Raw genomic sequence first — 1,153,433 nt, forward strand, 5'->3', positions numbered from 1 at the left:
TAAATGTTTTTGCGCTTCTAATTATATTGAAATTAATAGGAACTAGTGTCCGACCGAAGCTGGTTTTTTTTCCGGAATCGATACCGGTTCGGTTTTGCTCTAGTTTCGGCCGAAACCGAACCGCGGTGGTGAAAAACTGATGCGTAACGCGTAAGTACATTACGATACAAGTGCGAAAAGTAGGAATTTCGCAACGAGTGGCGATAAATTGAAACACGATCGAAGGGAGTGTTTTAAATCGCTCGTTTAGAATTTCCTCTTCTCCGCATTTGTATCGTAAATAACTATATTTTTACTGTCAATTTTCAATACCCAGGGGGGAAAATAGGGACTACGTTTGTATGAAGATTTGAAGAAGCCTTTGGTTAACCTCTAAGGAAGAAGCGGTCGTCCAGTATTGTCTTAAATTCTTAATACTGACATTACTACGTTTTGTCATTCATTACAAATGCAACGGAGAGTTTCGTGGTGAGACTCCATATAAGAAATGAGTGTGCCTCTTATTTGACCAATCTCTTTTTTATACGTGTGTATCACGCTTTACTCGAGAACGTGCTCTTGGTAGCCTAACATTTGTTATGTATTTGGTCTTTCTGCGACTTAGCTGGATATGGGTCTGGAAGATTCAGATTTAAAATAAAACACAATTTCAATTAACAGTGTTTATATTTGTTTTGAGGTTAATATTACGTGTGCCTTGTGGCTTTATGTACCTTAGGGAAAAAAGCACTAAAAGACGTCTAAAACATTATAAACATCTTTGTTAACATGTTATTAATGATCAATAGAAACAACAGTTCCGGTTACAGGTATTTACACAGGTCGCTGAGAACAGCTCTCAGTCGCATCGTGCTTGTACGGATAGGGTTTAGTGATTTGTGCACTAGGTACAATAAAAAAATACCATTAGATATCTTACATGCAGTGCTATATAGGAAATCTCGATTGAGAAAATTCTATCGCGTGATACCTTAATTAATTAATAATTCTCTATCTAAGTAACTACCACACTTGTCCACTGCTGAACATAGGTAATTTTAACATCATGTAATTTAATAGAATTTGAACAAATAATAATGGACGGAGAGATCAAGGAATAACTCAGAATTTAAATGATAGTCACGTCGAGTTTGACGACTCGTAAGCATGAGGAATCTGACATGTGTGTTAAGTGAGAGTGCCATATAAAACTGAATGTAAGACATCTAATAATCAAAATGACAGTGCAACCAAGGTGTTAATATTTAGAATATTCTACTCCCTTAAATAATTATACGCTCGAATATTCATAAAACAAGTTACATTTGGTTATTGAAAAATACGTTCTAAGATAACAATAACATATGCTCAAGTTACAACATTATTGCGAAGACTTATGAAACAATATCATCTGCATCTACTGTTGGCATCGAGTCGAGGAAGCGGGTCTCAACACTATCTTAGGCTACAACAAATGTACAATTTGTTAACAATATACTTTCAGTTAACGTGGGTACTTAATTTTAAAGCTTGCCACTTACACACACTAAAAGTTGATAAGAAATCATTTCAATAATATAGAAAAATATAATTCATTAGCGAATAAACACAGTAAATGCCAATGAACATGTTCATAATTACAAAATAAACTATCACGTAGTGAGTGACTGCGCCGCGCCGCGGCGCTGCCGTCGCCGCCGGCAATAGTCCTTAGAAAAATACTAATGATCCTACTATTCGAGATGATGAAAAAGTTTTTAGAAGACTGATAGAAAAATAATCCATTCCTCTATACTTCACCCCCAAATTCGACTATAAATATACTCTAGTCTTAAGTTATAATAGCATAACCTTTAAAAATAAAATGTGAACGCTAGGGGTCTTCTTAAAGTACAACTATAACTTCGGCAGCAGTGGTCGGTGTTACGAAAATTTGTAAATATATTTATATATAAGTAGATAATTAAGACTATATCACACGCACACCCGCGACTTTCATACAAATACATATAGTTATGTTTATTACATCAACAACAATGGAAGAGTTTCGAGAAGCCCTGTGTTACTAGAAACAACAACGTCTATAATAAAACAATAACTTAGTCGTCTGACCAGGTAAGCGCACCGAAATCAAATACACCTACCGCTCGCTCGTCGGCCTCCAACTGTCTCAGTCAACAACCAAATATCAAATCCATTCAAATGCTTCATTGTATAGGTACATCAAAATAGTTTTTAATTAGACATGGAATTTCGGCCGCTCCTCACAGAGGACGCGACCTCCGAAAATAATCATTATAACCATACTTTCACAAAAACGATAATCATTATAATAGAAATATGAACTCAAAATGCATAATAGTGGAAGATATACTCGGGAATGCATTTTCAGTTTCGTATCCATAGATCCTTAGCATACATAGATATCAAACTTATAAAATCGGCTTACCAAATATGTATAACGTACATCTCATACTCTCTAAACCATTCACTTACTACTACCATATATCCATAGGTGGCACTAAGTCGATTAAATTATTTGACATTCGGAAGTGCTCTCTAAAGTATCTAGGTTCTAGATCCAGTGTAAAACGGTTCGCGGCGCGGGAACGGCCACCGTGGGGGGTCTACGGGCGCAGCCGCCTGGGGCACGTGGACACGCTATTGCACTAGCCGCTCGGCCTCAGGCGGGCGGCTCCCGGGGCGGACACGGCGGCGCGAAGAACTGTCATTGCGGCGTGTCGCGCGCCGCGCTCCAGCGGTCGAACTCGATGCCGGAGTCCGGCGACACGCCCGTGGGCGCGGCGGCCGCGCAGCCGCACGGCGCCGCCGCCGCCGCCGCGCCCGTGTCGTCCGCCGCGCACGCCAGCTCACGCACGCCCAACTCCTCCAGCACCTGCCGGCCACTGAACCGTCAATACCTCTACAGTGCTAAGCCCGACTCTCCTCCCGCTGAATGGTGGCGACGTTACGTATGTGCACGGGTCACGCGCGACTGAAGACCCGTAGGCCCATTGACACATTGATTAGTGTCGCGTGCGAGTTCATACATTTTCTACTAAACGCAAGTACAGTCAAAGTATTTAATTTCCGTACCATTTCGTACCTTAATTGTCACACGATGGCAATCAATATGAAAGTCGCTAGGGACCTCATACTATTGTGACTGCGACAAGGTATGAAACGGTACTGAAATTAAATTCCTTGACCTTGCAAGTAGTAAGCGATGTGTAAAGCGGGCCTCAAGCGATGAGTGATTTAATATAACGCACACAATAGTTCTGCACGCGCCAATACATACACTTGTGAGCGCCAAAATTCAGCAGAAGCGGAAAGTGAGTCTTAGGAATGTTTGAAATTTAACAGGTATAAGCGAGGATAAGTAAAGTTTAAGAGGCATCTAATCTAGGCTAGGCTATACTACTAGTGGTTGCTAAAGGTGATTGTCAAGTGCGCTTTCAAATGACTTGCTGCTTTAACGATAATTATACTTTTTATCTGACACATTAAACTATTTATTATTCGAATGGTTTGTTTCAAGTTTTGACATAACCCGAGCAGATAATAAAACGTGAGCTCTTTCATGGTTTGCCAGACTTTCAGCACATCTCAATTGTGCTTTTAAGGCTATTTATCTGACCGATCATAGAAAATTTTAATAATGCATATACTTTCTAGATTGCGCAAAGTTGGGGTATTTGATGTGTTCCTGGGAGAAGTGGGAGACCGTGCTTTTAGGGCAGGTATTCTGGCAGGGAAAGGGAAAACCTTTGACAGCCCAAAAAAGTGATATTGTTTGATCCGTCCAGCTAGGGTAATAATTAGTCAGTTTACGTTAACTATCAATATGAACACTTTCAATGTGTGTTAAAGTCAACAAAAACAATTCAGCTAAAATAATTAAAATATGTGTCAAAGATATTAGATGAAAATGAAGTCGGGTGAGACTAAGTGAAACCTTCTCTAGGGTCCTTCCTGCATGTAGCCGTGAACAGAACTGATAAGCTATCGTGGACTGTGGCGGTACGTGCAGGAAGCAACCCGGGGTAGGGAGGCGGGGCGTGTCACAGTGCAGACCTTACTCAGGCTGGCGCTGCGCTCGTGGAGGCCGAGGTCGCGCTCGAAGGCGTGCAGCTGGCGCATGAAGTGGAAGTTGGGCGCGATGTCGGTCTTGCGCGCGCGCACCAGCTCGAAGGCGTCGCGCAGGCACAGGCGGTGGCGCTGCATGAGGTAGGCCAGCGTCACCGTCACCGAGCGCGACACGCCCGCCACGCAGTGCACCAGCACGCCGCACCGCGCCGACATCGCCTCCTCTGTGGGGTGTCAGCGACACATTTACTACTAGAAAAACACGGTCAATCTCAGCTGAACATATTAGCTGATCCCGTTCTGAACAAGATCATTATTTTTACTGATTTCTAAAAAGGAGTATCACTTCGACCGCATTTTTTAGAGTTCCGTACCCAAAGGGTAAAAACGGGACCCTATTACTAAGACTCCGCTGCCCGTCCGTCTGTCACCAGGCTGTATCTCACGAACCGTGATAGCTAGACAGTTGAAATTTTGACAGATGATGTATTTCTGTTGCCGCTATAACAACAAATACTAAAAACAGAATAAAATAAAGATTTAAGTGGGGCAAACGTGATTTTTGACCGAAGTTAAGCAACGTCGGGCGGGGTCAGTACTTGGATAGCGTTTTTTTGCTTTTTTTTTTGCTTGTTTTGCTCTATTTTTTGTTGATGATGCGGAACCCTCCGTGCGCGAGTCCGACTCGCACTTGGCCGGTTTTTTTTAGTTATCTATTTTGTTTGACACTAAGTTAGGCTAATAAAAAAATCGTGTTCTATTCCACTGCTGACCTATGGCCTCTCCTCTATTATACCACTCGCCATGGATTAGTATATTATAAAATGTATAAAGGTACATAATTAATAATGGATTTCTACAAAATTTTGACTCGTTTGCGATTATGCCATTTCAGCTAGTTATAACTTTGTCGATTTTTTGAGATTTCAGACATGAACCTAGACATCTCATCCAAGTATCTTAGAACAAAGTCTAACGTAATCCAAATAATCTGGGAAAAGACTTTCCGTTCGCTATCCACTTGTTTTTTAAGTAACAATGACGATAGAGAGGTGTTTTACGATGGCCATTTTTCGCAAACACTTATTACACCTACAAAAAAAAATGAAGGTAAAACTCACCAATAAACCGTATAGCCTGCGGGAAGTGCACGGACAGGTTCTGACTCCAGTGGTCGGCGATGGGGATCTTCAGGTAGCTGATGTCGCCGCCCGCCGCCTCGAAGGCGTTGGGCAGGTCCGGCGTCACGTTCAGCACGTACTGCCAACCAACAAGCACTTTACAACACCTGGACATTACCACAATCACATTAGTACAATCTCATTTTATCAATCCCGTTAAGAGTAACTCGATTCTAATTCTAGGCAAGTAATTTATACAAATGGCCATTTTATGAATAAATCATTCATGTGTGCGTGCAATTTTGCAGCTCGCTGTACAATACGGGATTCTAGGTAGTGGCTGTCTGTTACAACACAACTTGCTTTATCTAATTTTGTAATTTTGTTCATGTTCGCTAACTTACGAAGTGAATGAAATATGAAATTGCATTTTGCTGTAGGTACATCAGTAGTTTAACTGGATGTTGCAATTGCAGACGCGACCGTTATGGCAACAGGCGTCTTTTTATACACTAAACTCACTAAACCTTAAGCTTGAGTTTGCCCTGAATACTTGAATAGACGTTTTATTGTCGCCTTAACATGTTTAGTCATCTCTATGCGAATGAAAAGTACCTATAGAGTGTCAGTGGTACAACATGGAGGTAAGGTACCTTGATGTTGTGCCTGGCGAGCGCGTCGCAGTCCTCGCTGTTGGTGGAGTTGCCGAGGTAGAGGTTGGGCAGGATCTCGACGGGGAAGTCGGGCGCGTGCGCGTGCGGCTCCTCGCACTCCGAGGACGAGCCCGACGACAGCCCCTCCTCGCACCCCGACCCCGAGATGCGCAGGGACCTGCAATAAGGACATACACACTTTTTAGAAACATAATTCCATTTCTAAAAGTTAATTCGAAGAAATGAAAATAAAATACAACTTTCCATACATCAAGAGGGCCTTTACCAGCTGGTGTGGTGAAAAATATTATGTTACCTATAACAGTGAATTTCAGATACTTTGTATATTATCAATATAATATGTAGCATTGTAATAAATAATCCTACTCAAATTTTTAAGTAATGAGAATCTAAAAGACTCATTAAAGTCCATGTATACCTAATATAACAACGCCTTTGGAAAAATAGGACATTTAAGGCTAACGTGCTCATACCCTAAAATGGATGGTTGTCATTGATGGGGTCGTCGGTCTAATGAAGCCTAATGACCGAGATAATCCAATAACGAGGGTTGTCCAAGCACCTGCACGTGACCGGCTCCAAGTAGGTGAGGGATAGCAAAAGTTGAAGTGGTCGGGTAGATGTATGGTATACCAGGCATTGTTGTGTAAAGTCGGTATGTTGTAGCCGGCCGGGAGAGGGTTGTAGTGTGGGTAGGATTGCGCGGAGCGGCGCGGCGCGGGCCGCGGATCGATGCAGGAGCTGAATGGGAGGGGCGGTGGGGGCGCCATTCACCTGCCCCCGGCCCCGCGGCTCAATGGTCGCCCACGCAGCCGCGTGGGGGACGACACTTCCAAATCCGCCATCACAATCGTCTCGCCGCCATTCAGTTTGCACATTTGAAAGCTACCAAATTAAATGAACGCTCCCTCCCGCCTGCCACTGTGAGTCCCGGCCGCCAACGTACCGCAAGGGCAGATCGCCACTGATTAACTCCTAACTTGATAACGCTATCGAACAACACGCCTACGTGCTTCTGCTTGGTTATGAGTTTATAACTTATAGTTCTCCAAAGTTTTGCAGAAGTCTTCTAATATTAAGACGTAGCGAATATTCCGAGTATAACCTAAATATAACTAAAAAACTGACACAGCTGCGCCGCTTTTAATAATAAATTCCCCATAAATGTACAAGCTGGACGAAGGCCACCTGGGGCCCGGGGCGGGGGCCTTTAAATAAATGAACTTAATGGTAACTTTACTTCGACTGATAATATCTTAAAACTAATTGAACCAAGAAGATATCTACCTTGTCCTCCATCAATGAAGCAGGAGTCGATTCACGACGAAATAAGTGCAACTAGGCTTTCCATTGAGGCAGCCGGTAGCCCCCCTCGGGGAAGGACTATGGGGATGCAGTCTAGTCTACCGGATTACCGACACCTAGGTGATCTGGCTGCTTTATGTTTCTACGGTGGAACATTTTCCAGTTGAGACTTAGCAGATGTTTATAGAGAATTGGATTGCCTAGCTTAGCTTAATCTCCATTGCGGCACGATGATTTCTTGCTAAAGCTTGTGTAAAGTTTGTGTTTTTTAATTGGTTTGATGTAGGTATGATAAGACTGCAACAAGAACCCAATATTGCACATCAATTATATACAAAAATGTTGGTCTCTACTATTTTATATGATAATAAATAAGGGTCAAGTGACCATTTTTTGGGAAATACAGTAATTTAAAAAAATGCTCTATGTGCCAATACTCTATACTTATAAGGTACTTATATCTAAAACACAGTGAGTGTTCACAGATTCTTAACATCTTTGTCCATATCTTAAAAGAGGGGAAAAATGTATATTTTATTCTGTGTTTGAATAAATTATCCCTTACATGCTTAACCCCTCGTTTCCCAGGACCTCTCAAATCCATACAATTCCGACTCATATAGGAGCCACTGGGATCTGAGAGGTTAAAGGTCAAGGCGTTCAGGGGCTCCACGTATAACTTTACAAGATTATGTAGGCGCTACAAGTAATCAGATTCGAAGGATAACAGTTTATATAAGGCAAGTCCAAGGCTAATCAGTTCCCGATGGTCGACACGAGAGCGAGGGCTGCGATAGATTATTAATTTCATGAAAGCCCCCAAGGGCGGCGCGCTGATGAGCATGAGCACGAAATTGAATCAGTGTTTACCCGAATGGTCATCAGATAATTATTTACGAGAAACAAAGGCGTGGGAGTAGTGCGTTTGTACATAACATAATGTACGTGGAGGTATGTGGTAGTAGGCAGAGTGGGGCGTGGGCGAGCGTGGGCGAGCCATTCAGGGGAGCCCACGCTCCGGCTGGCAATCACGACGCCTCGATTGATCGCGAGCGAGAGGTGCTGTCTGCCACCAAAGAATAACTCATTCATTTAGACAAGTGTCATGATGTCATATACCGTCGACACACGCTATCGCCGGGGAAATACGACCAACTAAGTAATCAAGTGCCACCGTTTGTTGAAGAATTCTGAGTCAGACTATGTAATTAAAATCGTTTATTCGCATTAGGTATTAAAGACGGCATTCAAAGTTTTAAAGTATGACGCTTTTTATTGCGGATGTTCATTGAGCACAGGCATGTAGTAGTCGGCACTCGTACTGAATTCTTATTCCAACACAAGCAGCCACATGAGTCTTCTGAAGCATTTAATAGGTAGGTATGTACTTTCCAACACGTATTATTTCAATCCTGGAAAAATATGGGTATGACTACATTGAGTACATACATACATACATAACTAAACAGATACGCGTCCAACTCGGTGGTGCAATGCAACTGACAAATTTGAAACAGCACATTTCTAGACAATATGTGTATGTAATGTTAAAACTGAAGTTTTTGTCAACTGACACATTTCTTGTACATAGACAAAATTTCTAGAAGCAAAAAGAGAGTAGATCTGTTATAAGTCATGGAATTCCAAGTTGTAAGTGTTTATGCGTTGTCCATTCCATAAAACACTTGCCGGTTAGTCACGGGCGCTGAGCTGAGGCCGAACTGGCCGTTACTCACCCCGCGTTACACAACCATGGTCGACAGACTTCTGCAAACCGACACAATACCTAGAATAAGTCTTGGAATAATTCCAGAGAATTGAGTTTATCTGGAATTGGAAAGAACAATGGTAAATATGTCGATCAATAACTCCCGCTCCGATAATAATGACACCCTATAAAATTACAATCTAATCAAAAGGATGTAAATATAGAGTGCTTGTATACTTAGAGGTTTTTGAGAATTTAATTACCACTTTAATTTAAGAGCTGGGTTTTTGGAGCGATTCATTGTTGACGAAAAGTTGACGTTGTTTTAACAACACAGTAGATGATTGCGCAAGAATAAAACTCATGTCGCTCCTACGACAGACAAGAATCGAACAATCTAATATGTCAAAATCCATCATTTAGAATACCTACAGAGAATGCCAAACTCTTAACATTTGGAAACAATATTACCCCTTAGTAAATAAACATTAAGCAGAACCGAGATCAAACAAGCTACATACTCATCGCTGAAAATAGACGTTTAATAAATTGTTTATTCATGGGAAAACCTGTGGGCGTCCCTCCTGAACAAAAGGGAGCAGATACGCCTGCAGCATTTTATTCTTACAGCGACGATAACAGCCAGCGGCCTAAGATAGACTCGCAACAAGCCTACATATTTTGAAGAACATAATTGAACTTTTAAGCTCATGGGAGGCCTTGAAAAACATAAGATGAGAAAAAAATCGCGTACAGTGTAATGAACGATACTTGTCTCATTGAAAAGGCGCACATAGTGGGCACTGGTAGTAGGCTGCATTGTGTAACTTGTGACAGCGTCGTGCGAATCGAATGTGTTTGAATGGGGCCGCGCGGCCGGAAGCCGTGACACGCCGGCCCGCGTTATTAATGAACTCCTAAGTGGGCACCGGCCATGCCGGCCGCCCGCACACATGTCCTATACCAGAGCCGGCCGAAGGCTTTACAATCGCCAACTACGAACAGACGATTCATACACACATAGCCGACTATTTTAAGCAATAAAGTACGTTGGCATGTATATTTGACTTACGTACTGTACAGTGACTACAGTGTAAAGCAATATGTTCATGAAATGTATGACAATACATATACGCGTACATATGCAGAAAGAGTCAACAAGATGCTGTAAACCGATTTCAATAACAAAGGGTAATTCATGTATGTAATGCAACCTTCGTTTTCAGTGGAACAACAAAAGCGTTACAAAAGGGATAACCATTATTAGTCTTATTCGTTTTTGATCCAGTAAACGGAGCATAATGTAGGATGAAACTTGTAAAGTTTGGAGGATGTAGATGTTGAGGCTGCGTGGTTAGCTGGTTAGCGAAGATTAATCGGGGCAGCGCGCGCTGCGCCGAGTGGGCGTGCGCCGTGCGCCCGCGCCGCGCCGCTGGAATGCGGCCCGCTGCCAATGACCGTTGCAAGGGACGGTTTTTTAATGCCCACCTTACTAGTTCCCATCCGCAGGACAACTAACGAGCCCGCGGTTAAAGGATTTAACTCGTCGTTTATACGCACGACGTTATTAAATAAACTGCGTGCTGAGCAAATACACTTTTAGTATTATTAGCCTGAGATCTTATACGATAATCGTTGTTGGACTTAAAAAAAAATATCGTTTATTCAGATGAAATAAACCCTAACATACATATTTTTTTCTTCTGCCAAACTGCAGGGCAGTTTAGTTTAGAAATGGAATTATAACTTGGTATAAAAAGGTTTAATTTAATGTTGTTGAATTGATGTTGGACATTGCTAGTTTATTTCCCTTATTTAGTACGTAAACGAGTTTCTATTATTTTATAGGCAGGAATGGCAGGATGGATGATAAAAAATTGTAGAGTATTAGTGATCTTAAGGAAATTACGGCCTTACCAGAGTTCGTAAACGTTCGAATAATTTATCGTAAGAGCTTTTATTATGTAGGTATAAAACAGGTAAGATTAATGATAGCTTGGAGCGGGATGTCAACTAGTTGCAATTAAGCTAGCATAATTTAACTTAAGTTCGATGAATGTATACCCATTTCAATACAGCTGTTTATTTTCTCATATATATTGCTATCCAAGTTATGAGGTTAATATGACCCTTCGACGTGGTCGCGGAATTTTAATGAATCATACATAAAAGCTCTCAAGCTAAACCTCAAAACTCCAAACATTTCCAATCATTCGGAAAAGGGCTTTTAATAAAACAACGAAGAAAGTGTGCGAACTGTGCGAAGTAGTCTATTTCAATAGAATAAACCATCCACGGGACACCTGGCGGGATGGTCTAATTCGTGGTGGCGTGAAATATAACAGATAGTGCAAGTATGTCGAGGTCGTCCGCGGTTACGTCCGCCGGGCTGGCCTAACGGCTAACGCATCGGGTTTATGCGAGTAGTGAGCTGGTGAGGGCTCTTCAGGACTTGAATAGGTCGTCGCCGTAAACGATACTGTTTTTGTCTTTCTTTGGGTCATTTTATTCAAAGTTGAACACATTTCTTTTGGATTTGGGAATTTTTATGTTATTTCTACTCAGAATCACAACCTATTTCGATCCCAATATAGGAGCAAAAGTATTTTCATACATTTTTCATTCCATTCATTCAAAGTTTATTACCTATTACTTAATATGGTTTAAATTTCATTCTCGACTTGATTGTAAACTTACAATAAATATTTCGCTACTCGTTTACGCAGGCCGCACTGGCGTATGTTTGAGAGCAAATAAAATAAATAAAAGCATTCGCGAGCAGGCACCGTTGAAAGCACCAGCGAACATAAGTAAATAAGTTGAGTCAGTGTTTAGTTTAACGGAAGAATGCATATAAGTAATAATTCATTACTATCGTCAGTTGTATGTAGTCAACTTCTCCACAAAGTGATACAATAAAATATGTGAGCGGGTAGGTGTCGGCCGGAGTAATTAATGTGTTATTCAAATTTGTTTCTTTTAGTGTTTTGACGTAAGTCTGGCACGGGTCGGGTAATGTAGGGGTGGAGTGGTTCGAGATTGGCTTATCTGGCCGTGACCGCGGTTTGGCTCGTGAATGAACTCACGCAGGCCGACGTCAGTGTTGACGTCACTCGCGCCGTCAATCGGACCCGGACCTGAGACACACCATGATTGTCTTCAAATTCTTTATGTGAAATGTTATTAGCAAAATAAGCTAGCACCTTTTATAGGTCGTTTTTTTTTCAAATCTATGTACATCCATAAACTTTTGATAATCGCTTTTGATTTGAGTTTGTTTTCTATCTCATTTTGTAAGCACTTCATGTCAGCACGAGTTGATAAGGGTGCCCCTATTTGCAACCCGAACATTACAAGGGTCGCGTGCCCAAACCAAAAGGTTACCCCCGCGCGGGTTGGAGGCCGCGCCAAGGTCTCGCCTACGAGCTCTGCGTCAGCGATCAAATGATAAACGAAGTTGCATTCCTCGAGGACGGGAGTTGTTAGGAGACAGCGCGGAACTCCCACGTAGGCTTCGCGTGCGGATGTGATTCGTGTACTGAAATAGATGTTTCCTTCACCATCAACACAACGCACCGATATAGAGTCTGACAGCGAAGCCGCGCGGCGCGGCGCGGGGCGGAGCGGCCCGCGTAGGCGTCATTACATTTAGGCCATAAAATATTCCAATGTTGCTACCTATTTACAGTTTGTAAATGTTATCGCCAAAGGAACCGGCAGCCCGTGGGCGGGACAAAAAGGAAAGCTCCAATTAGGTTCAACATCAAGAAGATTCGCGCAGATTCCGCTTCTAATCAGATTTACGCTTCAGTTAGTACAGAAACGATGATTTTATTATAATAAATACGAAAATGTATCCGTTTATTTATAACTTAGGTTAGAATTGTTCCAAAACTAAGTAAATAATTTTAGAACTTTAATTGCTCTAAATTAATCAGGCGCTATCTTAGGAATCACCAATTCCAAGAATTCAAGTTCAGTTTTAGCAATGTGATGGAATGGTCCATACAAATATAACACAACTATTTTAATAATTGTATCATTTAACCAAACCAAATGTGGACAACATTATTACAGTTGCTCACTTGTAAGAGTTGTAGAAGTAGTATTAGCTTAGTTGGGTGAGGGTAACTAGACATTGCATTGAAAAATACCTATTGCCAGTGCACACTGCACAGCAATAGGCCGCGGAGCCGGGTGCCCGCCGACCGCACGGCTTGTTGATCAGGGCAGTTGGTGCGCAGTGACCATACGTACACGTCCGAACATCCTGTTCAAACATAGTGCACAGAGCGTACATCGTACAACGACTAGTGCACGTCTTCATGCCCTTTCTATACGTTGTCTTCGTCAAGAATGAAGCCGCAAAATAATATTTACATTACCTATTTAATATTTACTGTAGACGTATGCTCTTTTGCATGGTCACTCGATGAAATGCTTTCACAAGTTCATAGCCATAGTGAACCATATTAGTACGAAAAGAAGCTTGATTTTTGTTTAAATATTTTATAGTAATTAGTGACTTTTGCTTGTCATCTGACGAAATATTTTTTGTGTATGTCAAAACATTGAATATCAACCTTACTTTTTGAATTGGATAATATTTAACGCCTAGACCTAGAACCAAATAATAAATAGCTCTTAAAAATGGTTATTTACGGAAAAAAGTCTAAGTCCGTCACAAACGGAGTGATATTATACCAAAATATAAGATATCTTATAGCAAGGCATCTTACGATATATTTTGGTATCGTTGTCGTGTGTGGTGCTTAGCTATACATCATGTTAAAATGTTATCGCGCCCCGGCCTCAGCCAGCTCAAGCTGCGTTCGTTGTATGAATGAATGAAGCCGCTCTCCATTGAGCGCGTGTGTAACACTAGGTTTCACCGCGAATGCAATGCATTACAAGTACTACAACTTACAAGGTGGCCAACTACAATCGCTCGGGCCGCGTCGATCGCGCCTAACTCACGAATCTTAACGTTCCACGACTTTCAAAAGACCGTTTCTCGCTTTGACTTGTATTTAAAGTTTCAGCTCTCTTTGCACGTAGTAAGGTCGATATTGAAATACACACGATGATATGGATACCTATGCGGTTTCTACGGTTCCATCGTTATGATGAATGGGTCCATTAGACGCCTCGGGTGCCTGCAATGCGTCAACTCGGCCATCTCGCTTCGATATCGCCGTGTGATCATCGTCTTTGTAAAAGGTCAAAGATTAAATTCTTTCTAATTTTTCTAATCTACCTTCAATTGCGTACGCTAGTAACTAATCGTCGATCGCCTATCATTACAAGTATAATAGCTGTAAAATGTTAAACTCTGGTAACTTATTTATTATCAGACATCGTAAATGTTGAATCAATTGCAGCGCGTTAACGGGAATGTAGTAGACGGGAAGTACTCAATTCCAGCTGATATTATTAAAGTTAATTAGAGTAATTAGCACCTTAATTGATCATTTCTCTATTGTTTTTAAGCAATTCCTTTAATTGAACTATGCGCTCATATGTCGAAACACTTTGTTTATTGCCGTGCCGTTACGATAGTGTCCGTGAAGTAAAGAAAACAGACCGATATCTCGGGCCCAATCGACGTCTTAATTTGGCAAGACGGAAGGTCTTTGATAATTCGATACAAAGCGAGCCATTCAAACGTTTCCAACTGAATAAACACCACCGTCTAGCGCACAGTCACGGAATGATGAATGGAATAGTAGAACGGAATATTTGACATTGAAGTGTTTTCAATGAATCTCGGCATCGAGCTGATGTTTGCTATGAGTGTTCAATGCATATAACATCGCTAAGTGCTACATTAAATAAGAAATAAGTGGCGGGTATGAGTAAGTGCGCAAGCGTCGTCCTTCTAAATGGTTTTTGCGTGGCTCGTATGCAGCGCACACACGATATAGGATCAATTACCATCTTCTAGATACCTAGGAGATGCTCCTTATCTTCCGACATCAGATAATAAGAGTACCTACTCTCAGAGTAATTACCTAATTACCCGCTGTGTATAAATGACACTGTGCCTATAGGTTATTTATTACGTGACTGCTTTGAGAATGCAAGTAAGACGCCATTTATCTCACGTAGAAAACACAATTCTATTGTTTTCTCTAATGACTAAGCTGGTTACATATAAAACTAAGAGAACTAAATATATTTTAACTCTAATAACACGCAACTAAGTAATAAACGCAATAGTACAATTACCGTGTGCGCTCACAGTTACAGTTGCACTATAGTTTCGATAGTGCACAATGAGAATGACCAACCAAAATGAGAATTTAAAAAAAGAGCTGAACCGCGATCGGCAGTAGACGCTCGCCAATCCGGCAGGTCCAGTAATCGGACAATTAGCGACTCCAGTGACCCGCTCTATATCTATCCGGCAGAGCACAGAGCGGTTGCGTTTTATTTTCTGTATAAAGCTTATATTTCCCATACAAATCCAATAATTCAGCAGTTCCATCAATCCGACATAGGGGGCAATTTTCAGGTGCCGGATTACCGAGCGCCTACTGTATTGAATTTCCATTATAAAACATGAATTACGTATCATTTACGCAATTGACTTTTACCTCCTAGTGGGACAGGTTTGTCGATCACGTTGCACCTACATTGTCTCCGCAGTGTAGGTTTTTGTACTTGGTGTACACAGCGGTATTATGTGGTGTGATGTAGGTGTGTAAAACCTACGACTTTTTCCAATCTACAATCCCCGAGTAACAGTTTTCTTGATTACGACATAACCGAAATTACCCTTCAGTCAACATAACAGAACTAACTCCCACAGTATCAAACGACTTCTCTTTAGAAATATTTATATTTTCTAGTTAGAGTTAAATAGCGGATGTGCGCTATCGAAGAAACCGTCATTATTTGCATATTATTCGCTTTTATTAATTGACTTAATGACCTCGTCCGTCGCTATAAAAAAGCACCGCATTAGAAACTGTGGTGTGGAGTGTAACCGTTTCCCATGGAATACGATTATAGAGCTCCTCAACGGGGTCTTATTAAGAAAGCCAGTCGCACCGGAATCGGCGGCCCGCCGATTCTCGGCGATCAAGGAAAACATCTCGTGCGCCGAGATCGGATTCCCACGCGTGCGCGATTTTCCTAGATCATGTAATTATCGCGGCGTGTTTCAAACGAGAGGTTCTAGAAATGAGTTGATACCGATTTAATTGCCGGTATAAGGTTTAGAAGTTTTTAGACAGGGCATAATTGACTCCATGATATCCAGGCTGGATAATCCTGATGCATACAAAATACCCTTGGCAAACTGTTTAAATGACTATTGATTGCTCAGGCAAATATTTATTTATTGGATAGTTGTTATCTTTTAGTTTCTGCACATAATTAGTTGCTTTTCTTTTACGTCTGTTTAATTAAAAAATCCGAAGAAAAAAGATAAGACAACAGCAGCTATGTGGTTAGCAATCATCAGCAATACAAATATATGTTATATACATATTTCAAACTGCTCTACCAACAAAGGCATGACAGATATGTATTTTAGAATCTAGATAATTATGATTGCAGGTGAGTGTAGTGTACTGACCTCAGCCCCATGAGCGGCAGGTGCGGCACATGCTGGGCGCCCGCCTCGCTGCACCACTCCGGATAGGCGCGGTGGAACTCCGGGAAGTCACCTGCGAACAACATACACACGTTTACAGCGCGCTAATGCTTATATCGCACCATATACAAGTCAAAAACGCACCATAGTTATACAACTCAATAGGAAGAGTGACGACGACAAGTAAACGATCTGATATCATCATGACGCATTCCCAGTACGTGTTGATGACCACTCTCGCACCGTTTTACACATTATTAATATAGAGAAACAAGGAATCTTTCTTATCCGGCTAGGGTGTTTCTGAAACACCGCTTTGTATTCGCAGTTTAACTTATTTATGTATAGTTGTAATGAATCTTGGGATCACTCATATCATATGCCAGAAAAAAACACCGACGAAAAAAAATGCTTTACAAGGTGGACTAACGAAGCGTCATCACATGTCGCAAAGACCGTCGCAGCACTAGAAATACTATTATCTATAGGCTATGTAATTTAAGAATGTCCTATCGCTCAATTGTCGTTTTAGTGTTCGCTATTTGACTTGCCAATTAATCAGAATATTTATTTGCTACAAAAAACAAACTTTTGTTATCAGAAAGTTCATATTATTACTTATAACATTTTTTTTATCACCAATTAAGAAAATAAAATAAACATTTTCAGTGGGAATTTTCGTGGAAATACAATTTTTCAACGGAATGAAGACTACGAATGAGAAATGACTGGGTTCCGGGTAAATGAATTTTAAGAGCGATTCACGTGAAAAGGTGGGCGAACTGCTTTAGCTATAATTCTAGGTGTAGTGTAACCCAGCGTCGCAAGGAACATGAGAAGGAGTAACCGTTAATTTTATTGTTCTCTGAAGCGGAAGCCACCGTGGAATACACAGAGCGGTACATGTAAGTACACAGCTAGTTGTGAATGGCGTAAATTAAGCCCCAAGGTGACTTGAACTAAAATGTATTATGTTTAACCGTGATGACGTTACCGCGTAAGCTGCGTAAATGGAATTTTCAATGTACTCTCGTTTAACATACACATAACAATGCTGTCCATTCATTAGAGCGTAGAGCAAATCTAATTCTGTTCCACAGAGCCTAATAATCGCATGTGTTGTGTAATGATTGCGACATAAGACCATTGTACACTGAGTCGTATCAGTAGTCTAGCTGTGCTAACAATCGGCGTTCACTCGTGGATCAGTCGTTATTCAAGACTTATTTCATTCATTCTTTTTGTTTCATTGACGTTTCGCCATTCATTACGATACGATCGGCAAGCGCTACCATTTTCAATACGTAGGTAGTAATCGAGTTAGCCAATTACTAGTATTATGGATTGGCGTTGCTTAGATGGCCAAGCCCTACAGGCTACAGGCCAGTTGATAAAGCATACAAACTAACCAATTATCCTATACAAGTAGCTCGCTAATAAAGAATGTAGCTGCGCAAAAATAATTACTCCGGGTTGAGTTGTTATTTCCAGGCGAATGTACCGATCGTGTGAGCGCTAAAACAATGAATCTAAGAGTTAATGCAGTGACAGAGATAGCAGCAGCTGTTTCTTTTGTAGGATTTTACCTAAAAAAGGTTGACGTCTTACAATTACGTATAAACTCCTAACTGACGTAGGCGCATGGCTTGAGAAAGCTTGTAGTTCACTATGCACACCGAATCAATCGATTATCGGCCACTGCTGCGATCATTGCTACAACGTTTAATGTTTATTGATTGTGGGCATGACCATTAGCATTACTACGAATAGTGTTGGCGCCGCTATTATATCTAATGGGACATACTACAGTGTGTAGTATTTAAGAGTCAACATCTGTCAAATAATACGTATAACGTACCTATGTTAGAAGTTAGAATTAGAACCCATGAAATTCACTCAGCTCCACCCTCCCTATTGCTATTGGACACGGATCCTCAGCAAACGTATTTCGAATTTTCGAGTACATAGTTAATTAAATGGTACTTAAATACTTAAAATGATCACATTTTATCATTCTTCTTTCCGTTCTGCGCCTTGTGACAAAGGAAAAATGTATCTTATTGCGTCTATGAAAAGTACGAAGCAATACCGAAGAGACCCGGGCTAAATTAGTGAACAAAGTGTCCAAGCGGGCCGTCTGCCGCCCAGTCGTGGCTTCCGCCGCGTTTCCTGCCCACTCCCGGCATTGTGATGCTAATGCCGCCCCCGTTGAGTCCGTCGCTGTCACACGCTGGCCGCACACACAATGCACCGCGCTCGACGTTTTGCAGTGGCTGACATTAACTCCTGCTGTAAAGCCAGCTGGACTGATCTATTTTCCGTCCTAAAGGCCTTGAGAACAAACATATACCTGAGCATGAAAATACGAACATCCCTGTAAGGGCATTTATTTGTGGGATGAAATATTTGTTCATGAATCAAAGATGTTTTCTTTTTATTCAAGCTCTTATTAGGTAATTTATGGTGTTTAGTCGATTTATGTAAGAATCCGCTGCTATTTAGGTAATTCTTTATCTACATAGTTACATGTAGTGTTTTCTTCAGAATTTAAGCGAGGTTTCCGTTGAAAAAGCGTTCGTATAAGAAGGAAGGAAGTAAATACCTTACGAATGTGTTGACGGCTGTAATATAATATAATCTAAGTATTATGTTTAGTATAACGTATTGACACATAAAACCAGTTTCGTTACGTTATACCTAAGTTTTTTGTGTTGTCTCGTGGAAATACGACTTTCATATATGTACGGGCAATTTATTGCTATCGTGGGTCGAGGCAATTTTGGCAGTTTACAACGAAACTTTTTTTTATATAGCGGGTGTCTAATTCTGGCCCACTCTCGGCAACCGTCAAGTTCCTTTCGTCCCTACATTTCCCGGCAGCAAATTACCACGGTTGGCCATCCATCCCCTGTCACGTACAGTGAAAAAGGCTTGTGACAAATGGAGGTTGCAGGGTTTCTAACTACATACAAAGGTTTTCGCCCACTCTCTGTGTTCTTAGTGGCCTTTCGTATTTTTATTGGTAATAACATTGCACGGTTGGTAGCCTATATAGCTAATTACCTTTATTTTGTAAAACTCACAATGTTTTTTATTGGTACATAGTACAATACCTACATAGGTACTTAATATATTTGCGTTTGCGTGTTATGAAATTTACGAAGTGGTAATAAAATACTAAGAAAAACGATAATAAGGATGTTTTTTTTTGTGTTTATAAACTAAATTCTATATTTTACAAAAGAACCTACGGTTTTTATTGATGAAACTTGGGTGCTGACCCCCCCTGATCAATGCCGTCTTTCTGCCGCTTGCTTGCTGTCTTGGGAATTACTGCATTAACTTATTAATTTTACACTCCTATTCCCAATAATCGACACTATGTTTTCATCTTTATTACTACTAACAATGGGGCATTGTCGGGTCTAGTTATCATTGTCTTGGAATCTGGCCTCACATTCGAATTTGGGCTATGCAGTCAGTAGCCCTAAGATCCTCGCGAGACATGGGGCAGGAGGGTTGCATGATGATGGAGGGGTGCGAGCGGGGGCCGCGCGGGGAGGGGGAGGGCAGGCGGCGCGCGACATCGATCCGATGACTCATCTCGCCCATTCATTCGCCGCTCTCAATGAAACACCCGCCCCCCGCGCCGTTCCCGCGTTCGCCTCTCGCAAGGACTCCCATTAAATTTGCCCAGGTCGCGTAGACTGAATCCTTCACCCTAAAAAGGTGTTACACCTACATAACATATATTTCGAACGTCTTACGTTTCAGCCTACTTTGCGGCCGCCTACCGACCCTGGCCATAGCAGAAATACAATTTAGGTTGTGTCGACTAATTTACACAACAAAAAAAATATGCGTACCGGTTGTAGGTTAGAACTAACTAGCAAATCTAGCCTGGAATGTCCACAAAAGGTGTCAGTAGAGACGAGCGTGAGGGTAGTTAGTGCGAGTTAGGAACAAAGCGATAATGTGGAGTAGGCGTGGGGTGGCGAGGCGCGGGGCGCGGGCCGCAGGTGGAGGCCTTGGCCCGCGGCCTCGTCCTTCCCGCGCGTTTATCAACAACCTTGCCGAACCTCCCTCTAAATCTCTTTGCTGGCCCGGACTTACATCATTCTGCATGTCCCATATTCATATACCAACCATTTTGTAATTAATTTTGAAATTAATTTCTAATATCGGAATTATTAAAGACAACTACGGTCTTGAAAATATATAACAAAATATATTAACTTTGTTTTTCTTGTTTCACTAATACAAATAGTTTTTATAGTATTAGGTATTTTGTCAATTTAAAGCCTCTTATGCCCGTATAGATGAAAATATATGGCCATTACCTTTTGATAGCGCTATGCTCCATTTGAATATACCTCATATATAATATTTATAAATTTCTTTCATTTCCATGTGTTTGCCGGGTAGGCTGACTACCCGGCAAGCTAACATTTAATATTTAACAAATATCCTTAATTACTCCTCGCAGCGTTTGTCTGCGGCATCGCAATTCGCGCAAAGTCCAGGCACACAGCAAACACACAGGGGCTGACTTAATGAAGAATGACGTTGGTTGATGGGTCAATTGTATCAACTTATCTCGCCTACATTTATTAAAAAACACTTAAGTGTGAGTGCTCCCAATTATCATTTATGTATGATTCTGTATACACAAAGACCATCAAATGCTGGAGCGGGTCCTATGAGCAGACATATGTACGAGGGGCGTTCAAAATATTCTCGGTATTGATATCTTACGACCTCTTCTAAAATTTCTTTCGTTACTGGCCGCTAAGGTTTATTCATTGACATTAAAAAAAAGTATAATTCGAACCGAGATGGTCTTTTGTTTTTCTGCAATTGCTGAACAAACATGAACATCATGTGCGAATTGACAATGTTAACTAAATTAGAACATCGATGCGTGATAAAATTCTTGACAAAACAGGGTAAAAATCAAAAAACCATAAAAGAGGAAATGGATTGTGTTTACCGTGAGTCTGCTCCTTCTTTATCTACCATTCAAAAGTGGTCAAGCGAGTTTAAACGCGGAAGGGAGAGTATTGAAGATGACCCTAGACCTGGCCGGCCTGTAGTAGCTACTTCACAAGAAAATATTGATAAAGTGGAAAAACTTATATTGGAAGATGGTCGAGTGAAGGTAAAATCTATAGCACAAGTAACCAATCTCTCTATTGGTACCGTACATGATATTATACATGACCATCTTAATATGTCAAAAGTAAGTGCAAGATGGGTTCCGCGAATGCTGACTCGGCTTCAAAAAGACATGCGTGTAGCTTGTTGTTCCGATTTTATTGACCTGTGCGGTGAAAATCCTGATGAGGTGCTGCAAAGAATAGTTACTGGAGATGAAACCTGGGTTCATCATTATGACCCAGAGAGTAAACAAGAGTCCATGCAGTGGCACATTAAGGGTTCAGCTCATCCCAAGAAGTTCAAGGTCATCCCTTCAGCTGGCAAGGTCATGGCCACGATATTTTGGGATTGTGAAGGAGTATTACTAATCGATTATAAAGAAAAAGGTGTAAATATCACAGGACAGTACTACGCTAACATTCTACGTCAATTAAAGGATGTAATTAAAGAAAAGAGGCGAGGAAAGTTAACCAAAGGTATTCTGCTTCTGCATGACAACGCCCCCGTCCATACTGCTCATATTGCCAAGGCAGCTATTGTTGAATGTGGGTTTAAAACTGTTACTCACCCACCGTATAGTCCGGACTTAGCCCTCAGCGACTTCTTTTTTCTCCCCAATCTTAAAAAGGATCTGCGTGGAAATAAATTTTCTGACGATGAAGCATTGAAGGCGGCAGTGGAGGAGCATTTTTACACGAAAGATAAAAAATATTTTTACGAGGGATTAAAAAAAATAATTGATCGATCTTTTAAGTGTATGAACATAGGGGGGGAGTATATTGAAAAATAAAAATATCAAACTTTTCGTACTTGTTTGTTTTCATTCTCATACCGAGAATATTTTGAACACCCCTCGTAAAGCTATTGCAGTAATATCTGCATTCTGCTAAAATAGCGCTCTAGCTAGGCAAAAGCGATCAAACGGCCGTTATAAATAATTAAATAAATGAGGTAATAGTGTACGGACGGCCAGGTTCCGGCAACACTACATTTGCAGAACGAATTGACGTCAGCGGAATCTGTGTAAGAATGGAATCGTCAAATGGGAGTTTTGGTATATAAAATAAAGCAAGGGCACTTGCTCAATATGTTGTATAAACAGACGAAATAAATGTCGGGAGGCAAAGGAATGAGAATACGGAATGAGTAGATAACATTAAAATTCAAATGTATTTTATGGGGTGGGCTGATATCTGTTTCATTTGGATAAGGAGTACCTAAGCACAATGTTTGATAGTTTATCTGACGTACATAATAGCACATGGCTGGTTTGTGTCGATTTAAATGATATCAGTTGCAGTGTTGTCAAAACAAAAGATATGCCTCAACTTATCAGTATCAGACATGATGCGCTCACAAAACGCGATATATACATACGTGGCATACTGAATCGGAACCACCGTTGCGAAACGAGACATACCTACCTAAATATATCACAATACAATGCGTAGCATCCTCACTAGCCGGGCTAAGTACGTAAGTACCTACCTGTTGTACCGGCGTTTGGACATTACATCAGCAAGCAAAAACTATCAATGCCAATGCTACGCCTGCGCATAGATCATTACCTATAGGCAGGCGCGGTTAAGCCCCATTCAGATAGCGAGAGCCGGCTTACTTCATGCATACGTCAAATTCCTAAAGAACAAAATGCAGAAAAGGATATTTAAGGCTTTTGTGAGAATTTAATAAACAGTTAATTCAATTGTCTTCATTATAAACCATTAGATAGTGTTATCCCCATCTCCGGCAACTCCGGCGATCAGTTTATAGCATCCTCAATTGCCCCCGGCAGCAATGAGTCCAATTCGAACTTCGAGAGCCAGACGCAAGATATGGCTTCCTTATCCCATTTCGCTTTCCTCAGTTATATATATTAGAATATTAGCGACCAGATGCTAACGATTTCCTCTGCCAGACCACTGGTCTCAAAGAGTTTACATTCAGCTACATCCTGTTGTTCGGCCGCAAGCGCACGTGCTATTATTTATTTTACGATCGACCATCGCCGGCCATAAGTGGAATTGGCCAGTTCAGTTGATTAATGAATGAGATGAACTCGGTGCGGTGCCCCGCTGTCGCGGCGGAGAGCTGTTGGTGTTTTTAAATAAAATTGCACGCGTGCATATGTATGGGGCCGTTGGATTTAATAAAATTGACAGGACGTGAGTGAAACAGGAACCTATCAATAAAATGGTAGCGCTCTTCCGTCGGACGTGGGTGGAGGCGGTGCGTTTCCGGCCCCCTTCTTTGATCATCCCGTTTGTGTTAGTTAAACGGTTTTTCTCTGTAGGATCTTTGATCATTCTCGATTTTTTATAGGATTACTGTCTATTGTGGGGGGATTTAATAAAGCTGCTTATTCTTTCTAAGCATTGGATCACGTGCGCATTGAAGCACATACATAATTATAACTCAGGATATGTAAAGTATTGTTCATTGTACAAGTCCGGCTACCTACTTCTCTAACAAAACATTGTTCAAATAGATAGCTATGTATTTTTCTTCCCGAGCCCGAAATATACGCTACCTTTGTAGTTACATTACATACCTACTGATTATGTAAATCAGATCGAAAATTACAAAAGAAAGATGAATGTCGACAACTGAATATAAGATTGAGGAATGCAAAGTGTCTTTACTCTGTAGTGTAGGTACACAATAGGTAAGTACACTAAGTACGCATACACGTGAGGAGGAGGAGCGCGTTAGTGTGCGTGAGGCGATGATCATAATCTATCGTCTCGCATTGAGGAGCACAATAAGTAGTGGACTTCCTCTCCCACGTCTGGTGGCTGACGCCCGCGACCTCCGGGCCCGGCGGCATGCTTTTACATTTAGAGACGTTTCTTATAAACGCAGTTTACAACTTACTAGTTCTCGGATAGGTCAGTGTGTAAAAAAGAGTTAGGGCACTAAAGGTTCCGTCACACAGGCGCGTTTTCCGGGTTTTAATGAGCGTTTTATATGTAAAAGCGGCGCGCCCCGTTCACACCCCGCCCGGAAAACGCGCCTGGGTTTTATATGCTAAGGGGCTATTCATAAATTACGTCATTTCAAATTAGGGGGGGGAGGGGGGTCTGGACATCGGATGATGGTAGCAAGACGTAGGAAGAAACGTGGTCATTCCAAGCATGATTTTTGGATGATTTTAGGGGGGGGAGGGGTCAAAAATCGTCAAAAAAAGAGAGACGTAATTTATGGACAGCCCCTAACAGGTTAGCAATGCACATAAGTTCGTTGTGTTGTCAACATTTGCAGGATATTATTCTCGCGTTTGCAGTTAGATCAAGTGCATAGTTGTAAAATTCACAGCTAAAGGTTTACTACTTAACTAGACTACTAAGTAAGACTTGGTACCTGCATTATTACGGAAATTCCCTATTATTCTCGCGTTTGCAGTTAGATCAAGTGCATAGTTGTAAAATTCACAGCTAACGGTTTACTACTTAACTAGACTACTAAGTAAGACTTGGTACCTGCATTATTACGGAAATTCCCTACACAAGTATTGCAATAAATTAATAAATAAATGACTGAATATATAATATTAAATAAAGCTGCTGACAAAATATCATGCCTGACTACTTTAGGATACTTATTAAAATAAATGGGTGTTTAGTTCCTGAATATGTATGGTTCAGAAAGTTTTTATTTAATAAAATTTGATGACTATGTAAGTTCCACTAGTAGATAATTGTCAAATAAGAATTGACACAAATGATATCAATTATGTACATGAATGTTTTGGTTTTTGGTGAGTTGATTACAATAAGTTAAACAAAATACTAAAATAGTGGTAATAATAATAATAATTCAGCCTTTTATACGTCCCATTGCTGGGCACAGGCTTCCTCTCACGCGCGAGAGGGCTTGGGCTATAGTCCCCACGCTAGCCCAATGCGGATTGGGGACTTCACATACACCTTTGAATTTCTTCGCAGATGTATGCAGGTTTCCTCACAATGTTTTCCTTCACCGAAAATAGTGGTATTAAGTAATAATTAAGGTTGTAATAGAAACTTAGGTTGAGTGGTTGAGAATGTTTTTAAGGCAGTTTGTTTTTAAACTATGTTAATCTGCAATATATTTAAACAAATGAACATTGACCTATGTATATGTAGACCTATTCATGGTTTTGTATCTATTACACCTATACACTTGATGAGTAATAGTGATCAATGAGAGTCTTATAAGGTAAAGGACATAATGTATGATATATTTTAACAATGACACTCAAGAGTAGCTCTCAAAAAGGTAAATGTATGTTATTATTATAACAGAATAAGAAGGAAAACCACATTATTCAATTCAAACATTCAAATTCAATTTATGAATATGAATGAATATAATGATAGGTATATTTACTCAGGTATTTCAGCTTCCTACTTCAAATAATAATATTTGTTTAGTTAGTTACAGATGAGGTCTCAACTTTATTATTATGTATATTTTATAACTGGCTTGTTAAATGTTTAATATTCGAATATTACACAATTTGGTGCAGCATATAGGTATGCAGTGCCTTGTCTTGTGGATTATATTTTGTCATATACCTATTGCTGCATCAACATCTTTTGTGCAGCAGTGTGGTCAATTGTTAACTGAGTAAGAAACAATGAGTATGGTACGGCTTGTTCTACAAAGAAGTTACTTAAGGTCCAAGCTAAAAAAACCGGTTTTGTTATACCACATTCACAAAATATCATTTATAGCTTCACTTTACATAACATAATATATAAACATACAAATTATAATAATTAGATTATTCAATAATTCTGCAAAAATAAGTTATACTCCTATTTAGAATTTAATAATATCATATTTACCACCATATTTCCTCAGCAGTGAGGAAACAAGACAGAAGAGAAATAATGTTGATAAAAAATTTGGATAGGTATGAACTTTTCAGTCCTGTCTTGATCAGACTTCTCAGACTAGACAGATTCTTCTTCTCAATTGTTTCTTTCTAAGGGTCCCATTGTGAATTGTGATTGCTATCTACCTATTAAATATTTTAGTGCCAGCTCGTTCCTTGGCTTAGCCACCATATATAGCAGGGGTCACCGAATGGCAGCCCACAGTCTGGATATTGTTATTTAGATATTTAATAAAAATAATAAACTTAAGTACAAATGGACCATAATGGTAATTTTTTTAAAACAGGAACCCTGAAGAAACTTATCCACAAAGACAATTAGCACTAAAAGGCTATACTAAAACCTTGGGATGGGAGCATATAAATCAAGAAGAGTTAGTTGTTATGCATGTGTCAGTGTTACCTTGCAAGCAGACGACCTGCACGCCGTCCTGCTTGAGGCGGCGCAGCAGGATGCCGTGCACCGTGTCAGGGTCCCGCGGCGCGCCGTCCCCGTACAGCACGAACGTGCCTCGCGCGCGGCACGCCACGATGCGCGCCTTCAGCTCCTTGCACTGCACCGTCGACGCCAGCTCGATCTTGCCCGCAGCCAACCTGCGCAGCATGATGCTCGGGATGGAGAAGTTTACCGCCGACCGGATGTGCGACATCGCGTACTCGTTCGAGCCCCGGCAGTCAATTAGCACCGTGTCTCTCTCATCCGACCGCAGCTTCGCGAGCAGCCATTCCTTCGACACCGTCTCACACTCGCATTCCGAGTCCGTAGGCATCTTGCAGCCGAAATTCTTTCTTCTGTTTACACGGGCCCGTTGCGACTCGAACGCTTGTTGCACTATTGCATGGAAACCATGTAAACTAAAGATATACACACGGTCATAGTTGTCAACACTGGTTTCACGATTAATCTATTTATTAGAAACATGTATTTAACTATGCGAGAATCCATCTAAATTTAAAAACACTTAAAATATGAACTTCCGCTTTGCTATCAACGCGGCGACGCGCAAGCCTTACGATGCGCATCAGCGAAAAGCACGAATGAAAGCGAAAAGCGAAATGACAAAAAAACGATATGTGCACCAAATGAATGAGTGATTGATTCTCTAGAGGCGTACCCAAACGAATGAATGAAATCGTTAAAATCATGAGTTGCAAGTATAAAAAAAAGAAGATAGGATAGGAGGCGAAAAAACACAAATCCCAGCGTTCTATCGAATGTCTCGAATACATTAAAAAAAAGAAAAGAAACTGAGGGCCTTTCGTGAATGCCAAAGTTCGAAATATACGGACCTCTTTCTCTTTTACTCCAATTAGGTCGTAATTAGAGAGATAGAGAAAGATACCCGCAATTGTCGAACTTTACTTAGGCCGCCTTTACACCGTAAGTTTTACTTACGTAAGTAGGGACAAAGCTATTTGTTAGAATGAGATAACGATATTCATCCCTCATTCTGTGGTATAGCTGTGTCCCTACTTACGTAAGTAAAACTTACAAGTGTAAATCGGGCCTTAAGCTTTGGATTCCTCCGAAAACGGTGCCGTCATATTACGGCCGCTATATAGCGTTGACTGACGTCACTAGAACGTTGTCTATGTAAACAAGATGGCGCGGTTTCCTAGACGGCGTTACGTTACGTTGATTGCCAACGTAACGTAAGATGACGGCCGTCATGACGGTGTCGATAGTTTCGTGAACGTTTTATTAGATAGCGGTGACGCCATTTTGAATAAATGACACGAGATTTGAATAAATGATTCCGTACTACGATTATTTTCCTCTTCTGATGATATTTCATCCTCCAAGTAAATTATAGATGATCAAGCAAATCTTGTCAGTAGCAAAAGGCGCGAAATTCAAATTTTCTATGGGACGTTATCCCATCGCGCCTACATTTTTCAAATTTGCCGCTTTGATCTTGGTGGATGACGGTGTGTTATGACGCCGTGGTACTTTCCACATGTCGCCACCGTAAAGACGGCCGTCTTTTGCTGCCGCTATATGACGGCCGTCATATGACGGCACCGTTTTCGGAGGAATCCAAAGCTTAAGCTTTGGATTCCTCCGAAAACGGTGCCGTCATATTACGGCCGCTATATAGCGTTGACTGACGTCACTAGAACGTTGTCTATGTAAACAAGATGGCGCGGTTTCCTAGACGGCGTTACGTTACGTTGATTGTCAACGTAACGTAAGATGACGGCCGTTATGACGGTGTCGATAGTTTCGTGAACGTTTTATTAGATAGCGGTGACGCCATTTTGAATAAATGACACGAGATTTGAATAAATGATTCCGTACTACGATTATTTTCCTCTTCTGATGATATTACATCCTCCAAGTAAATTATAGATGATCAAGCAAATCTTGTCAGTAGGAAAAGGCGCGAAATTCAAATTTTCTATGGGACGTTATCCCATCGGGCCTACATTTTTCAAATTTGCCGCTTTGGCCTTGGTGGATGACGGTGTGTTATGACGCCGTGGTACTTTCCACATGTCGCCACCGTAAAGACGGCCGTCTTTTGCGGCCGCTATATGACGGCCGTCATATGACGGCACCGTTTTCGGAGGAATCCAAAGCTTTACTCTATGCGCGCACGAGCAACTTTGTCGCCGCGGTTTTATGTTTTGTCTCTGTCGCACTTGACTTCGACACTTGTTCGCTCTAGGACTCTGGGGGGCCAACTGTAAACTTCAACTTTTCTATTTCTATATGTATGTCTCTATCACTTTTGCTCAATTGAAGTGACAAAGAGAGATAGATATACTTGGTCAATCAGATCTTGACAATAGAAAAAGGCGGCAATTTTTTTTTTGTTTTTATTAGTAACTGCACTAATGTATTTTAGTTTATAATGTTCTCATGTAAGTGAATTTGTAATTCTTATGAGAATAAAGAATCTTAAACCGTAATTTGAAAAATGTAGGCGCAAAGAGATATCGTCCCATAGAAAATTTTATTTTCGCGCCTTTTTTTACTGACAAGATTTGGTTGACCAGCTATATACATAATAAGTAGTAATAGATAGAGAATATATACTTGGTCAACCAGATCTTGACAGTTGAAAAAGGCGGCAAATATGAAAAATGTAGGCGCGAAGGGATATTGTCCCATAGAAAATTTGAATTTCGCGCCTTTTTTTACTGACAAGATTTGGTTGACCAGCTATATTTATAGTATAGACGTGGTTGGTAGACCTCCCGTTGTTTTCTCATTGGTGGCCACAGACAAGACATCCTCTAGACTGAGCATAGTAACGCTACCTCCGCTACTGCCACTATATACGGTAGTTTTACTCCATCTTCGAGTCAAAGTGTCACTATCCCGTGCCGTGATTGGTCCGTGTCTTTGAACGGACCAATCACGGCACGGGATTCGCTCACCTCGTCCCCCCGCAACTCCGTATTTTTGGCAGCATCGGTTTCATGAAATAATTGCTCTAAACTCCGTCTAGAGGATTCCTAGTCTATGTTGGTGGTTGACCAAACCAAGGAATGAAACGAAAAGACTGAAATGAACGGTGCATGGCATAGAAGGTAGCATCCTATAGAAGTGGTCTACACGTGCCTCCGTGAGGGACAAAACATACGCAATGCGACGCTATGATTGGTCGAATTTATTTTTGCCCCCCATTATCCATACTAATTTATGGTGCGGAATAAAAAAAAATGTGAGACTGTGACAAGGACAAACAATAATAGCGCTTTCGCTGTTACTCCTACTGAAAGATACATAAGACTATCCCGTTCTGTCAGTTATCCCCATCACTCATGCCCAATCCAGTTTAATACTAGATTCATGGTGCATGGAATGGAAAGAAAGAAAATACTGCGCATTGCGCAAACTGCGTTTGCGATGTGACCGATGTGTAACGACATTGACGTTTGCTTCAAGTTCTAATTATTCTTTATTATTTTTAAGGTATTTCTTAGTGATTTATCACTGTCCTTTGTGTAAAATAAGTGCCTTTTACCAGCGTAGGCAAAGCCTGCAATCATGGATGCTTTATACAACGATTTAGAGAATTACGATGACGTTGACGCACTGAACAGGGTAAGACCGATACTACATTTTAGCGCCAATTTTTTTTCTATCGGAATAGCAGATTTAACCACCTGTTTAACTGATTAGACCTAACTTATAGGGTAGCTTAACCACTTTTAATGCTGGTGACACCACTTATTTACTACCATAATAATATCTAATTTCTAATTGCCAAATGTTTGTACAATATAAGCAATTCAGAAATCTGCTTCATTAGCAACACCTGAAATGGATGTCATGATACTCATGACCACGATCACGATATTGTGATAGATCAGGTGATCAGATCCCCAGAGCTTTAGCTCAAGCCCCGTCTCCATATTGCGCGGCAAGCTATCGAACATTGGCTCGAGCCAATGTTCGATAGTTTGCCGCGCGTTATGGAGACGGGGCTTCAGACAGCTCAGGTATCCAGATACCAGCCCCCTGGCACGGCCGTGCCCCCGCCAAGACGATACATATATTCATGTTCATTTTTAATTACATGTGCAGGTTTCTGACATTGAGAAGTCCTAGACCCATTTTAATTAAAGTTGGAGCTCTAGTCAAGTAGTTATATCTCTCTGCTTGGCTTGGATCTGGGTTGGCTAGGTTAATCTGTTACATTACATTCAAGAGTTTTGGATATTTTGTTTACAACCATAATACTGCCCCATTAAGCCAATTAGCGGTATCTCAAATCAAAATTAAATGCAAACATAATACTTTAAATTCTTTATCTTCTAATTCCACTTTCAAAATTATTTATTTTTGAAATACCATTAATTGACTAATTGGCTTAAGCGGGCAGAATATCACACATGAAGCATTTACATTGAGTTTTAAATAATATGATGTTTTTCAGCTGAAAACTGAAAATTCTGACCTGAAGAACAAACTAGAATGTTGCACCGCGAACATGCAAAAGTTGCAAAAAGTAAGTTATTTCTGTGATTTAAGCAAAAGGTGTGCTTGTTGGGAAGAACAACTGTTAACTCGCAAATTATTTCATTGCAATCATCCTTATTGACAACTCATACAAATTTCCCATAAGCAGGTTCATAAAATATGTATGTTATAGGTACTGTTCAAAAATAAATAATTTCTACAAGTATTCTAAGCCGAGTTTTTTTTTGTGTTTCTTTTCTTTACTCTATTTCTAGCACATCTAGCCTTGGTGAAACTGTCCAGTGATGCTTGAGTTTTAATTGATGTGTACATTTACACATTTTATTTACTAACTATGATGTTATTTAACAAAATACTAGCTGTTCTACTGACACCATTTGTACAATGCAATGCAAGCATCGCACATTTCTCGCGTCAGCATTAAATACAATGACTTTATAATAATTGCGGTATTTGCGATTACGCCATACATCGATTTATGAATTAGTTTACGTTTATACGTGCTCCTATAGTTCGTTTCTTTTAGCATTAGAAAGAACTTGAAAGAAGGTAAGCGATTTTGACATGTCTTTTAATTGAAAAACACTTTTTAAAAATCAATAACTTTTACTTATGAAAGCAGAAGACTATAAAAGATCGTATTAGATTCATAATTGTTACATATTTACCATAACTTATTAGGGTTCCGTAGCCAAATGGCAAAAAACGGAACCCTTATAGATTCGTCATGTCTGTCTGTCTGTCTGTCTGTCTGTCTGTCTGTCTGTCTGTCTGTCTGTCTGTCCGTCTGTCTGTCCGTCCGTATGTCACAGCCACTTTTCTCCGAAACTATAAGAACTATACTGTTGAAACTTGGTAAGTAGATGTATTCTGTGAACCGCATTAAGATTTTCATACAAAAATAGAAAAAAAACAATTTTTTGCGGGTTCCCCATACTTTGAACTGAAACTCAAAATTTTTTTTTTCATCAAACCCATACGTGTGGGGTATCTATGGATAGGTCTTCAAAAATGATGTTGAGGTTTCTAATATCATTTTTTTCTAAACTGAATAGTTTGCGCGAGAGACACTTCCAAAGTGGTAAAATGTGTCCCCCCCCCTGTAACTTCTAAAATAAGAGAATGACAAAACTAAAAAAAATATATGATGTACATTACCATGTAAACTTCCACCGAAAATTGGTTTGAACGAGATCTAGTAAGTAGTTTTTTTTTTATACGCCATAAATCGCCTAAATACGGAACCCTTCATGGGCGAGTCCGACTCGCACTTGGCCGCTTTTTTAAAAATGTGTTTTTCAATTAAAAGACACATCAAGATTGTTTACCTTATTTCTAATGCTAAAAAAACGAAGTATAGCTAGTACTTACTTATATACCTTGGTTATCAATAAATACATATACCGAAATTAGTGTTTCCATCAAGATTGCAATCAACCATCAAGAATCATATCAACTCAAGATGTACGACCCGTACACCATTGCTGTAAAATTAAACATTCCATTGTTAACCAATGGCATCAGGAAGCCATTGAATGGATGTGCATTGATATTTTAGAGCATTTTGCAGGATTTTGATAACCTGGAAGCAGAGTTCAAGAGGCTAGAATCAAATTATTCTTCTCTGCTGAAAATATCAAGAGCTGAGATAAAGAGGAAGACTGATATGATTACAAATCTTAATATTGAGTAAGTTTATATAAAAAATTGTTTTATTTACCATTTATTGTAGCAAGCTTAAGATCCTAACATACAGAAGGAGCCACCTCGCGAAGAAATTGCCGTGCGAAACAGCTTGGTATGAGAATGCGTGCTACGCCCAAGGCATATTGGTAGTGCGTTTGTCTCGAGCGTGGCACATTTTGATTTGAGTTTGATTCCAATCCAAGCAAATTATAAATGAAAATTACAATTTTGCTGGTATTGTTTGTAAGTAATACACAAAAATACAAATAGGTAGATAAAGAATATTAACATGGAGACAATTTTTTGTCAAAATTCAGTTCTGTGTTTCTGTTCTGATGATGATACTTATTCATGAATTGAGGTTACCTATGCCTATTCCTCAATTAGGTATTTCTTTTGGATTCCTTACATTAAAATATGTACCGAATGCTATAATTTTAATGAATTACCTTTGTTAATGCTAACTCTACCTTTTTTTGTTACAGAAAAGACTTGTTAGTAATAAAAGCAGTTCAAAATGGGCCTGCACATAAAGTCCAAGAGCTGATAAGGAATGTGCGTGAAGAAACTGAATTCAAGCGCAAAAAGAAAACCCGCAACAAAGTGAGAGGTCCAAAAGGCAGGGAAGAAGTTATAAGGTAAGTACATCACTACATAGTATAAAACAAGGGCACTTCCCGCTGTCTGTCTGTATACTTAGATCTTTTTAATGGATAGAGTGATTCAAGAGGAAGCTTTTTGTATAATTTGTTAACCCGTGCGAAGCCAGGTCGGGTCGCTAGTAAAGAATAAAAGAACTATCTTAACAATGTTTTGCCATCAGAACAACTTCAGTTTCATAATACTTAGTTTTATTTCCCTTCTGTTATAAGTAATGTTTGTATTTAGGAAAAAAAGTAGCCGCCCACAATCGCCCGCAACTAGTTCCACTGCAACAGACAAGTCGTATAAGATGCTAGGCAACGAAATAGTTGCCGATAACGGCAATAACAAGAAATCTAGTATAATGGATACACAAGATAATGACCTACAGAAACCACCTACACCTCATGAGGTGTTCCCGGACAATCGACCTTCATCTTCCGTTGCGGACAAACGGGTCTCGGCATTATCTCGGTAAGTATGAAAAACAGTCCTAATTGTTCAGTACCGCGCTTGCACATAAATACTCGAGGTTATCAATTGCTTGGCACTGAAGAAGTTAAAAAGTTCGTCTATTTGTATGTATTACCTGAATTACATGGACAATTTTTTGCAGTCCCCATCTTGCTAAGTTAAGCTCTGATGAAGAATTTGAAGATATGTATTCTGCATTGAAACCAAAAGCATCTAGAGAACCTGAAAGAACCCGCAAAAGGGGTCGAGACGATTCTCAAGATGGGAAGATGTTATACAACAGTTCATATGATAGGCCCTCAAACTGTACTGATCCTTTTAGAGAACGATTTAACAGAAATAGAGCTGGCAGATTTTCTGATACTGAAAGAATTACCAGAGAAAAACAGCATAGTGATCCCGGCAGAAATATCAACAGGGGTAAATACCATTATGATAGAAACAGAAATGTGAGTGATTTGCAACACCACAGGTTTAGTCCGGAAAGACATCGTCGGGGCGCGAAAGATGTCGGGGATAATCGTTACAACAGGACTAGGCGGTTGGAAAGCCCACCAAGGGAGAGGCAACGCTTGGAAAGCCCTCCTAGGGAGAGATTACGCCTGGGAAGCCCTCCACAAGAAAGACAAGAATTACGCAAAAGCTCGCCACGTCGAAAGTCCTACCACGGGCGGACGGGCGACAACCCAGAGATACACTCGGTCATACATAACATTCATGGTGAATATGAAGAACCACAAAATAAGAAACCTAGAATTGAACCGTACCCTGTTCCTCAGGAAGAGAAAAGGCCAAGCGAAGAGCAGCATCATAATGTATCACAGCCTCCGAACGTGGGAAACCTCACATGTTGGTCGCCAGATTTTTCACACACGGAATCTTCTAACGAACCCGGAATTGCCCAGACTGGTAAGATTAACACAGATATACATTTAACCAGCTATTTTTTTTAATTAGAGCACTGGTATTACGTTTGCCAATTCTGTTTTTACCTTGTATGTATACTCGTTTATTGTTCGTGGGTGATTAAAAAAGCATCACTTGAATTTGTATTTTTATCCATACTCATCTCTTATAATAGTTTTATTATAATAACTCTATACAAAGTAATGTATGGTTCTAATTGAAAACTAGGTACTATGTTATTTAATTACATAAATGGGTCCACCACGATATACATAGTTTCATTGTTTTTACCTTAAATTCCGAAGTTTCAGCTGAGTTGCACCAGCTGTGGTCACGGAAAGACTACTCGTATAGGTACATGTTAATAAATCTAATATAAAATGTTTTTGCTTTAGAAACCAGAAGTACGCCTTCGCCTGTCGTTGAGGATCCCAGGTTGAGCAGTGAAAGATATGCCAATGCTAATGAAATATATTTGCAACCCGTTGACATATCTCTTTGGAACTTTAAGGAAGTAAAGGTGCCAAAAGCTATAAAATCTAAACCTTTAGAAATCAGCGAAGCACACGTTGATAAAATTGATATAGAGAAACCTTTATCTTCAATATCCATGGAATCTGGCGAAATACGTTCTGATACTGAAACAGCTTTGGATATTTATGATTTTCAAGAATTTAATAAACAAATCGGTAAAAGTGTTCCTTATATAAACGAAAGTCAAAAACCTGAAATTAAACCTCACAAAGAAAAATCACCTACAAGTGCAAGTGATACATTAATTATGGGAACAAAAACTACAAGACTCAAAGTAGCAAAGAAGGAGAAGGCGAACAATCATAGAGAAGCTGAGTCAATGGTGTCAACTTCTAAACATAGTCATAAAGTTGATACAGCAATGCATTGTGACAACATTAAATTACCAAGCATACTGCACACGCTGATTAATTCGATGAATGAAAAACGACCTGAAGGCGATAATTCTGTTAAGAACAGTAAGGGAGAAAAGGAACCCAAACATATCGCCGCATCCAGGATATCTAATAAGTCTGAAAAGTCAAAAGCAAAAAGTAAAGATGACAGAGAAAATCAAAATGAATCAGGCTTAAAGACTGATAAAAACAAGGCAGATAAACTTGAAAAAGGATCGGAAAAAGAGCCTAACCGAATCGCTGCATACAGGACACCAAATGAGCCTGACAAGTCAGGTTCCAAAGCTAGAGATGACAGAAAAAATCAGAACGACTCAGACTTAAAGATTGACAACAACAAGACAGATAAACTTGAAAAAGGATCAGAAAAAGAGCCTAAACGAATCGCTGCATACAGGACACCAAATGAGTCTGAAAAGTCAGGTTCAAATTCTAGAGATGACAGAAAAAAACAAAACGATTCAGACTTAGAGACTGACAACAACAAGACAGATAAACTTGAAAGAGGATCAGAAAAAGAGCCTAAACGAATTGCTGCAATCAGGATATCCAATAAGTCTGACAAGCTAGGTTCAAAAACTAGAGATGACATAAAAAATCAAAACGAGCCAGACTTAGAGACTGACAGCAACAAGACAGATAAACTTGAAAAAGGATCAGAAAAAGAGCCTAAACGAATCGCTGCAATCAGGATATCCAATAAGTATGACAAACTAGGTTCAAAAACTAGAGATGACATAAAAAATCAAAACGAGTCAGACTTAGAGACTGACAACAACAAGACAGATAAACTTGAAAAAGGATCAGAAAAAGAGTCCAAGCGAATCGCTGCAATCAGGATACCAAATAAGTCTGACTATTTAGGTTCAAAAACTAGAGATGACATAAAAAATCAAAACTTAGACTTAGAGACTGAAAATAACAAGACAGATGAACTTGAAAAAGGGTCAGAAAAAGAACCTAAACTAATAGCTGCATACAGGATACCAAAGAAGTCTGATAAGTCAGGTCCAAAACCTAGAGATCACCAAGAAAATCATAACGAGTCAGACTTAGAGACTGACAACAACAAGAGAGATAAACTTGGAAAAAGATCAGAAAAAGAACCTAAACGAATCGCTGCATACAGGATACCAAATAAGTCTGACAAATCAGGTTTAAAAACTAGTGATGACGCAGAAAATCAAAACGAGTCAAACTTAGAGACAGACAACAACAAGACAGATAAACCTGAAAAACGATCAGACAAAATACCCAAAAGAATTACTGAGTTGCAGTTGTCAGGTAAGACAGAAAAAGAAAGCTTAAAAACTACTGATAAAATGCTACATAAAAATGTGCCTGAAGTCAAGAAAACGGATAATCTTGAAAAAGTAACCGAAAAAGGTACAGAGAAGGAGATCAAACGCATCGCAGAGTCGAAGGTATCCGATAGAAATGAGAAAGCAAGTTTAAAAACAAATGAAATAGAACATAAAAAAGTCAAAGAAAAACCTGTAAAAGGAACTGAAAATAACGTAACAGTATTTCGCGAATTTGAACATAGAGTTTACTCCAGGCATATTGTCGAAGGCGATCTAGAGCTAAGCGATGAAAGTAATGATGAAGCACAACTTGAATCAGAAGATAAAATCGAGGAGAAAAAAAAGATATCCTCCAAAAGCAAATCTCTTCGAGAGACATACAAAGATAAGAGAGTCAATTCGGAAGAAACAACTAGGAAAGATAAGCAGAAAGAAAGAAAGTCCATGAACAAATTTAGTGAATTGTTTGGTGACAGCAGTAGTTTGATAACTCCGGAGGACCTGAACGTCGCCACTCGCACGGCGCACGGGCTGCCGGCCGACTGCTGCCCGCCCGCCGCCGAGGAGGCGCAAGATGCTATCATTGAACCTGAAAGTCCACTCAAAGCACAATCGACAGAAATGTACCCTAAAGACTTTAAAGAAAGTTTAGCAATGTCCACTGTTGATGAAGATAAATTAAAAATCAAAGAACTCAAAGATAGAACTCGTACAAAACATAAACAAAATAAGGATGATTACGTGGAACAGGTCGGTGACGTAAGGACACAAGTAGTTACTATTACTGAAACTTGTTCAGTGTCAGAAGGAAATCTTATGTCAAATACAAGTAATTATACAAACCAAAGGGAAGTTTCAAAACTGAATGAAAAAGTTAAGGAGTCGTCAAAAAGTAACAAAAGACCTAAAACCAAAGGTGAAAAGAAATTGTCAGTTAGTGAACACACGGAAGAGATGAATACCAATAACATTAATATCTCGGAGCTAAATTCAAACAACTCTCCAACTATGAGCGATGATAAAGAGAATTCTAGCAGCAATTGTAACTCGGAAAGAAATATCAGTAACGAAATGGCAAGAATTTTTGAGAATCCAATAGTCTCTAGTAAAATATCGTCGACCAATGCCAGCGAGACTAATAAGGAAAGGCCACAATTAAATGACTCTACAAAAGAAATCAACTATGGTAGTGGTGTTCAAGATGTTCCAAACCTGGCTCCAGTAGAAGAAGAACCGGGATTAGTGACAACGGTTGTGATATCAACGGGTGTTCAGCCTATAGATTCAACCTCAGCGCAGTATATTACGCCATTCAGTGCTCTGGCCTCATCTACTCCAGCCAGGGATTTATCTGCTATAAATATTTCCTCCGAAATGGAGTCAAATGTCAGCCACTCGGCACAAGTAAGTGTGACGATATCTAGAGATGATTCAGGCTCTCAGCCTGAAGATGTACCTGATATGAGAATAACTTGTTACAGAAGACGAAGAAGAGTGCTAAAGAAATAATTTGTTGGGATTAAGTTTGTAAATATTTGCGTTATATTAACAGATAATATTAGAGATATTCGTATGCATGTTGTACACTCACGACTGCCAAGTAAATATAAAAAAAAACTACCAGGTATCAATATTATATTTTAAGACGAGTGTGACACGCAGGATCGACAGGATCGTTCCCGGTACATTCGAAGATCTCATTATAATTAGTTACTTCGCTATCTGTTAACAATATCAATGTGTGTAAACTGATTTGAATATTCTAATAAAAGTAAATATTAGCTTAATAATGCATAAGTATATTATTTGTTTTAAATTCTGAAAGACCAGTTCCAAACATTTATTTTGGATTCTAGTATACCTAAACATACTAGCAACTTTGTATGATATTAACATTTTGATTTTTTATAGTTTTGGTGAGTCGATCGTCTGTATATTCTAATTACGATGTCAACTAAGTAACTTTCAAATAAATGATTAAGTATTTAGAAAGAGTCTGGACATATTAATATAGAGTTATGTGAATAAGCTCAACTTAGTGTTCTTCTATAAATCCCTAAGTTTTTTTAAGGCTAAACATGTATTATAATTTTATAAGAGTCAGGTTTTATTTCTTAGCTAAGGGCCACCTGCACCATCCCACTAACCCGGGTTAACCGGTAAAACCTGGAGTTAACATGGTTACCAGTACAATTTGATACTGGGTTAACGGTATAGCCGCTTAACCCCGGGATAGTGGGATGGTGCAAGTGGGCCTAAGACTGTAGGCAAACGATTTTTCATTGCTATTAAATGTAAATATTCCATGTAATACATGCAAAATTATAATACTTCATGTATTTATTTAATAAAAACAAAACTACTTGAATCTGTTCTATGGATTACAAGAATAATATATTTTTCAATGAAAAATATATTTATAATAAAGTTCATCAGGGATCTTTTGCATAGCAAGGATAAGGCCAGCATTGATGTTTTGTATGAAAAACCGTATGACTTATTAGCTTGTTATCATAATACTGACCCCAGATTTTTACAAATAGCTTTCAAGTCACCTGTTACAAAGAACTCATTTACAACTCGTCAGAAAAAGAAGCATCATGATGAAACATTGATTTCAATCGGTTTTTTTGATGATTGTAAAAGTGAAGGGGTACTTACCATTTATTGAATAAGAAAAAAAATAAAGTTCTTTATTTCGTAATTCAATCTTTTATTCCCATAACAGTCTTTGCTTTCCTTACAAAGAGCCCTTAAAAATAATATATTTACATTATCACATTGAACATATAGATATATTAAATAACTGTCCACATTCACTTATAATTATTATAACTGAGAATTACAACAACAGTAGGTACAGTATTTGACTATAAACAGACATTCATTTTTTATAGTTCAATTCGACTTGTATTAATTGTCATTGTCACGCATTAGGTCGCTGATAATGAATGCACATAAATAGAATCCATGGTAAATTAAGTCTAGAGTCAGACCAAGCTAACTCGGCAGCGATTGTGATAGCACAGACTGCAAGTGTTATTTTGAAAGTCATTTTCAACATCGCTTGGAAATATCACGAACTGTGAAATATCGAATTGCTTCCAAAGTCAGTTCTAATACTTTTTTTATCGCCGACTGTAACTTAGGCTTGGTCTTCAATAGACGCATTACGCTGTGGACAGCGTACAGCATCTCATTTTATGGAAATGTTGCTGTTCTCTCACACAATTTGACGTTGTATGCAACGTACGGTGTCACCCAGAGACCAAGAAGTTACATATAATTCGCCCATTATAATAGGCATAAATTGGATGGCATTTCCTGTATACATCTTTTTAAAGTTCTCAACCACACCACACACAGTAACATAAGCGTAGTAGTCCGGGAAATTTCATTTCATCCGATCAAGATTCTGTAAGAATTCTCGCCGCGCTCACTGCACTGATACGCACCTTTCAAACGGGGCAGTCTTTCTCACTCTTAGTTTTAGGATTTGAGATTGTGCTATTTTAAGCCACGGTACCCTCTAGTTCACCGAGCGCAAATAGCTCGTTAGCTGCCTCGCGCGTCTAGTCCCGTACTCGTATTCACTGCTGCTATAAGCAACCCCTACAGTTGTTATTGGATAAGGTTCCTATGATGTTATTGGCCATGGGTATGTCCGAGCTGGCGGCGGGCTGCGGGCGCGCGGGGTCGGGCAGGTCGCAGCAGGCCACGCGCTGGTAGCACACGGCGGAGGCGTGGCCGCTGCGCAGCGACGTGAGCGGCGTGCCCGGCGACCACGTGTCCGTGCTCGGGTCGTACACCTCCACGATGTCGAGGAATGATGTGCCGTCGTAGCCGCCTGGAAGGAAGATTAGTGGCGTTCATTCATTAATGATGCTGCTCGATGGTATGATGCTTTTAATAGGTATAGGTAGACTATGATTATTACCTACTATAAGATAGATAGAAAATCAAATATAGTATGACATGACAATCAGAAAATAGACATAACCATGGTTTCTTCGTAAATTTTACATATGTATATCGCTTGAAATTTTAAATCTTGGAAGTTATTTTAGTAGCGATAGTAGGGAACCTTATCTCGAAACTGAAATGTAGATCTTAATATGACGATTCACATCAAATTATTAAGAGTCGGGTGCTATTTCAATATGGAATGTAACTACGACAGAAGGTTCAAATTCCTTCGACTCGAGGTTGAAGTAATGATACCCACCCATGGCGTAGAGCCGGTTGTCGAGCACGGTGAGCGAGAGCGCGGAGCGCGCGGTGCGCACGGGCGCGGCGGGCTCCCACGCGTCGCGCTCCGTGTCGTAGCGCTCCACCGACGCCAGCTGCTGCGACCCGTCGTAGCCGCCCACCACGTAGATGTACTGCCCCAGCGTCGCCACGCCTGCCGACACTCACCCATGGCGTAGAGCCGGTTGTCGAGCACGGTGAGCGAGAGCGCGGAGCGCGCGGTGCGCACGGGCGCGGCGGGCTCCCACGCGTCGCGCTCCGTGTCGTAGCGCTCCACCGACGCCAGCTGCTGCGACCCGTCGTAGCCGCCCACCACGTAGATGTACTGCCCCAGCGTCGCCACGCCTGCCGACACTCACCCATGGCGTAGAGCCGGTTGTCGAGCACGGTGAGCGAGAGCGCGGAGCGCGCGGTGCGCACGGGCGCGGCGGGCTCCCACGCGTCGCGCTCCGTGTCGTAGCGCTCCACCGACGCCAGCTGCTGCGACCCGTCGTAGCCGCCCACCACGTAGATGTACTGCCCCAGCGTCGCCACGCCTGCCGACACTCACCCATGGCGTAGAGCCGGTTGTCGAGCACGGTGAGCGAGAGCGCGGAGCGCGCGGTGCGCACGGGCGCGGCGGGCTCCCACGCGTCGCGCTCCGTGTCGTAGCGCTCCACCGACGCCAGCTGCTGCGACCCGTCGTAGCCGCCCACCACGTAGATGTACTGCCCCAGCGCCGCCACGCCTGCCGACAATTACTATACTCGGAATGTGCACTTGCGTTGGCGTTGAAATCGTTGAATTATAAAGCGTTTACAGAGAGCCAGCGATTTAGGGTTATTCCCACTAGTTACCACCAAGTTGTTACCAGTGGTAACTACTGGAATTTTTTTTCCCACCTTTTACCACTGAAATTTTGTTAGAGTTAAATACTAATAAAAACAGTATAAATATAGAGTGATTTTGAATTACCTAATAAAATCACTTTAAATATAATCTAAATGGATTATTAAATTTATCCTTACATTATATTATAGTTTTAGTACTATTACCGGTTAAACTGTTTAAATGTTTTTGACCACTTAAGGCAGTTTACTAAAACACTAATCGACTTTTAATTATTTATTAAATCACTCTATATTTATACTGTTTTTATTAGTATTTAACTCTAACAAAATTTTGGTGGTAACTATTGGGAATAAAAATTCCCAGTAGTTACCAGTGGTAAAAGGTGGGAAAAAAAAATCCCAGTAGTTACCACTGGTAACAACTTGGTGGCAACTAATGGGAATAAACCGCGATTTATACCTGAGGGGCATAGCAAAATAAAAATCCCAAAATCGCTCTATTACCTAAACACATAATAGACTTACCGGCGCCGCTCCGCGCCTGCTGCATGGGCGCGATCTCGGACCAGCGGTTGTTCTCCGGGTGGTAGCACTCGGCGGTGTTGACGCGCCGCGCGCCGTCGAACCCGCCGACGGCGTACAGCAGCCGGTTGACCACGGCCACGCCGACGCCGAGCCGCGCGCACGCCATCGGCGCCACCGTCGACCATACGTCTTTCTCGGGGTCGTAGCTGGAACGCAAAAGCTAAACTACACCACCATTAAACACAAGTCACCAATTAACAAGTGTGTTAGCTAAAATGGTTTGTCTGTTTCAGGTAGCATTTCACTGTGAGATTGCGTTGCTTGCCTGAAACAACCGGCCTGCACAGCCAGTGTAGCCGGCCCTTTAAATCGTTATCAGGTTATCACACATTTTTAATAAGTAGGTAACTTATTTTCTTAACTTTGACTTACCATTCAACAGACTTGTGATACTCGGAGCCCGCCGATCCCCCGACCGCGTACAATAGTCCGTCCATTACCGCTACTCCCACCTACAAGGAATTATGATAAAAAGATCAAACTTTGGTTTGAAAGAACCATTGACCCTTATCCATGCATTGAACAGAGAAAACATTCTGAAGTGCAACATGTGGTCGCTAAATTGTATCTTTCTTTCTTTTTTCATCTGTCACTAATAGTTCAATACCTATTTATAACAAATCAAAACCGTATCACATTTCATCACTCGTTGTGTCAAAATCGATGCAGAGTTAGTTTAGACGGACTCTAGCCCAGTTACCACCATTCTTAAACCATTAACAACCACATTAGTGGTCGGTTGCACCAAACCGTCTGTTACCATTAAAGCGTTCGCTAAATTTTATCGTAGGTACTATGGGAAGTTTAATAGTTGACTGCTGAGTGACGTTTATCTGTCCACTAAATGCGATTGCAACTGGCCCTAAATCTACTATTATTCACATATTAACTCACATTTATAGACGGGTCTATCGCGAAATTAATTTTATTACCTTTATTTACCGACGCTAAATATTATACTATTGTTCAGTTGAACATTTTGCTAGTAAATACAGTGTGTAGGTATGTACCCTGTGCCTGGGCGTGGACATGGGGCTGCAGGGCCGCCAGTGCTCGTTGGCGGGGTTGTACACGTCCACCCAGTCGCTGTCGTACGAGGAGCCCGGGGACGTGTTCCGACCGCCCACCGCGTAGAACAGACCCTGAACCAACATTGTCTTATTACAAAATCATCCTTCAGCCGTAACACGTAGAGTCGAATTTAGAAATGCATAATAGATCGGCCTGCGAAGTAGGATGTTGTGTTATTGTAAAAGAAACCTTAAGTAGCTACATAGCACTACGCAAACTTGACTTTAGAAAAAGTTACGAGTCTACGTTCTGACTAGATGGAGAGGTTATTATTATGGTACAGTTTACAAAAAAATAACACCGCGAAAACATGTAACAGTTACCGTTTGCTCACTCCATTTCCTTTCTTGTTTCTCGCGGCGCGGTAATCCGCAGCCACGTTGTCCAGCATCCGTCGTCCAGGTCAAATGACTCGGGAACTTCGATGTAGTATCAGTGTCAGTCGTATTAGCTTGAGAAAGGCCGCGCCGAGCCCCGAGCGCGGCACGGTGAGCCGCGGCAACGTTGTCCAGCATCCGTCGTCCAGGTCAAATGTCTCGGGAACTTCGATGTAGTATCAGTGTCAGTCGTATTAGCTTGAGAAAGGCCGCGCCGAGCCCCGAGCGCGGCATGGTGAGCCGCGGCAACGTTGTCCAGCGTCCGTCGTCCAGGTCAAATGTTTCGGGAACTTCGATGTAGTATCAGTGTCAGTTGTATTACCTTGAGAAAGGCCGCGCCGAGCCCCGAGCGCGGCACGGTGAGCCGCGGCAACGTTGTCCAGCGTCCGTCGTCCAGGTCAAATGTTTCGTGAACTTCGATGTAGTATCAGTGTTAGTTGTGTTACCTTGAGAAAGGCCGCGCCGAGCCCCGAGCGCGGCACGGTGAGCCGCGGCAACGTTGTCCAGCGTCCGTCGTCCAGGTCAAATGTTTCGGGAACTTCGATGTAGTATCAGTGTCAGTCGTATTAGCTTGAGAAAGGCCGCGCCGAGCCCCGAGCGCGGCACGGTGAGCCGCGGCAACGTTGTCCAGCGTCCGTCGTCCAGGTCAAATGTTTCGGGAACTTCGATGTAGTATCAGTGTCAGTTGTATTACCTTGAGAAAGGCCGCGCCGAGCCCCGAGCGCGGCACGGTGAGCCGCGGCAACGTTGTCCAGCAACCGTCGTCCAGGTTAAATGCCTCGAAAACGTCGATCGAGTGCCGGTAGTAGCCCCCAGCGACGTAGATGATGCGCGGCGTGTTCGGCCGCCGCTCCTTTACCACGGGCTTCTTGTGTAATGTGAGATCCTGAAATAGTTATTTGTTTTACAAGGATACAAGGGGGCAAAGTTATTGGTTAACTGCTCGTGCTAATATTGATACCCGAGCAAGCGAAAGATTACAAAATAATCACGAGAATCACGACCGTTACGGGTAAGAAGAAAATGAAAAACCATTTTCACACAAATTTTAAAATGCTCCTAATTAAAAATCATAGCTGTAGTCGTTATACATCTAATTGCATCAGAATACTTTTAACAATGTGAATATCCAGAGAGGAAAATGAGGACTTTTGTATGGAAAGGCGATTTCGCGTGGCTCGTCGACTTTCGTCTTAATTATGAATAGAAACGTTTTCCGTTGCAGCTTGGCAAAAGCTTCGATGAACAAATGGCTTCAGGTATAAATACTAATTCAATACATTACAAACCTTTAATTCTTTTAAAACGATATCACTAACGTCATTGCCCGCCATAGTTTTTGACTTGATACTAATTCTAGAATTATTAATTTATCATCGAAGTAAAGATTCAATTTTAATTTTATCTATCTTAAACGTTCGAGTTAAATATGTTTATTTTTGTTTAATTACACATGTTCGCATAAATTTATTCTGAAGATATGTAATTTCAATTAATTAGTATTATATTAGAACTACAGTTTATTCGCGAAACACTAAAGTTTGTAAATTGGTTAACCTAACCTAACAACAAAACCTTATCTAAACACAAACACCAACGCTGGCCGATAACTTGATCGTAAGTTTAAACACTTGATACCTTTACACCGTTCCAACACATTCTGACAACTGAGACACGTTCAACAAAGTCATGTTCAATGGTGTCAAAGTCCTGTATATCTATTTCAACAAATTTTCATCACGTTGGCACCATAACATTAATGTTTTGAATAATCAACGTACCTACTGCAAAAGCAAACATAACTGTGAGATAACAGTCACATGGAATAATTAAACCCATAACTTTCCGAGGGCAAGTTACCTATCTTCAACATTTTTTTTAAATATTTTATGAAGTTCATACTTTTAATTATATTGACGAATTTTCCTCCAACCCAACTTAATTATATTGAACCATTTGTATTTAACGCAGCAAGTGCAACCGTATAAGTGTGCCTTATCTCGTAACACCGCTCGGTCGCGCTCTCCTTCTGTGGTAGGTTTTAGGTTACAACAGTAAATACCTCATTGATCCGATATTGCCTGTACCAATTCAACCAAGCCAAATCCAAGACAAGATAAACAAACCAAAGTCTATAAAAAGTACCTAGTTATGAATTGCTATCGTGACGTCATAAGAATAAATGCGGGAGGATAAAGATATCATTATTGCTTGGTCATTTATCTGATTATTAATAAGTAATTCATCACTAATTCCATCACTTGTAACTGGTTTAAAATGATATCGATTATCTATATAAGCATTTATTTGCGTCTTCTATTGTTTTCTTGTTTAATCAAGGAGGAACATTATAATATATATTTTTGTTTAAAAGTATTCAGTTCCAGACTGGTCCCACTTTTGACAAAATTCAGTTCTGGTGATGGGAAGGCATCAAGAGAATTTTTTCAAATATTACAGGCATACATAAATCGATTTTTTTTTTTCATAAAAAAACAAGCATAATTTGCATTCAAATAAGTGCCATTTGATGAAGTGGAACGGTCAATGTGAGAAGTGGTTAAGTTTGTTAAGCAGGTATGGTTTAATCACAGACAATCCAACCTCTAGACATAGCATAGTCGCGCTACCCCCTCTGCAACACATACGGTAGCGTTACTCCATCTTCGAGTCAATCCCGTGCCGTGATTGGTCCCGTGTCTTTGAACGGACCAATCACGGCACGGGATTCGCTCACCTCGTCCCCCCGCACCCCCGTATTTTTGGCAGCATCGGTTTCATGAAAGAATTGGCCTAAGCTCAGTCTAGAGGTTGGATTGTCAGTGGGTTTAATTAAACTTTAAAGGAACATTTAATGTCAAGGTTCAGTTCTGATGCTAAGTTGCATGAGAAATTAAGGGAGCAACTCGTGTATTACGAGCATACTTATTGCGATTTATTTTCATTTAAACAGTGCTATTTGGTGAAGTGGAACTGCTGATGAAGAATATTGCCTACAACTACGAGTTCTTAACTCCTTAACAAGAGATTGGTCAATTAAAAAAAACCTCAAACGGACAGAGACAGAACTATACTTGCTGCGCGCTCTACGTCATGTTTACCGAGTGTATCCTAATAATTACCTGAAATATCCTCGCCAGGTACTCCCGACAGGCGGGCACTTTCTGCAGCACAGAGCACGAGCTCATCTGCTCCTTGAGGAAGCTAGGTGTGAGGTACTGGCAGCGCACGGCCTGGAGGATGTGCTCCATGCGCGGGTGTCCAAGTTTACCGAGTTTATCCTAATAATTACCTGAAATATCCTCGCCAGGTACTCCCGACAGGCGGGCACTTTCTGCAGCACAGAGCACGAGCTCATCTGCTCCTTGAGGAAGCTAGGCGTGAGGTACTGGCAGCGCACCGCCTGGAGGATGTGCTCCATGCGCGGGTGTCCAAGTTTACCGAGTTTATCCTAATCATTACCTGAAATATCCTCGCCAGGTACTCCCGACAGGCGGGCACTTTCTGCAGCACAGAGCACGAGCTCATCTGCTCCTTGAGGAAGCTAGGCGTGAGGTACTGAGGGCCTACCGCGAACCACGTTCGACGTGTTGCCTCCCTGTCACACTTACGTACAAATTCACAAGTGCGACAGAGAGGCAAAACGTCGAACGTGGTTCGCGGTAGGCCCTCTGGCAGCGCACCGCCTGGAGGATGTGCTCCATGCGCGGGTGTCCAAGTTTACCGAGTTTATCCTAATCATTACCTGAAATATCCTCGCCAGGTACTCCCGACAGGCGGGCACTTTCTGCAGCACAGAGCACGAGCTCATCTGCTCCTTGAGGAAGCTAGGCGTGAGGTACTGGCAGCGCACCGCCTGGAGGATGTGCTCCATGCGCGGGTATCGCCGGTCCTCGTCGTGTTTCACCTGCAACGTGAGGCCTGACGTTACGGATCGGACTTTTTCTTAGGCTGGTTTTAGTGTCACGCGGACCGCCCGTGCAGATTGCCAAATTGTATGAGAAAGCTGTCTGCGCGGACGGTCGTCCGCGCAGACCACTCTAAAACGCTCCCTGAACTTAATACATATTGGTCCGGTGCGGAACGATCCGCACGGACGGTCCGGATGACACTAAAACCAGTCTTAAGGACTTAGTTTGATTGCGAGCACTAGGACAATTTGAACAATTGAATTAGTTTTCTAATTTAATAATTAAGTTTGTTACGCTTGGCGGGGCAGATTTATTAGATTCCATATGCAGAAATAAATAAACATGGTTCTTTGAAGACAATGCAAAAACTGGTAAATTTTTTTACCTCAAAATATATGGCACTGTATTGCGCTACCTATATAAATCGGTTTCGTCTCTCTCTCTAAAAGTAACTCTTTGCTTACTCCCCTTTGCTTTATTGTGCCCTGTCACCTGTGCCTTTGCTATATTTATTCACTTCACTATACCTAATTTTCTCGCGGCGTCTGCTCATGCTATTATTATGAAGCTACGATTTCAACTTCGCATGTCGTTTTTCTACTTGTCTGTGGTCTAAGCTAACTCACCCAACTAAGCACGGCATTATAGACCTCGCACTCTTCTCGCACGTTCAGCTCGTCTTTCCGCACCAGGGCTATCAGCTCTGATGGCGTCAGTTGAAGGAATTCCTCCTCTTGGCAGACCTGGGCAAATTAAAGGCAAGTTAGTTTAACTCGTTGGCATGCCAAATGGCCGTTACAGCCAATGAGTTTTTCCGCAACTTAAGTGTTAAATAAGAAGAATCCTACAAAGATAAATAAATATATATCGCTCCGCCGCAATATAACAAGAAACCGCTTTAGATTTTGTGGACAAGGACTACGGATGAACGGGGTTAGTCATCTGAGAGTATAAATTTCCTTTTAGCACCGCACCGCAGTATCGGCTCCAGCTCCCGGAATTTCCCGTATCCTCAAAATTCAAAAAGTCTACGACAATCTTATCAAGCGGACTCTCAACTTTATCTTGATATCAACATCGTAAGCTACTAGGTTTGGTATTGTTTTCGTAAAAACTTGTTTTAATTCCTCTTCACGCATAAATCACTGAAACGATTTAGTTTAAATTTGGTATGGAGATAGTTTGAGTCCCGGGAAAAGATATAGGCTAAGTAGTTTAGTTTCCAAAAAATATCCCTTAAGGGTGTGAAAATGGGGATGGAATGGGGAAACTAATAAAGGTACATTTGTTCGTTACAAATTATACCACTACTTCTAGGTACATGGTGGTGACCCAGGACTTTAATAACAGTGTTAGTACCTCCGTGAAATGCCTCTCAATGAACTGGTTGGCCTTCTGCTTGAGGTCGGTGCAGCAGTGCTGCTCCGCGAAGTTGGCGATGCCGATGGCGTTGGACGGGCCCAGCTGCCGCTCCAGGAACGCGCAGCACGCCTCGATCACGTTCGATATCTGTCGAGCGCTGATCTCATGTTCATAACCAATCATGTGTAGGTATAGTTAAAACAACAAATATGATCTATGCGCTCAAATTCATTTGCAGGAAATTCCGTATTGAGCGCGTTTCTCAAACAGCCTAGGTATATGTATTGTCAATCTCATCGATATAGCAGCGATTGCATTCAATTCCAGCGATTAAAAAAGCATGTGGTGCTTTGTAGTTGAGCTGACGGTTGATGAATATTTTTTTCGCGCTTAAATTTTAAGCGCTTATCGTAAACAAACTTAATTTAAAATGCGCCTGATATCGTATAGGCATATATGACGCAAACCAGTATGTATAATTAGGTATGTATTATATTAGGTATGTTTATTAGGTTTGGTAGATTTGCTAATTTAGTTTTACTGGGAATATTCCGTAAGTCGACATCCAAAGTGCCTAATAAGTAGTAGTAGGTATATTAAAATTATACTGCTACAACTGAAAAATAATAAAAATTAGGTAGCCAGGTAGGTATTGCTTTTTTCTATCAAGCCAACTTTAACCTTTGAAGGCTCGTTGTTACAAGTACCTGGAACATGGTGGCGGCGGGCAGCAGCTGGCACACGGTGACCTCCGTGATGCGCACCTTGCCCGTGTACATGAAGTACACGAGCCACGCCATGGCCGAGGGGCACACGCCCTGTAACCGCACGCGGGACATCTCGCACTCTTTCAGCCCGCTTGTGAACATCGCCTGTCAATAAGAGGCTCGCTGTTACAAGTACCTGGAACATGGTGGCGGCGGGCAGCAGCTGGCACACGGTGACCTCCGTGATGCGCACCTTGCCCGTGTACATGAAGTACACGAGCCACGCCATGGCCGAGGGGCACACGCCCTGTAACCGCACGCGCGACATCTCGCACTCTTTCAGTCCGCTTGTGAACATCGCCTGTCAATAAGAGGCTCGCTGTTACAAGTACCTGGAACATGGTGGCGGCGGGCAGCAGCTGGCACACGGTGACCTCCGTGATGCGCACCTTGCCCGTGTACATGAAGTACACGAGCCACGCCATGGCCGAGGGGCACACGCCCTGTAACTGCACGCGGGACATCTCGCACTCTTCCAGTCCGCTTGTGTACATCGCCTGTCAATAAGAGGCTCGCTGTTACAAGTACCTGGAACATGGTGGCGGCGGGCAGCAGCTGGCACACGGTGACCTCTGTGATGCGCACCTTGCCCGTGTACATGAAGTACACGAGCCACGCCATGGCCGAGGGGCACACGCCCTGTAACCGCACGTGGGACATCTCGCACTCTTTCAGCCCGCTTGTGAACATCGCCTGTCAATGAACAAGAAATATTATCACATATAAATTGAATTCTGGTGAAGCTTATCTCCAGAGTGGCAAAATACTAAGGTATATACGCCAAGGCCGCGACCCGGGAGCCCATCTTCTAACCCAGTGACGTTTTCAGTAGACATTAGAGTAAACTATGCTATGCCTTTCGTTCTAGTGAAATAGCGACATAAAGAGTCCCGAAAGTAACGATAACAGAGCTCATTTTACGAATATGTAAAAAATTATACTAAGTATACAGGTAGGTCTACAGTCTACACTGAATACCATTAACTACCTACATATTTACAGCAAATTGTACCAATTGGACTTAGTGTTAATGTTCTTTTTGGATCATAACCAGACGCCCAACAGGATGGCAATATTTTTTCGGCTAGTTTGGTTGCATTTACGTAATAAGAGCCTCTGAGCGCTGACCTATCTGATACCAAACTTTGATAAGTTATTACGAAAATGAGTCCTTGACAGTATGGAAATGGAAACTATTTATTAGATCCAACCAGTCAATTACTCTTATTCAATCTTTGCTGGATGTTAATTTAGTAGTTAACAATGTATATTAGCGCGGTATTTGTAATCGCGGTTGTAATCACCCATGGTACTTATTTCCTTAACCGATGGCCTTGAGATTCCAACAATAGTAACAGTTTTCAATCAAAATAAGAACATTGTGTTTTCATTAAATTATTTTGTTTTTCTCTAGTCTAGCACAACTTGCGTTCTCGCGCGCGAGTCCATACTTGAAGTCGCGCCAGATGTATGGAGTCGCGCGCGAGAACGCAACTCATGCTAGACCGCCAGAAGCGACTATGTGGCCGTGCGCGCCACTTTAAATCCAACTGTCAGCCCGGTTAAGCCTTAAATTCTTATTATACCTATGTACTTGAAAAACAGTTAGCTAAAAACAATTCGTATTGTTTATTTTTTAATTCACTGTCTGTGTTAGTTTGTTTTTGAATACCAGTATAATACATGAAGGGAGGGTGTCGGATACCTAAATGTAATGTTAGAATTGCTATTAGAATATTGCTGACGATAACCATGAATGATTAGGTACTAATAAGTAAGACATTTTACTCGTAGATCTGGCTTTTAGCTCAACAACAATAATTTCCAAAAACTTAGATTACTTAGCCAGGTGGAGGTACATAAATTGAAAGGAATCAATACAACATTACAAGGTCAAAAATGTTGAATTAACATAATTCGTTAATTAGTTATGGATTAATTAGGCGTTATAGCGTGAGCGTGACTTGCACTTTTATTACAACGAACTCAAATACAACGTCTTGTCACCTTGAGCTGTGTAGCAACGAACTAAGCACTCACATTAGGTTAACCAGTACAAGTATAAAATCGTGATTGGTAGCAACCGTGGGTAATGGAAGATCACATTTATACTGGTTAATGTGTGGCTATATAGCGCTCGGCACGCGCTGGGTGATCAGGCTAAGCATACTTGTTTACGATAAAGTAAAGCTTATCAATATACTTATACACCGGTATCTAAGAGCAACATCATTCATTTTTATTTGATATTCTTTTGGACTCGTATTGTTTTAAGTTCTAATGTTGCTCTAGAAATAAAGATCAAAAGTACCTCATTTGATCGACAGGTAGTGTGAAATAATAATAGCAGTAGGTAGGTACCTATATATATAATAGAGTCATCATTTGATTAAATAATTCCTAAAAATACTTAGGTTGTAGACAGTCATAGTTTTTCGTGGGCGGCACTAATATAGTTGGTCAAACCAAATTGTTAGTAAATAAGAACAAAAAAACTATACACATCCTTTTCTTTTGGGTGCTATTAGTACTAGTGTAAGACAAAGATAGTATGATTTTATCTGTCTATGTTTGAAATGAGATAGTCTTTTGACAAACTATATATCCCCAGTGCCTCAAGCAAGCAAATAACACAAGTATTCGGTCTAATACCAAATTTGTATATTTTTATTGGTTTTTCCAGTTTTATAAAAAATGCTGCCAGATAAAGAACGCTTGGCACGAGGTATTTCGTACGTTGACCAACCTGTTCCTATCTCTATCGCACGCGCGTACCTAATTATAATGCTGTCCCGGCCATGATGCCGGCGGTCAATGACACTGTGTGAGCGGGACAGCAATATAATTATACGCGTGCGATAGAGATATGAACAGGCGGGTCAGTGTACGAAATGCCTTGCGCTAAACATCCTGTCATTAGGAATAAAATAAGCCGGTTTTCTTTTTTTTTTTCTACTACTTCCAATATGATCTAAAGTTTACAATTAATGTTGAATAAACGTTAAGCAATGCAGAAGAATTAAAAAAAAAATAGGCTAAAGGGAAATGTATAGTGTGATCTAATTTCCACTAAAACCAAAAAACCGGCCAAGTGCGAGTCGGACTCGCGCGCGGAGGGTTCCGCACCATCAACAAAAAATAGAGCAAAACAAGCAAAAAAACGGTCACCCATCCAAGTACTGACCCCGCCCGACGTTGCTTAACTTCGGTCAAAAATCACGTTTGTTGTATGGGAGCCCCACTTAAATCTTTATTTTATTCTGCTTTTAGTATTTGTTGTTATAGCGGCAACAGAAATACATCATCTGTGAAAATTTCAACTGTCTAGCTATCACGGTTCGTGAGATACAGCCTGGTGACAGACGGGCGGACGGACGGACGGACGGACGGACGGACAGCGGAGTCTTAGTAATAGGGTCCCGTTTTTACCCTTTGGGTACGGAACCCTAAAAACAAACTAGTGTCCGAACGCGACCAGCAGCTAGTGTCTGAACGCGGCGCATTTTCGTGCGAGTTCGTCTGGCGTTTTGATGAATGAATTTGTCAATATAAGGGGTCAACTCAGGTCACAAGTCGCCCTACAATTTACTACGATTTTCCCATACTACACAATGTAACGGGAGATGATATTTTCGCAGCAGCCGCTTACTAATCGGGATCCTTACCTTGAAGTAGGGGCTGCCGGCGGCCAGCACGACTTTGTGGACGTGAAAAAGCTCGCTGCCCACCTCTAGCACCACGTCTGTGAGCATGTGGTGTGAGCGCATGGTGAACATCATCTGTGAACAATGCATGTTTGCCGCTGATACCGGGTAGTCTAGTCTCGCTTTGATTTCATTAAATATAAATTTAAAAGGGTGTTTATATATCAACTTTCAAAAACTCGACGGATTTCAACATTTCACACACATCATTACGAAAGAGCAAATTAGGTAGGGTAGGTACTTAAAACCTAGATACTAAAATAACAGTTCGTTTGCCCAATCTACTACCCAAACTGGCATTTTAGTAAATACAAATCCAGACAGCCATAGTGAACCATATCCCTACCAAAATAAGGTCCATTATTGTTTAATATTTTTTTTAGTAATTAGTGAGTTTTGGTGACTCATCTGACGAAATAAATAATGTATGCAAATCTCTGATGATTTAATGAAGACCTTAATAAATATACTTAAAATATGTATATGAGAATAAATTTATTGTATTTTTTATCTCGCGTCACAATGAACGTGCAAGTCATCTTAGCTTGCGTTATCCGCGACACTATGTAATAGGTACAATGTACCTATATATGTATATATATTATGGGAGTCCAGGCAGGAGGAGCAGTGCAAACAGCGGTATAATCAGTTAAATAATGAACATTTATTGAAATGCATCGTCGTCTTATATACTATTCCTAAACCTACGAAAAACAGAAAGATAGGTATCTTAGAACTGCAGAATATAATCTACCCTTTGACGTAAATCGCGCCTCTCACGAGTGCGATGGCATATCTTCTATCCCGCTCACAATCGCCGGTTGCATGAAGTGGGTAGTAGAAAATGCAGCAATTCAGAACTACCGCAGAGAATGTTGCTTTCGAGAGTAGCACGCCCTGTCTTCCATCTCGCTCCAACCGTTGCGTAAATACGTGCGCGCCGCCTGCGCGCGCCTCAGTTGCGTCCGGCCGTCGATGCGAACGCATGTCCCATAGCACTCCCTCTCAAGCGAAGCGAATACGTTTCGTGACTCTGCCCGATCTTGTTACGTACGTCTGTGTGTCTGGGCTAGTTGCAGGTGGCTGGCTGACGCTTGTGACGTCTTCATTGTAGATGTAGGCTGGCTTCAGACGCTCAATGGTAACGACAGTAGTTCGTTGTGGCATTTGTATCTTGAAATACTTGTCGTAGCGTTTGAGAACTTCGAACGGGCCGTCATATGGTGGTGTGAGCGGGGGTCGCACAGTGTCATTGCGCACGAATACGTGGGTGCACGATGCAAGGTCCTTATGCACGAAAGGTCTTAGTTGCGTGGCGTGCGTCCGGGTTACTGGTACAAGTGATGACATAATCTCTGACAAACGTCGTACAAACTCTGCATCTTCAATTGTCGACTTTGTAGGTACGAAGAAATCAGCTGGCATGCGTAGTGGGGATCCATACGTCATCAATGCAGGACTCAGGTTATTATCGCTGCGTAGTGCGGCTCGTAATCCAAATAAAACTGTAGGCAACTCTTCGGACCATCTTGAACTTTCGCCCCTTGCCATAAGAGCGGCTTTCAAGGTGCGGTGGAGCCTCTCCACTTGAGAATTCGCCTGAGGGTGGTAGGCAGTGGTACGTATTCTTGTGGTTCCAAGTTTCTTCAGGAGAGCGTTGAAAAGGTTTGACTCGAAGGAACGACCTTGATCTGTCGTTATGCGTAGCGGACATCCAAATCTCGTAATCCAATGCTCGTACAAGACTTTAGCGACAACTTCAGCTGTTATGTCGCGTACTGGTATTGCCTCGGGCCACTTCGTGCAGCGGTCGATCATTGTGACGCAATATCGATAATCATTTGATATTCTTAGGGGTCCCACGATATCGATATGCAGATGCTCGAAACGTTGAGATCGCGGGAACTCGCCGATAGGTGGAATCACGTGACGATGTATTTTGGCTCGTTGACATCCAATGCACGCTCGGGTCCAAAGTGCGACGTCTCTGTTCATTGCTGGCCAAAAGAACTTAGACGCCATAAGTTTCCTGGTTGCGCGTACACCTGAGTGACTTATATCGTGTTGCGCTTTGTAGGCAGCATAACGATAAGCGATAGGTAAGTACGGTCGTGGTGTCCCAGTTGAGTGCTCGCACGTGATTGGTCTATTGATGGCTGGTAACGTGACTTCAGTGAACTTCAGATTTTCTTGAGTTTTCAATTTTATTAATTCTTCATCGGTGCGCTGGTCGGTGGCTAACTTGTCGAAATCGATGACGGATGGACATTGTATTTCTTCGATTCGTGATAAGGCGTCAGCGATATTGTTTTTGTCGCCTGGAATATACTGGATGCTCGAACAAAATTGGCTAATGAAGTGCAGTTGGCGCTCGCGTCTTGGAGTGTCGCTGTTGCTCGGTGCTCGCGTAAGTGCATGTAGTTCCATGCGCTGACATAGATCTCGAACGGGAACGGCTGCGAGAGCGAAAGGGACGGCGATAGCGTTGCCGGCCGCCGGACCGAAAGGCTGCTATTTCGAGTGTCAGATTGTCGAGCTTCTGGGACAACTTCTCGAAAAATGTGTTTTCTCTGTACTGCGGGGTTTGAAAATCTGTGGCTCGTGTGACTGCAGCAACGGTGACTGGCTCGGTGTGCTCTAACATCTTGTCGGCCATGGCGGCGAGAATGTCTAGTGATGACTCGTTGTTGACAGAAAGGACTGTGCGTACTTGTACTGGGAGTTGGTTCATCCACATGACCTTCAAACCGTCGTCTGGTACCATATTCTTGCCTAGTTCTCGCATTCGCCTTAAAAGCTGTGTCGGCTTCTGTTCCCCTAGCTCGAGACCGCTGATGAGCTTCTGGAATTGCCTGGACGCAGACTCTTCGTAAACAGAAAGGAGACGAGTTTTCAGCGCGTTGTACTTGCCAGTGGATGGCGGCTTGAGAATGATGTCGCTAACTTGTTGAATATCAGCTGCTTGCATAACGCCGAGTGCATATCGAAATTTCTGGTCATCGCTTGTCTTCAAAGGTTCGACGATAGCTTCAAACTGCGCAAACCATAAACGTGGATGTTCGCGCCAAAACGGTAGTAATTTGGACTGGATGGAGATTCCGGCTAGATCGTAGCTTGATGACGGCAGCTGTGGCGCATTCGATGCGGTATTTGGTTCTTGCGGCTTATCTTTGTGTTTTTTTCGCTGATCTTGAGCTCCATCTTCGGTGTCAGACATCTTCTAAACGTCGCCGGGTCACCAGATATGGGAGTCCAGGCAGGAGGAGCAGTGCAAACAGCGGTATAATCAGTTAAATAATGAACATTTATTGAAATGCATCGTCGTCTTATATACTATTCCTAAACCTACGAAAAACAGAAAGATAGGTATCTTAGAACTGCAGAATATAATCTACCCTTTGACGTAAATCGCGCCTCTCACGAGTGCGATGGCATATCTTCTATCCCGCTCACAATCGCCGGTTGCATGAAGTGGGTAGTAGAAAATGCAGCAATTCAGAACTACCGCAGAGAATGTTGCTTTCGAGAGTAGCACGCCCTGTCTTCCATCTCGCTCCAACCGTTGCGTAAATACGTGCGCGCCGCCTGCGCGCGCCTCAGTTGCGTCCGGCCGTCGATGCGAACGCATGTCCCATATATGTATATATATATTATGTACTCATAGAGTACGCGCATAGTGGTTCAGAATAAAAAAACATTAATATCTCTTTGTTCGGACAAATTCGGTCATGTCATGCTAAGACTGCTAATTCAATGTCGTAACAAATTTACGGTAATTTACAAAGATTCGTAACCTCATTACTATACACAGGCAAACTAATTTGTCAGTAGAAAGGCCCGAAGTTCAAAGTTTGTGACAGTTCCACCCATCGCGCCAATTTTTTTTTTAAATCGCTCCTTTTTCTATTGACAAAAGGTTTGTCGAAGCGAAGCACAGCAAAAATATGTGACGCGGTCTTATTGTGCTATAAGGTGAATCAACTTTTTCTTGTCACTCGTTGCCATGGTTACGTTCCCCTGGGTCACTCTTTAAAACCTGATTTTTAGGCATTTAAATTCTCCAAACATGTTTTTTTTGTGAAACTGATAAACCCTTTCCATTGAGGGTCGTCTACCATGTGTGTCAGAAGAAGGTGGTGTACAATGTCTTCTAACAAATTATGCTAGGTACTATTGTCTCTTGACTGACTAGACAGAATAACAACAAGAAATAGTTGATCCACCCTATAAATAAGATTGTGTCAGATATTTTTGCGGCCTTCGTTGCGAACATGTTATTACACTTATTACTGGTACACGATTAGCGTAACAGTCATTTTCGGTCAATTACTAGATATTCCCAACGGCTCTTCCGTGGCTTTTCCTCAACCTACCCTATGGCGCCAGAGTTAAAAAAACGCATCGGATGACATATTGATTGCTCATAATTCATAATGCACAAACACACGTTCGTAATAAGTAGGTAAGTAAGTAAGTAGTAAATATCTATAGGTACCTACTCCTAGCTGCGACTGTCACCCACCTTCATAAAGTCGGAGACATAGTTGCCCATGCAAAAGGTCATGTCTCCGACATCGTTGCAGCCGGCACCGACGTCGCCCTGCAGGGCCTCGTAGTTGATGGGCGGCATGTCGTCCAGTATGTTCCGGCCCGCCCCCTCCATGTCCGCGTCCATGTCTTCCTCTGTATCAATCAGACAACATGATTTGGATTGTTATATTGGGATGACCAACTACTTAAATTAGATCCGGAGAGAACTCATGATATGGATTAATACGAGTAAACGCATAAAGCTTAAAAAGATCTCATAACGACATACGCGCGAGCAGTGCGCATGCTGAGCGCGTTTAACGCGTGAGCGGCGCATTCGGGCAATCTAGACGCACCTTAAAAATTCCATTTAAGTAGGTACCTACGTAACAATGAAAAACCTGACTCCTTGACATTGACCAAGAACTGGTTGAACTTGAGCTTTATCGCGAGTTATCTCGATATCTCGTGTTCGATGCAATATTGACCGATTGTAAAAATAAACCATACCTACACAAAATACGAAATAGCTTAGGAGTAAGTAGGTATGTAAGACGTAGAGAGTATGAGGAGCACGCTACGTTAAAGTACCTAGGTACTTTCATGCAGAAATAGTTGAAATAATAGTGTGAGTTTGGGGAAATAGAATTCGATGAGTATTCGTAAGTGACACTTGGATGGATCAACTTTTTTTGTCACTGGGTTGCCATGGTTATGTCTCCTGGGTCACTCATTAAACATATATGGAGTTCTAGATATGCCTTCAGATCGAAAGTATTGAAACACATTGCAATAGATGTACCTATAGGATTAGGCGACTCATGATGATTGTTTGTAAGTTTGTTATTATTTAAAGGCATTCTATATTACGATTTGTCCCAATTAGGACCTCCATGTATCCGTCACTTGTAAACGTTTAATAAGTATACTTTGATGAGTGGAGCATAATATACACACTTATCTCACTTTCAATTACAATTGGTAGGTATCACAGGTGCTTATTATTTCGCACTCACCACTAGACTACCAATTAATCTATCATGACTCGGCAGTTTGGTTTCGTTCAGTTCAGTTCAAGTTCAGTTGGCAACCAAAAATCTGCCGCGAATACAACCCACAAAAACATGTTTTCCATTACGCAGACCAGCAAATACTGATAAAATTAAAACCTGTGTCTTGAAAGTCTGAATATCGGCACCAGACCCATACGCGTGCCGTCGTGATTCAGCAAGAATACTCCCGCTTGAATGGAATGTGACCTATACGAATAATCTAATCGCGATTAAAATTATAACTGTAATACTAACAGACACTGGCCCTGAGGCCCCTATAACATTGATATAATTAAAACTGAAGCCTCGACTGAACTAAAACAAAGAGAATTTTTCTTTTAAATTGAATGTGAAGGTCTATACCTCCTAGATTCGGAAATGAATTTTAATAAAAGGTGTTAACAAGAAACTTCCGCTTGTATTACAGGCTTCTGGTTTTCTTTTTAATCACAAGCTTTTGTCTATGGAGCTCCCGACTGAACTATGAGTTCATTATACAACGTGTTAGTGAACTATAATGAATTTGATCACGTGTCGCTGCGAGCATAAGATACGATAAAACAATAGAATTTTTGTTTGGCTCAGTATGCCGCCCTTCGTTTCTGCGGGACTTAAATTTACGTTAGATACCAGTTTGTTTAATTATTCCGGTTGATTCATAGAAAAGCTATTGTTACAATAGTAACATATTTAAATAGCTTTTCAAATCTCGTACCTTACTCAGCAAGCTTCGTGATCTAAATCTACTCAAATGATAAGGTCTTTATTCTGTCACAATAGAATACCTATAGTTTACTTTAATATGTGGAACTTCATTTGGTACAAACTTGGTACTAACTGATAATAAATATAATACTTACTCAGTGTATTATTCAGGTAAACTGATTATAGCAGTTTTGTTTTCGTAAACTACTTGGTAAGTACTAAGTAGTAACTAAAGCGTAACTTTATTACAATAACCTATATTTGTGCTAATATTTTGTAGATACACTAAGCAATTGAATCAGACTGTGATTATTTAATATGAAATATAGAGCAACTGACACTTTCCGGGGATTCCCCTCATCTATAAATTACTACTGTAACCTTGGAGGATATAATCAAACGGAGACGCCATGTCTGTAATTTTCTGTACAAAACAGTCTGCCGATTTTTGCGGGGGAGGGGAACGTCAAATGTATGCGTAACGTAAAAATAGCCATGTCAGATAAACGTCAGTCCATACATTGTGTATGACCGTTGGCCGCCTATTTTCGACAGAGGGGAAAGCCTGTTAATGGCTACTCCGTTTAGTTGTATCCTCCAAGACTGTAACAATAAGGTTGGGTTCAAAATGCTTTCATAAGATAACAAGGTACCTACTTGTATGTAGCTGATATCATACTTGTTAGAAAAAGTATATGTGAAAGATAATTTCTTAAGTTGTTAATTATTTACTCATATTGACTAGCCTACATAATATACAGGGTGCCCTCTAACCACCAACAGGGCACCTTAGTCTGGTCCAGAAAATGCACTTATAGGTCTAGTAAAAGTTTCGTGGTTTTTGAGATAATCGATTTTTTCTGTCTTTTTTAATAGCTAGCACCATACTTCAAATTTAGAAAAGTGCGATTATCTCGAAAACCACGAAACTTTTACTAGACCTATAAGTGCATTTTCTGGACCAGCCTAAGGTGCCCTGTTGGTGGTTAGAAGGTTATCCATTAATTACTAGGCACCCTGTATATGACACAATACATCATCACATTGCTTATTAAACTGAGATTCTGTCAATATGTAGACAATATACCTTAAGTGAGTACTTTGGTGGCAAAATGGCAAGTTCTTAGCGTCTCTATTTTGTTAGTTTCATCAGATTTCTTATGTATATGTATTCTAATATGTTATATGTATTATGTATGTATTATATCTATTTATTATTTATATTCATTGTATTTGGTTAGTTGTGTAAAAGTAGGTACCTACTTTGTTTTGTAATTACAACATGATATTGCACCGCCTACAATTTATCTGCTTTGCCCGAAGGTTGACTGGTAGAGAATGCATTTTAACATTAAGTCCGCCTTTTGTACGTTTGTATTTTCATTTGTGCAATAAAGATTAAATAAATAAATAAATATGCCAATGTCGGGTGAGGTAATTTGGGGCGGGTGGAGTGTGTCTGTTGTGTGAATATTTTTTTCAACTTTAAGTTAAAGAAACAACATTTAAATTAAAAGTGCCTACCTTTATAACAATCATAACAATATTGTATCGAACAAATATTACTAAAATCTCCCATCAAACAAAAATTACTAAGTATTTATATTTTGGATAATACATTGTAGAGGGCTCCATAGATAAGAATAATATTTTTCAAGAAAACTTCTATGTATTGCTTATAAAGCCTGTGACTTTGTTTCAATATACCAGGCAGTGGTAGTGTGCCAAAAATATTTTAAGGTAAAGGGAGCTAATTTAGCTTTCATTTGTTTCAACAGTTGTCTCGGAAATTATTTTTTAAAGCCTTTAGTTTTCTGTCAAGCTTCCTGTAGGTGGAATTATAGTGACCAGTGAAGTCTATAAATATATAGAGATTGCAGAGGGTACAAAGGTTCTGCAACATTCAGGTTACAGTTTAAATTTTATTTAATAAAAATTACTGTGTAGTTAAAAAGCCATTGACAGTTAAAATAGCACTTAGTATTATAGTAAATAGAATGGAGTAATTGGGCCCCATGTTATGGTTATACAATCTCAAAAAGCATCAAACTTCAATAATTAATAAACAAAACATAATTTGATAAAAGACTGTACCAACAAAATGGCATGGAGAAAAGAAATTTTCTGTTTTTGTGAAGGTAAAGTATTAAGGTGTGTTGAATGATGACAAAGATAATTATAAAGAACATTAAGTTAAAGTAATGTTTGCAAGTCTCGTATACATTTACAATTCCAAAAGCGTCACCAAAGTCCTGTAAATTGTTAAGCTAAGCTAGACACTTACCTGTTATATTTAAGCAGAAAATTAAATATATGCTGTAACACAGTTCCTTAAAGTTGCACAAAAACAAGGTACATCGCATGAACCTTTTAAAACTTTAATTTTGTACAGTTTACTTAAGCGAGTTCAGTTCACATAACCATTTTTGTTTTCTTATATCATTTATTACCTAATGGTTATGAAAATGGAATGTTATATTTACAAAATAAATTAAAAATTGCAATAATTTAATGTAGCACACCCAATGACGTACATGCATAATGATCATACTGTCAGTGTCAACTTTATGATATTGACGTTTGAAGTCATTTTGGTAGACTATTCAAGCCTATTGGAAAACCACTTATATAAACCCATTTTATACAGCGGATCATCCTCGTGGTTCCACGAAAGCCACTTCTACTCATGGCAACATTGACGTAGCTGTCACTCATCTTGCTTGCTATCTCGACCAGTGGTCTCGACCACAAACCAATAACCCGATCTTCTACAATGGCAGATGCGAAGCAAGGTATTTAAAACCATTCTTTTTTAAATACTATTATAATTTCCTAAAACTAGGAGTTCTCACCATCAAAGATAATCCATTCCTTAACTGCTGTCTGAGATATTTCGCGTTGAAACGGCTCAAAGCTTGGTATAAGAACTAAGGCCATGCTGCACATTCAACGTAGTTTTTTTATCTTCATTACAAGTAGCTTTGAATATGACATTCATCAAACGTTTTTGCACATTCCTGTTACGTGCTGAATTACAACATTTGTCATATAATCGCTTCCCATAATGTAAATATCAACGTATATGTGTATGTGTCATGGAGTCGATACGCGACTAGGATGCAAAATAAGATAAAACAAGTATCAGCGTAACGGTTGTTTACATATTTAATGCACATTTTACTTTAGATTCAATAGTTATTTATTCTACGTCCTAGGTTTATTTTAATAAAAAGAGTTTCATTTTATTGGATTGTATAGTGTTATGTCAAATTCTTACAGAAATGAACAATGGAACATCTCAGTCACGATCAGTGCTGGCAAAACCTCGTCTTGGTGCTTTTGGGTCCTCTGGGTTTGGAGCTAGTACTTTTGGTAAGTGCCACAACACATGCATGTTTGTTTAAATTAAAGCTTTCCATGACTCAAAAAGCTGTTCATCTAGAACAGATGTTACTCTCAATTACTACATGGATTAAAAACTTTTTAGTATGAGATAAGGTTTTTATTGTGGTGGTTATAAAGATACTTTAAAGCCTAATTTTCTTACTTTATCTTCACATAGAGTCAAGAGGAATTATATGTAACATATTTTAAGAACTTTAACTTACAGACAGCAGCAATAGTTGCTAAGCAGGCGAGGTGTTCAAAATGATCTTGACGTGACTTTATTGTTAAGAGACTTAAGAGAATAAGAGCACGTCAAGGTAATTTTGAACATCTTCCTGCTTAGCAACTTCTGCTGTTGACTATACATTTCTATGGACTAATTATGCCAGATGCAAATAAATTAAAATTGAAATTATAGGCGTGTTAAAATTTTCTACTTTTTACAGGTTCTATAAGGATAATTAGTAATGATCGAACACCGGTAGCATTTTATGCTATTATGTCGTCCAACTTAATGACTAATTGCTCGTTTAGGTATAAGAGTATTATGTTGGACGTTAACAGGACATAAAATGCTTCATTGATAATTAGACAAATGTACCTATACAAATTGTTAACTTTTGTAATGTCCACTGAAAAGATGCCAGTTTTGCCAAACATTTTTTAGCCACTTGTTGAATAAACTATTTATGAGCGCACTCTGGTCAAATAACCATGGGATGTTAAAAAAAAACCGGAGGCTTGATCATGGAAATAAAATAAAAATTAGTTTCTTTATGCTTCAGGCTATTTTACATTAGGAATAAGGTATAAAATAATCATATATTGCAAAATGAATCCAAATTACATTCAATAAAATATTTCAGGGTCCATACTACGTCCATCCCAGCTGAAACCTGGCAGCAATCCATTCCTTAAAGTCACTGAGACAGAAGAAGCTGAAAAGAAAGCAAAAGCTGACAATGAAACTGAAAAACCTAAAGGAGAAGAAAGACTTACTGAAACCAAGGAAGATGCCCCAAAATTTGTACCTCTCGGTGCCGCAAGCAGTGCTCCTAGAACCTCCACACAAGTCCCGGCACCCGCACAGCCTGCTTCTGGGACATCAGGGTTTGTCTTTGGACAGAATTTAAGTGAGCGAGTTGTTATTCAAGACAGTGTTAATAACGGTGATGCTGGGCCATCAGAGCACAGTATGAAGAATGGTACGTCGGAGCTGTTGTTCACAAGCGCAGCTGCATCTGTTAAGGAAAATAGTCAGGTAAACTTTTGTTCTGTACCTACAGTTATTTTTACTTTGGTTAGCATTGCATGTAAAATTTAGTAGGCATTATAATAGGAAATTAAATACTACATAACTCTTTAGTTGACATACATCATTTTGGAGTGCTTGGAATGGAACAGACATGTCTCGCTGCGGGAATTGCCATGCGAAGGATTATTTTATTACAAATTTTTGTTTATAGTATAATCGTATAAGGGGTCATCCATTAATTACGTCACACGAATTTCTAGGTTTTTTGACCCCTCCCCCCCCTCCTTGTCACACTTGATCACATTTGGCAAACCCCTCCCCCTAGTGTGACGTCACATTTTTTCTACGAAATCGCCAAATCGAATTAAGTACCTAAGTATTATTAATATTTTATCAAAATATTTTTGACGATATAAATATTAGTAATTTTATAACCTAAAACTGCTTAGGAAAAAAAATTAAACGAATAAAAACGATTATCGTTTTAAAAACTTGTTATTTAAATGTACAGCGAATAAAATAATTTAAATAAATTTTCGGTTACTGATGAAGTTAAAGTGACGTCACAAAGTTTGTGTCTCCCCCCTCCCCCATATCACAATATGACACATTTTCTTGACCCCCTCCCTCCCCCTAAACGTGTGATGTAATTAATGGATGACCCCTAATGGAAATAATGTTAATGTGCCTGGACTCACAAGTCTCTTTCTTGTATTTTAGCATGAGTGTCAATTTACCCTCTGACCTGTTTTGAAGCCTCCCCCAGCCTAGCCAGCCTAATTACTTCACTGCTGACATAATGTACAAAACATTTTGCTATAAGACTGCCGATTATTAACTCAATTATGGAAAATGATGAGATAATTAATACTCAAAGAGGTATTGAAGAAAAAAACATAGTGTACAGAGCTTAACCCATTTCTTGACAACATAACAAGATTCCACTCTCTTTCTGCATTTTTTTTCACCCTATCAGGCGCAAGCGAGGCTTGAACTCATGCTTTTTTTAATTTTCCAAGAGACGGGTTAAGCAAATGGGATAAGGCCTAAGGGCCACTTGCACCAATTACTAAACCGGGGATTAACTGGTTACACCTGGAGTTACCATTGTTACCAGTACAATTTGACACTGGGTTAACGGTTAAACCGGTTAACCCCGAGTTAGTGGTATGGTGCAAGTGGCCCTAAGGGTTGTCAACATCATGATCAGCTCTTTGGTCTATTTATTCAAGGAGTCGGCGGGGGGCAGCACTAGCGCCAGCGGCGCGGGGCTGGCGGCGGCGGCCGCGGAGTACGAGCGTGCGCAGGCGCGCCCGCCGCCGCCCGCCGTCACCACCACCACGGGCGAGGAGGACGAGATCAACGTGCTGCAGGTGACGCTGGCCTTCCTCACGCCCAAGCCCCTTTTATTATACGTCACTCTTATTGAAGAAGAATGGCCGTCTTGTCGACTTTGATTTAACAATTCTCTGATTCTAGGTACATGTTCTCAGATAACATGCCTTATAGGAGTTGTTCGAAGAGAACTTTAATAGTAGTTTATGCAACAGTGATATAATAAGGGTTCTTAAAATTCAAGGGTCGAAGTTACAAAACGAGACGTAGTCGAGTTTTGTAAAAAAAGACCCGAGAATTTTAAGAACCAATTATGAGCTGTTGCATACATTACTTTTTCTATGACAGCTGCAGCAAAAAAAAAAAAAAAAGAGTTATTATTAAAAAAAAAAGAGTTATTATTAAAAAAAAAGAGTTATTATTTAAAAAAAATTGAGTTATTATTTAAAAAAAAAGAGTTATTATTGTAAATGAAAACATACCTCTTTCAATCAAGATGATCGGAACTTGTATCTTTAAAAAAAATAAAGCAGTTGTATTATACTCATAAGATGACTGCTAGCAGTCATCTTATGAGCCTATAGACAAAGCATTCAAATGACATTGCTTTAGATATCACTGTCAGTCATTTAATTGACACATTTAAGTGCTGGAGTAGAAAAACAGTATAATGATATTGTCAGTATTATTTGACTATTGTGTATGTATATTAAAACGAGACCCTCACGATTTTAAAGTCAAAAATAAAATTGCTCGATATACGTACGTACGTTTCACTCCAAAATAAAATAAAAAACAACAGGAGCTCGCGTCAGCGGACCGACGCAATAAAATTTAATATATCTGAGTCTCACGCAAGTTTTGTTAAAAAACACTGACAATAGGCTACATGACTATTTTTTTTTATGGTATCAATCGATCGGGTTTGTTTTTAGGATCAAATGTCTATATGGGACCCATTGCATTAAAGTAACACAAAAGTCAGAAATTGTAGTCAAAGGCCGGCAGTCGCACTTCACTCGCGAAACGCCCTATACAAAACGGCCAAGGGCCGTGACGTCATCGCCCATCTTGTAGTATGGACAAAACAAGAAAATTGCGTTTTTGTCGGTGAAATATTGCGTTTATGTATATAGTTGCTATACAATATTTTATTGCATGAAATGTAAGGAATCGAATGGTACCCTTACTTTTATCGTTTTTGGAAGTTAAAAAAAACTTACATTTTGAAACTTTCAGGTCCTGTAATTTTGTAATTTTTCAATATTTTATTTGAATATCCACATTATTGTGATAAATTGCTCGTTTGCTATCTATTTTACTAGATTTTGTTATAAAATTCAACATGTGTCATCGTCCCTATTGTTGCCATGGCGACTTTTTGATGTGTTTCGACCACACACCACTGACTAAAAACTGTTGTATAATTTCAGCTATCGTGCCGCTTGTTCGCCTGGGAGGCGGGCAGCTGGCGCGAGCGCGGGCGCGGCGTGCTGCGGCTCAACGACGCGGCGGCCGGCGCAGACGCCTCGCGGCTCGTGGCCAGGGTGGCCGGGTCAGTACTCTACTGTAGAGACTAGAGATGCACCGGATATCCGGTTATTTTAGTATCCGGCCGGATACCGGATAGTGAACTACTATCCGGTCGGATACCGGATAGTAAAATTAACACATTTTTGGGTAAAAAATGGAATCTAAAAAACAGTCACGGTCATAATCGAATCAGTATATTTTTTTAAAACAATATTAACTTAATATTTTCTTTAATAAAACAATTTTAATTAAGTTTGATAATATTAAAAAACCAGTTATTTGTCTTTAATATTGGAAATGCATCAAAGGCAAATTGTGATACATAATGACATGACATGATAAAACTCGTTACGTTACGATCCTAGAAATGTGTCCGCGCGAACGTTTACTACGAAACAGGTCGAAACCTGCACGACGCGCACCTGCAAAACACAAAATAAAGGTATAGTACCGCCGGCCGAATATCCGGCGGCCGGATACCGGATATTCGGCCAGTGTCCAGGCCGGATATCCGGTATCTGGCCAAACTACTATCCGTTGCATCTCTAGTAGAGACACTCCACAGCACTCTGCTGCCCTGCCAAGAGTCTCACTCAACCGAGACCAATATCGGTTCTCTACAATGCTTTAGATATAGATTATCAATCGGGTACATTTTGGAGAGTGTGTGCAGGAATTGGAAGACTTTTAGGGCCAGTTGCGCGGACCGCACTTGATAGACTGATCAAACGCTGTGTCAGAAATCATTTTGTAGTTTCCTAAGGACTTTTATAGTACATTATTGTCGAGGTTCGGAAGTAGCTACTTGCAGGCTGAGGATTCGTTTTAAACGGACGACCTTGGGAGTCCGTTTAATTGAATCCGAAGCCAGCAAGTAGCTTTCCAGCCGAGTCATATATAGTGCTTTTCTCAAAAATGGTGCAAGAAATAGAAATATTTTACAGAACTTACAGAAGCAACGTTCTAATTTTCACAGAAAAAAATACAACCATTATTAAAATTTGCTTGCCGCCTTTAAAAAAAAAAGAAGTGTATTTTTCTGCTGAAAATACGCCAACCTATTTGAGACACCTAAATAGTCGCGGTACCAACATTAAGCCTGTAACAGACTATCGCTTTATAATAATAAGTGCTGATCATCTGTTTGGCTGTTTAAGGGACCTATGTCTTCATTTGATATGGCCATTTAAAGTTTTAAAAAGTTTGGAACTCGTTAAATAATGGAATTTGTATGCGACATTGCAGTCCCGAAATCGAGACTGCAATGTTGTTAATTTTTTAATTTTTTGAATGACCATAAACTACGCACTTCGCAACCTATTTTTTAACCGGCAACGTCGACTTTGCCGTCCATTTTTGAGAAAAATAAATTATTATTGAGACATATTTGTACGATTCCATGTACTATGGTGTTACAGATCGCTGCGCGTGGTGCTAAACACCAAGATCTGGCCGGACATGGTGGCGGAGCGCGCGGGCAGCAAGTCGCTGCGCATCACCGCCACCGACACACAGCACCAGGTCAAACTCTTCCTCGTCATGGTGAGCCTCCGACCGCTAAATTCCTGCATTTCTAACTGCGCGGCCACACACTCGACGAGTGCTATGGGAAATGGCCGATAGCTCGTTACCGCGGCAGGAAACATTTTGCACGCATTTATAAAAAAAAAGTATAAATGTAGAGATAGCATTTTTCAACCACACAAAACAAATTGCTTTGGATATTGGATATCCCAGACTTTGTATAGTTTGTAGCTTTCTAATAGACCCCGAAGGCTAATCCTATTGTCTATTGTTAAGAAAAACCGCTCGTGCCACGTGCCCCAACCACCTGCATAAAAAATCGGTACTTCGGTTACTGAGTTCCCGCGAGTCGAACGCTACAGAACCAGTCTAAAATGTGTCATCGATATGCGTAACAAAGGCGCGTTATCGGAGAGCGCACCTACACTGGTTTTTTGAGCGTTGGACTAGCCCGCGCTCAGGTGCCAAATAGAATAATTAGGACCCTTTTTTGCAGGTAAGTAGCACGTGCGGTTTTACTGAACAATAGACAATAGGATAAGCCTTCGGGGTCTACTAGAAAGCTACAAACTTTAACTATTGTTGCGTTTTAGGGTAACCCCGGCGACATTGTCCAGCTTCACCGCGCCGTGCTAGCGCGCATCTCCCTCAGCAAGCGCGCGGGCGACGCGGCCTCCCGCCTCCGCGACGCGCACGAGACTGGCGAGTGCCACGCGCACGAGCACCGGCTCCACGCCCCGCCCCTCGCCGACGACGAGCAGGACACACATACTGAAGACAAGGATGGCGACTCAGAAAGCAAAGACGACGTAACGGAAGACAAGGAAGGTGATGCGGAAGACAAGGATAGCAATCCGCTCAAGAGAAAAGAACCGGTAGGCGACGAAACGTCCCCTAAGAGACAGTGCCCCGAAATTCTAATAGACTGATCCGGCCCGCGGTACGCGCGGTGCCAAGTGACAGACACAGCCTTGCAGCTCTGAGTTCATAGAACGTAGGGTCTACCTCGTTTGACCTACAGTTTCGTTGATCTATATCTGATGTTTCGTCGAATCTTGTCCTAATATATTTTTCCTTACAAATGATAGAACAAACGTAACCTAATATATGAATTTATTTAAATGTGAAAATATTCCATTATGGAAAGAATTAGATTCGACGAAACATTATATTCGATAAACAATTTTCGGCCATTCGAGAGATATCCAAATTGTGGATACGCATAGGGTTATTTAATGTTTTAATTGATGCGCTTGTTGAATTAGTTGTTTTAAAACGTTGGGCCAACCAACCGTGTCAGTAAAAATAGCTGAAAGAATCATACTATACGCTTTTGTAACGTCATAGAAATATAGTATGCTTTCAACTACTTTCCTATAGGCACGTACGGCTGGCCAAACTAGGTAAATAGTCATATCGGCAGGGAGCTTGGGAAAGGCATTTTACTTTGTGTAGTACAAAAGCGTGAAGTGCGAGCGCGGATTCGTCTCACATTCCTGAAGAGAGCAAATTACAGATGTTCGGCCGGAGCTGGATGCCAAATATGTGTAATAATTGTTTGATTTCTGATCGATCATAATGTATAACAATAAATAATTAAGACTAATAAAGAGTATTCATGAAAATACACCTTCCCATCTTATTTACAACAGTAGGTACATAATTGTCCATATCAGTACACTTGTGATTTATCCTTACTGTGATAATTGAAAAATATTTCCAAATCTCGATAAAAAAAACAGATTTTTAATAATCACGAGGTAAACCTAGCCCACAATTAACATAAACTCCTCATTAAATATTGAATCCCACGCCAGCGTTTAACTAGCGGTTGTTGCTCGTAAAACAACTTAATTGCCGCCTAATTGACAACGTGATTGGTAGTACAAGTATCGCATTAAGAGGCTTGCGAAATTAACACCCTGCGACGGATTGATTTATCATCTGATTAGAGGGTGATTATTTTTGTATTTACTGCCCTCTAATGATTTAATATAACTCATGTTATAAGCGTTCCGAAATTGACGCGCTTACCTTGTGACAAATTGTACAAGTTGCCTCACCGAAAGAGAAGTGACTCATGTCATGTTTAACAACGAGTATGACAAAGACGACTGGGATGCGAAAATTAATCCAAAATAGGTAACAAATTTGTTCGTGGGTCTATACCCACGAACAAATTTAAATAATTTAATTTAAAATTAATTTATTTCTATAAATAATTAAATAAAATACTTCCAATTTTTGTACTCCTTATAACCTGTCTATAGTTATATAATATCATTGTCCTCTTCTAGATTTGGAAGAATGTAGAGTTTGAAGGTAGCTTCATACCATTTATATTTTGCTTGAAACTTTGATATGTTGGAGCTCTACATCTACAAAGGATCCCAATAATTTTATGTAGACTACCTATCTGAACATTCTGAACCCACCGGTGATGAAATAAGAACACGCTGTAGATACATTTTAAATCAGTTTTACACCTTATAATCCTCAACAACCTAATTAACAACATGGATACCTATTAGCTTAGCAACTTAAGTGTGTAACAAACCTTGCTTCGTCAATCATATATAGCCTCGAGTAACTAACTTATTTGGGCTCTAGTCTAAAAAGGCCACATTATTTGGTACATGCAAAACTCACGTCATGACAACCACGTATTCTACATTCGAAGCTTTCAGGCCCCATTTCAACGCGCTCGCCAATGTGGCCTATTTCAAGATAGTCCCTAAACCATCGTCTGGATTAAAGCATACATTGCACACCGCATATCGCGCGTTTGTATGGTTTTTGGTTATAATTTACAACTTGCAGCATGTCATACGCGTTATTCAGGTAAGTTACTCTGGTACGCTAATCAGTCTTACTCACGAATTAAATGCGAGATAAGTACTAGTAGTTACCAAATTTATATAATTTATCTACTTACTTAGTAAGTACCCTTAATTTAGGAAGCTGACTGTATGCTAAATGACGTTAGGTTACCTACCTATTTACTTGTACAAAATTAGGTGACTAGTTGACTGCAAATAATTTTCTATGAGTTCCAGGATGCTAAATTTATACCTAATGGTAATTATGTTAAAGTATGGCATTGAATGTAGGCACGCCACAGCACGGAGCAAGTAGTGAACTCGCTGTTCGTTCTTCTGACCACGTTCAACACGCTGGGGAAGCAGATGGCTTTCAACTCGCGCGTCGAGCGCATGGACCGACTCATCGCTACTATAGAAGGTGCAGACCAAGTACAGATAGTGGACGCCATACAGCCAATACAGCTTAGTAATAACACTGACATCGTCTAGCAATTTTCAATAAAAAAACACAGAGCGGAGCAGGCTTGATCACGATAACTTCGCTCATTACACGTTGCCTTCAACGCATCTATCAACCTCATCGCTGCTATTATACTTACAAGGTGTAGAATCTATATATATGTAGAGTAAAATGAATAATGAAAACATGAAAATCTTACAGAGTACTATGACTACGATCAAACAACACTTGAGTCATCAATCTCATGATACCTATCCTCCTAAGGCCCACGGTCCTACCTATAATACCTATTCAGTTCGATGTAATTTAAACCATGTTCAATTGGAACAGAGTCGCTTTTGCTTTGTTTCGTTCAATTTTCAATGGTCCGTTTGTACGGCTGGCTGGGCCTTAGGAGGCTAAGCCTTCGCTAAAAACAGGCAACGTGAATATTTGGGCAAATGTGACGAACTGAATTAAGTAGCAGAATTGACAGCAAGACTTCTGAGTAAAGACCTTATGAACGTCGTATCTACTTAGTTAAGTTTTAAAATGTTGTTAATACCCCTTCTCCTATCTAAGGACCTCTGTTCACGGCTTGTAACGCCTACGACGAGAAGGTGTTGCGCAGTAACGCTTGGATCATGTCTCGAATGCTGATGATGTACCACGGTTCTATCTACCTATGCGGCGCCATGTGGGGGATCTCCCCGCTGGTTACCAAGCTTTCGGGCGAGGTGGAACTCACTGGGTACTTCCCGTTCGACACCAGCGACTGGATAGGGTGTGTACTAATAATCAGAGCTCGGCGGGGGTGAGCTAATTACCTTATAATTTGATAAGTCTTACGTCATATTATAAGAAAAAAAATAGCTCACCCCCACCGAGCTCTGCTAATCATAGGTGATGTCTCCACCTATGTGCGCGGTGCCATGGAGCGCCTAACCTAATTGTATTCGAAATAACCTCAAATTAAAGTGATTCCTATAAGTATATAAGTGATATTTTTAAATGACTGGTTCTTGTTTGGTTTAGAATAAATACCCTATACCTACCTTTCAGATTCAAATAACATTTTCACCACACCAGGGGAAAAAGGCTTACTTTGTACTTCAAAAACTGATAAGAAAGATGCATTTTATCCACATGCGAGGCAAAGTAATCTTATGAAAATTTTGAGTTGTTTGCTCATATTGGCTGATAGAATTGACTTATAATGATGATTGGATGATAAATATATAATAACGTTCATTTGGATTTAATTTGGTTTCATTTTGTTTGATGTTTTACAGTTGGTATTTTCCTTGCGTTGAAAATTTTTGTTTCACTCGGTGGAAAAATTTGTTCGCCACTCGCTACGCTCGTAGTTCAATTTTGGAATCTTTCGATTTGCTCGGGTAATATTAGCACGAGCGATTAAATAACAACTTTGCTCCCTTGTAAAACAAAGGACTACGTATTAAAGCTTTTCATGAATTCCAGGTTTGGAATAGCAGTAGCATTCAACACAATAGCGATAACATTGCAAGGCTACGGCCATGTGACTATGGACTGCACGATCGTTTCCCTGCACGCCCAGACCAAGACCCAGCTGCAGATGTTGCGCAACAGTCTCGAACACCTGGTGGACCCTGTGGGAGAGACGGGGAGGGAAATACGTGTTCGGTCGACGGATTATAAGGATATTGAAGATCCAGCGTTCGGGGTGGTGCTGAAGAAAAGACTAACGCGCTGTGTAGAGCACTACAAACTGATAGTGTGGTATGATTCATCATCTACCTCTCGTTGTTCCGGCTTTTTGCCTTGGCTCATGGAAGCTCGGAGTTCGCTTGGCAACTAGAATGGCGTGGGCACTAGTTTTTACGAAAGTGACTGCCATCTGACCTTCCAACCCAAAGGGGAAACTAGGCCTTATTGGGAATATTGGGATTAGACTGATTTCCTCACGATTCACCTTCACTGGTAAATATATCAAAATGATATTTATCGTACATAAGTTCCAAAAAAACTTCATACCTACCAGCCGGGATTTGAACCCGCAACCTTCGGATTGAAAGTAGCACGCTACCAGATCGCTCTCGGCTCGAAGGACCACTGTCAAGTTGCTACGTTACCAAACATGGTACCACACCTCGGACACTGGCGATCAAATGTATGAAACAAACGCGTTCCTACGCACACAGCCTAAGCTCGTGTAGGTGAACGCGTACCATGCTTGTTGAGTGAGATAAGACATTGTAGGGCAACTGTGAGGTAACCGAGAGCGGGTCTCAGCGGGTGGGCGGCACTTTCAACGGGAGGCAGGGAGCGTCCATACTGTATGCTAGTACTCTTTATACTGTGCTGGTACTCTCTTCCCGTCTTTTCGTGGTCACGTGACTGACACAAGCCTACGTCATCATGCGACAGCGCTATATGATAATATGCGATAGCGCTATATAAAGTGGCAATGTTAATTGTGACGTAGGCTTGTGTCACTCTGGAAAGACTGGAAGAGAAGACCAAGTTTTATTAGACTATGGCTACCAAACATTAATTTTTATATTTACAGTTTCTTATATGTTCTATATGGGTTCTCTGGTTCTATGATACCACTCAGTTTTTGTATGGAACAGCGACATATTTTAGAATTTAGGGAATTTGTACAACAAACTAAATATACTTCATATCGGCTCGAATAAGTGTGATATGATTAAATTGATACAATTATTGCAATAAAATTATATAATGTCCATTTGCATTTATTTCGAATCAAAGTTAGTTCTAGTGAGCGAGGACCTATTAATGTAAAATAAGTTTATATTTCGTAGGTTCCACTGTGAGGTAGAAGCGCTGTTCGCCGAGGCTCTGATGTTCCAGTTTTTTGTTGTTGCCTGGGTAATTTGCATGACAGTTTACAAGATCGTTGGTGTAAGTTTTTTTAAACTATTTGTAGTCAAACAAATAGCATAGGTATAACGATAAAATAAAACGTCGTAATTTGTTTTTATTTCAGTTAAGTTTGCTTTCGGCGGAATTTTTTAGCATGTTTGTGTATCTCGGCTGCATGATGGGACAGCTTTTCATCTATTGTTACTATGGGACTCAGGTCAAGGCTGAGGTTAGTAAGTTAATTACCCACTTAGATACCAAGATAAGAATTATATGTTATGTTATACTCACATTCTAATGCGACATTTGACGCTAAACTACATGCATATGCATTCCTAATAATTTATATTAGGAATTATAACTAAACGAAGGACGTCAAGGACGGGATACTGATGTTTATCCCGGAATTTCCCCTCCACTCTCTTCAGTCTTCCTACACAGTGGCGTAGCTAGGTGACAAAAGGCCCGGTGAAACAAAAAAACTATCATACTGAAAGTTCCTATACCTATACCTAATCTCAATAAATTCAATGTCGTAGAACTAGTAGAATACTAACTAGTAGAGTAGAGAACATGTGCAACATTTGAACTACGCCACTGTTCCTACATTATAAAAAAATAATAACCCATTGACCCCATTGTATTCAATCCTACTATTCTCAGAGCGAGTTTATCAACCACTCTATCTACCGGTGCGATTGGGTGTCGCTCTCGCCCCGGTTCCGCGCACTGCTGTTAATCCTGATGTCAAGAGGTATGCGGCCCGTGGCGCCGCGCATCGCCCGCATCATCCCCATGTCTCTCGAGACCTACATTTCGGTAGGTAACTTAGACTCTCACTCTGTCAGTGGCGTAACTAGGGGGTGGGGGAGTTATGGGGGGGGCATGTGCCCCGGGCGCCGTCCAAGAGGGGGCGCCAAAATGGGCAAAAGACTACCTCTTCGCCTTGCCAAAGGCAGCAGGGAAACTTGTCAGTCGTAATTACCACCACTGAAGTCACTGTCGCGAGGTTTTGTGGCTTGCATTCTCACCGCACCGCGCATCGGCCACATCATACAAATCGGCTTCATGCAGCCATACCATAATAACTTCTTACCAACCGCCTCCGTTAAACGGTAATAATTAAGCTACGATATCAATTAATGTCTTGACATAAACAATAAATGGCTTGTTTGCAGGTGCTGCGCTCATCTTACACGCTGTTCACGTTTTTAGAACGAAAGTAAACAAACTATAGTTATCTTCAATCAATCGTAACATTTGCAACAGCTGTTGTTGGTTACGTTAGCAAGCTGTCAGTTTTATTTGTATCATTTAATAGTTATTTGTACAACAAGAGATCAAAGTATGATATTTTTTCGAGTGCTTATTTTGAGTCCCGTGCAAGCGAAAGATTCTATAATAGATTCACGAGCGTAGCGAGTGAATCTAATTTAGAATCTTGAGCGTAGTAAGGGACTCAAAAGCGCACGAGATGTAAATAACTTTGATCTCGTGTAGTTCACAAAACTTTTCACCTCAGCAGTGAGAACATATTAGAGAACCCGAAAAATGTATTCCTTCTTCATCACTTACCTCTATTCACTCATGTTTTCTTAAGATATACCAACGATTAAATTTTCGCCTCAGCAGCTCGAACAAGGGTACTTTGCTACTTAAAAACAGTGAGCAAAATCGCATTTTGCTCATTGAGTGAGCAAAATCGCATTTTGCTCATTTTGTCTCGCACAGTGAGCACAATGCGATTTTGCTCACTGTTTTTAAGTAGCAAAGTACCCTTGTTCAAGCTGCTGAGGTGAAAAATAAATATTTTGTGCACATAGATAATGTTGTTTATTTTTTTTACCTAGTACCTAGTATTTTCTGTGGCAATAACTTTTAGAAACCTTAGATTTTTCGAATCCTAGTGTAAGAAATCTCCATCCATCTATATATATGGTAGGTATTTACAATACATAGGTGTTACGCTTAAAATATCGTTTTGCTAGTATAGTAAGTGCGTCGTGTTGCTAGTAGGTAAATATTCCACAACTCTGAAATTTATATTAACCATCACATCACCACTAAAACAATTGGTTAGGTGCCCAGTCTACTTGAATTATTTTAACCTTATCGAATCCCCATAAACTATTTGGTAGTAGCGCGTGAACCGTGGCGCAAACAACTATCGGGGATCGCTCGTAAACTCACCACTGTTTAATCTCCGACTCCATTTAACGGTCTTTGTACGAGCTGAGGACGCGGCGCTGCCGCAAGTCTCCGCATTTCCAAACACCGCCGAGTTTTCCTCTGTCTACCTTTATTTTTACTTTAGGTATGCGAGACCATAAAATCTCAGCGGTTATTAGTTTTCACGGAGAACTAGGCCACGAATCTTAAAGCAAATTTATACAATACGCTTTGACTTTAAACGGCAGCTTCTCAAAACAAAAAAAATTATGATAACTATGTAAATTTGTAACAACGTTTCGTGAGCTATTGTCAGATGGAATGGAATGTACTTATGAATAAAATTAACGCCGAGGCCGTCTAAAAATATTCTTGATAAATGTCATTTAATTTGATGCATTCCTTCTGTATCTCGTCTAACAATTCTTTAAAAATGTATTAGACGGTAAAGTTTGTGCGCGACGTCCCGCGTTGAGTCACGACTGCGGCAGACAATCGCGCCGACCCGCCTCTTCAGTGCTCCGTACGACGTAAGTGCCGAAAGTCGTGTAAAAAGTTATATCCGGTGGCGGATACCGCGCGAGTGTGTGGAATTTCGTTTATAAATACGGTGCGGAGAGCGACGGCGGGATCCTCGGGCGCGGGGCGTCCGCGCAGCGCGCAGCCGCGGGTCGGCGCGGCGGCGCGGCGCAGGCAGGCATGCGCGCGCGATGATCTTCACGGGCGGGGGGCGCCGCCGAGCCTCGCCCGCGCCCGCCCCGCGCGCGCCCAGGCACTCCGCCCAGCGACTCGCGAATGACGTGAGTTTCTTGCGGCTACATAACAACATTGGTATTAACAAGCGTTGAGCGCGATTTGTGAATTAGGTACCGATTTTATCAACCGCACACAACGCTAATACAAAAGTCATTACCTAAATTATATCTACTTACTTACTTTTGACCATTATCTCGTGGGTGAAACTTTAAATAGTAGATAGGTAGGTACCTACTTATTTAATTACCGAATACCTACTTACTGTTTGTAGAATTCAGGGTAAGTAGGTCGTATGGGATTAATGGGATGCAATCGCAGTGGTCTAAGAAGAAGTGAGTAAGTAGGTATGTGAAACCTCTTTTGCGCATTAGGCATTGTTTAATCTCGCACCTACTGCAGCTCAATTTTAGGCCTGAAACCGCAATCAAAGCGGGTGGCCTCGCGCCGGACTCTCTTTTTCTTGAGCCCTGGTACACCAGTTTTCTCCATTAAGTACATTGTAATTATATTCCACACCGTGGAGCCATAATATGTATGAAACTTCAAATTTCTGAAAAATGCACAACTTCTAAACTCTACAATTTGTAATGGACGCAAAGTTAGTATTTCTAATTTCTATCTAATTCGAAAATATCTAATTTCATTGGCCTATAATCCCGAAAACTTAGTATTCCGAAAAATACCCATAACTTGATAAACAATACATGTTAACTAAGTGTGACTTATCAGTAGAGAAAAGCTGAGCTAATTTCAGTTCAGTGTGGGTAGGTTTAGATGGTATCTAGATTTAAGACTGTTTATTTACCAACTCAATCAATCTCGCACCGAAATCCACCAATCGTCATCCTCATCTTGTTACAAATTCCGACATTGAGTGATCTAGGAATGTTTTTATCACGCTTTTATATGTATATGTCACCGTAAAATTGTAAACACTCGTCATATTATAATCTCGCTAGTTACATTATAAACTGACGGTAGGGAGATTATAATCTAACCTAACCTAACCTACGTTAGATTATAAACGAACGGGTTCACAATCTTACGGTGTCATATATGAATCAGTCAGTCAGTCAGGACACTTGCATTTATATATGTCACCGTAAGATTGTGAACCCGTTAGTTTATAATCTAACGTAGGTTAGGTTAGATTATAATCTCCCTACCGTCAGTTTATAATGTTACTAGCGAGATTATAATCTGACGAGTGTTTACAATTTTACGGTGACATATATAGATTACGGGCCGATTTATGAAACTTCGTCGTTTTGTTACCTCATGTTAGCTGATAGAACTGACATGTGATAATTTTGATGATAAGTATTTAAATAACTCTCGTTTGAATTTGTGGTGTAAGTAATGTTGTAAAGTTAGTATTATTCTCGCGTTGGTGTGGTGAAAAATTGGTGTTTCACTCGGGAGCAAAGTTTGTTTAACCCTCGTGCCTAGTAAAAACCCTAGCAACGCTCAAAATTCCACTTTTCGAGCTTTACTTTGCGAGCGTTGCACAAAAAAACCAAGATCTGTTTTGGAACTTTCGCTTGGTCGAATATTAACGAGGGGTTAAACAACGACTTTCTACCTTGTAAAACAAATAACTACAACCTACTCTCTAATTCTTTCGGCGAAGAAAATAAAAGGATCGTTTTATCACTCGTTTTAGCCCCGAATCCGAGTGGTTTGCGTGTAAGCTGTCCAGTGGCCGGATATAGTCCTCGGGCCGTAGTTTGGAGCCCTGTGTTATAAATAATTGTAGTCAGTATTTCTATTAATAATACTCGCTATAATTATAATATCCATCACTACTTGTATACAGAAAATAAGGATTCATATTAGTGATGGGTAGGACATCAATTTAAAATGAGTTTGTATGAGTACCTCATTTTCTAAAATGAGGTGTTACAATGTCTTACTTCAAATGAGGTGAGGTACTAGCATATTTTCAGCGTCAACTATTCCATTAATTCCAACAGCGACAATTTTTTTAAGATGTACAGGGTGGCCAAATAAGAGGTATACACTTTATTTTTGAAATTTTATTCTATAAAACATAAAAAATATTAAGTATTCCTTGTTAAATATAATATGTAGGGTCAGCAATTACACTTGGAAAATAATGTCAGACAAATGTCCACCTCTAGCAGCATGGCAGATGCGAACACTTTTCATCGCGTTTTTCATCACTTTTTCACACATTTCTGGCGTTATCTCAGCGACAGTGATCGAATATTTTGTTTTAATTCCTGAAGGTTCGTTGGTCTATTAGCATAGACACGTCCCTTTAGATAGCCCCACAGAAAAAAGTCAGGAGCTGTTAAATCAGGCGATCTTGGGGGCCAGTCAATGTCACCGTTTCTCGAAATTAATCGACCGGGAAACGTTATTTTTAATGTTTCTATTGTTTTTAATGATTAAAACACGTTGTTCCGTCGTAAAACGCTCCATAATAAATTTGCCGTATCTACACAAACTAATTTTCATGCAATAACTGTCATATTTACCGCCAAAATAAAATGGCGGCAAAAAAAAGTTGTATACCTCTAATTTGGCCACCCTGTATGAAAGCTTGCAGCGCTTACGCTTGTTGTCTTTCGTGTTTAATTGTTAACGTATTTTCGGTGGTGACGCGAAGCGATATGCGTGTCGGTCTCACTCCCTCTTTGGGTATTTCTAATTCATTGTTTCATTTTGAAAGGATTTTTGAGGGGTTCATGTCACAGAGAGGCGGTGAGTGGACCTTTTGTCGTTGCAATAAGGTTTGTAGTTCGGCAGTTGACAGTGTGGATCATTACTCGTTTCTTCATTTGAGACATTTGAGTTTTGAGTGTCGGCGAGCAGGCGAGCACCTAGCGCCTCGCGTGATGCAGGGACTCTGTTACGAGTTGTGAGGAGTGTATGAGTTTTGAGGGTCGCGAGACTCGCGAGTGAATTTGAACGGATAAGAGTTTTTTGAAATTTGAAGTGTGGCAAGAGGTGTTTGTGATGCGCGCGAGTAAATGAGTAAAATGAATAGAGGAGTGAAGTAAGACATTTTTGCGGTACGAAGTACTGCGACAAATTAACAAAATGAGTGGTACAAATGAGGTGCCTCACGAGTGAGCGACTCAACACTAATTCATATGTTCTGTAATTGCCTCATAAATTATAGCAATCTTAATGATCCAGGTAGGTAATAGATGCATTAGCAGTAAATCAACTTCAGTTCAACGCACGCATTCCGGGACCGCATTCAGAAACAAAAAGTGTATAGAGTCGGACCAAGCTTTACAATAATAAAGCGTGGAAGTGTCATTAAAGCGTCTAATTTCTACGAAAATATGACGTTTAATGACACTTCCACACTGTGTTATGTCAAAGTCGGCGCAGAGTTAGCTTAAAAGCTTAGATGAACTCATATACTTAAGTAGGGGAGATGCGTGTATAATGATCCCTTAAAGTGAAATGATCCCCCCTCTTATCTGAGCAACTACTGATGCCATCTATCTAAATATGCATTAAACGTCTTCCCCGTGACCCCGCCAGTTGCCTCTTAAAGTGTCATGGCGGTATGAGCACGTAGCGTGATTGTATTAGAAAATAATTAAAACAAATACGTCTAATCTACGGTAGCCTATTTTCCGAATTCCATTACTTTTAGCATGTTGCGTTTTATTCAAATTATGTTTCACTGTCGGATCTTAATGACGTTTATCTATACTTTAAGGATGTTTATACTGAAGCAAGTTGAATTTGAAAGTTATATTTTTGTCGATATTTCAAATTTGGTGTTTGAGGTCAAATGATCCCTTTTCGTAGGCGTAAAATGATCCCTGGAATCATTTTACCCCCTAAGTAATTTACTATGAGCATTTCCTGTACAGGCCATAACATATTATGTCGCGAATTTATGTGCGCAAATCCACTTACTTCCGAAAAAATGACCTTTGGAAGAAATTCTAAGGGCTCTTAATGCGATTAAATGATGGATTGTTTTTTAAAATAGCAAGCAAAATCTGTGCCCCTGACGGCGTTAAAATAAGGCCAAAATAGAAACAAAAATAGCACTCATCTTCTGAAAATAAAGAAACGCTGCAATCGACTGACTTAAATGATTAAGACGAAGAAATCTTGATATTACAAAGGAATCATCTGTGATTATTTTAACTCTACCCTAGGGATCGTTTTATACATACCTATGTATAAAATGATCCTTTACTAAACCTTTAGAAAACATAACATAATTATTTAAATATATAAAAAACACGAGAAATAAGTATGCAGTTACTTAGTTAAGTAAATGGACTATTCATAAAGACCTAAATCTTGTGTTTCTGTCTCCAACTGTGAACACAGTAAAGTTTCTCCCTTAAGGGGATCATTATACCCACATTTCCCCTACCTATTCACACTTTAACATTATGAACGAAGTTTGTGTCTACTTTTCCGACATTGATTTTTGGTTTCTTTAAATAGTGAAAATCGAATGCTAACATATAACGTCTTTATTAGCAAAACACAAAAGATCTGTTTTTCTATTTAACGCAGTATGAAAATGATTATACTCGTAAATGTTGTCCAATTACAGTAAACAATTGAATGAGTTTTTGAATTTAGTTACGGAGCTGTTAAACGCGGTGGTATAGATAAAAATTATTAAAATATAAGTAGTACAATGTGCATCACCCTCCCATAAATAAGCACATAAGCAATCAGTGCCGGTCAGTTTCTGTTAAGTTTGTCACATAAGATGTAATTCAAAATTCTAATGTAGTTATCACATTAAAACACGAGGGCGAAAGAGACACCCCGATTATCAAAGGAAAGTATCATATTTTACCAATCTAAATATGCCTCCTGATACCTGAATGACGCACGTCAAACTTCCACAAACGTTTAACTCGTTCACTTCCCTATTTATATCCGTGCATTTCAGGAGCGAAGCAACCTTGGTGCTCTTTACCAGATTCCAGATCCTCGTAGCACTGGAGCGGCATTCAGACTTCAAAATTTGATCTTGATTTGAAGTTACTGGCAGTGTATCACCCTCGCACCAATATATATATATATATATATATATATATATATATATATATATATATATATATATATATATATATATATATATAGGTGGGTAATAGCGAAATGCAATGTCAGTAATTGCAAATACATTTCAAATTTTTATACTTTGAATACCGCTGGTGTAACTAGGATCTGTAACCGGTTAAGTGTAATAAGATTAATATCCTAAAGCACCTATACTAAATTTGCCCTTAAGTACAATAATACATATAATAATTATTACAATATTTAGTTGGTATGAGAGTGCTTGAAAAGAACTTGAAATGAGTCACTGATTCACGTGACATACATCAAATAAATCTAACCCACAACGAGATTCATGACAGACGAATTCTGAATTTTGGCCACTAGACATGCACTATAAGTACCGTATAATTCAGAGCTGTAATCCCGGATCCATGCCAGAGAATTCATAAAAACCTTGAGTCGCTTTCTATGACAATATGGTATTACTAGCGAGTCTTCAGCTGAAAGGGCGCGGGTACGGCCATTTTATTTGGCGATGGCTTTTCTGCCTAACGAGTGACGACGGGTTTTGGCGATGCACCGAGTGCGCGCCGCGGTCGCTAGATGCCGTCGTGGTTTCGGGTATGTTGAACAAATTTCTCATTTCACGCCGACCCGAGCGTCTCGAATTCTTGGCTTGGAACGTTTTACGGCGATCATGCTGAATGCACGCTTTAATGCAGCTACATAAAGCATGCGAGGCGTGGAGTTCGGTTGCGAGCGGGGCGGAATCTGAATTAGTTTCAACGATTTCAACTGTTTATATTTACATATACAAATCGCACTACGTCATTTATTTACTTGCTCGTTAGTTTGCCGAAATGGTCGGCGTATTGTAGAGCTATTTAAATAGTCCGCAAGGATATTTTTGTTTTAGTTAGTCTCATAACAATATAGTTACTGTTTACCGTTTATATCTTGCCCTAAATCGTAATTGATGCTCTGAGATATTGCTGACCGCTTTTATTCGTCAACGTGACTATAAATTGTTGGCAACTGCTCAAGTAAGCGTGATAAGTGTTGATTGATACGCGATCGGGCTGTACGCAGTAAACACACTAAAAAGAATAATCCCTATTTATTTATGGGCGTAATTATTTGGTAAAAATATTACTCGCCGTAGGATTACTATTCCAAGGTGATTCCATTCCAAGGCATTCTTATGGCTGTTACGAGTACGTGATTTAGACCTCGCAAATGAAGTTATTGAACTGCAAGTAGGTACCTATGTCCGTCGTCACTTTGTCATTAAGGAAATCATCCAGCAGGCAGCGCACAAGCAGGCATTGCATAGAACCTTAATAGGCTCCCTTTGTTGAATACCATTTTCGATTCTGTATTGCCGATGTATATCTGCAACATTGTAAAGTAGCTGTTGTGATGTGACAGCGTGTAGCTGATGCTTACTGCAAATTCGGTAAGTAAAAGTCACGCCAAATATCTAGGCACAGAATAAGTAATAGTATTATCATACAGAACAACAAGTGCCGGATTTGGAACCACAAGCTTACTTCTGCGAAGTTCTTTCTAATGCTAAAAAAAACGAACTATAGTATAGGCACGGGTACTTACTGGTAATGGTTAAGTATTATCCCTATCTGTAGCGAACATAATTTTGTCATTTGCTATGGACATAGTTTTAATCTCGAAATAGGATCAGAAAGGATATAGGATATTTTTATCACGAAAATTATCATTTGAAGTAGACAAATTTGGCAGAAGCTACTATTTTGTATGTCTCACTTTTTACACATACAAACAGTTCTTAGTTGATTGAACTCAAATCCTTCTTCCATTGCTCATGTTACTGAAGATGCAATGAAAATTAAAAGTATTTTGTTAAAATTTCAGTGGTTGGGAGGCGGAGGCTGGGGCGAGGGCGCGGACGGGGGCGCGGGGCAGCGGCTCTCCCGGGGCCAGTGCATCACGCAGCGACGAGGCGCCATCAAACACAATAAGTAAGCAATCCATACGATAGCTAGAGTCTGGCTAATGAAAGTTGAGCCTGGGATTTATTTAAAACTTTTTATATGGCAACTTTTTTTCCTATCAAATAAGCTGTCAGTTTCAAGCTGTCATTTAATTTCATAGTAATTTTATTGCCAGGTGCGGTTTTTATTGAAATTCCCGCGTTATCTCAGGCTCAACTTTCATTAGCCAGACGTCATAAGTCATTCAATCATTTAAGTATTTTAAGTAATAAATTAAAAATGTTCCTGGTCTTGTAAGTACCTACAGCTATCCTAATACCTAAGTACGTATTCGTACGTCAGCATGAATAGTAGCGGATGAAACAACGAAAAAAAGTATCTGCCATCACCCTCGAATACAATATAATATTTAGTAACTTTAGTTTTGAGGATAATTACATGGACACACCTCATTCGGTTCTCGTATGCTATTTTATTTTTATTATCATTTTTTCTCTTAATTAATGTTTTAATTAGGTATACAGAATTTTTGACTCTTGGAAACCCTATACATCTCTAAGGATAATTTGATTAACGATATTATTGTAATCTTTTAGTTATGACACTTAGAGACATATTATTTACACCTCTAAATAATTTTAGATTATAGTTTTTGTATCTTTTTTTTTTTCAATACTATTATTATAGATTTTTTTGTAATTCGACATTTAGAGACTTTATACATCTCTATGTAATACTTTGATTTGATATTTGCGGCTTAGTTGTATTTTATAATTGATGATGTGTTTTTTTTTTGCTGTATGTAAATCCCATGTTGACGTGTAAAAGTGCCTTTGTGGCCTATTTGCTGAATAAATGTTGATGTTTGATGTTTGTTTGATGTTATTAGAGAATGGTAGATTTTTTTGACGCGTATTCAGATCCGTTACTCTTAATGCTGACTGTACTACGAGTAGGTATATATCTATTCGGAAGGGCTCTGAAGGATTGAAGGTGATATCTAACCATTGTGCATTGTTGTAAATAGTAAGTGGGCAGATTGCTACCTAAAGAGTTTTCTGTTCGAAACCAAAAAAAAGATTATGTACCAGAAACTCTATTTGATGCGGTAATGATCTCTTTACGGCCGCGATAAAATATATTTCGAAAACACTATCTGGACGGAACTGGCGCTTAAATGAGCGTAAATTGTGATGAAAATATTCGCGCATAACTAATAAGCATTTCGTTTACGAGCGCGACGTGAGACGCTCGCGCCCGTTCCGCCGCGGTTCATTGATCTTATAATGCTAATTACGATTTTATATGCGCAACAAGGAACCAACTAAACATACTGTTAATAGGAAATAAATTAAATTATTTTTAAGATAATATTTGAACGTGTGTTATTCCAAGTACAAACATTACTATATAAATTATAAACTGAAATAGGTGTCATGTACCTATACGAAAGTAAAAAAGTAATAGAGGGCTAAGACGGCGGTGTAAGCCCTTCTGGAATTGCATCATATATGTACTAATTACTCACTTGAGAAAATTCGACCCATAATGCCGCTGTTCTCCGAGTGGTCGAAGCGGTTTTTCATCGACCACGAATGCTCGGGGACCCTGGTTCGACTCCTGGCATGGGCACTGCAGTCGAAAAGTTCAAAATTACACGTATTTTTAGGAGCAGTATCTCTATTTTTCACCATTTTGAACTTGTCGATTAGACTAGCGGCCTTGCATGGTCACTTTTTCTTTCGTTTACATCTAAACATAAATCGGTACCTAAAGTGTTAACCGACTATTTGTAGACCTTACTGCAAAGATATAAGGTCCTCCGATGGTCAGTCAAGTGTTTCTGTTACATGCCTAAGTATTTTTATACTATGATCTCCCACGGCTTACATAAAACTACTTACGTACTTAGATAAAACAAATCCAATTACGAAGGTATAGGAAATCAATCCAGTAGAAGTCCAGTCTTCGGAAAGATGACATTCCGAGAGTGTGATGTGTTGATGTCAAAGACATTTTCTGTTTGAGGTATTAGTAATCCTTCCTGCATGAGTTACTTACAGTGAGTAGAACAACACCTTACTATTTTATGATTTAAAATAGGATGCAATGAAATAAATAAAGGATTTGAATTCTCTTGTAGTACCTATCTAATTGTGTGCTTTACTTATAATTCAACATATACCTATATGTACATATAATTAAACAGATCAGTTAAGATAAGTAGGTGTTGCTCCTGCTTGTTTACCGACCGGCGCCGCCCCCTCGATCCTAGTTACCTGGTGTCTCACGTCAGAATTCTTGGCTCAAGCCCTGACATTCCATAGATCAAAGCACGTGGGAGCTTGTCACTTAAAACACTCAATATAAATATAAGACTCAAGAATAGAACGTAAATAGGGAAAATGTTGTGCTGCTAATGAGTTCCGGGAATCAGACGAATAGTTAAAGGTTGTTCCGCGTATCTTAGTCACGCAAGGAACACGTCAGAGTTACCAGACAAATAAAGAAAAGCCGGAATCCGTAGGTAGTAAAATTAAGCCACATTGTGGACACTTCAAACTATTGCCAAATGCCGACGATGCAATATCGCGTTTCTTATTTTATTAAGTACCCAGCATCGGTGGGCCACCAACCGAAATAAAAGTAATTTTTACCCTCGTTTTCCATTATTTCATTTGCCATAACAACCAAGTGCTAATAATTTTGTTGTGAATCTAAGTACATTTTTGTGTAAATGTGTATCTAAAACGAGTAAAGCAAATTAAAGCAATAATAATAGACTTGCTTTATCACATTACGACAATAAATTAAGATACCATGTCTAAACATACCTCCAATCTCTTTTCCAGGGTGCACGAAGTGAACGGGCATCGGTTCGTGGCCAAGTTCTTCAGGCAGCCGACCTTCTGCGCGTTCTGCAAGGAGTTCCTATGGGGCTTCGGCAAGCAGGGCTACCGGTGTGCGGTGTGCCAAACTGCGGTACACAAGCGGTGTCATTGCAAGCTGCTGGGCAAATGCACGGGCTCGTCTGCACACTCGGCTTCTACTGTGGTGAGAACCCTAGATGCCTGAAACAAGAGTTGTTTGTTTGATCAGGGGAACGGCAATTAGGGATGCCGCTGCGCGGTGTGCCTAGCTGCCGTGCACAATCGATTCCACTGCACAAGGTGCTGGGGGTTGGTCCGCTCAGCCACCATCTATGTACAGTCTGCCAAAAATGTGGTCTACCACACTACGGTCGTTTGAACGTCATGAGACAACAAGGTCGATTTGACATGAATGTCAGTGACAATTGCCAACCTTAGCAGTCGTTAGATTTTGTTATGACCCTAATACTTTGATGTTGTTATGATCCGACGTCGAAACGACTCGTAGTGCATTTCGCGCATACTAATTAGCGCGAGCGATCATATTATTATATCAATGTAAAATCCTTAACCCATTGACTGCCAACATTTTCGTAGCACTAATACGCCCGTAAAGGAAAGCGACTACGAACAGAGAACCCGCCGAGCGGGTTCCCGGCAATCAATGTGTTAACAGTATATCTCAGTGCTCTTCACTCGCTTATTATACGAGTATATTGTATATTGGCGACATTGGCGTGTATGTATGTCGAATGGAATTTGAATCCAGACCAGAGTTTCTAAGTTCGAAAGTCGCTCCTACAACCTATATTAAATACTACGGCGTAGCAGGTCTACTGTTTAACTGAGACGGTTGTTAACAAGTTATTATGGTTTACTACGGACTGAGATGATAAGTACAACTAAAATTACATTTATTTATTAAACAACATAATAATAACGACCGGTCTGGCCTAGTGGGTAGTGACCCTGCCTGCTAAGCCGATGGTCCTGGGTGCGAATCCCGGTAAGGGCATTTATTTGTGTGATAAACACTAATATTTGTTCCGTAGTCATGGATGTTTTCTATGTATATAAGTATGTATTTATCTATACCTATACGTATGTATATCGTCGCCTAGCACCCATAGTACAAGCTTTGCTTAGTTTGGGGCTAGGTTGATCTGTGTAAGATGTCCCCCAATATTTATTTATTTATAACAGCATCAGATCCACAGCGCAGGTTTCGTCATCATACAGATAGCTCATCCACCTCAACAACACACAATTAACAACAGTACAACTATACTAATTACTACAGCTACTACTAATTTGTACAGCAGAATATTGACCCCGGTTTAAATCATAAATAAATGATTTATATAAAACATTATACTTGTTGCAGTACCTGCGCGAACGCTTCAAAGTTGACGTACCTCACCGGTTTCGACCTTACCAGTTCATGTCGCCCACCTTCTGCGACCACTGCGGGAACCTTCTCTATGGCTTCATAAAACAGGGGCTCAAGTGCGAAGGTAATGCTGCAATGACACTGCACTGCAGTCAGCGACAAACGCGGTTACCACATTGATGCGGATTCGCACGCCGCTCCAGTGTGATCCAGGCAGCGCTATTAGGGCTTGCAATTCGAATATTCGAATATTCGAATTTGTCGAATATTCGACCTGTTTTGATATTCGAATATTCGGCCGCTCAGGTCTCGAATATTCGAATATTTTTTATTACTATAAAAAAATCTATGTCATCCGCTGTAGTTACAGTTTCTGTGTGTTTTACGGGTATTTACAGTGAATGAGGAACGGTAGGTACCCAAATACGAAGGAAATAATATTTTTACTGTATTCCTCTCGATAGACTTCGTGAATACAGTGAAACCTAACTCAATTTAAAAGAAAACGAAATCAAAAAGTATGTTATTTTTACGGTGCGTGAGTTTTAAGTTAAAGGGTCATTCTGTTTATTCAGTACAAGCATACGTTAAGCGAATTTTTGAAGTCTAAACCTTGCCACTTATCGCAATTCTCAAATTTAATCATACCAAACCTGCCCAACTTGGTAATCTAACCATGCACCTTTAGCTGACGAATAATCCACCCAGTACTCAACTAACTTTTTCCCTTAAATATTCCAATATTATATCATTAGCCGACCATTAGGAATAATAACTTGCCAAAACAAATAAAGTCAATAAAGATTCAAAATACAATGAAATTAAAGGCCTTTTTACAGGCCTCTGAGTGATTACAAGTTAATTTAAATCGGAAAATAATTACCTACTGAAAAAAATATCTTACATACCTAGGTGTTTGGATGGTTTAAGTTATATTATTTCACGCAACGACGCATTTATAATAAGTTTTATCTAGAAATATTAAATACGTCTAATTTTGGCGTTTTACTTGTTTTTATAAATGTGGGCATCTTATAAATAGTAGGATGATAAAATCTAGTCAATTAAGTGGATTTCTGCCAAATATCCTTAGTTTTAGCAATATGTGAAAAAAGCTTTTAAATAAAACGATAATAATCCGATTTCTCGTTCCTTTTCTTATTTTTTATAATATTCGCATACTTATTCGAATATTCGAATACGTCGTCAGAAAAAGTCGAATATTCGAATATCTGAAAGTTTCGAATATTTGCAAGCCCTAAGCGCCATGCAGCGATATGTCCCGCTCGCACACTAGAGCGGCGGGCGGATCCGAATCCAATATGAAGATTGCCTTGGGATTGTACTAGGGTTGCCAGATCGAAAGGCGCTATTATCGGGAAAAAATATCATCAAAATCATTGTTTTATAACGTGAACCTGTTTTTCGGGACAATTTGCACTTGGTCGGGAATCGGGAACACATGCTAAAAATCGGGAGAATCCCGCCAAATCCCGACCATCTGGCAACCCTAGATTGTACCAACCATGGTAATATTGCATGTATAATAGCCGTAACAGCTATTGGAGAGCTCGTATAAATATTACAAATAGTTTACCGTGTTCTAGCGCAAAAAATCTAAGTTCAAACTAAGTAGTTTTCCAATGCCTGGGCGACAATAGTGTTTGTAATCGATGGTGTAGGTACAAATAGGTCTGTTAATATGTATTTTTACCATGTCGGTTATCGGTTAGTCTGTGCGGAAAGAGAAGAGTCGTGAAATGTATGGGTTCAATGCGTTCGTGCTCTTCTCTTTCCGAACAGACTCTAATCACTTATTTTTCAATGTTCTAAGTTATTAAAAAAGCCGTGACTATATTGTCAGTGAAAAAATCGATTGATCGAATCAGAATCGAACATCTGTACCTACCTATTTGGTTATAGTGTAAACTTTAATCGGTTTGTATTTTGTGGTTGGTACAATCGGAAGGTAGTATTATAATGGCTAGCTTTTGCGCATGCGATTGGGCAGTCTGGTGTGTTGACCACAGTAATGTAGTCATTCAAATTTGTGCTTTTAGGTTAACGTTTAAACGAATCTGATCCATAGAAAAATGTAATATGTATTGTACAAATCTGGAGACCCAAATCGACTGGAGAAAGTGACTGCTGTAGCTACGACCGTGAGCGGGAGACACTTTCTGCCATTTTGCCGAGTCAAACAGGGCCCGTATAAGAACCTATATACCTACTCGTACAGTCACGCTCCGTGATTGTTACGCCATTTAGGGTTCTAGCTAAATTGGACATTCCATAGCTTAAGTATGGCACAACCAATTTAGCTAGGACCCTAATTGGCGTAACAATCCCGTGTACTGACTGTACCTAAATTACTGCCCCAACATATATAACAGCCTGAACGTTAATTGGAAAACCATACTAGATTAGTAACTTTGTGTGGAAGATGATGATGATAATGATTGATAAACACTGTCCTAATATCTTTCCTCGGGCCTCAAACTATCTCTATACAAAACGTATACAATCTCACAGGCGCATTCTAATTTTAATTACAGGATATGAATTCGATGGACTGTTACATTTCTTCGACCAAAAACCTCACTTTTGACACTGACAGATCCTATCCATATCTAGTTCAGATCGGATGCATATCCTATAATTCAAATTAGAATATGCCTGTAAATTGGTTTAGCGGTTTAGGTAAGCGTTTTTTGTCAGTAGAAACGGGTGCGAAATTCAATTTTTTTTTGCGACGATTACCCTTTGCGCCTACATTTTTTAAATCTGCCGGTTTTTTTCTACTGACCGAAATTGCTTGACAGACTATACTTTCGCGTTTATAATATTAGTATTGATATATTTTTGCACTATAAATTCTAAATTCAAATTCAAACGGCTGTTATGCGTGATGGTGGGGCAGATTAAGATTGTAATGCTATAAAGTTATAAGTAAATTTAGTTTAGTAAGAAGAACCTCAGTTTTACACTATACTCGTAGGGTGCGTGTCGTGTAGAGAATACTTTGATTTTAAAATTAACCATATTGTATGTAAATAGAACTGTGTAACAATTTAAAATGTGTAACAGGTTAAAACATTTTTATGCACTAATTTTAAGTTTACATTTACATTAACAATATTAACATGCATGATTTCAGGTAATGAAATATTCGGAAAATAAAGAATCGAGAAAACTCGTAAAACATATGATATTGATCTACAGGCCACATGCTGTATACATATACCTTCTCGATCGCAGTACTATACAGAATAAGCTTTACTTTTATTCCATTTTTTTTTGTAATTTGTGGGGCTGCCAACGCCCGTGTAAACTCCACTTGACTTGCAAGCGTCCATAGACTGCGGTGGCTGCTTATCATCAGGCGGGCCGCACGCTTGTATGCATGGTACAAAAAAACGTAATTCATAAGATCATATTTTTTAAGTTCGAATTCGAATAGGCCTCCCGAAAGCTTAAGTAAAGTGCTACGACATAACGTTCTACGGCGTAGCGCTACATCGTAGAGCCTCGTAGCACTATACTCTACAATGGACCTTTTAATCTGTTGTGCCTTATAAGTCAAGTTGAAATCTAATTCAACTTCAATTTACACAAAAATGTTTACTTGTAAATAAGACACAATAATGTAAAAGACATTTCAAACAAATTCTAGAATCAAGAAAATATTACTTTCATATTTATGAGAATAATGATCTTCGTTCAAAAGACCTTTATTCAGTGTGGGCGGCGGAGACAAAAGATAATCTGAACTAATTAACCGTAAGGGCCTTCGACCAACACGGAAGGGACGCGGCATTCGCACTATTTCCCCTCTGCCTAGGTACAAGATCAACTGATCTAGCGCGGGTAACAAAACTAGTTGCGCTCGGATTTTAAACTAGACCGAGTCCAGACGCGCTAGTGAACACAGCAGCAGAAAAAATGCCAATTGCTCGGTTTTTTGTTGTAAAAAGAGGTCGGGGACATCAAATTTACAAAAGCGGCCAAGTGCGAGTCTGACTCGCCCATGAAGGGTTCCGTATTTAGGCGATTTAAGACGTATAAAAAAAAATTACTTACTAGATCTCGTTCAAACCAATTTTCGGTGGAAGTTTACATGGTAATGTACATCATATATTTTTTTTAGTTTTATCATTCTCTTATTTTAGAAGTTACAGGGAGGGGGACACACATTTTACCACTTTGGAAGTGTCTCTCGCGCAAACTATTCAGTTTAGAAAAAAATGATATTAGAAACCTCAATATCATTTTTGAAGACCTATCCATAGATACCCCACACGTATGGGTTTGATGAAAAAAAAATTTTTGAGTTTCAGTTCGAAGTATGGGGAACCCCAAAAATTTATTGTTTTTTTTTCTATTTTTGTGTGAAAATCTTAATGCGGTTCACAGAATACATCTACTTACCAAGTTTCAACAGTATAGTTCTTATAGTTTCGGAGAAAAGTGGCTGTGACATACGGACGGACAGACAGACGGACAGACAGACAGACAGACAGACAGACAGACATGACGAATCTATAAGGGTTCCGTTTTTTGCCATTTGGCTACGGAACCCTAAAAAGAAGGTGTTACATTTCACATGTAATATTTTTTTACATATCATACGTCTAATTACATTTAAACACAATTATTATATTTTAGTTTCATGTAATTGTTAGATTTATCGATTTTTCTCTCCCAGTACAAATTGCGGATCGCTCGAGCGACAAATCCGACTTCTCATCTCTTGACGAAAATGTGTTAGTGTGCGTGTTGTGACACTTGTGACTCGTCCGTACACAAAAACAGATCGAGGTGTGCAAGATTTGTCTGTGTAGGGTGTCATTTTCTATGTATTTGTGTCGTCATTACAGATTGGATTTTGTATGTAAGTGTGTGAGAAGTGCGACTGTGTGCACGTTCCCCCCCGCGAAAAATGGCAGAATGATTTGAATGTCAAGATATCGCTTGGGCCTATCCCTTCCGACGTGTCGGAAGCCCGTGTTGATCAAAGGTAAGGGCAACCGAATCGTGTCGGCAGCGACAATAAATCAGAAAGCTTTAGCATGGTTTTGACATTGAGGTGTTTATTCACGACAATATATTTTACAGTACATATGGGGCTACTTTTCCGCACTAGTGCGTAAAATAGCACTTTTCGTGCGATGTCGAAACTTTAAAGTGCCATATGTACTGTAAAACGTTGTTCGATACACGTGCGAATAGGTAATTCGCAACTCGTGTCGATTTAAAACACTCCCTTTGGTCGTGTTTTAATTTATCGCCACTCGTTTCGAATTTCCTCTTTTTCGCACTTGTATCGAAAATAACTATTTTGTGGTAAAGGTCGTGGAAGAAAAAACGGGAAAGTGCTAATAAATTTGATTCTTAAATGTTGTAAAAAATATGATAGTATAATTCTGATTGTAGCGGCTTGTCAGACCACTGTTTCAAAAATAAAGATGGACATAATAAATAAATAAATAAATATTGGGGGACATCTTATCTGTCCGTATATCATCAGCATACATTAACGCGGATTGTTTTATCTATTGTAGGGTTTAGTGCGAAATTAAATAGTTACATTTTACATTTTTTACACGCTAGTTGAAATGAATCATTTTTATACTTGCTTAATGCATCAACGAACTATATTGCCACGGCGAAAACGCGTGTTTATAAAATTTTGGCAGCGTAAACAAAAATTTCATTAAGTATCTCAGTTGATTTTGTCGATTAATAAAAGGAGTCATAACTCATAAGCATTAAATATTTTCAGGTGTAGCTAAGTACACAATTAAATTTAATATAATATACATATATATATATTATTATTTATTTTATTTTATTATAAAGCGTGGCTTATATTAGTAAGGTCGGCAGTAAAATAGCTTACCTATTAGAATTAAAAGTCAAACAGAATATTTAACACAATCGCACTACTTTAAAAGAAAACGCACTAGCTATTTCACGAGGAAAATTCGCGTCTAAAGGTAAGGTAAACGTACTAGTGCTCGACATGCTAATGCGCAATAGATGACACCCTGCTGTCACGTCTTTTGACAATGACTTAAGTTTAAAGATAACACATGTACCTACTGGGACCGTGACGAGCACTATTTAGTACTTTTACCTTAAAGGAAATTAGTTTTACTGTCGCAAAGCTGGGTAACAACACGATTTTTAAACGAACTATATATTCCAATTGCTTGTTTCAAGTTAGCCACACCGCTCTTGACGGATGCCACTGCATTCCCTAAGAGACCGTCACGTGAAAACACTTGAGGTGGCCTTGCTCCAACACGGGGGCGACTACTTAATGCCCACCTATTAATAACCTACCTTGATTGACACCTACACCCACCTTGGTTTAATCAGCCGCAAATAGGAAGTGATGCAACGGATTCAACTAATATAATCTGAGTATAGAACATTTTATTCTTTGATTTCAGTTAAAAAACAGCCAATGAACAATATGTACAATTGTCGATACTTAGGTACCCATTTTAAAAACAGTGCGGATATTGCATTCTTAATGCTCAGATATATAACATACTCGTAGGTATCGCAAAACATGTTACGTGTTTATATTAAATACGAATTAGATTGTCTCTTCAGAATGAAGTCCCTGATTAGCCTTATTCTGAGTAGGTATCTGCTTGTAATATTTGTGGTACCTAATACCTACCATAGGACGTAGGTATATTAGTGATAATTAAAGTAATAAAATTACTTAGGTCTATTAAAAATGTTAAATGAGGACTAACGGACGAGCATTGTTGTAGGAACAGGAACATGATTTTTAAGATTAATCAGAATTAAAATCAGAAACATAAAATTATATTTTTATTTATTTGAAACATCTAATATCATTTTAGATAAAACAAACGCACATCAGCTACAAAATATGCATTTTTTTGCCTGAATTCTACGCGTTTATTTGTAAATGTAACCTTACTACTACTACATAATTAATGTCACTTAACCGTAATATCATTTTCACCGTAGATAATTTTGTTATGATCACCACCATCACGTCTTTATTTAACGATATTTGATGGCCTATATTTTTCATATTAATACCTACCGAAAGCTCGATCCGAAAAGGTTTGTTATGTTATCGTCAAAATTACTCAGATAAGAGTAAGTAATACAAGTTGATAAAGAACATAATATACTATACTGATAAACAATTTGAAGTTTATGGGCCACAATTTATACACGTTTACACCTATAGTATCTTTCTACTGATTACAAGTCACTATTTAACTAAACAGAATCTCCTTCTATATTTTCGATAAAAAACAATATACTTCAACGTTTCACAACAGAAACACTAACATAAAATGGAAATTATTTAGAATAACTGACACAATTATCTCTAACAACGAAACGTTAAAAACTTCCTTCCGACATCTTAGAAAAAGTCACAAGATCTATTATTGTCTTCATAATAATCATCAATCAATCACCTGTGCGAGTCTAGGCGGGCGGGGGTCGCGAGCGCGGGAGGGCGGGCCTGCGCCCGCGCCAGTCGCGGCCGGCCGCCAGTCCGCGCGCGAGCGAGCCCGCATGCCGCCACGCGAGTGCACCCGCCGCGACGCATCAAAATGCCACTTTACTCCGATCACATATCGAACATGTATTACAGTGGATCGCCTTCCTATAGTGCCCCCTACAGTTACGGATCGAAAACACCAATAGGATCGTCGTACAGTGCATCATACCTCAATCCCGGATCTAACTACAGCAACCATTCCTCGCTCGGAGGATACACCCGCCCTCAGGTCAGCTCGAGGTGGATTACCAGCAGCGGAAGAACTTACTCTCCTATACTCAGCACTATATCGGAAAGAAATACATCAAGTCCTTCAAGGGTAAGCAGTCCTAGAAGGATAGCTAGTTACAAACGGAGTTACGTTCCCTCCAGCTATACTCCGCGACCAATAAATATCAACACGGCTGATATTGACGTGTCAAGGAACAAATATCGACCAAAGACAGAAAGCCCGCCCCCGCCTCCACCTCAGGCAGATGCGCCGACTGCGGATAATGAAAATGGACCGTTCATGCCACGAATAGATGGTAAGCCTGAAACTGGCATAGATTCCTCTCCTGGAGAATTGAGGAGTACTATAAAACGAGGTCGTACTGTAGTACGGCTGCATACAATTAAAAGAAAAGATAGAGATTCGCCTCGCAAACCTTTAGACGAATCCCAGAAATCAAGTGCCGAAGAAGGTGATAAAAGTGAGTCTGTTGTAGATAATGCTCCTTTTAAAGATGCATCAGAATCAATGAAATGGAGAGAAAAGCTTTCTGAAGACTTAATATACAAAGAAAAAAAAGAAAAAAAGACTATAGGAACCAAATTGATGGAAAAATTCATTGTCAAAGATAATAACGATAGTGATATTGAAATAACAAGTAATAGTAAAAATAAACAAGAACACGCTTTAAGCGCACCACTAGCACCTCATTCTAGCACGAGTAGATCACCCACCAGACGATGTTCGGTGGAGATTTTAGCCGAACAAGCAAACGTCTTAGACTCGTTAATTAGAAATGAAAATTTGAGTACGGCAACTTTAGATTTAAGCAAAGTTGGGACAGAGGAATCCGTTGGCATTACAGGAGGTCAACGCAACCCTTTAAAAACGACGAAATCCGACAATTCCTTATACGATCGCTTCAGAAAGTCTAGAGGTTCCAAAGAACTTAGGCATTCATTAAAGAGACGCAGTTTAAAAAGGTCCTCTTCAGGAGGTAGACTCGACTCTATTACTGAATTTCCTAGGGAGGCTTTATGTTCTTTACCATCTATTGAAGAAAATAGATCATCGATAAAATATGTAAATGCCAAACCAAAACCCAAGTTAAAAGCAAAGATAACTGGAACAGTGGAAGTATCTCCACCAACTAGTGCTTTGAAATTTAAAGTTGGAGAAGTTGTTGTAGAGGAAAAGCCTCGTGCTTTGAAAAAAGAAATTTCATTTAGCAGTAGCGTTGATTCTAGTTTTGATGACTGTCCAGAAAATCGGAACAGGTCAATTACTAATGCATTGCGTAAAAGTAGAATGCGGTCTTCTATCCGTAGAAAAACCGACCTTGAAAGTAATGTTCCTTCGCCTGAACCTGACGACAGTAATTTCTGGGATAAAATAGGCAAAAGGGAGACCGTTTACCTTTTAAAAAGAAAACAAAATATAGAAGATGCTAGAGAAAAACATCGAAGAGCTCTATTTTGGTTTCCAGAAGACGAGGCACCAAGTGCAAATGAAGATCATATTGAGTCTCCCCCTAATGTAAATGACTCTCATAAAACAGACTCATTGGATATTGAGAATACCGCTAAGCAGCAAGATACAACAAATATTGATGTTAGCGATGTTACAGTTGAAGCATCGATTTTACCCAAGGAACCTGAGTTGCCTTCATCCGATATTAATAGTAATATGCAGCTAACGAATCCTGAAATAAAAAATGATAATAAACATTCTTCGTTATTTGGTTCTAAAGAGGTAAAAGAAATCTCAACAAAACAAGCCAGTGAAACAATCTATCAAGATGTGAATAAACCACTGATATCAGATGGTATCTTAAATGTTAAACAAGAAAAGTCAAATGCAAGAATAGTAAATAACAGCGACGTCAAAAAGCCTGACGAAGTTGAAGTTAGTAATCAGGTGCCGCAAATTAACAAAAATATTAAGTTTCCCAAAAGTGAGGAGGACAAAATTAGTAAACTTGACAAAGCACCAGAACAATCAATGAATCCATTGGTGCCCTCTAATAAAAATATTAAAGAAGTGCTTTTGCAGGAACATAGTGAAAGTGTTATTTGTTCGAAATCAATAAGACCGGAAGATCTAAAAGTCATAGAAACAAAAGATGACATAATTCTTAAGCCAAGGAAAACAGATGTCGCTGTTTTGGATAATAAAGTAAATGATAGCAAACAGGAATCTTCAAAAGAATTTAAAACGGAAGAAAAAATATGTCCTGTGCATGGCAAAAAAGATAAAACCACTTCGCAAATTGAAACAAATGCAGAATCTTCTAAAGTTAAGAAAGCAGAATCTCCAGAATCGTCAAAGATGGAGGATAAGACTTCTCCTTTACATAGTAAAAAAGTAATCATGTCTCCTTATGTTGAAACAAAGGCAGAATTAAATAAAATTAAAGAACAAGAGTCCTCAAAAGCGAAACAAACTGGGGAAAATAATAGTACTGATAGCAAAAAAGAGGGCATGCCCTTGCATATAAGCGTAAAGGTAGAGTCGTCGATACCATCTACTATCACTAAAGTATCAACTGTGGAACAAGCAGATAGTGAGGGTTGTATGTCACCTGAGACTACATATAAAACAGTTGAGGTAAGGGTTGATTCAGAAGCAAATACACAAGAAGCGAACACCGTTACTGAAAAGGCAGTGGAGAGCCCTTCTTCTGAGGCGGCACCTTCACAAATACCAGTAATTATAGAATCTGTAAACATTCCAAAAGAAGAAACTGCAGTTAATAATGAAGAGCAAAAAGCAAGAGAGATTATAAAGGCTGAAAATAAATCTATAAACAAGGAAAAAGAACAACCAAGACAATCACCATCACTAGAGATTACAAAGGTCCCGATCAGAAAGCCAGTTAAAGAAGAACTGGCAGTTAGGCCTCTTATAGCTACTCCTCGTCCTCTACAAAAGAAGAGTCCTCAAGTCATTCATTCATCGAGTTCATCCTCGTCGTCTTCAGAAGAAGATACGTCAGATGATGAGGATGCAGACGAGTCAGATACCAGCGAGGAATCTACAGAGTTCTTCGAGTGCGAAACCACCGCAGACGGCAGGACTTCCACGGGATCTAACGATTCTGGATTTGACTCTTCGGCACCAACGTCACCAGCAGGTTTCGTCCACGTTAAAAAAGGTAAAAGAGGCCTTATATGCACAGATTAATTAGGAAAACACGTTTTCACATTTACACTGTCACACAAACCTACTAATAAACTTCTAACGAGTTCCAAAAAGTCCTGAGGTCCGTTCTCGATTGGTAAGAATTGTCAACTCACATGTTTAAAATATAAACTATAACAATATCTTTTGATCGGCCCCGAGAGTTGACCTCCCGACTAATGCACGATTGCTTTTGCACGGCTTAGCTTAGCATAAGTAATTATACGTCCAATACTCTTCGTTTAGCGGCTGGACGTCTCGTTACCTATTTTGTTTTAGACTGCGATGTAAACTGCCATCGAAAATGTGAAAAGTTGACAGCGAACCTGTGCGGGGTGAACCAGCGGCTTTTAGTGGAAGCTCTGTCATCTCGAAGCGCCTCTGTCGTCTCTAAAAGAGGTGGGTAATAATTTCATAGAAATGGGTCTAAAAGGAACCTTAACGATGATAGTAGTTGTCGTTTCCACAGGACAGAATTTGAACTCGAGCGTCGTAAATACTGTCGTCAGACGACTAGACGTTAATAGTTTTATGTTTTCAGGCCGTAAATCATCTTCATTCGGACGGTTATTATTAGTTCAAAAATAAAAGATTGTAAAAATTTAGCCAATAAAAGTAAATATCTGGGAGACCGAGCAAAGCTCGGAAAACATAAAAACTCGAAAATGCGCGTTTTCCCAGGGATAAGACCTAGCTAGATCGATTTTTCGCCCCCGAAAACCCCCATATATATATATACATATATATATATATATATATATATATATATATATATATATATATATATATATATATATATATATATATATATATATAATCAAATAAATAAATATGCAAGAATTGCTCGTTTAAAGGTATTAGATTAAAGTAACCTCAGTACGTCAATGGTTTTTAACGACCAATATGTGCATTTTTGTTTAATTTGGATACCTAATATTATGCGTTCGTTTGTTTTCATTGGAAGGCAAACTTATAAAGATTTGTCACAAAGCACATGATGATTATAATAAATAAATAAAAAGTAGTGAATAGGCGCTTTAATGCGTATTTGTTTATTTGCCGAGAGAGAACACCGCGTGGGTAGTACCTGGACATCGGCCAATCACTCCTCGCTCACCTGAACAGAATTAATAGCATCAATTGCCACTGAAATTAACTTTAAGAGACAAGCACGATTACGATTTACCCAAAATAGACATTGAGATTGAAAACAAGTAATTATGTATATCAAAGTGAGCTTACGTAAGAATAAATCGAATATTTTCAAATTTAATTTCCTAATGTATATTTTATTACGTATGTATGTACATTGATTTTGTAGTTTGAAGTGACTTAATATTTAGCGTTTCTAAATGTATTTTTTTATTATTAGTGCAATCTATACCGAAAGACAAGACGGATGTACGTGCATTTTTCTGCAATAAGTACCTACTTATTGCACGTACCTACGCGATAGATCAAGCGTACGACAGCTCGAGGAAAAAGAACGAAGACCGATTCTCGTGATCGTGATCAATCGACTGTATCGACGAGCACTATCGTCGATTATTTTGGCTGGTCTTCAAACGTCTCCGTAGTATTTTTATTCTCGATTTCCGACAACATATACTTTGGCATTGATTCGATGTCTGTTGATTTTTCAAAGTAATTTTTGTTACATTTTATGGAATCGGCGTTTGTTTTTGATAGATTTACGTTTTTAGTGAAAAAAATTCGGCGATGTATTTAATTAAAAAAAAACTAATTAACGTAACATACATTATTTTATTGTAAAATTCACTGAATGAAATTCCAACAAGTAGATATATTTGCATCCCCTTTTTTCTTCCTAATTTCATATTATAACTACCTATACATATTTCTTTTCAATGCACTTTCTTCTGCATTTTCTTTTAATGCATTTTTCTAATCTATACTATTTCTATTTTACAATTTCTATATTACATTGTTTATTTATCTTTTAACAGTTAAGACTTAAAAGCAAAACTATAGAGAGTTAAATTAACAAGTACGCCGGCAGCATTGGCTATCTACACAACAATGGCAGTAACAGGCGACTTTGCGTGACTAATGGAAAATATGAATAAACTAAAGATTACAAATGCCAAAACAATAATCGATTGCAAGATAATGCTTGCAACAAGACAAATATTAACGAGCCGAAATGAACTATGAAAGCTAAAAGACCTACTTAAGACTACCTAGAATTTCAATTCAACCGAACCCTGTGAAATTATCTTACATAATTTTAAGAAATGGATATTTCACACACAATACCTACTTCTCACAAATACATACAATACACAGGCTAGGTAACGTGTTGAATTGAGAACCGATTAACCAGAGAACCGATTAACCAGCATTGTGTACGCAGGTGGCGAGACTCCCGGGACGTCCGCGGCGGCGCCCAACACGCCCGACTTCCACGAGCAGGAGCTCGGTGAGCCTCCGACACTGCAACCTTGCATCACGCATGCCACTACTTTTACATCTACATCTACTATACTCTTACATCTTTCTTAAACCTCATTTATCAAAGCATCATTGTTCCAAATTTCAGTAAACTCTGATCCACAAAAGAATTTATGTTTTACTGGATATACAGGTTGTTGCCTGTAACACGAGCAAATAATTAAAACATATATTATACTCCTCAAACTATAAAACTTTTAGTAGTTTAACTACTTTAAAAAAATTATGAATCCTTCAGACTTCCTCTTTTTCATACAAAATAAATAGTGCCTTCAATGTACGCTGACATCAGTGTGTTTGACGTTGCTTGTCACGCTTCAAACATAACAAAATTTGCAATACATTCCGTCTTAGAATAAACTTTAAAGTGTAATAAAAATCAAAACATAAATTATTTTTAAAAGTTGCTGAACAAATGTTGGTCAGTTTGAGGAGTACAGCCTACAGTTTAATTTATTGCTCCTGTTACAGGAAGCACCCTGTATAACGGCTAAATTAGCAGAAAAAATCGAAAATTTGGTCGGTAATTTTTGATTGTTTCCCAGGATGTTATGTATTTTAGAATAGACGAGTGTTCTATGTATTGCTTGTGCAGTAAAATTTAGAATTGTGTTAACCGTTTTGCTCCGCAAGCACTAATCAAACATTACCTCTTCATTACTTTCAAAACACTACATTTTCATTAGGTACATCATTAGAATAAGTACTAAATGCAAGTTCCCTCTAGTTAATGTAGCTGTAAATTAGAACTCACATTGTATTTTGTTTTCATAAAAATGTATCTGGGTAAAAAAGGGATTACCTAAAAGAAAGGCCTAATACGAGTACTAAACTATTTGGTTGAGTTATGATCTCGCGTTACAATAACTTTAGGCATAGATAAATAAGTAGGTACCTAAGTTGTAGTAAATATATGGAGCGAGCATTTATTTTATTTCTCTAGGCCTTAGGTGACCTTAACCTTAAGTGTTCTCAATTTAAATTATATTCGTGTTATACATGCCCAAATAAACATGTGTAAATATTAATACATGCTCCTACTATTCCCGGAAGTTAAAACAATTCGTGATTTATTGGAAATGTAAAGTGATCAGCTAGATAAATCACTTACAATATTTCGGACTTGCAACAGACTAAATTATCTGCCAACGAAACTAGACCAGAGTAATAATTTCGGAAAGATCAACTGAGACGCGATTATTATAAATGCCAAGTGCCCAGTTTGTTTTAAATTATCATTCGTTATTTGCAGTTCGTTAATATAATGGTAAGTAAATATATGCCTAATAGCTTAGATAAAATATTTTCTTGATCTTCTAAATAGTATTTTATACAATCGTGATATTATAATGGAGAGCTTTTCAGTCGAGTACCGTCTTTAGGCAACGAAGCTTGCTGATTTGCTAAGTAAGGTACGAGATTGAAAAGCTTGATTATATCACTATTGTATACAATACTTTTTCTACGAGTCAACTAAAAAAAATACTTAAAACTAGTAGAAGAATCATATATGTAGGTAAAAAAACCAAAAGTATACAGCTAAGATGCGCGAGCAGCCGCGATACCTTCATACTCATACGCGACCCGGCCCCCGCGCCCCTCGCCCCCGGCCGGTTGGTCAACGACACCTTCTCGTAACTCATGAGGCCCTACCTATTACTTCAATTATGCATGACAGATAAGATCTCTTACAGCGATCTGAAAATCGTAAAAACTATTTCGAATTTAAGTGGGTTCAGCAACCCGTAAATGCAGTAACCCGTAGCAACTGGAACATTGATAGTATATACGATTGATTGTGTTTAATTAGGGCCGATACAGACGGACTGATGTACCGTCGGCGTGCAGTTCCTATACAAGTTGCAGTAGGGTTGTAGTCCATCTGTACCGGCCCTTAGGATGGACCGGTACGTGCCGGTACAGATGGACTGAGGATGATGATGATATAATTGCATGTCACGCGAAAGCCCCAGTTATTATACAGGTTAAAAGGAAAGGGGACGAACAATTCTCCATTTCGCCTTTAGTCTTAATTTAAAACAGTGGAGCAGCCACTTAGCTTTTACACAAATTCTGTAAGCGCCCCATTTCGCTTCGCACCGAGCACTTGTGGTCGCCCCACTTCGGGTTCCGCGTTCCAGCAAAACTTCCTACAGTTCTGACGCAACTATTAACTATCTAAATTCACTCTATCTACCTGTAAAACTAAAATCAAAACATGCCGAGTTGTTGTATAACTTCCGATTATGTGGACTCTTACTCGTAAATATGAACTAACTTTTTATAAAACGGCATCATAAGTTCATAAAAATATAATATTTTTATGACAAATGAAAGAGATAAAAAGTTGAAGAGGACAGTTTGTTAGGAATTTGACGATTGACAACAAGGGGGAGTTAGGGCGGTAGGCGACATTATAGATATTGGCATTTCTAGTTTCTAGTTCATACATATTAATAAATTGATATGTTGTTATAGTTAAAAATATTGACGATATGAGCCTTTTTAGCGAGAACAACGCCTGTTGTCTACCTCTATCTTTTATCAATCTATGAGGAAGAAATTATTCAATTTACAATAACTTCTTCCTAATCGCCCCAATTCCTTCAAAGTACGATTTCGTAATGAAGCTACTCGAACACGATCAACGACCACTTACTTATTGAACAAAATAGTAATTAAGAACTCTTGCTTAAAATACTACTTCAATATAGGCTAGAATAAACGGAAATTCTCTATTCTCCAGTAAGGTACTTAGTTCCCTTTAAAGTGCATAGGTGGCGCGGTAATTAGTTATAATTATTTTAGGCTAGCGAATTTGTAATGTACTCATGACACTTTCCCAATATACGCCATAAGAAGCACACGCTGTTTGTCTCCGACTCCCCTCAAGACCCTCCGACCTCCGCCCACGTGCAACCAATAAGGCCCACTTGCACCATTCCACTAACCCAGGGTTAACCGGTTAAACATGCATTTACCATGGTTACCAGTACAATTTGACACTAGGTTAACGATTTAACCACACAACCCCGGGTTAGTGGGATGGTGCAAGTGGGTTTAAGAGTACTATACTACTACTAATACTACTACTACTTAATAATAATAATGGGAGAAGGGTGACCGACAAAGTAATGCTAAAAGGTAATGTTGAGCACGGTACCTACAAATATAACTTTGAAAATAGAAGGAGGAAATAACCTAACCTAACATTATACTTGACAAAATCGCAGGTTATTCGCGAGCCTATTCCCGGAGAGACCAACGACCGATCAAACGCTAACATAAACCTCGAAACAACGGACAACCGACATGTTATTCGCGACTTCTGTAAATAAAGAGATATTAATGAGTTTGGTGGGCTTCGCGCAACCGCATGCCAAATGCACAGATTGTAACTACTACCGAGTGCCGACGCATTATTTATTACGATGGGCTGAGCAGATTGATGGGCATCATTAAATGCACGCATTTTCATTTGCCGGTGGTTTAGTTTATCGGTAATAAATCCTGTGTTAGATAACACCATAGGCATCCTCCTACATGAGTATTATAATGAACATTGGTAGGAAGTAGTATATAATCCCGTTTTAATACATACTAAGACAAGTTCAAACCAAGAATAATAATTATTAAGCCCCATTCCGAATTCGCCGACGACGACGTTATTCTTTAAGTTCTCATAAGTTCAACAACTTCAACAGTACCTACTGTAACATTTTCCGCCCATATTGAGTCCCAAAAAAATCTTTAGTTCTTAATAGTTCTTATATAAAAAAAAAGTGCCTAGAGCGCTTGGTTGGTACTGTCTGTTGACTTTTATAATTAAAGATAATGAATTATTTACCTGCTTCGGCCTGTTTTAAAGTCGACTCGGGTTATGTTACAATAATCTACCAAATTCAATTCCTCCAGTTTAAGGAAGTAAATCGTTGTCACATTCATCTAGTTCTCCCGAAATTACATGGCGACCTTGATATTGCTCCGTCTAATCTCAACTAATATTTTTAGCAACGGCCGCGATCTCAGGCGAGGTGAAAGAGAATTAATTTGACACACATGCTCTTCGCGAATTATGTCATAATCGTAATAGTGTTTGGCGGATCATATGATAATTAGCTGTGATGCGCACTACTCGAACCTTTTAATAATACTGTGACGTAGCTTGAAGCTAACCCTCTCCTATTTCCTAATCCTCTTAACATATGTATATAGGTATATTAGGTAAGAACCTAAATTATTGTCAGGGCTACGATCTACTGTCTGTCTGAGAACTTATTTGATTGTTATGCCGATTATGTCTAAAGCTAACATTGTTTGTTGGATAAACTGTTAATTATCGCAGGCGCTCAATTCTCAGTATCCGCCTGTCGGGTTTCAAACTATTATATCTACATACATAAGTAGATAAGTTCTTTTCCAAGTTTCCTTAAATTTGTTAAATATCATTCAAAAGTCAATTCTACCGCATTTTTTTTAACTGACAAGTTATAAATTGATTCTTAAGCATTACGGAGTGTTGCGAATGAGGGACTTGCGGGAGACAGTATACTTGTCAGCGCAATATCGGAATTCTCAAATTAGCCGCACTGCTGTACCGCACCGTTCGCGTAGGCCGGGGACAACAGCGCGATATATTCTCACACCCAGACACGATACGGTTATTATCGAACGCTGAACAGTTAATAACATAGAAATGGACGTAGTAATAGATTTTTTTTATGTTTACGCTTACAGAGAGCGTCTAGTAAGGTGTCACCAATTTTTGACGGAGACGTATCGAACTCTTGAGTAATATCAAAGAGAATAGAGTGTATATAGAGGCTAGAGTGTTTACACGAGTATAGGCCAAATGTATGACGCCATAGCATAGTTAGTTTAGTGGTGATTTTGGCTACGGAGCTGGTGGTCTGGGCTTGAATTTCAATACGATCATTTTTAACTTTTATCAATAAGTTTTTATGTCCATCCTTTAAATCTATAGGTACCTAAATAATGTCCCTAAATACAATAATTTGCGTAAGATTGCCCTTTTATGTTCATTGTTACGTACGGTCGGTGCCCCAACTTAAGTACACCAAAGTTGCCATACTAATTAATTGTATAGAAAAGTGTATACTTATGTTAGGGAACCACCCCGCCGCGCGCTATTTGGATTATCCCCGTACCGGACGATGTTGCGTATGCAGTGACCATTCGTGTGACCGTTCAATAACCTGGATGTCACCTTACGAATTATTTGGAAACGTGTACCAAAGACAAGGCGAGTCATTTGATAAGGATCTTTGTGGCGTTGGTCCATAGCGAACTAAAGGTTGTTTACAGTGATATAAATCTTGACGAGGACATGCCAAAACACTTGCGCTAATATTTCATTTAATTTAAAGTCAACGGATTTATATTACAAGTCATAAACTATATTAATTGTACATTTCTCTACCTAATTCGCACCTCACATGGGGGCAACTTAAATAATATTTTAACAGACATAGCTGTAAACATTTGTGTGGGCGAGATTTACAGATAGCTATTTACCATTAAAATTACTTCAAAGTTGCCAAAATTAATATCTGTTGCAAGTCTACAAATTAATTTGACTGTTATAAACTCAAAGTCTACGGCTATATTTTTAGATATTTCAATAAATCGTTTGAATATGCTAGAAAATCACATATTGTTTAAATATTCAAACTATTTAATAGCCAAGTCAAAATTAATATCTGTTGAAAGTCTACAAATAAATTTGACTGTTATAAACTCAAAGTCTACGGCTATATTTTTAGATATTTCAATAAATCGTTTAAATGTGCTAAAAAATAACATATTGTTTAAATATTCAAACTATTTAAATAGCCAAGTCAAAATTAATATCTGTTGCATAAGTCTACAAATAAATTTGACTGTTAGAAACTCAAAGTCTACGGCTATATTTTTAGATATTTCAATAAATCGTTTATCTATGCTAAAATAATCACATATTGTTTAAATATTCAAACTATTTAATAGCATTTCAAGTGCAACTTGTCTGAGAACTTCGCTCTGTTCCTGGTACAAGTTGCAGGTGGGATGTATCCTGTCATTTTATTATTAGGTATTTTATTTATCGGGTTATTTTCGATTTCCTTCAAACATACATATTAAGTATAAATAAACTACGTGAGACTAAAATAAATAAATTTAGTACTTAAGTACTAATCAAGAAAATATAATTTTCGAATTTAATTACATGTCTGTCTTATGCGTTTAAAAAGAACTTTCGCCGCTTTTTTTATACTATGTTTTTTTACTTGCATCATTTTAGATTAAGTAAGTACCTAACTGAACGACTGCTTTGAAATCACATCAAAATTAAATGTTGTTTGCAGAGCAATCGACAGCGTATGGGCTATTCCGCAAGACGGGTCGCTTCACGCCGCCCGCGCGCTCCATACCGCGCTTCCGCAAGTACAACATAGAGGACTTCCACTTTGTCAAGGTCCTCGGGAAAGGCAGCTTCGGAAAGGTGAGTTTTTTCATATTTTAAAGATAAAACAGTATGACCAGAGTGAAATTTTAACACGGGACCTTACTCTGCCAGAGCCAGTCGAAAAAAATGATAACTCGCGGGAAAAAATTGAAGAAATTTAAACCTTATGTAATTTAATTTTTTCTAATTAAATTAATAAAATATCTCGAGTTATCAACTTCTTCCCGCCGTGTACCGGTTTATTCTCATTATGAATTTAACAATTCATATGTGAACTTGAACTAATACTTAATAATAAGCGTTAAGAAAATAACAAAAAGGTAGTTCTACACAATACTCGTTAATGCTTCAAGTAAAGTTTTATTTATTCAAGTATAGGTAGGTAAACTTGAAAATAACTGTATGTTATGTTCCGCCTATGAATCCCATTAAGAGCAAAGCAGATTAAGTAATCCATTGTTAGACCTACCGCCATTTCATCGTACCGCGACGATAGAAGATCGAGAAATTCCTAATCAATCTAACTAAATAAATCATTCAATTTCTTGAGGTCAGCGCTTGGCTATCGAGGAATACGGTACGCGGTGATTACGGTGCGAATGTTACCTACCTAACCCTGTTGAATGATTTCCCATATAAGTGAAATGCGGTTTCATCATCATTTAACTTTGGGGTAGCTCTTTGTTCTTACTGAAACAATAAATAACTTAAGAAACAACAGATACAGAAAGCAATTAGCATTGTTTTCGTTGACCTAAATGCACCCAGAGTTGAGTCGAGCCGAGTGCCAGACGGCCGACCAGAGGATAAAAATGGCACGATGGATCTATCAGTGCAAATCAATTTCGCGCCTGACAGCCCCCGATCAGTTATAGATATTACGCAAATAAATTATTCAATAATCAAGCCATAGTTTTGTGGTACCGATATCCTGTAACAATTTTATTTATTACGTACCTAATACCTACTTGACTGAGTAAATAAATACCAAAAAGACAACAGAAAGTACTAACTACTAAGACTTTGACTTAATACAAAACCGACAATCGATAATAGATTTCAGAGAGCAAGTATTACGTTACGAGTAGGTTTATTATATATAATTTTAGGTAGTATTATATGTAAATTTTAGGTAGGTATATTGTATACTAGCTGTTGCCCGCGACTTCGTACGCGTGGATTTGTATATTGGTGGTTATATATTCTACATTAGCTTAGAACATTATGCAGCAAAAGATCGCAGTAAGACGGTTAATCATTTGTTAATTATTAATATTACAACGCATGATACTTGTCTTTCACAACCTACGAAGCTTCAAGCCCCTAACTGAATAAAATTGTTCTCGATATAATCCCTCTCAACCAGAAGATTTTCATGTCCTCTATTTAATAAAACCTACTACTTAACTACCTATTTACGAAGTTTGAAGTTCCTAGCTTTAAATAAAATTTGAACCCTATACAAACTTTCAACCCCTTTTTAACCATTTTAGGGGATGAATTTTTACAAACGCTGAAATTACTTTTCTTGTATTTTAATAATATGCCCATATACAAAGTTTACAACGATTAAAGTCCCGCACTCAAATGAATGTTTGACCTCTATACAAATCTTCAACCCCTTTTTCACCACCATGGGGATGAATTATCAAAAACTCTGAAATTTGTTTTCTTCTCTTTTGATGAAATACCTTTTTACGAAGTTTCAAGTTTGTTTGCAACTTTACAAACTTTCAACCCCCTTTCGACCCTTTAAGAGATGAATTTTAAAAACGCTGAATTTACTTTTCGCGTATTTTAATAAAATGCCATTTTACAAAGACTCACAAAAATGTTTGATCTCCATACAAACTTTTTACCCTTTTTCACCACTTTGAGAGATGAATTTTCAAAAACGCTGAAATAAGTTTTCTTCTCTTTTAATAAAATACCCTTTTAAGAAGTCTCGAGTTCCTAGCTTAAAATAAAATTTGAACCCCATAAAAACTTTCAACCCCTTTTTAACCCTTTTAAGGGATGTACTTTTAAAAACGTTGAAATTACTTTTCTTGTATTCTAATAAATGCCTCTGTACAAAAATTCAAGCCCCGCACTCACAAAAATATCTGATCTCCATACAAACTTTCAACCCCTTTTTCACCACCTTGAAATATGAATTTTCAAAAACGCTGAAATAAATTTTTTGCAGTTTTAATTTAATACCTTTTTACGAAGTTTCAAGTTCCTAGCTTAAAATAAAATTTGAAACCCGTACAAACTTTCAACCCCTTTTTAACCCTGTTAGGGGATGAATTTTACAAAACGCTAAAATTACTTTACAGTATATATGGGGCTACTTTTCCGCACTAGTGCGTAAAATGTGCCATATGTACTGTAAAACGTTGTTCGATACACGTGCGAATAGGTAATTCGCAACTCGTGTCAATTTAAAACACTCCCTTCGGTCGTGTTTTAATTTATCGCCACTCGTTTCGAATTTCCTCTTTTTCGCACTTGTATCGAAAATAACTATTTCCTGTCTTCTAATAATATCCCCAAATCCAAAGATTCAAGTCCCGCGCTCGAAAAAATGTTTGATATCAATACAAATTTTTTGCAGTTTTAATTTAATACCTTTTTACGAAGCTTCAAGTTCCTAGCTTAAAATAAAATTTGAAACCCGTACAAACTTTCAACCCCTTTTTAACCCTGTTAGGGGATGAATTTTACAAAACGCTAAAATTACTTTTCCTGTCTTCTAATAATATCCCCAAATCCAAAGATTCAAGTCCCGCGCTCGAAAAAATGTTTGATATCAATACAAACTTTCAACCCCTTTTTCACCACCTTACAGGATAAATTTTCAAAAACGCTGAAATTAGTTTTCTTGTATTTTAATTTAATAACTTTTAACAAAGTTTCAAGTTCCTAGCTTAAAATAAAATTTGAACGCTATACGAACTTCAACCCCTTTTAAACCCTATTAGGGGATGAATTTTACAAAACGCTGAAATTACTTTTCCTGTCTTCTAATAATATCCCCAAATCCAAAGATTCAAGTCCCGCGCTCGAAAAAATGTTTGATATCAATACAAACTTTCAACCCCTTTTTCACCACCTTACAGGATGAATTTTCAAAAACGCTGAAATTAGTTTTCTTGTATTTTAATTTAATACCTTTTTACAAAGTTTCAAGTTCCTAGCTTAAAATAAAATTTGAAACCCGTACAAACTTTCAACCCCTTTTTAACCCTGTTAGGGGATGAATTTTACAAAACGCTGAAATTACTTTTCCTGTCTTCTAATAATATCCCTAAATACAAAGATTCAAGTCCCGCGCTCGAAAAAATATTTGATATCCATACAAACTTTCAACCCCTTTTTCACCACCTTAGGGGATGAATTTTCAAAAACGCTGAAATTAGTTTTCTTGCATATTAAAAATATATCTTTTTACGAAGTTTCAAGTTCTTAGATTAAAATAAAATTTGAACCCTATACGAATTTTCAACCCTTTTTTAACCCTGTTAGGGGATGAATTTTACAAAACGCTGAAATTACTTTTCCTGTCTTCTAATAATATCCCCAAATGCAAAGATTCAAGTCCCGCGCTCGAAAAAATATTTGATATCCATACAAACTTTCAACCCCTTTTTCACCACCTTAGGGGATGAATTTTCAAAAACGCTGAAATCAGTTTTCTTGCATATTAAAAATATTTCTTTTTACAAAGTTTCAAGTTCTTAGCTTAAAATAAAATTTGAACCCTATACGAATTTTCAACCCTTTTTTAACCCTGTTAGGGGATGAATTTTACAAAACACTGAAATTACTTTTCCTGTCTTCTAATAATATCCCCAAATACAAAGACTCAAGTCCCGCGCTCGAAAAAATATTTGATATCCATACAAACTTTCAACCCCTTTTTCACCACCTTACAGGATGAATTTTCAAAAACGCTGAAATTAGTTTTCTTGTATTTTAATTTAATAACTTTTAACAAAGTTTCAAGTTCCTAGCTTAAAATAAAATTTGAACGCTATACGAACTTCAACCCCTTTTAAACCCTATTAGGGGATGAATTTTACAAAACGCTGAAATTACTTTTCCTGTCTTCTAATAATATCCCCAAATCCAAAGATTCAAGTCCCGTGCTCGAAAAAATATTTGATATCCATACAAATTTTCAACCCCTTTTTCACCACCTTGGGGGATGAATTTTCAAAAACGATGAAATTTGTTTTCTTGTATTTTAATTTAATACCTTTTTGCAAAGTTTCAAGTTTCTAGATCAAAATAAAATTTGCACCCCAAGACGAACTTTCATCCCCTTTTTAACCCCCTTAGGGGTTGAGTTTCCAAAAACGTTGCAATTACTTTTTTTTTGTAATCGGCTATTATGCCTTTCTAAGAAGTTTCAAAGCATTTGTAATGGATTCAAACTTTCAACCAACAAACGCTGAAATTACTTTTCTTGTATTTTAATAATATGCCCATATACAAAGTTTACAACGATTAAAGTCCCGCACTCAAATGAATGTTTGACCTCTATACAAATCTTCAACCCCTTTTTCACCACCATGGGGATGAATTATCAAAAACTCTGAAATTTGTTTTCTTCTCTTTTGATGAAATACCTTTTTACGAAGTTTCAAGTTTGTTTGCAACTTTACAAACTTTCAACCCCCTTTCGACCCTTTAAGAGATGAATTTTAAAAACGCTGAATTTACTTTTCGCGTATTTTAATAAAATGCCATTTTACAAAGACTCACAAAAATGTTTGATCTCCATACAAACTTTTTACCCTTTTTCACCACTTTGAGAGATGAATTTTCAAAAACGCTGAAATAAGTTTTCTTCTCTTTTAATAAAATACCCTTTTAAGAAGTCTCGAGTTCCTAGCTTAAAATAAAATTTGAACCCCATAAAAACTTTCAACCCCTTTTTAACCCTTTTAAGGGATGTACTTTTAAAAACGTTGAAATTACTTTTCTTGTATTCTAATAAATGCCTCTGTACAAAAATTCAAGCCCCGCACTCACAAAAATATCTGATCTCCATACAAACTTTCAACCCCTTTTTCACCACCTTGAAATATGAATTTTCAAAAACGCTGAAATAAATTTTTTGCAGTTTTAATTTAATACCTTTTTACGAAGTTTCAAGTTCCTAGCTTAAAATAAAATTTGAAACCCGTACAAACTTTCAACCCCTTTTTAACCCTGTTAGGGGATGAATTTTACAAAACGCTAAAATTACTTTACAGTACATATGGGGCTACTTTTCCGCACTAGTGCGTAAAATGTGCCATATGTACTGTAAAACGTTGTTCGATACACGTGCGAATAGGTAATTCGCAACTCGTGTCAATTTAAAACACTCCCTTCGGTCGTGTTTTAATTTATCGCCACTCGTTTCGAATTTCCTCTTTTTCGCACTTGTATCGAAAATAACTATTTCCTGTCTTCTAATAATATCCCCAAATCCAAAGATTCAAGTCCCGCGCTCGAAAAAATGTTTGATATCAATACAAATTTTTTGCAGTTTTAATTTAATACCTTTTTACGAAGCTTCAAGTTCCTAGCTTAAAATAAAATTTGAAACCCGTACAAACTTTCAACCCCTTTTTAACCCTGTTAGGGGATGAATTTTACAAAACGCTAAAATTACTTTTCCTGTCTTCTAATAATATCCCCAAATCCAAAGATTCAAGTCCCGCGCTCGAAAAAATGTTTGATATCAATACAAACTTTCAACCCCTTTTTCACCACCTTACAGGATAAATTTTCAAAAACGCTGAAATTAGTTTTCTTGTATTTTAATTTAATAACTTTTAACAAAGTTTCAAGTTCCTAGCTTAAAATAAAATTTGAACGCTATACGAACTTCAACCCCTTTTAAACCCTATTAGGGGATGAATTTTACAAAACGCTGAAATTACTTTTCCTGTCTTCTAATAATATCCCCAAATCCAAAGATTCAAGTCCCGCGCTCGAAAAAATGTTTGATATCAATACAAACTTTCAACCCCTTTTTCACCACCTTACAGGATGAATTTTCAAAAACGCTGAAATTAGTTTTCTTGTATTTTAATTTAATACCTTTTTACAAAGTTTCAAGTTCCTAGCTTAAAATAAAATTTGAAACCCGTACAAACTTTCAACCCCTTTTTAACCCTGTTAGGGGATGAATTTTACAAAACGCTGAAATTACTTTTCCTGTCTTCTAATAATATCCCTAAATACAAAGATTCAAGTCCCGCGCTCGAAAAAATATTTGATATCCATACAAACTTTCAACCCCTTTTTCACCACCTTAGGGGATGAATTTTCAAAAACGCTGAAATTAGTTTTCTTGCATATTAAAAATATATCTTTTTACGAAGTTTCAAGTTCTTAGATTAAAATAAAATTTGAACCCTATACGAATTTTCAACCCTTTTTTAACCCTGTTAGGGGATGAATTTTACAAAACGCTGAAATTACTTTTCCTGTCTTCTAATAATATCCCCAAATGCAAAGATTCAAGTCCCGCGCTCGAAAAAATATTTGATATCCATACAAACTTTCAACCCCTTTTTCACCACCTTAGGGGATGAATTTTCAAAAACGCTGAAATCAGTTTTCTTGCATATTAAAAATATTTCTTTTTACAAAGTTTCAAGTTCTTAGCTTAAAATAAAATTTGAACCCTATACGAATTTTCAACCCTTTTTTAACCCTGTTAGGGGATGAATTTTACAAAACACTGAAATTACTTTTCCTGTCTTCTAATAATATCCCCAAATACAAAGACTCAAGTCCCGCGCTCGAAAAAATATTTGATATCCATACAAACTTTCAACCCCTTTTTCACCACCTTACAGGATGAATTTTCAAAAACGCTGAAATTAGTTTTCTTGTATTTTAATTTAATAACTTTTAACAAAGTTTCAAGTTCCTAGCTTAAAATAAAATTTGAACGCTATACGAACTTCAACCCCTTTTAAACCCTATTAGGGGATGAATTTTACAAAACGCTGAAATTACTTTTCCTGTCTTCTAATAATATCCCCAAATCCAAAGATTCAAGTCCCGTGCTCGAAAAAATATTTGATATCCATACAAATTTTCAACCCCTTTTTCACCACCTTGGGGGATGAATTTTCAAAAACGATGAAATTTGTTTTCTTGTATTTTAATTTAATACCTTTTTGCAAAGTTTCAAGTTTCTAGATCAAAATAAAATTTGCACCCCAAGACGAACTTTCATCCCCTTTTTAACCCCCTTAGGGGTTGAGTTTCCAAAAACGTTGCAATTACTTTTTTTTTGTAATCGGCTATTATGCCTTTCTAAGAAGTTTCAAAGCATTTGTAATGGATTCAAACTTTCAACCCCTTTTTAACCCTGTTAGGGGATGAATTTTCAAAAACGCTGAAATTACTTTTCCTGTCTTATAATAATATCCCCATATGCAAAGTTTCAAGTCCCACACTCACAAAAATATTTGATCACCATACAAACTTTTAACCCCTTTTTCACCACCTTGGGGGATGAATTTTCAAAAACGCTGAAATTAGTTTTCTTGTTTTTTAATATAATACATTTGTACAAAGTTTCAAATTCTTAGCTTAAAATAAAACTTGTTCCCCATACAACCTTTCATCCCCTTTTTAACCCCCTTAGGGGTTGAATTTTTCAAAATCGCTTCTTATCTCTTGTACACTTTATAAATGCAACCTAGTGTGCAAATTTCAACTTTCTATCTTTTGTAGTTTCGGCTCTGCGTTGATGAATCAGTCAGTCAGTCAGTCAGTCAGTCAGTCAGTCAGGACACTTGCATTTATATATATAGATAATTACCAACAAAAAATATACCTAAGCATAAATAACTGAATCCGTGACTTGCAAAACAAGTTTACATAAAGGTTGACTCGTCAAATTCCGAAACGTTAGACAACGCTATCGCAACGAGCATATAGCTAATACATATTTTCTCGTGGCGTCTTTTCTAATGTGGTACCTTTAACAACCACTTTTTTTCTGCGGATGACCTAACAACACAGATACCCACACGCGCTTACAGCCTTGTTGCCATTTAGCTATTGTTTTCTTATACCTTGCTTCAATGCAACCGTAATCTATTTCAAACATAAACAAACGGACATAATTACAGCATAACCGTTTGTTATCAAACGCGTTAAATTCTGTAAAGCATAACTAGTAGTAGCGTCCATGCTGTCTTAAAATAAACTCAAGAGAAATAAAACTAGGGATATTGCCAAGAAAAAACGAGTTTCTGCACGAATAGGTTGGTTGAAGTAATAGAGAATATTGTAGGATATATGTTCCCGCGTTGAAAGATGAGTTTTAAAGAAAACGTGTGACAAATGCAAAAATTATCCAGAATCATTGTCGTCCGGGTGGGATGGGCTATTGTAAACGTTTGTTAGTCATAAATAACACATGTGATTCTATACTCTTCAGCAATATTTTGCATACAAGTTGCATTCGCGGATTGTCACGTTTACAAGGACCATTGAAAAGAGCCGTGCCGCCAGGACGTAATAGTGGCATGGTAAATTAATGCTACGTTATTATTACAATTATTAAGTACTTACGAAAGATACTACAAGTGGTACATGGACAATTTATTAAAAAAAATCGAATTGAATTATCTGTTAAGTAATTTTTCATTTATCATACGGAAATGGGTCATTGGATCCCTATGAAACGGGTTGAAAGTGATACAATATTTTGACCTAAGGCGTTTCACTTATCATCATCATCTTCCTCGCGTTGTCCCGGCATTTTGCCACGGCTCATGGGAGCCTGGGGTCCGCTTGGCAACTAATCCCAGTAATTGGCGCGGGCACTAGTTTTTACAAAAGCGACTGCCATCTGACCTTCCAACCCAGAGGGTAAACTAGGCCCGTATTTGGATTAGTCCGGTTTTCTCACGATGTTTTCCTTCACCGAAAAGCGACTGGTAAATATCAAATGATATTTCGTACATAAGTTCCGAAAAACTCATTGGTACGAGCCGGGGTTCGAACCCGCGACCTCCGGATTGCAAGTCGCACGCTCTTACCGCTAGGCCACCAGCGCTTGACTAAGGCGTTTCACTTAGTCAGGTATTTTACTTTCCTCATATGTAGAAAAGTAGAGTGTTACACTCGGGTGAACGGTACATTTCTGTGTCAAACTAGGTATTTATAAATAATTTCGTCTGAAGTGGGTGCCTTTCATCCGTTGGTTAACAATCTACTACTTATTGTATTCGTGTCAAAAGCTGTTACTAGGTTACCTATGTACAATCGCATCTACGACCTGACTGTCCCGATCTATTGTTGCATGGTTACACGTGTCTTGTAGACGCAATCGTGGAAAATATATCATACGAAGCACAAACTACGACCACTCATAAAAACATCTCAAAATAGTTAACGACATTGACGTCCCCTCTTATCTACCTTCGTGACACTGACACCACATATATATACTTCGTTTTTTTTAGCATTAGAAGTAAGGTAAACAATCTTGATGTGTCTTTTAATTGAAAAACACATTTTATAAATAAGTTACGGTAAATATAGATGGTCAACTAAATCTTGTCAGTAGAAAAAGGCGCGAAATTCAAATTTTCTATGGGACGATATCCCTTCGCGCCTACAGTTTTCAAATTTGCCGCCTTTTTCTACTGTCAAGATCTGGTTGACCAAGTATATGTAACAATTATGAATCTAATACGATCTTTTATACTCTTCTGCTTTCATAAGTAATAGTTATTGATTTTTAAAAAGTGTTTTTCAATTAAAAGACATGTCAAAATCGCTTACCTTCTTTCAAGTTCTTTCTAATGCTAAAAAAACGAACTATAGTTACGGTTAAACTGCAGACGTTGTAAACTAGTCAAAGAGTTAAGAAATAAAATGAAAATAGATCTACCTGCCGGAGCCGCCAGAATACTCTTGAGGAATTGGGTCGCTGGACAACATTAGTACCTACCCACTATTATGAATACAAGAAACGTCATCTTCGCTAGACAGGGAATTTTATAAACTCGTATAACTGAAATATTTTAAAATGGTCTTGGTAGGTATCATAATGTCTATAGGTACCTACATATTAGATAAATTGAAAACTTATGTTCTCTTTTTAGGGTTCCATATCAAAAAGGTACAAAAGGAACCCTTATTTTTTCTTGTTCTTATGTATAAAGTCAGGTGAGGCGAGAGGTGAGAGGAACATAGTTTATTTTGCTCGGAACAAGAAAAACCGTAAGGGGAAAGTTCGTAAGACGGTTTCTCATGCCCTTAACTTGGGTGCGTATCATAATGAATACGCACTTTTGGTATAATTTCAGTTTACAAACGTTCAAAATGTATACTAATGTTATGTATAATGCACTAAATCTATATTTTCAATAAGTATAACATAAAAATAATATAACATACAATATACATACCGCTGTTTGGTATAACATACAAATAAACTAATTACATTTAATATAACATTCATTATGCATATAAATTAAAATAATGAATAACATCTCATATAAGTATCTGAACAAAACATCAGTAAAATTATTTGGATAGCTCAGTATTTCATAGGACATCGAAACTAATTACTGTCAGAAAAGTAGGTTAGGTTAGGTTAGAACTTTGACTCCCCAGAAAAAGAAACTGCTACCAGAAAAGTAGGTTAGGTTAGGTTAGGTTAGAACTGTGACTCCCCAGAAAAAGAAACTGTTACCAGAAAAGTAGGTTAGGTTAGGTTAGGTTAGAACTGTGACCCCTCAGAGAAAAAACTGCTACCAGGCCCCTATTTCACCAAGCTGACAGGTACGACAATTGTCAAAAAAATGACAGGCCTTTGTCTCACCACGCCGACATTTGTCAGTGACATATGTCGAGTGACAATTGTCAAGTGACAGGTGACAGATGACAATTTCGTAAATTGTTTTGTATAGAACTTCATATAAACATGACAGGTAGTTTGGTACAATTGTCCATCTTAAATTTAATGACAATTATTTTGTGAAACAAGGGTAATGTTTACTAGTCGACATATTTGTCAATTCTTCACAAGAGATCGTTAATTGCTTTCGATGTGCCGTGTTGTCATCACTAACATGATATTGATTGAGATCCCATCTGTGTCCCGACCCCATCTAATGCAGCGTATACCTACATTATTTGTTGACAAGGCGTCAAAGCATTATTTTTTTGTTTGTTTTAACTGTTTTAAGTAATTTTTTCTGCAAATACAAAGTCAGTGACGTCAAAGTAGGAATCTATTCGTACTTTATATATTCCCTTGTGTAAGAATATCACCACTATTGCTATCGCCACCTATCGCGGAGATTCATTTTCTAACTAACCAAAACCCTAACTTTACTGTTAGTGCCCAACTTCGCCCAAGTAAATTATTAAAAAAACAATACCTACCTAAACATACCTAATTTCGCTACCGGTCCCCAACTACGCATTATAATTTTTTTTAAATTATAAAACTATACTGAGACTTATTCCAAATCCTAAATGTTGAATTACTAAACGCCTTCATAGGCAACAATTACAATTTATAATAGAATTATGATTTAATGCTAGTTAAGAAGAATTTAAAAGCGATTTAAAGCGATTTTTATTTGTACCCTAAAGGCGAATTTAGGGTACACAGTTTTGCCAACGTTTATTTTCAATGAACTGCAACAATAACGGGGTTTGCTAACAACGAAAACACTACAATTGTCACCCAAGCCTGACACAGCTCCGATCTCATGTCAAGAATTACCGACAAATAGACAAATATGTCGACTTATAAAAACTACTCTTGTTTCACCAAATCATTGTCATTAAATGAAAGATGGACAATTGTAACTAAATGCCTGTCATGTTTATAAGCACTTCTATACAAAAACAGTTTACGAAGTTGTCACTTGTCACCTGTCACTTGACAATTGTCACTCGACATATGTCACTGACAAATGTCGACATGGTGAAATAGGGGCCAGAAAAGTAGGTTAGGTTAGAATTGTTACCCCACAGAAAAAGAAACTGCTACCATAAAAATAGGTTAGGTTAGAACTGTGACCCCCCACAGAAAAAACTGCTACCAGAAAAGTAGGTTAGGTTAGGTTCGAACTGTGACCCCTCAGAGAAAGAAACTACTACCAGAAAAGTAGGTTAGGTTAGGTTAGGTTAGAACTGTTACCCCCCAGAAAATAAAAGGTTAGGTTTATTGCGTGGTATTTGTTTTGTATATTATATTATTTCAACGTTATACCTTTTTATACTTATCATAAACGATATTATATGTAAAGTTCATTATACATTATAAAATTATAGAATTCATTGTTATAGGTATCGCACGTTATACTTATTGCACGTTATGCCATTCAAAATTATACTAATTGAATTTATATATTCTGAGTTATAGGTTTGTATACGTTCTATTACTTACCCCCTTAACTTTAAGGGCTTTAGTCATTGATATAGTATAAAGAACTGGATACCCAATCAGCCGCCAAAAATGGCCCCACAAAAGTGATGTCAAAACAGATCATGCATTACTTTTTCGTTTAGTCTTGTTTGAAACGCTCAAATGTGAAGTTGTCAACAATTACGAAATGTGCCGTTAAAATATGTAAAAATAACAATGATAAAACAAGGAAAAAGGATGGAATGTATTTCTTTCGGTTAGTTTTTTGGATAGCATTACATAATTTATGTAATCTGGTGGTAATTTTATGGTTTTGAATAAATTAATTTGTTAGTACCAAAGAAGGGATGTCAAGGAACAAATTTCTAATGAGTCGATGTGAGGTCAATATTTTTTTATATTTTTATATGGAATTCATAAGAAATAATATTATGTTTAAATTGAAGATTTCCAAGAAAACCTATGCGACGTGCAAAGTGGACTGCTAATTATAGCAAGAGATAGGGGTGATGCAGTTTTAAACAAGGCAAAACGGCACTTGTGTGTTCGGCCCATTTCCCTGTTTCCGACATATACACCACCAATAAGGGCTTATATCGACTAACTGTAAATGCTAAACCTGTCGGAACACAGTGACAACCACAGGATTTTTTTTATAAAGTATAGGTAGACTTTATAAAAAAAATCCAATCAGTATCTAAATGTCCCCGTGCACCCGTGCTATGAGTAAATGTAGATCTTAAATACACAGTTATTTAATAAGTAGAATTTATTTCAAGGAAATTAGTATTTAAAGACGTATACTTACGAATTAAAAATTTAATTTGTTTGAATTTGAACCACGAATTAAGTTTATTTGACTCCCGATTAAATTAAATTTGTTTTATTTATTACTTCAATTGGTTTTCCTGTACAGTAATACATATTAAAGTGTACCAAAGTGACTCCATTCGTTCATTATTCTCGTTTGACGTTGTTTGACGTAAATACGTTACGTTTAGTGCCATCGGACTAAATTTTTTAACAGTGTTGGTACTTATGTTTGCAAATTTGACACTTAATGCTTACGACATTAAGCTCTTTTCTGTACGAAACATTTATCTTGACTCAAAATTTACGTAAGCGTTTTTATCATCAATGCAAATGGTGCGAAACGTCATTGGGATCCACATTTCTTGACGTTTTTGTTCTGCTTTGTGTGTCTATTTCTTTTATATTAAGTCAGTGGCTTTAGTTAATTTAATTTAAGCATTACTTTTATTTTTAGTGTTATCGCTTAATTTAGTTTTTTTTTTTCATCTTTAAGTATCTCTAAATGTTGTTTTTTTTCTACAAGTGTTTTTTTGCCCCATAGTTTATTTTACCCACCTAATTTATTTTGCGTAAGATAATTGAGGGCGCAGTGATTGAAAGCGGTGAATGATAAATGTAAAGTATTAACCAGTCGATAGCTAGACAAGCTAGTAATCGGGTGACGCAAATACACTTCAAACAATTTGATGAGAGGTTGATAACAAAATTGGCAAAAATAATACCCCAATGACGTTGTATTTATCACCTATAAGCATTATAACTAACAGTTTTGTCTTGCCAAATTATAAATGTAGTAAGAGTATTAATAATTAGCTTTTACGCAAAGTCACTATGACGTACGCACCGCGTAAAATATAGAAGAATTAACACTTAGATAGCCTCATCAACTTTACACGAAAAACAGATCTCTAAGAAAGCTGCGATCTTTTAATGATTTCATTGATAATGCTGTCAATAGGATATTCTCGTACGTAGACCGTATAAATACGAAGCGGCTAAATGGAATGAGGAACAAACATATCACTCAGGATCACATGCCAGCCTATTGACACACTACTGATGACAAATGAGAAGCTATTGAGTTTGCCAGAAAAAAGCTGATATATTTTGAAAAATAATAGGCACACCGACTCTTTGTATATAGCGGGTGAAATTATGGTTGGTAGTAAAACTGAAAATGTGCTGGCCATAACCCCCGCAGTTGAAGATGCGTGGCAGCTTGCCATTTGCAGCGGGAGGCGCAATTCGCTCTGGTTCAGCGTTCACCTGGCCTGCCATGCCATCCTATTTGTACTAACATCCACATGATCTATTCTCGGCTCCTACATCACTGGGCTCGCACGTCACGGAGCACGTGTCATCGGCCCCGTCTCAACCTCTCCTATCGCCAAAAGTCGCAAATTACAACGTCTCTCCCGCAAACGTCACATTAGATTAATTGATACAACGTTGCTAGGTTCGCGAAGGAATACTTCGGATGGTCTTATGTTAGATGGCAATTTTAAATCAAAATTTTCTCGAAACGCGTTACCCCCTGAAAAAGTCCCTTTGAGATTTGTGGAAAACCGGCTGATTATTAATGACTCTAAATGATATGTCCAAACAGCAAACTACATACTTCTTGCTGCACAGCTAGGATTTTGTATTCATTTTAGCTACACTCGTTAAACTTTCTAGAAATACGCTTCCGCGGAAAGTAAATAGCGCAAACGTTGACATTTAACGTGATGCGTTTCACATATAACGTGTTATTGTCGAGTATGTGTCGGCTGTTACGTGAGCCAGGCTTCCTGGTTTAGCACGGCTTGGCCCAATTGCCTTTGAGAGCCGGCCAAGAATACAGAGAAAGCAATGATATATTCGAGTTATAAAACGAAAACCCGCCGTGTCGCACGGTTGTCAGGCACGTTTCCTGCAACATATATCAACAGATAACTCCGCGAAATTTGTTTTTGTCACTTTGCTCTAAATGTAGACGTTTCAGATCATACAGATTTATTGAACTTATTTTCTCTTCATAAGTCTCTCTTAAATGCAAATGATCTCTGTATGAACTATTTTACTAGTCGTCTGTTTTGATCACCCTATTTTTGTGTCCACTCCATGTCTGATTGATGATTATGACACATTTTATGTAAATACCACAGGGAAATATATAAAAACACGCGTTTGCCAAACGAAGGTCACTGACTAGCTGGAATAGCTGGGGCACCTTTTCGAAGACTATTATATAAATGTATAGCGAAATTATATATCAAAAAAAAAATAGAGCTACCTACCTACTCGTAAATCTAAATACAGAAGAGTAACATGCAATTAAACTTTAAAAATTCGAACTCGTCACTACTTGGCCTGGATTTTATTTCATTGGTTTCTCAATAAATCTCTTCTTCCTCAAGATAATTGTAAATTAATTTATATGTTTCAATAAAGTGTTCCAATGACACCATTCCAGGTTCTTCTAGCCGAGCTTCGAGACACAGAATACTACTACGCCGTGAAATGCTTGAAGAAAGACGTCGTGCTGGAAGACGACGATGTGGAATGTACGCTCATCGAGAGGAGGGTGCTCGCCCTGGGCACCAACCATCCTTATCTCTGCCATCTGTTCGCGACCTTCCAGACTGATGTGAGTAAATATACATTATTAAACAGCAAATAACCTGCATACATCCGCAAAGAAATCCCAGGTGTATAGGTGTATGTGAAGTCTCCCACCCGCATTGCGTCAGCGTGGGAACTTACAGCCCAAGCCCTCTTGCGCTGTTTTTTTATATTATTAATCTACAAACTCTGGCCGCTAAATGACATGGTGGTGACCTGGTGACTATACAAGACCTACCCAGTGTTATTTTGTTTTAAGAATAAACTTCTTGACATTCTTGTTCAGTAAGAGATATTAAACGCGAGCCCGAATTTATTTTAATTTGTAATTTTCTTATAGTTACTGAAGTGTTACATGTAGCTTTCGAGTCGAAATACCCGTGATTCTCAACGAATCAAATTAGCGCAGCATATGGCGCTTTTGAATGGGGAAGGGGATGACCGGTAAAAGATTATCGTAGATTAGTTGCCTATCGCTATTATTCCTCTATCCATTACCTACATTTCCACGTAGAGAGAGACACCTACTCAACACCGTCTATCCCAAGGATGTCACTAGGTACATAGTGATTAAGAGCCATGTTTATTTAACATCTACTAATATTAGATGTACTCACCTTCTAGTCGCACCTGTTCTTCGTGATGGAGTACCTGAACGGCGGCGACCTGATGTTTCACATCCAGCAGAGCGGCCGCTTCCCCGAGTCTCGCGCGAGGTTCTACGCGGCCGAGATCGTGTCGGGCCTCAAGTTCCTGCACAAGCGAGGAATTGTTTACAGGTAACATATATTTTAATTAAGTAAGATTATATTAGTAAACGCCAGTAAGCCAGGAGACAACAGGCCAACAGTAAAACAGTTTGTTAGACAAATGTTTGAATGAAACACGTGCATCTAATGCACGTGCACGTGCGTAGTAAACGGTTCCATGATCAAATAAATCAAATTCATTATTAATGAATTCGAAAACGAAAAAGTCATGTTTTAAAAATTGAATCGGGAGACATAGCAATGCTAACGCGTTAATGTTCTAAAGAACTTTTAGATAATATTTTATTTGTATTGATTTTGGATTTGTCGTATTGGACAGAGTTCGCAACCCAATAAGTATTATTTGAATTTGGTAAAAAAAACTGGCAATAAACAAGTTAGGTAAATAACGGAAAATGTGGTCTTGTGGCTTCGCTCTGCTCTTTCCAAGTTCACCTGCATTTTTATTTAGCCAAGTTATTCACTGACGTCTTTGTTTTCTACAAAATAACAATACATTCAACAAAATATTAATGAATTTCCATATTCTACTTTGACAGGGATTTGAAACTGGACAACATCCTCCTGGATTTCGACGGGCACGTGCGCATCGCCGACTTCGGCATGTGCAAGCTGCAGATCTACTTGGAGAAGACCGCGGACACTTTCTGCGGCACTCCGGATTACATGGCCCCTGAGGTACCTACCTATATCTTAAATTTAGATATGAACTTACCGTAGGCATAACATGCAGCTCTGGTGTTGTTAGTATCAGGTTATAATATTATAAATATAAGATTATACTATTCGCTGAGGCGGAGCCGGGTAAAAGGGTAGTATAGAGGTTTAGAGTCAATAGACGAGTGTAGGTATAGTAATGCGCAATTTATTCGATGGTTTGCCTATTTTATACATATGAAGTTATCGCTGATACAAGCAATACGCGTATATGTCGCAGTAAACCAAAGCGTTACTGCTAAACACTAAAAGTGGACATTTACCACATTACACCTCCCCCGAAAGTTCCTCTCACCGCCGGGGTGGCAGAAGAAAAAAATTTAACGCATGTTGCTTGCTTACAATTTTTTCTGAAATCAAAAATAAAAAAAAATGTTAACAAATTTTATAAGTAGGTATAATGAAACAATCTTTATTTAGATTGGTCCTTATGTGTCGTCGTAAGTGTCGTATTACTATTAAGGGGAAAAAAAAAATGTTTTGCTAATAAGAAAATATCATTACTTAAAATGTTGTTAAAATATTAATTAATTATCTTCGTCCTCAAAAATGTAAACCTGTATCTTTAAATCATCTGCTATCAGTTTTACTTTAATATTAATTATCATCTTTCTCAAAAATATAAATCTTTAAAACATTTACTCTTCATCTTTAAATATTTATTCTTCAGCTTTAAAATATTTATTCTTCAACTTTAATTGTATATAGTTACGGTACCCTGTACCTAAACCTCGTATTAAGTTAAACTAATGCCGTATTAAGACGGAGTCATATACTCCTAACAAAATCAATGGGAATGGTTACCCAGGGCATGGTCACCCTATAATCAATACATCATGGGCTACGCTCCCGTGCGTACCCGAACTTCATAACTACACGTGGGATTGGCTACCCGAGGGCATGGTCACCCTAAAACATAATAATAGCGGCATATCAGGCCAGGCTGTACAGCTCTGCCTGTACCTAGAGACACAAATACATTAAGACAATAAGTCTCCTACAACTTTCACGGAGGATACTGTATATCACGCTATGATCAAGTACGAAGGACTAGTGCTCTAGCTATAAGGTCACATTTTATAAATAAATGTGCCTAAACTCCTTAAAACTTCTCAAACTTGTACCGTAATGTAAGCTTTCTATAAAATAAACTTTGTTATTTAACTATCAAAATTTAAAAAAAAAATGATGTAATAAATCAAACCTTCGCTGCATATCAGGTGATCAGTCCGACACGTAGCTAAAGTATCAATCATTACCTACTAAGAAACAATTAAATAATTTTATTGAATTGAGTTGTTAATTATTTAATCGATGGCGATGTATCAATATTAATTCTTACTCAGACCAACTAGTTAATGTGGTTAAAATTTTCTAAGTGTGAGTATCAAATTTCATTCACTTAATATTAAAACTTGCTATAAATCGACGAGTGGCACGCGACCTACTCGCGTTTTGCTGACTCGCGCACCTACTACTCGGCGCGTGTTGATGATTGCGAAATAATTAATTGAGGACTCGATTCGACACTTACAATTTATAATTTATGATCTCTATATCCAGCGATAACTTTTACTAAAAAAAAAACTACTGTAGGTTTATTTTTAAGGCTTTACGCATTTAGTACCTTATACGCGGGGCCTACAGCTCGGTTTCTTCTGGTATCGGTGGACTTCGCGGGGGCCACACTCGTCCTCTGCTCTGCTGGGGAGGCTCTGGCGGCGTTATCCCGTGGAAAACTTGGAGGTGCCTGAGGTGTTACGTCTCGTTGAGCCTTCGCTGGGTGTCCTCGTGTAGAGGCCTTGGCGGTGCTAGATGCACCGTCCTCCTGTATGTTCGTCGGTGCTGGGTCGGGGCTGGGTGGGTGGGTCCTTGAGCATGTTGCGGCGTGACCCTCTGCGTGGGTCGAATGGTGGCCGTTGGTATTGTCCTTCCTGTTGACTTCGGCGCGGTTGGGAGGTTGACGGCGGGGCTTCGGTGTGGCGCTTCTTGGGTCGGGTTGCGCAGGGTCGGTGGCATCGGTTCTGGCGCCACTGGTCGTATTTGTTGTACGGGTGCTTCTGAGAACGGTGACCCTATCGTCATAGCTAGGTTTACGGTCTTCTCCACCGTTCGCTCTTGGCCGGTGACGGTGATCCGTAGGCTTTCGAAGACATGTAGCGGCCCCACTACGTGGATGTCTACTCCTTCCAGGGTGAATTTGATGGCGGTCTGGGTTGTGGCGTCCATCCTATTTTTTTTCTTGATCTTCTGACTCCTGTTTGTCCGCTTGTATATGATCTGACTGCGTTCCGTTTTTTCCTTGGTTGCTTTATGGCAAGGTCGCCATATAATATTATAAATATAAGATTATACTATTCGCTGAGGCGGAGCCGGGTAAAAGGGTAGTATAGAGGTTTAGAGTCAATAGACGAGTGTAGGTATAGTAATGCGCAATTTATTCGATGGTTTGCCTATTTTATACATATGAAGTTATCGCTGATACAAGCAATACGCGTATATGTCGCAGTAAACCAAAGCGTTACTGCTAAACACTAAAAGTGGACATTTACCACATTACAAGTAGAGCTCCCGATACACGTGTTACACGCTGACACGGGTACCCGTGTTCTTAAGCCCGGCGGTATTAAGAACCCGAACTACACGAACCCGCCCGGATTCGGAAACGTTTACCCGTGTACCCGTGTATTTCGTGTACCCGTGTACACGGGTACCCGTGTACACGGATCTTATTTACCCGCGGGTTCGACCCTTCACTCTCGTGTTGGGGAGATTCGTGCTTGAAGACATACGATTGAATTGGAAAATTCGATTACTTTGCAGTTTTACCGGAATGATTGGTAATGTCTAATAGGTAGGTAAGTACACTTTGTTTCAATAATTCATATTTTTAGCTTTACTCTAAATAATATTAAAATTAACAATAGGTATCTTAGTATTCGTTGATTTCATTGATAGCTCGTTTTTTTCATTGTAGTTTTTTGATAATGAAAGTAAACCTAAATGATAATCTAATACAAAAGTAGCTAGTTATGCTTACTGAAACTACCACGAACGGATATGTCATTATTTTCCTTTGTAGCGCGAGGGTGGGCAATTCTGATGCTTGAACAAACCAGTATAATAATACTATCAAGACCCGAGACATAAGTATAATAATAGCTTCCAGTCTCTACCAGCAATTCTTTGGATTTCGTCAGTCTTTGGGTCTCCCTTTGCCTCTTTTTTACCCGATAGGGCCCGCCCATTCAGTTACCCGTTTTGTCCCTCATCTGTCTGTGATGCGAACTACGTGTCTCGCCCATGTCCATTTCAGCTGTAGAGCGTGTTGTCCTGCGTCTATTAATTTAGTTTTCTCGCGAATGTTTTCGCTATTACATCTGTCACTGAGCTTAATGCCCAGGTTACTTCGTGCACTAGCTCGCTGGTATGAACGTATTTTTGTTTTTATTATGTCCTTTGCGAAGAACCATGTTTGTGCACCGTAAGATAGACAAGGCAATAAGCACGCATCTCTGACCTTTTTACAAACATAAGTAGGTACTAGGTAACCTAAAAGCCCTCTTACATCGATTAGCGTGATCGATCAATTCGCCGCCGCTCCAGTGTATTTACAATCGTGCTGATAAATAAACTGTGTTGTTTTATCTAAATGTTGAATAGCGTGAAGAAAATGTACAAGAATTCATACATACAGTTCATCACAAAAAGGGATTAAGTATTTAAAATGGCCATATGGTATGCAATAAACAAAGTGCAGGTGTTTCATTCAATATACCGTGTTGTTTTTACAATATGAATTAGTGCTTTTGGTGTTATCTCTTTGTAACAAGCTTAACACGTCTGCAAAAAATACAACAACTAATCATTCAGGAAGAATTATCTCATTGTTTTGTTGCAACGCGGCACTAAGTAGCATTTTGCTAATGACAAACACAGCAAGAAATGAATAATATCTGTGCCTAAGATTTATAAAGTATCTCATCACGTACGGTATGGTCTTTATTTTATCTATGCATGTTATTCTACGTCTACGACGATAAAGAACTAAACCGTAAGTACATGTTTTTTGTGTAGCTACCTAATTATTACTTGAATAACGAGTTATTTTGTATAGGGGCTGTTCATAAATTACGTCATCGATTATTGACGTTTTTTGACCCCCCTCCCCCTAAAATCATCCAAAAATCATGCTTCGAATGACCCCGTTTCCTTCTACATCATCCGATGTCCAAACTCAAGTTCAAATTGAGGGGGGGGGGCCCAATTTGAAATGACGTAATTTATGAATATCCCCATATCTTAAATGATGACAAAGGCAATACAAAATTAATTAAATTAGTATAATACATATCAATAACATTGAAAATCCGATAAAACTGATCGGATTCGATTCCAGTCGGAACTCCTGATCCTGAATCTTTGTTTTATTTAAAGCTCTATACATTACTTCAATCTCCGCTACACGCCAAGACGGGTTAGGCCCGCGTGTATTTATGTTCCGTTCACCGTGTACACGGGTACACGGGTACACGGATACACGGATCTTAATTACACGGGTACCCGACTACACGTGTAGAACGGGTCAGAAAACCGTGTACGTGTAGTTCGGAAACGGGTACCGAACACGTGTACACGAAACACGGACACGACCGCGAGCCCTAATTACAAGGTCATCAGGTCATCAACACTCCTTCAGTGTTCTGTTTTAAGGTTTTTTACCTAAGCTGAGTTAAGTCATTTTAAGTGTTGTCAAAACTTGCGTGGATGCAGAAAGTTTTCTTGCAATTTCCCCTGGGAAGACCGACATGCAACAGTTACAGATAGTCTTTTCCAAGACTAGGTCCATACTCAGTAAGTAGGTAAAGAAGCGTGGATGTAACGTAAAGTTAATTGCCTAATATGATGGACGTCAAGGGCCTTAGATGGATAACGATAAAATATTTATTGTAAATATTTAGGACAATTTCATAGGAAATTCTACTTTTCAATTTGTTACGTAAAACCATAAAATTTCACCGTACCTTACAATATCTTCAGATCATCAAGGGCCTGAAGTACAACCAGACGGTGGACTGGTGGTCGTTCGGCGTGCTGCTGTACGAGATGCTGATTGGCCAGAGCCCCTTCAGCGGCTGCGATGAGGATGAGCTCTTCTGGTCCATATGCAACGAGATGCCGTCCTATCCGCGCTTCTTATCAACAGATTCTCTCAATATATTAACACGGGTAAGTTCAAGAAAAAGATAACTGTGTCAATATCACGGGCGTTTTTGACGAAGTGTCTGTCTTTTGATGATATAGAGAACGCTAGCAGACAATAAAAATATTACAAAAATGTACAACTACTTCTTCAAAAATAGGTATGCCCACAGAAATTAGAAGGACAGTACGATCATGATCCAACTTGAAGCTCGAATCAGCATTTGCGTCATTCCCTATTTTCCCAAACTGGCGTAGCGTATGAAAATGATATTTGGAGCGATAATTCTATACCTTCTTCCGCAGTTATTGGATAAAGACGCGCGTACGCGACTGGGCGGCATCGAGTGCATGCACGGAGACGTCCGCGACCAGGACTTCTTCCGCCAGATCCCCTGGGACAGGCTGGAGAGGCGGGAGCTCGAAGCACCGTTTAAACCGAAAGTGGTAAGTTTAAGATACTTTTTTTAAGAGGAAAAAACAGATTTGGCGATGTAGATCGATGGTCTGGTAAATTTTGCACGACTCCGCTGGATAAAGGATGGCGACGGATCGATTATTGTGACGATCCGATAGCATGTCCTGTTTCTGATTATATATAATGTCGCGGGAACCAAAATGAAATGATATTTTACTTGGGGTCATTATTATTTCCCATAAAGTTTCAAGCCAAATTAACTTTTAGACCGATAGGTAATTACTAATGAACGCAGAGGATAATAATGATAGGTACCTCCCTCTGTTACTTTTGGCGCCGATTTTATTTACAAATTAGATACCTACTCAGTTCTGTTCTGTCTCCTATACAGTGAACATAACAATAGTTTCGCAGATCCTTGCCTGGAACATTGTGTAATAAAAGATATCTATGTAAATAACATGACAAAAAATCTCAAACACAACGCGTTTAATCTAAGCCAAACAGTAATGATTCGCAGCGATAGTAAACAGGCCTACTGTAGTGTGCGCTAAGCCACGCACACTCTTACGTAGCCTTATTATTATATATACGCTAGCACTTAGGAACATTATCCAGAATAAAGACATACTTATAACCGATTGGTTGTCTTAATTAACGTCCCATCCCCACATGGCGACCCTGCCAGTGCGGCCTCGTGCTGCACTGGCGGCGCGCTGCGCCCGCCAGAAAAAGGACTTCGTGTGTGGCCTCTTGTAAAATTTGTGCGTGACCTCGCTTGTTTAAAGAACATTTTGAAACGCTAGCCAGTGAGACTTTAAAATACAAACATAGTGAATTGGTAGTTTGGAAACAATAGTGGATTAAAGAAAGTGAAAACAGACACTGCAAATAAAGAATGAACATTTCACAAATAAATAAAATTTAAAAAAATGGACAAATCGGCTGTGATAGACGGAAACTTAAATAATACCTACCTGAACTAACCAGTAAAGGACTGCCATTTACTATGAAGAATGGGTGTCGTCGTTCTTAGAGCCGGGTTGCTGATGTCCTTGGGCGTGGATGTCGACCTTGGTGATGTCGCTAAGTTCCAGAACAGGAGGATCAACAACGTTTGTTCGATATTGAATTCTATAGTGCGTGGTGACATGGCATTTGTACATGCTTATGATACGTGGAACAGTACATGCTTATACATAAAAATATAAATACGGACTTACTTTGTGTCGTTGTGTTAAACGTACTTAATTATTTTTAAAGTTGATAAGAACTTTATATTTTCATTAGTGTAGATACAGTAGATAAGTCATTACGGAAATACGTATTTACAAAATTAGGGTCACGCCATATACGTATTCAATAAGCAAAATTGTAATAAAAACAAATTATATTTATGTCCAAGAGGACGAAAATTTCTGTATTTTTTGTGTGGAGAAAATGACATATATGTTTTTTTGTATACTTAATTTTTAGATTGAATTTTATCTTGTAATATTTTTAAAGGCAGCATATTTGATTTATTTTTATGTTTTAATGTAATTCAAATGCAGCGTGATGACGAAATGCATAGGTATGGTTAAAAGGGTGGTTATCAATTACAAAAAATTGGATTCAATATTTTATTACTAGATTACCGAGAAAAATAATTAGATTATTTTATTATTACCAATGAATTTCACTTAAGTACTTTAACATATTAAATTATAGTTTTATAAATTACTTTTCATTTTCGGTTAGAATAAAACATGACATAGGTACATGACATACTTTCATCAATTCCTAGAATATATGGACATGACGGCGGCGCGTGCAATCCATATATGGATTAGCAGGCGTCGACTGTTATTTCATCTCACATTTCACAGTCTTCTTGCCGGGTTTTAGATCGTTTAAAGTTTGTTGTAATTAAATTAACGAGTACTACATACATTTCAAAAATTCAAAGTACCTATGCCTAAATATTTACCGACTTTTAACCATATACCTACTAGATTAACGTTTTACTTTTAAATATAGGTGCATACATGTATTAGATGTTTAGTTTATTTTTATTTACTGTTTTTTTTTTATTAATAGCAATTTACTATTGTATCGGACTAGACAATTTTTTTACACGATTGTGACATGTTTAACAAACGAAATAATGACTAAATATTATAATTATGGACATGACCTTTAGTATAAATCATTGATAGGTGTTGTAAAGAACCGAATTGAATTAAGTTAGTGTGGGACCAGTTTTTGTAAGTACGATCGACGGATCGCAAGTTAGTAGGTATGTAATGAATGAAATTGAATGTTTATGAAAGTTTCGGAAAGGTATGGAATGTGAAGTAATGGTATATTTGGTTTTAGATTGTGTATTAGTAAAACGGAATTTGGTTGCTGTCGGAAAAGTGCGTGAGAAAACTGAAACAGATAAGTTTTTCAAAGGACGATTAGCCTGATCACCTAAGAGTTGTTGAAATTCTTATTTGTTGAAGTTTCATGGTCTTGTGTTGTGGTCTGTTTTTGAATGTTGTGTTTTGAGAGGGAATTATGGAAGAAAATAAATAGGAATAAAATAAATACGCCTATCACATCTTCGGTGGCCCGAGAGGCGGCCTTGAGTGATTAGGTATTTAGCAAGGGTACGCCAGGATACAAGGCAGGCACAGAATCCTTGGCGTCTGACCATGATTCGATCGAGCATCAATCGTGGAGACCCTTGGACACACGGAATGATATTGTGTATGGATGTGTTAAAAGAACTGCCTGTATGAATAAATAAATAGTATGTGTGCGCGCTTAAAAATAAATACCCTTGTATCCTGAGCAAATAAATAAATAATTATAGTAAGGTCGGCCGACCATGCATGTGAATGCGTTGTGTACCCTTGCCGAAAGAGATATGCACGCTTTAGATGCAAGTATGTAAATGGAAATATGTATTATATTAAAAGGGACGTCATACAAATGAATTTATAATGAATAAAAGGTACCTCATTCACGGAATATTAAACGAAAATGAAAAATTTTGAAACTTACTGAAATGTACGACCAAGGTTAATTAATCTTTATTTTTATAAGATTGTTTGCGATTAGTTTATATTAATTATTTTATTATATCTTTATTAAATAACATGTAACATTGAAAATAGTTTTAGAGTTTTGTTTCGTCATCATTGCGTGTATTTTTTTTAACAATATTTTTAATGGTAATGTTTCATTATTGTTATGATTCCTAACTTGAATTTATAATGTAGGTATAATATAAAATTTAAATAAATAAAAAATCTAGTATTATATTTTATGGTAATCAGATAATCAAACAAAAAATATTATTGATTAATGTACTCTAAAATTTTATCTTTTTTTGTATCAATTGTGTTTTGATGTTTTTGTTTAATACGAGTAGGTAAAAAAAAAAAGACTTAGCTACTTGTATTCTAATCTTTTTTTTTCCTTCCAAAAGGGAGGTGTAGTGTGCGCTAAGCCACGCACACTCTTACGTAGCCTTATTATTATATATACGCTAGCACTTAGGAACATTATCCAGAATAAAGACATACTTATAACCGATTGGTTGTCTTAATTAACGTCCCACACCACACTACTAAAACGGAAATATTTTTTATTGCCAAAGCGCTTGGCGCCTTGCCATCTAACGGTCTAAATCTAACATCGTATTAGCCGTTCACAATAAATTGTGTAATCATTCCAGACTACATTTATTCTACCAAAAGGCATAAGCAATAAACTAAAAAATTATGACCCGGTGGTCATCCCATCCGATCTGGAGTAAAACCAACACTTTAGTTAGGTATATAAAACTGACTTTATAATCAGTTTAGTAATGAAGCAAGGATGAGGGAAGACTGTTGCTTAACTTTTTATTGTTATTACTTTGAAGCCCTATCGCGAACAATTTACGAACTTCAGTGTTCGCGGTTATAGCCGCCCGTGTCATGTCACCCAGGAGACAACAAACAGTACAGTAGGTCTGTAAAGGAAAAAAAATTAACACATTAAGATAATGGGCCATCTACGTATGTAGATGAACCACCATAACATTGGTTTAAAGCTAAAACATTCATGGTTAGTGAATTGAATTCCTATCGAATGAAAAATCACGGTTTTAAAGAGTGACCCAGAAGACGTAAATATGCAACGACTGTCAAGAAAAAGTTGACTGACCTTTATACATAAAGTAAGGACATTATATCTGTATCTGTACTTACCTGTTACCTGACGAAATTGTTCACAGCGGCACCCACTGGACACGCAGTACTTCGACCGCGCGTTCACCGGCGAGCGGCCGCGGCTGACGGCGGTGGAGCCGCACGTGCTGCGCTCCATGGACCAGCAACCGTTCCGCGGCTTCTCCTACACCAACCCTAATGCGACCGACCGCTAAACTAAACCATATCATCACTTAGTGATGGTTGAATCTCTTTTGGCGTAGCTTCGAGCTCATGGCTGTTAGCCTTAATCGAACCAGTATAAATGTGATCTCCGATTTCGCAGTTCTTGGGGCGTTACACTAAGACGAGCTCAGTTGAAACATAATGTTTGGTGAATTAGGAAGATGTCATACTGACGAGAAGAATTCGATTGCTTTTCAGCGTTTCGTTAAACAATTAATTAAATTGTGCGAAGGCGATACTTAAATAGCTATATTAAAAGAAAATATAGCTACCTATAGAATCAAAATATGTATTCAAATTTTATTTAGCAGAAGCGCTTTCTGAAGATAATTACTACTGAGACAATTTGATACTAATATTATATAGAAAAATACGAAGGAGGTAACGGCTGTCTACCGAGTATATTACCACTGTGTTTTAGAGAGACGCAGTTTCGTAGTTGGACATAGGTAATGGAAAGTCGTTTTTTTATATAAAAATATGAAATTGAGATACCTAAATGATATTTAATTCAAAGAATTGTTACCTAATGAACTAATAGGTAAGTAGATACTATTTAAAGCGAATTTATATAGTCACAAATAGTTATTCAGTCAGCGTTCCTAATAAACTTTAGGTAACTTAATGTAGGTACCTATGCGTATTAAGTGTTCTAATAAAAAATAATTCTTAGTTATTTAATGATAACTATGCTGTAGATTATCGTTTGATCTTTTAAAAACTACCCTACAGGGTGCCTGTGATTAATTTACGAATTGATTAAACATTATCCTGCTTATAATATATTTATTTATCTGTGTGTACAGTGAAAAATTCTTTTAAATAACAAAAAAAATGCAATTAATGCTCAGTTGACATGTACATACTGACGTACGTAGCTAATTACTTATTTGTAAGTAAAGTGTCTGGTACACGAGTAGAATATAGCCCGTAAGTAGATTGATGTACACCAGGATACATGCTTAGCTACTATTTTTGAAATGAATCACAACCTGTAATTAAGAATATGCAAGACGAATGTTGTCGGCGACGATGAATATTGGTCCGAACTTAACTGTCAAGGATGCAATCAACGAGGCAGGATTTGCCCGCAACAAAATTCACAAATTGAAACAAAAATGTAGGTCTTAATTACTAGTATACCTTGTGCAATATTGTTTATTTGTTTTGTTGAATCTGAAATATTTACCTAGTACCTAATGAATACCCTGTTGTGTACTTGCATTGTTTGTTAAATATATTTTTATTCGTCTTTAGTTAAATAAGTGTTGTTTATTTCATACAAGACCTTGGCAGTGAATTACTTACTCTATACCATAATTTTAAACAGCTGACAAGTTAATCTATTTTGTTACTGTTAAAATTAGGTTTTATAGGCAATTAAGAATAAATAAATATTTCCTTTATAAAATACCGACAAACACCTAGTTTAACATGTGCCCAACAATAACACCTAGTACTTCGTAGGTATACCTAATTAATAATACATATACTCTTACTCTACTCATTTCTCTTACTGGAACTCACAGATAACAAAAGGCTTTGCATAACAAATATTTTGTCTTACTACTAAAGTCTATTTTTTTATTCAGTAGACTAAAATGATATTTCATAGTATGAGATGACACATGATGTTCATACTATGAAATGTCATTTTAGTCTACCGAATAAAAAAATAGACTTTAGCGATTATAATTATACCTACCTACAACTGTCGTATTTTCAACAAATTTAACAGTTTATAAAAAAATTATACTTCGTTTGACTAAGAAAAAGTTTAATCGATGTTTCATGATACGCATCTAATAATGGAACGGGAAACATCACGCTTACCAAGTTAAAGTTATGAAGGTTGACATAGACATTATTTCGTTCAAGTCTCCTGCCCGTCGTTCGGGTACTTGAGGAGTACATTATATAGTTTATGTTTAGTGGCAACAAACAGCTTGTGCATGCCTTTGAGCTCGCAGATATTCAGCGCTATAACAGCAGGCTCTTCCACTTCACCCTGATCGAATTGCTGCACGTGCAAATTTAAATGATATTTAAAGTTATCCCTTAACAAATGTATTGTTATCTGAAATGTAAAAAGTTATCATTTAATTAAATACTTTCATTTGGCACAACCATAAATTTATTTATAAAACTATGCAGTCAGCCAGGAGACACAGTTAGAAAACCACAGTATGTATTTATTTAAGTACACAGGTATCCAATTACATGTCGTTGTTGAATAGGTGAATATAATGTTAGTTATAAATGTTATAATTATAAGCCCATTTATCCACCTATTCAAACTACCTAACCTGACCTGACTAAACATAACTACCAGACTGTTGTTTTTTTAATTTATGATTTTAAGACCGTGACCACTCATTTTGATATGAGTCAATTAATAAAAAGTTAATTGACTCATATCAAAATGAGTGGCTAAAATCCAAAATAAATAGGTTAACATTACCTCTCCGTCTACGAATCCTCGAAGTATCGCGTCCCCGTGCTGCAGGGCGCAGGTCATCTCAGGATCGTCATAGTGGTAATGTATAATGTTGAGTGGTGCTACGCTTCTGTCAATAAATTCTACGGCAAAAGGAACTAAAAAAAAAACAATAACGTATTAGTTGAGGAATTTTGTGTAAGTGGTACCGATACTTATAGGTACCTATTATACCGGGTGTTTTTTCAACCGTTAACCACGTTTTGCGAGGTAAATATATACTGAGTAACTTTTACTTTGGAACCAAGCCCGATATCGCGGAAAAAAATAATGTTTCATACATTTTGGCTGATTTAATCAAATTTCGATGTTTTACTACAGGAGAAAAACGCTCTGAAAAAAACACCCTGTTGTAAAAAGTGTTTGTTTCTGTATTGTGTAATGTAATGGAACCGAAATAAAACTCTTCACACGATAGTACATTGTAGCACATAAATATGATTAATACTAGCTTCTGCCCGCGACTTCGTCTGCATGTGCTGTTGATAATGATTGATAAAAACTATCGTATGTCCTTCCACGGGCCGCTTATTCTGTGCCCGGGCAAGCCTGGGCCTCGAACTATCTCCTCACGAAATTTCATCTAAATCAGTTCAGCGGTTTGAGCGTGAAGAGGTAACAGATAGACAGGCAGAGTTACTATCGCATTTATAAAATTGGTAGGGGTTGATAACAAGTGTGAAATATAAGCTTACATTTTATAAAGGCGTTGAAAGTGTTGAAGTCAATTCTGCATGGCGTTGTCGTATTTAATTTGGAGTTTCCGATTATTTTTGTAGGTATTTCCGTCGTGTGTGTAGTATTTCGAAACATTCTACTGTTTTTTGTGACCGTTACAAATTTACCCCACTTTAACGAAATGTACACATCTTCCATCATGACATGAATGGTCAAACTTCGTGTTCTAGGGATTTCTCCGTAATATTTTGCTAGCGTTTTGACCGACAGGACTCTATTTATAGCAGAGCATTCCCAAAGGACACCATTTTTATCAATTACATATACACGATTTCCGATCAATCTACAAAAAAAGTAACATTACTTATGGAGCTTTACCTAAACATTCATAAACATATGTATATACAGGTTGCTTGGTAGGAACCATAAGATTTTTATCCAAGTAACCTAAAAATAGTACCATACCGCCAATGCAAAGACTCGACAAATGCATACATAGATCCATCCCTAGGTATTCTCAAAGGAATGTAAAAATTTTCAATATTTATATCCTCGTCTTTGTCCAACTTGATGAAGATGGTCACTCTGTGTTTGTTGCTGTCATTGTTGTTGTCAGTGACTACCATTAACATATAATCTGATTCTTGTACATCAACACCTAAAGATAAAATGTTGTAAAATTAGATACATACCTTCATGTAGGTACTTATACAGGGTGTCCCAAGAAGTAGTGATATACTGAAGCTGGGAGGTAGAGGACCTAGAGGGCTATCTGAATCACCCCCATGTATGTTCCGCGATTTTTCGTATTTTCGGAGTTATGATTTTTTTTAATTCTTCACCTATCGCCGAGTACGATGAGATTTTTATTTATGGTGACGTGAATTATTGCGGTAGATGTTTAATTTTTTTTGTGTGCTAAGCTGATAGATAGGCCAATTCAGTATGGTAACATTTACTATCGTTAGATCTCTGAATGAAATTAAAAAAAAATTAATGCCAAGAAAGATAAAATTACCCAGTATGTTTTATTTTTCTAAGCGCCCTTGAAGTTGTGAACATACTGGGTAATTTTATCTTTCTTGGCATTAATTTTTTTTAAATTCCATTCAAAGATCTAACGATAGTAAATGTTACCATACTGAATTGGCCTATCTATCAGCGTAGCACACAAAAAAAATCAAGCATCTACCGCAATAATTCACGTCACCATAAATAAAAATCTCATCGTACTCGGCGATAGGGGAAAAATTACAAAAAATCATAACTCCGAAAATACGAAAAATCGCGGAACATACATGGGGGTGATTCAGATAGCCCTCTAGGTCCTCTACCTCCCAGCTTCAGTATATCACTACTTCTTGGGACACCCTGTATAGGTACTATTGATAATAGTAATATAATTTAAAACACCAAACAACTTACAATTCAGTGCTAAAATACTTCTAATGACTTGAAAACTTTCAATATCATAGCATTCAACACCATTTGGGTGCACCACTATTACTTTGTCTGAAACAAGTTTAAAATTTAAAAAAATCATACTTTAAATACCTACAGCATTGTTTTTATAACTGGAACTATAAGGAGATTAAAATGAAGCAAATGGCACTCAGACTTAAGTTATTAAAAGAACACATTCTTAAAATTGGTTTAGTAGTTGCAAACTAAAGTGGAACACAGAAAATAAACAAAAACATACATAATTATATGTTATACCTACACATATGGTAAAATGTTCTATAAATGTTAAGAAACTGATTTTCATAATTCTGTTTAGTTGTCCAGGAGATGATGATGTCTAAATTTCTTCTAAATTTCTTAGAAAAAAAAATAAAGAAACAGCCTTCTTATAAAAAAGTGTTTACAAATACACATAATTATTCTCAAATTATATTTTAAAATAGTTGCTAGTGCTTTAAATAGTTCTCTAGGAGACAACTCTATGCAATAAGATAAATTCTAAGAAGAGTTGATTGGCACTTTTTCAGCTATTTTATTTGTGTAGCCTATTTCAGATACGAAGCGAAATCTGGAACTATGTTGATGCACTATACAGTTATATGTAAATGACCGTAGTTCTGTAGAAAGCTACCAACTTTTTATTTTTGTCAAAGTGACTTACACCCTAACTCAGTGGCTTTGGTCGCTTTCTGCATTGATAAAAAAAATTGTTGGTCGTTTTCTGCATAACTACGGCCAAATATAGTACCTCTATAGACATGCATATTTCTGACATCTAACTTTTCCACTTCATGAAGTTTGAGAGCAACAGCTGACGGCAATTTAGTCCATAAGAACGAGTTAAAATACAAGTCTTTCCAGCTGAGAGTGGACTTAAGCTTTTGTATCACACCATGATTCACCATTCCATCTTCTGCCAATTCCTGCCACAAATCTTTATTCTATAAAAATAAAAATCAAATGAGTTAACATTTCTGAAAATTAAAATCAATGGTAAGTACTTAAGCATCTCCTATATTCACTTCCTTTTCCTTAATGAACTTTAACAGGACTAATATGAATGCCATTATTCTTAAAAATCGTATACCTACCACAATTTGATAAAGGGTTAACAAACAAAACAGATACCTATTGAAAAAGGGTAGAAAATGGTCATGAAAAGAAATGAAAGAAAACTATGACTTGAGTAATTGAGTATAAGTAGTGTGTTTCTTACGTCGCAAATACATGTTACTATTTCTCTCCATTTCTTGTTAACATCAAAACAACATCTAAGTGATGTAATGTTCAGTTTTTTAAAAATGTAGAGAAATATTTCTGTCGGAACATCATTCCAGCCGACAGTTGAGACGCGAGAAATCATCTCATTATCCAAAGGAGACTTAATACCCGTAGGAGCACTCATGGTCAAAGGTTTATGTTATAATAAACTATTTATAGAAATATTCCTATATTTTAAAAGCTCCACTATTTCTATCAACAAACTTGTAATTTTTGCAAATACAGTTTTTAGTTCTTATGGCATTTGTCCATTGGATGGGACAATTTCGCCAGATTTGCAAATACATTTTAAGGTAAACTTGGTAAACAAATAAAATTGAAATGTCAACATGACATTGGTTGAGGATCGTTCATAATTATATGTATTTATTAGAAATAGACACGACAATAATGCTTTATATTATTACTTTTAATATTAAAAACAGGTAAACTGTGGTTACTAACTGTGGTAACTGTGGTGTGGTTTTATCGGTAGTTTGAATTAAAATGCAAATTCATTAAATATTTTAGTTGTAATTTTTTTCTCTGTCTTTATTTAGCTTGTTTTCGAACATACCAATTGAAGCATTCAAGGAGAGCGTTCGTATACTGGAAACTATTATTTCACTGCAATAACCGTATTGCGTGGTATACTCGGTCAACCAGATCATGACATTAGAAAAAGGCGGCAAATTTGAAAAATGTAGGCGCGAAGGGATAATGTCCCATAGAAAATTTGAATTTCGCGCCATTTTTTACTGACAAGATTTGGTTGACCAGCTATAGGTGGTAGAATTCATATCCTTTATAACTAACTAACTAACAAGAATAAAAAGTACCTAAATCACAAAAAATAAGCTATAATTCAAACGAAGTTTTTTTTAACACTATTTAGTTCTGGTTGAAGGAATCCGCTCCAGTGCTATACTCACGGATTTAGAGTTAATAAACTGGATCGAGTACATTGACCAAAAAGTGTGTCCACATGAGAAGTCAAACTAGAGCCCTGCATCTCGTTCTAATTAGGGTGACCATAAGACATCTGTATGTGGGATATTAGGATAACATGGAATATATCAGTAGGGTGTGTCATTTTCTAAATAAAGTGAAATTTTAAGTGGTCAGGTTTTTTTTTCATTTGTAGTCGGCCTCTTTCGTAATCACTCATGGTATGTTCATAAAGGTAGGCTTCCCTTTTGTCCACTTCAGTTTTTTTTAAGTATAAGCGTCATTGAAGATCTGTTTAGCAAATATGACGTTTTTTTAAAGTTGGTGCCTTTTTTCTATTGACGGAAATGTGTCCTACCTATAAAGAGTCGATGTCATATATAAACAGTTTAACACACCTAACAAAATATTATGTATAAATGAGAGTCTGTAATGTTTAAGGAGTTAAGCACTTTGGTTTTAAATTTTGGCAATTGAAGGGATGTTTACAAAAACAACATACCTGACTACACTGGTTGACACCTGAAACGATTAACAATGTTCTTAAAAAAGTGTCAACCGGTCTAAGCAGTTATGTTGTTTTTGTAAACATCCCTTCAATTATTCTACAACAAATCTTAAATTAAACATGCCGAAATAAAGACATAAGGTACCTATTATGTTAAACTTACTTTTACATTACCTACGTTAATAATAACTAATAAGAATTCTGTGAGACCGATTCAAAACGTGCCGACATCATAGTCACCCTAATGAGTTTGACAATGTTGTCTTGTATTTTTATAGTAAAATGTAATAATTGTGGCTTTCTTGTGAAACAATATTCCACAATTAGCAATTATTTTGACGACCGGTCTGGCCTAGTGGGTAGTGACCCTGCCTGTGAAGCCGCGGTCCTGGGTTCGAATCCCAGTAAGGGCATTTATTTGTGTGATGAGCACAGATATTTGTTCCTGAGTCATGGTTGTTTTCTATGTATTTAAGTATTTGTATATTATATATATCGTTGTCTGAGTACCCACAACACAAGCTTTCTTGAGCTTACCGTGGGGCTTAGTCAATTTGTGTAATAATGTCCTATAATATTTATTTATTTATTTATTTATTTATTTATTTCACTCCAACAACCTTTAACACAACTTACACAACATTTCTTCACAATTTTTAAGAAATTTCGCATTCACGTGTTTTGAAGAAATGTCATCAAGTTGGGGATACCAATTCATATTTAAAGTTACTACAACTTCTTCCATACTAAAATTTAGTTTTTTTTTTGCTGTGTATGCGCTTGGTTTAATCAGTTAATAATATTGGCATCATAATTATTTACAAATTACTTAAAAGATATCAGAACTGTAGTCTGAATATAGCACTAAAATTGTATAAGAAGGTAATTAAATTCAGTAGTTTATTGATATAATTTCTACCATAATGGTATCTTTTTAACATTGGCAACATGTGCGAGTGAGACACAGGGCTCGGGTTTTTCTATCTCAAGTGGACCGTTTTCTCTAGTCTGGTACGAACAACTTTCTGTCTCGGTGATAAGGTTCAAATTAGTATGGCAAAAAAAGTGACAACTCGCTCCAGTTTAAAAAATATAACTTCATGGCTATACTTTGGAGCGGATTTTCTGAATGCTCCTCAACCTTTTGACATGTTGTCATATTGCAAATAATGCAAACAGTCGCTATCATTCGTGTTTAGGCAAAATTATTGATAGGAAAACAATATTAATTCTGCTAAGTTCAGTTCATTCATAGCTTAACAAGTTATTGTATATATTAATTACTGGTTATTCTACTTAAATCCACAATTTCCAAAAATGGTAAGTTAACCTTAAAATGGAATGAAATCTCCATCGGGGTATTATCATTTTATTTATACCTTATCTTATCTTATTGTTTTCGGGGGCCCTTGCGGATACACTTCGACCCATAGTGATCTTTTGTGCAATTACCCCCAAATTTATTTATACCTACACAAATTGTTTCTCTTTCACGGGGCCCATCTCTCGAACGATATTAGTCTAATATTATTAGTGTGTTGTCATGGAAACCCATACTATTTGACAGTTCGTGGACTAATAATATTAGTCTAATACCGTTCGAGAAATGGGCCCTTGCACAAATAATGGCTGCACCATTCTCAGCGAGATATTAATTTTATTTTAAACTTTTGCATAAAATACAAATTATGAATAACAGATGGAAATGTAACAATTAAGTAAACATGACCGTTCTCATATACTTGTTTTTTTTAGGGTTCCGTACATCAAAAAGAAAAAACGGAACCCTTATAGGATCACTCGTTTGTCGGTCCGTCTGTCACAGCCTATTTTCTCCGAAACTACTGGACCAATTAAGTTGAAATTTGACACACATATGTAAGCTTGTGACCCAAAGACGGAGATGTAACGTAAACAAATAAATTTTAAATATGGAGGCTGCTTTTGGGGGGTAAATGAGCAAATTAAGAAATAAAGTTTTTCAAACTATATTGTGTTACATATCAAATGAAAGAGCTCATTGTAAGAATCTCAAAATATTTTTATAATTTTATGATAAATAGTTATTCAAGAAAATAGGCAAAAAATTACAATTCCCCTTCTTTATCTCTGAAGCTACTGGGTCTAAAATTTTGAAAAAAAATACACAAAATAGTTCTTTACTTATAGATGACAGGAAAACCTATTAGAAATGTGCAGTCAAGCATGAGTCGGACTTAGTACTTAGTTTTTGATCCGACCCCTAAGGGTTTTTTAAAGATATTTTACTCACTTTTCATTAAAAAAAAACATATTGTTAAAAATTGTGTAATGTACAGAACAAAATCGAACGCTTGACATGTGAATCATACCTACCTAATGAATACCTTAATAGCAATGTAAATTATACTAATATTGAATTGACTCTTAGTTTATTAGAATTTTGTATTTTTGCCATTTATTAAATTTTTAGTGTATTTTGAATTGTACTATATGTATTTTAGGAATAAGAAATTGTATACCGTAAACCGGTTGATTGTGACACTCACTAATCTAATAATTTTGTAACATCTGTAAACTGACATGCACAATCTGACAATAAATGATTACTTACTTACTTACTTACTTGGAACGCGAGTCCGACTCGCACTTGTTTTATATTAAGCCACATTTTAAAATCTGGTGTTTATTATATTTTATTACAAGAATAAGATCATCGTAATTATTCATACACTAGCATCCACATTAGATTACATCAGGTCTCGAACTTACTGCCCCAGAGCCCGTAAATTCTCTCTGCGAAAACTGCTAAACTCCATACAATCCGGCCTGCAAAAGAGCAGTAAAGGTCTGGCTGTGGCTCCCGGGTCAAAGTGTAATGTCTAGATTACACCAACAAAGACATTAATTACATCAAGTATTCATAACAAATCAATTTACTACTAGTTCAGAGACTTTAGCTGTAGGTACTACTGTAAATTATTAAATCTTACTGTGATTTTCTTACTCTTTACAGGCCCGTAATGCTGAGAAGGCAATGTGAGTAAACTAATAACTTCATGTGTTCTAACTGTGTTCTAGCTAATTTAAAAAAAAATAGGATAATTTTAATGTGATAAATTAAACCCATTTCAATCTTAAATTCATATGTTAAACCACAATTAATTAGTCTAGAAACATGTTTTACTTTAAAATAATCTCCGTAGGGGGCGCCACTAGCAGATAAACAAATCCCCTTGATGCATCAATGTCATATTTAAATAACGTTAAAAACTTGTCAAAAAACTGTTTAAGGCATAAGTTACCTACTTTATGGTTTACGGTTTGTGCTAGTGCTGCCTCTGGTGACAGAATATTGCAGTATTACTTATAATATAACAATAAATCATACTTTTATAACTACCACCGGACTTAATCAACGTTTATTTATGGCCTTACGTTTCGAACGTGACATTACGTTTGTGGTCACAGGCAGACTGGCGAGGAATTGTATCAACATCTTCTTGCTGCGCGGGTTTTGCGAACTACCCGCACTTGATCTTGATTATTCACTTGTACGCTAGGATTGTCACTTTGACTACACACAACACTCACGTCATCCGATGGTATGAGATGGGATGTTTTTTCACCCTTACATTGGCTAATCACTGGATTCCACGAAGACGAAATCCACAGGGGATTTCATCCCTCATTCTGATTGAAATTTTGATGTTTTCTGATTTCAATTGCTTCACGTACTTTCCTGCTGTAGTAAAGACGTTCCGTTGAGAGGACTTTGGGATTATGGAGCTCAATCCAGTGGTTTGGTCCCGACTGTAGCAAATGTTCGGCCACCGCAGACTTATTTATGACGTTTTTTAACAGCCGCGATATGTTCCTTGACCCTTTCCGCTATGGTGCGTTTGGTTTCCCCATATAGGAACTACCACAGCTGCACTCAATCTTGTAAACGCCCGGTGTTTGATAAGGTATAACATCTTTTGCTGACCTTAGTTGCCCCGCCATCTCTCCGCGCTCTTACGCAATTAAGTCCCGTGGTAGTTATAAAAGTATGAGAATCGTGTTAGTTTAAATCAATATAAGCAATAAATATCTCTAAAGATCACTATTCAGCACAACAGTTATATCAGACTGTACCTATAAACATAAATAAAATATTGGAGCAGCCAAGGAGCTGACTAACATCTGAAAACTTTCTATTCTTAATATTTTAAACTGCTGCATGGTCGACTACAAAGAGATGTATCCACTTTTTCACTTTATTACAATGCAGTAAGGTGAAAAAGTGGATACATCTCTTTGTAGTCGACTGTACAGCACCGTCGATGGTCTTATTGAATTTGCGCTTGTGTCAGGACGACGTTGGCGCGCTGGCGGGCCGCGCAGGTGCAAGAGACGGGCGGGCAGCGCGAGCGCCGGCCCTACCTCGCCTCAGAGTGTACCGATTTGCCACAAGCCGAGAAGTGGCGTCTGCAGATCGTCCGCGAGATCGCTAAGAAGGTTGCGCAGATACAGAACGGTATGTATATGATGTTTTAGTGTCATATCAGGGCAATTCGAATAAAATAACAACGGAAGCGCCGGCCCTACCTGGCTTTACAGTGCAGCGACCTCGCGTAGGCCCAAACGTGGCGTCTGCAAATCGTACGCGAGATTGATAATAAGGTCACGCTCCATATTATATACAAAACGGTACGTATCACTGTCACCATACCGGGTCAGTTCCAAGAACAGATCATTTGAATTTTACAGTATTCCAGGACAGTTCAAATAGGAGGTTAGGAGGGTACAACGTGCGCCGGCCCTACCTCGCTCCAGAGAGCAGCGACTTGCCGCAGACCTACAAGTAGCGTCTACAGATCGTCAGTAGGTATGTATATTATCTTCTACATTTACCGCTTCAGACAGTTCCAATAGGTTGGCAGAGTAAGGTTAGATAGCCCTGCCTTGCCGTAGTGCGTCGATCTACTGCTCGCTGACAATTAGGTAATATATGCATACAAATTCATGACTACGTCTTGCTTCTTATTTAATTTTTAACAAGCAGAAACGTCTGCGATCGATGCTATTAAAAAATACGTCTTCCTTCGTCAATATCCTGTGCTATCAATGCTATCATTAGCTCTTTGTCACTCATTATAATTTGGGTCAGCCATGTTTTGACGTCAACCGTTGCTTACTAACAAATACAAAATATTTTGTACAAATTGCACTGTACTCGTACCTCGTACTATATTCAAGGAAATAAAAAATAATCCATTAGGCCATGCTGTTTTTGTCAAAAAAATTCTCTTAAATATAACAGTTTTAGGATGTAATAAATTCACAGTTAAGTAGTCAAAATTTAAAGTAAAGCAGTTACCATAACGCCTTACCTGCAATGGACAATGTTTCGGAAAGGGCCCCGTCTCCCGCACGATCTTCGCTAAGAGAACCTAGTTTTCGAGAACCTAGCATTCAGCGAGATCCAAGCCCTCAAAGAGTACCAAGCATACAGCGGGGTCTAAGCCCTCAACGAGAGCCAAGCGTCCAACGAGAACCGAGTATTCTACGAGAGCCAAGTATTCAGCGAGAACCGAGTATTCAACGAGGACCGACCCCTTCAAGACAACCGAGCATTCAACGAGGACCAAGCCCTCCAAGGCAGCCAAACATTCAACGGGAACCTAGCATTCAACGAGAGCCTATTGTTCAATCAGAACCTAAACGAAACTCTCTAGTCGGAAGTCGACAGGCATCTGTTTCATCTCCAAAAAAAGGTTCCCATACATCGCCCCGCATGTCCGTTAAAGGTTCGCCTGCTAGGGGCAGTAGAACTCACTCACCAGTGAAACAAATGTCTCATGATATATTAAAAAACAAAATCAGCATTTCTAACGCAAGTCAAAAAATGGCAAGTAAAGAGGACACAAAAGATACGATTGCCAACCTTGAACCACAAGGACAACGTATTAGTAAACATATCGAGCAGTTAAATGATTCGGTGAAAAAACTGGCTTTGCAAACGTCTGGCTCACATTCGGAAGCTTTAGACACGAATATAGATAAAATTGCAGAGATGAGTAAAATACTTACAGACGAGGCCAACACTCTCAGGCAATCCATCAAGCATTTGTCAGAGGACATCTGTCGCACGGAAGTCGGGTTTGGACGATATACGGAAGATATAACAGATTTCCCGTATCATCTCTTTTTATTAGAAATCATTATCAATAAAATTCAAATGAAATGTGATTGCTTCGATATGGACTGCAATAATCTCGTTATATCCGCACATTTTCTGGGCAAACATCCCATAATATTATACGACTCGAATACTAACGGCTGTGTTGAAGACTTTTTCAAAATAAATATTGGAAAATCCATCATGTTTGCCATGACGTACGACAAAATTTGTGCCATCAAGGACTTTGAAATCGTTCTAGATTTGAACAAGCAACCTCCATGTTCACATTGTGTAACTAAAATAGGAACATCTAAGATGGATTACACTAAAGAATTCTTAGGTTTGAGAGAAGAATTATGTATGAAATGGGCCGATGAACAGCCAAAAGATAATATTATTTGCACCACATCCACTCCGATGCTCAAAAATCAGTTTTATATACTTTGCAGCGATAGCGAAGATAACGATGCGATTGGTATAATAGAGGTGTCCGTGCGAATGTCATTCTTGGGCAAAGAGATCACGACGGCATTTTCCGCTTCACCGACGCCAAAAGGAACCTCACGTTTGCTGAAGGAAGGCAACGGTATGACGATGTACTCTTGTCAAAAAGTGGAAATGGATGAACAAGGAAAAGTATTATTGGATGAAGACGTTCTCGGCAAAAACAGCTGCAGACCTCTCACCAGGAGTGCTAGTCCGATGTCAGAGATTTCTTCATTATCTACTCGAAAACCTCATTACACGGGAGGTTATATGGATCACAATAATCTAGGTAAGTAACAAATTTCAATGTCTTAAATAGTTTTTACGTTACAGAACATACATTTGTACTTGGCTAAATTTATTGCATTTTTAGGTGGTATGCCGAGATACGATGAAATTTTTACAAAAATGAATGACAACGAGTTGAAAATACGAGTACCCAAAAGCACGAAAGTGGAACGAGTTGGAAGATACGAGAAAATTCAGGAACTTTGTGAGTGCGAAGAGACGCCGTACAACACGGGAGACCAGATACAGTTCCAGCTGCCTTCGGACATCCGCAAGACAGACAACACCTACACGTCAAATCTTAAATACACCATCGATACTCCGGTCAAAACGTACGATAAAAAGAATAGAAAAGTTATAAATGTTACTCCGACCAACTGCTCCGTGCCTGTGGATATGGAGAAGAGGTTGCACTCACAAAAGGATGTTTTTATTCTCAAAATTGGGAAAAAACTAGAAACTAAAGACAAAAAGACTGACTTAGAAATAGAACTTGTGACTCCAAAAGCTCCTGGGTCCGAACCCGTTGAAAATAATACAGTCTCTCAACAAGTCAGCAAATCTAAAATAAAGGATAAAAAGAAGAATAAAAACAAAAAAGGCGAAAAAGGAAAGAAAGCCAGTGCGAAGGCATCCAAGACTAAGAAAGCGAAAAAAACAAAATAATAGACTTTAATCAATTTAATATACATATCTACATACTCGACCGAATCAAGTTTTTAATGTTATACCCACTTTTATTCGTAATGTACACTATCCTATTTCGCAGTATCAAATCACTTTTGTCTACGATATAATATATATATACGAAAGAAGTGCAATATGCACGTATCCGCAAATAAGGCAAAGTGTGTTTTCTTTAGTGTAGTTTTCAGCTATTCATTTAGATTTAGATGGCGTTGCACGGCTGGCCTAACCTAAGTACTTCTCGGCATTTCTGAAGCGCTACCGTTTGATGAGTTTAATGTACCACAAAATGTATTGCACTATCAATTTTAGCTCGCAAAACTTGGCCTATGGTGAGGCTTCCTCTTAAATGTCTGCTCTGTTATCCAGCTGGTCTAGGCGAGTTCCGCATCCGCGACCTGAACGACGAGATCAACAAGTTGATGCGCGAGAAGCGACACTGGGAGATCCAGATCAAGTCCCTCGGCGGGCCCGACCATGCCCGCGTGGGGCCGCGGATGCTCGACCAGGACGGGCGCGAGGTGCCTGGCAACCGCGGCTACAAATATTTCGGGGCCGCTAAGGATCTGCCAGGTAATTTCAACCTGATAAATGAAAGTCTATTAGATGGAAGCCAAGAATGAAAGCCAGGAGAAGGTAGAAAAGAGAAAAGCCAAAGTGGCCAAATATATCAAAACAGAAATAAGGATGTGTTCCGATGTATTTGGCCAATTTGTCCGTCACTATATGTTTGATGCTGACTGTATAGGCGTTTAAACATATACCGAGCCTTTAACTATTTACTTACTGACTTGCGTGTCGTTTCATCTTTGACTCTAGATTTCCGGTGTTTATACACACTTGGAAAAGTACCAATGCAATCATTAAGTACCCTCTTGCTTATTGAATGAGGTTGTAATCATTGTCGCTCCATTGACATAGATATCTAGGGACTGGCTTTACGGGCAATAATAATGAGGCATGACAGGGGCCAGTACAGCGGTGTGAAATCGCCACAACGCGATTGGTTGATGAGTTCGCATCACGTGCGCTATTGGTCGCAACTAGTCGCGTTAGACTGCACGATTGGCTGGAATTCGTGGGTTGAGCACCGCTGAACTAGTACGATGTTTAGTGCCCCATTAGCTCGTCCTTAGATATTATACGTCAATGTGTCGCTCTTACTTGAACTAAGGCAACATCGGCAGGGTGTCATGCCCATTTATCCCGCGGTCTATTGATTTAGAAATAACATATTTGACTTGTACCTATTAGATATTGGTGACTTAACCCGTATGTTACAGGCGTGAGAGAGCTGTTCGAGCAAGAGCCGCCGCCGCCGCCGCGGCGCACGCGCGCCGATCTCATGCGAGACGTCGACGCAGACTATTACGGCTACCGGGATGACGACGACGGGCTTTTGATCCCACTCGAGCGGGAGGCAGAGAAGGAAGGTGACGCCTAACAAAAAATATCTTGATAATTTTTTATTGCACTTCGATGTAGTGTCTTCAGGCAGAATGAAATATTTTTTATTTTTACAAGTTCTGCGTGGTTATGCTCTGGTTTCCTAGGATAGCGGTGCCGTCATATAGCGGCCGTCTCCATACAAATACTACGACATCCTATTTAGCCGTATTATTTAGTATGGAGACGGCCGCTATATGACGGCACCGCTATCCTAGGAAAACCGATCTTTACTCTTCGGCGAAAGTTGATTAGTTGTATAAAGTCTAAGACAAATACGTTCTTCGAATTTCACTGCTTATGTAGATGGCGCTGTATGATTCTGTACTTTATGCGGACACTGGTTGTCCAAAGTTGACGTTTGACAATTCAGTTAAGATCGGTTTTCCTAGGATAGCGGTGCCGTCATATAGCGGCCGTCTCTATACTAAATAATACGGCTAAATATGGATGTCGTAGTATCTGTATGGAGACGGCCGCTATATGACGGCACCGCTTTCGGAGGAAACCAAAGCTTTACCATAAAATACGTGGCGCCGTTCAGCACCATTTTCTTCAGCTGTAAAACTAGTTAATAAACTTAAGCGTTTTTGTTACAGCGATAGCGCGAGCCGTCGACGAGTGGAAGAGAAACAAAGAGGAAAACAAGGACCAGGACGTGGCTGAAGAAGAAAACATTTATCCAGAGGATGTAAGTTGTACATTTTCAGCCAATTTATGTGCAAATTATAAAATGTTAGAGGCGCTTACAGTGGTCGACTATCTCCTCCGACACTCGGTCCTGTTTAATGCATGTTGTAGACAGTTTCTAGGTCTAGCCACTTGAAAAGTTTTGTAAATCCCCATTTAGACTGCTCAAGAACTTGCATGCGATTTTAGTTACATTTACTGAATTCATTGTACTCTCTAATTGGCAATGTATCAAAAATTGCATCTACGTTCTTGAACCTTCTAAATGGGGCTTACTTGTTTATCAGCACACCATTTATCAATATGAGTCGACAGTGTAATGCGGCCCAATTCTTGAATATTTACGACAATGTGCTTGGCGTGCGACACTTGTGTTTGCGTTCAAGATGTAAAAAAACTTATTTTTCTACAGCCCGATGACAAACGAGTGGACGATGATGATGCTGAACCACAAATCATCACCTCGCACGTGGCCGTGCCCTCGCAGAAAGACATCGAGGAAGCGCTGCTCCGGAAGAAGAAGCAGGAACTTCTAGAACGATACGGCTGCCTCGACGTCAAAATGGAACAGAGCTGACAAACACTACCCTAATATTTCTTTTTAATTATTTTAAGTGTAATTGTGGATGAAAACGAGAGGACTGAAAGAAATAAAACAAACTTAATTCCATAATCATTTCTTTTCATTTGAACAATTTTATTATGAATTGCACATAGCTATTATAATTACTAAGCAAAATATACATTTCAAACACACTTTCGTGCGATTGTACTCACTGGCTCAAAATATTACAATCATAGACAAATATAACTAGAGATTGAAATTAAAATACTAAAAGGAACAATATTTATTCTGCAGACTACAATAAAGCGAAAAAGATCGTACAAAACTTATAAATCAGCGTCAACTCAAACAATCCTGCACCCCAAATACACTTTTATTGTATTGGGTGCGTGCAATGATAGCGATACAAGTGTTATCACCTTGCAAACTGAGAAAATCCTACAAAATATAATCACGTAATTACATTAGGAATGTACACACCTAACCAGAAATCTTATAAGCCTAATAAGTACCACAGTATAACATTGGAGTTTTTTTTATAACGAATCTTATAGTATTTATATTATATTGCTATATATTCGGTGCAAAGAAATAAGCTGCTGTAGAAACTAAAAATATTTCGTATTGCCTTTTTCCTGAACTTCGAGGTCTAAATTGGTTCGTTGCTAGAAAGTGCTCAATTATAATATACCAGTTAATTCTGACATATGGTTCCCATAAAGTGGTTTCTGCTATAAACACCGTAATAGTACTTAGACACCGACATCTAGAATTGAATTAGCTCTAACTCTGTATTTTCTATGTGATTCTTTTTCTCGTAATAGATGCATTTTTCTTAATTACGAGTGAGTAATCCTAATTGACAAACCTCATAGCGTAATGACTGTACATCGAAAATTATTGCACATGCTACCAAATAAGTAAACAATGTTTCTATCCAGCATTGTAAATAGAAGCAACACGCTAAGCCGTTGTAGCCATGCAGCATTTCAGAAGATACTCGAAAATTGTGTTCATCCGGCTATAAATCTACACAATTGTTCCGGATATTCCATATTAAGTTGAATATTGTTTAAAATATTACATAAAGATAGTGTTAAAAACAGAAACCTCATAAGTTCGGCTGTTGTGCTCCGAAGGGTGAAGATACAAGTATAATTATTGCCCTCAAGCAAATATGAACCTTATATCGTGCACGAAGGCACAGATAGAAATGCTATGTCAGTTACAGTTTAGACCCGAGTACTTATTTTGGATTTGGATATTTTAGTTGCTTTGTTCCACAAAGTAGTTGCTGAAATGTTGTTTGACAGAATATCTTATTTATAACCTCTGTAAGGCGTTTTTATATCCACATTTCCGAATATATATAATTTAATTCTTTTTTAGCAATAATCTGAGCTGTTAACGCTACAAACTTATTGTTTTAATATTATACATTTGACTATTATCTTTTAACTTTGAACATAACAGCATCATGCATATATTGTTGTGTACTTATGTGTATATCGCGTTAAATCATGAACAATTAACAAATATGACATGCACATTTATTATTCTTTAACGTCAAAAATAATTATGTATATAATTTTACCATCTGGAAGTTTTTATTTTACATTGGGGCATGTGTAAGTAAATATTTGGCGTCTAATACTTGTTACAGTACAGATTGAAATTAAAAGAGAAGGCAGCGCTATTTTGGTATTTTTCAGTAGTATTTCCACATAACGTAAACTGTACTAATACAAGCCTAACGTTTGTACGAATACGTATATTTTGGATCACTCTTATTCAAAGTAGTAAATGCTAATGGAGTATCTTTTCCGTTAATATTAATGTAGGTAAGTAAGTATGACCATATATGACTTAGCCAACACCAAAATGTGGAATATAAATATGTACTTTGCTGTAACGAATAATATTAAGTCGGGGTTAAAGAGTAATGGCTATTGATATTTCACTATTAAATAGTTGTTACATAAAATATATAATCAACACCAATTGGTTGATGAAACCAATTGGTGTTAGCAAAAAGTTGCCCAATGATTCGGTTTAATCGGTAAAAGTAACAAAAGACTCGAAAGGAAGCATTTTCATTATCACCAGATGCCCTTTATTTTATTCTAATGCCGATGCCGGCAGTACACACTCGTCGAGACACCCCGAGAACGAGTGTGTACATACTGCTCCCTTCTCGTCTCGCGCCTCTCCGATTGGATCGTACCGGTGCCGAGACTCGGCGAGAGGCTCTCGACGAGTGTGTACAGCCCGCATAAAGTTTTTTGCACAATAGTGTTTAACCGAGGTTTAGAACTGTACAACGATCGTCTCACTGAAGAGTACGTTCGTTTGTCCATTTCCAAAAGCGCTGTTGTTGTACGTAAGTTTGTATCGTTTCTCAACCCCTTGCTCAAAATATACACACATTGACTATATTATTTCCACATTTGAAAGTTCAGTACAGCCGTATAGCGTAGATAACGCTCAGCTGGCAAATTCCCCGCTACGATATTATTCCTTTGTCTGGTATCGGGCCCTAGTTTTAGTTTGTTAAGAACGGCCTACGTTATTAAGTTAAGACTGGAAGAGATTCTGCTGCTTGGCGTCGTTTTCGAAGTCGCTCCAGGCGTTGTTGAGCTCCATGAAGATCATTTTAGCGATGTTCTCGTTGTCCGTGCCCATTTGCTGAAAACGAAACATTTGAAATATTATCAAATTATACATAAACCTTCCTCATGAATCACTCTTTCTATTAAAAAAACCGCATCAAAATCCGTTGCGTAGTTTTAAAGATCTAAGCATATATAGGGACAGAGAGACAGCGGGAAGCGACTTTGTTTTATACTATGTAGTAAAGTAATACACATTGGAGGAGGAGCAACAGCGATCACAAATAAGAGCTATGTAACTACAAAATGCACTTGCGGTGTGATATACCTGTAGCTACGCTTACGACGGGGTACTAACCTCTCTTGGGTAGGCAAGAATAAGTCCGTTTTCCAATGCACTAACAGTTTATTCAGAAGGCACAGTATTCCAACAATCAGCGATAGGAAGCACAAGCAGTAAATAAGAAGAAGCGATAGAATTTGCGAGAGTAAGCGAGCGACGCGTCTTATTATTTGAGAACAAAGCAGCGTGCGTTCAGTGTATCGTCTCGCGGTCGACTGGCGGGGGCAGGCGGCCGTCGCAAGCGCAGCGCTAACGGTGCTTGCAATTGAGACATTTGTACTCGGCGATTTCTTGCGACGACTACCTTACGACCCGGCAACGACTTATAGGAATAAGTTGCAATAGTAACTATCTATGCTATACAATATTAATATAGTTAATTAAATATAGTTTAAATTACATTAGTATAAGAGTATACTCATACTTAGTGTAGTGGTACACTATACCACTCCCCCCCAGAGACCGTCAAGGGCGATAATAATCGGGGGTCTTCACTATACGTCCTGATCGAGTTTTTCGATCACTTGAGTTCACAGGCGGCTGAACGTAGTCATTCGTGCTTTGGCTAGCACCCTCGTCTGCGAGTACGTAAGCCGGCTTCAATCTGTCCACTGTCACTGTTGTTGGCTTCCCGTTAATAAGTATAGTGTAAACTTTTTCATTCCTTTTCAATACTTCATAGGGGCCTTTGTAAGCAGGTTGCAGAGGTCCTCTCACAGCGTCGTCTCTTACGTACACGTGGGAAGCAGAAATTAGATCTTTGAAAATAAACGTGGTTCTCTGGCCATGTCGTGAAGCAGGCTGGGGGTGTAGTTTTTGAGCAATTAACCGCAGTCGCGTCATAAAATCTGTTACATCGATATTTGTATTTGCGGATGGCTGAAGTAGCTCGCCGGGCAGTCGGAGAGTTTCACCGTACAAAAGCTCCGCTGATGATCCCTGTATATCTTCTTTATAGGCGCTTCGAACACCTAGTAGGACCAGCGGTAATGCTTCCATCCAGTTGGATTGAGTGTGACAAATGATAGCTGCCTTGAGCTGTCTGTGAAGTCGCTCCACCATTCCATTACAGGCAGGGTGATAAGCTGTTGTACGCTTATGCTGGAAGCCGATCATATCTGCTAGATGTTTAAATAGTGACGACTCGAATTGTCTACCTCTGTCAGTCAGTATGTCTGTGGGACAACCGAAGCGGGCTATCCATCCAGATATCAAGGCTTTGGCGACGGTTTCTGCTGATATATCTTGAATCGGTATAACCTCTGGCCACCTAGTGAACCGATCTATGGCAGTCAAACAATATCGGTAGCCCTCGGAAACTGGTAGAGGACCTATGAGGTCAATATGAATAAACATAAACCTAGCTTGTGGGAGTTCAAATGAGCTTAATGGTGCGGTCACGTGACGCGTAATCTTTGATTTCTGACACGGGTGGCAACACCTTACCCACTCTCGGCAATCCCTATTCATGCCAGGCCAAATGTAACGCTGTGCGACTAATTTTACGGATGCGTTTGCACCAGGGTGGCTGAGCGAGTGCAGGCTTTCAAAAGCTTGCTGCCTAAGTGACTTTGGCACGTAGGGTCTAAGGTTTTGTTTACTGCTGTCACAATATAGTAGCAGACTGCTGCCTGGAAGAGCTACTTTCTGCAGACGTAAGGATGTGTCGCTATCGAGTAGGTATTTCAGTTCAGTGTCGATCTTTTGGGCTTCAGCTATAACTTCAAGCGGTAATGGCGAAACTATCTCTTCAACGCGAGATAGCGTATCAGCCACCACGTTGTCTTTCCCCGATATATGGCGAATATCTGTTGTGAATTGGCTTATGTAATCTAAATGGCGATACTGGCGCGGTGAGCAATTGTCCTTGCGTGTACTGTACGCATAACAGATCGGCTTATGATCTGTGTACACGATGAAATGTCTTGCTTCCAACATATGCCTAAAATATCTTATGCTCTCGTATATCGCCAGGAGCTCTCGGTCGTAGGGCGAATATTTCTGTTGCGCAGCATTCAATTTACGGCTAAAGAAAGCAAGCGGCTGCCAAGCATTATTCTTGTATTGCTGAAGTGCGGCGCCGATCGCCATGTCTGACGCATCTGTGATCAGCGCGATTCTTGCATCTAAGTCTGGATGAGCGAGGAGTGCTGCACTGCATAAGCTTTCTTTGCAGTTTTCGAAAGCTGTCCTCGACTCTCCGTCGATGTGCACGGGGTGAGACCCCTTTACAGAGTCGGTCAGGAGTGCATGCAATGGTGCCTGGATTTTTGCTGCATTGGGAATAAATTTCCGGTAGAAATTTATCATTCCTAAAAATCGCCTTAGTTCCTTCACTGTTTTAGGCAGCGGAAATTCTCTAACGGCTTCTACCTTCGAGGTTAAGGGTTTTATTCCGTCCGATGAGACGCTGTAACCCAAAAATTTAACAGATGGTGCTCCAAAAACACATTTGGATGTGTTTATTACCATGCCATAATCTTTAAGTTTCTGAAACACTTGACGGAGATGGTCTTCATGAGCTTGTTCGTTGCTTGAGAAAATCAAAAAATCGTCCAAGTAAGCGTAACAGAAATCGAGGCCTCGTGTAATCTCATCCACAAATCTTTGGAACGTTTGTCCCGCATTACGTAAGCCGAATGTCATAAATGGGAACTCATATAAGCCGAACGGTGTCGTTATAGCTGTTTTTGGTATGTCTCCTTCATTAACAGGTATTTGATTATATGCCTTTACTAAATCGATAGTCGAAAAAACTTTGCAGCCGGATATATTGTGTGTGAAGTCCTGAATATGGCGGATTGGGTAGCGGTCGGGAATCGTACGAGCATTTAACATACGATAATCCCCGCATGGACGCCAACCGTTATCTTTTTTTGGGGCTAGGTGTAGAGGGGATGCCCATGCGCTTTCGGATGGCCTTGCCGTTCCACTTTTTAGCATGTCCTCGAACTCAGCCTTTGCGATTTTTAACTTGTCCGGAGCCAGACGCCGAGGTGCGCCACTAACAGGGGGGCCCGCCGTTGTCCTGATATGGTGGACGGTCCCGTGAGCTGTCTGCGAGCGAGCGACATGCGGCCGCGTTATCTCGGTGTAGTTTCGAAGTAAATTGTGATATTTGGAGTCGCCATTTATAATTTTAATTGATGAAATAGTGTTTGACCTGGAGACTGGCGTTGCTATAGCCGTTTCTGCCGTTGTGATATCTATAAGGCGCTTGTTTTTACAGTCGACGACTAGACTATAGAAGGACAAGAAGTCGACACCTATGATGGCCTTCGTGACATCTGCAACGGTAAATTGCCATGTATATTCACGCCGCAAGCCTAGGTTAAGATTGAGAAAGATGAATCCATAAGTGTTTATGCAAGACCCATTTGCGGCATAAAGCTGGTAACCTGTTCTGGTCCGGCGTTCCTGGACCGCAGATCGAGGGAAGACGCATAGATCGCTGCCTGTATCAACTAAAAACTGCATCTTGCTGCTCTGATCCGTCACAAACAGGCGACCAGGTGAAAATTGACAGTCGCTGGTCGCCATTATCGACTGCCTTGGAAGTTTCCCGACTTGAAATCACAGGGCTTTACACATCTTGTTGCCTTGCTTCCATATTTATGGTGAAACCAGCAAAAGGGAAATCTTCTGTAGTTCGATTAGGACCTGTTGGTGTTGGTATCTCGTTCTCCGTTGGATCTCCTAGACCTGCGGTTACGCGTCGAAAGTGCCTCCACTTGATTGGTAAGTGCCTCCAAGTGCTTAGCCATCGTTTCAAGTACCGGCGTAGCCATTGATGAGGTGCCAGCGGCTGCCACTTGAGGAGTTGCGGGGGCTACGTCAAACACCCTGTCTGCTAGATCTGCCAGCGCTTCCAAGTTTGTATCTGCATGAGAAGCTATGGCAGATTGTATATTAGCTGGGAGGCGATTTGTCCAAATTGTAAGCAAAAATTCTTCAGGTACCTTTGGTCCAGCTAGGTACTGCAGGTGACGTAGGAATTGTGATGGTCGACGATCTCCAAGCTCTTCGTGTAGCAACAATTGTTTGATTTCTTTTTGCCTTGACAATGACAATCGTTTAATTAGCTCGCTCTTTATTTTTTCGTACTTGCCTTTAGATGGCGGGTTCATGATGACGTCCTTTACTTCGGCGGCGTATCTATGCTCCAAAGTAGATTGCACGTAGTAATATTTCGTGTCGTCATCTTTAATGCCCGCTAGATTGAAGTTGCCTTCTAGTTGAGCGAACCATACCGCCGGTTCCGCGGGCCAAAACGGTGGTGGTCGGACGCCGATACGACAAATGTCGTGAGGTGTAAATAGACTCGTTGAACTGGTACCGGGAATGGCGGGCGGCGTTTGCTTGTCCTTTGTTGTGTTGTCCTCTCCGTCAGACATTTTTATTTGATTTGATCGCTTACTGTTGTTATCCGTTGATGATCACGTCGGGGTCACCAGTGTAGCTACGCTTACGACGGGGTACTAACCTCTCTTGGGTAGGCAAGAATAAGTCCGTTTTCCAATGCACTAACAGTTTATTCAGAAGGCACAGTATTCCAACAATCAGCGATAGGAAGCACAAGCAGTAAATAAGAAGAAGCGATAGAATTTGCGAGAGTAAGCGAGCGACGCGTCTTATTATTTGAGAACAAAGCAGCGTGCGTTCAGTGTATCGTCTCGCGGTCGACTGGCGGGGGCAGGCGGCCGTCGCAAGCGCAGCGCTAACGGTGCTTGCAATTGAGACATTTGTACTCGGCGATTTCTTGCGACGACTACCTTACGACCCGGCAACGACTTATAGGAATAAGTTGCAATAGTAACTATCTATGCTATACAATATTAATATAGTTAATTAAATATAGTTTAAATTACATTAGTATAAGAGTATACTCATACTTAGTGTAGTGGTACACTATATACCTTTACTAAGCTGTCTTCGAAAACACATTATTTTCCCATAGATGTTTGTGACATCGAGCGTTAAAAACAAATACCTATAGGAATTCAAAACAATTTGTGGATTTTTATTCACGGTGAACGTTAAAAAAATCTTCGAAATCTTTTTCTCGGTCGAGACGTTAAACCAGAGAGCCTACCGCCAACATCGAAAATCGTTATATTCCTCTCTATTCCGCGAATATTGCAAGAGCGATAAAGAGGCAGATACGATTTTTGATATTTTCACGTTGGCGGTAGGCTCTCAGGTGTCTCCAAACTTCTCGACCCGATGGCCACAGCCACGCCTCCGTCTCCTTTCGTGGACTAAATTTTGTAATATATGGCAATTTTTCAAGGCCGAATCGGCAGGCTCGCCAGCTGGCTTAGTCACACGGGCCATAGTTTGGGCTTCCAAACTGTGTTAAACGTATATCCTTAAGGAAACATTCGTCTCAATGTGTGCGTATAGTTTGTAGCTTTCAAATAGAGCCCGACGGCTAATCCTATTGTCTATTGTAAAGTTAAACCGCTCGTGCCACGTGCCACAACCACCTGCATAAAAAATCGCTCGTTCACTTTACCCAGGTAATTGAATTACAACTCCTATGGAAATTGCAATAAGATTCAAAATGAACTAATGGATAAATATTTTGTTACGATGTGTGTGATCAGTACTTCGGTTACTGAGTGCCGGCGAGTCGAACGCTACAGAACCAGTCTAAAATGTGTCATCGAGATGCGTATAGTTTGTAGCTTTCTAATAGAGCCCGACGGCTAATCCTATTGTCTATTGTAAAGTTAAACCGCTCGTGCCACGTGCCACAACTACCTGCATAAAAAATCGCTCGTTCACTTTACCCAGGTAATTGAATTACAACTCCTATGGAAATTGCAATAAGATTCAAAATGAACTAAGGGATAAATATTTTGTTACGATGTGTGTGGTCAGTACTTCGGTTACTGAGTGCCGGCGAGTCGAACGCTACAGAACCAGTCTAAAATGTGTCATCGAGATGCGTAACAAAGGCGCGTTATCGGAGAGCGAACCTACACTGGTTTTTTGAGCGTTGGACTAGCCCGCGCTCAGGTGCCAAATATAATAATTAAGACCCTTTTTTGCAGGTAAAGCTTTGGATTCCTCCGAAAACGGTGCCGTCATATTACGGCCGCTATATAGCGTTGACTGACGTCACTAGAACGTTGTCTATGTAAACAAGATGGCGCGGTTTCCTAGACGACGTTACGTTACGTTACGTTGATTGTCAACGTAACGTAAGATGACGGCCGTCATGACGGTGTCAATAGTTTCGTGAACGTTTTATTAGATAGCGGTGACGCCATTTTGAATAAATGACACGAGATTTGAATAAATGATTCCGTACTACGATTATTTTCCTCTTCTGATGATATTTCATCCTCCAAGTAAATTATAGATGATCAAGCAAATCTTGTCAGTAGGAAAAGGCGCGAAATTCAAATTTTCTATGGGACGTTATCCCATCGCGCCTACATTTTTCAAATTTGCCGCTTTGACCTTGGCGGATGACGGTGTGTTATGACGCCGTGGTACTTTCCACATGTCGCCACCGTAAAGACGGCCGTCTTTTGCGGCCGCTATATGACGGCCGTCATATGACGGCACCGTTTTCGCAGGAATCCAAAGCTTAAGTAGCACGTGCGGTTTTACTGAACAATAGACAATAGGATAAGCCTTCGGGCTCTAGAAAGCTACAAGTATACCTTGTCGGGATGCACGGCGAGGCAGGCCTTGCGGTAGTGGCGCTTGACGTCTGCGGGCGACACTAGCTGCGCCATGTCGACGCGCGCCCAGCGGCACTCGTCCCACACCACCGTGTGCAGCGAGCACAGCAGCGCGCGGATGTTCTCCTTCTTGCCTTCCGTCTGAAACGGATGGGTGAAGCGGTCACGTGACTACAAATCACTTTTGAGATTGCGTTTAGAACGAATTGAGAACATTAACGAGTTAAGATCGGTTTTGCTAGGATAGCGGTGCCGTCATATAGCGGCCGTCTCCATACTAAATAATACGGCTAAATAAAGATGACGGCACCGCTATCCTAGGAAACCAGAGCATTAGAAACTTGAACGTGTGTGTGAATGTGAATAGGGAGTATTACTGCAATGTTTTGCCGCCAGAGTGCAGCACTAGTGACTTAAGTATACCATAGAGTAACTTATACATACTGTAGGTAGGTACCTTAAACTGTTTTTGACAAGTTTTCAGAGACAATCAAATATGACATTGATACATCAAGGCGGTTTGTTTACAAAGGGCCTACCGGGAAACGCGAAATCGAAACTCTGCTATCTTCCTCTTTATCGCTCGAATATGTAAGTGTGACAGAGAGGTTAGATAACACAATTTCGACTCTCGTTTGCGGTACACCCTTAGATTGTCACTTATTGTGGGAGTGGCGCCCCCTACACAGATTTTCGCGTAATATTCCTTATAGAAACGAATTGGTATTGCAAGAGTTTTAAAAATATAAAAATTTTACCTTCCAATAAAATTATTATTATGTTTCCTTCCACGTCTGAGATCTTCATTGAGGGCGTAACGCCTCCGTTGACCGATAGATGCCGCTAGCGTCTATGTAGTCGCTCCGCCGCCTCGCCGTGACGTAGTTCCGCTTCCCTTTCCTGCAAACAGACGCCCGCCCCCCGCCACTCGCCGCCGCCATGTCATTGTTGAGGAGAAGTACCGTCGGTATAAAAGTAGCCTAGTAGCCTGCCAGGAAGGCATTACTCAGATCTCAGACGTGGAAGGAAACATAATAATAATTTTATTGGAAGGTAAAATTTTTATATTATGTGTTCCGTTCCACGTCTGAGATCTTCATTGAGACCTGTTTATTATCTCCTGGTGGCGAGTCAGCGGGCGCGCAAGCGTTAGGGCTACACCTACTGTCATATAACTCAGAGAAAGAATAAATATATACGCCTTATTGCAACCCATGAAATCACAATAACTCGTTATAATGATGCATTACAGGAAATTGAGAATTTAAACTGTAATCCCAGGTTCGAATCTGACGTTAAACTGGTTTGAGAGATTTCTCATTCGAAATCGCATCCGATCCGCAGAATCTCGGCGATAGGATCGTCTAAAGAAATAGTCATGTTCCCCAATTAACTTAAGCCAAAATATCGCCAAGTAATTGGATAGTTTTCCAGCTAATTTAGTGATTAAGTACATCATCGAAAGCAATCGTAGGCGAGGCCGGATTGGATGAGACTACTGTGTCTGAAGGAAATAAGCGTAGTGTCCCCTAACATTTTGTGTAATTCTCACAAGTTGACGTACCCAGACTACCTACTGGGTCTATACTTTATTCCGAAGCTTCTAAGAGAGTCCAGTCGGTGAGACACGTTATCTGGTTTAGAACCGAATTTCGGACACAAAATAATAGCGTCAAAGTTATCTGTGTCATTGCCTGGGCTACAGTGTACGGCCTACGGTAAGGTCATTGACCCTGCGGCCTGATGCTAACAGTAAAGGTGCGGCAGCTCTTCTATATAGGTACGTTGTAGGATTATTCAAGTTAGGGCAAGTAATTTGAATAAGATTTCTCGCGTCCCAAGCTGGTGGTTTGGGAGGCGCGGGTCTCGCTATTAATGACGATGGAAGAAGGCATAGTGTCCGATAGTGGTTCACATACAGCACTTGTTACAGGCTTCTGAACAAGTATCATTCTGAAAGCTAACATGGAGAATAGAAATAGATGTCTGAGATAGCTTGCTACTTCACTGGGTATTAGAGGTACCTGGCAGTCGATCTCATTTTTGATGCACCATGAAGATCATTTCTACATTGTGGGCGTACAGCGACCTCGACAAGGGGACGATCTAGGGAGTGCTCCTCGGTACTGGTTTTCTAGACAACCAGTACCGGAACCGGAAATACCCGGTTATCGCCGGCTCGGTGTTGGAGCGTCCTATCTGACAGGAGCTACGCCTCGATTCTTAAGGTCGTTGACTTGTAAGGGATGGTGGTCTGACGTTGTGTTCACTAGGACCGCCAGTAAATTGCAAGCTTACCACAGCTGCGAGAAAGCTCTCCTCATCACGCCGTCACAGTAAACAGACTATCACCGGCAGCTGCCAAACGCGTCGTGGTAGCACTTCAAAGAGTCGATTAAGACATACCGTGGTACAGTGCGAGGGCTCTCGAAAGCGGAGAGGCCGACCAACAAGGTGTGTGTATCAGGCGAAGATAGTCTCGGCGGCTTCTGGGCGCAGCTGCCACTCGGGGGACGCAGTGACTTTTTGATAATCCTTTGGGGGTTATACCGACCTGGTAAGTAGCAAGGAACCAGCGCGAACTATAGACGATCTGCTGGCATCAGCAGTTTTTTCGACAACCGTAGTAACGGTTGTATGTTTGTAGTACACTCCTGTCGTCAGCGCTGCAGGTGCGGCCCCTTAACGATTACTCTCCACTTGAAGGGCCTCACTTCGTACCTTGTCTACCATTACTAACGGACTACAGGTATAAGGTGAGGACTACGACGGTGCAATCTCCATAAACGAACGTTTGCGAATTTGAGACTGAACAGGAGGCATCGGGTATAGTTTCTGTGAGAAACTCGGCAGCAAGGCAGGTCTGTATGTTGAGAAAACGAAAAACCTTCAGTCAAACTTGTATAGGAGCATGGTAGCATGCTTTTAAGGAAATCGCACTGATGAAATCAAGTCTAAAATGGATTTTGGCGCTTTGCTTAACAAAACTGTTTCGATAAAGTCGAAGACAGACAGATGGAAACTGCTGGAGTCCTCCTGGCCCCTTTCTCTTGGCACCGGAAACACAAGCTCGTTCAGGCGCAGCGGGTTTATTTGTCCCATTTTGTTTATTAGGGGCTTGGCGAACGAGTTCGTCTTTGTAAGACGGAACTTAAGCTGGAGAGCGCGGGCAAGCAGAGAGATAATTATGTGAACACTGCAAACCTTTTCAATGCCTTCAACCTCGGTTTTGAGCGGAGCACACGGGACCTTGTCTGCCGTCGCCTTGGCGACGGAGGAATCCTTAACCGAAAGCGAGAGTTTAGCGGTCTGCTCGTGCTGTTGCACCATAGCTATAAGCGCCTGCGTACCTCAATGGGGCCATGTGGACAGGGAAAACTGGTACCGTGGTACACGTGGCGCCGGACGGCGGCGGCGTGGCGCCCGGCCGGCGTCGGCTTGGCGGGCTGCATCGACGCGGCCGCTGGTGATATCATTGGGAACGGCAACAGGTAAGTTTTCTTACGAACAGAACATGGGTGCCATTGCAAAGGACGACAGCGTCGTACTTGCAGCATCGACGAAATTGCCGGCGCTATCATGGCAACCGCCGCCGCTCGGAAGGCGCCGGCGCGTGACGCGAGAGGCGCCATCGTGGCGGCAGCCACCGCCAGCTCAGGTGGCGCCATCGTGGCGGCAGCCACCAACATCTCGGGAGGCGCCGGCGCGTGACGCGAGAGGCGCCATCGTGGCGGCAGCCCCGCCAGCTCGGGAGGCGCCGGCGCGTGACGCGAGGCGCCATCGTGGCGGCAGCCACCGACAGCTCGGGTGGCGCCATCGTGGCGGCAGCCACCAACAGCTCGGGAGGCGCCGGCGCGTGACGCGAGAAGCGCCATCGTGGCGGCAGCCACCGCCAGCTCAGGAGGCGCCGGCGCGCGACGCGAGAGGCGCCATCGTGGCGGCTATAGGGACAGATTACGTGGTCAGCATTTCCCCGCGCTATACGGAATGCCCGCCGCGCGACTTGCTCCTCAGTTGTTCCCCGGCTGTGTACTGAGAAATACACGTTCTAATTAAGTATTCCGGATTATCATTTATATACTCCCAGATAGTTAATTCCTATAACTGGTGACTTTCCGACATTTGACATTTAGTGAACCGTGAACTATTAACAGTGACAATTAGTGTTGGTGCATTGTTTAAACGACTTTTAAAGGAAAATCTGGTTGAGTTATTTCGTAATATTATTTCGGTACGCGTGTGTGTATTACGGCCGGACAACTCCCCGCGCACCTGGGTAAACGGAAGCAAATTTAATTGTGTCGCAAAATGGAAAATGGAACCGCGACAACCATCGAGTTGTCAGCGATATCGCTTGCAGCGAAAATACCAGACTTCTGGCAGGACCAACCGCGACTGTGGTTTCTGCAGGTAGAAGCGGTATTAGCTCAGCAGAAAGCAGGGGACCAATTAAACTATAATATGGTTATTGCTAAATTGGGAAAGCAGGCGATTCAGCAAGTTGCCGACATTTTGGAGAAACCACCGGAGGAGAATAAATTTGCAACATTAAAAGCCAGATTATTAAGTGTCTACGAGGAGACAGAGGCAAAACGATTGCAACAGTTAATGTCGGACATGGAGCTTGGTGACCAGCGCCCATCGCAGCTTATGAGGAAGATGAAGGACCTCGCAAGAGATAAGATTCCTGATGAGACCTTGACATATTTTTGGCAAGGTCATCTACCACCGTCGGTGAGGGCCGTTGTAGCGTCCGCAGATTCAAAAAAGATTGAGACTCTGGCAAGCATAGCTGATAAGGTAATGGAGACCTTCAAACCGAATGAAGTTGCCGCTATACAGAGTACTTCACGTCAATCACGCCAGAGTTCGCCGACAGATTTTATAACGGCAGAATTGGCGAAGATCAACAATCGGATAAATCAACTTGAACTTGCCAATAACCAAGGACGAGGTGGGACTGGAAGGAATAGCCGCAGACAAGGGCGTGCACGTAGTCGCTCACGCAACAACAGCCGCTCTTCAAGCCAGGATTCTAAAAACCAGGATTGGTTGTGTTTTTATCACTACCGCTTCAAGGCGAAGGCGTATAAGTGCGTTCAACCGTGCGGCTGGAAGGGACCACAACCGCCGCAGGGAAACTAGCGGAAGTGCAGGCGTTTGCGGCGGAACCCTGCACCATGGTAACTAATTATCGCCTTAGTGTGACAGATAAAATTTCCGGTTTTAAATTTTTAATTGATACAGGTGCAAATGTGAGTGTAATTCCAAAGAACTTTAATTTTTTTAAAGACTCGTTACAACCTGTGAATAATTGCAAGTTATATGCCGCGAACAATACTGAAATTAAAACGTATGGATATGTTAGTTTAACATTAAATTTAAATTTAAGACGTAATTTTAAATGGAATTTTATTGTGTGCGATGTCAAACAGCCTATAATAGGGGCAGATTTTCTGCGTAATTATAGATTACTTGTAGATTTGTTTGGTAAAAGGCTGATTGATGATTTGACAAGGATTTATGTAATTGGAACGGTCATAAACCATACTCAGTCATCGATTAATTTATTAAGTACGGATAATAAAGCATTTCACTTACTGCAAAAATATCCCGAGATATTAAGGCCATTATCATTTATTGAGGCACCTAAACATAACACTTACCATCATATTGAGACAACAGGGCCTCCGATTCACCAAAGAACTAGACCGCTGCCTCCTGATAGGTATGAAAAGGCTAAGAAGGAGTTTCAGCAAATGCAAGAGATGGGTATTTGCAGGCCATCTAAGAGTCCGTGGTCTAGTCCTTTGCATATAGTTCCTAAAAAAGATGGAGAGATCCGTCCATGTGGGGATTATAGAGCTCTCAATGCAGTCACGAAGCCAGATCGCTATCCCATAGCGAGGATACACGACTTCACCTATTTATTGGCAGGTAAGTCCATATTCTCTTGTGTAGACATGCGTAGAGCATATCATAATATCATGATACACCCTGATGACGTGGAGAAGACAGCTATTACGACTCCATTTGGTTTGTATGAGTTCCCTAGGATGAGTTTCGGCCTGAGAAACGCTTGCCAGACTTTCCAGCGGTTCATGAACAATACCGTTTTAAGAGACTTCGATTTTGTGTATTGTTATTTAGATGACATACTTGTTGCTTCTCTCTCAGAGGAAGAACACAACGGTCATCTCGAACAATTGTTTAAAAGACTTAGCGAATTCGGTATCACTATTAACCTGGAGAAATGTACATTTAAAGAGAAGAAATTAGAGTTCCTAGGTTATGAGGTATCAACGGAAGGTTTTAAACCGCTGGAAAAGAAGGTTCAAGCTATCAAAGAGTATCCGAAACCCAAGACCGTTAATCAGTTGCGAACATTTTTAGGCATGATTAACTTTTACAGGCCGCACATGCCTCATGCTGTCCAATACCAAGAAGTATTACATAGGTATATTCATCAGGCAAAACGAAACGACAAAACACCTATTCTGTGGACGCAGGAAGCTGACATAGCATTCGAACAATGTAAGCATAGCTTACAAAATGCTGCTACGCTAGCATACCCACTTCCCACAGTACCGATAGCGATTTTTGCAGACGCTAGCAACACGTGTGCGGGTGCTGTGTTACAACAACAAGTTGAAGGTAAGTGGCAACCGTTAGCTTATTTTTCTCGGAAGCTAACAACAGCACAAACGAAGTACAGTACTTATGATAAGGAACTTCTTGCTATTTATTTGTCAGTACAATATTTTAGGTATCTGCATGAAGGCAGAGAACTAATTATATTTACAGATCATAAACCTTTGTCATACGCATTTAGTAAGTTAAATAGCGACAATAACAAGGAGATACCAAGACGGACAAGACAATTACTTTTTATAAGTGAATTTACTACAGACATTAGACATATACAGGGTAAGGACAATGTAGTTGCTGACGCTTTATCTAGAGTTGAGACAGTCGATTTTCAAAATATTGCAATAGACTTTTCTTTGATTGCGAAGGCACAACAAAAAGATGGCGAATTGAAAACATTATTACAAAATAATAATTGGCAATTTAAGAAAATAATGTTGCCTAACTGTACATATGATATTTACTGTGACGTTACTACAGGTAATGTGAGACCGTACATACCGGAACAGTTTCGTCGCGATGTTTTCAATCAGATTCATAACTTAAGTCATCCCGGTGTACGAACTTCACGCAAGATGGTTTCTAATAGGTATTTTTGGACGAATATGAACAAAGATGTAGGTCTTTGGGCCAAAACCTGCGTTCAATGTCAAAAAGCCAAGGTCACGAGACACACCAAATCGACACCAGGTAAGTTTCCAGAAGTAGACCGATTCCAGCATATACATACTGATCTAGTAGGACCACTACCAACATCAGCGGAAGGTTACAGATATTGCCTTACCATTATAGATAGAGCTACAGGATGGCCGGAGGCGTTTCCATTGCAAAACATATCGGCAGAAATAGTAGCACAAACTATTTACGATGGCTGGATTGTGCGATTCGGATGTCCAGTTACTTTAACCAGTGATCAAGGTAAGCAATTCGAAAGCAATCTTTTCAGACAACTAATGAAATATACAGGCACGGAGAGGATTAGAACTACGCCATATCATCCTATGAGTAACTCGGCTATTGAGAGATTTCACCGTACTTTGAAATCTGCGTTAAAGGCACGTATAAATAGTACTTCATGGGTTACAGAATTAAGCACAGTTTTACTAGGTTTACGTTCTGTACCTAGATTAGATACAGGCGTGAGTGCAGCTCAATTAGTTTATGGCTGTTCCATTCGTTTACCTGCTGAATTTTATTGTAATGTTGATAAAAATATAACAGAACCATATACTATGTTAGATAAAATTAAGGAATCGATACGTAAATTAAAACCAAGACCATTCTCTCATAATAGAGACGATAAATTCTTTGTAAGTCCTGATCTTAAAACCTGTGATTATGTGTTTGTACGTAGAATAGTAAAATCCTCATTACAGACGCCTTACGAAGGGCCATTCAAAGTTCTGAAAAGAAATGATAAGGTTTTTAAAATTCAATTAGATGAGCGTGAGGTAAATATGTCAATTGACAGGCTAAAGCCTGCATACTTACTTAACGAAAAAGTGAACTCATCACAAAACTTAACTGTACCAAGTACGCCACAAGCTGATAGCGGAATCGCTCCGCCTATGCATAGCGTTGCGCCCTATGTTACGCGCAGTGGTCGGACAGTTAAGAAGTCGGTCAGATTTTGCGATGAGTAAACTTAATATATAGCAACTATTATTTTAATTTTGCAAATAAGTATTAATTGTGACAACACTTTATGTAGGTTACATGTGTTTTATAAATATGTAATTTTAAGAAACAATTGGCACTCCACTCGAAACAGTGAAACATTTAATACCTAATCATGGGAAATTACAGTACCAAGAAAGACTCAGAAAATATGGATAAATTTAATACCGTTACGGCAGAAGCATCTATTAACGTTTCCGGACTCGCTACCCAGATAAACACGTTCAGTTTCGTGTTATTGGCAATAATTATTGTTTTGATGATATTTTTACTGTGCTACTTCTACAGTCGTTGTAAACAAAGGATGAATAAATGGTTCACCAAGAGAGTTCAGGTCCTGACGAAGGACCAACAGCTGTCTTCTGGAGTTCAGGCGACTCCAAGCCAGCCACGAGTGCCACAACAGATTTATTTGAAAGTCTAAGTGCAGTGCAAATTGTTTAACGTGGTAAAATAAGCTACTCATTTTTTATTGTAGGTCGGATAATATCTATATTTAGATATCGTGACGTGTTTATGTATTACTTAAGTGACTACCTATTGTGCATTCATAATTTCAACCTTAAGTTCAGCATTGTACTCAAGTTACATTGTGTCCTGTTATCGCTCTGATTTCAAGTACCTAGTAACTGCGCGATATTGTTTTCATAGCACATTTGATTTGATTTAAAGTTTGTTTGATTTAAAATAGTGAAGGTAACAGACACAATAAAATACAAAATATGTAGATCCGTTTAATGTGTAATTACAAATGGTTCTTACTGAAGCATAACAATATTATGTAATTTGTTTATTATTAAGTTTTCTTAAAAAATTTGTAATTTTTTTTTTGTTTTTTTGGGGAGGGACGACTATAGGGACAGATTACGTGGTCAGCATTTCCCCGCGCTATACGGAATGCCCGCCGCGCGACTTGCTCCTCAGTTGTTCCCCGGCTGTGTACTGAGAAATACACGTTCTAATTAAGTATTCCGGATTATCATTTATATACTCCCAGATAGTTAATTCCTATAGCGGCAGCCACCGGCAGCTCAGGAGGCGCCGGCGCGTGACGCGAGAGGCGCCATCGTGGCGGCAGCCACCGACATCTCGGGAGGCGCCGGCGCGTGACGCGAGAAGCGCCATCGTGGCGGCAGAGGCGCCGGCGCGTGACGCGAGAGGCGCCATCGTGGCGGCAGCCACCAACAGCTCGGGAGGCGCCGGCGCGCGACGCGAGAAGCGCCATCGTGGCGGCAGCCACCGCCAGCTCGGGAGGCGCCGGCGCGTGACGCGAGAGGCGCCATCGTGGCGGCAGCCACCGACAGCTTGGGAGGCGCCGGCGCGTGACGCGAGAGGCGCCATCGTGGCGGCAGCCACCGCCAGTTCGGGTGGCGCCGGCGTGCGACGCGAGAGGCGCCATCGTGGCGGCAGCCACCGACAGCTTGGGAGGCGCCAGCGCGTGACGCGAGAAGCGCCATCGTGGCGGCAGCCACCGCCAGCTCGGGAGGCGCCGGCGCGTGACGCGAGAGGCGCCATCGTGGCAGCAGCCACCGACAGCTTGGGAGGCGCCGGCGCGTGACGCGAGAAGCGCCATCGTGGCGGCAGCCACCGCCAGCTCGGGAGGCGCCGGCGCGTGATGCGAGAGGCGCCATCGTGGCGGCCAGCTCGAGAGGCGCCGGTGCGCGAGGCGGGCGGCACCCTTGTGGCGGCCCGCCACCGGCTCGCAGGTGCGTGAGGCGAGAGGCGCCATCGTGGCGGCCGGCTCGGGTGGCACCAGAGCGTGAGGTGGGCGGCGCCATCGTGGCGGCCGCCACTGGCTCAGGAGGCGCTGGTGAGGCGAGAGGCGCCATCGTGGCGGCTAGCTCGAGAGGCGCCGACGCGTGAGGCGGGTGCCGCCATCGTGGCGGCCCGCCACTGTGCTGGTTGACGCGCCATCGCGCCGATGCGCGTGATGGACGTTGCCGGCTCAGGAGGCGCCGATGCGCGTGGCGGGCAGCGCCACCGTAGCGTCTTTCGCCGGCACAGGGGGGGAGGCGTGCGCGTGGCGACTGGCGCCACCATGGTGGCGTAGTTGCACGCAACATCACGGCGACACTGTTGCCCGACGCCTTGATAGATGGCAACCGGCGCGGCGAACGGCCCCGCCGCTGTACTCGTAGTGTTTCGACAGAGGGGCTTCCACGTAACTTACCTTCCTTCCACTTTAAGCAGTCGAGATGCAGTAGCGTGCTCCCCGTGGTCCGGTCCGCCTTCACCTTGGCGCCAGGACGGGACCGAGAGGTCCGCGATCCACCCGCGCCGCGACCGTACCAACAGGAGCGGGCGCGTGACGACTCTCGGAGTCCCGCGGACCGGAAGCGTTAAGCAGTCGAGATGCACCTGCGCCGCGACACTTCGGGCGCCGGCCCGCAGCGTCGCGGCGTCTCGGAGTCACCTCGGACGACAAGAGAAAGTCGACGGCGCCGACGCGTGAACGACACGAACTGTCGCGTCGGAAACTAACAACACGAGGTAATACTCCCGGGCTCCGAGCACGAGCACCGACCTCGGCCGACACCTGCGGTAATCGGACGAGAACCGGGGCTTTAGCGTCCAAGTAGGCATTCACAATGCGCTTCCGAACGCCAAATACAGCTAGAATATCATTAAACTGGCTTACCAGATGGTTTGAGACAATCCAAACCTATCCTATTGCAGCGCGGCCCCGGCACCCCACCGCGCGCGCTAGGCGCCGGGGCGCCGGGCCGGCACCGCTCCCCGCGGCAGGCACGATGACGCACGTTCCTCTCCGATGCGGAGCGACTTACGTTACCACGCGTTGTAACAAACGACACTTGAAACCACTTGTTGACGCACTTCCTACTTCACTCTCGAAAATGCGAGTTAACGGTAACGATTTTAGCAGCATGGCATGTAAAAAATAATTTAGCAAGAAAAAAGTGGGTAGAATCGAAAAGCACCGTTGGAAGATCGATCCCGAGACCGCCAAAAGACTAGTAGTGGCGATCTCTGGCTATATCTCGCTATTTAATCGAACAAAATTTGGATCGGAAATTTTTTAAAGCACCATGCTGCAAAAATGTTCGCAAAAAAAAATTTGCGGACCATCGGTCAGGACGGTCGACGAAACAATGTCATAGCGGCGGCGAGTGGCGGGGGGCGGGAGTCTGTTTGCAGGAAAGGGAAGCGGAACTACGTCACGGCGAGGCGGCGGAGCGACTACATAGACGCTAGCGGCATCTATCGGTCAACGGAGGCGTTACGCTCTCAATGAAGATCTCAGACGTGGAACGGAACACTAAATATAACATATTTCAACGCTACAACACTCACCCAATCCAGTATCTTAATCTTCTCCGGGTCCATTTCCTTGACCATCTCTTCCTTGCGCATGGCGTTCATGGTCCGCGGGCCAGAGTCTTTTTTGGCCGCGAACTCGTACCCCTGACTGCCTAGTAGGTCTCCAAACACGTCCGCCGGCTTTTTCGGCTTGTCGTCCATTGGCGTTTTGGCTGGCTCGAAGTGTGTTCGACTGGAAGAAGTAATCGTTGTAATTATTTTTAATTTTAAAGGGAATGGGCACTACATTATGAATGATAAAGCATCCGATTCGTTCTAACAATCAATGATTTTACTTGCAACGTAACATAGAGTGGTCTTTAGGTCCGTTGAAATCTTATTGACCAATCCAAATACATTGTTAAGTACGTACGTACAATTAGTAGATTACTGTAGGTAAAGCTTTGGATTCCTCCGAAAACGGTGCCGTAATATGACGGCCGTCATATAGCGGCCGCAAAAGACGGCCGTCTTTACGGTGACGACATGTGGAAAGTACCACGGCGTCATAACACACCGTCAGCCACCAAAGTCAAAGCGACAAATTTGAAAAATGTAGGCGCGAAGGGATAACGTCCCATAGAACATTTGAATTTCGCGCCTTTTCCTACTGACAAGATTTGCTTGATCATCTATAATTTACTTGGAGGATGAAATATCATCAGAAGAGGAAAATAATCGTAGTACGGAATCATTTATTCAAATCTCGTGTCATTTATTCAAAATGGCGTCACGCTATCTAATAAAACGTTCACGAAACTATCGACACCGTCATGACGGCCGTCATCTTACGTTACGTTGACAATCAACGTAACGTAACGCCGTCTAGGAAACCGCGCCATCTTGTTTACATAGACAACGTTCTAGTGACGTCATTCAACGCTATATAGCGGCTGTCATATTACGGCACCGTTTTCGGAGGAAAGCTTAAGGTACACATATTTTTTATAAGGTGTAGGCAAATTTAGATTTTTGTAAGGTGGATTAACTTGGCTTATCACAAAGCTGCCCCACACGCACGTTGCAACGCGCCATGTTATAGTGGTAACACACTATCGCACCGCACCCCGACCTTGGTGCGTCGCACCCATAAGTGAGAGCGAGAAACAGATATCTCGCGGTGCGGTGCGATAGTGTTACCACTTTTATATCAAACGGTATCCTGTAATGTAAAGCTCTGGTTTCCTAGGACAGCGGTGCCGTCATATAGCGGCCGTCTCCATACAAATACTACGACATCCATATTGAGCCGTATTATTTAGTATGGAGACGACCGCTATATAACGGCACCGCTATCCTAGGAAAACCGATTTTTACGGAACTCCGGATAACTATTCATGTTTATTAGTTTCATTACATAGGTAATGACTTGCAATATATCATGGAGTAGTCTTTCCGTTGAGATCTTATCGTCCAATCCAAATATATTGAGTACTGACGTACTATTAGTAGATTATTGTAAGATTTCGATTTTCAGACCATTTGTGTAGAGAAAAATGTAGATTTTTGTAGGGTCGGCTAATCTTTCAAGCTCGCCTACGCGCACGTCGCAACGCGTCATGTACAGTCAGCAATAGGTACCATTCGCTTAGCACCGTCGCATACAAACTTCTATGCAGAGAGGGTAACTTTTTTCTGCAGCTGACTGTGCATCAAACGTCACCCTGTAAAGCTTTGGTTTCCTCCGATAGCGGTGCCGTCATATAGCGGCCGTCTCCATACAAATACTACGACATCCATATTTAGCCGTATTTTTTAGTATGGAGACGGCCGCTATATGACGGCACCGCTATCCTAGGAAAACCGATGTTAAGCACCACAGCATGAGTAATCGAACGAGCGAGCGAAGCGAAGCGAAGTTCTTACATTCAACTTTGAACACGCGGCTGGCTAGCGGCACGTCCCGGCATTTCGATGTTTTTAAGCTGAACTGTCAGAAGATAGTTTGATACACAATAACTTAAGTAAATTTGTTCTAATTTAAATGAAATTGGCTAAACGTGTAGTCGAGGGCATTATATTTTAGTCATTAAATTATGAGCAGGCTCGATCAAGGGGTTATTGAACTAGAAGAGCTTAGAAGGCCAAAAAGCTGTTTGTGAGGTGTCTTGCTATTCTGGTCATTTTATTTGCAAGAAAGTATGGTCGAGGTTGGTATCAAATGAAAGTGATCGGCTTACACTTTCATAATATCGTTTTTAAATTTACCATTTTGAAATAATTAGCAAGATAAAAATAAAATAAAATAAACATAATATAGGTATTTGACATTTGACAGGAAATATTTCGGCTTACCACAGATACAGTATCAGTTAAGGGCTCCACAGACCTTGCAATAAATCGTACGCGGTTTTCGATCCTTTGACGACTGCATTCAATTGATATTTTTGGAGAACCGCGAGTTCTCAGTTCGGGGCGAACTACTAGTTACCTGTAGTCGGGCTGGTGCTGCGGACACGTCGCGGGCTGGTGAAGGGGCGAGGCGCGCGGCGAGGCGCCCGGCGCGGACGCGGGCCCGAGGCTAGCGCCGGCCAGCAGGCCCAGCTCCGCGAACGGGTCCTTCTTCAGCTCGTCTAGCGGCACGCTCGCGGGTCGGACTGCGGCAGAGACCGGGTATACAAGTTAGCAAATAAATAGGGTTCCTACAGGGCTACCTTTTGGCTCGGACGATCGGTGCGGTACCTAATTTTTTCTACTCCCGTACCTTTATTTGTCATTTAAAAGGTCGTACACACACCTTTAAACCCCTATGTTATAGTTGTCAAGACAAGTCTTTAGTCTATTCCCCAAAAAAGTATTTGTGCATACACGCAGTATCTTTTTGCTACTTTTACGATACTTCGTGTAATCACCATTTAAAAAATATTGTATGAAATACATTGTTGCCAACCTAATTTTAATTGTCATCTCTGACAGATGAGTACTAAGTGCATTGCTGCCAATTTACAAAATATTCATTAGGTTCTATAGTAGAAACAATAAAATTGCTTCAGAAGTCAGAAACGCGCATGTGACACCCGTAATATAGCAAGATCCATAGACTACGAACACCGCTTAGCGTTGCTTGTTAGTCTCCATAGGCTACTGTGGCCAAAATCGAGAAAAAAAAACTATCCAAAATTGTAATTTAACTAAGAGCAAGTACCAGGGCCTCATGAGTTACAAGAAGGTGTCGCTGACCAACCGGCCGTGGGGCGCGGGGCGCGGTGGCCGGGTTTGGTTTGTTTACCTACATATATATATGTCCTATATGATTCCACTTGTTTAAAGTACTATTTTTGTTGAATGAAAAATATTTATTAGTTTACAATTTTTTTTCAAAGTAAGTGCTTGGTCGTAGAAAAAGTATTGTATGCAACGTTGTTTAACTGAGTCAAAAAATACTCGTGGCGTCTTTATTAACAATTTGAGGCGAATGTTACTCACGCCACTCGCCTTTTTTGACCCCTATTAAACAACGGTTGCATAAAATACTATTGCCGCGGTTTCGTTATAGGAAAAACAATTAAGTAAGGGATCTAAACTAGTTTAAGTTCCCATCAACAAATCAACCACGACGTTGTTGACCCTAATGACTTAACTTAGGTACCCTAATTATAAATGGCGCTCTTTTGAAAACTCCGAATGCCAGTCTATTACGCCCGACGCACTCGGTGATGGTTATAGAAACTGATCCCCTACGCCAATTCTTGCACATTAAAATTTGACGTTAATTTATTTTGCATATAGCAAATGTTCCGTGCTTTTAGTTGAGTCGAGAATATCGGAACGGATATAGGTACTCTTCCGACACTGGACCATATTTTGAACTCGATGAAACAATCGTCAAGAATAGCATCAACAGATTACAAATATATAAACGTACTTACCGGCAAAATAATAACATTAAACAAATGCTTATTGTAATCTTAATCAGTGTCTGCTCCTTTTGTGACATAGAATATGTAAATAAAATATGTGTTAAGTGAATTGTATACATTCTTATGAGAATAAAGAATCTTTAAACCGAGATGTAGGATGAACTCACCATCCTCCTTGACTGGTTGCGGAGTGAGTAGGTTGTCCTGTTTGGGCAGCGGGTCGTTGAGCCCGAACGGGTCGAAATTGGGGTCCGCGGCCGGCCGCGGGGCGTCGGCCGCCGTCGCCGGCACCGCGCCGAATATCGACTCCGACGAGAACGGCTGGAAATATATTGGGAATTTGGGACTTTAGGGGCGGTTGGTTATGAATTTGAACCACGGGCCGTATAAATGAGTTTCGTACGTAAAAATTTAGTTGCAAACTGAAATAAGGGCGTTTTTTTGTCCCCTACACTTTTTTTTCAAATTTGGGATTTTTCATGTTATTTCTACTCAGAATCACGAGCTCTTTCTATCCTAATAGGAGAAAAAAAGTGTCCTAAGGTTTTTATTTCCATTACGTGTCCATTTTTCATAGACTTTGTATGGCGGTCGCGAAATGGAAAGATCGAAAAATGTATGGAAATTTTGGGACACTTTTTTTCTCCTATTAGGATAGAAAGAGCTCGTGATTCTGAGTAGAAATAACATAAAACATTCCAAATTTGAAAAAAAGTGCAGGGGACAACAAAAAAAAAACGCCCATAAACATATAGGAATGAAAAAAAAAGTTAATATAATTTAATTTATAAAGGGTCGAGAACATTTTATAAAGAGTCATTTAACATTTTGTTTCTCTTCTCGTAACAAAGAAGTCAAACGGGTCGTCACTCGAGTTTATTTTCATCATTATGTTTCTTCTTTCGTTTCGAGAAGCGTATTTATAGGTACGACATATTCAAATGACAGAAAAAAAAGAATATGTATATAGGTATACCTGCGGATTATCAGCCGCCGCGCGCCCGCCCAGAAAGTTTCCAAACCCGTCGTCCCGCTTCTCCATCATCCCGAAGAAGTCGAACGAGTCGTCGGCCTTGAGTTTCCTCCCGTCCTTGGGTTTGGGCGTGGCGAGGTTGAGGAAGTCCGCGGTGTCGGCGGGCGGGGCGGGGGCGGGGGCGGGGTCGAGGGGCGCGGGGCGCGGCGGGCGGGGCGGCGCGGGCGCGGGGGCGGGGGGAGCGGGCCGCGGGGGGGCAGGGGCGGCCTCCGCGGGGGGGTAGTCCGCTGTCACTGTTGCGGAGACTGTTATGAATGTTATTATAGTAGGCTATTCGAGATTCGAAGCCTATCTACTAAAGCTTTGGTTTCCTCCGAAAGCGGTGCCGTCATATAGCGGCCGTCTCCATACTACGACATCCATATTTAGCCGTATTATTTAGTATGGAGACGGCCGCTATATGACGGCACCGCTATCCTAGGAAAACCGATCTTATGGGCTCATTTAGACAGTGCGAGACATGCGAGTTTCATTATATTGCGTCGTTTGATCGGTCGGCTGAATTGATGTAACCTCAATGGTCCGCAATGTAACTAAAATCGTATACGAGTTTGCTCGCGCGCCGTGTAAATGAGCACTAACATTGTATGAATTTCTTCGCGGGCCGGGTTTTGGAGAACCCTGCCTTAGACGATGCGAGAACTCGCTTGCGAGTTTCGTTATAATGCATTATTTAATCGAACAATTGAATTGGTAATTTGAACCATAAACATATTATGTGTATCATTTAGAAATAAATAACTAAAACATAAATACATGCATGTGAGTAAATATGTATCGAAGTCTAGTCAAAGATCCCACTTTGTCGCTTTGCTTATTTTATCTTTATACGAATAACCTATCAAAGTGTCCTTATGGCAAGTGACAAACTGGGACTTTTGCATGGAAACGACATATATGGTATTTCGTTACATGTTTGGAAAATATTAAACATCTTATATTAGATATAAGACGTGGTGCAATATCTACTACCAAAAGTTTAAAACACGCACTACGACATACTTGTGGGCGGTATAGCCGTGGGGTTGCTTCGGAGGTTAGCTGCGTAAACATACATATTATAATTATACATTACATAGATACACACGAAAACACTCGAGCTATAACATAGTAACATATCTAGTATATTAATTTATATATAGTCTGTCAAGAGTGTCAAGCCACTTCCGTCAGTAGAAAAGAGCGGCAAATTTTAAAAAAGTAACGCGATGGGTTATCGTCCCATAGAACATTTCAATTTCGCGCCTTTTTCTACTGAAAAAGTTGTTTGACCGGCTATAGTATTCTACAAAAGGAAGTTAGCGACCGTCTCATCTCCTATTTAGGGATGGAATCGCATTAGCGGCGCTCCCCGTTTTGGTCTACGAAGCTAATAACAACGGACACAGAGGGGAAGTGGTCGTTGACTATTATAACTATAATAGTTGTCTCTTTCATGTACAATGTGTAACTTACCAAAGTTATCGATCGTCTCGTCTCTCTCCAGCGTGGTGGAGAACAGCACGTCCGGCGTCCGCACCGGGAAGGAGTGGTCCTCCTCCCAGGGGACGGAGCGCGGCTTGCGGCGCTCGCCGTTCTGAACCACGAGGCTGATGACGACAGACACGTTGCAGGGGAAGCGGTCGTTGACTGTGGTTGTCTCTCTCTTGTTCAGTGTAACATACCAAAGTTATCGATCGTCTCGTCTCTCTCCAGCGTGGTGGAGAACAGTACGTCCGGCGTCCGCACCGGGAAGGAGTGGTCCTCCTCCCAGGGGACGGAGCGCGGCTTGCGGCGCTCGCCGTTCTGAACCACGAGGCTGATGACGACAGACACGTTGGAGGGGAAGCGGTCGTTGACTGTGGTTGTCTCTCTCATGTACAGTGTAACTTACCAAAGTTATCGATCGTCTCGTCTCTCTCCAGCGTGGTGGAGAACAGTACGTCCGGCGTCCGCACCGGGAAGGAGTGGTCCTCCTCCCAGGGGTCGGAGCGCGGCTTGCGGCGCTCGCCGTTCTGAACCACGAGGCTGATGACGACAGACACGTTGGAGGGGAAGTGGTCGTTGACCGGGGTTATATCTTCTATGCCGTCGATCTCGGTTCTGGGGGTGAGTTAAAACCGTTAATACTAAGGTCAATGTGGCTAGTTCCGTCATAGGGACTATTCCGTCCATTAGCGTTTATCTCGAACAACGAACAAAATTGATAAATTCATCGACAAAGCAGCGATTGCTTATATTTTCAGCAATCAAAAGCAAATGGGTTTTCTTTTTCTAAGATTGAAAATAAAATATACGCTCGTGGACGGAATAGTCCCTATGACGGAATTAGCCACATTGACCTTATAGTTAAAGTTATGAAAGTAAAAATTGCGCGAGTAACGTCTAGGGCACTCGGGTAGTATGCACAAACACTTTGGTAGTATTCTATGACCTTGTTTTTGTGTTTGTTAGAAAAATATCAAAACTTGCTAATAGGTTACCAATAAATTTTAAAAGTGGAAAAATTACTATCTTGGGTGAGACTTGGACTCGCGGCCTCTGGATCAAGTCATAAGTGAGTTCAAGTCTCACCCAAGACAGTATTTTTTTCACTTTTAAAATTTATTCTAAGCTTTATAGCATCGGTCGCAGACGTTTCTGCTTGTAAAATTAAATTAGGTTACCAATAACCTAGACGAATTATCTGGCTACATCAACTTCTTTTAAATCACTCGTTGCCGTGGTAGTCTCCTGCGTCACGCGTGCGAGCTACTGGCGGCGAGTCACTTGCCTGGTGAACTTGATGGCGTGCTGCGTGGGCTGCAGGAAGCCGGTGTGGAAGGACACGGACAGCATGGGCACGGTGTGCACTCGGCCGAGCTGCTGGCGCGCGTGCGACGCTACTACTAGCACGTCGCCGCATACCGTCGTGTCCAGTGGTAATGTCACCTAAAAAATGTGGCAAGTCTCTTAAACGGAGCATAGAAATAAGATAATTAGAAAATGTAGTTACTTGAATAATATACAGGTGCCATAAAGCACTGATGCGCTGTACAGTAGCTACTTTAAGTGTCAAATTGCCTGCTGTAATTTTTGCACTAGTTTGATGCGTCTTAGTAGGTATTGACAGCGACGAAGACAGTAATCATTATCTAGAATCTAGACTATCTAGTTCGTCTTAACGAAATACTTTAAACATTAAAATCTGATCAACTAGAACTAACTAGAAGCTTCAGTAAAGAAACTATTTGTTGTAAATGGGGAAAAAGATACTCGAGACATGGAAATTATCGGTTTCGCCGTTTTACTCAATTTATTTTATTTTTATTTTATAAATTACTAGCGACCCGCCCCGGTTTCGCACGGGTTAACAAATTATACATAAACCTTCCTATTGAATCACTGTATCTATTAAAAAATCCGCATCAAAATCCGTTGCGTAGTTTTAAAGATCTAAGCATAGATACAGACAAACAGCGGGAAGCGACTTTGTTTTATACTATGTAGTGATTTCCTTACCTTGCCTTCCTGTGCCGTGTACATGTGTAACCTGTCATAGTCCTGTAGCGTCGACAACAACACCCTGTCCTCGTTGAATACTTCTATGAATGGCCTACAACCATCCCTGAAAATTTCAATGTAATTTTACAGGTTAATGTCATCGCAACGATATACAAAAATCGGCCTAGTGCGGGTCGGAATCGCGCACCATGGGTTCCGTAATGACACAGTTTTAAAACTATTTTTTATAGGTTTTCATTATAGATAAATAACTATTTTGTCTAAGTGTAAACTCTGTATACCGACATTGGGTCCCAGACTTACATATGTGTAGGTACCTAATTTCAACTTAATTGGACCAGTAGTTTTGGAGCAAATAGTTTCTGTTTCTTCCATCCGGGCACAAAAACATTACCTATTTGACAAAATTACAAAATAATAGATACCTATAATTTACAAATCTCAAAAAAACGTATATTCTCACCTGGCTTTCGTAAATAGTGGTACTGGTTGTATAGTTAGGGAGACTAGAGTAACTGGCCTAAAGTGTGGGAGTATTGGTTCAGGCCTGAAACAAAACAAAAACAATCAATATTTGGTGAAATAAAATGTGGTTAAATTGGTTAACCTTATACATTTTCTTGTTATTTAGAGTTAGATCTGGAATGAAGCAAGCCTTGTGTATGACACCGTAAGATTGTGAACCCGTTAGTTTATAATCTAACGTAGGTTAGGTTAGATTATAATCTCCCTACCGTCAGTTTATAATGTAACTAGCGAGATTATAATATAACGAGTGTTTACAATTTTATGGTGACAGGTATACATAAAATAAGGAAAGTGTGCTCGGGACACACGATGGAACATTTTGTTTTAAATAAGGAGGGTTTTAATTTATTATTGATTGTCAGACTATTTATACTGGTAGCTAAAATAGAGGCGGTCTGGTTTGAACAAATATTCAATTTACTAAAGGCCTTACCATTGTTTCAAACACCTTATTCACTACTGACCGCTTATCGCGACTTGCGTTACGGGCTCTACTCTATACTTACTTAAAGTCTCGTTTCACATATGGCGTCCCTGGCTGATATGGGGTAGGTGCGTTAGTTTTCGTCCACTTGACGAAACTTTAATATAAACCTACATTGCTGCACAAAATTTGGACTTATTGCAATCCTTAATATCGAAACAATATATCTACTTATCTACATAAAAATTATGTTTCGCAAGTAGCAAATTAAATATCAAAAATATTATTTGCTAATATGTCAGTGGACCTGTGGTATAGAAAACGTAGAAATTTTTAAAATTTGAAGGGACCTACCTTATAATATTACTAAGATAGTATAGGTATCGGAGCTGGCTGGGCGGCATGTTGGCGGGCGCTCGCTTGACGGCGAAGATCTGCAGCGCGTCCTCCGGCACGGTCACCAGCTTCGCGTACAACAGCAGCCCGCACAGCACCATGCAAGACATCGACTTGCCGTCCTGTGGGACACATACGACATTACTACAGGCTGGAAGGCCGTTGCCGGTTAAGTGAGCGTTTTCCAAAAAAAAATTACATTTCATTCATGTCTTCAAAATATTGACTTCTTGGGCTCATTTTACTCAGAATCATTTGTACATTCACGCCTCATACATGAAAGAACGTGTCCCAAAATTTTGTATGAAAAAATATTTTTCCAGTGCGTCACGTTCATACAAATAAAAAAATTATTCATACAAAAATGTGACGATCTGGAAAGGAAATCTTGGGACACATTTTTTCATGTATGAGGCGTGAATGTACAAATGATTCTGAGTAAAATGAGCCCAAGAAGTCAATATTTTGAAGACATGTATGAAATGTAGGTACATTTTTTTTGGAAAACGCTCAAGTACTCATTTCACAAGATCGTCCGTTTAACAAAATACGAATCTAGAAACACTACTAAGATTTAAAAAAAAATGTGGTTCCAGTAATACTAAGGTTCTTAAACTTTACTGTAAGGTGCAGGGGGGCCATTTAGATTGCGGGTAATTTAAACTAATCTAAATATTTACCATGTTTCACATTATTACCTAGAGTGCCATATATGTCCAGATAGCGAAAAATATGTGGTGTAAGTATGTGTTGTGTGTGAATCTAGTTAATAATGTAAAACATGGAAGATATTTCGATTAGTTGAAATTATACCGCAGTCTAAATTGCGCCCTTGCACCTTATTAGAGAATTTCCTTTGTTTAGTTTTTGTATACATATAACTACATGGATTGAATACCCATAGGATGTATCAACGCGGATACTCTTGAATTTCAAAGGCAATTTACTAAAGAAAACGGTAATAGAAACTGACGACCAAACAGAACTATAGATAGATTTTACAATCCCCAAACGCTCCTTACACTGTGATTAGAAGGCAGCTGACCCGAGAGTAAAGAGTGATTATCAAGCTTCCGGGTAGCGTCCTACATAAAGATCGTCTAATTCAGTGGTTCCTAACCTGGGGGTAATTACCCCCGTGGGGGTAAAACTGGTATTTTACGGGGGTAATAAGCTAACCTAATATAACAATACAACAAACGTACACGTTTTATTTTGTATTACCATTGGGAGGAGGGGTAAAATCAGGTTCCCTAGTTAGACATAGGGGTAACCGGACTGAAAAGGTTAGGAACCACTGGTCTAATTGTAACGCACCTTCTGTCAATGACGGTACATCAGTAGTGTAGGGTCAGAAGACTGAAAATACTGTACTGTATCGGTTCTAACAAGACCACGCACCTGGCAAGCGATGACAGCGGCGGCCTTCTCATCCCGACCCAGCCACTGGTACATGGTCTGTAGTTGCCTGAAGAGAGGGGCGAGGAGGGGGGCGCGGTGCGCGGGCGTCGGCCACAGCTGCCAGGCGTCCGCCACCGTCGCGTGCCGGGGGAAGTGCAGGCGCCCGCCGCGGTACAGGTTGAACACGCAGTACTTGCCGCCGGGGTGACGCGTTTCTAAGAATGCCTAAGGAAAAGAAAATTTTCTCAAAAATGGACGGCAAAGTCGACGTTGCCGGTTAAAAAATAGGTCGCGAAGTGCGTTGTTTATGGTCATTCAAAGAATTAAAAAGTTAAAAACATTGCAGTCTCGATTTCGGGACTGCAATGTCGCATACAAATTCCATTATTTAACGAGTTCCAAACTTTTTAAAACTTTAAATGGCCATATCAAATGAAGGCATAGGTCCCTTTAAACAGCCAAACAGATGATCAGCACTTATTATTATAAAGCCTGTAACAGACTATCGCACCGCACCGCGACCTTGGAGCGGCGCACTCATAAGTGAGAGCGAGAAACAGATATCTCTTTCTCGCTCTCACTTACGGGTGCGACGCTCCAAGGTCGCGGTGCGGTGCGATAGTCTGTTACAGGCTTAATGTTGGTAATTTGTTGCACCATTTTTGAGAAAAGCACTATATATGACTCGGCTGGAAGGCTACTTGCTGGCTTCGGATTCAATTAAACGGACTCCCAAGGTCGTCCGTTTAAAACGAATCCTCAGCCTGCAAGTAGCTACTTCCGATCCTCGACAATAATGTACTAATTGTATAGCCTGACCAGTAATATATGATAATTGTCAATTGGCGCTGTTATTCTCATGTATAGGGTATTCAGTGTAGTATGAAAAAATTAGTTCCAGTGAAATTCCGCAACATGGCGCACCCTCAATAGATCCTGGTTCACCTATAATATTAACATTATTGTTGGAGGTTTTTTTGCGTTTATGATTGTTAGTTTTCAATTATTGTCTTTTTTATTAGGAACTGCGAGTCGAAATCGTACAAAAATTTAGGACCACATCAATAAAGGAGTGGTTAATATTTATATCATATTTGATTTTGGACCGACTGTTTACGTTTAGTGTAATAGAGTTAACAATGTAATAACATCGTACTGTCAGAGCCTTAGCTCAGACTTAATTTTACGGTTTATATTACCAGTTTATAGTTTTTTGAAGTGAAAACTTCTTTAGCGGCGCTGTGCACTTTTTGAGGTGGGGAAAAAATGTTAAACTCGAGACAGCGTAAGACGATCACATGACCGTATGATTTAGATGGCCACTCATTTAGATGGCATTTAAATCAATAAAGAAAAACTCAATGACATTACATGTAACAGTTTTTCATGTTACATACAAATATTACATACAAATACACAAGTACCTATATCTAACAAATCATATTTTTACCTATTCAATATAACAAAGAGTTATTAAAGCTACTTTAGTGAATTCACTCGTCGTACATGAAAATAGGTCTATATATAATTATACAGACATTTTGTACTAGTCCTTGAGTTTTCACTTCTGTCGGCACTCCCGGAGTGCAACCCGTTGTCTTTTTTAAACTCCTTAGTACGTTTTACTCTTCGTACCAATTCTTATAAGAATGAAATAGTACATACCCTGACGTCGTCAATGTGATTAGTCTTATATGCGCTCTCCAGTCCCTCGGACGGGTACGGCATCACAAGCACGCGACTTGTAATGTAACTCATGTCTAAATCTGTTCGCGCTATAGATCTGAAATTTAAAAAAAAGCTTATTAGCTAACATTGGCAGACAAGTTTGTTATATCGTACTAGCTAGCGACCGCCTTGGCTTCGCACGGGTTAACAAATTATACATAAACCTTCCTCTTGAATCAGTCTATCTATAAAAAAAACCGCATCAAAATCCGTTGTGTAGTTTTAAAGATCTAAGCATACATAGGGACAGACAGACAGCGGGAACCGACTTGGTTTTATACTATGTAGTGATTTTTTAAACATGCAGATTACGTCTGCGAGCGATATTCCAAATTTTATATTAAAGGAAAAAATGGAATAATTACGCGTAATCGTCTCTCGGTAGATGTCGCTATACGCCACCCCAAAGGCGTGTATGCATGAGGGAAGGAATGGAAAAATTCGCAATATTTTGGTAGGCTTCCGTAGCTCAATTGGCAGAGCTAACGCACGGATTGCGGAGGTTGCGGGTTCAAGTCCTGCCGGAAGCGTAATTTTTCCATTTTTTCCTTTAATATAAAAATATGTAGTGATTGTTCGTAACTACTCACTGTTGAACAGTCTGCATGACCTTCGAAGAGGTGTCCTTCAGATTCTTCAAGAAGCTGCCAGCGCCACCTTTTATCGACGAGAACAGTCCTCCCGAGTTCCCGGGCGCCGCCGGTAGGGGGTAGTGCGGCGCTGCCGGCGGTCGCGCGGGCGGCGGGGGCCGCGCCGGCTCCGGCGGCCGCGAGTTCGGCACCTCCTGGCTGTTTGCTATCGGCTCTTTGCTCACCGCTGAAAAAAAAATCTGCTCTTTATGATACACTTTAAAGCATAATAAGTAATAGTATTATCACACAGAACGGACACGCACCGCCCCGCCCCGACTCGGATTACCTCGCCCGCGACTGGCCGCGACATGAATGCGTGCGTAAGTCGCTCTACTGAGAGCATGTCAGGATTCCGTCAGAAACTCAATGACGCGTGTACAGACGTGCCGCGCACACATATAAACGCAAATCATTTTTGATGTATGGCGTGTCCGCCCTGTGCTTTAAAGTAACTGTGATGTTACCAGGCAAAACTTTGTCGGATGGCTATACCGCGCTACTGGCAGGTAGGTGTAAGGATGTGATTTGTTGAAACGAAACGAACAAAGATATTTTTTGCCTGAAAATATCACATATGGCTGGCAAATATGGGCGTTTTGCTCTAGCATAGGAGTAAGGCACCCATATTGTTAATAAACTTTTGTTTGTAGAATGATTGTAGTTTGAATACGTAACTGTTCGACAATTATGACTCATTATTACTTGCTATAATTTAGTTCCTTGTTTCATATATATGAGAATATTTCAAATTAAGGTCCCTTTTACAAAAACAACCGTTAATTTACATGGTATTTATTTTCTAATTTAAATATCTTACATCTGTATATTTATTTATATCTTAAATAACTAATAGTAACAAAAATATTGCTCATCTATAGACTATATAACAAAGGTTAAACATTCAATACATCTGCGATGAAATTATGTCTGGACTAATAAAACGATACAATATTACATACAGAAAAGTAACAAAGCTACATTTAGTCAATTTGGAAATGGTTATATTATATGTATATCACAATTATCAAATATTGATTGAGAAGAAAAGTTAACATATTTGCAAGTCTAGGACTTCGCTAATAACTAATATCGTTCTCTTCATTTAAACATGGTACAGACGCCTATAACATTGTTACAAAAGTAACAAATAGATAATTTAGTCTAAATATTATATATTGAACTATGAGGCTATACTTGTACATCATGATAAACATATGCTTGTGGTGTTGACGTATTGAGCGGTAAAGCTCATTGTGATCGTAGTTTAAATTATTTATTTGTTAGAAAATTCAAACGGTTGTCATTTATTTCCAATAAGTAGTTAAATAAATACCGATAAAATATTTACCGGTATGTATTTTTCCATGGGGCAGGTCAACCAAGTATACCCTCTATGCAAAGGCCAAAAATGATTCGCGGCCATAAAAATCTTCTACTTTTTCCTAATCTGAACACGATACCGAATATGCCATTTAAACTGAATCCATACTATTTTTGTTACAGCTTGTATTTCTAATTTTAAAGTAACAAAAATGTACAGCAACTATTATAACAATTTAAGTTTTCCCTCTCACACGGTCTATGTTAGAATTACTATGGTCTAATTTTATATCGAAAGCATTTCATTCAACTATAACTACCTACCTTGGTACCGCATACCAATTAACTCAGACTATTTGTGAAGTATTAATAAGAATAACAATGACTCCACGGTCGATTCGGCCACGGCGACTGCTTCAACTCCGTTGCTGTCTCGTACTTAAATAGTTGCGCGAGGTTTTATAGTTAAAGGCCACGTTAAGTATTCAATTTTTACTTAGAACGACTACCTACTCCAATCTTCAATACACCGATGTTAACTATACCTTCTCAGAATCGTTTGAGTTAAGCAGTATACCATGTACCTATATAATATGAATATTCGCTAGCTGAATTCAACAGACTCAATCACAATAATTTCGACAAGTGATTTTTGGAGAACTGCATTGAATTAAATGGGTTTCACTCTAGCAGTTCTAAGTAGGTATACATAATAACTTCTTCGTAAAATCGAATGGCCACGCCATCGCCATACTATAGGATGGAACTGGGTATAAGTTATGAGGAGGACTTCCATATAGTACTTATACATATAATTTAACACAGATAATTTAATCAATATGGGGCAAAATAGTTCAAACTAAAAATTATGAAAAGTCCGGTGAAGTCGATCGGTGAAATTTTCGGGGTAAATTCAATGTGAACGTGGAGTTCTGAACGAATAAACGAATTAAATAGTTACACGATGATATACATACAATCCCTTCGACAGAATTTGGTCCTGAAAACATCTTCAATCGGCTTGACCATTAGGTAATCAATTTCTTCCAGTCTTGTAAAAGCTACACAAATAAAAAAACTAAAGCACCACAATTAAGGTAATAAACTTAAATACTGTCGGTAATATACGAGTATAAAACAAGCAAAGAGTAAGAAAATAGTGGGATTTGAGAAAATACTGAACATAAATATAGTTTTTGTATCTACCTACACCAGTCTTTTCCTATTGGAAAAGACTGGAAAGAAAGGGCAATAGATAGGCAAGAATGGAAGAGAATGTTGGACAAATACTTAAATATATTAGAAAAAGGCGATTCGGAAGAGGCCTAGGTCAAAAAGACCTTACGAACATGCGTGTAGAAATATATATACACATATGATGGTTAAATGAAATGTTAACAGTTCGTATAAGAAAGGCTTTAATAATAATAATATAATAATCTACCTACACCAATATTAATCAGTAGATTTATTCTGTTTAATAGTGAGGGCGTAAATCAATAGGAATATAAATAAAATTACATGTGTAGATATAATTATTATCTATCGTCATCATACAAGACAAGATAAATATGTATTTCTTACAAATTTTGTAGGCCTTTCCTTTGTAAGCACTTGAAGTTAGCTAGCTTGTATATGTAATTATTTTTTCCGTACGGTCTCGTGTACCTAGTGTTCAGGCGGATGTAACATTTGAGTTTTTTTTTATAATGACTGTTTCTGATAACCCATTTTATACGAAACGCTTTTTCCTTATGATGGAATTTTCCTTATTGAATAACATAACTAAACACACACTCGGCTAATATTTAGTCATGCATGGAGTGTTAAAGAATCCAAGATTTCATAAATAAAAGCTATAAGTACATTATAAACGGTATCTCAAGTAGTTTTGTCACAATTTCGTCATAGACGGCTGTATAGTGTTCTAAGTAGAAAAACGGAGAAGTCGCATGACTTAAAATATTTGAATTCAACCTTCTATCTTAGGTACTACACATTGTAGTGAAACGAGTGAAAGGAGCGCAAAATAATAATGAAGCGCGACATTAATGTGGAGTTTTTTTCTTGATCTATTTTAGTAACGAATTGTTTAATTGATCATTCTAATTCTCTAGGGCCTCTAGGCAGTAGTGTACCTATTTTAGTAGTATCTGACATGTTGTACAAATTTTTGAAGTAAATCAGTTTACAAATTTAGGTATATGAGTGTTTCTTTTATTTTTTGGCATTTTTATATATTGTGACCTTTTTTTGCCACTTTTGTGTTATTTCTACTAAGAATCACGAGCTCTATCGATCCTAATAGGATAAAAAAATGTCCCAGAGTTTTTTCCTATTGTGTTACCATTTCACCATATACTTTGTATGGCGGTAACAAAAAGGAAAGTTTGAAAAATGTACTTATGGAAGTTTTAGGCCACTTTTTTTTCCTATAAGGATGAAAAGGGCTCGCGATCCTGACTAGAAATAACACAAAAGTGGCAAAAAAGGTCACAATATATAAAAATGGCAAAAAATAAAAGAAACACTCATATATCTATTTAAAATCACATATTTAATCACTGTAAACAGCCAGTACATAATTAAATAATATTTAAGTACCTAAAAATATAATAAATTAATATTATTATAAAAACAAAAGTGTATAACAAAATCTAAGCAATTAAAAATACAATAAAATTATGGTAACTAAATAATACTACGAGTCTAGCTATCCCAGACTCCATTTTGTACCGCATACTGAGCGACAGTTTTTGACAATGTTTTTATGTGGAATGATAGTTATATTATGTGATGGATTGTATTATATATTGTAAGTTACACAAAAAATAAATGGGTATAAGTATATAATTCTGTAATACCGGACACGGAAGAGATTATCCTCATAAATTTGCACTTTAAACAGTCTATGGGTAATTCCGAAAAAAAAACACAAAAATGTGGCGGATAATTCCGAAAAGGAACTTATGAGAGATTTAAAATGATTTTCGGGCTCAACCTATTTTCGAGATTATCCGAATACACCTCACAGTTCAAGTTATAAAAAGTGTTTGTTTAAGTACTAACTGCAACGCAAACATCGTTGGTAGGCCTTATTTCGTTTAATTAAGGACGACGAATGGTCAGGTCTGTTGACCAGAGTTCGCTACAGCAGTAAAAGTAGCTGCGAGGAACAGAGAGGTTCAACTTCTGTCATAGTTTCAAAAAGTGTATATATGTATGTCAAACATAATGCTTCTTACGTAAAATGCGAAGCGGGAAGTTTATAGTTTTACTTTTAGATAAATACTATGTTTACACAATAAGTTTTACATTAGATTTTAAGTTTAATAGCTTCTGTCGGGGTTTAAGTACTTAACTGTACTAAAACTAGCGTACTTAAAATAGAATATATTGAATTATGTTCGTATAAAATACAATTCAACTAATTATTTTATCAAGCTCAAGTCACGTCCTTACGTTTGATTGGAATGTAAACATTCTTTTGTACCGCATAAGATTGCATTTGCAACCGCACGAATCGATTGAAATAAAGCGTAAAGTATTTCTGTCAAGTTTAATGACAATTTTATTTAAGTTATTCATATTTTTGTAAGATTAAATGGAATAGAACTAGGTGCTAATAAAGAGGTTAAGGATAGGTATTATTGTCATTTCGTATCTGTATATTGACAGAAAAAGAAGCTTTTTGTGCCAGTTTTATCATTAATACAAAATATTACAAATGATTACGACCTGTCTTTTTCCATTGTACTTTTTTTGAGCACTAAAATATGTATTCAATTTTATTGAAGAGCTTGTCGAAGTGGCAAAACTGTCTTGACGCTATTGATCACATTAAAAAAATCGTTTACAATCAACAAAAGTTCTGGCATACATTACATATTTAACCGAATATACAATACTTAGAGTAACTACTGCAGGATGGGTGCTGAAACTTAGGCCATCATATTAGTTAGGCATTCAAAATACTAGTCATTGGTTTGACAGGAATGTGACTACGGCCTTGAAGCAATGGAGAGATCCTCGTAATATGCACCTATTACTAGTTTACTATATAAATTAAGACAACGAAAATGTCACCATGTTATCGATGATAACTGAACTCGAATAAAATTTATAGGTATGTCAGTGGCCATCCTGCAGTGTATCATAAACTAAATAAGTAAAAACGAATACTCATCATTGCGAGCAAGTCCGAGTTCTAGCACAAGCGGTCAAGGTGAGTGGCGGCCGACACAGTACATGCTAGCGCCACGGGTCATTTAAACGAGAAAACAATTGGGCAGCCGAAAAAGTTGAATACACCTAAAATGAAAAAAGAAAACGTGATATGTATAGCAATTCAACGGTGACACAGACGGAAACATATCGAGTCCCACGCCTTCGTTTGGACTAGTTTAACTAATCATCAATCAAAGGTCAAAGACGATACAGAAACTCAACGCCGCCTTCGATCTACATGTCATTCAAATTCGTCAATTACGAAACAGGACTCTAAGCTGTTAAAATAAAGTTCAAAGTCAGGCGTGGAAAGAAATAGCACTACACAGCATACACAGACATGCAATGAATTATGTCCAATCAAAGAAACAAAAATAAGCATTGATTCCATACATCATAACAAGGTCATGCACGGCACCATCGTCGTACGGTAACACTTTAATCTGGTTTACGCAGTCATAGAATACATGCCTAATTCAATAACGTTCAGAGATTAGTAGCATTCCAGTCGTATTTGTATGTTTTATCTATAACTACACGATCTAGGCCGAATACGAGCATTCGTATATAAGGACGAGTACCTTTGACGACCACTCAATCGTCGGACGGTCGCACAGGGAGGAACATCGGAACAATTCATGAAATAAATTATCCTTATCGTTAACCTACTTAACTGATTATAGGTATAGATAAAATTAGATATACAGTGATATAATTTGTAAGTAAATGTATTAGATACTTATTGATATTGATGTGAATTAGGAAAACCAGTTTATGTTAGTAAAATACCCTTTTAGCGAATGTGCATTGTGCAGTTTTTATTCGAAGCTTTAAAGCAAATAAGCCTTTTTATAACACAAGCGTTTATAAGCAATTCATAATATTTAATAGTATAATTACCCCAGTAGTAACACTTGTTATTCAATATGAGTAGGTATTAGTGTCGAGTTTAAATCGTTTGTGATGTTAGCATGAAATGTATGTTCAATCCATAACGGTGCCAAAGTGCAAAAATTAAACACAATAAACCATGCGTCACAATAGTTGTAAACAAACTGAAATTAAAATCGATCTCAAAATATTTTAGGAGTTAAATATACATTAATATATAGACAGGTATATACTGTACCCATTGTAACTCGCATTGTTTATGTTTCAACCATTTTTTCCATAAATGTATTCCAAATTCTAGTCACAGACAATGAATGGAGTTTGAGGATTGCAAAATACCTTATTAATCTCTCGCTCAATCTTTCCCAAAGAAATAAAAACAAACCATTAATGAGAAGAATATACTCATTTATTTATAAGCTCTGACATAGTCATTCGACTAAATCATAATATGCGCAGAACATTATGATTTGTGACAAATCGACATTAGACATGGTGTCTTAACAAAAATACTTTATAAAATTGTAATTCTAATCTAAATATGACAATGTACATTAAACATATCCTCTTTTAAATATTATGTAATAAACTACACTATTCAATACTTGTACCTCAATTTAACATTTCAATTTGATTTATATTGTCCGATAAAGGTACGGAATATACCATTGACTCAGCTTGACTGACTAAACTATGGACAGATATTTAAACCTTCTACGTTACACCAACTTTAAAACAGTGGTTACACGGGCGTCACACATTACATTGACATTGGTAACAGATTTATATATTTTGAGTATTTTTTACGTCAATAATTGAGCAATAATCAGATATTGCGTTGCGGTAGGGCACTTTCTTACGAGTAACTCTCTAAATGTCATGGGCGGTGACTAAAAGAAAAAGCCTGGGAGATCGTATCGAGACCGCCCTACGTATAAATTATATTACATGTTGTCGCTACGAGATATCCCCTATATCCCCTCTGCAGTCAGTTTAAAGCAAATCATAGAGAAATATAGTAAGACAAGAGTGCTCACTCCATACATCAGTTAGACTATTAATTTCAGTGTCTACATCTAGCATTGAGTAGCGGAACTATCAGTACTGCTACATCTATTGTCAAATTGCAGTACTGATAGTTCCGTTACTCGATGCTAGTTGCTAATAGTCTTTTTGGTACTAAAACTGATGTATGGAGTGAGCAATCTATGTATTTTTTTCTCTATGAAGCAAATAAAAGAAAACCGATATAATTTAATCACTAATCATTTCAGTTATCTGTTCTTCGCAATGAATTTTTGTGATAACCCGTAAACCAATGTGTTTATTGTGTGGCACGCTTCACCACCGTGCTGAACCAAGCAACCCACCTTGTTAGAGCTGACGAACACGGGTGACCAGTTCGAACCATGTTAGTTGACTTAAATTAAATGCGTTAATTATAAATACATATAGTAACCGAGTACTGGAAACATTAACTATAAGAAGTGGACCTAAAATGTATAAATATGTCATATTCTAGCTAGATAAAATGTCCTTGATACCTTATAATCATTGGGGTTTAAATATAGCTGAGCAGATTACAAGCCCCAAGTAGAAATATTAATTCAAAACTTACAGGAATGTACATACATATAAATAGATTTAGTGACGTTTAGTAAAATACGAATCTAACTAGCTGAAAGTATCCTAAACTTTTAAATATATTTTAGGCATGCATTTTATAAATGCATGCTGACTTTTGCTATATTAATTATTTGGTATTCCTTATGATTGAAGAAAGCTACAAGTGGAAAATTTCACATTTATTCCTAAATTGAATGGAAATAATTGAAGGTAAAATAATCATAATCAATCTTTTCGTTTTCGTCAAAAATTTCAGACTTAAATATTAAAGCTTGTCATGTTTGACTGTGCTTGTAACAGCGTCATGATATTGCACTGGGGTGCCTTTAGGCCTGCTCCCGGGCTCCGCGCCGCTATACAAAGCCTAACTAACACTGAACGCTGTCCTTGCATTGCTATAGGAATCGAAGCAATAAATAAATAAAAAGAGTTCGACATAATTACCATAATGACTGTAGTAAGTATCTAAATAAATTATAAAAGTCAAATAAATGCTATACTACCTTAATTCCTTCAGAGAACATTTCAGTCAACCTTACCTTTGGTGAAGCTCAATTTTTTGGCGAAATCAACAATGGAATGTAAAGGACTCTCACATTTCATTTCAATAAAAATAACCTCTCTACGAAAATCAACTCAAAATAAATATGAAACAAGAAAAATATAAAAATTTGAGTGTAAAAAGTCAAAAAATGCTTGACCATGTTTAGCTCGAGACTGGTTAATTTCGAATGCAACAGAACATAATAATGAACCATAATGTGTCGAACTAAGGGGCGCGATCGCAAATCAATAGGGTGGCGTCGGTATCACAGGGTGGCCGCGGGGCGCGCTTAGGAAATGGTAGTGTAATATTTACTTGACTTCTTATTACCTGGCGAGCTAGTGGCCACAGATTGTTCAACTTTTTTACGCTCAAATTTGAGTGGTTGCTTGAGATTGATATTGTTGGACTCCGCCACGGCCGCCAGCCGCTCCAGCACCCCGCTGATGGTCAGCCGCTGCTCCGGGCTCACCGTCAGGCATCCGTCTGCGACAAACAAACAAACAAACCAGTTACTTACTTTCTGTCACAAAGCACGGCATAAGGATCTCAGGAGTTTGCTCAGTTACATAAGCACGTAAATAATTAAAAAAGTTTGGCCCTTCGTGATAAATCTTCTTAAAAAAAACCGGCCAAGTGCGAGTCAGACTCGCGTTCCAAGGGTTTCGTACATTGCACAATTTTTAGCAATACCTATGTTTTTTTTTAATGAAAAGTGAGTAAAATGTCTTTAAAAAACCCGTAAGGGTCGGATCAAAAACTAAGTACTTAAGTCCGACTCACGCTTGACTGCACATTTCTAATAGGTTTTCCTGTCATCTATAGGTGTATTTCTATTTAGGTTGTCTATTTCAAAATTAAATATATTATTCAAAATATTAAATTATTTTCAAAATTTTAGACCCAGTAGTTTCACAGATAAGGGGGAATGGTCATTTTTGTCTATGTTCTTGAATAACTGCTAAACTATTTATATTAAAATTATAAAAAATATATATTTGAGATTCTCAAAATGAGCTCTTTCATTTGATATGTAACACGATATAGTTTAAAAAACTTTATTTTTTAATTTGCTCTTTTACCCCCCAAAAGTGGCCTCCATATTTAAAATTCATTTGTTTACGTTACATGTCCGTCTTTGGGTCACAAACTTACATATGTGTGCCAAATTTCAACTTAATTGGTCAAGTAGTTCCGGAGCAAATAGGCTGTGACAGACGGACGGACAGACAGATGCACGAGTGATCCTATAAGGGTTCCGTTTTTTCCTTTTGAGGTACGGAACCCTAAAAATTAGAGATGACTATAGATTCATGTATCGGCTAGGATGTATCTAACGTATAAGTCAAATTGATTATACGTTCACGTACTTACGTAGGTACTGTGGGTACGCAGGTTAATGTTACTCATAAATAAAATGTGTACTAAAAAGAAATTCAAAGAAACTCACTTATGATTTCATGTAAACATTTGTAGCGCTGATCGTTAGGGTTGAGGTTGTAATTTCCGTTCAATATGGCCAACTTAGCCGAGTCCTCGAACGGATGCTGCATGTAACAGAGAGTGTACAGTATGCAACCCAACGCCCATACGTCCACTGCGTGGTCTATTTTCCGGTTGTCCCAGGTGTCTAACATTTCTGGGGCTCTGTACATGGGCGTCGTGAACTGGGCCAACTGAAAATGATATTAAGTATTATTAATTTTATTTCACTGTGCCCAGTGAAATTTCATTACGTTCAGATTTATAGCGGCCCGATTTAATGGAAGTCTTCTAATGTACAGAAGACGGTAGTCAAACAACAGTACTACTACTTATATGTAGATAAAGAAGGCATGTAAAAGTTTAGTTCCTAGTTGGAAAGGTTACCAGGGGATGGGATGTGTTGACGGCTTATGACCTGCATGCCTCGCTTGAACTGTCAGTACTTCGAATAAATCGTTACCCAATTGGTCAAACGCAATATTTCCTTTTCTCACTTTGTTAGGTGAAGCGAATATTCTAACACAGATGCGAAAAAGTCACAATGTAAATGATACCTTCATAACATATCAGAGTCCAATATCGCGAATCTATTTTTAACGTAGGTAAGTATGGCGGTTAAAAGGTCAAAGGTCGATGCAATTGTCTCTGAATCTGGATGGCAGTCCATTGTTTTCAACCCATTGAACAACAGATTAGTTTTATTACGTATTACTACTACTATTGAGTATTCAATTATTGCATGTTTCGATCAACACATTTGTCCTATTAAATGTATTCAACACATTTGTCCTATTAAATGCATTTCTAAGCCGACTGAACTGAAGTTCTATTGAGCGTGAACGTTTGCATATAAATGAATTATACAAATAAAGGTAATAAACAAGTTTGTCACCTTTGCCGTTGCCTTGGGCGACAAGGGTCTGAGGCATTAATTCCTTTATCGGTAGGTAAATTGTCTTATTATTTTACTTCATATCGTTTCATTCATAATAGGCAGTATACTATTTCATTATAAAGTAGGTATTATATAGCGTATTACAAAGTGGAATCGGGAATTACCGGTAGATTATGATACACACAGGAGCAAAGTGAGGCCGTTTAACAGCACAAAACTAGGAATTTATATTCTGGCCGAGGTTTTACATTGATTATGACAAAAACGAAGTACATAGATGCTACGTAAAAACCAATAATAACCAAAACTTTATGTTACGTGTTGCTCACGCCCACTTTACAGATGTATACTTGTAATTGTATGGGCTCTGCCTGAAATAAACGTTTTTATTATTTATTTCTTTATTATACAAAACTTAATTACGGTCGACTCGTCTCAGCGCGCCAGAAGTGCGATAATGTTAATATTTCCGCTATATAACAAACATAACGTTGATACTTCCGCAAACGATTGAGAAAATGCATATTACGTGCGTGCGGTCGTAGCTATATCAATATCGCGACGATATCGATTATCAACGTGTCGTATTCGCATTGCATTCCTGAACTAAAAATATAAATTTAGAGGTCCTATTATAAATGCTATAAACGTGTAACATTCCGTACGGAAAACCTAAAAATCTACCTAAAAGTCAGTATAGTATAGGTTCAAATTCTTTCCGTTTTATTTTGCCCTACTACATTCAAGGGAGGGAAAGCAGACAGATGGACGCATTGAAACTTAAAACTACATCAGATTGTATACAGATATTGAGATAACTCTTCAATTCAAACCTTGTTTCAGCTTAAAAGTTGCATGATGTTAGATTATTTCGTAACAAAACTAGTGCCAACGCCATTTTTATTAATAATTAGCGGAGCGAGCGCTGGGCTCTTTTAAGAAACAACCGGTAAAGAGGTAAGAACGGCTAGAATTTTAACAAAAATCGAAACGCCTTCGAAATACGAACCTTGCATGATAGGTAGGCAGAGCAGACCAGAACGATTAGAAAATTAAACAAAACAGTCGAGAGCAAACTGTTAAAGGATCATTACACGGACAATTAGCAAGCCAACAGCACTCTAGTTAGAGCCAGCCTGTTTGCAATGCTACTTGTTAACAATATTGACTTCCGTTCGTTGGCACATTGCACGCAGGAAATACTTAGTAGTAGTTTTCTACTTTAACCCATTGTTTTGCATATTGCCAAAGTTTGGCTAAATGGTGGACAAGAAAAGTGGTAGATGGTTGCGTAATCCTTCTAATATTATAAATGCGAAAGTGTGTAATGTTAGATGTCTTTTAACTGAGGGGTCACGCCTAAACGGCTCAATAGATTTATATGAAATTTGGCAAACAGTCTTACCCCAGAATCTTATAGACATATCTTCATTTTACGAATCATGGTTTGCCAACCATGGTTTTTAGGTATAAACTGTTGAAAGGTTGCCAATCCAAATACCTAACACAAAATATATGGCACCAGCATATCAGCGCCAACTTGTGCAGCTGTGTTTATACTGAATTCAGTTATTTAAAATAATATAAGAAAAAAACTTGAAGCGCTGGTGGCCTAGCGGTAAGTGCGTGCGACTTGCAATCCGGAGGTCGCGGATTAAAACACCGGCTCGTACCAGTGAGTTTTTCGGAACTTATGTACGGAATATCATTTGATATTTATCAGTCGCTTTTCGGTGATGGAAAACATCGTGAGGAAACCGGACTAATCGCAATATTTAAGGGCCTAGTTTACCCTTTGGGTTGGAAGGTCAGATGGCAGTCGCTTTCGTATAAACTCACTAGTTACTCACAATTCCTGGGATTCGTTGCCAAGCGGACCCCAGGCTCCCATGAGCAGTGGCAAAATGCCGGAACAACGCGAGGAAGATGATGATGATAAGAAAAAAAACTTACGTTTTCTTCTAACATATTTCTTTGATTAGCACTCCAGGAAGGATTAGGCGAATACACGTCAGTAGTTGCGGAACCAAAATCACAGAGTTTCATTGTACCTAAAAAAATAAACAATTGTTATAGGAGTGAAACAAATTGACACATGGAAGTCTCTAAGAGTATATATCAATGTAAGTAGTAGATAATTATTGTTTTTAATCTTAAGAAAAACACAATAACACTTTAAACTCTCGCGTTTTGTACACATATTTAATTACACAAACGGGTCTACCGCGATATAATTTCATTGTTTTTACCTTTAATTCCGACGTTTCAGCTGAGTTGCACCAGCTGTGGTCACGGAAAGACTGACGTCCCAACAAATGTCAACGGAGATATTAATAAAACACCACTAAACTACCCGAAATTAGTTAATAAAAATGTTCGGGGTAGACAAAGAAATTGCAGCTACCCGTCAAAGTTTAATGTTTATTGTCCACGGCACGACACGCAACACTCACAGTATCCACACACTGGTCCAAAACAATGAAATTATATCGCGGTAGACCCGTTTGTGTAATTAAGAAAAACACACCTAAAAAGTAATAAAACTAATAAAAGACCGATTGGAGACTATTATTGCAACATGTACGTTGTGAAACATTGTCTCACGTAAACACCTACCATACGTGCGTGCATACATACGTGCGTAACGTGTAACACGGCGAATTTAACACTGCCTTTAAGAAAATTATTAATTAAAAATGGATGCTATATTTTGAAACAGTTGGGCTTTTAAACTTCTTTTTAGGTGTAACTTAATATGGGCAAACAAGGAAATGGTTGAAAAATATAGGTACACTATACGGATAAAAAAAAACAAGAAGATAGGGTACGTGAGCCGACTAAGGGCGCATCAGAGAGTGGATCAGCTACATTTTAATAGCGCTAATTGAAAATTGCCTACTCCAGAGCACACAGTCGCTGTGGCTGAAATCGGACAGGAGAGAGCATAAAAAAAAACTATAATTAATTATTACCTTCATTAGATATTAAGAAATTTTCTAGCTTGAGATCACGATGGGCGATTGGAGGAACCTGTGCGTGCATGTGTTGCACTGCCTTGCATGTCTGGTAGAACACTCTGAGGATAGTCGGCAGCGGGAAGGCCTGCCCTCGGTTCTGAAGGGCCTCCATCAAGCTGCCCCCGCTACACAGGTCAGTCAACAACAAATACTCTCCCATTCCATGCGAGGTCTTTGACTTATCAATAAATGAAGCGGCTATATATTTAATAACATTGGGATGACCCGATAACTTTTTTAATAGACTAATTTCCTGGATTATATTTTTGTTTGCCTGCTCGTCAGCCGCCATGAGTCTCTTTAGAGCATATTCAGTGCCAGATGACACGTCTTGGGCGACAAACACAAACGCAAAACCACCTGCAACCAAAATGCATTCACAATTACTACAAATGGGGCATTATCTATGAAAAGGGACCTTATTGTCGATGGTGCTTACGCCGCACAGCGTCGCGCGGCTTTTTATTTACACTCGGGTGCAAAGAAATCGGACCACCCCAGCATTTTCAACATTTTTTCAATTTGTGTAAAAACTGTAACCTCGATCATGATAATTTAAATACCACGTGGTAGATAATTTTCTGCCCTATCAAATGACATCAATATTCAGGAGTGGGGATGGATATTGTGCAAAATATGGGCCTGGAAATCACCCCCCTCCAACTGCCTCATTAGCGCATGCACTAATTGACCACTTATCATTAGGTATAAAAACAGTCATTATCATTGTTTATGCATCATTCGTGATTGGTACGTCTTCCTGAACACTACTCTCATCGCCTGAACCTGGAAAAACTGGAGAAAAATGGATACTACCTCGACTGAAGCCGGCCAAGCAGTTGCCCTATTGCAGGGAGGGCTTAGTCAACGTGCAGTGGCTCGACAACTCAACCTATCGAAGTCATCGGTTCAACGTGTCTTCCAGAGATTCCGCGTAGATCAGACGTTATCCAGAAGACCCGGAACTGGCAGAACTCGCATCACTTCTGAGAGAGATGACCGTTTCATCGTTCTTACCTCGCTACGAAATCGTCGACTGAATGCCGTTCAGCTTCAGCAGAAGCTCCTAGAGACCAGGAATGTGTCTATCAGCCGATGGACAGTTAGAAGACGACTGAAGGAGAAGGAATTGACAGCTCACAGAGCTGCAAATGGCCCAAAACTCACCCCAATACATCGTGGACAACGACGCGTCTTCGCTCGCGAACATGAAGAATGGACCCTTCAGCAATGGAGTTCCGTACTTTTTTCCGACGAGTGCAGGATAACTTTGTCTGGCAATGACGGACGGGTACGAGTCTACCGAAGACCTGGGGAGCGGTTCTCTCAATGCTGCATCGAGGAACGTGTTGCTTATGGTGGGGGGTCAATCATGGTCTGGGCTGGTATTTCTTTGGAAGCGAAGACGGACATTGTGTTCATCACAGGGCCAGGTACCAGACCGAATTCAGGCGGTTTGACTGCACGTCGGTACGTGGAGGAAATCCTGGCTGATCATGTGGTCCCATTTGCGGGTTATATCGGCGATGAGTTCATCCTCATGCAAGATAACGCTCGGCCGCATACAGCCCGGATCACTAAGGAGTACTTGGAGGAGGTCGGCATCAGAGTCATGGAGTGGCCAGCCCGCAGTCCTGACCTAAACCCGATCGAGCACATTTGGGACGAGCTGAAAAGAAGAATCCGGGCCAGAAATCCCGCCCCTGAATCCTTACTGGAGCTAAAGACTGCGATCGAAGAAGAATGGGCGGGCATCCCTCAAGACACTGTAAAAAAATTAATAAGATCAATGAAAAACCGAATGACTGCATGTCGTAGGGCTAGAGGAGGCAATATACGGTATTAAAATGCTGAAAATTGTTTTAATTTTTACTTGATATCTTTAGAATCGCAGTTTTCCCATTATGCATAAGTTTCACTCCAGTATGCATTTTTAGGGTGACAAAGTTCTTAGCCCTGAAAGCCTGAAAATATTGGAAGTAAACCTGTGAAAAGCACATCAATTTATAGAGGAAAAGCCAACCTTTCATTAGGTATATAATATGTCACAGTAGCACATACAGTTTTTACAGAAATTGAAAAAATGATAAAAATGCTGGGGTGGTCCGATTTCTTTGCACCCGAGTGTATATTGGAGCATCGTTAATAATGGCGTAAGCGCCATCGACAATAAGGTCCCTTTACCAATAGATGAATGTAAAAATTAAATGGTTGAAAGATCAATACAATATTTTTATGAACACCTATATCTTCTAAAATTCCTGGAGATTTCTTTTTAACCAAAATCAAGAAGTAATTGCTACATATACAAAAAAAAACTCCAAAGTACAGTCCACAGACCAAAACCAGAATGCAAGCCGTTACTTTTTGCTTATGAAGAACCTAAGTCCTAGCCGTGGGTCTCAGGTCAAAATATTTTGAGACCCCCTCAAATAATGTAAGCATTTAACTATATACAATTTCCATTTTTAGGGTTCCGTAGCCAAATGGCAAAAAACGGAACCCTTATAGATTCGTCATGTCTGTCTGTCTGTCTGTCCGTCTGTCCGTCTGTCCGTCTGTCCGTCTGTCTGTCCGTCCGTATGTCACAGCCACTTTTCTCCGAAACTATAAGAACTATACTGTTGAAACTTGGTAAGTAGATGTATTCTGTGAACCGCATTAAGATTTTCACACAAAAATAGAAAAAAAAACAATAAATTTTTGGGGTTCCCCATACTTCGAACTGAAACTCAAAATTTTTTTTTTTCATCAAACCCATACGTGTGGGATATCATTTTTTTCTAAACTGAATAGTTTGCGCGAGAGACACTTCCAAAGTGGTAAAATGTGTGTCCCCCCCCCTGTAACTTCTAAAATAAGAGAATGATAAAACTAAAAAAAATATATGATGTACATTACCATGTAAACTTCCACCGAAAATTGGTTTGAACGAGATCTAGTAAGTAGTTTTTTTTTATACGTCTTAAATCGCCTAAATACGGAACCCTTCATGGGCGAGTCCGACTCGCACTTGGCCTCTTTTTTATAAAAAGCTTTGATAAGTGTTTTTGAAAGTAGAAGCACCACATGGTTCAAATCCAGCCTTCACTCTTTATTTTTTAATAATTGTATTAAAAAATAAAGAGTGAAGGCTACACAATTAAAAAGGGTTGAAGGGTGTATATTGATACATTTTTCAATTCTTAATGTCAACATTTATATTTAAGTTTTTCCCTTTTAATTTTTTTTATTTTAATGCTGGTCCACCACTGGCCATCATATAACATATGCATTAACATTAAAACTCGTCTTCATTACCAAGTGATAGCGTTTAGGCAGGCGTGTCTCACTCCGAGATTTCGTTGCTTTGCTACAGGTAGCTAAAAGTACATGCGTTCCGCCCCAATTTTGGGAAAAGCCATAAGCCGCGCGTGGCGCTGTCGCCGCTGTGGCCGCTAGGCCATATCTGTGCTGATCGTAACAGATGCGTTTTGTTAGAGTGAGTCTTCTGTACTTAGTACTATTATTTATTCTGTGGTTTAGGGCAGGGGTCATCAGATGGCGAACCGCGGTCTGTATTGGGACTGCCATTTTGTGCTGAACATTACATTTGCTTATTAAATAAACTGAAGTAGAAACGGACCACAATTATCATTTTATTATAAAACTGGACCCCACAAGAAATTAATTGGTGACCCCTGGTTTAGGGCCTTAATGTATAAATGGCTTTGGTGGTTAAGGTTGGTATTCCACCTGTCCTGTTCTCTTTTTTTGTCCAATATGTATTTTGTTTCACATTTTGCTTAATGAGAGAGTGAAACGCAATGACATAAGATGTTAAAATAATGTAACAGTTTATTATTAATTTAAATTCACAAATTTGTCTTACAACCAAGAAATTAAGACTAACTATGTGGTTGGTTAACTGCTTCAATGATGTTCGCTCCACTGATGTCAGACATCAGTCTGATATCAATACTCTAACATCAATTAGAGTAGATAATTATATAATTGTTATTACATACAACACATTGTAGTGTTAAAATGCTTTCATAAAGCAGTGACAAGATTTCCATGCTTAACATAAATGTTGTACAACATTATACAAACAACATACATATGAAAATTACCATCATTTGCTTTTTTGTTAGGTTTTAGATGTAGCCAAAAATATTTTTAAATTTGGTAAATAAGTGTAATAATAGATCTAAAGATATGATCGTTTTATCCATAGCTGCAGGAAACTTATCAAATTATCACTGCTTATCTTTCTAACATAGAACTCAAAAGTCAATGTTACTACTATCATTTGAAGGCATGATAGTAGTTTTTAATAAAAAGATATGTTTCAAATTAGCTATATTGTTGTTATACATGTGTCGTTCTACATTCTCTATTTTATGTTGAGTTTCCAACTTTCCACCACCAACTTAAATATCCAGAATTCCATAGTATATCTCATAGTGGCCTAATGAGGACGTTAGCACAATTACTCTAAATATTAAGCTATTAAATGAACAATAAAAAATGCCAGACAAAGCCCATCCGCCCCCACTGCGCGGTGACGTCTTACGAGACTGACGATTTGGATGCTTGTTATCATGGAGAAAGTTGTAAAAATTATGTGTAAATAACATATTCATGCCGTGTGTAAACAAATTTAAAGGGCTTACCTTCTGCAATCACTTTTTTGACTCTCAGTTTCATATTCCCAATTTCAACAAATTGACCCACGAATTCATTGTCGCTTCCACCATTAGCACCACTGGAGCTAAAGTAGCCCATGGCTGACTTAAACACGCTCATTTTTACTTATTATTGAAAAGTTTTATTAGGCGAATTAAAGAATAAATAGAATCTTTAATCAGCACCCTCTACATGGGTCCATTTTACAATGGCAGAACCAAATTGACGAAATTGGCAGATTGGTTTCGTTGGCACTGGCAGAAGATTGCAATGTTGCCAGTACTTATAATTTACCCATAAAGTGTTGTTTCTAATCAGGGATGTTGCGAATGCTGATTTTTTGACATCCGCGGATGCGGATGCGGTTGCGGATATTTAAAGGCTCACATCCACGGATGCGGATGCGGATGTCATGATTAGGTACTTAGAAAACGTCAAATATTACATTTTTAGTATTTTCAATTAAAAAAAAAACGAAACGTTTAGTATTTGAGCAAGAATATAGGTGCATTATATTTAATAAACAGTAACTTGGCCGACTTTTCTGGATTTAGACGATTTCGTTATAGGTAATGACGAAATTACCTAGCACTTACGCCGCCGCTAAGACGTTCATGTACCGACTTGTTCAACATCCGCATCCGCATAAGCTCCGCATCGATTTTATGCGGATGCGGATGTTGATAATAATGCGGAAGTTCCGCGGTTGCGGATGCGGATGTGGAAGTTCGCAACATCCCTGTTTCTAATCACTGCAGAAACCGAATGAGACTCCTGCAGAGTCACAGACGGTAAATTCGTCTCGTAACTGACCGCTTTAAAATAAATCTCTAGGAAAATGAGAAAGTTATAGATGATAATGCAAGTGCAATAGAGATGCCAACAGGTGGGTCAACGTACGAAAATCTACCTATATGGAACGCGTCTCTTCTTTAGCAGAAGTAGAACTCCCGGGATTTTAAACTTACAGTCTTGGCAACATTATACATTTCATAGACAATAATTGTTCGATGCGTAAAGCGTGCTTCGCACTTTCGGATCAGGTTTCTCATGGGTTTCTCAAATTGGAGGTCTTATCGCGAACACAAATCTAAACAATAAAACTTTTAGATTTCTATTTTCGATGTCTGCGGTAGTTCATCTTGTTCATGTTCGCTTCGGTTTTAGTGATAACAAACTATCGCACCACACCGCGACCTTGGTGCGTCGCACCCATAAGTGAGACCGAGAAAGAGATATCCCATCAAAAACATTAATGTAAAAAGGCGCAAGTCTCGCAACGCTTTTACTACAAAAAAGTTTTGAGATGTAATGTGAAACCAAGTCGGTTATTTTAATCAGTGCCAGGGGGTATTAAAGCCGTATCAATAAGATATCTTTAATTTGTAATACGTATAATGACTTGGCCATCGCACGGCTGCATAATGACAAAAGGATTATCGTCACCTATTAAAAATAATTCTAATTGAACATAACGCTAGCGCTAATTGCAGTTTGAGCATTACACATATTTACGAGTACGGTACGAGTAAAGCATTATGTGCGATTGCCAAGTCATTATATGTATTACAAATTAAAGACATCTTATTGAAACGGTTTTAACACCCCCTGGCACTGATTAAAATAACCGACTTGGTTTCACTTTACATCTCAAAACTTTTTTGTAGTAAAAGCGTTGCGAGACTTGCGCCTTTTTACATTAATGCACAAACTACTAAGAAGATACTACGCATTAATGTTTTTGATGGGATCTCATCTCTTTTTGTAGGCAGTCCTTCTTTTCGGGTACTCATACCCATACTATGTATGTATACACATATCATAACTAAACATATCTTCATTCATACTCACATCGTACATCGTAGTGTACCTTTACTTTACCTACTATTTGTAGGAACTGCAACAGTAACTTTGTAATATCATATATTTATATGGGATTACAAACTTACTTATGCAGTTCTTAGATCTTTAAAACGTGACTGATATTGCAATATTTTTAGGTTTTCCCTTTATGTGGCCATTAAACCCTAACTCTGTACCAAATTTCAGCTCTCTGAGTTTATGGGAAGTACTAGTTCCATGATGATGATCATGAGTGAATGAGTGTCATAAATGCGAAACTTTGCTTTCGCTTAACTTCGGAACTAAATGACCTACAGACTTGAAATCTTGGATTTTAAGTATGTGATTATAGCTTACTGGATGACGAAAATTTCTGCGTCCTGGTCTTATCCAGAGGTTCTCAAAAAGGGGCCTGAAAATGGGGCGAAATGGTTCCAGTAAAGGATGGTACGGCAGTGTTTGCTTCGCGCTCGACTTGGCGGGGGCACTGCCGTGCCCCTAGATCTGTTTCTCGCTCTTATGGGTGCGATAGTGTGTTATCACTTTTACGAACACGACACGGGACGTCACTAGCTGTGTGTCTATGAAAAACCCATTCGGTTTGGCTTCCTTATTTTTCTTATAATATGCTTAATAATGTTACGCTAAATTATACGTTATTCAGTTAAGATACAGTTCCTTTTTGATAATATTTTGGTAGTTTACTTCAAATGTAATCTAGAGTTTGACAATCGAACGAATCGAAACGAAACCAATCAAATGAAAAAGAGAAAAGTTATTGAAAGGTTGATGTTCTAGTTTTGTTGTTTGTTGCTATTGACTTGAATTGCAGTGTTACGATTTAGTTCCAAATCAGTATAATCAATAAATTCGGGCCGATGTGTGCTGAATCATTTAAGAATTCTCAGAATGGGCTTTGAAATAAAAAGGTTTCAAGGTGACGTTGATGAGGAGCTGATTTGCCCTATTTGCTCGGGGGTTCTCGAGGATCCTTTGCAGGTGGGAGTTTGTTTGCATGAGAATTCTGTTATAAAATTGTTGTCTTTATTGTTGACAAGTGGTATATATATGTTGCGCATGTTTACTGTAGGCGCCAGCCTGCGAGCACGCATTTTGTCGCGCGTGTATTACAGAGTGGATCAGCCGCCAGCCGACGTGCCCGGTGGACCGCCAGGCTGTCACCGCCAGCCAGTTGCGACCAGTTCCGCGAATACTACGTAACCTGCTGTCCAGGTGAGCATTTCGTAACTTATTACATGATTGACCTTACCTGTGCCATTCTTGGACGTTGTAGTACCTACCACCTACGGACTTGTTTACTAGTAGCATGTAACACTGCGAAATGTGGTACCTACTACTATTAGTAAGCAGTTCGAATAGCATTCATTATGATTTTATTTAAATATATCTACTTAAAAAGTAATAGTAAATGTTATTTTCTTATCTAGACACCTTAAACTCAGGATTGTACAAAGAGTTGACTTAATACCAAAAGCATTCTCTACAAATCTGCCATATGCAAGGCGTTCATATGGAAGGAACATCTGATGCTTCTTAAACCTACTGACTGGTATATAAATCCCATTCTAGAACTTATATCTTTTGAGTTGGACCATGCTAAGTTTTCATGCCAAGAGCTATGTCAAGTATGTAGTTTATATACCTATTATAGTAGGCTTGTGCTTGCTCGTTCACTACAGAGAGCGCTCCACTCTCGGTCAATAGGTCAAATGAACTAGTTCGCTCTTTTAGTTCCTTTAGTTCAGTTCGGTCGTTGAACTTGTTGGGAGCCGGGAATGAATAGGAATCAGTTTTACACTCGTTTTTTTTCCAATCTTTGGTAAATTCTAATTGTATGATATGATTATGTCGATATTAAACATTAAACACCTTAACACAATAAAAATAATTAAAATATTTGATTTTCCATCATACTTTTCTGGCTTTGGCGTGTCACGTCGTTCTTTGTCTCGTTCGCACTTGTGCTAGCGACATTTTGAACTGTTTCGTTCCGTCCGTTTTCCGTTTCACTCAGTCAAGCACTCTCCAAACCCACTGAACTAAATGACCTAAAGACCGATTAAGAGCGCGCAAAAAGATTTAGTTCCTTTCGGTCCTTCATGGGATTTCATTCCTAACAGTTCTTAGTTTGCAACCGACACAAGCCTATATAATAGGACATTATTATAGCAAAAAGCCTATAGGGATATGTATGCATTCTTACTGCCAAGTTTGTGCATAGTTAGCATGGTCGAGTCTACTGTGGTAAAATAAATAACAGGCTTCATGTCCATGTCATTGGCAGAATGAGATAGATGTATAACAGAATGCCCGGCGAGATTCTATATGGAAGTAGGACCTTTAATACACAATTTACTTGGTCCGGAGCATTCTATGTAAGGTTTTTTTTTTATTGTTTGTCAGGTTGTGCACAAGTTGCGACAATGCCCCTCATGGTTGCAACTCTGTGCTAAAGCTGGACTCCCTGGCGTCCCACTTAGTTGAATGTGAGTATTGTACATTTCATATCCTCCAATGTGTTGTTCTCAAGAACAAGCTCAAGCTAAAGGTGCATGACAATAAGATTCTACTTGTACTAGCTAAAAGATAAAATTTAGAAATTTGGTTAATGATAACTAAAAATGTTGTAAGATATTGTTTTTGAAAACATAACAACTCTCTACTACTGCTGTTAAAGGAATTCAAAAATACTGAGAATACTGAGTACAACCACTTTTAGAAATCATTTCAAAGGTGTAGGTATGTTAAGTTGTTGCAATAAAGATTATGAGTATGAGTAAGTTTAAGAGTAACCTGCATATATTGTGAGATCACTATATTATATTCCATAATTTAATATTAACATTGAAAATCTTAGATACATATAATGTAATGTGTTACATGTGTATGTACTAAGTTATTACATTAGTCACAGTTTGCCACATCACATTATTGGAACAAGGAAGGTTTTTTTTGGGTTTGGGATGTTGATTTACATTCCACATTTGTTTTTTTCTCGGAATAATAAACCAACAGGAACCGCCATTAACAGGCGTTCCCCTCTGCCAATAGTCGGCGGCCGCCGGTCAAGGAGGTTATATAAAACTAGTTGCCATACGTCATACGCCATTCAGCAAACGTCAGTCTAAGCGGAATATTAGGAGCAGAAAATGCCGAATTGTAGCGTTTTCTCCTGTAAAAATCGATCGGAAACATCTAGCGTACTTAAAAAACACGTTTCTTTTCATATGTAAGTACTATTACATGTAAATATTATGAAATAGTGCACTAATTTAGCAAAAAACTAAAAAACATTGTCAATCTGAAAGTGATACCACTTCATGGTACTAGATCTAATTTAGGGTAAAATTTAAAGAAGACTTTCTAAATATTCATTAGGTATACCTAACTTCTAATTTGCGTTGCTTATTGTTGTATAATTTAATTTATATAACACCTTATTTTTATATCAACATAATCCATTCAATGAAATAAATAGTATAAATCATAAAATTCATAAATAACGTGATATTACCGATATAGGGTCATTGTGCTAGTTTCCGTCCATGCTCTAGTCTCTAGTTTTCGTCGACATGACAGATTAGCAAATAACATATTTGATATTTAATTTGCTACTTGCCAAATACATTTTTTCTGTAGATAGATTTATTGTCTCGACATTAAGGATTGCATTAAGTCCAAATTTGTGCAGCAATGTAGATTTATATTCAATTTCGTCAAGTGGACGAAAACTAGAGCTGGACGAAAACTAACGCACCTACCCTACTACTGTTTGAAAATTCATTTTTGTCTTAGTTTCTATCGTATATTTTTTATTTGACATGTCCAATGTTTGTATTGTAATTTATTTATTTTAAGGTATTTACTGCCGTCATTTTCCATAAATAGGCACTTTTAATTTATTACTCTGGTATCACTCTACAATAGTTAGTGATGGGGCACCATAAAAACCAATATCGATAAAATGTATATGAACATTATAAATATATTGTTTTTTTGATTTATTTTTTTAGATTTCCAAAAGATGCAATACATTTTAAACATAAGTAGTTTTCAGCTTACCAAGCCATCGAAAACCTAAAAATATTGCAATATCAGTCACGTTTTAAATATCTAAGAACTGCATAAGTAAGTTTGTAATTCCATATAAATATATGCTATTACAAAGTTACTGTTGCAGTTCCTACAAATAGTAGGTAAAGGTACACTACGATGTATGTACGATGTGAGTATGAATAAAGATGCTTTACTCGTACCGTACTCGTAAATATGTGTAATGCTCAAACTGCAATTAGCGCTAGCGTTATGTTCAATTAGAATTATTTTTAATAGGTGATAGGTAGGTCCTTTTGTCATTATGCAGCCGTGCGATGGCCAAGTCATTATACGTATTACAAATTAAAGATATCTTATTGATACGGTTTTAACACCCCCTGGCACTGATTAAAATAACCGACTTGGTTTGAAATTAGCATTACATCTCAAAACTTTTTTGTAGTAGAAGCGTTGCGAGACTTGCACCTTTTTACATGTAATGTTTTTGATGGTTATAATTGACTAAAGCAGACAGTTAAAATTCAGTCAATAAAATATCGACAATATTATCGACAAGTCCCTCGCACTTCTACGTTTACTTAGAACTGACATCATCTCGTTCACGGACAGGGTTGTCTGTGTTTGTTCTTGTATTTGTGTGAATATAGTTTATGCTAGTGTTTGTTAATTTTGTCGTGTGCGTGTGTAGCGACGCATGCAAAAAATGCATTAGTGTTTACATTATTTGTGTGCGTTCCTCGCCCCCCGCGCCGAAAACGGCAGAATTATTCACATAGAAATTAGTGCGTGTCACCACTCCATATTGGATTATTACTCCGAGGTTTTTTTACATTTCTCGGAACTAAGTATGTTTCAAGGAAATGTCTAGTTGTAAATGATAATTAAAATGTCATATATGCAATGAGCGTTTGCAACTTATTTATTTTTTCAATTTGTTGTATAAGTGCACTTTACACACACTAGATTTGATTTTATAGTTGCTTGCAGTTGGTTGGTAAAGTCATATGAATAATTTATTTTTATATGAGACACTTAATTAGTTTTGAATTATGTACCTATCAACTTCTTAATGATACATTCCATTAAAGCAATAATTAAAGCTACAGCAGTAATTACTAGATAGATTTTGGCAGCTGATAACAATTATACATTAATCCTGTTAATTGACAGAGCCATTTAGGTATGCTTTGAGTTAATATTGAGCCACATGTGTTAGGTAGGACTAGGTGTTTACTGTTATGTCCTATCATGAACTCCTCTAGATTACCTTATTAATTAGGTTATGATTATGTCACTGAAACTTTCTAGGTGAATACAACCCTAAGCGACCAATGCCATGCGAGGCCGGCTGCGGCCTCGTGATACCGAAGGACGAGCTGCAGGAGCACAACTGCGTGCGGGAGCTGCGAGCACTCATCGCCACGCAGCAGGGCAAGCTCACAGACTTCCAACAAGAGTTAGCGGAACAAAGACTGGTCATCAATGAGCATAAGAGGGAACTCGCGCTTTTGAAGGTTAGTTAGTGATTTACTCTTAAGCCCCGTCTCCATATCGCGCGGCAAACCATCGAACATTGGCTCGCGCGGCAGCCGCGCGCAATGGATACCGGGCTGCCGCGCGAGCCAACTCGATGCGCCCGGTATCCATTGCGCGCGGCTGCCGCGCGAGCCAATGTTCGATGGTTTGCCGCGCGATATGGAGACGGGGCTTTATACTATGCAGCGTTGTAAGATGATCGATTTTTAACAAGTAGCGCAAAGAGTACTCTCAACTGTTCATCAGTCAGTATCAGTTTTGAAGTAGTCCAAAGCACCATTACAGGTGCGATTGCCCGCTGTTGTGTCGTCATTATTTACCAAGTTTTTCTAATGTAAACGAAATTAATAGCAGCATTATTTTATTATTATTAGGTATAACAGGAAAAGTATATTTTTATCTGTACAAAACGTGTCCGGACTGCGTAATTTCATTGTTAGATTTATCTATACTTCTATAGGTATCAAATGAGGTTGTAGACAAATAGGGTTTTTCTATAGTACGTCATGGGCCTCAATGATTCCCATGGGATTGGAAGGCCCCTACGAAATTACGTCATACTAATAGGCTTTATCGAACTTCCTATAGCCCTAATGACTCGCCCACGACATCTCGTGTCGATATCAGCGTTCTTCAGTGATAATGCGTAGAAGTTAACACCAAACCGTGTGTCATTGTTAAAGCGTTTGCTAAATATATACACTGCTGCCTATGTTGTATACTATAGAACCGCCATAACGGTAGGCGTCTTGTTTCCGACCAAAGCTTGGCGGGCAGCAAAGAAACGGACTAAGTTAAGGCAGGCGTGTCTCACTCCGCGATTTCGTCGCTTTGCTACAGGTAGCTAAAAGTACATCCGTTCGGCCCGAATTTTGGGGAAAGCCATAAGCCGCGCGTGGCGCTGTCGCCACCTAGCGACCATATCTGTGCTGATCGTAACAGACGCGTTTTGTTAGAGAGTGAGTCTTCTGTAGGTACTTAGTACTATTATTTATTCTGTGGTTAAGGTTGAATTACGGGGGTAGTTTTTGATTTGTTGTCAGCAATGTTAAAACTTGTTTTTAATTTCGTCGCGTAGCTCTGTCCTTCACGGGCGCACTCGTGTCAACTCTATGGTATACCTGCGGGCTGTGATCTTCTGTCCCTGATTAAAACGCCGCATACTAAAACACAAAAAAGATACAAAAAATAAACAGTATGTCTATAAGAGAAAAAACAAAGTTACAAGACGCATTAACTCAAGCCCTCAAATTGGGCAGGACATATTGCACGGTATAAAGACAATAGATGGACAAGATTGGCTACGAAATGGAGAGGCCCTATTGGCAAAAGGAAAGTGGGAAAGCCATATAAACGATGGCTAGATGATATAAAAGAAACTGCAGGGAAAGACTGGCTAAACGAAGCTGAAGACAGGCAAAAATGGAGAGAGTTGGAGGAGGCCTACACTCTTAGAGGGGTCCAAATTAAATAAACAAATAGTAAATACATACATAAACTTAACACTAACTACTAGCTATAAGAAACTTACTAACCAATACGCAGAAACTTGTAATGTAAAAATAGGGAAATTTGGAAATAAAGGCTTTTTTATTTTTTTTAGGGTTCCGTACCCAAAGGGTAAAAACGGGACCCTATTACTAAGACTCCGCTGTCCGTCCGTCCGTCCGTCCGTTCGTCCGTCCGTCCGTCCGTCCGTCCGTCCGTCTGTCACCAGGCTGTATCTCACGAACCGTGATAGCTAGACAGTTGAAATTTTCACAGATGATGTATTTCTGTTGCCGCTATAACAACAAATACTAAAAACAGAATAAAATAAAGATTTAAGTAGGGCTCCCATACAACAAACGTGATTTTTGACCGAAGTTAAGCAACGTCGGGCGGGGTCAGTACTTGGATGGGTGACCGTTTTTTTGCTTGTTTTGCTTATTTTTTGTTGATGGTGCGGAACCCTCCGTGCGCGAGTCCGACTCGCACTTGGCCGGTTAATTTCGTCGCATAGCTCTGTCCTTCACGGCGCACTCGTGTCAAGTCTATGGTATACCTGCGGGATGTGATCTTCTGTCCCTGATTAAAACGGCGCATACTAAAACACTTGTCGGTTCCAGGAGTTCATGCGCGCGATGCGCGTGTCGAACCCGGCGATGCGGGTGCTGGCGGACCAGATGGAGCAGGAGGAGGTGCTGCGCTGGGCCAACTCGCTGGCGCGCGCGCGCGTCACGCGCTGGGGCGGCATGATCTCCACGCCCGACGACGTGCTGCAGGTACCTTACATCTCTTAGCGCCACTTGCACCATCCCACTAACCCGGGGTTAACTGGTTAAACCGTTAACCCAGTGTCAAATTGTACTGGTAACCATGGTAACTCCAGGTTTAACCGGTTAACCCTGGGTTAGTGAATGGTGCAAGTGGCCCTTATAGGCTACGTTAGTAATTTAGTCAAGTGGCGAGTATTTTAGTTACTAAACGTATCTGAACACCAAAAATTTAGTCGAGTTGAGTCAGTGAAACTGAGAATTATTTCTTTAAAATGTGTCCTCGCTGTCAAAAAGTTTATAAAAGTCGTAATATTTTTTTTTAATTATATTATAGTACTTTGACGATATTCTTTAAATTATATTATAGTACATTACGATACAAGTGCGAAAAGAAGGAAATTCGCAACGAGTGTCGATAAATTAAAACACGAGCGAAGGGAGTACTGCCCTTCACAACACTACTTGTACTGTTTTTACCGCCCTAGTACATATGGCCCTTTAAATTTTCTACGTACGTATAGTGCTAGTTACCGGCATTATACGTACGTCGAAAATTTAAAGGGCCATATGTACTGTAAAACGTTGTACAGTCGACGTCAAAGAGAAATTTACAGCCAAAGTAACAAAAAAATGTTTACACGACCTAAATGCTATGACAATAAAGTCGTGTAAATAATTTTTTGTAACGTTAGTCGTAAAGATCTCTTTGACGTCGACTGTACAATACACGCGCGAAAAGGTAATTCGCAACTCGTGTCGATTTAAAACACTCATTTCGGTCGTGTTTAAATTTATCGCCACTTTTCGCACTTGTATCGTAATATACTACATATTTAAGTCCAGTTCATGCCGTTGATACGTTGACGGTGTTTCCAGATGATGATAAAGCGAAGCCTGTCAGAGTCGGGCTGCCCGCCGCACATCATCGACGAGCTCATGGAGAACTGCCACGAGCGCCGCTGGCCGCCCGGCCTGTCCTCGCTGGAGACCCGGCAGAACAATAGAAGGTACCGCCATTTGAACCTTGCAGCTGTGCCACTAAAGGCCAAGCCACACCGGATGCGTGTGCGTGACGTGCACGTACACGTACGCGTCCCGTTGCGTTGTAGAATACGAAAACACATAAGAGAGGACACACCGCTTGCGTGACGCGTACGTGTACGTGCGCGTACGCGTGACTTGCACGCAACGCAGCTCCGACGAGACAAACCGGCTGCGTACTGCGTGCACGCGTCCACGCAGCGGAGCGGCAACGTCGCTTCGTTGCGTGCAGTGATGACGTTGTGTTTAACTGCGATCCCTATGAGAGGGCGAACCGAGCAGGTTCGGACACGCACAGCTCGGTGCTGCACAGGTGCTGTGCGTGTACACGCGCAGCTCGCTTGTATTTATTTACAACTCGGTCGGTGCGCGTGCTGGTTTTTAATATGGATTCAGTGATAAAAGAAAAACTAATTAAAATCTTTCGTCAATACGAATGTATATTTACAACATAGCACAAAGATTACAAAAAAATACGTCTTATATAAATAATTTGGCCTGTGGGAACAAATCGATGTTAGGTATTAACCAGGCATGTTATATGTGTAATAATTGCAATGGCGGCATTAGGTGAGCTGCTTCCATTTGCAACGGGAGTCACATGATGTAGGTACTGTCGCAGGAGTATTTTATTTTACTGCACGCATGACTGAGCTGCAGCGTGCACCTTGTGACAATGTGCAGTTTCCAACTACCCTCCCCGTCCCAAAACCATAACTCACGGCGATCTTTCGGGAACGCTCGGCAGAATGCGATCTGGCTCCGAGCTTGACACACATCGCGCGTGTGCGTCCCGGACTCTTCAAAAATAATTCGAAAGGGTGAAGTTCTGCACCCTCAGTGTCGCGTGTGCCTTCCGAAACCAAGGGGCCCCGAAACGCGAGTGAAAAGAGTGAACAGTGCACTGTAATTTGGACAATTCAAAGGACTAGCTGTGAGTACCATCCCTTACCTATCTCTCACCCCTACACATTGTCACAATTGGTGGAGGTTGCGAAACCCCGAATTAGGTCTAATATTTTCTTGTTTGGCATTAATTAGTACGTATCGGTAACAAAATGTCCGACACAGAAGAAAAAACCGTTACTCGAGTGTCGGACATGTTTAAATATTTTAAGTCGTTAAATTTGGAAAATTTGAATCCGGCTATTAGACAATTACAGGAAAAGATTGAGTCGCAAAATAATCAAATATCAGAGTTAAAGAAACGAATTAATACGATCGAAACAGAAAAAATGTCGCATACTCCATCGACGTGCCTTAACGGTCAAAAGGTCGAGTCACCCGCGAACGCGGTAGGTGAACATAATCGAGTCGATAAAAATAAGTTAAAAGTGTTGCAAAAAATGCTCGCGGAGTTACCAACTTGTGATGGCAAGGTGGCTAAACAGCTTATTAAATTTATTATCAGCGTCGATAAAATTACTCAACTCCAGCTAGTTCCCCAGTCAGAGTATGTGACCTGGATAATGACCAGGACAACTGGGTTTCTGGCGGATTGGTGGTTCCGTCGGGCAGCCGCGTTACATAATTGGCAAGATATTAAAATACTGATTTTAAGCGAGGTTTTATCTCCGATACATATTGAAACGTTAAAAAATGAAATGTGCTTGCGTTATCAATATGAGTCCGAAACGTTATTAGAGTTTGCGCATTCTGTAGTTGCGGTGGCGAAGGCGCTCAATCTGGGCTGGTCAGAGGAAATGTTAATGCAAACTATATTAAGTAGAATTTCTCCAAGGATATATTATTACATTAAATGCAATCCTATGGACATAAAGGACATGTCGCAATTAGCGCAAATAAGTAGTGAGGTTGAGGGCGCTCTTTTACGAGACAAATTGCATTCACAAAACTCGCATAACTTTTATCAAAGGAACCAGTTAAATGTTGGTAGTAATACGTATCGGCAATATGGTCAACCGGCACGGGAGTCGAGTGCATCGTTTTCGCGCGGGAACCGGTTAGCGCATGGGGGCGAGCGAGAGGTCACCGCCGGCGGGTCGGGCTTGCCTAACGCAAATACATCGGTTGCTAATCAGGTTCAAACAACGCAGCGCGGCCCACGTTGTTATGAATGCAATTCTTATGGTCATTTCGGGCGTGATTGTGAACAGCGTCGTAGACGTTTACAGACACAGTCAAATTACGCGGGAAACGCGAACAGGGAGTAAGCAACGATATCCACCGTCAGCTTCCTCTCGCAGTAGTCCAAGAAGGTGGCAAAATAATTAGTTATAGGGAAACCAATAAACCATGCTTACAAGTAGTTATTTGTAATAATATTCTTACCGCGTTAGTGGACTCGGGCGCGTTTCGGTCATTTATTACTCAGGACTTAGCAGATAAACTCAAAGGTCGTCGTAAAGTGGTTACGTCGCGGTGCAATATTCAATGTACTACCGCTAGGCGACAAGTTTTTACAGCTACCGAAGTTATAACCGTATTGATTTCAATTGATAAGTTTACTTGGAAATTTGAATTTACAGTAGCACCCAGTTTAATTGCACCTGTTATATTAGGATGCGATTTTATTAACAAAACAAAACTAGTCCCATATCCATTTTATGGATACGTGATATTTGACTTTATGCCGCATTATAAAATACCATTGTTAAAAAATGAAGAGCAGCAAGATATAGTACAGTTTAACAGCATTCAAAACGATGAAGAAATTGGAGGTAAAATGGAAAATTTATTAGGAAAACACAAAGAAGTCGTAACGGAAAAATTAGGTAAAACTAACATCCTGAACTATGAGATAAAACTCATTGATAATGTTCCGGTTCGCTCACGATTTTATCCGCTGTCGCCGCCGAAAGCCGCGGAAATGGAGGCACATATTAAACAACTACTTGATAAAGGTATCATTGAAAAATCGAGTTCACCGTATGCGTCACCAGCATTTTTAATCGACAAAGCCAGTGGTGGCAAGCGACTTTGCTGCGATTACAGGGCGGTAAATAAGAAGATTGTATACGACAGTTATCCAATGCCGTCGATTGAATCAGTTTTCCAGTATTTAGGCGGGGCTAGGTATTTTTCAATAATTGATCTTAACAGCTCATTTCATCAGATACCGTTAAGCGACGAATCTAAGCCGGTTACAGCGTTTATATGCCCCTTTGGGTTATTTCAGTACAAATATGTTCCTTTCGGGCTCTGTGTAAGTCCGCAGTCATTAAACAGGGTGGTCGATATGATATTTGGTGATATAAAATACAAGTATATAATCCCTTTTGTGGACGACATTTGTGTTTTTTCCAAAGACAAGGAATCGCACGTGCAACACCTAGACGAGGTGTTGAGTAGACTTGGTAAAGCAGGGTTAACAGTCAACCCAAAAAAATTAAAACTATGTAAAGAGTCGGTACAGTTTTTAGGGTATAATATTAGTTATTCCGGTTTAGCCGTCGACCCCGATAAAATAAGTGTCGTTGTAAACTATCCGGAACCGAAAAATTTAAAACAGCTAAAAACATTTTTGGGGATGACTAGCTTCTATGCAAAATTTATTCCTCGATATTCGGAACTTGCCGAACCGTTAAATTTGTTAAAAAAAAAAAACGGAAAACGAAATCTATATGGGACGAGTCGCTACCTAATTTCCAGCTTGCTCTCAACACCGCAGTCCATGAGAGTTCAAATCGTACACCATCATCTATTTTTCTCGGGCGGGAAATTAGAAGTCCTTTAGAAAATAGGTGGGAATTAGATAAAATAATTTCTGAAGGAAACTCGACCCATAACCACGAACAAACTACAGTAGTTCGAAAGTTAAACGCTGCACATGAGAGACAAGAGCATTATTATAATAATCGTAGGAGAGTCAATATTTTTAATGTAGGGCAACAAGTACTCGCGAAATGTTTTCCGCTTACAAACGCCGATCGAGGAGTATGCGCCGCGTTTTGTCCGCGGTGGTCAGGGCCATATACAATTAAAAATATTACAAACGGTCAAGCCGCGCTAATTAAGCCGAATTCAAATAATGTTGTTAAAAGAGTAAATATATCCCAATTAAAGCCATACTGTTCGAGATTAAGTGGGGGGGGATGTGACAATGTGCAGTTTCCAACTACCCTCCCCGTCCCAAAACCATAACTCACGGCGATCTTTCGGGAACGCTCGGCAGAATGCGATCTGGCTCCGAGCTTGACACACATCGCGCGTGTGCGTCCCGGACTCTTCAAAAATAATTCGAAAGGGTGAAGTTCTGCACCCTCAGTGTCGCGTGTGCCTTCCGAAACCAAGGGGCCCCGAAACGCGAGTGAAAAGAGTGAACAGTGCACTGTAATTTGGACAATTCAAAGGACTAGCTGTGAGTACCATCCCTTACCTATCTCTCACCCCTACACATTGTCACAACCTGCGTGGCGTGCGCTGCGTGACGTGCGCGTCACCCGGTGTGACAGGGGTGCTGCGCACGTCACGCAGCGCACGCCACGCAGTGTGCTGCACACGCAGCCGGTGTGGCTCGGCCATATAGTCGCTTTTTGTTCGGCTCTAAGACATGGATATAGCCGCATGTCGGAGTCGGGCTGCCCGCCGCACATCATCGACGAGCTCATGGAGAACTGCCACGAGCGCCGCTGGCCGCCCGGCCTGTCCTCGCTGGAGACCAGACAGAACAATAGAAGGTACCGCCATTTGAACCAGGGATGTTGCGGATGCCGATTTTTTGACATCCGCGGATGCGGATGCGGATGCGGATTTTTAAAGGCTCACATCCGCGGATGCGGATGCGGATGCGGATGTCAAGATAGTACGATAAAAAACGTCAAATATTACATTTTAGTAATTTTTATTAAAAAAAACCGGCCAAGTGCGAGTCGGACTCGCGTTCCAAGGGTTCCGTACATTAAGTCCCACTCACACTTGACTGCTCATTTCTAATAGTTTTTTTTTTGTTAATGACTAAATTACCTAACAGTCTAGCACTTACGCCGATGCTAAGACGTTCCTGTACCGACCTGTTCCACATCCGCATCCGCATTAAATCCGCATCGATTTTATGCGGATGCGGATGCGGATGCGGATGTTGAAAATAATGCGGAAGTTCCGCGGTTGCGGATGCGGATGCGGATATTCGCAACATCCCTGATTTGAACCTTGCAGCTGTGCCACTAAAGTCGCTTTTTGTTCGGCTCTGAGACATGGATATAGCCGCATGTCGGAGTCGGGCTGCCGGCACACATAATATATGAGCCCGGACCAAATATATTGATAACCGACGGAAAATAATTTGAATCTTTTGGCTATAAGCCTAAAGTCGCATTTTGCTTGTCCAACAATAGACATGTAGGTCATGGACTCCTTTCAGACTTGATAAATCTATGTTCATTTTTAAACGTTCCTAAATGATCATTTCATAAAATCACAATTCTTAAATAACAATTTTAATAAAATATCCACGTTGCCTGGGGTAACACAAGGCTTGAAAAACACATTCTTTATCTTCTAAATCTTGACTATCTTTAAAAAACATCATGATATCTATATGCTATCTATAAACTGTAGTAATCTATCTCATGTAAATAAAATTGTGACGTAATATGTAATAATATTGTAAATAAATGAGTATGAGTATCAGTCGAAAGACGGCTACTGTTGAACATATTACCATTCAATATACATCCATAATATCATTCGTGTAGAGCCCTTAAATTCCACGACTCTTCTTTTTTCGCACGGACTCTAATGTCGTACATTCTTCAACTTTGGAGTAAAAATAAACCTAAAAAATAATAATAATAATAATAATAAAATGCTTTATTGCACACTACAAAAGAAATAGTACAAAAGTATGAACAGGTACAAAAATGTAGGTAACAACAGGCGGTCTTATCGCTAAATAGCGATCTCTTCCAGACAACCTTCAGATAGTGAGACGGCGAAACAGATTCAGGTTAACGGGTGGCGCGAAAATAAAACAAATAATATAAATAATAAAACTAATACTGGTAAGACATAGTGATACTAAGTAATTAATTGTAACACCTATGTACCTATGTTTAACAAATAAAAATATTGAAAAAAAAATAAAAAAAATATATATATATAATTTGTTTCAGATTATACGAGAAATACGTGTGCAAGCGTGTGCCGGGCAAGCAGGCGGTGCTGGTGCTGCAGTGCGACAACACGCACGTCGACGAGCACATGATGATCGAGCCCGGCCTCGTCATGATTTTCGCGCACGGCATAGAGTAACGTGACGAGAAACTCAAGCCAATCTCGATGCCACACTTAGGCTCTATGAGGTTAGAAATTCGAATACGACCTTTATACAGGTTGATTTTTTTTTTCACCAGCCATACGCATAGAGAAAAAAATACATAGAGTGCTCACTCCATACATCAGTTATAGTACCAAAAAGACTTAGCATCTAGCATCGAGTAGCGGAACTATCAGTACTGCTACTTGACAATAGATGTAGCACCGACCGGAAAGTCTTATCTCAACAGCATAAGACTTTCCGGTCGGTGCTACATCTATTGTCAAGTAGCAGTACTGATAGTTCCGCTACTCGATGCTAGATGTAGACACTGAAATTAATGGTCTGAACTGATGTATGGAGTGAGCACTCTTGTCTTACTATATTTCTCTATGGCATAGGTCAAAAAATTTGGCTGTTTTACAGTCCGGCTGATGTGATGCCGCTGATTTATATGGGACATCCAATTTTTTTTCGCGATTTCGGCATTGGTCCCATAATAGGCTATTTGACTACTAGTCAAATCAGTTTCTTTTTTCGAGCTGTCAAAACGATTTTGCTTCTATGGAACACTAGCATGTGACGTCACAGTCAAATGACCTATTCTTTATAGTTTGATACAAGTTTAAAAATAGAAATTGTGTCTAAAAATGACTGCTGTCTACGTTTCTCTATTAATCTTCTGGTGCTTTATTTCATGCATAGTGTAAAATAATTTATTTTAAATACAGTCAAATACCCTTTAAAGGTGTTCAGTATGACTTATGAATTCACTATGCAGAGTATCGCTAGCGACAAAATTTTCAGCCTGTGTAAAATGTGCCATCTACGAAACGGCCCACTGTGCCTGTGTCCGTGCTAGTGACGACGTACGGGAAGATAGCAGTGTGGCGCGTGTACGTATCTACGTAACATAGTAACATCTGTTACTATCTATGAATAGGGTGACTGCTAGTCATTGGTCACTCTTAACAAATAAAGAAACAAGGCAATATAAGTTAGGCTTCGGCACACAGGCGCGTTTTCCGGGCGGGGCGTGAGCGTTTTGTATGTAAAAGCGGCGCGCCCCGCTCACGCCGCGCCCGGAAAACGCGCCTGTGTGACGAAGCCTTTATAGTTAGAGTGGCCAACATGTGGCCAATAACTATGGCAGTCACCTTATGGCATGTAGAATAAAATTATCTCAAAAAGGATAGATGGAAATGAAGTTCTGTGGACATCCCGCCATTGATAGACCGTATCATGCCCTCTATAGTGAGGGCGTGATCCATATTCGCAGTCATGCTATAGTTTGTCAAAGCACTGTCTCATTTCAAACATAGACAGAGAAAATCATACTATATTTGTCTTACACTAGTACTAGCGCCCAAAAGAAAAGGATGAGTATAGTTTTTTTTTTTTCTTTGACAAATTTGATTTGACCAACTATAGGTTTACGGACTTTGGTCCTTTGTTATATAACCGGATTGTTCTCATTATTCGAGTGCGGTACGCGCTCCAACTATGGTGCGAGAAAACTAGTGATGTTTCCATGTTCATGTCACATCCCATCAGTTCTAGAGGTATTTTAAACTCAACGGTCACACTCTCTAACTGCTATAACCTAAATTTAATTGTTATAAATTTATAACGTAACCGAACAATGAGACACCATTAAACATCTGAGTTTTAAAATAATACCATATAATTCTGGCTGAGTGTGAAACACCTGAACAAGAATTAAGAGTATCTCAACATTTTGGGTATTATAGCATTCTGCTTTTAAAGTGGAAAAAGGTAAATTAATATAATTTCTCGCGAAAATGTCTTTGGTCTCTCATAATTTCGAACTTAAATCTCAGATAAAATCTTTTCAGGTTTGATCGAGATTTCCTTATGAATGTGGATGTAAGAAATTTTGTGTTCAAATAAAACTATGTTTTAACTAGCACAGAGTTTATATGATTTTTTAAACGCTGATAACTGATTAGCATAGCCAATGATTGTAATATTTACAAAAGTTGCAAAGTATTGTTTATAAGTGAGAAATTTTTAATTAAGAGTGGTAACATTCCTAAATTAATTTGTATTTTATTTTATGAGTTGCCTTATGTTTTTGATATACAATTGCCAGTTAAATATTATTTGAATAAGGATTTTTACAAATATCAGTGATCGTGTGCTGTGTTATGTTTATTATAGTGCGTAATGCTTATAATACTGCAGGGCTATAAATATAATTTACTCAGAATTATATTTATGGTCATGCATTCTTTTTGTTTTCCACAAAATCACTTGTAGTATGAAGTTATTTTTTTGTCCATAATATTGTTTTCGTATTTTGAGTTGAATTGGCAACAACTTACAATCATAATTTTCGTAAATTTGTTTAGGTTAATGAGTAAATATAATCGATAATTTTTTAACCTGACGTTGTTTTATTGTACTCAAGTATATGGTGGGTAGTACATACTAAATATATGGTGTATTTGGCTACTTTGGTTGCTACAAAGTATTTGACGCTGACTGTACCACCCATCCCTATTAATATTATAAATGTGAAAGTATAACTCTCTCTCTCTCTCTCTCTCTTGTCTGTTAACTCTTCCCGCTTGCCCACTGAACAAATTGAAGAAGTCAAAGGTACATGCTTGTAGGGGACGGTCCAGTAAGATAATCAGACTTAGTTCTTGCATTTTATGATGATCTCAGGAAAGACGCATAACGCTAACTCCTAATACAAGTAAAAAAACAACGGGTTGCACTCAGGGAGTGCCGGCAGAAGTGAAAACTCAATGACTAGTCCACACTAGTGACTAGTGTATTTACACTATGTATAATTGAGGTTAACGCCATCTAGCGTTAGCGTTAATTACTTGAAACCCCTAAGCACATCACTGTTAGTACTCTAGTTATATTAATACCAGTTAGAGCGAAACTCACTAGATGATATTTAAGTCAATAAAGAAAAACTCAATGACATTACATGTAACAGTTTTTCGATCAGGTCACGTGTCTGTCTTACGCTGTCTCCTTGAGTTTAACTTTTTTTCCCTACCTCAAAAAGTGCACAGCGCCGCTAAAGAAGTTTTCACTTCAAAAAGTTTTTGTTGCAAGAAATAAGGATGTGTAAGGGTGTGTAATAAAAGCAGGTAGATACAAAGATTTGTTGTAAGAAATAAGGATGTGTGTGTGATATTTCACCATGCAGACTGTAGCCCTGTAAAGTCTATTTTTTTATTCCGTAGACTGAAATGACAGTTAATTGTATGAACATGAAATGTCATTTCATACTATTAACTGTCATTTCAGTCTACCGAATAAAAAAATAGACTTTAGGTACCTGCTATTGGCAGTGCTGTTAGTCTGTGAAATAGTTATTTTCGATACAAGTGCGAAAAAGAGGAAATTCGAAACGAGTGGCGATAAATTAAAACACGACCGAAGGGAGTGTTTTAAATCGACACGAGTTGCGAATTACCTATTCGCACATGTATCGAACAACGTTTTACAGTACATATGGCACTTTAAAGTTTCGACATACGCACGAAAAGTGCCATTTTACGCACTAGTGCGGAAAAGTAACCCCATGTGTACTGTAAAAATATTTTTGAGTGCGGTGGCAGCGTAGATGTTTAAATTGTTGTTGTTTTAACAATAGGTACTTATTTATTATTTAATTCTGCGCATGATACGGTAATAGGTGTTTTTCTACTAGTCGACTGCAATGCTTGAATTAAGACTTCGTATACCAAAGTGAAATGGCATGCTTTTTCACTACGGGACGCCAACTCAACTATAATATTCGATACGGTTTAGTGTTTAGTCAACTATAATGAAATTGACCGATCACATCTCGCCTCGGTCAAGAGGACGAAACAAAATGATAGCTCAAATTAATTAATTATTTTAGGTTGTATAGTAGAAACAATTGCTTCATAAGTCAGAAACGCGCATGTGACACCCTTCATATAGCAACATTCATAGACTACGAAAACCGCTTAGCGTTGCTTGTTAGTCTCCATAGGCTAAGGCGACCAAAATCGAGAAAAAAACTGTCTAAAAATGAATTTAGCGCGGAGCAAGTACCAGGGCCTCATGAGTTACGAGGTGTCGTTGACCAACCCGCCAGGGGGCGCGGAGGGGCGGGGCGCGTACGAGTATGAAGGTATCGCGGCTTAACTTACAAAACAGGTTAATTATATTTAATCAATATCTCATTATCTCTTTAAGTAGTATTAGCTAGTCAGCTGTCATTATTCATTAATCCTTTGATTATAATAATAATTAATACGTGTATATTGGCATTATCTGAGTTTTAAAGAAGTGAATACGATAATTAATCATTTAATCTAGGTAATTGCGTAGCGGAAAATATCGTGTGTGGTCATTACTGTTTTATAACATACTAGCCTCAGTCTGCGACTTCGTACGCATAGTCGTTAAGAACTTTCAACAAAACCATTAACTGTGATTATTAGGGGTTGAATTTCCAAAAACTCTTTTTTGAATGTTTTTTGAACCCTTTTCCCGGCCGCACCAATCTACAAGGTTTTCTCAGCTTTGATGATTTGTTTGAAGACAAGTAACATTTCCCGAAAGTCCAATCTAATTTAAATCTTAAATCGTCCTCCACGTTCTTATCACTACATAGTATAAAACAAAGTCGCTTCCCGCTGTCTGTCTGTATGCTTAGATCTTTAAAACTACGCAACGGATTTTGATGCGGTTTTTTTTAATAGTGATTCAAGAGGAAGGTTTATGTATAATTTGTTAACCCGTGCGAAGCCGGGGCGCGTCGCTAGTTAATTATAAATATCGTCAGATGACAAGCAAAAGTCACTAATTACTATAAAATATTTAAACAAAAATCAACCTTCTTTTCGTAATAATATGGTTCACTATGGCTATGAACTTGTGGTGGTACTTGGCGACTTTTGCTTGTCACCTGACGATATAAAGGTATGCATAATCAAAATGAAATCACGTTTGAGTTTTCTCCCATATCTTTTTATTCTAAATACATTAATATTCTTTAGTCCAACTCAAATAGTCATTTAAACTATTACAAGCTATTTTTTTATTTTAAACATAAATAATAAGTAATGCAAATGTCCAGCATTGCACACTTTAACTTGTTATTAATAATAATTTTATCTAGGTATTATCCAATCTTAACCGTAGTTACAGTAAAACACACAAGAGTACCTACTGTCACATTTAGTAGGGAGGCGAGTACATAAAAACATTTGTTCAGGGGTATACCATAAGACTACAGACTCTGTAAATTCACTACAAAATCTCGAGTACCATGCATTTAAGCGTATCGAATCTAACATACAATAGCTTGTGATGAAAATTACACAGTATTTTAATATTTCAAAAAAGATTTTCCGTTCAGTAGAGTTATACTCCTTTGCTATGTTTTACGAGTCGAACTACGCAAGATTGGGTACGTACGTTATACACAGATCTACTGGTAGTACGAACATTTTATTCAACACAATTTTGTTACAAATACATAGGTACATTAGAAAACAAATGGTTCTAAGCGTAATCTTTCTATTATAACACACAGTAGTTAAGCGTTTTAATTTTTCTTATGCGAGTGTTGACTCGACATACTGATCCTAAATTATGCTTCCAAAATCAGACATTTCGAAGACATCATTGGCGATTTCACATAAGAAATTCCATAACTTTCTGATCGCCGTAAATCTTACTTTACCTACGAAAATAATGTACATTGGACCTTCATTCTTGACTCTGATGAATGATGGGTGAGAAAATGACCTGCATTTATAAAACATAATAATACTCATACTGAGATACTAGGAATAATAAAATAAAGTGCAAGGAACTAAATCATAATTAATCGAAATATCTTTTGAGTACATGAAAGTATAGAGACCAGCTCGTAATCGTAAATAAACTAAGAGAATTTACATTAACATGGATATAATGGCATACAGACATCCTTAAAGGTACATTTGATTAAGTAATCGCACCCCCGTGTTTGAAATGCTGAGAGTACCAGTTATAATCGTAGGTAGACTTCTATGACAAGGATACTGTGACTAACGACAATGTAGGTACATGTTACTTATATTGTGGGCTACGCCGGCTTACGAGTTACGTCCAAGTCAGATCTGCAGGCGATGGAACATTAATACATATGAAACAAGATTTTCACCTGCGCTAACAAAATATATTCCTGGCGCATTCTGTGATTGTAGCTGCTTACGCTCAGGAAATACTTTCTTAATGCGAATGAATTTTGAAGTAAGTATATCAGAGATTATTATACAAACTTAAAGTAGGTATGATTGTTGTGCGAAGTGAGAACACGAATGAAAGTGCCCCAAGACAGGGCACACTTAGCATGTACTATTGCAAGACCCGGCCTTCGCCGCTACCGTTCACACACTTAGTTAATTAGGTACTTCTGTAAACACTTGTACTGATGATTCGAGAGAAAACTTAGTCGCAAACCACTCTTGTTAGTAGGTATTTAACATTTGAATCAAACACTTCAAGCCGTTAGTTGCATACTTACACAAAACTTTTACCATAAGATTCATGACAACATTATGGGTAAAAGGGATAAAATACCTAAGTCACATAAAAGTACATTATGCTAAAAGAAAAATGAAAAGGTATCGCCAGCGATCCTTACACGAAATGAGGTGCTAGTAGGAGTGATGCTACCCGTCGAGCGGCCGCCTCTGCGACCGCTGGCCGAATATCAAATATTCAGAAAAAGACACAACAACAACTCCGAAAGGCAATTTTTAAAATTTACCTTAAAATAGATTATAATTTACGATAGGTACCTATTACGTTAATATATTTTGGTGAATAACATCATTATCGCAAACCCGTATTAAATATGAGAAACGTGGATGATATGACAATATAAATTACCCTTTCATACCAATTAATAAGCGTTTTCAATGTCCTAACTTAGTCGCTCCGCGTCGGCGAGGCGACGATTAAATCTACTTATTTTATACCAACTTTATTTCAAACGAAAACTAACTACTTACAGGGGATCTGAATGCTTCTGTTAAACTTAGGGAATCGAATTTTACACATCTTTGGTTAGATAAAACAAAACAACAGTAAAAACACTACACGATCGAATGTTACAGTCATTGGAGGGACATATTATTTAGTCGTTAGGTAACTCTAATTTAACATTGCATAATAATCACATATAAATAATCATGGTCGAAATGTTACGACGGACCCGGAGGTCGTTCCATTTCGACGTAAGCGTCAACAAGTGTTTACATTATTGTTATCCGATCCGACGGGCGCCGCGCGCCGCCGCCGGGCCCGGGCCGGGCGTGTGCAACTCGCCACTCGCGTCGCGGCCGCCACTCCGTCTCCGTCGGCTACTGCCACAGCTTCCACCAAACCTGCATCTTCTCGGAGAGTTTCTTACAGATTCCGAGTAGTTTCCGTCACATCCCACCGTCGCCCTCGCCCTCGCAATCTTCTGAGCCTTCACCCTCCTCCAGTGTTACCTGGTGACAAAGTAAAGTAACGTTAAACTAATTATCACCTGGGTTGGATTTAATTTTGCCAAGAAAAGATATATAATACCTCATTAGGTACTTATTCCTTATATTTTGTTACAGGTTTTGAATCCAATAATTAGCTGTTTCATTTAATTCAGACACTACCTATTTATAATACCTAATTTACCTATGAGTTAAAATTGACAATGACAAGATAGGTAGTAAAATAAATTTACTCACTTGAAACCGTATTTGTTCTGGGCGATCGTCATCTGCATGCGACTGCGCGGGCGCAGGCGGGGGTGAAGGCGGGATCATGCTCTGGTAGTAGTCTCGGTTCTCCTCCAATGTGTCCAAGATGTCTTGTGCGTCGGGGTGTACCAGGTCCGCCCACGTCTCCCATAGTGGATGCACAATGTAGTCGATGAATCCGACCTGACTCTTCTCTATCGTAGAATTGTGCCTGTCGCACATGGGACTGATATCCATTCCGTGTTCTCTCTCACGGTCGCCCTGTTGAAAGAACTCCTCCATGAGCAGCGCCACCCACCTCTTGTAAAGAGGTAGAGGCTTTGTGGGATTGCTTAGATCGGCACAATGTACGAGATTCTCTAACACCTGTATTCTGTCCGTGTAATTGTCCAGCAATAACACGCCACTACCGGCAACTTTCTTAGTCTCCACCATGGTTTTCAGATCGGCCAGGAGGCTCATGTGTTTCGACATGTCCGTCGAGAGCACCATGTCTATAACCATTTTTCTGAGCGTCTGTCTCTGCTTCTTGTGAAGGTTAACGAATATGTCGCAACCTTCGTTCTGTAGCAACTTGAACGCGACGGCGAGGTGGTGGTTTTCTAGGACGGACTCGTCATTGTACATGAGTGCGAGTTCCGAACTGGAATTGACTAGGAATTGGTTGGTGAGGCCGGGGTGGTCGACGTCGTGGACACAGGCGGCGAATAGGGCCGCGCACACCTCGACGGGAGTAAACACGGCGTCGAGGGCGGGCGTGTTGAGGAGCACGTTAGTGGACTGCGTGACGTCAGCTGCGTGCAGCGAGTTGTGGAAGGGGTTGTCACGGATGTAGTGTTCCTCGAGGGTTACTGCAAACGCGAGGAACGTGCGTGCCGGGATCTGTAGTGTAGTCAGCAGCTCTCTCGTATTGAAAGCAGCGTAGGCGACGGCGGTAAGAGGTCGGCCGCATGACAAGTCTCCAATTCGGAAGATATCTACACCCCAGCGGTCGAGCTCACTGAGGCACCTGCCGAGTTCTTCCTCGTGGGGCGTTTCCACGCCATACCGCGGCACGCGTTCTCCGGTGAAACTATTTGTGTGTGTCAACGTCCTCTTCACGCCAGTGATCTGAGAATAAAACGCGTGTGTGAAATTACGACATGCCATCAATACATTTATTGTCCAGGGACAACGGATGCGCGCAAGTAGCCGCTCGTACGTATGACCCCTTATTTGAATACTGTGGTACCTATATTCAGAGTCACTAGCTAGCGATGATTAGATAAGTAAGAAAAAAATATTGGGATTGCGAAAATAAATAAAGCGGCCTCGATTGGTTTGTTTACCACTAGTGTTATCTTTTACATTTAATAGGTAGGTACGTAGTAGGTATACTCGTATTGTCGATATTAAAAAGCGGCCAAGTGCGAGTCGGACTCGCCCATGAAGGGTTCCGTATTTAGGGGATTAATGACGTATAAAAAAAAACTACTAACTAGATCTCGTTCAAACCAATTTTCGGTGGAAGTTTGCATGGTGATGTACATGATATATTTTATTTAGTTTTACGATTCTCTTATTTTAGCAGTTACAGGGGGGAGGACACATTTTACCACTTTGGAAGTGTCTCTCGCGCAAACTATTCAGTTTAGAAAAAAATAATATTAGAAACCTCAATATCATTTTTGAAGACCTATCCATAGATACCCCACACGTATGGGTTTGATGAAAAAAAAAATGTTGTGTTTCAGTTCTAAGTATGGGGAACCCCCAATTTTTTTTTCTATTTTTGTGTGAAAATCTTAATGCGGTTCACAGAATATGCAGTTCTACTTTCCAAGTTTCAACAGTATAGTTCTTATAGTTTCGGAAAAAAGTGGCTGTGACATACGGACGGACAGACAGACGGACAGACAGACAGACATGACGAATCCATAAGGGTTCCGTTTTTTGCCATTTGGCTACGGAACCCTAATAAAAAAGGAGATTGTTATAGGGTAAACTAGTTGAATAATTTTACATAATCAAATCATTGTAAACATTAATGAGTAAGTGTCATTGATTGTAATTTATAAGTATAGTTTGATTTTTTTTAATTTTCTCTCTCTGCACCAATTGTAGGTACATCTCTGTTTGGCCCTATGGTTGACTCGTAAAGAATGCCATTTGGTATTAAGTCCGCCATTTGTACATTGTTGTATATATTTTGTGCAATAAAGTTTAAATAAATAAACAATAATGGAAATATACTTAATAATGCGTGAATGAGTAAAAATGGTACCAACCTGTGACATAGTGGTCGCCGGGCCGCCAGGGCGGGGCTTCTCCTTCTTCTTGGTCCTCTCAGATGCCTCCTCCACTTGTAAAGACGGTAAGTCAATCTCTTGTTGCTTATCTGCAAAAAAAAACCACTAAGTTTAAGTTTCTTCAAAAATGTGAACTACTTTCATCTGACAGTTGCGTGCTTTATGAACTACCTACACGGGGATTTCCCGTTGTGTCATTTTATTTAACCTTTTCGACGCCGTGTCAAACACAAAAGCTGTCACGCTGACGCCACGTTACCGAAGTGTCAAAACTGAAATTGAACTTTATGCATAATATGCACGTAGGTCTATGTTGCTCTGTGGTCTGTGACCGATTAATCGGTCTTTTGCGTTGAACCTACGATGCGGATATATTGGTCATTGGCGTCCAAAAGGTTAAGTCTCTAAATTTTAGTCACTGACATATATCACAACGACAATCAATATGAAACTTAATTTAAAAACATATTACCTATCCTATATATCGCCACTATAATTTATGTTTGATATAAGATAAATCAGATAGATACCTCTAAACTGTTTACATTTTTAATGGTGGTGTGGGTCCCACATATTCGACCTAACTATTTAATTACCTAGGGGTCCTAGGATTATGATTGACTGTACTGATGTATGCTGTTTTGTTTGTATCACAATGTATCAACAGTATAAAATAAAAAATAGAGTATCCGTTATTTCACATTTAGTGTAACCAATCATATGGCGGAGTCCGAATAGCGTAGTATAGGTACTTACTCCTGAAAATGAATGATAATACATCGTATGGGGCCATCGAAAAATATTTTATGAAATATTTTAAACATATTTGAAACCAAATTACGTGTCATGGCGTTTTATTTCTATTAAACATTATAAGTGCTTAATAGGTTTGCCGAAAGTCGTATATACCGCTGATATCATTATCGAAAGAAAGTAGGTGAACATGTGAAGTGATAGATTGGATTGATATCGTTCTAGGTCGCGGTATGTGTGTCACTATGACCTAGCTGCTCTATCAATCAATACAAATTCTGCATAAATTAGGTACCAGGTGTTAACACTGACTTTGCCCATATTAGACACTAATTACAAATACAAATACAAATGCATTTATTTCATTACTTTTTACATCAGTTCTTAGGTATAAGGGTTACGTAGGTAATTAGTCCATCTTAGGTACATGAAGTAAGTAGGTAAGTATTTATCTAAACATGAACATTAATCATGTTTCATTAATTGAAACATGAATTAGATTTTATTGCGTTGACCTATTGCATATGTATATGTAATACCTAAGTAGGTACAAGAAGCGATTTTCCCCCATTTAAGGGCAGTAATTAATTAATGTATGTCACAGCGCTATGAATTGTAAAATATATACTTACATACATAATTCTATTTTTATTTTATTAAATACAATTCCAGGATAGAAGGATTCGTTTGCACATACCCATAAAATGTACTTAAACAATAACAGTGAAAGGTATTTGAAGGTGCCATCAGTTTATTGATCAGACTCAGTCAGATTTAGATCTAATCGGATCAATGTTACGCCCAATTCGCGATACAAGTTGTATTATACAACGCCGCGCCGTCACAGACGTCGAGTCGTGATTGTATAATTTCAGCACATAGGATTATGCTTTGTACACAAGTTGTTATCAGTTTTACTACAATGGCGCTACGCAATACGCGCGGACCACCTTTCGAAATGTAGATACAGGAATATTTATCTTATCCAAGTTGATAAGAAATATGATCGCAATAACAGTTATATTTAGCATCTAGTGGTTTTAGCTAAAATTAAAGGAAAACCAAAAAGAAAATTTGGTTTTGTAAGGCAATGAGAAAGGCAGTTTTGCTTTAATTTCATTATTATGGCCGAAATATTGGTTTCATTAGTTTGACATGTATTGACGGAAAGCAACGGATTACGTCTGTTGGGTAAAAACACGTTTTTATTAATAGGCCGGCGCCGTCTAATCATAACGAACTCAATACGGTTACCACATATACATATTTTTAACGTAATCAAAGACGGAGATCTAGATTACAACTACCTTACCCTACATAATTTTATTAGCAACTATCTAAAGTGTACTCTGGCCTAATTTATTCTCGTGATATAAAAAGCGCTGAAAAACATAAGGCATTATAAAATTTGCAATAAAAAACGTAACGCGATTCTATAAACTTTGGGTGGTCTGGTCTGATTTAGTATTTTCGTACGGACATTAAACATATACTAGGTACGATCCAACGAGACTCGCGCTTAGTATATGTTATGAGGAAGAAAACAAAATATTTAATCAGAAATAAGTAATTTATGCCAGCCAGTAGGGAAAAGTTTGCGATGGACAGAGCTGACAAAATAAATTAATCGCTCGTTGCGAGCGACAGACAATTGCCTCAATGACTCGTTGAGCCACTCAAATATCCATGTCCTGCATATTTTATGTACCTAATAAACTCCACTTGAATATTCATAACGACAAAGACCCCGCAGACTAATGGTAATAGTAGGGAGCTTTATCGTCCGCTAAGAACTAAATGGGAATGTATTTATAAAGACTTAAGTGTTTCTTTCAAAATAGCAGTGATGTTGGATAGATCTCCAGGATTAAACTGGGGTGATTTGTAATAAGTGGAATGAGTTAAAAGCTCGAAATTTTCGAAAACTGGTTGTTAAAATATTTACTTTCTCTTGCGAAGCTTCATATACTTCTAAAATGTGACTTGTGCTCGAGTGCACTTATCGGCTACCTATTCAACAGGATGCAGTTCGTTGAACGCTCTACTATTGTTGAAGTTACGTACTATATATAATACTCAGAACATATATTGTATCTTTGCAAAAAAGCATACGTATTGTACAGAGTGAACGTTAGGAAAACAATTTTGCTGCCAATAACACTATACTTTTCTATACTCGTACCTAGCACAGAGCGCCATTTGATCGTAAACACTGTAATTTAAGATCATCTTGCGGTTGTTTCAGTTTATGTTGTTTATACGCTAAGCGTAGCCGTTTTAAACAATAGTAAAATAGATATAATTTATGATTGAGTCTTCGACAACTAAGTATTATAACCCCCAACCCGAGTTTAGCTTATGAGAAATGTCTGTGCAAAAGGTTATCATAGCTTCATTATCTCTAGATAACTAATGTTTATTTATTCTGCATACAACCTGCCACATGGTAAAGTGTGAGAATTAGTTGAAGTACCTACTTAAACGTCCACAATAATCAAACTGTGCTATATTACCCGGCCAAGATAGCACACGTCAGTTGGGAGCCAGTAGTACGATAGTTCAGTTAGACTGAACAACAAGATAAGAAGCGAGCTACGCTTAATATTTTATGGCCTTAAAGAGCTCATCCGCTCGTTTTAATGAGCGTATTAATCTTGTCTACGATTAGATATTGTATCTTCAAAATGATAAATTAATAGTCTAGTAAATAAAGACAACTGACTATTCCCATACAACGCGAAAATCGTCGATAATTTAGATGGCATCAAATATATTCTTTTTATATTTTAGTTAAGTATTTGTGTATGAAAATTACCACCCTACCTACTGATATTTAATTTTATAATATCAAAATGTAAAATTGGCCTAACCCAGGCCTAATCGCAGTTATAGTCACAAAAATAGTAGTTATAAATAAAAGTGTAAAAACTAGATGGCGCCATTTAATAAGAATATGACTAAAACACTTAATTTACTTTTGTGCATCATGTGCATCAGCGGCCAGGAAAGTCGAAGTAGACATCTTAAATAGCTAGGTGACAAATTTTATGCATACATATATGTAAAGCGAAAAAGGAAAAATAGTAAAAAGGCATACGAGGAACGCGATGTTGTATAGAGGTAATCATCTTATATATTTTACTAGTTTGTGATTAAAGATACTTCTCTATTTCATGAAGTAGTAGAACAATATCGTATAAAGTAAGGCGGGGTCAAGACGTCATTGTTGTTGGGGCGGGCGGGCAGCACGCCATCGCCGTTGACGTCACGTAGGCTTGTACGAGGCCTCTATTCAGTGGAACACTTCGGTTTATGGCTAAGCTATGGTAAAATGTATGTCAGGTTATTGAGTTAACGCCAAAAATCAATCATGAGAGTAGTTATACGCTAACGGTAAAATGTAAATACGAACAAAGCCACATTTCAATAAAAAGCATTTTTTTCCACTAAGCTACGACGGATACGAACAGTATAGCGCTTCAAAAGCCTACGTTTGGATATTGAATATCGAAAAGCCTTTAAGCGTTTCGCTGACATTGTTCTTTTATAGTATAAATATGATTCATTGTAATGGCAACAAAAGAAACGAGATACTGTTGATACATCAGACACAAAATTTTCGTTTAATTCTTCTGTAGGTGGTTTGCCATAACTTTTTTCATAATATTGTAAATTATTCAAACAACTTTTTGCTTACAAAACGTTTAAAAAATTTCGTGAGACTATGTTTTCAGTTGTTAACGGCTTTTGTGAAAAGCTTACATTCCTAGTTTTATGTTGGTAAACACTGCTTTCATAACTGAAATAAAAAAAAACTTTCAGTTAATTTCTTTTTATTTCTGGCAGTGTGAAACTGTATAAAAGTAAATATGTAACATAAATTTACGATCTTCTCCTTCTCTTTGTCCTCTGTCGTTCACTCTTTTCCGTGGATGGAATAAAAAAACGAACTCACCTAAGAAAGTGGTGCAGATGTACTCGGAGATCATGTTTCCGGATTTGCTGGACTCCGAGAAGTGGCTCAGCTCCTTGTTCAGCATCCGTTTGAACTGAAAGTGCAACATCTCCACTGAATGAGCCATCCTAGCAGCACGGCGTCGCAACCAACGAGTTGGTCCACAACGGAACGATTGTCTCTCGGCGCACACGCGCATTTCACAATTATTTAAAAAAGTCTAAAAACTTCTAAACAGTTTCAGTGTTCCTAATTAATTTGTAACTTATTTAGCATTCACCGCGCGAGCGAAGTATTAGTCACGATAGTAGGTCAACGCGTGTATTAGTATCGAGCGCTAGGGCAGTACTGAAGGCACGCTCGTCGCAGCGATACGATATCCTCACTGTTAACGTCTAGACTGTCGTCATTACATCACGCTACGTACTTGTACCTACCGTGCTAGATGGAATCACTACACCCTATCTATATCTATGCACTACACTCAATATTTTATCCCGAATTCGTGTGAATCGGATTTCCACAAATGCACGCCGGGCACTTTTTCTTCTTTTATATGTACTGCCTCTATTTGTTGGCACGATGCGGTTCTCTGATTGGATTTGTCGAGCTCTGACCGACATGGCTTCAGTTTAAAGTAGTAACTATGACCAGACATGGCTGCTTTAATCTAGATGCAATTAAAACGTTTGCAGTCTTTGCTGTATTAACTATGTACGGGCAAGGAGTTTAATTTCAGTACCTACCATTTCGTACCTTATCTTATCATAGTGACAATAGTATAAGGTCCCTAGCAACATTAATATTGATTGTCATTATGACAAGGTACGAAATGGCACGGAAATTAAATTATTTGACTGTAGCTGTACGTCTAAAAGCCGCAGTAACAAGATTCTGCGAGTTTAATAAAGTTGGATAAAGTAACGAATAATTAGTATTTTATTAAATTAATGTAAACAAGATAAAGCGATTGGATAGCGACGATACGGATCAAATCATGCTAACAGCATCGCAGGTGGCCTAGCAACGCGATTAAAGCTGATACGTTTTTGGTCCCATTGGGTACGGTTGCTGGGCGGCCGTCTAATCCATCAACCAACACTGAGCGTGACATAAGAACATTTTGTATCTTGTGTTAAATTCTAAACGTGTACTTGACATAGTTTTCTATAACCTTGTGACATTATCCCCGGTTAGCTTAGATTAGGAAGTCTACTTCCGAGGTTCAATTAAATTCCATTCAAATTTATCTGACACATATTCGGCTCAGTTTGCTTAAATCTTACGATTTTGGGTAGTGATAGAGATAGTTAGAGTGATGCAGTTTAGTATTAGGTAGATACTACGATGCTCACGTCATCTACGCGACGTTAATTATCTCTTAGACAGATATGCGATAAAGGCGTCTGTTTACACCGAATTAGCTTAGGCTCTGTTAAGCCAATTCTATTCTTAGCCAGTTCGCTATTTTAAGTTGGTAAGCATTCATGATTAGGTACACTTTTTGCTGTAACAATCACCTCCGGTAAAAGGAAATAAGAGTTAAATTTATCCGAAAGGAACATAGTTACTTTATAATAAAGCGAATTTGGCGGTTGCATAAAAACGCGAGTTCTGAGTGTCACTTCACGGGACAGTGAGTTTCGCTCGCTGACGACATACAGTCCGTGCACCGTGTTGTTCAGCCAGTGAGAGTTGGTTTTGTGTCCGCAGCCACATTGAAACTAACTAAATAACAACACATTTGCAAAGTAGGTCAGCGCGCCAGATAAATTTATATAAGATTCTCCGAATTCTGTACAGAACAAAACCTCTTACTGGAACACGCATTTGCATAATTTCAGTTAATGAAAGTTGGAGGATATTATTCTATTAGACATTCTGGAGAGTGTCCAAAGATTTCGGAGTAAAGAGAAGTGGAATGACGGTCACTCGGTCGGCGTGAAAATGTGAAAATATTACCCGAGTCAGCCTTCTAAGAAGTGATTCACTTTTCTGAAAAGTCGAAGTTAATGACGCATCATTTTGTACGGTTTTCTATGCTAAAAAGCAGTAACAAAGTAGTTTAAAAGTGTAGTGTAAATTTATAGCTCATTCTAAATATAAAATTACTTGCACTATGTTTTTATTAGTATACTAAAGAGCAATCAAACACACACACCTGACCACCTACACCTGATTGCAGATAATATTTTTTCTAATGATGTTAATTATTTTATTATTTTATTTGTAAGTTGTCCTTGTACTTATGTAGGCCATTGATTAAGAATTCTACTCAGTGTCTCGACGACTGGGTTCTATCAGTCATCCAGAAATCCCCACGGATAATCACATAATCGCTTATTACGACTTGAGATCTAATATGTAGTGCCTAATGACATGATACGAGTATTAGCATCGTTATAGAATTAGTTTTACGCGTTTATTATATGTATTGTGTTTTTATTTATTTGTAACTCTGCTGCACACACTGTTACTTCGAATACTTGTATTAATAATCAGTTATTATATAAATATATTTGGTACTTAAATGAGGAATTATGAATGTGAATGTGTCCAACAATATCCAACAACACAAAAATTATATTTTTCACTAAATATTTATATATGTATATATATAATAATTTTATTAAATAGTTGTTTTTATGCAATATTTAGATTATTTAGGCACTGGTTTTATGTGACTAAATATAGGTCTTCAATATTCACCAACTTTTATAAAAAAGCCTAATAAAAGAGAAAGAGAAGAGGGTTGGAGAGTGTAAAATACCTAAACTCTTGGAATGCAAATTTCTTGACATAATTTTTTTTTTTGAAATATCGCTATTATCAACCACTTATAGGTGACATTCAGACACTTTTTCAAATCGAACTGTACACCGTAACTTCAATAGTAATACGCATATCCACGAATCTGTAACCGTAGCGTAGGTAACGCTGCCTGAAATTAACCACGATGTGTGTCGCAATATGATGGCAGTACCTACGAGTTTTACTCAGAGGGAAATATAGAGTCGTGACAATGCAATTGTTACCATTAGAGCTGCAGTAGGTACCAGGAATACGTATGTGCCAGTTGGGTTGTAGTATTGGAGTAGGTATTGGAGTTTACCTATTCATATAGGTTTTTTATTTCAACATTTTAGTACAGGGAAAATAAGTAATGTTTACAAACAAAGATACTAGTACGACGCATAAAATATTTTTTTATGTATTAATGAATTATAGGAAAAATAATTCAGTCTGTCCATAAAATTTAGTACCATGATGCTTAAAAATTGCATATTTAAACCTATCCAAGGCGAAGCCTGCGATATCAATGCGAATATTGACTGAAACATAACAATAAGGTGGAAATAAGTATAACTTTATTAGTTCAAAATTCGTCCGACACTTTTTAGTAATAAAGATATAGTAATATTTTCACTATATGACTCTAGGAAAGTATGTTACAGGTACCGACACCTTGGTTAACTCTAGTTTATGGTTAAGATGTTTTTTACAGTCTATATCACAAAAAAATGTTTTACAGTACATATGGGGCTACTTTTCCGCACTAGTGCGTAAAATAGCACTTTTCGTGCGTATGTCGAAACGAATGACTTCCTTCGGTCGTGTTTTAATTTATCGCCACTCCATCGCCATTCCAGTACTCAGTAGAATTGACACATGAGACAATCATGTTCTCGCTTGATTATACTGTTTTATTTAATTTTAGTTTTAGACACTTATACATCTCTAAGTAATTATTTATTTTATTTTTAATGATTCTGACACTTGGAGACCTTTACATCCCTAAGTATTTATTCATTTTATTATTTTTATTTTATTGTACATACTTATATTTTTAATGATTCGGACACTTAGAGACCTTTACATCTCTAAGTCAATTTAGGCTAGTAATTATGTGAAGCTATACCGTCTTTTATGTAACATACGAGCACAGAATGCTGTGTCTCACAGCTAAGTGTTATCACTATTTTAATATTAGTATAGGCCGGTAGCTTGAACATGTCATGCTCGCTTAAAAGTCTTTGCTTACGGTGGCGTCGTTGATCGGGTCGCCACTTTCCCGAATGAAGGTTGAGGGAGGCGATGGCTGAGATACGCGTCGTACTCGTGAACGGGTGCTGTTTGTGGAGACGGGTCTGTTTAAGCTAACACGAATATATTTAGTAACTTTATTTTTAATTTAATTGCAGTGAGACGCAACATTCGGTTCTCGTATGTTTTTTTTTCTCGTAATGTGTTAATCATACAGGATTCTGACTCTTGGAGACCCTATACATCTCTAAGGATAATTTGATAAACTATGTTATTTTTTAGTTCTGACACTTAGAGACATTTACACCTCTAAATAAGTTTAGATTTTTTTCCATGTATCTGTTTTGTTTTTATTTTAATATTATTATTATAGTTTTTTATGTAATTCGACATTAAGAGACCTTACACATCTCTAAGTAATTGTATTACGTTACTTTGATTTGGTAGTTGTAGTTGTATTTAATAATTGTTGATGTATTATTATTATTTTTTTGCTTGTATGTAAATTCAATGTTGACGTGTAAAAGTGCCCTTGTGGCCTATTTGCTGAATAAACGTTGAAGTTGAAGTTGAAGAAGTTGACTCGTTTCGAATTTCCTCTTTTCCGCACTTGTATCGTAAATAACTATTTTGTATCAACTTTATTCTTTATGTGTTATGGTTGATAATGGTAAAAAAAACCCTCTGTTTATCATAAAGTACTAAGTATCCCGTTTCTCTGTGCAATTTGAAATGGGAAATGGAAATACCGAATTTATTACAGACGGCAACCGCAAATGCCCTTTAAGGGACCGCTCATATCAGAAAGCTGTCACGGGTAACTCCTAGCCCCCACTTCCTACGCGACGTCACATGATATGATCATATGATGGTGACGTATGAAAGCGACACGTCATTATAGTTTGATGACGTTTATACAGGAAAATGTAAACGTGCCTAAGTTGTTAGTAAATACACGATTTTGATAATGCTTCAACTGGCAATACCTATGATCGTAAGAGTTTTTTTTATAGCAGGGGGTATTATCCTCCCAAGGCCCAAGGTAATACCTATAGTACCTATTCAGTTCGATGTAATTTACACCATGTTTAATTGGAACAGAGTCGCTTTTGCTTTGTTTAGTTCAATTTTCAAAGAACGCAAAATCAACTATATATCCTACAATTTAGGTTCAATTTTCAGTGGCAAATTTTTGATGTTTCATTTGTATGGCTGATGGGCCTTAGGAGGATATAAATGTAGCCTTTGTAACCCGTGCCACAAAGGATAATCGGTTCAGTAGTTTTGACGCAACGGTCGAACACACGACACAATCATACTGTTAAAACAGTAACCTCTGATTTTGAATTTACCGCTGGCAGTCGGTAAAATTAAAGACGTTGACGAGATTTAAGAAGGCCTATAAAATATTGAGCACCACACCAGCCTCTAGCCTATAGTAGGCTCTCTCTATTCTTTTAAAACTGATGTGAACGTTGCATTTTATCCACATTAGGGTTTCTGATTTCTCGACCTTTATATCTCGAGTTTCGAGAATTCTCGAGCTCAAATTCTCGAGTTGTCTCGAGTCTTTTTGTGTAAACCGTAAGTTTTCGGTAAAATAAGAAACAAAGTAATTTTTATTGCACCAGTGTGATTATACGTAACGTAACAAAAAAGAAGTTCATTTTTCAAACAAACAAATATTAAAAATTTACAAGCAAACAACAATAATAATGGGAAGGACAAATCGGGCCCTCAAGTAAACAAAGACAGTCAGTGCTAAGTTCCGAAAGGCCGGGAAGCCGAAAAGCACAAGAAAAGAGAGGATGACTGGGGTCCACAAGGGAAAAACTCACACTGGGAGGTATTCAATTCCAGCCACAAATATTTAAGCCGTTAGTTATAATTAAATTATTAAAACAAACAATTTTTAAAACGTTACATTTCCTAAGAATTAAAACGTTAAACACTTATTATACTAAAATCATATTAAATCACATAATGAATTTGTATTTTTCATTTAGATCATTCCTAACAAGTTACTAATTTCTAATCAGTTCAGTTATAGGTATCCCTAGCCATGACTTAAGGTGTTAATAGTTATTTGTACAACAAGAGATCAAAGTTTGATATTTCTTCGGGTGCTTATTTTGAGTCCCGTGCAAGCGAAAGATACTATACTAGATCTAATTTAGAATCTTGAGCGTAATAAGGGACTCAAAAGCGCACGAGATGTAAATAACTTTGATCTCGTGTAGTTCACAAAACTTTTCACCTTAGCAGTGAGAACATATTATTAGAGAACCCGAAAAATGTATTCCTTCAACAGAAACAAACAATTCAACAGAAATAAACTGCTGGATAGCAATCAATTTGGTTTTACCAGAGGTCGATCTACTACTGACGCCGGTGCGGTACTTCTAAAACACATCTTTGACGCTTGGGAAAAAGCTCAAGATGCTGTGGGAATTTTCTGTGATCTGTCAAAGGCATTTGATTGCGTTGATCACGAAAATTTAAAGAGAAAATTAAGCCGCTATGGGATAAAGGCTAGTGCCCTTGACCTAGTCTCATCGTACCTTTCGGATAGAACTCAGCGAGTAGTTATTAATGGAGCTCAATCAGCGGGGTCCCCGGTAGCCCTCGGAGTGCCTCAAGGTTCAATTCTTGGTCCCTTCCTGTTTTTGGTATACATTAATGATTTACCAAAAGTTGTGCAAGATAGACATGATATAGTGTTATTCGCAGATGACACTTCCCTTATATTTAAAGTGGACAGAAAGGAAAATAGCTTCGATAGCATTAATGAAGCGCTATCTACCGTAGTAAACTGGTTTACGGCAAACAATTTGCTTTTGAACGCCAAGAAAACCAAATGCATCAAGTTTACGCTACCTAACGTCAAGCAGGTAACTAACAGCAAGATTAAAATAAAAGGTGATACGCTGGAATTTGAAGATCGAACTGTTTTCCTGGGAGTCACTTTAGACTCAAAACTGCAATGGCATGCACATATAGCCACTCTAGCCGGCAAACTCAGTTCAGCAGCCTATGCAGTGAGGAGAATCAGACAGCTAACAAACGTAGAGACGGCCAGGCTGGTATACTTTAGTTATTTCCATAGTGTTATGTCGTATGGAATTCTGTTGTGGGGAAAAGCGGCAGACATTCAGACAATATTTGTGCTGCAAAAACGAGCTGTACGTTCCATCTATGGACTGGGCGCTCGAGTATCTCTGAGAGAGAAATTCAAAGAGGTTAACATTCTTACCATTGCATCTCAATACATACTTGAGAATATTATGTATGTTCGGAAAAACATCCACGAATTCAAGCTTAACAGTGACATCCATAACTATAACACTAGAAACAAACATAAACTTGCTGTGCCCGCCCACCGCCTCCGTAAGGTTAGTACGTCTTTCGTCGGGAACTGTACACGTTTTTATAACAAAGTCCCTACTGACATAGCGAATTTACCACTTACCAAATTTAAGTCACACATTAAGCGCTCCTTGTTAAGTAAGGCGTACTACACTGTAAATGATTTTATACACGATAGAGATGCCTTTAAGCCTGTAGCTTGATTTCGATAGTATGATAAGAGTTCAATAAATATTGTTTTTTCATTGTAAATTAAATATGCTAGTGTCCAGTAGAATTGACACATGAGACAATCATGTTCTCGCTTGATTATATTGTTTAATTTAATTTTAGTTTTGGACACTTGGAGACCATATACATCTCTAAGTAATTATTTATTTTATTTTTAATGATTCTGACACTTGGAGACCTTTACATCCCTAAGTATTTATTCATTTTATTATTTTTATTTTATTGTACATACTTATATTTTTAATGATTCGGACACTTAGAGACCTTTACATCTCTAAGTCAATTTAGGCTAGTAATTATGTGAAGCTATACCGTCTTTTATGTAACATACGAGCACAAAATGCTGTGTCTCACAGCTAAGTGTTATCACTATTTTAATATTAATATAGGCCGGTAGCTTGAACATGTCATGCTCGCTTAAAAGTCTTTGCTTACGGTGGCGTCGTTGATCGGGTCACCACTTTCCCGAATGAAGGTTGAGGGAGGCGATGGCTGAGATACGCGTCGTACTCGTGAACGGGTGCTGTTTGTGGAGACGGGTCTGTTTAAGCTAACACGAATATATTTAGTAACTTTATTTTTTAATTTAATTGCAGTGAGACGCCTCATTCGGTTCTCGTATGTTTTTTTTTTTCTCGTAATGTGTTAATCATACAGGATTGTGACTCTTGGAGACCCTATACATCTCTAAGGATAATTTGATAAACTATGTTATTTTTTAGTTCTGACACTTAGAGACATTTACACCTCTAAATAAGTTTAGATTTTTTTTCCATGTATCTGTTTTGTTTTTATTTTAATATTATTATTATAGTTTTTTTATGTAATTCGACATTAAGAGACCTTATACATCTCTAAGTAATTGTATTACGTTAGTTTGATTTGGTAGTTGTAGTTGTATTTAATAATTGTTGATGTATAATTATTATTATTTTGCTTTTATGTAAATTCAATGTTGACGTGTAAAAGTGCCCTTGTGGCCTATTTGCTGAATAAATGTTGAAGTTGAAGTTGAAGTTGAACTTCTTCATCACTTACCTATTCACTCATATTTTCTTAAGATATACCAACAATTAAGTTTTCACGTCAGCAGCTAGAACAAGGGTACTTTGCTACTTAAAAACAGTTAGCAAAATCGTGTTTTGCTCACTGAGTGCCCTTGTTCGAGCTGCTGAGGTGAAAAATAATTAAAATGGGTTACATTTAAATATGAATAGGATTAAATTACAATAATCATCAAAAAACAAACGACGACAATGACACAAAAAAGCATTGAAGTATTTTAGTTATGGAATGAATCATTTAATTTCCCCATAGGTATACTTGCATAAAGAGGTACTATTTATTAATTATGGATTGAGATATTATTTTTTATAATCGCAATCAGTTAAAGGTATTAGAAGCATGAAAAGTTATTTTTCTACTCCCGTACTTTTATTTGTCATTTAAAGGGTCGTGCACACACCTTTAAACCCCTCTCTTATAGTTGTCAAGACAAGTCTTTAGTCTATTCCCCAAAAAAGTATTTGTGCATACACGCAGTATCTTTTTGGCACTTTTACGATACTTCGTGTAATCACCACTTAAAAAATATTGTATGGAATACATTGTTGCCAACCTAATTTTAATTGTCATTTCTGACAGATGAGTGAACCATAGACATGTTTTGGTTAATCATCATCATCATCATCAGTTTTCATCTTTATAGGGCTGTATCTCCTAAACCGTGCGTCGTAGCGCAAAAATAATCAAATTTTCGTTCCCCTTTGAAACCACTAAGTAATATTTAAAAAACACAAAAAACTAAAAAAAGAAAAAAAAAAGAAAAATGTTTATGGGTTGTATCTCCTAAACCGTGCGTCGTAGCGCAAAAATATTAAAATGTTCATTCCTCTGTAAGCCCCTAATTAATATTAAAAAAAACACAAAAGAGAAATTAAAAAAAAAACAAAAAAAACTTTATAATGCTGTATCTCCTAAACCGTGCGTCGTAGCGCAAAAATAATAAAATTTTCGTTCCCCTTTGAAACCCGTAAGTAATATTTAAAAAACACAAAAACAAAAAATAAAAATAAAAAGAAAGAAAAATGTTTATGGGTTGTATCTCCTAAACCGTGCGTCGTAGCGCAAAAATATTAAAATGTTCATTCCTCTGTAGGAAGCCCCTAATTAATATAAAAAAAACACAAAAGAGAAATTTAAAAAAAAACAAAAAAAAAACTTTATAATGCTGTATCTCCTAAACCGTGCGTCGTAGCGCAAAAATAATCAAATTTTTGTTCCCCTTTGGAACCCGTATGTAATATTTAAAAAACAAGAAAAACAAAAAATAAAATAAAAAAAGAACGAAAAATGTTTATGGGTTGTATCTCCTAAACCGTGCGTCGTAGCGCAAAAATAATAAAATGTTCATTCCTCTGTAAGAAACCCCTAATTAATATTTAAAAAAAAAACAAAAAAGAAAAAAAAAACTTTATAATGCTGTATCTCCTAAACCGTGCGTCGTAGCGCAAAAATAATCAAATTTTCGTTCCCCTTTGAAATCCGTAAGTAATATTTAAAAAACACGAAAAACAAAAAAAAAATAAAGAAAAATGTTTATGGGTTGTATCTCCTAAACCGTGCGTCGTAGCGCAAAAATAATAAAATGTTCATTCCTCTGTAAGAAACCCCTAATTAATATTAAAAAAAAAAATAAAAAAAAAATAAAAAAAAATATTTATAGGGCTGTATCTCCTAAACCGTGCGTCGTAGCGCAAAAATAATAAAATTTTCGTTCCCCTTGAGAATCCCACGCACTGAACAACCTATCATATTAGGAAATTAAACAATCATCATCATCCATTTTTATTATTATTTCATTGCATTTCAAAGTAAGTGCTTGGTCGTAGAAAAAGTATTGTATGCAACGTTGTTTAACTGAGTCAAAAAATACTAGTGGCGTCTTTATTAACAATTTACGGCTTCGCCTCAAATTGTTACTCACGCCACTCGCCTTTTTTGACCCCTCTTAAACAACGGTTGCATAAAATACTATTTCACCACACCAACTGGTAAAGGCTCTCTTGTTTGTTCAAAAACTGATAGCAAAGCTGCATTTTATATACATGTGAGGCAAAGTAATCAAATGCAATTTATGAGTTGTTTATGAATTGACTTTTAAATGATGATTTTGAATGATAAATATTTAGTGATGTATATCTTTTGAATATATAATTTCTGATGCAAGTGTAGAAACTTGTATGGGTTATACATAGATAGCCTTTTTCGCATGTATAATAATCATGAAAAAAATTACAACGCGTTTTGTGAGGATATTATAGTAGTTTATGCAACAGTGATATAATAAGGGTTCTTAAAATTCAAGGGTCGAAGTTACAAAACGAGACGTAGTCGAGTTTTGTAAAAAAAGACCCGAGAATTTTAAGAACCAATTATGAGCTGTTGCATACATTACTTTTTCTATGACAGCTGCAGCAAAAAAAAAAAAAAAAAAAAAAAAAAAAAAAAAAAAAAAAAAAAAAGAGTTATTATTAAAAAAAAAGAGTTATTATTAAAAAAAAAAGAGTTATTATTTAAAAAAAATTGAGTTATTATTTAAAAAAAAAAAGAGTTATTATTGTAAATGAAACCATACCTCTTTCAATCAAGATGATCGGAACTTGTATCTTTAAAAAAAATAAAGCAGTTGTATTATACTCATAAGATGACTGCTAGCAGTCATCTTATGAGCCTATAGACAAAGCATTCAAATGACATTGCTTTAGATATCACTGTCAGTCATTTAATTGACACATTTAAGTGCTGGAGTAGAAAAAAAAATTAAGAACCATCGACGTATCTTGTGGAAACATTTAAGTATTAAAGTGGCACTTTCACTAACGAATTGTAAGTAGAAGTTATTTACGGGCATGAGTCTCGTTTTCTTTATCAAACGCTACTAATTATATAGTAGAAATATAGAGTAGAATATTGTTATTTAAGATAACGTTAGATTAATATTAGATTATTAAAAGCTGTAGAATTAGCTGTTAATGATAATACTTTATTATTACTATTTAATACTAATTACATGATTGCAATGATTAAATGATACTTGTAGGTATAATAACCTAGAGTCTGGCTACTGAAATATTACACACAATGTTTGGCGGGAAATTAAAAAAATCATGGGCTGGTCACACTTTGTGTAGTAGGAATTATAGTTTTGATACTAGAAAATATTTTTGATTTTCTGTGCACACGTAATGTACCTAAGGATGTCAAATATACGTTGACGTGCACTCAAAGTCAGCTCACGTAATTTCTACCACTATTTAAAGTACAGTCAATGATAAACACATATGTTAACACTTTCTCACCACATACCATTGTACAAGGCGAAAAATGAAATGTAGTGTAAATAAGACCTAGCTCTAGATAATACCGTAATATTAGTCCATCACCAAAAAAAAATTACATAAGAACTACGCCAGATATGCTAAATGCTAAGTATCAAAATATTTATAGAGCACCAACCTCCTAATTTGTTTAGATTTGTTTAGGCTTGTAAACATTGCAGTTTTTCGTTATACAACGCTACACGTCGACATCGCACATTGTCGCAATTATTTACGAGCTTAAATAATAGTTTGCGAACCTCACTCAGTATAGACATTATTAATATTATTTAAAATAAACCCCTTATAAACCGCAAACAATTTGAATGAATGACATAAATTGACAACTGACTTTAAGCTTTTTTTTTAATCATAGACAATTGATGATACAATAAAGAAATATTTGTCAACAATTTTTGGCTAGCCAGACTCTACTTACCGATACCAATATCGGATAATAATGATCGACAAATTTAATACTTTTAACCTTGTTGATATTATTGTTCATATTCAGACAAACATATCAGATAGCAAATATTTGAATTGATTCTGATGGGTAAGATGATAGCGTAGATTTTTATCACCCAGTATACAGACTATTGATTTGGCTGACTAGCCGACTAATCGGCGCTCGGATGGCCGATTAGTCAGCCAGATCATTAGTTACGTCACTTACGTCTAAGTTCGGTTCAGATGCACTTAAAAAAACAATCGTTTTACCTCTTTTGTAGCGCTATTCATCCTCCTATAGTAACGCTAAAAATAAAAAAATAAATCCTAAGGCTATATTTCATACGACAACCAGACAATCGGACATAAGAAAGCGACCACACGGTCAATTATTTATTCGAACAAAAGTTTTCGTAAGCACCCTAAATAGGAATTTGGGTAAAATAGGTGAAAAAGCTTATGGTAAATGTTTGCTCTTTATTTCTTTTTGCCCTGTTTTCCTGTCACTTATAAAGTGCCAACTAATCGGCTATTTTTGCCGACTAGTCGACTACAAATGAGGCCGGTTAGTTGGCTTTCCCGACTACAGTCGGATCATTCCTATAAATATTTAATAACATTCATTTTGAATCGATTTGCTTTGATTTTGTTGTGTTACTATTTTTGCATTAAAAAATAGGCCTTTAAGAATATCAAAGCATGAATCATCCCAAAGCCAGTTTCTTATTTTGGTTACGATGTTTCCAGCCAGCCTGAAAACACGCTTATTTTCGGTTGTAGTGGGCTTTACTGCAAGGCCAGAAAGGCTTTTAAGTCTCCCAATATTGGTTGTTCGTTTCGCGGTCATAATTGTTAGGCGAAAAGGCGTGTTTTGCTTCAGTTCGCGTTTCAAGTTCGGAACTCGAGAATTCTGGAGTTCTGGCAATTTTTTTCTCGTCTCGAATGAAGCCAAAATTCTCGAGGTGTCTCGAGTTCGAGAAATCTCGAGCAGAAACCCTAATCCACATTTATTAGTGGCAAACTAATTAAATACAAATTTTGAGTTGTTTGCTCATTTTGGCTGGTGGAATTGGCTTTTAAGTGATGAATTATGATTTTGAATTATAAATATTTAACAGCGTTGATTTAGATTTGACTTGTAATGTTTTGCATTTAGTATTTTCCTCGAGTTGGTGTGGTGAAAAATGTTGTTTTTCACTCGGTAGCTAAGTGTGTGCAATGTTCAAAATCCCACTTTTCGGACCACTCGCTACGCACGTGGTTAAATTTTGGCATCTTTCGCTTGCTCTGGTAAAAATATTAGCACGACGAGGAGTTAAACAACAACTTTGGCCACTTGTAAAAGAAATAACTGTAATTAATTTGTGTTATTTACTTACCATATCAATAGGTACATTTTGAATAGGTATGTATCCACATCGATAAGTATACCTTACCTACTTATATATTATTTTCTTCTGCCAGTGATTCTGATTAGTTAAAATATTGTTAAACGAAATAAATGTACTTGGTCTTCAACAAATAGCTAAATCACTTTATTTTATTGTTTTAACAAAGAAAATTGATATTTAGGTATATCCTCATTTCACTATTAATGAAAAACGTATCAATGCCGTATTCGTGGAATGTTCTAAATATATTTGACAAACTTTTTTGTCTAACATTTATTCCTATGAATAATGTCTATAAAAAATAACCCATCTGTGTGTTTCTACCACACCTATACATATATGCATGCATCAAGATGGCAAAAGAAGTAAAACAAATACTGCATTAGCAACAGTGACGTTAACAGTAAAGTAGGTAGGTAGTAGGTACCTAAACAAAATGATCAAAAATAGATAGAACAATCGTGGAATTGACCTGAACACACAAATAGCAACAGATAGCTATTTATATGCGTTTGACAATCACCGCGATATGGAGATTATTATAGTAAAGCTTAGCTTATCATAACGGAAAATAAAGATTAAACATTTCCATTAATAAGTCGATGGATCAATTACATTTCTTGTTACCTATTTATAGTTAATAACTCAGTATTACTAGGTCAGTACGAGTTAATACTGATTCAGTTAACAAGTCATTCTGGTACTGACCTAGCTGTTCTAGCTAAAACTGCAGATTGAAATCGGATTTGAGTAGCCAGATGTTTTATGATCGCTTGCAATTAATTTAATTGTCACGCAGACCAGAAAATAGAATTATAATGTCATTCTTACTCGTACTAATAGTTTATAATCCGCATTAGGGTTCCCAGCAATAGCATGGTCGCTATAGTTCGTTTTTTTAGCATTAGAAATAAGGTAAACAATCTTGATGTGTCTTTTAATTGAAAAACACATTTTAAAAATAAGTTACGGCAAATAATTATGAATCTAATACGATCATTTATATTCTTCTGCTTTCATACGTAATAGTTTTTGATTTTTAAAAAGCGTTTTTCAACTAAAAAAGAACTATAGGTGCTGATGCCAACTCTCCGGCCATTATACTTATTAATTGGGAATTGGCAGTGACCGTTCGTTGATATGTATTTTGTCAATTCGGTGAAATATTCTGAATAAAACAGTACCTAGTTGACCGAGAGAGCGCGAAGTATGAGGGAGCAGTCTCCGTTTTAGCTTGGGCTAAAATGCTTTCATATGTTCGGATGTTTTTTGAGTCTTTTGGGATTGCGAGTTAGCTTTATTGATTTTTATTTCATGAAAAGAGTACTAGCGTAAACTTTGCATTTACGTTTAATATTGAAGGTATTTAGAGCGCACATGCAAGTCAGGACAACGCAATCTCGGCCAGCAAGCTAACTGCGCTCCGGCGAGTCATTCATTGCACAAAAAGGTTTGTCTTTTTCATTTTGTCATTTTGTATTCTGCGAAATACTCGTGACTCTCTCTGAACAAACTAAAACCCTCATCATCTGTTCTGCGTAGCTGATTCAACGCAGCGAAATTTGAAAGAAAATGTATTTAAATTCGGACGAGGAAAACGTGATGTTGCGAATTCATTACGGTTCAATTTTGATCAATGTGATTCACGGTTTGGGTTAAGGTTTGTATTTATTAGCATTTATTCTACCAGTTTTGTCCATGTACATACATACGGTAACGAAAGATTATGTAGGTACATGTTTAATCAATTACGTATCAAGGGCCTATTTTAGATTTAAGCTAGATATTAATTTCTTTTAGTAATACAGTGGGTATATATCTTGTTTGTAAATAAATAATTTATTACATCATAAGAAATCTTAAGATGGTTTTGACCTAGAACTAATATGATGGGACAATGCGCTGTTTGTATTTCTTGCAGTATGATAGGCGTACGAACGTAGTAAAATCCTAAGGGATATCTAGTACGGCTCTTCTGAGGTGAACTTTTCGCTTCAAACCGTAATCTTTCAAACAAAGGCCATTGTCTCTATTATCGCAAAAGCGCTTGCTCCCGACTTGGCACGTGTCAGTACAACATTCATATTGAAAAACAACCGGTATCGTCATAGTATTAAGGTTCAAATTTAATGTCACTGATATTCTAGATATTACGTTTTGGTAGTGTAGGACGATAAACCGCCCCGAAGCGATACGGCGCTCATATTATTTTGATACTTAGTTTGGTGTTAAAAATGAAACGCGGTTATTTATTATATTGTTTTATTTAAATTATTAGCTTGCGGTGGTAAATGTAATAATTTACAAAGGTGCAGCTGCAAGCATTGTTATTTTTTCTTATCTTTAGAATAACGATACTGTGAAATTAGCACCCCTGATGTGATGCCGACGCATAGTAACAATAAAAACACTGATAAGGCAAACGTGGAGCTTTGAAGCGTACAGCTTTTCTAACAAAACGTCACGTGTCAACGGTTAGAAGAAAGGTCGGTTATAATATAAGAAAGAAATTGATTATATCTGATTTTTTATGACACGATTTTATCTAGTAGTACTTATAACTGTTTATATACCTACACGGAAAAATTTTGATTATACCTATGTTAAACTTATTAATCTTAAATTTACATTGTTACCTTAGATTTTGTTATATAACAAATATACAACGCTTTATCATAAATAACCGTGTTTCATTTTTAACACCACACTAAGTATCAAAATAATATGAGTGCCGTATCGCTTCGGGGCGGTCTATCGTCCTACACCACCAAAACGTAATATATAGAATATCAGTGACATTAAATTTGAACCTTAATACTATGACGATACCGGTTGTTTTTCAATATGAATGTTGTACTGGCACGTGCCAAGTCGGGAGCAAGCGCTTTTGCGATAATAGAGACAATGGCCTTTGTTTGAAAGATTACGGTTTGAAGCGAAAAGTTCACCTCAGAAGAGCCGTACTATCTTTATCACTAACCCTAATACGGATTGGACACGGATTGCATGTATGAGATATAAACGGTTTTAAGTTGTACCTACCCAAGTATACCCAAGATAATTTTCAAAACTATTACCTATAAATTATTTTCAAATCATCAAACATTACCTAAATACATATAATTGGTTATTGTCCCAGAATTTTGTGTTATAGTTCAAACTTTGACTAAAGATATGGAGAGGGCAACATTTGAATAAGAAGAAGAAACTGAACTTTCGTTTGCTTTGGTGGGTAAATTTCGCTGTAAATATATATTTTACAATCCAATGTGTGTTCAGTTGTTTATTGCGGACAACAGATCGTCCACAGGCTACAATACAACCATGACCTACATTTTTTGCGGCGACCATTCATCTATAAGTACAGTGTGCTATTTAGTATTTACACAAACCTTATATCATTACGTCTTATCGATATGTTTTACTTCCATAAATCGGTATGGTATTATATTTAACATGACTCAAGTATTTAGGTTTAAAGACGGCTGCCAAGTAAATATCTGTTTTACTTAATATTAACAGCAATATGCAAACTTGAATCACTGTAGGAAGTGAACATCATTATCATTGTTGAACGTATGTTTTTTTATTCAATCCACACGTCAGATAGACACAGCACGTCATACACCTGTAAGTATCAGCTGCCTTATATTTTCCTATAATTTAAATCTCTACCATACTAAACTAAGGCTAAAAGCGAACAGAGCATGACAAGACAACACCTCTTGTTATAAATGCACATCATAATTCGTAGGTTGAATAATTTAACTAAGATACTATTCAGAAGGATCAGGGGGCCTAGCCAAGATGACAATCATGCATCGACAAACGCCAAACGAAAAGTCAAAATGTGTCGGGTATACAGATGCTACGGAAAATTACGTGAATATTTCCATACATTACCTACTTAAGCATTGTTTTTATAGTGGAAAAGAGATTCTGGATCAAACTGATTAGCTTCATAGTTTAGCTGTTTAATTGTACCTAGTTATATTTTAATACATTGTGTAAACCAAAGATATAGATGTAAGAAATATATATAAGTATGTAAAATATTTGTACACCGACTTCACGGTAGAATATGATGAAACTTGCATTCATTCTAATTTAAGATCACATCAATGTACCATATTCTGACAAATGAATATGTCGTAGTCAGATCGTATAACCCGCCGTATTACATTACGGCTAGCCGTTTTACAAAACAGGGGCGTTTTGAAATGCGGCGGTTCGATGATTAGCCGGATTGTCATTGCGATAAGTTCTTCAATGAGGCGGCCTACGTTTAGCCGCATCGTATCTACTATTTAGATTGTAGAGTGACCAGTTCTTTCGGTCGCCTACGTAACCGGAGTTTGACAATGTTTGCAATTTAATTTATTTTTACCATGGTCCCACCGCACTACATGTGTTTCTTTTCCAAAACATTTCCTTCACAACTTAAATAGACGGAGCCCCGCAGGCGGGGCTCCTATTTCTGGGCGGTTTGCTCTTTGGGCATCTGAAGCTACCTAACGAACATAACCTACTTATTACCTACCTACGCTTTTTTCCCCAAAGTGTAATGTTTTCACGGACGTCTCACTAAATCAATAGGTAGGTTAGGTTCGTTAGGTAGCTTCAGATGCCCGAAGGGCAAACCGCTCAGAAATAGGAGCCCCGCGAAGCGGGGCTCCGTCTAGTTAAGTTGCGAAGGAAATGTTTTTTGAAAAGAAACAGTCCGACGAACTCCAGATTTGATGGACACCCCAGCGTTTTTCATAGTTTGTTGTTGTTATGTCAGGTAGCGCCACGAGTGTTAAAAATTGGAACTTAAAACTGTCAAATCGGCGGCTAATGACTCGCTGTATTACATTACGGCTAGCCGTGTTGAAGAACGTATGGCGCCGAATACATTCCGGCGGATTTTCATTCAGCCGCATTCAATCCGGCTAATCGTCGAACCGCCGCATTTCAAAACGCCCCTGTTTTGTAAAACGGCTAGCCGTAATGTAATACGGCGGATTATACGATTCGACTGCGACAAATACATTTCCATTTCATTTCATTATTTAAGTTTCGATTGACGTTTTCTATCAACGTTTCTCATCTTGGCTAGGTCCCTATATGTATGTAGAGATATGATTCTAACAATAGACTCAAAGTTTCGCGTTTGGGTGTTGCTAACATGTTGTTGTCCTAGTTAGTTTTATTATGAATTAAATGTTATCTCGAAATACCTACAGATAGCCTATACCTACTAGTCCAATCAATCCTGCTCCGCTGGTAGACGTGACGCCCGCCACGATCCAGGGTTCCTATCTCCTCGGTATACTATACGTGCAGAAGTAGGTACCAACAGGACGCGTAATATGTTTACGTTGTGTAATAATGTTGACTATACGAGTATCGTCGATAAACGAGTCGTATCAAACGCAACACGGATAAGCCTACTGAGCGGGTACGATTCGCGCGTGACCTATATTATCACGTGTACCACGTAAGGTAACTTTAATTTTAAACTGATTTAAATCTTATTCTAATTTCTCAATATTACTTTTTGAACACTTACCCTACTACCATGATCCTACCCCTACCACCACCTACTTACCATGATCTTAATAAGTTAAGTCTAATAAGTATTAGTCTTAATAGGGATGATCGCACCCATAACCCTATCACTTGTGTATCAGTCGAGTCATTTATAAGACATAGATGATACATTACTTTCTGATGTAATTTTCAATGACTAAGTCTCAACTGATTCTCACGAGAGTCTCACCACGTTGTTAATAATATCGCATGAGTATCAGAGACCAATGGATAATTATGATGACATGATATACCTACTATGTATACGTCATAACTGCATGAAGGGTTTTAAGGCACGAGGGTTAAACAAATTTGGCCACCAAGTGAAATACAATTTTTTTCACCACACCGATACAAGGACAATACTAACTCTAAAATATCAAACAAATTACAGCAAATCGATTCAAAATGAATGTTATTAAGTATTTTTATTTCAAAATAATCATAAGTCAATTCTACCAGCAAACACAAGAAAACAACTCAAAATATGCATTTGATTACTTTGCCTCACATGTGAATAAAATGCAACTTTGCTATCAGTTTTTGAACAATCAATCGAGCCTTTACCAGCTGGTGTGATGAAAAATATATTATATCATACTAAATCGCATAATACAGGCGATCCATGAAATTGTTACCCAATCTGAGGATCTTGTCTTTTTACAAGTTACGTAAACACCAAGCGTTAAAGGGATCGTTAATACCTAAATCATGTAGGTATATGAGCAGTGTCTAGGTTTCATGTAATACATATGTACAAGAGTTACCGAGCGTATGTAATGTGTGCGGCAAAGCTTGTACGGATGAAAGGCTTTCATCTATTGACAAGGTAATTAACTAGCTGTCTTTAACCATTGACTATGTTCCAAAGTTACCGTATACCAATAATACGTTACGTATACGTTATTATCTATTACCATCTTTGCAATATGTATACTTAACTTATCAAAGTTTCAAAAAACGTATACGCTGACGTAATACCTACGATTTACACATAGTGTCGACATATTTAAACATTTTACGTACGTACGGTTTCGTGAAAGCGTAAATAAACTCCCGTTTAAAACAGCATCAATCGTATCTACGTAACAAATGATTACTTTTGAATCTTTTATAGTTACAGTTGTTTTACCTACAGCCAAGAGTTTTTAAACTTATTTAAATGTGTTTATTTATTTATTTGGAACGATTTGTGTTTTGTTTGACATACAATGGCAGTAATCATACGTACTGAAGAATCTGTAATACATCAGCAGTCGTGGCCGGCCGTGGTAATTGACTTTCTATTTTTGTGAGTAACATTGAAGCGTGTTCTTTAGGTTTTCTTCTTTTCCTCAGTAAAGTGAAGATAATAATCATAAAATCGCTGCAAAATTCTATCCGCACACACAGTTCGGAGGGAGCGCTCGTGTAGCGCAAGCCCAATTTCCGCTTTATTTATACAAAACCAATTATTGTGAAACGTCGTGTCTGAATAGTTATGAAAACATCAGGCTTCTCAGTAATACCTACTCGTAATTGTTTATTTCACAAACAGAACTTCCAACTACGCAATAATTTACCGGATATTTGCCGGGATCACCGGATCTACAATTCTGAAGCCACTTTATACCGCTCCTATACCTTCGGTTACTTATGATAGTCTATTTTTACCAATACGAATGTTATCCCATGGTTCATACTTGCACATCGTATATGTATTGTTTGGATGCTGCAATATATGTATGGTTCCCCAGAGAAAAGTATTAATCTATGTTAAAAACTTTACCGTAAATAGCTAACTTCAACCAAATCGTAAATCTGTTCAGCGGTATTAACGTATAACCAAACAGCCATCATGACTGAGTAACACATATCTGAACTAAACTCTCATATTTATTAATAACTATAATGTAGCAGAATATATTGTTGAGTTTCAAATATAAAAGTCAAGGTATCCAGATAGTCATAATTATCTAATTGCCTGACGTCGCCGTCATAAAACGACTTTCGCTATATGGCCAATTCTAGGCATTTCGAATAGAAAAAAAGTGACAGGACTCTGGTATAGCCACTTCGCATGGAGACCAGATGGTCGCAACTAGCTTCTGGGTATTATGCATTAAATTAAAGATTATCAGTTATCATTAATGACAGGTGATATCCTGGATCCGTAAGTAATGATTTCATAATCAATTAAATCTGATTACACTACACGAGTACTTATCAGACTACCTACATTTAGAATTAATTTCACTGTATTGAGTCATTCGTAACCTTTACACTTTCTGGCTACGGTCCCCTATCGTGACTGTAATGACGATGGCGCGCGTCACAGCCTACTATTTAGGCATATATTGATATAACGGAAGCGAGGTCGATTCCGAATACCATAGTAAAAATGCTGAATAGACGTTGGGATTTTCCGTTTAAAATTCCCAATTACCGACAAACATAGGTACGTACCTCTATACCTACATATCGTAATTACGGACTTTCGTTTATATCGGTACTAGCGACCCGCCTCGGTTTTGCACGGGTTAACAAATTATACATAAAACTTGCTCTTGAATCACTCTGTCTATTAAAAAAAACCGCATCAAAATCCGTTGCGTAGTTTTAAAGATCTAAGCATACATACAGTCAGACAGGCAGGGAAGCGACTTTGTTTTATACTATGTAGTGATACCGTACACCTCTATTCATATTATGGTTTCGTTTCCAACGTTTTATTTTACTGAAAAGTATGTTCTCTACTTTTATAAATCTTGCTTTCTTACATAATGGCCATTATCACTGATTTCTTTAAAAATCATCAAGAAATTAATAGTTATTTACAATACAAGTGCGGAAAAGAGGAAATTCGAAACGAGTGGAGATAAATTAAAACACGACCGAAGGGAGTATTTTAAATCGATACGAGTTGCGAATTACCTATTACCACGTGTATCGTACAACGCTTTACAGTACATATGGCACTTTAATTTTCGATATGCGCACGGAAAGTGCTATTTCCCCCACTAGTTCGGGAAAGTAGCACCATATGTACTGTAAAAGATAGTGTTTAACTAAAAAAAATATATACAAAAAGACAACTCAGCGACATGAAGCAATAGTAAGCTAGAATCTTAAAAAAGTCATGAGAAAATAAGCATTGATAAAAAATTTACCGACTTCACGTAACATTGTATGGTTCCATCTTTTATGATCTTTATGATCAGCATTGAGCAACTAACGGTTAAAACATCCTAATAAATATGATCTCAAATCGGTCCAGACCTTCGAGAGGTTGTCGAGAAACCGTTATAATTAAGTTGAAACCCTGCTCTTCAAAATATCATATGACACCAAATAAATTGAAATTCATAAAGCAACTTATTTCATGTCAGCCATTATACAGTGTGTGGCCTACAACACGGGCGAAAAATTAAAACGTAGATTCTACTCCTCAAACTAGACAATGTTTGTTCAGCGACTTTTAAAAATAACTTGTGGTTTGTATTTTAAAACACTTTAAAATTTATTCGAACACGCAATGTATTACGAAACTGATTATGCCTGTACGGTGACAAGACTGACGGGCAATGTCAATTAGACGGAATTTAAAGTACATTGAAAATATTATTTAGTTTGTTTGAAAAAGGGACAATTTTAAGACTACATAATTTCAAAAAGTTGTTGAACAAAAGTTTTATTGTTTGAGGAGTAGAATCTACGTTTTAATTATTCGCCCGTGTTGTAGGCCACACACTGTATAATATACATAATTATGGTGTATTCCATTGTCGGAAGCTCGTGTCAACCTTCGGCGCGCGGCGTCTGAGGTCGCTTCAGACGTCATCCAGCCGGTCCATTTGTTCAATACATCAGAAGATGCAGCAACATAAAAATGGTACCCTTGATTCTGGGTTCAATTAGGTATATTTTTGTACGGCCTATGGAATATTCATGAGTTCGGTTTGACCAGCTTTGCGTTTGGGGGCTTGCGATATCGGCAAATGTTTCTAATTACTTTCAACCTAAATATATAAAAAAAAGCGGCCAAGTGCGAGTCGGACTCGCCCATGAAGGGTTCCGTATTTAGGGGATTTATGGCGTATAAAAAAAACTACTTACTAGATCTCGTTCAAACCAATTTTCGGTAGAAGTTTGCATGGTAATGTACATCATATATTTTTTTTAGTTTTATCATTCTCTTATTTTAGAAGTTACAGGGGGGGGGGACACATTTTACCACTTTGGAAGTGTCTCTCGCGCCAACTATTCAGTTTAGAAAAAATGATATTAGAAACCTCAATATCATTTTTGAAGACCTATCCATAGATAGCCCACACGTATGGGTTTGATGAAAAAAAATTTTTTTTGAGCTTCAGCTCTAAGTATGGGGAACCCTCAAAATTTATTGTTTTTTTCTATTTGTGTGAAAATCTTAATGCGGTTCACAGAATACATCTATTTACCAAGTTTCAACAGTATAGTTCTTATAGTTTCGGAAAAAAGTGGCTGTGACATACGGACGGACAGACAGATAGACAGACAGACATGACGAATCTATAAGGGTTCCGTTTTTTGCCATTTGGCTACGGAACCCTAAAAAGTAGGTTCCGCGACGTAGATCGGAACAATGTAACTTTTGCCTTCAGTGGCTCTTATCTCATGATTTTCTTGATAGGATCCTATCAATATAATTTAATATGATATGCAATCATATTGGTTTCACGTGTTCCCCTGTTGGAAGTAAATATGTAGATATAATGTAGCACGACGCTGGTAAACAATATTAAATTTATAACATCTATACGTATGACAATCGTCACAAAGGTATAGTATTTTTAAAACCCGATGAGTAGGCTGACAGATGCCATCTCAATAGAATTTTGCGAGGTTTGGCATTGTTAGGTTATACATTGTATAGAAAGATGAGATGACACATGTTACCCATCGAAATTAAAAAATACTATAGTGTTTCCTTTATCCAAAAAAACCTGACATATACGGGCACAGGCTGCATGCTTGTGGTTAACGTTTATAATTATAACTTTATTAATCCTTATGAGTATTTGGGATTTAAATAGACAAACGTCAAAGTTGACACTTTTCATAGGTAAATTATAACAAGGGTTATTAAGATATCATGGTGTACGTATTTGGTAACTTCAACTATTAAAAAATAAAATTATATGTACCTATATATAATTTCACAAATTCATTACGTATTTCTTAGTTTTACTCTAGAAGTCTTTCAGATTAAGTATACCTATTTTCATTGTTTTAAAATCAAATAGGTACTCCTTACCTCAAAGGCGTTTTTGTAATGGCGCTTCTAGGACGTACTTTGCGTCAGTGTAGCATGACTAGCATGTAGCAGGAATTTTAACGTAAATAAACAATAATTCAATAGGAAATGTATTTCGAGGCGCGTTGTTTATCTAAAATTTCACGTTAAACGCTAAGTAACGTTTGCGTATGATTATTATTATTCGCTTGGGAAGCTAGTATTTAGAAATCAGATTTTATCCTTCATATGTAACAAATTTTATTTTAAATCACCAGTAGTGATTATGTGATATTATCAAATAACCATGTAAAAATGATTTACTCTAATAAGGATAATTTTTTATCGAATAAATTATAAGATATATTTCGTTTGAATTTAACTACTTATGCATTCATGGACACACTATTTGACCTGGTTGTATAGGTAATATGGAAGTAATTATATCAAATATATGATTTATTACATAATAACGTATTATAAATGGCGATATTCGAAACCAACAACGTCAGACTCGATCAATATAATCTAATTAAGGCAAGTTTGAGACAATATCAAACCCTGCACCAATTAACACAAATCAAGATTGACATACCTATATTCATACAATAAAATACAATTAGGTAAATCATAGTAAATTTTACCTACGAGCGAAATATTGGCCAGCCCTCTGGTCACCAGAATCCTCTATAAGGCGCTTTGATAGCTCTAATCGTATATGTTGTTAGAATTAATAAAATAAATTAGATTGAAGTGAAAACTCCGAGACAAATTGATCGTTACATTTATATCGAGAGTTACAAACTTAAAGCTTTTGTTTATAAAGTGTTAAGTTAGAGATTAGCCCTCTCCTATGCGCATAAATGTCAAGCTGACGATCTACCTATACCAGCCCTAGTAGCACGGTCGCATTTTTATCGTTTATCACCACGCCTGTCACGTTCTAACAAGTAAGTAAGTGCGAAAGTGACGGGCATAGTGATAGTCGATAAAAATGGATCCGTGCTGAGCCCGCAGTAGTGATGTGTTGTTGTGCTCGCGCGCCTTCATGGCCGGGCTCTAGGCGGGCACGAAACAGACTAGCTAGGCGGGCGCCTACGTGACCCGGGCGGCGCGCCGCGTGACGTAGCAAGGCCGTAGACCCGCGCGGCTCCGTACCACGATTCACGTATCACTTATGATAAAAGTTTAAAGGCCGCTTTGTTTATGAATTACTCTGTAGCGATAACTGCTTGGCCAGAATACCCGTGTAAGCGCTGCGTTCATATGATATAAATAAGGAACGTCGAACAAACAACACTTTAAAACTAAAAGTCTAATGATTAGTCAATATTAATAGACAAATCTATTTGGAGACAATCCAAATTAAATATCGTCATTGGTTACCTTTAAATCTAATTGTGTCGTTTGCAAGAACCTTGATCATATTAAGACGCCCTAGTAACTATATATGAAGATGTATCGTCAACCACTTTAGGATCTGGGCTACTTGTCCAGTGACAAATAAAAACAAAAACCATGATATCTTATAGTATCTTTAGTGGACAGCGGACATATTCCCTTCATGCAAGAAAAGATCCATCATGAAATCTCTATTTATTAAGTCAAAAAATGTTACATTTACATCACTAAACGATTATTGACGTTATTGTCAATGTGATAAGGTTTCACTGTGTCACTTTGGCAGGGGGTTGAAAGGCCCCATGCAAAGTATGGTTACGAGTTATACAAATTTCGTCAGCGAAGGTGTTAAGAATTATTTAGAGTGCATATTACGGTATCTTTTCGGATGTTTCATATTTAGTTAGTATTGTGAAGTAAATACTTGAGTGTCATTGACTTTATCATATAGCCGGATTGGTTAAATAACATCATTATATTTAATACCTAAGCTGACCTTCATTTTATGAGTAATTACGTGTTTTTGTTTATGTTGCATACACGCTTGTCTGTTATTTTAGTTTACAATCGATTCATGTCTTCATATTTCATTGAAAGCTTGTTAACTTTGGTCTGTTTCCACAAGATGTAAACAAGCTGACGGCCTGATTCGAACCTTAGGATACGTCAAAAATTTGCTAAAGATACGATATGGATCGGATACGACGTCGAACGTTTTTTGTTTGAAGAAACGTCACTTTTGACACTGACATATCCGATCCATATCCTATCTTTAGCAAATTTTTGACGTTGACGTTAATATCTCGGCTCGGCTGAATAGAGTTATACAGGCAGGCAATATAAGATTATTATTATTAGCAGGTCGACATGAAATTCTGGCAACGCTGGTAAAGCAATTGGTTACCATAGTGAAAATAGAGCTGGTTGCTCTATTACTATTCTATATATCTAGCTCCTGTACTATTCGCAGACCCCAGCCGAGAGACCCACGTGCAGGTATAATACCTACGAGAGTAAGTTCTATTTCCTAATATAATATATATACCTAAGTATTGTATGGGAAAAACATTTATTTTGTAAATACAAGGTACAATAACTGAAATAACTTGCCTGATGACCTTTTTCTAACAATTTACTTGAAACTTAGTTAAGCCATAAAAATATTGGATCTGACTGTAGACTAAGTGATGGATACAAATGTAACCTTAACTGATGGATACAAATAAATAATGTTTTACATAGCAGATAACCACTTAAGCATCCACGCCATACTAGCAATAATTATGAGTACAATTTACACACATTCCACATAGTAGCAGTTGGACGTCTTCACATTAACCTAGAACTGCCACAACGATACACGGACCAATGTTGATACATGGCGGTCGAAGCATGATGACATTTAATGATGTCCACAAATAGCGGCGGTAAAAATAGAATCTTTAACATTGAGATGTATATTTAAATCGCTGTAATGACTCTAGTTAGAGCGCAACTGTATCTAGTCGCACATAATTTCAAAAGCCGGATTTACGTCACTGTTCGAGGCTAGCGGGTGCCCTCCGTACTGTTAACGATAGAATGTCACGCACACGCCTATGGACCCGATTCGGATTTTGTAATAGACATCTATTAGATATCTTCTAGACATCACCAAGATACGATAACGATATGTTTAAGATCTAACCTGTCAAATTTGACATTTGCGCGATTCTGGAGATACTCTTGAACGATTTCCACAAGATATGGCTTAGAGATCCAATTCACATCTAATAGATATCTAACTCTGTCTAACGTAAAGTGACATTGCAGCGAATGGCGCTGCAAAAGAGAACTAGTTGAAATCTAAACTATAACGTATCTAGAATGGATCTAGTTGTCTAACTTGTCGTCTCTTGTGAATATCTTGAAGTTCGAATACGGCATTAAACCTCAAAAAGAGCATATTCCCAACTGAATCTAAGCTTAACGTTACGGGACAGTTATATTTTATGCTTTATACGAACCTCATTAAGCATTCTCTGTGGCTACAGCCCTAGAGACCATCTTTGACACAAATATAAAGAAAACTATTACCTTTATCGTTACTTCCTACAATATTTAAGGAAATCATGACCATGTTTGGCATAAAATATTTTTTATCGGCGTCACCGTGAAACGGCACCCAGAATAAAATGGAGTTTTCTTAAATGAAAATACGAACTACTTGACTCTGGTTGCTAAAAGATAGAATTTGCGGTAAGCAAAAGGTAATTTATGCGTCTTTGTGAGAACTGTAGGGTTGGTACCTAATTAAAATTTATTTGCTAGACCCATATCAGGATATGCTTACAAAATTAGCGGCCGGCTTTTGTTAATAAATATCTCAAGGGCCAGAGTTCAACAGGAAGGAGCTTAATAAGTTTAAAGTAAATGAACGTGCTTTTAAAAATATATCATATTTACCCATCGTTTTATTTAATGCGGTTGAGTAAAATGTCTATTTCATTATTAATTTCACATTAAAACAACATGTATGTAAAAAACGAATATGCAGCGGTTGAGGTTGCCAGTTACCTTAATAATTTTTGATGTTTAAATTTCGCTAATTATTATTTTATATGTACCTACGGACTTCAAAGAATTAAATTACATTAATATAAATATATTTCATTATTATATATTTTTGTATTGTTTATGTTTCTAATTTTTAAATTACTCTATTTTAGCATCTGCTAACGTGTACGTTTCAAGATTTAAAACGAAGCTTTTATCGAGGCAACCTTCTTTATGGACTTTTTTAAAACGGCATTATTTAAAAAATGGCTGCTCTTATTGAAAATTTCATCAAGTTGGCTTTCACTTCCCCCTGCAACATGCATTGTGGTGACATAGAGCGGCATTGTGACGTCAATCACATCGATCTGAACACCGGTAATAGTACCGACCTATAGAGGTGTTGTTCCGAACGCTTACCGACCTCAGCGAAGCGATCTCCACTGTCTTGAGGCAAGACTTTGGTTAGAGAAAGACCTGCGCTGGGTATATGGGGTTTGAATATTGACTAGCCCAGGTTTGGAAAATGGTTTAATAAATAGGTAGCAAACATTATGTACAAAGTCACGGGGACCAGCTAATCTACCTATATTTACAGAAAGAATATAGGTACCTACAGGTCAATAGGCAATACATTTAATAGGTAGTACGTTTTTATTTCAGTAAAAATGGAATCCGGTTATCGTTCGGGGTAATATGGATTAGAAATTAAACTTGTGAATTTGATAAAGATAATCATCACAGTTTAAGCGCGACGAGAATTGGGTAGGTAAAGTTTTTTGATGATAGGCAAATTAAAAAAAAAACCGATAGTATTCATAACGATCACGGAAATGTAGCTCTTTTATTTTTAAATAATTTTATTTATTAAACATAATTTATTATGTGATCGAGATTACTTTTGTGAGATTCAACGGCAGATGCGGCATTAATGTCTTCAGATAGATTTTTTTTAGTAAATAGGTATATTATTACGAAACTTGGGCTCTTGCTTAGGAATCCAAACAAACTCATTAAATAGGACGTGAAGGGAATAATAAGTAAAATCAAGATATTGACTTTGAAGCGCGGATCTAATCCATCTTTTTCGAGAGATCATTAAAACTTTTGCCGTCTCAAAGGGGCTTTATATATGTGAGATCGAATATCCAATATCGCACAGGTATCCTGTTCAATGTAAATAAAAATGTAGGTAAAAAAAACAGCGAAATGAGAAAATGTTTACCGTCAATAAAGCAGTTATTTGGGACTGTGAACCTCTTTCATTTTCGATATTTATTGGAGAATTAACGAGTCAGAAGCTTTTATAATATTTCACATAAAAATATAAATAGCATACCAAAATAATACTCGTTTATGTTTGAGGTATAGCCTAATGGTGGGTTAGAATTTTATACTTTTTACTTACAACGATATTACTGGGGCGGCTCGTGTAGAGTTGCCTTCGTAATTATTTTATACTTATAATACCTATACCTACGGCGTAACATTGGCAAAACTAAATATGAGATTCCTTACAGATTGAGTGGGCGCCTCATATTGGTACAGTCAAAATCCAATCTGTTTGAATTATCTAAGTTATGGATAAAATCGCCAAATACATTATATGATGATGATGGATGTGTCCCGATATATTTGGCCACTTTGGCCGTCACTATGTATTTGATGCTAACTGGACTTTACCAGTATAAATACCTATCAGTTTTAACAAACTTTATATATATATATGTCACCGTATAAACCCGTTTTTGAGTGAGAAGGCGTTTTCCCTATACCTAGTTTATTTATTTCCCACATATATACAAGATACACTTGTGTTCGTCGATTACATTATTATTAGGTACATATAAGTTTGTATTATTAGTAGCAATAATTAACAGTTATACAAACTTTAGTACCTACTCTAATTTATACAACATAAATTGTATCTTATATTAGGCATAAAATATGTCATAATGCTGACGGAAGGATTTCACATGTTATACAGAAGGCAACAAAGACATGATCTCAGTTCATGATCTCTCAGACTGATATGTTCGTACCGCTAACGTTATAATAGGCTCCACATATACTGTGCAAAGTGCTAATATGCAAGTTCCAATTCGTGTTTTGTCGACGGTAACTTTCCATGGCTCCGGATAAAGCAATCGCACGGCAAATAGACGACAGAACCGTAATAACTCCTACAATGCCGTGTATAATCCGCTTGTTAGACAGAGTTTTTCCATTCAATTTTACGGTTGGCAATGGAGCTGAATAATGCATTTAATCGCGATAACAAAGAGAAGATTGCTATATTTGTTTTATAATACTACAAATATGGACGAGACTGACATTCTAACCTAACGTCTATTCTCTCTGCTGTTGGGCACAGCTTTTCTCAATTTGTGACTAGGCCAGTGACAATATCTTCTAGGTTTAGTGCATGTACAGTCGCCATCAGATATATCGGAACGGCTCAGGCGCTCATAAATATCTGGACACGCCTCTATTGTCAGGACGTTAGAGCGCGTGTTCAGATATTGTGAACACCTTGGCCGCTCCGATATATCTGATGGCGACCGTACTTGTAGACCACAACTTGAATCCAAAACAAATGCCTATACCTGCATATTCACAACAAGTGTTGTAATGAGCACCTATGCACCATTGTAAAATTCACACAGATCTGTTTGACTCAATGTCTTGTTTATATTTATTGTAGCAGTTTAAGTAGTTAATTACTTTTCATTTATACGTGAAACCTGGATAAGTGAGACTTGAAGGGACCAGCAAAATTGTCTCACTTAAAGAGGTATTCCGCTTGCCCAGGCTCTCAGTTAGCCAGGTACAAATATTTTTTTGTCTCATTTACAGAGGGTCCCATTAATAGAGGTGAGAATATAGAGGATATTTCAGTTATAGAGATATTTTGTAAACATTATGTATGCGTTTTAATCTTTAAAAATAAATAAGGTAAAATAATCCTTGTCCCTAAATATTTTTTTTTGTTTGTTTAAATTTTTATTCGAATTTATTTTGAATGAATGACAAAGGATAGATTTTGTTCAATGAAATTTAATACGGATTTCATTGCGTATTAGAACTGTACTAATGAAAAGTAATTTTTGTTTTTTCGTGTTACTCATCAAGATTTTAGCTTTCGTTTCGATAGTTTTAGCTACTTAAACTAACTAAATGAAACTTAAAGTCGTTTAGACACAATTAAGCAAATGAGGAATTTGAGGAACTCTCTAGTCTAGAGTTAGTAAAAATACGAAAATTGATATGCAATAAAGTCGAAGTTAATAGAGAGGTCATAAGATTGACGTTATCTCAGATACAGAGGTCAATTCCTAAAAGATTAAAAAAAAACAATTATGAAAAAGTAATCTTTTAAATATAGTCTCAGTAAAAGAGGTAAAATACACTCTCTGTCTCAATTATAGAGGTTAATGTGACAATAAAATCACAACAACAAATCCCAGTTATAGAAGTTCGTTTTATCTCACTAACAGAGGTAATTCAGTGCTAAAGTGTCGCGACCGTACCATGAGTCCCAGCTATAGAGGTTTCCCACTTATCCAGGTCCCACTTAATCAAGTTTCACTGTTCATAATTAGTTTTAGATATTACGTTTTTTTATCACACTTTGTATCTGAAAATAGTTATTCTAATGTTTAATAAAAATCGTTTTTATGTGTAGTTAGTGTACCTACGTGTGTGCATTAGACTTGTACTACTTTTCAATAAAGACACACACAGGTTTACTTAACACGCGCCGAGCCGAGAGACATCGTTAAGTTATACAAACAATGATTCATTCACAATCCGTTGATACGTCATAATAACTGTCATAAGTCGTCACTTATTTATTTATAACCCATAATCACATTCATCAATGATGAATCATCTTATCTTATAAGTAGCTCTGCGCGAAACAACCAGCCCTTAAAAATTCATCACCACACACGATATCCTTTTACATTCCAATTCGTTATTTGAAAATCCATTTTCCGTTAAGTAAATATGGCCGCGACTCGGAAATGCACTTACCTTAAGTGAGGCCATATCAGACACGGAGCGGTGAGTTTGTATCGTCTCCAGTTGGTCCAGGCACCAGTCCAGCTCTTCCACCGTTTCCAAAGCAAGCTTCATGTATGCCTCGTCTGTAACAAACATAACAGTATTTTCAGTCATCGTAATTTACTATTACACAGGCTACATTTAAATTATAACTTTCTTTCTTGACGAACACTAATAGTTGAGTCGGTTCGCAATCAACATTCGGTATGTTCGCAATGAATACATAATTATGTTTCTTGAAAAAAAGCGTCTCAGTTTAAAGTGAAATCTCTGGGAGACCGAGCTTTGCTCGGAAAACATAAATAAAAACTCAAAAATGAGCGTTTTCCAGAGATAAGGCCCAGCTAGATCGATTTTTCGCCTCCGAAAACCCCCATATGGCAAATTTCATCAAAATCGTTAGAGCCGTTTCCGAGATCCCCGAAATATATAAATAAATATGCAAGAATTGCTCGTTTAAAGTTATAAGACAATGAAATGCAAGGTTCCTATATGTCACGCGATTTCGGCTATAAATACCGACACTTTTTGTGGGACATGTGTCTCCTTGTGAGTTCTATTACGTATTATACTTAATAATATCTACAAACATAGGCGAAAATAACTACCCTTGATTATAACGGATGTTTTTTTAGAGGTTTGGTTTTTAAATTGGCATAACTGTTTCTAGTGATTGTCAATTTAACAGTTGGCGGGATATTTGTGGTCAGTACGTTTTTGCCATTTTCACAATGAATAGACTTACTCCAGAACAACGATTGCAAATTGTGCAAATTTATTTTGAAAATCAAAATCACCATCAATTTATTGCGGGAAACATTCGATGTGCGCATAATTTCCCGTAATGGACCTGTGAACTGGCCTCCACGATCGTGTGATCTCACACCTATGGATTACTTTCTTTGGACTCTAACATCTAAAGAGGCCGCCCTCTCTGCGTATCATGGGTATGTATCGTCTGTGTTACGCTACGGACTGATCATTTGGGGCAACTCAGTTGATATACAGAGAGCATTCATTATTCAAAAAAAGTGTATTCGAGCTGCATCTGGCGCTCAATATTTAGCCCATTGCAGACCAATATTTAAGGAGCTAAAAATTATTCCCCTGCCCTGCTTGTATATATATGAGATTGCTAAATTTGTCCGAAAACATCCAGATCTATTTCCTTTACATGATGTCGTTAATAATAAAAAAAATAGAAGGTATCCAAACAAACTATATGTTCCTAGACAAAGGGTAAACATATTTAGTAAAAATGTATATATCATGGCAATTAAATTGTATAATAAGATTCCAAATGACATAAAATCACTAGATATAAATAAATTTTAGAAAAAAATGTTTGACTGGTTACTTGACATGTGTTTCTATTCCATTAATGAGTTCCTTAATTATTAATAAACTAATTATTTTATTGTACTAGTTATTATTGTAATATAAATTAAATGTATTGTAAATGAAACCTGATTTAACTACTATTGTGCCAATATGTTCTTAGGTAATTATGTATAAGATTTATAAAACTGGACATGTAAATACTATAATATATATGCATGTTAGCAATAATCAAGTAGGTACGTATAGCAACTTAATTGTAATATTTCTACGCCGGTAGAGGCAGAATATGACTCACTTATTGTAATTTGACCATCATTGTATCTACCATATTCTAAGAAATAAACATTTGTATTTGTATTTTTGTATTTGTATTTGGGGATATGTGAAATCACAGGTCTACGCAGATAACTTTGGACCACTTGGAAGCCAACATTCGCCGAGTTATTGCCAATATACGGCTCAAGTTGCTCGAAAAAGTGGTCGAAAATTGGACTTCCCGATTACGCTTCATTCGAGCCATCATTTTTAAGAACTAATGGCATAAGAATTACTTTTAAATAAAACCAATACCATTACAATAAAATTTATTTTAACGTGTTTTATTTAATTTTGAATTTGTATACCTTTAAAAAAAACACCCTTTACTATACTGCCGTGCTAACAACATACGCAGTAATCGCAGTTGAAAAGTCATGCAATTGTTTATCTTATTCTCTTTGAATAAGTTCTTTATTTAAACGATGATTTTCATGCAAGTACTGCACATACTATTAGCAGGGCAGTATACAAGTAAATGATAATAATTTACAATTAAATACAGGTACGAGTACCTAAGCTTAAAATAAACTAATTTGGAATAGACGTACGAAAACAAAGTTTAGCAACCTTAATTAGGCTGGCTCTAAATTACCGACTAACTCATTTGATTTAAGCGTGGGCCGTTACTTAAAACAATGTTATTTATTTGGTAAATAGTTCTATTTAAAAATTCAATAAATTTAATCTCTGGCGGTCTACATTATTAATTTTGATTAATGGGCATTCCTATTTAAAGTTGTACCAAGATTTTTCGTATTAGAATTGGGAATTTTTATATTATTTCTACTCAGAATCACGAGCTTTTTCCATTTTTACTGAGAAAAAACGTGTCCCCAAAATTTTTGGTCCGTTTGGTTACGGTTTTTATACATCCTTCTATGACCGTAACAAAACGGACCAAAAAAATTTGTATGAAATTTTGGGGACACTTTTTTTCTTGTATTAGGATCGAAAGAGCTCGTGATTCCGAGTGGAAATACATAATATAAAAATTCCATAATCTAAAATGCAAGTTGGGGGTACAATATTAAATAGCAATGTCCTAATACAGCAGGGGATTCAGAATAAAAGAAAAATCCTACTTACCAAATTATCAACCAATTAATATTTCAGTAACGTTAATAATTTCCATTTCTTAATACATATTTATTTTCCAGTAGGCCTAGCATAGGAGCACCTCGACAATATCTCGCCCGTGAGCTAGACTACCTGTCACTCTCTAATTAATACGGTTTGAAAAAGACGGCGAAAAAGCTCACAGGTTCCGTAGCCAAGATGACAATCGTTTATCGACAAGCAACAATATTAGAAAAGTAAAAAAACGTGCGTTGTATACCAGTGAGACATGGACACTGAGACAAAAAGATAGAAAAAGGTTAGAAGCTTTCGAAATGTGGTGTTGGCGGAGGATGGAAAGTATCAGTTGGACTGAAAGGAAGACGAATGAAGAAGTCCTGAGTATGATAGGAGAAAAGCGAAGCTTATTAAATACAATAAGAAATAGGAGAGGCATGATGGTAGGACAACTGATATGGCATGATAAGTTTTTCCTGAACATCTTCCAAGGCAGGATTGAAAAGACAAGAGAAGAAGGGAAACCTAGAATAACTTATCTTAGCCAAATAAAAAATGATACGTCGTATGAGGAAATTAAAAGACTGGCACAAGAAAGAAATGATTGGTGATTACTCCACCGACAAGAGCAAAGCTCTTAAGTTAAGTAAGTACTTAAGTATGATGATGATGATGAAAAAACGTGGACGAAAAATCGCGTGGTCATTTTCATACATAACTGAAGTCTCAACAGCATTGGCTAAGAGAATATAGAGACGTCATCACATTTATTCATTAACAATACAAGATTGTGTTTGAAATGCACTTAGTTACATTAAAATACAATAACATTTTGAAAACAATGACATGAGAATACAAGATGCTATTTGTTGTTGCAATTAGAATTTCGATGTTGGCTCTTTTAATTCACCTCAAGCAAACCTTCATTTATCTTTATATGTACAACAACTGAGTAAAAAATATTCTGTCAGTTTTTACCCCAGATGAAACGGAATCTGCATATATTATGAGTTCAGGGTACTTATATAGGCATTTTTTTGTTTTGAATACGAATAAATGTGCCTAATTACATCTAAAACAAATCGACAAAATTAATTTTTGATTACCACTAAAATTGTAACCCGGGACAACGCCATGAAGATGATGATGATGAGTGTCAAGTGGTTGTCGGGGTTGCGGTGCGGTATTGTAGTTCGACAGATAAGGCCAGAATCAGAACAGGTCAGGTCACACGTCACACTCTACGCAGAGAAGACAATCTCTTGACCCACCTTCCGCCTAATTAATAATGGTTATTTTTGTATAGAATTTTGTATGGGATTGAACGATTGTCAATTGGCACAGTATAGGTAGATAAGTAAGGTTTTTTTAGCTCTTATAAATTGTTCTGTTTTCAAAAATATGTTGTGCTATGTGGAGTACCTACAAGTCGTGAGAATAAAATTTATTATGATATTACTGTTTTAGTATTAAGCTTTACTAGACTATTTAGGTATGAACTGATTAACTTGACATCCTGTTTATAAGAACCGTTAACCAGATATAACTGGTTATCGTTATATAACGCATACTATCATCTAACAACAACAAACAGATACCAGAATTCCATATCATTATAATTAGCATAACAACACTAAAAAATATGGAGTTAATGCAATTGGAGGTCTCGATAAATGCGACCTTCCGGCGATTACAGATGTTTATAACTTTACAGATCGTGTTACACGGAGACAAATCGTGATGTACGTGCGTCACAAATATCAATGCACGGTCTTTCCCAGATAACTTATGAATTTTGACCCTGTTTATTGGCCAACCAAGTCCCCTGTTTATTGGCTATCAGTGCACGCGTTTTGTCTAGAGAGATCGTGAAACGTATACGAAATACCCGCGTAGCATAATTAGGTTTAATTAATAAGTGAAAAACGGCATTAGTTAGTGAGAAACGACCTCCAAAAGGCAATATTTATTAAAGGGATTTGAATGGCACAAGTCAACATATAGCGTGATGTACGTGCGTCACAAATATCGATGCACGGTCTTTCCCAGATAACTTATGAATTTTGACCCTGTTTATTGGCCAACCAAGTCCCCTGTTTATTGGCTATCAGTGCACGCGTTTTGTCTAGAGATCGTGAAACGTATACGAAATACCCGCGTAGCATAATTAGGTTTAATTAATAAGTGAAAAACGGCAGTAGTTAGTGAGAAACGACCTCCAAAAGGCAATATTTATTAAAGGGATTTGAATGGCACAAGTCAACATATAGCGTACCGCACATCTCCGGCGATGCTAGCTTACGCTAAGTAAAAACTAGCATAGCAATGAGATCGCAAGGTTGTTGCTTCGTAGTTATGTTTATTGTTTAGCTCATAGAACCAATATCCATTTGAGACTGTTACCACATATGGTACAATAAGAGCTAAATCACAACTACGACGTGACTGCGTAGCTATAAAGTAGCTGTGTACTAACTATACTCGTATATGAATATGTTTTTATTTACCCACATAACTGAATTGCGTCCCGGCAATATTTCATCGTTCATGAGATTCCGGGTCAACGCTGCTAAAATGGAAAAAAAAGCGGCCATGTGCGAGTCGGACTCGCCCATGAAGGGTTCCGTATTTAGGGGATTTATGACGTATTAATAAATAAAAAAGAATAAAAAATTAAAAATAAACAAAAAGAAAACCAAAAGAAAATAACTTAATATAATATCTTTTTTTTAAAACCGGCCAAGTGCGAGTCGGACTCGCGCACGGAGGGTTCCGCACCATCAACAAAAAATAGAGCAAAACAAGCAAAAAACGGTCACCCATCCAAGTACTGACCCCTCCCGACGTTGCTTAACTTCGGTCAAAAATCACGTTTGTTGTATGGGAGCCACACTTAAATCTTTATTTTATTCTGTTTTTAGTATTTGTTGTTATAGCGGCAACAGAAATACATCATCTGTGAAAATTTCAACTGTCTAGCTATCACGGTTCGTGAGATACAGCCTGGTGACAGACGGACGGACGGACGGACGGACGGACGGACGGACAGCGGAGTCTTAGTAATAGGGTCCCGTTTTTACCCTTTGGGTACGGAACTCTAAAAAAGGGAACCGCCTTCACAAAACCAACCCACTGAAAAGCACAAAATAATTTTTATATGGCACCCCTATACGTGTCCAGTCCCTATCCCATCGTAAAGCAAATTTCTGCCAAAAAGTAATTAATACCTAAGAATAAGAAAATTAAGAATCATCCGGGTAATTACTTAGTATTGTTTATTTTTAATTTTTTATTCTTTTTTATTTATTATATTTTATTACTGATACTTTTTAGTGATAGGTACTTCATTTATTTTAGGTTTTGGGCTAAAATACTAGTTTGTTAGGCTCTCTATTTAGTTTTGGGAACTACCTACTAATGTTGGTGATGGCCTAACTCGATGCTAATCGCAAGGAAAGTCAAAACATAATATGACATTCCGATGCTAAACGATTTGTATGTATATTGCTCCCACTTCCACTGCCACTCCCACTTCCAGTCCCAGTCCCACTTCCACTCCCATTCCCAGTCCAGGCCGAGTCCGACTCCCACTCCCACTGTTTTATCTAAATCGGTTTCTGCAACTTAAATTTGATGGTAGGTATACCGATAGCATCGCCACATACCGGGTCCAATTGGGTTTTCAAATCATCCATGTACTGTACACTAAAACCTTCTCCAGAATGTACCAAAAACTTTACTGAAAACCGCATCAAAATCGGTTCAGCCAAACGCGAGATAATCACGAACAAACATACATACATACAAACATATGGGTCAAACTGAGAACCTCCTTTTTTTTAAAGGCGGTTAGAAAAAAGTTGATCGACCCACCTAGTGGAACTCTGCAACATAGGCATACGACGACAAGTCGCTTAACCAAAACAATGTGTGCCTATGTTGCACCAAACCTGACTTCCACTAGGTACAGCCAGGGTTCAGCATCAGCTCTATCTTAGGTACTGCTTTGCCAAGTGCTCATCAAGACGCGTCAGATGACCAAAACAGTGTGTGTCCATGTTGCACCAAACTTAAGTTCCACTAGGTAGAACCAGGGTTCAGCATCAGCTCTATCTTGGGTACTGCTCTCCCAAGTGCTCAGCAAGACGCGTCAGATGACCAAAACAGCGTGTGTCCATGTTGCACCAAACTTGAGTTCCACTAGGTACAGCCAGGGTTCAGCATCAGCTCTATCTTGGGTACTGCTCTCCCAAGTGCTCATCAAGACGCGTCAGATGACCAAAACAGCGTGTGCCCATGTTGCACCAAACCTGAGTTCCACTGGGTACAGCCAGGGTTCAGCATCAGCTCAGCTCCATGTATACTCAAACCTTCCCCAGAATGTAACAAACACTTTTCTGAAAACCGCATCAAAATCGGTTCAGCCAAACGCGAGATAATCGCGGACAAATATACATACATACATACATACAAAACATACGGGTCAAACTGAGAACCTTTTTTTTTTGAAAGCGGTTAAAAATAAACTACTTACTAGATCTCGTTCAAACCAATTTTCGGTGGAAGTTTGCATGGTAATGTACATCATATATTTTTTTTACTATTATCATTCTCTTATTTTAGAAGTTACAGGGGGGGGGACACACATTTTACCACTTTGGAAGTGTCTCTCGCGCAAACTATTCAGTTTAGAAAAAAATGACATTAGAAACCTCAATATCATTTTTGAAGACCTATCCCACCCCCAGATAGATACCCCACACGTATGGGTTTGATGAAAAAAAAATTTTTGAGTTTCAGTTCGAAGTATGGGGAACCCCAAAAATTTATTGTTTTTTTTCTATTTTTGTGTGAAAATCTTAATGCGGTTCACAGAATACATCTACTTACCAAGTTTCAACAGTATAGTTCTTATAGTTTCGGAGAAAAGTGGCTGTGACATACGGAGGGACAGACAGACGGACAGACGGACAGACGGACAGACAGACAGACAGACAGACATGACGAATCTATAAGGGTTCCGTTTTTTGCCATTTAGCTACGGAACCCTAAAAACATACTAAACTGACGTTTCATATCGATAACTGTTTTAATATCTATGGATACTAGAATAGAGACCCATTTGAGTTTTGACTGCTGTTCCAAATTTAAACTCATAACGATACTAAAAATTTGTAACGTTATAACTACTTATAACATTACAGTACAAATTTTCCTACTACCACAGATAAGAAAGTTCTCATAGTAAAATTGGTTGTAATAAAGCTGGTCATTTCCTACGATTTCTGAACGCATTATAGATAGAGCACTAATGACATGTGTGTAAATAAATTTTTTAACGGTATTGTATCTGGAGAAACCCAAACTTGGTATGTTTTGCAAAATATTTTTATTATAATTAAAAAAAAATTACTCAAATGTAATGATATGATATATTTTTGGAATCGGCTCAGAAAGTACTAATGTACATCATATATTTTTTTTTAGTTTTATCATTCTCTTATTTTAGAAGTTACAGGGGGGGGGGGACACATTTTGAGTTTCAGTTCTTAAGTATGGGGGACTCCCAAAATTTATTGTTTTTTTTTTTCTATTTTTGTGTGAAAATCTTAATGCGGTTCACAGAATACATCAACTTACCAAGTTTCAACAGTATAGTTCTTATAGTTTCAGAAAAAAGAGGCTGTGACATACGGATGGACGGACAGACAGACAGAGAGACGTGACGATTCCATAAGGGTTCCGTTTTTTGCCATTTGGCTACGGAACCCTAAAAATGGTTCATTCAATTTACATACTCCGCTTTAAATCAGCGTCCGAATCGGGAGGAATTTACATATTCATGATGGTATTGCTGAGAGTTACAGCATGTGAGATACTGCCGTATTCGAACTTCAAGATATTCACAAGAGAGGACACGTACTAGATCCATTCTAGATACGTTATAGTTTAGATTTCAACTAGTTCTCTTTTGCAGCGCAATTCGGGCAACCAATGTCACTTTTACGATAGATCGTGTTAGATATCTATTAGATGTGAATTAGATCTCTAAGTAATATCTTGTGGAAATCGTTCAAGAGTATCTCCAGAATCGCGGAAATGTCAAATTTGACAGGTTAGATCTTAAACATATCGTTATCGTATCTTGGCGATGTCTAGAAGATATCTAATAGATGTCTATTACAAAATCCGAATCGGGTCCATACTATGTGTTATACATATGACGGATGCATGAGCGATGGCGGGTGGGCGTAGTACCTCGATGTATTACTTCACAGCTAAAATAGTATGTTTCAGAATAATCCTTCAGGTATAAGGTATAAGCCATCAGGAACGTGGCGAATTAGGCACGAGGTTGGCTAACGTCCGATCTCTAGCTCGGTCCGATCAATTCTGCCCGCGGAGCGTAACAGCAACAGCTCCCGCCTCCAAGTCAAGTTGCAAACCTGCCCGACCAGTCTACCAACCAAAACAACAAAAATGCCACACCTCGTACCTACCTTCACCCAAGTTAAACTACTTGACGTTCCAAAGCCTTCTACCTGTCATCTAAGTTCAACAATATGCCAAAAGATGGCGTTACTCTCTACGCAACTATTATTTCGTTACAACCAAGTATCACGTAGCCAAACATTGAACTGTAACGCTGCAATACGTCCTTCTGGAGTCACGCCGCGATACATATATGGTAGCTTGCATTGCTTGTATGGTAATTGCATTCGATGAGATTAGTAATTATTATTATTTATTTATTTTCATGAGACACTGTACATATTAGGTGCAATTTATGATGCAAGGTAGAAACTTGCATGGGTTATACATAGATAGCCTTTTTCGCATGTATAATTTTCATGAAAAAATAACAATGCGTTTTGTGAGGATATTAAAAAAATTAAGAACATGGCATTGACGTATCCTGTGGAAACATTTAAGTATTAAAGAAGCACTTTCACTAACGAATTGTAAGTAGAAGCTATTTACGGGCATGAGTAACGTTATCTTTATCAAGCGCTACTAATTATATAGTAAAAATATAGAGTAGAGTATTGTTATTGAACATAACGTTAGATTAACATTAGATTATTAAAAGCTGTAGAATTAGCTGTTAATGATAATACTTGTAGGTATAATAACTTATATAAGTACCTACCTACCGATACCGATATCACCAATGATCGACAAATTTAATACTTTTAACCTTGTTGATATTATTGTTCATATTCAGAGAAACATATCAGATAGCAAATATATTAATTGATTCTAATGGGTAGATGACAGCATAGATTTTTATCACCGAGTATTTAGCACAGGGTCAAAGCTGCCAGAGGCGGAGTATCTAGAGCACTCAAAATTAACACATTTCATTTAGAAATTAAGCGCATCGTGCTTAGTACGCTATGATAACTCAGACGCAGACGAGCGTTTTCATAAGTTCTTTTACACAAGTCTAAGACTTATGTTATGAACTTTATACCTAGCAACACATGGCATTCTTATCGATGAAATTACGTTCAATAATTTAGGTACAAACATTAATCGTTATTTATGCGAGGTTTCAGAATAAAGTGTAACAATTTACTTTTTCCGAAGAACGAACAACTTTGGTTATTTAGACTCAGAATGACGAGAACTGTTGAATAAAAAAAAGGAAAAACTGTTCCCACTTTTCATACAAATTAGGTGTAAGTTTACACCCCCGTAGAAAATGCATGTGAGATTGCGTCACAAAACTGACAATTTCTTTTTTTTTTCGAACACTTTTTTCTTTTTAAATCGATAGTACCTACTCGTGATTCTTAGTATGTAATAAAGTCCAAGTAGAATGAATAAGCAGAATATTGTTTCATTTGTACCTTCATGTATTATTTAAATCTATTGCACAATAAATTGTTCAAAATGGCATAAGCAGTTATTATTGTTAAAAAAGCCGCGTTCTGGCAGCAGCGTTCGGCTCGCCCGTCTGTTCGGCTCGGCAGTGGCCTACATTTCACATTTTCCTGGAAACGGTTGACATCGTACGTCCTGAATTCTCCCAGTTCTCCCACGACTCATTAGTACCTGTCACGGTTCGAATACGCAACGTTCGCGAACTTTTCTTATTTTTGTACTAGAAATTAGCGAGCATGCTTCGATAACAATAGGTATACTTATAACTTATTAGAAATATTACAGTCGGTCATGACGGACATAACTACCGTAGTTCATTTAGTAACGTAACTAACATATAAATTAGGCACGATATATATCATTAGTATTTATTTATCTTCAAAACTACACAATAAAATGCTGTTACCCGTTTCAGCATTCTCAAACTTACATATAGGTAAATTAGGCACGATATATATCATTAATATTTATTTATCTTCAAAACTACACAATAAAATGCTGTTACCCGTTTCAGCATTCTCTTAAAAAGAAAAAAAAAATATCTTATACATATTACCTACATATAATAAGTAGATAATAATAGATGTCGAATCGACGAAATGCATATAAAAAAATTACCCATGATGAAAAATTAGAGCGATCCCTGACTTGTACTTGTCCTGTTTGTATAAAATATACTTAATAGAAGGGATCATAAATTGATCATAAACCATATTCTTGGAATATTTTTTTTTGCTGACTTACCTTTATCACGAACAATACGAAGATATAATAAATACATACTTAAAAGGTTATGGTACACACAGTCATATTCTAAAGACTGCTGCAAATAATAATATTCCACAATCGACCGATTAACTCTTTATGCAGTGAATAACCACAAAATTAAGACAATAAAATGAATTGAATGAAACAACCGTTTGATACTTAACACAATAGCTCACTGAACTTCTAATATGTAGCCATTAATTAAACCCGTATAGCCTCCTATATATTTCGAAATTATGAAAGATAACAGGCAAAAACCCACTTTTATCAATTCTGTGCAGGCTTAAAATCGAGTGACAATATGGATAAATTAGCTGACAAAATTTTAAGTGCGAATCATACGGTCACGATGCAAGTAACTTCTCATACTGTGTTAAATTGGTACGTAGTTGTTAATAGAATTTCAGACTATAAGTAAAATTTATTGTCAAGCAAATACAGCTCGGAAACTTTCTGTCGCAAATCGCACGATAACCTTATTTTGGTTAGTAATGTCAAAATAGAATAGAAATAACAATCATCTACTTATTCATGGCAAACACACAACACATTATAACTAATATCTGGGAGACCGAGCTTTGCTCGGAAAACATATAAAAACTCAAAAATGCGCGTTTTCCCAGAGATAATACCTAGCTAGATCAATTTTTCGCCCCTCGAAATCCCCCCTATAGCAAATTTCATCGAAATCGTTAGAGCCGTCTCCGAGATCCCCGAAATATAAATATACATATAAATAAATAAAAATCTTGTTTTTTTTTTGTTTTTTTGCTCAGTAAGAATCATATTTATTATTGTAGTTTAGCTATAAGCTAAAACATTTTAATCCTTAAATTAAATATACATTAACATAAAAAACCCTAAAAATAATTCAAATAAATAAATAAATGAATATACAAGAATTGCTCGTTTAAAGGTATTAGATTAGATAGAATTTATTGGTTCCTATATTTCACGACTCTTCTCTTTCCACACAGACTCTTAACACCTCTGTTTTTGCGTTGATGGACCTAAATGACAACATTTATTTATACTCGTATGCTGTACTGTACCGGAAAGTTAAGAAGATGTGGGTGTGTGTTAACAGTGTCCAAATAAAGCTGGAAATATACAGGAAAACCACAGATGAATGTATGTAGTTTGCCTACGTAAAGGTTTTAACAATCAAGTGACGAACACGAGATTTTCCCATGGGAAGTTCATTTCAGGAAAAATTAAGGAAATCATGGAGAATCTTGGACAAAAAAAAGCTATGTACAGAGTTTTCGTAAATCGACATTTAGGGACAGTTTATTTGATTAAGCATGAATTTCCATACTTATTTTGGATTGTCCTATTTTCTTTATTTATTAATCATCTCAGGCTAGGTCATTTATAATATGAATATAAAATTATAAAAACACAAAACAATACACAAAATATATAAATACATTATAAATAAAAAAACCTAACCTAGGGTGGACAGAGCCCAAGCTGCCGGTGGTCAGTGCCGCAGAGTGAGGAACCGATATTTGTATAAAAATGATTCAAATCACTTGATTTGAATCATTTTTATACAAATATCGACGGGATGTTTTTACGAATACTTATTCGTAAAAACATCTCGTTAGAATACACAGTGAATCCAAAATTGCAAATGATACTTCTCTATACATATATTATAATATTATAATTAAAATGTTCGAATATATATAAAGTTTTATTGAAAGCTTTACAAACATAGTAATTGTACGGAAACTAATTTAGATACACACTGCATAGACGATAACAATATGCAACGATTGTGTGATATATGAGTACCGGTTCGTAGTAAACAGTACTAGTAAAAGCTCCAGTCAAAACATCACTTCCGTTACAATAAAAAACCTGTCACAGATTAGTTGTACTCGTGTGTGTTGCGACTGTTGTGAGATACCAGAATTGTCTAAATCCTCTTGCACAGTAAGTAGACGCCATTTTCCGTCCTGATATACCTAACTGGAATTCTGTTATCAATTTCGCGTGAATTTCATTTAAGTTTGATAAGTTTACATCCACTTTATCGCCACGTATCTGATGCAGATCACACTACTCGTAATCTACGATTCACAGTACCTAAATGACACACAAATTTAAGGAAAATCAAATCCTACGTACCTACTTATAATTATTATATTTTCAATTCTTTTCCTCAACCTCAAGGACGATATAGACATGGAAGGTTCCCGGAAGGGCCCTGTCGGTGCGGGCAAATATGATAGCTCGAAGGTTTGCGGGTTGCTCCGGGGAGGTAAAGATCACTCTCTTCAGGGCGTTCTGTACTTCCCTGTATACCTGCAGCCATTGGGTTCAGTATTCGCAACGGGCCTATAGGGCCCTTCGAGTCCAATATAATAACGCGTTCCGGGTGATGATGGGACTGCCTCGCTTCTGTAGCGCATCAGGGATGTTTGCGGAGGCGAGCGTCGCCGTCGATTGTTTTCAGGCGACCTTGCGCAGGCGCGACGCATCCCTGGTGCGCCGGGTGCGGGACAGTCCCAACGCCATCTTGAGAATGATAGGGGAAAAACCACACTGTCCCATAATGCTCCACTGTGAGGGACTACATTCCCCTACAAGCGTGATACAGTGGTAGCTGTTAGTTAGCTTATAGTTTGCCTACCACTGTATTATAATATATATCTATGTGTAAATCTATAATGTGTATGTGTTGTGTTTTATGTTTATATGTTTGTGATGTATATCTATGTGTGTAAACCACACGTAATAAATATTTTTGAATTTGAATTTTCCTGTTGACCTGAATTAATATTTACGATATTTAGTAGGTAGGTACTAGATGGAGATATGATAAAATTGTTATTACGTTGTAAAAATATTGCACAATATGACTATAAAACATAAATTTAGGATAAGATAAATTATCGATTTTCTAGGTTTTTATTCTTGTGATATAGGAGGCAAACGAGCAGACAAATCGCCTGATGGTAAGCGATAACCGTCGCCCACAGACACCCGCAACACCAGAGGGGTTGTAACTGTTGTAAGTGCGCTGCTGGAATTTAAGATGGGAGTACGCTCTTTTTCTGAAGGTTAGGTGTTAATGAGGTTGGTTATTACAAAGACTACTAGAAAAAAAAAAAAGCTAGGTGCTAAACTCTAGGTGCCATACCACGGCATAGTTTCTCTAGCGCTTGACAGCTTTGTGAAGTAGACTTTTGAAAGGCTGTCAACCGAGCTTTCTGAAGTAGACCTTGAATATATTGTTGAACCTCTCGTATACCGGAACGCGGATCCACATTAGTAGGTATTGAACTCTAATTGACAATTAATTAGAATTCAATACTTACTGCGCGAATCAACGTTCAGAATCTTCTACACTTACTAACTCATTAAAAGTTAACAGGCCTTGTGTCTCTCGAATAAAATCGGTAAGTATTAAGATTTAAAAAAAATTAATTCCCCTCTAGTACAAAAGAATTGTACCTAACAATTTAAGGCTTGTACGACGTTTAATGGTTCCTCTACACGATGGGCCAGCGCCGGCCACTCCAAGGGACGCATTTATACGTTAGAGGGAGCAAGTGATATTGCTATCTCATTCTACCGCATGGCTGCGTCCCTTGGAGTGGCCGGCGCTGGCCCATCGTGTAGGGGAGCCATAAGAATGACAGCATTATGTAAATTTAACTTACCTATGTCATGATCTACTTTGCTATGTTTAAGTGTCAATGTGTAATCAAAACAAAATCGTAGCAACATCTAGTCAATTGTTCTAAAAAAACTTTTTGCTTTAAGCATGTATAATATTGCAAACATATATATTTGCAGATCCTTATGTTAGCCGCGTGGGCGGCATGGCCAGTTTGTCAATCCACCCTTAAGGGATATGGTATAATCATTAAATTACCTAAATTGCTAAGGGCTTGCGTTCAGGGTATACCCGAACCTTAATAACATGAGTGATATCGATATTACGTAATTTTTGGTACAGATGTCTTTATTCAAATGCTAAGTTTGTGGATTTGTATTCAATCAGCTGATGTAATGTGTTTTTGTTGGGTTAAAACTTGACTGTTAGGGCCCCTTACACCATTCACTAACCCGGGGTTAACCGGTTATACATTGGAGTTACCATGGGTACCAGTACAATTTGACACTGGGTTAACGGTTTAACCGTTTAACCGGGATGGTGCAAGTGGCCTAAGAAGAGAGTTAGTAGTTCAATACCTAGCAGTCATCTTAGTTTTCTCTAAAGTGTCATTCTATGGAACTTGCTACCTATGTAAACAAAAGTCACTAGTAAATTGTCATTCAGAGACTATTAAATTTTAATATGGTGGTTTGTTTACATAGTTAGCAAGTTCCATAGAATGACACTTTAGGATCGAACTACTTGGATCTATATCTGAATCCCTAAAATCTTTTCTCCTATCTTTGCATTCCCTAATATTGTTTGTCATAACGATCAGTTGTCCTAACACTAAAAACCCTAATTTTGGTTTCCCTAATTATTGATTACTTATCCTAATGTTATTAAGCATATTTTATTTTTTGCGAGGGTCGCAGTTCTAACCCTAACCTAACCCAATTTTGTGGCAGCAAGTTCTAAAACCTAACCATTTTTCAGAACCTTACATTATGGAAAATAATCGTTATGACAATTGATCATTAGGGCATGTGCCCATTAGGACAAACCATTAGGGCAAGTGACTTTAGGACAAACGTTGTAGGGATTCAGAATGACACCCGAACTACTTGATGCGGAAGACCGGTCCGGACCGGAAACGGATCCAATTGTCACACGGCAGGGCCAATTAGATCCGTTCTGTAGAATCTAAGACCTACCTACCTATATACATACGCTTCGCTCACTTAATTTGCATTGCCATCGATTATTGGGTGTGCCACCACTTCGTCATTATTAAATTATTATCTAAGTATGGTCGTACGGCTACTTGTGTTGGTAGTACTTGTTTGATTCTATACGAAATCACATAGGTCCATTGTATTTGCATTGTATACTTTTTGCATGCAAAGGCTTAACACAGTATAGTTGATTCGAGGGTACATTGGACGACGACGCATTTACGAAGGCCTCGGTAATAGCCAAATTTAATTAACTGTGTAGGTACACATTTTAACGGGTAACTTCTGTTATGACGGTTTTCGCGTAAACCATTAACTAAACGAAATTTTCTCATTTTATAAATGTTGTTTTCAGTTACGTACACGTAGAATGAAACGAAACCGGTCCGGTTTCCTCTCAACCCATTGTATGTTTAAATTCTCTCATCATTCATATGGAAGCGTAATCTTTTCCAGGTAGTAAGATCAGACGGATTACCAACACATGAGTCTTGTTTACAAAAAGATTATGCGAAATATGAGCAATATATTACCGTTTTAAAAAGGGCCCATCAACTTAGTTCATTCCGGCACCGATAATTCACTTTGACTTAGCAAAATCGTAATCTTAAAGCGTTTATCACCTGATAAGCTGTCCCTCGGTAGGATTATCGGAAAGATTTGTTTACATCTATTTTTCAATTACCTACTAGAATGACACTGAAATTATCTTATCGTTTAGTTTTTAATAATATGCTCAATGCCGAACAGAATCTAGGCCGTCTTTGGCAGCCTAAATAAATAAAATCTACCAAATGGCAAGAGAGCCAAGGCAGTTTTCAGTGCTCATGGTTCTGAATATAAATAATAAACATATACTCATATACCGTGTTTATTTACTCCGTTATTTTCAAGCGTGCATTCCTTAGCTTAAATTAAGTTAATTTCTCAAAAACACCGGTATTCTAATAAACTCCATCAATCATTTTTTTTACCTGATAAGGCTTTTACAAGCGCGTACGCGTACACTTGTCAAAAAAGTTGACTACCTACTTAACTTTTTTTTTATGAGGGCCACAAAGATGGTTTTGCCTTGTAGCCCCGGGGCACAAGATGAATTTGCTTAAGGTGACGGTAGAGGTGGGTAAATTTTCAGATTCTGTCAATTTACCCCATTTCACACACAAGCGCACTTCACGCACACTACCTCACTTTACTGGGACAGGTCATTGACCCATCAAGTTTTTTTAAGATTGCGTTTTGAGTTTAGTGTTAACCACTGACCTCTTTTGAGGAACAGAAACTGTAAAAACGTTCCATTGAAAGAAGAAAGAGAAACAATACATTAAATCTTGCTCTCCTTGTCTGTTCATGTCACACGTGACGTATTTAAATTCTAATTTAATTCATTTGATTGTTAACTATTTTCTGCATATTATGGCTTTGTCGAGATACGCGTTTTGTAAAGTTAAACCGAATAAACCCAGATGTCATTAAGTCAGATGTAAAATGTTATTTACTACTCTATACGGTTATTCATAAGGCGAAAAATCAATTCAATTAAAAATTTAAATAAATAAAGTTTCGGCAGGGTGGAAATTTAATTAAGGCCGACAAAATAAAATTTAATAATATATGTCGGCTGATGTACCCCTAAGATCTTTACAGATTTACTTGTACGAGTATCCTATATTCGCTATTTATTTTGCTATTAAATTTATAAAATTAAAATAAATAATTAAATATTATACTGGCATTCCACCGCTATTATTTCAGTGCTGAACTGATTATCTTCGATCGTAGCCTTGATGATGTAGTTGTACTTACACTTACGGCGGTAGGAGCGGCAATGAACCCCGCGCAGCGTAGAACGAGAGGTGCGTTGGGATAAGTGCATATACATATAATTCTTCGTGCGTCTGTCTGTCTGTCCGTCCGTCTGTCACAGTCTATTTTCTCCGAAACTACTGGACCAATTCAGTTGAAATTTGGCACACATATGTAAATTTGGCACACAAATGTAAATTTGTGACCCAAAGATGGACGTGTAACGTAAATAAAATGTATTTTAGAGAATTTGAAATACGGTAGCCATTTTGGGGGGGGGGGTAAATGAAAAAATTAAAAAATATGTTTTTTAAACTATATAGTGTTACATATCAAATAAAAGAGCTCATTGTAAGAATCTCAAACATAACTTTTTTTATAATTTTAGGATTAATAGTTCAGCAGTTATTCATGAAAATAGGCAAAAAATGATCATTCTCCGCCCACTTTCTCCGAAACAACTGGATCTAAAATTTTGAAAAAAATACACAAAGTACTTCTTTACCTATATATGTCAGGAAAATCTATAAGAAATGTGCAGTCAAGCGTGAGACGGACTTAATATACGGAACCCTTAGAATGCGAGTCCGACTCGCACTTGTTTTTGTTTAGCTCTTATTAGGTTTAAGGAGTTTTATGAGTGAAAAAAGAAGTTTTTTGTTTTATGTGCCCGCGTTATTGCCGATCGATTGTGTTTTAAACGATAATTAGACAAAAAAACTTGTTTTTCACCCAACGAATATAGATCCCCATGACACATCTTCCAAGTCGCCTTTGGATAGGCTTAATTTTAAAAATAATTGAAATAATGTTCTATATCATTCATACTTGCAAAAAAAGACTAAAAATAATTTACGTGACCAATGCTTATTATTAGTAAATATCTTACAATTTAATATCTGATATATCACACGATACAAAAAAATGGCCGCAAAGTTAAAAGTTTATTTATTTACGTTACTAGTCCATCTTTGGATCACCAACTCTTTGTCATATGTGAAAAATGTGTACCAAATTTCAATTGAATTAGTCTATTAGGGGCAGACACACGAGTGATCTTAAAAGCGATTTTTTTCTTGAATGATTTGTATGTACTTACCCCAACGCACCTCACGTTCCACGCGGCGCAGCGTAATCAGTAAGTACCTAATAATTAGTGTCCGACCGAAACACAAATTTCTGTATATGTAAATATTGTTGTCCTACTTGCTCGCCAACTTTTGGTCTTTGTCACATAGTTTAGTTTCATAATACGAAGTACTATTTCGTATGTTTCGGCCAGGCCGAAAGATTCGGCCGTTTTTTGGCCGAAACCGAAACTACGGCCGAAACATGATTTTATGGCCGAAACCGAAACCGAAACCGAATCTTCGGTCGGACACTACGAATAATCACAATGGTCTTAAGTACCACAGACCCTACTGTCGCTTAAGTCCTTTATGCCAATCTCTGCCTATTAGAACTTATAAAAAAAAAAGAAACCGAGTAATTATATCCAACTACCGAACCTGCTTACAAATTTTCTCGAGATATTTGAGAAATGTGATATGCAAAGGAGAACATTCGAACAAACGAAAGTATTTTTGCCCAAGCTGAAACGGAGACCTTCGCCTACGCTCGGTCAGTGATGGTTTAGGTACAGTCAGCTGCAGGTCACCCCTGCATAGAAGATTGTATGCAGGGGTGGTACCTTTTCTCTGCAGCTGACTGTACACCTATAAAAAATTGTTGTACCTGCTGCAATTTTATACCGGTACCGTACTTTATATTTCAACAGGTATAGTACCTTCAAAACGAAGCGGTATTGATAAATAATAACGGTACCGTACCGCCTATAAATAATAATAATAATTCAGCCTATATACAGGGTGGTCCAAACCTTGACGTCCAAAAATTTTTTTTTAGATTCCTCACGTCGTGGGCTATCAGAATATACCCCATGTATGTTAGCCGATTTTTCGTAGTTATCGAGTTATGATTTTTTTTTACTTTTAACTTTTCATATGAAATTCCGGGGTTCCCATACAGAGTGGCTACAAAATAACTGCATTTCCGTTGCCAGGGAGGTTTTGGGATTATACTGAGCAACTTTTACAATGGGGCCAACCCCGAAACCGCGAAAAAAAATTACCCTTCCATAGAAAATGGACTAGCCAAAATGTATAAAAAGCCAATTTTTTTTTCGCGATTTCGGGGTTGGTCCCATAATAAAAGTTGCTCAGTATAATCCCAACACCTCCCTGGCAACGGAATGCAGTTATTTTTCAGCCACTCTGTATGGGAACCCCGGAATTTCATAGGAATAAGAATAAGAATAGAATAAGAATAAGAATTGTTTATTGCCACATACATGAACATAAAATAGAGTTAGAATTACTTACATAATAAAATAAAACAGTTGTTATCATATACAAAACAAAAGTGAGAAGATCTTTGTATTAGGCACAGGGTTCCAGTCTCAGCGTGTGCCGGGCCTAGGTGCCCGGCGCTGGTTTTCAGACCGGTCCCAGACTAAGGACGGTCGGAGAATATTACCTACATAGGAAAAGTTAAAAGCTTAAAAAATCATAACTTGAAAACTACGAAAAATCGGCTAACATACATATGGGGTACATTATGATAGCCCACGATTTTTGGACGTCACGGTTTGGACCACCCTGTATAGACAATAATCTCAACGCTAGCCCAATGCGGATTGGGGACTTCACACACAGCTTTGAATTTCTTCGCAAATGTATGCACTACGAGTATGCAGGTTTCCTCACGATGTTTCCTCCTTCACCGAAAAGCTAGTGGTAAATATCAAATGATATTTCGTACATAAGTTCCGAAAAACTCATTGGTACGAGCCAGGATACCAATGAGTTTTTCCTTACCGCTTATACCGTAAAGAAATAATGCAGTCTCTGCTTTGCACGATTATTGTGTGGACATAATTCTTATAATCACCGAAACATACATACCTCTACGCACAGAATGTCATTGAAATAAAACATTGTTTTTTATAGTAAATTAATATAACATTCGATTTATACACATAACAATAAGCAGGCCAGGCCGCAGCGATATTGGCCTGTAAGCTTCATCTCGGTCTCCAAATCCGCAAAACTCGCTGGTACTAAATGCTGGTCTTGCCGTTATTAATTATCTTGATTCTTGAAGATTATCAGAACAGCACGTTACGTAATCGCATACATAGACGGAACGAACGTCAACAAAGTAGGTGTAGACACTGCAAGTCTTTAGGTATTAAACGAATTACGCTTCGTATTAATAGATGAGTAATATTTAAATGAACATATAATATTCTCTAACATAAATACAAGATTACAATTAATTGACATCAAAAGTCATTGACGTACAGAAGTCATATACATTTTTATAATGACGCAAAATTGATACCAGCATAATGAAAATCAATCCCAATCAGTAAAAGGAGTCTTTAAACTTTTTTCATTTTAAGCGGGTTTTGAAGGAACAAGTTACTTAAATTCGATTGTAATCGTATTGTTTTAGGATAATTTACTGCTGTTTTCGACCGTTACGACCCGTAAATAACAACAACTCACATTTAAAATTTGACTGGAGCTCGACGTGATTATATTTATTTACCCTATTTTATGAAATACAATTTATCTACTGGTATACATTTTCGTATGCGTATATGATGAAATGTCTTTATTAATGTCAAAAACGAGCTATGACGATGTACACGTCTGCTTCGATGCAAGGCCAACGGCCATCTGACTCGAAGAAGAGTTTTGAGTGATGTCGTCAATGTATGGAAATTATACGAAAGTTTACATTTGGGATTGAATTTCTGTGTTGTATTTGTGAGTAAAAATATAAGTAGATAATAATCTGGTAGTTTAGTTATCTAGCCTTCAAAATCCCACAACAACTCAATTACTGTCAAAGACAAAACTGTAATGCGTCTTGCTCAAACGGAACTCCATATTTTGATTTTTGGACACTTTTAGTGTCGATTTGTAGAGAATTACAGGAAATAAAAAAAAATATGGCGTGAAGAGCCGGTACACGGCTTCTTCGTGAACAGATTTGCGTATAATTTAATGCAGTTATTAATCATTCATTGAACAAATTGATTGCACAAAGTGAGGTCTAAATCGAAAACGTCATATACCGTCCCCTTAAAGTTGACGTTCGGATGACAAGGTTATGTGTACTTATCTAGTTATACTAGCATCACCTGGCAAGCCGCAGGTTGAGTGCCGCTGCCTTAGGGCCTGTTTACATATTGATTAGTGTTTAGTACGAGTTCAAACATTTGCTGCTAAACGCATCGACGACCGATGTTCAAAATTACATTGATATGTATTTTGAATTGTTAGGTTGAGTTAAATATAAAGCCCGTTTTACAACAACGCTATATGCAGAATGTAATTATTTTGTATGAAAAGAAAAATCAAATTTATACATATGTTACTGCGTTTCCTACAATGTACTTAGCCATACCTCGAAGTTAACGGAATTCAATAAAAACTTCGTGTACATAGAAAACTTTCCTAACTTGGCAACAAAATATTCATGCTTACTACACATATAAAATGCTTTTGCCGGGTTGGAATACAAGGTCCTCGGCTTTGTAACCAAGATCCACACCCTGATGCTTACAATGCCGGCTGCTTAGAAATGAAATATATATCATATTTCCCTCTTTCCTTCTACTGTGTCGGTATGACAATCGGATAAAGGAATTCACTATTCTATCACAAAACCACAAACTCATTAGTTTGCTTAACCCCTTACCGCATGTTGTTCGATATATGGTCGTTATAAATTCTACTCTATTGACAGCTATTCGAGTCTAAATTTAAACACAAAATTAAATCAAATTCGTATCACGATACCTATATAATACTTCTAACATAAATAGGTAACTTAGTGATAACTGTACTTATTGGTTCTTATTTCTGACGTACTAATAATAGACCTTACTAATTGATCGAATTTATGACTCGTATAGTCATAATTGGTGGTACTAGTACCTAACGTAAGCAAAATACTTCCCATCTTCCCGTATAATATTTCGTCTTTATTCTGAGAAATTTTGAGAAACTAAATAAGTACATACTAACAGCCATATTCGAAGTAAGATACGTCAAATATAAGATATCGAAACGATATGGATCGGATATTTCAGTGTCAAGCAAGTATCAAAAGTGACGTCTCTAAACAAAAACGCAATAAACAATTATCATTATGATTATGATTATGACGTATGTTAAAGTTCGAATATGGCTGTAGGGTACTTTTATTGTTCCCGTTTCCGGTCAGCAAAAATCCTGTGTTACGTAATAGGTATTAAGGGTGACCCCAGATTCCCGATATTTGGCTGCTGAATTTGGCTATGCCCCATTTGAGAAATCCCATTCGGGACCGAATACTGTTCCTAATGTTGATAATACGTCACCATAACCTAACAAAATCGAAGCGATTTTTTTCAAGATATATATGTATAAGGATATAGGATATGTATTTCCCAAAGTTTGAAAGTAGCACCGGTAACGGAGAAGATGAGGAGTAGTAGGTTAGCATGGTATGTTATCACACGTGTAATACTAGGGCGCTCCACGGAGTTTCGTACATGGACCGGCGGGTTATTCATATGTCAATCGCACGCGTCATAGGCGGGATAGCAATATAATTATGCGCGTGCGATAGAGATAACAACAAGCGAGTTAATGTACCAAATTCCTCGTGCTAAGCGTCCTTTCTTTAGATAGTGTCCTGAGTCCGGAACCGTAAATGTGGCTATCCTATAAAATAAAAATCTGTACGGTAACCCTACTAGGGTAACTACTAGGGTTACCGTACAGATTTTTAACAACTGTTAAGTAGCGTACTTACCTCCAGGGTTGAGGTTCTTCGGTTGAGGCGTGACAGCCGTCGCCGCGCCGGAGGATCTCCGAGACCTGGAACGAGACCAATGCTGGATTACAATCATGATAACCAACCAATTTATGGTGGATAGTGATAGGTTGCGCACACTGCCTGTAAGGTACATAAAAGACGTTTAAGAATGTTTATTAAGTTATATGTATTGTAAAAATAACAGTTTCAATTTTCTGGAGTAAATTGGACACTGAAATAATAAATTTGATTTGTACGGATGTACGCATATTTGTGAGATATCGTCATCCAGTTTGATAAATTAAACGAAGCACATTTTTATCTACTTGGACCGGGTAGATTATCTAGACTTTATTTTGAAGGCAAACACTTTTTCAACAAAATGTCTAACATGAACAAACAAATGGCAGACATGAAAAATTTTCGGCATGAAGCCTGCTGGCCTTATAAGAAGATGAATTGATTTTGGTTATATCATATTTTGTACCTGATCATAAAAAAACCTTTATAGTTACTAAAAATTTAATATAAACTTACTGAAGGAATGAAATCTTTTCAAAGGGTTTAATTATTTTCTCGTTTGCGTACCGGCGCAGAAATTATGCTGAAATAGAATGTCCTAAAAATAGGTGTAATTTTCGAATCCTTCCTACGAAACAGGCTAGGCTTTGTTCAGGCCTGATCATACGAGCAAAATCGTATTACATATAGCTTATAAATATAATCTCCTCGCGTATGATATTACATAAATCTGATAGGAAACGTGCAGTTTTTTTGATAGTTAATAAATAAATTGCATTGATCATTATATAGGTACCTACTTAGTTATTATCGTATTAATATAACTTTAAACGTTTTAACGTTAAATAATTTGCATAATATTGACATTTGTGATATCTTATATGATTGTTTATTGTCCTTAATTGTTATTATTTTGAACCAGTTATATTTTTAATTTAGTGTTGTTTATTTTGTATTTTTAACAAGCTTTTATTAGGTCGACCTGTATGTAACTAACTATGTAATGGAATCTTGCAAGTTAAATTTGATCCAATTCCCGGTTTCCGATTGAGCTGAAATTTTGCATACACATGTAAGTCGGGTGACAATGCAATATTATGGTACCATCGAGCTGATCTGATGATGGAGACAGGAGGTGGCCATAGGAACTCTGTGATGAAATAACGCAACCTAATTGTGTTAGGGGTTTTTAGAATTGGAGAATTGAATTAAGAAAAGTACAGTCAGCGATAAAAGCTTGTACCAAAAATGAATTTTTGCCAAAAACTTATTATTCTGGAAATGTGTCTGTAATTTAGTGTTAGTTGATTATTTTGTGTTGTTATTTTTATTTTATTGTAATTTTTGACATGTGTTGTTTTAACATTAAAGATTTTGAAATTGAAATTGAAAGCTTGGCTTGGCTTTTAAAGCATACCAGTTTTTGTATTATAATCATATACCAGGTTTTGTTATTTGTATTTAAGAAACTACTAAGTATATAAACTATGTACAAATATAAAAATGTGTAAACGATAAGGGCACACCTTTGTCTAAATTGTTTTACTGCGGAGGTTGCTTGGTACTCTCTCCAAGCTTTACTTAATAAGATCATCTTTACTTATCAAGATCAAATAAAACTAAACAACAAAGACATTTTATAAAGTGGTTATTTCTAGTAAAAGCTTTGAGGAGATAACATTTCATTTCTTATTACGAGAGCGTTTGATGTTTGTAAGATTTTGTTAGAATAAATAGATTGCGTGAGTGGTTACGGGAAAGAGGCAGGTGGCGGTGGTTTCAAAGGCAAGAATAAATAATACCTACATGATAAAGAAGGAACATACTATGAGGCCAATTTGAACTTATATTCTGACATCAAAATGATATCTAAATGATGTCAGTCGCCCGTACGTCTCGCTCGCGCCACACGTACCACGTGTACGAGCACGCGCGACATAGGAGATATCATTTTGATGTCATAATGTAAGTTGGAATTGGCCTCTATGAATATGTAATCCGCTACAATTTCGTCTGCCGCCTACGGCTCTCAAGGCACTCGTTTTTGAATGATTGGCTGTAGATACTGTGCACTTTAGAAGCCTCTAAGGCTGCCCTTGGTTGCCTATTAGACTAATACTTGTAACATGCTTATAAGGGCTTAGGTCCGTCGGGTATAGATAATTAGGATAATGAGAGCCAAGTTCAATATTAAGAATATAAGTGTCGTTGTTGACTCGCCGACAAAAGAATTGAGATCTATATGGGTGCCAAGTTCTGTGCTGTGTATAGAAAATCCTGAAATTATAAAGGATTTGTCTTGGCTCGTTTTTACGTATAGGCATATAGGTAATAAATATAAATCTATGTTACTTTTTCAAAAATTTGGTTTGTTTTTAAAAACTAGCCAAGACAAATCCTTTATAATTTCAGGATTTTCTATATACAGCACAGAACTTGGCACCCATATAGATCTCAATTCATTCGTCGGCGAGTCAACAACGACACATATATTCTTAATATTGAACTTGGCTCTCATTTCACATTTATGTTTTTGTTGGGATATCATTACTTTTTGTACAGAAATTACTATAGTACCTATTCATCATGAAAGCAGTTTGCCTAAGCTGAAAACAAGACCATCGCTAACGCGCGGTTAATTGTCAAAAAGTTACAGTTTTCAGATTTTTTCTTTTGTATACTCCTTATAGTCTACCTTCATGCCAAATATCAAGTTTGTAAGTGATCTAGAAGTGGGTTAGGTTTTTGGTCTATAAGAATTAATATTTTTTTTTCCATCGAAATATCAATAATTTCCAGTTTTCAGATTTTTCCCTCTATATGCACCTAATAGTCTACCTTGATGCCAAATTTCAAGTTTCTAGGTCATATGGAAGTGGGTTAGATTTTTGATCTATATGTCAGTCAGTCAGAAAAATGCCGGTTTTTAAACGTTAATTTATCAATAACTGTTTGAGCTATGTTTATGAAATTTTGTATTTTGTTCAAGCTTACTTGAATACATGTGCCAAATTTCATGTGTGTAGGTCAAGTAGGTTTCAAGTTGTGAAGGGGTCAAAAGTAGCTTGAAATGGTTCTTGTAATATTACACACGGTTGCTGCGTCGACAGTTCCTTTTTCTTTGAACTTGGTTGGACACGCTACCGCGTGTCTAGATAATATGGTAGCTTGGTGTTTGCAACGCTCATTTTCCTCGTCGGTGACAGTCGAACAAAATAGGAGTACCTACAGAGTACATTAGTTCTTTTTCAGAAATAAATATGTTATACTCCACGCCAAATAATGACCAGCGACAATTTCTATAAATACCTATAAATTGTGCGGTTTCATTCCTCTATAGTATACCAATTCTCAATAGATTCAATTTGTTGCTTTCTTTATTATAATTTATGTCACTCATGCAAATATTATTGAGTATTATGTGCCCTTGCAAATCGAAATGAAGTGATTTATCGATCAATAAGCTCGCTACCAGTTATATGAAATACCGTCCCCTAAGAACCGATATGGAGGAAAAGTGCCGGGCATCGGGCATTAGTAGGTACACAAGATATTCCGTCTAGACAATTGCTTCATCCAATTGCTACTGTCGTTATAAAAGGTATTTTCTAAACAAAACTCGTAAAAGAACAAGTATACCTTAATAGCTTGCGATGAAAACAAAAAAAAAACTTTCTAACACGACAGCTACAAGTCATTAAACTGAACATCTTAATTATAGTCTCCTAAGTATAGCTAAAGCGAAAAAGTGTTCTTTTGCAGTCTCTCAGCTAGTAAATTTGTTGGAAACATGAACTTAGGTCCTTTTAGAATGGAAACTGACAATGCAGATGTGTTCAGCTCTTTAGCGTGTATCGTCCTTAAAGTTTGATACATTTTACAAGAGCTGATAGCTACAATTTCTTATAAAGTTATCTTATTTTACAAAAACTCTCTATTTTTCCCCGAGCTTGAGTCCATTATGGAACATATTTAGCGGCTATTTCACGATGTAACGAAAAAACCTTGGTAACATTTTGAATTTTAATGTAGGAAGCATTATCGCATACCTACCTTAAGACAAGTACCTACTGACAAAATAATGATGAGAAATTTGTTTTTTATCGAATCCGAAGTGATTTGTTATCGATAACTCAATATCTTATACAAAACAGGTTAATCGCGTGGCTGACGATGAGAAAATCCAAGCGCAGGAATTTGAAATTGCCCCTCTGCCCCTATATCCACGCTGCGGTGACGGCGGGCCGACTGCGGTTGGTTAATTTTGACGGTAGGTAAATACAAAATGATATAAAAACTACCTTATTTGGAATACAAAGTTAACAGCTGCACAGAATGCACGTCGTTCAAGTCGTTTGCATCGTAAACTCGATGTTCACGGACGGCGTTCAGTTCTAAGAATAGCAACTAACGAACGTATATAAACATTATGATATCACAACACAAATGGTAGATATGAATCAGTATGTTCATATTAGAAATTGGAACTTTTTTGTATAAGTACTTTTACTATTTCTGTACTTTTAGTCTGAGCACAAACATTAATCTCTTCTAAAAAAGACGAACGTTTTATCTGCGGCTATTAACGCTAATAAGCTTGCTCCACATTTCCCCTCATACAAAACACAGCCCCATTTAAGTAAAGTATTAGGTACTCGCAGTGACTGCACCATTTTAGATTTTTTCATCCGTATAACTTGTGACTTATGAATCTTATGATTATGATCAAACCTGTGATAACTCGGGGCACATTCTAGGGATTTGATATCGATAAAAAAGATATCGATATATAATAATACATGTGCTCATTGAAAATTCTCGATTACTATATAATGTAATGTTTAAGAAATAATAAACAACGCTATAAAATGATTAAAATAAAACATTTAGTGCCAATGTGGAAATAGTGACCTGGTTTAAAAACAAAATGAATTCTTCGAAAAAACACCTTTTTAGAATTCAAGAAGCAGTATATAAAGCAATTTAGTATAAATATATTTATTTTGTAGAACATTTAGATGTTGACACTGTTGACAGTAACATCGATATACTAAATATTAGTTGTCGATCAAATATGATGCTCCGTCACTTTAATATAAGTGCCCCGAGTTATCCCAGGTTTGATTATGATTATATTATTAGAATGTTTATCCCGAGAAAAAATGTATTAGCGCTGCATCCAAGAGTAGCCGGGATACGATTGTAAGTCATTCTATTGACATTTCAATTTCCCGCAAGCACGCCGTTCGCTTGTCGTCGACTGTTAGGTATCTTATATTTACGTACATGTATATATCTTGTCTTGAATAATTACGCATAATATCTGAACATACAGTGTGTAAGTCAAATACGGGCAATAAATTAAACCAGATATAGAATTTACCCGTCTTATCATTAATTAAGATGTTTTTTTAAGTTACACTTAATTATGCCCCGTGATTAATTTTTTCCACATGTACCGAGCAGCAATGTACTGTAAACATTAAGAAACAAGATGATAATGACATTACGAGATACGAGCTTTTCATAGTAACTGCCAACAAGCGTTGACAGTTACTTTAAAAAGCTCGTATCCCGTAACGTGTGTGGTGTATTACATTGCGGGCCGAATTATTTTGTATGGTTATAATTTTCAATGCATTTCTAAGTAAAATCTATCTCAATATACTTTTTAGGTCCTATGCTAACCACCGTTTAAATATTCGCCCGTATTGGATTTACACACTGTATATCAAGGGAGATAAAAATATATGTTTTGCAAATCGTCTATTATATTTTATACCAAGTATTTTCTGAATAAAAAAATGCTGTTTTATTCATCATGCTTTATTTATTTTTTCAAATATGCGTGCTTAATAAAATTTCCTATGATCATAATATCAGCAGAGAGGCGTCCATTAATAGAAAATCTGACTAAGTATGTACTCAATGTATTGTGTAGGAGTTGATAAAAAACGGAATAAATGAACTGTGAAATTATATTCAGTCTAGAATTAGCAAGGCATGGCAGATAATCAAGAAGCGACTCGAGCAAAAGGCCGGGGTCAACCAACAGATGTGCTTATGTCTATTTTAAACGAGTCGCACAACACTATAAACTTATTTTTAGCTCGTATACAGTCTAGGGACATTCATTTATTTACTGCGTATTTTTATCGCTTCGGACTGTTATTTTTAATTAAAATTCTTAAAAACTTAAGTTTATGAGACTAAAATTGTTATAAAAATGAAAGAGCCGAGGCGGTGGGATGACTAAAATGATTCTCATAGTACCTAGTAGTAGTAGTAAACACTTTATTGCACAAAACAAGTACCTATTTAACACAGAGAGGATGATAATACAGTAAATGTGTACAAAGGCGAACTTATCCCGTTAAGGGATCTCTTCCAGCTAACCTTTAAGTAACTGAGAGATACATATGAAATGGTAGTCAAACTAAGTATAGTTTGTGGCTGATGGGACTATTTTAGGGACACACGTACGTATACATATATGTAGATTAGTACACATTCTATAAAAGGTTGTGGATTTGTCCGTTATAATACCCATGTAGAACCTTCCGTGCCTGAAGCTTCAAACATATGTATTTATATTATCCTAAAACTTATTTTTACTTTCACACAATACAATAATGATGTTTATAGGTACAGTGAATGATTTTAATTTTGGGCTCATTTGTACCTTATCACAGTGACAATAGTATGAGGTCTCTAGGGACTTTCATATTGATTGTCACTGTGGCAAGGTACGAAATGGGTCACAAATTAAGATCTTCGACCGTAGATATTATTTTAATATGTCAGAATATTGGAAATTTCAAGTTAAATACCTATCAATAAGTATGTATAGTTAGTTACACTAAGTTTGAAAAGAAAATTCCTAATTATTTTTCCGGACAACACCTCAATCCCCAACATGTTTATTAATTTTCGAACTTGTTGTTCGAGTTATATCAATAGCCTTTTGGTTCAAACGATATCTATCATTTTTACAGTCTAGGAGAAAAAAAATCTAACAAAAATCTATTTGGGACAGTCATATCAAGTTCGACATACGATGCTAACGAGATCGTTAAACTTCGACTCACGATAGAGAATAAAGCGATTTTGCTGACACTATCTTTTCAATTCACCCTTTGTCAAAAGCAATTAGGTAGGTAGTAGGTAGGTACTTGTATTAGGTAAGGAAAGATCTTATTTTGCATGTACATAATTTATTTATATTGTCAGTAGTTTTAGTTTCGAACCCTTAATTATTCTAATATTATATTGTATCATGTTGATAGAGTTCGCTTGATGGGAAATCGAGTAAAAATGCAAAAAATTCGGCTGTGGTAAAAACATTGAGGTGTATACAAGCGACGACATCTCGAACAAAATGTTTCCGCACCTCAGAAAAGTGCATGCGTGCATGCGAAGCCGAAAATTGTTAATAAAGACGCCACGAGTATTTTTTGACTCAGTTAAACAACGTTGCATACTTTTTCTACGACCAAACATTTACTTTGAAAACGAAATAATAGAAAATCAACAGTTATTCCATTGCTTACCGGTGAAATGTTATTCCATCCCTTTTATTATATTTTCTTGTGCTATTGTTGCAACTTTTTAACACGCACGAAGGCATATTTTAATTTTTAATTTTTTTTTAATTTTCTGTAGGTACACGTGTGGCATCTCGTCAGTGGTCGGTGACGTACTAAAAGCAAAGAAGTGCATGCACTTCTCTGAGGTGCGGAAACATTTTGTTCGAGATGTCGTCTCTTGTATATACCTCAATGGGTAAAAAATGTGGACATGACATGAACAAATTGTATTTGTATAGTAAATCCGTAACTTACCGTAAATTTAAAATCAGTTTCAGCAAGGGTATATCTACAATATCATTAAATTATTATTTCTTCATACTAGGTAGGTATATCGCGTTTTCATATTCAGTAGGTAGGTCGCATTTTGATATATTTACGCTGCAAAGACTCCTTTCTCAATTTATTAAATTAATACACAGCCAACGTAGGTACGTTTACGTTAATTTGCTCAGGCTTAAATACCCATATAAATAAATGTCTTTCGGTCAGGCGAAGCCCACACCACACGGCGAAGTTAGCCTCAGAGGTCTCAATAAGGCTTACCTTTGTCTGCCCATTTACTAGGAGCTAATAACCAGGCATTGCCGAAAATAGTAGGGTTATAGCTAGGGAATGTACCATACGGGTTTATTTAGTTTTTGGTTACGATTTGAAAAACGCGAGATAATAAAGTACAGTAGAGTCCGGTTATAACGACGCCCAAGGGACCGCTGATATTACGTCGTACTAACCGGACGTCGCACTAAACGAACTGCCAATTTTAATATATTTTTTTAATCAAAATAATGACGTCATTTTGTATTTATTAATACTTATGCGAGAATCAACGAAAAAAGAAACATTTTATTAAAATATTCATTTACGTTAGTGTTACAACACTTTGTCTTAAATGCAGAGACTTGTGTGTTTAGAAGAAGCCACTTTTGTAGGCTCGCGTACTCACTCATCATCCGCAAATTACTGAAATTACTCGAATCCCGTAAAATAAAAAGTCGTAATTTTTAGGGATCTAATCAAGGTGACAATCGTACATCAACAATCAAAAAATAAATAAGTTTTTTTGTCAAACATTTCAATGTTGACTCAAGCTTTTATCACGGACTGTTTACTTTTGTTTCAACAAGCAACCTATACTCAATTGAGACAATTCTTACAAACCCAAACTCAATTAGGATGAGTTGTTTTATCAAACAGTTCCTATGGCCACCTCCAGCTCGAAGGTACCAAAATATTGCATTGTCACCCAACGTACATAATTATGTATGTGAAGTTTAAGCTCAATTGAATAATGCGAATTGGGTTTTATTTAGTTTGCAAGATTACGAAAAGTCAGTTTTTCATCTTGCTGCGTATAGGCAAAGGGGCGAGGGGAGTTGGGTGCGCGGGACGGAGTAAGCTTCTTACCAACAATTTATTTGTAAAAATTACGTTGCTCGTCGTTGTAACCGGACTTGACGGACGAATTTTGTGTCAATTTCCGTCGTTAAAAGCGGTCGGTCGTTATAAGCGGAGTCGTAATAAACGGTTGTACTTTTATAGTAACTCATACTAAAACCAAACAAGTGCTTATACTTACGTCGCTATAAGCGGTTGGTTGTTATATGCGAAGTCGTACTAATCGGACTCTACTGTATTTAGGTATTACAGTAAGTAAGTACATACATAAGAAATAACACCTTTTAAAAAAACTGCGTTCAATAATTTATATGACTATCATGGCTTGACAAATACCACAGTGTAAGAAATTTTTGCGTGCTTAGTTGTCGAATTCTCTTGAAGACTGCTATAACAAGCATTACCATTCATTTGTGATTTTTAAGAAAGTTGTATTAAAACTCGACCTTAAGGAAAACCGACTTCGAGACCTACCTAGATACAATAGCTAATATTTTCTTCAATATAACAATTTGGTATTATAATAATGAAGGGATCAAATCTAATAAAATGAGTAGGTAAATGATAAAACATTAAAATTTTATGAAGAGGAAACTGTTTAGTTACTAAAGATTTCAATGATATTTAATAACAATTTGTGTTAGATACTTATTTAATAATTTAGACTTTAAGCAACGGATGCTACTTATAGAGTTTCGATATATTTTCGTGTAATAATTTCCATGTTACAGGGTGTGTTTTCCACAATTGCTAATTAAATCCACCAGGATTTAATCCACAGGTAAAAAAATCGAAATCACTTCCCCTCCACCCTCTTCATACGAGTATCTGCTTTGAGATTGAACATACTTACGCAACAGAACTACAACAAAATACGAAACACATAGTAAGCACTTTTAAAATAAATGTTATTTAAATTAAGATGCGTCACATCCACGGCTTGCGATGACCATTTAATGTAAATATTGTTTATTATACAAAACACAAGTCAACCAAACAAAAACCAACACAGGCGAACATAATAACAGTAATATTGTACTCAGTTGACAAAGATTTCAAAGAACCCTTTCTTTACCCCGAGTTAATTTCACTTTGTATGCCTAAATTCCAACGACTTACGCGACAATCGACAAGAGAAATTCTGGTTCAAATCTTAGCAATTTTTGCGTTTTATACGTAAAAGGTACATGGTTTCATAAAATGTCAGGGTAAATTTTCTGGCGTCATATATTTAAAGAACTTTCACTTCAGCTAGAGTAAAGTCTTAACATGATACTAAAATCATTGTTTTAAGGATTTCATAATACAGGTTGATTATCTATTGCGTCGCCAACATTTTCAATACCAATACGCATTTTATATTTTAAGTATCATGTTTAATTTCTACCATACCTTTGCAGAAATGTTGTTTTTGAAATTTTGCTTATTAGTAAATTTCTTCATATTTTTATATTCCTGTTTTTATTGTAGGTAGGTGTGTACATAAATTAAATAGAATATTGCAATTTGCGAGTGTGTAAATAGTAAAGTGTGACTTTCCGAATAACTCACCAATATTTGTTTAATTAATTAAGTACCTACTTAAATATAGTTCACCTTCATTCAATTTTGCAACTCCAACAGTTCTTCCCTAATGTATTTTATACTGGTCTCTGGAGCTAACTTTTGATGCTATGTCTAACTTTGAATGGAGTTTTAAAACTTTAGCAGTTTCAAAATGGGTCAAAAGAGCCATTAAGAAAAGCAAATTAGGCTGCCAATAAGTAATTAGGTAGGTATGCGTTGTACAAAGCTTTAAATATCTTGAAAGAGAATTAAACGAAAAGTTGTGAGTAACTAATAGTAGTTGTCACTAACTATTAAAAATTTTCACTTGCCTCAGTATAATTAGGAAGTGTAAATTAATATATAGGTACGTATTCCATCAAATTGTTTTGTATCTTGACTGACAACAAAAGAAAATATTTTGCACTTGTAAGACTCAGGATGTAGGAGCTGAGGGGTCTTAGATACCTATTGATTGAGACAAACAAAGCTGATGAAAAGAATGTATTTCTTTCAGAACACAAACCGCAGTGGCGCCACACACTTTTATTGAAGGAATCATTAGAATGGGAATATATAAATAGCAATCTTAATTAACGATTGGTTAAGAACTTTATTTCCCCTTAGGAAATAAAATGTTTCAAGTAAGAATTCCATTAAACTGTATTTTATATTTTTAAGCGCTCAGATTTTTTAAGTTCGATTGTGAGCAGAATAATAGTACCTAGTTTATGTGTCTGCTACAAAAGGCATTAAAATAGGAATGTGAGTTGGCTCTCTCTTTCTCTCTCTCTTACTCGTCTCGGTCTCGCTTTCAGCTCGTTTCATAAAAACATTCATTCCACGAGTGTTTTAAGGCCTTATGTACGTTTACATTAAACTACTATTCTGCTCACAAACGAACATTAAAAAATCTGAAATAATGACGTTCTTTGAAATAATGACGTTTACAATGACACTCCATCAGTCCCTCACTTTGTTCTATTCAAATCGGTGCAAAGTTAGCTTGGACGGACTCTTATCAAAGTTCTAAAACATATGTTTATATTACGTATGTTTTACGTTGATCTATTTGGCGCTACAGGTACAGCATTAACGGCATTTTCAAACGTGTGCAGACGCACACGGCCGGGTGCGTATTGGCAAAATGTCAGAGAAACGTGTGGGAACATTTGAAGTGTCGCAAGGCCGTCAACCCAGACGCCTACACCGCGTCTCGTGCACGCGCGCCGTCACTAGTTGCACCTCACGACTACGTCACTACTACATTCAACTATAAAAGAATAATATTAATATTGTTTTTCTGATAGATCGTGATTTGTGATTTGTAGTGAGTTTGTGTGAATTTAATTTAACGAAATTGGCCGTTTAATGCTATTGTTAATTAATTTCCTTTTTGTTGAGTGTAAATAGAATATAATGATTCACACCATTCTGAGCATCTATCTACACGCGATGTGATGCACAATATGAACTTGAGTGGTAGCATCCCACGACAGACTGTCATTTAAAAAAGTGCAAATGTTTTAAACAGTATGATATCAGATGAGATTTAGAAAATTGTAATTGTACAACCAACCTAAAATTTTTAACCGAGTTTCAAAGTTTGGAAAAAAAAACCGTAGTCGGGTTTTGGATCTTTTGAAACGTTCTACTTGTATTATGAAATGTATCTATCTATGGTTTATAATATATGGGTGTAAGATTTATAACGTCCCGCTAGTCAAAATATGCAATATTCTCATTATGCGTTTCATAATCTACAAACATTTTAACACGAGTAACACATTCGTAGTTTGCTCGCTTCGTACGTTGTGCACAGTACCTTTACCACATCCACGATGCTCGACCTTGATCATGCTCACGCGCATGTGACGTAGCCGCATTCGTACGCTGAGTAGCTGATATGAATTGTAAATTATTACCAGTATATCTGACAAACTAGTTGTGAGTCATAAACAATAATTACCACTCTATTAAAGTTAATGTTATTGCTATTTGATGCAATTGAAGTACCTACATTAATTACAGGAACTAAGTACGAATTAAGGAACAAACATACATAATTTATTAAAAAAATTACCCTACTACTGCTTCTTAGTAGTTATGGGACAGAGATACAAAGAAAAAACGTTTAGTGACGATACACCTACGTCTTGATAAAATTAATAATATTAACCTATGATACTAAAAAAAAAACGTTTTATTTAACGCCCCAACATAGTATAGTTATACACTATGTTGTATAACATACATACATAAAAATATTAAAAATATCAGCCGCTAAAATAGGATCCCCACTCAGCATAATGCCCCGGCTATCCGTGGCGCTGGTTTTTGGTAGACTTACAACATAACCGTGAAAATCGAAGTTAGAGCGAGCGAATTAAATTTCGAGCAACTACTTATCTCAGTTACTCTATACTTCGTTTTTTAGGATTAGAAATTTGGTAAACAATCTTGATCTGTCTTTTAATTGAAAAACACTTTTTAAAAATCAATAACTATTACTTATGAAAGCAGAAGACTATAAAAGATCGTATTAGATTCATAATTGATACATATTTACCGTAACTTATTTTTAAAATGTGTTTTTCAATTAAAAGACAGATCAAGATTGTTTACCAAATTTCTAATCCTAAAAAAAACGAAGTATAATTACTTACGCCAGGCGTGGCTCACTCCGCGATTTCGTCGCTTTGCTACAGGTAGCTAAAAGTACATCCGTTCCGCCCCAATTTTGGGGAAAGCCATAAGCCGCGCGTGGCGCTGTCGCCACCTAGCGGCCATATCTGTGCTGATCGTAACAGACGCGTTTTGTTAGAGAGTGAGTCTTCTGTACCTAGTACTATTATCTATTCTGTGCTTACGCTTTAATTGGAGTTCACGGTAGGCCCTCTGACTCTGACATTTACGTCAACGAAACACAGAAAAACAGACTTAAAGAAGTATCACGAAATAATTAACTAAACATTAAAGACATGAATTTTACCGTCATTAATAATTTAAATTTAGAGGGTAAATAAATTAAATGAAATTTCATACATTAATTTCGAGCTTCGTTGCCTTTTGCAGCATTCACGCCCACGTTTCTACGATCTACGCCTAATACTTGTCTAAAACATGCTTCTGAAACCCTTGATTAAAATTAAAATCCTTTTCGAATATCCCCAGCTGCCAATTAAAAATATTTCACCTACACTCACGATGGACTGAAAATGAATCTTGAACAAAAGTCCTGCAGTTATACATAGGTAAGTGTGTTCAATGTAGATTTTTAAGCTTAGCTCGGCTCGGCTCGAACGTTATTTTAAGATTTAACGTTTGATATTTTTTAAGATTCATCAATGCACAATTTGAACACTTCCCACGTATTTCGCGTTATATTGACGGCTATTTCATGCATTTAAATGCAAAGGTATGATAATATGCTTAATTTTTTATACAATACTCCACTCCATTCTCTATTTCAATGTGAAACATACATAATTTATATAACTAAGAAGAGGTCAAATACAACTTTATGACGCTATTATATACTTCTAAGTATTAGGCGAAAACGTACTCGTTTAGATGATAATTAGGTATTCTTTTCGCAAATGCCGTATTTTATTGTAAATAAAATACTAAAGCATTTCCACTCAATCGTCTGTATAGTCCTCATAGTTCTCGAGAAATTGGCAACTATGTTTTGGCTCTCCCGAAAAGTTCATGTTATTCACATCCGACCTTATGGAACCTAAGGATAAATTTATGAACTAATGGAATTGAAATGTAATTTTCTCTGCTGTCGGCCCTTGTAATAACGAGTTTACCTGTTGGCTGACGTAACCATTTTCTGCATGTGGCGTGAAATGGAAACAATTTATTCTACACTCCTGCCTGGGAACTCTGTAGTCTCTGCACGCACTTTAATCAACGCACATGTTTATTAGAATTCTAGAATCCTAAACAGAGAATTCGCAAACTCCAAAATAAAGTACCTATTATATTTTAGAGTTTGCTAATATGCTTTGTTGTCTATTATAGTCTTACATGCATAATTTGTATGTCATATTTCTTTTAATATTGGTGAACAATAATAGTACATTACTACAGAGTCCGTGAAGTAAGGGATTGCAGGACGAGATAGTCAGACGAGGCCGGATAAAGCGAGTCTTGCAATCCCTGTTCCGGCCAAGGATTGTATAGTGCTTTTCTCAAACATTGTAAAGAAAATAAAAATGTAAATTGCCGCCTTTTTTTTAATTTTATAAACTTGACATTTGAAAAAGCTTTTCGAGCAGCATGTTTAACCGCTTATAAAGTCGTTTTTTTGACACGTCAAACTTCCATCTGACAAAGAGCAACCGGCCGCCCGTATTTCTAGCGAGGACCGATTGACTCAACAAATGATACAACATAATAAAAAAAAAAGCGGCCAAGTGCGAGTAGGACTCGCCCATGAAGGGTTCCGTATTTAGGCGATTTATGACGTATTAAAAAAAACTACTTACTAGATTTCGTTCAAACCAATTTTCGGTGGAAGTTTGCATGGTAATGTACATCGTATATTTTTTTTAGTTTTATCATTCTCTTATTTTAGAAGTTACAGGGGGGGGGGACACACATTGTACCACTTTGGAAGTGTCTCTCGCGCAAACTATTCAGTTTAGAAAAAAAATGATATTAGAAACCTCAATATCATTTTTGAAGACCTATCCATAGATACCCCATATGGGTTTGATGAAAAAATTTTTTTTGAGTTTCAGTTCTAAGTATGGGGAACCCCCAAAATTTATTGTTTTTACGGTTCCGTAGCCAAATGGCAAAAAACGGAACCCTTATAGATTCGTCATGTCTGTCTGTCTGTCTGTCTGTCCGTCTGTCCGTCTGTCTGTCCGTCCGTATGTCACAGCCACTTTTCTCCGAAACTATAAGAACTATACTGTTGAAACTTGGTAAGTAGATGTATTCTGTGAACCGCATTAAGATTTTCACACAAAAATAAAAAAAAAGCGACCTTATGGTAGGGTTTTAAAGGTGTGTGCACGACCCTTTAAATGACAAATAAAAGTACGGGAGTAGAAAAAATATTAAACACAAATAATAATAAAAGAGATACTAAACGAGAAGCACGCCCTCTTCGCTAAGCTCTTAAATAAACCAAAAGCAGAATTTATTTGAACAGACTATGTAGCTGTTTGTATTATCTCAAGCCGTGTCGTTATTGTTAAATATTATAAAATAAATAAAGTCCACTGTTCAATTTTCATACTTGACGTAGCCGGAATATCGCAGATGTGGTGAGCTAAATTTTTCGTGATTACTTAGAGATAAGTAAGTACCTACTCAAACGAATTATAAAAAGTGGGAAAAACCTAACCTTGCCATAACAAGTTAATATAACTGACAATATTAAGCTAAGCAAGTGCCCGTCAGTTGGTGTCCTACGCATTCTCCCCAAACGTGGAAGTTAATTAATAATTATCAGTGAACGCATATAAACCATGGAAGTATTCTGTCCGCTCAATTATGACCCAACGTAAACTATTCGATTGTAGGCGGTGCTTACAGACTGTTCGATTGGCAACTTCAGTTGGCCGAGATGACAGTCAGTGACGGATGGCTAAATTGGTTTATAAAAACTACGTTTTTTTGTAATTAAAAATGTCTTCATGTGTCGTGAAGTGGTGCAGAAGTTATTTTAGTTCATATCAAGGACAATGGAGTCACTTTTCACTTGTAGTAAACAGATAACTTCAGTAAAATTTGGAATAAACATGACGATATTTTTTCAATACTACCGTGCTAAGCTAAAACGTAACAACTGCATACGACTTTCATAACAACATACGACTTTTTAAATTGCGAGGATAATAGGGATGGTTTTATGCCAAATGAAGTAGACTATTTTATTAACTTATGTTTGGTTTAGGTATTTTCTATATAATTATAAATGTAGTAATAAATTCCTTCTTACAGATTTGTATTTTCCTTTTTTATTTCATGAGATGGAGCTATAAAAAAACTACCTAGTTATATCAAATTAATAATCAAATTTGGTATTGTCATTTTACATTACTTTCCATTCAGATTCCCACAAAATGCTATTCGCAGAGAACTATGGAAAAAAGCTGTCCAATTAGAGAGACATGAAATTGAGTGGATGCCTGGCAAGATATCTAGAATATGTTCTATTCATGGGATACCCAAATATTTTTGACCCGATTCGTGTACCCATGTAAATTTTGCAGGCTGTATAGCCAGTCCGATTTCTAAGATCAAGTTCGCCATACATTTACTATGGCGTACTTGATCTTAGAAAAACGGACAGACTATACCAGTACGGCTACCATCAGTTTGGCACTGACATAAACGCCGTCGAGAACGTAATTTACTTTCTATACATCTCGCTCGTACTCGTATATTAGTGCAAACGAGATGTATAGAAAGTAAATTACGTTCTCGATAGCGTAGATGTCAGTTTTGACACTGTCAGTGACTCATGGTACGGGCTTTAAACGTGACCGCACTGCCATACAGATTGATAATAAAATATACAAAATACTTATTATATTATTTGACTGGTTCTTCAATGTATGGCATAAACCTATCCCTGTCCAAGTCATATTCTAATCAAATATGAACCGCGAACTCTCAGCGGCCAGTACGTACAGCAAGAAGGTTATTAGCGGATTAATGTCGCTGATTGGTAGTTATTGACAGTATATGCATTTCATCTACACTTAGCTGTGTACGTTAGTGTAATAGAGATGACTATTATTTCGTTTACCAGCTTTGATTACAGGCTCTGTAAACGTATCGTCTTTTTAAATGTAGGCGTAATTGTGTATGTGTGCTAATTTGGCCCGAGAATTTGAACGGTAATGTTCCCAAAGGCGGTTTCCATGGTTTATATGCGTTCACTGATAATTATACATTTGCCACCTGGTTTGTGGCTGAGCATTTACTCGTTTATGGCTTGTGATTTAATTAATATGTTACATTACGAGGGGATCCTAATCACTTGACATACCTACGTGTATTGACATCTGAGCCCGTACTATGAGTCACTGACAGTGTCAAAACTGACGTATACGCTATCGAGAATGTATTTTACTTTCTATGCACCACGCTCGCACTAATATGCGAGTACGAGCGAGATGCATAGAAAGTAAATTACGTTATCTATGGCGTTTATGTCAGTGCCAAACTGGTGGGAGCCATACTGGACTTGATTCATGGCGTATTTGAAAAAATAGAAAAATATACGAATGATGATAAGTTTATTCTACAGGGTGTTTCCTGTAACAGGAGCAATAAATTAAACTGTACTCCTCAAACTGACCAACATTTGTTCAGCAACTTATTGGTACTATATTTTAGTACCTACGAGTATAGGGACGTGATTGTGGTAGGTAATAGTTTTTAGAGTATCGGTTGTAGCTGAATGGTTCATGTGTCCGACTTTCAATTCGGAAGTGTGGATTCAAAACGAATGTAGGAATAATGAATAAATAAATATTATACGATAAGACATTAACCCACAAAATAAAGCAATTTGTTGTCATAAACGTAAGGTGTAACACATTAAATTTTATATTTTACTTCTCTTTCTGCCTCTTAAGACAACTTCTGTGGACTTTACAGTGTATTTTTCATGCCACATTCAATTTGTACTCCTTATCCTTTTATGGACGTCATAAAACTGTGCCTCTGCCTATTTTCCGGTTTTACTCCGCCATAAACTTTGGCATCCATTCACTTGATTATTATTGTTTTCGTCAGTAAATCAGGATCACTTTTAGAGACGTGTTAGACTTGTTGAGGATGGTTTTTATCACTCGACTGGAGGAGAGAATTGAAAAATATTGAAATAATAAGAAAATTGTATTATATGGACTGAGCTTTCGAGCGTATGTTTGTAGTTCTGAATCGCTCGCCCTACATTACATTCCTACAACCAGTACAACCTACAGCGATTGACGAATTCCACTAGACTTATCTCAGTTGTGGGAGTAACATAGGATATACATATATACATATGTGTATTACCTATATTACCAAAATTATTATACACTTTACTTATCATCCTTCTTAGGCTAGGGTTTTTATAATATGAATATAAGAGTAGTTACCAAAATTATTATTATTACTAGCTGTTGCCCGCGACTTCGTACGCGTGGATTTGTATATTGGTGGTTATAAATTCTACGTTAGCTTAGAACATTATGCAGCAAAAGATAGCAGTAGGGACGGTTAATCATTTGTTAATTATTATACAACGCATGAGATTTGTATTTCACAACCTGGCTACGAAGTTTCAAGCCCCTAACTGAATAAAATTGTTCTCGATAATCTCGATTCTCTCTTCAACCCCCAGAAGATTTTCAAGTCCACTATTTAATAAAACCTACTACCTAACTACCTATTTACGAAGTTTGAAGTTCCTAGCTTTAAATAAAATTTGAACCCTCTATCAACTCTCAACCCCTGTTTAAACTTTTAGGGGATGAATTTTTAAAAACGCAGAAATTACTTTTCTTGTATTGTAATAATATGCCTTTATACAACGATTCAAGTCCCGCACTCCGATAAATATTTGGGTTCCATACAAATTTTCGACCCCCTTCACCACCTTGGGGGATGAATTAAAAAACTCTGAAATTAGTTTTCTTTTCTCTTAATAAAATACCTTTTTACGAAGCTTCAAATCCTAGCTTTAAATAAAATTATAACCTATACAATCTTTCAACCCCTTTTTAACCCTGTTATGGGATGAATTTTTGAAAACGCTGAAATAAGTTTTCTTGTGTTCTAATACTATGGCTTTATACAAAGATTTAAGTCTCGCGCTCTCAAAAATATTTGATCTCCATACAAACTTTCAACCCCTTTTTCACCTCCTCGGGGGATGAATTTTTAAAAACGCTGAATAGGTTTTTTTGTTTTTTAATAAAATACCTTTTTACGAAGTTTCAAGTTCCTAGCTTTAAATAAAATTTGAACCCTATACAAACTTTCAACCCCTTTTGGACCCTTATAGGGTATGAATTTTTAAAAACGCTGAAATTACTTTTCTCGTATTCTAATAATATGTCATTATACAAAGATTCAAGTCCCGTACTTACAAAAAATATTGACCTCCATACAAATTTTCAACCCCTTTTTCACCACCTTAAATGTTGAATTTTGAAAAACGCTAACAATAGTTTTCTTCTCTTTTAATGAAATAACTTTTTACGAAGTTACAAATTCGTAGGTTAAAATAAAATATAAACCCTATACAATCTTTCACCCCCTTTTTAACCCTTTTAAGGGATGAATTTTTGAAAACGCTGAAATTACTTTTCTTGAGAATTAATAATATGGCTTTATACAAAGATTCAAGTCCCGCACTCTAAAAAATATTTGATCTCCGTACAAACTTTCAACCCCTTTTTCACCATCTCGGGGGATGAATTTTTAAAAACACTGAAATTTGTTTTGTTGTTTTTTAATTTAATACCTTTTTGCGAAGTTTCAAGATCTTAGCTTAAAATAAAATTTGCACCCCAAGACAAAGTTTCATCCCCTTTTTTACCCCCTAAGGGGTTGAATTTCCTAAAACGTCGCAATTCCTTCTTTTTGCAATCGGCTATTATACCTTTCTAAAAAGTTTCAAAGCATTTGTAATGGATTCAAACTTTCAACCCCTTTTTAACCCTGTTAGGGGATGAATTTTCAAAAACGCTGAAATTACTTTTCCTGTCTTATAATAATATACCCATATACAAAGTTTAAAGTCACACACTCACAAAAAAATTTGATCTCCATACAATTTTTCAACCCCCTTTTCACCACCTTGGGGGATGAATTTTCGAAAACGCTGAAATTAGTTTTCTTATTTTTTAATATAATACATTTTTACAAAGTTTAAAATTCCTAGCTTAAAATAAATCTTGAACCCCATACAACCTTTCATCCCCTTTTTAACCCTTTTAAGGGATGAATTTTTAAAAACGCTGAAATTACTTTTCTTGAGTTTTAATAATATGGCTTTATACAAAGACTCAAGTCCCGCACTCTCAATAATATTTGATCTCCGTACAAACTTTCAACCCCTTTTTCACCACCTCGGGGGATGAATTTTTAAAAACGCTGAAATTAGTTTTCTTGTTTTTTAATTTAATACCTTTTTGCAAAGTTTCAAGGTCCCAGCTTAAAATAAAATTTGCACCCCAAGACAAAGTTTCATCCCCTTTTTTACCCCCTTAGGGGTTGAAGTTCCTAAAACGTCGCAATTACTTTTTTTTGTAATCGGCTATTATGCCTTTCTAAGAAGTTTCAAAGCATTTGTAATGGATTCAAACTTTCAACCCCTTTTTAACCCTGTTAGGGGATGAATTTTCAAAAACGCTGAAATTACTTTTCCTGTCTTATAATAATATACCCATATACAAAGTTTAAAGTCACACACTCACAAAAATATTTGATCTCCATACAAACTTTCAACCCCTTTTTCACCACCTTGGGGGATGAATTTTCGAAAACGCTGAAATTAGTTTTCTTGTTTTTTAATATAATACATTTTCACAAAGTTTCAAATTTCTAGCTTAAACTAAAACTTGAACCCCATACAACCTTTCATCCCCTTTTTAACCCCCTTAGGGGTTGAATTTTTCAAAATGGCTTCTTATCTCTTGTACACTTTACAAATGCAACCTAGTGTGCAAATTTCAACTTTCTAGCTTTTGTAGTTTCGGCTCTGCGTTGATGAATCAGTCAGTCAGTCAGTCAGTCAGTCAGTCAGTCAGGACACTTGCATTTATATATATAGATTATATTAATTAAAAAAAATCTAAATGTACGGTATTGGTTCCAAATTAAGTCTTACTTATACGGGTTTTCTAAATATTTGAATTCGATTTATTGTAGCTTAATTCTAGACACTGGCCAAATATCCTAATACGAGGTTTTCTATTCAGTTACTTAATTGCAGTGCAGTCAAATTGAGATGCGAATTAGGAAGAACCTTCTTAAATAAGGCGAATAAAATCCTATCGATGTGCAACCTTATGCCGCTAGTATCTACTGGCCGCTGTCAACAAGGTGTAGGTACTAGCATAGCATACATTATGAAATAAAAAAAGCGGCCAAGTGCGAGTCGGACTCGCCCATGAAGGGTTCCGTATTTAGGCGATTTATGACGTATAAAAAAAAACTACTTACTAGATCCCGTTCAAACCAATTTTCGGTGGAAGTTTACATGGTAATGTACATCATATATTTTTTTTAGTTTTATCATTCTCTTATTTTAGAAGTTACAGGGGGGGGGACACACATTTTACCACTTTGGAAGTGTCTCTCGCGCAAACTATTCAGTTTAGAAAAAAATGATATTAGAAACCTCAATATAATTTTTGAAGACCTATCCGTAGATACCCCACACGTATGGGTTTGATGAAAAAAAAATTTTTGAGTTTCAGTTCGAAGTATGGGGAACCCCAAAAATTTATTGTTTTTTTTTTCTATTTTTGTGTGAAAATCTTAATGCGGTTCACAGAATACATCTACTTACCAAGTTTCAACAGTATAGTTCTTATAGTTTCGGAGAAAAGTGGCTGTGACATACGGACGGACAGACAGACGGACAGACGGACAGACGGACAGACAGACAGACATGACGAATCTATAAGGGTTACGTTTTTTGCCATTTGGCTACGGAACCCTAACAAGCAACTCCGGGAGCCGATAGAAGTGAAAACTCACCTCACTATGTTACCGACGCCCGGTAACACGATACATACGTTTAGCGGAGGTATTCTATTTATTTACTAGTAGTTCGCCCCGAACTGAGAACTCGCGGTTAACCAAAAATTATATAGCGATTGACTTTGTTGCACCTACTCGTACCTACCTCCTCGTATAGTGCGACATAAAATAATAGAAAATAAATGAGGGCGCCACTTTCTACGTACCTGTCACATTTTTGACGTAAAATGCTTACACATAACAACAATTTAGTATGGACATTTTTGAGTTCCATTTTATTTAATTTCTACTATTTTATGTCGCTCTTTTTGCATCAATTTTGAAGCGCCATTTACAAGTTTAGCGTTAAGTAATATAGATGGCGCTATTTTTTCGAATAAAGGGCTTCGTATACGGCTGTCCCTCCCCTGGATTTAAGTCACCACCATAGAGATCAAAATAAACTGTATCTGTGCTAAGCCGAAATATTTCTTGTCAAATGTCATATACATATATTATGTTTATTCTATTTTATTTTTATCTTGCTAATTATTTCAAAATGGTAAATTTAAAAACGATATTATAAAAGTGTAAGTCGAGCACTTTCATTTGATACTAAAATCGACCATGTTTCTTGCAAAAAATTGACCAGAATAGCAAGACCCCTCACAAACAGCTTTTTGGCCTTCTAAGCTCTTCAAGCTCAATAACCTCTTGATCGGGCCTGCTCATAATTTAATGACTAAAATATAATGCCCTCGACTACACGTTTACCCAATTTCATTTAAATTAGAACAAATTTACTTAAGTTATTGAGTATCAAACTATCTTCTGACAGTTCAGCTTAAAAACATCGAAATGCCGAGACGTGCCGCTAGCCAGCCGCGTGTTCAAAGTCGAATGTAAGAACTTCGCTTCGCTTCGCTCGCTCGTTCGATTATATATTATTATCATTCTCAAATAAGATCACACTTTTTAATTGACATGTTTATTTACATACTGCCATGACAACGTCAAATTATTTGAACATAGGTAAAGAGTCTTGAAAAGGAGTTCGCAACATAAATGTCAAATAACATTGAGTTTCTCTTTATTGATTTAAATGCCATCTAAATTATGAGTGGCCACCTTACGGGGCTTACGGTCACGTGATCGCCTTACGCCCCTTACGGTCACGTGATCGCCTTACGCTGTCTCGAGTTTATCATTTTTTCCCCACCTCAAAAAGTGCCCAGCGCCGCTAAAGAAGTTTTCACTTCAATTACACTTATTGACCACTGCAAAGGGACACTTGGTATGTAAAAAGCGTTACTTACTTGGACACTGGCACATTGGTGAGGGATAGGAAGTTGGTGCGCACGCTCCGCAGGCTCGCCAGCACCTGCGCGAACGGCGTCACGATCAGGTCTTCTCCATGACTGTGTACAAAAACAACCCTGTTACAATTTTTCCAGATACTATTTAAAATTAATCACGGTTACGACATTTCATAAAATGAAATAAAATGAAATGTATGTTAAATTAAAGTAATCACACAAATTTAAGATGAAGATAGCTTTAATATCATTCAATGCCAAGATGTTTTAATATTAACTAATATGAATAAATAAATATGTATTTGGGGACAATCTTACTTAACCTAACCCCAAACTAACCAAAACTTGTACTATGGGTACACGTGGCTAGGAAGTACATGCTTATATAGATAAATACATACTAAAATACATAGGTAACATCCACAAATCATGAAAAAATATTCGTGATAAACACACAAATAAATGAATGCCCTTACCGGGATTCAAACCCGGGTCCTCCTGCTTCATAGGCAAAGTCACTACCGACTAAGCTAAGAAGCCGTTATTTGAGGCATTTACTAGACGTCCGTATAAAGAAAAATCTAAATTAAAGAGTAATTTAATGAATAATGTGTTTTATTTAGCATGACTAGAAATGTGCATATGAGAGTGATTTTCTTTGTGCTAAATGTTTTAGTTCCAGGAATGAGGTTGGCCGTGCGTAATGTACCTATATATTTACTAATTAAAGGATAGGTTGCTACTGTTTGAATATGTGCATCATCTATTCTATAAAACTATGCTATCTATTGCCTTCAAGGCAATGTAAAGATTTAAATTGCGTTTGTCGCGCTTGAAGTGATAAAGGCAGCGCTTTCATTTCCAGGAAAAATACTCGTAGCCCGTAGTCGGTCAAAAATACTCTCGAAAGGTCGGAAATTAAAATACAAAGGGCGGATTAGATGCTTCCGCTTTTTTTAAGGAAAGAAAATGACAATTTAATATAACAATACGACTGGAATTCATCAAATTACGATGACTATGGGTATATGGGGACAGTGGTGCCAATGTGGGAGCACCATTACGTTCTCTCATTATTTACTTGGGTAATAATTTTTAATTTGTAAAAAATAATAAATACGTACTCAGACTGCTATGATGTAAACAATAGGTTATAAGTGCAATCAACCACCGAAGACACATTGTTTGGAAGCACAATATGCAACATTTCAAGACTTAAGAACTTGGTAAGAGAGAATTTTGACCGTTTTGAATTCAAAAATCACCACAAACATAAAATATACCGTTATAAATAACGGCACATTGCACACCGTGTACAGCTGATTGACATTAACATCTGACACCAAACGTCAACTGTCAAATAGCGGTCCGAATTGGACTCGTGAACTTCGGTCCGTATTGGACATATGGTACGTTCGGAAACCATAACCAACTAATACATTATAAGCCACAGTGCCATTCAATTTGATTTCGTTGTTTGTCAACACGGAAAATTAACAAAGATGAATTGTCTAGCATGCGACGAGCCAATAAACGACTCAGAAGCCTTAAAATGTGTAACGTGTAAAGATACATACCATTTTAGATGTCTTAATATAACAACGGCTACTTTTATGGCCAATAACTACTTAATTCAAAAAACTTGGCATTGCCCTCGCTGCACAAACGTTACATCCAGGCGCAAGAACGATGACACCCCAGTTCGCTCGTACCTAGAAAACTCATTATTAGATATGTCGGTCGAAGACTCCCAACATGAACAGACTACACCAGGAAACACAAACATAACATATCACAATCCCCAACAAAACAGCCTAGAAAGAAGCCAAAATCACGTGACTCTAGAACAGATAGGCCAACTTTTGGATAAAAAATTACAAGAAAATAATACACACTTATTATCTCATGTCGAACGTCTCATTCAGGCAGGGATCAAGACGGCTATTGTAACGATGAACCGGGAGTTTAATCAAAAGTTTACTGAAATTTCTGCCCAACAAGAAACTTTAAGTAATGGCCTTTACGACGCGAAAAAGAGTATAAATTCCCTAGAGCAAGAGAACCAAAAACTGAAATCGGAATTGCTAGAAATACAAGATAAGATAAACGCCATCAATCGACAGAATAGCGAAGAATACGAAAAAAGTATTGTCCTATATGGACTTGATGAATGGCAGAGTGAAACTGAAGCTGACTTATACCCTCGACTGAGTCACATGTTCCACGACATACTCAATATCGACATTAATGGCTTTATTGAAACTGCTAGAAGACTCGGCAAAAAAGGACACCGCCGTCCAATAGCAATCGAACTGATAAGTAAAAGAATGAAAAAATATATACTTGACAACGCATACAGCTTTAAAAATACTGGCTACGCCGTATCTAGACACCTAGATAGCCAGTCACTACAACAGAGGAAAACACAGAGAGAGTACCTTTATAACGCCAGAAAAGAAGGAAAACGGGCCTATATTAAAAACAATCGCCTATTTATAAACGGAGAGGAAATTATAATATCACCAGTAAAAAGTAATAACACCATACGCAAAGCCAACGCGACTAACGCAGCAAACCCAACTATAGGATCAATTTCGGCGCCAATACTTTGCACAGAACAAACTACAACAATACATTCTGTAAATCAGGAAAAGGAAGACATTGGACATTGTTTTCGTACCTAAAAACGACCTAACAATTCTTTTTCAGAATGTGCAAAGTCTGAAAAATAAAACCCACATAATCGAATCATTTCTATGTAATAAAAATATCCGAGCATTATGCTTATCGGAAACATGGATAACAGAACACCAGCAGGATCTAGTCTCAATAAACGGATACAGGTTTGCCGCAGGTTACTACAGACGCGAGTGCCAAGGGGGTGGAGTGGCGATCCTGCTTCAGGAAGATTTAAACTATATAGAAAGAACTGACATTTCTGAATTATCTAAGGAATGTGTTATTGAATGTTGTGCTTTGGAAATACCCGTATATAATGTAATTCTAATAAATATATATAGACCTGATCGAGACATTACAGTATTCTATGAAACACTTAACAAAATCTTACAAAAAATTAAACCGAGAGATAGGAAGAAGTGTATAATTATTGGAGGAGACTTTAATATAAATATGTTAACTCATTCTAGAATATCCCAAAATCTTGTAGACTTGATGCTCTCATTTAATTTGACTTTAATTACAAAAGAACCTACTAGAATTACAAACAAAACATCGACATGCATTGACTTAATTTTTACAAACTCGTTAAAAAACACCTCTGTAACAATTGAAGAACACGGAATATCAGACCACAAAAGTTTATTATACAGTCAACAAATATTTAACCCAATCACTAGAACAAATAAAAAGTGGTATAGCTTAAAAAGAATATTTAATGAAAGAAACATGGAAAGTTTTAAGGTCGCGCTACAAAATATTAAATGGTGGGACATAATCTCTCCGAATAAGACATTAAATGAAAATTATGATAACTTTGAAAATACGTTACTAGAAACACTAAACAAGTACATTCCTAAAAGACGAATCCGAGTGGGAAATACAAATACCAAAACGTGGCTGACCCCCGGGCTAAAAAAATCGTGTAAACACAAACGACAATTAAAAATATTGGTGAATCAGTCACAAAATGAAGTTTTAAATAGGCACCATAAAGTATATTCAAAAATGCTTAAAAAATGTGTAAATTTATCAAAAAGACTCAATTTTATAAGTCAAATGAATCGGTCATCAAATAAAACGAGGACAATGTGGAAAGTTATTAAGGAAATAACAAACAAAAGAGGAAATAGTTCACATAATAAAAATCTTACACTAAATATAGAAAACCAGCTGACAGTTTCTCCCGATAAAATTGCAAACTCTTTCAATAAATACTTTGCCACTGTAGGAGATTCGTCTTGTTCGCATGTTAAGCCTAGCGGTAGGCCGACACAGAATCCTCAAATAAACTCGATGTATCTAAGCCCCGTTACGGAACGAGAGGTATCAAATATCATACAGAACCTTAAAAATAAACGTAGTTTTGGGATAGACGAAATACCGTCCATACTAATTAAACTATGCAAAGACGAGTTGGTACCGCCCTTAACCGAACTAATTAATCTATCATTTAATGAAGGTAGTTTTCCGGAAAAACTCAAAACCGCCAAAATAAGACCGGTTTTCAAAAAAGGAGGTAAAAATACCGAACTCACGCAGTATAGACCAATAGCTCTATTATCGGCAATGTCAAAAGTTTTCGAGAAAGCAATGTCGAACCGTCTTTACAAGTACCTAGAAAAAAATAATATCTTAGACAAAAATCAATATGGCTTCAGGAAAAAACGTACGACTAGTCTAGCCGTATATAATTACGTCCAAACAATACTTGACCATATAAATAATAAAAATTACGCTGTCGGTATTTTGCTAGACATGTCAAAAGCGTACGACAGAGTGCGCCATGATATACTCTTAAATAAATTGTATGATTCCGGAATTCGGGGAAACGCTCACAAATGGTTTAAATCGTATTTAGAAAACCGTAGACAATATGTACAAATAGATCATTATAATGAAAGCTTAAAAGAAGTGCAAAATATTCAATCGGAAATCTGTTACGCTAGAGGTTCAATACCACAGGGTAGTGTGTTGGGATGCATACTATTCCTGATATATATCAATGGGTTGCCTAAAGCATTAGACACGACGTGTGTAATGTTCGCGGATGATGTGTCTCTGATCTTTAAAAGTAATAATAGTGACCACTGTAATGTTCAATTAGAAAACACTCTCCTGACAGTAGATAATTGGCTTGTGGATCACAATTTAGAAATTAATTTTAAAAAGACAAAAATTATTCAATTTCGACCATATCAAAAAAGTCCTCTAGATCTTAACTTAACATCAAGTAATGGTCAAATAGAAGAAGTAGAACATTTTACTCTATTAGGCATTACAATAGACACAAACCTAAATTGGAAAATGCACATTATACAAACAAAAACAAAATTGACAAGATTTATCTATGCACTCGGTGTTTTAAAGTCCAATACTAATTATGAAACGGCACTTTCAGCATACTATGCGCACGCATATGCCTGGCTCCGGTACGGAGTAATTTTGTGGGGAGATAGCACAGATGCTGACGACCTGTTCATATTGCAAAAGAAGTGCCTGCGCATTCTCTTAAATATGTGGCATGCAGAACCATGTAGACGTTATTTCAAAGAGTATAAATTTCTCACCCTTCCATCCATTTATATTTTAGAGGTTGGCATGTTCGTCAGGGAGCACATGCACCTTTTCCGCCAAATAAAAGATGCCCCAAATAGAAGAATGGCAACTCGGCATGAAAACAGACTAGGCCTGCCGAAATCAAATTTAATGATGCATAGAAACAGCCCACATGTTAGGTTTATATATATCTATAACAAAATCCCGGAAAGTATAAAGGTCGAGGGCAAACACCACATATTTAAACATAAATTAAAGAACCTGCTTACAGAAAAAGCGTATTACTCTGTTGATGACTTTTTAAATGAAAATAACTTGACTTTTTAAATGAAAATAATTTGACATGGTAATAATAATTATTATATTTAATTGTATAATCTTAATTTATAGTCCGACTTTATTTCCTATTGTATTATTTTTGGAATTGATATTTGAAATTTTATATACCTATCTTGACATGAAATATGATCTAGATGTAAGTGATTTTAAAATGTAAGTGCAATGTTTCTAAAAATATAAATAATAAATATAATATAATGTATAAAATTAGGAATATTAGATATGAGTTTATAAAATTTTTGGGATTATTGTAAATTAAAATATGTATGACATTGCAATGCCCTGCCAGGGCCCATATGACTCTAAATGTACCTAGTTATAAGATCTGTACTACACTATGGTTGCAATAAAATAAATGACTAAATGACTAAATCGTATTTGATAGATACTGCCGTATTCGAACTTCAAGATATTCACAAGAGACGACACGTACTAGATCCATTCTAGATACGTTATAGTTTAGATTTCAACTAGTTCTCTTTTGCAGCGCAATTCGGGCAACCAATGTCACTTTTACGTTAGATAGAGTTAAAGTCTATTTTTTTATTCGGTAGACTAAAATGACATTTCATAGTATGAAATGACACATGATGTTCATACTATGAAATGTCATTTTAGTCTACGGAATAAAAAAATAGACTTGAGATATCTATTAGATGTGAATTGGGTCTCTAAGTGATACGTATCTTGTGGAAATCGTGCAAGATTATCTCCAGAATCGCGCAAATGTCAAATTTGACAGGTTAGATCTTAAACATATCGTTATCGTATCTTGGTGATGCCTAAAAGATATCTAATAGATGTCTATTTCAAAATCAGAATCGGGCCCATAGAATCTAAATATATTTTCCTTAATTCTTAATATCTTTATTTAGAATGAAGATTATTAATAATTAAGGAAAATTCCTTAATTCTTAATTACCTTTATTTAGAATTAAGATGAATAAGAATTAAGGAAAATAAATAGATTATTTAAATTGGATAGGCTAAGAAGAAACCTTACGGATATACTTATTCTTATTACCACGGACACGTTACAATTAAAACTATCCCGTTATTCGAATCGGATATAGTTACTGAAAATGATATGTATAGGAAATAATACCTAGTATGTATAATATTTCATACTTGTACTCCAAATGAAAATTAATTATTAGCAACAAGAACAACATGCCATAGCACAAAATTCTCCAAGCAAGAAGTTACGAAAAAAGTGTTATCATTTTAGTCTAGCCGTAAAAAAAACTAGAACAAAAAAGAAGTAACCGGTCTTTGTATGTGCCGATGGCTTAGTCCTCTGAACACAGTTAAGATGATTGATGAATGTTTCTCCTAGCTCTAAAAGCATGCCGTCAAAGAATCGGTGTTTGATACAGTGTGTTTGAAAATTTCTCCTATCAATTAAATAAGTTTCCGAAATATTGCCTTGCCTGCTACTCGTACATATAAAAAGACGATGTAATATTTGTTAATTGACTGTTGTGTCATTTATCCATTACGTTATTGACGCCAATTCTAAAAAAATAACAGGACATTTAGCATGGATATACCTATATGTTTTTCAACAAATGATAGCACTATATTTATTTTCTTTGACGTGTCATTTTAGTAGGTACAGTCGACGTCAAAGAGATCTTTACGACTAACGTTACAAAAAATTATTTACACGGCTTTATTGTCATAGCATTTAGGTCGTGTAAACATTTTTTTGTTACTTTGGCTGTAAATTTCTCTTTGACGTCGACTGTACATTACTAGGAAGTAATCAATAAGATTAAGTTGGATTTTCAAGTGCTTCAAATCTGTCATTAACAAGAGACTGATGAATGTTCGGAGGACTCAAGGGTAGATAGTTGTATATTTGACTCGCACGATCTCGCAAAGGCGAAATTTGGCGACGATCAACGCAAACCCGTTTCAAAGTTTAATTGACATTGAGATCAACGTGCTTACCTTCTAAGTTGGGAACGTCTTCGGGAAAGGCTGGGATTGTTTAAAACGATAATCAACCAATATCGCTATCAACAAGGTTAATCATAACTAAACTAATTTAAACGGGTGTAGTCTATTCAATGAACATTCTCTATGCATAAATTAGGATATAGTCTGTAATTTTAGTATGTACCAGTAATTTGATCTCTTCTAAGGACATTTAGGTATGGCAATAGCAATCGTGTCTGTTTCTTGATTCTAAAAACATTTTTTTTGTAGAATATATAAAAATACATATACATACATATTATTCACATAGCTTGGGTACGGTGACAGCTGTCATCTAAATACAAATTTTATCTTGCGATTCAAGGTTATACATTATATGGGGCATTATCTATGAAAAGGGACCTTATTGTCGATGGCGCTTAAACCGCACATCGTCGCGCGGCATTGTATTTATATCGGAGCATCGTTAATAATGCCGTAAGCGTCATCCACAATAAGGTCCCTTTTCATAGATAACGTCACATATGGAGATATTAGTAGCTGCGGTAGAATAGTCGGTAAGATGGAAGTAAAACTAGATGTACAAGGAGTATAAAGCGGTAAAAAACGGAACGTTTCTGCGGAATTGCAGGTCCTTGGTCGCTTCATAAAAATAAAGCAGTAGTAGTAGGTAGTGAAAATAATGCCTGTGTTGGCCTAGATCGCCATCACATTGAAGCCTACCTGTGCGACAAGGATCACAAGATGTTGACAAAGCTAGTCAAAGTGTATGAGAACTATAAAGACATTTGCTTTTTTTCTTTGAACATTCATTGATTATTCTCTGTTGTTTGCGCAGATAGTTCGCGATTACTTATGTAGGTATTTAATTTGTTTTCTATCCAAATACTCAAGTTTACATCTCTGGAGGGTTTGGAATAAGCATTTTAAAACAGATTTTACTAGTTTAATGCCGTCGGGACAAGAACGTGCGACGAAGTTTCTCAAAATGTGTTCGTCTTCAATGCGAATGGGTCGAGAGGGATCGAAAGTCGATTAACCTTTTAACCGCCGTAGACTGATATATAAGACATACAAAATCGGGCTCATTTCGCCGCTGTCTGATAAATAAGACAAAACTTCGTGTAATTTCGTACCCCCCGGCGACACGAGCACGCTCGATGACGTATTCTATGACGGTTACAAGGTTAATATACTAGGAACCGACTTAATTTTACCGAAAAAAATAATATACGAGTAAGGTCTGAGAGTGCTATCCCATCGATATGAAGTTGATCTTTTGGAAGCTAATTAATTGTGTGCTTAGTTACTTATACTTACTTACGAAACTTAAGTATATAGGTAAGTAACCCTACCACGAGTTGACATTTAACGTTTACGTTAACGATATCGTAGTCCATCTCTCTGCGAATGCGATCGGGTTCACGTAGACGCTAACGTAAATGTCAAACACCAACGCGTGGTAGCCGTACTAGATGGAGCCAAAATTTACAGCTAATATACATTTTCGTATTTTATCACATTAATAGAAAATACTGTATCTATTACCATGCACGACCTACTTATATTAATAGCCTAATTTTAACACACTCATAATACAATAATTTCTACAAATAGTATCTTGTTCATATTTTGTCTTTGTTACGTAGAAAACCCCTTGAGAGCTGTATCGCTCTGCATAATAGCCCATTTAAACTCTTGCCGAGGACGGAACGTGATAAACAATATCATATATATTATGTTAAATAGTCGTTTTTCATAATCGTTGAGAGATACAATGTTCCCTCATATAATATAGGTAACAGTATGTATGTATCTATGTCACTTTATTGCACTTAAACAGGTTTACATAAAACGGACAAGAACAAAACAAAAATAAGAATGTTATGTACAAAGGCGAACTTATCCCTAAAAGGGATCTCTTCCAGCTAACCTTTGAGAAAATGCGAAAGGATCAAACACTAACAGGTATATAGGTAACAGTATTAGGAACGCAATTCTTTGTCTGTAGGTGCAGTACTTCGTAAGGTATTATCCAAACTGAATGTTAATAGAAAAAATTACACATTATTTATTACTTGTACTCAAAAATGTCTATCTCGTATCATTTTAATATACATATTTACAAAATTTCGACTCAATGTAAATTGACGAAAACAGCTCGGAAATTATAAACGCCCAAGTCAAAGCTCAATGAACTAAAATCTAGATGTTATTCGAAACCGATAAGAACGGAGGTCGCATTTTAATCAACGTAAACCCGGTTTCAAAGTCAAAAGTTATTTAGTCTTAATAATTTCATGAAACCCGTGAAAATTGATGACGGTTCATTATTGTATTAACCTCCAAGACTTTACCTTTCTCGAAAAATAACATTCTTGGTCAGTTCCGGCTAGGGTTTGCAATCCGGGTCCGAAATGTATGAAATTATCCGGATCTGGATCCGGATCCGCGGATATTCCCATACATTTCGGATCCGCGGATATTCTCATACATTTCGGATCCGTGGATATTCCCATACATTTCGGATCCGTCGTGCAAACCCAGGTCAAGCGCTGGTGGCCTAGCGGTAAGAGCGTGCGACTTGCAATCCGGAGGTCGCGGGTTCGAACCCCGGCTCGTACCAATGAGTTTTTCGGAACTTATGTACGAAATATCATTTGATATTTACCAGTCGCTTTTCGGTGAAGGAAAACATCGTGAGGAAACCGGACTAATCCCAATACGGGCCTAGTTTACCCTCTGGGTTGGAAGGTCAGATGGCAGTCGCTTTCGTAAAAACTAGTGCCCACGCCAATTACTGGGATTAGTTGCCAAGCGGACCCCAGGCTCCTATGAGCCGTGGCAAAATGCCGGGATAACGCGAGGAAGATGAGTTTTAAGATATATTTTATAATAATATTTATGCTAGTTTTAAGGTATTTATCTATGGGCCAATAGTTCCCTGAAAATAAAGTTTTTCATTTTATTTCAAAATCTCAATCATGCCTCTCGAATGAAGAGAGGTGGAATTATTAATGCCAAGGTGCTTTCATTTCGGGATTTGGAAGTTCACACTGAGTTTACGGGTGTTTTACGGGCTCTACGTCGTGTGGGATTATAATATTTGACTGTAAAGATTGGCGTGGCGTGCGAGTGTGGATGCCACTTTCCGAGTGTAGATTTATGGCTGTGGTTTTAATCTGATGCACAGAAACAAGAATCTATATTATATATGTATCTACTTTTAATCTGGATTTCTCAAAGCGCTTCGTTCGAGTTCTTGGAATAGTCGCCATGAAAATATGTCAATTTTCCGAACTTCTTTGCTGTAATCAAAGGATTGCAATCTCCGCTGCAATAATAAGGTCAATCCATACTTCAAAGGTACCTTCTGGTAAGTAAACTTAACTATTAACTACTACGAGATAAATTTTAGGTTTAAATATATATGCATGCAAAAATGTTGTTGGACCTACCTATCTGTAAGTAAAGTATTTAAATAATGCCACAAACATTTAAATAGTAACTGGAGATATTAATTAATCCGAAACGCTAATAAAAATAAATCGTCAATAAAGTGCATTGGGGTAACTTCGAAAGCGGGTTATTTTTTGGAAACAGTAACAGGAAACAGTTAGGGTAACATTCCATTTCTGACCGCAGCTGCACTACTGGTACTGAACGCGTCGCTGTTACTGTCAATTTTCATAGTAAAATGAACAGTAGTGCAGCTGCGGTTGGAAATGGACTGTCACCTTTAGTTTTGGCAACTTTGTTGAAGCTCTTGTGGTTTAGTAGATTATACAAGTGATTTTCAAAATTACCCTGCTTTTGGAGTTATCCCAGTTCACCTTATTCAATAAATAATATTAATTTGATGTTTGTTATTCGTGTTCTAATATATTTGTTGTTTCTGCCATGTATGTATATCCAAATAGTGAGACTATTACTCCACTATAGAAACTTAACATTTCATTACATTGAAAAAAGTCAGCCACTATGATATGTTTATCGGGCGATGACGTACCTACACAAAGCAACAACAAATGGTTGGCATCTAATTTGTATATGAATTCTGATTTCCCTTCCTTTTTCCTATTTCAATATTTCGCAGCTCGCACGCAAATTCTAAAAAATACAACAGCTAATAAAGCGAAAATACAACAAGCGCGTTGCCCTTAATATTTATAAACGTAAACGTAAAAATTGTTTGTTATTACGTACGTGCTCCTGTGCATGAAAGTATGTGGTTTTCAACCATTATATTATATTATAAGTATGTACGTAAAGCTTATCACGTTATATTTTCTAACCCGTTACCTACTGCGACAATATTTCTAAACGCTCAGGTATTTGGGAGTTCTCGTGATCGACTGGGCATCGGTCCAGAGCCTCTTTCTAGCCACTTGCCGAGCATTACGTCGGAAATACCAGTATAAGGGTGATCCTCGAGACCTGTTATAACAACGAGTATGTATTTAAAAACCACATTGGTAATTCGCCTGAGGTGGTGCTCTCGGCAAGTGACGGTAATAAGAACCCAGTTATCTCAGCCAAGAGTATCGCTATCAGCGAGAATACCGAAGAGCAGCACCAAGTTATGACAAAACCTACAAACATTTTAAACTAAACTCAGCAGTAATAATGTATGGTATCTCCATGTATTTAATTTTGGGCTTAAAGGTGTCTATCTAACGTGACACCTTTCTCCGTTTACAAAAATATCATGAATTCTACCAATTATACTCTTGTTATATGCCTCGTTAATTGAGGAAAGGATGCGTAAATATTACGCAGATATATGATAAATAATGGCTTGTAAAAGCGATGCTGCAAAGGCGCACGTTTTTCACGTATTCATAAACATTAAACCCAATTAATTCTTAGCCTATCCAACACCCTCAGTTAAATGTAGCATACAAAAACTTCCGCAATCGATTTATTCTACAACCGGTATAAAAAAGACAAATTTGCGATTATACCGAGAATCTTTAAGTGGTCAAGACTAATTAATTGTCCGCTACAAAAAGCCGGTTAACGTGTCAGGTTAATAACAGACATGCGCACCTATCATTGTGCTACGTAGTCAGTGTAATAACTACGGCGCAGTTGAGCCGAGTATACAATTGCGAGCTGAGACGTCGGGAAACAAAACACAACACAAATATGCTTGGCTGTCTTGGTGCCCAGATATTTCTTGTGGCGCTATAGCTTGCAAGCTTAAATATGTTGCGCATTTCTATTAGTTTCCGATAGGTTCCTACATGAATGTCGACGCAACATTTCGGAGAATTTAACAACATAACAAACGAAGCATAAAACAGATGGACCTAACGAATAGAAAGGGCAAAAGTAGGTAAGACAATCCTTTTCCAATACTTAAGCATATATATAGGGCTCATGGAAACATGTTTGCAAAAATAGAATGAACTAACTATGAGTATAGGGAAATATTTTTTGCATGCGAAATGAGGCTGATCATCTTTGAATTTCGGGCACGATTTGATTTGTTTAATTTAGTCAATGATTTATTAACTCAAGATAGGTTATAGGCGTTCCAAAATTGAAGCGCTTAACTTGTGACTAGGGTTGCCAGATCGAAAGGCGCTATTATCGGGAAAAAATATAAATTTTTCGGGATTTTGGGCCTTAAGTCGGGAAAATGAACCATTCAAATTAAATTAATTGTATTAAAAACAACGATATTTTACATTATTAGCACTACGTCAGCTGCTCTGCCCAATCTCGCCACGCGCGCTGACGGGCTCGACGCGGGTCGCTGGTTCGCTCCACGACAGTTCAGAACTTGAAATTATTGTTTTATAACGTGATGCTGTTTTTCGGGACAATTTTCACTTTGTCGGGAATCGGGAACACATGCTAAAAATCGGGAGAATCCCGCCGAATCCCGACCATCTGGCAACCCTACTTGTGACAAATTGGACAAGTTGCCTTTAGTCGCGGCTGGACAAGCGAGAAATGTGCACGTGCTCACGAGCTCCCGCACGAAAGAGAAAGAGACGACCTTATGTTTAACAACGAGTGTGACAAAGATGGATGGAATGAGAAAATTAATCAAAAATAACAGATTTCTTCGTAGGCACAGAAGCAATTATGGAAGTATTTTTTGTGCTCCTCAAGTATGAGTATAACCTATCTATGGTTATACATATAATATCATTGAATTTAGTAAGCTCGAAAGTCTGTACTCGGCTTAAGAACAACTTCGTTTATGTTCTTCCTTATTAACAGTGGCGCTAAAAATAACGTGCAAGAAGGCAAGGACATGCGACCGCTAGCGCCTTACAATGTCTTTACAATCAGGAGTAACTATAATAGGTTACTTATACATTTTGTGTACCGTAAAATGGGATGAGTAGGGTCAAAACTGAAATTCAAACCTCGATAACATTTTATTTTTACATATGAAAACTGAATGGTGTATATAATAAGTGTTCCGGACGTTTGTATTTTAGTTTTTATTTTATTTTGGGTAGTTCCATTTCATAACTTTGACGATAAAGAGGAAAACCCACCTCACCTCGTAGTGCCTCGTATCCAGGGGTGAGAGGGGTTTTCATACAAAGGTGATTTTGGAAGATTGTTGGATCGATTTTTTTTTATTATGCGTATTACTATAGCTCCATTTTAAATTGGAATACATTATTTTTGTAGCAGTAGCCTTAAAATCCCTTCTCACCCCCCTCTCAAACCTTCTCTCCCCATTCATAACCCACCTCTCCCCGCGAAACTTACTCACCCCGTTTTACGGTACTCTATTTCCTTTTCGTGTGTCAAAGGAAGTTATATTTACGTACATAGAGTTAAGATTATGCCTTTTTTACCGACTTCCACATCTCAAAAGGAGGTTCTCAATTCAGTTGTATGTTTTTCTTAATGTTTGTTACTCCATATTTTATGTACATGTTTTTATATACTTGTTTTAGATAGACAATTGCAAAAGAAAATTGGATATAGTTAAGACTGTCTGTTTTCTTGAAGATAGGTAATATTATTCAAGATACTGTTCACTATGTAACTATGCTCCAACATTTATGGGCGAAACTCAAGCTTCGTTATTAAGAGAACAACTTCGGAATAGTAACGAGAGAAATAATACATTACCCACTCAACTGGATTGTATTAAGGCAGCGAGAAAATGTGTATTAGCCAAAACAGCTATTTATATGAAATACTGTAGCGCGTGCGAAACTTTCAGTTAGACAAAAGGTGAAATAACCGTTGGGTTGGATTTTTAACTCTTATAGTTTGAGATAGTCAGAAAATACTTAATTTTTAAATTTAACTATCACTCTAGTTTTTGGTTCTAGATTTGATTTCGAGTTTGGTCTTATAATATGGCTGAACCCACTAAATACCTACTATAATTTAAATAGAACTACAATACGTACGTTTAATTTTGTTGTATGTCGTATGTAATAAATGTTCACTTAAAATTATCAAAAATGGTAACAATTCTAAATATGTACGTTTATAAAATAGCAACTGTACATTATCATGAATATTAATATGTAGTCTGCGGAAGCAAAACGGTACTATATGTAGAGATAATGCACGCGTAACATAAATAACATAATCTTGTCAACAAATCAAAATCTAAATAAATAATAAATGTCTGCGAAATATATGACAAATATATGACAAAATACTTTAACCGAATTAGGTACCTAAGAAATCAAATTCCATCGATTTGATTGTATTTTAAAAGTTTTACACTACTCCGTACGTATATACACAATAGTCGTACACTAATCCGGTCAGTTTTTTATCAGACATTTTATTTTAGGATCTACTGAACGTTCATTGTCCCATATTTTGCGACGCGGTCATAATTTAAATAATGGTTCCAGGGTTTCCAAATAGTCCCCCGCGTCGATAGGTAGGTATAAAAACTTAAAAAGTTCACTCAGCTATAAAGGCGCTCAAGCCTATATCTGGAAATAAACCGTAATTGAACTCAACAAAAGCTTTACCAAATTGCGCTATTGACGTGGAGTGATCGCTAATTGCGTTCTCCAGGCCCGTTGTTATTTTTTTTTTATATTATAGGACATTATTACACAAATTGACTAAGCCCCACGGTAAGCTCAAGAAAGCTTGTGTTGTGGGTATTCAGACAACGATATATATAATATACAAATACTTAAATACATAGAAAACAACCATGACTCAGGAACAAGTATCTGTGCTCATCACACAAATAAATGCCCTTACTGGGATTCGAACCCCGGACCGCGGCTTCACAGGCAGGGTCACTACCCACTAGGCCAGAGCAGTCGTCGTTATAAAATATTGAAGCAAAATCAATATTGAGATACGTTGCTAGTTGAACGGCTGTGGCTACTTTTGAAGTGAGTGCACGGATACGTTGATACCATAATAGTTTTGTATTATTTCTTAACTTGCCTAGTATTGGCTATTCAGTGTTTTCTTTGTAACTAAATCTCGATTAATGATATAGATAAATGCAACATTTTAAGGTGTTACCTAGTAAAACACTAGATATAGAATACATATATAAGTTGTTTTTAGTACCTACCGTAGAGACGTACGAGTAGGTAACAGTGGCCCTAGTGAAAAAGGGTAGGTACAAGTCTCGCGAAGCTTAATTGTAAAAGGGCATAAGTGTTACATGGAACTTACGCCCTTGTACAATTGCGCTGCCCGAGACTTGTACCCTTTTTCATTAGGGCATACCTAATTTAATTTGAAATGGTATAACTTGTCTTTGCAATAAAATAAAACCGGAATAAATGTCTACTTGTTTTCTGTCTTCAAATAGTAATTTTGCCTTACTTACGCCTCAACATCCAAGACCGATCAAAATGTTAATTTTGTTCGAATTCCTTAATTAAGTGTTCTAATTTGGACGACGGCGGGTATGCCAAATCACGTACGGACGGTAAATTGAATAAAACCTGATTCCCATTTTACGACCCGGCATATTTTGCACAATTCGTCATGTAAACAATTTTATTACGGGACTAATATATGGTCCACGAGCCAGGCGCAAATTTCGTCAGTCATCGCCTCCCGGGTGAAAACTCGTATACTGGTTAACGGCCATATATGATGAACCCTAGTGGACGTCAGCTGCCGCTACGTTGGTGGGTTGAGGAATGGCAGCCACCGAAACACGTAAAAAAAAAAATTTTTTTCAGTCATCGCCTCCCGTTTGATACTTAGTCAGATGAAAGTTTAGGTGCTATTGTTAATAAAAACAATCGTCAGCCGGTTGTATCGCGGTGGAATCACCGTCAGCTGGTCACATGAACATGTAAAAAAAAATTTTTTTTTCAGTCATCGCCTCCCGCTTGATACTTTGTCAGATGATAGTTTAGGTGCTATTGTTAATAAAAAAACTCGTCAGCCGGTTGTATCGCGGTGGAATCACCGTCAGCTGGTCACATGAACATGTAAAAAAAATTTTTTTTTTCAGTCATCGCCTCCCGCTTGATATTTTGTCAGATGATAGTTTAGGTGCTATTGTTAATAAAACAAATCGTCAGCCGGTTGTATCGCGGTGGAATCACCGTCAGCTGGTCACATAATGAACATGTAAAAAAAAAATATTTTTTCAGTCATCGCCTCCCGCTTGATACTTTCTCAGATGATAGTTTAGGTGATATTGTTAATAAAAAAAATCGTCAGCCGGTTCTATCGCGGTGGAAACACCGTCAGCTGGTCACATGAATTTATAAAGCAAATAAATAAATACAGTCTAAAATTTAAAATAATTGGTTTCAGTCATCGCCTCCCGTTTCATACTTTGCCAGATGATAGTTTAGGTGCTATTATTAATAAAAAGAATCGTCAGCCGGTTGTATCGCGGTGGAATCACCGTCAGCTGGTCACATGAACATGTAAAAAAAAATTTTTTTTTCAGTCATCGCCTCCCGCTTGATACTTTGTCAGATGATAGTTTAGGTGCTATTGTTAATAAAACAAATCGTCAGCCGGTTGTATCGCGGTGGAATCACCGTCAGCTGGTCACATGAACATGTAAAAAAAAAATTTTTTTTCAGTCATCGCCTCCCGCTTGATACTTTGTCAGATGATAGTTTAGGTGCTATTATTAATAAAAAGAATCGTCAGCCGGTTGTATCGCGGTGGAATCACCGTCAGCTGGTCACATGAACATGTAAAAAAAATTTTTTTTTTCAGTCATCGCCTCCCGCTTGATACTTTGTCAGATGATAGTTTAGGTGCTATTATTAATAAAACAAATCGTCAGCCGGTTGTATCGCGGTGGAATCACCGTCAGCTGGTCACATGAACTTGTAAAAAAAATATATTTTTTCAGTCATCGCCTCCCGCTTGATACTTTGTCAGATGATAGTTTAGGTGCTATTGTTAATAAAAAACATCGTCAGCCGGTTGTATCGCGGTGGAATCACCGTCAGCTGGTCACATGAACATATCAAGCAAATAAATAAATATAATCTAATATATGTTCATATGACCAGCTGACGGTGATTCCACCGCGATACAACCGACTGACGATGTTTTTTATTAACAATAGCACCTAAACTATCATCTGACAAAGTATCAAACGGGACGCGATGACTAAAACCAATTATTTAGGTTTCCGTGCCTTCGCTTGAACCACTTACGAGATTGCCAGCGCTCGGCTGCTTTCTCTTCAGTACCATATAAGCCGGCAAGGCCCTTAGCGGTGGTTCAAGCGTCGGCAGGAACCTAAATATCCGTTTTTTACCCTTCGGGGGAAAAACGGTTCCATTTAGGTCTTCGTGCCTTCGCTTGAACCACTTATGAGACGTGTTTAAACCTCTGCCGGCGCTGGCCTGGGCGTACTGTGACTGTTAATATTTATGCAAAAATCACATAATGAGAATATGGGTCTGAAATTTATTCCGTATTGACATAATAAATAAAAGATTGATTGCGTCAACTTCTAAGTAGATTTTCATCATTTAGAATTATCGATATATGAGGTTATTCTTAGCACTGACTTGCCACAGAAGATAAATATTGCGACTATAAAAGTACTTGAATTTTTATATAAAACAACGGTTTGGCTTTTAGTTGATTGACCTTTCCTTAAATAATTATTAAAGTCATAATCTTATATGAACCTGTATGTACTATCTTACGCAAATAAATTCATTATGAATACCTAAGACCTACTTATAAGGTACGTGTAGGTTGTACACATTTTTGTGTAACCACTATCTGAAGTAGAAGTTCTGATGCTTGTAAAGTAAACCTCATCAAGTGAATTTTACATCATACCCATTCAGACTACCTCTGATGATACAACAACCCACTAGGTGATAAAAAGGTTTTGTTGTATTATGTAATGATATTATTTCACAAAAAAAATATTAATAAAATACTACTTGTCTATTGCTTAAACACAAATAATAGCACTGTCGGCTCATCCAAAAAACTATTTTAAATTTGTTACTAGTAGGAAAAGCTTGGGTCCTCTCTGGTTTAACGTATTCTATCAATTTAATGTAAATGGTAAGATGTATCATTGGTCAGATGTAATGTAATATGTATTTTAATGTGGACAAATACCCAAATATTGTCAATATTTAGACAATAATAGTAATTGACTTGGTGTATCTTTATATCTATGATACTGTGCGTTGACTTAAGGTACCTCTATAGGATGTAGTATCGGCTTAGTTGAAACTATTACTAGGTAGCTGAGAATTGTTACTAGTTAATAACGTATACATTAAATCGTGAAGTGTATTGTCTTCTTCACTTCTGACGCTACATTTAGGCAGAGGAGTGCTCGATTCGAAATAATATTAAATTATTTTCATAAATAAACACATCATGTACATAATTTCTTACACATTTACGGAATATGTTGTCCTTATGTAATGGGCTATATACAAATAAAGCTGGTATACCTAGTCAATAACTATTAATGTCTAAATCTAAATAATGTCAATATTTGGGTATTTGTCCACATTAAAAAAACATATTACATTACATCTGACCTATTATCACGTTGCCGGGTCTATTGATACTGCAAACAGCCTTATACACGCGAGAGAATTGAGATAAATACCCCAGATTTAGCATTTTGTATTTGAATAAATCTGTAATGAAAATCTTGATTGACTTTAAATGCAATGTAAAATCTCAACAAGAAGAGACTGGTCTAACACTTAGAAGATATTCGATTCTCTAAATATTATCAAAACCCCTATCAAGAAATGAATTTCGCAGCGCAGACTGCCAATATTAAATTGAGGGTTGAAGTATCGCCATAACCTAGTAAATTATTACTAACTAGCGACCCGCCCCGGCTTCGCACGGGTAACAAATTATACATAAACTCTACTCTTGAATCACTCTATCTATTTAAAAAAAAACCGCATCAAAATCCGTTGCGTAATTTTAAAGATCTAAGCATACATACAGAGAGCCAGACAGACAGACAGCGGGAAACGCCTTTGTTTTATACTATGTAGTATAGTTTGTATCACCTGTTCGAAAAACCATATCTAATCTAGTCAGGCAATTAAAGGTTGTGTATGAAATCTTTGCCGAAAATCATTTTTAGTTTTTGGAGAGTATAATTTAATTTTGCCATTACGTGGCAAATCAACACAATAATTCGTAGGTACTAACTTAACTAACCTATCTTCACGCGCGGTTACACCAGCTGTATGTTTGCACTTGCACATCAACTTCAAATCATCGGCGAAAAGGTAGAACGCCACAAATAGCTTAATACTTGCTGGTACGCAGCCTTGTGTACGTAATAGTAGTTTATGTGACTGCTACATAATGAGAGGCATTAAAATACGAGTGTGGGTTTAAGAAACGAACGGTAGTGAGTTTCTTAATAGGATCACACGAGTGTTTTAATACCTAATTATGTACAGTTACATACACTACTTTATCTAAACACATACTTAAAACGAATTAAAAGATCAAATGGCGGTGAATGAAAATTTTTTCAAGCATGTCACGCATCCTTAGTTTTTTTAAATTACTAGACAAAATAATGAAGTCCCTAATCTCATGTCACTCGAGATCAAATATCGTGCGGTTTATAATAAAAAAACATACTAAATTGACGTTTCGTATCGATAACTATTTTAATACCTATATGGATACTAGAATAGAGACCCACTTGAGTATTGACTGCTGTTCCAAATTTAAACTCATAACCTTACAACAATCTATAACATTATGTACATTAAAGTACAAATTTTCCTACTACCACAGATAAGAAAGTTCTCATAGTAAAATTTGTTGTAATAAAGCTGGTCATTTCCTACGGTTTCTGAACGCATTATAGAGCACTAATGACATGTGTGTAGATAAAATTGTATTATATTACACTTTTTATTAAATTCATCTGGGTTTTATGAAATAAAAAGTAAGTATTCGAATTATCCGTTTTATCCGGATATCCGGATACTAAAATAATAAATATTCCAAATATCCGGATACGAAAAATGGGCGGATATCGCAAGCCCTAGTCTGAGTTACAAGGGTGTTATCTCGTAAGTGGTTCAAGCGAAGGCACGGAGACCTAAATAATTGGTTTCAGTCATCGCGTCCCGTTTGATACTTTGTCAGATGATAGTTTTGGTGCTATTGTTAATTAAAAAACACATCTGGATCACATGAACATATATTAGATTTTATTTATTTATTTATTTGCTTGATATGCTCATGTGACCAGCTGACGGTGATTCCACCGCGATACAACCGGCTGACGAGTTTTTTTATTAACAATAGCACCTAAACTATCATCTGACAAAGTATCAAGCGGGAGGCGATGACTGAAAAAAAAAATTTTTTTTACATGTTCATGTGACCAGCTGACGGTGATTCCACCGCGATACAACCGGCTGACGATTATTTTTATTAACAATAGCACCTAAACTATCATCTGACAAAGTATCAAGCGGGAGGCGATGACTGAAAAAAAAAATTTTTTTTACATGTTCATGTGACCAGCTGACGGTGATTCCACCGCGATACAACCGGCTGACGATTTTTTTTATTAACAATATTACCTAAACTATCATCTGACAAAGTATCAAGCGGGAGGCGATGACTGAAAAAAAAAAATTTTTTTACATGTTCATGTGACCAGCTGACGGTGATTCCACCGCGATACAACCGGCTGACGATGTTTTTTATTAACAATAGCACCTAAACTATCATCTGACAAAGTATCAAGCGGGAGGCGATGACTGAAAAAAAAATTTTTTTTTACATTTTGATGTGACCAGCTGACGGTGTTTCCACCGCGATACAACCGGCTGACGATTTTTTTTATTAACAATAGCATCTAAACTATCATCTGGCAAAGTATCAAACGGGAGGCGATGACTGAAAAAAATTTTTTTTTTTACGTGTTTCGGTGGCTGCCATTCCTTAACCCATCAACGGAGCGGCAGCTGACGTCCACGAGGATTCATTATACGTAGCCGTTAACCACTATAGGAGTTATCGCCTGGGAGGCGATTGGTCATGGAAACCTGTTCGTGGCTCGCGGTCTAATAGCACAAATTGGGATAAAAGAGACGTTGTCCTCGGGTGTCATCTTGTAAACTCATGTCAGTAGCGGGGGGTGTACGTGTAGCATTTTGCTAACTTAGACAACCCAAAAATAAGATTTTACTAGTATATATAATAATATTCAATTCAATTAATTTATTTCGAATCCATAAGATCCATAAATGTTAGTGTACTTACAACAAACAAATCAATAATATAATATTATGCGACCGCTGTTGTAAATTTTAAGATTGCTTTGAGAATTTCACAATTCCTAACAAACAACTTCTTTTGAAGGCCTTTTGCCATTAACCTTACGGGGAGAAATGGAAATATCTTCTACTCATTTGTTCCTTGGCTTGGTTAATCATGGGGCGGGAACAAATTGGAACAAACAATTCATTATGGTTATGAGCGTATAATGACTGCGGAGACTGCGACCGATTTTCCATACAAACGTAGTCCTCATTTTCCTGTCTAGATATTGACATTATGGGAAATGTTTTAACGTATATTAACCATAGCTGCTATGGTTGACTTTTTTCTATTTTATTGTTTGTGTCAAAATTAGAAGCTAAAAACAGATTTTATACCAATTTTTAAATGCTCCTAACTCCGATAATAATTAAAAATTTGAAAAAAATCAAACATAAGGGCATAGCTGTGGTTGATATACATACGCGAACGCAGTATATTATCCTTTTAACTTTACATTTAACTTTAATAAAATTGATGTTTATTTTACGTGCACTTTATTTCATTGTACCTAAATGAAGAAAAAATGTGCACTTATTTTTTACGTTGACTATGCGACACAAACAGCCTCACCAGCCAGTAAATGTTCTAGAGAAAAATCAGAATATAATATAATACCATAAAAATATAGGTACTTAATTTAGACGAGAATGGCCTGCCGATATAAAATGCTTGTAAAATATAGCTAATTAGTATAAAATATAATAGTACCTACCTCATCTTAATTCAGGATTTATTCGTGCATAGCCAGTGTTTAACAAACGTGGGCCCCAATTAAAAAATGTCTTGGTTTGCGAATTTAAGAGGCAAATACTTCAGAGTATTTAGGATGAAATATAAGAGGGCCCGTCTGAAATGATATAGATAAGGAACTCTCTGTTTGTGAACAGATTTTTATCTTCAACCATAAAGTATGCATAACAGTACAAAAAACTGCAATAATAATGGAAAACTACTCCAGCTTGCTATCCAAACAAGTTTTTAAATTACCAGTTCCTAGGGTAATCACCGCCTTTAGCAGATGCTTCGGCGATGTCCTCGGCTCTACAATTCACAATGCTGTTACAAAGCTTCTTGACAAACATATACTTCATAGCTCTGTTAACGATGCTAAAAAAACTAAATTTGAACTGGTTATCTTCACTGTCTCATAAGGAAACTGAGGCTCTGCTGATAAAACTAGTTTAAGGAATATGTTTTTTCTATTCGGATTAACATTCTATTACAGATCCTACCTGTTCCTATATTTTTTCTGAGTATTTTATTTTTATTTTATTTAGGTTAACCTATGACATCAAAAGAGGAGTGTTTTTTCAAAATGGCTTATTTTTGTATGGTTTTCATAGGTAAATATATAAGCTCTTTTAAAAAGACATTTTTCAAATGATTATACTGGACTATTTAAATCAATCTACAATCTACAATGTATAATAAGCCATTTACAGAATTACTATTGTTTCATAATAATTGTACTTAATTTTATTATGTAAGTTTATTTTTGATGATTTAGAACACAGTACAGAACTAGAAACCAACATAATAAAACTTACTAAATACTTAACATAGGCCTATAGAGGCACAGACAAGACATCCTCTAGAGTAGACTGAGCATAGTAGCGCTACCCCCTCTGCCACAAATATACGGTAGTTTTACTCCATCTTCGAGTCAAAGTGTCTTTGTGTGACTTCCGTGTCTTTGAACGGACCAATCACGGCACGGGGACTCGCTTACCTCGTCCCCCGCACTCCAGTATTTTTGGCAGCATCGGTTTCATGAAATAATTGCTCTAAACTCCGTCTAGAGGATTCCTAGTCTATGCCTATAGGTAAAAATATAAAGTTTAAATCTGCCTGTAATTATAATATATGTGTACTTATAATACCGGTCACCAAAGAACAAAGATTACAAGCCAAAAGAAAAACAAAACCAGCTCTGACAAAACTTCCATTTGTTGTCGTACTATGGATACTATGGAAACACTTAAGAAAATTGCTTCAAAACTTTAAGCGGGAAGCCGTGAAAATCCGACTTCGCAGCATTGTTACAAGACAAAGTAAATCCTCTGCTCAGTTTCCGAAATTAGAACTTTGAACCTTTTAGTAAAGAACCTAAAGGTGGCTTTTAGAATTAGAATTATGGTTACATGTGAGCTTTCTATATTCTATATTTGGCATAATTAATAACTACTGGCTCTTTGTCTTATCAGACTGAGACATAAAACAATATTGTTTGATTATATTAGCAGTGCTAGTTAAGTTTCTTATACCGCATTCTTGTCAATAGTACAGTGCAGTGTAAAACTTGTTTTTAATGAGTGTAAAAAATAAAATCTGAATATTATACAAGTGTATAACAACTGGATTTTGGATTCTAATGTATGCAATTCTAATAAACCAAAGCTATTGACACATATTGGTTTTAGGAGGTTACTTCTTTTCAAAAGTTCCCTATTGGCAACGTGCGAAGTCGGTGGAGGGGGAAGTGGCGCTGATCGTCACAAACACAGGTAATCTTATGGAATGTCCGCCATTAGTACTAGCGGCAGCCGCTTGAATTAATTTTACTCCATAAGATTTAACGTAGAAAGTCCGCCAAAATGAGGGCAGCACCAGTCGTGCACCTAGCGAATTATTTTTTACAACTGCTAAGGACCTCAATAGAGAAAATGCTCGGTCAAGTTAGTCTATTATTTGGACATACCGTGACAGGGTCAATTTCTTGTGAAATTGGATTAAGTGACATTCTACGCAAACTTACAATTTACACAAGGTCAAGGATCCCTGATGAAAGTGATGAATATACCTTAGATTCAATTAGCATAATTTATTTATAGCTTTTTCATTGTACATACCTCATTTTCACGTCTACACCTTACTATTTTCTGCTGCATCTAAAATACCACAATAATCTAAATGTAATTATTTTCGGTTTTAGATGAAGTCAACATATTTATTTTATACTTTGAAGTTCATACGTCATTTTAATGACATACGAGTATGTCATATTTCTATGACTACGTTTCGTTAAGGCAAACAAAGAGGTATTACTCGCTTTGTATAATTAAACCTAATATCTGGGAGATCGAGCTTCGCTCGGAAAACATATAAAATCTCAAAAATTAGCGTTTTCCCAGAGATAAGACCTAGCTAGATCGTTTTTTCGCCCCCTAAAACCCCCATATACCAAATTTCATCGAAATCGTTAGAGCCGTTTCCGAGATCCCCGAAATATATATATAAATAAATAAATAAATATACAAGAATTGCTCGTTTAAAGGTATTAGATAGATTAGATAGATAGATAGATAGATAGATTAGATAGATAGATAGATAGATAGATAGACAGATAGATTAACCCTTAAATACATGATTTTTTCGTTTTGCCCGAAATTAATATATATATCACATAATTGTTTGCCGTTTCTAGGAAAAATAGTAAAAAAAAATATATCATCGATTTTCACTGGGAAATCAGTGTTAAAAGTTGCATAGTCTAAATCATATTTTTGGAAATATATAGCTATTAGTAAGGGGTATAGGAAAAATCTTAACTGCCAACAGAAAGGTACACTATTTGTGATGTTCCTATGATAAAATTTGTAAATATAAAATAATTACAAACCCCGAAAAATCTGCCCAAAATCACATACTAAAAATCATCAACTTCCAGGTTTTTCCAAGTTTTCCGACATTTCGTCTATAAACAAATGTAACTTTTATAAATTAAAATACTGCGTAAATTTATGTAATAATTCGGAAAATTTATTAGTTTTACTATTGAAATAATATACAAGAACAAATAGAATTTGTTTAATAATGCATAACATTTGATGTTTATGTTGTGTGTATAAATGCATCACTATGCATTTAAGGGTTAAGACTCTGACCACGCTAACTTTGCATAAACTTGGCAGTATGTATCCTATCCCTATGAGCTCCATACTTGACGTAGCACTTGGTAAGATAACTTAGCGGGTTCCGACTCTAAACAATTATGAAAGTAACCACCATGGGCCCGTTTCTCAAAAGCTTGTAACTTGTAATACAAGTGGAAGTCCCTTTCTAACAAAAGCTGTCAAAAAGTGACATCCGCTTGTATTACAAGTTACAAGATTTTGAGAAACGGGCCCCATGTCCGGGTTGTTCGGTCGGGAGAAATAAATGTATCCATAGACTTTACATGAATGTACGTGACTATTTTATCTAAAGTGATCAACCGAAAGTGAAGTCAGTATCAGTACGTATGTGAATGTAAAATATACATACCTATATTACCTATATTCCTAGATTTTATTCCTCTAGACGCGATACAAAAAATTACCAAAACAAATATCCCTAAATTAAAAATTATTAGGCGCTGTGGCCAAATCACCTGTGATTTATTAGCTTTTCCAATTCGAACCTTTTTGTTCATTATTCCAAATAATTTATGTTTGGGCTGAGAACAAATTAGTTTTATGAGAAATAAAATTGTAACAACTACGAATGAAGGCTATAAATTTAAAAAGTACCTACCTATGAACGTCAATTTTAAAACAAAATAGGTATTATTAGGTAGGATTGAGGTATTGTAATGATGTTAGGTTAGGATTCTGGTGGCATTTTTAGCACAAGTAGTGCAGTGGAGTCGCCATTGTATTTTTTTTATTTGAATAAATGAATAACTGAATGATAAAGCCATATATTATGTAGATTTCAAAATATTACATGTAAATAAATTTTACTATTTAACTAAAATGATTATGTATTCAAGACCTTGAACAACTTGCAACTGGAATTAAAGTTTCAAAATCTTGCATGTTATCTTCATCTGATGTGAAATGGTTGTCAAGATTATGAAAAGCATACACTATGGCAATTTGTTCCATATTCCCTGGCGTTATACGATTTCTCAACTTGTGAAAAATCCATTTGTGTGTCGAGAAAGATCTCTCTACGTCCACCGATGTTAACGTAGCATTCCTCAGAATTTGAGCATGATTGCCAAAATCAACCATGTCTCTCACTACGTCAAAGTCCGGACTTCTATTTAATACAAGTTCTAACTTATTTCGTACAGTTTCAGTTCCATGCAATGCCAATGTACTCCTTACGATGTCAGTTATTAGGAACGATTCATGGATTGGAATATGTGTACACTCTAATTGATTAATTGATTCTGGTATAATGCTATAGCAGTTTTTTATAAAATCCAACTTGTTTTTTAAATTTCTATGGCCAAATAAAGCTTGAACCTCTCTGATTGCCATAGCATCCCTACTATTTAACCGCATTACAATGCGTTTTATATCTTCAAAGTAGGTAGCATAATAAAAACTAGCTTCTAACCAGGTGCCCCATCTAGTAACCACTGGTTCTGGTGGTAACGGTATGTTCGGAGCATATTGCCTAAAAGTTCGGATGCGATGAGGGGATTTCAAAAATATTTTTTTGACATTTGATATCAAAGTATTTACTAAACTGTTTTCCGATCGAATTTGCTCCGCGACTCTATGTAGACCGTGAGCTAAACAAGTTACATGTTTAACGTTCAAATATGTCTTCTTTAAAATTTTACCAGCGGCAATCATATATGCGGCACTGTCTGTGCAAAAGATCAAGAATTTATTTATATTAACTGTGTAGTTATCTTCCCATAAAAACCTTAAACTTTCGTCAACTATAGAAGCAATTGTATTGGCATTAACTAGGGTCACAACTTTACAAGCTAACAAATAAGGTTTTTGTAAATTGTCTTCCAAAGATTTCACAATTACATTTACGACAGGATTCCCAAGAGCGTCAAGTGTTTCATCTATAGTTAACCATAAATTGCAATTGAAAAATGTGAATCTTATTTTGTTAACTATAGTCGCGTATATTCTTGACAAATATACTTTTCTCAAAAGACTTTGTTCGGGTAACTTTTTGTTATTTGTGCATTTGCAGCAAATATATTTATCGAAAAACTTCCGAAACTCCGGGTGATTTACCCTATTCCACGGAATATTGCACGCAATCAGAAATATGCACAAGTCATAAACAAAGCCATCTTGGTCGCCGCAGTTCAGTCTATGGTGATTGCTGTTAATATGTTTTAGTATATTGTACTTTTTCATCTGCGTGAGACGTACGTTACATGCCGAACAAAAGATAGAATTGCTCTCTTCGCATAAGTAAGTTCTTGGTATAGTTCAATCCATCGCAGAATTGTTTCAGTTTGCGGAGAACTCATTCTATTTCGTTATGTAAATTATGTTGAAGATAAAACGAAATTGCGTTACTTCTCACAAATTAATGAAAATATTTCTGATTTGTCGAACTTGACAGAAACATAACGTCAATGATACAAGAGTTGGTTGCCGGGACTTTTTGGTCAACCAAAAAGAAGAAATAGGTTTGTAATATAAATTATACATACAAGTTAGGCTACAAGTTGTATGTAACTAATAAATTTTATTATGCATTATTGATTTATCTTATCATTTATCAATCATTTATTCATTCATTCATTCAATCAAAAAAAATATAATAACGAGTCCATTGCTCTATGTTCACCCAATGCCACCAAAATTCCTAACTCTAGACTAATAATAGAAATTGAATTTACACTCAAACAGAAGCGTTTATCGACATTATCGAATCATATTTCCAGTAAATTTTACAGGAATAACGTTTTTGACATCCTATAATTATATTTGATTATAGGTATCCTCGATCCTTTGCCACAATTTTAACGACGTCTTATTCGAAAACGGCAGTAGCCGAACATAAGTAAAACACTGTACTTATCTAAGGCCCACTTGCATCATTCCACTAACCCCGGGTTAACCGGTTAAATCTGGAGTTACAATTGGTGGTAATGGTTGGAATTAAATTCATTACCTGTTATTACAATCAGAATACGGCTCCATGTCAGGACAATAGTGTTTGAAGCCCAGGCAGTGCCAATTTTATATGAGGTCAACCGGAGTAAATGCATCTCTTGGTGTAAATGCGTCTTTTGGACATATCTTCAAAACGCAACGTATTATAACTATTATAGCCTTCTACTTAAAAGTTTGCTGACCATACTTCGAACATAGAGGGTTGCAATAGTTCTAAAATGCTCCGTTTAGAAGATATCTTCAAAGGACGCATTTAATCTGGCCAGTCTCTGGAAACTCCCTTATTGACAAAAAATATGTGGCGATAAAGTTCGCAAGGCGACAACATACCGGACCGGAACCGGAACTTGACATTAATGCGTACATACGAGTGTCAGTCGACCATTTTGCAAAAATTTGAAATCCTACATTGGATTGTTGTGTGTGTGAAAATGGTCGGAAAAAGCCGATATTGTGAGATATGCGGCGTGAGAGAAATTTTCAGAGGAGGCTTCTTTGCCAAATTTCCCAAGGATGAACTGCGGTAAGTCAACAAGTTCCTAAATACAACTAGGGAATAAATCAAATTACTTTATTAAACATTTTGATTTGTTAGCCGCGTAAGCTGAAGGCCGACTGAGAAGCCGGTTCGAATCCTTCACTCCGTAATGCCGCAAGGGATTCAAATAGGAGGAGCAAGCACGTACTGCTCGCCCATAGAACTTTGGTTTAGACTTTCTAGGGTGACATCATAGACCGTAGTCTGTTCCTATATGAAGTTTAATTACTTACCTACTACAAAAGCTTTGATGTAATTCATTTTCATATTTAGCTACCTTTCTAAAGTACTTAAATTATTGGTTTACAGGTGTAAAACTTGGCTTAGACTGGTTGGAAAAGAAGATCTGATTCATGTCCCCATAGAGAAGTTGCATGAGCTACGTCATGTTTGTGGTGACCACTTTGACCGGAGAGACTTTGGGAAGACAGGAAATAAGCTAAAAAAAAGAGCATATCCAAAATTAAATCTTGCCGCACCTCCACTGACAGACCATCAATTAAGAGGATTCCCTCAACATGTAGCAAGTAGACGAGGTAACTTTTTATTAGTTAACATATTTATTAATTATCCTTTAAAACAAGAACTTGTGCAATAAGAACAAATATGTATATACCAAGTATCAACTTAAGAAATTAATAAACTTTGTTATAAACTCACTGGTGTTTTATTTTCTACGATAAAAAAAATGTATGAGTAGGAGAGGAGTAGGATTATCAAGCGGACGGTTTTTATCGGTTTAGGAAGTCACTATTATCGATTTTTCGCAGCACTACTTTCTGTCATGTCGGTTATTATCGTTTCGAGAACTCACTATTATTGATTTTTCGCAGCACTACTTTCCATAAACTAATTGTCATTTGGCTTAAAGGTCTCGTAACCAGGCCATAAAATCCCAGAAAAAAAACTTTTCATTATGTTGGTATGAATGGAACTCCGACGATAAACGTCAAACCAAACCGTTTGACAAGTACTGTCAAATAATTACGTACTATGGAGTTCCGTCTCTTAGAACGTAGTGATTATATGCTCTTTGAATCTGGCAACACTTGCCGCGAGCGCAAGCGGATTATCTATAGCTAACATTTTAATTAAATAAATAAGCTTTTCTACTATATATTGACAATTTATCCACGAGTATTAGTTATCACACGTTATAAAAGTGTTAATCTATGTGATTTACATAATATCTCTTCGCTTTGTGTCAGTGATCATTGTAGCTGTTCGCGTGCCCTAACGGTACTTAGTGACTTTCATGTCGTGCTAAAGTCCTGTCAGTACCCTTACAGTCCGGACTTCTGGGAGGTGCTAAGTGCAAAAATGAGCTGTGCCGGCTGCCTCGTTAAGATTAATGGGTCCCGGTCCCTCAACTGCAACGCTTGCCATTCGTCGTTTTGCTGCGAGTGCCTCAATGTTTCGCAAGAAATGGCCTCTTCGTTGAGTAAAGGGTCACTGGCCTCCCTTCAGTGCCCTTCCTGTACAAACGTCACGAGACGCAGACCAGGCAATCTGAGCCCCTCGAATGGCGCTAGGAGCGATAATACGAATAATAATGCCCAAGCCGTCACCCTTGACAGTATCAGCCGCCTGCTCGACCAGAAACTTGCACCATCTTCAACCTTAATGACCAATTTGCGTGAGTCCCTCCGGGCCGACTTTAAAGAAATGCTTGCCTTTGAGGTTAACAAATCTGTTCAAGAATTAAAGAACGAATTTACGGTAACCACAGATCACATATCTGCATGTCAAAGTGAGTTGCAGGTCTCATTGACTGCTAAGGTGAAAGAATTCAAGTGCCTTGAAAATAAATACCAGTCGCTTCAAAATGACATGATGGCCCTTCAGTCTCGCCTCAAAACTATGGAACATATGTCAAGAAACTTAAATGTGGAAATTCAGGCGGTACCTGAGGGTCGTCATGAGAACTTGCTTGAACTGTTTAACACCCTGTGCGCCAGCCTAGGTTTACAAATAGCAGACAATGATGTGCGAGCCTGCCGTCGTGTAGCAAAAATCAATCCTTCCTCACCCAGACCCCGCAACATAATTGTGACATTGGCCTCACCCCGCCTGCGTGATAACTTGCTATCTGCTGCACATAGATTTAACAAAGCTAACTCATCTATCAAGCTCGGCACCACCCACATGGGTCTTCAGGGTGATCATTCCAGAATTTATGTTGTCGAGCACCTATCGCCAGAATGCAAAAAATTACATGCAGCAGCCCGGAGCTTTGCTAAAGACAGGGGATTCAAATATGTGTGGGTCAGGAACAGCCAGGTTTATATTCGAAAATGTGACAACAGTAATGCTGTACATATTAGGGATGAAAAGTCATTTAATAACTTTGACAGTAGTGACAAGCAGGTATGATTTACATCTACAAATGTGTTTGAGTATACTGTCACTCTTAGTTTGTCCCCATTGCTCGTGAAGCCTTGCTCTTGGTGGTAAAACTGCCTGGTATTTGAATTGATTTTGTTGACTTGATCAAGCAATGCTTATACAGTTAACAGTTAGTTGTTTTATAATGCTAAAATTTGATTTAAGTTTTCCAAAATACTTGATAAAACTTACCTAAAAACAATATTATTATTATTTTTTGCTGCCACTACTCAGTTGACCTGCTTACCCAGTATATACCTAGCCTTACACTAATGACTGTTCTTTGTGGTCTGATTGATGCTATGTAACAATGAATATTTGAATAAACTATTAAGTAATGGTGCTCACTGGGAATAAGGTATGTTGTTATAGGGCCTACATTATAAATATGCAAATATAAATGCAATAATACATATACTTTTTATCAAATAATGATGAGTAAGTACCTATCGCTCAATGTGAATTTTCCTGTTGTCTATTAAAACTGATTTCATTGTACCTATTATCTTTTTGTTTTTAAATTATTGTTATTGCCTGAACTGATCATTGGAGTGCTAAGGTACAGTACATGTGTCCTTAATATTCATAGGTAAATGTTGTTTTTTCAGAGTCTAAGGATTAGTGCCAACTTGTTACTAGTGTGTGTGGTTTCTTTTTGTATTATGTCATGATAACTATCAGTACCTACATAATTACATGCTGTGTAGACTTTTTAGTCTTAGGTGATTACATACAATTATTTGATAGGGCTATAATAACAGAATTTCATGTAGCCATGTGACTGTCATGCAGGTCTATGAGTATGATGAGTGTTTATTGTTATTATTTCTAGTGTAATATATTTATATCTTTTTCTTCTCAGAGTGTAATATTCGCTGATCATAAATTTGAAAGTCTGTTTATGAGACCATTTATTGTAGTTTAGGCTGTGAAAGTCTGATTTTAGGTATTTACCTTACTGGATAAATTATCACATTTAACTTGTTATTTACAATACCCATAGTAATGTGAACTGTTACCTCAAGTACCTGGTTACAATAATTAAACTTAATGTTCCTTCTGTTACATACCAAGGGGTCTATTCTTTGTTTTCTGACTATGATTAACGAGCTGTTGTGCCGTTGTAATTGCCAATCTCTGTTTAACATATATATACCTACATACCTAAAATTTTATGATTCGATTAATTTGGCTGTGCATCTCTAGATATTTAATGTGGTTTTTGACTTTAAATTATCCCTCCCAGTAAGTTTGGACTGGTTGTAATACATACAGTAAAATCGTAACTAACCACTTGCTTTTCTTAACTTACTTTCTTTCTTTGTTTTTCATAGTTATGAATATGATTCTTTAGACATGCCTTATTTTTATTATCAAAATGTTAACAGAATTAGGTCAAAGCTACCAGAATTTTACATATCTATATTAAATTCTAACTATGACTTTGTATGTCTTTCTGAGACAAACTTAAATAAAGGTGTCTTTGATGCTGAAGTGTTTGATATGCGCTATAAGCTTTACAGGAGAGACCGTGATAGTACTTGTATAAATAAAACAGAAGGTGGAGGTGTCTTAATAGCTGTTAAAAAACATTATAATGTCATCCGTCAGGTTTCTTGGGAGAGTAGGGTGGAGGATGTCTGGCTAAGGATGGATGCCAGGGGGGACTATATGCATGTGTGTGTCTGCTATTTGCCACCTGACCTTCCCATTAATGTATAGGGACAGATTACGTGGTCAGCATTTCCCCGCGCTATACGGAATGCCCGCCGCGCGACTTGCTCCTCAGTTGTTCCCCGGCTGTGTACTGAGAAATACACGTTCTAATTAAGTATTCCGGATTATCATTTATATACTCCCAGATAGTTAATTCCTATAACTGGTGACCCCGACGTGATACCGAATTCGCTAAGTCTTTTAAACAATTGTTCGAGATGACCGTTGTGTTCTTCCTCTGAGAGAGAAGCAACAAGTATGTCATCTAAATAACAATACACAAAATCGAAGTCTCTTAAAACGGTATTGTTCATGAACCGCTGGAAAGTCTGGCAAGCGTTTCTCAGGCCGAAACTCATCCTAGGGAACTCATACAAACCAAATGGAGTCGTAATAGCTGTCTTCTCCACGTCATCAGGGTGTATCATGATATTATGATATGCTCTACGCATGTCTACACAAGAGAATATGGACTTACCTGCCAATAAATAGGTGAAGTCGTGTATCCTCGCTATGGGATAGCGATCTGGCTTCGTGACTGCATTGAGAGCTCTATAATCCCCACATGGACGGATCTCTCCATCTTTTTTAGGAACTATATGCAAAGGACTAGACCACGGACTCTTAGATGGCCTGCAAATACCCATCTCTTGCATTTGCTGAAACTCCTTCTTAGCCTTTTCATACCTATCAGGAGGCAGCGGTCTAGTTCTTTGGTGAATCGGAGGCCCTGTTGTCTCAATATGATGGTAAGTGTTATGTTTAGGTGCCTCAATAAATGATAATGGCCTTAATATCTCGGGATATTTTTGCAGTAAGTGAAATGCTTTGTTATCCGTACTTAATAAATTAATCGATGACTGAGTATGGTTTATGACCGTTCCAATTACATAAATCCTTGTCAAATCATCAATCAGCCTTTTACCAAACAAATCTACAAGTAATCTATAATTACGCAGAAAATCTGCCCCTATTATAGGCTGTTTGACATCGCACACAATAAAATTCCATTTAAAATTACGTCTTAAATTTAAATTTAATGTTAAACTAACATATCCATACGTTTTAATTTCAGTATTGTTCGCGGCATATAACTTGCAATTATTCACAGGTTGTAACGAGTCTTTAAAAAAATTAAAGTTCTTTGGAATTACACTCACATTTGCACCTGTATCAATTAAAAATTTAAAACCGGAAATTTTATCTGTCACACTAAGGCGATAATTAGTTACCATGGTGCAGGGTTCCGCCGCAAACGCCTGCACTTCCGCTAGTTTCCCTGCGGCGGTTGTGGTCCCTTCCAGCCGCACGGTTGAACGCACTTATACGCCTTCGCCTTGAAGCGGTAGTGATAAAAACACAACCAATCCTGGTTTTTAGAATCCTGGCTTGAAGAGCGGCTGTTGTTGCGTGAGCGACTACGTGCACGCCCTTGTCTGCGGCTATTCCTTCCAGTCCCACCTCGTCCTTGGTTATTGGCAAGTTCAAGTTGATTTATCCGATTGTTGATCTTCGCCAATTCTGCCGTTATAAAATCTGTCGGCGAACTCTGGCGTGATTGACGTGAAGTACTCTGTATAGCGGCAACTTCATTCGGTTTGAAGGTCTCCATTACCTTATCAGCTATGCTTGCCAGAGTCTCAATCTTTTTTGAATCTGCGGACGCTACAACGGCCCTCACCGACGGTGGTAGATGACCTTGCCAAAAATATGTCAAGGTCTCATCAGGAATCTTATCTCTTGCGAGGTCCTTCATCTTCCTCATAAGCTGCGATGGGCGCTGGTCACCAAGCTCCATGTCCGACATTAACTGTTGCAATCGTTTTGCCTCTGTCTCCTCGTAGACACTTAATAATCTGGCTTTTAATGTTGCAAATTTATTCTCCTCCGGTGGTTTCTCCAAAATGTCGGCAACTTGCTGAATCGCCTGCTTTCCCAATTTAGCAATAACCATATTATAGTTTGATTGGTCCCCTGCTTTCTGCTGAGCTAATACCGCTTCTACCTGCAGAAACCACAGCCGCGGTTGGTCCTGCCAGAAGTCTGGTATTTTCGCTGCAAGCGATATCGCTGACAACTCGATGGTTGTCGCGGTTCCATTTTCCATTTTGCGACACAATTAAATTTGCTTCCGTTTACCCAGGTGCGCGGGGAGTTGTCCGGCCGTAATACACACACGCGTACCGAAATAATATTACGAAATAACTCAACCAGATTTTCCTTTAAAAGCCGTTTAAACAATGCACCAACACTAATTGTCACTGTTAATAGTTCACGGTTCACTAAATGTCAAATGTCGGGAAGTCACCAGTTATATCACTCAGGTGTATCACTATTAACCTGGAGAAATGTACATTTAAAGAGAAGAAATTAGAGTTCCTAGGTTATGAGGTATCAACGGAAGGTTTTAAACCGCTGGAAAAGAAGGTTCAAGCTATCAAAGAGTATCCGAAGCCCAAGACCGTTAATCAGTTGCGAACATTTTTAGGCATGATTAACTTTTACAGGCCGCACATGCCTCATGCTGTCCAATACCAAGAAGTATTACATAGGTATATTCATCAGGCAAAACGAAACGACAAAACACCTATTCTGTGGACGCAGGAAGCTGACATAGCATTCGAACAATGTAAGCATAGCTTACAAAATGCTGCTACGCTAGCATACCCACTTCCCACAGTACCGATAGCGATTTTTGCAGACGCTAGCAACACGTGTGCGGGTGCTGTGTTACAACAACAAGTTGAAGGTAAGTGGCAACCGTTAGCTTATTTTTCTCGGAAGCTAACAACAGCACAAACGAAGTACAGTACTTATGATAAGGAACTTCTTGCTATTTATTTGTCAGTACAATATTTTAGGTATCTGCATGAAGGCAGAGAACTAATTATATTTACAGATCATAAACCTTTGTCATACGCATTTAGTAAGTTAAATAGCGACAATAACAAGGAGATACCAAGACGGACAAGACAATTACTTTTTATAAGTGAATTTACTACAGACATTAGACATATACAGGGTAAGGACAATGTAGTTGCTGACGCTTTATCTAGAGTTGAGACAGTCGATTTTCAAAATATTGCAATAGACTTTTCTTTGATTGCGAAGGCACAACAAAAAGATGGCGAATTGAAAACATTATTACAAAATAATAATTGGCAATTTAAGAAAATAATGTTGCCTAACTGTACATATGATATTTACTGTGACGTTACTACAGGTAATGTGAGACCGTACATACCGGAACAGTTTCGTCGCGATGTTTTCAATCAGGTTCATAACTTAAGTCATCCCGGTGTACGAACTTCACGCAAGATGGTTTCTAATAGGTATTTTTGGACGAATATGAACAAAGATGTAGGTCTTTGGGCCAAAACCTGCGTTCAATGTCAAAAAGCCAAGGTCACGAGACACACCAAATCGACACCAGGTAAGTTTCCAGAAGTAGACCGATTCCAGCATATACATACTGATCTAGTAGGACCACTACCAACATCAGCGGAAGGTTACAGATATTGCCTTACCATTATAGATAGAGCTACAGGATGGCCGGAGGCGTTTCCATTGCAAAACATATCGGCAGAAATAGTAGCACAAACTATTTACGATGGCTGGATTGTGCGATTCGGATGTCCAGTTACTTTAACCAGTGATCAAGGTAAGCAATTCGAAAGCAATCTTTTCAGACAACTAATGAAATATACAGGCACGGAGAGGATTAGAACTACGCCATATCATCCTATGAGTAACTCGGCTATTGAGAGATTCCACCGTACCTTGAAATCTGCGTTAAAGGCACGTATAAATAGTACTTCATGGGTTACAGAATTAAGCACAGTTTTACTAGGTTTACGTTCTGTACCTAGATTAGATACAGGCGTGAGTGCAGCTCAATTAGTTTATGGCTGTTCCATTCGTTTACCTGCTGAATTTTATTGTAATGTTGATAAAAATATAACAGAACCATATACTATGTTAGATAAAATTAAGGAATCGATACGTAAATTAAAACCAAGACCATTCTCTCATAATAGAGACGATAAATTCTTTGTAAGTCCTGATCTTAAAACCTGTGATTATGTGTTTGTACGTAGAATAGTAAAATCCTCATTACAGACGCCTTACGAAGGGCCATTCAAAGTTCTGAAAAGAAATGATAAGGTTTTTAAAATTCAATTAGATGAGCGTGAGGTAAATATGTCAATTGACAGGCTAAAGCCTGCATACTTACTTAACGAAAAAGTGAACTCATCACAAAACTTAACTGTACCAAGTACGCCACAAGCTGATAGCGGAATCGCTCCGCCTATGCATAGCGTTGCGCCCTATGTTACGCGCAGTGGTCGGACAGTTAAGAAGTCGGTCAGATTTTGCGATGAGTAAACTTAATATATAGCAACTATTATTTTAATTTTGCAAATAAGTATTAATTGTGACAACACTTTATGTAGGTTACATGTGTTTTATAAATATGTAATTTTAAGAAACAATTGGCACTCCACTCGAAACAGTGAAACATTTAATACCTAATCATGGGAAATTACAGTACCAAGAAAGACTCAGAAAATATGGATAAATTTAATACCGTTACGGCAGAAGCATCTATTAACGTTTCCGGACTCGCTACCCAGATAAACACGTTCAGTTTCGTGTTATTGGCAAAAATTATTGTTTTGATGATATTTTTACTGTGCTACTTCTACAGTCGTTGTAAACAAAGGATGAATAAATGGTTCACCAAGAGAGTTCAGGTCCTGACGAAGGACCAACAGCTGTCTTCTGGAGTTCAGGCGACTCCAAGCCAGCCACAAGTGCCACAACAGATTTATTTGAAAGTCTAAGTGCAGTGCAAATTGTTTAACGTGGTAAAATAAGCTACTCATTTTTATTGTAGGTCGGATAATATCTATATTTAGATATCGTGACGTGTTTATATATTACTTAAGTGACTACCTATTGTGCATTCATAATTTCAACCTTAAGTTCAGCATTGTACTCAAGTTACATTGTGTCCTGTTATCGCTCTGATTTCAAGTACCTAGTAACTGCGCGATATTGTTTTCATAGCACATTTGATTTGATTTAAAGTTTGTTTGATTTAAAATAGTGAAGGTAACAGACACAATAAAATACAAAATATGTAGATCCGTTTAATGTGTAATTACAAATGGTTCTTACTGAAGCATAACAATATTATGTAATTTGTTTATTATTAAGTTTTCTTAAAAAATTTGTAATTTTTTTTGTTTTTTGGGGAGGGACGACTATAGGGACAGATTACGTGGTCAGCATTTCCCCGCGCTATACGGAATGCCCGCCGCGCGACTTGCTCCTCAGTTGTTCCCCGGCTGTGTACTGAGAAATACACGTTCTAATTAAGTATTCCGGATTATCATTTATATACTCCCAGATAGTTAATTCCTATATAATGAACTACAACTTTTTTACCGTAATATTCAAAATATTTTCTTAAATGCTAAGGCCGGTGACAAATTTATTTTTATAGGCGATTTCAATACTCCCTGCATCACATGGGTACGATCGAACAACTCTAGTAATTTTATACCACAAGATCCCTTAGATGCTAAAGCGAAATTACTTTTTGAAACTATATCACTGTGCTGTTTGTCACAATATAACAATGTGCCTAATCATAATAATAGATTTTTGGATCTTGTTTTATCCAATGTTGATTTAGTCAGGGTATATGGTGCTGAACCAATGAGTAGGCTGGATGTGCATCATCCTTCTATTGTGATTGATGTAAATTTCACTGCACATGGAAAGGTTATGGATACTTGTCATGTTGAACGCCTTAACTTTAATAAATGCAATTTTAGGGAGATCAAGATGGAGCTAAGTTCGACTGACTGGTCAGCATTATTATGTTCAGACGACGTCAACGAGTGTGTTCGTGTATTTTATGAAAAATTAAATCTAATTATAAAGAAGCATACGCCACTGCTAAAAATAAATAATGTTGCAAAATTTCCTTTGTGGTACAGTAAATCATTAAAACGTAGTCTTAAAGAAAAAAACAAGTATCATAAACTATACAAGCTGTATGGTAATCCTAGAGATTATGATTCCTTCTCAATGTTACGTGCTAGATGTAAGAGCCTTATCGAACAATGTTATAAATCGTTTTTGCTGTCAGTTGAGAATGGTCTTAAGGTTAATACTAAATCATTTTGGCGCCTTGTTAAATCTAAAAAGGGAGGTACATCTATTCCGCAGACCATGAAATATGGCCATAGTACGTCCTCCGATGGTCAGGGCATTTGTAATCTTTTTTCTGAGTACTTTGGTTCTGTCTTCGAACATCACAGCCCTGCTGACTTAGCCAGTTTGACTTCTCTTCCCCTTGATTTGAATAGACCCATCCTGTCAAACATCTCTATTAGCCGAACTGACATAATGAATAAAATTAAATCTCTAGATGTTGGTAAGGGAGCAGGTCCGGACGGGATACCTGCCTCGTTTGTCAGGGAGTGTGGTGAGGAGTTGAGTGTTCCTCTTTATATTTTATTTAATAAATCCCTTTGCACGGGTGTATTCCCAATTCCATGGAAGATCGCGCATATAGTGCCAGTATTCAAATCTGGTGACAATTCATCTTGTGAAAACTACAGGCCTATAAGCATATTGTCCTGTATAGCTAAACTACTTGAATCTATGGTACACACATTCCTGTATAACCATGTCAAACCATTCTTAGCTGACCAGCAGCATGGTTTCGTTAGTAATAGGTCCACAGTTTCTAACCTTTTAGAGTATAAGCACTATTTGTGCAACGTTTTCGCAACGCGAGGTCAGGTAGACTCCATATACACAGACTTTTCGAAGGCGTTTGATAAGGTGGATCATAATATTCTCTGTCACAAGATTGAGGCCTATTATGGCATTCATGGTAGCCTTCTTCGCTGGGTCCATTCTTACCTTCAAAACAGAAGTCAGCTAGTCGCCATCAACGGGTTCTTTTCTCCTGAGCTCCCCATAACTTCGGGTGTCCCTCAAGGGTCTCACCTGGGCCCGTTGTTGTTTGTCCTATTTATAAACGATCTTGCTGATTGTTTAAGTTGCCCCTGCTTACTGTATGCAGACGATCTTAAAATTTTTAAATCTATTAATGATACGAGCGACTGCTTAATGCTACAAAAAGATCTTACACAGATATCAGACTGGTGTCATCGAAATCATATGTATCTAAATGTTAGCAAATGTCATGTAATCTCATTCTCGAATAAGAAGTGTAAACTCATTTATGACTATGAGCTATCGGGACAGAGTCTCGACAGGAAATCAGTCGTCAAGGATCTTGGAATACTGTTTGATGATCAACTAAGTTTTCGTCCACACTATGATTATATAGCTAGTAGGGGCAGGCAATTGTTGGGTTTTATCTGCAGAACAACCAAGGGCTTTAGGAACCCAGATAGTATGCTTGTATTGTTCTTCAGCCTGGTGAGGAGTGTACTGGAGTATGGTTCCCCTATATGGACCCCGCATTACTCTGTACACAGCTCCGCTATAGAAGCGGTACAGAAGCAATTTTTGAAAGTTCTTGCGTTTAGATTTAAACTGGGACGTACATACAGATCGTATACTAGTCGACTAATCAAGTTCAATATCCCCACACTAGAAGCTCGTCGTAAGATGTATGACTTTTTGAATTTATATAAAATTATACACTCAAAAATTGACTCTGCTGCACTATTATCATCCATTACCTTTAACACACCTAGATTTAGAGGTCGTAACACTAAACTTTTCGCACTTAGAGTGTACAAAAACAACACTTCCTTCTATAATCCAATTACAAGAATGTGCCGCCAATATAACGATTTAACAGCCGGTGATCATCGCGGTAGGGGCATTGATATTTTTGACCCTCACATCGCTAGGTTTAGGAAGTGCTTGGCTGGCGTCCTCTTCTCCTCTTCTCCCACTAAACTGATGACATCTGCCTTAATCCTCTAAGTTTGTTTCATCTGTGATGTTTAATAGTCTTTATATGTAAAGTTCGTTACTCGTTATATTGTAATGTTTAGATAGTTTTTTCTTCTCTGATATTTTTCACTGTAGCTATAATATGGTGTTAATTAGTTTGTAATATTTCCGCTAAATTGTAAAACATGCTGTGTACACTTGTTTTGGATCTCGTGCTAGATTTAAGCCATAATGTACAATTGTATTACCCATGATATTGTACGATGTCTGTTTAGTGTACCTAATAAAGTAAAATAAAATAAAAAATCCATGCAAGAGACGCATTTATCCCGTTGACCTTGCTCATGAGAAACCTAATTTATAAGATTCGTTCAAGTAAGTCTGTACAGAAGTCAGTGCCAGGCAGGAGGGTGAAAATTGGCTGTATGAGGCACTGAAGGAAACGGAAATTACACGAAAAGAAGCGCTAGCGGGTAAAAGAGCAGAGAGCACGCCTGGAACAATTATGTTCATGTTGGGAAAATCTATATACAGTTAGTTAATAAATATGACAGCAACATAATTACAATTTACTGAGGTAAGGCTATACCACAGAACAAGTTAGAATGGCGATGCGAGCAGGGTACGTGTCGCCGCCGGTTTTGAGCGAACGCTCGCATGCTACTCGCCCGCGCTGACCGAAAAACGAAGTAAACATGCCTTTTGCGCCACAATAACCTTCAGATTAAGAAGCCAGACATCAAATCTGTCTAAAGGAGGCGTATCCATTCACCACGCACACAAGTTTTTACTACCGTTGCGCGAGTGTTAGTAAATGTGGAGAGGAACGCGCGGCGACACCGGTTCCGATACTAACTGCGCGCGTAGCCATTCTAACCTCTTTAATATGTTCTGTGGGCTATACTGCCTATACTTACCCCGGTACTGTTACCGAGTACCTCATTTTTACTTTATTCTTTAAATAAACACAGGTATAAGTTTACAGCTCTAGATATGCCAAAACACTTACTGTTAATAAGTACATAGTCAAACACATAACTATCCTTAGGATCTTTATTTATCTTTACATATGTAGAGATTTAAAAAAATCCTGATATACTAATTTAGATAGTAGAGTTTAATACACCTACTTATAGTTTTTATTCTTTCGACTAATACTATACATAAAATAAAATCTAAACAAATCTTCTAAAAATAAGCTTTTTCTTTTCCAAGATGTCTACGGTGGGACAAACAGCTTTGAAATGAAGTAGGTAACGAAGAGATGTTATCGATAAAAATAACAAATACTAAAGAATTGAACATTATTTAAGTCCGTGTCTTACTTCTACGTACTCGTACTTCCATGGAATTACGTGGAAGAACTTTATTGAAGTATACCAAAACAACATTGTAACAACTAGCCTGGACAGTAGATCCAACTTTGCGATGCCAATGTGTGTTTAGGAATCAAAAACATCTTTGATAATAGAAGGTATGGCTAGTAAACTATTTAGGAAGCATATTATGTTTTTTTTAGCATATGAATTGATTGAATTTCAGATTCTAATGTTCACGACCAGCGTGAGGCTAAGCGTATCTTTTATTCTGAGCATGAGGAGGGCAAGCGGAAACAGGGCTATAACCGCGAAAATCGAATTTCGCAAATTGCGAGCATTTTTCTCTGTCACTCTAATTACGCCTTCATTAGAGTAAAAGAGAAAGATCCCCGCAATTTGGTTAGGGCTGAACCCCTGGAGCCTGGCTCCCGCGGGCCGGACCGGACCGTTTGGGTGTCGGCGGGCCGGATTGGAACGTGTTGCGGGCCGTATTTGGCCCGCGGGCTGGGGTTTGGAGAGCCCTGCTCTAGAGTTAACTCGGACAGGAATTTTAAAAGTATGAAGACACTACAGGAGTGAAAACCTTCCGGGAACACATTGTTGAGAACAATACCTACTTACAAGCACGATTTATTATGTTCTATTAGGTACCTACAAATAAAGAAAGTAAAACAACGCACCAAAACAGTAGGCAAGCTACGACCTAATGAAACTAGTTTTATCGCAAATACTGATTGGTCGTTGGCTAATGAATATAATTTTTACTCAACGCGTTTTTCAATTTATACTTCTCAATTAGTGCGCATTGTAAAATGATGTGTGTTATAAATTTGTACCATTTAATTTTGAGAATAAAATTGAAATGGTAGAATGAGGTACTTTCAATACCTGAGAACAACAAAATTTGTATAGCGATTTCCCAACTATATAATATTAGAAAGCGATTTATTAAGACCAAGTCTGGAGTATAGCGATATACGGTAGCGGACGTGGTTATTAATACAACGTGACAGAGAAAGATTGAGCGCTTTTGAAATGTGGACATGGAGAAAAATGGAAGGTATAAAATAAACTGGGAAGAGAGGAGAACAAACACGGAAGTATTAGATTTGGTACGTCAGAAGAGACCACTGCTGAGAACGATGAAAAACAGAAGGGAAAACAGGGCCCGTAGACAATATGCCAATCGCTAACGCTCCGTAGCGAACGAAACGCAACTGTCACTGTCACACTAATAAATATGGAAGAGTGATAGAGATACGAAGCGATTCGGTGGCGAAGCGCAAGCGATCGTTACCTTGGGTAGGGCGCCAGATTATTTTAGGAATTCGGTGATGCCAATCGCAGAATCTGTGTTTTGCGATCGGTTCAACACATTGCTATTCTGTACACGACTAAATAATCTATCCACCCGTATCCCTAGCGCCTGCATCGTGCATACATTTTACGTCAATTGTTTGGAAAATAAATATAAACAATGTTCTATTGTTCGATACCAGCCCTTTAACCTAGTTAGCTCTCGTTTCGGCAATAAATAAATTCAATGTGTTCATTGAAAAAGTATGAATTAATTTCTGTTTTATTGTATTTTAAGAAAAAAATATTCCTATCACGGTGATGTATTTGTTATACAGCGTGTCGCGTTTAGTACGGACCAAACGAAAGCCAATGATAGAGACCCTTAAGGTTAAAAGCCACCGATTTGACCCCCTTGTATGTTCAGCGATTAATAATTATTTCGGAGAAATGTGCTAAAGAATTTACTGATGGGCACCTTTGCGTCGGGGGCAGCCCGGGGCGGGTTTCAGAAACTAGGTAGTTAATATTTAAGAGACACAAATTTAGGTTTAGTAATTGAGTTAATTGTTATTTCCGCTATTAAAATTTAATGATTAAAATATTGAATTTACTGGTTTGGTTTGGTGGTTTACTGGTTGTTGTTCTGATTTGCTAAAGATGTTTAGCTGGTTACAGCAACTGATTTGTAATATTAATTAAGTCAAAATGAAATATGTAAGGCGATAACGGTTTCCAAAACTTCAATTAAAAAATCACCGCGGTACCTCAAAAACCGAGAAAGAGTAAGGTATAGATTTTTTGTAGAATTGATTGCTTTGATACAATATAATATATGTACTTACAAATAGGTGATTTATTTGTTCGCTATTACTGAAAAAACGGGGTAAGTAGTTATCGAGTTCAAGGTTGCACCCACTCGCGATGCCTCCAGGTGATCGATTCTGAATGGCCAACATTCGTTATTCGCGATATGTATCGATGTTGACATCAGATACAATCTTACATCTATTCTTATTACTCGTATCTTTCTCGGTTCAGATGACGTCTCCGTACAATGTATGAGGGGGAAACGTGATCGGTTTATCGGTTCTCTTCAGAGGGAAAGACCCTTGAAATAAGATATCGACAATATTATTTCTTAGAGCAGGAAAATATTCAGGTAAAGTTGAGAGTTGAAATATAGGCGGTCCGTGACTATGCCTTCCAAAATATAAAAATAAAGTGCAAATTCAAGCCAGTATCTACAATATTTCTATATGTTTATAGCATTAAATAAATACGAATATCAAGAGTTGACAAAGGAAGATCTGTTAAATAGTTAATTAGATTTAAAAAAAAAAGGTTAATTGAGTAAATACATGTCGAACGCTCTTCAAACACTAAATTACTTACCTACTGCACTCCAATAAGTGGAGTATTACAAGCTCTGTAAAAAAATACAGTCAGATCCAAGCTTTGTAAAAAGAGGTATGTTTGTTTGCTCAAGTACATGTTAGGTGACGTTACGTTAGTCGTGAACTATATCCCAAGATTGAATAAGTATAGGCAAAACAAGAACCTACATCGACATATTAGCGACGAGGGTATAACCAGTAAGTAAATTAATTCAAAAGGTGTGGCAAGCAAACAGCTTACCATTTTAAGAAAACCGGGAAGGTCTCGCCGACCGTAACAATATATTTGTCATTTAAATACTACTAGTATTGGATACAAAACAGAGCTATGCTTTGATTTACATTATGTTTATAAAAAAATACTGTCACCTTATTATATTAACATTAACACATTCACTGCCTCCGACGCACATGTGCACTCTGTGTACAAACACCTGTGTAGGTATATATATTAATAAGCCATGCAAAAATGTATCCACCTATTATTTTTAGCACTGAATGAAGGTTAAAATGAAGTAAAACACCTTCGTCTATTTCTATTTTCAAAACTCGCGAGAAATCTGCATACATAGCTTGTTGTTCGTCGCGAAATTCTCAGTTGTTTGCCAAAAAAACTTAAGTGTACGCGCCACCAAAGCCGACATACTACGTTTTAGTTCTGATAGCCGGAGATAAAGTTGCAGGGCCCTCACTTCCCCTGGGCGAACACTTATTTCTACTTGAAAACAGCGTTATCGGAATATTTTATTATACTCAATCACATGTAGTGGGTTGGATCTAGATAAAACGGTATACTATTTATTAGCCAAATATTCAAGTTAAACGTGAAAAAAAATTGTATTGTTATAATTTATAATACTGGAATCATATTGGCTGGCGAGAAGCTTGTGCAGCTTGTGAAAAATGTGCAGGCTTTCTAAGCGCTAGATGTATGTAACGCGCTAATTCTCATAACATACTTGTATCAAATCTGGGGGCACGGCAGTGCCCCCGCCAAGTCGAGCGCGAAGCAAACACTGCCGTACCATCCTTTACTGGAACCATTTCGCCGCATTTTCAGGCCCCTATTTGAGAACCTCTGGATAAGACCAGAACGCAGAAATTTTCGTCATCCAGTAAGCTATAATCACATACTTAAAATCCAAACTTTCAAGTCTGTAGGTCATTTAGTTCCGAAGTTAAGCGAAAGCAAAGTTTCGCATTTATGACACTCATTCATTCACTCATGATCATCAGAATAGAATTAGTACTTCCCATAAACTCAGAGAGCTGAAATTTGGTACAGAGTTAGAGTTTAATGGCCACATAAAGGGTAAACCTAAAAATATTGCAATATCAGTCACGTTTTAAAGATCTATTAACTGCATAAGTAAGTTTGTTATCCCATATAAATATATGATATTACAAAGTTACTGTTGCAGTTCCTACAAACAGTAGGTAAAGTAAAGGTACACTACGATGTACGATGTACATCGATAATGGCCAAGTCATTATACGTATTACAAATTAAAGATATCTTATTGATACGGTTTTAACACCCCCTGGCACTGATTAAAATAACCGACTTGGTTTCACATTACATCTCAAAACATTTTTGTAGTAAAAGCGTTGCGAGACTTGCACCTTTTTACATGTAATGTTTTTGATGGGATGTTACTTTTCCTAATGTTATATATAGGCATGTCTGAAGCAGCAGGAGTTAGATATGCTTGAGAATGAAGCTGAAAAAAAAACAAACAAGGGAACATTTTGTTGATACTTTGCATACAAAAACAGCATAGCAGGGAACAGTACAGACATCCGATTAAAAAGTAAAGGATTTAACGCGATTAAGCCAGGACTTATTGAAGTCAGTATAAATACAGTTGTTTTGTTTCCCGATCCGAGTAACTGCCTCTAGTACGATAATGGAACTATTTTGGTGAACTGCCAACTATTACACAACGTCTCTTTTAGGAATAAGTGTCTCATAAGGATTGCATAACTAACAAGGTGAAGATAAGAGATTGGTAATTAATGGAAGGTATCTACTCGTAGCTGATGTGCTCTAGTAAGAAAAACAAATTTTTTTCATACCTATGTACCTACTACGATGTCATAACGTTAATTTAATATAGAAAAGTACTTTATCAAAGTTTGATTGTATTCAACAATAAAATTATGCCGTAGTGAAGCATTTTTTACTTTAACAACTTTGCATTAATAATATCACTACGAGTATATAGTTACTAATATTTGACTGTGATATACATATGCTAGGCAACCCAAGAGAATAACAGTAGCTACGCCAATGAACTATTAATTAATTCTGACGACCGTTGCCCATTTAGCTTAATAGTGGTCATAGGCTAAGAGACCGCTATACAGCGACCATCACCATCTTTGTGTTGCTATCTTAACACTGAATAAATTACGTATTCTCGCCCTGATATCCAAGTAAGTTTTACTAATTTAAACATTGTCATTTAATGTCTCGTTAGGATAGGTGAAGGTCTGTAGATATACATTTTAATAGCGGTCTATTATGCTATAAATTGTATCGTTTTATTTTAATTCAGCAACAGCGTACTACGAACTATTTTTAAGCGGTCACAATTAAACTCACATTGTTCGGTTAACAAACGCAATTTGAATTAGGTACCTGGAAATTTTACTTTGAACGCGACGTTAGTAGTGAGACATAGACGTCCATGAGATATCAAGAGGAAAGTGGATGACTGCTTCTCCATACGAACGTAGTCCCCATTTTCTTCTCCGGATATTGACATTACGGGAAGTATTCACACAAGTTGATGCACATTAGACATTGCATTATTTAAAAAAATCTGTAGCATATCTATGGACTTTTTTCAATGTTTTGACTATTAGAGTTAGGAACGAAAAACACATTCCATATAAACGTCTAAGTACTGAATTCTTATCCTAATAAAAAAATCAAAAGAAAAAAAAAGAAGGGGCATAGCTGTGGTGTTACGAATTTTCGCTTGAACTGGAATGATATTGTAAATTATATATTATTCAGCACTATAAACTACGTCCAGCATTGATTAACATTGCAAAAACTAATCACATTAACTCATTTCATAAAAAACCACCCCTCAGTTGTCATTTAAGTTAGGTAATTATTTTCGTACAACTAAATTTTAAGTGAAAATAGCGGGCCGGTTTTACTTTTTAATTTTTAATTTTTTCTGTTAACGACAGCCAACGTGGCAATGATAGTTTTCCATTCAGCCAAATAATAAAAAAGTTTTTTAGTGAAATATCGTATTATAGTGTGTCAAAGGACTGTTCCATTTCAAACATAGACAGAGAGATTCATACTATCTTTGTCTTACACTAGTACTAGCACCCAAAAGAAAAGGATGAGTATAGTTTTTTTGGTTCCTATTTACTGACAAGATTTGGTTGACCAGCTATATATAAGTAACATTTTTTTTCATGTAATTAAATAAAAATTTATTAGTGCATACAAACTTAATATACATAACTAGGAAAAAAACATAACATATAACATTTTATATATATATAATAGCAAATAAATATTTACTTGATATGATGTAACAATATTTTTTGTACGTAATATATGTCTAATGGCAAAATAAAAATATATTAAGCTTTTGATCATCAAACTCTTTGGTGTGGACTTATCGCTCACAGTCAAAAAACAACTTTACGAACGCTAAACAGCTACGTAAAGTACCACTTTTTGAGCAACTGTATTAAAACAATATTTTCTGTAATGTTAATGTGTTTTCAGTCACTCTCTCCATTTTCAAGCACTACGAGTACAAACTTATTCTGGATTTGCAGATGTCTGTTACTCTTTTAGATAGCCGTAGGTACAACATTTATTAATTTGAAAGTCATTTGCGTAAGGCAGCAAAGCTTGAAAACTTAATTTTCATGCATTACGTGTAAATATGATTTTATTTTACTTTAGGGCACAAGTTATACTACCTATCATAAATCGGCACAATTTAAAAGCTCAGCTCAAGACTGCTCTTTTAAAAATTCACCCGCCTAGGCACAAATACGCAACATATAGGAATTTAACAAGTTCCTGCATTATTCCGTACACGGCCAAGAAGGGATTCACAATACATAATGTACTAGGGTATTTTTACCTACAGGTGCGTGACGGGCTGGTGCTCTTTGGGGCACTGAAGGGCAGCATAACTAGGTAAAAAGAAACTTGTTGAAAACTTTGTAGTAGTTTCGGCTTCCCAATTTCTATATTGGTACTTTAACTTTGGAATGCCACTTATATATCAGGTTTGGCAGATGCTAAAGTTTTACAAGGGCTAGTACAACATGACTCATTTCATTTGGCCAGTCCATAAATTGTAAGAATTATTACTTAGTCTACTTTGGTTCCGTAATATATATTTTTACCATATTCCTGGATTTCTCCCTTAGGACCAGAATTCCTTCCGAGTATACATTTCTTTCCTACCTAGCAGAGGATAGCCGTATCAAAAATGATTTTAAATTATCAAAAAACAAACGAAGCAACATAAATGTATATTGTATAGTAGACTGCACAACACAAAAATAATGAATTCATTACTATAAATCCCTTTATAGTAAAAAATAGTCAACACTATTAAAGAGATTTCTATGTTTTCATAGCAGCCAATGTAGCTTAGAATAGAATACACATTTGGCTTTGTCCATTCATGACGCAGGCTACAATTAGTGATGGCAGTGATGGCTATATTATATGTAATATGTTTGTTAAATCGTATTGATATATTAACATTAAGTGAATGAACAAGTTTTTATCAGTAGCGTATGGCGATACCACAGAACAATAATGTTCTGTGGGCGATACCGACATAGGAATAAAAAACTAAGTATACTGCAGTTGCATTATGTTTCCGTTCCAAGCCTTTTAATATTCAGTACACTGATCCAGAACATTGGCTTTGTCGGATCCTTTTAGATGTGTTTGCGAAGCATCCTGTAATACAATTTTCCCACATCCAATCAGTGCGCCATTTTACCTTTGTATTTATTTTGAGAGAAAAGTTTTTCGCGCACGTAGGAGATCTAGAAAAACATTCTAAATAAAATAAACATAGGCATCGCGGGTTGTCGGTACGACTGTCTATAAACGTCGTCTGTGTTTGAATATTTACTTTTTAATTGTCAATCAAAAATGGCTAAGAAAATTAAAAATATATGAAAAGCATAACAATGTTAAAGTAGGTAATGAAATCGAAGTTAACGACAACATCCGGATAGGGGTCAAATTCAAATACGAGTGTATATATACATGGCACAAAGTTTATTTTAGAACACAGGTCATTTGTAAAGTTCACGTCTACACGGCACACAAGCCTTCAATTTAATAAGCGTCCTCTGTAAACACGTGCGGGATTGGCATCAAAGCGGGTAATAAATATAATACGTATAGAACTTGAAAATTTACCAGTTTCTGCAATGTAACAATGTATATGCTAACAACGTGGCGAAGTATTGCATTATAAATATTTGGTTTGGATTTTACTAAAACAACCAATTGGGTCTCACAAAATCGAATCCAGCGTCGCAGTAGTTCTTGATCTTTTATCGGGTTTATGAAACCTCTCATCGTCGTCTTGGTCAGGTGGCTACATAATAATTAAATATTTTAATTATAACATCATAGTTTTAAAGTAAATTTAATATTAATTAGTTTTTAAGTCACTGCTATGTAGTAGGAGAATGTGCAATTTTTATTTAACTTAATTGGATTCAAATAAAATAATGAACAGTTTCATTGCCTGGCTTTTTTTCTCTCATAACCTTGCATTTACCTAACACTATTATTGGAAATCCATTCCATAAAAAGTACGCTTTCACTTTTTAAAATTTTGATATATGTCCCCAGTCCTAGCTTACCATAACAGTTATTAATAGAATCCAGGTTCTGCCTGCATACACGTGTATGCACTTTTATCCTACGCAGGAACCTAGACCGACGTTAAGCACTGACATATTATATACATGTCGCAGTCGGATCGTATAATCCGCCGTATTACATTACGGCTAGCCGTTTTACAAAACAGGGATGTTTTGAAATGCGGCGGTTCGACGATTAGCCGGATTGAATGCGGCTGAATGAAAATCCGCCGGAATGTATTCGGCGCCATACGTTCTTCAACACGGCTAGCCGTAATGTAATACAGCGAGTCATTAGCCGCCCCTTTGACAGTTTTTAGTTCCCATTTTTAACACTCGTGGCGCTGCCTGACATAACAACAACAAACTATGGAAATCGCTGGGGTGTCCATCAAATCTGGAGTTCGTCGGACTGTTTCTTTTCAAAAAACATTTCCTTCGCAACTTAACTAGACGGAGCCCCGCGAACGGGGCTCCTATTTCTGAGCGGTTTGCCCTTCGGGCATCTGAAGCTACCTAACGAACCTAACCTACCTATACCTATTGATTTAGTGAGACGTCCGTGAAAACATTACACTTTGGGGAAAAAAGCGTAGGTAGGTAAGTAGGTTAGGTTCGTTAGGTAGCTTCAGATGCCCGAAGGGCAAACCGCCCAGAAATAGGAGCCATTTAAGTTGTGAAGGAAATGTTTTGGAAAAGAAACACATGTAGTGCGGTGGGACCATGGTAAAAATAAATTAAATTGCAAACATTGTCAAACTCCGGTTACGTAGACGACCGAAAGAACTGGTCACTCTACAATCTAAATAGTAGATACGATGCGGCTAAACGTAGGCCGCCTTATTGAAGAACGTATCGCAATGACAATCCGGCTAATCGTCGCATTTCAAAACGCCCGTTTTGTAAAATGGCTAACCGTAATGTAATACGGCGGATTATACGATCTGACTACGACATACATAACGATAGCGGTACCGTGAATCAATCAAACTAAATGTATAGGTACAACGGTTACTGAAATAGCAACTGGCTTCAGAAGTTACTGCATAAAGCCAATCAGAAAAGAGTAAATTGTCGAATAAATAAAAGAGCATTTTCCCATTAACGGAATGGGAGTGGATTTCTCTGTTGAAGCTGTTAACCCTGGTGGGGTGCCAGCCAAGCTTATGTGTTAGCCAAGCATACCTATTACATGCTCTCTTAGCTCAATACGAGTTTATACGTACCTATAGGTAATCACATATTATACCACAGCACATTACAAGTCCATCATCTTACTAAAAGCAGTTAATCCAAAAGCTCTAACAATTATACGCAAACGTACTAAGAAGTATTAGGCTCAGGAAAGGCAAAGTACACATTTTACTTATAAAAGCATTTTGTTCCTTTCTTATGCGTATTTGCTTAGAGCTCTCATTTTTCCCAAAGTCGAGAATCCATTTACAAGATAGAGAGACCTTAGAGTAGGTACAACATTTTTATTAAAATATTTTCTTAAAAATATTACCTCACTATATTAAATTATGCTTCGCTAAAACCATGAGGCGACCCTTAAGCTCAAAGGAAAGCCTTCTTAGGAAATCAAATTATTTTTCGCTTGGTTTCAAATACAACCTTTTCGATTTTTTCCATTACTTTTACAACCTATTCACTGGCCTAATCAATTTACAATAAAATATAAAGGTCCTGACCCAGAGGACGTATGACAAATGTATTGAAAAGCTTATAAGGAGAATTTACATAAAGAAAAACTGCATAGGAAAATTAGTTGCTCAAGGGTTAACTGGAAGAGATCCCTGAAAGGGATAAGTTCGCCTTTGTACTAATGATGTGTGTTCTTTCATGTTTTATGTTTCTTTTAATACAATAAAGTATTTTACTACTACTACTACTATTAGTAAGATGTTACGTAAGTATTCTGTTTATCGCTGGAATCTTTCCACTTGATTGCACTTTAATTAATTAATTGACAAATGACGTATTAACATTACTACTAACAGTACTCGCCTCAAATTATAACCAGAAGTTAAACTGTAAGTAGGGTTATGTAGAAGCTACAATTGGAGAATAAATTAGGCACTGCTTAATGAAAACAAAAAGATTACGTTAATCATTAAAACCAGTTATAATTGGAAAAACTACAATAATATGTAATGTACATATTTCCATTTCCAAAAAACATGTTTTTAAGTGAGACACAAACATTTTCGCCACACCAACGCGAGGAAAATATTAATTTAGATTAGCAACGAAAGTCTTGTCATCACTAACCAATGTACTGTTAGGTATTAGTTCATATCCAGATTTTAATTAGTCAGTAACGGGCAAGACTTGGACGATAATGTAAGTACTTAACTAATATTTGTGTTATTACACAAATGTTTAAATTGATACAAGTGTTTCTATCGCTTAGTTTGCGTTGTTGTTAAACTGAAGTTTGTTATCTAAGGCAGATTGATTGTACCCACTTCTGTTTAATAATGTTCAGCCTCTGGGCGTTCTTATAAATTTTTTTTTGCACAAGCTAAAAATAAAACCATTGGCTTTATAAATAAAGTTAATTAAATGCATCTATTTTCATAAGTATATCTCAATAAATAAGAAAATATGTACAAATTAAAAGTTTGAAAATATTGTTAATGTCATATCGAAGATTCTGTAGATATTCGAAGTCGACTTTGAAATCATTAAGAACTCTAAGCTGACAATATTGACAAGAATCATTTGCCTCGACCGGAAAACTCGACTTTTTACTCTCCTTCAAAGTTGATACATTGTCAGATATTCAATAAGTATCCTTGAGCCATCTGAGCAACGGAAATGTGACGAAAATAAGTTTAAATCTATGAGAAATGAACCGTTTTCATTGCTCTTAAATGTATATTGTAAGTATATCCAAATAGTGTTTTACTTCAATATCGTCTAGTTCAACACATTTGTCGAACTAAATTCACGATTGTTTATACAGAGACCCAAGTAATTCAATAGTGTTTGGTGAGGAGGTTTAATGTTAGATAAACGTATTGTTGTCAAAGTAGTTAATACACAAATGACAGGAGATAATAGAGTAATTTTCCCAATTATTGTTTTATAATTCACTCATATTCAGTGTAATTATTATTGTATTTGGAATTCAAAAATCAAAATCAAAAGCATTTATTTCGTTAAATAGTATACAACATAACGCATTCATGGTTGGGACTTCCTAGTAAGTATGTATAATACCTGTGATAGGAAGCCCGGAATTGATATGAAACAATTCGCGTGGGCTTCACAGAATATAAAAGTTCTGAAGTTCTACAAACAGACAACAATTATCTTTAATTGAGTTCCATTAAAACCAAGATGGTCGTTTTTACTGAATCAATTTGAAATTTAGGAGAAAATAAAGCTCGTATCTGTGTAGATATTTTGAGTTTTTTATTCTACTGCATGAAGATAAAATGTGGGTTGAAATGAAATGGTAATCTCTGTGAAGCTATTGAAAAGCTTGCTAGTGCAGCGTACTGGATAAAGAGCAAGATTTTTCTAAAGCAACAAAGGTTTGCTCTGCTTTGATGTCGAGCACTCTCACTCGTACCGTTCTGGGCCCTTAGTTAGCAATGGTACCTTAGGTATGGCCACAGATTATTCTATGTATTCCTTACGAACATTAGATTACTCATTGCAACAGCGAATACTAAAAGCTTTTAATTTGACCTATATTTTGAATAATAATATTCATGTCAAATAGGTACCTATTTAAATTCAAAATTTCATTTCGTTTTACGTCAAAATTTGGCCCGTTTACCCAATAAGACGATAAATATCTTCAAAATAATACAATAGAGCGATCTTGAATTCCGACAAAATAACAGCCATTGGACTGAGAACGGTTGATGATCAAACAAATAAACAGTATCATGTTTTGTTCCAGATAACATCATATTTGAGACTATAAACCCATGCTGTAATTGACTAAATTATGTATAACATTTACTGAAAATTAATGTCGGCTCTATCAGCCATATTCGAATTTTAAGATACATCAAATATTAGATATCTAAACGATATGGATCGGATATGTAAAAGTGAAGTTTTTGTTTGAAGAAACGTCACTTTTGACACTTGTTTGACACTAAAATATCCGATCCATATCGTTCCTATAGGGGGGGGGGGGGGGGGGGTCTCTAGCCGTTAGCGATGGCCATCCGATTGAGCCGAGCGCGTCATGTATATGTATGCTTGATTAAAGATTTGCTAATTAATAATTATGACATTATGTTGAGTGGATCTCATTTATTATTTTTTTACAATGTTTTTGATTAATTGATTAATTTAAGTAAATAAAAAGGTACTTTATAACAAAGTCTATCAATTCAAAAAATTCCTGACCTTTCGTGTTCTGTCCCCATTCCTGACAAAAGGCCAAAATTCCTGACATGTCAGGAAAATTTCTGTCATCTGGTAACCCTACCTACACGAAATTTTACTTTTTCTTTATCTCTAAAAGATTTTGTAAAGCGTAAATTACATCTTTTGTTGAAGTGAACATCAGACCGCATTCCAACAATGTATCCAGTCGTCTGTTTTTAATTACGGTGAAAATAACTGGACTTGCTGTAAAACAAAAGGGACAATGCCGGTGCTACGGCGGTGCTTCCTTCCGAACCGCTGCTGACGAAAATGAAAACTTCTACGCTTGTATTAGGACGCAATAATATTTAACAAGAGCTGTACACATACCTGTGATATTAATAGGTAGTTATTGAAAACTGGAAATTTAAAACAACTTTTTATTACAAATCTGAGCTAAGCCGAGAATTGAATTTTTTTAATACACGAACACAATAATGATAGCAGACAGGTGGGACTCGGATATCCTCCGCCGATATACCGACCTTCATGTCCTGCGACCTTAGTTATTAGTAAAAACTAATGTAGTCTTATAAGTATCTTGTAACTAACAGTCTATGGATCTGCAGAATCTGATTTTTTTTTATATAATCATCGTTGTTGAATTTAATTCCGTTTTGGTTCCGATTTTAATAAATCCCTTTGTTCCACTTTTTCTCATTCCCGGTTTAAAAGTTACACACGTAACCTTCGCTAACATAATAGATGACATACAGTTGATGCATCAAGTTTAGTGAATTGTATGTATACTAAATAAATAGATATTTCTTGTCATACACACGCAGTCAGATGTGTATGTATAGGCTGCTTGTTCCGCCAATAACAACATTACTGGCCTTAGGCCGGAAAAGTGGCCTTGAACTGCGCGTCACGTGCCTTGAACTTTTAGGTTATCATGGATTTTAAGTCTTATTTCCACCTGATTAGGAAAAAACTCCTATACCGAGGTCTCCTATAACTCCTATATAAGATTATTCAAGAATAGGAATTTTCAGCCCTTTTACTAACAGGCCTCGCTTCGCTTCGAAGTTTTTCCCGCCTTTGTAACAAAGTATACCTACTAATTAATAATAATTATCAGTTGGGATGTTAAAAGTTTTATTTAATGAGTAGTTTCTGTTATCAACGCTTTGCACATGTTGGCAATGCTTATTAACTGCAAATTCGCGTAAAACCCGACCGCAAAATATAATACATATAATCAATTTACGGATAACAGAATAAGCGATAAGCTATAAGCAAACAATTTATGTATTACGGTCACGTTTAACGCATTGCATACAATTTATTTATATAAGTACGCGGTAATATTTATATTTCGCTTGCCCTTTTGCAAATTGGTACAATGTAGCGAACTTCTTTATCCAGTTGCCCGTTAACTATTTTTACAAATTTCACAATATGGTAAACGTTAAACGTTTTTTATTAGATATTATTTAGTTTTACCAGTCCCGTTGTTTGTCTATTTGTAATCAAATATTCCAAGCTAAATTAGAACCATTTCCCATTACTCGATTGAGCTGAAACTTCATGCAAGTTAATGTTGTCACCCAATATTATAGTACAATCAAGCTGATCTGATGTTGGAGACCGGAGATGGCTATAGGAATAGTCATAGGAATATTTGGGCTTTTTAGAATTATCTCGATCAATATTAGTTGACTATTGAAAGAAACGTACAGTCAGCGATAAAAAGCTTGTATCAAAAATGAAAATTAATATATCAAACTTTTTTACGCTTTGCTTCTAGTTTCAAAAAAAATAGGATAGGTAAGTATATAAGATTAGTTACCCCTATCAATTCAATTACCATTAGTAAATCTTAAGTTAGTGTCAATAATAATGCTCAATAATGACATTAATGATCAGTTCAACGTGTCGCTGATAGTGTGTATATCAATATAGGTATGTAAATCCCGAGGATTATCAAATAAAACTTACGCATCGCGTCTCGTGCGCTCGTCCCAGAACTTCTCCCAGAACGTGGACCTGTTCTTGATCCGCAGCACGCTGGTGCTGAGCGTGCGCGGCAGCGTGCCGCCGCTACTGCTGCCGCTGACGCCCGTGGCCATGCTGTGCTCCGAGGCAGAGCTTTTCGTGATGAACGACACCCCGCCGCCCAGCCTCTCGGCCTGCGACTCGGAACGCTGCATGGCGCTCTACTGGCACATAACCTCATTGTCCAACGCCATTTCAATTGGCCTATCACACGTCCCTCATTACGCGATTAAGGCCGGTTCTTCAACTCCTACGCTGTGTGTACGAGTTACGCATTACGAGACCGGCTACTTTCGCTGTTAATCACGTAAGTGCGGGGACGACTTCATATGAATACAACATGCGTTTATCGGATAACCGTCTGTTATCAACTGATTAATAGTCCTTTATAAACAACTACCAATATTAACAACAATTTTATTATCACATACGTATATCTAAACTATAATTAATTAATTAATTAGGCCTCATCCTTGGCACCAATAGTGGTCGACTGTGATGGACCGGTCCGGCGGACCAGTGAACGCCCTCGACACTGACACTTCAGCAGCACGTTGTTCATTTGATTGTAAATCTCAACAACATGACATGGCAATCACAAGCAGACAAGTGGAAAAAGCGCTTCAGAGGGATAGAGTCACATTTTAGAGTGGGGTTTAGCGGCACAACAGAACGTCGCGTGTCGTTAGGGTATAGAAGTGGCGTGTCGCCGTCAGCCCGCGCGGACTATCAATGGAGTCGAGTCGCGTGCGAGCAGGGCGGCAAGAGGCGCACAGGGAGCGCGGGCTCTCGCTCGCACCTCGCCCGGCGCTCGCCCGGCCGCGCCGAGCGCCATCGACTTCGCCCGACGTTAAATTTGGCGCGGTTGGAAACCAACGGTGGGTGCCGGTAATCAATGCCGCTCCTCAAGACCGATTGGACGGATGTCAAACTTGTTTAACAGATACATCCGACCTAAAGATCTGACGTGCGTACAGACCCGAGACCTAAGAATATCATTATCACTGCCAAGTACGATTGAGTACACGATAAAGTCATGTTAATTGTCTCTTAACAATACTGATTATTTATACCGTTTTGTTAACGCAACAATCAAAAGGCTAATCGTAAATCAATGTTTCTGTTCATGAACTTTATCAACAGTTTTGACGAGAGATCGGAGGCATTTTCGCAGGTTCAAGCACGTAGATAATTCAAACAAACAAAAAGCGGCCAAGTGCGAGTCGGACTCGCCTATGAAGGGTTCATTATTTAGGGGATTTATGACGTATTAAAAAAAACTACTTATTAGATCTCGTTCAAACCAATTTTCGGTGGAAGTTTGCATGGTAATGTACATCATATATTTTTTTTAGTTTTATCATTCTCTTATTTTAGAAGTTACAGGGGGGGGACGACACACACATTTTACCACTTTGGAAGTGTCTCTCGCGCAAACTATTCAGTTTAGAAAAAAAATATATTAGAAACCTCAATATCATTTTTGAAGACCTGTCCATAGATACCCCACACGTATGGGTTTGATGAAAAAAAAATTTTGAGTTTCAGTTCTAAGTATGGGGAACCCCCAAAAAATTTTTTTTTCTATTTTTGTGTGAAAATCTTAATGCGGTTCACAGAATACATCTACTTACCAAGTTTCAACAGTATAGTTCTTATAGTTTCGGAGAAAAGTGGCTGTGACATACGGACGGACATGACGAATCTATAAGGGTTCCGTTTTTTGCCATTTGGCTACGGAACCCTAAAAAGATACCTATCAAAAGCTTCCTATGGGCTTACTAGCACTAGACTAGTGAGTAGAAAAGTATGTAAAGGCAGTGGTTTATCCTGCATTTAGTTATGGTAACTAGTGATTATACAGGGTGCTTCCTGTAACAGGAGCAATAAATTAAACTAAAGGCTGTACTCCTCAAACTGACCAACATTTGTTCAGCAACTTTTAAAAATTATGAATCCTTTAGACTTCCTCTTTTTCATACAAAATAAATATTGCCTTCAATGTACGCTGACATCAGTGTGTTTGAAGTTGCTTGTCACGCTTTAAACATAACAAAATTTGCAATACATTGCGTCTTAGAATAAACTTTAAAGTGTAATAAAAATCAAAACATGAGGTATTTTCAATAGTTGCTTAACAAATGTTGGTCAGTTTGAGGAGTACAGCCTACAGTTTAATTTATTGCTCCTGTTACAGGAAGCATCCTGTATATGGATTTAGGAATGATGAGTTGATGACAGAGATGCGATTTATTTGAAATACTTCTATTTAAAATGCAAATACAAAATGCAAAATACCTATTTTGTATTTTGCATTTAAATGCCTTTTAGTAAAAAACATTTTGTATTTTATTTGAAATACTTTTCGAGATGTATTTTGCATTTTTAATATTCATTTCAAAATGCAAAATACTTTGTGATTAAGTTTAGCCAACATTACCAGTCAAACAAAATGAAATGAACGAATGACGCTTGTATTGCCGAATTTGACCGATAGAGGCGTCTGCTAGCCATGCGCGCCCTTTTTAGGGTTCCGTAGCCAAATGGCAAAAAACGGAACCCTTATAGATTCGTCATGTCTGTCTGTCTGTCTGTCCGTCTGTCTGTCCGTCCGTATGTCACAGCCACTTTTCTCCGAAACTATAAGAACTATACTGTTGAAACTTGGTAAGTAGATGTATTCTGTGAACCGCATTAAGATTTTCACACAAAAATAGAAAAAAAACAATAAATTTTTGGGGTTCCCCATACTTCGAACTGAAGCTCAAAAAATTATTTTTCATCAAACCCATACGTGTGGGGTATCTATGGATAGGTCTTCAAAAATGATATTGAGGTTTCTAATATCATTTTTTTCTAAACTGAATAGTTTGCGCGAGAGACACTTCCAAAGTGGTAAAATGTGTGTCCCCCCCCCCCCCTGTAACTTGTAAAATAAGAGAATGATAAAACTAAAAAAAATATATGATGTACATTGCTATGTAAACTTCCACCGAAAATTGGTTTGAACGAGATCTAGTAAGTAGTTTTTTTTTACACGTCATAAATCGCCTAAATACGGAACCCTTCATGGGCGAGTCCGACTCGCACTTGGCCGCTTTTTTTTTGTTTGGTTAGAGTGCGCGCCTTATAGCCGTTTAGACTCGCAGCTCGGCTCGCGGCGCGTCTCGTGGCTCGCCTCGACACACTCGCATTCGGCTTGTCATTCGGTTATAAACCTTATGCCGTGCCGTTAGTGTTTAAATTAAATTAGCTCGACGAGCTTGCGAGCCACGAGAGTCTAAACCGACTATTATGTCTGACTAGTGTCAATGTGAAACGAAAATGACAAACATTATCTATTCTATGGCTATTCTCATGATAAATACCTAAAATAAACAAAAATATCTGAGATTTGGTCAAAACTCAAAAGGTATTTTATTTTGAAAAAGCATTTTGAAAATACCTATTTTGCATTTAGCATTTGAAATACAAAACGCAAAACTATTTGGTATTTTGCATTTGAAATAGTAAATCTGAAAAGTATTTTGCATTTTGTATTTAAATGCTTTTTTAAAACCATTTTGTACATCTCTGGTTGATGACTTCATATAATTTCAGAAAAAAATTCACCTAAAATCACGCCAGGATGGAAGCGAATCGCGAATTCGTAGAGCAAATACTTAATTATGAAAGAATTTAACAATTTCCGGCGCTTTTTTAACGCTAACTGTACCCAAACGGCTCGAATTAGAAAATAAAAACTGTGAGGGTCGTTTGGCGCGAGCCTTTAACTCAAATAAGCGTCCCTCACTTAAAACCAAGTTTAATAGACAAAATCTCACTTGATTTTTTTTCGCTTGATCGCCGTTTTACTGAGAAGGTAAAAATAATAAGTCTTCTAAAAAAATTCAATACTGTTATATTAATTTAGTAGCTTTGTAGTATCTACCTATCTACTCTCGCTAACGGGGGTCATAATTAGTAACTAGCTGTTCGAGCCGATATGTAATACTATGTTTAGTTTATTGTCCTTATCACCCCAAAGATGTCGCTGTTCCCGAGGTAAACTGAGTGATGCTACTATTTTCCGAAAATCGTTTTTTCCTAGCTGCGATTTCTGCCCGCCATTCGCAAATTTTACCACTTTTTAATTTCTCAATAGGTTCCTTTCCCGATAGCATCTCTAACCAATTCGCATATGTTCCTATATATTTATTTTTCAATAGATTATTTCCCTAACAGGATTTCTAACCATTCGCATAATTTCCCGCTGTAGGTATTTCATTTGTTTACAATCACTAAAGAGTGTCATTTGACAGAGCCTAGTTAGGTACGACGACGAGCGAAGCGAGGAGGAGTGTGTTAGGTGAACTGCGACCAAAATCAACATATTTTATTGAACAATATTGATTTACATTACAGATAATAAGAAAAGTTATCCAAACTATTCGAGTGGTTTGAAAACGTATCAGGAAAATAAGCTATTGAAATATAATGATAAATAATAGGAAAATATGCAAATTGGTTAAAAAGGCTTTCGGGAAAGGAAGCTAGTGAGGAAGAATAAAATGGTTTTTGCGAATGGAAATATTGCTTCCAGTAAAATTCGATTTTCGGGAAATAATCACTACTCTCTAAACTAGATAACAGTAGTATTACTAAGGGCCTATACAAGGGCCTGTATAATACGATGTCATAATTTTCGGAATAAAATATTGGTAACGTAGAAACTTGTTTCTAGTTTAACTAGTAAAATAGCTAAGCAATAAGATACTAACTAGCTAAACTGAAGTTAGATATTTTTTTAAATTCAGATTTTCAACTTCATAAGTTACCTAAGTATTTGTGTTTTTTCATGCTGTATAAGGTACGATGGGATAATAGGATACTTAGACCACTTAATACCAATATGTTTTTCTTTATATCGAAACGAACTCTACTAGCATATAAAAATATGTTTTATTGCCAGAACTACCAAAAAAATATACACTTCATTTCACAGACATTATACAAAACATTCACAAAAATTTTGTGGTACAGGCAATGGGTACCAATCTCAGCTTTTTGCTAGATATATATATGTAGATATACACTCAGCGCTGATTTTCAGACTGGTCCCTTTTTGTCAGGTCGGTATTTACATTATCCAGAATGCACAACCCCAATAAATGTTTAATAGGTGGCTACAGAGCCACTCTGGTCTTAAATAATTATAATACAGTACTGAATTAAGTCGTTTTAATTCGATTTGACTACCTATATTATTTATTACTTTTTGCAAGAAACTATAAAACCAGCCTATAGTTTTTCTGCTCTAAATATGAAGCTGCGGAATATGCATCCACTAGATAAATGGATCGGTTCTATTTTTTGCACGCTTGCTGCCGATACTTTCAAACAAACCCACATGAGTGCACTGCCCGTATTTTATACCTTGTGTAATAAATATGAATACCTTTACTCCTTTTAAATGATTTTATATGGTAGGCGACGTAAAGCATATACCTACTATTAATTTAATTTGCGAGTATAGGTACTCAAAGAAATAATTTCATAGAAAATCTCATGCATTATTTACTAATAAAGTTTTGCATTTTGCACTTGATGAACATTCTTGAATCTCGTGTATTATGGGGCATGGGCTGTAATATTCAATAAACAAATATAAATTAAAAAAACAATAGAAAACTCGTTACCGTTATTATACTCGTGTCTACCCTTCCATAATAAGAGGCCGGAACGTGCCTAGTGCGCCATTGAATATCTGGACGGCGCAAGGGTCTGAACGAATAATAAAAAGTTCTGGATCGACCCGTATTTATTTTCAGGTCTTTTTACGTTTATTCCATCCAAAGGTTAACAGTATTAAACAGAACATATGTATGTATCAAATATCACGGGTCTGCCGATACGGGTTTTATTACATAGGAAAATTTAAATGCAACGAAATGTAAATGATATTTGCATGAATTATTTGAAAATAACCTATTACAAGATGAAATATAATTTCAAACTAGAATTCAGAACTGTCAGAATATGCTATATTTAGATTAAATTATTTAGAAACTTTCATAAAATTAAATTTTATGTAGGTTTTGAACATTAGCTGTCAAATTACTTGCAAGCAAATTCGAACGTACGACGACATCATTGCTAGGGTGGCACATACATAAAATACGTTACTTAATTAGTAAATACCCTACAGCCAGTCACCCGAAATGCCGTAAGTAATGAGTAAATTTAATTTCAGAGGATCTACGTAGCGAGTGGTCGCAATAAGATTGTGTCTACATACCTATAACCATGCCCTCCCATTCCGAAGGCCGTATAATTCTTTTTAAATCGATATCATAGATGGCGCTATATGTCACAATCGGCGATAACGAAATTTTTATCTTACAGATTAAGATGTATTAAGAGACATTTAAAGTGTCATAAATTAAAAACACTATAAATGAAATACAAACATTAATAACAACACGAATTCAATGCATTCATTTTCAAAATTTGAAATCACAATTATATCGCGACTGACTACGTTATGAACAACAGCGCAGGACAGTTATGTGGAGCTGTCGAAGTAATATTGAATATTGTCACTAGATGGAGCCACCACGGTTCTAATATGTGGAGTTTGATTTAGAATAATTACATTTGAGTTATGAATTACGAAATTTAGTACATAATGTAAAAAAAATAGATCGGTCAATAAACATGCCTACTCTAAATGAGTACCTATTTTTTTTAAAGTAGGCCTGACGTTAAAATATAAATTAAAAAAACTCGTAAACCGATGTTTTTCAAAAGAAATGAATGCTTTGTTTTTAAACACAATGCAAGTTTTTATTTCGCTTGATGTCCAAGTCAAACGCACATTTTACTCCTTTATTGACCGACGCGTTTGCGAAGGTCTCCGTTTTAACTCGGGCCAAATTTCGTTTGAGGAGAACGTTCTCCTCGGTTTAATTCTCAACCGATTCTCATCAAATTTTGTGACCAGATTCTAGGATAAAATAGTTTTTTTTTTTTTCAATGTGATTATTTCAAAATTGCGGAAACAAATATGTAGTCGGATCAATATTATAAGAGCATTTCTATTCTTTTTGAGATATATTTACAGTGCTTGGCAAAAATGTAGAAATGTTGTAATGGTATAGGCGGTATTTAGATATGTATGTAGGTTATTACTCGAAAATAAGTAGCCAAATTTCGTCAAATTGGCTAAGTGCTATCATGGCGCAGTTAGCAAACAGTTGCTTTGATGCATGGAGGTTCCAAGTTCGAACCCCAGTAAAGTGCGCTGCTAACTTTTTGTAAATTTTTACACTTATATTATTGTATTATGTATTATTATTTGTGCAAAGCACGGGTTAAACGTATTCGTTTCATTTTTCCAATCTTTTATTAAACTTTTTGTTAATTTAGTTTTTCTAAATAATTCTAAACGGCGTACCCATATATTTTTTATTCAGTTTTAAGCTATGCTCGCGAGGTCTACAGTTTATTAATTTCCTTGTTGTAAACGATGATCGGCTTAAACCGCGAAAATCGAACTTTGTAAACTTCATGAGGTAGAACAAACTAAATTGACAGCGATTTTGATAACACAGACTATGCAAGTGTTCTTTTAATTACATAATCTAATAGAAGTTTGATGTTTAAAATAACACTAATAAAATATGCTTGGTATGACTCATGCAACTATCTCTGTCACTCGAATTACAACGTAATGTGAGTAAAAGAGCCCAAAATTTGCAATATTCGGTGTTCGCGGGTCGCGGGGCCTGCCTAGTCGAATTTTTGTTGACGGACAAACTCCGACAATGACTGCACTCATGACTACGACGGGAAGTATGGGGGTGGTCATGATTTGGTCATGGACTGGCCACGGTGTGACATGCGAGTTATCCTTGAAAAAAAAACCTAGGTGTTCGTATTTCCAATGCAAGGTCATGACCGCCATGACTGGTCAAAAGTCGATGTTTCGCTTCTAAACTGAATACAGTGCGCGTTTGCAAACTTGAATTGACAATACGGTGTGTTATATCTATAGGTTTGTATTTATTTTTAATTTAATACGAGTACTTATGTCCTCAATCGCTCCAGCGTCTCAAGGCCGCACAGCGACGTGCACACGCACACTCGGATTAAGTACTAATTGTAAGGTGCGTCTGTGTGCTTACGAAAACTACCATACAACTAGGTACATAGGCGTGAACGCTGAACGCCACAGTCATTCGTGCCGTCCTCTTCTTCTTTCTAATAGTAGCGACAGGGACAGCATGCACGGTTTGAAACTTCTAACAGTTCTAACCATGTTAATAAAAGAGGGACGGGCAATATATCTCGCCGCGAGATACTGTCGTGCCTATCATGGCTAGCCCGGCTGTAAATATTTGTTTTTAGTGCAAATATTTCCTTTTTGTATTTTAAAATACTACAAAATAAATCGTGTTACTGCCGTTTGTACGAGAATGTAAATTTTTAGCATGAAATAAATGTTTAATAAATAAATAAATATTATAGGGACATTCTTACACAAATTGACTAACGATACAAATGTGTAATATACAATTAATACTTAAATACATAGAAAATATCCATAACTCAAGAACAAATATCTGTCTCATTATATAAATAAATTACACTTTATTTTCAATATAAAAAAATCGATCGAGTAGGTAATTCAAGGTCACTTTTTTTGTAACGTTGTGGACCTGCGAGGCGTTCATAATTACCTTGACGCGTTCTTATTCACTTAACAATAAAGTCGCGTCAAGATTATTTTGAACACCTCGCCCGCTTAGCAACTATTGCTGCTGACTGTACATGATAGGACAAGTACGGCTACCATTAATTGACATTTGACTTTTACGCCACCGACTGCGTGAACTCGATCGCACCAATACATCAATGCGAGTGCGAGCGAGATAGACTGCGATCGACTTCATGCAGTCGCTAGCGTACCTAAACGTCAAATGTCAACTCATGATAGCCGTAGCGAATAAGCTACAAAACTTTTAGTAGCTAAATAAAAAAATTAATAAATCGGAAATACAATTAGTTTATTTATTAATTTAAAAGCATGGCAAAAAAAACGTTACACACATTTTTTATTGCAATATTACGAAATAGAATGTAAAACACGCAAAGCAACGTACATATATGGGGCATTTTCTATGAAAAGGGACCTTATTGTCGATGGCGCTTACGCCGCACAGCGTCGCGCGGCATTGTATTTATATCAGAGCATCGTTAATAACGGCGTAAGCGCCATAGACAATAAGGTCCCTTTTCATAGATAACGTCACATATGCTACTTAGGACGGTGCACTTTTTTAGTATGGGATTGGCGGATTGGGTATCTGCATGTACTATGTAATTATGTATGTACTAGTATTTTATGGGGCATTATCTATGAAAAGGGACCTTATTGTCGATGGCGCTTACGACGCACGGCGTGGCGCGGCATTGTATTTATACCGGAGCATCGTTGATAACGATGTAGGCGCCATCGACAATAAGATCCCTTTTCATGGATAACGTCACATATGATCTGTGATCCTTACAAAATACCTACTCCTTCCTTTCCTATATACATGGTCTTTTTAGGGTTCCGTACCCAAAGGGTAAAAACGGGACCCTATTACTAAGACTCCGCTGTCCGTCCGTCCGTCCGTCCGTCCGTCTGTCACCGTGTCACCAGGCTGTATCTCACGAACCGTGATAGCTAGACAGTTGAAATTTTCACAGATGATGTATTTCTGTTGCCGCTATAACAACAAATACTAAAAATAGAATAAAATAAAGATTTAAGTGGGGCTCCTATACAACAAACGTGATTTTTGACCGAAGTTAAGCAACGTCGGGCGGGGTCAGTACTTGGATGGGTGACCGTTTTTTTGCTTGTTTTGGCTCGACTCGATATTTGTTTATGGTGCGGAACCCTCCGTGCGCGAGTCCGACTCGCACTTGGCCGGTTTTTTATTTCATAATAAATCTAAGAAAATACCGCGTAGTATTATATCTATATCTCTAGGTACTAATATGGGGCATTATCTATGAAAAGGGACCTTATTGTCGATGGCGCTTACGCCGCACGGCGTCGCGTGGCCTTTTATTTATATCTGAACATCGTCAATAATGGCGTAAGCGCCATCGACAATAAGATCCATTTTCATAGATAACGTCACATATAAATTTAGATTTTAATATGCGCATATTTTTTCAAGTTATTACTTTCGATTTTATTTAACGGACGTTAAAAATAGATTGTTTCGTCGGCGCGACCTTGGGCTTTGGGCCTCTCAAGGCCATGTGGACGGCACGCGGCAATGCAACGCTTAGCTCCAAGAATTATTTTATTAAAACAGATCATACCGCAATGCCGTGTTCTTTCTGCCCTAATGTGAAGCATAGGTACCTACTACTCCTACTAGATACCTTCAAACCAGCATAAGAGTCCTCTTTGATTATGCATTATTATTGTGTATCTCAAAGTCACAGTTATGCTGGTTTACCCGAACGCTTGTCGTGCCGATTTGCCGAAGCAAGGTAAGCGATAAGAATACGACCTGTGATTTGTAACGAAACTTTGACGCCTTCGCCTATACTAAAGTAGGTACCCATTCAAACTTCTATTTACAATACAAAAAAATTAACAAAAAAACTAAAAAGTCAAATTGATTTCATAATCGTAAATTATGATATGTAAATAAATTTAAATTTTGTCGCCGATGGCTGAAACGCCATCTAGTAATGATTGACCTTAAAAATGAATGTGATGTGTAGGTTTAGTGCGTGAAAGCTACAACAGATGTCGCGCGAGAGGTGTTTTGACGCCATTTCAACGCATGTTTGTCGTAAGAGTTTTATTAGCTCCGTGGGGCTCCGTGCGCCATCTAGTTTGTTACTGTGAACTAAAAAATTGCCTACAAGTATTTGCTACTTAGGACGGTGCGCGTTTTTAGTATGGGATTGGGTATCTGTACTAGTATTATATGATCTGTGCTATAACTTTATCTTATTCAGTCTGAGAACTAATGAATAAAGATTGGGAAAATGCTTGGGTTGCCTTAGAAAATACCCATATCACCATACATGTGCCTTTGAAAATTAAGGAGCTCCCCTATTCCTCATACATCCCATCATCAGATCAAAACCAATGATTTATAACTCAAGATAGGTTATAGGCGTTCCAAAATTGAAGCGCTTACCTTGTGACAAATTGGACAAGTTGCCTTTAGTCGCGGCTGAACGAGCGAGAAATGTGCACGTGCTAACGAGCTCCCACAACCGAAAGAGAAAGAGACGACCTTATGTTTAACAACGAGTGTGACAAAGATGGATGGAATGAGAAAATTAATCAAAAATAACAGATTTCTTCGTAGGCACAGAAATAAATATGGAAGTATTTTTTGTGCTCCTCAAGTATGGGTATAACCTATCTATGGTTATATAATATCATTGATCAAAACCAAATTTATCACCTCAAATGTAACCCCTATCAAACAAAACTATAATTACTCAAGTAAATAGGACCATGGGTCTCGGAAAAATCGGTCAACGTACATAAAAACCGGCCAAGTGAGAGTCGGACTCGCGCACGAAGGGTTCCGTACCATTACGCAAAAAACGGCAAAAAAAATCACATTTGTTGTATTTGTTGCTATAGCGGCAACAGAAATACATCATCTGTAAAAATTTAAACTGTCTAGCTAGCACGGTTCAGGAGATACAGCCTGGTGACAGACAGACGGACAGTGGAGGTTGGGTACGGAACCCTAAAAACAAAATAGCCACTACCGAATACAGAACCTTGAAGTCAATTATCTAGAACTAGAAGGCGACTCGACGTTTGTATGTATTGCGTGTGAATAAAATATTTAAATAGGTAGGTAACCTTATCAGTTGTGTGGGTTGTCATGATTTCATTTATGAGGAATGGTGGTTACTATTAATAATAACTAGTATTGTCTCTATTAATAGTTTAGGTACACGGTTAATGGCGAAGACAACTTTAATGATAGACGATTTTAAATATAGGTATAATGAAGACACAACGTATTAAGTACCTTCGGTGGCCAAGTATATAGGAAAAATATGTGCTTACAATACAGACAAAATTCAATCTACTGAGAATTAATATTACCTATCTACCTACCTGCTTTACATGCATACACAAATATATAAATAGTTTTCGCATAATAGGAATTCGCATGCAACGAGCGTTCAACAGAGTTCACACTTTTTATAGTAAATATTTTCGGCCTAAAAAAACTATTTATTGCAGCAACGGATTATTACCAATAATTTAATAATTATTTTATCAAATTACAGATTTATATATTAGACTTACTTTTTACACGTTACATTTTCGTTAATGTACCTTAATAACAGTTGTAATACAAAAAAAAATCAGTATAGTTTGATTTGTTCTACGTAAATGAATTTCAAATCGCCTTCGACAACAATTCAGAGAAACATGATAAAGGTCAACAAAAGTTTGAATAATAACTCATATTTCCGTCTATCGTAATTAGAATTTGTGTAGAATCTGGCCTTTGAAGTTTCGTTTCAGTGCAACAAATTTAATTAGGACTATTCGAATTGAATTCAAAATCTGATTTTACCTAGCCAAATTATTATAGTGCTGTTCCTAATTCCTATTGTATTATTTCATGAATTTCATGATTATTTGATTTCCTCCGCTTTAAGTTAAACAATGATTTGTGATATTGCCTTGTAATTAGGTACCTATATTCAATGACTAAGGGCTACTTGCACCAATCACTAACACGGGGTAAACCGGTTAAACCCGGAGTTACCATGATTACCAGTACAATTTGACACTGGGTTAACCACTTAACCCCGGGCACACCCCGGGTTAGCGAGATGGTGCAAGTGAGCCTAATAATAACAATCATTTTATATATATAGTCCCCAATCCGCATTGGGCTAGCGTGGGGACTATATAGCCTAATAGCCCAAGCCCTCTTGCGCATGAGAGGAGGCCTGTGCCCAGCAGTGGGACGTATATAGGCTCAAATTATTAAATTATTACTATATTTCACGGCGAATTCTGTAATCTTGCGTAAATCAGGATGTAGCTACATAATAGCTTAACAGGATTATTCTGATGTCTATTATTTTGTTGCGCACCGATAACTATGCCAAGTGGCGGATGCACAACTTGCGCATGTCTGACTAGTTAGCGAGAGTCCTGGAGGCGCATTCAGATTTTAAAAATATTACATAGATTTGACATTAGCCCGATTTCATTTTATATGCATAATATGCCTGATGGTTGCATACATGACATGAGGGAGCAAGATCTCGAATTTGCAATACATATGATAATTAAAATGGTTTCTATAAAAATACCAATATCACATTTGTACAACATCCTTTTTATTTAATTATATACAGGGTGCTTCCTGTAACAGGAGCAATAAATTAAACTGTAGGCTGTACTCCTCAAATTAATATTTATTCATGTAAGTAGGTTAGTATGTAGGTAATTTATTTTATAATTTGGACATTTTGGTTTGCTTACTTTTAAAATGTTATTGTGCATGATTCCGTAAGTTTGTCTATCTCATTTGAATTCTCCCCTCATCTACTCGAAGGTTAGCTGGAAGAGATCCCTATAGGGATAAGTTCGCCTTTGTACCTTTATTTCTGTAAATTTTATGTAAATCTGTGTTGTGTACAATAAAGTGATTACTACTACTACTACTACTTCAGGCGAAGTATTAGACATAACCTCTCGTCATATAATCATAATATGTAGTACCTATGTATGAAGGATGAGTAACATAAAATTATATATGTCGGAGCGAGACACCAGAAAGACGTATTGCAGCATTACAGTTCATAGTTAGACGCCTGTAAAAGTCGATTAGCAATGTTTGACTATGTATTATTTGCTTGTAACGAAATAATGAAGCTGCGTAGTGAGTAACGCCACCATCTATTGGCGTATTATTGAACTAAAATGACAGGTAGAAGGCTTTGGAACGTCAAGATGTGTATCTTGAGTGAAGGTAGGCACGAGCAGGCATTTTTGTCGTTATGTTGGTAGACTGGTCAGGCAGGTTTACCAACTTGAATTGGAGGCGGGAGCCGTTGGCTCCGCCGCTGGAACTGGCTTCAGTCTTCTTGATCGGACCGCGCTAGAGATCGGACGTTAGCCAAGCTCGTGCCTAATTCGCTACGTTCCTGAAGGCTTACACCTGAAGGATTATTCTGAAAGTTTATAGATTCTCACGTTGTTTAACCGTTTAGCTAAGTGTTTTATTCCAAGTGTTATTTTGATTTCTTATGTGCCATTAGAAGCTTACTTTTGTAAAATAAAGAAACTATGTGTTGTTTTGAAAAGATGTGTCCCGCCGAGTTTGTTGCCGGGTTAAATCTTCTCGGGTCAGAGGTGTAGGGTTGGAGCCGGTGTAGTTTGACTTAAATAAAGATTTGAACGATTTCATGTGATCTTTTTATTTTTTATTGAATACGATTCCATCGTAAGATCGTTTATTTAGTACTGAAATAATAGTAGGCACTAGTATGGTTAATGAGTCCGAATGTTTATTTCATGCGTTGGTAGCATACCTACTATTTTGGCTGTGAAGTAATACATCTAGGTACTACCCCCACGCGCCCACCGCCATCGGGACCATCCGTCCCCGACATCAGCAAGTGGGATAGATGCGGAGTTACATGTATTGCTTACACAGCCACCTGGGAGCGTGGTGTATTTCTGGTGACCTACATTCCATAATCTGGACACTTTGTAATGGTAAGCTCACGTGTCTAACCTTGATTGAATGGTGAGTGTAATTCATTGTTATTTGGTGAGAATTATTGTGAAATTGTGAATTATGATTGAGGCAGTCGAGCATAGCGGTCGTTACGTGACGTCATCTCTGGTATCGCCGCGTTTCTTTACAATTAATTTTTGTAATCCATTTAGATCGAGGCGATTTCGAGTTATTTTGATTTGAAATCCATACTGTTAATTAAAACCAAGTATTAGCTATCACGACGTGATATTATTTCATCGCTCACTTGTGAATCTACCCTCAATAATTGATTTGAAAATACAATTAATTTTTAAAATCCGTTGAAATCTAAGTGATCTTAAGTTATTTTGATGTGAAATCCATATTGTTAATTAAAATCAAATATTGGCTGTCGCGACGTGATATTATTTCATCGCTCACTTGTGAATCTACCCTCAATAATTGATTTGAAAATACAATTAATTTTTAAAATCCGTTGAAATCTAAGTGATCTTAAGTTATTTTGATGTGAAATCCATATTGTTAATTAAAATCAAATATTGGCTGTCGCGACGTGATATTATTTCATCGCTCACTTGTGCATCTACCCTCAAAAAATATTTTTTTTCATAAAAATACAATGCACCGTTAGAAATTGATCCTGCTGATTTGCCAGTGCAAGCATTATGTAATCTTTACCCTGTAATGTTTAGTAATTAATAAAATTGCGACAAATTATTGCTCGTAATGCCGTGATAGATCACAAATCGTGTATACTATGGAAACATGAGCTACGCATATGAAAATTAATGTCCTGCAGCCGGAGCCGAGCGAGCTTGCGGACGCCATTGCGCCCGTGATACAGAGGCGGCTGTGCAGTATCTTCTGTGCTGGAGATTTGGAAATAAAAGGACAGGTTTCGTTCTAATTGTTTATTAGTGAATTTTATTTTGAGTGTAATGGCGAAGCATAACAGTCGAACGTAACTAATAAGCTGTCACTTTTCGTATTGGCCCATTTACCGTGTTACTTATTTTTGGAACACGTGTTTGTTTGTTCATGGAATTAAATAAAACGCACTCATTGAAGTTTAAATTTTATTCTGAGATTTTTGAAGTCCCGTATACATTGGAAACATGTTTTTTTTGTGTCTGCTACCTTGCATTTCATAAACCTTTTGAGTGTAGCCTGCATTCATGATAAACCTGATACCGTGCAAATGATGATTTCAGTAACAGCCAGCTATGTTGAACCACATCGTGTCTCTCGCAATCTGCCGCAGCAACGGCAACGGCAAGCGGAAAGAATCAGCCTCCGTGCTTGGGTTGGACCTCACCACCACCACCTTTGACTTGGTCGCGTGCATCATACTTTATTAAGCTGGTGAGCAGTTCCCATTTCGTTGGGATTATTTTGAGATGTTTTACTTCTGCATAGAAGTCTTGAGCGAGTTTGATTTTGATCAGTAATGTTCAGTTTCAGTTGATCAGTTGACGCTGATCGTACCAATGGTTCTGAGTAACATGATTTAAAGACCTGTTTTTAAATTCTTTTTTTTTTGGAATTCACTGTTAACATTGTTTTGCTTTCGACGGACTGAAAGCTTGTACTTTCGTAGGACTGTAATTACGCCCGATGGACTGGGCACTACTGTTTTGCTTTCGATGGACTGAAGGCACGCCCGATGGACTGGGCAATACTGTTTTGCTTTCGATGGACTGAAAGTATGCCCGATGGACTGGGTATTGTTTAGTGACCGCATCAGAAGTGCCGGAGCATGTAAGAGGTGCACGTGGTCTGCTTTTTATGTGCAGAATACTCTTTGCGAGGAGTAGCACTTACGCGGCTGAGATGGTTACTTCTGACGAGGGTCTGGTATCTGCCGAAGGACTGGCAATGCACCGAAGGACTGGTGTTGTTTTGTTAAAAATGAATTCCCGTTTATGTACTGTGTTCATATGAGTAAAATTGGAACTATCAATTCAGAATGTTATTTATTTTAAGATGTCTTACAAACATTTAGATCACATATGACCAATTTTTTTTTTTAATGCCAGATAATTTCCCCGTAAATTGATATTGACGACAGTAGTAGTGATACTGTCGAGCAATGAATTAGAGCTGTTGTGATTTGTGTTTTTGCTGTTTGGGATTGTTCTGTTTTTACATAAATTTGAGAGTATCCGCCAGATGGGAGGCGATGATTATTGGAGTGTATCCGTTAGATAGCGGCGATGATTACTGATGATTACTTTTATTTAGTCGTTGCTCGATGGACTATTTTTGACTAGAGAATTGAGGATTGTTAAAGTAATTTTGAACAATTATTTTTTCTGGTTTGATTGATAACAAAGTTTGATTTTAATAGTAATTTGAGTGAGACCCAAATTGTTGGTCAGGAATGACCGAGCGATGAGATACTGTGCTGAGTATTTTGTTACAGAATCAAATGCATACACCCACACACGAGGACGTGTGTAACGCAGGACGGCCGTGTCGGAGCGAGACACCAGAAAGACGTATTGCAGCATTACAGTTCATAGTTAGACGCCTGTAAAAGTCGATTAGCAATGTTTGACTATGTATTATTTGCTTGTAACGAAATAATGAAGCTGCGTAGTGAGTAACGCCACCATCTATTGGCGTATTATTGAACTAAAATGACAGGTAGAAGGCTTTGGAACGTCAAGATGTGTATCTTGAGTGAAGGTAGGCACGAGCAGGCATTTTTGTCGTTATGTTGGTAGACTGGTCAGGCAGGTTTACCAACTTGAATTGGAGGCGGGAGCCGTTGGCTCCGCCGCTGGAACTGGCTTCAGTCTTCTTGATCGGACCGCGCTAGAGATCGGACGTTAGCCAAGCTCGTGCCTAATTCGCTACGTTCCTGAAGGCTTACACCTGAAGGATTATTCTGAAAGTTTATAGATTCTCACGTTGTTTAACCGTTTAGCTAAGTGTTTTATTCCAAGTGTTATTTTGATTTCTTATGTGCCATTAGAAGCTTACTTTTGTAAAATAAAGAAACTATGTGTTGTTTTGAAAAGATGTGTCCCGCCGAGTTTGTTGCCGGGTTAAATCTTCTCGGGTCAGAGGTGTAGGGTTGGAGCCGGTGTAGTTTGACTTAAATAAAGATTTGAACGATTTCATGTGATCTTTTTATTTTTTATTGAATACGATTCCATCGTAAGATCGTTTATTTAGTACTGAAATAATAGTAGGCACTAGTATGGTTAATGAGTCCGAATGTTTATTTCATGCGTTGGTAGCATACCTACTATTTTGGCTGTGAAGTAATACATCTAGGTACTACCCCCACGCGCCCACCGCCATCGGGACCATCCGTCCCCGACATATATATTAAATACAAATTTTGTATGGGGTACCATGGAGCAAGGCCAGAAACTAGATACCTATATATATATTTTAAATTTGCTACAAAAAATTATAACATCGATTAGAAAGTAATAAAAACAAAAATACAATTCTCAAGAGGCGGTGAAGTTTTTGTGTTAACACTTGTAACTTGATGTCATAAATAACATTAAATCCCTCTCGCCCTCTCATTTCTCACTGTAACACTTATAGTGTTTATCCCGGTGGCATCCTTAGCCACGGCTTCAGAGCCTTGGAATTAACCATATTCTTTATAAAACTAGTAATAACTAAGATTCTGCCGATCGTTGATAAAAACACGAACCACATTTTATTTATACGACCAATAACTGAAAAACTAAGTAACTTTTCAATTAACAATTTAAAAGCATGTGACTCAGTACTTAACTCAGCACTTAAAAATAAATGTAATATACGTATTTCAAATGGCACATGCTGCTTCGCAAATACATCCTACGTAAAGTTCATTCGAAGGGGTATCTGATTATTAAAATAATATTATTTTATCTTATATATGACTTAAAATAGGATACCTTACGTGATGAAAATCTACGTAAATATCAGTGAGATAAGCACCATGAGAAATACCCACCTTTTGCTCTGAAAAACGTTGACCAATATCCACGCACCAAAAAGACAAACCAATGGCAGCATATCAACAGAAACGTGAAAAAGAAACGAATTGCAAATGAAAAAAGCAAGCCAAGACAACCGGGACAGTGATAAAGCAGGCGTGCTAGTGTGTGTAAGTAAGTATACATACGCTCTGTCCAGTTGCGCCGCCTCGGACTCCTTGAATCTGCAAGCAATTAAAATATAAGGAAAAGAAAGAACGAACTAGGTTACACTCTGATTGATAAATAGATTCCAAAAAATAGATATCGTCTTATATGTATACATTTCAATGACTTGAGCTCAGTTATAATGGGGATAGCGGTTGTTACGACCTGATTACCCAGTGCAATACAAATATTTATTGTATAAAATAAAAACTGCTTTGGTCCTATTTGGTAAGTGTCCAAAAGGGCCGTCTTTGAAAAAAAAAAAAATCTATGTAGGTACACTTTTAACAAAACAATACTTTACAAAAAAAAACATTAAATGGTATTTAAAGTATTTTATGGAATCTAATTAATATAATCAGAGTTTAACATCGTACGCGTTTTACGCTTACGTGTACGCTTGGCGGCACCTGAGGGACCTATGGGTACTGCGGGGTAGCTTTAGACCAGTGCCAGAATAGTGTTACGCCGTGAGTTCGGCACTGTGGGAGGAACTCTGTGACAATAGCATTGTGCGCGGTGCGACATTGACGGAACAATCAAATATTACCATACATACACCTACACAGTTATATCATTAGATCCAACCAGTGCATGCTATGGACAAAGGATGCGGTTCATTTCTCCGCAATTGTGAGTAAGCTGGCAAGTGAAATGTTAGTAATATAATATATACAGGTGTTAGATGCAAAAGGCATTATTACTTGCATTTGCTTACTTTACATCTTCGCCACAAAGCTTCGTCCTTGATATTAGAAGTGCCTTCACATTCAGCCTTTGAGCTGTCTTGTTGAGACAAGAGGTGGGTAAGTGTAATTGTATGTGCTTTTTGTTTAGAAGTGTTCGCGTTCATTTATAATTTATAATGGATTGTATTACATGCAATTTGACGTTTTATTCTAAAATGACAAACAATAGATCCTAACTAAAAAAATGAGTAGTGCTAATCATATACCAATTAAGTATGTAAGTAAGTACCTACATTGTACAACCGGTGCATTTTAATTTATTAATTGATAAAGTATAAAAATGACATTCAGTGACATAGCCTAGGTTCTCTAATTATTAGACAGAAAAAATATAACAAATACAAAATAACATAATTAAGCCTACAAATATAAATATTACATACAACACAACGCATACCCGACAATTTTACAAAAGACGGGGATCATATTTAGTGTTGTCCTTTTTAAAGTCGGTTTTCTTTTTTAAAGGTTTGATTGGTGAGATAATAACGGATTTGTATATCTTACAGTAGTCGTCTGGTACTCAAACATTAAGGTTGGAACACGCCAATACAAAGTTGGCACCAGATCCGACGCGTACGGATCGGATCGGATGCGTTATGAACATATAGTAGGTAAAGTGCATGTAGTGTTATGTATATAATGTCCTTGATTACTTATACAATATGACTTTATCCAATTGCTCAAGCTAGCAAGTTTGTATTTAGATGCTTTGCAGAATCACAACAATTGTAGCAAACTGTGGCTAACTTGGATAGTTGTCATGGACTCACGGAAATAAACTTGTTTGTGGTATTGTCAAACAAAACTTTATAAGTAACAAAGTTGTATGTAGTACAGTAGAACGATTTTGAATTTAAGGTTTCAAAAGTTTGGGCTTATACCGATACTTTAATGTTCAGAAACCTGGAACAGCAATTAAAGTTCGTGTTGAATTGAATATATAAATTGGTTCTGAAGAAAAATACCAACACTGACTTTGACTAAAACATTTTCATTGGTTTTCACAGATCCTAATGACCTATAATGCCAAGTATTTATACAAATATGACAGTCATGGAAAATTCAGTAAAACTGCTTACTTGGCCTATTAGGTATATCGATTTAAAATCTAATTGATAATACAATTAACGTCACAACTGATTCGTTATCTTGGTTCTACCACATTATTAGTCTCGTTTATGTATCCACGAGTATTATGTCGAGTCTGAGTTTGTGTTTTTGTCCCTTGGAAGGCCTTAAGAATTTGTAACTATCAGAGAAAGAAAAATAAATCTCAATGGCCTATATTATGAATTACCTGTATACGCCAAAATTTGGGCACATACAATTAGAGATAAATAGCAAACCCTTAGCGTACAAGGCTCAAAAAAATCCTCAATTCAAGCCTCATCGCCAATCTATAGCACAAAAAATTTTGTACAAGAAAAAAATACAAAAAGACGATGTTATAGGGTGGTCTTTTTTGAGACCCTTGCCCTATAAAGGGTCTATTTTTATTGAATCTTATTTCAAAAATTATATATCATACGATTTCAGACATTTCTTCAACTAAAAACTCACTTTTGACACTGACAGATCGGTATCGTACCGCAGTGATCTCTTAGAATCTTAGAAGCATTGTTCGAATTAGACCGTCTGTCATTGTTTGAAGCTCGTTATCATGAAAACGAATTATAGATTATAACCATCGTGCTATCATGTATTCCCCGTGTTACAATGATTAGAATTGAAGTAGGTATACGATACGATAAACTACACCATCAATGATGGTAAAACATATTAGCAAACATGTGTGTCCAAATGTTGGCGTGTTCGTGAATCAGTTTATTTATTTAATTTATAGTTCTTTGCATGATTATGCTTCAGGTACCTTAGTCTATCAAGTGCAATGGAGCCCATCCAATTAGTAACAATTACCCAGGGGTTTTGCCGAATTTTGTGATGTTAGAATAATGTCGAATCTACAGTGTATGAAAATTATTTCTAAATATTTATTTTTAATTTTGGGACATTAGTACTACAATGAAATGATTTTATTGATCGCTATTCATAGATCGTGTAAAATATTTATTAATAATGTAAAAAGTTGCTTCCTCTCTTTATCGAAGTGAAGTTAGGCTGTTAATTGATAATGATGCTAGTGTGTATAAATGCATCCGTTTCCCGTATCTGACTTAACAAGGCCTAACTTACGATTTCACATTATCAACCCCTTCTGTAGGCAATTTTTCAAGCTTTCTTCTTCGGCTAACCACAGGGGATATTTGCTGTGTACTACTAAATATAGAAAATAAACTGTTATTTAGTGTCAATGTAAAGTACGAGATTGAAAACCAGGGCATCTATCAACGTGTGTTCAAATCGCAGGATTAATTAGGTACTAATACGCATCTATCTATCTAGTACAGCTAAGGGGTAAGTTGGCAATAATGCGTCACAATGACGGCCAATGCATGCGAGTATTTAAATGCCCTGTAAAGTGACCATGCAATTTGCCTATAAAGGCGGACATCTGTTCGCTATATCTGTCACTTGGAACTACATTTTTTACAATGTTGACAAAGGCCTCTAAAGGACGTAAGTTTGAAAATGTACATAACCCTGTCGGTAAATAAAATAGTTTACTAACCTTTCGCTGGCTATCGAACTATTTCTCGACATAGACTTGGGTGACATCTCGAAATCCGAGTCTGAGCGGTATAGGAAGGACTCGCGGCGCTGCGGCATGGCCTGGAGCACGAGGGCGGCGGAGGGGGAGCCCCCCTCGAGCGGGGAGCGCGCGCCCCCCGCGCCCCCTCCCGCGGCGCCATTCTCCACATCAAAGCTGAAACAATCCAATACGCCAAATCAATCACATGTACACATATTAAATTAAGTACCTATAATATGATGCTTTCGAAATATTGACAATACAAAAAAATTATAATATATGGTGGTCTATGCAATAAATATAAATATGTGCTATTCACGACAGCTAATTTAAAGTTTTACTTTAAACTAAGCTTTAATTGAACTACTGTCAAGTAAACTTTAGCTTAACTCTATCTAATAAATAGAAGCGTGCAGTGGCGTAGCTAGGCGTGGACGAAGTGGGCCGTCGCAACAGCCTCGCGCGAGGCCCCTTCGGGCTCAGTGAAAGAAAAGGGCCTCGCAGATGCGATTTCGCTAGATTAGTTCACGCCACGCCACAGGAAGAGTGTAACATAAATTTAACACATCTAGGTAATTATGTACGCAATTATTTCTTAGACTAATTTATACACAACCTTAATTACCTTATCGTAACAGTCATGTTACTACACTTTTTAATAACATTGGCAGTTCCAGTTTTCAACCCATTTTACTTGTTTACAATGTTTATTTCATATGTAATTGGCTAATTAATAAACAATAATTAATTATTTATTAGACATAATCGTGAACACCTCCGATCCCAATCAGAATCAAACGAATTATTGTTATCACCTTAAACTTGGAGCTTATCGCGGCATGACCTATCGCAAGAACAGGGTAAAAATATGCAGAAACGTATGTTAATCCTATCATTGTATATAAAAGTGTTAATTACAAATTATGGATCTATTTTATTTAAAATAAACAAAAATATTTCGAACAGTTGCAACTAGTAAGTTTTAAACACAGTAATAGAGGTAAAATCGTTACATTGTTGAATACTGAAATATTAAACACACATTTCCAGTATTAGCTGATAAATAGCTAATAAAGACTGTTTTTGGGGTAATCATTGGTAATGTATCTATTTTAAATTACCAACGTATGATAGATAAAATTAGTTGACGTCAAAATGACATCCTATGATTATAAAAAAAAAAAACAATATAAACCATACCAGATAATATTATAGTATGATTACTGATTAATAAGTAGGTACCTACGTCATTAGATACATAATGTAATTTGTAAAGACTTCTATTTATATGTATTACATAAACCTGAACAATAACGCTAACATAAATATAGATAGAAGTGCTACGCTGAAATTATTTTGACTTTTTGTTACTATGTTTAATAATGCCGCAATAATACATGTAGTGATGTAGGGTGATGTAGGTACTTACTTCAAACTTCAAGCCATATCACAGAATAAATAATAGTACTAAGTACAGAAGACTCACTCTCTAACAAAACGCGTCTGTTACGATCAGCACAGATATGGCCGCTAGGTGGCGACAGCGCCACGCGCGGCTTATGGCTTTCCCCAAAATTGGGGCCGAACGGATGTATTTTAGCTACCTGTAGCAAAGCGACGTAGTCGCGGAGTGAGACACGCCTGGCCATATTTGCGAAAAACAAAGTAGGTATTTAAAATGCATTATGAACTCGATTAGCTAACGACATCTAGTTAATGCGAAGTGAACTAATAACTCGAGGAAACTGCAAAGCCAGTCGGCAAGCTTTCAGTAAACCTCATTCAGCAGGTTGTTCCGACCGCTACCGCTAGAGGTCTCTGTTAAAGTACACTACGTACCTTTTAAGTTTCAAGATTGACCGAATTTGTATAGACAAGCCAACATAGTATAAGTTATTTTTTTTTTCTAAATCATTTCTGGATAAAGGCGGTAACAATTATATAAAATGCAATAATAGTGATAACCTGATTTCGGAAAAAGTAACTAATAATGTTACATGCCGCTACTAAGATAATCCATGGGCACTCTTGTCTTACTATATTTGTCTATGAATAGTAGTCAATATATATAAGTATGAAACGTACAACCCTATATATTACCCATTAGTCCTAAGTATTAGAAATCCAACGGTCTATTTAGTAAGGCTGCATGCAGTTAAATTAAATTGGCTAAATTAACTATTAGCTCAGTAAGCTTGATCAGTAAGTATAGAATTCAACAATAGTTGTTTTATAAGTATACATTAGCAAAGAAAATATGCCTCGGCAGAATATTTAAAAAACGAGAACTATTGTGGCGTTAACAAACTTTTTCATCAAAGAAGTTTGGGCATTAATTTTAACAGACATTCAATTTTAATTCTGCCGGTACCTGCTTCACGTTAAGGCTGTGTAGGTACTTATTAAGTTTTTAATATACGATTTCTAAAATATTAATTAATTTTTAATTATAGCGCATTGGGCGTTGTTTTCATATTCTTACTTTTGCTTGTTCGATGTTGTATACGTGTCTAATTATATGTACATATAATTCCGGTGCATCATTTGCTCGCCTGTGCACCTACGTATTAGTTTTGGCCTTGCAAGCGTCCCAAGTATCCGGAACACTATTGGAACACTGGGAAAAATTTGGTTAAGTATATACTTCAAGTACTTCTTTTTTGAAACAACAACGTCTTGTGCCATTTGTACAAGCAATACGCTAACCGGCTATTTAGATATGTACACCCATTACGCCTAATAGCCATATTAATCTAAAGCAAATGATGTTCTGACAGCAGATTTCAAGCGATTTTGAGAACAATCCTGTATCATTACTTATTGCGTTTCATAGGTATCGTATGCTGTCAGAACTACGTCTGTTTCAATACTTAAATAAATATACTCATTCTATACTAATCGCTGTGACAGCAACCGTAGAGAATTATGTTAGTAGTAGTTACCTATACGGCTACCATCAGTTTGGCACTGACATAAACGCTATCGAGAACGTAATTTACTTTCTATACATCTTGCTCCTACTCGCATATTAGTACGAACGAGATGTATAGAAAGTAAGTTACGTTCTCGATAGCGTATATGTCAGTTTTGACACTGTCAGTGACTCATGGTACGGGTTCTAAGCCGAGAAGTTTACTTCAACAAAATAGCCCGTGACTCGGTAACTCTTAAAAATGCATCGGGTACAGTTTTGCTAAATGGGTACAGTTTTACAAGTGCGCTTATGATTTAGCCGCCCACAAACTCAAACCGATCAACCGACAAACCGTGGCGCCGTTCCAGTTATATAGTCAATAGCTCCAAGTTTGGAATTCAATATGCAATAAAACAAGTACGGCCGTATAAGGGAAAAGCGAATTGGGTACTGTTGAAAAATCAAATTGGTATCAACCGAGCTTTACTAGGAGGTAGCTACGTATGTAGGTATAAATTAACTCTGTTTACCTACTTTAAGTTTGTGTATTGCAAAAAGAAAACGACTAATTTTCATTATTGTTTTTATTAATTTAAATGAGCTGATAAGTATCGTGCGAAAATTATCTTATTAGATACAAATCAGTGCTTCAAATATTTCTTAGATAAAGTTAATGACGGCAAATGATTCGATAATAGGAGACGGTGTGGAGACGAAAAACAAAAATTATTATTTCCGATGTCTATAACTTCTAACAACTCCTGGCATCGAGCCACACGGGCCCTAGCATAAGTACCTAGTTCAGTAAATAGTCAACATATCAACGGTTATACATTATGTTGTGTCAAATGCCGTGAGCCAGAGTTAAGTAGTTTTATTAGAAATTTTACGCGACGGACGCGATTTTATTGAGATCTTCATGAGTTGAGGTCATTTTTTATTTTATTGTTTATACGTATTAGTTAGTCAAGTGCGCTCAAAGCATAAAAAGGTCAACTACGGCGTTGCATGAACAAAACATTTCCTTTGGCAGGATTGGTCATACATTTTCTATCGTCTAAAATATGTAAGTATAATTTTTCTAAGACACAGTTTCATATGGTTATAACAGAGCGACAAACGTAAATTTATTCAACATGTACGAGTACAACAACATATACTAAACCATTAGCTGACTGTATCTTAAAGTTTAGCTTCCGATTAGAGCTTTGTCCGGAAAGAGAAGAGTCGTCGAATAAGGGAACCAATACATTAGTATGACACTTATCTTTGCGCACAAACTCTATCGTAAGAACTATATGATAAGCGTACGGTTATCTTTGAGAAACTTAACTTTGCCATTCAATATGCAATAAAACATGATTTTACTCCGGTTCGGTCGGCAAGTGTCGTATTACTAAATAGCGGGTCCTCATCAACTGCTTTCGAGTGGAAAATGTGATGTCCAAACTCGCGGAATGTGGACCGGGGTGGTATTTCAATCACTTATCCAAACGGATGTGAGTCGAAATATCTGACAAACCAGTATAAGTTTGCCCTAGGCAGAGATACTTGTACCCAGTTGTTACAGATCTCGAGGTTATCACGATTCGCCTTAGCATTCGACTCGCTTGCGCTCAGAAGGCAACCGGAGCACGGTGTTGAAAGGGTTTTGGGACTCCTTTGACATGTCACGACATCGGCCGCATCCGCTGGACATGCCTTTTGGACATTTGCAACAATCTTTGATGATAACAGCGGGTCACGTTGATACATGGGTCATTTTTAAATATGCCAAAGTGAAGACTTGATTTTAAAGCTGTGTGGATAATTCAAGTGATTACAGCCCATAGAGTCTATGTTATAAAGAGTGTAGATTGTCTGATGTTAAATAATCAGATACACATCGCTGAAGTTTTAAATTGGGAAGAACTTACGTTACGGGCAAAACAATGCGAACAAAAAAATACTTAGTCAATAATTTCTAGAAAATATACAAGTCGCTTCACAGCGGGATAATCTGATGAACGGATGAAAGTACATCTGAGTATTTATGCTGAAACTGTCATAAACGTATACCTACATTTGATAACTAGGACATGACGGCACTCAGACAATGATACCTACCTACAAGAAATTTCTTTTATTCATGCCATAGGTACGCTCCAGCTTTCACGGATATGCCTAACTACTTATTTAACCATACATAGGTAACTCTAGTACTTTGTATTTGGTTCTTAGTATTTTTTTAAACCTGTGATGTGTCTTCGCCAGTCTGTCTGTGACCACGAACGTAAGGTCACGTTCGAAACGTCAGGCCATAACTAAACGTAAGTCTTACGCGATTAAGTCCCGTGGTAGTTGGGCGTTTTCTAAAATAAATATTGAAAACCCGATTCTCCCAGATCCTGGTGTTTTTGGGTTCTTTCAACTCAGAATCACTAGCATATTCAAACCTGATGATAAAAAAAATTGTCCCAAAATTTTGTATGAAAATTGTACATTCCACTACGTCATGTTACATACAACTCATACAAGTGAAAAAAATTCTCATACTAAAAACGTGACGTAATGGAATGGACATTTTGGGACATCTTTTTTTAATGGTAGGATGGAGAGTGCTGTCGATTCTGAGTAGAATGAGCCCAAGAATGTCCAGATTTGAAAGAATTGGGTTTTCGATATTTATTTTAGAAAAAGCCCAGTTATAAAAGTATGAGTGAGAATCGTGTTAGTTGAAATCAATATACTGTGAGATAAGGTCCTCTATTTATAAACCATCCTGATGCTTTGCCACTGGGACCAATCTCAAAATGAAACGATATATTAGAATAACTAGACATGAAATTGCCAAAGGTAATGTCGTGATTGGGTAAGACGAGATATTGTTTTAATTTACTGCAATATAAAACATTGGTAGAGAGCCAAGTCTATTGAGATGTGGCAAGCGAGACACATATCGTTGGTAATGTGAAATTAGTTTGGAATTAGCATTGCACGCCAGAAGCGGTTTGCAGTTTTTGTAATAACAAAACAATGATATCCACAGGATCAAACGCAGACACGTTATACTCGTAAGTTACTACCTACGTTATAAATTGTATTGTGTAAAAATTACACATCTAAAAAATATAAACCAGATTTTTCCAAATTAAATATTACCTTGTATATAAAAAATAAAAAATAAAAATAAATAAATCGTTTATTCAGATGAAATAAACCCTAACATACATATTTTTTTCTTCTGCCAAACTGCAGGACAGTTTGTTGGCAGAGGGAACTCCCTTAAAACACCGTAAGATTGTGAACCCGTTAGTTTATAATCTAACGTAGGTTAGGTTAGGTTAGATTATAATCTTCCTACCTTCAGTTTATAATGTAACTAGCGAGATTATAATCTGACGAGTGTTTACAATTTTACGGTGACATATACATTACAAATTACAATCGCGAGTGAAGGTCAACTTAGAACTCCATTACCTACACGTGACAATCGGTTAATCAAATTAAATGTTGTTACTATTACTGTTGCCTATACAGTGTGTAAATCCAATATGGGCGAATATTTAAACGGTGGTTAGCATAGGACCTAAAAAGTATATTGAGATAGATTTTACTTAGAAATGCATTGAAAATTTTAACCATACAAAATAATTCGGCCCGCAATGTAATACACCACACAAGTTACGGGATACGAGCTTTTTAAAGTAACTGTCAACGCTTGTTGGTAGTTACTATAAAAAGCTCGTATCTCGTAATGTCATGTCATCTTCTGTTTCTTAATGTTTGCAGTACATTGCTGCTCGGTACATGTGGAAAAAATTAATCACGGGGTCATAATTAAGTGTAACTTAAAAAAACATTTTAATTAATGATAAGACGGGTAAATTCTATATCTGGTTTAATTTATTGCCCGTATTAGACTTACACACTGTATAACTACCTTGTTTCCGACGTTTTGACAGTTATGGTGGCACGCTTATATCATGATATCAATGACGTGGGTACAAAAGCGACGAAATGTGAATGTTATAGTGCCTGTCAGTACGATTTGATAGCTGTTGGTCCAAATTGTGATTCGTCCAAGTCGCGATTCGTCCATTAAGTCACCTACAAAATCGTTTTGTTTTATTTCTTGCCACTGACACAGAATAAATAATAGTACTAAGTACAGAAGACTCACTCTTTAACAAAACGCGTCTGTTACGATCAGCACAGATATGGCCGCTAGGTGGCGACAGTGCCACGCGCGGCTTATGGCTTTCCCCAAAATTGGGGCCGAATGGATGTACTTTTAGCTACCTGTAGCAAAGCGACGAAATGGCGGAGTGAGACACGCCTGCCACTGACAACGACATTCGAAAGTCCAAAAAAATATGTCCCTTCCTAGGACCTTTGAACCGGGCATAGAAACATTTAAAAGAAATTAAGAAAATGTAGATTGTGAATTAAAGGGAATTCAAAAGTGTTAGCTACCTGCCAGTAGTCCGTCTCCTGGCGGATACCGGCGTTCTGCGCAGAGGGCGCCTCGAGGCGCCACGGGCGCTCCACCGACGCGGCGCTTCGCTCCACCTGAACAGTCCCCTAGTCAGCACACTGCTCCAGCCAGACCGCGTCATACGTAACACCGAAGATACCTAAACTATTCTGCGTGACTTCCCTATTATCGCAAAAAATAGTTTATTTTTATGATATGATTAATTCGGTACACGGCGGGAAGAAGTTGATAACTCGAGATATTTTATTGAAGTGAACTTAAAATTAAATTGCATAAGGTTCAAATTTCTTCAATTTTTTCCCGCGAGTTATCAACTTCTTCCCGCCGTGTAAGGAATTATTCCCTAATCAGAATAGAGTTATTATAGTAAGCAGCTAAATATTCGAATACTTGTGATATTAGGGTGGATCAACTATATCTTCTTGTTATTCTGTCCGGTCAGCCAAGAGACAATAGTAGCATGTCTTCTACATTGTCCACCACCTTCTTCTGACACGCTTGGTAGACGACCCTCAATGAAAAGGGTTTATAAGTATTACAAAAAAGCGTGTTTGGTGAATTTAAATGCTTAAAAATTAGGTTTTAAAGAGTGACCCAGGAGAACGTAACCGTGGCAACGAGTGACAAGAAAAAGTTGATTCACCCGATAGTACTTCGAGCTAAAAAAATCCTGCATAGCAATATCGCCGTCATTATCAATAAAATTTAATTAATTCATGGTTGAGAATTTACCTTAATAGTCACTCAAGGAAGTATTTAGACCCTTAAACGCTTGACTGGTGTACAGTGTATACTGTACACCAAATTAATAACAATGTAATGTTGATAATCAGATTTTGGGAGCGCGTGTACGCATTATTATAATTTTGGTACATTGCAAATGACTTTCATATAAAAATAAAAGTAGAAATGAAACCTCCTTATTACGTTATAACTTCATATAATATAGTAATATAGCTATACTTTCCTTTTGCTACCTCATTGCACAAATGCACATACCCGTTTATACTGCCGTATTCGAACTTCAAGATATTCACAAGAGACGACACGTACTAGATCTATTCTAGATACGTTATAGCTTAGATTTCAACTAGTTCTCCTTTGCAGCTCAATTCGGGCAACCAATGTCACTTTTACGTTAGATAGTGTTAGATATCTATTAGATGTGAATTGGATCTCTAAGTCATATCTTGTGGAAATCGTTCAAGAGTGTCTCCAGAATCGCAGAAACATCAAATTTGAAATTTGACAGGTTAGATCTTAAACATATCGTTATCGTATCTTGGTGACGTCTAAAAGATATCTAGTAGATGTCTATTTCAAAATCCGAATCGGGCCCATAATCACTAATCAGATCAAGGTCAGTAAACTCAACCTTGTGGATGGTCTAACATTATACTTTAAAAATAGTCGTCTTTTGGAACGCCAGGCATGATCAATAATTTTAAAAGATTTTCTGACGCGTTAAAAGATGAATCACCCTGAACAATTTCGCAGCCACGATGCAGCGGGCGACGCGCTAAGACAAACTTTACTTAATTAACTGCAAACACAGACAATCCAACCTCTAGACATAGCATAGTCGCGCTACCCCCTCTGCCACACATACGGTAGCGTTACTCCATCTTCGAGTCAATCCCGTGCCGTGATTGGTCCGTGTCTTTGAACGGACCAATCACGGCACGGGATTCGCTCACCTGGTCCCCCCGCACCCCCGTATTTTTGGCAGCATCAGTTTCATGAAAGAATTGGCCTAAGCTCAGTCTAGAGGTTGGATTGTCAGTGACTGCAAATTTTATTTTGCAATGAAATGCCGGTAAAAAACAAGTTTGAGGAGTCTGAATCCAAGCTAAATATAGTAATTTTAATTCTATTTTTATGGTTCTGTTTTTGCTATTTTAGCTTCGTACTACGTACTTACCTATACCTACTTAGTTTCGTCATGTCCGTCGGTCCAGACTGTCAGTCCGTATGTCATAGCCATATTACTCGAAACCTATAATATAATAAAGCCTGACTCCGCTCCTAGCCTGTAATTTAGATTCATATCTAGTACTCAGGAAAAGCATTCCACTGACGACTAATGTCACGAAAACTTTTTCATTTCCATCAAAGCTTATTCTGCATGAACAGTAAGCATTTCACCAACTCGCACACTCGATTCGAGATCGCAAATAGAATAGAAGTTTTCCGTTTCGTATCGTTCTTTGATCCCGGTATCACGTACTGCACACGTATGCTATGTCTAGTCTAGATAGACTGAATTCGAGTAGTAGGTATCCGAGATATGCGAGTGAAAAGAACCCGCCGCTGCACCGCCTCTACTCCGCGTTATTAAATCACTCAATTAATTTCTTTGTGTCCAATCCTTTGTCGACTGATACAAAATAGAGTGATTGAATTCCTTTGTGAAGATATAGGGTTCAGTAGAAAATTATTATTTGTCCCGTTTTTAAAATGGATTCATGAACTCCGACAGCTTGGTATAATTTCCGTTTTACTATTACCCGATGAAGCTATAATGCCAGCAAAGTAGTACAATGGTGTTACATTGTATTAAATTATAGCTTGTAATATTTTGAAAGCTTTTCCCGCCTTATTTGAGTAAGTACATTGTTTCGTTATTAAGTTACATCCACAATTTTGCGATGATATTGCGCTTCGTATGCCCTAAGCATTGTCCTCTCCGTAGTAAAATGATATTGTAAGCATTTCACCTGCCGTTGAAAGCAGGAAGCTCTAAACTTAATCTCACTTTGATGTTGCTTGTAAAACACAATTTCCTCCTGTCTGTAGTCAATAGGAAGCCCGATTCTTAATTTTCCTTGAAACCTTTAAACTTGAACATGCAGCGTTTAATATACACATGATTAGCAGGGAACGAAATCAATTTATGGAATGTTATCAACATTATATATTTTTTTAATTTAAGCTCGAAAATAGACCGTTCGTTATTACTTATTTAGTAGCTACACGGTTTTAATTTCACTGTGGGAAATCACTAAAGAACATGTTTAACTTTTATATGCTTATTATCCGAGTCAGTAAAACCGATGCACGTTTGTTTCAGATTTTTTAAATCGAAGATTATTTAAATGGAAGATTTACAAAGCTTAATATCCATTAGGTTCGCAGTTTCATTCCGCAGTTTCGCAGGTCTTATTGTAATTAGTCGTTTGGTTAGAAAATGAATATTGTTATATACGGGCTACATGTATTTTACTCACTCATTTACTCTTGACATTTGACATTTCTATCTTAGCATACAATTTTATTTCGGGCGTACTTCTTCAAACAAAGTGTCAGTTTCGACCTACCTATAAATTATTTACATTAAATTATGAACAATATAAACAATAAAAATATGGTCGTTATTATAACCAGACGGTTGGTTATGGTTCCTGTTATATCAAACAGTTATCATTCATCTCGCAACAGATTAATTAGAGGAGTCGAAAGTCCAAGTTACCACCCACGTGTCTGCTATGAAGGTTAATTCTCAACCATGGGAGTTGATTAATACAGACAATGTGATACCTAGTTGTTAAATACCTAAGACAAAACAAATCAACGACATCGACGTACAATTATGTGTGTATGGAGGAAAAGAGAATCAACTCAGAACAGGAAATGTGTAGTGTAATTTTAGATTCAGTTGTAGTCTTAAGGAATTGTTTTCCAAGATTTGCAACTATTGGAAGAATATAAGTAATTTAGGTGGAGCACTCCTAAACAAAGAGATTAATTTGGCTTTTGGTGATACTTGTGATAGTAACAAGACGTGGACCTTTTGCTAGAATAATCACTACTGCCGGTCTGGCTGGAGCTTGTGGTGGTAGTACTGAGGGTGGAGAGGTCGCTAGAGGCCCGCGCGGAGCGCAGCCGCGGCAACACGGGGGCCTCGTCGGCCTCCGGCGTCGTCGCCGGCACTTCGCACGCCCAGCCCAGCGCGCGAGCTGCTGACCACACCGCGAACACAAATGTCAGCATGGCGCTAACGCGCCACGCGCCCTGCTCTCCCGCCCCCTGACGAAATCATCGGTCCGTTCACTCAAGACATCAACATAAATCACTAACGTCACTCGCGTACCACGTGCGGCCGCCGGCCGTAACGGCGTGCGCGACCCGCGCGAACGCTCGACCACTACTGTATCGAACTCGTGCCGTTGCAGAGTGACTTCAACGCACTAGCCGCCAGTATCTATCGTCATATCGGAAAATATTCACTTGCCTGCTTTAGTCGTGTCTACACACATTTTCATTAAACATCTTTTTAAATTTTACAATATAAATCACGGCACTTGTCATTAGGATAGGTGTCACTGTTGCACTCTGGTCGTATAGGTTACGCGTTGTTGATACCGGGTGTTTATGCGAGCGGAGCGGAGATCGTGACGCTTGTTGACGTTGCGCGGCGCGGGGAACGTGAGTGGCGACGTCACCCGCGCCGCCACCGACCGAAAGGGCACGTTCTATATTTGTAATAGCCCACAGTCACATCACAAGACACCGATGCGATTGTATCATTTATTGTAAGTAAAACGCTTGATCACTTGTTGCACGCGCGTCCCGTAGCGACTCTGCTGCGGTCGCAACAAATCGATCACGCCGGTCGCACAACGAAGCGAGCAAAGGTGTGCTTCGCGCGGGGAAATCGTGTCAACGTCATGTCGTACGGGAGCAGCACCACGAAACACCCTGCGGCTGCCCGGCGGCCATGTTGGCACCGCCATTTTGCCGGGGGTCGAAAGGGGCGAGCCGCATGCGTACGGCGGCACGCAACCCTGTGTAGGAAACGACGCAAGTCGCGTGCCGTGCGAACGGAAGCGCCCCTTACACCCTACACCCAAGAACCACTTTGACGCGCAATGCAAAGCACGTCCGTTTGTAGGTCAGGAAACTTTCAGTGTATCCTCTGAAGCTTGCCGCGGATCGCTAACTGATTTCAGTTTCATAGATTTAGGTTAGAAGAGATAATGAATGGAAAGCATGGAGTTTAATAAAATAATATTTATTTGCTCACTTAAAGAGGGCCACATTATATACATATGTACATTTTTTTTAACTGGCGGTAAGACATCATTAGTATCATTACCTACGCAGTTTAAAAAGGCTTGTGTTAAACAGCTTTTTACGTCTCACTTTTGAAGAAGCTTCATATCTACTAAATCTTTATAAAAACGGTAATAAATACAAATTATAGGACCCCTATAAGTTATTCATCTTATCGTAAATTTACCCAAGCCTGCCTATGAGCCCCGTTTACAAGCAAATCACGTGTGCCTTTGAGGTTTCGCCATCTAATAGCCGTGAGGTGTTCTTGTTAACATTATATTATGCACTTTACCTATCTATTCATTCTTGATACAAATATTTATGAATAGGTTACGAGAACAATTGATGTCGATCAAGCAGTCATATGTTTACAACAAAAAATGAATAATTTACACAAAATTTAAATTCAGAATTTGAAATGTCGGAAAATTAAATTTGAAGCGGGTACCACACCAAATTGTTTGTAGGTTAATGAGGTCGCGGGGAGACTATATAAAGGATTTATTGTAATTGTCTTTATTTCTGTGCTCAATATTATTAGCTCGATGGTTGCGCCGATTGATCTGGGTGCATAAGTAGAGGGATACTTTACAGGTTTCCATTGTGCCTCGGATGAACAATGAACAATCAGCGTTCAAAGCTGATACTTACTGTACAAGTTGGATTTAAATGTCACAATCAATAATTGTTCTGTGGGGTAGACGCTATTATTAATTAGTAAACTACTTACCTATGAAAAAATAATCATAACAAGTAACATGTAAAATTAGTTTGTTTTATTTGAAATATTGTCTAACCATTTTATTTAATGTGGACACTTTCAAACTGCTATAACACCTTATTACAATTTAAATAAGGTTCAAAATCTGCCACATGTATATTAAACGTGACCGTACAACTAAATTAGTAGTATGCCTTTCGCATTAGCTCCGACATCGGCAACACAATGCTCGTTACCTTGGCAGCTAATGGCCGTCTCCATCCACCATGTTATTACGTACGTTGTACACAGTCAGCCACACTGCTTTATCGACACTTGTATCAGTTCAGGTTAGGTTCTCAATCCCCTTTGATAATCTTCAGTCATTTCCTATTATTGCTAAGATGCAAAACATTAGGTTTAGGTACATTAATTAAGTTCGTCTTATTCTATTTTTTTCTGTGGCGGCAGTGCCATGATCATTGATAGTATTACTTATATCAAACATAAAACATTCTTCCCGAACATGTTTTCTTGACAGTACTTAAGGACTTTGACATACTTAAAGGCGATCATATTAAGTAGGAGTAGGTATTCACAACGCTTGCTTACCACCACATTGCCATAAATAATGAATGTAATCTTTAATCGCGCACATAATCCAGATGAAACGTTTTGTTAATCAGCAGATTGGGCAGCCTTGAAGCATTGCGTCTGTGGCCTGACTTCTCACCCGACAGACTGTCGGGCGTATCCTGTGTCGCGCCCACGGTTGTGGCCAAACATAATTAGTGTGAGGATTGCATGTAGATGCAATTACGCCTCCCTTTACGGTCAGATTGCATGGTAATGATTAACGCTTTGAGAATGCGGCTTTGTGGGCTAAATGGATATTGTTACGTGCGAATTTATTCAATAAAATGCCATTCAATATCAGGTGCAATTAGCGAAAATTTAATGAGGTAGATATTATGTCGTTATTTATGAAATACGTACGTACCAATACTTTAATTTATATTTAAGACATTGTAACACCTATGAAAGAACGCCTAATAAAAATCATTTTACGTTAAGAGAAAAACAGTATAGTCCATATGACCACCTACACCGTAATGTTTTTCTTTTTACTACACTCTAAAAAATGAAGACCAACTAAGAGCAGTTTTCTCTTAGTTGACGTTAAGTTAATTATAAAATAACGATCTTATATAAATCAAAGAAACCTGATTACTTAAAACAATAAGTGTATCTGTGATTGAACTAATAAAGTAGGTATGTTATTAATCCTAACAATTGTATACTTTGCATCTATCATTAACTTGTTGGCATAATTATGTAACGTAGGTTGATTCAATCCTTAACAAATTAATTAAAACAGATAAATATGGTGATAGTTATGAACATTTTAATAGTTTATGTGATTATTTTCTCTTTGTTGATTTACATAAGATTTGGTATTTTAATCAACTAAACATATAATATTTAGAACAACGAAGATAAAACATTCAATCCCATTATGATCAAGTTATTGTATTAATTACGAAACTAATATTCCATTCTATTAAGAATTATTTGTTAAATCGATTTTCTTCATAATTAAATTAAATAATCAGTTAATCCGTTCAATCAAGAGATAAGTAGGGGGGCGCCGGTGCACCCGCGGTCCTCCCCGCCCGCGCCCCTGCGGCGCCTGTGACCGTGCGAGTGGGGAGTCAGTCTCAGCCTCGACGTTCAACATTCAACTACTTAGTCATTCAAGTAAGCGTCAACGAAATAAACTTTACTTGTGCCTTTATTTCACGGCAAGCCTGGAACAGTGAACGTGTTACCTTTGCTTTGTGTACCTAATGTATAATAGTGTATGTGCAACATGGAGCAAGTGCTAATCGCGGCGACGGGAATAAAAGGCGCGGGGACGGGCCGGGATGGTTATGTGGGAATCCCTGTTGTGGACTAATGAGACCCCAGGTCTACCCAGTAAAACCCCTGTTGGCCGCCTCAAGGCTTTAAGGCGAGGCACGGGAAACGATCGGGACCATGCTTCCGAAACCCCGCCAGCGGCTGTCCGAACTGCGGACTCGACTTCGGAGGAACTGTTTCCCTTTACTTCTCTAAGAGTGCGCCATTTTTTGCGCATTGGCCATCCCAGGGACCCTCGTGTAGGCGACAGACGTCCCCGAGCCTGCCGCCAACGGGTACCCATAAGGGGGAAATCGACGGTTGTATTACGCCAAACGGTCATTATATTTGTAGCCCGTTTTAAATGTTAATTATAATATATATGTAAGGTATGTAAAAGAAAGTTCGATTTTTAAATGTAAAACGTTTAGTTTTCTAAATGTTTAGATGAATAAATAACATCTTATTATATATATTTTTTGTTTTATTCATTTACCCCCTTTTCATAAAACTTTACTTTGTTAAATTTGAATCTCAATTGTTTAATCAGTTCAACTATGAAGCTTGTTGTTTGTTGTTGTGTTTTATTGTACTAGTACAATTGATGAAGAATGGTATATTGTACTAGACAAGCTTCATAGTTGAACTGATTAAACAATTGAGATTCAAATTTAACAATTTCTTAGTTCTGGCTAATAAGATGCATAAGTCGATGCAATCATGTTCTTAGTTGAACTTATTAGGGTCAAATAGTTGATACAGTAATTCTTCATGTTAACATTGATTTACATCTTAGTTGAAATGATTAAACAATTGAGATTCAAATTTAACAATATCTTAGTTCAGGCTAATAAGGTGCATTAGTCGATGTAATCATGTTCTTAGTTGAACTTATTTGGGTCAAATAGTTAATACAGTAATTCTTCATGTTAATATTGACCTAAATCTTAGTTAAACTGACTTGTTTGTATTAGTTGGTACAGTAACTTATCATGATAATAATTATCAAGCCCTTAGTTGATCTTGCTAGGATCAATTAGTTAGCATAATTATTTTTCGTGTAAATATTGAACAAGATCTTAATTGGTTCAGTTACATAGATATAGTAATAGCAATCAGAATTACCTTATTTGATGTGTCTAAGTTCTTGTTAGGCTCGTATGGAATCAAGATGCTTGATTACGACTATCAAGATATTGATAGAGCCAACCAAATTTTTTTTAGAGTGTACACGCATAATATCGATACAAAAACTTGCGTTCGTAACATAATTTATTTACAACCGATTATCGTATAAGTGTCTTTAAAAATATCCGCTGGCGCTAGTGAGAATGAGAATAGGCCACTTTCCGTGTTTTTGATAATCGGACATTTGGCATGAAAGTTGTTTACACTACTGGACGTGTTTGTTTACATTGATAGACCCAATGGTTTACAACAACTCACAAGATTTCATTTAAGATAAGAGATAAAACCAAGCTAGATTGATTTTTCGCTCCTGAAAACCCCCATATACCAAATTTCCTCGAAATCGTTAGAGCCGTTCCCGAGATCCCCGAAATATATATAGATATAAATAAATAAATATATAAATAAATAAATAAATAAATATATAAATAAATAAATAAATAAATATATAAATAAATAAATAAATAAATATATAAATAAATAAATAAATAAATATATAAATAAATAAATAAATAAATATACAAGAATTGCTCGTTTAAAGCTATTAGATAGATTGAAGTGTTTGATATTAGTTTTTTTCATAAGTTGAGAAACAGGCCAAAATTAGCTCCAAACCGAGACGAGTGGAAAACGAAAAGGGGGGGGGGTGTACCTTTACCCGGAAGTGGGGTACAGATGGCGCGGGCTCTTACTAAATAGTTTATTAAACCTTCTTCCACTTGATGTTTTAAGTGTCACATTGCATTGCACGTAATCATTAAAATAATGATTCAAAGTTTTCTTCAAAAACATATCTATATCTCGTATCTGTAGATACTGTATAAAAACAATGTTTTATATTTGTAATTTCATACCTACGTAAAAATTAACACACAGATTGAGGTAGTACGGCTCCGAGCCTTATAATTAATTTCAAAATTTATGGCAACATCTGGCAGAAAGCATGAATCGCAGTAAAAACCGGAAGTCGGAAACAAGTCGTTAAGTGTTTCCCCCAGGCTGTTACCTGATTTTTGTTGATGATTTTTTACCTTATACAACACATGGCTTTTATACACTGACGTCGAAATGTAAAATTAGAAATAAGTAAATGCTGTAAACTGTATCTAGTTTTTGAAGTATAAGATTTACTATTAAATTTAATACTGTATGACAACCTATTAAAGTAAATTTTGATCGTGACTAGATACGGCCTTCGAAGATTACGGCACAAGGGAAGAACACATGCTTATTATGCGTAGACCACCGCCGTGGCAAGGCTTTTAAAATATGTAGATAAGCACTATTATTAGACTACCAGTCGCTCCATAAGGACATAAGGTTTAAAACACTTGCTTGTACCGTAAATTCTAGGTAAGGATCAATTTAGAAGTCCGAGTAAGCTGAAAATGCGATGGAGCGTGCGTTTAATAGGTACATATACGAATACCGACGAGCAACGGGCGTGTACGTGACATGCCCGTTGTACCAACACGACGGTACCAAAAATATCGTCGGTTATATTTTCGCTTACTCTTGAAAATTCAACCAAGTAAAAACACAACTCTTTCATCTCCATTAAATATTTAAAAAAGCACAAGAACTGTGTTTCAAGGAAAAACTTCAGATTAGTTTAATAAGCTGTATAAACCCGAGTATTCTATAGCACATCCCACTTTGTGGAATTGAACGAGAGAGTGGGGAAACAAAGGCAGATTAAATCACTGAACGCTGAACGGACAAGGACTCTGTTGAGGAAATATTTGCTCATCAAACAAGGGGTATCATTTATACCCCAGTTATTATTCTAATCCACCTATAACCGAAGTTTACTTAACTCTGCACGTATACTCGTATTAATACGGATACGACTGGACTGGCTCAAGACTAGAGTCGATATATTTAACTTTGCAACTAACTCACTATATAAGTAATATGGACATAAGCCAATTTGAGACATTTTTTTTTGCTCCGTGCATACTTAGTTCACTGGGATCGGGTTACGGGTGGGATAACACGGCCCGAGTTTCTGTCTGTCGTCTAAGCAGTTTGTCACAAAGCAACTAGTTACCTATAATGAAATATAATGTCACATGTATCAAACGCCACTTATTTTTTCAAAGTTTCCATGTAAATTATGCTACAGCTATCAATAGGAATTCGCGTCAGGTACTTATATTTTTTTATGTAGTTATGTTACCTGTTGTTTTCTTTTATTTTTATTTTTGAAGTGAAAACTTCTTTAGCGGAGCTGTGCACTTTTTGAGGTGGGGAAAAAATGTTAAAATCGAGACAGCGTAAGACGATCACGTGACCGTAACATTTAGATGGCCACTCATTTAGATGGCATTTAAATCAATAAAGAAAAACTCATTACATGAAAAACTGTTACATGTATGTAATGTCATTAAGTTTTTCTTTATTGATTTAAATGCCATCTAGTGAGTTTCGCTTTAACTGGTATTAATATAACTCGAGTACTAACAGTGATGTGCTTAGGGGTTTCAAGTAATTAACCCTAACGCTAGAAGGCGTTAACCTCAATTATACATAGTGCATTTTGCACTAGTAATTGAGTTTTCACTTCTGCCGGCACTCCCTGGCAACCCGTTGTTTTTTTTTGTCACGAATAAACGCTCTCTATTCTCTATTCTATTCTCTATTAATTCAATGTCATGATAGCTGTGATTTTCGATACGAAATACCAAATATGTATCAGATTTATTTATAGATTAGTACGCCGTAGTAATTTTGATACTTAATATGAATTTGTTATTCATAAATGACAGTCATTAAGGCGCATATTAATAACAAAGTTTATCGATGTTTTATTTTATCAAGCGATCGGTTTTACCTGAAAAAGTTCTACTGAAGCCCAATAAAAAGGTACGGTGTGTGTGAAATGTATCTAAAGTAAAACAGCGAAGACGTCTCGAGTGCCAGGGATAATAAGATTGGTACCGGTCAAGGTTGGCCCACCATTAGGATGCGATTATCTACTTGCCACTCGTTGAGTCAGGCTAACCACTCTACAATACGGGTTACTTTCCATTAACACGTTGGTACCGCTTTGCACGCGACTCTCATGCTTTCTGTTTTTCTGGGAGATTATCTAGGTTACTTACCGAGATTTAAAAAATCAAATTGTGCTGTGCTCTTAATTTTCTTTTTACCCTTTTAAGGATTCAAGTTTTCCAGTCGTTGTATACTAAATAAGGCTATGTTTCTTGCAACCGTTGTTAGGTTTATTATACTGAAATAAAGAATACTGCATAATTCCAAAAGTTCAATGACATTAATTTCGGAGGGAAGAGGAACAATTACATACATTTTTTTGAAAGTCAGGTTCAAATTTCATTGCAGTATTTCTCAACATGCCGGTTTTGTTTCGCGTTTTTTTAGGGTTATTTTGAGTTCCGTTCCAATGAGATATGCTCCAGTTTATTCTCGATCCAAACACTTAACAAAATCGACGCTCTACTTTACAAGGTAAAAATTCTGTAGGAAAACGCAACCCAATAAATCCAATCGTCATATAATGTGGCTCGCTGTCAGTTGTTAATTATTATTATTATAAATTTTGATCGTACTTTGACACCTTTGAATTATTTTATACAGGAAAATTACTATAATTAGAATGATGGTATACATGGTTAAGGTGGTCGTATTATTCGGGCCCATCCTGTTTACTAACTACAATAAACCGCGCCAATACATCTACATTTGATTGAGTAAGGTATTTCTCGGATATTTGAACAAAATAGAGGGCATTAGGGAAAATTAACACTAACATCAGAACATAGCTGTGTCAAAATTTATTTCAGAATATACAGTAAATAATGTCTTTCCTGTGAACTTCATCTGAGAAAGTTTTTGTTTATCGACGAAAAAGTCGGTCGTGCTCGTTTGCATGCAATCGGTGTTTGGATCTAGGGCCGCGGCTGAGCGACTCGTTCGAGAGGGAGTTTCAAATTAAGGCCCTATTCTCTCATCTCATCTTGTCGAAAGAACGCTGGCATAAAACAAAAGACACAATATTCGCTTCGCATTTTTTAAATAGGTTTAGCGCTGGCGCTAAATTTGTCTAAATCTAAAGGTTTTTCTTCGTAAAAGTAAGCATTACATTGATTAGAAAAGTAAAGTAGATGTCTAACGCAACAGTGATACTGTAAAACTTAATTTAATTCTTTTGTTGTAGGTATTTTCACACAGTAATACCAAGATCTAACGAATTTTCCAACGCCACTTACTGTACTTGCGTGGTGGAGCCACATAACAGTGGTAACAATTTAGAAAAGGTTAGAAATCACTGACTTAGAACAGTATCTTACCCATAAAACTCCCGTGAGACTTCAACATATTAAAATTATTTTTATCGGTTTACTTGCGGAATTTTATTTGAATATTTCGTCATGTTTCGAGTGATATAATTCTATTTAAATTACGTGAATAACCCGATTTAATATCACCCCTGAGTGAACTCTTAATGTGGCCGTAATCTGTCCCATAATCTAAATATTTTTGCTCGGTTCCCTGGAGGCAGCATACTAGGTTGTTTAGACAAGATCAGCGCGAGACTCCGTATTTCGTAGTATACCTTTGACACCCGCTTTTAGCTTTATGGAAAATCTTTGATATTCAAATTTATGAAAGAAAGTCACGCGCGTCTTCTGTCGACAGTGTACGACATGGCATCTTGTTGAGATTCTAAAACCTAAGAACAATGAACATGGTTACCTGCACTGTACAGATTTTATTAAATGTTGGTTTGATCCTCAGAGGCAGGAGTAAAACAAGAAATAAGGTACACAATGTAGGAAAATAGGTACCCATATATGATTCGCATGCAACTAAATTTGTCGATGTTAAACTACAAAATATTCACTGCTATTTTGTTGAAACACATTTATTTTTGTGATTCAAACCTTTAAAATATACCTAACTCATTTCGTGGTTTGTTACTGTGTTGCGTCACTATGTTCTTTTAGATTAACATATTGAGAAAAGGCATGCTCATGCAAATAGCGACCCCGATTACACATTTTCATAGTTCGATGAAGTTTTGAATAATAAGTTACTGTAAGACCATTTTTTGTAGGTACAGACTTTTTTGCTGCCTGAAGTTAATCATCGTTACATGACTATCAAGTACGCTTCAAGACTTCCAATGAGCCTAAACTCAATATGGTTGTGTTTTTTTCGAGAAGATTTATTGGCGCCGAATCTTCCGACTGAATCATCAGATCAGGTCCATGTAAGCTTAGAAAGCCATGTAGCATGTAGGAATCATGAAAGCTTAGTTAAGTATTTTTTTAAAGAACAACTTAAAAATTTAATGTAACTATTAAGTTAAAAATTAAAATAAAAGTAGAGCCAACAGGAGCTAAGATTTAAATATTTTAGGTAAATATACCCGTCTCGCTAACGGAAGCGGCTCTTAAAAGTAGTGCGATAAGGACAAGGCGAAAAATCCTGCGTAAAAATATCAAAAATCGAGGTTTCGTACTTGACTGTTTCCTCCTCCAAAACTTAACCAATCGTAACCAAATTTGGAAATCTAAATGATTATGACATTATCTGTGTCGGACCGTTTTGCTTTTTTGACTAATTGATGTCAGTTTTGAATAGCACGCCTCTCATTGCGGCATAGTCAATTAGGCCATTTTGGCCATTTTTGAAGGGCTCTAGCGCCTTAAAAAACAAAAATATCAAAAAAAGCAAAACGGTCCGACACAGATATTGATAATATTAATCTGTGTTGAAAAAATCATTGCTCTAGCTTCAAAACCCACGGAGGAAACAGTCGAGTACGTTTGTATGGAGAAATGACCACTCCTGTTGGCTCTTGAAAGTTACATGCCGTTATACATACAAACCTTGGAATCGCACTCTTGTAAAATCTGGATTTTGCTCCTATATCAGTATACTTATACTTACCTACCTGTCGCGTCGAATGATGGATACCCTTATCCTTATGTCAGTCAATTTTTATGGGTTAGCTGTCACGTACAATGTTTATAGATATTTTAGCACATTTAATTAGAATGATACATCCTGCGAGTGTGGAGTCCCTCAAACAACAATACACATGAGACAGTGTTCTTCTGTGCTCAACGATGTTCACTGAGGAAGATCTCCTGAGGGCTACACCCCGAGGGATAGAAGTGGCAAAGCATTGGCAGACAAAAAAATAGTTTTAAGAAGTTTGATCCCTCTGACGAAGAAGAAGAATTAGAATAATAAAATAATAATAATAATATGAGGAATAAAATCATATGGTAAAAATATAATTATTTGTTCAGTTATTTTTTAAGTTAAGCCCAACCAAAAGAGTATTCAACTGTCATAGGGACCATCATTCGATGCGAGAAGTAAATAGGAGGTACCGATGTGAACACGATCTTTATTCTGTTGTGTTAAGTCTGTCAGAGAATCTAGATATTTTTGTCCTTATAGTATTTGAGTAAGTAAATATAAATCGGTCGGCAACAGTTATTTTTACTATAGTGTCTATTTTATACATACGTACCTACCTATGGACATTATTTCAAACGTCTTATCATTTCTCCAGATTGTATGGGCTCGGAAACCGTTTTATTTTTCAAACCGGTTATGTTCATACACCCGGGAACGAAAAGGATTTCGTTTCCGTTTGCGGTTACCGGTTAAAGAACTGTTCTAAAAGAAATTAACCGGTTAAATTGAAAATATCGAAGCGAGATAGAAGGAATAAGTATTCCTATCTCTTTCACGTATGTCAACGAGTTTAACTGAGAGTCTCCGAAAGCCAAGGGTAACCGGTATTATATCGTTTCTTGCGAACCATAAAATTCCGTTCCCTCTTCTTACCGGTTAGGAGAGAGAACGTAATTTTTTAGTTCGCGTTCCATCAATTAACCGGTTTATTAATGAACGAAATAATATAACGCTTTTGGAACGATATTAACAGGTTTTTCAATACCGGTTCCGAGTCCTGGTACCTACACATACATTCACATAATTTATAAAATAGAATGTTACCGGGTGTGATGCGGGTGGTCCTCCTGACCGCTGCTGCGCTTTCTCTTGCGCTTGAAGCACCAGTCCTGTCCCATCGCATCACAGCCGGCGCGCCGCGAGCCCCCCGCGCCCAGCGCGCGCTTCACTCGCACCTCCCCACCATCACCTGTGGCCGGGCCTTGTGCGGCAACGTCTCAACACTGGCCAACCTTATCACCACTGTCACAGTCACCGGCCGGATAACCGTCAAAGTTCACTTGCACATTACAACCATTAAGTGGGTCCGGACTTTGCTGGCAAAATCCTTTGAAATGCTGCTGGAAAGTTCCTTATTCACAATCACTGGCTGGATGCTGGATATATAACTTGGTCAACCAGACCTTGACAGTAGAAAAAGGCGGCAAATTTGAAAAATGTATGCGCGAAGGGATATCGTCCCATAGAAAATTTGAATTTCGCGCCTTTTTTTACTGACAAGATTTGGTTGACCAGCTATACTTATGTTGATAGTCTTCCGATATTTCAAAAAAAAATTGGCTTAATATAGTTGGTCAAGCAAATCTTGTCAGTAGGAAAAGGCAGCTGAAACGTCGCGGGTTAGCAACACTACGTTTGAATTGTTCGAAAATTGTATGTCATTTTCATTTATATCATCTTATCTGTGGAACTGTTTTGTTTACATTTCATCGTTGTTCGATGTACATTGCTGCTTTTTATTAGTTTCCTACGGATACCATACTTTAACAAAAGTATGGCTGACATACTATAATTACAGCTTGACAGACTATAATTACATTGGCTTACAGGGTAAACGTACTTATACCTAATTAAAATTTTATGTTTATTTAGAACAATCATTTCTGCTATCAACAATTGGACAGTTTTTAGTTATTGTTTAAATCGTTTCACATCGTTGACAGCGTTAACTTATAATCTCTTCTACCATTAGCCCGACCAAACTACAATTAAAAAAAAATCGAATAGTCAGTTAACTAAAGTTAAGGTACAAACGCTTAAGGCGTCACTTGCTTCAGTTTCCAGTTGTAAGTGAATTAAAAAAAATATGCACAAGTTTGTTTTTAAGAAACCATTTTATTCTGGCAAGTGTCAACAACCCTTAATCCAAACCTGGTTTTCAACTTTATTATTTATGTCAAAGTTTGAGTGGAGTTCTTCTTTTATTATTAGAAAACTTTGTCCAGCTGCGTTGTCTTCCAAGTTTAAATTCGATGATTCAATACTCAAAGTGTAACTTATGTAGATAGAGTCTGTGCGGAAAGAGAAGAGTCGTGAAATATATGGGATCCAATACAGTCTACGACTCTTCTCTTTCCGCACAGACTCTAGTTGCTTGTTAAGTTGTAATTTGAACGTAAATTAATTGGAAGAACTTTGTATTTTTATTTTTATCGAGTCTTTCAATAAAAATGAATGTGGAAATGAATTATTTATTATGTGCCTATTTTATGACACGTTTTAGTACTCTGAAGACATTTATTATGTTGTCATTATAACACTGTTTTTGCTTTGGCGTATGTAATTAAATTCGACTTTAATTTATTTTATAGGGAGGGGAAAGCCACTTTTCTTTAGCGACGCGTTTTTCTTCGTTTATTGAGGCTTCTTGTGTTGAAGAACACGTTTAAATTAATTTTATTCATTTATTTGACGTAGGCCCAAAATATCTAAGATCATTCTTTAATTTAAATATACATTTCACTTTATAAACAATATAAACTTACGAGTTGCCCACCATTAGATAATAAATGTGCTCTTTTCTGAGTAAAGTCGGCGAAGATTTAATTTTACGAGATTATAGTATATGTAGGTATGAATGGATTGCCTTAATCAGATTTATAATCAAACCCATTTTATCATAAACACATTAAAAAACAAGAAAACTTATAAATTATGACGACATCTTACGCACATAATTCAGCACAAATAGTACAAATTGAAACTGAAGGTTCAAAATAGTTAATGAATGTACTGTATTAATATTATCATATTTATACAAGTAAAGGTATCCCAGAAACTAAAGCGGTTTAATTAAACAAGATACAAGATGGGATTATACTACGAATATTTAGATACACAGACTAAGAGCCAACTTAATTGATAGTTGTTGTAAGTGTTAGTGACAAATATCTGGGAGACCGAGCTTTGCTCGGAAAACACATAAAAACTCAAAAATGCGCGTTATTCCCAGAGATAGGACCTAGGTAGATTGATTTTTCGCCCCCGAAAACCCCAATATAGCAAATTTCATCGAAATCGTTAGAGCTGTTTCCGAGATCTCTGAATATATAGCATATTGCTCGTTTAAAGGTATAAGATAAGATACAAAAATGTAGTATTTTTTTACTTTCGTAACAATGCTCAAGAAGAGCAATGAAAAGGGGTCGCTTGTTTAGAATTTCCATTATATTGGTCTTACGTACGTACAGCATTTAAGTGCTTTTCGCATGTAAAACATTTAAAAGGAACAGTACTTCCACTTATTAGAAAAGCTTATTTGCTAGTAAAAGATTTTATCCCTTAAACACCCATTTAACGTAAAAACGTAAAATGATATTTGCGCGTCTGTTTATTGTATATCTTTGATATCATATAACAAAATAGATTCGCAATATCGCAGGGAGAATTTAGGGAATGTATATGTAGATACCTATAGTTTAAACTCCTAGTCTTCAAATGTGAACTTTAATAACATTAAAGCAGTATTTAAGCGACGCGTGTTAATATCGTGTTTGTTTCTTTTGTGGAAACTCAAATGGTTTAAATTAAGTATATTCATTTTAGAGTTTTTTTCTTTATTTGCTTTAATAACTTTGAATATTGATTTGAACTTCCAATTGTTCGCGTACAGATTATGTAATTTTTTCCGATATTTTAATAAGTTTTAGTGTATTTGAGTTTGTATTGCCTAAAAACGATTTATTTATTTTATTTTAACAGCTTGACAGCTAAAACGCCAGTAAAACTATAAAGCTGATATTAGGTTTAGGTACACACAAGAAATAAGAAGCTACCTATTTTAAATAAATCAACCTCTAAGCTAAGGGCCACTTGCACCATCCCGTTAACCCGGGGTTGACCCGTTAAACCGTTAACCCAGTGTCAAATTGTACTGTTAACCATGGTAACTCCAGGTTTAACCGATTAACCCCGGGTTAGTAGGATGGTGCAATAGGGTAGGTATTTTCCTTTTTTTTTTCTTTAGCCTATTGGTGTGTCCCACTGCTGGGCAAAGGCCTCCCCTCTTTCCCGCCACTTGACTCTGTCCAATGCACACTCCCGCCACTCCACACAGAATGCATCAAGGTTGTCCCGCCATCTCCGTTTGGGTCTTCCTTTGCCCCGAGATCCAGCCTGCGGGATCCAGTCCGTGGCTAATTTGGCCCAGCGTTCTGGGTGCATTCGGCAGATGTGCCCTGCCCAGTCCCATTTCAGCTTAGCGGCCTTCATGCCCACATCCACAATGCCAGTTTTGGAAAGCAGTTCGGTATTTCTAATACGGTCAGTTCTACGAACACCCAGTATGCTGCGTTCCATTCCTCTCTGGCAAACCTTGAGTCTGGACTTTTCAGCTTCAGTTTGAGACCATGTTTGGGCGCCGTAGGTGAGGATAGGCAGGATACACATGTCGAGGAGTTTGCGCTTTAAAGAGAGTGGAAGGTTGCCCTTCATTAGCGCCTTCATGGACCAGAAGCTCTTCCAGGCGTTTGCGATACGGCGATCGATTTCTTTGAACTGCCTGTTGTCGAAGGATACTAACTGGCCCAAGTAGATATATTCGTCGATTTTCCTTTATTTAAAATAAATTATTTCACACCGTGCATGAAATAAAGCACCAGATAATTATTAGAAAAACATAGATAGCAGTTATTTTTAAGCACAAGTCTTATTTAATAAAACGGATATAAATATAAAAATACGTGAGTTGACCGTGACGTCACGATGTAATGTTTCATATACCTAAATTCCATAATATCTGGGAGACCGAGCTTTGCTTGGAAAACATATGAAAACTCGAAAATGCGCGTTTTCCCAGAGATAAGGTCTAGCTAGATCGATTTTTCGCCCCCGAAAACTCCCATATAGTAAATTTCATCAAAATCGTTAGAGCCGTTCCCGAGATCCCCGAAATATATATATGTCGTAGTCAGATCGTATAATCCACCGTATTACATTACGGCTAGCCGTTATCAAAAACAGGGGCGTTTTGAAATGCGGCGGTTCGACGATTAGCCGGATTGTAATTGCGATACGTTCTTCAATAAGGCGGCCTACGTTTAGCCGCATCGTATCTACTATTTAGATTGTAGAGTGACCAGTTCTCTCGGTTGCCTACGTAACCGGAGTTTGACAATGTTTGCAATTTAATTTATTTTTACCATGGTCCCATCGCACTACATGTGTTTCTTTTCCAAAACATTTCCTTCACAACTTAAATAGACGGAGCCCCGCTTTGCGAGGCTCCTATTTCTGAGCGGTTTGCCCTTCGGGCATCTGAAGCTACCTAACTAACCTAACCTACTTATCTACCTATGCTTTTGTCCCCAAAGTGTAATGTTTTCACGGAGATCTCATTAAACTAAATCAATAGGTAGGTAGGTTAGGTTCGTTAGGTAGCTTCAGATGCCCGAAGGGCAAACCGTTTAGAAATAGGAGCCCCGCGCGCGGGGCTCCGTCTAGTTAAGTTGCGAAGGAAATGTTTTTTGAAAAGAAACAGTCCGACGAACTCCAGATTTGATGGACACCCCAGCATTTTTCATAGCTTGTTGTTGTTATGTCAGGCAGCGCCACGAGTGTTAAAAATGGGAACTAAAAACTGTCAAAGCGGAGGCTAATGACTCGCTGTATTACATTACGGCTAGCCGTGTTGAAGAACGTATGGCGCCGAATACATTCCGGCGGATTCTCATTCAGCCGCATTCAATCCGGCTAGTCGTTAAACCGCCGCATTTCAAAACGCCCCTGCTTTTGAAAAAGGCTAGCCGTAATGTAATACGGCGGATTATACGATCCGACTGCGATATATACATATAAATAAATAAATAAATATACAAGAATTGCTCGTTTAAAGGTATTAAATAGATAGATTAGCAAATCGTTTTGACAGTTCTAAAAAAGAAACTATTTTGACTAGTAGGAAAATTCCCTATTGGCGCTAAGGGGGATAAAATCGTTTTACAAGTTTTATTTTTCGTAAAAGGGCATCATATAAACATGAGCAATGTAATTTTTGGGTGCGCAAAGAATATTTAAAGGCAAGAATTCAGCGTTTTTAAAAAATAATTTCCTAAAGCGGTTGAAGGTTATAGTTATAACGATTAAATTTATTAATCTTTATTGCATTAGTGAAAGAAAGAAACTGCTAAATAACATTTTGATAAAAGCTACCAACACACTCATTGACTGAAGATATGAAGTTCGCCTGGAGCGCTAGTTTTGGATTAAAAAAAATTAAAAGACTGTAATTCAGGGGATCCATGAAAATGAGCGTTCATTAGCAAACCGTCCAGTACAATGGTAATGATTTTAATGTCACCGTCAAATACCTATCCGGTGCCCATAAATCCACCAGCAGATAACAACGTCCCTTGTCCGGGGTTCATTAGTCAAGCAACAAACGTAAAATAAAATTTAAAATGTAACTCCAAAAATATTTGTTATAAACAAAAATATATGTTTGTGTAATAGAAATAAGGTAACATTTTGTTTAAGGCTGGAAAGGTTTTTTAGAGCGCGCCCGGAGATCGATTACAGGTGTGTCAAAACATGACAGTCAGATGGAAAAGGGTTACGCCCTAGACTTACTTAAAGAATGGTAAAATGTTGCGAACCTGGGGTCAATAGAAAGATTTTCTTTTCAGTTGAATGGGCAGTTAGGTCTCTTGTAGCATGCGACAGTTTGGTTTCCGGTCCGTCGGCCATGTAAAAAGTCTTTAGGTAAATGTAAATATTGATTACGCGTTTATTTAGAACGTTTTGTGAGAATAGGTAATGAATCTGTAGACGTGTTTCCATTATACAAACAAATAATCAATACAAGTAGGTAGAAGTAAGTATCGTAAGTTGATATTTGGCTGGTACTTTCATATAATTGTTTGTAGTGTATCTGGTAGCTGAAAACATTCTTGTTCGATTTTAATTGTAGTTCAAGAAGATTGTTAACTAAAGGTGACAGTCCATTTCCAACCGCAGCTGCACTACTGTTCATTTTACTATGGAAATTGACAGTAACAGCGATGCGTTCAGTACCAGTAGTGCAGCTGCGGTCAAAAATGGAATATTACCCTAAATCGACATAGGTATACAGTAGATACAGTACAGTCTGCTGTGGGGGTGGTTATATACGTATTTTAGCTTACGTGTCTTCAGCAAAAAAAGAAACCGGCCAAGTGCGAGTCGGACTCGCGTACGGAGGGTTCCGCATCATCAACAAAAAATAGAGCAAAACAAGCAAAAAAACGGTCACCCATCCAAGTACTTCGGTCAAAAATCACGTTTGTTGTATGGGAGCCCCACTTAAATCTTTATTTTATTCTGTTTTTAGTATTTGTTGTTATAGCGGCAACAGAAATACATCATCTGTGAAAATTTCAACTGTCTAGCTATCACGGTTCGTGAGATACAGCCTGGTGACAGACGGACGGACGGACGGACGGACGGACAGCGGAGTCTTAGTAATAGGGTCCCGTTTTTACCCTTTGGGTACGGAACCCTAAAAAGGAAAAACTAAATATACATATCAATTATACAAAGAGCTAAAAATGTTTATATACCTACTAACTTTACTTAGTTTATCTTAAAATTCATCAGTGTATCTTATTTTGTAGCCCTGTAGATCCACTACTACTACTAGCACGATTAAATTTTTAGATGTATCTTGGGTCTCTCTTACATGAAAATAAAGATGGAAAACGTGGGCTATTTGTTTTTAGGTTCGAAGGAGGAAAGTCTCAACATTAAATATTCGTACTCAAGGTTACACATCAATAGATTGTGTGACCGCTAGTAAGGATAGCAAGATAGAGCAGGTCCGAACGTGAATGGGATCCCACGTAAATATACATTTCCTGATATTAAAATTAACAATGTCTAAGGGAGTTTTAAATAACTAAACATTAGATACCCATGTTGTGATCTTTTATATAAGGGGTAATTAATGGTGCAGGGTACAAAACACCAACAAACCCAAAAAAAAAAAAAGGAGGCCTGTGCCTGGCATTAAGATGTAGGCTGATGATAACAGTGATTAAAAACACGTGTAGTTAAAGTAAAAATTTTGTATCCTATTTCGGCATATTACAACTTTTATAATTTTCATCTCATCAAACTTTTGCGGCTCTAAAGCAACGGCAGGCAATTAATGTATCTCGTTAGCCGTGGATAAAATCATCTTCCGATTTTTACCTGTCTAATCTTTGGAGTATTTGCGGTAATAAATTGCCTACAGCGCCTCGAGGCAATCCGATACTGACGTAGGTACTAGTGACTTTGAAAATGCGTTTAGTCCACAGTCTAGGTACAGATAGATGGTGCATGCATTCCTGTTTCGTGGCTGATAGTTTACTATTATTTGTTCCAAGAAACAGTAAAAAAGATAAAGTTTAGACTTAAGAACAGGACCAGACAGTTAAAAGCAAGCATTAACAAATTTCTCATTTTAGCATACTATTAAAACATAATTTTATCGGGCCTATCGCGAATTTATTTTGTTACCTTTATTTCTCAGCAGTGTATAATTTTCGTTACCACGATCTGCGTCGAAATGTCGGAAATAAACAAAATTCGCGATAAAACCGATGCAATTATGTTTTAATATGAGATCTAGCTGGTCCTTCTTCAAACCCAATTGACCGCATTTACAAGAATGAACTTAGAACAAACATGGCCAAGTGAGTTGCTAGTTTCAACAACTACATTGAGTCATGTGGAACCCTAAAGATTTCTAAGGTTCTGCGCCAAGGATGGATTTAGCGCGTTTAGCTCAGGTCTAAGAAACCGTTTTATTTTTCAAACCGGTTTCGTTCATTCAACCGGGATCGAAAAGGATTTCGTTTCCGTTTGCGGTTACCGGTTAAAGAACTGTTCTATTGTGACACTGATTCATGTCAAATTCGTTTTTGTGGAACGAAATTAACCGGTTAAATTAAAAATATCTAAGCGAGATAGAACGAGTAAGTATTGCTATCTCTTTCACGTATGATAACGAGTTTAACCGAGTTTCTCCGAAAGCCAAGAGTAACCGGCGGTATTAGGTATAACGTTCCCTGCGAACCATAAAATTCCGTTCCCTCTTCTTACCGGTTAGGAGAGAGAACGGTTAGGAGAGTTGGTTGTTATTTTTTTAGTTCGCGTTCCATCAATTAACCGGTTTTTTAAGAACGAAATAATATAACGGTTTTGGAACGATATTAACAGGTATTTCAATACCGGTTCCGAGCCCTGGTTTAGCTAAACTTTAGCTAAAGGCAGACAATTCATTCTGCTTACGCACGCTCTAAATGTATTCTCGTCTCGACTCTCGTAATAAGCCCAAGGACAACGTAGATGGAACAAAATTTATCGGAGCGATGAAACAAAACGTAAGGCACTACTCGTCCACAGCAGAGAGATGCTCGTATTCATATTTTACTGACGTTTCAAAGGAAATGAGTAGTTAACCATAAGGAAATCCATAAAGATACCTATCAAGTTAAGATCTATAAAAAATTAAGTACCACTATGTGAGAAACCTCTTTCGCAAAAGGCTCGAGTTACTATATAATGTGTTAGTTAACGTGCAGTCAGCAGCAGAAGTAGCTAAGGGGGTCAGGTGTTCAAAATGGTCTTGACGCGACTTTATTGTTAAGAAAATAAGAGCGTGTCTAGGTAATTTTGAACACCTCACCCGCTTAGCAACTTCTGCTCTTGACTGTACATATATGAATACGTGCGTCACTTACTGTGCTTCTTTTACTAGAATGCTGATTTCCATATGACATGTGAATCTATGGTTTTATAACAGCCAACCGTATCGTTAGAAAGAGATAGACTGCCGTATTCGAACTTCGAACTTCAAGATATTCACAAGAGACGACACGTACTAGATCCATTCTAGATACGTTATAGTTTAGATTTCAACTAGTTCTCTTTTGCAGCGCAATTCGGGCAACCAATGTCACTTTTACGATAGATCGTGTTAGATATCTATTAGATGTGAATTAGATCTCCTAGTAATATCTTGTGGAAATCGTTCAACAGTATCTCCAGAATCGCACAAATGTCAAATTTGACAGGCAAGATCTTAAACATATCGTTGTCGTATCTTGGTGATGTCTAATAGACATCTAATAGATGTCTAGTTCAAAATCCGAATCGGGCCCAGAGAGACTTGAATACGTTGTAAGGCTGTTAATGTATCTACCTATCGATTACGATACGGTATTCCTAATTTAGTCACCTGGCCGAGATGACAATCACAAACACATCGACATGACATACATTTGGCACTATAGGTACTTCTCGCGTCGAACATGTAACATTATTAAACACTTGAATATTTATAAAGGCTATGTTTAAAAAAAAAATACGACATGTAACTTAGTTAAAATTTCATTCCGCATCTCCCGTAGACATCACGCAGTGAAAGAAAACGTTAATTGTTTGAAAATATAACTCTATGTTTATTTTTTGAGTTACAACTTATTGAGTTAAAAATAGGTCGTGTACTTTTCTGGTTGACCTCATCGTAAACAAAATTAGTACGCATTAATTGTCAGTAAAAGTTAAGAAAAACAATTATAAAACAAAATGTTGAATATCTACTACAGATTTTGACATTATAGGAACTTTAAGTGTAGGGTTTTTGGTATTTAGCATACCTATTTAATTCGTTTTTAAAGTTACGGGTAGTTTGAAATAAGACCTAGCATACCTACTTAATAAGTTTTTAAAGTTAAGGGTAGTTTGAAATTGAAGACTGTTATTGGTTGGGTATAAAAAGAAAGACACTTGGCGGACAGCTCTCTTTGGTTGTTGAGTCGTGCTAGCAGGCGGTTGTCAAGAGAAGAGATTATTGTGAATTGGAAGAAGACAAGAAAATAAATGGATAAATATCTTCAAGGTGTTGTTATTTTTACACTTCAGAAGTGTGCAGAACGTAAGTACACGCCTACTGCTATTACTTATTGATTTAGTGAGATAACTGATAACATGACCCTTATTCTGAGCTTGGAGATAATTAATTAACTATACGAAATTCTAATGGATTACGTAAGAAATATGGTACTGGTAACATTTTTATTTAATTTAAATGAGTACCTGCATCATTTATTAATAATATTATGATGATTATGATTATAGGCTATCTAATTGCATATCAGTTAAACTTAGGTTAGTTTGACCCATAAATGTAATTAAATGGACATAATATCAATGTGTAATCATAAGAATATATGCGTCAGTTGGTCGAGAATTCAAAGTATTTAACCACCATGCCACCGACAGCTAGGCATAATAATGTTCAGTTAACAAAATCAAGTACACGTGTTCTTCTTAATAAATAGATACGTGACTGTAGTTATTAACTTCTTTGCTACTTACTTGCCCACACACATGTGGGAATTAGGCAGAATATGTCAACACCTGGGTCTTGATATGTGTTGGTTGGAGTATTCAAGGGTGCCTTAATTTTCATTATTTCTTCACTACGGCGCATAGTTTCAGAGATAAATAGATATTTATGATTTATAACCAGGTCTCGCAATTTAATTGAAGATTTTGAGTTTGATCCTTAATGTTAAAATTTGTGGAATATAAGTAGATGGCTTACTATGCAAACGGGGCATTGAATTTTCAGTCATTTTTTTTGCTACGACGCATAGTTTTTGAGATAAATGAATGTTTATAATTTGAACTACCATTAAACATTATTTTGTCATATAATTCCTTTATAGTTTATAAGGTATTATGATATAGTATATAGGTATATGTAACACCGGATACTTTTACGTTTCATGCCGAGTTGTTGGAGAATATGGCTGACGATGACTCATGATGATCAACGGCGCTTGCGAACACCAGAAGCCTCGGTCTTCGCGAAAGGGAATGTAGCTGGAATAACAGCGGCAGTGAAAAAGGAATCCAGACCGAAGCAGAGTCCTGTTGTGAAAGTCAGGAGTAACCCCGCTTCGACAGCCTTAGCGAGAGGCACGCGCCACTGGACATCAGGTCATGTACACCTACTTTTACTATTATATTATGAATGATTTGATATGGTAATGTGTGTTAGATACCGTGAATTGCTTGACTTCATCTCGTTCATCGACATCTAGCACATATAACATAAGTATAAGATGAATATATTGCCAGAGGATAAGTTGAGAAAAATAAATTTGATGAACCGATAGAAACTATTACTTGTGTACCAATTATGAGAAACTTTTGCCTAAATATGTCAATGCGATATAATAACGCGTATATATCTTATCTTACGAAATAATAGATACGATCTATGAGTGGTTCTCAGCCGGTCAGGCCTTTGACCAACTTTTGTGATTTCTATTTGAACTGCAAGGAAGCTCCACATTTATAATGCCATCTGATTATAAACAAAATTGGACAATAATTAGCTCATTAACGGCACATTTTCTGTGAATTGATTGATTTGTTGCTTTGTTTATTTATTGGTCGAGTATCGAGTATCGAGTATCGAGTATCGAGTATCGAGTATCGAGTATCGAGTATCGAGTATCGAGTATCGAGTATCGAGTATCGAGTATCGAGTATCGAGTATCGAGTATCGAGTATCGAGTATCGAGTATCGAGTATCGAGTATCGAGTATCGAGTATCGAGTATCGAGTATCGAGTATCGAGTATCGAGTATCGAGTATCTAGTATCTAGTATCGAGTATCGAGTATTGATAGTCATTTGGTTTATTGAATTATGGAGTCATTTGGTTTATTGAATTATAGAGTCATTTGGTTTATTGAATTATAGAGTCATTTGGTTTATTGAATTATAGAGTCATTTGGTTTATTGAATTATAGAGTCATTTGGTTTATTGAATTATAGAGTCATTTGGTTTATTGAATTATAGAGTCATTTGGTTTATTGAATTATAGAGTCATTTGGTTTATTGAATTATAGAGTCATTTGGTTTATTGAATTATAGAGTCATTTGGTTGATTGAATTGTAGAATCGTTGGTTGATTGAATTGTAGAATCGTTGGTTGATTTAATTGTAGAATCGTTGCTTGATTGAATTGTAGAATCGTTGGTTGATTGAATTGTAGAATCGTTGGTTGATTGAATTGTAGAATCGTTGGTTGATTGAATTGTAGAATCGTTGGTTGATTGAATTGTAGAATCGTTGGTTGATTGAATTGTAGAATCGTTGGTTGATTGAATTGTAGAATCGTTGGTTGATTGAATTGTAGAATCGTTGAATTATTGAATTGTAGAATCGTTGAATTATTGAATTGTAGAATCGTTGAATTATTGAATTGTAGAATCGTTGAATTATTGAATTGTAGAATCGTTGAATTATTGAATTGTAGAATCGTTGAATTATTGAATTGTAGAATCGTTGAATTATTGAATTGTAGAATCGTTGAATTATTGAATTGTAGAATCGTTGAATTATTGAATTGTAGAATCGTTGAATTATTGAATTGTAGAATCGTTGAATTATTGAATCATTGAATTATTGAATCATATTTTTAATTCATAGGTTACTGCAGTTAATGTTGCAGCATTACATTGAAATGATTTTAATATGATGATTTTAATATAAGCGATAATGAAGAGTGCATGGTTGAACCTGTAGAACTCGCCACAATTAAACCGAGATCGAGGAGGATTGATGGCCTCTTATTGGTTATATTATGTTTAAATATTATGTTTAAATTAAGACTTGATAAAAATAGATGTACAATAATAAACATTATCTCATTACTAGATAAGCTGATATATTAAATAATGCATGAACTATAAAAAACTCGTCAAATAATAGTAGATTACCATTGAGGCAGTTTTTAAAAGAGATCTGATATATTAAATAATGCATGAACTATAAAAAACTCGTCAAATAATAGTAGATTACCATTGAGGCATAAATAATGCATGAACTATAAAAAAACTCGTCAAATAATAGTAGATTACCATTGAGGCAGTTTTTAAAAGAGATAATTTAATAATAAGAGATATTAATTTCAACTGGGAGGTTATTAAAGACACGTATTGCGGTAAAGAATTCACTTTTATACTTTTACTTATTGCCGAACTTGAAATTTGATAATTATATTTATACTAGTGCGCAAATCGTAATTAAAAGATTTATTCTTAATATTTTATGTTTACAAAAAGGCGAAGCTCCAGTATGTAGATCTCAATTAACGCAAGTATTTCCTTGAAGAAATCTCTGAGTGGATATTGGTGATACATGTTGCGTGGGCAGTTTTCTTACAACCTAAACATAATTACAACGTCGTCGTAATCACCCCAGTAGTTAAATGATACCATATTTCAGTTACAAAATATGCGATTCCATGGTATACATTTTTGATTGTATTCTAGAACAAGTCTGAAGGTACGGATAGGTAAAACATCAGGTTTTTGCAGTTCTATCGTTTATGTCTGCCATGTAACATTTGAAACGTATAATTTATTTAATTCAACGTGTAGAGAAAATATTACTGGTCCTTTTTCTGCGGAAACACGCCTAATTAGGTGCTATGTTTATTCCCGAACTGCAGGATTTGGTATGCTGTAAAGACGTTTAGTGAATTAATATACTGTTCAAGTCTTTCATAAAACAATATGCATATTACAAAAAAATCTAATAGTCTGAAAATCCCAACGCGTCTTGCAATTGATGGACTAAGTACTTTGTCAGGTTGGATAAATCCTAACAAGCTAGAATATACGACCTTCTCTGAAAACATTGGGAGGGGAGCTATTAGGTATAGGTTTTTAGTACCAGATGATTAATGCATTGATAATGGGAACATAATAGGTCAAGTTGTACACAATAATTACTTAATTATCGCTGTTATTCATCATAGTAATATTTTATGAATTATAGTCAGGGTTTAATATTTTATAAATTATAGTCAGGGTTAAAGTTACTATAAGGTTCTCGGGAAATATTCATGTCTCAAGAGTGAGGTTTATAATTGAAGATTTCTTGACATGATAATGGAAAATGATGTTGAAGCCACGAGAATTTGATTTGATTCGTGTGCTGACACAGCTAAGTACTACCATTTTAGAAAAGATTTGAACTGGTTCATATTATATATGGCAGGAAGATTGATAGTGCTTCAGTCACGAGAATTGAATTGGTTCGTGTACTCTGTTGTTTCAGTCACGAGAATTGAATTGGTTCGTGTACTATCTACCTGCAGATAGAGATGATCATTACTCTTGAAAATCGAATAATAAATGGCAATTAATGATCTGTTACCCTGAATTACTAGTCAAGGTGTACACTGTTGTGATTATTAACCCAATGTTGGATATTTTTAGCAAGTTGAGCGCCGCACCTCTACCGGCGTCCCCCGCCTCGCGCCGCCTGAGTCCGATGCGAGCCGTCTCCAGCAGGAGCCCGCCTCGCGCCGCCAGAGTCCGATGCGAGCCGTCTCCAGCAGGAGCCCGCCTCGCGCCGCCAGAGTCCGGTGCGAGCCGTCTCCAGCAGGATGTCTCCGGCAGAAGAGTAACAATTTTAACCCGTCGTATGCTTTAGTCAAAATTTACCACTGAATTAATAACCTTGAAACTGTAAATTCTAGTCCAAATTGTGTGGCAGGCATACGAAAGGTTATTTAGATGATGTTTTTGAGATTTTGACTTGCTGATGCCTGATTGAAACTGTTTCGTATCCTATGCGATTAGTGTATCCACTGTTAAGTAGTATACGTAGTCTGTCTGCCAAGTGTAGGGTTTCCACCTGGCACGTGTATGAGGACATACACGGAGTCAGGATGGACGAGTGTAGGGTTTTTGGTATTTAGCATACCTATTTAATTCGTTTTTAAAGTTACGGGTAGTTTGAAATAAGACCTAGCATACCTACTTAATAAGTTTTTAAAGTTAAGGGTAGTTTGAAATTGAAGACTGTTATTGGTTGGGTATAAAAAGAAAGACACTTGGCGGACAGCTCTCTTTGGTTGTTGAGTCGTGCTAGCAGGCGGTTGTCAAGAGAAGAGATTATTGTGAATTGGAAGAAGACAAGAAAATAAATGGATAAATATCTTCAAGGTGTTGTTATTTTTACATAAGTATGCCCCAAATACTTTTGAGATGACAAAATTTGCACCTTAATCATAGCTTCTACTCGTATTGGTATCCGTATTCGTAAAATTATATATCTATACGTTTTCGTATTCATAATATTCGTTGCATCACTAGTATTTATGTATCATGGACTACCAGTACGGATTATTAAAAGGAATAAACGACAATATTTCACGGTTTCTATCTAGCCATCCTCATTTTAAGCCAGGGGGATAATAAGTATAAGCCGTTCCATAATAAACGAGGCATTTTCTTAAGAGCTTCTTTGCCAAAGAAAATATTGTTTTTCTTGTTGTTTTAAACTTAGAATTTAATATTTTGTTTAGTAAAATAATAAACGTAGAAATATTTAAACGTTAATTTTAAATGAATTTATACAAAATCTTCAGTAATAATTTATCTACTTATCTACTCGTATAATAGATAATTTGGACTCTTAATGACTTTAATGTTTTATTTTTAAATTGCTACACATGTTTCACATATCTATTGAGAATCCATTTAGGTAGGTAATATGTGACGTTCCACGGCAAAAGGTACCTTATGGCACTTGGCGCTTACGTCGCATAGCGCCGCAATAATAATAGCGCGCGGCGGCGGAGCGGCGTTAATAATAGCGTAAGCGCCAACGGCCATAAGGTACCTTTACCCGTGGGACGTCACATATATACTTATGTTATGTCACGTGGTAGCTTACAATGCATTTTGGTTCAATGACCTTAGGCCACCATTGGCATTGGTCTGCTGACCAAGGTCACAGAACCAAACTGTATACCTACAGAGTTTTATAAAGCATTTTTGATATATACAAAATGGAAGCATCTGTATGTATTGGACATCAAAGATCAGAGTACCTACCTATTAATTTTGTCATGCGTACTATAGACTATAACTATTACCTACCCACATAATATGTCTAGTTTTACAAGTTGGTATACATGTGAAGTCACGTTTGTAGTTTTAGGATTTCTTATTGAATAACGCATGGAGCGGTATCGTATCGCTGCTTATCTTAATAACAATAATCCAATATTAAGATTAATAATATTATTTTAACCTATATGTTAATATGTATTTATAACCGTTCCTATAACAACAGCTAGTAGATGTTTACCAACTTTAATTGCTAACAGCAGAGACAATGTTTCAAAACATAAAAACGCTCATCTCATTGAAGTTCATTAAAATTCATCTCAAGACTTTTACGCTTATAGAACATCCCAAATCCCACAACATGTATACAAACTATCAACAATACTGTAGTCGGGCGTCGACACTGAACTGTCAAGCGTCAAACGCTACTGGCATGCCGTCGCGGATGTTTTATATAATTACTGGTCTATACATCGGATCGGAATCGGGAGATCGTGTTGATAATTTCGAGCAAAAGTCGCGCGAGGCACGGCGCGTTCGCGGCAGGCACTGATGCCGCCCGGGTCCGACCAGTGACGTCAGAGAGCCCTGCCCCGCGCATGCGTACTCCTCTGGCATACTCCAAAACTCTCCAAGAGGGCCCTCCATCTCGAGACCTCAACTTCGCTTTGGGACTTAATCGATTTTTAAGCTGCAGTTTGACGTTCAGGTGTATTCGATGCAGATCGGCCGGTATTCGTGGGAAAAAGACAATTCCTTTAGTGCTACCTATAGGCACACATGTCTGTAGGTACGTAGAATGTAGCAGAGCGTGAATTAAGTTCACGCGTTCAAGGACCCTGATGCTTTTACTTGGTATCTAACCCTGTAGATATAATATATGTCGGTACAGTACTTACTTTAAAAGTGGTGTTTTATATTCCTCCGTAATGTAAAGAGCATTATTTATGCTATAGTTAGCATGAAGCAGAATAAAATACAGACAGTAAATTTAATGCTTTAAATATGGCATTTTGTCTCAGGACTTATTTATAGGGTCAAATGGAATATTAGGTAGGTATTTAATTTAGCGCTAATCTTACAATACACGTATTATACCACGTATCGGCAATCAAGCTTTACGAGTATATCATTATTCCCAACTGTCATTTTCGTTGACCTATTTTTTTATAAAGGGGGTTACTGGTATACTTATAGCATATTATATGTATGAGAGTATAACTTCACACACAATAGAGATGATAACGACTTGAAAGGGAGACAATATAACGTTTGTTATTGTCATGTCACACGAACAGTTCTGTCACAAAGTTGCGAATTGGGATCCATGGTAACTATATAACTACTTGCGCAAAACAGTGGCAATGGCAATATTTATAACCCTAGAGCTGTAAATATTGCTATTAGAGAAGTTGCAATTAGTATTCAAAATTGGTAATAACTTTCACTTCGACTTATTGGGCACTTATTGGGAAAATTTTAACGGACGGTTAAGAGCAAGTAGCATCGCATTTAGGGGTTAAAGAACAAAAAATGTTTACCTACTTATGATGATCCGTGAGAATATCATGAGTTTATGACTGCTCAGAAATAGTCGGACGGAAGGTCGAAGAACGGATACATAGTCATAGGGTCCTATAGGCACCCGGATGCTTGGTAATAGGGTCCTGTAGGTACCGTAGTACATTGAGAATGTAAAATTGTACCCCGGTTTAAAATCTGAAATGTAACCCTAAAAGATATGCACTGGAAACAGTGGTTCCATTAGGGTCCAACGTTGAACCCTCGAATTACAAAAGCATTGTTTTAATATCGTGACGGCAGCGTTCGACACACTTCATTAGTTGCCTACTGAATATATGTCATGTATGAAGCATCGTTGAAGGCATTATTTACGCGAGTTCGAACAAGTGTGCTGGAAGCTATTTTTAGGGTTCCGTAGCCAAATGGCAAAAAACGGAACCCTTATGGATTCGTCATGTCTGTCTGTCTGTCCGTCTGTCTGTCCGTCCGTATGTCACAGCCACTTTTTTCCGAAACTATAAGCACTATACTGTCGAAACATGGTAAGTAGATGTATTCTGTGAACCGCTTTAAGATTTTCACACAAATATAGAAAAAAAACAATAAATTTTTGGGGTTCCCCATACTTAGAACTGAATCTCAAACATTTTTTTTCGTCAAACCCATACGTGTGGGGTATCTATGGATAGGTCTTCAAAAATGATATTGAGGTTTCTAATATCATTTTTTTCTAAACTGAATAGTTTGCGCGAGAGACACTTCCAAAGTGGTAAAATGTGTCCCCCCCCCTGTAACTTCTAAAATAAGAGAATGATAAAACTAAAAAAAATATATAATGTACATTACCATGCAAACTTCCACCGAAAATTGGTTTGAACGAGATCTAGTAAGTAGTATTTTTTTGAATACGTCATAAATCCCCTAAATACGGAACCCTTCATGGGCGAGTCCGACTCGCACGTGGCCACTTTTTTTACCACGACGACGCTGGTAAACAAGCATACGCCTCACTTAAAGGTAAGTAGACACCATAGTCTACGGATTATTGGTAATCTACATACCTAGAAGTGTCACGAGCACGTTTCCGACCGATACGAATACGAGAAGTGTTGACAGCTTAAGAAATAATGTGCCTTCTCGGAAGCACTTACTCATCAGGAATGACTGACATACCTATGTGCTTACTATAAAAGTAGGTAGAGTCATTGTGGCTGCACTTTTTTTTTTGTAAAAGGGGTAACCGATAAAGTTGGCACGGTACTTGGAAAGTACTCTATAAAGACGGTGTACACTCCTTTATTCAAAGTCGCAGGAAGCCTAAGGTCACCGAAGGACGTTATTCCTAGGGTTTGCACGACGGATACGCAATGTATGGTAATATCCGCGGATCCGGATCCAGATCCGGATAATTTCATACATTTTGGATCCAGATTGCAAACGGTGATTCTTAAATTGTGTCCAAAAAAAAACAAAAAATTGACATATTGTTACATATATCAAAAGAACATACAAAAAGCAAAATTTTGATGCATATGGTCAAGCTTAATACCCTCAGGATTGGTAAATAAAATTAGTACATAAACACGGTTGTGACAAAGTGTCCCTCAGTCGTGACATTTCAGCATTTTGGTGGCCAACCCCACTATTTTGATTAATGTAATTATTTGAACATAGCCTAAGTGAATACCATGACTACGACAAACCTAATGACAGCTTATGCGTTGAAATCCGTCAAACTATATAGGCCATAGAGCGTAACAAAGAAGTGGATACACATCATACATACATACATGCGAAAACATTTTTCGGCTTTGGCAGTCGGGCAATAATAGCAAATGATCTATAGCTAATGAAAATCCATTTCTAAAGAGTACATATGCCTCTAAATTAATCAAACGAATTAATAATTTCACGACCACGTGTCTATATGTCACAAAAGTGGACTCAAAAGTCCGTGGCGGTGACAGATTTTTGAGGCCACGGTCGTGACAATTTGGAACATGTTCGGTATTATTTAAAAATTACCTTTGAATTTGCAAATGTTAAATAATTAGCTTAATCTTCAATGTATGACGTATATCTTATGTTACAAACTATAACGTGAAACCGGTACTTATTTTTAAATTTCAAACACGGCGGTGACGCGTTAAGGTTGACCATTTTTACAAATTAACACAAATAAATAATTTTCGACAAAACTTCTACCATCAGCCATTTTCAAATCTGACAACAACACAGTGTTGTCGTTCTTAAAAAACTTTAAAAAGGCTGCCAGTAGTAAAGATAATTTTCTACCGAGTACCGCATGTTTATATTACCACGCGCGGCGGTGACGCGAAAACTGATCACAAAATGTATGTTGTTTAAAATGATATAAAATCGTTATAAATCCATACAATTTTTAAACAGTGTTGTAGAACAAGGATTAGTGTTTTATATTTGATATAAATTATTGCAACATCACTTCATATTTTTTCAAAAAAAGTCAAATATCACAAAATCCGGGGAAGTCACACTACACGGTCCGTGACATTTCGCACTTGTAATTTTTTCTAAATATGTTTCTAATACTCTTTGGACAATATATTTAGGTTGACCTAAAACTAGAGGTAAATTGCTAAGTAAACTCTATATCAATATATAGAGTTTACTTATTTTCACAAAAATACATGCTATTCTTACGTGTTACACAAAAAATGCATATGAATAAGAATTACCCAAACCTTAGTTATTCCGTATCAGTCGCCTGGCGTTTACAAAATTGATTGCAGTTGTGGTAGTTCCTATATCGGAGAAACAAAGCGCACAATAACAGAAAGAGTTAAGGAACATATTGCAGCTGTCAAAAATCGTCAGGTGAATAAGTCTGCCGTAGCTGAGCATTTACTGGAGTCAGGACCAAACCACTGGATTGAGCTGCATAACCCTAAAATCCTGTCCACGGATCGTCATTTCTACAGCAGGAAAATACGGGAAGCCATTGAAATCAAAAACATAGTAATTTCAATCTGGACGAAGGTTTCAAGATCTCATCCACATGGAATCCAGTCATTAGTAAATGTAAGCGTAAACGAATATCGACAGTCGATAAATCGAATATCGTTAGTGTTGTGTGTCGACAGAGGTTACTTGGTCTTGTTTATCCGCTTGAACGTTTTGCGCACTAGGGATGTTAATCCCTAGTGCGCAAAACGTTCAAGCGGATAAACAAGACCAAGTGCGGGTAGTTCGAAAAACTCGCGCGGTTAGAAGTTAGAAGATGCTGATGTCAACTTAAGCCAGTCTTCTCCGAGACCACGGGGACAACGCCGTCCTCGAAACGTCGGAGGTAAATCTTAAAAACTTAGATACGCGATTAAGTCCCGTTGTACAATTTAATAATGTGAAGAGGTACTATTCCTTTAGGATTTGAACATTATGCTTTTATTCCGGTACCTACTCAACTCCTCATAGGGGGAACGATTATTTTTATTGGAGTATCATTACCGAGTTAGCAGGCTGTAAAAGTACCTACAGGTTGACAGTTTTTAATGCGGTGACGTAATTTGGCGCATTAAAACTTGCAAATGTCAAAAATGTTGCAAGCCCCGCGTAACATTTGTGCAAATAAGTCGCAACTGTCAAAAGCTTTCGAGGTAGTATGGGGTCTACGTCGTATCGCGTAGCAAAGTAAGAATGAATCACCGCATCGCTACGAGTGGTCTACGTGCCCCTACGCGCGTAGCTCGGAGCGAGGATTACTACTAACCACAGACAAGACATCCTCTAGACTGAGCATAGTAATGCTACCCCCTCTGCCACTTATACGGTAGTTTTACTCCATCTTCGAGTCAATCCCGTGCCGTGATTGGTCTGTGTCTTTGAACGGACCAATCACGGCACGGGATTCGCTCACCTCGTCCCCCCCGCACCCCCGTATTTTTGGCAGCAACGGTTTCATGAAATAATTGCTCTAAACTCAGTCTAGAGGATTCCTAGTCTATGCTACTAACATAACATTTCATTGCGTACCATATTCAATGTTGGCAATTTTCATAACTAAGCGCTAGCTGGGATTTGCCGCCCTCGCGGCGGAGTCAGATTCCGATCATAAAAAAAGATACCAAATATTAATAACTACGTCCCTCTCTCACGAATATATTAATGCAAGCAAGACGCACAGTTGTAAATATTTTAGAATCATATAGTAGTAACTGAATATACCTCCTGGAGTTAATTTATGTCATATGTGTGTACATTTGCAGTCTGCACTAGTTTCAGAGTGGTATTTTAAAGTAGGTATATCGTATCTCTTAAAGCGCATTCGCGGTGTTTTAAACGGCGAAATAACATTCTGTGTGTTCGTAAGAATCTTAAATTGTCGTGCGTGTGGTAATGTAATAATAATAAATTGAAATTGCTTAATTAGAAGGGTTTGTTTCCTTTGTTCAGTACAGGGCAATAACCGCGAAAATCGAAGTTCGTCAATTGCGGGCATTTTTCTCTGTCACTCTAATTACGTCTTAATAAGAGTAAAAGAGAAAGATCCCCTCAATTTGCGAATTTCGGTTTTCGCGGTAGGCCACCAGGTGGCACGCTTTCGGTAATAGCCATAAACAATTGGGTACTTTCCTCTACTTAAAATAAATTATTTCACACCGTGCACGAAATAATGCACCAGATAATTATTAGAAAAATATAGATAGCAGTTATTTTTAAACACAATTTCTATGTAATACTAATAAATCGGATGGAAGTATAAAAAGTAGGTGATTTGATTGTGACGTCACTACACACGTTTTCATATAAATTCCATATTAGCAAATCGTTTTGACAGTTCTAAAAAAGAAGCTGATTTGACTAGTAGGAAAGTAGCCAATTAGGCCAACTTCAAAATCATGTTATTTTGTTATCATTTGCCCTTGCGTCTCTTTCGCGCCAATACCTGTACGAACAATGAAATCCACAAAACAACAATCACAAAACATTGTTACAAGTGTTACAACTGGTTATTTTTTTTTATAGGCGTGAGTTGAAAGCGGGGTATGATCGGGGGAGGGGGCAGTGCAGGTGAGCTCTGACGTCACGCGCGTGACGTCAGCGCCGGGGGCGGGGCACCCCGGCCGTCGACCGACTGCTCAAAACCGCCAACTGAAAACCACAGTACATCTTTACACGAAAAACGACCTTAGTAACCAGATGTTAAGTGATCTTCAATTTACTGAAATGTATTTCGAAAAAGCTACTTTCAGACAAAAGAAAAGTCAAGTAACTCTGAGTGTTATAGTAAGAGGGAAAATGTGGACCATCTTCGTAATGATTGGAACTAAGGACAACCAGCGGGGTTGTATGAGTAGATATAAGTTGATATAAGTAATACGCGTATACATTATTTCGTTGGAAATTTTTAGCCATAATGTAATTTAAGGTTAGTTTGCAAATTATCGGCTTTTGCTTATTTGAGTGTATATAGTTGCGGTTAAATATTATAATATAATGTATTAAATACTTAAGCTCCAAAACGAAACACCTTGTCTTTTCACTTTATCAGCAAGTACTTAAATACGAGTAATTATTATGTTTGATATAATTTTGGCCTAAGTACATCAACTACCTCTGGAAAATAATAATTTACGTACACTTTAGTGGTGAATTATTTTGACCATCCACTTATGCTCACCAATTTGTTACTCTTTACGACGTTTCTAATAACCTCAAACTCATAGAATAAATATCAGGTATTGCATTGCCTCCCATAAGGCCCATAAAAAAAGTTAATACCCAGGAAAGCATACAAAAATAATTTGCAAGATTGAAATACCTATAAGAACAAAGAGCTACGTTTTTGCATAAAACCAGAAGACCGTAGAAACCCATGAATGTTATATGCAGAGTTAAAGTGTGTCACATTTTGACTGAATAATTTTATTTACACAGACGATTTTATATTTAAAAAAGTGCATTTCACATAGAACCAAATAACTTAATTCTGATCTGATCACAACATTTAGATACGCTCAATGTCTTTATTTTAGCGCCATCTCTTCATAACAGCCTGAACGTTGAGAACTTGCCAACAACATAAAGGTTACGCGTCACGTCAGCTTGTTTCAGTCTGAAAAGCGTCGCCTTTAGATTCATGCGTAGTTCATAGAGGGCGCTTACCATGTAATGTAACTCGCTTGTTTGCCAATAGAGGGCACTTCAGGACTAAAAGTGCTATGGAAATTATTTGTTTTTGCAATAAAAAATATAAGTACTGTGAAATGTCAAATATTATTATATCTTTCTATAATTTTAGAAGATTTCAAGTTTGTCATTGTGATGCCCCGCTTCAGAAGCAAGTAAGTGCCAAGGTACAGGACGGAGTTGAAATTTTACAACTCTATAAAAGCTTATTGAGGGAAAGGGGAAAATTTAGGCCCCACTTAGATATTCCATTTTCCTTTGTCACAGAGATAGAACCCTTTTAATAACGTCAAAAAAAACAATACAATTTAATCGTCTGTGATTGCCGCAGAAGCGTTGGAATCGCAATATGGCGTCCAAAAATAACCCGATTACAGAACCAACGATACGACCTCGATATTCAAAAGGATTCTTTTGAAGGATTTTGGATAGGGTTCTGGTGAATGAAAATAGTTACAAACTAATGACATCACGCCGTCATAATTTGACTTAAGTAGGTACAAAAAAATTTCATCCTTGGCAAATATCAAAATGTCAGATCAGAAGTCTTGATGGCCTTAATTTTTTACTCACCACCGCCATAAACAAATGTTAAGGGTACAAGTTGAGTTGGACGATTCAATACAAATATTATGCGTAAGCACTTACTTACAATAAAATAAATTAAAACTTTTTAAGGTTCCGTTTTATATTAATTTCATTCCATAAATTATTTCAAAAGGTGGGCTAAAAAGTTTCTTAAGCCTTCTTTGGGTTGTAAATGCAAGCTGTTTTTAAAACTGTGGTTTACGGTAGTTTTGTTTGTATACTTAGTTTAGTAGTTTTACATTTGAAGAATAAATCATGGTAATTTGAGTGCTTGGTTGGTTTTAATAACAAATTTTCCGTGAGACATAGACACGTACATACATACATTAAATATATTTACTATGTTTGGTGATGTTTTCAAGAAAATAATTGGTTTATTGTACATATACCATTCATTAATCCCAATAATTTTGATACATAACATGTAACATAGCACTGCATTAAATGAAAACAACACGAGGAATTAAAACAAATGAACTCTATTGTCTTATATGACTTATCTCTCTTAATATTATTCAATAAAATAAAACCGTTTAATAAATAAATAATACAGCTAATAAATAAGCACATACGGTTTTCATCATTCGTTATGATGAAAAAACATAGATGTACACGCACATAAAATATTCTATTAAATGTCAAAAGTATCATTCATATTTCTGGTTTAGAATAATATTACGAGTATTACGATACAAAACAATGGGACTTATGTTAAAACTCTTTACTTTCTGACTAGATACACACTTGGTGGAAATTTTATAACATGCTGCGTTTTATCCACATAGGTATAGGTAATACGTACTACATATACCAAAGCAAAGGGCGGAGGCCGTGATGGCCGACCATTCTGAGTAAAAACGCCTCATAAAACTGAATACCCAGGATAATGCAAAGTAGAGTAAAAACAGGAAAGCAAACGTAACGTCAGGTTGAGCTTCACCTTTTATTTTTATTAAAATATATCACCTGTAAAATAAACATTCAATTTATTTTTTAATCTCGTATAGTGTTTGCTTTGATTCCGTTTCGGTTCATCTAAATCAATTATCCCAGTAAAAAGACGTAGACTTTTTTCCTTAAATTATTTTCCTACCCGGTATGTGAAGTATATATCGCGAGAAGATAATTGCTAGCCCCCACCCTCCCAGGGCAGATATAAGATGGTACTCATTTCAATAATCTGGCCGCGTAGCCAACATGCCAATCGCTTAAACTCCGTATTATCGTACAATAAGCTAATTGTTTGTTGTCGAAGATAAATCAATGGATAATACTAAATACAGATTTAATTTCCATGGACACAATATTCAATAATAATTCGGTATACCTATTATATCAAATCAAAATCAAAATACATTACAAGACAACAACGAGACAACCTATTTATACAAGAGATTTAATTAGTTTCATTTCATATTTCCTTTTGATTGTTTGTGTACGGATTTTCCCCAAATCTTCCAGACTGGAAATAATAACATAGCTTATTTTCTACCATAGTTTTATTTTCTATCAGTAAAAACGTGCCGTTATGATGTTTAGCGTATTTCCTCTCATACACCAGAGAGAAGGTCTCCAGATATGTTTAACGAGAGCCATCCATTTCATTTCAACGGCAGATGACGGTGCCAACAACCCAAGTTTGCTTATCCTGATTATTTTTCATTAATAATCCCTATTAGTCCCATTGCATGGTAATACCCTAGATATTATTTGTGTCAGCTTATGGCAAGTCTTGGCATTTTAGAATCGTATTTCATTTGAGCAAACTTTGTGTACCTACCTAACGTAACATATCTATATGTACGTAATCTACAACGTGTGTAAAGATGAGACGCTTTACAGATAGATTTTCGTATATATTAACTATTTATGTAATTATTTCGTAAGAGATAGCAACAGACGGGTCAGTCTGTTGCTATCTCTATTGCACGCGCAAATTATATTGCTGTCAAACTCGCATAGTAACATTGACAGCCGGCATCGTAGGCAGATATAATGCGCTTGCAATAGAGATGTAATGTACGAAAATCTACCTAGAAAGCGTCTCTGCTTTAGCTATAGGCATAATGGAATTCGTTTGGTGATAAGATAAGATAAAGTACGGTTAATGAACTAAATTTCAGTTTTGTAAATCTAACGATATAGCAATCATTTATGTTGTAAACATTTATTGTGACTAGATCGTCCCTAAATTTGATTAGACATGATGCAAGTAAACGCGTATCCGTTGTATTAATTTTAAAGCCAGGCTAAGCACACTTGATTAAACCAAAAACCAGCCACCCCTTTTACCCTTTACAGTCTACATAAAAGATATAGCTGTTCACTCAGCATTATGCTGGTACTACGTTGCTAATACAAATCTAGCTTGTTCGGATACAAAAATTGGAATCCTGCTTCTATTTGTATTATGCGATTCTGCAACCGGATACAAATTCTGATTTACAAAAGTGCATTTGCAGTCTGTAATTGGAGTACATGACTATGAAAGGAGCAATTTATTCCAGAACCAATTTATTCAAGATATCTCTCTCTCATTTTTATCCCGTGCGATATTTGCTAAGAAATATATAAGAGAAGGTTTTATTATTTTGTCCTATACTTGTTTAAGAGGGCTTAGTTTATAGTTGGTCAAATTACCCTGTGCATGTCCTTAATTTTACACAATCATCTTATTACCATTTTACCCTGCACACCTTTCATTTATTTCTAAGATTACACAGATGTTTGATTTCTTTTGGTAGGTATGTTCACACCTTCACCGAAATTCAACACTTAAATAATAAATGAGTTAAATGACATAATGAATCTTTCCACATTTACTCCACTACCATTTCTTGTTACTCTGTAAGTAGTCATTTTATTTTGTGTACTGACACAAGATAATATTATGTATAACATTGAGTAAATGTAGGTAATAAAATGAATACCTACAGTAAAACTACTCACACGGACTCCTTAGAAGTGTAATGTTCTACAGGACTTGAAAGAGTTTGTAATAGTGGTAACCACTAGAGAGTCGAGCGATTAATTACAGGCAGTCAGGCAAGTTTAAATTCTATTATATTATTTAAACTATAATTGTTATATCGTTGTTGAAAACAAATGTTACGGAATAACAATAACAAGTAAAATTACTATTTAGATGCGAGTGTACTTAATCGTATACTCGTCGTAGCGTAACAACATTTTACTAACGTTAATCGCATCGGCCCATTACGTTACTAAAGAAACGTGAACATAGCAGTGACGAAAAAGTTTTACGGCGATATACGGCCTGGCTCATTTATAGTATTTTCACGGACCATATATTGAACTGCGCAGTGACATTCAGGGCCCGATTCGGATTTTGAACTAGACATCTATTAGAGATCACCAAGATACGACAACGATATGTTTAAGATCTTGCCTGTCAAATTTGACATTTGTGCGATTCTGGAGATAATCCTTGAACGATTTCCACAAGATATTATTACGATATTATAACGTAAAAATGACATTTGTTGCCCGAATTGAGCTGCAAGAGAGAACTAGTTGAAATCTAAACTACAACGTATCTAGTACATATCGTATCGTTCTCTAGTCTAGAACGGATCTTGTTTTGCGGATACCGCGGTAAATACTTTATTATTGGGACATGAAAAGACAAACTAAACAATATTGAACTTGTCATCGCATATGCCAGAAGTATATTGTTACGATGAAAGTGCCTTATTGCACTTTAATAAATTAACTGAACAAACTTAACCAATTTAAAAATTATTTAACATATTGCAAGTTCGGAATTTTCATACTGTGATATAATTATGTGGGCTTATCTGACCTGTAAACAAAGCCTCATAAACGTAACGTTAGTATTAGCACTGCAAGAACTGCAGTCTTAAGCTATTCTAATGACTTGTTCAAAGAACTAAGGCCTAATAGTGGCTACACTAGCACTCTCCACCCAACCCGAGACACAGGCGGCCAATATGTGACGATAAGAGTATCACGAGGAACCCCTATCTAGATCGGCCCAAGAAGCCTTTTGAGCTTCTCAAAAGCTTATTGTCAGGGCGAGCTTTCAGGGAGATTATGATAATAGGGCACCCATCATTTACCTCAGTATGGTATCATACGATACTTGCATCTGATTTAATCTTACTTTTTGTTCATTTTAATGGATTAAATATTTCTTATATACCCAGAGTTTAAGGTATTCACATTCGAGCAGGAATATTCGATTAACACTGGTGTGGTATTAATTATATACATATTATCATATTAATAATAATATAATAATATGCTAACAGCAGATTTTAAAAATAGTTAAAAATAGTAGACGTTAAAAAATATTTCTTTGATTGTAAATATTGTAATGTTATGAAAAAAGACTGCGAACGTTTAAAATAGCTAACGACAATTTTACATGATCTAACTACATATTAATTATATTATATGTATATTAGGTATATTTAGTTATAGTCTATAATTATGTTATAATTTTAACTAAACTTTGGTATTCATATATTTTATTACATATACGTTAGTGCTGCTTAGTTTGCCAGGAACACATTCTCGGCAAGTTTGTGTTTCAGTTCTCCCATTCCCGAGTTTCGAACGTAGGTAACGTTCCGTATAACAAGCTAATTTAACTGTCGAAAACATTCTCATCATTTTACAATTTAATAGTCTGAATATAAATATTTTGGAGCTGTTACATTTTAATGTTTTCTAGCCGTAGGGGTTAATTATTTAATAGATCGAATATCGGTTCGAAGAAATAATATCGGTTTGAAGAGATAATATCAGCTCTAAGATTTAATAACATTAGCCTTTCAATAAAATGGTGTGATCTCACTAAGTAACTCTGTATTAAATTATACAACGGGACTTAATCGCATATCTAAGTTTTAAGATTTACCTCCGACGTTTCGAGGACGGCGTTGTCCCCGTGGTCTTCTCTGGGTGGGTAAGGTAAATCTTAAAACTTAGATACGCGATTAAGTCCCGTTGTACAATTTAATAATGTGTAAAAATCGTGAAAGTTTAAATCAGTGTTAAGTAACTCTGTTCCTTAATTTAATAGTTCACGACTGCCGCTTAACTACTTTTACCTACGAAACAAAACTGGTCTAAAATATGGTCTGTGCGGAAAGAGAAGAGTCGTGGAATGTATGGGACCCAATATATTCCACGACTCTTCTCTTTCCGCACAGACTCTAGCTTTTCGATTGCCCCTTTCTTCTTCAAAACTTGACGAATAATACATATTCCCTTAAAAAAAATAAAAACATAACTATCAAATTAAGTATATTAGATTTTCTTTAATATATAGATACCTAACATAGTTACTATATATTATAATAAACAAACTGAATTTAGACTTTCCTAGGAATCAATAACTTATTGTTGTCGCTTCAAATATCCTCTGTGTTCCTGTGGGTGTCGTTACGGGAACTTAAAGGATTTGCGTCGAGGCGTGCTACGAGCTACGTTAGGGCAAACTGTCCAGCGACATTACATTCAAGATGGCCATTGGGAACAATCTGCGGCTAACAAAATGTCACATCGTTCACTGTTTGCCCTTCTGCTACGCTGCGAAAGTTGATATTTTTTCAAAGGTTGGTAAATCTCCTTTGATAAGGACGTAAAATGTGTCGAAATTAAAAAAAAAAACAACGGGTTGCACTCCGGGAGTGCCGGCAGAAGTGAAAACTCAATTACATATTATGTTTTACGCTCTCGCGAGTTTAACATTTTTTCCCCATCACAAAAAGTGCACAGCGCCGCTAAAGAAGTTTTCACTTCAGAAATGAAATAAAATAAGAAAAATAACAAAATGTAAGAAAAGTATTTATAACCTGAATTTATTTAAACAAGGTATTAGACGTGAGATGAGATTAGGTACAGTCTTCAGGGAGCCCCGAGTTGCAGACTTCTTTGTTTTAGAAGTAAAAGGGGTTATCAAGTAAAGGGCAAAGAACAATATAAAAACTTTGGTTGAGCGGATGGGGTTGTTTATAGGCTTTAGAAAACCAAAGTAAATAAAGCGCTCCATAATATTGTCTTCGGTTAAAGGATGACTCACGTTAGACTGAGCCGTGACCGGGCCGTGTCCGGGCCGGAGCTTCCGACGCTTACTTTTCTATGACAGATGACAGGTGATCACGTGATGCTTTCTATAGAAAACGAAGCTCCGGAAGCTCCGGCCCGGACACGGCCCGGTATAACGTGAGTCATCCGTAAAGCGCTCCAGTTTAACTAAAACTTGCAAAACCTGTTCTTCCGATTTTGACATTTTAACATTCATATATGTACCTATTAAAATGGGCGAATAATAACAACGCTGTTGCTTAGACATAGGAACCAATGACTAAAAACTGTCAACAAAAGTAAGTACCTAACACGAACACGGAGATTTAGGGTAGAACCGGTGAAGGAATTCCCGAACTAAAAAAATTGTTTTGCAGAGGTCACTGCGGATAATATGCAAGTTTGTTCTAAGAAGAAATAAAATAAAAAAAGATGATAAATCTTCTACCTGTTCGTTACGTACGCAAACGATGACTGATGATGTGATGATATACGTAATAGAATATTTAGAGACACATCAATTATCGTGAAGGATATCTAAACAGCATCGGAAAGTCAAAATTGACGATGATGATGCGACTCAGATCGGTAGCATCTTTTTTAACTGTATCTCTCATAAATTTCTTAAATTTTGGTTAACTAGCGTAAATTATATGTTTTTAAATTATTCATTTTTCACAGTCTTTAAACTCGTTTATAAGACTCCGTATTTTAACTTTGTTATTTGGTTCGTTTTATTTGATTCCCTTAAAATAAGAATTACATGACCAGCCGTGGCCTAGGCTTTGAAGACAAGTCGATGCCATAATAATGTACGAATGGGGAAGCAGCCCATAATCGACTCGCAAATGAGAGGCATTGAGATAAATGACGTCCGACCAAACCCGTAACGAAGCCTATTGGGACGGCCAAAAATAAACCTACTTACCTACTTATTTCTTAGGGATTTCACAAGAAGAATGTGTTTTCCTTGTTCGAAAGATACATGCTTATGTTAAGTATTTATTATAGTTTTTTTTACATGGATCACTTAACAAAAGTATTTCAGACATTTGGGAAGCATACGCGGAATCGAAACCAAAACGTAGAGTCTCTTTGGACAATTAAATGGAATGCAAGGGATACAAGCGATAGGTACAAATGACTTGTCCTTGCAGGAACTAGGCGGTGTGTGTATGTACTTACAGTCACCAATTATTATGAAAATTATTATCATGTTATTAGCCTTATTGCTTGTTAAAAATATATTGATTTTTTCTACAACAAACATATAAGGGAAATTAGCTGTTTCAAACATTTCGGGGAAACAAGTTTAGTAATTTCGGAGGACCAGCAGATTTTTAGTAATTTTGGAGTTGGCCCCATGATACTATGTTCAGTATGACTAACATACATTTTAACCTTTCAGAGTATGGTCAATTAGACACATAACAAAATCATTCTGTATAACAGCAGCTAAAAATGGAGTCATGGGGTATTTTTAGGTCGGTACAGGTTAATCTAATCGATACGGAAGTCAATAAACTTTCGCTACGTACGAGCTAATGCGTTTATGTTGCATTGAACATGCTTCGGTGAATTTAACTAGAATAACCCAGGCATAAGTAATTTTTAAACAAGGTTAGTCCGCTGTCGATGACAGAATATAAAGAAATTAAAGAATAATTAGCTTATACAGCGAAAATAAATTTAAAGATTGTGGTTATTATTATACGAGTATAATATATATAAGCGAAAGTCGGATATTAAGCGTTATTTCATTTTCAACTTAATATTTACATTCGTCGTAAGTGAAATCTAATATAAAGTTTGTGCCTAGTAACATAAACTGAACGAGTTCAACTTTGTATGAAGCTAAACAGATGTAAAAGTTACGTGAATAGGTATTCGGGAAAGGGATTTACCGCAACCATTTAAAGCAATTACCAGTGAACGCATAACTTTTACTCTTAGCCATGGGCAAAGGTACAACTTTAGCCCCATGGGTGCGAGGGATTGTTCTATCCGCCTCACAGGATATTACTCGTATTTGCGCTTTCAATTTATTACCTTTATATGAATGTAAATATAGTATAGGATTTCATTATCCTGATCTACGGAGTTTAGTAAAAATGTCCTGACAACGACGAAAAATATGATCATGCCGTCTTGTTGTGGAAAATGATTATATTAAATTCGTGAGCTTGTACTGAGAGTTACTTTTTATTACTACCTAATAAGAAAACTTACATTTATTTGGTCCAATTAATGAGGTACGTAAATAGTTAATTAACGTACGTATTAACATTGACTAGAAATAAAAAGGCATTTTTTAAGAATTTATAAAAATTGCTCTCGAGTTAATAAGACAACTTTTAGATATGAGCTGGCAAACCAGTTTCGTCAGAAGAAAAAGCCGGCAAATTTGGAAAATCGCAGATTAGCAACACTATTAGGCCTATTCCAAAATTGCATCTGTCATATTATAACCGCGATATTTGAATGATATTGGAACTATCTGATTGAACCACAATCGCAACGGGATAATTTTAATAGGTACGACATAATTATGAAAGAGACACGCTTATTCGATCGGAAAATGACATTAAAGCGATATTTTAATCATGTTATTTAATGATCGTCCGTCTCGTCCGCGCCAAAAAATGTACGAACAAGTAAGAGTGAATTACACCAAAACTGAATGACATGACATCAGGTAGATGTCATTTTGATATCAGTGTACGTTCGAATTGGCATGTAGCGTTATAAAAAAGCAAGCAGTTTTTCGATGTACAGCGAGCTGCAAAAGTGCATATCTACTTTATAAATGGAATTCATTAATTAAGTGGATATGCACTTTTTAAGCTCGCAAATTGCTGCTTTTTGTTCAGCTCTTGCCATACTTCATAACATCATAAGAAATCATCAACAACTGGATGTTTGTTCAAACACAGTTCTTACAATGATAAAATAAACCTACTTATATGCTAGACTTTGCTAAGAAAACAATAGCTAATGTTTAAATTATTCAAGAGCAGCAATCTCAATACAGATTTTCTTCGAAATAGTACCCATTTATATAAGGAGAATATGCCGGCTGTATCAGCACAAAAGTTCAACAACGTACTTACGACTTTAAGTTCAAGTCAACCAGTTAAAGCACATACCGCTAAAAGTTAACGATAGTACCAGGCAGAGTCAATACTGGAAGACGTTATCAATGGAGCTTACCTGTGAACAAAAGAGAAGAACATTAAAATTAAGAACAAAGGAGTCGATTTCAACGTTCGCAGAGGGAATTGAGAACGTTAAAAAGAAAAAGCTTTATTTTTCTAGTACGAGTAACTAAAACCTGTTATCGTAAAAACCCGTTTTCTCTAGTGAAACTATTTAATTTTCCGTATCGCCTTAGTAGTAACTATAGTTTTGTCTATGTATTAGGATGTTTCAGTCAAAACTAGTTTTCGCAGAATTTTACACAAAGAAAGTTGAAGTGACTATAGGCTACCTATTTCATAAAAATATGGACTTACTTATTTTTTTTGTGTATTATTTAGTAAAAACCTACGTAATATATTTCAAACAACTATGGTTATACATACAAGCCTCTTTTCTATTTTTTTTATATCTATAATAGGTATTTACTTTTTTGGTACCTATTTAATTCAACAAAATAAATATTAAGTATAGGACAATTTACGAAATATAAAACCTATTTCCACAGTAGGTAAGCTTTTTTTTAAGCTTGTGTTGTTGTTACTAAATGGTGTGATATAATTTTACATATGTTTATGTGTAGTTATGTAGAGATTAAGGTAAATAGGTAGAACACAATTATATTTAATTACACCGAAAACATACTTAATTACACAAAACTCGAATTATGTACCTATTACTTACCTACAAATGTCAATATTATCGATAGCCCCATCTGAGGGCTAAGCTTTGTGCCTAGTAAATATAGAATATTAATCGCCGAGCCGGTGAGAAATAACGTATTCAGAAGTTACGGAACATAAATCGTTGCCACCCCTGAGCCTCTATCATGAGTCTCAATACTCTCAATAGTAATTCCAATACTTACTTAGTTTCAAATTCTAACGCGAACAGTTTTCTTTTAACTCGTGTCATAATTGACAAAACTACATAGGCGTTTACTATACCTACTCCCTGACATATTATATTTTCTAATCGGTACTAGTTATGACTTTATGACCTTAAAATTTTAACAAATTTCATAGAAAAATGCCGTATCGCTGTTTCACTACCATATTAATTTGAGCATGAAAAGCCAATAACGTGACGTTTATGTCAACTTGTCATGAGAGGTGTAGTTCCGGTTTATTCACGATTATCCTTTCAATTAACATCGTAATATGTATAAATATTATATACATACTCCTATTTTCATGGACAGTGCGAAGAAAACTAAACAATCAATCGAGTTACTAACGTTAGCGATCATAGTAAACGTGTATGTGGCTCACGGTACGACCTTAAAATTTTAGTTTCTTAGGTCACCGCTAGAGGCAATTAACAATTTTTCCATATAAATCGTATCGCGCTCTAGCTAACGAGTAACGAGTTGGTCGTCTCGTGGTAGTCGCACTGCTCTGACAATATGAATGTGCACTGAAACGGCGTCGGAATAGCCATGCCATTTCTCATGGTGTACCTAAGCACAAGTTAGTCGCATGGCAAAACCAAGTGTCTGCGTTTATTTATTAATGCAGCGTGAAAAACTTATTGAACTTTATCATATTTAATCCTCTACATTTGTCATGTTCCTTTTCTAATACTTAACGTAGCAAAAAACTTACAACTATAATGAGTGTACGTCTTAATACCTACCGGTTTTATGCACGTTTATTTTCAAATGGGAGCCAATGAACGAATTCTAGGTAACCTATAAATACAATGTCTGCAAGCGCGACGCATTAATACTGAAAATGAATTAGCATCATATTTTATGTTTTGGCATCATATTTTATGTTTCTAATCGTGTCTAACTTGACTTGTACTTATTTGCGTCGTTTATCAGAAAGGTGAGAGTCTAGCCCCATAAGCCTTATGTCTCATAATATTTTCCATTACCCGATTTCAGGCTAACATAGCCGCAGGCTTGGCTTTAATATCTCGCGTTTCTAAACGCTTCATTTTCACGAATACGCCAGTAATTGCTCTGGCGCGCTAACATCTTTATCGCTTTCTGCAGTAGTTTTCAAAGTATTGCCAAATATAATATTTAAAACCTTCGCGTTTTGAACACCTATTAAATAACTCACATTTATAGACGGGTCTAACGCGAAATTTATTCAATTACCTTTATTTACCGACGTTTCGACACAGGTTTCACTGGTCATGGTCGCGGCTACTGGTACTGGTACTGGTACTGGGCATGGTAGCCGCGACCATGACCAGTGAAACCTGTGTCGAAACGTCGGTAAATAAAGGTAAATAAGTTCAACCATTTGCATTATCAAGTTAAGCATGATAATGCAAACATGAAATGAAACTTATTTTATTTTCAACATTTACAGAACATTTTTATAAGATAACTCTTGATTAAGAACAAAATTTAATAAGTAAATCATATAACAAAATGTCGAACATAATATAAATGTAGCCGCGCATAGTGTACGAGCTCTGATGCAAATGAGTTCGTCTAGTTGCACACAACAATTTTGTTTTTCTACTCGTCGACTGCAATGCTTGAATTAAGACTTCGTATACCAAAGTGAAATCGCATACTTTTTTCACTATGGGACCCAAACTCAACTATAATATTAATTTCGATACAGTTTAGTCAACTATAATATTCATTTCGATACAGTTTAGTCAACTATAATGAAATTGACCAATCAAAAGCTGTCTAAAAATTGAATTTAGTGCGGAGCAAATACCAGGGCCTCATGAGTTACGAGAAGGTGTCGTTGACCAAACGGCCGGGAGGCGCGGGGCGCGGGGGCCGGGTCGCGTACGAGTATGAAGGTATCGCGGCTGCTCGCGCATCTTAGCTGTATACTTTTGGTTTTTTTACCTACATGTATGATTCTTTTACTAGTTTTAAGTTTTTTTTTTGTTGACTCGTAGAAAGGTATTGTATACAATAGTGATATAATCAAGCTTTTCAATCTCGTACCTTACTTAGGCAACTCAGCAAGCTTCGTTGCCTAAACACGGTACTCGACTGAAAAGCTCTCCATTATATCACGATTGTATAAAATACTATTATTCTAATAAATTTTACACATGAACATAAAATGACCCAGTAATGGTGTAGTAAGTAACGATAAAAGTAATGTTTAATCTAGTTTATTTTGATCGTATAATAAAATTGCATGAGACTTTTATTGCTGAAAAAAAAAATACTTTTCAAAAACATTGACCAAATTATATTGTCCTCTCCTACAGCACTGCTGCATGCATGGGCTCGAAACAAAATTGTCAGTACATTGGCAGAACCGTGTTGCTATCCCTAGTAATAGCCGTTTTCACATCTGTTATATTCCTACCCGTCGAATAAAAAATAAAAATATTAAAAATCGTTATTTTTTTCCTTTCAGTACAAACGGTATTTCTTGTATTTGGATTTAGTTAGGGTGAAATCACATCTGTCAGCATCGAGCCGCATTTTATATATGAGAAATCGCTCGTTAGTATGAAGATGCGTACGCATCGGAAAGCTGAAAGCATGCGTACGCATCTTCATACTAACGAGCAATTTCTCATATATAAAATGCAGCTCGATGCTGACAGATGTGATTCCACCCTTATTGTAGAATATTACCACATAAAATTAAACTACATTAGTATAAGCATTAAATATTAGTGATTTTTAAACTAAAACATTATTTTTATACAAACGCGAAAACCTCAAAAAATGGTCTAACTAGACGAAAACATATGCATCGGGGCGTATACCAACGCGTTCTATTTTAGATTTTTTAATGAGTTCTTCAAAGAGTGCCGTTATCTGCCTACCACACGCGATTTCAAAGAATTTTTTATTTAGGTCTGACAATGGTTCATTTGTTATTTGAAGTGCTAACAATTGGACAGTTTTATTTTTACATCGGTGGAAGATTCTTCCCGCTGCCAACAAACAGTCGCTCAATAAATCTACTAAGAATGACAAATACGAGGATTATTCTGATTACACGTGTACCTAGTATTAAAATGGAATCAAGGCTCACTGACACCAACTGACACTCAGTAAAAAAAAAATTGATATACAAGTTTGTTCAGGCAAATAACTAAGTATATTAGTTTTAGTTAATGATAAAAAGAATATTGTAAAAACTGTTTCATAGAATGTATTTGTCGGAGCGAGACACCAGAAAGACGTATTGCAGCATTACAGTTCATAGTTAGACGCCCGTATAAAGTCGATTAGCAATGTTTGGCTACGTATTATTTGCTTGTAACGAAATAATGAAGCTGCGTAGTGAGTAACGCCACCATCTATTGGCGTATTATTGAACTAAGATGACAGGTAGAAGGCTTTGGAACGTCAAGAGTTGTATCTTGAGTGAACGTAGGCACGAGTGGGCATTTTTGTCGTTATGTTGGTAGACTGGTCAGGCCGGTTTGCTAACTTAAATTGGAGGCGGGAGCGGTTGGCTCCGCCGCTGGAACTGGCTTCCTTCTTCTTGATCGGACCGCGCTAGAGATCGGACGTTATCGTTAGCCATACCTCGTGCCTAATTCGCTACGTTCCTGAAGGCTTATACCTGAAGGATTATTCTGAAAGCTTATAGATTCTCACGTTCTTTAACCGTTTAGCTAAGTGTTTTATTCCAAGTGTTATTTTGATTTCTTATGTGCCATTAAGAAGCTTACTTTTGTAAAAATAAAGAAACTATGTGTTGTTTTGAAAAGATGTGTCCCGCCGAGTTTGTTGCCGGGTTAAATCTTCTCGGGTAAGAGGTGTAGGGTTGGAACCGGTTTAGTTTGACTTAAATAAAGATTTGAACGATTTCATGTGATCTTTTTATTTTAATTGAATCCGATTCCATCGTAAGATCGTTTAGTTATTTTGATTATTTAGTACTGAAATATAGTAGGCACTAGTATGGTTAACGTGTCCGAATGTTTATTTCATGCACTGGTAGCATACCTACTATTTTGGCTGTGAAGTAATACATGTAGGTACTACCCCCACGCGCCCACCGCCATTAGGACCATCCTTCTCCGATATATTTATATCTTAGAGCATTTATTAACGTTCTAAGATTTATTATGTATGTTTGAAGGTGTTCCATCTTAGCCCCGGCGTCTGCAATCATAACACCGCACGTAATCTAACAACGTTTAAGATATTTACAGAAACTTACCATTCCACCATCTAACACATTCGATTATTTTATTAAGTTCTAACGATTTTAATAACAAAACTTCCGTGAGGCACAGACATATTAAATATATTAAAAACGGAACGGAAACGGAGTACGGAGTGAAAAATGTCGAGCGTTTTTCGACTTGAAGTTCTAACGATTCTAACGATATGGAAGCTTTAAGCGTGCTATGGAGAAAACATAATAGCTTTTGAAACACATCAAATCACCTAAGTTGGTCAGTGAATATATTTCAACGTAGTATTCATAGTTAATTACTACTGTCGGTATAAATTAAAAAGTTAATCTTGATAGTTATGAATTGACACTTATATTTACGAAGCTAAAACCTACCGTTCTGAAAGCCTAAGTGTATAACGGTCAATTTATAACTGTCAAAATTTACTTCTTACCTTCCTCCGACTATAGTTTGGTATTCCAAATTTTTATATTAAAGGAAAAATGGAAGAAGTTACGCTTCCGGCAGGACATGAATCCGCAACCTCCACAATCCGTGTGTTGCTCTTAACCAATTGAGCTGGAAGCCTACATTTCATTCCTTCCTTTATGCATATTATATTTTTTGCTTTATTTTTTCCTTTAATATAAAAATTTGGAATATCGCTCGCAGACGTATCTGGTTATTAAGAAATTGATATAGTTTGGTAAATACTCTTCCTGCGGCACTCACACCTATCTTAAGTGTTATCACTAGCTTTTTTACAGCTGGATACATGTTACCTCTACGCTCGCGAGCTAATGTATGAAAAAACTTTGTAAGTAGGTACACACGCGAATACAAGAGCGGAACAACTCCAAAAGCAGAATTGAACGCGCGTATAAATAAACATGTATATTAAAGGATATTTTAGCATTCCAGTACGTAAATGTGTTCATGTATTATTTAAAGTCATAAGAATGCCTTTTATCTTATTGCTGGCAATCTGAATACGTTGTTACATATTCTGCAATTGATCTACAGTGCAAAGTGCGTTTGAGGTCATTTTGCATAAGTAGTCGTAAATCCAACATTAATCGTTAATGTAGCATTTGCATGAGAGTATCTTCTCTGACTACTTAAATACAATTATGTTAACCTTTGAAGTTACATTTCGCTTTACCCGCTCCACAGCTACCCTGGTCAGGCGTGTCTCACTCCGCGATCTCGTCGCTTTGCTACAGGTAGCTAAAAGTACATCTGTTCGGCCCCAATTTTGGGGAAAGCCATAAGCCGCGCGTGGCGCTGTCGCCACCTAGCGGCCATATCTGTGCTGATCGTAACAGACGCGTTTTGTTAGAGAGTGAGTCTTCTGTACTTAGTACTATTATTTATTTTGTGCCCTGGTCTGCGACACAAAGTCTGTTATCTTCGCCACTGCAATAAAGTAACAGCAGTACACTTAAAGCTCACTCCATTTAATCACAATATATTGGAAAAGTAAAACTCAATGTTTTGTATCTTGGCTTGTAGAGATGGCACGCTAACTTTAACAAAATTTTTCTTATAAATATCCTGCGTTTTATTCCAATAAAGAATTTAGGTACAAAAAAAATAGATCTTATGACTATATAATCTATATAGAAATAACATAAATAAACTAAATAAATACCGCGTTTCCAAGAGAGGAGTTTTATTATATTTCTCGTTAGATTTAAAAACCGCTTTATAAGAAAAAATCGGTGCTAACCCATTTTGTTATGTTATAAAAAATGATTAACCTATAACAATTAAAGCACTTAAAGTAGTTATTTACTTAACACAAAGGGCAAGAAGGCTAAGCCAGTGCTACTAAAAAAAATAAAGATTGATCGGTCATAAGCCCTAATAAAATATCACAGATCCACCAGCTAAACAATTTTAATGACGGAGCTGGCGTGACCTAATACCTAACTTCGAGACTACAATTTGTAGTAATTTATGAATCGGGTATTTGTAGGTAGGTATTTCTTGATGTAAGGGGTAGGTAATTTATACATTAAGGATGACTCACGTTAGACCCGGCCGGAGCTTTCGGAGCTTCGTTTTCTATGGAACGCATCATGTGATCACCTGTCATCTGTCATAGAAAAGTAAGCGCTGGAAGCTCCGGCCCGGACACGGCCCGGTCGTCCCGGTCTAACGTGAGTCATCCTTTATTCGGCAATTCTTTCCATCTGCTCTTCATGATTCCACACAGGCGAAATTACGAGCAGACGATAGTACAATGTACGTTTTCACGGGCTTCACCAGTCCTAGTAAAATGTCGCATTTAAATTTAGCTTTCTCGTGCAATATATAACTTTCAATAAGATAGCATTAATGTTTATCTATTCACTTTCAGTCGCTTTTGTCAATCCCGAGAAGCGGCGAGTGCTCATGTATATTCACGTCAGACACAGAAGAATCTGCATGTCTAGTTCATTTTTTTATGGTACCTACCTACTCGTTCAAATGCAAGTGTAATAGTTTAAAGAGTCGGAGTATACCTATGTATGTATTGAAGTTTAGCCGAGTTTAGGTACAAACTGGTATCGCAACAGGCTTATGTAAACGTTTCGATAGCTAGTTATTAATTGCTACCAGAAGATAGAGAAAGCAAAATAGTAAATTAAAAAACAAGCACAACAATTCTCAAACAATATTCTAAGAAACCTTACAATAATAATATATAATAAAGTGTCTGTTGCGATCGAGTTTCAGTAAGAGGCTTTCGTAAGAAGATTAGATATTGTTACTTACCTATACGAAACTATCCACTCGAAATATATACTCGATTTAGGGCCAATCCTATACAAATTGCAGTCGAATTGCAGTCCGTCCGTATCGGCCCTTAGACATTATTTTGCGCCTGTAAACGGGTTCCAGCAGGCTTTATACAGGCCTCTACGTGTTAGATCTATATCCCCATGCAAGCCTATCAAAAAACCGAGATTTATAGTGAAAATGAAATTGAAAGTGGGCGTAATTGCTATCAAGTCAGTCACGATCACGAGATGCAAATGTTACAACCAAAAATTATTTCAAAATTGTATCAAATGTCATTGAAGAACTCGGCTCTTTTTAACGACACTTAGCGCTTAAAAACGAAGACTAAAGGCCTCCCATATTAATAAAGGTATGAAAACGTCTCTTAGAGTTGTTCTCTCTCTCTCTCTCTCCTCAGCATTATTATTCCCATCTGATTGTGGGGTCTGCTTTTCTGGTCTTTTCTCTCCACTTCGCGCGATCGGACGTGTCGTCTACTGAAACGTCGCAGGCCCTCATGTCTTTTGCTATGGTGTCCGCCCATCTCATCTTCGGTTTTCCTCTTCCTCTGGACCCAACAATGTTCAGATCCATAGCAACATTCCCGTAATGTAATCAGGAGGTCTTCTTTTTACGTGTCCAAACCATCTCAGTCGGCTCTCTTGTAGCTTATCGGCGATATCACGTACTCCGAGACTACCGCGAACGTACTCGTTGCGATCTTAGAGTTGTTCTGTAGTACCTAAATAGTCTTGAAATATTGTAACATTTTTTTGTAATTATTTTCCAATTAATTACGACGACATATTTTACACAACCTTAATATTCTATAACCGGCGGGGAACCTGGTTAAAAATGGTAAATTAATATCCCAGGTGGAGATTAAAAAATAAGCAATTATTTTAAAATGTAGGTACCTAACATGGGTAGTCTGTTTTCTGAAATCCATTTTACGTAACAGTACGCAGCCGTAATTAAATCTGGAAATTCATTTACGGGTCTGGTGCGTTAAAAATTCATTTCATTATTTCTTTAGGGGTTTAGTTAAATTTGGCTTTTAATTATTATTTTTGGCTTTTTTTTGACTATATATAAATGATTAATTGATATAATTATCATTGTAATAATAGTTTATTGAAAGGCTCACACATAATACCTAATCCTATCTCCTAATAGGTATACATCAACTAATCCGTGAAATTGGTTACATGCTTTAGCATTTATGCAATCAATTTGATGAAGACACATACAGATGGTAGATAATGCTTCCATTCTGCGGGCCTTCGACTCATATCAATTTAATTACATTCCTTTTCCGTATATTTCTTTGTACGTGAATGTGAGCGAGAGCATAGTCACAAATATAATACTTATTCCATTTCAATAAAAAAAAACTTCTCGCACTGGAATGGAGCGCAGGTTGTATACTGCTGAATAACATTTCATTCTAAGTTAAGTTTGCGTCGTATTGCCCTTTGTAATGTAAACTATCAACGCCCATTAATATTCATAACGCTAGGTAGTCAATTAATTTCGAGCAGAGTACTTCGGCGGTTAATACATTCATGTGAAATGTATTACTTGTAAAAATTGAACATTTCCTTTCACACTGGTCTAATTATTTATTTATTTAAAGCTATCGCACAAAAAAGGGCAGATAGACGATTTTATGTACAGTATTATGCTGAAGTTGAAATTTTCTAAGATGACTTTCTCGATCTAAGATATTGAATTGGTTGACCTTAGGCCGGCAACTCGTTTGTCACTGCTGGTGTCCAGAATATTCACGAATACCATCCTACCTACCCATTTTATTTGAAACTTGTACGTAACTATTTTTTGAAGTGAAAACTTCTTTAGCGGCGCTGTGCACTTTGAGGTGGGGAGAAAATGTTAAACTCGAGACAGCGTAATACGATCACGTGACCGTAAGACGGACACGTGACCTGATCGAAAAACTGTTACATGTAATGTCATTGAGTTTTTCTTTATTGATTTAAATGCCATCTAGCGAGTTTCGCTCTAACTGGTATTAATATAACTCGAGTACTAACAGTGATGTGCTTAGGTGTTTCAAGTAATTAACGCTAACGCTAGATGGCGTTAACCTAAATTATACGTAGAGCATTTTGCACTGGTCATTGAGTTTTCACTTCTGCCGGCACTCCCTGAGTGCAAACCGTTGTTTTTTGTTGTATAATTGTTCACTAAGAAAACTATCAAAACTATACTAGCGCAAATCTGTAATACTGACTCACACCTGCCACTGATGCCTGCCTGGGATGTGTGCAGGTGTAAGCAAGCAGCGGCAATCCCTTTCGGCAGGTCGGCACCAGACTTTATTAGCTCCTTTGACTGCCTCTTTCGCCCTGCTAGACTGTCACATGATGACTAGCGATCCTTTGGTTCGCGACAACACTGGTAGCCAAAACGATGGTTCGGGCAAGGCTTTAGCAGACGAAGGCGACGACAGGAATTTGTGTAGAGAAATTTTGAAATTCGTCACGGGCCCGATTTGCAAATAGATGGCCTGTGGTCTGTTTCATTTCAGCAGTAACGTTTTTAACTTAGTGTAAGGGGATAATAATAGGAAGCCGGACTGTATACTATCGGACTTCCTTGTAATATAGGGAGCAAATGTTTTATCAAAATCAAAATCAACATAGGTTAACATAGGTTAAATAAAGATCTTATACAATAACTTATGTTCCACAATGTTTTGCCATTTGGCATACAAATATAAAATCAGCAGAGATGGAGCGTGCACTAATTATAATACGATGTCAACCGAAAATAATATGTTAAATGTCAAGCAAAATAAGAGTGTACATACTTAAAACTTTATGCTTGGCTTCAACACAATCGTCCGAATTATAAACACGAACTTCTAGATTAAGGCCAAACAATTCTTCAGCAAACCAGTAAGTAAAATAACGCAATACGACTATAAACTGATAAATCAATTCTATTATGTGATTCGACTTTGTTTTCACAAACAAATTTGGGTTAAAAGCTTTACCTTGTCGTACCTGTCAAGTTCAATCTTTGGATCAAATTTAGACATTTATAAGACCGGAAGTGAAAATTAAGAATAAGAAAGACACAAACATAAATCTTACTTTATTGGAGTAAGTTGTTATGTATTAGATTATAGCTATTCTAGAATTTCATTTTATAAAATACGTAATACTATTATAAAGTTAATTTGTCAAAATGCAACAGAAACTATATTTACACGATATTAATACCATAAATCTACATTTTAATAATAAGTGATATTTCGATAATATAGTATAAACACGGTAGATAGTAAAATTCAAGCAATATATGCGAACTAGTACCTCCAAATGTAATTAATTGAACCTACTTAAGGGGACGGTATATGACGTTTTCGATTTAGAGCTCACTTTGTGCAATCAATTTGTTCAAGAAATGTTTAATAACTGCATTAAATTATACGTAAATTTGTTCACGAAGAAGCCGTGTACCGGCTCTTCACGGCATAATATTTTTTATTTGCTGTAATTCTCTACAAATCGACACTAAAAGTATCCAAAAATCAAAATATGGAGTTCCGTTTGAGCAACACGCATTACAGTTTTGCCTTTAACAGTAATTGAGTTGTTGTGTGATTTTGAAAGCTAGATAACTAAACTAGCAAATTATTATCTACTTATATTTTTACTCACAAATACAACACAGAAATTCAATCCCAAATGTAAACTTTCGTACAATTTCCATACATTGACGACATCACTCAAAATTCTTCTTCGAGTCAGATGGCCGCTGGCCTTGGATCGAAGCAGACGTGTACTTCGTTGTAGCTCGTTTTTGACATTATTTAGACATTTCATCATATACGCATACGAAAATGTATACCAGTAGATAAATTGTATTTCAAAAAATAGGGTAAATAAATTTATTTAAAATTTGATTTGTTGTTATTTACAGGTCGTAACGATCGAAAACAGCAGTAAACTATCCTAAAACAATACGATTACAATTGAATTTAAGTAACTTGTTCCTTCAAAACCCGCTTAAAATGAAAAAAGTTTAAAGACTCGTTTTACTGATTGGGATTGATTTTCATTATGCTGGTATCAATTTTGCGTCATTAAAAAAAGTATATGACTTCTGTACGTCAATGACATTTGATGTCAATTGTAATCTTGTATTTACGTTAGAGAATATTATATATTCATTTAAATATTACTTACCTATTAATACGAAGCGTAATTCGTTTAATACCTGAAAGTCTTAGTGTCTACACCTACTTTGTTGCCGTTCGTTCCGTCTATATGTGTGCGATTACGTGCTGTTCTCAATAATCAAGAAACAAGCCATAATCTTCAAGAATAAAATAACAGCAAGACCAGCATTTAGTACTAACTAGTTTTTGCGGATTTGGAGACAAGAGATAAAGCTTACAGGCTAATACCGCTGCGGTCTGGTTATTGTTATGTGTATATATCGAGTATTATATAAATTTACTATAAAATAACAATGTTTTATTTCAATGACATTATGTGCGTAGGTATGTATGTTTCGGTGATTATAAGAATTTTGTCCACACAATAATTGTGCAAAGCAGAGACTGCATCATGCTTTCTTTACGGTATAAGCGGTATGGTACCGTTATTATTTATCAATACCGGTTCGTTTTGAAGGTAAAACTATACCGGTTGATATACAAAGTACGGTACCGGTATAAAATTACAGCAGGGACAACCATTTTTATAGGTGTACAGTCAGCTGCAGAGAAAAGGTACGACCAGATAGATAATTGTATGCAGGGGTGGTACCTTTTCTCTGCAGCTAGCTGTACCTAAACCATCATTGACCGAGCGTTGGCGAAGGTCTCCGTTTCAACTTGGGCAAAAATGCTTTCGTATGTCCGAATTCTTCTCCTTTGCATATCACATTTCTCAACTGATTCTCGTGAAAATTTGGTAGTCCGATATAATTATTCGGTTTCTTTTTTTTTTGAACAATTTAAAATAGGCAGAAATTGTCATAAAGGACTTAAGCGCCAGTAGGGTCTGTGACACTTAAGACCACTGCGATTATTAGGTACTTACTGGCCCCTATTTCACCACGACCACGGTGACAGGTGCGACAGTTGTCGACATCACTGTTGCTGACGTCACAGGCCTCCATAGGCTACGGTAACCGCTTACCATCGGACGGGCGATGTGCTTGTTTGCCACCAACATTTTAATAAATAAATAAACTCCATTATATTGCCACTAAAAAATTCTTATTTTGCGAAGCTAATGACAATTGTCACAAGAAACACGGCAACTGTATCGAAATTGCGACACAGAACTCATTTCCTGTCAAGACTTACCGAAAATTCTTTGAAAAATCTTGTGACAATTGTCACAAGATTTTTTCGCGAGAGAAATGTCTATTTTATCCGATATAATAAAGTTTTTTTTAATAATAGGTACAATGACGGTGGCAAACACGAATACGGCCCGCCCGATGGTAAGCGGTAACTGTATTATTAAATTGTACAACGGGACTTAATCGCGTATCTAAGTTTTAAGATTTACCTCCGACGTTTCGAGGACGGCGTTGTCCCCGTGGTCTCGGAGAAGACTGGCTTAAGTTGACATCAGCTTCTTCTAACCGCGCGAGTTTTTCGAACTACCCGCACTTGGTCTTGTTTATCCGCTTGAACGTCTTGCGGTTCCGTTGTACAATTTAATAATGTGTAAAAATCGTGAAAGTTTAAATCAGTGTTAGCGGTAACTGTAGTCCATGGATGCCTATGGCGTCAATAACAGTGATGTTTTTGTCGTACCTGTCACCGTGGTGAAATAGGGGCCAGATTACGCCGCGCCGCGTGGAACGTGAGGTGCATTGGGGTAAATGCATACCATTCACTCAAGGAAAATAATCTCCCTTATAAGATCACTCGTGTGTCTGCCATTTTGTTAAAGCCAATTTTCACCGTACCTACTGGACTAGTTCAATTGAAATTTAGTACACATATGTCAAGTAAGGAAGTAGTAAGTCGGTGATCCGAAGATGAGTAACGTAAATAAATGAACTTTTAACTTTGCGGCGATTTTTGGTATCATGTGACATATCAGATATAATACATAATTATAAGTAGGTGAGCAAAAATGTACCATAACCTAACTCAGAATTGTATTACATAAATACATATACAAAAAATAGTTCAACGCCAAAAGATTAATGGAAGACCTATGTCCTATAATAGGTGAGTTGGTCTTAAACAAAAAATATGCAATAAAAATGTGTAACTGTGGAACCCATAGTGAATCCTACTCGTACATGATCGGTTTTTATATTATGTACCTATAAGATATTTTCTACTTTATACTTTATAAGTGTACCTACATAAAATTTACTTATAAGCAGTTGTCACGTAAAATATTTGTAGATTTTTTTGGAAGTATGTGTCACATCATCATCATCTTCCTCGCGTTGTCCCGGCATTTTGACACGGCTCAAGGGAGCCTGGGGTCCGCTTGGCAATTAATCCCATAAATTGGCGTGGGCACTAATTTTTATGAAAGCGACTGCCATCTGACCTTCCAACCCATAGGGGGTAAACTAGGCTCTTATTGGGATTAGTCCGGTTCTCTCACGATGTTTTCCTTCACCGAAAAGCGACTGGTAAATATCAAATGATATTTCGTACATAAGTTCCGAAAAACCCATTGGTACGAGCCGGAATTGCAATTCGCACGCTCTTACCGCTAGGCCTCCAGCGATTTTTTTGAAGTATGTATAGCACAAAAAAATATTTAGAAATGTAACATTTAAGGTAGGTAATTAAAATACGGTATAAACATTATTGGAGAAGACTTGGAGGAAGTGTCATAGGGATAGTTCTTTTGTCTAATTATAATCCATCGGCAATCACGCGAGCGCATAAAACGAAAATCATTTTTTTTTCACTCCCTAAAACTCCCTTAACCTAATAACAGTAAAACAAAAAATAAAATATAGAGGGTTACCAACCAGCCAAAGAATTATAAGTAGATATATGCACTTATCCCAACGCACCTCACGTTCTACTCTGCACGGGGTTCATTGCCGCTCCTACCGCCGTAAGTAACTATCAACACCTACATTATCAAGGCTACGATCGAAGATAATCGCTTCAGCACTGAAATAATACCGGTGGAATACCGGTATAATATTTTTTATTTTAATTGTATTAATTTAATAGTGAAACAAAAGGCGAATATACCACATAAAAGTAAATCGGTAAAGATATTAGGGGTACATTAGCCAACACTGTTTCCATATATTTTCAAATTTTATTTTGTCCGCCTTAATTAAATTTTGCACCCTGCCGGAACTTTATTTATTTAAATTCTCATTTAATTGATTTTGAGCCTTATGAAAAGTCGTATAGAGTAGTAAATAAAATTTTACATCTGACTTAATGACATCTGGTTTTATTCGGTTTAACTTTAGAAAACGCGTATCTCGACAAAGCCATAATGTAGAAAATTGTCAACAACCAAATGAATTATTAGAATTTAAATACGTCACGTGTGACATGAACAGACAAGGAAAGCAAGATTAAATGTATTGTTTCTCATTCTTCTTTCAATGGAACGCTTTTCCTAAAAGGAGGCCACTAAACTCAAAACGCTATCTTAAAAAAAACTTGATGGGTCAGTGACCTGTCCCAGTAAAGTGAGGTAGTGTGCGTGAAGTGCGCTTGTGTGTGAAATGGGGTAAATTGACAGAATCTGAAAATTTACCCACCTCTACCGTCACCTTAACTTAAATAACTTGAACACAAATCTATGATATTTATGTATTTACTCTTTTAAATATATAATATGAGTTAATCGACGTAGGTCTGACATGATAATTATTCATAGCCTGGCTGACGAAAGTCTAACGAAGCAAATTCCATTACGCTGCACAACTCTTGACCAAATCTAGGTACCTATAGGTATACCGAGTAGCGTTGCCCCGTAATTGGATTTTTATGACCTGCTTTCGTAAACGAATTTCTAAAACGCATCTTTTAATAAGTTCACTTGTATTTCATCTGAATATAATAAACCCTTTCAAGCAGTCTAAGAATCCACATCATTTAAATTTGGTCAAATTGGTCCTATCGTCCGATATTGCCCTGTCATACTCCTTTTTCAACCACGTTTAGGTTCATATCTGAAAGTCACGATGCTTTTAGCAAAACTTTTGCAGCTCAACTTACCTATTTACAAATCTTTATTTATTTATTACAGTAATTAAAAATATTAATATACGTCACAGCTAGCTGGATGTATATTAATATTGACCGTAAAACTCATAATGAAGTCCTGAGAATTATGAACGTTATTGTTAGTTTGTTACAACTAAGTTAGTGGCATTTATTAGATTAGTTTCAATATCGAGGCTATATCTGTACCAAACTGGGATAAAAACTGGTGTTAAAACATCATCTGAGTACATACATTGAAATGAATTGATTTGATTGGAATATTTAAACATTTAGTTTATTATGCAATTTTTGATAAAGCAATAGTTTTGAAATATATTGCCGATTAAGTTTATTTTGAAGATTAATTTCCTAAATTATTGACTTACTTTCTGCAATCAATTTTGATGCATGAACTACAAAGAAACATTTTCTATATAGAACTAATGAACCCTTCCTATCGTTATATGCAAGATTATATTACGAATCATTTAGCTACAAGAGCGACTTATACCATCAGGTCATGTGAAACACACTTCAAATGTAAACAGTCAAAAGCTGACAGCCGTCGGGTACGCGAGACTGCCAGGTCAGCCTTACCTGCCGAGCCTCTTTGAAGTGTTAAAGTATTCAAGAACTTTTTAACGCGCGTGAGGCCCGAGAGGCGAACACTGTGATATCCCACTTTCTTTTGTAACTTAAATACGTGTTGTCGTTTGCAGGAACAACATTGCAGCTCGATTGGTTATGCTTTTTGGTAGGAAATGAGAATTATGGTCACCAGTGAGTTCGAATTAATTCGTTTAAAAGACAACAATTTAAGGTGTTAGGAAAATAAGTTCAATTACTGTATATATCTTGTTTGTAAATAAATGATTATCCCATTACTCGTACTTGTAAATGTAAAATTATTTATAGCATAATTTTTATAAGTTATGTTGTTTGAATTTTGAGCCAGTGTTTTATGAATAAAGAACCTACAAACAACGCAACATATGATGCAGTGTTCCCTATGTCCAACTACGTGTACTACATAATACCTCATAAGAGCTACCCCCCGGGGGTTAGAGGTGGCAAGATATTGGCTAAATATTATCTAGTTATGATCCCTTCACACGATAAGAAGAAGATGAATAAAGATTAAATAAATGACCTGATATACCTTTTCCTTAGTTATTTTAGTTAATCACAACATTTAAAACACACTTTCACGTTCCAGTCTTCTTATTAAGTTAATAATGAATGAGGACGCCCATTACATATTTATGGAAAAAGGGACCCTTGTTGTTTGCCCTCAAGTTGTGAACGAGTATTTACCTACCTGTTAGTGGTGAATTGTAATTTGGCTAGTGGCTTTAAATCCACATATCGTATCAAACGAAACTGAGAAAATTACGGCAGGTATGTATATAGAGTCTGTGCGGAAAGAGAAGAGTCGTGGAATGTATTGGGCCTCATACATTCCACGACTCTTCTCTTTCCGCACAGACTCTAACAGTTCAGTGTTTGTACAGATGTTTATTCATTTCCGCCAAGCCTTCGCTCAACCTCGCCTAACGTTATGATTTTGTTATGTAGGTATATAATAATATTTATATACGCTGTCATCAGTGCCTTACCTTTTCTAATAAAAAAAGAAATGCGATTATACGCTGTCATGGTTCAGTTCACTTCGTAGTTCAATAGATAAATACGAGCTTAAGTTAGCATAACCGTAATGGATCGAATGAAATGCACACACAATAAAGTTAAAAATGAGATACGGCATTTGGCATGGGCGCTTTACTTTTGAGGTAATTGATGACCGAGCGTCACCCGTGAAAAATGTTTTATTTATGAACCTGGATACTTAGGCCTGGTGATCCAAATTCGTTTATAATACAGTCTCGTAGCTACTTTTTTAACAGTAGCGGCTACCATACTGAAAGTTAAACGTTTAACGATCACTTTTAAATCCTGGTAAACCATAAGCACAATTCAGATTTTTATTTTGTTATGAAACAGTGACATTTCTGTACTCCAGAATTCATATTTCTGGACTCCAGAAATGTCACTATTGACAGCTGACAGATCACATCTCTATCGCTTTCATAACAAGAAATTAAAATCTGTATAAAGAGAGTAATATAAAGAACGATTCTTACTTTGAAAACCGAACATTTATTAGTATTCATACCTTTATTTAATGCTTAGAGATCCAATCTTTGATACATTATGTTTTGCACGTGTCTTATAAAGAAAATAGTGAACGACTGCTACTATACCTACAAACGTAGTGCCGATTTTCCTCCCTGGATGTATGTTTTATGTAATAGGAGGAAAACGAGCACACGACGCCCATGGACACCCCGCAACACCAGAGGGGAGGATGTAAGATAGTATGTTCTTTTTTTAAAGGTTTTAAGGTCGTATCGGTCAGGGAATACCGCAGGAGACAGCGACAGTTTATTCCAGAGTAGCTGTACGATAGACATTTTATTGTATATTAACCATAGCTAATCTACATTTTTAGACTATTTTATGACTTATTCTTCTTATTTACTTACAAGTACATATGTATGTCGTTTAGGTACCTGTATATTTTATCCACCTATCTACCTACTATTGTGTCAGTATTATCCTACATACTTACATGGCGGTGGTGCGATAAAAAATACGTCAATCTTCATAAATTCAGATCAAAACCGTATATTTCACCCACGTTTGAATGAATCCAGTAACTCATATTATTTGCTACCAATACACGACACTCGCTAAAACAATAGTACATAGTTGGGGGATTATGACATCATGTACTGTTTTGTAGTACATTGCAGTGTTTACAGCGGATCACCTGGGCAAACAGAGCCGGCACCTACTTACCACTGTGGGGATTAAGTTTATTGTGAATGAGACAAGTGCTGTGCACTGGGTAAGCTGTAACAATTCGCTGCATCACTTACAGGATGGCTACTTAATTTTGCAATTAAACCAACCTTAGGTACTAAAGTTAGTATAAATAAGTTAGTAATAATAAAATAGTTTATTTCATGCTTCATAAGTGGATAGCCAATAGGTTGAATATTCAAACAAATTTTTGCATTGGATTTTTGGTTTTTCTTGGGAATCTTTGCCGCGTCACCAGACCCGCTAGCAAACTCCTATAAGCCATGACATATCAATAACAACTTCATTTGGCATTTATCGTTGCAGCTGACTGTACTTTACACTATGTAGGTACTTATTTAGAAATATCTCATTTGAAAATGAAAATGAAATCATTGCAATTACAATCAACAGATTATTTGTCACATGATTTGACGTGTCAAACTTCTGGTTTTCATCGAATCAAAATCAAAAGTACTCGTAATATTTTTTTTAAAGCTGTGAAATTTATCGTTAGCTCTGAAATAACTTCGTATTCACATTACATGACGCCATAATCAGATGCTCAAAATATTTACTCGAAATTATGTTGTCGATACGTTCACATGGCCGATGCTGAGGCATCAAACTTCAAAGGGGTTTTGAGTACCGGAGCGGAGATTAAAGTGTCATGAGTTGAAGGAAAATAGCAGGCCAACGCAACGTGACATAAATATATTTTCAGATACCTATTAGATGGTTCATTCTATTTTATATTAAGTGTTTTAATTTCTGTGAAGTTATTTAGGAATCGCTCAAAAATAATTGTAACGTTCAATTACTTAGTAACTCCAAATAAAAATATCATTATTGCATTAAAAATTAAAAAAAGTAAATAAATCAATACAAAATGTTACTTAAGTGTTCAATTACTAATTAGTTGTTAGTAAGACTGTATTTACTTACTGCAAGATTCTTGTAAAGTGCAACGCAGCAGCCAAAGTTGATTACGGTTTATCAACACCCAGGGGACGTGTGTAGGGTACTTTAGGGACGCTAGAGACTCGCGAGTAGGTATTAGTACGTTTTATCCTGGTATTCAATATAAGGTTTCTTGCACTTGCGGTGGAAAAGCACACACCATTCTAATAAACTCTATAAATGTCCGTGACGAAGGTTGACAGGTCTAAAAAAAGTACCACACAAGCTAGTTTCCGGATTTTAGAAATTTTTTAAAATACTTTTTTTTGTTTGATAACGTTGACTTTTACAACAATTTTAACGACATTTGAATATAATATTGATAAAATATGTAATTGGGTTACCATAAAATGTAGTAAAATAGATCTATGTTATTAAACGCTACCGCCCTTAAGCCACGCGACTCCTAGGAAACATGATAGGTACTATCTAGATTTAATAATAGCAATCACTACCTATTAGTTTTAATAGATAATACAATATTAACATACCCAAGAAGAACTCCAAATTATAATACATACTCAATAGGATGCCTCGTTAAATTATTCTTAAGGCTTAGTACTATCCCGTTTTATTTATTATTTAGGTACCATTGAGAGCAAAGAGCCTCGCTTTGTTTTAATTGCGTCAGTAATTAGGTTTATTAACCTGGGCATTTACTACAGATAATACTTAGGTACAATTTTCCAGTAGCTCCCAGTTAGACATTTTCATTATCTATGATATATTTGTTTTTTTCATCTCTTAAAACAAACATTTTCTAAGGCAGTTTTGTCTGCTTCATCGCTTACCTAGTTATCTAGGACAAACCAGTATACCCGAGCTCAAGAAAGTTATTTCCATGTGTAACCAGATATCATATTTATACTGCTTTCCATCCAGCCCGGCAAATGGTTAGAAAAAACACACAACCGCCTCTCGTTGCAAACTTGTGTGTGTAATTTAAGTCATTCGTTGCTGTCACCACTTGGAAATATTTTAAAACTCTAACATGGTCTAGTCGTCTCTTCTTTTTCAAATATTATTTCAGTGTATTTTCAGTGTAAAGTATTGAATAGTGAAAATATACTAAGAGTGGCGTGTAATAATTAATAAATCAAGATTGTATAATACACAGACTGATGGCGGAAACCAAACTCATAGATGAGGTTTGGAACCGGGAATAAAGTTGATGTTGAAATTTTAAGCAGTTACGCCAAATAGACTTACGAACTCTAAGAAGCTCTGAGAAAGTCATAAATGTATTAATGTGAAAGCTATAAGTATAATTATTTATACTGGATGATTTTAGGGTCGTGATCGCAAATGTCAAAAATTTTCTTCATGGGATCGATATGAAAATCGTTATAAAAACACATTTCGTCTACTTCAGGCCCTTAAGATGTCCATTAGAGTTTTACTTTCCATTTTGTGGTTAGTCCCATTGGTAAATTTGTTTAACATGACCATCTTAACACATTTTTGACATTCAGAATAATGATCAAAATCACCCAGTATGCAAAATTTATAGCTTTATTTACTTTTATAAACCCTTAAAAACCGAGGGGAACCAATTAGTGAATCGTAGAAATAAATTTTCCTCATGAATTTAAATGTAATAACATATTTCTTTGAAAGATGCATTTCTGTATATTATTTCATATGATGTAATTAAATTTTCTGCACCAAAATGCTGCTGCAGCTTATTTTCTTATGCATACCTCTATTATAGTGACTCAGCCGTGAAAGCTTATGAAATCATCCTCCATAAAGTGAAAAATAAGATTAGTAATGTACCCAAGTATTTTTTAAAGCTTTTATGGGGTAACCTTTTTGTGATATTCAGCGTAAAAATAGATTCAAAAAGTGAATTTAACCAATATTGTAGGATTTTAATAATTATACAAGGTCTACTAGTAACAATGAATATGTAGGAAAGTCAAAATACGATGTCAACATTACGATGGTTCATTGCACTCGTATGATTAGCATCAAGGTGATCATCAGGCATACTGTAGTTTTAAAAAATACATGATCTAAACTGCGGCTTCAATCACGGCGCCATGTATAACAAAACTTTGCTAAACTTAGCAGCGCGACTGAAGCCCCAGCATAGAAATACAACATAATTATGTAAATGCGGTTTTAGTGCAAACGTGACTAATTCATACACAAGTGTCGGTTCGCGTTTGAGTACGAGTACCTACCTAAATCGGTAACTGACCGCGGATTCCGCCAGCAGCAGCCGTGAGCCACAAGGCGCGTGACTGAGCAATATATCTCGTAACTGATTTCAGGCTACCACAAAACCTCTGTTTGACATACGCCAATGCCATATGGCGATGACCAACTACGATTTTATCGCAGTGAATGCAGATTACAAATCAGCATTCACTGCGATATGTTGCGATGATGATGATGATGATGACGGTGTCGATGATATTGATAACGCTAATGACGACACGTCGAAAATTTCTAACGCGGTTGGATAAATATTTTTATGTGATAAGCAAACAACACAATCGAGCGATAACATGTTTCAATTTCAGCTAACTGGTATCAAGCTGGTGCAGATTAACACACTATCTCTCAAACTCGTAAAAGTCTGGTGTAATCATTTTTATCAAAGTATTACATGAACGAGTATCTTATCGACAATAATAATTATTAATAACGCAGTTTTAAAGTATAACTGACTGGCTTTTTGAATGTCAGAAATGGTGAAAATATTTAGCGAACTGGGAAGTAGGTACCTACCTACGGTTAGCAATGTAGTTCAGCATGGAAGTTTCTGAGGTAAAGGAGGGGCCACAATTCTCGGCAGCTGACTTAATATACTTTGTTTTTAGGACTAGAAAAAACTCTGAAGAAGTAAGCAGAAGGTTGTAAATCAGGCACTTCGGGGTGGTCGTCCGCTTTCGTCTTAATGGGTTATAGTTTAAAGTAGATAGTGAGTATTCTACTAGAAATTATAATTATTTTATTCCGCATGAATCATGCGAAGTTCTTTCTAGTACAACAAAATATATAAGTATTTGATGACACGTAAACATACTCAGTTCTGTACTTGTACACATAATTTAGCACATTTCTTTGTACAGGTGAAAGGAGTAATATACTTATATCGTCACTACTTTGAAATAACCTCCTATCTCACACTGCAACTCAAAGTTGAAACGCAGTAACTCTGTATGCATATCATTAGTTACCACATTTTCGTTTTCATTGCCGCAGATACAAGCTTTTTTCAAAGTACTCACGATATGCGATTTGTCTTACTCAGAATATATTTTTCACCTCAGCAGCTCGAACAAGGGTACTTTGCTACTTAAAAACAGTGAGCAAAATCGCATTTTGCTCACTGAGTGAGACAAAATGACATTCAAGTGACCTTAATATTCAAATGTCATTTCAACATGCGGGGTCTAATACAAGTTCGAAATACTTGGATTTTATTATCTCTGTCCCTTTCACGTCGTTAGCAAAAAGAAAGAGACAAAAAAATTTTCAAACGACATTCAACGGTATATTGACGGTTTATAATAGACCCCCGAAAAACGTCAGAACGCATCGTTCCAAAACACATACAAGTACCTACCTATGAATTCTTAATATGTAATTAATGAAAATAAAGTTTCAGATTTGATAAAAACTGATAAAAACACTATATTTTACGTAATTTATTGTACGATTAAAATAATGAACTCAAAAAATACACGTAAAATAAATAATTATACTTTTAAGAATCTCTACAATAGTTTACAAATAGTAAGTATCCGTAATTAGGACCGTATCTTACAATGTTTTTTTTTACAAAAAAAAAGTTGCCGATTCAAATGTCAATCAATAATTGATGGTCGTTGTTTTCATATATTACCTATTTTACTGAAATTAACTACGTTTGTTTGTTTGTTTTTGTGTTTGATTGTGGTAATTATACTTAATTGTTAGTATATCTTAAGAAACATGACTAAATAGGTAAGTGATGAAGAAGGATTACATTTTTCGGGTTGTCTAAATGTTCTCACTGCTGAGGTGAAAAGTTTTATGACCTACACGAGATCAAAGTTATTTACATCTCGTGCGCTTTTGAGTCCCTTACTACGCTCAAGATTCTAAATTAGATTCACTCGCTACGCTCGTGAATCTACTATAGAATCTTTCGCTTGCACGGGACTCAAAATAAGCACTCGAAGAAATATCAAACTTTGATCTCTTGTTGTACAAATAACTATTTTTCTTACTACAGAACTTACAGTACCAAGGCTCCTGAATCGCAAACCAGTTACTGCATTAATTGAAGGAATGATTTAGCGGAAACAGTTTCTAAAGCTCTCGATAAAAATAGAATTAAAGTATGACTCACGCTAGACCGGGCCGGGCCCGGGGCGAGGCATCCGACATGTCATATTCTATGACGGCTGATCGGTGATCACGTGGTGCTTTCCATAGATAACGAAGCGCCGGAAGCTCCGGCCCGGCCCCGACTCGGTCTAGCGTCAGTCATCCTCTACTCGTAGATATTACTACAATTTTATTAAATGAAAACGTCCGATTTTTCACCCTTTCTATATAAACTTTAGCGTTATTCTGTGTTTCAGAAGGATGTTGTAACGAACATGTTGTTTACATATACATTCCTCGTTATACAATTAAGGTATATTCGTATTTTGATTTCAAAAAGCTTTTTTAATAGAGCTCTATACAATATTTGAATAAGGTATTTTTCGAATTTCACAACTTAAATTAATTTTGTAGGTATCAAGCAGAAACGTCTGGGAACGATGCTATTAATTTATTTCACTATCCTAATTTCAAAGGCCCAAGGCTTGTGCGTTGTTTGTCAATATCTTATTAACGAAATTGTTTGATAAATTAATATTATAAGAACAATCAAGATAGCATAGCTTCTAAATGGTATCAAAGCTTGATGAAAACAATCTTTTGTCATTTGCATTGCACAAGGCTGTAAGGATCATTAATTATATTATGTAAGTAATCGAGTTTCCTCTCGTCCTAGAGTGAGAAACAAACAGGTGAACATACTCGTAATCCACAAACCGTAAATGGCTCAGCGTAAATGTATGTTCGTTTAATTTTTTATAAAATTAATCTCTGTGTGAGCCGACTTTTTAATTAAAAGCTCTTTAGGAGTCCGCGGGAAATGTTTCAATGCGAGATTTTTCCAGGTAAATGTGATTTACCGGATATTTAACTTGGTCTACATCTTGATCAAGTAATACCGCAAAGTATCTCTTATGATGTGATCAATCTACTAACTTTACTTGTTAATTGAATATAGCATTTAACTGTAATATTTAGATTTTTGTTCTTGGTGTGCCCGTACGTACCCGTGTTTAATTAGTACCCACTGCTAAAAATTACTTAAGCTGAAATACCTCGATCGTAACAATTCCAGTTTAAAACATTTACTGAGAAACATAAACACGGCCGATGTAAAGAGTTTTTATGTTCTCGTACATCACGATTCCGTGCTGACGCACACAACAACGCTAATGTATTGCTCTTGGCAAGAGGAAAGTCAGAGAATCTATCTTCGAAATAATAATGTTTCAGCGGTTCTTTAACATTCTTTAATATTGACAGATATAAACATGTATACATTAAAGAGTTGGCAGTCTCAGTGTTCTATATTCTAACTCCATTGTTCTAGAATATTATAGCATTGCGAGAGAAATAAAAAGTTCATTGACACCAGATTCATAAATCTCTGTAAAAGTGACACGTCCAAACTCGAATGTATGTATTGTATTTTGAAATTGTTAGTTCTTTAAAGTATTGAGACTTTATGAACTGCTTTATGAATTCCAATAGTCTTAATAATTTAATTTGGCATTACACATTGACAGTATAAGATGTCAACTCAAATAATTTACATTTACGACAACATTGAAAGACATGTGAAGCAAATGTTGTGCCAGAAAATGACAAATAGCATCTAGAAAATTTTAAACTAGACGTGCAATAATATCATATGCTAAAATGAGAAAATGTAAAAAAATAACCTTTCAAAGAATACTTCGGAACCATCCGAGTCACTCCGCGGCAGGATCAATTTGGGCAACACCATGCCTTTTTTCCGCCTGCCGCGGATGCCAGGCGGAGAGGGCCATTGCAACTCGGTGGTAGCCAGCGGACTGTGAGGACTGAGAATCGTTAGCCTGCGCTCTGGAGGTGGCAGGCTTAGTTGTTGTAATGCTCTCCTTTCCGTACTTGCAAAAAGCCCTCGCCTCTTTTCAGCTGAAGCTCCCATGTCTTCTCCAGACAAGGCTCTCCTAGCGGGTGCCCCTCTTGCCTCTCTGATATCCCTTTCGCTCGCTGTAAGAAACGAGCTGCGGTGCGAACGTACCACCGTGCATGAGCTAGCAGGGCGCGCTGGCGAAGAATCTTTGCATGGACGGAGACTCTCCATAGAGCGGGCAGACTCGACGCGCGCCGCTGCCAAGTACTGCCCGCTCGTCACGGTCGTGTGGGCCACCTCGCATTCTTCCTGGCTCGAGCTAGACGTGCCGCTACGGGAGAACGTGCTCGTTTTTGACACAAAACTTCGGTCACTAAATTGGGCCGCAGCGGAAATGCTCGATGTATTGGCGTCATTTGACTCCGAAGAAGCTTGCGTTCGCACGCAACCCTCCTCGAGAGACTGGTGCACCACGCGAGAATTGAGAGAACTAAACTTGGCAAGGTTTGCCCTGCGAATTTTTCTTTCGTCGTCTTCCTCTTCCATTTTTATGCTAACTTACACTTTCCATTTACACTTAAGCACACGACACAATTCAATACATATTTAAATTTCAGGATATTTTATGATGTATTATTTTGCTTTATTATAAATAATTATTATCATAAAATAATAAGGAACACTGGACACAGTCTTTGACACTCTTTGAAACCACCATCACAGGCACCTGAAACAAATAAATTTATTAGAATTGTTAAATTTTAACCTAAATGTTTTGCTAAAAGGATTGGTCTATATAAGGTGGAAATTGTTTATTTAGGAGAAAGTTAATATTTTTCAGCCTTCAAGGATACTTTGCATCGAGTAAGTATAGCTAGCCTATAATTTCATCACGAAAAGTAAATAAAAAGGAAGACAGAATTTGTTATATCTTACAAATATTTGAATAAATTATGAGTTTCACGTGCCTATCAAGCTATACCGTCCGGGCTACGTATAAACACACTTCCATTTAATTTGGAGCGGCTCCGGCAAGCACACAGTTTCTTTTAAAGCCAAACTGAGTCCGAAAATACCCGATTTAGAATTTCCACTTTTAACGCCATGGTCGCGTAAATTCTAACTATTTATTTTCGAAATAATTCCGTAGGAATTAATCATGATAATTGCGTAGGAATTTATATACCGTTTTGTTCGTAAGAGCTAAAAACAAATATAGAGATTGGAAATTACATGCGTTCAGTTTGCGGCTTTAGAGTCCAGGGCCAGTTGTCCTGCCTGGTTTGCGCAGTCTGTAAGTGCTTTCACTTGTTCATTGTTGAGTCCCGTAGCTTTCACCTTGACATCGGCGCTCTTAGAATGCTCAGAGCTCTCACTGCTGGATTCTATTCTCTTTGACGTCTTGTTTCCGTGCGCATCGATGTGAGTCTCCTCTTCAAATTCTTCTTCGTAACTTGATTGGAAACTCTCGCTGAACTCCTGTCTTGCCTGGATGGTAACCTTTTCTGTGCTTTGTTTTTGTTGGATCATCTCATCCATGGTCTTCTTCACCAGCTGCTGACCGGCTTGCAGTTGAGACATTGTGGTTTATTGTAATTAAATCTAAAACGAGTGAGAAATGTCTTTGAAAAATTGGAAACTTAAGAGAGTTAAGAGTACATTTTTAATATTAAGTAAACTTGGGACGCAAAGTACAGTGAGTTTATGAGGAAAGACAGATATTACGCTGCTCTAATTTATAAAAATAATATTTTTTATGAAATAATTTAAGAGTCAAGTTTTTTATGAGAGCAAAAAAGGAAACATTCAAACAAATGCTTTTTCCCGGTTCCTTTGCGCTAAATAAATTATTCAGTGAGTAACTACTTGGTGCATTAATGTAAATCAAAAATCCCAGTTTGATAGAAATTGATAGTAGTGGTTGGCGGTAAGCCAAGAGACAAAGGTTGGAGCTCATTTAAAATTACGATGTTGAGGAATTTCTAGGTGGCACAGACTATACTTCGACTGAACCGTACATTCCAGAGCACCAGGTTCAATAATTATTAATTATTGTTTATTAAATGTACACGAAAACTATTTACGGTTTTTCTAATCAAAAATTAGGATAAGTTAAACCTTAAAGTAACAAATTTTTGATGCACCAAAATTACCAATTGTATTAAATTGCAATGAAGGATTTTTTTTAATATTCATAGTTGTATGTTAGTTTAATTAGACTACAAATATATAGGGAATAAGATTAATACAGAAGCAAACATTATGACGAACCTGAGACGCACGAGAAAAATAATCCGATTGAGACAGTCCGGTGCACTTTGAAATACTAATGAAAGATTTTTCGGGAGTTGTTTTCACGGCGAAGCTTGCGCGTGGACTGAGTGGCGGGGAGTCGGCGTCGGGCTTTGTTTCCGCGGGAGCTTCTGCGTGGGCGCCGCTCCAGAACGCCGAACCTGCGCTTGCGGCTGCGAGACTTGGCTAAAATAACGCGACATTCGCGACATCTGTCTTGGCAAATTAACTAACTCGGCAATTAATCTCGACATGTGCTGATTCGTTCGTGTTTAATTGCATTCTTATAAGGACATATACATTGATTGGCCTACATTAGATATAAATAACGTCCGGCTAAGTGCCACTAAATTAAATTTTAACGTGACTATGTTAAAATTGCTTAGTTATATTATATAGAAACATATTTTATGACGGCTACCAGGTGTGATACTTCAAAATTACAGTGTTAAAACAGTCATCCCGAAATAGCGTTATGCGTCAACAGAAGAGAAGTCATGACAGGATGAATCTTCGAGACGGGGGCGATAAACGTGATAAACATGACTGCAACGTTATGAATAACTATTGCCAAAGTTCCCCGTGACTAAGAGACGGAGGGATAGCCACGGCATGCCTTGATTTCGAGAAAATTAAGGTATTCTAGGCGACCTTCTGCGTTGTTTATCCCGTTGTTTGCTTTGATAGCTGTTCGGTAACGCCGAAAATAAATTCACATCTATTAGTCATGATGGTTAGAATGTCTTTATCCGTGACTAATCAATATATACAAATATGTACATACAAATATAATACCTTTCCTTTTGCATCTGCCATAAATACATTTGTGCCATCTATAAAGACGACCCACTGTTCTTCCTAATCGCTTATAGTACAAGTGTGCAACCTTCTGTGTATGTAAACAATAATTAACTAGGTATGTGTGCTAATATTAAAGCTTTAATCCCTAATAGGTAGTATTTAAAAAAAAATTAGGAAGCATTGTAATATAACAGATGCCCAAAACCTACAAACTTACATCGGTAGATGAATACGAGTAAATAATTAAAATATTTATGCTGACGACATTTATAATTTTCTGCCCAACTACGATAGACCCCGTTTATCAGTCCCGCCAATTATTTCGTCCAAAATCTTGATGTTTCTCTACGAGTAAATACACCTTAACCGAGGCCAAGTAAGTACATATATTTAAGTAGACTGTTAAATAATTCCCGAGTTAAAGAAGCACTCTTGATAAATGTCGTATTATCATGAATCTCTACCTTTTAGGGCACGTCCTTTTTTTGGACTTCTTATGCCAAAATTAAATAAATACAGACATCCACAGATTATTTTAACTTCACCATTATCCTGTTATCTTAATGATTTTCTTCTTTTTCAATAAAATTTAAATAAATAAATAGTTTTGAGGTTGAAGGATGGTTTTTTTTACATTTATTAATTTGTAAATTGTTATTGGTGTACGAGTTACTGTTATATTATGAAAAAAAAAAAACAACGGGTTGCACTCAGGGAGTGCCGGCAGAAGTGAAAACTCAATGACTAGTGCAAAATGCACTATGTATAATTGAGGTTAACGCCATCTAGCGTTAGCGTTAATTACTTGAAACCCCTAAGAACATCACTGTTAGTAGGTACTCGAATTAAATTAATACCAGTTAGAGCGAAACTCACTAGATGGCATTAAATCAATAAAGAAATACTCAATGGCACCTTACAGTTTTTCATGTAATGTCATTGAGTTTTTCTTTATTGATTTAAATGCCATCTAAATGAGTGGCCATCTAAATCTTACGGTCACGTGATCGTCTTACGCTGTCTCGAGTTTAACGTTTTTTCCCCACCTCAAAAAGTGCACAGCGCCGCTAAAGAAGTCTTCACTTCAACAGTACCGCATAGTTTTTGGTACCGAATTGCCTATGTCTTTAAGTTATAGTTTGCCATGCGTGTCGAGGCGGTATTTATTGGAGTGTAACAAATTGTCGCAAATACTAGAATATTTTATTGGCATTTATAATTTTAACAATCAATTTAATCTCAAATATCAATTCATCGTCATCACTTCATTCAATCATCTTTAATGTCGTCAATGTGGGGCAAGACGGGGTGCGAGCCGGGACAGAACACTCGTTATCAGTACGGCTACCATCAGTTTGGCACTGACGTAAACGCCGTCGAGAACGTAATTTACTTTGTATACATCTCGCTCGTACTCGCATATTAGTGCAAATGAGATGTATAGAAAGTAAATTACGTTCTCGATAGCGTATATGTCAGTTTTGACACTGTCAGTGACTCATTGTACGGGCTCAGATGATGCCCCATTAGTTGTCATATGTACTTACAAAGAAAACGACTACCTGCTATTCACATTTAATAAGTAAATTATTTGTTTCTTTATATTTTCTGTCTTTTACCTATAATTTTAAAATTTATAATCACCTTATACAGATAATTACGGCGTGTAGCCGCCGTGCAGGTCAGGAGCTCGACGACTCAAATAAAAAGCTTCAATTCTTAGTGAACTGATATAATTTTCCAACGTACTGGTTTACAAGGGTTCTTGCCAAAACGGTTAAATGTAGAAGTGGTGTAGTTATTGTTTGAAGGCTGGTGAGAGAGTGATTTGCAATATTTGATCAGTACAAAAGGTGGTTTAAATTTAGGTGCCTCTAATTGGCCGCGATACAAGGTATGTGGAGCGCCCCTATTGGTGCTTAAGAAAAAGCTTCCGAATACTAGCCGATCCCGACGGCCGCGTTTAGCTACTGCATTAGGAATATAGGTATTGAGATTTTTTACAAATATAAAGGTTGCGTTCGCAAAACGGCGAAATGTCAAATGCAGAGCTCGCTTACTTGAATATTAATAATTTAGCCTCAGGCCTCTTCACTTCAGGGATTACGATATGTCGGATTTCAACAGCTATGAGAGCAAATTAATTGATATCTACTTACAGAATAAATTACCTGAAGCGACTGTTAACGCTGGATATGTTATGTAATAAAATTACTCATAGACATATATAGGTAATTAGGTATATATTTTTTACCCACTGCAAACTGGGTAAAAACTGCGTGTGTAATGAGTTCCTTACCTAAAGTTCAGTCTTGGGTATAATGAGACTGGATATAATGCAAAATATTCGGCCCACTTTTTTACCATTTGACGACCGGTCTGGCTTATTGGGTAGTGACTCTACCTGTGAAGCCGATGGTCCTGGGTTCGAATCCCGGTAAGGGCATTTATTTGTGCGATGAACACAGATATTTGTTCCTGAGTTATGGGTGTTTTCTATGAATATAAGAAAGTATTTATCTATATAAGTATGTATATCGCCGCCTAGCACCAATAGTACAAGCTTTGCTTCGTTTGGAGCTAGGTTGATCTGTGTAAGATGTCCCCTAATATTTCTATTTATTTACCTAATTATTTCATAAAGTTTCAGCACAGCTATTTGATTACGTGGAACTGACAACATCAATTTCTTCAAATAGTGTCCACCATACAATTTCATATGTACAACAATAAAAGTGATAGGTATTTTTGATTTTTTAGGTTTAGTTATCTTAATTAAAGTTAATTTTAGTTTTATATTCATTTTATAACACTTATTATACAATAAATGAGTTTGATTGTACTTAGGGCATACTGTAAATTCCTGGACGGGCCACTTAGAAAAAATAAGTCGTCTCATATATCAAAATCCAGAAACCTTCAGTATGCCCCACGTATATAAAAATGATGCTAATAAAGTATACAAAGGCCAACCGGGTTAATTGCAAATATGGGTTTATTGCATCTATTTCTCGAATACGTTTAGTCGGAACGTCTTCTATGTTACGTTTTATTCTCCAAGTAGCACAGTAGGGCTAAGATGGTCGGTTTTTTATCATATGTCATCATGACTGTCACGTTCTAACAAGTATGTAAGTGCGAAAGTGACGTATGACATGATAAGTGATAATAATGCAACCATGATAGCGCAGGCTTTTATCACTAGATGACCAAGAGCTCTGGTAATTAATTTTCACCCCAGCAGCTCGAACAAGGGTACTTTGCTTCTTAAAAACAGTGAGCAAAATACGATTTTGCTCACTGAGTGAGACAAAATGACATTAAAGTGACCTTTATAGTCAATGTCATTTCAACATGCGGGGTCAAATACAAGTTCGAAATACTTGGCTTCTATTTTCTCTGTCCCTTTCACACTGTTAGCAAAAAGAAACAGACAAGTAAAAGTTAAAACGACATTCAACGGTATATTCACGATTTATAATAGACCCCCGAAAAATATCAGACCGCATCGTTCCATTCGTTCCAAACCACGTACGAGCATGAATTCTTAATAATTAATTAATAAAAATAAAGTTTAAGATTTGATCAAAACTGATAAAATACTATATTTTAGGTATTTTATTGTACAATTAAAATAATGAACTCAAAAAATATACAGATCATCACGCAAAATTAATTATTTTACTTTTAAGAATTTCTACCATAGTTGACAAATATGTATCTTACAAAGCTTTTCTTTACAAAAAAAAAGTTGTCGATTGACGTGTCAGTTGATGTTCGTTATTTCCATATTATTTTAGTTAAATTTATTATTACGTTTTGTTTGAGTGATTAAGTGATGAAGAAGGATCACATTTTTTAAGTTGTCTAATAGGTATGTTCACACTGCTCCGGTGAAAATTTTTGTGTACTATACGAGATCAAAGTTATTTACATCTCGTGCGCTTTTGAGTCCCTTACTACGCTCAATATTCTAAATTAGATTCACTTGTTACGCTCGTGAATAGTATAGAATCTTTCGCTTGCACGGGACTCAAAATAAGCACTCGAAGAAATATCAAACTTTGATCTCTTGTTGTACAAATTACTATTATTTAAAAAAGAGCTTAAATAGACGCAATTGTCCCATACTCGCATTTAAACCGGTCGGCCTTATGGATATTTTTTTACCAAATATCTATAACAGTTTAAAAGATATACCATTTGCAATGTAATTTCTATGCCAGCAAAACGCTTCACGAAAATTGCACGTTTAACCTTGGATTCTCCGTCTATTAAGGGAAACCACGCGAAAACATAATTAAACATAGGTACAATCAGGCTAGTAGAATGAAATCTATATTATCTTCTATATACAGTGTGGAAAGATAAGTCGGGCCCTGGAGGGAAACTACCTTAAATCCTTAAGCTGGCTCATTTTACTTAACGGAGACATTCCTTTATTTTTAAAAAGAAACATAACTGCATTTTAAGTATTTTTCTTTTGTTCTTCGATTTGGCTTGTCTAAAAAAATTTTGAGTACTAAATATTACATTTTATGGATATTTTCTACGACAGACGAGTTTAAGACCTAATGTTTCTTGTAGAAATGTTATCATTAACATTAACTGTATCGACTAGTAGAATAAAATTGCGAATTTTTATTTTTTGGAATTTTTAGTCGGTTCGAGTCCCGGGCGAGGCAAGCGGGTTTTAGAAAATCTTTGAATGCAGTTTTGTTTCTTTTTAAAAATAAAGGAATGTCTCCTTTAAGTAAAATGAGCCAGCTTAAGGATTTAAGGTAGTTTCCCTCCAGGGCCCGACTTATCTTTCCACACTGTATATTAAGAGAGGATGATAACATCCGATAATAGTATTTTTAGCCTAACATGAGCGAGTTTCAATGGTTAATGTGTAGGTAGGTACGTATATTCTAAAAAACCCACAATATGATACCCTATACCTATATGATAATACAATACCTATATGATACCCGAAGCAATTTATTATTGTATTATGTCCGAAATAAAAGCGTGTCATTCGACCTAAAATATTAAACAAGGTACGAAACTTGTATGATCAGTTCAGTGAGCAAGACCCATCATTCTTAAGGTGTCACTATCATTCTTCGACTGACAGGGCTTGATGGTACCTATCCATTTTCAGGCGAATTGTGTGTTCATTGAATATACAAATCTGAAATCTGTGGAAGTAACTTAGTGAAATGAGTCTGATAATTTTTTTCCCGATAATGGAAAAATCGAGAGTGGAGAAGACTAAGCAGGAAAGCGGACCCTGGCGCTACGCCGGGAAAACGCTAGGTTGAAGAAGGAGAATGGAAAAATCGAGTTCGAATTCCGAATTTATACATATTTCATTGAAATTTCATTCCGTCACAGTGTCTTCGGAATAGCTCAAATTTACTGTAAGTCAACAATTAAGTATAGATGACAACCTGGGCCTGTCATTTATTATGGATTAAACATCTGACAATTAAGTCTACTTGGACGTTATAAAAGCAAAATCGGCTTATATCCCGACCTAGTGATAATTATGATATAATTCTAGAATGGCTACTTTTATGAAAAGTAGCAACCACAGAACATATTAAAGAGGTTAGAATGGCTATCGCGCGCAGTTAGTATCGGAACCGGTGTCGCCGCTCGTTCCTCTCCACATTTACTAACACTCGCGCAACGGTAGTAAAAACTTGTGTGCGTGGTGAATGGATACGCCTCCTTTAGACAGATTTGATGTCTGGCTTCTAATCTAATCTGAAGGTTATTGTGGCGCAAAAGGCATGTTTACTTCGTTTTTCGGTCAACGCGGGCGAGTAGCATGCGAGCGTTTGCTCAAAACCGGCGGCGACACGTACCCTGCTCGCATCGCCATTCTACTTGTTTTGTGGTAGCAACGTCATCGCCATCATTCTAGTTGACTCCTCTGCAAATAAAGTTAAATGCAGCGATAGTCAATTACTATGACTGTAGTTGATTGTTATAAAAATCAAGAGATCATCTTTGTAGACTCTGTACGGAAAGAGAAGAGTCGTGGAATGTATGTAAGGTCCAATACATTCCACGATTCTTCTCTTTCCAAACAGACTCTAACACTATTTTTGATAACTGTGTAGTAGAACAGCGAAGTAAGATAGTACTGTCCCATAAACAGCGGCGCCGGCGGCGTCCGCAGCCAAGCAAATGGCTCGCATTCTTTCCACTTTATTTAAGTACTGTTTACTCAATTGTTCCAAGTTTTACACAATTTTATTTAACTTCACCGCGTATATTCTTTGTATATACATATATGGGCTTCAAATCTTGTAACTTAAATTTGAACCACTTCCCGGTGTCTGATTCAGCTGAAATTTGGTATACTTCCGTATTTCCGATGACAATGCAATATTATGCTAACATGGAGCTGATAAATCATAAATCATAAATAATTTATTGATCTGATGATGCAGTCGGAATATAGCCAAAGGAACTCTTCAATGGAAAAACATAAACACATTGAGTTTAGGCTTATTAGAAAGATCTCGAGAAGCACTTTTTAGACATGTAAAGGTGAGAAAATACAGTCAGCAATAAAAGTGTGTATCAAAAAATATTTTTGACGGTCACTTGTCTTAACAGAAGCTTGCTTGTTAGATTCGGGTATAACGAACAACCAAACTGGCTTCAGTTTCAGCATACGCAGATAGCACTCGACGGCGTTTGTAAATAAATAGTAAGTATGTAGGTAACATCGCAATGTTGTGACATTTACAGGTGATACAACTGTTTCAAATGGCGTTTTTACGGCAATTTTAAATAACAAATTGTTTACCGGTTACAATGCTACTTCTCGTATGATTAGCCATATGTTGACCAGCGGAAAACTGATGCTTTCTATTGCTATATAAGGATTATTATGTATTATTAATGTATTTTGTTATAAGGATTTTTTTTCTGTGTTCTTACGATAGAAGTAAATTGTTACGTAGAGCACGTGAAAATTATGTACCTACTTATAAATACTGACGATAATTATACGCAAGCCACAAGAATGACACGAAAACCTCGTAATAACAAAGCGTTCTCGAAGTCTTTATTTACCTATCCGGACTCCCAAAATAAGGCTTTGTTTAAACGAGGAAAACAATTACTTTGTAGGTATAAAAAACACCGTTGTTGTCCAAAAATAAAAGCGTTTTATACGTTATGTAATCGATTGACGAAGAATAAAAGGCAATGTTTTTCAAGTGTAGCATGTGGTATGCTTTACCTACATCAGAAGCGGTCTGACGGTTTTTATTACATATAAAATCGTATCGAGAATTAATATACGTATTTATTGCGTCAGTTTTTCGTTTCTCTTTAACTTCAATCTAAATTATTCTACATAAAGTGTAATCTTCAAAGTTCTACAATAAGTGTCCCTGCAAGAATATTTTCTTCTGGAAATAATAAAAAACCGGCCAAGTGCGAGTCGGACTCGCGCACGGAGGGTTCCGCACCATCAACAAAAAAATAGAGCAAAACAAGCAAAAAAACGGTCACCCATCCAAGTACTAACCCCGCCCGACGTTGCTTAACTTCGGTCAAAAATCACGTTTGTTGTATGGGAGCCCCACTTAACTCTTTATTTTATTCTGTTTTTAGTATTTTTTGTTATAGCGGCAACAGAAATACATCATCTGTGAAAATTTCAATTGTCTAGCTATCACGGTTCGTGAGATACAGCCTGGTGACAGACGGACGGACGGACGGACGGACAGACGGACGGACGGACAGCGGAGTCTTAGTAATATGGTCCCGTTTTTACCCTTTGGGTACGGAACCCTAAAATGTCTGTTACCATTTAATATTGTTACAAAACATTCATTTCTCTGTTTGCGGAAACTGAGTATGGGAAAAAGGAAATGTCAAATAAAACTAAACGAAATGAAACATTAAATAAATTAACGAAACTCCAAGGTTTCAGGAAAGGTATTCAGATTTTAATTATGTAATATGATATTATAATGCTATTTACCGACCGATTTATTTATTTATTTATTTTTATTTGACGACCGGTCTGGCCTAGTGGATAGTGACCCTGCCTGTGAAGCCGCGGTCCTGGGTTCGAATCCCAGTAAGGGCATTTATTTGTGCGATGAGCACAGATATTTGTTCCTGAGTCATGGTTGTTTTCTATGTATTTAAGTATTTGTATATTATATATATCGTTGTCTGAGTACCCACAACACAAGCTTTCTTGAGCTTATCGTGGGGCTTAGTCAATTTGTGTAATAATGTGCTATAATATTTATTTATTTATTTATTTATTTATTTATGATTATTTACCGAAATATCTGTAAGATATTGAATAGGCATTCTCCCAAATAGACTGAAGAAGTATACAAAAATTCTCCCGTTCCTGAATAAAATAACAACAAACAAATGTCAATAAATGTTTGTATTACTGTTTCCGTATGTCCAACGTCCACCTTTTATCTTTAGGATATTTGATCACCGACAAAACTTCTTCCACACATTCTTACTAAACAAAAAGAGAGTATTCGTCAAGGACGATCCTCAGCCCAGCTGCCAAAGTAACAAAACAAAAAAACTATTTTAATTTTTATTATAAACTTGGACTAGCCTATAACTTTACTGATGTTACGTTATAACGATGACAATATCACGGATCACAATAGTATTTTATACAATCGTGATATAATGGAGAGCTTTTCAGTCGAGTACCGTGTTTAGGCAACGAAGCTTGCTGAGTTGCCTAAGTAAGGTACGAGATTGAAAAGCTTGATTATATCACTATTGTATACAATACTTTTTCTACGGGTCAACAAAAAAAAATACTTAAAACTAGTAGAAGAATCATATATGTATGTAGGTAAAAAAAACAAAAGTATACAGCTAAGATGCGCGAGCAGCCGCGATACCTTCATACTCGTACGCGACCCGGCCCCGCGCCCACGCCCCCGGCCGGTTGGTCAACGACACCTTCTTGTAACTCATGAGGCCCTGGTACTTGCTCCGCGCTTTCGATTGGTCAATTTCATTATAGTTGACTAAACTGTATCGAAATGAATATTATAGTTGACTAAACTGTATCGAAATGAATATTATAGTTGAGTTGGGGTCCCATAGTGAAAAAAGTATGCGATTTCACTTTGGTATACGAAGTCTTAATTCAAGCATTGCAGTCGACGAGTAGAAAAAATGGATTAATATGTTGGTATTGAAAAACAGGTGACTAAGTACAGAAGGCGCTTATGTCTACAGCAAAAGAGTATACTATAGTAATTATACAACCTTGTTTGGAAGTTTCTATGCAAGATAGTGCGATTTTTTCTGCAGCTGGCTGAATCAATAATAAATATCTAACGATGCAATTTATTTCGCGTAACACGGGTACGATATTGCTTGCTCGAGCTGAAAATTATCAGCTATCAACGTCATTTACATAAGCTGACCTATTATTATGTCAAGACCTTTGGTTGGAAATAGTCGGTGCATGGTGGTGCAGGCACGCGAAGGTAACGGCTTCCGTCCCGGCGATGCCTATCTATCCACCTTATCCACCAAGTAGTCTGAGAGACAGGGGCTGCCTATAATCGTCATCACTTCACGTTCATCACGTTCTTCTATTCTTCTGTTCTTCTATTTACGTTCAGCCAGCCTATTATGGATAGATTTATCCATCTTTATCCACGTGATAAAATAACTGTCACTGTTTAACACCGTGGGAAAGAAAGTGACGGACACCGTTTTATCACGCTGTCACGTAGACAAGAACGACCATCATATCCGTACAGAAGTCCGGATTATACCGAAAAGTTTTATCCATTAATTTCGCAATATTAAATGCTATTTCGTTTATTCCACTGAGGAAAATCATAAACGATTAAGAAAAAACTTCCTTTATTCATTTATCTTATCAGTCGCATTTTTTTGTTGTAAGTAAAAATTTAAATTTAAGCAGAAGATGCTAAGCAGTTATGTGTTTTAAAATGTTCGCTTTTGTTCTCTTAGCGACGTTTGATAATTTCTGCTGCTTCTTTATTAACCTGAACCATCTATAAGCAACAATGTACTTTAAAGACGTTTTGCCTATCAGCCTATATTTCACCTTGCCTTATACACCCTGCCCTAGGCAACGGATGACCTCACAGGGCGCGTGCCTATTCATTTGATATCTCTGACATGCTAGGGACTTCACGCCAGCTATCTTGTCCTCGTTCAAATTTTAACCCCATTTTTTGAAGAAAAGCAGTTTACGCCAAAGATTGATGCCTGATTGTGAACAGCTAAATGGGTGAATTCCGTTTTTGTATTCTTAATGATTCCGATTAAACCTTACGATTCAGCAAACGGAACATTTTCCGTGAAATGCGCCTTAACTTTTCCATATAAATGTTATATAATAAAAATGTACGAAAATGGACTAATAATATGAAAACAATCCTTTAAAAGTAAAACAAATAGGTAATTATTTATCTGTACCTATAGATTTTAAGTCGCGATGGTGTTCGAGAGGATATGGAGTTATGTTTAGTTTGTTGTCTAAATCACCCCAAAGATGTCGCTGTTCCCGACGTAAACTAGATAACACTAGTTCATGATAGAGCCTATATGTTTTCAGTAACAGGAGTAATAAATATAGTTAGGGGGTACTCTGTAAATACAGGGTGCTTCCAGTAACAGGAGCAATAAATTAAACTAAAGGCTGTACTCTTCAAACTGACCAACGTTAGTTCAGCAACTTTTAAAAATTATGAATCCTTTCGACTTCCTCTTTATCATACAAAATAAATATTGCCTTCAATGTACGCTGATATCAGTGTGTTTGACGTTGCTTGTCACGCTTTAAACATAACAAAATTTGCAATACATTGCGTCTTAGAATAAACTTTAAAGTGTAATAAAAATCAATACATGAGTTATTTTCAAAAGTTGCTGAACAAATGTTGGTCAGTTTGAGGAGTACAGCCTACAGTTTAATTTATTGCTCCTGTTACAGGAAGCACCCTGTATAGTTATTAAGCTTAGTGTTAGGATTTTGTAAAGATTGTTTAAATAGCTTAGTACTTAGGTTTTACCTAGCTATAAAATAGTACATTATTGTCGAGGTTCGGAAGTAGCTACTTGCCGGCTGAGGATTCGTTTTAAACGGACGACCTTGGGAGTCCGTTTAATTGAATCCGAAGCCAGCAAGTAGCCTTCCAGCCGAGTCATATATAGTGCTTTTCTCAAAAATGGTGCAAGAAATAGAAATATTTTACAGAACTTACAGAAGCAACGTTCTAATTTTCCATTAATTTTCACAGAAAAAAATACAACCATTAAAAAAATTAGCTTGCCGCCTTTAAAAAAAAAAGAAGTGTATTTTTCTGCTGAAACTACGCCAACCTATTTGAGATACCGTACCAACATTAAACCTGTAACAGACTATCGCACCGTACCGCGACCTTGGAGCGTCGCACCCATAAGTGAGAGCGAGAAAGAGATATCTGTTTCTCGCTCTCACTTATGGGTGCGACGCTCCAAGGTCGCGGTGCGGTGCGATAGTCTATTATAGGCTTTATAATAATAAGTGCTGATCATCTGTTTGGCTGTTTAAGGGACCTAAGCCTTCATTTGATATGGCCATTTGAAGTTTTAAAAAGTTTGGAACTCGTTAAATAATGGAATTTGTATGCGACATTGCAGTCCCGAAATCGAGACTGCAATGTTTTTAACTTTTTAATTTTTTGAATGACCATAAACTACGCACTTCGCGACCTACTATTTTTTAACCGGTAACGTCGACTTTGCCGTCCATTTTTGAGAAAAATATATTGTTGTTTAGGGCAAAGAGAAACAGGGCCGGATTTGTCCGGCCGACTCTAAATTCTATGTTAAAAAAAAGGAGTAATATATTAAACACTCCTCACACTGACCAACCAGCATTTGTTCAGCAACTTCTAAAAATAAGTTATGTTTTGATTTTTATTCCGCTTAAAAGTTTATTCTAAGACGCAATGTATTGCAAATGTTGTTATGTTTAAAGCGTGATAAGCAACGTCAAACACACTGATGTCACCGTACATTGAAGGCAATATTTATTTTGTATGAAAAAGAGGAAGTCGAAAGGATTCATAATTTTTAAAAGTTGCTGAACTAACGTTGGTCAGTTTGAAGAGTACAGCCTTTAGTTTAATTTATTGCTCCTGTTACTGGAAGCACCCTGATTTATACACTCGGGTGCAAAGAAATCGGACCACCCCAGCATTTTTATCATTTTTTCAATTTCTGTAAAAACTGTATGTGCTACTGTGACATATTATATACCTAATGAAAGGTTGGCTTTTCCTCTATAAATTGATGTGCTTTTCACAGGTTTACTTCCAATATTTTCAGGCTTTCAGGGCTAAGAACTTTGTCACCCTAAAAATGCATACTGGAGTGAAACTTATGCATAATGGGAAAACTGCGATTCTAAAGATATCAAGTAAAAATTAAAACAATTTTCAGCATTTTAATACCGTATATTGCCTCCTCTAGCCCTACGACATGCAGTCATTCAGTTTTTCATTGATCTTATGAATTTTTTTACAGTGTCTTGAGGGATGCCCGCCCATTCTTCTTCGATCGCAGTCTTTAGCTCCAGTAAGGATTCAGGGGCGGGATTTCTGGCCCGGATTCTTCTTTTCAGCTCGTCCCAAATGTGCTCGATCGGGTTTAGGTCAGGACTGCGGGCTGGCCACTCCATGACTCTGATGCCGACCTCCTCCAAGTACTCCTTAGTGATCCGGGCTGTATGCGGCCGAGCGTTATCTTGCATGAGGATGAACTCATCGCCGATATAACCCGCAAATGGGACCACATGATCAGCCAGGATTTCCTCCACGTACCGACGTGCAGTCAAACCGCCTGAATTCGGTCTGGTACCTGGCCCTGTGATGAACACAATGTCCGTCTTCGCTTCCAAAGAAATACCAGCCCAGACCATGATTGACCCCCCACCATAAGCAACACGTTCCTCGATGCAGCATTGAGAGAACCGCTCCCCAGGTCTTCGGTAGACTCGTACCCGTCCGTCATTGCCAGACAAAGTTATCCTGCACTCGTCGGAAAAAAGTACGGAACTCCATTGCTGAAGGGTCCATTCTTCATGTTCGCGAGCGAAGACGCGTCGTTGTCCACGATGTATTGGGGTGAGTTTTGGGCCATTTGCAGCTCTGTGAGCTGTCAATTCCTTCTCCTTCAGTCGTCTTCTAACTGTCCATCGGCTGATAGACACATTCCTGGTCTCTAGGAGCTTCTGCTGAAGCTGAACGGCATTCAGTCGACGATTTCGTAGCGAGGTAAGAACGATGAAACGGTCATCTCTCTCAGAAGTGATGCGAGTTCTGCCAGTTCCGGGTCTTCTGGATAACGTCTGATCTACGCGGAATCTCTGGAAGACACGTTGAACCGATGACTTCGATAGGTTGAGTTGTCGAGCCACTGCACGTTGACTAAGCCCTCCCTGCAATAGGGCAACTGCTTGGCCGGCTTCAGTCGAGGTAGTATCCGTTTTTCTCCAGTTTTTCCAGGTTCAGGCGATGAGAGTAGTGTTCAGGAAGACGTACCAATCACGAATGATGCATAAACAATGATAATGACTGTTTTTATACCTAATGATAAGTGGTCAATTAGTGCATGCGCTAATGAGGCAGTTGGAGGGGGGTGATTTCCAGGCCCATATTTTGCACAATATCCATCCCCACTCCTGAATATTGATGTCATTTGATAGGGCAGAAAATTATCTACCACGTGGTATTTAAATTATCATGATCGAGGTTACAGTTTTTACACAAATTGAAAAAATGTTGAAAATGCTGGGGTGGTCCGATTTCTTTGCACCCGAGTGTACTTTGAGGAGTATAATATTATTTGCTCGTGTTACAGGCAACATTCTGTATAAGACAATGTCATGTTTCGGAGTAATTATTTGGTAACGTAGCAACTTGTTTAAACACGGTGGAGTAGTGCTAAGTTCAGAATGGATATTCATGAACCTTGTTACCTTAGCGATGAGATAGCTTGTTACATTACTCAACAAGAAAATCTATACCTATAGGTAATTCATTTTTGGATATAGAAGGGTTGTTTTTTATTATTAGTCTTTTTTGCGTATTCTTTTTTTAAATCCATAGTTATTTCAAGCTTTTTAAATAAAATAGAAACAAACCATTTAATACCAAAAATGCCTTACATCATTTTGGAAAAGACTCATAAAACTACCGTACCGATTTTTATCAAAAATAACTAAAAACAACCACAAGGAAATTCCCTTTCACGTTAAAAAAACCGGTTCATCCATTTAATAGCTACGATGCCACAGACAGATATTGGCGGCAAACGTTTAACATACCTCTTTTTGCGTCGAGGGTTAAACATATTCTTTATAATAAATCCTACAGCAATGTGTAATATTGCTTTGCAATTCCACACTGACCCTTCTATACAGCGTAGGGCCGTTAGAGTAGAGCTAGAATACTTATCGACATAATCAACATTCAGGGTCACGTCTAACGTGCTACATACGATTTCATGACGATTTCTTAACTAATATAAGAATGTTCGAACTTGAGCTTGGTCCAATGGTGTGCCGGGCCTACCACAATCGACCTTTGTACACGCATAGCTATTTGGTCCAATAGGGCGCTCTGCATGGGAACATTATTATTAGTTTTATCGTTTCCGTGACCTTTTCGTGACATTATAGGGTCACAAATACGCCAACGATTTCTTAATTCGTCGATAGTGTGGTGTGGTACAAATGAATGTATATCGTTGTCACAATTTAAATATTTGAGGTTCATGTGAGCCTAGGTTGATATGTGTGTGATTCGTTCCATGATACCATTGTTTAATATAAAATTTATTTATTTATGTATTTTACATATGGGGCTGTTCATAAATTACTTCATCGATTTTTGACGATTTTTGACCCCCCCCCCCTCCCCTAAAATCATCCAAAAATCATGCTTCGAATGACACCGTTTCCTCCTACGTCATGCTACCATCATCCGATGTCCAGACCCCCCCCCCCCTCCCCAATTTGAAATGACGTAATTTATGAATAGCCCCTATGTAGCGCTCTTGTCAAAAAGCCAAATACCTAAGCACTGCAAAAATCACTCTTGTAGCCACTAACAGCCATATTCGAACTTTAAGATACGTCAAATATTAGATATCGAAACGATATGGATCGGATATGTATGTACCAGTGTCAAAAGTGGCGTTTCTTCAAACAAAAACTACGTATGACTAGTATGTGATTCAATAAATTCATTTTAGGTAATTTACATATGGGGCACTTTTGACCAGTGTCAAAAGTGGCGTTTCTTCAAACAAAAACTACGTATGACTAGTATGTGATTCAATAAATTCATTTTAGGTAATTTTAACATCAGTCCGCACACTAACAGCCATATTCGAACTTTAAGATACGTCAAATAGCACGTCGTTTTTGTTTGAAGAAACGTCACTTTTGACACTTGTTTGACACTGACATATCCGATCCATGTCGTTTTCATATTTAATATTTGACGTATCTAAAGTTCGAATATGGCTGTAACTCCGAAAATGCACGGAGCTTAGCGAACGGGAGTGTGCACCCTGTAAAGGAGATGTGGGTGTAATAGTATATATACATTACATACCTAGGAAGGTGAATTCGTGAATGCTCCAGATCGCAGGTGTTTGTGGCCCGAACCGAAGGTGAGGGCCATAAATATGCGATCTGGGGCTTTACGAATTACCGCCCGTGGTGTCTAAAATACGTCTTGCCTTGGCCAGGATTTTCTCCCCGCTACGCGAGGAGAAAATCTCACTACGGGCCTTACCTTGATAATAACCCGTAACGTAAAATTAAAGGGGCATCATTTGTACTGAAGTTCGTTGCTCTTGAGTGTACGTACTAAATCTGTCTCCACTGCCTTTTCTCATTTTGGCGTCAATGCGTCATACAAGAGGAATGTTGTAATATAATATAAATGGGCCGTCATTCGAACACACTCCTTCTAACTATTCATTGTTAGAAATAGCTGCCTAATTCCTATTATTAAGACCATGAGCCAATATATATAATTATGTCTGTGACACAAGGAGCTTATAACAAATAGATTAGATATTTAAAATGTAATTTTAATACGACAATCAGTAATTTATAATTGAATAATTTTACGGTTTAGACACATGTTTCGGAGAGCCTAGGTCTCCTTTCTCAAGCACTAATCCGTGCCGTGTCTCAAGCACTAGGCCGTGTATCGCGTACTGCGGCACGCCGAAACATGTGTGTGTGCGGTAGGCTCTCCGAAACATGTCGCGCGAGTGACTTAAAACAAGTGAGTCTAAACCGTAAAATAATTCAATGTTAGTATGTCTCACAACAGTTTAAATTCGATTAAATGTCATAATAATAATGAATAAAACAAAATAAACAAGATAAATCCACCCTGAGACCGGATTCAACCATGATGAAGGATACAGTGTACTAAACATACACATTACATTTAAGTAATTATACCTTGGACCTGAATGTAATGTGTATATAATAGACGCTCGGCTACATGTGTAATAACAGTTTTGTGACTGATATAATTCTCACCCTATCACAACATGTCACCTGTTTGACGCCAAAGCACAATGTGCTACCTCGGCACCACCGCAGCCCAGCCCGTAATTTATACTCATCGATTTACGGCACAATCACGTCAGTAATATTTTATAGTTTTTAGTTTAGGTATACACTATAGGTTAAGTTGAAGCGGTCTAATATTTTTGACAAGCTTTTTATTGACTTGCAATGTACCTATGTATGTATGTATGTATGTATGTATGTATGTATGTATGTATGTAACTATGTAACTTCCCGACTTCCCTTCCGATGAAGATGAAAATGTGCATAGATACATGTGTAAGGTATTATGGTACCATCGAGCTGATCTGATGATAGAGGCAAACAGAAACTTTGTGATAATACAACGAAACCTAATTGTGTTTGGGGTTTTTAGGGTTCCGTAGCCAAATGGCAAAAAACGGAACCCTTATAGATTCGTCATGTCTGTCTGTCCGTCTGTCTGTCCGTCTGTCTGTCCGTCCGTATGTCACAGCCACTTTTCTCCGAAACTATAAGAACTATACTGTTGAAACTTGGTAAGTAGATGTATTCTGTGAACCGCATTAAGATTTTCATACAAAAATAGAAAAAAAACAATTAATTTTTGGGGTTCCCCATACTTCGAACTGAAACTCAAATTTTTTTTTCATCAAACCCATACGTGTGGGGTATCTATGGATAGGTCTTCAAAAATGATATTGAGGTTCCTAATATCATTTTTTTCTAAACTGAATAGTTTGCGCGAGAGACACCTCCAAAGTGGTAAAATGTGTGTCCCCCCCCCCCTAACTTCTAAAATAAGAGAATGATAAAACTAAAAAAAATATATGATGTACATTACCATGTAAACTTCCACCGAAAATTGGTTTGAACGAGATCTAGCAAGTAGTTTTTTTTTAATACGTCATAAATCGCCTAAATACGGAACCCTTCATGGGCGAGTCCGACTCGCACTTGGCCGCTTTTAAAATTGTCTCGATGAGTATTAGTTGCCTGTGGAACGAAAATTACAGTTAGCGATAAAAGCTTGTACCAAAAATGAATTTTTTGCCAAAAACTTATTTATCTTAAATAAGGTACTAGAAGTTTTCGTTGTGTATATATATATATTCTCGTTGCATTGTGAGAAACTATTTCAACAAAGTGCACCATTGAACTTCTCGTCGTTTTCTCTAGAAGGGCACTTGAATCCAGGCAATGATTAAAAAAGTTTTGTTTAACTTAAACCGATTACCTATTTGCGTTCATCGAAATCTAAATGAATTTTAAAATACCTGCTACTTTGTATTTAGTAAGGTATTAATACTCGTTAAACGGGATAAAAATACTTTCAACGGGTAAGTTTTGGTAGCTCAGTTGGTATTACGGAGTCACGAGTTCGAGCCTCGCTCGGGACAGTAAAATTTTCCACTTTTCCTTTATTTTGAAACATTGTGGTATCGTTAGCAGATGTTTCTGCTTAATACAAAGTTAATTTAAAAATGCTTTATTCTTATTTTTACCTTAAAATAACACCTGGTTAAAAAAGACAGCTCATTTACAAACAATACGAACATAGAATATACTTGGTCTGTTTATTAACGGAAATAACGACGGTGTGTAATGTTTGGGGTGGGCTGAGTTCAGGGGGCCGAACTTAGACCGACATTTTGATTGATTTCACAGCATTTGGGCAAAGTAAAGGTAATGTAGTGACAAATTGATTAACATACATTTTGCCTTAAATAGACCACCAACCAGACAATCATATTATGTGATTTTATTACATTAGGTATAACTAACTAGATGCTTTTTGTTATGTAAATAGATAATATGACCTTCATTATATGTACTACATACCTAGTACTTATCTTCAAATATATGTTAACCAAAGATGGTATCTAGTGTATCTACCCACCTACCTTAAATAAGAAAAACCCTTAATACAGATAAGTAATGTTCCCCCGTCAGAATAAATTGACATAAAAGAATATTTTAGTACTTTTCTTTTCATAGAAACACGTACATGTTTCCCATGAGTTTTTTCAAGATTCTCAATGGGCACGTCGGGGCTTGACTTAGGAGAGACAAGTAATGCCATGCTCAGAAGTTTATTTTATAACGAGAATTAAAATTCAAATAAAAACAAAAGATAAATAAATATTAGTAAGTATTAACTAATAAAATATGTAAAATAAATATACTTATACCCTTTGTAAGCTTAATAGCATCGATCGCAGACGTTTCTGCTTGTTAAAAATTAAAAATAGTATGGGTAGCGCATCGTAACTGGTGAATTTCCAGTATGACTTGGAACTCCAGTAGCCGTTCAAGAAGTGTTACGCTCTTACAGCAGATGTCGCTCGGGTCCCCTTGACACATATGGTGGAAAGATTTGCTGGCTATGGATGAGGTCTTGGTGGCTCAGATGGCAGAGCGCTGGAGTATCGATCCAGAGGCCATGAGTTCAAGTCTCACCCAAGACAGTAATTTTTCCACTTTTAAAATTTATTGTAAGCTTAATAGCATCGATCACAGACGTTTTGGCTTGTTAAAAATTAAAAATACTTATACCTATTCAGTATTATTCCCTAAAGCAGCGCGTAGGTATAATTATGTTTATGATAATTATGATTGGCTTGTGTTTACAGATAATGATATCTTGGGTCAGCGTCTAGTTCTCTTTCATAACATGCGGGATAATTCTAATAGGTATCGAATAGTCTTATATTATTAAAAAATAATAATATGCGAACTACTACGATTTTGACTCAACTAGTGAGCTTTAGTTTAAGGTTCTCTGAGGGCTAACTAAAGGTCTAAGGTTTGAATGGGCTTATATGCGTAGGTATCTCATATTATTTAAACCAATGGCCTCTATACATATAAATTCTTATTGTAAAATTTTCATTCAAGCTGTATAAAATGGAGTACTCAAGAAATACACGACGGTATGTTAATTTGAGCAAATTGCCCACTTAAATTTGCTACCCAGAACTAATATCTGCTCATGACATGATATATAAATAGCTTGATATAAAATAGCTAGCCATGACATGACAAACACGGGAAAAAAACGATAGGAATCAATTTTCGTCCATAAGAAATACCTTTCTGTGTTAAAATAAAAGTATACGTATGTATTAAAACAAATTAAATTATTTTCAGAAAATATTTTAATTTATTTTTATTTCAAGTACTTAGTCACACTACTATATAAATTATAAACTTTAAATATATGTCATATACTAAGAAAAAGTGTATGTTTTCTTAGTATATGACATTTATTTAAAGTTTATACGTATGTACTTATCCATAACTCTTAAATCGAAAATCTTTAAGGAATGATTTGGAATTAGCGGTATTTAGGTATATTTGTGAGCAGAAAGAGACCTTCAAATAATGACCAAGAATAAATTTTAAAAAAGCTTCTCGTTTTTCCCTTGAAATCTTTATATATCTATTAATCAAACACCGCGCTGTTCTAAACGTAATTTAGCCACTCGTGAAAGGATGAAAATTAATCTGAATCACTTCCTGTTCCATCGCGATGAGAGGGCTAATGTATTTATTATCGATTGCCCACCGGCCGGTCGCCCACTCGCCTGCACTCAAATTAATACTCGTACTTACAATTTCAGCGATCCGTAATCGATCGGAACTCATAATCATCGAGTCTAATTAAATCATGAGCATTTACAGTTCGATCACATCTTATAATTAACATAAATAATATAGTATAATGAGGCTACTACGAGTAGATGAACTCAGCTTTCAGTATGTTGCGAATTTCACCCGCGGTTGGATAAACCGCGGTTCGCGTAACGCGGCCTTTTGATAATTTTCGAGTTTAAAAAATCCTGTCAGTATTTGTTGTGGTATTTACGTAATATCAAAGTAAGGCAGACGTAAATGAACATCGTTCAGGCGAATTTTGCAACTCATGTCAAACTCAAATATATTTAACTTGAAATGTTTGAACGCTAAAGAGAATATCATTAAATCACATCTATAACTATAACAATATTTTATTACACACTGATATTAGTTAACGGTAATCTCGAACAGCTAAGTGAATATTTTCCAGTAGAATAAATTGAAGAGTCACAATTTATCGTAGTTGAGACGTTCTGTTGGATGGCTCTTGATTCCGCGATCCGTACTTATTTCTTACCTGAGTTTTCATGCCATGAATCATGATTTAGCTTATAAACGGACATTTTACTCGAAGACTTTTCCTTTATTTTTTGTAGCAATGCGGCGTTTGGGGAATATGAAATACCCTCGCTCCGCTGCTGCTGTCGTATCAGGTTTCACTGCATTTAGTGATTGAAAAATCATAGACATGTCGGTACTGTACATACGTAAATAGAAAATATGTGGGAGACCGAGCTTTGCTCGAAAAACATATAAAAACACAAAAAAATGCGCCTTTTCGGAGAGCTAGATCGATTTTTCGCCCCAGAAAATCCTCATATAGCAAATTTCATCGAAATCGTTAGAACCGTTTCCGAGATCCCCGAAATATATATATATATATCGGAAAAGGATGGTCCTAATGGCGGTGGGCGCGTGGGGGTAGTACCTAGATGTATTACTTCACAGCCAAAATAGTAGGTATGCTACCAGTGCATGAAATAAACATTCGGACACGTTAACCATACTAGTGCCTACTATATTTCAGTACTAAATAATCAAAATAACTAAACGATCTTACGATGGAATCGGATTCAATTAAAATAAAAAGATCACATGAAATCGTTCAAATCTTTATTTAAGTCAAACTAAATCGGTTCCAACCCTACACCTCTGACCCGAGAAGATTTAACCCGGCAACAAACTCGGCGGGACACATCTTCTCAAAACAACACATAGTTTTTTTATTTTTACAAAAGTAAGCTTCTTAATGGCACATAAGAAATCAAAATAACACTTGGAATAAACACTTAGCGAAACGGTTAAAGAACGTTGGAATCTATAAACTTTCAGAATAATCCTTCAGGTATAAGCCTTCAGGAACGTAGCGAATTAGGCACGAGCTTGGCTAACGTCCGATCTCTAGCGCGGTCCGATCAAGAAAAAGGAAGCCAGTTCCAGCGGCGGAGCCAACCGCTCCCGCCTCCAATTCAAGTTGGTAAACCTGCCTGACCAGTCTACCAACATAACGACAAAAATGCCCACTCGTGCCTACGTTCACTCAAGATACAACTCTTGACGTTCCAAAGCCTTCTACCTGTCATCTTAGTTCAACAATACGCCAATAGATGGTGACGTTATTCACTACGTAACTTTATTATTTCGTTACAAGCAAATAATACGTAGCCAAACATTGCTAATCGACTTTATACAGGCGTTTAAAGCTATGAACTGTAACACTGCAATACGTCCTTCTGGTGTCTCGCTCCGATATATATAAATATACATACAATAATTGCTCGTTTAAATATATAAGATTTGTAAAATTGAATTTTTCACGTCAATTTAGATATTATTGTAAAATATAAATTAGGTATTCAATATAATACAATATACTCGTACCTACAATGCTGCAATCAACCAACATTGGTCTCGGGCAAGTTGCTTAAATAACAATTATAAGAACATTTTAAAGACATACACACTGTTCAATTTTTCACTTAAAACTTGAGTCGTTAGTATACAATGTCAAATGCATCAACAACATGTTTGTCTTCGGCTCCTTGGTACTTGGCCTATCGACATTAGGCACGCATGTAAATCGACTTTGTGTCGTGATTACTAGTCCTTGACTACTCACATGTATTGTCATTTTAGTAAGTATACGTTAGAGAAGGGCTTAAGAGACGAGAATCTTTATTTGCTACTTTACAAATAAATTGTGGAAGTTTACTACATGAAAGTGAGGTAGGCGGGATGATGTTTTATGTTTTAAATAGAGATAGAAATGGTTTATTTGGTGTCAAATCTTAACCTATAATACAATATATCTTATTCTAATGCAATATGTACACCAAAATGGATGACTAAGTTTGTCAAGTATTGTGTCAAGTATTTGTTTTACCAGATGTACCTAATTTTAATCAATGTCTGTCGCTCCTTTTGTGACAAAATATGTAAATAAAATGTATATATTTAAGTTCTCATTTTAAGTGAATTGTACAAATTCTTATGAGAATAAAGAATATTTAAACCGAGATGTTTAATAAGGACCTGCGTTACACTTTCCGAATGTAATTTAATTCATGGTAAAATTTAAACGTTCAGCAGAAACTTGGTACCAGTTAAGCTGCATAGCCTGCATATCTAAAAAGCCGCATTGTCATTGCAGATGGCTGATCATAAACGTACATAACACACGGCTATATGTACGTACTAGTATTAGACATGTGTTCGGTCTTTGTCAGACACATTGTGCAACGGGCACGGCCTGGCCTTACCTAACTACTGTGATACTGCTAATTGCAGCTTAACATAACATGACTGAAACAGAGTCCTAACTTTATCATACTAACGAACATTAAAGAACCGATGCGCCAATTATATCATTCCCCGAATCGCATGATACCTACTAACTGAGTTGCAAGTAATATAATAGTTTATGTTTCAGTTTATTTAAAGCGTTTACAACTGTCAAACTCTAATTGTGGGAAACGTTAGTTTTAATTTGTATACAGTACAAATAATAAACATTTTTTGTTTCATTGCAAACTGAAATAGATGTCATATACAATAATTAATTAATTAATATTATATATATATATATGATATCTATTTAAGTGTGAGCATTTAAACACGCAAATCAAAATATATGTACATTTCGCGTTATTTTTTTCTAATAAAAAAGTACAAAGGGAAATATAAAAAAATCAATTCCATTTTCTATAACGTAGTTCCGTTTAAGCGCAAAAAATAAAACTGAAAAAGCATTATTAAAATGTAGCTTAGCTAGTATCTATTCGATTTAGCTATTCAGGTCGCAGGCAATTTATCGTGGAGTCCAAGGGTTTCAAATGAACACAAGTTGTAAAAGTAAATATTAACACGCAACGACTTTGATACTTATTCATAAAAAAAATATGAGAATTCACTTAATTTCTCAGAAAAAAACACATTTTAACAGTCGGGAATATCAAGTTTAAATACATGTTTGACTACGTACAACCTCTACATTTATTTACTTCTGAAATATTTATCGTTTTATTTATTAGACAATTGTGGCATGTACCCGGTAGGTAACATAAAAGTAAGCGGAGGGAGAACATTTTCTTTTTCTTTTTTATAATTTTTTGCCAGATCAATTAAATATAAAAGGATTTTTATCATATCGGTATAGTCGAGGTCTAGGATACCGTCGCGTATGATATGATAGATTGACTGTAAAAATAGGTACGTAATTTTTCCCTCGAACAAACTGTCAGCGTCCTAAATCTCGTGCGAAGCAAACTCGTCAAGAGCCTCTCCGGCTAAGTAGCGAGCGACCTAAATGTGTTTATTAAAGTCATAGTTCATTTGCTTTTAATAATCTCATTAAAATTAAACGTTCTAAACTAAAAAAAATATGAAAACTAATCCAGATTAAGATCTCGTTGTTTACTTTTAAAAATATCCAAGAAGAATGGGCAGGTACCTATATCAAGAATCTACTTGATGTTTAATCAAGCAGGCTACAAAACGATGTTTGTTTGTAATTACAGAACAATTAGCATACCTACGCGTTGTTAGAGATGATATTCCATACAAAATATTAATAAAAAATGCGAGTATTAAACTAAACAAAACCAATTGTTATTGCAACGAGTCGCGAAATCGCGTCATTTTCATCAGACATTAAATCTGCATGCTTCTTATAAGCCGGCAATTTAACAGTCACAGGGGAAATTAGTTACCTAATACAAAGAGCGAAAGAGGCAGTTCCCTTTGAAAGTAATTAATTATTCTTAATCAGCATATGAACAGAACTGCTAGCCGAAAACGTTCGCAATAAAATGCACCATAAATATTATATTGGAAGTAAAAATAGGTACGCCGATAATTAATTTAGTGTTTTTTCATTGACACCCATTGTTTCAAACAATAAACTGATGTATTTTTTATGATTTGTCTGAGTAGTTATTACCGTGAGCGTCAGGATGGCGGGTGGACATCAGGAATTTTAACGAAATATTTATAAACATACTGTACTCGTACTCCCAGCCGCAAAATTGTAGACCCACTTTATAAATACATTTATTCATAATTTACTTACTGTAACTACATAAATGTGTATAATCGCGAATATTTAAGGTTACCTACTTAAAATTCATATGAATATTCCCACATTTAATTAACTCTGTAGGGGAAGAAAGGGTAATACCGGATAAGTTAAGGAAATTAGATCATGTTCATGAATAATTATTTTGAATCGATATATTTAAAAAAGTTTGAATATCAAAATCAGCAAGTAATTGACTGTCACTTGGCACAAACTTAATAAGATCAAACGATTACTTGAGATATAGGTACTTAAATCAAGAATGACCACAATTTATCATATCTCCCCATATTGTTTAAGACTAAATTTTAATGTTGTTTAATTTATAGAAATAGTAGAAGATATTGTAGAAATTACTAAACTCCCCTTTTCCCTGTAATATTTTTAAGCGTGTTCAGGTAATGCAATTTGCTTAAGTATTTCCTGACCAATTTAAAATTGCCCGAATAGTTCCAATTCACAAAAAAGGGCCAAAAACGGACCCAACGAATTATCGTCCAATATCGGTGTTGCCTACCTTGTCCAAGATTCTCGAAAAAAATGTTTTAAATAGGCTGATGGCTCACCTTTACTCGGACGCAATCCTGAGCGATACGCAATTCGCATATCAAAAATCTTAAGGCACCACTCAAGCAATTGATACCTTAATAAATGTTGTCGTAAAAAAACTTAACGAAAAGCTAAAAGTAGCTGCAATATTTTTGGATCTAAGCTCCGCTTTCGACATGGTCGACCATAACATTCTCATAGCGAAACTGGAGTTCTACGGCATTAGAGGCCAGGCCGTAAATCTTATAAAATCTTACTTTCACAATAGAACTCAATTTGTGGAAATTACAAATGTAGAAGGCAAATGTGAGAATGTTATCAAATCCAAATCAATCAAACTAATGCGAGGAGTACCACAAGGTTCCATCCTGGGCCCAGTCTTTTTTGTGCTTTACACTAACGACCTGAAACAATTCATAAGCAAAGAAATTCCGGATATCGGCCTATTCGTTTTTGCAGATGATACCAATGCAATTGTAAGCCCTAGTTCACTTGAGGCTCTGAACAGAAAGGCTAATCGAGTGCTAGAATTATTTGACTGGTGGTTCAGCTGTAACTACCTGAAGGTGAACCCAAGTAAAACTTGCGCCATGCTCTTGAGGTCTACAGTCAGGCAAAGAGACCATTTGAATCTGTCGTTCTGTGGCGATAAAATAGAAAACGTAAGCAGTGTAAAGTTTCTCGGTACTCACATAGACAATTTACTCACGTGGAAAAACGAACTCGTAAGCATAGTAAACTCCATTAGCTCGGCTTGTTATATTTTGCGAAGCTTACGGAACATAGTGGAGCAAAGATACCTCAAGATGATATACTATGAATTGGTGGAATCAAAACTTCGTTATAGTGTCAAGTGCTGGGGGAATAGCTATGAGTATAACATGAATAAAGCCTTTGTTATCCAAAAGCGAGTCATGAGGACTATAGTGCGTATTCCACAAACTGAGTCCTGCAAGGAATATTTCATAAATCTTAAAATACTAACTGTCCCGTGTCTGTACATCTGGACCTGGTCAAAAGTCTAAAGGAGTACGAGACCATGGAAGAGAGGGAGACACGTGCAAGTACTAGAAGGAAATACCTACACTGTAAACTGCAGCCTAAACTTAATATAGTCTCTAATCTCTAATCTAGTACTCATTGCGCAGAATTTCAGTGTGCAGCTCTACAACAAGCTTCCCAGTGAGTGGAGGAACATCGATAGCCTTGTTATCTTTAAAAATAAATTAAAAACACTGCTGCTGAAAGAGTGCTTTTATTCTATAGGGGAATTTACGACCTACTTTAGTAATTTGTCTTCGTAATGTTGGTAGTAATTATTTTAGATAAATACGTCTGATATGTTCTGCATGTTAGATTTTATAATTTTTAGATTTAAGGAACTTAGTCTATAGTTATATTCAAATACAATTGTCATATTGTTCATGAATAAATAAATAATAATAATATATTCTAATCTTATTGTCTCCGATACCCAAAGGTTGTCTGGAAGAGATCGCTCTTAAGCGATAAGACCGCGTTGTTACCTCTATTGTCTTTGTTTATGTTACTGTACATTTTTTGTAAACTACGAGTTTGGTGAGGTGTGCAATAAAGTGTATTGTATTGTACTGTAATGTATATATATTTATAAATAAGATATAAATGTTTATAATTAAATATATTCCAATTTAAGTTTGTTTGCAATATAGTCTTGATTTGTGTTCCTCAATCTACAACCCTGTCTCGTAATACATACTTTTTTAAATAACCTCAGAAACCGCTGAGCATGTAACTAGGTGTTTTCTTACCTAAAATTTAAATTACTAAACCAATTAAAACTAAACCAACCAAAAAATATGGAAATTCAAAAGGGTACCGAATCAAACTGTCATTCACAAATTCGTAAATCCCAACTTATTTTGTTTAAATGTCGAACCCAAAAATAGGAGGGGTCGGTATGCGTAAATATCGCCTTGAACGTGGATTTATTTTTATATTTACACTTCGTGATTGTCTAGTGATTGTGTTTTTAATCTGGCATCAATCACCTGCATTATTCATTCGATTGATTTATTCGTTGCAACAAGATATATATTAGAGCTAGTGATTCAACCACTGCTTATTTATGAATCACATTAGCTTATTCTTATGGGGTCGATTTGAGATAATTTCAATCATCATGTAATCAAATTAGATCGAACATTGAGGCACAATTATGAAGTTTAGTTAATCCGCGACTTTACCGACGTCCATAAGTCAAATAACAATAATCAAGCACTACGAAATACGGATAAACGCTGCACACTAAACAAATAAATAAGTTTGCGATACCTACTATATTAGTCGATCTACCCGATTATAGTACTAATTATTACGGTGGCTATATACGAAATAAAAAACTATCATATAACCCCAATTTCCTGATTGTGTATTTATCTGCAATGCGCTGCAACCTATAAAAATAATGTTTTGAAGTTTAAAGCGTAGGTGGGCGTTTTCTAAAATAAATATTGAAAACCCGATTCTCACAGATCCTGGTGTTTTTGGGTTCTTTCAACTCAGAATCACTAGCATATTCAATCCTGATCATAAAAAAATATGTCCCAAAAATTTGTATGAAAATTGTACATTCCACTACGTCACGTCCATACAAGTGAAAAATTTTCTCATAATAAAACGTGACGTAATGGAATGGACATTTTGGGACATCTTTTTTTAATGGCGGCGTGGAGAATGCTGTCGATTCTGAGTAGAATGAGCCCAACAATGTCCAGATTTGAAAGAATCAGGTTTTCGATATTTATTTTAGAAAAAGCCCAGGTAACAAAATCATTTTAATCGCACTGCTTTATAAGTAAATAAATGTGATTGTAAAAAATCACTGGATTTTTTTTTTATATTGAATAACCAGCTATAAAATAGTATATCCCAAGTTATAAAAAAATAAGTAGGGAAGGTAGGTATGTAATAGTACCCCCTGAAGAGGGTGGCCGGCAGGTAAAGCTTATGGCTTAGCTCGACAAACCAAAGATATTGGATTCCGATAAGTTTGAACCAATAATTCAAAGGGATAGCTTAAGCAGACGCGAGACATTGCGTTATGGACGGAAACAAGACACTACGAGTAAAATAACGAAGGATGTTATGGTTTCCCGAGTGTATGAGACATGTATTATACAAAAATAAGAAAACAAAGAAAGAAAGAAGTGTAAGACTCTTACGGTAGATGTCGCTAGAGCCTCCCTATGGCTCATATATATGGTGGAAATAATCGCTGTACTGCGTACGGTCTTGGTAGCTCAGACGGCAGAGCACTGTACTTAGTGATCCAGTTCAAGTCCCACCCAAGACAGTGAATTTTTCCACTTTTAATTTATTTCTAAATCTATTTTATATGCCAAAGACTAAACAAAAAAGTATATCTCTACGAGTACATGAATGAACCAATTCACAATTTCATTGTAAATGGTTATTATAAAGCAAATGTATTTATCGCTTTTTCATCTACATAATAAGAATAGTAAGAAATTCTTTTTGCGACAATCCTCAGACTCACATTAATATTTAAGTAGCCGTAAACCTACCTGCTTGACTTTTTGAACAAAAAAGGTCGAGTAATCTACCAACCGACGCGAATGAACATAGAATAAGAAATAATAAACCAAATCTTTTACCGTGGAAGACTGTTTTGCACTGAATTTTTATTGCAGGACTTTTCTTTATTTAGAATAGAAAATAATTTATTTCGAACAAAAGTCCACAATGTGTTAGTAACATAAATACTAATTCTTAAAGCTAGGGTTAGTATAAAAAACATAATCTTAATACAAATTCTGACACACTGGGGCATGCAGCTGCACCCAGTGCTTCAGCCACGGTGAGTCCCACCGGTCGGCCAACGTGCACAGCATGGTATTGGAGCTGGCGCGCCACCGCCTCAACAGCGAGCTACACCGCTTCCTGATGATCGCGTGGAAGCCATCGATCCGTCCCTCCGCGAACATACCCGAGGCTTAATGATCTTAATATTGCAGTAGTATACAGCATCCGTACGTCATAATGTCGGCAATTTAGCCGCTGTATCCTCATAAGACCCCGGATTCTTGTCGCGATCACGTGACAAAAGGGTGATTTGGGGAGTAAATGGAACAGTGCCAGTGGAATGGTAATGGAACCTATTAATTAATACGGATTTATTAAGATAAGATAATACAAAAAAAAAGATTAAAATGTCGACGTCGCTCTATTGTTAACGGACTCTCCGTAACAGATCAACAGTTGTTCTAAATGACTTGCGGTTAGGCTACGTCTTCTAGCAGAATATATCCACTTCAAAAAAGAAAAGCTTCTTTCCACTGGGATAGATGTTAACGGAGCATATTTGAAAAGTTTATTAGTTATCTTATAATTTAAGTATTATCTTGTTCTACCATTCCATTTACTCCCCAAATCACCCTTTTGTCACGTGATCGCGACAAGAATCCGGGGTCTACATAACGCAAACACAATATTACGAAATGCAGTGCTGTTATGTTAAGCCTATGTATTGGCCATGTAAGATAATAATGCCAACGGGGCAAAATAATATAATAATAGTTGCATGTATGGTACGACAAGAATTTATTCAAAAATGAATACTTAGATAAGTATGTACAATTTTTGGATTAACTTGGAAGAGCTCACAAATTTAAGGACTAGAATATTTTGGTATGGCTGTGTTTATTTTGCTTCTGACCTTGCTCAGAATGCTTAGTCTATAGACAAAACGTACTACAAATTATCTTATTGTTTATTTGCAAATTGTTTCTCAAAGGAATAAATTTATAAAACGAATGACGCTAAAATTTCCATTTAAAATATCAAAATTGTGTAGATATTTACGCGGAACAGAGTAATTAGGTAGAGGTATAAATATTATCGTATAATTTATTGTATTTATATCTAGTTAATCGACAAAGGTTCCGTAATAAGATTGACAAATTAATTATCTTCGGTAACTTGGGGATGTGCCTCGAATAACAAATAGCAGCAATAAATTCCAGAGCAACTTATCCAACAGGCATCACGGAATAGGAAATTCAATAGACATTTACGGCGTTATTCATAAACGTAGCTCATCAAACGACGATCATCAACTGATTAAGTTAGCTGACGTTTATGAATAACGCCAAATAGTACTAAAGCCACACATTTTGTTGTAGAGTCTGTTAAGACGAAAGGGGACGGCCGTTTCTCCATAAAAACGTAGTCCCCATTTTCCTCTCTGGATATTGACATTATAGGAAATATTTTTACCCATAGCCATATCACTACGTTTCCTTTTTTCGATTTTTTGATTATTGTAAAAATAAGTAGCAAAAAACAGATTACATAAAAAATTTTAGTCTTATACATATAATAACTAGCGACTCGCCCCGGTTTCGCACGAGTTAACAAATTATACATAAACCTTCCTCTTGAGTCACTCTATTTAAAAAAACCGCATCAAAATCCGTTGCGTAGTTTTAAAGATCTAAGCATACATACAGACAGACGGACAGCGGGAAGCGACTTTGTTTTATACTATGTAGTGATTAATAAATAGAAAAAAATCAGTCGTAGAGGCATACCTGTGGCTGATATACGTCAAATTGTGTCAAAATATGTTCAATAATGTTAATATTCAGAGAGGAAAATGAGGACTACGTTTGTATGAAAAAGCGATTTCGCACGTGTCCACTGTCATCTTAACAATGAGATTATCTTCAGCCCTGGCTTTGTAGCCAATCTCCTGCTCCATTATTTAAAATTTTATCAGCTGTACTTAATTTTGGAAGAGTTAATAAAACTATTCCAACATATAGCAATTTGAATTGAAATGATAAAACTCATTTGCATCGATATGTGGCACCTTTGGAGTTACACGATTACTTTCTGTTTTAACTAATATGTTCACATAAAAAAGATCATATTATGTTATGCGTTAGTAACATGGAAGTTTCTTCTTGCAACTTACACGGGAAATTGTTTATGCCTCACATCCACCGCTGTCAGGCGTGTCTCACTCCGCGATTTCGTCGCTTTGCTACAGGTAGCTAAAAGTACATCCGTTCCGGCCCCAATTTTGGGGAAAGCCATAAGCCACCTAGCGGCCATATCTGTGCTGATCGTAACAGACGCGTTTTGTTAGAGAGTGAGTCTTCTGTACTTAGTACTATTATTTCTGTGCCGCTGCCAACTAGGTACCCTTCGTGTATTCTGTATCAACACAGATGCTTTAATCTCTTGACACATTACGACAGTCCTGGGTGTAAGTCATAATTATAATCAATGTAACACCTCGGTAATCTTGATAAGCAGATATTCAAGCTCATCTCGAGGACACAGTCTGATAAGAGACCAATCTCTTTGGCGGCGACGTAAACTAAATCCAGTTTCAAATTAATGTCTAATTTTGGTCTTCTTCTCGCCCATTTTAAGTTTTCTTTGCAATTTATGTTCTTGAACGACATAAATATGTATAATTCTTGCTGTAGTTGTTATGGCCATCAGTAGTTTTAAGAATCCCGGCTTCCATTATGTTGTGGTTAATTATTATTCGTGCAACTCAAGGTTAAAACACATTTTACCGAACACTTACACCTCGTCTGTCACCATCATGTAATATTTCCGAATCTGAACACAGCTATTAGTTTGTTTTGTTTGCACTAAAAATAAATTGGCTAGCTATCTGTCATTTAAAATTAGATAACGTAGCAACGCTTCAACACTCAAGACCCTTGATGGCTGTCTGTTCCGGGATACAAGGAAAAGGAAGCCATTGAGTATAGTTTTAACCAGCTATGCAACACACGAATTGGTGACATTGCTGAAATGCTAGCATGCTATAAAGCGCGATATTCGTACACATATTGTATTGTCATTGTTTATGTCATTTGAAGCCCAAGAATATGTCGTGTAGCTGATTAAAAGGGCTTTATAAAGACCAAAGGTTTACCTGAGGGTTGTCGGGGTTTTGGGTGGGGGTGCGCGCGGTAGCGGGCGCGGTCGCGGGCGCGGGCGCGGGCTGCCGGGCGCGTGTGGCCGCGCGTGCCAGCCGGTTGCGACTGCCGCGGCGGCACCGGCAGCTCCGCGCCCGGCCGATAACGCTGCCCGCTACCGCTGCACCCGCCACGATAACCGCTTATAAACACATGCTATATCAATAATGATCGATAATTGGGATAACATAGTTACATAGGTAACATATTTTCGGCTCAACATGAACAGCTTCAGCAGCTCTTTGGATACTAGTAGGCACTTTTTAAACAAGACATACTTACTTTTTAGGATTTAAGCAAAATCAAAGATTAACTTATGTTGTTGTATCGTGATAACGATTGATAAAAACTTACTGCATTAACAAAAATACATACCTAAACTGACAATCCTATATAGACCTTTCTTTAAATCCAATGGTCCTAATGGTTAAAAAGATTTGAGAGGCAAATTATAGATAAATTTATCGTATACACGCCAGCGTAATTAGTTAAAATAATTTATATTACAATTTTATCAACAAGACACAACCAATTAAGTGAGATTTGACCTCTGCGTTACGAAGTAAACCAGTAAAAAATACGACATTGTACTGTCCCTTTACCGTAAGGTGAGAGGCGGCCTTCCAATTGGACTCACATCAGAGATAAGCTTGCATATTTTTTTTATATCTTGATATTACATTTATTGGACTGTGACAGTGTCGTGACTGCCTTGTACGGTCTGCGTTAGACAGCTTTTAAATGTACTTAATTATATGTATTATGTAGTGTTTTTAACGATTTGCTTCTGTTATTCGTTTTAAATAATATTTACTTACCTATTTTTAAGTTGAAGTTTAGTATTTCATTAAGTCAACTACAAAATATTTCTGTTCAAAATATTTAATTACTTAGGTAGTTTAAAATGGATCAACGAATCTGTATTGCATTTTAACTAAAAGAGAGTTTGACATCTGTTTATGGATAACAACATTACGAGTATTTGTTAGGTATAATAGGTATATAACTCATGACATCAGTAGACCTTTTCTTTTTAAATATTATTCAGATATATTTCACATTGCTCTGAAGATAAAGTGATATTTTATATGCTGGCTGTACAGTTAATTAAGAGTAATAGTGTTACTGTTTCTTATCGGATTGTCCTTCGTTAACTCTTTACATTGGGTTGTATTAAGGGTATATGTGAAAGTAAAATACGCCGAGGGATGAATATATTTTTGATTGTATTATACATATACTTATATTAGAATATTTACATATAATGCATATAACATTTAATCACGATTCAAGATTTTAATTAGGTACTTAATTTAATTACTTTTAGGTTAGGTGGAAGAGAACCCTCATAAGGATAAGTTTGCCTTTGTACTTTCAATTATATATATGCTGTAACGTATCCTTGTTTCGTACAATAAAGTTTTTATTACTTACTTACCTGCTTACTACTTTCGCCTTGCAATCGATTTCACACTTGCATAGGTATATTTATATGTAGGTACATACAGGGTGCCATTTGAGTCGTGATCAGTAATATGTTTTTCTAACTCCATAAACAACGAGCAATTGAATGCCCCTACTCTTACTAAAATCAGACAAGATTTTTTGATTTTTTTGTTTATTTTTTGTAATTTATTTTACTTTTACAAGTGGCAATGTGGTATTTAAACAGCTTTGTAAGATATTTCAAATGAAAAATTAAGTAAATTTTATTTCTAACTGGGACAAATGACAAAATTGATGTCAATGACAGTTCCGATTCAAAGAGGCGATTCAAATTAGTAATTTAAATATCTTAATAAGCCGTTGTAATATCCTAAATCCACTTATAAAAGTAAAATAAATGACAAAAAATAAACAAAAAATAAAAAAAATCTTGTCTGATTTTAGTAAGAGTAGGGGCATTAAATTGCTCGTTGTTTATAGAGTTAGAAAAACATATTACTGATCACGACTCAAATGGCACCCTGTATAATACAGTCAATAAACAACAGCATTTGAGATCCATATGTGGACAAACTGGTATTCATCCGGAAACAGTGCAGTTATGTCACTGTGATTGATACATTATGGTTACACGTGCATTCAGCCTATATACAGATTCGTAGCACATAGATATTACCTAAACACGACCACAAATATTATTGATTGAATGAAAATGGTCATATGAACAAAATACCAGAGCGTATTTGAAAATATTATTTTAATTCGGATCTGTTTCTAATAATTGGTCTATTACTTCTACAAATTGATCATTAAGACTGGAAGGAATGATAGGTTTCTCCAAATTGAGAAACGTGACATGCAGAAGACGCAAACTTTCGTCCAGCAGTAACGCAGTTAGGGTTGCCAGATGGTCGGGATTCGGCGGGATTCTCCCGATTTTTAGCATGTGTTCCCGATTCCCGACAAAGTGAAAATTGTCCCGAAAAACAGCATCACGTTATAAAACAATAATTTCAAGTTCCGAACTGTCGTCGAGCGACCTGCATCGAGCCGTCAGCTCGCGCGCGGGGCACGCGTGGCGAGATTGGGCAGAGCAGCTGACGTAGTGCCAATAATGTAAAATATCGTTGTTTTTAATACAATTAATTTAATTTGAATGGGTTTTTTCCCGACTTAAGGCCCAAAATCCCGAAATTTTGATATTTTTTCCCGATAATAGCGCCTTTCGATCTGGCAACCCTAAACGCAGTCATTTAGAGCTCGTAAACGAACCATCAATTCATTACTTTGATTAGTCAAATAGTCAAAATATACTTTATTCATCTAGGCCTAGCAACAAGCACTTATGAAACAGTACTATGGAAAACCGTTTATTTTTAGTATTTCCTAATGGAAATAAAAATAAACCTACCGTTTCCTTACGTTTTTACGTTTAATTTCAATTATGTAATGCTTTTAGCAGGGCGCCGTTTTTTTACAAAAACACGATTGTTTTGTAAGAATTAAGGGTCCAAGTTCTGTTACTTTTCATTGCCAGAGATAAAATATTTCTTCCGACGCTTTATTTCGTAATTACGTTGACCCACACTTTGAGGAGCTATTCTTTTATGAAATTCCAGGTGAATATAAATAAATGAAGACGAAGAAAATATGTCGCGACTGCAATATACAGAGCAGAAGACTGTCAATGCGGTATTATGTTTACAATATTAACAAGAATCACAAGGAATCATTCCAACATTCTAGTTTTTTTTTCTATATTTAAGGATTTTTAAGACCTAAAGAAGTTTTAATTAACATGAAGTATCAATAAACATACATACTTCATTTAAGGGGACGGTATATGACGTTTTCGATTTAGAGCTCACTTTGTGCACTCAATTTGTTCAAGAAATGTTTAATAACTGCATTAAATTTGAGGAGCTATTCTTTTATGAAATTCCAGGTGAATATAAATAAATGAAGAAGAAAATATGTCGCGACTGCAATATACAGAGCAGAAGACTGTCAATGCGGTATTATGTTTACAATATTAACAAGAATCACAAGGAATCATTCCAACATTCTAGTTTTTTTTCTATATTTAAGGATTTTTAAGACCTAAAGAAGTTTTAATTAACATGAAGTATCAATAAACATACATACTTCATTTAAGGGGACGGTATATGACGTTTTCGATTTAGAGCTCATTTTGTGCAATCAATTTGTTCAAGAAATGTTTAATAACTGCATTAAATTATACGTAAATTTGTTCACGAAGAAGCCGTGTACCGGCTCTTCACGCCATAATATTTTTTATTTGCTGTAATTCTCTACAAATCGACACTAAAAGTATCCAAAAATCAAAATATGGAGTTCCGTTTGAGCAACACGCATTACGCCGCGTCTTTGTCCAGAACAATACGTTTATGTGTTTACGTTCAGATTAGCTGCATAGTATTATTTGTTGTTATTGTGCAACCCTCGAACTTAGTCATATGAACTCAATCAGAATAACAAAAAAAAAATACAAAAAACTCGTTATTTTGTGATCGTCAACACACTTTACAAGCAAAATAATCCTTCAGCAGGCAATGAGCCTCAAAGCTCAAAGAAATTGTGACAGCCGTTTCTGAATTTCAATACATTACAATAGCATGTGACATCTCTGGAATGTTTCGGCCTCGGTTCGCCTGAACGCTTTTTCTGGATTATTGGCACTTTGACATTTGATAATGCGCCGCACTCGCAAAAGGGTCAGATTGCGGTCAAATTTTCTGTACGTTGGTTTATTCGCTCACATCTGTCAGTAGATATATTTTCTACTTGATTGATGTCTACTTTTCCTACGAGTGATAAAAATATAGGTCATTAATATCCTCTGAGAGTACTTATTTATTTATTTATTTACATAAGGAGATCCAACAGCTAACTAAATGACAATGGAATCTTAAATAGATATATAGAGCCAATTACAGGAACTCACAAATAGAGTACTTATCTATTAAAACATGAATTGGGTTAACTGAGCTGTGAAGTAACTAAAATGTATCCATTTTCTGGGCCTCAATTTAATATACATAAGTTGCGCTCTTAAGGGAGAATATCTCCGGGAATATTTACGATGGTAACAAGGTAAATGTATTGTAAGATTTGTAGAGAATCGTAAAATTCTCCTACCTACTAGGAACTAACCTACTAGTATTAACTTCTTACAAATAAAATGTAAGTATTATTCGATAGGACCCACGGAACACCATCGATGGTGCAGGCCGGGGTTCAGGCAGACCAAAGAGGAGATGGCGGGACGACTTGGACGCATTTTATTCGGATTGGCGGGAAAATACAAACGACAGGGATGAGTGGAGGAAAGGAGGGGCGGCCTTTGCCCAGCAGTGGGACACTAAACCAGGCTAACTAAAAAAAAACGATAGGTAGCGCTTTCAGTTATAGGTCCTACCTAACTGGTATTTTTGCGAAAAGTCAAGCGCTTTTTTTTAAGACGATGGTGGACGGCCGCTTCTCCAATACAAATGTAGTCCCTATTTTCCTCCCTGGACATTATAGAAAATATTTTTACACAATTTAATCAATATTCACCATGGCATTATGGGCTTTTTAAAATTTGTATGGAATTTATATTACCCTCCTAGTGCTTATACTAACAAAAAAATATCAAAAAATCAAACGAAGGGCCTTTGCTATTGTTAATAAACATTACATTTTATAAAAATGTTTTCCATAATGTCAGTGTCCAGAGAGGAAAATGGGAACTACGTTTCTATGGAGAAACGGTCGTCCCTTTTCCTCTTAAGAACTTTGCGAATCCTCTAAAGCAGCTTTCGTAAGGAGTACGGATATCGAAATATTCAGTGAACCGTAATACGTCTTAGGAGACGAATAAACAGCGTCTGTCGACATTTGTGAGCTTTATTTACATCATCATCATCATAAAATATCCAGTAAAATTTAAATGTACCTTTTGCACAATTTCCATAATTATAATAACAGACTCCTCGAGGTAGTATTTCATCATTCGATTATGGTAACTGGCGCTTCAAACTTCTAAACTACTTAAGTGCATGCTTAAACTTAGTCCGAAATTACATTTCAAATTAAAGTTTACTCAAGCTAATGATCTACTTGTAACCACAACATAACAAGCGGTTTTCAATGAGGTAAGCTGCTAACTCGGTGAGAACTGTAAACTCGTACGGTCTCGTGCAAACCCTAGTACCTAGATGAAAAGATATAAATTAAATACGAGTAAGTACCTAAGTTTAGTAGTGTAGCTGCAAAATCCCATTTATTCCCCGCCCTACAAGTACCTGTACCCACAGACAAGACATCCTCTAGATTGAGCATAGTAACGCTATCCCCTCTGCCACTTATACGGTAGTTTTACTCTATCTTCAAGTCAATCCCGTGCCGTGATTGGTCCGTTCAAAGACACGGACCAATCATCACGGCACGGGATTCGCTCACCTCGTCCCCCCGCACCACCGTATTTTTGGCAGCATCGGTTTCATGAAATAATTTCTCTAAACTCAGTCTAGAGGACTCCTAGTCTATGCCTGTACCTAAGTGTACACTGTTCACAATTATAGTTCCGGTAAATTTTCGTAACTATTTAGGCGCCTATTGAAAGTTTTTGTTATAGTAAATTATATGATACTTCCTATTTATAAGTAATATTCTAAATCTCTGTTTCTCCGAATTGGGTTCATACATGATGTTATTCTTTTAAATGTACCTATTTAAGTTATAATAATAATAAGCCTTTTCATCTGTGTCAGATGTTTTAAGCAGCATCCTGGTTTAAGTTGTAAATTTTCAATAAATCTCAAATAAAGTATGACATTTTTGAAATAAATTCATACGTCACCGCCCTTCTACTTAGAAAGTGACAGTCCGTTCGGTACTAGTATCAAATTATAGCAGCAACAGCAATTATGTACCCGTAACACGTAGTAGAACTTTGTCAATCCAGCCTACGTAATACGGACGGATATCGGAATGTTCAGTGAGCCGAGCTCCCAGTACGATTCGCCGTCTGACATGCTGTCTGTTTCCCGCTGCATGGAATTACTGAACTACCACAGTAAGCTAAAATGTAGGAACTATACAGGAGTTTGAATGGTAGGTATATGCATCTTCTGTTAGTGTGGCAATGCACTTAGAAAGGCCATACAGGTGTCAGTAAAGTAAATCCTACTCGTACTGTTAGGAGTTCGTGATGTGTATCAGTGTAATTTAAACCTCTTAACATATTGTAGGTGCTAGTGATTATTTGTTACAGATTAAAAAAGCGGCCAAGTGCGAGTCGGACTCGCCCATAAAGGGTTCCGTATTTAGGCGATTTATGACGTATAAAAAAAAAACTACTTACTAGATCTCGTTCAACCAATTTTTGGTGGAAGTTTACATGGTAATGTACATCATATATTTTTTTTAGTTTTATCATTCTCTTATTTTAGAAGTTACAGGGGGGGGGGACACACATTTTACCACTTTGGAAGTGTCTCTCGTGCAAACTATTCAGTTTAGAAAAAAATGATATTAGAAACCTCAATATCATTTTTGAAGACCTATATATAGATACCCCACACGTATGGGTTTGATGAAAAAAAAATTTTTGAGTTTCAGTTCGAAGTATGGGGAACCCCAAAAATTTATTGTTTTTTTTCTATTTTTGTGTGTAAATCTTAATGCGGTTCACAGAATACATCTACTTACCAAGTTTCAACAGTATAGTTCTTATAGTTTCGGAGAAAAGTGGCTGTGACATACGGACGGACAGACAGACGGACAGACGGACAGACGGACAGACAGACAGACAGACATGACGAATCTATAAGGGTTCCGTTTTTTGCCATTTGGCTACGGAACCCTAAAAACCGAAGTGGCGAATTAATTTATGTAAAACTAACGAATACCTAATGGTTTTATAATAATTTAGAGATATACAGGGTTATATTTTGACCGTTAGCTATATTGTGCGTGGTGATTAGGTAGGCCATACTGAACAACCCCGGGTCCTCGCGCCCCGCGCGGGGGCACAGCTGGGATTGACGCCAGGATGATGATGATGATACTGAACAACTTTTTCTATGGGACCAACTCCGAAATCACAAAATATTTTTTGGTCGTTTGATCATTTTGGTCGAGTGGATGTCGACGTTTTCTATGGGAAGGCCAATTTTTTTTTGGGATATCGGAGTTGGTCCCATAGAAAAAGTTGTTCAGTATGACCTACCTATAATCACCTCGCACAATATGGCTAACGGTCCAAATATAACCCTGTATACTTATAATATAACGTAACAATCTGTCATAATAACTACATACTTTTTTTAATGTATTTTGAACTGTTATACTGTGCGCTAACAGCTTCACTCTTACACGTAATAATATGTATTTAAAAAAAGCTTGGGTAGAAATAATAGTATAGGGCGTTAACGCAGGCTTTAGGTTAGTTCCCGTTCATGTCGTCTCGGATATGGGTGAATATGGTATCGATGCATTCAGCGTAATGCCCTGAACACAAATATATGAGATGACAAGCGCGAAAATGGTGGGGGTAGCTGCTGTGACGTCATAAAGTCGCCAGTACAAACTTTTTAGGGTTCCGTAGCCAAATGGCAAAAAACGGAACCCTTATAGATTCGTCATGTCTGTCTGTCTGTCCGTCTGTCCGTCTGTCCGTCTGTCTGTCCGTCCGTATGTCACAGCCACTTTTCTCCGAAACTATAAGAACTATACTGTTGAAACTTGGTAAGTAGATGTATTCTGTGAACCGCATTAAGATTTTGACACAAAAATAGAAAAAAAAACAATAAATTTTTGGGGTTCCCCATACTTCGAACTGAAACTCAAAAATTTTTTTTTCATCAAACCCATACGTGTGGGGTATCTATGGATAGGTCTTCAAAAATGATATTGAGGTTTCTAATATCATTTTTTTCTAAACTGAATAGTTTGCGCGAGAGACACTTCCAAAGTGGTAAAATGTGTGTCCCCCCCCCTGTAACTTCTAAAATAAGAGAATGATAAAACTAAAAAAAATATATGATGTACATTACCATGTAAACTTCCACCGAAAATTGGTTTGAACGAGATCTAGTAAGTAGTTTTTTTTTATACGTCATAAATCGCCTAAATACGGAACCCTTCATGGGCGAGTCCTACTCGCACTTGGCCGCTTTTTTTTATTTACTTTTAAACATACCATGTGGGGTACCAAATGAAAGGGCTTTGTGAGTAGATCACAAATATAACATACTGTACCATTTTCAATACTTGGTCTAACTAATTATTAGAAAATCTTCAAAAATTTCACAATCCACAGTTGACTTCGAACTGCTCTAAATTGAAAATGGCTGAATAGATTAGTCCAAAATACATACCAAGTGACTGAATATCCTCTATGCAATGTTAAAAAATAATTAACCAGATTATATCAAAAACTAAGAAAAGTACATCACGTTGAAAAAGTATAATTTTCTGTTACCTTAAACTGCAACTTTTATTAAAACAAACAAAAAACCCGACAGTTTACATATATTTTTGAAATAGTCTTTTCACTAGCTTTCATTTGGTACCCATATTGCTAGAGTAAGAAAAAAAACAACCCCCTCCACACAGCCCAAGCAGCTGGACAGTTTTTGACATATGAGGTAGTGACGTAAAATTTATATAATTTTGAAAATGGCGCCCGATATTAAAAAAATTGAGGGGGGGGATTGTTTTATTTTGCTTACTCTAGCAATATGGTTTTATCCAGGTGTCAATTAACCAGGTTTCACTGTATAAAGTTTATTAATATTATTCAATGAATGTAAACAGTAACAAAAAAAGCGATCCAAGAAAACTGAAAGTTCCTCGAAGGAAGGAGTTTTCAAGTCGTAGTTAATTTTAATAATAAAGTAAGTTAGCTTTGCATAAATCGCGAACTTATTCGTAGAAATGTAACTTAAAAAAACGAAACTGCATTAATTATATATATTTGTTTTTACATAATAAGCAATTTACTATTTTATTGGCTGGAGTTGCAGTCGTCCATAGGCTACGGGGACCGCTTACCATCAGTCGGGCCGTGTGCTTGTTTGCCACCGAGGTAGTATTAAAAAAACAACTCACAGTCCTATATCACCCCTGAAGCGGCGGCGTTGCCGCCACGAGCTTCAATAAAATGTGTCGTAATAAAACACCAGGGAACAATACTAACCGTCTGAGCAATCTTGCGGGTAAAAATAGCAAAACCGGGGCTATTCAGACTGCGATATGTATGAAGTATTGACCTTTTGTTATTACTGTAAGAGGAGTAAAACGGTTGCAATTTGCAACGTCTCTAAGCAATAACTATTTATAAGGCCATGGACATATTTATTAAGTTGCATATTGCACGATATTGTTGTTGTGAAACATTCGTATCTCTACACTTAAAAAGCAACCACAAGCATCTCGTTTGATAAAGAATCGTGGACGTATAATAGAGCTGAATGTAAACTATTTTCATGTTACGTTTTACGAAAGCATTCCGCTCGAAAGACTGTAAATGGACAGCATGAAAACTGACAGCGATGAGCATAAAGGGAGCGTTGGTGGAATATTTACTGATAGCGGTCTTTCTATTATAAGCGTACAGAAACAGAATAAAACTTGTAAGGTTATACATGTTAAGGTTAGTAGCCATTAAGCACGAATTGCACCATCCCACTAACCCGGGGTTAACCGGTTAAACCGTTAACCCAGTGTCAAATTGTACTGGTAGCCATGGTAACTCCAGATTTAACCGGTTAACCCCGGGTTAGTGAATGGCGCAAGTGGCCCTAAGAAAGTAGAATTGTTATCGTTATCTCGTTTAACTAGTATTCCAATTACCTGAGGCAAGACGTCCAAGACATTTGAGTACTTACTTTCACTTTGGTGCGAGAATTATCGACATCACTGTTACTGACGTTACATGCCTGCATAGACTACGGTAACAGCTTACCATCGGGCGGGCGGTGTTTGCCACCAACATATTAATTAAAACAAAACTCCATTATATCGTCAATAAATAAGTACTTATTTTGCGAAGCTAATGACAATTGTCACAAGAAACACGACAATTGTCACGAAATTCCGACACAGAACTCATTCTCTGTCAAGAATTACCGAAAGTTCTATTACATCGTGTGACAATTGTCATCATCATCATCATAAATTTCGAAAGAGAAATACCTGTTTTTTGCCGATATAATAAAGTTTTTTTAAATAATACAATGATGGTGGCAAACAAGAATACGGCCCGCCCAATGGTAACCGGTAACCGTAGCCCATGGACGCCTGTGACGTCAGCAACAATGACATTTGTCGAATTGTCGCACCTGTCGCCATGGTGAAATAGGCGCCAGGTCTCACAGAAAATCAATGTCACATTCAATTTGCTCCTTAATACCATCGTGTTTATTTTAAACCCCGTCATAACTAATTTGGTACAAAGACAATATTCATGTAATTATTTGACGAAGAATATTTTAAAAAAAAGTGTGTAAAGGAAGGGTTATAATTAAACCCAAAATTTTGGTTTAACATGTAACATAATTTTATTCAGCCGGCTAAATATTTTACGACACCCTAGTGTGATAAACTTTAGACAAACCACGGGCGGTAATTCGTAAGGCCCCAGATCGCATATTTATAGCCCTCACCTTTGGTTCGGGCCACAAACACCTGCGATCTGGAGCATTTACGAATTCACCTCCCTAGGTATGTAATATACTATTAATAAAGTGGATTGAGAAACGGGGTTGATCAATTTTGTATTAGTAATTTTCCATGCTCGGGAATAGGGTTGCCAGATCGAAATGCGCTATTATCGGGAAATAATATATTTTTTTCGGGATTTTGGGCCTTAAGTCGGGAAAAAAAAACATTCAAATTAAATTAATTGTATTAAAAACTACGATATTTTACATTATTGGCACTACTAGCGCATTGTAATTATGCCTACTTGAATAAACTATCTTTTATCTTATCTTATCTTTATCTACGTCAGCTGCTCTGCCCAATTACGCCACGCGCGCCGCGCGCGCGCGCTGTCGGGCTCGACGCGGGTCGCTTGCTCGCGCGACAACAGTTCGGAACTTGAAATTATTGTTTTATAATGTGAAGCTGTTTTTCGGGACAATTTTCACTTGGTCGGGAATCGGGACAACATGCTAAAAATCGGGAGAATCCCGCCGAATCCCGACCATCTGGCAACCCTACTCGGGAACCATACATTCGAAATATAACAGTGATAGCTTACCTGTTGTTCACTGAAATGAATAATGCTTTGAACTGATACTTTTAAAAAAGCTTCCGGGATATTTAGAGCAATAATACAAAACGGATCCTCGAACGAACCTAATATTAACCTAATATTAGTTGTTCGCAGAAATCGCGAAACGTCTGGTTGACGTAACTAGTAACTGAAGAGCTAGCGGCTACCTCGCACAACGTATCAGCATTGCGATACAGCAAGGAAATGTCGCCAGAATACTTGGTACAATGCCTAAAAGGCCTATTTTAGATTTAAGCTAGTTTTTAATTTCTTTTAGTAATACCACTGTATATATCTTGTTTGTAAAAAAAGGTAAAATCATATTAACCTTATAAAAAAAAAGTTAAATTAAAGCTTTTTTTTTGTATTTAGTTAATACCGTTGTAATACTAATAATATATTATTATTAACTTGAAAGATCTGCATAGTTTATGTAAAAAGTTATAAATATTAAAAATACTTTTTAGGGTTCCGTAGCCAAATGGCAAAAAACGGAACCCTTATAGATTCGTCATGTCTGTCTGTCTGTCTGTCTGTCCGTCTGTCCGTCTGTCTGTCCGTCCGTATGTCACAGCCATTTTTCTCCGAAACTATAAGAACTATACTGTTGAAATTTGGTAAGTAGATGTATTCTGTGAACCGCATTACGATTTTCACACAAAAATAGAAAAAAAAACAATAAATTTTTGGGGTTCCCCATACTTCGATCTGAAACTCAAAATTTTTTTTTTCATCAAACCCATACGTGTGGGGTATCTATGGATAGGTCTTCAAAAATGATATTGAGGTTTCTAATATCATTTTTTTCTAAACTGAATAGTTTGCGCGAGAGACACTACCAAAGTGGTAAAATGTGTGTCCCCCCCCCCCTGTAACTTCTAAAATAAGAGAATGATAAAACTAAAAAAAATATATGATGTACATTACCATGTAAACTTCCACCGAAAATTGGTTTGAACGAGATCTAGTAAGTAGTTTTTTTTTATACGTCATAAATCGCCTAAACACGGAACCCTTCATGGGCGAGTCCGACTCGCACTTGGCCGCTTTTTTTATTAATTATAGTTATATTGAAATCATTAGAAGACAAGATTACAGAATAAAATATAGAGTAAACGGTTGTATACAAATCATGTTTGTATACATTAACCGCATTTAATAAATAATAATTTATTAATAATAAATAAATAAATAATAAATATTATACGACATTATTACACAAATTGACTGAATTGATTGAATTGAATTGATTGATTAATATATTTATAAAGTATTATTTGGGTAGGTACTTTAGAATATAATCTCGTAATGTTAGCAAGTATTCTAGACAACTTATTTATTATTAAATTCTAAAAACCATATATGTAGTTACAAAAAACGTATATATTAAATATGCTTTAAGTTTCTAAAATGAAATTAAGTACATAGGCGTGATCTTAATAAATAATCAGATTTTCTTAGTATGTACTTAACTAAATTAAAGAAGTTTACACTTACCTTGAAATTTCGCGAATGGAGTTGATTGAGTTTTGCCGCAAGTTGTATTAAACTGGCACTTACCTGAAACAAAAGATTTGGTAAGCATAAGCCAGAAATCGACAGCGAAATGAAACCAGTGAACTTTGAACAATCCTGAGGGCCTACCGCGAACCACGTTCGACGTGTTGCCTCTCTGTCGCACTTGTAAATTCGTACGTAAGTGTGACAGGGAGGCAACAAGTCGGACGTGGTTCGCGGTAGGCCCTCTGTTCAACTTTATTTCTGTTCCGGTTTGAAACAATTAACAGTGGAAATTGTCCGATTGGAAATCCAATCTAATTTAGCAAGTTTTTGGCACCGCAGTAGGTAGGTAGGTGGCCTTTCCCAACAAATTAGAAAGAAACAAGTCAATTGAAAGTATTGAAACCTTGTTGTTAAGAGTGGCCAATTACTATATTGGCAAGGTGCGCAGTCGGTGGAGGGGGAAGTGGCGCTGATCGTCACAAACACCGGTAATCTTAAGGAATGTCTGACATTAGTACTAGCGGCAGCCGCTTGAACTAATTTTACTCCATAAGATTTAACGTAGAAAGTCTGCCACAATGAGGGCAGCACCAGTCGTGCACCTAGCGAATACTGGCCAATAACTGTAGCAGTCACCCTAGTAGACAACGATATACCTAAAGGTAATAAGTAAAAATAAAAATAAATAAATATTTTGTCTACTTTTTAAAAACTTTATTACACGCAAAATAAAGTGTACAAATGGCGGATTTAATGGCAAGACTGACAATGGATTGAAGAGTATTTTAATTGCACTTTGGAAACTTCATACTTCGTCTCGGTTCCTTAACGTATTTTGACATTTTAAACATTTTACGCAAAATTGAGTAAATCACGTCACCGTTAGATACAATGAATCCTCATTAACCTTATTTATTTTATTTTAAAATATCTGGGCGACCGAGCTTTGGTCGGAAAACATATAAAAACTCAAAAACGCGCGTTTTCCCAGGGATAAGACCTAGCTAGCTAGATCGATTTTTTGCCCCCAAAAACCGCTATATAGCAAATTTCATCGAAATCGTTAGAGCCGTTTCCGGGATCCCCGAAATATATATATAAATAAATAATTAAATATTTTTATTTTATTTAATCAATTTGTAATTATATTCTTTAACAATAAATCTGTATATATAGTGATAAGTGTAAACACTAACATAGCTATAAGTACATACATACTAACAATATCTATGAGTCAAAGTTACTTGATATCAATGATGTATTATTATTAAATAAATAAATAAGTAAATAAATATACAAGAATTGCTCGTTTAAAGGTATAAGATACAAATACAGTTAACTTTTCTATATATGAACCAATATATAGCTTATGATGTTATAGCCCTGGGGATCCTTTAGTTTAATAGGAGCTGAATCACAAAAAATAACATTAAATTTCCGTGGAGATTATCACTTTTTCGATAATGAAGAGTATTGATATTAACATTTACATTCATATGTCACGAATACGATAATGAGCTATTAAAACCTACGGTCATGTTAAAATATGGCTTTAACAGGTACAGTAATTTCTTTGTTTTGAAGAACCTTTAAACATGCATGAACATTTATTCCTTTACACGTCTTTTGCACGAGGAAGGGTAACCCTCTTGTAACAATGAAGCTTACATAAATGAACACATTGTTGGTAATACGTACATTTAATCTCGAGATAAGAATTGGGCAGCCTTTAGAATCCGTCTTAAGAATGTAAATTGTAACCAAAGAGAATATATTTTTAATAATAAGTACATAATTGAAATTTTTATAATATTAGAAATACATGTAAAGCAATAATACGAGTACATATTTGTTTCACAAGGGGTTGCGTTGTTGTATCCCGAGCAAGCAGATTCGAAAACTTGCTACGCTAATGGTTCATAATGTGCAATGAGCGTTGAGAGTGTTTCAAGGCACGAGGTTTAAAAAACAAACTTTGCTACCCTATGAAACAATTTATTTCACCACAATAACGCTAGTAAACTACTACTTAGCTGTAAAACATTGTTCGAATCGAAAATACTCAAAAATCCATTTTATCGGCCAACATAAGAAAATAACTCTTCGAAATGCTATGCCACGAATGCAACTTTGCTATTATAAGAATATAGAGAGCCTTTCCAAGCTGGTGTGGTGAAAAGAAAATTTTTTCTTTGCACGTAGAGTAAAAAAGCTACAATTCACCTAATCGGATTTAATATAAAGGAGGAAAAATTGCTATTTATTCCTGTTTGAAGATAAAAGTAGCTATGAGAACGGTGTGTCGCATCGAACAGCTTTATTTAAAGAGATTTCCCGTGAAACGGACATCAAGAGCTCAATTTCCGCTCCTTTCCCAAAGGTGAAATATAAAATGGACTATGTACTCCGTTGTGCCTTTAAGAGGGGTACCTAATGATTCTCCGTGATACTTTTAGCAGATCATCGATTCGCCGACAACGATTCGCCGAACATCGTTTCGCAGAGTCATTTATTTGTAAATGTAACTTTTGGTCGACTAACGTTACGTAGGCTCTTGGTTCACATACCGTTCAGTTCGCTTCTATGTAAATTAGCAGAACTATTATTGGACGATTTCCATTTGGCAGAGTAATCGTTTCGTTTAAGCAATGTTTAGTCGAATAACGTTTCACATTTTTCATATAAGTCGTAATTTTTGAAACAAAAGGATGAAATAAAATATTATATTTTTTTTAGTAAATGCGTTAAGTATATGCATATAAAGTAAGTTACGAAGAAGTTAGCGAATATGTAGTGTCAAACTCTTGGTAAGGCTACAATTGCACTACATCAAATTGGTGGATTTCGGGAGGAAATGCTTGCGTTACTTTAGAAAATACCGAATTCATACTACACATGCCTTTAAAAATTGAGGAGTTCCGTCGATTCCTCATGGATTTCAAGTATTTCAACATTAGATCAGAACCAAAATTATTATTGGAATACCTCGAAGGTAACTTCTTTCAAACAAAAAAAGAATTACTCAAATCGGTCTATGGGCTTTCCGTAGTAATCACTGAACATACTGCTTTAAAAAAATCATCATCATCAGGTGCACTTCATCATTTTATTTGAAATCTCACGTTATTTTATAATGATTTCGATTAAAATTTAGTTTTTTCTTCGCAAGTGTGATGAAAAACATTGTGTGTAACTCCGGCGGTAAGAATATTCTAAGTTCTGCTAGTCAATATTAATGCCAAATGAACGATGAACATTCGACCTATTGTGTTTCGACCAATGGTTTCTCGGGTAATTATGACAGTTACTAAATGATTATTCTACGAATAGTAAATATGCGTATCAATATTCTGCTTATTGACTACACTCGCAAACGACTATTATGCGTAATGAGATTCGGCCAATCGTTACTCTGCCAAACAACCCGTCGTCGGCGAATCGTTGTCGGCGAATCAAAAATCGGCGTAATTTTTCTCGGAATATCAATAGGGCACCCTTTAAAAGCCCATCAACGTGCACACTAGCGCCACTGCTAAATAATCGTGATTATTTCAATTTAATGAAAGATATTTAAAAAAAGGGGGCCGCTACGTACTGTATCTTTTATTAAAGTACCTTTTGAATACATCAAACTAGTTTCTATGTTGCTGGATTCGTCAATCTATAAACTCAAAACAAAAATGGCCGTTTTAACTTTGGACGCATAGATTGACGAATCCAGCAATATAGAATAGAAACTAGTTTGATGTATTCAAAAGGTACTTTAATACAAGATACAGTACGTAGTGGCGGCGTATCGTGAGGAAACCGGACTAATCCTAATACGGGCCTAGTTTACCCACTGGGTTGGAAGGTCAGATAATATGGCAGTCGCTTTCGTAAAAACTAGTGCCCAAGCCAATTACTGGGATTAGTTGCCAAGCGGTCCCCAGGCTATGAGCCGTGGCAAAATGCCGGGACAACGCGAGGAAGATGATGATGACAGTACGTATAGCGGCCCCCTTTTTTAAATTTATTTCGTTAATTTAAATAATCACGATTATTTAGCAGTGGCGCTAGTGTGCACGTTAATGAGATCTTAACAATCACAGCCTTTCCAAAAACCCCTTGTGATGTAACTGCAATGTGCAATGTAATTAATTGATGTTTACCCTACGAGTACCATAGAGGATCGAGTAGTGGTTTAAAAAACTGGAATATAAAAAAAATGATTCTCGTACTAATTTTTTTTTACAATAATGCTAATTATAAATAGCGATTTCGTTATGTAACTATTGTATGCAATGGAACACCTTTAATAGCACAAGTTTGCATATGACTAAATACATAGTGTACAATTTAATACAAATATGTCATAATAATATTTGCATATGACATTCAGATAACGTAGATAAATATTTCTCCTAAACTCCTAATGAGATGTCAATAAGTTCGTATGAACACGAGTAGTAGGTACGAGTAGGTACATCATTAAATATGTGTGTCCAACTTAGGTCAACAAAAAAAGGTTCCTATGTACCAACAGGGATATTTGTGGTAAGGTTTAAGAGGGTTAAAGGGCTATTTGTCTAAAGTGCGTGGGTATGGGAATTATAAGCGATGACAAGGCGCGTGGGAAACATGCACTTAATGCGAATACGGTAATTGTAGTCGATATAATACAGTAGGTACCAATAAAAAAAGCGGCCAAGTGCGAGTCGGACTCGCCCATGAAGGGTTCCGTATTTAGGGGATTTATAACGTATTTAAAAAAAAAACTACTTACTAGATCTCGTTCAAACCAATTTTCGGTGGAAGTTTGCATGGTAATGTACATCATATATTTTTTTTAGTTTTATCATTCTCTTATTTTAGAAGTTACAGGGAGGGGACACACATTTTACCACTTTGGAAGTGTCTCTCGCGCAAACTATTCAGTTTAGAAAAAAATGATATTAGAAACCTCAATATCATTTTTGAAGACCTATCCATAGATACCCCACACGTATGGGTTTGATGAAAAAAAAAATTGAGTTTCAGTTCTAGGTATGGGGAACCCCCAAATTTATTGGTTTTTTTTTCTATTTTTGTGTGAAAATCTTAATGCGGTTCACAGAATACATCTACTTACCAAGTTTCAACAGTATAGTTCTTATAGTTTCGGAAAAAAGTGGCTATGACATACACGGACAGACAGACAGACATGACGAATCCATAAGGGTTCCGTTTTTTTGCCATTTGGCTACGGAACCCTAAAAACATGCAATAAAATTAGGTTATCATTTTTGTCATCAGGTTATTCACTTCTGAGGCTCTCGAATATTCTTTAGGAATGCGGAACGGCTATGGACTTTGCAGCACAAGATTTGAGTCGGTATGTAAACTAAAAGACGTAGCGATTATTATGATATAGTAGTTTATGCAACAGTGATATAATAAGGGTTCTTAAAATTCAAGGGTCGAAGTTACAAAACGAGACGTAGTCGAGTTTTGTAAAAAAAGACCCGAGAATTTTAAGAACCAATTATGAGCTGTTGCATACATTACTTTTTCTATGACAGCTGGATCAAAAAAAAAAAAAAAAGTTATTATTAAAAAAAAAGAGTTATTATTAAAAAAAAAGAGTTATTATTTAAAAAAAATTGAGTTATTATTTAAAAAAAAAAGAGTTATTATTGTAAATGAAAACATACCTCTTTCAATCAAGATGATCGGAACTTGTATCTTTAAAAAAAATAAAGCAGTTGTATTATACTCATAAGATGACTGCTAGCAGTCATCTTATGAGCCTATAGACAAAGCATTCAAATGACATTGCTTTAGATATCACTGTCAGTCATTTAATTGACACATTTAAGTGCTGGAGTAGAAAAAAACATTATAAGACCTGTTAAATATTTTTTGTAGTAGACAGATTGGTATATTTTAGTTCAAAATGATAGTTTTTTTATTTATCTTAAAACTTTGCCTCCTATAGTTCGTTTTTTGTAGCATTAGAAAAAAGGTAAACAATCTTAACATGTCTTTTTCTACTCGTCGACTGCAATGCTTGAATTAAGACTTCGTATACCAAAGTGAAATCGCATACTTTTACTTTTTTCACTATGGGACCCCAACTCAACTATAATATTCATTTCGATACTGTTTAGGCAACTTTAATATTCATTTCGATACAGATTAGTCAACTATAATGAAATTGACCATTCGAAAGCGCGGGGCAAGTACCAGGGCATCATGAATGAGTTACGAGAAGGTGTCGTTGACCAAACGGCCAGGGGCGCGGGGCGCGGGAGCCGGGTCGCGTACGAGTATGAAGGTATCGCGGCTGCTCGCGCATCTTAGCTGTATACTTTTGTTTTTTTAGGGTTCCGTAGCCAAATGGCAAAAAACGGAACCCTTATAGATTCGTCATGTCTGTCTGTCTGTCCGTCTGTCCGTCTGTCTGTCCGTCCGTATGTCACAGCCACTTTTCTCCGAAACTATAAGAACTATACTGTTGAAACTTGGTAAGTAGATGTATTCTGTGAACCGCATTAAGATTTTCACACAAAAATAGAAAAAAAACAATAAATTTTTGGGGTTCCCCATACTTCGAACTGAAACTCAAAAATTTTTTTTTCATCAAACCCATACGTGTGGGGTATCTATGGATAGGTCTTCAAAAATGATATTGAGGTTTCTAATATCATTTTTTTCTAAACTGAATAGTTTGCGCGAGAGACACTTCCAAAGTGGTAAAATGTGTCCCCCCCCCTGTAACTTCTAAAATAAGAGAATGATAATACTAAAAAAAATATATGATGTACATTACCATGTAAACTTCCACCGAAAATTGGTTTGAACGAGATCTAGTAAGTAGTTTTTTTTTATACGTCATAAATCGCCTAAATACGGAACCCTTCATGGGCGAGTCCGACTCGCACTTGGCCGCTTTTTTTTTACCTACATATATGATTCTTCTACTAGTTTTAAGTATTTTTTTTGTTGACTCGTAGAAAAAGTATTGTATACAATAGTGATATAATCAAGCTTTTCAATCTCGTACCTTCCTTATGCAACTCAGCAAGCTTCGTTGCCTAAACACGGTACTCGACTGAAAAGCTCTCCATTATATCACGATTGTATAAAATACTATTTTATTAAAAATCACCATTGAAAAATAAGTCATGGCAAATTGTTAGAGTTATAAATCATATAAGTACGATCTTTTACATTCTTTTGCTTTCATAAATAAGTAATATACTTAAACTAATTTTTTAAAGCGTTTTTCAATATGTTTTTAATAAAAAGACACGCTAAGATTGTTTACCTTCTTTCTAATGCTAAAAAAAACGAACTATAATCTAGTAATGTTTCTTGTTTACTTGTGATATTCTTTCCTTGTAACTTTGTTACATGTATATTTATGTGAACTACTATGGTAAAATTGGCAGAGACGAAAAGCGTAGAAGCTTTATATATGTATTTACTAAAAGCTTATGATATGAGCTTCAATGGAATGATTCACATATGAATGGAGTTTACGAAAAAAATTTACGTGTATAGCAGTGCCAAAATTCCCAAATTATTAGCACTTTGTCGGCTTGGACGTGTATAATAGTCTCTTAGCTAAGTAAACCACGGACATATGGACGGACAAAGTAAAACTTTATGTTAACTATGGAACCCTAAACAATTGCCGATACGTTAAATTACTACACTAGCCATTGTACAAATATACCTACTTATTATCTCAAATATACTCATAGTCTCGAGCGAGAACCCCTGGAGCGCCCCAGAATTACCGTAGTATGGAACTCCTATACTAGCTACTAGCACACGTGTCTTCTTAGGGCGCTCCACGGGTTAATCGTGTCATTAGGCCCAATAAGCAACTAGCTAAAGTTTGTGGTTACTCTGTCCTTGTGCACGCGACCTCACCAAGGAAAACAATTTTGATCAATATAAACCAGGGACCGGAACCGGTTACCTTAACCGGGGTTTTTCATAGGGTTATTTTAGAAGTGGTTATAAAAACCCCTACCATAACGGTAACCGTCTGATAAGGTAACACTTTGATTCGGTAACCGTATCAGATCGAGTTAACCCCTGTTACCGGTAACCGAAATAAAAACCCCGTCTATGCTGTTACCTCATAATAAGGTTTTGAACCAGTTCAAACGATTGTAAACTTTACGCAGACTTAAATTCAACTTATTATTGAATAACCGTGGTTGGCATGGGCGGTCTATGAAGCCTCCAGCACAAACAAGTTTTTTTGCCGGTAACTTCGCTTATTGTCAATTCAAACAATATTGCACTTTGAGTCCTTAAGCTAAAATTGAAAACAAGTGAGCGATTACAGTATTATTTTTAGAGCGACAGCCGCGGCGCAGCGCGGCCATTCCTTTGTTTATCTTTATACCTGTGTGTTCCTATTGTTTTTGTCAATTCTAGTTTAGAAATTTTTAGAAAAGGGGTTGCAAGTAAACAACATCCTATCCTAGTAATATCTGCTATTATTTAGATATATTTTATGCTACTTAGATTATTATTTTTATTTTCGGGTTCACACTTGATATGTACCTACAGATTAAAGACTGATTTAAAGAAAAATTTTCACCTAACTAGTAATTTTACTGGTACCTAGTTAGGTATAATTTATCTTAAGTGATTTAAAAAAAAAACACTTTGTGATAAAGATACATGCGCTAGCGGATTGTGGTAGATATTTTACCATTGTTAACAAATGACATATGTACTAGTTATTATGAGCTTATTTTATAATAAGCAATTAAAGTCTATTTTTTTATTCGGTAGACTAAAATGACATTTCATAGTATGAAATGAAATGACACATGATGTTCATACTACGAAATGTCATTTTAGTCTACCGAATAAAAAATAGACTTTAGTTTAAAATGTTTTCAGATGCGGTGAGTTGTATGAGCTAAGTCGTAATTTACCTTGTACCGCTTAATGCAGCGATCAGAAAATATATATCTATAGCAGTTATAAACTTATTTTAATACTACAAATCTTTCATTAATACCAGGGGGCTCAGCACGGTTCCATTTTTATCGACTATCACTATGCCCGTCACTTTCGCACTTACATACTTGTTAGAACGTGACAGGCATGGTGATAAACGATAAAAATGCGACCGTGCTACTAGGGCAGAATTCATTATACATATTCATTGGGTATCTATAACATTGGTAGGTGAAATAGTTTTGATTAAATTAAATAGATACATACATTACATACATACTTAGTAAGCAGTGTTGGGCATTCAAGAATAAAATCATTATTTAAATAAGAATTCCTAAGAATAAAATCATGTTGATTTTATTCCCGTCAAAATTATTCAAATAATTTTGATCGGAAATAATTCGTATGTGAAAAAATTGAATAAGAATCATCTCATTCTTAATCAAATAAATATAATCATGATTTTATATTCTAAATAATATTCCTGGATTAAACATGTAGTATGGGTGCCGTATAGGCGTTACGTATAGATAGAAGTAAATTAGACAAGAAACTATTATGTTTTTTGACTAATTTATACCTGATTTTATGCAATAAAATCTTACAAATTTAATTTACTGCCGCATAGTCTTGGTATTGGACGATACCCGTAGTTATTTTAATGTGATAACTAAATCATCAGGTACAATTCAGCTGCTCTGAACGGATGGTGGATAGCGAAACTCTTCAATGGCTCACTGTGCCTAAATTAATGTAAAAAATAAAAAACCGGCCAAGTGCGAGTCTGACTCGCGCAGGAAGGGTTCCGCACCATTACGCAAAAACCAGCAAATAAATCACGTTTGTTGTATGGGAGCCCCACTTAGATATTTATTATATGCTGTTTTTAGTATTTGTTGTAATAGCAGCAACAGAAATTAATTATTTGTGAAAATTTCAACTGCCTAGCTATCACGGTTCATGAGATACAGCCTGGTAACAGACAGACGGATAGAGGAGTCTTAGTAATAGGGTCCCGTTTATACCCTTTGGGTACGGAACCCTAAAAAAGATGTTTTTAAAGGTAGGATAAGGAATGGCTTGATATGGTGTATTCCTATTTCTCCCCGCCGGGCACAGATGGGAATAGGCGCTTCAGTTAAATCATTCCCATATGTCCCCGCCTCATGTATCGCGGCGATCACGTTGGGCAGGAACAAATGGGGAAAATACTCATGATTTTTTTCTGTTTTCGAATTATGTTTATAATTCGTTTTTTTTAGCATTAGAAAGAACTTGAAAGAAGGTAAGCGATTTTGACATGTCTTTTAATTGAAAAACACTTTTTAAAAACCATAACTATTACTTATGAAAGCAGAAGACTATAAAAGATCGTATTAGATTCATAATTGTTACATATTTACCGTAACTTATTTTTAAAATGTGCTTTTCAATTAAAAGAGACATCAAGATTGTTTTCTCCAATATGCTCGGAAATGTTCACCTTATTGTAGCAAAAATAGTACGGGAAGTTCTACGTTATTGTCAAACTCTAATTTAAAAAAATCAAACTATCGCTGTCCTGTTCTAGCGGACGGGAATGAAAAAAACACTACAGTAATGACTTATTACTGTAGTGTTTTTTACTTTTTAAAAATAAAAAACGCAAACAGCCAATTATTGTAGCCGCGAGCCGCGTCTACACGACCCGATCAGCTATCATTTCAAACTATAGGATAGAGTGAGATAGTAAGATAAACGACCTTACTTGTCTCGTTCTTACAAGACCGTTGTGCTCGTGTATGATCGTGCAAATACTGCTTAATAAAATCAAAGATTATTTTTATATTTTTTTAAGGATCTCATCCGTGTACATAAACAGAGACAGAGAGAATCATACTATCTTTGTCTTACACTAGTACTAGCACCCAAAAGAAAAGGATGGGTATAGTTTTCCTGGTTCTTACTGACTGACAAATTGGTTTGACCAACTATATTGCACAATTATATTGAATGGTACTGAATGGCAGAATAAGTTTGTGCCCTTAACTTAAAAAAAAAATATTTTAGAGGGAAATTGTTTTTGACATTTTTGATGTGAAGGTTCGATTTGAGTGATGCTTGCTGCTTAAATAATTATTATTTTACCTTATTTCCTCGCATGTTTGGAGAAAAGCACTATATATGCCTCGGCAGGAATAGCAATTCGTGGATTCGTCTTCTTCGAACGAATCGAAACTCATCCACGAATTGCCCTTTCCCGGCCTCTGCAATAATGTACTATTACCTTATTTCTAATGCTAAAAAAAAACGAACTATAGTATGTGGTTTCAGTATCCGAGTTACTACCAAGACTTATGGTGTTTTTAAAAGCTCTTCTGATATTTAAAATTTGCATTTATTATTTAGACGGAAATTAACAGGTATATTTGACACAACGCTTGCCGCACGTGTTTAGCAAATGCTGACAAAGAATTCACCACGCCACGACTTAATCCTATTGTTATTGCCAATGAGTAATAAATGACGGTCTCAAGTGCAAACACGCCTGCAACTTTCTGCAAATCTATTTAATTATAGTGATAAGCGTAGGACTCTTTTCTTACCTGCAGTAATTTACTATCTCATTCACTTTCCGTAGGTGTGAAAGAGATAGCATACGTAAGACCTCAAGGCTGGTAGGAATAATAAACAAAATACATACTTAATACGCAAAGAAATATACATTGAACCATCATAATTATAATTTCGCAGTTTACTTTCTATGTAGCTTCATTATAAAATTATCATCACCGTTTCGAAGGCTTCAAAAAATTCAAATCAATCCGACCATTGAAAAGAGGGGTGAAATTCATTTTACTATCTATATACATTGTACTACATATAATATGACGTATAATATGACCAAATAAATGCCATTTAACCTTGTTACCACTAACTCATGTATCTACAATTACATCAATTAGTCATGACACGGCAGAGTACTGATAACAATACTGTAGTGTAGTACAATAATAAGGCTTTATTGTTGTCACTATGACTCTCACCGCATTCTGCTTAATCCTAAATATCCTAATACAATAGAAAATACCACGACCTTTAAACATTCGGTGCACTTGCGTTGTAGCGCGTGCCAGCGGAGCGCAGCGTTTCGATTTAAATACGCATGTTGCTTCGCCCGTGTAGGTATATTTATTATCTTCATGTTATTAGGTACTAGGAAGTGCAAATAATTGACTTCATACATGAAAGATATTTTGCAGATTTTGTTCAATAGTCACCTTCAACAACACGAGAGTAATCTAGAGCAGAGTTGGGCAAAAAATAACTTGAATAAGAATAAGAATAAAAACAGAAATTTCATTCTTATTCCAATCGATTTGAATAAGAATAATTCTTGCACTCGTTATTTTAGAATAAATAGAAAGTGAATAAATCATGACACTTTTATTTTAAATGAAAAAGACAAAACGGAATATTTATTCCAGATGTAGGATTATACTAAATAACGTTTTATTCAATTAGAATGTTATTCTGAATTAATTTAACTTTTGTAGTTACATACTACTACTTTTAATTTTGTAAGTTTCTAAAATAAATAAAACAAATAAAATAGATAAAATAAATGAAATAAATAAAAAAAAACAAATAAATTATATTATTGACATCTATTTTATTAGTATTGCATTTTAGTTTTTATATAATATTATAAGTATTAGTTTAATTTTTAAGTAGGTTTATTTTAATTTTAGTTAAGGTTTTAAATTTTTAATTTATAGATTTCATAGTTAGTTGTAATGTTTTTTTATTATTACCTTTTAAGTTAAATAAATGAACTTTATCCTAATAAAATAAATAACATAAATAAAATAAACAAAATAAATAAAATAAATAAAATAAACAAAATAAAAAAAATAATCAAAATAAATAAAATAAACAAAATAAATAAAATAAAAAAAATAAACAAAATAAATAAAATAAACGAAATAAATAAAATAAACAAAATAAACAAAATAAATAAAATAAACAAAATAAACAAAATAAACAAAATAAACAAAATAAACAAAATAAACAAAATAAACAAAATAAACAAAATAAACAAAATAAACAAAATAAACAAAATAAACAAAATAAATAAAATAAATAAAATAAATAAAATAAATAAAATAAATAAAATAAATAAAATAAATAAAATAAATAAAATAAATAAAATAAATAAAATAAATAAAATAAATAAAATAAATAAAATAAATAAAATAAATAAAATAAATAAAATAAATAAAATAAATAAAATAAATAAAATAAATAAAATAAATAAAATAAATAAAATAAATAAAATAAATAAAATAAATAAAATAAATAAAATAAATAAAATAAATAAAATAAATAAAATAAATAAAATAAATAAAATAAATAAAATAAATAAAATAAATAAAATAAATAAAATAAATAAAATAAATAAAATAAATAAAATAAATAAAATAAATAAAATAAATAAAATAAATAAAATAAATAAAATAAATAAAATAAATAAAATAAATAAAATAAATAAAATAAATAAAATAAATAAAATAAATAAAATAAATAAAATAAATAAAATAAATAAAATAAATAAAATAAATAAAATAAATAAAATAAATAAAATAAATAAAATAAATAAAATAAATAAAATAAATAAAATAAATAAAATAAATAAAATAAATAAAATAAATAAAATAAATAAAATAAATAAAATAAATAAAATAAATAAAATAAATAAAATAAATAAAATAAATAAAATAAATAAAATAAATAAATAAATAAAATAAATAAAATAAATAAAATAAATAAAATAAATAAAGTAAATAAAGTAAATAAAGTAAATAAAGTAAATAAAGTAAATAAAGTAAATAAAGTAAATAAAGTAAATAAAGTAAATAAAGTAAATAAAGTAAATAAAGTAAATAAAGTAAATAAAGTAAATAAAGTAAATAAAGTAAATAAAGTAAATAAAGTAAATAAGGTAAATAAGGTAAATAAGGTATATAAAGTAAATAAAGTAAATAAAGTAAATAAAGTAAATAAAGTAAATAAAGTAAATAAGGTAAATAAAGTAAATAAAGTAAATAAAGTACATAAAGTAAATAAAGTAAATAAAGTAAATAAAGTAAATAAAGTAAATAAAGTAAATAAAGTAAATAAAGTAAATAAAGTAAATAAAGTAAATAAAGTAAATACAGTAAATAAAGTAAATAAAGTAAATAAAGTAAATAAAGTAAATAAAGTAAATAAAGTAAATAAAGTAAATAAAGTAAATAAAGTAAATCAAATACATAAAATAAAAAATTAAAAAAAATAAACAAAATAAATAAAATAATTAAAATAATCAAAATAAATTATATAAATAAAATTAACAAAATTAATGACAAATAAAATAAATGAAATAAGTAAAATAAACAAAATAAAAAAATAGACAAAATAAGTAAAATAAACAAAATAAATAAAATAATCAAAATAATCAAAATAAATTATATAAATAAAATTAACAAAATTAATGACAAATAAAATAAATGAAATAAGTAAAATAAACAAAATAAAAAAATAGACAAAATAAGTAAAATAAACAAAAACATTAAAATAAACAAAAACATTAAAATATGCAAAATTAAAAAAAAATACAAAAATAACAAAATAAACTATTAGTTCTATTAATAAATTAACTTTTTCTTTTAGTAGGTATTTGACTGACGGCACATCACTAAATACGAATGTAGCAAACCAATAAGCAACCGATAATAAAGGTTACCATAACTGAATAAAAACCGGTTAAAAACCCCTAACAAAAACCCTAACGCGATGGGGTTTTGAGATTAACTCGGTTAAAGGTTAAGGTTACCGTTTCAATAAGCTTACCGTTACAATCAGGTAACAGTATGATAGGGTTACCGAATGATACGGTAACCGAATTGATTGGGTTACCGAATGGATAGGATTAAGCGTAAAGAGGGGTTTTCCGGTCCTTGATATAAACCATGACCTTGCTTATGCAACTAGATAATTTAGCAAATTTTGTTATGATTTTCCTGAATTTCACAGATACCATTTTTAGTTTGTTAGTTCTAATACTTCACCAAATGAGAGCAAAATCCTTTTGATTAATACTCTTTGAATTAACTCACTGGGAGTTAAAGTGAAAAGGCTAACATTAATTTAAAGGAAAGTTAGTTTGACTCGGCCTTTCCAATTAGGTAAGTAGGTTTAGCCCCGATACTTATAAAGTCCCCGGGGTGCAGCACGTTGTTTTGGCTCAGGTCCAAATATCTTGAAATTCTATTCAATTAACGGTTAGTTAATTAGCGTGTCGGCAGTTATAGGTGTGTATTTTAGAAGAATTTTGAATCGGTTCGTTGAAATGTCGTCTCGCCGTGGATGCCGTTTCATTATACTAAGTATAAGTCCTGATTTATACATTGTGTTTACTTAGTGGGAGTTCATACATTTGCTACTTGGGTTTAGTGACACATGAGTCGTACATTACTTACAATACTAGTGTTATACTAATCAATGTGTAAATCGGGAATTAAACAGAATTTTCATAATTGTTGTGACTTTTCAAATAATGCTACATTGCTAAATACTGTAATTATTGTTTCAAACTATAATACGTACAATGTTTCCTTATTCAATACTCGAAGATGTTTTACGAGTTAGGTACACTTGATGCCCATAATGCCCACTCGTCAAAATGATCGAAACTAGTTTACTAATTTGTTACAATATTGTACACTTGTAGTAATGACCACTTATTCTCCTGTCTTGTACCATGCAACAATCCGAACATGCGACACATCTCGCGCGGGCTATATCCGTGAGGGCACGCTGCCAACACCCGGGAGATCGCAAGAGATCGCACGACACCTGAAAAACATTTAAAAAGTTTCGCGGCATGACTCAAGGACGCGACATTTCCACGTCACTACAATAGAAGTTGGGGACACAAATAATAGCAGGGCAATGTATGATTCATACCCACGTGTCGAACTAGAAACGTGTAGTTGAACTACGAAAGTGCTTAAGATTTTATGGCATAACTCTCAGTAAATTTCATGTTTGAACAACGTGACATCTGGGTAAATTCCAAGATTAAGGATTTTGTGATTTAAATTTTGTCTAGGACTGTGTTGACAAATTATTTCACGAAGTAAACGAAATTTTAAAGAGCCACTTGACATTCGGAAATTGCTTGATTGGAAAAAATATACATCGGTATTCGCTAGGTGCACAAAATGAGGGCAGCACCAGTTCTGCCCTCATTTTGTCGGACTTTCTACGTTAAATCTTATGGAGTAAAATTAGTTCAAACGGCTGCCGCTAGTACTAATGTCGGACAGGACAGTTTGTGACTATCAGCGCCACTTCCCCCTCCACCTACTTCGCACCTTGCCAATAATTATACATAAATTTCTTTGAAAATATGTTCTTTTTCAGTGAAAAAGTATTACGAGTATCATGTCTTGTCTTCTTCTATAAAATAAACACTTAAACAAATAACAGAACATCTGTATCATGCCTCGGTCTAGAGTGACCTATATATTATTTTAGTAACATTCCTTTGTATTGTGCTGTAGTGTTTTATATATAGATTCACGGTGAACTATCAAAAATAACTTAAGTGTAGACAAAACGCAATTCATTTTCATTTCATTTTCATTTACTCAGAAACTCAATGTTATCAAAATGAACTCATTTACCTTGCAGGAATTAACTATACGAAAAAGTAAAGCTAAAAATGTATTAAAGGAACCAACAATGAGTATTTGAGGTTATGCGCAGTGAAAAGCATAGATAAGTAAGTATGCTGAGTGAAAAGCATAGATATGTTACATCGGTAAGTGCTAGTGGTAGGAAATAATATACTTACCTAACTCAAAATAAAGTAGGACATATGTAATATGTGACAGGAAAATTTACGCGTAGTTTTTTTACCTTGTCGGCGTGATTGACATGTCATCAATATGACATGTCAATCACAATTATACAATTATACCAATAGCTTTCTAGTACTAACCTACCTAATACTAACTATCATTTTATTATATATCATCCATCTCTTGTCATAGAGAAATCATCGACGGCTTTCGTCAGTCATGTCATGTTTTTCACTTCACTGGAGTTGCCAACCTTTTTAACCTTTTCGACGCCGTGTCAAACACAAAAGCTGTCACGCTGACGCCAGGTCACCGAAGTGTCAAAACTGAAATTGAACTTTATGCATATGCACGTAGGTCTATGTTGCTCTGTGGTCTGTGACCGATTAATCGGTCTTTGGCGTTGAACCTACGGTGCGGATATATCGGTCATTGACGTCCAAAAGGTTAAATAAACATTCACTGATGTACATAATAAGTTATTTCGATCAAGAACGATGACTGAGTCATTATGCCTTTTGTAATAAGGTTTACCGTTGGACAGTTAATAGTGTGGGCGGGGGATGGTACATAAACATAAAAGACTCTAAGGCGCTTCCTATACTTAAAAGTTAATAATCCAGGATGATTTTTCAGGTACCTATTTGTTTTACATAAAATTGGTCGACCCTATTTTATGCCCCTTTTATGTAATAAGGTGAACCTTTTGTCATCGCTCTTTGGCATGGTCACGTCTCCAGGGTCACCCTTTATTTTATACTCCTAACTTTGTCTATTGTATTATAGGCCACCTACTAAGCATTCTATTATAGTTCTAGAAAGTTTTAATTTCTTCTACCTGTGCTAAATATTGTTGTCTATTGTTTGATGTTTAGGTATTTAGTGGGGATGATGTGTTATTATTAAACTATACGGGCATATTTATTTATATGACAAGATAATGTAGGTATAGGTAATTATTATTATATATATTAAAAAAAACCGGCCAAGTGCGAGTCGGAATCGCGCACGAAAGTGTCCATACTATTGCGTAACAACGGCATAAAATCACGTTTGTTGTATAGGAGCCCCACTTAAATATTTATTATAAAAACATTCTGTTTTTAGTATGTGTTGTTAAATTTCAATTGCCTATTTATCACGGTACATGAGATACAGCCTGGTGACAGACGGACAGACGGACATACGGGCAGCGGAGTCTTAGTAATTGGGTCCCGTTTTTACCCTTTGGGTGCGGAACCCTAAAAAGGTACAAGTTAATCAATGTTCCCGGACCTCCGCATGACAGTAAAACTAAAAATCTGGGAGTTCCTGATATAAATCAGTGGCTAAAATAGTTAGCCGTCCATTAATTTTGGCTGCCTGTTTAGTGGTTTGTTTATATTTAGGTATACAAGGGCTGATAGCAACGGTTTAAATAGGTACTTACTAACTAATAATAGTATAGCTATTCAGCAGATACCTACTAAATGTTTCATATAATATGATTAAATGTTTGGGTTCAAGCAAACATGAATTTATACAATTTGACATTAAAAAGTACCTACTTATTTTTTTAAGACAGGATTAAGTAAATCTAGGCAAGATTAGTAAAGAAAAAAAGATATACAGTTTAAAGCGATTTAAAACCACAAAGTAGCGGTACTCAAAAAGTATTTTCCCGTATCCAGCCGGTCATTAGTCTGCGTCAGGCAGGTTTCTGATTAAACGTTTTTAAGGTTCAACACTAAGCCCTCTCGCGCATGAGAGGAGGCCTGTGCCCAGCAGTGGGACGTTTATATGCTCACAATTATTTTAATTATTAAGGTTCAACACTGACTGTCCAACGGAAACCTATTAGTCCCAATATGTATGTATTAAATAAGTATATTAAAACGGGTCAGTCACGTATGTAAGTCGAAAATTGCTCGACATGTTTTGCTCCATGACGAGAAGCTTCCACGAGAGCACGCGTTGGCGGACTCGTTTTAATATATTTAATGTCTGTGTCTCACGGAAGTTTTGGTATTCAAATATGTCTGGTTTTTAGATGGTTTGTTTAAAGCAATTTAGTCGCTAAACTATACCACTTCACTTTAGATATTTATTTTATCTCGTTGCCTTTTGTCTCAAAATTTAACTACATTATTATTTTGTATTAATTAACCGAAGTCATAAAAATTAGCAATTAAAATTGAATAAAACGCTGAATAACTATCGCAAGAGCAAAGTTCAAGTGAACATGTTAAAATTTATGAATGTATAAAATATGGATATTAATTTTAGCAGCCTGGTTGTTGTTGTTGATTTGGAATTTTCTCGAAGCTAATTGCTAATTACTACGGTTCGCTTGGCACGTTTAATATAAAGCCGCGTTATCGTATGCGAACATTTTATTATATTTTCTACCAGCTTGCGTCCGCGGCTTCGTCTGCGTAGAAGTCACTAAAAGTTCTCCTGTCAATTTGTCACCCCTTCGGGTTGAATTTAAAAAAATATTTTCTCAGTAGAGCTCTACTACACTCAAAACATATAAGTAGGTAATACGTTTCAAATTTCCAGTAGCGAAAATTGAAACAAGCGTTTTTCCTGTTCACAAGTTGCCGAATGTCAATAGAAAACTTCAGAGGGGTATAATATAATTCTTAATGTATTTAGCTTTGTTTTCCATTGAATAAATATGTGAACAGTGAAAAATAATGTTTACCTAGAGGTTTATTTTGATTGTAATAAATGTTTATGTTCAAATTCATAACCAGTTACTGTAATCAAAATGAGTATTTTGTTGCTAGAAGCAAAACCTAAAGCACGCAAAGGATTTGCAATTAAGTACTAAAAATGGAATAAAAAAGGAGATGGCAATTTTACTCCTAGGGAAAAAACTAATAACTGCGGATGCTTATTTCAACTAATTTAATTGCTTAATATTTTTAAAGACAAATTCGTGTATCTGTATGTCAGTTAAGTGATGGTGCTATTTATTTAGAAATTTAAATCAGGCAACAAGGCCCATATTACAAATACCTTACAGGCTAACATACATATGTGTTCTATGTGCTGTACTTACAGTCAAGTGTAAATATGGGTGCATATATCTTACTCAAAATATGTGTCATAATTCTTAATTCGGTGACATAAAGAGCTCTGCTATGGGACATATTTTTTAGTATGATGTGTGCACCCATGACTGTACAGTAGCATAATTATTTTCCAGCGCCGTCAATATCACCTCCCAAATTCGAAGAAGTTTCTTCTACACAATGTGTTATGTCAATTATATAATTGTTATATTTTATTTACCAACATCTATTTCTACTTGAATTATGATTATTATTTCTTTGCCACTGTAATGCTGTAAATCAATATAAAACTGAATTAACAACAGCGTCCCCTAGCGGTGCACCGCGAACTTGCCTTGTTTCGGAGCCGACTACAGTCCACCCGCGCCGCCTGCGGACGGCGCGCATTTCAGCTGTTACCACTCGGTCTCGCGTTTTCCGCAGGCGGGTGGCGCCAGGCGTCGTCTCGGCAGCGCCCTCTTCGGTTTCAGCGATTGGTAACATGGTGCCGTATTATAGAGAAAGTTGTTTCCACATAAATGTAGATGACACTGTTTTATCACATTTTTGTTTTTGTAGTAACGTGTATCTATTATTGTTGTTATAACATAATAAAGTAGCAATAACGATGACAAAAAACTATTAAAGAGATAAAAGCAATAAAATCAGGATTTAAAAAAAAAAGTTAAAGTTTAAGCAAGAATCCAGCCAGATAAATACTACCATTTGCAAACTTTTATCATATTTTATAAACGTTTATCTCAACTACGTTATTTTTCTTAAATTTGTAGCTGCATATGAGTATCGAACCATGCATAGCTTCTCAAATGGTTATAGGCCTATTTTTGTATATTCAATTCACTCAACTGATTGAACTGAGTTCCTGATTGACCAATAATGATTGTATGTGATTGGGACATATTAGCTGTATGACAATTCCCTAAACCAATTTATTACCCCGCTAACAATATTGTTTACGATCGAGCCTTGGGAATACTTGACACCGACTTGTATAATGGAGCATCCAACCGAGCACCGAGCCATTAGTGGGTTAGCCAGCACGATTTATGAAGTGACAGTTTATTTTTCACTTTTTTCCCAATTTGACGGAGTAGCCGAATTAGTTGACAGCTAGTCGTCGATCTACGGTTTTCACGATTTGTTTCCACTAATTATTTTATAGCAATTTGGCGAGGTAGTATTCCTTGCAATTGGTACTATGTATCAGTGGCGGCGCGTCAAACATATCCATAGGCAAGCCGGGGCAATTTGGCTTACATACTTCCTTTACTTTTTGAGCAGAGGCTCAAACGTCCAAAAACAGGCAAGCCGGTGGGAGTAGGCTTATATGGATGCGCCGCCACTGATATGTATACTATACAGTTATGTATTATTGTTCTTGTTACAATAATATATCAATATCACTAAAATACCGTGAAATACTGTGAAATTAAAATGGATACGTTGACGAATCACGATATATGAAGCCAATTGAGCATCCAATTTTTAGTGTCTTCTTATTTAATAATTATTCAGATTTTCAGGTATGTGCGTGCACAATATACACTCGTATTGCTGAATGTATAAATATATAAGCGGAATATTTCTAAAAGTCGTTAGATATGCATGAAGATAGCATTTGGAGTTACACAGGCCCATTCAACCAATACGAACTGAATTCGTTTCGCGAGGAACATACCTAGACAGCTTTATATAGGTAATCCAGTAAAATTGCCGAATTTAGTAACGGGGCTCTTTTGCGTCAAATCCGTTAGTTCTGATTTTTTGCAGACTTATTTATGATATTAGCCCAATGAATAATCCAAGTTTGTGACCTCGAGCGCCGAACGCAACTTTGTCAAAAATCTAAAAAACCGCTAAAATTTCGGTTTTATTTCAGTTTTGGGCGAATTTAACCCTAAAGGATTAGTTTTTGATAGTACCTTTCTTAGACGATTTTAAATAAGACTAAATTTGCAACAATATGAGATTAGAACTGTCCTGTAGATTGAATAGTTTCCGAGATAGATAGAAGCTATCAAAATTTAGATTTTTTTTAAATTGAGTTCGTATGCTAAGTGAGTGCAGTGAGTACCTAATGCACTTTTGACTCAGGCGATGCCGCTTGGCACGATTGTTCCTAAGGTCAAACAAAGCTGATTTGGGCCAGTAGCCACGAGATCGTACCGTGCCTACCCCCCAAAAAGGGAGGGGAACGGTCGGATCCCCAGGTCCAATCCTTGCTATATTTCTTCCTACTCTTAGCAACTAGGGCAAGTTCAAGTCTCACCCAATTTTTCGACTTTTAAATTTATTCTAAGCTCATTCACATGATGGTTATGGACAACAAACATTTCTAATTCCACTTTATTTAGGGTCTACTCTTTATTGTCAGGTTATAGTCAGAAAAACTATTGCAAATTGGTATACTACTAGAAACGATTCATAGACCAACAACTTAAGTTTCGTTTCGTATCATTTATGATGGATCACCTTGATTACAAGTTTCTAAAGTGATCCACTTAAATTAGACTAGGTACCTACATAATAATAGAAACTCCCATTAGAAAATTACGAAGGGAATACATTGTTTTCGATTTCAGCAGGTTTGTATATTAGATAAAATACTAATCTGAATTCAGGCCTATGACTAATAAAATTAAAATTGATATTACTATATATCTGGATTAGGGATTGCAATCCGGTCCGGCGGATCCGGTAATCCGGCCGGATCCGGTAATCCGGCCGGATCCGGCACATTTTTCAAGATACCGGATCCGGCAAAATTCACCGGATCCGGTCTCGGATCCGGTAAGATGAATCAAAGATATAAAATAACGCTAAAATTTAAAAGTTCTCGCCAATATTCGAACGTCGCTCGACGCGCGCGATATATGCGGTGCGGCTGCGACGTTGCCGTTCTATTTTCTCGCTCGCAAACAGCAACACCACAACTTGTTTGTTAGTTGACGCCAGTCTTCTAGCCGATGAAATATGTGTCGTCGTAGTGTTGAGATTCCCATGCACCGTAAGTACTGAATTATTTTATATTCAATTAATTGTGTTGTTACATTGTAATTAAATGTACGTGTTGTTTCGTTTTATTTTGTATAAACCATTATAGCCCATGCAGTTATAATAAAGTGCTACCAGCATTTAAAATATACCTAATGAAATGAATAAATATTTATAAAACTTAATTCAGCACTTCAGCAGTTAAGTTAAATGTTTTGTCGAATTAAAAGTAATTAGAGGAATATATGTTGAATTGTTGACTTTAATTGACGACCGGTCTGGCCAAGTCGGTAATGACCCTGCCTGTGAAGCCGCGGTCCTGGGTCCGAATCCCGGTAGGGGCATTTATTGGTGTGATAAGCACAGATATTTGTTCCTGAGTCATGGTTGTTTTCTATGTATTTAAGTATTTGTATATTATATATATTGTTGTCTGAGTACCGACAACACAAGCTTTCTTGAGCTTACCGTGGGGCTTATGTTAAATATGTTCTATAATGTTTATTTTATTATGAAGTATCTTGTTATTATTATATGCTACTAAATAAAGCTGGAAAATATAATGTGTGAATAAATGTTTTAATGTATACTTGTAATAGATATGCACGTTCATTGATTTTGTTTGTTCAAACTAAAATGGTTGAAGAATTGAAAGCACCTTTTTGTGGGAAATGTGGGTTGGGCTATAGATATTTTAAGAGAAAAAGAAGATTTTATTTTGTGACACTGATTATTGTAATAAGACTTAGTGGTTAAGTAATAGAAACGTTAATTTTTGAAACTTAAAACAGCCGTTTTATTAATCCATTAAAAATATCCTTAGCTTCGCATATAACGCTAAAAAACATAATAAAATACGTGACTTGATGATTTTTTTATCCGCAATACCAATCCGGCCAGATCCGGCCGGATCCCCGGATTGAGGCCAGAATCCGGCCGGATTCAAAATCAGATCGGATTGCAATCCCTAATCTGGATAAATGGCTGCTAATGTAAGTAAAAAGTAAATAAATAGACAAAAGTTATAAGCGCTGGTGGCCTAGCGGTAAGAGCGTGCGACTTGCAATCCGGAGGTCGCGGGTTCAAACCCCGGCTCGTACCAATGAGTTTTTCGGAACTTATGTACGAAATATCATTTTTGATATTTACCAGTCGCTTTTCGGTGTAGGAAAACATCGTGAGAAAATCGGACTAATCCCAGTAAGGCCTAGTTTACCCTCTGGGTTGGAAGGTCAGATGGCAGTCGCTTTCGTAAAAACTAGTGCCTACGCCAACTCCTGGGATTAGTTGCCAAGCGGACCCCAGGCTCCCATGAGCCGTGGCCAAAATGCCGGGACAACGCGAGGAAGAAGAAATAGAAAAAAGTTAAAACATACCATGTTTAGGCACGAATCTCATGATCCTACTACGGCGAAACCCTCTTATTTTCACATGTTTTGGGAGGTTCTGCTAAAAAGTGATTTGGGTGAATGGTTAAAGCTTATTTCGTAATAATGAAATAAAAGTATTTTATGCAACCGTTGTTTAAGAGAGGTCAAAAAAGGCGTGGCGTGAGTAACCATTTGAGGCGAAGCCGAAAATTGTTAATAAAGACGCCACGAGTATTTTTTGACTCAGTTAAACAACGTTGCATACAATACTTTTTCTACGACCAAGCACTTACTTTGAAATAAAATTGTAAATTTAACAAATATTTTTCATTCAAGAAGTAGCAAAGAATGGAGGGTACGGGCGGGAAAGAATGGAGGGTACGGGCGGGAAAAGAATGAATGATATAAAAAACATGTCTATGGTTCACTCATCTGTCAGAGATAAAAATTAAAATTAGGTTGGCAACAATGTAAAGTCCTACAATATTTTTTAAGTGGTGATTACACGAAGTATCGTAAAAGTGCCAAAAAGATACTGCGTGTATGTACGAATACTTTTTTGGGGAATAGACTAAAGACTTGTCTTGACAACTATAAAGATAGGGGTTTAAAGGTGTGTGCACGACCCTTTAATTGACAAATAAAAGTACGGGAGTAAAAAACACATTAACATGAATAATATTTTACAAGAGACAGTTCTCTAGAACAGACGACATACATGATAACACCTAACTATGGACCTTGTAATCTATAGGTTCCTTTCCAGCTACTAGCACAGTGAATCTTCGTATCTGATATGAATTCTCAGCAACGTGAATAGCCATGTTGTCTATTTACCACCAGGCAGGGAACGGGCTCGGTTGCTATATACATATATAGATATGGTATACAAAAGATCACATAATATATTTAAAACAATCAATTTAATTAACGTACTATGTTGGTACTCATCATACGCTGCTTAATAATGTTGCGACAGCATGTTGAGTACCATTATTCTTGGCATTTATTATGTATGTCATAAAATATATGTCTTCTTCTTTAACACGATGTATGAAAACATTAAAAAAATAATTGTAAAAACGTGCATGATTAAATATCAATATCTGGGTGACCGAGCTTCGCTCAGAAAACATATAATAACTCGGAAATGCGCGTTTTCCTAGAGATAAGACCTAGCTAGATCGATTTTTCGCCCCCGAAAACCCCCATATAGCAAATTTCATCGAAATTGTTAGAGCTGTTTCCGAGATCCCCGAAATATATATATAAATAAATAAATATATAAATAAACAAGAATTGCTCGTTTAAAGGTATTAGAATATCGAGTCGCGTTCAGAGTAAGATTATCCAACCAAATTAAATATATAGTTTTGATTGCTACACTGTAAACTGGCTAAATAAACTGGCTGAGTTTATTATTAAATGATATTTATAGTATATTAGTTTTTTTAATGGGATCAAAAATAAATGAGCTCATTGCCTCAAGGTTGGAAGAGTATATTCAGGTTTTCCTACACAAAGAGTTGGTCTAATGATATTAATGAAGGATTGATTGATTACAAACTGATACGGAGTCTGTGCCGATGATTAATGACTTTACCCTAAAAACTAGCTCATCAAGCACTAGTTGTCAACGAGACAAATGAGTCGAAAACAACATTTTCAAATAGTTCGCAAGTTTCTTGTTCGAGCATTTTTTTTTTCTCGTTAGGGACGAAATAAGATGTGGAAATTTTTACAAACTTTTCCGTCAGCTTTGCAAAAGTTAAATGAAATATTTTTTCGCACTTCTTTAGCTCCTTAAATTAAAAACGATTTATCAAAATGACTGTCTCCAGCATAATTACTTTGTTGCATTTTATATTGAAGCTTGCTGTAGGCACAAACCAATCTATTTATATAAGCTACAATTTTCAAACTATTAGGTCACTGGTAAGTGTTTCAACATTGTTGTTTTAAATTAAAGTATTGATTATAACACTGAAATTAAAACCATAACTAATATTAGAAACGTTTCTATTGTACAATGTGAATAGGTTTTACTAGTCTCGTGACTTTCAGTACATGAGTATGCGATACTACATGTACGTCTACTCGGTAGATAGAGATCTAATAAAGATATTGAAACATAACTTCAAAACATGTTTCTGTCTGTCATATATAGGTATTTATGAACTTAAGTAAGAGAGATCGACATGAAACAAGCACTAATTTCATTTGCAATAAGTTAAGTAAATTGTACCGCGTTAAACACAGTTTTAGTATTTTCACCACTACAGTCTCATTCTCTTTTTTCAAATAAACAACATTAATAACAAACTCATAGAACTTCATACTTTTGTCAATTTCTCTCCCTTTCTTGCTACTTTATTATGTCGCTAAAAATAACAACTAATACGCACTCCCGTTTCAACAACGTTTTCTTTGCCAGATTTCTAATCCATATTTGTGTGATTCACTTTTTATCGTTCACATTTAATTTAAAAACTGACGCACAATTATTAATTCATTGAAAACACAACACATGATCACTCCACTCGTGATAGTAACGGCTGAAGTACACTTTCTCGATATTTTAATATGAATCGACGTTTATATCGGTCGCATCGTCGCGTAGACTGCGTCCGAGTGTTGGCGCGTAAACCATAGCGCCGGCACATATTCTAAATCGTCGTGGATACGATGACAACTGGCTATGTGCGTTTTTATGAATACACCTTGTCATGAAAAAATATTGACGAAGATATCTCACTGTCTGCCAGTGACTGGAGTGACTCAATAACGGAACGACGAAAATACATAATTATTTTTAAATCGGTCGGCTCAAACAATAAACAACTGAAACGGAACCTTAGCTAAAGTCTCGGATATAAACTAAATGGTAGGTAGTGAAAACTATATAGCTGAGTCGCACGTCGTCTTTTGTCAGTCTGAATCCTGCTATAATTCAAGTTCTAAGTATTGCCTAATCTTAAATTAAGCATCATTCCAGGTCATGGTCGGATCATTAAGACAAGTATATATAATGACAGAAATACAAGTATAATTTATTTATTTATTTAGAAATTTCATTTAGGCAACAAGGCCCATATTACAAATACCTTACCGGAATATATGATATAGTAAAAGTGTGTTATGACTTAAATACCTTACAGGCTAACATACATCGATTTAGTGATAATGATGTCCTAGTTATAAATATAAAATTATATCCCATAATAATCCATAACTAATCGTTACAATTCTAATCAAAAAATAGGGTATTATTTTGTAGCTGTTAACCTTGGGAATAGTAATTAGTTACATTCTTACAGACGCTAATCTTCTTATACATCAAAGTGTACACTTGGATTGGATAATATGCACACAATAACATGCTACGCCTGCAAGTGATACTACAGCTATCTACGACACAACTACAAATTGCAACAGGAATCTGTTTTTTCAAAAGTTATGTATTTAAATTGTAATTTCTTTGAAGTTCATGCTTGCATGCTTGCTCTTGGGCGTAATCTGGCTCCAATAATCCTTTTTCCTGCGACGATGAACCTTGCACAACCCGGTGTCATGCACGTCTATTATTAAACGGATTATAAATTGATAACCCACTACCATTAAATCGATATATGCCAAGTTTTGCATAATGACTGCAAATTTTAATCAACTAACGTCCAAGTTTCTTGAGTAAATTCTAGAGGTTCAAAATATTCTTACGAAAGAGTACGACTTAACGGTACCTATAGTAATGTAATAATAATGCGATATAATATTTAATATCGGAGTGTTTACGTACAAGACGGGAATAGATTGTGGCAGAGTTTCAAATATGTCGCACTGTCCCAAAGCGCGCGAGTGGCGTTCGTGTCAAATTATTCGCACCTGCATTCAAACTTTACGAGTAGGTACTTGTGATTAGATAAAAGAAAAAACAAAACAGTGGCGTGTGACAATTGCTAATCGGACACGGAAGGAGATAAGGTTTTTATATGGTAATCACTGCTCTAGCAATTTTTAAAGTGCGTACGTAATATTAAAACTTGTGTTAGAGACTAGACAGAATAAAAACTCTACTTTACGAGCTTAATATTATAAATATTTAATAAGTACATATAAAGACCGTATCGTTTATTACAAATACAACTTTTCTTAGCCGTTTTTTCTGGTATTATATTTTTATTTTAAAATTACACATAGTTTAATTAGTGCTTTAATAATAAGTAACATTTCGTCCTGGGAGATCGACGTAAAGCATATGGTTTGGACAATATTTACCTAATCCTCCCGAGTAACAACAACGATTGTGGACAAATACTACAAGAAAATTTGCGGTTTGCGAACAAGACGAGATATTACACAAAAAAGATCGTACTATGTAAACAGCAATTACACATGATTCGTAAAGCGAAACATCTGGGCATAGTCTAATCATTTCTTTTAGTTGGAAAAAAAGTTTTGGATCTGTGCATGGTGGCCTTTTAGAGAATAATATATGGTATGTTACTTACGACAACCCCGACTTTGGTATACAATATAACCATCATGGAGCGTTTCTATTGACCTGCTCTAGCCATGGTTCAACGCCATGAATGTCCGTTAGGCTTTGGATTTCGGTAGATTATTTTAGCTGTTTCCCTCATTTCGCTTGCATCAGAAATTGACGGGAATCCAAAATGTAGCATAAAAAGTCGTTTTCATGTGAAAATTAAAATTCACCAGATTTAGTAGTAGAAGTATGTAATAGTAGTAGTAGTAAACTCTTTATTGTACAAAAAGACATATTAAAAATAATAATTCTGATTCTGATTCTGATTTATTCTGTGGATGTTCAATTAAGCAATCATGAAAAGGACACTTAGATGACATATTTTGGCAGCATATTAACCTTTTGTTTCTTTAAATCGTACCAAGGAATCGGTGAAATAGTCTCAAATTAAGCTAAATAGGCTTGTCCAAATTATATATTTGCTAGACGTTATTGAAATCATCATAAAGTCCCTAAAATAAAATAAATGTAAAACCTTCTTATATCAGATGTGGCTTAAAAATACCCCCAGATTATACCTTAAGAACATAGTAATACAAAATAACACACGTCAACAGTTAGACCAGGTTTTATCTGTATTTATAACTAACGATACAGTCCTTATGATAGCCATTCTGAATAAGAAGGCAATTCATAAAAATATTGTTCCAATGTTGTTGTTATTGTTGTTGTTGTTTAAAACTAAACGAGGTAGTTGAAAATAACATTCTAAGAATCACCTAAAAATATAAATGAATATGGATATGAATATGAATTGGTTGTTTTTTGATATAATGAATGCACTAATAGCATGATATTTTCACGAGCGCAATTAAAATTATGTCTAAGCTTTAAACGACGAAGCGCAATTATTATGAGGAATAGAATGGTGGACTGGTGTGTTAAACACTTTGCCGACTAAGTAGACAGGAATAAAGTCGTTACACCGGACTAAACTCGGCCTGCGTATAATTAATCGAATTAAAACGGGGAGTGCAGTCGAACAACGGAGCTCATGTATACGCCAGTTCCGTTGCTCACTTTGTCGTTAACAGGGTAAAAAAGGAAATATTAGAAACTTATTTTAAAAGCTGTAGCTGTCTAACATACAAGTTGTGAGAATCTATGACATCATTTTGCGTCTAAATTACTTGTACTTGAGATATTATTATTTGGGGGGAAAACTTCCACAGATCAACAACGACTAATCTTAAACGATTAATATGTGACGATTGCTAACCGGCCGTTAATGGTACACAGTTAAGTGAGATGCCCAAGTAGGCGGTACCTTGGAAATAAAATATACAAATGAACATAGACTGTATTTAATATGAATATTTACATAAGTTATTTGACTAATTCGCTTTGACTATAAAAAGTTTCCAACGTCACGAGTTACATATAGATACATACAGATAGTAGGTACAGTCAGCAATACTATTCGCTTAGCACCTTTGCATACAAACTTCTATGGATACCTTTTCTGGGGGGTACCTTTTCTCTGGAGCTGACTGTATATAAAATTTGCAGAATCACAGTTACGAACCTAATTAGAAGCCACCGTAGCTTACCTTTCATTAGTGCTAATCCACGTAACGAGACCGGCCCTGGGACCTTTTAAACTGTGTCACAGTTTTCGGTAAATCACGATAATACCTTAATTTGACCTAATTCCTGAAACCGGGATACCTTTCGCTGGCATATTTTATTCGTGCACTTAAATCGAATTGCGGGGACCGGGAATAATTACAATTGGTAAGTGCGTAGTGGTTCGCGAAGAAACTGAGCGCCTACCGCGAACCACGTTCAACGTGTTGCCTCTCTGTCGCACTTGTAAATTCGTACGTAAGTGTGACAGGGAGGTAACACGTCGAACGTGGTTCGCGGTAGGCCCTCAGTAAACGCGCCTTTCTGACGCTTCCGTAAATTTTGTGACATTACTTTTTTATGGGTTTGATTTGAGGGAAGCGAAAACGTTAATTTTATTTAAATGAAACGCGCATCGCCCAAATACCTTGTTTCTTGATTAGGTAATAAAAAATAAATAAGTGGACACACTAACGTCCAAGTACGTATTTTGGAAAAAGTTATATAAAATGAGATAGGTACATACAGGGCATTAATAAATTTCCAACTCTCAAAACTATTTTAATTGGCAATCTTAAAATGAAGATAAGTAAGCAGTTAAGGTGACACTACTAATAACCGTAATACTCGTAATCCACTGTAGATTTTACAAAGACATGAAACCAGATTATACCTAATATTTGATCTTTCTATCCTAATAAGTACTTAGGAGAAAAAAAGTGTCCCAAAATTTCCATACATTTTTCGATATTTCCATTCCGCGACCGCCATACAAAGTCTATGAAAAATGGTGACGTAATGGAAATAAAAACCTTAGGACACTTTTTTTCTCCTATTAGGATAGAAAGAGCTCGTGATTCTGAGTAGAAATAACATAAAAAATCCCAAATTTGAAAAAAAAAGTGTAGGGGACAACAAAAAAAACGCCAAAATACGTTGATCTTGATAGCGAAAGATTTTATACGAAGATTTTGTTCTAGGTACGTTTTAATAAAATAAAATATTTGAATGAATCAAGAGAGATCGTTGAAGTATCTACTATGGACTTATTTAGATTATTGTAGTTATGTCCTACTTTGATAAAACAGGACCTATTTATTCTTGACGAATTGACAATTTAATAATAAACATGACGGAGAATCCATTTTTCTCCACGATAAGATCAACAAAAAAGTTTCCTAACATTCAGAATCGGCATTATCTCCTTTTGGGCTAAAACCGTTAATATTTTCTGTATTTCAACAAATGTCACTTGACGCACTAAGCCCCTAGATAAAACGATGCAAGAAAACGGGAGGCTTAAAGCATTTCACAACTTTGCTGCGAAAGCTAGAGATGTTATTGTGAAATATATTTTGTGATTTTAGCAAAAAAATTGTTGATACATTAGTTATTTTTGCTATATTTCCATACAAAAAAGTCCCAAAATTTCCATACATTTTTCGATCTTTCCATAACGCGACCACCATACAAATGAAAAATGGTGACGGAATGGAAATAAAAACCTTTGGACACTTTTTTTCTCCTATTAGGATAGAAAGAGCTCGTGATTCTGAGTAGAAATAATATAAAAAATCCCAAATTTGAAAAAAAAGTGTTTGGGACAACAAAAAAAAAACGCCCATTTACGTTTTTCTTTCTTTTACATAATAATACTCATGGACAATTTTTTGCGTTCCTCTAAATTTATCCATGAGTGTATTTAAAGTGCCAAATACGATTTTTCCTTTCAGAAAATTACGACTGCGCTCATGATGTCATAAAATATACTTCTATTAGGGAATTAAATTCAGTTGTATTAGGTAGTAATGCAGTAATTTAACACCTAATTAATTTAATTCATTTGTGTAGTGATTGGAGCAACAATTAAACTGGAAAATGTATTACACACATTATTAACAGCGAAGTCGAAGCTTAAGAGTGTGAGTAATTATACATTATCTCGATATAGCAAAAATAACTAACGTATCAACAATTTTTTTGCTAAAATCACAAAATATATTTCACAATAACATCTCTAGCTTTCGCAGCAAAGTTGTGAAATGCTTTAAGCCTCCCGTTTTCTTGCATCGTTTTATCTAGGGGCTTAGTGCGTCAAGTGACATTTGTTGAAATACAGAAAATATTAACGCTTTTAGTCCAAAAGGAGATAATGTCGATTCTGAATGTTAGGAAACTTTTTTGTTGATCTTTATCGTGGAGAAAAATGGATTCTCCGTCATGTTTATTATTAAATTGTCAATTCGTCAAGAATAAATAGGTCCTGTTTTATCAAAGTAGGACATAACTACAATAATCTAAATAAGTCCATACTAGGTACTTCAACGATCTCTCTTGATTCATGCAAATATTTTATTTTATTAAAACGTACCTAGAATAAAATCTTCGTATAAAATCTTTCGCTATCAAGATCAACGTATTTTGGCGTTTTTTTTGTTGTCCCCTACACTTTTTTTTTTTTCAAATTTGGGATTTTTTATGTTATTTCTACTCAGAATCACGAGCTCTTTCTATCCTAATAGGAGAAAAAAAGTGTCCTAAGGTTTTTATTTCCATTACGTCACCATTTTTCATAGACTTTGTATGGCGGTCGCGGAATGGAAAGATCGAAAAATGTATGGAAATTTTGGGACACTTTTTTTCTCCTAAGTATTAGGATAGAAAGATCTCGTGATTCTGAGTAGAAATAAAATAAAAAATCCGAAATTTGAAAAAAAAGTGTAGGGGACAACAAAAAAAAACGCCCATTTATGTCAAAATACTCAAAATCATAAATCGTGAAGAAAACATTACCGCTATCTAAAACCTGATGCTGCTTTAAAATTCAATATAAGGGAAATAGACATTTTGCTGTCAATGCAATCCTATGGCAACGAGCAACGAATGAGTGAAAGGGGAGCATCAAAACAGTAATTGGCATCAAAGGGTGATTTCCTATTCCAGAGATTGTTCAATTTCCTGCCGATCATATTTGCATGTCCTTTCTATATATCACCGTCGACTAAATACAAATCTTACCTTTTCAAATCGGTTAAATTAGGTGAATCCGAAAGAAAGCATCATGTGTTGATTGATTACTTAATAATTTGTTCTAATTTAAATATCTATCTAATTCTTCATAATAATCATTGCCTCAAGAAAAGTTAATAAGTAAAGATCTTATTTATTATTAAAAGTGAAACGCGTCTCACTTACACACGCGTTGTTCCCTTGGAAACACAACGACGTATGTACCTCGGTTGTTGTTATTGTTACGAAGAATATGTACGTCTCCGATCACGCATAACTATTAGCTGTACTGTAAGCCTGCTTTTTGATAAGTTCGAAATAATAGCCTTAGAAACTTATCAAATCGCTTACCGCTCGCAAACGCTCAGTAATGTTTCAGTTTAAATGCGCTCTACGATAACATATACTGAATATAGTATTAAGTAATTATTATGACAGATACGCCGATTCACCTAAATTATTATGACATATACGCCGATTCACCTAAACGTTCGTCTATCCCAGTTTATATTTAATAAGAAACCGGCATACGCAGTATGCTCTGTCCGTGCGCATACGATGTTGTATTACTAAGGCAGTCACGTGTAAAATGGTAATTCGCTCTCGGCATCCCTTCTGCGATGCTACCTACCTATTTAAATAATGCTTTGCCTTGTTTGTGGGCCACACATATTTTTCGCTGCGCAAGTCGTATGATGTGAAAACACGCAGCTTTTTTAAAAGGATAACCTTTATTCTTCACAAGAAAGAACTGAATACCTACCTATATGATAGTGACAGCGATAGTGTTAAATAGAATAAATAGTTGGTAGTTACAATCTAATTATGTATTTATTTCTAATGAAAATAAACATGACTTAACGTGGTTCTCGCGAACCATTATATATATAGGTAACTATTATATATATAACTAAAATATTATATTGCTTCATAATTAATTTGTATTGTATGACAAAGAAACTGCAGAGTTACATGAGTCTCATATCTTTTGTTTTCTTATTAATAAATAATAATAATAAATATTGGGGGACATCTTACACAGATCAACCTAGCCTCAAACTAAGCAAAGCTTGTACTATGGGTGCTAGGCGACGATATACATACGTATATAGATAAATACATACTTATATACATAGAAAACATCCATGACTCCGGAACAAATATTAGTGTTCATCACACAAATAAATGCCCTTACCGGGATTCGAACCCAGGACCATCGGCTTAGCAGGCAGGGTCACTACCCACTAGGCCAGACCGGTCGTCACACAACAAGAAGAACAAGGGAAAATATGTAATCTTTTTATTTGGCAAATGAAGTGTAAATGGCAGACGTTCCCTACAGTGAAATGTAAACATACAATACAAGTTACTCGTAAATTGTTGCAAACATAGTCGTGTGTGTTACAGCAACTGCAATGTTGTATGTAGGGCATTAAATTAGTTTCACGATTCCGCATTCAGCTTAACTTATATTCAAAACTATCATGGATCACAATAGAATTATCAGTAGGTATGCCAGTCATCGATTTAACATCCTAATTTAGAGTACTACTTTTAAATTTATTTAACTAAACGTAAAACAATTTGATTTGAATTTGAACGCCAAGCAAACTAGGAGTCGAAGTGGTCGCCATGGCCGTAATCTGTCGGAAGGATCATCATCATCATCATCATCATCATACCATTGGCATTTATTGTTTAAGGGAATCTCGACACCATAAAAGAAGTAATTAGTACCACTTAGCATGATATCGCGGCAGGGCAATAATATTAGTACTGTGAATATATATATACAGGGTGTAATCTAAAACGTGATACAAGATAATCAAACCTGAATCTTTTCATTATTTTGAAAAACTTTTACTATGGGGTCAATTTTGTAATATTAAAAAAAAATTAAGCTGTTCCATAGAAATGGTCAAGGAGAGGTAGACAAAAATTTATGGCAAAGATTTTTTTTATTGTTAATTTACAAAGTTGACCCCATAGTAAAAGTTGATCAAAATCATGAAAAGATTCAGGTTTGATTATCTTGTATCACGTTTTAGATTACACCTGTATATATGAACTATAAATAACTATAGGCAAAACACAAACATACAAACTAATAAAACAATTTAACAAATGTGAAGCTCATGATTTAATCTTAGATATCTGGTGTGGTAAAAAAATAATTATTCCCTGAGAATATCAACACAAGGGATTAAATTAAAGCAAATGCTCATAGCTGTCACATATAAGTCCTGGTACTTGCCGGCCTTATCCTTATTGGCTAAAATAGTTGGTTCGAACCCCGACTCGTACATTGGGTTGGTTAGGAAACTAATTGTACTAGTTTCATGGAACTATATCCTTACCACGAGTTCGACACTGACATATTCGCTAGCGACTGCGTAACTTAACTCACAAAGTATGTACCTCGTACTGACATTGGTGCAAAGAAGACGCACTGCGTTTAATATCGCATAAATCTCATGGTGAGGGTATTGTTCAGTATTTACGAGTACGCGAGCACGCTTTATGGTAAAGGAAAACATCACGAGGATTAACTAATCTCGACAAAGCCTATCTCCTCTCTGGGTTAAAAGGTCAGATTGCAAGAATTAGTCAGCGCCAATTCTTGGCAAACTTAGCCATTGGCAAGAATATATTACGCTACGGAGCCACGCTGTTACGTCGTCGCCCAAATCTAATATTTAGTTAATTTCATTTTTATGTATATTGTTTTTCTTTGTATCTTTATATTTTGTAGTTTCACAGTGCCTTGGTTTTATACTGTAATGCTGTGTTACTTATTTGATCAATAAATAAATAAATATTATAACCGAGTCAAAATGAATAAATATCTATTTTTTGGATTTTTAAAATCTATTATTTAAATGGAACACGTAATATCTTAGTTCATGTTTACAGTATAGTATTCCTCCTCACCCTCCGCCTCCGAACAGCCGCAACCCTGGATTACTCTCCTATTTAACTTAACTACCGCACATAACACATTTCCGGTGACATATGGAGAGTGTTTAAGCCTCCGTAATTAAGACGTAATGAGATCACATATGAACAAATTGAATGTAGTATTTCTAAGTTTAAATAATTATGCTGCTAAGTTTCGGTTATAATGTTTTTACTTTTAAGTACATAATGAGATTTCTATTGAAGGGGTTGTGTTTAGAATGAAATTAAAACCAATGTAAAAATGGAAATGTGACAATAAGTATTATTCGTGAAATTCTTACTTATAGTGTTTGGACCGCAACAAAAGTATTAATGGATTGACATAACGAGTATATAACTACGACACCATTTATACCTTAGTATACGAGTAGAAGAATAAGACGGCCGCTGCACCAGTTTTTCCATAAAATCTATCTGGCCCAGCGGCATTGACGTATGTAAGCCCAAAATTATACGAGAAAACCTATCTAAGCAGATTGGGTCATTTTCAATGACCGGGTCTAGGCACACGTTATCTGTGATAACATTGAGATATCGTCCTGTCATCGGAGACGTTCGGGTGAAAGCATTCTACCAAACGAAGGCAAAAACAGCCGAAGACCGAGATCACGGCACAATAGGCGAGGTCATTCGGAATGAGCATTCACGTGGCCGCCACCATTGTTGTGCTAATGTTCAGGACAGGCCACTGTTTAAACGATGAGAGCCTCTCATGAATATTAACCGATATTGTCTTGGTGGCTAGTCTGAGCTGAAAACAATCCCGGTAGGTACAAATACAATTATGTACAACCGAAGATACGTCGCGCTTTATCAGAGGAACTTAAGATTTACATCACGAATTTTCAATAAAATATGTAGCGCTTCCATCGGGTAAGCCCCACTTCGAGTCTCGGAGTGCCCCTTGATGTCGAATATAATCCACAAAAAATCTAATCCAGGGAAAATTGGAACCAAGAACATTCTTTCCCTGTTAAAGACTTGCATTGATAACATTACGTAGCCAGCTTTATTGATTTTTGAGCTACATTGCGAAAATAAAAATGAAATGAAATTTACAAAAGAATACATTACTTCCAATGAATAAATAATCAAAAGCAATACGAGTAACAAAAAGCATCATTACTTAGTCCGTTAAGGCGTATCATAATAAAACTACATACCTACTCTTATGAATTTACGAGTATGAATATGAACTTTAGCGTTCATTTCTGTATACAGGGTGCTTCCTGTAACAGGAGCAATAAATTAAACTAAAGGCTGTACTCCTCAAACTGACCAACATTTGTTTAGCAACTTTTAAAAATTATGAATCATTTAGACTTCCTCTTTTTCATACAAAATAAATATTGCCTTCAATGTACGCTGAAATCAGTGTGTTTGACGTTGCTTGTCACGCTTTAAACATAACAAAGTTTGTATTGCAAACATTGCGTCTTAGAATAAACTTAAAAGTGTAATAAAAATCAAAACATGAGTTATTTTCAATAGTTGCTGAACAAATGTTGGTCAGTTTGAGGACAGCCTACAGTTACAGCCTACAGTTAAATTTATTGCTCCTGTTACAGGAAGCACCCTGTATAGACTTTATCACAGTTACCTATTAGGGTTACTTCAAAATATTTTACATAAAATATAGAATCGAATGAATAATGATCTAATACAAAATTCAATTTGGTGTGATGCGTGATTCATGGACGCAGACCTTTATTATTACATACACAGGATCTGTAAATCAAATTTATAGCGTGATAATAATTATGAGAAAATAACACTGTCATTTGAAATAATTCATCTGTACTTCAGTGCCAAATCCACATAATTATATAGGTAGTTTAATTTAGTTTATTTATTTCATAATCATAAATTACAGTATAAATTATTCTTACGCTAATCTATACTGGGTGTCTATACCTTCTAACCACCAACAATACATACATGGCATCTTAGGCTTGTTCAGAAAATAGACTTATAGGTCTAGTATAAGTTTCATGGTTTTCGAGATAATCGACCTTTTATTTAAAAAAATACTTCGCTTTAATCACCATCTAAGCCATATTTTTATTTGTAAAGATGTAAAAAGCACGTGATATACTATTTTAGAATCAGTATTAGATACCTACAAGATTTTTTAGAAAGTTGGCCACCCGAAACCACACCTCGGACACTGGCGATCAAATGTATGAAACTAACGCGTTCCTACGCACACAGCCTAAGCTCGTGTAGGTGAACGCGTACCATGCTTGTGTGGGTGAGATAAGCCATTGTAGGGTAACTGTGAGGTAACCGAGAGCAGGTCTCAGCGGGTGGGCGGCACTTTCAACGGGGCAGGGAGCGGCCATACTGTATGCTAGTACTCTTTATTATACTGTGCCGAAACTCTGTCGACTATACATTCTTTATCCTATTTACTGAGAGATCTGATGACAACTGTGAGCTTGCAGGTAAAACATGATACGGTATTTCGTTAAGTATAACTTCAGTTTAATTTCAGTTATAAGTATGTAACATTAGAATTTGTCACATTCGTGTGGAAACTTGTGCGTTCGACGCTGTGAGTTTTGTGACAGCCGCTATTAAGTAGATACCCCTTAATGGATAACAGTTCCCAACCAATATGTCCAATAATAATTTACTGTGCAAACTCTGTATTATGATAACGGCTTTCATATTTGGCGAAGTCATATTTAGATTGATTGAAATTGTAATTACTATCTGTGATCTGATCAGTTTTGGTTTATGATAGAAGCTATTATTATTGAAATTATGGTGTCTGTTTATGAACATGACATTGCTTTACAATTCTATCACAGTATGTATGTATGGATTATAATAGTATTGTATGCAACCGTTGTTTAAGAGAGGTCAAAAAAGGCGAGTGGCGTGAGTAACAATTTGAGGCGAAGCCGAAAATTGTTAATAAAGACGCCACGAGTATTTATTGACTCAGTTAAACAACGTAGCATACAATACTTTTTCTACGACCAAGCACTTACTTTGAAATAAAATTGTAAATTTAACAAATATTTTTCATTCAAGAAGTAGCAAAGAATGGAGGGTACGGGCGGATAAAGAATGAATGAAAAAAAAAAAAACATGTCTATGGTTCACTCATCTGTCAGAGATGACAATTAAAATTAGGTTGGCAACAATGTATTTCATACAATATTTTTTAAGTGATTACACGAATTATCGTAAAAGTGCCAAAAAGATACTGCGTGTATGCACGAATACTTTTTTGGGGAATAGACTAAAGACTTGTCTTGACAACTATAAGATAGGGGTTTAAAGGTGTGTGCACGACCCTTTAAATGACAAATAAAATTACGGGAGTAGAAAAAACTATTTTAACGTATCGATTTAAAAGGATTAAAAAACGAAAATGTGGGCGAGCGTGGTTATTAAATTGAGCTCTTTGCCTGAGGTTTCAACCGCAAGGGATATCGCGGAGCACAAAATTACAATAAATGTTCATGCAAGTTCCCTTTACAAACAAAACTAAGCGACAAGAACGCCTGTATCTACCTTGATTTTTGATGAGCATGGTGAGAAAATACATAGGAACATTATTGTAAACCGCTTACCCGCATATCCACGAGTGCCGCCTCCTGGGAATGCTCGCGAGCGTGAGCCCGAACGGCGGCAGCGCGCTCGGCTCGTCCGGCTGCTCCTCGGCCGTCGGCGGCGCTCCGCTCACGCGCAGCTCGGGCACGCGCAGGTGCCTTCCGCTCATCACGATCCTTTAATCGTATTCTCTCGTTTAACTAACATGCCGCGTCTATCTTCGATTTTTCCCTTCTCCTTTTTGGATTATTTCTTCACCGTATAACGGATTTTTGCACTATCTACCTAAAATTAAGTAATTTTGTATCGTAAGTAAAACAAAGTCGTATCTTTAAGATATATGTCTTTGTTTTACATGAGACACTTGTCGAATCACAACTGGCTGAAACGATTTGGCACTAAAACGCAATAAGGAAATTTAACATGTCTTATGTTGATAGATATAAGTCAGGTGAGATGCAATCAAGTCGAATGAATGACTCGAAATGAGCGAAGACCGGGAGTATTGCTACATGAATTACTCTACAAGTCTACAATATTATTTGCACTTAAATTATAACATTCGCATTTACGTTCATTACATTTTTATCTACAAAGCTGCGTTCAGCCAATTGTGATAAAAGTTTCATTTAATACGCTAAGATGTGTTGTTATAAGCCAGTGTGTATGTTGCGCTTATAAGTACCTAGTAAAGATTAAAAAGGTAATCTCCAGTGCTTGATAAAATGAAAAAATCCCCTGCACCGGTTACCTTTATTGTTCCTTGATTGAACAGGAAAATAGCGTAGCAGCAACACCAAGGTATGCGTATATATGACGTTTTAGCTTTAACAGCAGCATTCGCATATTTAATGCAGGAAATGTAGATAAACCCCAGATACACAGGGCTGGGATGTCATCCTAACCTAACTTACGAGCACGGGCGGTGGACCAATTTAAGTTGATTTACGAGTCGGCTTAGTTTGTTAGGGATTTAGAGGTTAGAGTACACTGGTTAGCTCAAGGGCTCAAGTCACTCTAGCTCGGTTAACCAATGGCTGTTACGTGTGCAGGTCGTCCGTCCATATACCCATATTGACGGACGAGCGGCTTTGTTGGAGACTCGGGAGAAGCCACATAGGTTTTTATCCGCTTAATACGGCTCGGCGTTAAATGCGAAATAATCATTAAACGATTTTCACCTTGAAGGAACACTATTAAGCTCTATAACCTCTCGGTGACCGTATAGGTTGATCGGCGAACAAAGGTCAATGGTAAACATAAATTGTATAAACATCAACAGCTAAGGTTCACTTCGTCGTTCTTGCTCTTAAAAAAATATTTTTATTTTTAGAAAATAAATAGGTTACTTACAACTTTTAATGACTTGCTAAATATTAATACAATCAACAACGTTGTTATAATATAACTTTCTGCTATAATGCGTAAGTAGTAAATACCTAGTCACCACTTACAACAGCATCACATTGGTGTTTTTTTACACTATAACAATAAATTTAAAGGCTTATTAGTCATGATAACTGGTCTGGTAGGATTGACTAAGTTATTTGGGTCACAAAAAAAGAAGCGAAGCGTGAAAATGAAAAGGAAAACCATCACAGGCAATAACGTTTTTTGATTCGACCGTAACAACTGTCCCATCTGTTGGCCGTCTGCCTAAATCTGCGCGACCCCGCCCTCAAGGCCGGTACCTATATATTTCACCTCTTAGCGGCGAAGCTTAGTTCTACTAATTACGTAAAAATAAATCTTCCCAGCATTTTGGTGTGCCAATCGTTGTTTTTAGGGTTCCGTAGCCAAATGGCAAAAAACGGAACCCTTATAGATTCGTCATGTCTGTCTGTCTGTCTGTCTGTCTGTCCGTCTGTCCGTGTATGTCACAGTCACTTTTCTCCGAAACTATAAGAACTATACTGTTGAAACTTGGTAAGTAGATGTATTCTGTAAACCGCATTAAGATTTTCACACAAAAATAGAAAAAAAACAATAAATTTTTGGGGTTCCCCATACTTCGAACTGAAACTCAAAAATTTTTTTTTCATCGAACCCATACGTGTGGGGTATCTATGGATAGGTCTTCAAAAATGATATTGAGGTTTCTAATATCATTTTTTTCTAAACTGAATAGTTTGCGCGAGAGACACTTCCAAAGTGGTAAAATGTGTCCCCCCCCCCTGTAACTTCTAAAATAAGAGAATGATAAAACTAAAAAAAATATATGATGTACATTACCATGTAAACTTCCACCGAAAATTGGTTTGAACGAGATCTAGTAAGTAGTTTTTTTTAATACGTCATAAATCGCCTAAATACGGAACCCTTCATGGGCGAGTCCGACACGCACTTGGCCGCTTTTTATTTATTATTATTATAAATGGGCTTACTCGTGGCCACAGACTAGCCGAGGCGAAGACGTGGCCCCTACGATGGAGCGAGCCTGCCCAGAAGCCTGCCTTTGTGTATAACTATTTTTCCTAGTCCTTAAATATTAGATAGAACTTAAATATTGACATATTGGGGCCGGTAGCCAAACGTTTATCTTTATTATTACAGAATGTGAGTGTTGTTTAATGTAGCGTAGTGTACCTAATATTATTCGGCTTCTACAATGGCTCGTGTTAGTCGGGAACAGCAAACAGTTTATGTCCTTTTGTAAATCGGGGACTGCACGTTTCGGTTTTTCAGACATTCGGGATTAGGTAGTACCTACATACATTTCATTCCACATACATTTGGTCTTCTTACTTTTTGCTGCGAGTAAAATACCTACTCGTAAGAACGCGTGTCAAGTTGATGTCAATTTATGCAATAGGTATCATAAATTAAAGACAAAAAAATAATAAATCCAATACTTTTAATATAGGTGCTTTAGAATAATATTGGTACTAGTGAAAGCATGTCAAACAAACGCACATGAACATCAATCACGGAAATAGCTATCCATCGTCGATTCATAGACACAAATGTATTGATCAGTAAACGTCATGTTTGTGCCGTCACAGGAAAACCGTAAGGTAAGGCCATGACCGTGAAGGAGGCTACGTAACTTACGATAAGTTATTGTGCTGAGTCGCCAGGGGAAGGTCGAGAGGCAATAAGGCTTGGAGGGTAAGCATGTATTGCGATTAATCGGCGATCTCGACCTTTGCGTGCGTGAAGCGCCTGACTAGCTCGCGGCACGCACACCGCCAAAGCTATTTGCCGTTCATAATCGGCAGGCGTTAAAATTTATACCGTACAAACAAGACCTAAGGTATATTTTGCTAAGTAATATAACTTAGTGTCAATAAACTGTCACGTATATTTGTGAAAATGTAGATGTACGATAAGAATTGAGTAAAAGCTGGTCCCCATTTTGGATTAATTGCAAAGTTGCGTTGAGAATATCGAGTGAGAATGAGAATTAGGATATTTAATCCTATTGAATTAAATTTTTAGGGTTCCGTACCCAAAGGGTACCTAAAAACGAAACCCTATTACTAAGACTCCGGTGTCATTTAATAATTCATATCTCGCCGTTTGATAATCATAAGTTAACATTTCAAGGGAAATGAATTTTTTTATTGTTTTCAAGGCTACAAATAAGTAACTAAAATATTTGAAGAAATTTCACTGCGGCTTAACATGTTGACATTACCACATGCACCGTGTATCTTTTTAACTGCGTGAGCTTGAGGTACTTAGTTACTTTTAACCCAAGACAATCAAGCAAACCCAAATTTACTAAAAAACTACTATGGCCTTATAAATATAACGCAGTAAGTAATTAACAATAATTATAAAGGTGCCTTGGAAATAAACGGGCTAATGACAATATAAACAAAGGCCCGTCACAAATGGTTCGCCTAAATAAGGCGCATAGGAATGAATGAACTCGGAAACAATGAACAATAATACTCATATCAAATGTGCCTCCATAATAATGAATTGCTGGAGCAATAAAACATTGCTCCAGCAATTCATTATTATGGATCTCCTGCAGTTGGAGATAAGAGCACAGAGCAAGTTAAATTCTAACAAAACGAAGCGTGGGAATGTTTGCTATTGCATGTGTCGGAGCTTTCATATCATGGCGCTTCAGGCAATCAAACTAATAAACTCTTATTTTGTCAGCAAATTGGTCCCTAATATTTTACATATGATTTCAGTTGTGTGGTACTTATTTGTGATATACGAATACTATTATGAGATCCTTAATTTTAACCTAAACATAGCAATAATGTATTCTATTGAAGTAGGTTTACATAATACACAATACTATTCTCAAACAATAAACATAATTATAACTTAAAGTAAAAGTAAATATGTTACTTTATTGCACCATAAAAGAAAAAAAAAACAAAAATAGATTTACTACCCTAATAATTAGGTACCATTATAAGTATTATGTCATCTCCACTTGAACATTAGGGTGACCTAGTACGTACCTGTTATCGTATACTTACATGCAAAATATAGATAAAACATTCAAATATACCAACCCACTACTTAACATCCTGTCAATTAGATAAAGGCTCCTAAATAGGACATCAAGTTACACAAAGTGTGACGTGCCTTGATTAAATTAAACTAAATAACGCGTAAATGATAATAGACGAAGAGCTTGCTCCAGGAAAAGGTTTACAATTATAGTATTTTATGCAACCGTTGTTTAAGAGAGGTCAAAAAAGGCGAGTGGCGTGAGTATTATCGTAAAAGTGCCAAAAAGATACTGCGTGTATGCACAAATACTTTTTTGGGGAATAGACTAAAGACTTGTCTTGACAACTATTAATAAGATAGGGGTTTAAAGGTGTGTGCACGAGCCTTTAAATGACAAATAAAAGTACGGGAGTAGAAAAAAAGAATAACGAAACCCCTCTTGTGTACCTGGCATACCTTCTATGCTATATTTAATTATTTATTGATCAATCCGGACGCGACAGAATTCCAAGGTACCAAACCAGTAAAGGGCTTGTAAAATAAATTGAAAGAAACAATAGCCTAGCCTGTAGTGTGAACCATAAAGAGGAATCGACACTTCACATATGACCCAAACTTACCCGCACCTACACAGTCTACACACACATCTGAGAACATACATCGGCTGCTCAAACTATATCTAAGCCGATTCTGATTTTGCCGTAGTGGGGTAAAAATTAGCTCAGAGCCAAGACTCATGTGACCATCTTCAATTGATTTTAAAACATCTTTGTTAATCCGCCACTGAGTTTCCTACCAATATACAGCTATCATAGACCCGGATCATATAATAAGGATAGCATTGTCAGAAGTTTGATTGCTAGGTATATAAATTGTATGCTGTTTCATAGTACTCGCTCTTAGACTATTAATCACACGTTCCTAATTTGCTAGATGTGTCTGGTGATTATGCTACGACTACAGTGACTTAAGCGGAACAGGTTGTATTTTATGAACATGGTAATAAGAGTTAAACTAGCAAAGAAGATATGGGACTTCAACTATGTCCACAAAACTTGTAGATCAGGCGACGGTTAAAGATGTAAAAGTGGTAAATATTTGAAACTACTGACTTGTACAAAACGTTAACTGCAGACACATGTAAACGCATTCGGAACTAAAAACTTACTTATTTTTAGCATCGCTCAAACGTTTAATTAAACAATTATTTCTTTTACATAAACATTTTACGTACAAATACGCTTCATTAAAACTGTCTGTGGCTCTCACAATTTGGCAATAATTAAAGTAAACTGGCATAGGTATGTTCCTTGAATAATTAAAACCATCGCATAACATACATTTTATGCCGTTAATGCAGTTGATGGTTATTACTTTTGGCTCATAATTAAAACCGATTTCATGAATATTTATTCGGTACAAGATCTCATTAAATGTTGGTTATATTTTATTGATATTGGTTTTTCAAACTCGTTAAAAATAAACTAAATCCAATACATCATAGCATGTACAATAAAAAATAATAATGCAGGGATCGAAGTTTTGACGATATACCTACTCCAAATATCCAGATTTGTATCAAGCTGTTGAAAGCGTAAGTTAACCGTAAAAGCGATTCAACTTCTGTGAAGTATAATAATCCCAAGGGCATGGTTGCCAGTGGAATAAAATCCCTAATCACTTCCAGTTGGCGTACAGGCTGGCAATAATCCTAACGTACAGCATACAACCTCCAAAAGTTCACCGCCTACTTTTACTAACTAGCCAGGTTTGACTCTAATGTATGTAAGTTAAGGTAGCTTCTGAAACAGCATTATAAGCATTGATATACGAGTTAGCTAAAGTGACCGATATGTTACAAGTGGCAAGCCCACATAATTTGCTGACGTCACTGCTCGCACGCTAGCTACGGCCCTCATTTTATTTTTATCACCGCAAACCTCTTCGCCAATTGCATACATCAATTGTTTTACGCGTTTCTGTGTGATAAGGCTTCACCTCATTTGCCGCGACTGTAGCAAAAAATACTAAGTAGCCAAACTAGACATTACATATTACTCAATTTTGAACAAACTAAGCGCGTTAATAATCTATGCCCAACCTGTCTATATTATTTCAAATTAAACTGCTACCCTACTTCTTCAAAATAAATTATACTTCACGATAAAAATGATTCTCCAAGACCGGTGGAAATAATGACTCTAGTGTCCGATCTGAACTTACAAATGGCGTTCACGTTATTATTACAAATGCATAATTTCGCAATAAATAAACCCATTTTAGGCTGCTCTCCCCTTTACTTCTGGTGAAAGGCGTTTTCAGGAGCAGAAACTCGTTTCAGTAAGTGTCGAAGTCTCGAATAATGAATTCTTCCGTATCTTCAGTGAAACTTCGCAGTTAGACGTTTGATACGTGTCGTGGATGGATTCTAGTTGTTACGAAGTCTAGGTCCTCGCAGCTAAAAGGGACCTCGAGCTAACATCTGATTCTATTACATCATAAGTCATATTAACCTAATAAATTAAGTACATACATGAATAGGCAGGACGTAAAGGACTTAGCTTCATACAACATAGTGGTAAAAACTAAGGAAGAAGTATTTAAAAAGGTACAAGTGACGGTGTACCTACTTCGTCAAAAGTACTGCGGGGTTTCCCAAAAGGAAATCAACAAACGTAATTTAGATATAACTATGTATGTAGTTATAATAACAGGACTCGGTAGTCACATTAGATAGTAAAAATACGTTTTTCTATTTACATTTTTCCATAATGTCTGGGATAAAAGTGATACTCATTTTTAGATTAGAAAAATGAACGAAAATATTTTATTTTATTCGGTAGTCACATTAGATAGTAAAAATACATTTTTCTGTTTACATTTTTCCATAATGTTTGGGATAAAAGTGATACTCATTTTTAGATTATAAAAATGAACGAATATATTTTATTTTATTATATGTCACCACGTAACTACTAAATTAAGACGAACCATGAAAGTGATTTTTAATTAAAATTGCGCCCAAAATATCCGCGCGTGTTTAACAGCAGGCGAGCGACGTCGAGATAAAAGGACAATGGGCCACGCCCGGCCGTGACGTCACGGTAATGCTGCGATGATTTCGTGTCGATCATAATCGTTTCTCACAAATCTAGCTGTAGGTGTTCAAACATACTGTGTGAAATAGCAGAATAATGAGCAAGAGTAACAACAAATATTCTCTCTCTACCTTAGACGAACCCTCTAACTACGTCGATTTTTGATGGCTTGTGATTCATAAAGTATTGCAAATATTGTGGCATTAATCTTACGAAACTTGTTGCTGGTTACTCTAGTAGAACTTCGATGACATTCCTACATTTCAAATCAGTTTTCGTTCGTCGTCTTTGTTCACAACAGTGGTTCTATTATGGTGGCCGCCATTTAAGAATTATCGTTAAAATCTAGCGAATCTGCACCTGTTTGTGTTCTGACCATTTGCTTACTCAATTTTATCATCACCTAATTAAAAGTTTGACAGGATCCATGAATGTTTAGTCGATGGAACGATCAACAAAAGCCAGGCCGTTTATTTCTGTTCCTTATGGAACGGAGTCGAGCTGAGTAACCGCTCTGGTTAACCTACATAATTGTGAGCTGATGGTCTGGAATAACGAAACCCAGGAAATTGAAGAGTATACTACTAGTACTACTGGTTGAGCAATCGATTTGACGCTTGGTAGGCAAGCAATGGGAGCAACACCTTAGGGTAGCGTTAGATGTCCGCATAATTGAATATCAATCAACAAAATTTGTTTCATATTTCAACTCACTTGGCCTAATTCACCCAAACGTTGATGATGTTGCAGTAGACTTAAAACTTAGCAAAATGTTGGCAAAAGAATAACTTTACTTATGTTAAATATTTAACATTCGTAAAGCTTTGGACAGCCTTAATAATACCATACTCACTGCGCCTAAGGTCTCCGTTCTAGGTATATAAGTACAATTAATTTTATTGGCATACTATTGATTACGGAAGGTATAATGCAGATAGTCACGCAATGGTGCAACAGTAATTAGAGGAAGACCACTACGTCACAATGACAAGGAAAAGACAAACACCTATTAAACTAGGAGCAACTAGCTAGTTTACGATGTTACTACGAACTTGTGTAGGTACCTACTTTGTACAGACATACCAGTCCTATTTTAAATCATTGTCGGGACCTGAACACTACGGCTATGAAATTAGGGCACGAGACACTATCGGCAACATGTTTTAGCACAAGCCTTTTGATTGTCGACGTGGTAAAAACAAAAAGCCTTGAGTCCATTGCTCGCCAACATTTTCCCGGGGGAAGGGTTCTTCAAGAAAGTAGTGAACAGGTCTGAAAGAGTCATAAACCAGTGTGTATAATCTCCAGAGCTACAAGAGGCTAAAGGATACTTTTTATAAGGGGTTGAAATAAGTGACATTATCAGAATTAGTTACTACCTACCCACACATATTAATAATAGAATTTAAATAAGTTCCCCTGTAAGAACTCGAGTTAGTGAACTTTGGTTACAATATTAAGATCGTTTCCGAAATGGTTTATTAATGTGCAACCTGTGATTTAGTCCAAAATAAAAAAAGAGAGAACGGCTTGACACTTTATTGGGTCATGTAACCACTTGTTAGATCAAAGGGCTTTATTATCAAACGACAATTAAGCACAAGTACCTAACAGGGAAATTTTATATCGTTTGATAGAAGTTTACACTAGTTTTCAACTGCCATGTCTTGACAAAAGGTTTTGCTCTGAAAGGAAAATGTGCTCTTCTGCTCCCTCTAACGTATGAAAGCAGAGCTTAATGAAGACTGAATGAAAGCTATAGCGAACATAATCGGTTAAGCCGTTTTGGAGTTTTTGCAAAAGGTTTTCCCTTCTTAAAGAAAAGACATTTTGCTTGTTATGAACATACATAGCATCATCTAATAGCCCCCGTTCAGGGCTGCCTATTGTGACGGAAGGGTAACTTACTACCCTACACTGAGCAGGTGAGCAGTGAGCATGGCCCGATATGCTCTTAGCCGGTTTTTAGGGTTCCGTAGCCAAATGGCAAAAAACGGAACCCTTATAGATTCGTCATGTCTGTCTGTCTGTCTGTCCGTCTGTCTGTCCGTCCGTATGTCACAGCCACTTTTCTCCGAAACTATAAGAACTATACTGTTGAAACTTGGTAAGTAGATGTATTCTGTGAACCGCATTAAGATTTTCACACAAAAATAGAAAAAAAAACAATAAATTTTTGGGGTTCCCCATACTTCGAACTGAAACTCAAAAAAATTTTTTTCATCAAACCCATACGTGTGGGGTATCTATGGATAGGTCTTCAAAAATGATATTGAGGTTTCTAATATCATTTTTTTCTAAACTACATAGTTTGCGCGAGAGACACTTCCAAAGTGGTAAAATGTGTGTCCCCCCCCCCTGTAACTTCTAAAATAAGAGAATGATAAAACTAAAAAAAATATATGATGTACAAATGATATTGAGGTTTCTAATATCATTTTTTTCTAAACTACATAGTTTGCGCGAGAGACACTTCCAAAGTGGTAAAATGTGTGCCCCCCCCCCCTGTAACTTCTAAAATAAGAGAATGATAAAACTAAAAAAAATATATGATGTACATTACCATGTAAACTTCCACCGAAAATTGGTTTGAACGAGATCTAGTAAGTAGTTTTTTTTTAATACGTCATAAATCGCCTAAATACGGAACCCTTCATGGGCGAGTCCGACTCGCACTTGGCCGCTTTCTCTACTAATTTTATTGTAAGCAGTAGTAGTAGTAGACCTATGACGTGGTAATAGAATAAATGGCATAAAAAATCATAGAATTGTACACTTCTATAAAGCTGATCAGTTAAATTCCAAACAGAAAATTGCTGCTGTAGTCTCGGTCAGCAGACGCGTACTCGTAACAACGGCACGTTCGATTTTACATAGGTAAGCCAAACGGCAACATCGACAATTCGACACAGTTAACATAAACCTTATTGCAAAGACATAAGGCCTGTTAATGATCATAGCGTCTTTAAGTTTTAACACGTAATTAAAATGCAATTAGTACAAAATTGATATCGAAGCTAGGGTTTAAATAACGTAACATGTTATAACTAATGACCTCTCCTGTCGCGGGGGCTAAAAGGTTAATTTTGCGATATTGAGGGTAAATATATAACCGGGCCATTTTATTAAACATTGTACAATGGACTTCTTTCAAATTTGTGAATTTTATGGTAGTTATTCCTACTCAGTATATTAGGAACTGTGTACGGAGTCGTATAAATAAGTACACTGTGAATAGTCCTCGTGATTCTGAGTAAAGATAACATAAAAATTTCCAAATTGTAAAAAGTGTAGGCTATACCTACAACTTTAAATAAAATGACCCAACAATGTAAATTTAACTACTCACAGTGCACAAATGCTTTTATTTATTATACGACTGTTGATACACCTCTTAATACCCCCCACAGTCCCTAAAATACCGTCGATAGATATGTACTTATATACCCGGGATTAACGTACAAAAATATGGAGCGCCCTCAAGCCGAATTCCCAATTTACGGTAATTTTAATGAGCCAACATTAGGTACAGTACAAACGAGTACGGCAATGCAACAGGCTTGAAAAGTTGTAACGACTGAATCAAGAGAAGTTTTGACACTGGTGTTCCTAGTATAGGTACGTCAGCGCTCAGAGCTTGTTAACATTTGTTTACAGAAAACTTAATTATTTCCTTCGTATTTGTGACTTCTTGTTTAATTGTAATGACTTCCACACGCGCACATTATAAATAAGAGACATCTCATTATCTAAACTCTTTGAGAATGAACTCAAGGAAGTGGTCCAAAGTTTGCAATTTTCTCGACATCTACATATTTGCTTGCGTGTTCGCAGTCAGTAGGTGAGTACCCAGTTGGAGATAATATATGTAATAGAACTCGTTTACACGTCCGGATTTATATGTAAATTGTATTATAAAAAAAAAAATTATTTCTTAACCACCTACGATTATTTGTAAGACCGAAAAAACTAGCTAGCCAACTAAGGAAAACGCGTTATCACTAAAAACGGGTTTTTATGGTAGCATATATACATATTTATAATACAAACAAATATAATGCATTCCTTTATATGGAGGTATATATGTCGTTTATATGTATAGTTTATTTTATTCATTGAATAGGTACACTTTTCTTTCTGCACCTATTGTATGTATCTCTGTTTGGCCCTATGGCAGTTACGAGTAAGTCTGCCATTTGTTTTTTAAACGAGGAAGCCGACAATAGTAACAAATCATAATTAAGACAAGTACAAACTACAATAAAATTTAAAGAAACTACTTATATAAAAGTGAGAAATGAAATTGCTGCCGGAAAGACTTCATCAAGGGTATCATGTTTTCAGGACCCTTTTAGCAGTAATCTCACCGAAGCTATAGGCACGTCAATCGCAAGTTTGAACACAATACTATTAACTCGATAAATCGATTTATAATCTGCACATGACATACATTTAATATAAGAGGGTAAACAAAATGTCAACGGCACACAGAGAAAAATGCCTTGCGTTAGCTTGAGCAAAATTTGCACACTGTCACAATTTGTAAATAATTTTTAATGTCAATTTTATACCTGGAGACAGTGGAGACTCGTTCCAATTGCTTAATTAGCAAGGGTGAGTGAAGACTAAAATGACTTAAAAAACGCTTTCCGATTAAGTACTTAAATTGTTATAGATCTTAAACATTAGGTTATACTGGTTTGCAAGCATTGGGAATACATGGCATGTATGTGTGTCGTGTGAGAGCATTGTCGACAAACCCTTATGTTTGCGCAGGTCCACTGATTCAGAGTAATCCTAAACAAATATTTAGTTTGTTTCATGAAAAGGTAGCGTACACATTGCCTGTTATACGTAGGTGTTTAATACCGATATTTTTCGTTTTTATGGAGTAATTTTTAGTCCAAAAGGTCCGAACTAAATATTTAATCATATACTATACGTAAATTATTATCTTCATTTGATTACAATGTTTGCTTAAAAGATGTTGATCTTTGTTAGAGAAATCCATAAATCACGAATGTAACGGCATGTTCAAAACCTCACTTAGTGCTTTAAGTCCCATTCCCTTAAAAGGACACAATTTTGACAGACTTCACACATTTGTGAACAAAATAAACATATCGAACAATTGTATTAAGTAGGTGTAATGGTGTATAAACAGGTACGTACTTTGGTGCACAAATCGCTATATCAGTTAACATGTTGACTAAATAAGTACCTACACTAAGAGGACAACGGCCCAGATAAGTACTAGAATGATTGTTTGATTATGATAAAACTGAATGCATGTTTTCTGCAGTACGTACCTACTGAGAGAAATGTGAAGGAAGGGAAACACATTTATATTTATTAAAAAGACATTAGTGCAACCATTTTGGTTGAGGTTTATTTAATACTGCATTCTGCTGAATCCATAATATTTAAGATGAATAATTCTGTTTTTACTAAGTAGGTATTCAATAGAACTAATGTCGAAACAATAACAGTAGAAGTAGAACTCATTTTCTAAAAGAAGTAACATAAATTATGTCTAGTTAAGCTTTATAAAGCATTAATATCAGAAAATTAGGGAGTAATTTCTTACTGCCCACCCGCTGTGAGGAAAACAGAGAGTTAAGGACAGTTACAGAAAATTGTTTTTGTTACTGTCACCGATTTTGAGCGGGGTTATGCCATAGGTGACAGTAGCTTTTATTAAATACGAATAAACATAATTTTGTGGCCATATATACCAGTAAATTACATATATCGGGAATTCGGGGTATTTTTAATGTAAGCATAAAAAGGATTTATGCATAATTAACTTTTAGAAATAATTACAATTTGAGTTTTCCAAATAAGCAATAGAGTACCTATTACTGGTTAATTTGATAAATTGCGCACGTAATTGTAATGTTTCATCTGGCCACTGTGTCAACATCTAATCTGCCACGTTAGCATCTTTCAGTGCAAGGTGAGCAAAGATGTATTGGCTAATAATGTAATAATTCATTCGATATTCAACTCTTAATTAGAATCGGCAAAAGATCATTATTTGACTCAAATAAATCACAAAAGGTGACGTGATTGTATAAACAGACACTTGCAGCGTAGGTACTTAATTCTAACTTACGAGTAGTTACCTACACCTAGAATAGCTGTAATCAGTTGGATGACTGCTTTGGGTGACGTATCACATGCATGCCGCGGAAGACGTGTTAAATCACTTGTTACTTCTGGTTCTGTGAATTAAAGCAGCCATGTCTGTAACTTAGCTTAAGTTACAGACTTTTGGAACAGGCGGATTAAAATCTTGTAATAGTAAAATTCTGACCTACCAGATCCCTAAATCAATATATTAAACTTAGCCGATTCTAAATAAAAACGAGATCAATAAATTCCCATAAGAATAATTTATTGGAACGGAAGAGAACATTGTTTAATAATTAATTAATTTAATTGTTTAATAATTAATTAATTTAATTGTTTTATAATTAATTAATTTAATATTACGGATTAGTCTTACGGTTCTTAATCAATTAAATACCGTCATCCGGCTCCACGACACTTTTGCGTTACTCAGGACATAAGGATGTTTTAAGTGCCTAGATAAGATAATACTTAAGGACGAATTGCAAAAAAAAACATAGGTTAAAGACGAGCATGGCTGACACGAAATGGCTTATGTAATTTATGTTAGCCACTGCATGAACTCGATCGCATTCCCTCTCCATTGCACCAATACCCAATACATCAGTGCGAGGGAGATGGACTGCGATTGAGTTTACGCAGTCACTAACGTAAACGTCAAGTATAGTACGGCTACTGTTATTAGTGTAAAAGTTTCATTGCGTTACGAAAATTTAGCAATTTCTGTTTACTTAAGTTACATACATGAAAGTATCGAAAATGTTTTAGCGTATGCTATAAACATAATATAGGTATTAGTGTATATATTAGTTACAATAAATACAAAATAATATATTTTACACTTTAATTTTCATAACACAATTGAATGAAATTTAACTACGTACAATTTTCAGTTCAGTTCGCACGTATATCAAATAACGGTTATCTCTAAAGCATCGATATCTACGCCATTACATAAATATATGTATCCTTTTACGAATAGTTATTATATCGGATATCAATATCAGACAAGTATGTACTTGAATTATACTGTATGATCTATGTTAATATAATAAATCTGCACCATATACAATGCAATTGTATTTGTGCAAATTTGTGCAGTGAAGGGTGTGAATTCATTTAGATTTTACAAATTCTTGCAAATAAAACACAACTTGCTCATGAAGGTTGTTATGTCATGAAGGTTTCGCGGGAATAAAAGGCTCATGGCACACTGCATCGTCTGCATCCGATTACATAATTGTCCATAAAAAAAAACAATTACTTAATATAAAATTAACAACAAGATTCGAATTAGGACATTTAGGACAAGAGCGAAGATCACTTGGAAACTACTTATAACATTATTTTCATACAGTAATAAATAGAAAATTAATGTGTTACGTTACCTACTAAGTCTTTAATGAGTTCGTTCATTCAAAAGAAAAACAACTTCTGGCTAAATTTAAGTAAAAGTGACTTAGCAAAGCTGTAAACTTACTTGAGTCTGTGAGAATAAAGAATAAAGAGGTGCACCTGCACATATCAATTTAGGAAAATAAAATGCTGATATTATAATTATGAAACGTATTTGACGTTCATAAGCGCATTGTAATTATGCCTACTTGAATAAACTATCTTTTATCTTAACGAATTATTCACTGCGAAATGCCGTCAAAATGTCTGTTTTATTGACTTCAATAGCCAAAGTCATAAACTTAATCACAGTCACTGGAAGATTTCCTGTTAGAGCAGTTTCGAGAGATATATGGCGACTATTATCGGCTGTCATTTATATACCACACTCCATAAATTCACGAGTGCTCTTTCCATAGTGTTTATACTTTGTAAATCAAGGGGACAATCGACGACACAACTGTACCGTAAAAGCCTTGTAAAAATGGTAATAACTTAAGTGTGTTTAAATAAAACGTCAAATTACTTATACAGATACGTTCGTACGTCGTAGCTATTTTTTACACAACCGTAACACCTGAAACAGTAGAAATTCCGCATAGCATTAGCACAGGTTTAGCTGCTTGGAAACTTGGAAACTAGCGACAACACGTAAGACAGATAAGTAGATCTAAAATAAAGCAAATCGGTCGAACCAGACCTTATCCTATAACCTTTTTACCTACACTCACGGACAAATTTTTAGGAAAACAAAAAATGTTTGATTATACTCATTTTGAAATTACTTTAGGCGCTATAATCCAGTAACTGAGCTTTTTTTGCGTTCCTCTAAATTTTGTCCATGAGTATTGGCAAGGTGCGCAGTCGGTGGAGGGGGAAGTGGCGCTGATCGTCACAAACACAGGTAATCTTATGGAATGTCTGACATTAGTACTAGCGGCAGCCGCTTGAACTAATTTTACTCCATAAGATTTAACGTAGAAAGTCTGCCAAAATGAGGGCAGCACCAGTCGTGCACCTAGCGAATACAATAAACATTTACACTTAGTCAATTATACTACTATTAAACTACAATCAAACAGTACAAACGAAACCGGTTTAAAACGTAATGTGCTGAATCGGATTAAAATTCAAACTATTTTTGTGATCGGCGGCGGCAAACGTTGAATAATGCATCGACGCCGATAAGTGGTATTCATGCGACGCGTCACCATTTTCATCACACGATAACGTATTCGAGTGTCGGGAAATCAGTATAAAACTGGCCAAACGACTTCTGAAAACTGACCGCAAAATTCTGCTGATATTCAAACATTTATCTAATGGTGGGAAACTAAAGAAAATCTAGCATAATAGTTATTGACATAGGTAGGGGAGGAAGAAGGGCTATAGTGGACGCCGTATGGACCCAATTCCTAAGAAAAACCGCAAATCGATGTACAGTTTAGCCATTAAATCAACACGCATTAGATTATTTACATATCTACAAAAAAAAAATTGGGTAGGATAGGGTACCTCCTGTATACAAGTAATTTGGAGAAAATCTGCATAGTGTGGCTAGACGTGTCGTTCAAAAACAAGGGACTTTGAAAACCATACATGGAATCAAGGATCCTTTTGTGTATTGCAAGCCTCGTTCTCAAATCTTTCTAATGCTGAAAACCGTAAAATAGTTAGTCACCTACGTTATAAAATTACTTTAATTTAAGTTTTACTCTGTCGAAGCTCAAAACTTTATAACCTGCTTACAATGGAAGATAAAAAAAACGTGACTCTCAAATATAAGATAAGATATTACATGTATGAAGACCTGGTGACCCTGGGCGTTCAATACCGGATCACAGTCAACGACTACTACGTGACATCTTCAGCTTATTGCATGCAGATTGCTGATTTCTTGCTTATATAATTTTATATCCAGGCATATCTACAAAACCGCAGTATTAATGTACCGCCGCGGTATGTATACCAACATAAAAAAGATTCAACACAGCGTATTAAATTCAGCATACTGATAAATTATAAGTATGCCTATTTAGACGTAGGTGATGACTGATGAAACAAAGTGTAAAGTATCTATATATTTTAACCGACGTACGACATTTATTTACGTTTTTTAAAATAAAACATCAACTACATACCGAATTCTCCGCTGGTGTATTGCCTAATACAAAAACAGAGTGAGTGGAGATTGTTTCTCGGAAACCAATTACTGTGGTCTCGTCTGTAGTCATTTTATTTTATTATTTATTTTAGTAGTTACATTTATGTATTGAGTAATCCGATCACACCCTCCAGAACACCCGCTCGCGGAAAAGCAAACTTTACCTACTTATGTGAAAAATTGACAAAGATATACGAACAAAAAATACTATTAGTGTAAGTGTAAGAGGTAGAAAAATATAAAAATTTTGTAATGTTAAATTAATCATATTTATTAACTTATTTACGACCTACTACTATTGTGCATTTACAATGACAACTATGACGGCAGATTTTATTAACTTCTCGTTCCTCTCTAAATTATCGGATAATATAAATATTATTATATTATAAAATGTTGGAGGTTGCCAGTTACAATTGAATCTGTTAATGACGATATTTTCACACGCACAAATAAATTTTCAATGGTAGTGAATTAAACATAAACACTCTAGGCTTAACTTCGTTTATAATTTAAAGGACTCAAGTCTAAAAGCCTATAAGCTAAGTCTGAAATTGAATAAACAACTCATATTATGCATATAGTCGCTAAGAAGACTTTCCAAGTTATTTGCCATAGAATTGATAAATAATAAATAAAATAAAATATATTGGACGGAACTGAATGATTTTGTGTCTATAAATCGTAAAAACATCGCATCTGAAACATATGGGTACTGATAATGAAATTGTAATTTTACTCAAAGGACGACTAAAAATGTAAACAAAGATTGGGAAGGCTTAAAGCCGGGACACACAGTTACACAGGGATCTCAAATCCCAAATGAAACGATATGAAGAAGTAAGATCTTCCGAGCGTGCCTTGAATATATGGCGACTACGACTTTGAACAGTTGAACTTATATAATAGATGGAGAGACCAATGGGCCTGATGGCAGAAACTCATTGTCTATGATACGCCTAGGTATTTTTTATTATACAATTAATAACGATTCAATGATTGATTTCTCTAAAACATACACTTTTTCGTCAAGTAGTGCCAACATTTAGAAATTATGTAGAAATTATGTATGTATACTAACGAGCGATTTCTCATATATAAAATGCGGCTCGATGCTGACAGATGTGATTCCACCCTTAGACAACACTGTTTATAATATTTGTAGATCGTACTTTTGTCGTCAATATACATATGTGTAGTCTATGTTGATATTTGATAGTTGAGAAATAATTGACAAAAGAAAAATAAAATAACTTAATATAATATCTTTTTTAAAAAAAGGGAACCGCCTTCAAAAAACCAACCCACTGAAAAGTACAAAATAATTTTTATATGGCACCCCTTTACGTGTCCAGTCCCTATCCCGTCGTAAAGCAAATTTTTGCCAAAAAGTAATTAATATCTAATAATAAGAAAATTAATAATCATCCGGGTAATTACTTAGTTTTTGAAGTCGGTGCCAAACCAAAATTTTTGAGAACCGATATTTTAGACAACGAAGAATGCTGCACTTACTTGCATTATAAAGACATACTTAGTTTACTCATTAATTTAGTTTTTGTAGGTACTACGTACTCGTATTTTTTTTCTGATTGGTAGTAAAGATTGTTTTTGTTGGTTTGGCACCGCCTTCAAAAACTAAGTAATTACCCGGATGATTATCATTTTTCTTATTATTAGGTATTAATTACTTTTTGGCAAAAATTTGCTTTACGACGGGATAGGGACTGGACACGTAAAGGGGTGCCATATAAAAATTATTTTGTACTTTTCAGTGGGTTGGTTTTTTGAAGGCGGTTCCCTTTTTTTAAAAAAGATATTATATTAAGTTATTTTATTTTGGTTTTATTTTTGTTTATTTTTAATTTTTTAATTCTTTTTTATTTATTTTATTTTATTTTTTACTTTTTAGTGATAGGTAGGTACTTCATTTATTTTAGGTTTTGGGCTAAAATATGTTTGTTAGGCTCTCCATTTAATATTGGGCTAGTAACTACCTACTAATGTTGGTGATGACCTAACTCGACGATAATCGCGACACAACATAATATGACGTTTTGGTGCTAAACGATTTGTATGTATATTCCTCCCACTCCCATTCCCAGTCCCAGTCCGAGTCTGCCTCCCACTCCCACTCCCACTATTTTATCTAAATCGGTTTCAGCAACTTAAATTTGTTGGTAGGTATACGGATAGCATGGCCACCTACGGGGTCCAATTGGTTTTTCAAACCATCCATGTACTGTACACTAAAACCTTCTGCAGAATGTAACACTTTTCTGAAAACCGCATCAAAATCGGTTCAACCAAACGCAAGATAATCACGAACAAACATACATACATACATACATACGGGTCAAACTGAGAACGTCCTTTTTTTAAAGGCAGTTAGAAAAAAGTTTATCGACCCACCTAGTGGAACTCTGCAACATAGGCACACGACGACAAGTCGGTTAACCAAAACAAAGTGTGCCTATGATGCACCAAACCTGAGTTCCACTAGGTACAGCAAGGGTTCAGCGTCAGCTTTATCTTGGGTACTGCTCTCCCAAGTGCTCATCAAGATGTGACGGATGACCAAAATAGCGTGGGCCTATGTTGCACCAAACCTGAGTTCCACTAGGTACAGCAAGGGTTTAGCATCAGCTCTATCTTGGGTACTGCTCTCCCAAGTGCTCATCAAGATGTGACGGATGACCAAAATAGCGTGGGCCTATGTTGCACCAAACCTGAGTTCCACTAGGTACAGCCAGGGTTCAGCATCAGCTCTATTTCGGGTACTGCTCTCCCAAGTGCTCATCAAGATGTGACGGATGACCTAAATAGCGTGGGCCTATGTTGCACCAAACCTGAGTTCCACTGGGTACAGCCAGGGTTCAGCATCAGCTCTATCTTGGGTACTGCTCTCCCAAGTGCTCATCAAGATATGACGGATGACCAAAATCGCGTGGGCCTATGTTGCACCAAACCTGAGTTCCACTAGGTACAGCCAGGGTTCAGCATCAGCTCTATTTCGTGTACTGCTCTCCCAAGTGCTCATCAAGATGTGACGGATGACCTAAATAGCGTGGGCCTATGTTGTACCAAACCTGAGTTCCACTGGGTACAGCCAGGGTTCAGCATCAGCTCTATCTTGGGTACTGCTCTCCCAAGTGCTGATCAAGATGTGACGCAGGACCAAAATAGCGTGGGCCTATGTCCACCAAACCTGAGTTCCACTAGGTACAGCCAGGGTTCAGCATCAGCTCTATTTCGAGTACTGCTCTCCCAAGTGCTCATCAAGATGTGACGGATGGCCAAAATAGCGTGGGCCTATGGTGCACCAAACCTGAGTTCCACTGGGTACAGCAAGGGTTCAGCATCAGCTCTGTCTTGGATACTGCTCTCCCAAGTGCTCATCAAGATGTGACAAATGACCAAAATCGCGTGGGCCTATGTTGCACCAAACCTGAGTTCCACTAGGTACAGCCAGGGTTCAGCATCAGCTCTATCTTGGGTACTGCTCTCCCAAGTGCTCATCAAGATGTGACGTATGACCAAAATCGCGTGGGCCTATGTTGCACCAAACCTGAGTTCCACTAGGTACAGCCAGGGTTCAGCATCAGCTCTATCTTGGGTACTGCTCTCCCAAGTGCTCATCAAGGCGTGTCGGATGACCAAAACAGCGTGAGCCTATGTTGCATCAAACCTGAGTTCCACTGGGTACAGCCAGGGTTCAGCATCAGCTCAGATCTATGTATACTAAAACCTTCTCCAGAATGTAAGAAACACTTTTCCGAAAACCGCATCAAAATCGGTTCAGCCAAACGCGAGATAATCGCGAACAAATATACATACATACATACATACGGGTCAAACTGAGAACCTCCTTTTTTTTTGAAGGCGGTTAAAAAGAAGAAATTGACAACATCAGGCGGTCTAGCATGAGTTGCGTTCTCGCGCGCGACTCCATACTTCTTGCGCGACTTCAATTATGGAGTCGCGCGCGAGACGAGGACCGCAACCCATGCTAGACCGCCAGATTATATTGTCGTCAGGGATCGGAACCGGTTTTTTGCAAAAACATAGAAATAACCATATTTTTCGAATTATTTTATACTCGAAATGTAGCACTCAGTTGCGTTTTTAGGTTACGACTTCGTATTATTAGATTGCCCATTTAGAAATGAAGTAATTAGCAAAGAACGAAAAAATACCGTTTCCGTTCCCATACAAAAAATACCGGTATCCAATCCCTGATTGTCGTATCTATAATTATTAAGTTATTGACCAGTAATCAAAATTGTATATGGTAGAAAGTATCGATCAAGTGTGAGAATTATAAACGAAATAAAATGGCATAATAAACATCACATTTCCGATATACTTATTAGTTATTGATTTTATAAACAATGTTCAATGATAAAAAGTTTGTAAGATAGGTAATAACGACTCTATTTTCTTCTCTGTTCAGATTGTTCCATATTTCCGTACATTACTTCTTATTACACCCTTGTTACTTATTTTTCCTTTAAACCTTCTCGAAACAACTTTTTCAATACCTATTCTACAATCATTCCGTTAGGCTAAGCGGCTTCAATTAATACCTAATTAGACTTAGGCACTTCTTTGTGACGCAATGATGATTTTAAGCACTATACTATTTTACCAATGTATATACTCGTAAGTAATAAAAAACATGGTTTAATCGGAAGTTGGAAAACCAATAAGTGTAAAGTGTACTCTATTGTGTTGTACTTGGTCTATATAAATACAGGACAGAGATAATTATTATCCATTGACGTATTATATCTAGGGACTGGCTTTACGGGCAATGATAATGAGGCATGACAGGGGCCAGTACAGCGGTGTGAAATCGCTACAACGCGATTGGTTGATGAGTTCGCATCACGCGCACGATTGGTTGACGAGTTCGCATTACGCCCGCTATTGGTCGCAACTAGTCGCGTTAGACTGCACGATTGGCTGGAATTCGTGGGTAGCACCGCTGAACTAGTACGATGTTTAGTGCCCCATTAGCCCTTAGATATTATACGTCAATGTTATTATCATTATTATTTACGTTAATAGTTTATAAGCAACATCATACATTCTCAAAGCAATATCTGTCCTACCTATATTTTATTATCCTTAGTACTAAACGAAATAACCTAACCCGATACGAAGCGTCATAATGCATTGTTTCTATGTCGGCGATTAACGCGTTCATGCGAAATAATCAATGCTAGCACGATCATCGGCTTTATAAGATTGCATTCAATGCAGAAAATTATGCATTACCATAGAGAAGAAAATACATAGATTGCTCACTCCATACATCAGTTTTAGTACCAAAAAGACTATTAGCATCTAGCATCGAGTAGCGGAACTATCAGTACTGCTACATCTATTGTCTAGTAGCAGTACTGATAGTTCCGCTACTCGATGCTAGATGTAGACACTGAAATTAATAGTCTGACTGATGTATGGAGTGAGCACTCTTGTATTACTATATTTCTCTATGGCATAACTTAAATAACAATTCGTTTTTCTAGGTCCATAAAAGCAAACTGAATTATAAACGGCAATAGGAATCAACCACACTGAAACTTATAATATACCGAAACAATGTTTACGCAGCAATTACATAATATACAGGGTGCTTCCTGTAACAGGAGCAATAAATTCAACTAAAGGCTGTACTCCTCAAACTGACGAACATTTGTTCTGCAACTTTTAAAAATTATGAATCCATTAGACTTCCTCTTTTTCATACAAAATAAATATTGCCTTCAATGTACGCTGACAGGCTGACATCAGTGTGTTTGACGTTGCTTGTCACGCTTTAAACATAACAAAATTTGCAATACATTGCGTCTTAGAATAAACTTTAAAGTGTAATAAAAATCAAAACATTAGTTATTTTCAAAAGTTGCTGAACAAATGTTGGTCAGTTTGAGGAGTACAGCCTACAGTTTAATTTATTGCTCCTGTTACAGGAAACACCCTGTATAATGGGGTAAACGCTATATGCATATATACACATATACATAATAGAAGACACTGCGTAATACGGCGCTTCATATTTAGTCTTGCGTTCAATGGAGCATCTTACTTTTTATTAGGGTTCCGTACCCAAAGGGTAAAAAACGGGACCCTATTACTAAGACTTCGCTGTCCATCCGTCCGTCCGTCTGTCACCAGGCTGTATCTCATGTACCGCGATAGCTAGACAGTTGAAATTTTCACAAATGATGTATCTCTGTTGCCGCTATAACAACAAATACTAAAAATAAAATAAATATTTAAGGGGGGCTCCCATACAACAAACACGATTTTTTTGCTCTATTTTTTGTTGATGGTGCGGAACCCTCCGTGCGCGAGTCCGACTCGCACTTGGCCGGTTTTTTTTCTGTACAAGGACTTTAACTATGAAACGTATGAGTATATGAACACGTTTTAGTTACTAGAGGTAGGTATTTTATGTTTTAAATACAGGGGCAAGTCTACAAATGAACAAGCATCTGCAAGTAAGTTTGTTTTGATGCGAATTTTTTTCAACATATTGTCGAACTTGTAATAGGTAGGTAGTATTTTATGCAACCGTTGTTTAAGAAAGGTCAATAAAGGCGAGCGGCGTGAGTAACAATTTGAGGCGAAGCCGAAAATTGTTAATAAAGAGGCCACGAGTATTTTTTGACTCAGTTAAACAACGTTGCATACAATACTTTTTCCACGACCAGGCACTTACTTTGAAATAAAATTGTATATTTATTTCATTAGGTACTTGATACGCTCATACAATAAATGAAATAAAAATGAACATGCCTAACACGGAAAAAAATAGGTAACAAATAACGCGGCAAGTCAAAGGTTAATTATTAACCTTTTAACCGCCAGCAATTTTTGATCGAGCGTGCTCGTGTCGCCACCGACAGTAATTGTACCACGCAGAGTAAGGTTGGCATAGTTACGGGAGTTATAAATGTGCTGTAAAAACCAAATCAGATCTTTGTCTTATTTATCAGACTGTGGCGAAGTGAGCTGGATATGTAATGCTTTATATATCAGACTCTGGCGGTTAAAGGGTTAATCTTAACTCAATTGAATACCATTAAATTTAACTAGGAAGATTTGATTACTAGCAGACACCAAGCCAGATGAGAAATAGGGAAACAAAACCTTGTAAAAATTTACCCGTATTTTCAGACATTTACATTAAAATCAAATTATCATTCGCCCTACCTACCCAACTCTTAAGTTCTTATTCAGCACCCAAGTCACGGTTTCGGTTTTGAATATATTCGTAATCCCCTGGACTTGAAATTGCTATTGAAACAGGTCGTGGACGTTCAGCGATTCACTTTGGATCTTGAGGAGATTATCGTGACCGTATATCGTTCCCGGTCTCTTAAAGATTACTCCAACAGACGGAGTTTTAAAATGCTTGAACGCACATTGAGCATTCGTAGATCGATGTGCTCCAATAAGAAGGTGAATGACTTTGAATTAATAAATCTGGGGATAAAGCTAAATATTTTGTCAGTTTAAGATCTTAAGATGCTTACTTAAAATTTCCCACACTTCTTCAAACGAAGCTGATGGTGATACGTATATTATGATTGTTGCTGCTCTTAGAAATCATTAATAATATTCGCAAAGCCTAAAAACAATAATACATATAAGAAATACCAAAGATATTTTCGAAACCCTCTGAGGTGACGTAAACGAGTAGATCTGATAGTATAGTGCTTAAATGAAACTCTACCAATAAGTATATATTCAAAGAAGTGGGAAAATAAGTGGCTGCATGATATGGCCAAAATCAGTACCTATGTATAATAAAGACACTATGTACAACAGCATATAACAGTCACATAATGTGGCTTGACTTTGATAAGGGTTACACCAGAAAATATTCGGACGTACTTCTTCAAAATCAGTTTGTTTGATTCTGATTTATTGCCACCCGATCCCTACTGATCAGCTGAATTCCTGACCTGTACACCCTTCCAAATTAATCCAAGCATATAAATCTTACTTAATACCAATCCCTTGTAAATATTGAACAGGCTCACATTAAGGAAAAAGTCTTAATAATGCAAGTTGGCCTGTGAGAAATGTAACTTTTTTGGACATAGTATTTTTAATTTAGTTACGCCAGGCTGAAACAAGAGTCAAGTTAAATTTATAGCAGTAAACTTTCTCTGGGGGGTTAATTTAAGGTACTTAGATCTTTGAAGGTTGTGGGCTGATTTATTACAACAGGAGGAAGAATTTAGGCTATACCTGGCATGTATCAAAAGGGCAGGATCTGACACGTGTTTCTTTCTACTGGCTAGACTTTATTGACCGATTTACGATCTGGCGCGTAGCCGCCAACATGTAACATTCCTTCTCGCTTTTGCTTATCATCAAATAATCTGTTAGTAGTTTTACTGCCAGCTAAAAAGGTTTTTCTTTCTGACAGTTCTGCCTGTTTGCCGAATTTCACTCGACTTTTGGCCGATAATTTAATTTTACAAACTTCTTGAACGTTTAAGCAAATCAATCAGCTGGCTCAATTAACAGATTAACATTAAGTTCATTAACTATTTTTGAGTACCTACATTTGTTACTTAATAGTATGACGAAATGAAATTATGCGAAGAATTGTTAACAAAAAGAGATTTATAATTTAGAGAACACAATAAAAGCATGTGTGCTTGCAATTGAAAGATTCCCATAAACTTGTTTATAACCTCGAAATCGTAATCGGCGGCGGCGCTTTGAACTCTGGCTGAGGCGGTCTTTACATTGGATGTGGATGCGCACGCGCAAAGCAATTTATTATCTGCTTTAATCTGCGTGGTGGTCGGAAAAGTCAAGCTAAAGTATGAATGTTGTATGACAAAAAGCAGAGCTGCGCTCAGTGAGTGGCTGCTTTACGCTTCTCCGATTCTTTCTTAATTTCGATTTTATGCGTCTAATTAATATAATTTTTACGGTATCATATTATAATAACATTCATAACACTCAATTTTTATTTTACAATCTTAATAAGTAATTAAGTATAAACAATTTCATAATGCTTGATGAATAGTGGTACGATTAACATACCTAACAAATATGCTATTCAAAATTAAGTTCTTTTTTAAGGCTGATCACGCTAGACCGGGCTGGGGCCGGGCCGGAGCTTCAGTATCTATGGAAAGCACCACGTGATCACCCATCAGTCGTCATAGAAAATGACATGTCGGACGCTTTGGCACGGACCCGATCCGGTCTGGCGTGAGTCATCCTTTAAACCGAAATAGATACTGGAATTACTGGAGTAGTGTGACTTCTTAAAAAGCACAAAATACAAGTTATTATTATTATTGCGAGCCTATTGTGTCCCACTGCTGGGCAAAAGCCTCCCCCCTCTTCTTCCACTCCTCCCGATTTTGAGCTGCGTCTGGCCAGTCTCTCAAAAAGGAATCTAAGTTATCCCGCCATCGCCGACGAGGTCTGCCGGATCCCCGGTTCGACTCACGGGGCACCCACTCCGTGGTTATCTTGGCCCATAAGTCATTCGGCATGCGGCAGATATGACCAGCCCAGTCCCACTTTAACTTGGCCGCTTTTTGAGCTACAAGTATTCAATAAAATAATTTGATTTGTTTCCTAGCTGTAGGTAATTTTGATTTTGGAAACGTCTAAAGAGCGGCAGCGAAATGGATAAGAATCGGACAAAGTAAAGGGGCTGGAGTTGGAAGAGCTGACCACTCGCAAAATGTGCAACTGTTAATATGTGCCCGTAAAGGAACACAACGGTTTGTTGCCGGTCCCATATTGGGATACCTTCCTCCAATTGGGGGGGATTTAAATCTTCTCGAGGCAGAGGTGTAGGGTTGGAGCCGGTGTAGCTTTATTTGACGTTCATAAGCGCATTGTGATATGCCTACTTACATGAATAAAATATCCTTTATATTATCAACGTCAATAATATTCCACTCATACAATATTACTGCATTTTTCTCTTACAAAACTTGTGTGTCAGATCAGAGTCAGAGTAAGTAGCCATGCACATTGTTTCGAAATCTGCCTTCATGTGTGTGGGAAACAAGAATGCCAGGGGAAACTATTATTTGAAACAACTTCATATTGTAACTAGGTCACTTATTTGCATTTTTATTTATAAAAGGAGATAAATTCTGCAATAATAATAATAATAATAATTTAAAGCTTACTTTTGTGTGTTCAGATTTTACTATGGTTTATTTTTTGGAGTTTTAATCATCATCATCATCATCCTGGCGTCAATCCCAGCTGTGCCCCCGCGCGGGGCGCGAGGACCCGGGGTCCGCCTTTCGACTCCTTCGTGTCCACTTTGCCCGATCTTCGGCGTCCCTGGTGGCGAGTCCGTTGGCACGCATGTCCTCCTTAACGACATCAAGCCATCGCTTCCTGGGCCGGCCTTTTCTTCCCGTACCGGGAGGAGGCGGCATGGCCAGGCATTTGTTACCCAGTTTTAATATCAAGCAAAAATAATTCCTAGACTACCAAGTTGAAATATCGCATATTACCTAGGGATCTATATCTGAATCCTTAGTCTTTTCTCCTATCTTTGAATTCCTTAATATTGTTTGTCATAATGATCAGTTGTCCTAACACTAAAAACCCTAATTTAGGTTTCCCTAATTATTGATTACTTATCCTAATGTTATTAAACATATTTTCTTTTTTGCGAGGGTCGCAGTTCTAACCCTAACCTAACCCACTTTTGTGGCAGCAAGTTCTAAAACCTAACCATTTTTCAGAACCTTACATAACTTATGGAAAACTAGCTGTTGCCCGCGACTTCGTACGCGTGGATTTATATATTGGTGGTTATATATTCTACATTAGCTTAGAACATTATGCAGCAAAATATTGCAGTAGGACGGTTAATCATTTGTTAATTATTAATATTATACAACGCATGAGACTTGTCTTTCACAACCTACGAAGTTTCTAGCCCCTAACTAAATAAAATTGTTCTCGACATAATCCCTCTCAACCGCCTTAGAAGATTTTCATGTCCTCTATTTAATAAGACCTACTACCTAACTACCTATTTACGAAGTTTGAAGTAAATAAAATTTGAACCTTTTATAAACTTTCAACCCCTTTTTAACCATTTTAGGGGATGAATTTTTAAAAACGCTGAAATTACTTTTCTTGTATTCTAATAATATGCCTCTGTACAAAGATTCAAGCCCGTTCTCACAAAAATGTTTGAACTCCATACAAACTTTCAACCCCTTTTTCACCACCTTGAGATATAAATTTTCAAAAACGCTGAAATTATTTTTTTTCCGTTTTAAAATAATACCTTTTTATAAAGTTTCAAGTTCCTAGCTTAAAATAAAATTTGTACCCTGTACAAACTTTCAACCCCCTTTTAAACCTGTTAGGGGATGAATTTTACAAAACGCTGAAATTACTTGTTATCTTCTAATAATATCCCCAAATACAAAGATTCAAGTCCCGCGCTCGAAAAAATTTTTGATATCCATACAAACTTTCAACCCCTTTTTCGTCACCTTAGGGGATGAATTTTCAAAAACACTGAAATTAGTTTTCTTGTGTTTAAATTTAATATCTTTTTGCAAATTTTCAAGTTCCTACCTTAAAATAAAATTTGCACCCCAAGACGAACTTTCATCCCCTATTTAAATCCCTTAGGGGTTTGAATTTCCAAAAACGTTGCAATTACTTTATTTTGTATTCGGCTATTATGCCTTTCTAAGAAGTTTCAAAGCATTTGTTATGGATTCAAACTTTTAACCCCTTTTTAACCCTGTTAGGGGATGAATTTTACAAAACGCTGAAATTACTTTTCCTATCTTTTAATAATATCCCCAAATACAAAGATTCAAGTCCCGCGTTCGAAAAAATGTTTGATATCCATACAAACTTTCAACCCCTTTTTTACCACCTTACAGGATGAATTTTCAAAAACGCAGAATTTCTTGTATTTAAATAACATATCTTTTTACGAACTTTCAAGTACCTAGCTTAAAATAAAATTTGAACCACATACAAACTTTCAACCTCTTTTTAACCCTGTTAGGGGATGAATTTTACAAAACGCTGAAATCACTTTTCCTGTGTTTTCATAATATCCCCAAATACAAAGATTCCAGTCCCGCGCTCGAAAAAATGTTTGATATCCATACAAACTTTCAACCCTTTTTTCACCACCTTAGGGGATGAACTTTCAAAAACGCTGAAATTAGTTTTCTTGCATTTCAATAATATATCTTTTTACGAACTTTCAAGTACCTAGCTTAAAATAAAATTTGAACCACATACAAACTTTCAACCTCTTTTTAACCCTGTTAGGAGATGAATTTTACAAACCGCTGAATAACTTTTCTGTCTTTTAATAATATCCCCAAATACAAAGATTCCAGTCCCGCGCTCGAAAAAATGTTTGATATCCATACAAACTTTCAACCCTTTTTTCACCACCTTAGGGGATGAATTTTCAAAAACGCTGAAATTGTTTTTCTTGTATTTAAATAATATATCTTTTTACAAACTTTCAAGTACCTAGCTTAAAATAAAATTTGAACCACATACAAACTTTCAACCTCTTTTTAACCCTGTTAGGGGATGAATTTTACAAAAGGCTGAAATTACTTTTCTTGTCTTTTAATAATATCCCCAAATACAAAGATTCAAGTCCCGCGCTCGAAAAAATGTTTGATATCCATACAAACTTTCAACCCTTTTTTCACCACCTTAGGGGATGAATTTTAAAGAACGCTGAAATTAGTTTTCTTGTATTTAAATTTAATATCAATTTGAAAAGTTTCAAGTTCCTAGCTTAAAATGAAGTTTGCACCCCAAGACGAACTTTCATCCCCTTTTTAACCCCCTTAGGGGTTGAATTTCCAAAAACGTCGCAATTACTTTATTTTGTAATCGGCTATTATGCCTTTCTAAGAAGTTTCAAAGCATTTGTAATGGATTCAATCTTTCAACCCCTTTTTAACCCTGTTAGGGGATGAATTTTCAAAAACGCTGAAATTACTTTTCTTGTCTTATAATAATATCCCCATATACAAAGTTTCAAGTCCCACACTCACAAAAATATTTGATCTCCATACAAACTTTCAACCCCTTTTTCACCACCTTGGGGGATGAATTTTTAAAAACGCTGAAATTAGTTTTCTTGTTTTTTAATATAATACATTTTTACAAAGTAGCTAGCTTAAAATAAAACTTGTACCCCATACAACCTTTCATCCCCTTTTTAACCCCCTTAGGGGTTGAATTTTTCAAAATCGCTTCTTATCTCTTGTACACTTTGTAAATGCAACCTAGTGTGCAAATTTCAACTTTCTAGCTTTTGTAGTTTCGGCTCTGCGTTGATGAATCAGTCAGTCAGTCAGTCAGTCAGTCAGGACACTTGCATTTATATATATAGATAATCGTTATGACAATTGATCGTTAGGGCATGTGCCCATTAGGATAAACCAGTTAGGGCAAGTGACTTTAGGACACACGTTGTTAGGGATTCAGAATGGCACCCTACCTGAGTACCGGTAATGAGAGAGGGATATAATAAAAAATTACAAAATACCTATATTAAGTTGACGTGCACGCATACAATTATAGTAGAAACGAACGAGTGTGTGTCGTGTCGCGTGTGTATTGTGTGTTTTCAGGATTACGGTTGTTTAAAAATTTGTTCGAGTAACTGCTACAACTATAGTTCGTTTTTTTTAGCATTAGAAAGAACTTGAAAGAAGGTAAGCGATCTTGACATGTCTTTTAATTGAAAAACGCTTTTTAAAAATCAGTAACTATTACTTATGAAAGCAGAAGAATATAAATGATCGTATTAGATTCATAATTGTTACATATTTGCCGTAACTTATTTTTAAAATCTGTTTTTCAATTAAAAGACACATCAAGATTGTTTACTTCTAATGCTAAACAAAACGAACTATAAGCACTGGCTTTTATAGTCAAAGAACCAGACTTGTTGTATGTTGTTGTATAGTTCCAATTCAATGACATAAACTGCTTGTTTTAGAAACAAAGTCGTGAAGAGTACAAAATGACGACCTTTCAAAATAATTAAATTACAGATAAAGTTTATGCCTTGTTAATAATTTTCGCTTTTGTTGAGCCTTAAATGGAATTAAAATTTAATTAATTTTCGTTCAAATTTCACGAATTCAAAAGTTGGAAAAAAAAGGACCAATGTTCCAATCAGTTGTTTGTTTGTTGTTCGTGGCAGTTTTAATCTGTGTAACATACTCGTATATTTGCGTTCTATGGAAGCGGGCTGTTCGTAACACGAGCGTCGAGCCATAGAGAAAAAAATACATAGATTGCTCACTCCATACATCAGTTTTAGTACCAAAAAGACTATTAGCATCTAGCATCGAGTAGCGGAACTATCAGTACTGCTACTTGACAATAGATGTAGCACCGACCGGAAAGTCTTATGCTGTTGAGATAAGACTTTCCGGTCGGTGCTACATCTATTGTCTAGTAGCAGTACTGATAGTTCCGCTACTCGATGCTAGATGTAGACACTGAAATTAATAGTCTAACTGATGTATGGAGGGAGCACTCTTGTCCTACTATATTTCTCTATGGTCGAGCGCACGTACTCGCCCGCGGCGATTCTAATATTATGTAGGCTGCTATCAGTTCTCATCTACATATATTTTGTGATTTACTTCCTTGCTTGCATTCAATTATGATTTTCGCGCGTATATGTACTTATTTGCCATGAAATATATCATTAATCACTAAATTCAGAAATTTCGAAAAGTTTATTGGGTGTATGAATATGTAGGTATTAATTTTTTGAAGGACAATAGATGCCTGGCCTAAAGTTAAAGAAAAAAACGTGATTTCTTGTAGAATTGTAAATGCATATCTACCTATCGAAATATGTACCTATGTGTTTACATTTTAGTTTTTATCATTAATGGTAAACTGATAGTGCAACTAGCTTCGAATACTTAAAGCATTTTTCAATCGTTTGATAAAAGGATAACATTTCACATTTACCTATACATTTTCTGTACCTACATGTAACAATGAGAAACATGTATAATCATCCTACTGTTACATAAACAATAACAAAACAATCACAATTACCACTTAAGCATTGTTTAACGATATATCGTTAGTTACTATATTTGCACATATATTAAACTTCAATTGGTATATGGCAGACTGATTGACTTCTGCTAATACACTTGATACGATAATGGACGATTCATTTATACAATACCAAAGCTGTATGCAGAATACAAATGGTATATAATTAATTTATTAATATAGTTCCTAATGTGCGACTTACCGCCAAGGTCAACCCGATCCGTAAACAAAAAACCGGATTCAAGACCTCATGTTCAAATTTAATTACACAGGTATGAATACTTATAGGCACACTCGGTAGCATCGCTGCTCAGCTATTTCCTGTTTTACTTAAGAAGTAAACGAAGCGTGGCCGAAACACAACATACACACTTCTAATTACCAACACCGGCAAAGGAAACTAAAAAATAACAATAACAAGGTTGGTTATAAACATCACACTACCTATGAACACTTGAACTTCACACTATGAAACCACCGCGCACTAATGGTGCGTTTCGGCGGTACGGGATAGTCGGATGTTATTGCCGATTTAGGAAGGTAGGTGACATTTCGTGAGCATGTGCTGAGCGGAGCCGCGCCGCTGGCTGCGCGCTCACTCGCGGCTAGAAGAGGACTGCTCGCCTGGTGCGTGTGAACCGCTCGCAAACTCGCCGGCGGCGGCAAACCATGAGCGGCGGCGGATAGTGATCGCGGTGGCTGTAGCCTCCACTGTTAAACCTGAGCAGTCTGAATCCATATATCGAAAATAAATATAAATAAATAAACCCTAAACCTAAAAGTAACGACCAACCTGCCGTGAAATGAGCATTCGTTGCCAGCAATATTACGGCCAAGTGACTTTACAAGTAGTATGCTCAAAGTTAAAACCGCGATTAGGGATAAAAATAAGGTATGTTCGTGTGGCGCTACCACCGTGATACTCATCGTGATACCCACCATATAAATAACTGAAAAAAAGCGGCCAAGTGCGAGTCGGACTCGCCCATGAAGGTCCGTCTGTCCGTCTGTCCGTCTGTCTGTCCGTCCGTATGTCACAGCCACTTTTCTCCGAAACTATAAGAACTATACTGTTGAAACTTGGTAAGTAGATGTATTCTGTGAACTGCATTAAGATTTTCACACAAAAATAGAAAAAAAAACAATAAATTTTTGGGGTTCCCCATACTTCGAACTGAAACTCAAAATTTTTTTTTTCATCAAACCCATACGTGTGGGGTATCTATGGATAGGTCTTCAAAAATGATATTGAGGTTTCTAATATCATTTTTTTCTAAACTGAATAGTTTGCGCGAGAGACACTTCCAAAGTGGTAAAATGTGTGTCCCCCCCCCCTGTAACTTCTAAAATAAGAGAATGATAAAACTAAAAAAATATATGATGTACATTACCATGTAAACTTCCACCGAAAATTGGTTTGAACGAGATCTAGTAAGTAGTTTTTTTTTATACGTCTTAAATCGCCTAAATACGGAACCCTTCATGGGCGAGTCCGACTCGCACTTGGCCGCTTTTTGTTTTACATACTGGTAAGAAAGTGCATTTGTTGTCACTGCAAATTAATTTTTGATGCAGATATTTGTATTATTTGCAAACATTGGTGGTCAATATGATGTAAAATGTATCTTTGAAATACAAAATATTTTACTATGCTTCTTGTGCGTGGTAAAAATATGTCGTGGGCGGAAGTTAATATGTCATAAATACAACGTTACGTATTTATGAAAAAGTATGTACGGCTAAGTACAAGTAAGTGCACTGTATTCAGCGTTTAATGTTATATATAAACAAGAATAATCTAGGGCAACAAAAATAAAGAGTAGTTTTTATAGCACGGCATGTGACTCGACAACCGTCTGATGTGTAGCGGTGTGTGAAATCCACGAGTTCGTATTACCAGCTCAGTAATATCAAAGAATATAACTACTTATTTCCACACAGAGGGGACTTTCTAATCTCAAATATTTGCGATCTTAGCAGATGTGTAAGGAGTACACACAAAGCGATAAGTTACACAGGAAAAAAGAGTTAAAAGCCAGTGATTGCGTGCCTAAGCTTTAATATTTACTTTTTTTTGACGCGAGTGGACTTCACAAGAATGCAAATAATATAACATTCTTGTAGTAAAAAGTTGTCGTTAAGTGTTATATTCTCACACATCCATATTCAAAACTTTGATCCTTAGTAAATTGCGCGAACTGTGACCCGTGATACAATCGTGAGGTCAAGTGGTACAATACAACAGCTGTTTACTGACGTACACGTTTGGTCATTGAGTGAGTCAGAAAGTGACGCTTCTGTAAAATTATGCTTTTTGTAACAAATTGTAGGAATATATGTATGATCTCTATGTTGGTTAGTGGTCAAGCGATCTATAATTCTGGAATTTCTGGAACGTATTTAGACTGGATCAAAAACGTTTACAGTGTTTTTTTCTAAGATCACATATTTGACAGTTATGAATTCACCCTTATATATATGACTTTAAGGCTATCAATTAAACGGTAGATCTTATCTTCATATCTATAAGGGTGAATTAATCTACGCTTATGGTGACGTCATATCGTGGGATTCGACAGGTTAATAACTGTCAAATATGTGATCTTAGAAAAAAAACACTGTAGGTGGCAAGTGCTCGGTCAAACTCTGAAGCGGCCTTTAATGACCTTGGCTTGACAGCAATCGTGCGAGCACGGAAACCTAACAGCATACCTATACCGCATTATAATATTTTTATTCAAAGTATCTAGGTAGGTATGCAATATTTTCCAATGAACCGTCAAGAAATAACATATGTAGGTAGATAGTTTAGATAAGTAAAAAATCAACTGAGGCTGTTTTCAATGTAACATTTAACTAATATTACTCGTATATTTGAATGATGAACATTTCACGGCTATAAATGTGCGCGACGTTCCGAATCAGATGGAATGTAAGCCTTAAGTGATCCACTAAAGCTGCACATAAATATTGCTCTGTCACTGACAGTTATTCGGTTTGTCACGAATGCTGACGTCACGGGGCAGCGCAACCTTTCACTCCCTGTTTTGTCCTTGACTGTGCGAGCAAATTTATGAATCTCCACCCTATTGGCAATTAGGTCAAAGTGAAAAGTCCAGGTTATTTTATATTAATACTGGGTGATATTTTTAGGTGATACAAGATATATATGTACGCGATTGTACCTACTAAGTACTCATTTCTATGATCACAAATCAGTATGGAACATTTGATTTTTTCAATTCATTCAGCGTTGCTCTCATAACAAAAGTAGCTCAGTACAGTCACGACCATATATCTTGAATCACCTGACAAAATCACTCCTTTTAATCTGACTGCTTAGAAACTTTTCACGTTAGACTGTTGAACAAGTTAGATGACTATTTAATATAATTTCGGATACGATTAAATGACACCTTTGTCCCTAAAATATCTTCTAATCAATGGGGGATCAATGGGGGTGAAAATTCATTGAAACACTTCTTCTATATATTGCAATAAGTTAATTTGTATGAAAAAAAGTTCAAATTTCTAACGCACACAATTCTTTGGGTTATATCTCTTTTATGGGCTATTTTATAAAAAGTGGTCCGCGAAAGAAAAATACATTTAATTTTATCGAGATCGAAGGAAGTCGAGATTCCGAGTAAAATGTTTTTGTCCAAATAAACCAATGTCAACCACGACTCTGTTATTATGCTATATATCTGTCGTAGTGGGATAAGTATAATCCGCCGTATTTCATTACGGCTAGCCGTTTTACAAAACAGGGGCGTTTTGAAATGCGGCGGTTCGACGATTAGCCGGATTGTCATTGCGATACGTTCTTCAATAAGGCGGCCTACGTTTAGCCGCATCGTATCTACTATTTAAATTGTAGAGTGACCAGTTCTTTCGGTCGCCTACGTAACCGGAGTTTGACAATGTTTGCAATTAATTTATTTTTACCATGGTCCCACCGCATTACATGTGTTTCTTTTCCAAAACATTTCCTTCATAACTTAAATAGACGGAGACCCGCAAGCGGGGCTCCTATTTCTGGGCGGTTTGCCCTTCGGGCATCTGAAGCTACCTAACCTAACCTACTTACCTACCTACGCTTTTTTTTCCCAAAGTGTAATGTTTTCACGGACGTCTCACTAAATCAATAGGTAGGTTTGTTAGGTAGCTTCAGATGCCCGAAGGGCAAACCACTCAGAAATAGGAGCCCCGCGAAGCGGGGCTCCGTCTAGTTAAGTTGCGAAGGAAATGTTTTTTGAAAAGAAACAGTCCGACGAACTCCAGATTTGATGGACACCCCAGCATTTTTCATAGTTTGTTGTTGTTATGTCAGGCAGCGCCACGAGTGTTAAAAATGGGAACTAAAAACTGTCAAAGCGGCGGCTAATAACTTGCTGTATTACATTACGGCTAGCCGTGTTGAAGAACGTATGGCGCCGAATACATTCCGGCGGATTTTCATTCAGCCGCATTCAATCCGGCTAATCGTCGAACCGCCGCATTTCAAAACGCCCCTGTTTTGTAAAACGGCTAGCCGTAATGTAATACGGCGGATTATACGATCCGAATGCGACATATCCATGAATATTAGTTTGAATTATTAAGTAACATTTAAATAATATTACTTATCTATCTATCTGTATATTTCTTCGTAAAACTGAAAATAACTAGGTATATTTAGAACTAAGTAGGTAAGAAAAACTTGACGGAAATATACCTCGCAATATCTATCTTATCCCATCCTACTACCTATTCTCAGTCAATATAAAATGTCTGTAATTTTACTGTCACCTTTGGGTAAAATTTGGAACACAGATTAGTCTGGTTCAACATTTTAAATACTTTATTTTTCCCCCGAAAAAGGGTGACAGTTGAAATGGGGTGTAAAAGGAAGGGCGGAAGTTTGTATAGGAGTGTCATTATCAAATTCCACGCAGCCAAAGTTGCGGGCAGTTGCTAGTGAAAAAGGACTGAATGGAGAGAATTCATCGTATCTACCATGCAGTAGTCATCATAATCGACCCGCTCATTGAAGTGTGCCATCGTAATTAGTGAGTGTAGGTACATTGTGACGTCACAATACACGATAACGACTATTTCCTCTTGGCACACGAATCCGGGCAGTACATAAACAGGATAAGTGCACTTGTATATTGTAAAAAACACAACTGTTCGTGTGACGTAGACCTGAGTCTTTTACTTTTATCGAATCTTTATTTAAGAGTGCAAAATGTACATGCATTACTTGAAGTAAGTACATGATTTTCTCCGTGCTATGCGGAAATGTGGTGACTAAATATGATTGTTAATGCATATATTTGTACATGTAGTAGTTGTAATGTCCTGTAAGTATAAGAGATATATCCATTATAATGTAATAGCATATCTCTTTCATCATTGTGTACCGTATCGGTATTATCTTCTATAAGGTATACTGTTATTGTGTTGCTTATGGTATATGGTAGCAAATCTATGAGTTTAATGTGGTAATACAACTAATCAAATGTATTTAACCCTATCAAATTAGTTGTCGTTCTCTAATTCGTGTCTAATTTAATTGATTCCATTGCGTAACGAAATATATATATAGTCAAAAAGTATAGGAGTATTAGGGATACCAACAGGATCAATTTAATTGTAGGTACACGAGTTGCATAATGGGCTACAAGGCTACATGCATGACAAATATTTAATTATGTTTGTTCATTAAACACTTTAAAAAGACTAAATCAATGATTTGAAATAAACTATTATTTTGTTACATTTTTGTTGCTTAAAGTTATATTTAGCAATATTATTAGTTTTATTACAACGAAATATTTTTTTACAAATACTTTTTTTTATGATTTCGTCCATACATTCATAGCAGCCTGTCTGGCCTGTGACGTCATGGGCGGTTTTTACTAGCGGTGCACGCGCCACATTTATTTTTGTTTATGCGGAACGACAGATATAAAAAAAATCAATTTCAGGAGATGTAGAACCAATGGACATCTTTCAAAAAATGCATGCAGCTTATTGCGAAGCCCAATTTTTAGTACTCACCTCTTATACTCGTATCCTAATTTTGTTACATGATTTTCAAATATTTATATTTGATAGTTTTTGACCAATTATTTGTATAGTATGAATTATCTCAGATGAATTTTTCGGGCTCCGGCCCTAGTCTATTAAACAAAAGGTATTGTTTCCTTTATGCAGTGCTTACACCTGTTTACTGCTAACTAATAGACACTACATAAGTAACGGGAACCAACCCGTTCAAAAAGCAAATTTACCATTGTATTTATATGGTTCAAATTCATGAAACAACCCATTTGGAGATAACACGTTTTGTTATCTCCAAAGAAAAGACCACCCTGATTGTTCTCAGAATGAGCTGGCACATAAATTTGAACCTTAATACTATCACGATAGTTGCTTTTTAAACGACATGGTTACTTTGGCACGTGCTAAAGACCGCTCTTAAAAGAAACAAAGGCTTTTGTTTAACAGATTAGGGCTCGAGCCCGAAAATTTCATCTGAGATAATTCATACTATACCTACTCACTGAGTAACATCTGCACATTCTGCACGCAAATTAAAAGCGAACCACTTACATCCTTACCTCCTCTTGAATCGAAAACAAGGAGTGAATGAGATTTTACGAATAATATAAACACCATTACTACTTAATAGGTGTTTTATGCCACCTTCCTGTTCTTTATATCCAACCAATATCCATTCAATCTTCCAATAGCCTGTTTCCGAATTCATTATCGGCGTCCCTTTTGGCTATCACTTTTGCAACTGTTCGATAAACAAAACAGAACCCCTAGGGGTACAGATCCTTTTGTGGTTGTGATTACAAATTAAAAAATAAACGTAATAGTTTTTAGATTTGGCTTGCTACTATACCCTTACTTTTTTATTTTTTCACTAAAGCTATCTAACGATAGGTTTAAATAATAGTTAAAACTGCTATCACTAAATAGAAGCAAGAAATTGACATCGTTTAACCCACATCCAGCTATATCTGAGAACTAAAGTTACAATTAATTTCAGGTAACCGGCTTGACATGTTCAAAGAGAGAACCCCAGAGAAGAAGTTAGAAGTTTCTAAGCAGTGCAAGGGTCAAGAAATTTAATTTTAGTGCCATTTCGTACCTTTGTCACAATGACAATAATATGAGGTTCCCAGCGACTTTTATATTGATTGTCACTATGACAAGGTACAAAAATTAAACTCTTCGACTGTCGATGCATACTGTACACTTACTGACTGCAAAAATATAATCATACGAGAAAGCTTATTTAGCGCATCTACTACAGTTTTCTCACTACTTTTATAGTGCCGTACAGAAAATCTCAGGCGTAAATTGTTTGTGGCATAGCTGAGCTAAAGTAGATTTTCAAAGTAGTTCGCTACAAATTACCCCGTATCCATTTCGCTTGTGTTACACTTTTGTAGTTACCTACAACCTACTAAGTAACATGTCTAAAAAATGTATAGTCCAGCCAAAACTGAAATTATTTTTGAATAATATAAGCAGTAAATTATATACTATGTACATATAATAATATCGAATATATTGGGACGAAAATGATTTGACATAAAAGATTATGTATAAAAAATAAAAATATTAAAATAAATATTGTGGACAATGTCGCCAGTTGGTACAATGCCTCAAGGGCCTATTTTAGATTTGAGCTAGTTTTTAATTTATTTTAATAATACACGTTACCTACATAGTATGTATTGATTTGAATTACAGAATACTATTTAGTACTAGATTATTAGCAGTAGATTCCAAATATACCTTTGCTACGTATGCTAAATGCGCAATAAATATCTGCTAGTCCATTACAGATACATATGATAAGTTACGATTCCATCGAATGGGAGATTTACGACTTCCATTTCGAGTGTCTAAGCACATACAAGGTGGAAAAATTTATTGGGCCTGGAGAGGAACTGTCTTATAGAACTGCATTAAGAAGAAGTTAAGAAGCTCATTTTGTTTTTAGAAAATATTTTCTAATATTTTTTCTAAGAAAAGGCAGCTATCCGTAGGTATTCATATAATTTTAAGCCATTCAAAAAGTCAAAATTCTTTCTTTTTCTGTAAGTAGGCCTTTAGGGTTCTTTCACAGACTGTCATTATTAATGTCATTCCTGATCCCAAACAGCAAACAAAAGTTCACATAAATTGGGTGGATACTGTCCAGTCTATTAAATTCATCCACCCTGTATATTCAAACATCCACAATTCTGGGATCTGGTTATTATACTCTAATAACATCGCTAAACGAAACGGGGTAGATATCAAGTCATTCACGAAGACTCGATGTAAAGCGTTCAACTGTAGAAAATAGTTGCGGATTGGTTAACTTATGAATACAGAGTGATTAAAGTTTTAATATTTACATACATACCTGTTGACTTTTGTATGAGTTCTATATTTCCCGCTACCCAAAGGTTGTTTGGAAGAGATCGCTTTTTAGGGATAAGATCGCCAGTTGTTGCCTAGTTCTAATTTCTTTGTTTAAATGTAAAATGTATAATTATTGGTGTAATAAAGAATATTTACTTAGGTATACATACATTACTGCAAGACATCAATGGTACCTATTTGAGCTAAAGCAGTAAATTCATTGGTAGTATCTTGAAAAAAGATGCTAAGTGAGGCCGTTTAGTAAGATGAGGCAGATAGTTCTAGGTGCTTTCGGTATAATTATAACGTTCAGTGATTTAAAATCCCAAATTAAAATGAAGCATGGTGGCGTTCCATTAGCGGCGCTCAAAATTATCTGTTTGGCGGTGTACAATCCCAAACATAGAAACTATTAGAAACAATATTTCAGCGTCTGTTTTATAAAAGTACTTTGCTAAAAATCTTTCCTTTCAAACCGTGAAATGATAACCTTCGACTCGGAGAAGTGATACGCAAAATTTGCAATCGTAGCATACACCATCTGCACGTTCGCGGACAAATGGGATATATTTGTCACGTCACAGTAAGTACTTCCTTACTCGGCTTTTTGGACCAAATGTTTGAACCAATAACACTTCGTGAAGTCCAAATAGCCCAATGATTGAGCCGACTGCCAACGACAAGTCACGAAGATTTCAATTTATTACACGACTGCCCCAAAAAAAGAGTGTATTGTTTTCAGGGTTCATGTTTGTATGTGGGTATGTAAGTTTCTTTGTTACACCGTAACAGCTAAGTGCCTGAACCGATTTAGGTGTTTGAGATATCATTGGAATCCTTACGTCATCCCGAGTAACATAGGCTATGTGACGTCATCACAAAACCAATATGGCGGATTAGGCACTGCAAATTGTGCAACCGAAACAAAAATAAAACTTATAAACCTATCGAGTTGGGTATTAAAATAAAGGATTTTGAAAGACGATTCTAAAACTGTACACAAAATATGGTTTAAACTATTCATTTAGTAGGACAAGATTTTATAAAATATAAGTATAACGCAAAGATAAATGAATTGTCTAAATCTATTGAATGGGGTATTAAAAGAAAGGATTTTTTAAGGCGATCATACGAATATATATAAGTTATATGTTTAATTGTATCGTTGGAGAGAAAATACGAAATGTTCTACATCGCGCTAATGACATTTCTCTTTGCAGATATATACGACAACGTCATACGTGGCGCTAACGTTATTTTCAATTGCGAAAGTGTCAAATACGAAAGGAACGGTTTGAACGATTGACTAGGTAAGCATTTCTCAAAAAAAAGTTGTACATTTCGATCACATCTTAGATTTCTATAAAATTGGTATGCTGGTAAAGTACATGAAGCTGAACAATTTCCACCATATTTCCCAAAATGTCCAAGAAAGTTTGTATGAAACATCCTTTTTTGTTACCAGATTTCCTTACACATTTGGTAACAAAAAAGGAATGTTTCATACATACTTTCTTGGACATTTTGGGAAATATGGTGGAAATTGTTCAGCTTCATGTACTTTACCAGCATACCAATTTTTATAGAAATCTAAGATGTGATCGAAATGTACAAATTATTTGAGAAATGCTCAGGTACTCTGAATAAACATATTGTGCTGTTTATTATAAGATTTAACTTGAGACTTTGAATAGAAGACACTATTATCATGACTGTAGAAGGCAGGTCTTTGATGATGATTTTAATTTTGCACGACAAATTTTGCAAATCCCGGAGCACACGTGCTACTGTTGTGAAACAATATTTTACGAGAAGCAAAGACTGGGAGCTTAAGATAGATGGGCTCTTCCTGCAACTTCCACGAGTATTTTAATAACGAAAGCCGAAGGCCGAACTCCGCATAGGGTCGACGCTCCGAAGCGTAAGGCAGGTGCGTGCTTCCTGTAAATTCCCCAAGTATCTTAATTGCGAAGGCCGAAGGCCGAGCTCCGCGTAGGGCCGAAGGCCCGAAGCGTAAGAAAGGTGCACGCTTTTTGCAGTTTCCCCAAGTTTCTTAATTGTAAATACCGAAGGCCGAGCTTCGCGTAGGGCCGAAGGCTCGGAGCGTAAGAGAGGTGCATGCTTCCTGCAGCTTCCCCAACTATCTTAATTGCGAAGGCCGAAGGTTCGCGTAGGGCCGAAGGCCCGGAGCGTAAGAAAGGTGCACGTTTTTTGCAGCTTCCCCAAGAATCTTAATTGCGAAGGCCGAATGCCGAGCTTGGCATAGGGCCGAAGGCCCGGAGCGTAAGAAAGGTGCACTCTTTCTGCAGCTCGAAGTATCTTAATTGCGAAGGCCGAAGGCCGAGCTTCGCGTATGGCTGAAGGCCCGGAGCGTAAGAAAGGTGCACGCTTTCTGCAGCTCGAAGTATCTTAATTGCGAAGGCCGAAGGCCGAGCTTCGCGTAGGGCCGAAGGCCCGGAGCATAAGAAAGGTGCACGCTTTCTGCAGCTTTTCCAAGTTTCTTAATTGCGAAGGCCGAAGGCCGACCTTCGCGTAGGGCAGACGGCCCAGAGCGTAAGAAAGGTGTACGTTTTCTGTAGCTTCCTCAAGATTCTTAATTACAAAGGCCGGAGGCCGAGCTTCGCGTAGGGCCGAAGGCCCGGAACGTAAGAAAGGTGCATGCTTTCTGCAGCTTCCCTAAGTATCTTAATTGCGAAGGCCGAAAGCCAATTTATAATTATGTAGTTGCAGAGATATTAAGCCATAGTACTTTTCAATACGTCTGGTTTTTGGGTCCGACCTATTTAGGTTTTTAAGCACGTTTTATGCTAACATATCAAAATATCAACATGATGAAAGCTTCTTGAAGTAACTTAAGTGCCTTAAATCATATAAAAGATGTGGTTGGTTTGTATGGTCACTAAAATGTATAAAATAAAATTAATTAATTAAAAATTAAAAAACACGACTGCAATTTAAAAGCGAACTGAAAAGCTAAAAATAATTTTTAGTTATGTTAGGTACTCCAACTTAATGAATGTAAAATATAATATATAGGTAAGTGTTCTGTCAGGGTCGTAAACAGCAAACGGAAAAGTTTAGGCTCATTTAGGATCGTGACTGTACCTGTATATTTTGTTTCGATGCAGTCGGGGACCTGTGAATGGGAAAAATTCAATATATCAAGGTCCCCGACTGCAATCGAAATAAAATATACAGGTACAGTCACGATCCTAGACGAGCCTAAACTTTTCCGTTTGCTGTTTACGACCCTGACAGAACACTTACCTATATATTATATTTTACATTCATTAAGTTGGAGTACCTAACATAACTAAAAATTATTTTTAGCTTTTCAGTTCGCTTTTAAATTGCAGTCGTGTTTTTTAATTTTTAATTATTTTTTTGTAAATTAAGCTCAACTTAATGCCAATAAAAACCAGACGTCCAAACCATTTGCTGTTTAATGGTTATCGTTCTGTTTTTAAATGAATTATGGTACTTAGATACATTCCTACAAGATGTTCGAGAACGAGTACCTAATCTAAGATAAATATTTTATTGTTAACTATTTTTCTACATGCATCCAGTCGCCAACAGAAATATGGGAGCGGCCAACGTGCTCACAAATATCTCAACAAGCACTTTAATACCTTTACAATACAGGCATGTCAGATATTTGTGAGCACATTGGCCGGTCTGATATATTGGATAGCGACTGTACAGCATCTTACTTACTAACCTGCAAAATTTTCAGCTACTAGGATTTCATAACTTACCTGAAAAAAAAACTTTTATTAACAATGATATAATTTATATATTAAACTAAATATTACTAAATATTAATATAAATTTAACTTTTGCCACTGCGGTCTCCAGTTCTCAAAGTACACTGTAAATTGAAATATTATAGACCGCTGCACTGCTACATTGAAAGGTACAGACAGATCTATAGGTACCTAGAACCCGATTCTGATTTTAATTTCCTTCACTATTGACATTTGCAAGGCCCCTAGACACTTTGCATCTGTATTTCAAAATCTGCTTTTCAATAGTAGGTAAACCGTTATAGGAACCAGAGGGGTAGTCAATCAATTCAATCAGTAAACTCCGTCACAATAAGCTAAAGTCTATTTTTGTATTCGGTAGACTAAAATGACATTTCATAGTATGAAATTACATTTTATGTTCATACTTATATGAAATGTCATTTTAGTCTACCGAATAAAAAAATAGACAAAATGTCGTATCAAGTCGAGTGTTGCATGGGCGCATACAGCTTTGTTGACTGTGATTGGTATAGGGTAAATGCGGTAACTCTCTAGGGTAAACATAGTTCCACGCGCGATTTAACACCAGCAGGCTCAGCTCAGATGGACAGACGGTAACGTAAGTAAATTACTCTGCAGGGAGTCATCTTACACGGCAAATAAGAGACCCTGGCTCGGTTTTGTTAACGTCACGTCGTCTAATTAAGTATTAGCAGACACATATGTCGATAAAGTGTCGTGTTAATTAATAAACATGAAGAAACATTCAATATATTTAATATTATGTTACCGTAAAACCCGTTCTTAGTGGAATCACGTTATCCCTAGTTGAAACTAGTTCTCCATATTGCCACAGCGAAAACGCGTTTTCAAAACTTGGCTCCGTAAAGTGACTTTGTAAAAACTAGTTTAGACGAATTGTTCAAAAATTTTTTTTCCAGACAAAATATAGTTTTTACAAAAAAAAGACAAAAACATTATAAAATAGGTACTTAAAGTGCCTAAACTGCTCCCCCTCGCTTCGCTCGTCGTTGCACCACTTGCACCTATCTTTGACTCTAGCACAATACAGCGAAAACTAGTCTAATTATTCGTACAATTTTACTTAAGATAAATTTTTTTTACTTCGTGTTGAGTTTTTTAATTCAACATTGCTCATTAGTTGATTTATGGTACCTATTAGGGAAAGGGTGTGACGCAGAAATAAGGTTGAGTTGAGACGCCGAAGGCTGCCTGAAAAAGCCGGAAAGGCTTAACGCGCCAGAGATTCTCCGGGCGGAAAATGACCCACCCAGTTCAGGGTGCTTAAAATAAATGCAACACTATTTCGTTCTTTCGCAAACTAACAAAACCGTCGTTTGATTAATATCGTCAGTATTCATGGATTACGAGTATCTTTTTTGAAGAATAAAATAAAATAATTAAGTTAGGTTAAATATCTACAAAGGACGTTAGCAAATTTTTATTTATTATTTTTATAACTTTTTCAGTCACGCAACGCAAATAAATAAGTTCATAAATTTTTGATCGATCGAGAATATAAATATAAATCTATATATATAATAATATATAAATGCAAGTGTCCTGACTGACTGACTGACTGACTGACTGACTGACTGATTCATCAACGCAGAGCCGAAACTACAAAAGCTAGAAAGTTGAAATTTGCACACTAGGTTGAATTTATAAAGTGTACAAGAGATAAGAAGCGATTTTAAAAAATTTGACCCCTAAGGGGGTTAAAAAGGGGATGAAAGGTTGTATGGGGTGCAAGTTTTATTTTAAGCTAGGAATTTGAAACTTTGTAAAAATGTACTATGTTAAAAAACAAGAAAACTAATTTCTACGTTTTCGAAAATTCATCCCCCAAGGTGGTGAAAAAGGGGTTGAAAGTTTGTATGGATATCAAATATTTTTGGGAGTGTTGGACTTGAAACTTTGTATATGGAGATATTATTATAAGACGGGAAAAGTAATTTCAGCGTTTTTGAAAATTCATCCCCTAACAGGGTTAAAAAGGGGTTGAAAGTTTGAACCCATTACAAATGCTTTGAAACTTCTTAGAAAGACATAATAGCCGATGACAAAAAAAGGAATCGCGACGTTATAGGTAATTCAACCCCTACGGGGGTAAAAAAGGGGATGAAACTTTGTCCTGGGGTGCAAATTTTATTTTAAGCTAGGACCTTGAAACTTCGTAAAAAGGTACTAAATTAAAAAACAAGAAAACTAATTTCTGCGTTTTCGAAAATTCATCCCCCAAGGTGGTGAAAAAGGGGTTGAAAGTTTGTATGGAGATCAAATATTTTTGAGAGTGTTGGACTTGAAACTTTGTATATGGGGATATTATTATAAGACGGGAAAAGTAATTTCAGCGTTTTTGAAAATTCATCCCCCAAGGTGGTGAAAAAGGGGTTGAAAGTTTGTATGGAGATCAAATATTTTTGTGAGTGTTGGACTTGAAACTTTGTATATAGGGATATTATTATAAGACGGGAAAAGTAATTTCAGCGTTTTTGAAAATTCATCCCCTAACAGGGTTAAAAAGGGGTTGATAGTTTGAATCCATTACAAATGCTTTGAAACTTCTTAGAAAGACATAATAGCCGATGACAAAAAACAGGACTTGCGACGTTTCAGGTAATTCAACCCCTAAGGGGGTAAAAAAGGGGATGAAACTTTGTCCTGGGGTGCAAATTTTATTTTAAGCTAGGACCTTAAAACTTCGTAAAAAGGTAATTAATTAAAACAACAAGAAAACTAATTTCAGCGTTTTTAAAACTTCATCCGCCGAGGTGGTAAAAACGGGGTTGAAAGTTTGTACGGAGATCAAATATTTTTGAGAGTGCGGGACTTGAATCTTTGTATTTTGGGATATTATTAGAAGACAGGAAAAGTTATTTCAGCGTTTTGTAACATTCATCCCCTAACAGGGTTAAAAGGGGGTTGAAAGTTTGTATGGAGTTCAAATTTTATTTTAAGTTAGGAACTGGAAACTTCGTAAAAATATATGTTATTAAAATACAAGAAAACTAATTTCAGCGTTTTTGAATTGTCATCCCCTAAAGTGGTAAAAAGGGGGTTGAAAGTTTGTATGGATATCAATCATTTTTTCGAACGCGGGACTTGAATCTTTGTATTTCGGGATATTATTAAAATACAGGAAAAATAATTTCAGCGTTTTGTAAAATTCATCCCCCAACAGGGTTAAAAAGGGGTTGAAAGTTTTAATCCATTACAAATGCTTTGAAACTTCTTAGAAAGGCATAATAGCCGATTACAAAAAAAAGTAATTGCTACGTTTTTGGAAATTCAACCCCTAAGGGGGATAAAACAGGATGAAAGTTCGTCTTAGGGTGCAAATTTTATTTTAAGCTAGGAACTTGAAACTTTGCAAAAAGGTATTAAATTAAGATACAAGAAAACCAATTTCAGCGTTTTTGAAAATTCATCCCCTAAGGTGGTGAAACAGGGGTTGGAAGTTTGTATGGATATCAAACATTTTTTCGAACGCGTGACTTGAATCTTTCTATTTGAGGATATTATTAGAAGACAGGAAAAGTTATTTTAGCGTTTTGTAAAATTCATCCTCTAACAGGGTTAAAACAGGGGGTTGAAAGTTTGTATAGGGTTCAAATTTTATTTAAAGCTACAAACTTGAAACTTCGTAAAAATGTATTTTATCAAAAGAGAAGAAAACTAATTTCAGAGATTTTGATAATTCATCCCCCGAGGTGGTGAAAAAGGGGTTGAAAATTTGTTTGGAGGCCAAACATTTTTTTGAGTGCGGGACTTGAATCGTTGTATAAAGGCATATTATTAGAATACAAGAAAAATAATTTCAGCTTTTAAAAAATCATCCCCTAAAATGATTAAAAAGGGGTTGAAAGTTTGTATAGGGTTCAAATTTTATTTAAAGCTAGGAACTTCAAACTTCGTAAATAGGTAGTTAGGTAGTAGGTTTTATTAAATAGAGGACATGAAAATCTTCTAAGGGGGTTTAGAGGGATTATATCGAGGACAATTTTATTCAGTTAGGGGCTTGAAACTTCGTAGGTTGTGAAAGACAAGTCTCATGCGTTGTATAATATTAATAATTAAGGCCGTGCATCGAAAAATAACAGGATCTTAGAAAGGTGGCAGTGGCTAGCCCCGGAAACAAACAGTAGTGATTTTCGGATATATGTTTCTTGACTATATGATAAGAGATTTCGTAGTAGTCGAAACACGAATGCTTAAAATTTTCTCGATAGAAAATAAATCCAAACTTACGTGTTCATTTTTCGGTTTTAGCTTCGTGCAACTAGAAAACACATCCATATCCAGCACAATCCACCTTACAGCAAAGGTTTTCATCTCGTCTTAACTTTCAAAGAACTAAATATTAACTTATTATCCTTTACCGATGGATTTATTATCGATTTTTGATTTTATGAATTCAACAGCAAACGCCCATTTTACGCAGTTCGGTTTCTCTTTCTGTCATGCGTCAAAGTCATAAATGCATCCTTTATGCCAGTAATGTTAGATGGCCGTCGTGCCTCAAAGAGGTAAGACCTATGTCACTTCGCGCAGCGCTCCGAATTACGTAAAATTTTAATATCCAATAAACGTTGAGTCGTAACTCCATTGAGTAGTAACGGAATCGGAGGTAAACCTATGATGGTGCCTTCTTACAGGCCTATACGTTACGCATGTGTGCGTGTTTGCTTAGCTACGTCATGCTACGTCGAAATCTATACTCTTTGTCAGTTACAACGGGTTAGGAAATTTCGACAGATATTGAAATGTATCGGTAGCTGTTTGGTATTTAGCCATCAGAATCTAACCGTAACTTTTTGCTTTATTTTTGTTTAAAAATAAAATATCTATAAGAATATATTTTTTGCTTTTTTTCTATTGTAATGATAAAAATAAATCTAGTATGTTTCATGCTCAAATAATTTAAAATAATTGAATAAATATTGAAAACTAATTGATATTATTCGTTTTAATTATTATATTATTAAGTTTGTTTGAATAAAATATTTTATTTCAATAATACGAAAAGTTATTATATTTAAGTACCACTAAAAAAGGTCCCTACTTACAAAAACTCACTTGCACGGGCCGGGGTTCGAACCCGTGACCTCCGGTTTGAAAGTCGCACGCCACTACAATTTCACATAAGTAATTTACAATGACATGATACCGTGGAAAAAGTGAATATTACAATGTACTTGTGTTACTATCATTTTATAGTTTATTTTGGCTTGACAAGGAGGAATGAGAAAAACGTGCAGAGCGAGAGGATTAAATCTCTCTGTCCCTTTCTTAAAGTAGCCAATCCTAATTATGACATCTGTTTTGATATTAATTCTTTGAACATAATTTGTCGATGTTCTTTTTTAGGGTTCCGTAGCCAAATGGCAAAAAACGGAACCCTTATAGATTCGTCATGTCTGTCTGTCTGTCTGTCTGTCCGTCTGTCCGTCTGTCTGTCCGTCCGTAGGTCACAGCCACTTTTCTCCGAAACTATAAGAACTATACTGTTGAAACTTGGTAAGTAGATGTATTAAATAGAAAAAAAACAATAAATTTTTGGGGTTCCCCATACTTCAAACTGAAACTCAAAAAATTTTTTTTCATCAAACCCATACGTGTGGGGTGTCTATGGATAGGTCTTCAAAAATGATATTGAGGTTTCTAATATCATTTTTTTCTAAACTGAATAGTTTGCGCGAGAGACACTTTCAAAGTGGTAAAATGTGTGTCCCCCCCCCTGTAACTTCTAAAATAAGAGAATGATAAAACTAAAAAAAATATATGATGTACATTACCATGTGAACTTCCACCGAAAATTGGTTTGAACGAGATCTAGTAAGTAGTTTTTTTTTTAATACGTCATAAATCGCCTAAATACGGAACCCTTCATGGGCGAGTCCGACTCGCACTTGGCCGCTTTTATATCATCGAGAAAGATTTTTATTTAAAAAATGTGTTGAATTTATATGTTTTATTTATGTTTTTTTGGCATAAATTTCATTACTTTGACAAACGTTTTGATGTGATGTGTGAAACGAACCATGTGATCAACGATTTATCTAATAAAACTTCATTTAGTCGAAAAAAATAGTTGTCTACTACCGGGTGGAAAAAAATTATGGGCCCTGGAGGGAAAGTGCCTTAAAACCTTAAGTTTGCTCATTTTACTTAAATGAAACATTATTGTTTTTTAAAGAAACAACTGCATTCAAAGATTTTTGAAGTGAAAACTTCTTTAGCGGCGCTAGGCACTTTTTGAGGTGGGGAAAAAATGATAAACTCGAGACAGCGTAAGGCGATCATGTGACCGTAAGGTTTAGATGGCATTTAAATCAATAAAGAAAAACTCAATGACATTACATGAAAAAGGTTATAATCTTGTACGGGCTGAAATACGAGGATCTCACAGTATTATAACTTTATACCACTCAAATATAATTCAATAAAGCTACATCTTGATGAAATCGCTAATAAAAGTGAACTCTAGTACTGGTGAATAAAACTCAAAATATCATGACCAAATATATTTAGATGCGAGGTCTGCAAGGTAACTTTACAATTTCTATTCGAATTTTAAACAATTAACGCTATAAATTTGAATTTCGAATTTTAAACAAGCTCACTGACCAGCAATTTCGGAACCACAAGTTTTCAATAGAAAGGAGGATGGGTCAATTATACATAGTGCTGCAGACATTTTGGACTAGTCATTGAGTTTTAACTTCTGTCGGCACTCCCGGAATGCAACACGTTGTTTTTTTTAAATTCGCTTAGTCGAGCCCGGGAATCGAACCTACTTTTTCCACACTGTATAAAATAACAAAATGCTTTTCTTCTGGTAACTTAAATGTTCTATCTATCTTGGTGATATGTCAATGCAATCAAATAATCTGAAAAAATAATAATAACCCAATTTATGAATTCCGTTCCTTCAGAAAAATGCGAAATGTACGTACAATTTTTAGGGATATCGTACTTTTCCCAGAGACAAATTTCGTTGGCTAAGAGACATTTTCACTGATCCAAATCTGTACTAAAAATCTAACATACAATGATAAGGACTTAATCGTTTTAAGCTCAAGAGTGAGTTTTCCTAAAGCATTTTCTAAAAATTATGTCTTTATTAACGTTAGGAGTGCACTGCAGCATGTCAAATGTATGCCAAAATGTCAAGGGAGAGAACAATAAATTAAGTTTCAATTCCACTTCCACTCATCAGCAAAGTGATATAAGTATATCAGCAGTTTAAAGTTATTTTAGATAACAAAATTAGCGCATCAAAAAAATCAAAGTGCATAGAAAAAAAGTCTCCTGAGTCATAATAAAATTGATGTCTCTTGGGTCACCAGAAAAGTCACCAGGGAGAACGATGACCCAAATCACATTTAAAAGAAAAGGTAAATTTTGTGTACTACCTACGAACATTTTTCAAAAAACTATGTTTTTATAACATATTAGACCCAGGATAGATCTAATACCTCTTTTCGTACCCCGGATAAAAGTAACTGAAACGTTACGTTATTAGGTTCACGATGCCGCGTTGTGCCCTTGCCTTCGTTGCGATATGTTTGGTAAGTCAGGAGACTTAAAAAATGAGCCATGATTTTGGGACATATTAACAAATATTTTTTTGAATAGGTATATATTAATTTTAGCGGACTTTAATAATTTACCAGTTAAATTAGATGTAAATACCTTTTTAGTTAATCGTTAATATGATATATTAGTAGCAGTAAAACACTTTATTGTACAAAAAGACACATAAAACATGAAAAAACACATCCTTCGTATATGGTAGAATATATTTTTCACACTTATAGGTAAAAACCAAAACCGATACGCGATTGGGATACGCTCTTTTCGTATGGGATACAAAAAAAAATTCTCCTGGGTCACCAAGAAAAATCGACATATTAAAATAATTCAGTTCGTTTTTAAGTTCTAGTCAGATTGACTTTTTGGTTATTTGAGATAAATTACAATAACGCTTAGATTTGAAAAACATGATTTTCTATTTTGTTGCGATCGACCCGGGTAATAAAAATACGGCGAATTTGAACTTTTGTTTGTTGTCGTTGTAAAATGTATTAAAAAATAATGTAGGCACCCCTGACAATTGAAATTCAAAATTATCCAGAAAAAGCGGCCAAGTGCGAGTCGGACTCGCCCATGAAGGGTTCCGTATTTAGGGGATTTATGACGTATTAAAAAACAACTACTTACTAGATCTTGTTCAAACCAATTTTCGGTGGAAGTTTGCATGGTAATGTACATCATATATTTTTTTTAGTTTTATCATTCTCTTATTTTAGAAGTTACAGGGGGGGGGGACACACATTTTACCACTTTGGAAGTGTCTCTCGCGCAAACTATTCAGTTTAGAAAAAAATGATGTTAGAAACCTCAATATCATTTTTGAAGACCTATCCATAGATACCCCACACGTAGGGGTTTGATGAAAAAACATTTTTTGAGTTTCAGTTCTAAGTATGGGGAACCCCCAAAAAAAATTTTTTTTTTCTATTTTTGTATGAAAATCTTAATGCGGTTCACAGAATACATCTACTTACCAAGTTTCAACAGTATAGTTCTTATAGTTTCGGAAAAAAGTGGCTGTGACATACGGACGGACAGACGGACAGACAGACAGACATGACGAATCTATAAGGGTTCCGTTTTTTGCCATTTGGCTACGGAACCCTAAAAATGAGTGTTTCAAAAAGGCACCCTGTATTCCTTACATACCTAAATAATCTCTTATTCAATAAAACATATAATTACTAAACACTGTGATTTATTTCAAATAAATGCAAATCGATCGGATAAAAGATATTAATACCTACCTATACAACAATGAATACGAGTACAGTCAGCTGCAATAATATGTTACACACCGAAGGCCGTTTTGCGGTAGATAGATGTTAGATCTTATTTGTAGAGCCATAAGAGCGTGTCACATATTTTTGCGGCCGTCGAAGAGTAACATATTATTGCAGTACCTATGAAAAATTCGAGGGTTAAAAAGCATTTCAACCAAAGCATTTATAATAATAACGACTATGGACGCCTGCAACCCCAGGGGTATTGTAACCCCATAACAATAAGGTTGAAATTTGCATTTAGTGACCGCAAAGTCAGGTGAGCGTAATCAAGTAAATCTCTTTTCATCATATTTTATCAAAAATAATCTCTTTTCTGTTCTTGTGCTATTTTCTTATTATCAATACTCTTAACTTATATGCTATATACGCTGCTGCTTCTATGCTGTTAACATCTTCCAAAACAACAATAAATATTCAGGTTTATTAATTAATTATTTTATTGTTTGCTATTATGAACAAGTAACAACGCCATCTGTTTCAATTTTTTCCGAATTTAAGTTTATGGCCGACCGCAGCGACCGCGTATAATGGTAGTTAACTTCTGTAACGTTAGATGGTGCTAAAAGGTCACACAAACTTCACGTGCGGCGCGAAGCGTTTCCATGTGTGCGTGTTAGCGGGGAGGGAAGAACTAGCGGGCGTGGTTTACGAAGCGCCAGACGCGGCTGCAGTAGGCCCTTAACAAATGATTAACCGTCCTACCGCAATCACTTGCTGCACAATGTTCTAAGCTAATGTAGAATATATAACCACCAATATACAAATCCACGCGTACGAAGTCGCGGGCAACAGCTAGTAAATAATATCAGGATTCATGCATAGGTACGAACAACTCTAGCTATGTATCTATATTATTAAGAAATATTGTCTTAGTTGATTCTCGAATTTAAAACGTATTAAAAGACAATCAGTACGTGATATAGCATCAGACTGTCGAAACATTCAGAAATTCTCGGCAAAATTAGGGCCCGCTATAACCGCTCCGGCGAACCGGAGTTCAGCGCTTACGTCACGCGGGTCGATACGATCCGGCCAGCCTCCGGCTGCAACGCAAGCAGCTCGACGACAAATTCAACAACTTTTTATTACTTTCTTCTAACAAGCTTCTTGTTAACTTTCTTTTTTTCTACTCGCCTAATGTCTGCTTAAAATATTAAGTGCTCTTTTATTTAGTACGAGATAAGTCAACCTGTGCCCCTGGGGTATTTGACGTTGGGTATTTATTATTCTTCGTGAAATACCGGTGGGGAGTTCTACTGAATTTATTTCATCCTCGTTATTAAGCAGTTTTCATTCAACTTTCAAACAGTATATTAAATTGATTACCTGAACATTAAAAATAATTTAAACTTTTAAAGTACGTAATCTACATACAATAATAATGAGCAAATCACGTAATCGACGTGATGATTAGAAAGTTTATCTTTCATTCGTACATTACTGTAATAATATGTTACTCGTACTCTTAGAAGGCCGCAAAAAAATGACACGCTCTTATGGCTCTACAAATAAGATCATGTCAGATACTTTTGCGGCTTTCGTTGTGGAACATATATATTATTGCAGGCGATTGTACGACCACAGTGAGAATCGCACATCCAATAATGTTGCCAAAGCCTTTCAGTACACTTGACTTCTGTCGTATAACTTTTATTAGCTGTCAAACTCTCTAACGGTCCAAAGTAAAATACAATAACTCACTCCCAAGTGCTCACAGGTATTATTTAACGTTCTCCTGAATTGGGTTATAAAGATTTATGAGAAAGGCTCCGCTTAATGAAAATACAAGTCAACCCTAGTATTTGTAGTATTTCCTGATACGAACCTTACATAATAAAATTTATCATAATATTTCTTCTGCTCGTTTAAAATTAAGAGCTACAAAGTATTAGTTATCATATAACATTCATCTCACTCGTACATTTATAACTCACTTAATGAAACAAACGACATCAACGCCATTGCGACACCTGTTTCTGCACTTCGTTTATGGGGCACCTATCTAGATGTTGGTACCTAAATAGTATTTGTGTTCAGTTAATGTAACTACGTAGAATTATATACAAACATATAATAGGAGAAATTATGATCTACTTATAATATAAATCAACTAAATCTTAAGCCTAAGTAAAAACAATATAAATCCCTAAAACCTACCTTCTTAGCCTAGTATTTAGGTTGTTATGTTAGTGATAACAGTCATTCAAAATTATTTAATCCCAGAATGCTCATCTTTATAATTTATGAAGCCAAGATGACTTGAACTTTTATATGCACAGTCAAAAACACATTTGTAACTAAATACCTTCTTCAATACATCCACGACGATTTTCCTAAATATACACTATTTTTAAGTTCGGATAATATCGACACGCACATAATGACTACGTGTTGTCGCGAAACCTATTTGGGAGATCATCAAGCATCGTAGTTTTTTGCTCGAGCTCGAGCTAATGAAACCTAGCAAATGGCAAGATTTTTTTTTATGAAAAGTTGTTTCAATTAATCGTCTCATAAAAGTCATAAAGAACTCAAAAGATGCTACTATGCTACTCTAATGAAGGTAGTTTTTTAGGGTTCCGTACCCAAAGGGTAAAAACGGGACTCCGCTAAGACTCCGCTGTCCGTCCGTCCGTCCGTCCGTCTGTCACTAGGCTGTATCTCACGAACCGTGATAGCTAGACAGTTGAAATTTTCACAGATGATGTATTTCTGTTGCCGCTATAACAACAAATAAAATAAAGATTTTAAGTGGGGCTCCCATACAAAAAACGTGATTTTTGACCGAAGTTAAGCAACGTCGGGCGGGGTCAGTACTTGGATGGGTGACCGTTTTTTTGCTTGTTTTGCTCTATTTTTTGTTGATGGTGCGGAACCCTCCGTGCGCGAGTCCGACTCGCACTTGGCCGGTTTTTATTTTTATTTTCCACTACCTTTTCAAACTACAGACTGTTCTAGCTTTGTAGCATTCCTTTCGAAATATGTTATTAGGGTTCCGTACCCAAAGGGTAAAAACGGGACCCTATTACTAAGACTCCGCTGTCCGTCCGTCCGTCCGTCCGTCTGTCACCAGGCTGTATCTCACGAACCGTGATAGCTAGACAGTTGAAATTTTCACAGATGATGTATTTCTGTTGCCGCTATAATAACAAATACTAAAAACAGAATAAAATAAAGATTTAAGTGGGGCTCCCATACAACAAACGTGATTTTTGACCGAAGTTAAGCAACGTCGGGCGGGGTCAGTACTTAGATGGGTGACCGGTTTTTGCTTGTTTTTTTTTTGCTTGTTTTGCTCTATTTTTTGTTTATGGTGCGGAACCCTCCGTGCGCGAGTCCGACTCGCACTTAGACGGTTTTTTTTTGCTTGTTTTGCTCTATTTTTTGTTGATGGCGCGGAACCCTCCGTGCGCGAGTCCGACTCGCACTTGGCCGGTTTTTTTTTTATGTAGGTTGATAAAATGTCGCTACAGAAACATTTAAACAATGTCGAGTCGCAACCGTAAGAATACAATTATTTGTTTAAACAGATAATTATTAGTTCTTGGTATTGAAATTAAACTTGAAAACAGAGCCTTCAAGCAATTTTCAAACTAATTTGGGTTTGACTAGCTTTACGAAATTAAACAAATGAAATAATTTTCGATTGGTTCAGAATAATAAGATAAACCCATGAATTAAGTCATGAAATGGGGTGCCAAGAAACCAATTGGTTGTTGTTCGCGGGTTTTTATTTTTAAGTAATGTAAATATTACACATGTATTCATGCTACGGTGGGGGGGGGGGGGGGTAAATACCACTTCAGTGTTTTAGAGGTATCTCTTTTCCAAATAAAGGAGGTAACTTTATTCAGAAACACTGCCAACAAGTTTGAAACAATCAAGGTGTTCTTTTGCTACTTTTTTTTATTACAGTTGGAGAATAGCTGTTTCTCAAATATATTTTCGGATTTTAATAGTAAAAACAGTGGGTAGGTACTTAACTAATAAGTGGCTATACCTATTATAAAAAATCAATTGTATGAAGATCTATAAATGTATGTATTTTATTTCTTTTCAAAAACATGGTAAGAAAAATAATTGCAAACTAAATACACCTAATAAGATGATAGTCCGAGATCTTTGACAGTCTTTTGTTATTATTACGAAAGTTGATAGTTGTGTATACCAACGTATTCTTAAATTTTTAGGAGTAGGTAGTAAATAGTACCTCTACTTGAGTTGCTGTATTCTCTGTATTTTTTTGTATTGAGGTGTGTAATAAAGAGAATTTGTAATGTATTGTATGGTACATATTTTGCATTTGAATTTACATTTTTTGCCCCAAAGTTCTATTTTTTAGGTTCTACTAGTATATAAATACGAAGTCGGTACGATTTTGTAAATAATATATTACTTTCCCGTATGTCTCCAATAAAAACACAACGCACGTCCCACTCGGCTCTAGCTATCCTTAAAAGTAAGAGGCATTTCATTTAATGTAAAAGATATTTTCGCGTTCTTCCTCGCGTCATAGATGGGAAGATTATATCAGTTTTGCCAAACCGCAGCAAAACTAACCTCAGTTCTTAGACTAGGTACGTTAAGTTTTTTATCATATTAGGATGTAATTAGCTTAAGAGTTTATTTCATGACTGCTAATAGAATAAACTCTACTAGCTGTTTCCTGCGACTTCGTACGTATGGACTTGGAGTTGTTGTATATTCTACATTAGCATATTGTGTAGCAAAATAAGAAGAAGGGTTCATACTTTGTAATATAGGTAATATTAATAATGTTAACGCCTGACATATGTCTGTTACAGCTTACAATGTTTCAAGCTCCTAACTAAAACAAAATGTTCTCGGTATAATCCCTTTCAACTCCCTTAGAAGAAGAATTTTCCAAACCGCTGTAATGGTTTTTTTGTACATCTTGTATGAAAAAATATTTTCAACCGCATTTAAACCCCCCAATGGAATAAATTTACAAAGTTTTGTTACTTAATATTATGATCTTCTAACTATTTTCAACTCTCGCACTCAAAAAAGAATGATGCGTACACGATACAACCTTTAAACTCCTTTTTTCGCCCCTTGGGGAGTGAATCGAAAAATAGTATTCCTTGTTTTCTCTCATCTCAAACAAATTTTTATCCCGATATGACAAACTATTTGTAAATACCCGATACAAACGTTTAGCCCATTTTTAACCCCCTTGGATGAATTTTAAAATACGCTGATGTGACTGTCCTTGTAGGTATTCTAATAACACGCCTTTTTACAAAGTTTTAAGTCTCCACCACAACGATAAATAAGTTTTGTACACATTAGAAACATAGCCTGATATGCAAAATTCAAATTTTTATCTTTTATAGTTTTGGCCCTGCGTTGATGAGTAAGTCAGTCAGGACATACGCCTACTTATGAGATAACCATATTGATGACGTACTCTTAAAAAGTTAAAGTACGGATGATGATAATCTTGTAGCAGTACTGTGGTCTAATCCCACAAACAGCATCTCATTTTATCCGAATAAACTGGCCATTTCGATGATCCATTCACATTGGAGGCGCGAAATGGAGCTATAGACCAGGGATGTTGCGAATATCCGCATCCGCAACAGCGGAACTTCCGCATTATTTTCAACATCCGCATCCGCATAAAATCGATGCGGATTTAATGCGGATGCGGATGTGGAACAGGTCGGTACCAATGTCGGTACAGGAACGTCTTAGCATCGGCGTAAGTGCTAGACTGCTAGGTAATTTAGTTATTAACCAAAAAAACCTTTTAGAAATGAGCAGTCAAGCGTGAGTGGGACTTAATGTACGGAACCCTTGGAACGCGAGTCCGACTTGCAATTGGCCGGTTTTTTTAAATAAAAATTACTAAAATGTAATATTTGACGTTTTTTATGGTACTATCTTGACATCCGCATCCGTATCCGCATCCGCGGATGTGAGCCTGTAAAAATCCGCATCCGCATCCGCATCCGCGGATGTCGAAAAATCGGCATCCGCAACATCCCTGCTATAGACGCCGTTGCTGTTAAGAAGATACGGATCCATTTTTCTCCATAGTAAGTAGCTACACAATGGAGATTAATTTTATTACCTACAAGACCAGCCAGCCTATTATGGATAGCTTTATCCATCTTTATCCACGTGATAAAATAACTGTCACTGTTTAACACCGTGGGAAAGAAAGTGACGGACACCGTTTTATCACGCTGTCACGTAGACAAGAACGACCATCATATCCGTACTGTAGTAGCCTCGTAATAAAAGTAATCTCCATTGTGTAGCTACTTACATAAAGAATTGCGACAGCATATACCTCGATTTAAATTCATTTGTTTCATATTTGGGTACCTAATACCTATTATTATTTTAAATACTTTCGAAATTGGACCGACGATACGTCATTCTGGATTAACACAGTGGATTCGTGCTCCATATGCGAATATTCGAAATTCAAAATATCCGGGTGTTCGTCATAGAAAATCTAAATTTTTTCACGCTGTTCGTGCACGCGTATTGAATATAACGAGATCGTACCTGCCAATTTCTAACTGAAATTACAAAAATACAAATATGTATATTGTTGGTAAAAACTTTGTTGATTACTCTTCGATAAAGATAATTATACAAATTATACACAGCATAGACTTATTAAATAGTTATTTATGGTAAGTTGTTTGCTGAAACTAAAATCAGTCGCTGCTTTGTTAATGAAATTATTTATCAAGTGTGTTCTATTGTTTGAAAAAACGCTCGTGTACGGAATTGACAATATGTCAGTCAAATTGGCCCATAGATGGTAGTATTTCTATAGATGTGGCCTACCGCGTGCCCCCGTAAGGGATAGACATAGATGACGTCACAAACCCGGGGATACCATATTGGTAAAAAATACCCCAATATTATCAAATATTGGGGTAATTTTAATCACGTTCGCGAGTGGTTCGCCTACGTAAGACGCAGCGATATATAAAATATCAATGGGCCAATTTTCAATTCAATTTTTTTTTTTTAGAAAACGAACAGCGTTTTACAAATAAGTCTTACAAAAATGACTAAAAATAGGCCTAAAGTTTCATACGTTACTAAGTTGACTATTATAATGAAAAGTAAATAGGTTACTTAATTATAAATTACCCGTAGGTATAGTTGTGAGTACAACACGCAAATAAAGTAAGAAAACAATGCAAAATATTTATTTACTTGAAACAATTTTTCAATTACTAGTAAACAAAATATGCCGAACTTTGTTCTTGAAAACGGACAAACTATGAACAAAAATGTCTATATCATTAAGCGATTCATTATACATATTACAAGTACGCCTAAAGAAAGAATTTTTAGCATACTGTGTGCCACAGGAAGAAATAGAAAAGGTAGGTTTTCGTAATATGCTTTGAGCATATCCGGCAGTTTTGCGTCGGTGCCCAGTTTCTCCTTCCGGTTGCTAAAATCCATTTAGCACGCGTGCCTGCATCTTGTGGAAATCTGGAGGTAATAAACGAAATATTCATTTTGTAATCTGTCACTCTTATTGCAAAATTAAGAATTAGTGCCTGCAGCATATCATAGAATTAGAATCTCTGAGTCGTGGCAAAACCCCCTATAACGTTAATATAATTTACATTCTAATTTAAACACAGTTCAATTTTATTGTTCGTATATGTCCAGTTCTACAGCAAAATTATTTATAGAAATGTTATTAAAATACAAAATACCCGAATTTTGGGGTAATTGTATGCATCACGGGCTGGTATCCCTCGAATAATAGCAATGCGACTAAATTGAATACACGTTATTAAAAGGGTGACGGCTTACTGTCAATATACGTACGTAATTTGGTCGGTTAATTTATCAGGACATATTTATAGGTTAATTTTTTTACCCGAGTTATTATTTACTGTAAATGCTTTTTCTACTCAGATTTTAATTGATATAGATTGTAGGATGCTGTTACTAAACATGATAATGTGACCGAAGTATAAAATACTGTATTTACCTGTGAAATGTTACGTTGTCCTGTTTTTGCCGGCAGTCACTTGTACAGCGCAAAACTGAGCAATTCACCATATTTGTTGAATTGTTAAGTACTACTACATGCACACGAAACACTGATTTCAATATTTTTCCTGATAATCTTTGCACTGTTCATATGTTTCACACCAATTTGACGTTTACGCATTGTTTGTATCCCACCATAAACTACGGTGGGGAATAAAAAAATATGAGACTGTGACAAAGACAAACAATAATAGCGCTTTCTCTGCTACTCCTAGTGAAAGATACATAAGACTATCCCGTTCTGCCAGTTATCCCCACCACTCATGCCATGCCCTCGAATTGGCCCCATTGACCTTGCCTTCTACTTTGTAATTGTACAACGTTAACCATATTCTAAGTATGAAGTGAAACTTAAGAACTTTTCCCACAATGCATTATATCCATAGAATTTCTATCGGCGTGTAATGTTTTTTTAACCTCGACTCGTGACGTTGACTCACATGTTAGCTTCTATTATTTTTTAGCCAGCCGTCGCAGTCACTGACTTTGACGCCGGGTTTAAAGCAAACAAGATGCGACACAGGCCAGTATTGTTACTGGCCAAGAGATAAGGAAGGGCGAAAACCTTTACCTCTAAAAGAAAAAAGTCTACAACCGCTTGGCGCAGTTTTGCCTAAACTTGGTAACTCTGTTAAATCAGTTTCAAGAGATTACTTTTAAAATCTTAGACACATGAGTTTTATAATTGTTAGCCATTTGCCTTTGTTTAGCTTCAAGGCGGGTTGAAATTTATTCAATTGCATGTCGTTTACATATTTAAATGTAAACTGGAACATGTCGTTTTAGTTTTAACACACAATTAGTGATTTAATGGCCTTGTTATATTACCATACGTAATTTAATTGATTTTTGATAAATTATGCGAAAAAAAATTGGACATGACAGTTATTTGTCTTGGAAAATTACAACCTAGGCACAGCCTTGGGGCGAGTTTTCATTAATTAATAAGGCCCGAGGGGATACCTCCTATTTTCTTTTTAACAAGCTTTTATTAGGTCGACATGTATGTAACTAACTATGTAATGGAATCTTCCCGGTTTCCGATTGAGCTGAAATTTTACATACAAATGTAAGTCGGGTGACAATGCAATATTATGATGGATCGAGCTGATCTGATGATGGAGACAAGAGGTGGCCATAGGAACTCTGTGATGAAACAACGCAACCTAATTGTGTTAGGGGTTTTTAGAATTGTCTCGATGAATATTAGTTGTCTGTCGTAAGAAAAGTACAGTCAGCGATAAAAGCTTGTACCAAAAATGAAATTTTTGCCAAAAACTTATTAAAGACAAAAGAGACATGACGTGTTCCCCGAATACATGCAGTGTTCGACCAATGACAATGCCCATAAGTAAATAGTTCAAAAATGTTACTTTTAAGTTTGAACCAACAAATTCGGAGTTATAATAAATGTTATAATAATTAATATGGCCACATAACAAGAAATTCGTATCAACAATAAATCTTACGAACGTACGTAGATACTGTGACAGTTTGGTAGTAGTCTTGGCGGCCACAAATCAAATCGGCTGACTGTTATTGTTTCAGAACATGTTATATGTAGATAAATGTAGGAGTTAGTAGTACAAATGTTCTAATATTAATGTAACACTACTTACTAGATAATCAAACAAGTTTGAATTTTTTTTATTGAAAAACCTTCTATTTCAAAGTGGGTTACAATAATTATAACCTTATGTCATTCGGGTCACATACCGGAATTCACTATAAATGTTTCCTAATTTGCGTTGCGTCGTGCGTCACTTTTATCTGAGATATTGAGGATGAGGATGGAGATGCAAGTAACGCTTCTCGATATCGAAACACAAAATGAATAGCTTTAAAAACATATCGATTAACACCCTTATACACCAAAGTTGGTCAATACTTACACGACACAACCATACCCACATAGGCACATAATACAGTAGAGTATATAGCCAAACCCAATCATACATACTACCAATAGTACCTCTACATGGCCGGGTAAAAACAAAACTGGCAAAGACAAAGGAGTAGTTTGTATGCCTTTACAATTTACTTCTGTGAAATTAACAAAGTTAAACATATTTTATCATTCCAAATACCTACGGAAAAAATAACAGAAACAGATTGCCTTCATTTGTCTGGTTTAACAAAGATTTGTGATGTTATTTATTTTATCACTTTACAAGTAGCAAATAAACCTAAATATATATAAAAATAAATACTTGACCAATTTTTATTATGTTGTTGTGCAGCCTATTTTTAGCGTTCCGTACAAAACTTTGTTCACGGAACACTTATGGGATCACTTCGGTCTTGCAAATCGGTTAAATACGTTTTTCTCAGAGCCCGTTTGACGTAGACAGCTATTCGTGTTATCATTATCACACCGAGTTTGAGGTTTGTAGGAGTACCTAGGTACAAATAGCTAGTATCTTTTGTAAGCAGCTACAAAACAGTGCAGTGCAAGTAAATTATAAGTATGTAGATACTTACTTTTAACATAGTGCAAGGGGGCATTCCGTACGTTAATATGCATGATTTGTCCGGGAAGTCCAAAACATGTCTTGAACGTCATTAAACCTATTTTAAAAAACCATTCCAAGAAAATTACTTATGTACCTGGTGATTAATTCTCGAAAACCAATATGGAAATGCAACTGAATAAGACATATCCTGGTTTTACCAACAATAATCCACGAAAACTTTTTGTTTAACTGGCTCAGTGAAGAAACTGACTCAGATCTTTGTAAAGCACATATACCTAGGTATTAAGAAATAATTACTCTCCACATGGCTGGGTACAATTCATGTCAAAAAAGTGCAAGTAAGGGGAGCAATTTGTTGAGACGTGGTCCCTCAATGTGGCACGCAGTAGAACTAGTGGCAGTATCATAGCCATTTGTTGAATTCGAATGTGAAAAGTCAAAGATATGATGTTTATGTACACTTTTACATATTAAACCTTTATACATTGTACAATTGACCGGTCATCTAACTTTGCAGTGGCGATGAGGCTTGAATTGTGATTTTTTCAATTCGGTATATTAAATTCCTAAAGATGCACTATGTTGACTACGAGTATAAGAGAGATGATAATCTGTTATTGTAAAATCGTTATTTTATTTGACTTCGACTGTATTAAGGCAACGGTGTAACTAACTGTTTAGTTTTACCCGCTAATTTATTTCTTGTAAAATTTAAGTTGTCTCACTTGTAATTTTATATAAATATCGATTATCCCATGTATCACAACAATGCTTAACATAAAATGTATCCACGAATGTCGTGTCGGTACAAACCCGATAGGGTTTCACGGCACTTTTCTGTTTGATTTATTATAAGATTTTAGTATAGAATAAATAAATAAATAAATAAAAATAAAAAAACTAGCATAACACTTTTAGGTATGCAAGTGTGTGCTATACGAGCCCAACACCGTAATGCCTAGTGAACATTACTCTTAGCGCCACTTGCACCATCCCAATGACCCGGGGTTAAGCGGTTAAACCATTAACACAGTGTCAAATGGTACTGGTAACCATGGTAACTCCAGGTTTAACCGGTTAACCCCGGGTTAGTGGGATGATGCAAGTGGCGCTTAGCGGTTAACCACGACGCGATAGCGCATCATGTGCAAAGTTTTGATGATGGTATGTAGTGGCTCCTAACATCGATGACGCAATTTAAGCAAACGGGAATCATTTATATTTACATACATGCCAAAAAACCTTGGAAAATACGCATGTGACCGCTGCCGTAGACGCAAATAGATGGAATGCTGCTTACCACCAAGACATTTAAAAAAAATATCGAGGAAAAGGTTGAGTTACAATATAACTTGAAATGAGGAGACTGTTGCGCTTCTGGGTAGGGCGTGCGGCGAGCGCTCCGCTTCACGATTTAATTGCTTTGGCGCTCTTCCATCCCGCTACGGCGCTGCTTAAGTACGTACGAGCACATCGCTATTTATTCGCGCTGCCATCATCTTACCTTATCTTCAGTCAAGTTATTACAAGAATACCAAAGTAGACAATAATCTTTTTTATGTTTCAAGTTTCACTTTCGGAGAGTTAATATACAGGATAATTTGTGTAACATTAATGTACGCATTAAGTACTTATATCTTATTTGTAAGGAGTAATCAGTTTTCCTGAATGTAGCTATAAAGTTTGTAGGTGTAGGTCAAACTAAGTGCTATGTAAAAAACGCTGGACTTTGTTTGAAACAGTGTGTGAGTACCTGCTGTGAGTTGTCTTCAAGGAGATAATCATCGTCACTTGGTCCATTAATACCTATACTTACAAAAATATACACCGACTGTTCAAAAATACTGGGAGTTTTGTTTAATTGCGTTACAGTTTTATATTTAAAGACTTCTAAAAGAGTCTTTACGATTTTGTAATGCTTCTCCAGTAGATGATGTTATAGGTGTCCTCTGTTAAAATATTCAGAATTCTTGGCTTTGATATGTAATTTAAATATAAATTAACTACTTGGCATAGTAGGTACGCAGACACTCGTATCAACCTAGGATAATGGAGTTCAGATGAATTTACATACAGAGTATTTGTCAGTCGAACTATATATTTGATTAGAGTATTGAGTCAAAATTGCATATTCGGGGTGATTTTACGTGCGTCAATGGTCCATGATCCATGACTGATTTTTATTTTTGCTAGGCCGGTTGCCTGCCAATATGATACCTGCCCTTGGCCAAAAATAATACTTGCTTACAGGAACACCTATAAATCAAGGTATCTACAACCAAAATCCCACCCTGTCGTGTAAAAATCTGGTAGTAATGCAAATCGTCGGATCTGACGCTGAAGTGCGCTCGCAATGCAAATGCACCCGAGAGAGTAAAACCCTGAACATAACCAAAATGGCGTCTACACCTCCACACCTCAACCGCACATATACCCTTTTGGCTCAATCAGGACAGAAGCCGCCGCGTGATATGGAAATGTCGTAAGTATATTTAAGCCTCAAATGTGTGTTGGTCTTTTTTAGCCTGGATGGTTAGGCCCGACTTTGCATTACGCAACCGTGGCCGGTCGATAGGTACCCAGTTCACCGTCCAATCATCTCGCTTTATATACAACGATAAGGAACTCTTATAATAAGTATTATAAAAGTCTGTGTTCAGAATCTCTAAACGACACGTTTTTACATGAACTAACAATCTGGGTGTAAAATGCTGAAACTAAGGCTCATTAAGCCACACTGAACAGTGATGGATCGCGATCCAAGGAAACTAATTTGCACGATAATTTAAAAGTTAATAGATTGATTTTATCGCAATTTTGCCCTACTTGTATTTTAAACCACTTGAATTTGACTTAAATATATACGCTATAAAGAGTATATTTATATTAAGCAATCCTGCTTTGTAGTTTGAAAATTTGTACAACATTTTATTAGCATTAGCATTAGCATAGTCTAGGAATAGCCCAGAAATTGGCCTTAGTAAGAATTCGGTAACAATTGTATTGATTAAATAGGAAAAATAAATTATTATAGATGCAATAACATAACAATAAATAGGTATTCAGTCGACAGTTAAATAGGTAATTACCCGGAAAATAAAAACAAATGTTGCAAACGTAAGTTACGCCAAGGTTTATTACCTACGCCAACACGGCGGTTGGCATTTCATTTCCACAAAATGGCGACACAATGTTTCATCCCTCAAAGTCCAGTAATAGGTGAGGGACAGCTATTTCATTGGCAGGTAAACAACCCAAACACGAATAACTCTAAGTTATGCACGATAATCGTTACGACCAGGAACATTCTGGATATTCAGGGCCCCGTAAACACAGAATCGATGTTCCACACGAGAGTTATAAACGCTTTATGACGAGGATGACGGAATTGTTATTATTATTAATGCCCCAGCTTTTGTTACACGCAGTTAATGCTGTGTTTAACTCCGTGGAACTCATTTGTTTTGTCTTGGGCTATTTCTACAATACAGCGGCTGATATTTTAGCTTGGTCTACTAGTATCCATACCAACAACGCTTTTATTTTCAACTTACGTCTTCTCTATGTATATCAACCTCTTGGACATGTCAGTCAGGTCTTCTTGAATGTATGGACTAGAATACTCGTGGACACGTTCGAGTTATTCGTTCTGCAATACAATTTTAATTAATTCCATCCCACAGCGGAAACTTGCATAGTTTATATTGTACCATGTAAATAATATATAATACAACATAATTGCTCAAAGTAAACAAAGGGCATCAATCTGTATTCACCACAGACGCCAGCAGTTATACCTTTAATTCCATAAGAACTCAATGCTATTGGACGACTTATGAACTTAAGCTCTTTCATTTGCGATTTGGATGGTCAAGTCGCGGGCGGGTGGTCGTTAAAATTCTCCAACAGCGCTTAATGTTGTATGCTACGACACCTAGTAATTTGTAAATAAATGTAACGAAATATATCCACGATCTTGCGGTTGAATATTGTTTCAGCAAAATTTAATGGCTCCTCTACACGATGGGCCAACGCCGGCCACTCCAAGGGACGCATTTATACGTTAGAGGGAGGAAGTGATATTGCTATCTCATTCTACCGCATGGCTGCGTCCCTTGGAGTGGCCGGCGTTGGCTCTACACGATGGTGTAGACTGTAGAGGAGCCATAATACTTACAGGGAACGCCAGGTGGTACAAGGAACGTCAAATGAATGGCATGCGACAACCTAAGTGCACATCATTTATTTTTATTAACACGTCACGTTCACGTTCTATTCAATGATTTATAACTCAAGATAGGTTATAGGCGGTCCAAAATTGAAGCGCTTACCTTGTGACAAATTGTACAAGTTGCCTTTAGTCGCGACTGGACAAGCGAAAAATGTGCACGTGCTAGCGAGCTTCCGCACACAGAAAGAGAAAGAGACGAGCTTATGTTTAACAACGAGTGTGACAAAGATGGGTGGAATGAGAAAATTAATCAAAAATAACAGATTTCTTCGTAGGCACAGAAATAAATATGAAAGTATTTTTTGTGCTCCTCAAGTATGAGTATAACCTATCTATGGTTATATAATATCATTGGTTCTATTATGCTTTTCTTTCAACAAAAAAAAACCGTAATAATAAAATTTCTGCATTGAATAATTCACATATACTCGTACATAAGATTTAATTAATCTCAAAAATGTTGATAAAGTAAAATGTTGAAAAATGTTGATATTGTTTATCTTACAAATTTAAATTTGCGCATTTACCTACTATTTATATACTATACTAATATGGTCGCAGTCACAAGTATAATTAATATTTCCATATCTAGACAGTTATTATTTCTTTCCACTTAAATAGGTACTTTGAATTGAAATGGTATTTATTCATATTTCTTACTGCATCTAAAAAGAAATCTTCAGAAGCATTAAACTTTAAAATTTAATTTCAAAGATCGGAAAATACCTTAAAGTCGTCGAATTCTTCAAAACTAATTGCCATGCCGTCTCACAGTCTAGATTCCGGTGACTAGCCAGGCCCTATTCATCGAGCTCCATTTTCATCCTGCGCGCAATTTCGCGAGTCTTCCAAATAAAAGCGACAAAAGACCGACAGAAACCAATTTCTTTCGCTAAAACTTGTTAAAATTTCTATCGGAAAACTTAGCATATGAACTTGTCCCAATTTCCATTTTTAGAGTTTCGTAGTACACTGTCCGTCTGTCTGTCTATCACATCGCTAAATATCTCGAGAACTACTTACGCTATCGAACTCAAATGTAGAATAGACATAAACAAGGCCTCACGTGCATTGAAAGTGTTATTTTTTGAAGTGAAAACTTCTTTAGCGGTGCTGGGCACTTTTTGAGGTGGAGATAAAATGATAAACTCGAGACAGCGTAAAGCGATCACGTGACCGTAAGCCCCGTAAGGTGGCCACTCATAATTTAAATGGCATTTAAATCAATAAAGAAAAACTCAATGTTATTTGACATTTATGTTGCGGACTCCTTTCAAGACTCTTTACCTATGTTCAAATAATTTGACGTTGTTATGGCAGTATGTAAATAAACATGTCAATGAAAAAGTGTGATCTTATTTGAGAAGGATAATAATATATAATAAATAAATAGAATACCTCCGTTAAACGTATGTATCGTGTTACCGGGCGTCGATAACATAGTGAGGTGAGTTTTCACTTCTATCGGCACTCCCGGAGTGCAACCGTTGTTGCTTGTTATTCACTATGGGACATACCCAATATGATGGAGGGAAGATAAAAAACAAAATTTCAAAGTCTATAGTTACTAGGTCATAAGGGGTATCATTTATAAAAGCTTAATTTGTACATCCCAAAACATTTATTTTTATTTTTTACATTAAAAATAGATAAAAATTATTTATTTATTTTATTTTAGTAGACATCACATGAGTTCACAATTTACTAAACTTTAGGTGCTGTAATCCAGTAACTAACCCTTTTTTTGCGGTGGTCTATATTTCTCCATTAGTATATTTAGATAACCACCTGTGAGAACGATATAGTTGGATAACGTCCCGACATTTCGATACCTAGATCACGTAGCGTAGCTACTGGAATAATGTATTTAAATGTATCGTTCTTTGTGCTAGTTTCTAGATGTAGTAGCGCAGACTCTTTGTCTCATCGAACGAGTGTTCTGATGTTGTTTTTTAACTCTACGGAAGGGATTCAAACTAAATTCTAATAGTCGACTCCACGGAACGTGAACCTGCCACAAACAATTTTTATAAAAGTAAATGCATTATTTATGGGTAGGTATATATTATTCCCGAATAAAAACTGTTAAGATAAGGGAAAAGATGCTAACTTATTTTGCAAATAAATTACATTATGGCATAATGTTGTTACGACATTTTAGGTAAGTACCTAAAGAATTTAAAGGTAAGTGAAATATATTATTTATTTTTAATTAGTTATTCATACGCTGTGCTGGATTTACTAAACTCCGACGATATCTTAATATTTTCCTATAAGAAAATTACGTACAAAGCTAATATTACAGTTGTTACAGTAAAATAACTGTATTGAAAGAATATATTTTAGAATTGAGTTGTTACTTAACGGCTTAACTGAAGTAAGCGTTTAGCATCCGTTTAAATTATTCAAATTTATGTACAAGCGTAGACAATCTTAATGTCAATCAGATGTACAATAACTAACTATTATTAGCTTAGCAACTTCACTATAATTTCAGACAAAGTTAAGATAGTGACACTTTTTTATTGCGCGTGAGTTATGTAAGCAATCCCAGCCCTGAGTTTGTTGGAGTTGGTAACAAATGAAAGGATAAGGGACAACGGTATTTACGTGGAAATTTAAAATATCGAACATTAGCTTACCTTTACCAGTATTCTACGTGAAATAATTCCTTTTAAAGAAGGATGACTTATTTTCGTAGTATTTATAGTCCGACGCCGATTTCTAATAAGTGTTACAAAAAATACCTAGGCAGCTATAGGCACATAAATATTCCTATGGCATATTGTGTGTTAAAAATTCTAAATCGTTTGTTACCAACTTCAACAAACCTGCCAAACATAGAACAGATTCGCATGACGATATTTACGAACAGACACCAGTTGGCACAAAAAAATCCCCCGTTTTCATTTCGTGTAAGCCAGTGCCGAAACAATGTCTCGGCAGTGACGCCCTGACAAAACCCCACGAAACAAAAAGCTTATTTGCCGCTGGTACTGAATTCTATCTCCGACACTTTAAAACAAGGGAAAAATACAGGTAGGTACCTAACCTTCACTCATTATTTACTGTTTTCAATTTATTCTACTTTGCGTTCATATAAAGCGATATCCAGTAATAAATGAGCGGAAATTATAAAAATCCGTTGTTATTTATTAAATCACGAGAGTTTGGAAAGTTAGGATGGATTTGCTGGATTATATTGGATAGCGTCGAGTCTGTGATTATTATTTTTTACATTCCTTCAGGCAGGTGACATTTACCAATGACATTGCGTTTGGGAAAGTTATAACAAATACCAAGTTTCATTTGAATCAATATGACGAGGACGCTTTGGTCGCAATAGCGTCACATAATAGTTAAAAAAATGGTTTTTTTTTCAGATCCATGATCTTGATAGAAGAAATATCCAAAATTATATAAGTATTTCGGAAAAAGACCAAGCTAGTCTTCGATCAACACGGGCTTCCGACACGTCGGAAGGGATAGGCCCAAGCGATATCCTAATCTATATATATATATATAAATGCACGTGTCCTGACTGACTGATTCATCTACGCAGAGCCGAATCTACAAAAGCTAGAAAGTTGAAATTTGCACACTAGGTTGCATTTATAAAGTGTACGAGAGATAAGAAGCGATTTTGAGAAATTCAACCCGTAAGGGGGTCAAAAAGGGGTTGAAAGTTTGTATGGGGTTCAAGTTTTATTTTAAGCTAAGAATTTGAAACTTCGCAAAATGATATATTATTAAAATACAAGAAAATAGGTTTCAGCGTTTTTGCAAATTCATCCCCTAAGGTGGTAAAAAAGGGGTTGAAAGTTTGTATGGAGATCGAAAAAATTTTGTGTGCGGGACTTGAAACTTTGTATATAGGCATATTATTAAAATACAAGAAAAGTAATTTCAGCGTTTTTAAAAATTCATCCCCTAACAGGGATAAAAGGGGGTTGAAAGATGGAATCCATTACAAATTCTTTGAAACTTCTTATAAACGCGTAACATAAAATAACAAAATAACATTAAATGAACATTATTAAAAATTGAACCCCTAAGGGGGTTCAAAAGGGAATGAAAGTTTGTCTTGGGGTTCAAATTTTATTGTAAGCTAGGAACTTGAAACTTCGTAAAAAGGTATTATAATAAAAGAGAAGAAAACTAATTTCAGCGGTTTTGAAAATTCATCCCCCAAAGTGGTGAAAAAGGGGTTGAAAGTTTGTATGCACATCAAATATTTTTTTGAGTGCGGGACTTGAATCTTTGTATAAGGGCATAATATAAGAATACAAGAAAAGTAATTTCAGCGTTTTTAAAAATTCATCCCTTAAAAGAGATAAATAGGGGTTGAAAGTTTGTATGGAGATCCAACATTTTTTTGAGTGCGGGACTTGAATCTTTGTATAAAGGCATATTATTAGAATACAAGAAAAGTAATTTCAGCGTTTTTGAAAATTCATCCTCCAAGGTGGTGAAAAAGGGGTTGAAATTTTTGTATGCACATCAAATATTTTTACGAGTGCGGGACTTGAATCTTTGTATAAGGTCATATTATAAGTATACAAGAAAAGTTATTTCAGCGTTTTTTAAAATTCATCCCATAAAAGGGTTAAATAGGGGTTGAAAGTTTGTATGGAGATCAAACATTTTTTTGTGTGCGGGACTTGAATCGTTGTATAAAGGCATATTATTAGAATACATGAAAAGTAATTTCAGCTTTTTAAAAAAATCATCCCCTAAAAGGTTTAAGAAGGGTTGAAAGTTGGTAGAGAGTTTAAATTTTATTTAAAGCTAGGAACTTCAAACTTCGTAAATAGGTAGGTTAGGTAGGAGGTTTTACTAAATAGTGGTCTTGAAAATATGCTGGGGTTTGAGAGGGATTATATCGAGAACAATTTTATTCAGTTAGGGGCTTGAAACTTCGTAGCCAGGTTGTGTATAATAATTAACAAATGATTAACAGTCCCTACTGCTATCTTTTGCTGCATAATGTTCTAAGCTAATGTAGAATATAGAACCACCAATATACAAATCCACGCGTACGAAGTCGCGGGCAACAGCTAGTCTTAACATACAAATCATTCTGCCATTTTTCGCGGGGGGAACATGCACACAGTCGCACTTCTCACATACTTACGTACAAAATCCAATCTGTAATGACGACACGAATACATAGAAAATGACACCCTAGCACCCTACCCAGACAAATCTTGCACACCTCGATCTGTATTTGTGTACGGACGAGTCACAAGTGTCACAACACGCACACTAACACATTTTCGTCAAAGAATTTTATTGTTTTCTGAGAGATGAGAAGTCGGATTTGTCGCTCGACCGATCCGCAATTTGGACTTGGCGAGCAAAATCGATAAATCCAGCAATGACATGAGACTAAAATATAATAATTGTGTTTAAATGTAATTAAACGTATGATATGTAAAAAACATATTACATGTGAAATGTAACACCTTCTTTTTGTAAATTTGATGTCCCCGACCTCTTTGTACAACAAAAAACCAAGCAATTAGGCATTTTTTCTGCTGCTGTTTTCACTCGCGCCTCTGGACTCGGTCTAGTTAAAAATCCGAGCGCAACTAGTTTTATTACCCGCGCTAGATCAGTTGATCTTGTACCTAGGCAGAGGGGAAATAGTGCGAATGCCGCATCCCTTCCGTGTTGATCGAAGAAGCTAGTACCTTAGGCCTGCCTTAGGCACAGTCACAATTTCCTGACAACGCCCTGATTTGGTTAGGGTTAGGCTTCTCCGAGACCACGGGGACAACGCCGTCCTCGAAACGTCGGGGGTAAACCTTAAAACTTAGATACGCGATTAAGTCCCGTTGTATAATTTAATAGGGTTAGGGTTTGCAATCCGGATCCGAAATGTATGAAATTATCTGGATCTGGATCCGGATCCGCGGATATTCCCATACATTTCGGATCCGTCGTGCAAACCCTAGTTAGGGTTGTGTGACATCTAGTGTGAACTTTTAGTCAGCAACATTGATATAGAATAAAGAACTGGATACCCAATCAGCCGCAAAAAATGGCCCCACAAAAGTAACGTTGAAACAGATCACGCGTTACTTTTTCGTTTAGTCTTGTTTGAAACGCTCAAATGTGAAGTTGTCAACAATTACGAAATGTGCCGTTAAAATATGTAAAAATAACAATGATAAAACAAGGAAAAAGGATGGAATGTATTTCTTTCGGTTAGTTCTTTGGATAGCATTACATAATTTATGTAATCTGGTGGTAATTTTATGGTTTTGAATAAATTAATTTGTTAGTACCAAAGAAGGGATGTCAAGGAACAAAAATCTAATGAGTCGATGTGAGGTCAATATTTATTTTTATTTTTATATGGAATTCGTAAGGAATAATATTATGTTTAAATTCAAGATTTCCAAGAAAACCTATGCGACGTGCAAAGTGGACTGCTATTTAATTATAGCAAGAGATAGGGGTGATGCAGTTTTAAACAAAGCAAAACGGCACTTGTGTGATCGGCCCATTTCCCTGTTTCCGACAACCAATAAGGGCTTATATCGACTAACTGTAAATGCTAAACCTGTCTGAAAACAGTGACAACCACAGGATTTTTTTGGGTTATTTCCACCAACTCGCTTTGGTGGTAACTAGTGGGAATTATTTTTCCCAATAGTTACCAGTGGTAAAAGGTGGGAAAAAAAACCTAGTAGCTACCACTGATATCAACTTGGTGGTAACTAGTGGGAACAACCCGATTTTTTTTATAAAGTATGGACTTTATAAAAAAAAATCCAATCAGTACCTAAATGTCCCCGTGCACCCGTGCGATGAGTAAATGTAGATCTAAAATACACAGTTATTTTATTTAATAAGTTGAATTTATTTCAAGGAAATTAGTATTTAAAGACGTATACTTATTAAAAATTTAATTTGTTTGAATTTGAACCACGAATTAATTTTATTTAAACTCCCGATTAAATTAAATTTGTTTTATTTATTACTTCAATTGGTATTTCTGTACAGTAATACCTATTCAAGTGTACCAAAGTGACTCCATTCGTTCATTATTCTCGTTTGACGTTGCTTGACGTAAATACGTTACGTTTCGTGCCATCGGACTAAATTTTTTAAGAGTGTTGGTACTTATGTATGCAAATTTGACACTTAATGCTTACGACATTAAGCTCTTTTCTGTACGAAACATTTATCTTGACTCAAAATTTACGTAAGCGTTTTTATCATCAATGCAAATGGTGCGAAACGTCATTGGGATCCACATTTCTTGACGTTTTTGTTCTGCTTTGTGTGTCTATTTCTTTTATATTAAGTCAGTGGTCAGCAAGCATTTTTTATCGCATTTTATTTATAGTAGGCTCTGACTATGTAAATAAGATATCAAAGACTACGTTTCTGTTTTGAAAATATCCGTTTTAAACTTTTCTACGGTTTCGACAGAAATGTAAACCGTTGCTCGGCCATTTCACATGACGCGCGAGTTTCTCAATTCATTCTGCTCTACTTATTACCTTTAATAAAACTACATGTCCAGTACAAAATGACGTATGTGCTACTCAAATTCAAGCATTTGCGACTTTTTATAAACATTACAATGTACCTAAGGATGTTACGTAAACTGACTACCGGTAATCAGAAAATGGTTAATATCGGTTTCAAACTCGTCATAATATTTAAAAGAATTGAGCAAATGAGCACGCATTTTTATTCAACAGGTAAATCGGCAACAGGCGTTCATAACAGTCAGAAGATTCGTTGTATGTAAAAAATGGGTATTTAAAAAATCACTCGTATTCGTAAAAAGAGTCCCTTAATAGAATTATCCGCCATTTTGTTTTTTATAACATAAGTACATAAGTACCTAATTTATCCTTAATAAAAATTGAAGACTCGCTGTCATCGCCTAAACGGCCGGCCAGTTTGGTTTCGTAGCATAGTAGCTGAAAACATAAGTCTCCCTTTTTGAAACCTGATTAGATGAGTAAGTAATTACAATATGTATTTCTTTAAATGACATTGTCAGCGCCCTCTAGTAACGTTTACACGTACTTAAAAAGAACTACTAAAATAACTGAAACCTGAACGAACCTTTTTCAGTCAGTCATTCAACAGAGTCATCTATCGATATTCTAAGGAACTATTACGTAATACTATGGCGTGCAACAAGAGAAACTGATGCTTTCGTTTTGGTATAGTAGTATACATTATTTTTAACAGATGGCGTTAGTATTAAAGTTATTATGGGACGATTGGTTAAAAAAATACTTTTATCTATACACATAATCATAAGCCTCTATGTTAAGTTCAAAAACCGCAAATTACGACCAGCATAAAGAAAAACTGTTTTGTTAGAACAAATTAAATTTCTCATCTGCGAAATGTTATTATGAAAAAAAAAAAAAGATTTTACAGTACATATGGGGCTACTTTTCCGCACTAGTGCGTAAAATAGCACTTTTCGTGCGTATGTCGAAACTTTAAAGTGCCATATGTACTGTAAAACGTTGTTCGATACACGTGCGAATAGGTAATTCGCAACTCGTGTCGATTTAAAACACTCCCTTCGGTCGTGTTTTAATTTATCGCCACTCGTTTCGAATTTCCTCTTTTTCGCACTTGTATCGAAAATAACTATATTTACATATGTACCTAATAAATATATTATACAGTGGTACTAAAAAACAAAATTAATAACTAAAGCTTATATCTAAAATAGGCCCTTGAGGCATTGTACCTAGGATGCTGGCAGCATTTCCTCGTTGTATCGCAATGCTGGTACGTTGTTACGAGGAAGCCACCAGCTCTGCGGCTTCGGTCACCAGTTACGTCAACCAGACGCTTCGCAATTTCTGCAAACTTGTGCCCGCTAGGGCTTCATGGACCGAAAGTTTCAACTCCAAATGGTACTCTTTAGTGTTATTATTACATAACTTTTACAGCAATATCGATTTTATAATTACCTACATTCATTTCTCAAACGGCATTGACTAATATTATTAGTCCACGATCTGTCAACTCGTATGGGTTACCATCGCAACACACTAATAATATTAGACTAATACCTTTCGAGATATGATGTTTTATTCGAAACCAGCTGTTGCCCGCCACTTTGTCTGCGGGGATGATGATGACATTGATGACTTGAAGACTGATAAAAATTATCTTGTGTCCATCCCCGGGCCACAAACTATCTCCATATGATTTTTTTAAGCGTCAAGAGACATAGTTACTTTGACACATGGAGTGTCAATTGCAAAATTTTTGACCAATCTTGCATGTTACCTATGTAACTTATGTAAGGTACGGATTTGCTGTCCGACTCTATTTTTCATTTCATTTCATTTATTTCATTTATTTATTTGCATAATCAGGTACATTACAATACACAGGTGTTATTCGTAAAGTAGATGGTACATGATACCCTGTCAGGGCATTGCAAAATCTCTTAAACTACTAAGTTTTAGGTACAAACGTCATGCATATAGGGTTTTTTTTTAAACAATATTATTAACAAGCAAAAATCAGATTTCTATTTTTAACGCTACACGGGTGCACATTCAAAGTAAAGCAGTTTATATTGCAATATGTCAAAAAATTAAAAAAAAAATAATAATAAGAAAATTATAATAAGGAGCACAATTCACAAATAACTTAGTAAATGTCAAAAAAAGATTCAATGAAATTTGAAAAATAAAATAAGATAGAGAAGATAATTATTTCACTAATAGGTAAGTATCTATAATTATGTACAAAAATTTAATATCATGCAATGTCAGTCATATATTCTTCAATTGAGTAATAGGCTTTATGGATGAGAAAAGTCTTTAGCTTTTTACTGAACATACATAGTTTGTTTTCCGCCTTTATAAATTCTGGTATTTTATTGTAAATTGTTATTGATCGATAGTATGGCCCTTGCTTGTAGATGTTCAGTTTCGATTCTGGGGCAGCTAACTTATTCTGGCGTCGTGCACTTTTTTGAAATTCGTACATATATATGTGCTTCCTTACAAACATACTAATTTCATATATATATATGCATGGTAGAGTCAAGAAATTCAATTGTATAAAGTGGTCTCTACAACTTTCTGGCAGATGAACATTCATAATAATACGCAGGCATTTTTTTTTGTTCAACAAACATTTCGTGAGCGTTTACGCTATGTCCCCAAAGGATCACTCCATAACGAAGCCAGGTGTAGGCATAGGCGTAATATGCGGAGCGAGCGCATTCGATATTTGGGCCCGGCCACATGTCAGCGGTGCGGCGCCGCCGCCGCCGCGCGGCGCGGCACCGCAGAAATCTGCGGCACCGCAAACCGCTCTGCGGCGACGCCCGCCGCAACGCAAAATTTTGCGGTGCCGCGCTGCGGCGCCGCAAAGCGGTGCGCGGCGCCGCACGCGGTGCCGCAAAGCGGTGAGTTTCGCCGCGCGCGGTGCCGCCGAGCGGCGTGCGGCGCCGCAGATTTCTGCGGTGCCGCGCCGGTATTTTCTTTTGAAATGATTTGCATCTTCATTCATTATACGAAGATATGGGTTCACCCAAAATTTTCTTTCCAGTTGTTTTTTTATTTCTGCGCCTTCTTAATAGCGCTGGCAGTACACCGAGAAATTCAGTAAAATGCTGCAAATGATGTTAAAGGTATGAAAATCGGTACGATTGATATTTAGGACATTTGAAACAATTTGACCCGAAGCACCATTAAATAAAAAAAAACGAGATGAGTTATCTTTTTTTTTGTATGGAATTAAAAAAAAACTGTTTTGAAACCTATCGTGTGTGGTATTAAACGAAAGGGATTTCTGAGCCGATTCCAAAAATATCATATCATTACATTTCAGTCATTTTTTTTAATTATAATAAAAATAATTTTCTAAACATACCAAGTTTGGGCTTCTCCAGATACAATACCGTTCAATATTTTTTTGTAAAATATACCTCAAATTATACCTAATATTCTCATATCTAACGCTAAGAAAGCAATTTTGAAAATAATTACATGAAGTATTTTTCTTTTAATTTTTCAATTTTACGAAGTGTGATCTATAAATCTCTCAATTAAATATTTAAATAGAAAGCATAGTTTTTCCAGAAAGTCGCTTATATCTCGGAATCTATAAGTCGTAGTAAAAATTATCTATGTAAGAATTAACTGAAAAAACTCACCTTTAACCCCCCCCCCCCCCCCCTTACCCCGAATTCTCCACCCCCCCTCATGAGAACTTTTTCTTACTTAAAGCTTAGATATTACCAAAGGAACATGTAAACCAAGTTTCAATACTCTTATTTTACCCGAATGACATTATGAGTAATTCGGCATGGGTATTATTACACTTTGTAAAATTGAAATAGTATTTTATGCAACCGTTGTTTAAGAGGGGTCAAAAAAGGCGAGTGGCGTGAGTAACAATTTGAGGCGAAGCCGAAAATTGTTAATAAAGACGCCACGACTATTTTTTGACTCCGTTAAACAACGTTGCATACAATACTTTTTCTACGACCAAGCACTTAGTTTGAAAAAAATTGTAAATTTAACAAATATTTTTCATTCAACAAAAATAATACTTTAAACAAGTGGAATCATATAGGACATATATTATTATTATTATTATATAATTATAGGCGAGCAGCTATTGAGCTGATGAGCCTATGTCACACAGTGTCCAGTGTTATATAGTTCAAAGTTTGTATAGTCATATCACTTCACTAGTAATCATCAGTCTAACTTATTGCTTAAAAGCCAATTGTCCAATCTGTTTTTAAACACATTGACCGAGGGGGCAGTCACAACACTATCCGGTAAACGGTTCCAAGCCGCCACGACACGGTTGGACAAGGAATGATATGCAGCTTTAGTAGTAGTGGGAGTGCGAACAATTCGTAGGCTGTGACCTCGGGTCTCGCGGCTGACAGTTCTCTTATTGATTATTTTGTGGATGTCAGGGAGGTTGTAACAGTGGGTGATAATCTTAAAACACTCGATGAGGTCTCCTCTCACTCTCCTAGCTTTGAGTGTGGGCAGCTTCAGTACCTTTAGCCTTTCTTCATAAGGCAAGCGTTTCAGCTTAAAAGGAATCTTGGTGGCTCTTCGCTGCGCACTTTCTAGAAGGTCAATGTCTTTGACGAAATAAGGATTCCATACTTGAAAAGCATATTCTAGCAAGGGCCGGACATATGTTTTATAAATTTTGATAAAAGCTTCAACAGATATGCATTGAAATGAGCGTTTTATAACATACAAGAACGAATTTGCCTTTTTGACTATGTTATTTATGTGCTCACCCCACTTCAGGTTATTTGTAACTGTCACACCGAGATCCTTTTGGGACGTCACCGCTGCAATTGGAGAGTTCCCTATCATGTATTGGACCATAGGGTTTCTTTTACCGAGGTGCAGAACTGCGCATTTGTTAACATTCAATTTCAATATCCACTTCGAAGTCCACTCCGTTAACCGATTCAAATCGGCTTGCAGCTGGCCCGAAGAAACATGAGGGTTGGCAAAGAACTTGCCATCGTCAGCAAAGAAGCACGACTCTGACTCTATTAGTGCTATTAAGTCAGTCACAAATATTCCAAACAGAGTTGGAGACAAGACAGATCCTTGAGGTACTCCACTCAGCACGTTTAGTGGCTGAGACAGGCAGTCACCGACTCGCACACTGAAGGTTCTGTCTGACAGGTACCCTTCTATCCATTTTAGTAGCTTTCCACGGATTCCAAAATGATCTAGTTTCAAAAGTAGTCTCTGATGAGGAACCTTGTCGAATGCACGTTCAAAATCTAAGTATATAATATCTACTGGGAGGTTAAGGTCCATACTTTCGGTCCAAGCATGTACACAGGTTAAGAGATTAGTAACTGTAGATCTTTTTTGCACAAAACCATGCTGCTTCACCGATATTAAATTTTCCCTATTGAGGAAACCTGTTAACTCCTTGCATATAATCTTTTCCATACACTTGCAGATGATGCTTGTGAGACTTATAGGTCTAAATTTGGATGGGTCGGTCTTGTCACCATTTTTAAAAATTGGGGTTACTAGGGCATGTTTCCAATCCCGGGGTACACAACCAGAGTCAAAGGAGCAATTCATAACTTCTGCCAGTTTCGGGGATATCACCGCAGCAGCCTGCTTCAATACAATGCTTGGAAAACTATCAGGGCCAGCAGCCGAGTTAACATCCAAGGCATTCAGGACATCAAAAACTTGCTTTGGTGTGAAAAGTACGTCACATAGTGCGGTCTGAACACGAGCCACCTTATCGACTACAGGATGTACAGTAAAATCCGGTTCCTGAGAGTAAGCTTTATGAAATTCAGCAGCAAAAGCGTTGGCAATGTCTATGGGGTTGGTAAGTAGGTCTCCACTAGGACTTTTAATTGCAGGCGGAATTTCCACTCTGGATGCACTGAGCCTGCGAATGTGGGCATAGAATTTCTTGTCACCGTTTGATAGTATGTTATTTTCGTACCGACTCCTACTATTTCTAGTCTCTGCGACACACCGGTTATTAATGGCCCTGAACCGTTCATAATCCTCATCTGACTTGCTTACTGCATAGGAGTCCCATCTTAAACGTTTTTCTTTGGTAAGAGCTACTATGTCTTTATTAATCCAAGGTTTGTTGTATTTATTCTGTTTTACTGTAACGAGGGGAGCGTGCTTTTGAATATTTTGTGCAAGAGTAACTTTAAAATCTGTCCATAATGTATCTAAGTCGGGCCGAGTTGTAATAGGCAAGGCATCCAACTCCTTGTAAAGATCATGGCAAAAAATTTCATAGTCGATATGATGATAAAGCAACTTCTGCTTAATCCTAGGGGCATTTCGTTGAGCCAATAATTGCATTTTAAATGTCAGTACACAATGGTCACTTTTCCCAATAGGAGGCTGATGAGTTATGGTAGAACAAAGAGAGCTATCATTGGTCATAACAAGGTCAAGCAGAGAAGGTGCATTATTGACGCGGAAGCGAGTCGGTTCAGATACAAGCTGGTGGAGGTTACTGTCCAGAAACATTCGTTGGAAAGTTTCAGCAGCTCCTGACAATTTCTGCACAGTGCACAGCGGCCAGACAATATCAGGGTAATTAAAATCGCCAGCAATAATGAGAGTGTTGTTTTCAGACGCCAAACGCAGATTTTCGAGTAACTTGGAGTCCCGCGCCTGGCAGTCGGGTTCGTTATCCGAGCGATACACACCAACTACAAGGAAATGGTATGAGTCAAACCTAATATCCAAGTATAGGGCTTCAGCTTCATCACACATGTAGTTCAGGTTTTTCCGAGCTTTAATTGGAATGCCATTCAAAGAGTCTCTTACGTAGATAGCGACCCCACCACCTCGCGTTTTGCCGCCCAGCAACCTAGGGCGCCTTAGCCTATCCCGCCTATACAGACTATAATTAGGAATGGCAAAAGTGCAATTTCTATCTCCGCCGTGCAGCCAGGTCTCTGTTACAATTACGATAGTTGGATTGGTCCTGTTCACTTGCAGTAAGAATAAATCAAATTTAGAAGGAAGAGAGCATAAATTGGTATACATAAAGGTCAGGTCGTTGTATGGGTCCCGGTTGGCTAGTTTTTTGTGTTAATGATTTTTGGCACTCCGCTAACATATTTTATAGTAAGGTTAGCCTCACCTCTCTCTGTCCGTTCCTTAAGCTTCTGCCGCAGGTCCGCAAGCTCTGCCCGCTGCAGGGGTGTTTTGTCATCGTATATTCTCACCTGCGGCTTGACCTTCGATTTGTTCTTGAGTACCTTGACCGCATCCTGACGAGACTTTAGGATCACTTTGATCGGACGATTCTTGTTACTTTCACGACGTCCAAGGCGAACTGCCTTAACAAAAGCACCCTCACTCGTTGCCTCGCTCAGAATATCCCGCACAATAGAGTTGTCGCTTGATGCAGCTATGTTGATATCGTCTGAATCCGACTCAGTGACGCCTACTATAATGACATTGCACGATCTGCGTTCCCGGTCCATCATTTCAGCAATTATGTCGTTTGTTCCTTGGTTCTGACCTTGAATGACAGGAGCTGCACTCGGAGCTGAAGATAATTGCTTCCTGATATCACACAACTCCTCACGCACCGCGTCATACGACTTTATGAGCTGAGGCACTTGAAACAAAGCCTCCCGACATGGAACACACAGAAAAAGCAGGGTTCGCTTAGCCTTTAGACCCATCACTCTAGCCTCACTACTCGTCAAATTACTGCATGTTAAGCAAACGTTCCGTTTGCACCCATCGCATTGTATCGCACTATCATCATTGCTACAGTCCCCACTGCACTGAAAACACTTCATTTTAAATTGAAAGCTACAAACGACACAAAGAAACTGCCCCAAGGCGATTAATCAAAGTCACTTTTTCCACTAAAAACTCGCGACACTACACCAAAACCAGTGTTAATACAACCAAAGACGGCTTTTGGAAGTGTTTTAGTCACTGATGATTGAGATTTAATCACTTTAACTATATTTAAACATTAAATAAGATACGTCGCAAATGCCGGTACTGTTCACTTATTGGAGGGTAGACGAAAAAAAAACCAATATATGTAGGTAAACAAACCAAAAGTATACAGCTAAGATACGCGACCCGGCCACCGCGCCCCGCGCCCCACGGCCGTATGGTCAGCGACACCTTCTAGCTAGTAACTCATGAGGCCCTGGTACTTGCTCTTAGTTAAATTACAATTTTGGATAGTTTTTTTTTCTCGATTTTGGCCACAGTAGCCTATGGAGACTAACAAGCAACGCTAAGCGGTGTTCGTAGTCTATGGATCTTGCTATATTACGGATGTCACATGCGCGTTCTGACTTCTGAAGGAATTTTATTGTTTCTACTATAGAACCTAATGAATATTTTGTAAATTGGCAGCAATGCACTTAGTACTCATCTGTCAGAGATGACAATTAAAATTAGGTTGGCAACAATGTATTTCATACAATATTTTTTAAGTGGTGATTACACGAAGTATCGTAAAAGTACCAAAAAGATACTGCGTGTATGCACAAATACTTTTTTGGGGAATAGACTTTAGGTGTGTGTACGACCTTTTAAATGACAAATAAAGGTACGGGAGTAGAAAAAATTAAAACAAATATACTAAATGTAAATATTTTCAAAATTGCTTTATTAGAATTAGACATTTATTTATTTATTTAATCTTTATTGCACAAATGAAAATACAAACGTACAAAAGGCGGACTTAATGCTAAAATGCATTCTCTACCAGTCAACCTTCGGGCAAATCAGATAACTTGTAGGCGGTGCAATATCATGTTATAATTACAAAACAAAGTAGGTACCTACTTTTACACAACTATAGGTGAACCAGGATCTATTGAGGGTGCGCCATGTTGCGGAATTTCACTGGAACTAATTTTTTCATACTACACTGAATTGTCACCCTATACATGAGAATAACAGCGCCCTCTTGACAATTATCATATATTACTGGTCAGGCTATAAACAAATACAATGAATATAAATAATAAATAGATATGGATATGAGGATATTAGGTATAATTTGAGGTATATTTAACAAAAAAAATTTAACGGTATTGTATCTGGAGAAACACAAACTTGGTATGTTTTGAAAAATATTTTTATTATAATTAAAAAAAAATGACTCAAATGTAATGACTTGATATATTTTTGGAATCAGCTCAGAAAGCCCTTTCGTTTAATACTACACATGATAGGTTTCTAAACATTTTTTTTTTTAAATTTCATACAAAAAAAGATGACGTCATAATTCCTCTGGTTTTTTTTTATTTGTTGGTGCTTCAGGTCAAATTGTTTCAAATGTCCTAAAGATCAATCGTACCGATTTTCATACCTTTAACACCATTTGCAGCGTGTTTTGGCGAACCGCTATCGCTATAACAACAGCAAGAGCAGAACACGTGTGAAAGGATCCATGTCTGATTAAACAACTGGTAGTCGAATTTTATTCTTTACTATGCAGCGTGGCATCGCACGCGGCGCCGCACGCCGCTTGGCGGCACCGCGCGCGGCGAAACTCACCGCTTTGCGGCACCGCGCGCGGCGCCGCGCACCGCTTTGCGGCGCCGCAGCGCGGCACCGCAAAATTTTGCGTTGCGGCGGGCGTCGCCGCAGAGCGGTTTGCGGTGCCGCAGATTTCTGCGGTGCCGCGCCGCGCGGCGGCGGCGGCGCCGCACCGCTGACATGTGGCCGGGCCCTTTGTGCTTCTTTTTGTTACGCTTAGTGCGTACACGAAACGCGAAAATTTTGTTTTCAAATTTTGAACATGTCCTTTCCAATTTAAGCTTGTGTCAAGTTGTAGTCCTAAAAGGTTTACTTCATTTACTTCTTCTATTCCGATTTCATTAGTTAAGTTTGTTAGGTCCAAAGATAGCTTTTGATATGGCTTGAATTGTATCAGTTTGCTCTTTTTAGGGTTTAAGTCCAGACAGTGGTCTTCCAACCATTGTTTTGCGTCTGTAAGCGTCGATTTAATCTCATATTCAATGTCATAGTTTTTAGGGCATTTGAAGAGTAGGGACACATCATCTGCAAAGAGCACGCTATGTTGTTTTAGGGCTTTGGGCAAATCATTTATGTAAATTATAAACAGAATACAGCCTATAACGCTTCCCTGTGGTATGGATGAATTTATTGTTCGCGTTTCAGATCGAATATTTTTGAGTTCCCCTGTCTCTTCGTCATAGTATGGGATTTCTACTAGTTGAGATCTGTCGCTCAAGTAAGACCGTAGCAATTTGTGTGCGTTTCCGCGAATGCCAACTCCATATAATTTCGCTAACAGGATTTTATGTGACACTCTATCATACGCTTTGGTCATATCGAGGAGCAAGCCTATCGCATATTGTTTCTCGTTAATATAGTTCAATATTTCACTCACATATTTATACACCGCGATTTTAAATAGGTATCCTAAATTAATCGTAAACACATATATGTATGTTTTAAATCGACACGAGTTGCGAATAACCTATTCGCACGTGTATCGTAAAACGTATTTACTTACGGATAAAATGAAAAATAATATAATAGGTGTCTCTAATTTTATCTATTAAGACATTGCATGACTCGTTTTAGCAATTACCTGTATTTTGACTTGCTAAATAACGTATTTTGTTACTTGGGCCATAGAGAAGAAAATACATAGATTGCTCATTTTAGTACCAAAAAGACTATTAGCATCGAGTAGTGGAACTGTCAGTACTGCTACTTGACAATAGATGTAGCACCGACCGGAAAGTCTTATGCTGTTGAGATAAGACTTTCCGGTCGGTGCTACATCTATTGTCAAGTAGCAGTACTGACAGTTCCACTACTCGATGCTAATAGTCTTTTTGGTACTAAAATGAGCAATCTATGTATTTTCTTCTCTATGGCCCAAGTAACAAAATACGTTATTTAGCAAGTCAAAATACAGGTAATTGCTAAAACGAGTCATGCAATGTCTTGATGTAGACACTGAAATTAATAGTCTAACTGATGTAACATGGAGTGAGCACTCTTGTCTTACTATAATTCTCTATGCTTGGGCAAATAAAGAAACATGAAACTTGAAGAAAAATACCCGAAGGCAAGGAGTGTATCTAAAGAAAACTTTGTATAGCAAAATTAATATGCAGTGCACTCTAAATGCACTTTGTTTATGAAGAGTGTATTTTCAGTGAATTGTAGTGCTCCGTACACCTACACAACTTTAAAATGGTCCAGTAATGAAATATACACTCAGCTAGTGTGCTACTGTGCTGTTCCACTTTATTTTTATCAATATTACTATAAATTGTATGTATGCCCAATCTTCTGTCTGCAAATCCCATACTAAGGGACAATGAAAACGGGCCAGCAACCCATTTAAATTGCTTAAGGGTTTATTTTAACTTGGTTATTATACTTAATATCTGGGTGACCGAGCTTCGCTCGGAAAACATATAAAAACACGAAAATGCGCGTTTTCCCAGAGATAAGACCTAGCTAGATCGATTTTTCGCCCCCGAAAACCCCCATATAGCAAATTTCATCGAAATCGTTAGAGCCGTTTCCGAGATCCCCGAAATATATATAGATTATGGTATATGTTGTCGGTAGTTGGGATTTGTACCACCTACCCTCAGGCAGTCTGTAATTATAGATTAAACTGTTAACGTGAGCTCCGTGTTTCTATATCGATTCCTAGCCTAAATACCACAATTTGGCGACGATTTAGTAATTCACGCGTGTGTTTAGTGTTTAGTGGTCATAGGTAGAAGAAATCCAGCGATAAGAAGCAAATATGGCGAGTCACGGAAACATGTTTGGTGGCAGTCTCACTTTCGACCATCGAACACAGGAATGGGCGATATTTAAAAGTCGTTTGGGCCAGTTTTGCACGGCAAACGATATAACCGAGGAATCGGATAAAGCTGGAACCAAACGAAAGGCAATCCTGTTGACGGCGTTGGCGGAAGACACATACCGTGTTGCAAGGAGTTTGTTGTTCCCGACGGAGCTCGATAAAGTCGAGTATAAGACGCTTATAAAGCATTTTGACACTCATTTCGAATCAAAGAAAAGTTCTTTTGCGGAGCGTTATAAGTTTTATAAGGCGGAACAGCGCACCGGGGAAGACTTAGCCGAATGGGCAACGCGAGTGCGTAATTTAGCTGAGCATTGTGGGTTTAAAACGGAACTCGATACGATGCTTCGGGATCGGTTCGTCCTCGGATTGGAGGATGTTAAGGAGAAGGAGAAGTTATTCGCTCAGAACTTGGAGACTTTGACGTTCAACAAGGCGCTGGAACTGGCGCAAAGCGTCCGCTGTGCGCGCCAGGCGCTGCGCGCCGCCGGGCCCGCGCCCGCGCCCGCCGCGCCGGCGCCGGCGCCCGTGTACGCCGTGCGGACCGGCGGGACCGGCAGCGGAGCGACGCGACCTGCGGTGATGCTGGACTCTCGTTGTGAAGTGTGTGGTTATAAAAGTCATTCGAAAGATCAGTGTCGTTTTATAAATTTCACGTGCACTAAATGTAAGGTCAAAGGTCATTTAAAGCGCATGTGTACGGTTAAGGCGAAATACAGGAGCAACCATTTCCTGACTGCGGATGACGACGACACCATCACAGGTAGTTTCGATCTTTTTAATATAAAATGCACTAATGAGAAACCTATGCTCGAAACTGTGTGTTTAGCGGGCGAAAACATTCTATGTGAGATAGATACCGGTAGTGCCATTTCAATTCTTCCGTACTCATTGTACATGAATGTTTTCGCTAAGTACGAGTTACAGCCGTCCCTAGAGGTTTTTAATTGCTATAATGAAAGTAAGCTTATTCCGAAAGGATGCGTTACGCTGCCGGTGACTTACGAAGGTCGCACTAAACAGATTAAAATGTTTGTCACAGTAAACAAATCCAAGAAACCCGTGTTGTTAGGACGGAATTTCATATGTGCGTTTGACTTGCAACTAAGTCGAGCTTACTGTAATAATTTACAAAATATAGATTTGGGAGATCATTTTAAAAACAAATATGCCAAATTATTTTCAGATGAATTAGGGGAATTTAACAAATATAAAATAACCTTAAAAATTAAGCCGGACAGTACATTGAAATTTTTTAAACCGCGTCCGGTGCCGTTAGCTCTTAAACCAAAGGTGGAGGCAGAGTTGCAGCGATTAGTCGAGTTAGGTATACTGGAAAAAATAGATCATTCCGACATAGCCACTCCTATCGTTCCCGTGTTGCGACCCGATGGCAATATACGTATTTGTGGCGATTTTTCGGTTACACTTAATAAAGTTTTGTACTTAGATAATTATCCATTGCCGAGAATAGAGGATTTGTTTTCGCGGTTACACGGAGGAGTGGAATTCTCTAAACTGGACTTATCGCGCGCATACTCTCAGTTGGTTCTGGACGAGTCGAAACGTCTAACGTGTATAAACACACATAAAGGATTATTTTGTTACAATAGGTTAGTTTTTGGTTTGTCAAATGCTCCGTTTATATTTCAACGCACGATGGAACAACTATTATCGGGAATAGAGGGAACGTGTATTTTTCTTGATGATATTTTAATCACTGGTCCTGACCGAGAAACGCATTTACAACGTCTAGAACAAGTTCTGTGTAGATTACAGGAAGCAGGGTTGCGCCTGAAACAGGACAAGTGCGAACTATTTAAAGATTCCGTGGAATATTTAGGGTTCCGTATCGATAAAAATGGTTTACATAAATCGGAGAAAAAAGTGGAAGCCATTCTTAATTGTGAGTGTCCTAAGAACGTAAGCGAGCTCAAGTCTTTTTTGGGCATGATTGGGTTTTATAGATGTTTTGTTCCAAATACGTCCAGTATACTTGACCCCTTACACTTACTACTAAAAAAAGGCGAAAAGTGGAATTGGGACAAAGAACAACAGGACGCTTTTAACAAAATCAAGTGCGAATTAGCGTCAGATCGGGTGCTGGCGCACTACGACCCCGACCTGCCGACCGTGGTGACCGCAGACGCGGGACCGCGCGGCCTGGCCGGCGTGCTGGCGCAGCGTCAGCGCGACGGCACCGAGCGTGTAGTGGCGTACGCTTCGCGTTCGCTTTCTAAGGCAGAACGTAATTACGCTCAGGTTCAGAAAGAGGCCGCAGCTCTCGTTTTTTCAATCAAGAAATTTCACCATTATTTATATGGTCGATCGGTTCCATTTACTTTGCGCATGGATCACAAACCGCTTTTGTCAATTTTTGGTAGCAAAAAGGGCGTGCCTGAACTAGCGGCAAACCGTTTGCAGCGGTATGCGTTGTTCTTATCTGCCTATAACTTTAATATAGAATATGTTAAAGGAGAACAAAATGTAGCCGATTTTTTGTCCCGTTCAGTCAGTTGTGCCCAGGATAACCTAGAACCCCAAAACGAACATGATAAAGCAATGTACATCAATTTTATATCGGACTCGATTTTAATGCCGCTTAGTGTTGTTGACATTCAAAAGGAAACCGCGAACGATGCCGTTCTGAACAAGGTAAAAGATTACGTAATTAACGGTTGGCCGGCTAAGATGCCTTATGTTGATTTAAAACCATATTTCGCTTGTCGTTTAGAGCTATCATTGGAAAATGGTTGTATTTTAAGAGGCCATAAGGTCGTAATTCCCTCGGTATACAGAGAGCAATTACTGACAGAATTGCATAGCTCTCATTTCGGAATCGTAAAAACGAAAGCGGAAGCCCGAGCGCGAATGTGGTGGCCACATATAGATAGGGATATTGAGGACAAAATAGGTACATGTAGTATTTGTATTGCATTACGCAGTGATCCTCCCCGCGCGCCGCTAGCACCGTGGCCCTACCCGGCCCGTCCTTGGGAGCGCGTGCATTTGGATTTGTTTTCGTGGCAAGCGAAACAGTTTTTAGTTGCGGTTGATGCTCACTCAAAATGGGTGGAATGCTTTTTGTTAACGGTTACAAATACTAGCGCCATTATAGATAAATTATGCGAAATTTTTAGTAGGTACGGTTTAGTGCGAACCATAGTTACCGACAACGCGAGTAATTTTTGTTCGAGTCAATTTGAAGAATATTGCAAGATAAACGGCATGCAACATGTTACTATCGCGCCTTACCATCCAGCATCAAATGGACAGGCAGAAAATACAGTAAAAACTGTAAAACGGGCCGTTAAAATAATAATGCAGCAGAATAATAGCCAGCAAGTAATAACGCGGAAACTTAACAAATTTTTATTCGACTACAGAAACTCAGTGCATTGCACGACCGGTTACGCGCCCGCCCAACTGATGCTGGGTCGCATGCTGCGCTGCCGGCTCGACCTGCTGCGCAAGTCGCCGCCCGCAGCCAGCGCCGGCGCCGCCGCCGACGCCGCGGTGTCCTCCTCATCCGCAGCGCCTAATTCGCTGACTAATGTGTGCGCGAAACAGATCTTACACAGTAAACATTATGGTGGAATACGTAAATGTAATTTTAATATAAATGATACCGTATTAGTGAAACACATATTTTCAAATGGAAATAAACATGAGTGGAAAAAAGGGATTATTATTAAGGAAGTGGGGTCAAGAATATACGAGGTATTTGTGCCGGACTTAAGCATAACACTAAAAAAACACATCGATCAGCTGTTGGCATACAAAGGGGCTCCGCTTTCAATTGACGTGGACGACTTGAGCCTGTACGGAGACGAAAATGACGGTGACTCCGAGCTCGAAGGACTCGATGAAAACGATTCATTCTGTTCACTCCCAGATGATGGCCAACCTGCATCACCAAAGACCCTTGCAGTGATGGAAGGAAGTGCTCAGTTTGACAATGAGGTCATTGATGGCCCCCCTGAGGGCCAGTTGTCCCGGGCAGAAGGGGGCGAGGAGCCCGACGCCTTGCCCGCGGGAAGCGCCACGAGCGGGCCGGTACCCGCTCCACCCGAGCCTGCTGGTGGACGGGGTGTGCGATCCACTAGAAATAGGAACGCCATTTATAAGACTTAGTTATTTTGTTTTTTCTGTAACTTGTTATTTTTGTAACTATTGGTGGAGGGATTATGGTATATGTTGTCGGTAGTTGGGATTTGTACCACCTACCCTCAGGCAGTCTGTAATTATAGATTAAACTGTTAACGTGAGCTCCGTGTTTCTATATCGATTCCTAGCCTAAATACCACAATATATAAACAAGAATTGCTCCTTTAAAGGTATTAGATAGATTATAATAGGTTAGTTATTCGGTTAACTCAAACCGAATCGATTACGACGAAATTATGTTTAACTAAGTAAAAGGCGGCATCGTCAAACAGCGGTCTTGACATCACTACGAGAACCAGGAATAGAGCAACACTTTGACGTCTGTCATCTAAAGATCGGTTTTTGCGCGTGATCGGCGTCGCGTATTACCTAAGTCCAAAACTCTGATTATTATTGTGATTCCCTAATAAATATTGTTTAAAATGGTGCTCTGGTGTTTTTACCCTTACAGCTTCAGAAGTGCGATAGTGGATTCCCGCCTACTACGATATAATTTGTCGAAATTGACATTACGAAATTTACCGCGCGTAGTCCTTCCTTGTTTCATTGTTCTGATCGTTAATCTGATTGTAATGAGTAAATGCACCAACACCACTCATCAGTTAGGGACTTAAATATACAAAGTCCAAGATTGGTATCAAAATCATACCTACAAGAATAACCTACAAAACTAACCTATGCCGGCTATTGGCTGCTAGCGTATCGCGCCTTTGCCCTTGTTTTGTGTTTGATTTCAGATACCTATTTCAGTTTATGTACATCAGTGATCATGACTGTCAAAAATAATACATATTGACAGTGTAATAAAGCTGCTAGCATGTATGTATTACAATATTCAAAGCAGAAGATCACAAGACATAAGCTGACAGATACCATTAGGTACAATTGAATTTTGATATTGGTATGAATGAAATAAATCCTTGGGATTACAGAGTAACTCAGGTAAAAGTTAACTCAGGTAAGAAGTCTGTGTTGATCCAACACCTAACAATACTACGGGGCCAAAGTGGTAAATATTCACTGCCTCACTTATATGTTGTGTTATTTTGGTAATTCATGTGCTTTCAGATACATAACATAATGTGATTAAGTATGTCTACATGACATATTAACAAAATGCTATGAACATTTTCTAAAGTCTGTGTCGTGGTGAAATTTACATTCAAGTAAAAAGCATATAAAACAAGTTTGGTAATGTAGCCTTGATTGATGCTATATGTATGGTGGTAATATGCTTTCATGATTAACAATGAGCGCTATTTAATACTTTATCCTTTAAGACAAAGTAAAATAGATTTCATGGTTTCAAAAACACTGGAATACTGGTTACAACGACAATGAGGAGAAATTACTTGTTGTTTCATATGTGTGTGTGTGTGATATTACACATGCTTATTGCAACTGAAATAATGCTTTGTTGGTATGTTTTTGTTTGTGTAATTTCCAGAAATTTGACAGCAATGATTCTTGAATTGAACGACCATACCGTCGTTGAACGCACTAGAGTGACTATCGGGTCAGGCCTCTATAATGAACCCGGATGGACATGGCTAATATTTCAAAGTGAATTGGTTATGGATGCCAGGTATATTATGTCCTAGTGCTCATAATTCATATATGGAGAAAATATGTTGATAAGTGGCTAATCTCCGATGTCATGGAAAATGAGGTATTTATTTAGAAATAAAATGTTTGTTCATGTTGTACATGTATACTAACGGTCAGTATGTGTTACATTGACTGTGTGTGGTTAGTAAAGTGCGCTTTGTGAATAAGCGAAAGGTGACATTTATTTGTAGCTGGTTAGTATCGTCTGTGACAAATGTAGTCACTCCATGTTTCCGGAGCCTCCTCGGGCTGAACATTTTAAAAGACAGTCCATATCACATATAACCTCATGCATTCTCGCAATTAACATTAAGTTGCAGACATACTGATAAATAAGGCAGTAAATCATTTGAAATGTTGAGAAAATTTCTGTCTGTACATATTATTGATTGGTTCTATGTATGAAAAATCTTATGAATGTTCATACAAATTAATTGCATACAGCTTATAGTATGTTGTGGTTGTTGTTTTGTTCATTGGGATGTTGGTTTAAGTTTGCATTGCAAATATTTTTCACAAAATGTCATGTTATAAAATGAACCAAAGACATTATATTTAAACAGACTTACCAAACTAATGAAAGTTTTATTGGCATGACATTGTCAAGTGTTTGAGTTATTGACAATGATAATCATTTGTGTTTTAACAGTATTTTTCAGATGCATTTCCTTATAACAAAACTTTATTGCTGGTGAAGTTTTGACCATAATTTTATAATACTTGCACCGATGAAGTATGATTACAGGTGTTTCCAAGGTTTAATCTTGTCAAAGAGATGGACATATTGAACAAGATATTTATTGAGCTGAGTATGACATGGTAATGAAGGTTGTTGCTCATGGTAAGCAGCGTGAATACTTTCAGGAGTCAATATGGATATTGACGGTCTACATGATACATGTCTTTTACATACAAGTGCGACTGGACTCTAAACGTTCCAGTCCGATAAGTGTTTATTGGGTGAATATTAAACGAAGGTAAATAGCTTGGTTAAAGCTTTCCAAATAACTATTTTAACCCATTCACTGCTAATGAACATTGACCAAAGAATATCATGTCATGAGCTACTGTTTGAAGTTATTGACGGTTTTCGTCTGAACTTGTAGTGTGTTATGGTACTGTTTACATTATAAAACAGTACACTTTCATTGCTTCTGGGTTTCATAAATCAGAAGTTATAAATAATAATATGTTTCACAAATTTTGTGGGTTCACTAAGTATGTATTTCATTGTTTTGAAAAATGCATAAATTGTGTTTTATTATGTTATGAACTCATTTATCTTACAATGTGTGCTTGCATGGCATTTAACAAAATTATTTAGTTTTGTGCAGGTATAAGTTAACCTGGATGATGATGTGTTGAGTTATCTACACATAAAATGCACATGCACAGCTGGAGAAAATCAACCATGTGTGTCTTGGGATTGGAAGCTTTATGGTTTAAGCATATGTGCCATGATTTGACTGATTGGTCATTATCAATATACACTTCATGATGGTTGAAAAATACAATTTGTGAAACCTCGATAAGGCGAACCTGGGTAAGAGAGGAACCTCGATAACATGAACTTCTGTTCAGGCTCTACTGTAGTTCAATGTTGGTATAGTAAGAGTGTGGCCTTTATTTAGGGGCACGGAAGAGGCAAGCCAAGTTGCACATGATCATTTACAATTGGTTGCATAGTAGCAACTGCTTATTATTTTATATTTCCCATGTTAAGGGCAAATGCTGTTATTTCAGGTACCGTTTTCAGATTAAGAACTGACTACGAGTATATTCTCAGATTAGGAACTGAGATATAATTTTATGAGACACTCGGATTGAGAACTGAGTGATTATTTTATTTATATTACTTACTCTCGAGTTTGGAATCGAGTTGTGATTTTGTTTTATCCCAGATTTAGAACTGGGTTACTGTTGTCATACTTATGTGTTTTGTTAACAGGTTTGCCGACTAAAATAAACACATTGTGCTTGATTAATTTTATTAGACACTCGGATTGAGAACTGAGTGATTATTTTATTTATATTACTTACTCTCGAGTTTGGAATCGAGTTGTGATTTTGTTTTATCCCAGATTTAGAACTGGGTTACTGTTGTCATACTTATGTGTTTTGTTAACGGGTTTGCCGACTAAAATAAACACATTGTGCTTGATTAATTTTATTAGACACTCGGATTGAGAACTGAGTGATTATTTTATTTATATTACTTACTCTCTTCAATGTCTGCTATAGAGCTTTAATTATTATGTGCTCTTTAAGAAGGGCTGTTACTTTAGTCTTGGCAAGGGATGCTATCCTTAATAGGCTACTTCCTGGCGCCGGTAATCGCAACAGAGGCTTTAAGGAGCGGCCTGTTGCTTGTCACTATCCTTGAGAGGGTAGTTGTTGCTGATATTTGCAGTGTAGGCTTTAAGAAGCGGACCATTGCATGTGATATAAGACTATCCTTCAGAGGATGGTTGTTACTGGTATTTGCAGTGTAGGCTTTAAGAGGCGGACCATTGCATGTGATATAGACTTTCCTTGGGAGGATGGTTGTTACTGGTATTTGCAGTGTAGGCTTTAAGAAGCGGACCATTGCATGTGATATAAGACTATCCTTAAGAGGATGGTTGTTTACTGGTATTTGCAGTGTAGGCTTTAAGAGGCGGACCATTGCATTCCTTAAGAGGATGGTTGTTTACTGGTATTTGCAGTGTAGGCTTTAAGAGGCGGACCATTGCATGTCATATAAGACTATCTTTAAGAGGATGGTTGTTACTGGTATTTGCTGCAATGCAGGCCTTAAAAGGCGGACCGTTGCATGTGAGCTTAGAATATCCTTAATAGGCTAATTTTGTTACTGGTATATCTGCAGTGCAGGCCTTAAACGGCGGACCATTGCATGTGATATAAGACTATCCTTAAGAGGATGGTTGTTTACTGGTATTTGCAGTGTAGGCCTTAAGAGGCGGACCATTGCATGTGATATAAGACTTTCCTTAAGAGGATGGTTGTTACTGGTATTTGCAGTGTAGGCCTTAAGAGGTGGACCATTGCATGTGATATAAGACTATCCTTAAGAGGATGGTTGTTACTGGTATTTGCTGCAATGCAGGCCTTAAAAGGCGGACCGTTGCATGTGAGCTTAGATTATCCTTAATAGGCTAATTTTGTTACTGGTATATCTGCAGTGCAGGCCTTAAGAGGCGGACCATTGCATGTGATACAAGACTATCTTTAACAGGCTAGTTTGTTCCTGGTATCTGCAGTGCAGGCTTAAAGAGGCGGACCATTGCATGTGATATGATATTATCCTTAAGAGGACCATTATTTCTACTACCGATGAATGTTTTATCTATATCGTATCGTACTATTTGTTGTTGACCTTGAGAGGTTGGCTTGAGACCTTGTTTACAAAAGGATATTTTAATGACCTTAAGACTGATGATCTCAAGGTTACCTTGAAAGGGTTGCTTGCACTTATGCCTTCTAGGGATCGCTGGCGAAGTACCGGATCCAGTAGAGTTGGAGGGAGTGCCTGTTCAAAATACCCAGTTGGAGCGAGTGCGTGCACCGGGCTCCGTGACAACCTTATCGTGAAGGGCTGACTTCTACGGTCGTTGCGCCTACAAGGGCAGTGGTGTCCTAGCCTAGGCAGCTCCGCACATGCATGAGACGTGTCCCATGTTAGCCTCTCACGAGTTGTACGCATTTTTGTGCGTGCATGCGAGGGAGTCTTACGTCCTACAACGGAGAAGCCAATTGTGAGTTTGTTCCAAGTCTTTGCTTTTAAAACGACACAAATAGTCATTGTTATGTTAAGCGGTCAGTATGAAACGCACCGCTCAATGGAAGGTTTGGATTAGCTGCATGGGTATACATGCTAGAAATTTATCAAAATCTAATAAATCCTTCAAAGTTATATGACGTTATTCGCAAGAAAATAATTTATGTTGGATGGTGTTAAAAAAAAAGGGGGTGGTTTATCTAACTGCCGCTAGATGTCACGCTCATCGCAATATTTTATTATTTTGCATAATTAATGAATTGGTATTTATATCCTCTTGGTGTCATATGCACGTGAATTAAGCCTTTTGTGTATTTCAAGCAAGTGCTGAGCAGACTTGCATATCCTAACACCTCTCATACCACGGATTATTTGGTACCTAGCCTGGTCATGCTTTCTTACATTTGGTTCAGTCGGCTTAAGCCCTTACTCCAATTCGACTGAAATAGAACTAAATATCTTGGTGTAAGTTGACAATAACGAAATAGACCGTTTCAACGGAACTCGAGTCGAATTACTCAAAAGGACCAAGGCTTGTATATCGGCTGAGCGTAAAAGGTGCTTGTTCAATTCGCAGAATATTGAACTGGTGGAGGCTACATCCACCTGGTGAAGACCCAGCTTGCTGCGACTGCGTTGGCTGTGGCAGACTTCAGTGGCTGCACTGATGACAGTGACCTGCGGGGCGCTGGTCGGGTCAGGCGATGGCCGAGCTAAAAGGCGGCATCGTCAAACAGCGGTCTTGACATCACTACGAGAACCAGGAATAGAGCAACACTTTGACGTCTGTCATCTAAAGATCGGTTTTTGCGCGTGATCGGCGTCGCGTATTACCTAAGTCCAAAACTCTGATTATTATTGTGATTCCCTAATAAATATTGTTTAAAATGGTGCTCTGGTGTTTTTACCCTTACATAAGACTCAAAGACGGTGTTATTTGTTAAGTACACAAACTTAACCCCCACACGGGCGGAGCCTTGGGATTAAATAGTTTCTTGTTAAATATTCGTAAAAACGAGAAAATACTTATAATATTCCGTCATATAAATAATATTTATTGTTATATATCTCCTGTATTTTATACCGGGGCACCGTGCCAATGCCAAGTGATTTTTTATATGTTCGCTACGAATATGACAGTAAGTATTTTGAAAGAGAAGTTTGCGATTAACCTTTGATTGTCGCCACCTTGGGAGTGCGTCATAGTGATTCTAATATTACACATTGCACGTGGTACAATATTTCATAGCTAAAATACTGGTATTCATTTAGAATATTTAGATTAAAAACCAGATCCCAACGCCATATAAAATATGTAATCACTACGTATACACCTTATAAAACAAAGTCCCAGCCGCATCTCTGTTTGTGTGTATGTATGTTCGCGATAAACTCGAAAACTACTGGACGGATTCTCATGCGGTTTTAACCTGTCAATAGAGTGATTCTTGAGGAACGTTTAGGTGTATAATTTGTTAAGGTTTAGTGTAGCCCGTGCGAAGCCGGGCGGGTCGCTAGTATTATATACTAAGTCTCCGCTTCAAACTGTCACGCCTTTTTTGGCAAATCTAAAGGGGCCCACAGATGATCAGTCCGCCGGATGATATCGCCCTGTCAGTTGTTCGGAGCTGTCACCTTTTGCGTTTAACTGACAGGCCGATATCGTCCGGCGGACTAACCATCAGTGGACCCCTTAAAGAAAGCGGCGTAAACACAATAAATATAATTCGCCACAGTGCACTGACCAAATTTTGAATCTTAAGATCTCTTCTGAGAAACTGACCACGGTTTTCAGTAAAACGGAAAGCAAAAGGATATGCAATGAAGATACTAATGAGACTAACTTCATAATGATTTAACGTGGACATGTTAGCTTTTAGCGAGCTAAGTTAAGGTGACCGTTAACAAAATAATTAAAGTGTTAATTTTTCATTTTTTGTAAATATTTTGTATTTAATTCAAGATTACAGATCCCATTGGTAATGTTGGTATATAATGAAAACCCTTTTAGTAGATAAATATCAAGACCTTTAATCTACGCCCTGAGATTTTGCCCTGGGGACATGATGACGTCAACGACTCGAATTCAAATAACCTACCCTTTTTTATCTCTCAATTTTTGCCAAGTGACCAAGCTCAATGCTACATATACGAGTATAACAGTAAATAGGTGAAGTTTTGGCAAAGTTCAAGGCTCTACTCGACATTTGGTAAGGTTGTAAGTTCATAAACACTGATGTACATTGTTGAAGGTATTTACTTAATTTGTTTACTTTTGTCACTATAGCCAGATAGCATAATATTTACCTACTTAGACTAATAATTAGTCATCGAATTATTAATAGTTACAAGAAATCCATGTTCGTATTGTTCAAATCCAATACATACTCGTACGTACGATATTTTGAACACATTTTACCTACCTACGTATATTGGCTAAAGACGAACATATCTTTTTTTTAGTCCTTAGCTACTTAATAAACAAGAAAATAATACGTAAATATATATTTTCAAATGAATTCCCAAATAAGAATATACTTAACGATTTTGACGAAATATAAAAATAAACAATTACAAATAGGTGTTGTTATAATATGAAATCGGATATATTTCTAATATTGTTCATTAGGCGCTTATAACAGAGTGCGACAACTTCCTTATGCTATACTGTCAGTCAAGTTAGAAAAATAATAATTAATATAATACCCACACAAATAACTGATGAATTTTGAAAACAGTCCTTACCTGAAAAGAAAAACAATGATTAACATGTGAAATTCGTAATTTATACTCATACGATTGTAACCGAACTCTGTCTACTACTATGATGCGGTAAGAGTAATGATGAATAAGTATACTAAAGTTAGTAATGTATACCTAAGTATAATGTAGATTCACCCAAACCTGCACAACATACCAACATCGCGTCTCATAACCATAAATTCCTTTTAAATATAATAGGGAGGTATATGAAGATTGTACCAAAACTGTTACCTAAACTAGTTATTTAGACAGCATATATTACACGAGCACGAAATCCCATTTACATTAAACATCCTTAATGTAAAGTTTCGTATATAACACGGCAATGTGAGTCCAACTAGGGGTTATTTAACCCTAAGTTTAAACCTTTAATCAGAATTATTGTATTCGTAGGCGTAAAGAAAAAACAACAAAAAGGAGTCCAGTCTGCAAGTGCAGTCTACAAATAACGACGAATTTTTTGGGGTATTACTAGTAGGTCTACCACAGAAAAGTAAAATAAGTCTTCGGGCATATAAAATTTGAAACAGCAGAATTTACCTATCAGACAAATAATAATAATTCTTATGTTTAATATTTTAGAGGTAATTAATTTAGGTTAGGCCCAAATATTTATCATCGTAATTATATTAGAAAACTGCAGCGAAATCAAGCCTACCAGAAAATAATCAAAGAACTTGAGATTATGGGTTGACTTCTAAAACAATGGCTAAGCAATAGCATTTATTAATACAGAAGCGTAGTTAAGGTAGGTAACTTTTGAACCGAAGTTCTCGGAATCGACTTGCCTTCTTGAAACTTATGTACGAAATGTGATTTAATTTATTTACCAAACGTTTCTTGGCAAAGTAGTAGGGGAAGTATATCCTTGAAGTGCAGAGAGTAAGTGCAGAGAGTAGACAAGCGACACAAAATGGCCGGTATTATGTGTGACTTGTCTAAATCATTTGACGTAATAAGTCACACAATGCTCCTGGATAAGCTAAGATGCTATGGCGTGACGGATGAGGACGGCGCATCGCTTAATCGCTTCATTTTTGTCGGACCGAAGACAACAGGTAAAACTGTCCTCTAATGGAAAGCGATTCCAGTCTGACATTGGCCATATCAAAATAGGCATTCCCCAAGGATCAGCCCTTGGAAATACTCTGTTTCTAGCCTACGTCAATGATCTCCCATCTGCCATCACCACCGGGCTGTCAGTACTATTTGCAGATGACACTACGGTCATAATCAGCGCGCAAACGTACGAGCAGCTTGGTGAGAACATCAACGAGGCATGTATGCAGTTAAAACGGTGGTTTACTGCAAATGGGTTACTTCTTAACGTCAGCAAGTCTAACGTAATGTTATTCTCAGGACGGATGACTACTGTGACCCCATGCGTAGTGGACTGCCCTATGCCAATGTGCAGTGAAACGAAGTTCCTTGGCTTTATGTTGGATTCGAATCTTAACTGGAAGTGCCATGTTGACCGGCTATGCAATAGATTGAGTAGTGCAGTCTTTGCGTTACGGAAGTTGAAACCCCTTATTTCGTACGTTTCATTAAAATCGGTTTACTATGCTCACTTCCACTCGCTAATGACGTATGGTGTACTCATTTGGGGAAACTCTACGGATGCCAATCGAGTGTTTATTATGCAAAAACATGCAATACGAACGCTAGCGGGTGTGAAGCCTAGACATTCATGCAGGGACCTCTTTGTGACGCACAAAATAATGACACACTACTCATTATATTTATTCGAAATTATTATGTATATGAGAAATAACTTATCTTTATTCAAACGTGTTGAGGTATCTGGTATAAACATTAGAACTACGGGTAGATTACGAACAGTTCCACGTCGCATGGCACTTGCAGCAAAAAACCCGCGTGTCATCGGTCCGACTTATTATGAGCGATTACCTGCAGAAATAAGGATGGAAACATCCGATACAACATTCAAGCGTCGATTGAGAAAGTTTTTACTGGACAACCCATTATATTCAATTAGTGAATTTTTTGACATAACTGTATAATTTATAATCGCGTTCCTATTTTTGACATTGTTTTCGTTTAATTATTATTATTATTTGACGATCCTTCTCAGGTGATTTTCTATTTTTCATATTATGAATTTATTTGGATTAAGCAACTTTCTATTATTTAAATGTATTTCTGACGATCACAATATAGATTCTTATAAATTGACATTAATGTAATTTGTACTGTAATCATATATTGTGAAATAAATAAATCTAATCTAATCTAATTCTAATCTTCTTATTCCTGTAATTTATTTCGTGCTCTACCTGTTTTTAAAAGTTTTCTGTTCTTTATATCCTGCTACCCCAAGGTTGTCTGGAAGAGATCGCTTACAGCGATAAGACCGCCTGTTGCTACCTTTATTTACACTGTAAATCTGTTATTGTATTTTTCTTTGTGGTGCAATAAAGTGTATTTACTTACTTACTTACTAATCTAAGTATGCACTTTTGTCTCAGGGGATGCCGCTTGGCACGATTGTGCACGATTGTGTCTCGAATCAAACTAAGATGATCTAATACCCTAGCCACGAGACTCTTGGATATACCCCAAAATGGGAAGGGAAAGGCGACTCCGGCGCGGCGGTCCAGTTTGCGCTCTCATTTTACCTATTTACCTGTAGCACTCAAGTCAAGTTTTGTATCATTTTCGTATAAATTAGGTACGAGAACTTAGTACCTGACTATAATAAAACAATAGCAGTAAAGTGTTTGATTAAAAATAAAACTATAATATTTAAATATTATAACTATTATAACGCTCCGATTCTCATGCCTTAAACATGCCTTAAAAAATTAGTATTTATTGAAGCTTCTTGAATTCAGTTCAGTTACTTAGATGCCTGGTTAAATACGTGCCAATACGAGTTTTTTTCCTTCACACCACGCTGCGTGTAACATTGTTTTAGATGGTGCTATTAATAATGTATGCGAAAATGCGTACATGAGAGAAACACTGCCAGTCCCTTTTTGAATCCGGTTTTAACTTTGAACACTACCTACATAACCTTTTGGGCTCTGTAGATTCATAAAACTATATTTTCCATCCGGTTGTCTTATAATGAAATTTTCCTAGATAATCAATACCTACACTCTGCTTCGTGCAAGCTCCTTCCTTAACCATTGCAGCTACCCTACCTACACCCTTTTAAAAGAATACGTGCAGTTTAGTAGTTATAAACTGTTCCACCGAAAAGAATGAATTAATATAATAAATAGCAATCGCCATATTCGGTTTTATATTCTCGAACATTGTGAAAATCTCATGAATAATTATTTAACCGCAGAAGCTTTTATGCTGGCGCGTACAAATGTTCCAATTTGAAATCAGTTAAAATAGTGGAGCATTAAACTCATTCTTCCAAACGGCACTTTGGTTTCAATAATCCCATTATATATTATCGACATTATCGTAGGTAACAGAGAACCCGCCTAACGGGTCGCTGGCAATGAATGTGTTAATAGAAGGTACTCAAATATAGATAGGAAACGTAAATATTTTATATACTTACGTAGAAAACTTTAGGGTTTTTTAATATGTCATCGGTATTATAATAACAGACTTTCAGTAAAAATAAAAACATTTTGAGGGACTTCATGAAAACATGCTACTCTCATACTTCCTTTAATTATTAAGAGGATAATACCAGCTTTGAGAATTTCAGGTAAATACTTATTTCTGTCGCGCTGACGGGGACGGCTCCTAAAATTAGTGCGATAAGGATAACTTCGGCGAAATCCTGCGTACGAATCTCAGAAATCGAAGTTTCGTTCTCGACATTCTCCTCCACCAAAACTTAACCAATCGTATCGATTTTTTTGAATTTTGAGTTTTTTTTCCTGCTATTGTTGATATAGCAGCTTAGTGGCTTAGCTTGCGCCGAGACATACTTGACAATTGCGAATTAGTCCACATAATTATGACCTTATAAAAGTTAAACATTTAAATGATACTAAAACCTGATACAGGTTTTAGTATCATTTAAATGCCTAAACTTTGAAATATGTGATCTTAGAAAATGTCCACTATGACTTATCTTACTTCAAAAATTACTAGATGGTCTTTTTAGGAGACTAAATTTGACACGCAATGCGTTATGAGACACAGCTACCCAAGTTGCTTGATTGATTGGAAATTAGATTCCCTAAGGGAGCGTAGGTTCGGATCCTACCGACTGCGCCAAATGATCTAAAAAAAAAGATATTTTTTTACCGACACCAAAAAAACACAACGAGGTATGTAAAGGGCGATATAAAGAAACACGATGTGACTTCAATGGCGGTTTATTCTAAATAAACATGGTCAAGCGCGAGCGGCATACCCACATATTTATATTTAAAATTAATAGTTTTGTTTACCTACATGTAGTATTGCGATATACTACAAACATCAGTAATAAGTACATTTTGGCAACGGAACCCTAAAAACCATCTGCGCGAAAAAAGTAGCCAAAGTACTACTAGCGCCAACACTGCGAATATTACTGTCAAGTATTTGGCATACTTCTTAATGGTGCTCATGGGAAATTCAGAGATTACACAACCTTGTGCAGCTAGGAGCCCAGAGGCAAACCGTCGTTGTTGAATTAGGCAAATCTGGACCGGCGACGCTTGCTTGGACGAATTGGGTTGTTTTTTTTATAAGTTGGCGAGATTCAAGTGGGTCCGCATTATCGTTTTCTCTCTAGAGAAACATAGGACGGAACATAACTTAAGTACATACTTTATATGTGAAAATACATGTAGGTACGGATATGATGGTCGAACTTTTCCCTGCAGGTTATACAAATTTCAACTAAATACACATTATGACAGCAACGACAGTCCCCCAACTGTACGGCTACCATCAGTTTGTCACTGACATAAACGCCGTCGAGAACGTAATTTACTTTCTATACATCTCGCTCGTACTCTCATATAAGTGCAAACGAAATGTATAGAAAGGAAATTACGTTCTCGATAGCGTATATGTCAGTTTTGACACTGTCAGTGACTCATGGTACGGGCTCTGTATGTCGACCAAATCCCGTGTTACGTGATGTGATGCAATCCCAACGTAATTACTTGAGCGGAGCCGAGCCAAGCACGTAAGCACATGCCTGCGTATGCTGAGAACTCTTCAATACCCCGATGTGAAATTGATTGCATACCTCACTATCTTGCGTCTCTGTTGGAGCTAGGATTATGTTTTACACTACAACAGTACTTAATTAATTCATGTAGGAAAAAAGATTCAAATACATTGACTCGAGGGTTAAATTTACCCTTATATCATTTTTAGGATTGCCTATAAAAAAAGCAACCCTTACGTTGCGATTCTGGCTGTCTGTTTGTCACATTGCTAAATTTAATATCCCTTAAACAAAATACTAATGATGGCATTAGTCTCTTGGTCTTGAAAATTGGAATAGTTATAAAGAAGGCTAACCTTTCAATGCCTGTGGAAACTTGGAAAGTAATTGTTACACGACAAAAAGATTTTTCTTTTTCAAAATTAAAACCACCCACCACACACAGAAAAACTGATAAATGACGCATCTAAGAGCACCAACGTAACGAACCTCTACCCTCCATAGATTTTATAAACATAGACAAAGACAGTTGGTAGTAAATAGTAAATACTTATTAATTATACAACGGGACATCATTCCGTATATTTAAAATTTATTCGGTTTTTAATGTCTATTATTTATTTATTTAAACTTTATTGCACAAATTTACACAAAAAGAGTACAAATGGCGGACTTAACGCCTTGAGGCATTCTCTACCAGTCAACCGTTGGGCTAAACAGAGACTGTTTGATGTATAATTGTAAATAGTGGATATGAAAACAGACACGAGATTACTATGATACTTACACAAATATACATTTTTAATATACCTACATATATTATACAAATTAACACATATACAAATTATGGGTTCCAAATTCCAACAGAAATTAGCTGTATGTGAAAGGGCAAACTTATAATTTAATGTCTATTTTTATTATAATAAATATTCTCTTCTGTAGCATTTTTATAACTATTTTGATATATGAAGAAAGAAATAAATGAAAAACCTATATTGATTGAGTTTTACATATACGTACATATTACCCTGATTATTTCTAAAAATATTTATTTCATTTCAAATTTATTTGCCTCACCTACCTTAGGATTATTTGTCCAAATTTAACATATTTATAACGTAAAATAAAGAAGTAAAACCATTTTTAGCCCAATTTTCCGACCTTTACAAGTGTTTGAAATAGGATTACGGCCTAGAAGCATTCTGTTTTCCATCCACAAAGATTCCATCAGAGCACACAGGCTTAATTACCTCGGTCCTCTATAAAGTACACCTCACTCCAGTACAATTTTATTATACAACGACCTCCATCAAGGGTAATGAAGGATAACTTCATTTTGTGTCCGGAGACGACATTTTATGGAGTTATACTGTGGTGTGCACTTAATCTAACGGCTTTTGTTTTATGGTGTGCATAATAACCAAATGACTGTCATTATATCGGTTGGTACCTGCTGTAAATGGTAGACGTCCAATCAGGAGAATAATTATGGTCAAACGTTATAAGGAAGAATAGATCGCCAATAAATGAACACTACATCATGAACTACAATAATACTGCGCGTAGTATCTGCTCAATATTAGGCAAGGTTACTTAACTCAGCAAAGTTAATTTTTCCAATAGCTTCCATTATAATTAAGTATAGTATACCTATCCACTCGGCCACCACCGCTTCCGCGTTTTCGACTTCACCGACAAAACAAACATGTACATGTTCCTACGGGTAACAAGTTCTGTAGGTTTATATTAATTACAAAACTAAGGAGGTCAAAAGTGGCTCTAATTGGTCACATACTGTATGCTGTTACCAAGTTACTTTTTCTGGAACTTGGTTTGAAAGCATCTCTATATGTCTGAATGTAAGTTAAGCACAACCAGGCGTGGTTCACTCCGCGATTTCGTCGCTTTGCTACAGGTAGCTAAAAGTACATCCGTTCCGCCCCAATTTTGGGGAAAGCCATAAGCCGCGCGTGGCGCTGTCGCCACCTAGCGGCCATATCTGTGCTGATCGTAACAGACGCGTTTTGTTAGAGAGTGAGTCTTCTATACTTAGTACTATTATTTATTCTGTGGCACAACCTGTGAGCCAACGCGCCGCGAACGTGAATTTGTAATGAAGCGTTATCAACGAACGCGAGCGAAAGGAAATAGATCCAGCAATTAGCGACTACGTAGCAATCAAAAGCGCTTACAGCTTACGCATATGGGTAACGAGCTGAGAGTTGTTTACAAAGCTTACTGAGCATTATGATTTATGAAGTAAATGCGTAAGGTATATCATGTAACTATCCGACATCCTGAGAAAAAAACTTTGGACTTTTCGCAATAGGGTTTAGTCGAATCGTGAAAAATACTCGGAATATAGTCGACATGGCAATATTTGCGTTTAGGTTGTGCTGACTGTACCTACATTATGATGAGTGACTAGGATTACATTTTGCGGGAATATACGTAGGTAAATATATCCTACAGCGTGCCTAGATATATTTTGGATTATTATCATATAATTTAAGAAGACAGTTTTCCGTGATATTTAAATAAACTGACTTTGGTTATTTTTTTCAAGCAGCTTATTATTGCATAATACCTTAATAATAGTTTTCATGAATATGTAAAAGGTAAAGGTACACTATAAACTTTTTAAATAAAAGCAAAATAGTTATTATACTGCGTGCTTTGATTAAGTTCCTACGTATTATAAGCAGGGAAAAGGTCATGCTTGCTTACGTACATAGTATATAAAATAATACTCAAATATATTAAATTTATAGGTTGTACAAATATTACTACACCGTATAAATATTGCATACTTATGTGTAATTATGAATCCTTTCATAAACAAAAGTTCTACGGAATGGTAAATACGTAATAAAGTAACTTCCAAATGAAAACGGGCGGCAAGAGTACGTGCCGACAAACTATTTACCTAGTCATTTGACGATCCTAAGCTAAGACTTCGAGTGTGACGACTCAAGTGAACTCAAACGAGAATTATTAAGTAAGCGTACCGTAAAACGGGGTGAGTAGGTTTCGCGGGGAGAGGTGGGTTATGAATGGGGAGAGAAGGTTTGAGAGGAGGGTGAGAAGGGATTTTTAAGGCTACTGCTACAAAAATAATGTATTCCAATTTAAAATGGAGCTATAGTATACGCATAAAAAAAAATCGATCCAACAATCTTCCAAAATCACCTTTTTATGAAAACCCCTCTCACCCCAAATACGAGGCACTACCGGGTGAGGTGGGGTTTCCTCTTTATCGTCAAAGTTATGAAATGGAACTACCCAAAATATAATAAAAACTAAAATACAAACGTCCGGAACACTTATTATATACACCATTCAGTTTTCATATGTAAAAATAAAATGTTATCGAGGTTTGAATTTCAGTTTTGACCCTACGTACCCCATTTTACGGTATTCAAGAAGCGAATTTAAATGTATCCTGCAATTAGCGACTAAGCGGGCATCTCAGTGTCAAGGTACTTATACTGCCGTATTCGAACTTCAAGATATTCACAAGAGACGACACGTACTAGATCCATTCTAGATACGGTATAGTTTAGATTTCAACTAGTTCTCTTTTGCAGCAGCGCAATTCGGGCAACCAATGTAACTTTTACGATAGATCGTGTTAGATATCTATTAGATGTGAATTCGATCTCTAAGTAATATCTTGTGGAAATCGTTCAAGAGTATCTCCAGAATCGCGGAAATGTCAAATTTGACAGGTTAGATCTTAAACATATCGTTATCGTATCTTGGCGATGTCTAAAAGATATCTAATAGATGTCTATTACAAAATCCGAATCGGGCCCATAGTCATCCTTGTTAATAGACATTCATAATCACGATGGCGAAGCCCAGTGTTTTTAGCTGTTCATTACTTTTTTACTCATGTCTTAAGGTATTCTAACAAGAAGTTTAAGTATCGCAATAAAACACAAAAACAAAACGAAACATATTTCAGTAAAATAAAATGGAAATCATTGCACCAACTACTGACATTTAATATTGACAGTTCAATCGCCAACTTTGAAAAAAAGTTTGTACGATACGTTCGGTGTTGTGTATAGGTACTACAATTTGGTATTTAAATGACCGATGGTTAAAAGATTTTTTTGAAATTTACTCGTAATTATTAGGAATTACTAGTAGGTGTTTTTGGACAATGCGTTCTGATTATTTTCGAGGGTCTATTATAAACTATCAATATACGTTTGAACGACGTTCGAACGTTTTTTTTGCTAAAGTTTCATAATGTATTCACGTAGTTTTAAAATGAGAACGAAACTCCGTTTGTATGGGAAGGTGAAATTCGGCCGAGCTTGCCAGGGACTCTTAAACAAGATAACAAAATGACTAACTATTTTATAATCATTGATCTAATTCAGTTAACCTGTACCCAAAGAATATCTGCGCCTACTTATTACTAGTTTATTTATTTATTTGATTCGCTTTTGTACCTAAATAAACCTTTACTGTCTTTTTTCCGCTCCGTTCAATTACCTGTTAAGATACCGATTAACATTTCCGTGCCATAAACCAACAAACGCTAAATTAAATCAAATCGTTTAGATACCCTTCCCTTGTTTTTCATTCCGGGCTAATTGAAGGAAAGAAACAAAGAGCATTTTACGGCTGCCAATGTAATTGGTTGGAGCGATTACGACTGATCGCGTCCACGCGAGTTACAAGTTTTGTTTACGTCTTTGTTACAACTGTTATTGCTGTACGAGCGTCCGGAGTGCCGCAACAAGCTTTCAACAAACCGTAACATTGCTGTTTACCTAGTTCATAATTAGAACTTCATCTGTCATTACATTTCGATCGCGCCACTACGTGCACTTCAACTCTTTTGTGGTGCGCGTGCCGCGGCCGCTGCAGGGGACCATCGAGTGCGCTGACTTCTGGCCGAAGGGTGTCGTGTTTCGGAGGTTCCGGGGCAAACTGCCGAATCCGACACAGGAGCAGCCGATGCAACGGAGCCACGCCGTTTTATCGACTAAATAACTAGTGTTTAGTTTTAAGTTTATAAAATACATATGTATGTTAGTCTGTAAGGTATTTGTAATATGGGCCTTGTTGCCTGAATTAAATTTCTAAATAAATAAATAAATAAAATTTCAAAACCTAAAGAAAATTAATAATAAGTAGCAACACTCGCAACAGAACTATTATAGCTGTAATGCAGTTTAGAGTTTCTTAACCGCTAATTATTTAAGTGTCTTTCGCTGTTAAGTCCAACTTGATTCAAATGTAATGAAAATGGTAATGAAGAATTATTTAAGCAGTTGCACCTATGTTTTTAGAAGTATTATTATCTACACTATATAGAGATACATAGATTTAGACTTAACTTCTCACAAAGATTATTGACCTAAAAAACCAAAAATCACTTCTTTCGTTTCGTCTTTTACTTTTCCTCATGTTTAAATACGACTTTATTCAACTGAAGACTGTGTCACATACAAAATGTGTTTAAGTCATCATGGTATCGTGAGTGCTTTTGTTTAACGACTTCTGAACAAAGCGCAACTTTGTTGCTCTTTTCGAATGTATACGTAATCAAGTTTTATGAAACAAAACAGAGCGTTTAAGTATCAATGTAATTTATATAATCATTGAGTCACTTGATAATATTAATTTAATGTAGTTAAGTAGGTAGGTATATAAATATTTGTGTACGAATGTGAAATGTTAACATATTCACCACTTAGTAATTGTTTATAAAAGCTATAGCTTAATGCTAATTAGTTGTACTTAATAAAAAAAATATTTACCAAAGCGCTGTGGTTGATATAATAGTAGTAGTAGTAGTAGTAGTAATCCCTTTATTGTACACAACACAGGTACACATCAAACATATACATCAAACTGTCTCAAAATATTTTCAATAATGTTTATATCCAGAGAGGAAAATGAGGACTACATTTGTATGAAAAGGCGAATTCGCGCGGTCGTCGCCTTGTTTCAACGTTTTATAACCACGCCGGCACAGACAAGACATCCTCCAGCCAGACTGAGCATAGTAGCGCTACCCCCTCTGCCACAAATATACGGTAGTTTTACTCCATTTTCGAGGTAAAGTGTCTTTGTGTGACGTCCGTGTCTTTGAACGGACTAATCACGGCACAGGACTCGCTCACCTCGTCCCCCGCACCCCAGTATTTTTAGCAGCATCGGTTTCATGAAATAATTGCTCTAAACTCCGTCTAGAGGATTCCTAGTCTATGCACGCCGGTGATCCCGTACATGGGTTATCCAGCGATCTAGGTACACGTGTTGCAAATGTTGTTTGAAACAACGCGCGCGTTGGAGCGTGCGAGGGTTGCGCCGAACATACTTGCTCATTACCGCGTTGTTTTGATTCGGCTATCAAATATACCACGTAACAGTATCAGATTCCTCTTAAATGAAGATGTCTGTTTTTGGTTTATCGATTTCGATAAACGTTAAACGTTTCAGTTATTTATCTCAAAAACGCCAATCACCACGAAAGTGGATGAAATGATACAGTAGCTTGACTTATAGGTACAAGCGTTGACAGTTACTTTGAAAACCTCGTATCTTTTAACTTGCGTGTCGCTTTACATTGCGGGCCGCATTATTTTGTATGGTTAATACTTTTATTGTATTTCTAAGCAAAATGTATCTCAATAAACTTAAGTAAGCCTTAAGTGTAAGTAGCATAGGACCTATATGCTACATACACTTACACAAAGTTACAATGAAACACAGACAATTCATTAATTCCACATATAACTTACAACACGAAACATGTCTATGTATCCCATGATTCACGTGCGTTAGGTTAGCAACTATAATAATAATAAAATAGCCTTTTATTTCCACATCTTTAAAGGTTACAATATTTTAAGTAGATTTAAGTTATACATTTTGTTTTTAGTTATCTTATGTGGATCCCTTATAGGTGAAAGCCTCCTCACACTTCTTCCATTTATCTCTGTCTTGAGCTGTATTAATCCATTCTGGACCAGGGTCCAGGTTAGCAACTATGTTGTCCAAAATATTCTAGACCGGTCAGAATTTTACATCAAATTTATATGCAGAAGTGAGAACATGCTACCTATCTATGCTTCACCGTATTTATTAGACTACTGGTAAATTTGCATGGCTAAATAGAATTTTAACTTGAGCAAAATATCACAATGCTAATTAAGACTGATCTAAACGTGTGTGATGTATATCTAGCAGATTAGTGGGAAGTTACTATATGCAAATGGAAATTACTTTACATACCTACATGGTGTTTTCTTAACTCCTTCTTTTCAAGAGTGCGTTCCTGACCTTAAATTAAGGTGCTTTCTAAACACACGGGTATTCTAATTCTAATCTCCAAAGTGGAGATAATCAATAATTTATTTTTATCTCATAAGGCTCTTAAGAGCTTGTACACTTGCCTTAATGCCTGTTTACATATTATTTATTAGGTTTGAAATGATTTTGATGTCATAGTTGTCAATTGTTTTGTTGAGTTAAATACATATAATGCTCGTGTTACAACGTGTTTTTATGAAAAACAAAATATACGAATATTTTTTTTTTAAATTAACTATGCCATTCAGTGGCCTTTAATGTACCTACTTAACTATACCCTGAAATTAACAGGGTTTAAAAATAACACGGTGGATATACAGGTTGATTTAAAAAAAAAATCGTTTATTCAGATGAAATAAACCCTAACATACATATTTTTTTCTGCCAAACTGCAGAACAGTTTGTTGGCAGAGGGAACTCCCTTAAAACATAGATGGGTAAACTTAGCTAATTGACTAAATATAAAATGGGACACTAGGTAACGATATCTACAGGATCCCGTGCTGCTACACGAAAATAGTCTTATTAGATATTACCCAACTTTTATATTTAGAACTATTGAAAAAGACATACCGGTAGGTATAACAAGGTGGATTTTGAAAAATAAAGTGTTTTAACGGCCAGAAAATTACGATTACTAATTACTTACTGAAACTGTTCGAGTAACTAGATAGATGACTATTATATAGCTATAATTATAATTTATCTGCTGTAAACATGACCAGATAAAAATATGTTATTGCTAAAAACTGAAATGTCAAAGTCACCCCTGCATTTCATAGCCACCCAATCTTACGGCTAAATTTAAATTTTCTTGCTAAATTTAGCGAGGAGTGCCATTATTACAAATAAAAACTTGCGAAACTTTCTTTTAATTAGATTTAAAGCTATGATTGTAATGTCAAGTCGCCTTTTTGATTTTTGAAAGCAAGATAGCATCTTAGTGTTAAAGCATTAACATCAGTAACACTCAAAATTGTTGAGAACAAATAAAGCTAAACCATTTCATAAGAGATTATAGCGCGCATAAAGTTGTCACTAACGCAATAATTAAAAAGGTTTATACAGTCAACAACCCTATTGGACTTATGTGCTTATCGTGTCTTTTTTCTTTTTCGTTTGTTTTTTTTTGTTACTGTATGTTTTGCGACAATATTTAAATGACTTTTTACTTTACTTTTAAAAAGGTACTGATAAAATGTGGCTTAGCTACGGTATTATTTAACAGCTTACTAATTACGTTTCTGGAGATTTGCGCAGTGCTTTAGAAAACGACTCGCAGTCAATTATTAATGCTCAACGTTCGGACGAGGCCGGGAACATTATTTACATCGTAAAATTAATTTATAATTCATTATTTTGATACAGCTGCGAGACTCTCGACGGTTGGTGGGCAATAAAGGTTTAATGCGCGTCGAAATAGAGTTTAGATAAAAACACAAAAATGTAATGAGTTTGTGTTTGCGGCAGGTAATGTTGAGCAAACACGAATAACAATAACGGTAGCGAAGAGCTAGAAAGGCATATGGGAATTTGTAGTTTCATGGAACTTTATAGACTCGCCGGCTCGAATTCGAACGCACGATCGACGCAAGTAAAAGAGTACATACAATACTTATTATCAATAGTTTATTCCCTATTTATAAACGAAAACTTGTATTACTCGTAGCTAAATCTTAAACTGGTTTATATGTACAACAACCTGCATTTCATTTATTTCAGTCCCTTACAGCCCTTACAGTAGGTATTATGTTAACACTCGGGCTCTCGTTGTCAATTCAAAGACCTAGACTTATCGTTCTTTCGTACAAAATACCGAATCATTCGCTGTTGAGCTTTGAATGACCCATAATCCCGATCACTCTGGTGATTCATTCTGATAATACGATATACATTGAGGACTCCGATACTCGCTGTCCACAAACCGTCATGTAACATTAATATCTGTCTACTAGTAATAAGCGAGGCGAAGCGTGATATCATGGACGTGACGTTACCTAACGCGATAAATAAATAATCTTTTAATATAATATCAGGAGCTGTTATAAATTGGTTAGCACGTTGTAGGCGTTCTATTTGTGAAGCTGGGAGCCTCGTGAGAAAGTTACTGAGCGGATCGTACGTGATGCGAACTAATTAATTAACCTGGAAAAATTTGAGCAGTCCTGAATTCCTAATGAAAATTATACAATTGGCTGGCCTTAACAATATAGATGAGTGGTATACAAGACATTTTCAGTGCTGTACCTATACTCGTATATGTTTAACCCTTAAACAGATCTCAGACTTTTTTTACTTTTGAATATCTTTACTTTAAAAAACCCCGTAGTCGATATTATGCCCCTTAATACCAGCGGTTCTATGTGATACTGTACCTATTTGTGCTGTGGTCATCAAGAACGTTCTCTGTTTTGTATGGGAAACGTTCTCGCTCGAGAATATTCCCCATATTAAACGGAGAACGTTCTCGAACGGCACAATTCTAAGTACGTAAGTAACCCTGCTAGCCATACCGACATAAAATTTTTGATAATCCATTAGTATAATCCGGTTACTTTGTATAAATTTCGATACAAAGTAATCCATTTTATGTGTATCTCTGTCTGTATTGAACGCAGTTTGTATAATATTCTAATCAGCTTTATTATTACAAAGTTTAACTATTTGTATTTGTATAAACCTTTTGACGTTTACTAATTTAATTAGGAGAAAAATTAAATTAAATAATGATGTTTTTGTCTGAAATTATGATTGAAACAAGAGACAAAAAACTACACACATCAACATAGTCTAAACTACAGTACAGACACTCTCAGCATGCCATCGTCTATGCATTAGATAACTCAATAAATTGTAAACCTTGCTCGAATACATGAAAGTACATTTACGTTTGAACTAGTTTTCAATAGCAATGTGCGGCAGATTACAGCTGCTAACAGTGCAAATGATTGGAGTTGTCCCGATACATATTGTATAATGAGACTGGGAATACTTGGATGCGAGTGTAATCGCATCACACGGGTCCGAGTGCCGCAGGGAATTCCAGATCCAATATTTCACAAAAGATCGATATTAAGCTACATCGGACTTTACTAGGTATATCTTTACTATTATTTATTTATGATGACATGTGATATTGTTTTCAACGTTTGATGCTTTTCTATTATTCTACTTGTACAATAGTCTATTGAAAAACGACATCATCACCGACCGACAACACTGTTTGGGGTAAAACTGGGATATATGCCCCACTTTTTAAAATTACTTTATATCTCTTAGTACAAAAAGCAATATTCTTTATTTGTAAAACGGGTAGGTACTTTGGTTTAAGTATTATCTTCAAATTTATGAAAGGAATAAACATTAGGTTTGATATTTCCAGAGTATTGGCGATTTTTGCGGACCTCTAAATTTTGGGACAACTATCCCATATAGGGGATAACTATCCCCTAAACTGCCTAATCCATGTAAATTACGTTTAAGATAGATGCCCCGTCGAGAAAGAGGACATTTATGACAGATATATGCAACACGGTCAACTTAGTTGTAGTTGCAGAGTCTCTCGATAGATAAATAAAATAACATGTATTTCATTCACGAAACTAGAGTAATTGCAATCATGGCAACTATACCCCCGGGGCATTTATACTATACCAGTTTTACCCTAACAATTTAAAGGCAAAAATTGACATGTCCATAATAGTCCATATCGGGAAGTCTAACTGTAACACAGCAATTAGTTGGAGAAAAATGACAAGGGTTCGTCGAATGAGGACTCCCTAGCTAATTTAAATCATTTCTAAAATAAGAAAATTATGAAACCTCTTACAATGTCAGGCGTGGCTCACTCCGCGAATTCGTCGCTTTGCTACTACAGGTACTTAGCTAAAAATACATCCGTTCCACACCAATTTTGGGGAAAGCCATAAGCCGCGCGTGGCGCTGTCGCCACCTAGCGGCCATATCTGTGCTCATCGTAACAGACGCGTTTTGTTAGAGTGAGTCTTCTGTACCTAGTACTATTATGTATTTATTCTGTGAGAATGTTTAAGAACTTTAACGCGGGTTCAATTTACCATTTTTTTTTGTAGGTACAAATACTGTATGGACTGTAAAAAATATACGAATGTATATTTTTAGATGTAATGATTAATAGAATACGCAAAGGTGTTGATGGTTAAGAATAAAATGTTCTTAATTAAAAAAATAATGATGGTTTCCATGGCATTTTCCTCCTTTCGCAGCGCGAAAAGTGACATCCCTAAATCCCCTGGTATTGTATGAAGATTGGAGGTCCTTTGTAACAAAAAATAATATTCCACCATTTATATAGGGCTGTCAAATGTTATGAACGGCTAGTCAGGGATTATGCTCGTCAGCTATTCGGGTCTTTCATCGCGCCCGTTACTCACTGTTTTTCTAAGCAAATAAAAGCAATAAATACGAAGATAGGGACAAAACAAATATCCATTCGGTTCTTGCTGTTGAGGAGTATCACATTATTACCTAGGTATGTTAACGAAGACAATCCGTATGTATACTATACAAAAACAAGCACTTAATAATATAATGATTATGACAATCTAAATTAACGGGCACAAAAGGCGTTCGGTTTTTTTTTATTATTGGTTAAAATAACCCCCTTCCGCAGTTGGGTAAACAAGCTGCAAAGATGCAGTTGCGCACAGTCATCTCGTCGTTGTTCTAACTAAAGATCACTAACATAGAGCAGGCATTAGCAATGCAAACATGAGACACATGTGTATTTGTGTAAGCAGAATTCAGAATAGAAGGATAAGGGTCGCCATCAGCAGAAAACACCTGCTTCATTCTAAATGTGTGTACTCGTATTGAAAATACGTACACAATAGTTTACGTATAGTTTTACGATACGATGTGCTATGATGGGGTGTGTAATGCTTAATATAATTATAAAAAAACTATCATACATCTGTTATAACGCCATTTGATATATTATTGTATGTTATAATGTAATTCTTATTATACATTTCCTTTGTTATATTGTGATTTCATCTAAACTGTCATTGATATAATGCCTATTGTAATATAATTTTTAAATAATATATACACATGTGCTATAATGACATTTGTTATATTATATTTTTGTATAACGTAATACTTTATACAATTTCATCAAGTATAAATACATATATTGTATAACATTTTTTGTCATATTTCATTTAATAATAACATAAAAATTTACATATTTTTCATATCTAGTACGCAGACCCAATAATTAAATACAGATTATCATAGTGTAAATCAACATAATAGGTATCTAAGAGTTACCAAAGATTTTTTAATTATTGTTTTGTGCGTGTTGCATTATTTTTTAATAAAATATTGAATTTCTAGTTACGTCTTTTATGCTATCCTACTTCTTTTGCTACATATTTTATTCTAGTGGGGTCGCAGTTCTAACCTAACCTAACCAATTTTTTCATGGTTTTCGATTCTGCAGGGGCCGCAGTTCAAACCTAACCTAAACCACTTTTTTGCTAGGTATTTTATTCTACGGAGGGTCAAAGTTCTAACCTAACCTAACCCTCCTTTTGGTAGGTTATTCGTTTGTGTGGAGTCGCAGTTAGTTCCAACCTTTTTTTTTAACTTAACCCATTTATGTCATGCAACTATTATGCCACACAAATAATTATGCGATATCACTTATTATAACAAATAATATGCTTTGGAGTATGTAATAATTATGGCAATGTATATTAGACGAAGTGTAAATATACCTTATGACCATTATACCAATAATAACATTATGTGTACCGTTAATTAGGTATTACGGTAGTATGCCATTCATTACGTTATTCGAAATAACGATATATGAAACTATAATATATAAAAAGTAATTATAAAAAATGTAATGCACCCGCTATGATGATACGATGATATCTTATAGAACATCGTGTCTAACTGAGATGAGATGGCCTACAAATCTGTTATTATAAAATGTTTCTGTATTACTGTTAAAATTTCCATTCGAATAAACCTTACGAGATTGACTTACCGAACTTAAGCGATTGCCGAGAGTGAATGCCATATAAGATTGCCGAGACTGAATGTCATAAGAGTGCCTCAATTATAATCTTGTATGTATATGTAAGTGCATGCAGTCATGCCAGATGTGCCAGAAACTCATTAAAGCGAGGCGGAATTCTGGATACGGAAATTAAACTCAACGAAAAGAATTTCAAATACGTTGCGTTTATGGACGCCAGCTTGAAAAAGGTCCGGTAAATGATGTTGTTATTTTCACAGATTCAATTTGATAACGAATAAAATAAAATAAAATAATGAATATTTCGACTGTTGAATACATCCTAAAATATTACAAAATTGTAACATCTGGTGTAGTCATCCTATAAGCGGATTTGATGTACACACATTTGATAACACTTAACCAATTTTATTTAGCATTGCTTAAATATTTATACAAACTTAATAAATAAATTAATTAATATCTGGGTGACCGAGCTTCGCTCGGAATACATATAAAAACTCGAAAATGCGCGTTTTCCCAGAGATAAGACCTAGCTAGATCGATTTTTCGCCCCCAAAAACCCCCATATAGTACATTTCATCGAAATCGTTAGAGCCGTTTCCGAGATCCCCGAAATATATATATATATATATATATATATATATATATATATATATATATATATATATATATATATATATATATATATATATATATAAATAAATATATAAATAAACAAGAATTGCTCGTTTAAAGGTATTAGATGAATTCACTTATCTTATATTACCTGTGTGTTATAAACAAATTATATAAAGTGTTATTTAAATGACTAGCTTAAGCCAAATACGTTTAGATCTACCATCTTTCCCTCATGTTTATTTTTTGTACATACTTGTACATAATTATGTACATGGCATAAAATATCAAATAAGCGTTGCCTCGCCTCGCCTAATAGCCCGGTCGAGTCTGATCTCGTTAAGACGTAGTACTGTTTCGAGTTTATTACGTTATTTCATTACGCCGTTAATATAAGTAATACACATGTAGCAACCCACAGTCAAAGATTTAAAACAGTAGTGAAGTTTTGTTACGGCATTGGAAATGTTACACTTATTTTACATGTGCTGATTAAACATAAAAAAGCACTTGATAACCTTGGCAATAGAAATGTGGCCTAATTTTGGTAAGTTATTTTGAAGTTTATACCACAATTATTTTTAAGTTTAATATCTACATGTAATCATGAATTGTGTAAATCAATAATGTTTCAAGGTTTTGCATTAAGCAATACCTATAAAATAAATAATTATAAGAAGGATTTAACCTACCTAACATAATTTTAACACTATTTATTAAATTTTTGGTACAAGCTTTTATCTCTGATTGTAATTTTCTTTCCTCAGACAACTAATACCTACTCATCGAGACAATTTTAAAAACCCCAAACACAATTCGGTTGCGTTGTTTTATCACAGAGTTCCTATGGCCACCTGCTGTCTCCATCATCAGATGAGCTCCATAGTACCTTATAATATTGCATTGTCATCCGACTTACGAACGTATGCAAATTTTCAGGTTCATCGGAAACCGGGAAGTGGGTCAAATTTAACTTGCAAGATTTGACCCGTACAAACATACCTAGTTAGTTACATATTTACATAGGTACATACGATGCAAGTTAAGTAAAATCTTGTAAAACAGATCATACATCGCTGGTTGCAGTTACTAGTCTCATCACTTACGTTCTTAAATTTCTTCATAGGTATTAGGTAAGTACCTACTGTTCCTTAGAGATTCGTATATCAAGTTTCTGCGATACTATATCTTTTAGTACATTAAACGATACGAGACGTCCATAATCGCATGAGACAGGAATAACATCAAGTCGATAGGTACTAAATAAACTAAATAAAAACACTGTCATAAAAGAAAATGAACGTCGCGAAAGCAGACACGTCGTCAGATTAAGCGTCACAAGCGTATATTTTGAAATATTTTGAAATGTGCCTACATAACAATACATAGACGGGAATATTTTGTGGTTTTATTTTCAATCAAGCACAGATCAAAATATGTTGCAAATTTACGCTGAAGAGATCCCCAAATTATTCATTATATTTGTGGGTAAAAAGCTACATAATATAATAAAAAGACTAGATATCAACCATTAATCGAATACATTTTAAAGAAAAAGAATCATCATAACAAAAAATAATATAAACCACAAATCCTCTCGTTGTAAATAAGTAGGTAAGCAGAGTGCTTTGTGAGTGCTGCAGTGACCTGAATTTTGATACTAGGGAGAAACCTATCGGGATCTTTCTTTTCTGTTTACATCGGGCAATCCAGGCCTGATATCGGAGGAGCTTATAGCTGTTTGCATAAGTACAACCTTTTAGCTTGGCACGGTATAGCGTCGGACATCGTTGAACGCAGCTACGGTTCGAATGTTGGAAAAACAAAACTTTCGGCTTTGCCCCAGAACCATCCGGCTTTTTACGACCGTGTTTTTATTGGTTACGGGAGTTCAGGCGAATACAGTTCTCAAATGAACTAGTTTAACGTGAGCTCGAGACGTGTAACAAGTATACGTGATCGGAAAGCGCCAAGGTACGTACGTCGAGATCATTCCCCCGCTCTCGACTAGAAATTGGTATCACAGCCCAGCTACGAAATAAAAGGAAACGACTGTAGTTGACGTTAAATACAGGTCGCAAATATTTTTTACAGTGCGTTGCCACAACACTTACAAATATAAGGCTAAAAACAGACTAAAGTTTGATTTAAATATCAATATGATTCAGCTTTACTATTGCATTTACTGAACATAAATAATTATTATAAAAATACCCGCCAATCGCGTATCAAAAATATTTAAAAAGAAACCCACTTTGTAATTTTAATTATAGTTACAGTTTATCGTTTTTTGTTTGTTTAACATACCTATGCAAAGAACACACAATGCAGTATACGAATGAAAGTAATTAAGTTAATTAAGTAGTAATCGCCCCGACTAATATTATAACCTAAATATTATAAAAAATCACACTTCCGGAATCTAGGTTAAGTAATCCAGTGTTACCTACGTATTATGTTAAAATTAGTTTCGCTGCCTGAGCAAATAATCAGCTCTGTAAACATAAAAGACTGTAAACTCATAAATCGGTACCCTCCCTTTGTCGTCAGTTGGACCAACATCATAATAATGGTAGTGAAATAAGTATCGTTCATTTTCACAATATCGTAACTGATATCATCAGTGTATCAACCCGGAGTTTGTCAACCTCACCTCTGTTTCAAACTCGCTAACCAGAACGGACTTGCCATGCTATCGGTCATCGGAGGTCTTACTCAGAAAATGGTGTTTTTACTTACAATTCAATTATTTCGGTCTTAAGCTTAATAAAGACAATGTATGTAGAGTTCTCGAAATGTCCCCTATAAAAACGTTTAACGAACGCCAAGTGAATTAGTGCTTTAACTGTAATGAAAGGGGTGAACATCGTCCCTGGTGTGGCAAATCTTTGGTTTATTCAAGACCAGTTGCTTGTAAAACGAAGAACAACGTCAATATCTCAATGATATTATAGTTATAACTAGTTATTATGTAATTGCATTGCCTACATAATAATATAAAAACATAGTAAGTATAAGCTTCATTTGCATTCACCGTTCAAATTTCGAGAACTACCATTTAATTTAACGCGGAAAGCGCGCGTTACGTGTCACAGTTTCATAGTATTTTAAGGTTTCAGTTTCAGTATATTAAGATAACTAAGCAGAGCACATAAAACAAAATTATAATTTTCCGGTTCAAGATAACAACTGAAAAAAAAACAACGGGTTGCACTCCGGGAGTGCCGACAGAAGTGAAAACTCAATGACTAGTCCAAAATGTCTGCAGCACTATGTATAATTGAGGAGTGTCTTTTCAAAAGGGTTTATTTTTTTCTTAGCGGTACTTCTAGAGAGAACCTTGCTCAAGAAAACTTAAGGTCCAATTTAGAAATAGATTCCCAGAAAAAATAAACCCTTTTGAAAAGACACTCCTCAATTGACCCATCCTCCTTTCTATTGAAAAACTTTAGTTCCAAAATTGCTGGTCAGTGACCTTGTTTAAAATTCGAAATTCAAATTTGTAGCGTTAATTGTTTAAAATTCGAATAGAAATTGTAAAGTTACCTTGCATACAATGCAGACCTCGCATGTAAATATATTTGGTCATGATATTTTGAGTTTTATTCACCAGTACTAGAGTTCACTTTTATTAGCGATTTCATCAAGATGTAGCTTTATTGAATTATATTTGAGTGATATAAAGTTAGAATGTAACTGTGAGATCCTCGTATTTCAGCCCGTACAAGATTAGAACCTTTTTCATGTAATGTCATTGAGTTTTTCTTTATTGATTTAAATGCCATCTAAATGAGTGGCCATCCATGGTATAATAATATACTCCGTCTGGTACTCTCTTCCGAGATTCGCGAATGACCTAACTGTCACAGGCCTACGTCATCATGCTGTTTACAAGTTCTCAAACTTTAAAATGTGGGAGAATTTTAACCAACGGTGAAAATTATTTTAACGGCATTAATTTTAAGTTATTCATGTAGAAACATAGTAAAATAAAACATATTTATACTGCCCTTTTCACTCCTACTCTTACAGTTCCGGATAGAACAGCCAACCATTTTCGTAACAAAACATTAATTACCAAGCTTACGACGTGAAAAGTTTGGAAAACACTGCGACTGCTGACACTGAGCGAGAAGGAAATAACAATTCGAACGCGTGTTTCGACAAGGATGACGGTCAGGGACCAAATGGCGGATTGTCAAATGTGACAGCGCTATCCTGTGTTGCCAGTAGTGTAAACAGAATTACCCGAACGTCTGAAATTTCTTTCGTGAATCGAAAGATATTGCTAACGAATAATTAAAAATGACATGTTATTGTAAAATTTAAGATAAAATATAAATGAAAATTATAAAATTATAAAGAAATATTTTAACTTATTAACCATACATATAATGTACACATGTAACATGTTATGTTGAAATAAAGTGGCAATGTTATTGTGACGTAGGCCTGTGGCACTCTGGGAAGAGAAGACCATGTTTTATTAGACCATCGTGGCCATCTAAACCTTACGGTCACGTGATCGCCTTACGCTGTCTCGAGTTTATAATTTTTACCCCACCTCAAAAAGTGCCCAGCGCCGCTAAAGAAGTTTTCACTTCAAAACTAAAAGATATAACCATTAAGTAAATATTTGCTCGATCATCAATGCACAGTGCATAAAAAAGGTTACCAATGTAAATATGTTCCTCATCACAAAGCATTGAAAGAAGACAGCAATAAAATTCCGACAAAACCTTTAAAATGGTTATCTCTAATTTGACAAAAAGCTGTCAACGAAATAAGTAATTTTTGTTTTCAAACAGAAAAAATGCTTTGAAGAAATATCCTTTAATGTCACACTTTTTAAAAACAACGATTGAAGACGAGACGCGACTATTTTCAAATTTAAATTTAAATGTATAAATCGTAAATCCTAGAAGCCGTAGCAGTGCCTGGGTATTTCGTATTAACAAGTATTAGATAGAAGTCTTGGAAAAACATTACAATCACCCTTGTTATCTGTTTAATGTCACAATAAAACCATTATTAAAATTTATTCGGGCTGGTTGTGATTTGGCTTTGTTGCGTAACATCGAGCTTGGCAATACAACTGACAAGTCCATTTATTTCCGTTTTAATAATGGTCGAAAGTGCAGTTCACTCATCATTGCACCATAAACTGCTATGAAAATGCATTTTTTAAACGATGTTTACCTACTTACATACTTACTCGTAATTTTAAATGGAATCATTTAATTAACCCCTTTGCGATAAATGTGTTATCCGAGGCTAATGTCCTCGTATCTTTTCTTATAGATACGAGTATACAAATAGATAGAAATATTGTAACGGCGGACCCTTCCGTTGAGCCTTCGACCCTCTGATCTGTGAACCATATGAAGTTGATAGATGTTGGTTTAAGTTTCAGTTTCGGTCGCTGGAGCAAACATGCTGGAATCCGAGTGTAAACAAAATATACATTTTAGTTTGTTTCCCGTTATTTAGACCTAATCAAAAGGAGACATAATGAAAAAAAGCGGCCAAGTGAGAGTCGGACTCGCCCATGAAGGGTTCCGTATTTAGGCGATTTATGACGTATTAAAAAAAAACTACTTACTAGATCTCGTTCAAACCAATTTTCGGTGGAAGTTTACATGGTAATGTACATCATATATTTTTTTTAGTTTTATCATTCTCTTATTTTAGAAGTTACAGGAGGGGGGGGGGGACACACATTTTACCACTTTGGAAGTGTCTCTCGCGCAAACTATTCAGTTTAGAAAAAAATGATATTAGAAACCTCAATATCATTTTTGAAGACCTATCCATAGACACCCCACACGTATGGGTTTGATGAAAAAAAAAAATTTTGAGTTTCAGTTCGAAGTATGGGGAACCCCAAAAATTTATTGTTTTTTTTTTATTATTTTTGTGTGAAAATCTTAATGCGGTTCACAGAATACATCTACTTACCAAGTTTCAACAGTATAGTTCTTATAGTTTCGGAGAAAAGTGGCTGTGACATACGGACGGACAGACAGACGGACAGACGGACAGACAGACAGACAGACAGACAGACAGACAGACATGACGAATCTATAAGGGTTCCGTTTTTTGCCATTTGGCTACGGAACCCTAAAAAGAGTTAAAAATCAGTATGATTGAACAGTTAAATCTTACACGTTAGTCTTATAAAATTACTACGTGTGTCAATCTACTTAAGTAACTGATATGAAGATAAAAGCGGATTATAAATATTAAGTGAACACCTCTCACGATATCCAACGGACAACTCGACAAACTCGCCACGCTAGCGAGAATGTACATAATAATATAAAGAATTTATACACTTAAATAATAATGTGAAGTAAAGGATATGATATGAATTATTTTATAGTAATGAATGTGTTTTTTTTTCAAACCTCAAAGTTTTCCCATGGGAACACTTTATAAAGACCTTATGACTGCTAGGAATTGTACATACTACATGAAGACTGATCTTATTTACACCACTGCGGTGCTTCCATATGTCACGATATTTGTAAATTTCATTTTTCATGCACATTTATTTTGCACTGTTTTATTACCTATCGTCTAGGAATCGGAAAAATCTAGAAAAAACTCGACATAAGATTAAATTAATAATGAATGCGTCCTTTGCGTGATAATGCGAAGAAAATTGAGAAGTGTCACGTTGAAAGAAGATGATCTACAGAGCTATCTAGGACTAAATACGAATAGAATCATAGCCTAGCGCTAATCATTTCGTGAGATAGAATAGGAATTATATAGGAATTAAACGAAGCATCGATAGATTCATAATATTCATATTAATCCGAGGACGTCAGAGATATACGTGATGTCATTATAAAATCAATATGGCTAGAGACAGAAGCTATAATTGGATGCCTGTTCGTTTCTAAGTGGAGTTGTAGCGTAGTTTATCTTATATATTACCTTAAAAACGAGCAATTCTTGTTTATTTATTTATTTATATATATGTATATATTTCGGGGTTTTGAAGTTTCGGGGGCGAAAAATCGATCTAGCTAGGTCTTATCTCTGGGAAAACGCTAATTTTTGAGTTTTTATATGTTTTCCGAGCAAAGCTCGGTCTCCCAGATATTAATTTCTAATCGATAATCAGATGCCCAATTCTCACATCGCTGGAATACCCAGAATATTAATGGTAAAGATAACTCTAACTTTTGTTTACGCATACCAAAAAGGTGTATCCTAATAACATTATAAAATTGAAAGTTCGCATTTAGGTTATTTTGATGTTTGTTCCTCAAGCAAGTAAAAACAGAAGAACGATTTTCTATGACAGTTATCACAGTTGGCACACTCGGTTTAGATTCTTGAAAAGGACATAAAACTATTTATTTCGAAATTCTCCTAAGGGAAGGCAATAGGGATTGTACATAATTGAGTACGACCTACGCGGCTAGTATAATTATTAATTATAAAATGCGTTAATAAAATTGAATATTTTTTATGGCTTGTGTATTTTCGTACATACGAAAATATATAAACCGTATCCGAATCAACTAACGGCCTGATTCAAAAATTTACTAAAGATACGATATGGATCGGATATGTCAGTGTCAAAAGTGACGTTTTTGTTTGAAGAAAGATCACTTTTAACACTGATATATCCGATCCATGACATATCTTTAGCAAATCTTTCACGTATAACCCATGGGTTATGGGTTAAAGTTCGAATCAGGCCAAAAATAAGGTTCGATATCATTGAAGTGATCTGTTTCGTGAATCAAACACGCATCATGTTGCGAAGTTCGAATATTACAACGAAAACTCAATGACTAGTCCAAAATGCACTATGTATAATTGAGGTTAACTCCATCTAGCGTTAGCGTTAATTACTTGAAACCCCTAAGAACATCACTGTTAGTACTCTAGTTATATTAATACCAGTTAGAGCGAAACTCATTAGATGGCATTTAAATCAATAAAGAAAAACTCAATAACATTACATGTAACAGTTTTTCGAGCAGGTCACGTGTCCGTCTTACGGTCATGTGATCGTCTTACGGTCACGTGATCATTATTAAATTGTACACCGGGACTTAATCGCGTAACTAAGTTTTAAGATTTACCTCCGACGTTTCGAGGACGGCGTTGTCCCCGTGGTCTCGGAGAAGACTGGCTTAAGTTGACATGAGCATCTTCTAACCGCGCGAGTTTTTCGAACTACCCGCACTTGGTCTTGTTTATCAGCTTGAACGTTTTGCGCACTAGGGATGTCACTCTATCGACACACAACACTAACGATATTCGATTTATCGACTGTCGATATTCGTTTACGCTTATATTTACTAATGACTGGATTCCATGTGGATGAGATCTTGAAACCCTCGTCCCGATTGAAATTACTATGTTTTTTGATTTCAATAGCTTCCCGTACTTTCCTGCTGTAGAAATGACGATCCGTGGACAGGATTTTTGGGTTATGCAGCTCAATCAAGTCCCGGTGTACAATTTAATGTGTAAAAATCGTGAAAGTTTAAATCAGGGTCACGTGATCGTCTTACGCTGTCTCGACTTTAACATTTTTTCCCCACCTCAAAAAGTGCACAGCGCCGCTAAAGAAGTTTTCACTTCAAAAAATACATTGTTGGCTTATTTGGCTTCATTAAAGTTTGTGATTTGGCTTGTAAACTCCTAGCAAACAGACACCGTGCCGCAGGTGGCCGCCAATCTCAAGTTGATTGATTTGTTTACTTATTGACAGCACCAATATTTACAGCAAAACTTTTAAGAGCTCTCATTTTACGAATGAGGGACGAATAATTTTGACGCTTATCCTTGGCGGAGTTTTTCATAAATAATGTTGATCACATTCATATTTAATTTTTATTGTTTTTTCGTTAAAGAATTTGTCGTTTTCATAGTAAGTACTTTTGCTCTTACTAATTACAAACTTTGACTTCGAATTAAATAATAGCGAGAGGGACAAACTCTTGAACTTTACAGAAACTACTACTCGTCCATTTCCTTTCTATGGCCCGATCGAAAATACTAACTGAATGAAACTGAATCAAACAATGAAGGTAGGTAAACACCCTCCGAACAATCCCAAACAACAAAAGTGGATTACTGGTAATTTTGGAATATGATCGTTTAATATAGAGAAGAAACATTTGAAAAGTGTTCTTGGGTCAAAAATAATACTGTGTTCACGTCTTTCCTGTGGACATACACAAGAGTTAAGGGCTATAAAGGTTAATTTTCTTATTTAATCCTTATCCACGTGAAAAAGGTTCTCCTTTTATTTAGAGAACTATGATAAAATCATTACTTACATGCCCACAAGCTGTTAACTATTGCCCACAGGAGAGAAAAATGTACAGTTCGCGCGAACACACTAGTTTTCTCTCCTGTGGGCAATAGTTAACAGCTTGTGGGCATGTAAGTAATGATTTTATCATAGTTCTCTAAATAAAAGGATAACCTTTTCACGTGGATAAGGATTAAATAAGAAAATTAGCCCTTAACTCTTGTGTATGTCTACAGGAAAGACGTGAACACAGTATTATTTTTGACCCTCTTAAATTGTTTGATTCATATTTGCTAGGCTACAGTGTTAAGAAAGTTTGATTATGAAATTGATTTATAGCAGGGTTATATTGATAGATATTTTAGAAGCGTTCAAATTGTAAAATGCCTTTACTTATGAAATTTTGTGAACGGCATACTAGCGGGTAGACCTTTTTAGGGTTCCGTAGCCAAATGGCAAAAAACGGAACCCTTATAGATTCGTCATGTCTGTCTGTCTGTCCGTCTGTCCGTCTGTCCGTCTGTCTGTCCGTCCGTATGTCACAGCCACTTTTCTCCGAAACTATAAGAACTATACTGTTGAAACTTGGTAAGTAGATGTATTCTGTGAACCGCATTAAGATTTTCACACAAAAATAGAAAAAAACAATAAATTTTTGGGGTTCCCCATACTTCGAACTGAAACTCAAAATTTTTTTTTTCATCAAACCCATACGTGTGGGGTATCTATGGATAGGTCTGCAAAAATGATATTGAGGTTTCTAATATCATTTTTTTCTAAACTGAATAGTTTGCGCGAGAGACACATCCAAAGTGGTAAAATGTGTGTCCCCCCCCCTGTAACTTCTAAAATAAGAGAATGATAAAACTAAAAAAAATATATGATGTACATTACCATGTAAACTTCCACCGAAAATTGGTTTGAACGAGATCTAGTAAGTAGTTTTTTTTATACGTCATAAATCGCCTAAATACGGAACCCTTCATGGGCGAGTCCGACTCGCACTTGGCCGCTTTTTTTAAATAGCTCATTCTAGGGAGGGTGGCACTGATATCTATAATAGGTACACCGAGGTGACTGAGTTACACAGAAGGCACATGCAATATATTTGTAAATATTTTGTTGAAAACTATATGGTCTATCTTCCATTCTGACGCTCCCGAAATTATTCCTGACGTATATTTTAATGAATTTTCGCATGGCTAGATTAATAAACCCAGACTCGTATTATAATACCTATCATTATGTAGCAGTCACATAAACTGGTACTATTAATTTCTTCACCGGTGTATACAAAACCGTAGTATTAAGTAACTTCGCTTTCCAAACCAAAGAAAAGACAGCAGCGACGTAATATTTCCTCGTTAAGTGACCAAGATGGTTCCACAGCGACTACGTTGAGCAATAAAGAGTTGGAAGACATAACGGAGTGATTAATAAAGAAGTGTTTTCAAGCTAATAGCCGCTCCGTATCCCCTGGGCTACTTTACGACGCACTAAAGCGGAAGCGCCCTATTTTACAGGCCCTTGCCATACTCGCAACAGTCAAAATGTAGAAGCCAGTATTAATACTTCCGTTTAAAATATGCTTTTTCAGGATGGATTTTTAAGTAAGTATATCTCAATTCTAAAAGACGTAATTCTTATGATGCACTGTGGGCTGAAATTTGGCTCTCATTGACATAGAAACCAACATAGTATTTTATACAATCGTGATATAATGGAGAGCTTTTCAGTCGAGTACCGTGTTTAGGCAACGAAGCTTGCTGAGTTACCTAAGGAAGGTACGAGATTGAAAAGCTTGATTATATCACTATTGTATACAATACTTTTTCTACGAGTCAACAAAAAAAATACTAAAAACTAGTAGATGTAGGTAAAAAAACCAAAAGTATACAACTAAGATGCCCGAGCAGCCGCGATACCTTCATACTCGTACGTGACCCGGCCCCCGCGCCCCGCGCCCCCGGCCGGTTGGTCAACGACACCTTCTCGTAACTCATGAGGCCCTGGTACTTGCTCCGCGCTTTCGATTGGTCAATTTCATTATAGTTGCATAAACAGTATCGAAATGAATATTATAGTTGCCTAAACAGTATCGAAATGAATATTATAGTTGCCTAAACAGTATCGAAATGAATATTATAGTTGAGTTGGGGTCCCATAGTGAAAAAAGTATGCGATTTCACTTTGGTATACGAAGTCTTAATTCAAGCTTTGCAGTGACGAGTAGAACAATTTATTAATTTTTTGATAGAAATAGGTTTTGCCCAGCATTGTTATAGTAACTTTCGAATTTGGGACAATAGGCTACATGACTAATTTTTTTTTATGGTATCAATCGATCGGGTTTGTTTTTAGGATCAAATGTCTATATGGGACCCATTGTATTAAAGTAACACAAAAGTCAGAAATTGTAGTAAAAGTCCGACAGTCGCACTTCACTCGCGAAACGCCCTATACAAAACGGCCAGAGGCCGTGACGTCATCGCCCATCTTGTAGTATGGACAAAACAAGAAAATTGCGTTTTTGTCGGTGAAATATTGCGTTTATGTATATAGTTGCTATACAATATTTTTTGGATGAAATGTAAGGAATCGAATGGTACCCTTACTTTTATCGTTTTTGGAAGTAAAAAAAAACTTAAATTTTGAAATTTTGAGGTCCTGTAATTTTGTAATTTTTCAATATTTTATTTTAATATCCACATTATTGTGATAAATTGCTCGTTTGCTATCTATTTTACTAGATTTTGTTATAAAATTCAACATGTGTCATCATCCCTATTTGGCATAAAGAGAGTCGAGTTATGATTTTTTTTTCGAAAAAATGTATAGATCAGGAACAAAAAATCAATTTATTTCGAAAACCGCAAAACAAACCGTAATATTTTGGCGTACTACATATTTCCGTCCTTGGTGCGCTTATTTTTTTTTAAATCGGTAAGAAAACAATGCAGTATAATTCGGATCCAGCGAGTTAGTAAATTAGTTCGTCTTGCATCATGTAGCTCAGATGTTTATGTCCTTCGCAACGAAGCAATTAGGCTGCACAGTTATTGAAGTCACGTTTAATTTTCATTCGCTGTCTAAAGAACCACTTTGTTCTTGAGTTTCCAACAAAGAGACTCATTTAACTATTCTTTTCTTTGTTAAACATATAAAGACTTTCTTTGAGATTTATACGTTCTGTGGGTACTGAGTGACATCAAGTAATACTTTAATCTAGTACGTATTTTCTACCAGAAACTGAAGTGTAAATGTTAGTTTAATAGCTTCCAAATAGACCCTATTTTTATGACTTAACTTTACTTATTATACTCAACCTAAATCTTAGTAGTTTACCTAACTAATACAAAATTTCTCTACCATTGATGACTTTCGTAACATGATAAAGTGGATCATCTCTGTAATTAAATATTATACATAAGTTTTTAGTAAACCAAAGCCGAAAATCTAAGTAGATTATTTTATGAATTTAAAGTAGTATGTTAAAATACCCATAACTGTATCACTCGCACTGGACCACTCGTCATACACTACCGTAAATATTATAACGTGTTTACCAACTACAAAAGTGTATAAATGTATACGTTTCAGCGTAAACAAGCGAATTCGGGGCGCTTTGTTTTGTTTGCGGAGCCGGTAGTCTGAGCCATGGAGAAGTGGAAGCGTGTGATGGATTTAAGAATAGAATGTTGTGAATATGTGGATTTATGGGTAGTCGGCGGTCAGCTCACGGGTGCGACGCGAGACGAATGGTAAACATACGCTAATAGCGAGGGATTGTCTAGTAAAATGAGCATATATGAGAGCATGCCATATTACTACGTTACTAGGTACGCTTTGCATTATACTACGTCTTGTCAATATTCGTCAATCTTCGGTGACAAATAGTAAATCGACAAACTTAGAAATCACCAATCTTCAAATAAATTCGCAGAACAGTACACTTTCCTGTGAAAAGCCGTATCTACAGATTTAACTGAGCAAATTCAGTAATCCCGTGTATTAATAAAGGCAAACGTCAACTGCAATTAGCGATAAAATTAGATTTAGGTAACTTTGAAATTCTTAGGATTAAAACTCGCGGCCTTTGATCACTGTAGGTATTTAGAAAAAAAATGCACCTTAAATATTTCATATCTAACTTAATTCGTTAGTAGTAAAATAAGATAAAATCTACCTGAGTTATGGATGGTTTCTATTATGGTATTGGTATTTATATATTACTTGTAGATCTAGTCAAACAAACAGTGAGGTTATCCTTGTACTCATACAATATAAAAAATATATATATATGTAAAAAAGTTTCAACATCGCAAGTGAAGAGCATGATAGTCTAATAAGTCTAATTAGTTCTCATTAGGGTTTGCTCCCGGGAAATATCGGAACCGAAAGTACCGGGATTTCCCGGAATTTAGAGCCAAGCAAAGAACCGGGATTTCAAAATTAGAATCCCGGTACTTTCGGGATTTTCGGGACTAACATTTCCGGTAAAATATTTGACTGTTTTCTGTTACTTAGCATGAAATATCGTGTTTTTTAAAGAAATATGTTCTATCTATCTAAGACTGACGCTAATACTTTTACGGCTGACCACAATATTAAAATCGAAACAAAAATAGTCAATGGGTTTGACAATGCCGACAACATAAAATTGCGTAATTTGAAACTTTAAGCACATAAACACTTATGTGCTTAAAGTTTCAAATTCTACGATAAAAAAAAACGATTAATTCGTTATTTGTATGCTAAATACGAGAAAATAATAGAGATAAATTTTGTAGATAGTAAAATATGACATGTAGATTAGGATTAAACCAAAATTATATTATTTAGTAATATAAGGCAGAGGCAGTCTATATCACAGTTAATGTAGGCAATGATTATGTGGCTTATATAAAGACACATATTATCGTAAAAAAGAAGTGTGTGTACCTTCACTTTGGTACTTTTTTTATATTGTGCCAATGTTTAGAGAAAGATTCGTGGTCGTTTTACGCTTTTTTTTTACTGAAAATTATGATAAACACTGTATTTTGATGGCAGTCCCGAAAGTACCGAAAATACCGGGAAATCCCGATTCCAAATTTGCGTAGTACAGAAAATCCCAGTTCTTTTAAAAAGTACCGGTTCTGGAATCCCTACTATCCCTAGTTCTCATAGCTACACTGCCTGGAAGGCTCGTTTAGCCGCTAACACCAAAGGTAGTAAGTGACGTGAGTTTTTCATTAACATACTTTATTTCTGCAAGCAATCTATTTAGCTGCACATAACCTATTTATTCAGCAACGTGATGCGCTCCTACTACCCTGATATTGAAATTTATGTAGCTAGTAGTTTTATCTAAGAAAATGCAACGGAGCGAGGCGTTTATCCCTTCCATTATACGGGCAAGCTTTTGTCAATGTTTCCAATATCCTTGTGCGTGTTGGTGCACAAAATGCATAGAGTAAATATTTCACAACGAACTGATTTTTTGTGGGAGAACGTTCAGATTTTTATATGCCTTAACCAGTTTAAACTAATATGCAGATAGTAAAAATATATAACAGAAGGAAGTGAATAGACGTCGAAACCCTAAGTTATGGCTTTATCTCATAATATTATAGGTATGTACCTACCTACAGCGATTCATGATAAAACACATCTGCGCAATACCTGCCGATAGATTAGAAGTATTAGGAATGAAACACGAACATATCATTTCTTAATTTCTTTTTTGGAACAAGGGTTCTTAATGGAGAAAAACAGCAGTATAAAGCATGCATGAGCTCCTGTTTTTCTTTACAGACACTGTGTTTTTTCTCTGCTCGCCAATCCCCAAAAAAGGAAAAAAAAAATACAAAAAATAATAATGTCATAAGCAATATACGTAAAGAAGTCAAATCCCACCAATAACATTTACATGCAAATTGTTACCAAGACGAGACCATATCGTCGGGATACTTCTAAAACATGATAACTAACTGAAACATAGTTTCGAGTAAACGCGAGATGAAACTTTGACCCTTAAATGTGTGAATTTAGAAACGCGTTCGTTTTTACTAATTTAATTCTAGACATGAAATATTTGAGATGTTAAAATTGCCTTAAATTGGTAAAATTGATATTTTCAATTTGAAAAATGTAAAATATTGGCCGATAAAAAATGGGATGCGTTAGTTATGATGTTTTGCCTGTATACAAAATGGACTAACATTAATGTATTACGTAAAAAATATATAAAAATGTATATTTATATAATTGAAAATAATGAGAAAGATAATAAATATCCTTTTACCCTGGATTATAAGCAAATTATAAAAACTAACGTAGCAATAAAAAGTAATAAGTGACATGCAACGTGTTACTATTTACAGGTAAAGAGTTATAAGTGAATTATTCTTGCAATTTTTGACTTTTCCCTCCTTTAGTGAAGAAATATGGGTGACAATACACTCCTTATTAATTAAATAACTGTAAAAAATGTATATTACTGTTTTTTTTTGCAATTAACGAGCATATTTTAATCAGTTTTAAGTGAACTTAATAATATCTAGTTGTTTAACTATATACACAATGTTTTGAAAGAAATGTGTACAAGTAAATAGTAATAAATAATGTTATAGTGTTTTACCAGATGTTGTAACTAGGTTCTTAATTATTTACATTCAGGCAAAAAATGTAAAGGTTACTTTATATATTTTATGTGACCAGTTTTATGAAATATGTAGTTTTAAGTACCCTTATTATTTTTTACGTGCACATTATATTTTATTTCTTGTATGTTATTACGTTTTTACACTCTATAACTTTCTAAATAATAACAATAAATTAAAAAATGCCACATATATATTTAAAACAACAAAATTTGAACAAAACTTATATATAACTCATTTTTGACCATTTTGTCAGTTATCATGTTTTGGAAGTATACCGACGATATGGCTCTCACTGGCAAAAACTCATCAGATCCCATGTAGAGCCAAGCTTTTAACTATACACGCCCTAACTCTACAAGCGCTACCATCACAAACTATGTTAGTCTACACTTTAGTCAAAATATGTGGCTAGGCCATTTCTTTACTACAAGAATTATCGTTTAAGGGCCTACTGCAGCCGCGTCTGGCGCTTCGTAAACCACGCCCGCTAGTTCTTCCCTCCCCGCTAACACGCACACATGGAAACGCTTCGCGCCGCACGTGAAGTTTGTGTGACCTTTTAGCACCATCTAACGTTACAGAAGTTAACTACCATTATACGTGGTCGCTGCGGTCGGCCAGAAACTTAAATTCGGAAAAAATTTAAACAGATGGCGTTGTTACTTGTTCATAATAGCAAACAATAAAATAATTAATTCATAAACCTGCATATTTATTGTTATTTTGGAAGATGTTAACATCATAGAAGCAGCAGCGTATATAGCATATAAGTTAAGAGTATTGATAATAAGAAAATAGCACAAGAACAGAAAAGAGATTATTTTTGATAAAATATGATGAAAACAGATTTACTTGATTACGCTCACCTGACTTTGCGGTCACTAAATGCAAATTTCAACCTTATTGTTATGGGGTTACAATAACCCTGGGGTTGCAGGCGTCCATGGTCGTTATTATTATAAATGCTTTGGTTGAAATGCTTTTTAACCCTCGAATTTTTCATAGGTACAGTCACCTGCAATAATATGTTACTCTTCGACGGCCGCAAAAATATGTGACACGCTCTTATGGCTCTACAAATAAGATCTAACATATACCGCAAAACGGCCTTCGGTGTGTAACATATTATTGCAGCTGACTGTACTCGTATTCATTGTTGTATAGGTAGGTATTAATATCTTTTATCCGATCGATTTGCATTTATTTGAAATAAATCACAGTGTTTAGTAATTATATGTTTTATTGAATAAGAGATTATTTAGGTATGTAAGGAATACAGGGTGCCTTTTTGAAACACTCATTTTTAGGGTTCCGTAGCCAAATGGCAAAAAACGGAACCCTTATAGATTCGTCATGTCTGTCTGTCCGTCTGTCCGTCCGTATGTCACAGTCACTTTTTTCCGAAACTATAAGAACTATACTGTTGAAACTTGGTAAGTAGATGTATTCTGTGAACCGCATTATATTTTCACACAAAAATAGAAAAAAAAAATTTTTTTTGGGGGTTTCCCATACTTAGAACAACTGAAACTCAAGAGACACTTCCAAAGTGGTAAAATGTGTGTGTCCCCCCCCTGTAACTTCTAAAATAAGAGAATGATAAAACTAAAAAAAATATATGATGTACATTACCATGCAAACTTCCACCGAAAATTGGTTTGAACAAGATCTAGTAAGTAAGTAGTTTTTTTTTAATACGTCATAAATCCCCTAAATACCGAACCCTTCATGGGCGAGTCCGACTCGCACTTGGCCGCTTTTTCTGGATAATTTTGAATTTCAATTGTCAGGGGTACATTATTTTTTAATACATTTTACAACGACAACAAACAAAAGTTCAAATTCGCCGTATTTTTATTACCCGGGTCGATCGCAACAAAATAGAAAATCATGTTTTTCAAATCTAAGCGTTATTGTAATTTATCTCAAATAACCAAAAAGTCAATCTGACTAGAACTTAAAAACGAACTGAATTATTTTAATATGTCGATTTTTCTTGGTGACCCAGGAGAATTTTTTTTTATCCCATACAAAAAGAGCGTATCCCAATCGCGTATCGGTTTTGGTTTTTACTTATAAGTGTGAAAAATATATTCTACCATATACGAAGGATGTGTGTTTTTTCATGTTTTATGTGTCTTTTTGTACAATAAAGTGTTTTACTGCTACTAATATATCATATTAACGATTAACTAAAAAGGTATTTACATCTAATTTAACTGGTAAATTATTAAAGTCCGCTAAAATTAATATATATTCAAAAAAATATTTGTTAATATGTCCCATAATCATTTTTAAGTCTCCTGACTTACCAAACATATCGCAACGAAGGCAAGGGTACAACGCGGCATCGTGAACCTAATAACGTAACGTTTCAGTTACTTTTTTAGTCGCCGACCATTTTATCCGGGGTACGAAAAGAGGTATTAGATCTATCCTGGGTCTAATATGTTATAAAAACATAGTTTTTTGAAAAATGTTCGTAGGTAGTACACAAAATTTACATTTTCTTTTAAATGTGATTTGGGTCATCGTTCTCCCTGGTGACTTTTCTAGTGACCCAAGAGACATCAATTTTATTATGACTCAGGAGACTTTTTTTCTATGCACTTTGATTTTTTTGATGCGCTAATTTTGTAATCTAAAATAACTTTAAACTGCTGATATACTTATATCACTTTGCTGATGAGTGGAAGTGGAATTTAAACTTAATTTATTGTTCTCTCCCTTGACATTTTGGCATACATTTGACATGCTGCAGTGCACTCCTAACGTTAATAAAGACATAATTTTTAGAAAAAGCTTTTGGAAAACTCACTCTTGAGCTTAAAACGATTAAGTCCTTATCATATTATGTTAGATTTTTAGTACAGACCCCAAATCAGTGAAAATGTGTCTTAGCCAACTAAATTTGTCTCTGGGAAAAGTACGATATCCCTAAAAATTGTACGTACATTTCGCATTTTTCTGAAGGAACGGAATTCATAAATTGGGTTATTATTATTTTTTCAGATTATTTGATTGCATTGACATATCACCAATATAGATAGAACATTTAAGTTACCAGAAGAAAAGCATTTGTGTTCTTTTATACAGTGTGGAAAAGGTAGGTTCGATTCCCGGGCGCGACTAAGCGAATTTAAAAAAAAAACAACGTGTTGCATTCCGGGAGTGCCGACAGAAGTGAAAACTCAATGACTAGTCCAAAATGTCTGCAGCACTATGTATAATTGACCCATCCTCCTTTCTATTGAAAACTTTTGGTTCCGAAATTGCTGGTCAGTGAGCTTGTTTAAAATTCGAAATTCAAATTTATAAATATACGCTATAGCGTTAATTGTTTAAAATTCGAATAGAAATTGTAAAGTTACCTTGCAGACCTCGCGTCTAAATATATTTGGTCATGATATTTTGAGTTTTATTCACCAGTACTAGAGTTCACTTTTATTAGCGATTTCATCAAGATGTAGCTTTATTGAATTATATTTGAGTGATATAAAGTTATAATACTCTGAGATCCTCGTATTTCAGCCCGTACAAGATTATAACCTTTTTCATGTAATGTCATTGAGTTTTTCTTTATTGATTTAAATGCCATCTAAATGATTGGCCATCTAAACCTTACGGTCACATGATCGCCTTACGCTGTCTCGAGTTTATCATTTTTTCCCCACCTCAAAAAGTGCCTAGCGCCGCTAAAGAAGTTTTCACTTCAAAAATCTTTGAATGCAATTGTTTCTTTAAAAAACAATAATGTTTCATTTAAGTAAAATGAGCAAACGTAAGGTTTTAAGGCACTTTCCCTCCAGGGCCCATAATTTTTTTCCACCCGGTAGTAGACAACTATTTTTTTCGACTAAATGAAGTTTTATTAGATAAATCGTTGATCACATGGTTCGTTTCACACATCACATCAAATCGTTTGTCATCACAATCAAAATTTGTCAAAAGTAATGAAATTTATGCCAAAAAAACATAAATAAAACATATAAATTCAACACATTTTTTTAATAAAAATCTTTCTCGATGATATAAAAAAGAACATCGACAAATTATGTTCAAAGAATTAATATCAAAACAGATGTCATAATTAGGATTGGCTACTTTAAGAAAGGGACAGAGAGATTTAATCCTCTCGCTTTGCACGTTTTTCTCATTCCTCCTTGTCAAGCCAAAATAAACTATAAAATGATAGTAACACAGTACATTGTAATATTCACTTTTTCCACGGTATCATGTCATTGTTAATTACTTATGTGAAATTGTAGTGGCGTGCGACTTTCAAACCGGAGGTCACGGGTTCGAACCCCGGCCCGTGCAAGTGAGTTTTTGTAAGTAGAGACCTTTTTTAGTGGTACTTAAATATAATAACTTTTCGTATTATTGAAATAAAATATTTTATTCAAACAAACTTAATAATATAATAATTAAAACGAATAATATCAATTAGTTTTTAATATTTATTCAATTATTTTAAATTATTTGAGCATGAAACATACTAGATTTATTTTTATCATTACAATAGAAAAAAAGCAAAAAATATATTCTTATAGATATTTTATTTTCAAACAAAAATAAAGCAAAAAGTTACGGTTAGATTCTGATGGCTAAATACCAAACAGCTACCGATACATTTCAATATCTGTCGAAATTTCCTAACCCGTTGTAACTGACAAAGAATATAGATTTCGACGTAGCATGACGTAGCTAAGCAAACACGCACACATGCGTAACGTATAGGCCTGTAAGAAGGCACCATCATAGGTTTACCTCCGATTCCGTTACTACTCAATGGAGTTACGACTCAACGTTTATTGGATATTAAAATTTTACGTAATTCGGAGCGCTGCGCGAAGTGACATAGGTCTTACCTCTTTGAGGCACGACGGCCATCTAACATTACTGGCATAAAGAATGCATTTATGACTTTGACGCATGACAGAAAGAGAAACCGAACTGCGTAAAATGGGCGTTTGCTGTTGAATTCATAAAATCAAAAATCGATAATAAATCCATCGGTAAAGGATAATAAGTTAATATTTAGTTCTTTGAAAGTTAAGACGAGATGAAAACCTTTGCTGTAAGGTGGATTGTGCTGGATATGGATGTGTTTTCTAGTTGCACGAAGCTAAAACCGAAAAATGAACACGTAAGTTTGGATTTATTTTCTATCGAGAAAATTTTAAGCATTCGTGTTTCGACTACTACGAAATGTCTTATCATATAGTCAAGAAACATATATCCGAAAATCACTACTGTTTGTTTCCGGGGCTAGCCACTGCCACCTTTCTAAGATCCTGTTATTTTTCGATGCACGGCCTTAACAGAAAAGTAATGAACAGAGCTTCGCCTCAAATTGTTACTCACGCCACTCGCTTTTTTTGAGCTCTCTTAAACAACGGTTGCATAAAATAAAAGATAAGTTAACCAACAATAATAAATCAATTGAATTAAACGATGCCTTAAAATATAGACCGGTAGAAAACCACGTCTTGTCCCGCTCTCCCCTTACGTGATACAAGTATTATGCGAGTGGCGTAAAATTATAATCTATTATTCTAATGGTGACAAACGCAAGTAGCATTAAAAGCAATCAATTTACCCACCCCACTAATTACTTCATCAAATATGCAATATGCAAGATGGTTCACAAATTACACAGAAGACGATGCTCTTAGTAATATGCTCTAAGTAGCTGTATGAAGGTAACACTGTAAGGGCCCAATTCTGATTTTGAATATCGTTGTTGTTAGCTAGTTGTTAGATAGCTATTAGATATCTATTAGACGTCACCGAGATACAACAACGATATTTTTAAGATCTAGCCTGTCAAATTTGACATTCCGCGATTCTGGAGATACTCTTGAACGATTTTCACAATGCCTAAAACGCCTCGTTCTGTATTTTTAGATCTCAAAACGATTTTGAAACGATCTTTAAACTATAATTTAACGTAAAAGTGACATTGGTTGCCCGAATTGAGCTGCAAAAGATATCTAGTTGAAATCTAAACTATTTGGTATCTAGTACATATCGTATCGTTCTCTTCTCTAGAACGGATCTTGTTTTCCGAATACCGCGGTATGTGTTTAGAATGGGAAACTTAACATGACAATGAAGAGACGCTTTCCTGATAGATTTCCGTTCATTGACCCACCTATTGCTATCTCTATTGCACGCGCATAATTATATTGCTGTCAAACTCGCACAGTGACATTGACAACCGGCATCATGGGCGTGCAATACGTGCAATAGAGACCGATACAGTCATCGTCATAAAATTGTCATCGTGAACGAGTATGCTAACTCAAAAGTGTTCATATCTCTATTTACATCGCTTCGGGCTAGCAGGTTTTGAATTGAGTTCGGCTGACAAGACAGTTTACTGATAAATATGAAAGTCCAACTGTACTTGATTGGTTATTTATACTTATAATAATAAACTTCTTTTTGAAATGCCTTTTATCTATTTTGTGTTTACTCTTTTCTGTTCTGCGAAAGCTATCCACTTCGATTACAAAAATGTTGATGGCTATTCGTTCTTAGGTATATTTTATTTATAGGGGCTCAGTGTCGTGTACTGGCGTAACAGGTATCGGCCTTTCCAATAAAAAGGGATGTATTGGTAAGGAATTCTTGGCTGGCTCTACGTTTGGTAGATATTGGACATTTATAGAATTACTCCTCAGATCACTCGGTAAGATTTGCTTTGCTGACAACGTTCGAATGGACATCAAGCCAGACTTGGCTAGAATGCTATACTACCTAAATTGATATGTAATGTATGTATATGTAGGTGACAGAAAGTTGGTGGTTGGTTTTCATGTGACTCACACTCGTACATATTTTTAATAATTATCATTCGTTATCCGTTTATCTTCGAGCATTTTTAACAAGCTTTTATTAGGTCGACCTGTATGTAACTATGTAATGGAATCTTTAATATAAAAATTTTTATCCACTTCCCGGTTTCCGATTGAGCTGAAATTTTGCATACACATGTAAGTCGGGTGATAATGCAATATTATGGTACCATCGAGCTGATCTGATGATGGAGACAAGAGGTGGCCATAGGAACTCTGTGATGAAACAACGCAACCTAATTGTGTTAGGGGTTTTTAGAATTGTCCCGATGAGTATTATTATTATTATTTGTATCTCCTTTTTTGGGATCACGGGCCTATAAATCCCGGTCTTTTGATAGGCTTGCGTGGGGATATAGATCCAACACGTAGAGGCCCTTTGGAGAGCTTTAATGTCATGTAGAACGCCTGCTGGGACCCGTTTACAGGTGCAACAATAGACACCCATGAACCGGTCTCAGCAGGCATTGGGATTATTGTAGAAAAAAAGTGAACAGAATACCGGTCTATGGATTGAAGTTTGGGTGGACTATGAGACTGGGCTATTGCAAAGACGTACGGACACCTGCCATAACAAGGTTTACACAAGTTATCGAGGCAGGTGGTGACTTGCCGCGCACTAGATGGGCCCCTGAAACTGCCGTCGCGAAGACGACCAGGAGCAACATCGGTGTGAGCGGCTCAGGGGTGTCGAGAGGTGTACACCGCTTTCTACCCAGTGACTGTAAACAGCCACTGTGCCAACTCGCGCTTACGCAAATTTCACTTCCACCCCTGGAGCATATAGCTCTAACGACTCCTCTCTGGACGGCCAATGAAGGCAAGCCAGAGCCGAGAGTCCTGCGGGTCCCCTTGGGGTCCACTCCGACCGACGAAGACACGCCGGAGACGGAGACCCTGACCGACTCTCTGGAGCACTCGGGTCCGTGGGGTCGTTACTCCCCAACAGCTCGCCACAAGCTGCCCTGCACATTATTATTATTATTATTAAATCTGTTTATTTCAAATAATAATAGAATTACAATTTCTAAAACCTAGTTACAATCTTTAATATTTAAGATTTTATTAACTAGGTAGAGCGGGGACTTATTCCCTAGTCTTAAGTTCTAATAATATTTATTATAATTATGTATTTATATATGTTTATGTGTATATGTATTATATCTATGTGCTTACTTATTTATTAATTATTCTTGTACTATGGAATTCAGTTCTTTTTTTATTATATATTTAATCTTATTAGGTTTATTACTTATATCTAGTAATACTCTATTAGGAAAGTTGTTTAGAATAGTAGGTAAGTATGCATTCCAGACTCTATTGCCATATTCATTATTTGTTTTAGGGACTTTAAACTGAGGTTCATTGGGTAATCGCCGGAGGTTGGCCGGTCTATTGTATCTATCCAGCTTTCCTAATAAGTCTTTGTATTCAAGAATCATAGCCAGTTTTACTTTATTAAATATGCTAAGTACTCTACAATATTGAAATAGTTTATCATAGTTATTCTTATATTTTTGCTTTATTTTTAATGGAACTATGGTTTTTAGTATTCTTATTTGTATATTATAAATTCTGTGTAGGTATGTGTTGTATGTTCGTCCGTAGCTAGATATTCCGTAGTTAATTACCGAATCTGCTAGGGCCATATATAGCAAGCGGAGTGTGTTGTATGGCATTTTGTGTTTGAGTATGCTTAAATTGCTAAGTATTGCCCTAAGTTTATTACACACATGGTCAACGTGAGGCCCCCAGTTGAATTTGCTGTCAATTTTTAAACCAAGGTAAGTATGGTTTTCAACTACCTCTAACGACTCACAATTGCAGCTTGATAAACGAGAGTGCATACACAAGTGTTCGTGGGCTATTATTCTAGGAGTTGTGCTAATCTTAATATACGGTGAGTGGATATACATTATTTTAGTTTTGTTATAGTTAAGGGATAGCCCTACGTCATGTGCCCATTTACATAATTTATCAAATTCGCTTTGCATTTGACACTCTGCGATCTTTATGTTAGTGTTTGCTGTTATTAGGCAAGTGTCGTCAGCGAATTGGTATACAGAGGCAGATCGGAATATGTTACACATATCATTTACATATATTAGATTATATTAGATATTACATAGATTAGTTGTATGTCGTAAGAAAAGTACAGTCAGCGATAAAAGCTTGTACCAAAAATGAAATTTTTGCCAAAAACGTATTGTGTATAAAGCGAATACTTGCACACATATTAAAATATATAACATAGTCACGTTATGTCAGATCATCTCACCAATAGGGTGTATTACTGCAATGTTTAGCCGCCAGAGTGCAGCACTAGTGTATACCATAGAGTAACTTATACATACTTACTGTACCTTAAACTGTTTTTTGATAAGTTTTCACAGACAATCAAATATGAATCCTTTTTGTGTAATATATGTATGTTTTTCCTATAAATTTTGTATGTATTTATATCCTTTATCTTTTTGGTACCGTGTTGTACATTTTGCTGCATTCGTCACCCTCTTTTCACTTTCTCCTCTCATCTACTCAAAGGTTAACTGGAAGAGATCCCTCATAGGGATAAGTTCGCCTTTGTACTTCTCACTACTTGTATGTTATTTTTAATATATCTTTTTGTACAATAAAGAGTTTACTACTACTACTACTATATGACATTGATACATCAGGCGGTTTGTTTACAAAGGGCCTACCGGGAAACGCGAAATCGAAACTCAGCTAGCTATCTGCCTCTTTATCGCTCGAATATGCAAGAGTGATAGAGAGGTTAGATAACAAATATTCGACTCTCTCGTTTGCGATAGACCCTTAGAATGTGACATACTGTGGGTGGGTGTGGGTTTCGCGTAATATTCCCTATAGCAGGGGTTGCGAAACTTTTTTTAGGCACGCCCCCCTGCTACCTAAAATGAAGTTCCCACGCCCCCCTTTTCGCTTCGATGCAAGGAAACAGGGAACTATCAGGCAATGGGGTTCAAATTTCCCAAGGCCCCGCGCCCCCCACTTTGGGAACCCCTCTGCCCTATAGTATTAACAAACAGTCTATCATATAACATTTTAAGTATTTCAAACAGACCATACTTTGTTGATCAAAACCGCTTCATTATTTGTCAAAGTCGAAGCTCAATGGGCCGTAAGCTGCAGAAAGGCCTGGGGGTTGCAATCGGGCTAGTTAGGCTAGATATTTTAGAGTTCGAGGCAAAGACGTCTCTGACGTCGAATGAAAATCGATCGGCAAATCGGGAACGAAACGGAACGGATGGGCTATGAAACGTAAGCTGCGGATTTCAGCGAGTGAAAACGTAGAGTTGCTTCTTGGTATTGTTTATCAATGATAGCTAAGTAACAACACCTGCACTGTTTTATTGAATTTATCAGATGTGACGTTATCTATGAAAAGGGACCTTATTGTCGATGGCGCTTACGCCTTTGATAACGATGCTCCGATATAAATACTTACAATTCCGCGCGACGCTAAGCGGCGTAAGCGCCATCGACAATAAGGTCCATTTTCATAGATAATGCCCCATATTATACACATTCACTGCCGCTAGGGTCCACAGGAACAGAGGTTTGTCAGGTATGACGCTACGGCATACTACGTCAGGCCTCCGTGCTACGTCATCCCTTCACGTCAGGCTACGTCACACCACGTCATCGCCAGCATACGTAGTTAGTTGATGCACCGTTGCATTTAGTGATTGTGAAATCAATACACCGAATATCATTGTGATTAATAAAAGGACCTCGCCGCCTTGACTCGCGGCCAATTGTTACTCCTAAATCGTTTAGGTTGGACACCTCGTTAAGAATTTAATGTAATTTGCACCAAATATATCTTATTCTGTAGTACAGACCTCTTATCAATTTACCTCCTCCGCTGCTGCCACTCCCTACATATATAATTGGTTCGTAGGAGATTTTCACTACAAACGGGAAAAAACGTGTTATCGGCTACGACGGCTACGCTCGTAGCGCACATTTCGCGCTAGCACTGATTGTCCGCGGTATTCGGAAAAAAACTGCCGTATTCGAACTTCAAGATATTCACAAGAGACGAAAATGAAAATGAAACTAAAACATTGGTTACTAAAATCACCGTTTTATGATATCGATGAATATCTTTCATGCAGAATTGATAATTGATGACGTACTTACCTAAATAAAATTAATTATATCAAATAAACATGTAAGTATACATACTTATGTATTAATAATTAATAAGTATATCTACAATGATATTTCAAATTTTATGTACCTAATCTTTGACTGGTAACCTAATGTTATTAATAAATTTTCATTTTCATTTTCATTTTTCATTGACGACACGTACAAAATCCATTCTAGATACGTTATAGTTTAGATTTCAACTAGTTCTCTTTTGCAGCGCAATTCGGGCAACCAATGTCACTTTTACGATAGATCGTGTTAGATATCTATTAGATGTGAATTAGATCTCTAAGTAATATCTTGTGGAAATCGTTCAAAAGTATCTCCAGAGTCGCGGAAATGTCAAATATGACAGTTTAGATCTTAAACATATCGTTATCGTATCTTGGCGATGTCTAATAGATATCTATTACCAAATCCGAATCGGGCCCCAAGATCTGTTCTAGAGAAGAGAACGATACGATACGTACTAGATACCAACTAGTTTAGATTTCAACTAGATATCTTTTGCAGCACAATTCGGGCAACCACTGTCACTTTTACGTTAAATTATCGTTTTAAGATTTTTTCAAAATCGTTTAGAGATCTAAAAATACATAACGGGACGTTTTAGACATTGTGGAAATCGTTCAAGAGTATCTCCAGAATCGCGGAAATGTCAAATTTGACAGGCTAGATCTTAAAAATATCGTTGTCAAAATATCTTGGTAATGTCTAATATCTATATCTAGTTCAAAATCCGAATCGGGCCCTGTGTTAACGGTTTGAGATCTATGAATACTCATGTAAAATTATACCGGAACTACTCAATCTATGTGTCTATACGGCATAGAGACTACTTCCTGTTACCTTTGACATATGAGATTGAATGTCAACGGACACACATGACATGACAATCCTTATGTTTTAAAAATAAATCCGGTATTGTACCTATGCGAGTTGAATGTGGGCTAAATTTCCAATATGTTCAAGTTGTCTACCCAAACCAACACTGATATATGATGCAGGCAAGAAATATGAATAACTTGTCAGCAATACTTCTCATAATTAAATATAACACCTGCGAAATAAAACTATTTAAACGGATTAGGTACCTATATCGCGTATAATGACATTAAAATACATCCCGACGTTACAGCGTTCGTGGTCAACGGGAGACGGAAAAATATATTGACCTCTGTCAAAATCACAATAGTGATGGGTAGGACATCAACTTAAAATGAGTTTGTATGAGTACCTCATTTTCTAAAATGAGGTGTTACAATGTCTTACTTCAAATGAGGTGAGGTACTAGCATATTTTCAGCGTCGACTATTCCATTAATTCCAACAGCGACAATTTTTTTTAATGTATATACATATTTATGTATTCATCACTTCCTTTACGCACGCGAGCACCTAGCGCCTCGCGCGATCCAGTCACTATCTTGCGAGTTGTGAGGAGTGTATGAGTTTTGAGGGTCGCGAGACTCGCGAGTGAATTTGAATAGATAAGAGTTTTTTAAAATTTGACGTGTGTGAATGTATAGAGGAGTGAAGTAAGACATTTTTGCGGTACGAAGTACTGCGACAAATTAACAAAATGAGTGGTACAAATGAGGTGCCTCACGAGTGAGCGACTCAACACTAATCACAATGTGTAAAACCATACAATCCAAAATAATGCGCAATAGTTATACATTGTATGGCTGATGGTTATAGTAATTATTTTTCAAAATAGGGTCATACGACGTAGGACACCTGATAAGGCATGACAAGTTTTTCCTGAACATCTTGGAAGGCAGGATTGAAAAGACAAGAGAAGAAGGGAAACCTAGAATAACTTATCTCAGCCAAATAAAAAATGATACATCGTATGAGGAAATTAAAAGACTGGCACAAGAAAGGAATGATTGGCGATTACTCCTCCGACAAGAGCAAAGCTCTTAAGTTATGATGATGATGATGACGACTATTTTAAGGAACACTACTTTTTTTAGTATTTTGTATATTGATGTCAAGATGCAAGTTTGAATTGGCCTCTAGCTGTATAAATAAATATTGGCCAGCACTGAGGATCCGCGTCAGCATCGATGCGAGGACCCAGTCAAAACCGGGAAGGCGAGACATCCAATTATATTTTATGTACATTTCGCTGGATTTACGTCGGCCTTGCGCGCAGAAGCGGGTAACTCATTACCATACCGTAAAATTTGCGGACGTTTACGTTTCAACCGAGGGGATATTAGAATTTGATACACAAATATTCACTTTCACGACTTCCCATAGCTTTTGTGTTGATTCAACGTAAATGGCAAATTTTATTCATATTATTTATGTAATTTTCACTAAGCTCGTAAAGGCTAGAGAGAGATTTTATTCTTCAAACACTGATGAGAAAATTGCATTTTATCCACAAGAGTGGCAAAGTAAATTAATGCCAATTTTGATTTGCTTCCTCATATTGGCTGGTAGAATTGACTTTTAAATTACGATTTTAAATATAAATTTAATAGTGGTCACTTAAGTAAAGCGCTGGTGGTCTAGCGGTAAGAGCAATTTTATTTGCGACTTGCAATCCGGAGGTCGCGGGTTCAAACCTCGGCTCGTACCAATGAGTTTTTCGGAACTTATGTACGAAATATTATTTGATATTTACCAGTCGCTTTTCGGTGAAGGAAAACATCGTGAGGAAACCGGACTAATCCCAATAAGGCCTAGTTTACCCTCTGGGTTGGAAGGTCAGATGACGGTCGCTTTCGTAAAAACTAGTGCCTACGCCAATTCCTGGGATTAGTTGCCAAGCGGACCCCAGGCTCCCATGAGCCGTGGCCAAAATGCCGGGACAACGCGAGGAAGAAGAAGTGGTCACTTAAGTCTGATCTAATTAGATTTACAGTATTTTCTCCGCGATGGTGTAGCGATAAATTTTGTCTTTCACTGGGTAGCAAAGTTTATTAACCCTTTGCAAAATTCCAGATTCCATTTTTCCAAACATTTCGCTACCGCTTTTGTTTCAATTTTGGAATATTTCGCTTGCTCGGGTATCATTATAAGGGCGAGGGGTTAAACAACATCTTCTTATGATTACCTATTATTCATAGCTTCATTGTAGAAGGACTAACATGTCACACTATTATTAAGGATACACGTATAATGTTACTAAGGATAGGCGTGGCTCATTCCGCGATTTCGTCGCTTTGCTACACTGCCGTATTCGAACTTCAAGATATTCACAAGAGACGACACGTACTAGATCCATTCTAGATACGTTACAGTTTAGATTTCAACTAGTTCTCTTTTGCAGAGCAATTCCGGCAACCAATGTCACTTTTACGATAGATCGTGTTAGATATCTATTAGATGTGAATTAGATCTCTAAGTAATATCTCGTGGAAATAGTTCAAGAGTCGCGGAAATGTCAAATTTGACAGGTTAGATTTTAAACATATCCTTATCGTATCTTGACGATGTCTAAAAGATATCTAATAGATGTCTATTACAAAATCCGAATCAGGCCCGCAGGTAGCTAAAAGTACTTCCCTTCCGCCCCAATTTTGGGGAAAGCCATAAGCCGCGCGTGGCGCTGTCGTCACCTAGCGGCAGTATCTGTGCTGATCGTAACAGACGCGTTTTGTTAGAGAGTGAGTCTTCTGTACTTAGTACTATTATTTATTCTGTGCTAAGGATATGTTTAGGCTCTTTTAGCTCTGATGTATTGTAAGACTGAAGTATGAAAGCTACACGTAGATATATTGCACGCGATGCATATTACACACCGCAGTCTCTTTGAAAGTCTCGCTCACAGTACGTCCTGTTCCCTCACCCGTGACTGGCTCCACAGTGAAAGTATTGCCAGCAGTGTTTTAACTCTTTTTTTAGTATCATTCTAATAAGATATTATCAGGTAATATATCCAAGAATCCTATAATCATTCTACCAGGAAGCATTCCATTAACATTACATACATTATAAAGCTACAATTTTTTATTTCAAACATTTATCTGCTAGCATGAAATTTTTGCCTATAAGCTTTTTCAGTTTTTATTTATAGCCGTCGTTGCCGATCGTTTCAGCACGGCTACCATCAGTTTGGCACTGACATAAACGCCGTCGAGGACGTAATTTACTTTCTATACATCTCGCTCGTACTCGCATATTAGTGCAAAACGAGATGTATAGAAAGAAAATTACGTTCACGATAGCGTAAATGTCAGTTTGACACTGTCAGTGACTCATGGTACGGGCTCAGGTGTACGAGAGTTTCGTACTACCTTGCAGTTATAATACTGCTAACGTTTTCATGGTAGCCGGGTTTCATTAAAAAGAGTATCTGTGGGTGAAGACAGACCCGACCAGTTAGATGAAATGCCGCTGGCTCCATGAAAAATTAATGAGTGCATTCACTTGCTCCTGCTTAGTTTCTTTTCATAAATAGTAATTAAATTATTAATTAGCGACCACGTCACAAAAAATAATAAGTATTTGAAGTACATATTTTATATATGTTTTCTTATGTTTAGGATGTATTACCTATTTAAAACATTATGTAACAAAGCTATTTAACAGCCAAGCCATTTACACGTAAAAAGGCGGCAATCAATCAATAGGATCGATACACCTAAAGAGCTACCACTGGATACAAACATGGATATTGGAATATCTTGTTTATCAAATTCCGTATATAAATATGTGCGTCATGTACTTGTTTACGTCATCGTACTTAATTAATCGAGTAATATCTGGGAGACCGAGCTTTGCTCGGAAAACATATAAAAACTCAAAAATGCGCGTTTTCCCAGAGATAAGACCTAGCTAGATCGACTTTTCGCCCCCGAAAACCCCCATATAGCAAATTTCATCGAAATCGTTAGAGCCGTTTCCGAGATCCCCGAAATATACATATATAAATAAACATAAGAATAAATAAATAAATAAGCAAGAATTGCTCGTTTAAAGGTATTAGATAGTGAAGTACGATATATCCGTACTGTATATGTTTTTAATTGTAACGTTAGAAAAAGAAACATGTTATTATACATAAGCTTTTATCATTTACCAGGACAAAGATATTCCAATTGGCGTGAAATGCCAAGGCTAGGTTAATCCCTCGAAGAATTGAATATCACGCGATTTTTGTTTCGTGACGGCTTTTGTAGGGATGTGCTTGTAAAATCAATTGAGTTGTGAAGCTTACGTCGAGCAATTCGAAGCACATAGGGTGTTGTGTTTTTACTTTGATATGTTAAGCCTTCATGAGCGCCCCGTTTTTAGAGTTTCGTAGTCAACAAGGAACATTTTTAGCTACTCCATGTGTATTTAGAACATGTTTTGTTAATTAATGCCGGAATCGGAATGAATGTGTTGGAATTTATGTCTGTACACAAATTCCTATAAAATAGGTACTAAGGAATCCAGATCTTAAATGATGGGCCTGAATAATTAAGTAAAAATAATATAATGGTGTAAAATTAGGATAGGACCAGTTCTCCACTTTTTAATTTAGTATAGCTTTGTAGTACAAAATAAATACGCTCTATCAGCTGCATTTGTTCGAGGATCATCCGACATCTGATATTGGATCGGACAATGTGAAAACGCTTTTATTCGGGTCCGACTTGTTAGGGTTTCCAATGTCTAGATAAATCTTCATCATCATCATCATCATAACTTAAGAGCTTTGCTCTTGTCGGAGGAGTAATCACCAATCATTCCTTTCTTGTGCCAGTCTTTTAATTTCCTCATACGATGTATCGGTTTTTATTTGGCTAAGATAAGTTATAGGTTTCCCTTCTTCTCTTGTCTTTTCAATCCTGCCTTCCAAGATGTTCAGGAAAAACTTGTCATGCCGTATCAGGTGTCCTACCATCATGCCTCTCCTATTTCTTATTGTATTTAATAAGAATCGCTTTTTCTCCTATCATACTCAGGACTTCTTCATTCGTCTTCCTCTCAGTCCAGCTGATCCTTTCCATCCTCCGCCAACACCACATTTCGAAAGCTTTCAACCGTTTTCTATCTTTAGATAAATCTTAGTTTGCTTATATCGGGTTACTTTTGTTTAAGTGTAATAAAGTTAACTGAACAAACTAATAGAGACAGGCCAAGTTACTAAAAATATAAATCGCACCATCACTAGTTAGTTTCTGAACCGCTGGTAACGCAAGACAGTAAATGCGCTTTACCCTATTACTTAGGTAGGTATATAGCGCACACTGAAGTTACTTTATTCGTGAGGGATTAGAAAACTTATAAATATAAACTATTATGTTTATAAAACTATGAGGAAGTGTTTTTGAAACTAATGATGGAATTGTATTCCTGTTAACGCGATGTTACTCGTAATCTCGTGTTCAAAAAACACTTTAATATTGCTTCAACAAGTTTAATATGTGATTCGAACATGTATAGAGACAAACCAAAGAAAGTCTGCAGCGCTAGATTAAAAGTAGTTTTTAAAAATCAGTATGCGACAACACCACAGAAAATGGATTAAATAGTCTTGATACTTGTGAAATTTCTACCATATTTACCGTCTATGAAAAAATTAAGCTGTATGCACAGCTTAATTTTTATGGTAAAATAAATTTCATTCCAACAATAGATGTCACTATTAATATGTAGACATATACTAATATTGATAAATAATATTGGGAGAATGTGACATTTGGCTTCATCAAAATTAATAAGCTTTTGTAATATCCGCGACGGCGGTAAATAGGTACAGAGGGCCTACCGCGAACACCGAAGTTCTCAATATGCGAGCATCTTTCTCTTTTACTCCCATTAAGGCGTAATTAGATTGACAGAGAAATTGCCCGCAATTTGCGAACTAAAGTTTTCGGAAAAACGAAATAAACCATTAAAACAATAAACATATATTAAAAATTAATTTTAGCTTTAACTAGTAGGTACCCATGCCGTGAGCATAAGCATGGAGGTTGTGGGTTCGAGCTCAAAACCCGGCTAGTACCAATGAGTTTCTCGAAATGTTAGAGGAAGTTCATAAGTATGCCTATACCTATTAGGTGTGTTCAATTTGCTGTGAAACCTTAGTCTAAACCAATATTATATTATCTAAGTAGGTACATATGGTGAAGTATTAAGATGTTTCATTCCACTTACCCGTCATCAACTCCAAACTTTGTAAACATTGTCGTTTTTCAGCTTGAATCGCCTCGTGCTGACTTTTTACAAGTGTAAAATTATTCGTCACGCGGAAAAGTAACTCCCGCACGCCGGTTTTGTAAGGTTTCACCATGTTTATTCCGTTCATCACAAAACACAATGAATATTTAAACGATTTTGACAAACACACCATAGTGCATGACGTTTACTGACTGCTTAAAAAACATTGCCATATGCAGTTTTTTAATTCGATGTCAAATTATTGCGCTGCAGACTTTCTTTGGTTTGTCTCTAGGTATTTATTTCAATAGTTGCACCAAAATTTCACCGGGTAAGACAGCTGACACGTTCAGAGGGGGATTGTGAAACCATACAACACTACCCAAATCTGGGAATAGAAATCCGGTAAACAGATAGCGATTCACGACGGATATTTGATGCCTTTGTTTACAATGCGCATCCTGTACCATTCACATAATTTGGCTGAACACATTATTTTGAAACTTCCTGTGTTTACGTACCCTCACGATTAATTTTAGTGAACAAAAATCGTTATTCAAACGGCCAAAGCGAGAGAGACAATCGTGTTTATTTCTATAATAATTAGGAAAAGAAAAGGTTAAGAATCAGAATCAGAACATTTATTGATAAAAGCAATATCATTAAGGGTTTTAAGGGTAGTTATTTTATTAGTGGGCCCCGTAACATTCATAAGCCCGAAGAACGTTTTTCCTTCCCATGAGAAAAAATCTATGATTGCCCCGTGTACCCCGTGTACCCGTGTGTGTACGTGTACATAAGATTCAAAGAGAATAGGAAAATATCTTGGATACCGGCATCATTATCGTAAACAATATGTTACCTATATTTGCTAGCGAAACAAAGTACTTTAAGCAGGGCCCTGGAGGATTAAGGACCAGCTTTTTCGAGATCTTATCCATACACTATTTATTATATTTTATTTTATATTTTAACCAAAAACTCTTGTTCGGTGGAATGAATAAGTAGGTCACGGGTAGATAAGCAAGCTTTATTTATTGTTATTAGCAAACTACGAGGGGCGTTCAAAATATTCTCGGTATTGATATCTTACAACCTCTTCTAAAATTTCTTTCGTTACTGGCCGCTAAGGTTTATTCATTGACATTAAAAAAAAGTATAATTCGAAGCGAGATGTTCTTTTGTTTTTCTGCAATTGCTGAACAAACATGAACATCATGTGGGAATTGACAATGTTAACTAAATTAGAACATCGATGCGTGATAAAATTCTTGACAAAACAGGGTAAAAATCAAAAAACCATAAAAGAGGAAATGGATTGTGTTTACCGTGAGTCTGCTCCTTCTTTATCTACCATTCAAAAGTGGTCAAGCGAGTTTAAACGTGGAAGGGAGAGTGTTGAAGACGACCCTAGACCTGGCCGGCCTGTAGTAGCTACTTCACAAGAAAATATTGATAAAGTGGAAAAACTTATATTGGAAGATGGTCGAGTGAAGGTAAAATCTATAGCACAAGTAACCAATCTCTCTATTGGTACCATACATGATATTATCCATGACCATCTTAATATGTCAAAAGTAAGTGCAAGATGGGTTCCGCGAATGCTGACTCGGCTTCAAAAAGGCATGCGTGTAGCTTGTTGTTCCGATTTTATTGACCTGTGCGGTGAAAATCCTGATGAGGTGCTGCAAAGAATAGTTACTGGAGATGAAACCTGGGTTCATCATTATGACCCAGAGAGTAAACAAGAGTCCATGCAGTGGCACATTAAGGGTTCAGCTCATCCCAAGAAGTTCAAGGTCATCCCTTCAGCTGGCAAGGTCATGGCCACGATATTTTGGGATTGTGAAGGAGTATTACAGATCGATTATAAAGAAAAAGGTGTAAATATCACAGGACAGTACTACGCTAACATTCTACGTCAATTAAAGGATGCAATCAAAGAAAAGAGGCGAGGAAAGTTAACCAAAGGTGTTATGCTTCTGCATGACAACGCCCCCGTCCATACTGCTCATATTGCCAAGGCAGCTATTGTTGAATGTGGGTTTGAAACTGTTACTCACCCACCGTATAGTCCGGACTTAGCCCCCAGCGACTTCTTTTTGTTCCCCAATCTTAAAAAGGATCTGCGTGGAAATAAATTTTCCGATGATGAAGCATTGAAGGCGGCAGTGGAGGAGCATTTTTACACCAAAGATAAAAAATATTTTTATGCAGGATTAATAAAAATAATTGATCGATCTTTTAAGTGTATGAACATAGGGGGGGAGTATATTGAAAAATAAAAATATCAAACTTTTCGTACTTGTTTGTTTTCATTCTCATACCGAGAATATTTTGAATACCCCTCGTACTAAGAGGCTCTTATCACTCGAGGCTATTGTGGAGGTGGAGCATGTGTAGTTCATATCTATCCGTTCTTCCGTAAAGTGCAGCAAGATAGTACAAGCTAGATGTACTCGTAAGTTAATATGCAGTGCACAAACGGCTTAAAGTCGGTTAACCCTGCTTGTTACTCAAGAGATCAATTACGTAACTACCAAAATAAAAAAAAGCGGCCAAGTGCGAGTCGGACTCGCCCATGAAGGGTTCCGTATTTAGACGATTTATGACGTATTAAAAAAAACTAATTGCTAGATCTCGTTCAAACCAATTTTCGGTGGAAGTTTACATGGTAATGTACATCATATATTTTTTTTAGTTTTATCATTCTCTTATTTTAGAAGTTAGGGGGGGGGGGACACACATTTTACCACTTTGGAAGTGTCTCTCGCGCAAACTATTCAGTTTAGAAAAAAAAGATATTAGGAACCTCAATATCATTTTTGAAGACCTATCCAGATACCCCACACGTATGGGTTTGATGAAAAAAAAAATTTTGAGTTTCAGTTCGAAGTATGGGGAACCCCAAAAATTCATTGTTTTTTTTCTATTTTTGTGTGAAAATCTTAATGCGGTTCACAGAATACATCTACTTACCAAGTTTCAATAGTATAGTTCTTATAGTTTCGGAGAAAAGTGGCTGTGACATACGGACGGACAGACAGACGGACAGACAGACGGACAGACAGACATGACGAATCTATAAGGGTTCCGTTTTTTGCCATTTGGCTACGGAACCCTAAAAAGGAATTCTACTGTTGAATTAATGCCAGGTTAATTTTTGTTAATAAAACTTTACTAACGGTATGAAATGTCCAATGTAAAGTAAACCCTAAATCTCATCAATTAAAGTCCGTGACTGTACCTATATACTACTAGTTTTCTTGTTTTTTAATATAATACATTTTTACAAAGTTTCAAATTCCTAGCTTAAAATAAAACTTGTACCCCATACAACCTTTCATCCCCTTTTTAACCCCCTTAGGGGTTGAATTTTTCAAAATCGCTTCTTATCTCTTGTACACTTTATAAATGCAACCTAGTGTGCAAATTTCAACTTTCTAGCTTTTGTAGTTTCGGCTCTGCGTTGATGAATCAGTCAGTCAGTCAGGACACTTGCATTTATATATATAGATATAGGTACAGTCATAGAGAAAAAAATACATAGATTGCTCACTCCATACATCAGTTTTAGTACCAAAACGACTATTAGCATCTAGCATCGAGTAGCGGAACTATCAGTACTACTACTTGACAATAGATGTAGCAGTACTAATAGTTCCGCTACTCGATGCTAGATGTAGACACTGAAATTAATAGTCTAACTGATCTATGGAGTGAGCACTCTTGTCTTACTATATTTCTCTATGGTACAGTCACGGACTTTAATATAGTATATACTATATAGTTCGTATTAAAATAGTTATTTACGATACAAGTGCGGAAAAGAGGAAATTCGAAACGAGTGGCGATAAATTAAAACACGACCGAAGGGAGTGTATCGTACAAAGTTTTACAGTACATATGGCCCTTTAAACTTTTGACATCGCACGAAAAGTGCTATTTTACGCACTAGTGCGGGAGAATAGGACCATTAGTACTGTAAAATATTATTACACTGGAAGGTATTGAAGTCCAACGTCGTCAAACATCATCTCAGTTTCCTGCGGCACCATAAAAGGGACACAGAATGACTTCCTCAGATCCTCAATGCGCGTACGCCCCAAGCGGTTTACCGTCGGGCATGGCTCGGTGCACAAAGGCGGTCGACTCCGTTACTACGGTCATGTGTACACAGAAGGCACTATTCACCGCGTTCGAGGATATTGCATGATTTGACTTTTTTTCAAAGTTGCGTTTACAATTGAAAAATCATATTTTCATAAAAAATAATTTTGCGACTGATATTTAAAGCGTAGTCGTAAGTAGGTAATACAAAAGATGTTATAGAATTGTGGATTGAGGAAATATTTTATTATTTTTGTATAAAAGGGTTAAGTTGCTTTCATTCTCATCAGGTCAGGATCTGATGATGGGATCCTAGAGAAATCGCCGGAACTCGATGCAGTATGCACTCTTTTAGAGTTGTGTATTTTTGTCTCGGAAAGGGAGAATACCAAGAGTAGGTACCTATATTTTGGATTCAAGCCAACACAAAGTGAAGTAAACGTCAGTGTACTCCAACACGAAAGGGATTTGGACAGTTAGTTATTTACGAGTAAACAATAATGACTGTACGTTATTATTACAAAAATTAAAGCTATATACTTGCTTGCGTAAACAAACATACTTTCCGACCCTTTAGAGTCCAATAAAACCATCGAATAGCGTATGACCGAGAAATCTGATTTTCTGGTTCCTTATCTAATTTCGATGAAAATCCTTAGGGATTATTATAAATTTCCAATAAAATATAAATCTCACTAAATCTGATAAAGATGTTTCTATCAAGGGGATGTTCCTGTCGAAAACGTATTGGTTGGTGATTGGTACTCGGATGGGTGACCGTTTTTTTGCTTGTTTTTTTTGCTTGTTTTGCTCTATTTTTTGTTGATGGTGCGAAATCCTCCATGCGCGAGTCCGACTCGCACTTGGCCAGTTTTTTTTTTCTACTCCTGTACGCACTTCTTTTGTTTGTCTTTAATACAGGCAGTGTCAGGCACACACACATAAGTACCTAAGGACATGCAATGCATGTATTATTTAAAAGGGCCCACTGATTAACAATCCACCGGACGGTATCGGCCTGTCAGTTGTTCGGAACTGTCAACTTTTTGTTCTAACTGACAGGCCGATATCGTCCAGGGGACTGTTAATCAGTGGGCCTGCAATTCTTCATAACAGCACTAGACAAGTGTCGTTTAAATGACTACTAAGTACATTGCTACTCCCAATAACCACAGAATTCATATAGATTTTATTTTAAAAAAACCGGCCAAGTGCGAGTCGGACTCGCGCACGGAGGGTTCCGCACCATCAACAAAAAAACAAGCAAAAAAAACGGTCACCCATCCAAGTACTGACCCCGCCCGACGTTGCTTAACTTCGGTCAAAAATCACGTTTGTTGTATGGGAGCCCCACATAAATCTTTATTTTATTCTGTTTTTAGTATTTGTTGTTATAGCGGCAACAGAAATACATCATCTGTGAAAATTTCAACTGCCTAGCTATCACGGTTCGTGAGATACAGTCTGGTGACAGACGGACGGACAGACGGACGGACGGACGGACGGACAGCGGGGTCTTATTAATAGGGTCCCGTTTTTACCCTTTGGGTACGGAACCCTAAAAATACAATAATGTGAGACAAGACAGCAAGTTTATAAAACATTGTATGGCAGGGCGGTAAAATTCATCACCATCGGCTGACACCTGGGAATCAATCACCCGTGCCCGCCATCAATCATCACCTACATCCAAACATTCACGGATGGGACCTTTGTTCGAGACTGCGTAACACCCCGATTGATTTACCACGCAAATGTAGCGCGAGTTTGATAAGAGGATCGAATAAGGTAAATTAGACTTGTTGAAAAATATATGGTGGTGGCGACTAGGACAAAACGTGTGTTCATTATGTGTTATAGCGGATGAAACAACGCACCAAAAATATCTGACATCCTGGATAACTTTTCCAAATACGGATAAATCTATACAGTTCGCGTTCATAAGTATCTTTTACAGACCAATTGAAATTAATGAATGCTTATCTCACTATAAATCTTCCAAAGTGAAATTCAATAGAAATTGCAAATAATGTGAATAGACCAATTTACCTTCATTACTTCGTAATCTCATATTTTATCGAAATTAAACGGTCTGTCATATTTAATTTTAATGATTACTTACCGTATGAAACGTAGGTTTTGTGGAACTTAGCAAACTTTTGTTAAATTTTGTCTCTTTCTAACCAACACAACTGTCAAAATGACAGATAAAGGATAAACGATTATCAAGGGCTTGTTAGTCTGAACAGGCGTTCATGAACTTGAACTCCGCTTTAGTAATAGTAAACGTGGCTTGTTTTTACAAATCTTCTGTATGTAAAGTTTTGCAAAAACAAATAAATACCTATTTCAATTTTAGATTTTCTTTAAATTGCTTAAGGTCGGAAAAGAAAGGCCGCAGAGCCGCGGGTAAAGCGCTAGATGTCTCGTCGAGTATTATTATTGAAATACCAACGAACTAATTTGCATAAGGCTACCTTTTGCCGAAATAATTACGCTATATTTTGCTCAAATGAAAATAATATGAGAGACCTTTAACAGAGTGTACAAAAATCGTGAAAATCGACGTCAAAGATTTCTTAACATACTCGTAGTTCACTGTTAGTTACAAGTACTGAATTTTACCACATGAAACAGACTGTTAAATCAGTGGGTTCATAATATTATATCATTCTTGATTTGTAAGAGAAAAAACTGCAAAAATAATTGAACAGAAAATGATTATAGAATATGCTGATGTAGATATTCAAAATATATTGCACATTTATATTAAATTTGCGAACCATATCCGCGTCGCATTCAGTTTACTTTTAATTTTGTTAACAGCATTGAAGTCGGAAATTCAACGTGGTTTTTTGACGATCAAAACCACATATTGTGGAGCAAAAGCAAAACAAAATAGTAACGATTTCCTATTTCTGAAACAATAGAATGTATCATCTCGTCAATATCCTTTAGATTGTATCGGTCAGTAGCGATCCCCAGTTCCTTACAGAAGTAATCCTTCTCGATTCCTTTGTTACTTTATCTACTGCTCGCGGTCTCTACAGCGAAACTGTTTTCATTTAATTTGTAATAGACCGCTCAAGTGTTTTTCCTGCAAATTAAGGAAAGGCATACTCAACTGAACAAGCAACTGTAATTACTACTCTGAAATCACTTTTAAATTTTATACAGTAAAATAACACTCAAGATATACCTATCGAGTAAAGGAACATGATCTTCAAGGTCCTGTTATAAATGGGGTAGTAAATAGAGTAATAATAATTACCTATAGTGGCAGGTATTAGGTATTTCCGCTCCACTGGAGTTGCATAGGCTACGATGATCGCTTTCCATCAGGAGCATTAATAAAGGCCCTTACTAGCCCATAGTCCACCATCTTACATAACTCGTGCTTAGCCTATAGTAAGATCAAGACTAAATTTCAAAAAATTACGTAAAATTACACACACATTCATTGTTATAAATTATTTGATAGCACCGTTATTGACGATCACATATGATTACTAGAATGAGGGTTTATATTATACTTTTTACATACAGTTTTTGTCCTATCCCATGACAATGCAACGTGGGTAAATAGGCGCACGCGATCATCACTTGTTTTTTTTTACTACTTAGCTCCCGTATTAATCATTAATGACTGAACTTTGATTATACGAAAATTATAGTGCAGTGAGCGACTGATCATTGTTCAGGTAATGACAGTGGTAAACAATGCTTATGTTTGCGGCGTAGGTAGTTACGCGATACCTAGTTAATTAGTAATTACCGCTCCGCAGAAGCGATATTTGGTCGATTTATTACTCTGGTGAACACCGTTTAATCAGAGCGTAGCTAATAAAAAGAAATATTATGACTCGTCGTTACAAAAGTTATCCACTGCTGGACAAAGATCATAGCTAAGGATATCCACAACAACACCTGTTCGGGCGCTGCCCACATGGAATAAAAAAGGTACCTAGTGTTCGTACGAAATTCGCATTTAAGCCCGCTTACGAAGCTAAAGATAGGCGACGGTAAAATCGTCTCCACTAAGCCTGAATTTCTTAGTGAAATTAAGAAGTCCTACGAGCAGAATACATGAAAGGACAAGCACCCTTTTTTAAATCACGGGCCTATAATCCCGATCTTTTGATAGGCTTGCGTGGGGACACAGATCCAACACGTAGAGGCGCCTTGGAGAGCGTTTATGTCATGTAGAACGCCTGCTGGAACCCGTTCATACGCGCAACAATAGACACCCATGAACCGGTCTCAGCAGGCATTGGAACTATTGTAAAAAAGTGAACAGTATAAGGGTCTATGGATTGAAGTTTGGGTGGACTATGAGACTGGGTTATAAAGGGCAAGCACCTTATTATTACGCCAAACAATCAAGATTAACAGGGTTGGTGACATTATATTTTCTCTTATCCTTTAAAATTGGCACAAAATGTGGAAGTTTGTGATTTCGAACCTCCTCGAAGCTGAATAATGCTCGTGGTTCTGTTTTAGAAATAACGCAAAAAGACGATCCCAAATCCCAAAAGCATCATATTAAATTCGTTTCAAAACGGTATTAATTAGTTTGTCTTTCCCATACATTAGAACACAACTTGACCGGGTCATGTCATGCATTTCGTTTCCTAGTCAGTAGCCGGTCTGTACTCTACTCAACTCACCGAACATTAGCGAGCGTGTGTCGGCGGCTCTTGAGGTATCTGCCATGGTACTTCTGCAGCTCGCCGATGCTGCCTTGCTCCGCCTGCATCCTGCCGTGTGGCGCGGGCGCCTCCTCGCCCTGCTGAGCCGGCGGCGCGGACGGCGACACGGTGCCCACGCCCCCCCCACGCTTACGCGCTTTTCCCGACTTCCTAGCAGCAGCCGAAATGCATATCTTTACTGCGGAAGGACTCCCGAATCGCTTCTTGCCCGAACTTCTCGAAGAAGTATAAACTGTATCTGTACTGCTTCTGGTGCTTTTGTAAGACGGTGTGAGAGTCGCGTCTGTCGCGTCTTCGAGTGGCCAATCTGAGTCGTCTTCCTCTTCGATTCCAGGAAGGGGCGACTGTTGGCCGAGAGGTCTCGGTGAGCTTATTACTGGTTCTGGAGCAACTGTAAACAAGACAATAAAGGCATTGAGTAAATCTGTCCGCGTGAAGGCTTGCAATCTACAGTAGTACGAGTATAAGAAGCTTAATAGTAGACAGTGATTTGCAACGTAATACCTACATTTCTGCATTATTCTTTAGCATACGAGTGCCATGTAGTTAATATAGGCACCTATTGAAATTACGTATTCACAAGTCGTTGCTACTACGTCTCGACAAAGGCACAATTTGAGCAAGTAATTAATCTCTTCCCGGTGAAGAATTTGCGAATAGAATTCGATATAAGAATTGAATGACGAAAACAATTGGACACTTCGAAATAAAAATGATTACTATTCAAATTTAATAAGGGAGCAAGCGCTGCAAAATACTGGGATCCGTGGAATTTATTATGCAAATTATACCTACTGGGAGTACTGAGCGTGACAAAAACAGGCACATGACATGACACGTGTAACCAAAATGTAGATATTTGTAACTTGTAACATTGTTAAGTACCTAGACTATCCCTAGACTAAAAAGTTCTCAAACTTTTACAATAGCACCTAAATAACGAAGGTTTAAGTAGTTAGCAAAGTAGAAGTTAGACAGCTCCTTTCATTATGTTAGTATCACCTTCACAAAAACTAATAAGAATAGTTACTTTCTCACAAGCAGAGTACAAAGGTAAACTAATTAACGTTTACTGAGTTGTACTTATAGGTTTTGTGCTCAAAAATGGTGGCGGGAAGGTCTTTGTATGGGATGATGTTTTAGAATGGCACCAGATTGCTTTCACATTTAAGGCACTCATAAAAACATTGAACAATTATCAGAAACAAGACAGCTTAAAGAATTTTGGCCAGTTACATACCTAAAAAAATTGTAGTTTTTTGTTGGGTAGCTGAAAGTAAACACATTAAACATTAACAGGTATGTTATATCCGCGGAAAGCTCGAATACCGAATACAAAAGAGAACAGAAAAGTGAGCTTACTAATATTTCGCTAAATAAAATATATCCTCGCTCGACACTCGCATATTTCTCATTTAGCTACGATAACAGTATTATACGCGCGTAAAGATAATCACAACTTTATTGTTAGTTATGAGGACACATTAACTAAATATACCTACTGTTTCAGCCGTTTGGAATATTAGGGGCTCTGGCAAGTCAAGGGCAAGTCATTTGTTACGCTATCGTGACCTTGCGACTTGCCAGTAAAGAAAATAAACATTACGTTTTTATTACAGCGACTTAATTTCGTAAATTAATGGATAAAAATATGTATAGCCTCTAAACACGGAATATTGACTGGTGTTGACTGGGTGGTTGACTGGAAGAGAATGCCATTAGGCATTATTAAGTCCGCCATTTGTACATTATTTTTGTGTATTGTGCAATAAAGTTTAAATAAATAAATATTTTAAGATAGCTGCAATAAACTAAACGTGTTATTAACATTACAGCAAATGGTATATAAATAGTGTGTGTTGCGTGTTACCTTTCGTAAATGCTGTATTAAGCAAATGAAAACATCAAACAATTTACATCGGTACTCGTAGATGTTACTAACTTAGCCTTGTGTACGAATTTATAGCCCAGTTACTGACGAAAGTGAAGTGGCGATGCTTTTGTTTCTCAATAATAATAAAAAGGTACCTACCTAATAAAACTATACCCATGTAAAACGTCATAAAGATCGGCTGACTTTTTCATTATTCGTTTTAATATAAAAACATGTATATGTCAAATGTAGGCCTAAGTGACATTTCAATGCCGAAGAAATGTTATTCATGTTGACGCATAATATATTCCCCTTCCAATTATTTTATGACATGCTGACATTGTATTAATTCATTACAATATAATGTACACAAATTATTTAATGGATTCCTCGCCAATATTGACATCGTAGGTACATATATTTATGTACCTTTTTCAATACAAGCAGAAATTTCACTATTTACGTAAATGAGTAAAATTTAGTAACGGATTTACATAATTGAAAATCACTTTTTGTTAGGTAAATATCTAGAATATGAAAACTTTGAGAAAACAAAATTAAAATAATTATAAAAATATTATGTTTATGCATTTTATGTGAATCTATCTAAGGACAATCTATCATTGTCCATTTGATCCATATTGAACTAACCAAGTAAACTTTTTATGACAAATAGTTAAAGGTGAACCAGGATCTATTGAGGGTGCGCCATGTTGCGGAATTTCACTGGATCTAATTTTTTCATACTACACTGAACTGTCACCCTATACATGAGAATAACAGCGCCCTGGTACTGGTCAGGCTATATATACCTACGGAATCTACATCAGATAAACAGCTATCCAAATCAACATCATGTCATCATTAATTATGAACCCAGTGTTTGCACGCAGAAAGCACACCACAAAAATGTAACTAATTTTTGAAACTAATTTCAATAATAATTATCAGGGATGTTGCGAACATCCGCATCCGCATCCGCAACCGCGGAACTTCCGCATTATTTTCAACATCCGCATCTGCATCCGCATCCACATAAAATCGATGCGGAGCTTATGCGGATGCGGATGTCGAACAAGTCGGTACAGGAACGTCTTAGCGGCGGCGTAAGTGCTAGGTAATTTCGTCATTACCTATAACGAAATCGTCTAGATCCAGAAAAGTCGGCGAAGTTACTGTTTATTAAATATAACGCACCTATATTCTTGCTCAAATACTAAACGTTTCGTTTTTTTTAATAACAAAATACTAAAAATGTAATATTTGACGTTTTCTAAGTACCTAATCTTGACATCTGCATCCGCATCCGCGGATGTGAGCCATTACATATCCGCATCCGCATCCGCATCCGCGGATGTCAAAAAATTTGCATCATTCTCGTTCGGTACACCGGAAACTTCCTCAACTTACCACACGAAATATTATCTGGCATGAAAAAAAAGATTATATCCCAAACAGATGTCTAAGACATCTAAATCCTAATAACAAGCGAAAGGTACTGGTAATGTTTACGTAGGCAATGTTGAGGACGATTAGGTATTGTATTGACTATTATAGGGCTTTTTCTAAAATAAATATCGAAAACCTGATTCTTTCATTCTTGGGCTCATTCTACTCAGAATCGACAGCACTCTCCACCCTTCAAACAAATCTGGACATTCTTGGGCTCATTCTACTCAGAATCGACAGCACTCTCCACCCTTCCATTAAAAAAAGATGTCCCAAAATGTCCATTTCATTACGTCACGTTTTATTATGAGAAAAAATTTTATTTGTATGGACGTGACGTAGTGGAATGTACAATTTTCATACAAATTTTTGGGACTTTTTTTTATCATCAGGATTGAATATGCTAGTGATTCTGTGTTGAAAGAACCCAAAAACACCAGGATCCGTGAGAATCGGGTTTTCAATATTTATTTTAGAAAACGTCCAAATACTTAATGTTTTTTATTTAGTTTTATTTAATTTAGAATTTGATCTCTACTACTCGAAAGTGTATAATTATTGGTGCAATAAAGAATATTTACTTACTTCACGTTAAAGTAATGCGCGCGAGCAAAAGCGAATTTAATAACTGATTAATTAAATAGTGGTAAATAGCTCAAATAGTTCCTTGATTAGTGTATTTAACTCATTCACCGGCCAGCCCTTAATTGTGTCCTCGGAGTTGTCCGAATTTCAATTCAAATCGCAAGGCTTATCTAAACAGTTGCAAATAGTCAAGTAATTATTCTGTTAATATTTACCAACTCATCAATCATTATTCTGGGGCTGTCGGTCTAAAGCGTTGAATTAACTCAAACAAAAACACCCAACATTCGGAACTTGCCTCCCCTTCGTTCAATATTTGTGTAAAACGACCACTCCCGCGTATTATGTTGCATAGGCTCGCCGCGAATTCAAATAGGTACTGTATACATATAAAATAGAGTTAAATAGAATTGGCAAATAATGTAAACAAACTATTGTAAACTATAACATATTACTAATGTAAACAAATGTAACTTAATTACTTCGTAATCTCGCACTTTTGATGGAAAAACTATGATATTATCAACAGTTTATACAACTTAAATCTTTTATACATATCACTTTATATTTATTTAAAATATATGTTAATTATTAATATTCAATAAAAACAACCTTCCTAGAGATTTTAGGTTATTATGTGACAAATAGTAAGAAAAGCTGTCATATATGTTTACATTATTTGCCATTTCTATTAAATTCCACTTTACCCTTCATACCCTTTTCACTTTATCAAATATTTTATCGGTAAGAGTTGAATTGATGAAGATACGACTATTTGATGCGGTACTAATATACTATTATCACACTGGGATGTCCCATATGTAATGTAGGCCATCTTAATTAATCTTAAACTTGATTGTTTCTTCTTTTTCTTGCGTGTACGACCACAAATAAGATAATGAGTTTAATTTTGACAACCCTAAATAGCCGAAAGGTATAGTAACATACATAAGAAAGGGATAGCATGATTCGTTCCTGAATCGCTGTCAAACTTTGATTTCATAGAAAGTTTCTTTTCTGTACGGTAGTACTATTACTTATTATGTGTCATTGTGTCAAAACAAAATCTGAAGTTGATTTCTAACGCAAGACACGTTCGGTTGTGTTTCTCACTCGCTAGATTGCGCCTTTAGGTCCTCAGTGCAGGCGTGAGCACGCCTGAACAATTAAGTGATGCACTTATTAAGCCAACTGTATACACTACAACTAATATATGAAAAAATGTAAATAAAACTCACCGTATTCTTCAAGAGGAGTGGGCGGACTTTCTCCGCGCAGCGCGTAGTCGGCGTCATCGACGGACGCCGCCGCGCGCGCCCCGCACCAGGGCACGCAGCAACGGAACACCCCGCCTCCGACCACCGTGCTGCCGTCGACGCACGAGCAACACACCGAGCCACCCTCCGAACCGACCCACTCATGCGCATACAATCGCGCGACTCACTCGCGGCAATCACCATCAATGCACTCAACGCGTACCTACTCCAATGTTTGGCACTTTATATAACAGTGAAATATGTATAACAAGTCAGTCTTCGAAGTTAGCTTTAAAGTGATATGTCAGTCGAATCAACAAGTAAAAACAGACGCAGGGAAGGAAGGGAAATATGTCTTGAGGATTAATAGAATCGGAGAAGGGATGAAAGGGAGAAAGGTAGGCTTTTTATGTTCAGTTTTAACACTGTCCAGTTTTAACACTTCTATATATATAAGAAACAATAATGGATATTCATTGTTCTTAATTTGTTGTTTACATATTTTAGTCTAACGTCTAACCCATACTTTCTTTTAGATCTGAAATTAGGACGGTTAATATGTTATCGAATCACTGTGTACTGTTATTGATATTTGTTAATATCATCATTTGTTTAAATATATACTGACACGGCTAATGAAATGTGTATTATTTGTAACAGCATTAAAACGTCATACCGGGTGTAAATCAGACATACAACGATTTGTAACTTTTGGTTGGCATGATACCAAGCTGTTAATCGTTCCTCACAATTCATCAACTATGAATGATTTTATCGGATTGTGCACGTTATACTTTAAAATTAAACAAACAAGTTAGCGTTACATATATACACGTTACATCGTGTATACTCGTATCGAGATGTTGGATCGGAACTTGGCGACTGGGTCGGAGCTCAGCTGTAGTTGTCGCGGGTACCATATTGACTTTGTCAATTAGGTGGACAGAATGCATTTGCACAGACGTAAACTAACTTACAAAGTAGATCTCTCTAACATAGGCATTATTTGTTTTCATCAAACATATTTATGTATAAGGCGACGCCTAACTTCACGACTGCGTAACAAAAATATTTTCCATCACACTGGCTCGAAAACGGTGTTATTTTATTACACGTAGGAAATCCTAAATTTCGACTTAGGGCTGCAATGGATTTTTTCGTCACTTGCTAGGCGATGCGGTCCGTAAAACCAAATTTTCGACCTAGGGCTGTCTCTGCTGTTCAATGGCTTTCAAACCGTTATAGAAATGACAAAAATTACCTACAATTCGATTTAAGAATTTACACATAAAGTAGGTACATATTGCGAAAACAAAAACAAGAAACACTGGAGGAGACGTCCCGTTCTCGTTGCCAAGTTAAAATAAAGAGCCAAAACGCTTCACAGCGGTGACCCATAATAAAAAATAGGCCACAAGTTACTACGAAGTAGTCCCATTGTCCACCATTAATCATATGAAATTTCCACCTAACTACGACTAAATTCGCGAAACCCGTGTGGGGATAAGCAATAACATGTAATTAAACATAGGTACATAATGACCACCTAATGAGTTAAACACTCTACTATGTATTTCGTTTCGAATACAAGGAAAGTAAAATTAATCGCTTCGAGAAAAGGATGGTACGGCCGTGCGTCTTTGTTTTGCTCGACTTGGCCCCCAGATTAATGTGTATTTTTTCTTAAAAGATGACTCTCGCTAGTCCGGGCCGTGCCGGGCCGAGGCGTCCAACACGTCAATTTCTATGACGGCTGATCGGTGATGACGTGGTGATTTTCATAGGAAACAAAGCGCCGGAAGCTCCGGCCCGGCCCCAGTCCGGTCTAGCGTGAGTCATCCTTTAAGATATAGGAGGCAAACGCAGTTGTTAAAATACATTATCTTTATTTCATATTACGACAGAGAATTTTGTCCAGATTTCATTCCTCATACGTTAGTATCCTTCTTGTTGGCGAGGTAGAAATAAACTGTCGCAGCTTGACGCCTAACGCAACCCATTATTAACCCACACAATGCTAGTAAATAGTACTTACAGGAAAAAATGCCTACGCAACATGACTTATTGACGTTAACATTTTGATATTTAATTTTTATTCCATTAAAATTGTAACCTAGGTGCCATGGCATTCGAATGTTTACATTTAAGAGACGTTTTATACAATGTTTATTTCCACGCTTCTTGATAACTGCATTTGAAATCGGAAATGCATTTAAGATAAAAATCTGCTTTGTCTGCGGTCGATAAATAAAATAGGTAACAGAATTAACACACATGTCTTAGATAATGAGTTTTTGATTGTACGTATATTCAAACAATTCTTGGACATAAAGCGAAAGGGTGAGTAACATAAGATTTGTTGTTTGCCATGTGTAATGTGTAGGCAAGTACGTAATTACAACTTCGGTCAAACCGCCGACGCGAACTAATCTTGTTTCAAAACCCTGGCGCGTGATAAGAGCAATGTGTAAATAAATCGTTTAATTCGCAGCTTCGGACGGATAAACCAATTTTCACGTTTCTGGAGAATCTCTTTTAGCGAACTTCTATGGGTATTTAGGTAAGTAGGTTACTGGGGGCGTCGACCGTTCGTCCGTAAATACGAATAGGTAAAAAGCAGTATGTGTACATGCGCTTCTAAGTAGTTATTCGTGTTTCTGGATTGGTAACATTGATCTCTCTATATGTGTAGATTAGACACCCAAGATTGCTATGCGACTTTATTGAGATGCTAGGATACAGGATTTGGTACCTTTTGCGACAGTGAGTACCGCTTATGAAAATACTTAAAGTACCTACTCTACATATATGGAATGGAAAATATACATGTTTACGAAATATTAAAGTACCTACTAATGTCCTTTGTTTATTGAAAGATGAAAGTTGAATTAAACATTCTTAAAAATACATTCTTTTTCTTATACTTTACGACTCTTTGGCCGTGCCAAATGGTTTTATAAGATAAGATCTATATGTAGTTTTCATATCCTTAGATAACTGAATCAGTTTTAATATGCCAGTAGTGAGATGGAGTTGACTTACCCTCGGCCAGAATTTAGGAATGATTCAAAGAAGGGATAAAGATTGTACGGATAAGCGTCTCAAAGGCAGTCCCTAGACCCAGGCTTATTGACGTACGTGCGACAATCTCTAAAAAGTACCCGAAGGACAAGAATACCCTAATTTTGCTCTATATACCCTAAAACCCTACCCTACCCTATATATTATAAAAGCGTGACCGCCCTATTTCTTATTGGTAAAAGTATCTAGCCTTATAACACAACGGTAAACATTTAAGTATATCATCAACGAATGACATAAAAACTCATAAAATTTCCGCTGACAGTGTCATTTTGTCTTGCTTGACGTTCGTAAACAAAACATTCAAGTTTAAGTAAAAACTGGTAAGATATAACCGACTCTGCCCTTTATATTAAATTACAGTTTTCTTCGTATATGTTATAAATAAATGCTAAATGAATAGGTACTGTCAGAGCGTTGACAGACCTATATTAGCGTTATTTGAGTTTATGAATTCACGTGTTTTCAGCATTGGCTAATAGGGATCTGATGTGGCTATACCTACCTTTTTATGAAAGGCTGCTTTTCGAGTGCCAGTGTCAAAGAAAATGAGTAAGTAAGTAATTAAAACATAACGCGAGTGTTGAGTTACGACTACGATTTATCTGCACAAAAACAATTTAAAAAAGTTATACGTGTGTACGTGGATTTATACATATTCGAAGCTATCTTTGTCTCGTTTTTGCCCTGCGTTTGTCTGCATAACCAGTAATGCATGTAGTATCAGAATGAACCTAGCCTGGAAACTGGAAAGCCTGGAACCAGAAACAATGGAACAATACCGCGAAGCAGAATGCGGTCAAAGTTATAAGAATCTAGTTCGCAATCGCAGTTACTACTTTCTCGATTGTTTTCTTGAACACACAACATTTACCTGAATAAAAAGGTAAAACATTTTAAACACAATTATTTAAAAAAAAGTTGTCGGAACTTTCTTTATTTTTAATACCGATTGCACACAATGACCTCATCTCTTAATAATACGAGTAACTAAGCGGCTAAGATTGTTGGCAATAATATATATTACCTGATTTAAGATTAATACGAAATAATAATAAAAATTCAAAGCAATAGGCAAATACGACTATTCAGAAGTAGGTATGTATTATAATTCCATGAAATAAATCACATTATTTATTTCGCTCTTAGTTTATATCACCTGTATAAACTATACATAGTATATGGACATTTAATGTTTCCGATTTAGAATACCATTATGAATTGTGCTTTCATGGACAAAAAGGTCCTTCATTTCCGTTCAGTCCACTCACGTTGCGTCTATACCTAAATAGAAATCGAAACAATGCAAACGTAATTTTCCAAATTGAACAAGTTTTCGACGTGCATTAATAATTTATGTTCATCATCATCATCATCATCATCATAACTTAAGAGCTTTGCTCTTGTCGGTGGAGTAATCGCCAATCATTCCTTTCTTGTGCCAGTCTTTTAATTTCCTCATACGATGTATCATTTTTTATTTGACTAAGATAAGTTATTCTAGGTTTCCCTTCTTCTCTTGTCTTTTCAATCCTGCTTTCCAAGATGTTCAGGAAAAACTTGTCATGCCGTATCAGGTGTCCTACCATCATGCCTCTCCTATTTCTTATTGTATTTAATAAGCATCGCTTTTCTCCTATCATACTCAGGACTTCTTCATTCGTCTTCCTCTCAGTTCAGCTGATCCTTTCCATCCTCCGCCAACACCACATTTCGAAAGCTTCCAACCGTTTTCTATCTTTTTGTCTCAGACATGGATCTCACTCGCATACAACGCAATGCTCCAGAACTTATTTAATGACTCGCTTATTTAATCAATCGAAGTATTTGTAAGTACATAACTTCCTTCTATTGAGAAGAAAATGTGGAAATATAGATGAGGACCTAAAGACCCGAGAGAATAAAATGGTAGGGGGTTGAGAAAATTGTCACATCATCATTCTATTACATATGTCAAGTTCCTTTCGTTTAGAAAATGAGCTTTCGTAGTGTACGCATATACGGCGTGAACAAAAACGTTGAATAAACTCTGAAATGTAATCGTGCCAGTTTTTTATGTACTTTCAGCAGGACTTTAAGGTTTATAGAACTGACTTTTTCAGTTGCAATTTTCACTATTCATGCTATAGGTAGTTATGTTTTCTTCTATTGATGTGTGCAACAAAGAGTATTTGTATTAAACAAATTGATATATAGCAAAAAAGTATTCAAAAATAACTTTGGAACTTGACCCTTTTTCACTAGGGCAACAGAATTGACGTATGTCTTTTGTAAGAATTGTGATGTGAATGTTCCAATCAATTTGCTCGTTGAGCGGTCGCTGGTTCAATTGAACAGTCGTTTTTGTACCACGCACTGTTAACTAGGTAATTGTATGAACATATATTCATGTCAACCCTACTATTAAATGGGACCACATCTGAACTTTATTTACATATCATTTGGCAATACAATGCTTGTAATAAATTTAAATAATTAAAACTAAAATGAAATAATTATTTTATAAAAACACAGACTACTCAGTAACACATACAGTCAACAAAGGCAAGTGTTCTATTTATTATAAATTTTAGGATGTGAGAACCAAAACTAAATACAAATAGCAAGATAACTGACGACAAGAACGACCAAGACAATTGTAACAACGCGGTAACTAATTCCTTTGCCTTATAAATAGTGTCCTGAAACGGCCACGCGACCCATTGTTCCTGGCTCCAAGCAGATGCAATTACATTATTAGTCTTATTGTCATCCAAGCGTCGTCTCATTCACTAATTACAAACAGTGCCAGGTATCTAATTCATCATTGTCTCATCGGCCTACGACACGTCACGTATGAAAACGAATTAGGTTAGGGTAAAAATAAACTGTATCTAATAATAATGATAAAGGTGCAACCGCACCTCTCGCCGCTCTTGTTTCTTTCGTCAACAGATTATCTGTTCCGTGGTGTGCCAGAATAATAATTTAGTCATATTTTTTCTTCATTAATGTCAGTCATTATTTACTAACGCTCCAAAATTATCTTACGCAAACATAAACATACATACATGCTGACCGACATAAACATGCCACAGGTTGCCCCTGTAATCAACAGGGATGTAATCAAAACATAATTTTTCAGTTTGGTTATTTTCTACGATAATATTTTGTTCTCGTTTAAACTGACTTACACCGCTGGCCTTGTATTACAATTTAGACGAATTTTGGCCATTATAGTTAAATTGTGCGTATGGACGTATGAACGTGTCCGGAGAGTCCTTGACTCTGAAAACGTTCATTGAACATTCATTAGTCAGCAAGTATGTTGTGCCTACGAATTACTATCTACACAACTGTGTCGTAAGCGTTAATACATGTTTATAACCGCGTGATATGCAGATTAAACGCTTATCTCTTGTGTAACTGGTCTGCGTTGCGTAGAACAAATGGTTTTAATCTTTTTTTTTAAATAAAAAATTACGTTGAAGATCAAAACAAATCAAAATAACCAGTACAGTGATCCGATAACAATACGAATTCCTTGTTACCTACATGTCTCATTGATGATAATAGATCACCAATTCTGAATCACATAACAGATTTATAGTAACGTATCGGTTTACCACGGACACAAACAAAGCCCGATGGCACACTGCACTGGGTTAGCACTTAAGTTTGAGGCAGCGGTCGCGACGGCGTCGGCCCTGTGCTACGATCAGCTGGCTCGAGCTGTGCCGACCGCACGGCACGACGCAGAATCAGTGCATTTCATACATGGCACATGACTCGACGGGCACGGGCGGCGCAGCAGGCCCCGAGCGTCGCGACGACCGACAGACCGCGACTGGATAGAACGAAGCGCCACTGCGCGCCGCAGCCTAGGGCGCCGCGAGAGCGGGACGACCATACCCGCTTCAGCTCCGACGCTACACCATTTTAGCCCTTGAACCTTCCCTTTTAATTCTCATTTACGTTGTTCAGGAGGAGTCACTTATGTTTTTGTGACCGCAAAAGGGTTTTCACCTCGCGAATCGTCCGGCGTAGCGGTGTTACGTAGGCGCTAGAGATAGAGATGCTGCGTGCCGGTTCCTGTGGGTCGTTCAGATGTTATGACACTATTGAACGTGCCTTATTGTTTGGCCGTGAACATGTTTTAACCCTGCACTCATTACTTCCATTACACGGAGTGTACGCTGGTCAGGATCCACGCGATGTACAATACGTTTCAATTAATGTGTCATAATAAATCAATAAAACAACCAATTTTTTTCTATTAAAGCTGCACTGCAAGTTTACCAAATTTCACATGTATCAATATTCGCATTTACTATTTTACTGGTAGCTGAATATGTATATTGTTACGTTTAAAACTTAGTAGATATAATTATTATAATAATTATAAATTCGTCACAGAAATCCTCAGAACTGACCATAGATAAAAAATAAAAAGATTGGTGTACTAAACTAACGCCGTTAAAACGAAAGAACTGCCATCTCGCTGTACTGAGAGCCGTGTTACTACGCCACTTAGACTATTTCCGAGATGTCACTAAAGGCTCTTAAGGTGACGGTAGAGGTGGGTAAATTTTCAGATTCTGTCAATTTACCCCATTTCACACACAAGCGCACTTCACGCACACTACCTCACTTTACTGGGATAGGTCACTGACCCATCAAGTTTTTTTTAAGATAGCGTTTTGAGTTTAGTGGCCTCCTTTTAGGAAAAGCGTTCCATTGAAAGAAGAAAGAGAAACAATACATTTAATCTTGCTTTCCTTGTCTGTTCATGTCACACGTGACGTATTTAAATTCTAATAATTCATTTGGTTGTTGACAATTTTCTACATTATGGCTTTGTCGAGATACGCGTTTTCTAAAGTTAAACCGAATAAAACCAGATGTCATTAAGTCAGATGTAAAATTTTACTTACTACTCTATACGACTTTTCATAAGGCTCAAAATCAATTAAATGAGAATTTAAATAAATAAAGTTCCGGCAGGGTGCAAAATTTAATTAAGGCGGACAAAATAAAATTTGAAAATATATGGAAACAGTGTTGGCTAATGTACCCCTAATATCTTTACCGATTTACTTTTATGTGGTATATTCGCCTTTTGTTTCACTATTAAATTAATACAATTAAAATAAAAAATATTATACCGGTATTCCACCGGTATTATTTCAGTGCTGAAGCGATTATCTTCGATCGTAGCCTTGATAATGTAGGTGTTGATAGTTACTTACGGCGGTAGGAGCGGCAATGAACCCCGTGCAGAGTAGAACGTGAGGTGCGTTGGGATAAGTGCATATATCTACTTATAATTCTTTGGCTGGTTGGTAACCCTCTATATTTTATTTTTTGTTTTACTGTTATTAGGTTAAGGGAGTTTTAGGGAGTGAAAAAAAAATTATTTTCGTTTTATGCGCTCGCGTGATTGCCGATGGATTATAATTAGACAAAAGAACTTGTTTTCCACGCATCGAATGTAGATCCCTATGACACTTCCTCCAAGTCTTCTCCAATAATGTTTATACCGTATTTTAATTACCTACCTTAAATGTTACATTTCTAAATATTTTTTTGTGCTATACATACTTCAAAAAAATCGCTGGAGGCCTAGCGGTAAGAGCGTGCGAATTGCAATTCCGGCTCGTACCAATGAGTTTTTCGGAACTTATGTACGAAATATCATTTGATATTTACCAGTCGCTTTTCGGTGAAGGAAAACATCGTGAAAAAACCGGACTAATCCCAATAAGAGCCTAGTTTACCCCCTATGGGTTGGAAGGTCAGATGGCAGTCGCTTTCATAAAAATTAGTGCCCACGCCAATTTATGGGATTAATTGCCAAGCGGACCCCAGGCTCCCTTGAGCCGTGTCAAAATGCCGGGACAACGCGAGGAAGATGATGATGATGTGACACATACTTCCAAAAAAATCTACAAATATTTTACGTGACAACTGCTTATAAGTAAATATTATGTAGGTACACTTATAAAGTATAAAGTAGAAAATATCTTATAGGTACATAATATAAAAACCGATCATGTACGAGTAGGATTCACTATGGGTTCCACAGTTACACATTTTTATTGCATATTTTTTGTTTAAGACCAACTCACCTATTATAGGACATAGGTCTTCCATTAATCTTTTGGCGTTGAACTATTTTTTGTATATGTATTTATCTATATATATAAATGTCCTGACTGACTGACTGACTGACTGACTGACTGATTCATCAACGCAGAGCCGAAACTACAAAAGATAGAAAGTTGAAATTTGCACACTAGGTTGCATTTATAAAGTGTACAAGAGATAAGAAGCGATTTTGAAAAATTCAACCCCTAAGGGGGTTAAAAAGGGGATGAAAGGTTGTATGGGGAACAAGTTTTATTTTAAGCTAAGAATTTGAAACTTTGTACAAATGTATTATATTAAAAAACAAGAAAACTAATTTCAGCGTTTTTGAAAATTCATCCCCCAAGGTGGTGAAAAAGGGGTTAAAAGTTTGTATGGTGATCAAATATTTTTGTGAGTGTGGGACTTGAAACTTTGCATATGGGGATATTATTATAAGACAGGAAAAGTAATTTCAGCGTTTTTGAAAATTCATCCCCTAACAGGGTTAAAAAGGGGTTGAAAGTTTGAATCCATTACAAATGCTTTGAAACTTCTTAGAAAGGCATAATAGCCGATTACAAAAAAAAAGTAATTGCAACGTTTTTGGAAACTCAACCCCTAAGGGGGTTAAAAAGGGGATGAAAGTTCGTCTTGGGGTGCAAATTTTATTTTGATCTAGAAACTTGAAACTTTGCAAAAAGGTATTAAATTAAAATACAAGAAAACAAATTTCATCGTTTTTGAAAATTCATCCCCCAAGGTGGTGAAAAAGGGGTTGAAAATGTGTATGGATATCAAATATTTTTTCGAGCGCGGGACTTGAATCTTTGCATTTGGGGATATTATTAGAAGACAGGAAAAGCAATTTCAGCGTTTTGTAAAATTCATCCCCTAACAGGGTTAAAAAGGGGTTGAAAGTTTGTACGGGTTTCAAATTTTATTTTAAGCTAGGAACTTGAAACTTCGTAAAAAGGTATTAAATTAAAATACAAGAAAACTAATTTCAGCGTTTTTGAAAATTCATCCTGTAAGGTGGTGAAAAAGGGGTTGAAATTTTGTATTGATACCAAACATTTTTTCGAGCGCGGGACTTGAATCTTTGGATTTGGGGATATTATTAGAAGACAGGAAAAGTAATTTCAGCGTTTTGTAAAATTCATCCCCTAATAGGGTTTAAAAGGGGTTGAAGTTCGTATAGCGTTCAAATTTTATTTTAAGCTAGGAACTTGAAACTTTGTTAAAAGTTATTAAATTAAAATACAAGAAAACTAATTTCAGCGTTTTTGAAAATTCATCCTCTAAGGTGGTGAAAAAGGGGTTGAAAGTTTGTATGGATATCAAATATTTTTTCGAGCGCGGGACTTGAGTCTTTGTATTTGGGGATATTATTAGAAGACAGGAAAAGTAATTTCAGTGTTTTGTAAAATTCATTCCCTAACAGGGTTAAAAAAAGGGTTGAAAATTCGTATAGGGTTCAAATTTTATTTTAAGCTAAGAACTTGAAACTTCGTAAAAAGATATATTTTTAATATGCAAGAAAACTAATTTCAGCGTTTTTGAAAATTCATCCCCTAAGGTGGTGAAAAAGGGGTTGAAAGTTTGTATGGATATCAAATATTTTTTCGAGCGCGGGACTTGAATCTTTGCATTTGGGGATATTATTAGAAGACAGGAAAAGTAATTTCAGCGTTTTGTAAAATTCATCCCCTAACAGGGTTAAAAAAGGGTTGAAAATTCGTATAGGGTTCAAATTTTATTTTAAGCTAAGAACTTGAAACTTCGTAAAAAGATATATTTTTAATATGCAAGAAAACTAATTTCAGCGTTTTTGAAAATTCATCCTAAGGTGGTGAAAAAGGGGTTGAAAGTTTGTATGGATATCAAATATTTTTTCGAGCGCGGGACTTGAATCTTTGTATTTAGGGATATTATTAGAAGACAGGAAAAGTAATTTCAGCGTTTTGTAAAATTCATCCCCTAACAGGGTTAAAAAGGGGTTGAAAGTTTGTACGGGTTTCAAATTTTATTTTAAGCTAGGAACTTGAAACTTTGTAAAAAGGTATTAAATTAAAATACAAGAAAACTAATTTCAGCGTTTTTGAAAATTCATCCTGTAAGGTGGTGAAAAAGGGGTTGAAAGTTTGTATTGATATCAAACATTTTTTCGAGCGCGGGACTTGAATCTTTGGATTTGGGGATATTATTAGAAGACAGGAAAAGTAATTTCAGCGTTTTGTAAAATTCATCCCCTAATAGGGTTTAAAAGGGGTTGAAGTTCGTATAGCGTTCAAATTTTATTTTAAGCTAGGAACTTGAAACTTTATTAAAAGTTATTAAATTAAAATACAAGAAAACTAATTTCAGCGTTTTTGAAAATTCATCCTGTAAGGTGGTGAAAAAGGGGTTGAAAGTTTGTATTGATATCAAACATTTTTTCGAGCGCGGGACTTGAATCTTTGGATTTGGGGATATTATTAGAAGACAGGAAAAATAATTTTAGCGTTTTGTAAAATTCATCCCCTAACAGGGTTAAAAAGGGGTTGAAAGTTTGTACGGGTTTCAAATTTTATTTTAAGCTAGGAACTTGAAGCTTCGTAAAAAGGTATTAAATTAAAACTGCAAAAAATTTGTATTGATATCAAACATTTTTTCGAGCGCGGGACTTGAATCTTTGGATTTGGGGATATTATTAGAAGACAGGAAAAGTAATTTTAGCGTTTTGTAAAATTCATCCCCTAACAGGGTTAAAAAGGGGTTGAAAGTTTGTACGGGTTTCAAATTTTATTTTAAGCTAGGAACTTGAATCTTCGTAAAAAGGTATTAAATTAAAACTGCAAAAAATTTATTTCAGCGTTTTTGAAAATTCATATTTCAAGGTGGTGAAAAAGGGGTTGAAAGTTTGTATGGAGATCAGATATTTTTGTGAGTGCGGGGCTTGAATTTTTGTACAGAGGCATTTATTAGAATACAAGAAAAGTAATTTCAACGTTTTTAAAAGTACATCCCTTAAAAGGGTTAAAAAGGGGTTGAAAGTTTTTATGGGGTTCAAATTTTATTTTAAGCTAGGAACTCGAGACTTCTTAAAAGGGTAATTTATAAAAAGAGAAGAAAACTTATTTCAGCGTTTTTGAAAATTCATCTCTCAAAGTGGTGAAAAAGGGTAAAAAGTTTGTATGGAGATCAAACATTTTTGTGAGTCTTTGTAAAATGGCATTTTATTAAAATACGAGAAAAGTAAATTCAGCGTTTTTAAAATTCATCTCTTAAAGGGTCGAAAGGGGGTTGAAAGTTTGTAAAGTTGCAAACAAACTTGAAACTTCGTAAAAAGGTATTTCATCAAAAGAGAAGAAAACAAATTTCAGAGTTTTTGATAATTCATCCCCATGGTGGTGAAAAAGGGGTTGAAGATTTGTATAGAGGTCAAACATTCATTTGAGTGCGGGACTTTAATCGTTGTAAACTTTGTATATGGGCATATTATTAAAATTCAAGAAAAGTAATTTCAGCGTTTGTCAAAATTCATCCCCTAAAATGGTTAAAAAGGGGTTGAAAGTTTGTATAGGGTTCAAATTTTATTTAAAGCTAGGAACTTCAAACTTCGTAAATAGGTAGTTAAGTAGTAGGTTTTATTAAATAGAGGACATGAAAATCTTCTGGTTGAGAGGGATTATATCGAGAACAATTTTATTCAGTTAGGGGCTTGAAGCTTCGTAGGTTGTGAAAGACAAGTATCATGCGTTGTAATATTAATAATTAACAAATGATTAACCGTCTTACTGCGATCTTTTGCTGCATAATGTTCTAAGCTAATGTAGAATATATAACCACCAATATACAAATCCACGCGTACGAAGTCGCGGGCAACAGCTAGTGTAATACAATTCTGAGTTAGGTTATGGTACATTTTTGCTCACCTACTTATAATTATGTATTATATCTGATATGTCACATGATACCAAAAATCGCCGCAAAGTTAAAAGTTCATTTATTTACGTTACTCATCTTCGGATCACCGACTTACTACTTCCTTACTTGACATATGTGTACTAAATTTCAATTGAACTAGTCCAGTAGTTACGGTGAAAATTGGCTTTAACAAAATGGCAGACACACGAGTGATCTTATAAGGGAGATTATTTTCCTTGAGTGAATGGTATGCATTTACCCCAATGCACCTCACGTTCCACGCGGCGCGGCGTAATCTGGCCCCTATTTCACCACGGTGACAGGTACGACAAAAACATCACTGTTATTGACGCCATAGGCATCCATGGACTACAGTTACCGCTAACACTGATTTAAACTTTCACGATTTTTACACATTATTAAATTGTACAACGGAACCGCAAACGTTCAAGCGGATAAACAAGACCAAGTGCGGGTAGTTCGAAAAACTCGCGCGGTTAGAAGATGCTGATGTCAACTTAAGCCAGTCTTCTCCGAGACCACGGGGACAACGCCGTCCTCGAAACGTCGGAGGTAAATCTTAAAACTTAGATACGCGATTAAGTCCCGTTGTACAATTTAATAATACAGTTACCGCTTACCATCGGGCGGGCCGTATTCGTGTTTGCCACCGTCATTGTACCTATTATTAAAAAAAACTTTATTATATCGGATAAAACAGACATTTCTCTCGCGAAAAAATCTTGTGACAATTGTCACAAGATTTTTCAAAGAATTTTCGGTAAGTCTTGACAGGAAATGAGTTCTGTGTCGCAATTTCGATACAGTTGCCGTGTTTCTTGTGACAATTGTCATTAGCTTCGCAAAATAAGAATTTTTTAGTGGCAATATAATGGAGTTTATTTATTTATTAAAATGTTGGTGGCAAACAAGCACATCGCCCGTCCGATGGTAAGCGGTTACCGTAGCCTATGGAGGCCTGTGACGTCAGCAACAGTGATGTCGACAACTGTCGCACCTGTCACCGTGGTCGTGGTGAAATAGGGGCCAGTAAGTACCTAATAATCGCAGTGGTCTTAAGTGTCACAGACCCTACTGGCGCTTAAGTCCTTTATGACAATTTCTGCCTATTTTATATTGTTCAAAAAAAAAAAGATACCGAATAATTATATCGGACTACCAAATTTTCACGAGAATCAGTTGAGAAATGTGATATGCAAAGGAGAAGAATTCGGACATACGAAAGCATTTTTGCCCAAGTTGAAACGGAGACCTTCGCCAACGCTCGGTCAATGATGGTTTAGGTACAGCTAGCTGCAGAGAAAAGGTACCACCCCTGCATACAATTATCTATCTGGTCGTACCTTTTCTCTGCAGCTGACTGTACACCTATAAAAATGGTTGTCCCTGCTGTAATTTTATACCGGTACCGTACTTTGTATTTCAACCGGTATAGTTTTACCTTCAAAACGAACCGGTATTGATAAATAATAACGGTACCATACCGCTTATACCGTAAAGAAAGCATGATGCAGTCTCTGCTTTGCACAATTATTGTGTGGACAAAATTCTTATAATCATCGAAACATACATACCTACGCACATAATGTCATTGAAATAAAACATTGTTATTTTATAGTAAATTTATATAATACTCGATATATACACATAACAATAACCAGACCGCAGCGGTATTAGCCTGTAAGCTTCATCTCTTGTCTCCAAATCCGCAAAAACTAGTTAGTACTAAATGCTGGTCTTGCTGTTATTTTATTCTTGAAGATTATGGCTTGTTTCTTGATTATTGAGAACAGCACGTAATCGCACACATATAGACGGAACGAACGGCAACAAAGTAGGTGTAGACACTAAGACTTTCAGGTATTAAACGAATTACGCTTCGTATTAATAGGTAAGTAATATTTAAATGAATATATAATATTCTCTAACGTAAATACAAGATTACAATTGACATCAAATGTCATTGACGTACAGAAGTCATATACTTTTTTTTAATGACGCAAAATTGATACCAGCATAATGAAAATCAATCCCAATCAGTAAAACGAGTCTTTAAACTTTTTTCATTTTAAGCGGGTTTTGAAGGAACAAGTTACTTAAATTCAATTGTAATCGTATTGTTTTAGGATAGTTTACTGCTGTTTTCGATCGTTACGACCTGTAAATAACAACAAATCAAATTTTAAATAAATTTATTTACCCTATTTTTTGAAATACAATTTATCTACTGGTATACATTTTCGTATGCGTATATGATGAAATGTCTAAATAATGTCAAAAACGAGCTACGACGAAGTACACGTCTGCTTCGATCCAAGGCCAGCGGCCATCTGACTCGAAGAAGAATTTTGAGTGATGTCGTCAATGTATGGAAATTGTACGAAAGTTTACATTTGGGATTGAATTTCTGTGTTGTATTTGTGAGTAAAAATATAAGTAGATAATAATTTGCTAGTTTAGTTATCTAGCTTTCAAAATCACACAACAACTCAATTACTGTTAAAGGCAAAACTGTAATGCGTGTTGCTCAAACGGAACTCCATATTTTGATTTTTGGATACTTTTAGTGTCGATTTGTAGAGAATTACAGCAAATAAAAAATATTATGCCGTGAAGAGCCGGTACACGGCTTCTTCGTGAACAAATTTACGTATAATTTAATGCAGTTATTAAACATTTCTTGAACAAATTGATTGCACAAAGTGAGCTCTAAATCGAAAACGTCATATACCGTCCCCTTAAGAATTTATCTTAGTCATGGACCTAGAATATTACGGACGGACTGTCACCTAAGACAAACTGTGACACTGCAATGGCGGACGGTTTGAATGTGTGCGTGTAGACGAGTGTTACCATGTAACACAAATTCTCCCCTAATGGTGAAACAATTATTTTTAATATCGTCCTTGTTTTCAAATAAAAAAATTAGGACAGTTTTACGTTAGACAATAAAAAAGGTGTGTATGTATCTGATTTTATAGGTCTTGAAAATGCGCAATATTGCACAATTACTTTGTGCAAACATTATTTTCAATACCTAATGAATAATGATAGTTAGCATCGTAATGAAATCAGTTCGTCTTGTTTTTTTAATTTATACATTTAACTTGAAACATATATGGTTTTCAACAAAAGAAATATAATATAATATATGTATTTGTTATGACAAACAAACGTTAACTATCAAACATGCATGTAAGCGTCTAATCTCCTTAGTATCGGGAAATTACCATACCAACCTAGTTTGAAATGCACAATCAATAATTTAACCATTTACCTAAATGATCTTTTAATACATAATGATTTAATAAGAAGGGTATCAATTACCCTACTTTCGGGAAATTACCCTATTCATGTTCCTGGTCACACTCCTGTTTTGCAGTTTGATAATTTATAAACAACAAATTATCGTGATTTTACGTACTAATTGATAAACTTAACTATGAAAAGTTATTCCGTGACTTTTTTTCTTTCGATCGGTACAATTCTAGCAGGATTTAACTACGCATGCCGCGATATTTTATATTTTTCTTCGACATGTTTACTTCAATGACGTTTCGATTCGTCTGACGGCAAACTGGTGGATGTGGGCTGTCAATGTGTGTGTGTCACGCGTAAATACTATGAAACTGGTGGATGTTGGAATCACAGTTGTGTTGTAAGCGAAACTCTGTCCGTAATATTATAGGTTCATGATCTTAGTGATATGCGTTTAGTCAAAGCACAGCATTCTACACCCGAGAGCAATAAAACGGGTAGGTATGTTAATACATTGCTAAATTAAAACGTTTCTTGATTTTAACTAGGTACCTATACCTAAATAGGTCCTTTGTACTTCGTGCATTGTAACCAAATGCATTAAACTCAGATATTCATATCTATAACTATTTATTATATATAATTTTATGACTGACTTTTTCTGCTACCAATATTTTATCTACTGCCATGGCATCATGACAAGTTGATAGGTACTTGGTAATTGGTATAAAGGAACTTCGCCGGTAAACTCGCTTTAAGTAGTTTCCTGACTTTCTAAAGACTTGCACTTATTTAAAAGGCAACTAGAGTTGGACTTTATAATGATTCGCATCTAACTCTTTCAGTTAATCATAAACGAATGTTATAGGTACATACTAGACAATCGTTTGGTTATGGAAAAAAGTTTAGTTTCACAATAAATCGTAGTTCAATTGTTATATTCTAGCGTTTTAATATAATCATCATTATATGAATCGGTAATTGCAGTTGAGATACCTACGTATAAAGGTTGGCACAAGGTTTTAATTAATTAATTAGTCATAACGATGTTGTCTGCTATGTTCACAAACTACTGCATAAGAAGATACTAAGTATGTTATGTTTCTTAGTCTTAGCCTTAAAATTTATTTTCGAATAATAAATAAAACTGATTCACTCTACTACTGGTATTGTTACATGTCGTTTAAAGAACCTTTTGAATTACTCGCAAAAGTCTATGGAAGGAATTAATGTTTCCCTTCAATCTGTACGCACAAAGGATAAAGATCTTTTGTGCTTAAAAATTGTACCAATTTTAAATTCGGCCTTCCAATCGAATTGTGTTGTGATTGATCCGAAAGGGCAAATGGAAGTTTTTGTAACCAAATAAAGACTGACTGTAACGTTTTCAAGCATTATACCTAAACACAATAATTACTGTGAATTAAGTACTAAACCATTGGCTCTGGTCAAAAAGAGACTATTTCATTATTTCCGGCATAAATATATTCTAGTCTAGCATTCATGCCAAAAACAAACTTTTTTTTTCAATTGGGAATGGAGTTTTAGAAATTTAGATGTTAACTGTTGCCTAGGAAAATAAATTTTAACTTTTTCTACAAAACGCAGAAAACCATCTTAAGCATCTAAATTAAACTAATTAAATATAATACAAAGGTTGTCTGGAAGAGATCGCTCTTTAGCGATAAGACGGCCTGTTGTCTGCCTCTATCTTTAATCAATTGTTTTTCCTTAAGTTGTAAATATTCAAAGTCAAATATTAAATTAAATTAATGAATATGGTTAAAACGTTTGATACTTAAAATAGTTTATACTTGTTATAAAAAATGTACCATCGTACAATTCAAAACTAACCAATAGGTACGTTAAAGTTTCATTCTCTGGTCTCGTAAGTCTTTTATAAAATGCGGCGGCATAGACTGTGCCACTCATCGCCGATATCAATTTGCACGCCAAATCGATCACTATAAATAGCAGAGATCTCGCGCATTCGCTGCAGAATGAAGACTGTTTCTACAGAACGCCCAATGATGATTTCCGAGATTTTTATCACGCATTCACTGCTTGCGACAGCATCGTACAGTCAAGGAATTTCATTTCTACGTCACATCGTACATTCGAATTCACAAATATCTTTACAAGCCAACGATCCTAAAATATTTTTACTCGTATATCTCTTATTGTTTATGCATGACACTGACAATAATGTCATATTTGGGACGCTGGCTAGTAAATATGTGTATGAGCTTCCCGCCGGTGACTTAAAAACATGAAATTTGACAAGAAGGAATTATGTACGTATAAATTTACATGCATACATACATGTCGCAGTCGGATCGTATAATCCGCCGTATTACATTACGGCTAGCCGTTTTACAAAACAGGGGCGTTTTGAAATGCGGCGGTTCGACGATTAGCCGGATTGAATGCGGCTGAATGAAAATCCGCTGGAATGTATTAGGCGCCATACGTTCTTCAACACGGCTAGCCGTAATGTAATACAGCGAGTCATTAGCCGCCGCTTTGACAGTTTTTAGTTCCCATTTTTAACGCTCGTGGCGCTGCCTGACATAACAACAACAAACTATGAAAAACGCTGGGGTGTCCATCAAATCTGGAGTTCGTCGGACTGTTTCTTTTCAAAAAACATTTCCTTCGCAACTTAACTAGACGGTATTTCTGAGTGGTTTTCCCTTCGGGCATCTGAAGCTACCTAACGAACCTAACCTACCTACCTATTGATTTAGTGAGACGTCCGTGAAAACATTACACTTTGGGGAAAAAAGCGTAGGTAGGTAAGTAGGTTAGGTTCGTTAGGTAGCTTCAGATCGAAGGGCAAACCGCCCAGAAATAGGAGCCCCGCTTGCGGGGCTCCGTCTATTTAAGTTGTGAAGGAAATGTCTTGGAAAAGAAACACATGTAGTGCGGTGGGACCATGGTAAAAATAAATTAAATTGCAAACATTGTCAAACTCCGGTTACGTAGACGACCGAAAGAACTGGTCACTCTAAAATCTAAATAGTAGATACGATGCGGCTAAACGTAGGCCGCCTTATTGAAGAACGTATCGCAATGACAATCCGGCTAATCGTCGAACCGCCGCATTTCAAAACGCCCCTGTTTTGTACAACGGCTAGCCGTAATGTAATACGGCGGATTATACAATCTGACTACGACATACATATAATCACGCCTATTTCCCGGAGGGGTAAGCAGAGACCACGGATTTCCACTTGCTACGATCCTGACATACCACTTTCGCTTCCTTCACTTTCATAGCTTTCCTGATACGCGCTCGCCAGTTTAGGGTGAAATGAAATGAAATGAAATGAAATAATGAAATATGAAATGAAATATATTTATTTGTAAAGAAATGGGTATACATAAATGATCTTATTCTATAGTCAGTGTCTCCATTTTCAGCCTATTACAGACATACAAATTAAATAACCTTACAACTATATTTACAGAACTTATTATATCTATATTTACATTATTGCTTCATTGCGAAATGGCAAAGTGTTCCGAATTGCTGTAGTACATTTTTTCTATACACCATCTAAATAATTTTGATTTGAATTGTGGTAAGTCCAATTCCTTCAATTCGTTAGGGAGATAGTTATAAATTATTGTGCACATAAATACTATATTTTTATTAACAAGGGCAGAGGTTGTTCCCGGATAATGTAAGTTTAAACCATGTCTGGTATTATATCTTGAGGTTGAAGCAAAGCTACAAAATGAGCTTATGTTATTTGTGCTCTTGACCTGGCCTTTCTTCAGGATTTTTCCGATCTGATCAGAGAAAGTCCGCCGAGGCCTACCCCTTTCAGCTCCTTGTTATGTATATGGCACAGGAAAAGGAACAAATCCTAAATCTGTAAACTTTTTTAATTACAAACTAGACTTGCAGTTGGCACCCATGCCGGTCTATAGGAAATCATCAGAAAGTGCTATTCATAAAAGTGCCTATACCATTCGTTGTATCACTAATTTTAAGTGTAAAATTATTGTTTTCCAAACATGGTTCTAAATAAAATGTGCACAATATTTTTTTCTATAAACTTCACAGTTCCTGAATAACTAGAAGCAAAAAAAATGCCAGGCTAAAGTGTAATGGCAGGACAGGTAGAGGATCCTCCAGAGAATTCTAAATAAGACGGTATAAGAAATTATTTACATCAGTCTTTATTTATATGCATTTTAATAACTCAATTTTAATTAAATTTCAGCAGCAGTAATGGGAAACGAAAATGAAGGCTTTGTTCAATCTGGGTGTTATCTGTATAAAGCAGGTTCGGGAGCGGTCGCAAAGTTTGCACCGTGATCATATCAACAGCTTGTTTCAAAAACCTATTATTAACTTATTACCAATCACGAAATCTCAAAACCAACGTTGTTACGTGCGTAGCAAAGTTCACATTTCAATTTGTGTAGCAGAGAAATATGAGGTCGTGGAAATATAGAATACGGTAGCAATGGTTTTCGGTCTGGTACGATCGTATCGCGCTGTATGTTACACACAAACTTACAACTTTGATCCCACTGGATCTGGAGCTGATCAAATGGACACTTAGCGATGAAAACATACATTTAATATAGTAAATCTTGCGTTCGCCGATTAATATTTTAACACAAAGGTCGCCTGTTACCTCAGAATACGAAAGTTGCAAAAAATCCACAATTGCACTATGTGGATACTCGTAGTACATATATACGAGTAGTTGTCAGCCATTGCTTTTTGTTAGGCATTAGCGCAAGCGAGCCAGGTAGGCACAGTTTTTCACATTTTCCGCCCAAAGATTGCAACAATCTGTCATTTGCCATTTCTATTGAACTCCAGTCTAACATAGTCAAGTATGAATGTCGTTCTTTATAAAGTCAAAGAAACTTGTCAAAGAAAATATTCGATGTCATTCCTGCAACCAAAATAAAAGAAAATGCCAGTCACTGAATGTCGAACGAATGGCAAAAGTAAGTATTCAAAGGAAGAAATATCCATTTAAAAGTTCGTAATAATATAGAGGGCTTAATTCTCGCAGTGACGTGGCACTTGTTGAGCGGGGTAGCTTTCAGCTTATCAGACGTAGGCAGGTGTGCCCTTCAGCATGGCGCCCAAGGGATAGTCACGGGCGGTTTCCGTACAGCTATAATAATATGCAGAGTATTACTATAATTATATTAATTATGTGATGGACTCATTTTTCAATTATTTATGAAGTTGAATGGAAAGGGGATGACCGGCGGTTCTCCATACAAACGTAGTCCCCATTTCCTCTGAATATTGACATTATGGGAAATATTTTTTATAAAATTAGACGTTTATTAACTACAATTAGAATTACATTGCGAAAACAGAGTTGATAAGAATAATTTATTATTATCAATAAGAACCATCTCGAACGTCAGACTATGGCAGATGACTGAGCAGAATCCATAGGACGGGAAATCCTTGCAAGGAAATGCCGTAGGCCGGACAACCATCTGGCCAAGCAGAGTCCCCGCTGGCATTCGGCTGGCAGTAGACGGTCGGGGAGGCCTTGTACAACATGGAGGCGATCAGTTCAGAAGGAGGCTGGCTAAACTGGACTCGACTGGAAAGAGCTGGAAGTAGCCGCTCAAGATCGTGACAAATGATCCTCCCTTAGTTACGAACGCAATATGGTTTCTCGCATGTTATGGCTTTGGTTTTCAGACTCTTTGTAAGTCTTAAAGAAATTAACTAGAGTTTAAAATCAATACGTTGCAACTTTTGATGAAATCACACGTCATGTAGTATCCTGCCTGACACAAACTAGAAAACAATACATTATAAACGCTACGGTCTGAAAATTCTTTTGAGATAGTCAACGTCAAATTGATTCTATTGCTAATTAGGTGAATAATTATGTCTTAAGATATGGAAAACAGATGCATACAGTTTTAGTGCATAACTATTTTCCGTCGTATTTTAACAGAAATATAAGAACGTGTCTTGCTATTGCAGCCAGTGTTGGTACAAAAAGTACTGAGGTTGATTGAAGTAGCATGACAAATACGAAAGTTTCCGAGAAAGTACGATAAAACAATAAAATTATGCACTATGTCTGTACTATACGGCAATAGATGCCATGACGCAGCCGAAAATAAATCTGTTATTTATATTTATTTATTGAGGAGATAACACAGAAAATATACATGGGATGAACAAATAACGATGCTTCCATATACGTATAGGTATCTCACGGAGAACTTTAGAACCACATAATTGTGACAATTATACTAACATTTAATACTAATTTAACGAACGGTCTGTACTCTAGAAGTATATCAATGCGCTGGTAGCCTAGCGGTAAGAGCGCGTAACTTGCAATCCAGAGGGCGAGGGTTCAAACCCTTTCAAAATCTATCATTTGATATTCGCTTTTCGGTGAAGGACTGGGTGAAGGAAAACATCGTGAGAAAACCGGGCTCCCAATAAGGCTTATAGTTTCCAAGGCCAAATGACCGCCGCTTTCGTAAAAGCTAGTGCCTACGCCAGTTGACAAGCGAACCCCAAGCTCCTTTGAGCCGTGGCCAAAAAGCCAGGACACGCGAGGAAGACGATGATGACTCTAGAAGTAACTTATACACATCACGTATGCAATAATAAATACTAATAATTATAGAAGTCATTATTAATGCGACTCGCACAGGTGTGATAGTTATGTGTCAGTAGAAGTTGCCAAAGTAAACTTTGTTTACATACATACGACCACAACCGAGTACCGATACGAGAGGAATTTCTCTGTAAAACGTATATCTTGACATATTGGTGCTGCCACTAAAATTATGTTACGCGCCTAATCTCGTACCTATTATATTCGACTCTTGTTATTTTAAGAATGATTGAAATCAGTCCAGAACGGATATACGAAAAATGTGAGAATGTTTGCTTGTGACAAAAATAATATTCACATAAAAATAAACAAAATTTTTGGCTAATGATTACGTTTCAATGACGGCGTTTTCATTTTATTTATTTTTAGATCGTCTGCTTATTGAAATTTTTTTATAGTTGCAAAGGGGTTACAGAATTCAAATACAGTTGGTCAAACCAAATTGTCAGTAAATAAGAACAAAAAACTATACTCATCCTTTTCTTTTGTGCTAGTACTAGTGTAGACAAAGATAGTATGATTCTCTCTATGTTTGAAATGAGACAGTCTTTTGACAAACTATACAAAGTCCTAGTTAATATACCGAGTCTAGCCATAAATTCTGCAACTACGTTAACTGTACATAACTTAATAATAAAAATCATAATTACTTATTCGATGTTGTCATCCCTTGTCGCCATCAAATATATCGGAGCGGCTAAGGCGCTCACAAATATCTGAACACGCCTCTAATGTCAGTAGTCAATGTGTCCCGTAATTTGTATGTGGCCTTGTCTTCTGAGATAAACCATCAAATGGTAAGGCTACCGGCTCCTTCCCAACCGATTACGTCATTTAAATTTGAATTCTGACAAATTGAAATAAAATCAAAACTCCAACAATTCTAAAATTGCGCATGCCACTTGAAGAGTAAAATAACATATTTTTATATCTAGAAAATCAAATTTTGGCTTACCGAGAATCAACAATTTGTCACAATAAACTTGGAAAACTAATCCATATTCAGGTTTGGGGAGTAGGAGTTTTATCTTTTAGCCTCGAGATATAGCTTTAACATAGTGTCATTTTTTATTCTGAAATACTGTGTAGCGAATAGATTTAACTTAAGCGTCTACAACGGTATTTTGTTTCAATAAGGCCATTGTTTTCACTAAAATGGAACACTTACGCAAAAATCGCGATCAGTGACCCTTTTATCCAGGTCTTCTCACAATAGGTACCATAAAATACACGGGATTATAAACTTGCACCACTTTGTTCACTAAATCTACCGCTTTCTTAAGGGGCCCACTGATTAAGAGTCCGCCGGACGATATCGGCCTGTCAGTTAGAACAAAAAGTTGACAGCTCCGAACAACTGACAGGCCAATATCGTCCAGCGGACTGTTAATCAGTGGGCCCCTTTAGATCTGTATGCAGATAATGACCTTTTTTAAATACGAGTTTACGACGAACATAAAGTTATCAAAGGAAAGGTGTACCGTAAAAAGAGCCTACATGATAGTAGTGATACTTAGTCTACTTATCGTCATACAGGGTGCTTCCTGTAACAGGAGCAATAAATTAAACCGTAGTCTGTACTCCTCAAACTGACCAACATTTGTTCAGCAACTTTTGAAAATAACTCATGTTTTGATTTTTATTACACTTTAAAGTTTATTCTAAGACGCAATGTATTGCAAATTTTGTTATGTTTAAAGCGTGACAAGCAACGTCAAACACACTGATGTCAGCGTACATTAATAAATAAATAAATAAAATGCGTTTATTTCGGACAGCGTATCCATAATTACAAAAATTAGACAACACAAATAAATTTACAAAACACACAAACAATAAATCAACATGCACATTGAAGCCAATATTTATTTTGTATGAAAAAGAAGAAGTCTAAAGGATTCATAATTTTTAAAAGTTGCTGAACAAATGTTGGTCAGTTTGAGGAGTACAGCCTTTAGTTTAATTTATTGCTCCTGTTACAGGAAGCAGCCTGTATAATAATATCAAAATATCACAATATAATAATTATAAAATTATGTTTTAAATTTCGAATTTTGGTGCGAAGTACATTTTTTTTGAGAGAGAGAGATTCTTTATTTGAGAAAACACAGGTACTATGATTATGTTATTACATATAAGCTCCATAACTGACCAATTTTATTGTCCTTACGTATATTTAGTTACGCTGTCAATAACACTTTATCGTCTGAATAGGCTCTTATTTTCCTCTAGAGAATTCACGTTAAGTCAACTTCAACACAATAGCGCCTGAAAACAAATATAGTACGCCTGGGAACTTGAACGTAAACCTAAACCTAGGATGGCTCCTAGAACGTTATTACTTAACAGATTGAAGATATGCCCTAGTCTATTACAAAATGAGTAATACCTTGCTATACAGTGTGTAAATCCAATACGGGCAATAAATTAAACCAGATATAGAATTTATCCGTCTACTTAATCATTAATTAAAAGGTTTATTTTAAGTTACTAAGAGTAACTGAAAATAAACCCCGTAATTAATATTTTTTAATTTACCGAGCAGCAATGTACCGCAAAAAATAGAAGCGCCACTTGCACCATCCCACTAACCCGGGGTTAACAGGTTTTCCTGGAGTTACCATGGTTACCAGTACAATTTGTCACTGGGTTTAGGTACCAAAGTAAGTGTTGAAAGTGATAATCGTATTCGTAAAAGTGCATTTCGTTGCGTCACTAGAAAAACACAAACATAGGTATCCAAATAAAAAAGTGTAGTGTAAAACTTTAAATAATGACCCATGACCCTTCTACTATTTTTGCCTAACACCTAACCTAACCTAAGACTTACTTATGCAAAACGGTCGTCGTTTATTGTGAAAATCATATAAAAATCAAAAAATTCAATCCAGTGCCGTTGAAGTGTCAACCAGTAGCTTGTAAATATCGAGCAAGTGTTTTGTGTTCCTAATTCTCTACACGTATGTTCCAGTCCACTAATATTCATTGTGTGCTGGTAAATGGTATGCAAGGCAAGACGTACGATAGCGCACGGCCAAGTTTTGTTAGTGTGGCAACCCACACTAAGCCATATTTTTATTTGCTATTTTTCCATAGAGAAAGTGTAAAACATTTCATCGAGCATATTTTAGAGAAATAAAGTGACGTTGGACACACGGTTTGGCAAGTGGTACAACCAGCCCTAAGAGTGTTTAATTTCAAAGAACGGGTTGACATCAAATGTGAAAGTGGTCAGGCGGTCTAGCATAAGTTGCGTTCTCGGCGCGAGTCCATACTTGAAGTCGCGCTAGATGTATGGAGTCGCGCGCGAGAACGCAACTCATGCTAGCAGGTCAGGTGTATTTCTTATATCGATCAGACTGTGGCGGGTTAAAGGTAAGCAAATAGAATTAATGCTGCAAAAAAAAAAAAAATAGAACCTTCACATTTTGTACCAATACCAACTAAATAACAAATTATTTTATTCGATTTTTTCTCCTTTTATTGCCGCTAAGGAGGTTTCAAGTTGTATGTGAAAACTGGAAACCAAATTTATTTGTTTATTACTTATTAGGTACTTACAGTATGTAGGTTTACAGAGTTATGTACCTAGAGACCCCGACTCTCTTTTTGCATAAAAACTTTTATGACTTTTGTGCGAGCCATGCCACCAGTTTGGAAGTACTGTTCTTTATTTACACTGAAACTTGAAACTAGATGAAAATAAAATGGATAGTATATAAATTTCACCCTATATGATGAAAAAAAAATACACTTGGCTCACATTTTACGTGCTTCTATTTTACGTGTCGGTTATTCCATCTCAATTCTCGTATAACATGCCGCCAGCTCGGCACTTAATTGCAAACGTTCGTAACATGTCTTTGTGAAACTTTCTATACCAAATAACACAAAAGACAAAACATTCTGACTAAATAATAAGTGTAACAGGTAATCAATTCAATAGAGCTTAACGTATAGTGTAGTTATAAATATATTATTATTGAATATGAGTGATTGTAATAAGAGATGTGGGTTGGATTGAGTGATTTAGACAGGTAAATTAAGGAATTTTTTTTTCAATGTTTAACTAATTCTGCAAGCGTAGTATGGATAGCTTTATCCAGCTTTGATAAAATAACTGTCACTTTTTAACAACACGCGATTGAAATAGACACACGGTCCATATCACGCTGTCACGTAAAGTACTATGACTATGACCATCATACCCGTACTGAAAGATTGTTGGATAAAATTGTAGATACATAAATACAGCAGCAGCTGGCTTCTAAAATATATGATACGTTAAAGTAAACACGCGCTAAAAAAAGTACGCACATTCCGCAAAAACTTTTCATAAAGCAAATAATATTTTTTGAATAGGTACTTAAATTATGGTCAAAACCTTGATTCAATCGCAGTGTACCGGTAATATTATGTACTTACCTGAAACAAAAGTATTCTAAATTAGTAAACATTTACATTTTTTGTTTAAACATGACAGATGTAAATATAATAATTGTAATATTGCTGTATACCGGGCAATATAATATTAAAAAAACCGGCCAAGTGCGAGTCGGACTCACGCACGGAGGGTTTCGCACCATCAACAAAAAATAGAGCAAAAAAATCGTGTTTGTTGTATGGGAGCTCCCCTTAAATATTTATTTTATTTTATTTTTAGTATTTGTTGTTATAGCGGCAACAGAGATACATCATTTGTGAAAATTTCAACAGTCTAGCTATCGCGGTTCATGAGGTACAGCCTGGTGACAGACGGACGGACGGACGGACGGACAGCGAAGTCTTAGTAATAGGGTCCCGTTTTTTACCCTTTGGGTACGGAACCCTAATTATTATTTATGATATAGTTTTAAAACAATATATATGTTTATGATATTCAGCACTAAGCGCTTTCATTAATGTACGAACAATGTAAGGCTTACTCTATGTATAACGGCCTCCTAGCCTAGTCGGTAGTGATTCTGTATATGAAGCAAAAGGCCCCGGGTTCGAATCCCGGAAATAACCATACTGGTGACCAGTAGAACTGACGCAAGAGATCATCATATTCTCGCTTCACAGTACCCTTTTATTTTAGTTTTGCACACTTGGAGACATTATTTATCTCTAAGATTATATTTTAAATTGATTAATGTTAAATACCAATATTTTTAATAATTCTGATTTTTTTATAAATGTAGTAGGTATGTTGTCGTATTTATGTGAAGCTATACCGGCTGCAAAAGTGCATGGTCAGTTCATAAATAAATTTCATTTATAATGTGTCAAATTCAATGCGTTTTACCAGCTCACTATATACTTATGTGAAGTGTAGGCGCAATATATTCACCCCCTTAGCCTTAGAGTTTTATTCCTTTCTTACTATAGTACATAAGTAAAAATAGCAGATTAAAACAAACTATGAATAGCTAATTGAGGTTTGTAGCGAGTTTATGAAAACTATCAAGGTACGTAATATATTTTCCGAACATAATTAACCTCATAACAAACGTGAATCAGAACTCCACGGGAAGTAATAAAATATTGAATTAAATTACTACTAATTGCCATGTATTAGTATAAGTACACAAATTCAAACTTCAGTATAAAATTGATTTGACCTTTAACAAAATCAATAAATATGTTACCATTGTGGATGTGACATGGAACATTTTAAGGTAAATCCACAAATAGACCAATCAGCGTAATTTAACTATACTAATTCAAAATTTAGTAATATAGTAAATTTAATAATAAATATGACTAACAAATAATTACTCGTATTGATCGTAGAAAAGGTGAAAAGTCTACGAAGAAAATTTACCGCCAAGTTAAACAGCCAGCCACAGTCAGCGAGTTTGACCGTTTAATAGTTATTTGTTTTACAAGGGGCAAAGTTGTTGTTTGTTTAAACAGGGTTAAACTTTAACCCTTCGATAGCCAGCTTAAGCCAGCGAGAGATTCCAAAAACCGGTCAAGTGCGAGTCGGACTCGCGCACGGAGGGTTCCGTACCATCAACAAAAAATAGAGCAAAACAAGCAAAAAAACGGTCACCCATCCAAGTACTGACCCCGCCCGACGTTGCTTAACTTCGGTCAAAAATCACGTTTGTTGTATGGGAGCCCCACTTAAATCTTTATTTTATTCTGTTTTTAGTATTTGTTGTTATAGCGGCAACAGAAATACATCATCTGTGAAAATTTCAACTGTCTAGCTATCACGGTTCGTAAGATACAGCCTGGTGACAGACGGACGGACGGACGGACAGCGGAGTCTTAGTAATAGGGTCCCGTTTGGGTACGGAACCCTAAAAATGAACCACGATGTAAAAGGAGATGTAAGATCTTGTCTAATATGTCACAGAATTCCAGAAAATTAATCCTCCCTTTTACTAAAGTTATCTTTGTGTGCTACGTCGTAGCATGTAGCAAGTTACTGTAACTAGGAGAGCATTCGAATAAACAAAAACTTATTTGTTATTGATTTGACATTATTCGTAGTGGCTCTCGCTCGTTTATTGCAAGTGAGATGACTGAGATGCCCAGCGAGTAACGAGTAGGTTAAATTAAGATCTTTTTTAGGGTCCCGTACCCAAAGGGTAAAAACGGGACCCTATTACTAAAACTCCGCTGTCCGTCCATCCGTCCGTCTGTCACCAGGCTGTATCTCACGAACCGTGATAGCTAGACAGTTGAAATTTTCACAGATGATGTATTTCTGTTGCCGCTATAACAACAAATACTAAAAACAGAATAAAATAAAGATTTAAGTGGGGCTCCCATACAACAAACGTGATTTTTGACCGAAGTTAAGCAACGTCGGGCGGGGTCAGTACTTGGATGGGTGACCGTTTTTTTGTTTGTTTTGCTCTATTTTTTGTTGATGGTGCGAAACCCCCCGTGCGCGAGTCCAACTCGCACTTGGCCGGTTTTTTTTTTTCAAATTAGAAATTTTAGAATGCCGAAAGTAGTGGTTACTTTTTAACTACAAAATCAAATCTGAGTATGCACTGAATTGTCGTTCACATATTATTGTACCGCAATATTAGATAACATACCCTATTATTTCGAAAGAGAAAGTTAATTAACACCACTTTTGAGGTTAGAAAACTTCAAGAAAAAGTTAAAAGTTAAAAAATCATCATCATCAATCAAATAAAATCTTTAATAAATAAATTAACTCTATCAGGCACATAGAATGAGAGACAGGCTGAGAGGAGTCTATATATTTGGTTAATAGGTACTTGATTACCGTTATTCGTGTAAGTACAGTTAAACTGTACCGTTGTGGCTTTGATATAACGCATGGTATCCTACACGCGTGTATATTATGTTTGTACGTTCATGTACTGTAATCAATGCTCAAATCACACTTCCAATGGGTGTGAACAATCACATTTAGGACCGGAGCATGTCGCGTAGCCAACGTGCCAATCGCTTACGCTCCGTAGCGATCGAAACGCAACTGTCACTGTCGCACTTATATGGAAGAGTGATAGAGAAGAGAGACACAAAGCGTTTCGTTGTCGAAGCGATAGCGATTGTCACAGCTTGGCTAGGCTGGCATGTCCGTCACCGACCGCTAAGTGGATTGCAGAGAGTGACGTCACACGTCACGTCACGCTGCGTGAACAATTGATCCTGTAAAGTAAATGATTCCATGAATCTGCGTGAAATGTATACCGGACAAACACATGGATTACATTTAATAAAATGAAACTCATACCAGTTTTCACGTAATTTTGTGGTAGAAAATTATGAAGAAATGTAGATAATTTTAAACACATACTTTAACAACTGAAATGATCATTTTGAACTATGTATTCTCGTTTTGATTGGAGCTGAGCGTAATTGAAGCATGGAGCGGCAAAGAATAATCATAAGTTATTGCGCATACAGCTTTAATTTATTTGATTAAATAGTACGAATTTTACATGTATGAATCTTACACAATTATTATGATTTATGGCACTTAATGTACCTACTTAATTGATCTAATAACCCGAATAGCTTTAAGGCACCGTAAGCTCAGGTTCTTCTCTCAATCACACTGGACGTAAGCGAAACGGCTGTTCGTGCCCGGGATCGGGATAATTGTTTTTAATTGTTATTTTTAGTTAGTAATAACAATAAGTTTTTGGCAAAAATTTAATTTTTGGTACAAGCTTTTATCACTGACTGTACTTTTCTTACGACAGACAACTAATACTCATCGAGACAATTCTAAAAACCTCTAACACAATTAGGTTGCGTTGTTTCATCACAGAATTCATATGGCCACCTCCTGTCTCCATCATCAGATCAGTTCGACAGTACCATATTATTGTATTGTCATCAGAACTACATACAGCTGCCAATTTTCATGACGCTATGATCCTTGGAAGATGGTTAAATTAGTTACCTTAGATTCCATTAAACCGACCTAATAAAAGCTTGTTAAAAACAAAAGATGATTTAGATAAAATAGTTAAAATTTTGTTGGTGTACCTATGTATGTTCCCAGTCTAAGTACCCGTATGAACGCCCCAACTTTTGGCCTTCACCTTTTTACGGACTGTCAGTGGTACTATAGTAGTTTTTCTACTCCAGCACTTAAATGTGTCAATTAAATGACTGACAGTGATATCTAAAGCAATGTCATTTGAATGCTTTGTCTATAGGCTCATAAGATGACTGCTAGCAGTCATCTTATGAGTATAATACAACTGCTTTATTTTTTTTAAAGATACAAGTTCCGATCATCTTGATTGAAAGAGGTATGTTTTCATTTACAATAATAACTCTTTTTTTTTTTTATAACTTTTTTTTTTTAAATAATAACTCAATTTTTTTTAAATAATAACTCTTTTTTTTTAATAATAACTTTTTTTTAATAATATATTTTTTTTTTTTTTTTTTTTTTTTTTTTTTTTTTTTTTTTTTTTTTTGCTGCAGCTGTCATAGAAAAAGTAATGTATGCAACAGCTCATAATTGGTTCTTAAAATTCTCGGGTCTTTTTTTACAAAACTCGACTACGTCTCGTTTTGTAACTTCTACCCTTGAATTTTAAGAACCCTTATTATATCACTGTTGCATAAACTACTATTATGCAACAGTGATATAATAAGGGTTCTTAACATTCAAGGGTAGAAGTTACAGAACGAGACGTAGTCGAGTTTTGTAAAAAAAGACCCGAGAATTTTAAGAACCAATTATGAGCTGTTGCATACATTACTTTTTCTATGACAGCTGCAGCAAAAAAAAAAAAAAAAAAAAAATTATTATTAAAAAAAAGTTATTATTAAAAAAAAAGAGTTATTATTTAAAAAAAATTGAGTTATTATTTAAAAAAAAAAAGTTATAAAAAAAAAAAAGAGTTATTATTGTAAATGAAAACATACCTCTTTCAATCAAGATGATCGGAACTTGTATCTTTAAAAAAAATAAAGCAGTTGTATTATACTCATAAGATGACTGCTAGCAGTCATCTTATGAGCCTATAGACAAAGCATTCAAATGACATTGCTTTAGATATCACTGTCAGTCATTTAATTGACACATTTAAGTGCTGGAGTAGAAAAATTTATTTTAATGGTAAAGAGTACTTTTTGATATCAGACTTTGAAAGTCATTTAATGTCACTATGTAAACAAGAATAAGAGATTCGCAATTGTAAACCACTTAACCAAAAAAAAATCCAAAAACGCAAGCGATTTGCTGAATACAATAAAATATGTACCTAAGTACCTAAATAAAAAAAAGCGGCCAAGTGCGAGTCAGACTCGCCCATGAAGGGTTCCGTATTTAGGGGATTTATGACGTATAAAAAAAAAACTACTTATTAGATCTCGTTCAAACCAATTTTCGGTGGAAGTTTGCATGGTAATGTACATCATATATTTTTTTTAGTTTTATCATTCTCTTATTTTAGAAGTTACAGGGGGGGACACACATTTTACCACTTTGGAAGTGTCTCTCGCGCAAACTATTCAGTTAAAAAAAATTATATTAGAAACCTCAATATCATTTTTGAAGAACTATCCATAGATACCCCACACGTATGGGTTTGATGAAAAATTTTTGTTTGAGTTTCAGTTCTAAGTATGGGGAACCCCCAAAATGTATTGTTTATTTTTTTCTATTTTTGTGTGAAAATCTTAATGCGGTTCACCGAATACATCTACTTACTAAGTTTCAACAGTATTAGTTCTTATAGTTTCGGAAAAAAGTGGCTGTGACATACGGACGGACAGACGGACAGACGGACAGACAGACAAACAAGATGAATCCATAAGGGTTCCGTTTTTTGCCATTTGGCTACGGAACCCTAAAAAGGAAGATCGGTTGCTTAGCATTCCAGCATGTTTTGAATTGGTCGTTGACGTGATGGGTACTATTCGGTTCTGCCATTTTATTTGATTATACACAAGTATGCTCATTATTGTTATACGAGTATGTACTTATATGCTATTCGTAGCAACACTCTCTCAGAGCACAATAGAATCTTGTCAAGCTTTATAATGTTATCAACGTCTATGTACGCTGACAACACGCGACGCGTAAGGTAGTAGGTACATCAGAATAGGTACCAGAGGGCCTACCGCGAACCACGTTCGACGTGTTACCTCCCTGTCACACTTACGTACGAATTTACAAGTGCGACAGAGAGGCAACACGTCGAACGTGGTTCGCGGTAGGCGCTCTGATTTGTCCGGGCGTCGCCGTCGACGGACACGTCTGGGAGGACATCATCACATAACTAAGCTTGTACATAATTGAGCTATCTTTGATAATTATTGGCCAATTGCCGCGAAAATTAAACGGAAATTCAAATTTCCACTTTAAATGTGTTGAGTCGATTTTATGGTCCAGGCAATTAATTTCACCGAAGAAGACATTAAAATTAGGGTCCATGATTAAATTGGACTTTATTAAGGACTGTGCTGAAATAAATTTGAGGAAAATGGTGCGATTGTTTTTACAAAGGTTCGTGAACTCTGAAGATAATATTTAATTCAACGCGCCTGAAATGGCACTTCCCTAAATAATATATCTTTTCCGCTCTCAATCAAGTTTTGCGGTACCTAGTTTAGTAATTTTAATTATGTTAATAATAGGAGCCGTTTGCAGTATTCGGCCTATTGGGCAAAAATTTGGTACCTAGCAATATTAGGTATAAGTACCTATGTTATTTAGAATATTAGTATATTTTTTTGTTATTAAGTTGGCAAGCAATTCCGTTTCAGCTGACGACACCACGGTTTCAGTGACATCAGGTACAAATTCCGGTTAAACGATTTCCCCGCCCTACAGAACGTGGCAAATGAAATGATAGCGAGTTCATAAAATGGTTTGGCGTTCTTTGGAACGTAGACGTATTACTATATCTATATATCTATACATCATGTAAAACAAAGTCCCACGCCGCGTCTGTCTGTATATGTTTGTTCGCGATAAACTCAAACACTATAGAACGTATTTTCATGCGGTTTTCACCTATAAATAAAGTGATTATCGAGGAAGGTTTAAGTGTATAATTTCTTATGGGTTATCCGTGCGATTCCGGGACGGGTGGGTAGTTATACATATGATCTACTTATATATGACAAATGGCAAAGCCATTCCACTCCGAAAGGTCAATGATCAGCGTATTATGTTAAATGTATCTACTTCAGTAACCTAACAAACAGAAACCTTCAGACTCTCCAATGCACATTTAATTACAATGAGATTCAAACTATACTTAAGAAGTTGTTATTTATAGACAGCAAACCAGAAGCCAAATGCCCTTTCCTTGCCAGCTGGAAACTCGTAAAATTACGACACTGCAAGTACCATCTTGATCAGAAAGTTACAAACAAGGAAAATGTGACCCCATTGATTGCGAATTCTCTTAGGGAAAGTGGCGTGTGGACTAGACGAAGTTATGCGAGATCGCGAGCAGGGAGGGGAGGGTGCCACCAGATGGCGGAGGATCGATAGCTTACCATGAATAATTAAAATGAATGTGCTCTTTTTTGAACTTAACCTCCAAATAACTTGTTTGGAATTCTTTCATTATGAATGCCACCATTGTATGCCACGTGTCGTGGAATTAGAAACATTTTCTATTTGACGTTGAGTAACGGTGCAGAGTGACGACTTCCATTTTTAAAATGTGACCTTCAAAACTTATTTAGTGAAAAGTAAATTGTATCGCTTCCACTGCTAGCGAGAGCTACGCGTTACGAGTGTACGTTATTCTTCCGGTTTGTAGCGAAAAGCGCCTACGTACAGAGGACCCGCCTAATAGCGGGTAGTGGCAGTAGACATGTTAAATATAATGTTGTATTGCATAGATATATGTATGTATGTAAACACTTTATTGTACATAAGACAGGTTAAGATACAATTAAAAGAAAGTATACAATGTACAAAGGCGAACTTATCCCTATAAGGGATCTCTTCCAGTTAACCTTTGAGCAATTGAGAGTAGACAAGTGAGATATAGTTAAGAACATGGATATAAGTGGGTTAATCAACTTTTTCTTGTCACACGTTGCTATGGTTACGGTCTCCTGAGTCACTCTTAAAATTCTAGGTTTTTCGTATTTAAATGAACTAAACTTGCATTTTATGGTAGTTATAAGACCTTTCCATAATGGGACATCTACTGATCATGTTAGTAGAACATGATAGAGCAGTTCTTCTAACAATCTATGCTACTACTGTCTCCTCGCTGATGGGACAGAAAAACAACAAGAAATAGTTGATTGACCCAAGTATTAAGTAATATACAAATCATATTTAAAACTTTTTCAATTGTTCTTTACCAGGCAATCGCAATTCGTTCAGTACCACAGTTGTTGATTGCACTTACACCTGCAACCATCAAAGGAAACATCTGCTCGTGACGGATATAGTACGTCGCCTCACGACTCTCACGAGTTACGAGGACGGAAGCAGACAAGGAATGTTATTCTTATACCTAAGTGCAGCGCGTCATATTAACCGGTATAAATGTGACCTCGAGATCTGTAACATATAGAGTAATCCGCGGTCTCAATATATTTTTCAGTTAGAGTAAGATGCGTTCGGCCAACTTTATGAATAACAGTCCAGCACGTCAGTTCTGACTCTCGCTCTGATAAAATCGCTCTGACGACACGATTAGTATCTTCAAACGTCACCTAGGCTAATATTTGAATACACAAGACGTGTGATGATTGATCATCAATCATCATAGATATTACAATTACTAGACAATCGACAATACAAACGATACAAACGACAAGTAAACACAACAAATTTACAGCGAGTGGAACGTAAACGTATAATATATTATTAAATATCAAAATTAAAGAAACTGTTTTCAACTCTGAAAGATTCGTAAAGAAGTGCGACAATTTTTGGACAATGGTAAAACCTTTGCATGAGATAGCCAACATCGCGAAGGCCGCCTGTTGCCTCCTTGGGGCGATAGAAGAGCAACTTGTGGATCCCTTACGTTTACAGAATTAACATAACGATACCTTCTAATCCTGGTGTACTAAATACCACCTAACAAATTGCTATATACCGTTCCATTAAATATTTACATAGAACGTATGGATGCATGATTGCAAACTAACTTCGAGGTGTTGGAATATTTGCATTCTGGCATGGCGTAACACGATGAGCTCCTTTCGAGCGGAATAATTGTAGACATATAATATCCAACTGTAGAATATACCTATAGAAGACATCTCATCTTGCTAACTACACCGCTCACTTTGAATACATGATAAGCTTATTATCTATCGACTATTATTTGTTAACTCGGTACGAATGTTTCTTAATTGTAAAAGCAGTTAATTAATTTGACCAGTAAACGAAATGTTTGAACACACCTGATCTATAGAATAAGTTAAAGTATCACAACATCGTAATACGTAGGATGTTTATGTAAATATATCACCATTTTATAATACATTTGAATATTAACTACCTTTGTATACCTACACGCATTATAAATTTGTACTATTATTGGATGCATTCGCCCATGATTCGCAAATATGAACAAAATGGGCTACAATTTGCGAAACAAATCACTCAAGTCCGAAGTTATCTCTTTACATTTGTCTACAGTGCATTCAAGACTCGAATAATATATCAGAAAGTATACATGCGTATATTTTCTGTATGGCTAAAGACAAGTAAATAATAAATACTCACATAAAGACTTCTCAGATCTATAAATATTATTAGAAAACCGACTTAAATCACAACAATAATGAAACCCGTTACCATAACATACATTGAAAAGGAACCTTTTTTTATATTTTCTAGTCTCTGGTACGCTGAGTGTCCAGGCACAATAGCGCGATACGGGCTTGAGGAGACTTCGCTTAATCTACGGCTTAAATCTAGTAGGTCTATAGGTAGTGATATAGTCGTACAAGATACATAGGTAGGTATTTAAACCAAACCATCTGTTCACTAGTAGGCACAGAGGCGTACTTAAGTTTTATACCTAATCTTTGAATATATTAAGTTATAATCGTGCGAAGAATTTTAGCTTAAAGTAGTAAATAGTTGGTTGAATTTATATGCATCCTGTCTATTGTTTACGTAAATGGTCTAATTTTTTTCAATCTCAGATAATGGAAATATTAAGAAGTATTTTAGCGACAGTATTTAACGGAAAATATTCGATCAGACACCTAGAATCTGTATCTTAGGCAGTGATATCATGGTAAAATTATGGAAATGTTGACTATATTTCAAATATTTATTTTATTTCAGATCATGCACGAAATATAATCACTACGGTACTTATTAGAAAAAAACGTTAACCGTACCAATTTTTATACAAATTGAAAAAACTGCAAAGAGTAGATAATTTGACATATTTATCACTCACGCCACGTTATGTACCTATTTCATATCGGATTCGGCCTGTAAGTCAACATGCCTACCCTTATGATCCAATTCTAATAATCTAAGTAATTTATATAAGTACTTACTGGATTATAATAATTTAACAAGAACTTACCCACGCTACCCTGTCACATAACATTACCATTTTACTCGTACTTATCAATTTAATACTTGAAGGCATTTATACAAGTGCTCGGTATATTATCAGCTAGAAATATAAAGTACCTACCTAATTTAAAGTAAAAACTGGCAAATAATGAAATTGTATCTCAAATTTTATAAAGATGCATTCTTATTTAAATGGATATAATATATTCAATTAGTGTGACCCACATATCAAAATATTTACATTTTCATAACTCGTCAGTGTGTACTTATTACGTTGGTATGTATTTCAATAAGTAAGTATTAGTAGTACATAATGATTAGCCTTAATCTACGGGCACTACTTTGTAGAGAAGATTCCATTACAACACAAGTTATCTCATCAATAACATTTTAAGTATCTTTTTAAAGAATGTAGCTAGACCTCAAAATTACGAAACCAAAATATTTTTATCTTGCCGAACTGTTCAGAAACAATTTAATCCCAGCACAAACAAAGTATGTTATTATGTAATTAGTCGAACCCCGTAGAAACCACGTAGTCTCAAACTAAGTTGAACATAGTAGGGCAGCGTGACGGCTTCGTATCGCATGTATTGTAGGTAGGGTAGGGTATGGTATGGTAGGTAGCTACCCCAGTGCGCGGCGCCGGCAGTATCGACCGTCGCCTGTTGAATGCCGCCCCGCCCCTCCCACCACCACCCACCCTAAGAAACGATAAGCGTGCACTGCCCACTTTGTTGACTTTCGCTGAAATCTTGGAACGGATCAATCTGGTTCATGAAGAATGGCGAGATAGAAAGCCTTAGATTTATACATACTTTATACATAGTTTTATACATACTATTTTATACATAGTTTTATACATACTATGATTTATATTTAATAATATTTCAGTGTACAAGGCGCTCATGTCAAACTACGTAAAACATATTTTTGATACCTACATGTTTATTGATTACTACATTTGTGGGATAGTTCGATGGTGGTAATAAGTTTATTACTCTTTGATTTGAGGAATCGCAAAGTGAATAATTACAAATACAAAGGTAATCTCTTTTCATATTTAATAACAGCTTGCACCTTCTTCCTCTCGCGTCTAATGATGTTCCCACGACAGTTTATTTTTATATGGAGCAGTTGTCACGCAAAATGTGTGTAAAGAATTTTCGGAAGACTAGCACATCATTTTATTTAGAAACCTACATACCTAACATTTTAGTAAACATACGGTAAAAACATACTTCTTCAATTATTATATAAATTAAGCCCAACCAAAAGACTTGAAGGAACTGTCATTCGACGCGAGTGGTATAATCATGAGAGAATAATTACCACTTTTTCAAGGCATTGACGGTATAGAAGCACAGTTATCGCTAAGCTAATCATGACTGTATGACGGTCGTGTAACATGGTAATCATGTGTACGTGACACACCGGAGTCAAATCTGGGTAGGTACCTACCTACATTTTGTGCTACGATTCTATTTTTTCTAGACGAGTTTATCTTGCGAGATCTAAAATCGCTTATTGGAGCTGTTCTAATGGCCCTTTAAACAAATTGCCAATCTCACCACCGCCTAAAAGTCGAAGGGACTTTTCTTTTCTGTCTTCGAAAGTTAATAAGATGAAATGACAATTATGCCCTTTTCCCACAGATTTAGTGTAGGTTAAAAGTGTTAAAACTTAAGTTGGGAGCAGTGTATGCTCATATAACTCAGAAACAGAAAATAAACCCCAACAAAACTTCTGGGAAAGCCGTGACAACTTTTGTTATCCAATGTTTCCTCGCGTATGCAGTGTATAAGCACCGCTACCCATACCGACCACTTTTCACGTGCTTAAAATAGGAACGCGCAATGTCGATATTCCGAACATTAGCCCGCACAGGACACTAAGCATTACGGCCGTGTGACGACCCCGAATTCCCTTTGTTCATCCGCTGGCTATTTTATTTATGCTCTACGAGTGCTCTTTCATATAAATATGATGGACACAAATCGGACGTAGATTTTTAGACATAACTCTAAACGAGTTGTAAAGATCGACTTTTGACAATTTACAACACATAGTGTAAAAGGCTCCAGTGATCAGCCTAACAACCATGTCCCAGTAGCCTTTCTTAGCTATTTTTGGCTGTAATTAGTAAAGTTTTCATAATTTTAATGTCACAAGTAGCTAATTAATACCCGCTTCTTGAAGCACATATAGTGCTTCAAGAAGCGGGTATTTAGGGTTCTCAAGGGTCGGCAACGCTTAAGTGGCTCCTGTGATGTTGCTTATGTCCATGGGCGACGATGACCGCTTCCCATCAGGCGGCTCGTCTGCTCGTTTGCTGACTATTACATAAAAAACAAATATATAAACATTGATGAAATAATCATAAAAATACTTACTTAGCATATTTTATAAGAGAATTTGTGTGGCATAGGGTGACTGCTATAGTTATTGGTCATTACTAAAAACCCAGGAAGAAACGAGCCAATAGAAATCTTAGTGCCAGTTGCACCGCACTTGACAGACTGATCAACGTCGCCGCGGCAGTTTATTATAAAACTTTCCATACAATCAATTTTTTATTCTGGCATATAAATAAAGGCATTTATTTCTGTCTCTATCATCATCAGTCTTTTCTACTTTGTGCAACTTTTCCTGTTTCAGTAAGTATTTGATATCTGTACCGCCAATAATAACAATGTAACAGAGTAACAGTTACCTAATACAGTACGCGCCCACCCGATCTACAAGTTATCCAACTCAACCAGATTGACAGATTTAGCTTATTTGTTCGTGGTAAGTAAAGGATTTGTGATCGATAATTTGTGATACATCTGTACAAAGGCACTTATTTTGTTTTTATACTCAATTTAGTGTTGATCAACATTGTTATACAAATAAAACGAATTTATTACAAATTGTTAAACAATCAGTCGCATTATGAGTACCTCACTTACAGTTACAGTTTTAGAAAGATCTTTTGGTTCCACTTTTTATAGCTAAAAATAAAACAGTGATTATGTGCACCGCTTACCCTCTCTTCAGACAAAGACATAACATTTAATGCCCCCTGAATAATGCCAGCGACGTTTAAGTAATTTAGTAATTTGTAGGTAAAGTTATGTTCGTTACGTTCATAAATCCATCGAGAACAAAAGTTAATGTTACCGTTCTGATACGATATTTAACTGACATCATCATACTCTTTTTATGGGAATTTAATACGGTGGTTTCTAATTTGCCTATTAGAGAAACCTACTGAGGACCATAGAGAATAGACGAGGCAAAATGATAGGTTAATTGATAAGACACGACACTTTCTTTAAAACCATATTAGAAGGCAAGATCAAATACCAATAAAACTACCGTACTGCATTTCTAGTGCGGACTATTATTACAAAGGATTTCTTTTCAATCCGTTTCGCTGTCGTACAAGGAATGCGAGGCATGTATTGTGTATATTGCAGTACATATTGCGCGTGCACTGTCTGGTTATCAATATTTGTTTAACCAAGTAAACAGCGGTATTTACTTCTTTGGTAAAAATCACTTCTGCAGTTGTAAGATAGATAAACTACGTATCTGTTTAATAAAGATTATTTTAAGGATTTTGCACCATAAGGCTTGCCATTACCACGTACTTGCAATTTTAATGTAATTCACAAACATCTTGTCTCAGTCTACATAAAAATGAAAGTTCCGAAAGGTTGAAGATATAAAACGAGGTTGTGTGCAACGCTTGCAAAAATGTCTAGAGAAAAAAAAGTTAATGCATTTGCATAATCAGTCTTCTTTTAATTCGTCGGTTTTATCCGTTAAGTCAGACTTGTGAAATTTTTTAGATCTTTTTCAACGGCGAATGAAAGAGAATTTTAAGGGACTAGTGAAGAAGGTGCTGTGAGCCCAACTCCAAGGATCAGAAGTCAAACTGCCGATGCCACCTAATAAATGGATACGAGACTGTTCTAGAGACCCCTACACTATATTAACAAAAACTTTTGGTGAGATTCGCGGATATTAACGTCGTATTCAAATTCAAATATTTGACGAGTAAGTAACTATGCATCAGGAAGCTGTTATTACACTGATGAGTTTGGAGAAGTTATTGAACATCTAGAACTAACCGAGCATTCCCGAAAATAAATTGTTACACTGCTATATCCCAAATATTATGGCCACAAGACAGCCGACACTTGTAGCCACTGCGTGGAAAACCCGCCGAATATAAAAGTAGTGATCAGCAAGATTAATGGTCCCGCTACACTCCGTCAGCAATATTTTGTAGCCTTCCAACATAATAAGTCACCGTCAACCCGTATTGTGTAACTCTAATCACTATTCCGTAAACCTTAATTCCTTCTATAAACATATTAAGTGAATCTGTTAAGGACGGATCTCATTAAGAACATTACTTGCGTAAGCAAGTTTAAGTAACGGGTATAATCTTTTGCTGCATGTGACTCTTTTTTTGTTAGATGTTCTAATTTTCTAGGCATTCGTTGACTGAGATGAGGTACAACAACTTTAAAACCTACTTACATTTATTTTAGATAGGTCTTTTAAAATATAAATGTACTCCTCACATAATAATATAAATGAACTAACAAATATCTAAATGAAAAATGTCTAGATTTGTTTATAATTATTTGGCACTTTAGTTTTACTGGAGGTGTTAAGATATAAAACCTCTATTTATTTCAATTTGTGTTGTATATCTTAAATACTTAATTTAAAATATTGTTAAGAATTAATTATGATCTATAAAAACATACTTTGTTATTTAGATAGGCAACTCATGTATGAACCACTCTGTGTCAACAAAAGCTCAAAAGCAATCCTAAAATAAAAATTACTAGCTCAATGAATTCCTGAGACTATACTACTTTTGGTTGTCTTACGAACCTTCAGCGATACAAATTCAAAAATTTATCCTCAAGTGTTTTCCTTTATATAACAACTAGCTGTTGCCCGCGACTTCGTACGCGTGGATTTGTATATTGGTGGATAACCACTAAACCACAGAATATATAAATATTCTACATTAGCTTAGAACATTATACAGCAAAAGATCGCAGTAGGACGGTTAATCATTTGTTAATTATTAATATTATACAACGCATGAGACTTGTCTTTCACAACCTACGAAGTTTCAAGCCCCTAACTGAATAAAATTGTTCTCGATATACTCCCTCATCTCAACCCCCTTAGAAGATTTTCATGTCCTCTATTTAATAAAACCTACTACGTAATACCTATTTACGAAGTTTGAAGTTCCTAGCTTTAAATAAAATTTGAACCCTATACAAACTTTCAACACCTTTTTAACCATTTTAGGGGATGAATTTTTAAAAACGCTAAAATTACTTTTCTTGTATTTTAATACTTATATGCCTTTATACAACGATTTAAGTCCCGCACTCAAATAAATGTTTGACCTCCATACAAATCTTCAACCCCTTTTTCACCACCATGGGGATGAATTATCAAAAACTCTGAAATTAGTTTTCTTCTCTTGTGATGAAATACCTTTTTACGAAGTCTCGAGTTCCTAGCTTAAAATAAAATTTGAACTCCATACAAACTTTCAACCTCTTTTTAACCCTTTTAAGGGATGAATTTTTAAAAACGCTGAAACAACTTTTCTTGCATTCTAATAATATGCCTATGTACAAAAATTCAAGCCCCACACTCACAAAAATATTTATCTCAATACAAACTTTCAACCCCTTTTTCACCACCTTGAGATATGAATTTTCAAAAACGCTGAACTTAGTTTTTTGCCGTTTAAAATAATACCTTTTTACGAAGTTTCAATTTCCTAGCGTAAATAATATTGAACCCCATACAAATTTTCAACCCCTTTTTAACCCTGTTAGGGGATGAACTTTAGAAAATGCTGAAATTAGTTTTCTTGTATTTTAATAATATGCCCTGTACAAAAATTCAAGCCCCGCACTCACAAAAATGTTTGATCTCCATCTCCATACAAACTTTTGAACTCCTTTTTCACCACCTTGAGATATGAATTTTCAAAAACGCTGAAATTAGTTTTTGTTGTTTTAAAGTAATACCTTTTTACGAAGTTTCAAGTTCCTAGCTTAAAATAAAATTTGAACCCCATACAAACTTTCAACCCCTTTTTAACCCTGTTAGGGGATGAATTTTACAAAACGCTAAAATTACTTTTCCTGTCTTCTAATAATATCCCCAAATCCAAAGATTCAAGTCCCGCGCTCGAATAAATGTTTGATATCCATACAAATTTTCAACCCCTTTTTCACCAACTTAGAGGATGAATTTTCAAAAACGCTGAAATTAGTTTTCTTGTATTTTAATTTAATATCTTTTTACAAAGTTTCAAGTTCCTAGCTTAAAATAAAATTTGAACCCTATACAAATTTTCAACCCCTTTTTAACCCTGTTAGGGGATGAATTTTACAAAACGCTGAAATTACTTTTCCTGTCTTCTAATAATATCCCCAAATCCAAAGATTCAAGTCCCGCGCTCGTAAAAATGTTTGATATCCATACAAACTTTCAACCCCTTTTTCACCACCTTACGGGATGAATTTTCAAAAACGCTGAAATTAGTTTTCTTATATTTTAATTTACTTAATATCTTTTTGCAAAGTTTTAAGTTCCTAGCTTAAAATAAAATTTGAACCCTATACGAACTTTCAACCCGTTTTTAACCCTGTTAGGGGATGAATTTTACGATACGCTGAAATTACTTTTCCTCTCTTCTAATAATATCCCCAAATACAAAGATTCAAGTCCCGCGCTCGAAAAAAATGTTTGATATCCATACAAACTTTCAACCCCTTTTTCACCACCATAGGGGATGAATTTTCAAAAACGCTGAAATTAGTTTTCTTGTATTTTAATTTAATACCTTTCTGCAAAGTTTCAAACTCCTAGATTAAAATAAAATTTGCACCCCATGACGAACTTTCATCCCCTTTTTAACCCCCTTAGGGGTTGAATTTCCAAAAACGTTGCAAGTACTTTTTTTTGTAATCGGCTATTATGCCTTTCTAAGAAGTTTCAAAGCATTTGTAATGGATCCAAATTTTCAACCCCTATTTAACCCTGTTAGGGGATGAATTTTACAAAACGCTGAAATAACTTTTCCTGTCTGCACTCTCAAAAATATTTGATCTCCGTACAAACTTTCAACCCCTTTTTTACCACCTCGGGGGATGAAGTTTTAAAAACGCTGAAATCAGTTTTCTTGTTTTTTAATTTAATACGTTTTTACGAAGTTTCAAGGTCCTAGCTTAAAATAAAATTTGCACCCCAGGACAAAGTTTCATCCCCTTTTTTACCCCCTTAGGGGTTGAATTACCTAAAACGTCGCAATTCCTGTTTTTTGTCATCGGCTATTATGTATTTCTAAGAAATTTCAAAGCATTTGTAATGGATCAAACTTTCAACCCCTTTTTAACCCTGTTAGGGGATGAATTTTCAAAAACGCTGAAATTACTTTTCCCGTCTAATAATAATATCCCCATATACAAAGTTTCAAGTCCAACACTCGCAAAAATATTTGATCTCCATACAAACTTTCAACCCCTTTTTCACCACCTTGGGGGATGAATTTTCAAAAACGCAGAAATTAGTTTTCTTGTCTTTTAATATAGTACATTGTTACAAAGTTTCAAATTCCTAGCTTAAAATAAAACTTGCACCCCATACAACCTTTCATCCCCTTTTTAACCCCCTCAGGGGTTGAATTTTTCAAAATCGCTTCTTATCTCTTGTACACTTTATAAATTCAACCTAGTGTGCAAATTTCAACTTTCTAGCTTTTGTAGTTTCGGCTCTGCGTTGATGAATCAGTCAGTCAGTCAGTCAGTCAGTCAGGACACTTGCATTTATATATATAGATTTACTAAAGGGGTTCCTTTTATTGAAGTGGAAACATCACTTGGGGAGAGTTAAGCCTACGTGGAATTGGAAATAATAACTTTAAATAGAAAACAAACCAATATAAAACAAAAACAAATAAGTTATTTTCCTTCGGTGTAAAGTAAGAGTATATTTATTTTTGACTCTTTGTCAATTAGACATGGTTAAATATTCATCCTATTAGGTACCTATCTAATTCTGAAACTTAGACCGCAGAAAAATTATAGAATACAAAATAAAATGTTTTGCTTTTCATGAAAAGCACCTCTAGCGAATTTATATTTAAAACAAACCTGCTTCGTACACAAGTAAGTTGTTTGTATACAATTTCACTTTTGTTTATCAATATCATACATACATACGTAATTCTATAACTTAAACAGTAATGTATTATGAAATTCATCGAGACAATTCGAACGACACCGAGGTTGCGTTGTTTTTTTACAGAGTAAAGTTCCTATTCATTTATTTGATGTTTATTGCACAAAAGAAAAACTCATGGTACAAAAGGCGGACTTACTGCCAAAAAGCATTTTCTAACAGTCCACCTTAAGGCAATTCAGTATCCATCATCAGATCAGCTCATTACAGCAATTGAATAAGAACATTACCGTTCGTTGCATAAAGATAATGTGCACTTAATACTAAACAGTTATAACTAATATGAAATAAAGCTAAATTAAAACTAGCTTGCAGAAAGTTGCAGTTCCGTCAAAATAACTAATACCGCTTTTTTAACATGATTGTTTAATTAACATATCTACCTTTTCCCGGCCGCCGCCGTATTAAATTCGAAAACAATTTTGAAGTCGGCATCTACGGGTACAGTCAAGGTTTCCGAGTATTTTCCAGAAAAACACTACTATTTTGCGTTAGCCGTGTATTTACATATCGCAGTAATGAATGTGTTAGCCTTTATTTTCGCACGCGTTAATAATGTGACCCGTTTAAGTGTTTGAGTCAGTTGCGTGGAAGCCGTGCGGTGGATCGTGTAGTTACGTACAGTCAAAGAGAATTTGAAATAGAGGCGGATTGTCAAAGTAAATTATGTAATTTTTGACATTTAACAAATTGACACATATCAGTGAAAGAATAAAGATAAGATAAGATAAAAGATAGTTTATTCAAGTAGGCATAATTACAATGCGCTTATGAACATCAAATAAAGCTAGGTAGACCGGCTCCAACCCTACACCTCTGCCTCGAGAAGATTTAAATCCCCCCTCAATTGGAGGAGGGTATCCCAATATGGGACCGGCAACAAACTCGGCGGGACAAATCTTTAAAAAAAAAATACATCTTATAATTAACATGCATTACGAGAAAATAAGGAAAAAGAAATACAATTTAAATTACTATAGAATTCATGCAATTATACACATAAGGTGTAATAGAAATTAGATTTAAAAATATATACATATGTACATGGAATCATACAAATACGTAGCTCTTTCAGAAAACATATCAAATTCTTACAAAAGGAAAAGAAAATATAGTTATTAAAATAAATGGGGAAAACATATATAAATCTGATTGATTCTTATGAATTAAGTACCAACATAAAATATTTGATGTGCTTTCTTAAGGATCAAAGTCGAATGGCGTTCTAACAGTTTTAATCTTCAGTCGAAAGATGGCAGTAAATGTACTGTGGCGGGCGACATAATTTACCATGACAGCAACTCTCTATACACTGATACACTGTATTATCTTTGGTACAGTGGGGCGTTTGGCCACACGGCAAAATACGACTCATGTAATTCATCACAACGGCCGCACAAGCAGACTAACTTTATGTGTTCAATTTGCATGTTTCCGAACGCTACGCTGCGCTATCTCAACGAATTATGAGGATTAGCGACATAAGCGTGGATGTTACGCGTTTTAATACTAAACATTTTTTTATATGTCATAAATTATTGCGTAACAAGATAAATAAGTGTTTATTACTTTTTGTTTTTTAAGATTTATACTAAAAACCAAACATTCGGGATTGTGGACATTTATTTTATGTTTTACAAGGTTCTATGTAGGTATTTAAATGCTATTGTTTAAAGTTTAGGTTAGTAATACTCGTTAAGTATAGTAATACTAGTTAATTGGTAAAATATACAAAAAAAATCTTGCATTGGTTAGGAGCTAGAAATTAATCTGACGTGTTACTTTTATTTATTTATTTTTATTACATACATGGAAAACCAACAGCTATAAATTAAAGGTTATCACTTATAAGAATTAAATATACAAAGAACAAATATAAATATACAAATCTACATTGACAATGTGTATTATGAATTACCTAATATAACCTTGATTTATTTTTTTCTACGCAATATATAATTTTATTCTCTTGTGTGATACCTAAGAATGGTGGATAATAATGATGTATAAATAATAACTACAAGACTCGATGTAAAACGGTAACTTATTTTACGTATTCTTAGACCTGACGAAGTGTACTTTTGGGCTTCATCGTATTTTGCAACGTCGTGATTGGGAGCGTTTTGTGGTACAAGTGTTTACATCCAACGCGGCCTCTCTGTGTTAGTCTGCAATTTACTTGGTTACGTTCACTGCTGAAACATGTACTTGACTCCTAACGCCATCGCCATCTGTCGGACTTTTCCTGTACTATACGAACACTCGCGGCGTTCCGTGCGAAAAGCGCTTACCTTTTCTAATATTAGTCGCTAGATGGCATCGATAAGCTTTGTAAACAAATTTATTTGGTAGGCAAATACGAGATATGTATAAAAAATGCAAAAAGGCGTTTGCTGAAATAAATTATTTTGACAAATAAATCTGTTGTATAACAAACAAAAGATTAAGACGTATTTAAAAGTGTACTTATTTTAATTTTTTTTACAAGTTTTGTCTCTGTAAAATGACCAACTTACCATATTGTTCGACATCTCATGCCCGAGTCCATTTCGAATACTTATAAGTAAATTTAAAAACATAGAGGCCACTTTTTTTCAATATATTTTTACGCATAAATAAACATTACCTGTCAAAATGTACATAAGAAAAAAACTACTTTTACGTAAACAACTAAAATTTATATTGAATTTGGCGGTCGAAACATAACAAATACATTACTTATGATTACATGTCAAACTGTCAAAGGTAAGCCCACTACCCTCATAGTCCTCATACAGACAGATGGCCCCGTTGTGAATACAAGTAAAGGACCCAAATATTATAGTGACACGCTATGAGCCAAATTGTCATCTGAAAATTGGTACAAAAATTGGTATAAAACGCTGTAGCTAGAAGCTACAGCGTAGTTCTTTCACAAGGAGTCACATAGTTATACTTACGATTTCAATTTTAGCAAGCAAACTGGAGGCAGGAATTTAAACATACATTTGACGTCTAAAATATAATCCATCTGTCAGATTATGCGATTTTGGCATTAAGAAAAGGTAATAGGATATAAATATTTGCTGATGAGAGGGTCGAATGGATTTACTCGAGTTTGAAATTAAGCGACACAATTCAGCGTTCAGGGGTTCTCAAATTTTTTGGTGACGGAACCCTTTTGGATATCAAAAGTTTTTTCACTCGCGCCAATACGTGTAGGAAGTAGGAACGGACAAGTAATGGCTCCTATACACGATGGACCAGCCCCGGCCACTCCAAGTGACGCATTTATGCGTTAGAGGGAGCAAGTGATATTGCTATCTCATTCTACCGCATGGCTGCGTCCCTTGGAATGGCCGGCGCTGGCCCATCGTGTAGAGGAGCCATAAGGTGTTCGAGCGCACGCAAATGCACGCACGAATGATAACTTAACGACATTATTTAGATATCATTTTGATTTCAAGTGTACGATGCGAATTGTCCTCCTAGTATGAATACGTATTTATGAAGCTTTTGTAGAGTACTACCGACGGAAAAACCTATTTTCTCCCATATTGATTGATTACTCCGGACCATTGGACACGCAACAACGGAGTTACCTACCCAAACGTTGACCAAATTTCTACGTGGCTATTTTTATACTATCAAGTTTGTACTTAATGATGCGATTTACATTAGAGAGTTAAATATATTAAATTGGTTAGTGAATAATTATATTGTAGCTTTAAAGACGAGTAGACAGTAGTCAAATAAATAATATAACATTTCATGAATAAAGGTGGACGAAAACACTTCTCGCAATATTTTAATAAAGAGAAATGTAACATCATAATTCATTTTAAATATCCAGTTGGTTACGTTTTTGTGCCTGGGATTAACTAATTTTAAGAGCATACTGTGCAAAGGCTCGTCAACTTACTTGAGTTATCTAAAAGCTCTTGTTACATAAATGAAACAGTCCAATATTGCTCAATTTGTATTTCAAAAACATCAACCCACCAATAGGCTTACTAATAAGTAAGCGTTTTAAATTAGAATTAAATGATTAATTATCGGGAATATGTTAATAAATGGTCGACCTATGCAAAACCAGATTAACCAGTAATCTAGGTAGATATTCGTTACAATTTGCAACATGAAATGGTTGATGTCAGTATAATATAATATAATTAATAAATGAATGTGCTATAGCCGCATCCGTAATCGCCCTAACTTATGGAAAATATATTCAAATTGGAAGCATAATTCAAATTTAGAGTAATTACACCAGTAATATTCTCAAAGAAACCTTGGATTTTATTACCTAATAAAAGTCATTACACTGTTTTTATAATACAGGAATATAACTTAGAAACTTTGCGAAACAAAAAACTTTGCGAGTTTGAAATTAAATAATAATTACATTTAAGATTACATGATTAAAATACATCAAAGTCATTAACATAGAGTCCGTCTAAGCATAAACAAAATATTTTTAGTAATAAATAATTAAAGGCTTTTGGAAGTAGTCAATCACTGTATATAAAACGCTATTATAACTCGTGATCTGTTTGTCTATTGCCGTGATCAATATTGACTGATTGGTTTTGTTTAGTAGGTAATTATATTTACTTTCATAATGGACTTTTCGATGAAACTTGGTGGCTCCATACATGTTTGTAAACAATTTTTATCCATCTACACTTTGATATATTTTTTAATATTCATGATGGGTGGCAACTTGGCAAGTTTTGGTTATTTTAGAATCACATATTTATCTACATAACTAAATGAAATATTAAATTGGATGGAGTTTAGCAATAATGTGTCAACCCACATTAATTACGCAATAAGTTGTCAACTCAAAAAAATGACGCTTAAAGTTGACATTTTATTGCAAAATGAATGTGGGTTGACACATTTTTGCTAAACACCATCATAAATTTTATGGTGTTACTTTTCAGGTCTCAATTTAGGTTAAGGTAAGGTGCGCCTTTACCATACCTATTCTGGAGATTAACCTTAAGCCTGCAAAACTATAACAAGTACCTGAGTAACTTGGTTCATCTTCTGTACAATACTCGATTGACAGGTCTACGTGGCTTGAAACGCCACCTTAACTACATACATATAATAATATATGGAATAAGTATAATATAAGAATAGTGACTAAGTGAGGTACGACTTTCTGTAAAACAAAAATATCTACAAAAATTGTAGTATGAAGTGTGCTGAGTTGTGCTGCTCAAGAGCCCGTACCATGAGTTATTAACAGTGTCGAAACTGACATAAACGCTTTCGAGAATGTAATTTACTTCCTATACATCTCGCTTACACTAATATGCGAGTACGAGCGAGATGCATAGAAAGTAAATTATGTTCTCGTTGACGTTTATGTCAGTGACAAACTGGTGGTAGTGGTAAAGGTGTATTTTACAAGTAAAACTGTACCAATGTGTCACAATGTCACACGCTCTTCGTAGATGCTACTTACCTAATGCGGAGTCTTTTGAGACTATGTAGCTTTATTTATTTATTACAAGGAGATAAAACAGAAGAACAATGTAGACAGAATATACAATTATACATAACTATATAGATTATGATGTTTCCTTGAGCATATCTCACCGAGAACATAAGTTGTGTTTAGAATGTAAACCTAGCAACATGCAAACTTAACTATTTTAATTGCAATAACGAAGACTATTTGACGTTAATAAGCGCATTGTATTACGCCTACTTGAATAAACTATCTTTTATCATAATTATCTTATATATTTACGCTTTTAAGTAATGACAATAACACTTGCTCTACACTGTTTAATTTAGTCTTTTTCTTACGGATAGGTACTGATCAAAGTTATGTCTGCGTACGTGGCGACGACTTTTGCCGATTTAGGAATGGGTAGGGTGGGTTAGGAACTTTAAACGAATGTGGAACTTCTGTTTTAATTTGGAATGTGAATTGAGATTTTTAAAATTTCTAAAAATGGTAGGAATGGGTTCCTACCAGATGCATTAAGAATACCACGGAACTCCGATAGATGGTACTCCAAAATATATTTTTAAAGAATCGCTTATATGTAAGCTTTCTTAACTTCAAATAAATAATACTTACTAATAAAAAAAACCTACAGCTCATACAATCTCGCTCCTATGTTTGTGGTGCGCAACGTACGAGGGGTGTTCAAAATATTCTCGGTATGAGAATGAAAACAAACAAGTACGAAAAGTTTGATATTTTTATTTTTCAATATACTCCCCCCCTATGTTCATACACTTAAAAGATCGATCAATTATTTTTTTTAATCCCTCGTAAAAATATTTTTTATCTTTCGTGTAAAAATGCTCCTCCACTGCCGCCTTCAATGCTTCATCGTCAGAAAATTTATTTCCACGCAGATCCTTTTTAAGATTGGGGAGCAAAAAGAAGTCGCTGGGGGCTAAGTCCGGACTATACGGTGGGTGAGTAACAGTTTTAAACCCACATTCAACAATAGCTGCCTTGGCAATATGAGCAGTATGGACGGGGGCGTTGTCATGCAGAAGCAGAATACCTTTGGTTAACTTTCCTCGCCTCTTTTCTTTAATTACATCCTTTAATTGACGTAGAATGTTAGCGTAGTACTGTCCTGTGATATTTACACCTTTTTCTTTATAATCGATTAGTAATACTCCTTCACAATCCCAAAATATCGTGGCCATGACCTTGCCAGCTGAAGGGATGACCTTGAACTTCTTGGGATGAGCTGAACCCTTAATGTGCCACTGCATGGACTCTTGTTTACTCTCTGGGTCATAATGATGAACCCAGGTTTCATCTCCAGTAACTATTCTTTGCAGCACCTCATCAGGATTTTCACCGCACAGGTCAATAAAATCGGAACAACAAGCTACACGCATGTCTTTTTGAAGCCGAGTCAGCATTCGCGGAACCCATCTTGCACTTACTTTTGACATATTAAGATGGTCATGTATAATATCATGTACGGTACCAATAGAGAGATTGGTTACTTGTGCTATAGATTTTACCTTCACTCGACCATCTTCCAATATAAGTTTTTCCACTTTATCAATATTTTCTTGTGAAGTAGCTACTACAGGCCGGCCAGGTCTAGGGTCATCTTCAATACTCTCCCTTCCGCGTTTAAACTCGCTTGACCACTTTTGAATGGTAGATAAAGAAGGAGCAGACTCACGGTAAACACAATCCATTTCCTCTTTTATGGTTTTTTGATTTTTACCCTGTTTTGTCAAGAATTTTATCACGCATCGATGTTCTAATTTAGTTAACATTGTCAATTCGCACAGGATGTTCATGTTTGTTCAGCAATTGCAGAAAAACAAAAGACTATCTCGGTTCGAATTATACTTTTTTTTAATGTCAATGAATAAACCTTAGCGGCCAGTAACGAAAGAAATTTTAGAAGAGGTCGTAAGATATCAATACCGAGAATATTTTGAACGCCCCTCGTACCTACTTATTTTAGTGCAAGACAAATATTTATGTTTGTTTAATTTATAATATTATTTATGCAAACAAAAAAGGCTACCATATCAACTAAATTGTCATCAGCATTAAAACATTATAATTGTAATTTCCCTCTTTGCATAATACTGGTATAGGTATCTATATAATGTCGTTACTTAATAGCGTTTCTATGAGGGCTTTTATCCTGATTATAGTGATTATCCAAGACATGAGATTAATAAAATTATACCCATATATTCTAATGAAGGTAGGTACCAAATACAAGTTATTAATAAAGATTTGTAGTTTTAACATTACGTTTATAGTTAATAGCGACGATGACACTGATGGCATCACGACGTCGCAGAATTCTGAATTATTGTATTACAAAAAAAACGGACAATTATCTTCTGCGTCACCGGTTTTTTTAAATGTTGGTACGTGTATTTGATGTGTATAATACGTGAGATCGGTCAATTTGAAGGTCTAATTATAACACTGCGTAATTATTATAACCAAAAAATATATTTTTGACATTAAAAAACATATTTTCTAAAATTTAATTCACCCTTACATTTAATTATTATGTATTAAAAAAAATCAATTTTTACAGTAAGTATTTAGTTTTGACTCGTTTCTGGCTGTACATAGGTTACGAACGATATGTAGGCATTAAGTCAAGTGTGAAATTGCGAGAAGCGTCCTCTGTAGCTTTACCTGCGGGGAGATGGCTACAGCCACTATAAAGTGGGTTTAGTTTGCAATCCGAGAACCGGGCCATACATATATATATATATATGCCATACTATAAAACACCTAAGTTTCAGTATGTTTAAAAAGATTCTACGCATTTCCTACCTACCTTCATGGTTTATGTTCTAAACAGTGGACAGACTGTACCAAAAAATATGTATTAAATTTACTATCTGCGGTGACCTTATGTGAATCTCTGTAAAGCACTTACCTAAATAAGTCAGTCTATAACCGCTTTTCATTATCTCAAATCACATTTTTAACTCAAATGTCATATGGGTTGTGCCGATAAAAAAAATCTTGTATAGGTATAATTCTACAAAGGAATAGATACATTTAGAAGGGCAATATTTCCAAGCGAATTCCTCAATATTATATGTTCCCAGATAGTGGTCGCGACGTTAGCATGGCCCTTCAATAGAGAGTGTTCAGAGAATTATATCCCTCGGGACAAAACCCGATAATAATACAGGGTGACGGATCAAAATGGCGCAGTGAGCGAAAATCTATATAAAACCTATAATTTTGACACTTAACACATCGGCATCGTACCGCAGTGATCTCTTAGAAGCATTGCTCGAGTGGGCCGAGAGTGAAATTATTTTCCACCAATGAGCCTTGGAAAATTCTATTAGGCTAAATAAACTTCAAAAAATGTTAATATAGTATTTTTTCATAGGAACCACGATTATTTTGGAGATAAGATACATTCATAAAATTTCATAAACATGGTAAGTAACTACGTAAGCAAAGAACACGGTTTTAGAAAAGAAAATTGAGTAATGTGGTATTTTGATATTTGACTCGATCATAAAAATCGTTTCCTAGAACATTCATTTCTTACAGTTTTGACGTTAATTTCTACCGATATATTGACCGGGTTCGTACGCAGCTTGGGTTGCATTGCTAATCTTCGAATACAGTTTTTAATAATTTCGAAGAACAAAATTACCTATTATATAGTTTGTGATCTTTCGTCACCGCACCACATGGATTGCTCACCCAGTATATTAACGTATTTAGTTTGCAATTCTGTGAAACGTGACTGGGTATGAGCTGGCTATTTGATTAACTCGATAATCACGAATATGAGTGTATTTTTACATCCCTTAGCGGCGGCAGTCCAACATGCCACTGGTCTTTTCCTGCACAATGTGAAATTATAATGCTACCATTTTTACAGGTATACATGTGGTCAATAGTGAGTTCATATTAGAAAAATGTTTATCAAAAAACTTTACAAGGCTACTCGTAACTTTAAAGGCGAATGTAAAAAAAATATTTTAAACACTGATATAGATTATGTAAATTTAAATTTATGATGACCTGTAACTACTTGCAAGAAATAAAAGACCTTTTTGTTTTTCGTTTTTTATTTTTATTTTATTACATAATGATAGGATTAACAAGAACCAAGATAAAATTAAAGGATCAAATGTATTAGGGTTCGTAACCCAGACTTTTTACATAACAATAAAAAATATTAATACATAATATTACTACTTGACTTGACAACGATTTGATCTATGTACTATTATATAGTACATAGATCAAATCGTTGTCATTGGCTAGCTTCTAGCTAAAGTCTGATGTATCATTCGATCTCAATTTCGGTAGGCACCGGTTGGAGTTGGACTTAATCTCGCGCTGAACTGAGCAAGCCACTTACTTGGTCGAGCAAATAATTGATGATGTACATATACTGGTCGGTTCACAAATAACGTCTTAAATTATACTGCCTTTATTAATTTGAGCACGTAACACAACTTGTCGTCTATCAAGAGTATCAAGTGACCAGTTGTTGTGATGGGATGATATTTCGTAGGTAGTTAAATAAATATTGTCTGTAAGAAATCGCTGATATTTAGGGATTAAACCGCTTGTTGCCACCGTTAGTCATAATTGCATTGTGGATATTTCTTTTGGTAAACAATAGCGAGTATTTAGTTGATTGCGTTTTTCAATTATATTTTTATCTCGATATGGTAAAAGCGCTTCCCGCTTTAAGGTTTGTCGTTAATCTTCATACCGAAAATGAAAATCGTACTTTTAGCTACAACATAAGTATGTTTTTATTTCGATATTGATCCAAACTATCATACATTACGGATTATTTTCAATACCAAAACATACTTGTTACTTTTCCACAAAGTTCTGTAGGCGCGTAGAGAGGCGCAAAGAGCCTGAAAGCCTTGCTAACACGTAGACAAGGCCACCCGACCCATGTCTCATCGATGCTTTTATGGTTTAATTTTGCGTAATGCGGCCTAATGCCAACCACTTGCGATTGATTACGGAGATAATTCGAAACAGTCTATTGTAAAGGGACTATTCATAAATTACGTCATTTCAAATTGGGGGGGGGGGGTCTGGATCTGTAGCATGACGTAGGAGGAAACGGGGTCATTCGAATCATAATTTTTGGATGAATTTCGGTGAGGGAGTCAAAAATCCTCAAAAATAGATGACGTAATTTATGAACAGCCCCAAACGCTAAAATTCCTCCAAAACATATGTACATTTAAAGCCACGTCGTTCTCATATAGGTATTATCTACATGGAACCACAAAAAGCCTGGTTATTAAATTATGGAAATTAGGTTTGTACACTTCTACAGCTTGTGCTCAAGCACATGGTTTTATGTTTCTATCTAGCTAGTACCACAGAATAAATAATAGTACTAAGTACAGAAGACTCACTCTCTAACAAAACGCGTCTGTTACGATCAGCACCGATATGGCCGCTAGGTGGCGACAGCGCCACGCGCGGCTTATGGCTTTCCCCAAAATTGGGGCCGAACGGATTTACTTTTAGCTACCTGTAGCAAAGCGACGAAATCGCGGAGTGAAACACGCCTGCTAAAGTACAATCAAACAATGGAGGTGACGTTGAATACGTTAAGGTATCATAAACTGTATAAATACGTTAACGGATCGCACCATTCGCACCTGATCCAAACTGTCAAAGAAACATGGGAAAGGGCTGGAATACGGGCTGGAATTCACTTGAATACGAGTATTATCGCTTTTCTTAGTTTATAAATAGAATACTGCCTAATTTATGGACTGAAATATGTAGATGTCATATTATAAGTACTAGAGAAAAAGTGACGATTCGAACCGGCGCCCCAGCTATCGCGATTAACGCCATGAACCCCTAGGCCTTCTAGGCCCCTATGCCCATATGGTCTTAGAAAGACTAGGCGTCTTAGACCAACTCTAAGGGCCAGCAGTACGTACTTGCACCACCTATACGAATCCCTTTTTCTTCTAGGCACCTATATAATCTATTTCGGTTTATAGGTAATTTATATATGTGTAGTACCTAGTGTGACTACTTTAAAAAACACAAATCAAAATATAAAACAATTTGATTTGTTCCCAAAGTTGTATTGCCTAATTTAATCAAACTGAATTATTCATTGTTCATATCGGCGGTCCACCCAACCTGCCATAAAAAAGGAATTTCCTTTTCAACCAAATAATAACTTAATAATACGGCTCGATACAGTTTTTATATGTTAGGTATCCACTACAATTTCTCCGGTGAAAGTATAACTAATAGTGTTATATTGTCCTCTCACTGCTAAATATAGTGGGTCAAACAAATCTTGTCAGTAGCAAAAGGCTGCAAATTTGAAAAATCGCGGGTTAACAACACTATTGTACATGATTTAAGTGATTTTACATCAATCTAATTTAACATACCCATTTCAATTGTTTTTTTTTACGAATGGATATGATATGACTAATAAAATAATAGGTAAGTAATTAATTAGATTCTTACCTACTTTTTATTTTCCGCCCTAAAATTAAAACTTGGATACAGATGTCCGGAATAAAAAATAAATGATACGAGTAAGTACATGATGTAATATGATACATGAGAACTTCTAAAATAAAAATATAAATTATTTAATTCAAATAAATAACATTTTAGCTTTAAGGCTATGTTAGTAACATAATATATCTACTTACATTTACTAATGACTCCTTCTATCCAGTACCTAATGAGGGCAGTAGAGGCGCTCGTCTAACGCCCGTATCATGTTGCATTGTTGTTATTGCTAAGCTGCTGGCTGTCACGCACACGTCGTCGTAGCGTTTTTTTACCAAATCAACAGATTTCCCAGAGTTCTACCATAATCTAAATAAATAATTATTTTAAAATGAAAATTATATAATATAATAGACCCTAAGAAATAAAACTATTAAAACGGATTATATCGCGTATATTGAATTTATACTACATCCTACGTTTCGAACCTTTTACTTTACAGCGTTCCTGGTCGTGGTCAGCGTGGTGGTCGCGGTAACCGAAGACAATATTATTATACACCCCAAGTTAATATTTTCAACATACCCCTTCGAAATGCGCCTTAACTGCACCTACTCTTTTATCACATAATATTGTTATTGAAAGATTGTTTCAAACATTCTGGTGACGCGAGAAAGCATCTCTAGTTCACAGAAAATAAATTTAATTGTAAAATATAAAATAGTATGAAAGTTCCGTATTTTTTTTTACCGGCGTCAAACAGAAAGCACTTTACTTAAATACCAATCAAACCAACAAAACCCGGCAGTATTTACTTTAGAAAGTACAACAGAAATGTAAAAGTACGATCCATCAAAGCGGAGGGAATGAGACTTAAACCACATTCGTCTCTCTGTTACTTGGCTAAAACTTCCAAATGCTTCCTAAGTTAGGGGAGCTACTTCAAACTTGGACAGGTATTGTGTCGCATGTCGCATCGCGTAAAGGCACATAACTGTCCGGTTTCTGCTCTAATATATAACTTTCTTAGATAGGTACTGATCCCTCGTATACGTGCTCAGTTAGACGGTGCGAGAACTCGCATGCGAGTTTCATTACATTGCGTTGTTTGATCGGTCGGCTGAATTGTTGTAATCTCAATGGTCCGCAATGTAACTAAAATCGTATACGAGTTCGCGCGCCGTCTAAATGAGCCATAATAATGAAAAGAATAAGTCGGCCGTCGAAGTTTCACCGATATTGGACATTATTTTACAAACATCGATTAAATAGTGAATATTACGCGAAACTCATCGAGGGAGTCGAAATTTTGTTACCTAACCTCTCTATCACTCTTGCATATTCGAGCGATAAAGAGGCAGATTGCAGAGTTTCGATTTCGCGTTTCCCGGTAGGCCCTTTGTAAACAAACCGCTTTAATGTATCAATGTCATATTTGATTGTCTGTGAAAACTTGTCAAAAACAGTTTAAGGTACAGTATGCATAACTTACTCTATGGTATACTTAAGTCACTAGTGCTGCACTCTGCCGGCAAAACATTGCAGTAATACTCCCTATTACCGGATTAACCGTATAATGTGCAATTCTGCATTAATTTCGAAAAATTTGATCCTTATCTGACAGATATCCGATGTAACAATAAAATCAGTACCTAATATGGTCTCTAATTGTTCAGCGAAGTATGTCGAATTTTGACTCAATAAAGTTAAATTACCATTTTCTTTTAAAAAATAAATGTAAAGATGTGGCTTGTCGCATCACCATGCTGAAGCCAGCACCTTTTCTCTGCCACATGGCTTGATTATGTGATATTCTTTAGTAGGTAATTAAATTTGCATGTTTTATTTTGTTAAGTTATTTTTTGCCTTTCGTTTATTTCATGTCAATGCCATGTATGTTGTGGGAATGCATAAAGAAAATTATCTATGTATACTTATATCTAAAATAATGGGTAATTTTTGTATGCGCACCTGCTCAAACATCAATTAATGCGTGTATTTAGCATTAAATCAAAGAATGATACATCCCCTCGCGTAGAAAGACTAATGGAAAAATAGTGATCCGATCAACCGTATTGCCAATGATTGCTTAACCGATCGGTTTTTAGACAGTGAAATTATTATTAAATCATGTCACAAAATTGTGTTACGTTCCTTTTAGTTATATTGAATGACCCTCTTCAAATTTCTAATTGCTTTATAAACTGAAATTGATTTCACCGTTGTTAGTAAATAGTTATTCAGTTAGTAGTCACACGTAAAAGGTATGTCAAGAATCGAATTAAAATTATTGTGATGTATTTTTTACGGTTTAACCCGCCTAATACACGAAACCGTTTTTTTGTGAATCACTAATTTGAGAACTTTCGACCTCTGCAGTTCGTTTGAGTGCCGATTCTGTCAAATTTCGACTATTATTACCTTTTTGTAAAACACTTAGGGTCTATCAGTTTTTAAAATCAGCAGAAGTCCTTGTAACAGCTTGTATTTCTTTTTATTTAAGCGCAAAATCTAAGCTTGACATGCCTGAGCATAAAAAAAAGTAAAACAAATAATTTGGGTTTAAATGCATTTATTGTACAATTTTCATTCTGATATTTAACTCCCCATTCCATAAATAACGATACTTTTGCCTAAATTTTTAATTTAAAGTACCATCAAGATTTAGAGGTACTATAAAATTTTATACTTAGTCATGTTTTAAAAAAACACATGCATTTTACTTTCCTCGTACACGAAATGAAAAGTAGAGTGTTTAACTCGGGTGAAAGGCATCATTTCAGCCTCGGACTATTGGTTTATAACGGGCTTAGAACGGTCACCATACGCGGTTACAACCCGTATGCTCACCGTTTCGCCGCCTGCACGCACTGTTCTGGCAACGTTGCGTGCCGTGCACGGAGCGTTACCGGCACCGGCAAAATATCCCCGCCGACAAATTTTGACGGTCCGTGCATGGCACGCTACGGGTATGGTCGGTGACGGAACGGGCTAGTGGGCATAGTCTCATAGTTTTTCATACAAAGATATGTTTTTTGCCTGACACGTTCATAGCACGGTCATGGTAAGTCATACAGTGTAGTGGGCAGAGACCTTAATGCACGATACCGACGAGACGAGACAGAAGGCCTGAGGAGGTTTTAAAATATGTATATCGATCCATAATTCATGATCTAATTTCCTTAACTAAACGCTTGTCACCCGACCCCCAATTTTTAACTATCAGCGTCATTAGCATTTGCTTAATTAAAACGTCATCAGTCATTAGCCAATACTTAATATTACTAAACCAATGTCTTTTGTGAAGGAAAAATTATTTTAGTAATTTCGTGGACCCATCTGTAATTATTGAAAAAAGTACCAAAAGGTTTGCTATATGTACAGATATGACGAAAAACAGTGCTACTAGACTACCTCGACGTAGTACGAGTAGTACATACCTACATCCCAGTCAAGCAATAAAAAAAACCACATCTGATTTCCAAGAACAAAAGTTCATTTTGGCGTACCGTATGTGTTTACGTTAAGTACGAGTAATAAAAGTATGAAGTACCTACTAAATATGTCATACCTGCGATAAGATTGTGGCGCAACGGGCCAGCTTCGCCGAGAGCGCAGCACCAGCGCCACCCGCGGCATCGAACCGTGTGGATTACTCATTTGTGGAGCAGAAGTCCGCTTGCGACTCCAGCCGCGGCGACCACCGCCACCCTGTCCCCACAGGTGCGCTGTGGCTGTACTGTGTTCTGCCAAACAAATAACAAATTGTAAGCTCGAAAACTCAAAATAAACATAATATACTTTTACAACGCTTGCGCTTATAAGGATTCACATGTGTATTGAGAAATAACCACTTTTCCGCAAACGTGCGTGAAAGTAATTGGGACCCTCACCGCAAGGCATACACAGTCACTGGGGGAGGAAGGCTAAAAACACCAATTTAGATTCATTTATATTCTCGGATACCTAATGCAAACCGTGGTAGGGATTTTGAATATGTAGCAATTCGCAACTAAAAATTCTCGTTCATGTAAATCACTCGCAATCGCTCATGAATCACCAATAAATCTTCTTTTCAACGTTTGTGTGATAAAAAGGAACATTATAATATTATTCTTCACGGCAGCACACCAGTACGGACGCTAATGTTTCGGCCACGCAACCCGCGATTTTTCCCCGGATTTTAGTTCTCCCTTTGTACCGAGAGTTGTGTACATCAACTCTGGCATGTCAGGCGCCTGCGACTGGCGTTGTATAAATCAACCTTCATCAACGACCACGGCCACAAGTCATGCGACCGGTATCAAAACTTTCAGCAAGAAGCTAAGTAAACAATTATTTTAATAAACACGCAGACATTTATAATTTGTCTGAGTTATTCAATGTCTATCTCCAAATATATTGCAAAACTAATTCCAATTTTTTGAAGGTTTTCGCGATTTCCTGCGTGGGTGAGGATTTTTATAAACAAATAAACCGAGGGGAAATAATAATGTTAGGGAAGAACATGTGTGTATGTATTTATTGTCATTAGGCCAGCTATTTCACAATCGTATCACGAGGTGAACTGTGGGTAATATGAAATAGACGTATCGTAATCTCCAATTTAAAAAATTGAAAATGCTTAAATAAAAAATAAAATAAGAAACAACGATACAGTACAAAATGGATATGCAAATTGTGAATCCGTGCATAGGTGTAGGCGCATATTTTTGTGAGAAGACGCTATGATTTTAACGGGTGTTTATCAAAAGGGTACCCTATCACTACCCTATCACTAAATGGGGCCCTATCACTTGACTAAGGCCTTTCTCACTGGTCTTTTATTTTGCGTCGTTTGAGGGGAGAGCTAGCTGTCAATTAAATACCTGTATCACACTTCTGCAATGCCCATAATATTTCAGCGAGTATACGATCATATTCAGTACAGCAAGATTGTGACAGATGATAAAAAATACTTAGTAAACGTTTAGTAATTTGTACTTGTAGCGAAAAAGCGAAAACAACAAATCACATTGTGATTTTGAGCCACAGAACGACGATGAGTATCGCTTGTTTACAGCATATTGATCCTTCTGGCAACCTTATCATTGGCTTTTTACATGCAAATTAGCTAACGTTAAGAATAAATTGACTCGGCATGAACCTAAGGCCTGGTGCGGTATTTAACATCATTTTTGAAAACTCGTGACATTGCCCACCTTGTAACTTGGCTGTAAAATAACTCAATCGGCAATATGAATATTATAGTTCTTTATGTTTTTCGAAGTACATTATATTTCGAAAAATAAAACTTAAAAATTCGCGTCTCAATTCTTTAAATTGGTCGTTATGTCATCGCAACTTTTATATAAGTCGAATGACTCCTACGTTGTTAATTTTCCCTCTGAGGCGGCGGCGCTCCGCAATGTCGTTTGTTGGTTTAATTTATGAAGAATAAAGTGGAGTCTGGGCCTCGTAAAGAAAATATTGTCCGAGTTTAAGATTTAATTGTTTCATATTGGATTCTAGGCTCGTTAAATAGAAAATGGGGGATAAGTATAAGCTTTGTCATTTTCCTCTTTTCTTGGAAATGATAAATGTTAAAAGTAGCTACCCAATTCAGCAATAAATAAATAAATAAATATTATAGGGACATTTTTACACAAATTGACTAAGTCCCACGGTAAGCTCAAGAAGGCTTGTGTTGTGGGTACTCAGACAACGATATAAATAATATACAAATACATAAATACATAGAAAACAACCATGACTCAGGAACAAATATCTGTGCTCATCACACAAATAAATGCCCTTACCGGGATTCGAACCCACAGCTTCACAGGCAGGGTCACTACCCACTAGGCCAGACCGGGCGTCACAATAAGCAATAAAGTACCTTAGACTATATTAGCGCCAGTAGGCAAGCCTCGGTGTTTAAAAATCTGAATATGCGACACGAACTTGACACGACTTGCAGTGCGCCAATTGGTGCGAGCGAGCGAGTAAGTTCCTACCGCGCGTCCTACCAAGATAACAAAGTGTCAACGCTACCTACGTAACCGATAAATGTGACGTCCCACGGGTAAAGGTACCTTATGGCCATTGGCGCTTACGCTATTATTAACGCCGCTCCGCCGCCGCGAGCTATTATTATTGCGGCGCTATGCGACGTAAGCGCCAAGTGCCATAAGGTACCTTTTGCCGTGGAACGTCACAAATAATACTACAGGTTACTAGTATTTTCTGATTACCCGGTAGCAGTAAACGAATAATCACTATTTTTTAAGGCACTTATACCTGTAATTTTGTAGACATTCGGCCGCAGCTCGAGAATCAATCAATTCATAGGTATCTTTCAAATTAACATTACATTCGTGTTCATTTATTTTGTAAATGTACACATACATTACACGTTTAAAACATTTTTAGAGATTAAATTAAAATTACATATACGATTGACATCATTAGACAATTCCGATCATTAATAATAAAGAAAATACATTACACACATGAAGTACACAACATGAGGTTTAATATATGTAATTTATTTATTGTCTAGTCAGTGATTTTTAGATTTTTGTAAAAACAATGAAGATTAGAATCGCGTTAGTTTAAGCGATTGTTGTTCTGTCCCTCTCTTATATATTTAGACAATATATCTATATTATAGAATGTAAATTTGGTTGATTTGCCTTAACATTATCCTATGTATTTCTAAAACAATGATTTCCTGAACAAAAGTATTACGTTGGCAGACAGACGACGAATTAGAGGGCGTTTCAATGTAAACTGAAAGGACTCTGAATAGCAAATGATTTGACGGTTGAATTTGCTTACTTTGAGAGACTATGGCAAGCGAAAAGGGTAAAATCAAGTTAATAGGTACTTTGATGTAGGTATGTAAAAACGAGAAATATATCCTGCCAAATGCATATAAAAATGATAGAATGCAAAAAAAAAACTTACATTTAAACGAATAACTTTTGTGCGGTAATACGTACTGTTCAAATCGCATTCGTTGAGGCCAAATGAAACTCTATCTATATCGTATCTATTTTCGTAAAAGTAAATCAATCAGGCGCGTAGAAATACGGAGTATATCGTTGTAGATTGATTCATGATTGGGAAAAAATAGCTAGCATGAGATCTAGCTTTAATAATAGAGTTACAGCTTCCGCTTCAGCTGCTTTTTGCACACAGCAGTTGCGAAACGGATGTGTGCAAACAAAACAAATACTGAACAGGGAAACATTACAGGTTTTTGCCTAAGAAATAAGAATTCAACTCTTGATTATGAGTAATCTAAAATAGGCCCTTGAGCCATCGTAATTATATTTCGCTCATAATTTAGATACCTACTGTTTTTCTCACTGCACCCACTTTGAAGCATGTTTGTTTCGTCCTACGGTTGCCTGGTAGAGAATGCCTAGAGGCATTAAGTTCGCATGTGTGCTTTTTTTATGTGCAATAAAGTTGAAATAATAATAATACCTACCTACATACTATACCTATACATAGACAGACAAAACCATAACACAGCCCTTCCTTTTAAGGTTTGACATATTGGGTAAAATACGACCTCCTGGCACACAATAACTACGGAAGAATGTAATACCCAAGTGTGTCCATAAACCACGGGAAATGTAGGTATTTTCGATGACATGACTTACAGCTACACGACAACAGAAACTCCTCGAACAGACACCGCGCAAGTTGTACACAGTTTTCCGATAATGCCAGATGAGCCTCGAAGTTCAAGAGCCATTGAATACTGACGATCGCTTGCCTAGCCGATGTAATAAGAGAAAAGTACAGCTATTTTATCAAAACTTTTTACCCTTTTTCATGCCTTCCAGAATAGTTAGATACGAGTACCGTTGATGTTTGTGTCTGTATACCGAACCAGACGTTATAAAAACCGGCCAAGTGCGAGTCGGACTCGCGCACGGAGGGTTCCGCACCATCAACAAAAAATAGAGCAATAAAATCGTGTTTGTTGTATGGGAGCCCCCCTTAAATATTTATTTTATTTTATTTTTAGTATTTGTTGTTATAATGGCAACAGAGATACATCATTTGTGAAAATTTCAACTGTCTAGCTATCGCGGTACATGAGATACAGCCTGGTGACAGACGGACGGACGGACGGACAGCGAAGTCTTAGTAATAGGGTCCCGTTTTTTACCCTTTCGGTACGGAACCCTAAAAAATAACGAGACAGTGATTAATGAAGTAAATTATACGTAATAAGTTATGTTAAGAAATTAAACTTTTTGGACCTATAACCTATAACGGATGTTTTAAGTTCTCTCTTCTGAAACATTTGTAAAACTTGTCTACAGGTATAGTTTGTAGCTTTCTAATAGACCCCGAAGGCTAATCCTATTGTCTATTGTTAAGAAAAACCGCTCGTGCCACGTGCCACAACCACCTGCATAAAAAATCGGTACTTCGGTTACTGAGTGCCGATGCCGGCGAGTCGAACGCTACAGAACCAGTCTAAAATGTGTCATCGAGATGCGTAACAAAGGCGCGTTATCGGAGAGCGCACCTACACTGGTTTTTTGAGCGTTGGACTAGCCCGCGCTCAGGTGCCAAATAGAATAATTAGGACCCTTTTTTGCAGGTAAGTAGCACGTGCGGTTTTACTGAACAATAGACAATAGGATAAGCCTTCGGGGTCTACTAGAAAGCTACAAACTATACAACTACACTTAAATAATACGATATTTTATGGTCATGGCGACCATTAAAGGCGTCATCAGCGTTCTGGCGCAATGCAAGTAGGTATCTAATAATGTTACGTATTATCCTTTTTAATATATTTTTACCTATATCGGTTTCAGGTCAAAAGACTACAAACTCATTTTCCCCCAGATCGATTATTAAAATGTACTTAAGTATAAATATCTGAGCCTAGTTAGCAAATACATATAAATTATGTTTACTTAAGAGGCCGGTATCGATTTTAGTCGCAAAAATGTAAAATTGATAGATTTAGTCGATGAAATTGTACACCTTTTGTTACGTAATAGAAATAACAAGTACTGGTATGTAGCAGGTCTTCTTGTCTTGCATTTGTAAAAATCATTTTTTTTAAAACTGACTCACTAAATTAGTAATGATATTTTTTCTGATGGACGTTTAGGTAAACGCGCGTAAAGCTCTGATTTAGTCGATCTTATTTGTAAATTTCGTAAAGTTTGGACTGCTAAAAATGGTAATTTTGTATTACACATACTTTCCAACTTCCATAGACTACATTTTTGTTATATGATATTGAAAAAGAATAAATGAAAGTTAGACGAAATCAATTTTCACCAGAAATTACTTCAAAACAAGTGAAAATTTTTCGTGATAATCGACTTAATTTCAACGTAATTTTGATACTTAAACAATCTACAACATTTCCTGAAACTGTTCTTATACATTTTTTATAATTTACCACTATATTTTTTTGATGAATTTTTAAAAACTCTTCTTTCTTTCTCGTCATATATTGCCGATGACGCACGCTTGAGACCTCATTATTAAAAGGCAAGAGGAGAAGACGTGCTAATAGAAACCAATACTTGTTATTTAGATATTACGTAACAAAAGGAGTACAATTTCAACGACTAAGGGCCCGATTCGGATTTTGAATTAGACATCTGTTAGATATCTTTTAGACATCACCAAGATACGATAACGATATGTTTAAGATCTAACCTGTCAAATTTGACATTTGCGCGATTCTGGAGATACTCTTGAACGATTTCCACAAGGTATAGCTTAGAGATCCAATTCACAACTAAAAGATATCTAACTCTATCTAACGTAAAAGTGACATTTGTCGCCCGAATTGCGCTGCAAAAGAGAACTAGTTGAAATCTAAACTATAACGTATCTAGAATGGATATAGTACGTGTCGTCTCTTGTGAATATCTTGAAGTTCGAATACGGCAGTCTATCTACCAATTTTACATTAACTCTAAAATCGAATCGCAACACCAACACGTAGGTACTTTAAAATCCGAGCTTGTGTGATTTGTAAATGGTACCTACATAATCTGCTCTCTTCTTACGTAATATAATATACTCATCTCATATTTTACTCAAGATAAAAGAAACAGCTTCTAGGCTTAGTGTTTTCTATGTGAGTATTTAACCACCGAAGCTACGGTTTGGCTCTAGTTTCGGCCGAAACCGAAACTTTAACAGATATGTTAAAATCATTCAATAAAATGTCAGTCGGCCTTCCTGTATAGGCATAATATAAACAATGAAACAGGCAGGTGGTATAAAATAAACTAAGTTTATTTATTTACCACGTCCCTCCTGATGCTAAGCGATGCTTTTTATCAGTTTGGACAAAGAAAGCCGAATCGTTTTGAAGAAATGTTTATAGTGATAACATCAAGATGTATTTGATCTCCACCTCAATGGTATCGGGACGGCGGAATAAACGGGTGCATCAAAGCAATATTTAAATGTGAGCATTAATAAAAATGAACAGCGAAAACACTAGGTACTCATAAAAGCCACGCAAACACACTGGCACTCCGACACTTACGTGGATGTAAGGAAGGATGCGGTCCCTGCTCGGAGCAAGCGCGTCGGCCGCGACCACTCAGCAGCGTGTCACGGCGCGTGCGCTCAGGCGGCGCGTCCTCGCCGGCGCGCGCGCCGCCTCCGTCCTCCCGGCCCTCCTCCATCACGCACGCAGACATCACTATTTTTAATCCAACACTTTACGACTTGTACAACACGCCCGCAAACACAAACAAAGCGAGCGATGCAAGGAAACGCGACTTGCATTTACAGTTGTTATTAAATTAACTCACCTTTTGGTCTTTTTGTATAAGTACCTTTCTGAATCACTTGACGTCAACCTGCAATAGAGGAGATTGGTTACGTTAGTCAAGCTAGGTATATCTGAAAAATCTTGCTGCTCCCAGGAATATGATAGACCTCTATTTAGAGTTAATTATTTTAATTTAACGCATCCAGAGCATGACAGCGCCATTGTTTGTCGGTATTCTATAGTGTTAGAGTAATCCTACGTACTCGTAAGTAGACTAAATTAAGCTCCCATCGAGTAACCAGTTTAGGCGTGGGACAATCTATCTATATATATAAATGCAAGTGTCCTGACTGACTGACTGACTGACTGACTGACTGATTCATCAACGCAGAGCCGAAACTACAAAAGCTAGAAAGTTGAAATTTGCACACTAGGTTGCATTTATAAAGTGTACAAGAGATAAGAAGCGATTTTCAAAAATTCAACCCCTAAGGGGGTTAAAAAGGGGATGAAAGGTTGTATGGGGTTCAAGTTTTAGTTTAAGCTAGGAATTTGAAACTTTGTAAAAATGTACTATATTAAAAAACAAGAAAATTAATTTCTGCGTTTTCGAAAATTCATCCCCCAAGGTGGTGAAAAAGGGGTTGAAAGTTTGTATGGAGATCAAATATTTTTGTGAGTGTTGGACTTGAAACTTTGTATATGGGGATATTATTATAAGCGTTTTTGAAAATTCATCCATTAACAGGGTTAAAAAGGGGTTGAAAGTTTGAATCCATTACAAATGCTTTGAAACTTCTTAGAAAGGCATAATAGCCGATAACAAAAAAAAGTAATTGCAACGTTTTTGGAAATTCAACCCCTAAGGGGGTTAAAAAGGGGATGAAAGTTCGTCTTAGGGTGCAAATTTTATTTTAAGCTAGGAACTTGAAACTTTGCAAATAGGTATTAAATTAAGATACAAGAAAACAAATTTCCCCCAAGGTGGTAAAACATGGGGTTAAAAATTTGTACGGATATCAAATATTTTTGAGAGTGCGGGACTTGAATCTTTGTATTTGGGGATATTATTAGAAGACAGGAAAAGTTATTTCAGCGTTTGGTAAAATTCATCCCCTAACAGGGTTGAAAAGGGATTGAAAGTTTGTATGGCGTTCAAATTTTATTTTAAGCTAGGAACTTGAAACTTCGTAAAAATATATGTTATTTAAATACAAGAAAACTAATTTCAGCGTTTTTGAACATTCATCCCCTAAAGTGGTGAAAAAGGGGTTGAAAGTTTGTATGGATATCAAACATTTTTTCGAACGCGGGACTTGAATCTTTTTATTTCGGGATATTATTAAAATACAGGAAAAGTAATTTCAGCGTTTTGTAAAATTCATCCCCTAACAGGGTTAAACAGGGGTTGAAAGTTTGAATCCATTACAAATGCTTTGAAACTTCTTAGAAAGGCATAATAGCCGATAACAAAAAAAAATAATTGTAACGTTTTTGGAAATTCAACCCCTAAGGGGGTTAAAAAGGGGATGAAAGTTCGTCTTAAGGGTGCAAATTTTATTTTAAGCTAGGAACTTGAAACTTTGCAAAAAGGTATTGAATTAAGATACAAGAACACAAATTTCAGCGTTTTTAAAAATTCATCCCCCAAGGTGGTACAACATGGGGTTAAAAATTTGTACGGATATCAAATATTTTTGAGAGTGCGGGACTTGAATCTTTGTATTTGGGGATATTATTAGAAGACAGGGAAAGTTATTTCAGCGTTTTGTAAAATTCATCCCCTAACAGGGTTAAAAAGGGGTTGAAAGTTTGTATGGAGTTCAAATTTTATTTTAAGCTAGGAACTTGAAACTTCGTAAATATATATGTTATTAAAATACAAGAAAACTAATTTCAGCGTTATTGAATATTCATCCCCTAAAGTGGTGAAAAAGGGGTTGAAAGTTTGTATGGATATCAAACATTTTTTCGAACGCGGGACTTAAATCTTTGTATTTCGGGATATTATTAAAATACAGGAAAAGTAATTTCAGCGTTTTGTATAATTCATCCCCTAACAGGGTTAAACAGGGGTTGAATGTTTGAATCCATTACAAATGCTTTGAAACTTCTTAGAAAGGCATAATAGCCGATTACAAAAAAAGTAATTGCAACGTTTTTGGAAATTCAACCCCTAAGGGGGTTACAAAGGGGATGAAAGTTCGTCTTAGGGTGCAAATTTTATTTAAAGCTAGGAACTTGAAACTTTGTAAATAGGTAGTTAGGTAGTAGGTTTTATTAAATAGAGGACATGAAAATCTTCTAAGGGGGTTTAAAGGGATTAATTACATCGAGGACAATTTTATTCAGTTAGGGGCTTGAAACTTCGTAGGTTGTGAAAGACAAGTCTCATGCGTTGTATAATATTAATAATTAAGAAATTATTAACCGTCCTACCGCAATCTTTTGCTGCATAATGTTCTAAGCTAATGTAGAATATATAACCACCAATATACAAATCCACGCGTACGAAGTCGCGGGCAACAGCTAGTTTAATTATAATTACAGCTGTCATCTGCTTTCGTAGCGGTTAGTCCCTTCTAACTGTTAAACAAATTGATTATGGCATAACAATCTAAGCATACCTACCTAAATAAATAGAGGATCTACCTATAGGTAAACCTTACAAATACAAATATTTATTGATAACAACAATGTCACATGTCAGAAGAATTAGGTATACATGTATATATATACAATTTATATTTACATTGTATAACTATAACTTATTATCAGAAAAAAAGTCAATTGTCAATAGCAATTTCTTGCATCATTTATGTGCATGGCAATTCAAAAAAGTCCCCCACGCTGTACAAAGTTAAATCAAGCAGCCACTTGCGTAGTCTACCTCTAAATGCTGCGGTGGAAGCTGCATCCCGGATATACTGATGATAGCGACGCTACGACACGACCTAGACGATCCTAAGTTTAGTTATACAAATCAAATATTTAAGTCTGTATTCGCAATAAAGATTTTTACGTTAGGTAGGTAAAATCACGCTTAGATTGTTAATAGACATAAGTGCTATGTAAATATTCGTAATATTCGTTATCTAGGTCTTAAATTCATAATAGGGTTTAATTCGTTTAGTATTTTAGGTCGAAAATACTGAAAATCATTCCCTACATCCTCATTTCCTAAGTAAATTAGAATGAGATAAACTGTAGAACAGGCTAATTAAAGTAGACTTAGTCATTGGTCGATTAATTATAGCCAATCGTATGAAAATCAAGACAAAGACCACATAAATCGAGCGAGATAGCAAGCTGTCACGCCATTGGTCAGCTAAATTCCCTGAGAGTTTTCGATACACTAATTTTTACTATGAATCAGGTCAATTCAGTCGATTATCTCAGAAACCGTAATTGATAGCTTATTATAATGTTTGTAAACATTGTAGATAAGAACTTGCTTGACCCACTAATGATCAGTTGTGGATTACTTCCATAATTCTGATGACAAGGCAATGGGGTCCCGTTGTTTCCCATAAAGATTTGTCATAATGTATTGTTTGTCATATTATCATTAGTCATAATAAAACTGATGAAGGCAATAATATGCGAACATAGAGCTAATGTGATGATGCAGTTGGAAGGTAATCACTAATCAAAGGTACTCATCGATGGAAAAAACACAAACACGTCGAGTTTAGACCTAGTAAGTACTAGACATGCAAATGAGAAGAGGTACAGTCAGCATTTTAAGTGCGACACAAAAAAAGTACAGTAGCTGTAAGGATCATTATTTATAAATAGCTTTATTTAAATCATTGTTACTTATATTTCTGATTAGCTTAAAAAAGAGTATCAATTGACTCTTACTTGTCAGTGGTTCCCGCCACCTTGAATTGTTATAAAAAAAGCGGCCAAGTGCGAGTCGGACTCGCCCATGAAGGGTTCCGTATTTAGGCGATTTATGACGTGTAAAAAAAAACTACTTACTAGATCTCGTTTAAACCAATTTTCGGTGGAAGTTTACATGGTAATGTACATCATATATTTTTTTTAGTTTTATCATTCTCTTATTTTAGAAGTTACAGGGGGGGGACACACATTTTACCACTTTGGAAGTGTCTCTCGCACAAACTATTCAGTTTAGAAAAAAATGATATTAGAAACCTCAATATAATTTTTAAGACCTATCCATAGATACCCCACACGTATGGGTTTGATGAAAAACAATTTTTTGAGTTTCAGTTCGAAGTATGGGGAACCCCAAAAATTTATTGTTTTTTTTCTATTTTTGTGTGAAAATCTTAATGCGGTTTACAGAATACATCTACTTACCAAGTTTCAACAGTATAGTTCTTATAGTTTCGGAGAAAAGTGGCTGTGACATACGGACGGACAGACAGATGGACAGACGGACAGACAGACAGACAGACATGACGAATCTATAAGGGTTCCGTTTTTTGCCATTTGGCTACGGAACCCTAAAAAGGCGGTATGCAGTGACAAGTGGCCAGTTCGAGTACGGACAAGTGAAGAGTTGAAGAAGTCTTGTAATATTTATTGTAAAATGGTTGTTATTATGCTTGTAGCACACGAATAAAGTTAAAATATTAGTACAAGTATCAGTTTTCATCATCAACCCGGTAATACCCTCAACATAACGTGAAAATTGTAACTTTTATTATTATTTGTAAGGTAGTAAATCCAATAGATAAACCAATCTGCCAATGCCAAGAACACATTGTCAGTATCACGTACGGCAATTACCCGCTATGTCCGAACATTCCAGAGACGACGTGACGATCAGTTCTACTAATCGTGGGTATAAACTAACAACTAGTCGAAAACTAAATAATAAATGTATGAAAACATTACCAATTAAAGGATGACCCACGTTAGACCGGACCGTGTCCGGGCCGGAGCTTCCGGAGCTTCGCTTTCTATGGAAAACATCACGTAATCACCTGTCATTGTCATAGAAAAGTAAGCACCGGAAGCTCCGGCCCGGACAAGGCTCGGTCTAACGTGAGTCATCCTTAACTTCTATCGATCGATCTGATCGAATGCTGGTTTGATGAGATTGGATTGAACTAAATTATTTCAGACGCTAGAACTATCCAAACACATAAACATAATTTTTGAAACATCGATTTGAGAAATAACAGTACCAAAATCCTCAGTTCTGGCACGAAGAAGCAGGGCGCATAGCAACCATGCCAATAATTAACGCTCCGTAGCGTATCGTAGTCATCCCTCTCTATCACTCTTCCCCACTATGCGACAGTGACAGTTGCATTTCGTTCGCTACGGAGCGTTAACGATTTCACGTTGGCTACGCACCCAGTTAAAAACTAAGGAGTACGAGCATTCTAAACCGGTTAAAAAATTACAAAATTTTCATGTGCACTCTTCGATTTATTTGCATATCGGCGGAAGTACACATGATAAACAGCAAATTCAGCGACAGAAAACCTCCACAACAAAATCGAATCCACTACTTTCTTTTCTTTATTTGCCACATACTCGTAAAGTTCTTATTAGTTGGCGAGTCCAAATATTGTCGCAGACCTAACAATCCCGTAACAAGCATAACAGACGATCGATCCCGTAACAACGCCAGGTCAAACTTCATTATCGTAATTGAAATGTCCGGGGGTCAGAAGGCCGGCACGTTATAGTTATACCAGATAATAATAAGAGATAGTTTATTCAAGTAGGCATATTACAATGCGCTTAAGAACGTCAAATAAAGCTCAACCGGCTCACCACACACACACGCGCGCAGCGGGTGAGTAATAGGGTTCGCGGGGAGAGTTGGGTTATAAATGGGGAGAGAAGGGATGAAAGGGGGGTGAGATGGAATTTTAAGGCTACTGCTACAAAAATAATGTATTCCAAGAGCTATAGTAATACTAATAAAAAAAATCGATCCAACAATCTTCATAAATCACTTTTGTATGAAATCCCATCTTATCCCAATTACGAGGGACTACGGGGTCCCTCGTAATTGGGATAAGATGGTATTTCATACGGGAAACGTCCGGAACACTTATTATATACACCATTCAGTTAGCATATGTAAAAATAAAATGGTATCGAGGTTTGAATGTCAGTTTTACCCCTACTCACCCCATTTTACGGTACAAACAATGATGATGACATTGATGACTTATCACTCTTATGCGCCTAAGCTGGCCCTCCTAACATTACACAGAACCCCTAGTGTAAATTTCATTCGATAGCGTGACATGCGGTTGCGTTGTCTATTTTTGTATAGGATTTTAACAGCGCGCCAAGCGGGGCGTTTTGGAAACTCGAAATCCCATACAAAATGATACTCAACGTAAACGCGTACGTCACGTCACGCTTGCCGTGAAAGATTATTATCAAAATAACTTTATATGCGATTAATTCCCGGATTAGTTAGGTAATAATGCGTGAAACTGTATTGCGTGCGGAACTCTTTTCATTCCCACAACACGACATTTTAATCAGCAGCACCTTAATAGTATGCTAAGCTATGCCAACTGTTGGTAAATGTCGGAAGGAGTTTACGTCAGGTCCACTTTGCGCATCACTCACCTACATTATACTAGCTACGTAGCTAACTGATAGAATAAGTTGACATGTATTGTTCAATTTATAGTTAAAACAAACAATAATAACAATACATATATACCACCGCTAATAAGTATTTGGGCACTATTCAAATTTATATTACATCGATGTCTATGTTAGTTTATGTAGTGATTAGTGATGTTTTGTCAGTAGTCGGGGTTTTAAATCAACATTAAGGATGACTCACGTTAAATCGGGCCGTGTCCGGGCCGGAGCTTCCGGCGCTTATTTTTCTATGACAGATGATCACGTGATGCTTTCCATAGAAAACGAAGCGCCGGAAGCTCCGGCCCGGTCACAGCCCGGTCTAACGTGAGTCATCCTTAACCCATGTACTAACGGAATAACTAAAACACAGAACTAACTTCACAAAATAGCCTTAATTTTATGGCCTTCATAAGCAGTTCTACTTTACCAAATGTCGTTGTCCGATAGAATTGCGATAGTTACCATAAAAATACCTGCATAAATCACTATAGGAAAAGAGGATCCTATCTGATCTTGATCTATAAAATACCCTAATAAAAGATTTTTGATGACATTAAAAGGATTATGGTATTGAAGGTGCAAAGAAAACTTGAATAATTATACAATATTTTAAATAAACTAATACCTACCCACAATAGAATTTTTTGCTGTCTATGATAGGAATTAAAGAAATATTACCATATTATTTATCAGCTTAGTAAATAACCTTTTAGTAAGGTAGGTAAGTTATACCGAAGTTGCGTGTCTGTCTCTCAAATACTGATTCCTCAATTAAACTCACAAGCAAAACTTGTTGCAATAGTTTCAAGCAATTCCAGTTCAATCTAACTTTATTGCTGGAGACCATACCCTTATTTAAATGCAAGAGTCTAACGTGCATACATGTGCAATTATTGATAGGTTAATTATTGGTAGCCTGACCAGAAATATATGATCATTGTCAAGAGGGCGCTGTTATTCTCATGTATATGGTGACAGTTCAGTATAGTATGAAAAAATAGTTGTAGTGAATTTCCGTAACATGGTGCATGATCATATACATATTCCTGGACAAGCTTTAGGTAGGTATTAAGTGAATCATTAAAGCTGTAACCATACCGCTTCCAGTGCACCTACTGATACATTATCTGTAATCAATACCGCCGAGACTCACGTCGATATATTTGGCCACTTTGGCCGTCAGTGACATTTGGTCACAATCTATTTAATGCTGACTGTATATTCATAGGTACATATTATATCATTTTATATTAAACTACACCCAAATAGTATTTATAATGTTTCAATTATTCTTAATGCATTGAATGAATGCGCAAAGGAGAAACTTTTGAATTAAATCGGGGAGATTTTATAAAAGGTAAGGTAAACAGCGCGCCCTTAAACTGGAGTATGTTATGAAGCGAAAGATTTAAATTTCAATATCGTCTTGGCTAAATTTGTGATCTTTACCTTCCCCTTCAGAAAATACTGCGAGCTGCGTGCCCACGAACATATTCTTTTTAGTCCTCTCTAATAGGACAACAAAAGGTTAATAATTCACGAAGTTACAGAAGATTTTGACCACAGATATCTGATACAACAATAACAACGTGAACAAATGATAGGTATTCTAAAGAGTATCTAAAAGTTATCAACGAGTCTTATCCGTCGTGTAATCTTAAAGAGATTGCTTGCCTAAACTTAGTTAAAACGAGTTAAGGTATAAGTTGCATAAAAGGAGATTTGTTCTTGGAAATAACTGATTATAAAAACTCTTTGCTTCACTATCAAAACCAAACTTTACATTGAAACAATTTTTGATAGGATAAAAACTTGTTAACGCAAGCGTTAATTACTTTCCATAGCCTTACAAAACAAGGATACCTGTACGATTTCCCGGCTTCCTTATATAGCAACCCTTTATCGTATACGTTTTCCCAAAGCAGTTGTTAAATGGTGTCAAGCAATAACGTTGAATTACGTCGCCATGGGGTGTAAATTGGAACAGAAATCGATAAACTCCGGATATGAAGACCTACTTTATTAATGTAGGTATGAAAGTGTGATGAGAAACGTTTTTAGCCCATTGCATACATAGTCCTTTCGTTCCACCGATAAAAAGTATTTCAATTGGTATTATTGGTAAACATGAATAATTTTGGGAAGCATTGTATAAATTTTATTCGAATAATTTAAAAAGATTATAAGTCACAACTTTTATGTATTGTTTCCACTTTCAGCCATTGCTGAAAACCTCGCACATCTTTCTGTGCCGTCTGTTTCTCAAAGTTTGGAATATTTCACATAATTGCATTTAATTATTTAGCTTAAAACTTAAGTCAAGCGGCGCATTACGAAGTTGTCAGTCACAGACTTCTAAGTGTCGGCGCCGTCGCCTCCAAGCGTTTTTTATTCAAATCCATTCAACATTATTGCCATGAAGATGCTATCTGTTTACCTAGTATATAGTAGTAAATTTAGTCGTTTCTTCATTGACAGCATAAACAAATTGAGAGAGAAGTTTACATATTTAGTAGTCGGCGATAATATCTCTTGTAAATTAACTAATAGATGTAAACTGGACAAAACATCTGAGCCCGTACCATGAGTCACTGACAGTGTCAAAACTGGCATATACGCTATCGAGAACGTAATTTACTTTCTATACATCTCGTTCGCACTAATATGCGAGTACGAGCGAGATGTATAGAAAGTAAATTACGTTCTCGATGGCGTTTATGTCAGTGCCAAACTGATGGTAGCCGTACTTCAATATTTCAGACTCCAGCTCAGAATGCCTAGTCGCAATTAATGTGTATGCCACACATTGTTTATAAATTTAAGTCCACGCAGGATATTAATATCATTAATTGTGATTAAGTAAACCCTGCTAAACAATACACGGTTGTCCAGTTTATGTCAAAAGCATTAAGTAGGTAGGTATTCCAATTAGAGAGCCCAAAAAGCTTCAGTTAACGCAGTAATGAGAGTCCGAAGTCCGAACCAAATAGAATGGCCCCTCATCTTTCCATTCCAATTATGTACTAATTCGCCCTGTTTACATACGCAGCTTTCACTTGACTTCATAGAACGACTTCTTGACAATACGATTTAGGCGATGCTGCAATCATTGCTTAACATATTACATTTAAAAAATAATCTAATTGAACTGCTTAGAGCGGTTGACAGTTTTTTAAGAACATTGTTAATCGTTTCAGGTGTCAACCAGTGTAGTCAGTTATGTTGTTTTTGTAAACATCCCTTCAATTGAGAACCTCCTCCTTTTGAAATCTTTAAGTCGTTTAAGTTGAATCGAAAGATTTCTATTAGTAAGTAATAGGTGAAAGTGGAGGGTGGGGCTAAAGATTTTAATTGCATCATATGCGACCTGAAATACTTAGTCATAATTATGCGAAATGTAGGTACTAAAAGTGATATAAGATATAATAATACATAAAAGCGATGAATCGAGCGCCGTGTTATTTCATTTAAAATTAACATTCTACTGGAGTTTCAGATTAAAATAAGAATATAAGCAATCGCAGGTCCTTATTCTCGCGATAAACGCATATTAGCATGACAAGAAAGTCCATTATGTTGCCAATGTTAGACGTGATAAAAATTAAGCCGTTTTGCTTTCCTCCTGGTCGTTCTATTATTTTAAGGTTAGGTACCCTAACCTAAGAGCTTTAGTTTTTACGTACCTACGGAATTAAAACTTGTAAGCTGTATTTACCTATATAGAAAATAATAGAAAGCAATTATTTTCAATATAAATTTAGTAGGAACATTCATTTTTTTTATTTAGCACTAGCGACCCGCTCCGGCTTCGCACGGGTTAACAAATTATAAACCTTCCTCTTGATACACTCTATTAAAAAAACCGCATCGTAATCCGTTGCATAATAGTTTTAAATATCTAAGCATACATACAGACTGACAGACAGCGGGAAGCGACTTTGTTTTATACTATGCAATGATTAACAAGACTTGAATAAATACGTGAAATTTACATTTTCGACAACGCAGTTTCATGCCCTCTAAGTTCGCTATACCTATATAACTTGTCAAGGCTGCTGGCTACCCTGGATCAAAGGAATAAAAAGAAAATCATATGAATGTACGGAGTTGATACCGTTTTGTTCTTTTGGACAGGAACGGAAACTTTATGACCTTTTCACAAGCATGTCAGGCTAACATACAATCTCGAATCCCAAAATACACCATTAAAGGTGACAGTCCATTTCCAACCGCAGCTGCACTACTGTTCATTTTACTATGGAAATGGACAGTAACGGCGACGCGTTCAGTACCATGCAGTAGTGCAGCTGCGGTCAGAAATGGAATGTTACCCTTAGGGTAGTCCATTATCTAAAAAGAGAAACGCATTTTTTATTTTAAGATTGATGGTAGAACGGGATTTAATCGCACATTTACGCCGAGGACTACCTTCTCTAGTATTTTTTAAGTTTAGGTTAGTCTTTTAAGTATTTTTGTTTTTTCAAAGCATAGGTAGTTAATTTCTAGCCGACCCGACCGCAAATCAAAACTTGATGAAACAAATGCAATTCTGATTTGTCAATATATAAAGATAAAAAAATCGTCAAATTTGAATACCCTAATATGACATAAGTTGTAAATAAAAACGACAAAAGCTTACGCCTACAGAAATTAGCGACTAGGTACCTACAAGGTTGGTTGTTTTGAATTTTCCCCTAAAACTTACAATTAATTAATTGTCTCGCAGTAGTCGTTTAAAGCATATTGTAATCACTCGACCGAAAGTGCAATAGATGGAATCGTACCTTCTCAAAGCAACTCGTCCATCTACGGTCACTCGTGGTTCAACAATGTGTTTTACACGTGGTGTTTTAATTAAAAGCTTAATTTCAAAACGAATTGAAGAAATATGTTTTCACCGTACTTTATTCTTAATCTTTTCGACGCCGTGTGAAACGCAAAATCGGACGCCACGTCACCGAAGTGTCAAAACTGAAATTGAACTTTATGCAAAGGCACGTAGGTCTATGTTGCTCTGTGACGGATTAATCCGTCGTCGGCGTTGGACCTACGATGCGGATATATCCGTCATTGGCATCCAAACGGTTAAATGTACAATTCTAAATAAATGAATGTACTACACTTTCAGAAAATGTCTACTAAGGCGGCCTTTACACTTGTAAGTTTTACTTACCTACGTAAGTAGGGACACAGCTATACCACAGAATGAGAGATGAATATCGTTATCTCATTGTAACAAATAGCTTTGTCCCTACTTACGTAAGTAAAACTTACAGGTGTAAAGGCGGCCTAACCTTTTACGTAACATGTAAAATAACAACACCCTTGAAGATATTTATCCATTTATTTTCTTGTCTTGTTCCAATTCACAATAATCTCGTCTTATAACAACCGTCTGCTAGCACGGCTCAACAACCAAAGAGACCCGTCCGCCAAGTGTAGTTTCTTTTTATACCCAACCCATAATAGTCTTCAATTTCAGACTACCCTTAACTGTATAAACGAATTAAGTAGGTATGCTAAGTCTTCAATTTCAAACTACCCTTAACTTTAAGAACGAGTAGGTATGCTAAATACCAAAAACCCTACACTCGTCCATCCTGACTCCGTGTATGTCCTCATACACGTGCCAGGTGGAAACCCTACACTTGGCCGACAAGACTACATATACTACTTAACAGTGGATACACTAATCGCAAACCGATCAATTTCTTGCGATCAGAGTCAATGTATAGGATACGAACCAGTTCTATTCTCGCACCTACTCTTAATTGTGTCAGCACACGAACATTTTCTCGTGGCTTTAACAGTTTCAATCGTTTCAATCAGGCATCAGCATGTCAAAATCTCAAAAACATCGTGTAAATAACCTTTCAATAACTTTAACCCTGACAATTAATAAAATATTACTATGGAATCGCACATTTCGTAACTTAAATATGGTATCATTTAACTACTGGAATGAAACTACTTGCGTTAACTGAGATCTACATACTCGAGCTTTGCCTTTTTGTAAACACAATGGAAATTACAATTTCAAGTTCAACAATAAAAGTATAAAAGTGAATTAATTACCGCAGTAAGTGTCTTTTAATAATCTCGTACCTTCGCAACGGATAGCGTACAAAGTTATACAAGAAAATAATTATATTCTAATCTATTTTACTCAAGTCTAATTTCAACATAATAATATAATCAATAAGAGACCATCAATCCTCCTCGATCTCGGTTTAATTGTGGTGTTCTGTTCTAGTCAGGCTTATGCTTCAATAACAATAACTCAAATCAATCTCAAATCAATAAATCAAATCTCAAATCAATAAATCAAATCTCAAAACAATAAATCAAATCTCAAAACAATAAATCAAATCTCAAAACGATAAATCAAATCTCAAAACGATAAATCAAATCTCAAATCAATAAATCAAATCTCAAATCAATAAATCAAATCTCAAATCAATAAATCAAATCTGAAATCAATAAATCAAATCTCAAATCAATAAATCAAATCTCAAAACAATAAATCAAATCTCAAAACAATAAATCAAATCTCAAAACAATAAATCAAATCTCAAAACAATAAATCAAATCTCAATACAATAAATCAAATCTCAATACAATAAATCAAATCTCAAATCAATAAATCAAACCTCAAATCGATAAATCAAATCTCAAATCGATAAATCAAATCTCAAATCGATAATTCAAATCTCAAATCGATAAATCAAATCTCAAATCGAAAAATAAAATCTCAAATCCATAAATCAAATCTCAAATCAATAAATCAAATCTCAAATCAATAAATCAAATCTCAAATCAATAAATCAAATCTCAAATCAATAAATCAAATCTCAAATCAATAAAGCAAATCTCGAATTAATTAAATCAAATATCGAATCAATTAAATCAAATGTCGAATCAATTAAATCAAATGTCGAATCAATTAAACCAAATGTCGAATCAATTAAATCAAATGTCGAATCAAATAAATCAAATGTCGAATCAAATAAATCAAATGTCGAATCAAATAAATCAAATGTCGAATCAAATAAATCAAATGTCGAATCAAATAAATCGTCGAATCAAATAAATCAAATGTCGAATCAAATAAATCAAATGTCGAATCAAATAAATCGAATGTCGAATCAAATAAATCGAATGTCGAATCAAATAAATCAAATGTCGAATCAAATAATTCCAAACTCAAACCAATATATCGAAACTCAATAAATCAAAACTCTCGATAAATCAAAACTCGAGAAATCAAAACTCTCAATAAATCAAAACTCTCAATAAATCAAAACTCTCAATAAATCAAAACTCTCAATAAATCAATCAATAAATCAAAACTCTCAATAAATCAAAACTCAATAAATCAAAAACTGTTTATACGACAACGGTTTCACTCACATGAATTTTTAGTCGCTATTGGCGACATGCTTCGGAAACCAAAACTCTCAATAAACCAAAACTCAACAATACTAACTGATTAATCCAATAACTCATTAATCCAATAACTCATTAATCCAATAACTCATTAATCCAATAACTCATTAATCCAATAACTCATTAATCCAATAACTCATTAATCCAATAACTCATTAATCCAATAACTGATTAATCCAATAACTGATTATTCCAATAACTGATTATTCCAATAACTGATTAATCCAATAACTCATTAATCCAATAACTGATTAATCCAATAACTCATTAATCCAATAACTCATTAATCCAATAACTCATTAATCCAATAACTCATTAATCCAATAACTCATTAATCCAATAACTCATTAATCCAATAACTCATTAATCCAATAACTCATTAATCCAATAACTCATTAATCCAATAACCCATTAATCCAATAACCCATTAATCCAATAACCCATTAATCCAATAACCCATTAATCCAATAACCCATTAATCCAATAACCCATTAATCCAATAACCCATTAATCCAATAACCCATTAATCCAATAACTCTTTAATCCAATAATCTTGATACACTAGATACTCGATACTAGATACTCGATACCAGATACTCGATACTAGATACTAGATACTCGATACTAGATACTCGATACTAGATACTCGATACTCTTGGAGGATATAATCAAACGGAGACGCCATGTCTGTAATTTTCTGTACAAAACAGTCTGCCGATTTTTGCGGGGGAGGGGAACGTCAAATGTAAGTGTAACGTAAAAATAGCCATGTCACATAAACGTCAGTCCATACATTGTGTATGACCGTTGGCCGCCTATTTTCGACAGAGGGGAAAGCCTGTTAATGGCTACTCCGTTTAGTTGTATCCTCCAAGTCGATACTAGATACTCGATAAATCAATATTTGATCAATAAATAAATCAACAATATCAATCCAACACATTACCATATCAAATCTTTCATAATATAAATAGTAAAAGTAGGTGTACATGACCTGATGTCCACTGGCGCGTACCCCTCGCTAAGGCTGTCGAAGCGGGGTTATTCCTGACTTTCACAACAGGACTCTGCTTCACTCTGGATTCCTTTTTCACTGCCGTTGTAATTCCAGCTACATTCTGGTGTTCGCAAGCGCCGTTGATCATCATGAGTCGTCAGCCATATTCTCCAACAACTCGGTATGAAATGTAAAAGTATCCGGTGTTATATAATACCTATATACTATATCATAATACCTTATACACTTTGAAGGAATTATATATACATAAAATTATGTTTAATGGTAGTTCAAATTATAACCATTCATTTATCTCTAAAACGGTGCATCATAGCGAAACAAATGAATTAAAATTCAAGCCCCCTTTAATGCCCCGTTTGCATAGTAGCCATCTATTTATATTCCACAAATTTTAACATTAAGGATCAAAATCAAAACTCAAATCATCAATTCATTTGCGAGACCTGGTTTTAAATCATAATTATCAATTTATCTCGGAAACTATGCGCCGTGGTGAAAAAATTATGAAAATTAAGGCACCCTTTAACACTCCATAACCAACACAAATATCAAGACCCACGTGTTGACATATTCTGCCTAACTTCCACATGTGTGGATAGGTAAGTAGCAAAAGAAGTAACTACCGTCAAGTATCTATTTATTAGGAAGAACACGTGTACTTGATCATCATAATATATTAATAAATTATGTAGGTACTTATTTAAATTAAATAAAAATGTTACCAGTACCATATTTTATACGTAATCCATTAGAATTTTGTATATTTAATTATCTCAAATCTCAGAATAAGGGTCATGTTGTTATCAGTTATCTCACTAAATCGATAATTAATAGTAGTAGGCGTGTACTTACGTTCTGCACACTTCTGAAGTGTAAAATAACAACACCCTTGAAGATATTTATCCATTTATTTTCTTGTCTTGTTCCAATTCACAATAATCTCGTCTTATAACAACCGTCTGCTAGCACGGCTCAACAACCAAAGAGACCCGTCCGCCAAGTGTAGTTTCTTTTTATACCCAACCCATAATAGTCTTCAATTTCAGACTACCCTTAACTGTATAAACGAATTAAGTAGGTATGCTAAGTCTTCAATTTCAAACTACCCTTAACTTTAAGAACGAGTAGGTATGCTAAATACCAAAAACCCTACAAACATAACAACCTACTCCATACAAAAATTAACAGGACTATTATTTGGCGCGAGAGGTTATAATTAGCAAAGCTATGACGAAACGTTTGAACGTGTATCTTGTAATGTGTCTAGAGTTAATTAACACTTACGTCACAAAGCGACTGACTGGCTTTATGTTTTCATGTTGTATTTCTTGCTTTTCAATATGCTGTCACAGTTGAGATGAATAGTTGTAATTTTTACACTTTTGAATGCTACGCTTTAAATATTGCGCTAAATTAAAATATTTCGATTGCTCGGCACTAAACATCAGCACTTGCAGCAAAAAACAACTTTCTACCTCTTGTTTCACTAATATTATAACTAAATTTTATTTAAATCTTTTATACCGTCCACCGTCATAGATATCATTAAATAAATTAATGTTTCATTAATTTATCTACTAAGTTTGTTATCCGACTAGACACTCATAGACCAATGTACAAAGAAAATGGATGCCTCTACGAGGTAACCCTAAAGCTATATCTACGACCAGTAAAGGCCAAAGGGCAACGAACGCGCCTCTTGATATGAATAGCTGTGTTTCAAATCTAGACACATTTGTATTTGTGCAGTTCAGTACTTATATCTTGTCTCCACCCGTGTTCGCCGCGCACAGAGGAATAGGGCATTCTTTTCAGTTCCTTTCTCATTTTGATAAGATACAGACAATCCAGAAAATAAATTATAACGATGGTAATTTCCTTTTTTTCGTAATGTAGGATATAGGATAAAAATAAATAAAGTACCTAAGTAAACAGGTACTCGTATAAAACTATTCGTCTGTAGTGATAAACGATTCAAGTCACTTGGAAAACGCAAGCACAAAGTGATAAAGCTTTTAATAGAATTAAGTGCCAAGCTAGAAACAATAAATAGATCGCAGACAACGTAACGTCCAAGCAAATTGGAATTATCTGGTGTATCCAGGATTACTGCTCAGTGGAGATAAAAAGCTCAGTGTAGAGAAACCGCTAGATTTTAACAGTGAGACGCAAACTTGTCTTGAGACCGTGATTAAGTGATTTTTTATAAAATTTAATATAAACAGTACCCGCTTTCATCAGAGTAAAATAAGCGACGGCAAGCTGAAAATAATGGACCAATCATAGTATAATCTCTCTCCTTGTTATTCTGTTCCATAAGCCAGGAGACGATAATAGCAAAGTTTGTTAGAAGAATTGTTTTACCACGTTTTACTATAATGCTTGATATATGGTTCATACATGAAACTCAGCTCTCATTAACATAGAAAGCTTGGAGCGAAATCCATGACAACTTTTACAAAAAAGTACATGTCCGCCATCTTGGATGGAAAATGGTCACCATTTTCAAAACCCCCGAGAACTGAGAAAACGATATGTATGGTGACTTTACGAAAAGCAGATGGTCTGGAGTGGACATGAAAACAGGACCTTTTACATCTATATATATAAATGCAAGTGTCCTGACTGACTGACTGACTGACTGATTCATCAACGCAGAGCCGAAACTACAAAAGCTAGAAAGTTGAAATTTGCACACTAGGTTGCATTTGTAAAGTGTACAAGAGATAAGAAGCGATTTTGAAAAATTCAACCCCTAAGGGGGTTAATAAGGGGATGAAAAGTTGTATGGGGTTCAAGTTTTAGTTTAAGCTAGGAATTGGAAACTTTGTGAAAATGTATTATATTAAAAAACAAGAAAACTAATTTCAGCGTTTTAGAAAATTCATCCCCCAAGGTGGTGAAAAAGGGGTTGAAAGTTTGTATGGAGATCAAATATTTCTGTGAGCGTGGGACTTGAAACTTTGTATATGGGTATATTATTATAAGACAGGAAAAGTAATTTCAGCGTTTTTGAAAATTCATCCCCTAACAGGGTTAAAAAGGGGTTGAAAGTTTGAATCCATTACAAAAGCTTTGAAACTTTTTAGAAAGGCATAATAGCCGATTACAAAAAAAAGTAATTGCGACGTTTTAGGAAATTCAACCCCTAAGGGGGTAAAAAAGGGGATGAAACTTTGTCTTAGGGTGCAAATTTTATTTTAAGCTAGGACCTTGAAACTTTGCAAAAAGGTATTAAATTAAAAAATAAGAAAACTAATTTCAGCGTTTTTAAAAATTCATCCCCCGAGGTGGTGAAAAAGGGGTTGAAAGTTTGTACGGAGATCAAATATTATTGAAAGTGCGGGGCTTGAGTCTTTGTATAAAGCCATATTATTAAAACTTAAGAATAGTAATTTCAGCGTTTTTAGAAATTCATCCCTAAAAAGGGTTAAAAAGGGGATGAAAGGTTGTATGGGGTTCAAGATTTATTTTAAGCTAGGAATTTGAAACTTTGTGAAAATGTATTATATTAAAAAATAAGAAAACTTATTTCAGCGTTTTCGAAAATTCATCCTCCAAGGTGGTGAAAAAGGGGTTGAAAATTTGTATGGAGATCAAATATTTTTGTGAGTGTGTGACTTTAAACTTTGTATATGGGTATATTATTATAAGACAGGAAAAGTAATTTCAGCGTTTTTAAAAATTCATCCCCTAACAGGGTTAAAAAGGGGTTGAAAGTTTGAATCCATTACAAATGCTTTGAAACTTTTTAGAAAGGCATAATAGCCGATTGCAAAAAAAAGGAATTGGGACATTTTAGGAAATTCAACCCCTAAGGGGGTAAAAAAGGGGATGAAACTATGTCTTGGACTACAAATTTTATTTTAAGCTAGGACCTTGAAACTTCGCAAATAGGTATTAAATTAAAAAACAACAAAACAAATTTCAGTGTTTTTAAAAATTCATCCCCCGAGGTGGTGAAAAAGGGGTTGAAAGTTTGTACGGGGATCAAATATTTTTTAGAGTGCGGGACTTGAATCTTTGTATAAAGCCATATTATTAATTCTCAATGAAAGTAATTTCAGCGTTTTCAAAAATTCATCCCTTAAAAGGGTTAAAAAGGGGTTGAAAGATTGTATAGGGTTTAAATTTTATTTTAAGCTACGAATTTGTAACTTCGTAAAAAGTTATTACATTAAAAGAGAAGAAAACTAATGTTAGCGTTTTTCAAAATTCAACATTTAAGGTGGTGAAAAAGGGGTTAAAAATTTGTATGGAGGTCAATATTTTTTGTAAGTACGGGACTTGAATCTTTGTATAATGACATATTATTAGAATACGAGAAAAGTAATTCCAGCGTTTTTAAAATTCATACCCTATAAGGGTCCAAAAGGGGTTGAAAGTTTGTATAGGGTTCAAATTTTATTTAAAGCTAGGAACTGAAAACTTCGTAAAAAGGTATTTTATTAAAAAACAAAAAACCTATTCAGCGTTTTTAAAAATTCATCCCCCGAGGAGGTGAAAAAGGGGTTGAAAGTTTGTATGGAGATCAAATATTTTTGAGAGTGCGAGACTTAAATCTTTGTATAAAGCCATAGTATTAGAACACAAGAAAACTTATTTCAGCGTTTTTAAAAATTCATCCCATAACAGGGTTAAAAAGGGGTTGAAATATTGTATAGGTTTTAATTTTATTTAAAGCTATGAACTTGAAGCTTCGTAAAAAGGTATTTTATTAAGAGAAAAGAAAACTAATTTCCGAGTCTTTGATAATTCATCCCCCAAGGTGGTGAAGGGGGTCGAAAATTTGTATGGAACCCAAATATTTATTGGAGTGCGGGACTTGAATCGTTGTATAAAGGCATATTATTACAATACAAGAAAAGTAATTTCAGCGTTTTTAAAAATTCATCCTCTAAAAGTTTAAACAGGGGTTGAGAGTTGGTAGAGGGTTCAAATTTTATTTAAAGCTAGGAACTTCAAACTTCGTAAATAGGTAGTTAGGTAGTAGGTTTTATTAAATAGTGGACTTGAAAATCTTCTGGGGGTTGAGAGAGATTATATCGAGATTATCGAGAACAATTTTATTCAGTTAGGGGCTTGAAACTTCGTAGCCAGGTTGTGAAAGACAAATCTCATGCGTTGTATAATAATTAACAAATGATTAACCGTCCCTACTGCTATCTTTTGCTGCATAATGTTCTAAGCTAATGTAGAATTTATAACCACCAATATACAAATCCACGCGTACGAAGTCGCGGGCAACAGCTAGTACAAAATACGACGATAGAACATACGTAATTTCAAAACTATTTTGAAGAATTCAACCTTCGTCTTATTTCCATCGTGCTATATATGTATATTGTTACCTACGAAGATCTTCGTTTACCGATCCGCTCTTAAAGAAGTTTAAGTAGGTACATAATATACTTGCGAGACGTTTGCGTGGAGAATTACAAGTACATTTAATACATCTAAGAAAATGATTTTCCGTTTACTTCTGAGAGTACTTATACGGGGTGAAGCGTCATGGCTCATGGGAATTAATTTGAAATGGTTTCTCAAGCTCCATTTGTACATTTCATCTCCTTGTATTTATCCTGTTGTAATTAGGATATAAAAAAGCGGCCAAGTGCGAGTCGGACTCGCCCATGAAGGGTTCCGTATTTAGGCGAATTATGACGTATTAAAAAAAAACTACTTACTAGATCTCGTTCAAACCAATTTTCGGTGGAAGTTTACATGGTAATGTACTTCGTATATTTTTTTTAGTTTTATCATTCTCTTATTTTAGAAGTTACAGGGGGGGGGGACACACATTTTACCACTTTGGAAGTGTCTCTCGCGCAAACTATTCAGTTTAGAAAAAAATGATATTAAAAACCTCAATATCATTTTTGAAGACCTATCCATAGATACCCCACACGTATGGGTTTGATGAAAAAAATTTTTTTGAGTTTCAGTTCGAAGTATGGGGAACCCCAAAAAATTATTGTTTTTTTTCTATTTTTGTATGAAAATCTTAATGCGGTTCACAGAATACATCTACTTACCAAGTTTCAACAGTATAGTTCTTATAGTTTCGGAGAAAAGTGGCTGTGACATACGGACGGACAGACAGACGGACAGACGGACAGACAGACAGACATGACGAATCTATAAGGGTTCCGTTTTTTGCCATTTGGCTACGGAACCCTAAAAACCAGCCAAGTGCGAGTCGGACTCGCGCACGGAGGGTTCCGCACCATCAACAAAAAATAGAGCAAAACAAGCAAAAAAAAAGCGGCCAAGTGCGTTTCGGACTCGCCCATGAAGGGTTCCGTATTTAGGTGATTTATGACGTATAAAAAAAAAACTACTTACTAGATCTGGTTCAAACCAATTTTCGGTGGAAGTTTACATGGTAATGTACATCATATATTTTTTTTAGTATTATCATTCTCTTATTTTAGAAGTTACAGGGGGGGACACACATTTTACCACTTTGGAAGTGTCTCTCGCGCAAACTATTCAGTTTAGAAAAAAATGATATTATAAACCTCAATATCATTTTTGAAGACCTATCCATAGATACCCCACACGTATGGGTTTGATGAAAAAAAAAATTTTGAGTTTCAGTTCGAAGTATGGGGAACCCCAAAAATTTATTGTTTTTTTTCTATTTTTGTGTGAAAATCTTAATGCGGTTCACAGAATACATCTACTTACCAAGTTTCAACAGTATATTTCTTATAGTTTCGGAGAAAAGTGGCTGTGACATACGGACGGACAGACAGACGGACAGACGGACAGACGGACAGACGGACAGACAGACAGACATGACGAATCTATAAGGGTTCCGTTTTTTGCCATTTGGCTACGGAACCCTAAAAACGGTCACCCATCCAAGTACTGACCCCGCCCGACGTTGCTTACTTCGGTCAAAAATCACGTTTGTTGTATGGGAGCCCCACTTAAATCTTTATTTTATTCTGTTTTTAGTATTTATTGTTATAGCGGCAACAGAAATACATCATCTGTGAAAATTTCAACTGTCTAGCTATCACGGTTCGTGAGATACAGCCTGGTGACAGACGGACGGACGGACGGACGGACGGACGGACAGCGGAGTCTTAGTAATAGGGTCCCGTTTTTACCCTTTGGGTACGGAACCCTAAAAAAGAGCTACAGGTGTAGTGCATAATTGACAACCATCAACATCCAAGCACTAACGTTTTTATTAATAAACCCATCACAATATCTATCTAATCTATCTAATACCATTAAACGAGCAATTCTTGTTTATTTATTTATATGTATATTTATTTATATATTTTTTTTGGATATCTCGGAAACGGCTCTAACGATTTCGATGAAATTCGCTATATGGGGGTTTTCGGGGGCGATAAATCGATCTAGCTAGGTCTTATCTCAGGGAAAACGCGCATTTTTGAGTTTTTATATGTTTTCCGAGCAAAGCTCGGTCTCCCAGATATTAATAAATTAAAGAATATTTCGCTTATACTATACCGTATAAAACGAACACCGAGGCGTAAAAGTGCATGGCCACTTTATGAATCAATTCCACGTACATATAATGTGTTACTGCAATTTAGCAGCTATGTACCATCACGCTCCGCGATTGTTGCGCCATCTAGGAGCCTAGCTAAATTGGTTGTTCAATACTTACGCAATAGAATTTCTAATTTAGCTAGAACCCTAATAGGCATAGCAATCCCGTGTGGTGAATGTACGTAGGTAAATAAAATCATATTTTACAAAAACTACCGCTGAAATTCCTTTAACAGTGTCGCAATGCGCAACAACAATTTATCCCGTTTAGTTAGTCTAAACTAAACCTACTTTTGAACCATAATTTAATGTAGGTAACTCTGTAGTAGGTATGTATTTATTTTATTACTCTAATGAATAGCATAACTAGGGCGCTCGGAATCCTGGCGAGTACTCCGTATGTGTTTAGTCTGTTTACTATGTAATTACGCCTAAGTCGTAAGTGAGTCGTAAGGCGTGCCGACATGACATGAACTTACAGTCATGACACGACCGCTATGTTTACAGCTTGGCAAAAAAGAGTAGAAATTAAAAAGTGACAAGACTGTAGTGTCAATGTCGTCCCGTTTTCTTATATAAATTGGTTTGAAAGGGACGACACTACAATGTAGCCACTTTTTCTACTCTTTTTTGCCAAGCTGTAAATCGTGTCTTGGTTACGCAATTAATTAATTACACGTACAGTCAACTGCTAAACAACTACGCTCGTAACACACTCAAAAATATAAATACACTGACATCCCTATTACACTGACATTCGTTATCTATATTTTCCAATACCTAATTGCCAAAGGTGCTAAAGTCTATTTTTTTATTCGGTAGACTAAAATGACATTACATAGTATGACACATGATGTTCATACTATGAAATGTCATTTTAGTCTACGGAATAAATAATTTTTAAGAAAAAAAAACCGACTTCTATGCGGCCCGGTGAAAGATTATTGTAGATGGTGCGCTATGTAGAAAAGGAAGCATTTCGTTTCTGTAAGGCTCGCAGTTCTAACCTAACCTAACCCACTTTTGTTCGGTTCTGTGAGGATAGCAGTTCAAACCTAACCTAACCCACTTAACGGCGCATGCGGTGCGGTGTACGGGGGTTTGAGCGGGAGGGGTTTGGCCTCATCATACTTTATACCTACATTTTATGGTAGGTAATCATAGTGGTTTATTTAGTTTAGGTATCATAGTGGTTTTCCGGGTCAAGGTCCGGGTCTGTGTCCGAGTCCGGGTCCGAGTCCGGGTCTAGTCCAGGTCCGAGTCCGAATCCGAGTCCAGGTCCGGGTCCGGGTCCGAACCGGATCCGGGTACGAGTCCGGATCTGGATCCGAGTCCGGGTCCCAGTCCAAGTCAAAGTCGAAATTCGAAATCACCAAACATGTAACTATGCGTCGTTGAAGAGTTCTGTTCTGATCATCATCAGCAGTTCCAGTTCATCAAATGCGACAGTTTTTAATGTTAATGTATTATTTTATGATGAAAATACAGAAAATTCTATACGTGTGCCTTTAAGATTTGAGGAGTTCCCTCGATTTCTCATGGATCCCATGTTCAGAACTTGAGCTTGACATAAATATGGCTTAAAAACCTAACTTGCTTAACAAACATAACGAAAAGAAAAAATCGCCAAACGCGAGCTATGCGTCGTTAAAGAGTTTCGTTCTGGTCATCATCAGCAGTTACACTTCCTCAAATGTTACATTTTAAATGTATATGCTTGATTTGTTGATTAAAACACAACAATCACTATATGTATGCCTCAATCGGTCAAATCAGTTTTAATACGTATATATTAAATGTCTCAGTCTCGCGGAAGTTGTGTTATTAAAAATACGACCATAATAGTAGTTTATGCAACAGTGATATAATAAGGGTTCTTAAAATTCAAGGGTCGAAGTTACAAAACGAGACGTAGTCGAGTTTTGTAAAAAAAGACCCGAGAATTTTAAGAACCAATTATGAGCTGTTGCATACATTACTTTTTCTATGACAGCTGCAGCAAAAAAAAAAAAAAAAAAAAAAAAAAAAAAAAAAAAAAAAAAAAAGAGTTATTATTAAAAAAAAAGAGATTATTAAAAAAAAAAAGAGTTATTATTTAAAAATAATTGAGTTATTATTTAAAAAAAAAAGAGTTATTATTTAAAAAAAAAAGATATTATTGTAAATGAAAACATACCTCTTTCAATCAAGATGATCGGAACTTGTATCTTTAAAAAAAATAAAGCAGTTGTATTATACTCATAAGATGACTGCTAGCAGTCATCTTATGAGCCTATAGACAAAGCATTCAAATGACATTGCTTTAGATATCACTGTCAGTCATTTAATTGACACATTTAAGTGCTGGAGTAGAAAAAACAACAAAAAACGTCTCAAATATGTAGGTATGTTATTAGTTAGTATTAGGTGGTACCATCACAGTTGATTTATGACTTAGCCTGTCGTAGTTATGTAATAGTTGATACGATTACTAATTCATAGATCTAGCAAATGGTATAATTTTACCATCGATCAAATGTAAGTGTAAGTATAAAAATAAATATGAATAAAAATAAAGTAACCTAGATAAAATCATTACGTAACTCCATGGTTGCCTAGATTTTAGATAGAAATCAGTTAATCTAGGCAACCATGGACTGGACGAACTTTTTAATTAGGCAACCTATTATATTAGATTTTATATAGGTATAAAATTTAAGCTTTCGTTTGATATAATAAAGTTAAGTACAAAAAAAATATTAAAAGAATTAACTCTATCCGTACGCAATTGTACATGCAAAATGCTCTAAAGCATCAGTCCAGTTCTGAATTTGCTCTGTCACCTTGGTACCTAATTTGTAAAACTAATAATCGCACGAAACAGGTAAGAAACAATTATAAGTACCGTTATTGTATTTTAATTTTAATTCTGCCCAGTTATGGGAAACAGGTTTGTTTCAAGTAAATTTAGTAAGTTATAGGTCAACGGCTTATCGATTGAGGGTTGCGTGGTCTACCCAATAGGGTAATAATAGCCACGTACATCCAATGCAGCGGTTTATAGCTATTGAATGAAGCGATATTATCGGTAGTATAATATTACTAAGACATACTTTGTAGTTTTGTGTTTTTGGTAGCAGCCTGGGTTCATGGCTGGCTCTCAACTAATCATTAAAAGATCCGATAGTCTAAAACGTTTTACCCATTTTGACACGCCATAATACGAGTACTTCAATGTATATATGTACATAAATTGAAATATGTTCTGAAGACATCAGTCAAAACGAAATCCTTTGCAAAAACAATTTTTGTTTACGTTACGTTTCAAATTTGCTTGCAGGATATCGCCCAGGCTGATTGCGAGGCGTTTGAAGTCATTAGCAGAGGATAAAATACGATCGACGATTAGGATATTCAGCATTCGGTATTCCGAAGCTCTTTGTTTATTTCAGTTCAGTCGCATCGTTAGCAATCAAAGGGTGGAAGGGACGAGAGTCAATATGTTTCGATTTTAATTCCCCCCCTGCCACAAGATGACGTGATAATTATGATTTAGCAAGTCTAATGTCGTTTCTTCTGTATGCGCGTATACAGAGTGGATTTTCTTTTTGGATCAGTGAGGGCAGCTACCGGATCCCGTGTTGGTACGAGAAAATGGTCTTAGAAGACCTTCCCTCGATTTCAAATTAATGAACATTGGCCTTTACAGATTCTGAAAAAAACATACAGGATGCGAGAAAAAGGTAATTTTTGACAACCTTTTTTTTATGCCAATCGATCCCATTCCTGTTGAGGATCAAAAGCTTGTTTGGAACCAAAAACAAAATTCCGGTTAGAAAAGCCACAAATCGAGGAATACTTTTCCTATACAATTTGTATGAAAATGATAACTTTTATTTTTCACATGCTATTTTTGTATGCCAATCGATTCCATTCCTCTCCAGTGTCAATAGTTTCTTAGGGGTCAACATATGGTAATGTACTAAAAAGCCACAAATTAATAAAAACTTTTTCCATTCATTTACTATGGAGAAAACGTGAAATTTTATTCACAATTTTTTGTCTACCCAATCAGTTCTTTAAGGACATTTAAGGATCATAATACTGTATGACTGATGAGCGAGATAGAAAATTGTGAACGTCACGTCACGTTTTCACGTTTTCTTACGTATTTAACACGCATTTCAATCGGAAACTATATAACCATGATGATGAATGGTATAATCATCGTGAGTCTCATTCATTTTTCGTTTATATCATATTTCGTATCTTAGACATATTAAGACAAATACAACTTACAGACTGACCAAAGTGGATAATAAAAAAAAGTAAACAAGACGAAAGAATAATAACGATTGACGAGTACAGAATGATACAAAATGAGAAATAAACGAAAAACGAATGAGACGAGCGATGATGAGACCATCATCATCATGGTCTTAATATAACTCAAATCTTAATAGTAGGTAGAGGTAATCACATCACATCATTCGAAAAGGTAAATTCGTGAACCTTTCCCTGGACAGTCTCTTTTTTTGTATCCATTACAGGTGCTCAGGGGATCAGGGGATGCTTTCTTTGCCATATTTACAAATAAATGTCATAATAATAGAATTCAAAAATCGCTATAATTCTGAAATTGAAAACGTGGACGTTCAAAAACAAGTAAAATACTTACCGAGTGAACAAAGTTTCCGAAATAATGCCCTAACGCCCCTAACCTAGTTATCCCTAACTTAGTACTTAACATTCAAAATGAGCTTACAAATAAAGTAGGTAGGTTTTATACCTCTAGCCCGGCCAAAAAAGTTAGGAAAAAAGACATGGAATAAGTAGGTAATCAAATCAATCCTCATAAACGCAAAATAGAGAGAAGATTTTTATGGCTCTTACGTGTATTTCTGGGGTTTTATTCTGGTTTTTGTAACAAAAAGCGTGAAGGATAGGTATGGTACAGTGAAATATATTTACCCAAAATTTTCTTAGAAGGGTAACGTATAACTGTGATTAAATGTAATAGTTTCCCATTAAAGGGCACACTTTATGGAAATCGAGTTATTAGCACTTTGTAGAACTACATAACAGAAGCTATATACACTATACAGTCAGCAGCAGAAGTTGCAAAGCGGGCCAGGCGTTCAAAATGATCTTGACGCGACTTTTGTAAGAGAATAAGAGCGTTTCAAGGTGATTTTGAACACCTCGCCTGCTTAGCAACTTCTGCTGCTGACTGTACATAGTAAGTATAGTAACAAAAATTCAACAATTTGAACATTTACCTAATAATTCAGACTCGATTGGTTATCAATATCGGCAGCATTATACAATGACACCAGTAAGTAGTTACAGCTATGATGACTAGCCACGAATACGCTTAATACATTCGTTCCTCACAAAGAAACTAGGAGGCCAATTCGAACGTACATTTCGACATTAATTTGATATCTGAATGATGTCATTTAGTTATCATTCACGCGTCCAATTGGTGTGAGTGAGACGCACGGGCGAATGATAATAAAATGAACTCATTAAGATATAACTTTGATGTCAAAATGTAATTTTGAACTCAAAATACTCAGGTTATCTCGAATCATTCTGCGACTTTACAAATATCTATTCAAAGATTGCAGAATGGAGATCTTTGGTGCACAAAATAACGACCTCATGTGGTCGCGACCCTCAGTCATGAGGAAACGAGGAGGAAGAAGAAGAGATTAAAAGATTAATCGGAAGTAATAATATTAGTTTAATACCAAAGAGCACGCCTAATCGCAATGCTCACAAATTAGCTTAGTACTCGTATCATTGTATACAGACACTTAAATAACAAGTCTCTTCACGATGACCCTGGAAAGCTGTCAGTATCAGAACTTGCTCGTGTGCGTGAAGCGTGTTCTTCAAAATTTACTAGATGGAAGTGATGCCATCACGCTTTTACAGATGCTCAGTCATTAAGAAATTTAAGCCTTTCCACGTCCGTCTGACCTTCAGTCTGTCCGGGACTGAATAAACAAATTCAAAATTTGTTTGTTGTAGACAATATGGTCACATTTTTTGAAGTGAAAACTTCTTTAGCGGCGCTGTGCACTTTTTGTGATGGGTAAAAAATGTTAAACTCGCGAGAGCGTAAGACGTAAGATGTCATTGAGTTTTCACTTCTGTCGGCACTCCCGGAGTGCAACCCGTTGTTTTTTTACTGATTCTTGTTAGTTAAATTAGAGGTACTAAGTGTTATTACTTATTCGGTTAAATACTTATTTGTTTTTACTAGGATTGCTGACAATTTGATTAATTATACTGTACCACCCAGTTATAGTAAGCTCAAAAGGTTGTGTTGTAGGAAATATCCATAGTTCCGAAACAAATATCCGTGCCTCTAACCGGGATTTGAATCCATGACATCCAGGCAAAGTCACTACCGACCGACTGAGCTACGCGACCGTTTAAACTTACAAATTTATTGCCCTGTGTCTAACGCCAACCTAATTTTCATTTCCACAAACTGCGTATCACGAAGCAATTTAAAATTAATCATCGTAGGATTACGCTGTTGGAAATCAGGCAACCCAGTTCTTCGTTATAACACTGGAATCTGAAACTTTATTTTAGATACTTTGTCTAAAGTGTCGTACTATAACATTCCTGGAATTCTCCTGGAATTAAGAAAGGAGCAAAGTTGTTGTTTCCCCTCAAGCTGAGATCCCATTAAGAGAGACTCTAAAATTAAACTACGAGCATAACGAGTATAGTTCAAAAAGTGGAATCTTGGAAAGGCGTGGGCGAAGTGGGCCGTCGCCCACGGCATCGCGCCCCAACAGGGGCCTCGCGCGAGGCCCCTTCAGGTACAGTGAAAGAAAAGGGCCTCGCATATGCGATTTCGCCCACGGGTAGATTAATTCACGCTACGCCACTGGTTACGAGTGTTTTAAGGCACGAGAGGAAAACAAACTTTGCTATCAAAATTCAAATGACACATTTTTACCACGCCAAAGCAAGGAAAATATGTACTAAAAAGAAAATATCTGGATCTGGACCAGCTTCAAACATTTCCAGGACGTTGTATATGTAGTTACATAGTACAAAAGCATTCAGAAGCTGGAGTTTCCCGTAATAGGTAGTGAAACACACATTAATTAACATATTAAATACCGAGATTCGGATGGCGATAACCTATAACAGCAACTTTCAGAGAGAAATTAGGGGATATCGGTGTCAATTTCCTTGATAAATTTAGTGACGGATTAAACGTTCCAATGCAACGCAATTTTCCTACGCTGATACCCATGTCTCATCGAACTTGTCCACAAAAAACTACAAAAATGTACGAAATATTTAAGAGGCCGGTATCGATTTTAGTCTCAAAAATGTAAAATTGATAGATGTAGGCGATGAAATTGTGTACCTTCTGTTACGTAATAGAAATAACAAGTACTGATGGTATCTATTTAGCAGGTCTTCTTATCTTGCATTTGTACAGATCATTTTTTTGAAAACTGACTCACTAAATTAGTAATGATTTTTTTCCTGATGGATATTTAGGTAAACGCGCGTAAAGCACTGATTTAGTCGAACTTATTTGTAAATTTCGTAAAGTTTGGACTGCTAAAAATGGTAATTTTGTATTACACATATCCTGTACTCCAACTTGCATATACTACATTTTTAGGGTTCCGTAGCCAAATGGCAAAAAACGGAACCCTTATAGATTCGTCATGTCTGTCTGTCTGTCCGTCTGTCCGTCTGTCCGTCTGTCTGTCCGTCCGTATGTCACAGCCACTTTTCTCCGAAACTATAAGAACTATACTGTTGAAACTTGGTAAGTAGATGTATTCTGTGAACCGCATTAAGATTTTCACACAAAAATAGAAAAAAAACAATAAATTTTTGGGGTTCCCCATACTTCGAACTGAAACTCAAAATTTTTTTTTTCATCAAACCCATACGTGTGGGGTATCTATGGATAGGTCTTCAAAAATGATATTGAGGTTTCTAATATCATTTTTTTCTAAACTGAATAGTTTGCGCGAGAGACACTTCCAAAGTGGTAAAATGTGTGTCCCCCCCCCCTGTAACTTCTAAAATAAGAGAATGATAAAACTAAAAAAAAAATATGATGTACATTACCATGTAAACTTCCACCGAAAATTGGTTTGAACAAGATCTAGTAAGTAGTTTTTTTTTATACGTCATAAATCGCCTAAATACGGAACCCTTCATGGGCGAGTCCGACTCGCACTTGGCCGCTTTTTGTTATATGATATTGAACAAGAGTAAATGAAAGTTAGACGAAATCAATTTTAACCAGAAATTACTTCAAAACAAGTGAACATTTTTCGTGAAAATCGACTTAATTTCAACGTAATTTTGATACTAAAACAATCTACAACATTTCCTAAAACTGTTCTTATACATCATTTTTTATAATTTATAACTATAATTTTTTGATGAATTTTCAAAAACTGCCCCTTCTCGTCATATATTGCCGGTGACGCACGCTCGGGACCTTATTATTAAAAGGCAAGATGAGAAGACGTGCCAATAGAAACTAATACTTGTTATTTAGATATAACGTAACAAAAGGAGTACAATTTCAACGACTAAATCTATCAATTTTACATTTTGGCTCTAAAATCGTTAACGGAGCCTTAACTTGGATTAACTATTCACTAAACTGGCGGCCTAACCAAGGTGACAATCGCTTGCGCTTCGCCGTTGAATCGCTTTGTGTCTCTCCATCACTCTTCCGTATTAGTGTGACAGTGACAGTTAGGTTTTGTTCGCTACGTAGCGCTAGAGATTGGCATGTTGTCTTCAGGGCCTCCGCGTTGGGGCTTAATTGGGTTCGTCGCCGGAACGTTCACTTACATACGAATATATTTAGTCGCGACTACTTGTTATAAACTGTACCAGGTAAGTTAACTTTCGTGAAATTATCGAATTTAAACTGTTGTAAGACATACTAACATTGAATAATTTAACTTACGCGCGCGCGACTGACTTAAAACAAGTGAGTCTAACTAAACCGTTAAATTATTCAATGTTTCGTGAAATTGTGACGCAAGTGTAAATTTTTTCGTTTTGTAATTTTAACGTTTTAAATATAATCAAAGTTGAGTAAGATGCGTAAAATCTAAGACAATTTCGTGCTTCGAATTTGAGAACAGAGAATTTGATAACATGTTGAGAATCACCGTCAAACAATGACTTTCAGGCCTGATAAGTAGAATATACTTTTTTTATGAATAACTGCTAATCTTTTATGAATAACTAATAATCCTTTTTTTTTATAATAATGCTTTTCATAGTCCAACATACAAAGCAAAGATTTAGCAAGAGGTAAAAGAAAACTCATTTAACATTTTATTTTATAGGAACGTCGACAAGAAAAATGAAATTATAATATGATTTACACAAACCTGGTTTCATAAAGGGTTAATATAAATGCTAATGGTATCTCTCCCGTCCCTCATAGGATGAGTGACTGGCTATATCTTGTAAAACTCGAAATACATTTATTCACAATGATGGAGTCTAAGAAGTAAGTAATAATAGACAACCAACCTTTCTTTTTAAAACAATTTGTAATCCGGCTTCATTCATGACTGCCGACATTTTATTGGAATATAATTTGAAAAGAAGACGCAGCACTCCCAAGCAATCTCGAAACAGTATCTATCGCTTTATTCATTTTTAAGAGAGGATTTATATAAGTACCTAATAACGTAAAAACTAACCTAACAGACAACCACAAATTTTAGTTTTTTAAATATAGTATATAAAGTTGTATAACAAATATTCAACAGTTATACCTTATTATTATTATAAGAATATTGTAGCTGTTTACTGTGTTAAAATTCTTATATCCTAATCTATATTAATTATTTTTTTATATTAAGAACGGGCAGGAAGCTTCACAATATCATCAAATTTTGGTTTATCAAGTACCAGATCTTGTTATTTTTGAAGTGAAAACTTCTTTAGCGGCGCTGGGCACTTTTTGAGGTGGGGAAAAAATTATAAACTCGAGACAGCGTAAGGCGATCACGTGACCGTAAGACGATCACGTGACCGTAAGGTTTAGATGGTCACTCATTTAGATGGCATTTAAATCAATAAAGAAAAACTCAATCACATTACATGAAAAAGGTTCTAATCTTGTACGGGCTGAAATACGAGGATCTCACAGTTACATTCTAACTTTATATCACTCAAATATAATTCAATAAAGCTACATCTTGATGAAATCGCTAATAAAAGTGAACTCTAGTACTGGTGAATAAAACTCAAAATATCATGATATTTAGATGCGAGGTCTGCAAGGTAACTTTACAATTTCTATTCGAATTTTAAACAATTATAACGCTACAAATTTAAGCTCACTGGCCAGCAATTTCGGAACTAAAGTTTTTCAATAGAAAGGAGGATGGGTCAATTATACATAGTGCTGCAGACATTTTGGACTAGTCATTGAGTTTTCACTTCTGTCGGCACTTCCGAAGTGCAACCCGTTGTTTTTTTTATATGTAGGTTTATATTCGACGCAATAAAATGGCGATATGCGGACGCGTGCATTGTGGTAGTTGGTATTTGCGCTTAAAAGCCTTATGGACTTAGCGCTTAAAAGCTCGAAAAACCGATGGCTTCTTTATCTTTTCAGTAATCAATGGATAGTGTGAAGAAAGGAATCTTATTTGGAACTTAAATAAATTCACTGAATGAATTAACTGAACGTACCGTAGGTCCTAGTTTATATGTATTATTATGTGGAAAATAAAATGATGGGTACCCTTGTTCACACGTACTGTTACAAAATCATTCGAGCTATCGCAATTATTTATCCAGAAAATTGCCGCTTTACCTATTGAAGTGAAATCGTACAATAGCACAGGGTCGTACAATCAACAGAACTAGCCTATTGTGACAATCTGGGATGAAGTTCTATTGAAAGCATTGATGACATGTAGTTAAGGTACTGCTGCAAAAATATCCTTTTATTTGATTATTTCTTTTGTAAAATCCACTCATTATTGATGAACTCCCGCTGAAAGAGACTTTTCTATGGCTTGTGAGGAATTGTGTAAACATGACGTAGATATTTTTCTCAAACAAATACATTCTGAGATTCTAGCTAAATATTAATAATGTTTAACCCTTAAACAGGCCTGACGCATTTTTTACTTTTGATTACTGATTCGGGTAGATAATAACGTTATTTAAAAGAAGTTCTTGTTTTTTTATTATTATCTTTTATTCCATAAAAAACCCGGTGGTTTCTGTATGCCCACTGCCCGTTACCAATGGTGCTACTACGTGGTACATATATGGTCACTGCCTTGTTAGCCATGCAGAGTAGTTTTAAAGGTAAGTCACATGCACGTCATATTTACACTTGCGTCACAAAATGCCGCGCGGATGTTGTGGCTCTTAAGATTAACCGTTGAATAAATATTTAATTAAAAAACCAAAGGAAAATATATTACTTTTGTACTATGAGGGTTCATTAATAGTAATAAATCTAACCCTTAAATATCATGTAAACTCCCTGCAGGGCAATAGCCACTTAGAAACCACTTGAACGTGCCCCAAACGGGCAGAGGGTTCATACGAACCACAAACTTTTAGAGCGAATATTTTATCAGAAAACAATAACTACGGTAAATTATGACCTACTACATATACATTATCTAATAATCTACCAAAAAAATACAACACAAAATCCTTACAGTATTTTTTTTCGGCGTAACGAACTTTTATAGCGGGAGAAACGTACAAAAACAGCAATTTTTTGTCAATTTGAACTTGACATCTAAAATATCAAAGAAATTTTTATTGACATCCCCCATTTTTTTACGTTCGGAAATCACCCACTTTATAGACTTTATGGCAATGACATTTTGTGGTGGTTGTATTTACTCGGCTCGTCAAAAATAAATCATTTATAGATACACTACCTATGTGTATCTATAGATACCACATAGCATAGCATTAAGGACTAAAACTAGGCAGTTTTTTAAATAAGTAACTTTTCATAATCACTTTTTAAAGTAGGTCTTAAAGTGACATGTTTTAAAAGACTATCTTTTAAAAAGATCACTTTTAACGACATAAAAATTGTTCTAGCAATGTAACTATTAAAAGTAGGTAAATATAAAAGAAAATACCTAACGAGGCGATTTTAACTCAAACACATGGCCCGAAGACAATTTAGGTGTATTTTTTCAGTCGAACAGCCTAAGGCTTAGGTAGACTGATGAACAATTATAAATGGGTTGAAGGCCGTCCGACCCCCGAGTCTGCAATCCCTGCCAATCAGAAGGTATAGGTAGTTATTTTAAAAACCGGCCAAGTACGAGTTGGACTCGTGCCCTAGTATCGAAAAAAAACTATATAGTCACGTTTCAACTCACACTACTTTTTACGGCGATAATTTGAACAATCAATCTTTGGGTAATATGGCTCCATCGATACTGTCGATGATTTCGCCAACGTCAAAGTGGATCCCACGTGGGATCGAATTAATATTATTTGTAATAAAATTCAGCCAGTGTACGGTATAAAAGTATAAAATTATGGCCTCTAGGGCTCTAGCCAGCCACGGTTAGAGGTAGAAATACCAAAATAAATGCTCTAGAGCACGACGTTGTTCGGTAGTCTGGTTCTCAGTTCTTGTAAGGCGATAGCTAGACTTTACAAGAACCCGCGTGGGCTACCCGGCGTTGACGCCAGAATGGTGGTTATACGCGTTTCATGATTATTTTTTCATTATCTGCACACTTCCACATTAGTTTACTGCATAATACGCTATCAATATTACACTTTAAACAATATTAATAAGCAAAAACAAAGAAATTAATCACGAAGCTATGTTACCAAAATGGCGGTCGACGAATAACCGATAATTTGAAGTTTCATTTCATTTTATTGTAATAAATATGCAACTGTCAAACGGTTCTTGAGATAGAGCCAGCTAACAGACAAAGATGACGGCGTAGTAATAGGAATACGGAACCCTAAAAATGTTTCTAAACCGGTCGTTTAGGCGTTCCCGTTTACATATTCCGTGGCACGTTTCGTCAAAGCTCTAAAAGGATTTTGGTGAAAATGGATATAAAATAAATGAAAATACATTCTGCGAGTGATCCGAGTAACGTCAGAGTTTAGCTATTTGCTATTTGCGCCATGGATCGGAACCGGTTTTTTGCAAAAACTTATTAATAACCATATTTTTCGAATTATTTTATACTCGAAATGTAGGACTCAGTTGTGTTTTTAGGTTACGACTTCGTATTATTAGATTGCCCAATTAGAAATGAAGTAATTAGCAAAGAACGAAAAAATACCGTTTCCGTTCCCATACAAAAAATACCGGTATCCGATCCCTGATTTGCGCATTTACTTTGATCCTAAAAACCAAGTAATTCAATTATTTCTGCTAATTTATAGCAAATTTATTAAACGAATAATTTACTTCAAGCAAACGAATGAATGTCGGTTATAAATAACTGATACCGTTCTTAACAAGTTGGGTAACTTCATCTCAAAATTTGTAAATCTTTGTAGAACCTGTTATTGTGAGTTTACATTACGTCCTTTTTAAACAATAAACAAAAGTAATACAATACGTCTTGAGAGGGTTGTATTTAGAGAAAAGTTTTGTCAACTGTGACGTAAATATTTTGGTACGAAATTAGGGATATGGAACACAGGTAAGATATAGATACCTACTACATAGGTAGTAAAGACAAAGGGAAGAAAACATGTGCATTGTGCACTAAGTTTGACAGTTGGAGAGGGTGGATTACCTTATCAAGGAATAGGTAGGTAAATCATAGCTAACCAGAAGAGATACTGGTGTTAGTAACATGACACTGTTCATACACACAGTGTGGAATTGGCTATGTGCGAAGTATACATGGTGGGGGTAAGTAAAGCGATCGCAGCGCATGCGGTGGCGAAAATTGGAACTAAAAAAGGATAGTCTTTAACATTTCATACAAGTGATATGGCACGAACTGGAACTTTAATTTACGATTACTCCTGAGATATTCATTTAAATTGTATATGGTGTTATGTATGAACCATTGTAATCTGTATGAAATGCTTAATATAACTAACGTAACTAATTTGATAAATGATAATAATTGATTGCACGTAGCGAATATTTAATCACAAGTGCATAATGAAAATTGTTGTAGGATGTTGATACAGGTTAAATGAGGTTTCGATTCGATTAAGTTACTATACTAGAGAAAGATCACAAGACAGCTGCTCATATTTTATGGCAACCGTTTTATGATCTAAAAAAGCGCTACGATTTTTCAAAATCTCTGCTGGCTGAACCCACTGCACCTAAGCTGAAATGGTATTCAATATTCATGTGGTTATTAAAATTAATAATATGGCTCGTTTGCTGGATATATTATAGTTCTTTTCGATACAAGTGCGAAAAAGAGGAAATTCGGAAAAGTAGCCCTGTAATAGTTATTTTCGTTACAAGTGCGAAAAAGAGGAAATTCGAAACGAGTGGCGATAAATTAAAACACGACCGAAGGGAGTGTTTTAAATCGACACGAGTTGCGAATTACCTATTCGCACGTGTATCGAACAACGTTTTACAGTACATATGGCACTTTAAAGTTTCGACATACGCACGAAAAGTGCTATTTTACGCACTAGTGCGGAAAAGTAGCCCCATATGTACTGTAAAATATATATTTTACAGTACATATGGGGCTACTTTTCCGGCTACTTTTTTTTTAAATATATATTTTACAGTACATATGGGGCTACTTTTCCGCACTAGTGCGTAAAATAGCACTTTTCGTGCGTATTCGAAACTTTAAAGTGCCATATGTACTGTAAAACGTTGTTCGATACACGTGCGAATAGGTAATTCGCAACTCGTGTCGATTTAAAACACTCCCTTCGGTCGTGTTTTAATTTATCGCCACTCGTTTCGAATTTCCTCTTTTTCGCACTTGTAACGAAAATAACTATTATGCCAAGTAAGTCTCTTTACTACTCAATGATGTAGATAGTAAAATGTATTAGCAAGTTATTACCCAAATTTATAGACATGAATTTGTCATCGGGCTGCTAACTAGTTTGGTGGATATTGGACAAGCTGGTGAACGAGCGTAGGCATATTAACAATACGTTTATAATCCAATCTCAATACCTGTATAGCATGTTCGGGAACAGACCCTCTGGATTAGGTAATACATGCGTGAAACACAAGAGCAATTCAATATACCACGGCTGAAGAAAAAAGAGCGTTTCTACTGCTTTTTGTCAAAGGAAATGAAAGCCCTCAGTCACGATGGAGCAAAATGGAAAATCCTCGCTACGTCATGGCAGTTTCACCCCCCGAGGCGAAGGGAAAACATATTATCCGATAGCAAGTAGGCACATTCGAGATAGGGGTCCATATACACATTATACCGAATTTGGTATATACAATACATGTGCATTCAAGTATTTAAAACTTAAACGTTTGTTTCTCTTGAGTCGCTAGGTGCTGCCATAATAGTTAATAGTCTATTACCTTTAGCAGAGTATAAGCTTTTTAAAGACATGGCCAAAGCGCTGGTTTTTCCAGCTAAAATCCTGTCGTGGTAGGAAGAATTAGTATTCGTATTATAACTGAACATATTTATATCATCGTCTAGTACCCACAACACAAGCTTAATAGAGCTTACTGTGGGATTAGGTCGATCTGTGTAAAATTATCCCGCCGTATATTTATCTATATATATAAATGCAAGTGTCCTGACTGACTGACTGACTGACTGATTCATCAACGCAGAGCCGAAACTACAAAAGCTAGAAAGTTGAAATTTGCACACTAGGTTGAATTTATAAAGTGTACAAGAGATAAGAAGCGATTTTGAAAAATTCAACCCCTAAGGGGGTTAAAAAGGGGATGAAAGGTTGTATGGGGTGCAAGTTTTATTTTAAGCTAGGAATTTGAAACTTTGTAAAAATGTACTATATTAAAAAACAAGGAAACAAATTTCTGCGTTTTCGAAAATTCATCCCCCAAGGTGGTGAAAAAGGGGTTGAAAGTTTGTATGGAGATCAAATATTTTTGTGAGTATTGGACTTGAAACTTTGTATATGGGGATATTATTATAAGACGGGAAAAGTAATTTCAGCGTTTTTGAAAATTCATCCCCTAACAGGGTTAAAAAGGGGTTGAAAGTTTGAATCCATTACAAATGCTTTGAAACTTCTTAGAAAGGCATAATAGCCGATGACAAAAAAAGTAATTGCGACGTTTTAGGTAATTCAACCCCTAAGGGGGTAAAAAAGGGGATGAAACTTAGTCCTGGGGTGCAAATTTTATTTTAAGCTAGGACCTTGAAACTTCGTAAAAAGGTATTAAATTAAAAAACAAGAAAACTAATTTCAGCGTTTTTAAAAATTCATCCCCCAAGGTGGTAAAAAAGGGGTTGAAAATTTGTACGGAGATCAAATATTTTTGAGAGTGCGGGACTTGAATCTTTGTATTTGGGGATATTATTAAAATACAGGAAAAGTAATTTCAGCGTTTTGTAAAATTCATCCCCTAACAGGGTTAAACAGGGGTTGAAAGTTTGAATCCATTACAAATGCTTTGAAACTTCTTAGAAAGGCATAATAGCCGATTACAAAAAAAGTAATTGAAACGTTTTTGGAAATTCAACCCCTAAGGGGGTTAAAAAGGGGATGAAAGTTCGTCATAGGGTGCAAATTTTATTTTAAGCTAGGAACTTGAAACTTTGCAAAAAGGTATTAAATTAAGATACAAGAAAACAAATTTCAGCGTTTTTAAAAATTCATCCCCCAAGGTGGTAAAACATGGGATTGAAAATTTGTACGGATATCAAATATTTTTGAGAGTGCGGGACTTGAATCTTTGTATTTGATGATATTATTAGAAGACAGGACAAGTTATTTCAGTGTTTTGTAAAATTAATCCCCTAACAGGGTTAAAAAGGGGTTGAAAATTTGTATGGAGTTCAAATTTTATTTTAAGCTAGGAACTTGAAACTTCGTAAAAATATATGTTATTAAAATACAAGAAAACTAATTTCAGCGTTTTTGAATATTCATCCCCTAAAGTGGTGAAAAAGGGGTCGAAAGTTTGTAAGGATATCAAACATTTTTTCGAACGCAGGACTTGAATCTTTGTATTTGGGGATATTATTAAAATACAGGAAAAGTAATTTCAGCGTTTTGTAAAATTCATCCCCTAACAGGGTTAAACAGGGGTTGAAATATTGAATCCATTACAAATGCTTTGAAACTTCTTAGAAAGGCATAATAGCCGATTACAAAAAAAAGTAATTACAACGATTTTGGAAATTCAACCCCTAAGGGGGTTAAAAAGGGGATGAAAGTTCGTCTTAGGGTGCAAATTTTATTTTAAGCTAGGAACTTGAAACTTTGCAAAAAGGTATTAAATTAAAAAACAAGAAAACTAATTTCAGCGTTTTTAAAAATTCATCCCCCAAGGTGGTAAAACATGGGATTGAAAATTTGTACGGATATCAAATATTTTTGAGAGTGCGGGACTTGAATCTTTGTATTTGGGGATATTATTAGAAGACAGGAAAAGTTATTTCAACGTTTTGTAAAATTCATCCCCTAACAGGGTTAAAGGGGTTGAAAATTTGTATGGAGTTCAAATTTTATTTTAAGCGAGGAACTTGAAACTTCGTAAAAATATATGTTATTAAAATACAAGAAAACTAATTTCAGCGTTTTTGAATATTCATCCCCTAAAGTGGTGAAAAAGGGGTTGAAAGTTTGTATGGATATCAAACATTTTTTCGAACGCAGGACTTGAATCTTTGTATTTCGGGATATTATTAAAATACAGGAAAAGTAATTTCAGCGTTTTGTAAAATTCATCCCCTAACAGGGTTAAACAGGGGTTGAAAGTTTGAATCCATTACAAATGCTTTGAAACTTTTTAGAAAGGCATAATAGCCGATTACAAAAAAAGTAATTGCAACGTTTTTGGAAATTCAACCCCTAAGGGGGTTAAAAAGGGGATGAAAGTTCGTCTTAGGGTGCAAATTTTATTTAAAGCTAGGAACTTGAAACTTCGTAAATAGGTAGTAAGGTAGTAGGTTTTATTAAATAGAGGACATGGATTACATCGAGGATAATTTTATTCAGTTAGGGGCTTGAAACTTCGTAGATTGTGAAAGAAAAGTCTCATGCGTTGTATAATATTAATAATTAAGAAATGATTAACCGTCCTACCGCAATCTCTTGCTGCATAATGTTCTAAGCTAATGTAGAATATATAACCACCAATATACAAATCCACGCGTACGAAGTCGCGGGCAACAGCTAGTCTATTTATACCGCCTCAAAATTGTTATTTTGTAAACCGTTTTTATCCTTGGATGTAGAATAAAACCCTGTGGTCCATCATGAGAAAGTCCTGGTATTTTATACTAGCGCCGCAAGCATACAACTACATACAATGAAGAGTGTGACGAGAGGTCGACCAATGCACAGGGTAGGCGTGACGAGTGAAGCCTCGAATTCACTAGGGGACAAAGCACTTAGTAAAATCAAACTCCCATTTGCCCGATACACAATAGGAATAGCAACAGAAAATGAGAGGGATGGAGATTTTAGATAGAATACCTGAATGTAGCTGGATGTACCTACTGTTACTGGTAGTTTACTAATGAATGGGCAAAATACTATCATTTTGTGTAAGTATTACAGTGGCGGCGCGTCCATAAAAGCCGATTCCCACCGGCTTGCCTGTTTTTGGACGTTTGAGCAGAGTTGTAAAGGAAATATGTAAGACAAATTAGCCCCGGCTTACCTATGGATATGTTTGACGCGCCGCCACTGGTAAGTAAACAAAACTTTGACAAATTACGCCAAATGATAATTTGACCATATCGGCCATATTCGAACTTTAAGATACTTACGTCAAATACTAGAGATTGAAACGATATGGAATGGATATGTCAGTGTCAAACAAGTGTCAAAAGTGACGTTTCTTCAAACAACCGCGTCACTTTTGACACTTGTTTGACACTGACATTTCCAATCCATATCGTTTCAATCTCTAGTATTTGACGTATCTTAAAGTTTAAATACAGCCGAATGAATAATACGCGCAATGTATATTTGTTAAATATTTATATTTGGGAAATGAAACATCAGAAACTTATGGCAGTAAAGTTTCTTGAGACGTGACATTTGGCAAAAAATATTTGGCCCAAAGGGCAGTACCTACACAGTTACTACTGAATAATCGTACTACGAATACGTAAAGAATTCTCACTTCCAACATAAGCGTTGTTGACAGCAAAACCCGTAGTCGATTGACGCGCTTTCTTTCTTTCTCATTAAGGGGACGGTCGCTTCTCCATACAAACGTAGTCCCCATTTTCCTCTCTGGATATTGACATTATGTAAAATATATTTGCATAATTTGATGTATGTATATTAATCATAGCTATCCCTACTTTTTTCGATTATTGTAAAAATTAGGAGCGAAAAACAGATTTCATACAAAAGTTTTAAACTTTTATAATAATTAAAAATTCGAAAATAATCAAACGTAGGGGCATTGCATATATAACAAATTGTGTCAAAATATTTTCAATAATGTTAATGTCCAGAGAGCAAAATGAGGACTACGTTTGTATGAAAAGGCGATTTCGCGCGGGTCCTCCACTTTCGTCTTAAAGGGACCCACTGATTAATAGTCCGCCGGACGGTATCGGCCTGTCAGTTGTTCGGAACTGTCAACTTTTTGTTCTAACTGACAGGCCGATACCATCCGACGGACTGTTAAGTGTTAATCAGTGGGCTCCTTAATGACTGCTCGGAGCAGTCGTGAGCCGAATGTACTCAAGCACTGAACGATCACGGGAGACTAAATTGACAACTTCTATAGAAGTTATTAAATTTGTCATTTATTATAATTGTATATTTCTCCAACCATTTTCTGTTTAACACCGTCAGTGCCGAAAACCCGACTATCGGGTATTTTATGATTTCGTTCCCAGGCCGGACGACCCGATAGTCGAGATCGTGGTACTGCAGCTTTATATGACGAAATTTTTGTGGCCTGGCGCGGATGTCTGGTTTGGCTGGGTGGCAATGAATGTGTTAAAGTGGTACACTACCTACGTATTCCGATAACCTGTAACAGGCCAAAGGAATGAAATATTTAATACTGAGAATTCTGTAAGTAGGTACGTATTAATCAAATTATACATAAAATTAAAACACAGCAATATATGGTGTTCAAATGGGTCCCAATCCCAACTCAAGAAAAGTTAGAGAAGTACTCGTAACAAGGATGACAAGTTCCGCGGGAGATCAAACTTTGAAATGAAATATAATTTCGCAGACACAAGATTACCTTTCATGTTATTTTCATACCAGGAAAATAAATAAAAACTTGTAAAAAATATCAAAGCCTATTCGTATTGTGAGTTGCCAAGAAACTTCGCAAGTAGCTTAGAACACTGAAGCGGCCATAACAAAGCGCCGGGTAGCTACGGCAGCCAATTGTGTTATTGCTAAAACTAGGTTTGTTCGGCAAATATATATGTACCTAATCGTTTGGGTGGCTGCCGTTCCTCAATCCACCAAGCGAGCGGCAGTTGAGGGCTTATTATACAACGAGTTATCATCGCCCGGGAAGCGATGACCGAACGAAATTTACGCCTGGCCCCCGATCTATTACATGAGTCAAACCCGGGACCTACAGGGAACTTTGTAAGCCGGGTCAGTCGGGGTCACTAACGACTGAACTAGAAGGCCGCCTTTACGTTTACTCTAAAATAATTCTTCAAAATCATGTAGTTTAATAAAATAATTTTTTGGCAAAAAAAAAAAACATTTTCGGTACAAGATTTTTTCGCTGACTGTACTTATCTTTCCACAAGCAACTAATACTCATCGAGTCAATTCTCTAACAACCACAAACACAATTAGTTCCCATCAGCAGATCAGCTCCATGATGTCATCATAATATTGCATTGTCATGCGATTTACATAATATGTAGGATGTATGAAAAATTTCAGATCAATCGGAAATCAGGAAGTGAGTCAAAATTAGCTTCCAAGATTTGACCAACACTAACTAACATACATAATATTGACATGGCAAGTTAAACAAAAGCTTGTAAAAAATATCTTTTACGCTACTAATAACACGAGATTTCGACGAGTTGTCCTTATGTAACGTTAATCAACAACCTTCGTGATTCGTGAAGTATTGCTAAGTGCCGAATCCTTATCAAAGTCAATTATAATAAACGGGTATTTAAGGGGCGATCTAAAGATACCAAATCCGCTTCCAGCCATTTTAGAGAATAGTTTGAAACTTTCTTGCGGGCAGTTAAGCCAAACACAATAGGTACCTATACTGATGTGCCTAAGAAACTTTCCAAAATTGCGAAATGTTTCGGAAATTTAACGTAGGAAAAATTCGGAAAAATTCTTACATTCTTGTATGAGAATTGAAACTTTCAAATTTTAAATTTAAAGTTCCCATATTTCCTAGTGAAAGTTTCATGAAATTATGGAAACTTTCCGCCACGTGCCCATCTGTAGGTACCTACATCTACAGAAACTTTATGAGACCATACAATAAGTAGGTATGGTCTGTGAACTTCTACTATTTCGTGCAAATTGCTTATTCCAATATTAAATAAAGTTTGTTTTAGAAATCGTTAAGTGGTTACGTAACTTCAAACACAGATTTGTAGTGAAAATTATTTTCCTTTAAACTTTTTCAGGTTTTTAGTCAAGTAACATTTAGTTTGGAGATTGCAATCTAGTTGGAACATAATACACTGCGAAATTGTATATTGGCTGCCATTGCGAAGATCTAGCTGCCTACAGCAGAATAGCAGAATAGTCTAAACATACCCACGCAGTAACTAGGTAATTCAATAAGTAATCAGATTATGTTAGAGCTCACTGCCCAAGTGGTTTCCCCTTATTGTCAGTAAAGGCTACTAAGGTGCAATTTCGACTGCGCGAAATTTCAACTAATCGAAATATATTCAATGTTTTACATTATTAACTAGAGTGCCATATATGCCACCTGCAGTTTAAATATATTTTTCTCAAAAATGGACGGCAAAGTCGACGTTGCCGGTTAAAAAATAGGTCGCGAAGTGCGTAGTTTATGGTCATTCAAAAAATTAAAAAGTTAAAAACATTGCAGTCTCGATTTCGGGACTGCAATGTCGCATACAAATTCCATTATTTAACGAGTTCCAAACTTTTTAAAACTTTAAATGGCCATATCAAATGAACGCATAGGTCCCTTAAACATCCAAACAGATGATCAGCACTTATTATTATAAAGCCTATAACAGACTATCGCACCGCACCGCGACCTTGGAGCGTCGCATCCATAAGTGAGAGCGAGAAAGAGATATCTGTTTCACCCATAAGTGAGAGCGAGAAAGAGATATCTGTTTCACCCATAAGTGAGAGGGAGAAAGAGATATCTGTTTCTCGCTCTCACTTATGGGTGCGACGCTCCAAGGTCGCGGTGCGGTGCGATAGTCTGTTACAGGCTTAATGTTGGCACCGCGACTATTTAGGTGTCTCAAATAGGTTGGCGTATTTTCAGCAGAAAATACACTTCTTTTTTTTTTAAAGGCGGCAAGCAAATTTTTTTAATGGTTGTATTTTTCTGTGATAATTAGAACGTTGCTTCTGTAAGTTCTGTTAAATATTTCTATTTCTTGCACCATTTTTGAGAAAAGCACTATATATGACTCGGCTGGAAGGCTACTTGCTGGCTTCGGATTCAATTAAACGGACTCCCAAGGTCGTCCGTTTAAAACGAATCCTCAGCCAGCAAGTAGCTACTTCCGAACCTCGACAATAATGTACTATTGTTTAGCATTGAGCTATTATTACTAACGTATAGAGGAGACATCGCCCATCACTACTGTGTTCCGTTCAACTGCGGCCGGCCGGCCGCACGCCACTCAGTCGCTTGCGAATTCTAAAGCGACGCAGTCGTATTTGTTTTAAAACGAAACAGTGTAAAAACTCGGTAAATATGCTCTCGTGTGTGCTGCGATATTGCACTAATAATTCAAGCAATACGTCGAAGTGCAAAGGAGTAACTTTCCATCGGTAAGTAACTCTATAATCATTTTAAATCTTAATTTGAACAAAATGTTTAGTGGACGCCATGTTGCGTCATTTGTCATAGACTAAAAATTAAGAGACGTGACATTGTGTACATTGTGTGGATGTAGCTGGTCAAGGAAATCTTGTCAGTAAAAAAAGGCGCGAAATTCAAATTTTTTATGGGACGATATCCCTTCGCGCTTACATTTTTCAAATTTGCCGCCTTTTTCTACTGACAAGATCTGCTTGACCAGCTATAGTAAAAGGTGATGTTTCTTTTTAAAGCGGAATATAATATTTGTACACATTATTTAGAAAAGAACTGACAGTTAATGGATGAAAAAAGGTAAACTATGAAAAACTATCCTTGAATTTTGAAAGTGATAATTTGTCTTATTTTATTAAGTTTTCCACGTCTGGGGCGCAAAACAGGGAAAAATGGATAAAATTTGACCAAAACAACCGCAGCGAAGAGACCTGGTTACCGTCCGTCCACCCGTCCGGGAAGGCGTTTCTCAAAGCGGCAAAAGTTAACAAAACTTATATTGTTTAAGGGTAATTAAATAAAAATAATATTACTACAAAACTATACGGCAATTTTTTTTATAAAAGCAAAAAGCTTTCCATGACCCCCTGAACCAGTTAATATATGTACAGTCGCCATCAGTTGTATCAGAGCGGCCACGGTGCTCAAAAATATCTGAACATGCACTCTAACGCCATGACAATAGAGGCCTGCTCAGATGTTCGTGAGCACGTGGCCGCTCCGATATATCTGATGGCGACTGTACATACCTCAGAGGTAAGTGTAATAAATACTACACTTACCTAATTAAAATTGACCAAAAATAAACAGACAATATTCATATAACTTGATAATCTTAATATTAAAAAATGTATCATCCACGTTCCCGTAGGTACCTAATTATTTAGGCAGAATATAAACATTGAATAAATGTCATATACTAAGAAAAAGTGACCAAGGCCTCCAGTGCCCCAGAATATAAACAAGTGTCGCGTCTGCGACGGTGACATCGTATGTCTAGTTAGCCGCCCTCCCCGCGCCCCGCACTACCGCGCTTGCTACCATGATTTTGTTCGTGCCGTCTGTTCTATGTACGTAGTACATTATACTTCAATGTTGTTTAGACCAGCTTTCACTTCAGCATGTTGTTGGACTTGAGGCCATGTAACAGTCAGTATCATACTTCAGTGACAAGTAGCGACCGTTGTAGGATCCTCCAATTTAGAAAAAGCGGCCAAGTGCGAGTCGGACTCGCCCATGAAGGGTTCCGTATTTAGGCGATTTATGACGTATTAAAAAAAACTACTTGCTAGATCTCGTTCAAACCAATTTTCGGTGGAAGTTTACATGGTAATGTACATCATATATTTTTTTTAGTTTTATCATTCTCTTATTTTAGAAGTTAGGGGGGGGGGACACACATTTTACCACTTTGGAAGTGTCTCTCGCGCAAACTATTCAGTTTAAAAAAAAATGATATTAGAAACCTCAATATCATTTTTGAAGACCTATCCATAGATACCCCACACGTATGGGTTTGATGAAAAAAAAATTTTTGAGTTTCAGTTCGAAGTATGGGGAACCCCAAAAATTTATTGTTTTTTTTCTATTTTTGTGTGAAAATCTTAATGCGGTTCACAGAATACATCTACTTACCAAGTTTCAACAGTATAGTTCTTATAGTTTCGGAGAAAAGTGGCTGTGACATACGGACGGACAGACAGACGGACAGACAGACAGACAGACAGACAGACAGACAGACAGACAGACAGACAGACAGACAGACATGACGAATCTATAAGGGTTCCGTTTTTTGCCATTTGGCTACGGAACCCTAAAAAGGAAATTATAGCGATATCTTATATATATGAGGTTTGGACCGAAAGCTGTTAGCTGCTGCGGCTCATCTCATGCGATTTATATATATCAATAGTATAGGTATCATGTTTCGCTGTCCAACAACCAAATGAAATTGAATATGGCATAGTTTTGCAATTTTGATGACAATGCAATAATACCAAATCAGTAAATGCAGTCGGAAAGTAACAATTGAAACCTTGACAAGTAACTTACTTTGGTCCCATAAGTTGGGGCCATAATTTATAACTTTTATTACAATCACCACAATCAGAATACGCCTCCTGTACTACTGGCATAATCGTAATTCCATACTGAGACATCATTATTACCATTGTATATTATGCAAAATTAAAGGATTGAAGAATGAAAGATAACAATAACAGTATCTTATCAACAGTTGACTGTCGTGTTTATTTATGATCTATTATTAAAACGGCTGGAAAGTGTTTACACAATAATGAAGTGTTCGAGGGCACGTCTTTGATGTTCCAAATTATATCTACGATATTTTATGGCGTTATCAAAAGGCTGTTTACACTTGCTGTGGAAGTCAAATTAGCGATTATAATTTTTAGGGTTCCGTACCCAAAGGGTAAAAACGGGACCCTATTACTAAGACTCCGCTGTCCGTCCGTCCGTCCGTTTGTCACCAGGCTGTATCTCACGAACCGTGATAGCTAGACAGTTGAAATTTTCACAGATGATGTATTTCTGTTGCCGCTATAACAAAAAATACTAAAAACAGAATAAAATAAAGATTTAAGTGGGGCTCCCATACAACAAACGTGATTTTTGACCGAAGTTAAGCAACGTCGGGCGGGGTCAGTACCTGGTTGGGTGACCGTTTTTTTGCTTTATTTTTTGTTGATGGTGCGGAACCCTCCGTGCGCGAGTCCGACTCGCACTTGGCCGGTTTTTCTAAAAATAAATTGAACCTGTACCATGAATCACTGACAGTGTCAAGACTGAAAAAGATTCAGGAAAATAAAATTTGTGGCAGTCACTGTACTATTATGAAATATAGAGATTAATAATAAAAGAGAATTGTATTCTTTTCATTACTTACAGTTTAACATGGCATTATTGTGAATTTTGACCTGCTGAATACATGAAAAGCGTTATTGAAGATTTTTTATGAGTTTGGCTTTGATGCTTTGGTTTAGTAGAAACGTGACTTGCTATTATTATTGTTGTTATTCAGAGATTTAAAATGTTAACGTTATTTTTGATACTTTTATAGCCTTTCCTGTTGGTGCTTTAATACCTTTAAACGAGCAATTCTTGTATATTTATTTATTTTTATGTTTATTTATATATGTATATTTCGGGGATCTCGGAATCGGCTCTAACGATTTCGATGAAATTTGGTATATGAGGGTTTTCGGGGGCGTAAAATCGATCTAGCTAGGTCTTATTTCTGGGAAAACGCAATTTTTTGAGATTTTATATGTTTTCCAAGCAAAGCTGGGTCTCCCAGATATTGCTTTATTATACAGGTTGGTTTGTAATTCGGCCTATTCCTAGAAAGGGGTTATAGCTCATTTATAGTTTATTATTAGTTTTTAGGGTTCCGTAGCCAAATGGCAAAAAACGGAACCCTTATAGATTCGTCATGTCTGTCTGTCTGTCTGTCTGTCCGTCTGTCCGTGTATGTCACAGTCACTTTTCTCCGAAACTATAAGAACTATACTGTTGAAACTTGGTAAGTAGATGTATTCTGTGAACCGCATTAAGATTTTCACACAAAAATAGAAAAAAAAACAATAAATTTTTGGGGTTCCCTATACTTAGAACTGAAACTCAAAAAATTTTTTTTTCATCAAACCTATACGTGTGGGGTATCTACGGATAGGTCTTCAAAAATGATATTGAGGTTTCTAATATCATTTTTTTCTAAACTGAATAGTTTGCACGAGAGACACTTCCAAAGTGGTAAAATGTGTGTCCCCCCCCCCCCCTGTAACTTCTAAAATAACAGAATGATAAAACTAAAAAAAATATATGATGTACATTACCGTGTAAACTTCCACCGAAAATTGGTTTGTACGAGATCTAGTAAGTAGTTTTTTTTTAATACGTCATAAATCGCCTAAATACGGAACCCTTCATGGGCGAGTCCGACTCGCACTTGGCCGCTTTTTTAGTTTTTTTTCGTGCCTTCGATATCTTATCACCTTGGGGTAGTGGTAAAAAAAAGGTTACTTTCGGCAATTTTGAGACATGGCCGTGGCTAAGCTAAGTGAAATAAATTGAACTATGTGTATTAGTAAACAATGTCATGTATGAACATTTATTGGTTGATAGGTATGAAGTAATAGTCGTAGTTGTAGCTCGTGAAATACGGCGTTTCGTGAACCAAAAATTTCCTTTGGCAGGATTGGTTCCTTTGGCACATTTGGACCCAACGACGGATATAAGGAAACCTTGCCACATATTTCCTACACTTTGACTAAGGTAAGTTTTGGCTTATAAAGTTAGGTAGAGTTAGAAGCTTGGCTCTACATGAGGTCTTATAACTTTGTGACAGCGCCAGCCTTATGGTCTCACCTTGGCGATGCAAGGCAATGTTTTTGGTGGGTTTCATTTACGCGAATATTCATATTAGACGCTTGAAGATTAGTCAAGACTCATCAGTCAGAATCCATTTTTTTTTGCTGTATCATCACAACGAAAGGGTAAAGTTGGGTACGGAGTCCTGAAATCGAGAGCAGGGATGATTTTGATTAAATTGGAAATAGACGAAATTTTCAGCGCTACAATTTCACTGACATCCTAGATTAAATTCCATTTATTGAATGGACCAATAGAGACAATGGAAATTAGGAACCAGCTTATTGGTAAATCATAAAAAACCGAGCTACTTATCATGTGCCTAATGGTGATGTATTATTTTATTTTCTTTTAATAAAAAAAACCTGTGCAGTATACACGAGAGAGAATAGAGAGTGTTAAGGATGTTAATCAAACACCAAGTTCGGGCTCAGACTGACTCGTACTTTATTTACTTACCCAAATGCGTATATCACAAATATCAGATCTACCCACAGAGAGAATTGAGGAATTAATAATGCAACGAGAATAATGGATATCAAATTTACCATAAGTATTGAGGAATTAATAATGCAACGAGAATAATGGATATTTAATTTACCATAAGTAAGTGCGTATTACCATTATTTTCGCATTTCGATGTAAACGTGCCACGGAAGTACTTTAATTAAGTATATTATGCGTAGACAATACTGACAATTTTTATAATGAGCCACTTAGAGATCCTGCACTGAAATAAAACGTTTATTGTTTGGAAATAGAACTCCTTGTTAATTTTTTGAGGTAGTTATAATTTATTCGATTGTGATGTGTATTCTAAGCAAGCCCCAATTAGAAAATTGTGTATCGGTCGTTTTTATTATTATAACCCGAGAATTTTTTTCGTGTTAGAAAATTATACGACTTTCTATCTGCCTTCAGTCGACATCAAAGTTTTATCAGGCTTCGGCCATTATTAAATAATGAAGCCAACTTTTCGTGCAACTCTGTTTGTAGTAGGTTTTTTAAATTTTATTAAATAATCGAGAAGGACGACTTTTAATAAAAACGCAGTTGTGTGCTCAACGATATAAAGTTTCCAAATAATAGGTATGCATAAATATCAATAGATTCAGACCTTTGCTATCCATATGAGTCAAGTAAAAAATCCTACATGAACAGGTATTTAGCGACTGTTGATAGATTAGATTCCAATACCAACCGCCGTACAAAACCACTGAGCCTGAGGTGGGCCGTGTACGTGAGACTGCGTGAACTAGACCGCATTCCCTCTCGATGCGATCAACTCATCAGTGCGAGCGTGATGGCGCGATTGAGTTCACGCAGTCGCTAGCGTAAACGTCAAGTGTCAACTCATGGTAGCCGAACTGGTTGATTCCATCGTTAAAAAAATCGTACGCAATGCGAAAGCGAAAATATAACAAAAAGTTGCATAATATATTCTTTAAGATTATAGGTACGAACTTTCAGTATGACTTAAACTAAGTACTTATGAGTGTTATCAGGATAGTGCGTGGTGGTGTTAATAGAAGCAACGGAAAACGACAATACACGACGTGGGAAAAATGAAAATTTTCATATGGCGGCATCTTCATAAATACTATTGATTTAACAGTTGTAAACTGTCAGGTAACTCTCGTTTTTTTTTACATTAGAATAAGACTATACTACTAGACTAGCTAAAACATGGAGAAGATATATGAGCGTTTTCCAAAAAAAGTGTACATGTCATTCATGTCTTCAAAATATTGACTTCTTGGGCTCATTTTATTCAGAATCATTTGTACATTCACGCCTCATACATGAAAAAATGTGTCCCAAAATTTTGTATGAAAAAATTTTTTTCGAGTGCGTCACGTTCATACAAATAAAAAAAAATCATACAAGAATGTGACGATCAGGAAAGGAAATTTTTGGACACATTTTTTTATGTATGAGGCGTGAATGTACAAATGATTCTGAGTAAAATGAGCCCAAGAAGTCAATATTTTGAAGACATGAATGAAATGTACACTTTTTTTGGAAAACGCTCATATTACAGGTACCTAAGCTTATTTTTTTATCTCCATTATTGATATTGGTTAACTCTGATTGTTACGTGAATGACAAACTAAAAGCGAGAACGTTATGGCTTTTATTATATCTCTACAATTTTAGTAAGTTACTCTTGTAAAGACAGCCGCTGCGCTCATACCTATTTACATACCGAAATTTGCAAATACGAATAAATAACTCTTGGTATCCCAGAGGGACAGAAGTTCCTTCATTTTTATCCACCAAATTTACTAATAAACGCGTGCGGTACGACCCGAGGATCTATTTTCGAGGACCTCATATTGAAGGATAGAAAGAGTTCCACGCAAAATAAATCCATGCTTTTTTACGAATAAAATGATGCTTTTATATGGTATGGTTGGTTTGTACAAAAGAGTAAAGTCGGTATTATATTTATTGTATGAATCATAAGATCGTTTTTTTTCCACGTTCCATATTTGAATGTCTGGGTGACCGACCGAAATCGTTAGAGCCGTTTCCGAGATCCCCGAAATATATATATATATATATATATATATATATATATATATATATATATATATATATATATATATATATATAAATATAAAGAATTGCTCGTTTAAAGGTATTAGATAGATAGAATATATATTTGATTAGTGACATTAACAGCATTTTGGGCAGACCAAACGAATAGTCAATTAGTCACGTCACGTCACGTCACGTGATAATTTTCATAATTTTGGCTACGCCTAATACCTACAGAGCTATTGAATTATTATCAACACGAGTATTATGTCTAAATGATTACAGAGTAGACATGTAAAAAGATTGATGCTATTATATTTTAATCCGTCTTTCTAATTAGCAGTACTGTGGAGACAGGTAAGAAACAACTTATACGAGTTTGAAATCACCGTGTTTGTGGCAGTACTGTTCTGAGAATCTATTAATTAGAATTTACAATTTAACAACACCAAACGCGGTTTGATTATGCCTGCTGTGCCTAAAAACCATATCCGAAGCTATTTTTATACTAACTACCCTAAGGGAACAAAGCGCACTCCCGCTTGACCGCTCGCCAGCCGTCCAGCTTAATTTCGATGTGATTAGTCAGGCCACTAGCCACATAATACAAAACAAACGTCGGAGATTCGTCAATTCATCTATTCAATTCACGATTACCTCTTAAGGGGCCCACTGATTAACAGTCCGCCGATCGGTATCGGCCTGTCAGTTAGAACAAAAAGTTGACAGTTTCGAACAATTGACAGGCCGATACCGTCCGGCGGACTGTTAATCAGTGGGCCCCTGTATTCTAGTTTGCGTTGTCACAATACGTCTGAAGTAGATATCAAAAGTAGATACCTAATAAGTAATTCCCTAGATTACAAATATTATTTATATATCATCAATCAATCAAATAGGTAAGTTCCCCCAATAAACTAAGCCGCATTTTGCACTATAGCAACTTGATAATCATATTATTGGACAAAACGTGTAAGATAGTACACGGATAAACGTAGTGTCTGTAAGATTAATGTAATGCGTAGATGGTCGTGCAACTTGCGATTTGTATACAAATTAGCGTTAATATTAGCACAGTTTGGAACTCAAACGTGATACGAACATGAGACGGATCATTATAAGAAACTACAATGACTTGTATTGTACAACATTTTTTTGGTACACTTTGCAAGAATTTTGTAAGTAATATAGGTTTGAAACTTTTAGTAAGGTCCATATAAATACATGGGTGTCGTCAAATATAGTGGAAACCCGTGCACATTGCTAACCCTTTATTTAGGTAAGAGTTACGGGTATTCAAAGCAAGTGGTAGAACATCTGACATATAATTGCATATGTACATTACTACCAGCGTGTGACCGCTCGCCTCCAAGCAGAGAGCCGAAACTATGCTATCGGTAGTATCGGTGTATTGACCAGTACCATTACCATGAGTTGCTATCGAGAACTTACATTACGTTACTACAATCGCTAGCGCCTAAACGCGGTTCGTGTAGATTTCGAAACAACTGGTACCATGAGTCAATTACTCGTTTACTATACTCGCTAACGTAAGCTCGATTCATCGTGTAGTTAACGTTACGATAGAGAATTACCTTGGAGTGACGTGCCTAACTTCACAGCAAAGAAAGCTATCTCTTTTTGACTATACTGAAACGACAGAGTAGGACGATATTGGGCAAAAAGCTAAGTATCCAAGCATTCGTTTAAAAAATATAAACATAACCGTGCTAATTTAAAGCGTCATGGCACAGTATTATTATGTAAAGTGTCAGTGGGTTCTTGTATTTGTGTTGGTTACTTTGTCAATGTGACAGTTCTCTACTTAAGTTTGAGTTGACTGGCTTGACGTCCGTTGGCTGTTGTTGTTTTTGTAAATTGTGTTTTTGATTGAATTGATTGTGTTCCTGTGAATAAAAAAGTGCCTAGCGCCGCTAAAGAAGTTTTCACTTTAAAAAAATGCGTACTAGTACGTCACAATTTCAACTTCTAGTTGACTACATGCAAAAGTAAGTATCTACTTTAACTTTAATTTGAGTTATACAATCTCCCTAGTTTATAATAATATGATGAAATATTTTAGTTTCAAGTGGTTAGCAAAGTATTTTAAAGTCCCTCTTATCTCATGTGTTAACAGGCATGGTGACCTTAGCAAACCAAATGATGGGCCACACGGAAAACAACTTAATACACGACAGTGGGCCGAGCTCACACAACTTCTGAACGCGGATGCGACAGGCGTCACTAAAAATACAGATAAGTGGAGAAAGGTATGTGTATAACATATTAAATATATTAAAAACGGGTCACTAATATCGGGTTTGGGGTAATGTCAGGTTTTTAATATATTTAATATGTCTGTCTCACGGAAGTTTTGTGTGTATAACCCATTAGCTTTATATTTGTACTTAATATTTTCATTTACCTATTCATTCATCACATTTTTTTCTTTGCATGTACATTTGGTTCGCTCTTCACTGATTTTGTGTGTGTGTGTGTGTGTGTGTGCGTGTTGGGTGTGAAGGTGTGGAGTGACCTGAAGAACAATACGAAGAAAAAGGCTGCTCGGATATTCAGAGCTGGAGCAGGAACTGGTGGTGGTCCTGCTTGTACATTAAAGTTAAGTGACCTGGAGCAGAGGGTGCTGGCTATAACAGGGACACGGGCAGCTACAGGCATTGTAGAAATTCCGGAGGTTGGCCTGGAGGTAGGGTAATGGGTACTTCATGCTTAATAACAATTTCGGCAGGGTGAGCAGCGTGGCGTCGGGCTCACAAGTAATTTGAGCAGCGTGTACTAAGGCCGCTCCTATACGCTTGCATTTGTTTACCTAACATGCACGCCGCACGCTTCGCCCCGCTGCACGCCCCACTCGATCGTCCACTCAGGCCTTACACTTAAGGTGACAGTCCATTTCCAACCGCAGCTGCACTACTGTTCATTTTACTATGGAAATTGACAGTAACAGCAACGCGTTAAGTACCAGTAGTGCAGCGGCGGTCAGAAATGGAAATGGAATGTTACCCTAAGAATAAAATAAAGAGTAAGAACTCCCATACTTAATCCCCTACACAGAGAATGCTGTCCTATGGGAGTTTGTTATTCTTTATTTAATCTTACTCTATGGTCATACCTAAAATAAAATATTTTACAGGAAGAAGTAACTGAACTGACTGTACTACCGACAGTACCGACACTTGATCAACAGTCAACCGATGACAGCCCATCCATTTTTATATTACATGATGAATTTGCTCAACAAACTTGTTCCGGTGAGTTTCCGTATCATTGTTACTATGAAAATAAGATCAATGGAATTAATTTAATGCTTGTCCTGAGAAAAATTCTAACAACATACATAGTTAACAGTCACCATAGCCTGGTATTGATTCTGCCTAGAAAGCTGGTTGTCCCGACTCGGTATCCTGGAAAGGGTAGCGGCACAATAGTTATTTGTACAACAAGAGATCAAAGTTTGATATTTCTTCGAGTACTTATTTTGAGTCCCGTGCAAGCGAAAGATTCTATAATATCTAATCGAATCTAATTTAGAATCTTGAGCGTAGTAAGGGACTCAAAATGTTGTGAGTACACAACATTTTCGAGTGAATCTAATTTACTCGCTACGCTCGTGAATCTATTATAGAATCTTTCGCTTGCACGGGACTCAAAATAAGCACTCGAAGAAATATCAAACTTTGATCTCTTGTTGTACAAATAACTATTCTTCATTTATGATGACAATGATTTTATGTGTAACAATTATTTATTTTTGTATGATTTTTTATTATTGCCCAGTATCAATGTACAGTCAGCAATACTATTAGCTTAGCAGTTAGCACCTTTTCATACAAATTTCTATGCAGGGGTGGTACGTTTTCTCTGCAGCTGACTGTACAGACCAATCTTTCTTTGGCTGTAATTTTGTTACCAAGTATTTATTTTATTGTTTTTATTTTTTATTGCATGGAATCGGCCAGGGACATCGGCTCAACCCCCAGTTTTTCCACCCTTACCAGTGGACAGGAATAACCAAGACTTGGCGGGCAGAGAGGAGCCTGAAATAGTTAACAGCCCAGGTAGAGTTTTATTTACTTAAACCTCATTTAGAAGCAGATAATAAATTTGGCATTTATTGACACACTTTATAGATGTAAGTACTGCTCAGTAATATTATAGCCCATTGCCCACAACACACTTAAACCCTAATCTTGCAGAGGTGTTCTTTTAACCTGCAATTTATGATAGGTATGAATGTATGTATGTGCAATAAATACTGATTTATCATTACTTTGTATCCTCTAGACAGGAGTGAGGCCGGCATGACACAGGCGCAGGAGCCTGCGACTCGGGCCGCGCGGACGGCTGCTGGGGGCAGGCAGCACGCGCCGCAGAGTCCTACGCCCTTACCACCTACGCCGCGGCGGCGGCGAACACGTCCGACGCCAACATTCTCCTCTCGTACTCGTACCCAGACACAGTCCGATTTGGCAAGGCAAGCCTTCGTCAGGTCTGACTGTGAATGGCGAAATTTCCAAATGGAGGCAGAGCGGGAGAGGAATAGGTTAAAAGATTTAGAGATAAGGATGCAAGAAAGGTGGTTAGATTGTTTTAGTCAATTGTTAGTATTGGGAAATAGAATTGTAAATCAATGGGAAAAAAAATAAAAATGTTATAAATGTGTATGTATATTTTTTGTTTTACCTATTTAACAAATGATACTTGGTACCTATTTGCAAACATTACGCTCTTAAACAATTATACTATGACCGTCTTGATGCAAGTCTTCTAGCTAACTGATCCCGTAGTGCTCTCCCCATTAATAAATCGCTAGCACCTCCATCTTCCAACACCACTTCCTCTCGATGAAATTCTGAAAAGAGTGAGCTATTCTATAGGTAATTATTTATTTTATATATGTACTAATATTATAAAAATGTAATTTTGAAGTTTTGTATGTTATTCTAAACTAGGTTCCTATCCGATTTCATAAATTCTTTCACCAGTAGGTATATTATTATAAAAGGAAGTCTGTCTGTCTGTCTGTTACCTCTTCACGCTTAAACCGCTGAACCGATTTAGATGAAATTTGGTATAGAGATTGTTTGAATCCCGGAGAAGGACAAAGGGTGTTCATTCAAAAAATCACCCTTTAAGGGGGTGAAAAGGGGGGTCGAAGTTTGTATGGAGAATCAACAAAACGCAGTTTGGACAAAATAATAGCTAAGAAAATTATTAATTCCACGCAGACGAAGTCGCGGGCAAAAGCTAGTAATATTATAAATGCGAAAGTGTGTCTGTCTGTCTGTTACCTCTTCACGCTTAAACCGCTGAACCGGTTTAGTTGAAATTTGGTATAGGGGTAATTTGACTCCCGGGGAAGGACATAGGATACTTTTATCTCAGAACCCCTTTAGGGGGTGGAAATTTGTATGGGCAATCAATAACCGCTGAACCGATTTAAATGAAATTTGGTATGGTGATAGTTTGAGTTGTGGGGAAGGATATAGAATAGTTTTTATCCCAGAAATCATCCTTTAAGGGGGTGGAAGTTTGTATGGGGAATCAACAAAACGCAGATTGGATAAAATAATACTTACCTAAATTACTGATTCCATGCAGATGAAGTCGCGGGAAAAAGCTAGTATGCTAATAAAAAGGACCTTCGGGATGGGATATAGGCTATACTGGCTATACATAGTTATGTATAGCCTATATCCCATCCCGAAGGCCCTTTTTATTAGTACTGTTTTCTTATATAATAGGTACCTTGATCTTGTTCACATATCTCTTCGGGATCCGGAACATTGTACTTTAAGGCAATGTTGTGTAGCACAGAACATGCTATAATAATTTGTGAGCACTTTTCTGGCCTATAATGTAAATTTCTATCTCGGTGTACACAGCGCCAACGGTTCTTTAATCGCCCAAAAGTGTTTTCAATGACAACTCTTGCAGAAGTGTGGGCTGCATTGAAAGTTTCTTCAATAGAGTTGGGAGTTGGGTTCAAATATGGTGTCATCAGCCATGGCCGTTGAGGGTAACCAGAATCACCTGTAAAATAGGAATATTTTTTATTAAAGACAAAAATAAATGCTGTTTTAAATGAAACATAATTTAAATTATACTCAAAATATATTGTCTTACCTAAAAGCCAGACAATTTCATTACGCCTGTATAAAGACTGTATATAATTGTTAACATTACTATTTTCCCATATGAAAGAATCATGGGCTGCACCTCCAAACTTAGCATTAATGGATAAAATTTTACAATCGTGATCACATATCTGAAAAATAAATACTTATTGTATATGTCGGAGCGAGACACCAGAAAGACGTATTGCAGCATTACAGTTCATAGTTAGACGCCTGTATAAAATCGATTAGCAATGTTTGGCGTATTGTTGAACTAAATGACAGGTAGAAGGCTTTGGAACGTCAAGATGACGTAGTATCTTGAGTGAACGTAGGCACGAGCAGGCATTTTTGTCGTTATGTTGGTAGACTGGTCAGGCAGGTTTACCAACTTGAATTGGAGGCGGGGGCGGTTGGCTCCGCCGCTGGGACTGGCTTCCTTCTTCTTGATCGGACCGCGCTAGAGATCGGACGTTAGCCAAGCTCGTGCCTAATTCGCTACGTTCCTGAAGGCTTACACCTGAAGGATTATTCTGAAAGCTTATAGATTCTCACGTTGTTTAACCGTTTAGCTAAGTGTTTTATTCCAAGTGTTATTTTGATTTCTTATGTGCCATTAGAAGCTTACTTTTGTAAAATAAAGATTTGAACGGTTTCATGTGATCTTTTTATTTTGATTCAAATAATTTTGGAATAGTGATTGGTCGTTTTGATAATTTAGTACTAAAATATAGTAGGCACTAGTATGGGTAACGAGTCTGAATGTTTATTTCATGCGTTGGTAGCATACCTACTATTTTGGCTGTGAAGTAATACATCTAGGTACTACCCCCACGCGCCCACCGCCATTAGGACCATCTGTCCCCGACATCAGCAAGTGGGATAGATGCGGAGTTTCATGTATTGCTTACACAGCCACCTGGGAGCGTGGTGTATTTCTGGTGACCTACATTCCATAATCTGGACACTTTGTAATGGTAAGCTCACGTGTCTAACCTTGATTGAATGGCGAGTGTAATTCATTGTTATTTGGTGAGAATTATTGTGAAATTGTGAATTATGATTGAGGCAGTCGAGCATAGCGGTAGTTACGTGACGTCATGTCTGGGATCGTTATGTTTCTTTGTAATTAATTTTTGTAATCCATTTAAATCGAAGCGATCTTGAGTTATTTTGATTTGAAATCCATACTGTTAATTAAAACCAAGTATTAGCTATCACGACGTGATATTATTCATCGCTCACTTGTGAATCTACCCTCAATAATTGATTTGAAAATACAAATAATTTTTTAAATCCGTTGAAATCTAAGTGATCTTAAGTTATTTTGGTGTGAAATCCATATTGTTAATTAAAATCAAATATTGGCTTTCGCGACGTGATATTATTTCATCGCTCACTTGTGCATCTACCCTCAAAAAATATTTTTTTTCATGAAAATACAATGCACCGTTAGAAATTGATCCTGCTGATTTGCCAATGCATGGATTATGTAATCTTTACCCTGTAACGTTTAGTAATTAATAAAATTGCGACAAATTATTGCTCGTAATGCCGTGATAGATCACAAATAGTGCATACTATGGAAACATGAGCTACGCATATGAAAATTAATGTTACAGTGTCCTGCAGCCAGAGCCGAGCGAACTTGCAGACACCATTACGCCCGTGACACAGAAGCAGCTGTGCATTATCTTCTGTACTGGAGATTTGGAAATAAAAGGACAGGTTTCGTTCTAATTGTTTATTAGTGAATTTTATTTTGAGTGTAATGGCGAAGCACAACAGTCGAACGTAACTAATAAGCTGTCACTTTTCGTATTGGCCCATTTGACCGTGTTACTTATTTTTGGAACATGTGTTTGTTTGTTCATGGAATGAAATAAAAGGTACTCATTGAAGTTTAAATTTTATTCTGAGATTTTTGAAGTCCCGTATACATTGGAAACATGTTTTTTGTGTCTGCTACCTTGCATTTCATAAACCTTTTGAGTTTAGCCTGCATACACGATAAACCTGATACCGTGCAAATGATTTCAGTAACAGCCAGCTATGTTGAACCACATCGTGTCTCTCGCAATCTGCCGCAGAAACGGCAACGGCAAGCGGAAAGGATCAGCCTCCGTGCTTGGGTTGGACCTCACCACCACCACCTTTGACTTGGTCGCGTGCATCATACTTTATTAAGCTGGTGAGCAGTTCCCATTTCGTTGGGATTATTTTGAGATGTTTTACTTCTGCATAGAAGTCTTGAGCGGGTTTCTGTTGTTAAAGCTAAAGAATAAAGCTATTTTTAGTGATTTTGATCAGTAATGTTCAGTTTCAGTTGATCAGTTGACGCTGATAGTACCAATGGTTTCGAGTTCTGAGTTACATGATTTAAAGACCTGTTTTTATTTTCTTTTTTTTGGAATTCACTGTTAACATTGTTTTGCTTTCGACGGACTGAAAGCTTGTACTTTCGTATGGGCTGAAATCACGCCCGATGGACTGGACAATACTGTCATGCTTTCGATGGACTGAAGGCACGCCCGATGGACTGGGCAATACTGTTTTGCTTTCAATGGACTGAAAGTATGCCCAATGGACTGGGTATTGTTTTGTGACCGCATCAGAAGTGCCGGAGCATGTAAGAGGTGCACGTGGTCTGCTTTTTATGTGCAGAATGCTCTTTGCGAGGAGTAGCACTTACGCAGCTGAGATGGTTACTTCTGACGAGGGTCTGGTATCTGCCGAAGGACTGGCAATGCACCGAAGGACTGGTGTTGTTTTGTTAAAAATGATTTCCCGTTTATGTACTGTGTTCATATGAGTAAAATTGGAACTATCAATTCAGAATGTTATTTATTTTAAGATGTCTTACAAAAATTTAGAATGACCAATTTTTTTTTTAAAGCCAGATAATTTCCCCGTAAATTGATATTGACGAGTTTGACGACAATAGTAGTGATACTAGTGATACTGTCGAGCAATGAATTAGAGCTGTTGTGATTTGTGTTTTTGATGTTTGGGATTGTTCTGTTTTCACATAAATTTGAGAGTATCCGCCAGATGGAGGCGATGATTATTGGAGTGTATCCGTTAGATAGCGGCGATGATTACTGACGAGTATTTTTATTTAGTCGTTGCTCGATGGACTATTTTTGACTTGAGAATTGAGGATTGTTAAAGTAATTTTGAACAATTATTTTTTCTGGTTTGATTGATAACAAAGTTTGATTTTAATAGTAATTTGAGTGAGACCCAATTTGTTGGTCAGGAATGACCGAGCGATGAGATACTGTGCTGTATGTTTTGTTACAGAATCAAATGCGTACACCCACACACGAGGACGTGTGTAGCGCAGGACGGCCGTGTCGGAGCGAGACACCAGAAAGACGTATTGCAGCATTACAGTTCATAGTTAGACGCCTGTATAAAATCGATTAGCAATGTTTGGCGTATTGTTGAACTAAATGACAGGTAGAAGGCTTTGGAACGTCAAGATGACGTAGTATCTTGAGTGAACGTAGGCACGAGCAGGCATTTTTGTCGTTATGTTGGTAGACTGGTCAGGCAGGTTTACCAACTTGAATTGGAGGCGGGAGCGGTTGGCTCCGCCGCTGGGACTGGCTTCCTTCTTCTTGATCGGACCGCGCTAGAGATCGGACGTTAGCCAAGCTCGTGCCTAATTCGCTACGTTCCTGAAGGCTTACACCTGAAGGATTATTCTGAAAGCTTATAGATTCTCACGTTGTTTAACCGTTTAGCTAAGTGTTTTATTCCAAGTGTTATTTTGATTTCTTATGTGCCATTAGAAGCTTACTTTTGTAAAATAAAGATTTGAACGGTTTCATGTGATCTTTTTATTTTGATTCAAATAATTTTGGAATAGTGATTGGTCGTTTTGATAATTTAGTACTAAAATATAGTAGGCACTAGTATGGGTAACGAGTCTGAATGTTTATTTCATGCGTTGGTAGCATACCTACTATTTTGGCTGTGAAGTAATACATCTAGGTACTACCCCCACGCGCCCACCGCCATTAGGACCATCTGTCCCCGACATATATAATATTACGAGTAGTAAATAAATCGCTTTTAGATAAACATGTCAATCTAAATTTATTAAGGAGTAGGTTTGGTACCTATACAGATAAAAATAGACCTAAGTACCTACTTACCATTTGTACATTCATTGAGTGATAATGCTTTCTACAGAAATATAAGTGTTCTTCTTCCTTTTTGGGTGTAAATATCTTGAAGTGGCTGCAGTCGATGCTTCCTATCACCCCTGGGATTCCATATTTATTGAAAAAACTAAAATGTGAAGATTGGTTTGTAGGTATTTTATTGTGGTCATAAGAGGATAGAATATTACGCGAGTGTGTCAGTGTCGAAAATAAGGAACTTTGATGTACAATAATTCTTAAACTACAATATGAACATATTGAATGTTTTTGAGAATATATCTTAAGCATGTTAAGCCCTATATATTACTGAAAATTCAGAGTTCTAGCTTCATGGTACGGCCGTGCCTCTTTGTTTTGCTCGACTTGGTAAATTGGAGATAGGTTGGAGATAGGTAAATTAGGTCAGTACCTAGTTTAAGTTGTGATTCATCTATGTTTACCTTTGTCTAATGTCATCTCTTTCTTGGCGTGTGGTTGGAAAATTGATAAACATTTTTAGAATATTGGGGTGGTTCAAAGAGGTTGTTACTTCTTCAATATAAACACTCATTGCTTCCTGCGAAAAATGGTGTGCCTTGCCAGTCATACGTTGGTAACTACCTTGTGCATAAAATAGTAATGCACATAAAACCTGCAAGAGTTAGTTTGTTGGTTAATTACAAAATAACACTCATAAATGTCAAATAAAATGTATAAGTACTTAACACTTTTATAGAATTTATACTTAACTTTGATTCCACTGACACTCTTTGAGTGGATTTCAAATCAGCATGATTTATTAACAAATCACACAAATCCTCAAAAGCTTCCTTGCTAAGCCTATATTCTTTAATAAAATTATTCTCACTTATGTGTTGAAGTGGGTTTCTTAATATTTTTCTCATATCGGCTTGATATTGTCCTTGTTCACGTCGTTCGTCTTCATATGCAGCTTTCGCTAACATATCCCATGCCAAATAATGCCTTGCTGACATTATTTACATAAATAATGATAAGAAAAAATACTATAACACGAATTCTAATAAGTCTTCACGCTCCAATATGCCAGTGAAATAGATTACTACAGTCGATAACGTATTGCTCGATAGCGTATGTCAAAAATGTGACTCATGGTACCAATTTCTATAGGCAACAGCTACAAACGTTACTCGCTAGCGAGCTAGGTAAAATACCTATCGAAAAGTAATCGCTAGCGTTGAACTCATACTGCCGATTTTTAGTTCTATCAGTGACCGCCGACGGCGCTGTACTATTCTCCATAGAAATTATTTACGCAGTCGCTAGCGAGCATCGTCACTGTAAACTCATGGTAATGGTACAGACACGAGACGTAGACGGTTCGTGAGAAGCACATCGGTGTGGTTCACGGTTTGTGCGACTGATGTGTGTTACGGTCAGTAAACTATTTTCTATAAACTAAAATATAGTGACAGAGGCCGGATTCGAACCCAGCGACAAATCAAATTATTCGATTAAACCTTGAGCTAATGACGCGTAAGATGAAGACGCCTGAGAAGCTTATAATTTATAATATCTGTGAGACCGAGCGAAAACATAATAAAAACTTGAAAACGCGCGTTTTCCCAGAGATGAGACCTAACTAGATCGATTTTTCGCCCCCGAAAACCCCCATATAGCAAATTTCATCGAAATCGTTAGAGCCGTTTGCGAGATCCCCGAAATATATATATAAGTAAATAAGTACTTATACAAGAATTGCTCGTTTAAAGGTATTAGATAGATAAAGTAGTGTGATTAGGTACAAAAAAAAACACAATTCAATAATATCATAATTTGATTAGTTCCCTAGTTGTACCTCACTATTTTCTAGTTAAAAACTCACCGAGCAAGTTCCTCATAGACCGTCTCAGTTAAGCCGTACGTAGAGTAGGTAGGTAGGGGTAGTGATATTATTATTATGGCTGTTGCTTTCTATAAGGTTGAAATAGAATAGATAGTTTCCCAGTCAGATTGCTCCAAATATTAGCGAGATGACCCCGATATCATATTCCAATGTGCCCTAAACCTACACCTAACTTTATGATTATTAGGCGTAGCTAATACATGTGCAAACATAATGATATGATAATCGCAAGCGGAATTTCTAGCATTCAGCAACAGAATAGAATAGCGATGTAAATCAATATTGTCTCTGTAATTTTCGGTCTGTAATCGGTAATGTACACATATCTCTAAACTAAACCAGAATGGCTTCATACTTTGGTGGCACCACTTACGCTACTGCAACGCATACCAACTTATGTACCAAGGTATAAGGTATCTTGCTTTTTGTTAGTATTTTAGTAGTAGAAAGTGATTTTTCTAATTACCAACAACGCTTCCCAAGCTTTCTGGCTGCGTACTTAATATCAAACGTCTAATTAATTAATTATTTATTTTATATCTACTGTATATATTAAACGATTTTCTTAACACATACATTGTCAAAAATCTAATACAAAAATGGGATATTAGATTGACATGAAAGATAGTAATTTTAAGAATAATTTCATTGTGACATTGTCTTTCTTGGCCTCCCAACCATGAATTCGAAGTTACCAAGTTCATGTGTAAAAGTAGCTTGCTCGATTTCTGTTGTGATATATGTGTATAATAAATCCTTACGTAACCATTTCCTCAATATCCTCAAATTGTATTATATGTACCTACCTACATATGAATGTAGGTATACATATTATACAAGCAACGACAGCTATTCCTAAATTTCTAAACATAAAGTCAATTCATTAGTAAATGGATAGTCAATACTCGCAGTTCCGAATAGTTTATTGGTATTAGACGCATCGCTATTCAGAAAGGTGTACCTATATCTTGATTTACAATAGATACAAGAATGTCTTACCTATATTGTGAATAGGTTTATTACATAAGCATCACTAATACCTCGCTTCAAGTCAACCAGTGTAAGTATGGACTTCAATCACGGATAGTTATTAAGGCTCTGTGTGTTCAGGTTCTTCTCGAACTCCTACTGAGTGTAGGCGTGAGTGAGATGGCTGCTGTGCGTGCGCGGACTGCCCGGGATCGCAGATATGTTTTAGAATTTTTATTTTTTGTAAGATTTAATTAAAAAAGGAAAAAAATCGATGAGTTGGATCAAAAATAAAATGGCGTATTTTTAGAAGCAATTTATATATTTTTAGCTTTTGTGCAATAATTGTTACAAAACGTTTAAGGTGCATTTTAGACTGTCCTTGTTTTTTTTCTATAGAAAGTAAGTCTAGTAATCTGCAGGTTTCGAATCGGTGACGTTAAGAGAGAAAGGCCTCAAAATTGGTAATTAATTTTTGGCAAACGTATTATAATCTAAAAAAGCTCTACGATTTTTCAAAAACTCTGCTGGTTGAACCTACTACACTAAGGTGCATTCGTTAAGACGAATCTCAAGATTACAATAGACTAGGCTAGTGTCATTTTCATAATCTCAATCGAGCCTGTTTTTGATGAGTAAGCCCCATATTGCTTTAAAATAAAAAGCTTCGCCGAAGGCACTCAAAACGCTGTAGGTATGATAAATGACCGTGCATGGTGAAGTCAAGTCGCGACGAGCCGTGTACTGTACTGAATATATGGAAAAACCATTAATTACTATTTTATTCGTGAAATATTACGTTGAAGTATATCGTCAGGTGACAACCAAAACTCACTAATTGCATAAAAAAAATTAAACAAAAGTCAACCTTATTTCGTTACTAGTATGGTTCACTACGGCTCTAAATGTGTGGAAGTAATTACGGAAGTATAAGAAATTTCATTTTTTTTTATTCTCCTTTTCTATGCATGATGTTCCAAACTGAAAAACGTCGCAATAGGCTTTTATACCGGTTCTTTTCATTATATTGTGTAAGGGATACGAATACGAGAGACGACTTGACGAGATAATAGATAAATATTATTTCATCGATTATCTGCAGAGGAAAGTAGGTATTACAATGATTGTTATGTAAATACATTTCAACGTGACTAGTTTTAACTAGAGGAAGGAACTCCGACAACATTGTTATAATTACGTACAGGCATACTGTGGCTTTTAAGATGTAGGTAAATACGTGATTCTGGATCGGAACACGTACAATACGACTTTGATAGGTATTATTTATGCAAGCCTATTTTAGTGTCCCATAGTTACACTTCTGTACGGATATGATGGTCGTTCTTGTCTACGTGACAGCGTGATAAAACGGTGTCCGTCACTTTCTTTCCCACGGTGTTAAACAGTGACAGTTATTTTATCACGTGGATAAAGATGGATAAAGCTATCCATAATAGGCTGGCTGGACTTAACGTGGTTCTGGATTGGACATGTAACCCGTCTAAATAAACAAATTAGTGCCACACGCATGTTGAAATGACTCGAATAAACTCAAATACCTACTCGTTTCATCGGTAATTAAGCTGAACATGTTTACAAAAATACTGAAACAGAACATTATTTGTACCCAAAAATACGAATGAATAAATGAAGGACTGAATGTAACAGATGAAGGATGGTTTTCACATAGGTATAATTGAAGGGATGTTTATATACAAAAACAACATAACTGCTTAGAGCGGTTGACACTTTTTTAAGAACATTGTTAATTGTTTTAGGTGTCAACCAGTGTAGTCAGTTATGTTGTTTTTGTAAACATCCCTTCAATTATTATGAATGAATAAGGTATAAAGATTCTGATCAGACCTTCATATTTTTGAAAACACATTTTAATCATAATAGTTAACGTTTTGGATAAATAATTTATAATACCTCTTTTACCATCTAATTTTTTTTCCCAAAATTAAACATCCTCAGCCCTAGTAGCACGGTCGCATTTTTATCGTTTGTCACCATGCCTGTCACGTTCTAACAAGTATGTAAGTGCGAAAGTGACGGGCATAGTGATAGTCGATAAAAATGGAACCGTGCTGAGCCCGCAGTACTTATAAAAATCGTGCACCCCAATATAAATATTTCTTATTACTCCAGTTTTTAGGGTTCCGTAGCCAAATGGCAAAAAACGGAACCCTTATAGATTCGTCATGTCTGTCTGTCTGTCTGTCTGTCTATCCGTCTGTCCGTCTGTCCGTCTGTCTGTCCGTCCGTATGTCACAGCCACTTTTCTCCGAAACTATAAGAACTATACTGTTGAAACTTGGTAAGTAGATGTATTCTGTGAACCGCATTAAGATTTTCACACAAAAATAGAAAAAAAAACAATAATTTTTTGGGGTTCCCCATACTTCGAACTGAAACTCAAAAATTTTTTTTTCATCAAACCCATACGTGTGGGGTATCTATGGATAGGTCTTCAAAAATGATATTGAGGTTTCTAATATCATTTTTTTCTAAACTGAATAGTTTGCGCGAGAGACACTTCCAAAGTGGTAAAATGTGTGTCCCCCCCCCCTGTAACTTCTAAAATAAGAGAATGATAAAATTAAAAAAAATATATGATGTACATTACCATGTAAACTTCCACCGAAAATTGGTTTGAACGAGATCTAGTAAGTAGTTTTTTTTTAATACGTCATAAATCGCCTAAATACGGAACCCTTCATGGGCGAGTCCGACTCGCACTTGGCCGCTTTTTTTAGCTCTAAGTACTCTCAACTGGAAGAAAGCATGAAACTTGACATGCATGTAGAATAATAATAGACTAGAAGTGGAAACAGCACGTATAGTGGATACCATGGCTGCCATGGATGTATCAATAGGTACAAAGTAAATATTTGAAATATAAAGCCCGTCACAGACGGAGCGATAATATATCTTATACTTGCTATAAGATATATTATCGCTCCGTCTGTGACGGGCAAGATATGGGTATCGTAAGATGCCTTGGCATCTTACGATATATTGTACGTACCTGCTATTTGACAGAGTCCATACACGAATCTATAATATACATTTTGGTATAAGATGTTATAGCTCGGTATAATATCTACGGTATATTTTAAAATGCGGATAAGCTTAGCATAATTTACGCAAATCTGTGCCGGTAATGTGTTTTATTGTGTCACCTAAGGGTCAGCCTTATGGCGCTTCATAATTTAAACGATAATGTAGTTAGGGTTGGTCTATAATTTTTCATGCAGCGTTTTACAAGCCCCAGGCTGAGCTCAAGTAGGGCAGTGCTAAACTGTTTCTGCATAATTAAATGTAGCCAGCTACATTTATTTGAAGTGAAATAGTAGATTGTACAACAAGGGCATAAAGTGACCCATTTTTACCCGAGGCAATTTTTTGTATACGAGGAGGAGGCAAAATAGTAGACGAGGGTAAAAATTGACATTTATGCCCTTGTTGTACACTCTGCTTTTCACTTCGATTGCGAGGAAAATAAAATTATATTTTTCACGGCAATTTACACCACGAAATTGTCGTAAAGCGAAAGAACATAATACATAACCAATTCCCGCCAACTATTTTTTTTTTTTTAATTTTTAACATGTGGTCAAGAGTTTCAGACGCTTGGTTTTCTGCCAAGTCAAACATTTCGGAGCATTTTTGAACGATAATCGACTCCTATTTTATGTGATTTGCTAAATTTAATGACAGAAAATACGGATTTCTAATAAATTGTAGCAAAAATAAAATAATATAATAAGTTTTGTCATCTACGCAGTTTTATTGCTCAGTAAAATTGTGCAATATGTTTTACCTGTTTGGCTGTTGAGACCGATTACCTTAGTCTTAGAAGAAAATTTTACTTTTATGCTCTAGCTAGAGCATAAAATGCGATTTTATGTCGTCTACGCACGACATAAAGGTGCACTTTTTGAGCATGAGAAGTGAAAACTTCTTTAGCGGCGCTGTGCACTTTTTGAGATGGGGAAAAAATGATAAACTCGAGACAGCGTAAGGCGTAAGGCGTAACTGTAACCCTCTCTTTCTACTGCGCGGCGAAAATGTATGCCTGAGCCTGCTGTTTCGTTTTTATTCACCAAAGAACTTTAGTCATAACGTATCATAATCAAGTCAATTATTTAAAACTGGACTTTTATATTAAGCAATAAAGCTCAATGTTCTAATCTTGTACGGGCTGAAATACGAGGATCTCACAGTTACATTCTAACTTTATATCACTAAAATATAATTCAATAAAGCTACATCTTGGTGAAACCGCCAATAAAAGTGAACTCTAGTACTGGTGAATAAAACTCAAAATATCATGACCATTTATATTTAGATGCGAGGTCTGCAAGATAACTTTACAATTTCTATTCGAATTTTAAACAATTAACGCTACAAATTTGAATTTCGAATTTTAAACAAGCTCACTGACCAGCAATGTCGGAACTAAAGTTTTTCAATAGAAAGGAAGATGGGTCAATTATATTTAGTGCTGCAGACATTATGGACTAGTCATTGCGTTTTCACTTCTGTCGGCACTCCCGGAGTGCAACCCGTTGTTTTTTTACATTGAGTACCTACCTATTCATCGGCGTATGTTATCACTTGTTTTTGTAGACGAACTTTTAACAAAAATAAGACGTTGCCTTATGCGGACACGGCATTAAGTGTAATATTTGTTCATAAATATTATTTAACAAATTTTCTTTCTAAATACATACGCTACAAATTTGAATTTCGAATTTTAAACAAGCTCACTGACCAGCAATTTCGGAACTAAAGTTTTTCAATAGAAAGGAAGATGGGTCAACATAGTGCTGCAGACATTTTGGACTAGTCATTGAGTTTTCACTTCTGTCGGCACTCCCGGAGTGCAACCCGTTGTTTTTTTACATTGAGTACCTATATTCATCAGCGTATGCTATCACTTGTTTTTGTAGACGAACTTTTAACAAAAATAAGACGTTGCCTTATGCGGACACGACATTAAGTGTAATATTTGTTCATAAATATTATTTTGCAAATTTTCTTTCCAAATACATACTTAGGTTGATTTTAACGATTAAAGCCCCGGTAATGTAGTCCTATGTTGGTTTTTTAAGGTTTTTGAAACTTAGTATTTTCGTTGGCTACACAATAAAATAGTTAATTTAATTGTGCTGTATTCTAAACGAATGCTCAAAATTTTCAATACCTATATATTTTCAAAATAGTCGTATTTTCCTATAGAAACTACCTGTTTACTTAACCTGTAGTTAAATGTTAAAATAGACTCACCTAAGCTAACACAGAAAGCAATTCCTTAGTTTTAATCCAGTTTAACTAAAACATTTTCATCGTCACACGTTTCACTTCAAAGTGCCTAATCTTGCCGTTTACTTAGGCTATTAACACAAACACCGCACCACGGTTAACTTGATAATTTGGTTAACACTATAACTTCACACTAACAAACTGAAAGTCACTGTTTAAAAGTTGTCTAAAATCAGTAGTTTGAATTTAACTTAAGAGTATGAAATATTATGGGTTTGCTACGACGTCGTAGGCTTTCGTAGCACGCGCCAAACTGGCGTCCGAGCGTGTAGGCGGACGGGAAGGCAGATCGCGACTGGCGACTAGCGACTGGCAACGTCGCGGCGCTAACCCAGGCCTGAAAACACCTATCGGAGGTATCACTGCTACGTAAACCCCGACACAGCTATACCCAGTAGGTTTGTAAACATAGTCGCAGCGTTTTTATCACGCGATCGTTGATTGCGCCCCAAACATCAAGACTGTCTGTATAGCTTTAAAAAATCCCAAACCTTTGGATAGACAATGTGTTTAAAGTGTTGTTCACATATTGGGTTATTTATCTGGGGGCACGGCAGTGCCCCCGCCAAGTCGAGCGCGAAGCAAACACTGCCGTACCATCCTTTACTGGAACCATTTCGCCGCATTTTCAGGCCCCTATTTGAGAACCTCTGCTTAAGACCAGAACGCAGAAATTTTCGTCATCCAGTAAGCTATAATCACAACTTAAAATCCAAAATTTCAAGTCTGTAGGTCATTTAGTTCCGAAGTTAAGCGAAAGCAAAGTTTCGCATTTATGACACTCACTCACTCATGATCATCAGAATAGAACTAGTACTTCCCATAAACTCAGAGAGCTGAAATTTGGTACAGAGTTAGGGTTTAATGGCCACATAAAGGGAAAACCTAAAAATATTGCAATATCAGTCACGTTTTAAAGATCTAAGAACTGCATGAGTAAGTTTGTAATCCCATATAAATATATGATATTACAAAGTTACTGTTGCAGTTCCTACAAATAGTAGGTAAAGTAAAGGTACACTACGATGTACGATGTGAGTATGAATGAAGATATGTTTAGTTATGATATGTGTATACATAGTATGGGTATGAGTACCCGAAAAGAAAGACTGCCTACAAAAAGAGATGAGATCCGATCAAAAACATTACATGTAAAAAGGTGCACATAATGCTTTACTCGTACCGTACTCGTAAATATGTGTAATGCTCAAACTGCTATTAGCGCTAGTGTTATGTTCAATTAGAATTATTTTTAATAGGTGACGATGATCCTTTTGACATTATGCAGCCGTGCGATGGCCAAGTCATTATACATATTACAAATTAAAGATATCTTATTGATACGGTTTTAACACCCCCTGGCACTGATTAAAATAACCGACTTGGTTTCACATTACATCTCAAAACTTTTTTGTAGTAAAAGCGTTGCGAGACTTGCACCTTTTTACATGTAATGTTTTTGATCGGATATTTTATTACTTGGAGTACACTTCAGTTAAAAAAATAGGCCAAGAGCATGCCAACACAAAAATTATTGTAATTAGGTAAATTTAGGTATTGCAATTGTTAATTAAAGGCATTTTGAAAAACATCGTTCTCTACTGATAAGACCGTCCGTTATTTACCTCTATTTTGAAGTTTTATGGTCTGTAAATACTATTTTCTTTTATAGAGGTGTGCTCGAGTTACTAAAGATTTTATTACGATTTTATATATTTACATCAGATAACCATATCTGTAGGTAATTTCTGAACATGAGAGTTTACGGAAAGTGTTCTGCAACACATATAGTTATGCTTTACTATGTACTAGTTAGCGCCACTTGCACCATTCCACTAGCCCGGGGTTGACAGGTTAAACCTGGAGTTACCATGGTTACCAGTACAATTAGACACTGGGTTAACGGATTAACACGGTGCACTTGCACCATTGTATGTTTATTTACTTAGGCCCAAGTGGCCTTAGGCCTAAATAAACATACATGTCAGAGAATATTAGGAGAGCTGAAATTAATTAGTATACGAGTTTCTAAACTAGAATTGCCTTGCCTCCGTTTACTTTCAGCGGGAGCTAGTTGTGAAACTTTATTATTAATAGAGACTAATTTTTGTGTACTTATAGGTAATCATTGAAAACGTATAAGTAGTACAAGTTTCCTTAATTTTTATGTCGGACTCGAGTCTCAAGGGGTCCATAACTTCATTCATTTTTAGGGCCACCACTCACTAGCGTCTTTTGAGCGTTGGCGACAGTCAGAGCTATAGAAAATGGCGTCTCTGCTCTGCGCACAGTTGCGCCAACGTTGCGTCGAGCAGCAGCCATGTATTTAGAAATAAACTTACTATAACGATGATTCTTTGACTTAGCTACAGCAATGCGATGTTTCTCGCTTCTTCCATTTTATTAAGAAAGTTAATATGCTTACTCTAGCAAAAGCTTTACGGCTTACGGCAGTAGCTTTAATAACTAGGTGAAACAAATGGGTTGGTATACCTTTATGTAGGTACTAGGTACATATATATTTATGCATTGTAGGTATAGCCCTTCTCATCGATTACAAACCCCACGACCCACGACCCCATCATTTACGAAGTTTTATTTTATTTGGACCCGATTTCGTCTCTAAACTTTACATAACGACTAGTCATGTGTCAATCAGCCTCGATTGTCTGGAAAAACCGGCCAAGTGCGAGTCGGACTCGCGCACGGAGGGTTCCGCACCATCAACAAAAAATAGAACAAAAAAATCGTGTTTGTTGTATGGGAGCCCCCCTTAAATATTTATTTTATTTTAATTTTAGTATTTGTTATTATAGCGGCATCAGAGATACATCACTTGTGAAAATTTCAACTGTATAGCTATTGTGGTTCGTGAGATACAGCCTGGTGACAGACGGACGGACGGACGGACAGCGAAGTCTTTAATCAAACAAACACGATTTTTTTTGCTCTATTTTTTGTTGATGGTGCGGAACCCTCCGTGCGCGAGTCCGACTCGCACTTGACCGGTTTTATTTTTTCTTTAATTTTAAATACTAGGTCATAACCATATTATATTTTTACTTATTTGTATTCTGTAGTTTATCTTAACGAAGTGGAAAAAAATGTCTTATTATTTTCAATTGACATTGGCGTTTGGCTAAATAAACGAAGTATGTTTAAGGAAACGAAGTGGCAAAGGCAAATGCATAGGTAGGTATTAGGTAATTAGTTTTCGTAATTTCGGATTTTATTTTACAAACAAAATAATTAAATGATGCAACTTAGCTATTGATTACTTAACTTACCTATCTATAGGTTACACTGATTTAAACTTTCACGATTTTTACACATATCTTCTCCGAGACCGCGGGGACAACGCCGTCCTCGAAACGTCGGAGTTAAATCTTAAAACTTAGATACGCGATTAAGTCCCGTTGTACAATTTAATAATATCTATAGGTATACTGAAACACACCCAAAATTTTCTATGGGAAATCAACTTTTCGCGCCTACATTTTTTAAATTTCCCGGCTTTTTCTACTGACAAAGTGACTGTGCCAGAGTATATTTGAAATTTTGAATGTGTAATAATAATAAAGACGCACAGAGCTGGTCGAGTTTGAATTTGATTGGTTAGTCATATTGATATCTGAATTTAATTAATTTTTTGTACTTCCTACAACGTTAAGGTAGCATTATAAAAGATATTAAAGGATATAATATACCTACGCCATCAAATAATAGTGCAGCTTATCTCCGCAAGGGGTAGTGTTACCTCTTGCCCCATATGAGAAAATAGACTAAGTGCGCGTCTGGCAGCTATAAATAACCACAGAGTCCGCCTATTCAGCGTCTGTTAAACCAAATAGTCGTATAACTTAAAGCGCTATTAAACACTTATGACGTTTTGGATTAACATAGCTGTATTTTATTCCGCGAGGTAATATTTTGGGTGGAAACAATAAAAACGGGAAAATACTTCGTTATTTCGTCCGGTAATTTTGTTTTAATGACCTTCGACGAAACAGTAGGTAAAAATAATAACGTTATAAGTTTGAAAGTTTCAGAGTGGCTCTTAATAGAGACTGATTATCAGTAAGCAATTATTATTCTTAAGTAGTCTTAGAAACTGTATTTTGATTTTGAGGGATAGGTATTCAAATTATTTTTATCCCACTGACGAAGAAGACACGGTAATAGTTTTTGATCTTAGGTAAGCCCCTAGGTAATTAATGTAATTATTTATAATTACATTAATTAATTATGTTTGTAATGCCTAGTCTGCCCTCTATTTAGGTTGGGTTAATTCGTCGTAATCGAGTACCTATAGGGGCGTATCGAACAAAACGCGTGTAGTGCTTAATTATTCTAGTGTTCTTCACATAGCCTGGTGTGGTGGGTACAGCGACAGCTGTCATCTCCACAATATATTACCTTAAAACGCAAAATATGTAGGTATTAATATGACCGCTGTCACCGTACCCTACCGAAGCTATGAGAAAAAAAAAAGCGGCCAAGTGCGAGTCGGACTCGCCCATGAAGGGTTCCGTATTTAGGCGATTTATGACGTATAAAAAAAACTACTTACTAGATCTCGTTCAAACCAATTTTCGGTGGAAGTTTACATGATAATGCACATCATATATTTTTTTTAGTTTTATCATTCTCTTATTTTAGAACTTACAGGGGGGGGGGGGTGACACACATTTTACCACTTTGGAAGTGTCTCTCGCGCAAACTATTCAGTTTAGAAAAAAATGATATTAGAAACCTCAATATCATTTTTGAAGACCTATCCATAGATACCCCACACGTATGGGTTTGATGAAAAAAAAAATTTTGAGTTGCAGTTCGAAGTATGGGGAACCCCAAAAATTTATTGTTTTTTTTTTTCTATTTTTGTGTGAAAATCTTAATGCGGTTCACAGAATACATCTACTTACCAAGTTTCAACAGTATAGTTCTTATAGTTTCGGAGAAAAGTGGCTGTGACATACGGACGGACAGACAGACGGACAGACGGACAGACAGACAGACAGACATGACGAATCTATAAGGGTTCCGTTTTTTGCCATTTGGCTACGGAACCCTAAAAAGTGCTCAGGAGGTTCCACACTGACTGTTATAGGTAGGTAATAGGTATAACGTTATTATAACAGCCCAGTGTGGGAGCACCATAAGCGGGCGTTGGTATTGGTACAATATATTTCGGTTTTCCATTTCTGTTAACAGATCCTAATTTATCGAATTTAAACTGTTGTGAGACATGCTAACATTGAACAATTAAAACAAATTAATAATAAATTAAATTAATTAATTAAAACAAGTGAGTCTAAACCGTAAAATTGTTCAAAGATCCTAATTTTCAATAATGGCAAATTAACAGCAGTTTGGGCAGACCAAACGAATAGTCAATTAGTCACGTCACATGATAATTTTCATAAGTTTGGCTACGCCCCCTGTAGGTATTGAATTATTATCAACACGAGTATTATGTGAATTATGTCATGTCGTTGTGAATAAGAGATTAAATGTCACGATATGCAAAGTAACCTATGTGGGTCTGTCCAGTAGGTACAGTCCAAGAGCGTTAAGGTCGGGTCGGTAGACAAAGGAAAATTACCTCTGAAAGGTCTTTAACATTTTGAAGGGGTTAATAGATAAAGAGCATACATTGAGATATTAACTTAATATATATGTATAGAGTAATGAAAACTTTATAGTTTAGTATATATATATATATAGTAAGGGATGGACACATTTTATATATATTTAAATCTCTACATCCGTGCATATAATTAATCTGAGGAAATGCAACAACATAAAGTGTCATTCTATGGAACTTGCTAACTATGTAAACAAAAGTCACTTGTTTGACATTCGGAAACAATTTTAATATGGCGGTTTGTTTACATAGTTAGGAAGTTCCATAGAATGACACTTTACGTTAAAACTAAGGGTACAATTAGGGTTGCCAACCGTACTATATTATATAGTATTGATTGTACTATATTTTGGCTCTCTGTACTATATACTTTTGGAAAATATATAGTACGCTAAAATACTATATTTCCGATTAAACGTATATTACACTTATGTTTAGTATTTTATCTAAAACTACTATAATTTTTTTTTAAATATACTTGTACTATATTTTTCATGCCTTATTCTGGAAAATACTATATTCCACCAAAAAATAGTCGGCAACCCTAGGTACAATACAACTGTCCGTACAATCTATTTGGCTCCTCTACACGATTGCCCATCATACTGGCCCACTAAGATGGGCCAGCGCAGCGTGTAGAGGATAGTGGTGTCGGATGGCTTATGGCATGGCGCGGCGGGATAGCGATGGGATGGCCACGGGGTCGGTTTTTTGTCCGCACATCAAAAGTAGTGGGCCAGCGATGGTGCACATATAGGGACGCATCTACACGTTAGCCCATTCCATAGTACGTGCTCTCAACGATGGCATGGCCATATCTCGCTGGTCCAGCGATGGGCCATCGTGTAGAGGAGTCAATGAGTCATAACCATAGCATGACCATCTCGCTGGTGCCGCGCTGAGCCATCGTGTAGAGATGAGACATATAACTTAACTTATTACAACATAGATCTAAAACTTACCTTAATCTCCATTTTCTTCAGTTATGTCGTCTAGGTTTATTATAGTCACTGCGACGGGCTTCGGTCATGGCTGTTTGGTTTTCGTGTCGCTCGGCGCTCTTGTAAAAAACGGTTACTGGTTAACTACTTAATTAAAACTCTCCACAATGGCCACAATCAAATTATCTTTATAGGAGAATAGAACGAAGGAAATTTACAGTTACACATAATATAAATTAAACATTATAATGTACCTACCTGTAAGTAGATATAACAAATTTAGACGGTTATAATTTATAAAATTCAAATAAAAATGACGCTGACCGCTGACGTGAAATATAAACGCCCGCGTGCGTGCGTGTGCGTTGCGTTTCTTTATGGTTTCTTTTTCAACTTCATTTATCGCTAGTCAAATCACTTGTTTATATCCGGTCAAATGAAACAATTAGCAAGGGTCAAGGGTAAAAAACAATTTTATTTTTCGTAATAGTGCGCCTCAAACAAGGAATATAATATGAATAATATCATAATATGTAAAATCAAATAACGGATACAGGATTTTAATATTTTAATAAAATATAATATGAAAGTTTAATGATGAAAAGCCTCTCCACTTAAAATTTTATATAACAATAATGATTCTCTAAATTATCTCTGATCACATAATTCAATTTTGCCGAATGTTCAAGTGGCAAATCATCACAATCATTCTTGATTTCTCAACATAATAGGCATAACAGACTACCGCACCGCACCAAGGTCTAGTCTAGGTCAAAGAGAATATAACCACTACGTGTCACGGTGTGCCGCACACATAAGTTAGAGCGAAAAAGAGACATAGTCTATCAAGCCATTTCCGTCAGTAGAAATCTCGCAAAGGAGGATGGGCAGATTTGTATGGACACTGGCCTATGAACCAATAAGAATAAGCGACATACCATTGGAAAGGTTTTTTTATATACTCAATTTTTTTGTAGGACGAGACTTGTCAAATCTCTGTTTAAAAAAAACAAATATGACACAAAAAAACATAAGAAAACGAATAAAAAACTAAAATATCGTGACACCAAATCATCCACAATAACAAAACCTTAATGATCTGCGACACAGAAACTTAGTATCGAAAAAACTATACAGTCACGTTTAAACTCACACTACTTTTTGCGGTGATAACATTTTTCACACAAAGATTTGGGACTATCTGCCATAGTAGAAGTATTAGAACTTAGAATAAGCTATCCAGTGACATATAGCTTGTCCTTATTGGTCATTAGGCCAATTTGCCCACCCTCCTTTAAAAAATCTAAGCGGGACGGGTAAATTTTTCCATCGAAAATTTGACTTTCGCGCCTTTTTCTATAGATGGTCAAGCAAATCTTGTCGAAAAAGGCGCGAAATTCAAATTTTCTATGGGACGATATCCCTTCGCGCCTACATTTTTCAAATTTGCCGCCGTTTTCTACTGACAAGGTCTGCTTGACCAGCTATACTTCCCCATCTTGCGCCAGCTCATAGATGGTAGGATCCTAATAGATGTGGTATTCGCTACGTGCACGACTGGTGCTGCCCTCATTTTGTCGGACTTTCTACGTTAAAGTTAAATCTTATGGAGTAAAATTAGTTAGACATTCGATCGGACATTCCATAAGTAAGATTACTTGTGTTTGTGACGATCAGCGCCACTTCCCCCTCCACCGACTTCGCACATTGCCAATACGCGTGTGTCCGTGAGGGACAAAGGCGCAAAACACGCGCATTTCCCAGCCCTCATGCCTGATCCAGTTAAAATACTAAATTCATGCGCCAGCTAGCTTTACTTTAGCTGGTCAAGCAGATCTTGTCAGTAGAAAAAGGCGGAATATTTGAAAAATGTAGGCGCGGAGGGATATCGACCCATATAAAATTTGAATTTCGCGCCTTTTTTACTGACAAGATTTGATTGACAGGCTATACGTAACAGACTACCGCACCGTAATTGAAAGGGCTCCACAGACCTCGGAACAAATGGCATTGTTTGCAACGGCGTATTACGCTAGTTTCTTTTTATTATCAATAGTTTTTCATCGTGAGACATTCAAAGTAAAAAACAATCTTATTTTGTATACTAAAAGGCTCAATATTAAATGAATTATAAAACCAAGACGAATGTTTGCAATTTTTAGCTCAATTAAAACTTGTCGAATGTGACGTAAAGTAAATCACGTAAATGAGATTGACTTGACTTTTGCGGGCAGTTGCATGGGACTTATCAATTATCAGTTATTTCTGTTAAAGTATTAAACATGGCTTCAATTCAGAAAGAGGAAGATTTGAAAAAAGACTTAGTCGAAAATGGCCAAGAGGATGAACTAGACGACGTAGAGGAAGATACCAAGGATCCCGCCAAGAAGAAGAAAAAGAAAAAAAAGAAGAAGAAGCCAGGTTAGGTTATAAATATTATCGTATTCGGCTAATAATAGTGTAATAAGAATGATAAGTACAATGGCAGTACATTTATCCCAGGTAAATGGACGCTCATATCTGTATAACCTCTAACATTCCTTGTCATACGATAAATATATAAAAAAACGATGACAAAGGCTTGCCAAGTACGATCCAGTCTAGTTGGAACAAACAAATTGAATGATTATGCCATAACTTTATTTATGTTTTGAATGTTTTTATTTATGTTGTGAATTAATTAATTGAAGTTATTTAATATAAGCTTGTATTTTCCATTACCAGATTCTGAAGTAACTGGTGATAATAATGAAGTCACTAATGCAACCGAAAAAGTTAAATCACTGTCTGTGGAAGATGCCACACTTGAGGGTGAAGAAAAAAAGAAGAAAAAGAAAAACAAGAGTAAGGGAGGCAAAGGAGCAGCAAAGGAACAGACCAATCCACCCACTATACCTATAGCTGAGTTGTACCCGCAGGGTGAGTCATATTATTATATTTTTTTATAGGAGGGCATACATTTATCCTCCTCCTACCTAAGCTTCTGTGCTAAGCCTAATGGAAAACCAGTGGTAAATAAACATCAAATGTTAAGTTGTACATAAGTTCAAAGAAACAAATTAATAGGTACATTGCGGATTTCAAACCAATAGCATCGTGTTTGAACAGCTGCCAATGATACCTCATTTAAAACAGTAAGTGAAAAATTACACTTTTCTTTAGATTTTTGTGTTATTATACCTAGTTCCATTCATAAAGTAAGAAGAAAAGCAAGCTGCCCTTCTCATATTAGCACAATAAAATTATGCTTCATTCTAAAATAAGCCTGAAGATACTAAAGCAACTGCCCTCTAGCAGCTGACCTATCAAAGCAAAAGATACTAGTATATTTTAAATGTGTAAGAATAGTTTCTTAATCAGCATGAGCCTCTTGTTAAGTACACATATTAACTCAAGTAGAATATCTGTCCAGAACTACTTTTGCTTGTGTTATGGATGATAAACTTATTAGAGTTATTAGTAATGGGCATCCGCCCATCCGCAATATACGTCAAAATCATGTCAAACAATATACATAGGTAATTAAAATTGGTTTAAATAAGACATGCATATTGCATCCGTCATCCGCCCATTAGTTATTAGGTTACCCTCCCCCAAAACTAGTTTTTGATAACTTTACATAGTGTTGGCCTTTATATTAGACGCTGAACCAGCAGGTTAACCTACATAATTTATTAATAGATCTCTATTCAGTAGAATAACTAATGTTTAAACATAGGCAACTTCCCTGAGGGTCAAATAATGGAGCATGGACATGCTGAAGGCATTGATGACAGGACTGCCAAGGAGCGGTTCTCCAGTGAGGAAAAAAGAGCCTTGGATAGGATGCACCAAGACATATACCAGGAGATCAGACATGCCGCTGAAGCCCACAGACAGGTAACTATCATTTCCCTTTTATTCTTCAATAACTCATGAGAAACTTAAACATTATCCATAAGAGTGGCCAAATAATTTGCAAATTTTGAGTAGTTTCCTTACTGTTGCCTAGTGGAATTGACTTTTAGGTTTTGAATAATAAATATTTCATTGCATTCATTTGGATTTGATTTCAAATGTTTTACAGTTAGTATTATCCTCGCATTGGTGTGGTGAAATAAATAACTATTAAAAAACTTTTGGACATGCAAATGAGGTTTTGTATATAATTCCAGACACGACAGTACATGCGCGACTGGATAAAGCCGGGCATGACAATGATCCAAATATGCGAGGAGCTGGAATCCACAGCCCGGCGTCTCATTGGTGAAGACGGGCTCAAAGCGGGGCTGGCTTTCCCCACAGGCTGCAGTCGCAACCACTGCGCCGCGCATTACACACCCAACACTGGTAAATATATGTCTAATTTTCTTTAATAATGTTTTAATCCAAAACTTTAACTTTTGATTGGTCTACAAAAAATCTACAGTTCTACAGGCTGAAAAGTCGCATGTTGTATATCCTATTAGTTGAATAAGCTATTTTATTAACATGAGAGAGGTCATGACCCTCGTTCCGGGTCTTTCCTGATGCAGAGGCTGTCGATCGCAGTTCAGCGTGGCAATGCGGCGAGCGTGATGGGCACCTTTGCGCCTGGAAGGGCGCGGGACGAGTTCTTTGACTGAGTTGTGGCCTTGCTGAGTTTAGTTTTTATTTAGTTTATAGTTAATTTTAATGTATTTTTGATGTAAAATTTTAAAGTGTTGATTTTGGAATTGATTTGTTCTGTCTAATTTTATTGATGAATTGTTACAAATGTTGATTTTATTAACATACTATACATAGACTGCCAAGAAAATGATGGGTCTGTTCATCTTGTACTAGCAGTAGAAATGGGGTGCTTGACACTGACAGAGAGAGACACCATAGATGGACCGCTAGTAGCAGTCTGCTAAGTAATAATAGCCGCTAGTGGGCGGGCTTTCAGCTAATCCCGTCTGATATCCCTCTAGTTCTTTAAGTCGACGGTATTCAAACTCGCGCATGCCAGCTCTACATGATTTGAAAACATATTTTTCCTCTAGGTGATACTACAGTGCTTGAATACGATGACGTAGTGAAGATTGACTTCGGCACGCATATCAACGGACGCATCATTGACTGCGCCTTCACTCTGCACTTCAACCCGCGCTATGACCCGCTGGTGAAGGGAGTGCAGGAGGCGACTGAGGCTGGCATTAAGGCATCGGGGGTAGATGTCAGGCTGTGTGATGTGGGCGCTGCAGTGCAAGAGGTATGATACTCTTAACATTCCCTCTGGACTTCAACCCGCGCTATGACCCGCTGGTGAAGGGAGTGCAGGAGGCGACTGAGGCTGGCATTAAGGCATCGGGGGTAGATGTCAGGCTGTGTGATGTGGGCGCTGCAGTGCAAGAGGTATGATACTGTTAACATTCCCTCTGGACTTCAACACGCGCTATGACCCGCTGGTGAAGGGAGTGCAGGAGGCGACTGAGGCTGGCATTAAGGCATCGGGGGTAGATGTCAGGCTGTGTGATGTGGGCGCTGCAGTGCAAGAGGTATGATACTGTTAACATTCCCTCTGGACTTCAACACGCGCTATGACCCGCTGGTGAAGGGAGTGCAGGAGGCGACTGAGGCTGGCATTAAGGCATCGGGGGTAGATGTCAGGCTGTGTGATGTGGGCGCTGCAGTGCAAGAGGTATGATACTCTTAACATTCCTTCTGGACTTCAACCCGCGCAACTCGCTATACTTCGTTTTTTTTAGCATTAGAAATAAGGTAAACAATCTTGATGTGTCTTTTAATTGAAAAACACATTTTAAAAATAAGTTACGGTAAATATGTAACAATTATGAATCTAATACGATTTTTTATAGTCTTCTGCTTTCATAAGTAATAGTTATTGATTTTTAAAAAGTGCTTTTCAATTAAAGGACATGTCAAAATCGCTTACCTTCTTTCAAGTTCTTTCTAATGCTAAAAAAAAACGAACTATAGTAAAGGGAGTTTCGCCCGCCTTTTTGTAACTGCTGTATTAATTAAAGAGGGACGGGTAGTCTATCTCGCGGGCGAGATACTGTCGCGCCACTCCTATGCTAGTCTGGCTGACCCTTATTTAAAAAGCGATGGTACAAATAGTACAATAATAACCAGTAACATTTTTACAGGTCATGGAGTCGCATGAAGTGGAATTGGATGGCACCGTATATCAAGTGAAGCCTATCCGTAATCTGAACGGACATTCAATCGGACCATATAGTAAGTAATGTTGATTATTTTGTTCCCTTTTGTTTCCTTATAGCCTCCTAAGGCCCAAGGTCCTACCTATAGTACCTATTCAGTTCGATGTAATTTAAACCATGTTCAATTGGAACAGAGTCGCTTTGGCTTTGTTTCGTTCAATTTTCAACAACGCAAAATCAACTCTATTTCCTACAATTAAGGTTCAAATTTCAGTGGCAAATTTTGGATGTTTCGTTTGTATGGCTGGGCTTTATACCTACATTTTTATTAAGTACTCTACTGGTTTTCATGAGTTATTTTATTACCATGATGATAATCAAAACAGAAGCGCTCTGGTGGCCTAGCGGTAAGAGCGTGCGACTTTCAATCCGGAGGTCGCGAGTTCTAACCCCGGCTCGTACCAATAAGTTTTTCGGAACTTTTATGTACGAAATATCATTTGATATTCACCGGTCGCTTTTCGGTGAACGAAAACATCGTGAGGAAACCGGACTAATCCCAACAAGGCCTAGTTTACCCTCCAGGTTGGAAGGTCAGATGGCAGACGCTTTCGTAAAAACTAGTGCCCACGCCAATTACTGGGATTAGTTGCCAAGCGGACCCAAGGCTCCCATGAGCCGTGGCAAAATGCCGGGACAACGCGAGGAAGATGATGATAAATGAAAACCATTAAAACATGTTAAACAAACCATTAAAACTGATTGTTATTCGTAATAGTTATATGTACCTGCTTGGTATATGTTAATGTTAAGTTTCATGGCGCATTGGATCTGTCTGTAAGGTCATGTAAACATATTTCAAATAAAATAAAAAAATAAAATAAAAATTATGATTGTACCAGGGATCCACGCCGGTAAGACGGTGCCGATCGTGAAAGGCGGCGAGACGACCCGCATGGAGGAGAACGAGTTCTACGCGATCGAGACCTTCGGCTCCACGGGCCGCGGTCAGGTGCACGACGACATGGACTGCTCGCACTATATGAAGAACTTCGACCAGCAGTTCGTTCCGCTAAGGTATGGTTACACTCAATTATTATTAATTCTAATTGAATTACGTAATAAGCCATATGACCAAAGGCTTGCCAATCTTGGTTTGACAACCCTGGAGCGAAGAAGACAGCGTGGTGACCTCATTGAAACATTCAAGATCATACATGATTATTATGACTTACCTGAACTAAAGGACCTGTTTGTTATGAGCAATAATCATCGTTTAAGAGGCCACAGCTCAAAGATTATTCGAGTTCCCAGTACAAGCAATCCTAGGAAGCACTTTCTATCGAACCGCGTCGTACGTGAGTGGAATGAGTTACCAGAAACAGTGATATGTGCTCCTTCAGTGAACAGTTTTAAAAACAGACTTGACAAACACTTAAAACAACAAAAAATGAACATTAATCGTTAAAAAAAAAGTGCAGTGATATACACGCATCAGCTTTCAGCTGCTAGTGTATTAATAGTAGTTTATGCAACAGTGATATAATAAGGGTTCTTAAAATTCAAGGGTCGAAGTTACAAAACGAGACGTAGTCGAGTTTTGTAAAAAAAGACCCGAGAATTTTAAGAACCAATTATGAGCTGTTGCATACATTACTTTTTCTATGACAGCTGCAGCAAAAAAAAAAAAAAAGTTATTATTAAAAACAAAGAGTTATTATTAAAAAAAAAAGAGTTATTATTTTAAAAAAATTGAGTTATTATTTAAAAAAAAAAAGAGTTATTATTGTAAATGAAAACATACCTCTTTCAATCAAGATGATCGGAACTTGTATCTTTAAAAAAAATAAAGCAGTTGTATTATACTCATAAGATGACTGCTAGCATTTAAGACTAAGCTAATTTTGACACATTTAAGTGCTGGAGTAGAAAAACAATATAATATAATAATAATATAATAATTTCCTTTATAATTTGACGATGCGTGTTGCGGATGACATATGTGACAAAATGCATTTTAATTTGACGAAGCCTGAGGTGGATGAGCTTTCTGTATGATGGCGAAACCTGCGCTGTGGATCCTATGCTACCTATGCTGTTATTATTGTGTTGGTTTTATTTTTTAAGTATTCTTATTTCAAGATAGACCTAATATGACAATTGACAGGCATGCTTAAACTTTTGAGCGAGGCTGCTGCAGTTTTAATTGAATGTAACATTAAATTTGTTAACACACCTTCATGTGATTATGCTGTGTAAAAAAGTCTAGCATAACGTAGCGATTCCATACCATACGTAAATAACAGTAGTCATCTAGCGACAGCTTTAACCCTTAAATGCATAGTGATGCATTTATACACACAACATAAACATCAAATGTTATGCATTATTAAACAAATTCTATTTGTTCTTGTATATTATTTCAATAGTAAAACTAATAAATTTTCCGAATTATTACATAAATTTACGCAGTATTTTAATTTATAAAAGTTACATTTGTTTATAGACGAAATGTCGGAAAACTTGGAAAAACCTGGAAGTTGATGATTTTTAGTATGTGATTTTGGGCAGATTTTTCGGGGTTTGTAATTATTTTATATTTACAAATTTTATCATAGGAACATCACAAATAGTGTACCTTTCTGTTGGCAGTTAAGATTTTTCCTATACCCCTTACTAATAGCTTTATATTTCCAAAAATATGATTTAGACTATGCAACTTTTAACACTGATTTCCCAGTGAAAATCGATGATATATAGTTTTTTTACTATTTTTCCTAGAAACGGCAAACAATTATGTGATATATATATTAATTTCGGGCAAAACGAAAAAATCATGTATTTAAGGGTTAAGAGAGTTAAAAGTAGATGGTGCTATACTTACTGTCACGGAACTACCGCAACGCTAAAAAGCGGCCAAGTGCGAGTCGGACTTCGCACGGCTCCGTACCATTACGCGTATGGCATACTGGCATAGAAACCATGCGTGTTGTGTATGCCATCTAGTGACATAATGCTTCACGCCTATGAAGGGGGCTTCTGTTCTGCCGTCTACACTACAGTGTATGCACGCTTCCTATTGCATCACATTACGGTTGAAAAATATCAAAAACTTGTCAAATCACTCGTACCTATACTTCATCAGAATTTTGAATTCCAGGTTACAATCGTCGAAACAACTTCTGAACCTGATCAACAAGAACTTCAGCACGCTCGCGTTCTGCAAGCGCTGGCTGGAGCGCGCGGGCGCGTCGCGCTACGCCATGGCGCTCAAGGACCTCTGCGACAAGGGCGTGGTGGACGCCTACCCGCCGCTCTGCGACAACAAGGGCAGCTACACCGCGCAGTTCGAGCACACCATCCTGCTTCGCCCCACCTGCAAGGAGGTCATCTCGCGCGGCGACGATTACTAAGCCACCTTTTCTCAAAAATGGAAGGCAAAGCCGACGTTGCCGGTTAAAAAATAGGTCGCGAAGTGTGTAGTTTATGGTCATTCTAAAAATTAAAAAGTTAAAAACATTGCAGTCTCGATTTCGGGACTGCAATGTTGCATACAAATTCCATTATTAAACGAGTTCCAAACTTTTTAAAACTTTAAATGGCCATATCAAATGAAGGCATAGGTCCATTAAACAGGCAAACAGATGATCAGCACTTATTATTATTATAATGTTGGTACCGCGACTATTTAGGTGTCTCAAATACGTTGGCGTATTTTCAGCAGAAAAATACACTTCTATTTTATTTTAAAGGCGGCAAGCAAATCTTTTTAATGGTTTTACTTTTCTCTGTGAAAATTAGAACGTTGCTTCTGTAAAATATTTCTATTTCTTGCGCCATTTTTGAGAAAAGCACTATATATGACTCGGCTGGAAGGCTACTTGGTGGCTTCGGATTCAATTAAACGGACTCCCAAGGTCGTCCGTTTAAAGCCGAATCCTCAGCCTGCAAGTAGCTACTTCCGAACCTCGACAATAATGTACTATTACACGTTCATTAGTGTTTAGTGCGAGTTCATACTCTATCAAAGAGAATTTTTAAATAGAGGCGGATTGTCAAAATACGGAGCCACATTTGACTTTGGACCCTTATTCTTTCACTGTTAGGGCCACTTGCACCATTTAGTAACCCGGGGTTAACCGGTTAAACCTGGAGTTACCATGCTTACCAGTACAATTTGACACTGGGTTAACGGTTTAATCGCTTAACCCCGGGTTAGTGGAATGGTGCAAGTGGGCCTTATGTGTTAATTTGTAAAATATTGAAATTAACGCCATCTACTCGACAGTAGGCCAAAGGTATGGTGCAATATTTTTGAGATGGCGCCATAACCTTTGGCCTACTGTCGGGTAGATGGCGTTAATTTCAATATTTAATAAAACACATCAGTGAAAGAATAAGGGTCAAAGTGAAATGGCGTTCTAACAGTTTTAATCTGTTGTCGAAAGATGGCAGTAAATTTACTGTGGCTACATAGCCTACATAATTTACCATGACAGTAACTCTCTATACACTCTATTTTCTTTGCCTCTACTAAACGCGAGTAGGACATGTATGAACCCGCACTGGTCACTTGTGTAAACGAAAGCGTTCTCGTGCCGCGCTAGTTGGCTGACGAAATTTGAACCTTTCTAGATACAGTTATGAGACGACAACATTTACTTGCGTGTTTGAACACTCATGTTGCGGTTTAATTGAAGGGATGTTTACAAAAATAACATAACTGCTTAGAGCGGTTGACGCTTTTTTAAGAACATTGTTAATCGTTTCAGGTGTCAACCAGTGTAGTCAGTTATGTTGTTTTTGTAAACATCCCTTCAATTGAATTTAGTGGTTCAACTGTAGTTAGCCAAATTGTCAAGGGGCCGAAAGCGGACACGTCAATGAGAAAAGGGGAAAGTAGACATAGTTATACTGCCGTTTGTATTAATCTGACAGAGATAAAATTACCTAATGATTTGATTGCAATAAAAAAATTGGGATCATATTAGTAGACAGTGAACTATTATTACACTTGAATGACATTTTGATGTTGGCTAGCGATGAGTAAATTTCAGTTACAAAGACGTCTTTAGCGCAGACATACCTATATTAAGCCGGCAAATAAACGTTTGTGTTATGATTAAATCATATGCTCGTTCCGACGCAATGTTTGTAGGTACTGAACCGACCGTAGCGTATATCGCTATGCGCTCCTAACGTCATAGCTGTGTGTAACTTATGTTATGAAAACGCTAATGCCGAAGCATTGGTAATCGTTACAAAATAGATGTTAATACATTCTAATGAGATGAAATTCTGAAATCTCTTCCAGCCAAAGTTGCGATCGCAATTATCTGTGCAATACAGGCTGCTCAAGCATGTTCAACGCTTTGACAGTAGTCGTGTTCAAATATGTACTTGTAAACACCTTATGCGGTCCGATATACTTATCTGTGGCGACTGTACCATAGGGTGTTTAATTTTTCCGAATTTTCGATTTTCATCTGACTTTGCTCGAATTCTGGTTCTTCCTGATTAAATAATATTATATACCAATAAAAATTAAAATCGGTGAATATTTAGAGGTTGCACAACATCAACAAAGTTTTCTCAAATAACCAACGACTCTACATCGGAGGGTAGAAAATGGTTTAAGCGGCTACCATCAAAGCGGTGAGTATGTGATACTGAACCTTCTACATATAAATCAATTTTATTAAAATGAGTAGTTAACAAGGGTTTTGGTTACTCGATAAATGTTCTAATTAAGATTTTTCAGTTTTTCCACCTGTTTCCAAAGGAAAAGTGGTTTTATCATGTGTTAGGCGCAAAATTCAGTTTTTTCATTAGATTTTAGTATCAGTTCATTATATTTTGTTATTAAAAAAAATAGTTAATTTTCACGCAATGTATTATGGGGTTCTCTCTCCACATTTTCAATTTGTGCAACCATTAAACGTTAATCGATTATTATGAAAATTGAAATAGATCGTTTTTAGAGTGGGGAGAATTGGTGAGCAAAGTCAGGAAAAATATCACACTTTTTTCTCCATACAAAAGTGAAACACCCTACTGTACCATTATCAATTATTCTGACGCCACGTTCAGCGGCGAGTCCCTAAACTTCACAAGCTTAGTTATGTCGACTAATGCGTTAATCTGTCCTAAAGTTTTTTACAAATAATTTTCACTGCTGGGTATTGGTTATAAAGTTGGTACTTGAAAACTTACTATTTTTTACGAAGTATCATGTAATTGTAAAAGTGACATGACAAAACGAACACTGACAACATTAAACTACATACTTCAGTTTATAATTCTATGATTCTCCTTTAAAATAATAAATACATTAGGACTTATAAAATAACTCGTTTTATATATACTTACTAACACTAGTTTGTATACATTTGTGTTTTGAAAACTGTGTTGATGTTATTTGTTTCTAATATAGCAAGGGTGCAGGCAAATCACGATGAAATCGTGGATTATGAATGTTCTATTGATTGCAACAGTTTTTAATTTCTGCAATTAAGAACTTTTAGCAAGCTTTTTTTATTTTAACCAGTCTTGTTAAGATGCAATACGAAAGTATTAGCAGAAACTTGTCAATAAATCAACTTATTTGAGAATTGCGTTTTTTATTTCATTTGCTCATGTTTTTAGAAATCGATAATGCAGTACCTATGTGTGTAGGTAACAATGGCGGCGCGTTCATAAAAGCCGATTCCCACCGGCTTACCTGTTTTTGGACGTTTGAGCAGAGTTGTAAAGGAACTATGTAAGCCAAATTAGCCCCGGCTTGCCTATGGATATGTTTGACGCGCCGCCAATGGTAGGTAATGTGTATTGTTTATTTTATTTCATTCTTATGTAATGTGGGGATACCCTCAACAAGAAAACATACGTCCAAATAAAAACTACATTTCCAAGTTTAATTTCGTATTTTATAAGAAATTAATTACTATAATAAATAATCACTCAGTTTTGCATATGTAAATGGTTACATCATAATTTACGTACGATACGCTATGTTACATACCTATTACAAAAAAAAAACTCCAACTAACGTGAGGTAAAAATGTATAAAACCGCAATTTATAATATGAATATTACATACCTACTACATGACAATTTACTACCTACTCCTACAATCATAATTTTCAATCCTGACTATTACTGCAATACTGAAATCACCTAATCATGATTGAGAAAATTGTTATCACAAAACTCAAGCTAGGCCCAAGTTAACGCTAAAAACCATTTACAATTAAGACGGAATTCTAGTTTACCTTGAAACTATAGTTGTGTTAATTCGGCAAACGTGGTCGAATAGTTTGCACCTATAGGTAGGTACTAGGGTTGCCAACTATTTTTTGGTGGAAAATTATTGACCTTGCCCCGAAATTCCAGCAAAGGCAGCAACTCATTTCGGACATTACAACTTGCACAATGTTTCAATTCTTAATTACAACGTGGAATAAAAATTGCGTACCTATTTCAAAAATAGAAGATATAGGTAGTTAGAGATAGAAACATTTATGCTATGGCAAAGATAACAATAACATGGCTCAACAAATATCAAGAGGATACCGGGTCTACATAAGTAGACAACAACTATATATTACTGGAGTGATATCTAGTAATAAGTTGTCCTTCAACCGAACAGACTTACTAGAATGTAAAAACGGGAAAAAATTCACCATAGGTTGAGTCCTCTGACAAGGTGCCACCAACTTATGAAGTTGATTAGGTATATCTCCGTACTCATAGCCCTATCAGTAGATTAGGTAGGTGCGTACCCAATAAATGTGATGTAACATTGAATACGCTCATTTCTAATCTCGTCTACACTGGGAACTGGGATAGGTAGGTAGATAATTTGGACAGGTACGATATTTAATGAGAATCTTTAATTAGCGGGTGTATGCAGTTTTTAGAGATCATATGAGTAGATTTTTAACAATTTCGGACATTGTCTGTATAATAAGAGAGTCCTAGGGATATAACTACAATATTATTAAGTGCTAGGTAAGTAGGCATAAGTCCATCCGCATTAGAACCTAAAGCTATACGGATTTATTTCAGTTAAATAGCACGTAAGTATATTATGTAGATAATTTATATTTAAGTACTTAAAAGTCGCTTTACCTACTATTATTATTTAAAGGCTTTCGTGTCACACTGTTGGGCAAAGGCCTCCCCCAATTCTCCACAGATCTCTGTCCAATGCTGTGTCTGGCCACTCCTTCATACTGAAGTCTATTGCATCCCGCCATCGCCGGTGGGGTCTGCCAAATCCCTGATTTGAGTTTTCGAGCTCCCAATCTGTAGCGATTTTGCCCCACAACTCATTCGGCAGACGTGACCAGCCCAGTCCCATAGCTTGGCCTCCTTCCGAGTCACATCGACGATTTGGGTTTTGAAGATGTCAAAGTAGTTAGGTACTTAAGCTAACTCAGCACAGACTTTTCAGAAAAAATGTGATAGTGCCACCAGAAACGTGAAATTCTTATGAAACCGTTTATAATGATCCATACTTTGTCCTGGCAGAGCCTAACATAGACTAGCACCTCTAAACTAAGTACATAACTTACATTTTGATAGGTACGCGTTATCGCTAGAACACGTGTAAACTTAGGCCGTATATGCGCAATGAATATGAATCATTTATAGCGTTGAAATAAGTTATATAATGATAGTTTCTGTCCTTCGTAGGTAAAGAGTGACACGTCGATGAACCCAAATGTTGCTAAATATCCCGAGATAACTTGATTAGGAAAAATTCTGAATTACACAACTATCGACAAAATAATAATGTTATATCAGCATAGCCAATGGGGACTAAAGTTCTAATTCAAGAAAGCGTATACAAGCTAAGGAAGCGTATTCACATAGGTATATATAGTTTTCAAATAGACCTTATTAGACTTAACCCTTTACCGCATACGGAGTTATTTATGGCGGATATGATATTCAACTATTGACAGCTATTAAAGTTCAAATTTAAACAAATGTTTAATTTAGCAGTAAAGGGTTAAGACAGTCATATATTCCTAGAACATTTGACCATCTATCGCGTAATAGATCAGCCTACTCTACAACAAGTCTAAAAGTTCAACTTAGGCTACCGTACGTTTATATTAGGTATAGTGGGGGTAATATTACATAGCACCTATTTACTAAAATATCCTAGCATTTTCACAGAACGACCAATGCCATTACTCCAACAATATTTTAGTTATATTCTAGCTAAAGCGATACAATCAAAGTAAAAAAAGAATAGGTCAATTAAATAAATACCTAGAAAACCTTTTATTTTTCTACATTATAAATTAACTTTAAATAAGTCTAAGTAATCTCACACTCAACTAAATTACAAGTCCCTTATACCGAATTGGTAAAGTATCACAGAAATTAACCATACGCTAAACTATCGTCTTTAGTAACATTCAAACTACTTCAGAAGTTGGTCTCTTTCAAGTTCAGAAAAGATTGACGTAAAGCTGAAATGTTTAAATTTTACAACCAAATACGCATATCGAAATCGCACGCAGGTATTTGAAATCTAGTTTGTGATTGACAGGTTTAAATTAATTCGATGTTTACCTAAATACAAACAAGATAAAGTCAATTGCTATTAAAAACAAGCCATACAACGCCCATGACAGTACTAATATGACATTCTTGATTACTACAACCAATAAAATGATACTAAAACCATCTGTCAATCACCAGGTAAAGGAATATTATTGTAACGGAAAATAAATATTCACAGATTTTATGATGAATGTAAAATAAAACTGTCCAACGACCCTATTGCAACGACGATCAAACATTAAAATATTTTAAAGTAAATTTTCAATTAACATAATTTATTTTTCATGACATTAATTGGTTGATAACGAATTTGATAATAAAGCTAAGGAATCGCATTACATAATTATTAAAATAATCGAAGAACACGACAGGTAAGACGAAGAATCAAATTACGGAACCATTTAGAAGCACACCCTGAAGTAAAATCAAAAATGGAATCACAAAACGTGTAATAAATACGACATAGATACAAATTATATAAAGTAATTAAAACTACTAGAAAATTATCTGGGCAATGATATAATGTTAGCTACATAATGTATGATTAGTTTGGTATTTGTAATTGCGGTCCGTCGCCGTTGACCACGCTGGCGGCGGTGTAAGGCCAGTTGTAGATCGACTGCAGCGGGACGTGGAGCAACTCAACTAGGTACCGGTAGTTTGGTTCTGCAAATGTTAATAAATGTTTCGTAAATATAAACGTACCAAATGAAAATCTTACACAAATAAAGATTTAAATATCGGTCTACCTTTTTACATCTTTTTAATGTATTTAGGCGCTAAATTTAGGTTACACGTACACAATGTTCACATAATATAGGTAGGTATTACTGTATAATTATAAATATTACTAAGGTTAAAAGGTCTGATGTAACGAGTTGGCTATTTATCATATTTAATCATAATAATTTAATTGGCCTAGGTAGGCAATAAGGAAGTTAACTTCGTGTTCGTTTACAGCTAATATAAATGTAAGTACCTAAATAATATTAAAACACAACATAATCATTTAAAAGAAATAAAAAAAATACAACGCCTAGCAACGGACAAACACGGTCCATAAGGATTTTTATTCAAGAAATTATTACTTTTTTAACAATTTTCACGTAATACCCTGCTTTACCAATCGTACATCTCTGAAGACAGCGCGCAGCCAAACCTCCGTGCTGGAACCGCAGCCCGAGCACCCAAAATACTGCCCCGCAAGATCTAGTACGCTTTGACAGCTATTTGTCATGCGAAAAATTGTTTACAAACAAGAAATTTCTTTTAAAATCCAAATTATAAGCCTTGCTGTGCTTGTTGTGCTGTTTGCGTGAAGTGATAGTTGATCCAGTGCTTTGTGTAAAGCTATAATCGCCGTCTTACTAAGATATGTAGGTACATAACAGGCATGGCAGAACCGGCCTCAAGGACCTGCAACGTGCAAACTATAAGTACCACGTAGGCCTTTCGGTGAGATCGCAACAGGATCATCGCGTTACCATAATACCTTATTTATTGTAATATTTTTATATCCTTTTTTATGTTGTTGTAAGTTTTATATTTAAATAGTTTACCTAATTAGAATCATAATCTAGCATAATTTTACATTTAGTTAAGATGAGTTCCACCCCCCGTACGTTGATTTGCCCCCACTGCCCCGAATCATCTCGCAAATTTACGCCGCAGGGCCTTAAATCACACATAACTCGTATACACAAGAACGTGGCTCCTCAGCGCCCCCGCCAGCCCTCATCTGCCCAGGTGGCTCCCCGCGCCATCCAGCCTGACCCCCCCAGCCAGCTCGACCGCGCCACTACATGCCCACAGGGCTCGCAACCGTCTGGAGACACCCTCAGGAGCCTCAACACCCTTAAAACTTCAGTACGGGTACTTCGTCACATACCCCGGGGAGCGAGAAACCTAGCCGCCGAAAAACTATGCAACGTTATTAGTAAGTGCATTGAGACCAATGAAACTGCCGATTGGTGTGCGCTACTTACTTTTGCATATACGGCGCTAAGAGCACCTGACGTTGAGGCCCCGGGAAATCTCACATCTAAAGTGAAGTACAACATAATTGACGCCGGATATTTGTCTACTTCGCTTGAAAATGTAAGTGCCGCAGAAGTTTCCTCCCGTATGCCCTCTATACTAAAAATAATAGAATATAAAGTCTTCGAAGGTGATGTAAGGGGCGCCGCTCGCGTTTTAATGTCAGACGACTCTATAGCACCTCCGGGCCCTGAGACTCTTGCCTCCCTACAGACAAAACACCCGCCTCCGTCCCGCCCTTTAGTTTTCCCCCGGGAACCAGATAGGACTACTCAAGCCTTGACCGTTAACCTAGAGGAAGTGGTTCAAGCGCTAGGGACTTTTCATAATGGGTCAGCCGCGGGCTTGGACGGAATCCGACCAGCTCATTTAAAAGAGTTGACGTCGACCTCGGCTGGCGATAATGGGCAACGGTTGCTCGAGTGTCTTGTTAAACTCTGTAATTTTTTACTCAGCGGACAATTAAACCTCGAAGTTTGCCCGTATTTGTATGGAGCCTCTCTGTGTGCTTTAACTAAAAAGGAGGGGGGCGTACGGCCAATTGCCGTGGGAAGCACCTTTAGGCGTTTAGTAGCAAAACTTGGGTGTCGTGCGGTAAGGGAACGGATGGCTAGGTATCTCCAGCCACATCAGTTAGGCTTTGGCACACAAAGAGGATGTGAAGCCGCTATCCATGCCACTCGCACATTTGTAGCAAACCCAGCAAACACAGACTGCGTTGTCGTCAAGTTAGACGTTAAAAATGCGTTCAATTCCGTGGAGAGAGACGTTCTCTTGAGCGAAATAGAACAACTTTCACCGTCTCTATATCCTTTTCTGTACCAAGTTTATCATTCCCCGTCTAACCTATTCTACAACGACTCTTTGATCCTTTCCCAGGTGGGTGCGCAACAGGGAGATCCACTCGGACCGCTCACCTTCAGCCTCGCCATACATAAAATAATACCGCTTTTAAAATCACCTCTTAACACATGGTATTTGGACGACGGGACCTTGGGAGGGAGACCTGATACCGTAAAGCAAGACTTGGATTTTCTTCTTCCCCGTCTTAAGGAAATGGGTCTGGAGGTGAACGCGACAAAATGTGAATTTTTCTGCTGCAGCCCAACTTCTTCTTCTTCCTTGTATTCTTTTCAGACTCTGCTTCCTGGTCTCAAAGAACTTTCACGTACCACGTTTTACCTTCTGGGCTGTCCAATATTCCCAGACGCCATCCCGGATGCAATAGAGACCAGGAGACGGCTCCTTCTGCGCGCCCGAGAGCGCCTCAATAATATAGGTACCCACGTCGCCCTTGTTCTGCTTAGAATGTGTTTTGCGGTTCCAAAAATAACGTACCTTTTAAGAACCACCCCGACGTGGTTGTGTCCTGATGAGGTGTCTTCTTTTGACGACACCTTAAAGGATACAACAGAAACCATTTTAAATGTGTCCCTTTCTGATGACCAGTGGACCCAAGCTTCTCTGCCTGTACGTCATGGTGGCCTGGGATTACGGCGCGCGGGGGACGTAGGCCTGCCAGCCTTCCTAGCGTCAGCGCATGGGGTCGTTGACCTTGTCTCTAAAATGTTACATTCCCATGGAGACAGGGCTACAATTCCCTTTGTTAGCGATGCGCTGGCAATATGGTCAGTTCGTTACCCAACTGCGACTGTGCCTGAGGCTCCGCAAGTGCAGAGAGCCTGGGATGACACGGGAGCCAGAAACACACTTGCCCGTCTCTTGAGTGCTGCTACGGGTGTGGATTTGGCAAGACTCCGGTCGGTGTCAAAGGTAGAAGCGGGAGCGTGGTTACAGGCATTGCCTTCCCCTCATCTGGGAACACTCCTTGACAGTGATTCAATGCGTGTGGCTGTAGCTCTCCGCCTGGGCTGCGATGTTTGTATACCTCACCAATGCATCTGCGGCGCCACGGTGGAAGCTAATGGCCATCACGCTTTGAGCTGCTGTCGCTGTTCAGGGAGATTTCCCAGACACCACGCGCTTAACGACATCGTCCGGAGGGCCCTTATATCCGCGAATATACCGTGCGTTCTGGAACCACCTGGCCTCTGTCGCACCGATGGCAAACGGCCGGACGGCTTAACTTTGGTGCCGTGGCAGAAGGGAAAGTGCCTACTGTGGGACGCGACGTGCGTCAGCACTTTCGCCGCCTCACACCTTAACCGGACGGTGCAGACAGCAGGCGCTGCGGCAAAGCTGGCAGCGTTAAGAAAGAGGATAAAATATTCCGACCTTGAGGCGAATTATTATTTTGTACCACTCGCCTTCGAGGTAACGGGGTGTTGGGGGTCTGACGCCATAACTTTTATAAGGGAGGTGGGACGTAGAATTAGGGAGAGGACCTCTGATGCTCGCGCGGGTTCGTACCTGGTGCAAAGGCTGGCCATCGCTATCCAACGTGGCAACGCGGCAAGTGTCATGGGCACCTTTGCACCCGGTACAACTCGCGGAGGTCTTTTTGATTAAAATATTTTAATATTTAGATTTATTTAAGTTATTTTTGTATGATTTTTTATATACCATTAACCTTTTGTATAATACAATAAAGACTTTATCTCTATTTCACTAAAAAAAAAAAAAAAAAAAAAAAAAAAAAAAAAAAAAAAAATAATAAGTTTTCGTTATCTTTCCGGATTTGTAATTAGTTAAAATAATTTATGCAAACGCACATTTTTTTCTACGACCTTAATATGAGTGTGAACCTTCACTTATAAAACTATCCACCATAATGTTCGCCTGAAACAATATGCTATCAAGCCAAGGATGTCACATTTGGTGTGTAACAAAGAGTATAAACAACAACATTGTAAAATGATTATGGTATGCTATCATATTACTCAAGGATCAAGGTACAATATTTCAGAATTATGCATTCTTCGTTGCACAAGTTAATTCTTTTAGACATGGGACTTGACTAAATAATTTAACAAAATAAGGGATCTTTAATGTTCAAATTACATCCTATGTCACGAGCAAGAATACTACGAGTGTAACACTAATTCAGTGCCGAAAACCCGACTTTCGGGTATTTGATGATTTCGTTCCCAGGCCGGACGACCCGATAGTCGGGATCGTGGTACTACACCTTTATATGAAGATATTTTTGTGGCCTGGCGCGGATGCCTTGTTTGGTTGGGTGGCAATAAATGTGTTAAATTAAATATTATATTAAAAGTCGAATGCGCTCGACATGTTTCACTCCGTACCGCGGAGTGTCTTAAAATACGTGAGTGACCCGTTTTTAATATAGGTATTTAATATGTCCGTGTCACACGGAAGTTTTGTTATTAAAACACTACGAGTTCAATCTTACCGTTTTCTGGAGTGATGAATCCCTTCCTTATCAGAAAGTCCAAAAGCACAGGTGCACTGGTGGTTTTGAACTGCGGTGTAAGCGCCCTTTGGATGCATTCCTGCGCCGTCAGGAGCTCGAAACCCTCTACTTCATCGTCAGCATTTTGTGGGACGAAATCTAAAGGCAACTCCAGGTCGTACACATACTCTGTGTTTGGGAACAGTCCCCTCTCACTCTCGAAGTAGAAGCTGCAATATGAAACAATAGTTAGACCTATGTATCTATAACAAACTCTTTTTCACTCCTCAAACCATCTTTCCTTCCCTGTGTTAACACCCTTTTGGGGTCCGTAACCAAAATGGCAAAAACGGAATCGTTATTAGGTATTTATTGATCAAATAAGTAACACGGCATTACAGTATAAAACCAAGGCACTGTAAAACTACAATATAAAAGAAAATATCAGTAGACAAAGAAAAACAATACACATACAAATTAAATTAACTAAACACCATTGTAGTTTCGTCATGTCCGTTTGTCCGTTCGTCTGTCTTTTCGTATGTCACAGCTATTTATATGAAATTTAGAGCTTAGGTGTATTTTCTAAGCCGCTACTATTCGCAATTCGTGTCGATTTAAAACACTCCCTTCGATCGTTTTTTACTTTATCACCACTCGTATCGTAAAAACTATTTTAGTAAGTAAGGGAGTTCTAAGGTAACAATATTAATTATGAAAACAATAATTTATAAAATAGAAATTATTTCCAATAAAACAGAAATAGTATTTTATGCAACCGTTGTTTAAGAGGGGTCAAAAAAGGCGAGTGGCGTGAGTAACAATTTGAGGCGAAGCCGAAAATTGTTAATAAAGACGCCACGAGTATTTTTTGACTCAGTTAAACAACGTTGCATACAATACTTTTTCTACGACCAAGCACTTACTTTGAAAAAAATAATTGTAAATTCAACAAATATTTTTCATTCAACAAAAGTGGAATCATATAGGACATAAAATGTCCTATATGATTCCACTTATATTATATGTAGGTAAACAAACCAAAAGTATACAGCTAAGATACGCGACCCGGCCAACGCGCCCCGCGCCCCACGTCCGGTTGGTCAGCGACACCTTCTTGTAACTCATGAGGCCCTGGTACTTGCTCTTAGTTAAATTACAATTTTGGATAGTTTTTTTCTCGATTTTGGCCACAGTAGCCTATGGAGACTAACAAGCAACGCTAAGCGGTGTTCGTAGTCTATGGATCTTGCTATATTACGGGTGTCACATGCGCGTTTCTGACTTCTGAAGCAATTTTGTAAATTGACAGCAATGCACTTAGTACTCATCTGTCAGAGATGACAATTAAAATTAGGTTGGCAACAATGTATTTCATACAATATTTTTTAAGTGGTGATTACACGAAGTATCGTAAAAGTACCAAAAAGATACTGCGTGTATGCACAAATACTTTTTTGGGGAATAGACTTTAGTCAAGACTTCTTTAGACTTGTCTTGACAACTATAACATAGGGGTTTAAAGGTGTGTGTACCTTTTAAATGACAAATAAAGGTACGGGAGTAGAAAAAAATGATTTAACCTGACACAACCAGCAGGCACCAACTTTTTTGCCAACTCTCCTTCCACCGACGCCTCTTCTGCAGCTTCCTTGATGCAGGTCTCCAGGATGCCATAGCCCACTGCCAATCCGCCGCTGACGAAACAGTCCCATTTTCCTGTTTTAAAATTTAATTGATTTATTAATTACTAGCGACCCGCCCCGGCTTTGCACGGGTTAACAAATTTTACATAGACCTTCCTCCTGAGTCACTCACAACTACGCAACGGATTTTGATGCGGTTTTTTTTAGTAGGTAATTAAAAAAAACCGCATCAAAATCCGTTGCGTAGTTTTAAAGATCTAAGCATACAGACAGACAGACAGACAGCGGGAAGCGACTTTGTTTTATACTATGTAGTGATTTACTCTAGGAGACATAGCAGAGTATGAATTACATAAATAAATGAGTTCTTTAGTAAGTTACTTACAGATAGATTTTTTTTATTTAAAGGTTTTGAGTTATATTTACGTATTCACAAAAATAATTAAACAATCTCTTTATTTGGAAATTGATACATAAAATTACAGAATAGATTTTGATGCGGTTTTTTTAATAGGTAATTAAAAAAAACCGCATCAAAATCCGTTGCGTAGTTTTAAAGATCTAAGCATACAGACAGACAGACAGCGGGAAGCGACTTTGTTTTATACTATGTAGTGATTTACTCTAGGAGACATAGCAGAGTATGAATTACATAAATAAATGAGTTCTTTAGTAAGTTACTTACAGACAGTTTTTTTTGTTTAAAGGTTTTGAGTTATATTTACGTATTCACAAAAATAATTAAACAATCTCTTTATTTGGAAATTGATACACAAAATTTATTCAATAAAGATTAAAACATAGACTTTAAGAACACAAACAATGATAAAGTTTGTACATTTTATCTTTATCTGAATCTTATTAGACTTATCTGAAGCAGTAGGTTTTATTAAAATTTACAGAGGGGTCTCAGAGCCCGCATATTTCGCGTAGGCACGATAATGTGGCTCCGGTGTGAGAGTGGGACATAGCGATATGCGTGATTAGCATTTTCTCACTCATACATCGGAGCGGCATTGGGTCCAAACATCAGCTATGTAGCCGTATGCCTTCTCCCCATTGACGTATATCTCAGGACTGGCTTTACGGGCAATAAGAATGGGGCATGAATGGGGCCAGTACAGCAGTGTGACACCGCTACAACGCGTTTGGTTGATGAGTTCGCATCACGCGCGCGAATGGTCGCAACTAGTTGCGTTAGGCTGCTTACAGACGAGCGACAGTACGCGACACACTGTCGGCGACGGTCGCTGACGACCGCCTGCGACGGCTATCGGCGACGGTCGGTGACTGTCGGCGACGGTCGGCCACTGTCGGCGACGGTCGGTGATAGCTGTCGCGGCGTCGCTCTTGTGTCACAGCACGCAGTCTTCGATGTGTAGTTCAAGAAAGAGCACGTATTTTCTTTTTCAAAATGAGTAATGACGATTTTGATGCTGATGCATTATTGTTTAAAGAAAATACGTGCTATCTCTTGAACTACACATCGACAACTGCGTGCTGTGACACAAGAGCGACGCCGCGACAGCTATCACCGACCGTCGCCGATAGCCGTCGCAGGCGGTCGTCGCCGACAGTGTGTCGCGTACTGTCGCTCGTCTGTAAGCAGCCTTAGCATGCACGTTTGGCTCGAATTCGTGAGTGACACCGTTGAACTAGTACCATTTTAGTGCCCGTAAAGCCCGTCCTGAGATATACGTCAATGCTTCTCCCTTACTATCATCTATTCTGTGGCACTAACCTGGCCATGTTTGCTTGGTGAAGCTCCTCTGCTGCAACCAGATGCACAGCCCTTTGGTGGGGTGGTTAACATAGCCGGAGACACTGACACCATAGTTCCTAATGCCGAACAGGCAAATCGCACTCCTTTCCATTTCCATCAAGCTTTCATAATAAAAGGGGGTGCTCACTCCAAAACACTAAAAACAAATGAGATATTATTAGAATTTATTTAGAATTTCCACATACAAAATTAATTGTAAAACATATCTGTCTTACAAGTGTCTAATCTATATATATAAATGCAAGTGTCCTGACTGACTGACTGACTGATTCATCAACGCAGAGCCGAAACTACAAAAGCTAGAAAGTTGAAATTTGCACACTAGGTTGTATTTGTAAAGTATACAAGAGATAAGAAGCGATTTTGAAAAATTCAACCCCTAAGGGGGTTAAAAAGGGGATGAAAGGTTGTATGGGGTTCAAGTTTTAGTTTAAGCTAGGAATTTGAAACTTTGTAAAAATGTACTTTATTAAAAAACAAGAAAACTAATTTCAGCGTTTTCGAAAATTCATCCCCCAAGGTGGTGAAAAAGGGGTTGAAAGTTTGTATGGAGATCAAATATTTTTGTGAGTGTGGGACTTGAAACTTTGTATATGAGTATATTATTATAAGACAGGAAAAGTAATTTCAGCGTTTTTGAAAATTCATCCCCTAACAGGGTTAAAAAGGGGTTGAAAGTTTGAATCCATTACAAATGCTTTGAAACTTCTTAGAAAGGCATAATAGCCGATTACAAAAAAAAGTAATTGCGACGTTTTAGGAAATTCAACCCCTAAGGGGGTAAAAAAGGGGATGAAACTTTGTCATGGGGTGCAAATTTATTTTAAGCTAGGACCTTGAAACTTTGCAAAAAGGTATTAAATTAAAAAACAAGAAAACTAATTTCAGCGTTTTTAAAAATTCATCCCCCGAGGTGGTGAAAAAGGGGTTGAAAGTTTGTACGGAGATCAAATATTATTGAGAGTGCGGGACTTGAGTCTTTGTATAAAGCCATATTATTTAAACTCAAGAAAAGTAATTTAAGCGTTTTCAAAAATTCATCCCTTGAAAGGGTTAAAAAGGGGATGAAAGGTTGTATGGGGTTCAAGATTTATTTTAAGCTAGGAATTTGAAACTTTGTAAAAATGTATTATATTAAAAAATAAGAAAACTAATTTCAGCGTTTTCGAAAATTCATCCTCCAAGGTAGTGAAAAAGGGGTTAAAAGTTTGTATGGAGATCAAATATTTTTCTGAGTGTGTGACTTGAAACTTTGTATATGGGTATATTATTATAAGACAGGAAAAGTAATTTCAGCGTTTTTGAAAATTCATCCCCTAACAGGGTTAAAAAGGGGTTGAAAGTTTGAATCCATTACAGATGCTTTGAAACTTTTTAGAAAGACATAATAGCCGATTGCAAAAAAAAGGAATTGCGACGTTTTAGGAAATTCAACTCCTAAGCTAGGACCTTGAAACTTCGCAAAAAGGTATTAAATTAAAAAACAACAAAACTAATTTCAGTGTTTTTAAAAATTCATCCCCCGAGGTGGTGAAAAAGGGGTTAAAAGTTTGTACGGAGATCAAATATTTTTTTAGAGTGCGGGACTTGAATCTTTGTATAAAGCCATATTATTAGATCTCAAGAAAAGTAATTTAAGCGTTTTCAAAAATTCATCCCTAAAAAGGGTTAACTTTTTAACAAACCCCTTTGGGTTGAAAGATTGTATAGGGTTTACATTTTATTTTAAGCTACGAATTTGTAACTTCGTAAAAAGTTATTTCTTTAAAAGAGAAGAAAACTAATGTCAGCGTTTTTCAAAATTCAACATTTAAGGTGGTGAAAAAGGGGTTGAAAATTTGTATGGAGGTCAAATTTTTTGTAAGTATGGGACTTGAATCTTATTTGTATAATGACATATTATCAGAATACGAGAAAAGTAATTTCAGCGTTTTTAAAAATTCATCCCCTATAAGGGTCCAAAAGGGGTTGAAAGTTTGTATAGGGTTCAAATTTTATTTAAAGCTAGGAACTTGAAACTTCGTAAATAGGTAGTTAGGTAGTAGGTTTTATTAAATAGTGCACTTGAAAATCTTCTGGGGGTTGAGAGAGATTATATCGAGAACAATTTTATTCAGTCAGGGGCTTGAAACTTCGTAGCCAGGTTGTGAAAGACAAATCTCATGGGTTGTATAATAATTAACAAATGATTAACCGTCCCTACTGCTATCTTTTGCTGCATAATGTTCTAAGCTAATGTAGAATTTATAACCACCAATATACAAATCCACGCGTACGAAGTCGCGGGCAACAGCTAGTAATTCATAATTAACTCATTTACACTGTACTATTTTTTAGCGCCAATTAAGAATATTTTTTGCTTTTATCTTCAGATCCATCTAAATGGGTAAAAACTGGCTTGCTTAATGTACTTAATTTTTTTCCTAGGTGGTGTTTCTGTCACAATTGATTGAACTTTGTTCTTACCAAACAAAAATAGTTATTCGTTTTACAAGGGGGCAAAGTGGTTGTTTAACCGCTCCTGCTAATATTTATAGGCACCCAAGCAAGCGAAAGATTCGAAAAATTGAATCTGGAGCGTTGCGAGGGTTTCAAAGCACAAGGATTAAACAAAATTTGCCCCAGAGTGAAACGCAAAATTTTTCACCACACCAACCCGAAGAAAATATAACTGAAAGATATCAAACTAAATCAAATTCAAATTAATGCTATTAAATATTTATCGTTCAAAATCATCATTTAAAAGTCAATTCTACCAGCAAACATAAGAAAACAACACAAAATTAGCATTTGATTACTTTGCCTCACATGTGAATAAAATTCAACTCTGATATCAGTTTTTGAACAACCAAGTGAGTTTTTACCAGTTGGTGTGGTGAAAATAAATTCTTTGAATCAATACAATCATGTTTTACTAATCATCATTATTTAAAGTGTCATTTTATAGAACTTGCTAACTATGTAAACAAAAGTCACTAGTAAATTGACACATAAGACACAATTTTAATATGGCGATTTGTTTAGCAAGTTCCATTGAATGACACTTTAGAGCAGGGTCTCCAAACTTTTTTACCTGGGGGCCATATTGCACCTCCACAAACAAACGCCGGAAAATCGGCTATCGTAAGGCGAAGGCCCACAGTTGGTGGGCATCCGCGTTAGCTGTCCGCGGGCCGGGTTGAAACGCCTCGCGGGTCGGATTTGGGCCACGGGCCGGGGTTTGGAGACCCCTGCTTTAGAGCAATGTTTCTGAACAACAAACCTCATCCCTCCAACCCTTGAGTGCACACAACTCTCCTTCTTTTCTCAAGCTCTGTAACACATCGGCTACTTTTGCTGTTCTTTCTTGATAGTCACGGAATGCAGGATTTAGCTCCACATATTTACCAGCCATTATAAACACCTGAAATAAAAGTATTGATAATACAGTAGAACCTCGATTATCCAAACTAATTGTTGTAAAAGTTCAGATACTCAAAATATGTTTTTTTGGAAAACAGTACAGTATATGAAAATTTGCCATAGTTACATATTAACATACCTATGCGGGATAACAACATTTGATGAAACGAGTTACAACACGCTTAGGGCTGCCATGTCTATGTTCCCCAGACGTGTCCGTAAATAATATTATTAAAAAAACAGTTGCTTTATTAGTGTCCCGCACAAACTTTGTTCGCGGCCCCTCCAGACGGCCTCCAAACTAGGACAAATCCGGGGAAACCCAGACAGATGGCAGCCCTAAACACGCTTGATACTTACTCATACCTATGCGCAACAGCAGCGAGAAACAAATTCATGCCAATGTTTGGATAAACCAGGTTAGCGTTCAGATAATTGATGTTCTACTGTACTAAAAACTTAATTACCTTATAGCCAATTATAATGTGTAGAAGGTAAAGGTGTTAAAATGGTTACCTCTGGAAATTTTTGAAGATATTTCATAATATCAGGTCGAATTAGCCCCACTTGGTGGCCAGCAACTATGAATGGTTTACATATGCCTTGATGTAAACCTAAAAACAAAACAGTCATGCATCATACATACAGCAATGAAGGTGTACAACCAAGAAATTATTATTATTATTTCATTTTAGAAGGCAGCTGATACTGGTAAAAACTAAATCATAGTTCACTTAGCACAATGTCACTGTTTTAGATTGTTTCACACTTATAAGAGTTCATAACTTCGGAGGTTAATTTAGTCAGTCTATTCGGTTTGCAATAAAGTTTTTGCAGATATTTTATTCTTCGTAGTAACTAGTTTAAGGCAGTGTCCTCTTGAGCGCGTGTTTGAGTTTCGAGTAAACTGAACAGATTGTTGTTTCAGACAGTCGTAATAATCAATTTTATTATTCAATGAATTCAATCACCTGAGAAATAGAAGCAGTTGAACTTTTTGGCTAATTTTAGGAGCTCAGAAATGTTGTTCTGTAGAGAATTCATATTTTTCATAGCTTGTAAATCACAGGGTAATAGATTCGTGTATCGGTGTACAAAATACTTTACGGTTAATTCTCAAAAACTATCGAAAATAATGACGGGTTAACTAATTTCAATGAGTTTATTTCAGTTTATTCCCATTATTTTTATTAAAGAAAGGCAATGGTGCAAAAATAAGACACGACTACTACATAAATACGTGATTTGCAGAACCGAATTTCAACTGTTCAGTATAGGTTTCTGTCTAAACAAGTGGCAAATTTAATTAGAAATTTTAACTAGGTAGCCAGTCTTATTAGTTGGTTGATATCTCTTCAGTTTATTACTTGAATTCAGTTCACAAGCACAACTGGCTAAGCTGAAGCTAAGCTTTGCTTTTACCAATGTCAGTGTCAGAAATGAAAAACGCAGCCCGCAGGTACTTTTTTTTTTTTTTTTCTTCCATCTGGATAGGCTAAAGCTCTAAGCCATACTGCTTTGTCATAAGTAGATTTTTTTTCTTTTGAGTTAGTTCAATCCAGTAAACGTCTTCAGTAAATACTATTCATATTAGGTCAATTCCGTTATCAATGTCTTCAGAACTTAAATTATAAAAATAGTAGGTATATATATATAATAATAGTAGGTTTTTGGTCTACCCTCATTTGAAAGTGCACTTGTGTTTTAACAACGATCTCTTAGAAAATTAGATTAAAATACAATAAGTGTTGTTATTTCGCAGTATATTAGGAGTGTTGTGTTTAGTGTAATACAAAAACGAAGTGGAAGTGTTATCTCGCAAATATTTTCGTCCTGAAATAACTAATTGGCAATTTTTTAAATATCTAACCTCAAAGTGCATTGTTTAACTGTGTCCGAAATGCCGATGTGTCTTAAATGCGATAAGGAAATACCAAGAGTGGATGAAAAAAACCCGAGAATTAAATGTCATGGTTGTGAAAGATTTATATGTGTTAAGTGTAGCGGGTTGTTAGCCACGGAGTTGAGAGTTGTAGTGCTACAATCTCCTACACTCAAATATTTGTGTCCTGAGTGTGAACAAGGAGTACGGCAGTTGCCGGCTTTAAGGAATACGGTGACCCAGCTGAAAACTGAAATTGAGGCCCTGAAAAGCAAACAAAGTGAAGGGTCAAGCATGGAGTGCATTTTGGCAGAATTAGCAGAGAGAAAAAAACGCAGTGCAAACGTTATTATGTTTGGCATTGGTGAGTGCTCGCGACAGACGGGCGACGTCGCCCGGGACAAGGAGGTACGTGTTGCGCATGATTTTTCGCAGGTCCAAGCAGCTCTGTCAGACGTGCCGGAGGCAGAGGTGCCGGTGGCCGTTATCCGTCTAGGCAAACCCAGAGCCGACGCCGTGGCTCGCCCACTCAAAGTCATCTTCACCAATAAAAAAGCTGCCCTTAAGGTTTTGAAAAATAACAGTAAGCTTCCGAGTCACGTGTCCGCCAAAAATGATCAAACACCCTATCAGCGGGACTATTTGAAAAAGCTGCGTGAAGAATTACAACGAAGAATCGATAGTGGTGAAACTGACTTGACTTTGAAATATGTGAATAATTCCCCAAAGATTGTTAGTTCAAAAAAGTTATAACTAATGATGCTGGGATTTTGGAATTTACATTCTTATACACGAACTTGGCATCCCTAACGGCTAAACGAGATTTGCTTATAATAGAAGTGAACAGATTGAAACCAACTTGCATCGTCATTACTGAAACACACTTAAAACCATCGATAGGTGATAGTTTGGTAGATATTAAAGGATATGCTTTATATAGACATGATAGAATTAAAGGAACGGGCTGGGGAGGAGTCGCTATATACATATCTCATACGCTTTACGGCAGACCTATACAAGTAATCCCGCACCCGAGTTATAACTCTCACCCCCACGTCGAGGCATTGTGGCTAAACTTGAAATATGAAAGTTATACAATTACAATTGCAGGAGTATATCGCCCAACACATTACACTTTTGAAGAGACTGATAGAATATTATTCGAAACAATTAATCAAGCTGCTATGGACCGCAACCCTCTGATAATATTGGGTGATTTTAACTTGCCTGACCTCAAGTGGCCGCTGGATGATCTTGATACCGATAAGTACAATACACTACATGCTAACTTTCTTGATATGTTTGTAAACAGTAACCTAAACCAACTAGTGACTGAAGTAACAAGGAAGCGAAATAGCGAGGAATCTTTACTTGACCTTATTATGTGCAACGAAGAAAACCTTTGTACTAAAGTACAATACTACCCTAACATAGGAAAAAGCGACCACCTAGTACTCTTAGCAACATTACAGATTCAGCTAAAATCGAACCGAAGTACATGTACGCATGAAGTAAGAAGAAACTTTATTAAGGCTGATTTTCAGGAAATTATGAAGACTATTTCAATAAACACAACAGATTGCACAGACACGGTTAACATTGACGAAGCTTGGAAACAATTCAAGTCGAAATCACTCACTGCTATCGAGACCCATGTACCATTGTCAACAAAAAAAAAAAGGTAAATGTAAATAAACCATGGATAACAAAGCAAGTACTAGAAAAGGTAGAAAATAAATTAAAACTTTGGAAAGAGTATAAATTGAACGGCTGTGAAAAATCATATAAAGCATATAGAACTGAAAATAATAAACTGGTGACACTAGTCAGGAAATTAAGAGCAGAATTTGAAAGAGGAGTAGTTAACTGTGGTCCAAAATCGTTTTATAGTTACATTCGTAAGCAGCTATCCTCTGAGGTATCCGTACCTCCTTCACTGAGAGACGAGAAGGGAGATATCACGAACGATCAGAAAGTTGTCGCCGAGCTTTTTGCCCATCAATTTGAGAAATCCTTTGTTAGTGAATCAGCACACACGAACATTCCGGACGTTCAGATGCCTCGTGTAGAAAATTCAATCGAATCAGTATGTTTCACTTCTGAGAACGTGGCAAAAACGTTAGCAACATTTAGCGACTCCACTTCGATGGGCCCGGATACTCTACCTTCTGTTTTTCTTAAAAAGTGCAGTAGCGTGCTTGTCCATGAGCTGGCTTTTATAATGAATTTATCCCTCAAGAATGGAACCCTACCTCGAGACTGGAAGGAAGCACATGTCACTCCCATATACAAAAAAGGCGATAAGTTTGTTGCTGCTAACTATCGTCCGATCAGCCTCACAAGTATAGTCTGCAAAACTATGGAAAAAATTATAGTAACTGAATTGCGAAATTTCATAAGTAAGGAGAATGTAATTATCAATGAGCAGCATGGATTTATACCGAAAAGATCCACAGTGACAAATCTTCTTGTATGTCTTGATAAGTGGACACGTGACTGGGACAATCGTCAGCCTACGGACGTAATATACTTAGACTACGAAAAGGCATTCGATCGTGTACCTATTCGAAGGCTTATTGCTAAATTGGAGCACTTTGGAATTCGTGGTCAGCTCCTTGAATGGATATCGGACTTTCTAACCCACAGGATATTTAAAGTAAGAGTAGGGAAAACTCTATCGAATGCACACAACGTATATAGTGGTGTTCCTCAGGGATCAGTGCTTGGACCAATCCTGTTTGGCATATTTATAACGGATTTAAAGAGTGTAGTACAGTCGGAATTGTCAATATTTGCTGATGATACCAAAGTTATGGGTAATCCACTAGTAACTCATAATATTATCCAAAGTGATTTAGATCGCATAATTCAGTGGACCAAAGACTGGCTTATATCACTAAATGCTGACAAGTGCACAGTTCTCCACATAGGTAAAACAAACCCTAAACTAAATTACCACATTGACTCTGTTCCCCTCCAAGCAGTAGCTGGTCAAAGAGACCTGGGTATCACTATTTCACATAATTTGAAATGGGACACGCATATAACCAAAATCACCAAGAGAGCAAATTCTGTGCTGTATATGATCCGCAAAGCATTCCATGTAATTACTAAGGACCTATTTATTAGAATATATAAGTCATACCTTCGTCCTTTACTTGAGTATGCTTTTCAGATATGGTCCCCCTACTTTAAAAAGGACATCACATTGCTGGAGAAAGTTCAGCGAAGAGCAACCAAAATGGTTATTTCATTGAAAGACAAGCCATACGAAGAACGGCTTCAGGAATTAGGTCTTACAACATTGGAGGACCGAAGGAAGCGAGGCGATCTTATCGAGACATACAAAATCTTGTCTGGACACTACAATGTTCCTAATATTATCGACCTATACACATCAAGCCAGAATGTAAGGTTAAGAGGACACTCCAAAAAACTTGTCAAACCTCCGTGTGCTAGTAATCCTAGAAAACACTTCTTACCGAATCGTGTGGTAAATGTGTGGAACTCTCTACCAGAGACTGTTGTTAGTGCACCATCGGTCAACATTTTCAAAAATAGACTGGATGCACATTTTAGAACTTTAAAAAGTGCAAAATAAAATAAAATACAAGTGCTTCGATATACACGCATCAGCTCTAAGAGCTGCTAGTGTATCAAATAAAATAATAAAAATAATAATATATAGGTACCTACACTATGCAGTTACAACATATTTACAGTATTATGTACAAATTTATACAATGACATATATACTTGGTCAACCAGATCTTGACAGTAGAAAAAGGCGGCAAATTTGAAAAATGTAGGCGCGAAGGGATATCGTCCCATAGAAACATTTGAATTTCGCGCCTTTTTTTACTGACAAGATTTGGTTGACCAGCTGTAAGTTGTAGTCTCCTTTAACAAATCTGTTACTGTATGGTTACTGTAGACGGGATTAAATTAGGTGCTCCGTAAATATTAAGCAGCTCATCCATCAGCATAAGGCGCTGAATGCCAAAAGGGCCCTCCACACTCGTGCGCGAATCGCGGTGCGAAGCCGCGAACGCGAGTGTGGCGTCGATTTCGCAGATTGTTCACGCCTTCGCGCATTGTTCCCCATTTTTTGTCGGTTTTTCGGCCCGCGTCAAAGGAGGCGCGAAGCGCGAACTAGCAAGACTCCACATTACTCACTATTTTGGCTCATCAGTTGCAAGATTAATATTAATTATATTATATAAAGCGTCTATAATTTACGGTTTTACAACAAAACAAAATGGAAAAATAGCCACAGCAAGTATGATGCCGTAGATAAATGACAGTTAAACTCGATCAGCTGATGCTTTTCCGCCATCTTGGCGCGAACCAAACTGCGAATTCACCGTGAAGTGTGCGAGTGTGGAGTCATAATTCAACGTCGCGATATGTTCGCTCTGCGAAGTCGCGCCGCGATTCACGCGCATAGTCTGGAGGGGGGGAGGGGGCTAAAGGAGGGGCAATCAAAGATGATGTGATCCAAAGACTTCTTGCATTTGACAACGATCACAATAAGGAGAGGGAACTAAAAATATATACCAGGGTCCAATATGAAGCAAAGAATCAAGAAGGCACAACTGGCTCAGTGGATTGGAGTACATCTTATTAATAAAAATTCTTTGTTCTAGTTGTTATTATTTTTTCAATATAAATAAATGATACGAGTAAAGCCCCAAATAATATTTCTTTTTTTTTTCATACAAAATAATATGAAAACTGATCTGGATGGTTCATACTACAATTTGGACATTTGCATATAAACCGAGTAATGTTCCAAAACGTATACAATCACAAACATGCCTACAACACGGTCTGTAAGGCCGCATAAACACGAGCGATTTTTCAACGCGCGGATAAAAAGCGTTTGGATGACACAAATGGATACATGTGTATTTATAGGTACATACTTGGTCAAGCAGATCTTGTCAGTCGAAAAAGGCGGCGAATTTGAAAAATGTAGGTGCGAAGGGATATCGTCCCATAGAAAATTTAAATTTCGCGCCTTTTTTTTACTGACAAGATTTGTTTGATCAGCTATATATTCACATGATGAGCGTAGCACTTTTTCGACTTTAAACTTTAAACGTTGGTCATTAAATCGAATTTAGCGTGCGGACGGATTGAAGCGCTTTTTTAACACGCGTTGAAAAAGCGCTCGTACGAATGAGGCCTAACGAGGCTCCCGAGCTCCTAACCAATGACCTTGGTAATTTCTGACCATGATAATAGTGTTAACACACTATTACACCGCACCGCGACCTTGGTGAGTCGTACCCATAAGGTCGCGGCACGGTGCGGTGCGAAAGTGTGTTATCACTTTAAATAGGTATTCATTGGTATTTGAACAGGCACTTTTATTTTGTCTTGTCAGTTGTCAATGTTGACGTTTCTTTAACTTCATTCTTTCCGATTCCGACTTTGCCTAATTTGCAATCAAAAGAAAATAACTATTTTCTGTGTACAGAAATCACTGTATCTTGTGAATATTTGAATAGAGCCAGGAATGCAGAAAATTCCATCTCTAACAGTTGAATTAAACTTTTATCAAACCGCTCAAATTTACGACAAGTAAACAAATCAAAGATGGGAACAGAAAGCTGTGGAGTTATAAACGATATTGCACAAGTTTTTCGCCCATACATTCAAAACATATATCAGGACCTTAAATTGGGTATGTACTTATGTAGACTAATAAGTTATTAACCTCTTGTGTGTGTATGATAAGTTGATAAGGATCCTGGCCGAATATTAGTCATATTTTTGCATTTTATTCAACAACAACTATTTCTACTCATATCCAGCACAATCGAGGTTTGAACCCACGATTTTTGACCACCAGACACATGAAAGGTGGCTATTTGTACAAATTGTTTTCACCTAAGTAAATCATTTTGATCCTAAATATTAATATTGACAGGATTATGCAAAACAAAGGTTGATATCGAAAGAATATCAGGATCTGCGGAAGGAGCCGAAAGTCAATTCCGATTAGTTCTACCATACTGTTCTAAGAAATTGAAATGGGAAGTAATCTTTGATGCTTCAACTCCATGGTTTGCTCCGGACTTTAGATTTGATGATGAGTCATTTCTGAATAATCTCGATGAAGACTTTTTGGAGGATAAAGTCCCAAGCCTTGCTAAGTGGAATGAGAATGATCCTAAGGCTTTAAGTGGAGTCATATCAGAGCTGCTGAATTTGTACAAGATTCATCAGGTATGTTTAAAATATTAGCTTATTTAAGAGACTTTCACCCAACTTTTTTACGAGGATAAATAAGCCATTTTGAGATATATATTATACCTTTCAAATTTCATTACAAAAAAATAATACTATTCCAGATTAGAAAATTAAATGAAGATGAGAGTTCGCGAGCTTACTTTGAGTATAGTGCCTTACTTGGGGATGCACTTACATCGGAAACAGATATTGAAGTGTGGGTCGGGAGCCATGTTGTCGAGTTCCTGATAAGGCTGAATGTCGACACTTCTCGATTGCCAGAGTTATTCAATGAAAGGTATGGATACCTTTACATTCTAATGACATTCAATGTAAACGTCTTTAACGTTTTTTTGCCAACTAGTTTACATGGTATTTTTTTTTACTTTTGTACCACATTCACTGCCAGACAAATACCAAGAAACCGGTTGTCTATATCTGCATATAAAACAACCCGCCCAGCATCTGAGCAAAGTTCATGAGTGCCCACCAGGTGGGTTCTTGGCAGTGAATGTGTTAACGGAGCAATAATATTAGAAACAGTCCATAAGATCATTGACCAAGTAACTACATCGCTAAAATTTCTAATCTAACACATTCACTGCCAGCGACCCACTGGGCGGTTTCTGTGTTCAAAGGCGCCTTTCGCTACATACGGTTTTTCCTATGTTATCGGCTGAATTTGTTAAATGTTTGATACTTATAACATGGATTTAGGACACTACTTTTGTTTTAGATACCTACAGTATTTTATTGTTTACAGTGTTGATCAAAACCCTGGTATTGACACAGCCCTGCTGCTTGTGAGATATCCTAATTCGACCAATGCGGAGTTGATTTTGTCACCTCTGCTCACAAAATCTCTCGGCAACATAACATTACCACCGTAAGTAACTTGATTTCCACAAATTTGTGTTTTTCCATCAGGAAGGTAACCTAAAGCTAGGGCTACCAATGACTCTAGAGCATCTGGGCGGGGCAGGGTCTGGGTATTTGGGTAAATCTCAGATTTTTTTCGTCAGGTCATCATCATTATAAAGAAATTTATATTTAGTTAAAAAAAATTGGGTGATACCTATTCAGAGATGTCATTCATGTACAAATACTTACTAAGGGGCTATTCATAAATTTTTTGACCCCCCCCCCTAAAATCATGCTTTGAATGAATTTGAAATGACGTAATTTATGAATAGCCCTTAAGTATGTGTACCTATAACTATGTACATATTACATAAATTTGTGCAATATTGCACAACCTTTTTGTATAAATTTACCTTTTTTATTATGTTTATGGTTTTAATACTTTTTGTCTATTTATTATTTGTCGGAATACATTTTGTTTTCTCCTTACCAGTGCCTATTAATATACAGTCGTTTATAAAAAATTACATAATTGATTTACAGGATGCATCAGTCTGGAGTCTTAATGGATTATGTCCCCATGGTCACAGAGCTGTTAAATAATAAAGTAAGTACAGGTAGTGCCCTGCCTAGTGCCTATCGTTTTCTAAGTACCCATAACACGAGCCTTATTAAGCTTACTGTACACAACCGTTATATATTTTTTCTACTCCCGTACTTTTATTTGTCATTTAAAGGGTCGTGCACCACCTTTAAACCCCTATCTTATAGTTGTCAAGACAAGTCTTTAGTCTATTCCCCAAAAAAGTATTTGTGCATACACGCAGTATCTTTTTGGCACTTGTACGATACTTCGTGTAATCACCACTTAAAAAATATTGTATGAATGAAATACATTGTTGCCAACCTAATTTTAATTGTCATCTCTGACAGATGAGTGAACCATAGACATGTTTTTTTTATTTCGTTCACGCTTTTCCCGCCCGTACCTTCCATTTTTGAATGAAAAATATTTGTTAAATTTACAATTTTATTTCAAAGTAAGTGCTTGGTCGTAGAAAAAGTATTGTATGCAACGTTGTTTAACCGAGTCAAAAAATTCTCGTGGCGTCTTTATTAACAATTTTCGGCTTCGCCTCAAATTGTTACTCACGCCACTCGCCCTTTTTGACCTCTCTTAAACAACGGTTGTATAAAATACTATTATTTAAATTAAAGTCTCTTAGAATATTTCCTCGATAGCTAAAAAAAGTAGTTGGAATTTGTACTTTGTAACACAGGCATAAGGTATAAAATTAAAAGTTTTCTATGTAACATACAATTGTTATGCGTGGTGGACCAAAGCATTTTTCGCCAGCAAACACGCTAATGTACCAAGGTTTATTTTAATTTTTAGATTCAAGCGCTTTTGAATAATGAAAAGCTTAAGAGGGAATTACTGGCCCAGCTCATTGTGAGGTACGAAGGGGCGGTGTTGGAGCACGACGCAAACAACGCGGCATTCCTGTTTGAAATGAACGACTTTCATTGGATGTTACAGATAGATATAGGTGAGAAATGTTGACCATGTTAGATTTTAACTTATATGGGTACTACGAGTACCTATACGAATAGGCAAGCAAGTGGCAAGTGGTGTGTGGTGTAACTGTAAGTCAATACCTTTATACCGCAAAGTAGCTGATACCGAAGAGACTGATACTCAATTGTCAAATTTTAATGACATTTCGTATGCGTTCGTTCCGAGGAATTCATTGGTAGGTACGAGCTATACCTATAAGTACTGCTTAGGCCACAGACTTGTCATTTTCGCGCTCGCGCTTGACAGACAGCTGAAGTGTGCGAGAGGGAAGCCATCACGTATATGAACATCGCATGAGTGCGAAAGAGTTAGACTACAAATGAGAAAACGTGACCATTTTTGAGTTTGACGACGGCCGCGGACGGCCAAGAGCGTATCACCGTAATTTTCAATTTGAAAAATATACACAAATTCGGAAGAAAACTATTTGATAAAGTAATACAATGAAGATAGTGTCTTGTAGTGTACCGGATTTCAGTGTCACGGGGCCAAATAAACCTAGCAAATACTCATTTCAGAGGAATAATGATATTCCGAGCGAAATTTTCTTAACGATATTTTGTCAAATTAACAGCATAAAAAGTGTAAGAAGCCGGTTTATACAGTTGATTATAAGTTTTTCTTCCTTTGTGTGCTAATATTTTATCATATTACTCAATAATTTAAAATATATTGTGTAAAAACATAAACTGTTACTTTACACTAGGGCTTGACAAAATGTTCAGATGACAGTATCGATAACTTGTCGGTATATTAATAGCTATGTAATCATTTCTTCACAAGATATAATTAAGATATTAACCTTTATAACCGACTTCAAATAATAACGATTGTTATACCATTTTGAAGGTGCAGATGTTTAGCAGTAAATTTAAACTTCACTTTCCAACACAGTAAGAGTTAGACTAAGATAAGGCTGTAACGATTTTGATAGCGCACGCAGTGCAGCGGGCTCAGCACGGTTCCATTTTTATCGACTATCACTATGCCCGTCACTTTCGCATTTACATACTTGTTAGAACGTGACAGACATGGTGATAAAACTGATAAACGATAAAAATGCGACCGTGCTACTAGGGCAGATGTTATTTTTAGAGATGCCGCGAATATTCGGCAACTATTCGGTATTCGGCCACTTTGCCGAATATTCGGTATTAGGCCGAATGTTGCCTACTATTCGGCCGAATACCGAATATCTGTTGCACCTACTTAAAAAGAAAAATTGCACAATAAAAATAACCAAAAACTATGTAGGAATATTTATAATGTGTTCTTGGAAAGTTGGTAAATACGAGGACCCTTTTTTGAGCATTTCTTGATTTAAAAACATTTCATTTTTATCATGAGTCTGTTTTGTTTGACTCTATTCATTAATGCTTTTCAACAAAAATATATCTTAGCTAAGGTCATCTAACGTTGAGCTTTGTTAGCGATCAGGTTTCATAATAATTGTGACTCAAAATGTTCGCATGTCATGCCGAATATTCGGTATTCGTTATTCGGCCAAAACCACTATTCGGGGCATCTCTAGTTTATTTTATACATCATAATGTCGTAGAATTTTAACGTTTAAAATAATACATTTGAAAAAGTAGTCGATAAAGCAATCAAACACCGACAGATTATTAATTTGTTGTAACATGACATCACTATTTTTGATCTCACATAGACAATTTACGCATACACTTGCATTTCATTTTTGGTCGCACTTTTGAAGATTGACAGTTGTTCTTGTCTATTCTAATTCTATGGCTTAGGCTATAGTTAATTTTTATGATGTCTGAATAGTAGGAAGAGATTGGTCCGGAGTAACATTCAGACAAAACATATATGTATATCTTGCTCTCCCTATGTCATGGACAGAGTTACCAAGCAACAAATTTTTCTCTAAGTTAAGAACCTTTCTGATAACTGAATGTTTTTACAATATTAATGATTTTTTTCTCAAGACAGAACAAAATCGAACGCTTGACATGTGAATGATACCTACCTAATGAATACTGACCTTAATAGAAATGTAAATTATAATAATATTTAATTGACTCTTAGTTTATTTGAATTTTGTATTGCTGCTATTTATTTAATTTTTTAGTGTATTTTGAATTGTACTGTATGTATTTTAGGTATAAGGAAATTGTATACCGTAAACCGGTTGATTGTGACACTCACCAATCTAATAATATTGTAATATCTGTAAACTGACATGCACAATCTGACAATAAATGATTACTTACTTACTTACTTACTCTTATCCCTTGACCAAGCTAAGGGAAATATATTTCCCACATACGGCACTTCAAACATGTGTTCTATTATCGATCAGTAAGACTGACAATCGATTGCGGATTTGAAATGTCAGCCTGGTAAAGTGTTAAAAACCTTATTGTAAATAATTTCAAATATGAATTCCATACTTTCAGGTGCAAAGTTCCCCGACAAGCCGCCGATTCTTACGCTCAGATCGGTGTACCACAGCAGTAAAGGCAAACCGAAGTTTAAAGTGCTTCCGTCCTGCCCGTATAATAACTTTGAAGGATACATTGAACAACAAGTTGAGATTTTTAAGAATGAATGCAAAGGATTATGTTCTCAAATTGTCAATGTGGAAAATTAAACTTAATGTATAATCGACTGTTTTTTTTAATGAACATAACACCTCACTCCTTTGGCAGAGTTATGTTCTATGTACCTACGTGGGATTTCAGGGTTTTTCCAATGGCTAAGGTCACTCTGTGTATCTAAAGATGATTCCGACCATGGTATAATAATATACTCCGCCTGGTACTCTCTTCCGAGATTCGCGAATGACCTAACTGGCACTTGCCTACGTCATCATGCTGTTTACAGGTTCTCAAACTTTAAAATGTGGGAGAATTTTAACCAACAGTGAAATTTTTTTTAACGGCATTAATTTTAAGTTATTCATGTAGAAATAAAACAAATCTATACTGCACTTTTCACTCCTACTCTTACAGTTCCGAATAGAGCAGCCATCCATTTTCGTAACAAAACATTAATTACGAAGCTTACGACGTGAAAAGTTTGGAAAACACTGCGACTGCTGACACTGAGCGAGAAGGAAATAACAATTAACACGCGTTCGACAAGGACGGTTGGTCAGGGACAAAATGGCGGATTGTCAAATGTGACAGCGCTATCCTGTGTTGCCAGTAGTGTAAACAGAATTACCCGAACGTCTGAAATTTCTTTCGTGAATCGGAAGATATTGCTAACGAATAATTAAAAATGACGTGCTATTGTAAAATTTAAGATAAAATACATATAAATGAAAATTATTAAATTATAAAGAAATAAATTAACTTATTAACCATAGATATAATGTACCCATGTAACATGTTATGTTGAAATAAAGTGGCAATGTTATTGTGACGTAGGCAAGTGACACTCTGGGAAGAGAAGACCATGTTTTATTAGACCATGATTCCGACTAGCTCCTATTCATCATAGACAAAAGAATACTTCAAGTACATATACCTATTGCAAAATTTTGGTATGTATTCCTATTTGTCCCCGTCCCACGCGACGTAAGTGACGTAGCGTGATTCCACGAGAAAAATAACAAGTGAAAATAAATAAAATTAGTGTTTCAGAATTTTATTTCACAAGTTTAACAACTTATGTTACTTATGCACTAAAACTTTAAGCGTTATAAGTAAATAAAGGACATTTCTACTGCTATCAGCTAAAGCAGCTTTGAATCTTAAGTACCCATATCATTTGGCTCAATTTGCCTTGCTTTGGAGTTTGTTGGTGGGAACAATCATACTTTTTATTTTAACCCTTTACCAGGTTAAGGGATATATAGGGCTGGGCGGTAAAATCCGATAAATTAAAATATTTTATTATTCAAATAAGAATTCTACGCATGTCACATAATCTGGTTTTAATTTCAAAAACCCTTTTACTCGACTTATCGGGTTTGACCACCCACCTCTCGATTTATATTTCCCACATACGGCACTTCAAATATTAGTTCTATTTTCGATCAGTAAGACGACATTCAATTGTAATTTTTGAACTGTCAGCCTGGTAAAGGGTTTAATTCCCAATTATTGCTAAAAAACAGTAATCTGATGATATCATGTCTAATTGAAATGTCATTCAATAAATGTGACCAGAACTGTACTCTTATCAGAAGAATTAAATAATTTCGATGCTCAATTTCACAAGGTTAATCAAGTTCATATATGTTTAACACATTCACTGCAACGAACACGTTCTTTTTGTACTGGACACGGGGCGCCCGGCACCGAAAGTGTTAAGTTTAAAATAATCAATAAGTAATACTTTTTTTGACAGTTGCAGTTGTTCTGGAAATTTTGGTCACTTTTATTGAACACTTTTATTGTATTGCAACATGACATTTTGCTATTTAAGACTGCATTGTCCGTCCAGTGGGGAATTGTGTTTTCTAATAAACCAATGAATATGTATCTGTATAATTCAGTATTTTAATATTGTTGGCCTACCGATTCCCCAACTTTTGGTCTTGGTCACATAGTTTTATTTTGCTTATTTTTTGTTTTATTAACTAAACGGCAAATGGTGGCCACAATTTAGGCGCCACTGGAAGGACGATGCCCTCTTAAATGCATCAGCAAATTCGTAGCTTTACAACTCTCATTTTATTGCATCAGGGTTAAAAAAATATATAATAGTACAGATCAAATTTAACAATTAAATAAATAAAGAAAACAATTCATCACAAAGAGCTTTAGCAGTGACAACACTTGTCGACGGAAAGACTCCACAAATTTAATCAACTCTAATTTTATTCTAATTATTTTTGCAATCCTAACTTGTTATGATTAAAGTGACATACTTAAAGCACAGAATAAGTAATAGTATTATCATACAGAACGGACACGCACCGCCCCGCCCCGATTCTGATTACCTCGCCCGCGACATGAATGTGTGCGTAAGTCGCTCTACTGAGAACATGTCAGGATTCCGTCAGAAACTCAATGACGCGTGTACAGACGTGCCGCGCACACATATAAACGCAAATCATTTTTGATGTATGGCGTGTCCGCCCTGAGCTTAAAGCATAATTTAACATGATAGAACTCATATCCGGCACAAAGGCCTACCTATTTCTACCAATTTATTTTTGAATAAATTTCGTTATTCCATTGAACACTTCAGTACTTAATCATTGTTTTAATTTAATTTAGTTGATCAAAATTAAGGACCTTATAACAAACATTAAAGTTAGTTGTAATACTCTTTAAGTTTTGGCTCTTTCTAATTTGTTAGTTTTGTTGAAGAGTCTTTCTCACCAATGAGTTCATAACGATATCTCATGTACATAACTTTCATTCTGTCCCAAGCATTTTCAAAGGAGTCTAAAGCGGGCCTGACATCAAGGAGGGCGAACTGGTATTTGTTGTCAAGTTCTCCTCCGTCGTAATAGTCGATGACGTAGCGGACATCTTTGCCGCACCGGTCTACAATCCAGTCGTGACGGTCAAAGGGCAGTTCGTACCTGTAATTTGAGAAGCAAAATTATTTATTTTTGTATTTGCATAATATTCTCATTCACCATCTTAGAGGAGAAAACGAGACAATAGCTTCTCCATACAAACAGTCCTATTTTCCTCTCTGCATATGAAATAATGTTATAAAAACATTTTTACACAATTTGATGAGTGACCCTTTGTTTGATTTTTTTCGATTATTTGTTTGTTATATAAAAGTTACGAGTGAAGAACAAGTACCATACTAATATAATAAATAATACATACTATAAATTACCAAATTTGTAAAATTATGATAATTAAAATTCGAAAAAAATCATAGCTCTGGTCAATATTCCTACATCAAATTGTTTTATAATGATCAAGTACATGGCTTAGCTTGTTCTAGGCAGAAATTTACAGATTATTTTAGTAATTGGTATTTTTGTCCTATTTCTCGACACTGACATTGTCGATATAATAACATCCAGACAATTAATTAATAATAAATGAATTGGTACCCACCCAAGCCATGAGCGAATTTGAGCACGAGGACTGTACTGAGTGGCCTTTCCTCCAAAACTCTTTAGCCTTGGATGACCACACTCTTTAGCATGGAGCGCTTCCCATTTCAGCACTTCTAGCCAAGCCTGAAAATTAATAATTTGTTTTAATTCTAAAACATACCAAATATACATACACCAAGGGTTGTTACCATCACATATGCATGTTTTTTATATAAACAGAAAGAAATATCTTACATATAGCTGGTCAAGTAAATCTTGTCAGTAGAAAAAGGCGACAAATTTGAAAAATGTAGGCGCAAAGGTATATCGTCCCATAGAAAATTTGAATTTCGCGCCTTTTTTTACTGACAAGATTTGCTTGACCAGCTATAGTATTTTAAGCTTTTATGATTCAACAAAAATATAGGTATGGCTCAATAGATGCAGGCTCTAAACGTTATTGCAAAATATTTATTTGAAAAACTTAAAAAAAAAAATGTTCCGAATATACCTGTTCATTATTAGCATTATGAATTTTAATAATATCCTCCATGTCCTTTGGCTTTATGTCTTCATCCTTCCAACGCCATCCCTTACGTAACATAGCATTCCAGAACATCTGCTGGCTCGGGTACACCCAGAACTCTGTGGAACCATCAGGCATGGCTCGCGGAATAGATGACACTTGGCGTTGGACAGGCAAGGAGAAAGGCTGGTCGGGAGCTGGCTGCTGATTTGCTGGTGGCATCTGTATTTGAAATCAATAGAATTTTAATATAGATCTGATGCAAAATCACAAAGTATGAATATCATTGACTATTGATGAATGATAAAAATTGTCAATAAAAAAAGTATTTGTCTGAGATTTAAGTACCACATAATATAAATAAAGTTAGTTTTACCATGTTATACGGGTTTATGTCATTGGTTGCATTCCCATGCTGCACTGGGCAGTCTGAAACCTTGGGCGCGCTTTCTTCTTTTTTGTGCATAGGACATTCTGGTGGCGGATTGGCGTTGTTTACTGGAGCCTTTAGGTTGACACCGGCATCAGCAGATACTTGATTACCCATAGTTTTAAAGTAACTGAGCCAATCTTACGTAAGATGACCTTAGGTTAGGCGTGAACGGAGTACATTATTTTCCTAAAAATAGACACATATAATATTAACACAGCAATAAGTACACTCGTATAAGAATATTATACATTGAAAAAATATTAACCTTAAAACAGGAATTATAAATTTGCTCTTTTTAATTTGGGGTCTTTTTTGCGTTATTTGATTTGACTGATGATTTTTTTTTTTTTTTGGATTTTATGGCCTGGTTACGAGACCTTTAAGCCAAGTCTTTATTTTTATTACACTGCACTATATATTAAAGTTTTAACACTGTGTTTTTAATGTATTTGTAAATTGGTTGGTACGTTTGAATGTCTTTTAGTAGATTATTAAGCGGCGGCGGGCGGGAGGAAAAATCACTATCATTTTTACACACTTCACTTAATTCACTGGCAAGCACTAATCTGTCAATAAGGAACTTTTGACATTTAAATAAAAGGTGGTTAACGGTTCCTTCTTCAGCTTCACAGAAAGTACAGATATTGTTTTGTATTATTCCTAGCCTGGCAAGGTGTGAGGGTGCAGTATTGTGTCCATAGCGCAACCGGTTTATAGTAGTGATAAAATCTCGACTGGCTTTTTGCAGGTTATTATACCATGGTTTGGTAGGCAGACTTTCCTGAATGCTTCCGTACCATCTTCCTTTTCCTTGGTCTTGATCTTTGCTCCACATTTGTTCCCATAAATTGTTTACAGATATATTTATACATGACAAGTAATCAGACATAGGAATGTACATAGCCTCGCTAACATCAAGGGCGTTTATACCCCTGAAGGCAACACTATCCGCTGTTTCATTGCCTGTGATTCCTTTGTGAGAAGGAACCCACATAAATGAAACATCTACTCCTTTAAGATGATACTTAAATAACAATTCTTTAATAGCATATAAAATGAAATTAGTTTTAAAATGAATTTTCAAATGTTCCAAACCTTGAAGCAAACTTAAAGAATCACTTATTATTAGAAAATATTTACAATTATTTACATTACCAATTCGCAGAAGGGCCTGATAGACTGCATATGCCTCTGCAGTAAATATGGTACATACTTTCTGCAGAAGAAAGCTCTGAGTAAATTTACATTGAGGATCATAAATTGCACTACGCACATAATCCAGACCTTTGCTACCATCAGTATAAATAGTGTAGTAATTATTATCAGAGAGGAATTGTAACATATCTACATTACTATTAATAGAATCAAGTATTTTAATTGGTTGCATTATGCTTTTGTAATAGGAGGAATAACATGGCCAAGGATGCTGCTTTCTAATTTTAATACAATTATTTTCAATTTCCAGAAAAATGTGAAACAACATTGGAGAGTTGCCAAGAAGGAGACCCTCTCCAGTTGCCAAAGGACCAGACACATTAACTCGGTGAGGTAAAATCTTGTTAATAATGTTTGTGTTATTAGAATATAATAACTTGAGGCAATATCTTTCAGCAAGAATTAGGCGTCTTAAGATAAGTGGCATGATATGTGTCTCAACTTCCATGGCCCTTATAGGAGTTGAGCACATTGCTCCAGATATAATTCTCAGAGCCCTGTTCTGCAGAATATCCAATTTTTTTGCATGTGGACTATTTATATATGCCATAGCACTATAATCAAAATGGCTCCTAACTATAGCTTTATATAAAACAGATAGAATCTTGGGATCAGCACCCCAAGAGACACCAGCTAGACATCTTAATATATTTATACCTTTCAAACTGTTCTTAGAAATATATTTTACATGTTCTTCAAAAGTCAGCTTTTGATCAATGATGACACCCAAGAATTTTTTGGATCTTACTCTATCAATAGACTCCCCACTGTACATAATATTGCAAGTTGGATCATCATCACCAAAAATCATTAAGCTGCTTTTTGTGGCATTTATCTTTAAATTTAGTCTATTGCTATAATACATACCTAATTGATCTAAGGCTCTATTTAGGTTATTTATGGCAATCTGCAAATTATGGTTACTACTGTACAAAACAATGTCATCAGCGAATTGGAGAATATTTACATTACTAGTATCTACATATTTACAAATTTCACAAGTGTACAAGTTGTACAGTAATGGTGAAAGTGTGGCACCTTGCATAGTGCCTTTAGAAGTTGTTCGAGGCCCATGTAAAATATTATTGTATTTAACAAATAAGGTTCTATTGGTTAAAAAATTATATATCCACTGGCATAGTCGGCCAGGTATACCAACATCAGACATAATATTGACTAGGATAGCTGGGTCAACATTATCAAACGCTCCTTGAACATCAAGGAAAACACAAACAGTGTGTGACTTTAAATTATTTGACATTTTCAGGTCGGAGACGAGTGAAATGAAACTATCAGCGCAACTTCGCCCTCGACGAAAGCCGTACTGCAAATATGGAATGATACCATTAGCCTCCACAAACCAATCTAAACGGACTTTGATCATGTTTTCAAATAATTTACCAAGGCAAGACGACAAGGAAATTGGACGATAGGAACTAGCCTGTTCTGGAGATTTATCTGGTTTAAGTATTGGAATAACACACTGTGATTTCCACGATTCAGGAATAATTAAATTAAGCCATAATAGATTAAGAACATCAAGAAACAACTTCTGGGCAGATACATGAAGCTCTTTGATTACAATATAAGGAAAATTATCTAAACCTGGACTCGTGTTACGTCGGGAGCGTAGACTTGTAATGAATTCGTTCCAAGTGAATGGTTCCATTAAAAACTTTGAATTGCTATTGTTATTATTGCTGTTAAAGTAGCTAGGTAGAGTACTAGAATCTTTTAAATTACTGTCATCTGATAACTTATCTAAAAATGGAGAAATGAATTCGTCCTTATATGATCTAATATTGGTCTTGACACCTTTAAACATTTTAACCATATTCCAAATCTTGCTTATAGGGGTAGTTCTGTTAAAAGAATGACATAAGTTATTCCAACCAATTTTCTTTTGTTCTGAAATAGTTCTTTTTTTCAGTGCATCTAACTTTTTATAATTTATGTAATTTTCTATGGTTGGATCACTTCTGTACAATTTCAAAGCATTATAGGATGCTATAACATTCTGCTCACAGATCTCATTCCACCAAGGTGTAGGAGGTCTGCTAGCAAAATGAGCAGATTTCGTAAACTTTGGGATACTTTTATGCATAAGGGCATCAAGACGATTGCAAAATTTAGTATAAGTGGCAAGTGGATCATTAACATTTACTGAAAAATCCTCAAACATGCACTTAGAAAGTTCATTATACTTACGCCAATCAGTTCTTTTGTACACAAATTTTTCAACAGGAGCATTAAATTGATACTTTATAGCAATCAAAGATATAACGGTTATGGCGGGGTAATGGTAACTACCCATACAATCATCATGTACAGACCATTCACACAGAGGTGCCAAGGAATCACTAGTAAGGCTGACGTCAATAGCTGAAGGGTTAGTTATAGGGCGGTTCACTGTAGTAAAACTACCATCATTTAGGATACACAATTCACACTCATCAATAACGTCGTATAGATCTTTACCCCGACCTTTTGTTGATAAGCAACCAAATGCAATATGGTGAGCGTTAAAATCTCCTCCAATAAAGATAGGTTTAGGGAGGTCTCTGATAATATTGCGCAGCCTCCTTAACCTAATGTGCCCATTAGATGGAGGACAGTAGACGCATAAAACAGTTAAATTACCGCGTTCGGTAGATATAGAAACAGCTATAGTTTGAATGTCCTCATAAAAGGTTGTATTTAAAGTATTATATTTCAAGTATGGTTTAATTAATATTGCTACACCATTGTGAGGATTTTTAGACAATCTGTAGTGAAGATTATAACCAGGAATTCTAAAATTGTGATGTTCTTTAAACCAAGTTTCATTGAGTAAACATACATCAATGTTTTTTTCTTGCAGAAATTTAATTAATAAAGGCTTTTTACTATTGGCACTTTGAATATTAAACTGCGCAATACTTAACTGAGATTCTCCGGAGGGACTTAAATCCATTATGAGGACAAATTTTTAATTAACCTATCTTTTATGGATGCCGTGGTGATCGGCGCAGGATCAGGATTGTTGCCCAGCTCTATCAGTGTCTGTACCAGGGCCATTAGTACATCTTTATCACCGATGATCTGGGCTTTGAGATCCATAGGCTGGACCTGATTTACAACCTGTGGAGCAGGTTGATTATTTACATATTTATTCACAGTATTTACATTTTTATTTACAAGTTTACTATTTACAAATTGTGCAGGTTTTTGCAATGGCTTGTTTTGTTGTTTTGGCGATGGCAAGGAGGGATATTCAGTTTCAGGTATTTTAGTTTGTGCTAGGCTAGCATAAGTAATTTTGTTTTTCTTTTCTAATATTTTTTTAATCTTAATTGGACATTCTTTTGATATAGCCAGATGAGGACCACTGCAATTAATGCAGGAGATCTCATTTGGATTACTACATTCTTTGTAAAAGTGTTCACCTGAACATATAGAACATCTTTGCTTGCCATTGCATACTCGAGCAGAGTGGTTAAACTTGAAACATTTGAAACATTGTTGAAGTGGCGGAATATAATCGAATACTCTATAGGAAAATAGATCATATTGCACATTGTCCGGTAATACATTGGATAAGAACGTTATACTGACTGTTTGCAGTGGAACACGATCTTGTCCTACTTTCTTCGTGAAGCGTCGTACAGCTATAATTTCGTAAATAGAGCTCAATTTACCGTATAGATCCTTGTTTGAAATGTTAGCTGGAACAAACCTTATAATGCCAGTCTTCTCAATTTGCGTTGCACTTATGTATGCCTTCATTTTATTTAGTTCTAAAAACGCAGAGTTGTTTAGAAAGTTATTGGCCGTGTTGTACTGTTTAAAAGATACTGCGATTTTATTAGCATTTACTCTCTGTATTCCCGTCACACCTTTAATGCCATTAGTAAATATATGGTTTAAATAAATAGGGCTTTTATTCCCTAGTCTCTCCTTGGGGTCAATGTGTTCCACAAACACTTTAAAATTAGTTGTGGTCGAGTTTTCAGGAAATTGTCTTTTATAGTTCGGTTTAAAATACGGTAAGTATGCATCAGACCGCTCACCGCCGCCGCCATCGTCCTGGAGTCCATCGCCGCCGCCTTTGGAGCGCTTGTGGGAGGTGGGCGGGTTATCCCCGCCCCCCTCGTTACCAGTCATTGCTAAAAACTACTGGCAGTAACTATGTACAAAATTATCACTAATATATACAAATTTGACTAATTTACACAATTATTTAAGAATTTTAAAAGTTGGAGCGAAAATTTTTCAAGTTCGTTGTTTGAGTTCCCGCCGAAAAAAAAAAAAAAAAACTTCCGAAAAAAAAAAAACCAAAAAAAAAAAAAACAAAAAAAAAACAAAAAAAAAAAACTTAAAAAAAAAAAAAAACGAAAAAAAAAAAAAAAACTTTGACTGATGAACTGACTGGCGTGTGTTGCCAGATATAAAACATGATGTGTTTGTGTTAGGCTATGAACATATGAAGCCCTTGCTACACGGTCGCCGACAAGCCTTCTAACCGTCTGACCTTGGTCTGACCTTGGTCAGTTTTGGTCAAATTTTGTTGGAAACAACTGTCTACACGGTCCGTCCAGACCAAGGTCACGCGGTCTGAGGGGCTTGTCGGCGACCGTGTAGCAAGGGCTTTATTATTATATACTTGGTCAAACCAAATTGTCACTAAATAATAACAAAAAACTATACTCATCCTTTTCTTTTAGGTGCTAAGGTAGTGTAAGACAAAGATAGTATGATTCTCTCTGTTTAAAATGACACAGTCCTTTGACACACTAAAGGTACATATTTTTCTAAATTTGATGTTCGTGGCAGCTTTTTATGAAAAGATGATTTTTGTTTTAGAGCCTGTGCGGAAAGAGAAGAGTCGTGGAATGTATGGGGCCCAATACATTCCACGACTCTTCTCTTTTCGCACAGGCTCTAATGTTGAATTCTCTTAAATTCTAATAAAACGTTGACTTTAATACAAATTGCGCAAATGTGTATCTATCCTTACCTAGTTTGTGAAAACTTGACAGGCATTTGACAGGTCTCGCTTGGCTTCAAAACTCCAAGTACTCCAACGGTCTTTCATGAATTAAACTTTTCGTATTGTGTTATTATTTTGTTATTTTTCTTTGTTTGACTTTCTTGATAAATTTTGCAAATAAAATGTCACAACAGCAGACGAAGAACAGCATAACACTTCGGGGTTCTGCGCAAATTATTTGCGAGTATTTAAGTAAGTACTATTATACAATAGATTACATTTCTTTGTGCAGTATTCATCACTTCATCAGTGTAGGTAACACTTGTAACAGTTAACTATGATTATTTAGGGCATTATCGTTAGTTTAATGCGTATGAAAAGCTCGTTTTATAACAGTTATGTTCTTTCAGAGTATGCTATCAACTCTGTTCTATTTCAAAGAGGACTGTATCCTCCGGAAACGTTTAAAGCCGAACAGCAGTATGGAATCACTCTACTCATGTCAGAGGATGCACAAATTAAGAATTTTCTAAGCAATCTTCTTACTCAAAGTGAAGGTAAGTAATTTAAAATTACATATTACGGTAAATGAACTAAATCATTAACGTATTCACTGCCAGCAACCCGCCAAGCAGGTGCACTATCCGTAGTCGCTTTTCGCTACATACGGCGCTTTCCATGTTATCGGCTACGCTTGTAGCGCATAGCAAGCGCTGGCACTGAATGTTTTAATTAGAATGCAACACCTACAGCATTGATCCATGTTCAGGAATATGAAAGGTTATTATTTATTTATTTTATTTAAGCCTTTTATTTTTCCTTAAATAGTTTGCATAATAAAAGTTTTCTATTATTATTGTTGTTTATTTTACTATATTAAGGACCCCTGTCGGGTCTAGGCCTATATGAAAGGTTAATGAGCTTTTATTATAACTGTGTATTTATAATAACTAACCCAATTTTATTTTCTAAATTTCCAGAGTGGATAATCAAGAAAAAGGTCAGCAAACTATCACTTGTAATACTAAATGTAGCTAATAAAGAGGTGCTTGAATGCTGGGACTTCAATGTGCAGTATGAAGATGGTGATGCGGCTCTGTCTAAGGAAAAAAATGAAACTGTAAGCAGTAAAGATCTAAAAAAGATACAGCAAGAAATTAGAGATGTTATGTTGCAAGTAGCAGCCACTATTTCATACTTACCTTTCTTAGACTGTAGATGTTCATTTGATGTCCTAGTGCATGCCAAGACAGACTGTGACGTTCCTGAGAAATGGGCGGAGGCAGAGCCCGTGGCAATTCAGAATGCACAGAATGTTCAGTTCAAAGCATTTTCAACCGGACTCAATAAAGTAGAAACAGTAGTTAGTTATAAGCTAGTAGATTAGTGTAGTTTTTAGTTGGCAGCTGTCTTATTGTGTTGTTTATTTAATAGAATGTGTGAATAGGTTCGCCAGAGATGAACACTGATTTAAGTAAGTTTTGGGTATAATGACTTTTTTGAAGTTGTTTACATATTTTTTGTAGTTTTTTTAGTATGTCTTTCTCAAGGCCAGTATTTTTAGAATCCTTTATTTATTAGTACAGTATTGAATTTTTGATTCACCAAAGTACTTGGTATGGTATACCTATACATATATTTTATTATTGAATCTGCAAAAAGTACATTGATATGTATTAATTATTTTACCACACACAACGGCCCAACTAGGCATTACTGAGTGTGTATACACTCAGTAATGCCTAGTTGGGCTAGTTGGGTTGTTATGATTGTCTAATCATAATAACTAAAATTTAGTAACATTATAGTCTCATATTTTTATTGCCATTTGAAAAATTCATACTAAATTATTTTTCGCTTTGCCATATTTGAGCCATTATAGCAATAGGTACATTTATATACCATTTAGGTATCGGGTAGAGTACCTGTATATGAATTTTATTTCATGACAGTGTACACTAACTTTCTGGGCTTTATATATCCAGAGGCCGTGAGTTCAAGTCTCACCCAAGACAGTAATTTTTCCACTTTTAAATTGATTCTAAGCTTAATAGCATTGATCGCAGATGTTTCTGCTCGTTAAAAATTAAAATGTATATATCTTTATAGCAACTCTCTTAAAATTTAAACAGCCATGAAAGGAGCAAATGCCATCTTACAATTATAAATAACAATCTAAAGCAACTGCTGAAAAAATATTTAGTTCATTCGTTTATTTTGAGCAGATTTTAACAACATTCTGTGATACCTGTAATATAATGAGTTCAGTTGCCCTAAGTCTTAAGTGTTTTGATGCATGACAGCATTTTATTTAGTTTTTATTATTCATCATTAAGTTATCATCATCATCATCATCATCATATCAGCCTTTTATCGCCCACTGCTGAGCATAGGCCTCTCTTCGAGTACGCCACTTGTCCAGGTCCTGAGCCAATCTCATCCAAAGTTATATGCACGATATTAAGATATAATATCATTTTAAACTTAACCCTAGTAGATTTTTGCTCACTGTGAAAAGTATTAAAACACCATTTAAAAATAAAAATATGTAGGTGCTTATTTGTTTGTCCATTTTTGCTCTGTAAATGATTACTTAGTAGTTTTAAGATTACATTTTTTAGTTTAGTTAGTTCATGTTTTTTTTGATGAAAAAATTTGACAACGATATATTGAATAAAATGCTGTCTCTAACTATTCGTTTTTCGTTTATACTTTTATCACATAGACTGTGCAGGAAATTTTGCTTATATATGACTATTTTTGACTATTAAACCATACAGTAGCTGACCCAAGCGCCACACTGGACCTTAGTTAAATACGTGAGGGTATAAACTTTCAATTCTCCAAGCAATTAACTCTCCCGCTGCCTTTCCGCATGACGGATCAAAAAGCTTTATAAGTATTTGATTCATCACTAGTCTATTTTACTTTTATGACTCTTCTAAGTTATTTTTACAACAAAAACCACACGGTTTTCAAGCTAAAAAGCTTCTGGTATAAAGCATAATATGCTCTAGCTAACTCGTATCACAGTATAGGGTTTTCCGAACTTTCTTGTCGCTCCCTCCACCCTCCTCCCCTGTGTTGTATGGGATGAGTATCCTCCCCTTTTAGGATACTGAAGGCTCTAAATTAGGGGTCACCAATTAGTTTCTTCAGGGGTCCGATTTTTAAAATAAATAATTAAAAAAAATAATAAACTCAATTAGAAACAGACCGCGGTGGTCACCGCGGTCTGTTTCTACTTGAGTTTATAAAATAAGTAACAAAGTAATATAGGTCGGCGGTCCGGATCCGGACCCCGGTCCACCATTTGGTGACCCCTGCTCTAAATGATATCCCAACAAAAACATAAATGTGAAATGAGAGCCAAGTTCAATATTAAGAATATGTGTCGTTGTTGACTCGCCGACAAAAGAATTGAGATCTATATGGGTGCCAAGTTCTGTGCTGTGTAGAAAATCCTGAAATTATAAAGGATTTGTCTTGGCTAGTTTTTACGTACCTATAGGCATATAGGTAATCTATGTTATTTTTCTCAAAATTTGGTTTGTTTTTAAAAACTAGCCAAGAGAAATCCTTTATAATTTCAGGATTTTCTACACAGCACAGAACTTGGCACCCATATAGATCTCAATTCTTTTGTCGGCGAGTCAACAACGACACATATTCTTAATATTGAACTTGGCTCTCATTTCACATTTATGTTTTTGTTGGGATATTATTACTTTTTGTACAGAAATGACTATAGTATTCATCATGAAAGCAGTTTGCTTAAGCTGAAAAGGAGACCCTCGCTAACGCGCGGTTAATTGTCAGAAAGTTTCAGTTTTCAGGTTTTTCTTTTGTATACGCCTAATAGTCTACCTTCATGCCAAATATCAAGTTTGTAAGTGATCTAGAAGTGGATTAGGTTTTTGGTCTATAAGTATTAATTATTATTTTTCCATCGAAATATCAATAATTTCCAGTTTTCCGATTTTTCCCTCTATATGCACCTAATAGTCTACCTTCGTGCCAAATATCAAGTTTCTAAGTCATCTAGAAGTGGGTTAGGTTTTTGGTCTATAAGTATTAATTATTATTTTTCCATCGAAATATCAATAATTTCCAGTTTTCAGATTTTTCCCTCTATATGCACCTAATAGTCTACCTTGATGCCAAATATCAAGTTTCTAAGTCATCTAGAAGTGGGTTAGGTTTTTGGTCTATAAGTATTAATTATTTTTTTCCATCGAAATATCAATAATTTCCAGTTTTCAGATTTTTCCCTCTATATGCACCTAATAGTCTACCTTGATGCCAAATATCAAGTTTCTAAGTCATCTAGAAGTGGGTTAGGTTTTTGGTCTATAAGTATTAATTTTTTTTTTCCATCGAAATATCAATAATTTCCAGTTTTCAGTTTTTTCCCTCTATATGCACCTAATAGTTTACCTTGATGCCGAATATCAAGTTTCTAAGTCATCTAGAAATGGGTTAGGTTTTTGGTCTATAACTATTAATTATTATTTTTTCCATCGAAATATCAATAATTTCCAGTTTTCAGATTTTTTCCTCTATATACAGCTAATAGTCTACCTTGATGCCAAATTTCAAGTTTCTAGGTCATCTGGAAGTGGGTTAGGTTTTTGATCTATATGTCAGTCAGTCACAAAAATGCCGGTTTTTAAACGGTAATTTATCAATAACTGTTTGAGCTATGTTTATGAAATTTTGTATTTTGTACAAGCTAAGGGACTTGAATACATGTGCCAAATTTCATGTGTGTAGGTTAAGTAGGTTTCAAGTTGTGAAGGGGTCAAAAGTAGCTCGAAATGGTTCGTGTAACACACGGTTGCTGCGTCGCCAGTTCCTTTTTCTTTGAACTTGGCTGGACACGCTACCGCGTGTCTAGATCATTGCCCTAGCGGCCCGTTGAATGGCGCGCCATTAGTATCACCTTATGTATGTTCGCGATAAACTCAAAAACTACTGAACATATTTTCATGCGGATTTCATCTATCAATAGAGTGATTCTCGAGGAAGGTTTAGGTGTATAATTTGTTGAGGTTCTACCGGTGCGAACTAGTGCGAAGTCGGGGCGGGTAGCTAGCTACCCGCCCCGATTACGATTACGATTTCATTATATTACTAGTAATATAATGAAATCGTAATCAGAGTTATTGATTGTAGAAGAGATGGAAAGTGTCAGACAAAATTGTACTTAGTTTGACAGCCGAAATGGATGGTGTTGGACTGATCCAGCCATATGTTTTGTTATCACAAACGTCAACTTTTGGCAACCAGAGTTACCGCATAATGGACACAATAACGCAGTACGGCGTCGTGCAGCGCCATCTACATCAGCTCTCAAATTTGAAACAAATCGTCTTAGGCCGCCTTTACACCTGTAAGTTTTACTTACGTAAGTAGGGACAAAGCTATTTGTTAGAATGAGATAACGATATTCATCTCTCATTCTGTGGTATAGCTGTGTCCCTACTTACGTAAGTAAAACTTACAGGTGTAAAGGCGGCCTTAGACTTCACTTCACATTCACACATCTTATAAAATCAATAAATCTTTGTTGGAAATTGTATAGTGTCGTGCATTTGCAAGTTGTAGGTACCTACTTGTTCCTTGCTTGTGCCTCCATACGGTGCAACACAAGTACGTCAGGTTTGGCTTATTATGTCAACACAAGCGATTTCAAGCTTACGAGTAAGTAAAGCTCATAATATTACCTATTGGTCAGCTTGCCTCAAATTAGAGGATTAAATTACCTAAAGTAAATAAGGGTGGAAAGGTAAAACTGATGCCAGCAACTCACAAGGTATACACGCTATACCCAAATATTGATATTGAATCCCACTCCTGGCTAACGATTCTCGTCACATAAGGGGATAAAGAACCACGAAGAAACTGGCATCTATAGGTAAGAAATGAACCATCACCCGGACGTTTATAATTAATTTATTAAGTAACAAACTAAGCTCTTACAAAATAGCAATTAAAAGTTACAATAAATAACATCTATTCAGCAAATAATACTGTACAAAATTGTTAATATAACTTAACATTTTATCGGGCATTACACGGAAATACCAGACGTCGACAATGCAAGCCGCGGAATTTTTAACAATTTTTCATTTACATATCTACCGGTTTTTAGTGCTTTTTTCAGTTCCGCCTTGACTAACTATTTATTAGTCGACATAGCTAGGAAAACGACATAGTTTCAGCATCTGCCAACCCCTCGAATATGTATCTCTGCTAGGTGCCATCTCAGATTTTGTTCTAAGTTATATTAAATTTTTAGACCCATCACGAATTTTAGGTTGATATAATATAAGCCATTTAAAGCTATCTTTCTATTAGACATTTCATAGCGAAAGTTTTGGACAAGAAAACTAGTTTAAACCCTAAATGGCTCAACAATGTGAGTGCCAGTTCAATATATATACGAGTTACTAGTTACATTTCAAAGTTGTTTTACAATTTTATCTCGTATGAAAACAATACAGCCGATTGTAATTTTGTAGGCGGAAATCGGAATAAACTAAACAAACATTAAAATACCTACAGTACCTACTAATTTGTAGTTATATTATCGGTTTTGTAACTCGATACATACATATTGGAATTCGTTATTGCAGTAGGTAGGTAAAGATGTACAAAAGGTAGGTGAGATTCTTGTGATTCGTATCATAATTATCTTGCTAATAAATAGAAGTTAGCTTCGGAGTACCTATAAATTGGACTCATAAATCAATGCCACCAGTGAAGTGGTATAGGTATCTATAGATGGTCAAGCAGATCTTGTTAGTAGAAAAAGAGGCGGCAAATTTGAAAAATGTAGGCGCGAAGGGATATCATCCCCATAGAAAATTTGAATTTCACGCATTTTCCTACTGACGAGATTTGCTTGACCATCTATAACAATATTCTTAGTGCTGGCCTGATGTGCCTTCCCCTGCCTCTAGCCCTGAGCATCTTTTTCGCTGTTCTCAAACTTTTTCGTGCCCATTTCGTGTATTTCTCGCCAAATCTTACGAGAAACTTTGTAAATGAGACTCGGGAGCGCCCTCCATCTTAAAAACTTATGTATTGGACTGATTTAAAGCTGAACGTCTCGATTAGGTAGGCATTATCAATAACATCCGCATAATAAATGTATACACTAAACCGCATGGCTACTGCGATTTCTTTCGAAGCATCTTTACTTGATAAATAGAAGGAATGATTTACAATCGTCTCGATATCTAATCGGTTTCGTGTCGTGTCAGTTACTGATGCTAGGTATACTATACTGGAGATATTTTGACCATGTCCGATGATCTTAAAGTTTGATGTACGAAGGCCAAAAATCAGTAGCAATATTCCTTAAAAAGTTCGCATGTATGTATGTACACTTTATTTACGTTCGCAATTGCTTTTAATATGTTTTCGTCTGTATTAATTACATACCTAGTAGAAACCTCTACATAAAATTATTTTATTATGCTTAGTTAATATTACATTAAGTATACAACGCATCAGGATTTTTTACTTAACAACATTTACGTTTCCAGTATAGTATTATTATCAGTCGTAGTCTCAGTCGTCTCGTGGCGTTTGCCGTTCACCTCCACACAGGCTCGTTCATATCTATAATGAAATAAAATAAAGGTTTTATTTTCTATTTATGGGCACTGAAAACAATTTAGCAATCGTATAAGTTGACATTAAATACGTGATCATAATCTACATTTTAAGGGCCCACCCCATTAGTGCGTTGCGTTGCAATTTTAAATGCATAATTATATTTTTTAACATTATTAAATTGTACAACGGGACTTAATCGCGTATCTGGTGCGCAAAACGTTCAAGCGGATAAACAAGACCAAGTGCGGGTAGTTAGAAGATGCTGATGTCAACTTAAGCCAGTCTTCTCCGAGACCACGGGGACAACGCCGTCCTCGAAACGTCGGAGATAAATCTTAAAACTTAGATACGCGATTAAGTCCCGTTGTACAATTTAATAATGTGTAAAAATCGTGAAAGTTTAAATCAGTGTTATATTTTTTAAGATAAGTATGTCACATTAAATGCAACGAAAAGCACCAGTGGGGCCCCTCTAGAAGGCTTCTGCGCGTTATCTCTCGACGTAACTTGACATAGGTACTGTAATATACACGTAACAATAAAATGTAACCATAAACAATAAAATACTAGTCAAATCCAGTAGAAGCTATGTATATGTATATACGTTTGAGTGTCGGGCTTATACATAAATATAAATTTTTTTGGTAACACGGTTATCAGATCCAATCATAGCTATGCTTCAACCAGGGGTTGCAATCAATTTGATTTGAATTTAAATTTAATCTTATAACCAGTACGCTGTACGATAGTACGCTCTTGGCTCTAACACAAGCGCGAGCAACTGAAGATTTTCAATAGGTATATAACGCATTTGAAAATAGACTGTCGTTTTGATAGAAACAGTTCTACCATAATACTCGTTATGGTATGTATTGTGTTACCTTTGTTTAAAAAATGTATTTTGTTGCCTAGCTGTATCAAATGTAGTTAAATTTAATTATTTTTAGCCTAGTTTTGTAAGTATAAGAAGGGTAAGATGTACGTCACAAGAACATGCGCAAGAGCCTTAACAGTTGTACCTTGTTATCTCACAACAAATAAAAAGATTTTTATTGAGAAGTTTTATATGCAGCCCCAGTAATGCATGCTTCATTAGTACTACATTAAGCTTTGGTTAGTTATTAAACTTGAATACTAATACTAGATTAATATTATAATAAATGTAACTTGTTCTTTTTTTTGAAGTTGTAGGTATGTCTTTACCATAGAAAATGTATATTACGAATACTTTAGTTACTTAAATAGTTACGAGCTGTTCAAAACTGATAATATAAATAATATTATCATTAGTTCTGAACTAATAAAGACAACAAGTTACATTTCCATACCTTTACAAAAATGAGTGCGGAGTGTTATAATTAGTGCAAAATAAAATAAAGCTTAAATTTAGAATACATACCGTTTATTTTCGAATTGTGTTCTGAGTCTATCCAAGAAAAAAAAAATGTAACAAAATTATTTTTATCCACTGAGCACGTTTATTCACAATCCTTGTTTCGTTGTAAAACAAATTAGTACTCGCAAATAAAAATAAAATTAAGAAGGTAAAGGAAAACTTAAAAGAAAAACAAAATATCGATTCTCTGTTAATTCCAACACTCATTCTTTTATTGTGATTTTGGTTTGCTCATTACATAAACTTAACGGTATAACGCGTCTTAATATTTGTTGTGAGACAATACTTGGGTTAAAGGGGGTGTGAAGTCACGAATAATACATACACCTACACAACCAAACACCGTGCTATTACTTTTTTTACGTGTCTTCACTTTACCCTCGAGCTAATGCCCAAAAATCCTCAATCGCATAAAAATAAATAGTACCTTTTCTACTTTAATTAATTACATATAAATAAAAAACTTAAAATTTAATAGAAGTACTTTATACAAAATGAAATATCAAACAATAACAAAACTATGTAAGTTCGGTCCCATATTATAGCGTTGAAATAAACGTTGAGTAGAAAAAAAATCGCTATAACCTCAACCATTCGTCATATTAGCCACACTCATAAAATCATACATTATAATAAAATTAATTTATATCTACCTAGCTAGTATTAAAACTGCGCTTTGACTAGGTGGATTATATAGGACCAATAAATTGTTACAGGAATAGTTTCAGACATTATTAATATTTTAGCTTTATGTTGGCTTATTTGCTATGCGACTTTTGGCAACAACAAGGGTTCATTTTTCCTTTTGAGGTTTGAAACCTACACACACCATAATACGAAAATACTGTTATAGCATTTACTAAACTACCCTTTTAACTTACCTACCCTTTAAAGTACAGTCATTGGCCCCTATTTTTGTAGGAAAAAGATTAAGGTTGAACGGGGTATGATAATTGAAGAGGGACCGAAAGTAATTTTAAAATTCATTTAAAAGCGCTTATTAATAAAGAGTATGAACCAATAATATTTATGAAACCGGGACCATTTAAAACAATTAAATATTCGCATAGCAAATAAGTATTACTAACTGTTCATGAGTTTTATTCATTAAGTAAAAAACCCTTAACCTATTAGATATGTATGTACATAATTTGAAAGTCTCTGACAGTTACGGACTACCAAACCTTAATCGTAAATAATAAATTCCAAAAAAATACAAATAGGAATAATAATACATGTAAAATATTTACAACTTCAATGAATAAAGATTTTTTTTTCAAGATTATCGGTTCCTTGTATCTATAGAAAACAAATAAAACCGAACCGAATAATTCATTTCAAATAAATTTGCATAGCTCAATCAAATGAGTAATGTGTTTGTAAAATCTTAAGTTAACAATCTCACTGGGCCAGCCATATACATATTATATTAAAAAAATATAGCTACTTGTAAACGACGAAAAACACAGCTAAATGCAAAATTTGGGCAATCATCGCCCTGTTGTTGGAACATCATGTTTTCTCCTCAATAATGTGAGAAACAAGAGTTTGCCGAGTAATTTCAGCAGGTAGACGCTAAAAATAGAAGTTTACGGTAAAAATAGCCTTGCAAACAGCTGGCCCCCTTATACTTACACCATAAAATGTATGTATTATTTTATATTTTTAACTATTCGTTTTTATTTAGCTACTTTGTAATTCACAAATAAATCACTTCAGTTATCGTAATAAATCGCACACAGACTCTGATAATAATCTGTTTTTTATTTCGAAATTTAGAAATGTGTCTAAAAAAAGTGGATTTCGTAGATTGAGTGACAAAATACCAGCGCCTATTCTATAAAAAAACTTAATATAGACATAAGATAGTCAAGATAACTAATTTACAGTCCAACATTCGAATGCTGCGAATGTACATCGCGAGCAAATATAATATAAATTGGAACGAGGTGGGTTATGCCACAAAATAAATAAGTACAAAAGGTCCGCTCATGCTACATGTTTATAAGTTAACATAAACTGTACTCGAAAGCAAAGTCTCTCCAAAAATTTTAGTTTTGTTCTCACGCGCAACACATTCTTCTCAACCGACCTCAAGCTTTTCAAACCATTTTCTGCAGAATCACAATCGCATGTAAGACCATGAAGCGGAAAGTTTTATACTTATATGGATACTTTAAACTCACGGATTTTAGCTCTCCTACGCAAGCTAGCTAAATTCCGCAGGTCAAAGTCATTGCGGAGTTGTGTAGTAACAGCTAACAGTAGTAGGACGTGGAGAGGCCCAGTTTGCACGTATAGGAATGATACATACTACTGCTATTTGTTATATCCTTGTTTTCGCAGCGCTGGCCGTTGAAACCTTCAGGGCATCTGGAATGAGGAGAACATATTAATTATCCAATTGCGTCGTCAGGCATACTGTGAATGTGATAGTTACTTTAAAATTATAAAGATGTTAGCCGATCCCTTTTAGTATCATTTTTAAATAAAAAAAATTACAATATTGTAAGTACCTTAATCTGATGTTTCGCCAAACTGTAAAGCAATTTGTTGGCGGTGCGGTAATGAATATGCTTGTGTACTCACTTGCAAGCTTGTTCTTGTACAAGCTGAAAGTATAGGCAAGTGCCTCCATTGAGGCAGTACGAAGACGGGTCAGGCATTGGACATGGTGCTCCCAATGTCGCTGTTGACAAAATAAATTTTGGTTTGTAAAATAGGTTGATCCATGGTTTGCTAAAGTGTCATATTGAGCTTCAGTGATACTACAGTACAGTGTATTTTTTAACCGACTTCCAAATCTAAAAGGAGGAGGTTATCAATTCGGTTGTTTTTTTTTTTTTTTTTTTTTATTTTTTTTTTTTATGTTTGTTACTCCATATCTCCGTCATTACTGGACCGATTTTGAAAATTTTTTTTTGATTGTATGTATATGCATACAGATTGGTCCCGTTTTTGTCAAAACCCAGTTCTGATGATGGGATCCATGAGGAATCGAGGGAACTCCTCAAATCTTAAAGGCATACATATAGTGGTTTTTGTGTTTTTATCAACAAATCAAGCATATACATTTAAAAAAGTGACATTTGATGAAGTGGAACTGCTGATGATGATCAGAACGGAACTCTTCAACGACGCATAGTACACGTTTGACGATTTGTCCTCTTCGTTATGTTTGTTAAGCAAGTTAAGTTTTTAAGCCACATTTTTGTCAAGCTCGAGTTCTGATGATGGGATCCATGAGGAATCGAGGGAACTCCTCAAATCTTAAAGGCATGCATATAGAGATTTTTGTATTTTCATCAAAAAATTAAGCATTTTCATTAAAAACTGTCGCATTTGATGCAGTGGAACTGCTGATGATGATCAGGACAGAACTCTTCAACGACGCATAGTACACGTTTGACGATTTGTCCTCTTCGTTATGTTTGTTAAGCAAGTTAAGTTTTTAAGCCACATTTTTGTCAAGCTCGAGTTCTGATGATGGGATCCATGAGGAATCGAGGGAACTCCTCAAATCTTAAAGGCATGCATATAGAGATTTTTATATTTTCATCAAAAAATTAAGCATTTTCATTAAAAATGTCGCATTTGATGCAGTGGAACTGCTGATGATGATCATAACGGAACTCTTCAACGACGCATAGCTCGCATTTGGCGATTTGTCCTTTTCGTTATGTTTGTTAAGCAAGTTAGGTTTTTAGGCACATTTATGTCAATCTCAAGTCCTGAACATGGGATCCATGAGGAATCGAGGGAACTCCTCAAATCTTAAAGGCATACGTATAGAATTTTATATATTTTCATCAGAAAATCAAGCATTTACATTACAAACTGTGGCATTTGATGAAGCGGGACTGCTGATGATGATCAGAACAGAACTCTTCAACGACGCATAGTACACGTTTTGTGATTCTGAATTTCGATTTTGACTTGGACTGGGCCCCGGACTCCGGACTCGGACCCGTACTCGGACTCGGACCCGTACTCGGACTCGGACCCGTACTCGGACCTTGATCCGGAAAACCACTATGATACCTAAACTAAACAAACCACTATGATTACCATAAAATGTATACATATTACCAAATAAAGTATAAGCGCCGTTAAGTGGGTCCAGGCTAGTAGTTAGAGAAGTCGGTTTTTTTCTATTAAAGATTATTTTTATGTAGAAGTTAAATGAGTTGACTTGTAATAAACAAATAGTGATATCCTGATATCTACGACGACAATGTCTTAATTCCATGTCACAACTAGACTAAATCTCAATAGACATTGCAAATAATTGAAGTCGATTTATATTTTGTTTATTCTCTCAATTTAAAACAGAAGTTTTCCAGAAGTATAACTCGGTTTCACTAACGAATAAAAACGTACAATGTGGACAATTTCTATAGCGCCCCGATCGCTTGCCCTAAAAACCCGTGTTCAGTATTTGGCGCAAGGATTATTAAAACTAGGTGAATCCGATATATCGAACATCTGTTTCATGACTAATTGAATTACGAACTATCTTTTATAACTTGAGGACTTTCAGAGTACTGGTGCGTTTGGGTTATTCCCACTAGTTACCAAATCAAATATCTTTTATTGTCAGGCTACTATATAAGGCCCATAGATACTCACTTTACAAACTAACATACATACCATAATAAAAATCTTGCAAGCTAAAATTTTTTTCGGCGACACGGTGGTTTTTTTGAATATCAATTCCCAGTAGTTACCACCAAACAACTACTGGGAATTATTTTTAAAAGGTGGGGAAAAAAATCCCAGTAGTTACCACTGGTAACAACTTGGTGGTAACTAGTGGGAATAACCCGTGCGTTTCTATATCCAGTGTAAGCATAAGGCAATATTTTTACGATATTCTCATTTCCATCGAAGCTCATTATTCAATAACTGATCATTCCATTGGCCTTCATAATGGCATTGTATTCATGTACACATTCGCGGAACAGCAAGCTTCGCGGTATCACGGGGTAAACAATAACAATGTGGGGACCTAGATAGCTTCTCTTTAAAAGGCATAAACGGTATAATGATGCTACCTTAAATAAACGCTAGACTGGCATCATTGAATAGGTACTACAAGTAATCGATGAGCGGTAATTTGCCAAAGGACTTATGCATGTTCCCTGTTCCATACGCTCTCTTGCCTTTTTGAGCTTAGCAGTATAATGTTGCAGATAATTGTAGGTATAATTATAATAACATGTCGTAAACTAATTTGGTGTGTAGATGAGGTTTTGCGTAGGAGTTAGAATATATCGTGAATCGCGATATATAAAGTATTTACCCTACTACCTTTAATTAGTACCTAATATTTGTAATGATATTTTTTCATATATTTCCCCGAATAACTATCAGGTCAGATCTAACAAGCCGTAAGACCAGCGTTATTATATGGATTGGAATTGGAACCCCAGGGTGTTCAGGAAAGCTGACGAGCCAAAACTTCCCAGACAGACGGACGGAGAGTGAAGGCTTGGTAATAGGGTCACCAGAACTGAATGAAGCTACTCACTCGTGTCTGGCGTCGCCGTGACAGGCAGCATGACGCTGACGTTAGCCGCGGCCACGGCCGGCGGCCCCACGGCACCCTGGGCTCTGCACTCGTAGGTGGCCGTGTCTTCGCGCCGAGCGTGCCTTATTACTAGCACGGAGCGCCTCCTGAAATGTACAGCACATTTTTAATACGCAACACTATCTAACAGCGAAGCTAGCTCATAGAAGTCGTCTAAGGTTCGAAATAAAATAAATATGGTTTTTTTTACATGACGTGAGCCAATATGCGTAATTTGTAGATGTAATGCCGGCTGTACAGGTACACACTCGTCGAATCTACACACCCTAACGCTACTGTCACATTCTGGGCGTAAGGTATAAAATGTATTCACATTTCACAGTTCATTACATTTCCGTTATACAATAATTCTTATAGTAACGAAACGGCCAAGCCACAAATTTTGCCTAAAGTATAGAGTTTGTGAAATTAGGGCGTGTAGTTAGGGCGTGTAGAGTTAGAATCATAATTTCCCGAGAATTTTGTTTATCTGGTACCTAATCAAAACCCAAGTTACAGGGTCCAAAAAACGACGAAGCGCATCAAGAAAAGGTACGTAGTTCCCTTGTGCTTCGCTTGGCTCGTCCTCAGACTTCAGTAGTTCGTAGTAGTAGTAGTAGTTAAAAGTTCAGTCAGTTCATTGGTCAGCATACCTAAAGAACTGCGCATGCTACAACGTAAGCAAACACTCAGTGTTATTACTTCTAGTCCGCGCACGAAACGGATCATAGGCAGTAACAACTGGGCGTCGGACTAAACAGTGTTAACTGCAGCTAAACGGGTCAGGCACTAATTTCGTAAACTTTACGGCTGGTCCGTAACATGAGCTCAAAATTCAAGACATTTAGGTTTCCTAATTACTGTTTTAATTACCCACCGTTTATTTAAATATAAATAAAATCAGTAATCGAGCACTGAGCAGGTCCATAAAGAGCATATATGAAATCCCTGGAGTCGCTAACGGCCATAAGATGTTGCCACTGCGTACTTGCTTAGGTTGGGTACTAACGGTTGGTAAAACTACAATGTTGGTAATAAAGATTTGGAAGTTCAGAGGCAAAAGTAGGTTGATAGAGGACAATTTACTTGATTATAATAATATACATAGGTGTATAATAGACATATTAATAAAAGTACACAGTACGACCGTTAACGTAACGCCAACTGCAAAAATACAAACACGATTAAACGACCCGTGAAATTGCTTCTCGTGTCACTAATAATTGCTTGTTATAACCATATCTTACCAGTATAAAGAGTCACCTTTGATAATTCTATTCTTTAAACGTTAAGGGTTATTTTCGCGTAATTGTCCGATGGATGCACTTTAGGTCGTTGACAGCCTGCAGTTGTGATTAGCGAGATCTTTGCAGTCGCAATAAGCATGCCTGATGGGTGCTCCATATGATTGCAAGAGTCATTCCACAACAACATGTCTTTGTTTGTGATTGTTCGAGCGTTGTCGTAGATCAAGAATCAAGATCAACATTCCTGAAGTCCAGTAGAAATTTAGGGATTTTACAATTTATTTATGAGGCTTATGAATACATTACCTGCTTTGATTTTGATAAACTACGTAACTTTAGAGGAAGACGCCGTAAATGGGACGTAGGTAAATGTTTTATATTCAATACCGAGGCCCGAGGTAGTCTGTGCGGAATTCTTCTCTTTTATTAAAATTATTAAATACAAGAAATAGCAGTTGAGTTGAAAGATTTTCTTTTTTTAATTATATCGGGTAGGTATTTAACAGATATAGAAAATTCATAATTCATTTTTATCACAAAAATATTAGAACGTTAGTGACTAGGTAAATATGATAACAGTATTATACATCTAAATAGTTACGCAGGTCTAGGTTATTAAGGTAGGTATGGTAACTGGAACTTGAAACTTCGTAGTTCAACTAAACTTTTGTTTAGTTGAACTACGAAGTTGTATTTCTAAGAACGGCTGAACGTTGTTCAGTGATACTCGTAATATCGTATTTTTTATTTTTGTCTTTAAAAAATCCCTAAGACAACCATCTAGGTTAGGTATACCATCACAGTGTAGGTAATTACTTACATGAAGGTCAGTGAATTGGCACCGTCCCTAATGATTCGGGTGAGCTGGTGATAACTTACAATTAGTTTGTCGCTTTGCACGAAAAGACGTTTGCGGTCAATTGAGTGAAAACAATTTAATTGCAGCACTCGTATGGCGGGAAAGATTGCCAGTCAGCTGAATAATTATACCTACAGCTTTATTCAAGAGTACTTAGAGCAACCCTGTTTCACAAAATGTACGATGCCCTTAAATTTTATAAGGTACTTATTTATACCTCTTTTAATGTGCATTAACCTTTTGACCGCCTGGTCGCTGACTCGTGCGGCTACAGCCCAATATCAATCTTCGCGCATTAGAATAAGAATAATATTTATTAAAAAAAAAAACACAACAATACATAATGCCCAGTGGCCCCCACACTAGGCTATGCCTGTCACGTGGTGGCCGGAATCGTAATTCGTAAAGTGAAGGTTAAGTAAAGAATTAAGACTAATCTAATAGAATAGGTAATGAATGTAATATTTAGAGAAATTAAGCAATTCAAAGAAAAAGGAAAAAAAGAAAAGAAAAATTGTGTGTGTGTGTGTGTGTGTGTGTGTGTGTGTGTGTAAATCTTCATTGCAACGAGGTTCACGATGACGCGCAGCACATGATAAGCGCGGCCTTCAATGGGTTAAGAAACCGACAGGCTAGACCAAAATACGCTTACAAATTTAGGCTATTTGTTTATTAACAAACGCCACTTTGTTTTGCCCAGTTGTATTGCATTCGTCGTTGTCAGAGTGAACTCGGAGAGCTTTAGGGCTCATTTAGAGTCTAAATTTTAGACGATACGAGAACTCGCTTGCGAGTTTCATTACAGTGCGGGTTTTGATCGGTCGGCTGAATTGGAGGTAACCAACAGTCCGCATTGTAAATAAAATCGCATACGAGTTCGCGCGCCGTCTAAATCAGCCCTTAATGGGCAATGCAAAATAGTTATGAATGTTATGGTACTTTAACTTACCTAAAGTTCTGCACCCGGAATCTCCTGAGCGCGATATCGGCGACGGGCCGGCCGTCTTTATACCATGTGATGCGAGGCGGCGGGCGCGCGCTCGCCCTGCACTCGAGCCGCACACGGCTCCCGCGTGTCGTGCGCACCGATTGCATTGGTTCAACTCTTGCTGGACTACCTGCCGAATTATTAAAGTACATTAAGACGTTTGCGAGCTATGAGCGAAAGACGTGAAAGTGATAACAGCTTAAGAGAACGAGAAAACTTTCATGGGTTTTCATGACATTTTACATAAACTGAGCTGTTGACATTTTGAAACCACTGTTATTTTGAAAACCACTGGTTTTCTTGTTTTCCATCTACATACGCATCTAGTTGAAAGTCCCTCCCTTATATTACTGGTCTTCATAATTTCTTATAAACTAATAAAACCATGTAGGTATTGGGCAACAAAAACACTGAATATTTTTTTCAGAATAGTCTAAAAGGGAAATCCCAGTACTTTAAATTAAATAAACCTGCTAAGGGTTAAATTTTGTGAAACTGAAATCACATCTTATTGCTTATTTATATAATACGTCATATATATATAGTTACATTACCTATTTAACCTGTGCAAATCTTAACTTTTTAGTTTCAGTAGTTTCGGGTGTGCGTTTTGAAGAGTGTATCAGTGAAAAATCAAACTTATTATGTTTAGTGTAAATGTCCGATTAGTATATTACCAAAATAACAGTATTTTCGTGTTTCGTAAGCAATTTAGGTCTGTGGCATAATTCGCTTGAAGTAAGCTTGTTACCAGAATCATGCGTTTCACCTAAAGCACTCAGTTCTCTCAAAAACTCGTCTCCTCCAAAATGTCCGTGTTAAATATAGACCGCTGTCATTAGGCCGATGGCCTTATTATTTCGTCTGACGAGTTACATATGTAACATCGGAAATAACCTGTATTATCTAAGGGAGTCGTAGCATGATGATTTCCCGCGGGTTTCAGAACATCCGTCCCTGTCACAACAAGCCTGAATGAAAAGGAAGAACAATCTTAAACTGGTCGTGCTATGGCGCCAAATGCCGTTTGGAAAAAAAAAATTGGCTTGCTTTCAGGAAAAATGAATGTAGATCATTTACTATCTCTTTAGGATATGTCAGACTAATGTCTGGGAAATGGATTGGGTGTGCCTTTTTGAAGAAGATTGTTTGAAGATTCTGGCCAAATTGAATACGTTTATTATGAGTAGAATTGATGTTTAGGATGTTAGCAAAGAATATACTCTTTGCTAACATCCTAAACATCAATTCTACTCAGTTTTTTCTGTGTAAATTATTGAATTAAAATATTGTTTTTGATTTTTTCAAAAGTAGCCTAAGGGTCTCAGATCTCAGGGAAATTGGGTTTAGCTTTTGAATCTGAAAGATGCATTGGAAAGCTCATTGAAGCCCAGTGAATTTTTGTTTTCACCTGCAACTTTAGAGAACGATTGTTTGTTTGATTCTTTCGAAAACCGGGGAATTCTACGGACACGAGTATTAAGTCGGCCAAGGCAAATAGTGAAAAATATATTTTGAACAGAAGTGTGGTCACGCGGTTGTTGTTGTTATGATTTATGTGAGATTTAGTAGGCTATTTTGAAAAACCTATCTAGATATATTTAATTTATATAAGGCGGATATAAGTAAGTTAAAGTAAGTAAATACACTTTATTGCACCACAAAGAAAAATACAATAACAGATTTACAGTGTAAATAAAGATAGCAACAGGCGGTCTTATCGCTGTAAGCGATCTCTTCCAGACAACCTTGCACGAGCACGAAATAAATTACAGGAATAAGAAGATTACACATTCGATCATATATACTATTATATAAATATAAGGTGTGTTAAGGTATCCGATACGTTTTTGGGCGAGTTAAGAGTAAATTAAGACTTGAAAGTAACAAGTTGTGATTTCTTTCTTAATTTAATTACAGGGCGACGAATTTGAAAACAGGCCACCAACGCTTATGATTACGCCTAATGCTAGCGACTAACTTTTTTCCAGTTTTTATTTTATATGGCGAATAAGGGTTCCTAGTTGGCTACTGAACCCTAAAAATTGAACATAGTCTATTAGTGTGAAAATTAGATACTACATTTTCATAAGAACCTACAGTTATTCAGTTCAGTTTCTTGACCCTTGGCATCTAAATTCTAAGCCACAATCTAGCATCCCATCCAAGTTTTTTCCATTCATAACGCCCACTGTATGAATGACAAACAAAGTTCACGGAAAGCCTAGCCGGTAAGAATTTTATGATGAGACTCATTAAGTTCCGACAATGGAGATGCCATACATCGTACTTATATAATATTTGCTAACGTTTTACGTCAATAGCTCTGTGTGGGTTCGTACAGTTGTACGTTCATTCTTGCTAGCTAGACAGTCATCAATCAACGGACGTTCAGAAAACCCCAATAAGGTCGTTATACTATGACGTGATAGTGCGTGGGCCCACGAATTGGCGAGAACTTCGACTAGACGTTCATTCATGAAAATAAATAGCCACTTAATAGATACCACAGGAAATAAAGTAGCAGGCAGTAAAAAGTATAAGGCAACTTTGTACCATCAACCACCTGGTTAACTAACTAACGAATAAGGTAGCAGACCAGAAAATAACTGCAGGTAGTTACAGGTGTCATCAAGTACCTTGCTAGGTTCCATCGAATTGTTGTTATTTATTTTTTTGTTTAATTTATAAAGTTATCCGACTTCTGAAGCCACGTGAAAAATTACCTGTCCTCGCCGTACTTCGCCATGCTAATCAATGTATTCGTCAGGCTATTATAAATAGTCGTCAGGTCGCATCCTCGACGGAAGCCGAATGGGAGCACCGCAGGTGAACCGCTGGCGAGTCGCCAACTGACTCAGAACGACGACACGGGAACGACACGATTGGTTGAACGACATGTTCTTAAATGTTCATTTTTATGTTGCAGTTTTTTTCATGTTCTTTTACGATTGTAAAGGCGATTTATACTAGGCTAACAATCTATTCAATACTACCTAATATCATTATCTGACCCTTCACATTTGTGTAGGTACAGGAGTTGAGTTTTTTAGTTGCTTTATTTACTTTTAATACTGTACTTCCAAGGTTACAGGTTAGTATGTTCAAGTTAACATTTTGTAAGTCGTGTAGTGTAATGTAACAATACGTTTTAATTTCACCGCACGTCGTTAGCAGATTTGCCGACCGTCTCGTTACCCGATCGCACTACTAAAATTACTTAAGGTTATAATTTGCACCTGGCGCGTATGAGTTTCCGTAAAAAATTAAGAGTACTACTTATAACAGTGATTTAAACTTTCACGATTTTTACACATTATTAAATGGTACAACGGGACTTAATCGCGTATCTAAGTTTTTAGATTTACCTCCAACGTTATGAAGACGGCGTTGTCCCTGTGGTCTTCTTCGAGACCACGGGGACAACAACGCCATCCTCGCTCTCCAAAAGCAACAAACTTGTAAAGGCATGTTAACGTCTTTACAACAAAAAAATATTTAACACATATATGTTTTATCCCCTTTCCTTTCTAATAAAGTTTTCGCTATCTGAGGCGTGTAGAACGTTTGAATTCATGTACACTATAAATATTTTTGTATCACGCTAAAATACAAAACAAATTAAATCGTAAATAAAGTTTATTTATTGTGACATAAAAATACAAATTAAACAATAAAACTAAACTAAGTACATGCATTATAAAACTAAAAATATCTTAGAAATAAACTTATAAATAAACTTATAAATAAAAAATGCTCCCTAGCTCGCTGTCCTGAGTTATGGTGCCCAGAAGACTGGCAGCGTTATAGCCTGACCAGTAATATATGATAATTGTCAAGAGGGCGCTGTTATTCTCATGTATAGGGTGACAATTCAGTGTAGTATGAAAAAATTAGTTCCAGTGAAATTCCGCAACATGGCGCACCCTCAATAAATCCTGGTTCACCTATACCTCTTTGAATGGCCAGGCTTAGTCTCTGGCCGAAGTAGCTGCCAGCCCTCTGGTCACCAGACGCATCTACAAGACGTTCGGAAATCTCTTTGTATAAAGATTTCGCACTGGGCCCCCACGGTCCTAGAGTTTCGACTCCGAACGGCGCAAATATTTAACCCTCGCCGAGGACAGCATATTTGCGCCGCTTGTTTAGTTCCGCTGTTGTGGCCGCAGCCCCCGCCTTGATAGAGGTCGCCTGTAGGTGGGACGGCGCAAGCGTGTCAACGCAGGTGGCGTCCCACACAAGCGTCCTCCCCAGCTTCCATGGGATGAGTGACATCCCGTCGGGCCGCTTGCCGTCGTCGCGTGCGATACCGATCGGCTCAAGTATGGCCGGCACGCTAACGGAAGCAAGCGCCCTACGGATGACATCATTCAAGGATGCGTGGCGGGAGATACGGCCGGCGCTCCTTTGGCAAGACAAGCCGTGGTGACCCAGTTCGTCTACCATGGTGCCACAGCGGCAGCGGTGGGGCTCGTTAGTTTTGGTGCCCAGTCGTAGGCAGGTGGCAGGAGTGAGGGTCGTCTTGTCGAGTAGGGTGCCAATATTGGTTGATGGTAATGCGTGAAGCCAGTAACCCGCTTCCGATTCCGCCACTGCCAGCAGACGAGCGCGCTTTGCTGAGCTCTGAGCAGAGTCAGTGAGTTCTTTTAAGGTTGATCTGCAGAGCGGCTCGTCCCATTGTTTTTGTGATTTAAGGGAAACTGGAAGCGGGCTGCCTGGGCAGGACTGCAACCAGACGTCTTGGGCCTCATTCAGAGTGGTGGTGCACTCGTTTCCAGCAGCTGGGCAAAAAATCTTAACCGCAAGGTTCTGTGTACTATGGAAAGAGGCCAAAAACGCAGGGAGGGCCACACTGACAACTTGGCATATACCCAGGCCGCCATGACGGATTGGCAGGGAGGCCTGAGTCCAGGCGCGATTATCGAGGTGGATGTTAAGGATTGATGAGAGAGTAGTTTTGAGTACGGAATCTAAAGGCTCGATAAGATGGGGATATTTCCAGATGGGACTGCATCTGAGTATGTATGTGAATTTGGGAACGAACAAGCCAAACTTCATGATGACTAATGCCATGTGTGCACTGATTTTTAAAAGGCGGTCCAATAGGCTTAATGAATACTGAGATGTTCGTTGATGAGCGGTTGAAATGATTCCGGGAAGATGGGAGCGCCTAAGAGTCGGAGGGATTGTTTGTCGATTATTTTGATATTGGGAGCTAGAATATTGAAGTATGAGATTATGTATTTCATGTCGACAGCAGGAAGGGGCTTGTTGATGAAGAGCTCGCATTTGGAAAAGTTTAGCTCCAGACCTATTGCGCTAAAGGAATCAGTTAGGTTTTTCAAGTCATCCAAAACGGTTTTCCAGTCTCCACCTAGACTCCCATCGTCGAGATACCAGGAATTGAATTTTGACTTTAGGTTGGAAATGACTGGATGGATGGCGAGGCTGAAAATGGCGGGTCCCAAAGGGTCACCCTGCTGGCAGCCCGACAGGCGATTTGTTTTAAAGAGTAGGTGCGAGGGTTGGTGATAGCACTGCCATAGGTATTTGTAGATCAGGGGGGTGGCGTCCTGAATTTGTGTAAGAAGAGCGCCTCAATCGTAAATTAATTGTAAATATCATCAAGTCAGCTCACCGAACACTTCCAGTGAAGGCAAATACACAAAGTTCTGCTAGGTACTCTATAAGAGAGGGCGCTAGGAGCGGAGTATAGAGTTTGAGTGATTATAATATATCGTATATTAAAAAATCGCCGCATCTGCATACATAACTTTTCTTCTTGAAAAAAGAAATCTGTACCTACTAACTCTGCATCTTGTTTAATAATTTACCAATCATTAAACTACATATTAAGTTTTTTGGAAGGCATAAAAATAACATAGAGTCAGACCAAGAAAAGTCTGCAGCGGGTTTGACAGCCCTCGCAGTGCCAGTGTTATTTTAAACGTCAAACTTCTATTAAATTATATCGTGAAAATAACACTTGCACTGCGTGGGCTATCAAATCCGCTGCAGACTTTTCTTGGTCTGACTCTACAAGGGTATAATAGTAATATTCAGGAGTGTCTATATTAATTACTTCTCGCTGGTATGTAGGTAATTTAGACTTACAACTTGCCAAGCTTAATTTGTTGAACAATATCCACTTTATAAACAAACAACTCCCTTCGTTTCACTCGCAATGACTGTGAGAAACATGTCCATTTCAAATACTATTCCACCATATTGGAAAATAAACTATACGTAAACCACCCTTACTATTATAATTAAAATGTTGTTATACCTATTGAAATGAGTTCTGGCGGGTACTAAAATTTTTATGACCTACCTGCATACGACCACCAACGTTTTAAATGAAGACCTGAGTCAGGGTTGCCACAATCAAGTATCGTTAGTAAATACTTCTACTAATTGTTGTTATTGTTATAACGTGACATGTCAAAATTATTAATACATTAACATAATACCTACTCGTAAAAATATTTAAAGAGAAAAAAATGTTTTTTCTAATAATCTCCGTAAGTACTTTTTTTATCGCGATCAAAATTTTGTTGATATTTTCATAAACACAGTGATGCTTAATGCCGATTATGCCCATAAGAGGATTGACATGGATTTTGAAATATCTCTTCCAATTCTGCACCATCTAGTGCAAAAAACTCTTGTCACAAAATCATTGAGAGGAGAGCCGACCCCACCTAAAGTAGGATGGAGCAAAGAAAAATAAGAAAGTCATTGAGCAAAGAAAAATAAGAGAGTCATTGAGTTATCATGTCTCAATAGACATGATAACCCTGAGAAAATACGCTAGCTGCATTTTACTATGGCAACCACCATCGATAGCTTTTATAGATTATTAATGAAAGCTTAAAAGCTTAATTATGACATAAACCATGGGAGGTAGAGCTTCCTGAGTTGGATTCGGTAAAAATAAAGCAATTACTAGTTACGACGGGGTAACTAACCTTCATATACTGTTTTGTTACGTTATAGGTATCCCAATCTGAAAGTGCCACAAAGAATAAAAGTGCACTCGTACCCAAAGGTTGAAGTTTCAATTAGTGAATGCCTATTAAAACACAATCATTTGGTGTGTAATTTATATGTGTCAATTCAATTTACAAAGCGTAAGTATGTAACTAATGTAATGAAGCCTTCTCAAAAATGGGTCCCTATTTATCCTTTAGGTACCCTTAAAATTAGCACGAGCGGTAAAATGTCCTAAAAATCGATTTTATCAAGCAACTACGCACCAAAAGGTTAAGGCTGTGTGCGATATTAAATTTAGGTTCGAAAATTTCTTTTTAATCTTAGGCTTTGGCTTTTGCGGTTATTGTATCAGACTATTCTCGGCATAGAGAAAAAAATACATAGATTGCTCACTCCATACATCAGTTTTGGTACCAAAAAGACTATTCATTTCAGTGTCTACATCGAGTAGCGACTGCTACTTGACAACAGATGTAGACACTGAAATTAATAGTCTTTTTGGTACCAAAACTGATGTATGGAGTGAGCACAAGAGTGAGTGAGAGTAAGACAAGAGTCTTACTATATTATTCTATGGTCTCGGTACAGAGCAGTGGAAAATCACGTTTCCGCGACGATGTATCCAATGAAATTGCACCTGGCGCATTAAACCAAAATAAACGGTGGATTTAAAAATCCGTTTTTAATCCCGAATCGCTATAACGAGTGCGATAAATAAGGCACTTCATCCGGGAAATTCGAGGGGCACTTGGCACGGGCCGTGCCGGAAAATTTATCGGTTCGGGAGCTTCTGGGTATTGTGAGTCACGCGTTTGTTGTTTCGGCGGTGCACGGTCACCTTTGGTCTAGTGGCCGAAGCTGCAAGTCGGGAAAATCGGGAAGAAATCGTTTTCTGTCAGTCTCGGTATACTCTCAGTAGAAGTTTTTAAATTGACTGTATTATCTTGCTTTATTATAAGTAGGTTATTGCATGTAGCTGAGATCCTAATATAAGACAATTAAAATATATAAAATAAACTGAAACGAACATCGATATATAAATAAATTCATAAATCATCACGGCTGTGCTTTTGCACTAGCGTCTGAATAAACAAAACGACAAACCTATCCATACACTAGTTATAATTGCAACCGGCCCTATATAGGTTTTCCTTATCTAAACAATAAGCGTATAAAAAGGACGCCAAATAGAGCCTGCGCGAGCGCCGGTGGTGGGTAAAAACAGCGTAGTACGCAAGCGGGGTGCGGGAGCGGGCTACTACGTTACAACGTCGCGGGCGCTCCTGCAATCTACCCAGCGACACTAAAATAAGATATTATACTAAGGTACTAAGGGATCTATGGTGAGAGACCTAAGCTCAGAGCTAGCGTCAGCATGGGCACACAGGCCTCAATCTTCCAGGCAGAAGTCTTCGCCATCAACAAATGTGCGGAGATCAACCTGGATAGAAACCTAAGACACCAGAATATCTACATCAACTCAGACAGCCAGGCTGCTCTGCTGGCACTAGAATCTCTTGAGTCAAACTCAAAGCTAGTCCAGAACTGTAAATCAAACCTAAATGCACTGGCTAACTCCAACAAAGTCATACTTAGATGGGTACCAGGGCACTCCGAGATTAACGGAAACGAAGTAGCGGATGAACTTGCTAGGAAGGGCGCAGACACTCCCAGAGTCGGCCCAGAACCGTTTTGTGGAATCACAAAACGGGACGCATATTCTCTGCTCAACAGCATAGAAAAATAAGCTAAGGAGCTTCTAGGGCTCAAAAGACACAAAACTTGCGCGGTGACTAGAATTTTGACTGGACACTGCAAGTTGAACAAACACATGTTCCAAATGGGGAAAAAACAAGATGCGACATGCAGGTTCTACCAGGAGTCAGAGGAGACTGCTATGCACATTCTCTGTTCCTGCGGACCACTAATGTCCAAAAGAAGTACCTACCTAGGGCGACACATACTGGAACCCTATGAGGTACAGAGCATTACGGCCCAAAGAATCTGGAATCTCCTGGATTCAACGGGCATTAGTAGTGAACTTTAAAGGGCCGTCACAATAGATCACAGCTTGGTCGAAGTGGCAACCAAAGGCCCACAACACCCCCAATAATAATAAGGTGAACTTTTTCACTCCAGCATCTCTAGTCGGAATATTTTTATATAGCTCTACTATACCTTTGCAGTATACGAGGGGCGACTCAAAAGTGCGCGGCCTTAGAAAAAAAAAAGAAGTATTAAAGTAAATGTTAATTATTAATCGTTAATAACAGGCGCGGGGAGCGAATGCACCCGTTCGTGGTTAACATCCCATTTGTCCGCACAATACGATTTGCCTCGTCTTTTTTGGTAAGGACGGCTAAGGAATGGAATGCGCTCCCGTCATCCGTATTCCCTGAGAAATATGACCTCGGTCTCTTTAAAGCTAGAGTGAATAGGCTATTACTGAACCGGTGAGCTTCATCTTAGGCTCTGTCTTCACTTTCCATCAGGTGTGTCTAGAGCCAATCGCCGATCAGTTTATCATAAAATAATTTTTAAGAAAAAAAAACCGACTTCTATGCGGCCCGGTGAAAGATTATTGTAGATGGTGCGCTATGTAGAAAAGGAAGCATTTCGTTTCTGTAAGGCTCGCAGTTCTAACCTAACCTAACCCACTTTTGTTCGGTTCTGTGAGGATAGCAGTTCAAACCTAACCTAACCCACTTAACGGCGCATGCGGTGCGGTGTACGGGGGTTTGAGCGGGAGGGGTTTGGCCTCATCATACTTTATACCTACATTTTATGGTAGGTAATCATAGTGGTTTATTTAGTTTAGGTATCATAGTGGTTTTCCGGGTCAAGGTCCGGGTCTGTGTCCGAGTCCGGGTCCGAGTCCGGGTCTAGTCCAGGTCCGAGTCCGAATCCGAGTCCAGGTCCGGGTCCGGGTCCGAACCGGATCCGGGTACGAGTCCGGATCTGGATCCGAGTCCGGGTCCCAGTCCAAGTCAAAGTCGAAATTCGAAATCACCAAACATGTAACTATGCGTCGTTGAAGAGTTCTGTTCTGATCATCATCAGCAGTTCCAGTTCATCAAATGCGACAGTTTTTAATGTTAATATATTATTTTATGATGAAAATACAGAAAATTCTATACGTGTGCCTTTAAGATTTGAGGAGTTCCCTCGATTTCTCATGGATCCCATGTTCAGAACTTGAGCTTGACATAAATATGGCTTAAAAACCTAACTTGCTTAACAAACATAACGAAAAGAAAAAATCGCCAAACGCGAGCTATGCGTCGTTAAAGAGTTTCGTTCTGGTCATCATCAGCAGTTACACTTCCTCAAATGTTACATTTTAAATGTATATGCTTGATTTGTTGATTAAAACACAACAATCACTATATGTATGCCTTTAAGATTTGAGGAGTTCCCTCGATTCCTTATGGATCTCATCATCAGAACTCGAGCTTGACAGAAATGTGGCTTAAAAACTAAACTTGCTTAACAAACATAACGAAGAGGACAAATCGCCAAACGTGAACTATGGGTCGTTGAAGAGTTCTGTTCTGATATCATCAGCAGTTCCACTTCATCAAATGCGACAGTTTTTAATAAAAATGCTTGATTTTCTGATGAAAATACAAAAATCTCTATACGCACACCTTTAAGATTTGAGGAGTTCCCTCGATTCCTCATGGATCCCATCATCAGAACTCGAGCTTGACAAAAATGTGACTTAAAAACTTAACTTGCTTAACAAACATAACGAAGAGGACAAATCGCCAAACGTGAACTATGCGTCGTTGAAGAGTTCTGTTCTGATCATCATCAGCAGTTCCACTTCATCAAATGTCACGTTTCTGAATGTATATGCTTGATTTGTTGATAAAAACACAAAAATCACTATATGTATGCCTTTAAGATTTGAGGAGTTCCCTCGATTCCTCATGGATCCCATCATCAGAACTGGGTTTTGACAAAAACGGGACCAATCTGTATGCATATACATACAATCAAAAAAAGAATTTTCAAAATCGGTCGAGTAATGACGGAGATATGGAGTAACAAACATAAAAAAAAAATAAAAAAAAACATACAACCGAATTGATAACCTCCTCCTTTTAGATTTGGAAGTCGGTTAAAAATTAGTTAGTAATGGCGGCAATATTTAAACTGTTAAAGAGGCGGGGAAAAAAGTAGCAGTTTTTTTTTCTTTTTTTTCTAGCGTAGGCCACGAATATTTCAGACTCCCCTTGTACATATAATAAAAGGGAGATCCTTATTTCGTCGAAATTAAATAATTTATTTACCTATGAGATAACCGCTTAAGTAATCTCTGCCAACAAAAAAAAAACAAGTCGCTGATGGTTACTACACTAAAATTGTGATTCTTATTGGCGACCAAAACAAACTTGAGTAGAAACCAGAACACACTGCACCTTTTTTGCCGCATTCGGGTTTCCTTCGGCTTGGCTCGGGTTTTTTCGCGCGCCCGGTTTGGCGCGACTCCATAAACAGTTACCAAGGCAACCCCGGCGGAATTGTTTAAATGAACGCAGACGTATGCGCGTGCGACGTAGGATGGTGCGGTTTTTCTTTTATGTACGTATTTACTTTCTTCTCGTCATCTACATAGTTTGATTGGCTCATACAAGCTTATTAGATATACATATGTACTAATACATATTGCTTTGTTATCTTGTAAAAAACGAAAATTGAAATTTTAATATTTTGTTCACATTTACCCCAATTGATTTGAACACCCCCTAGACAGCAGCTAGAGAGTTATAATATGAGGACAGCAATTCAGTAGTCAAACACTAGTCAGTTTATAATCTTGCTAGTTAAATTATAAACTGACGGCAGGGAGATTATAAACTAACCTAACCTACGTTAGATTATAAACTAACGGGTTTACAATCTTACAGTGTCATACATAAATTATGATTTATACAATACATCTTGTATGATGTGTTTTTCAAACCCATGCGTAAACTTGCACCATCATCGGTCGAATGGCGTATAGTCGGCAAAATCAATACCATCTTTTGTCCATCCTCAGATGGAGCGAGATGAGATAAGCGGCCGCATCCCACCGGAGAGAGACACTTTGTTTCTTACCCCCTCCTTTATCTTATTTTACCACTTATTTTCAAGGATTACGTGCGTAATCTGGCAATGAAAACAATGATTTAGTATCGGAAAAATACGAATCAATTCCAATAAAGGAATTGTTTAAATGGGAACTTAATGTAAAATATCTTCAACTAAGGAAGACTCTTTTGTCGAAATTTCCAGTAACTTTTTCACGTTTGGGGAGCTAGAGGAAGGGCCGTCGTCCTAGAAACTGACGATGATATCAAAAGGGTTAAATTCTGCACTAAAATGTCCAAAACTATGTATCCATATTAAGAATTTTTTGCCAGTTTGGTAAGTGGTGACAAAAATAAAACCGATTTTTAGGGTTATGAAACGAATGTTAATTGCTATCAATTTTATCAATTATGTAGGTATGTATGTTATTACTATTACTTAGTGTATGTGTATCTATCAAATCAATCGACACAAATATGTCTATTATTGCGACTGATTGTTCTTGTATTGTTATTTAATCCAAATTGTAGTCACTTCCCCCTTAAAGCAAAATTATGTAAAAATTTAAGTAGAATATATTATAGTTTTGCTAAGTCAGCGGCTTGAACTTTCTGCAGCTCCAGGCACTTTTAAAATACATTTAAATATTTATAGGGTATGCGTGGTAGCCAAATTTCGGTATAATTGTATAAGCATTCTTGCAAATATCTACAACATAGCACTCGCTAACGAACAGAGGTCTAACTTTATGAAAATTCAACAAGCATATACCTATGAGGGTAAACTGATGAATACAGACTATACTTTTAAGACTCAGAATTTAAAACAATATTAATTTGCATGCATGGTACGCATGTAGGTCCGCAGTATGTATTTATATGATACTGACTAATTAAAGAAAACATAATCTTAGGTTTATAATCGCAAATTATTAATTTTAAATACTGGAACCAACTAACATATATTATTGTAAACACATTTCGAAAAATAGCACGCGCATACCAGTCTTGCCTCTAACGTCGAACGCTAAAATGCGAATCCACAATTTTAGAGACAAGTTTGGCCTTTCTGTTCGCCCATGAGCTTACTGTTAATCTGTGTGCTGTGTCTAGACGGTCGCGTGACGCTCCCGGGCGATACCCGATTTAGGAAATATTTTAAGTTCGATGACTCTACATTAGAGGTCGTTAGTTGCTAAGCAGTTTTGCAGGATGGAGCCAATTTCACCGCTTTCTCTGAACCATCTAATGTGTGTATCCAGGTGGACGTGCGAATATGGGTTTTAATGGTGTCTCTAGGGAATTGAGCATTCTTTGGTTCAGGAATGGGCCGGCGTTTAATGTAGTTGGTATGATTTCTTTACACATAAATTATGAAGAGCATACCTACGTGTTTTATCGTGGATACTACGAGGGCTTGGGGAATAAATAGAAAATAAACATGTATGTATGGTTACAATAATGATAGAAAAGTCAAATATACAATACTAGCCTAAATATGGGCTGTAGTAACTTCCTTTCCCCAATTCTGATTACATACTTAAAAAGGATATAGTGCCGTATTCGAACTTCAAGATATTCACAAGAGACGACACGTACTAGATCCATTCTAGGTACGTTATAGTTTAGATTTCAACTAGTTCTCTTTTGCAGCGCAATTCGGGCAACCAATGTCACTTTTACGATAGATCGTGTTAGATATTTATCTATTAGATGTGAATTAGATCTCTAAGTAATATCTTGTGGAAATCGTTCAAGAGTAGGTATCTCCAGAATCGCGGGAATGTCAAATTTGACAGGTTAGATCTTAAACATATCGTTATCGTATCTTGGCGATGTCTAAAAGATATCTAATAGATGTCTATTACAAAATCCGAATCGGGCCCATAGGTAAACTATCTGTGTGCCAAATTTTATACAAGTCCGTTGAACCGTTCTTGTGTGATTGAGCGACAAACGTTTAAACATGTAAACATACTTTCATATTTATACATTAGGATATATGTACGGTATACGGACGTGAAGTAAAATATGTTGACTCTTAAGTCATTTTCCGAAAATCTGACATGTGGTAACATATTAGCACTGAAAATGCGATGATTTTTCAAATAAAATTGTTTGTAAAGCGTGTTCCAATTCGCGAGTTACTCATATTCAGACGGATATATAAAATTATTCTCCGAAAAGCTTTCGTATCTGTAAATAGGTGAACTATATGAGATAACTGTATGTTTTTATAACGATGTTAATAAAGACATAGTGACATTATATGGGCTTTAAGATTTGTGGAATATTAAATGTGTGAAACATTTATTTCGGGTTGAATAAGGGGTACTTATATGAGATAATAAAATTCTGCGTAAATATGTAGTTTTCAGGGTTTGTCTTTCCTGAAAAGTTATGGTTTCCATGTAACGCTTTAAGTTAGATACATAAAAAGGAAAGCAATCATAAATATATGTACCACTGCTAATAATTTAAGAATAATTTATTCTTATCTGCCACGAAACTTATTATTTTACTTACGTACTTTAACAGTAGGCAAGATAGATGTTTTGATTGTTGTCAGAATTTGTCAAAGATGCTACATTGCAACCGAACATATCTAAATGAATTCATAATACGGAGTATGGGTGGCATTAATCGGCAAACTGTTAAAGGAAATTAAAAAAACGTGAAACAGATGTCATTATTAAAAGTATACCTGGGAATGCCGATTCAGCAATTGAACCAATAAAATGAATAGAGAAATTCAAATAATGTCTTCGGCAAACACGAAATAAGTAGGCGGTTTATAAATCAAAGAAACCGAAACATCTCTTCAACAAACACGCGCATTGTCACTAATGTTACTCCTGTATCATCTATGTTTGCACTTCACAAAGCTAAAACTACCGTTTATTTATTTACCGATACTGGTACGGATTGGGCATATTATTTTGAAAGAGACGACGATATTTGAAAACCTGGAGTTGAAGAAGGATGAACGAATGGAACACTTGCGACCACAGCGGTGTCTGATGAAGAAACGAGTGGAATACAAAATGAGGTGCAGTGACAATGCTTGGGATTCCATAGCCGAGCAACTGGGTTAAAAGGTGAGCTTGTCTTTAGTGTCATTACCCGTGCAAATTTCTATTAGAGTCCACGTCGTAGCAATTTAAAGTGATGGCCTTTGACGTCTCGAAAGTTTTAACTTCAATAATTAGTCATGATCAACTATATATAGTAAAATGTAACAAATAGAATACAAGTCTAACAATTGTCCCACGATGTTTAATTTTGAAGCGTACGTTTCTGTACGTACGAGTATTAGTGCCGTGATTAGTACAATAAAAAAGCGGCCAAGTGCGAGTCGGACTCGCCCATGAAGGGTTCCGTATTTAGGCGATTTATGACGTATTAAAAAAAAACTACTTGCTAGATCTCGTTCAAACCAATTTTCGGTGGAAGTTTACATGGTAATATACATCATATATTTTTTTTAGTTTTATCATTCTCTTATTTTAGAAGTTACAGGGGGGGGGACACACATTTTACCACTTTGGAAGTGTCTCTCGCGCAAACTATTCAGTTTAGAAAAAAATGATATTAGAAACCTCAATATCATTTTTGAAGACCTATCCATAGATACCCCACACGTATGGGTTTGATGAAAAAAAAATTTTTGAGTTTCAGTTCGAAGTATGGGGAACCCCAAAAATTTATTGTTTTTTTTCTATTTTTGTGTGAAAATCTTAATGCGGTTCACAGAATACATCTACTTACCAAGTTTCAACAGTATAGTTCTTATAGTTTCGGAGAAAAGTGGCTGTGACATACGGACGGACAGACAGACGGACAGACGGACAGACGGACAGACGGACAGACAGACAGACAGACAGACATGACGAATCTATAAGGGTTCCGTTTTTTGCCATTTGGCTACGGAACCCTAAAAAGAACGACACATAAGTTTTAGTACTTAATACTTATACATAATGTTGTTTTTTATTATTAGTTCTATAAAAAAGTATGTGTGCTTCCACTTTTTTTCCTTTAAGTAGGTATAACAAAATCTTGATCCAAGATTATTCTGTCTAGGAAATTTTGTAATAGTGCCAAAAGAAATAATGACTCACTGTCGCATATGCAAAAAAAATATCGTATGTTAGCGTTACGTCGCCTGGATACAATAGTGGGAATAGTACACAGAGTTCTAAATAAATGTTAAATCTATTTGTTTACAATGGGGATTGCAAGTCCGAATGGCATTGTTTATGCAGTCTCATGTCAATCGATTTTTAAAAGTCGCAATAGAAGTTTGCGATTGAAACTACGCTTTATATATAGGTACATGTATAACAAGTATCTGTCTGATCAAGAATTTACTTTCGACGAAATTGTTCGTATTGCTGGCTGCGAGTCTGCAATGCAAGCGATGGAAAAAGTATAATAGTAACTGTAATACAAAATTTGATGACTTTGTTTATTTTAAATATAAATATGTATCTGAAGGTCCCATAATTATTATGCTTCTAATGCACTATAATTGCGTGTGAAATGGCAATTCAGACACAGGTGGTGGCAATTAGGGTACACGGGATTTCCGCCTGACTCCAATTTTACCTGATCTGAAGCACCCTGAAAACGGATGGACTTATTATTATGTTATCATTAGTAACTTGAATTAAATTCAAAATTAAGTACCTAATGACAGGACGTCGATTATTTTAGAGGTAGACCAAAAGTTATTCAGCATTATGCGATAAAGATTAAAGTAACAGTGGTGGGCGTTAAGCATAACGGGTTAAAAGTTCATTATCGTGTACCTACTTTACATCCTAAACGAATATAGGTACTTAAAGTACATATTATAGTATACATTATCTTACTGTAAATTTAGCTCAGATTAATATCGAACACTTTTCTTAATGGTGCCGACAAAAAGTAACTTTGTCAAATGTACCGACGACACGTGAATTTTGCTTTTTTGGAGGCCCTGCTACACGCATAGCGTGTGTCCTACGAGCAACGAATTTATTTTAATTGGCCCCGTTATTTCTACTTTGTAGCAATCAGGATAATATCAACCAGGCGATATAGGTAGTTAATATTATTAACAGAATTTTTTTAATAATACTACATGTATTGGCGCGGGCTAGATGCACGATAATTAAATAACGTGTTTCAAATATCATTCTGATGTCAGTGTAAAGTGTAAGTACGTTTGATTTGGCCTGTCAGTATTATTCACAAATTAATTATTTTCAATAGGCAGTTTTTTGAGAGCAAATCAAATTATTTAATTAAATATTTTGGTTTGTGTTTTTTTAAGTAGTCACACTACTATATATGTATAAATAACAAACTGAAATAGATGGCATACTACTTAAATAAAAAGTTAATCGAGCTTGGTCACTTTTTCTTTAGTAGTTATATGACATCTTACGAGAGGCATTGTTCAGTTGATTTACGTTATTCAATTTATGTGCTGATGCTAAAAAAATTATAAGAAAGTTAGGTCAACGCCTACGTGAGAAAAGCGGTGACCCCAGGTCCGGCGCATTTTTTATCCAGCGTATTTCGCTAGCGGTGCAAAGGGGAAACGCCAGCAGCGTTCTAGGTACATTTAGCCGGGTACCTAGGGCCTAATAACATATAATACCCTAAATTTTTATATTTACCTAGTTATAAGTTTGTAAATTTCTGTACCTATCTCATTAATAATTAATTAATATAATATAAGTGATGTTTTAATTAATAATTATTTAAGTTGTATGTTAATTTATTGTTTTTGTGTTTTTGTCAATTTATTTGTGTTGTATGTTATAACTTATAAGGATACCCTGGCCGAAATAAAAGTATGTTAATTTATGTGTCTACTTAAAATTATTGTAAGTTTCACACTGATTTATATTTTCACGATTTTTACACATTATTAAATTGTACAACCGAAGAAGACCGTAGAATACCGGAGTCTTCTCCGAGACCATGGGGACAACGCTGTCCTCGAAACGTCGGAGGTAAATCTTAAAACTTAGATACGCGCGCGATTAAGTGACGTACTATTTAATAATATTGTAAGTTTCCTCTATAGATAGTAAGATAGTAACTAAAAAGTATTATTTGTAAATTGTGGTGTTAGTAGTGGAATATATTATTATAGTAGTGGAGTAAGTCATTATTACTATCATGTTATCCCTTTTCTGCATCATACTTCAATTCCCTGTAAGTTCGTTTCAAAGGCACTGTATAAGGATCTCTTATTTCGGCCTCACAGCGCGCGCGCATCTCCCACGGCCCTAAATCGATAACAATCGTTAATTACACCCGATTAAGAGCGATTATGGGACCCACAAGAAGCGACAGTCACTAAACTGTTTAATTAGATCTCGATCGTCAAATTGGAATCCTTGATCGTCTTGCCTTCGTCTCTTAGCGACTTTTAGCACTTTGTAAGATAGTATTTCGTTAGTTTGACTGTCAAAAAAGGTTAGCATTTATCATTAGGTAGCCAGGTAGTACAAAACTTTTTCACACCACCTATTCGGAAAAGAGCTTTTTATTCCCTGCTAGGAGGGATCAAAGTAACCCTTTTCTGTTCTAGCACACCATTTTTAAATTTTTTTGCACATAATTTTTTTAGCTTAAATACTTAATCTGTTTAAGCATCAGATTGTGTCAACACTAAGATTTTTTTATTTTACTCATAGTTGATGTGAAAAGCAATATGTATCACACGGTATCAAAATTATTTCGTCTTGGACGTTAACACTTGAATCCCTCAGTCAGGATTCAATGTAGGTACGCCCTTGACGGAAATATATCATTTTGATCCCTTGTAACACAAACTACTATAATCATCCAATGTTGGTGCCATGAATTCTCGAGGGGCATATGTGAAAGCCGAATATAATAGTCAGTTTTTATGTGTAGCGTAAATATACATTGTGCAACAAACGGATAGAGAAACCGCGTATTTTATATATATCCCATTCAACGTGTAACCCAGTTAAGAGGTATGGATGGACAGGCGGCAAGTGGGTGGTGGCCTTGACACTACTTTTTGCATTGCTTCAAACCCTTGATAATTGGTTGATTTTAGCGTTTTAAGCTTATGAAACTATTAGCTTATCCGTACTCATAATTGTTAGCATTAGCGGTCTTTTTCTAACATGTCTCAATTCGTCTCTTCCGGATCATTGTGTCTCGTGTGTGACGAACTAGAAACAATAAAGTCCCTATAAAATATGGGATATCTTTATTACGTATTGTCTGGTGTGTTAAAAATCCTATGTCAGTTAACCCACATTTTTTTAACAAGCTTTTATTAGGTCGACCTGTATGTAACTATGTAATGGAATCTAAGGTAACTAATTTAACCATCTTCCAAGGATCTCTCAAAGACACCGATATTCTAATTAACTCCATTTCGGAGATAATCAATAATTTATTTTTTTGCTATAAGGCCTCTAGAAGCGTGTACATTTGCCTTAGAGCCGGTTTACATATTGATTAGTGTTTAGAATGAGTTCATACATTTGCTACTAAACTTAAGTACAATCTCGGTCGATCGATGTTCGAAATGACATTGATATGTCACAGATTTCAATTGTTTGTTTGAGTTAAATGTAATGCCCGTGTTACAACAACGCTACATGCTACATTTAATTAGATTTTACACATATTTTTTTTTTGTAAAAAAAGCAAAATATTTTTTTGTTTTTTAAATTAACTATGCCATTTAGTTCTCTTAGCGCCACTTGCACCATTCTACTAACCCGGGGTTACCCGTTTAAACCTGGACTTACCATGGTTACCGGTACAATTTGACACTGAGTTAACAGTTTAACCGCTTAACCTCGGGTTAGTGGAATGGTGCAAGTGGGCCTTAAACGTACTTAACCATACCCCGAAGTTAACGGAATTCAATAAAAACATGGTGTATAACGTGAATGTTGTCCTAAAATGTGTTATTAGTAAGTATTTAGTGTAAAAATGTATATGATAATTGTTATATTATTTCCAAAATGTTACCTATTTTATTTTATTGTAATTAAGTGTACTTCAAAAACGATTCTGTATTGTTTATGAATAAATATGATATGATATGATATGATATGATATGATGGAGACAGGAAGACGCCATAGGAACTCTCGACCTGTATGTAACTAACATGTAATGGAATCTAAGGTAACTAATTTAACCATCTTCCAAGGATCGTAGCGTCATGAAAATTGGCAGCTGTATGTAGTTCTGATGACAATAGAATAATATGGTACTGTCGAACTGATCTGATGATGGAGACAGGAGGTGGCCATAGGAACTCTGTGATGAAACAACGCAACCTAATTGTGTTAGGGGTTTTTAGAATTGTCTCAATGAGTATTAGTTGTCTGTCGTAAGAAAAGTACAGTTAGCGATAAAAGCTTGTACCAAAAATTTATATAAACTAACTAACATTGATCAGACATTAATAACTAAATATAATTAATACTGGCAAAATTGCTTCAAACAGGCCAGAAACAAGCCCAATATTCGTCGATGCACATTCTATTTTCAAAGTTGGCAGTTGGCAACACTATTAACCTATAAATTGGCGAGTAAATGTAAACAACAATGGCCGAATGACTAAGTTCACTGTCTCCGTCGGTGTTTGTTTTTACACATGCGTTAATTAATAGCGATTCTTGGGCTGAATCGAAAATAAAACTGAGATCAGAGTATGTGTACCTAAGTTATATCGAAATAATGTAAAGTATCCAGACTTTATCTCCAGTTGAGTGAAAGCAAAATGGACTCTAGCTTCCTTTAAATGGATTTGTTTCCTTTAGTACCTAATACCGAAACCATAACGTACCTATTTAATTCTGTAATTTAAAAAACTTGAGGCCTGTCCTGTATATATGTAAAAAATATTTCACTATCTACTTTAGTCATAGAGAAATATAGTAAGACAAGAGTGCTCACTCCATACATCAGTTCAGAGTATTAATTTCAGTGTCTACATCTAGCATCGAATAGCGGAACTATCAGTACTGCTACTTGACAATAGATGTAGCACCGACCGGAAAGCCTTATCTCAACAGCATAAGACTTTCCGGTCGGTGCTACATCTATTGTCAAGTAGCAGTACTGATAGTTTCGCTACTCGATGCTATGCTAGATGCTAATAGTCTTTTTGGTACTAAAACTGATGTATGGAGTGAGCACTCTACGTATTTTTTCTCTATGCTTTAGTCCAAAAGTGGGCAAAATAGAAATAAACAATCGAACTTTGTTAAATAAATCGGGCAATTATTGCCGCTAAACGTCAAACACGGGCAAGTGCAAAAAAACTAAATCCCAACTAATTTTATTCGAAATACTTTCACTAAATTTGGCAACAAAAATGCAATACAGCAGACAAAACAAAACTTCGCTTACAATAAAATTGAGATACTGTTATTTAGATAAAAAGTTAGCCGTTAGTCCTTACGGGCGATTTTAAACGTTAAAAGCAAGAGTTAAAATAAAAAGAAGAGGAGTAAAAGTAAAAAGTATGAGCGCATAAAGTCGAAAACTGTTAAGGGCTGAAGAATTGGCGTGGTATTTGCCGTCCGGGCTTAGCATTGTGTGATCGGAATATATTTTGAGTTATTTAAATGGTTTATCCATTTACAGCGGAGATATACAATAGTTATTTGTTTTACTATTAGAAGGCAAAGGTTGTTGTTGTTGAAGTGCTCGTGCTAATACTGATACCCGAGCAAGCGAAAATTTCAAAATAGCGAGCGCGAGTGGTTCGAAAAGTGGAATCTTGAGCGTTGGGAGGGCTTCAAAGCACGACGGTTAAACAAATTTTGCCACCGAGTGTAACAACAATTTTCACCAAACCAACTCGAGGAAAATACTAACTGTAACCAAACCAACCAAATCAAATCCAAATGAACGTTATTAAATATCATCATTTAAAAGTCACAGTTTGCATCTACTTTGCCACTGTTGTGGATAAAATGCAAATCTTTCTCATCAGTTTTTGAACAATCAAGAGAGTTCTTAAGAGCTAGTGAGGTGAAAATGTCATTAACAAGTATGTACCTACCTAATATATATGCTTGTGTAATCGGATTTTTAAAATGTGGTCTATGAATTTTGCTGTCACTAAGTAGGTATATTCGGCGAAATATTCACTGCAAGAGAAAAACCTTGCTCAATAATCTTTACAATGATGACAATCTCTCTAATGACCGTTAGTGCATTGCTTAAATAAATCCGAAATAGACAACCTACCAGCCGCGAGATGTTAGTATGTGCGCTTAATAAAACTTAGTCTACCTACCATAAATAAAATACATAAGTATATTTAAATCTCACGACATCAATAAGGCCAAGTGCGAAAGTGCACCAAGTCCAAAAAGTAAAATTTTTCGCTCATTGTTTTTGCGGGCATTTTTGGAATCCGGGCATTTACATAAATGCCCGGGTCTTTGTGCCGCTAAGGCGCCGCGCTCCGCTTATGGGCATGCGAGTGTACGGGAAAGTACTGTAGCCCCCATACGAGAGGTGTAAAGCTTATTTCTTTATTTAGGTAGGATACAATAAACGTGGGAATGCTCTGTCAACAATATTGATGTTGTAGTTTATATCAGTGTCGACTATGCTACTAATGAACTTTTATTCCTATATTACCTATCGGATAGTTTGTTATAATACTTACACAGTGAATTCATGTTGTGGTAAGTTTATGAGTACTTATTAAAAAGATATTTTATATGTAAAATCAATATTGACAATAATAGTTAAAAAAAACCATAATGAATATGTAAATACATATGTATAGAAAGTTCTCAATAACATCCAATGCAACGAGGGAGATTCTAATCCTATAATCTAATTTTTTGGAAAAAAATAACTCAGGTTAGGTAAGTATAGTCCGATATTTTTAAACTAGAGTCGGTATTAAGACAGTTGGTTTACTGTACATTGGCTTGTAAAAGGCTCGAGAGCAGTCCTGTGTTAGTTTTTTGTTAATCAAAAATCTGTGAAATATTTACTTTGATGGTACAAAAGTAAAATGTTAACCACACGCTGGTATATAGCTTAATTGAGACAAATTGCATGAAAAAGCAAATTGTGATGTATGTGGACATGCGTTCAATTGTCGTCAGCTTTATGTTTGTGTACACACTTTTATCTCTTTTGTGGCGTCTTGAGTTTGAGTGATTTTATAATTGATAAGGGGCAGACGTCCAGGTTTATAAGAACCATTTAAATAATACTTTGGTCATCTTCACACGAATAGGATTTAATATACATATCAATAAAAATTGGTCGAAAATATTACACTTTGTAATTTATACCATATGCATAATGTTTTAAAATCGTTCTGAACTGCTACTATACTTTAAACAAAATTTTTACTAACTTCAATTCCATAACTTCTCACTGGATATTATCTCAATTTTAGCACTAAACCATAACAAAAGAGGCCATCAATCTAACTGTGGCGCCAACTGACCCTAACACCCTTAAAAAACGGCTACTAAAGAATGGACAACAAAAACTAAGCTATATCCAAAATACGTGTCATTAAAACTTGCAAAACCCGACCTTAAGGTGTTTAAAATAGGGTGTTTGTAGATACGCTATATTTGGTAATTGGATTCGGACTCTCTGGAATCGCCAAAGAGGCCGACTGTCAAAAACGCGGCGCCAAAAACAAGAGGACGAACAAAAGTGAATGTAGCAAACTTAATTATGCGAGTTTTACAGTTATTGCGTTTTGCCCGCGCGTGGTGTTATAAAGGTGTAGGATTTAATAAGAATTTGCATTATGTGTTAATGGATAAAATAGGTAATATATACTTGGTCAACCAGATCTTGACAGTAGAAAAAGGCGGCAAATTTGAAAATAGTAGGTGCGAAGGGATATCGTCGCATAAAAAATTAGAAATTCGCGCCTTTTTTTACTGACAAGATCTGTTTGACCAGCTATATTTATTACAACGCATCTCGTAACTTGTTAACCCGTTAGTTACCTTTTAATGTTTAGTATAAGTCATAATTTTCATAAAAGATCTAAATCTTATCGAATTGCCTTCATGATAAATTATAAGCTGCCCCGAAAATGTCGGCATTAACATATAAAAAAAATGTCCGCAACATAACCACCTTATTATTTTGGGGCCTATCCCATTTCTATTGCGGGATAGTAAATAGTAATATATATTTGTAATTACTACATCGTCACTACATATATCTTATAACATCAGTGTACCGTACGAGTATAATCACTACACCTTATAAAACCAAGTCCCCCGCCGCATCAGTCTGTCTGTATGTTCGTGATAAACTCAATAACTTACTGAACGGATTTTCATTTTCACCTACCAATAGAGTGATTCTTGGGGAAGGTTTACATGTATAATTTGTAAAGGTTTAGCCGTGCGAAGCCGGCCGCTCGCTAGTATGTAAATAAAAACATATTGCTATTGAAATAGTAAATATAGCAATTCACACGTAAAAAAACAAATTAAACTAGGTAATAGGAATTTATATCCTTGTTTTTAATCATTTTGTTATAAGTCAACATTTCTCTTCTTCATTTTGTGAAGAACCTCAAAATACATACCTACATACAAGTTGTAAGTAAATACTAAAAGAATTACTTTTTCACCTCAGCAGCTCGAACAAGGGTACTTTACTACTTAAAAACAGTGAGCAAAATCGCATTTTGCTCACTGAGTGAGATCAAATGAGCAAAATGCGATTTTGCTCACTGTTTTTAAGTAGCAAAGTACCCTTGTTCGAGCTGTATAGGTGAAAACTTAATTGTTGGTATATCTTAAGAAAACATGAGTGAATAGAGGTAAGTGATGAAGAAGGAATACATTTTTCGGGTTCTCTAATATGTTCTCACTGCTGAGGTGAAAAGTTGTGTGAACTACACGAGATCAAAGTTATTTACATCTCGTGCGCTTTTGAGTCCCTTACTACGCTCAAGATTCTAAATTAGATTCACTCGCTACGCTCGTGAATCTAGTATAGAATCTTTCGCTTGCACGGGACTCAAAATAAGCACTCGAAGAAATATCAAACTTTGATCTCTTGTTGTACAAATAACTATTATATAATAAAATCAGGAGGAGGAAAAAACTTAATAATATCTCACGCACTTTTGCTGCGCATGTCGCATAATAATTTTCACAGTTGGCAACAGCCCGGGAACGAATTATTTTGAAGTTATGTCCCTAGCTTCCGCGCGGTTACGTAAAAAGTCATCAAAACTGACTTATTACTCATCGTTACATAAATCTAGACTAGAACGGCTAGCGCAAAAATGTTGAAGCTTGTTTTTACGCTTGATTACTTTGTGATCAGGAATTAAGTTATAAAAAACGTAAAATGGACCGCGGTCCAGGTCCTAACCTTAGTACGTACTCGAATACCTGCTACAGCCGACATTGAATCACAGGTAACAGTAAGGCAGTAGGCCTAGCATATGATTGGCGCGACAGTATATCGCGGCTAGATAGACTACCCGTATTTTTCTATATTAATTAAAGAGGGACGGGTAGTCTATCTCGCCGCGAGATACTGTCGCGCTAATCAGGTGCTAGCCCGGTAGGCTTGAGGCGTGAACAGCGAACGATATTTATATTTGATTGTGAACATTGGATTTATAAGACTTTCAAACAATCTTTCTCTTCTCTCTACCTACATATATACATATTCCCATATTATACTTATATTCTCAAAATCCGCGTTTATTTATTTTTGGCATGATATTTTCGCTCATCCTTTGATTGGACTTCATTCGCAGTTTTTGAAAACTGAAAAATATTATGAACACTCGAACGACAAATACTGTTGAACACGGGGTATTTACAATGTTTTATGTGTAGTGTAAATGACCATATTAGCTTGAAATAGTATAAAACATTCAAAGCTAGGCAGATAGGTTTCAGTACGCTAGCTGCTATAAACTGTGGTGCATAAATCACAATGCGTATCAGAGATGAGACTGAGATATTTTAGGAGTAGACAGACGATGGGTAGCGGGGGAAGGCAAGGGGGGTTTTCAGCGCGGCCGGCCGTGCGATTGATATATGATACGATACACATCACTTTTCTATTATTTAGATGTAGATGGATGAGAGTTGGTGGTTTTAGTGTTTGGTTTTCATTTATCCCTAGGAGAGGTACCTATCACTACATATATGCGAATGGCACTCTGTCTGTCACATCTTCATACTTAAACCGCTTAAATGATTTGGATGAAATTTGGCATGGAGATAGTTTGAAGCCCGGGAAGGACAAATCAATATGTATAGATCAAACAAAAATCACCACTTCTGCCAGGACAAATATTATATGGATAAATATGGTTTATCGTGTTGGGTTTCAAGCTAACATGACATGTTCGCTGGATAACATGATCATTGTTTATGTGTCAATTATAAAGCCGCAAATACCAAGAGCGCTACATCCATGCGCGTCTATATTGGTGGAGCGCACTAATGAATAAGATAGGATAAAAGACGCACGCGCACCTGCCTCAGCGCACGCCTCGGGGCGCCACGTGCGCCTTAACCTATACCCTTGTTCGAGTGCGCGAACGTACAAACATCTTTACACATTACCACCCGTTCACTGTCAATTTGGCCAGTTGGCATAGAAATGTTTGTTGTATAAAAATTTTGTAAGTAAGTAGGTACCTATTATAGTTTATTCGTAAAGCCGTTTAACTAATTATGATTCTGACAGTTTTTTCGTAAAGCCGTTTAATTATGATTCTCTCCGTTTTTAGGGTTCCGTAGCCAAATGGCAAAAAACGGAACCCTTATAGATTCGTCATGTCTGTCTGTCTGTCTGTCCGTCTGTCTGTCCGTCCGTATGTCACAGCCACTTTTCTCCGAAACTATAAGAACTATACTGTTGAAACTTGGTAAGTAGATGTATTCTGTAAACCGCATTAAGATTTTCACACAAAAATAGAAAAAATACAAAAAATTTTTGGGGTTCCCCATACTTCGAACTAAACTCAAAAAAATTTTTTTCATCAAACCCATACGTGTGGGATATCTATGGATAGGTCTTCAAAAATGATATTGAGGTTTCTAATATCATTTTTTTTCTAAACTGAATAGTTTGCGCGAGAGACACTTCCAAAGTGGTAAAATGTGTGTCCCCCCCCCTGTAACTTCTAAAATAAGAGAATGATAAAACTAAAAAAAATATATGATTTACCATGTAAACTTCCACCGAAAATTGGTTTGAACGAGATCTAGTAAGTATTTTTTTTTATACGTCATAAATCGCCTAAATACGGAACCCTTCATGGGTGAGTCCGACTCGCACTTGGCCGCTTTTTTTCGTAAAGCCGTTTAACTATGATTTTGTCACTGCACATTATTTTAAGCTCCGGTAAGTTTAGTTTATATTTAATTATAATTATAATGGTAGGTAAGCTTTAAGCCAATCCGCAGTATAAAGAATGGCAAAGCATAATACTTACCTATGAATGTAGAGTCCATCTAAACTAATTCTGCACCGTGTTTGATGATAGCACAGTATGTGACACACACTAGACTAGACGGACACTATTTCTTGTTATGCACAAATATAAAAATCACGGTTTTAATGCGATATATACGGTTTCATAAATATGAATGAAGTTTGTTCATGAAAAGTGCAATCAGTGAAACAGTCCTTATGCAACGTCAATAAGTTTCATTCATAAACGTCTTAATGCACAGAACGAGCCGCGACGCCACGTTATATTTAGAAATACCTTCTTTTTTCTGTCGCGTGGTATTTCGGTTGCAAAATACCGTCTCACCATCATGAAAATATAGGTGGGAATTAATAATATTTTGGACGGGCGAAATGGGCTGATAGTGGTATTGGATAAATAGAAAGAAAGCTATCACTTAAGTAGGAACTTAGACAAAAGCCTAGTAGACAAAGGGATCGACAAGGCGTGGATTTTAGTTTTCAGAAACTTTTTACTGGAACTAAATCTGCGCTAAAATGCGCACAAGTACATCTAACTCATTTATAAGTCCATTTCAGATTTGGCTTTTTGCTCTTTCATTAATCATATGTACCTTCTTATAAGCGTGACTGAAGTATCCAGGAAAATTACATAACAGGACCAAAAATCATTTAAAAGCTTTCGCAATATCCTGCAACTTGTCATTTAGCGTTGACACTTGGGAAATTATTTTCTTACCGCGCGCACTCTTAATGACATGCATGATGCAAAAATTCGGTCACACAAGACCAATAAAATTCACTGTTTGTTTATTTCTGTGCTTGACATTATTTCTGAATATTTTCGTACACTGTAACTTGCTTCCACCTTTCTTTACAAAAATGACGCAAAGAGTGCGTTACTAGCACACGACTCAGTGTAAGGCCTGAGTGGACGCTCATGTTGGGCGTGCAGCGGGGCGGGGCGTGCGGCGTGTATGTCAAACAAGTGCAAACGTATAGGAGCGGCCTTAGTACACGCTGCTCAAATCACCTGTGAGCCCGATGCCACGCTGCACGCCCCGCTGAACGCTCCGCTCCGAGCGTCTACTCAGGCCTTACACTCAGGGTTTAACGCAATGCGTTTGATGCACACCCATTTTACATCAGATAATCTAATGACACTACATTGTTTTAAGCGGTAAACGCAGCCATAAGCGCCTCTGTCATTTTTCGTACATTCCGTTATCGCATGCGTTCAACGCTGCGTATATCGGATAAAGCAACCGAGCGCTTATGACTATTGTTTAGGTACTTATTCTTTGGAATCGTGAAAATTTCTGTTTATTTTGTCTTTTAAATAGCAGTCAAATCTCACAGGGCTGATCTCTTACGTTAAGTATAGAAGTGATATGAGAATCACAATTCACAACCCATTTGGAGTGCACTAATGCGTAATAAGTGATATTTATCAGCGGTTTGTAATGGGACACCCACTCGCCTCATATTTGTATGAAAGCATGTAATGTCTCAATTCAGAGCTTAGGGAAAAGAAAGAAGTTGCGTACGGTTAGCAGAAAAACTTACAAATGATTTTGCGGAGTGCAACCAAATATTTACTTTTTAATTGACTTACTCGTATTTCTCTGTGTGGCACGTGTAATATCTTAAGCTACGTTTTTATTAGGTTTTGTTTATGCTGATTTATTTTCAGACATTTAAGAACTTTTATTAGAGCTCATGAAAAAAGTTAAGGATACTAATAGGGCCTAATTTCTTGTGCTGACTTATTTCGACCAAAACGCACCCGCAGTGGTTGTGGCCTGTATCAAAATTGTAAGCAGTTTACTAACTCTTGGAAACTGAAAGATAAATTACAACATGTAAGCTCTATGAACTGCCTCCGAAAAATGAATATCTACGCGCTTTCTAGCAAATCATTTGAAACCGTTAAATGTGGTAATTATAGACGGTTGTACACATAGAGTTTGTTACTTTTGGTTTCTTTTTACTTTTAGTAGGTTCATTTATTGATCTCGCTACAGAACGTAGGTACTTAATTGAAAATGCTCTGAGTTGCTTTAGCTGCTGTCGGTACCCGCCGCGCCGTCTCGCCCGCCGGCTATTTTGGGCGCCGCCCAGCCCAGTTTATTGACTCTCGACTACACACCCGGATTTTACTACTTTTCCTAACAATACTCCTGCACTTCCTATAGCTGATTCTGAATAAAGGCACAGGCAAAAATTTGCAGTCCTGGACGAACAAGATCTCTTACTTAGCACTTCTGTGTTTATTTTTGTTTTCGGAAGCAATGATTACACAGATAAACCTGGAACTTAGTAATCAACTAATAATTTATAATCCATTCAAATTCAAGAGTGTCCGCGGCTCTTAAAACTAACAACTACGTTTTAACAAGCGCAGGTTAAGCCGGAATGGGTCTGAAACTGGATAATATTAATTGTGGTATAACTGGCCAAAGGCAGTTTAGGCGGCAAGTTAGAATCTACATTAAGAAGAACAATGACAACGAGTTACTTTTGAATCGAGTTCCCATACTCAAAGTATAGGTGAATTTGATTCAGATTGTTTTATATTATTGGGATATGGGTAACATATGCCAATGCAATGTTACCTAGCTTAGCAGTTGATTATGTCGATATCACAAGATTTTTGTTAATAATCCGGACACCATATTCTGCAACAAATAATTAATCGGATTGTGTTTATTTATTCGATCAAACGAATGAATGTATTTTAGCTGCTTTCGGTCGAAACATAAGACCTTAAGTAACTATTATTACCCAATGCGTACGTTAAAAGTACGGAATGCATGGATAACTAAGGAATTTTATTAAATGCATGTAGGTACGTTATGTGGACATTAACCTTGGCAAATAATTCCATTATTAAAAAGAAAGTAGACCGGCCAGACACTTTTTATGCAAACAATACACCTTGCGTGCAAGGACGTCAATTGTAATGAAAAAATAATAATTAAATTTGAATTTGGAATTGTTCGGAGGCCGGCGCGTGCGGCAGATGCGCGCGCAGCTGCGGCGCGAATAAAATGCAACCAGTAGGTAAAGAAATACGAGGATCGAATTAAAACCTAGTGATACTTAAATTGATAGTTTTTATATTTATTTTCAAACTGCCAACACCCGCCATCGGAACCTTCGATATTTAATCCCTGGATGGATTAATATTTAACTTGATGCATATTTTCTAGTATAGGTAGGTATCATAGCATCTGCATAATCTCCTTTTAAATCATTTCTTCAGCCGTAATGGCTTTATTCATAAACGAGTGTCAAATCTAACAAACCGTTGATAATATGGTTGATAATCGTTTGTCCCTATTCGTCATTTTGACATTTTCGTTCGTTAGCAAGAGACAAAATTTAACAGAGGTATGTAAGAGGTTGCTAAGTTTTATAAACTAGGGGGTAAATGTGTGAGAATTGCTTTCATGCTAACGCTGCGCCTGCGTTTAGCATCATTTCCTATAAAAATGTAGCGTACAACGTCACCTAGAAACTATGGGCCCGATTCGGATTTTGTAATAGACATCTATTAGATATCTTTTAGACATCGCCAAGATACGATAACGATACGTTTAATATCTAACCTGTCAAATTTGACATTTCCGCGATTCTGGAGATACTCTTGAACGATTTTCACAAGATATTACTTAGAGATCTAATTCACATCTAATAGATATCTAACACGATCTATCGTAAAAGTAACATTGGTTGCCCGAATTGCGCTGCAAAAGAGAACTAGTTGAAATCTAAACTATAACGTATCTAGAATGGATCTAGTACGTGTCGTCTCTTGTGAATATCTTGAAGTTCGAATACGGCAGTGTGACTCTAAGCGCATAAGCGCTGAATGGAAATCAAATTTAATTTAAATAATTGATTTCGGCTGACAGTTGTAGGTAGTTATATATTTTTCATAAAAAATGTCCCGTTTAACTTTTTTGAGTGTATTTCAAACGAAGCGAACACGGTTTGTGTTTATCTACGGGTAGGCGTGGCTCAGGTGCGCAGGCGCCACCTGTCTGCTAACAACCTTATCCTTATCAGCGCCAACATGGCGAACATTAATTTATCTCTCCGCATATCGACGCTGCGAATGCAGGGCGAATACGTTGTATTTGAAATGAATTTTAACAAGTTTCAAATAAAATAGTCGGTTGATGAAAAAATAGGTATCGGTAGTAGAAATAAGGCACTGTAAACTCCTTGAGAATTAGGAAAGACAAATAAATGTTTGTAAACCCTAAGTATGAGTATAACAAGCGTCAAATAAACGGCTATCGGGTCTAAGTGCGCTAATTAGTGCTAAGAACTTGTGAGAACTGGCTCAAACCGACTCGCCGCCATTGTATTCTGACTTTCCCACGCGTGGGTGAGACTAAATTTGCGAATTAAGATTATAAAACTAAGTTAAAAAGGAAGTTCTCGTTTTCCGGCGCAAACATTTCATTATCATATTTTTACTTATAGTAATAAAAAATATGTTAAACTCTGTTTTTATAGGTTATATTTATATCCCACATTTTAAAATGGCAGACAGAGCGGTAGTATGTTTCAGTTTATCGTCTAAACTAACGGACTGTTACGTAGCTGAACGTTCCTGAAAATAATCATTAAATCAAAATTTCAGTATTTCAGCGCGATGCCAATAGTAATTAGCTAAGGTAGGTCAGGGTCGCGTGTGGCTGCCAACTGAAATGTTATTTTTTTTAGTCTGCAACATTTAACAGCGAGTAGTAAACTAAACGTGTCAAGTCTTAAATGAAACCTTTGCGATGTCAATCTTATCACAACTAAACTAAGTCTAATTTAGTATACCTAAGCTTAATACTGATCCATTATGTTTGTTGGACAACATTATGTGTTTGATAATTGCGAGTTGTTTGTTGGGACGGGCAGATGAAACGAAATGCTTAAAAAAATTTTTTCAATTGCATTGAGGTTATTGAAGCTTGGCATTACCTAGCTAGACGGTAAATCCGCTTTATAAATAATTTGTAATATTTAATACCAATACGATATATCAATAAGTCTCATTTTTATAGACTTTATAGTTGTTATGTTGTTAACCAAGGAATGAATGACACGCATTTCAGTCGAGATCTTTTGATAGAAATGATATCTTAGACCCAAACCAGAAACACTTCTCTTTTCATGAAATCGCTTACATCACGAAAACAATTAATTACGAAACACTTCACTAAATTAATTTATTTTTTAACAGTGTAAGGTACTTCGTTTATTATTCTCAATCTCTTAGTTGAACTATGATCCGTTGATTAAAAATCAAAACCCAAAACACGTGGGAATGCCAGTCGGTCAAATACCTCTGGATGCCACATCTGCGACCTGCTAGGCGTTAGGAAGCCGGACCTATAACATATGTTACCTAATTAAAGCGTAATTTGCTGCATAGTTAAAAAGCAATAGCGAATCGTAGGAAGAGGGGCGGTTGTGGTAAATACCATGGTTAAAAAAATCTTTAAGAACCCCACACATAGTTAATGGACTTCACGCCCCCCTATATAGGTACATTGTTAAATATATATGGCTCTTTTTTTATTGCAACGATAAATCCAGAAGCAAGAGGGTAATCAATAATCATCAAAGGCTGGATTGTAAATCAAGAGACGGACTTTTACTTTTCCTAAATAAACATAGATAATGGTTGAAAAATAAATTACCGAAACATTCAGCAGCCACGACTGCGAATAAATCAGAGATTAATGTCGTAAACAGACTTGGTACTCATTATATCTTTTAATACCAATCAAAAATAATTGGTATCGACATGGAATATCAATAAAAAAATGATTTTGTTCATAGTTTCAAACTCAGTGGAATAAAAGTACCTTGTTTTGTACATATATTGTTGACTACTTTTTGTTACTCGTATTTCTATCGTTTATTTATACCAAAAACACATAGTTATATTTTGGATATATGTTTAAACATTAAGGTTTTAACCATGTTTCAACATGTATGTGATGTTATTTTAGATTATTTTAGTCTTATTTTAATTCTGGTGTAGTTTTTAAATAAAAAACTAAAATTTTACTTATAGTTTTAATCACAATTTTAATTGATATAATTACTTAATTTGTTAAAATTAATAAGTTTTTAAGTTAAGAGCGTACCTAATCTTACGCAATTGGGGTGAAACAAAACAAATATCGTCCTCGGGTTGTTAAATCTTTAATCAGCCTCGGCGAGGCTGGTTTATGATAGGCATAAAACTCACTGCGAGGTCGCTGAACTTTGATGGGAAAAGTAAAACAGGGAAATGGCGGGTGAACAGCTATTTCGGCGCAAGTCCATCTCAGATCTGGACAATGCTCAGAACACATTATATTCTTCCTAATAAATCTGCTTGATACTTGTCTCTTCGTCACAGGAAATCCTTGGCAACTATAAATGGTATTAAGAAATGAGTCCTTGCAATAAAACATATTTCGCCGTCATATTATCTACTCCGTTTGCGATTCAGTTGTTACGACGTCATCAGTCTCGGGAACTGATAACAACTGTAAACAAGACTGAAGAATGCGCGTCGAGTGTCACCATAGGTTTCAATAGCTAATCGTCTCACACCGACGGACGTTCAACGGTATGTGCAGTACCTGCCAACAATATTTTACCACACCTGAAGGCCACGAAAAAAACATTTCGAGCAAATAAGTACGCTCGACGCTGACATTTCCAGCGTCATACGAATGCGATATGCGATTGAAGCGATTTCATAGTCTAATGGCTCCTCTACACGATGGCCCAGCGCTGGGCCAGCGAGATGGCCATGCGATGGTTGGAACGCAACTACACGATGGCGACATTCAGTTGTGATTTATCCGGTTTCCAAGATGGACGTGGAAGCATTAGCCGTTGCAGCAATTTATCTATACGCCACGTACCAATATTTTCTTCAAGTAAAAAAAAATGGCGTAGAAGCTGCAGGAATTTTTTGATGATACATACTTCCCGAAAAAAAAATGAATGTTACATTTTTTAAAATAATTAAATATCTTTTTTAATTTCATGTTACCATACAATTTGCTTAAATTATTTTAGATCATATTATAATTTTGTTACTAACTTACCAACATAGCTGTGCAAATTGTGCAGTGTAGGTACTTACTATGTATAGTTAGATATGTATCTAATATTCATTTATTTAACTATTAGTATGTATTGTTATATTTATTTATTTAAATTGTAAATGTACTGTCTGCGTAAATTTCCTATTCCTTCATTACTTCCATAATGAGGCCACGTACTCAACAATACAATTACAATTTTTAATAAAAAAAACCGTAAATTGATACTGAGCGCAAACGTCCACACTCGACCGCGTTCGAGCGCGCACTCGCACTGTGGATGTGGATTGGGCCACGTGTAGATGCGTACCGCCATCGCTGGCCCACGACCTTTGATGTGTGCCGAAAAACCGACACCGCGGCCATCCCATCGCCATTCGCTGCGCCATAAGTCAACCGACACCACTACCCTCTACATGTTGGCCCATCATATTGGACCACTAGATTGGGCCAACGTGTGGAGGAACCATAAGGGCCACTTGCACCATCCCGGTAACCCGGGCTTAACCGGTTAAACCTGAAGTTACCATGGTTACCAGTACACTTTGACACTGGGTTAACTCCGGGTTAGCGGGATGATGCAAGTGGCCCTTAGCTTAGAATTATACTTTGTTAGTTTGCTTAGAACTTTGTGCTTGGCAAAGTCATCGGCGAATGAAATTACATAATTATATGTAATTAAAAAGACGTGAAAAAGATATGTAATGGGAACGTTTATTTTATTTATAAGTTTAGTAATATTTGCTTTTAACGTGAATATAATTCCAATAATATACTTAAATGTCATTGCAGGCTAATTATAAATTAATCTATATTTCAAACGGCACATCCCTAGGGCTATTTTACGAACTAATTAATCATTCTGTTTAAAAATTAAGTCAACATTAATTAATTTTTACGCAGACAATTTTAGCTTACAGCGCTACTATTAAAAACGGCACAAAAAACCAAACAAACATCAATAATTAACCTATATTTAGGTAACAAATTTCTTTACCGCAATAGATATGTTACACTATTGACATTATTTAAACTTGTCGACAAATAGTAAATACCATATATATGTATATTCTTAGATAATTAGTAACTAACTTCGACTTAAAATTTCTGTTTAAAAGTAAGACAGTCAGCAAAAATATGATCATATCGTTTGCAAGCACGAGCAAGTGAGCTAATAGCTTAAACTGCTGACTGTACCGGTGTTTCAATATACATATATGTAGTAAAATGTGTGTGAATTTGTCCATTAAGCATATGAACGTCGTGTCGTGATCCAAAACTAAGGTTCCTAAGTGATTTTAAGAACAATGTTTTTTTACAAATTTAAAATAATAGTACATGTTTTTTTAGCGTTGAAGCGGATTTGCGTCAGCTTCAAGCCGATAATAGCCAGGAAGAGGCGCAGGATCGGAAAAAGCTCGCTGAGCCATATTAGTTAGTTTTTCCACTCGTCGACTGCAATGCTTGAATTAAGACTTCGTATTACCAAAGTGAAATCGCATACTTTTTCCACTATGGGATCCCAACTCAACTATAATATTCATTTCGATACAGTTTAGTCAACTATAATATTCATTTTTTGTTGACTCGTAGAAAAAGTATTGTATACAATAGTGATATAATCAAGCTTTTCAATTGCCTAAACACGGTACTCGACTAAAAAGCTCTCCATTATATCACGATTGTATAAAATACTATAGTTAGTGCATGTTTTTTAACTTTTCAAGCGCCAAAATGCTACGCCTTTCGCTCACCATGACGATAACCACAATATATTACATAAGAATGTGTAATTAAAAAAAAACATCGTCAACGAAAACTATCGACATAGCTCTTCTCTAGGGGTGTCGCGTTACGGTTACGGCACTTTTGTCTGCGCGCCTCGGTTTGTTGTGACTACTTTTTTTACCGGAAGCGCTGACTAGACGCTGTTTACCCGACCGCTTTAATGATGCTTCTTTTAAGGACTCTGCATGCTCTTTTCTTTAAATATTTATATACTTACCAGGAGGAGAAGCTATCTTCTTGGTTCTATTGTAGAGAAAACCTGTGTAGTGATTTGGTTTGTGCGTCTTTCAGGGTCACTAAAAATAGCGGTAACTAGAGTGTCAGGTGAAGAATTCGGATAGGTTATATAATAACTAAGTACATATACATAATAAGTTTATTTAATGCACTAGAGCCGAAGATTTACCGTCACGCTGTTTTTAATTACTTACTCCTATTACTTCACGTTTTTTTATTACATATCTTAGAGTCGGTTTCGTGGTAAACATTTTGTACTAAGTACATAAAAACTTATTTTAATTCGTGCAAAATATAATGGTACGAGTACAAGCTGGAATTACTTAAGTAAAATAAAAAGATCATTAAGACAGTTGTAGACTATGTGAAAATCACTACTGAAGTCCCATGAAGATATCATTTCTTATCTAAACGATGCTCATATTCTATTTAAAACCGCGGAAAGACATTTAAATTATAATCGTAAAGTTTATGTGTTTTTGAGACCTAGTATATTCTCACAGTTTATTTTTTACCGATAAGTCTAATTAGTTCTTTGTTCGCACAGGTCCGATCCCAGGTAATTGCAGTTGAAATCGATAGTTAACGCAGCGGACCGTGGATGCTTTTTGTGGTACTCGGAGCTATATTACTTCAGTTAGAAGCATTTAGATATAATAATAAAACTCATTTATTGCACAATAAGTGTTATAAAATGAATATAAAACTAGAATTAAGTACAACTAATACTAAAGCTAAAAAATTAAAAATACCTATCAAAATTTTGCGCCTTTGGTAAGGTGCCCATCACGCAGGCAGCGTTCCCGCGCTGGATTGCTATGGCCAATCTTTGCGCGAGAAAGCTGCCTGCGCGAGGGTCACCTGTGGCCTGCCTTAGGCGTTTGCTGAGCGCCTTGTGGAGCCCCCGAGCCCCCCTTCCCCACGGACCTAGTGTCTCGACGCCAAAGGCTACAAATTCGTAGTGTGCGCCGAGACAACTATATTTAGATATTATATTATGTACCGATTAATTATCTGCACTTTATCAATTTACAGTTTTAGTGTTGTCTGCTGATATAACAACGGTAAAAGAATACTCATTGAATGCTCTCGTAAAAAAAGTTATTTAAGTTTCTTGTTGTATGTTACTAAAATTATGAATAATGTTATTAAAATCATTTATAGCTTCATAAACAACGAACATTATAACATTTTGCGCATTGTACTCAGTTTAACTTATGTATGTATTGCTATTTTTTTACATGAATACGTTTGAGTTTTTCTGATAGAAACGTTATTCCTCGGAAGGCCAAATAAACAGTGTACACACGTGCGCACCATCATAGTAAGCGTCCACTCTCACGGAGCTATTCTTTGACAGGCGATCAACAATAGTTCGGTTACTCACTGCTCCGCCAATGACTTGTTACGCTTATAAATAGAGTATGGCCGTCGACGCATGTATCTGCACTTCGGTGCTACGATATTTATAGATGGCGCTTGCTACTTGTACCACCGGCTGTTTCTGTGGGGCGAAAAACTGTCCATAACGCAAAGAACTCAAAGTTTTCCTCTTTACATTTATTTTAATATCATGTTGCTTGATCAATTTTTTTACAAGCAGATACGTCCAAATTTTATATCCGGTAGCCTTCCGTAGCTTAATTGGTTAAGAGCAACGCACGGATTGCGGAGGTTGCGGGTTCAAGTCCTGCCGGAAGCGTAACTTTTCCATTTTTCCTTTTATATAAAACATGTTGCTTAATCCATATCAACTATTGGCTCGGACCGAGTGATAAAACATTAGTTTATATGCCACCCTGTTGACCTCAGGTACGTGTTTAAGTGCGAGGTCCGGACTAAGCACAGCCTTCACCCAGTTCCTTCAAGCTTGGTAATGCAGCCATATATCAAACATCGAAATTACCCCCCATTATCTCTTTATCGTTCAGTGTTGACTCCCTGCAAACGTGCTGGGAATAAGTATTTTATATTTCTTTTGACCTTTTTAAAATCATTTTACAATTTCATTGTAAATATGTAGTTTCAATACAATCTAAGTTTACCATCGAAGTAGAAAATAATATAATTATGCCCTTTTGTTCCACGAGGAAGTAAAATTAGATTAGTTAAAGGATTTAATATATTTTCCTCGGTTCAGATATAGCCCATAAGATGTAAGATAACCATTTAAGAGTTGAGACCACATTGGATATGGAACTGGGGTAATAATGCGCAATAATAGCTAGTAATAGAGATCTATTAAAGAGACAGAATGATTGTTTATTTTGTTAGAAATTATAATCTCCACGAAAATTCTAAGCAAGCAAGTTTCTTTCCGCTAAACAATTTAATCGTTAAGTCTTATATGCTTATGTCTAAGGCGAAGTATTTTAATTAATTACACATAATATAAACGTAACATTAATGTATGTATATGGATATAAATTCTTAAAACAACTTACTAGAGAAAATTTGAGGCTCAATCGTGAAAATAAGTAGATAAGTAGGTATTATATACTCTGATTTTTTGTCATGATCATGCAAATGGATGCGTAAAAGTTCCTTTTTTGAAATACCTAGTTCATGCCAAAAATACTGTAACAAATATCCTCAATAAAATGAATTAAACCATCATGTTTCGCTTAAACATAATGCCTTTTGCCCTTTGTCTCGTCTTGGCGGGGGCACGGCCGTGCCCCCAGATACCTACGAGGTGAACATAAATATAGTCAGTATTGTTAATAATATTAAAACATATAAGTATTTTGTTTAGTAACATTTTGTAAGGACTGAGACAAAGCGGCGATATACAAAAGGGTGTAGTTACAAAGTATGCAATCCAGTTACATATTTATCAGGACGTATATAGACGTGGCTCGCCTTAATAGAGTGATGAATGCTGGCGACTTATGTCCACGTACTATTTTATCGATGTTTATGCGAGTTTAATATAATTATGTGCCTATCTATATGTGAGCCTGTAAGTTGGGTACTTTGGTAACATATATTATGCTTTACTTTATAGTGATACTCTCTCCATATTAATAAAGCAAAGTTTTCAGCAATACTTTCAATTCTAGGTATAGGTATAGTGTTTAGTAATTTTGGAGTCTTTCGCTTGTATCAAATTAGATTACTCATTATGAGGATTTATTGTTAATACAGTTTCATCCAGGAGATCTGTTTTTTTAATGGTTTAGTACCTCGAATGAATTCTGATTTCCCCACAAAGATTCTATGTAGAAGACGAAACAAACACCTCGATTGTGGAATACATTAGAGTTAATAAATATGTATATATATTTTTACCTTAATGCCGTAGATTACTCGACTGTACATAGAACTCAGAATGAACGAATTACCCATTTATATATCCGTAGTTCGTTTGTTATGTAATTACATTCATCTCAATAAAAGATTTAATTCACTCACATTGATCTCATTTCATTTCAAGTAATCATTGAAGTCGTTAGTTTTGCGTACGACCCACTCACTGATATTTAAAGCTACCGACCGATATAACTATTTCCTATCAATAACAAGAGTATTTACCTAGACCTACACCTAGCTCGTCTACTTTTATCTAGATTGTTTACGCAGCCGGGAGGCGCCGCGATTCGCTTTCCAGGAAAATATCTGCGGTTCATTGTCATATCATATACGAGGGCTGTTTGATAAGTACCCGTTTTCCAAATGTATTAATATCACGGGCCGAAAATATCTATACAACCGTTTTAAGCCATTTTTCAGAGGTGGGATTTTTTTAAAAAAACAGCATTCTTTTGTTTTTTTCTCATTTGACAGCGATTCAGTGAAAGCGTAAACTTAAAATTGTGAAAATGGAGAAAGAGCAGTATCGGTCTGTAATTAGATTCTTGTTTTTGGAAGGAAAAACATGTGATGAAATAAAAGTAAGAATGCAAGTTGTTTACCATGAATGTGCTCCTTCTATGACAACCGTCAGATACTGGTTTAACGAGTTAAAGCGGGGGAGAACAACCGTCTTTGATGAGGATCGCCCAGGCCGCCCAATTGAGGTGACTACAGACGATATGGTTAAGAAAATTGAAAATATCGTTTTAGCCGACCGCCGAATTAAACTTCGAGAAATCGTTGATGCTGTAAATGTTCCAATCGAGCGGGTACAAAACATATTAGAAGAAACATTGGGTATGAAGACAGTATCGGCGAGGTGGGTGCCGCGTTTACTCACGGAGGAGCAAAAACGGAACCGACTGACTACTTCGGAGCAGTGTTTGGCCATGTTCAAACGTAACCCGAAGGAGTTTCTGCGTCGTTTCGTGACCGTAGACGAAACGTGAGTTCACCACTACACCCCGGAAATGAAAGGGCAGTCGAAGCAGTGGATTTTACCGGGTGAACCTGCTCGAAAGATAGCAAAAATCGTCCCAACGGCTGGAAAGGTCATGGCGACCGTTTTTTGGGATTCGCAGGGTATTATACATATTGAGTTCTTAGAAAAGGGGAAAACGATAACAGGGCAGTACTATGCCAATTTATTGGATGAATTTGACGCTGTGTTGAAGGACAAACGACCCCATTTAAAAAATAAAAAAGTACTGTTTCATCACGACAACGCACCAGCTCATTCGTCTAGAGTTGTGATGGCTAAATTAACACAATTACGCTATGCCCTATTGCCTCACCCCCCGTATTCTCCAGATTTGACCCCATGCGATTTATTTTTGTTTCCCAACCTGAAAAAATGGCTCGGTGGTAAGTGATTTGGATCAAATGACGAAGTCATTGCCGTCACAGAGGCCTATTTTAATGACTTTCCGAAATCATACTTTTTGGATGGTTTATTGAAGCTTGAATATAGGTGGAACAAGTGTATAGAGCTAAAAGGAGACTATGAAGAAAAATAAATGCATATACGTAAACCAAAACAACTGATATTTTTTTTCATAAACGGGTACTTATCAAACAGCCCTCGTAGTTACGAGTAGTGGCACACATGGCACAATCTAGTAAAATACATCATTTAAGGTAAACTCCAAAATTAGGCGAACTAAATTAACAAGTCATTGTACACAAATGATAGGTACCACAGTTAGGCCAGTGCTGTTCATATCGATATTTTCAAAAAATATTGAATTACAAAACATCGCGAAAATTCACCGCTAGGGCGCTACTGTTGCGCGGTCAGTTCAAATGTAACCTTAAGTTACTTATTTTACAAATGTTACTTGGTATTTCAAAAATTGTGCAATTTTATAGTAATAGGGACAAGAATATTGGATAAACATAAATATTGTAATTAAATAAACATTTTATTTTATTTGTTAGAAACACTTACAGTTAGAGTAACAAGTTAGGTGATAACATAGAAACAGTTATTTTGGCTCAAAATACAGGGTGGATTTTCTTTTTGGGTCAGTGAGGGCAGCTACCAGATCCCGTGCTGCTACGAGAAAACGGTCTTAGAAGACCTTCCCTCGATTTCAAATTAATGAAGATTGGCTTTTACAGATTTTGGAAAAAACATACAGGGTGCGAGAAAAAGGTCATTTTTGACAAACTTTTTTTTTATGCCAATCGATCCCATTCCTATTAAGGATCAAAAGCTTGTATGGAACCAAAAAAAATTTTCCGGCTAGAAAAGCCACAAATCGAGAAAAACTTTTCCCATACAATTTGTATGAAAATGATAATTTTTATTTTTCACATGCTATTTTTGTATGCCAATCGATTCCATTCCTATCCAGTATCAATAGTTTCTTTGGGGTCAACTTACGGTAATGTACTAAAAAGCCACAAATTAAAGAAAACTTTTTCCATGCATTTACTATGGAGTAAACGTGAAATTTAATTCACATTTTTCTATCTGGCCAATCAGTCCTGTTACATGTAAGGACCATAATACTGTATGAAGATATTGCTGTAGGTGTTTCATTTTCATACAAATTGTATGGGAAAAGTTTTCCTCGATTTGTGGCTTTTCTAGCCGGAATTTTTTTTTTGGTTCCATACAAGCTTTTGATCCTTAATAGGAATGGGATCGATTGGCATAAAAAAAAAAGTTTGTCAAAAATGTCATTTTTCTCGCACCCTGTATGATTTTTCCAAAATCTGTAAAAGCCAATCTTCGAATTTGAAATCGAGGGAAGGTCTTCTTAGACCGTTTTCTCGTAGCAGCATATCGTTATCATATCTTGGCGATGTTTAAAAGATATCTAATGTAATACTATTACAAAATCCGAATCGGGCCCATAGTTTCTAGTTGACGCTGTACACTACATTTTTATAGGAAATGACGCTGAACGCAGTCGCAGCGTTAACATGAAAGCAATTCTCACACATTTACCCCCTAGTTTATAAAACTTAGCAACCTCTTACATACCTCTGTTAAATTTTGCCACTTTCTAACGAACGGAAATGTCAAAATGACGGATAAGGACAAACGATTATCAACCAATATTATCAACGGTTTGTTAGATAAATCAAATATACAATATACAATAGAAAAGTCAAATATACAATACTAGCCTAAATATGGGCTGTAGTAACTTCTTTTCCCCAATTCTGATTATTAAATTTACATTAAAAGGATATAGTGCCGTATTCGAACTTCAAGATATTCACAACTTTCACAAGAGACGACACGTACTAGATTCATTCTAGGTACCTACGTTATAGTTTAGATTTCAACTAGGTAGTTCTCTTTTGCAACGCAATTCGGGCAACCAATGTCACTTTTACGATAGATCGTGTTAGATATCTTTTAGATGTGAATTAGATCTCTAAGTAATATCTTGTGGAAATCGTTCGAGAGTATCTCCAGAATCGAGGAAATGTCAAATTTGACAGGTTAGATCTTAAATTTATCGTTATCGTATCTTGGCGATGTCTAGAAGATATCTAATAGATGTCTATTACAAAATCCGAACCTGGCCGTTAATAATACCAGTACAAAATGAAAATGTTTAAGTTGCAGGCAGGTTAAGTACCTATTAGTATTTAAGAATGATCAGTAGGTCGGAATTGATTAAGGTTAACCAACAAAAGCCAAACCAAAAAAATGCTTGCAGGTTCATAAAGTTCAAAATAACATTAGATACTCACCTAAAATCGTTGATTTCCTTGAGTACCAATGCACTTGACTCTTACAATGTCGGTATCTATGTTTACATCATCGATAAACAACGGTGCAGATTTGATAATAAGCCAAATGTGCGTTAGTGCGTTGATTATTGGACATGATCAGGGGCGAGGTCAGCTAAATCAAGAAACGCTTCATGAATGGTTTCTTGTCTTTTCTCGATGCACTTTTCCATCGCCAGTCAGATTAATGTATGTAGAGTCTGCGCAGAAAGAGAAACGTCGTAGATAGTATGGGCTCCTTACATTCCGCGACTCTTCTTTTTCCGCACAAACTCTATATCGGCTATAAATGTTTCATTGTCTGCCAGAAATCCCCTTAGGAACACTGCATCCGATTTGCACGTCGCTCTAAAGTTTGAGCAAGCTACGTGCGAATTGGATGCAGTGTGCTAAGCGCTAATGATTTTCCTAATTAATGATCAGTAGGGCGAAGCGCACGTAGAGCCAGAAACCTTTTCGCATATCCAAATGTTCGCACCTATCGGTTCGAACGCACCCACGTACCGAGCAATAGAATTACTCAATAACTTCTTAGCTACAGTCCAAAACGCAGACATATTCGCAGACAAGTGGCCGTCCTTACTGCATAGTATCAGGATATTTTTAAACTCAACCTATGTAAATTAGTATAGTATCAGGATTTACAAAGTAGTTTTTTTAACTCTACGAGTACCTATGTTAATTAGTATAGTTTCAGGCCTTTTTTTAAATCTCTACATATGTAATGATAAAGATCCTAGAGATAGTTATAATGACTGTATTAACAGTATAAGTGTTTTGGCATATCTAGAGCTGTAAACTTATACCTGTATTTATTTAAAGAATAAATAATAAAGAATCATGCGCCGATATTGTGACCTAACATCGGTCCTCCTCATGTAGGTACTACTCGTAGCCAGCCAGTTGCAACAGTTGGAAGCGTCAGCTTCAAGCGCATTCCATCGGCTAGTTTTCTCATAGGCCTTGGGTTAGTGTTAGTGTAAGGCCTGAGTGGACGCTCGAGTTGGGCGTGCAGCGGGGCGGGGCGGGCGGCGTGCATGTTAAACAAATGCAAGCATATATGAGCGGCCTTAGTGCACGGTGCTCTAATCACTTGGGAGCTCGACGCCACGCTGCACGCCCCGCCGAACGCTCCGCTTCTAATAAGTCCCAGGCACGGCCAGTTATAAAAGTAAACACTCAACAAGCCTTAACTTTAACTACTTATATCAGTTTGCGGAGCGTTAAAACAACATCAATTAACGCCTCTCGCTTCCAGTCTGGCTCAGTTAGTTCTAATTGATAATTGTCAATTGTTTACAAGGTCATCATACCCAACGGATTAAAATTTTACGCAGTACATAGTATAGCTACTAACTTATTTGGTTGATTGATTCATGCTTAATTGCTTATAAAGCTATAACCTGTCGCGTCGAATGATGAACAATATTGAAGGTACACCTATAGTTTTTTTTTTCAAGGGGATAAGATATTTGCTTTAGACTCTTTAGAGCAATTGTTAATGTTTTGGAAATTGGTTGCATATTTCAAATTTTTTACCTTGCAAAGTGGCTGATTATGATTATGGTCTAGATTGTACTTTTAATTTAAAAAAAAACAGCGTAGTTAACGGTTTAAGTTATTTCGTACATAAATGTTAATCATGTATAAACTACATAACCAAAAAAAAAACTATATAGGAATTATAGTATTATTGTTAACCCTAGTTCCTAAGATTTGTGAATTTGCGCCAAGACATACATCTTATACAGTGTGTAAATCCAATACGGGCGAATATTTAAACGGTGGTTAGCATAGGACCTAAAAAGTATACTCAGATACATTTTACTTAGAAATGCAATGAAAATTTTAACCATACAAAATAATTCGGCCCGCAATGTAATACACCACACGTTACGGGATACGAGCTTTTTAAAGTAACTGTCAACGCTTGTTAGCAGTTACAATAAAAAGCTCGTATCTCGTAATGTCATGTCATCTTCTGTTTCTTAATGTTTGCAGTACATTGCTGCTTGGTACATGTGAAAAAAATTCATTACGGAGTCATATTAAGTGTAACTTTAAAAAACTTCTTAATTAATGATTAGACGGGTAAATTCTTATACCTGGTTTAATTTATTGCCCGTATTGGACTTACACACTGTATCTTACGAGTATGTGTTATACTCGAACGTTGATCCAGTTGTTTGTATGGGTTGAACGAGAAACAAATTTCATGGGAACAAAGAAGTTGGGATGAAAGTGTAGTAAATATTTTGTAGGTATATTGGATATTTTTAAGTAATTGTTGGTGCTTCGAGAGCAATAAACATTTTTTGTATTATAATGTGTGGTACATCATTTTTACAAGATATAATTTTGTAGGTATCTACTATTTTACACCTGTAGATACTACGTACTTAAAATAAGTTGTATGAAGATATTGTTTTTTATTGGAAAGTTGTACCTACATAATTCAAAATATTTTTTTATGTCACACTTCCGATAAAACTCGTAATTGATGATCTTGCCATTAATTCAAATTGATTTATTTCACTCTGGTAAATATTATTTTCAATCATAGCGCAGATATTTGTTAATTCTTAAGCTAAATGAGTATGTACAGTCGCCATCAGATATATCAGAGCGGCCGAGGTGCTCACAAATATCTGAACACGTCTCTATAGTCAAATCGTTAGAGTGCATGTTCAGATATTTTTGAGTACCTCGGCCGTTCCGATATACCTGTTGGCGACCGTACATACCTACAATTGTATAATCCACGGGTAGAGACTGTAATTTTGAACATTTAATTGGTATATTCCCGAAAACGAAAAAGGTGAAATATGAATCAAAACAGGATCGTAATGCGGTAAGCATACAAATCATAATAATAGGTATTTATGTTTGTTTGCTGAAACTGACGTAGGGCTAAATATTTAGTCTAGCGCGTCTAGACGGGCTTTTATGTCAGGAAGTTCAAATGAAAGTTTATTTATAATTTAATTGCGAGAAATAACTTCGCGAATAGCGAACCATATTTCAATCAGAAACGGCAGACTTGCCATTCGGTTCAAGTGTAAGAGTTTCCATAGTTGCATCCCGTTTCAAAGAAAGTAACATAAAACAGTCCATTTTGCACTGATGGTACTTATACTTAGATAAATATGCACAATAAAAAACAAAAATATACAAAAAGATAAATTCAATTCTAAGACATTATTTACCTAGTGATGATCGTTATATTTAATGGGTGTCGACACTCACCCTCAAGGGCAAAGTTAAAGTTGGACGAATTCACGTTAACTAACGCCATCACTACCTATAATTCAGCAAAATAATAATAAAGATAGACAGATACACGCCGAGGTGATCCCATACGTGCTATATTTTTCTTGTTTTGGTACGACAGGTAGGTAGGTACTCTAAAAAAAACCTACAGCATGATGTCGCGAAGTAATAATATTTTGAGTGGAGGTATTTTGCGACTGTGTAAAGCACGTTAGAGGGTAATTAGGTAGTTATTTAAACGCTCTTTAATTCTGAATCGCTGATATAATTGATTGCTGGCCTGAAATTAAAATAAAAAGTAAGCCTTATTTTTTATTATTGTTGCAGTTTATTACAATAATTACTTCCCGAAAGTTGTATTCTTCTCTATTTGAGGTAAAAATCAGGATGAAAGACGTAAAAAATTCATTGAGTGCCATATTGAACCTCTAATAAATTAGGTAAAGCAGGATATCAGTGCCATGCAGTGTAGTTTTATGACATTTGTCATACTTATTATTTGTTATGGAAAAACGCCCTAAATGGTTCGAAAAATATAGCACCTTTTTCCAAATTTGTCTACTACCGCGTGCCTTAATACAAAGGATTTAAATATTAAACTGTATTATAATCAGAATAATAAATACATTTTTCATTGATATATTCAGTTGTGACAGGTTCTTACACGTTTTAGATTAATGTGTTAATGTCAAAGTACGGCCCTATAAGCTGAATCGATTGGCAGGTAGGTATGCTTTATGTTTATACCAAGACACAAGCGGTAGCGAGTAACATAAACTAAAACATTTATGAGGGGATTTCTGGTAAAACTATCGTATCAAGACGCTTTAGCAAGGTGGAAAAGAAGTGATATGAAGGAAAGAGAGCTGAACACGAATATTTCGGAAAATAGAGCAGCGTGAGGTGCGCCAGAAGCTCAATTATAAATCTCCCCATCCTCATCGGGGTGCCATCTGCTACGCTATAATAAGCATTTAGTCAAGAAACGGGTCTGAGAAGTGCCCAAATATTTTATGGAGCGTAGATTTATACGACATTGTGTCCACGAAAGTGATTCAGATGACTGTTGGAACTTTGTAGCTGCAGCGTTGACACGGGCGATGTTGCTGCCTATTGGTGAATTGTGTTGATGTCTTTGCATCATTACTATCGCAGGAGAATGTTTAATCTATCACTCTTTTTATAATGAAGATTGACACAGTGCCATCTCCGGCGTCAACGCTGCCGCAGTAACTTTGCTTCATTAAGCTCCTTGTGTAAGGTCCAAGCACTGTTTAAATAGCGCCTGCTAATGCGTTAAGACGATTGGAAGGCCCAATGCCCTTGAGCGTCAGGGCGGAGCTAAGCGCTCTGTACCCGCACCACCCGCTTACCCCGCTCGCTGCGATCGTACGTGAATTTTGTATCGCTGCACCGCCACGAGGTTCAAAGAATAAGATACAGCCCAGAGGCGTGCAGTTGGCGCTATACTCGTATACCTTTTGTTTGCAGATATTTTGTTGTTTGAGTATGAGTAGATAATGCATTTAGTGGAGGTCGTAAATTACATTTCACGGTTAATACGACTCGCGTCCTGTTTAAAACGCCGTATAAAATTATATTATTATTATATATTACTTACCCATCCCGTTACGCACCATGCTGCACGTTTGTGTAATTGACATAACCGTCGTATTGAATTGGTAGAGTGTCATTCGATGGAACTTGCTAACTATGTAAGTAATCAAACTTGATGAATGAATTTACTAGTGACTTTTGTTGACTTAGTTACTTAGTTCCATAGAATGATACTTTATGCAATACGCCGTCAGCCAACATTTTTTAATGTGTTTATTACCTACCTTAGGTTTTTTGTTTTGTCTAATATTTAAAATATCTTTTAAATTTGCTCACTAAGATTAGACTGACAAAGGAAATATTACATACAGCCAACGACCACTCTCTGTAAGCTGTAAGCATACTTGCGACATATATTTTATTATTATTATTATGTATCATTTGGTGAGTCAATCGGTCCTCCCTAGAAATACGGGCTATTATATGTGATGTGTCTAGTAGGTGCATATTACAGATTTGTTGGGGCATACTTGCGACATTAAAATTAAAAAAAAAAGAAAACAAATCTATGGTACTATATTTATAAGCGGTTAGACATGGTGCTCGAATAGCTTTTTCTAATGTCAAGTTAAAAAAATAAAAAAAGGCGGCAATTTACATTTTTATTTTCTTACATTGTTTGAGAAAAGCACTATACAATGCTTGGCCGGAACAGGGATTGCAAGACTCGCTTTATCCGGCCTCGTCTACGACTCGGCCGTCTACCGCAATCTCGTTCTACAATCCCTTACTTCACGGCCTCTGCAGTAATGTACTATTTATGAACGTAGGACCGGTAAATGTTATCGCGATTGAAATAATATGTAGGTATGTATAGATTGTATAGGTACTTACTTCTCTCAAAAAATGCGAGGATATATATGTCGGCGGCAGATCGTAAAATCGGGCAATCGAGATATTCCTAGGCATATCATGAAACGCCGCCATTTCATGATCTGACTAAGATTAACCCAGGCGTATCACGATCTGCCTTATAAAAGAGGCGGCAGATCGGTCAGACCAATGTATTCGTTGATATTCCTAGCTTCATACCGGGCGCATCGTAAAATAATTGATGAGATATTCCTAGGCATATCATGAAACGCCGCCATTTCATGATCTGATTAAAATTAACTCAGGCATATCACGATCTGTCTTATAAAAGATTCGGCAGATCGATGGGAGCAATGTATTCGTCGAATTCCTGGCTTCATTCATACCGATCGCATCGTAAAATAATTGCATTTTTTGCCAGTGGTGGCGCTGCATTCTATATGGCGCTGCGTCCGAGTCCAGTGTTGCCAGATCGTACCTTTTAATACAAGTTTACGTTCCTTTTGAGCCCCGAGGTTTGCTCGATATGGTTGGTGGTCGCTAGGCAGATCATGAAATGCCGGCGTTTCATGATCTGCCTAGGAATATCACCCATTGAGGTTTGCACGATATGGCTGATGATCTGCCTAGGAATATCACCCCTTGAGGTTGGACGATATGGCTGGTGGTCGCTAGGCAGATCATGAAATGCCGGCGTTTCATGATCTGCCTAGGAATATCACCCCTTGAGGTTTGCACGATATGGCTGGTCGTCGCTAGGCAGATCATGAAATGCCGGCGTTTCATGATCTGCCTAGGAATATCACTCCTTGAGGTTTGCACGATATGGCTGGTCGTCGCTAGGCAGATCATGAAATGCCGGCGTTTCGTGATCTGCCTAGGAATATCACCCATTGAGGTTTGCACGATATGGCTGGTGGTCGCGCTAGGCAGATCATGAAATGCCGGCGTTTCATGATCTGCCTAGGAATTTACCTCTTGAGGTTTGCACGATATGGCTGGTCGTCGCTAGGCAGATCATGAAATGCCGGCGTTTCATGATCTGCTTAGGAATATCACCCTTTGAGGTTTGCACGATATGGCTGGTCGTCGCTAGACAGATCATGAAATGCCGGCGTTTCATGATCTACCCAGGAATATCACTCATTGAGGTTGGCACGATATGGCTGGTGGTCGCTAGGCAGATCATGAAATGCCGGCGTTTTATGATCTGCCTAGGAATATCACCCCTCGAGTATGCACAATATGGCTGATGGTCGCGCTAGGCAGATCATGAAATGCCGGCGTTTCATGATATGCCTAGGAATATCACACCCTACTTATTTGATATGCCTAAACGTCGCTAGGCAAATCGTCAAACGTTGATGTTTGAACGATATGGCTGGTAGTCGCTAGTCAGATCATGAAATGGCGGCGTTTCATGGTATGCCTAGGAATTTCTCGATATGGCCGATTTTACGATCTGCCTCCGACATATATACCTATAAAAGTTCAAATAAGGACGGGACATTATGGTAATATTTCAATGCATGTTTGAGAAATTTCCACGCATGTTTGAGAAAACTTAATCCCATCAAAAACATTACATGTAAAAAGGTGCAAGTCTCGCAACGCTTCTACTACAAAAAAGTTTTGAGATGTAATGTGAAACCAAGTCGGTTATTTTAATCAGTGCCAGGGGGTGTTAAAACTGTATCAAATATATATCTTTAATTTGTAATACGTATAATGACTTGGCCATCGCACGGCTGCATAATGACATAAGGATCATCGTCACCTATTAAAAATATTTTTAATTGAACATAACGCTAGCGCTAATTGCAGTTCGAGCATTACACATATTTACGAGTACGGTACGAGTAAAGCATTATGTGCGATTGCCAAGTCATTATATGTATTACAAATTAAAGATATATATTTGATACAGTTTTAACACCCCCTGGCACTGATTAAAATAACCGACTTGGTTTCACATTACATCTCAAAACTTTTTTGTAGTAGAAGCGTTGCGAAACTTGCACCTTTTTACATGTAATGTTTTTGATGGGATCTCATCTCTTTTTGTAGGCAGTCCTTCTTTTCGGGTACTCATACTATGTATACACATATCATAAAGAAACACGTCTTCATTCATACTCACATCGTACATCGTAGTGTACCTTTACTTTACTACCTACTATTTGTAGGAACTGCAACAGTAACTTTGTAATAGCAAATATTTATATGGGATTACAAACTTACTTATGCAGTTCTTAGATCTTTAAAACGTGACTGATATTGCAATATTTTTAGGTTTTCTATGGCTTGATAAGCTGAAAACTACTTATGTTTAAAATTTGAAGCTTGTGGATATACTAGAAGTACCTTAGAATTATGATGATCGTAGGTGAGTGAGTGAGTGAGTGAGTGCGTCAGTGTCGAAAATAAGGAACTTTGACGTACAATAATTCTTAAACTACTAGTTCAAATTGAATGTTTTTGAGAATATATCTTAAGCATGTTTAGCCCTATATATTACTGAAAATTCAGGATTTTAGCTTCAGCCAGCACAAAATTACAGGACGTCGAAAATGGCCTGAATCGCTTCGAGAAAAGGATGGTACGGCCGTGCCTCTTTTTTTGCTCGACTTGGCGGGGGCAGTGCCCCCAGATTTACTTAATAAAAATAATAAACTAACATCATTTTAATGGGTAACAATCCTAAAAATGTAATGGTTTCTGAATCAAACTATATAGTATATACCTACAACATAAATTGCCAATGTTGATAAATTTTTTTAGAAATTGAACTTTATTAAAAACGTTAAATTTTAATGGCAATAACGGCGCATGTTCGAAAACATTTTTTATATATTTCAAATGAAGCTTTCTCAAACATAAGTGGAAATATTGTCATTACGTTCGTAATAATAGGCTGCGAATCACCGTGTTGCGCGCGCTAAAGCGCGTCACAACCAAATCAACATTCTGCAGTTATTTAATCTTTGGCCACAATAACTCCAATTTTATAGCACCTCGGCTCAGAACAAGCATGCAGAATACAAGGAAGGCACGGAGCGACGAGCGACACAGCCTCCTCGTCTCAAAGCTAGCACACGACTGCCGGCCACGCCTTTTTCGAGCTACATACGCACAAAATGTTGAAAAATATTCGATTTCTTAAAAAAAATATTTATTAACATTATTCTACGTTGCATTTGTAGTATCTGTTAAAACAATTATTCTAGTCTAAAAATAACTTTAATCGAATAAACCGTTTACTAGAAATAGGCAAAGTTAGTCGCAAAACGGCCTGTCGTAATGTTCCTTTTTTGGAAAAACTATAAGTCATAGGGAACAAGTCAAACGTTAGAAATGTTGTACATAAAACGTAAAATCATATATATTTTTTTCATATTTTTTTGTTGAACCGTTAAGAAGATATAGACTCTAGAATGTTAGAGTTTTCGGCCAAAAACAGCGTCTAGCGCCTTAAAGAATCATGAAGTTTGCGTTTTCCCGTATCTTGTGACTTGATCCACGGGCAAGATGCACGGCCGAGGCCGGCCTTACGTATTAGGCGTGCGTATGCGCGCAGCGTGCGCAATGAGCCCTACTCTACTAGATAATATCAGTACTACTCGCGGCTTGCTTCTACGAGTATACGAAAGATTCTTGGATTTTCTTTAACTCCAGTTGGTACGAGTAGCTGAACTTGCTACAAGTCGTTTGAAATGGTGGACGTTCTCGTTTGAGGTGGCGTGTGCTTGCTCTGCATGTGAATCGATGGAGTCGGCTAATGCTCCTTCTGCCTTTGAGAAGATTATTATATATACTATAAATATTAGAATTTGATAATTATTACAATCAATAAGTAGCGCTGTTTTAATTTTAAGTAAGTATTAGTATTTGACAATACTTGTGCTTTGTTGCTTTGCCTAGGTATGCAATAGAGACAACTATTTGCGAAATTTAAAATTGTTCTCTTTTTAAGGTTTTAAAAAGATTTTTTTATTTTCCATTCAACTCGCCGTATCCCAAATACGGCATCAATGGGTCATCATCATACTTATCAGCCGATATGATGATTACCTGATGTTCGGACTGACTAGGTACTTGGCTACTTTTTCCATATGTTTTGTTTAATAAAATTATTAATTATACTCGCATTTAAATGCTCATATAAGCTGTTTTTAAATCGGTAGGTATATTACTCATTTGGCATATTTTACGACCTTAGGTTAAACGAATGTCGAGATAGTACGATGGTCCAGATAAAACCATTGTCATTGTAAATTGATTTTAATTTTTAATGGTTAAACACTTGTTTTTTCTCTTTATCGCATGCATAACTGTAATTCCTGGCGTGTTGGCTTTTTCAACGTTGCCTTATCGGTTCCGTGGGAAATGACTACATTGTGCACGTAAACGGTTTACCGAGACAACGACAATGCCAAGTTAATTTATACAATCCTCTATGCCGTGGCAAAATGGTAAGGGTAACATTGTCACATATTAAGATAAAGAAAAACTTTAGTGCTAACTCTGACACATTCCTTGTTATTTTTTATGTTTTTCAACAAAAATTCATTGCTTGGAAAATGTAATCATATTTAAGATTTATTGTTTCAATAAATAAATTGTAATTATGGCTTGTTTTAGTTTTAAATGCAATAAACCTAACGCACAAACATTTTTACACAAAAAATGCAACACGTAGTAAATTGATTTATTCTTTCCCTCATATGTTAACACATGACAAGTTCATAGTAACGTCGACGTGATCAGCACATCCTAAATCTCAAGTCCATTCTATAAGGTCTAAGTTAACTAAACCTATCTGCAAAGACAACTTGTCGAGATTGCATTTTATTTAACAGTTATTGGAGTTTTAAGCATTTAACATTAAGGTTGTTAATAGCTTGCCTACAATGTATTATAAGCTGGTAGCGTTGTAACGGAGCCCCGACCGAGAGAGGTATTTGTGACGCAGGGTAAAAAGTGGCAGTGGCCATATTCGTGGTCTAACGATTATTACTTGGACCAATGCGGAGATGCGTCCGTAAACTCGATACGATTTGTTCGGCCTGAGGATAAATGGCGGCGTAATAAAGCTGATAATATATCAGAAATAATATAATTTTTCAGCATAAAGGTAAGATTAAAAATGCAAAACCCTAATCTCCATGCTGAAATGGCCTTCGGTGAAATCCGCACCGGAGAAGCCGATATAAACATGAACATCAAAAATGCACAATGTCATAGGCCATAGGGGATAAATATTACGTTTCTGGGGATTTTTTTAACCAGATTACGGTATTAAATACGTGTACCTACCTATTCCATAATAGAGTCGGAACTCCCAACCTTTTTTGATGCATGAAGTGAATTAGTTATGTACTTGATAATTAATAATTATGTACCTAATGGAAATTTGTTCAGAAAATACAATAAAACATTTAAGTAGTAAAACTTTTAGCACAATTTTTTATGGATGTAAGGCAGTACTATAGTAGCAATTATTTTGTTATGATATTATTCTGATTCGTACTACTACTCGTATGTATTTACTTTTTGGTTAAAACTTATGTCTAAATTAATAAATGAAATAATAATGATAATTCTAAATATAATAGTTTATTCAAAAGACTACCGCCAGAGGTACCGGGACTACCGGGAGTAAGGGTGCCCATCAGACTTGGTTCGATACCAATTGGATGGCGATGGCCAGCCTTTGTACTTTGCATCAGGTACGAATAATACGCTGTGGTATTTTTGGATTAATTATTATATTTAGCATAGAAGTTTATTTATAAATTTAAATTTATTTAAGTTTCGGTTTTATGATTGTTGATTGTATTATAAGAATTTATGTACAATAAATAAATGAGATACCTTATTTTTGAAATATTTATTCTTACTTCTTAATTATTTTTATTAGTTGCGATAACAGAAAAAAAAAACTGGCGCTATTGGAAACTATTAATGAAGCAGCTGTAGTAATGGTAGCTCAATGTAAATTTAACCAAAAACTCAATACAAAACGGTGTTTCATTTTTTTCTTTATTATTATCCAAAAGGAAACGACTCGGTGAGTGATATGCGACACGTGATGGATACTCACTCTCACAATGACATAAACACAAGCCCCTATTACATTGCAAAATGAGCTTTGAGATGTACCGCGTGAGCTTTCTTTCTAATTTGTCGTTTGCATGCAGTCGTACAGTCTGTGAATCCTAAAATAATATTTCAGTTCGAAGCACTTCTGAGGTTGCGTAAGAGATATTATAAAAGTTACGGCGTAAGGCAAGCAGGCGAGATAGGATTTTATAAGACTTAATAAAACAGACTAGGACACAGAATAAATAATAGTACTAAGTACAGAAGACTCACTCTCTAACAAAACGCGTCTGTTACGATCAGCACAGATATGGCCGCTAGGTGGCGACAGCGCCACGCGCGGCTTATGGCTTTCCCCAAAATTGGGGTCGAACGGATGTACTTTTAGCTACCTGTAGCAAAGCGACGAAATCGCGGAGTGAGACACGCCTGAGTAGGATAAATTAGGGGATTGAGACAGGTGAAATTCTCCCCGATTACCCGATAAGCACTTCTCACCAACCAGGCAAACTCTAAACTCAGAGGAACTTGGTTCTTTTTAAGGCGAAGGATCTTCCTCAAAGGACATGCCAAATGTTTAATAAAATTAATGTATATTATTACGAGATGACGATCGATATTTAACACTAAGTGCCAGTTGCACCACCCGCACTTAACAGACTGATCAACGTCATCCGACGCGCCGCTGCGGTTTACTATGAAACTTTCCATACAATAAAATTTAGCGAACTCTTTAACGATGACAAACAGTTTGGTGCAACCGACCCTAAGAATGCTAAATTAATCCAGTCACATTTTCTCAGATGACTGAGGATTTCTACATTTGTATGGATAATTAGTAGGTAATGGCCTAGTATAGCCTTAATTTCCGATCAGTACCCAATCTTCCTATTACGGCGCGGCGCCAGCGATGTGTCCGTCTATCTGTTCCTACGTGAGCAGTATATATTATTACATATATACTAAACTTATTTAAATCAGTTATTCCATTAGGTTTGCTAACTTTTACTATACGCATATGACATTTGCGTTGCGTTGACATTGTAATTAAGGCACCTCGGTCGTTCAGGTTCCTTGCGTTTCTGGACGTAGATTTGTTCAAAGAAAAAAAAATTAGTTTCGGTATATATGACACCTTAAGTTTGTGAAGCCGTTAGTTTATAATCTAACGTAGGTTAGATTATAATCTCCCTACCGTCAGTTTATATTGTAACTAGCGAGATTATAATATGACGAGTGTTTACAATTTTACGGTGACATATATACTGCATACTGGTTGAATAACTTTAAATCACTGCCTATAAAACCATTAGGCAGGTATTTGCTTTTGACGAGAATGATTCTCAAGTAGAATGTCGGGAATCGCTTAAAAAGGCACCTAACACTCACCATCACATGGTCACCGCTCGATCGCTCGACATGATTGCCCCTCGCGCGCCCTCACCCTGACCAGTCTCGTTAATCAACGGTGACATTCAGTATTGGGGTCATCACCAGAGCTTTCTTTAACATAATTTTCGACCGACATTTCACTGACCGCTCCCCTCAATTAATTCTAAATGTCATACGTATCGGACTTTTTGGGCAAAAGCGTTTAAGGGATAAGACTTCAGCGGTATTTTTGGGAGCCTATGTTATAATATATATATAAATTTGTACAATTGACGTATTATCCCTGTAAGCGGAGCAATTTTGTTATGTGAATTATATTTTATAATTATAATGGATATTTCATTTCATATTTTTTAAATATTTTGTCTTGCAGTGGAATATGTTCTATACGGAGACTATCAATTATATCCGACACGTTTCTACACGTAGGTTTGTTTTCACTTATATTTGTACTTACCTAGGTAAGTGAAACTGAAAATATAATTGATAAAAATAATGGATTCACTCATCGAGACGTTGGTTAAGCTATAGTTTACTGCATTTTTACCCGCTTTCTTTCATCACAGAACACTGCCCTCGACATTTTGCGGCGAATCCATCTGGACGCGTTACGCAATGCGCCCGCGCTGTATCATTAACGTATTCATTAATATCGGGAGCCCTCAATCAACGTGGACGTTAACTCCACCTGTACGGATCTAAGGCTGCGTTTACACCTAGTAACGTTTTTGTGAGGGTTCCCGAGAAAAGAAATAGTCTGGGTGCCCGTGCATGCCCTCGTTTATGTTTGGGCAACCGTTCAGTTATCGTTGAGTTGATTTGAAGCTAAAGTATAAAACATTGAATCTGTGTTTATGTTTCGACGATTAAAGTTGTGTAACTTTATAACTCAAGAATTTGTCTCTGGCCCGAATTGCACAATCACTGTAAAAATCGTATAAAATCACGAAATAAATGGTGAAGATACATATGACTGACTGTAGGTATTTATTCGTAAACGTAATCAATTGTTTTCTAGGTTCTCGGGGTGCTGATTTCAAAATACGAGTATAAGACCATTTTTGAATCCAAGATGGCGGACAGATACTTTTTAGTAAAAGTGGTCTTGGGTATCGTTTTCTAGGTTGTAGAGGGTGTACATTTCGAAAAGTATGGCATTAATAGCTTGGCGGTATGAAGTTCGCCGGGTCCATTAGTGCCTACATAAAAATATGTAGGTATTTTGTACCTAGATGATGTTCTAAAATGTTCAGACATATCACTGAATTAGATAGTCTTTTTGACTTCAGGAATTTGTCTGCCAAAACACATCTTAAAAGTAATTATTTTTCACGATCCAATTAAACATAAAACTTAGAATACCCCGTTAGCACTGATATAAAATGTCAAGCACCTTTTGCACGTCCCTTAAAACCCGTTGGTCACAATATAAATAAAGGCAGTATGAAGGAGATTAATTCACCGACTGCGGTAGGGCGTAATCACCAGGCATTAGCGGCCACCCGTACTGAACTGCAGCCTTGTAACAAAACATACGCTGCCAAAGGAAAAACGCACTAACTCACTACGTAGCCCGTAGATAGTTACAAGGTTTTTGCTTGGCGTAACGCACTTGCAGATGAGGAATCCAACAGTGTGATGATGGCGCTAACGTTTTGACCTGTCGCTGTAAGATAACAAATTGTCCATTTGTTGGCTATGAAAGGTTTTCTGACTTCATACAAGTACTTATATCGGGAATAACCGAGTAAAGAAGTGAATAGAAAAAAAACTACGACAATTTAGTAACATATAGAGAAAAATTTAGTATGAAATTAGAGAAAGCGAAATATTTGACAGTTTAAAATTTTAAATATCTCCTGTTTAAAAAATGTTACTGAAATTTTAAAAGACAATAGGTAGACTTAAAATGCGATAAATCTAAGCAATTCCAAAAATAACTCTTGAGGTAGACTCAAAGAATTTGGTTGGCAGCGAGAAATTCCTAAAGTCGGCATTTAGTTTTTTAAAAGACCTACAAACTTGACACTTAAGTCTGCATGCTTTCCATGTGATTCATAAGTTGTCAATAAGCAAGCCCAAAAAAATTCGCCTACTGTTTTTTTTATGCACAGCATGTGTTACAAAATGTGTTAACCTGGATCATGTAACCTAATGCGTTGAGTCACTTCACTTGCGAGGTGTTTTGAAAAGGTAGGTAAATCAGCCAGACAGACGAATGTCGCAGACAACTCGTCTATTTGTAAATGACGGGAATGCCTAGACGACATGATGTGACAGATTAAAGTTTTATATAATATATTCGCTCGCTTGCGACGTTTTTATGTATACAACCCGAATTAGCAATGTATTTTCGGACGTCGAGTTTGTAGGAGTTATTTTTCGCCCGTAAGTTAATATACGAATCAAAATAATGTTGTCTGCTTAAATCTCCTTTGTATAAATGCTACTTTTACTAATCGCAAATTATTGGAACTGACTTTGATTTAAAAAACTATTTTAACGCACTTTATTTCACAATGTTTGGATTGACGTTAACACATAAGAGTGAAATATTTGCAAAACATATGACAGTTAAATAGTTGTATAAAAAAGTTTTTGACAAAAATTTAATTTTTGGTACAAGCTTTTATCGCTGACTGTACTTTTCTTACGACAGACAACTAATACTCATCGAGACAATTATAAAAACCCCTAACACAATTAGGTTGCGTTGTTTCATCACAGAGTTCCTATGGCCACCTCCTGTTTCCACCATCAGATCAGTTCGACAGTATCATATTATTGTATTGTCATCAGAACTACATATCGCTGCCAATTTCCATGAGGCTACGATCCTTGGAAGATGGTTAAATTAGTTACCTTAGATTCCATTACATAGTTACATACAGGTCGACCTAATAAAAGCTTGTTAAATACATACCTACTTCTTAGGGGTACGGGGAACTTCCGGAACCCGAAATATGCTAAATATTATTATTAATCTGTTTACATACATGAAATAGGTTAAGTGATATTTCATCATTATGATTACAAGTAAATACTGTGACACAGGGCAGTACTCGCGCAGGGAGTAACGCTCGGGTCGGATATACGCGTTAGTCGCAAGGCCACGGTTCGAATCCCGTCATTGTCATCGATCAATACCCGATATGGTGCCCATTACTGTATGGGGACTCTAACAGCGGGGATGACCGCGTGTGTAAGCGAAACTCGATTATAAAGATAATAAATCATTATAACTAGCGTTTTTATTGGAAGATTTAAAAGAATTGTCGGCAATTCTTGACAGGAAATGAGTTCTGTGTCGGAATTATGTGACAATTGTCGTGTTTCTTGTGACAATTGTCAGAAACTTGGTAAGAGAAATGTCTGTTTTTTTCCCATATAATAAAGTTTTTTTTTAAATAATACACTGATGGTGGCAAACAGGAATACGGCCCGCCCGGTGGTAAGCGGTAACCGTAGCCCATGGATGCCTGTGACGTCAGCAACAGTGATGTTTTACAATTGTCGCACCTGTCACCGTGGTGAAATTGGGGGGGGGGGGGGGTCATATCGCGTAAAAGCTATGATAAGTTGATTATAGTAGTTGCTTCCGAACTTAATTTGACTTTGAACCGCTGTAAATGCGAATCAACGTTTCCTCCATCGAGCTACCATAATATGTCATGCAGGTATGACCATAACGAGAATGACAATTAATTATATATGTACAGTTTGACCTAATCATAACATATAGTAGGTAGATAAATGGTAAAGTCATCATGTAGTTGAGTAAATTAAGTTGTAATGGTCGAAAATAAAGTGTGATTCAAATTAACTCCCATTTAAATACCTTGGGGGATCGTTGAACTTGGGTGTTGTTGAAATTAAGGAAATTTAGCGTAATGTTTATTGTATAACATACCTGATATAAGTACCATAGTAAGTAAATACAATACATACATTTTTTTGTTACCAATCGCAAAAAAAAACTTATTTGACAGCGTAATTCTTATTTGGTGATGCATGCTTGACACGACATAGCCGCCTCAAAGGAACCCGACTTAATGTGACAGTTCTTTCGCGCTATTACCTGTACGATGGGCAATACTGAAAGTTTCTATAATGACGAACACAATAGAGATCACTCAGTGACAGAAAAGGTTTCTTGTTTGAAAATATAACTCTAACTATTGTTTGAGATACAATTTATTTGGGTGTGTCGTATTTTAGGAAGTTTTTATAAATTTTAACCCAATATCTATTTTTTCGTGATATAATTTTATACGATTTTCAATGTGCCCTGAGTCGACAACAAAATTATAGCTGGCTTCGAGAATTAATATTACTTTATAATGAAGTTCACTTCTCGTGCAATTGTTTGTAGTAAGTTTTATAAATTTCCGCTTTCATATAATCTTACGGATGATAATCGAGATGGACGTCTTTCAACAGTACCTCATGCCAGATGAAAAACTGAAAACACACGCGTTCCTCTTCTTTTATACAGGTTTTTCGCATATTTAGCGATTCCGTCTATTCTCATTTGGATAAACCTGTAGAGTACTTACCTCTTATCACCCTTCTCATAAATGCATTTACACGTCTGTGCCTCCGTTTTTTTATAAATAACTAAAATAAAACTCTAACCATATTACGTATGTTAATATTTAATAGGACAGTAAAGCCAGCGGAGCGTTGAAAGTATAATGGACGCCTGCCGGGGCGTAACGGCAGTTCAAAAATTAAAAGATCTTACTGTAATTGGATGAGTATTTAAACAATTAAAAATACTATGTAAGTAAATAATAACAATTAAAAAAACATAATATATTATTTATTCCAGTTAGTAAATATGTCTTACGTACCATGTTAGTTGCCATTTTTACAAAGGGCTAAATTTTTGTGCCGCTGATTTCTAGGCATTGATGTGTTGTATTTGTTTGTTTTTAGGAATCCGTCCTTATATTTCCTAACTTAATTCCTTTGCTTCTGCTGCTGTCGTCTGTTCTGATTGTACAGAACACTACTAAATATTTAATTTTTAGCCTAAATAGTTTATCATCATTGGCCTTTGCGTCTATTCCAGACGATTTATGGTGTAACGCCGGAGAAACACCTTTTTTGGTGGCTGAATAGACCAGACCAAACAGTTTATATGCAAGCAATAATTGAAAACTTGTTGTTGTTAGTAACTTTTAAATATGTAGAGGCACTCGGCGTGTAGGTTATACAATTAAGCTGACAACGACAATACAACAAACGCTAATCAAATTATAACACACTAATAAAATACGTGTAACGCGTATGATTGATAATTTACAACAGCTATACGTACTATATCTATTAAGTAATAAAGCAAAACAAATCATTTATTGATAAATTGCACCTTGAATTAAGTATGGTGTCGGTCGTTCACCTTTCCGCAATACAAATTAGCTTTTCTGGTAAACAAAGCTAGAATACATATATAGGTACAATTACTAATATGACTTGGCAGTATTTATGGAAGTAGTAACATGGGTATAGTTAACGAAATATAATTTGTGCCGATCACTCAAACAACTTCGCGAATCGGTGCAAATTACCTACATTTCGTCACCCGGCCACACACTCGATGAGAGGCATGGGAAGTAGCGAGAGAAGTAGGCAGAAACACCGATTAGTTATCTTTGATTATTTACCTTCTGAGAACCTACCGAAGCGATCCATAGTGACAACGATGTGTCGTCTCGTCTCCCTCTTAACATTTCGTTCATCATCCATAGTATCCATACTTATTCACGACTTAATGACATTGTGACTCAAGTACGATGGCGCCACCAACAGAAACCATAAGTTTGTAGCATTGTAATCAAAATAGGCATCTGTGACAATTATGATGTAATCACCAATTGTTCGAATAACCGTATAGGTACCTACCTACCTAGTATTTACGATTAGTATGGAATGCGTATTTTATTTTATCATAAACATAAATTACAGATAATTCGGATGGATGTAGGTTGATTAATGACGTTTTCACTAAACAGTAGATAGGTACTAGAATAATTTAGCTACTAAGTGAACATGTGATGAATTCGTGGTCACTCCAGTATTATAAACTCTATCTAGGGACCTAGGTATAGTTATTGGCGGAATGGATACGTTTTCTCTTATTTTTTGGTGTAAAACCGATCATCACCCGATCATAATTATGAGGAGTTGGAAAACTTTTAAGAAAACAGTCATCTGTAGTAGCTATCGCCAGTTTTCGGAATCGCAAAGACCTCAGGTTTCGTATTTATCTTCAAAATTTGCAAAAATCAAATTATTTATTTATCTTAACAACAAATTACCACTTGGGTAAATGGGTATATCCATTCACAATTTCATAACAAACATTGTATTAAATGTATTCTTTGTTATAATTAAAACTTGACTAAAAGTATAAACGAACCTATCAATTAGTGAAATAATTTCTTCGAAACCCAGATATCATAAAAAACAAGAAGAAAGCAAAACAAGGAGTAGACAGATGATATCCAGAGATATAAACAGACCGTGAAAACATACCTACCTACAGGCGCCTGCTCAGTACCAGCTTCTCGATACGAGTACATCTCGAATAATAAATGGAGTACGGAGCACTCGAGATTGTCTTGAAAGCTGTGATGATGTGTATAATTGAAGCTACTTTATCACCGGTACTTGAAAATTAAAATGTTAGGATTGAAAGTGACCCTGAGATATTTCGGAGCTCGAACGAAGAGAGTGTGCCAATAGCTCGAGGGTGAAATGGGTGCTTTCATCTGAGTTAAGCAAATCAACTTTTCGTTTCGACTCTGAAGAAAGTAAAAATTGCTTACTAAACTATGAATTTTATAAAAGATATCTAATGAGATAAATAAAGTGACCAATTTTATAAATGAAGTGACCAATTGTATAGTATGTTTTCTTGTACTTTTTATTGAGCAAAGAAGGTATAAAAGAATCGTCATCAGGGAATAAACCTTCTACTATTTTGGCTACGGAATCTCAAACAAAACCTAAACATCATACTCATTATAGGGGCTAGTTACCAAGCGTTGAAAATACTCGAACCGAAATCGTAAATATCATTGTTTAGGTTTTTCTCACATCAATCAGTGAAAGTGATTATCTCAGAAAGATAGCAAAAAACGGCTTTTAGCAATTAACAGTTTGTTATCATTGGACTAAAATCTGACATCACGAAAATTCTACATTCTTTACTTTTCTGTTGCCATGTCTTTCAAAATAGGTTTGAATACACGTACAATAAATAAGCATAGATATACATACATATTTTCATTAATTCAAGTGATCATTGTTTTTGTACGTTTAAGTTAATAATGAGCATTTGCTTTATAAATATTTTGACACCGGTGGCCAAACATTTTACCATAACTTGTGTGAAAATCCGAAGGAGCAGAAATTTGGGTGACAATGTAGTATTATGGTAATATGGCATTGATCTCATAACAGAGTTGGAAGTCGAGTGGGTACTAGGAACTGTTCAACAATGTTCCCATATTGAGTTTAGGCTCATCAGAATCGCCTCGATGAATAGTTATTGACTGTGTAAAGAAATCGTCTGTGTAAAGTAGTCGAAATTGATGAAGACATGGGTCCCTAGGTAATATCCAAAATGAAAATTTTGGCATAATATATCTAGGTTTGCCAGCGAGCGATGGAGCGCAGCGCAGTATACCTATTAGGTGTTCACAGAACTGATAGAATCAGGAAAACGGAACTGCGCTACAGAACTCGAGTTGTAGGTAAATGTAGGTGCCAAGACAGCTAAGCTTAGATGGGACTGGGCTGGACACGTCTGCCGCGTGCACCCTAAAAGGTGGGCCAAAATGGTTACCGAGTGGGACCCACAGAACACCATAGATGGTGCTGGCCGTGGTGCAAGCAGGCCGAAAAGGAAATTTATCCGGATTTGAGGGAGACTACAAACGACAGGGTTGAGTGGAGGAATCGAGGGGAGGCCTTTGCCCAGCAGTGGGACACTAAATTAGGCTAACAAAGAAAATCTAATAAATATAATCTGTCATCTTCCTAGTTTCTTTGTCAAATGAAGGAAGACAAAGCATCAGTAGTGAAGTTTGTCAGCTCAATGACACCGGGTGACCCGCACCTCAATGAAATGACGTCACGCTACGCTCTAGTTGCGACCTGTCCGATCACGTCTTGTCAATTGTCTCTATTGTCTGATTGATGGTTCAGGGTCTTAAACCAAAATGTAGGTATTATGATTGTCGATTCGACTGCTACATCTACAGATTAAGCACCTATTCATGGAAAGGTAGACCCTGCGTCAGAGTTTCGTCAATTTTAATTAATGAATGATCATAAACTTTGAGTGGCACTTATCGTCCCCGATTCATGGAGTGGTTTCGTATAAGAATTTGACTGACTGTTCACATAAAACTTAAGTTTGCGGACTTAAGACCGCAAAAGCGTTTGAAATTTGGAGATTTTTTTGCCCGAGTACCTATTAAAAACAGCATCTTTCATTATTAATTTATCACCATTACAATCAAAATTTTTGTTTTTTATTCAAACGAACAGTCAAAGAAGACGTTCAATATAAAAATAATTTACAAAAAATTCTTATTTAATGAATAACATAAAACCAAACTAGAGAATACAAGTACGTTCTAAATGAGTATTATCTTTTAATATAGCGTGCTTTGTTTTCTTATCCAACCGTGGTTAAGAAGGGTGCATAAATAAGGGCATAGCCTCGTAGACTAAAATGGACTCGTAATGGCCACTTGTTCCACGATACACCTGCCATAGGACACGGTAAAGGGACCTGTGCGTGGACCTTGCCCTCTATGGTTTTAATGATAACATCTTACCATCTAATGCCTGGCCAACTTAACGGGTTAATGTATCTTAAATTTGTAGCTGCTGCAGGATTATACATAGAAGCCACGATGAATTAAAATATGTGTCTCCAATATCTTCATACTTATAGATTAGCATCCATAAAAAATACTTTACTAGATACCTATATACTTGGCTGAAGTGGTTAAGCAGAGTAATTAATGTAATTATAACATGTAAAAGTTATATGGTAGATTTTGGCAAATAGAACAGAAACACAACCTGCTAGAAATGTAGTCCAAATAAGAGACTATACGAACATATTCCAGACAGGCTAAGATGATAGCGTGTACTGGAAAATGTTTACTTGATTTGAATATATGCGTGTCTGGTCGAGAACTGAGTGTTTTACCCTACTTGTTTAACGTATTTAAAATAAACGTAAGCTTAACGTATATCGCGGTACCTCTTTGATATAGCTGGAGTAATTCATAAATTTACTCTATTTAGAACACATGTTCAGAATCTCTCTCTAGTGACGTGAGCTGTTTAAATCTTATTAAATATGTGTTCACATGGAGATCGAAAGTTGGGGATAAAAAGTATACTCATAAAAGAGCATACAGGGTGTCCAGTGATACGTACGTGCTATCAGGGGAACACCTGAATTAGTGTTGACAACGAAAGTTATTATAATTATACGTGTTCCTAAGCACTTACCGAGGTAGGAAATAAGACACCCTGTACGCACGTTTCAATCACCATGTGGGCGGCTTGCCACCGCCAGGCACTATCTACACTAGCACTCACTGTATCCCGGCTTGTAGACTGCCCTGATCCTCCGCAGCAGTTTCCCAGTCCTCTTCAGCGGCGGGCCTAGCGCCACAGCCTGGTGTCCGTGTCTTTCGGCAAAGACTATGTAGTTTCTTCTATTTTTCAAAGGGACTTCGAACCGCCCCGTGCACTCGCGAGGGTCCTGAGGCGGGAGTTTCAGTCGTAAGATAGAATCCTCCCGTGGCCAGTGTCCTTGCTGCCTGAGCACGCGCTTGATCTGGATGGTCGCTGCGTCTTTGGACAAGGACTGGATGCGAGCCTCAAAGGCCGCGGGCGCACGGTAGGCCCGCCAGGCGACGTCGGCGCGCTCGCAGTAGAGGCGTCTTGGCGCGGCTAGGGCGCTAGCGGCGAGGCAGAGGAGGGCCCAGTACGCCGCGCGAGCGCAATTCATCGCGCCATCGCCGCAACTCGTCCACTGGACGCGTGTGTGCCTCTCGGCGGGCGGCTCGCGACTGCGGCTGAATCACTCGCACCGCCTACACCGAAATAGTCTGAGATACGGTTCGCACGCGACGCACACTTATCGGAGATATGCCTCGTAATTAGTAGGTAAAGTGTCGATAGTGATTGACGCCTCAGGGGAGGTGCTTACCTAGTTTATCCCCAATTTACAATATATGGACCATAATTTTGTACTATGCTACTGTTTGTAGCTATGCATAAATACTTTGTTGTGATTCAAGTTTTGCGAAAAGATGTATCTTGTATAAAGTTGAAGAAAAACACTTAAAATCTCTCTAGATATCATAAATAGTCAACGTCTGAGGTATTTTTTTCCGTGCAGGATCATCCTGACTAAATTATAAAATGGCACATTGCGTTTCTGTGTTAATAAGTACCTATCAAAATTTAAATATACAAAAATGCTAACTTCCTTTAAAACTCGAAAATTCGCCACATACGACTTTGCGTAAATTAAACACAAGCAGTAGAAAGCATCACAGCCTCCGTAGCAAAAGTTTTCTTCTAACGGCCCGTAGCGCCTCTACGGCTGTAGCGCGTAGCTTTGACCTTGGCTACTCGTGACCTTACTACAAAGTACGTCACATTACTCGTACTCACGTTATATGGGCCACTATGGCCTTATCTTGACCTGCTATATGCAGTAGTTCGGTAATTATATACTTAGTAATACGGAATGCCTAAACATTTTGTTCTAAGAACTTTCAGGAGGGTTGAAATTCATAATTCATCAAGTTAAACTCTAGGTTGAATTCCAAATATGTAGGTAAGGAAATATTCTAAGGACATTATTAATCCGGCCAAAATTTCTCGCAGGACCTAACGGTGACCGATTTGTCTCACATCCGGCGTAGTAAACGGCCAGGTAGCCGGTTCATTCACGAACGATCGAACAGAATGACCGGTGTTTTTTACACCCACAAAAACACCGGAATAAGGGTTTGAGAACGCACGTGCGTTTCTTTCTTTGTCGGCGTGTCGCGTAATGGGAAGGTTTGGGCAGGTCGGACAACACGGTTTGTAGAGAATTTGTACGAACCTATCATATATTTTCTACATCTTATAAATCTTTTTGAAGTGAAACTTCTTTAGCGGCGCTGGGCACTTTTTGAGGTGGGGAAAAAATGATAAACTCGAGACAGCGTAAGGCGATCACGTGACCGTAAGCCCCGTAAGGTGGCCACTCATAATTTAGATGGCATTTAAATCAATAAAAAAACTCAATGTTATTTGACATTTATGTTGCGGACTCCTTTTCAAAACCTATACTTACCTTTTTACACACTCTTTACCTATGTTCAAATAATTTGACGTTGTCATGGCAGTATGTAAATAAACATGTCAATGAAAAAGTGTGATCTTATTTGATAATGATAATAATATATAATAAATAAATAGAATACCTCCGCTAAACGTATGTATCGTGTTACCGGGCGTCGGTAACATAGTGAGGTGAGTTTTCACTTCTATCGGCACTCCCGGAGTGCAACCTGTTGTTTTTTATTATTATAAGTAGGTTGTTAATCTAGATATGGAGCAGTATTAAGTTAATGCTTTGGACAGTTAAAAAAATAGAGCAGTGTAAACGTTCATAGATTCAATAGGTGCTTCAAAATTAGAAATGGCACAAGATAATACTTGCCTATGTGAGATAAAATATACACGTGCAATGCAACTCACGGGTGGCATGAATAGTTTTGGCTATTTGCGAAATGTTAGGTAAACAATTATTAAATTGCACGCTAGGACAAAAATATGAACTTCTATCCAATCGTGCAGATAGTTACTGCCGTATTCGAACTTCAAGATATTCACAAGAGACGACACGTACCTACTAGATCCATTCTAGTTACGTTATAGTTTAGATTTCGGGCAACCAATGTCACTTTTACATTAGATAGTGTTAAATATCTATTAGATGTGAATTGGATCTCTAAGTCATATCTTGTGGAAATCGTTCAAGAGTATCTCCAGAATCGCAGAAATGTCAAATTTGACAGATTAGATCTTAAACATATCGTTATCGTATCTTGGTGACGTCTAAAAGATATCTAGTAGATGTCTATTTCAAAATCCGAATCGGGCCCATAGACTCAATGTGCCACTACATGCATTTTCTTTGGGACAATTCCCGTAGGAGCATTCGACTAGGAAGTCACTGGATAAGTGGATATGACGAAAACTACAACAGGCGAATTTTACGGTCAGTCTATGTATAATCTTTTAATCTTTATTTGTATCGGTGGTTTATTCCCAAAAGCGAAATCAGTAACAAATCTCCCACAAGATGATATCATATGTTATCTTACAACATTAAAATCAAGAATGTAAGTTACGAGATATGTTTGCTTTTTGATCGTACGTTTACTTTGAATTTGTTTCGTGTCACGATTCAAGCGATAAATAATGGCGAAATGGACGTTTCAGAAAATTTTGGCAGAGCTTTTCGTACAAGACGATACGATCATGAATCTTATGGACTTCGTATAAAATTATAAATAATTATATTTGGAGGTATTATAAGGTCGGCTTTCTTTTACTATAATACGAGCCATGTGAACATTTACTTATAGAATACATACGTCATTGAAAAGACCAATTGGTCTAACCATCTGTCATACGATTAAAAATACGACCCACTAAATTTGTGAAAATAATTGCTCAATTATCCGTAACAGACCTTCCAAACTTGCAACTCACTCTCACGTTAACATTATTATTTATATACATTATATCATGGTATACCAGACCAGCTATCCCTCTCTTTCTAATAAGTTTCTCCCATCTCTTTCAGATGGTAACAAAAAGGCGTCGCCTATTGTTGGTGACACGTGGTAGCAATTAGCGGGGTTTAAGCCAGGTATTTGTTGTATAAACATCTGTTGCGATAGTGGACAATAGTGTTATCTCGGTAACAGCCGGTAAATTACCTCCCAGGATTATAACCGAACATTATGTCGTGTTATTTGGCCTTGGGAGGAACTAAGGGCCCGATTCGGATTTTGTAATAGACATCTATTAGACATCGCCAAGATACGATAACGATATCTTTAAGATCTAACCTGTCAAATTTGACATTTCCGCGATTCTGGAGATACTCTTGAAGGATTTCCACAAGATATTACTTAGAGATCTAATTCACATCTAATAGATATCGAACACGATCTATTGTAAAAGTGACATTGGTTGCCCGAATTGTGCTGCAAAAGAGAACTAGAACGGATCTAGTACGTGTCGTCTCTTGTGAATATCTTGAAGTTCGAATACGGCAGTAAGTCTAAAGAACGCCGGACAGGTGCACCGGAGATGATAAAACTAGCGTTTATCTTTGTCGGAACTTATAGAATGCTTGTAGATTAGGAGTGTACCTTTACTAGGTATATTTTTTTAATCAACTAAACTGCTTTCACGTTGCTTGTAAATGAATTTACTGAGGGTGATTATGATTCCATTCATCGATGTTATTAAATGTTGTCTCATGTAAGAAAATATATGTAATTGTTTGACCCAATGGTTGACTCATTATCTACAAAGAATTGTGCTAAAGGGTATATGAACATTTCTTAAGTGCGAACGAGGCAGAATAGGTACAATTTAGAAAATGTGACGACGTTTAAGCTTAATATCGGCCGCTAACGGTCGTTTGAATGTAAGGTGTAAGGTATAGGTAGAAAAAAGCTTTATTCAAGATTACCCACCGTATCTCTCGTACTTATTTAACATACACGAAGAAAGGTATGAATCTAGGCGAACCCCAAATGTTACATTGGCACAGCTAAAGGGCGTCATGGTATGTATCCTTGTTTGCAAATACGAGTCTTTCACAAATAATAGTAATGTTTATGTCGTGGTTAATGGCTTTATTGCAACTTGCAAGTGGCTCGCTTGCGGGACAAAATTGACCGTAACCCGTCATTTGGGCATCGGGCGACGAGACAGTGGGGTACTCTACTTCGTGATGATAAAATTTGTATTTATTTTACCCGAATGAAGACCGGGTTTCTCAATTCATCTTATGCATTCATAGTTATGAAATGAAATCTTTTATTTCAGGCAACTAGTGGCCCATACATAAATACCTTAAAACTAGCATACATAATTATATTATTATAAAAAAATAAACACTAAAAATCACATTATGATTGCGATATGATTTTGATTGCATTATGTTCAAGAATACCTCTTTTGCCTTTAGAGGTAACAATTACATATCCTCATTATTAAATTTAAAATTCCTACGAGTAATATAAGTATCAAACGTCAGGTGGAAAACCAAATATAACATAATAGGTACTTATCCAAGTCCTGTCCTGATTGAAGCTTAGAGCAAGGAATTTTAGTTAAATTAAGCTTTTTGTATAGCACAATGTTGAAAGTTTTATTCCGCAAATATTACTTGTATTTAGTTTTCTGTGTATTTTTTATTTTTACTTTATGGTGCACAGTACCTTACTTACTTCATAAACCGAAATTTGACAAAAACACAATTCGCCAAGCCAAGTTATGAAATACATTCCCTCAATAACAATAAATAAATAAATTAAAATGTTATGATCGTTCGTTCAATAATAAAATGAAGGTGAAATGATAGATCACCATTGAAAACAGATATTCAGAAAAAATAAAAGCTAAACAGAATCAACGTGGGTTTGGGCATAATTTATTTATTTAGGTCTTTATTAAATATCAAAATTACAACTTCCTTTTTAGGTAGAGTAACCTCTCCGTCAAACCAGCTCCTCCGTTACCGAATCGGCCACCGCGGTAGTTTTCTCGTTAACAGTGTAATTGTTTAAATTGTCATAATTTCACCCGCATAATGTAGCCAGCACATAAATATTTATTCATCGGCCCGGTAATTATCGAAGGGGGTCGATTCAGCTGATTTTCATTTAAGTAAAGTTGGTTAATTTTCGAAGTGATATTTTGACTGTATGGTGACACTGCTCAGTCACTAGTTGCACTCATTAATTTCTCAGGTGTCAAAGTATAGTGCATTTGAGTTATTTTGCAACCAAAATACCTTATCAAAATAAATTATCTTGCGTAACCGAATTATACAAAACGTGAAACCAAATCGGGTGAAAATAAAACAAACTATTTAATAATATTTAATATAGGTAATGTAAATGCTTACAACTATTGTATAATAAAAACGGCGCTTAGCCCAACAAGTACACTTTTTTTCTATTATCAACCTAAGGGATATCGTCCCATAGACAATTTGAATTTTGCGCCTTTTTTTACTGACAAGATTTGGTTGACCAGCTATAGTTAGGTATACTAACTAAAATAAAAAGGCATCAAACATGGTAATCTTTCCGTAAAGCGCGTGGATTCGAATCCAGGCGCCGGCTGGTAGTAATACATACCTAGTAAATATAAAAACTGAAGCCATCCTCATACAGAAATGGCTGAAAAGTGTTCAAATACCGTAACCCAGAATGTGGCGTTACCACGTACACCTACAGTTCTGTCGGCCGCCAAACCGAGTCGCGTGGTTTATTTCGTTCGCGCCCCGGAGTAAATATAACCGGCGAGTTATAGCACTGGGGGTACTAAGAGATTAGGTGGGTAGGCATAGAAACTCAAACACACATCATCATATATTAATATTTATTTTAAATAGTAAAAGTATATTTTATTGCCTAAATTTTGAATTTAATTAATGACTTGTTGATCAGTCCTACCTACCAGCAGTTATCTTCTTCCATCTCACTTTCTTTGATTAAATAACACTGTTACTAGTTTTGTTAACTGTCACTTCACCACAAAATTACAATGGAATCCATCAAGACCTCAATAGCGGAGTTGGGAGCCTCATTCAACGCAAGGATGGCAGAGTTTCAGGGCCAGATTGAGAAGGCTAACCCGGAGAGTCCCACAGTGTCATCTGTTGCTGCACAGTTCAGTGCTTTCCGAGCATTTATACTGAAGGCTATCGAGACCCTGCAGCAACAGGTTGAGTTCCTGATCCAGCAAGTGGACAGCATGGAGATGCGGTCCAGGCGCAAGATCCTACTATTTCATGGGGTGGCAGAGGCGGACAACGAGGACTCTTCAGCGCGGATTCTGGACCTGCTAAAGGTGCATCTCAAAATAGATTTGATTGCTGACAAGATTGCTCGAAGTCACCGTTTGGGTCGTCCACGTAGCAATAAGACCAGATGCATTCTGGTAGAGTTCAGAAACCTTTCTGACCGCAATGCCATCTGGGCTGCAAAAACTGCTTTGAAAGGGACTGGTGTCGTCATCTCCGAATTCCTGACCAAGCCGCGGCACGACGTCTTCATGATGGCCAGGGAGCGTTTCGGAGTTCGAAACTGCTACACGCGAGAAGGCAGCGTGTTCGTCCTGGTCGGGGATGGCGATCGTCGCTGTGTTACATCTCGAGCCGACCTCGACAAGATCCAGGTCACACAACCGCCTAAAGCCGGGCCTGCTGCTGGAGTTGACGGTGCAGTCGGGCTTGCGATAGATCAACAACCAGGTGAGCCGGGCAAGAGGTCGAGAAAACCGGCAAATCGTTATTAATATATTTTTCTATAAATGTCTTGTTTTAACTTCTGTCCTTGGTCGTGTAATCTTTTGTAATGTATTATACCCTCGTCTATTGTTTATGTACCTAACGAATTCCTCAAATTAGTCGGTTTATATCTATTTTTGCTGTTAACTTCACTTCAATTTAATTAGATTAACCATAACAAACTGTCAATGTCACTTACTTGTAGGACTGACGTGTGACGCTTGAATGATCAGTGTTACCAGTGTTATAACTACGTTCCGTTTTTGCTAAGTATATTTTTAATTTTTGTGCTAAAAATTGTATAAGATACTGCTGGCGGGTAGCCGGATTTTCAAAAGTAGTATTTTAAGCGTTATATATTTATTTATAATAATAATAATTATTTTTATTTATTTATAAAAGGTAATGTCCTGTATGTCTATCAATGATCAAAGTGATCTTAGCGATTTTGTTTCTGTTTCATCTAACGATAGTTTTCATAGTCTTCCTCCCTCTCTTTATGACCAACTCAACCAACAACTTTCTGACTTTCCAAAAAACTTTAATATTGTACACTTCAACGCGCAAAGCATCCCCGCTCATTTCAATGACTTTTTATTAACTTTCGAGGACAGCAAGATCGATGCTATTCTTGTGTCCGAGTCTTGGCTCAAGCCTTGCTTACCCTCCACCAGTTACTCCCTTCCTGGTTTTTGTCTCGTACGCAATGATCGCTCTGGCAGGGGCGGTGGTGGGGTTGCGATCTATCTACGTTCGCACATTCCGTATTCCATTGTGGGCATGTCCACTGAATCATTATCTTCTGATGCCGCAGAGTATTTATTTCTTGAATTGAGCTTATCTCACTCTAAAATTCTTCTCGGTGTTTTTTACTCACCCTCTCTGCACGTTAACTATTTTGCTTCTTTTGAGAAATTTCTGGAGGACCTAATGCCATCTTACGATCATCATATTATAATGGGCGATTTCAACACGTGCTTGCTCAAAAATGACTTTCGCTCTAATTCTCTCAAAGCACTTGTTGAGGCCTGTAATATGGTTATCTTGCCGTCAGGTCCAACACATTATTTTCCAAATTGTTCTCCATCGCTTCTAGATCTCGCCCTCGTTTCTTCCCCCGATCATGTTGGGGGATTTACTCAATTTTGTGCTGATGCTTTTTCCTACCACGATTTGTTATTTCTATCTTATAAAATTCGTCCACCTAAACATAAGCCGAAAGTTCTTCTGCAGCGCAATTTTGGTAGGATGAGTCTCGATAAGCTCCGTGAAGATGCCTTGCTTATTGACTGGAGCTCGATACTGCTTTCTGGTAGGGTTAATGATAAGGTGGCTCTCTTTAACGATACCTTAATTAAGCTTTATGATATACACGCTCCTATACGCCCAGTCAAGATGAAGCACGTCCCCGCCCCCTGGCTTACCGAAGACATCAGGCGTCTTATAGCTAGGAAAAACTTGGCCAAATCGAAGTGTAAGGGGAACCCCTGTGAAAAGAATAAAGCTAGGTACCATGCTCTTCGAAATAGATGCAGTACTGTGTGTCGTGATGCCCAAAGGCGTCACTTTCACAGTGCAGTAGAGAATGGGGAGCCAGCTAAAGTCTGGAAGTTCCTAAGGTCAGTAGGAGTTGGGAAGTCTTCTCAAACTTCCGTTAGCAAACATCTAGACTTACTTCAGCTTAACCAACACTTCTCAACTTCTGCTACCTTCTCCGGGCCAGTTAAAACTAAAACTCTCGACCATCTTTCAAGTTTCTCTGCTCCTGACTATCCTCCTTTTGCACTTACTCAATTGACTGAGGGAGATGTTAAGAAAAACGTATTAGCCATTTCGTCCAATGCCGTAGGAGTTGATAGTATTAGCCGGAAAATGATTCTTCCTCTTCTTGATTTATTGGTCCCTATCATTACTCATATCCTTAATAGCTCTATTTCCTCTGGCATTTTTCCTTCTGCTTGGAAAGATGCTGATATCATCCCCCTTCCCAAAAAGTCCAATCCATCTTCTTTCTCAGACTATAGACCCATATCTATTCTTCCTTTTCTCTCTAAGGTTCTTGAGCGGCTGGTACATCAGCAGCTTACGTCCTTCTTAAACAGGTATGAGCTCATGAATCCTTACCAGTCTGGTTTTCGTTCCGGTCACAGTACAGTCACAGCCCTTGTCAAGATTACTGATGATATTCGGGCCGGAATGGACAACCGTAGACTCACTGTACTATCGCTGTTAGATTTCAGCAATGCATTTAACACAGTTGATTTTGATGTTTTACTTGGCGTAATGCGTTCTCTTAACATTTCTCCTTCAGTCATTGATTGGTTTCATAGCTATCTTGAAGGCCGTCGGCAACGCGTGAAAGTAGATTCCTCTTGTTCTTCGTGGTGCAGCACGTTGGCCGGTGTACCGCAAGGCGGCGTGTTGTCTCCTCTCCTATTTTCAATATTTATTAATAAAATTACTAGTGATATTTCCTCTTCATACCACCTCTATGCCGACGACCTCCAAATTTACTCGCAGTGTGCAATTAGTGATCTCTCTCAAACTATTAGCTCCACGAACCGGGACTTGGAATCCATCTCCAGTTGGAGTAAACGCTATGGACTGAAAGTGAATCCGGTTAAAACGCAGGCCATAATTTTAGGTAGTCCTCAACTCACCTCTCGGATTGACTTGCACAGCTTACCAGCCATAGTGTTTGATGGCGTCCAGGTTCCTTATTCGAGTCAAGTAAAGAATCTCGGTATTCTAATAGATCGTACACTTTCGTGGATACCACAGATCAGTGAGACCAGTAGGAAATTGTTTGCTTCCTTGGGGTCACTTCGTAGAGTTCGTAACTTTTTGCCGCTTGCCACCAAAATTGCGCTTGCACAATCTCTTCTTCTTCCCATACTAGATTACGCCGATATTTGTTACCTGGATATTACGGAGGACCAGCTAAACAAACTAGAACGATTACAAAATGCTTGTATTAGATTCATATATGGCCTGCGCAAATTTGACCACGTCTCGGAATTTCGAACCAAGCTCAGGTGGTTGCCAATTCGTCTGCGTCGCAACTCTCACATTCTCACCCTTCTTTATAACATTCTCTTCAACCCCACTACCCCCCCTTACCTTAAAGAACGTTTTAAATATCTCTCTTCTGCGCGGTGTGCGGAGAAGCATCTCCTTGCTCCTCCTTCTTCTTCTTCTAAATTTTATAATACCTCCTTCACTTTTCGGGCTGTTCGATTGTGGAATGCTTTGCCGTCGGATATAAGATGCGCCAAATCCCTTTCCATATTTAAAAATCTTTTAAAATCCCATTACCTGTCACTGCCTTAATTTGCTTTTATTTATTTATGTATGTGTATATATATATATATATATATGTATTTTATATATTTATTGTATTTACTTAAAATAATTCTTCAATATATCTTTTTATATTTATTCTTGATATGTGAGGCTATTCTATTAGTACTCTACGTAATCTCGTATCAGCACTACCCGTTCATTGTTGTAAGTTATTGGTTTCCTGCTACCCAAAGGTTGTCTGGAAGAGATCGCTTTTGAGCGATAAGACCGCCTGTTGTTACCTAATGTAATGTCTGTTCTTTCTCTGTATTCTTTTTCATCATGTGGTGCACAATAAAGAATATATTATTATTATTATTATTATTATTACTAAGGGAGAAAGTCGATGGAAACTCGCCGCAGGCTGCTTGATGCTTAATTTGAAACGAGTTCAGATGGTCGGGGTTTAATTCTGCGTCACATTTAAGGATCCTTTTAAAAATGTTTTTTTGAAGTGAAAACTTTTTTAGCGGCGCTGGACACTTTTTGAGGTGGGGAAAAAATGATAAACTCGAGACAGCGTAAGGCGATCACGTGACCGTAAGGGGCGTAAGGTGGCCACTCATAATTTAGATAGCATTTAAGTAAATCAATAAAGAAAAACTCAATGTTGCTTGACATTTATGTTGCGGACTCCTTTTCAAGACTCTTTACCTATGTTCAAATAATTTGACGTTGTCATGGCAGTATGTAAATAAACATGTCAATGAAAAAGTGTGATCTTATTTGAGAATGATAATAATATATAATAAATAAATAGAATACCTCCGCTAAACGTATGTATCGTGTTACCGGGCGTCGGTAACATAGTGAGGTGAGTTTTCACTTCTATCAGTTCTATCGGCACTCCCGGAGTGCAACCGTTGTTGCTTGTTTTTCTACTTATCATCTGAAAAAGAATCATCAATATTGGTGATAAACAATAATGAACAACATCATTAGGCTCATCTTTAAATTGTGTATGATGTCTTGATGTTATCCTGCTCCACGATCCCGAAATCAACCTGTACAATAAAATCTATATGTATAATATATAAAATATAATGATATATATCAAAACAACTATTTATCCCCTTTGTAAAAACAAAAATCTTTGCGCAAGGGGGGCTATTGTTCCACGTCGGTAATTTTATTAAAATTATTTTGAGTCCATTCCATGAAATCGATAATCGATAATAACAGTCAAGTAAAATCCGTACAAACTCTTAAAATGACCGACTACGTTCGTATTCCATTGGTTGCGCGCGTAACAAGGTGATTTGAGTGCTCTCACCTTTGGGCCACGAGACGCGCCGTGACGTAGTCTACTCGCTCCCTCTATTTACCCTTATTCGGTCAAACAAAGAGATTTTTAGACACAGTACGTACCTCTACTCCAGAAATACCCTACTACTATTAGGTTATACTTGGTACTATTAGAAAACACTACCTACTTCTACTCAAAACAAATAATGAGAATAATAATAGCCACTATCATCTAAAATATACAAGACCTCCTAATTATGGACCTCTCCTGAGGATTTATATAAAGACTGCACCGGTCCTTGTATTTTTCTTCATCTTTGGCTGGTTACCTATTTGCGCAAGTAAAACACACTATAGTAACGCCAGCTTTACAATGTAGGGTTCATTATTTATGTTGGCCTACCGCATCTAAATGAAACTTTCATACGCGTATATTATTAAAATATTTCATTACGCCCGCCATTTTGAGTAATTTATGAAGTTAGCCGCTATCGCGGGCGAGGCAATCAGAGGTACATCAGGCTGCATCGCGGAATGATCGATAAAGATCTACCTAAAATATTGGCCGCCCCTAAGATTACGATGGGGTATTATACAAGCTAGGCGAAATTAATCGACGGCGCGGCGATAGCTAAATTATGATGTTAGATGAATCATGCCAAACGATAAAAAATTATATAGGTACACTGTACAACACGCCATGGCAAAAATTGTTGAAAAGAGTTTTGACTCTTACAGTTAGAGCTTGCATTTGTGCAAGCTGCGACTCACAAGCACACACACATTAGGAGAATTTCGGGTAATACGCCACGGTGCGGCGGTAAAATAGTCACAGTAGAGGTTAGAACCTAAAACCTTGGAAAAATATTGTTATGTTTGAAAAGGTATGTAGTTAGTCCCATTTGTCAAAAAAATCAATTGAGGGAATTCGTCAAATCTAGATGGATTCAGATCCAGACATTAAAATTTGAAACCTACCCGAAGCGCGAAATTTTCTTATCGAACCGCACCAGGGGTTGGCAACTTGGCACTCGGTTCGACAGTGCGTTGACGTTTTCAAAATTTGGCTTGGCACCTACTTCAAACATATCAGTGGCAAACGCATATTATAAAAGCATAATATTTAGTTCTTTTTGTAGTCGAATATTTTATAAGATTATTGAAGCAATAAAATTTCTAATAAGTACATGTGTAGCATACAGTGTGCACATGGACGTATCAAGTCGCCCGAGGCGCACGCGAAGCCACTCGTCGTATTTATGAAAATAACGTCCTTACAGTTCGTCATTCAACACGGGTGTGCAATGGACAAGACCACAGCTACAAGAGGACTGAAAAACGGTATAAATTGTACTTCTATAGGTATACCATTCGAATTTATAAGTGTAAAAAATACCTAAAACATTTTATTAGTGATGAAACGAACACTCGAACATGAATACCTCATCATCTTCCTCGCGTTGTCCCGGCATTTTGCCACGGCTCATGCCCTCATGGGAGCCTGCATGGGGTCCGCTTGGCAACTAATCCCAGGAATTGGCGTGGGCACTAGTTTTTTACGAAAGCGACTGCCGAAAACTAGGCCCTTATTGGGATTAGTCCGGTTTCCTCACGATGTTTTCCTTCACCGAAAAGCGACTGGTAAATATCAAATGATATTTCGTACATAAGTTCCGAAAAACTCATTGGTACGAGCCGGGGTTTGAACCCGCGACTCCGGATTGCAAGTCGCACGCTCTTACCGCTAGGCCACCAGCGCTTTTTTTTGAACGAACGAACGAACATGAATACCTACCTATTCGTCGAATATTTAAAAAAACCGGTCAAGTGCGAGTTCGTTTAACTCTTTTGCCCCCTATTTATATTGGGCATTTACCATAATTAATAAAAATTAAATAAAAAAATTACACTTCCGATGTGTTTGGGGTTCATAACTATTACAAATTGCAATGTGACAGACGAACAGACAGACAGACGGACAGAGTGGTTTTGTACCTTTTTGGTACGGAACCCTAAAAAAGGTATAACATTACGCCTATCGCATTAATAGAACGAATTAATGATTGAAAGGGTCAACAATTTATTTTTTTCTATTATTTTAATTTAATTGAACTGAACAAGTTTTTTCATTTTAATTTATTTATTTATTAAATATAAACTATGAATAAATAAAATAAGAGTCCATAGGCTATATTAGCTTCATAGGACAATGAGTCTTTACCCGCGTGTCGCGCAGTTCAAATATTCATGTAGATAGATGGCTTCCGAACGGCGATTAATTAAGTATTCAAATTAATTTATCTTAAATAAATCAATTGTTCTAACGGTCGGATTCCGTTCTTGGAACCCTTTAATTGCCGCTCCTAAACTAGCTGCTGCTGTTATAAATCTTTGCAAGTTTACTTTTTGCATGCACGGGGTTAAGGGCAAGGTTGGAATAAATTAAATAAGCGCAGCGACTAATCTGATCTTTGAAATTAGGTCACTAGGATTTTGAAACAGAAAGTTATCTCTAGACGATAATTTATATCTACCGACCCGGATTTGAAACCTATTCTGTAGTCACTTATAGGTACCATACCAGTTCAAATTACTTAGGTATTCAAGTGATAACATTATTAAAAAAAAACAACATTACATTATGTTAATTCCCTACTAGGCACGTGAATGGACTAAGGAGTAAAAAAATCACAATATAATTTCTTAATTCACAAATGAATAAACTATACTATCACGAGGTCCTCGTTTTGGCCCCATGATTATGGTGAAACATGTTCTATAGACAATGCATCATAAATATTTAAACACGACTTATTTCTCAAGGAAGCAAAAGGTTATCCTGGGCCCCTATTCGACATGTACAACTGTCAGATTTCGCGTCATTTGAAATTCAACTGTTGAAGTTCATTTGAAGTTCATCAAGTGCTGAAGTTCATTTGGTACAAACAATAATTTAACAAAAAACAACTTTGTTTTATTATTACTTTAAGGTTTATAATGGTTTGGTTTGGTTGTCACCTAACTGTGGATTGCTAATGTCAAATTTTGACAAATAATGATTCCAAATGTAGACTTTTTTCTCTATGACCTTCGGCTCCATCTTGGAGTTTTTGACGTGCGAAAGGGTAATTTATAGCAAAGAGTAAAACTTTTTTTTTTCAGTACGTAAGTTTACATGAATTAATGACATCTTGTGAGCGATAGACCAACGAATGCGCTGTAGGCGATGCGGCGGCGAGTAGTGGAACTTACGTGACAATTTCCATCAATCAAAAAGGGACTACATTGCTGATGGTCGATAAAGGCTATTAATAATTGAATTTTAACAGCAAGAATGCCTTATTGACAAGCGATCTTTTTGTTGAACCCACACCTACACGTCAAATAATGCTTGCTCCACACATTCTCCTATAAACGCTCAAAATTGTAAAAAAATGAAACAATTTACTCATCACCTCTCCCAACTCAAGCTGCCTATTTCTAAACCACGTTAATAAACCACAAGTTGTACCTTAACACATTTCGTAAACCACATATTCAGAAAAGTCCGAACATGATGATGAGTGGAACATGAATAGCTTGTATTACTTTTTTGGCATAAAAATAATCTAAATTAGTCAAAATATTTTGACTAAATATTGCGCTACTGCTACCTACTATATACCTACTACCTTAGTAACTTGGTAACTTTGTCAGTCACCAACTATTTTGATGCTACCTACAAAGAGCATCAAAATAGTTGGTGACTGACAGGTCAGGCTCCGGTCTTGGTAAGTAATATAGTCAAATACAGTAGGTCATAAGACCTAACATTACTACCAAGACCTAAAAGTACCTATTGTTTAATATGTATCTACTCAGAGATGATTTTTAATTAAAGGAGACTAAATAAATATATGTTATTCAACTACAAATAAAAAAAAATAGATCTATTTCAGTTTACACTTCTTTTTTCGTTTAATTTTAATAAAACATTAAAGTTTTTAAGCATTCAACTTTATTTAATTTTCTTCACTTTATTATTTTCTGATATTTAAGTAGGTATGGTGTTTAAGGTTGGTAACAGGAAATAAGAAAACCACACCTCTCCAAAAACTCTGCTGGCGATTCACATCTGTAAGTTTAAATATGAAACATGGTAAAAACACTTAAATTAAAAACTTAATGTCTGGGAGACCGAGTTTTGCTCGGGAAACATATAATAACCCAAAAATGCGCGTTTTCCCAGAGATTTTTATTTTATTTATTTTTTTCCACACTTACAACTATCTTTACAGGTAAACCTAAGACAATAGTGTAACTATTAACCATACATATCTAAAGTAAGCCATTACGTCTATAACATAATATATTTAATGTTGATATTGTGAATTCAGTCAAAGAGCATGAGAATATGTCAATATTTTCCGCTATTATATTGAGGGTCCGAATAGCGCGCGTCAGTGGCGCCAGACCTAGCAGGTTGGTGCGCCCGCGCGACTCGGCCAGCAGTCGCGGCCGCCGCCTGCGCCCCACGTACCTGTCCGGCACATAGATAAAAACATAGATAAAACCTAGCAAGATCGATTTTGCGCCCCCGTAAACCTCCATATAGCAAATTTCATCTAAATCCGTTTAGAGCCGTTCCCGAGATCCCCGAAATATATATAGGTACATATAAATAAATAAATAAATATACAAGAATTGCTCGTTTAAAGGTATTAAAAACTTATAAATAAATTATTAGCCCTAAATCCTGGTAGTGAGTGTAGTGACCTACCAAGTGCGGTAGGGTGCCCTTCTGCAGGCTGGCCGCTTGCCCCGCTGGATAACAATGCTGATCCGCATCATCAAAAGCATACAGATATAAAACGCTTTGACAGCTCCTCATAGAGGCAACGCGCGCTAGGCCGCACGCCATAAATCTAAGCTAAAGTCTTAAATTCGAGATCATGAACATGAAATATTGTTCGCTATAATATTAAAATCATAGGTATTAGACCTATGATTTTACTATTATAGCGAAAAGTTAGCAGGAGACGGCCGTGCCGTGGTCGTGATAGGTACAGCATTCGTGGACCAGACAAGCAAACCCTGAATTATGTCCCTACCTATTTTACTATACCTTTGTTCACCATTATGTTCACCTATGTATATTCACTCTTCTTTCCAAGATAATCATCCTTTTCAAGATGTAACCCGTATAATCGGGCTGTATAATTGCCTCAATTTTTTTTACACAAAGTTGTATGTAATCTTAATTCGATAATTAATGATGTTTTACATATTTATCATATACTATTTTGCCATTTTTTCTTGGATATTACGTTGTTTATTCCGATTGACGTGTTTATTATTTTCGTTACTATAACAGCGTTTTTTTTTCTTTTTTGGCATTTACTACAGTAGCCAGTGTCATGTCTATATAAAAACACTTTAAAAATGGAAAGGTTGAGTCCTCAATACAGTGACATTATAACTCAAACAAGAACCATCCAAAGGGGGATGGGGGAAATGTCGTTATCTGCCTCTCTATCACTCTTGCATATACGAGCGAAATTTAATGGTGGCAGATAACGAAATTGGTTTCGCGGCAGGCCCTCTTTAAACAAACCGCCTTGATTCATCAATGTTATATTTATTAGGAACAAACGTTGACTGCCGACTGTCCTATATATTATACTACTCTTTGCTGCCCACTTCTAGCGCTGGCGGTACACCGCGAAAATCAGTATAATGCTGCAAATGGTGTTAAAGGTCTGAAAATCGGTACGATTGATCTTTAGGACATTTGAAACAATTTGACCCGAAGCACCAACAAATAAAAAAAAAGAGAGGAGTTATGACGTCATGTTTTTTTGTATGAAATAAAAAAAAAATGTTTAGAAACCTATCGTGTATGGTATTAAACGAAAGGGCTTTCTGAGCCAATGCTATCACATAGTTACATTTCAGTCATTTTGTTTAAATTATAATAAAAATAGTTTTCAAAACATACCAAGTTTGGGCTTCTCCAGATACAATATCATAATTTTTTTTTTGTAAAATATACCTCAAATTATCCCTAATATCCTCATATCTAACCCTAATAAAGCAACTTTGAAAATATTTACATTTAGGTTTTTTTTTTTAATTTTTCAATTTTACAAAGTGTAATAATAGCCTTGCCGAATTACTCAATACGAGTAATAATGTCATTCGGGTAAAATAAGAGTATTGAAACTTGGTTTTTCTACTCCCGTACTTTTATTTGTCATTTAAAGGGTCGTGCACACACCTTTAAACCCCTAACTTATAGTTATCAAGACAAGTCTTTAGTCTATTCCCCAAAAAAATATTTGTGCATACACGCAGTATCTTTTTGGCACTTTTACGATACTTCGTGTAATCACCACTTAAAAAATATTGTATGGAATACATTGTTTCCAACCTAATTTTAATTGTCATTTCTGACAGATGAGTAAACCATGGCTGTATCTCCTAAACCGTGCGTCGTAGCACAAAAATAATCAAATTTTCGTTCCCCTTTGAAACTCTTAAGTAATATTTAGAAAACACGAAAAACAAAAAAAAAAGATTTTTTTTATAGGGTTGTATCTCCTAAACCGTGCGTCGTACGAGGGGTATTCAAAATATTCTCGGTATGAGAATGAAAACAAACAAGTACGAAAAGTTTGATATTTTTATTTTTCAATATACTCCCCCCCTATGTTTATACACTTAAAAGATCGATCAATTATTTTTTTTATTCCCTCGTAAAAATATTTTTTATCTTTCGTGTAAAAATGCTCCTCCACTGCCGCCTTCAATGCTTCATCGTCAGAAAATTTATTTCCACGCAGATCCTTTTTAAGATTGGGGAGCAAAAAGAAGTCGCTGGGGGCTAAGTCCGGACTATACGGTGGGTGAGTAACAGTTTTAAACCCACATTCAACAATAGCTGCCTTGGCAATATGAGCAGTATGGACGGGGGCGTTGTCATGCAGAAGCAGAATACCTTTGGTTAACTTTCCTCGCCTCTTTTCTTTAATTACATCCTTTAATTGACATAGAATGTTAGCGTAGTACTGTCCTGTGATATTTACACCTTTTTCTTTATAATCGATTAGTAATACTCCTTCACAATCCCAAAATATCGTGGCCATGACCTTGCCAGCTGAAGGGATGACCTTGAACTTCTTGGGATGAGCTGAACCCTTAATGTGCCACTGCATGGACTCTTGTTTACTCTCTGGGTCATAATGATGAACCCAGGTTTCATCTCCAGTAACTATTCTTTGCAGCACCTCATCAGGATTTTCACCGCACAGGTCAATAAAATCGGAACAACAAGCTACACGCATGTCTTTTTGAAGCCGAGTCAGCATTCGCGGAACCCATCTTGCACTTACTTTTGACATATTAAGATGGTCATGTATAATATCATGTACGGTACCAATAGAGAGATTGGTTACTTGTGCTATAGATTTTACCTTCACTCGACCATCTTCCAATATAAGTTTTTCCACTTTATCAATATTTTCTTGTGAAGTAGCTACTACAGGCCGGCCAGGTCTAGGGTCATCTTCAATACTCTCCCTTCCGCGTTTAAACTCGCTTGACCACTTTTGAATGGTAGATAAAGAAGGAGCAGACTCACGGTAAACACAATCCATTTCCTCTTTTATGGTTTTTTGATTTTTACCCTGTTTTGTCAAGAATTTTATCACGCATCGATGTTCTAATTTAGTTAACATTGTCAATTCGTACATGATGTTCATGTTTGTTCAGCAATTGCAGAAAAACAAAAGACTATCTCGGTTCGAATTATACTTTTTTTTAATGTCAATGAATAAACCTTAGCGGCCAGTAACGAAAGAAATTTTAGAAGAGGTCGTAAGATATCAATACCGAGAATATTTTGAACGCCCCTCGTAGCGCAAAAATATTAAAATGTTCATTCCTCTGTAAGAAACCCTAATTAATATAAAAAAAAAACAAAAAAGAGATAAAAAAAAACAAAAAAAAACTTTATAATGCTGTATCTCCTAAACCGTGCGTCGTAGCGCAAAAATAATCAAATTTTCGTTCCCCTTTAAGGAATTCCTAAGTAAGATTTAAAAAACACAAAAAAAGAAAAAAAAAGAAAAAGAGGAAGAAAAATATTTATAGGGCTGTATCTCCTAAACCGTGCGTCGTAGCGCAAAATAATAAAATTTTTGTTCCCCTTAAGAATCCCACGCACTGAACAACCTATCACATTAGGACATGAAACAATCATCATCATCCATTTTTATTATTATTTCATTGCATTTCAAAGTGCTTGGTCGTAGAAAAAGTATTGTATGCAACGTTGTTTAACTGAGTCGGTTGTTGTTTGTTGTTATTGTTACTCACGCCACTCGCCTTTTTTGACCTCTCTTAAACAACAGTTGCATAAAATACTATTACATGTTCCTTTGGTAATATCTAAGCTTTAAGTAAGAAAAAGTTCAGATGAGTGGAGGGTGGAGAACTCGGGAAAGGGGGGACGTTAAAGGTGAGTTTTTTCGGTTAATTCTTTCTTAATTATTACATAGACAATTTTTACTACGACTTATAGATTCCCAGATATAAGCGACTTTCTGAAAAAAACCGTTATATATTAATTTTATGCTTTCTTTTTAAATATTTAATTGAGAGATTCATAGACTATGTAAAATTGAAAAATTAAAAAAAACCTAAATGTATATAATTTCAAAATTGCTTTATTAGGGTTAGATATGAGGATATTAGGTATAAGATTAGAGGTATATTTTACAAAAAAAATTTTTACCGTATTGTATCTGGAGAAACCCAAACTTAATTGGTATGTTTTGAAAATTATTTATATTATAATTAAAAAAAAAATTACTGAAATGTAATGATGTGATATATGTTTGGAATCGGCTCAGAAAGCCCTTTCGTTTAATACCAAACACGATAGGTTTTTAAACAATATTTTTTTATTCTTTACAAAAAAAAGATGACGTCATAACTCCTCTCGTTTTTTTTTTATTTGTTGGTGCTTCGGGTTTGTTTCAAATGTTCTAAAGATCAATCGTACCGACTTTCATACCTTTAACATCATTTGCAGCATTTTACTGAATTTCTCGGTGTACCGCCAGCGCTATATAGGTATACTTGGTCAACCAGATCTTGATAGTAGAAAAAGGCGGCAATTTTGAAAAATGTAGGCGCGAAGGGATATCGTCCCATGGAAGATTTGAATTTCGTGCCTTTTTTTACTGACAAGATTTGGTTGACCAGATATATATATACATATTATACTACTCTTTGCCTACGCCTTTGCTTTAAACTTTTTTTTAACAAGTTTTCACAGACAATTAATAATTTGACATAGACACATCAATGTTTACAAAGGGGCCTATCGGGAAGTGCGAAAATCGAAACTCAGCTATTTGCCTCTTTATCGCTCGAATATGCAAGAGTGATAGAGAGGTTAGATAACAAAATTTCGAATTTCTGACTGTATTTTTCTTTAAATATTTTCAAATATAATTAAGTTGCGTTGTTTTATCACAAAGTTAAAAAGACTTAAAAGACCACTGTCTGTATCATCATCGATGGTAACCATAAAAATATTGTATTGTCACCCATATTACATATTATGTACTTATGTAAATTTTCAGCTTCATTGAACACCCGAGAAGTGGGTCAAATCTAGACACGCGGTAGCGTGTCCAGCCAAGTTCAAAGAAAAAGGAACTGGCGACGCAGCAACCGTGTGTAATATTACACGAACCATTTCGAGCTACTTTTGACCCCTTCACAACTTGAAACCTACTTAACCTACACACATGAAATTTGGCACATGTATTCAAGTCCCTTAGCTTGTTCAAAATAATTATAAAATAATAGAAAATCCTGAAATTATAAAGGATTTGTCTTGGCTAGTTTTTAAGTATAGGCATATCTATCTATATATATAAATGCACGTGTCCTGACTGATTGACTGACTGACTGACTGACTGACTCATCAACGTAGAGCCGAAACTACAAATGCTAGAAAGTTGAAATTTGGACACTAGGTTGCATTTATAAAACGTATAAGAGCTAAGGAGCGATTTTGAGAAATTCAACCCCTAAGGGGGTTAAAAAGGGGATGAAAGTTTGTATGGGGTTCAAGTTTTATTTTGAGCTAGGAAATTGAAACTTTGTAAAAATGTACTATATTAAAAAACAAGAAAATTAATTTCTGCGTTTTCGAAAATTCATCCCCCAAGGTGGTGAAAAAGGGGTTGAAAGTTTGTATGGAGATCAAATATTTTTGTGAGTGTTGGACTTGAAACTTTGTATATGGGGATATTATTATAAGACAGGAAAAGCAATTTCAGCGTTTTTGAAAATTCATCCCCTAACAGGGTTAAAAAGGGGTTGAAAGTTTGAATCCATTACAAATGCTTTGAAACTTCTTAGAAAGGCATAATAGCCGATGACAAAAAAAAGTAATTGCGACGTTTTAGTTAATTCAACCTCTAAGGGGGTAAAAAAGGCGATGAAACTTTGTCCTGGGGTGCAAATTTTATTTTAAGCTAGGACCTTGAAACTTCGTAAAAAGGTATTAAATTAAAAAACAAGAAAACTAATTTCAGCGTTTTTAAAAATTCATCCCCCAAGGTGGTAAAAAAGGGGTTGAAAATTTGTACGGAGATCAAATATTTTTGAGAGTGCGGGACTTGAATCTTTGTATTTGGGGATATTATTAAAATACAGGAAAAGTAATTTCACCGTTTTGTAAAATTCATCCCCTAACAGGGTTAAACAGGGGTTGAAAGTTTGAATCCATTACAAATGCTTTGAAACTTCTTAGAAAGGCATAATAGCCGATAACAAAAAAAAGTGATTGCAACGTTTTTGTAAATTCAACCCCTAAGGGGGTTAAAAAGGGGATGAAAGTTCGTCTTAGGGTGCAAATTTTATTTTAAGCTATGAACTTGGAACTTTGCAAATAGGTATTAAATTAAGATACAAAAAAACAAATTTCAGCGTTCTTAAAAATTCATCCCCCAAGGTGGTAAAACATGGGGTTAAAAATTTGTACGGATATCAAATATTTATGAGAGTGCGGGACTTAAATCTTTGTATTTGGGGATATTATTAGAAGACAGGAAAAGTTATTTCAGCGTTTGGTAAAATTCATCCCCTAACAGGGTTAAACAGGGGTTGAAAGTTTGTATGGCGTTCAAATTTTATTTTAAGCTAGGAACTTGAAACGTCGTAAAAATATATGGTATTAAAATACAAGAAAACTAATTTCAGCGTTTTTGAATATTCATCCCCTAAAGTGGTGAAAAAGGGGTTGAAAGTTTGTATGGATATCAAACATTTTTTCGAACGCGGGAATTGAATCTTTGTATTTGGGGATATTATTAAAATACAGGAAAAGTAATTTCAGCGTTTTGTAAAATTCATCCCCTAACAGGGTTAAACAGGGGTTGAAAGTTTGAATCCATTACAAATGCTTTGAAACTTCTTAGAAAGGCATAACAGCCGATAACGAAAAAAAGTAATTGTAACGTTTTTGGAAATTCAACCCCTAAGGGGGTTAAAAAGGGGATTAAAGTTCGTCTTAGGGTGCAAATTTTATTTAAAGCTAGGAACTTGAAACTTCGTAAATAGGTAGTTAGGTAGTAGGTTTTATTAAAAGGACATGAAAATCTTCTAAGGGGGTTTAGAGGGATTACATCGAGGACAATTTTATTCAGTTAGGGGCTTGAAACTTCGTAGGTTGTGAAAGACAAGTCTCATGCGTCGTATAATATTAATAATTAAGAAATGATTAACCGTCCTACCGCAATCTCTTGCTGCATAATGTTCTAAGCTAATGTAGAATATATAACCACCAATATACAAATCCACGCGTACGAAGTCGCGGGCAACAGCTAGTAGGTCGGGCTTTTTCTGTTAGTTTTTCAAAAACTTGGTTTATTGTTAAAAACTAGCCAAGACAAATCCTTTATAATTTCAGGATTTTCTACACAGCACAGAACTTGGCACCCATATAGATCTCAATTCTTTTGTCGGCGAGTCAACAACGACACATATTCTTAATATTGAACTTGGCTCTCATTTCACATTTATGTTTTTGTTGGGATTTAATTTGCATGATTTGATTGGAACCACATTGGAACAGACAGACAACCAACGGGACAGATGAAACTAAGTAAAAGCTTGAAAAAATGTGGCTTTCCAATTTCTATTGCAACTTCAGGTGAAAACGGAGTCTCTATTGTTTCCCAAATAGTTTTAAGCCATAATGTATTGTTTGCTCGAATTTTCGTTAGTCATAATTCCTTTGGTTCAGAAACGCGTCACTTTTCAGGATTGCCATAAAACAAATCTAACCTAACCTAACCTATCTATAGGATAACCTAACTAAAATCTTGAAATGTTAACGGTTTCAGTTTTATGAGTAATGATAATATGACAAACAATACATTGACTTAAAACTTTATGGGAAACAACGGGACCCCATGAAAACGTCCTTATTGAAGCATAAGGACCTTTAATTTATGGAAAGCTACATATAACAACCAATTCGAGGCTACTAGGTGGCAAAATACGATTAAATACGAGTAGGTAGGTCAAATACACGAGAGTATTAAAATAAGGATTTATATTTGGCCAAATATTCTTGTGACAAAGTTATTCTTCCTCGCGTTATCTCGATTGTGTCACGGATCATGAGAACCTATTGTTAGCTTGACAATTAATCCCAAGGATTGGCGTAGGCACTAGTTTTTCCGAAAGCAACTGCCATCTGACCTTCCAACCCAGAGGGTAAACTAGGCCTTATTGGGATCTGTTAGGCTGTTAAAGTTTAAAGTTACCTACTCGTAAGTCTCGTAACACAACATATAAGTTTCACATAACAAAATTACTTACATATATATTATGTACCTAAACATATTACTTTTCTAAAAAAAGGACTGAAATCTAGTGCTGCGAAGAAACGGTATTTTTGTTCGGCTTTTTTGTTGCTATTTTGGCATATGGATACATGGTAGAAGAAGTAAGTATGGAATCCTCCTCCGTTTTGCGTGGTCCGACGCACCTGACCGGGTTTTCGCGATTTTCCGTCAATGTCTGTCAATACCTTATTTCTTACGAACACCTAAAATAATAAGTTTAAAATTAATCTCAATGTCTCCAGTTTGCTGTTCATTCAAACTGAGAAAATCCAAATTTCTGAGGCAATATACGACCGCTGTCTTATATAAGCCATTAAAATTCATCGTGAATAACCCCACGTTGCGTTGTTATAAATTTAATTAAATAAATAATTATTTTATTTAATTTATAACAACTAATTAGGCATAGCGTCCAATTTAGAATATGACACAGGCACTAGTTCTTACGAATTTACCTTAATTTATTAATCAAAGGACCTGAGGTAAAAGTGAGAAGAGGTTAATAAGCAGATGCACCAGCTAGTCGCCGACGCTCCGCTTCCCCCGGGATTAGCCCTTAAGCCTGCACCTAACAGACTGGCTCATAGAGGGCTATGAGCTTGCTGTTGCGTCAATTTTCATTTTTAGAAAAAAAACTAGTCTACTAACTACTAACAACACAATAAATGCTTATTTTGCCGCATTCTTCACTATCTCTCACTGTTTCACTGCCATCTAACCCAGAGGACAAAAATATAGCTTATTGTGGCTACTGGCTACTCCGTCTTCCTCATGACTCATGATATTTTACTTCACCATAAAGTAATTGGTGTAATATCAAATGATATTTTTCACACAAGTTACAAGAAGTTCATTGCTAAGAGCCGGGGTTAGGACCCACGACGATTGGTTTAAAATATAATTTGTTACCTAGTAATTATACTAAATCTGTTTTCTTTTTGACATTTAGTGGTATATGTATTGCTGTATGTTTATTGTCAAGTTTTTTTTAATTCTGGACAATTGTCATATATTCGTTTTCATGATAGATCTACACCAACGCAACTGCATGTCATGTTCTTGCGGTTTATTTTTATAACGCCAAGATCGAAATTTGAATGTTAACTCCATCTTGCGTCGAGTAGGGGAATCAAAAAACTATAGAAAATAGAAATGCAGTTTACTCTATGCCATAGAATCCCCTTTTAAATGTCATAAATCCAAACATGGCGGCCATACCAATAGACAACCAAGTCTAGCGATGAAATGATTTGTTTACATGAGATTCACTGACAGGTGACACACTTTACCTATTCGACAACCCATGATTGTTCAGATTCAAATGAACTTCAACATGCGACGTCAAAAGTGGCATGTCGAATAAGGCCCCTGACTAGGGCTATCAAACGATTGCACTAACAGAATTTTCATTCAAAAACAATCTCTCCCTTAAAGGTGTTTTGTTTGGGAACTCATTTGCGAGCGGCAGCGTTAACAGCAAAAGGCTTCGAAAATAAGCAATAAAATTACAGAGCGATAAAATAAAATATTTAGCGGACAAAGGCGTTGCGTGAGGACTTGTTGCTGTCACCGATGATTCAGCCAGAAACTTTACATAGGTAGTTTCCATTTTTGCCGTCGTAGTCGTGCATTGCACCGGTCTCCACGTAAAACTAGCAAAATTGTAGCAATATTGCGACAATGCTTTCAATCCTCGGAGACAATCTGATCACCGCGCTGATTGCTTTGTTTCGGTCTAAGCTAAGACCACAAATGTCTCTCATCCAACCAACAAATCTCTACAGTCCATCTACGCTTTAAAGACCCACATACTTGAAAATATAGGTGCAGATGTTCGAGAACCTTCGATATTGAGTTTGAGAATTGCTTCTAGGTACAAGAGAATACAAAAGTAGTTGTGAATGAATGAACCCAGGCTGGGCCGCCACGCATCGCTCCCCCAGACACACTAATTACTCTGATAACGCCGCACGCGCCGACCGGAACGGCCATCGCAGACTGGGAAAGTAAGGCTTAACACAGCCTACAACGATAAACTACTCAAGTAATAATATCTGGGCACCGAGCTTTTTTTCGCCCACTAATATTTATTTACAGTAATTGCTTGTAAACAAATTATAGGCTTAATTATTAGTTTAGTACGTGGTATGGCATTCATGGTTGTCATTGAAAAGCGACATACCCTCGTAATATTGTCCGGTGGCATAAAAGGGTCGCATTGGAATGGAAAATGTAAAAAAATCGTTTGTGGGTATTTCTATAATTATTTGTGGCACTCACAAAATTGACGATTCATATCACACGGACACAATGATCAAAAAACTGTCACTTCATAGACTTCAACTGTTTTAACCGGAAACTTAAAAAACGTGAGGTATTATAGGTGAGATAATCTTAGACTATGCCTGCCTAACAACCTAATCGTACAGAAACTCAATCAAAAAATGTTGGAGATTGTGGGGCCGATTCGGATTTTGTAATAGACATCTACTAGATATCTTTTAGACATCGCCAAGATACGATAACGATATGTTTAAGATCTAACCTGTCAAATTTGGAGATAACCTTGAACGATTTCCACAAGATATTACTTAGAGATCTAATTCACATCTAATAGATATCTAACACGATCTATCGTAAAAGTGACATTGGTTGCCCGAATTGCGCTGCAAAAGAGAACTAGTTGAAATCTAAACTATAACGTATCTAGAATGGATCTAGTACGTGTCGTTTCTTGTGAATATCTTGAAGTTCGAATACGGCTTATTGTATGGCTTTCTTGATTTCGGTCCGTTGAATTGGCAGTAAAAGTTATAGGATTCGCTTGGACAATGAAATTGAAGTGTCGGTTGAAACTTGCTGATTATTATTATTTTGTTACTGCAATTGTTATTTTCTTACTGTCTAGTGCAGACGAATGCACCCGCTATCTTTATTGCGGATCACCCCTCAGCCGCTTTGGAGCGTGATGGCGAAATTGTGCTCATATCGCATCATGGCAAGTCTGGCCAACGTCTTAATTATTGGTTTTAGTTAAGGGTTATTTTGGTTAGCATGTTTTTACCTTACGTAGCCGTGTTGCAGTTTGCAGGACATGCTATTCAATCGTATGTAATGTCTTTTTTTAATCACCGATCCTGACCAGAACGAGAATTATTCTTCAATATCTTAAATTTTATCGAAGAATTTACTCTAAACTCTAATTTAAATATGCCAAGAAAGAGCTCAAAATCGAGTGAGGCCGATGGCGAATATTTTCTACATTTTAGCATTTTATTCCATTGTAATAAGCCCAAAAATGTACACATATTTTCGAAATCGCGTGTGTGTACAAAGGGTGAATAGCTAGGTTGGACGGCTCAGCCGCCCCGGCGCCGGCAGCGGCGCCTCCTAGGCGAGCCTTAACGACCTTTTAGTTACTACAAAGGTACCTGCTCGTTACCAATTCTAATAGGGGAGTCTGGGAGATGAACCCGCTGATTGCTTATACTTTTATAAACCTATCACAATATATTTTCAACTGTAGAAATATAACAGTTTTGAATGATTCACGGTTAGCTTCACTAGACTTATATCGACCGGGATATGAACCGTGATTACCTTTTGTATTGTTTTCGAGCTCCCGATATTTCGACGCAGTTACATGCATCTTGTTCACGGGTGAATACAAAAGGTAATCACGGTTCATATCCCGGTCGATATAAGTCTGTAGAAATATAATAAAGCAACCCGGTAACTTACTTAGAAATTAGTTTTTTTGTAAAAAAATGCAATTTTTGTAAAAAAAATAATTGCTATTGTACTTTTCTTCCAACAGGCAACTAAAACTCAGACAATTCTAATAAACCCAAACACAACTAGGTTGCGTTGTTGTATCACTGAGTTCCTAATGACCTCCTCCCGTGTCCATGGCATCATCAGACCAGCTCGATAATTGTGCATTGTCACCTATCTTCCATATGTACATATGGAAGTACTTATAGTAGTAGATATCCCACCAAAAACATTTTCATGTAAAATGTTGCCAAGACGAAACCATAAGGCTCGCACTGACAAAAAGTTATCAGATCTCTTGTAGAGCCAAGCTTCTAACTCTACAAGCCCTAACTTCACAAACTCTACACTTTAGTCAAAATATGTGGCTTGACCGTTTCGCTACTGTCACATGGACGTAAGGTGAAAAATGTATTCACTAGGTATTCATTATTTTTTATAATACAATAGTTCTTGGAGTAACGAAACGGCCAAGCCACATATTTTGACTAAGGTGTAGAGTTTGTGAAGTTAGGGCTTGTAGAGTTAGAAGTTTGGCTCTACAAGAGATCTGATAACTTTTTGTCAGTGCGAGCCTTATGGTTTCGTCTTGGCAACATTTTACATGAAAATGTTTTTGGTGGGATTTCAATTCTTTTTGTAAGTTACTTCCATCCCCTATTTAAAGGGTTGCGAGTGTGATTTAAGGACCTACTATTAAAAATCCTTAAATACGTACCTCGGGGCATCTTTTATACAATCTGCTTTTTACTGATGCCCCATACAAACTTCAACCCTCTTTTTCCCCTAACGCCCTTTTCTACCGCCTTTTCACCCTTACGGGGTGATTTTGGAGTTGAAAACTATTCTATGCCATTCCCCATTACAAAAACTATCTACATACCAAATTTCAACTAAATCGGTTCAGCGGTTATTGATTTCCCATACAAAATTCCACCCTCCTTTTCCCCCCCTTAGGGGCAAAAAATTTAAGTTTTTGAATTTTTTTGTTGTTTGTGTACTAATACTATCTTACATATCAAATTTCAGCTTCCTAGGACTTCAGGAAGTACCCTAGAGGTTTTGATGATCAACAGTGAGTGAGTGAGTCAGTGACGAAATCGGGGTTTTTTAGATATGAATAAAATCTTAAGTATAAGAGCTATGCAATTGAATTTTTTTATGTTTAATAAGTCCACTATTGACACCATATACCGAGAATTTTGTTTATCTGGTATAATCCAAACCCAAGTTATGAGGGTTCAAAAAAACGACGAAGCACTTCGAGAAAAGGTAGGTAGTGCCCTTGCGCTTCGCTTTGCTCGTCTTGGCGGGGGCACTACCGTGCCCCCAGATATGGAGTTTCAGCTCAATCGAATAATGGGAAGTAAAGTGGGTCTAGTTTAGCATGCATGATTTGACCCGAACAAACATTAAATAAATAAAAAAAACATTGCAAGTTAAAATAAAGCTTATAAAATATAAATATGTACGACTAAAGCCAAAATGATTTAACAGAAATTTCAAGCCAAGTATAGGTATATCGTAGCGGCCAAGGTGTTCACAATAGAGGCGTGTTCAGATATTTGTGAGCGCCTTAGCCGCTCCGATATATCTGATAGCGACTGTACGATGTATAAGTGTCTTTTGTGTAAATGCTCAATGATTCACAAACATGTTATATTAGATAGATGTATAAGAATGCTAAGGAATACTCGTAATATTGTGGAGTAGATACATAAAATGCTTCTGCTCCGAATAAATAGTAGAGAGAAAGGGAAAACGAATGCGAACATACCTTTCACCTTTCGGCAACATCCTACACGAAGTTTAAATCAACTGAACTTTAGACCAAAAAACTTAGGGCCTTTCACACTGTTCCACATTGTAAAGTCTCAATTTGGGCAAAGTCTGAACTCTCCAGCCGCGACCACCCAAAGCCATTGTCCAGTGTCGCTGGACCACGCTCGTACCGCCGCTGTGCGTGTGAGCGCTCAGGGGGTTAGCGGGACGTTTCGAAACTGGCGATAATACACCCTCACGTCAAAAAATTAATGCCATTAAAATACTCGTACATAGGTACATAGGTATGTACCTATGTATATGTATGTACCTACCTAGGTACTCCTGATTACTTTTCACTAAGAGCGCTAAATTACGAGTAAATAAATAGAAGTGATACCTATAAAATATATTACACATTTCAATTGTAAGGTAAACGTACTGGTGCTCGACGCGATCCCAGTACTTATATGTCATCTTGAAACTTAAGTCATTGTCAATAGAGGTGACAGCAGGGTGCCATCTATTGGGCATTGGCATGTCGAGCACTAAGTACGTTTACCTTACCGACCTATAAATAGTATTTTTAGTAAACTGCAACTATTATAATAAATATCTGGGAGACCGAGCTTTGCTCGGAAAACATATAAAATCTCAAAAATTAGCGTTTTTCCAGATATAAGACCTAGCTAGATCGATTTTTCACCCCCGAAAACCCCCATATACCAAATTTCATCGAAATCGTTAGAGCCGTTTCCGAGATAGCCGAAATATATATATATATATATATATATAAACAAAAATTGCTCGTTTAAAGGTATTAGATAGATAGATAGATGGATACAAATAACAATTTAAATATGTACTACTTATAATGTATTCCCATAATTGCTCGGGCCTAGAGAGCCTAGGATGTACCTAAATATTGTAAATATCATGTTTTGTAATGGGACCAAACCATTTGTATTTATTTACCATAAGTATTTATTTTAGTCAGGAACGCAGTAAAGGACATTTAAAAATATGTTTTCGAAAATCATGTCGATTTAGTACTTTCGCTTGTCGGAGTTCCCGCCAGCCCCCGCTCACCGTGAGAACTATTTCGCGATTAATTCATCGTTTCCACTTCGCTTTATTTATGTCCCCAACTTTTTGCGCCCACTTTTTGTGCCCACTTTTAGTGCCCACTTTTTGTGCCCACTTTTAGTGCCCAGTTTTTGTTTATTGTCTTATTTAACAAGTGTGAAGATTGCTATGATAGTGTTTTAATGAGCCTGGGTAATGTTAGACCTACTGGATTTAGTATACGAGTTTGTATGTAGCCCCGTCATAATCGCTTGAGAATGTGGATTGTGGGTGTTGTCAGTCACAAAGTTGATCCTTTTTTCCATTGTGTGTCTACAACCTGTACTTTCGGAATAATAATAAGAATAACTTATCTTGAGAGACTCTCGCTAGGTGGTTGGATCAAGGGCCAGATGCAGAAGGCGGTGATCTTGGACACGGCGCGGATAGTCCGCCGGTTCCTCTCTCTGCGGCCCTGACCACCGGTAGCTTGGGCCCTGCCCCGCTGCCGGCGGCATCCTAGGTTAGGTTTTTTGTAATGTGTTTATATGTATTTTTTATTGTTTTGTAAGTGTTTTTATATTTTACTTTTATATCCATATTATAAATAACCTAATCTGAGAAATTAAATGAATAAAGGAGAGAATAACTTATATATATACATCGAATCAGGTCATCAATAAAGTTAGTTTGATATCATTTAAGTAAGTATAGCAAAGATCAGTACCTACTCTAAAAATCTAGACCTTGCCTATTTGTAGACAATTTGGCACTTTATTTTGCATGGAAAAACTAAGCCAATTAATCTGGAATGTATGTAGGTAGTACCTAGTTTATTTTTTCAATTAGTTGGCATATGTGTACAATTGTTAAATTAGAGACGGACAACTTACCATCGATAAGAAGGTACAAACCTATAATAATAAGTAACATTTACAAACAGGTACTAATATTAAATGTGACCGGCTTTCGCCAGTTAAACATGTAACTCTAATATGTACTTCCTATCATAACTCTCCTGTTTATAGCTATTGCCACAGACAACGGTTTAACGACAATAATAGTGAGTTTGCCGTCTGCCTCTTGCATTACCCCGCGTATCGCAAGCGTGTTATTACTTAAGAACACATGATCATGTCCTCAGCCCGCAGCTTGCGACGATAATCCTTCATTGGCTCACATAGCTATTTAAAGACGGGTCTTACACCGTAGAAGCGAACGTTGCATTCCTTGGATTCTTCGTGGTGGGGTGCAAAGCACACACGTTAACGATTGTTGATGGCTTTATAAAATACTGGAGTTTTTCGCGCTAGGCTATTTTCACCGACAGCTTAAAAATAAAACTAAGTACTACGAGGCAGGGCTCGGAAACCGGTATTTGCTCCATACAAAAATACCGGTATTATTACGTTTACCGGTATTACGTTTTTTTTCGTTCTTTGGTTTATTATTTCATTTTTAATGGCTCAATCTAATAATACAAAGTTATTACCTAAATACATGATTCAGTCCTACATAAAGAGCATAAAATAATTCTAAATATCAGGATATTTCGGGGTTTAAAAAAAATACCGGTTCCGAGCCCTGCTACGAGGTTTTTCAATTCAATCGTATTGTACATGTCGTGGTAGGTAGGTACAATGCGGACTGAAAGTGGACACTTGTAAATCTCTGAATGTTAACGGATAAACGGATATCCAGACATTCCCGACGTTTTGAACCCCATTACCAACACTCGTGATCATGGTACAACTATCTTATAAATCTTAATAACCAACCCAAGTAGCATATAAGTGTCAGCAACATCAATATACCAGCCAATTTAAAACTTAAAGTAATTTAAGGGACGTATAAGAGTGTCAGAAAAGATTTAAGCTGTATAAAAGGTATTTTACAGTTATTATACAGCTCAAGCTGTATAAAAGCATTATAAAGGATTCTGCGTAAGCAGGAGGCGCTTTATCAGAATATAAAAAATTTACTATAAAACTTTAGGTGTTGTGTGACACTACAAGCTAATTCTATCCTTAAAGCTGTATACAGGCTGTATTGTAGTATCACTTAGCACTTGTAGCTGTAGAAAGGTATCTGTCAACTCCGTTTTAAAACTTTAAGAGTTGCGAGGCACTACAAGCTAATTTTAGCGTAAACGCTGTATATTGGCTGTATTGTAGTATCACTTGGTACTTGTAGCTGTACAAAAGTATCCGTCAACTCCGTTTTAAAACTATTTCTTATGGCGTAATTTTACTCTCCTATAAGTATAGTAGTTGCATAACTTCTGCCCCTTATAGTATTATAAAACTAAAAGAATAAATGATAGCTATAGTACAGCTTTTTTCTGTATTACTGACAGAGTCGAATAAAGCAATTTTGTGGAGTAATTTGACACTAGTATAAGTATAGTATAGTTTTACGAGTTCTGACTGAATGTATTATAAAACTGAAGGATTATACCTTATGTAAGGAGAACCAAAATACAGCCAAACGAATAAAAATATTCTATTTTAAAGCTGATTTGAATCCAAAAGCTGTATAAATTACTCCACTAATTACATAGTAAAGCTACTAAGATTATAATGCTCTCCAACTATCTTGTAGGCTGTTTAATAATTGTCGCCATTATACAATGAATAAAAACGTATTTAAAAATGTAATTAAAGAAATACTTGGAAATATTTAGCAAAAACTAAAGCCGTTTTAACATAGCAAAAGAAATTATACTTAATAAAAAAAAAATACATTCTAACCTTAAAAACAAACACTAACTTAGCAACTTTTGTTATTTTTCTTATGTTTCTCTTGATTATTTTGCAGGCGCGTGAATATTTTGCCGGTAAATATACACAGGTTCACAATAAATATTAATCGGCACTTAGGTACCTATATAATATCCGCTCCCAAGGTCCTTTATTAATATTTAAAGTCCCTTACATATCATCCACTTATAACATTTGTCGCCATTACAAATATTACGAATGAACAAGAAGACATTTTAGTTTCTTAAATTATTTTTATTCTCTTGTATTTCTTTTTAAAAACTTATTTACAACTTCTTCAATATTTAATTCTTCAAAATTCAATATTCTTAAATCATACTTATAAGATATTATCTGTAGTGTTAAGGTTTCCTTTACACCAAATTACAGTTATAATACAGCTATTATACAGCTTATCTACAGCTACTCTACAGCTTCAATAACGCGAAAAGCTGTATAATTTGGGCCCTTTTTTAACTTATAAGCAACTTATAAGGGCTGTATAAGCGCTTATACAGACTTTGTACAGCCTAAGTGTACAGCTTATAGTGTCCAAATAAGCTTATATACAGCTTTTATACAGCTTAAAATGCTACTTGGGAATATCATCATTCAATACAGGGCTCTCAGTATTAGCCTGTGTCTTGCTTGTTCACTTATGAGATGGTTTACACTTTACTGGATCTCCAGCTGATGATAATAAAAAGCTCTCTTCTCTGTTGACATTTGGATATATTTTTTAATCTCGATAGCCTCACGCAACATTCTATGAATATATATTTGTGTGTGGAGACGTAATGACTGTATAATAATTATTTACCGCCGCTACATGGCTCTTGTAAATTACGGCAAACCACAAGACGGTCGATGTGAGAATTTGCATCGAATGGACTTAGGACGAACGCCGCAGCCTCCACCGGTACACTTTGCGTCTTATATTCGTTTTTGTGTTCCTGATAATATATGGACATATCGCCACATCTATAGCCAGTGTTATTTGTTTTCGAATAACTGTATAGATCTCAACATTCACAATTACGAAAAACTTGTTAGGTAAAATAGCTATAAAATAATACTAGGTCATAGTATTTTTTTTGCTATACACTGGGTATTGATTGCTCAAATTGAAGTGGTAAAAAATCGTAGATTGTGCCGTTAAGTGCGCTATTATTAACGATTAAGTCTATTTATATTATATCTTTCCCACTACGTTGTTTAGTTATTCAAAAATAAACCTCACTGACTCATTAAAAGCGTCAGTAAACGCCGACTGCATTATAACCGAAGTATAATTCACGTAAACAGAAACGTGATTTACCCTCAAGAAAGCGGATTATACAATGAAACTGTATGCACTACCGGGAACGCGCTTTGTGTGGAATGGAACGTTTACGTTCAATAGACACGTTCGGCTAGACGGGACGTCTTTGATGCTTTTTCGTCAATGACTGTGCTTGGGTGTTTTTTGGACAATACGCCGTTTGTCGGAAGTCACGCTGTTACCGCAGCGGAAGGTGAAATTGATGTTGTAATTTTGTTTTCATTTCTTTAAAATAAATGATTATTTAGGTAATAATCAAGCCTAAAATAATAATTACTGTAGATACAATTTATCATCTATGTCTTTACCTTTACATGGTTCAAGAATTTAACGTTATAAAGAATGTATTACCTTGAAGTTGATAAATTAAATACCTAGGTAATAAGTGACAGGCAGAACTCATTGTTCTTATTTAAAATTAAGTCTACTACCTAGATCAATGTGTCCTTAATTAGCCCTTGACATTGGCGTTCAGATTTGTTAGAGTCGTTTTCGTGATTCCATTTAGGTACCTTACCTACACTTTTGTGAGGAGTTATATTTTGTGCATGTCTCTAACAATGTAAGTATAAATAGGTAACGCTTGTCTGAATAAAGGCCAGTCTTTACGCAATACTCGTGTTGTTTACTTGCTGCCCTACTTCCCGCTCCACATGGCGATCCTGCCACGTGCGGTGTCGGGTTCTGAAGTCGGAAGTGCAACCGCGCACTTTATATGAACAAAGTGGATACAATTTAATACCTTTTATTTCTTATTCGACGTGTGCCAGAATAAATATACAATTAAAAATTAATATGTGCAACTCCAGAGTGGAAAAAGATGCCGTGTTTATCACCCAAAATTCTGCCGGGAAAGGCAATAATGATGCGACGACTGAAATGAAGAATCACCTCTCGTTGATTAGCATTTTGATGATTGTGATGTGCACCTTAATGTTTATTGGAGGTTTATACATTATCTACAGGCTGTACAAAAGATGCCACGAATCATGGGCTGCTGACTGGATTGTGCAATACAACCTTCGCAGATCTCTTCGTAACGATCGCCGTGAACTTGAGGATACCCACTGCCGTGGATGCTCTGCTGCTCGTGCCGGTACTAGCAAGGACTAATTCGTGTCTACGCGTAATGTGATTAGTGAAGTGATACCAGTGCATAGCGTGTTTTTTTTTATATATCTATCCACGTTCTCTTCTCCCGCCACCGCTCCAGCTAGCTGATGGACACTGAGACATTATACTTAACATAGGTACTTAATATCAGTGTATTCATGTAGGTACAATAAGGGAAATCTACGTAAGTTTTTTTTAATATTCTACTAAGTAACATTAAATGCAAAACATACAAATATATAGCAATAATATAATTTAGTCTGTCATGACAAGTGAATTAGTTCATATCTATTCAGATTTAAAGAACATAAAAGAAAACTTATCAAAACTTAGTTACGATAGAAGGAAACCAGAGCTATTGAAAGTTAAGTTAAACGAAGCAAGTGTAATTCATGGGAAGTTTCGTGCTATTATTAGGGAGATACGTGACCAAATAGAAAATAATAAGTTAGAGGGTCAATGTTTAGTCGACATTCAAACAGAGTGTGATAAAATTCAAGGACTATATAAGTGGATTGAAGATTTTTGCAATAAATCATACACAAGTTCTAACAAAACCTCCACAATGGAAGATTTCAACTTAAAAATCGCGTTGTCTTTAATACCAATTATGACAGAGGATGAGGCTGTAATAGAGCAGCTTATTAATTCCATTGAATATTACGACTCTGTGCTTAAGTCAGATTCCAAACCACAGTTAATTAATTTCGTTCTTAAAAACCGAATTACAAAACTAGCAAAACTTAAATTAAGTGACACTTATAGTTCAGTACAAAGTATGATTACAGACATGAAGACTCACTTACTGACTAAAAAATCAGCTTTTGCCATCCAAAATCAAATACAGGTGTTAAAACAAGGAGAGAGTTCAATCGACGATTACGGTAAGCAGTTATCTGAGCTGTTTGTTAATTTGACGATAGCGCAGTCAGAAGGCGATTCTACTACATTTAATGTATTAAAAAAAATTAATGAAAAACAAGTCATCAAAAAATTCGCGGACGGTCTGCGAAATCGGCGAATTAGCACCATTATTGCAGCACGCGATTACCAATCGCTGAAGGACGCTGTACAAGGAGCAAAAGACGAAGAGACGGCAATAACAACGACTTCGGGTGACATGCTGGCATTTAATCATCATTATAATCATTTCAGCAGAGAATATGTACGTGGTCGAGGTCACCAAAACTACAGAGGGTCACCCAACCAATACCGTGGCTCGCGGCCACCGCTGACGCAAAGTCAAGCTCCGGGTCGCACAGCGCGACCCTACACCGGGGCTGGTAGTCCAAGCAGAGGTGCCTACTTGCCGAATTACCGGGGAAATCAAGGTAGGTACTTTTCTTCTAGAAATAATGGATATGAACGTGAAAGAATGCATGTTTTACATGAAACTGACAAAAATAATGAGCACTGTAATGATGAGATTAATATTCTAAATCAATCGGTCGAAAATAAAGTAAATCCGATCCAGTTTTTTCGAGACTAAAGAGTACATATTTTTAAGCGGAAATTCAAGTTACGTAAGTTTTAATATAGGAAACAATAATACATGTACTACATATTCCTTTTTAGCTGACACGGGAGCTACGATATGCGCGTTAAAATTGCGCAGCGCTTTGAAATTGAATATTCCTATATGCAAAAAAGAATTAGTTATTAATGGAATTGGAGGAACACAATGTGCGATTGGATTTATTTACCTACAGTTACACTATCAGGGGCACGTGTTTGAACATAAGTTTTACATTTTTGATAACTTGCCATGTAGTAATGACGGCATAATAGGACGCGACTTTCTTAAAAAACATCATGCCAAAATTGATTTAGAATATGATACTTTAACTTTGACTACAGATAATAAAACGAAAGTCACCATACCCCTTGACGACAACCAAAAATATTTCACGCTCCCACCTAGGTCAGAATCTGTGTATTATGTAAGTACGGATATACTTGAAGATTGTGTCATATGTTCGAACGAGATACAGGATGGTATTTTTTTAGCGGGGTCTTTAGTTTCACCTACTTTTAATAAAATTCCACTTAGAATATTGAATACAACGGAACATGAAATACAATTATGCAATATTAGCGTATCCGTTCAAAAGGCTAGTGATTATAATATTTGCTCCTTCAACAATTGCGATAAAGTAAATGTTGACCGACTCAAAACGTTATTCCAACACCTCAATTTACAAAAACTAAACCTTGAAGAACAAATATCCATTGAAAACTTGTGTGCTAAATTTCCTGATGTATTTTTCCTACCTGGTGATAAATTAAGTACCACTAATATTTATAAGCATACTATATCGTTGAAACCTAATACTGTCCCGGTATACACTAAGCCATATAGGTTACCACATGCTCAGAAAACCATAATAAAGGATGAATTAAATAATATGTTGAAACAAGGAATTATAGAAAAATGCTCGAGCGAGTGGTCTAGTCCCCTTTTGTTAGTTCCAAAAAAAAGTCACGGATCACAAGAGAAAAAATGGCGTATAGTAATAGACTATCGAAAGTTAAACAATTGTATACAGGATGACAAATTTCCACTACCTAATATAACGGAAATTTTAGATTCTCTTTCAGGATGTGTATATTTTAGTCACTTAGATTTAGCAAATGGTTATTATCAATGTGACCTCGACAGAGATAGTAGACAATATACAGCCTTTGACTCTGGCCAGTATATGATGACCCGTATGCCTATGGGGGTACGCAGCTCTCCAAATTCCTTTTCCAGGATGATGAATATCGCTATGTCTGGTCTGACATACGATAAATGTTTAATCTACTTAGACGACCTCATAGTTTTTGGTAAAAATTTAGATGATCACAACAAGAATCTAATGGATGTATTTAGTAGGTTGCGTAAAGTCAACTTAAAATTAAATCCAAACAAATGTGATTTTTTGAAAAAAGAACTTTTGTATTTAGGTCACGTAGTGTCAAGTGACGGAGTATTGCCCGATCCGGATAAGATAGCTGCGATACAAAAATTTCCTGTTCCTACTAATAGTGACGAAGTCAAAAGATTTGTGGCATTTGCAAATTATTATAGGAAATTTATTAAGCGATTTGCTGAAATCGCAATACCCTTAAATTATTTATCAAGGAAAAACGTCCCCTTTGTATGGGACGAAAGATGTCAAGTGTCATTCGATACCTTAAAACAAAAAATTGCATCTCCTCCGGTACTTCAATACCCGGATTTTTCACCGAATAATAAGTTTATTTTACAGACAGATGCATCTGGCTATGCTTTGGGAGCAATTTTGAGTAACGAAAATAATAGGCCCGTCGCTTATGCTAGCAGAACATTAAATAAATCAGAAAAAAACTATCCCACTATAGAAAAAGAACTCTTAGGAATTTTTTGGGCCGTCCGACATTTCAGGCCTTATTTGTACGGAACTAGTTTTATTATTAGGACAGATCACAAGCCACTTGTTTATTTATTTGGAATGCGGGATCCATCAAGTCGCCTATTAAAGTTCAGATTAGCGCTTGAAGAATACGACTTTGTCATTGAATATGTAAGAGGATCCGATAATGCGCCCGCTGACGCATTGTCGCGTGCTTATATTACTTGTAAAGACTTAAAGACACTAAGTGAACACGTATGCGTTACAACCAGAGCGCAATCGAAGAAAATAGAAAATACAATAACTAAACAGGATATGACAATCAAGGATGATTTTCAAGGATCACCGAAATGTATAGAAACCCATAATAAATTACCGGGTTCAGTAGAGTTACGGTTTATTAGTAGGATGGAATTAGATACGCGAAAAAAGAAAGTCATGTTAAAAAATGACTACGAAAATAAAATATTTTTATATGATTGCAATAAAAACATTATCTTTATTAAATTTCTGGACTCTTCATCACAAATTTCGCCAGGCGAGTTTGTGAAAGAGCTGGACTTGTTTTGTTGTAAAATTAATATAAACATGATATACATCGTAAAAAATAAAATGATGGAAATATTTATACAAAAATTAATGAATGAAATAAAGAAACCAGAATGTCAAATAAAAGTGAAAATTGGCATTTTAAAAGATATAATAAGAGTTTCTGACAGCGAACAACGTAAGATAATTTTAAATGACTTTCACCTTTTGCCCACTAGTGGTCACGCGGGCATGAGACGAATGTATAATAATTTAAAAAAATATTACTTCTGGCCGGGAATGGAAAATGACATTAGAAGTTTTGTAAAACGCTGTGACAAGTGCCAAAAAAATAAATATGCTACCCCCATTAAAGAACCAATGGTAATCACGACAACTGCAACATATGCCTTCGAAAAAATTTTTTTAGATTTAGTTGGCCCTTTAGAGACCGATGATGATGGTTATTCATACATACTCACATTACAGTGCGAACTAACAAAATTTGTAGAAGCTTATCCATTGTTTTCTAAAAGAAGTAAAGACGTAGCTATGTCATTGGTAAACAATTTTATACTTAGATACGGCGTTCCCAGGCAGATAGCTTCCGATCGGGGCACGGAGTTTGTGTCATCCATCTTTAAAGAGGTAAGTACACTACTAAATATAAAACAATTAAACTCCACAGCGTATCACCATCAAAGTATAGGCGCTCTCGAGAACACGCATAAACATTTAGCTGCATTCTTACGTATCCAAACTGATACTCACCCTGAAACTTGGAGCACTTGGCTGCCATTTTGGAGTTTTTCGTTTAATACATCGGTGCATACCGAAACCAAATATACCCCGTTTGAACTTGTGTATGGCAGGAAGTGTAATTTACCTAGTAATTTGTTGGGAAATATAGTACAACCCTTATATAATCATGAAAGCTACCCAAAAGAATTAAAATACCGAATCCAATTAAGTCAAAAAGAAGCACGTGAGAATTTAATAAAATCTAAACAATCAAGAAAAATCAGATATGATTCAAAAACAAATTGTATTTTATACAAGCCAAACGACAAGGTTTTGATTAAAAATGAAGTTGGCAATAAATTAGCAAATGTTTACTTGGGACCATACCGAGTTTTACGCGACTTGTCTCCTAATGTGGAAGTCGAAATTGATGGAAAATCAATGTTAGTACATAAGAATAGAACTAAGCCCTACTATGAATAATATATACATATAGATATATTGAATTAGCTAAAAAAAAATATATATATTATATATATTTGTTATGTAAAAGTGTAAAAGTAAACAAATCTTGTATAATCACTAGTATATTAAAAAAAAATGTTATATGTTATACATTTTTTTTTCCTTTAAAAGGGGAGGTGTGAGGAGTTATATTTTGTGCATGTCTCTAACAATGTAAGTATAAATAGGTAACGCTTGTCTGAATAAAGGCCAGTCTTTACGCAATACTCGTGTTGTTTACTTGCTGCCCTACTTCCCGCTCCACACTTTACACTACATCTTACCTATATTTATTATAAAAACAGTACCTTACCTAAATTTTACTATATTTGTACATACTATGTTATATCAATAACTTACAATTAGGACTACTGTCCTATTACAATAATATAATTTATTCTTAATCTTATCGTTTCCCTAAAATTAAATAATTATACACTCTCGTTTTAACCAGGGATGTTGCGGATGCCGATTTTTTGACATCCGCGGATGCGGATGCGGATGCGGATTTTTGAAGGCTCACATCCGCGGATGCGGATGCGGATTTTTAAAGGCTCACATCCGCGGATGCGGATGCGGATGTCAAGATAGTACCATAAAAAACGTCAAATATTAGATTTTAGTAATTTTTATTTAAAAAAACCGGCCAAGTGCGAGTCGGACTCGCGTTCCAAGGGTTCCGTACATTAAGTCCCACTCACGCTTGACTGCTCATTTCTAATAGGTTTTTTTGGTTAATGACTAAATTACCTAGCAGTCTAGCACTTACGCCGATGCTAAGACGTTCCTGTACCGACCTGTTCCACATCCGCATCCGCATTAAATCCGCATCGATTGTATGCGGATGCGGATGCGGATGTTGAAAATAATGCGGAAGTTCCGCGGTTGCGGATGCGGATGCGGATATTCGCAACATCCCTGGTTTTAACTACGATGGTTGTTGATTTTTAAACTATCGTGTATATACCAACTATTCCGTCAAGCAACGTTGAAGAAGATTTCTGCATCATACATACATTATCTCAAGTCGATTTCTTCTTGAATGTTCCCTGAATTATATTGAATGAGAAGGAGTTAAGAATTCGATTAGCAAATTTACAGCTACTCTATTATCTTTGGTTACAACGAGAGCAAAACGCGCGCTGAGACGCGAGCTCGCAAATTAATCGGACCTCCGTACTACGGGCTCGTTAGGCGGGTCCTTTCTTGTCCGGGACTGGAAATACTATATTTCAAACCAGTATCGAAATAACCCTAATTAATACCTAATCATTTCATGTTATACTTTCAGATATTTTTATTGTCGAGTTCAGCAGGTGAGGCTTTATGACGTATGAGGATTGGTGTTAATTTGGTTTCGTAAGATGCTAGTTCTCTTTGATGGCCACGCGTCATCACAACAGCCTACATCTGCGCCTTAATTGAACCCAACAGAAATTGGAATCAACAAGCAAATTCATCCGAGGGCTGCATTTAGGCTTGGAGTTCCCTTTCTAGTCGTAGATCTAATTAGAAACGATATACTTAATTTTTCCGGCAGGGGTAGAGTAACAGAAAATTTTACTGGTAAAATTCAAATTGATGTACTTACTTTTTGATGTATGTATCTATCTTGTTAATTGTTTTTAGACATTATACTTGACAGAAAGGTTTCCGATTTCGTCCGCGCGACATGTAAGAATTGAAACAACGTTTTCGGCCATAATGCATGTATTTCTCTCTCAACTTACTCTAACCTAATCCTATTTCTATCTCTTTCATTCAATAAATCATTCTTCCCTTTCTTTCTAAGGTATCTTCAATCCATAGATGGTAGTATTTCTATAGATGTGGCCTACCGCGTGCCCCCGTAAGGGATAGACATAGATGACGTCACAAACCCGGGGATACCATATAGGTAAAAATTACCCCAATATTATCAAATATTGGGGTAATTTTAATCACGTTCGCGAGTTGTTCGCCTACGTAAGACGCAGCGATAAATAAAATATCAATGAGCCAATTTTCTTTTTTTTTTATTTATTTAGAAAACAAACAGCCTTTTACAAATAAGTCTTACAAAAATGACTAAAAATAGGCCTAAAGTTTCATACGTTACTAAGTTGACTATTACAATGAAAAGTAAATAGGTTACTTAATTATAAATTACCCGTAGGTATCGATATTAAACTTTCGTGAGACATATTTTAAACTGTTTATACGACAACGGTTTCACTCACTTGAATTTTTTTTTTGCGTGTTGTACTCACAACTATACCTACGGGTAATAAAGTAAGAAAACAATGCAAAATATTTACTTGAAACAATTTTTCAATTACTAGTAAACAAAATATGCCGAACTTTGTTCTTGAAAACGGACAAACTATGAACAAAAATGTCTATATCATTAAGCGATTATACATAACATATTACAAGTACGCCTAAAGAAAGAATTTTTAGCATACTGTGTGCCACAGGAAGAAATAGAAAAGGTAGGTTTTCGTAATATGCTTTGAGGATATCCGGCAGTTTTGCGTCGGTGCCCAGTTTCTCCTTCCGGTTGCTAAAATCCATTTAGCACGCGTGCCTGCATCTTGTGGAAATCTGGAGGTAATAAACGAAATATTCATTTTGTAATCTGTCACTCTTATTACAAAATTAAGAATTAGTGCCTGCAGCATATCATAGAATTAGATTCTCCGAGTCGTGGCAAAACCCCCTATAACGTTAGAAAGAATCCGTAATGCTTAAATAAATAAAATTTACATTCTAATTTAAACACAGTTCAATTTTATTGTTCGTATATGTCCAGTTCTACAGCAAAATTATTTATAAAAATGTTATTAAAATACAAAATACCCGAATTTTGGGGTAATTGTATGCATCACGGGCTGGTATCCCTCGAATAATAGCAATGCGACTAAATTGAATACACGTTATTAAAACGGTGACGGCTTACTGTCAATATGCGTACGTAATTTGGTCGGTTAATTTATCAGGAAATATTTATAGGTTAATTTTTTTACCCGAGTTATTATTTACTGTAAATGCTTTTTCTACTCAGATTTTAATTGATATAGATTGTAGGATGCTGTTACTAAGCATGATAATGTGACCGAAGTATAAAATACTGTATTTACCTGTGAAATGTTACGTTGTCCTGTTTTTGCCGGCAGTCACTTGTACAGCGCAAAACTGAGCAATTCACCACATTTGTTGAATTGTTAAGTACTACTAGATGCACACGAAACACTGATTTCAATATTTTTCCTGATAATCTTTGCACTGTTCATATGTTTCACACCAATTTGACGTTTACGCATTGTTTGTATCCCACCATAAACTACGGTGGGGAATAAAAATATATGAGACTCTGACAAAGACAAACAATAATAGCGCTTTCTCTGCTACTTCTAGTGAAAGATACATAACCCGTCTATCCCGTTCTGTCAGTTATCCCCACCACTCATGCCATGCCCTCGCTTCAATCATAATGTCTCGCTCACTCAATACGTTTCGTTTTACACAGTAACTAATGCACCTTACAAAGAGGATTATAAAGAGGATATTCAGACTATTTAGAGTCCCTTGATAGGTACCTATTTTGGAATAATCCATTCATTCATTCATTTTCAATCTAGAACAGTTCAAAGTCAACTCTGACTTGTGAAATGTTTCGGTGTTTTCTAATAATTTGTAAAACCAAATAGGCAGGTATAGTGAAAATATTATAGAGTGTTATATATTTGTAACTTACAATACTCATTTGACACCCCACATCCCACATGGAATGATTTAAAAAAATCTTTGTACTGCCGACCTTATGACGTTACTACCCCCACCGCCACCTTAATTACGCTTGTCATCTTCATAATAATATACCTATTTATGATCAGGACATGATCAAAAAATATACCCATATCCGTGATGACTTGTGCCAGCATTGAATTCTAGGAGACTTTTGGACCAATTACCGATGTACTATACAAAATTAATTTACTAGTTTTATGTTTTTGGCAGATATGATGATGTCTTAAAATTAGTTAGGAGTACGACGTATCAGAGCGTTTGAATGCAAAGACGGAGCAGGAATCCTGTACTGAAATTTATACTATACAGTGAAGATCCCTCAAGATATATATATATATATGTTTTGTAACTCTTACTGTCTCCTCCATATATAATTGTTTACGTCGAAATATCATCATCCTGGCGTCAATCCCAGCTGTGCCCCCGCGCGGGGCGCGAGGACCCGGGGTCCGCCTTCCGACTCCTTCGTGTCCACTTTGCCCGATCTTCGGCGTCCCTGGTGGTGAGTCCGTTGGCACGCATGTTTACGTCGAAATAAATTAGTCAAAAGTAGTAGTAGGGGTCCCGCAAAGGAAAGCCGGCAGGTGCGAGGGGGGGAGACCACCGCCGCGCGCCGGCGCGAGCTCTGTAATCCGACGCAGCCGCAGCCCGGACCTTTTATTGCCGTACGGAAAAAATACAAGTACGGACCAAAAATACAAATTTATATGTGAGTTAATTTAGTTGAAATTATTTTAATATAACTTATACCTGTACGGCTACCATCAGTTTGGCACTGACATAAACGCCGTCGAGAACGTAATTTACTTTCTATACATCTCGCTCGTTCTCGCATATTAGTGCAAACGAGATGTATAGAAAGTAAATTACGTTCTCGATAGCGTAAATGTCAGTTTTGACACTGTCAGTGACTCATGGTACGGGCTCTGGTAGGTACAGTTTTAGTTCCAACCAGGCGTCCAAATGTAGTATTTAACGTCTTGATTTTATGTACCTATATTATTCGCTGAAATGCAAGGTATTTATCTATGGACCTTCGTTGCCTGATAATAAATTATTTCAGGTTCAATTTCCAATTAACATACATTTCCAATCACCCTACTAAAACCTCCGGTCTTGTTTGTCACTGATGTACTGTGATACACTATTCCTAATCAACTTGGCAACACACTATTTTTCCTAAATGTTAATTTTGCCATACAAAAGTATAAAGCCCTTGGTATAGTTTAATACGGCCCGCAATACGTAAACAACTTAAGGGCAAGTGCTTGTAAGTACGCAGTAAACCACTCACCCCAGGTCGCACGCCAACAAAATCTCTTTGCGATTTTTTTCCACTTTATTTCTCAGCCTCCAAAATTGAGTTGTACGGGCTGCACTTTTTCCTTTTTTCCCAGCCGGGCGGTCCTCTGCAATCACGTGTATGTTTATTTATAAGCCAGCTCCGAAAAAGAGGTATGCAAATTGGGTGAAAAGTGTTTTATTAGCGATTGTTGACATTTTTATTGTGTAGGTGCCTCAAGTACCATTGTAAAAAGTAAGGGCATTTATATAATAACAATCAGATGGGTACCTATAGTGCAACGTAAACAAATATTTAAATATACTTCTGAATATATGAAATGGATCGTCTGAATATGCGTGAAACTGAGTACCTAATACATTTTGTAGAGTCTGTTCGGAAACTATAAAATACATATTATATGCGAAAGTTGCAAAATCTAATGTCATGTTCTAAATCCTCATCTACATAATTTGTCGGAAGTAAATTATGGTTTTATGGTAGAATGGGAAAAAGGCTTATTTAATGTTACAAAAATGGGATTTGGATAAAAAGGGCAGACAAGAAACGTCCTATGTACCTACATACCATCAGCCGTAAAAGTGTATGGCGACTTTATCAATGAATTCATTCATAATTTCTCTATGAACTTTTTATTTCTTAAAAATATATGACTTACAATCAAATTGCACGTATTATCATTAACGGGAAAATACAGTAACATTGTTCTTCATAAGAAAGTGTTTCGGCATTTTCTCACTGTTTCAAAACCGGCCCTAGAATTCAAAATCTAAAACACGAATTCTATATTTAAATTCGATCAAAGCGAATTATGCGGATACGGAAGCGATATTCCATTAGATATTTTATCGAGCGCTCGCCTTAACGGTCCATTAGGTTTTTCATCCCACAAGAATTGGTGTAAGTAAATATTTTTTTTACTCGGGTAATAGTGTTAGCAATAGTGCTTTATTGATGAAAAACATTATTGTAATCACACCATAAAGTCAATGTAATAACTGACCTAGTTAAAAAGCCGTTTAGCGTATCTATAATAGTTGCTCAATATGTATCGGAAAGTGAGTTGCTCAATATAATGTTTAGGATTCCGGACTCACAGTGTAACAAACGGAAGGACCGCTGTTTGTCTGTCACAGCCTGTGACTCACAGAGCTGTATCATAGACCAGCTGAAATTCAAACATGATTAGCATTTCTATTGCAACAATATAAAAAACAATAGTTTTTTAATCTCTACAGACAAAACTAGAGATAAAAAAAACAAAAACAAGATAAAGATGAGATAGAGTTAAAGATTCAAACTTCTAAATTCTAACTCGGTCTGTATGATATAAAATATACTGCATGACAACCTATATTAAAAACTGACTAAGCGTGAGTTGAACTTAAGGAAAATACGTAAGTAAAAGTAAAACATTGTACCCTTGGGTTTCGTACCCTTGCACGCGAATACGACTAGCATTTGGCCGGTTTTTACATTTTATAATAAAATAGGTAGGTAAATTATATTTATTTATTTAAACTTTATGGCACAAAATATATACAACAATGTACAAATGGCGGACTTCATGCCAAATAGCATTCTCTACCAGTCGACCATTATAGAGTCTGGGCTATAACCGCGAAAATCGAAGTTCGCAAATTGCGGGCATCTGTCTCTGTCTCTCTAATTACACCTTCATTGGAGTAAAAGGGAAAAATCCCCGCAATTTGCGAATTTCGGTTTTCGCGGTAGCCCCTCTGTGCGAAAAGAATGCTTCTCTTTTCGAACAGACTTCTATCCTATCATAACCAAGAAAAAAAAAAGTAAAAGTTCTTTCTTGCCAAATATTATTAATGAAAGAAGAGCCATCTACCGCCAATACACGAAAATGTAAACTTCTCGTAGAGGAGAACTAATGTCTGCCTGATTCATCGTCCTCCATATACGGTACTTTGCTACCGCCCTCTTTCGGCGACTAGGTTAACTTATTAAAGTTTAACTTTCTTCTGAAGTCCAAATCATCTTTAAGAAATGTGACCTAATTAATTCATTAACATACCTAGTAATGTTTATAACTCAACTTAATTTTATAGTTGGCTAATATAATAATATAAACCACTAGTATTTTAGTGCCATCTAGCATCAAATAGCTGAACTTATTGAGAAAATAACTTCAGCGAAGCGATGGGAGGGTGAAGTCGTCAAGGCTTGTTTTATAACTCACAGGTGGCGCTATTGTAAAAAAATATTGTGGGTGATGTTTTGTAATCATTTTGAATTATTTCTTTTAAGTTAAGGTACGGAGGTACCTGCCGTAAAATAGGCTTGTGTTGTACAATTTTTAGGCTCAAATATCAATACATTTTATGTCTTTATCAAACATTTTATATTTCTAGGAGAGAAAACGCATGTTTCAATAGGGAATATTACGCGAAACTCTGTGTAAGGGGTGCCACTAAGTACCACAATTACTCACAATCTGAGCGTTTACCACAAATGAGAGAGTCGAAATTTAGTGATCTAACCTCTTGCATATCCATATTCGAGCGATAAAGAGGCAGCTAGCTGAGTTTCGATTTACGCGTTTCCCGGTAGACCCTTTGTAAACAAACCGCCTTGATGTATCAATGTCATATTTTATTGTCTGTCAAAATTTGTCAAAAAACCTTGGAGGATACAACTAAACGGAGTAGCCATTAACGGGCTTTCCCCTCTGTCGAAAATAGGCGGCCAACGGTCATACACAATGTATGGACTGACGTTTATCTGACATGGCTATTTTTACGTTACGCATACATTTGACGTTCCCCTCCCCCGCAAAAATCGGCAGACTGTTTTGTACAGAAAATTACAGACATGGCGTCTCCGTTTGATTATATCCTCCAAGCAAAAAACAGTTTAAGGCACAGTATGTATAAGCATAGAGAAAAAATACATAGAGTGCTCACTCCATACATCAGTTTTAGTACCAAAAAGACTATTAGCATCTAGCATCGAGTAGCGGCACTATCAGTACTGCTACTTGACAATAGATGTAGCACCGACAGGAAAGTCTTATGCTGTTGAGATAAGACTTTCCGGTCGGTGCTACATCTATTGTCAAGTAGCAGTACTGATAGTTCCGCTACTCGATGCTACACTAAACACACACTACACTAGACACTGAAATTAATAGTCTGAACTGATGTATGGAGTGAGCACTCTTGTCTTTATTTCTCTATGGTATAAGTTACTCTATGGTTTAGCTCGGCTAGCGGCAGAACATTGCAGTAATACTCCCTATCTTCGACCAACACGGAAGGGACGCGGCATTCGCACTATTTCCCCTCTGCCTAGGTACAAGATCAACTGATCTAGCGCGGGTAATAAAACTAGTTGCGCTCGGATTTTAAACTAGACCGAGTCCAGACGCGCTAGTGAACACAGCAGCAGAAAAAATGCCAATTGCTCGGTTTTTTGTTGTAAAAAGAGGTCGGGCGGGACATCAAATTTACAAAAAGAAGGTATTACATTTCACATGTATAGGTGAACCAAGATCTATTGAGGTTGCGCAATGTTGCGGAATTTCACTGGAACTAATTTTTTCATACTACACTGAATTGTCACCCTATACATGAGAATAACAGCGCCCTCTTGACAATTATCATATATTACTGGTCAGGCTATAATATTTTTTTTACATATCATACGTTTAATTACATTTAAACACAATTATTATATTTTAGTTGCATGTAATTGTTAGATTTATCGATTTTTCTCGCCCAGTACAAATTGCGGATCGGTCGAGCGACAAATCCGACTTCTCATCTCTTGACGAAAATGTGTTAGTGTGCGTGTTGTGACACTTGTGACTCGTCCGTACACAAAAACGAATCGAGGTGCCCAAGATTTGTCTGTGTAGGGTGTCATTTTCTATGTATTTGTGTCGTCATTACAGATTGGATTTTGTATGTAAGTGTGTGAGAAGTGCGACTGTGTGCACGTTCCCCCCCGCGAAAAATGGCAGAATGATTTGAATGTCAAGATATCGCTTGGGCCTATCCCTTCCGACCTGTCGGAAGCCCGTGTTGATCGAAGCTCCCTATTTAATTGATGACTGATGATATTTTTTAAAGGGTTGTTGCAAATATTATTCTCATCTCATGGTTGGCGCTTAATTGAAGTTTCAAACTTGTATTGTTTAAAACATGACTAGGGGCCCGTTTCTCAAAAGCTTGTAACTTGTAATACAAGTGGAAGTCTCTTTCTAACAAAAGCTGTCATAAAGTGACATCCGCCTGTATTACAAGTTACAAGCATTTGAGAAACGGTCCAAAAATTGGCCTGAATACAATTTTATTTTACAATTTTTGAAAAAGGATGTATATTTAACGTTGTTTCCAAATAATCATGGTGTCAAGTGCCTAGTGTCTCTTCACTAGAGTTCCGCACTAGATTGGTTTACGACAGGCCCAATCAAGCGGCGTCGCCGCGACTAACTGCCGCTCCCCGGGGATCTCTAAAAAGACAGTAGAACCGCTAAAAGTTAACCGTCGACTACGGTTGTCATGTATTGTATGTTTGGTATATTATTAAAAAAAATGGCATTCTGAACTAGGATTGTAGTCTTTTATATACGTAGATTTAAATGACAGCAGTTTGAAAATATGTTTTACGTCACCCTAGGCCCGTAAGTGGGTTTTTCTTCCCGCTACGCGAGAAGAAAATCTCACTTCCTGGCCAAGGCAAGACGTAAAACTTTAGACAAACCACGGGCGGTAATTCGTAAAGCCCCAGATCGCATATTTATGCGAACTGGACCATTCACGAATTCACCTCCCTAGGTATGTGATGTACTTATAGTAATTTAGACGTCGTTAAAATATTAAACATCAACATTAGGTGAAATTATTAAACATCGGATATGCATGCAATTTGTGCATGACTGATCTTAAACGGACAAACGCGGCATAGGTTATTTTAAAATTAAATTTAACCAAACCATGCTTGGTTCCACCGGTCCTTAAATTCAGCTAGCTTCAATATTGGTTAATAAAACAATGATCATCAAAACTTGGCACCGACACGCTACCATAATGTTCCTTTTCCAACCAGCACTGCTCTCAACTTTCTTCGTATTATAACTACTAAAAACTGCCAAAACTAACCAAAAGCTACCGGGGTCGCGCGAATATTATTTCTACAATGTTACTTTTGCGTCTCGAAAACTCGAATACATCCTCTCTTGTATTGATTTAAAGTCGAAAAGTCGTTGTGACCTGACTTGAGTATCAGCAGGGTTATGTTGGCATTTGTTTTGATTATTTTGGACGAAGATGCAAAGAATTTGTATTGGAGTTTTTATCTTGTTTGTTGGTCTTGTATACTTATTTAACGTTGACTTATTGTATAGTTCTGTTTATGATTTAATAGTCTTGTTTTGAACATCCAGGGTTGGAATAATCTTGTTTGTAATTATGAATACAGAGTCTTTATGTAAACGTGTAAACAGTTTCGTATTTGCTCTTAGGAAAATGTCGCAAACTTCAGACCGCAATACTGTTTTACTAGCGTATCATGGGTACATCGAATCTATTTTAAGATATGCAATAATATTCTGGGGTAACTCAACAAACAAACTACTCGTATTCAGAGCGCAAAAAAAATGCATTCGCGCCATAGGTGGCTTAGAAATAGATGATTCATGCAAACCTTATTTCAAAGAATTAAATATACTGACACTTGCAAGCCTATATATTTACGAACTGTCAGTTTTTGTTAAATCTAATCCGGAACTGTTTCCACTGAGATCGAATCCAAACGTGAGAAATACTAGATATAGACATGCAATACAAACGAGAAGTGGCAAAACTGCTTTATTAAGGAAAAGTATATTAGGCATGTCGTCCATAATATACAATTCACTACCTGAAAGCCTTAAAGAATTAGAGATACAAAAGTTTAAAAACAAATTAAAGACAGAGCTCATCAAAGGAACCTACTATACCATCAATCAATTTTTATCTGACAAAAACTTCGCCCGTGACCAAAATTGTCCTTTCTATTAATTTATTTTATTTGACATAATTTCAATGTAACCGAATGTTTCAATTAATTTGCTATGATGTAAATATGTAACAAGTTCTAAGCTATCTAGATAATAAGTTAGATATAAGAAGACTAAATATTTGTACACCTATATGGTAGATCACAGAGTACTGTATCAACTCACTGTCATCTGTATATAACCTGTGTTTCACAAATAAATATTACTTACTTACTTACTTACTGAATATCTACTACAACTACAACTGTAAGAATTTATGAGACAAAAGCTGCTTGAGGATTTTTGTTTTTACACAGATTGAGGTGTTTTTTTTTTATATTTTCCTTAAATTCACAATGATGAAACGATTGGCTCTCATTTTAATGTAACGCCGATCCCAATGATTAAAAACACATACCTCTAATCACAATGAGAAATGCGTCACTACCAACTTATGTACTCTTTCACTTACATACCCACATATTTACTTACCTTACACATACAACGTGAGATACTTATAATATTATCTAGAGCATTCAACGATATAATATAAACAATCACCTTTTTTTATAGGTATTTTAGTGTAATTATAAGTATAAGCCCGTTAGGCTTACAAAATATTTTTGTCATGACGGCAGGTTGTCAAAGCTATGATTAAGAGTCCTCCTCTCTCTTCTGCGATAACTCACTATGTTTGCGTGGCGTAGCTAATGAGCCCCAACGTAGGCTAGCTCGGCAGAATGTTCTGATATACTACACTGTTTGGCCCATATGCTAATTTAATGGCAAAAAATATGTCTCGATGCTTACCTACGTAGAATGAGTAGGTACAGGTCACATTTTCAGGCTAAGTATATAAAATTTTGGTTGTGAAATTGACTACGGACTTTAAAAATAATATAGAGCAGGTAATTTTGTTAAGCAGAAAACCATAAAGTTCGTAGTTCTAGTTAAAATATACACATTTCCATACGTGACCCGATTGACACGTATGGTTATGTGGGCACTACATTATAATACTTATATAAATGCACGTGTCCTGACTGATTGACTGACTGACTGACTGACTGACTGACTGACTCATCAACGCAGAGCCGAAACTACAAACGCTAGAAAGTTGAAATTTGGACACTAGGTTGCATTTATAAAATGTATAAGAGCTAAGAAGCGATTTTGAGAAATTCAACCCCTAAGGGGGTTAAAAAGGGGATGAAAGGTTGTATGGGGTGCAAGTTTTATTTTAAGCTAGGAATTTGAAACTTTGTAAAAATGTACTATATTAAAAAACAAGAAAACTAATTTCTGCGTTTTCGAAAATTCATCCCCCAAGGTGGTGAAAAAGGGGTTGAAAGTTTGTATGGAGATCAAATATTTTTGTGAGTGTTGGACTTGAAACTTTGTATATGGGGATATTATTATAAGACGGGAAAAGTAATTTCAGCGTTTTTGAAAATTCATCCCCTAACAGGGTTAAAAAGGGGTTGAAAGTTTGAACCCATTACAAATGCTTTGAAACTTTTTAGAAAGACATAATAGCCGATGACAAAAAAAAAGGAATTGCGACGTTTTAGGTAATACAACCCCTAAGGGGGTAAAAAAGGGGATGAAACTTTGTCCTGGGGTGCAAATTTTATTTTAAGCTAGGACCTTGAAACTTCGTTAAATGGTATTAAATTAAAAAACAAGAAAACTAATTTCTGCGTTTTCGAAAATTCATCCCCCAAGGTGGTGAAAAAGGGGTTGAAAGTATGTATGGAGATCAAATATTTTTGTGAGTGTTGGACTTGAAACTTTGTATATGGGGATATTATTATAAGACGGGAAAAGTAATTTCAGCGTTTTTGAAAATTCATCCCCCAAGGTGGTGAAAAAGGGGTTGAAAGTTTGTATGGAGATCAAATATTTTTGTGAGTGTTGGACTTGAAACTTTGTATATGGGGATATTATTATAAGATGGGAAAAGTAATTTCAGCGTTTTTGAAAATTCATCCCCTAACAGGGTTAAAAAGGGGTTGAAAGTTTGAATCCATTAAAAATGCTTTGAAACTTCTTAGAAAGACATAATAGCCGATGACAAAAAACAGGAATTGCGACGTTTTAGGTAATTCAACCCCTAAGGGGGTAAAAAAGGAGATGAAACTTTGTCCTGGGGTGCAAATTTTATTTTAAGCTAGGACCTTAAAACTTCGTAAAAAGGTAATTAATTAAAAAAACAAGAAAACTAATTTCAGCGTTTTTAAAACTTCTTCCCCCGAGGTGGTAAAAACGGGGTTGAAAGTTTGTACGGAGATCAAATATTTTTGAGAGTACGGGACTTGAATCTTTGTATTTGGGGATATTATTAGAAGACAGGAAAAGTTATTTCAGGGTTTTGTAAAATTCATCCCCTAACAGGGTTAAAAGGGGGATGAAAGTTTGTATGGAGTTCAAATTTTATTTTAAGTTAGGAACTTGAAACTTCGTAAAAATATATGTTATTAAAATACAAGAAAACTTATTTCAGCGTTTTTGAATTATCATCCCCTAAGGTGGTAAAAAGGGGGTTGAAAGTTTGTATGGATATCAAACATTTTTTCGAACGCGGGACTTGAATCTTTGTATTTCGGGATATTATTAAAATACAGGAAAAATAATTTCAGCGTTTTGTAAAATTCATCCCCCAACAGGATTAAAAAGGGGTTGAAAGTTTTAATCCATTACAAATGCTTTGAAACTTCTTAGAAAGGCATAATAGCCGATTACAAGAAAGTAATTGCTATTTTTTGGAAATTCAACCCCTAAGGGGGATAAAAAGGGGATGAAAGTTCGTCTTAGGGTGCAAATTTTATTTTAAGCTAGGAACTTGAAACTTTGCAAAAAGGTATTAAATTAAGATACAAGAAAACTAATTTCAGCGTTTTTGAAAATTCATCCCCTAAGGTGGTGAAAAAGGGGTTGGAAGTTTGTATGGATATCAAACATTTTTTCGAACGCTCGACTTGAATCTTTCTATTTGGGGATATTATTAGAAGACAGAAAAAGTTATTTTAGCGTTTTGTAAAATTAATCCCCTAACAGGGTTAAAACAGGGGGTTGAAAGTTTGTATAGGGTTCAAATTTTATTTAAAGCTACAAACTTGAAACTTTGTAAAAATGTATTTTATCAAAAGAGAAGAAAACTAATTTCAGAGATTTTGATAATTCATCCGCCGAGGTGGTGAAAAAGGGGTAGAAAATTTGTTTGGAGGCCAAACATTTTTTTGAGTGCGGGACTTGAATCGTTGTATAAAGGCATATTATTAGAATACAAGAAAAATAATTTCAGCTTTTAAAAAATCATCCCCTAAAATGATTAAAAAGGGGTTGAAAGTTTGTATAGGGTTCAAATTTTATTTAAAGCTAGGAACTTCAAACTTCGTAAATAGGTAGTTAGGTAGTAGGTTTTATTAAATAGAGGACATGAAAATCTTCTAAGGGGGTTTAGAGGGATTATATCGAGGACAATTTTATTCAGTTAGGGACTTGAAACTTCGTAGGTTGTGAAAGACAAAGTCTCATGCGTTGTATATAATATTAATAATTAACAAATGATTAACCGTCCTACCGCAATCACTTGCTGCACAATGTTCTAAGCTAATGTAGAAATATATAACCACCAATATACAAATCCACGCGTACGAAGTCGCGGGCAACAGCTAGTAATACTTATATGTTCGCACACACCAACCTGCACTCGTATTATGCACACGTATTATTTTCACGTTCTTACATACACAATGCTGTAGTAGGTAATCATTATTTTGTTAACTTAAAACTTGATGTTCAGTGCCAGTAGTGACTAAAGTTTATAACTATCTAATAAACACTTCAACACCATAACACCATCAATCACAAGGGAATCGCACTCCCCCCACTAGGGCACTCATAGATTTCCCGATAGCTGTATTACTGATTGACCATATAAAAAACGGTGATTTATCATTTTTATTGGTGGAAAAACATGTTTATGAGCATCTTAAGAGGACAGAGGGTGTATTCTGGACTTACTATTTTATGAACAGAATTGTTTTTCTATTTTGCTGTTTTACTAAGTTGGTACGTGCGTACGTACGTAGCTTTTAAGTTTTTGTTTATGAAGCTTGTCTCGTCTTGTTTTCTACACTGTAACTATTTTGCCCCGTTTTACCACGTTACAAATAGTTTTATCAACTAAATACGTGGTCTGAAGAATTTTATAACTGTGGTATTTTTAAAGATAAGTTTAAATGCGTGAGGATGGGACAAAATGTCAAGAAATGACTGTGTATCGCGTATAATGAGTTCGCAATAAACCCTCTAAAATCTGCACTGAATAGCGATACAGCACGGCGTCACGTGTAGTGCAGCACGGCGGCGTGTAGCGGCGTGCGTGTGGTATGGATAAAACGAAGGCCCATGATAAAGGGCTTTAAGTGCTAACGATTTGACCCTTATGTATGTCCAGCAAAAAGTTCTGATGTTACTGTTGTGGTAAATTTTACATCGTATACTTTTCTTATGTGTATTTTAAAAGAGAAAGTTATATTTTATTTGTATGGATGTACTGATCGACTGCTGCTCGTTTAATAAAATAATAACATTTCAAACTGAATTTCCATTTTTAAAAAGTCATTAAAAGTCACAATCGTGTACACTCGAATTGAAATCTTTTAAATAAACCTATACTTATGAACCTAAACCTATACATTGTCCTATAATATGAATGTTACTTACGTATATAATTTTCATGCACATTCATCGCATCATAGTTAAGGACATCTCACTCGACCCCCAGAATCCACCCTTATGAGGAACAAAATAATCATTGGGCAGTTATAACCTCCCCGAGGGACTGTTCTAACTATAAACGAGATATTGCCACTGATATACCCCCGACAAAGTTTTTTACTTATTATTGGGGGTGCAATGCGATGGCCGTAATACGTTTGGAAGTTTCGGAAAAAATCTGATTTATTTCAGCGAGTTTGAATGGGAAATTAAATTGATGTGTATTTTATCATGGATTATTTGTAAGTAGGTATGTAAAATTTTCAACAATTGTTTATATGTATGTATAAACTCTTTGTTTTACAAAACACAGAACACACATTTATGTGATATAGTTTAAAAAAATACCTTTAGGTATATTAGGTAGTAACATAAATATAGTATACCAATAGAAAGGAATGACTACAATGACTACCAATGGTTATTTATCACTAATCAGAATAGGATTCAAGATGAAGAGTATTAGTAGCTACGCATGTCACTAATGTAGTCGTACTTATATAGGTAATACATTTTAGCATCTTACTATCTTAAGTTACACAGACATAGTATATACTAAATAAATTTCTCTCTAAAACTCTAAAATTATTACTTATATTGGTTTTGAGTATACACTCACTTCTCTCATACGAGCACGCACTAATTAGAGGCCATACTGGTATCATGTTTATATATAAGTAGTTTATTTTCCGTCTAGCTCTTTTTTATAATCAACATTTTAGTCAAAGCAAATCACATGACTTTGAATGTTCCCGCCACTGTATTACATATGGGTCGATAGCCCAGCGCCTATCAGTGGGTTGAAATATGCTATTACCTTGTTCGACTCCGGCGCCGCCCCCTATTACCTTGCTGCCCGCGGCTACGTAAAACAGTCAAACTAAAACCAGGATCTATGGACAATAGAAAAGGCTTATTTAAATAGTATATTTTGTATATTTTGATAGTCTCGCTAGCAATCCTACTCGGTACTTTCACTAACTACCTACTTTACTGTTGGTACCAATACCAAGGTACACGTACTAGAATTAGAATGTAATTAGACTTTAGGAATTTCTTGTTAATAATTTGTTTTGTATGTGGTTTGTCAGATGACGGCAGTGACATTTCTTCATCCAGAATAACTCCGTAGGTAAATTTCGGTTGCAGTTTTCTTTCAAAAGAAAAAAAATGTGTTATATACGTGACAAAATTTAAACGCAATAACTATATGCAATGTTCCATAAAATGTATAAAAATTGCGAACAACTGAATGTGAAAATTCGAATTAGGCAGAATTTTACTGTCCTATCTAGTAAATGGAAAAAATAAGTCCGAGTCCATATACGCGGTGTGAGGGATAAAGAATATGAAAAGGTCCGGAGTAAAATATGAAATATCCATATTGGCAGGTGCCCGCCATATTGGGTGTTCCATTTTCGATATTTTTGTTTATTAGTTATTCATATTAATAAGTAGGTATTACTTTTAAATAAAATTTGAAAATGCTTAGATTCATGAAACATACTCAAATTACGCGGTAAATAGGGGAAAGGGAAAACAAATAAATGTCATTAAATAAATTACCATAAAAATGCATAAATATACCTACATATTATACCTACAATTATTTCTATCAACGAAAACTAGTACCCGACATAGGTACATGTTACTTGAATGTCCTTCTCAAATTTCATGTTATTTCAAAATGTCGTTTTAAAATGAGAGCGTAACTTCGATTGTGTGGCGAGGAAATTTGAATAGAGTTCATTCTAATTTTCATTTTATTATCAGCAACCAAGGTATTCATATCCCGCATCTTCAGTAGCAGTTAAGCTAGGTAAATATAGCAAGAACTCGATTCGCTCCAAACACAACTCCAAACTTGACTGCCTTCAAAACAGTCGTAACCATAGAGATAACATTACATACAAATTTCAAGTGTTCATATGCATATTCCGTACATAAGCTTCCTGCGACAGACAAACAAACAGTTGTTCTAGCGCAGGAAGAGGGTTCCGTGCGAACTCTCTTATGTTCGGCCGAGTGGGTTCCGAGGAGCGGTAAAAACCTGGTGGACTTGGCAAGTGTTGAAAAAATTTAGGGCAATATAAAATTACTTGCAAAGTTATAATAAGGTCAGGAAGTATACTAAGGGGTGTTCTTTTTATAACCATTTATACCTATAGGCTAATCGGGCCATCTAATGGCGGGCGTGATGACAGACCTTCTACTCTTGAACCCTAAACCTCTACGTGTTGTAAATTTTGTTGCGAAAAATAATTAGAACTATTTCGAGCCTATGTAAATATCTTGATCAGTTGGTAGGTATCGTAGTAAAATGCCGCATCTACATTTCGTTAGACAACTTCCGTTCCTCTATAACTCGCATACACGCGGGAGTTATGCAGATTCCCCGTATTTATTGGCAAACTTCACCAGATAGGAGGCGACACCGCTCATCTGATTCCGTTTGCGATAACGCGGAGTTATGGCGGATATAAATCGGGGATAGACTTGGATTTTTGTCTACGTCATTGGTAGAAGACGTTGCTCGTAAATAGACATAAACATTAGGTAAGGTCTCTTTTTAGAGATGTTGCTACCTAGTAGTTTTTTTGCTAATAGCTACTAATAGCATTAACAGCTGTTCAATTATTGTATGTGATTGGTTTATAGCATAAAATAATTAGAGATTCATCTGATAATTTGCGCTAGTATTATTTATAACGATACTAGGATATTCACATTTGAGTTAGTAAAATCGTAGAACTATATGGGACTTAGCCAAAAACATTATTTACACATTACACTTATAACATTTATCTTTACTTATCATTGAATAAACCCCAAAAACAATCACGTATTCGCCTGGCAGTACGAGTATCCCATTAACATGGCGCGGGGGCCGCGACCAAAATCTCTGCTCTGCGTAATTAATTAGACGAATGATAAGCCCGCGGAATATGCAAGGCGCGAGCTCGCGACGTGATTCAGATAACAGGACTTAGATGCTAGGGTTTTACTTCAAGTTTCTTAAAAGATGATATAAGTTCAGGTTACGTCTTGCGACTCTTGCGCAATCACAAAATTTCAAGTACCAAAAAACCCATCCTCGGTTATATTATACCTAAACTGTTTCCTATTCAAAAATTTAACTTTAATGATTTGTTTTTTTTTTTGCTCACTTTTCCTCATGGCCGCGCTATGGTGATCTGAACTCTGAACCAAACAATACCTGTCGCATCACAACGCCAAAATAATCGACTTGATTTTGACAGCTCCTAAGTACGAGTATGTACGTTAGTGCTCTAAATATTTGACTGTGTGTGAAGTGCGAGGTGGGGAAAATACATGTGAAAAATGCGCAGCAAGGATAAAATGTGTTTGAAAGCTGTTAAATGTTAAAGCTGAAAGGTGTTAAGCTGTTTGTAATTTGCATTTAGCAGATAAGTCTATCAACCTATGTATATTAGGCAGTAAGCATCCCGAATAAAATAAAATAAATAAAATAAAATGTAACTAAGTTTCACATGATTTAATTTATCAAATCCACACCAGAGGGCCTACCGCGAACCACGTTCGACGTGTTGCCTCTTTGTCGCACTTGTAAATTCGTACTAAAGTGTGACAGGGAGGCAACACGTCGAACGTGGTTCGCGGTAAGGCCTCAGTGCCACAATCATCTACAGAGCGAAAATTAATGAGTGGTCTTTTACTCGTACCTCTTCTGCAGAACATGACATGTTGTGTTCCGGTGAAACTATTTACTACGTTTACCAACTTGACAACTCAGCAAAAGCCTCATGCAAGTATGCATGTCTGCTCATCTACGGTCCAGTCACACTAGGTGACTAGGCTACTGATAACTAGAAAAAAATCGGAACGATTAAACAATTTTGCTGTAATATCTACTCATTGAAACTCCTACAGAAAATCAGTGGGCAACCCTAGGATACAGTACGCTGCGAAGCTTGCTCCAATAAAATATGAAGCGGTCTTAAACATCTATATCGCGGAACGGGCAACACCTTCGGAATACAAACCGAGATAAAACAGACATAAAGCGCGCGTAATTGTTATCAGCGTTTTTATGTGTTGTCTGACTGCGGGAACTTATGTAAGAGGGCTGTTACTTAATAATAAAATTCAGTTACTGGTATTATGTTTGTCTACTCAATGAGTTGATATAGTGATAACATAAGTAGATGGTAGGATCCTAATATTATAGATGTGCTATACGCGTGCGTCCGTGAGGGACAAATCATACGCAATGCGACACTATGATTGGTCGAATCTATTTGTTGCCCACCATAATCCATGCTAAATTTACGGTAGGGAATAAAAAATATGTGAGACTATGACAAGGACAAACAAGACTAGCGCTTTCGCTGCTACTCCTACTGAAAGATACATATTTACATAAGACTATCCCGTTTGGTCATTTCCCCCCACCCTTCAGGCTTGACTAGATTCATGAGTGATACAGTATTCGTCTGAAAGTTATTTTAAATTGAAAGTGTCTAATAGATATTAATGTATGTAGTAGATCGCTTTCGTTATCTTCCGTCATACTTATTAGGCAAAATAGCGGCCCACGTGGCCATTAAATTTGCCTAATCACATTTAAAACCTCCTATCCAATTACTTACCACGCCGGGCAATGTATTTGCGACGACAGTTATTTTTATGCGCATATGCGAGCATACGGAGAGGCTTTTACGCGGAATTGGTCCGCATATTGTCGCTTACTACAAGAGATGTATGAATGAATCTGGTATATTTGTTAGTAATCGAGCGAATAAGTTTTTGAACAGCAGGTTTGTTTATTTATTTATTTAATCTTTATTGCACAAATGAAAATACAAACGTACAAAAGGCGGACTTAATGCTACAATGCATTCTCTACCAGTCAACCTTCGGGCAAAGCTGATAACTTGTTTATGTTAGTAATATGCTGTATTCATTAATTTAATTCATTTTTTTTTAATAATTATACCTATTTAGAATAGTTTCCAATTGCAAACTAGTTAAATACAATAGGTTTGACTTTTATATATATCTATGTATATGTTAATAAATTATTTAAAAAGAGAGATAAAGGTAATGAAATAAAAATAAAATTTTCAATAATATCACTGCCACTAGCAAAATTGAGGTGAGTAAATATAGTTAAACCTTATAATTATGTATGTCGAAATTTAATCATCAAACCAATGGCAAATGTAGTACATACCTATACCTAAATGTTGAGTGAGCGATTTGGGGGCCTTCTGGGGTCTGGGACCTGATTGCTTTGAGTTCTAATTTATTTATTTATTTGCATGTTAATTCGAAAAAACTACATTAACACATCAGATCCTATTGCTGTTCAAACACACCGCATCTACAAATAATACGCTTCTGGAGAAGCTGCGTATTTACCACCAGCAGTTCTAAACTATAAAGTTATCGGCTTGTCGACGACAACCGCTTGACAAATGTGTTTCGCCTTTTTGTTTAGAATATTGTTAAAGTTCAGCACCATAAGACGATAAATGTATGTCTTACTAAAGTTTGGCTCTCTCTCGATATGTAACAAAAATTTACTAGCTATTCGCGAATTTGAGATTCAATTGAAGGAAATAGAAGCGGCCAAGTACCATCACGCTTCGCGGTTGATGAGCCATTTAGGGTCCTAGCTAAATTGGTTGTTCAATACTTACGCTATATAATTTCCAATTTAGCAAGAACCCTAAATGGCATAACAATCCCGTGTGGTGACTGTACATGAAATTGTTCAATGCTTTACTGGAACAAAGCAGTTCCACTAAAACTGTTCGATAAAACATATTTCACTCTATTCGCAACTGTCCAAGCATATTTCACGGTAATATGTATTATATATCGCTGCGTGGGGGTTAATATTTTAAAGTGTCGTGTCGTGTAGTTTCTGGTTGGCACCGGTCGCATATTTCATAGTCGGTCGTCACCACCCGAGGGTGGATTCTAGAATATATAAATACATAAGTATAATCACATAAACTACTGTATGCTCTAATCCTCTGAATTTGTCGAATAATTTACATTTACATGAATAAAATCAGTAACGTAGCACTGATTTCATCTCAAGTTCGTGTCACCATAATATCGTTCAAGTAAAAATAATTAAAAATTGTGGTCACTCTGCAATACATTGTATTATGCCATTCTTTAAATATATAAAAATTAATCTGCAGCTCATCATATTGTTGATGTTGTCATGATATTGTTTTAAAAATTCCATTCGAGCATACAATATTTAAAAAAATAATCTCTAACTATTAATTTATTAAAACACAATTACAGAGCCATCTGATTTAATCAGTTTCTGATTACATATATATGAAGCTATATCTCCGATTTCTATATAAAGAATTTAATTTAGAGGCAAACTAACCACGTTGTTGCAAACAGCTATCACAATACGCCCGCCCGTCCGGTCGTTAGTTTGATTTTGATTGAAATTTACGGCTGTATCGCAGAGGGCAGCACTGCAATAAGGCACTTTCGTGATTAAATGCCGTACAACATATTCAATATGATAAGTGTTAATGGAATAATAGAAATTTATTTGGTCCTGTAAATATGCTGTTTATTATCTTGTTGTAATAACTAATACTTTAGCGAACAATTCTAAGAACGTTTAATTTTAATAAATACTCGTACATATTAAAAATATGAAAGTACGAGTACCTATGTACCTACGTTTAGGTGTTAAGATGTTTTGTTTGGTTAAACAGATAAGCATGAAATTGGCATACATGTAGGTTTTAACCTGGAATAACATGTAGGAAAAAATATTAAGTATTTAGCTAAAATATTATAAGCAGGCCTCGGAGTTTTTTTAGCACGGTAAGACTAAGGAGAGCTATGGAGTCTTTGTTAACATTAAAATTAAATTCATACTCATACTCATCCTCATTAATTAAGTTCGTCCGAATCGTTTTATAAATACTTAGACTACTTATATGTAATTAATTCTGTTTACATATATTTAATTAAATGTTATATTATAAAAAAGTAATAATATGTATATGTGTATGTTAATATTATTATATTACCCATATTGCATGTCTTAAGTACTTTTTTAAGTGATAGGCCACTTATGATTAAACCTCTTTACCTAAATATGTGTATGAGTAAATCAGATGTCACATTATGTCATGAATATATAGTTACGTATTTCGTTATTGTGATGATCGCTGATATTTATTAGGTCTAGAGCTGTACATAATTTACTTGTACTTAATTAATGAGGATGAGTATGAGTATGAACTTAATTTTAATGTTAACAAAGACTCCATAGCTCTCCTTAGTCTTACCGTGCTAAAAAAACTCCGAGGCCTGATTATAAGATACCTACGCATGAGCCTTTGATTAACATTTTTAATATAAGAAAGGATTTTATAATAGGCGAAATTGAGCGCAATTTTTTTAAAGGAGTTCTGCACAATCATACGAGTAAATAGTATTTACTTACATTCAAATTACTCTAAAAGCCCCGTCAAGCTGTGTCTTAGTTCTGAAAAGAATGCGAATTCAATTTATTAAGACAGCTGGAACAAAAATATCATATTTCAAAAGTCTGTTAAAATGTTCAAAAGCATTAAAATTTCAGGCTAATATAATTAAATTGGACAACGAAACCCAGTGGACATGTCACGAAGCGATGTGATATGGAGTTACTAAATAAAGAAAGAAGGCATTATTTGTTGCCTACTTTAAGTATCATTTATTTTATTTTGTTCTACATATAGACTGTATAAGATTGTAGCTAGTGGTAGGTGCATGCAATATTTTGATACATATACAGGATGATTCATGAGACGTGAGCAGGACTAAGCCTACACAATCAGCAAATGTAAAAGAGTTGTTCACCACAATATATAAGTAAAACAATCACGCTTTTTTTCTGTTGTTATACTTTTTGGTAAGGACAAATTTAATTATCTACAATCATGGATACCCTACAACATTTAATTAGCTAAGATAAAACCTTTTTTAACCGCTATGACAGCACTTTGAATATGAAGAAAATAAAATGTCACACTTGAGTGATATATACGATTTTTCATAAGTAACCAGATTCCGATGACATTCAATTTGGCACTTGTTATGGATAAAACAAAGAGGGTGACCATAAATGTCGTAAACAAATTAAAACTTTTTTTAAACAGTATAAAATAAATTAAAGTTAATCTCACAAATACTGGTACGAACCAGTTGTTTATAACTCACTGTATGCGTGGGCTTGATCCTGCTCACGTCTCCTGAATCATCCTGTAGGTATAGGCGAACATATTTAATACCTAGGATAAAATTACTTAGGTACATACAGGCATCTTATTATAAATTCTTTTACAGAGCGCGTTTCGAATAGAATCCTAAGTTTGAGGAAATATTTTTTTTCTCAATTATTATTATTACGTTTTTAGGGTTTCGTACCTCAAAAGGAAAAAACGGAACCCTTATAGGATCACTCGTGCGTCGTGTCTTGTCTGTTTGCCCGACCATTCCCCCTCCATTATTTCCGAATCTACTGGGTCTACAATTTTGAAAAAAAAATACACAAAATATCATAGTTCTTATCCTATAGATGACAGGAAAACCTATTAGAAATGTGCAGTCAAGCGTGAGTACGACTTGATTACTTAGGTTTTGATCCGACCCCTATGGGGTTTTTAAAGACATTTCATTCATGTTCCACATAAAAAATACATTATTAAAAATATATACATATTTAGTGGTACATACCACCCCCTCCATAATTATTTAGTAGCTCGATGCGACCATTTACCAAATTGCGAGTTGTCTTCCAACGAGCTGTCACATATGCCGACAAGAATGCCTCGGCATTATGAAGACATCCCATATTTGTGGTCACCCGAATATATGACATTCGGTATTTTACAATATGTAGATATGGAATATATTGGGAAGTTAGGAAGGACTTCTTTGTTCCGATGTCCGTTATGGCAACTTATTTAGTAGCAATTGATTTTTTAAGTTGAATTTTATCAATCGATTATATTGCCTTAAAGGTATATAAGACTGGGTTTTACATACAGATTTCGGTGTTGTGGTTGTGGTTGATTGTTTTTTTGTTTTTTTGTTTTAGGTAAATGGTCACAACGATATAACCGTTGTAAATATCATATATGAGGTCGTAGAATGTGAAATATTTGGTATTTTTTCAAAACCATATGACAAAGGTGTCAAATCTGGTAGCTAAAACAGGGTGTAAATAAATATTCATAACTCCAAATAAGCTTGCAACAAAATTGTGACAACATCCTATGAACATAAAGTATAATAATTAAAATATGTCCGCGCAATCTGCGCCGAGTGGCGGTAATGAATTGGCTGGCCCGTGATTGATGCGGTTCCTGCGTCATCCGCTAATGGTGAATACGCACTGCGATGGGAAAAGCGACAGGGGAAATAAACAGGGCTATAACCGCGAAAATCGAAGTTGGTACTGGTGGCTTCAGCAACTATCTGTCACTCTGATAACGCATTGGAGTAAAAGAGAAAATTGGCGAACTTCGGTGTTCGCGGTAGGCCCTTGTATTCATACTTATGACAAGCACTGATAGCCAAGGTTCGAATCCATGCTCATAAGTACTAATGAGTTCCTAGAAACTTATGTGCGAAATTCCTATAATTACTTATTAAATATTTATCACTATTTTTGTCATTAAATATTCACTATTTGCTTTTCGGTAAATTCAAATGTGTCTGTGAAGTACATATATTTATCCTATCTGCATTGAGCTAGCATGGGAATTCTAATCCAAACTATATGTACATGCGTTTAAATAAAAAAATGCTGACATAAAAATATACATTATAGGTTTATGTTTATGTAATGCTTTCGTCATCATAAATATGGGGCGTTTCTTTACGTTACCCATTATCTTCTAATTTAACAACATCGTCTGACCGTCGCAGTGCGTATGAATATTAAGGGTGATTCAAACGAATTTCATTACACAACGAATATGATTCAGTGGCCGGTGAGCTGGAAAAGACGTTTAGCGAGTAAATATGCCGAGAGGGTCCATGTCAGCTTAGCTGGCGTTATGTAAATAAACAAACTAACGGCACTTTACTTTCGTGAATATTTTTAGCGTTAATAATAAACAACAAAAAATATATATTAGGTTAGGTACTTATCCTAAAGAGTCTATATGATGATGATGATGAAAGAGTCTGTACCGTGATCAAATCAAAGAGGTTAAACCTTGGACTAAAAATAGAGAGGAGCAAGGTTATTTTTATAATCTTCCCTTGGAATTGAGAATAGAGGGCCAAAAACCTTTTTATTTTTATTTTAGTTACGATTTTAAAAAAGTAAGGACAGTTTGTAGAGGAGTCAGAAACTAAAAATACACTTTAGAGTGTTTTAGGTTACTTTAAACTTTAATATTGTCGGCACTCTACCAATGGTTGGCGCCTACAACCTACATTTAAATAAGCGGCGGTGACTTTCATATAAAACGAGGTGCAAATAACTTGAGTACTTTTGTACAGCAACAATAGCTGGGTAGGGTAGGCTTTATTTAGGTTAGGCGGTACAAAATTACGGTGACCTATTTAGTAGTTATAATCTATTTTGTACGGGTTGCTAAAAATGTTGATATATTAAATGTTGCTTCAGTTTCATACTACCTATAAAAGCACAGTTTTGAAGGCTTACAGCAAAAAGCCTCCCACTGCAGGTATTTTGCAGGGTAACCCTTTAATTGGCTGCAAATGAAGTGAGGCGAGGGCGTGGGGCGGGTCTCAGTAATGGCCGATTAGTCCACCTGAGGGTTAAAGGTGAGGGCTTGTAGTCTGACGACAATGGTAGGATATATTCATATAGTCAGATTATCACCTAAGGATTAACAAATATATTTGATCTTAGCCCTTACTTCATGTCATTAAAATGTATTTGTTTAAAATTGAACTTTAATATCTATCAATAGAGTTGAATATTATAACTGCCATATATGGCTGCGTATGCGGTAAAGGGTTAAAAATGGCTTATAGGTTTTTCGTTATAGTTCGTTTTTTTTAGCATTAGAAATAAGGTAAACAATCTTGATGTATCTTTTAATTGAAAAACACATTTTAAAAATAAGTTACGGCAAATATGTAACAATTATGAATCTAATACGATCATGTATATTCTTCTGCTTTCATAAGTAATAGTTAAGTACTGATTTTTAAAAAGCGTTTTTCAATTAAAAGACATGTCAAGATCGCTTACCTTCTTTCAAGTTCTTTCTAATGCTAAAAAAAAACGAACTGTAGTAATATTATGTGAAATATATTTTAGATCATAGGTGCACAACATCATGGTAACAACAGTGAAGAAGATTATTTAGAGTAAGTTTAACATCACTTGTCTTGTCTCAAATGGTACTGATATAATAACTCCCGTAATTTTAGTTTTTAGGTAAGTATCTATAATCAGCCATAATGATTATTACATAGTCGTATTTTTCATTTTACTTTAGCTACGATAAATGCGTTAGTTATTCTTCGCCGTATTTAAAAAATATTTTTCTAGGAAGAATGTACTTAAAACGAAACATTTTTGTTATACCCATTTTTTTCATAAACTTATTGTTAGATCATGTTGAAAAGTGGGGATAGTCAATTTATCCCGTCCTGTCCGCGGCCCGAGGCGCGCCGAGATTGGAATATGCAAATACCCTCAACTCCGACAACTGTTGGCCAGCCATTATAAGTAAATAACTGGAGGTAGCTTTCCATTGCGCACAATATTTTTATAAAAGGTCTTATTAGTGACCTTGTAAATGCTTAAATAAAGAATCATTAACGAATAATATCGTTTTGTAGATATACATATTTTTCACATCTAAACTTTAGTGTAATGGTGGATACTCTACTAAAGGCTCTGTTGAGATCATTCTTTTTAACATCGACTGGTGTAAAATTTCATCATGAAGGTTGTACCTAAGTACTCGTACTCTTCATGTAAAAATAAATCTAAATATATTGAGGGATATCAACAGCAATAGCACTAAGTGTCTTATTGCTATGGCTTATTCAAGCTATTTTATGCGAGTTAACTTTTATCTAATGGCACGACAAAAACAAAATCGTAACGAAATATTAAAGTTATTTTTCGCCCCTCCAAACGTTTAATATTTATGAGTGTAAACGCATCGGCGTGCGGTGGCTAATGTCGTTGTTTTAACCGGCCAATTTGACGCGAACCCTTTAGGCTACGTGCTCAGTTCGGACAGGGTTGGCACTTTAAAGTTCTGAGAAGTAAGGTAAAAAAAACTATAATCGAAATTATTAGCTGTAATTTATGAACTCCGCTTTTATTTGTATTAAACGTAGTACTAGCATCTTCAATCACCCCCAATCACCATCGCTAAAGTTATAAGTTTATGTTTAGTCACAAAGTAAGTGAGTATATTCATGAGGGAAAGTAAGTAAATATATTCATAATTATCCTTCGCTTGTAAACTTGAATTAATTTTGAGATACCACCACCGGAAACCATGATATAATTTATAAGTTGCTGGAAATGATCTTGAGAATACTAAGTGCTACGGCGTGCTACGGCGTAGCATACCACGCGTAAAATAATGTAAGAAAATCAGCAATATCATTTGCGCATTCCAATAAGTAAAAGCGTGTAGTATAAAGAAGTAAAATAGTACATTTGATTGACAGCCAAGTATTAATAAACAGTTTTGGAAAAGGGTAGGGATACGAAGCTGGCAATTCTTTTTTTAACCTTGACGTATGTACCTGTTGTGCTTGTCTCGGCAATGTGACAATATTTTATAAGCTAAAAATTCAATTACTACGGAACTGGAGGCCCACAATGTATAACAATGTACCTATAGCTAATGCGTCTCACTAAAGCACTCTCTTCCTCATGTTTGAGAAAAAAAAAATTCGTGTGACAAGTTGCCAACCCTAGCCCCGCTAAACAGTAGCGTACCCGGTAGAATCGCGTTACGGCGTCATCTTCTGAAGCAATCTTCGCTAACTGGTTTACACCGCGAACTCGACAGCGCCAGTGCCTGCGGCCGCTGTTTAAACGCGTTTTGTATGGCACTGTCGGCAGGCAGCGGTAGTCGGAGTGGTGGCAAGACTTTTAGCCGGAGGATGTGGGTTTGACAAAAAAATCTGATATACCGTAAAACGGGGTGAGTAGGTTTCTCGGGGAGAGGTGGGTTATGAATGGGGAGAGAAGGTTTGAGAGGGGGGTGAGAAGGGATTTTAAGGCTACTGCTACAAAAATAATGTATTCCAATTTAAAATGGAGCTATAGTAATACGCATAATAAAAAAAACGATCCAACAATCTTCCAAAATCACCTTTGTATGAAAACCCCTCTCACCCTAAATACGAGGCACTACGGGGTGAGGTGGGTTTTCCTCTTTATCGTCAAAGTTATGAAATGGAACTACCCAAAATAAAATAAAAACTAAAATACAAACGTCCAGAACACTTATGATATACACCATTCAGTTTTCATATGTAAAAATAAAATATTATCGAGGTTTGAATTTCAGTTTTGACCCTACTCACCCCATTTTACGGTACCTTATGTTTTAAATGTATCGGACGATTGGGTTTAAAATAATCGGTAAACTTTAAAAAAAAAACATACGAACGCAGAACCTGCTTTTTTAAGTCGGTAAAAAGACTAGAATCCATAGTACCGCTAATTCCAATTACCTTCAGTTGGAACGTATGGAAAATTGCAAAGAAGGAATTGATTAAGCAAGTATTATTTATTACTATTATTAGTGTATTGTTAACTCAGAATCGAAGATGTCATCGCATAAACTATACTTTCGGCTACTTTCTGCGTGTATTTAAATTATTCGTAGTTATTTTATTTCTCCATCGCTGAGAGCATGTGACCTTAGACATTACATTAAAATTACATTTAAACATTAAATTCACAGGCAGGTACTTGTATTCTGCAAGCGGTTATCGTGGCAATAAACAAAACACTGTCGTTCCATACCATTTCACTTGTAAAAACGTTCCACGTTTAAAAACGTTCGACGTTAGCCGGTATCGCATCACGCGTGGCCACACACTAACGCTGGCGAACGTTAAATATTACCTAAGGCGGGTTTTCCATAAGCCATTAGCAGGTGAATTGTGTAAAGGCGAAGTTGTCCTTCGATTCTTTTTTCATACTTATAAAAAGCGCATAGCTTCCTTACTAAGGTCTGATTTGTTTCTCTAAAGTCCCAGATTGATCAAAATTACATACGTCAGCTTCAGCTGTACATTACTAGGGATATACTCGTAACTATATTGCGGCTTCAAACATCTTGTTGCGCATTTATAATTTTAGATTTGTCAATTACATTACATGCCTAGACTATTTGCACAGGTTTGCTTTTGGATACGTTGTCACCGTTACGCCAACTAAATGGTATGGCGGAACAATACGAGGTTCATCACCTATCAGTAAAATATTGAGTGTTCTTGACTATGTTTTGTCATTGTCAAGAACACCCAATGTCACACCACACATTAAAATGTATTTCTCTTGGATGGAAACCTGCATCAAAGAAGTGGGCAAAGGCCCCCTCTTCTTCAATGATTATTAGCTTCCGTAATTAAATTTATATATAAGCACTTACCCTTAACGACCAGTTTTTAGAATTGGAATTCAATGCTCCCGAATGCTCCCGAAGCGGCCCGTAACTCGCGCGCTCACTGATTCGTTAAGATAAGATATCCCGAACGAACGAGTTGACTAGGTAGTTCCGTTTTAAATCCGCGGGCCGCTGTGAAATCATTCGGGAAGGTTTTAGCAGATTTGTGTATTTATACTTAACTATTTCTTTCATTGGGAATAAGTACCTATAACGAACAAAATAAAGTTATCAGGCGTCAGACTTGGTAAGGTTGATGAAAAAAATACTAGCAAGTAGTTATACCACATAAGGTACATATTAAGGTCATTAAGTATGTAATAAACATAACGAACAGAAACACAATTTTTCTACTCGCTCACTTTACGTAAATATACAACAAAAAAACTAAAACATACGTATACGTGACTAGAACGAGGACGTCTTTCATCACTAGCTAAATATTTAGTGAAGTCTTTTTGTTAACCTGTATGTTTTACTTACTTATTAAAGTAGAGTTTTCATTAACCTGGCTATCGCAGTCGGCATAAGTCATTAACTTGCGCGTTAATTAGTCGCGCAAAAGTTGTTTGCACCGATTATGATGTGGACGAACTTCTTCATTTAGGAAGCGAGCACAGATTCCGGCTGCCATAGCACCTGTATATAATGTGAGGCATTCTTAAGATATCCTTTAGGAAATAAAATAAATACCTAGTATTCTGGTCGATATTTTTTTTTCAGAAATATTTTTAACTGGCTCACTAATAATTTCTGGAATACGAATAATTTCTGCACAAAAAGTAATGATATATCTATATAACAGGTTTCACTCGAAATCATCCTCACCAAAGCTTAGGTACAGTTTTTATAGAAAATATTTATTAGGTACCGTTTGTAAGATTATTGTTAAGTTTTTTTTTGCATTTCTAAAGAAAGGAACTTCCATAGATCGATTGTCTTGCGCTTTTACACATAGAAATAAAAATGTTTTTTGATTAAATATACAGAGATAGATATAGCGATTTATTTTATTGTAATTTTATGAAAACGATTTCTGGAATAAAACAATTTCATTTCATAGCTAATGTAAGGACAATGTTGGTAAGGTACGATGTCGCCTTGTACAGTAAGGATGTGTATGGGAATGGTAGTGGGTAGTAAAAGTGTAGTGTATGGCTGCCGGCCTCGTGAGCTTACAAAGTTGCGCGGATGTTTTATCTCGCGGTCTATTGGGATGATTTGTGTCGAGTCTGTTCAAGTTTTGATGCTGTGGTCTCAGATGAATGCTCAATTACGTGTAAAAGGCGCATTCAAAGCATGTTTAAAAAAACATTAAATTTGAAAATCGTTTTTGCTTGTATCGGAATCGGCTATTCCCTGAGGCTATTCCACATTGACCATTTTTTAATTTTTATACGTTTTTATTCTTTCCTGCCGACCTTTTCTTCTTACCAACTTTAAGTTTTTCTTATCTAAGTTGTGGAGCTTCAAAATGGATATATAATTTATCAATATATTATGTGTATAAGTATTACGAAATTCCTTTTTTTATTGAAATATTGTCAATTTTGCTCATTCTAATCATAGAAGAACAATATCCTGAAAAACCGGCCAAGTGCGAGTCGGACTCGCGCACGGAGGGTTCCGCACCATTAACAAAAAATAGAGCAAAATAAGCAAAAAAAACGGTCACCCATCCAAGTACTGACCCCGCCCGACGTTGCTTAACTTCGGTCAAAAATCACGTTTGTTGTATGGGAGCCCCACTTAAATCTTTATTTTATTCTGTTTTTAGTATTTGTTGTTATGGCAACAGAAATACATCATCTGTGAAAATTTCAACTGTCTAGCTATCACGGTTCGTGAGATACAGCCTGGTGACAGACGGACGGACGGACGGACGGACGGACGGACGGACGGACGGACGGACGGACGGACAGCGGAGTCTTAGTAATAGGGTCCCGTTTTTACCCTTTGGGTACGGAACCCTAAAAATCACAAAGTAACTATCATGTTGTATAAACAGCCCATAAATTCTTGCATTATGAAGCTGGCTTTATTCGCTAACTGAATGGGTTCTAATTGGTAAATACCCTATAAATTTGGAAAAACGGATACAGTCGGGCCCGGGGCCGACCGGGCCGACCGGGCCGGGCGGCGTAATGATCGGAACGGGATGCGGTTCTAATGCTTCCGTGCCTATTGCCTGGTAGCTTCACTCTGGATATTTGTGGGCCTTTACTACAATATAACATATAGGGTGGGCTATAATAACACAACCCAGGATACGAGTAGAAAGAAGCGGGAGAGCGTGCGTCCTACCTAGGTACGATCGGTTTACAATCCGGTTCCGAAATGTATGAAATTATCCGGATCTGGATCCGGATCCGCGGATATTCCCATACATTTCGGATCCGTCGTGCAATCCCTAGTCGTACGTTACCTTAGCCGGACGTCTATAGGGCGTCAACGGGGGTCCGCTCTGACTCCTCGAAGCCCTCGCGTGGACTGGTATGGAGGCCGTAAGTAATGTCTAGCTTATGATCGTCGCGCAACCCTAAGACTTATTCCTATGATAAAGCGCCTTTATGATTGGTCTTTTTGCTATCGATTAGTCAACATTTGCATTTGATTAAAGCGTAGTAAGTAAATTAAACGTCGAAAGCAGAGCTGAAAAGAGACCCGCAAACAAACATATTATTGAAATTGACTCCGAGCCCATTGTACTGAACACTTTGTGAGATTAATATCGTATGTTTATTGTGACAGAGGAAAACTGATATTCTGAACGATTGCACGATTACAGTGCCTGAACACCTGTAATCGAACCCCGGTCCAGCGATCGCCAACTGAGGCAGGGGTCGTCGACTAATATCCGCAGGTGATCCGAACGAAACGATCTCCCATTGTTGGCCTGAAATATTGCACGGCAGGGGTCATCAACTTTTTATTCTTTTGTTTTCAGTTTGAACTCAATGTATTTAGTGATTATAACGGGTCGAACGCGATACAGTTTCATTATTTTGACCTTATTCGCAGTTTCAGCTGGGTTGCACCAGCTGTTGGTCACGGATGACTCATAAGTACTTTAAAGTGACTTTAAAGTATTATAACCTGTATGATATTTGCCTTGTTATGTATAATTAACTTTTGCTTTTGTTTGAATTTGTAATATTGAATCAAAAGTATCCGCAGATATAAATATGTGTGAAACAACTTTACTGATTAAATTTATTCCTTTAATTAACATCTATTTACATTTCATAAATAAAAAGTTGTATGGATCTTATTAAATTGAATGGATACAGTTTTTTTTATATCTAGTGGACAAGAAAGTATAGTACATAAATATTTGATACTAACACCTATTTTTTTAATTCTATTTATTCATAAATGTAAATAGGGAATCTGCTCGTAGCTGATGTGACAATTTATTAAAGATGTTTAAATAAAATTCATACCGCGGCGTGAGCACCCCTGACAGTGGACCGTGTAGTCATTAATTCAGAGGATCGAGTATTGTTTCCTGTGCGCTACTGTAGATTGCAATCTCATTATTCGGATGTTAATTAATTGAATGATATTTTTTCTGTTTTTATTTTCTATTTTTTATCTCTGCCGACATATAAATATAACACCCCTGTTGTTGCAGGCGCCCATAAAAAAATATTTTGCAACTATAATTTTTCTACTGGTATAAATAATTAAAATGTTGAATTAAAATTGAAAGTCGCCTCGATGATGGGATGTCTCTCGGTAGTCTTCCAATCGCTAAGGGCTAAGCAACTCCTTGCCCTGACGGTCCCCATCCTGATAGATACAATGCTGCAATGATTTCATCACGACTAAAGCTAAGATGAGAGAGACACAGGCCAATTCGAACGTGAACTGAAATTACATCTAAATTATATAATTCAGTTATCGTGCATTTCGTTCGTACCTGTATTGGTGCGAGCGAGACATTATTCTGATGTCAGTGTCCGTTAGAATTGGCATGACAGACTACTTCTGACAGTGTCAGCGGGACGAAAAAGGTATGAAAGTGAAAAGCCGCCGCGACATTCCCGTGAGTTCAGTTAGTACCGCCTCGCTTCCGGCGGCCCGCGTCCGGTGCGCGCTGAAAAAAGATTTCATGACACTGTATTGTCCGCTGAAATCACGCTCGTTCCGTTGACAGTATTGGCCTTTGTATTTACTGAATTAATTTGCACGTTTGAAAAAGGTGAAATGGAAAGGTATGGCCTGATGGAAATGGGTACTAGACAAAGTATTGCAAGATGATATGTTTTTTTGAAGTGAAAACTGCTTTAGCGGCGCTGTGCACTTTTTGAGGTGGGGATGTAAGACGGACACGTGACCTGATCGAACAATGTCATTGAGTTCTTCTTTATTGATTTAAATGCCATCTAGTGAGTTTCCCTCTAACTGGTATTGATATAACTCGAGTACTAACAGTGATATGCCCTAAGGTTTCAAGTAATGCAACCAAATAACGCTAGATGGCGTTAACCTCAATTATACATAGTGCTGCAGACATTTTGCAGTAGTAATTGATTTTTCACTTCTGCCGGCACTCCCGGAGTGCAACCCGTTGTTTTTTTTTTATATGTTATGTGACTCAACTTATTTATGTAACCAGTGTGGTACGTACTCTTTATGAAACATCGAAACGATTTGCTATTAAGTTTTAAGGAGATGTAGCCTGGATGGGACATTATAACATGTTATGAGCATTGAGCACTCTACTCATTTCTATCAATTTAATTGCTAATTAAAAACCGATGAAAAAGTTGGCCCTATTTTTACGTATCTATATTTTCATTTATAATTATGATTACCATTTAACCTGACTTATATGAATAGGTATATCTATATTACTAAGTTCCGTTTAGAGTATGTACTTTTCTTATTCGCAAAAAGGTCTAAGTAAACACTCACATCATTTACAAGTACTACAAAAATTCAAGCTGAAAATGATCATATATACATTATTACAAATATTAAAACTTACTACAGTTGGTACTTTCGACTCCTAATGTACCCATATCTGCTGTTACATTTGTTTCCTACAATAAATTGCATATACATACTTACTTATTTACTTCAAGTATAAAACAACTGAACTAAAATTTTAATGACACTATCAGACATTCGAAGCATACTCGAACTGAGATTTAAGTGATTGTATTCTCCCCATCGACATAAGCACTGTCAACATTACTATCAATGTTTTAACCAAATAATCCAAATATTGTCAATATTTTAACGTTATCGCCATGGCCGCCTGTACACCCGGAAGACGTTTTTGAATAAATTCGCTAGAAACAATATTTCCCTCGTGGAATGACAGAATTTATGGCGATCGGAAATACGTTATGGTTTTTATTTCTTGCTCTTTATGTTTCTGGAAGTTTTTGTTTATATTCATATTTATATATGAAACGATGTACCAATGTACGTTATGTTATGTGAAATGATAAGAAACTATTGTAACTACTTAATTGACTACCTCAAAGACGCATCTAAGTAGTATTTTTATTATTTTAGAATATTACCTACTCCTACTGCTAGCAAAATTTGGGCTTGTCTGTAAAACATATCTTGATAAAAAACAAAATAAGGTTAAGAAGACTTCTTTTTCTGTCTTTTTTTTTAATTGAGAATTTTTTTATTATCTAGGTAATTGTTTGTTTGTTGGTTGTGTTTTTATTATGTAGGTTTCCTGAAACCTGTAACTGAAAGAACGAAACCCAGGAAAGGTTCCCTAAATATTGGATCTCTTTGTCTTAGAACATTGTGGTTGCATAGTTGAACGGATGTACGTTAGTTCCTGAAAGTTATGGGGGGTCCGCTATTGTATACGGTAGTTAGTTAATAAATAAAATAGTTAAGTTGCTGCGTGAAGGAAGAATACTACCACAAGTTGGTCCCTATCTGTTCCGTTTTGTTGATGAAACTACCTATCATAAAATATGTACTCAAAAACAATGAATATATGAATACGGGCCACTTCGTTTGAAAATCTGGTTTCTTTGTGTATAATCAATCCAGAATCGGTGACCAAACCACCTTATAAAAAGAGGAACAACTGGTGGGCCGTTACTTTTGGCATTTAACTAAAAGGCCATAACTCAAAATGCTACTTACGAGTAACATTCAATAAAAGATTGCATTTCCATCACATCTTCAGACGCTGAATTTATCTACTAATAATAAAAGTGGATCTTCGGTGCGGCCATAAATCGAACATTACCGGCTGATGCATGGATCGACAGCCGAATTATACGTTCACTAGGTTGCACTGTGGTTCCGCTTGTCTGTCTATTAATAAAAAAGTTAATACCTATGTTTTTTTTTCAATATGTTGCATTTGCCAAACAATCTAAGTCATCATTCTAATTCTAACACAGTTTTATTTTGTGTGTTGCTTTGAGGTGAGTGTGTTTTAAGTAATTAAAGCGTCCACGTTTTGTTGTGTACCTACTATTTCCTTGATAAATAGTCTACAAAAAAAACCCCTTGAAATTGAATTAGATATTAAAACAATTTAATAATGATAATTGTATTTTCTTAAATATTAACATTGATAAAATGTTCATTTCATATACATAATTACATTTTAATAATAAGTTAATTCTTAAAAAGTGATACGATGACACACAAACTGCCTAAAAGAGCAACCTTTTTATGATTTTCTATCGGAACTATTCTTTAACTGAAATATGATTATTCCACGGGCGACGGTAATGTCTGATCCTTGATTTATATCACAGAGAATGTGCTTTACTTGATTGTTTATGTGACATATAGCTTTTATTGAAGATATGATATCTCATAAGTTGCGTAGCTCACTGTTAAAAGTCGTTTAAATGTTTTTACCTACACACATATTATAAACCCTAAATGATGCATTCGAAAACTGCTAATTACAACCATAATATCAAAGTCTTAATTATAACATTAGTATCTATTTCAGAATTATATTCAAATTTTGCTCGACTCTGAAAAGCAAAGCAATACCATTTGACCTGCTAGCATGAGTTGCGTTCTCGCACGCGACTCCATACATCTTGCGCGACTTCAAGTAGGTATGATGGACTCAACTCATGCTAGCCGGTCTGATGTCTTCTATTGGGCATTACCATAGCACTAGGACGTTAACATTATAGTGCAACTAAAAAGGCATTACGGCAACATTGTTTCAATCTTGTCCACAATTTTGTAGCATATGTGAAGGAATATATTTTAAGAATTCGTTTTTGCTTATCTTACTCACAAACAATGATTCTAAATAATGATAATTTTAAACGTCGTTGCAATATGTAAATAGCAAAATGAATCCTGCAAGGCAAACAAAACGTATTTAGCCGCGAGTACGTTTATAATTTTGAAAACATTTCGGAATTAGCAGACGGTTGTTCAGGAAGAGATTTATTCTATCTTATTTACATTTTGCTACGTAAAATATTTGGCGGCAAGCGGATTCTAAGGACTTTTGTCCACTGCTGAAGAAAATATTTAGGTATGAATATTTCATGGTTATTGTAATAAAAAAATAATGTATTTTTACGCTCTTGGTGATACATGTATAGGCATCAAATCATAACAGTATTTAATATCAAAATTACGCGATTGTGACTTACTACACTGAAATGTGGTACCTATTTCCCATCTTTCAGTCTAGGGAATCAGGGAACATAATAGGTACCTTGATAAATTAATTAAAAGCAAAAGACAAAAAACAAACAAACAGTCTCTTCTCCTAAACTAAATTAAATTATAATTAGAAAATAATAAATATTGGTATATCTTGAATTACCATGAAGCTAGTAAACAGCAAACAAGTAGCATACATAAATAAAGGCAGTTCCACATTATTTAACCTAAAAACACCAGCTATTGATAGGTAAATAAACCATCCCTTTAAATTGAAATCAAAACTAACAAACAGTTCCGGGCGAAGCGAAGCCAGTCTATTTAGCATATGAATTAAAACAATGAAATATGGTTAAAATTAATATGGATGTATGCCGCGCTGGCATTAACAATTGTGCTACTTGTAACTCTTTAATGTTACCTAAGTATTTTGCAATATTTAACTACTCGTATATTTCATCGTAAAAATTTACCTACAGATTCTTCTGTCTATATTACCTTACGAGCAAGTAAGTATGTCAAAGATTTTAATATACGAGTATAATATACTTTTAAGTCTTACCTATATCCTAAATAGCATAGTATTTGACACAGCTTTATAGCTGTCTCTTTCAATTTCAATTAACTCTATGTATTGGGTACCAATCGGCAATTGCCAATCGTACCAATGAGTTTTTCAGAACTTATGTACGAAATATCATTTGATATTTACCAGTCGCTTTTCGGTGAAGGAAAACATCGTGAGGAACCCGGACTAATCCCAATACGGGCCTAGTTTACCCTCTGGGTTGGAAGGTCAGATGGCAGTCGCTTTCGTAAAAACGAGTGCCCACGCCAATTACTGGGATTAGTTGCCAAGCGGACACCAGGCTCCCATGAGCCGTGGCAAAATGCCGGGACAACGCGAGGAAGATGATGATGATTGGGTACCAATCGCCGCTTTTCAACGGACCACGGACGCCACGAATTGTAGTGATACTAGTGATAGAGGTGGTATTATACTAACAAGATAAGTACTACCTTGGAATGAAGTACATAAGATTTGATACAAACCTAATGCTGTAATGCTCCCAGAGTTAGAGCCAAGTGGAACAAATGGTAAAGTAGAAAATAATAAGCGGACTCTGTCGCGGCAATATTCGCGGAATACATTACGTTTTGTCGAGCGGAGTTGGTCGCTATTAGCGAATTTTAAGACGCTGCCTTTGCATATCTTACTTGAGTTATAAGTATGTGGAGGATTTGAATTTGAATAAAGGTTGAGAAGATTTGGGAACACTTAAAATAATTACTTTAAGTATATCAAAAACAAATGTACTCCGTTACAACTAAGGTATCCAGTAACTATGTATAGGGAAAAACCCGAAATACCTTGCCTAATAAGAAATCAATCATGGAAAGTTAATTTGTGTATAGACCATAGTGGCACATTGTAAGCTGTAGGTAAAAAAGTTTAATTAGGTAGGTCTAGGTACACAAGTACTTGTTAAGGGTGAATTTACATAGAAGTGCATATGTATATATTATATGTATTTGCATAAGTTTCGTATCAAACGTGACTAAGTATCTATGTAGAGTACCGCTTTGAATAATAGATTCCTTACTCAATTTAATTTTAAAACTGTAAAATCGACCACACACAAACTGACACTAGCGGTTGTTAAAATAAAACCCGTACAATGTACTAAGTAAAAGCTGCTGAAGAACATACCCACTTTATGAATAGAATCCATTCATTACCTTAGTCGATATGCACTATTGCTGCTGGGTGTACTTACGTAAAAAGGTTATCTTTCATACTGCTACAATATAATATAGTTCACAGAACATCATGGTATCCTAATGATTCTAGTAGTTTTTTTATTTTATTTTACCAGAACAAAGATTTTTTCTCAATCCCTCGCTGACATGGAACTCACTATCTCATTCTCATCATCTAAGCGAACAATAAATCAAAATTATTTTTTAATCGTATCCTAAACGTAACACTTAATTCAATGAAAACGATCCCTATCAGGTTATCTGTTCACCCCAGCTCCCCCATTTACATCTAAATGCATACAAATCTGTACGGAACCCTATACGGAACCATCGGTTCCGGGTCACGTGTCTACCGGGGAAAATCGGTTAAAGAGGACCATTCCTTCACGGTTAATAAAGTCACAATCTTCACAATACAAAAACAGGCTGGCTGGATAGCACCCTTGTGTTTAAAAAATGGCATAGATGGTTCTGCACATTTTTTTAAAGGACGTCGGACTATTTTAGATACTTAGGTGAAGGTTATTAGTTATTTAGTTATTAGTGAGTTAATAAAAACTACATGACATATAAACCTTTAAAAGAAGCTAATTAAAATCTATATATATAAATGCACGTGTCCTGACTGATTGACTGACTGACTGACTGACTGACTGACTCATCAACGCAGAGCCGAAACTACAAACGCTAGAAAGTTGAAATTTGGACACTAGGTTGCATTTATAAAATGTATAAGAGCTAAGAAGCGATTTTGAGAAATTCAACCCCTAAGGGGGTTAAAAAGGGGATGAAAGGTTGTATGGGGTGCAAGTTTTATTTTAAGCTAGGAATTTGAAACATTGTAAAAATGTACTATATTAAAAAACAAGAAAACTAATTTCTGCGTTTTCGAAAATTCATCCCCCAAGGTGGTGAAAAAGGGGTTGAAAGTTTGTATGGAGATCAAATATTTTTGTGAGTGTTGGACTTGAAACTTTGTATATGGGGATATTATTATAATATATATATATGTTCATTTTGTCTCGCCTAAGATGTTGTCTTTGGTAGGTATAACCTGGTCTCAAGATACCTAAAACAATTCGTAATTACAGATCAAATTCATGATTCTGCTGGGGCGCCGCGTTCTGTAACTTGTATGATTTAATTATGTCAAATAGGTTGTACAAAATTATATACCTAGTACCTACCCTATAGCACCTATCTGAAAATACACCGTAGGTGTTGTGCAACTTGCGAAAATTCTTGATAGAATCTAATCTGTTAATCATTATTGTTTTTGAATCACACAATGACTAAACCTAACGCAAAAACCGTTTAGCGGAACCCCAACACGAGGGAACAGATTCCAAATTTGAATTTGATTATCGAAGTGTGCCGTCCATTTGTCATTTGTAATGACGCGTCGCGCTAATATTGTAATCTTGTAAATGCGTTGGGATATATTTATTATATTTAGCAGCTTTTCTGTATCTCTACGTTTGTAGGTGCCATTTTTTTTTCGCGATTGGGCATTGGGCTATCATAAAGTCCAGTGATATTATTTATTTCCTTAAAGCATTAATTTTATTTTATTAAATTCTTAGAATATAAAATAAAACGTAGTCTAATGTATGTAGAGCACATTAGCCTAAATGATAGTTTAATGACATATTCGTAACTCGGATGTAAGCTGGTTTCCTACAGGACAGGCATCGCCTAGTGTAGGAATCAGGCCAACTACAGGCATTCCTCATTCTTTCAAATTCTATATCTGTAAAGTTATTGTATTGTATATAACATTGTGTGTAATTAACCTGAATTTGTAAAGATAAATAAATATTTTTTATGTTTATATGTGGTACTGCTACTGTTTAAGAACATTGCTTAATCCTCCTACTTTCAAATTAAAATGGGCAATATAATTAATACAGTTTTCTCTCATAGAAGCTCTAATCTCATTACCATACATTTTCTTGGCAGATACCGCGGCGGACAAAGGCCAGACCGACGGTCACTTCCCGCTCGACATAGGGTCACACAATGGCCCGAACAGACGGAAAGCGTTAGTTACAGTCGGCGCGTACGCAACTACTTACTTCATTATTCTATACCTACATTTTTGTTTAATTTTTAATTTATTGCCCTGGTAAATTTACTCTGTTATGTAATGTATCATTTTTACTTCAGGACCACATCCACAGTTAGATTTTATCTAGAGACGCTATCTACTTCTTGACATCATGAGTAAGTACAACTCACAACCACAACCACTCGTGGTCTTCTTAAAGTGCAAGTATTCAAGTGGCGAGTGTCAGATTATGCTTGAAGTCGTGAAAGAGTTTTTAATGTTGAAATAGGACGAATAGTAATAGAAATCTAGGTTAGATTTCTAAAATCGAATCTAACCAAAAACATGATGTAGATAGTACTGGTTGGTTATATTTAATACGCCACTGTTGTCTATTCTTATGTTAAATATACCAAATGTTCTCAAACATGCACTGTGTATCCAGAGAGTGTCCCTAATATGAATTTCTGTATTAAATTACTCACGGTCGGGCGAGCGGGCAAAAATATTGTTTTCGACGCTTCGCGCGTCTTGCACGGACAAGGTTGCTGCTCGCCGAATATAGGTTTATGGTGTTATTTTGAAATAAAAGAGATGTGTATTCTATTTTACGCCCTGGTATTTATTAGTATTCATTGTACAAGTAGAATTTAAAAATACAAAATCGTACCTGTACGTACTACTATAGCGGTAGAACATCTGAACTGCATGTTTAAAATACTAACTTTGAAACCGGGGATACCTACGTATAAACCATAAATACAAAATAAGAATACATTGTAACAAGTTTCAACTATAAACATTAAAACAACATAAATAACTACTATTAATTTCTCCTATTTAATACAAAACGGAAACAACATCATATCATCCTAACTAGGCCACCACCCCATGTAAAAACAAGGACAATCTGCACCAGTTTCCCAGAGCCATCCTCCACGGCTGTCGAGGCAATGGCCCGGCGATCACCCATTCGCACCCACACAGCCGTGGTGCTGGGAACCAAGTCGTTCGCAGACTATTGGTCACGGAGTTAGTCACGGACTTTGTTGTAGGGGATGGAATGGATTCAGGACGTTGTGATTTTGATTATCATGTGTTTTTAAAGAGGATAAGGGAACACACTGTTTTACCCATTAAACCTATGTTTTAATTTACCTTCAAGAAGCTCGAATTTAAAGAAACTCGGGTACCTATGTAGGTACCTGAGTTTCTTTTACTCTAATCTAAATGATCAATCAGTCAAGACTTCTCCCTTAGTGTCTACTATACAAAATGTACCCTTGATAATATCACCTGTCTTTACTTAACTATAGGTAGGTATTATGGTGAATCTTGCCTATAGTTTTATGGCCTCGGCGTTCTTTTGGCAAATCTGACCATTCGTTTAATATTATTGTCAAACCAAAAATGACCTTTAAAGGTGAGAAATCGATAAACACCAAAAGTAATATATTTTCTGACATATGCATATATAGTGTGTCAAAGGACTGTCTTATTTCAAACATGACAGAGAGAGTCATACTATCTTTGTCTTACACTAGTACTACACCCAAAAGAAAAGGACGAGTATAGTTTTTTTGTTCCTATTTACCTACTGACAAATTGGTTTGACCATCTATACATATTAATTTATTAACTAACCTGGTTTTAATAAATTTACCATTGTAATTTTATTGATCAAAGGCCGATTGACATTTTTTCGAAACGTCGTCATCTTATGAGCTTGATTATTAGAGAGTAGATAATCAATAGATAATATGTCAATTAAAATATTTGTATATTAGTCGCACATCGTTTATAAGAGTCTGTAAGTATTATAAATTTGAGCCACTGGTTATGTTAGCAATGGGGGAGAATGATGGCTCTATATCTCACCCTCACATCACCTACATTTGCCACGCTAAGCTTCGTTACCAACTGCCATGTTCATATCTAATTTAGTATAGTAGTTCTCTTTGTTACGAACTTGAATAGGTAATTTTAATATTGAAATCTTAATGGACCACCATTATCTAACTAGAAACATGATCCTTGATTTATTTTGACAAGTATATCGGTTTTATGTACGTATTCAGGTGTATAATTAAAACTTGCTTCTCAGATGTTTTCTTCATGAGCCTATAGTAGGCAATCATAATTTGTAATGTTAATAAATAATAAATAAAATATTAAATGCATCGCAGCCATAATGCTTTTAGCTTATAATTTCTTTTGCTTTTAGTTTTACTGTATTCTATCTATGAGCCAATAGTTACCTGAAAATAATGAAGTTTCATTCATTCATTATAAACTTTTTTGGGTTCGATGGGGCAATGCCGCAGATCCAGCTTTGTTAAAGAAAACAAAACGATTTATCTTAAGTATTTTAATGATTTGCTACTACATCTAAAATCATATTTACAAAAGAAATAGAACACTTAAAAGCTAATATTGCACATAGAGTATATATCTGAATCATATAACAACAACGATTAAAAACGAATCGAGAATCCACAAAGACCGTAAAACTGACGTAGTTTCAAACATTGACTATTATTAATTAGTTACAACTCTGTTGAATTGAAACAGTTCTGAGGCCGACATAAAATTTGCATAAGCGACTCATTTGTGAATGAGCGAACCATTATGGGGGTAGAACTGTTTGCTTTTCTTGTTAAAATTTTGTGGGACATCGTCCATGTCTCCTTCTTTGTCTTGGTGTGCTGTCATATGTCTCGTTAGATGATGTCTTTCTCTAAAACTTTCATTGCAAACAGGACACTTCAATTTTTCTTCTCTCTTTCTCCTGTTAGGGTCGGATACGGCCTCGCTCTTGTGGTGTGTACGCATGTGGTAAACGAGATCTGAGGTCATTCGGAAGCTAATGCTGCATTTTGCACACACATTTTGAGCAGGCAATGAAAAAGCAGCCAATGTCGGTGGCAACAATGTGCTGAGAATAGCAGCCGCTGGGTTAGAAATAAGAGGTTCTCTTGCTGGAACTGGAAACTTCATGAATTCTGGATTCGGCGGTTGGAAGTTTTGAACACTGAACGGATAGGAAGATCCCGCTTGTAAATAAGGTATGTCTGGTCTGAACGGCAAAAAGTTTAACTTGTTGGGAGACATCTGTGGCTTGGGGGAACTTTGCTTTTCATGGTATTCAACGCCTTTAAATGCTCCACTAGTTCTTGTTTGGTTTGGACTCGGTTCGGGATAATTTGGAGAAGATGAAGGAATGCTTTGTGCTTTAAAGAAATGATTACCATTCAAAAGCTGCGCTGGTGTAAGCAGATTATTAAAACTTGGTCCTTTCGTAAATGAATTCGAGGATTGGCTAGTCGCAGATAAAGGCGGACTGACAGAATTTTGATACAGCAGATTGTCAGGGCTGACAGATGGATTAGGTGAACGCATGGTATAGTTAGAAACTTTGGTGAATGCGCTTCTCGGTGACATCTCTGGTGGCTTCTCAATGTATCGGTTTTCATATCTTGCTCTTGATTGCATGCTAATTAAAGTCGGGTCGTCGAAAATCTTATTCTTATATTCCGGTAGAAATTTTGGCTGCCTTGCTGCACTTTCATTGGAATTTGGGCGGCTCCTTGAACGATCGGAATTCTCGGAATCACTGCAATACATTGTTTTGTTTGGATATTCATCCGTACCGACGTCGATGTTAATGTCAGAACCAAAGTTGGGAGATATGTTATTATTAATGCGCACTCTGTCATCATCTTGATCCTTTAAATCCATTGCATTTTCGTTGGAATACTCACTGTTTTTGTAAATTTCTGGAATCCTCTTAAGCGGATGTTCCCATTCTTCGTTATTGAAAAGTTGTTTTGACACACGAAGATGCCTTTCAGGTTGCTTTTGACGAAGTTTTTCATCCGGCATCATCAGAAAAGCGACGTCGAACGATCTTTTTGAGGTCTTCCCAGCATTCAATACCGTCGACTGCATCTCGGGTTTTGTGATCTGCGATGTCCTTGCACTCTCGATATTTAGATTACTCTCCTTTGAATCAGGAGACGCCTCTTTATAACTTTGATAGTTATTTTGAATGTCCATTGTCATTGTTTCTTCATTTAATTAATGCTACACTTTGCAAAACTTTTCACACTTATATCGCGAGCTCGCTTATAAGACGCGTGCGTGCCAGCCGGCAGTAACTTTACGAATGCGAGCGCGATATAAGGGTGGAAAATATATAAGTGGGGTTTTGTCTACCCTAAGCGTAGCTCTGAAGTTGGGAGGGCGTGGCGTATTTGGCCAGTCAGCGTCGAGCGGGAGGCGGGAAATAAATCCGCGGACCAATAGACGCCGTTTTCAACGATAGAGAGCAGGAGAGCTCAATCACCGGGTCAAGTAATAATAACTGCCTCGAATTGAGAGCGCATTGAGTTGCGGTAGGGTCAGCCCGACAATTACAGTATGATATTGAAAACCGCGAGCGGTTTATGCTGCTTTCAATACGGATGTTGGTACGGTTGGCAAAAAAGTTAAATTATGTCGTATGAACACTGGGTAAGTAGTTGTAAACGGAATGCTACACAATATAATAATAAATTATGAAGTAGAAGGTACTACTTAGTGATATAATTTTAACTAATTTGAAATGTCTAACTTACTTGTTCATGGGGTTTAAACAAAATATGAAAATACACTTAAATCAGTACAAAATTTAAATACAGGTACCTAGGTTTAATCTCCGTGACCCATAAAGAATCATTATTGATTTAGGTTTTATTATAAAGATAGTTTAATTAGACGTTGAGGTTAATTGCCTAAATATAAAGAAAATTAAATCATCAATTCAAAACGTAGGTAGTAAAGATATATATATAATATATCTTTGTTAGGTGGACGTTATTGTATTATCGTATTTGCTCAATAAAAAAAGTTTTTTTTATTTAAGTCGCACCCATTTGCGTCCAAAAACCTTCAAGAAAAACTAGCGATTGTGATTGCAATAAATATGTTTTATATGTCGCATAAAAAATGATACCTCGCTATAGTCGGCCTAACCCCCGAGTGTATGGATGAGATTGCGAATAATGCTATTAACACAGACGCTTCTTCTCAAATTGATATCCTACATACAACCATTGTAGAGAAAATTGAACCTAATGTTAAGAATATCAAGGCGGAAAATTTGAAAGCAGACCTCGCTGGAAATTCAGTGAGTGCAGCTATAGCAAACTAAAGCTTAACAATATTTGGGAAAGGTTCAAATTTATGTGAAGAAAACGCGATAGAAATGAAAAGAAGTCTCAAATGAGAGTTCTGTTCGGTAGTAACGATAATAAGATAGGCGCAGACGTTAAAGGAAAGCCATTTGTCAGATTTTAGCCATTTTTTGGCCATTCGCTCGTTCTCAATGAAATCTGTTCAAAGTATATATTTGCGGGTGCCCTTAATGACAGTTTGGGTTTTGATGGATAATCTTTTGTGATTAGGGAGAGGAATCAGGACCAGGGTAATGGTAAAGTAAAGAGTCCATCTCTTCATATACCTAGTTACTATAATAATAATAAGCCTATTTTTTTAAATGAAGGAAAGTTGTTTTGAGTAATCACTAATCCGTAATCTCATCTAAATTGGTCTTTGATTAAATTATAAAGTTTGATTTGTACAGGGTTAAAGTACATAAGCTTTTTTAGAAAATTGTCTGCGTTCATTTATTTTGTTTCGTAAAAAATAAAAAATAAAGCCCTTTATTTAGAAATTTGAGGATAAACGAATGAGCATACTATTTTGACGAGTTCGTCGAATATTATTGGTTGTTCAAACTAGCTCAGATAATCGGAAACAAACGCCTTCCTTCATCCATCAATCCGAAGACCGGCAGGCGATAGACGTGACACCTTATTAACTGAGCGACAAATGTTCTTGGCATCAGTCAATCGATTCACAGGTTGTCCGAGTGATAGATTGTGTAGGTCTTCAAACGGTTGTGTAATTCTTAAAACACATTATATTTTCTCAATTCTTCAAATCTTATTTTTTTAATGTTATCGCAGTTTGGTACCTAATCAGCATAGCAAATACGTCGTTGGCATACGAGTATGTATTTATAACACCGCATATTACATGGCATAAGTATTGACGACCGGTCTGGCCTAGTGACCCTGCCTGTGAAACCCGATGCTCCTGGGTTCGAATCCCGGTAAGTGACGAACTGCACAAATATTTGTTCCTGAGTCATGGGTGCAATTTACTATGAGTCATGGGTGCAGTATAAGTATGTACTCGTATTTATCTATGTAAGTATGTGTATCGTCGCCTAGCACCCATAGTACAAGATTTGCTTAGTTTGGGGCTAGGTTGATCTGTGTAAGATGTCCCATAATATTTATTTATTAATAACATTGAAGTTATTGCATGAGTAGGTAAATTTTCTAAATATGGACCAGGCTTGCAGCACATTCCAAGCCTGGTCCATATTTAGAGAATTTACACACCTATTTATCGTTATATTTGCCGCTGTGCCCCCCCAGTGACATACCTACACAGAAATATAATTATTACAACGACGATAATATTGACGACGCTTATGTAGATATAGAAATTTTGAGTTTTAAAACCAATGTAAGTTTGTTGAACTAGACCAGTAACGTGCTGTAGGTACAGTACATATAAGGATGCCTAACTTCCTACAAGTGCTACCTGAATCCTGAACTTTGGTATTTTGTAAAAACGTTTATTTATTTATTTAACCTTTATTGCACATACGAGTAAGAAAACATACTATACAAAAGGCGAACTTAATGCCATAAGGCATTCTCTACCAGTCAACCTTTAGGCAAAGCAGATTTAGGTTTATAATCTTAATATTTATTCCTCTTCGGCTTTTAACAACATAATTGACTTGTGTTAGTGATAATGATAACAGATTATTGATAAGTAATTGGCAGCGCGTGCCTCGGATTATATGGCGCGTGGCTCGGATGCGAAGGGAGATGTTGATACCAATGCAAACCTCATAGGGATATTTATGGTTCAAAATGAAATAAAGATTCTTGTAAAAAAGTTACTCCAAATGCACACTTCAGTATCAAATATTAAAAATTTGCTGAGCGAGCATACTAATTAATTAATCACTGATCGAAAGGTCCGCCATCTCGCATAGATAGAGAATGCTAACCCCCAAAGATACAGTTATCATAAGACACATTGGAGCAGCCACAGTCCTCACAAATATCTTAAAGGAAGAGTAAAACCAGGAAATTAGAAGGAAACAAAAGACAGCTGGCGCTGGGTGACTCTTGCGACGGAAGACATGGCCGTGGCCCGGGTTTTTGCGGGTTATTCCCACTAGTTACCACCAAGATCTTACCAGTGGTAACTACTGGGATTTTTTTCCCACCTTTTACCACCGCGCTTCGGATGGGCTGACTGCTCGGACTAACCAGCATAGGCTCACATTCCAATTACGCTCGGATAGTACATCGCTCGGTCATGTTACGCTGGTCGGCTCGATTGCTTAAACACCCACGCTAGCGGGATGGTAATAACACTCAGTTTACTCGGTCAGTAACTTATACTGTTTTTATTAGTATTGAATTCTAACAATATTTTGGTGGTAACTACTGAGAAAAAAAATCCCACCTTTTACCAGTGGTAACTACTGGGAATAAAAATTCCCAGTAGTTAACACCAAGCCGAGTTGGTGGTAACTAGTGGGATTTTTTTTCCCAGTAGTTACCAGTGGTAAAAGGTGGAAAAAAATTCCCATTAGTTACCACTGGTAAGAACTTGGTGGTAACTAGTGGGAATAATCCGTTTTTGCCATTTAATCTGAAAAAATATCTGAAAATATATATCTATTTAAAAAATTGCTTTCTGGAGTCCCTCGGCTATATCACTAGCTGTTTTGTACTAAAATTATAGGTACTGCAGGCCATGCAAGGTAACGATATACAACTGATCATAAACGAAATTTAGACATGTTTTCGTGTTTTTTTAATCGAGCCAACTTTAAACTTTTATTGCGTTATTCATATCATAAACGATAGTCAAATCTAACAAAACGTTAATAATCGTTTGTCCCTATCCGTCATTCTGATATTTTTGTTTGTTAGAAAGTATACTGTTATACGCTTCTACGTAATAATCAGTGTCACAATTTCACAAATGAAGGACCTATGCATGTAGTACGACTAGTACGTATATCTAAACAGTTATTTGACAGGTAATAATAGTCATTTTATTTATTGACTATTGTTCATGGATGGAATCCTATAACACTACCTATTAGACAATTCATCAGAATATTACCCGATAGAACTTCAACAAAATTCAAACATTTTCAATTCTCATATCCCCAAGCGCGAGCGTACTCAAACCAATGATGATCAAAGCACTTTCGTATGACCCACACAGCACATATGTCTAAGTGGGACTGTATAATTAAACGAACTCGACTTGGGGTAACTTAATGCAATTATGGCAGAATTTTTCGCGACATATGGCGTTAAAACGGCGGTTTAGGCGCTTGGGGCGCGGTTTTTTGGTGTTGTTATAATAGTTGGAAAATCAATACTTGGTTTTTAAACTATTTGCATGGTCCAAATAGTCATATCTAGTCTACACTATATAGACTCTACAGGATGAAATCTACTTGCTTGTGCCATACGTCAGAAGCTAAAGCAGTACCTAAATTACATGCAGCAGTTTCATTAAGTGTATTTGGTTTAGGTTTTTTGATTTGGCTTGCCTGTAAGTTGAATGTGTTGACCTGAAGTCAAGAAAAAGGAAGGACATCGTCATTCGAGTGATCTTCTTAGGGTTAAGTGGCTTGCTGGATTTTGACGCGCCAGGTATCGCATATTCATCGCCATTACAAAACTTATAAAGTATTGATTTAATCGATTCAGCAACCAAATTATGTTTTCACCTTACTCGCTATTTGTAAGGGGGTTATAGAACTAAATTAGTGTCATTAAAATTAAACAGAGAAACAATTTTAGAATCTCTGTCTCCACCGCCTTAACAGTGTAACATATTCGCATGTTCACGTTATTCATCTTATATGTATGAACTTAACCAAAGTCCAACAGTTTTCATTAGGAATTCGAAATTAGGGTGAGCATCCCTGGAGCCCTGGGCCTGCATATGGCGTGTAAATGCCGATCGTATTGCATCCACCCTACTTTTTACAAGTGCTATTGTTGAGAACTATCGATGCGGTTTGCCGGCTGGTGGATTATCGATAGTCAAAACCTTGATTGAGATTTTATATTTATTAACATGTTTTAATACAAACGAGTATTTTTACTTCGTTATTGTAAGAAAAGTAATAAAACACTTTTGTGTCTATTCAGCTGATGTCATCTTCCGGTCGGGTGGGGTAAGTATAAGTAGGTATACATACCTATTTAATAAACACAATCTTCATTGTCATTAGTTCTTTCTATCCATATTTTACACAGTAAATGTCTTAAGGTTCAGTTGAAACTGTTGAAAACTACGTATAGGTATTATTGCACCCCTATAAAGCAAAGTAATACAAAACTATACAAAAAAATTACATATTCTTTCATTCCTAAATCACAGTTACGTCCATTAAAGTTGCTTGATTAGAAAATGTCATACTGATGTATTTTATGTTCAATTAAAATCATTCATTAGGATTACGATCGGTAAATTTTGTAAAATAAATTCTGTAGTTTTTATTTATTACTGTAATTACGTTTTTTTTTAAAGTTACATATATGTATGGTGCACGACTCTTAAATGCGGCGTAAAAATATTTTTGTTCATTTAGCACGACCATAATATCATATGACATACTTCAAAGTGGACTGCAATTTATCTGATTCATCACACAGGTTGGGGATAGTCGCTATTATGGTTATTGTGATCAGATGGCGGCGCTCGCGCATATGTTGTGTTGTGTGATTGTGAGTTGTGGATGCAATATTCTTGATCCGTTAGAGGAACAATTACGATCTAAATCATAATCAAGATTTTTAAATACAGGATACATATACATAATAATATGTGTGTTTAAATAAATGCATTAACAAATAATTAAGTTAAATTACGATATAAATTATACACTTATACAAACATGTGTTTAAATCCTTTCAAAGGATAATACTTTCTTCAAATGTTAATGAAGTATCATGGTATCTGAAATTACACCATTGTAGCACCTAAACTAACATGTCAACATTATATTATTTTCTCATTGGTAAATATTAGGTACCTAATAAACGATTTTATTTAAATATCAGAAACATAATAAATAACACTCAACATAAAAACTTATAAATAAGTCGTAGTCGCTCGGTAGCACCCAGAAGGCTGGCCGCATTGCCTCGCTGGATGGCAATGCTGATCCGCTGGGCAAAATATTGGCCAGCCCTCTGGTCACCAGAAGCCTCTATAAGGCGCTTTGACAGGTCCTCATAGAGGCTACCTAATTCAAGCTTTCTAGAGATAATTCATGTTCTGTTTTGGATTCTGTCATCCCCTGTTTAATCGCAAGTACCAAAATGTGTTCTCCCTGTACGGCTCCATTGTCATTCAATACAATATGCATTATTGCACGGCCTGCGCAACATGCTGTGTGTTCGCGCATGCGTACTATACAAACATTACTGGATCGGTTAATTGGGTTCCCATTATCGATAACTTATCATTAACAGTTGGTACTCATTTAACTCTTATTATTGTTATTCTTGCTTAGGACTGGAATTCAGTCACTTGTTATTTTACAGTTAATTTATTTTATTTCTAGTACGCACTTTGTGGTTTGGCCTACAAGGGCAAACAGAGACGTATTTTTGTCAGTATATAGATAGGTACCTACCCACGTACGAATGATTATGAAATTAAAGCGTAAAAAACAGAACTTTGTTTACCTATACAAGGTGTCCCAAGAAGTAGTGATATACTGAAGCTGGGAGGTAGAGGACCTAGAGGGCTATCTGAATCACCCCCATGTATGTTCCGCGATTTTTCGTATTTTTGGAGTTATGATTTTTTTTAATTTTTCACCTGAACTGTTTGTGAACATACTGGGTAATTTTATCTTTCTTGGCATTAATTTTTTTTTAATTCCATTCAAAGATCTAACGATAGTAAATGTTACCATACTGAATTGGCCTATCTATCAGCTTAGCACACAAAAAAAATCAAGCATCTACCGCAATAATTCACGTCACCATAAATAAAAATCTCATCGTACTCGGCGATAGGTGAAAAATTAAAAAAAATCATAACTCCGAAAATACGAAAAATCGCGGAACATACATGGGGGTGATTCAGATAGCCCTCTAGGTCCTCTACCTCCCAGCTTCAGTATATCACTACTTCTTGGGACACCTTGTATATTATCAATGTTAATGCTACCAATAAGTCATACGGTCAAAGAAATACATTTTTTGCAGTTATGTCTTGAAAGTGTTTATGATAAGAACGTGCTATTTATTTATACCTGCAGAGTAAGTATAAATAGATGCATTTTTCTTATTTAAGTATATTGAATTTTCTATTTTTTTCGCTTTGATTGCAGCTGTTACCGAAATAAATTTTCAACTCTTATCACTATACGATACTCTTCAAAATGCATTTAACGCGTTGCATATGGTAATAGGGTAGGTAGTATGAGGGCGTATTGTCCATAGCGGCTTTTACACCATATGGTCCAAAAATTTACAAACAAGTGTGCGCTAAATCCCACTCACAATACTCGCGATTATGCGTTTGAATTAGCTTCTGTACAAACATTAAGAAAACACAATCTATGTAAACGACAATAAGATCGAAAACTGTGTGGCAGTGTTTGACAATATGATTAGCGAAGTTTAAAATTAGAAAATCAATCCTATTGTACATGATTTAGAGTTCAAATTAGAAATTATATGGGAAACTGTCCATATAAAAGTAGAAACTACCAGCACAACTTTAAACGCGACACAAATACTATGCACAGGGATGTTGTTAATCAAAATATTGCAACGTCTAAATTGTAACCTTGAGGACTTGTACATTAAGTCGATTTTACCGTACACGTTATTGTTAAAGAGACAATAGGGTGAATGGTCTAAAAACAGGCGCATTGCAAGTCGAAAGGGATGATTATAGTGGAATTGTATGATGGCCCATTGTCAGAGATCGGACACCATATGTTGGATTTATATTAGTATTATTAAGGGATATTGCAGAGCGTATTTCATGAACAGGTGTTTGTTTGGTTTTGTGACTATCGGCAATATTGACTTTGTGGTGCAACATTATTACACAGCTATTAGCGATTATATATTTTTACCGATGTATTAAGTATGAGCTCTGTTGGTCCTATTAAAGTACCAACCCAAGTTTTTTGTCAACCATAGTGTCTCCATTTTAAAAGTTTTAGACCTAACATTTATTATTTATAGAGATTTAAATATTTGTATACGTAACTTCATACATCTTACTGGCTCCAAACAAACGATTCAACATCTCAATCAAGACGTTGTCCCCGGAGAGTCGTCGGCAGTCGCCTCTAAAAGAATATTAGTCGGCAACCAACTAATCTGTCGGGGCTTGACACGGCGCGCGCGACAAGACCCGGGAGAGACGCGCAATCAAAGTTGCAGATGCGTCCGCAGCGGGATCATCAGTCAATCAGACAAAGGGTTTTTGTATACAACGCATGAATTTATTTGGCTTTCGAAGAGATGGAGGCTTAAACTTATAAGCTTGCTGAGAAAATCATCCAATCGTTCACATTCCGTCCAAATCGTGAAAAAAAAACTAATGTAATGGCTGTCGAACAAACAAGCATGGTATAAAATTTGTTTTATTTACTTAGCAATATTCAACTTTAGTTTATAGGCTCATGATATCTTAAATACGTGAAGACATATTAAAATAGCAAACCGTAGCAAGTTCAGCTTACATCAAAGTCATAATCATGATGTCCAAATCAAATTTAAAAATATTACTCAGCATTCCATAAAACCATTTTGTGGCAAAAACCCCTTCTCAAAATAAATAATTGAAAAAGTTCTATCACACCATTCAAAACGGCATTCTGCTAAGCGCGATCAAATCTAACGAAACATAAATTTAAATTTAGAATCCAACACCCTTTGCTAACGTTCACCCCAGTATTTCAAAAATCATCAAGCAATCGACTTAAAACGTTTGACAATTTTGGCTTGTATATTCCAAGCAACAAGGTCTGATTTTGTCCTGATCAAGTGAGAAAGGAATTATGGATTTAAGCGCTGTTTTTACCAAAAAGAGTTTAATAGAATTTGGCATATCGACTGCATGCTTTTTGAGCTACGTACCACGTGCTTGAACATTTTTGAATAGTAAACTTTATTGTGCATGAGATAAGCTTACTTTTGCTACTACAGAATGGCACTCAGATATGAGGTTGTGAAAGGCAACAGTGGGTATCTTACTAATGGAACGTCGGTTTAATGAAATGAGGTGCTTTTTGTTCCCATTCTGCGATTTATTGTAAAATGCTCATTTTTCAATATGCGACTGAACTCAAATCTGCTACTTTATTGGCACTCGGCTCAAATGAGTTTTTACTCATATTCGTTTCATAGATTTTAATGTTTGATCTTTGTAATAGGTATTTTTTTAATGTAGCCAATAATTATAATTAATATAAGTACCTAAGCTTAAGCTCAATCCATTTAAATGTTTTACTTTTAGTATACGTGGTTTGATTAATATTTTTTTTTATATGTAGCATATCTACTACATTGAGTTTAAAGATAAATTAAAACCAAATAATAGAACGTAGATTTATAGTTAAGCGTTTCGTCATATACTGGAAATAGCATGTTATAATTATAATGTTTACGTCTAATATAATTATAATTATCTTATTTGAACAATGAGTATGATGTACCAATTTCAAACCACTATTCTGCAATCTATAAGTAGTCACAGTTATTACGCGCTAGATGTTATTTGTTAATTGACAAATAAATACAATTAAATGAGAAAAATACCTAAATGTTGCCTATTTTCACTAACCGCAAGCTAACAGACCTCTCAAACAATTAAGCGTCTCGAAAAAACTCAGGCGGATTATCTTAATCAGGTTCCATATACCAACTGTCAAGACTTTCCCTAAAAAACCTTATCGACCATCTCCCTCCCAAACAAAGGGAGGTTATTTAGCATAATGAGTGACGTTTCTCCAGCGTTTAGGGGGACAGGGATACCTATACGAGATTTTGCTGTTGTTAGACTGGGAAGGGCAGTTGGAGAGAACAATATCACAATCTTGTTTCTGGACCATTTATTTAATTAGTGGTGGCCGACAGCAGGCCATTCATCTGAGCGTTATGGCAGAGATACGAATGTGGCTAAAGGGTTGGGATTGGCTTTGAGACACTGAAATGGAGACAGTTTACATGTATTATTAATTTACAGCCGGAGGAAATTAATAAATGAATTAAGGTGGTTGGTAGAAATGTGTTTTACTCATTATTGTAATATTTCTTGATCTAGAGAAAGACAAACTCGCGTAAAATAATATAGACTAACACAACTTTATTTTTTATGAGTTTTGTATTCCGTTCTTTATTCAGAAAGAAGCAACTCAAAAATTAATGTCAAAGAACTATGAGTGCGGTAGAAAAATGATTGTGCCATCTACTGAAAGCAACTGCTAGTTTTTTTGTATCTAAGTAGGTTGTAAAGATACTTGGCTTTAACAAAAGAAATACACCTCGCTAACGGATCTTTGAGTATTCACTTCTCGGTTTTAACCTTAGAAAATTGTGTAGAACAACTTAATTTTGCCACTAAATTCACGAATTCAGTTTATAGTTGTCACTAAAGCCCAGCGCAAACCCAAATACAAATAAAGAAACTGCCACGTAGGGTTAAACACAGCTAACTGATCTTTCCAACGAATTAACCGTTCAAAAGCCGACGGGGGTCATAACAGCCGGGGGGACACGGTTGTAACATTAAATTGAGACATTAACATCGGGGGCCTTTGTCTCTAAATGGTTCGCAGTTCGGTGTGACACCGTGGCTAATATTTTAAAATCGTGTTATGTTCGTTAGGGTTAAGGTTTGGTTCAATTGTGTCGGGAAACCGGAAAAAGGAGTAGTTTTCTTACGATTTTAGAGGAATGCTTAAAATAATGGGGATTTAAGGTTACGGTTTCTTTTATAAATTTTATAATGTTTTTGTTTAAATAAAACTACTAGCTTCTGCGTAAAGTATTGCGACTACTGCGAATTGTTTCCATACTAAATTTAATCTAAATATGTTCAGTGTTGTTTTAATATGACAGTAATGTATTTTCGGCAAGCATAACAAGTTTGTCTGTCCCAATGGAATCTGTATATAGAATAGGTACTATCATACGAACAATATCTCAATAGAATCTGTCTGTTCATCCCGCACAATAACTCTTTCTCACGCCACTGCCCACCAAAAAACTGAATTAATTCACTTCTATCAATATGCTTGAACAACGCACTTGGCAGCGATTTTTAAGAATCTTGGCTGTGGCAAAATCCGGGGGAAAATCAACAAAAAAACGTTCATAAATCATGAGCCGTTGGACTCAGTGGCTGAATGCGGAATGAGCATTTGAGGGTTATTTTTGTTCAGTTCTGTATAAAAATGTGTTATGTCATCTGTTCGGAAAATAGGTTGTGGTAGTGTGGGTGGTTGTTTTGCTTCGTTATTCAATTCTGTATATTCTGAATATTCTTATGCATAATTAGTTAACACTTTAATATTTCATAAAATAAAATCTTTATTTTTATTTTAAAAAATCTTACTGTGGCAATAAACGTTCAATTGTCATAATAAAGGTAAGTTAACGTTGACGGTACATGGTAACTATGCAACTAAGTATATATATGTAAAACATATGAGGTTTTCAAACTGAACTTTACGTGTTGTGTATACCCCGTTTTTTTAAATATTAGAATTCTTCTAACTTCAAAAGTAGTGGTAGGTAATACTTTTTATTCCGAAATGCTAGGATTCCTAGACCTATGATGTATTGCGGTACAATAATAATTTATAATATGTAAAAGACACTATAATTTAGTTCATAGTTACTAAGATTTCATTTTGGAGGAAACAAGTCATCACTACTTAGGCGGTTATAAAATTTCTAATCTAAAAAAAATCGGAGTATAGTGTGATACATAATCATTCTAGTTTCATTCCTTTTAAGTAATCTAATGAATATACATAATATTCATTAACTGGTTAACTGGTAGAGAATGCCTTCTGGCATTAAGTTCGCCTTTTGTACATTTTTTACTGTGCAAAAAACAAATGAATAAATAAATATTGTCTGCACTAAAACACCATTACCTTTACATATATCGATTAACACCAGCTAACTCCAGCTAATGAAATCAATTAAGTATCCTCCTTTTCACCGTAGGTAAGTAACCCAGCTTTTCCCCACAAATCCAAGACAAGGTAGCTCTTATTAATAACATTATAACAAAGACAAATAAAAATATAGAGCCCCTTTCCGCGGTACAATGGAGGCACTTATTCACGCCGCGCTTCCTGCCCTGTGTTCACTCGACATTGTTTTTTTTTTCACCAAGAACTTTTCTGTTCATTTGTTTTTCGCTTTTTGTACTACGGACAGGATTTCTTGAACCCATATTTCACGCTCATATTGTTCACAATTTGCATCTAGCGAAAGCGACGTTCGTTTTTTGTTTTGGTAGAATCTTCGTTGAAATATTTTTGGACAAGTTGTAATTTTTTGGCTTCTGCATTGTTTGTTATACTTTGTCGTTATACTTTTTTTTTACTGAAAGATTAGATTTAGTAATTTATTTAGAAGAGGCGCGCATAGTTACCCTTCAAGGTAACATGTTTCTAAGGGTGAATTTTATGACCAAAATATTACTACTGAATATCAAACTTATAGTACACAGGCTGCTTGAACCAAAAACACGCTACACTACAATATGATAAAATACGAGTATCCTCTGGCTACTCAGAGTTAAGTATTATCACTAAGGAAATAAATCTTCAAGCCTTATGCCCTGTGTATTACATAGGTAACTACCGTGACCTATAAAATTGAATAATAGAATCCTTCCTAAACAATTCACACGTCAAGTTTATTGAGAGGTCATTTATCTTCTAATCTCCATCTATGGGTGGATCCACCGTCAGGTGTGGCGGGACATGTGGCTCCCAGCGTCTTAGCGTTTACATAAACCCTCCGAACACCGGACTGTCTACCCTGCCTTCTACAGGCTGATTCACAATCTCCTTAAGTAAAACGCTTTACGTTTTCATTGGTACGCGTTAAATTATGCGCACAATATCCAAGAAAAAAAAGGATGGAAAATTTAGAAATAAGTTACAATACAATACTAAAATTATGCCTACTATCATGCGAGCAAGTACGCATAAATTTGAAATAAAACCTGAGCGAAATGAGATTCTTGAAATTCAAACTTTATGTTTTCATTAGACCACATCCACAAATCCTTGTCTTTTTTACAGAGAATCTAACATATTTTCCAAATAAACAAGAAAGGACTTATAAAATGTCTGATAACTAAACATTTCCGAATTGGGATAATTTCTTCTCATTTCGTACCTTACCTTGGGGCTAAAAGGTATCAGGGTTTGTCAGGGTTATTAATTTTGAAAACAAATTGACAAAATATTAACTAGGTACCTATAATAGTTTTGCCTCAAGATTTCGACAACGGAGCTACATCAGTGTTTTGCATGAGAATCTCCAACACCTCATCAGTGAATACGATTTACGGTTAACGTATCCCTAAGCTACGTCACCCTGTATGTGTCCCCATGCATATGCGAGAGAGTTATGCCACCTCTAATCCTGTACATGGCAGCCTCCATCTCGGATTACGAGCCGTTCAAATTATGTTCAGTTTCAGGGCGTGTATGAACTAAGATGATATTATGCTCGAGATTTGAATAATCTCCTAGGCTCGTATCGTATTAGATATCAGGATATCGTATCAGGCTAGCTATCATTTCTTAGAGCATTCTAATAATCTATTAATTTCACTATAATTTCTTAGACCATTCTAATAATCTAATTCATATGCTAAAAAATATAAAATAATTATCTAACCTATTCTTTAAAAAATCTATATTTTATTTTATGTATTTTGCGTAGGTATTTTATATATTTTATATTCCAAATTACACTAGCTCTAATGGTCACTGAACTAAGCCGCCGATGAATATATTTTTATGTATAAGGGTTCCTTGCAGACTACGAAACCCTAAAAAAGATCGATTATTAGGTATTATAAGCAAATCGATAACAATGAGAATTGGTTTTTAGTATAAAATTATTTTTCGCCTGTTGAATATTTTAAAGAGTTAAATGCATTTTCGATTCTCTCATCGAAAAGTCAACAAATGTACCTATTGAACTACTTGCATTATTCTTCAAACTCAGCATACATAAACTAGAAGTCCAAACAGTTGCTGGCCTCGTTCGTATAATCTAGCCATTAGCCTCACTCGATTGGACACCAAACCAAATCCAATAACTGCACACATTTAATTCAATTTCTGTCAATAGTCGTTTGCTCTTTGAAGAGAATTTTCAATGAAAGTTAGTTTTTATAGTTGCTATGGTTATAAAATCTATTATTTTAACGATTATTGATAGAAAGAGTTAAATGTTCTTCGATTTCGTTTTAATGTGCAATTTAGACCAAATGTTTCTTTTAATTTTTGTTTTGTTACTATGTAATGTTCATTTTAGTTGATGGTTAAGCTAAGCTAAGCTGTAGTCATTTATACTCAACTCAAATGAGATTTTTATTTATTTACTTGGTTTAAAACCATTTTGTTCTCGTTTAGGGTAGTTATGCTACCAATGGCAAATAAGCGACTAGAGATCGACTAATTTTACAGACAAGAAAAGTTTACATGTGTAGATATCTGATGTAAATCTAGTGTGAATAAAAGTAATTCGTATGTATGTGTAATCGATCATTCCCGACTACTCACACTTTAAAAGAAAACACTCGCCCGCTCCCAAAGCTTACACCAAAAGAAAAAAACTCACTTATCGGACATCTTCCTAAAAATGATAATAATATTGTTATTCTCACATTACTTACTAATAAAATTATTGAAAGTTATAAATTAGTAGGTATACATATTTACGAGGAATATTATACATATAACCAATGTGATCAACCTAAGCGAAACCTTTGCTTACCATGAATAATCGGAGAATCAGCCGAATAAATAGAGTTCAGATAAAATTAGGATAATACAAATTGAATTAAATTCATATCAATTGAACATATATTTTAATTACCTACCTACTGTTATTTCGAGTTTGTCAGTTCTGATTCTAACCTATTGTTCTTTCACGTGCTATATTATAAAAAAGGGTTTTAATACGTTACCCGGACCTTTTAATACCGAGCCGGAAGCATAGATAAAGCAAAAATATTTGGCACATAACTCAAATGGACAAAAAGGTTGAACAGGTGTCGCCCGCGTCGCAAAAAGCTAACATCAGGGTTGGCACAGCAACAATGACAGTTCAGCTATAAAGGCTCTGTAAATAGGCTCAGGATCCTGAAGGGAGTACTCTGGTTAAAGACTCCAAATTAGCAACAAAAAAGATTTCTTAATATTTACATACTATTTTTTAAGTTCAATTGGTAATAATTCATGAGAAATTCGTTTTTAAATAATCTCCAATCTTCTGTTTTACATGACAGTTTGTTTCGACTGATACTTAGTAAGCACAACCAATAGGTAAATAAGTCAACTTAGATATATTTTGGCGACGGCAGCTGTCTTCCCATAGAAAACTGTCAAACTTTTTATACCTACGCCAAATTTTACTTATGTACGATGACGTTGACTGGAATTGCAAGTTTTAGTCTTACAGCCATATTCGAACTTTAAGATATGTCAAATATTATATATAGAAACAATATGGATCGGATATGTCTATTGGAGGTTGCATATTATGTACTGGCACAATATGTTGTAAACCTATTACTGTCAAAACTCGAATGTAATGTCAATGTCTTGAATATAAAATATATTGTTTCTCCCCAAAACTAGCCTTGACTATCTGTTCCACTTATTCTGCTGTAAATCAAGAGTATGGTTCTTTTAATAATGTCAGTGTCAAACAAGTGTCAAAAGTGACCTTTTTGTTTGAAAGAAACGTCACTTTCGAATATGGCTGTTAGTAACTCAAACGTTTGTTTCTAGAACATGGATAAAAATAAATGAAAATGAAAATATAGACATCAGCCTTGGATATGTATGAATTTATAAGATTCCAAATCCGAAGACTGTAACGAGGATACCGAAGGGCATAAAACAATCGTCGCTATTGTAGAGGAGGGTAAATTAGGGTTGTCTGTATGGCTAATACCCTTTACTTATGCTGAAAATATTCATTAATAATTTTCATTTGTGTTCGCCTAATAATATGTTTTGTAACTTGAATCAAACTTTTTGATTTGTTTTTGAGGATATTCCTACTCTGATAACAAAAGTAATTGCATAAAACACTAACCATTATTCAATCTTTGTTAAATTTATAACATTATACAGTCAGCAGTAAAAGCTTACATTACTCTACGCAACTGTATGGTTATCTAACACTAATATTAAATAACAATTACCATATATATAAACTTTTATAATTAAATAAGTATCCCAGTGACCAATATCACTTAAAAATAAAGAACACTTATTACTTTGTAGGTGTACTCGTAACCTTATTCGCACAAGATTTATGACCTTATTTGTAAGAAGGGTTGGCAACCCTGGGGCCGGTGACAATGCCCAACTCAACTAGTTATCTATTTAAACCTGGATTAGCACTCGATAAACTGTGATTAATAGACGCGCGGACGGACAATGGGTACCGTCCGCAGCTCCATTTAGAACAGGAATAGGAAATGTATACTTTGCGAGATGGTAGTAGAAGTTGGTATAAATATTAGTATTCATAGGAATATTAATTAATTTTAATTAGAAACGGAAGGCATATTTAATTTACATTTCAATAATATAATAAGCGATTAACAGAGACGTCGCACTTGGTTGTAATTCATTCCATTTATCCAGTCTCAGATTAATTTGCCTAACCTTGTTGAAAAACGATAGCAATAATTTTAATTTTTGTTAAACTGTAGCGCCAATGACTGTATTTAGAGTGAAATATTTTAGATACCTACCTAAGTTTTATACTTCTAGGAAACTTATCTTTAATGTTTTATTTGCTTTGGGTTTTTAATAATAAAATTTTAATGTTAATTGTTCACATAGCTTATACCAAGTCTATCAAATATTATACCTACTAAAGAATGTTTTAATATAAAATTAACTTGGCTCATCAAATTCATTTTGCTGGCGGTACTATAGGGCGGGCGCGTGTTCGCGCGAAGGCGTGCGGCGAACAGATAGTGCCGCGCAAAAGTGCGGATTACCGTGCGCGCTAATTTATGGCGTCGACCGTGTGCGGCCAGCTTAAAGCGTGTGGACCCGTGATTGTGCTTTTCAAAAGTAGCCAAGCCAAGTTAAAAAATCTTTAACGAAAAGGGTTAAAGTGGATTTTCATATCTCGAATGCCACTAAGTATATAATGAGCATACATCGGGGTTTTCGGTGCGGGAATGATTTCGTGTATTTATAACTTTGTTTATTGTAAAATAATTACCAAACTATGAATTAAACGTAGGTAGTAAGATCCAAATGTGCTTAGAAATGTTAAATTAGTATCGTTTTTTACAGTTTTTACCTGTTATTTGGCTAGTGTAAAACATTCCCGCACCGAAAACCCCGATGTATGATAATGAGTGTGCTCCGTGTAAGGATTTCAGTAAGTAAACGTGTGTATGGAATTTAAATGAAAATCACTTGTTGAAAACTAGATAAAACACCTTAACAGAGTCTGTTCCCATACATTTCACGACTCTTTTCTTTCCGCACAAACTCTACCTAATTTCATGTTTCATTTTAATGTTAGGTACAAAAAATGTTTAAGTACAAGTCAGTTTCTGTACTGGTTTCTGTCAAGTTAAACAAAAGATGGTTACATTTTTTTAACTTCAGTTAATAGCAGTCTGTTCCAATAACTATGTGTATGAGGTATGAGTATAATTTGGTCAGTGTCCGAAATAGGTAGCTATAAAATCAATATTCGTTTCCTAATTAAGTACAAAAGAGTTCGAATTTGCATTACTTACAATATTATCTTAACTTTTATTCTACTTAAAACAAGCTGTAAAAAGAATAACATTCTCTGGCAGTTTGCGCTAAGCTTCTTACCGCCCGCCATTTGCACGAGTTGTGACGACGACAAAATGGCGGCCGTCGGTTCGAGGAGCCGTCCAATTTGAATATAGAACAGCATACGTCTCCCGCGCTCCAGAACACTAACTCATCGGATTGTGTGAGATGGCGCGAGAATCGTAAAAATATATTCTTTTATAAGAACATGGAAAGACGTGGGATGATTTTAGGTAAAATTATTTTGTTTTGCATTTCGTTAATTTTCCTAATGATAAACTAGAAAAAAAAACTGTTATCGTTGAGTTTGTAAAGTGTTCAGATAAATCAGACGTTTATAGAATGAAGACAATTGTAACATTTGTCTTTATACATATGACACGACTTAGAAGAACCAGAGAAAAAAGAGAAGACCTTATTGTGTTATCTCTGGATGTACCATGATAATTATCATACCTACGACTTTTGTAACCGATTTAAGAAGCTATAAACCTACAGGCCATTTGTCATTGTTGAAGTTAATTCTTGCACAGATATAGGTTTACTCGTCTATTCGTTAATAACTTGGGTACTCCGAAGACAAACTAGCCTATACTAATCACAAGTAATTTTTTTTATACAAAATCTTTTTCGTTGTTTCTGTATTTAAACATTCATATTTACACTGAAGGTTATTAAGATGAAACCTGCTGATGTTGTACGACTGAAACCACGGGAGACTCGATAGTTTTTCCTATTCTCCGAAGCGGGCTCCTAAGGCAGCTAAGAATATGCCGGCCAAAGCACGGCCGCGGGAGATAGCGTGCCAATCCGCCGGGAAGATGGCCGCGAGAAAAATAAAGACGCGCCGTTTGTCTTTATTAATATTGCCTGGGTGTTGGGTTTTTCGTAGGTGACGTTTGCGGTAGATTAGAGGGTTAGGTACCTAACGATATGTTACGGGTTCACTTTGGACACATGAGGTTAGTTCCCTCGAAAGAAAGCTTACTTTGATGAGCTTTGAGGATTTATTTCAAGTCTAAGTTCCGTTGTCTGTTACTCTGTAGAAGAGATATATGTATACATACCTACCTATACTACATCTTGTTCTGAAAAACAGAACAACGGATGGAAAGCGGAGACTTTTGGCACCCTTTGGGTATGGAACACTAAAATTGAGGGGTGTTTACTGTTTATATTATGCTAACATACTATTATTGTATTGTAACATTGAGTTAGCTATTTTACCGATGTTCTAAATTTAAGACTTATCACAAATACTCAGACTCAAGTAGGCATTAAATTTGGCTCGATAAATACCTGCATCAGTTATTACTTAACGTAACGTAACCATTTTAAAATGCTCCGTATCATAACCATTTTAAATGTTTGTCCAGCTTCATTTCAATCCGATTCCCAATAACAACTAGGAACAGCAATCACACCGTTCCCACAATCCGATTGGTATTAATTTCAAAATGCCTCGCTGCCGCACTCAACTCAATTTCAAGTGTGCTTGCTGCCGCGTTCCTGCCATTAATGTTTTTGATAACCACTTATACCCCCAGGCACAGTTATATTTTCACATTTGACATACGAAAACCTCTTTTATGTTTAGCGCTGTAGGGTACAACTCTTTTGTTTACGATTTTGTTTAAAGTTGGTAAAGCTCTTGACGTTGGCGATCAAAATATAATAAAGAAATAAATTAATTGTTGTAATAGACACCGCCTCAGTGGGTTTTTGAGCGTTTTCCTTTGTTTTTGGGCGGTTTTTCGCCATGTGTCTGGTGGTAGGGTGTAAGAGCAGCTCTTTCCGATGAGAATATTGGACTCGAGTGGTTTTTGATTCTTAAAAATGTGGTTCGTATTATTAAATGAGTAGTTAGTCGAAATTATTATTATTATTAGGTTTAACTAGGTTTTCGTACCTAGATTGTTTTCTTATATGCCAAAGGAGAGGTAGGACTGCAAAGAATGTGTATATTTTATGTTAATGTAATTTTAACGACAACGAGGAAGATGGTTACTAAATAAGGAAATAAAAATGTACAAATACAAAAAATAAATATAAAATATCATTAAGTTCGAAGAATTCAGCTAATTTTAATAATAAGTTCTGTACCTGACACACTTTTTAGACTTGCAGTACAAGAACCAAAATGGACCAAGACGGATCACTGATGCAAAATATTAGTTTTCAAGTGTCCATTGCGAGTCTCTTTCGTGTGTCGTCCGTTATACATCTTTTATAAAATTTAAGACATTTTAAGGTTATTCTCGTCCCACTAAAAGTCCCTGTCCCTGGACACAGTATTTCAATCAGAAATCAATCAGCACCGGCGGCGCGGACCCAATATTTCCCGGCACCCGACAGCTAAAAACCCGATACGGTATTGCTATCACAGCGAAGTGGCTTGGTTAGAAATTGTGTGGATAAGGTCTAATGAAAACGTTAACATTAGACAGCTACACGTTATTTTAACAACATGGTACATAGGTACATAAGTGATTACAACTGTGGGCGTATTGTACCATTTGTATATATTAAAGACTAAGGTCAATAAAAAATAGATTTTTCTGACAACTACAATGTGACCCTTTTAATTGGTTTTCACCACTCTTTATTTTTAAAAACTGATGAAAAAGTTGCATTTTATCACGAGATAGGCAAAGTAATTTGATGCTATAGTTGTTTGTAGAGGCGACTTTTAAGTACCTACTGATTTTGAATGACATAGCGTTATTACATAATAGCGTTCATTTGGATTTGATTTGTAATGTTTCAGTTAATATTTTCCTACTGATGTGATGAAATATTTTGTGTTTCACTCAGTAGCGAAAATTGTTCAATTTTGGATACTTTCGCTTGATCAGATAATATAAGTACCTTGTAAATATTAGCAGGAGAAGTGGAAATAACGTTTTCAAATTACTACATAATATCCTTCAGTTCTTAGAGAAAGACCAAGTCATGTAACGCTAACTTATTTCACGTTAGGCTAGGTAAGTACTTCGCTGATAGTCAGTACGAGTTGGATAGGGTTGCACTGGAAAGTACAACCAACACCACGCCACGTCTCATCCCGCCTGCTCCCCCGGCTGCTGGGTCAGCGCCGCGTAACGAGTTTAACAGAATATGATTTGCCGAATGAGAGACGTTTTAGCGACGCTTTTTATCCCCGAGAGGACGCGCAGACGGACGCGAATATGGAAGGGTTGGGTTATGACGTTCTGTTGCTGGATGTAAGGGAGTTATGGATTTCTCTGATACACTATTATGTGACATTGTAAAGTATAAAAGTTCTAATAGAGATGATGACACATATTGTATGTTATAACAAAATCTAGTAAAATAGATAGCAAACGAGCAATTTATCACAATAATGTGGATATTAAAATAAAATATTGAAAAATTACAAAATTACAGGACCTGAAAGTTTCAAAATTTAAGTTTTTTTTTAACTTCCAAAAACGATAAAAGTAAGGGTACCATTCGATTCCTTACATTTCATCCAAAAAAATATTGTATAGCAACTATATACATAAACGCAATATTTCACCGACAAAAACGCAATTTTCTTGTTTTGTCCATACTACAAGATGGGCAATGACGTCACGGCCTCTGGTCGTTTTGTATAGGGCGTTTCGCGAGTGAAGTGCGATTGTCGGACTTTGACTATAATTTCTGACTTTTGTGTTACTTTAATGCAATGGGTCCCATATAGACATTTGATCCCAAAAACAAACCCGATCGATTGATACCATAAAAAAATAGTCATGTAGCCTATTAGTTACTTTTCCTTTATTGAAAAAAAAAAATTGGTATCACTTCATATTAAATATTTCGCATTTAAGTACAAGCCGATGTACGAACCCACGACCTCCAGTTTGGAAGGTACTCCGTGATTTAGTAAAAAAGATATGAAATTTAAATGCTACTTTGATATTATACATTTTGTCATGAAAAAATCACGTCTTTAAAGGCAATTTAAACTTTGCTATAGTACACTTGGTTCTGTAATATTTTAACTACTTATTAGTAAGTATATTTTAATATGTTAGATAAAAACCGAGTGTAAGTACTGTACTCGTAAGTGAAGCAAACTACCTACTTGCAGGGTGTTCGCACTATCGATTCGAGCGGACGGCGGCAGGATAAGTCAATTATAGCGGGGGCTGTTTGATGAACTGGTAAAAAAATCCACTTCTAAAACTAAATAGGTCGCAAGTTTCAGTTGTGAGGCAGTAGGGAGGACGACGATTGGAATCAAAAGACTTTCACCCTTGGTTGCCATGTTCAACCACATGTGTATTTTAACTAAAATTAAGCGGGAAGTAGCTTATAGGTAGGTACTCAAGAATTTATCAGTCTCAACGAACCCTATAGGCGTGCAGTAAGATCAGCATAGCGTAGTTGTTTAAAACCATATTAAAAAATGCCTTCACCCGAAACTGTTCATTTAAAATTTTCGCTAAACCCCAGAACACACTTAAAGCGATTATCGCAGCGCAATATCATAACACGGAGGACGTCCTAAGCCGTGTTAATTCGTCGGGCAGCGTCAAATACAATTTTACGGCACGGTGGACACTGAGCCGATTGTGGCCGACGCGAGACAAGCCTGCCGGGGGCGCAGGGATGCATGATCTCTGATGGATAAGGTACAACACAACACCTATCCTAACTTGTACTCCTTGTAGCATGACTGTAGTCAGGGGTTAATCTTGTGGCTAGATAAGCTTAGGTTGAACTAAGGAACAATCGTGCCAAACAGCGTCACCTGAGACAAAAATGCAGACTGTTCAGTACATTTCTGCCACTATAGCTTGGAACAACTCAGCGGAATGCGATTGCGGAGCGCCTATACAATCTATCTGTCGCAGTCGGATCGTATAATCCGCCGTATAACATTACGGCTAGCCGTTTTCAAAAACAGGGGTGTTTTGAAATGCGGCGGTTTAACAATTAGCCGGATTGAATGCGGCTGATTGAGAATCCGCCGGAATGCATTCGGCGCCATACGTTCTTCAACACGGCTAACCGTAATTTAATACAGCGAGTCATTAGCCGTTGACAGTTTTTAGTTCCCATTTTTAACACTCGTGGCGCTGCCTGACGCTCGTGGTGGTTAGGTTCGTTAGGTAGCTTCAGATGCCCGAAGGGCAAACCGCCCAGAAATAGGAGCCCCGCAAAGCGCCGAGCAAAGCGGGGCTCCGTTTATTTAAGTTGTGAAGGAAATGTTTTGGAAAAGAAACACATGTAGTGCGGTGGGACCATGGTATAAATAAAGTAAATTGCAAACATTGTCAAACTCCGGTTACGTAGGCGACCGAAAGAACTGGTCACTCTACAATCTAAATAGAAGTACGATGCGGCTAAACGTAGGCCGCCTTATTGAAGAACGTATTGCAATGACAATCCTCGAACCGCCGCATTTCAAAATTTTCAAAACACCCCTGTTTTTGCAAACGGCTAGCCGTAATGTAATACGGCGGATTATACGATCTGACTACGACATATCCACCATATAATTCACGAGTGCCCAAAAGGAATGTACCCTGGTGACCCTCTGGACTTAATAGCGTTTAATGATAACGCAGCCCAATCAAATGGGTGAAGAACCTAAATATTTCATCTCTAAAAAAAAACACTGTAGAACGACTCATTGTAAATAAAAACTATAGTTTTTTTACCAAAACGTATGTAAGTAAAGTGAAATTTTATTGGCAAAGGCTCTTAATTTGTGGCAATTGATTTAAAGATTTATAAAATTAACTAATTAGATAATTATTTTAAGCCATAGGTTCACCATTATAAGTTACTATTTTAAGAGATATAATGCCATATCCATGTTGTCATTGATCTAATGGCAGCGGTCACGTATTGGTTAAAGTGTAGGCGAATGTTCGCAGATTATACCATGGCCGTGCTATCGCGAAATTTACGCTGTTCTGAATTCAAATTTAACGCTTATGTCTTAGCTGAAATTTAATTAGTAACCTCTGTTGGAGAGTTCAATCTTATTAAAAATATATTCATAATTGTTAATGCAATACAACGAAGGGTTAGAATCTAGTCCTCAGTGTCTGAGTGTCGCTAAAGCTATCCGGCCGGCCGGTCTAAATATCTAGCTTTATTTGACGTTCATAAGCGCATTGTAATTATGCCTACTTGAATAAACTATCTTTTATCTTTATCTTATCTTATCCTTAGTCTTGGGGTCCTTGCGGACAATGAGGAACTGATGGAGGTGAAAAATTAAGTTTTTTTTAAATTTACGAATATTGTAACATTTGTAACATAGATGAAAATTTTGTAAAATATTACACATATAATTAATAAATACTTAAGAGTTATAAATTTTTGTATGTAACTGTTTTTTGAAAACATTTTAGATGCCACATTTACTTAACTAATTAATTTGCTTATAAAAATACAAAGTCCAAAATTATACAATTAAACTTGCTTGAATGGAATCTTAAGTGAGTGTGTGAAGTGAATAACTTGGAAGCATATTATCAAATAAGTTAGTTGATATTGTTTTTTATATAATAATTAAATATATATATATAAATAACAATAACGTAATAACTTCATAAAAACCCACCTACCGTGAAACCGCATCAGCTTACATAGCAAATAAATTACTTTATACATTTTATCGGTTCGATAAAAGATAATCAGATTGTTTTAATTCCTCGGTAAAAAATAAATGCTGGGAATCTTTGCACTTGTGCTTTGTGAGAAAGAGAGGTGATTCTATATTTATTGGCAGGAATGAGAGAGATAGCGAATAAAAAACAAGTGTCGTCATATTCTGAACTACAGATGTGCATATTAATAATATTGCATTATAGGTATCTACTCAACTATTGGACTGTTGACTGAATAAACCCGGACAATTGTTTTTTTAATCCTATTAAATATAATTGATAAATTTTTAGAATTACGAATAATTAAGTTCTTATGAACTTACACTACCTATAAGAAATTTAACTTAGGATATTCATTACGAAATTCGAATGTAACTAAACTATCTCTAATTTGGGTAGCAAAGAAAATTAATTTATTAAAAAATATATATATATATTAAATACTGTAATGTAAAATAAATGTATGGTTAATGGGTAAATACTCTGGGTACATAAGTTACAGTTTAATATTTTTTAGCAATTACATAATACATTATTTCTATTAATTACTACTGAACACAGACGTAGGTATATATGTATACCTGATTCTGTACATTTGACAAACGGATTATTTTATTTTCTATTGGGACACAAAAACACTTCAGTTATTGCGTATCACAACAATAAACTAAATATTTCCCCAATAATCTCCCCAAACTGTCCACTTAGTTGTCGCTAAGCCCTAATCAGCAAAAGGCGTAAGCGGGTTAGTGGCAGCCCTGGCCGAGTTAGTCCCCAAGATTCGAACAATTGAGGGGCAGTGAGACGCGCTGTAGTTTGTGCTACGTGATAGGGTTAGCGATGCGGCACGTGAGGACTTTTAGATTTAGCAAGTCATTTTAGGTTTATTAATTGTTAGCATTGATTTTTTAGAATCTAAATAATCTAATATTGATCTCCTTTCCATAGCCATATCTCTAATTAATTAATACTCCACTGAGAGAGCTAGTCTTAAAGTGACCTGGGCTGTAAAGTTGAAACTACTGCAAACTGGTGGCTCTGTGAGATGTAGATCTCGCAAACTCCCTCTCTGCTACTAAATAAAAAACAGAATCTACGTTTAACAAAACATAATAATTATCGAACCAGGCGGCCTAGCCAAGGTGACGATCGCTATCGCTTCGCCATTCGCCATCAATCTTCCATATTAGGCCAGGCCCCGTAGCCAACATGCAAATCGCTAACGCTCCGTAGCGAACGAAACGCAACTGTCACTGTCACACTAATAGAATCAGTCGAAAATTGCGACTTTTAGATCCCTCTAATGGCCAGACATACGATAGCATTTTTACCCAACTTGTAACAGAAACGCTTCACCTCACCATATGTACATTAAAAAGCTAGTCAGTTGCATTGCACTTAAAGTTAACATTCAGAAAAAATACACCGGTTTTTCATGGTCGTATGCTGTAAATGTCTTCAAATCACTCGTGGACTCGACCGGCGTACCTTACTGAAGTGCTCACAATTTGTCCACCCGCGCCCACTGCCCACGAAATAAGGATTAACTTAAGTTTTACTTGTCTCCTTTAGCGGATTTCTTCCGAAGCAACCGTTTCTGAGTGGTTTACTTGGTGGAGTTGTATTGGACATTCGGACTGTTTGTTTGGCAACTCATCTTAATTGTTCAACATTAGGTAAGTAGTCCGGCTTAGTTATTGAGTTTTATTTGCTATATAAAATATCAATTAAAGCCCCCTAAGTCGACCTATTACAGCGATATTCGGTGCTAAGCCCATATAATAATGCTTCGCCGTGGATAGAAGCAAACATACCAGCTTTGTAGCGCTCTAAACATATATTATATTCTTCACAAACTTATTTTCTAAATTAATTTTTAACAAGCAGAAACGTCTGCGAACGATGCTATTAAGCTTAGATTTTTTTTTAAGTGCCAAATTACTGTGATCTGTTTGGTGGAAGCGGAAAAGGTTTAATTACTGGATTACCTACAGCACAATTAATTTCAAAATTAGTAAGTACCTAGTTAAACTTTTTTTTTGCGTTTCTCCACAGACAGTGCGTTCCTCTTTGGTCCATGAGTTATTAAGTAGTTATTGTTATTGTTGTGTGGACGTAACCGTTATGAAATAAACAATTTGTGTGCATTCGTGCATTTTTACTGGATAATGAAATTAAAATATAAGTCAAATATTAGAATAGAGTCTGCAGGCTAAATATTCGAATAAACGCCAAAGTTATTTGCTATTAGGCAAATCGCACCAAATTGCCATGGTCGAAGCAAACTGGGAAAAATACTGGTTTCTCAAAATATCCACCTTTGATATTCTTATTGATTGCTCAACCTTTTAAAGGCTCATTATACTTGAAAATCCAGCGGAAAGGCTCGCCAACCCGCCAAATTTGAATTTCCGCACCTTGATGAGAAAGAGATGGCTACACTTGTATCCCTAAAGAAAAATAGAGACGGAAAATGTTATTCTGAATACGAAAATGCGACTGGAGTAGCTACTTACATGTTTTACACCTTCAAAAGGATACCGTTGGAATAAATTCGAATAGAGAATACGCTTTGCCGTCCAACGCCTTTTGTGCAATCAATAGTCAATGTTGGCAACTGAACACGAGGTACGTTTGAATTTGGAATCAATCATTTGAAATTTCAAATTTCGAACACAGTAAGTAAATGCGAAAAACAATTTGCGGGAGAAAAATGTACATATTTGAGTTGGTGAGGAAGAAAATTACAGACGATGGTAGGTATATTTAATACGCATTTTTTTTTAATACAGTTGCTCAAAAAGTGCTCTTTTAAGTAGCTGTTTAGCGTTCGCCAAGTTGTGTTTTTGCGAACTAGTGCTTTTTACTTTTCGATTTTTTTTTAATTTAATTCTGCCCGTAATCGATACGTCCACACCAAAAAGTTTGGATGATTAAAAACTTTATATAATTTTTATTTTGTCATTAGACATATAATACGTACAAAAAGTAGGTATTGTTACACGATATAAAATAAATATTTATTTGTTATTATATATATAAAATGTTATATAATACGATATTTCACTAAAAAACTTTTTTATAATTTGGCTGAATGGAAAACTCATTGCCGCGTTGGCTGTCGTTAACAGAAAAAATGAAAAAGTAAAACCGGCGCCTTACCGGCGCTCGCTATTTTTACTTAAAATTTAGTTGTATCAAAATAATGAACTAAAATTGCAACTTTAATAGTACATTACTGCAGACGCCGGGAAAGAAGGGCTTGCCGGGTGAGTAGGTATAGCCGGCCGACCGTAGGGAGGCCGGATAGTGATACGAAGCCGGCAAGACCTTTTCACGGCTAGGCATGTATAGTGCTTTTCTCAAACATGCAATGAAATAAAAAAATACACCACTCAAAAAAACAAATTTATAATCTTTATAATAAAAATCCAACTTCACAACAAAAGTTTTTTAATTTTTCTTCCAATCACGCCATAATTGTTTTTTTTTTACGGAAGTCGTCCGTATTTCGCGTGTGTAGTGTTCGAATAGACCTTATTAGGGCCATTATACACAATCTGATAATAAGAATCTCAATTTCTATAAATAAAATAAATGCAGAGGATTTTAAATATTGTCTATGGTCTCTGGTGACTTACGTATAGACAAAATTTTAAATTTATTCATCAACACATTGAATCATACAGATTCGTATTCTTAATATCAGTACGTTCGTGTATAACAGGCGTTAACACGGATATTTTGGTCCGATAACCATTCATTCACCAAAAATATAAAAAAAATATATAATTCGGCTGTTTAGTCTGTTCATGGACACAGACCCCATGTTTACATTAGAATTAAAAAAAAAAATTACTTCCCGGCCTAGGCCTTCAATTTCGTATGAAATTCCTTTACAGTTCTCTGAAGTTGCTCCGCCCTAAACGTGATACTTCGAAGCCTGATATAACGCCCGGAGCGACGACATTTCATTGCATGTTTGAGAAAAAGTGTTTTAATTGTATGAAATGAGTTAATATGATTAATTTTAGCAATGTAAATAAATGCTGAACGTAGTTTATAGTGCTGAATAATATATAATATACAATATCATTCCAGTTCAAGCAAAAATTCGTAACTGTAACTGTGAGTACTCGTACTCGTGTAACTAATATTTGTTTTATTGTGATTTTTTCGCAAATGTATTAAAAAACGTCGTTCAATGTACGTGTGAAAGTGTTATTATTTACTTGTCCCGTGTCTTTTACTCGCCTACGGCTCATAAAAGACATCTCGGGACTCGTAAATAACACACTCTTCACACTTGGATTGAAATGTACTATTATGGAACTCTAATTGAAGCTTCAAATAGATAGCAAAAACTGTAGGTAAATATTATTTAGGGTTCATAACTACCTACCTAAACTAAACTATAAAATAATAAGTAGGTAATGTAGGTAAGTTCTTACCAAATAAGTTTTCAATAATTTATGGCTAGTAAAATACTTTAGGTACTTTACTTGACGTTATTGTGGGTGCAGTTAATAATTATACTCATTTTCCCTAATTGGAAATAATGATTTGATACAGAAATAATAATATGTGTGATATCTAGTAAGCGACATTCGAACTTTAAAAATCCGATCCTGATTTAATATATATACTTCTTTAATGAGAGTGCGTAGTTTTAAAACTACGATCCATGAATCTAGTATTAAACTGGATTGGGCATGAGTGGTGGGGATAACTGACATAACGGGATAGTCTTATGTATCTTTCAGTAGGAGTAGTAGCGAAAGCGCTATTATTGTTTGTCCTTCCTTGTCACAGTCTCACATTTTTTTTTATTCCCCACCATAAATTAGTATGGATTATGGTGGGCAACAAATAAATTCGACCAATCATAGCGTCGCATTGCGTATGTTTTGTCCCTCACGGAGGCACGCGTAGACCACTTCTATAGGATGCTACCTTCTATGCTGCGATCAGATATTGTGATCTCTTGTTTTTTTAAATATTATTGTACATATCTACGAGCGCCACCTCTTGAGGGGTTGTAGCGGCAAAAACTACACAGATCTGGCTAAAATTTATACGTTAGGGGACGAGTAATGTATACTAGTAAGTACCAAACAGATCTACTGCCATCTACTGGTTATAAAAATAACTGTTAACCAGACTTGCCTCCGAAAATGTTGCTTATAGGCGACATCTACCTGAAAACATCAAAACGAAGTTCAGTTATCACGCGACACATGAAGGGTGAGAGAACAGAGAGAAAGCTTACCCGCTTTTACGACGCAGCGACAGATGGCGCTAGTGGTTCTAAAATTCAAATGCAAACCAATATTTCGATTGTAGCGGGGTTTCTATGCGAAGTAAATATTAAAACTAAGTGTTTTTGGTAGGTATCTATTGACCAAATTATTTTTATCAGTTTCATTGGGTGTTAGTTTTGTTATGATACTTAATTACGTTCTCACGGTTTAATTACTTTGAACGTAACAATTAAAAGTTTACAACACCAATGCATCTTCAATAATTTATAATTAAATTGAAAGATAACATCAGCAAACCTGCACATGGCAATTAGAGACGGTTAAAAGTTTAATAACATACTTATGCAGGTTGATCGTAAGGCGTTCGATGTATATTTAGTAAGCCAGAAGCTCCCGCGGAGAGAACACGCGTCCCGTACCCCCATGTAACCGAACACGTGCTTTTACGAAAAAAAAACAATAGAAAAATAATGACAAGAAGCGACTAAAAATTACAATAAATTAATGTGTTATCAAGATAAAACCAAATGACGTTACCTGCTTCCAATTTTAAAAGTGGAATAAAATTGCAAAATTTTGTAAATGAAGTGCCCTGTTAAATATATTATAAATATTATTTTTGTGGTTGTTACTGTGAAGTGTTAGTAATGTGTTTGGAAAGATATGTTTTGTGTTTCCTATTATTATTTATTGTGATGTCCGTTGGCAAGGAAAAAAATGGAGGTACCTACGTTTTTGTTATGGTGGGAGACTAAGGGAGTAGAATCCGTCTAAGGTCTAAGCTAACTCGCCGCCGATACAAAGATGTGTGGAAGGTTCATATTTTCATAGAAATTTCACATTTATGATGACCTTTCCGCACTTAGTCATTACAAATGCCATGCAGGGTTAGCTTGTTCCGACTCTAGATTATTCGGTAAATGCGTATTTTCGAAGTACCTACCTAATATAATTATTTTCATATAGGTATATCGCTAAACATCGTTAGTAAAATATTGCGCTGAACAGAAAATCCCATTTGCTTATATTCCTTCTTTCAGTCTCAAATCCCCCTTTTCGTCCCTCAAATGAGGGAATTTATAGCAACGGGAACCCAGTACCATCACTCCCTAAATCATACTTTATATTTCCTGTCGGAAACAAGAAAACGTCTCAATGAATTATTATGCATTGCGTTATCGTTTCGAGGTAAACAAGGAAAGTTATAAAAATATGATTAAGGTGTTTTTTGCACTTGGTGTTAGAAGGATTCCAATGAAATAATTCAAATCGGAGTGAAATAATGGTCTCGAAATAGTCAAACATGTGAAAATGTTGTTTCAGACATTCAACATACAACAGAAAAGGAAATCCGACCGGAATACATACACCCAGATGGCCTTTTAACCTTTGACCCGTACCTATCAGACATAAAACCAGAAGCCGAAGATGATGACTACATACCACTGCCTGAAAACGACGAAACAATAGACGGTCTACCAATATTCTTAATTGAACCAAAAAACGCATATGTTATGAGAACAAAACCAGCCAGTCTCCTATGCAGAGCAGCTAATGCTTTGGAAGTGTTTTTCAAATGCAATGACGCTAGAAGTAACAAAGCAGTGCAGTTTGAACACGTCGATCCTCAGAACGGTGTGAGGGTAGTGGAAGCTGAGTTAAATGTGACCAAAAATGAGATTGACGATTACTACGGCGGCAAATTCGGATGCGAATGCCTTGCTTGGAATAGTAAAGGAAGAATTAGGAGTCAGGCGGTGTTCATTGAATATGCATGTGAGTGTTTTTGTTTTATCATATGTTGATGTTGTATGCATCGCAGGAGGTATCATGTAAAAACCGGCCAAGTGCGAGTCCGACTCGCGCACGGAGGGTTCCGCACCATCAACAAAAAATAGAGCAAAACAAGCAAAAAAACGGTCACCCATCCAAGTACTGACCTCTCCCGACGTTGCTTAACTTCGGTCAAAAATCACGTTTGTTGTATGGGAGCCCCACTTAAATCTTTATTTTATTCTGTTTTTAGTATTTGTTGTTATAGCGGCAACAGAAATACATCATCTGTGAAAATTTCAACTGTCTAGCTATCACGGTTCGTGAGATACAGCCTGGTGACAGACGGACGGACGGACGGACGGACGGACGGACGGACAGCGGAGTCTTAGTAATAGGGTCCCGTTTTTACCCTTTGGGTACGGAACCCTAAAAAGCTTAGAAAACAGTTTGTATTAAGTTAAGTATCCTTAAAACATGGACGTTATAGATAGATTAGATAGTATACATTTCATCCTAATTAGTTCACTAATTTAGTAGCTACCTCAAAGATAAGGAAAGGAATTTTAATTGTAGCTTAGATTTACTGCTCTATTAAAATATAGTTTTAAACTCTAGATCAAAACTAAAATACAAGAACGTACAATGGTACAAATCATTAAAGTAATAAACTTTATTAATCGACTAATTCTCTAACCAAGCAGTAAAATTTATAGCTGCTACCTTTCGTTACGCTCAAATTTTGGGCCATTCTAAATTTCCTTGCAGATGAATAATTATGTAAATTTTGTCATTAGGGCCGGGATTTAATGTCCATGTTTATATGCATCAACCAATCAAAATATTGCGGAGTGAATTTTAATGTGCCTCGCACTCGATTTTGGGTCTTTAGGGAAAATCGAGTTAAAAGCTGCCGGAGAATTCAAGCCAGAAATTTTCCATATCGATTACTATGATCTCAAGCTTCTAAGGTACCTGCGTTGTTATGACATAAATTAACGTTAGCAGTTTAGATATAAATGATATGATATTTAAAATTTACAACACAAACATCTGTACAAAAATTATAAATAATTTAGTTACTATTTTGTAAATTATATTCACTGGTAAGAATATGGATTTCATTAAAAATAACACAAGACGTGGTTGTGCTACCTACTTAAACCAGCTCGAACGTGCATTCTTAGATTGTTCTTTGTACTAAGTTAGAATATTTAGCGATGTGACAGACATACAGACCGACTGAGTCCCACCATAAGGGTGCCATTTTACCTTTTTGGTACGGAAACGGTACCCTAAAATGATTCATTCCAATAAGAGTACCTAAAATACATTCAGATTTCATTACCTACAGTATTAAAATTTTCTCAAACCATAACCAACAAAAACGCCAACGTGTCAATGACAATACCTGGAAAATAAAGGTATTGTAAACAATGAGTATTGTCTAGACGACGGGTTTGTGGGAAAGGAAATTATTCCGTGAAAAGGTATAGTGTCAGTAACGATAAAGGTATACATTACACACCTAACACAGCACCTACTAAACTAGCACCTGAGCAATTGAAGGCCAATTCGTTAGTACGCACAGTAAGATTGAATAGCAGAAGTTTACCGACCAAAGTTGGTCTCCCTCGCCGTAATCCTAAAACTTTTATCTTTAACTAAGAAACTCAGACATTAGCCTATGAATCTTTATAATATTTATATCTTAGAGAGCTAGCAGATAGCACTGCCAAAAATCTGTTCAAAGGTAAATACACCTAGGTCCAAAGTGCATGGCCATTTCAAGAATGAATTCCATTCATAATGTGTCCATGCAATTTTGCAGCTCGCTATCCATATTTTAGTTTCTGCAAATATATAAATAATATTCAGAGCGACAGCCTATTACAATGAAGTTCATTAAAATCCGCTAACTGGAGAATGTAGGATAAATATTTCAACACAACCGTCTCAATAGAGACAAAGTTAAATATATACACTAAACCGTCAACACCCTCAACATAACTTGCGGCACAAGTCAAGCGCGACGCCTCCCATCTAGTCGCACTGTCACCCGACTCCCGTCATCGGAGTCATCACTGTCACACTATGACGCGCTGACAGTACGACGAAACAGTTTATTAACCAACAGTCTGAGGTGACGTGTTTGAATTATTGTCTGCGACGTTTTTCGTATACTTATTGGAAATGAGATTGGATTCCTGATTTTCGGAATACTTGGAATTACTGAAAGATAAAAAATATACTTACATATGAAGAAGACAGATATCAATATTTTTATCGTATGTAGTAGGATATCTATCTAACATTAGTCAGTTAGTTTCTCCATAGATGGTTTAAACATAATATTTAAAAAAATTGGTAACTATGGAAAGTTTATTCTAATCATAATATCTGGTTTAAAGAGCTCATGACCCCTTGATGGCAGTTTGTAAACATTATATTCTATATCTAAGAAACTTTTAGGATTGATAGTACCTACTTATATTATTTGTAATTGTAGTACGTTAAATTCAACATCTCCTTTCATGGCACTTGGATACCGCAAACTCTCTTCTATCCATCTATTTTGATTCTAGTGAGCTAAGCACAAAAAAGCTTCAAAACCCTGCAACTTTAAATAAGTGACACTCTCAATTCTGGAATAGTTTCATTTATAACATCCCTCAAGGCACGAGGGGTGGGCACCATTACTGGGAGGAAGCATTTCCGCTCGTTAACTTGAGCACTTTGCTGTTTGATACAATGCTCACTAGCCCTTATTCTGGGGTGCAAATCGTTAATGGGTTATGGTCGAGAATAATCGTAAATATTAAAGAGACTGGGCGAGACAGAAAAACAAGGATAAGAAATCTAATGTGGCTTTTATGGAGACCCCTGTTTGCGAGATCTTGTTTGTTTCGAATATTAGATAACAATATAATTAAAACTTTCATTTCATTTAAGTCCCTTTTACCAGTAATTTGACACAATTAAGGCATTTAATTAAAATATGGATCAATCTTTGTCGATCCATTCGTTGAAGAGTTATCTACGATAGCGCAGAAACCAAACATCTGATCAGACATAAATTTCATAACTAGCATGTTTCTAGCCATTGAGGGTTTGTAAAAACAAAAGCAAAGCGTATCGCAGAAACTTGTGATACAAATCATACAATCCGTATAACATAATATCCTACGATGTTTCTTGTTCCCCTAAAGATATCAAGAAGTAGTTTTCCAACTTCCCCAATCAAAATACTAGTCTGTACGTTGCGTAGGGGGTTAACAATACAAACAGGGATGCAATCGATAAAGTAAACAAAGCTGTTGTCTTCGTACAGTCAGCAGCAGAAGTTGCTAAGCGGGCAAGGTGTTCAAAATTACATTGACACGGTCTTATTCTCTTAACAATAAAGTCGCGTAAAGATCATTTTGAACACCTGGCCCGCTTAGCAACTTCTGCTGCTGACTGTACGACGTGATGCTTACTGCTTGTTTGCCTACAGACATCAAGAAACAGTTTGTCCAGCATCCACAATCAGTGACGATCGAGGCGGGGCACAGCGTGACGCTGCGTTGCGTGCCACCGCAAGCGGCGCCGCCGGTGGAACTCAAGTGGACAAGGAACGGAGTACCCCTAGACGTTAAGGAGAATATGCTACAGCTAACAAATATTGGGTTACAGGTAAAGCAAATTTTAGGAAACCTTAAAACATAATAAACAGAAACCGCTTACTAAAACCTTAAAAACTGTTTGCCATTAAAAAAATGTTCAGCTTACTCGTAACTGAGAGGATCGTAATAATCACCGAAAAATTAACCCTTGTTAGGTTGTATTTAAATTCCTCAGCTAAATGTTATGAAACAAATATAAGTACCTATACTTAGTCCACCCATCACCACTCTACACAAATATACTTTTAATGACATTTATGCCAAATAAGGGCACTCAGACACATCTGTCTGCAACCGTCGGGGGTCACCTGTTACATTTTTAGTTCAAACCCCACCCGGTGCCTATCCCCTTTTTGTCCCGAAACATGCCTTTCTTCAAATAGTAACCTGATGTACCCGTTTCGTTAATTTATGTACCCCTGCTCAGTCACCGTGGGCAATCAGTGAGGCCTGTCGATCCACCTGAACGACTGCTGGCGTATGATTGTGTGGCTTAATCTGTATAAATGGAAATTAAAGCTGATCTAGTTGATTAAGAATAATTAAACGAAAGCCTTTCATTTAAAGTTCGAAAACCTTATTATGTTAATGGTAGTTGAGATATGTTGAAAATCCTGGAAGAATATTTATTTTAAATTGTACAGGATATGGCCAACTATACATGCGTCGCTGAGAACATTGCAGGCCGCCGGGAGTCTGATGTTGCTGTCATATCAGTATATGGTAAGTTAACAAGACAAATATGTTTGTCGAATACATCTTTTAACTGGTTATTACCCATTTTTGTACAACTCTGACTACGAATTCATATTAAGGTTCTTTTCGGGTTTCGGACACTTACAGCAGTTACAGCTTAAAAGGATATTGCGTATACTGTTATGTAGGTACCTAGGTACCGAGCATCTCACCACTAAAGGTTTCTTCCTTATTAAACCGTATCCTGTCACGCAAAATTTGTACCGTTTGTGAAATTAAGGTCCATATGTGTATAATAGTAATTGCACGATGGTTCCTGTTTGTAATCCTTTTGCTGATTTATGTTTTGCGTTTCTGTAATTTTAAATAATTTATTATGTCGGCTTGTAATGTGCAAAATACAATGCAAATATTGCTTTTATGAAAGTATAGGGTTACTTTCCGATTGCAACGATAAGTGCAAAGCGTACGTGGAAAGCTTTTCTCTGTAATAGGTACACTAGTGTTGCGAGTTCGGTACGAGTTACAATTGTTTTTAGTGAATGGCGGCTGGTCGGACTGGTCGCCCTGGCTTCCGTGCCGCTGCGGCACCGCTACCAGCGGCCGCCGCCGCACCAGAACCTGCACCGAGCCTGCCCCGGCCAATGGCGGGGCACCCTGTAGAGGTCAACAGTCCCAGAATGATGAGGACTGCCTGAGCTGTCAAAATGGTAAGACGAAAAATGCCATTAAGCAAAAGCAATCGCAATGAGCTCAGTTCACAATAACTTGACAGTGGCATGATAACTGTCACACATGACCGCTGTGATAATATTACAAAAAAAAATATGGCATAACAAAAACACGTGAATATCACTACCAGCAACCAGATATATTTGACAATTAAGAAAATTAAAGGCAAATTTTAAAAAAGAAAGCCTTTTCTGTAGCTGGAAACTAAAAAAAATATAAACTTTTAATTTATAATGTTTAAAAATATTACTAGAAAAACTTGAGTTCGTAACGCATTTTCCATTAAATCGAAGTGGCTATTACCATATATGTATGCACTAGAGTGCAGGAAGTTAACAGCTTTCATTAAGGAATCAGGTCCCTATTAAAGCGGCACGCTGAGTCTTTTATAATAATTAGATTATTCAAGTTCTAAACGGATGCATTTAATGGCTGTGAGAAGCTTCTGTTTCGCTACTTACTTCAGCTTTAAATGTTCTGTGATCACAAGACATACACTATCAACCGGACGTTTGCCTTTTTGTCTTTAAACGAATAAATACTTAAGGAATTGCAAATGATTGCTGTAAAATATATAATAAAAAGTGCTGAACCTTCAAATTGGAGGTGCCACGTTAGACCGCAATGTTTTTACAGGAGCTTGGTCTGCCTGGGGCGGTTGGTCGTCTTGCAGCGAGGACTGCATGAGGGTTCGACGGCGGCAGTGCATCAGTGGGCTGGTCTCGTCTTGTTCAGGCACGAGTCTGCAGCACGCCGCCTGTGTTGATGGATTGTGTTCTACTGGGATGAGTAAGTAACATGTTTTATTTGCAACTTGGTATATTCATAAATTGTGCCTCAGAGTTTAAATTTCAATGCTTAAAAAATTTCATTTATCTAACAGGGGTGAGTAAGAACAACCTCTCTCTCTACATCGGCATTGGTATGACTGTTGTCATTTTGGTGGTGGCGGCCGCCATCTTCTACGTTTGGTGTAGATACAGAAACTCAAGGCCAGGCTACATTGCTGCGAGGTCAGGTAAGAAAAAAATAACAAAAATTACTAAATTAAACATAAAAACTACGAAGCAAGTCCACATAAAACTGACGGACTGTTCTAAAAAGTTCTAGATAGCCGGGAAAGATCTATGTTTATAATAGGAACTTTGATATCTCATCATCATCATCATAACTTAAGAGCTTTGCTCTTGTCGGTGGAGTAATCGCCGATCATTTCTTTCTTGTGCCAGTCTTTTAATTTCCTCATACGATGCATTATTTTTTATTTGGCTGAGATTTCGTCTCCTGTCTCACTACTTGTCTTCTTCTTTGATATCTCAAACAAGGAATCTTACAAACTGTTTTGTACAGTAGCAAATAAAATTAAGCATTAAATGAAGTAGGTTCAGATATACTTCAGTTTACAATGACGGAAACATTTTCGGTACAGGTATCCCAAAGACGTATCCGACCCGGGACAAAGCGGTCTCCGGGCCAGATGTTACCAGGTCCTGCAACGAGTACTGGATGCAGGGCCCTGACAACCATTACGATATGCCGCACGTGCGAGACAGGTACCTACTGCAATTTAAAAAAGTATTGATTTCTGATTGTATCCACATTAATTAATGTGTCATATTGCAATAAGACGGCCATTAAGTTTTAACGAGAATCGAATACAAATTTGACAATTGTCCCAACCAAAACTATAGTAGAATACAACTAATATAAATATTGACTACAGACTAGGTTTTTGACCATTTTATTCTTAGATATGTCTTGTTATACATTTCTAATCATGACCACGTTTCATCATCATCAAAACCAAAATCATGAAACGTGACCCTGTATAGTTTAACAATTTTTGATATGCAATATCGTCGCTATACTTACTCAACCTCATATCTGCAACAATCATTTAATGGAAATGTCGCTTTTCTCTCATTCGGAATACGGGTGTTTTTGTCATCAAATGAGTGTTGCAGATACGAGGTTGAGTAAGTATAGCGGCGATATGTCGTTCCCTTTATTTATCATGTAAAACAAATTGCCGGTTATCGATCTGCGTTTATCAATATTGCTCCCTTCGCTAGCTATTCGTCGCCCTTCGGCAACCGGACCCGGCAACCCTCGTCGGCCGGAAGCAACCACTACGAGATGAAACCCTACAGCCCTTCCGGCGACTCCGCGTCTAGTTGCTACACGAACTGTGAGTATACTTACTGAAGAAATTTGTGTCAATGTAAGTCATAGGTGTTTTCTAGTTATTTAAGTATTTATATTTATATATTATAGGTATATATCGTTTTCTAAGTACCCACAACACAAGCCTTTTTGAGTTTACTGCGAGGCTTGATCATACAGGTATTTACGAGTGCTTAAACACCTTATTGACTAAGGGCCACTTGCGCGTTTTAGGGTTAGCCAACTAATTTTCAAATTTAGGTAATTTTAAAAACTTTTACATACTTTAAGTACATCCTTTTTTTATTCCAGTTTAGAATACATTTTATTAATAATTTACTGTATTTGTAAACGATTTTCACAGATTAATGACATTTTGTATGAACCATTGTCGTTAAAAATATTTAATTCTATTGTAATATTGAGTAACGGCCACTTTTTGTCTCGAAATAGCCACTCCAAAAATATACACAAACGAGTTCAGTGATGTTCACCCCTTTGGGTAACGTGACACTGATAGATCTAATGTGACGTGCCGGGGTGAGGTGTCATATACCCCATTACCCTGGGGTAATAAAAGTGTTACACGCCGCGACGCGAGTATTTTGTTTTTAGCCAGTCAGGTTCGATATTGAGGTGATATTGGCTTAGAGAAAATTAAATTATGGATAAAAATTTCAAAGTAGGTAAATAAAATCTAGTTTTATTGATATCTTGTATTAAAAACAGTGTACATTCCTTATTCGTTCACTTTATTCCATTTAAATCGTACGAGTAGACCTTATGACCTCAAAGTACAAATTATGCACCAGTTAACCGAGTTAACCCTTCGTATCTATTTAAAATCGATTGTTTAAATTCTTCGCTGTGATCAGTGCTTTTTCGAAACAAAGTGTGTAGGTGTATAAAGCGTGTACATACGTTACCCACTTCCATGATTTATCACCTCCTTAAATAACTTACCTCAACTATTTAAATAACTAATTGTAGTTCGTTTTTTTAGCATTAGAAATAAGGTAAATAATCTTGACGTGTCTTTTTATTGAAAAACACGTTTTAAAAATAAATAATGGCAAGTATGTAACAATTATGAATCTAATACGATCATTTATATTCTTCTGCTTTCATAAGTAATAGTTACTGATTTTTAAAAAGCGTTTTTAAATTATAGCTGGTCAACCAAATCTTATCAGCAAAAAAAGGCGCGAAATTCAAATTTTCTATGGGACGATATCCCTTCGCGCCTACATTTTTCAAATTTGCCGCCTTTTTCTACTGTCAAGATCTGGTTGACCAAGTATAAAATACATGTCAAGATCGCTTACCTTCTTTCTAATGCTAAAAAAAAACGAACTATAGGCGCTATACCTAACTTTTATTGACATATAAAAGCTAAATTGTTTATCAAAAAACCTGTCTGCTTTTACAGTAGCCTTGTTTGTATTGTAGTGCAGTAAATGATGTATTGTATATTACATAAAATCAATTCCTGCAGCCAGAACAATGACGTCACGCTCCAGCGAGTGCTCCTCCCAGCTCGCTGAGTTGGTGACGTCATCACCCAGCTCCGCGAAAGTCGACGTCGCCGTCACGCTCCCGGCAGTTCCTCTGGACTCCAGTTACAGGGAGAAGATATGCCTTACTGTTGTCAAATAGACTGTTGTTACGTAGTATCAGGGTGAAATATAATGTAAAAGCTGTATTTGGTTCGTTTCCAACCAAATTTGCTTGGATAGAAGTCTGCTATTAATAAACACCTATTGCTAATTATATCTTTGGCCTCTAAAGGATGACTCACGTTAGACCGGGCCGGGTCCGGGCCGGAGCTTCCGGCGCTTCGTTTTCTATGGAAAGCATCACGTGATCACCGATCATCTGTCATAGAAAAGTAAGCGCCGGAAGCTCCGGCCCGGACCCGGCCCGGTCTAACCTACCTCCGTTGTACCTAATCCTTAACACTTCACTTGTCGTCCGGTGAACCGACAAAGGCGCTCGAACAGACTATGTTTAAAACATAGAGACATGTTATCGTCTCATCACGGTACGGTCTTACAGGCAGCAAGGCAGCAACGTCGGTCGGTTAAGGTGACAGTCCATTTCCAACCGCAGCTGCACTACTGTTCATTTTACTATGGAAATTGATAGTAACAGCGACGCGTTCAGTACCAGTAGTGCAGCTGCGGTCAGAAATGGAATGTTACCCTTATAGTAAGACCGTCTGTTAACAAACAAAACAAAATTGTTTAGCTCTGTAGGCCTAGCACATAATTGGCGCGACAGTATCTCGCGGCGACATAGACAACCCGTCTTTTTCTAACTAAGATTAAAGAGGGACGGGTAGTCTATCTCGCCGCGAGATACTGTCGCGCCAATCATGTGCTAGCCCGGCAGCAAATTGTTACAGCTATTACGTTACGATACAATGTTAAATATGTATTGTGCTTTTTATTTTGTATTGTGACATATTAATATGAGTAAGGAAGCCTATCGTAATAAAGTGTATGTTACAGGCTTGTCAATAAATACGTAAAGGGCCTATGTCGAAGTTGAGTTTTTTTTTAATTAATGTGTTTTTGGTTTAATTACATGAAAAAATATGTATGCCTATTTTCAGATTACTAAAATACTTTAAATTCATAACAAACGAATAATAATAATTTTTACTAGACAAAAGATAACTTTTCTGACTAGTTAATCACCAGCCATTGGTCATTAATAAAATAATAGGAAATATTATACCTATGTAATTACTACACTAATAACTCAACACAGTGACGGCGTGTCCAGCAATTTGCCATTTTCGTTATTTGGGGTCAGGAGAGAGTAACAGCCCTTTTGCAATAGACTAATTGGAAAAGGCCGGATGCTTGCGGGTAATAACTTCCGCGATAAACTGTGTCTAGTGCCGCTACTAGACATGCACCGAAGCCATAGTAATTGTCGATTATATTTCTAGCGACGTTTCTCGTCACGGAACTGTACGGCTACCATCAGTTTGGCACTGACATAAACGCCGTCGAGAACGTAATTTACTTTCTATACATCTCACTCGTACTCGCATATTAGTGCAAACGAGATGTATAGAAAGTAAATTACGTTCTCGATAGCGTAAATGTCAGTTTTGACACTGGCAGTGACTCATGGTACGGGCTCTGAAGAGAGACGGTACTTACAATAAGTTATGGACGATACTAAAGTTACTTTAGTACGTGTCGAATGCACAAACATACCTGCTAATATTTGAATTTCTTTTATATGCTCACTACAAAGAATTTCAAATAGAATAGTTGAACCAAACAATGACGGAGTTCCTTAATATTAAATAAACAAATTAAAACACGTTACCTACTCGTAGGTACTTGTACATGCGTCTAGGTAATATCATTAATTTTCCAATTGCGGCCAAATATTGCAACTATTTTATTTAATAATGTACAGTGTCATCTGTTTATAGTTGCCCAAAATAATCAAACTTGTTAAATAGAGCGTCGAATACCTACCTACCTAGTTAAAAAAAAACTTTAATTTATTTATTTGTGTAAGTTGTAAGTTTTGAACAACGCCAGTTTGCATCTCTGGCTAAAGAGTTTGATACACATTCCTGAACTTAGTAACTAACGATAGGGACACAGCGATATAATACGTTAGACACTTTTGGTTTTTACACCAGTGTTGCGTTCGTCAGTTACTAAGTAGGAATATGTTACACAAGCGCTTTACCTGATAGTGTACCTATTAAGTGTTTATTTATTTGCACCCTTTTTATTTCTTAGTTCTATGTATTGTCGGTTTGTTATAGTTATTGTTTGTATTTGCACTTTTATTACAAATCTTTGAATTGTTCCATTTTTGATAAAATAATCCATACCTAACCAATTACACGCAATGTATACGTTTATTTTCTTGGTGTTAAATTCTGTTAAACAGACTTAATTATGTCGATACATACTTTTAATAAACCCACATGTTTATTCAGATAAATTGTAACTCAATGTAACTTAATGAAGAACATAAAGTTGGAGCCCGATTCTGACATTATTTTCTTTTTCTGGTACTGTTATGGATTTGAACTATCAGCTCAAATCCACAACACACAGAACAACAAATTAAAATTAAAATAGTTTTTTTGTGGATTTAACCTTTGATTATTTTTATGTTGTCAAATCCATGTGCATTTAAATTTAATAAAACTGTGTGTGTAATCACTTTATAATTTAGTAATTATATTTTAATTGTTTTTAATGTATTCCGATAAACACAACTGCATTTATTTGTAAGCGAAATTGTATATAGTATTTGAATAAACTGTGATATTTAATAAACATTTTTAAGAAGCTGTAATGTTGGTTTCTACTTTCATTTTATCGACCTGAGTGATATAAAACAGAAGGATATATAATTTAGAGTGCCATTAAAGCTATATCCGACCACCCACTAAAAGTGATATATCAAAACCTTTTAAGATCGTATAAGAGCCAGGCACGGCGTATTTATAGTATCCGACTTATGACTGACGTCTGTTCTTTGCGTTCAAGTAAGATAGGGTAACCGTATAACTAATAAAGATAAAGTTTCGATTACAAATTGTATTCAACTGAATTGACCCTAATAATATTAACCTTTACTTAGAAGAAAGTAGGTACAGAAAGTACAGATAAGCCTCTTGAAATTAACCATGGTAATTACTAATTATTGGATTGTATAACTTACGATATGACATATTTTCGGATTTTATTGAATGCAGAACTCAGCAAGAAGTCACAAATAAATCCAAGTTAGGTAGAGCTATCAACAGTTTGTAGGCTTTTATAACGAAGTCTGTCAGTCAAATAATAACAAATGAAATACTTATTCGGCAAATTCAATATGCATTTCCTATGTAGCCTTATGTATTGAAAACTAGCAATAACAGTTATATTTTCGGCAGTTCCGGTCGCTAGGGATTCGATGTGCCATTTTCATTTCCCCTCTCTCTCGTAGGGGATGGATGTCAAAAATTAAAATTTATGAAAATCGATCCAGTTAGCCATAAGTAATGTAAACTTGAGTTACTTTAGTATTACAATAATATTGCTGATCGTGTCGCAATCGTATCGTGCATTCTAAATCTGATTTATTTGAAATAACAAATTAGAGTTATTTCTGTATCAGGCCATTAGTCAAACTCGAGAGTAAATCACGAGTTCAAAGATGGCGGCT

General features: G+C 36.6%; 23 protein-coding genes and 2 long non-coding RNA genes across 46 annotated transcripts; 14 read left to right on the forward strand and 11 right to left on the reverse strand.

The window, feature by feature from the left end:
- Nucleotides 1-2,687: 2,687 nt before the first annotated feature.
- On the reverse strand, nucleotides 2,688-27,477 carry LOC134650229 (dual specificity protein phosphatase Mpk3-like). 2 transcript variants are annotated; one of them, XM_063505175.1, is made up of 6 exons: nucleotides 26,916-27,477; nucleotides 16,459-16,549; nucleotides 5,843-6,020; nucleotides 5,190-5,328; nucleotides 4,057-4,292; nucleotides 2,688-2,875 (listed from the first exon to the last, which is right to left on the reverse strand). In XM_063505175.1, the coding sequence occupies exons 1-6, from the start codon at nucleotides 27,280-27,282 to the stop codon at nucleotides 2,708-2,710; spliced, it is 1,179 nt and encodes a 392-aa protein (XP_063361245.1). In that variant the 5' UTR covers nucleotides 27,283-27,477; the 3' UTR covers nucleotides 2,688-2,707. The 2 variants fall into 2 exon arrangements, with proteins under 2 accessions (XP_063361245.1, XP_063361247.1); XM_063505177.1 differs by having other exon boundaries at nucleotides 2,735-2,875; nucleotides 4,062-4,292.
- A 2,927-nt stretch (nucleotides 27,478-30,404) lies between these two features.
- On the forward strand, nucleotides 30,405-38,941 carry LOC134650429 (histone-lysine N-methyltransferase set1-like). Its single transcript, XM_063505383.1, has 7 exons — nucleotides 30,405-30,566; nucleotides 31,402-31,473; nucleotides 33,004-33,134; nucleotides 33,617-33,769; nucleotides 34,020-34,247; nucleotides 34,390-35,156; nucleotides 35,549-38,941. Exons 1-7 carry the CDS (start codon nucleotides 30,510-30,512, stop codon nucleotides 38,893-38,895), a joined length of 4,755 nt encoding a protein of 1,584 aa, XP_063361453.1. The 5' UTR covers nucleotides 30,405-30,509; the 3' UTR covers nucleotides 38,896-38,941.
- Nucleotides 38,942-40,871: 1,930 nt separating this feature from the next.
- On the reverse strand, nucleotides 40,872-63,077 carry LOC134650025 (kelch-like ECH-associated protein 1B). The gene is made up of 13 exons (XM_063504845.1): nucleotides 62,813-63,077; nucleotides 58,764-58,924; nucleotides 54,203-54,316; nucleotides 50,674-50,838; nucleotides 49,768-49,917; nucleotides 49,035-49,151; nucleotides 48,243-48,404; nucleotides 45,192-45,383; nucleotides 44,060-44,191; nucleotides 43,422-43,501; nucleotides 42,990-43,195; nucleotides 42,185-42,361; nucleotides 40,872-41,233 (listed from the first exon to the last, which is right to left on the reverse strand). The coding sequence occupies exons 1-13, from the start codon at nucleotides 62,889-62,891 to the stop codon at nucleotides 40,986-40,988; spliced, it is 1,983 nt and encodes a 660-aa protein (XP_063360915.1). The 5' UTR covers nucleotides 62,892-63,077; the 3' UTR covers nucleotides 40,872-40,985.
- A 186-nt stretch (nucleotides 63,078-63,263) lies between these two features.
- Nucleotides 63,264-70,561, forward strand: LOC134650226 (ran-binding protein 3). The gene is made up of 7 exons (XM_063505172.1): nucleotides 63,264-63,320; nucleotides 63,808-63,900; nucleotides 64,782-65,176; nucleotides 66,403-66,543; nucleotides 67,939-68,060; nucleotides 69,457-69,580; nucleotides 70,156-70,561. Exons 1-7 carry the CDS (start codon nucleotides 63,302-63,304, stop codon nucleotides 70,489-70,491), a joined length of 1,230 nt encoding a protein of 409 aa, XP_063361242.1. The 5' UTR covers nucleotides 63,264-63,301; the 3' UTR covers nucleotides 70,492-70,561.
- Nucleotides 70,562-72,190: 1,629 nt separating this feature from the next.
- On the forward strand, nucleotides 72,191-76,984 carry LOC134650528 (odorant receptor 46a-like). Its single transcript, XM_063505484.1, has 8 exons — nucleotides 72,191-72,403; nucleotides 72,673-72,802; nucleotides 73,406-73,607; nucleotides 74,306-74,584; nucleotides 75,634-75,733; nucleotides 75,819-75,923; nucleotides 76,358-76,513; nucleotides 76,873-76,984. Exons 1-8 carry the CDS (start codon nucleotides 72,215-72,217, stop codon nucleotides 76,918-76,920), a joined length of 1,209 nt encoding a protein of 402 aa, XP_063361554.1. The 5' UTR covers nucleotides 72,191-72,214; the 3' UTR covers nucleotides 76,921-76,984.
- Nucleotides 76,985-78,375: 1,391 nt separating this feature from the next.
- LOC134650175 (putative protein kinase C delta type homolog) lies at nucleotides 78,376-137,351 on the forward strand. Of its 9 annotated transcripts, none has more exons than XM_063505060.1 (13): nucleotides 78,376-78,667; nucleotides 85,545-85,641; nucleotides 88,467-88,668; nucleotides 89,869-89,998; nucleotides 101,106-101,225; nucleotides 103,201-103,266; nucleotides 109,664-109,800; nucleotides 125,436-125,609; nucleotides 126,209-126,363; nucleotides 126,894-127,032; nucleotides 132,112-132,300; nucleotides 132,580-132,720; nucleotides 136,941-137,351. In XM_063505060.1, exons 1-13 carry the CDS (start codon nucleotides 78,574-78,576, stop codon nucleotides 137,088-137,090), a joined length of 1,794 nt encoding a protein of 597 aa, XP_063361130.1. In that variant the 5' UTR covers nucleotides 78,376-78,573; the 3' UTR covers nucleotides 137,091-137,351. The 9 variants fall into 9 exon arrangements, with proteins under 9 accessions (XP_063361130.1, XP_063361129.1, XP_063361138.1 ...); XM_063505059.1 differs by having other exon boundaries at nucleotides 78,376-78,663; nucleotides 85,535-85,641; XM_063505062.1 differs by lacking the exon at nucleotides 78,376-78,667 and adding an exon at nucleotides 84,133-84,269.
- A 1,622-nt stretch (nucleotides 137,352-138,973) lies between these two features.
- Nucleotides 138,974-143,153, reverse strand: LOC134650430 (uncharacterized). Its single transcript, XM_063505384.1, has 7 exons — nucleotides 142,956-143,153; nucleotides 142,488-142,680; nucleotides 141,701-141,787; nucleotides 140,741-140,933; nucleotides 140,293-140,618; nucleotides 139,562-139,695; nucleotides 138,974-139,177 (listed from the first exon to the last, which is right to left on the reverse strand). Exons 1-7 carry the CDS (start codon nucleotides 143,142-143,144, stop codon nucleotides 138,974-138,976), a joined length of 1,326 nt encoding a protein of 441 aa, XP_063361454.1. The 5' UTR covers nucleotides 143,145-143,153.
- A 2,573-nt stretch (nucleotides 143,154-145,726) lies between these two features.
- Nucleotides 145,727-154,870, forward strand: LOC134650267 (pre-mRNA-splicing factor ISY1 homolog). Its single transcript, XM_063505225.1, has 7 exons — nucleotides 145,727-145,775; nucleotides 147,451-147,473; nucleotides 148,790-148,953; nucleotides 152,431-152,634; nucleotides 153,345-153,494; nucleotides 154,107-154,198; nucleotides 154,610-154,870. Exons 1-7 carry the CDS (start codon nucleotides 145,773-145,775, stop codon nucleotides 154,772-154,774), a joined length of 801 nt encoding a protein of 266 aa, XP_063361295.1. The 5' UTR covers nucleotides 145,727-145,772; the 3' UTR covers nucleotides 154,775-154,870.
- LOC134650189 (uncharacterized) lies at nucleotides 149,714-152,059 on the forward strand. The gene is made up of 2 exons (XM_063505105.1): nucleotides 149,714-151,375; nucleotides 151,460-152,059. The coding sequence occupies exons 1-2, from the start codon at nucleotides 149,815-149,817 to the stop codon at nucleotides 152,038-152,040; spliced, it is 2,142 nt and encodes a 713-aa protein (XP_063361175.1). The 5' UTR covers nucleotides 149,714-149,814; the 3' UTR covers nucleotides 152,041-152,059.
- Nucleotides 154,871-157,253: 2,383 nt separating the features above from the next.
- LOC134650328 (cyclin-G-associated kinase) lies at nucleotides 157,254-208,474 on the reverse strand. Its single transcript, XM_063505289.1, has 21 exons — nucleotides 208,198-208,474; nucleotides 203,498-203,902; nucleotides 202,479-202,576; nucleotides 199,596-199,821; nucleotides 198,466-198,631; nucleotides 196,836-196,843; nucleotides 189,496-189,700; nucleotides 188,843-188,960; nucleotides 187,178-187,402; nucleotides 185,735-185,898; nucleotides 184,892-184,975; nucleotides 184,426-184,531; nucleotides 183,698-183,855; nucleotides 182,819-183,027; nucleotides 181,948-181,986; nucleotides 180,889-181,178; nucleotides 180,080-180,233; nucleotides 178,484-178,649; nucleotides 176,047-176,245; nucleotides 164,389-164,550; nucleotides 157,254-157,447 (listed from the first exon to the last, which is right to left on the reverse strand). Exons 1-21 carry the CDS (start codon nucleotides 208,328-208,330, stop codon nucleotides 157,337-157,339), a joined length of 3,426 nt encoding a protein of 1,141 aa, XP_063361359.1. The 5' UTR covers nucleotides 208,331-208,474; the 3' UTR covers nucleotides 157,254-157,336.
- Nucleotides 178,965-229,181, forward strand: LOC134650361 (uncharacterized). The gene is made up of 2 exons (XR_010097039.1): nucleotides 178,965-179,013; nucleotides 229,074-229,181. It is a non-coding gene; the product is annotated as an uncharacterized LOC134650361 (long non-coding RNA).
- On the forward strand, nucleotides 210,790-225,238 carry LOC134650243 (E3 ubiquitin-protein ligase NRDP1). The gene is made up of 7 exons (XM_063505191.1): nucleotides 210,790-211,051; nucleotides 211,143-211,285; nucleotides 212,477-212,559; nucleotides 215,438-215,643; nucleotides 217,774-217,929; nucleotides 218,800-218,930; nucleotides 225,039-225,238. The coding sequence occupies exons 1-7, from the start codon at nucleotides 210,962-210,964 to the stop codon at nucleotides 225,175-225,177; spliced, it is 948 nt and encodes a 315-aa protein (XP_063361261.1). The 5' UTR covers nucleotides 210,790-210,961; the 3' UTR covers nucleotides 225,178-225,238.
- A 967-nt stretch (nucleotides 229,182-230,148) lies between the features above and the next one.
- LOC134650185 (3',5'-cyclic-AMP phosphodiesterase) lies at nucleotides 230,149-807,994 on the reverse strand. Of its 11 annotated transcripts, none has more exons than XM_063505091.1 (12): nucleotides 807,805-807,994; nucleotides 800,842-801,016; nucleotides 400,461-400,655; nucleotides 400,025-400,108; nucleotides 397,061-397,096; nucleotides 320,116-320,217; nucleotides 296,532-296,596; nucleotides 272,589-272,701; nucleotides 239,932-240,025; nucleotides 235,203-235,312; nucleotides 232,924-234,045; nucleotides 230,149-232,689 (listed from the first exon to the last, which is right to left on the reverse strand). In XM_063505091.1, exons 1-12 carry the CDS (start codon nucleotides 807,959-807,961, stop codon nucleotides 232,627-232,629), a joined length of 2,316 nt encoding a protein of 771 aa, XP_063361161.1. In that variant the 5' UTR covers nucleotides 807,962-807,994; the 3' UTR covers nucleotides 230,149-232,626. The 11 variants fall into 11 exon arrangements, with proteins under 11 accessions (XP_063361161.1, XP_063361169.1, XP_063361168.1 ...); XM_063505099.1 differs by lacking the exons at nucleotides 800,842-801,016; nucleotides 807,805-807,994 and adding exons at nucleotides 733,841-734,273; nucleotides 739,028-739,526; XM_063505098.1 differs by lacking the exons at nucleotides 800,842-801,016; nucleotides 807,805-807,994 and adding exons at nucleotides 572,082-572,346; nucleotides 604,828-605,010.
- Nucleotides 484,666-485,886, reverse strand: LOC134650026 (uncharacterized). The gene is made up of 2 exons (XM_063504847.1): nucleotides 485,728-485,886; nucleotides 484,666-485,058 (listed from the first exon to the last, which is right to left on the reverse strand). Exon 2 carries the CDS (start codon nucleotides 485,035-485,037, stop codon nucleotides 484,696-484,698), a length of 342 nt encoding a protein of 113 aa, XP_063360917.1. The 5' UTR covers nucleotides 485,038-485,058; nucleotides 485,728-485,886; the 3' UTR covers nucleotides 484,666-484,695.
- LOC134650360 (uncharacterized) lies at nucleotides 701,168-857,714 on the forward strand. Its single transcript, XR_010097038.1, has 2 exons — nucleotides 701,168-701,222; nucleotides 857,421-857,714. It is a non-coding gene; the product is annotated as an uncharacterized LOC134650360 (long non-coding RNA).
- A 4,426-nt stretch (nucleotides 857,715-862,140) lies between these two features.
- LOC134650529 (uncharacterized) lies at nucleotides 862,141-863,827 on the forward strand. Its single transcript, XM_063505485.1, has 3 exons — nucleotides 862,141-862,729; nucleotides 862,858-862,990; nucleotides 863,245-863,827. The coding sequence occupies exons 1-3, from the start codon at nucleotides 862,680-862,682 to the stop codon at nucleotides 863,434-863,436; spliced, it is 375 nt and encodes a 124-aa protein (XP_063361555.1). The 5' UTR covers nucleotides 862,141-862,679; the 3' UTR covers nucleotides 863,437-863,827.
- Nucleotides 863,828-865,392: 1,565 nt separating this feature from the next.
- On the reverse strand, nucleotides 865,393-871,688 carry LOC134650530 (putative nuclease HARBI1). Its single transcript, XM_063505486.1, has 5 exons — nucleotides 871,470-871,688; nucleotides 871,021-871,156; nucleotides 866,868-867,009; nucleotides 866,490-866,774; nucleotides 865,393-865,593 (listed from the first exon to the last, which is right to left on the reverse strand). Exons 1-5 carry the CDS (start codon nucleotides 871,613-871,615, stop codon nucleotides 865,484-865,486), a joined length of 819 nt encoding a protein of 272 aa, XP_063361556.1. The 5' UTR covers nucleotides 871,616-871,688; the 3' UTR covers nucleotides 865,393-865,483.
- A 16,327-nt stretch (nucleotides 871,689-888,015) lies between these two features.
- Nucleotides 888,016-895,323, forward strand: LOC134650027 (methionine aminopeptidase 2). Its single transcript, XM_063504848.1, has 8 exons — nucleotides 888,016-888,202; nucleotides 888,506-888,700; nucleotides 889,500-889,660; nucleotides 889,936-890,110; nucleotides 890,785-890,993; nucleotides 891,892-891,982; nucleotides 892,809-892,983; nucleotides 895,067-895,323. The coding sequence occupies exons 1-8, from the start codon at nucleotides 888,064-888,066 to the stop codon at nucleotides 895,317-895,319; spliced, it is 1,398 nt and encodes a 465-aa protein (XP_063360918.1). The 5' UTR covers nucleotides 888,016-888,063; the 3' UTR covers nucleotides 895,320-895,323.
- A 6,594-nt stretch (nucleotides 895,324-901,917) lies between these two features.
- LOC134650028 (uncharacterized) lies at nucleotides 901,918-915,084 on the reverse strand. The gene is made up of 7 exons (XM_063504849.1): nucleotides 914,641-915,084; nucleotides 914,186-914,283; nucleotides 913,530-913,670; nucleotides 910,226-910,403; nucleotides 908,422-908,557; nucleotides 906,839-907,068; nucleotides 901,918-902,151 (listed from the first exon to the last, which is right to left on the reverse strand). Exons 1-7 carry the CDS (start codon nucleotides 914,720-914,722, stop codon nucleotides 902,030-902,032), a joined length of 987 nt encoding a protein of 328 aa, XP_063360919.1. The 5' UTR covers nucleotides 914,723-915,084; the 3' UTR covers nucleotides 901,918-902,029.
- A 6,057-nt stretch (nucleotides 915,085-921,141) lies between these two features.
- Nucleotides 921,142-926,855, forward strand: LOC134650233 (BRISC and BRCA1-A complex member 2-like). Its single transcript, XM_063505181.1, has 7 exons — nucleotides 921,142-921,240; nucleotides 921,487-921,785; nucleotides 921,911-922,086; nucleotides 922,552-922,674; nucleotides 923,193-923,256; nucleotides 924,046-924,199; nucleotides 926,649-926,855. Exons 1-7 carry the CDS (start codon nucleotides 921,153-921,155, stop codon nucleotides 926,840-926,842), a joined length of 1,098 nt encoding a protein of 365 aa, XP_063361251.1. The 5' UTR covers nucleotides 921,142-921,152; the 3' UTR covers nucleotides 926,843-926,855.
- Nucleotides 926,856-929,401: 2,546 nt separating this feature from the next.
- LOC134650029 (holocytochrome c-type synthase) lies at nucleotides 929,402-931,387 on the reverse strand. The gene is made up of 4 exons (XM_063504850.1): nucleotides 931,114-931,387; nucleotides 930,723-930,959; nucleotides 930,231-930,355; nucleotides 929,402-929,734 (listed from the first exon to the last, which is right to left on the reverse strand). Exons 1-4 carry the CDS (start codon nucleotides 931,282-931,284, stop codon nucleotides 929,494-929,496), a joined length of 774 nt encoding a protein of 257 aa, XP_063360920.1. The 5' UTR covers nucleotides 931,285-931,387; the 3' UTR covers nucleotides 929,402-929,493.
- A 6,060-nt stretch (nucleotides 931,388-937,447) lies between these two features.
- LOC134650531 (mitotic spindle assembly checkpoint protein MAD2A) lies at nucleotides 937,448-938,818 on the forward strand. The gene is made up of 3 exons (XM_063505487.1): nucleotides 937,448-937,606; nucleotides 937,765-937,911; nucleotides 938,335-938,818. Exons 1-3 carry the CDS (start codon nucleotides 937,537-937,539, stop codon nucleotides 938,739-938,741), a joined length of 624 nt encoding a protein of 207 aa, XP_063361557.1. The 5' UTR covers nucleotides 937,448-937,536; the 3' UTR covers nucleotides 938,742-938,818.
- A 6,023-nt stretch (nucleotides 938,819-944,841) lies between these two features.
- Nucleotides 944,842-1,022,149, reverse strand: LOC134650244 (protein vein). Of its 2 annotated transcripts, XM_063505193.1 has the most exons (6): nucleotides 1,021,645-1,022,149; nucleotides 955,001-955,169; nucleotides 951,907-952,052; nucleotides 948,966-949,065; nucleotides 948,691-948,749; nucleotides 944,842-944,983 (listed from the first exon to the last, which is right to left on the reverse strand). In XM_063505193.1, exons 1-6 carry the CDS (start codon nucleotides 1,022,057-1,022,059, stop codon nucleotides 944,958-944,960), a joined length of 915 nt encoding a protein of 304 aa, XP_063361263.1. In that variant the 5' UTR covers nucleotides 1,022,060-1,022,149; the 3' UTR covers nucleotides 944,842-944,957. The 2 variants fall into 2 exon arrangements, with proteins under 2 accessions (XP_063361263.1, XP_063361262.1); XM_063505192.1 differs by lacking the exon at nucleotides 944,842-944,983 and having other exon boundaries at nucleotides 947,748-948,749; nucleotides 1,021,645-1,022,138.
- An 85,265-nt stretch (nucleotides 1,022,150-1,107,414) lies between these two features.
- LOC134650030 (uncharacterized) lies at nucleotides 1,107,415-1,109,582 on the reverse strand. The gene has a single exon (XM_063504851.1). It carries the CDS (start codon nucleotides 1,109,141-1,109,143, stop codon nucleotides 1,107,686-1,107,688), a length of 1,458 nt encoding a protein of 485 aa, XP_063360921.1. The 5' UTR covers nucleotides 1,109,144-1,109,582; the 3' UTR covers nucleotides 1,107,415-1,107,685.
- Nucleotides 1,109,583-1,139,405: 29,823 nt separating this feature from the next.
- Nucleotides 1,139,406-1,149,957, forward strand: LOC134650031 (netrin receptor unc-5-like). 2 transcript variants are annotated; one of them, XM_063504853.1, is made up of 10 exons: nucleotides 1,139,406-1,139,792; nucleotides 1,140,529-1,140,981; nucleotides 1,144,475-1,144,653; nucleotides 1,145,288-1,145,366; nucleotides 1,145,879-1,146,049; nucleotides 1,146,708-1,146,860; nucleotides 1,146,955-1,147,089; nucleotides 1,147,501-1,147,624; nucleotides 1,148,144-1,148,259; nucleotides 1,149,730-1,149,957. In XM_063504853.1, exons 2-10 carry the CDS (start codon nucleotides 1,140,720-1,140,722, stop codon nucleotides 1,149,888-1,149,890), a joined length of 1,380 nt encoding a protein of 459 aa, XP_063360923.1. In that variant the 5' UTR covers nucleotides 1,139,406-1,139,792; nucleotides 1,140,529-1,140,719; the 3' UTR covers nucleotides 1,149,891-1,149,957. The 2 variants fall into 2 exon arrangements, with proteins under 2 accessions (XP_063360923.1, XP_063360922.1); XM_063504852.1 differs by having other exon boundaries at nucleotides 1,139,783-1,139,928.
- The last annotated feature ends 3,476 nt before the right edge of the window (nucleotides 1,149,958-1,153,433 follow it).

Source organism: Cydia amplana, chromosome 8 (genome assembly GCF_948474715.1).
Source record: "Cydia amplana chromosome 8, ilCydAmpl1.1, whole genome shotgun sequence".
Taxonomy (NCBI): domain Eukaryota; kingdom Metazoa; phylum Arthropoda; class Insecta; order Lepidoptera; family Tortricidae; genus Cydia; species Cydia amplana.

What these genes read in the sequence shown, in the direction of transcription:
- LOC134650027 (XM_063504848.1), top strand. Translation starts at nt 888,064, where the DNA reads ATGGCTTCAATTCAGAAAGAGGAAGATTTGAAAAAAGACTTAGTCGAA. An exon ending in AGCTGAGTTGTACCCGCAGG is followed by an intron (nt 888,701 to 889,499) that starts GTGAGTCATATT and finishes GTTTAAACATAG; the next exon opens with GCAACTTCCCTGAGGGTCAA. An exon ending in ACATTCAATCGGACCATATA is followed by an intron (nt 891,983 to 892,808) that starts GTAAGTAATGTT and finishes TGATTGTACCAG; the next exon opens with GGATCCACGCCGGTAAGACG.
- LOC134650529 (XM_063505485.1), top strand. Translation starts at nt 862,680, where the DNA reads ATGCGTACTAGTACGTCACAATTTCAACTTCTAGTTGACTACATGCAA. An exon ending in CTAGTTGACTACATGCAAAA is followed by an intron (nt 862,730 to 862,857) that starts GTAAGTATCTAC and finishes ATGTGTTAACAG; the next exon opens with GCATGGTGACCTTAGCAAAC. An exon ending in ATACAGATAAGTGGAGAAAG is followed by an intron (nt 862,991 to 863,244) that starts GTATGTGTATAA and finishes TTGGGTGTGAAG; the next exon opens with GTGTGGAGTGACCTGAAGAA.
- LOC134650185 (XM_063505091.1), bottom strand. Translation starts at nt 807,961, where the DNA reads ATGTCTGCGTGCGTGATGGAGGAGGGCCGGGAGGACGGAGGCGGCGCG. An exon ending in ACCAATGTGCCAGTGTCCAA is followed by an intron (nt 296,597 to 320,115) that starts GTAAGTAACGCT and finishes GTCTCGTTCCAG; the next exon opens with GTCTCGGAGATCCTCCGGCG. An exon ending in CTGATATGGCCTCACTTAAG is followed by an intron (nt 240,026 to 272,588) that starts GTAAGTGCATTT and finishes TTGCACTTTCAG; the next exon opens with TTCAAACGGATGCTGAACAA.
- LOC134650233 (XM_063505181.1), top strand. Translation starts at nt 921,153, where the DNA reads ATGGGAACAGAAAGCTGTGGAGTTATAAACGATATTGCACAAGTTTTT. An exon ending in CAGAGCTGTTAAATAATAAA is followed by an intron (nt 923,257 to 924,045) that starts GTAAGTACAGGT and finishes TTTAATTTTTAG; the next exon opens with ATTCAAGCGCTTTTGAATAA. An exon ending in GATGTTACAGATAGATATAG is followed by an intron (nt 924,200 to 926,648) that starts GTGAGAAATGTT and finishes CCATACTTTCAG; the next exon opens with GTGCAAAGTTCCCCGACAAG.
- LOC134650530 (XM_063505486.1), bottom strand. Translation starts at nt 871,615, where the DNA reads ATGACTGGCAAGGCACACCATTTTTCGCAGGAAGCAATGAGTGTTTAT. An exon ending in TGAAATTGTCTGGCTTTTAG is followed by an intron (nt 866,775 to 866,867) that starts GTAAGACAATAT and finishes CCTATTTTACAG; the next exon opens with GTGATTCTGGTTACCCTCAA. An exon ending in GATATGTGAACAAGATCAAG is followed by an intron (nt 865,594 to 866,489) that starts GTACCTATTATA and finishes CACTCTTTTCAG; the next exon opens with AATTTCATCGAGAGGAAGTG.
- LOC134650244 (XM_063505192.1), bottom strand. Translation starts at nt 1,022,059, where the DNA reads ATGAATTGCGCTCGCGCGGCGTACTGGGCCCTCCTCTGCCTCGCCGCT. An exon ending in TTCCGGGTGCAGAACTTTAG is followed by an intron (nt 952,053 to 955,000) that starts GTAAGTTAAAGT and finishes TGTACATTTCAG; the next exon opens with GAGGCGCTCCGTGCTAGTAA. An exon ending in CACGGCGACGCCAGACACGA is followed by an intron (nt 949,066 to 951,906) that starts GTGAGTAGCTTC and finishes TTTTGTCAACAG; the next exon opens with CGACATTGGGAGCACCATGT.
- LOC134650528 (XM_063505484.1), top strand. Translation starts at nt 72,215, where the DNA reads ATGACAACCACGTATTCTACATTCGAAGCTTTCAGGCCCCATTTCAAC. An exon ending in ATGTCATACGCGTTATTCAG is followed by an intron (nt 72,404 to 72,672) that starts GTAAGTTACTCT and finishes CATTGAATGTAG; the next exon opens with GCACGCCACAGCACGGAGCA. An exon ending in CACTACAAACTGATAGTGTG is followed by an intron (nt 74,585 to 75,633) that starts GTATGATTCATC and finishes TATATTTCGTAG; the next exon opens with GTTCCACTGTGAGGTAGAAG.
- LOC134650531 (XM_063505487.1), top strand. Translation starts at nt 937,537, where the DNA reads ATGTCACAACAGCAGACGAAGAACAGCATAACACTTCGGGGTTCTGCG. An exon ending in AATTATTTGCGAGTATTTAA is followed by an intron (nt 937,607 to 937,764) that starts GTAAGTACTATT and finishes ATGTTCTTTCAG; the next exon opens with AGTATGCTATCAACTCTGTT. An exon ending in TCTTCTTACTCAAAGTGAAG is followed by an intron (nt 937,912 to 938,334) that starts GTAAGTAATTTA and finishes CTAAATTTCCAG; the next exon opens with AGTGGATAATCAAGAAAAAG.
- LOC134650267 (XM_063505225.1), top strand. An exon ending in GGTTGCGCAGATACAGAACG is followed by an intron (nt 148,954 to 152,430) that starts GTATGTATATGA and finishes TCTGTTATCCAG; the next exon opens with CTGGTCTAGGCGAGTTCCGC. An exon ending in AAAACATTTATCCAGAGGAT is followed by an intron (nt 154,199 to 154,609) that starts GTAAGTTGTACA and finishes ATTTTTCTACAG; the next exon opens with CCCGATGACAAACGAGTGGA.
- LOC134650026 (XM_063504847.1), bottom strand. Translation starts at nt 485,037, where the DNA reads ATGTCTCAACTGCAAGCCGGTCAGCAGCTGGTGAAGAAGACCATGGAT.
- LOC134650226 (XM_063505172.1), top strand. An exon ending in GTTTGGAGCTAGTACTTTTG is followed by an intron (nt 63,901 to 64,781) that starts GTAAGTGCCACA and finishes AAAATATTTCAG; the next exon opens with GGTCCATACTACGTCCATCC. An exon ending in CTGTTAAGGAAAATAGTCAG is followed by an intron (nt 65,177 to 66,402) that starts GTAAACTTTTGT and finishes TATTTATTCAAG; the next exon opens with GAGTCGGCGGGGGGCAGCAC.
- LOC134650430 (XM_063505384.1), bottom strand. Translation starts at nt 143,144, where the DNA reads ATGAGTGCTCCTACGGGTATTAAGTCTCCTTTGGATAATGAGATGATT. An exon ending in TAGTAACATGTATTTGCGAC is followed by an intron (nt 142,681 to 142,955) that starts GTAAGAAACACA and finishes TTATTTTTATAG; the next exon opens with AATAAAGATTTGTGGCAGGA. An exon ending in AAGTATTTTAGCACTGAATT is followed by an intron (nt 140,934 to 141,700) that starts GTAAGTTGTTTG and finishes TTTTATCTTTAG; the next exon opens with GTGTTGATGTACAAGAATCA.
- LOC134650175 (XM_063505056.1), top strand. Translation starts at nt 97,488, where the DNA reads ATGCCACTTTACTCCGATCACATATCGAACATGTATTACAGTGGATCG. An exon ending in TCGCGACCTTCCAGACTGAT is followed by an intron (nt 125,610 to 126,208) that starts GTGAGTAAATAT and finishes CTCACCTTCTAG; the next exon opens with TCGCACCTGTTCTTCGTGAT. An exon ending in CACCGTTTAAACCGAAAGTG is followed by an intron (nt 132,721 to 136,940) that starts GTAAGTTTAAGA and finishes AATTGTTCACAG; the next exon opens with CGGCACCCACTGGACACGCA.
- LOC134650030 (XM_063504851.1), bottom strand. Translation starts at nt 1,109,143, where the DNA reads ATGACAATGGACATTCAAAATAACTATCAAAGTTATAAAGAGGCGTCT.
- LOC134650028 (XM_063504849.1), bottom strand. Translation starts at nt 914,722, where the DNA reads ATGAAAAATATGAATTCTCTACAGAACAACATTTCTGAGCTCCTAAAA. An exon ending in CACCAAGCAAACATGGCCAG is followed by an intron (nt 908,558 to 910,225) that starts GTTAGTGCCACA and finishes ATTTTAAAACAG; the next exon opens with GAAAATGGGACTGTTTCGTC. An exon ending in ATTCATCACTCCAGAAAACG is followed by an intron (nt 902,152 to 906,838) that starts GTAAGATTGAAC and finishes TAACATTTGCAG; the next exon opens with AACCAAACTACCGGTACCTA.
- LOC134650031 (XM_063504852.1), top strand. Translation starts at nt 1,139,853, where the DNA reads ATGTGTTTGGAAAGATATGTTTTGTGTTTCCTATTATTATTTATTGTG. An exon ending in GGTGTTCATTGAATATGCAT is followed by an intron (nt 1,140,982 to 1,144,474) that starts GTGAGTGTTTTT and finishes GTTTGCCTACAG; the next exon opens with ACATCAAGAAACAGTTTGTC. An exon ending in CTGCCTGAGCTGTCAAAATG is followed by an intron (nt 1,146,050 to 1,146,707) that starts GTAAGACGAAAA and finishes ATGTTTTTACAG; the next exon opens with GAGCTTGGTCTGCCTGGGGC.
- LOC134650243 (XM_063505191.1), top strand. Translation starts at nt 210,962, where the DNA reads ATGGGCTTTGAAATAAAAAGGTTTCAAGGTGACGTTGATGAGGAGCTG. An exon ending in TTCTCGAGGATCCTTTGCAG is followed by an intron (nt 211,052 to 211,142) that starts GTGGGAGTTTGT and finishes TGTTTACTGTAG; the next exon opens with GCGCCAGCCTGCGAGCACGC. An exon ending in CGCCCGACGACGTGCTGCAG is followed by an intron (nt 217,930 to 218,799) that starts GTACCTTACATC and finishes CGGTGTTTCCAG; the next exon opens with ATGATGATAAAGCGAAGCCT.
- LOC134650229 (XM_063505175.1), bottom strand. Translation starts at nt 27,282, where the DNA reads ATGCCTACGGACTCGGAATGCGAGTGTGAGACGGTGTCGAAGGAATGG. An exon ending in GCAGGTCGTCTGCTTGCAAG is followed by an intron (nt 16,550 to 26,915) that starts GTAACACTGACA and finishes TGTTGTTCGCAG; the next exon opens with GTGACTTCCCGGAGTTCCAC. An exon ending in CTGCCGCTCATGGGGCTGAG is followed by an intron (nt 6,021 to 16,458) that starts GTCAGTACACTA and finishes TCCTTATTGCAG; the next exon opens with GTCCCTGCGCATCTCGGGGT.
- LOC134650429 (XM_063505383.1), top strand. Translation starts at nt 30,510, where the DNA reads ATGGATGCTTTATACAACGATTTAGAGAATTACGATGACGTTGACGCA. An exon ending in ACGTTGACGCACTGAACAGG is followed by an intron (nt 30,567 to 31,401) that starts GTAAGACCGATA and finishes GATGTTTTTCAG; the next exon opens with CTGAAAACTGAAAATTCTGA. An exon ending in ACCCGGAATTGCCCAGACTG is followed by an intron (nt 35,157 to 35,548) that starts GTAAGATTAACA and finishes TTTTTGCTTTAG; the next exon opens with AAACCAGAAGTACGCCTTCG.
- LOC134650025 (XM_063504845.1), bottom strand. Translation starts at nt 62,891, where the DNA reads ATGCGATGTACCTTGTTTTTGTGCAACTTTAAGGAACTGTGTTACAGC. An exon ending in CCGCCGCCACCATGTTCCAG is followed by an intron (nt 49,918 to 50,673) that starts GTACTTGTAACA and finishes AGCGCTCGACAG; the next exon opens with ATATCGAACGTGATCGAGGC. An exon ending in TGTCCACGCCCAGGCACAGG is followed by an intron (nt 43,502 to 44,059) that starts GTACATACCTAC and finishes AATTCCTTGTAG; the next exon opens with GTGGGAGTAGCGGTAATGGA.
- LOC134650029 (XM_063504850.1), bottom strand. Translation starts at nt 931,284, where the DNA reads ATGGGTAATCAAGTATCTGCTGATGCCGGTGTCAACCTAAAGGCTCCA. An exon ending in ATAATGCTAATAATGAACAG is followed by an intron (nt 930,356 to 930,722) that starts GTATATTCGGAA and finishes ATTAATTTTCAG; the next exon opens with GCTTGGCTAGAAGTGCTGAA. An exon ending in CAAATTCGCTCATGGCTTGG is followed by an intron (nt 929,735 to 930,230) that starts GTGGGTACCAAT and finishes CTCAAATTACAG; the next exon opens with GTACGAACTGCCCTTTGACC.
- LOC134650189 (XM_063505105.1), top strand. Translation starts at nt 149,815, where the DNA reads ATGGACAATGTTTCGGAAAGGGCCCCGTCTCCCGCACGATCTTCGCTA. An exon ending in TATGGATCACAATAATCTAG is followed by an intron (nt 151,376 to 151,459) that starts GTAAGTAACAAA and finishes TTGCATTTTTAG; the next exon opens with GTGGTATGCCGAGATACGAT.
- LOC134650328 (XM_063505289.1), bottom strand. Translation starts at nt 208,330, where the DNA reads ATGAGCGTGTTTAAGTCAGCCATGGGCTACTTTAGCTCCAGTGGTGCT. An exon ending in CAAAAAAGTGATTGCAGAAG is followed by an intron (nt 203,903 to 208,197) that starts GTAAGCCCTTTA and finishes TTTTGGTTGCAG; the next exon opens with GTGGTTTTGCGTTTGTGTTT. An exon ending in CGGCGGCTGATAATCCGCAG is followed by an intron (nt 180,234 to 180,888) that starts GTATACCTATAT and finishes ATATATTTCCAG; the next exon opens with CCGTTCTCGTCGGAGTCGAT.